This window comes from Apis mellifera, linkage group LG12 (assembly GCF_003254395.2).
Source record: "Apis mellifera strain DH4 linkage group LG12, Amel_HAv3.1, whole genome shotgun sequence".
NCBI classification, from domain to species: domain Eukaryota; kingdom Metazoa; phylum Arthropoda; class Insecta; order Hymenoptera; family Apidae; genus Apis; species Apis mellifera.
Genome location: NC_037649.1, coordinates 1,561,154 through 2,594,141, shown reverse-complemented (window position 1 = coordinate 2,594,141; position 1,032,988 = coordinate 1,561,154). Strand labels below are relative to the sequence as shown.

At 23.8% G+C, this 1,032,988-nt stretch overlaps 25 protein-coding genes, 8 long non-coding RNA genes and 4 other non-coding genes across 70 annotated transcripts; 20 read left to right on the top strand and 17 right to left on the bottom strand.

Moving 5' to 3' along the window:
- Positions 1–4,283: 4,283 nt before the first annotated feature.
- LOC726193 (short transient receptor potential channel 5-like) lies at positions 4,284–34,863 on the top strand. Its single transcript, XM_026444445.1, has 12 exons — positions 4,284–4,322; positions 4,723–4,860; positions 18,940–19,274; positions 21,877–22,072; positions 22,137–22,313; positions 24,032–24,302; positions 25,451–25,556; positions 27,859–28,160; positions 31,378–31,629; positions 32,939–33,054; positions 33,173–33,331; positions 34,556–34,863. The coding sequence occupies exons 1-12, from the start codon at positions 4,284–4,286 to the stop codon at positions 34,724–34,726; spliced, it is 2,262 nt and encodes a 753-aa protein (XP_026300230.1). The 3' UTR covers positions 34,727–34,863.
- A 29,986-nt stretch (positions 34,864–64,849) lies between these two features.
- Positions 64,850–94,288, top strand: LOC100576840. Its single transcript, XM_006559268.3, has 2 exons — positions 64,850–65,174; positions 93,885–94,288. The coding sequence occupies exons 1-2, from the start codon at positions 65,141–65,143 to the stop codon at positions 94,178–94,180; spliced, it is 330 nt and encodes a 109-aa protein (XP_006559331.1). The 5' UTR covers positions 64,850–65,140; the 3' UTR covers positions 94,181–94,288.
- Positions 94,289–94,312: 24 nt separating this feature from the next.
- Positions 94,313–96,289, bottom strand: LOC412452 (max-like protein X). Its single transcript, XM_006559267.2, has 5 exons — positions 95,951–96,289; positions 95,548–95,697; positions 95,050–95,429; positions 94,843–94,956; positions 94,313–94,767 (listed from the first exon to the last, which is right to left on the bottom strand). The coding sequence occupies exons 1-5, from the start codon at positions 95,985–95,987 to the stop codon at positions 94,711–94,713; spliced, it is 738 nt and encodes a 245-aa protein (XP_006559330.1). The 5' UTR covers positions 95,988–96,289; the 3' UTR covers positions 94,313–94,710.
- A 401-nt stretch (positions 96,290–96,690) lies between these two features.
- LOC552488 (F-box only protein 28) lies at positions 96,691–103,740 on the bottom strand. Of its 6 annotated transcripts, none has more exons than XM_003249416.4 (7): positions 103,589–103,740; positions 102,927–103,131; positions 101,400–101,679; positions 101,061–101,309; positions 100,737–100,932; positions 100,275–100,648; positions 97,224–100,078 (listed from the first exon to the last, which is right to left on the bottom strand). In XM_003249416.4, the coding sequence occupies exons 3-7, from the start codon at positions 101,640–101,642 to the stop codon at positions 99,662–99,664; spliced, it is 1,479 nt and encodes a 492-aa protein (XP_003249464.1). In that variant the 5' UTR covers positions 101,643–101,679; positions 102,927–103,131; positions 103,589–103,740; the 3' UTR covers positions 97,224–99,661. The 6 variants fall into 6 exon arrangements, with proteins under 6 accessions (XP_006559328.1, XP_003249464.1, XP_006559327.1 ...); XM_006559264.3 differs by having other exon boundaries at positions 103,593–103,726; XM_016915556.2 differs by lacking the exon at positions 103,589–103,740 and adding an exon at positions 103,395–103,558.
- A 4,767-nt stretch (positions 103,741–108,507) lies between these two features.
- Positions 108,508–142,584, top strand: LOC727237 (carbonic anhydrase 2). Its single transcript, XM_003249415.4, has 7 exons — positions 108,508–108,722; positions 124,753–124,791; positions 126,794–126,955; positions 132,016–132,260; positions 138,263–138,499; positions 141,363–141,624; positions 141,865–142,584. The coding sequence occupies exons 1-7, from the start codon at positions 108,683–108,685 to the stop codon at positions 141,909–141,911; spliced, it is 1,032 nt and encodes a 343-aa protein (XP_003249463.1). The 5' UTR covers positions 108,508–108,682; the 3' UTR covers positions 141,912–142,584.
- Positions 142,573–146,053, bottom strand: LOC551200 (coiled-coil domain-containing protein 12). The gene is made up of 4 exons (XM_623595.5): positions 145,709–146,053; positions 143,252–143,396; positions 143,007–143,145; positions 142,573–142,933 (listed from the first exon to the last, which is right to left on the bottom strand). The coding sequence occupies exons 2-4, from the start codon at positions 143,377–143,379 to the stop codon at positions 142,739–142,741; spliced, it is 462 nt and encodes a 153-aa protein (XP_623598.1). The 5' UTR covers positions 143,380–143,396; positions 145,709–146,053; the 3' UTR covers positions 142,573–142,738.
- An 8,247-nt stretch (positions 146,054–154,300) lies between these two features.
- LOC107965368 (TOX high mobility group box family member 3-like) lies at positions 154,301–196,929 on the bottom strand. Of its 3 annotated transcripts, none has more exons than XM_016915576.2 (4): positions 196,831–196,929; positions 192,896–193,044; positions 192,519–192,764; positions 154,301–156,427 (listed from the first exon to the last, which is right to left on the bottom strand). In XM_016915576.2, exons 3-4 carry the CDS (start codon positions 192,525–192,527, stop codon positions 154,655–154,657), a joined length of 1,782 nt encoding a protein of 593 aa, XP_016771065.2. In that variant the 5' UTR covers positions 192,528–192,764; positions 192,896–193,044; positions 196,831–196,929; the 3' UTR covers positions 154,301–154,654. The 3 variants fall into 3 exon arrangements, 2 of the variants coding, with proteins under 2 accessions (XP_016771065.2, XP_026300099.1); XR_003305842.1 differs by lacking the exon at positions 154,301–156,427 and adding an exon at positions 192,172–192,382; XM_026444314.1 differs by lacking the exon at positions 192,519–192,764.
- A 31-nt stretch (positions 196,930–196,960) lies between these two features.
- Positions 196,961–199,165, top strand: LOC413709 (F-box only protein 9). Its single transcript, XM_006559260.3, has 7 exons — positions 196,961–197,119; positions 197,343–197,558; positions 197,631–197,930; positions 198,046–198,209; positions 198,277–198,468; positions 198,554–198,788; positions 198,867–199,165. The coding sequence occupies exons 1-7, from the start codon at positions 197,117–197,119 to the stop codon at positions 199,086–199,088; spliced, it is 1,332 nt and encodes a 443-aa protein (XP_006559323.1). The 5' UTR covers positions 196,961–197,116; the 3' UTR covers positions 199,089–199,165.
- A 901-nt stretch (positions 199,166–200,066) lies between these two features.
- LOC727130 (progestin and adipoQ receptor family member 4) lies at positions 200,067–206,770 on the bottom strand. 2 transcript variants are annotated; one of them, XM_006559262.3, is made up of 5 exons: positions 206,047–206,230; positions 202,147–202,371; positions 201,965–202,068; positions 201,751–201,888; positions 200,067–200,795 (listed from the first exon to the last, which is right to left on the bottom strand). In XM_006559262.3, the coding sequence occupies exons 1-5, from the start codon at positions 206,228–206,230 to the stop codon at positions 200,568–200,570; spliced, it is 879 nt and encodes a 292-aa protein (XP_006559325.2). In that variant the 3' UTR covers positions 200,067–200,567. The 2 variants fall into 2 exon arrangements, with proteins under 2 accessions (XP_006559325.2, XP_026300100.1); XM_026444315.1 differs by having other exon boundaries at positions 200,352–200,795; positions 202,147–202,311; positions 206,047–206,770.
- Positions 206,771–210,953: 4,183 nt separating this feature from the next.
- LOC411812 (serine/threonine-protein kinase Doa) lies at positions 210,954–293,111 on the top strand. 11 transcript variants are annotated; one of them, XM_006559246.3, is made up of 12 exons: positions 210,954–211,085; positions 211,466–211,570; positions 214,596–214,729; positions 255,073–255,313; positions 285,532–285,610; positions 287,605–287,671; positions 289,183–289,296; positions 289,964–290,054; positions 290,149–290,319; positions 290,908–291,037; positions 291,115–291,365; positions 291,581–292,022. In XM_006559246.3, exons 1-12 carry the CDS (start codon positions 210,969–210,971, stop codon positions 291,791–291,793), a joined length of 1,713 nt encoding a protein of 570 aa, XP_006559309.1. In that variant the 5' UTR covers positions 210,954–210,968; the 3' UTR covers positions 291,794–292,022. The 11 variants fall into 11 exon arrangements, with proteins under 11 accessions (XP_006559309.1, XP_006559314.1, XP_006559315.1 ...); XM_006559249.3 differs by lacking the exons at positions 210,954–211,085; positions 211,466–211,570 and adding exons at positions 212,772–212,881; positions 213,531–213,661; XM_006559247.3 differs by lacking the exons at positions 210,954–211,085; positions 211,466–211,570 and adding exons at positions 212,965–213,043; positions 213,531–213,661.
- Positions 261,257–261,331, top strand: Mir9891 (microRNA 9891). The gene has a single exon (NR_130410.1). It is a non-coding gene; the product is annotated as a microRNA 9891 (primary transcript).
- Positions 261,900–263,290, bottom strand: LOC107965350. The gene is made up of 3 exons (XR_001705204.2): positions 263,033–263,290; positions 262,837–262,914; positions 261,900–262,201 (listed from the first exon to the last, which is right to left on the bottom strand). It is a non-coding gene; the product is annotated as an uncharacterized LOC107965350 (long non-coding RNA).
- On the bottom strand, positions 292,745–318,348 carry LOC411813 (NADP-dependent malic enzyme). 2 transcript variants are annotated; one of them, XM_006559258.3, is made up of 8 exons: positions 318,078–318,348; positions 314,476–314,629; positions 295,684–295,842; positions 295,057–295,419; positions 294,552–294,863; positions 294,064–294,432; positions 293,635–293,929; positions 292,745–293,554 (listed from the first exon to the last, which is right to left on the bottom strand). In XM_006559258.3, the coding sequence occupies exons 1-8, from the start codon at positions 318,131–318,133 to the stop codon at positions 293,439–293,441; spliced, it is 1,824 nt and encodes a 607-aa protein (XP_006559321.1). In that variant the 5' UTR covers positions 318,134–318,348; the 3' UTR covers positions 292,745–293,438. The 2 variants fall into 2 exon arrangements, with proteins under 2 accessions (XP_006559321.1, XP_395280.4); XM_395280.7 differs by lacking the exon at positions 318,078–318,348 and adding an exon at positions 316,103–316,337.
- A 2,927-nt stretch (positions 318,349–321,275) lies between these two features.
- On the top strand, positions 321,276–321,347 carry TRNAP-CGG. The gene has a single exon. It is a non-coding gene; the product is annotated as a tRNA-Pro (tRNA).
- A 73-nt stretch (positions 321,348–321,420) lies between these two features.
- On the top strand, positions 321,421–322,199 carry LOC727473 (signal recognition particle 19 kDa protein). Its single transcript, XM_026444470.1, has 2 exons — positions 321,421–321,578; positions 321,776–322,199. The coding sequence occupies exons 1-2, from the start codon at positions 321,532–321,534 to the stop codon at positions 322,167–322,169; spliced, it is 441 nt and encodes a 146-aa protein (XP_026300255.1). The 5' UTR covers positions 321,421–321,531; the 3' UTR covers positions 322,170–322,199.
- Positions 322,200–322,553: 354 nt separating this feature from the next.
- On the bottom strand, positions 322,554–324,265 carry LOC100577202. The gene is made up of 5 exons (XM_016915498.2): positions 323,864–324,265; positions 323,531–323,653; positions 322,948–323,420; positions 322,764–322,874; positions 322,554–322,681 (listed from the first exon to the last, which is right to left on the bottom strand). The coding sequence occupies exons 1-5, from the start codon at positions 324,012–324,014 to the stop codon at positions 322,577–322,579; spliced, it is 963 nt and encodes a 320-aa protein (XP_016770987.1). The 5' UTR covers positions 324,015–324,265; the 3' UTR covers positions 322,554–322,576.
- Positions 324,266–324,543: 278 nt separating this feature from the next.
- On the bottom strand, positions 324,544–324,615 carry TRNAH-GUG. The gene has a single exon. It is a non-coding gene; the product is annotated as a tRNA-His (tRNA).
- A 4,858-nt stretch (positions 324,616–329,473) lies between these two features.
- LOC412148 (ras suppressor protein 1) lies at positions 329,474–331,561 on the top strand. Of its 2 annotated transcripts, XM_395612.7 has the most exons (8): positions 329,522–329,698; positions 330,072–330,122; positions 330,195–330,315; positions 330,391–330,509; positions 330,586–330,668; positions 330,746–330,860; positions 330,954–331,086; positions 331,156–331,373. In XM_395612.7, exons 1-8 carry the CDS (start codon positions 329,533–329,535, stop codon positions 331,238–331,240), a joined length of 873 nt encoding a protein of 290 aa, XP_395612.3. In that variant the 5' UTR covers positions 329,522–329,532; the 3' UTR covers positions 331,241–331,373. The 2 variants fall into 2 exon arrangements, with proteins under 2 accessions (XP_006559305.1, XP_395612.3); XM_006559242.3 differs by having other exon boundaries at positions 329,474–329,698; positions 330,072–330,315; positions 331,156–331,561.
- Positions 331,562–331,902: 341 nt separating this feature from the next.
- TRNAS-GCU lies at positions 331,903–331,984 on the bottom strand. Its single transcript has one exon. It is a non-coding gene; the product is annotated as a tRNA-Ser (tRNA).
- A 2,543-nt stretch (positions 331,985–334,527) lies between these two features.
- LOC724291 (tubulin alpha-1 chain) lies at positions 334,528–337,653 on the top strand. The gene is made up of 4 exons (XM_026444467.1): positions 334,528–334,806; positions 336,082–336,911; positions 337,089–337,252; positions 337,335–337,653. Exons 1-4 carry the CDS (start codon positions 334,632–334,634, stop codon positions 337,462–337,464), a joined length of 1,299 nt encoding a protein of 432 aa, XP_026300252.1. The 5' UTR covers positions 334,528–334,631; the 3' UTR covers positions 337,465–337,653.
- A 516-nt stretch (positions 337,654–338,169) lies between these two features.
- On the bottom strand, positions 338,170–517,927 carry LOC724242 (protein neuralized). Of its 6 annotated transcripts, none has more exons than XM_006559236.3 (5): positions 358,438–358,686; positions 357,142–357,306; positions 355,300–355,466; positions 347,590–348,158; positions 338,170–345,001 (listed from the first exon to the last, which is right to left on the bottom strand). In XM_006559236.3, exons 2-5 carry the CDS (start codon positions 357,269–357,271, stop codon positions 343,879–343,881), a joined length of 1,989 nt encoding a protein of 662 aa, XP_006559299.1. In that variant the 5' UTR covers positions 357,272–357,306; positions 358,438–358,686; the 3' UTR covers positions 338,170–343,878. The 6 variants fall into 6 exon arrangements, with proteins under 6 accessions (XP_006559299.1, XP_006559301.1, XP_006559303.1 ...); XM_006559238.3 differs by having other exon boundaries at positions 358,596–358,610; XM_006559240.3 differs by lacking the exons at positions 357,142–357,306; positions 358,438–358,686 and adding an exon at positions 517,733–517,927.
- On the top strand, positions 357,178–357,608 carry LOC107965349. Its single transcript, XR_001705203.2, has 2 exons — positions 357,178–357,318; positions 357,396–357,608. It is a non-coding gene; the product is annotated as an uncharacterized LOC107965349 (long non-coding RNA).
- LOC107965348 lies at positions 379,662–382,097 on the top strand. The gene is made up of 3 exons (XM_016915497.2): positions 379,662–380,138; positions 380,821–381,053; positions 381,829–382,097. The coding sequence occupies exons 1-2, from the start codon at positions 379,823–379,825 to the stop codon at positions 380,973–380,975; spliced, it is 471 nt and encodes a 156-aa protein (XP_016770986.1). The 5' UTR covers positions 379,662–379,822; the 3' UTR covers positions 380,976–381,053; positions 381,829–382,097.
- Positions 462,632–464,456, top strand: LOC102654409. Its single transcript, XR_003305898.1, has 3 exons — positions 462,632–463,101; positions 463,911–464,065; positions 464,223–464,456. It is a non-coding gene; the product is annotated as an uncharacterized LOC102654409 (long non-coding RNA).
- Positions 508,809–512,412, bottom strand: LOC102654437. Of its 2 annotated transcripts, none has more exons than XR_408265.3 (3): positions 511,441–512,401; positions 511,247–511,358; positions 508,809–508,978 (listed from the first exon to the last, which is right to left on the bottom strand). It is a non-coding gene; the product is annotated as an uncharacterized LOC102654437 (long non-coding RNA). The 2 variants fall into 2 exon arrangements; XR_408266.3 differs by lacking the exon at positions 508,809–508,978 and adding an exon at positions 510,804–511,160 and having other exon boundaries at positions 511,441–512,412.
- A 28-nt stretch (positions 517,928–517,955) lies between the features above and the next one.
- Positions 517,956–528,017, top strand: LOC726039. Of its 2 annotated transcripts, XM_016915496.2 has the most exons (6): positions 517,956–518,096; positions 519,395–519,924; positions 524,257–524,433; positions 525,811–525,925; positions 526,032–526,101; positions 527,796–528,013. In XM_016915496.2, exons 2-6 carry the CDS (start codon positions 519,864–519,866, stop codon positions 527,841–527,843), a joined length of 471 nt encoding a protein of 156 aa, XP_016770985.1. In that variant the 5' UTR covers positions 517,956–518,096; positions 519,395–519,863; the 3' UTR covers positions 527,844–528,013. The 2 variants fall into 2 exon arrangements, with proteins under 2 accessions (XP_016770985.1, XP_016770984.1); XM_016915495.2 differs by lacking the exon at positions 526,032–526,101 and having other exon boundaries at positions 527,796–528,017.
- Positions 528,018–529,677: 1,660 nt separating this feature from the next.
- LOC102654078 lies at positions 529,678–532,057 on the top strand. The gene is made up of 3 exons (XM_016915574.2): positions 529,678–530,391; positions 531,251–531,427; positions 531,611–532,057. Exons 1-2 carry the CDS (start codon positions 530,050–530,052, stop codon positions 531,407–531,409), a joined length of 501 nt encoding a protein of 166 aa, XP_016771063.1. The 5' UTR covers positions 529,678–530,049; the 3' UTR covers positions 531,410–531,427; positions 531,611–532,057.
- Positions 531,671–536,263, bottom strand: LOC410354 (suppressor of fused homolog). The gene is made up of 7 exons (XM_393834.7): positions 535,756–536,263; positions 534,757–534,849; positions 533,286–533,595; positions 532,954–533,189; positions 532,653–532,874; positions 532,371–532,578; positions 531,671–532,283 (listed from the first exon to the last, which is right to left on the bottom strand). Exons 1-7 carry the CDS (start codon positions 535,926–535,928, stop codon positions 532,218–532,220), a joined length of 1,308 nt encoding a protein of 435 aa, XP_393834.2. The 5' UTR covers positions 535,929–536,263; the 3' UTR covers positions 531,671–532,217.
- Positions 536,264–536,269: 6 nt separating this feature from the next.
- Positions 536,270–537,283, top strand: LOC408370 (TM2 domain-containing protein CG11103). Its single transcript, XM_391919.7, has 3 exons — positions 536,270–536,525; positions 536,650–536,737; positions 536,808–537,283. The coding sequence occupies exons 1-3, from the start codon at positions 536,383–536,385 to the stop codon at positions 537,135–537,137; spliced, it is 561 nt and encodes a 186-aa protein (XP_391919.2). The 5' UTR covers positions 536,270–536,382; the 3' UTR covers positions 537,138–537,283.
- A 172-nt stretch (positions 537,284–537,455) lies between these two features.
- On the bottom strand, positions 537,456–539,533 carry LOC410355 (translation initiation factor eIF-2B subunit beta). The gene is made up of 6 exons (XM_393835.6): positions 539,250–539,533; positions 539,083–539,169; positions 538,394–538,675; positions 538,169–538,325; positions 537,668–538,062; positions 537,456–537,569 (listed from the first exon to the last, which is right to left on the bottom strand). The coding sequence occupies exons 1-6, from the start codon at positions 539,315–539,317 to the stop codon at positions 537,497–537,499; spliced, it is 1,062 nt and encodes a 353-aa protein (XP_393835.1). The 5' UTR covers positions 539,318–539,533; the 3' UTR covers positions 537,456–537,496.
- Positions 539,440–540,837, top strand: LOC550854 (protein PBDC1). The gene is made up of 4 exons (XM_623244.6): positions 539,440–539,675; positions 539,974–540,039; positions 540,112–540,171; positions 540,253–540,837. Exons 1-4 carry the CDS (start codon positions 539,655–539,657, stop codon positions 540,610–540,612), a joined length of 507 nt encoding a protein of 168 aa, XP_623247.1. The 5' UTR covers positions 539,440–539,654; the 3' UTR covers positions 540,613–540,837.
- Positions 540,747–543,012, bottom strand: LOC408371 (probable ATP-dependent RNA helicase DDX56). The gene is made up of 6 exons (XM_391920.7): positions 542,816–543,012; positions 542,220–542,663; positions 541,882–542,141; positions 541,594–541,786; positions 541,207–541,511; positions 540,747–541,152 (listed from the first exon to the last, which is right to left on the bottom strand). Exons 1-6 carry the CDS (start codon positions 542,903–542,905, stop codon positions 540,786–540,788), a joined length of 1,659 nt encoding a protein of 552 aa, XP_391920.3. The 5' UTR covers positions 542,906–543,012; the 3' UTR covers positions 540,747–540,785.
- Positions 543,013–565,103: 22,091 nt separating this feature from the next.
- On the bottom strand, positions 565,104–884,853 carry LOC408372 (poly(rC)-binding protein 3). Of its 7 annotated transcripts, XM_026444321.1 has the most exons (10): positions 884,640–884,853; positions 809,327–809,485; positions 741,166–741,204; positions 664,380–664,735; positions 617,316–617,372; positions 609,635–610,018; positions 605,176–605,580; positions 581,069–581,165; positions 579,399–579,678; positions 573,373–574,393 (listed from the first exon to the last, which is right to left on the bottom strand). In XM_026444321.1, exons 4-10 carry the CDS (start codon positions 664,458–664,460, stop codon positions 574,015–574,017), a joined length of 1,683 nt encoding a protein of 560 aa, XP_026300106.1. In that variant the 5' UTR covers positions 664,461–664,735; positions 741,166–741,204; positions 809,327–809,485; positions 884,640–884,853; the 3' UTR covers positions 573,373–574,014. The 7 variants fall into 7 exon arrangements, with proteins under 7 accessions (XP_006559296.1, XP_006559297.1, XP_026300106.1 ...); XM_006559233.3 differs by lacking the exons at positions 573,373–574,393; positions 741,166–741,204; positions 809,327–809,485; positions 884,640–884,853 and adding exons at positions 565,104–567,054; positions 691,865–692,063; XM_006559234.3 differs by lacking the exons at positions 573,373–574,393; positions 741,166–741,204; positions 809,327–809,485; positions 884,640–884,853 and adding exons at positions 565,104–567,054; positions 691,865–692,060 and having other exon boundaries at positions 605,458–605,580.
- LOC113219149 lies at positions 574,400–578,272 on the top strand. Its single transcript, XR_003305844.1, has 2 exons — positions 574,400–575,967; positions 577,424–578,272. It is a non-coding gene; the product is annotated as an uncharacterized LOC113219149 (long non-coding RNA).
- Positions 830,470–834,772, top strand: LOC107965325. The gene is made up of 3 exons (XR_003305846.1): positions 830,470–830,995; positions 831,058–831,197; positions 834,263–834,772. It is a non-coding gene; the product is annotated as an uncharacterized LOC107965325 (long non-coding RNA).
- A 95,549-nt stretch (positions 884,854–980,402) lies between the features above and the next one.
- LOC107965377 lies at positions 980,403–984,253 on the top strand. The gene is made up of 3 exons (XR_003305845.1): positions 980,403–981,156; positions 981,629–981,692; positions 983,808–984,253. It is a non-coding gene; the product is annotated as an uncharacterized LOC107965377 (long non-coding RNA).
- Positions 982,897–1,032,671, bottom strand: LOC100577559. The gene is made up of 3 exons (XR_003305847.1): positions 1,032,003–1,032,671; positions 1,024,299–1,024,433; positions 982,897–983,174 (listed from the first exon to the last, which is right to left on the bottom strand). It is a non-coding gene; the product is annotated as an uncharacterized LOC100577559 (long non-coding RNA).
- Between the last annotated feature and the right edge of the window lie 317 nt (positions 1,032,672–1,032,988).

The following is a 1,032,988-nucleotide window of genomic DNA, read 5'->3' as shown; positions in this document are numbered from 1 at the left end:
TATAATCTCTTTAATAAAATAAAAAATAAAATAAAATAAGGAAAATTAAATACACAAAAAAATAATAGATTTTGTTTCTATAAAAACAAAAAATTTATTTATATACAAAGTACTTAAAAAACTAAGTACAAAGCGCTTTTGTAAATATTTTATATCTATTAATCATATTATGTAAATTTTTTTTTTAGTGAATTTTTTCTCTATTATTCTTTTTTAATTTAATTGTTGTTTTATATTTTAAAATATTTTAAAATGTCTTAAATTTACAAATATATTTTAATTTTCATTTCATATTTAAAATTTTTAATCTAAGTAATATAAAATAATTTTTTTTTTCTATAATAAATGTGGTATATTGTCATAACACAAGAAATTGTCATTTCTTTGTATTTATCAAATATAATTAACAGATAAGGTTAAAATTAGATTAAGTTTTAGAAACTTCTTTTATTAAAAATTAAAATAAATAAAAATACTATTGATATATAATTTCATAAATTATATTAAAATAAAAAAAATGTTCAATATTAAAAAGAGAAGTGATTTCAAATTTTTGATTAATAATATATGTTTGAAATTTATTTATGCGTTTGACAGAATGAATGACGAAATACTTAAAAAGTGTTTCTAGGCTTTGTATATCGTGGAATGTAGACATAGAGCAGAATTTATGAATTCTATCATGTTTCATATTTTCCATAAAAAAATAGGTAGAAAAGTTGCTTGTTTTTACGCGATAAAATATTTCCATTGATTTATGTCATGTGCTCTATGAAATAATTAATTTCATATATTCATATGCTTTGCGTTTTACGCTTTTGCGTTCTATATATTTCCAATGAAACGCGTCTCATTGTACATGATTTCATTTCTTTATTTCTTAAACTTTTAATAAAGATTTTAATAACAGATATAAAGGATTATAAAAATATATTGAAAGTCAGAGGAATCATTCATAGAATTTGTTTATTATTATATTATTATCTGTACAGGAAAAGTTTTAAAATAATGAAATGATATAAAATATTTTAAAAATATATTTAAATCTGTGTATAATTAGTTCATTGATTATTGAAAGTATGAAGAATTTATTTAAATGAAATTTGTTTATTATTATGATATTATTTTGTCATTTGTTAAAATAAACTATCTAGTATTTCTTAGTATTATCCAAGAAATCTGCAATTTTTTGAAATTTTGTAAATATTTACAAGATACTCAAAGCTTTGTAACTTTTGAAAAATAATATACACATGAAATTTCAAATATTAGAATAAGTCATGAAAAATTAAAAAAAACTAGATAGGATATTTTAACTTAGATGTAATATTAATCATATAGAAAAAGTTTTTAATCATTTGTGTTTAATCATTTTTTCAATCTTTAGATATATAACTTACATATATATAAATTACATATATTAAATCTTTTTATTATTACAGTGTTATTATTTATATAAGAAGAGCTTCAAATAAATAATTCAAATTAATACAAAAAATTTTAAAAACATATGTACAATGGCTATAAAAATACTTGCAAATCATCATATTTATTATAACATTTGAATATTAATTAAATTCATATATATATATATGAATTTATAATATAATATATATATATATTATATTTATATCAAAATTCATAACAAAATATATTTCATATTTTATATTAAAACTAAAATGATATGAAAATGAAATATAAAATATGATAATAAAACAATTATTAAAAAATAAAAGTATGTACAAATATTTTTTATAGCCACATATTTAGATCTGTAATTATTTTTTTAACTATTGAAAATTGAAAAATATCATTTCTTCAACTACATCATAGATATGCAAAATCACTGATATAAAAATTGTACAAGATTTTAAACATTTCTTAAATGAATTTTAATGCGTTTTTAATGTATAGTGCACATAAATGCTAAGAATATAAAAAATATAAATAAGAATATAAAAAGTAAATAATCTATTTTTATTTTATTATAATCAATATTTATTTTTGATAAACTTAATTATTGTAATTTCTCGGACGTATTATAAATTCCTATTCAAAAGAAAATCTTATTCTTTTAAATAATATCAAATTGTAAAATGTAATTGTTGAGTCAAATTAGAAACAAATTCGTATTTGTTATAATGTATTATCCTTTTTAAATCTTTACTTATATACCATATATTACCCAGATATTTTTTTATTTATAATTGAATTTAAAATTTTATACCTTTCCATGAAAAAATTTTTAAATTCATCTGGATTTAAAATTCAATATTATGAAAATTAAAACGAAAATGTTGACGCGTTTCTTCATCAATCAATGCTTTTTTTTCGCTTCTTTGATTTATCATATGCAAAATAAATATAAAAAAAAGTATGAAAAAAATCTTTTCTCTATTTTTGGAATTTGAAACTCTCTTTTTTCTTATTTAAATAATATAATAATAATTTAACTTTTGCTTAGACTTATAATATAATACTAATACATGATATTTTATATGGAAAAAAAATGTATAGAAAATTGAGATAAATATAATAAAAAAATTTAATTATAAGTTAAAAGATTGATTGGCTAATAATTTATAAATCAAAGTTTTAATAATTTTAAAAATTAAAATTTAAGATTTTAATTTATTATTTATAAAAATTATTAATAATTAATTTATAAAAATTTTAATTAATCAAAAAAATAAAAAAAAGAAGAAGAGGAATCAATATTTTAAATTTTGAGAATTATGAATTCGAATTTCACGAATCTAAAATTAGAGTTCAATCTCTAAAAAAAATATTACGAATTGTGTTATCTTTTCTGGAATATTCTAGAAGAGTTAAAAAAAAAGTTATAAGTGCGCTTTAAAAGAAAAAGAAAAAAAAAAAAAAAAGGGAAAGGAAAAAAGAAAGTCATTGTACATAGTACTATTTGCCATTTTCTTTCTCTTCTATAGAATACTGAATGCTGCGTTTTCTGGACTTTATTTTTTGATTCATATGCACATTATTAAACTGCGAATGTTTATGCAAATTTAAATATTTATGGATATTATTATAGAAATAAAAATTTGTTTTATTTTTATCATATGTTTTTTAATATCATATACTTTGTTTTGGATATTTTTTCTTTTTACATATTCTTTGCATTTTATAAGTTTTTAAATTTTTAATAATAATATGAATGCATAAAAACGTTCACAGTTTATGTATTAGAATTGTTGCATTTAAAAATTGTTCATAAAAAAAGCAACAAATTTTCCTTGGATATATAGATAGTAATCCATAGCATAGAATATTTGATTCAAAGAAAAAATTGATTCAATCGACGATTCTAGGATTGATTAAAAATAATTATTTCACGATAGATTTAGAGCAGTTACTTCATTGACTCTTAAGTTATCTTCAAAAATTGATATATTATATATTATTATATTATATATATAATAATTATTATTATTATATTATATTATATTTTATTATTATATTATTATTATTATTATTTGTATGTAGCGGAAAAACAAATTATAAATTATGTATATATAACATCGATAGATTTAATTAAATCATTAAACAGAAAGTAAAAACTATTGTCTTGTGATTGTTTCCTTTTTTTTTAAGAAATTGATGAATTTGAATAAATTTTATTAAAATTATGCGGTAAAAATTAAAAAAAATAATATTATTTTTGTGCATATTGAGCAAATAAATTTCAAATATATAAAATATACGATGATTCTTTTTATTATAATTTTTTAAATGTTTAAGAGATTTTTATACATAAACTATGTAAAATATGCATAATTTTAGTAATTTAATATATATATATATTAATTATATAATTTAATATATATATATATTAATAATATTTATATTAAATAATATTAAAAAGTTAATTTTTATTTTAGGTTTACTTTATTAAAAATTAATTTTTTTTTAATTTTTAAATAATGCATATTAACATTTAAATCTTTTGTATGAAATAATAATATAAATCAACAAAAAAAATGATAATTTGTTTATTATATAATTATAAATATTATTTAAATAATCTAATAATTATTTTATAATTTTATAAAACTAGTTATATTATATATAATATATAATATATATTATTCTAATAATTTTAAAAAAAGAAAAAATATAATGAAGTTCGCTTACATCGTTGTTGTTTTGTTTATTCGAGTTCTGTACATGAAATTTACATGTCAAGCTAAGCCTCATCGACTTATTTTAAGTAAATCGTAGCGAACATCCTTTTTTTCCGGCGTAATTAAAGTGGACACGTGCTCAGAATGACGGAAGAATTTGAAGATCCCTTTTCCGTTCCAAGGGTAAGTAATTTTACATATTAATTCTTAGAGGTTATAGTCTATTTTTATACAATTATACGAAAAAATTCCTTATAAATCATTTTCTATAAAATTCAGAAACTTTGTTTTTTAATTTTTATTTAATAACACGAAGTTCTATTAACTTTATTTAAATTTTTTTATTTTATTTATTGAAAAAGATATAATTATGCAAAAATATACATTATTTTTATATTAAACAAATATACATTATTTATATTATTATATTAAACAAAATGATATCAAATTTTATTAATTTTATTTTAATTATTTTATTTACTGAAAAATTCACATATTATTAATATATATTAATATATATATAATATTTGATATTATTTCAGAAATCTGCTATATATTATTAAAATATTTGATATTATTTTAGGAATCTGCTGTGATAATTCCACATTTACAGCAATTGGAAAAAGATTTCTTCGAATTGGTTGGTTATGGAAATGTTGCAGATGTAAAAGATTTTCTTGAAATTCATCCCGATTTCAATATTAATGTAATGGATTTTCAGGTAAGATTTATGTAAATATATAATAGTAAATCAAATTTAATTCAATAATGAAATTATTACTAATCTGTCATATATATCTATCGAATATAGTCATTTCTAAAAATAATCAGATATTATTTTAATTTTTATATTTTTATATTTCGAATAAACAAATCTAAAACAATAAAAATATTTTATTATATTAATATATAATATATATAATATAAATATATTAATATATAATATATATAAATGTATGTAAAAAAAAATATTCACTTAACTTAATTATTTAAACATATAAAGAAAAATAAAGAAAAAAATGAATTTTTATATTTTGAAAATATTTGAATTCTTTAAATTGAAAATAAAAAATTATTTATTACAATAATTTTTTTATTACAAAATTTATTATAAAATTTTATTTTATTAGATATCATTTTTGATAAGTAATATGTTTTAAGTAATTAAATTTATTTTTTATTAATGATTAAAGGTATTTTTTTTATCATTTTTTTTTCGATTTTTATTATATTTTATCAATTTCATAATTCATTTTAGAAATTGTTTTATAAAGAATTTATTACTTTTAATTTAATAATATAAACTTGTTTAAATATGTTCGAATATTCTCCATTTCTATAAAATTAAAATGTATTTCTCTTTTTTTATTTTATAAATTCTAAATAATTTTGAAAATAACTATATATTAATAATAATAAAAATCAAATATTTGGAATGAAGTTGATAATTCATTGATAAAATTTTTTATGTATTATTAATTTTTTTGTATATATTTAATTTTTTAATAATTTACTAGCACTAAACAAGCGATAGATAGCGATTTATTGTATAAATATTATAATTATTTTCTAAAACATTAGTAAAAATTGATAAAAATTATCATTGTATCAATAAATGATAAATATAAATATTTAATTTAATTATCTTATAAATATCTTTTTTAGGAAATCTTTCAATTTTTTTCAGTTTTTATATATAAAATTATATATTTGTAAAAAAATTTTATTTTTGTTTCATAAAAATGTTTAATATGTTTCATTTTTGGAAATAACATAAATTAGTTGTAGAATTAACATTATAACTTTAACCTTGGCTAATATCTTTTGTGATCTTCCAATGATTTTTTATATAAAAGTGATTTGTAATTTGATTTATGTTGTTTGTTTTATTTTGCTCGTTTTTTTTTTAGTTTATTTGATGATAATGAATCAATGGTTGGATATTGGGATAAATTATTCTCGTAAGGGTAAGTGATATATTTATTGATTAGTCATTCTTGCCGTTTATTGTTGTCGGTTTATTTATATTAAAATAACTTAATATTGATCTATGTGTTTGTTCTATTTTTGCTTTCTCTTTTTACTTCTAAAAATTATTAAAATGAATAAAAATAAAAGGAACAGTTATTTTTGATTTATAGATATCTATCAAAGTTTGAATTGATTTTCAAAAATATTTAAAAATTATATTAAATAAATAAAAAATAAATATTCTATCAAGTTTACAATAGTATAAATTTTTTATTAATATTGTTAATTTTATTAATATATTTGTAACATTCAGTTTATAACGTATAGTATATTTTTTAAATAAAACAGTCAATTATAAACAAATATTAAAAATATACATTCAATATTTTATAGTAAAATTTGATCTTTCATGTATACAAATTTATATTATATATTATAATGCTAATAATAATATTAGATATGAAAAATTCATTAAAAAAAGGAAAAAATGTAAATAGATAAAAGAAATAAAAAAAAAATAATTATGAAAAAATGTACTAAAGAAATAGAGTCATAAGAAATAGAGTCATATACTTATCTTTTATTGACAATTTTTAAATAAGTTATTTTATTTTATTTTTTTAATTTCTTTTTTTTTATTAATCTGGAAATTATTTTTTTATCTTTATTATTTCTTTTTAGATTTATTAAATTTTTAATAAATAAAAGAAATATTAATCAAAATATAAATAAAAATCTATCTCTTAATAAATTATTATTTTATTTATTCATTCTTAATTTTTCATAATATAGAATTTCATAATATAGAAATTATTTTTAATATTTTTAATATAATTATATTATATTAATATTTATAATATTTAATATAATATAATATTTTTAATATATTAGTATTTTTAATATTCGTAACTTTTTATTTTGTAATACAATAATATTTTTTTCTTATTATTCTCAAATTAACTATTGTTTTTTATTATTATTTCTATCATATTATATCCACAATAAATAATGGATAAATTATATTGTTTTATGGAATAATATTTTCAATATATATTTTCTATATTTTGAAAAAAGATCATTGCAATTCTAATATATAATGTGTGTGTGTGTGTGTGTGTGTGTGTGTATAATAGATAGTATAATAATATATCTATATAAACAACTAAAAACTGAAATTTTATTTTAAAAATATAATAATATATCTCTATAATAATATATCTTTTTTAAATATTTTAATATATCTTTTATAATTTTTAAGATTTAAATTGATTATAATTGGAAAGACATGATAATAGGATCGTTTATTAAATAAAAAAAATTAATTAAATCAATAGAAAAATTTTAAATAATTTATATAAATTTTAAAAATCGTATTACATTATACAAATACACATTATACAATAACAATATTTTTTTAAAATTTACATTTATATCAAAGAAAAATATAGTTTTCAAGTAATTATAATAAATTTCTCACAATAATCCATTTTATTTAATCGAAATTATTTATATTTAACTAAATCTAAATTTAAATTTTGAAAAATTTTTAAATTATATAATTTTAAAATTATTTTTTAGTATTATTTAAAAAATAATTTATATTTATAAATAATAACAAATATTTCATAAAATATTCCATATAAAATGAATAAATAATGCAATTATATAATTTATTTATCATTTTGAAATAAGTGAAATAAATTATTTATTATTTATCATTATTATTTATTATTTGATTTTAATGTAATTAACATGTTTTGTTATATACTTATTTCAATTATTTATTACATTTATTATTTAATATTTATTTAAAATTTTTTTAAAAACAAATTTTTCATCAAATAATTAAATAATAATTAAAAATATATTATATTTTTAACTTTATAATTTTAAATATATATTATTTATTTATTTAAATAGTGAACTCTTCAGTCTAATTACTTTTCCAAATAATTTAAATCGTAAATTTCCTTCATTAAGCATAGAACAATTATTTAAATAAAGATTACATCAAATAAAATGTTTGAAATAATACATCTATTATAAATCATAATATACCTATTTATTTCTTTAAATAATGAACTGCTTAATTTATTATTTTTTTCAAAAATCAGCTTAGTTAAAATTTTTTTAATTAAATTATCCAATTATCCAATTATTCAATTATTCAGTTATTAATTAACTAAAGAACACAATATCAAACAATAATTATCATTATTCAAAACAATATCAAGCATTCGTCATGATAAACTACAAAATTTTTGATCCTGATATCTTAGGAATATTAAATTGTATGTAAAAAACGCGAACATCCTGATTTGGTTGCGCGCACTACAGATCGAGGATGACTCTCGGAGGATATGCGGTGGCAAGGGGATTTCCGGATGGAATTTACAGCGGGACTAGTCATTTGAATAATTTTTATCGGTCCTCGGTTGAAACCATTGTCTTGTAAAGGACGAGCTAAAATATGGCCGTAGATACACCGAGGCACCGGTACCACGGCGCTTCTTCTGTCGTTCTGTTTCTCTCGCGCCCTATCTTTCTCCTTCTCCATCTCAGTCTCCTTCCCCACCTTTTCGACTTATTTTCTCTTGTCCATCTCGCTTTCACGTTCTGTACTACGCGTACACGCTCTCTTTTTTCCGTTTTCGTCTCGATCGGTCGAGGCGGTGTCTCTGGATCAAAGCAAAACGAGGGTTGGGCTTTTTGGGAACCCCGATGAGAGGTGGACGATACGAAACTCGCGGAGGAGGGGTAAACATTCCACGGGGGGTACGTGTTCCTCGATGGGGTGAAGATCAAAGATAACGAGACCTTGTCTTTTTCTCCTTTCGATTCTTGCGTTGCTTCTGGCCGCATTTTACTTCCCTTTCGTTTTTTTTTTCATGTATGTGTGTATTTTCATTTTCCCTCTTTTCTTTCTTCTCTTCTTCCTTGTTGCCAATTTCGGTTTAAATGTCTAATTTAGTAATACGACAATGGAATATGATAGTGGAATTTATTTTTGAAAGATTATTTTGTAAAAAATTTGAATGAAAATGGAAAAAAAACCGAAAAACTAATATATAATTTTTATTATTAAATCTAGAATTTAATTCGATATCATTACATTAAATCATTTATAACTTTAATTTAAATATTTTAAAATATGAAAAGTATAATATACAATTATTATATATTCTAGTCATTAAATTATTAATGCAAATTACTACCAACATCAATCAAATTGCGAATGTAATGAATTCATTTATTGATTGTAAATCATGGTAAATTTTTTGGACTTAATATTTTGCAAGAAAACAAAGACATTATCATTTGTTTCTTGAATTGAAAAATGTTTATACTTGTATTTATGTTCTTAACATTTTAATTAATTATAATATAATATTCATTTAATTAATATAATATTCAAATCGTTTCAATATCATTTGATTAATATATTTTTTTAAACAAATTAAATTAAAATAAATTAAATTAAATTAAAATTAAAATTACTATTTTTTTAATTTTTTATCTATTTGAATTATATTTCTATTTAAAAAAAACTTGAAATTTATCTGGAACAAAATAATGCGAATATCTTAAAAATTGATGATATTGATAATAAATTGATGATATAATTTTTTTTTCAAATAAATAATAATTTCATTTTAAAAAGTTATTGAATTAATTTATGGACTTAATTTTTTTTTGTTTTATGAAAGAATATATTTTTCTATTATTATATAAAATTAATTAAAAATATATTTTTTACTTTTAGTTCAGTTTAATTAATCAAAATTATTTAATTAATCCAGAATCAAAAAGATTATGTTAGATTTAGATTAGGTTTGAATTATATTTATGTTGAATTTTATTCATATATTTTATTCTAATAATAAATATTCTGAGTTATATATATGAGTTATATTCTGAGTCTATATTACAATTTTTTAAGGTATTTTTTAAAGTATTTTCTATTTTTCTATTTTATTCTTCTATTTCTATCTTTCTTTTTTATTCATTATTAGTTTTGTTTCTTCATTTCTTTGTATTATCGTTCTTCAGCATTTTAATTAAAATTTTAGCATTTTAAAAGAACTACGAAATTTAAAGTTTTATCATTTCCACTATTATTTTCACAATTATCATTTTCTTTTTAGGATAAATCAGATTGTTTATAGATATTTCAGATTGATTATAGATATAATTTTTTTTAATTTTATTTAAAAGATAAAGTATTTTGGACTAAAAAGAGCAGTATATTCTAGTGGGATATAATAAATAAACAAGATAGTGTTATATTAATAACACTTTCTTTTTACTTTTTTTAATCTTTAGTTAATCTTTTAACCTTAGTTTTTTCACTTTTTTTTTATCTTTAAATTTCTATTTTTCTTGTCATAATTCATAATTTTTTATCTTTTTTTTTATTTTATTTTACCACTTTTATAACTTCTTTTTTATTTATTCTTATATATCATTTATCATCTTTTGATTTCTTCAATATTCTTTATTATTCTTATCATATATTTTTATCAATAATTTTTGTTTTTGTTTTTATTACTTCTTCTTCAATTCTGATATATTTTTAACTTTTTTTTATTATTATCTTTTATTTATTATTTATTTTTTTTATTTCTTCATTTTCTTCTATTTTTGCATTCTAATCATTCTAATCAATTTTTTTTCTTTTCTTTTATTTTTCTTAAATTATTTATAATTTTAAACTATATTTAAATTTTTTTTTGATTTCATTATTTTTGCAAAAATTTTTATCGTATGCCTTCATTTTATTTCATTTTTCCATTGCATTTGTTTAGTATTTTTTTTTCTGTTTTTTTTAATTTTCTTCATTTTAATTAATTTTTTTATTATGTTTCATTAATTATTTTCATTGCCTTTTCTCATTCTCCATTTTCTTATAATTTTCTCATTCTCTTTCATTATACTATTCGATTTTATCAGTCTTCTATCTTATTTTCATAATTATTTTTACCTTAATTCTATTTTATTTCTCCATTGCATTTTATCTGAAGCCCTAGATTTTACTTTCATCATTGTTTTTGCTTTCTTTTTTTCATTTTCTTTCGTTTCTGCATTGCATTTTATCAATAATTTTTTACTACGTATTTCTATCGTTACTTTTACTTTCCTGTTTTTTCATTATCTTTCATTTGTGTATTGTATTTCAATATTCTCTTATTCTTTCATTTTAGAACTCTATTTTATTTTCTTTCTATTTGCATTATCTTGATTTTTCTACGACATGAGCAAAGACAGCGCAGTTCTTTCAACTTCTCGGAACCTTTCAAAATTGTGTAAATCATTGGAAGTAATCTCAGAAAAGCGAGTCGATAGAGAATCTATGAGGAAAATGGTCGGCGTGCTCGCTTTACTTGTGACGCTTTACTGGTGAATCGACACGTAAACGACGAACACCACTTACGATTATGTCGTAAAAAACAAAGAATAACAGATAACTTCTGTGATATTTACGAGTTCCTACGAAAGGAAAAACTGAGAATTTTACAAAAGATTTTTTATAATTGAAAGAGCAAATTTTGATATTAAAATATATTATAGATGTTAAAATAAAAAAGTATGCAGATTGTAGAAGATATGTATTATTTTTAAAAACATTTGAGTAGTAATAATTTACAAAACAAATTGAAAAAGTAAGATATTTTGAATTTTCAAGTTATTTTCAAATCATTTTAATCACATATATATATATATACTACTTATATTAATGAATTTTTCGTTTAATTTTAACTTTTAATTTTATTTTTATATGTCGCGTCAACTATATAAATATAGTTATTAACATTATGATGTATAAAACATGTTATTATAGAAAATTAAATTTTATAGAATATTAAATAGAAGAAGAATATTTTTATATTTTATGATATCTGTCTATAATCACTTTTTTTTACAATTATTTGAGAAATATATACGTTACTAAGAGTTAGTTTTAGAAAATGATATGAAAATAATGAATTTTACACAAAATTAAATATAAACTCATAATAATTATTATAAATTTATATTTGTTTCAAAAGAAAATTATAAATACTTCATGTTATTGCTTTTAAAAAATCTTTCATTTATTTTCAAATATAATATAACAAATAGTTTTCATTCATTATTATATATAAATATCATAGAATATTTATTTTAATTTATTTTCATGTAATTTTTCAATATTTTTGAAAATCGATTAGAAAATAAATTTTTGTCAACAAAAAATTAATTGCTTTTTTTATTTCCATTAACTTTATTTCCAACTCTCATAATTCAAAATTAGAAAAAAAGATATAAAATTAAATAATAATATAAATTAAATATATAATATTAAGTCAATCTAATGCGAGTGGACAATAATATAACAATAGCACAAACCAAATTTATCACTTATTCTCATAAGAATAATTTTCCTAACATACAATACATTAAATCATCAGCAAAATCAAAGAAATAAGGAAAGTAAAACAAACAATTCAAACTATAAATATATATATAATTTAACTATATAATTTATTCATATCAAATATATCAATCAAATATATGAAAAATCATTAGAAAATGATAAAATGCTTGTCAAAAATCGTCAAATCAATAATATATAATCTGGAATAATAACAATCGATATATAGCTATTCTCAAAAATATTCGTAATTTTTTTTTACAAGACAATTTACAAGACAAAAAAACGCATTTTGAATTCGTAGAAATATTTTTTTAAGATGTTTAATACAAAGTTATATTACATAAAATAAATGTTTTATAAAAATGAAATTATCATTATAAATTGAAGTATATGTTATAAATAAACTATAATATTGGCAAAAATAATATTAAACGTTAAAAAAATATAATAAAAAGACAGTTATAGTCATTAATAAAAAATAATTCTTTTAAAGTATTAAATAATTTAAAATATTAAAAAGATTAATAAATCAGATAAAATTTAAAAAAAAGTTGTTGTTATAAAATTAGTATTTGTATTTTTTATAATTTGAATTATTATATATATATATATATATATATATATATATATATATTATATATATTTTATTAATTGAATTTTTTTTATAATCTTTCTCTCTTTTTTTGAATCTTTAATATTAAAATTCACTTTCTTTTTTATTATTTTTTGAATATTTATTATAAATAACGGTTTATAATAAATTAAAAGTTTTTTTAATATTCTAATATTTACTTATTAATATATATTTATGAACATATTCATTCTAGATATAAAACATAGAAATTAATAATACTATATAAATATATAATACATATATATTATATAATATATAACTATATAATAATATATTATATAACTATATTATATTATATAACTTATATTATATAACTATATAATAATATATAAATGGTTGTATCAGAAGTTTTATTTATTTCTTGCAATTATGGTTTCGATATAATTGTACTAAAAAGATTCTATTATATAAAGGAAAAATTATATTTTCTAGTAATTTATATTCGATCACATAAATTCACTTCCAGTGAATCAAAGCTATTATTTCGAAATTCGCGTTTATCCTAATGCGAAAAATTGTGTAAAACCAGCTGTCGAACTCGATGCAAAAAGGTTGCTAGGCTTTCGAACCGACATATATCACTAGGTGGTCCCCGAGGATCTCGTCGAAAAGCCAGGATATCGGGAAATATTGTGACACCGGTGTGTCGGCAGCAACAATGCAATTGACCTATTGTCGGTGTTCGCTTCTGTAAACGTGCCGCAGATGGACGACAAACGGTGCTGTCCCATTCTTTCTATAAAAAGGACACGAGCGAGATATGGAGAGAAAAAAAAAAGAAAGACAAAGAGAGATATAGGTAGAGAGGGGAGGGGGGGGAGAGAGAGAAAGAGAGACAGAGAGAGAGACAGAGAGAGAGAGAGAGAGAGAAAGAGAAGGGAAAAAGAGAGAAGATATAGACAAGTTAAAAAATCGATTTCATGAGAATCGAGTTGGAATTCCATGATCGTGGAAAACGTGGAATACCTTTTTGTGACACATGTAACGTGATCTAGGAGTTCCATGAAAGAATGGAATCGATTGTTGCATTATTGAAGGAATGATAGTGTTATGGAAAAGAGTAATGATGAAGAGAAGATTAACATATAAGTTTGCAAAAGGTTCCTTTTTTTGATTTTGTTGATAATGTGAGAAATAAATGTTTTAGAATTTAGATTGTAGAAACATAGATTTTATAAAATTTTGGAATTTAGAAATAGATAAAAATATTGGAATAATTTAAAGATTGGAAAAATTAATATATTGTCAATTTTTTTTTTTTTTTAGTATTTTTGGGAATTTGGTTTTAAATTTTAAAAGAATATTTTGAATAGTTAAAAATATCGTTAAGTTTCTTATATTCTAAAAAATTTAGAATATAAATGTTTGCATATCTTCGTTTTGTTGATAGATTCTGAAAAGTTTTGTAATTTTAATTGAATTAGCTAAAATAATAATATTAAAGATTGCTGTAATTATAATTTAAAGATTAAAAAGATTAATAAATAAATATTTATGAAGAATTCTTCTCTTTGATATTATTGTAAAATGTTTATAGAAGCGAGTTTTAATGCTTAATGTTAAATTTTAAAAAGTTTTATAATTTTTAAATTTTTAAATAATAAAAAAATAATATTGAAAATTGATGTAATTATTATTTAAAGATTAGAAAGATTAATAGATAAATATACAATATAATAGATAAATATATGCAATAGATAAATATATAAATACGAATGGCGAAAATTTTAAAATAACTAATATTAACATGATATCATTGAGAGAGATTTATAGAAAATAAATATCCTATGGAAACTTGATTTCAGATTTTGAAGCAGTTAAAAATAATATTTTTAAAAAAAAATTTGCAAAGCTAAGAGATCATAATTTTTTAAAAGTATAAATTGAAAATAAATTTCTTATGAATAATCGTAATTTTATTATAAAAAATTTGAAATTTTTCGAATTTTTCAGAAAAGAAATATGGAGAGAAAAATATTTATTTATGGCGCTTGTTAAATACTGATATAAGAGAAAATGTATGAATGTATGAATTTTAATTATAAATCTTTTGGGAATCTTGTTATTTATATATATGAAAATTTTTTCTTTTTATATTATTTTTTTTTATATTAATAGATAATATATCTATCGTTAACTCTTTGTGATATTTTTGGATTTATTGCAACATAAGCAAACTTTTATTTTAATTATAATTAAAATAATTAAATACTTTAATTATAATTAAAATAATTAAATATTTTAATTATAATTTCGATTAAAGAAATCTTTTATTAAAAATTAATCTAAAAATATGTGATATAGTAAAATAGCTATATCAATATAAATAATTAGTATTAATTTAATAATTTAATTTGAAATTAAATTAATGATTTAGTAATATTTTTGAAAATTTAAAAAAAATTTTGATACATTGGTAAACTGATAAAATGAAATTATATATATAACAATATTAACAAACAAATTTATTAATTTCTAAAAAAAAAATTCAAATTAAATTATAATATTTATATAAATGTAAATAAACAATAAATTACAAACAAAATTTTTTAATTTTTATTTTTTTGAATTATTACTTTAAAATTGTAACGTAAAAGTATTGTATATTGATCAAATACATTTTATATCTATTAAAATATAAATTAATATTAAACAGAAAAATATTTTAATGAATTTATATACAATCAATAATATTAGCAATAATATTATTAGTAATAAATTAATCAATTTATGTTATTAAATTATTTTATCATTACTTATAATTATAATTTAATAATAATATTAACAATATTATTATTATATATAATCAATGTCATTGATTATGTATGAGCTATTTAATATATGAAAATAATTTTTCGAAATACAAAATTTAAAAATAATATGTAAATTACGGATGCTCATGCAAATTGAAATTTTTATAAATATAATTAAAAATAGAATTTAAATATAATTTTTTTTCACTCTTAAAGATGATATCTATTTTATATTGGATATTTTCTATTTTTTCACATGTATACATTTTATATTCAGTAATATGTGTAAAATATACGCGAGATGAAAAGAATAAAATATTACCCAAAATGAATTTTAACTATTGTAAATGAAAATTTTTTTTAAATTGTAAACTCTTTTAATATATTTTAGTTTAGTTTATAAAAAAAATAATAAATTATATTATATTGTACATACAAATAAAAATTTCTAATTAATAGAAATAAAAATAAAAATATAAAAAAATTTTTCTCTTCCATTAGATATATTTGATCAACTATTTAGGATTATTTTTCTATTTTTTTATTTTGAAACGAAAAATTTCTTTCAATATTTTATTAATATTAATTAAAATTATTTTTAATAAATTTTATTAAAAATTTTTTTATTTTCTCAATGGAAAATTTATATTTATTCCATATTTTTTTACTTTATATACTATCCATTTTTACAATTTTTTTTATTTTTATACATATTTAAACAATATAATTTCTCTTTAAATAAGAAATATGTAATGCAATTATTAAATAATAATTGCAATTGCAATTATTATCATTCATTAGTTATTCAATTATCATCATATCAAAATAAAAATTATTTTTTCATGAAAATAAAAATTATTTTTATGAATAATTAAAAATTGAAAAATACAAAAAATGACACAAGTGCATTTATCAAAAAGAAAAAATATTGATAAAGATAAGAATGCTATAAATTTCAAAATTGTTAATTATATGATTCGTATTTTTATATTATTAATTTTATAAATATATTATTAATATATTATAATATAATATATTATTAATATTATAAATTTTCAAATTTTTAATATCATTTTCTGATTATGAATTATTATAAAAAAATTGATAATTAATATTTTAATTAATTATTAAATTTGCTATTATATTAAAAAAGCATTAAGACTTTTTCTTTTGTTCAAATTTATCATTTTCGAGATAAACACTGATCCAATATATTATGTAGTTATCGGAAAATAGGAATGAAATTTTATAATGAAATTTTATATATATGTAATATATGTAATAGATTATATATAAAATAATTTTCTTTTAGCAGAATATTACTGAAAGAAATCAATATATAAAATTTTAGTGCTTTTTCATTTTTTAAACATAATTTTATTTAATTAATAAAATATAGAACAAAATTTTAAATTACAAAATTATTAGAATAAAAGAATTTTCTATCATCTTGTTATAAAATAATGGCAAAGAAATTCAAATTTTAAGACGAGAAAAAATATAAGAATAGAAATAATTAGTTTAAGAATTTTACTTATTAATAAAAACTTTATTTATTAATGAATTTGAAAGGTTAAACAAAAATTAATATTCATCTTATATGTATATTTATACGTATATATATTTATATTTTTGAAAATTAATTTTATTTATTATTTGTTTTCCATCTAAATTCAAATAAAATAATAATAATAATTACTTAAAATAAGAGGATTTTTATCGATTTTTATGATTTTTGAATATTGAAAAAATCAATATTTTAAACAACTTTTTGCATTTATCGTTGTTTGGATTTATTATATTATATTATATAATTTTCGAAATATTTGCAATTGTTATTATATTAAAAATTTTTTTATTTAAAATTAAAATATTTTTTTTATCATTTATAACATTTTTATTTTTAATTTTATTTAATATTTTGATGAAATAAAGTTGAAATAACAGTTGCATTAATTTTTAACTTTTATATTTGTAACTAATTGACTGTTTTTCGAATAACTTTGGTTAGTTACCGATGTTTAATTAACTGCAGTTTTTCGAATATTTCGAATATATATAATGTTATTAAGTAAAGTCTTTTTTTATAAAAATCGAAAAATTGAACAATGTCATGTGCAAAAAAAAGTTGTTCAAAGTATTAATTTTACAACATATTGAAAAATTGTCAAAAGCGGTAAAAATCTGCCTATTTCGAATAATTATCAAAATAATATTACATGTAAAAACATAAAAAATAGATTATTTTTTAAATTACTTAAATAATATTTGTGTAAATAAAAAAATTAGCTTCTTTATATATTTTTAATCAAAATATTGTTCTTCGTTATATTTCATTCATTATTTAAATAAAAAATTTGATTAACTCGTAATTTTGATCAAAAGAGACTATCGATATTATACAACAACAATCTCAAGACAAGAGAAATTTAAAAATTATTTATTTTTCATTATTTGTAAAATGAGAGATAAATTATTTTTGGAAATATTTAAATGATTTTTATGTAAATAAAAATTATTAATTATTTATAGTTAAAATATTAATTTTATTTATGATATACATAAAAACTTATTTCTTATTCAAAGTCTTCGATAAAATTAAAACAACAGCTGCGATAACTAACTTTTATCCATAGTTATAATTGGTTACTCGTCGAATAATCTCAATTATAATTACCTCGATAATATTTGATACTTCGAATAACAACTTACTAATCGAACTAACTTTATTTTTGATGTCAATCGTTAAAATTTTGCTCATCTATAATTAAAACTTTAAATATTAGTTTGATCCCTTAAAACAACTTTTTTATCAACAAAAAAATTATTTATTCTCTATATGTACATAAATTTTCAATAAAATCAGAAAATTTGAATTAGATGAATTTATTTCTAAGATAAATAATTATGTACGAAAATTTTTATTTTTTACTATATGTATACACGCATTACAAATCATCTCTTTTTTTCACAAAAACGGCATATATTAATCTATTTCCCATATATAACCTAGAGACCTATTTCCAGGGTGTCACCGCGCTTCACATCGCGGTCCGTGATAGAAACCTACCGATGGTTGAGTATCTTTTAACCCATCCCTATATCGATCCGGGCGATGCGCATTTACACGCTATCAGGGATGGCGAGATAAGGATCACGCAGGTTATTTTGAATAAACTGAACCAATTGTCTCCGGGATTGGAGTACGCAGGGGTGACCCAAAGTGCCGATTTTCCGGACGAAACAACGCCACTCACGGTAGCGGCGCAATATGGACAGTTCGAAATGATCAATTTCCTCCGGAATAGACTACATATGCTTCCAAAACCTCATCCACCTAGTTGCAATTGCGAAACGTGCAAGTACGGGCTTTTTTTATTAACTTCTATCTAACATGACAAAGATTATATTGTAATAGATGTGATGTCTTGAATAATAATTTCATTTTATTGAATCTTATATTTGGATTATGATTGATTGTGTATACTAATGATGTTTCAATATCAGATTTAATAATTACATAAAACATTTTGAAATATGTTACAGAAAGTAAGATTTCTTTGTTACAAAAGTGAGATACGGAATAATTTTTTTTTATATGTATAAATTGTTTAAAAAAAAAGTTAAACTTTAATATCACATTTTATTGTTTCTAAAGGGATGATGGAAAAATTATATAAAAATTATATAAACATAGATTTTTCCTTTTCGAAATATAGACATTCTCTGATTATGATTTTTGTGGAATTTTGTAAAGAATTTTTTAAAGAATTTATTTAAATTGCTGAAAATGATTTCCTTTTGAAACAATATATATCTCGTATCGACATTTTAGAGATTACCCGAGATGGTCAACAATTTCTGATATATTCCTAATTTTATGATAATCCAATTTTTAAATATTTTCACGCTATCAATACATATTGTTGTTATATTGTTGTTATTAACTATATTTTTAAAATGTCTTTCATGATTAAAAATCCAAAAAAATTTAAATCAAAAAAGCATGCAAATTATTTTTTTTCTATCGATCCATATAATTGATTAATATAATTCTTATTTAATATATTCCTATTTCTATATAGTTGAAATGTCTATATTTTGAAAAAAAATTTTTCGAATCTACATTTATTTAACATTTTTTTCATCCTTACAAATGGAATACTAAAATTTGATATCTTATAAAAATCGCTAGCTATAATTTTCGAAATATTTGCAAAAAAAGATTGTTAATATTATTAGATTTGTGGAATATATAAACTTTTTATGAATAGATAATTGTAAATGTGATATCGGGTAATATAAGTTTACCCGATTATATTGTTTTGAATATCAGTTGCTATATAATTAATAGTAATAATTTTTTTTGCAAATATTTCTAAAAATATAGCCGAGCGATTCTTATACAAGATATCAGGAAAATTACTAAATTTTATGCGCAATTTTATTTGTAAGGATAAAAAAAATACTAATTGTTGAAAATGAATATCTCAAAAACTATATAGCTAAACAATTCATATATATATGTATAAAAAAAAATTGTTCAAAATCTCATCCTAAGATATTTGCAAATCATTGAATTCAAATATATCTATAAAGAGTTCTAAAGTGAAAATTACACGATTTCTTGATTGTATATGTTCAATCTCGATTTACACAAACACTTAAAATTTAAATAAGAAATATAAAATTTTAATCATAATTATAAAATTTTATTCTACATTTTTTATTTATTTACATGACGAATAAATATTTTCATCTATCGATAGTCCATTCGTATTCAATGAGAAAATAATGAATTTTATTTCTATTTAAAAAAAATTGATTTTCTTGAAAATAATTTTCAAAATTTTATTCCATTTTTCCACTTATTTTTTCATGTAGAATTATTTTCTCAAATATTATATCATTATTTGTAGAATATTCTATATAATGTTTTATTATAATTCATTTTAATTTTTTAAAGACATTAATCCATTGTTATTTCAAAAAATTATAAGATTTTATTTAATTTGTATATTATATAATAGTATTAGAAATAAATAATATTTATTAAACTTGTATATGAATTGTAATGATATAATCTTAAAATATAAAAAAAATACGATAAATATTTACGTTAAGAAAAGTTAAAATATGTATTGTCAAAAACATTCTCTTAAAGAAATTATATGCGCTTATTTGCTTTAAAAATTGTTAATTATTAAAAATCTAAAGTTTTCCACGCGAATTTCTAAAATTAGTTTTAAATGTATTATATTAAAAACACAAAAAAAAATGTTTGTATTGATATTGAGAATATTTATATTATTTTTCTTAATTAATCTTACAATTAATCAGGTCATAAATATCAATGGTTACAATTAGAAATGATTAAATTACAATACTGCAAAAGATTGAAATATATCCATAATTATTATGTATCATCACATTGGTTCACGAATAATCTAAATTTTAGCCAACTATTATTAAAATATTCGCTTGAAAAATGTATAATTTTTAATGATTAATAATATTTTATAATATTTAATAATATTAACAATTAAAATTTTTTTAAGATTATTCAAGAAAGTGTTCTTGATATTATATATATATATATATATATATATATATATATATATATATATATATATCTACAATATATATATTAAATATATATATATATCTACAATATATATATTAAATATATATATATATATATATATATATATATATCAAAGTCAAAATCATCGAAACAGTTTTTCCTAATATAAATAGATAGATAGATAGATAAAATAGCTACAATGTCTTATCCACACACGCTATATAATATAGAATTTTTTATTCAGATATATTAAATATACATAATAAGTTAAAAACTGTCAAAAGAATATTTTTCTGCCTCTTATTGCGATGCTTAATTGAATTGAATATGAATATAATGAAAATCAATTTAACTAACGATATTTTCGTTCGATAGCGCAGAAGCGAACGAGAAAAATACGATCTGCTCACGACTGAAAAAATGCGAATATTCATATATAAAGCTGTCACGAATCCAGCGTTCATTTGTCAAACCGTTGATGATCCAATTTTAGAAGCGTTCAATTTGTCTTATGAACTACGAAATGCTGCCAACTTCGACAGAGAATTTTATTACGAATATAGAAGTCTCTCTGAGGTCTTTCTTCATTCAAGAGATCTTTACTCAAGATTACCATCTTAACGTATCATCTTGTTTACAGGCTGTCTCGCAATTCGCAACCGATTTGATCGGTTGCGCAAGAACCGTAGAGGAAGTGGAAGAAATTTTGAAACAATCCACTGGATTCGCTCTTTCATCCAAATTTCTGTATCCAAGACTGCTGTTTGCTTTGCATAACAAGCAGAGATCTTTTGTAGCCCATCCCAATATACAACAGGTTATAAAGAAGATGAATAATTTATTATTATAGAAAGAAATTATTATATATTCTTTTATTGTAGATATATAATAATTATTATACAGAGTATAATTAATTATTTCTTGACTAAGAATGAAATCAAATTCAACATAATATTTATAAATCAATTTCACGAATTTTGAATATTATTCAAAAACAATTATAATGTTTCAATGATTATATGAAAAATTCAGAAGTCAATTAATATAAGACCCATTCTTCGAAAATAATTTACATAATTCTTAAAAAAAATTTTTTATTGCTCAAATTTTCAATTTACAAATTAGTTAAATAATTACTTTAATAATATATTTAATATTGATTTAATTGATTTGTCAATTTGAAAATTTAAAAAGATTTTTAATATTAAAAAATGATAAAAAGATTTTTAAAACTATAGTTACAGACCAAAAAATTAAATACATTTAAATACATTTACAATTTTAACTTATTTTTCTTGTTTTTAATAATTTAAAAGCCTGAACGAAATTCAATTGCAAATTTTATTAATCATTAATTTATGTCACACATATTAATAATTTAAATATATAGTATATTATAATTCATAATATCTTATTATTTTTTATTACAATCCCATTTTGATATGAATCCATGAATCCATTGAAAATATTTAATGTTTATTTAAATAATAAATTAAAATATTTATATTTATTAAAATATTTATATATTAAAAATCCAGTCATCATATTAGGTTAAAAAAAAATTTTGGATATTTGATAAAATTATTAAAAAATAAAAAATACATTTTAATCAAAGCAAGAAAAGAAAATATAAATTATTAATATATAAATATATATATATAATATTTGTGTATTAATAATTAATAATTTATTAATTATATAATAGTAAATATTATAATAGTAAATAATTAGTAGATTAGTAGTTAATAAAAATTATTAATAAATGCTATACTAAAAATTTCAATGAAAAATATTGAAAATTTTTAATGATCCTAATTTTTCGACCAGACTATATATCATTTTCCAAAATACTTACATTTCTAAACTTTTCATATAATATTCGAAATTTATATTCATTCAACATATTAATTCAATATTAAAATTGTATTCATATGACATCTTTGAAAAATTGATTAATTAAAGCTTTTTATTAAATTATTTATTAAATTACAATTGAAATTTGCAAAATGAAACAAATAAATGAAAATGACTTTATTTGTTATACCACCATTTCGTCTATTTCCATTTCGTTTCATCTAACAAACTTTAATTATTTATTAAAATCAATATCAATCAACATTTTTATGTAATTAATATTTTCATGTTTATTTTATCTTCTTTTAGAATTGTTAAAACAATTCAAAGATATCTCAGAAATCTAATAACATTGTGTATATATTTAATAAAATGATTAAATTGAAATTAATAAAAAAAATTAAATATTGTAAAAATATATAATAGAAAAGAATTAAATTAAAAGAAAGGTTATTATAAAATACAAGATAATGAAAGATGTTTAGAAATGTGATAATGTAACATAAAATTTATCGATTAATATAATGTTAATTTAGAAAATTTATTTTTAATTTTTACTTTTATTTTTATTTTTATTTTTATTTTTAATTTATTTTATTAATTTTAATTTTAGAATAAACAAATAACAATATAACATCAAATTTACCAATAATCACTATGACATCAAATTTAAATTTCTAGGTAATTTCAAGCAAATGGATAGAAGGATGGTACGAATGGAAGATCATGACACCATGGATGAAATGTCTAATCGTAATATTACGCATGTTCACGCTTTTCGTGGTATTAGTAGTGATTCTGGTAGCTCCAAATTCTAAGAAATCGAAATTTTGGCAATCACCCGTGAACAAGTTCATCTCATCAACTGCTAGCTACTTGTGGTTTCTCCTTATCGTTTTTCTTCAATCAAATATAGACAAAAGCGAGCAACTTCGTGGACCGCCAAACACAGGTATTATAATGATTATACTTGCTATCGAACATTCGAGGGCTGAGGAAAATAAAATTTTAAAATAGTTAAAAAAATGAATATTTTCATTTCATCAAATACAGAATTTTTCAAATAAATTTTTCTTTGAAATAGTATTCCAAGCATATATTTTCATACAAATACTATTTTAAAGTAATTATTTTATTGAAATATAAAAAAGTTATATATAAAATAATAATATTTCGAAAAAACAATTTCTAATTTTAATATTTTATAACACAAAATATTATATATTTTATATATAAAATAATTCTAGAAGTCAACTGGCAAAATTTAACTAAAAACTTCTGAGATGGTTTTAAGCAATTTTTTTCTTTGCAAAAATTTTTGTTTTATTAATGAGTTATAACGAAAAACATTGGCTAATTAGAATATATAGATCTATTACGCCTCAATCAAAGCTTTAATTTTTATTTCGGTTTTGTTAATGAGAAACATTAATTAATCGTAGAATGTTGTATAGAAATGTTGTGATGATAGATAGCATTGGATATGCGCTGCTGGCAAATTGCAGAATTTGAACAAATAATCAATATCAAAACAACATATATCGAATCCATTTATTTATTATTGGTAAATATCTAATTCTGTGATTAGCCAATACTAATAATTCATTAACAAAACTGAAAAGAAAATTTTCATAAAAAAAAAACTTGAAATTATTACTTAAGAATCACTTAAGAATCAATTACTTAAGAATTAAGTTGTCTTATTTGTTGCCTTGTGAAATATTTTATATAACAAGGGATATAAAAAATACAATTTATATTTATATACTAAACATAAGATTTCTAATTTTTCTATTCAAATTTGTGTCTTGTATTTTCAATTCGATAAATAATGAATAATATTTTTTCGTGATTTATATATTAAATAAAATAATGTTTTCAAATATAATATTTGAATTAAGCAAAATGAAATGATATTTTAAGTGTTATATGACAATAATATTTTTAAATAGTATTTGTTTAAATTGTTATTATTTAATTTTTGATAGTTTGTATCAAATTATTTCAAATTTTCCCCAGCCCTGCTATTGAAAGATCAAAATATAAAGAAAGAAATCGAACAATTCCACTTCGATTTCTGATCTCAAGGTGCTTCTTCAGTATATGTCTGGCTTTTGATTGTCTACATCACATCGTTCTCATGGGGATTGATTCGTCTTTGCATTATACACGGGCCAAAGAGATTCTTCGCGGTACCTTGGTATTGGTACGATCTCCATTATTAAATGTGACGATAAAATTTTGAAAGAAAATTCTGATCTGGATTTAACAATTTTAAAATAGTAAATTTTCGAACGAATAATTATTTAAAATAGAGATCATCTCATCGAATTTGAAATTAAATTCTTGATATATTATCAATTAAATTATTGATGATATATTTAAAATTCTTTTTAAAATTATTATTTTTAAATTCGAAATTTTTCTTATAGATATTATAATTATAGAGGAAAAGAATTATTGAAAATGTCATTTTTTTGATAAATCGACGTAAACTTTAAACGATTTTAAAGAACTTCATAAGTAATTCATAAAAACAGTTACTCTTTTTATTTATATTTATTATTGTTTCAAAATAGTAAAAGTTCTATTATTTTTTAGAAAAATATTATATCTATTGTAATTGGTATTAAAATGCAATTATTTAAAATATGAAAAATATGAAAATATTTTATATTCTTATACAATTATACTGTTTTCTTAAATAATCAGCATGTAACTCGCGAAACTATTTTGAACATATTTTTTCTTTTTTTAATAAAATGTTAATAAAATTTCATTAAAATTATTAATTTTTTTTATTTTTAATAAAATTTTATGAAAATATATATATATATATATATATATAAATTTTATGGAATATATATATATATGAATATATATATTATATTATATTATATATATATATATAATATATATATATTTATTTATATATATATATATATTATTTATATATATATATTTATATATCAATTATTCAAATATATATATTTATATATATATATATATATGAAAGTTTTTTCATTAAAATATTATTTTAAAAAAAAATAATATTCATTGTCAGTTTCAATGAATTTTTCGCTTTTTATATATAACTTTATAATGATGTGAAATAGAGAAAAATGTTACAATATAAAATATTTTAAATTCAGTTCTATTATTTTGTTAGAAAATATTTTCAGATAAAATCATCATACAAAACATAAATAGATATTAAAATTTAAAAAAAAAATTTTTAAATTTTCATATCAAAGAGATTTCTCGTCGACAAAAAAATTATTTTATATATAATTTGTTATATTCTATATATGCCAAATTTCATTAAAATCACAATTTTTAACTAAATTTTTTTATGAGATAATGTTCAAATATTTTTATGAATCTCTGTATAATAATCGCTCTTTGTTTTTGAGTTATATATAAAAATATTTTTAATATTTATGATTGAGATGATTCTTATTCTAAATAATTACTGAAAATTTATTATTTTAATAATCAATTTAAAATTTAAAAAAGAATTTTAAAGAAGGAAAAATTTAAATAATTTAAAATACAAACTTAAAAAAGTAAGTAATTTAAAAATATCAAAAATTTTTTCACAATTCCAAATATTTTCTAATTTATATATTTTATATTATTTTAATTTTTTATTATTTTGTTTATATATTATTTTTATTTCTATTATTTATTTTAATATTTGAATTTTGTAATCTTTTTTGATTAAACTTTTTATTATCAAATATTATATTATTAAAATAAATATTCAATTGAAAATATTATTATGAAACATTTTAATTTATTTATTTTTATTTTATAAATATAATAAAATAAATAAATAATAATAAAATAAAATAATAAAATAATAAAATAAAATAAAAAAAATAATAAAATAATAAAATTTATAAATATAATAAATATATAAATAAATGTTATAATAAATATAATAAATATAAAAATTTTCATGATAATTTGAATTTTATTCAATATATTTTTTTATAAATTTCTTCTGCATTTATTATTGCATTATTCTATAAATATTTATAGAATAAAAATATTTACATAAAATAAAAAGCAATAATTTTAAGTCATATTATCTTTAAATGAATATTTTATTATATATTTTGATATTATTTTTCTTAACGATTAATGAATTTAAATTGAAATTTTCATTTTTATATATATAGAGCATAAAATAACAAATATAAATTCTTCTTTTCAAAATATATATTTTAAAAGTTAATATTGTTTCTATATATCAAAATTTCAATCATACTAGTGGTAAACAAAATAATTTGTTTTCGAAATTTTATTCCAATTAAAATAATAATTTTTTGAATAATTTTTATTTTTGTTATATCATTGCTTTAACATTGCTATTTATTTTAATTAATAGCTAAAATAGCTGAGCCAGTTATCAGAATAATTTATTTTTATAATTTTACAAAATTTCACTATTATTTTCATGCTAGAATTTTTATTTTAAAGTGAGAACATTTCATCGATGACAGGTTCGAGATGATCATGATATTCCTCTTTATTTTGACCTTCCTATATTGGATAACTGCTGCACTGGATGTGAAAATAAATGGACAGCTCGAGTTGGAGAGGAAATATTGGAACACGTATGATCCCACATTGATTGCCGAAGGAATTTATTGTTTGGCAACAATAATGGCTTTCTTGAAATTATTGTATATCTGCCAGTTGGACTACCATCTGGGACCACTTCAACTTTCCCTTGTTAAAATGATCAAGGATGTTCTTAAATTTATCATTCTTTTCACTATAATCATTCTTGCATTTTCTGCAGGTAATATATAAAAATTGTTATATTTCTTCATTATATTTTATATATAAATTGATAGAAATCAATTTTTTTATTTGCAACACGTCCAAATTTTTAATTTTTTAAAACTACCGATCTATAATATTTTTTAATTATAAATTAATATACAACAATCTTTAATAATATACATAAAATAATTATTATAAATACTTTATATATGATTGTATCCTATAGTATTCCACAGTAACTTATATTTTAAATGTGCTTAATATATTCGAGATGGCACTAAAAATCGAATTGATTTTCGATAAATATTTGAAAAAATAATTGAAAAAATAAGCGAAAAATTCAAAGTTTTGTTGTACATTAACAATATGTATTGAAAACATATATAGAAAAAGAAATCGAAAAACTGTGTCTCATCTTTCACATTTTATTAAAGTTCATGATACAATCGTACATCCGAACAAAATAGAAAATCTTAATAACATATACATATTGTCTATTTTGAATGTGTTAATTCGTAAAATTATTCTTATAAATTTCTGAATTCTAATTTTCGAAACATATATGCTTCTAAAAACTTAACATTGAAACATCAAAAAAGCAAATATTAAGCTGCATTCTCATTACATAAGCATTTGCCAATATTTGGTACATTATTGATAATGAATATCTAACTCGTATATATATAATACAAAATATTCAGTAATAATTTCTGCAACTATATTTATGATGCAAAAAAAAAAGAATATTATTAGATTAAAAAATAAAGATTTTTGTATTTCAACTTATGCAAAAACATTTTACTGCATTTTAGAATGCAAGTGATTTTATTTTATTTATTTTTTAATTTTGGATCATATTAACTTAATCTCGATGGTTTAATGATAACTTACAATAAAATCTGAATATTGTCAATCATATCTCCAAAGCATATTTTCAATTTTTTTTTTTTAATATTTTCCAATTTTAGTAAAAATGACATACTGTTCGATTTTTCCATGCACAAACTTGCCATAAAAATAACTTTGTCATAAAGGCGAGCGATATTTCTAGTAATAATTTCAATACCAATAATGCAATTTACATATCTTTTTAATATCATTACATTGTAAGGCATTAGAAAGAGCTATATAAACTACGTTTATATATTTTACAATGTAATACTATGTTAATTGGATAATATAATATTCATTTTTTAATGTTTGTATGGCTTTTTTAAATCTAAATATATATACATCTATATATATATATATATATATATATATATATATATATATATATATATATATATATATATTCACATATCAGCTGAAGCAACATTCTATCATTTCAATGTTATATGAGTATTACTAAAATTCATCGTTTAATTAATATCGTTAATCGATGCATTGCAATAAGTTATAAAACAATAAATATGAATATCTTCTTTTATTTCAATCATAAGATCAATCATGTTTTTTTTTTTTTTTTTGCTTTTATGATTCAGGGAAGCAAAATCTAGAAAAAAATTGCCAGACGAGACTTTAAATTTTCAATATGAAATTCTTTTAAAATCACATTCTTATTTAATAATAATAGAAAGAGAAAAATTAATTAGGAAGCAATCAGGATTATCGAATAGAAATATTCTTATTATTAGTTCAATTCTTCTGTGAAAAGCGAATTTCTGAAGTACATGACATCACATTATTCCTAATACCGTTGCTGCATTAGGCAAAGATGTGTAATGTGACCAGATTTTTATCTAAGCCAAGTATCGTATCATGTTATGTGACATACCTCTATCTAATATAAAAGTAATATAAGATAATATAATGACACGTATTCTTTTCATGCAGAAACTTTCGAGAGAGGAATGAAATTATGTTTAATGATAGAAGAGGTTGCATATTATCAACTTTGAAAGGGCTAGACATTACACATTACATAATTATTGTAGTATCTACTGAAATGCATGTTTTAAAATATATTTTCATGCAGTAATAAATAATGATTTTAATACATTAAATGCCATTATTAATATCAACATTAATTGGCATTGAATTTATTACATATAGTATCATACTATCATATAACGTCATGAGAAAAAATCGTAATATATTGTATAAAAATTTTAATACATGCGTACTAAGTAGCATAGCAACTACTTATTATAATTCCTCCCCAAATAGCTTTATTAGCCCCGGGGCAATGTTTTATTAGACTTTCCTCTACTAGTAAATGAGAGTGTAACATCACATATTGAAAATATAGAATCTTGTTTAGCAATATTCCTATGATAGTTATGTGAATCACTATTTTAAATTTTATTTAATAGAAATTAATTAATATTAAATAGAAATAAATTAATTATAAATTAAATTCAAATTAAAATTAAATTAAAATCAATTAAACAGAATAAGGTAAAGGAGATGAACATATAAAATGGATGTGAAACAGAGTTATTAATGATGAAAAAGTAACTAATGAAAATTTCGAATAAGTTTATAACTTTATTTAAAAATAAATAATACTTGAATAATATTTATTTATAGATAATTATATATATATAATTACATTTTCATATAACTTCATTTTGATATTATTTAGTTATTCGATGTTTTAATAATAAATTATTGAATTAAATTATTGAAGTAATTTTATTTTTATCGAATCATTAAAATTTTTTATATGAAAAATAAATACTATTTCAGCAAAGAAAAAGTATACAAGACAAGTATATAACTTATGTTTTATAATTGAAAAAGCTATGAATCTTATTTTTATGAATTTCAAATTCGTAATATTTAAAATTTCTATTTTGCAAACTTTAGCTTTAATAACTTTAATCTAACAGCTAAAATAATCGTTCATCTTTAGATGCTGTGTTTATCTTTTCGAGGATTCAATGCTTTTCGATAGTAGAGTACGATCGATTGCAGAACAATGGCCATCGACACCATAATCAAATCTTGATTGAAAAAAAAATTTGTTATTCTCACTTCACTAATCGATTTGTATTCTAAATAGAAATATTAATATTAATTTTTTTACAAATAGTTATACACTTTTAATAATTGCAAAATCAAAAAATTTCAAATTTCAAAATTTCAGTTTAAATTTGATTTAATTTGATAGTTATTTGATTTGATTTGATGTTAAATATGAATTTAAATAATAGAAAAAAATAAAAAATTTAATGATAAAAATTATCAATAAAATGATGATATATTATTTTAAATCTTTCTTTCTCTAGCAACATGCAGACTTTATCAATATTATGAGGATATGGTGCAAATCGATGATGAATCAAAAATCAAGACCCAACAGGTCAACTCGTTCATCAATTTTCCAACCGCCCTGAAGACCTTTTTTTGGGCGCTTTTTTGTATGAGTCCTATCGAAAGCGCTGATGTGATAATTGAGAATCTTCCTGGAGAAACAGAGAACGAGACTATCATCAATCATCATTCATTCACAGAACTTATTGGATATATATCCTTCGCCGGTAAAAATTCACTTAAATTCCATTTCTTCTAAATTTTGGAAAATACAACATATAATATATTATTTATGATTTTATATCATATTTTATTAAACAAATTATATAAATTTAAATTTAAATATATAATATTATAATTCCTCTATTCAATTTTTATATAAAAAGAAATAAAAAAACTACAAGCTAACTATACATAAGATTGCAAATTTTTTATTTTTTTATTTTAAAATTATTATTGAAATCAAAAAAAAAAAACTAAAATAAGAAAAGATAATTAAGTTTAAAAGAATTCTTTGTTTTAGTTGAATATCATTATTGATAAATATTTTCAAATTTATTAATAAATATGCGATTATTGCACGATAATATATTTGGATTATACATCAATATAATTTTTTGATTTCATCAAATTAATTGAAAAATAAATAATTCCAATCTGACATTCAACAAAATATAAACATATATTATATTCTTTAAAAATTATTTTGGAAAAGCAAATATAAAATTTACAATCTTATATATAATTATTTTATATTTTTAATCTTCATTTATTTCTTACTATATATTTAGATTTAAATATAGTATAATAAATATATAAATATAAATTCTAATTCTGTTATGACTATATAATATTCTTGATAGCATTTTTGATATATGATAATATAATGTGATGGCTTTAAGTAATTTATAAATTATCATATGCTATGAAAAATGTTTCATATAAAAGTTGCATAATATTTTTAATTTTTAATTTTTTACAAATACAAGACATATAACATAAAGAAGTGAATTTCATTTTTTAAAAAGAATCGTATATTTTTTAATACAAATTATTACAAAAAGTAAAACAATTTATAATGAAAATTATTAATTTGAATATTTTAATTTTAATTTTTGTATCATCTGAAAGACAAGAAAAGCATAAATGTAAGAATATCGTTTCGTTTATAATTTCATAAAATTCAAATTAAATTCTAAATTTTTATAAGAAATAATAATTTTTAGTAATTAAAATATTATAAAAATACATACTTTTCTTTTTTTTTATAAAAACAAAATTAACTTTCATATTTCCTTATGAATTCATTTGTAAAATAATTAATAATGTTAAATTAAATATGTATTATACAACTATAACAGTTTTTAATACAGTATAATTTATGATTTAATTTATATTTAAAGTGATCACATTACATAATCCAATCAATAATATAATATATATATATATATATTTGCAAATATATTGTAAAAATTTTATTTAAAAATATATCTAAATTAATATATTCTAAATGTAATATATGAAAATTTTTTTCAGGATTTACTTTTATTTCTGTGATCATGATTTTAAACATGTTGATCGCTTGCATGTCTAATACGATGACCAAAGTCACAGAAAATGTACTTGTAGAATGGACATTTGGTCGAACTGAGGTTCGAATTATCAAAAATAATTATTTTATAATAAAAAAAACAAACAATATTAAATATGTCTTATATCTTAATAATAACTATATAAAGACTTTAGAATTTACAAATATGTAATTTTCAGACTTACGTCGACTTTATGCTAACAACTACTCTTCCGCCACCATTCAATATTATTCCAACATACGTTGGTATTCAGCCAGTGATCGAGTATGTGAAATTATTGTTGAAACCACCACCAGATAAACGAGCACGATGGGATATGAAACATTGTTGTTATATTGTTAGTGTTATTCTTAAAAATTACTATGAAACATTTATATAATTTTTTTAAATTCTTGTATGTGGTGAATTTCAATATTTTTTTCTTAATACAATATAAACTGGATATTTAACAATAGATTTCAGAATAAGTAAATTATAATTATAATATAATTTTATTTAATTTTTTATAGTGTAAGAAAATATTATGTTAATAATATTGTAAATACAATATAATCATAAACATAATAAAAATAATATCCAATTGTTGAAAAAAATAAAGAAAAAGAATGATATCCAAACAAAATATATTAGAATGAAAGATATATTAGAATGAAAGATAATCAATTATACAAAGAAATTTTTTGAAAAAAATTTGTAAAATTGTATAATTTATAATAGCAAAAAGAAACAATCTTTTTAGGAAAGATATTAAATATAAACTTATTTATATTAAATATAAAGATATTAAATAGAAATTTATAAATTTTATATTTAAAAAACAAATTTATAAATTAATAAAATTATATTTAAAAATTAGCAATTTATATATTTGTAATTATAGATGAGAATATAATATATACATTTTATACTTAATATATTCATAAGATTTCTAAAAAATCTAGAAAATAATCACAAAATTACATAAATATAAAAATATTGGTTTAATAAATTGATAAATTAATTGGTAAATTATGAATAATTAAAAATTATTATATGAGAAAGATACAAAGCAAACTCTATTTCAACTTTCAAATTTATATTGCTTATAATTTATTATAATAAGTCTCAACCAACATTTTTGTATATTTATATTTTTTTTAACTTCTAAATCAAATTTTTAAAGTATTCCATAAATATATTATTATTTTATATATATATATATATATATGTATATAGAAATATAATTATATATATTTAATTATTTTCATGATAATATTTTAATTACAATTAAATAAATAAAATTTTAATCTAATTATTTCATTAGAATTATTCACATTATCATATTAATTTTTATTTCCAGTAAATTAAATTTTCACAATATTGTTTTTCATGCAATTTCCATAAGAAAATTACTTTTTTCTTCCATACAATATTCTTCGAGATTTTCGAATAAAAACAATGAAAAAAATAGCTTTGGATAAATAAAATAAAAAAGAAGTTGAATAATCTTTTTATTTCATTATATATATTATAAAAATCGATAAAAAGAAATCAATTTTAAAATGCATCATCTTTTTGATAGGAAACTATAACGGAGGATAAAAACGTTAAGTTTTCCTTAGTGATGGCGCAGTTAGTGCAACGTTACTTCCGACAAAAAGAGAAAGAAATGGAGGAGAACGAAATAGATAAGCTCACGAAAGAAATCGTCGAATTGAGAAATCTTTTGAGGGATGCTCTCACTACTATATGAAAAAATCAAGCGATACGAAATTAATTATAAAGAGTTTCTTCGAGAATCTTATGATTACTTTAGTGTTAAGTAAACACACAGTGACGCCATCTCTTCTTTACTTTTAAGCGTAGAAAATGGATAATGAAAGTGCATAATGATGGGATTTAAATGCTTCACTATCACTTCACTATTATTCCGAATAAATATTGTCATCAAAGGATAAATTCGAACCGTTTATTTCTTAAATCTAAAAATTCTTTTTCTTTTCGAGAAGATCTCGAAAATTTTGAAAGTCTTGATTTTCTTAGAAGCATAAAAAATTTTGTTTGAAATTTGAAATTTTTTAAATTTATTTTGTTTCATTTATCTATAATTTTTTTCTTATTTTTTCAGAATTGAAATAGCAATCTAATTTTCGAGAGAAAAATGATACACAAATGAGACAAAATAACTATTAAAAATTTTAAATGTTATTTAATGTTATTTAAAATTTAGTATTATGTTATTTAAAATTAATAAAATCAGTAAGATTTTCAAGATTTTTCAAGAATTTATAAATTTCAATGTTCAAAATGATTCGAATTTTTTGCAGTTTTACAAATTCATGATTTGAACTCTAAATTCAATCCCTAGATTTGAAATATTTCTAATAGTTTCGAATAGATGTTGTGTCAAGATAAATTCGAATCAATTTAAATCTTGAAAATCTTATAAATCTTGATCATCTTGGAGATTTTAATAAATTTGAAATATCTCTTAAAAATTATTTTATCTCAGTTGTATTTATTTTCTTATTCTTTATTTATCTAAAAATTAATCAATATTAACTTTTAAATTTAAAGATAAGAATGAGAAAATAAGTTAGAATAAGACAAAATAATTTTTAGAAATTTCGAATTTAAGAGACAAAAAATATTCACAAAATAATATTCATATTTTTTATTTTTTTTCTTTTTCTTTCAATAAATTATTTAAAATTTAAAATATTTACTATATTTATGATTTTTCAACATAAATTAATTAATTTTTTTATAGAAAATATCAAGCTATATCAATATGATTTTACTTAAAAAAATAATTATTTTTTATTTTCATATTTTATTTATGCAAATTGCATTTATTCAAGAAAATAATAATATTAGAAAAATAATATTAGAATATTAGATAATATTAGATATTTGACCTTTTGATCTCCATATATAGAAAAAACTTAGCAACATTAGAATTTATAAAATTCTATAAATCAACTGTACATGAAATGTTTCTTGCTACAGACAATAATAATGATATAAATCAAGTGAATTATTCTATATAATAATATATAATCAAGAATATTTAATTTTACTTAATCAAATATAAATTACTCTAATAATATTGTTTTTATTAAGACTATGATGGCTGGTTAATTTCAAATATAACTTTCATATCAAAAAGTAATAGAATATGATTTTGTTATATTATATTTATAGAAAAATAATTCAAATATTTGAAGTAAAAAGATAATAGTAATAAATAATTTAAATAATTCATTGAATATAAGCATATTTAATATTAGTAATTAATCAATCACATAGCGTTAATATTGCGTCACAATCATGTATTAAAACTGATAATTATGAAACAATATTATTTGAAATACTATTTCAAATAATCTAAATTATTTCAAATTATTAATTAATATATAAATTAATAATCATTTAAAATAATTATAAAATAAAATTATTTGTCTCGATATAATAAAATTATTTGAAATAATATTTTAAATAATATGTTATGTTATTTTATAATTGACAACAAATCTGAAAAAGTTATGAAATAAAATAATGTGTCATTTGAAATAATATCAAATACATCTAATTTCAAATACATCTAGATCAAGACAAGATTTTCAAAACTTCAAAGATGAGTATATATATAATTTCAAAAAGTTTTTGAGTTTTAAATTAAATTCGAAAAATGATTCAATTTCGCATTATTTTAAACATTTAATGCAATTCGAAACGTTCAAAATCCCATCATTACGCGTGTATATGAAATAAGTACAAAAAAATTTTTGAAGAGAATTCTAAGATCTTGAAATAATTGAAAGTTGAAAGATTAAAAAATGTCCACTTTTTCCAAGGCATATGAATTTGTAGATTTCAATTGAGGATCGAAGAAAAAGGAAATCGCGCGAGAACGATACAATTGTAAGGAGCTTGGAACGTTCCTTAAAAATGGTGGAAAGAAATTTCTTCCATTTTTATCGTTCTCCTTCAAGAAATTCTGGATTTTTATTTTCTTTTCCTTTATTCCTTGAATAATTAATATACCGTTTAATACACCGTTTAATCTATGAAATTCAAATTTTTTGTTTTATTTTAATCCTTCTCGTAATAAAAATTGAAATAAGAAATATAAACAATAAGAAATAATAGTTGAAATAAGAAATAAAATAAAAAAAAAATAAATAAATTGAAATAGATATAGAGATTAAAATTTTGTAAAAATTAAGATAAATAAATAATAATAATAAAAAATTATTGTCGAATATTGAATAAATTTTATTAAAATATTTTTACAATTTTTATAATTGTTTTATATGATTTTAAAATAGTATGATAATAGTATGATAATATAATAGTATGATAAAATTCATATTTTTAGTACTAGTAAAAGACTATGTATTTTTTATGAAAATAACTGATGTTAAAAATTACTTATTAAAGCATAAATTCAATACTGTTGTTGTTATGTCTTGTTTCAAGAAAATATAAATTTTGTATCACTATATGATATTTTCATAATACGGAAGCAATAAAAATATTATTGACTCTTTGATGAAAATATAAGTTCGTTCAATATACATCGTACACAATTCTGTTATGAAAGATATGAAGTATTATTAAAATATTTTCAAGTAAATCTGTATATTTATTATTTTCCATATTATGAAAGATTATTTTTCTGACTTCTTTTTATAATTTTTTATCATTATTTTCATTTTAAATATTTTTATTATTTAGAGAAATCTTTATTAATCAATAGTTAATAATTAGCTACAATATATAATATTAGGCAATAAATTGTGAAATGATTTGATTAAAAAATAAGACAATAAGAAAAAACATATTTAATAAAAGAAATAGAAAATAAACTGTGTTATATAGATGTGGATATCTTTATTCTACTATACTGAACTTACTATGTTACGTCGCATGCCAATTCAAAAAGGGAAACAAACAAAATAAAATCGAAACAGCGAATGCGTCTAATATTGCTCAATTCATATAAATATATAAGATATGGATTACATATATAAATATAAATAAATATATATAAACATTTTTATAAATATCTTTATAAAATTATATATTCATATTAGATAAATCTATATTCTTTTTAATATCATTCTGAGATAATAAATTCTAAAATTTTTGCTTTTATAATGATTGACTAATTATTTATCAATTTTAATATATTTAACATTTATTTCTCTATTCTATATTTTTTGTAAGTAAATGATACTGTGTATCTATATGTTAAAATTTTTTACTCTGGATTTGTAACTTTGGATTCGTTACCAAAATAATTGCAGCTTGATTATCACAATAAATCAGTGTTAGTAAATTTTGAAAATAATTCAACTCCCCAATAATTCATCTCAACCATATTATTTCTTTCTTTTGCTGAAAATAAAGCTATAATTTTCGCCTCAGTTGCTGAGATAGCAACTATTGATTGTTTACGTTACAATCGTGCTACCAGCGTTCAAATGATAAATCCATCCACTGATGCTCTTTATGATATCTATGTCGTCCAATCAGAGTCACAATATGCAATTCAAATTGAATCTTTTGACACTTGATTATAAATTAAATCATAATTTATCATTCTTTTTAAATATTTAAATATTCGTTTAAATACTCTATTCCAGTGATTTCTTTCGTTTATATATATATATATATATATATAAATAATTAAATTTATTTTTAGTATTTTTTCTGCATAAATCTTTCAAAATTCATAATTTTTTATTTCTTGTATTTATATTTCGGCAAAACATTCAGTTTCAGAATATTTTATTTTGAACACTCAACTAAAATTTGAAAGTAAATCATTCATTCAAACAATTATTACAACAAATTATAGCATCGTCAACATACAATACATCTATAATTAAAGTTTCTGAAATCAAGTAATACGTACAGGCATCATTTTTAAATTGCATCGAACCATATAAATTTACTGATTCTTTTATTTATCTGCTATTCATACCAGCTTTTTCATAACAAATATACACAACTAGAAGATAATTGATGCACGTAAATAATCTTTTCTAAATTACCATTCAGAATATAGTCTTCACATCGAATTATATCAATTCCAAATTCATAACAGCAGCAACTAACTAATTTAACAGTATTACTACTAGTAGTATTAATAATTTTAACAATATTACATTTTACAACCAGAGAAAATATATCTTTGTAATACTATTTTTTTGTGTTTCTTACGACAAGCTATGTATTACGACAAGTTTTGTATTTACAAATTATCCCATAAGTTTTATATTTTCTTTTGAAAATCTAGTGATTTGAAATAATATTAATATTATTTGATCTTGGAATTAGAATTCATATTTTATTTTATTTTCTATGTTTCATTTTCTTCAAGAGATTCAAGTTTTTCATTGATTGCTTCTATCCATTTACTGGAATTTTTTGCTTCTTGAATTGTTTATGCCTCGCAAGCATCAAGGAATGTTTCAGCTATTTCAAAATGGGCTTCTGTTAACACTGAATATTTTTCACGAAACAGATTTTGCTGAGTCGGTAAAGATTTTTTGTTTTCTTCAATAGCGATATCGATTCATTTTTCCAAATTTATTGATTTTATTATTCGCTTCCACATTTGTTTTATTTATTTTATCATTAATAAAATTTAATTATTAACTATTAACTTAATTATTAACTATAATAAACTATAACTAAAACTATAACTAAAACTTAATTATTAACTATAAGCTACATCTAGATTTTTTATTGAAAATAACATTTCTACGAATGTAACATTTCTTTGCAATAGGATCGAATGACCGATAAATCTTGTTTCCTTCACTGTAACCTATCATTTAATATTTTTCTGAATTTATATATCCCACTTGCTTCTTTGATCTTTTGAGTATAATAATCATATGAGCATAACTATTATTTCTGAAAAATCATAAATGCAAGATGACTTTTCGTCATATTATTTTTCATACGTTTATATTATTTTTCATACGGCGTTGATCCTTCTAAGATTTCCGTAACTATTTGATTTTTAATGTAAACAACTGTAGTCATCTCCTCAACTCATAAATATAATAATAATTTTTTTTTTTGTATGCAGAGTTATATATAGTGTTCGTTGATTCAATAATTGTTCTATTATTTTTCGATAACTCCGTTTCGTTCTAATGTACGCCGTGTTGTTGTCTTATTAATGTTTTTCGAAAGAAATAATTTTTGACCGTTTTATTGCAAAATTCTTTATCATAATCAGTTCTGTCTTCTTATATTATATTTATCCGCTTATATATAAAACTAGTATAAAACTGTTTCAAATAATCAAAAACTTTTGTTTTTTTTTCAAGAAATAAACATAACAACATATTGAGTGATCATCTTTCAATAATAAAAAATAGTATAATCCTCCAATAAATGGTTATTATATCAGTATGAAATACTGCATATTTTCTTCTGCATTTGCAGATTGGCCCTTACAGATTGTCTTTTCAGAAAACGTGTTCGATGCTGTTTAATATGTATATATCAAAATTCACAAAAGATATCATCTTTTATATTACACAATCGATTTTCAAATTTTATACATTCGAATTTATTACCATATATGGAAATGTTTTAAAATTTACCTGTCCTAATCTTTTATACTATTCTAATGTAACACTTATTATTAGCATATTTGTTTCTATCTCAATATATAAAATTTAATTTATATAATTTATTATTAAGTTTATTTTCCTTAACAATTAATTTATTTTTTTTTATAGAAATACATTTTGTCCATCGTCTTCAAAAATAACTTTCCTTTTTCAGAAGCATATCCGATCAATAACAAAGTCTCTTCTAATTGCGATATATATAATACTCCACCGACGCGTATATATTCTATGAATATTTATAACTTCAATATTGATGTCTCTTTTGCCTTTGTAATACACATTGCCATCACGCGAATCGTGTATGTATTTTCTATGTATATTTTCATGTTTTTTGAATCATTCTTTTCTGAAAGATAATGTATTCTGTTGCATCCGAGTAAACCATATATCTTCGTCTTTTATTTATAGAATATTCTCTATATTAAATAATTTAGCTGAATCAGAATTTTAATATTTTTATTATTATTTTTTTTCATTCTTTTGAAAGAATTGTCCTTTTCCACATACTTTTTCCATGTACAATCACGACTCCAATGTCCGAGTTTTCTACAGAAATGACATGTATTATTTCTTCTTATAATTATATCAGAGCCACGAGAATAACGAGAATTACGATTAATATAATTCTTTCGTTCTCTCCCATAATAAGTTTTTTCCGTCTCTTCACAATATTTCGCACTTTCAATATTCAATTATTAAATAATTTGTCAATTAGTCAATTATCAATTTCATGATACAAAATCAAGTTATGTGAGCATTATCATATTTTGTTGTTGTTAAATTTGATAAAATTTTTGCGATGATAACAGAATTTTTTTATTCCATATTCATATCTTTAAATTTTTGTTAACGAAATTATTTTCGAAATGTGATCTGCTTTATTTCGGATTCATTTTTGCATTTATAAATTGGTACAAAAGTACTTATATTGATTGATCAATTTTTTAGCATATATAATCTTATCCACATCTGTGAAACAATAGAAAAATCCAATAAATGTCTTAATTGATCTAATTCAAGATTTTTCAACAAAAATACTTGAGCTTCAATATCCTTTTGAATCCATAATGTAGCATCTGCTTCATTTTCAGATGGAAATCGAATCATCAATACACAGTTTTCAGTTTTTCATACATCTCCACTATGTAAATTTCCATTTGTCGTTTCCATAATTGAATTCATTGAAACGATGAAAATGATACAGTTTTATTTCAGTTTATTTTTATTTTATTTTTAATTTTAATTTTAACAGTAAAAAATATTTTCGTATTGAATCACAAAATTTCAGCAATATATTTTTTACTATTTTTTTAATATCAAATCACTCACTGCACGATAATGGAAAGTACTGAGTCCATAATCTATTACGGAATAGATTATGAAATAATTTGATTAAAATAAAAAATATACAAAATATTTAATATATTTAATAAAGAAAATAAGAATAAACTATGTTATACAGATATGAGTGCTGATACCTTTGTTCTACTATGCTGAGCTCACTGTATCGTGCATAACGATTCAAAAACAAAATAGAATTGAAAACAGTAATCGAACCCAATTCACACATAAATACAAGATATAAGTATATATAAATTTTACATATATAAACTCAACACACAAAATACAGATTTTATATCTTTTTATATTTTATTTCTCTATAATTTTTTTTATCTGAAAATATATTAAAAAACTAAAATATTATATAATAATAATAATATATATTTTGTTTCTCTATAATTTTTTTTATCTGAAAATACATTAAAAAACTAAAATATTATATAATAATAATATATATTTTGTTTCTCTATAATTTTTTTTATCTGAAAATATATTAAAAAACTAAAATATTGAATATCTTAAAAAGAAAATATTTATTCATTATTGTTTTTGTTTAAAAAATAAAATAAATGTTTGAAAAATAATATTTAAATTAAAAGTTTTTTTTATCCACTCTATATCAAAATAGAAATTTAATAAATTTTTGATATAGATATATTATAATAAATGAATTAAATTGAATTATCTTTCAATTTAACATGTAATAATTACCATCTTTTATATTCACGAAAATTTTTATTTGTTAATTAATTATTTTATTAATTTTGTTAATAATAAGAAACAATTAAAATTATTTGATTAATTTTTTACTACTTTTTTTTATTATATTTTAATAAAATAAAATTAAAAGTGAAACATATTTAAAAGAAATAAATAAAATAATATTTCAAAAAATTGTATAACAAAATTGTTATAAGTAATATATAAATATATATATATATATTACTTATATTACTTACTTTTATATATATATATATATATATATATATATATATATATATATATACTTACTTTTATATATATATATATATATATATATATATATACTTACTTTTATATATATATATATATATATAAAACACTTTATATTTTATTTTTATTATATTATTTTATTATTTTTATTATTTTATATTTTATTATATTATTATATTATATTACATTAATTAGTAATCATATTGTAATAAATATTGAGAAAACATTAAATATTTTTATTATTTTAATGTTTACATAAATTAATTTTTTATTAATATTTATTATATATTATTTATTACAATATATTTATATTGTAATAAATCATATTGCTAGTTTTTAAAAATAATATTATTATTTATATTATAGAATTGCAGAAATTAATACAAATAATATTTTTATATGCATAAAATATTCATGTCAATGTTTATTTTTCTTTAACTACACAATACTTAAGAATGAAATAAATAATAAACGATAATAATAATATATATAATAATAATAATATAGTATAATAAATAATAATAATATAAATATAATAATAATAATAAATAAAATATAATATTTTTTTATTTTTAATTTTGTATAATTGTATAATAAAATAATTGTATATTATTTTATTTAAAATATTCATTAATAAAGTATTTGCATTTTCCATTATTAAAGAAATTTACGTAAGAATATTAATTTATTTAGAACTTCAATTTTAGGAAATAAAATACAGAAACAATCCATAAGATTCATCTATTTATTAAATTTATTTATTTGAGCATAATTTGAATATTTATTTGACTGTCTTATTCCTTTACTGACTTATTTTATTTGTCTGGCTATAACTCCTTCAATCTACTTGCTCGTATTTTATCATTCATAAAATAGTTATCGAGTAGTAATATATTCCGAATTTATATATAAAATTTTGTATTCAATGTTTTGAATTATTTATCATAAAAAATTATTATAAATATTAAAATTTTTAATTATGACGTGAAATAGATATAGAATGAAATAATTCTATACCTTTTTCATTCTATATATAAGATGGTTCATAATTCAAGATAAATAGGAATATTATGTAACTCAATATAAAATAAAAATATAGAATAAAATCGCTTAAATTGTTTAGCGATAATTTTAATAAATTTTTTATTATCCCAACAGAATAGAATATCTTTCTATATCTTTTAATAGAAAATCTTTTAATAGAAAATAAATATTTTATATCTCAAAAGGATAATAATTCATTGTAATGAAATCTATTCATTGAATGATATCAATTTCAATTATGCATGATTTTCAAAAATATACTTTTTTAGAAAATAAAATCTGTAATTTCATAATTCTTGATTTTCTTCTTATTTCGATTCATAGAATTTTCTTAACTTCATTTATATCATGGATTTCGAATTATTTTATCCAAATATTTACTGGAAATATTAATTAGATATTAATCGAATATAATTTTAAAATCCTCAAAAATACCCAATTTATGATACGTTTTGATTTTAGATCAAAAATAATTAACATGTTCTATGTTAAATTTAATTATAATTATATTTAATTCAATAGTGTTGTCATCTCATTTTATTATATATCACTAATATTTCAAATATGATGTGAATATGAAAAATAATAATGAGGTTACATGATCTTCAGACTATATGATATAAAAATTTATTGAATGATAAATGTATTCTACATCTATATCTGTAATGTTATTTTATTTGTCTAATTATGATATTGTCCTACTTTCTTTTATTCCATTTTTCTGATTATGATAGTTTTGTTTCATTTATCCAACTGATTATGATTGTTTATATTCTTAAATTCTTATTTTAATGATTTCTCATTTGCAATCACAATTGTTAAAAATTATAAACAGCTAATTAATATAATTTGATTTTAATTGAATATAATGAATTTAATATAATTTAATTTTTTTTTATTCAATCAAGTTATTATTGTCAGTTATTTGTCTTGAATCTTTATTTATTATTTATTATATACTTAATTTATTATACTGATTATAAAACAGACAAAATTTATTATACTTAATTTATTATTTTGATTGTAAAATACAACAAAAATATAACAATTTTAAAAGTAGAAATTTATTTTTATTAACATAATTTTAAAATCAAAACAAAATCATAAATTTTATTTTGACATTAATTATTTATGAAACATTATATTTTTAATAATTTTAAATCTATCTAAATTGTATCTCATTATCAATAAAAAGATTAATTTAATTTCGATATTAATTTTGATAAATAAACTATTGATTGCTAATTGATTAAGGGAATGATATTCAGATAAATAATCATGATCGTATAAATATTGGATAGATTGAAAAATATCAGAATTTTAAAAAATAGATATATTTTTTTCAGGATTTTAAAATAAAACATTCATCATTAGTAAAATTAAAATTTCAAAAAACTTTTTAAATCAATATTTTGCAATATTCTTTCATTCATATATTGGAATTATTTTTTTAATTACATTTTTATCTTCGAACAAATAAAAAAGCATAATTATACGAAAGTATATTATGTTTTCTCATTATATTTTCTCAAATTTAAATTATTATTCTTTTTTATATCACATAATAAAATCTCAACTTTTAAATTATATACATTTTATGTATTTACATATAATGAATAGTTTTATATAATATATAATGAATAATCTTTTATTTCAAAAACAAAAAAATTATATTTTATAAAAAAAATTCGATATTATTGATTGACTAATATTAGAATGAACAATTTAAATTCAAACATATTATATAAATATTTATTCACGAAAGTTATGCCTTATTCGAAAAATTTCCGTATAGAAATCTTTTTCATTACAATTATTAAATTAATCGTCAATCTTCCTAAACAAAAGATGATGTTGCCTGATGAGTATATTATCATTTTTGAGAAGAATTAAGATTACATTTTCAATTATATATTTCTGACATATTTCAGTCTGAAGCGCAATCCGAAGGGTGACATACTCTAAATATAATTGATTTAATAGCAACAAACCTCATCTTACATTTGGGGAGATCTATAATAAACATATGTTCATCAATTTTTGATTGTAACAACAATAACTTAATTTGAGGATTTTTTTTCCAACTTAGAAGTTTCGTAAGTCAAGATGCTGTTCTTATTGCTTATTATATTTCTATGATTCTCCCCTTCAATTTAAGAAATTAGAATTTTTAAAGACACAAATCTTCACCAAAAAATAAGAAATTAAATCTAATTAGCATTCATTGCGAACACATCTGATCATTGGACATGATTATCTTATTAAAACTTTAAATAGATGATACAGAATGATGTGAGAATAATATCATTTTTGAGAGAAGAATTTAGAAGAATTTTGGAATTATATATTTTTTTAGAAACAGTTTGATATAGCTGAAATATGAATATGAAATATGAATATAATCTTGAAGACATTTTTTTAGTCATGCCAATCTCAACGGAAATCAGCATCATCCTGCTCAAGAAAATTTATTGCAAATCTTCGAGAATCAATTTCCTAAGAACAATGGATTCTGTGAGTAGCATAGTACAGAATCTATACAAAATCTAATTCTAATTTTATGAATTTTTCTTAGAAGGTGTTACTTAACTAGAAGACTAGTTCACATTGTCATTGGTTGCTTGTGTGCTTAATTGAATTCGAATTCTCACGAAAAGAAGGTTTTTAGAAAATACAAAGAAAAAAATTCGAGGAAAAATCAAAACCTTTCAAACTTTTGAACCATTAAACAATTTGGACTAAGAGAATCTATTACCTATTGGACTATTAGAACTTTTGAAGTTTGTAACCTCGAACTAACCGAACTTTTAGAATCTCATGAATTCAATGACAAACTTTCATTAGCATATGAACTTTGCTTTTGATTGTTTAAAGTAAAACTTTGTTAACAATGAACATTGTAATAAATCAATTTGATTATTATATACTATATCATCCACGAATGAGTTGGAATTAATATACCTATTGTAACATTATAGAGAGACTCAGGTCTCGTATAAACACACGTATCACATTTGTAATACAGTTTACTTATCGTTAAAAAAATACATTAACGGTTACAAATACAGCTGCAAACATCTATTTCAGTCGAAAGTATTCGAACATCTATACATACACATACTTAATGAGTTTTCATTCATTATCAACATTATATGATATAAATAATTTTTGGATAAATTCCGGTTAGAATATTGTCAGAGATATATTAATACTCTGTAATAATATTTACATATATTATCATATTTTAAATTTAACAAAAAGAGCAAAAGAAAAAAAGTAATGCAAATTTTGTTAAAAAATCAATTTCTCTCATTTATTTAAGTGTTTTGCTCATTATAGTTGTTTATGTATTTATGCAAAATTTGAATGAACAAAAATTTAGAAGATGCCCATGATGTACAAATAAGCACAATATGTTCAAAATGATATATTATAAATTATAAGTTCCATTATAAGTTAAGTATTATAAGTTCCATTTCTATCTTAAATATAAACATTTTATTTCTCATAAATATTCATTTCTCATACATAATTTAGTTATAAGCAGTGAATGTAATAAATAAAAATAAAAAAGTAAGTTTTTATTTCCTTATTACACAAAAATGTACAAAAATTCAATTGTCAATCCAATAGATTATCAACAAAAAAAAAGAATTTGTGATCATTACCTATAGTAAATCCATGGTAACTTGGTGAATGAAGAAATACAATCCTAAATGACAAACATATAATATATATTGTTATACATATATAATATATATTGACAAGAATGCTTAAAAATTTAAAGAGGTTAATGATTCTTTTCAATCTCGGAGAATATTCAGAATCTAATAACGGTGATTTTTATGTTTGCTTCGTAAGAAAAGTTCTTTGTATAAGAAAGCTTTACCTCTTTTGCTTTTAAGGTTAAATTTTAAATCTGAAAAAGCATCTAAAAGCTGTGGAGTAAAAAATATTGTAGAACTGAAGAATTGTAAACGAGAAACGATAATGTTATTTTAAAAAGTTTTTTTTATATAATTTTTGTATGAAAAATATATTTTATTTCAAAAAAAGTAGAGATTTAAAATAAAATTTTTTTAAAAATAATTTTATATGGAAAATATATTTTTTATTTCACGAAAAAAAGTAGAAGAAATATAGAAGGAAAAAAAATATTTAAATATTTCTAAGAAATTTATAACATTATTATTTAAATTAAGATTATAATTTAAATATAAATTTCTTAAAAAAAAATATTACAAAATATTAAATATAAAAATAAATAAATAGAAAGAGATAAATATAAAAAATAAATAATAAAAAGAGAAAAACCTTTCATAATAAATAAATTAGAATTTAAATGTTAATATACTTATAATAATAATAACATTTATCTTTAATTAATATAAAATATATTAATATAAAAAATAACATATAGGATATTACTTGAAACTGAATTTTCTTTTTTCAACTAACAAGCTTATATTTACTACTTTTAAAATAAAGAATGCAATTAATTAATACATTTATTTAATATATTTGTAATTAAAAAATAATAACATAAGATAACTTTTTTAAGTAATTATTTAAATTTTAAACTATTTTTTTATTTTTTTTCTATTATTGCATAAAAATGATCAAATTTTTTGAACAATTTTTATTTCTTTATTTAAATTTATAACAAATTTTATAACAAAAAACTTTTAATTTTTTTAAATTTTGTCATTTTTTTTAAAATTCTTTTTCTTGTAATACTTCTCAATTTATTATTTTTATGTTCTCAATGTTTAGTTTTGAATATTACAGATAAATATAATTTTTTATACATATAAGTACTTCTATTTCTCACATTTTACAATATATATCAAAGAATATGCAACGATTTGTATTTTATTATTAAATTAATTAATTAATTAGGCTGACATTCTAATAAAGAAATTTTTCAATTTATAAAATTTTTTTTAAAATAATGATTATCACTATAACGAAAAATTATTTTTTTAATTATTCCATCGTTTATCAAACCACCATCTTCAACATTTATTACTTTCAACGATCTCCACCAAATGGAATTGCTTTGAGCAAATTCAAATCAACGTCATCTTAAAGTGTAAACACAATTACCTATAAAACACTGTAACCAAGCCAACAAACTATTCAATCAGCAAGCAAACACTTGGAAATCGAATCAATCAATTGATAAGAGATCGGAAACTTGTTAATGATTTTCAAGAAAAGAAAAAAGAAAAAAATAAAAAATACCAAAAAAAGGTAGAAAAAAAAGATAAAGAAAAAAAAGAAAAAAACGTGCCGAGGAAAGTATAATATAATATTAAGAATATAAACAAAATACTTAAGTGAATTGATGCAAGTATAATGTTGAAATTTCCCTGATATTTACTTTTTGTCTCTTGACAGAATAATTTGAATATTAAATGATAAAATTGATTATATTGTTGGATAAGATACATTCAATAAAACATAAAATGTTCTACTATTAGGTACATAATATGGACATACATAATATATATCACTATAAATAACAATATTTTAGGATATCTTCATTCATTTCCTTTATTTATTGTCTTTTGAGAGATATTTTACAAAATTGGAGAAAATAGATTTTTAAAATGTATAAATAAAAATAAATATCGATATTTATTTTTTCAAATGTGAGATTTTGAAAGTAAATTTATCTTTGAAATATTATATAGTTGCACAGAATTTGATACAAAATTAGAGCTGAAAAATTAATTAATTAATAAAATTTCAAAAAACAAAGTTATTTTAAATAATAATCTTATATAAATTGTTTGAATATTTATAATTGACGACTCTTCGTATAACCTCGATCGTTCGACGTTGCAATAAATTTAATAACGATTATTCTATACTCTGAATAATAAATTATTTAAATAATTTATTAAAGTAATTTTATTTTTAATTTGAAATGTTAATTTTTAATTCTGCTGCCATCACTAATTATATAAAGAAATAATATTTCAAATATAAATTCAATCAATGAAATATTAATTTCAAGATAATATTTACACAAGTGAGCATTGTAATATTATCTTCAAATAAATATTTCATGAATTGATTTTATAAAACTGAAAAACATATAATCATATAAATATATTTATTTCTTCAAATGATATAAAATTTTGGATATAAATTTTTTTTAAAATAATAATTATGTAAAGAAATATTTCATATGTATATAATAATCATACAAATTTTATCTTGAAATAAATATTTTATTAATATTCAAGATATCAATAATAAATTTAATATTGATAAAATATTTAATTTAAAAAAATAAGATATATGAAATCTTCATGATTTTTATTATATCCAATTAAGAAAGAATTAATAATATATGCTTTTTGTATTATTCAGATTTTATCTCAAATAATTTTTCATTACGAATAATAATATTGAGAAAATTAAAATGTCAAAATCGAGTAAAAAATAACATATATTTCGAATAAATAATCTATATTTTCACATTATTACAGTATGATACAGTATTGAAATTATATTATTTTTATATTGTAATAATATATAAGTGTTTTATTTAAAGCAAATCATGCAATTATATTTTATTCATTACAGGAAAATATATTTTAAATAAAACTTACTTTGTTAAAGAAAAAGAGCAACTTGTGACGGCTACAAATCTTGATAAATATGCCTCGAAAATTTCAAAATGACTTTTATTTTATTTTATCTTTTTTTTTTATACATTTTTAATTTGTTAGCTATTATTTTTATATAAAGAGAAAATGTTATTATACTCTTAGAATATTCTCAGTAAAAATGATTGCATATTTTATATCATATTTGAACAATTAAAAAAATTATGCCCATTAATTCAACTGGAAAAACTGTTTCATTTTATGAAATGTGAAGTGATGATTATATATTCTATTCCAGACAGATTTTAGATAGATTTTAAATCTTCTGTGTAAATATAAATAAAGTTTTAGCGTTTCAATAATATATATAATAATAATATATAATAATAATCAATAATTTTGACGATTATATCGATGTAGTTATCAATGGATTTTTGACTTAAAAATTGATTTTTAAATATGATGTTAGATTTGCATCTGTTTTAATAGAATAGATTTTCCAGAACGATAATTGTAATTTTTTATTATCTGATTGATGTCGAAAAATTTTCTTTTATATCAGTAATTCATTTGTTTCTTCAAAAATGTTTTTATAAGTAAATCTTATTATATTATAAAAAATATATATTATAAATATATATATTATATATATTATAAAAAATCTGTTATTATTTTAACGCAGTATTTTGTATTGAGTTTTAACTTTAATTTTCTTAAAGTAGTTTTACTAGTTAATGCATAGATTATAGAACTATATTTTATTTTTAATAATGGATTATGCTTATTAATATTTCATAATATACTTCGAATTTGTTGCTATTATTTTTAATATAACATTGTACTTGTTTTTAAGTTTGTAATGCGGCTGTACTATGAGTTTATTATCTATATCATGTTGATATTTATTTGTTCAAGTCCGAGATAAAATTTTATTTTTGATGGATTTTATTTTCTAGAAAAACTTATGTATTTGATTTTCATTTCTAAAAATTTAAAGTTGATAAATTAATAACTATTGATAGGATTTTATTTATTTATATTAAATAAATTTATATTAAATAAATAAATAAAAATATAGTCTTTGATAATTAATCATTTTTTCCGATTTTTTCATTTTTTTAAATTTATTTTTATTAATTATAAACATTAGTTAATATTATGAATTTATTGAACGATATTTTCAGATTTCTTTCTTTTAGAAATGAGAACAATAAAAATTAGACTCAATCTTTCTTAGAAAATGTGCCCTTTTTCTATAATATTATTAGATTAAAAATCTTTAATAATTATTTTAATGCCATTTGAAAGCAAATTTACTATTTATGTTATAATGAATATTGTTAAATCCTGAATTGATATTATATCTTTGGAATGCATAGATCGTTTATATTAAATTCTTAAATTAAGCATCAATTGAGAAATAATATTCTGTAATAATTAATTTTAGAGATGCTGGATTTATTTGATTGGCGAGAGAAAGATCTTGTCGTAATTTGATTTAATATTTAATTTTTTTTATTCCTTAAATGTGCAGCAAAAATTTCAATTAATAGATTTGCAATTTCAATTTAATTCTTCAATAAATCTATAATAGTTATCAGATTTCAAAAAGCTGATATAATATGTTTATAATATATTTTGAATTGCTTTTAATTTGCTTCTACTTTTGTGAAAATAAAGCATTTAGCATGTGATAAGAAAATTGTGCTTTTTTTCTTGTTCAGAATAGTTTTTATTGTTCGGAGTTTTTCTTATTTTATTAAATTATTGGTAGTCAAACGTTTTTTGTATCTATTAAAAACATATTTTACTTTTTAAATATTTATATTCTTAATTTATATTAATTTTAATGTTCATTTATATTCTTTATTTCATCATGATATTGTTTTTTTTTGATACCATAATAATTCTTATTTGTTTAGAAATTGTCTTTGAAATTTGTGCATTTATTTTTTGTTTAATGGAGATAAATTTTTTCATTATGTTATCTATTTGGAAAGACTATAAATTGATGTAGAAATCTATTTTATCTATTTTATAGTATTATATATCGTTAATTAATAAACTATTTTTCTTAATTCGCATTTTCTAATATGAAATTGAACGAAATGAACGAATTGATTCACTGCCAATTTACGTTAGCGTGTATTTTTATTAATATTGGAAAATGATCATTATCTGAAATTCTGATATTGAACATTTGTGTGCTATGTTGGATTGCACATAGTCAATTGTGTTAAGTGTTCCATTTGCCATATCGAAGTAGGTTGGCTCCAGATTATTGAACAGTATTGCCTTGTAATTAAATTACTGCTTCTTAGAATTATTCCTCTAATATCGGTTCTCTCGGATCCTCAGAAAATGTTGTGGTAATTGAAATCTCTTGTTATTATATATCATTTTTCTAAGTTCTAAAAGTTCTAAAAAAGCTTCTTTTCTATTGTATTTAATTAATAGTTGCATGCAATATATATATTGTAAATATGAATATTACAAATTGATTTTGTAACATTTTACTATTAATTCCATATTGAATAAGATTGGAATCTATTCATTGTATATGGAATGTTTAATTAACGTGGCTATTTCTTCCCTTGAAAGTTTCAGTTAACAATATATGTATTATAGTTTATAAATTTTATTGTCTATTGAAGTTTTAAATTTCTTGAAATATTATATATATTACTATATATTTTTTTATTATACATATTATACGTATAACATACGTTTGATTGATATCAATATCAATATCAATAGCAATATTTACAGATAATTGAGAAATAAAGCTATTTAAATTCCATTGTAAGATTGTGAATATCATGTTAAAAATCATTAGAAATTTTTGAGGATATAATTGATTCGAATTATTTTTTTCATTATTTTTCGTAGTTTCTAATCTATAATTTAGAATGCTATTATCCAATATTTTCAGTTAAAATAATATATTTATATAGTTTTTTAATTATTTTATTGATTCTATTTTTTGTGCTATATTTGTGGGATTTTTCGCATTGATTACATTTTCTAAAAAATTTAATATTTTTTTATATTTAATTTAATATTAGATATTTTGCAAATAGATTATTTATCATATTTTTTATTATGTTTTTTTATGATTATGTATTCAATATTATTGGTTATTGATATTATTTTTTTGGTATTTATTTGTTTTTATTGTATCTAGCATAATGTGTTAAATGTTAATATATATTGTTGATCTGATGTGAATATTATTATTTTTAATCAAATTATTGGAGTTTTCGAAATTATGATTGTAGAATGCATTCTTTTATCTACTTGCACTGACAGCTTTTGTATATTTTTTACTTGTGATTCTGAGATAGCTGGAAATTTTTTGATTCCACAAATGTATTGTAATTTATTATTTTATTGAATTTTTTCTTTGTATTTGAATTTATAATAATTTATGCGTTTGAAAATTCGTTATATATTATTTTGCATTCATTATTTGCATCTCATTTTCTCTGTGAATATTATATATTATATATATTATATATTATATATTATATAATATATATATTAATTTATTAAGAAGGATTTGGAATCCATCTTTAAGATTTATAAATTTGTCTTTTGAAATTCATGATATGGGTGGTTTCCTGAATCGTAGCTCTTATGTAAGCTAATTAAAGATTTTAATATTATTTTAAAAAAAGATCTTTTCAATCTATATATCATACTATTCGTTAAATTCAACTAGAATAACTAGAATAAATCCATGAATCTTTTGGGATGCTGCATTTATTTATCCAAGTTGTATTTAAAAAAATAAGAAAATAAGAAATTTGTTAATTTTAAATAATAATTTTAATTTTTAATTTTAACTTTAAGTAAATAATTTATATTAAGAATGCTTGTTTAAAAAATTGAATCATGAACATTTAAATTATTTTTTTTATATTTTTTTATATTTTTCTTAATGGATAAAAATATCTATGAAATTAAATTACTTTTTTGTAAGTATATTATTATTCAAAAATTTGGAAATTTATTTATAATAATAATTTATTTGTTACAATCAAAACATAAAATATATGTAAATAACAACGAAATATTAAATAAATAAAGTTAAAATCAAATTTCTGATTTATAAAAATAACTATTTTTTTTTGTTTTTTTTTTATTATCTTTATATAAATTTTTAAAAATATTCTATCTATTAATTTTTCTTTATCTAAAGAAATCAATTTATCAATTTTGATAAATTTATTAAAAATAGATCATTTTTGTAATTATAAAAAAATTTTATGTAAAAATATAACTGCTTTTAAACTCTCGAAGAATAATGTATAAATAAATAAATAAATAAATAAATCTAGAGATATTTATGAAAATTTTTATTTTTCTCGCTTTTTATTACTTTAATATTCTACTTATTAAAAAATAATTAACTTAAACTTAAAAAATTAATTAATAATTTAAACTCTTATTATTAACTAATAAATTAATTCTTATTATTAATATTAACATCAGCTTAACATTCTTATCATTTTTAATGATCTTGAAAAAACTTGGAAACTTTAATATCAAGATTTTATATCCTATATTTCTAATTTATAAATTTTTTATGATTATACAATGGATAATATATCATATTCTTTTTACAAAAAATTCATTATCACTTAAACATTTTTAATATTTCATATATTTTTCTTAATATATATTAGTTATCTACAAATAAATTATATAATTTTTGCTATATATTTATATAGCAAAAATATTGAAATGATTAGAAAAAATATAATCATAATAAATTTCTAAGTAACATAGTAATTAATAAACTAAGTAATTAATTAATATTACTATGTTACTTATTAATAAATTATTAATAAATTGATACGAATTTTAATCGAATGATAAGTAATCACGATGAATTGTATAAATTGTAATGAAATTTAACATAATTTAACTACTATTATTGTTTAAATTAAAAATAGATCGGAATTCTAAAAAAGATTGTATTCGTAAATTCATAAAAATATTTTTGTATGAATATCTCTAACTATCTTTATTTGAAAAAAATTAAGATCAAGCAATAATAATACCTATAAAAAAAAATTGTTTAAAATGATGATTTTGATAACATATTTCAAGATCGTTAAAATAATTAAAAAGGGATCATTAAGTTCCATTTATTTAAGTTACATAAAATTTTCTATTGTAAAATATTTTTTTAACATTCTTAACAATTTTTAACATTCTTAAATTTTTTTAATTTTTCTAATTTTAAATTATATTTTTATTATATTTAAATATTTTTTCTTAAAATTGTTAATTTTTCTCATTTTTTCTAAAATTTAAAGAATATTTTTCAAAAATTCTATTCAATAAATATAAGAAAAAGTGAAGAATTTTTTTCTACAAATTTTCTTTACGACAAGTGCATGAAGTCCAAAAATAGCATTATCCACAATTCGAACTCATTCAAAGAGTTATTCATCGATTACTCGCAGTTATTCGTCAGTCTATTACCGAGGGAAGCATCGAATGTTCCCAAGAGGATCGTAATTCGCGGTTTTGCGTTTCCTCGTTCGAGAAACCTTACAAAAGATAAGATTTGGTACTATCGTATCATAAATTCAATGTTAAATAGGATTGGTAAATAAAGTACATTTCACATATTCATAAAATGTAAGTCTGTAATACAAATGCAATATCTCTGCGAAAATATTTTATATAATTCGAAAATATTATAAATATACCATTTAACGAATATAATAAATATAATATCTTAAATAATTTCAAGATACTTGTTAATTTCTTTTTCTTTTTATTAAAATTTGTAAAAAATTGATTATTAATTATGATATATTGATTATCAATTATCAATGATCAATTATTTTCCTATTTATTATTATTTTTTAAACAAATTAGAACAAATTAAAACAAAAAAGAAAAAAATAAAATAATAAAAATATATATATATATATAATTTTTTATCGCGTTTATTGAATGATATATTGAATTTTTAAAAATAAATTATTTTCCTTATCAATTTTTTATAATAGTTATAGAAACTTAATATTTTTATATAATGATGTAATTCAATTTTCTTCTTATTCTAATCATTTTTTATAACAAAAATAAGTTATTTATTACACTATTATATTTTTAATATATTTTTATATTTTTTTCTTATTTTAAAGAAAAATTATTGCAATTTATATATGATTTATAGAGATAAATAACTAAAGAATTAATAACTCTTAGTTATAACTCAATTTTCTTATTAATTTTATTATAAATTTTATATTATTTATAATTTTATTTATTATTAATATATTATTGCTTGATAATGTATGAAATGTAACAATGTATGAAACAATATTAAAGTCAACATTAACTTATAAATAAATTTTTATAAATCGTCATCTATAATATTGCCAATCAATAATCATCAATAATATTGATATGTTATCAATAATATATAAAATATATTATATTTTTATTATATATGATGAAAGTAGTTAAAATTTCAAATTTTTCTTAATGAAAGTTATTAAAAATATTGTTAACAATTATTTATAGATTAATAATTATTAATTATGAATAATATTTCATTTTCAAATGATATTTAAAATATCAATTTTAAATATTTAATATCAATTTAACAGTAAGATAATTGATAAGAATGGATAAGATCAATAGAAGTAAAATAGAATGTAATATATTTTTCAATAAAACTTATTTATTTTTATTTGAATATTTTATAGATAATATTTTTATATGTCTTAATGATAATTTTGAATAAGAAAAAATCTTAATTAGTTCTATTTCTTAATTATTTCATTAAGAATATCTTAATGATATTATTAATATATTAAAAATATTTTAGTAAAATATATAATTACAACTTTAAAATGGATTTTTTCTCCCATTCTTTTATACTTACCAAAAAGGTTTTAATCTTCAAAATATGCCAAATTAATATACTAATAATAATTTTTTTAATAAAATTTTTTTAATAAAATATAAAGATTTTAAAAGTTTATTTCTTTTATTTTCTTTAAACTTTATTTTTAATTTTTATTTTTATTATCTTATCAATTATAATATTTTTTTTTACTATATTATAAATTTATTGCTATTTCAAAATAAATATATAAAATAATATTCGCGATATAAATGATTCTTACAAAGATTTTTTACAAAAAATTATTCTTAAAAAATAAGAAATTTATTAAAAATAAATTAACTATAAATTACCAAATAAAAATTTACAAAATCAATAAAAATAAGTTGTATTTAATTTATGATACCTTAAAAAACCTTAAAATCATATTCAGATTTTAACAGCTTTTAATGTTATTATGAAATACGATTTTTGTATATTATAAAAAATCATGAAATATATCTTTTGTTTTTTTCTAATAAACTTTCATCTTCATTTCATAAAAATAATTATTTTTCATAGAACTTGTAGAGAACTCTAGAGAAAAAAAAAGAGAAAGAATCCAGAAAAAGAATTTCTTATCAAATATTTATATGAAATCACTCATTTTCTTATATGTTTGTCGACATCGTCACATGCGAACAATTTCATGGAATAACATGAAAATAAAAGTAGAACAGGAAAACCTTCACGTTTGAAATTAATTGAAATCGAATGGGTTGGCGCGGAAATTATTTATAAATAGAATAATTCGAAATTGATCGAACGACGATATTGTTTCTCGTTTATATCGTTTGAAGAGTCATGATTGAGTGACATGTGGCTGACGTTGGTTCGGACGAAATTTGTTTGACAATAAAATGAGATCAAGATCGTTTGATTGATGCTGAGAAATTTTACTGGTAAAATTCATTTCGGTATTTAAGGGAAAAGAATTTTAATTTTTTTTAAAATAAATTTGAAAAACAAAAAAGGAAAAATTATTTTTTATTTGTTAATTCTATTTTTTTTAAATGTTTATAAATATGAAATTTTGAAATAAATATATCTTGTGAAAGTAATTTAAGACATTAATTCAATTTATATTTATATATAAAATGGACGAAATTATAGTATATTTTATAATTTTTTCAATATTAATATATTTTATCCAAATTTTAAATATATATTATATAATCTTATATTTTTTTTAATAAACAATTAACATTTAATATATATATATATATATATATATATATATATATATATATATGTATGTATATATAATATAAAAATATTATATACAAAAAAAAATGAAACAAAATGATAACATGCATTTAAAAAAATAAATTAACTAATATTTTTTGTTTTAGATTGAAAAAATTTTTAATATATTTTTGTATGCTGAATCTGAAAATAAAAATTACCTATTATTTTTTTTAAATTTAGAAGATAAATGGATATAAAATATCGATTTTTGTTATTTTTACGAAATTTTTTTAATAGCTAAAATAATTTTTTCTTAATATCTTTGTCAATTCTATCATATAACATTATTTTTCTTCTGTAAAATTGAATTTTTTCGAATAATTTATCATTATAGAATTTTTTTTTCAAGATATACCACTTTAAAATTATTTTATTTTTAATTTTATTGACGACAAGAAGGAAAATAAAGATTCTGTTTATTTTTTTTTTTTTAATGACAGATTAATAAAATGAAAATGTATACTTGCAGTTTTTCAAAAAATAAGATTAAATAATAACAAAATAAATACTTTTTAATGAATTTTTGTAGGATTAAGAGCGGAATACGTTAATAATCTGAAGAAATAGATATTTTAAGAATCATTAGTCAATATTTTTTTTCAATTTCGTTTGTGGAAATAAATTTTTTGTAAAATAAAAAAAGATATCTGTATTTTGTGATTTTAAATTTTTAAATTTCATATATCTAGAATTTTAATTTGAAAATTTTGATAATTTGAAATTTTGATTTTGATTATTGAAAAATGATATTGTGTTATATTTAGTTTGTTAAATTGTTAAAAACATTTTTAGTATTTATATCTTTTCCCTATAATAATTTCATATATAATTTCATATATAACTATTTTATATAATAAACATGTATGTAACCAAATTAATGGTGAAAATAGAACTTCTTGTTTGAACAATTTTAATTAGATAGAAAGGTTCCATCGTGAAAATTATGTAATAAACGTAAATTTTATTTTAAAACATAAACCATGAAATTTATTCATTGTTGTGAAAAATAAACAGAATAAATCTTACATGTTATAATAATATAATATATAACTATGCATGTTATAATAATAATATATGTTATAATAAGTATGTTATAATAAGTAATAATATTTTAATAATATAATAATAAGTACTTAAATTTAAATTGCATTCTTTCTAAAAAATATAAAAAAATATTATAATAAATAAATATTAATTTATTTTAACAAAATTAAATTTCTTTTTTTTTAATAATCCAAAATTTAATATCCATTAAAAACTTAAATCCATAATTAAAAAAATTAGCAAAATGATGAAATATAAAAATAATATTTTTCTTGTTGTTTTCGAATTGTTCTTTAAATCTTTCAATATTGCATCTAAATATTTCGTAAGTTTTAAAATATATATCACATGTGCTACATAACTTCATAAGATTCGAAGTATTTACAAAATGTAAACGCACAATATAATGTCAATTATCAAATTAATTGAGAAATAAATTCTTTTGAATAATTAAAAAGCAAATTTTTGAATAAACTACGAAATATTTATTATTATAATTATAAATTAAACATTTAATTATAAATTAAAATTATAAAATTTCAAATATGGACACTCATTACATAAACAAATTAATATTTCATAAGAAAAATACATTATGATATAATATACATAAATTAATATATATAAATTAATCATTTAAATAATAAATAATATATTTTCTAAATAAAATATATTAATTTAAATTATTTTATTATTAATTTAATTATTTTATGTTCGAATAATCATTGAATAATCGAAATTCGAATAAAATTTCTTCGAAAAACAATTGCATAATAGAATTATTTTTCTAATAATAGCAAAAATTATATAATATTTAAATAATAAATATATAAATAAAATAATAAATAATAATAAACGAAATTAAAATAAAAATATAAAATAAATAATAGATTTCGAAATAAAATAATGTATATTGCAAGTCAATTATAAATAAAAAATATATATAATCATTCCAAAGTAATAAATAAATTCATTTAAAGATAAAATTGACAAATTAAAATTTTAAAATTTTTAAAAATTAATTTAAAGAATAATGTTAAAACACTGAAAAAATAATACAAAATAATGTTGCATGAGAATAGCCGTTTTTAAGAGAAGAATTTGAAATTGTTAAAAACATTTCGGCATAACTAGAAAATGAACATAGCTTGAGACGATATTTTCTAATCAATCTCAACGACAATTAGTATCATCCTACTCAAGAAAATTTATTACAAATTTTATTACATTCGCAAATCAATTTCCTAAGAATAATGGATTTTATGGGTGGCATAGACTCTTAACCTAATTCTAGGAATTTTCCTTGGGGAAAATTGTCACTCAACTAGGAGATTAATCCAGGATGTCATTGGCCATTTGTGTGTTTTACTACATTCTCGCGAAAAGAAGGAAATTTTTAGAAGACAGGAACATTTAGTAAAATTCGAGAAAAAGAAAACCATTTTTAATCTCAGAATATTTTGAATTTTTAAATTATTCGAACTAAGAGAATACTATAACTTGTTTTAGTCTTGTTTTAGACTTTTGAATCTTTGTAATCTCAAACTATTAGAACGTAAATTCATTGAGTGACAAATTTTCATTAGCATATGAACTTTGCTCTTGATCGTTTAAAATAGAACTTATATATTTAAATAGAACTTTATAACTTATTAACAACGGATTTTGTAATTTTATTATTATATCATAAATATTATAGCTTCATAAATGGCTTACAAATAAATTATTTTTAAATTATTTTCTCGTCATATATTTAATTTATAATAATTCATAATAATAATATTAAAAATAAAAAAAATTATATTTCAAATAATATAATAATATAATAATATTTATATTTCATTATTTATATTTCAAATAATAATAAAAAATAAAAGATAAGAAAAAAAAAGATAAGAATACAAATTAATATTTCATATTCTTGATGAGAAACAAAAAAAAAAAAATAATCATAAAATATTTTATGAAAAAAAATATAAACGAAGTTATATTTTTTGCTAAATATTACTAAATTAAATATTATTAACATAAATATTAAATATTTATTTTATGATTAAGAAATATTTAATTAAAAAATATCTTATATATATATATAATATATAATAAAATAATAATATATATATATATATATATATATATATATATATATATATATATATATATATATATATATATATATATATATATATATAAATGTATTTATTACATTACTATACAGATTATTCCAAATATTAATTATTAAAATTTAGAAATCATTCTTCTAAGTCTTTAGACAAATTTTTTTTAAATTAGATTTTAAAATTATTATATAATTAATCTTTTTTTCTCTAATCAAATTATTAAAATTTAGAAATCATTCTTCTAAGTCTTTAGACAAATTTTTTTTAAATTACATTTTAAAATTATTATATAATTAATCTTTTTTTCTCTAATCAAATAATTTTCATTTATTATTTACTATTTGATTTTAATGAAAATAATCAATTTTTTAATATGTAAAATGTTTATATTATTATTGTTTACCTAGTAATTATATATAATTATATACTTACAATTATTATTAAAATATATTGTTTAATGCTTATTTTGAATACTAATTTAGAAAGAAATTTTCAGCAAATCAAACAGTTATTTGAGAAAATAACTAAATTTATTAATTTATTTTTTGAAATATTCATTTAATTTTTTCAGTTAATCAAATAAAAAATATTCAAAAATATTCAATTAATCAAATAATCTCAATTGAAATATATTATTTATAAAATAACAAATTGAATTATTTGAAATAATTATTTTTAAATTATTATTTGAATCAATATATTATTATTTAAATCAATTTCAAATCTGAATAAAAATAAACGAAAAAATATGAATATGAAATATTCATTTTATTTTTTAGTGTGGAGAGTTGAAAAATAAAAAAATGAAATACAAAAATTTTAAAAATTATGCTATATAAACATAAAAGTATTATGGACTTTATAGAACTTTTAATTTTTTTGATTTTTCAAAATCGAACAAATTCAATTCGAAATAATGAGATAATTTTTTTTATTACTTTTGAAAGAAATAATTTATAAAATGTTAAGTGTTAAGTTATTAATATTAATAATAGAAAAATTTTATTAATATACAAGCATAATAGATAACGTTAAATATAATAAAACAATTATAATTAAAGTAACGATTTATTTTATTTTGCAGTAATGTAAATCTGCAGCTGCAAAAATTTTGCAGCATATATAAATCTGTAAGATTTTAAATCTCTAAACATAATGTCTGTAATTGGTCTTATAAATATTATATTTACATAAAATTTATCTATAAAATCTTTATTTATAAAATCTAATAATAAAATTAAATATTTCGTTTAAATATTTTTATCAATTTATCATTTCTCTTTTATTTATTATATTGTAATCAAACACAATCAAATATTTCAAATCTTAATTAATATAATAAAACTCTAAAAAAAGTTAAAATAAATTTCACTTTAATAAACATTCATAAAAATTTTTCATTATAAATATAAAAATTTATGTAATGTAAAAATATATGGTCATTAAAGAAAATAAAAATAATTATCAACGACTGCTATGTGAGAATGCTTTATAAAGATTTGATACTTTATGATGCTTTATGAAGATAGTTATCATAAAATTATCAAACATCACTACATCAAAATCTTATGTATCTCATATTTTTATTTTATTTTATTTCATATTGTACTTTATTATATTTCATATTCTTATTGTCGAATCATTTTTCCCCAAATTTTTATTCTGCTTATAATACCAGATCTTTTTTCTGTATTCTTACTTATCAATTTCTTTTTTAATTAATTTTCTCTATGGTTTATTAATATAACATTAATTTTTTCAATATTATATAATACTATTTTATATAATATATATAATAATTTTTAATAAATAATATTTTTATTAAATATTTTTTTTATAAATTTCTCTTTTTATAAATCCATTTTATTTCAAATTCTTCCATAAAAATCTACAATGGATCCAAAAAGTATTGGCATATTCTTTAAAATATAAAATAAAATTAAGTATTAAGTATTAATTTATTAAATGAAGTGTAAGAAAAATTTTGAAAAAATTTTGAAAATTTAAAAAATTCAAGAAAATCGCGAATGTTACTTTTTTCAATTTTTTTATTATAATCTTTATATTTTAGCTTTTAAAATTTTTAAAATATTATATTATATATTATATTATATTTACATAAATATTATATTACATTTTATAAAAGTCTATATATATTATATATATATATAAACTAAAACTTTTCATTAAAAATAGTTAAAATTATTATGAGTTATAATTTATTACATTACAAAGCTAATGAAATTTTTTATTTTCGTTTAAAATCTTTTTTGTAAAAAGAATTTATTTTTCAATGTTTGTTGTTTGTTTCTTTATTAACCAATCTTAATAAAATTTTCAGATAAAAATTTAGAAAAAAAGTTTAAAAAATAACTCGTTTGTATTTTTTTCGCAATTCCATAAAAAAATTGCAAATTTTTCAAGATTTTTTTATATTTTATTTAATAAATTAATCTCTCTGATTTCTCAAAATAATTAAGTCAAATTTTTAAAAAATTATTTTTTTTTTTATTGTCTTTTTTGAACCATTATAAGTTTACAATCAACTTTATAATTACAAAAATGAAACTAAACAAATTTTAATCAAAAGCAATCCGTTTCGAATGATTCGAGGACAGTATGATCTACATTTTGCAAAAATCCTAAATTTATAATGACAAAAAACGAAACTAAAGAAATTTTAATCAAAATTAACCTGTTTCGAATGATAGTACTTTTTCTTTTATATTTGCAAAAATCTTAAGTATAATTATAAAAACGTAAAAAAATTTTAATCAAAATCAATCCATTTCGAGTGATTCAACGACATCATCCTTTCCCCTATATTTTGATAATGTCTAATCTAATGTTCCAAGTCGCAGAGAGGGTGTCGTAGGCGGAAGTGCCGCGAGGATGCGCAAAATGAATCAACCGGTCCTAGCCGCAGTCCTCGCGCGACTTTCGTCCCGAGTGCGTCGTCTATTTGCGCTCCTCTTGAAAAACGATCTTCGTCTTTCCGCGATTTATCACGGCGAATATTTCGAGTGACTTTCATTTAACAAGATCGTATAGAATTATAATAATAATCTTCGATATTGCAATTTTCTTAAACGAGAAAGACAATGAAGAAACTTAATTTACGAAGAATTTTATTGATGGAAATTTTATGTGAAGGGGTGAAAAGTGAAGAAAAAGTGCGGGAAGAGCTTAAAATACACATACGTGATGCAAATACGTATGGCAGAATCAATTGAGCGAGGTAATAGGTTAGGATAAAGAGTCTAATTACTATGTTTTCCATTTCAATTATTGGACAATCAATTCTTAATTTTCTTAAAATTTTGAAAGGAAATGTGAAGTATTTAAATTTAATGAATTTAATTGTATGATTACAATTTAATAATAATTTAATTTAATAAAACAGAATATTTTTGGAATAGAGTCTTTATTTGTCTATATAAATATCTGTTAATAAATATTATTGCAAAGCATTGGTTTTTTTTTAAAATATACAAAATAATTATTGAGGATATTATTCAAAATTTACTTGTTTTATTAAATAAAAAATAAATAAGTAATTTATTTATTTTTGTTATAGTTGTCTTATATTTATAAATAAAATGAACCCGAGATTAATAAAATAAAGATTTCATTGTATTAATTAAATTGCAATATTAAAAATAATAATTGCTATAAAATATTAATATTAATAATTATAAAATATTAATTTTTTATTATTATAAAAAATTAGAAATAGATAATTATTATCGAAATGTGATAAAGATTTTCTTTTATGTCTTAATTAATATTTTTTAAATTTTAATATAAAGAAAAAATATAGAAGAACAATTAATAACAAATTTGTACAAATTTTTATAAAAATCATAATGCATAAAAAAATTATTTTCAAATTATAAAAAATTTTTCAGGTTTTATCATTAAATTTTTCTTAAATGAATTTACTCTAATTCGTAAAAGAATTCGTATGTATATGTTTAAATATACAGTTTTTCTATCGTAATGAAGTTAATATATTGATATCATGTTGATTATTAGATTTTTATGAAGAATAAAGTAAATAAAAATATATTTAAAGCGAATATGAATTAAATGAAATAATTCTGTAAAAGAAAGATTGAAAATATAAAAAATTTTTTGTGTGATATAATTTGTGTACTTTTTTTTTGTTATATTTTTAGAATATCTTTTTTTAAAAAATATATGAAATTTTTTTTCTTATGAAATATCTCAAGAATATTGGATATAACAAAAGTTACATTTCTTTTTTTTGTATTTACAAAATTGATTAATTATTATATAATTATATATAATTATAATATCTAAAAATTTGATAAGTTTTTATATATATAATTATAATTTTAGAGGATGAAATCTTTCTTCCTTTAAAAATAAGATAGTTAATGATAAATAATACGATCTTTTAATAAATAAATAATGAATTATATTTATTAATGTGAATTGTCAAAATTTTAAATACAATTTAATTCAAATAATCGTTTATTAAATAATTATCTGTTTTTAATACGTTATTATTATTTATTTATTTATATTACATTAATTATCTATTTATATATATAAGAATAAAAAATGATATAAGTGAAGTCTGACTAAAATGAAGTTAATAATTATTTGTTTAATTATAATTATAGAATACATTTAAAAAAGTTTCTGATTAAGAAATAATTGATTAACAAATTAAAATATAATTAATATAATTAAAATATAAATTTCAGTTTTCGTTAAAATAAATTAATTAAAATAATATTTACATATTTAATTTGTAGATATAATTTAGGAAGTTATTCTAATATTTATTAATTTTAATAGTATTTATTAATTTAAAATAATTAATTTAAATGTAAATTTTAATGAATTTTAGAAGGCAACGTGTTTATTTAAATATGAATTCACTGTTTTTAACAAAATACCGACTTAAATAAATATATAATAAAATCTGCTAAAAAGTGGAAAGAGGTGTATTTAAAATACTTAAATTTGAAACAAATATTTTAATACAGAAAATATATATATAATAATTGAAAAAATTTTAGACAAATTAATTAGAAATTTATTAAAAAAAATTGTTGTTTTTCTTATATATATTTGTATATAATATAAATAATAAAATATATGAGAATATATAAATAATTATTACAATTTTTGAACCATGGTAATATAAAATATGTATATGTAATGAATTCATATTTTGATGATAAAAAAAAAAATTTTCTTTTCTCTATAAATGATCAAAATTTTATTCTCGAAATTCGAAAATAAAAATTCAAAATTTTTTTTTTTCTTTTTCTTTCTAAAAATCTTCGTATATTATGAAATTCGTTAAACTTAAATTTATAATTTAACGTTAACGTAAATGTAACGTTAACAATAACAACGTTATTTTTTAAGCTATCAATTCTCAATCGTTTCATGAATGTATTATTACAATTAATTAATCCATTAAAAGCATATAAATATGTAAAATTATTATTTTTCTATTGAAATAACATTACTTGAAATAATTTAATATATAATTAGCTGAATATTTTTCCTTTAATAATCTAAAAAAAATTGTATAAAAAATTGATCCCTTATTATAAAATTTAAAAAAAAATGAAGTCATCAATATTTTCTTAGTTTAGATTAGTTTCTCAGAAAGCAATTTATAATTTTTCAAGCTATTATATGATTACTCAGAATTGAAGTTAACATTGAAAATAAATAAAAAAATAATTATTTTTAGATAAAATAATTTTTCATTATAATGCATCGCATAAATGATCGCACGTATTATCTAGTTACATCTCGTGTACCATCACTTTTGTTTTAGGCTTATATATATATATATATGTTCGCGCTCACAATAGTGGTGGATGGAAGCTTAATTTGGTATATATACATAGAATGCTCTTCGACAAATGTCATGGTACAAGTGGTATATTTTCTTAACGATAAGTGGAGTGTATTATAGTGCGGTATGCGTGTTTATACGAGACCCAGTATCTCACAATGTCAAGTTATCGTGTCCGACGGTCAAAATACAATGCGTAGTTACAAGAAAACTATTTGTCATATCCGGTCGTTAAAGTAATGGACATGTTCATAACGAAGTGTTAATTAAATATAATTTATCTTAATTTTTGATAAAGATTCATTCCCTTAGAAATTCTTTTTTCCAGGGGATTATTAATGGGAAGGAACGTGGATTTTCAATGGAGTTCAAAAATAACCAATAAGATCGTAGTCAAAATTTGTTTACTTGCAATATCTCCAAATTCGAGGAAATTCCTCGAATTAAACTAATATTATATAAAAATCCGATGATAATCAAGAATTTAGAATATTAGAATATTTAGAATTTATCGTATGTCATAATTCTCGCTCATAGGATGATAAGCTGTCTGCAATATGTTACCGTTTGATTTGGAATTATGTTGGATTCCTGCTAGACTGAGATATCTTAAATTATATACAAATTCAAATATAATTTTCTCAAAAGCAATCTTAGGCAGCATCGTCTTAGAAAGATTTTTCTTTAGTTTAATGACCAGTGATTAAAAATAATGGGAGAAGATTTCATGTAGAGGATTTCTCAGAATACGTATGCCATTTATGATTGCGAACAATTCTTTTTTATTTTTATTTTTTCTCCGTGTAATATTATAATATATTAACAAAATTAAACAACTGAATTAATAATCAAAATAAATTTAAAATTTAAAAATTCAATTATAATATCAATTATGATTTCTCTATTTTTCAAGAATTCAAGTAGCATAAAATTTTAAAATCGATTTTAAAATTTCTTCAATTTTAAAGAATTTCAAAGTTTTTATAATATATCTTATCCTTATTTTTATTTAATTTTAAATTAAAATAATATCTATTCATATTTCTTTTCAATTTTAAAAAATTAAATTTTCAAATTATTTATAATTTGTTTTTTATCAAATAATTTTAGAATTAGCAATTTACTTATAAAAAATCTAATTTCGAGAGCAAATTTTTAAATTTATTTGTATTTTAATATATAATAAGTAAATTATACTTTTTTTCAATTTCATGAAATTTATATTTTTAAATATTCATATTTTTTTCAACTTTAAGAATATTCCAATAAAATCTAAAAAAATATTCATCTTGAAAATAAATTTTTAGATTAAAATAAATAATTTATTTATTTGTTCGACATTTACAATTTTATAAAATATATTTTAAATATTTATATTCTTTGACCAAATAATCTAAAAAAACATTTAAATAAAATCTAATAAAATCAAAATAGTATATTTTAATTTAAATAAAAAAAGAAATAAATCCAAGGAAACAATTAAAATAACTCAACTCAAAAAACAGAAATATTTTCTTAAGAAAATACTATTTCATTTAATATCTAACAATAAATCACAATAATATTATTACAAGTATTATTCACACAGATTTAAGTGAAATTTATTTCAAATAATAATTAGTATAGTAGATAGCAATATCATTCATAAAAAACTATAAACAAGATATCCCGCATTCTAATGAAAAGATATGCAAGATATATTCTTTTTACATTCTAGCATCTTACGATTTTAGCTAAACGATTTTTGAAGAGATATCTTATTTATGACATCTCATAAACGATGTCTTGCTGCGTAAAATATCTTTGTAATAAGTCTTTGTAATAAAGAGGTTAATAGAAAACTCATTCCTAAAATAATTTTCGAAATATTAAGAAATTTATGTAATAATCGTGTAATAATGTCAGAAATAATAATAGATATAAACATTTGATGCTGCATTAAGAAAATTTTCATCGAAATAAAATAACAAATAATAATAATAAATTACAAGTAATTTATTTTATGAAATAAATCATTTAATTGCAATTACACTTATTTAGCTTTCGTATAAAATATTTGTATCATTTAAAAAATAAATTCTTTATTAAATAATTTCAAAAAATTTTTAAAATAATACAATTTAAAAATTCCTTATAACTTGGTTCAATACTCAATACGTATACGTAAATTCATATATAAATTCAACATCTTCAAAAATCAAAAAAACGATAAATGAAATAATGATGGCCGCCAAGATCTCAGCAGCCTTCAGAGCAACTATAGTCAGTATTTCAATAAATTGACTCGAATACCCTCGCTTAGTTTGGTATCGCAATTTCGAGCGCAAGTTTACTCGGTCTCTTCGCTGTTTCGCGAAAGGAATTTATATGCAAATGGTCGCGCTTCAGGTCGTCAGAAAGAAGAGAACACTTTTTATCAACGAGCAATCCTGCAATTGACACAAAAATGAAAAATGGTAATCGACCGAAGAAAAATTCTTGATTACGTTGAATCGTTTCAAAAAACGAATTGTGAAACATTGAAAAAGGAATGGAAAAAAAAAATTTAAAAAGGAGTATTTTATTTATAAAACTTTGAAAAACCGATTGAAAATGGACATCTATGAAAAAATAAAAACTTTGATAGAAGAATCAATATCGAGAAATGATTGTGAATGTAAGACTCCTTATATTTATAAGTAGATTCTTGCATTATTATCATATTAATTTATAGTATATGTAGGGTAAATAAAGGATTAATTTTCAAATAAAATAAGAAATATTTAATAATAATAATATGTACGTAATATATATAATATACATAAATTCATGGGACTTTTCTAATGATAAAAATGATACAAAGTTGGCATACAAAAATAGCCATTGAGGTTAATTTATTAAATTATAATCAATTTAAGTTTGCATTAAGAAAAATAAGATGAAAATAAAACTATGTATTTTATACTCTATCTTCTGCTCAATCTTCTATCTTAATATGCAAGACATATTTTCAATTGACAAGACAAATCGATTATTTATTTAAACTCAGTGAATTACAATATCGTCACGAGACATTTATGATTGGTTACTATTTTTCATTAATAACTCAAAACAAAATTTTTGTAAAAGGAAAAAAATTACTTGAAATTACCATCTCTTTATAAAATATCATAAAGAATTGCGTTTTCTTGTAATCAATCGAATTCGTAATTTTTTTTCATCATTAGCTTTGTCTTAAATTTTTTAAAAACAAAAGGGCCATTTCTACTTTTTCTATTACACACATATAATCCATATATTTTTGTCTTTTATTTTCTTTTATACTTCTTACTTTATACTTCTCTTTCGTTTCTCTCTCTCTTTTTTTTTCTCTCTTCCTTTCATGTTTTTATTTCATTGTTCTATTCATATATTATTTAATTATTCCCTATATTTTATCATTTTTTCATATTATAATACAAATTATAATATATATTATAATACAAATAATATTATAATTCATATTCATATTATATGCATATATAAAATATTAGTATATTCATGAAATACATTTGGAGGATGATTTTATACGCCTCAAATGCAAACAAATGCAAAAGTTGGTATAAAAATATCGGTTAAGATTTATTAAGTTATAATTGATATAAATCTGCATTACATAAAATAAAGAGAAACAGTAAGAGATAGAGTTACTTACTTATTCTAGAGTTATTACTTATTCTCTTTAAAATTATAAAATATTCATATATAAATTTTATATGTGAATATATATCATATATAAAATGAATTTGCATAAAAAAATGTATAAAAAAATTTAAAATAATACTATTAAATAATTTAAAGCAACACAGACAATAAATTTAATACTTAAAATCTTTTACTTCTATTAAAATCAATTATAAACATATGAAAATAAAAAGTTATTCGTGCAGAAAATATTTCAAAAAATATTTCATTTAAAATTCAATTTATAAAATTAATTTTAAAATTTAAGAAAAGAATTAATTTTTATATCCTTCAAAAAATTCAATAAGTTTATATATAATATAAATTTTATTAATCATAATTGATAAATATATAAATATAACCATAATTGATAATAATATAATTATAAATCACATCGTAAAAATTGCGATTCGATATATCAGTATTAAAATTGAATCTTATTAACGAAAATCCAGATCTAAAAAAGAATATCTAAAGAATATATCTCTGATCAAAGAAGATTCTTATCATTTTTAAATCCGTGATCCTATTTCATTTTTAAATTTATATATTTTATTACAAATTTTTATTTCTTATTGGTATAAATCCGATTATAATTCATGCTGTTGTCTACTAGTTTAATTGAAATGTCACCAGTTCTTATAATGTTGTATCAAATAAAACCTATTCATGGACTTATTATTTTGATTTATATATGTATAATTTATGTTAAATATTAAGAAATGGATAATGAATATATATTTATATATATTATATAACATGAATATATTAATTTATATTTTATATGAGAAACAATTGAAAATTAATAATGATCAATATATATATCAATATATATCGATATATGCGTTATCAATTCAACATTAAATGAAAACAGCATTAAAATTACTGGAATCATTGATTTATATTTGATATCAATTTTATATATTATACACATATTATGCAAATGATAAAGATTATAAGGAAATTTTGATTTCAAAAATTAGTAATTAAGAAGTTTGAAATTTGAGAATAGTAATACAATTATAAAATTGTTGAATACCAAAATAGACATATATATATAATAGATATTAATAAAAGTAATTATAATTAAATGAAAATTAAAATTTATAAAAACTTTTTTATAAAATAAAATTTTTTTCTTATCATTTATTATATAAATAAATATAATAAATACATTTGAAAATTTAAATTCTTTTTTTTAATATTCTAAAATTAATTTCTAAAATTATTTTAATTTAAAAAAAATATAAATTAATATGAACAAACATAAAATAAAGATGAAGATTTATTAAATTCTAATAACAAAAAGAAAATGAACGATTTATAGTATAAATAATTAAATATAATTAAATGTATAAGATATTAATATATAAAGAAAAGATCGATTATAGAGTAAAGTAAAAAAAACACAAAAATTAATTAGTATACAAAAACTTTAAGATTTATTTATTAAGTTATTGAAATTAAGCAATTGAAATTTTACATTGAACTAAATGAGACCAAAATATAATGAAACGATTTTATTTGTGTTTTGTTTTATTTAATGACACAAAAATTGTTCATAATTTAAACATAAATTATTAAGATTTCAACTAATATTTTTAATAAGTTTAATACTTATTTCAATTTCTAGATTCGGTTCTCTGTCTCAAATGTATTAACACTGTGTAACTAAATATAATAAATAAATATTGCATAATAAATATTGCTTTTCAATATTATAAAATTTTTTTAAAATAAAATAATAAAAAACTTTGTCATTTCTGTCAGTTAATAATTTTTAATACTTATTTGCTACATAATTACAATGTCACTTTTTAATATAGAATGATTATTTAATTTTCGACACAGAATAATTAATTACTCTATTAATTTAATAATAATTAAATAATAAAATCTTAATTTTTATTATTTAAAATTTTATGATTTATTTATCATTATGATTAATATAATGCATATACAGAAAATTTATATTTTCTGTATATGCATTATATTAATAAAAATATTATAAATTTATATTTATAATATATAGAAAATTTTCTATATAAAGAAAAGAATTGGAAATTACAGTAATTTTATTTAATTGTCGCAATTTCTGTTTAATTATTATTGATTTATCTCTAACAACTTTTCTAGAAACTAACATACTAAATACTAATACTAAAAGTTCTTTTTCAAGTATGTTATATAAAAACATTAAATGCCTATCTTGAATATTTTTTTCTATTTTATTCGTATGTAGATATTTAAATAAATTTTTACAAATATAATTAGGAAAATAAAATTAAAATAAATTAAATTTTATTTCATTTTTTAAATATCATAATATTTTTCTTGGAGTTTTTTTTTTATATCATTTACATATTTGTAAATTTTCTATATTTAAATTTTCCATAAATACATAATCTTCTATATTTCTTATTCATTTTATAAGAAATGTTTTTTGTTGTTTTTTAATATATTTAAAGAGGAAGAAATTGTCAACAATTTTCAGAATATTTACATTTCCTTAATTATTATCCAGTTCAGTTTATCCAATCATGTAAACTATAAATAGAAAATACTGAAAATATTAAAAATAGTAATTAAAATATTTTTATTTAATAAGATAATATTTCAAAATTTTATTTCTAATTTTATATACAAATACATATAAAATACATAATTTTAAAAATTATATAATTTATTATATATGAGTTGGAATTATTAATTGAAATAATATATTTACAAGATATATTAATGTTTGAAATAATATTTTTTTGAATATATTTTTATAGGTTTAAAGTATTAAATTTCATCAATATATTCTATGAATCTTTAAATAAGCAAAAATTTATATAAAAAAATTGTTTAAATAATTTAATGCTTTTTAAAAAATTATAAACAAAAATATCAAATTTGAAAAAAATTTTAAATTAAGTGATATTTATTATTACTAATATTTATATATAATTTTATGTGAATTGTATTTATAATCTCTAATTATTATAATCTTTAATAATATTAATTTTTGTTATTACCGTTATTTGTATTTTAATACTAATTATTACTACTGATACTAATTTAAATATTAATGAGCTTTTCATATCACATTTATATTGCAGTAATCGCATTTGTTATTATTTCCTTTCAATTCTTGTTTATTATTGTTTATTTAATTTTTTTATATTTTTTTTAATTTTTTTAAATCTATATTTATAATATGATATTTTTCATTTATTTAAACCTATAAAATATATTAACAAAATATTAGCATTTAGCATTTTAAACTTGTTTGGAACAGTTTGTATATATTTAATAATTATTTCAATTAATATTAAAATTAATAATTAAAATAATATCCAAGAAAAACAAATATTATTATTCTCAATCAAAACAAATATCTTCAAACGAATATAAATTTAAATAATTTATAATCTTCGTTTAATATTTATTAATTATTATATATTTATTAAATATTATTTTATCTATTTATATTTATTATATAGTAATGTATATATTTCAAACAAAAATCAATATGATATCAATTAAACTTTAATATGGCTTCATAGCAAGTCTTGTGAAACTAAACAATTTCTCCATTAAAACTGATGAAAAATATATATATATATGTACTACTATGTACTATGTATATATATTTTATATGTACTATTATACATACTATTTACATTATCAGATTTTTTCTAATTTTAGTCACACATTCTTAAGATTTGATTCTTTTGTTTATTACAATATTGTGCATTAAAAAAACATAACATATAAAATGAAAAGATATGTATAACAAAATATACATAAAAATTTTTTCCTTGCAGTTGATGTAATCTAAAAATAGCACTCAATCACAGATGTTTTTCAATGTATTTTGTATGTAGAATATTGAATTATTATATAATATATAAATTCAAATAAATATAATATTAGTTTAAAAAATGAGGGAATCACTACATCATCAAATATTTTAAATTATCTTTAGAATTCTATATATATATTGAAATTTAAAATCTCATGTCACATTTTATATTCTCTAAATATTTACAAAATTTACATAAAACCATAAAATTAAGATGTAAATAATTTCATTTATTGAATATTTGTTAAAGAACTTTTGAAAATTGACATTTTATTATTTTACAGATTAAATTAGAAATAATAAAATTATAGTTTTATAAAAATGTTATTAGTTGATAAATCATTCGTTCTTATTATTCATAATGTTACAAATTAAATAATATTAATAGCTTTTTAAATACTACTGATACAAATATGCCTCTATTTTTATTAATTTTACATGAAAATAAATGATTATTTTAAACCAATGTAATATACTTTAAGGAAATTCATTCTCTGAAAATATTTCTATTTTTTGTTTCACATATTATTATATTATTCAGTATTCAAATGTTGTGCAATAGTTAATCGAGTATTATTTTATTTAAATATTACGAAAAACGTTAGAAAATACTGTAATAAAATATAATTATATGTAATCAAATAAAATAGATTATATTTTTAAAATATATCTCTCATAATCTTCTAGTTGATCATGACATTAATCATAACATTTATATTCTTTAAAAAATGAAATTCTAAAAGCTCGTTTTTATATTAAAATGCTAAATGAAAGTGCGTTGTAAGTGTGTGTTTTTATACGTGTACATAAAATTCAGCTAAGTTCTTAAGTTCTTAAAAGGTAATAAATTTAACTAGATTTTATTGAAATAAAAACAAACGTTATGAAAAAAAGATAATCAAATAACATAATAAATAAATGTTGTATACTTATTGGTTTTTTATAGTTATTAATAGTTATTTTATAGTTATTAATAAAATATTTTCATGAACATTCATATAAATGTTATGATCTTTTTTAAAATATAAAATTTTTCTATAATTTTATTATATATTTTAACAAAATAATCAGTTGCAAACATAATAGATACTAATAGATAATAATATATATATTTATTATATATATATTAGATTATAATTATATACACATACACACATACATACAATTTATTTTAATACATATTTTGCAATTATTAAATTATTTTTATAATAAATCAATACAATTATAATAATTATAATAAATCAATATGGAGAATATCAATATTCTATATTAAAATTATAAAATTATTTAAAAATTATTAACAATATTTAGAAATGTTTTGAAAATTTCAAGAATAACTTATCACTAAAAAATAAAAGTGAATAAATTGACAATATTATCAAAAACAAAATCTAATACAAGCAAATGAATAAAAATAAAAAAGATTATACGATAAAAAGTATAATAAATTTGTTCCTATGAAAAAATCTTATAGTATAATGAACCAAGAGACATAATAAAAAAAAAAGAAAAAGAAGTATTGAATTGACGTTAATGAAAGTGAAACCTTAAACGAATTCTCTGAAACTCAATCAATCCTTTGAAGAAAGAATGAAACATAGTTTATAAAACAGAAGAAAAGATTGGAAACAAAATTTTTTAATTGAATGAAAGATATTTTAATGTATGTAATAAGCATATTTCTAATGAAAGTTTTGAAAAATTTTCAAACTATATTATATTCTAAAATAAATTTGAACTAATATAGATTATATTCTAGTACTCATAATATATTCTATATTAGTCCAAAAATTATTTTTTAAATTTTTTATAGAAATAATTTATCTTTGAAGTGATATAAATATTTCATAACAAAAAATAAATAAATGTAATTTTCAATTAAATGAATTAATTATTTAACACTTCAGAAAAATTTTTTTTATTTATTATTTGAATTCGATCAAATTAATAGATCTCATGTTATATATTATAATTATTTATCAAATAATAATTAATATTATTTGAAATAATTATTTTAAAATAATATTTGAACTAAATTTCAATAGCTTTGAGTAAATCTTTCATGCTATATCCAGAATCAAAATTGAACTTTATTAAAACAATTTTTTTAAATAATCATTCAAATAAAATCATATTTTACTTTTTATTTATTGTATTATTTTATTATATTATTATTTAAATATATTTAAATTACTGTTATATTAATTAATTATTATTATTGTATTAATTGTTATATATTATATTAATTAATTATTATGTTAATAATTGTATTAATATAATTAACATACATATATATACATAAATAATATTATTTAAAAGATAAATTTATATACGTGATATTTAAATACGTGTTATTTAATTTCAATAGAAAAATATAAAGATGTTTCTCTACAATGAAATATTTTTTTCACATAAAACTTTTATTATCCAAGATTATTTTTTTTTACTTTAGATTAAAATTTAAGTTTCTTTTTCTTGATTTTTGTACTCCTTGATCTGAAATAAAAAGTATATATTTCATGTTATTATATAAAAATATGTATTATTTGTTATTTTTTATCTTCTTTATTATCATATTGAAATAATTATTTGAATTATAATAATTTATTTGCAAACATTTTTATTTTATATAAATATATTTTTTATTTGAAATAATTAAGCAACAATTTGATGATTTTGTTTGAATAAATTAACTTTTGATTATAATAAAAATAAAAATAAAAATAAAAAATTAAAATCGTAAAATTTAGAATTAAAAAATTTTTTTTCATTCTCTCATTGTAACTATATTTGTTTATAAAATTATTAATTATTAATTATTAATTTTCGTTTCAAAGTGAAAAAAACATCTATATTGTGATAAATCTATAATTGTAGCAATTGTAAAAATTGTTTTATTATATATATATATATATATATATATATATATATATATATATATATATATATATATATAATATTGACAAATATTATTGTGAGCTTATATGCATAAAACATTTTAAGAAATATTTAGTTCTGACACATATATTTTTAACAATATTGTGATTTTTATAAGAAATGATTAAGATTATATTGATTAATGAATTTATTTCAGATTATTATTGATTAATGAATTATTGATTATTGAATTTAAGATAAAGAATTATTTTATTTCAAAATTAAAACATAATAAAATAATTAGAAAAAATTTTCTTATTTAAATAAACTAATATCTGATTATTTTAAATAACATTTTGTCAAATAAAATTATATATTAATATATAATATATTATTCCAAATAATAAATAATATATTATTAAAAAAATTTTTTTCATCATTTGCGCATTTTATTTTTAAGATTTTAAGATAAAAATTTGAAAAATTATTGATTTATTTTTAATTCTCATTCACATATTCAGTTTTTTTTTCAAATTTCATTAAGATTTTTTCACAATTTATTATTTAATTTTACAAATTTAAAAATTATAATTTTATATGTTAAATAGATTTTATATGTGTTTATATGCTATTATATGTTAAATAAAATAATCAAATTGACTTGATAATTCTTTATAAAAAAAATTGATTCTTTAAATTATATTAAAACATATCTCTTCATTTTATGAATAAATAAAAAAGATTTTAAAAAAATAAAATAAAGAATGGGAATGAAATTCTGATTAGAACACTCCGTATGTAAGCCGAATAAAATCTTATAAATATTAAAATATTATTGAAATATTAATAAGATTTAGATCGCTTTGATTATTAATGTGGAAAAATAAAATTATAAAAATTTTATAAAGATAAAGAAGATACATGTGACAAAAGACAAAAAGAGCTTTTGATACTCAATCTTATTTTAAATATTATTTTTCATATTTCATATAATATTTATTTGAATTATCATTAATTATAAAGTTAAAACTAAAAGAAATTTTTCAACTTTTAAATTATATTCATTTAAGTTGCAAAAATATTTCATAGACACAGATAAGATTGGAAATACAGAACAAACAGAGAGAAAATGAAAAGATTCATAAAGAGATGAAAAATGTCTACATGCGTTATTACATTGCGTTACATGATACATTTCTGCGTTATCATTACGTGTTACCATCTTTTCTATTATTATTCTCTAGCTTTTTCTACCATGGAATATTACACATGAAATATTATACATCGAGTTCTCATTTTCTTTTTTTACAATACTTTCCACCAATATACCAACTTTTCGAATTTTTTTTTCATGTAGTGATTTCTTTAAAAATTGAATGAATATAAAATTTTATGAAAAATTAAAGAAACGATAAAGAAAATCGATAAAATATTTCCTCAATAAAGAAAATAATCATATTCATAATATTCATAATATATTAGACTTATAAAATGTATTCGTTGTATCTTATATATATTTTTATTGTGAAAATAATAAGAAGAAACAAATTATGATATTCGTGAAATAGAATAAAATATTCTATTCACATGCATATAAATTTATTGAATCGAATAATTCATTATGTTTTATTTTAATAAGAAAGAATGTGATATTGTTGATTTAATAAAAATTAATAATTAATTAAAATAATTTATTTTAGAATTAAAACAGATACAAGTTATTTAAAACATTAATAATTTATTTAATAAAATATTTTTTTAAGAAAATGTGAAGAAAATATATTTGTTATAAATTTTTTTTAAATAATGAATATTTAAAAAATATTTAAAGAAAAGCATTTTTTATGCTTAAAGTTAGTAAAAAAATAATTTTTCACTAAAAATATCATTTGTCACACATAATGATAATAAGAAAATTATATTAAATCTTATTAAATCCTTATTTACATCTTTAAATCTAATTACATCTAATTACAAAATATAGCATATTTTTATTATAATATTTTAGACTTTTATAAAATTTTATCAATAAAAAATTAAATATTTTAAAGGTTTTTGGAAATTATTAAAGAAATTCATTATCATATATTAGATTATGAATAAAAACTTAAAAATTTGTAATAAATGTTAGATCGTATATTTTAATAATTTCATAATAGATCTCAAAATGAAAAAATAAATGAAAAAGAAATAGAATTTTAAAACAAAATGATAATTTTATAAAAATAAATTATATTTATATTTTTACTTATATATATCAAATATAATGTATTTAAATTTTTTAAAATTTTTCTCAATTTTAATTTTTCTTTTTATTAATTTTTTGAATGCAAATTTAACATTTCATTTTACCAATATCTATAATTAAAGATTAAATTTAGAATAAAAATTACATATTTAATATTATTATGACAGCTGCAGAATGATGAATTTTAAATGGTTGCGACAGTTACAATGCGATATTTCAAGACTACTTAATAAATACTAGGATCTTAAACAAGATCGCATTTCCAGATAACGACAAAACAAGAACATCTGTGAATCGTTATTCGATACTTTAATAAAAATAATTTGAAATAGTTTGAAACAAAATACTAAAAATTTAAATATTTCTATAATGTTTGAAAAAAATATTATTTATAAATTATTTCATTTCATTTTATTTAACGTTTAAATTATGAACAAACTATGTTGCATCGCAATAATAAAAGAATCATAAAACTATCAAGTTTAATAATTAAAATCTTTCAATTTTTTTAAATACTAAATTTTTTTATGATGAACAATAATTCTTACAGAAATAAGTGGCACATCATATTTCTTGTTCACTACTATATTAACATGCATTTTCGAAATCCAACATAATTTCTGATTTTATTTTATTTTGCAAATCCTTTTCATCGTATGTCATTTCAGGTTGTCTAAGGATAATTGAGGGACAGGAAAGTTATCTTTTATTTCTTTTTATCAATTTTAATCTTCTTTCGTACAATCGAATTTTGAACCAAACTTTTTTACAATCTTTCTATCAATTCATATGTCATTCTAAACAACATTTTCTAACTTCAAGTTTTAGTAGAAATCTTCTGAAAAAAAATTAGTAATCAGACAGCCATCAACAACAAGTGAAAATAAAAATCTTTTATTTTCAATTTTACACAAATGAATTATAATATTTACACTTTAAACGAGTCATAAATCGTTAATTCAAAGTGTGACTCAATATATCATATATTTTATTTATCAAACATTATTAAAAATGGGATAACAGGAAAATAATATAACAGGAAAAATCTTATGTTTAATTTGCATACGTTTAGATTAATTTTTTAATATATTTATCTTAATATACAATAATGTGATTTGAATTCCTTCGCGTCAATAAACAAAATATCTCGCAATGTCTATCATGATATGCTTTGGATGAAATATCTTGTAATGCAATATCCTTCATACGATGATGTGTACAAAATATCTCATAACGCAAAATCGTTCATATGATATTAATCGATATATTTTGCCTTCTAATAAAGACGCATATTTTGTTTAAAAATTCATAAAATTATTTATATAAAAAGAAAATTTCATTTATAAATGTGAAAAGGATTAGAAATATCTTGCTTTTTTTAATTCATTTTTCTATTAATAGAATGATTATTGCTAAACTCATATCTATATTACTGTTACATTCACTGTCATTAATAATGTAACTTTTAAATAAATAAATTGTCATAACATAATATTAAAATTTATGCAATACTTGAGAAAGATCATTATGCATTATCATCGCCAAAAGTGATTGATGAGTGACATTTAGACAATGATATAGATATTGAAAAATGGTATGAGATATCTCGTTCAAAGTATATCATGATTGATGATGAGATATTTCGTTCATTGATATGAAAACGTTAATATATTATATTGTACTATAAAAAATTAAATTTATTCCATATTCGAAATATTATTATTTAAATTTCTTATGTTTTATTAAAATACTTATTTCAAAGTAATATTTATATAAATTGAATATGTAAATATACATTGTATATTTAGGAATAATATTTTTATGTAATGTTATATAAATATTATCAAAAAAAAGTTTATTCGCAAAATCTTAGATCAAAGAAATAAAAATATTTATTTCTATTTACCAATATCAAAAATATATTTTTCTTATCTCTGCATATTAAGTGAAAAAAATATGTGCAATTGATTCACAATAAAAAATAAAAATTTCATATACTTATTCATTATACATATTTCATATACTTTCTTATTTTATAAAAAGAAATTCAATTAATTCAAAAATTTTTATTGTAATGAAAGTTTATGTATAGAACATGAAGGATTATATTTGAAGGAATTTTTTTTAAATTCCAAACTTTCAAAGTTTTACTGTCTTTTCGTACTTTTAAAATTCTAAATTCTAAATGAAATTTTGTAATTTAAAATTTTATTTTTTCTTACACTATTATTATACATTATTATACATTATTATATTTGAAAAATAATATTATTATGTTTGATATAAAAATAAAAATAAGGATTAAAATTTTGAGTATTGATTTCATTTTCTTCAAATAGTATTTCATATAAAAAAAATTTCATCATATACAAGATATTAATATATTATTACTTGAAACATTTTTCGATTTTAAACTTCAAAGAAAATGCAAAAATTAATACATAAAAAATATTAAGTGAAATTTTATTAATTAAATTAAAGCAATTTAAGTTTCTTTTAGATTTAGAAACAAGACAAATTCAGAATATGATATCAGTATGATGAAGATAAAATTATTTTATTTTATCTACATAAATCTAAATTTGCTCAACCAAGCATTATTTATTTTTGTGTAAATTTTTATGTTTGTTTGGTTTTTAAAATTAATCCTTCGGAAATATTTCACAAATATATAATTATTTCTATATTTAAGATTATGTAATAAATACAAATTTAAGACATAATAAATATAATAATACATAATACATATGTATATAAATATAAGAATAAAATAATAAAATATGATTATTTTCATTCTTTCATTTCATCAAAAAATTATTGCTTTCTTTAATTATATTTAAATAAAAATAAAAATCTATTTTATATTTTATATTTATTTTTCTCTATTCTAATCTAATTTAATCTAAAGTCAAAGTAAGAAAATTTTTATAATTAAATTTAGATTCAATATATAAAAATACGTAAGAAATCTTTTCATTCTTAAACAAAAAAATTCATTCATCAACTTTTTTGTATGTTTACATTACAATTTTTTCCATTAATTTATTCAATTCATTTTCCATAAAAATGATTTGAATTTGTAAAAAAAAAATTAATTGCAGTTAAAATTAGCTAGCTTTTGTTATTAAATAAATACATATGTAAAATTTAAATAAATTATTTAAATAATAAATTTAAATAATTTCAATAATTTCGAGAAAAAGTGTTCTATTTTATTTTTGACTGTATATAATCTTATAATATATAATATATAATCTTATAATTATCTTTCTATTACATGTACTTTATATAACGTAATTATATATAGCTTCTAATGATATTAAATTAATTTAAATGGAAGAAGAATAATAAAGTTAATACAAATCAAATATTGAGACAAAAATTCGATTAAAATTCAACAAGTATTTCATTCCATTATTAAATTTCTAGTTCTTTCTTTTCTATTTTCTTTTTTTTTTTTTTTCATTCTCTTCTTCTCAATTTATTCAATTCATTTTTTCATCGAAAATTTGTACAATAAGTACAATTGGCATCAGCCAATAATTTCGGATCTAATCTTTCAAGTATCTAGCTAGGAATTTCATCAGCGAATGATTCTGACTAAATCCTTTGTGAACTGCAACGATACTCTAATGGAATATGGCAGTAATTGTACAGACTAAATTTCCTATCTGCTACATGAAACGCAAACTGCCACAATAATCTTCTTTAATTAATTGCACGAAATGGTATTTAATGTCAATAAAGATATAAAATTAATTTGAAAGCGATTGAATTTATCAAAGAAAGTTGGACATGATCGATGAGAATTGAGACATTAAACGCGAAGAATTTTAATTTTTATCATGAAATTTCTTGCTTTTTATTGGATTTCATCCTTCATGCATGGAATATTTCATTTTTATTTTCTATCTGGAATACAGGTATGATATTATTGATTATGTTCAGAATTGCTCGTAATTAATTAAGAGAAAGTTTAATATTAATATTATTGACTTATAATGTAACATTAGTTGAGTTAATTAACACACAACAAGAATGTATATTTGACATTAAAATAATTCCTTAATTAAATGGTTTTTAAATATATAATTATTATTTATTATAATATAATATATATAATATAATATATTATATATATATAATATATAATATAATATAATATATAATATAATATAATATATAATATAATATATATCATATTATATTATATTATCGTATTATATTATTCATTATATTTATTTATTATATTATTATAATTTTATTATTTATTTATTTATTTATTATTTAATTATTTTGTTTATAATTTTATTAATTTAGATATTCAAAATTATCTATATATGTACATAATAGAATGGATTGAAACATAGAGCCAAAATTCTGATTTATTTATAACTTTTAATAACGAACGAAAATTGTTTTTTATATTAATATTTAAGTTATTAAAATTTAAATTTGATCAACAAATTTTTTCAAATATTATAAATCATTTAAAAACTATCATTTTATTTATTTTAATTTAATTTTTATTTTCAATGAATAAAAATAATTTTGAATAAAGAAAATCAAATTTGGAATGAATTAAAAAAAAATTCATTCTAAAAATTAGTTTCTAAGAATTTTTAATTCATATATTCATTTTTTGAATATCATTTTATATATTTCTTTCGAAATATCAATAAATTTAAAAAACTAAAGAAAAAATATTAGGAGTATAATTTATGATACAATGAATTCAAAAAATATTTTTAAAGTTTTAAAAAAAAGAAAAAATTGTAATTTCAATCCTTGTGAATTCTCAAAAATTAATTTTAAAAAAATTATTCAGATCTTTATAATATATATATCAAATATTTAAATCTTGAAAAAAAGTTTATTTCATTTAAATTTTATACAATTTATAATATTTTCATTTATTTTTACTTTGAAATATAAAAAATTTTATAGTGAAATTAATTTAACTTATTATAATTATTAATCAATTTTTAAAACAATATATTGTATTTAGAATTATTTTTAATTAAGATATTAAATGCTCCAAAAACAAATAATATTAAGTTAATTGCTATTGTATAAATATTCAACAATAATTTTAGCTTAGCATAATTTATCATTTATCATGTAATGTATTTTAGAAAATTTTATTTTTCAAATTTAATTCAAATAAAAAAAAGTCTATTCTTCTAATATATTATATTCTGCAAAATATTAATTTATTTTTCATAATGTAAATATTATTTTATTTTATCTTCAATTATATAATATTATATATTTTTTCTGGTAATCTTATCCATTTATTTATAATAAATATATTGTATAAATATATTGTTTATATAATAAATAATGTAAAGATGTAATAATTAAATCTTTCATATTTTTTTTTATATTTATAAGCTTTTCTTTCAAAGATAAAATCAATTCGCGACAATGATTCTGAAACATAAATAGTTTAAAAAAATATTCAAACACTCGCTGTAAATAAAATTATTAACAATAGAATATATTAGATTTAAATTCTGAACATATTTGTAATAATTATAAAATACAAATATCAGAATTACATGTACGAATTTCTTCTTAATTATTAAACCCGATTGAAAAGAAATATTATTCAATTAATGATAAAATTTCATAAATTTTGTTATAATCGAAAATACAAAATTAATAAATAAAAAATATTAAAAGATTTGACTTTTAGATTTGTAATAGTTCAAAATATAAAAAAAAGTATAAAAATAATAAAATCTCCATTATTCATATTCTATTCAAACATTCTAATAGTATTCAAACTGTTCACTATTTATATTCGCAACAATGTAAATAGATGCAATGAAAATAAAATTTAATTTGAAATTGACATTGGATATAGTATACATAGTTCATATAATATACATAGTAACATCAAAATATAAATATAATTTAATTATTGAAACAAAATTGGAAATATGAAATTAAAAAACAGCGAAAAAGTTATAAAATTTGGAAAAGAATATAATATTGAAAAATTCATAATCATAAAACAATTAAAAAAAACAAAAGAATAAAAGACAAAATTATTTATAAGGTTTTTTATAATACATTCCTTAAAATTATTTTCCAATAGAAGTTTAAAAATACCAAAAAAAATATCGAGGCTAGTGACAATGATTTATAGAAAAAATCAAGTTTATATAAACAAATGTATTATTTTTCTCGAAATATAAAATAATTTATCTATATTGTATTATTGAAAATTATTCAAAATTCTCTTATTTGAATTATTTTGTCTTCGTATTAGTTCAGATAATGAATGTTCCACTGTATGTTTGTTTTATTTTTTTTTTTCTATTATCCTATTAAAAAATATTTTTAAATCAAATTGTATTCAAAACATGAATGTTGAAATATTACGATTTTTATTTTTTTAAAGAAATTATCAAAAAAAATTGCATATATCTATTATATTTTATTTATGTACAAACTTGTATTAAAATCTGGATTTTCAAGTTAAATAAATTTCTATATAAGATGATGTTTGAATAGTTTCATAAACTATTGTAAATCATCTAATATAGATGGAAATTTCTGTTGCAATAAATTCTAAAATTGGAATGTAAATCGATATCATGATGAACAAACTAACTAAAGTAGCAAAATATCTGGCATAATATATTTAACTCGATAAATTATTTTCAAAGACCAAAGATGAAGATGCAAAATACAGAGATTATATACGTGATATACATAAATACATGATCTTATTATTTTAATGAAGTAATTTCGTATCCATAAGATTCTTATGGAAAATAATGATCATAAATAAAAATATCTTAATTAATGTAATTAATATATAATTTTATAAAATTTATTTGACAATATTATTTATTTTAAAAAATAAATCTTAATTTTTGAGAAATATTATTAATTTATAATTGATATCTTAATTATATTTATTGAATGTTATTTAAAACTATATATAATAGTATTAATAATAGTATTAATAATTTGATATTAAAAAAAATATATAAATGTTAGATATCGATTTATTTAGTTTATTTTTTGATGATTCTAGAAAAACTTAATAATTAATTTTTTATCGATTCTCATCATTTTTGTAATTATATACAATATTAAAAACTTAACACAATAATTTAATAATTAAATTTAATAATTATTACATAAATTATACTTCTAATTCTATTTACCACGTTATGGATTGTAAGCTTTTAATATATGTTTATAAATTAATTTATTAATTATAAATAAAATTAATTAAAAAAATTAATGTAAAGAAAATTAATAAATAAAATTTCTTTCTATCAGAACAAAAAAACAGATTTTTGAAATAAATAAATAAAAATAAATATTTTTTAAGTGTAATTTTAAGAATGAAATTTTCTTTGAGGTAATAAATAATATTTTAAATTTATTATAAATTTATTATATATTATTATATATTTGTATTCTTAAATCACAGTAACAAAAGTATGATTTTTATGAAATTATAAAATAAATATAATTAAAATTATTCATATAAATAAATAATGTTATAAATTTATTAAATTTATGTTATAAATTTATTATATGCATTTATGTAGACAAAAAATTTTATTTCGAATCATATAAATCTGAAGAGAATAGCAAAATTAATCTATATATATATATATATATATATAAACCTAAAATTTTTAATTTCTGTATTATCTGAACAATATAATATGAAATTTGTATCTTTCATTTTCAAAAAATTCAATAATATTTAATTCAAAATAATATTTTCAAACAGTATTTGTTTATAAAAATATTATTTCGATTCTTAGAATTTATAATATTTTTTCTTTTGTTTTAAACTATTATATTAAACTATAATTTTTATATATTTTATATAAATTTTTCCTAATTCTGTTTTCTGATTTTATAATTAAACATATTTAATATTAAAACTGATATTACGGAAAATGATTATTATTTAATCGATATCTTTGATATCAATGACAACCAATATTATCATTTCCTATGCCGCGATTCGCGTTGACCATGATGTTCCATACTGTTAACGTCGTAATAATATAATAATGTATATTAATTGTTGATTAAAAAATAAGATAATTTATAATAGTTTGACATATTGTCACGAAATCAAAACGATTTTCATTGAAAATTATATTATCGATAAAAGTATATTAAATCCATGTAATTGCTGAACACAAACAATATACTCTCTTGTATATGAATTATTATATCTTGTATATGAATTGCGATCAATTAATTTCCGGTATAATCATAATAGCAGAAATTCATAATAGCAGAAATTTCAAAATAGTCGTCTCATTAAATATATTTTCGAATATGATGAGGAAATTAAATTTTTCTTCGAGTACTGACTTTTTCATCGAGTCTTCCAATTATAATTTACACCAATTTAGATCTATATTTTCTTAGAATCTTAATCTTTTAAAACACTCGAAATACATCTTCGTTATCAGAATTAATAGAGACATAAGTTTAGAGAAAATTTTTAATAATGGAATTGAGTTTTTTAATTTCAAAAAAAAATTATTTTATATTTTGGAAAAAGTAATATATTTATTTAGATATAGTAGAACTTTTATTATATGTTCGAACATAGACTTTTCATTATTCTAATATTCTATTATTCAAACATTATATTTTACTATTTTATTATTTAATAAATTAATATATAATTTTGTAGAGATTTATTTGATATATATTATTTGATAATAAGATTTATTTAATGATATTATTTATTTTAAAAAATAAATCTTAATTTTTGAGAAATATTATTAATTTATAATAGATATCTTAATTATATTTATTGAATGTTATTTAAAACTAATAATAGTATTAATAATTTGATATTTAAAAAAATATATGAATGCTAGATATTGATTTGTTTGCTTTATTTTTTGATGATTCTAGAAAAACTTAATAATTAATTTTTTATCGATTCTCATCATTTTTGTAATTATATAATATACATTAAAAACTGTATTAATATTTAATATTAATAATTTAAATTATCATATTATATAAAAAGATTGCAATATAATAAATTATATAATAATATTATATAATTAATATAATTATATATTATATAATTATATAATAATATTATATAAATAGATTGCATATTATATAAACAAAATTATGAAGATATTCATATTTAAAAATTTTTATTAGAAAAAGTATTAATATATTTTGAAAAACAAAAAAATTGATTATAATCAATATTCATATCAATACATTAAAAAGTTTATATGATTTAGTAATATTAATTAAATTTTATATTAATATTAATAAATGAAATTTATAAATAATTAAAAGAATATTTATTTATATAGTTCTTCTATATGAAAATTTTAATAAAAATTATAATAAAAGCAATCATGTCCCCCTATTAATTTGGATATTAATAGATTTCAGTACTTCAAATTAAAATTTTTCTATTTACAATTAAAATCTTTTTACTATAATGGCACAATGTTTATATTTTACAGCTTTAATTTTATTTTATTTTCTGATGTGCATTTCATAAATAACTTTCAATTTTCTCTTTTGTTTCTTTTATGTTAGAGATAATGAATTTCGTAATGTTATATTATATATTTGCGAATTTTATAACATCACCTTCTAATTTCTTATTATTTTTTATTTTGTTTTAATTAATTAATGCTATTTATATTTTAATCTTATCATATTATATGTGTATCATATGAACATTGTTCAATATTAATTTTAAATTAAATTATCATTTTCATTGCTATGATAAAAAAAGACATTTATATTATGCTTAATAATAAAGATAATTTGGAACCGAATATGTAGAATGTAGAAAGTAAAGTAGAATTTTTAGATAAAGCAATAATAGAGATTCTATTGCATATTACATGATCAAAACTTTTAAAATTACAATATATTACAATATATATTTATATATATTATACAAATAAATTCTGTGTATTAGATAATATTATTGTTGTATTTAGAATCTTAATATAAATTTAATAAAATTTTTTCATAAAGATAGAATATATATATATATATAAGGAAAGAAATGCATTATGTATTTTATATTTTGATATAAAAATTAATTTGAAAAAAAATTATCGATATTATTTAGTTGAAATTTCTAAAAAATAAAAAATTTAAAAAAAAATATTTTCTATAATATATTCTATAATATAAAATAATTCTATAATATAAAATAAAATTTCTATACAATAAAAAGAAAAGTAAGATTACACAATATTATTAACAATTTATAATATTTAGAATACTATTTTTTATATTAAAATATATATATTTCAGACATTCATTTCAAAATATTATTTGTATAAATAGCTATAAAAATATATATTAAAAATACTATTTTTTTTATTTATTAAGTAAAATTTATTCACAAAAATTCTTAATTAATATTACTTCTTTGATTTTCAATTAAATCCTATATGAAATTAATTGACGAAAATTGACATTAGATTGCAATTAGAGAAGATTGAGAAATGAAATAGATAAATATTTTTATTTTTTTAAATGATAGTGCTTTCAAATAGTATTTGATTTAATCATGAAATGAATTAATATTTTTATATTATTTAATTTAAATCAGAAATGATATGATATTTCTAAATATATACTATTCACTTATGAAAATACTTCATATTTTTATTCACTTTTAATATTTATTTTTAAATTATTTTAAATTTTCCATTTTATTTTTTAAAATACAAAGATTCGATTGATAGCATAACATTAAGTGATTAAATTTTTATTTAAAAATACATAAATTTAAAATATTATAAATAATACGCATAATTTTCTCTTAAATAAACTCTACTAAGCAATCAATTTTGTAATAAATACTAAAACATTATGTTTTAGTTATTTTGAGTGATGTATTAGCTGCTCGTACTAAAGTTTATACAAAGTTTCAACGGTTATACAAAGTTTTCTTCAGTATTAAATTAAGAAATTTTGTAGAAAAGTCGATAGAAAGTCGACAAAAACTTTAAAACGATATAAAATTAACTTTCATGATGAAACTTCGAAGTAACAAATATGCAAAAGATTATGATTAATATAACATTTAGACTATAAAAATGAATGTAAAATATTTCATTTTTAGTATTAAAAATATCTAAGAAATTTTTAAAATTCAATCAAAAGATCAAGTCTAATAAAAAAATTTGAAATAAATAAATAAAAATAAATATTTTTATTTCTTGAATATGTGTGTGATACAGAAATTTTCTTTAAAATAACATTTATGAAAGAATATAGTATTTAAAATATATATAATATAATAATAAAAACAATTCATAAAGATTAACTAAATATTTTATTGAAAAAATAGGTATTTCAAATATTTTAATAGTACTTGAAATAAACAGTTTTTTTACATTTAATATTTTATATGCATATATTTATTACATTTAATATTTTAATACGATATTGAAGTCATATAAATTATTGCATATAATTTATACACGAATTAAATATTTTTAATATTTATTGAAATTTTTATCTTCTATTTTCGATTCATTATTTTTTATTTTCGAACTATAAATAGTATTTGATCTAAGTATAAAATGAAATAATATTTTTAAATTATATTCGATTATAACAGTATTTTTAAATTTGATTAAATAAAATTCTCAAATAGTTTTTTGTTTATGAAAATATTTTAATTGTTAGTATTTTATCTCAAATTATTATAAATTTTGTGTAGTTTTTCATTAAATTAAATATAAAAAGCAAATATAAACTTATATATAATATAAAATAGGCGTGATATATTTTTCTTAAATGAATGATATAAATCATTTATGAGTAATAAACAACAAAAAATTAAAAAATAAAAAAAAAAATAAAGTTCAATATAAAAGCAAAAATATTATTTTCTGAAAAATTATGTGCTGAAATAAAGATTAAATATATTTTAGTTTCTGTAAAATAATTTCACAAATTGCAAAAATTAATCATTTAATTGTTATAAGACATCAATATATTGGATTAGTGATAAAATATTTTATTATCTTTAATATTATAATATTATAATATTAATTATAATATTATTACTATATACTATATGAGAAAAAATTAAATCAATTTATTGTAATATATCCAATATGAATGTATATAGAAATATTATATGCAAGTATCATAATTATTCAATTTATATAAATTTCTATATTTAAACAAAAATAGAATTTTGTAAACATAAAATACTATTCTCATAAAAGTTAATTTATCATAAAAAATGATATATAATTCATTTAAAATTATTTGTTGTTTTAAAAATCAAAAACCAATTTTTAAATAAAAAAAATAATTTTGTTTCAATCCAATAACTAAAAAAGTTTTTATAGAAAAAAGTTGATTAAAAAACTTCAAAATTAGCAACATTACGATATTAAAGATTTTTATTATATAAATTTATTGTTATATTATCTCTTATTCTTTTATAAAATAAATTTTTAACAATAATATTTAAAATTAGTAGTAACAAAAGTTTTATTATAAAATTGTTGCTTTAGAAAAAATAGGAATTAAAAAATATAACGGAAGCTTTTTAAGAACATAGTATATACCAATCGTTTTTTCGTCGATTTTATTGTTTCATAAGATATTTAGACCAAGAAAAAATTTCATCCTCTAAATTGATACGTAATATTTTAGACAATTCGATTTTTCGCATATACATAACTATCAAGGAATAAATTGGATTAAAAAAAAAAGTGAATCCTTTGATCCTTTTATTTCGTATCTAAAAATGTTTTAAAAATAGAACTTTTTAAAATAAAAATAAAATCGCTTCTATCAATTTCATATTTATAATTATTCGTTACTTTATTCTTTTTTTTTTTTTTGAAAAAGAAAAATAGGATGAGAATAGAATTTATTTTTTTCTTATAACTCAAAATATAAAAGAGTTCAAATTTAAAATTCAAAAATTTGAACTCTGTTTTTTTAAATAAATCTTAAATTAATAATTAAAGAAGATATAAAATAAATAATTAAGAAATATATCACTATAATTATTATAGTGTATACAAAATAATATTCTATTGAAATTTCAATTTTTTTTTTTAAAAATTAAATTCTAAATTAAACAATGATAAAAATTATTAGAGAATAAAAAGTAATTATTCTATTCAAGTATATTTTCTCCAAAAAATATGTATTTAAAATTTAAGATGTTTTTATTTTCATTGAAAAATAATAAATTCTTAATAATGATTTGAATTATTAAATTTTTAATTTATTTATTGAAATATATATAAATTAAAAATTAAATAAGTATAAATAAATTTTAAATTTATATATATTTTTTTCAAATAATATATATAAATTTAAAATTAAATTTCTTTTTTCGTAATTAAATTCAAATTAAAAATTTGATTTGAATAAATTTTTGTTACAGATGATCTGAACATTAATAAACAAAACCATCAAAAATATAACATGGGGGACGAAATATCAATATTTTTAGTGGTGTTCCTTGCAATTGGCGGTATAATAATGATGAGCGCATTACTGGCCTGCTATGCCTGTATCTTCCGTGATCTATGTTGTAGACCAGAGGATAGATCAAAAAGAAGACGACCTCAAAGTCCTCGTCATGAGCCCGATGATCCTAACAGACCCAGATTGGACGCAATACTTTTAAACGATATTACACAAGGAGAAAGTATGCCTACTGAATCTGAGAAAGTTTAATAAATGAAAAACAAAATTAAATTAATATCAAAGATCAAAAATTTTGAACATGATATGATAATAGAATTAATTAAACATGAGCTAAGAAACTTTAAAAAAAGTCTTTCATTATTAATGATTGTAAATATAAAGTATAAACAGACATAATTTGATTTTTATTTCAAATTATTATGTTAAGAATTAATGTATTATGTACATATTCAAATACATTTATATATGTATATATATACATTGTATATTATATATATGCAATAAATTTCATATAATAAAAAATCTCTGTTAAAAATATTTAACATTGTTTGGTCACCAAAAAATGACACGCCATATTATATGGCTGTATCTATAACATTAGTATATAAAATAAATTTCTATTTATATTTCTCGTACAATCATTATGTCACCCATGTTGCATATAACACACATACTCCCATCCTTTTTGGTAACTCTACTTAATAATTGGTCTAAGTACCCGCGAATAGATTTTATAAATGTATTAATGTGCAATCACAATGGTCTAGTAATATATTCGACTAGCTGATTTGGCTATTAAGTTGCTGCAGTACTGACAATACTACTTCACGTAAAGTCTGCAATATTTAAAATATATTTATTTAATTCTATATTTGATTTTGAAGATATACTTTAAAAAATAATTTAGTTACTTGAGGTTTACAATGTTCTTCCAACCAACTAAATACACATCCTGATAATTCTGCAAAATTTGCTACTGAAATATTATTGAATGTTTGAAACAAACGATCCATAATTGTCTGAAACTATAATAATAAATATTTTATTAAATATTTTCAAAGTTTATTATTTTAAAATATTAATTTTTTAAAATAATTATACAATATATTTTATCTTACTACTTGAAATTTGGTTTCATCAGATACACGCATTTCTGCATGTCCTGGTTGAGTTTGATGGGCTTTCACAATCTGCTCATAATTAGCTTGCATAATGCGTAAAGCAACAACTTCTTTTCTTAATGCATTACGTTCTTCTTCTTGTTTTTTCTTTTGTTGCAATAAAAATTGAATATAATCAATAGATTTTTGAAGTACAGTAGCCTTAGAAAGTTTATAACCTGAAGAGTCAGTATGTTGACAAGTGGGAACCAAATCTTGTAGAGAATCATATCCCTTTTTAATAGCATCTCTTCGTTTTTGTTCTGCTTGAGTATGAGCCTCTCTCCTACGTTCTTTATAACTTATAGTTGAATTTTTATTATCACTATCTTCATCCTCTATAATCAATTTTACAAATTTAATTTCTAAATATTATTATTATTGTATTACATATTATTATTATTATTATTTCAAGCTTAATATAATTACAAAATTGTATTTGTTAAAATTTCTTACCAGTATTATGAGCAGATGAAGATGGTGTATTTACCGAGCCAGTACTACTACAGCGAGAAAATGTATATTTTTCTGTTGGACTAGATGGTTCAAGTTTCATATCATTATCTCCTCCTATATTACTACCTCCACTACGCATTGCTAAATTTGCTATTTTTATAAAATACATAAATATATAAAATACATTTTTATAAAATATAATTCGCAATACTCTAATATTTTACAATATAATAATAAATAATACAGTATATAATAATACAATATAAATAATAAAATGAATTATTTTCAAATTATTTTCAAATTATAAAACATTAAATACATAAATCATAATATAAGAAAAAGAGATAAGATTATAAAAACAAATTTATAAAGTTAAAAATATAAAATTCAATTTTTCACTCACATATCTCATATCCATCTTTATGTAATGTATCTGCCATCGTATCAATTTATTTGTCAAAAAAGAAAAAACAAAATATAATTAAAACGTGCACGTGGGAAGGTTACAACACAGTTGCAACAAGTTAGGTGTACCAAAAGTATATCGTAATTGATCACGGATATCCATAAAGATTCTATCAATTAATTATCACGTTAATAAACACACACTTCGAAATACTTTGTAAATCTATAAAAAATACGATTGTAATGCCATAGTAAATATTCCAAAATTATTTCGTAACATTAATACATATCTGTGGACACTGCCATCTTCAACGGAAATGCAACTGTTGAGAGAATGGTCGATGATGGAGAAACAGAGTCGCCACCTATCGAAACAAAGAAAATACAATCTGTCAAATGAAACCACGTGCTCGCCTAGCAGACGAAAGTGAAAGTCAAGGTTACATTAGACCGATCGAGTAGTTTAATCATCTATTTTCAATAAAATTAAATTCAGTATTTAATTTTTCTTTTTTCTTAAATATAATATAGAAAATATTCAAGAATATTTTTTATGTTAAATTACGTTTATTATAAGGTGTATCTAATATATATATTTACAATCGCTTTAATACACGTAAAACCATTTAAGATAATTCATATTTTATTCGGCGGTACGACGTTTCGGGCCGTAACGCTGGCAATTGTATTCCTATGCAGTTTTTTCTCCTATATATAAATTTCAAAGTACACATATGGTATCTCCTTCATAATTGTTTATTGTGTACTTGATCCGCAGACCATTTTACTTGCTAATACACAGATACTGCAAACGAACATGGTCCTCGGATTTATAATCATCATGAATGAAAATTGAAAATTATCATTCCTGTGCTCACATTGTTAAAAATGCACAGTACTACTAATTAGGAAATTATTCTACTTCTAATTGTGTATTCATTGTTATATTTTCGATTGTATATTCTTAGTAGATTCATATATGTAGTACACAATGCTACATTTGTATTTTTCGGGGACGGATAATGTCGGAAAGCCGATGACTGTAAACTATTTTAAGACAATAAACTGGCAATGTGTATCGTCGGAAGTGTAAATATTTCAGTGGGAATACATTCAGTTATTGATTCATAAATACAATTTTCTGAAAACTGTATACAGGATGCTGTTACATTCAGGGGCCTAAATATATTTATGTAAAATTGAATCTTGTTACACAGTTTTTTCCATATTTTCATTCGTTCATATTTTTTTTATTTTTTTTATTTTTTTTATTTTTTTTCGTTTCTTACTGTTTAATCCGTCAGAATTCATGATATAAGCATACAATGCAAGCATTTCGAAATTTCCGACATGGCGCTAAATTACGCCCGCCCCCGCAATCCTATTGAACATAACATTAAGTAAAATTCACATATTTTTTTTATTTTTATTTCATTTCTCATTTTTAATCATTTATTTTGTAGCCAGAAACGCCCCACATGTATTTTACTTGAATAAAGGTCACTTTCCCGCAGTTAAATCGATAAAGCATCACATCATAAATTCTCATTAAGTTTGAATTTAGTATTTTTAATATATATATATATATATATATATATATATATATATCACGCGCGCGCTTTATTACTCTCGCTCAATTTCTCACATACATGCGTGCTCATGACGTACTTATTTCCGTCCGCTCGCTAAGTTCATTTTTTTCTTTTTTTCTCCTAATTAATTTTTGACATCGATAAAAAATTATATATATTTCGATAATTATTTCATTATTAATTAATTAATTATTATATCTTATTGTTCCATTAAAGTTTAAACTAAACTGCTCTGTGTGGTATGCATATCGTGGCAAGTACCGCACTCATATATATAATATATATATATTTAATAATAAAGTATTATTTACTTATTATCTTTCGCTCTCTCTCACTCTTTCTCCGTATCTTTTATATTTATTACTAGAATCATGAATGATAATTAACTCACAATATTTCAAACTACATTTCTTTGAGATTAATTAGGGTTGGTGCAAATAATGTTAATTAATTGAATCTACGCAGACCGATCATCAAGCATCGCGCAGGGTAATCCGTCCGATCTTAAAAGAAATTGCGTGAACACGAAATTTGTATTGATTGTATATTATGATTAAATTATGATTAAATAATCATTAATTTTTATATATATATTTTTTACTTTTTTTTTTTTGTAAGAATGTGGCGCGGAATTTGTAATTTCTTTTTTTTAATCAATGTGATTGATAAATTAAAAAATTAATATTTCGAAAATATTTAAAAACAATCTAATAATAATTTTCCTATAAATAATTGATCCTATAAATTATTTCCTACCGCTATTAATATTGCAATATACACCATCTCATGAAGAAAATCATTCGAAGGATGGCGTGTCAAAAAAAAAAAATAACTTCCATTAAGGTATTTCAACATATTTTCATTTCCTCCTCAACTTTGTATTTTTTAAGGCTCACAAACTTTATATTATTATAATTGTTTTGATTTTATATAGGTGAGCTGCTCTATTAAATTAATTTCTTTAATTACAAATTCATTTATTAATAACCTGAAAAAAATAAATCAATATATCACATATCATTATGCAAAAGCAATTCAATTTCTCAAGCCTTTGACTTTCACTATTCATTTTGTATAACATGGTATGCACAAACCGTTTTTACAGAAAAATTATCTCTTTTCTTTTTTTTTTTTTGTTTTGTTTTGTTTTTTTCTTTCTTTAATTGAGCAGACTTAGATAAATTAAGAAAGTGATATGAATATTGATGAACTTGGAGTACCTGCGCGAACTAATCCCACTCAGTCCTCTCAGGTACTTATTCATTGATACTGCAAAATAAAATTTGCTACAACCATGTCTAATGTCCACTCGAAATTTTATATAAAAATCTTTACAAAGCAAGAAACAAATCTTGCCTAATTCATCAAATTTAATCATTTTTATCTAATTCAAAGCTATAATAAACAATAAAATATAAAATATGAAACAAGAATTTTCGCAATTTAAATAGAGAAAATATTTCTTCATTCAATTAAATTTTGCATTTCTGTATTTGTTCTTGCATATTGTCTAATAGATATTAAATTAAGCTATTAAAAATAAAATGTTTAGGGCAAAATATTACGGCAAAAAAATGTTACACACGTTAGCAAGTAAATAATGAATAAGTGCATCTATTGTGACAAGGAATACAGAAGATGAATTATTGCTTTGTTAATCAAACATCACCGTATGATGTTTATTTCTATTAACATGATATTGTTGTAAAATAAACATTTTATACAAAATTCAATCCTTCCATTTTCCTTGTATATCATTATGGAAATAATAATTAAAAAAGGTTTGAAAAAAGTAGTTTTTTTGTTGCTTTACGAACGACACGAATGATCAGCTATCATTTAGAATATTTGTAGACGCCACCGTGTGTGACAAATCCGTCCGTAATAAAATAGGAAAATCAATCGCGTCAATTCCCTTCGCGCGGTAACCATGGCTAGAATTTTTCAAAATGAGGTTCGTTGCGCGAAATGCAGGACGTTCAGGAAAGAATTTTGTACTTTTCTAAGATCATTCGTTCGCTGGCGTAAAGAAACACGTTATTTCAAATAGAAAACCTTCTTTCAAGAACCTAGTAAAGATGTTACACAGATATTTTTGTACCATGATCAGAATCGAATTATATCTTCGAGCGTTTAACCTGACGTGACTTGGCAGCACGACGAGGTTTCTTTCCAGCGTCGCTTGGTGCTTCCTCCGTAGTAGATTTCCGTTTTGAAAGTAATGAAGGCATAGGTGCCTTTGGAGGTGCCATTTCTACTGTTGGTGCTGGTGGTTGTGGTGGCGGTGGTGGTGATGGCGATGAAGGTTGTTGTGTAACTGTGGATTGAGGTGCCACTTCAGTAAGACTCTGTGCATCCGCTATAGGAATGAAGTCTAATCCTTCATCAAGTGTTTCCGGTAATACGCCTTGATTCGTTAAAACTTGCAGATCCTCTGTTGGTACTAATACAGATTGACCACAGACTACACACACTGGTATTGCCGGAGATTTAGATCGCCAATACTGAAGTTCTGTTTTACACTTGTTCAATTCCTATACAATATATAATCATAACATAAAAAAGTATAATGTACAAAATATATAAATTGTTAAAAATTTAATCTTTTTTATTTTAAATTTATTTTAATTTTGAAATCTTTACATATTAAATTTATATTTATTGATATATTTGATATATCTTATTTATATCTTTTCTATCATATATTACTTTTACAAGTACTAAATATACCTTAGTAAATACCTGTAGGAGTGTACTAAATTTACGAGAAGTTTCTTCATTCTTCTTGTCATTTTCATCAAGACGTGTAGCATACTCAATAATCTGCTTTTGTTGTTCTGCTATCTTTGCTTTGCAATTCCTCAAATCTCTACGCATTAATGTTAACTGACTATTATATCGCTTCATGCCTTGTTTAATTTTACGGATTCGTTTTCGTAACACCATATTTGACTGTGGAGGTGATACATTAGATTCTAAAAGACCAGGATCATCTGAAGAGTGTGGAGGAGTTCCTTCTTCTCCACTATTGTTTCCTGATTTACCAGTTCCAGTTAAAGGTGTAGAATCCAGGCACATAAATGGCTTGCTCACATTACTAGAAGCTATAATATTTTAATAAATTATACTCAAAAATTGTATTATAAAATAATAAATTAATATTTTTAAAAATAATTTTAATTTTTTGCTCACAGGAAAATGTCCCAGCAAGATCTAGAAAATCAGCTCCAAAATAAGGAATTTCTGGTAATGTTGGTTCAATGCGTTCTTTAAAATATTCCATAGCCATAGTACTTAAATCAAATAATTCATCTGTAACTTTATATGGTCTAGCTAATTTTGGAGTAACTTTTATGTAATGTAAAATACGATAAACTTCATCTAAAATCTGAAATATAATTAGAAATTGTAATTCATATATATTTATATTTATATAATATATACTTATATATATATATATATATATATATATATATGTATATTATATTTATAGAGTAGATCATAAAAAATACTTACCTCTCCAGGAAAAAAACAACAATGTTTACGTTCAATATGTTTGCCAAAACTCATCTGGAGTAAAGTAAGACGCATATGAAGAGTTTCAATAATATCTGATTCACAAGCTAATGGATGGTTACGACGTGCAGATTCACGTCTTGGCATTTGTGCTTTAATTGCCTGAAAACGACTCAACATTTGTGCTTGAAGTTTTTGAAATGTAGAATTCAAAATTGATCCACAAACACGATCCATCTGATGACAAACCTACAAAAAAAATAAACAAACAAAAATATATTTTCTCTTATAAATGTAAAATAAAAATATAAATGTTTCATTTCTATAATTTTGACTTACTGGACGTAAATGGGCCACTGTATTATAATCTAAATAGCTGAAAATTTTTTCAAGAATTTCAACTGGTAAATCAAGAAGATTTAAATTACTATAAGGTGGTGGTTCCGAAACAGATGCTCCATTGTAAGAGCTAGTCATTGTTGCAGATTGATGTCTTCTAGATGAATTCACATCTGTAACATCGGCAACTGGCCCACCACCATTGCTTCCACTCATACTACTTGACTGGCGAGTTGACACCATAATTTTGGTACTATTAAATAATTAACTTTACCAAAACCTAAAAATATAATCCACTATAAATAAAAAATGTGATAACTATAATATTCTGTATAAAGAAAATATATAAATAAATACATAATTATGAAAGATAAAAAAATGTATTAATTAAATTTAATTGAAAATAGTTTATCCATAATATATAATATTATAATATATAGTTAATAATATTGTAAGCTATACAAATTTATTAAAGAATTAAACTGCATCTAGATCAAATTTAAAACAAATAAAATTAGAAAAATTATTCATTACTTAAGATTAATTTCATTATTTGATTTTATTTAAAATAATGAATATTATATATACATAAATTCTTCAAGCATTTCAGATTATTAACTATATTATATATAGTTATTATTAAAATTATTATACAAAAATTAGAACTTATTCTTATATAAAATTTCTTAAGTTTATTAAAAATTATTATTAAAAAATTATTAGGAATTATATTAAAAAAAATGTAATAAAAGAAATTTTATTTCAATAATATAACGAAATTTTTCACTAGCACAATTTCATATTTCTCCAAAATATGAAATATATATTTTAAAAAACAAGAAATTAATTCATTAAGAAAAATTGTATAAAAGAAATGCAAGATTTCATTATGATGAAATATCGATAGAATAGCGACAAAAAGATTCGTAATGTAACCTACGAGGATATTCAATGTCTCAGTTATGTTTCATCGATTCTCAAAGGACGAAAAACAACGAATGTTAGCAGTGTTGCAAGCAAAAAATTAGCAAAAAAGTTGGAGCAAAACGGGAGCTAAAATTTCCGACATTTCAGACTGGAAATTTCTCCGAGAGAAATTAAATCAACAAATTTTGAAAAAATGCCTGAACGACGATTAACGACTAATTTAGTAACGACAAATACCTGGTGCATCGGCGTTATTAGTACGATCGCCAAATATCTTGGTCGCTTATGTATAGTGACCAAGAAATGAAAAATACAAGAAATATAAGTAGATAGGCATAAATATGAGATATCTTTGCCCAGTACTGTAACGAGATGGCCGTTGCGTATTATGCACACAGTCACGATAAAGTTGTACAAAGCCCGATGGAAACAAACAGAGGGAAACCGGGTGACCGTGCGCAATCGATGCACCTATGACTTTCTTGTCTTTCAATGAAAGAATCGAAGAAACTGTGTACATTTCTGAACGTAAAATAATGAAAAGAGTCACAGTAAAAACGTCAAAAAAAAAATTGAAGAAAGTCGAAAAAGATCACATACCCCCTATTAAATGACGAAAAGCAATCACTGTATTCGCGTTGGTGTTTTCAGCGACATTTTGACGGAGATCCCTTCCTTCTCCTCACTCACCCTGCTTAACGCTCTCGTTCTCACTCCGTTTCACTATCGAAGCTTTCTCGTTTCCTCTGAACTAGTCCTATCACTCTCGTTTGTAGCTGATTTTCTACGTCGTTCTCTCTTCCTCCTATATACAATATACAAATATATCTATGGCGCACTCACACGCATATAAATTGTACACCCGGAAAAAAGCCCGCGCGTGCAGCAACGAAGAAATGTTTCTTTTTCGTTACCTATCTTAAGATCTGTTTCTTTCACATTCAGAAAATGTTGAATGCATCGATTTCGAATCTATAAATACCAGAATAAAGGATAACGATGTCACTATCTAATGAAGCTGTTTCGTTCTCAAATAAGGTTCGGTTACGAGAGAAATTTATTTTTTACTTTATTTTTTATATGTATGCTTTATTTCTATCGGCAAATCAGCTTGCTTTCAGTTCGCTACAATCAAGATCGGCACACAATCAACGCCGACGTCGACGATGACGACTATCGCGACGACGACGGCGACGAAATGTACATGTGTATGTAGTATCGTCACTTCGTTCAACGGTTGTTCACATTCCGTGGAAACGTACCCACCGACTCACAAACGGTTCTCGATTGGTTGACTCGTAAGCTAGTTCGCAACGCGCGCTATTCCGATAACATTTTAATGGCTATTCCACAATCTGTGTAGGTAGAGAATCATCTCTGAGCGGTAAAGATGACGGTCCGTTACCATAGTAGCATCATGTACAGGAGAGAAACTCATAAAAATTTTGATGTTCAAGTCTATACTAGCGACATCTATAGGTTACACTAATCAATCGGAATAGCATGAATTTAAATTCAAAAATGATGTAAAAGCTTTACATGCTTGCTTACTTGAAATAATGTTAAGAATTTAATTGTATATTGTCAAAACATTAAATACATATCGTTAATCTAAATTTAAATAAATAATAAATCATAATTCCTTTTATAATATTAAAAAATTAATTTATTGTTCAAAAATATACATTAAATAAATAACTTCTGCTTATATGAAGCATTTATATTTAAAATATTATAATCTTATTATTATATTTAAAAATAATAAAATTATATTAAAAATTTTTATATGTATATTATACATATATATAAAATTATATAATAGAAAATTATATATAATATATTTATTATTATATTATATATTTTATTATTTTTTTTTAATAGTTTTTAAATTTATATTTGAAAAATAAAAAAGAAAATGAAAATAAATAAATATTATACATATATATAAAATTATATAATAGAAAATTATATATAATATATTTTATTATTTTTTTTTTAATAGTTTTTAAATTTATATTTGAAAAGTAAAAAAGAAAATGAAAATAAATAAATATAATATATACAATAATATTACAATATACATATATTAATTATATTTTACAATATAAATTTTTTGTATTAATTTATTTTGATATTTGTTAAAAATTAATATCAATAAATAATATAAAAATTTATTAAGCATTAAATTAAGCAAATAATTCGATAAAAATTAAGAAAAAAATATTCTAAATAATATTTGTTATATAAACTATTTACAATAATTTATATTATTATGAAAAATATGTTAAAAATAAAATTTGAAGCAAAAACAATTGAATTTTATAAAAATTGCATTTTCTAATGATAATACGCAATGTCTTAAAAATATTTTGTGAAAATTATATTTTTAAATTGTAATATTAAGAAATATTTTTTAAATTATAAATATGAATATATGACTATGAATATGTTACTATATAATTTTTTATTAAAAAGAATGCAATATTTAAAATCTTAATGCAAATTTAAAAGCTTAATCAACAATCTTTCTATAATTTAAGTTTCTAATAAGTTTCTAATAAACATTGATTTTTTTTTAAAGAATCAAATATTTAATTAAATTTTATTGCATTTTGCTAAATTGTGATTGTGAGATCAATCATGATAATGATATATTTATTTTAATTTATTTTTACTCATATCTATCATGAAAATTGATTATTTATGCTTAATTTTTATTCTTTTTTGATACATTCTTTTACAATATTTTTATTCGTAATTTCAATTTGTTCAAAAAATAAAATAAAAACGAATCAATACTTAAATAAAAATAACTTTCGATAAAATGAATGGAAATTTTTTTTTTTTTTCTTTTATATTTTCATTTCTACATTTTTTTGTTTCTTTAAACTTGAACATTATCATGTGTTTATTATCGTTTTACGAAACATTCTTTTGCCAAACATTATTCCAGGCAGTAGATTTTGTGATAAAATTTAAAAATTATCAAAATATTCTAAATACTTTTTATAATAAATAAAATAATTTTTATAATAAATAAAATATCAATTACATCATACATATTTCAGTCATTTAGAAATGATCATTTCATTGATCATGAAGAAATTCGTTTTTGCTTTGTAATCCTTTTAAACGAATATTCGAAAGATTATTTCCACGCAATGTAAGTTATTTTTGTGTGTATCTCTTGCATAATGCTTGTGAAATTGGGTCTAAGCATCTAGCAATGGATTTGTTGAAACTTTTATTCTGAAACATATTAAACAAAGCGACCTTCATTAAATATTTCGAAGGCTCGTTGAAGCAGCTGTGGTTATTGTCGATATTTCATACTGCTAACAAGTAAGATTCAACAAATGTAAATATCTAATAAAATTTCAATATTTATATCTAAGCTTTTTATTAATACATATTAATACCATGCAGGTGACTAATAATATTTGAAATAAGAAATAAAAATATTTGTATATTTGCATATAAAAATATTTCATTGATATTATGATAAATTTAAAGTAATAATTTGTTTTTAAAATAAATAAAACACTATTTAAAATATTTATTTGATTTTATAAATAAAAAAGATATATTTTTTAATTTTGAAATAATTATAAATTTATATATATAATTATATATTATAAATTATAATTATTAATTTGAATGAATATTTTTTTCATTTTATGCAGAATGAATATTATTTTCATGAAATTCTATCCATTAAATAAAAAAATTATATTTTTAAATTTATATTATGTATCATAAATGATTAATATTCGTTTAAACATTTATTAATTAAAAAATATATGCAATTTATAACTCGAATAAATATGTTTTTGTTTTTTCCTTTTGTAATTTTCTATTTATTTTCCTTATTAAATAATAATAAATAATAATCATAAAAATAATATTTGAAATAATGTAAATTTTTAAGTATAATATATAATTTTTAAGTATAATTATTAAGTATAATATCTATAAACATTTCAAATAAATACTTTTTATAGAAATATTTATTACTAAAATAAATATTCGAATATTTCATTTCAGCAAAATTATTTTAATAAATACTTTCCAATACTTTTTCTTTAAAATACATATTATTTATGATTGAACAAGTTGGTAATACATAATTAGAATATCAAACAATTTTTTAAATGTAATGTTGAAAATTGAAATTTATTATATATTTTAATTTTATAATTTATAATTTATAATTTTAATTATAATTATAATTTATTTTCTATAATGATTGAAAAATAATGATAAAATTTCAGAAAAAGACTGAAAATTTTGATAATATTTTCGATATACATGATATTTAAAGAAAATAAATGATCATAGCAAACGGAAGCTGACACATTCAAATACAATAATGGGTTCTTAGATATTAAAGTACCGCAAACCGAGGCTCACGTATTTCATACTAAAGATGCCTTCAATAGAATTGTTTTTTTCTTTCGATCAAACAAGCAAAATTAATTGTTTTTATATTTTAGTCCCAAGTTTCTTCTGTCAAATATGATAACATATTATGAACAAAAATAAAAATATATTATATAAACATAGGTTTTTAAATATTTCAATTAAAATTTATAACAATAATAAATTTAAACATGAAGTTCTAAGTTAAATACTTCTTTCAATATAGCATTAGAATAAATTAATGAAAATTAATAATTAAAAATTAATAATAAATTTTATAAATTTAATTCCAATAAATATAATTTGTGTAATAATTGTATAATAAATTAGATAAATATTATCAATATATTTTACGAATATATATATATTCTTGAATAAAACAAATATTATAAAATAATAGTTTTTAAATATGATATACATTTACATAATTTTTTACATGAGATTTTCATTAAATAATGGAAAATCAAAATAAATTTTTTTAATAATTACATTTCAAATATTTATATTATTATTCATGATAATATATATTATCTTTATTTTTTTTGGATAAAATTTTAAAATATAATTAAGCAAGCAAAATATCATAATATATGAACAATGTTACATATATATATATATATATATATATATATATATAAAATATTATACTATTATATGTATTATACTTAAAAATAGATAGAATAATAGATAGAATACTTATAAGTAGAAAAAATGTTCATTCATTTTAAATAAATATTAATATCGAATATATTTATTATATATGAAATATAATATGATTTTTTATAAGACTTATTGTCTAAAAAAAAAAGGAAAAAATAAAACATACATATTTTTTTATTTTATTTTAAACATAATATAATAATATATATGCAATATAAAAAATTGAAGTATAAAGAAATAAATAATTTTCACAATACATATCTATATTAAACTTCTTAATCAAATATATATGTTAATCGCATAAAATGAGTATAAAAATTTTGCATATATTTACTACTTTTTTTTAAATAAAATATTATTGTTTCCATTAACATAATATTATATTAATGAAAAAAATAATATATAATTATGACATAATTAAATTATGTCATAATGTGTAATATTCTTGCAATTAAATTACTGTAATTAATCAATATCCAAATTAAAAAAAAATTACAAAAAATATATAAATATAAATATAAAAATATATTATACATTATATATATTATATTATATACATTATATATTATATTTAATATATATTGCAGAACATTATATATAATATAAATTATATATTTATGTATATGTACTGCATAAACTATTTACATGTAGAATGACTGAATAAATTTCTAGTTAACAAATTAGTATTATATATAATACTAATTTATATTGTATTATTATATATTATATATAATTTCAGTATAAATTATATATTATAATTCATGTATTTATAAACTATAATATTTCATTAATTTAAAACAAAGAAAGTAATATATACAGTAAACAATGAAGTCATCACATGTAAGTCAGAATGATATAAACTTTCATAAAGTATATCAAATTTTGGAATTGGAAGTTATCGGGTTAAGACCAATGAATCATCGGAAATCACCATTAGTCTTTATTCCCTTCTTAACTTTCATATTATCGCATTTACTTGACTATCATCTGTAATATTAAATTATTTAGAGTCGATAGGTTTTTTTTTTTTTAATACGAGATACATAAATCTTTGGAAACCTGAGGGAGGCCTCATAATGTGAGAGTCGATAGGCTACCGCGAAATAAAAGTGGTAGTCTCTTATTTAACATAGTCGACAAGCCGGCAGTTGCTCAGTCGACCACCGTCCGTAACAGAGTATTCGTATTTCGAAGTTAATATATCGGTGAACCGGTGGAACTTGGGCAGTCTTTGGGACAGTCTTTCCACTTGTGAAAAGTGACAGTTGCCTTTTGTCATGGCTTTCTTAGTCTTCACACTGGTACTATTGTCGTCGAGTGAGTTCCTTTTTTTCTTTTCTTTGTCTTTTTGGGCCGGTGATTCACGAAAAGGTTAGGCATTCGTGATTCATAATGAAACTTGAATCTCGCTTAGGAAGATACGAAAAATATTTTAGTAACTTAAATATTAAAAGATTTTTATAGAAATAATACTAAGAATGTTAATAATAATTGATGATATTTTTAATTCAAAATTTTTTAAAAATTTAAAGTTAAAAATTAAATTTTTCAATGAAAATTCTTGTAAACATTGAAGAATTTTTATAGAAAAATTGTTATTTGGAATTATTGCAATAGTTCAATTTGGATTTTTTTTTTTTAAATATTTATAATGTAATATAAATATTGACAAATTTTTATAGAAAAATTTGAGCTTGAAATTTAACAATAACTATGATAAGAGATAGATATTTAAGATAAGATTTTTTTAAAATTTTAAAATTCTTAAAATTTCAATTGATAAAAATAATGTGACATAAACTTCCTAAAATTTTGATTAATATATTAATATTTTTTTTAAATTTTTTATTATTTAACATTACTTATAATAATTTGCATAAGATGCAATATTGTTTTCATTATAATTTTGTTTATTAAAGTGACAATAAGGGATAGATATTAAATAGAATATTTATATATAAAGATATGATATTATACTTTATCCGATAACGATATCAATAATATCAATAAAATTGAAACTTAATGCACATTAAGATATGATGAACCAATAGTGACTATCTACTTGCAAATATATTCAGAATGTTATTGAAAATACAACATTTATTTGTTTCTACATTTTCTAATGATCGTCAAATAAATTCTTAAATAATATCATTTTAATATTGTAACATCATAACATAGAAAAAAAATTAATTTTAAAATTAAAGATTAAAATAAAAAAAATTAGAAAAATTAAAAATTAATTATGGTTATATTTTAATTATATATTAGCATACATTTTTATTGCTATATAATAATAATTATTATTAATATCACGAAACTATTTAAAATTCATAAGGAGACCGTAACCGATTGCTTATTCAACTCGATCAAATCCGTTGCATCGTGGTGTAGCACTGTATGCAAATGACAATTAGAATATACACTGAAGATTCACACCTAAGCGAAATATATCTGCATGAATCAGAAGTAAAAGCATTACATAAAATTCACAAAAAAGGAAAGCTAAACACTGACGAATATATAGTTCTCAAATTCATAAGTAAATGAATAAAATTGTGAATATGCCACTGCTGTCCCCCAACGTTTATTTTGATTAAAATGCTAATGTGCTAAACTTATATTCCAATAGATTTTATAAATTTGTCTTATTTGTATTTTTTTCATTATTCTTTGATAGCAATCGGATATAAAATTTATGTTATATACCGAGAAATACAGAAATTAATTTTTCTAAGCTTTTTTCGATTTAAAAATACAATTATTATCATAAAATGGGAAATATAGCGAAATATGAATTTCAACCTATTTTCGATAATTTATTATTTTTATTTTATTCAGATTTTATGTAATTTATTTAGCTATTTAAAGATAAAATACAAAATATGTAGTATATTATTATTATAAAATTATACAAGAAAAATAAATTTTAATATAATTTTTATAATTTTTATCTATTATGTTTATTTTTTAACTATTATCTTACTAATATCCTATATACTGTCTCAAGATAAAATACAATGTTACAATAAAATTGTAAAAATATAAGAGAAATATAAATTAATCTTGCTAAAATTTTATATTTATTTTTTATTGTTAAAAAATTAAAATATAAAGTAATAGTAAAGATATGTAATAAAATAATATGTAATAAAAATATGAAAAAGATTTAAGTTGATTTAAAATCAATTTTTGATAATCTATCTTTTTTAATCTGCTGTGATCTTATATAATAATTTCTATATGTGTGAATGTTAAACGTTTTGAGTATCATTCTGATATGATTAACAAATGTTATCACCAAATTAACACAAGTTTGTCATTTCGAACAAAGTAAATGGTTTCAGTTTCAAATGTCGTGCTCCGAATATTTTCACCGTTATTTGGAAGAATATACCAATCGTAGGTAGTTTTGTAATTAGAATAAGATGAGTTAATTTGATGTTCCTTGAGCGAGCTTAAGGTTAATCAGCGCAATTTACCATTTAAGAAATCGAAATTATCAACTGTCCTGTTTTTATTAAATCTAACATTAGTCGAATGTTTGAAATGTAATTTCTTAAATTTTATGTAATTTATTAATAATTTAATTGTAGTTTTCTTAATGAAATACATATTTCCAAACAGACATAAACACAAAATTTCAAATAACAATTTAAAAATAATTATTTTAACTCATTAATATTAATTATTATTTAATAAATAGTATATTTCAATTAATATTATATTTTTTATTTAAATCAATTCAAAAAAATACGACACAAGGCAATATTTGGAAAAATAAGAAATTGGAAAATTAATTATTTGAGGAAATAACATTTATTAAAAATTTATTCCTGAATTAGCATTAAAAACAAGTATTGAACATTAAATATAATAATAGAAGTAAATATAATAGAATTTTAGTAAGAAATCAATTATTTTTTCTTTTAATCAAATAAGAAATAACATTAACAAATAATAAATAATCTATTTTATGAAATGATAAATCATTTAATTGCAAAAATAAAATGTTAAATAGAATCTGCTTAGCATCTTTCTCGTATGAAGAATCGATGTGTTAATATAAATGTTTGCAAAATCGAGGATAAAAAAAAAAATATATTTGCGACTATAATGTCTAGGACGCAATAGCCCGCAATAATTTTGATTGAATGACTTTAATCTTTAGATAGTGGAATAATTGAGTGACGCAGAAAATTGCAGACGCATTAAAAAAATGTTTTAAAAAAATTTCAAATTACATTATTTTAAAATTACTTTTTAAAATTATTTAAAAAATAATTAATTTTCGAAATAAAATCATATATAATTTTTAAATTTTCATAAAATATTTGATTATATAAAAAGTAAATAAATATATTTGCAATTTTTAAATGATATAATTTTATTTAATTTTTAAATAATTTATTTAACAAAATCATTTTACGAAATCAATTATTTGATTATTTTTTATATTGTTTGTTATTTACTTTCGATGAAAATAGTAGTTTTTTAATATATGGAATCAAACTTTATATTACTTTCGTAATACTAGTACTATTTCATACTTATAATTATTATTATATTTATTATTCAATACGTATTCTATAGTTATTTTAGAATTTTTTATTAGAAAATAAACATTATTTTCTCAAATAATAAATTTTCAATTTTTTAATTTATTATTTTTTCAAATTCCTTATCTCGAATTCTTTCAATTAACTAAATAAATAACATATTCTCATTTAAGATACATTATCTATCAAACAATAATAATAATAATAGCATTGTTTAAAATAATTATTTTTAAATTATTATTTGAAAATAAATAAATTTTTTCCAAGTCTATCAAAAAAAATTATGAAATTTGAATTATTCTAAATTTTTTGTTTTCGCTATGCTTTTTTATATCTTCATTGATGATAAATATCACACAGAGATTTAATTTTTTATTTTTTATTTCTTATGCTATATATTTTTATATAATATGTATATTTTTCAAAGGGAAATTGTAATGTAAATCACAAAGAAGACTATTTGATCTTTTGACAAAAAGTATCTCTATTATTAGAATAGAATATAAACTGACTTTCATTCAAAATAACATACTTATTCTAAAAAAAAAAGATATCGAAAAAAATTACTTTCTATAAAATGAAGTGATGATGTTGATTTAAAACATCTCATCGCATCATATATTAATTCATGAAATCTTTCGCTTGATTTGCATTGGAAATACGCTTTTTATTGATATAAAATACAAAAATAATCATAAAACTGGCACAAATATATATGTATATTGCAAATTTAAAAATTTTCTCGAAGTCTTTTCTTTTTTAAGATCACAATGTTTTACGAATTTTTTTTAGATATTATATAATATTTTTAAAAAAAAATAAGATATATTCAATTCCTTTCCAAACATATCTTTTAGCATTTTTTCTAATTTTTTTCTTCCTTTTAACAACAACGGAAGCTATTAATACATATAATTGGATCAACGGTTCTCAATTTTTATATTTTTTTTATATCTTTTTATATCTTTATATAATTTATCATATTTGTTTATAATTGTATTAATCTATAATTCAAATTATATGAAGATTGTAATTTTATTACATTTATATTCTTGATTTTTTTTATAAATGCATATTAAAATGAAAATTCAAAAATTCTAATATCATTAAAGTATCTCGTATATGTATAGAAATTTAAAACCTATCTTTTTTTCCTTTACAATTTCTTTAAAAAATTTATTAAACGTTAAAAGTAAGGATTCTTTTAATAATCCTTACTTTTTTCATTATTTATGGTTAATTTTATCAATTTTTTAATTTATAGAAAGAAAATCTACAATCTACAAATAATACAAAATTTAAAAATTTATTTTTTCAAAATATAATATTTTAAATACAAAAAAGTTTTAAACAAATTAATTACATTTCTTACATGCATATATATATATATATATAAATGTTAAATATAATATCAAATATCAATTATTGATTATATTTAATCAATTTCAGTTTTATTTCATATTAAAATATTAAAGAAGTTATTAGCAAATATTAATATCGAATAATAATAAATCTGGTCAAATAACTGATCAATTGATTTCGGATATAATCATTCTGATATCTTTAACTAAAAAAATATAAAAAAATGTTATTATTATGTAATACAAAGTTTTGTTTCGATTGATTTAGGAATTTTCATGTTTTACCATTAAAAAATATAATTCAATATTAGAATGCATCTATAAATTGAGAAACACTGCGCTATATTAGACTTCCATGTAATCATATACTGATAAGATTTAATAATATATAATAGTAAATGATATAACATTATAAAACTACACTTTTAAAAAAAAATAATGATATTTTTTATTTAAAATTTTTTTACTGATTTCAATGGTAAAAGATTTTAAATTCTGTAATATTTAATTCTGTAATAATTTAATTTCTGATACAGCAATCTAAAAATTATGTTGAGTTAATATCTTGAACATATTGAATTATTGATATTTTCTGAGTTAAGAGCATTATACATGATTTTTGGGTTCATATCTTAAGTTGAGAAGCGCTGTATTAGATAACATACATTATATACCTATTTTAAAGGAAATTAACTTGCAACAAGCAATAAAGGAAATAATTGAAATGGAAAATAAAAAAATAATCTAATTAGCAATTATTAATTCGTTAAAAAGAATGTTATTCTATACAACGTTATGTACAATTTTCCGGAAGAACATATGCGCGATGAAGGAAACTATGGAATCGTTGTATTCGATTTCTATTTCCATTATCGCAAAAATTATACATATATATATATTATCTAGAAAAATATATATATAATATATATAAACGATATCATCGGAATATTTTTAGTAGATTATATACTATGTATTGTGCAATTCTCAGACAAAAAGGAAGAGAAAAATTGCCGGAAAAATCATGGTGTATTACGATGGGAGTGGTTAATTAGATCTAATTGTTAAATTGGTGATACACTAAATGTGTATTTGAATTACATTCAAAAATTTAGAATCCAAGTATTTAAAAAATAGAATTTAGAATTCTATTATATCAAAAGTTTATCAAAAATCTATCAAATTAAATGAAATTTGATGAATATTGGTTCATTGATATTTGGAATATTAATTTCAACTTAACAAAATTAGAAGAAAGATTCGATAGAAAAAAAAGAAAGAAAAGAAAAATAATTCCAAATTTTTAACCAATAATATACATATTTTTCACATATGATATAAATATTCTAATATTTTTTTAATCAAATTTAATATTTTTTGGTAAAGATTTCTTGTAATTATATTAAAATAATTTAAATTTATGAAAAAATTTTGAGAATATAAAAAATTCTAATATATATTAATTATTCAAATAATCTATTATAAATATTAAATATATATAATTAATAATGAATATTTTCTAAATATAAATAAAATAAAAAAAATATTAAAAATGTGAAAATAAAATTTAAAGTTGTTTGTGATTATTGAATACGTAATTATTGAAAGTATTATCATTAAATTGAAATGAAAAAAAATATTTATTTTCTTTTTATTTAGTAAAATTTCAATATAACTGATGTAATTAATATAATTAGTAGATAAAATCTATAATAATCTATAATAAATCTATGATAATATAGTTATTTATTTTTAATTTTTAGAAATGTTTATTGCTTTTGCTAGTAACAGTAAAAGTAAAAATAAAAATAAACTACGATAGAAAGTAAAATCTATTACTATGCAAACTGATAAGAAATTCTATTATAATAAGAATAAATTCAATTTCTTATATAATTGTTACTTACTTAACTAGAATACAGATTTTTATACAAATACATATTTTTTATATTATATATATTTTGCATATTTTACAAATGATATAAATAAACATATTTTTCTTCTGATAGTAATATAATTTTTTATTTGTATGATAATTGAATATTATAAACAAATTTAGTCATATATTAAAGTATAAATAAAATTTTTATTTATTATAATATCGAAAGTTGGAAAAATTTTAAATAGTTTATGTGTAGAAAGAATAGAAGAATGTATTGGTTGATATCTTGTGAATCTTTTTTTCAATTCAAATTATAAAAATTGTATATAATTAAATTTACATAAAATAAAATTATTAACATTTTGCAAATACTATATATTGAGAATAATTCATATATTAGGAATAATTTTTATCAATTAAATATTATTTTAGCTACATAAAAATGTCATACAATCTAGTCATGATTTTCTATTGAATCTATTGAATTCAACAAGTTAATAGTACATAATTATATATTTATTATTAATATTATATTTCAAAGTGCTAATCGTTCTGAGAAACAATAAGAATGCAGAGTAATATGTAAATAGAAAGTTAAATTCATTACTTTGTATATATAGTAATGCACGTTTAACTTTCGCAACCGAGGTCTTATCGTGAACATTATTCAGAGAGGTAAAATTCCAGAGAATATATTTTCTTTCTTTAACTCACTCGATGGATTTCTGAATGGATTAAAAAATAGAATGAAAGACATTGATTGATGAGAAATAACTGCTCAAAAGTCCTATCAAGCGATTAAATTCATTTATTTTTCCTTATATATATATTTCTTATACTATATAAGATTTTATATCATGTAGTTAATACAAAAAAATGATATAGATAAAATCTATCTATTAATCTATCTATTAATAAATCTTACTACAACTTTTATTTTTTTTTTCAATAAAAATATACAAGTTTTCAGTTGATAGTTTTCAAACTGTATTCATTTTTTCAAAAAGAAATTTATTAAGGATAGAAAAATACAAGATATATCATAAAATATAAAAAAAAAAAATGATTCAACATGCAAAAATAAATCGAAAAGAAAGAATAAAATTTTTTCACTTTAGATTTTATTTTTGAGTTCAATCAAGTGAATTAAGTTGTGAAATCAAGTTCGAAAATTTGAATGCAAATAAAATTGATTAATTTTTGATGTAAATGAATTATTGATAAGATTTTCTGTGAAAATAAGCAAAATCTATAGAATCAATTTTTTTTATTTAAAAATTAGTTATAGAAAGAAATTTGAAAATACAAGAATTAGATTTCCTTAATTATATACAATATGTACAATCTCGATTTTCTCAAAAAGAAGAATAAAATTTTATTTGTATTTGCTTATTTTTACACATAACTTTATATTAATAGTTCATTTGATTAGGAATTAATTAATTTAATTTTATTTGTAAAAATTTTTTATTTAAAAAATTTTCAAACTTAATTTTTTTCTTTTCGATTCATTATTGCATATAGAATAATCTCTTAGTCTATAATTTATAAGATGATTTGTATATGCATAAAATTCATATTTTTAATTATATTTATTTAAAAAGTAAAAAAATTATTTAAAAGTACCTGAGAATTTTTTACACAAATTTTATACCTCTTAATAATACTTTAACTATTATATTGATATTCTTTAAAAGGTCAACTTATTAGAATTAGACGAGATATTTACATCAAAGCATATGTAAGAAAGCACGTTCAATAATATATATGTACATATATATTTCCATATTGTCAGGGTCTCGCGATAGCATCCACTCATCTATAACCATTCAACATTAACGAATGTTACAGACATGTCGATTTTAGAGTTGTATAATAAACTTTCAAGTGAAAATAAGTAAGCGAAGTTTAATATATAATAATCGATATTCATTTAAAAAGTACTTTTACTCGGTATTGGCATTAGTACATATGATATGAAAAAAATGTAATACGATACCTTCCATTATAAACGACAAGCGAAATTCTAGATTGAAACAAACGATTGAAATCGAGTATAGATACAATGTATTTAATAATCTTTCTGTTTTTGATTGATTGAAGTTAATGCACAATTTGAATATCAAAATAAATTTGAAAATTTTAAATGATTTTTTAAATAATTAAAATAATTGTGAATATTATCAATTTCATATATAAATGCAAATTATAAATGTTATGATTATAAAATATAAACATTTTATAAATGTATATTAAATTCTACAATAACAATGTAAAATGTTACATTAAAATGTAATGTATATTTATCTAATCTATTTCGTCTTATAATTAAAAAAGATAAAAAAATAAAAAATTTTTAGATAAAGAAAACATATATTACATTTATCAAAATTAAATAAAATAGATTTGTTTAATACGAATCTTTCAAATCGATGTTTCGATGGATTCATTTTTACATTGTTAAAATTTAAAAAGTATGATTAAGAAGAGACTTAGTTATCTTACAATTAGTTTACTAAATATCTAAAATAAGATAGAATAAAATATTTAATATAATAGCAAGTATTTAAAATATCTTAAAATTATTTATTTATTCTATAAAATATATGCATTCTATTTTATTTTAAACAATTAGAAAGATAAATTTTTACTTTATATTTTACTTTACTTTAAATTTTATTTTATATTTTATATTTGATAATTTATATTAATCACAACTCGAATTATAATATTAACTCGATATATTGATATTTAATAATTTTATTTAATTTTACTTCATAATTTAAGAATAAATTAATTTTTTATAAGCTAATATTTTTTATCTTTTTTATCTTTTTTTTAATCATATAAAAGATTAAATTTTAAAAGATTATATAAATAATATAATATAGAATTATAAATAATATAATATAATAATAAAATATAAATGATAAAAATATGTATAGTATTTAAATAATATTAAAAAAATAATTTTTAAATATATTAATAATACTTGGATTTTTTTTTAGCATGTAAAGTTATATAATAATTGATTTGGAAAAAAAATATTTTTTTTTTTATTAAAAATTTTCTGTATTTTTTATAAATTCATTCGTATTGAATTATATTTATATTTGATACATTATATGTAGTCAAATCAAATATAAGATCATATATTGAATATTTTTAATTTTTTATGCTTAATATGTACATAAATTATATATATATATATATATATATATCTTATAATAATTTATATTATAATATATACATTATATACGAATATGAATATTTTTAAATCATGTTCATGATTATTTCAGAAATCTTATGATTAGGAAACAAACTTATTAACCTTTCGATAACCTTTCAATTTAACCTTTATAATAAATATAATATGCATACAAAATGTATATTTATATATAATAGAATATTCTATGATAATTTAAAAAAAGAAGAAGAAAATACAAAAAATATATAATTATTTCTTAACTAAAATAATTATTTAACTAGAAGTATTCTTATTATCAACTATATTTTTTATTAAACATTCATATCAATCATTCTATAATTTTTTTTATCCCCCATTCAAAAATCGCTAACGCAATGTTTAATCTGTCAATATAGTAATATACTGCGCAATGATATCATCAATGCAAGGTCTTCCTTTTAACTTTTCTATTTGTGAAAAAAAACAAAATTTCTTGCAATAAAACGCAAGATTACTTCAAGATTGTGATACACTCGTTTTCATCGTATGGTTCTTGTAGATTGCTTAGATTTTATGAGTAACAATTGTGCGCATGTGCAATAGGTGTTTCACATATTAGAAAGACAATTGTAGTACAACTCATCAGAGACCTTCAATAGTGATGCTAGATTAAATTTATAGTTTATAGATATAGTTTATAGTTCTTGAACATCAACAAAAGGATTTCCTACATGGTTTGATCATACAGTTGGAAAATTTCCAGTGGAAATAATGTCAATCCTGCGCAAATTGTCATATATTAATCGTGCTCATCGTTCGACGCATGTGTCAAGCATATGTGTAGGATTTGGAAGTACAAGGATACACATATTATGTATACATATATGCAGAATTTATTTTTCATTCAAACTGATTCATTAACCTGTAATCAAGAAATCGTATAAAAGAAAAGTTATTTTGTTTAAATTTATTGTTAAAATCATGAATATATATATTATTTTTTTTATTTTGTTTTTTTACTTATATAACATATTGTTTATTTTTATTTCTTTATTATTATTATTATTGCTACTTTTTTAAGGTAAAAGAATAAATTTCGAAATAAAATATAAAGTTTTAGTTTTAGATACCTATTAATTTCCAAGATATTAATGAAAAACTTTTACTATTACACATTAGATTATTGTACATTTTACCTATATATGATAATATAATATCATATATAATATGTATATAATATACAATATAACTATTGTATACAATATAATTGTTTTTTCTGTTTCAAAAATCAATTGTTTAATATAATTGATTCGATATTTGTAAAATATCTCATAAAAGTTTCAATTATTTTCAATTATTTCTATGAAAAATTGCAAAATTAGCAACTTTCTTAAAAAGATCAGCCTTAAATTCTAAAGTTAAGTTAATATCTAAACGAGACCTCTTTTTATTCGAAACATGTCTAAAAAAATAGTAATTGTTATATTTATTGTTAACGTCAAATGCTTTTGCTATGTATTTATTCTCATTCGTACTCATAAATTGTCGTACTTGACATTTGATAAAATGTGTTTAATTTCTTAAGAATGATCAGATATTCCAACCGATAGGTGATGCCTATAATGAAAATTATTATGTTAGTAAGAAAAAAAAACATATTTGTATAAAACTGAAATTTTTTTATTAATATTTTAGAAATTAATAATTATATATATATATTATATTATATGAAATTAAAATTACAGATCTATGTAGATTTATATAGATTTATTTCTCTTTTCTGTATCATTTTTCCAAATTTCGCATCGATTAATGATCATATTATATAATATAATATAATAAACTATAAATAAATTATTAAAATTATATTTTGTTATGGAACGTTCAATTTTTTAAGAAGAATATTTTTAATACTTGTATATAATTAATAAGATTTTCCGATATTTTTTTTTAATTTTAGATTTAAAATGAGATTTGATATTTCAAACAGTTTAAAAAATACATTTTATCTTATTTCTAGAAGTGGTTTACATATATTTGCTTTCTATTCGAAATTTTAAAATTATCACGAGTATCTAGATATTATACATATATATCTTTTTGATAACATTTAATTTTATAAGAATTTGTGAAGAAATAAACATATATAATGAATATTATATAATATATAATATATATATTTTTTCTTATTTCACACCATACTCTTTATTTGTATTTCTTTTTATTCTATTATTTTTTTAATAATTTTTTAATTTTTAATTTTTAATTTTTTAATATTAATAATTAATAATTATACATATAACTAATAAACAACAAACAATATTAATGATGAAATGAAATGAATTATTATCAAAAATTAGATTGTTATATTATTCAATTTATTCAATTTTTCGATTAGAAAAATGCTTTTAATACTTATTTATGATTACTACATTTTCAGATAAGATGTTTTTTAAATTTTAAATTTTAAATTTAAAATGAGGTTTGTGATATTTTGAGCATTTTAAAGTAATATTTTATGATTATTTTTCTTTCCTTTTTTGTTTAGAGAAGAATAAGTTTAGAGAAAATAAGTTTAGAGAAAATTGTTATTTAATTAATTAATCGAAGAAGATGAGTTATCTTATTATTTGATTTATTAATAATATTTTAAGTCAATAATATAGAGGCTAATTAATTGTTTAATAAATAATAATTGTTTAATTGTTTAATAAATTGTTTAATAAAATAATTTAATAAATAAATAATTTATAAATTTATTTTATGCCAATTTTATATAAATTTTAATGTATAAAAATTATATTAATATATAAATTTTAATGTATAAAAATTATATTAATATATAAATTTTAATATATAAAAATTATATTAATATATAAATTTTAATATAATTATTGTTATATAAAAATATAAATAAAATTATAATATTAAAAAATTTAAATAAAATTAATAAATTCAAAATAAATTTTATCGGATAATAAAAGCTTTAGTTTTATTTTTTTCGCTATTATTTTTGTAAGTCACTGATAATTTCTTATCTTTACATTTATAATAATCATATTTTATAAAGTATAATTCAATTTTTTCATATAATATAATAAATATATAATATAATAGATATAATTAATCCATAATTAATATTTGAACTGATATTTTCTTTTTTCTATTTTTTTTATCTATTATGTATTATCTATTATTTATTTTGTTATAATAATAACAAAGAATACATTGCAATTATTATTACTCTTCAATTAAAAAATTAATTATTTCTTATTTTATTTTCTTCTCAATTCTTATTTTTTCTATTATTTCTTTGAAGATTTATATATTTTTGTTTATTTTTTTCTCAATTTTATCTTATATAGTAGTATATCAATTTTATTTTATACATTATACAATAATAATATAAATATTAGATATTAAATACTCGAAATTTCAAAATTTTTTATAAATAAAAAATTTTTTATTTTTCTAACTTTGAAAACATAAAAATTTTTTGCACATCAAAAAGATTATCAATTTATAATATTCATTAATATGAAGAATTTTAAAAATTTCTCAAAATTTTAATCAACAATAATAGATACATTAAAAAAAAAGAAAAATGTATTTTGAGTTAATACATATAATAAAAATTTCGATATTATAAAATTTTGAATTCGAATTTTGTAAGTTTTAAAAATAAATAAATATCATTATTATTATTTTAATGATAGATTAATATCTTCAATTCTTTTTTTGACCTCATTTCATCATAATAATATAAATATCGGAAATTAATTTTCCAAATGATTTACAGATTTTTATCTGATAATAATAGTAATTGAAAAAGTAGATAACAAGAAAAAAAAACGAATGAAAAAGTTATGTTAAATTATTGTATATAACATATAACAAGTTTTCATAGATAAAAAAATACAATGTCCTTGTTGCGTCCGTTAAACAAGTTTATTATTCAGCAACATGTCAGCCGGACATATATCAGATGTATTTGATGTCGCATGTAGCGGTATGATCATTGCAATCAAATTCATAGGAGGAAATCAATACTCATTGTTGAATCATAAAAGAATTGGTATCCTAATCGTGAAGAAAAGGAATAATTCATCTGTGACGAGTCTAATGCAAGAAGGAAACCAACGTGTAAGTCTTTCGTAAATCGACTTTCACTGGAGTGTCAAGAAGTTCCCATGGAAGTGCAAAACAGATCTGACTAACCTAGATTCTTCTAAGAAGTCTATATATAAGATATTAATATATTTGTGAAACAATACTTTAGAAGATCGATTTTAGAAATAAAAATAAACATAAAAGTATATATATAAAATTTAGACTTGTTTATTAAATTAGCATATTATATATTATAAAGCAATTTAAATTTTGGTTAGCAAGATGGAAATATGAGACGAAGCATTTTATGTCCGTTTCATTTCGTCTAATGTAAATTTAAATTGCTTACTTAATAAATAAGTCTCATCAATTGATATTTTTATATATTTATATATTAACTTTTATATTTGTTTTAACTTTTAGAATCTTCGAAAGATAACAATAATATAAATAAGAATAGTTTTTTTTTATATTTATATATATATAAAAGATAATAAGAATTTTTATATTTTGAATAATAATATATATATTTTATAAATTTAAATATATATATATATATATATATATATATATATATATATATATAAATAATGTATAAATAAAACAATATATATATGATTTTATCGTTTATCCCTTATTCTCAAGAAAAATCGAATTTGAAAATTCATCGATTACAAAATTTTTTATTTGTATATATATATATATATTATTATATATTGTCGAATTTGTAAATATTAAATTTTTAGAATTAATTAAAAATTTTAATGAGAATTGAAAAAATTTTAAATAAATTCAAATTTTAATAAAATATTTAGATAATTTATATATATATTATATTATAAATATATATATATATATATATAATAATTAAAAAAAATATTTATATATCAATGTATTTATTATTTTTAGTAATAATCAATTAAGTTTAAGCATATTTCATATTGTTATTTTAAAATAATTTGAGATAAAATATTTAAAACTAAAATTTTTATACTATTAAAAATAAAAAATAAATCTTAATCATTTAAATCAAATATTATTTCATTTTATGCTGAAAACTATAAATTATTTGAAAATATATTTAATATTTAAATTATGAACAAATATTATTTATTATTAACGGAATATTATTAAATTATTAGAAAATAAAAAAAAGTAAAAAATATATATTTCAATATAAAAATTAAAAAATTAAAAATCTTATGTTCATATATTTCTAATTAGCTCTAATAAAAATAGTTCAAATTCAAAAAATTTCTAATTTGCTTTAATTAAATACAAAATACAAAAATCTATTTTTATGATTCTATTTTTATATAAATCTATCAAAAAAATATAATAATTAATTAATATTAATAATAATAATAATTAATAAAGTTTGTATTTAATATTTTTAAAAATATTGTAAATTTTTTAAGGACTTTTTTTTTTAAATTTATATTTATATTTTGAGTTTTACGATATATATAGATTATGTTTTATATATCTTATTATATATATAATATATATGTAATACATATAATAATGTGATTTTAAAATATTATGCATGTAATATATGTCGTATAAAATAAAATTTAAATTGGAAATTTTTTATTTAAAATACTATTTTCTTATAGTTTAATAAAATAATTATCTCGAAATTATATTTCTATGAATTGCTATTAAAGTATATTTAAAATATATTTAAAATATTATTTATTTAAATTCTATTTTAAAAAAAATTTTATTCATAAAATTTTGTATCAAATTTTGAAGAAATAAATTTTCTATTTATCTATTAAAATATAAAAATTTAAAAAGTTTCAAATAAAAATTTTCCCCATAAAAATTTGTTTTCATATGATTATAAAAATAGGATACTACGAAAAAATAAAAATAATAAAAAAATCAAATAATAAAATAAATATAATAAAGAAACATTTTATTAAAAAATAATACTATAAATATCATGTTTTCTCTAATCACTGTGAAATTTATTTAATTTAGATGATGCTTGGATTAACAAATAAGAGCATCATTGATAGTTCGTGGAAATTTTTTTTTTTTTGTATTCGTGTCGTGATAACATAGACTTATGGAAAATGACGATTCAAGTTGCATTAAGATAATCTCATAATTATAGCTTTAATTATAGCTCAAGTTATAATTAGAAATGAAATTCGTTCAAACATAATCATTTATTGATATATAATGATTAATAAATAATATGTAAATAGATCTTTTTTCAAATTGGCATTTGTTTTTATTTCAGAATTGGTTGTCGGCAATTTCAGCTACGATGGAAATAGTGGTAAGTTAATTGTGAAATCTCTCGCAGAAAAGAAAAAAATCATAATTACATGAGATTGATTTATGATTTAAAGATGTAAAAACCTCTAAGTACTTGTTACCGTTTCAATTTACTTTTTTCACATGTCAACACATCTAAATACTATGTTCTTAACGTCATTGCATTCACGACGTTTTAATTTTAACGCTATCTCGCTCATATTTATAATTCAGACAAAAATATTTATGTAATATGAAGTATTCTTTTTCTTTCCTAAATTAGTTTAATGTTATTAATTTTAAATTTTTTTTTTTAACGTAACGAATTATAAAATAAAAAAAATTGATTTTTTATTTTTGTAATTATTAAAAATGCATAAATTCTTTCGATAAAATCAATATTAATTTTTATTTAAATAAAGATTTTATTTTATTCAAATAAAGATTATTAAATATATATATATGTATATACATATATGTATATATATATGTATAATACGTATACTATGTTCTATTTAACTGAAAACAATCGATATGAATAATACGAAAAAATTTTTCAGACCAAACTTATTTATATATATAATATATATAAGTTATTTTATATATAATATAATATAATAATATATGTGTATATATGATACATTATACAATATTAATATTTTTTTATAGATTAAGTCATATTAATTTTTAAATGGAATTGTATAATTTTTAATATGTATCAATTATTATTTTTTACAAAAAAGTATTAATCTATTATATTTATATGTATAATAAAATATAATATTTAAAATATAAAATAAAATAAAATATTTATATATTATTTATAATATTATAAAATTATTAATTTAGAAGATATTATAATTTGAAATTTATAAAACTTATGAAAGACAAGAAACATGCGAATACTTCGATTTTGCTTATACTCTCCTTTTTTATATAAATTTCATGAATTTCAAGTTACAATATAACATAAACAACAGTACAATTATAGCTTAGTTGCAAATTTTACAATATAAATATTTTAATATAATTATAACTTACAAATTTTATGATATAAATAATTAATATTTTTCTATTAAAAATAACAAATTATATTGATGCATTAAAAATTAGATAATTCTATTTACAAAATTATGATATATGATGTCCACGCCTATTTATAGAAAAATTAACTACTTAATGCATTTATTTATACAATTTTTATTTTTGAAATATATTTTTATATCATTTATATTTTTCCAAAATTTTAAACATTTCCAATTAAATCGAGTATAATTATTTTTGTATACTTTAATTATTTATATAATAATCTCAGATTTGAAATTCAATTGAAATAATAAAATTTTTGAAAATAATTATATAACATTAAATATTACTATAAACTAATAAATTATATATTTTATGTTTTTGTATTATTTGATCATTGAATAATAATAATAGATCATTGAAGAATTTATTTAAGAAAAAATTTTTTTTAATTGAAAATTTGTTTCTAATAATAAAATTATTCAAAATAAATATAAAAAATATAATAAATATATAAATGAATATAACAATAATAATAATATGTAATAATAATATTTAATGATGTATATTAAAAAACCAATCATTTTCATCAAATTCAAATAATAAATAATCATATCAAATAATAATTTATTTGAATTACTTTTTATTGATAAATTTAAGTTCAAATATAATTGAAAATACATTGATTTATTTTTTATGTAAATAATTTTATATAATAAAAATAAAATATTTTTCAAATAGTTATAAAAAATAATTTTAAAATAATGAAATTCATAAATTTCTTCGTAAAACATCCAAGTGCACAATACATATATTTAGATTCATATTATAGTTAGTAATTTTAGTATTAATTTATTATTTTTATTTATATCTTTTTAATTTTTTGATTTTTTTATAACATAATAAATTTTTTATGTAAGATAATTTTTTTTATTTTATTAAATTTGTATTAAATATGTTTTAATTTTTACAAAAATGTATAAAAATTCTCTTTACAGGACCATCGCATTGGGGCGACGAATACAAACAATGCATAGGAAAATTCCAGTCACCTATTGATATAGAAGAAAAGGATGTCACAAACATGACTTTTCCAAAACTACAATTTTCTGATACAGAGAATTCCCATGTAGCTTACATGATTAATAATGGCCATACAGGTATAAAGTAGCAAGGTTAAGATATTAACCTTGTAAATAAACGTTCGAAAATAACTATTGTCTAATGTCGTTAAAGTGCTGTTCAAGTAAATTCAATTTTATTTCAATGAAAAGTAATTATACATATATATGTATAAATAATTATTGAAAAATGACTATGAATTATATACAGTGTGATGGATTTATTCCGAAATGCGTTCGAAAAATATGAATCATATGAAGAAATGTTTTGAACAGAAATTGTTTGATATAAAAAAATATATTATATAATATTAATAATTTTTTTATAAATTGAATTTTTCAGAAATCATATGAAGATCAACTTTATTTTCTTTTTAATAAAACTATATAATTTTTATATACTAGATACAATTCATTATTTTTTAAAATAAATCGAAAAATTTTTAATTTAAAAGTTCTAATTTAAAGAACTATAACTTGAAGCTCATAATTTATCATATGAAAGATAAAGAGAATATGAAAAATATTGCAGAATATCGCTTCATATATTTCTTTTCTTTTATATTTATAGTAAGTATTTAAGATAAATTTAAGACATTGTACATTTCTATATTTATAAGACACTTAAATATAATATAGAAATGTATAAAATGAATATAAATATTCATAACTTATAATATTAATGATAGATAACAATTGAAAACTAAACTTACAATAGGCAGTAATTATAGTAATTATAATTATAATAATATTATAGACTTTCATCTTTTCTTATAATGCATATAATGCTCTTCTGTTTATTAATTAATATGTATAAAATTTAATAATATTGTCGATTAATATTATTAAAAATATTAATAATTATAATATTTAAATTATTAAAATAAAAATATAAATTTTATCAATAAATTAATTAAAAATATATATATTCTCTTTTATCGAAACTAAAATTTTTAAGAAATCAATTTTTTTTTGCAATCATCAATTATTTTTTTCAGCAATATTGCATCAACCTCGACCTTAAAAAAATTATCGTATCAAGCAATTTCATGAGAGAAAATTTAACAAAGAGAAATGTGAACAATAAATCTTGTTGATCAAAATAATAATTCGAACCGTTTATTCAGAACAAAGAGCAATATGTCAAGAATAATGTCAAGAAATATGCATCGGATAAGCATAAGCTTGATTTAAATGGATATGCATTTTATGACATTGGAACTCCATGTCTCTAACCATGATTGCACATACTGATGATTTAATAATCAGTATAATAATAATAATTCCATATACGTATCTGTTCTTATTTTTATGCATACTAAAAAATATTGCATCGTCTAATTAGAATATACATTCATTTTCTTTCGTAATGTTTAATTTTAAATTATCTTGAATATTATTTTCATTCTTGGTAATATATGTACATATATGTGTATGTATATATATATATATAAATTTTTTATATTCATTCGCACAACTGAAAGACATTGTTTAACTAGAATATAAATTTGTTTGTCTCTTGTTTTTTTTAAATTTTAAATCCATTTTCATTATTATTGGTTTTTATTATTATTTACATATAGAATGTCTGTTTTATCTAATTCTAAATGATGAACAATGAAATATCCTTTAAAGAAAAAATGTTATAAAAAAATGTTTTAACAAAAGTTGTTTGATAAAAGAAATACATTATGTAATACTAATAGTTTTTTCTTTAAGTATCTAGATAGAATAGAAAATAACCTTTGTATTTTAATGCTATTTGATGAGTATACTCATCATGAAACTCTTTTAATAATAAGTATATTCGTCATGCAATAAAATAAAATATTTTTTACTATTTTACTAATTGAAATTTTTATAAAAAAAATATATTTTTTTTAATTTAAATATAGAAATAAAAATGAATAATAACTTTTTGAATTTTTATGAAAATATTTTTACATTTGACACAAATGAATTAACATTACACAAAATTAGAGTCATTTTTTAAATTTGAAAAATGTGGCATTTATTCATTCCATTTATTTCTTCATTTTATAAACAACGTGTTTGTTATTGTATAATTTTAAAATGATTAAAATTGAACAGTACTACAAAAATTCCATTAAAAGATAGAATTAAATGGAATTGTATGATTTTTAATACACAAATCACCAATAATAAACAGTTTATTATTTTTTATAAAAGAGCATTATGTTATTTATACATATCGAAAATTCATTTTTTTAATTTATCATGTGTAAATACAAGAAGCATTAGAATATCGCTTTAAATGTTTTTTTTCTTTCATATTTCTCTATAAATTTTTAATTTCTATAAAAAAATACTACACAAATACTACACAAATACTACACAATACTTTTTAAACTAATGATTTTTTGACATATATATATATATATATATAATTTAATACATTTTTGTAGGAAATAACAAATGTTGTCAATTAGTACATTAAAAATTATATAATTTTGTTAAAAAAAAAAAAAAATCAAAGTCATTTTCAAGTTTTTTTTAAAAGGATATTTCATTAAAATTATATTTAAAAAAACTTATATTTTTCTATTTGTTTATATAATAAATTTTATAATATAATTAGAATATAATTTGTTTATTATTTTTTTTTGTTTAATTTTCAATTGGATTATTTTTATTGTTAGTATTGTTTGTATATCATTTGAAAGTATTGTATCATTGTGAAATTAAAATGCAAAATTGCAAAAAAAAATTTTTAAATAAATAAATTCTTTTTCGAGTGATATAAAATTTTGTAAATAAATTTTTTTTCAAATAATAATTATATATTATATGTATAATATATAATATATTGAATATAAGTATATAATATAAGTATATAATATATTGAATATAAGTATATAAAATTTCAAATATATATTTTAATATTAATTCATTCTATATTGTATTTTTATTATTAATATTATTATTATTATTAATTTATTATTACTATTATATATTATATTATACTATTAATGAAAGAAATTATTATTTTATGTGAAAATACTTTGCATAAGGAATTTTTAATTATAATATCATTGTATTATGATATATTATCATACTATTGTATACTATTTCATAAGTAAAATGTTTTTAAAAACACATTACTAATTTAACACAACATTAATTTCAATATAAAAAAAATAGTAAGCTAATTATACAGAGAAAAATAGCGCTGATCCATACTGTTTCCATCTTAAACTTATTGAATCATGATAATAATAATACTAAATAATGCTACTTGATCTACTAAAGCTAATTATAAAGAAAAGTATGTATAAGAATATATGATTAGATATATGATTAGATTATTTTATTAGACTGTTTTTAGACTGTTTAGTTTCAGATATATTTTAAATTTTATTGACTAAGTATTATTCAATTGGGTTTATAAATGGAAATATTTCTGTTACTATATTAAAAAATTAATAAGAAAAATACGGATTTCAATTCTATCATATGGAAATCGAATTTAGAACTATGGTAATTAGAAAAATTTATTTCGTCGCAAATATAATTTTGATAGTCGAATACTAGCATTTTTTAAATTATATAATTTATATAATTTTTTAATATAATTTTTAGTCAATAATGAGGAAAATTCAAGTGAAATAATATATAATATTTATTTATATTATTATTATTTACTAAAAAGAATGTGATAAAGTAATTATTAAATTATTTAATTAACTAGATTTAAATTTAAGATATTGTTTCGTTTAATTTTGAAATAAATTTAAATTAAGTAATGTAACATAAATCTAGTCCTAAAAATCTAACTTGAATTTAATTTAAATTAAATCTATTTTAAATAGTAGATATATAATATATTCTATTTAACATATTTTTGTGTATTATTTGCAAATTAAAACCGATGGCATATCAAAATATGTAGGAAAAAGTTATATAAGTATGTAGGAAAATTTTATATAAAATATTCTCTATTCTGCTAACATATTTCAAGGCTATCAAAATCCGTGAGGTTAACCCTTTTTCTGTATAAATATCATATATTTTTTACTTAATATTTATTGATAATTTTCTTTTCAAAACATATTTTTTTTTCAATTAAAGTATCTAATTTTAAATTTATTAATTTACATAATTTCTATTTTTAAAAACTTTGTTATTTAAAAAATTTTATAATTAATAAGCGATAATTTGTTGATATTGATTTATAAAGAACATAACGAATACAATATAGTATTATTTTTCATATCAATATTTAATTAGTTTAATTAATTAAATAATTTACTGGTTCCTATCATTGTTGTATACATATCTATATATAATCAATCATTGCATAATGGAAAGTAAGTTTTTTTAGTTTATTAATCGTTTGTTAATCAAAATTACATAAATATTTTAATTCTTCAGTTGTATATACGATAATTTGATTTTACATTGATGAATACATGATTCTTTGTAAGTGAAACTGGAAATTTATTTATAAAATGATTTAATATATGATATAATATATAAAAAATTCAGAAATAAAAAATAAAGAAAGAACATAAAATAAAATTATTATTAAATATTTAAAATAAAAAATATTTTATTTATATCCATGCGCATAATATATATTTGTTCATAATTTAAATATTAAGTGACACACATATAGATACTTTTAAATAGTATTTGTCAATGAAAATATTTTAATTTTTTATGTATTTCAATTTTTCCTCAGATCTCAAATTAAAAATAATGACTATCGTATGGAAAGTGAATGATTAAACATTGAACGCAAACTATTTTTAACAATTACAAAGATACATAATGTTTAAAACATTTGTTTCCTTCTAGGAAAGTAGAGAATTTTAAAGTCCGATTAACCTGTATACGAGCATTGATTATTTCAAATATTCTGAACGTTTTTCAAACGTGATTTTTATCCTTGAACAGCTGGAAATTAACGTTGATTATTGTACAGACAAGTCATAACAGACATTGTCTTGTTGCAATTAAGATAAAGACTTAAGAAATCGTGCGCATTGAAAGAATGACTATTATAAAATAAAACTGTTTTATCAGATTACTTTTGCAAATATAATAAATTGATATCGTTATATCATATATTGTTTTAGTAATGATTCGAAGTTTCGATCCTGATTTGCCCACGATATCAGGTGGGCCCATCAATAATACATACGTATTTCAACAATTACACTTTCATTGGGGCCAAAATGATAATCTTGGATCCGAGGATCTTATTAATAATCGTTCATTTTCTATGGAGCTGCATGCAGTCTTTTGGAAGAAACAATATGGCTCATATGACAAAGCGACAGAATATTCTGATGGCCTCACTGTGCTTGGATACTTGTATCAGGTAAATATTAAATCATTACACAATAATATTGCTTTAAAAGAATCAGCTTATTATGAACTTTTAAAATAGAATCAATTCATCATAGCTATAATATATTCTTTTCATATTATAAAGATTAATTTTGCGAATATAATAAATTATATATTATATAATATAATAAATTGTATTCGAATGTGCAATTTTTTTATGTTTATAAATAATTTTATTGTGTTATTAAATAATCTTATAATTTAAAGTATAAGAAAATTATAAAAATCAATATTTTTGAGATGTAGTATTTTCTTCAAAGTTAATTAACTTAACTTAATTCATATACTATACATAATACTATAAAATATCGTTTTATGATTATATTTTACAGAATGTTATATGTAATATAATCGTAGAATATTTTTTGATTTTAAATGATTTTATTGTAATTTAATTTTTAAAAACTAAATTAGTACTAAATTTTGTTCTGAATTTTATTAATTAAATATAAAAAATAATCTAAATATTATTTTTAATAATTATTGTATATTTCTTATACGGCATGTTAATATATAAAAATTAAAACATCGATTTTAAAGAATAAAGATAAACTTAAAAATTAATATACTAAAAATGCAGGACTGGAATGAATAAATTTTTTAAATAGATAAATAAAAATAAATATTTTTATTTTTTCGAGTGATATAGAATTTTATAAATAAATTTTTTGTTGAAAGTATTTCAAATAATATACAAAGTATTAAGATTTTCATAGAATATCTTTTTTCATAGAAAATCGACTTTAGAAGATAAAACAAACACAAAAATTGTGTTAAGATTTATTTCTTAAAATATAAGTTTGTATTAGAGAAAGTAAAATGTAAATAAAGCGAGATGAAATTGCATCTCTGTTACACCATTGTTTTATCTTCTTCTTGTCTCACTTCATCTAACACAAACTTAAATTGTAACTTAAATATATTTCGATTGACATTTTTGTATACTAATTTTTGTATTCATTTTGGCTTTTAAAATCAATTTTTCTAAAATGTTTTATGAATACATTAACATCCTGTATAATATTTGGATTAAGATTTTAATTTATATTAACATTTTATAATAAGAATATAAGCTAATAAATTATCATATTCAATTTATACATGAATTAAAAAGATTTTTAATATTTACATTGAATTTTCTATCTCTTATTTTCGAATTCAAGAATCAATAAATAATATTTATAATTAATAATTTTGATTTAATAAAATAGAAATTTTTTCAATTCAATATTCAATTTAAACACAAAGTAAAATAATATTTTTAAATAATATTTGATTTAATCATTAAATATAATAGTATTTTCAAACAATATTTGTTTATGAAACTTTTTCAATTTTTATTTTATTATCTCAAACTATTTCAAATTTTCTCTTATTCTACAAAAATGTTGATTAAAACTTATTTATGAAATTATAAATAAATTAGATAAATATAGACTAAAATATCTCCGTTTTGGTTTATTTTTTTCATAAATTTCAATTACTTATGATTTAATAAATAAGTTTTAATCGATATTTTTGTATAGTAACTTTTATATTTGTTTTGGAAAATTATCTAAAACTAATCTTTCAGGATAAATAGTTACAAATAAAAAAGTTCATCAACTTATATGCTTGATATATTATATCATGCTTTTGCCACAAAGAAAATGAGTTTATAATATATAAAAATAATTAACATATTATAATTAACAAATATTATTGTTAATTAACATTAACAATAATATATTCTCATCTATTACAATAATTTAAACGATTATTAAAACGATTATGCACAATAAAAATAATAATAGAGGTAAAAAATAAAAATTTAATTGATAAATAAATCATATTTATCAAATTCTTTTGATCTAAAATATTTTGATCAAATTTTTAAAAATGAAAATCATGTAATTAATATTAATAATATATTAAAACAAAATTTATTTATTACACAAAAAGATATATTTTAATTGAATATTATCACTCAAATGTTATCATTTATCATGATTATAGGATTGTTCATAAACTTTTTATATTATGAACTTAATGATGATTGACCCTAACTATTTTTTTATAGATACTGATTATGATCTGACTAACTTTTGATTTCTTTTTCTTTGATTGAATTCCATAATCTCTGATCGAACTGAATATGATTTGATTGAATTCTGCGATGATTAAATAAAAAAAAATGCGATCTTATTTGAATTGAATTTTCTTGACTTCTGCAGTTTCTAATCGAATTCCGATTTCTGCACCGATTAATTGCAATCTGATTGATTTCCGCGATTTCTAAATTTTTGAAACTATTACGAATCTTTCTTAATTATTCTTCTAGTAATTATTTTTTATGAAAATGTAACTAAGTAAAAAAATGTAAAAAGAAAACAACTAAGAAAAAATGTAAAAAGAACGAAAAGAAGAAGAATGTCACATTGGAGAATTTTCAATGATGGATATTAACAGGATAGTGTCGCAACGCATAGAGATTAACAGACTCTTGAGATCGTTTCTCTATAGTGGTCGATTGCAAAGCATTTGGTGCGCAAATGTGACTTATAAAATGGGCAATGCTTTGTGTCTCAGTCATTCGAATAACTACTATTGAGAATTTAAAACAATACAAGGGAATTGTATCTGCTCATAAATTACTAAACTACTAAAACCTTAAACTGTTGAGAATGCTGAAGCTATTGAAATTCGAATATCTTAGCCGCCTCATAAATCAGTCCTGGTTTTTGTCCTTAACAAGTATTTAATTTAAAAGACAAAATATTTTTAAAAAGTCAAAAAAGCTTGTTCAAAAAAAAGAGAAATATATTTATTTTTTTTAAAATAAACATAAATTTTGTGACTTTTTTTTTTTAATTCTAGGCTCATAAAATATCGCTCATAAAATAATATAGGATATGATAATATATGAGAATTTTTATGAGGATATAAGTGAAAAAGTTATTTATTTGAGAAAATTTAGAATAAAATTAAATTTTCTAAGTAGAAAAATTTAAATACTAAAAATATAGAGATAAGTCGAAACCTGATTTAAATTCGCAAAAATCGAATCTGAAATTTTATGAGAATTCTTGAAATTTTCGAGATTCTATTATTTTTTCTTCCTTTATATCTATTTTATCAAAAATTAAAATTTTAACAAAATTTGATTTTTTTAAAACTTATGTTTTAATTAATAATTAACTTATGTTTCTAATTAATCAATAAACATTTTATCTTGTAAAAAATTTAATTTTTTTTTATTTTGTTTTTATCTATAATGAAATAATAACATAATGAAATGAAATCTCGTAAACTGTTTGTTTATACAATTATTCTTTATCTGAATTTTAAGAATTTCGAATCACAAAATATCGAAATTTAAGAAGTCAAAATTTTTTGAACATTAAAGAGTTTACAGATTTAAAATATATCATTTCTATTAAATATATATATATATATATACTATTATAAATAAATATATATATATTATATATAATATATATATATATATATATATATATATATATATATATATATATATTTATTAGTATTACTATAAAAATAAAGATAAGTATATATATCATAAAATAATTTAAAAATTACTAATTTTAAATTATTATATTAGATTATTTGAGATTGATGATAACATACAGAATAAAACAATATATAAAAAGAAAAAACAATGTTATGAAGTAACAAAATACTCTAAATAAATAAAAATCTCGTTTAATATTTTCTGTTTAATATTTAAAAAAAAAAAAAAAATGCTTTACATCATGAGTAAATCATACAAATAAATAAAAGAATTATACTAATTGGGAAATAACTTATAACTTAACTTATTTAAGTAAAAAAAAATTTATTTAAATATCAAGTTTTTTTTTAAACATATTACAATTTTTTTTACAAACGTATTAATAATAATATTAATTATTTTTTTTAATTAAATTTTTAACTTTTTAATTAAATTTTTAACTTGTCTTTTTTGAATTTTTATTAAATCTAATTTGAATATTAAAATTATCTCTTTTCTTTAATCTCTTATCAAAAAAAAAATGAAAAAATAGTCGTCAATAAAGTATTATTGTAATTCACTTGATTAATAAAAATTTATTCATGATTAATGAAATTATTTATAATAAAAACAATATTTTTAAAAATAAAATAAAATATAATATTGCAAAATTTGTTTTTTTTTATCATCATCTAATATTATACAGAATGTTAATATATTCATAGAACATCTTTGTAAAGTCAATTTTAGAAATTAAACGAAATTTATATATCGTATAGATAAATCAGACAGATGTTGATATATAAAGATTGGTTGAAATTATTTATTAAATTATAAATAATTTAAGTTTACGATAGAATATGATGACGATAGAACGATCTTATATTATCTTCGTTTCGCTTCGTTTAACGCAAATTTAAATTGCTTATGACTTTATAAATAAACCTCGACCGACATTTTTATATCAACTTTTGTGTTTATCTTTATCTTTAGAATCGACTATCTAAAGGTCAAATAAATATATTAATATACTATAGTCTAATTTCCGGACATTTCAATCCATTAAAAAACTACATATTATTTTTTTTTACATTTATTAATTATAATTTTATAATTTTTATAATTTATTTTCAAAAATATTAATAATTTATATATATATATATATATTTATATTTAATAATATTATATTTTTTTGCACAAAGTGAAAGGTTATATTTTTTTTACGAAATGTATATATATATAATATTTATATTTAATAATATTATATTTTTTTGCACAAAGTGAAAGGTTATATTTTTTTTTACGAAATATATGTAATATAATATTTAATAGTAGAATTGCAATAGTAGAATTTATTTGTTGCATACAATTATATTATTTAAATTATAATTTATCATAATATTTATCATAATTTATCATTATATAAATTATAATTTATCATATGCAATTATTATTTTCAATGAAAATTCTAATTGATTGTAAATACAAAAAGAAAAATTTCCTCCTTGGTATTGCGCTTCATATGGATTTTTCATTTTCATATGTAATATACATATACATCCGTTTTCGTAAGTTGTATATTTAATCTACGCATAAAATCAGTTATGTAAATCGTGCATGCAACGCTAACTATTTGAGCGTACATAAAATTCTTAACATTCTTCTCTGTATATTTTGGATATCTGTAAAATTGCTTTGGAAAACATGAATAAAATTCGAACGAAAACAAAAAACTAAATTAATATATTTTTGACTTTTTTTTTTAAATAGAAACATTATATATGATATATTCTATTTTTATGCAGTATAAATGCATATGCTTTTACATATTTTAATAAATTTAAATATATTTAATGTTTGTTAAATTTAAGAAAAATATTATTTTAATTCGAAGTTCGTTATAAAAAATGATTTTTATTTAATTTTAATTATTCTTTAATTTCAGGATTTAATTAATATATATAATATATATACAATATATACATAATAACAAATAATATATGCAGCAATCATATAATAGTATACAATAAACAATTTTATCAAAGAAAATTGATCTATAAAATAAAAATCTAATTAAAAATTAAAGATATTTTTTCTTCTTTAATAAATAAAGAAAATAAAGCAAATATGATTATTATCATTTTTGTTATAAATCCTTCAACATATAAATAATCTTTGAAGTAATTATTGTCATTGTATAATTTATTATTTTATGAAGTTTCATAAATATATAAATATATTTATATTATAGTTTTCCAAGATTTAATATTAAATTAATATATATTCTAAAATTAATATATAATTATATTTTATATTAAATATTATATATATAAATAAATATATTAATTTTTATAATGATAATTTAATTAAATATATATATTTAATATTATATTAAATATATAATTAAATATATATATATATTATATTTAATATATAAAATAATAATAAATAATAATAATAAAATATATATATATATGTTATAGGCCACGGATAAATCGAATCCAGTTTTTGAATCGATTGTGTCTCATATATTGAACATAGCGGAAGTTGACAGTAATATAACATTAAATGATAATACTATTCTGGGCAAATTGATTTCACCTAATCTTGCATCAACGGAAAATTATTTTACATATAAAGGATCATTAACCACACCTCCATGTCTCGAAATTGTCCAATGGATCGACTTTGTGGAGCCTCAATATCTTTCTCACGAACAGGTATTTAATTTTAATATATATATATATAAGATATTTTTAAAATATGCAAATAGTAAATAGTTTCTAATATTGAAATTAATAAGCTATAATGATCATTATGACATGTAGAAATAGAAATAATTTATCTTTTCTTAGAATCGCTATTTTATAATAAAGAATATGTGATATACACATAATATTTTTTTAATTATTAAATTATTACATGTAAAATTAATCAATTTTACAAATCTATAAAATTAAAAACAATTCAAAAATAAATGACAAAAGTAAAATATATAAAATAATATTATAAATTATTATAATCAATTTAAAGTTTGAGAATAAATACAATTTGAATATTATTTTATTAATTTTTTTATTATTCTTATTATTATTATTTATTATTCTTATAAAGAAGCAAATTACATATTATAATAAATTATATTTCAAAATCAAATTTGAAAGATTTTTTATATAAGTTTAAAATTTAATATAATGTACCAGCAAAAGAACTTGTAATATTAACATAGAATTTTCGAAAAGATTGCATTAAAGAATCAAACAATATATTGGTTCTATTAGTATAAAATATTATAAATCTTTATAATTTATAAGTAATTATAAAAAATAAAGAAAAAAATAATATTTTTATCGATAACAACCACTTAAATTAACTAAATGATAAAAATTTTAACTTACTTTTTGAAAAAATAATGAATTTGTTCAGTTCAAATTTTTAATCAATACCATTTTCAATAAAATTATAAGTATCTAAATTTTTATATTAATATTAATTTAATTATTTCATCTTCAATAATGTAATACTTATGATACATTTTATTATTTTTTTATGAAATCACAATTTTTCTTAAGTATAAGTATATTAAGTTTCATTTAATTATTTTTTGTTTATACTTCAAAAAATATTTGAAAATTCTCTAGCACAATCGAATCTCTATACAATGGAATTTCTATTAGCGAAACATTCATTAAATCTAAATATCTTAATACGTGAACATTCTATTATCTGAACTATATGCTATCTCTATTCATAACCATGTAAACAGACATCTTTCTTTATCATAGCAATAGAAATAGAATTTAATTTGAAATTGACGTTGGATATATTAACATAGTATACATATGATATGTCATATAGTATATATGACATCAAAATGTAAACGTTCAATTATTCGAAACGAAAACGGAAATACTTAAAAAATTAACTCTTATGTTATAATGACGCCTTTAAAACGTCATGGATTTCAAATACGTTCTAATAATTGAGTTATCAGAAAGTTATCTATTTATTGCGTTCTATAAAAATATTGACAATTTTAAATATTTTCATCTTCATACAATTTTATTTTAACCGATTAATACATGTATTTGTTTTGAATAAAATTAAATAATATTTTTTGATCTAATATTTCTCGATTAAATTATAAAATAAGGAAAACTATAAGAGTATTATTATAAGAGATTTGGCAAAAAAATATAAAAATATTAGAAAATTCATAATTAGTATTAAAAAACAAAAAAGTGAAAATTATTTATACTTAAGTATATCAATATCAAATGTATTTTTCAATAGAAAATGCCGAAAAATAAAAATGAAAAATGAAAAGTAAAAAAATCTCAATTTTATTACAAATAAACATATTTTCCTCAAAATATAAAATAATTTATTTATATAAATTGTATTATTTGAAAACTTCTTTATTTTTTATTTTCTTAACAATCTTGTTTCATTATTTTGGATAATCAAGGTTATATCGCAATTTGAAAATCTGGATAATATTATAATTTTATTGATTTCCTTCATTTGTTAAATTTATCTTTAATAAATATAAATTTTCAAATTATTTGCAATTTATTTTATATTTTTATTTTTGTGATTTTTAGACAAGTTTATTCTCTGAAAGCTGAAATTTATTTCTATAAATTAAACTTTTATCATTATCATCATAGTACTCGAAGTAATTAATGTTAAATAATGTTAAAAATAATTTTATCTTTATTTTCCATAGATTATTTTTCTCTTTTAAATTTTTATTAAAGAAATTCTTAGAAAAATATTAATCTTTCTATAATTTATTTATATGAATTTTTATTTGTTGAATCTCTTTTATTGTGATAAGATGATCTCCACAATTCGAAAATTTTAATTTTAACCCAAGATTCACATTACTAAAATTTAATCATAAATATTTTTAAATGAAGAATGCCTTATAGTTTATAAAGTATTTCTAAATTTATTTAGTTAGTATCATAGTTTTTTTTTTTTTTACTAATGTTATAAATATAACTCATATTTATAAACAAAATATACTTATATATATATATATAAAATATACAAAATATATTTCGGACAATGAAATAGTATATAAATATTTTTAAATAATATTTTATTATATATGTGTAATTAAACTCTAACATCGTTTAAACATGAATATGAAAGATATATTGTATAAATATATTCTGTAAACGCTTTCTTTTAGCTTTATGACTATTTAAACTTGATTATTAGAAGCCTTTTACTGGAGAAAGTTTTTCTTAAATGCTTAAATGAACTTTTATTCTTATCCCATAAATTGCCACACATAAAAAATTAATAATATTTCAATTATTAGAAATGTGAAATCTAAAAAAAAGTGCAAAAAGAATTATTCCAAAAAAATAAATTTAATATAAAATCTTTATATTAAAAATATAATTATATTAAAAATATTTAAAAAATAATAATAATAAAAACGAATAAGAGAATCTATTTTTTTCTTAAATAATTTAAAAATATCTTCTATAAATAGTCTTAAATTGTACTGCTTCGTAATATAGCTAATAGTTATAATTAATTGTTTATACTTACTTTATTTATTTGCAGTTGGCTGTGTTTCGTAAAATTCAATCCAGTGATGGAAGAAATTTAACACATAATTTCCGGCCGGTGCAACCATTAGATGGTAGAATAGTTTATCGTAATATTCCAACTTCCATAATTTCCGGAACTACTATTATTGCGCCAACAGATTCTAAACAAACGACGAATAGTTCTGAAAAACTAAACCCAACAAAATCATCTAATGAAGAAGACTCTCATAAAGAAGATGGTCATAATGGACAACAGAGCATGTGGACCATATCACGTTTGTATCTTTTTTTAGGATTACAATTTATTATGATAATATAATATGATTAAAAATTTTTAATTAAAAATTGAAAAAATGATATAAAATTGATGTTAAAATATACATTAATCCTAAAAAATTAAACAGGTCTAATTCCCATAATGAAAAATACAGAAATATATGTAGTTTAAAAAATAATTGTATATAAATAATATTATGAATATGAATATGAATAATTTGATTTTATTTTTGTTACAGCATTTGGAGTGATACTTGGACTTATTTTTCTTTTACAATATCAATAATACATTGGAAACTTTAGTCAATTATTTTGACTTTTATGTAATTTAAAATAATTAATAGTAAATAAGTAAATTAAATAATATTATATGTAACATTAAACTATTTAATATTATATTTAATATTATATTATATTGTGTATTTACACAATACTTTTTGGTGCAAAAGAATTTATGAAATTATTAAATATCTTTATATTTTAAAAAGATTTTATTGTTTAAGATATTTATCATTTTTAAGATAAAAATGAAAATAAATGTTTTTATTTTTAATTAAATATTATCATTTAATTGTAAAAGCATCTTAAATAATGTACATATACATATACTTAAAAAATGTATTCTTATATTATTATTAATATCGACTGATTATAAGTACTACATACACGATACTCATATAATCTGAATATGATAATTAAAGCAGTAGAAATAGAAAATAAATAGTAATTAAATTTGATATTTATTTGGTAAACAAGGAAATAGAAATATTTTATAAAAATAACTATACCAAAAAATACTAATATATGTTTATTCAATAGTTCCTACTGTTGCCATGATAATATATATATTTTATTGAGTTTTCTGGTAAATTGTATTTTCTCACAAATATGTTTATGAAATATATTGTATTAAAATACTTGTGACTTAGATAATAATAAAAGAAATTATTAATAATGCATTTTATTCATTTTTTATAAAATTTTTTACAATTTCATAAAATATTTTATAAAAATTTTATAAGATGAAATAACTAAATATTATAAAATTTAAATATTATAATTAAATATATACATATATTATATATACATGTAAAAATTATATTATTAATAACATTAAGTTAATGATTCTATTTGATCTTTGGTTGCCATATTCACCACAGCAGCTAGATCATGTTGCCCTTGTTTAAGACGTTCTCTTATAAGTTCTGCTATTGCTTTTTGAGTTCTCCTTTCTAATTTTTCTAATTTCTTAGCAACATCTCGTTTTAAATCCCAATCTGGTTTTCTAGGGGCAAGATTGCTGATATCCTAAAAAATAAAAATAAAAACAATAATAAAATGAAATAAGAATAAGTATTTTAAATTGTAAATAATTACTTACAAGTTCTTCAATAACAACTTTCGTATTTGCAGCACTTAATTGATCTTTTACTTCCTCTTCTACATTGCCTGGCTTCGCATCTTCTAATACTTTATCTTTGAGACTTTCATCCTGTGGTTTATAACTTCGAAATTTTGGTCTGTCACATTGAAATAAATAAAACACAAAAATTAGTATTACTTATTAGAGGTTAGTTAAAATTAAATTTGAACATGAATAAAATTAAAAAAAAAAACAAAACTTACTTCGGTAATTTACTAGCACTTTCACTTTTATTTTCTTTATTTTCTTCAGTCTTCTTTTTCAAAGCTTGTAAACGTTCTTTTCTCTTTAAAGCTTCTTCTTCCAACGAACCTATTTTATCTTCCGCCATATTTGTTTTCTTACACTCTATTATAGGTGGCGTTAATACATATTTATATTTTAATACAATAAGTATAAAATTAAAGGTTCTTTTATATTATTTAATTTATATTAAAATGAATATATAATATATATAGATATAAAATTTGATGTTAATAAAATAAAAATGAAAAAAAGGAATAATTGTCTTTTGATATTTAACATTGCCAGAATATTTTACCGCGTAAAATATATTATAAGGATTGCCAAAATTGAAAAAGTGAAAGAAAGTAATAAACACTAGTAGTGGAATTTAAAAAATAGAAGAAATAACGGGAATTCTATTTGTACTTTCAGGAGATAGGAAACAACATAATACAATAGAACATCCGTTATTTCTCTCATTTCTATTTTTAATTTTAAGTTACGTCATCATTATTTCTTTTTTTATTTTTCTAATGGTTATATTTTTTCCGGCAATCCTATCAATATATACAAGCTAATATAAAGAAAAAAGAAAAAATAAACTTGAATGAAATTTGATTTAAAAAAAGTAAATGAATTAATAAAATTTGCTTTGTAACATAATACAATGATGCATCGCCATCTAATTGCTATTTCTTAGTACTATAATAGCAGATTGTTGAAATAATAAAAATATATCAAATTTCTTTCTGTATTATTACCTATATTGATAATGTCAGTTATACTTTATAAAATATTCTCTATTTTAATAAATATTTAAATTAATAAATAATTTTTTTAAATATTTTTATGAACAAAAAAATAGAATGGCTATGTATGAAAAATATGAAAATAAAAAATAAAAATTATTTTGTTTTTAATAACATTTATTTTATAAAAATTATTATTTTTCAAAAACATTTTTTTTATAAATTGAAAAAGAATTGATGAATAAAAATTTTATATAATGATGAAATTATTGATTTTATATTATTATAATGATAATTTTTTATACTATCATTGATAAATGATTGTATTATTATTGCTATATTATTATATCACATATATTAATAAAATTAAGATAGTTTTTTATTATATTTTCATTTATAATTAAAAATGAACTAATGAAATTAATTTAAATTTACATATTATATATTATTAACACATATGTTTATACAATAAAATGATATTTATTATCATTAAAAAATACTTTATTTATTAGTAAGAAATTTTTCTAACAATAAGAAGATATTTTTTCTTTTTTAAAAAGAAAAAAAAGATAAAAATTGATTTGAAAAAATTGATATGAAAAAATTAATCAACATAAATAATACTTTTTTAAATGAATTAGTTTATTAACATTTTTATAAAAGTTTATAATATTTTAGTGTCAGATAAATTATAAACAAAATATATTAATTATGTCTAATATTATCTATATATCTTAATATTATATTAATTTGTAATATAAGTTCTATAAATCTTAACATACTTTTGAAATCAACTTACACATTTGTTTTTATTTACGTATATAAATTTTTCTTTACTTCTTTTGCATAACGTACATATCGTACGTGTTTCATTTGATTCTTTTCTTTACACAATAAACAATTAAGTGTTCAATATAATATACATTAATATAAAATAATTTCTACATATAAATTTCTACATGTAAATTTTTTATAATTTATATTATTTATTTATCATTATTTATAATAATTTTGAAAATAGTAAATAATTATTTGTCATCAAGAGTTTTGATATTTAAAATTATGTCGTAAAATTACACAATAAATATATATAATTCAATAGTTATTTCTGTTATGAATTTATTCTTACTATTTATCCTTAAAATAATTTATTCAAAATTAATAATGTCATGTGTTAAAATTTCTAATTGAGAACAAATATATATATATAAATATATATATATATATATATATATATATATATATATATATATATATATTTCTAGAATTGTTTTTTTAGTTAGAAATCAATTGCCGAAGTTAATACATTCATGTTCAATAATTTCACATTCTAAATTTTAGAAATTTTTTTTTTGTTTTACTTTAATTATATAAAATATATAAATTAACAACAAAAATTTGAAGTTTTTTTTCGAATAATCATACTTATTATTATCAATAAATATAAGAAAATTGTTTCTTGTCAAAATGTTACTTATTTACAAAATATATCAAAACATATGCATTGATATTCTTGATTAATAAAAAGGAAAATTTTATACATATTATAAAAAAAAATGAAAGTGTACGATACAGTTTTTTATAATATTTACAATCTTTTTTATACCAATTTCTATTTAATTTTATTTTAACTACGATATGTTAATATAGTTGTCAGCGATCGTTAATTGTGTTAATTCAACATACCACAAAAATTGAAATCCAATCAATTCATTTCCAGAATATTAATTCACATCCCAGACAGATCCATCGATCCATACACCACGAGAGAGAGAAAATCACGAATGTATGCCAAACGTTTGTGAAATTGAGGACATGCACTATACACACTCAAGAGTTGGGACTCTTCCCTAGTGGCATTGTGAGGCGTCTTTTGTGGCGAAAGTTTATTTACAGTCTGCGAGGTATTTTCAATCCCGAAGTGCACGATTTTGCGAGACCCTTGATCTTATGAGTTGAATTTCTTGCGATGCGGCGACATCTATCGGGTAACTCTCTTCTATAGTATATTTGGTTTCATTTTATGCGAGTTACATGTATTTTTCTAATTTAAAAAATTTTGAATTTTAGAATTTAATAATTCAAATTTATTTTTTTTTAATTTATTTATATATGCGATAAATATAGTTATATATACCACTTTACTGTAATTTTTTGAATTCATCAAAATAATTAAAGATACATTTGTTATGTGTTAAATAACAAAAATTTATTAGTATGAAAAAATTTAATATTACAAATGTATGATCATGCTTGCTTTTTTGATGATTGAATGATGGAAAAGAATTTAATTATTTTAGCTTTCAAATAAAAAATAATATAGCAGAAACAAAATTTATTATTAAATTTGGCATTTGCAATTTTAAATTATTGAGAAAGTATAAATGTTATAAAAATCTAATTAAAAAGAAATAAAAATCCATTAATATTGAAATTCTATTTTAAATATTTCTATTTAAAAATGATTGATGAAAAATAAAATATTTTCTTAAATATTTTTTTCATTAAGTTCATATTCTCATATAAAATTTTTTTCGCACTTTTAAAAAACTTTCTTATATCGAATGTACTGTAGTTTACTTAAAAAATAATAAATCTCTTTCTTATAAATTGTAAAACTTTTAAATAATAACGTGAAAATCTTTATAATATCTTGGATTTATTCAATTCATTTTAAATGTTTTTAATATTTTAAAATTTTAAAAATGAGGATATTTTGAAAAAAAATTATATAAACATTTTTGCTTTGTTATTTAATAGATTTTTATATATTAATTGTTAAAAAATTTTAAATTAAAATAATAATTTTTTTTTTTTTTGGTAGATTAAATGAATTCAAGAATATTATTGAATTTAAAATTGAATCAAATAATTGAATTCTTTAAAAATATATTTCAAGGATCTATAAAAGATTATCATTTTTTCGGATTTTAGTTCGGAGATTGGATTTTAATTTTCATTGAAAATATCTTCAGATTAATAAAAAAAATTATTTTACTTATAAATTATAAAATTTCTATTAATTTATAATAAAAAAGAAATTTTAAATAAAAGTAAAATATTTTATAATTGTTATTTGTAATAAAAATTATAGTACTTTTTTTATAGTATCTATTATTATTTTGAAAAAATACAACATTTTGTTTTAATATAAAAATAATTTGTTATTAATTATACATTTATTATACATTAATTATATTTTTGCCATATAGAAAATATTTTTTTTTTCCATCACCAGATTTTGATTAAAATTTTTAAATGTTAATTTATATGATTCTGAATTTTATATCAAAATAAGATGGCGATCCTGTATAATTTAAAATTACAACTTAAAATATGTTAATAATAAAATTTCATAAATCATTATTAATAATCTATTCATTTTTTATCAGAGTTATTAGTTAAAATTATAAAATGTAATCTCATTACTTTTAAAACAGATTACATATACTTAATCTAGATAAATAATTAATGATCATCAGCAAGAGTCTAATCAGGACATTAGTTATGCCACATATTATCATGTATAATATAATTGTTCATCGTTGATATATCTCAATTTTAACGCAATTAGAAAAAGATGCCAAAAAGATTTATTTGCACAATTTTGGCTTTGGTTATTATGAAAAGTATTATAAATTCTTTGTAAGATTTCTTGTTATTGTGTCTTTTGATGGAAAATCGTATTCGATTGGTAAAAAACAAATGTTTAATATTCATATTTAGAAAAAATGATATAGTATAATAATAGTATAATAATAGGAATAGTATAGTGATTATGAAATTATATTAAGATATTTGAAATTTCTAATAATAGAGAAAAGATTATAATATTCTTTTAGTGTACTTTAAAATTAATGATTTTACGACAATTTTATAATTATAAAATGTTTTATGATTTTTTTTTAACAAAGATTCTATTAAAAAATATTTTAGGAATTCTAATTATTATAGTTTTTCTTAACAAAACTTCTGTATATTAAAGTTATAGATATAAAAAAATAAAAGAAATATAAAATTTCATATCCTAATTGAATGTAAATATTTCTCGGAATTTATATAACTTTTTTAAATTCAAATTAATTATAGATAATTAAAAAAAAAGAATTAAAAATTTTTATAAATAACTTATTCGATTATTTTCAAGTTACATAATTTTATAAATAGTTGCAAATTAATAAATTTTTCTTTTTTCTTATTATGAAATGATATATTACTAATCAAAAGCTAAATTTTCTAATTTTTTAATTCTAATTCAACTTTTTTTAAATTATTGAATTGCATAAAATATATTAGTAATTCCAAGAATATTTTTATAGTAAATTATAATTTTTTTGAATTTGAATTATTAACATGTCAAATTCATTCATTAATCATTCATTTTCCACCATTCTGACATTATGTTTAATCAAATACTTTCCACGATATTCTATAAATCACTTACCATTCTTCTCTTCTTTGCATGTCTTATATATAGAATATTATTATTATTGATTAATCTTTTGAACATCGTTTAATCCCTTTGCAATATTTTTATACCAAGCAGTTAAAAAATCATTAAATCTCTTGTACAAATTACAAAGGAATTTCACGGTGCTCGGTTTTCTACGATTGAGCAGGTTTCATCAGGATACTGTGATGAAACTTGATAATACAATAATGGAATAAAATAGAAAGAAAAGAAGGAAAAAAAAAAGGAAAAAGAAAGCGAAATCCAGGATAGGATGCAAATGCGATTATGTACAGAATCTGCGTGTTGCAACGCGGATTTGAGGTTACATAATAACCGTCTGGGTGAGATGGGATCAAGTATATTGCAAATTGGTTCAAATCTGACTGGAAAGAATCTCATGATACTTCATGAATGCTCTTAATATGTTTGGATTATTTTGTTTTGAAATAGATACATTTTATTTGTATAATTCTTCAAATAATTATTTTATTTTTTACATGTTTCTTTGATTTTTTATTTTATTTGAATAATTTTTTCTTTTATTTAAATAATAATTTGAATTTTTGAATTATTGAATAATTTATTTGAATAATAGTATTTAAGAATAATTTACTTGAATAATTTACTTAATATTATTAAATTATTTATAATATTTTAATTTTTTTTTTAAATTGTTTTATTTGGCATTATTTAGCTTTTATTTAATAATATTTATTATTTTATTATTATTGTTTCACTACCAGAAAATGTAAAAGCAATTTTAAAAAAGTTTAAAATTGTTTTTTCGTGAAGAGAATATTATAAATTTTTATTCATCAAAGTTTTTTTATGTTTAGGCCTAAATATTTGTATTTTTTGATCTAAGACAGAATGTTGTTTTTTAGATACAAAGAATTTGAAATAATTGAAATATTTGATAAAAGAATCATTTGAAAATATTTCTCAAAGAGATTTTAATAATTACTTACAAATATCTTTAAATAAAATAAAAATATATATTCATTTAAAATAAAATAAAAATATATATTCATTTAAAATAAAATAAAAATATATATTCATTTAAAATAAAATAATTATTTTTTTTCATTTTTATTTCAAATAAAAGATAATCTTGATTTTATTCATTTCAAATTTCTATAACATATTTAAAAATATTGAATTACTTATTAATATTATTATTTCATTGTCGTTTTTGCAATCAAGATATTTAAAATTTAATCATGTTTAAATGGAAAAAATATAATTTAATTTAATAATTTAAATAAATTCGATTTAAATAAGATCGTTAGATTGAATTATATATAATTACTTTGAGAACTTTAATAATCGGATTTTAGGGATTTGAATCTTTCAAGTACTTTAACTAGGAGCTTTCTATTCTGTGCAAATGTATGAATGCTATAGTTTGCAATATTTCCCATGTTTTGAGTTGATATTGTATTGTATCTCTTATCTTTTAAACTTTGGTTTCTTACTATTTACTTTTGCAAAATTGTATCTTTTAAATATTAAATGTATTTTTACAAAACAAGTTTTCTATATATTAATATACATATAATGATGTAATACATATATATGATACAATGAAAAAATCAATATTAAAAAAAATATCTCATTTTTGTTCAATTTGAAATTGAGAATATAAAAAGATATCTAAATAAAAAAATAAAAATTATTAAATTTAATATTTTTTTTGGAACTCAAAACCATATAATATATGTGTGTGTTTTAAATATTTTATAAAATAAGAAGAAATTCTTTTTAGTAAATTGATCTATTTTATTAAGATTATAAATTATTTTTATTAAAAAAAAAATTAAATATCAATTGAGATACTAAAAATATTATGATATTAAAATTTAAAATTGTTGATTGATCTAAATTTTAAATATAGTTTGAATATAAAAATGAAACATTTCATCTATCTTGATATCAAAATTGATTTAGATTCGTAAGTATGATTATTATCTAATATCTATAGTAAGCAAAAACAATATAAGTATTTAATCTAAATAAACAATGAATCTCTAGATTGCAAAAGATCTTCTCATAATAATTAACATTATTGTGATTCTTTAAATCTTCAATATCAAAATTAATTTATATTCGCGAATAGATCTGATGCAAAAGATGAATCTCTATCTTGTAAAATATAAATAATTTCTGATGCAAAGATGAATTTTTAAATTACAAATGATTATTAATAACATCATTACGATTATTTATAACATCATTATTTCAATTAAAATTTTTAAATTTGAAATTAACTTAATTTCAATTCTTAATCTTTAAAATTTATAAGTACAAATATTAATTTTATCCCCAATTTTTGATCTAAACAAATCTCTTGCAAAATATCTTCTCTGTTCTAATTAATGTCATTATTATCTTTTAAGGACTTCCTTATTATGAGGAATATGCGGTGGAAAGTCACGTTTTTCTTCGGGAATCATTTCGATCCCACGCACCTCGAGATGTTGCACGCTTGTTATGCGAATGTTTTGGTTCGATTTCACTCGAGAATTGGCCGAGATTACGCTCTTGCTCGTTGATTACAATATATTCCTTGCATTCCATTGACCGAATCTCTTCTGTCTATCGAAAATCGAATATTTCTAACAAAGCAAGTTTCCTATATATTAATATAGGAATCTTTCGTATTTTTACTGTTACGTGAACCGGTATATCGATAATTGGATCATTAATTGCGAAAAATTAATGATTAATCTCTTATAATTAATCTGTTTCATTATTAATCTGTTGAAATTTAATATTCAGTCAATCGAAAAAGTATTTATATATTATTTTAGAAAAATATTGAAATTTATATATTTTGGAAAATTTAATTTTAATGAAAATTTTTATATATGCAAAATGTGATATGTATGTGATATATAACAATCTATTTTCGATGGAAAATCTTTTTGAAATCAAAATTTTATTATTTTTTTTATACAATTTCAATCAAAAATATTTTTTATAATTTTTATATATTTTTTTATATATTTAATATATACTATATCAAATATATATCTACTATATATAATAGTAGAAATAAAATTTAATTCAATGTTGAACAGGTTCATATAGTATATATATAACATATATAGTAATATATTAACTATTGTAAGTAAATTGGAAATATTTAAAAGATTAGAAGGTGATTAATTATAAAATTAGCAAAAGTAATATTAAGAAAAATATAAAAGTATATTTAAATACATATAGATAATTGTTAAAATAACTCGTTATTAGATCAGGAATTTTTATGTGAATACATGTTTTTCATATTTTTCATATTTATGTATATTTTGCATATTTTTCATAAACGATACATGATTATATTATATATTTTTCTTTTGATATTAATTTTGTATGATTTTTGTATGACAATTGTATGATATTATTTGTATGATAATTAAATATGAAAAAAAAAAATTTAACCATATTTTGAATAAAACTTGTGATTACGATATAATAAACTAGAAAGTTAGAAAAATTACAGTTTATTTGCAGAAGCAATCAATATGATGTTTAAATAATATTTATAACGGTTTATAGAACAATTTTTTTTTTAATATTTTCAAATTTACATATAGACAAATCTACGTAGTTAGATTGTTGAAATTTTTCAAATATTTCGATTAATTTTTGCTACATAAAAAAGGTAGTCTACTTATTATATTTAATTAGGATAAAATATCGACTGTTGTTCATAAAGGTTAACACTTCAATTAACTTTTATTTTGTTAGTATTAAATTAATACTATGATTAATAACTGTAATGAATAAATTTATTACTATAGTAATATCATTGAAAAAATTCCATGTTATATAAAGTATAAACTTGTAGTATATACTATATATTGTACAAAAATCTTCAGATCATTTTTCTCTTCTTTTATAAAAATGTTTTTTGTTTATGGATAAATGTGAGAATATTATTAAAGTAGTGCCCATTTAAATTTATATTTGATTTTTATAAATTTGATATAAATTTGATATAAATTTTTATAAATTTTGATTTCATTTGAAGAAAAAGAAGAAATGAATATGAGTCAAATTTCATTTATCAATTTATCTCATTCGATATTTTTATTTGAGATTTCATTTTCAAAAATTGATGAAAATAGAGACGAAAGACACTAGTAACATATTAAGACACTATTAATTACATTAAAACACTATTATATTAAGAAATATTATTATTTCTCAAATGATACTTAATCTTTTGTACAATATATTATATTTACTATTGATTATTAAATTAGATTAAAGTGAATCTTCAATAAATGTTAATCAAACAACAAAAAGTGTTTGATATTGAAATTTATGATAGTCATTATATATGAGTTAATAAAAATTTATATATTTGGCTCGATTTGTGAGGTATAGTGCATTAAAAAAGTCTTTTCGTGGTTTTTTTTTATAGTTAATTATCCATTAATTGCAACTGATATTAATTAATTAATCAGATTTGCAATTTAGATAAGGAACACATAAAGAAATAGAAGAAATTTTATGAAAAAAGATGAGAATATAGAAAAAAAAAATTTTAATATTTAAAATTTTTTATAATAATTTTTTGTAATATTATAGATAGATGTGGATATTTATTTCAATTAAAATATATTTTTATCGAAAAATATTTAAATATTATGAATGAAATATTATATATTATGTAAATCGATACGTAGATAGTTTTTCAAGTTACTTAAAATATTTTTTATATTAATTATAATTTTTTCTAAATTATTTCTCTTTTGTTTAATTTTTATCAAAAAAAAATATTCTGTACGTAATAATGGAATATTTATTATGTTAAATTTTACTTGTAGAAATTTATTTATAAAAAATTATAATTAAGAAATATTTAATTTTAATTTAAAATAATTTTCACATTTTTAATGTGATGATTGATACTAGGATTTTTTTTTTAACAAAATTCTATTTCATTTCGATACAATTCGTTCGCAAATATAAATATTTCCAAATATAAATATTTTTAAGTCAGTTAATAATTGTTTCAAATTAATTAATAAATACCTTAATTAATTAAAAAATCATAAGGATGTTGTGAATGCTTTAGATTTAAGATGAAATTTATAACTATTGTTGCAATGAATATGCAACGTATTCTAATGAAGACTCATATATGACAATAATAAAAAGAAAGAATTATTTAACAATAAATGCTAAACAAATCAGTGAAATATAAAATTTATAATTAGTGTTTTATAATAGATATATCAAATCTATTAATTTTATTGTTAATTCGAAATTCCTACAAATATTAATAATAATTTTCAGATATAAATATAACAAAATATTTTTTAAACTATAATGGAATCTTTATATTCATTCACCACTATATCTTTTGACAAGGAAATGTTTTAATATTCATCAAGCAAATCAATCGGTTAAAAATTTCTTACTGCATAATTCATTTTCTGTCATTACGATTTGTCAATAGAAATATATTTATATTGAAATTTTATTGACTTTTATTGATACGAAGTTAAGAACAAAATGAATATGAACTTAATTATTCTTTTCTTTCTTATAAAAAAAAAAAAAAAAATAATAATTCTATATTCATTCTATTCGATATTTATTTCATATTTATTTTTTCAGGATTTAAGAGGTATATAATTAACTTGACTATTAAAGAGATATATAATTAATTTATTTTTATTATTTTTATTATTCTTATAATCATAACAAATATTTCAATTAATGAATATAGAGATTTCATTATATTAAAATTTTAATTTGATAATCTTCTCTTTAAATTCTTAAATTCTATAGAACAAAATTCAAAATTATAAAATTTTAATCGATAATTACATCAAAACGTCTTTCATAAATAAAATGAAATTCCATCCAAATTCATCTCATCATCATTACAAATAGAAAATAAAAAGTATGCATAAACATCCACAGTCTATCTATGAATCTAATTCTTGAGGATGAACTCATCATTGCTCTAATTATCATGATCTCCATAACTCCCCAGAGGAATATTATTATCCGCGACACGCAAGATTTCGAAACTCGGGAAGGCGGTTAAAGGGGGACCAAGAAGGGAAAAAAGTGAGAGCTCGATTTCACCTTACTAATATCGTCCTCCGCACCGATTTACATGACTCGTCTCTAACTCCATCCTCCATCTTCTTTCTTCACGCGGAATTTTTTCCCAACGACCTGGAACCCGGATTCGTCGCGAACTGGAGATTCTTATTCGGCACTGCGCCCACGTTCAGAGCCAGAACCTTCGAAACGATATTCAAATCTTCCGGATTTCCAATTCCTTGCACGTTATTCGGATCGCCAGCGATTCCAGATTGGTACAGCAGATGTTGAATCTGCCTTGCCGGCGTGGGAGGCTTCGATTGCTTGAACTGGGCATAAGGATTGTAGAAATTCGCTGGAGTTCTGTGCGGTGGAACGAAGCCAAAGTTGCCTCTGTTGGCTGGGATCTTATTGTCTCCGTTGAAACCAAAATTTCCCACCAAATTAAAAGCCTCCTGACGATTGAATCTCGTGGATACCGAAGGCTGGAAATCGGTCGAGAACGAGCCGAAGCTCTGCTGAAGTCTCTGGTGTTGTTGTTGCGATTGTTGCAACTGTTGCGGTTGAATCTGTTGCTGCTGATGGAGGTATTGTGATTGCTGCTGTTGCCGGAAGGGTTGCAGACGCAATGAGTCTTGTTGGAAGATCGGTTGGAAGGTTGGAGGCGCAGCTACATTTGGCACTTCTAAAGTCAGGCTAGGTTGTAGGTGAACGTTGGACTCGACAGGAGGCTGGAACGTCAAGAAGTTGTTGCTCTGATCGAAGAAGAACTGCTTCTGTGGTACAGGAGGAAGTTGGAATCGATTCAACCTCTGCTCCTCCAACTGCTTGAGCCTTTGTTCTTCCAGTTGTTTAAGCTTGGTCTGTTCCTCTAACTGTTTGATCCTGACTTGTTCCTGAAGATAGTATTGTTGTTGTTGTTTCTGTCTCAATTGTTGTTCGTATAGTTGCTGCTGCCTCACTAGAAACTGCGTCTGTTGAAACTGTTGCTGTTGAAGCTCTGCCAATTGTTTTTCCAAAAGTTGTTGTTTAAATTCTAGTTGCTCTTGAAGAGTCAGAGCTTGTCCATCGTTAGGCGATCTGAAGATCGGAACGACGCTCTTGGGTACGCCTTGTTCGTCTTGTTGCACAGTGAATGCTGCAACCAAAGGCGCCTGGAAGATTTTAACCTCCTCCGTTTTGTCTTTAGAATCATCTAATTCCGTTATTGTCACGTTATTTTTCGTTGAAACTGTAGGAGTAACTACGGTTGGTTTAGGACTGACTAACGCGTTTGCAATGCTATTTGAAGCACTTCTGGTTAGACTCTCGGAAACATCCGCTGGTTTCTGTGTTAAACTTTCCATTTTATTTACAGGGAAGATATTCATCGTGGCAGGTGTCTTCTCACGCTGTTCCTTCGATTCGCTTCTGAAATTTGACTTTTTCTCTGGCAATATCACGTTCTGAACGTGAAAGCTTCTGGCGTCTTCTTGTGTCGCTTTCTCGATATTCATCGAAGGTGTATTAAGTGTTACGTAACGAATACCTTCGACAAAACTGGAATTCTGTAATTTATCTTCGCTTGGTACGTCATCGTCGCCTGGGAAGCTCTTGAAAGAGAATGTGGTCTTTTGTACACCTAGATTGTCATTCAAATTCTTTTTTGCTATACCCTCGAACGCGCTCGTGTCCCTTTGAGAGATGGTTTCCGATTCATCTTTGTATTGCTCGGCTGATTCGGCTTCTAGGTCGGTCAGGGCTTTCAACAAAGCTCGACGAAGATTTTTATCCAGTTTTATCGGTGGTTGGGTCACATCTAAATTTGTCGAGGAGATCTCTGGATCTTGAGATCTCGTCAGGGTAATCCATACTGTCGCCAAGAGAAACACTAGTCTTATCTGTAAAATTAGAAAATTGTTTATTGTTTATTATTGTGTTATATTTTATCTTTAAAATAAGTTTTTTAAATTTATTACATTATGCTAATTATATATATATATATATATATATATATATATATATATATATGTATAAAATGGCAAAATTTTATGAATTTACGAAACCTTAAATTCATAAATTTTTGAAAATAAATTTATGAATTTTATTATATTTAAATTTATCAAATAATATTTATAATAATATTATTAAATTAATTGAATACAAATTGAATATATACTTTATATATATATTTTTATTAATTATTCTTATATTTTTGATTGATTTGATTTTATATTTATTATACATTGTTATTTAAATTATATTTATATATAATTAATTAAATATTTTTAATATTTAATTAATTAATATTACTTTATATAATTAATATAATTAATATTATATTTAATAAAAATTAAATATTTTTAATATTTGTTATAATTATCAAAAAAGAAAATTTAAAATATTATATATTTAAATATTCAAATTTAAAATAAGATATTAATAGTTATTTCTTTTTTTTTACATATTCTAATATTAATTTTATTTATAACAGATATAAATATCATTCATGATTATTTTTCAATTATTTAATATTTACATAAATGAAGAAAGAATTATTATTATAATATTAATTTTTACAATTTGAAAGTATTGATAAAGAAGAATGATTAAAAAAGAAGAATTGTATCGTTATTAATTACTGACAACACAATTGAATAAATTTTTAATGAATGCTCAATCTTATTATTATTTCCTATCAATTTCATTTTCATTTTTTCAATTCTTTACTTAATTAATTAATTATCAGATTATAAACGATTATACAAATTAACATTTTTTTTTTATATAGAATAAAAATTGTATAATGGATTTAATGATAATTTCACTTACTGCATATATAATAACAATTTTATTTTCAATGTTTTACCGATTTTTATATAAATTTATATAAATTTTTATAAGCATAAAATAAAGAAATAAAATTTAAATATATCAATCTTTAAATATTATTTTAGATTTCTTTTTACATTCTTGTTATTAAAAAAAAAAATGAAAAATGAGAAAAAATATTTTATTTTGTGATAAATATTTTAGTTTTTAAAATAACTAATTTAAATTTAATTTTGCTTAAGAGCAAAAATAATTATATTGATTTAACAATTTCATCATATAATTCAATCATAATTCCAGAAAATTGAACTTTTTGACATTTTTTTTTTAAGTCTGAAGATGAATGAATGTAAGAAAAAATTTAAGAAGAGTTACAAATTGTAATTATTCGAAAAAAAAATCTAAAAAGAATGAGAACGAATAAGAAATTTCCATTTATAAATCTTACATGAATTGTGATTGTTTTAGAAACGTTTCTTGAATTAAGTAATTCTTAAAGTGTAATTCATTACACAATTAATTTTAAATTTCAACGACCATTTGCAGTTTTATCTGTAAAAGAACATTGCAATTTTTATAAATAATTATTTATTTTGTCTCTACTTTTCCATTATAATAGGATATGTTTGATAGAAACATCGAATTTTCTTTTTTATCTGATAAAAAAGATAAAATATTTAAAATATTTGAATAAACAAAGGATTTTATTAACATATTCAATATGAGCGACATGAACATACATGTTATAAGGATTTCTTATTTTATATTTTATTATATAGTTGACGCATTCACAAATCATCATAAACTTTTCTAAAAAATGTGAAAAATGAAAAAGAATTTTCCATGAAGAATTTTCCTTTCATATACAAATGTTTTCATTAGTATTCACAGCCATTTTATTGCTTTTTTCACTATTTTATTATTGTTTTTTGTACTTGTCAAATATCTTTCTAGAAAGAGTTTCCTTAACGCTGAATATTAGCTATATTTCTGACAATTGAAATATTACCAAGTTGTATTTGCATAAGTTATAAAGGAGATAATATAAACACCGATCCTCTTTTGTCACAAGTCGTATATGCATGAATTGAGAAGATCGATTAATTATTGCACTTGGAAAATCGATGCATGAATTATAAAGAATTATCTATATATACATGTATTCGCCAGTAGAAATTTGACTTCGACTTTGTGCTGCATTGAATGTATCAAATATAAAAAAATTGTCTTCAAATTTCCCATAAATTCAAAAATATTCACGGTTCAATCTTAACAATACTAGGGAACAGAAACTAATAATAGTTATTGCTAAGAAAGTAATAAGTTGAGCAAGTTAAACTATTTAACAGCCTGTTAAATATCTCATTGTCTTGCATGAAACATGTAATAGACGCGGTAAATTCTCACAAGTATATTCCTCTATAATTATGTAAAAACGAAATTACATTCCTATCTTCATGAGACGAAAGTTTCATCTAAGTTCGACATTTCTAAAAAGAGAAAATTATTGCGAAACATTTAAATGCTTTAAGATTCATATTCGTGTGCATAAATTTAGCGGTGGTGTTCTTCGATCAATTAATAAAAACCGGAAACAGGCGTAGTAAATTTATAGATCTCACGTAGTAACTTTCTGATACTTTCCATTTGAATTTCAGAATATCATGAATGAATTCGATATGCTATCGTGAATGATTCATTAATTAAGATCAATTGATTTTATAGAAATCAATGTTTAGAATGTTTTATTTCTTATCTTAATGGATTCATTTCGAATGACTTTAATCTAATTTATAGAAATATACATATGTATAATGTAACACATATACTTCGTATTGAATTTTTTTATTAAATTTTATTAATTAAATATATTAATTAAAAGTAACCTGAATATTTTAAAAGAATTTTTTCATAAATTATAGCTCTTATAGAGTTGTTTACAAAAATATTTGAACACTTCTTTATTTTTTAATGAATTTTTTTAATTAAACTTTGTGAGTATTTAGAGCATAATGAATTATATATGGAGCAATTTTTTTTTAAATTATCATTTTAATGAGGTGAAATCTTCGAAGTTTCAATACATTTTTTAAACTTGTTAATATTTCGTTTCTTAAATATAATTTTGAAACGAGATAATGTAAAATTATAAGTAATAAAATATTTAAAATTTAATATTCTATCACAAAATGTTCAAAATTTAATATTCTATTATTTTGTTATTAAAAAATTGTATTTGAAATATAAAAACAAACTTAAAACTTAAAGATTGATTTTATTTTTCTAAGATATTTCTTGTTGAAAAAAAAAAGTTTTATGTAACTTATTGCTCTATATACATACAGATTTTTATTTAAATTAAATTTCTGATTAGATATATTTTTTTTAGAATTTTTTTTTTGTAATTAAATCGATATCCAAGAAGTTAAAACGTTTGGAACTAATATTTTTAAAAATATATATAAAAATAAAATAAGATAGTTAAATTTTATACATATATATAAATATTTTTTATTTACACTTAATAATCGAATCTATATCCATATTATTAATATACACGATTTAATATTAAAGTATTCAGCAAAAGATATCAATAAATACTAAGTTTTATTTACATGATATCATTTTTCGATATTGATGTCTTTTAAACTGATATTTAATAATAGTTTTTTTCTAAATGTTATATTAAATTTCTTTATGTTACTGAGCTTTTCTTTATGTTACTAAGCAAAATGAGATTATAAGTAAACTAAACTAATAGAACTATAATATTATATAACTATAAACTAATTTTACATAATTATATAATTAATTTAAATGTGTAAAAAAATTTAATTAAAATATTAATAGTTTATTATAAATAAAATTAAAGTTATAATTATCGATATCATTACTAACAATTTGATATATTTTAAATATATATTTATTAAAATATTGATAACGAAAATAATTAGAATTCCTATTTTTTTATTCAAGATTATTATTAAAAATATTAACAATTGTTTATATATTAATTATGATGATGTTTGATTAATTTTTTATTTTATATATCATATATATCAAATATACATATTTTTATTCTATTCAATATTCAAAATATCGTTAAGATATCAATAATATAAATAGAAATGAAATAAACTATAATATTTTTTCAATAAAGATTTAATTCTTATTTTTATTACAACTAAGTTATTACAGATAACATTTTTATGTATTTTAATAATAAGTTTAAATAAAGAAAAAATAAGAATCATTAATGCGTTTTAATGATTATTATATAAATCAATTATTATTATATAAAACTATCAGTATTTTATCAATATAGATATATTCGAACTTTCAAATATTTAGTAAATACATAAGAAATCAAAAAAATCGAAAAGAATCAAATCTTAATATTATATTTAAGTAATATTAAATATGAGAAATAAAGATGTAGAATGAAAATATTTCATTGATATTTTCAATAATAATAAATAAGTGATGTGAATTGTAAATGTATCTAATTCCTTTCATGTGCATATATTTGTAAAAATTAAAAGAAATAAATAAATAATTTATTCAATTATGATTTCAAAAATGATTTATTATTTAATTTCTTTTAATTAGAAAATCATATTGTATTTTTATATCATTAAAAAGTATTTAAAAAATATTATTTTACTATTATACCCATTACTATATTACTATATCATAACATTTAGAAATGAATGAAATATTCAATATCGAAATTTTTGTAAAGTATCAAATCATTGATACTTTTAAGATATCAGATTTTTAATTAGATATAGTATTATTTTAATATCATTTTAAGAGATATTGTTTTTAATTATTATATTAATTTTAAGAGGAAAAAAATAATACTAATTATTAAAATCTAACCTAAATCTGAAACTTTTAATATCAATATTAAATTAAAATTAATATATTAGTATCAATAGAATTGATATCATCCATATTAATCCTAACATTAAACAATAGCTATATAAATTATTATTTATATTATTGTTATTTATATAAAATTGTGATATAGTTATTTAATTGCATAGATAAATGAGATGATTAATTGAATTAGCAGAATCAGAAATCAGAAATTAACAATAAAATCAAATATCTACATCTTCATTATAAATGCACCGAATCTTTTATTTTCCCGAGTAATAGAATGGAAATATCAGATATTATGTAAATTTGTTTTTTGTTTCATGAAGAATTTTCTATATGTTGATGTGTAGAAAATTAGAGATAAACTAGTTTCATCTTTTTATGAAAGTGCACTTTTGCCACTCATTGTAAATTCTCACAAGTGAAATAAATCGATCCTCGACACGATCGATAGTATAAGTATAAATGTTCGTAAATCATCCCGAGTGAAAGTTATCGAATTCCATTCATGAAATTTTCAGGGAATTTTCAACATTATATTTGTTTATCAAAAAAAAAAAATTGTTTTACGTAAATATTCACGTAAACTTCTTCCTAGAAACGAAGAAATATCTTGATAGTATATGATGAATAATTATATGTAAAATTACATGTAAAAATAACAGGCTGAGAAATAACCGATTGCAACATCCTTGTATGTGCTATATCATTATGAGAAAAATTGTCGAATATTAATATAATTGTTCTATATTACGTGAAAGATTTCACAAAGTAATGGTGTTGTTATTTTTACATTTTTTTTATTAAATTACTGAGATAATATACAGAGTAATTAATTTTAATCTATAAATATTATCTTTGAAACTATTTGTTATTCGAAAAATTTTCAAATACGAATTGTATTATTTTAGAATAAATATTTTAATATATTTTAATAGATAAATAGTATTTTAATAAATAGCATTTTTCTATACACATTGTAAAGAATGTAAAAAATCTTTTTTAAATAAAATTATATATATTTTCTAATGCATTAATTATTTCTTAGAAAAAAATATTAAACTACTTTAGACTATTAAACTACTTTTTTTAAAATTTTAAACTACTATCAATATCATTATTAATAAATATTGTCATTAATAATTCGATTTATAGATAATACTGTTAAGATATTGATAATGAATAAAAATAACTAAGTTTTTATGAAAAATTTTCATTAAATGAATAAATTTTCTATTTTTTTTATTCATATTTATTATTAAGAATGTTATTAATGATTTATGAATTATTTATAAATTTATAATTTCGATATTCTTTATAATATCATTAAAATATTAATAATACAAATTTGTTGTAGACAAAAATTTATTATAAATTATAATGTAATATAATATAGTATTATAGTATATATATATAATATAGTATAGATTATAGTTTTTTAATAAAATTTATTTATTAAAAATATTATTTATTATTTATTTATATAGATAACATTACTTATAGTTTTATTTATAGTTTTTTCATGAAAAATAATCATTTATATTAAATGACACGTTAAAAAATATGCAATTATCTAATAAAAAATTTAAATTTTATCTTTGTGTTCATTATAATATATTTAAAAATATATCTAAAAAAAATCTTTTTACATTAAATTGCTACAAATTTCATTTGAAATATTATTTAAATAATAAATAATTCGAGAGACAATTGATTGAAATAAATTATTATGTACATTTTCAAAATAATTAATTTGTTATAAAATAATTTTTCAAAAATTATTTTTTTATTTTTAAAAAAAATATTTCATATTATCATTAATGAAATGAAAATTTTAATTATAAAATAATTTGAATTTTTTTCATTTTAAAATAATTTTCAATATTATTTTTATTATTCAATATTTAAATAAATGTCTTAATGAATATTAAATAAAATCTTTAATGAATATAATTAAAAAATAAAAAAAAAATATCTTTCTATTATATAATCCAATTTTAATTTATCTCTTGATGATTATTTCTTATTCATAATTAAAAAACGAATCTTAATTAAAATTGATTATTTAAATAACGAAATTTTTTTTATTTTTGCATATCAGAAATAATGGATGCAGACGCAGAAAGATCTTATCGATTTGTTGACCAGGCGAGGTTCACACGTCTCTTATAAGCTCACCTTGACTCGCAAACTTTCATTTCGGTGAAATTAATCGTAAAATTATATGAAATCTCATCAACTTTTCTTCTTAATTTATTCATTGTATAATAAAATTTAAAATGGAATGAATATAATCTTTAATGATATTTTTTTTTCTTTTGTCAAAAAAGAAGAATGACAATATAATATTCCATGTTTAAATTATAAAAACGATAACGATAAAATTTATTAATATAATTATTAGATGAGCTTATTATTATTATGCTGAGAAATACGTAATTTGTAACAGATGTATAATTTGTACAAGTAGATTGCGATTCAAATTTTCTAATGCTAGAAAGTAGATTGAAAAGTATGAAATTGGTTGGTAATTTTTATTAGTAAAAAATATGATAGAAATTAAGAATAAACTGAATTAAATTCTCGTTTCGATTATAGTTGATTTTTGTTATTATTACGAATCTCTATTCTTATAATTTGTTTGTACAATTATTTTGCTTTCTTACCGGATATTTTTATAAAAAATTATGTCGAATAGTATTTAATTTCTAAATTTCTTTTCTGATAAACTCGCAAGATTATATCTGATATTATTCTTTAGATGAATACAAATACTTGTTGAGATTTTAAATTGGACATTATATTTAATGATCTAAATATAATCCTAATATTATATTTAATATATTCATACATAGAATTATGTATCTCTCCATAGAATTATGTATCTCTATACAAACTTATTATGTATAATTATATTATGTAAAATTCATGAAGTATTTTCGAAAAAGTTTTTATAAAATTTATAAATAAAAATTTCTTGTTTAATTCTTATTCTAATAAAAAGTTTTTCTTTTAACTTATACAATTATCATACAATTTCTGCGAACAGTGAAATATCTCTAAATTATAAAAAAGCTATTTTAATAAAAGTATTGATAAAAATGTTTTTATTCTATTATGTTTTATTCTTCTTCTGTAATTCATTTATAGACATATAATTCATGGATACCGAATCTTCGCTTTTTAATATAAAATTATATAATAAATATAATTGTAATATATGTATGTAATATATATATATGTAATATATATATATGTATATATTTCCTAAATATTAAATTATATATTTTAAAAAAATTTTTGTGAGAAGATTTTTAAAAATTATATTTTTTCACATTATATTTTTTTAATTTTTATAAATTGTCAAAAGTAATGTCATCGCTCGAGAAATTGTTAAATACGTTTTATATGAAAAAAACTTGCCTCGAATCTCGTTAATTGGAGATTGAAATCATTTGGAATTATTTCATATCTCTGTTCTATACACATTCACATTTAAAGTATGTACTCTTTACATGCCCAGATTAATCTCAGACTCTATTATCCTATCACTAACCACGACACATATTTTAAAATAATAGCGCAGTTAATGTCGAATCTATTAAATTCAATATATTTTATTATTATCTATCATTGTTAAAAAGACAATTTGAATTATAAGCATATTTTTATTAACATGTTTTATTACTATAATAATCTCATTTTATAAAATATACATGTATGTATATTAATAAAATATATTTTATATTTATATTTTATATTTAGTACTTTTTTAATATATTTTATTAAAGGAAGAAGTATTGGATTTCATAAACTCAGTTTGAGTAATTATGTAATAAAATTGGGCGTTTTATTCAGGATTAAGAGTAATGAAAATGGCCATCATTATTTTGTATAAGATGATTATTTATGACCTTCAGGTCTTGAAGACATGCGAACTTCCGATAATTAATATTATATATTCAATGCTGATTTAATTGATCAAGTATAAAATCAAGTTTTTTTATGAATATATAATATAAATTAAAATTCGAAAGCAGTAATTCGTTTTTAGTAAGAATAATATTTGATGAGTCAAGATGTAAATGGTTTGTCTTCTTTAATTATCTTTGTATTCACATTAAAAAAAAAAACGATGAAAGGAAAATATAAGTACCTATTGTAAATTTGACGAAATGTGAAAGCGAATTCTTGTAATATATGTAACTTTTGTTAAGTAAATTCTTGTTACAAGTATATATGATTCTTGTTGACTATGGTCAATCACCTTTAACACTAAAAGTAGAAAGTGAAGAAGAATTTTTCAATTTTCGAAATCATAAATTTTATAAAATATTTTTTATAATTTATAATAATAAAATATATATATATATATATATATATATATATATATATATAAAATATTTATAATTTATTTCTCTGTGAAATAGAATAAAAATAATTTAATAGAATAATATTTTAATATTCAATGCGGTATCAAATGTAATATGACGAAATTTGATTTATTGATTTTTCATAAGTATAAAAATAATTATAAAACAATGAAAAATGTAGCGAAATCTAATATACAGTGATAACAATACTTTCTATCGAATGTACATATTCGAAAGGAAACTGAATACCTGAAAAATTCTTTTTTATTTTTCATATTTTTTTAAAAAAATTCATGATAACCCATTATTGATTATTTAAAAAAAAAGACGTTTCATAATATATTAATTACAATCCAAACAGATTGAATTGAAACATGTATTAAGAAATTTAATTTTTTATTTTTTAAAATTTATTTTTTATGTTTTTTGCATCAGTTTCCATTGTAAAAAAAAAATAATAATAAAACTTTTTTGATTGCCTAACTTAACGATTTAAAGATTATTTCTAATCTACGTGTATTTATAATGATTATCAATAAATAAATTATAAATTTTTATCATCAATAATAAAAATCATTTAATTAATTGTCATAATATAATTTTTCCATATCAATTTTTACTCGTTATCGCAAAATAAGTTACACGAAATCTTCCGTGACCGGTAATCGTGTTATCTTTTTAAAATCTACTGTCGAGGTCAGTGAGAACAAACAGCGGAACCTATTGTGATTATAAAACAATGTCTTTTCTTCAGACAGACACAATACGAGATAATAACATCTAGATAAAATAGAATTCTAAATAGTATAAAAGTATCTTTTAGAAATCTTTTAATCAATGAGGCATCGAATTAATTTTCTATTGCTAAGTTAGATGAAAATAAGTTAAATGAAAATCTTCATTCAGATCCAAATATGAAATAATGTATTATACAATAGATTAATACAGAAGATTGAGGTCAAAAGTTGATTTTCGATAATAATGTGAAAATTATTATATTCATGGCAAAAATTTTTATATAGCTATTTGTCACGGGTCACGGCAGTTTTGCTTTATGATAAGTTATTAAAAATAAGTTGAAATCAGAGAAAGTGTAATCATCCTTATATTAAAATATAAGACTAATGTTAAATAAAATTTATTGAATGAAATTAAAATAGTGAATAAAAATAAACAAAAGTAATTTTGTTTATACAAAAAAAAGTTAAAAATAATTAAAACTTGTAGATTTTTATTAAAAATTAAGAATTTAGAAATTATTCTATATTATAATTATGATAAATATATTAATTATTTTTTGATGTATCGTAATAATTTTTTAACAAGTAAATTTATTTTCATAAATTTTTTCATTATATTATCAAATATTTTCTATTCATTATAATTCATTATAATGTTGTTATAATCGATTGCCAATGTTATAATTGTTTTTAATTATGTTTGTATAGACTTAAATTGCTAATAAGATTTTCAATAATAATCATAATTATATATTCAAAAGGCTCAAATTAAAAATTAAAATATAGAAAAAATATTTATTCGTATAAGAAATATTTATATCATAATTTTAATATTAAGAGAAAATTATTTTAGAATATTAAAAAATTATTTTGTTCGTTATTTATTTTTATTGTATATTTGTATTATATATTTTATATTTTTATTACATTTTTATATTTATTTTAAGACACGAATATATGTACTTCGATTATATTTTTGAATCATATGTACAAAATTTGCAATAATAACTATATTATATTTTGAATTTTATTTACAATGTTACTTTTATCATGTATTATTTTTTATTTTTATTAAATAATAAATTATAAAAAAATTAGCCAAGTATATTTGATACTAATGGTAAATTATTTTTTTAATTCGTTTTGTAAGAATTAATAAAAATAGAATTGGAAATAATGAAATGAAAATAAATTGAAATCGATATCAAAAAATTGAAATTATTTAAAATTTAGAAATAAAAAAGATATAAAAAAGATATAAGAAAATTCGAAGATATTATTTCATTTAATTATTTAAATTCCATTTATACTCAGATTTAATATACATTCATTCATATTTTAATATACATTACATTCATTTCATTGGAATGTAATATTATTTTTTAATAATAATTTTCAATATCTTGTAAATATCATGTAATAATATAATAATAACCTTAAAATTAAAAATTGGTTATTTCAAATAGTATTATTTTCTTATATTTAAATTTTATTAAATAAATTATAATTTATCATTATTAAAATTATCATTTTATATATATGCATAATATGCATTTAAAATAATTAACTATGATATGTAAATTAAATTATTCTTTTATCTTTATAGATTTAATATTATAATGTTTTTTAATTATATATGATAATAAAAAATAAATTGATTTGATTGAATTGTTATATAGCTATTTGTTGTCATTTATAATATTGACAAAAGATAAAAAAATTACTTTTTAGCAGGATAATGCTTTTGTTGATAATGGTAAGCTCAACAAAAATGTAATTTAAAGAGATTTTTAGAATTGACTTATTATCATGGTTAGTCCTAATTTTAATATTATTGAAAATTTAATGTTATATTTTGGCAAAAATAGAATGAATCAGAAAAAAAATTAATAATTGCTGAAGTTAAAAAAACTACTAGTATTCAATTGAATATTTGAATGACAACAAGATAACATACAATGAATGACATAGATAACAAGAGATGATATTATGAATAACTTAATTATTAATACTTCTATCTTTTATTATAAATCAAAAATAAAGAAAAATCAACTAAATACCAAATATATTAAAGATATTAAAATTATATACTATATATGAATTATACTTTTTTACAATTTAACATGGAATTTTGAATATTATTTTTTCATTCAAATTTACAAAAATTTTCTTATTTTTTTCTATATATCACAACGAAATATTTTTTCAATCTTTTAAGAAATGTCGAAATATAGATAAATTTATAATTATTCAGCATTATATTTTAGTATGTAAATTTATTCCTTAGTAATATTGATACATATTTCTAAATCATTTTTATTAATGTTTATATTAATAGTATCTTGACTTATTTGAAAAAATATATATCAAGAAAAAGATATAACATCAAATACATTATATTATTTTACAAAATTAATGAAATTAATATAGATTAGATTAGAAATTAATAATATGCTCTATATAGGGTAAATTCAAATTTAAAAGATATTGAAAAATGGTTTGAAAGAGTAGTACTACAAAAAATTTTAAATATAAATTAAGTATAGTAAAAAGTATATAATAAATAAGTATAGATTAAATATATAAATTAATAAAAAAAATAAATTAATAAAATAGAAACATTATTTGTTAGAGAATAAGTAGGTATTGACAAATATTATTTCAAAAAACTCGAAACGCGTATAAATTGGCAATTAAATTGACAATAGCATTGATATCGAGAAATAATTTTAATATATTTAAATACTATTCAAATATTTTTCAAATAAGACTTATTTTATTCAACTTCAAATAAAAAAATTTTATTCTACGTTTTTGGTTTATTTTTTCTTAGAATCATTTATCGTTTATGCTATCAATTATAAAATATTTTATATAAAATCTACACCATTTTGATAGATTAGACATAGTATAGTCATTTAGTGATTAGACATAGTATAAATTCAATACCGTATAACAGATTTCAAAGCTGTTTAATATTTTTTCTCAATAGATGCACAAAAAGAAAAGAACAAAAGGAAAAATATTTATGAACAATTATATATGTTTATAATTTTACAGAAAGAAAAGAGATCAGATATTCAACTGAACAGATACTTAAAAAAACAGATCAGCGTTCGAAATCTTTTCCAGGTCGTAAGATCTATTCTGCTGGATAAATTATCTCACCGACGAACTTTCACATCGATCGTTAAAACGGCTGAAAACAATTTTCATTTTTGCCTGGCGCAAGAATGCCTACAAGTCCAATGAAATGCTTCTGTTTAAGTTGTAATATCATTATAAAATAGCAGAAAATATATATATTTATCAGCAGTTGATTCCTCCGTTATATTGCATTCTCTACATTTAAGGAGAGTTAAGCATCGACCTCATAGATAAAAAGGAAAACGTACACCCATAGTGTGCAGCTTTATATGACTAACTCTTGACATTTCTGAAGAAAGTGCTATTTGAGAAAAGTTTATACAGAGATGCATTGGATAGCGTATAACAAAGCGACATGTACAAATATTTGAATCGTGAGATGGCATGGCAATGAATTTGTTGTGATAGGTGGTAAATGGTGGTTTTGAAGAGAAAGATTAATTTTAGATTACTGATAGAAATATTGATAGAGATTTATTATATTTACACATAGTACTAACAATGAAAATGAAAAGGACTAGAAAATTCTTTTAAATTTCCTTGCTTGATTTTATTTTATCTAAGAAATCTAAAGAATTCCTATTGATCATGAATAAACTATAGATTTTTATGAAGTTAAAACAAATTCATATGTTTAATTAATATATATTTAATTATGAAAATTTCTATCATGTTTTTCTTTTTTAATTTTCTTTCCATAGAATTTTGTTTTAAAAAAATATTAAGATATCAAAATTTGATTATTAAAAAAATAAAAATAATTGAAATTTTTTAAATTCTTTAATTATACAATTTTATTTTAAAAAAATATAGATAAATATTTTTACTATTAATATAGTATTTTCTATAAATAAATATCATTGTTCGATAGAAGAAAAAGAAAAAATAAATTAAAATAAACATTAGAAAATCAAAATATTTCTATAAACAAATACGTATACTGTTTGAAGATTTTTATTTAATGTCTAAATAATAGATAAATATTATTTATAATTACTATAATAATATTATTAATATTAATATTATTTATATTTGGATTGAATGAAATATTTATTTTAATAAAATATTTATATTTATTTCTAAATATATTCTTAATAGATAATGAAATATATTAAATATTAATATAATACATATTAGAAAATTACGTTTTTTTTCCTTACTATCACAAAGAAAATCACTTAGAAATAGATAAAAATTTTTATTTCTATTTATCTATTTCGAAAATCCTTTTTCTAAATTTAATAAATATTGATTAAACACACAAAAAAATTAAAATTTTTTCGAAAATTTTATTTCAGAAAAATTTCAATAAGAATTCATAATAAAAATTATTAATACAGATAATAAAAATTATTAATACAAGATTATAATTTTTAAATTCGTTGATCGCAGAATTTTATTTTGAAAGAATATGAATAAAAATTTGTATTACTGAAACAATAAATATCAATTATAAATAGATAAAGAATAGTTAAATATAAGTAACTGTGTGAAAAAATAATGAATTAATAAACTTTATATAAATTCAATATTATATAATAGCAATATATTGAAAATAAAATTTAATTTGAAATTGAATGTTAATTTGAAAATAATGAGAATAAAAAAATTAATAAAATTAATAAAATAATATTGGAAATATTGTAATAATTATTAACAAAAAATAAAAGAATGAAATTGAAAATTACTGCATAGAAATTTGAAAAAAAGAAAAGAAATTTTATTAGTTTTTGCATTGAAAATATATTTATACATCAACTACATTTTCCAAGAAGAAATTTATACGAATAATAAAATAAAATAAAAATGTAAACTTGCTATGTACTAATAGTTCGTGTAAGATAAATAAATTCCAATTTTTTAAATAAATATTATATTAATATTATTTGTCTCAAAATATATATAATAATTAAGAATTAATTTATTTAAGAATATTTAAAAATAATTAATTTATATTTTGTTTGTACATTAAAAGTAACTTATATTGAATAACTTACAATAAATTAAAATTATAGCATAATTCCATCGTTTGATTATTGAGTTATGATTATTCAGTTTTCCAGATAATATTTTTATAGTTAACAAATAATTCTAAAAAAATTAAAAAAAAGATGAAAATATATAAAGAAAGTAATGATTTAAAAATCCTAATTATGAATTCAATTTGAATAAATAAGAGATGAGAAATCATAAGACGACTTGCAAAAAATATTTTTAATATTTACATTTTAGATTTCACTCAAATTTTACGCATTGTTAATATATATCAGATATATCATATTATCATATTTTTTTGAAATTCATTTGAATTTCTACCAAAAATAAAGTATTTGAAATTTGAAAATTTTATACTTATAGAAAATATAATTAAAAGTAAAGAAAAATTAAAATTAAAGTTGAAGTACATGTCTAATATGAAATTATATATTAGATATTACATTTAATTAAAATCTAAAAATAATATTATAATATATTAATAATATTATTTTATATATATATATATATATATAATACTAATATAATATTATATATATATATATAAAATTTTAATGATAAATATAAATATAATAATTATTTTTACTTAACATGATTATTGTATTGAACACGATTATCATCATTTAAATTATTATATTAATATTATTAATATATTAAATTAATATCATAATAGCAAATAAAATATTAATTTAATGAAATTATAATATACATTAATATATAATATATATTACAATGATTATTTATACAACATTTATTATATTATTTATATAAAAGTATAGAACATTAAAATTCAACTATTCCATTAAGAAATTAGAATATCTATAAATATTTATATATATATATATATATATATATATATATATAAAATATAAATATTTTTTTTAACCATTATACTTAAGAACTAAAAAATATAATTTGAGAGAATAATAAATATATTTATTATCCGGAAGTCAATTTATTATTAACTATTAATGTAATAACATTAATATCATTATAATTATTACTAAAATTAAATTAATAATAATGTTAATTTAAAATCTTAATTGACAATAAAATAATATCTCAACATTTTTATTTTTGGATATCACTGATATTCTTTAATAAAAATTATCATTGCAATCTTGAGAAATAGAATGGTAAAATCACAGAGATTAAAATAAAAAGATTAGAAAAGTGAAATTCACTTACATAAATAATAAATTTCTTTTTTTTCTTATAGTTACGCATATTTTTGAAACGTTTCAAACCGGAAGAAAGCACACACCCTTTTACAATCTGACACAGATATCTTTAGAAACTTTCTAAACTACCGAATAATCTTCGGTCTCGTTTGGTCCAGCATCTCATTAATAAATTTTCAACGAGACATCCAAGAGAACAAGACAAATGTGTTACAAACAGCTTATTCTCTCTGTCAAGGCGGATTTCACTTTTGAAAATCTTGTTCAGTGTTTGACATGTGTCGTTTTTGGCACGTTTGTATCATAAATTAAGCTACTCGTCGTATAGTTGAAAAATATGATTTCCAACAATATATTAATAAGTGTAGTATAATTTTTTGTAAATATGATAATTAAAAATCATATTTGATGTTTTAATTTCGTGATAAAGAAATACATGTGAAAAATAATATCGAGTGTAAAATTCTTTTTTTATAGTAATGGATTTTTATACTGATACCAAAAATAGTTATACCAAAAATATTAGAATAAAAATACAATTATTTATTAATATTATAGTTTAGAAGATAAATAAAAAAAAAAATATTTTCATATAGATATTTGATAAATTTCATTAAACATAAATTTCTTCTTTAATATATTGTAATGTATATTATAATATTATAATTTTTAAAAACTTAGAAAATAAGAAAAAAAAAATTAAAAGAAAAGACAAATTAAAAGAAAAATTTGTCTAAATATCCTTATTTTAAAATTATTTATATCAATTTTATTTCTTGCTTCATTTTCAATATAAATAAAAAATTATTCATAATAGAATGTATAATTTCCTTTGAATAAATTAATAATAATAATAATAAAAAAGATTATATAATAAAAAATATTATTTTTCGCTTTCAGAATTACTTAATTTCCAATATAAATTATTATATTCAAAATTATCTAATAAAATATATAATTTCTCTCAAATAAAATAATAACAATTAATAAGCGCAACACGCTTAAATTTTATAGCATAATTATTTCCTTATCTTCCTCGTGCACGAAAAGGAGCTCGTAAAGGAAGAATTAAATTATTTTACGGCCATGCGTGTGACATCTTCATTGATAATCGGCTTTCTACAAGTCGATTTTCCAGAAGACGATTCACTGATTCGTCATTTCTTTACACGTGAACGACTTTAGTATGAATTTCTCCTTACGGAGTGAATAGATTAGATTTATTGCAAAATAACAATGACACAAAAAAATCAATATTCTGCTTGAAACAACAATGATGATTAATTATCAATGATAATTATTTATGAGAAAAACGAAATTATCAATGATAATTTTTTAGAATATTATTTTTATATAAAATTTTATTCTAGATAAAAAAGATTTATAATTATTTGTATAATTATTTATGTTAGAATAATGAATCTATCTGTAATCAAATATATATATATAAAAATAAGAATTTCATATCTTATAAAAAATATAATTATATATTATATAATATAATATAATTATATTATATTATATAAATATAATATAATTTTAAATAATTATAATTAAAATGATATGATTAAAGTAAATAAGTATATAGCTATAATTATTTTTTTTTAATAAAATATTATTATATATAATATGATATTAATTTTTCAAAAAATATTTATGTTTTTAAAATTGCAAAACAAAACATTTGAAATTTATTATTTGAATTTGGTAATACTAGTACTATTAATATTTTAAAATATTTAAGTTTTTTAATCAACCATACTAATTATAAAAGAAATGAATTGTTATTAATAATTTTATTTTTAAATTTTTAATATGAAATAAAAATATTTATAATTTTTTATAAGGGAAGCGAATCGATAATATTGCATATTTATGCTTTATGCATTTCTTGTTTTTCATATAATAAGTTTTAAATTACAATAATAAATCTAATAATTTTTATAGAAAATTATTTTGATAGAAAATTCAATATTTTTTTGTAAAAAATAATAAACTACATCGTTTAATGCATTATAAATTATAATATAATAATTTTTTTAAAGAATAAAGTTAATTTTCATATAATCTCTATATATCTTTATATATAATTTTTTCTTAAAAAATATTTCATTGCATTAAACATCCTATAAATAAAAGTTTACATAAATTAAATTCAGATATAATATTCTCAGATATATGTAATCAATCCTAATATCAATTAAATAATTTAAATAGATATTTGAAAAAAAATAAATTCTAAAACTCAATAGACACATTGGTGAATTATACGCAGTGTTAATATATTTGTGTGGCATTTTTGCAGAAATTGAAACTAATACAAAAATTAATATATAAAAATGTTAACAAACTTAAATCGTTTATAATTTGACTGACATTTTTGTCAATTTTTGTATTTATTTCCAAATTCTTATTCTTCATACCTCACGAAGAAAAATTAATCATCAATTTACTTATTGCTACATGATCCAATCAGTATAAGAAAAAAATTAAAGACAGATAATATTCAAAAAAATAAATAGAAAAGATTCAAGATTTATTGAAAATTTTTAAAAAAGATGATCATATATTTACATTTTTTTAAATTTTATATTTAATAAATTATAAGAGCATTTGAAATTTTATTTTCAATAGAAAAAAATCTATAATTCAGGATTATAAAAAATATATTAATATTTCCTATATAAAATATAGAAAATAAAATATTCCTCGTCTTCGATCTATTCCAAGATTCTATTCTTCCTCATTCAAACACGAAAGTCTATATCAGTGAAATCGTCCCATACTTATTATCACGATTCCAGATAAATTTTATGCACTTTTCTCCGGTTTAATGATACGAGCACAATCTATGTAGAAGAAGAAGCAACTATAAGAGTGTCGTGATTCTCTTAATAGCTTCTAAGATGATGATATAACGCGCTTCCGGAATTTGGTGTTCCTGATACCGGAAAATTAGAACAATGAATTTTTTATGAGATTAATTAAAACTATGTTTTTCGAAATATTTTTGTCATAAATTGATTTTAATACAATTTTTTTAATTTTTCGAATATATAAATAAAATTTTGCGGATATATTTATTTCACAGTATATAATGTGATGAAGTATTTAAAAATTCATTATCCTTATTCATTATAAAAAATATTATGTAAAATGAAAAAATTTTTATTTTAAATTTTTATTTCATTACGAATGCGATAATTTAAATAATCAAAATCATAATCTGTAGTGATTTGTGAATTTGATAGTATATTAGCATTCGATGCATTTTATTTACAAAAATAAATTCTAATTAATTATCAGGATTTTTTAAGAAAGAAGATTCTAAAAAATATAATAACACATAAAAATATTATATATGTTTAGAAATGAAAACATTTAGAAATAAAATACATAAAAAAAAAAGAAAAATATATTCATCGTAGAAAAAAATAATTATATAAATTTTGTTTGCAAAAAACATATATATCATACAATATGTAAGACGTGAAACAAGATATTATATAAATAAAAAGTATATATTCATATAAAAAAAAATATTAAAATATTTCTCGAGCTCTTATAATTCTTTTGCTCGTCTTAATTAAAATTTATTATAATAAGAAAATTAAATTTTTATGCAGGATATTTTTATCTTGAAAAAATTTTATATTTTATTTTATTGAAGAAATATAACAATCTTCTTTAAAAAAAAAACATAACAAAATTAATCTGATAGTACCATCAATTGAACATAAATATTATTAAGTTACATCATAATTGCGATTTCAGATCTTATATTTCTCAATAATTATTAATAACACGCACTAATTAAAAGACATGGTCATCGATTGGACTAATTGTCACCGATAGTAATCAGAATGAATTAATCAAGCTCCAATTACGATATAATTACATTGTATGATGAGATTTCACAATATTCTTATTACATTTTATTCGAATTTTTTGGAAAATTGTCTTATAGATATTCTTTTATAGATACCATTCAATTTATTAAATGAAATTTTACTTTTTTATTGATTTTATTTTATTTTATTAAAATTATTATTATTATTATTATTTTTTATTATTAATATTTCTTGGAAAGTTATATTTTTATAATTGCATTATATCATTCAATAATATGAAAGTAAATGTATGAAGTTTTATAATATTAAAGTGTAAATTTCTTTTTGTATTAAAATCTTATATATTATTATGATTTAAAAAAAATTTGTGATAAAGAAAAATGTTTATGTTAAAATAATTTTAAAAGAATTTTTAAAGAAATTTTTAAAATTCAAATTATTAATATTTTAAAATTTTTGCTATTATTGTTATTTTTTTTTGTTTATTTGTTTTGTTAAATTTTCTTGAGTTTTCTTGAAATATTTTTTATTTAATTTCTATTTCATAAAATGATCAATTTTATTTATTATATTTTTAAAAAATCCTATGTCTGAAATATTATTCCACCTTACTTGATAGTATTGTTGAAACCATATAGGATTTATCTAATTCCTGTTTTATTATTTAAAGCAGAAAAAGATTAAAATATTAAATTTTGTAGAGAATGTTTCAAAAAAACTTTTACTGAAAATTTAAAAAATGTGTTAAGCATATATATTTTTATAGATATTTATACATCATGATCTAAAAATATTTTTTATTGAAATTAAATAAATATTTTTCTTTAATAAGTAGAAAATTTTTATTTAATTCCAATAAAAAATATTCTTGGATGCAATAATATTCAATGCAATAATATTCAAATATTATTAATAATTTATTATAATTTAAGTTAAATATTTTTTTTATTAAATACATTTATATCAAATGTAGACTAGTTGTTTATGCATTTATAAAAATTTTGAATATATAAAAATCCACAGAATAATTTTGACATACAAAATAATAAAAAATATCTAAAATAAAATATTTATTGTAAAGGATAGAAATTTTTATTAACATTTCATTTCTTTTATATTTATCATTAATTTGCATAAACATTCGTTGTAAAGGACAGAAATTTTTATTAACATTCATTTCTTTTATATTTATCATTAATTTGCATAAACATTCGCTGTCTCTAATTATAAGTTATAATTAATCAATATAATTCTACTTAATTATAATCGTCCATAGCAAATAAAATTCAATACAATTCCACTTGTCCTCATAATCATAATCTAGATAGAGTTCAAACAAATATGATATATGATTGTAAAATCAACTTTGAATTCTTATCTATTTATAATTTGCAATGTAATCTAGTGCATAATTATTCAAAATAAGTAACAATTTTAAACTTTTATTTATTATATATGTTATATATCATAAATAAAAATAAGTAAGAATTTTAAATGAATAAATTATACAAATTGTTAAAAATGCCAAACAAATAAATTTTCATTTTCGTAAAATATTTCTTCCAATATATTTCTCCATTCAAAAATAATAACAAAACTATTAAATATTATCTTACATTATTTTTTTTATAATTTATACAAAAAATTTTTAAAAATATAATTTAAATTATTTTAAATTATATAAATTATAATATAAATTTTCTTCAATTTTCTTTTCATAATTAATTAATTGATTTAATTAATTTTCTTTTTTTTTCATTTTACTTTTTTCATATTTAAAAGATTTTTAAAAATATAATTCAAACATTTTTTTTAATCTTGATCATTTTTTATTTCCATAGTTTCCATTTACAATTATCTGTTTTGTTTTCATATTGTTTTCATAGTTAAATTTAAATAATAAAATATTAATATTATTTATTATAAATAGATATTTCTTTAAATTAGATAGAATAATTTAATAACATTATATTTAATATTAATGTTTTCAAATCAAATATGGATAATTTTATATTATTAATATATTGACTGTCACTATTTCAATGAATTTGGTAAAAAATGACAAATCATTTCATTTTATAGATTTTGATTATCATTCCTATATAATAAATATTACTTATTAATTTTTATAAGATTTTGTATTCAACAAATAATGATTACATATCATAAAAAATAATTACTATTATATTTGTTAATTATACTTTTATTTTTTTATTTTCATATTGTGTAAATCAAATTATCTTTTTGATATTAACGAATGTATTAATCATTTCGATACATCTGGTTATTATTTATTTATTATTATTTTTTTTCATTAATTTTATGCATTGTATTTTTTATTTTTATCAAAAATTATTAATAAAAATTTTAACTTCAGTTTTTGCAATCCATTATCATATGAATCTTCTATAAACACTCAACATATTATTTTTATTTTTAAAAATAACATTTGCATAGGAAGATTGTAAGGAAATCTGTTGATTCCTCTATTCCTCACAGAAAATTAACTTAAAGTTACCAGTTCATATGTTAATATATATAATAAATAGTGTGATTCTATATTTACTTAAACTTTTACCAAATTTCTTAATCCTTGAGCATTAGTTCATAGAGATAGATTTGTCATTAAAAATTACACGAATTTTTCGTAAATTATAATATATAATATCATTATTATATTAAAATATCATTATATTAATTTTTCATCTTTATTACTTTATATTATTGTTATATTATATTACTTTATATTATTCTGATATTAAATTAAATAATTCATAAGAATTTTCATAATACATATAAGTAAATATGTACGACACGATTACTTAAGGAATTAATAAAAATTTAAATTATTACATATATTTATACATTTAAATTAAAGTACAATTCAAATATATTATCAAAAGATTAAGAAATATTGCTACAATATAAATGGAACATCTATAACATGAAGTGAATAATTTACATTTTTCTTACGTGTATACAACAAATTTAATTTACACTATTGAATAATTTACATTTTTTTTACGTGTATACAACAAATTTAATTTACACATTGAATAATTTACATTTTTCTTACGTGTATACAACAAATTTAATTTACACTATTGAATAATTTACATTTTTCTTACGTGTATACAACAATCTAATTTAGTACTTTCAATTCGAATAAACATTTTAAACTTCATTCATTATGACAAAAATAGAATTTCAAATGAGCAATATCATCGTGCAAATTGCTACAAATGATCGAATCTTCGATATCATTAAAATATTCATTGATTTCTACTCAAATTGCTGTACCATAAATGGAACATCTATATATGTATTGAATAATTTATTCATTTGATAAATTTATTATATCCTTGTTAAATTAATTACAAACGTCAAGTTAGAAACGCGAAATTAAACATTGAAATGATTAAAGAGGAACGTTAGTAAAATGGAATCAGAAATATTTGAATGAATGAAAAGCAGAAACAGGTTTTCGGAACTCGTTAAAATGTTTTTTGGTCAATGTTTTGCAACCGATGTGAAAGTTGGTCAAAAATCATACAAGGATGATGATCAAAGAAAGAAAGTAGAAAATAACGTTTCGTGTTTCGCCGATAAATAAATTGTAACCGATCATCAAACTCGAAGTTTTCATTTTGGATTGTTGATACAGAATTGAGAATAATATCAACTTTGAAATTTTTCGAAACTCAAAGAGATTTTAAAATTTTTGTTTTTTAATTTGAAACTTTCGAAACTTAGATAAAAAATAATTCATATAACTTTTTGAATAATTTTTAATTTGTAGCTTGCAATATTTTTTATTTACAATATAAATTTACTTAAATACCATAATAATCCAATTAAATTTTTAGAATTGTTTGTGTTGATTTATTATAATTGGTATAGTTTTTGCATTACATATAAATATATATATATATATATATAATTAACATAATATTACGATTCAGTATTTTAATTTATACTATATATTACTAATTTATAATACATACAATTATGTATTTATCTAAATAACAGAGCTAAAGAAAATTTGAAATAATTTGTGACAAAATATTAAAAACCAAAATATTTTCAGAAGTAAATATTATTTGAAAAATACTATTAAAAATACTATTTATTATTTGTCAAATATTAAAGTAGGAAGTAACAAATTTTACTACAAGAAATAAAAATTTTATGTTTAATTCATATACATTATACACACACACACACACACACACACACACACACACACACACACACACACACACACACACACACACACACATATAGATTACTTTTTTTATGTTTTATCATACTAATATGTTATAATATATAATATAATATATATATATATTAATATGTTATAATATATAATATGATTTTAATACATTATAATACGTTAAAATTAAAAATTGTTTATTCGAAATATTATTATTTAAAGTAATTATTTCAAAATATTATGTATTTAAATGAATAAGTATTAAAATATTTATTTGAAATATTATTTCTATACGTAAATATTAATTCAAAAAAAAGTTTATTTGCAAAATCCTATATTTGAAAAAATATGTTTAAAAAAATAAAAATATTCATTTTTATTTTAAAAATCTATTTTCCTTATTAAATAAAAATTAATATTAATTTTATCAAATATATAAATCTATTTTTTTTAATACATAAATTTCCTTTTCTTTTCTACGAAAATAAAAAAAATTTGTAACTAATTATCTGTAACTATTATTTAATAATTCTAGTGTTAAATTTTTTTAAAACCAAGTAAAAAAATTATTATCATTATTATTAATTAATTAAATGCAAACTTAAGTTTGCAAATTTCAGAAATTAAAATTTTAATTCTTGTTAAAATAATAATAATTTAAAAAAAAAAGATAAGTGCTAAAAATTTACGAATCTAAAAATTAAATTTCGATTTTTGACAAAAATTTCTAACATAAAGTTTATAGATACATAATATAGTGATTCATAATATAGTATTTTATATATTTTTATATAATTTATTAACGATCATGAAATAAACGAAGATAAATGCATTGTGAAAAAAAGTAAATATTTCGTGGTTTAGAAGTCAATCTTAGATATTAGAAACACATCTAATTGTTGATTTACATAATAAATCGATTCTATAATAATAATGTGGAAAATGAAATTATATGAAATAAGATTAATATTTACTTGGAAAAAAAATGAGTAGATGGATATTATAATTATTTTTTATTAGTTGAATAGAAAGTATAAATATAATATCTACTTTTATTACACATCAATTTTTGAAAGTTTTAATTTTATTAAGTTATAGAAATGCAATATTGAATTTACGAGTATGCGAATCGTTATCGTGTTTTTAAATGAAAAGTTTTATGTGAATTTCTGTTTTCTATTTTAAAAAATATATCTTTTACACTGAGAATTACCATAAATTATAATTAATATACTAATAAATTATTGAATTGATCAATTCTTATGAGTATATTGAGTTTTAAATTAAAGAAAGTATAAATAAATTTCCAAAAATTTTATAATTTTCTTATTGTGATAAAAATGTATACTTGAAAAAAAAATCCCTATTTAACAATTATATCATCCTTGTGTATTCCCTTTTAAAAATATTTCAACTTCAGATTTTAATAATTTTAAATATTACTATTGAAAGTTTTGTTCATTTTTATAAATCATAAATTGCAAATAGAAATTATACTTTCATTTCAACATATGTAATAAGAAAATAAAGACTAATAAAAATATGAAATAACAATACATAAATATAATAATACATAAAATTTATATATAGCCAATTTTTATTTTTATTATTTTATTTTATTAATTATATTATTAATAAATTTATTATTTTTTTTTTAATTAAAATAATCTTTGAAGAATTCAATACAACATTTATATCGATCATTTTATTGTTTAAAAAAGTTTAAAAATTGTTATGTTTAAATTATATTTAATTATCTTATCATTTTGTTAAACCATAAGGTTCATAAATCAGATTCGAATTGGAATTCAATCGATTTCAATATTTTCAATTTCAATTTTAATTGTAGAATAAAAAAAAAAAGTCTGTTCTAGTAAATCAAAAAAATACAGAATATAGTTAAATATAGAAATTCTTTTTTATCTAAAAACTTTGCTATTGATATATTTAATCTCAAATGTACTGAAATTGAAAAAAAAATTTCACCATCCTTATTTTCTCGATATAACATCTTGTTTCGCTTTCATAATTAAAATTGAAATCGAAATTAAATCGATTTTAATCCGAACTTAACATTGAAGAAAGTATGACAAAGTAATTAGACACAATTCAAGCAAAATAATTTTTAATCTCAAAACAATTTTTAAACTTTTTTAACTAAATAAATGATCCATATAGATTGCATAGAATTCTTTAAAAATTACTTTCCTTTCTTCAAGAAATAAAAAATTTTTATGTATTATTATTTTTAACCTCAAAAAAGTTTTTAAACTTTTTTAACTAAATAAATGATTCATATAGATTGCATTGAATTCTTTAAAAATTACTTTCCTTTCTTCAAAAAAATAAAAAATCTTTATGTATTATTATTTTATATTTTATTATCTTGCCTCATCATGTATATATACTATTACTCTTAAATCTACATCAAAAAAATCATAAAGTTGAAAAAAAAATCACAACTTCCGAATTAACCGCATTAATACGTGACCTATAGAGGTAATAATCATCATTATGCGATAATTGGACTATATGAACTTTTGATAATCTTGAAATCTGGAACTTCAAATGGTTAATGAACACTTAGTAGCGGTCGATTGGAGGCGAAGTATTGTGAGAGATAGCGTGTGTATTATACACGTAAATAGTTGGCCAAAGCGGATGAAGGAAGACGAAGTGGAAGAGTGCCGGAGGCGGCACTTTCACTCGGTAGTGTGTCGAGGATGTGCATGCTCATGAACTTGCCATGAACATTCCTCGGTCGTGGCGAGCGTAAAAGCTCGATCATAGGCGTGTAACTTGAGTTTTATCACGTGCAAGCTTGAATATCTGGTTAATATGATGCGAGGCATTTGACTATACTTGGCTAGAGTGTTTAAAAAGCGAAATTCCTATTGCGGATGAGATTTATTTAGATATATATATTCATATATATATTCATTTATTATATATGATATATTCATTCAAAAACATAAAAAGTTTTTATGTAATTGAAATAAATATTATAAATTATAAATTATAATAAAAATATTATATGAGTGAAATAATGTACAGGTGTAATAATTATATTGGATAATTATAATGATTGAATAATTGCTCATAAAAGTGAGTCTATAGATGGGATATAATAAAATAAATAATAAAGTTACTAGCGATTAGAAAAATTATTTAACCTAAAAAATTACATATAATAATCCAAAATTATAATACATATAAATAATAAAATAATAATAATAATAATATATATAATCTAAAAATTTAATTATGAAACATTATAACATAATTTTTATGAAGAGAATAACGAAAAACGCAATAAAAATTAAGAGTATAATCGTATTCTGAATTAGAAGATTTCATATACTTTTGATTTGAATATAGTAAAGAAAATATGTCAATTTGAAGTGACATATTTAATATAATTAAAAATATATTAAGTTTAAAAATTATTTTTATAATAAATGAAAGATTGTATGAAAGTTTGTGATAGAAAAAATATAAAAAAAAAACTTTATCGAGATTAGAAATAGCTTTATTCTTACTAATTTAATTGCAAATATTTTGTTTTTGAGGCAAGTTTATTACTTATTATAATTTATTATTTAGTAAAAACAGATATTTAAAGGATTAAAATATGTTTAAAGTTTTTAAAGTATTAAATATATTAAAGTCCAAACTAATATCGTTACCTAACAAATAAAACTGATATAAACATATGTTTTTATTAATTATTAATATTAATTATTAATATTAAAAATATTATTATTATTATTATTATTATTATATCAATTATTTATATGTACATATATATTATTTATTTAATTTATCATAACATTATTTTTTATATTTATATTAAGCAAAAATAATCATCATAGCTTTTGATGAATTAAATAAATTAAAAAATATTATTCAAAATAGTCTATGTAAACTACATTTCAATTCAGTAAAATGATAATTTGTAACACGGATTCAAGTTAGAAAGCAATATAAAAAAAAATTATCAGAAATCTTATTATCTTTATTGAAATAATAAAAATTTTTAAATCATGATAAAATAAGATATACGAAATTTATAAATATATTGAATTTGACTTTCGAAATGAATATTGCAATATTGAAATTTAACATTAAACATACTATGTGCAATATTTATCATTATATTCATATTTAATTTTATAACAATTCATATATTATCTGATTAACTAATTTTTCAAATTTTATCTTTCTTCTTGTTACTCTTTATAATGAAAAATGATTTGATTTATTTATTATAATTAAGTATTTAATAAAAATTAATTTCAATATCTAATAAAAAATTAATATCAAAAGATTAATATTATATAATAAAATAGAATCTTCCAAACTATTTTCAAACAAATACATTGGAATTAAATTTTAGTAATATAGCGTTAGATAGATTAATACATAGATAGAAAATACATTGGAATTAAATTTTAGTAATATAGTGTTAATTCAATAATAATAAAAGATAAATATATCAAAATAATATTTCATATTGTGTTATTTATATTATTAAATATATAATCCTATTGAAATAAATAAATAATTTTTTTAATGAAACTTTCAATAGAAGATTTCAAGTAAAAATAATTACGGCAACACATTTGGCAACATATCATGTCTTTCAATTTGTATGAAATTGTTTATTATATTCGTATTCTCTTTCATATTTATCCTATATTCTTTTCCTAATAATTGTAATTTTGATTCCATTGAAAGTTTATAAATTCATTTATGTAAATAAAAATCATCTATATTAATTAATAAAAGATTACATTATTAAGTTTATACATCAGCACTACTTGTAGAAATGAAATTTGTATTAACATATAGTCGTTCTTCTTAAAAACACATTTCTTTAAATGAAATTATCTTAGAAACAGATTGTAAATAGCTTCAAATGATATAAATGTAATTTTTATTTTTATTTTTTTAATTTTAAATAAATAATACAAAATACAGAATTTATTTGCTATTATTTGTTAAATTTGGATAATTTTTGTAAAAGAGTAAAAAATAAAATTATTTTTCATAATAAATATTTCTTAAATAAAAATAATAAATTAATTTAAAATTTTTATTTTTCAAATAAAATTTTTCTAATCGCATTGAAATAAAACATAAAAGTAAATTTTTTTTATGATTTCTAATCTGAAAAAAATATTATCTTCTATATTAATATTTAAATTGATAAAATTTAGTATAATAAATCATTTAAAAATTATTATTTTCATTAATTTTATTCATATTTTTTTTATTCATTTATGTTATTCATATTTCATGATATGTTTTTTTTATTCATTTATGTTATTCATATTTCAAATTTTTTCATACCATGTAAAAATTCTTAATTAAATTGTTAATTAAGTTCTTAATTAAAAAATTTTGATTATATAATAATAATTTTAAAAAAATTGAAAATTTAAAAAGAAAAATTTATTATTTCATAAAATATTTTTAATTCGCATATTTACATTATAATATTTATTTTAAAATAATTAATGAATATTATAAATTAAAATTAAGGGAAAATATATTATAATATAAGAAACACAAGAATTAATTAAAAAATTAAAAATAATATTAAATAAAAAAAAAAAGAAATAAAGAATTAATACAAATATATAAAATTCATCTTTTGATATTTCAAAAATTAATTTTATAAAAACAATTTTTTGCAAACTAATTTGGCAGATTAAAAAAAAATTTTTTTCATTATTAGAAAATAATTACATAATTTTTATTTTTTTCATTTCACTTTCTAATGTATGTAATTATCGAATCACCAACCGTAATAAAAAGTACATAAGGCGATAGACGCACTATTTCATATTTCGCGCAGGCCCAAGCCAGAAACGCGGAAATCCTGGCACGCGTGAAAGCAGAAACGTTTCGACAATGTCGCTGATTATACAACCGAGTCCTTGGCGTTGAATAATGTATAGGTCCTGAATCGTCGAGGGGATGCTACAGAATGAAGTAAAGTGCAATTAGTTTGCAATGTACGCTGCTATGCGTCGTATCGCAGGCGACGAGTGAAAGTCGAGGATGACAAGTTTGTAACGATGCCGAAGAAATGTCCTCATTCGAGACAATTTACCGAATGAACTACCATAATACGATGGAGTCATTGATCTATCTGATGCTACAGGAGAAGAACGATGGAAAGCGATCGAAAAAGTTTGTCCGACGAAAAAAGAATTGAATGATAATATTTTAAGCGAAAGGAAACTCTTCTTTATATAAATAATCACTGATTTAGAAATGTTTAATTTGAAGAAGTTAATGGATATTAGAAATAAACTATCTAAAAATAGAATTCCGGATATAGCCATTTTGATTCTTTTTTTTTTTTTTGTTTAGTTTTAATCTTAGTTTTTTGTAAATTAATTATGGTTAATTATTGTTATTATAAATTTATATATTTTATTTAAATTTTATAAATTTTAATTTTAAAATTTGATGTTTGATAATTTTTCAGATTTTTATAATTTAAATACGAAATCTTTATAATATGTTTATCAATACTTATTAAGGAATTATAATATGATCGTATGAATCACATATTTATAAATTCTGATATATTTATATATTTTATTAATATAAATTCTTTTTATATTAGAATTATTTCTTGATCTTACTTCACAATTTAAAAAATTTTAGATAAATCAATTAAAGTATTTCAATTTTTAAAAATCAATCTAATAAAAAATAACATTAATTCAACAATTATTACAGCGATATTACAATCTTGCTTAAAATTTAGCGTATCAAAAAATATAATAGTTGCTAACATATTCCAATTAAGTAGAATAAAAAATAAAGTATAAACATTTCAAACATAAAAGATATATTACTAAATAAATAAGTTTATTTTAATTTATTAAAATTAAAAATTATTCTTTATAAAATCTTTTTCATTTTCTAAATTTTTTCTAAATTTTTGAACATGAAAAAAATTTATTTTCCATCTCAGCATATTAAAGCATAAATACTTCGATATATCATTAAACTTATTAATAAACTTATAGATTTTATAAATATTAAATAATCTTTTTTTTACTACTTACATATTTAATAATAACAATTTTAAAAACATTATAATAGAAATATGTATATTTCATAAATATATGTATATTTTAAGAATAAAATTATTAAGATTTATTAAGAATAAAATTATTAAGAAAAATTTATTTTTATATTATTACTAATCAAGTTAACTCATTAAAAATTACTAAAAATTTATTTCTTATCTATATATAATAATATTAAAAATAGTATGATATAGAAGATTCTATATCATAAAATTCTTTAAATTATAATAATTATTCATAAATATTTATTCATTTGGTAAACCGTAGCCGATTGTTTCGTAACGATCTCTTAAATACATTTTTAATCTGATGATCGGAGACTGCTCTCCCTTTCGGATTGGGTCACACGTCATCATTTGCTGGAGAAAAAACTTTCTTCTTACTCAGGATCGAAAAGATGCCACCTGCTTAAGGTTCAACGAACTCATGATCAAACGAAACGCGTTGTATATCCACACCCAAAATTTTTCATAAATCATTTAATAATTACTTTCTCTTACAATGTGGTTATATTCGAGACACTGTGATAGTGTATACTAGCTTTGTGGTTATGTTATGCGTTGAAACTGCGTGAATTAACAGACGAACATTTTATTTTTTAGAGGTTAACGATCCATCTCTATTTGTTTTTGTCGACGGTGAAAATGAATGGTATAAAAGAATGCTGTCTTTCGTTGGAGAAACGTAGTTAATTTATAGTTTGTTATTAAACAATGAACGAAATTGTAAGTAAAATATGTTTTTAGTAAAAAATATATATAGTAAGTTCGTTACGTACTTTTGTTGGGTGTGAAAAAGTAAAAGTGACTATGAATAATGATAAATAATAAAATGAAAATTTTAATCAAATTAATTTAATTGTAATCAAATTAAATTAATTAAATTAAATTAATTTTTGAAGTTATTTCGAAGATTTGTATTTTTTAAAATTTAGGAAAATGTTGTTAATTTTCAACAATATTTGTTAAGATATTATGAGATATTTTGAAAATCTAATAGTCATTTTGAAACAGAAAATTATATAGGAAGAAATTTATGAGATAGTTAAAAATAATAGAAAATGAGTTTAGGAAATTAAATCAAATATTAAAAATATTCACTTTAAAAGTTGAGATTATTATTTTTAGTAAATACTAGAAATAGAGTTAAAATTAAATCATTTAGATATAAATACTTATATTTTTTCATAGTTTTTCATTTCATCTTAAATTTTAATAGAAACTTTGAAATTTTCAAATAAATTTATTTAAATAAATTTTTTAACATTTATTGTAGTAAAATTTAAATATTGATTTTCAAGATTATTTTTAATTCAAACATATTCTTTTTCTAAAAGTTTTTTTCACAATTTTGAGAAAAACAAAATTTTAAAATAGAAAATTAAAAAAAAATATTTTATAATCATAAAAAAAATTTATAATCATAGATAAATGAAACAAATGATTGTTTGAATATCGCCTTTCTAAATAATTTCTTTCCTCAAAAATATACTTTTCTCCTATTCTACTTTCAAAATAAAACATTTTATCTTGAAATAGATCTATCATCAAGGTTAAAAAAAATGAAACGCTCTTACAGATTTTCCAATAAAACGATAAATGAAACTAAATAACAGAAGAAAACCGCAACTATAACCGCGGTATTAAGTTTCTTCTCAAGTATAGATTATTTGTATAAATGAATAATAAGTATCTATATCTCGAGTTTCATATCATTAACTCCGCGAAAGTCGTCTTCGTGCGAAATTCACAAATTTTTCTCGCAGAATGAAGTTCATTTTACGATTTTCAATCCATATCATGCTTCTGTCAGTCTGCGTGAAATTAATTCCAATTTCAATTACTCATATTGCATGCCTTTGTACTACATAATAAATAGGTTGTTCAAATTAAAAATTTGCGAAACACCTTCGAAATAGAAATTAATATGTTCTGCTTAATAAATTTTCTTTTTAAAAAATTAAAAGATAAAATGTAAGATAAATGATTTAATATCTTTAGTTAATGGACAATCAATTAATTTTTTAAAAATAAAAAATAAGTATATTTTTTAAGATAAAATTTAAATTTTCTTTCATTTAGATAAATCATTATATTATATAATCTTTTTGTAAAATATCGAAAATTATTATTTCAATATTTCATGAAACAATGTAATATATTCATAAAATGTTAAGAAATAATGATTAATAAAAGATTAACAAAAAGAAAATTTTTATTACATTATAAAAAAATTAAGCATTATAATGTATTATAATAAGTATAAAATTAAAAATATAAAATTAAAAAGTATAAAATTAAAAATATTAAATTTTTTTATATTATGAAAATTTAATAAATAATAAAAATAACAATTAAAAAAATTTGAAATATAAAAAATTTATAATGTTAAATTCATAATATTTGATAAATGTGATAAAGATCTTTTATATTTTATTAATATTTATTTCATTTTTTAATAATTTTTTTTAGAAAAAAATAAAAACAAAAAAATAATAAATATTTACTAATGTTAACTCAAAAAAGATATCTACAAATTCGAAACTTTGTCTAGTTGTCACTAAATATTCATTAAATCATTTATCCCTAAGTTAAATTTTACATAAATTTTGAAAAAAAATAATTATGGAGATGAAATTTTGATATGTTTCAATAGTTATTGCAAGAATAAGGTGATAAGTAGGAAAAAGTTGGAGGAAAGCGGCGTGATGATCGAAAGAAAGTTCTTGGCCATAGAAACCTCATTTGACAGTGAAACTAAAAGTTAACAAGAAACTGAAAGACATTTCGAACAGAATGTATAATAGAAAAAGTAAACGTATATTTTAATAGAAATTACCTTTATCTAATAATTTATAAATTAATTAATAGATATACTAGAAGAAAAAAATAAAAACTATATTCTAATATATATATATTCTAATATAAATATCTTATGGATATCTTAGAAATATTCAATATTTATCAGTTAATGTTTTATGAATATTTGTAGAATATTTTTGAATGTTTTATTAGTCAAAGTGTAATTTATAAGTCAAAGATTTCTTGCATAATAATTTATTAATAAATAATATTAACGAATTGACAAGTTACACGTTAAAAATTATATACTTCTTTCGAAATTTTTCTATTATATCAAATAAGATAATTATTTATAAGATAAATATATATTTTTCTATGTTATATTAAATAAGATATATCAAATAAATAATTTATGATTTATAAAACTTCATTTTTTTAATAAAATTTAATTAATATTATATAAGAAAATTCAGAAGTAAATATTTATAATTTTTTAAATTTTATTAATAATGTTCAATTCTATATGTAATGTTTCATCTAATTAATATTGTCTTATTTATCTAATTTATCTAATATTGTCTTATTGTTTTATTTATTAATAATCTATAAGGAAAAATTTATTCAAATGTCAGATTTCTTATATTAGAATTCATCAAATTTAGATATTAATCTTTAAAATATATATAAGAAAATAAATGAAGATGAATATAAATCAAATAAAATAAGATTCAAATTTCTGTTTTCTTAATAAAAGTGTAAATTGATATGTGAAAATTTAAATATTAAAAGATTTAATTCTTCATGCTTTCACGTAACAAATTTTAATCAGTTTAAAATGAATAAAATGTCAATTCTTTAGAGAAATAAAATACCTACAGAATTTCTCTCAATTAAATTACCATTAATATAATTCATGAATTTTAAACATTTTAAAATAAATGAGAAATCGTTTTTTTATACATAAAAAGTACGAAATTTCTTTCTATATATAATTTAATTAATTTCCTTTTATTTATTTTCCCTTGAATCTTTTTCAAAGTACGTATTGAATCATTCTGTAAATAATTACATTTTTAGCTTATTTATTATTTAGATTTATCTTATTTTTTTTATTTTAGCTTATTGTTTATTATTTAAATTTATTTATCATAAAATTTTAATATAAAATCAAAATTATTAAAATTAAAATTTACAATCAAGAATTAATCGTATAACACATAATCTTGATAAACTTTAACTCTAAAGTACTATAGTTTTTTTTATTACAAAATAATATTTATTCATACTCTTATTATTCGAATTATCAATGAAATTTTAAATTTTATTTAATGCAAAACTTTTTAAATGTGCAAAATTTTTGAAAATGGAAGCTATATAAATTAATTTAAAGCAATATTATTTTAATTAATAAAAAATAAAACATATTTTAAAAACTTGTTTGAAAAATTAAAATTGTTCTTTTTATTCAAATTAGATTTTCAAAATTTAATTTCATGAGAAATTTATAATTTAATCAGAAAAAATCAAATTGATTTCGAACGAGAACATTTGAATTAAACACTGGTGCAGTAAGAAACGCAGGAGGCGTGTGTACACCTGTGAATATTTGAATCGCGAGGCGTACAACAGAGGAAAGAAGAAAGTCGCCTACACAGAATGTTCATCGGGAACTTCTTCTAACTAGAAATCTAAATTTTTCCAGCATTGAGTCGCACGATACAGGTAACTTTCGATTGCCATCGTGTCGAGTTTACACGCATCATGACATAGAAAAAAAAAAATTTCTTTTAATTCTAAAAACTACTTAAACTTAAATTCAAAACAATATTATAAAAGAGAAATAAGAAGAAAATAAAACTTACTCTCGTCATCCTGAAAAATTCTCGAAGAATTCTATGCGACAAATCCTTGTCGATTTAAAACAGAATCAACGAAATAACGAAGATTCGTTAAATAATGAGAAATGGGGATTTTCTTTTCTGCACACAACTCAAATGAAATATCGTGGAAGTCTCTTTTCACTTGCTTTTTCGAGAAACGATCGACACTTGTCACTTATCGTTAAGATATACGATTAATTCACTGTCACTAGGAGTCCGTTTAAAAATCTGTTGTAATTCAAAAAGAAAAAAATGTACACGAGAATGAATGAGCAGAGATAAACGAGAACGATAATGAAATAAAGAGAGAAAACTTATTGAAAGAAAGGTATACAATGAATGAGTGGTTTCGTACTCACCAAGCTCATGATGCTGTCTGTGCCCGCACTCGGTTAGCACGCGGCTTTTACTCGGGAAGATGATCTTCAGATAGTGATAGTTCCGTGGAAGAGGAGGGGTCCACGATCCACGTGGATAAGATGAGAAACAGGATATATCACTTCCTTCGCTAATTTCCAAATATCGATGTGATTCGTGAACAAAATTACGATAAGAGGAAGATAGACATTTGTAATAATTTTGGAAAAATTAAAAAAAAACTGTTTATAAAATTATTTTTTTCATTTAAAAAAAACATTAATTGGGAAATTATGTTATTTTTTTAAAAATATATATGATTACAAAATATATTAATTATATAAATATAAAAAAATATTTTTTTGTTATTTATATAATTAAATTCTCTTCTAATCATATAATTTTAACGTTTTGAATTTCTATTTTTCAAAATTGTAATAATATTTGATATGATATTTTCTTTATTTTATTATCAATTAAGATTTTAAATAATATTTTTATTAATTTAATTTAAATAATAATAATTATGATATTATATTGGAATCTTGTAATATGGGAATTATTATAATAAAATAAAATATAAATATAAAATAAATTTTTTTATTTAAGACATTTAACTAAAATCAAGTTAAATAAAATATTTTGAATATAAATGAAATTAGCTAATTCCTGATTAGATACGTATTAATTATCGATAGATAACTTTAAATGTGAAAACAAGCTAAAAATGTAGAATTTTATTGTCTAGTTCTTTTAAGAAAATCGAGATTGAATACTGTACAGTTAAGATAATATTTATAAATTTTTATTATTTATATTTATATTTATAAATTCGATTTTTTAAAAACTAATTTTTAAATAAAAAGCATGTCTTCTTTATTTTCAAATTTAGAATAATTTTTATAAATAATTTATTCACATATTATAAAAATTAACTAATTTCATTTATATTTGAAAAACTTGATTTACTCAAAAATAACATCTATATATATATATATATATATATATATATATATATATATATATATATATATATATATATTCTGGACTTTCATCTTATTTTAAGCTACAAGATCTCTCTGAGTTCATTTGTGCATGAATTATGAATTTTATATTAGTATAATATATTATTTATATTAAATTAATATATAGTAGCTGATATATATATGTTATAAAATATAATATAATATAATATGGTATATATATAATATAATATATCATTCAATATCTGTGCATTTGACTGTAAGCCAAAAAATTTATGTTCAAGTAACTAATCTATTTATAATAAGTCTGCATAATTCTGTATATTTGATATCAGTTATAATATAAATTAAATTAATTAAAACTTCATATGAAAATATGAAAGTAAATATAAAAAAATATAAAAATAATAAATAAAATATTATTATAAATATATATAGAATATAATACATATGATATATCAATATATATATATATATATATATATATATATATATATATATACATATATAGAATAAGGAAAATTAGCCGAAAAACTATTCTTTATAAAAAGAAAAAAATATAAACTTAAATGTTTCCATTCAAGACTTTTAAAGAAAATCAAATATGAAAACTTTTTAAATATAAATGAAATTAATAATTTTTGATTGTATACAAGTAAACTATCAATAAAACATAATTTTATAAAAAAAAACTTATAAAATTTCATTGTTTAAGTCATTATTTTTGAGAAAATCGAGATTAAATATATATAATCAAAAATTATATACCATTAATATGAAATTCAAAAATTATTTATATTATATTTTATATTATATTATATTTTCAAAAATTAATTTTTAAACAAAATTAATTCTTTGCTTGTTTTCACATCTAGAAAATTTCCATCTATAATTCATTCGTATTCAGTTGGAAATGAGCCAATTTCATTTATAGTCACTATAGACTACTATCATCATACTATATAGAAATTCGATTTTCTTAAAAAGCAAAGCCTACTAAAAAATTTTTCAAAATATTATTTTATAAATTTTATTCTATATTTTTTTCTTATTTTTTTATTAGGATTTAATTCATGTTCATTTATACATATATAACTTTCGGCCGTATTTTGTATGTATATGTAATAAGATTCATTATTATCCGTAAATTTCAATATCTGCGAAAGATCTTAGAAGCAATATCTATAATTATATTTAATATAAATAAAAATAAAAGATTGAAAATTTTAATAGAAAGAGAGAGAAGAAAAGGATAAAAATTATTTATAATAATTTTATAAAATAAATTTTAAAAAAAATTTACAAAATTATTGCTTTGATTTAAAAAAAAAATACTAACATTTTAATTACTTTTAATAAAAATTTATAATTTATTGAATTGAATCTTTATTTTAATTTTTAAAAAATTATTTAAATTTGAAATTGTTTTCATTAAAATATTCAAAAAATGACTATTTTTTATTAATAATAAAATATAAAATTTATTAAAAAATTTTATTAAAAAAAAAAAAATATTATTACATGCAAAAAAGAGATAAAATTCGATCTATATTTTTATTACATAAAATAAAGAGCTATATATTATTATGTACAACAGTCTGAAATCTCTAGTAAATAATTTGCTTTTTATTGATACGTATATCGAGCTTGAATTACAAGAATTTTTTTGAAGTATGTTACTATATTAATAATATATTAATAATATAATAATAAAGCATAATTGAAAAATTATCAGAAATGAATCTATTTTTTCCTTATATCATCAATCTCATTGTCTTCGAAGAATTTCAAAGTAACTTCCAATATCTATAAAAATAAAAATTCTTAAATTGTAATTCTTAAATTAAATTTTTTAATTCTTTATTTTATTTAGGATTTTTAAAGACAAAATTTTAAATATATTATAATATATTTTAAATATATAATGAGATATACTTGAATTCTAAGAAATGATTCTAGAAATCAAAATAAAAATTATTATATAAAAATTTCAATTTAGACTTATTTATTAAATTATTATTTATTAAATTATTTTTTTAAAAAATTTAGATTTGTATTAGATAAAACAAGACTGATATAATGTGATAAACGGAAATAAAACAATCTCTCTATTTTATCTATTTATCGCAAACTTAGATTGCTTATGATTTAATAAATAAATCTCAATCAATATTTAAATATACAACTTTAATATTTGCTTTGACATTTAGAATTGACTCCATAAATGTTTCGAATATATTAATATTCTATATAAAATAATATGATTTAAACAATTGGATATTTGCAATTATAATAAAAAGAAATGAATATGTATTTTTATATAAAAAATGTTTTATACTATTAATTATAAGACATTATTATTAATTAAAAACTAATTAAAAACAAATATTATTAGTATTTTGAATATTATTAATTTGGATTTTATATTTATTATGTTCTGATATTTTATTTATTTATTTTTATATGACAAAAAAAAATATTACATGTTTGAGATAAATAGAAACAATATTTGAATTCATATTGAAATCTTTTCTGTATTAGAAAATGAATAAGGAAAAGAAGTATTAATTATATTATTTTTAATATAATAAAATTTTTAATAAAAACTAAAGCTAAAAAAACTGAAAAAAAGGATTAAAAAAATTGAATAATCAATGTATCTTAATTAAATTAATTTTTTACAATAATTTTATAATCCTTTTCTCTAAAAAAATTTAATTTGTTTTTTTTTTTCTAGAACTAAAATAATAATAAAAATATGAATAATTAAATTCAATAAATAAAAAAACATTAATTAATTCAATTCAAAAGAACGTTAGATGTATATGATTAATTATTATTATATATATTATCTAATATGTATTATGTCTATATTATAAATTTGATATTATTTAGAAAAATGTTTTATCTTTATAGTAAACTTACGTAAAATATGCATCAAAAAATTGACTTACGTAATTTTAATACTATAATTATGCGTAACATATGGCATCGATCTCCTTAAAAATCATCATTTTTTGAATTCGTAATAATTAAAACTGGATTGCATCAGCTGAAAATATACAAGAATGTAATCTATAGCTACCGGTATGACCTTTAATTGAATCGCAAAGCAGAAAAGCGAGAACCATGGCGGCGGTCTTGTTGGCGAGATTGTACTTTCGCTGTGTGGTACGCTTTTCTGACCGAGAGTACAAAGGTTGAAGGAATAATACTGTGGAAATTGAAACAGGAAAAAAAATGGTACGTAATATATTGAAAACAATGACTGTCCTTTCATTGTTACCGTGTAAGAAGTTATGTATATCAATATAACCTCAATGGACCAGAAAAATAAAACGTCATTTTCAGAAACTTTTTTAAAAAGTAATTGATACAATTAATTTATTCTTATTTTTATTATTAAAATATTGTTTATATTTATAATTGGATATAATTCATATGTATTAATTCATTAAACCAATAGAGTCACTCCAGTGAATCCAGTGAATCAGATGATGGAGGAGACGATCAAGAAGGGTCTTCTTTTTCGGAAACAAACATTGAGGATGCTCTAACATCTTTCAGAGAGCAATGGCAGCGTGAATTAGAAATATCGCCAAAACGAGATCGACCAAAAACTCAATCCACAAAAGCAGTTAAAGTTGATGTTTCTAATGATGAAGAATCTATTGAAAGCAAGGTATAATGATCAATGCAAGTTGAAAAATATCTGTGTATGTATATATAACATAAAATAACATAAATATTTCAGGCAAAAAATTTATTTTTGAAAGGAATTGAATATGAGGAAAGAAGGAAGTTCTATGAAGCAATTCAGTTCTATAAACGTGCTGTGTTATTAGTTCCTGATATTGAATTTCGTTTATATGAATCAACTAAAGTAAAAACAAATGATGATGGTCATGAAGGATTTGATAATGATATAAATAATATTGATGATAATGTTGAAAACCATAATGAAGAAGATGAAGAAGAAAGTGATTTATATGTTAAATTATGCAAAATCGTAAATCAAAATAAATGCGTTTGTTTTCCTAAATTTGAACAAACAGTAAGTATTTATATAAAATTATACAATAATTATAAAAATATGTATATTTAAATTTATATAGATATTATTGTCGTCGAATATCATGATAAATATTTCAGGGCATTCCTTATTTCAGACAACACATATTTCTGCCTTGCCTATGGAAATAGTATTATATATTCTAAGATGGGTTGTATCCTCAGAACTTGACTTAAGATCTCTTGAAATGTTCTCCAGAGTATGTCGTGGATTTTACATATCTGCAAGAGATACAGAAATCTGGAGACTTGCTTGTATTAGGTAAGTCATCTCAGATATCTCTTATTAAATTTTGTTAATAATCAAATTATTATATCAAATTTCATAGAGTATGGGGTGTGAATTGTGGAACTTATGCTCCAAAATATCAATCATGGAGAGACATGTATTTGCAACGGCCTAGACTGAGATATAATGGATGTTATATTAGTAAAACCAGTTACATTCGTGATGGTGAAAATAGTTTCCAAGATCGATTTTATAGACCTTGGCATCTGGTGGAATACTTCAGGTACCTGAGGTATGTAATAATATAATTTTATAAAATATTCATTATAAAAATTGTAGATTCTTATTTATTTCTATATTATTTCTTTGATAAATAGATTTTTTCCGGAAGGAAGAGTTTTGATGCTAACTTCAACTGATGAGGCCCAAAGTTGCGTAAATTCTTTAAAATATCGTACTCCGCGCAATTCATCGGTTCTTATTGGTCATTATAGATTACATGATAATTGCGTCATTTTAATGCTCAAAAAACAAGAAATAAAAGGAGTTAGTACATATAGAAAAAAGAAAAAAGAAACTATGCATGATAGTGGGGAACAAACATTTCATATTGTAAATTTTAACTTATATTATATTAAAATAATTACTTTTAATTATAATAGAATTTAATAAAATTGTCATTGTTTATAGGAATTTGAAATTCAAGATCACCATAGACGGTTAAATTCGCAATTGAAATGGTTAAGTTATACAATATTTACAAAGTATAGAAATGGCCATGAAGCGAAAATGTGTTTAAAGGAACCGTCTGTAAGAGAATGGAGAGTATCAGCTATTGGTGGACGATATCCATCACTTAAATTTAGCAGAGTTAAAAGTTATACTCAAGAAAGTGAAGCTCCTTTACAGTAATTGTAATTAAATATAAATTTGGTGGTTTTGATTATGTAAAAATATATAATGAAATGAAAATTTAAGAGAAGACTATATTCTTCAAACAAAACGTTAAAACTTGTACAAATACACTCTTGATGTACATTGCAAATACGCACGTTAATGTTATATTCTTCCGCTTATAAAAATGTATTCTAAATATGTCACAATGAAAAAAATTTTATTCTTAAGTCATTATCAAAACATTTCTTAGATAATTTTTATTAATAATATCTAATTCTTGCGTTACAGTTTTCTCTTAAATTTTATCATCTACATTATATTTCATATAGATAATGCGTGAATGATTCATAGATTTAATATATTGTTTATTATGCACTTATATATGGTGCCTTATGTGCTTTTAATAGGTGCTTTTATTTCAAAATATATAATTATTTTCGTTTTTTATTTATTTATTATTTATCAACTTTTTCATAGAAATAAGATAAAAAATAAACAATTTCAACGCAATAGATATATGTATAATTAGTTTTGATCAAACTTTATAAAGAATGTAAAATTTCTTTATAAAGATATACAATTTATCTCAATGATCAGATCCGCAAGAATGTAATTGTAAAAAAATATATTTGTCTAGCATTTATATTATATCTATTAATAATTTTTTCATTCGAATAAAATATTTTTTTTAAGATATTCTTGTGGTTCTGCTCTTTCTTAATTTCATGTAAAATAAATTTGTCATAAGATATACGTTTAATCAAATATATCGAAGAAATGATTCAATCAAATTTATTTTTTAATGTAAAATTTATCAATTGTGGATAACAGATCAATTTATGCACCTGTGTGTGTAATTTCAAATGTAAATGAATCTATCATACACTTCTATACCTTGATTCCTTTATATATATAGACAATGAATTTATGTATGAATACTTGAAACCCCTATGGAATTAAATGAATTCTAATCGATATTTTGGAACAGTTTTATTCGTTTTTACGAATGGTATTAATATTGTAAAATGATGTGTATTCAAATCAAAGAAACGAAATGTCTAGAAACACATCTTGTAAATTACTATGGATCTTTAAGTCTTATAATCAATAATAAACGTATTTTTGATGTGCTTATTCTAGTTTATTCTATTTAAAGTATGATATTCTTTTGCATTTTAGAATGGAATTCGAATTAACATTCAAATCAAAATGAATATTATTTATTTATGATTTTCTTTGTGATATGACAAGTTAAATTTTGTACTTGTACTTGTACTTCTATTGTTTCACGTATATATTGCACGTGAATATTGCTTACTTCTTATTATCATTAAATTTTGGTACGTACATATATGCATATTCTTTTATTTCTATTACTAATTAGAAAGATATATACTTTATGGTCACGAAGTATTTTTATCGTTTGAACAAAATAACCGGTTGGGATAGGCTCGTTTTATCACAGATTTCATTATGTTTACGCATGTCATTTCATCACAGTTCATCGTGCTTTAATTGAACGAATATCGTTTCATTGCACGCAGACGAATTGATTATCCAAGTGAGATCTTGCAGAGTTGCAGCATGCATCGAACAAACCGCCAAGACAACCAGCACATGCATTAAATTATGAGAATTCAATATCAGATCCAGTTTGCCTGGTATCCATTTTTCAGGAATACGCATGGCACCTATAGTTGCTCCTACAATTGCTATGAGATCCTGAAAAAAAAAAATATATATATATATATATATATATATATATATATGATATCAATATTTTAAAAATTTCTTTGATATTTTTCTTTAATCCTTTACAATATGTATCATATTTTACATTACTTATATCATATTTTTTAAAATTTTATTTTATATATTCTTTTTATTATATGTTGTTGCTATATTACTATATTAAACCAAATAGTTTGATTCTTAGTTTTTCAAAGATTAAAATATATATAAAAATTTTATACAAACATATAAAAATAGTAATTAATAATACATTACTATAATAGAATCATATTTGAATTTGTATAATTTTATAATAGAATTATATAATAGAAGAGTTAATTATTATTATTAATATTTCTTTTTTATATAAATTATTAATAAATAATAATTGTGATTATTATAAATAATATATAGATATATAATAATAATAATATAATATATAATAATAATTACATAATATTAATATAATGTTAATAAAAATTTTTACAAAAATATATATATGAATAAATATCAATATTTTTAATTATATATCTATAATTAAAAAAATAAAAATTTTAATTTTATATTTTACTATTTTACTTTTAATTTTAATCTTATACTTTATCTTATATATATCGCCAATATAATTTTATATATTATTAATTATTATTAATATAATACTACTTTATGTACTTTACGTATTTTATACTTATTTAGTAAATATAACTACTTATATTTTCTTATATATTATTATTTATATAAAAATAGTAATTAAATTTTTTATCTTTCTAATTATAAGTAAAAGATGAATGTTTATTCAAATGTATTTTTGTAAAAAATAAAAAACAAAATGAAATAAAAAATAAACATTATGAATTATTAAGGATTAAATCATTATGATTAATATATATATAAATATATATATATATATATATATATATATATATATATTTATATATATTTTTACCTGTAGTACAATATGAAGTAAAGCATCTGGAGAACCACCGCCAATACCGAAACATCGTAGAATTAGTACTAACATTCTCATGAGAAAAGGAGGTGCAAAACATAATCTTCTCTCCCACGGTGACTGCGCATTCATTGCCTACATGAAATATTTATAATATTTAAGATTGAAGATAAGAATTTTAAAGAAATTTAAAGAATATAATATAATATACCTTAAGAAGTCCCCATATACTAAGGAAACAATAGATAAACATACAGCTGTACCAATAAGTATCACATAAACAGTGGACTGTTGCTGCTATCATAGGTATTGCTCCTAAAATTTAAAATGAAATTTTATTAAAATTATTAATCATCTGATAATTAGTAATTCAATAATAATTTAAATAAGTACCAAAACTTTGACACAGCCATATACCGATCATGTCTAATTTCAATAGCGATTTATAGAAGATTTCATCGTAGTTTAAATTCATAAAAAGATGATAAATGAATGATCCAATCCAGGGACTTACAGCACCGATTAAATGGCACCAAGATAAGATTGCTAGGAAGATACCTTTGGTATTCCATGGAAGAAGTTGAGGAATAGTCAATAACATGTATAAAATGGCAAATCCTAAAACATGATTTTTTTTGTATTAAAAATCAAGTATACATGACTAATTGTTCAATTTATTAATCAATTTTAATTTAATTTTTATCAATTATATTAATCAAATTATTTATTATAAAAATAATTCAAGTTTATTTCTGGAAAAAAATTGAGAAAATAAATAATTTATATATAAATAAATAATCTATATAATATAATAATAATTCATAAATAAATAATTTATATAATATAGAATGAATTTTTTAATTATAGATAATTCATAATTTATATTTTGAAATATCCATATATTTGGATAAATTGAAAATTCATTAATAAATGATATTATATAATTATTTTTAAAGTGATTCAAATTCTTTAGGAATGCATTATTCTTTATTTTTTTTAAAGACAAAAAAAAGTAAAATTGTAAAATATAGAAAAAAAATCTAATATCTTTATATGGATAAAATATAATCAAATTTATAACAATATGTTAATAATAAATATTAAGATCAGCAATAATAATTTTTCTTATTTACAAATAAAATCAAATATATAATTAATTTTCAATATAATTAAAATTTATAACAAATTTAATACATTTTGTTAATATTTTTATTTTTAACATTTATATTATAATTATACTTAAAAATTTATTAATTCTCTGCAATAATTATTTTTAACTATTTCATATGAATAATAATTTATAAATATTTATACATGAAAATTTATAGTGTTATTTTTATTATGTAAATATAAAATAAAAATTTTATCTAAAAAATTATATGTAATTAATTGCATATAACATAATATATAATTATATATAATATTCATTTATAGAATTTTGTCTTTGTTAATTATCTCATATAACAATGTCTTTGTTTATCCATAAACAATATTTATTTTTAATTAGTTAATTAAATAATAAACGTAAAATGCCTGTATAATAAATATTATATCATGTTTATCTTTATAATCTCTTTTGTGTGTACATTATTTTTTCGATTATTAATAAATTCTTTATAATTTGATATGATTGATACAATGTATCATTTTTAAAATAAAAATTTTCATAAATTATTCGTTATTATTATTCGTATTATTGTCATTCGTTATTATATTGAATTAAATTATTAAAAATCAATTAAATTGTTAAAAATTCATGAATATTATACATAAATAAATGCTTATCTTTAATTTTTTATATTTGAGTATAACATTATATTTTTAATATTTTATTTTCTTTTCTTTTTTTCTTTGATAACATTAATTATTTCTTTGAATATAAAATTGATGTTATCAACATCGTGCATGTGTAATAGATTTCAGAAAAATAACATATGGCTTCGTTAATCAATTTTTCGCTATCTCACAATGCGTCAATAGAAATATAATGATTTCTCATATAAATTGACCTTGAAAAGCTTAAGGTTAATCCAATTTTCTACTTTATTGAATAACGGAATACAACTTTTCCTTTCTCCTCACCTTTAAACATTTTAAAGTGATTATATACTGAAAATCGATATGATGAACAATAGATATTTTTATATTTAGCTAATATTTTTATTAAAATATTACTTAAAAGCACATATTAACTATTTATAAATTAATTTATTTCATTGTAACATTTATGTATCAAATCAATCCAATCAATTTCCTAAAACCATAAAAAATGAAAGATTTAAATATTTCTTGATATCATATGTAAATCATAATTATATTAATCGAATATGAATATGAAAAAATATATAAGATATCTAAAGTATAATACTCATTATATATTTAAAGAATGAAATAAATTTTTATATAAATTTTATTTTTTCAATTATATTCATAATATGAATTCGCATAAATATTCTTAAACATAATTTAATCTTAAATTAATAATTAAATAAATATTTTATATTTTTTAATCAAATCATAAACAAATTTAATAATTAATCCAACAGCAGAATCAAAATATAATATGTATATATAGAGAGAAACTTTCCGTGGTATAATTGAAAAAGAAATAATTAACTTATCATTAGTTCATAAAAAAAAAAATTTTTTTTCATTTGAAGTTTTTTAAATAAAAAAAAATTTATAAATGATTAAGTATAAATAATTGATTAATTTTCGATTAAATAAGAATAAAGCAAATAATATAATAATAAAAAAAATGTAAAATAAATTTTTTCAAATTTAATTAAAAACATTTAAAAATTTTTTTTTTTAATAACATTGAATCTGAAAATTCATGGATTATATAATTTCTTGATTATACAATGTTTTTGATTTTTTTCAAAAATAAAAACTAGATGATAAAAAATATTTTTCAAAAAATAGATGATAAAATTCTATTTTTTGTTCTTTCATATATAGAATAATAATCTATTAATAATTAATTTGTGATTCATTTCCCATTTGGAAAGTAGTTAATTTCATTTAAGTTTGAAATATTTTGAAACTTGATTTATTCATAAACAAAATTTCAAATGAAAAAAATATTATTGTTTCTTTTTGACTTATTTTTTTATGAGAAATTAATTCAGTTGTATCATAAATAATAGAATGTTCTCTTTTCAAAATTAATACATTCAACAATTAAATATTAACTACAATAAAACGTCGATTATAATCGATCAGAAATTTAATCAAATTTGTAAATATGTCACAAAGTAATTAAATATTAAATAAAATAATTAAAAATAAAACAATTTTCAAATATAGATATTTATTATCAGATTAAGAGAATGTATCAAATTGTTTCAAATGAAATAATTTTTATACGATAATGAAATAATCAAATCTTTATAATAAAATATTAAAATAAGATAACTTTTAGCTTATCGAAAATCATATTAATCAAAGTTTGACTTAACAAATTCATATATGTTATCCATCAAAAAACAAAAGTAAAATTATTATAACTAATTGATTTTTATTAATAATTTTTTTATTTCTTTTATATTTATCAATCTTAATTTTTTACATATATAAAAGATTATTTCTTTAAATGTAACATTTTTTGGAAATTCTATTATATTCTATTATAATTCTATAATGTTAAGAAAAATTTTTTATATTATATTTTGTTATATTATATTTTATTATTTTATATTATATTATTTTATATTATATTATTTTATATTATATTATTTTATATTATATTATTTTATATTATATTTTATATTATGTTATATTATATTTTTTTTATTTAAATATAAATCTATATACAAAAATATATAAATTTGATATTGAAGCATAGTTCAATTACAACTTATTTTTTTTATAATTAACAAATAATTAATATAATAAAATAATACTCAAATTGTATTTATCTAACTTTAAATTTTATAAATTGATCTGTATTATTTATAAATTAATCTGTATTATTTAATGATATATTTAATGTATATGTTACATTTTATATACATTTAGTCACTTATTTTTCAATTGGTCATTTATAATAATCTAATATATTTAAATATACTTAATAAGATATATATTAGAATACTAATATGAACACTAATATTAATCTATATATCAATCTATATATCCTGTATTCGGATATACGATACATATAATCGATTACTTGAATAACAAAATTTCGAATAATCGGCGTTCTATCGTATCTGTATATCTCAAAAAATCAAAAAATCATATCTATCTCTTTATAAATAATATTCTCTTTGTAATGTTCTCAGAACTCACCATGTGTCAAGATATTGACAGTTTCATTGTGGATGTAAAACAAACTGCCGAGACACTGGGCCACGGTCATGAGGGGCCTATATCCAGTGCGGATGTGAGGATTGAACTGCAAATGCTGCGGCATGTCGCTCCATCTTCGTAACAAACGGATCCCCGATTCTGGTCGCAATGGTTTCTTGTACATACTCCTCTGATCGCCCTCGCGATCGAGTCTTCTACTGTTATTCTGGTGCGGAGGATCGGCTGCCTCCGCATGTTGCTCGTCGTCTCGAAGCGACGTCGTGCAGGCGGAATGCTGGTGAGGAATGACGAAGCACACGGATGCACGCACACGCGAGAGAAAGTGTAAAAGATGTGTTCTTCGGCGACGGCGATGTCGTTACTGCATCAGTTTTGTGCTCGATGCTCTTCGTCCACCACCATCCGCGACTCCGACCTCTCTGACGGCGCCGTTACTACGGAAACCGCATCGATCCTCATCGCCGAGAGAACGCACTCCTCGAATACACGCAATCAGTTTTCGCGGACTTGGCTCGCTGATTTGCCTGGTAGAAATGGTCTCTTAGAGGCGTACCTCGATACGATCATTCAATTTGCAAGATGATGTTGATTTTAAAATTTATTTAGATTTGTGTCATGGAAAGGATAAACTGTAATGGTTATTTTTGAGAACGTGTAGAATTGGATTTAAATCAAAGATGGATCAAAAGTTTAGATTATTGCGAAAGTTGAATTCGAAATTTTACAAAGTCTCGAAATTTTTTTTTTTTTAAATCTATAATGCTTATTTTTTTTTTTTCTTTTATTTATTTTATCAAAATTCTTAAGAAATTCTTTTTCGAATTTTTTAAGATTTTTTTTTTTTTTTTAATCAACGAATTCAATAATAATTATTTTTTTGACTTAATAAAATTAAAATTATGTATTTTATTTTATTCTTTATTTTTATTTCTTTATATTAACAATTACAATGGATTGTATTATATAATTAAAGTGTAAACAAAAATTTAAAATTTATTAATTAAAAAAATAATTAATAATAATAAATAAATAATTAAGTAATAATAAATAATTAAATAAATAATTAATTATTGTCATAATCACAATCATATTTACATTCTTGTTATATATAAATTATTTTTTATTTGAGTTTCAAAAATTTTGAATCACAAAAGTTCGAGAATTCGAAATTTTTTAAGTTTCGAATTTCCATATTCCATATTTGAAGATCATTTATTAAAATTTTAATTAATATATAATTAATATATTATATTAGTGTTAATTTAATTCGTTTTTTATATAATTTTTATAATTAAATTCTAATTTTTAAAATTTAAAAAAAATATGATATTTCATAGATATTTATAGAATATATAGAATAAATTTGTAATTTATAATTTAATGATTACAAAAGATATAATATTTATTTAATATTTATATTTTTCATCACTATTTCTTTTTCTATTTTGATTCAATAATTTTAGAAGTTATATTTATTATATTTATTGTATTTAAAATTGTATTTATTGTATAATGTAGTGGTGATAAAAAATAATATTAATTTTATAAGAGCAGAGAATAGTAATAATGTATTCATGTATGTATATCCAGTTTTCAAATTATATATAAATATATCTTATACAGTTTAGGAAATTTTTTTACATTTTTCGAGAATTTATTTGTAACAATAATTTTATGATTTATAGATGATATTATCTTTTAGTTTGAAAAAAATAATTTTCATTTTATTTATTATTAAATTATATTTATTTTTATTCAAAATTCAATTAAATTTTATAATAAAATGTTATATTTATTATATTTTCAACAATATAAAAAATTTTTTCTTTAAAGTTGCATTTAAATCTTCTTTATATTAAATTATTTTGTATAATATGTAAACATTATTTTATTTTATCTTATCTTATGTTTAGTTAATATAACTATTTTATCAAACTATTTATTTGATTTCTAAGTTCAGAAAAGTAAAATTCTTTTTTTTTCTAACATAAAATTTAATTTTCAAATAGGTTATTATAAACAATATATAAGATATTTGAAATTTTATATTTTATCAAGAACAAAAATTACACATGACATAATTTTTTCATTAACCTATTAGAGCATTTATTATTTCTAATATTATTATTTTTATGTCTTGCTTTTTATATCCCGATGAAAAAAATGAATGAAAATTAATGTTAAAATTACTAACTTAATATATATGTATAAAATTAACATAATATTATGAAAATCAATCTGAATAAAAGTTTGTATTAATTTTGTAAAAAGTATCCGTACGTTTCATATGATTGAAAACAAATAAAAATGTAACTATAATCAATCGATTTGTTTGATAGTTCTAGTATTCATATACGTTTTTCAATAATGCCACGTTTAAATATTATTTCATTACTTGGTTTTTAATAGGATAATTGAACTTCTACCAATCAATTCCATTTGTCAGATTGTAAACTGCTATTATTTAAACGATAAATCGTAAGTGATAAAAAGAAATATTAAACTTTTATTATGTTAGCAATAGCTGTGAATTGTTTCCGATAAATGGAGTTTTATTGTAGTATGATAGCTTACCGGAAGTTGTTTTGTCAACTTCCTCAGTTTGAAGTCAGTTGAAGAAATTTTCTAATAGTGAATTTTTCCCTTCTCAATTGAATAAATTTTCGAAATGATACTTGTTTTTTTATTGATCTTGAGCTAAAAAATGTATGAAATTAATATTTTTTTATTCGATTTTTTTTTCATTATATACTGATAAATGAAATTTTAATTATTTCAAAATAAAAATAAAGTTTAAAGTAGTCATTTCAAAATAGAAAAATTTTTATTGACTGATGTGAAATTTTGAATTATTTCATAATAAAGATTTTTTTCTTTTTTAAATTTTTTCATAAATTAATAATAATATTTTGATTAATTAATAAATCTTGTATATTAATATTTCTCATCTTGAATGTTTTTATTTATATATTATCAAACAATTTGTATTATGATTAATTAATATTAAAAAATATTTTTAATATATTAAAATAATAAATTAAAAATTTTCCTATTATTATATTTCTAATATTTTCAGCTAAAACTCTTTTTTAATTTACTATTTTTGAAATCAAATAATCTTTATTTGAAGAATAGAAAATATTTGTTCAAAAATAAAATATAAAAAATTTAAGAAATATAAGATATAAGAAATTTTTTTTGAAAATTTTCTTTTAATGTAAATTAAAAAATAAAAAAAAAAATAAACAAAAAAAAATATCTTTATTTTTTGTAAATGATAATCCTTTTATAAGAAAAATTGCAAATTGTATACTTTGAATTTTTAAAAAGTTTTTTACATAGTGTATTTTGTTGAATTCTTTCGTTTGTATATTTAAATTTGTGTTATGTTCAATTTCGTTCTATATTTACTTAAGAATTATTTTTTATCTTATTCATTTTTCTAGTTCTGACTGGGTTATTTAAATAAATTTTTTTATTTTTTATTTTTCATTATATTTTTATTTATAAATTCACTAACCTTTTATTCGATCCATTTTATCATTTTTCGATATAAAAATCAAAATTTATTTTTTATTTTATTTCAAATGAAACCGAAGGAATAGTTGTTGAAATGTAATACATTGCATGATTCTATTATATATATATATATATATATATATATATATATATATATATATATTACATATATATTATATATATAATATATATAAGATTAGTGCATATTATAAAATATAATATATTGTTTCTTCAAATTTTTTTTAAAATATCATATATTTAATTATAAAATAAATTTTACAATTCTACTTACTTTTTTAAACAATTAATTAATTCTATTATTTATTATATTCACAAGAATTATTCAATCAATAATCTAACAAATTTTTTTATAAATTATATAATATTGTAATTCATGCATTTTTTTCATGTTCTAATGTAATTTTAAAATAATTTATCAAATACAAATTACATTAAAGTTAAAATAAAAAATATTTTTAATTTTTTAATATTTTTTACATAAATTTTCAATAACCTCTTATATTTAATTTTTAAAATATAAAATCATCGAAATATTTTAATTATTTATCAATATTCATTTATTGATTTACTATTATTTTTTTAAATAAATTTTGCTATATTCGATATATGTAATTTATAGCAAATTTCTTCATAATATAATGATATTTGTCAAATTTAATAAATAATATCAGTCTATTAATTTCAAACATTAAAGAAATATTTCATATGCACCAACCTAATATATAATCACTTTTTCATATTTGAAGACCAATTATTTTGCCATGAAATTGAAATTTATAAAGCGTGAATGACAACCAATATTTTTAGCCTGTTCATTAGATCAGGCTTCGGATAAGATATGAATCTTGATTTAGGGCCAACATTAAGCGCGATCTGAACACCGTATAAAACGAAAACGACGTTGCGATGCTCATTGACTCTAGATTGTTCTCGGAGTGATTGCCTTTTTCTCGCGAGAAACGTCATTCATTGTCTTTTAAGGAAAACAGGAAACAAGATCTGACGAAGGAACGTGAATTTTACGTGACTTGCCTCCTGCGGCTTCAGCCGTTAAAAAAAAAAAAATAAGGACAGAAACCCGATTCGAATCAATGGACAGTTTCCAATTTGTAAGCTTATATAATTAATTCGTGAATCACATTGGATTTTATTTGCTATATACGATCACGTTCTTTGTAATTACTTGATCTATTATCGGTTTACATAGATTGATTAAGATGGATATGGTCTTTGTGTTTTGATTAAAATTAAAAGTAACACATTTCATTTTCGTATCTGGGGTTAGTTCGTTGTTATACGGCGCAAGCGCTATACAATAAAATACGTTACCTGCATTGAGTGTACTCAGTAAACTGGATAAAATGGGTGCACGTTTAATACAGTGTCTATTTTATCGTTTTACCGCGAGAAATATATTGATGTTAAATAGTGTAATAAAAGGTCAAAACAATTACGGTTATTTTTATCATAAACGACAGGTATGTCAATTAGAGGTCACGTGTAAAAAATCAAAATAATATCCTTTTTTTTAATATCATTAATCTCATTAATTCACTGATTGTGATTTTCCCTCCTCCATAACACGATTGGCGCAGGTTCAGTCAAATCACGTGGCCGTGCATGGAGTAATCACAATCACATCTACTTATCGACGTACCCTCATCAAATTCTCTTGTGCTAAAGAGCTCAGTATACCTTCAATGATCACAAAATATAATGCATGGTACAACACTGCTTTTCTCTTTTTTGTTTTTTTTTTTTTTGCAAAAATCATTGTGAGCCTTGATATAAAGTTTCAAATTAAAAATACAAATATAAAACATCATCAAAATTTATAACATAATCAAAATGGTTACAGCATTCCTATAGAGAGTTATGGACAATCGCAGCTAATTTGATCCCTTCTGCAGTAATGAAATGCTACGTCCAAAAGCAATTTAAATTCATTGATCCGATAATAGGGGTGAGTTAAATTTATTATATATTTGAAAACATGCTTTGTTATTTTTAATTTTCGCGGTTTTTTTTTTATTTATCTTGTATAGACACTAGTCTGTATCCATCTTTTACCGATAATATTATTATCTTATCAATGAGGTAAGTAGTTACTCTTTTCCATATACTTGGGTGTGGTGCCACCTATCATAATATACAGAGGTCATCAACTAGTCACTCAGAATTTATATGATTACTTTAGAGCCTCGTGAACATCATCATGAACTTATATTCATTTAAAATTTGAGTATGTTTTGGAATTTAATGACTTTAATAAAATGTGGTGTTCTACGAGTAATTACTAACCTAATTTGGGGACAGGTATGTAAAGTTTCTTTAATAAAATAAATGTAACATACGTATAATCTATAATAAAGGTAAGTTTGTTTTTTTTAAGATGTTATTTTATACTTTTTTGCTACAGAAATATTAATTTTACTTTGCATTGGTAATATTTGCATAATAATTTAACAATAGAATAATATTTTTATGGATTTTGATTCATTGCACGTTTTCCTCGTGCTACTTATAAGCGAGGTTATCAAACGAGTGTATTGTACGTGTCGCAAATGTCGTTTAACTTACATTTAATTAAAATATTTTATTTCTTTATGAATATCAGTTTTATCATAAATATTTATTTGCATTATTAATAGAATTTAGTTATTTAAAAATAGAATTAATAAAGTATTTTATACATATATATACATATTCAAAGTAAAATATGTATATCTTTTTTCAATATTATTTAAAATTTGATTAAAATATAAAATAAATTAATAATATTGTAATTAATATTGTAATAATTATTTTTTAGTTATGATGATGAGATATAATTCTATTTCAATCCATTTGTGAAAGATTGTACACTAATCATAAATGAAAACTATTTATTTTTTATATATATTTTAATTATTTTAGATTTAAGAATATTTTCTTTTTATTAAAAAAGAAATTTTTAATGAATATTTATTATTGTTTTTATAATAGTATAGCCGGTATAATTTACATACATATGTTCCATCTTTTTGTATCTGCCGGAAGTATATATATTTGAGGTTTAGTAAGCTAAGTTCGTGCATAGTCGGTTCAGTTCGTAGATAGTCGGTTTTACGATTCCGTACGAATATAGTCGAATGCTATTCGCCAATCGCATCGATCCAATATCCACATCGTTGTCACATACAACAGTGTCGTACGTAGCACATCATTACGCTCTTTAAGTATTTTGTGTTTGCAAGTATTTTGGGACCAACTGAACTTGACTTCTTTCTTAAATGTAAGTTACATTATCGTAACATTATCATAATATATTAAATTTGAATTATTCAAAATGTCTAGCAGAAATTGTGCATGTGTTACGTTCACTGGTACTTGATGCTTCTCTACCTCCAAGATGGCCGCCGTTTCATGAAAGTTCCCTTATGGCGTATGCTTTGCGGTTTGTCTCTCCACTTGTAAATTTTGTCGCTTTCACTTCGTCATGGTTATTAAATATATATGCATTGTACATTATCACGATGCATAATCTATTCTTTGAGAATACTAGTGTATAAGTTCGATGTTTCGTCTTAAGAAGCGAGCATTTCGTTGGCATTGATTTTGCTAGTGAGCGTGCCCACGCGTATTCATTACTTCATTCTCATTTCATTTCTCTACTTTTTATTGTATCTGCCACCATGCATATTATGTTATCGTTCTAATTGTCTTCTCTTTGATATTCTTCGGATAATATATAATCCAGTGATTTTGGCGGGATTTTCGTTTTCACATGAAAAATAACTCCTTTGGATTTCATGTGAAATTGTATTATACTCTCAACAGAGTTTCTCACAAAACATAGGTATATTTTCTTATTTTTTCGGAGTGGGCTGTTTTTCTTGTAGTGCTTAGTATAGTTTTACGATGCGACTGCCCACATTTTGCAGAATTTTTTGAGCTGATGTCTACGTCGTTGTCAAAAAATCCTGTCATACTACAAGCATCATCTTCACGTTCCTGGATATCATCCATCCTCAGTTTCATTCGGGATCAAGTGAGCTTGTTTCGTCTTCCTAATGTAAGTACATGTAGTGTGGTTTCATTAAAAAAGCTCTGGTCCTAATATTTTTCCAACATTTGTAATATTATTATCTATATATTGCATACAGCTGAGATTTATAATTCTTCTCTGTCATGCTGATCATGCCATATTGATAATGATGTGAAATCAGTTACAAAAATTTCTATTATTAATTATGGATCATTTGGGATTTATAGTTGTAGTTGGATTTATTGTATGTCATTTTTATTATTTCTTCTTGTTTTACTTTTTCATTTTACTTTTATTTCTTATTTCAATTAATTATAATATCTTAATTATAAATAATAAATAAATAAATAAATAAATAATAAATAAATAAAAAATTATATTAAATAACATTTGCTTGCATATATTTATAGAATGAGATGTATTCAATACCAGTGAATTTTTATATTTTAATGAATTATTTGGCACTTAAATAAATTGTATATAAATAATGATACTATTTTTTTCACACACATATATATACAATATATTTATATCATTTTAATATTTATAAATTTTAAAATAAAGAATATATTATAAATTTATTAATATTATTTATATCAATATCATTTTTTACCATATTTTATTATATCTTTATAAAATATTTTTAATTATGTATATTTTGAAAAAAAAATTTTAAAAATTTCTTTTAAAGTAATGATTATAAGTCATTAAATTGAAATTCTTCTTCATATGAAGAAATTGATAAAAAAATAAAAATAATACAATTTAATATTATTATATTCATTAAACAAAATATATTTTTTATCAAGAGATTTAAATAAAATGTTTCATTACAAGATTATAGTAAAAGTAATATAAAAATTATTTTCATGAATATAATCTTCTCTGGAGACAAGTATTTGATTTTTTCTAATATTTATATATTTATATATCTTAAATAATACAGATTAATTTGTTTCAGATGCCACGAAGCAGGAGGCGTCACCGTACTCGCAGCCATTCAAGAGCACGTTCAAATTCTGGAGGCTCTCTTCAATATGAACACAAGAGACGCCGCATAGATTATGAAAGTCCAAGAAGTAAAGGAACATATAGGTGAGTGATAAAATTAACATTTATTCCATAATCTATTAATATGCATCTGACTGATAATTCAGGTGATTATTTTTTAATTTTATGTGTAATAACCAAAAAATATATTGTATATTATATTAATATTCTATGCAAATTTTAATTCTGTTCAATGCATAATAATGTTTGATAATAACATATCTAAAACATATGTAAATCAATTAAGCACTACAAAACATTGTTTTTTAATAAATTATCAATCATTATATCTTGAAATTAGAGCAATCACAAATATTAAATCAATATTATCAATATTTATTATTGCAAATATTTTAAAAAGAAGACTAAGATTATTGAGAATTTTTATAAGACTTGCGCAAAAAACATTAAGAAAGAATATCGGAGTGGGGAATAAGTGGAGCTACAGCACATGAGACCAATGCCACGAACGCGGGTCTCCCACTCCTTAATGCGCCTAGTATGAACTGAGGAGACGATAGAAATTCTCCATGAGATCTTTATGGCTGTCAGTCGTTGTCGGTGCGTTCGAGCTTCCACATTGTTGCCCGGGAAGGTCTTGACTTCAAGATTTACCGGACATAATTGATTGAGTAGGAAATAGTCTTTGGCTATTATCTGAAAAAGCGATTTGAAAAATATACGTGAGTGCTGATGTGGGTTTTATCCGAAATGATTTCATTGGGAAAAAGTTGCAAACGTGCGAAAGGTATAAATGAGTCGAGGTACATGTGAGGATATTTATTAGGGTTTGGAGATATGTGTGCAGTTTAAGATAAATATTTTAATGTTTGTAATTTTCCGCGTAATTTAATATTTATAATTATTGCTTGGAAATATGTAAATAGAAATTGGATAATAATGTTGTAATATTGCTTTTTTTTTTTTAGCTGATCTGGTATTTTATGTATTATTTTAATTGATAACGATTCGCTATTATTTTCACAGAAAAAGCTAATTATCTACTGAAAGCTAATTATCAGTTCTGTCTGACCATTTACATGCATTATAATTTATGAATCATAATGAGTCGCGAACAATGATCGTATGCTTTTTGTGAATCTTATTTATTCAAATCTATACAAGGTTTTTTGTTTTGCGTGTTTCTATCAGTATTTTGAATAAAGTTTACTTTGTGAATAAATGTTTATTTGTTAAGGAATATAAAATATTGAAGGTTAATAAATTGTCTGTATGTCTAATTGTCTTAATAGAATTTTTTTATAATCAAATTAGATTATCAGATTAGATGAGTATAGTATAAAACAAAACAATTAAAGAACATAATTTGATTTCTAGAAGAATGAATTAAAGAAATTATTTAGAATATTTGAAAATCTATTTCTTCAAATAAAAAATAATAATGAAAAAATGAAATATAATATATACATAATATTTACTTCATATAGAGTTTTTTTAATAACTTTCATATAAAAATGTATATTTCATTAAAGTAAGTGATTTTATATCTTTTTAACATAGTGTTATAAAAGTATTAATAATAGTAACAAATATAAATATGAATCACTTCTAAAATAGTAATTATCACACTTGATATGAAATATCACTTAATGTTTAATAGAAAACAAATGAACTATTGTATTATTAATATTACAAAATTTTTATGAAATATTTTTATTTGTATTCAATTTAATATAAATAAGTAAAATTTTTTATACTTATTATACAATTAATTTTTAAAAATAACAAATTCTTTTATATTTAATAATTTAGACATGATGTTATATTTTAAGTTATTATATTGTTACTATTTTAAAAAAATATTAATTAATAATTTTATTAAATCATTATATTCTCTAATATAATCTTTAATATAATATATCACATTATGAAATAAAATATTAATGAACATAAATAATAAATTCTATAATTTTTTCAATTTGAAAATTTATCTTATATAATAAAAATAACTTCCGTAATATCGATTTTTTTAATTTGAATAGAAATTCATTAGAAATTCTGTCATGATTAATATTAATAAATTTTTATTAAAAATTTAATTTTCAATTTCTTCCATTAGATATTTAATTAAAATTATCAAGTATTTCAAAAAATGAACTTCAGATTTTGTGTTTTATTCGTATATATATTTTTACTTTTAAAAAATATATTTATATTTTTGGGAAAATTAATTCTATTTTGTTAAAATAAAATTGTCATTTTTATTGTATTTATATACGAGTATTAAATATTATATATTTAATACATAATCATTAGATGCTATCGAAATAAATTCTTTTTCAAGTTAAATTTTTATTTTATTTTTTATTTACTTATATACTTAAATTTATTATATTCTTTACATTTATCTATGAAGACTATTTCTTATGATTTAGACAAATTTTTAATTTCTTTACCAATAAATTTTTTATTTCCCTTATGAATATTTTTTATATTATATTTTATTTTTTTTTTCAATTAAAAACTTTTATTTATTTATATATTCAAAAATTTTGTAATAAAAAAATAGATTATATCTTTTTGATTCTGCGTGGAAAAATATTTAGGATTTAACATATTAATATTAATTCGTTTAATTATTGATATTATTATTTTTGTTATGTACAATTAGATATTATAAAAGAAGAATTTTTTTTATATTATTTAATATTAATTTTTTAATATTATCTATCAAAAATTTTATTTTATAAAAACTGAATATTATTATCATTAAGAAATATTATTAAAAACAATTTTCATTCGTTTCAAAATTTGATATTGTTTCAAAAATATATTTCTTTACAATTGCAAACAAAAACTTTTAAAACATTATTTATAGAATATTATATATATAGATACTAGACTGCGTAATAAATTCTTTTATGTTTCTTTATAAGAATATTAAATTGACAATTTTATACAATCAATGATTTATATTGTTTAATATATGCTTAATTTTTTATAGTTTTGAATAATTTTTTTTTTTATTGATATTCTTGATGTATTCTTTGATATTTATAAATGATTTTTCATATACTAAATAAATAAAAATCACATGAAACTAAGATCTATGAATATATTAGATAAAACTGAAACAATAAACATTTCATTTTTTCATTCACATTATTAAAGATTCACATATCATTTGAATGTGAATAATGATCATTTCTCTTGTATTGCTCTCAAATAATCCAATTAAATAAAATAATCCAATTTATTTAATTAAGGACAATATTCGTTATTAATGTTAGAATTATCAAACTAGTTCTATGTTTATTGTTATCATATATAATTAAAAACATGTAAATACTTTTAGCAAAATTAATATTGATTTTTATTCAGATAAAAACATAATCATATATATATATATATATATATATATATTATGTAATTATTTTCATAAAATCGTTTTTATTCAATATTTATTTTTATTTTATATTTATTTATAATTATAATTATATTCTATTTCAATTTTTATTAAAATATTTTGATAATCAAATAGTAATTGAAAATATCATTTTATGTAATACTTGTATATATCATGTATTTTATTATTATAATTTTAATTTTTCAATTCTTTTAATGTTTTTTTTTTAGAAATAATAATGTATGTACTTACCGAAATGAAATTATTTGAGTATTTGAATTATTTGATTTGATATTAAGAAAAATTATATTAATTGAAAATCTATTTATATAATAATATTGCAATATCATCTTTTGTATCTAATATATTTATTAAGTTTTATTTATTTAGTTTAATTTTTAGTTAATATTCAACAATTTTAACGAAATTTTTTTAAAGAAAAAATGTTCTTTTTATAAAATAAATTACTATATATGCACTATATATATATGTAATATTTTCAATTATTTATAAATAACATAAAAGTATAAATATTAATGTTTAAAAATGTTTACTTTAATAATATTATTTAAAATAGAAATTGATGAGAAATATTCATCTCTCAAATTAACATGACTTAATATTATTAATTTATATTTATGACTTAAAATATATATTTGAAATACTGTTTTTTTATATAATTACAATTTAAAAAAAAATTATTTATTAAATCTTTTATCATTCATTCAAATAATAAAAATATTTATTTCTATTTCAAAAATATATTTTCTCTTAGCTCTGCATCAAAACAATTTTTTTAAAGAAACAAATAACAAAATAGTTATTTTTTAATCATGCAAATGGAGTTATTGCATAATCTAATATCTTTTTTTGTATTTCAAGTATCTTTGCTAGTTGAAAAGAGGAAAGAACTCGTGATCAAATTCAGATATCGGTGTTGATTTAGTTGTGCTGGCTCGCCAGTAACGCGGAAGAATCTCTTCGTTTAAAAGTACGATGCAGTGGTGCGTGGATCATAAGGTGTTTTGCAGAAATCGTAGCTCGGCGAGATTGCTTAATTAAAATGCCCTCAGATGGCAATTGCCATTACTCTTTCGAACGGTTCTAAACGGCGGGAAGTCTTATTGAGCGAATAACGGAGATTTTCCGCACGAGAATTTGATCGATGCATGTTGTACCAGCAATTATTTTTAAATTATTGTCGAATAAGCTCGCTCGAATAGTAATTATTATATTTATCACGATATTTTCGTAATTTTCAGTTTGAGATTATTAGAAATCTGTTATAATTTAATGTTTGATTCTTAGCAGAATTGGAAAAAAATAAATTTTTGGAATAGATAAGTAAAAACGAATATTTTTATTTTTTCGAATGATATTATGTAAATAAATTTTTGTTTAAAATAGTTTTTATATAGAAAAATAATTCAAATATATTTTAATATTTTGATATCTATACTCGTTATATACGATTTGAAATAAATATTTTATTGAAATATAAGAAAATAGTATATTTGTAGTTCTTTTTGCATATTTTTTTTTATATAATTCACTTTTACGTGATTAATTTAATATATTATTCTTACTTAGTTTTTATAATTTTTTTTAACACGTTCACAGATACGCGATTTTTTTAACATGTTTTATTCATATTTGTACGGTTTTCTTAACACTTTTTATCTTATACTTTTACGCGATATTTTCACATATTTTATTTATTTTTATCTTCAAACCAAAAAAACGAATAAACATTCAAAAAACGGTTTCGACAAAATACAAATTATGATTTCTTATCATATCATAATATGTAGTGTTCTAAAATTCGATAAAGTAACTTTTTCTTTTATTTTTGTTTCGGCTTTGCTAATAAAAGTTAAATATAAAATTTGTTAACAAAAAATACTAATTGATGAAAAATCATAGAAAATGCAGAATTGTGATAATATTAGATATATGAATAAAATGTTTAAAAATATTTAAAAAAAAATTTTTCTTTTTTTTATATATATTTTTTATATATTTATTGAATGAGATTTTATTATCAAATACAATTTTATATCTTAAATTGTTATTTTTATTGTTTGCTTTAACACAATTTTTATATTTTGTTACAAATTAATTTATTTTGCAACTTATTAATATAAATATATACACTATATACATACGTACACATCAATTAAACATAAGATTTTTATTTTTTATATTAAAATTTATATTCTTTTCTTTTCGATAATATTTGATAAATAATAGATAATATGTTTATGATTTAAACATTAAAAAGTGTTTTTTTTTTAAATAGTATTTGTTTATGGAAATATTTCAATTTCAATTTTATCTTAAATTATTTTAAATTTTTTCTAATTATGATTTTTATTAAATTTAATATACTAGATTCGTAGTTTGATAGATGTTGAAGTAAATTAAAATTATTATTATGATATTACGTAAAAATATTGTATTTGTTTTTAATAAATGTGTAAGAATATTTAGTATTATTTTAATTTTTTTGATATTGAAGTTTTATTTGACATTATAAAAGTAATTAATAATATTTTTATAGAACAGCATTTCGATGAGAAAATATTCTGAATATTATCATATATACTTTCATATGATCTTTACATATTTATTATCTTCATTAATGTAAAAAAATTATTACATCATATCAGTAATTATATCAGATTGTCTTGAAATTATTCTTATCTAATATTTTATTATACAATGAGTAGCTTATAAGTAATTTAGAAATCAAAATCAAATATTCTGTATACATTTCTAATTTTATTTTCAGAATAAAAATTTCATTTATAGGAAAGCTATTAAATCATCTAAATTAATTTATTATTTAATCTTATTTTTTAAATTAAACAATTTTTATAAAAATTTTTATCAATTTTTTATATTTTCTTTTATATAATATTAATAATACATAAAATATATATAATACATATAATAATCTACAATAATATATAATAATACATATAATACATAACTTATAATAAAATAATACAAATGTATACAATAATATTACAAAAATGATTTTTAAAAACTAATATATAATAATAAAATTGCTTGGACATTTTTGATTGCTTGGAATAATTTTGATGTTTTACAAGTATTAGATAATTTATTTTGATATTTATAATTTAATATTTTCTTGATATTTTCATTATTATTAGATTTTTTAATTTAAAAGTTTTCTTAATATAAAAACTACATAGATTTAATTATTTAAAACTTTATTTTCATCTATTTAATTAATAATTTCATATATATATATATATTTAATTTAAGAAAAATTGATTTAAGTAAAATAATAAGTTGATAAATTTTTTAATAGATAAAGTTTAATATACAAATTTAAAAGAAAGTAATTTAAAAATAAATTTATTTATGGAATCTGTCATATTATTTTTAATTATTACTTCCATAATTAATTTAATATTATTATCACTAATCTAAAATAAAATATTTATAAACGATTGTTTATACTTATGTAAAATGTTTAAAATTATACATACATAATTAATATACATAATTTTACTTATATAAGATAGCGTAAGACAAAATTATTTTTACAATATTGGAAATGATTGTAGAATTTTTTACTAGTAATTTAGAGGATGTTAGAATTTCTTATGTAATCAATACGTACCATTGTGTAACATTGTACTTTATCTTCTTCTTTTTAAAAAAATCAATGGAATTTTTATAATTTATATTATTTTTAAAAGTTTTTAAAATTTAATATATTTAAAAAAAATATAATGTGAAATATTTATGACAATTTTAATAAAATATATTTTTACATATAATTTTTTAATATTAAAATTTTAAATAATATTTAAAAAATATTACAAGATATGCAACAAAAACTATTTATTATTCAATTTTGTAAAATGTAAATATAAAAAAACAATCTATACAAATATTTGTATATTTAATGTAAAATATTTTTTAATATTTTTGAAAATATGTAACTGTCTAAATAATTATTTAAAAATTTAAAGCTTATTGAATTCTAAAAAAAGTTAAAGAGAATGAAAAATAGACTTAGAATAATCTTTATATTGGAAATCAAGTTGATTTATCACTATCTCGATCAATTATTGAGAAAGTAGCCAATTATGATATTTTGTATAATCCAATTTGTATACTTTCATTATTATAAAAAAAAAAAAAAAAAAAAATTGTAGTTTCTCTTTGTATCAATATAGTCTCGTGATGAAGTTATCTCAATTCTAGGAAATTTATGATGCTATAAATCGACTTTTATGACATTATTATACAAAACATTGCCGGAAAACATATAGAATTTTATTAATTTATGAGATGAAAATTATGGGAAATATCTTATTGCTATTAATTTTGAAAATCTTAAAAATAGCAATAAAAGTTAAGATTGTATCTTGAGATTATGAAATTTTGTTATAATTCCAATTTATAATGATTTACATCAAATAGAATATTCTTTAATGAATTCTAATAATCTTTAAATTATGAAAATATTGACTTATTTTTTTTCATTAATAAATTATTTTAAATTTACATTTATATATTATTTTTTTTTTGTCGAATTTATACAATTTTTTCTACCATTATTTATTAATTGTTATATCAATATTTAAATAATAAAGTATTTTACTCATCTCTTTCAAATTTTTTGAAAATTATTAATTTCCTATCAAAAGAATTTTTAACAGTTAAATATATTCTATAGGCTTATACTCAAAATTTAAAATTCTATTTTAATTTTATCATTTTCAAATGTGATTTAATTTCTTTAAATTTTTATATTTTTATCAAATTTAAACAAAGTTATTTAAAATGTAAAGGAAATATCTTATGAAAATTTTGCTATAAGCAGACGGAAATGTGGTCAAGTTTGTGATAATTATTAGATAATAAGAAACTTAAAATAGTCACTAATCTAATTCAAACAAAATTGTGTTTATTCAGAGAAGATTGTTTATTTAATATATATAAATGACAGCAATTATCCTAGGTTTTAAAATCAAAAAATTATAATTTAATTGTAATTTTTTTTTTATAATCAAATAATATTTTATTTATAGAGAAAATTTAAAGGAAAAGTTAATTTTTATTTGTAATTATTTATATTATTTTAGTATTTTAAAATTTATATATATTTATATATAAATATATATAATATATTTTAGAATTTTAGTATTAAAATAAATAATAAAAAATTAAAATATTAATTTACTTACTTTTGTATTGTTATATCTATATGGAAAAAAATAATCTATTGCAATAGATATTTAAAAAGATATTAAAAATTTATCGTAATTATATATTTAATATTTTATATTTGCTACAATTTATTAATATTAGTTTATTATTATTGATATTTATGATAGTTTATATTTTATGATAGTTTATTAATATTTCATTTAATATCATCATTAATATTCTCTCTTTACTTTGCGTGTATTTGCGATTTATACATTCTTAAAAATAAAATATTATATTTTGAATATTGCTTAAGCGAAATTTTTAATTCAAATTTTTTATTTTGAGGTTTTTTTTGAATTCGAAAATCATAGTCATAGTTTTATATATATATATATATATATATATAAAATTTAAAAATAAAATAATCTTTAATAAAATAAATTTAATAATATCAAAGTTTTAAATAGTTTTAAATATCAAAAATTAATGAATTATGTATTCAAATATTTAGAGATTGATAATTCATGGATCTATATTAATCTATATTAATCATATGTTCTCGTGGAAAATCATATTTATTAAAATTCTTGAATTATTTTTTTGTACTTTATTTTAAAAGTACATTTCCGTAAAAACTAATCGTAATTTTCATCTTTAGCAATCTAGAAAATCGATTCTGAAAATAAATTCGAACTAAGAATTTTATTTTTGACAAATATTATAATGATAATATAATCTTTAACTTTATATTATTAAAAATGTATTTTTATTAATTTTAATTATATTTAAAAAGTTATAAATTATTTAATTAAATAAAAGATAAGTCTGTATTGATTAAATGTTGATAAACATTATTATATAAATTATAAAGAATTTATTATCCTACGATTTTTTTTTAAATAAATGTAATATATAATAGAAGAGTTTTAATCATCTTCCTCTGTTGCCTTTAAGGTTGCATTTAATGAATAATTTCACCTTGAAGTTAGTTCCTGTTCTGGTCCGGGTCGATGACTGATCTCAATTGCGTTTGTTTAAAATTATTCAATTTCGAAATTCCTTTAGAACACCGACGCGTTTCCTGATGTATAGACACGATTAAACCAATTATATAATATACGGATTGTATTCTATAATTTTTGGTATATTTATGAGTTGATCGTGATAAATAATTAGTAATAAGAAAAAAATAAGAGAGAATATAACTTTAGCAGACACGATTGAAAAGATAAAAAATATTTGTCGACTATTAGATTTTTTGTGTTTTCGTATTGGTCTATAACAATAATTTTCTTTTGATTATGATTTCTTTGATTTTGTTTAAAATTTTATTATTAGTTTAGATTTTTATTAACAAGTTGTCATATTAAATTTTTCTTATTGATTTTTTTATTTAAAATTCTACTAATTTTTTCTTTTGATTTTTAACAATATCTTTTATTTTCTTTTTATTTTTGAGATAATAAATTTTCGATTTCCGTTAAAATGAATTTTCAGTTAATCGAATCTTTGATATTCGTTAAAGAATTTTTATAAAATCAAGTAATAACATATTAAAAGGAATTATAAAATAGGGGAGAATAAAAAAGAATAAAAATATTAAAGTTTTTAATCCTTAATTGAATATAAGATGTATTTTAATTTGAATTCGAATTTATGTAATAAACATGATTTTATTCTTAAGAAACTAATCCATTTAGTTTTTTTTTTTTTTTTTTTAATTTAGTATTTCAATTATACTTTTAAAAGATAGATTAGAAGCCAAAATGAACATAAAAATTGAAATATAGAAATGTCGATTGAGACTTATTTAAGTTATAAATAATTTAAGTTTATAATTTAATAATTTAAGCGTTAGATAAAATGATTCTATTTTCATGTCGTTTCATCTAAGACAGACTTGATAAATAAGATTTAATTAACATTTTTGTATAGCAATTATTATATTGGTTTTTGTTTGTAGAATCAATTTTTCAACATCGAATATTATAATATATATCGAATATACTAACACCCTATATTTATCTTTTTATTTTATTTTATTAAAATAAGATCTAAGATTTTATTAGAATTTATTCGTATAAATATTCCTTTATATATCTATTAATGCATATGAATGCAAATTTATAAATTTATAGAAAGATTTATATACTTAAATTAATTATAATCTTTATTTTATTTTAGTTTATTTATTTATACATAAGAGACAAAGAAAAAAATTTTATCTTTTGGGTATAAAAAATTTTTTTTATAGATAATTCTAATATAAAGATAGAAAAAATACAACAAATAAAATATAAGTATTTTAATAGAAAACATTCATACGTTAAATAATAAAGTGTTGCGTATGTTACAAAATATTATATATTATAATAATATTTGAATTATTCTGTTCCCAAACATAAAATTGATAAGTACTTTTTTTTATCAAGTTAATTAAAAAAATTTATATTAAATTTATATTAATAAATATCATTGAAATATATCATTGAAGGCAAAGAAGAAAAAGCCAAAATATTATTAAAGATATTAAAATATTAAAGATTTCAGTTATTGTAAAGAATATCTTTTAAATTCATTATGCATACATATATATCTCAATGATTTTATAGCCTATTTCCGTTGAACCATTTATCAGCTTGGTTCATTTCATCATTAGAACTCATCAACTAACAAATTAATTCTTAGATGACTAGATAGCCACGTACAAAGCAGACACTGCCAATTTTGACCTACGGTAAGGTTTATCTTATGTGTCTTGCAAAATCCTTTTTTATATAATATTGTCAATTTTATTATAATTTTTTCAATATGTTTTTATATATATTATACATATATAAAATGATTTAATAAGAATTAGCATTGAATATTTTTGGAACCATAAGAATAAAAAAAAAATTGTCAAATAAAAATTATTTAACCATTAATTTATTTAACCAAACTGGATTTTGAATTATTTTTAATTCATATTTTTCAGTAAATAACATTTAATAAAGCAACGATGGATTAATAATGGTCCTTGTTGATTTATTGTTTAAATATTTGACAAATTTTTAAATTAAGGAATCATCGTACAATCATATTATTTTTTTGCAGATAAAATCATTCAAGAAATATACAATTCATTCTTATTTTTTCTTATGATATATTCTTATACTGATAACAATTTTCAAGATATATGTAAATACTTGTAACACAAGATCAAGAACGATTGCATAATAAAATTATTTCTTGTAAATATTCCGTTTGAAACATTGACTATCAATCTCAATACAATATTGTAAACATATTGATTCAATTGCACTTTGAATATATCAGAATTTATTGAAATGACATGCTACAATAATTCATTATAAAATAACTTCTTTTAAATGTTAAGTTTAAGATCTTGACTATTGATCTTAATACAATATCTATTAAATGTATCACTAGCGATTCAATTGAATTTTGAATAACATAAGAATTTATTCAAATATATGCTGCAATAATTCGTTGCAATGTCTTAAAATTTTACTTATAATTTGAATGTTTTCTACATTTTATTTTTATATTTTCTTATTTTATTATTTTTTTGAAAATTATGGTAATAAGTAATAATTAAAAAAAAAAAAAAATATTTGAATCATAAACGAAGAATTTATTTATACAATATTATAATTTGAAATAATTATTATATACAATATTTTTATAAATGATTGCAGAAAAATTAACTATAAATATGTTATGACTTTTTTTAAATTTCGTATTTAGAATTATTTTTGTTTTCAATTCAATAAATATAATATATGCTTTTATAAATCTTGAAAATAGTCTTGATTGTGTCTTTATTTGTCTACTTGTACTCTCAATGACCCTAATTCATATGTCAGACAATTTTCTCTTTTTCAAAAGCAACTGTTTATCTTTTTATTCTTGAAGAATATAAAGAAATATATGATTTTTTTATAAATCTTTGAGAAGTCAATAAAAATTAATGATAAGAGAGAAAAGATCATAACAAATCATCATTAGTTATTTATCTATCAATAAAAGAAAAAAATAAAATAGAAGTTCTAAATAGAAAATAATTATAGCTCATCAAAGAATATTAAAGTAAGTTTCCCATAAGTTTCTTTCGCGCCATACTAAGAATGACTTTAATTAACTATTTTTACATAAATATGCAGGCTTATCTATTAGCCATATGGCATTTTTTTTCAATCATCCCAGAGCTCTTTTAAAATACGTTTCGTTGGTGACACAGTCTCTTTTAAAACTTTTTTCTACGCCGTTCAATATGGATAGTTAAAGGAACCATTTGCGCCATGTTATGCTTCATTGCTTTAAAAAAGATAATAGTGCAAATGATACTGCAGACGAGATTTATACGGGAGTGGTGTTACGATTATTACAACCGTTCACATATGTTTACAATATTAATGGTTTAAAAGATTTAGAGCCTGCAATTTTAACTTGAAAAATGAAGACAACAGCCGCCCAACAATGACGAATATGAATCTTAACAAGGTTATGCTCGCTGAAAATCCGCGATATAGTGTGCGAGAGATAATGGATGCCACTAATATTCCCAGAACAACGGTACATAATTATTTGATCAGGATGGGATATAACAATCGATGTAAAGTTTGGATTCCATAGCTATCGATGGCCTTATAAATCGCGACTCTGCGATTTCTCCAACGATATGAAAGAGATCCTTTCTAAAAAAGGCTTATCATTGGAAACGAGATTTGGATTTTGTATCAAAATGTGCATGAAAAATGCATTTTGCCTAAGAACAATAAATCTTCAACTGTCGCGAAACTTGGACTTCACCCGAAGAAAGTTCTTTTGTCCATTTGATGACATTGAAAAGGTCTACTACGAGCTCCTTCCTCAAGGTGAAACCATCAATTCTGTCAAATACTGCAATCAGCTTGATAAATTGAGAACCGCTATAGAAAAAAAACGACCAGAATTGGCGAACCGACGAGGCATCGTTTTTCATCACGACATGCAAAACCGTGTGTGCATTGGCTGTAAGAGAAAAGCTGTTACAGTTTGATTGGAACGTTCTACTACATTCTCCTCCGTATTTTCCTGATTTTGCTCTATTCGATTATTATTTGACATTAAGAAATTTCTTCCATGATAAACAATTTCAATCCATAAGCGAAATAAAAACGTATCTCGAGAAGTATTCTGTAAGTAAACCTCAATAATTTTGAAAAGAGGACTAATGAGACTTTCTGAGAGATGGAAGAAAGTAATAGAGCAGAACAGTTTATATATAACGCAATAAATCAACTTTAAACAACATATTATGTATTCATTTCATATCAAAAAAGAAAAGAAACTTATAGAAAAGCTTAACAGAAGCATTAAACAAATACAATATAATAAATTTCTATGGAAAGATTGAATAAAAATTTATAATAAAAGAAATACATTATATATTCATATATTTATAGAATGTAATAGAACACTTTTGGAAGATCGATTTGATAATGATCAAAACAGATACAAAAGTTGTTTACATTTTGTTTAAAGGATATTTATTATTATTATTTATTATTTATTAAATTATAAGTAATTTAAGTTTGCATTAGAAGAAACGACACACGACATGAAAATGGTCACATAGCGATCTCTATTTGCATCTTACTTTCTCTTCATGTAAACTTCATTTAATTGTAAATCAACTTTTATGTTTGTTTTAATCTCTAAAAACAACTTTTCAAAGATATATTAACATTCTGTAAGAGTAAAATTGCCAGAAAAATAGAATGGAAGAATAAATGGAAAAAAAAATAAACGAATGAAAAAATAAATAAATTTTTCTATTATATATATCGTATTGTTGTGATAAAGATAGCAATTTAATCATAAAAAATATCAATTTTTTTTTTATTTATTACTTCACTTTCGTTTCTTCTATTCTTACTTTTCTCTCACTTTAAAAGAGTTTTTTTAACAAATTCCCACAGAAAAAATTTATTTGGCAACATTATATTAAAAGAAACTTTATAGAGAAACTTTATATAGAAAATTCTTTACAATTTATTTATCTTCAAATTTTAAAAAGATTGACAAAAGCAAAGAGATTATAATTGATTATTTAAATTATTATTTAATTTACAATTGTATACTATTTCTTTTATTTATCGAATGTATATTGTATAAGTTTTTCAAGTTTCTAAATTAGTTTTGAAAAAATTCATTGATTATTCAAATATTTTTAGACTATGTACAATAGTAGCTTTAGAATTAATAATTTTTTTTTCTGTTTTATAATTGATAATTCACTATCGTTACTTAATTAGGAAATGATGACTGTTTTGAAATGAGTTGATTACGTAATTCAATATTCACTATACTATTTAATAATTCAAGATCAATTTATTATTGGTAATTGATTTTTTTTATTTTACAAAAATATATTTATCACGTGATTTTGCTAATGAAAATAAACTAATAGGATTAAACTAAATTAAATGAATATATTATAAAAAAAATGTAAGAATATATGCTAATAGTTTGGTAAACATTTCTGATTACAACTAAAATAATTGAGCAAGCAAATGGCGTTCTTATCCTTTTCATGATATTATCTTTTAATTATCTTTATATTTTATTATCTTTATTTTAAATATCAATATTATCTTTTATATGTGTAGCTGATCCAATTGCATTTATGTAATCAAATGTAATTATGTGTAATCAAAATTTTTTCTCTATTTAGAGTATATTTTGAGTACTATTGTTTTCTCATATTATTTTATGTATTCAAAATCTTAGAAATCCAATAAATTGATTATAATTAAAGATATAATATATACATATAATTTTCAATCATTTCGAATATCTTATAAGTATTTCAAATGATAGAACAATAAATCAAGTAGACTCGAATTCAGACAAAATAGTGAGATTGTAAATTAAAATTGATATTAAATGATGACATTGATTTTAGTAGTCATATTCAAGGTTATACGCATCTCGTATTCAGAGTTGCCAAGAAAGTCTTTACTGCTGACTTAGGTACTTGAAAGAAAAAACTAATTCTGAATTGATATCGAACGACCTTGAAGGAGACTCGAGAAATTTCTTCTTTAATATATTTCTAGCATTTTTCAGGCATGTAAATTTTAAACGCTTGACTGATTTTATCATCTCGCTTACCTATATCGCTTCTACTAAAAGTAAATATTTTGAAAAATATAAATGTATTATTAAACAATCTGATCAAAGAATTTGAGAATTTGAGGAACTTAAAAACAAAAGGAGATCGATTAATAATAATTTATCGATTCGATTATTGTTAAATAATCTCTAATCTCTAATATAGATGAGATAGTACTAATAATAAGGTCATGAAAATAGCTAAAATAGGTAAAAAATTATTGAAAAATTTCTTCTCTCAGTAGTTCTGCTAAGTCAAATTCTGGTTGAATAAATTCGAATTTTTTATGAATACAATAATTTTTTTCACATTGTCCCTCCAGTTCAATTCAAAAGCGAGCATTAACTTGAATATTCCTGAATAAGAATAGTACATTATCAGTTATAGAATTACCACTTACTGAAATATTTGTGAAAAGTGCGAATCTTTCTAATATCGAATTAATTATTTTATATTTTCTATATAATATATATTCTAACTTATATTATAACTATATTATAACTTATAGTACTTATAATATTCATTCTAAAGTTCAAAATTAGTTTGTATGAAATGATTAAAAATATATTCTTTGATATTTTATTTCAATAATCAATAATCGAAATTTAGGAATTTTATTATTATTAAAATTGATTGGAATTTATAAGTATATATTGAACTTGATTATATTTCTAATTATATTAATATCGTAAGTGTATATGTATACCAATTTGTTTGCTTATTTGTGAGTGTTTATTTTTATTAATTTCTAGAATTCTTAGGAAATCTTAGAATAAAAAATATAATTAATTTACAATTTTTGTATTATATTATTATAAATGATTTTAATTAAATTATTGAGATTTTATTATATTTATATTGATTTTCATAGATATCCATAGATTTTTCAATTACTAAAAATTAATCTTGCTGAACAATTGTTACACTCTATTTTATATCGCTCTCTCTCTCTCTCTCTCTCTCTCTCTCTCTCTCTCTCTCTCTCTCTCTCTCTCTCTCTCTCTCTCTCTCCACCTTTCTACCTTTCTCTATCTTTTTTCCTCAATGACACGACAAAGTCGAGTAAGATAATATTGGTAAATTCTCGGAATTTTACTTTTTCGAATATCTGTATAAAACACGATATCAAATGATAATCATATATCCAATTGTAATCTTGCTCACTCGTATTTTTTCTGATTGTTTTTTATTCCTTATCATTCATTCTCATTCAATGCATTTTCTTTTCTTATATTTATCAAAAAAATATCGACTTAAGATATTGAAATCTAATTTGTGAAATTTAATCGTTTTTATATTTAATACTCCCATAATTTCATCTTTATTATTAACAATGACTGGAGATATTAATATTATATATGTTAGTTTTCTAAAAAATATATTATTATCAATTTGTGTCGGATGCATGATTTGCAGACTTTCCAAGTATAATTAATAATAATTAATAATTATAAGTTGAAATTATATTAAAATATACTTCACGTTATTATTAAAATTAATAGTTTTATATATTCTTTAGTTTAATATGCTTTATATTATAATATTTATAATATAAAAAAATTAAATTCTAATTTCTGCAAATTATTAAGAAAAATAGAAAAGAATTAGAATTTAGAGAGTTATTAGAGATAGAATTTAAAAAAAAAAAAAATTTATTTTAAATTATTATCGTAATGTTTGATTTAAGAAGTTTCATTTTATAACGAAAATATTAAATGGCAAATGAAACATTTATATTAAAAGATATGTGATTTACATTTACTTAATAGCACGAACTGAATTTTAATTAAATTCTTAGTAATAACAAATGCAAATTTATATCTAAATCATATTTCATTCTATATTCTAAAAAGAAAAAAAACATAATAAATAGAAAATCTTTCTAATCAACCATTTACTATTCCAATCATTCATCATTTATTATTGCCAATTTATATTCACAAAATGCTGATATGGTCAAAAGAATCATATTAATAAATTATATTTGCAACAATGTGCAACATTAAAAATGAATATATACATATCCTATTGAGATAATGAAGGAATCTTGTATACCGTCGCAATAGAATACCGGTTAAGTCAAAAAGATCAAACAAAGACTTGCAATAGAAGAGAAAATATACCAAATAACTACTAGCGAGTTAAAAGAAATTTCAAGTTTTTTTAAGATCATAAGCTAACTTACTGTTCTTAATTATAAAAACAATTATTATAATTCCTAGAATTATATACGATATAAATCAAATATTCCCTGTGGATTTGAAAATCCAATTGGTATGCGTAAATACGATGCTTCCTAATTATTCTTAGTGCGTGATATGAGACCATGTTCCCAGCTTAATTGCCTTCGTTACTAGGTATAAATAACTATATAGTTGTACGTGTTTTACGCGATCAAACGAAGATAAACAAGATGAAATCGTTCGTGCTCTCGGCAAATTGGACTCTGGAACGGTGAAAAATCCGTTTAATGTCGCTATTGTTCACTGACGTACGTAATTTTGTCGTAGTAAAACGTTCGTATTCAGTAACAAGCACTCTTTCTTACACCAATTATGTTTTTGTTCTTCGTTTCTCGATCTCGATTTCTCTTTCGTAACGTTGTACAATTTTCTGATTAAAATTAAACAATTTGAGTGTTAGTCATTGTCTTGTTTTCTTGATGTTGGATTTGAAAAAGATAAAAACTGTAAGCTTTTTACATTCCTTCATGCGAGATTTGTGTACATTTTAAACATTTTATGATTTTTAATATTTCTGAAATAATTTCAAAATCGTGTATCTTGGCAAAAAAAAATCTTGTGACAATAAATCAAAATTGACTTTATAAAGAAAAAATGATATTGATAAATTGACAGAAATATTAAAAAAAAATTTCTTTAGCTATTTAAATAAATAATAAATATAATAAATATAGTAAAAATCGATATCTTTTATCTTCAAAATAATTTAACATGAAAAACAATTTTTACAATTGTATTTAGATTAATACAAAAGTGCGTAAAAAATTATTTGATTCTTAAACAATAAAACTTGAGTGATTAAAACTTATTTTATTGAAACTTATTTTATCGAATCTGTCTTATAGTTTTGCATAAATAGTCAAATTTTTAAAACAACTTAATTTAAAAAAAATAAATTACGGTTGACCTTTTTTAATATTATTAATACATTGTTGATTAATAATTTCATGTAATAATTATTTTTTTATAATTAAATTTTGGAAAATGAAAATATTTAAATAAATTTCAATATATTTTTACAAAACATGTGTTATTATAAATTATTTAAAAATTTATTTAATCATTTTTTTGTAATCTCTTTTATGAACTTTTATGAATCTAATCTTTGTAATATTTATCTACATACAGATACAAAACATATTTTGCAAATTAATCTGGTTTTATTACATTTTACGTTTGAAGAACATATGTTCTACATAATAAATTATACATAATTATTTTTTCTAATACATTCTTTTAAATGCTTAAAAATTTAATATTTTAATGAGAGTATGCTTTAAAAATATTCTAAAGATAGGATTTTGGTTCTATATATTTATTTACATAATCCATTGTTGAATTAACTTTGAATAAAAACCATTTATATTTCATTTCCATTTATGCTTCAGGAATTATTTTGCAACTGGAAGAAATAGTTTATATGATTATATATAATTATATATAGCATTAATCTCAAGAAATATTGATATTCATACAATTTTAGCGCAGAAATATATACGATAAGTGTTCGATTATTCATATTTAATAAAAATGAAATTTGAAATTAAAATTTAAAAACATATAATATAATATGTTATTATAATACAAAAAAATTTTACGTTCGTTTCATATCTTGTCTTTCTTATCCATAAAATTTGCTTGATATACTCATCTGTTTGATTCAGTGAAACTATCAACATTACCATTTGATTATAAAATATATATTATACTCATTTGATGAAATATCCAATTTCGTAATACTATCTTTTTTCAATCTATTGCATATAAATAATAGGATATTTGGCAGCATAAGTATATTCAAATATATTCATACCACTTGAGTATGAAGTATCGATATGAATAAATAGAGCATTTATCTATAAATGAATTATTTTTTATTTTATAAACTTTGTGTTATAACAGAAATATGTTGCTATTATTCACAGCTTCTTTTATTTTATTTCTTTTATTTAGAATATTATGTTAATATATTGTTGTATATTTGAATAATGTTTTTAATTTTAAAATTTTAGAAAAATTTGATGTGAAATAGAATAAAAGGTTTGTAATATTAGATTATGTATTTTTATTTTAAAATATAGATATGCAATTCTTATATGTATATATATATATATGTATATATATGTTTCAAATGCATAATTGTTTATTTTTATAATTTTGAATTTTTATTTTTCTCACAAAAAATTGTTATTCAATTTTATTGCTTTTTTGGAACACAATACAATTTTTTAATCGATTTTTTAATTAAATTTTGATCCAGTAAATATTAAATCGGATTAAACATTTAATGGATCGTGAAACGAGAATTATTCGATTACTTCAAGCTGCTCGAAATATAGCAGTGCTCGGTTAATTGTCATACAATTGGAAGCGCGAAATTTATCCAAGGTAGCAGCTATTTTGAAAATTACAATTTCCTTTGATTTCTCTCACGAAAAACATTTCTTACAAATATAACTACGGATATTTATGCAATTATGCAAAATTCTATTTATATAAAAATATACAAAACGTAATAAAAAAACATAAAATATCCAAAATATCCAAAATAATGTATTTAAAAAATAAAACAAATCTCTATTTAAAATTCATTTCTTTAATCATGTTTATAGAAATTTGATTTTGTATAAAAAAAATTTACTTATAAATGAGATAGAAAAAAATATTCGTATATTTAATTATATCTTAACTTTTTAAATACAAATGCATATTGTATATTATTTTTTATTGAAGATCATTTAAATATAATCATATTTGATATTTTCATTAAAAAATATTAGCAAATTGATTATAATATAAAAAAATGAAATATTTATTTTTCGTATATTTTATTATTTTGTCATAGATTATACACAACATTATTTCTCTGGAACAATTCCAGCAATTAATGAAAATAACTTCATGACAATAAAATAGAAAATATAAAGTATAATATTATTGTATATTCGAATAGTAATAAGATATGCATAATTTTATTTATTTATAGTGTGTATTGTGTATATATATATATATATATATATATATATATATATATATATATCGTAATTAATAATATACGATGACTCCAATCTAAATATATAAAATTTGGGTCGCGATACCATTAGAAACTAATATATTAGATCATGCGATAAAAAAGTTGCATATTATTATTAAAGAAAAATGTTATTACATATATATACATATTTTTATCTGTTGAAATGAAAATTGCGTTGAAAAATCTATTGTTTTCCTGATCCACAAAAAATATATTAATAACAAATTTAGCGCAGGGAAAACCAATCGAGCTTAGAATCTAAGTATATAGGTCCTTGTGCTTGTTTATTTTTTCTCCAGTGCTCTCTTTACTTGCCCATCCATCTGGAGGGCTTGTAAAAAGTTTCGATCAATCTTGCAATAATAGGAAAATTTCTCATGAAGACTGGACGTCAGCGTTTAATAAATGAACAGAGGCTTATGAATAAACTATATATAACGTTAAATTGGTTCCCGATAAGATCTCTTTTCTTCTTTTTTTCTCCGCCATATTAGTTATTTTTTTATATCTTTGTCATAATTAAAAGTGATAGGTGTGAATAAATGAAATTTTGCTTGAAGTAATTTTTAGAATTTTAGAACATTAATGAAATTTAAAACAAAATAATAATATGTAGAATGTAAATTTTTAATATAATTTTTAAAAATTTTTCTAATTTTCTTAGAAATTTTTAGTATAAAGGTTATATTTGTATATCTGTGAATATTTTAATTACTCAAAAATCGTATTATAAACTGATATTGAAAATACATACTTTAAAAATAAATTTAATAGTTTAAATATATAAAACATTTTATTTTAAGTTTCAAATAAATCTAAAAAAAAGAGAAAAATAATATTCTATAAATTTTTAATACAATTGTTAAAAATCTCATATTTTTCTTCAATTTTTATATTTAATTTGAAATTAATATATATTTTATATACGATATTAATTAGAAAAGTTAAAAAAAAAATTAAAAAAATTTATTTGAAAAGAAATTAAAAAATTGAAAATGTAATTAAAAAAAATATATAATTTTCACAATAGCAATTAAATTGAAAGTATAAATAGTATATAGATATTATTATATTTTTCTAGTGAAATTATTCTTTTAAAATGACATTATCAGATAATATAATATCTTATGTAATGTCTATGTCTAATAATTTAAAAACTAAAATAATAATAATAATAATAATTTATATAATAAGATATATAATAAAAAATATATATTTTATATTAATAATATTCAAAAAAGCTTCCACGAAATTCAATATAGGTATAAATAACATTATGACAAAATATGATTGAAATGGATAATTTTTACAATATAGTTTTCACTATATTTTTTCGAATCTTTTTATACATTATTTTGTATATAAATAATTACTAATTATATTATAATTATATAAGTAATTAATTGTAAGTAATTTTGATTGTTTTTTATTATCAAAGTCATTTATGGCGTTGAAAGTATTGTAAATATATAATATTTAAAAGCAAAAATAATATTTAATAAATTATTCGAATATCGATAAATATCATTTAATTTATGAAAGGAAACGTGATCGTGAATTTATATTCGTGGTATTATATTTTGAAATTGATCTTTTTTTAAAAGAATTAAAATTGTTTTTAGTTTGATTTTATTGATATTATAAATTTTCAACATTCGTCTTCATATGTGATTTCGAAAAGACATAAAAGTTACTAGTCGAGCAAAAAAGAACATAAAAAAGATTTTATGATATCTGCTATGAAAACTATTATTGTATTTTTATGTCTGTTACATTATCATTTATTTTTATGGTAACATTTCATGAACGTATCGTTTAAATTTGTAAATAAAATTTTAATAACCATCAGATTTCTGGATTTTTCAATTGTCATTTAATTTAAAATTCTTCAAGAAATAAACTATATTATATCTTGAAAAATGATGATATTTATGATTTAATCTTATTAGATAATCTAAAAATATTGAAAAGTAACATAGAATTATTAAATTATTCAAGATTTTTTTAGAAGCTTTTTAAAATCTTTAAAAAAGTTCAATGGATAATATTAATAATTATTATTATTATTAATTTTTAATAATTTTTTCATAATTTTATTAGTTTCAGAAATAATATTCCTTTTTTTATATTCATATACAAAATAAACCAAATAATTATAGATAATATATAATTTGTCCAATTAGATCTTATGTATATATATATATATATATATATATATGATTAAAGAGTTACCTAATCAATTGATTTTGCTATTCAACAAAGCATTTGATATTTCAAAAGCGTTGAAACACTTATATAAGCAAGATAGATATTATATAAAATTATTATGTTACAATTTGTATTATCTTTTTGTATCATCTTTATCTGATATATATTTGTAATTTTAATTATTTCAAAATTATAATTACTATAGAAAATCAGTTTTTAAATATTACTTATTTTATTATATTTTCTGATTTACAAAGAATATTAATTTATAACTTAATTTTTAATAATTTTTAAATTCCTAAAAGAAATTTTATTTTCTAAAAAATTTAAATTTTATATATTTTAAATTTAAAGTTTTTTTAAATAATTATGATCGATTATTGAAAAAATAAATTCTGTGTATTTTAAATTAGAATTTTATATATTTCACTTTTAAATAACACTTTTATATAACACTTTTTAAATGTTTTCTTAATTCCTCTTGAAAATAACCTTTTTTAAATATTTAAATTTTACATTAATATTTATATAAGTAACTAATATAATCTAAAATATCATAAATCTAAATCTAATCTAAAATAAAAATAAAACTAATTTAAAAATTTAATCCAAATTATTTTTTAAAAATATAATCAAAATTTCTCCTTTTTAATAATCTTCGATTGTAATCATATCAAAAAAAATCTTAATTTTTCACAAAATGTTTTCAAATAATATATACATTTCTATTCACGATATATCTACTCAAATATGTTAGGATATTCGTCTTCTCCGCAAAGAAAGTCAGAATATTCCAAATACAAGGCAGAAAGAAAAGAAAAAATAAAGATATTCGACATATCTTCGACAAATGTTTTAAGTGTCTAATCTTGAGAATTTGTTCCTCATATAAGTGAACAAGTTTTATGTTGAGATTAATGATTCGTATTCCCCTTTTAGGAAAGTTATCTTTATATATCTAACAAAAATTGTTTATTACAAAAGCCTTAAAATCCGAATAAGAGAAAGCTTCTTCAAGTCATGCAAATTTATTTTTTTTTCAAATTCCTCGTTTTCTTTTTTTGCTCATTTCGTATGTATAGTTTTATTCCAATTTCCTTATCGCTAAAGGAAACAATTCGTTTAATTTTAAAACTTTTTAATCGTTGTTCCGTATGACAATTAGTTTCTGTTATAGATTTCACTCATTGAATAGCAAAAGTCTTTCATGACATATCTATGTATTATTTTCTAAATAGAAAATACAATGCTCGAGTTATTTCAATTTAGATGTACAATAATAATAATGCCTGTAATAGACGCAGACATACATTCCCACCATTTCTTGAAATTAATTCGACTAAACGAATCTACGTTTTTTTATATATTGCAGCAGGAAAAGTCAAATGCTCTTTTTATTTAAGCCAAGGTCATACGAGCATCAAAAAAACAAGGTGTTATATTGAAATATTCATTAGCGAATATTCATGAACATTATTAACATTAAAAAGTGTTCGATAACTAATTCTTGTTCTTTCATTGTTTTTAACTGTCTTCAATCTATATCGTTGACGAATATAATTTATAAATTGTTGCCAACTGTTCAAATAGCTAGTATAACTAACTTTACATCAATTATATCTATATACTATTATATCTATGGATAAGATATATACTTTAAAACATCCAACAGAAAAGTAAATATATTAATAGTTTTGTGTAAAAAAATTGCAAAAAATTAGAAAAATTTTCTTTATTATATTTTTACGTAAACTTATATAGATATTTCTTGATAGTCTGTAATAGATTTAATTAATTATGATTGCATCATGAGTACTTTTTCAATTACCGAGGAATGATAAAGAATAAAAAATTCTTGCATTTCTTGCATTTCTAAATTTCCATTTAATATCTTTCCAGCAGACCTCTAAATATTTTTGAATTATAAATAATTTTGAATTGTATGAAGTCGCTATAATTAATAGTTAAATAAATATAATCTGAATCTGTGGATCTTTAATCTTTGAATATTTCTTCTATTTATCATCTAATTATTATCATATACATCATCGAATTATTATTCTTTCTATTATTATTTTTTTTATCAAATATATAAAAATATCTCATTACAAGATCTATCATTTTACACAAAATGAAATAAAATCTGTTTTGCAATGTAATGGAAAACAAAAAGATATACGTAATATCCATTTTTTGATTTTTTTTATAATTTAACTTAATTAACTTAATTTAATTTAAACTTATTTTTTCTCATTTTCAATAAAAATCAAAAAATGTGATAATGCTTCCAGAATGTTTTCAGAATATATATATCTATCTTTTTATTAAGCGAGTTATCTTAGTAAATTTATCTAATTAATAAATTTGATGCTATTTTATATGCTGCATTTATTTTGTATTATTTTTTATTTTATGTGCTTCTTTCTTACATAATCGCATATGTGCAATTCATATATGATATACATGACTGATTGTAAGATACTTATTTATTCGATGTAATATCTAATTTCATAGCTGTTCTTATTCAACCTATCATTAATATATAACATATCATAGCTATTATAATATATAATATAATTAGTCAAATTAAAATCTTAAATTTAATTTTAAATTACTTTAATGCAATTGCAAAAGAAACTGGATCTTATTTTAAAAATATTCAAATTATTCATAGTATGAATTTTTTCTTTTAACAAACACGCAACTTTTACAGTTATGAATATTTTCTAATTTCGTATTTCTTTCAATTAATTTCATAATTCAAAAATTAAACAATTCAACGCTATATAATTAAAAAAATTTTATTCCAAGTTTATAGCAAACGTTGAATGCATTGGGAATAAGATACAATATCTGATGAAGTACAATCGTGAGAATAAATAATTGTTAATATATATTTTAGTATTATTATAAATAAAAATCTTTATTATAAAACTAAAATTTTATTGAGAATTTAATCAGCTTTATTATTACACAGAAGTAAATAAAAATTTCTATGATTTTAAAGCACACATATTAATGAAAAATGCATTATTCTTAACTCTCCAAGTTTTTTTAAAAATAAAAAGATAGGAATCCAAAGTTTGTGAATAAGAAATAACATTTCTTAGTTTGTTCTTTCTCAAAAAGATATTATCTAAATTAGAAAAACACGTTGGATATTACAATATATTTAATGACTCATATATTTCCATGTGTTAAGAAATTATTTCTAATTGGTTAATTAATTCAATGAAATTGCAACATTCATTTTAAGGTCTAAATAAATCTATGAATCTTTAATGTATTGCATATTTTTCATGAAACAAGAAAATAAAAAGAATCATAAATTTTTCTTGTCATAAAATAAAATATTTTGTCAATTATATTTTTTTCGTTCATTTTAGCAATTCAATTAAATTTTCTTTCTGTTTTTTTTAAATGTATATTACTAATTTTTAGAATTAAGGCAATTATGAAGATATATTTAGAAAAGAAGTTACTTATATGATGATTAAAAAATAATTTTTAAGGAATTCTATAGTTATATAAGAGACAGTTTGATGTTAATCTAAATTTTCGATTCTTACAAATTAAAATTGAAAAATTATTAATAAAAATGATTCAATGATACAATTCATTATTTATTAATTTAACAAATTTTTATTTAAAAAATATTTATTCAATTAAAAGAAACATAATATTGTCAAATTTGTATCTTGTGATTCAATAATTAAATCGAATAATATTAATTTTTAATTTAATTTGATGAAAAAGAAAAAGATAGAAACTCAATTGCTTAAAACAAATTATCAAAATCCTAATAATTTTCTATAATTATATCATTATATACATATCAATATTTTTTTTTCGTGATTTATATTCATATTAATTTCTTTCTATTCAATATTTAATTTCCATTCCAATTAGTAATAAAAAAAAAAAAGAACAACAACAACAGGAAGTTAAAATCATTTAAAATAAACATTTCCTCGAACCATGTGTCAATAGAACTAGGACTAATGGAAACTTAAATATAGCAACTGTAACTGAAACGAATACGTGTAATACACACGAAGAATCATTTTTCGCATGTATAAATCATATTTTGTTCCACAAACATTGGCCACTCAAAGCAACTTTTCCATTTCGAATTACAATTTTTATGAACATAAAGAATAAAAATCAAAAGCTATTACTCTCTATGAATAGTAAATTTATTCTTCGATACGTCGAAGAGTGTTGATTTAACATCGATACGTCGCCAACCATCACGAAACTGTTCAATTGTAATTCAGGTGATAAGACGGACGGAAGTTAAAGGATGCCGGTGCTGTACGCTGCCATATGTCATTCTTCTTGGATACAAAGGTATGATATGATCCAACAGTTGGAATATTAACAACTCCTGTCACAATGATGTATAATCGATAATATAACAATTATTTCTAAAAATATTTAATATATTGATATAATTTTGACTTTTATGTTTCATCTAGAATAAATATAAATAAATTAATAAAAGCGTTTTGAATTATATTAATGTATATATATATATATAGTTAGTATTTATGTAGATATTAGAAAATAAGAAACTTGTGTTAGCATAAATTATTATTTACATTATTAAAAGAAAATAATAAGTTCATCTAAATAAAAAGGTAATTATTAACAAAATAATTTTTATCTTTTATAATTTTTATCTTTTATTTTAGTTCTTTTAAATTTTTTAAATATTTAAATATTTTTATAACATGAAAATTTACTTTTTCCTAATATTTTTAAAAAATTTAAATAAACGTTTAAAATTTTATAGTAATAATGTAGTAATAATTTTTTTATTTTCTGATATTTTTGTATTATACTTTAATATAGTATAAAACATTTTTAATGATTTATATATTTATTTATTCCAGATATAGAATATAGAAACTAGTAGCATTAGTACTCGAATATTTTTGCAAATGATTATATCAATTAGTTCCAAATATAATTCTGCAAAACTTATTAATTATTGAAAAAACATATGCTATATCTGAAGGATATCTTACAAAAGAATGAACGAAATATATAAAACATATTAAGTAATTTATGACTATTAGCACTTTGTAGATATGTTTGATATATGTTTGATAAGAAATAGCAAAGTTCTTCCGCGTATGTTAGAAAAAACAGCTGTAAAAATTATTTAGAAGATTTATAAGGATAAGTTGTAACAAATAAATTAGTACAATATTTTTCAATGTCTGTATTGAATTTTGATATTTTCGTAATGAACATATTGTGTTTTAATTAAAACTGTTAAAAATTAGATATTCGAATATTTTGTTTTAAATATCATGTAAAATATAATATTTTATATTTGAAATATAAATGAATATTATATTCATATTATATTCAAAAAAATATAATATGAAAATATAATAATAAACTTTTTTAAATGTTAAAAACTGAAGTTAAGTAAAATATAGAAAAGAAATTAAAGCTTTTCAATTAACAAAAATCTTTATATAATTCACTCATCGTTGAATATGGTCATTTATATAATTTTTTTTATTAAATTTTCAATGTGGAAAACCAATTAAAAATTATGTCTTAATATAAAATAGAAAAATATAGAATAATTTATTCATAATAAATGATTTATCAATAATTCCTTTTAGTAGCATATATTTTCTTTATCTTATAAATATATCGTGTATATAATAATGTGAGATATAAATTATGTCTATAAATTAACATAAAACATTATGCAAAATTTTTTTCTTTTGATCATAAATCAAATGAAATAATAAAGATAAGTAATATAATTTTAATCAGTTAACATAGTATAGTCAATATAGCATAGCATAAAGAATTTAACATTGATCTTACTAATATCAGCTGATCATGAATCATCAAGATTAACTTCATTATGCATACATAGTAGTATACATAGTAGTATACATGGTAGTATAAGTAGGTAAAACATGATTCTATATATAGCAGTATATATAACAGAAATATTAGAAAAAAATATATTTAATATTAAAAATATATTAAAAATATATATAATTTTTTCATTTAACGTTTTATTTGTTGAAAAATGAAATTTAGAAACTAAGAAAATATCAAACACAGAAAATTGTGGATTATTAATAAAAGATTATTTTACGTACAAAATAAATAAAAAATATAAACTATATTTTTCCATTTCAAGATTTTGAAGATTCGTCGAATACATGAATATTTGATTACTTTTATTCATTTTTGATTTTTTAAAGAATAGAAATATAAAGATTTTTATTCTATATTTTTATGGAATTTATCAATAATTCATTCATATTTAATCAGGGATTGGCTTATATTTAGCAAATTTTCTCAAATAAAGCCTAAAATGAAAAAAATTTATTCTTTTTTTATTTATTTATTTATTTATTTTTACATATATATGATACATATATATATATAAAATTATTTCGAGCTTAGTTGTATTGTTTAACTTAATAAATAAATATCAATCGTCATTTTCCTATACCAATGTTTTTTATATTTTTGATTGATTGATTTTATATTTGTTTTGTTTGTATTATTTCAAAAATCAAAAAAATATTCCACAATAATATTAACATTCTATATACTTATGATTATATGTTATAAATGTGTGATCTTCTTTTATTCATATCTTTATTATGTACTATAATCGACAGATAAATTGCATCGTAATAAGAGCATAACATCGTAGATAAATAGTAATTATCATTTCAAATGATGAGAAATCAGCAGTCATTCATCGAATGATAATAAAGTAACAATATGAATAATTTGCAATATAAATAATTTCTGCTAGTGAAATTCTCTTCCAAACAATGATAGATTCAAAAAAATAAATTTTTATTTTCAATAATTTTATTTATTTCAAAAAAATTTGTTGTAACATCTGTGACTAAAATCATTTAATAGATTTATGATTCTTAATATTTTGTCTTATTTAACGTTAAAAATATTAAAAATTTTAGAAATATAATTATTTAATTGAAATAACATATATTTATGTTATAATTAACATGATTAACAAATAACATGATTATTTCAACTAATTATTTGTTGTGAAAAAAAATTATTTAATATTCAATGTTGCATGACTTAATAGCAGATAAATAATTTGATTTTATTAATTTTTTTGCAAATAGACATAAAGAATATATGAAGATTAATTTTTTTTAATGTATATTTTTAACAACTGATGGAGATTTATTAAATTTTATAAAATTCAAAATCCAATAATTTTTTTAATTTAATGTGTAATAAATGGTTTTGTAAATTTTTAAAGGAAATATCAATCTGTTTTAATTTTTAATAGTTTTTTAATTATTAAAAAATAAAAATATTATTATTTAAAAAAACAAAGTTAATTTTCATATGTTCTAAAAGAATTTCTTACAAAAGATTTAAAAATAGCAAATCATTTTTCTTGTATATTTTTTAAGTAAATAAATGTCGTTTTATTATTCTTAACTTTAGATTACAATGATGAAACAATTTTTTTTTATTATTTATGAAACATTGAAATAAAATGCTAGTCGATCTTGATAATTTTTTACATTTTACATTTAAACATATAAATTTCTATAATTTATCGATTTATGACGTAAAAGAAACAAAATTATAACTTTTTCTGTGCCATGCAATCTTTTTATGAAATATCTTTTCACACAACAAATAATTTATAAGTTATTTAAAATGACCACGTTACATGACTCACCTTGTATATAGGTCACGTGGGGTTATTTTTCTATTTATGTAGAATCTGTTAATAAAACAGCATTAAGCTTATTTTTGACTTCTTGTATTTATCATGGTTACGTGCCAAAAAAAATCTTTATTTTCAAAATAACCAAGAATAATATTACCAATCTACGCTTTAAAACTTGGAAAAAAATTGGATTTACTTAATAATTTACTTAATTTATATCTAGGATTATTAAAACTAATTATTGATCATTGTATATTTCATATATTCTTAGAAAAAAAATTCTTAAAAAATCATTTATTTGCAAAATTTTTTCATTATTAACAAATTAACTATTTTTTCCGAAACTTTTCGATTTAAAAAAAGAAATTACCTTTTTCTAGAATTCTGCTCCAATAAAGATAAGTTGAAAAGAACTTCTGCAACTTGCGCCAATCGATCCAATCCACCCTCAACGTTGTCAAATCCGCCTACACGTTAACCTTGTCATATTCCCAAGTCTACGCTGGTAATTTTTTGTATAAGAAAGGACTATAAACACGCTAGACTTTCTCACGCGAAACGATTAAAAATCACCAAAAAAAATTCTAAAAAACTTATTTGCTACGAGTATTGAATATTTTTTAAACAAAAAATATTGAATATAATTATAATAATATTATAATAATTTTATAAAAATAAAATAGAATTTGAAAGTTTATTTCAAATCGTAATAATAAATATATCTACGGAAATTATTTATCTAAAATATAATAAATGAAATTATTCACTGAAATAGTTTTAAAAATTTATTTATTGTGATAAATATTTATAGGGAAAAATTTATTTAAAGTATAGCAAATGAAATTATTTTGTTGAGATATTTTATATTTCTAAATTTGTTTTTTGATTATTTCAAATATTATTTTGAAATAAATATTTAATAGTCAATAAGAAACGTAAAATCTAATAAACCTAACTTAAAAACGAAATAAATAAAAAGGTATAATAAAAGAAAACAAAAACATTCGTTGCAAAAATATTTATATTTATATTTTTTAATTAATATAAATGCAAATTTCAATAATCGTGTAATTTTAGAATTTCATAAAAATAATATTTAAATATTCCATCGAATATAACGAAAAAAATATTCACTTGAATTAATTCAAATTTAAAAAAAAAAAAAAAAGATCAAAATAATCATCGAAATCACTTATCATCGCTCCGTTTCAAATAGTGGAAATATTTAAATGCAAACATCTTTATTTCTCATTTTAAACACCATTATCCAGATTACTCTTTGTTTCGAAGAGAATATTCGAGTATTTTTAAATCCTCGATATTCGAATACCATCACATTGTCTTCCTTTATATTTTGGCATGCGCGGTACAGAGGGGATGAAGTGTCTGGTGGTGGGCGGCGTTGCGGGTAAAAGGGCGGCCTTTGCGCATAATCCTATGACCTCTTTAGCGCGATGGATCCTTCGAAAAGGATACACACCGAATTGCGCTATCAATTCCACCGTTCCCCCTGGTCGCCGTTTCGAAGAATTGTTGGAAGTGTTCCAACGCACGAACCCGAAGCAGAAACCGAAAGCGAGCGAGCCGTATTCACAACTACTCGCCGATTCCTTATTGGCGCAAGAACGTTCTGTCGCGATGCCACGCGATTCTTCCTCTTCCGTACGCTCGTCACAGAGTGATTTACATCGAGACCAACTTCCCCAACGGGTTTAGTTGTTGTGCGCGCCTCTTTGATCTTTCCTTCCTTTCGATACGGTTTTGTTTTTCGTTGAAAGATTCGTTCGATACTTTCGAAGTAGAATCGTGTGCGCCAATTCTTTGAAGATCGAGAAGCGGTAATTGTTGAACGATTGCATCCGTACGCCAAGATTTGTTTGTGGTTCGTATCAGCTGATTGAATCGCTCGATGGGATTGTTTGGGATGATTTTGTATGGGAATATACTGAATGTGTACATAAGGTTGAAGGAAATAGAAAAATGTTGAAAGATAGATAGATAGAGATAAATGTTTCTAATATTTTTTTTTTTTTTTAAATAATGATTGCATAAAGAAATAGTAATTCATACATATGTTTTAAATTGATTCATATTATTTTGAACGAAATAAAATAAAATAATAGATGATAGAAAATGGTAGAAGAATGTAGCATAATACTGGTCGATTAAATGTTGTAGGACTGTGTCAATTATCTAGGTATAAGAATTGTTGGTTTTTTTCTTTTTTATTCGCTTAGTTTACATCGAAAATTTTTTATAAATGAAATAGAAAATTATGTTCATGTTTCTAAAGAAGATATACATGCCTCAGAATTTTTTTTTTTATTTTTAATTTCAGGAATTGATGAAAATTATATCGCAATTAATCGGGCATATTGCTATATTTCAAATATAAATTTCAATAATAGTAATTTTATAATATATTTAAATTATATAATATATTATATTAATATATAATATCATTACATTTATATATTAATACATTAATATATATATTAATTGTAAATAAGCAAAGTAGAAACAAATCATTTAGATATTTATTGTGTTATATTCAAATGAAATATAAATATTTATATCGAATCCAAATGTAAATAATAAATATTTATTTCATATAGATATCAAGTAAAATAATATTTTCATATAAAAATATTTCAATTCCCAAGTCTTTGTTTTAGAGAGGGAGAGTGAGTGAGTGAGTGAGTGAGTGAGTGAGTGAATGAGAGAGAGAGAGAGAGAGAGAGAGAGAGAGAGAGAGAGAGAGAGAGAGAGAGAGAGAGAGAGAGAGAGAGAGAGAGTTAACTCAAAGGAAAGAAGGGAAAGAAAATTTTCATTAATTATTTTTTAGAAAATATTGTTAGATCGATTAAAAGAAATTGTAATTTTTAATTATTTAACGATTTATGAATTTTTTTTCTTAATTATTGAAATCTTTTATATTGTTATCACTGTTTTTATAACTGTTTTTTTTTTCACAATTAAAATTAAAAATACAATAAATAAATATATTTCGTGTCAATATAATATTATAATCAAAAAAAAAGAAATATATAAGATAATAATAGAAAAATTTTATAAAAATGTAAGAGATTAATAAAGATTTATCGATTATAATTTATAATAATATTATTAAATTTAATTTGATAAAAATCCAGACAATTTTTATTCAATAATTTTGATATTGATAAATCTTTTTTATCTCATATTTTTTTCTTTCCTTTGGGAAGAAGGTATTGTTCAGTCGAAGGCCACGATTTTGTTCGATTAAAAATCTTGACAACTTCCTTCGTGAATCATCAGCATGAATTTTCGAACCTTTTTTGTTTCATAGTGCTTTTCAATTCGATTTATTGTTTGAAAATTATGTTACTAGGAAATTTCTTAAAAATAATAGATTTTATATAATGAAATTAATTGATTTCAGATTTTTTATTTTTGTAATTAATGTATTTATTAGAATAATTATGAAAAAAAATAATTGTTGTAAATAGTTAGTTTTAGTTAATCTAATACTCTAGTTAATAGTCTTAAATTGAAAATATTATTATTTTGTTGGAAATATAATAAATATTTTTATGAAATTTTATTATTCTTATGAAATTAGTTTTATTTTAATAATTTCTATAATAATATATGAAAATGCATATTAAACTAATCTTGATTTCTAGTCAAAAATAATAAATATATTTATTTTTATTCTATCATTTGCATATAAATAAATAAATATAATGTAATAAAGATACAAATTAAAAATTTCAATAATATTATAAATATAAATAGAATTTACTAAAAATATTAAATAGTATTACTATTATTTTACTTTATTACAAATGAAATAACAAATAATAAACAAATAGAAATAAATATTACAATAATAATATATTTACGTTAATAGTTTAAATATTATTTCTTAATTCTAATTTCTCTTAATTCTATTATCCTATTATTGAAACTAAAGAAAATTTCATTTTACTCCTATTAAAATATAAGACTTCACTTTATTAGGATCAGATTTCAGAAAAAAAAGCAGAAGATTAAAAGCTTAGAAGATTACGATGTTCTTTTAGTGTGAGAAGACTATTATGTATATATTCAACCTTTTAAAGATACTCGAAGCAAGGTTTTACAACGCAGCACGTATGTTTAACCTTGAAATTGAGATATCTTCCGTGGTCCACTCGATCAAGACGTTGCGAAATACGTCAGCGAAATACTCTTAAGTGAAATGGTCTATTTGAAGGCAGACAGCTGAAGTAGGTCAACTCGCTGTTGCTCTGACACGTTCCGTGTACATTTCGTCTACTGCACGCAGGCTACGCCTGATTCTCAGTCAGTTCCGTTTTAAATCAAATACGCGCTATATTTAAGCTGTTTGGAGAACCGCATCCCAACGATAAATTTAATCGTTTCATTTAATGTATAACCGGTCATAAAAAAAAAAAGTATCCAGCTTTCAATCCATTTTTATTTTCAAACTATTAGAATAATTATCAGAGAATAATATTATAAAGTAAATAGATATGTATTTACAGAAAATGAATTTAATGTTTGTTTTTATTAATATATAATTTTAAATATATATAAATAGTAATTTTAAATATATTTTTTTTATTTAATTGGATACTTCTGTGATATTTGTACATTATTACGTTTTTTTCATATTATCGTGTTAAAATAATAATTTTTCATATTTGTTATATTATTTGGAATATAATTAATAATTGTTTTATTTTATTAGAAAAAAATTTTTTACAAATATTTTCAACATATTTATCCATATCGTAAAAATATTTTGATGAAATAATCAATGATAATTATATTATATTTTTTATAATATTATAAAAATATGTAATATAAATAATATATAAAGTAATAATTCAAATTTTGTAAATAGAAATATTTGAAAAAAATATGAAATACAAGGATTATATTGCATTGCATGAATATTAATATATAAAAAAGAAAAATAAATTAATAATTAAATTGCTTATTAAATATTTTAAATTACATTATTTTAATGTAATGTTTTTTAAAATAACGAAGTATCTATTTGTAGTGTTTTTTAAAAAAATAATACTAAATGTAAAAAGTATTATGATTATCACTTATTATCATTAATTTAAAAAAAGAATTACAAAAAATCACAAAAGAATAACTTTAGCATGTTTGTATAATAATTTATTTACAAAATATATTTATACAAATTTATACAAATTAATTCTGCTTTTGATTTGAATTATCATGATATGAATCATCAATATAATTTCACTGTCCATATTAATTCTTCTTTTGCATATTTTTTATTTAAAATTTTTTCAAGTAAAATGAATTCAGGAGACTTTGAAGTAATTAATATATTTCTTTGTTTTTATTTTTTTCATTGTTTCTTTAAATGAAAATTTAAATTATTTGTGTTTATTTAATTTTCATTTATGTATATATAAAACATATTAAAACTTTTTATACACAAAAATAGAATTTCCTTAAAAAATATAAATCTTTACTCAAAGTAATTGTCTATGACATGTACAACTTTGACAATTATTTATATAAATATAATTTATATATAAATTTATTATTATTATATATAAATTTTATAAATTATATTATATTATTATATATATATTATATTTTATATATATATTATATTAAATTTTATAAATTATAAATTTATTATTATTATATATTCATTATATATATATTAAAAATACTATGAAAAATTATTTTTTTAATAAATGTAAAAAGAATTATTTATTCTAATTCTATTTTTATTTTGTAATTTTTCCCTTTGTTAATGTTTATTTAATATTTCATATAATCATTTATAACAAATTATCTATCAAATTAAAAATTGGATTAATTTGATCGGTTCATAAATGTATCAAAAGAAACTTTTATAATTCAATTTAACTGTCGAGTATAAACTGTAAGCAGCAACTGTAGTCGATATTTATCGATAAGAGCTGTATGTCATAAATAAACTTGAACTGGTTAAACCACTTCAATTCATCTTGTAACGACTACGATTCATTTTATAAGACAAGATGGTCGTGATAAATCGAACAGTTTCATTCAGATCGAGATAACTTCAAAATCTCTTGTAAATTACGGCCAAAAGTAATTCAGGTTGCTTTATCAGTTTCTTTAATCCGATATAGATCTGGGCAAAATTTATTTACTTGGATAATTAAAAAAAATTTGAGAAAATAAATATAAAATTTAATTATTTCAAGGAATAACGTTTATTTCTTAAGTGAAAGTTAAAAATTTAATACAATTATTATAGAATAAATGTAATAATAATAATATCACTAACAAACAATTAATAAATAATAATATAAGCATTGCATATTAAGAAATCAATTATTTTCATCAAAATCAAATAACAAATAAAATTTTTCATATAAAAAATTTATTATTTTTTAGATCTGTATTTTTTAGATCTAATATTCTTTATGTTTATTCTAATTGTAGTTTTAACTTTGAAGATTATTAGAAACTCTCTAATTATTTTGTGCAAATGTGTGTCAGAAAATTGTAAAATCACCTTTCTCTCTTTTTTTTATCATCAAACTGTAAGCGTGGTAGAGTGAAAGCAAAGATTATATTGAATAATTATAACAGAGTTTCTAATTTCAAATTACATAAAAAACTAAAGCTAAATATTCAAAAGATATGTATAAATATCAGTTAAATATTCTGTTAATATTTTAATTGCATACAATATGATGGAAATTTCACTTTCATCTTAATGCTTTTAAGAATTAAAGTAAAAAGAGAGAAAGGAAAAGTAAAGATCGTATAATTTTTTAACCAAGTATTTTTATTCTCAAAATTATAATTTTGTTATTAATATTGCTTTTTGCAATTAATTTAATCTATTGTGAAATTAATTTTGTTATGGCAAATAATTTTATGTAATTGAACTATATTTCATAAATTTTTTTTCTCACAAGCTATGTCAAATTATTCTTATTTATAATTTCATCAAATCGTATTGTATAAATATGAAATATAAATTTAAAAATATAAAGAGGAGAAGAGAAAATTGAACTGAAATTAAAATCAAAATTTTACTTTTTTCATATGAATTGCTTTGTTTCATCAATAGATTTTTTCATTTTATTTTTTCATGCTTCAAAAAACTATCATAAATAACTTTCCTGCATAAAGAAACACATTTAAAACTACTGAGAAAAAAAACAATTTTTTAAAAAGTCAAATTTAAATACGCGAACATAAAATGTCGAAAAAAATACAACAGGAATTCTTTATATCCTAAATTATATCATTTTTATTTTTCATATCTATTTTTATAAAAAATTTCATCACGAATATATTTTTTCAATGGTTATTTTATTATTGAATATTATTAAATATTATGTTAAAATTATATTATAAAATATTTTTTCAATATGTTTTCTTTATTATAACTTCTTTTTTAATGTGAATATGACAATGAAATTTCTAATTATTTCTATTATTTCTATTAATTCTAAAAATTCAATACTTTATTATTCGAATATATTTTATTATTCTGTTTATAAAAATATAATAAAACCAGATGTAATATTTTTCAATTGATTTTTATTTATTATTGTTTGAAAATATGATTGTATTCGAAATACTTAATATACTTAAATAAATAATATTATATAAACTTAAGATTTTTTTGAATTTTATAATGTAGTTTGGAATTCAAATTTTGAATTATTTTTTGATAAAAATATTTTTCTTTTTTTTTAATTTTTTTATTTGTCTTTTTATTTATTCAAATATTAAATATAAAATAAATAATAAATAAATTTTCATAAAACTACGTTTGTTTGCTATATATATATATATATATATATATATATATATATATATAGAATTTTAAATTTATTTACTATATAAGAAATAAACGAAAAATTTATAAAATATTATAAAAAGTAATGTATAAATGTATAAAAGAAAATAAAAATATAATCACAAGATTTTTTTTTATCACGTATAAAAACGATAATTATAAAAAAAGAAAAATAATAAAGAAATGATTTATTATAAGAATAAATATACAAATAGCAATATAATCTTATAATGAAATCAATGTTCTGAACTTAAATTAAGTCGATAATCCGAAGGTCATGCACTCTCCTTGTAAATATATATAGTAACTGGGAATGCATAATAAAATAAAATGAATGCTATAAATCTCTTTTATATATAATTACATTATATATAAAAATTATACTTTTCATATTTTTAATATGTATTCATGAATATTGTTTCATGTAAAAGAATAATTTAAAAAATTTTATTCCATTTAATATTCTTCCTTAGTCAAGATTCATTCGAATTTCACTTTTAAAATTACATAATTTAAAACATGAGAATTTAAAACAGCTAATTTTAAAAGTGAAAAAATAAATCAAAAATAGAATTTTTGCAATTTTTGCATTTTCAAATAAATCAAGTTTGAAAAATTTTCAAATACAAACAAAATTGGCTAATTCGATTGATATGATTTATCGATAGAGGATAATTTCACATTGTGAAAGTAAGAAAAAATATAGAATAATTTTTTTTTCTAGTTCTAGTTTTCGAAATGATCGAATTTTAAAAAATTCGTTAATTATTACGATCCTTTTTATATTTTGATATTCTTGATATTCTCAAAAACAAGCAATTAAAGCAGTAAAATTATTTATTTTACATTTTTTACTCATTTTCATATAGAATAATCAATTTATCAATATTTAATTCATATGCAATCAAATATAATTTAATTTTATTCGGAAAATTTTCAAACTTAATTTATTCAAAAACGAAATCTCTAATGAAAAAAATATTATTTGTACATTTTTATATAGAATTAGTCAATCTATTATCTTATATTTTTCATCCACGAGAAAATGGCAAAAAAAAGGAAAAACATGATTATTAATGTTCCACTATCTGATATCCTTATATAACACATATTTTCACAATCGAAATAAGCACATCACAATCGAATCATGTGAGAAAGAAAATAAATGAACATATCAAGTTCAACTATAATAAAACGATAATGACTTCGAAATAGTAAAAATAAGTAACTATTAATTATTAACAAAAATGTATCTTTATAATTTAAAAGAATCCTATTACTATATATATACTCAGGCAAAACAAACAGAAATTCTTGCTTTGCTATTTCATTTGCCATCTTCTCGTAAAGATGAAATATACTTCCCCTATATTTCAAGCATCCTCTATAAATACAGGGAAAAAAACGAAAAATTAAAGATGGTTTAAAAACTTTCATCTCTCTTCAATCTTTATACATTCCATCTTGCCATTATCATTATTAACCATCGCATTAATCGCTTCCTCCAATTTCTACTCATCTACCAATTGCAAATTACTTATCTCCAATCGGCCAATTAAACGACGACGCACGCAAACAACCATATCTCATCAACGATCGCGATAAATCTAAATTTCAGCGGCGAACGCGTGCTGAGATCGCGTCAGCACGACCGCGGAACCAGCCAGGAAAGGCGTTACAAGCGGAGCCATCGCCGATCGCCGAGCAGCGGCCGACAACACGGTGGTCATCGTGATCGCGATCGTGATCGTCTGGCGCATCCCACTTCCTCTAGACGTGCAAGGATCTACCGTCATCATGCCTCGTCGTCGACCAGCCAGGACCGGCATAGGCATCGCTCGCCATCCTCAAGAAGTCAGGTGAGTCGAATGGTGTCGACAACCGATGTCTAAGTACGTCGTTTGCATTCTCGATGATGCATCTTATTTCATTTAGTATATTGTTTGATATGACACATATTTTTATTTAGTATAGCATCTTATTTCATTTAGTATATTGTTTGATATGACACATATTTTTAATAGATCGTGTGATCGTGATATATATATATATATATATATATATATATATATATATATATATATATATATATATACATATAAATAATATACATATGTATATATATATATATACACATATACGCGAACGACTCGGGCTAGATATTGAAGAGAAAACTCTTTAGCTCCTCGTGTGTTTTGCATCCCCTGATACCCTTTATTCCTTATATATTGAGAGTATCGTGCATAGTGGCAGATACTGTGGTACTCTTTCGATTGATTTGACATTTGGAAAGTTTGAGGAGATATTATTGTTTGTGTTTTCATTTTGTATTAGTTTAAGAGACAATTTTTTTATATTTTTAAATATTCTTTATCACTTTCAATTATTGATTTAATCGTTTGAAAAAATTTATAGTGTTGTTAAATATTAGTATGATACATTTTAAATATTGTTATTTTTAATAATTTAGCTTTCATTTTATATTTATTAGACTCTATTATCGATTTTTTAAATAGTATTTTTCTTATAAATATTCTGAATTAAAGATTTGAAATTTTTTGAATCATAGAAGTTTGATTATTATTCGCAATTTCATACAAAGATTCAGAAAATTAATAGATATGTTGCAAATTTATTTTTTATATTATTTAGGATCTTAGATTTGGAAATTACAATATATACATATAATTTAACACATTTTTTCAAAATTTCTTTTTTTTTTATAAAATTATAACATATCTTACAAAAAATCTGTATAAAACTTAAATTTCATTCAAGGTTAATACAGAAATACTGGATTATAACATTACGTGAAACTTATTTCTATAGCTTCGAAAGCTTTCATCATCCTCATCCGTAGTAAATATACTTATAAAGTAACTATATTCCCTAAAGTGAAAAAGTTTCCAAGTGCAAATCCTTATAAAATTTATATCGAAGTTACAACGAAATATGATAGTGATATTATATTAATATGTAATGAAGAATTTATTTCTATATTAGTTTCAAAACCTATATTTTAAAAAATTTTTTTCTATATTAGTTTCATCCTAGTGACAAATTAAATTTTCTAGAGTAAAAATCCATTTCAAACGCAAATTTCATATTTCGATAAAATTCACATTATTATAACATAATATATAATTTATTTTTTATTATATTAATTTTGAAAGCTTTTGTCATCCTCGAAGCGAATGTTTGAATAGTTAAATTCTAGAATGAAAAAGTTCAAAAGATAAAGGATTAAAAATGAGGAATTTGTATGCATATTAAATGAAAATAATTAATGCTGATAATTTGATTTTAAATGTTCTCTGAAGTATTTTTGGTAATTATTATTTTCTATAGTTAGCAACTAACAAGAATGAAAAGTTTAAGAGTATGAGCAATGATAAATGGCAGCAATCATAGTTGTAGACTACATGCAACGAATAAAAAGTTCCCTCGTAAAAACATGCACAGATTTATAGATATCGTCTGCAGATAATTTGCATAAATTGTTTGTATTGTATGCGAAATACTATATCGTGTGTCGCATATTATAATATATTTATTATACGTATATATCTACGATTCTATGGATTCTCTACAGATATCCAAGAATATTTTATGAGTACATGTCTATGAAAATGGATTCAGATTTACAGATATTGTCTGCTGACATGATTTCTGAATATATATCCTTCATGAATCATTTGATATTCATTAAGTTTAACCTTCAACTAGTGACATGACGTCAAAATGATACACAATACAATGAGATGACTAAATATTTATTTCAATTTTTATTATTTCATAATATTTAATATTTGTTAATTTTATTGTTCATAATTTAATAAAAATTATAAAATATTATTGAAAAAACGTGTAAATTTTCATTGTTTCATTATTTTTAATTATTCAAATTTGATATTTATTTTTATTGCATTGTTATGTTTATAAAAAATAATTATAATAATTGTATTTTAAAGTAATTAGTTAACAATTCACAAATTTTATTTCCAATATTAGTAAAACAATTATATATATATAGTTAATATATAAGGAAATCGATAAATAAAAAAATATTTGTCAATTTCGAGATATATGAAATTAATATCATGTCACTAGTCAAAGATTAAATATAATTAAATAATTTATTAAAACAGATTTTAAATTTATATTTTAAAATTATATTTTAAATACAATTATGACAAATAAATTTAGTCATAATAATAAATAAAAAAATGAATAAATTTTTTTTATCAATGATTTTTTTATTTTTGTAAACAACTTTTTATTTTATCATTTGTAAATTATTTTTATATTTTTTAAATAAAATTTAATTATTTACTGAGTAATTAAAGTATAACTAAAATATAACTTTATTCTATAATTAAATCAATATCATTCATTATATTTTTTTATTTATGAACGTGTAGAGAATTGTTTGTAAATCTGATCGAAATTTAATGTTAGAATTAACTAACTAATTTTCATACTTAAATACACGAACATTATTAATTTATAAATATAACTAATTATAAATAATTTTAATTATTATGACTATAATATAAATATAATTTATTATAATTATTGTGAGATTTTAATGATCTTATCCAATTTTATAGGATTTATAATTTAATGATTCAATTTGATTAGATATAGTTATTCTGATATTAATTAGATATAGTTAATTCTTTTACGAAATAATAGATAATTATATTATAAATAAATATTTTGTTAGAACATTAAAAATTAAATTATATTTATATTTATTAATTAATATTTTTTAAAAGCATAGTTATTATAAATAAATTAATAATTTATTTATAAAAAAAATTCTTTTAAAAAATTAAAATAAATTCTTAGACATGAAATAAATAGTGTATAAAATATATGGGATAAAAATTTTGCAAGAATATAATAATTTCTCCAAAACAAAATAGTTGATATTCACTTTAATATTATTCAATCAAATCTATTCATATTTTAACTTGTAGGATTAGTCGAACATCAAGTATTTTTCCCATTACTCTTTCGCAAATTTTCAAACTATCACTTGAACAATATTCATTATTTATTTATATATGTACATTATTGTTTTTTAAACTAATGAAAATATGGAAAAATATTTTATATGAAAATTGTTTGACTTTATCACGGAAATTTAATAAAATATTCCGTTTTTTCCTTTCTTATTTAAAAAAATTTGAATATCAATATAATTTTCAATATATTTTTAAATGGAAATATATATTTTTATTTATACCAATTATTCCATGACAAATTTAATATTATATATAATGACTATTTTTCAATAAAATATCTTCAATTTTTTTGATTTATCAACTCGTCACGTGATATATTTACTTTCCAGCCTATATATATATATATATATATATAATATTTATTTTTTTTATTATTCTTATTTATTTTTATTAGAAATATTATACAATTGCAATACATTGTTTTTAAAATTTTTTTTGATTGATAAAAATTATGTATATCTATTTTTATATAAACAATTAAATTTATTTATTTATTAGCAATATTTATAAAGATAATCACTACATTAATTAAAAATAATCATTATACGCATTGCTTGAATTTTGCCTTGAAAATCATAACTAGCAATAATAAAACTGTATAATTCCGTTTAAAAAAAATTACATTGATATTGAAATATTCTATGCAATTAAATAATAATCATAATAAAAAAAGATCATAATAAAAATATCAAACAACACAATTTTCATATGAAAAGATTTTTCGTATTTCCAAGAAAAATTCAGGAAAACGTACTATAGATTGTATGAATCATCCGTCTCTCCATCCCTATAACATCCTCCCTCCTCTTGCCATCTCTGTGAAGCAAGGATATCCGTGTTTTCCCTCGTGCGTCTCGTTCGATAGACCGTCGTCGAACGGATATAAATACGTCATCACGAGCAAAGAGAAACGGATCGATCGAAGAAGACAGAAAACGGAATGAAACAAAAATAAGAGAAGCAAGAAGAAGAAAATGACACGTAGGAAGAGATCAAGAAGAAGAAGAAGGAGAAGAAGAAGAAGAAGAAGAAAAGAGAAACGGGGAGAATCGGTACGCGAGGCACACAGGAACCAGCCAGCCAGCCAGCCTCTCTGGAGAAGGCCGCGATGCAACTAGCGCGAGCACGCGTGTACCCGGAGCAAATGCCGATGATTCTTCTTTCTTAGCCAGCGTCGGCTATTTTCGACCGGCGACTATTTTCGAGGGGGACTCGTCACGCGGTTTCGCCGCGGTTTTAGTGCGAGTTTGCGCCAGATGGCCAGCGCAACGCCGTCGTCCTCCGCATCTTTGTCGGGAAACGCGGCGGCAGAGAAGCCGGTTCGCCGGAATCTGAGACCCGCGCACGGCCAAGCAATTCTTCATCCTATATTCGTCTCGGTTCCGAACCAAATTCGACCGCGAAAATCTCTGATCGAACGAACGAAGGGAGACGATTCTGATCTGGAATGGTCTAGATTCGACCATCCAAGGATCTCACTGATCACAGTGTGAAGTGCGTACAACTATTCTAGTTGTCCCTGGATTAATTCGCAACCTTTGGCTTCTAATATCGATGATTCTGAAGAGATCTGAATGGTCTAAGTTTCATGAAAGGATCTCATTGATTTGGTGATACTAAAGTGTGCACAACTATTGGAGTAATTTCGTTGGAAACAGATGTATGGAAGAAGAAACAAATTCTGGTAGTATTGATGATTTAGAGTCTCATCTGAGTGTTATGTAAAGTGTGTATAACTATTGGAATGATTCGTATCTTGAAAACAGATAGAAGAATTTCATTCAAATTGGTAATATAAATGATCCAGAAATCTAAATAACTTAGATTTAATATATTAAAGGATCTTGTTCTTCACTTCTGTTAAAGAAGTATGTAATAAAATATAACTGATTAAATATATTTTATATTTGAGATAATTTGTACTTTGGAAATAATCAGATATTGATGTCATCGATAATCCAGAGATCTAGAAGAATTTTCACAAAAGATCTTAATTTTCTGATTCAGTGATATGTGTACAACTACTTAAATATGTCATATACTTAAGAACAGATGGAATAAATCAAAACCATTGATATCATCGATGTTCTAATCAGAGATTTAATTAATCTAAACTTAAGAAAGAATTGAAGTATGTACTAGAATACTCAGAATAATTCACATATCCAAGAAGCAGATAGATAGGACCGAAAGTGCCAATAATTACTGGAATATCTGGAATAATTCATATACCTATCCTGAACACATATAGATAAAATCTAAATTGTGTACAACTATGATTGAAATACGTCGTATATCTGAAATACCTATCTAGAAATAGATAGATAAGATCTAAAATATATATAAATTTAATACATATGTATATCTGTTATATATCTGAAGCAATTCGTATACAAAGATCTAAAGAAATAGTCAAAAAACTTAACATACATAAGAATCTCGCTAACCAATAATAATCTTAAACTGTGTACACTTGATACAATAATTCGTATAGTTATCTTGAGAACATCTGTTTTGATAAACAGAACCATCTTACCAGCAGAGGATAATATTTTTCGTGCCAGTTACGCATCGTCGATTAAGGTAACCCGAGAAACGTCCCAACAGTTGACCCAGAATCGATCAGAGAACCTGGATTTAGAAATTCTTACGCGTTGCTCTTGGCAAGATGCATCCGTGAGAGCGGCACGAGAGTCGCGTAATCGTTAAGAACGTACGACCCAAATAGATACGACACGGTTGTCACCCTGGATCATCCTGGAGGCTGGTGCTTGCGTGGCGGCGGCGGCGGCGGCCTGGCCGATGGTGGACCACCCTCGGCTTCGTCCTCGTCGTCGTCGACGATGCTCTCTCAACAGGAGGTGAACTTGTTGATCCCTGGAAACCAGATGTCCTGGTGGCCCAGACAGGGATGGGAAGCTTGGGTGCAACGTGGCAATAATCAACCTAGCAGGGAACTGGACGTGAAACTCGACGTCACGCCCGAGTCTAATGGCACATCGATTTCAGAGGTAGCGAATGAAATGAAATATTTAGATGAGCGTAAATAGCTAAATCTTGGTGGATCCAATCCAAGTGTACGATGATTGACAACGATGCAAAAGTGTTAATTAAGAGGAATTCTTCGATTTTTCTTTTCTTGATTGTTTCGTCAGTTCAAGTTCTTTCGATTATGGTGAAATAGGATAGATTTTTTTATTTGGTATGTTTATATTCACGTTCGGCGAGGCTCATCTATTTAACGCATTATTATAAATAACTGACAAAACTTTTTGGAAATAGATAGTAGATTAAAAATTATTTTATACGCATTTTTAATATATTTAATATGAATGGTAGAATATCATAGAATATTAGTAGATATTTTTTAACCTTGAAAAATTGAGATATGGAAATTTCATAATTTAATATTTAATTAATTTATTTTTTATCATTTTACATGAACTTGATTGTATAATTGAAATAATTAAAACCTCTTTTATTTTAAAAATTTATGTTTTAAAAACAAAATTAGTCTTAGTTCTTAACCTGTAAGTATATAGTGATTTTGTCAAATGTGGACTTAAAAACAGTGCTGCCGCCTCAACACGTGGCGATAACTACTGTTTTGGTACTGTAGCAGTTTGTCGATGAGAAAGCTGACATCGCTGTCTGTCGTAGATTCGATAGATAACATCTACCTGTGTCAGGTGGCGGCACTAACGGCTTTTAAATGCACTGTGAGAAAATTATCAATATAATAATAATTATTCGATAATTTCATGTTTACACAAAATTGAAACCAGCATGAGCAGAAAATCAGTGACATTAATTATTATTTATTATTATTTATCATTCAATTGGCATAAGTCTTTAATATATTCATCAAGAAAATATTAATAAAGTCATAATATGCAATATCATCTATTTCTAATTTTATAGATAAATTATCAATACACTCACAAGCTCTGACTAATATTGATAGTGAACCTCTGATGTTGTATGAAAATTATAAAAGTAATACTAAATTACAATCTATCTTATCGACGTAATTTTTAATATATATGCTATTTGTCAATAATAATATTTCGACATTGATAGTAAAGTGTCGAAGAGATGTCGATATTTTTCACTTTCTTTCATAACTATAAATGTGTAATGATAATTCATCGATTCTTATTAATAACTATGGAAACATTCTCGATAAATAACATACAGAATATCAAATGCTAAATTAATAATGCTTCATCAATGATAGTAAACGTGTTACATTCTATATAGAATGATTTGTTATTGATTAATCATATACTCAAAGCGTTTGTCATTTTCTAACAAATAAAAAATAGCAACATGAGAATTGGAATGCTACTAACCTTTTTGATGACAACAAACACGCCAAATTTTTCCGACTAATGTAGCTTAATTTTGCAGCTGAACAGGAACCAATGAATCTTAGGTCAGAGAAATTATTATTGAATATAATTTAATTTGATTTAAATCTTAAATCACGATAAAGATTATTGGCTCGATTTAATTCTTTCATTTGACGAATATCAGGATGAAACTTACCCAAGTTAGAAGGAAATCTAACAGGCGAATCGCCTACGCGTATACTTGTTTCCGTTGGCCCTTTGCCACAGCAGCAGCTACTGTGGTGACACGAAATGAACTAGCTCGGCAAGCGAGTAAGCATTAGTTAACCGGCCACTCGCTTTAACATTTAAACGCTCCACACGACGACTAGCCCGCTCAAGCCAGCTCGGTCTACTCTTACAAGACGATCGTGGCGCACGCGTTTCACGCTTCTTGGTTATATTTGGCAACCTCGTACTACCGACCACGATAAACACGCATGCGACGTGTAGGGATATGTGATTGGAGATCGCGATGGAAGCTGATTACCGATGGGATCAAGTATCTTGCAAATAGATTCGAATTTTGATTGGATTCGAATTCGTAATGTAATTTTGAAAAATAAGATTTTTATGTATTATTATTGATTGCTTTTCTTTATTTAATAAATTGATTTTATATTAATTATTGATTGGGATTCTTATACAAGGTATTAATTATATGAATTATTATTGGAGAATCGATTTTGGAAATTTAAATAAATATAAAAGTGAAGTATAGCAATGAAAATGAATTGTAAGCAATTGAAGTTAAATGAAATAAGATAGAAATAGAGTGAGACTGTTTTGTCTCTGCAATTGCATTCTATTTTCTCTTCTTATTTCATCTAATGCAAATTTCAATTGTTTATAACTTTTAATAAATTAGCTTTAATCGATATTTTTATATATCAATATTTTTGTTTATTTATGTGTTGTTTTCTAGAATTGATAACTCCAAAAGTGTTTCATGAATATATTAATCTCGAGAGACATGTTTTGTGGAACATATAGAATATAGAAGCGAAAAAATTGAAATTAAATAAATAATTTCTTTTTATTATAAATAATTTTATTTTAAAACAACAAAAATATAAAATTTTTTTGTCATACAGAATAACTTATATGTTATTTCGTATTAAATCTATGTAGTACTCTAATTCTTCATGACAAACATTGCTTATTATTTATTAATTTAATTATTAATTTAACAAATTTTTTTCGTAATTATCAAAGATTAAATAGTAATCAAAGTTCTCTTTAAATGATAACAGAAAATATGTAAAAAATAAAAAGAATAATGAAATATAATCTAATCATTTAAGATTAAGTTCCATTGATATTATCTTTTGAATGGTGATTTAATTTCTTCAGAATTTATTTATTTTTTATTTAATAACATTTTTGTTTTCTGCTTATTAATTATCTCCTTTCACTTCTATATTTATTTTTTAAATTTTTCTTAAACGCATTATATATAGGACTATTTTCACTTTATGAAATTTCTAATCTAATACTATTTATCCACATATTAGAAATTCATAAAAATATATGAATAATAATTATTGGTTTAGATTCATAAATATTATATTGAACTTGATCCCATCTTTAAAAATGATATTGGCTTCTTTTTTCTTTATCTCTTTTTGCAGTTTCATTTTGGATATTTTAAATCATATCATTAGTAATCATAATGATTTTAATTATTCTTTTATGATTATACATTTAAATAAATAAATTTTATTTGGATTTTGTTTAAATCCTTGCGATTTAACATTTTATTTCATTCTTTCTTAGTTTTAATAAATTAAATTATGATTATATTGTAATAAAATTACGAATATCTTTTGAAATAGCTTTGAAAAATAAGAAATTAAGCAAAATTGAATTCGGATAAAATATTAAATTGTGATTGGAAAAAGAGTTCTTAGTAAATATCCAGAAATTAGATATTTTAAAATAAAACATTCCATTTTATTATTATCTTATTATAAATTTTTTAGATATTTATGAAATAAAATTCAATATTATGCAGTATTATGATAATATACGAAATGGTTATTAATTTTCATCATAAAACAAATTAATATAAAATTAAGTATTATTAATTAATTAAGAGGATAAATCCAATTCGACATCCAATTAAGAAATAAGTTGAAAAACAGAAAGATAATCCATTTTCATTTCTTCTCATAAAATATAATAAAAAAGAATTGTAAAATTTAAAAATATTTCAACTTTCAAATGAAATAATATTAATATATAAAACATTGAATAGAAATATTAAAAAAAATCATCGAATAAATTATAAAATAAATCTCGAATCATAATTCATAATAAAATTATTCACTACATAAATGAATGAATAATTAAATTTACATAAATTTTTATTTGTTATATCTTTCCTTTCTACTTATTCTTTTTCATTTTTATTCTTTCTTCAATCGTATCAAATAAATTGTATAGAAAGCACACGGTGTGTCGTTTGTCCTGCATCGAACAGAAGCAGTATAGAAAGAGAATCATCGATTGTGTAAGAGAAGTAGTATGAACCTACAAATAGTACTCCATTCTTGCAATGTAACAAAGTATCACAGTATAGGACAAATAAAATGTTTCATCGATTGTCTTTCGTAACAAAGGATGTAAATGGTGCGTCATTGGTTGTATCGAATAAGTAGAATATATACTTCGGTTTTATCCGATAAAACTAGCATAGAATGCATGTAATGCGTCATCAGTTTTAAGTTAATCAGAATATATGCAGACTAATTTTATTCGACTAATTTTTATTTTAACAGCAATATAAAACTGCGTTTACTATACGTATTATTTTTTCGAAAAAAAAAACTGTTATTTTTTATCGACTAAATAAATATTGAGCTTCGAAGTTCGATGATAAAAAAGTAAAAGAATTCTATTTTGGAAGAAAAGATAATAAAATATTTTAAATCGTAATAATCTCATATCAAAATATTAAATTATAAGATCAATTTAAAAACATGTTTACAAGATTATATTAATAAAAAGAAAAAAGCAAGTAACAATAATTTGAAAATTACAAATTTTTAGTTATTTCATTACTATAAAATATAAAAGACATGTTTTAAGCCAAATATTACAAGTCAAAGAATCATTTTATTTTAACAAACAGAAATTCAATATAGAAATTAGATGAAATTTTTAAAAAAGACTTGGTTTATAAAAAGAGAATTAATATTTTTCTAATTATTAAAAAATATAAAAAAAAAGAATATCCGTGTTATTTTTCTACATTTGAAATAATTTTAACAGTTTAAAGAAAAGAAATACTTATTAATACTTATAAATCATTAGTATATAAATACTTATAAATCATTAGTTATTGAAAAGTTGTGACGTAATTGCTTGTATCAAATTGTAAAGGCATCGATGATAAAAGACTGGACAATGTGACAAATCGAGATAAAATAAATTTATATTTCGACTTTACATATTTTGTTATTTAGTTTTTCACATTAGAAGAGAAGGAAATGAATAAAATTCTAGTTTTATAAATATTTAGCCTATATATATAAAATGTTAATTTATTCATGGAAAATATATCCGTCAATTTCAGAGGCCAAAACAAATAAAAGTTGGTATACAAAAATATGATTTGAGGCTTATTTATTGAGGTACACTAACAAAATTATAAGACATCATAAAAATTACTGGCAAAAGGAATTTATATTATAGCTATCGTAAACAAGTGTTACATATAATTTGAAATATTTTATTTTTAACTTTTTTATATTAATATCTTTAATATCTTGATTTAAATAAAAATAATTATATATTTTTACTTAAACAAAACATGTTAAAGAAATGAAGAATATTTTTAATATTAATAATGAATCGAACTTTTTTTATTTTATTCTGTCTTTTGTATTTTGATCATTTGGTAAGCTTTTGTATAATTAATTTATTCACATAACTTTAAACAACTCCAAAACAAAAAAATTACATTTTTTTTAATCAGAATATTAACAATTCTTGCATCTATTTTAGTTTTCAACGAAATTAGTTTTATCGAAAATATTCAAAAAATATATTAACACAATATATACTATAATATAACAATCCTATGCAAAATGGATATTCATACAATACTCAAAAACAGTATCGTTTTTTTTGACAACATTATTTGTTAATTGACGTTATACGCAATGTAAATCAATCTTAATGCAATATTTTCCCACGAATTTATCGAGTTTAAATCACCCATCTTTTAATCATCGTCTTCTTCCGGAAATGACCGATGATGCACGAGGAAGGGTTTCCACTGATGCCAGGAAAGTTCCGCATGAAATGCGATCTCGTGGGCGAGATTCGAAACTGCGTTATTTTCTAACGAGATGCGTATTTATACTATGATTTTGTAGATAGATTTTGGGGATCTCGTGACATCAATATCATCAAATCTACGACCTTGAAGACACTCGAACTTTATTAATAGTTTGCAAATTCTTCCACTGATCATGAACGAACGCATTTCAGATGTATGAGATTGTTCCGATTTTTGCAGAAGATATTTATCAAATTAATGAACATCGTGTGTACTCTATTATACTTTCACATACTTCACTTGAAAGTATTCACTTTTCAATTGTCTGGAAATTTTAATTGTTGTCAATTATCTCAATGTGTAATTAATTCTAATTATTTCATGCTTATAATTATTTATTTTGCTCTGGTTATTAAAATTTAATCTTTGCACGTTTTATTGTTAGTTTTACTGTATTACATACAATGAGGGATAAAAGTACATCATTTAAAACATAATAACTTTTTTAAAATTGCAAGCAAAAGATTTGAATTTATTTAATATGTTAGAAGGATTAGATACATAAGTAAATAATTTTTTAAAATTGTTATTGTTTGGAATTGTGAAGAAAAAAATATAGATCTTGATTTTTTCAACTTTTATCTATGTAATAAAAATTTAAAATATTGTAAATCTAATTATATATATATATATAAATGTAAAATTTTATCAAAATAACTGTTCGTTGATAAAAAATAATAAAAAATTGATTTTGATAAAGTTCAAGACATATGTTATCTAGACATAGGCAATTTATTTTGACCTAAAAAAAACATGTTATAAATTTTAATTACAAATTTAGATAAAAAAAACTAAAAATCATAACCTTTATTTTTTTTTACACAATTCCAATACAAACTTTTTTTTACACAATATAATAAACTAATTCTGCTAATGTTTCAAAAAATTGAAATCGTTTGATTTTAAAAAAATTATTTCATTTTAATGAATGTATAAGTATTTTTATCCTTCATTGTATGATTATACAGATTATACAGATCATTATACAGATTTTCATCCTTATCAAATCATTAATAATAACAATAACAATACACTTCCTATTTATTTATATTTAACAATTTTAACAGATGTACATAATATATGTATATTTAATCCATTGAACAAATAAGTAAAATAATTTAAATATCATTTTTCTATCAAGATTATAATAATAGATAATCCATTTCACAACTTTAGTCTGCGATATAAATTTAAAAAAAAAGTTTCTGAATTTGAAAAAGAAATATATAATTTATCATGATTAATTTTTTCTTCAAATTATATAAATTTCTATGATTTATGAAAAAGATTGATATTAAACATACATTTAGATGTTTAGAGTAATGATATTAAAAAAACAAATTCATACATTATTGTTAAATATCAATAGGTTAATATCATATTTAACTATGAATCATATTTAAATATGTTCAGCAAATATCAAGTGTCTTATAGACTAATGTATCGTTCAGTCGAACACACCAAAGTATATATTGTATGTAAACAATATGTATTTATAACAGAAAAAGGTTAGTCTGTTGACAGGAAACATTCTGTTTAGGTAGCAAAAGTTTTAGATAGTAGAATATTCAGATATAAAATATTCGTATATTCGCGAAACACTATTGCGTATTTTAATAAAAATTCATAATGTTTTCTGTATATATACGTATATTAATGATAGAAGCTTGCTGTAATTAATTAATCTTACTTTTTTTTCTTGTTAAAAAGTGCAAAAATACAAGTTAAAAAACGAGTTAATAGTGCTAGTGTCTTTTTTTTTTAATAAAAATATGATGATAAAATTCAAGAATTGCACTTATAAAAGAAAAAAGGTATTTATATGCATCAATAAATAACTTATATTTGTGACTTAGAAGGTTAAGAAACGATGTCAATGATGTTTGTTGTACCAATAAAGGTATTAATGTATGTACTCTATTGATAGGTCACTATTGTAGTTGCGAATCTTTACTTGTTAATCGATATTCTTGACTTTTAATCATTTTAAATCATTCGAATTTTTCAATTATTCATATTTTTTCTTCGTAATAATCATAAAATTTTTAATGAAAAATTCTTGCTAATCAATATTTTTATTTCTATTCTATCTTATTTATGAGAAATTTTCATTATTTAATATTGTTTTGATTACTTTAATTGATATTATGCTTCTTTAGTATTGATGATTTTTACCTATCGGTTACGACCTTTGGTATTTTTAGTTGACATGAATTTTCAGTACTTATTTAATATTTATTATAATTACCATATTTTACCATTAGTATTGTATTAGATTACCATAAATCAAATACAATATTGCTAGTCATTGATGATTGAAAATCATATATTATTTTTTAAAATTTTTTTTTATTTTAAATTTATTTAAATATTAAAGATATGATTATATATATTAAAGAAATATTAATTAAATAATATCAGGAAATTGTAACTGAAAAAAGATAGAAAAATACTTATTTATATTTTTTTTAGATATATTACTATTTAAATATTTCTTAAAAATTTGAAATTTTATACGATATTTACTCTAAGAAGAAAGAGGTTGATTTTTTAGTTTTCTTGAAGTTAGATTCAAAATATTTTTGAGTAAACAGTAAGATAATTTTTCTCGAAATTTTTTTAGGAAGAGTTTAGAAAAAAATTAGCTGTTTTCATTCCCTTCAAATTTGCATGATAATTAATTTTTATCTATATAATTTTAATCCACATAAATAATTTTTTCGTATATTTCATTCATATAGTATCATTCAATTAAAGCACATTTGTTATTCATTCAACTTTGAGATTGTTTATATACATAGTCGAATTCAATCGAGCAAATTTATATAAACTAGTTTTTCATTAGTTCAAAATTTAAAATTGTATGATTATTTTCGAATAATGAAAATTTTTCAAAATTTTAATCTTTCAAATTTAATATTATATAAAAATTTAATTTTTATAGTAAAGTTTTAAAGTTTTAAATTTTTGTTTTTTCTTTAAACGTAATAATTAATTAAATATTGTACTTTTTTCTTATATTTTTTTATATTTTTTTTATATTATAAATTATAATATTTTTCTATAATTTTATAATATAAATTTACAGTTTTCGTTAACTCATTTCAAATCTAGTTCAAATTTTTTCATTCAATATTATTTTTATATAATAAGAAACATCATTTGTTAAAAATAAAACTTATTATTATATTATTGAAAATAATAAAGTATTAATTTTTCAATGGATCAAAAATTTGATTAAATTTAGATTTGTTGAATATTTTAAGTATTATTAAAGACTATTTTTATTAAATGTCTTTCTCAATAATAACAAATTAAATTTAAATTTTATTGTCTAAAAAGAACATGTATATATATATATAAATATATATATATATATATATATATATATATATATATATGTTTTCTAATAATCAAAAATTCTTCATTCATATTACATCGAAGTCATGTTATATGATATCATATTTTTAAAAAAAAAAATAAAAACTATAAATCTTCCAAGAAATATTAAGAATATCACTATATCGAGAATAAATAAAATATCAAGTCGCAAAGATTAAAATACTAATGATAATTCTAACAAGTTATTATTATGACAGATGTTTATGCATGTTTGTATTTTTATGAATATAATCTAAATGAAAATTTATTTCAATCTATAAATATTGCAACGAGAATTTTGTTTTATATTTTATAGAAAGTATTAATATAATTTGTTGATTTTTGTTGATTGAAGGATTGAATCTAGAGATCGAAATAAATGTAGAAGTTGATATACAAAAATGTCAATTAAAGTTTATACATAAAGTTCTAAGGAATTTATGTTTGCGTTAAATAAAGTAAAAATATATTATGCTGCTATAGATAAAATAAAATTATTCTATCTCCATTTCGTTTCATTTAACGTAAATTTAAATTACTTATTATTTATATAGTTTTTTTGTATATCAATTTATTTTTTTCTGTCGAATCAAAGATATCTCACGAATATATTATCACCTTATATATATTTATTCACATTATATTCACAACATATTTTTGCAAATTTTTCATAAATGAACAAATATCCAATCTACTTATATCAAAATCATTATCAAATCTAATTATTAGATTGCGACTATTTATGCATTTATGCAAAATTTGAATAAAATAAAAACCTACAAAAATGCACATGATATAAAAAAGAATCAAAAATATTTGAATAATAAAACAAATTTCTAACTTCTTACATTTTTATATACTATTATTTAGCATAAAATTTTAAAAAATATTTTATTTCTTTAGTTACAGTCATAAAAATTTATTTTTGCATAAAAATCTGCAATTTACCCATCGCTTCGCCCAAACCTTACAATCCTTTCGATGGTGCAACGGTCTTGCAAAGAAGCATTGCACGCTTGAAATCGCGTCGCCCGTTCTAATTACACACGATACGTATTGTATCTCCGTCACACCGCTGTACATCGGAATTTAATCGTTCATCGTGCCACGAAACCTCTTCTCTTTGCTCCCGTTCGAATCGCGCTCCTCCCCCGATTTCGTAATTTCTATATGTGTCAAGGTGCGCGCTAGAGAGACAGAAGATGAAACAGGAGAGGAACGAAGAGAATCCTCTTACGCATGTGTGTGCACACACCGTGTTCGCGAAAATGCCCATCGGTGACGATGATGCATCGTAAACGATGACCTCGTCGTGCACCAGGAAGCTCTCGCGTTGCCAAGATCTCTCTTATTCCTCCTAAAAAAGTCGAAATTTCGAATATTCCGAATAATTAAAATAGAGTCTAATTTAGAGTAATAAATTCGTATTTTTCTTTACTCCTTCTTTCTTATATGCTCTTCTCTTTTTAATTCCTTCGTTTTTTATTATGAAGTAAGAAGAGGCGTAGATTTAAAAGAAACGAGAGGAGAAAAGATTAAGGAAAACCGGATAGAGAGAAAAGAAAATCGTTTTCGAAGAGAGAGAGAGAGAGAGAGAAAAAGAGAAACAGTTCGAAGAAAGAGAGAAAAGAAAGAATAGAAATGAGAAAGGAAAAGACCAGGAAGAAGGAGTTAGAATAAAGAAATAAAGAAATATTCGATTCGAAAAGAAGAGGAAAATAGATCTAGAGGAAAGAAGAGAAGAAAAAAGAAGACGAAAAAGGCGAGAGTCGAAGAATTTAGAGCGAGAGAGAGAGAGAAGTATTCGATTTCACGTGCAAAGGAAAGAAAAGAAGGGACGAAGAAACGAATACTTTAGATAAATAAACAGATAAAAAAAAAGCAAAAGATCAAGAAATAGAAAAGAAGGAAGAGAAACGAGCAGTTTAGAATAAGAAACAAAAAGAAATATTCGGATTTCGGATAAAAAAAAAAGGAAAGGAAAATAGATAATGTAACACAGAGAGCAGAGGAGAGAGGATAAAGAGAGCACGAATTGAAACGGTTCAAAGCGAGTAAGAGAAGAAATAGATTCGGGATAAGAAGAGGAGGGAAAGAACGAAAAAGAGAAACGGATTAGGAAGAGGACGAGGGAACGACGAACGGTTTAGAGCGAGAAACGGATAGAGAAGGAGAGAATAGTCGGTCGGAGAGTACAGCTCACAACCGCTGCTCGATATTTTTAGTGCGAGGAGAGTATTTGGCGGGGCGCACCGACTCGCCTCCTCGTCTTCTCGTGAACGGTCGACATCGGCCGTCGTCTCCGTGACCGCCGTGCTCGTGTGCCTCTTTAGTGCCTCCGTTGGCGTCCCTGTTGCGCGATCTACACGATACTCGCACCTCCGGCCGAGTGATGAACCTGCGGCCAGAAGCGCGTTCTCACTCCCCGCCAATCGTCTCTGGATCACTCTTTATCATCTTCCGCCTTACGCTTTTATTTCATCTTTCTTCTCCCTCTGTTTCGCCGATATCGCGCGATACATGCCTTGTACTTGGATGCTCGTGAGTCGATGCCGTTTTCGCCATCGTTGGTGCGATTCTCTCTCTCTTTCTCGCATGTGTCGCGTTAAGGACACCAGGCAAGGTCTAGCGGAACGACCTTGAAACCGTGTGTGCATGTGTGCGTGTGCTAAGTCCAAGAGGCTGTGAAACGCGCGCCATTGCTGAATTCGAAAACAAACAGGATTACTCGAGGAACCAGCTGCTGAAACATCGAGCTTTTGGAATACCGGATTCGAAAGAAGAATTTTTGGTAATTGTCTAGTTTTAGAGACTTTTTCAATTTTGACAATATCGTTCTAGCTTTTCTCTTATTTCGTTGAAACTGAAACAAGATTTCAATTTATGAAAAAATATATAGTTTTGTTTATTTTTGCATGATTCTAATAAACTATAAATTATTATGCATTATTTTCGATTCATCGATATATTTCTTAATAATTAATTAAATAAGTTAGAGTTCCTTTCTTAGAGTTTAATTCGTTTAAATACTTAGCGGTCAAAGTATAAATTTGACAAAAGTAAAAATTTGACAAAAAATGTATTGCATAATTAATCTACATTTTATTCAAAACGTATCCGTGAATCATGACGACAAAATAAATTATCGGTCAAATCGTGTCCACGAAAACATTCTTGACAAATTTGTTGGCAATTCGAAAATAATCCGTTCATACAATAAAATTAACTATATATCTGTTAAAGCCAAAGATAGAAAATGTTTATACTCGGCCATGAAAAAAATATTTTTGCAATGCGAAAATGTCAGTAATAAAATATATTCAAATTTCAATCAGCTTACAAATTTAAATTTACAAATTTTTCCAATATTATTTATATTCTGGCATACATTACACTTCCAAAACCGATCTATCGTAAATCAATATCCGATCTGAAATAAAATTAACGAAATAATATTTATACAAGCTTTCCTTGAATTGAAATCTTGTTTTGGCGAAATAAAGCTTCTAAAGAAGAGACTAGATATTGTCAAAATCGGAAGAAATCGTCAAACTAGGCATTTACAGTTTCTATTTGGCTCAGAGTAATTTTCCTCGCCACGACTTGGCCTCTCAAGTCGTTGAATCGTCAGAGGAGGAGCAGCCTGAGTGGGCGTTGAAACTGCATCTCGATGTTCATCTTCGCGCCACGCGACAATATGTCGACGTCTCGTCAGGATTCGGCGGGCCGGCGAAATCGGTACGCGCGTTCCTCGACAACCACGAGCGTCACTCAACTACTCAGCGACTCGTGCTCGAGTCTGTTGCAAAGGCTGACCACCAGAGTTCGCGGGACGTCGACCGTGAACGACAACATGGTGAACAAACCTACAATCATTACCAGGCATTCTCCTATAGTCAACCAATTGAACAGCGCCAGGGCTCGCATAGAGGACAAGTATTGCACCATTTTGGACAAATATTCCAGGAAGAAGCATGCAGATCGTCCCTCGGTCGATTACGGGCCACGTACCCGCGAGAGAGACACGTATTTTCGCCGCGAAGACAGTCCGTTCGTTCGAGATGAGAAAACTTTGGAACCTTCGATGACCCGCACCGTGATCAAGAGTCCTACTAGCGTGGTCCTTTCCGAGAAAGCGTATCCTTACGTAAAATCCTCCAATGTGAAAGAGTTCAAACGCGAGAAGACGCCCGGATATCATCGTACGGACAAACACTCTTTGTTGAACTCGGATACCTACAAAAGGTATGGAAGACACAAGTCTGGCCACGCAGAGACACGTACCAGAAAAGTGAGACCCTATCGAAATGGAAAGAGCGAGCAATTGGAATCCTCGTCGACTGCTCTTCGACTAGCCAGACCTATGAAACTGGAATCATTGACACCGAAAGAGAAGAACGAGGAAGATCCTGACAAGACACCGACTAGCAGCGTGGCTAAAGAAACTGTGACGAACGATAACGTTGCTGTCGCAACAGTCGAGGTTGAAGAAAGCGATCCAGCGATTTCTGAGAGAGCAGCGAAACGAAAGGAGATACAAAGTTTGATTTTAAAATATGCCGCTATGGAAGAGACGTACAGCCAGTTGGCGGCGGGTGGCCAGGTGAAGATGAGGCCGAGTACCACGGACAAAATCGCCAGCAAATATAAGAAAAGCACGCGCCAAAGCGAACGAAAAGACGCGTCGAAGAGCGCGATGGCCGCGAGTGTTGTTGACAACCACGTGGACGCGATTCAACACGCGATTGTAAGTTGTCGAACCGCGGATTCTCCGTGGATGCCGATGAACGAAAATAGCGTTGTTTCGTTGAGAAAACCCTCGTCCCTGTTGCTGCTACTACTGTGTTGTTGCGTGCCTACCCTATGCTGCCATCTTCCCATTTTAGAGCTGTTTGCCTGTTGTTTATCCTTTCAGCGCTGAATACAATACACGTATGATGAATGTATCACGGGTTGAGTCACGTGACAAATATGATTTCTTTTTGATAAATCCAGAACTGTGTACACCAGAATTTTAATTTAATTGGAGAAGAGAAGTACTGTGATTGATAATTAGAGATATACGAATAATCGAATTGGACTCAAATTGAGGAAAATTCGGATGGGATTGAACGAAAATCTTAATATCTTTCGTTATTTCTCGAAGTTAACACGTTCACAATTATAGTCCTATATCATTTTATATATTACATATTTTGAATATTTACATCTATTTAAATAGAGCTTGTAGTCTTAGCTTTAGGGATTTGAAAATTGTACATGGCCTCGCTCTAAAATTGCAAACAGTTGCAAATATAAATAACAAGTAAAGCAAGTATAATATGTTTAGTTATTTTTAATCTTACATAATTTGATTTACAAATTTTAAAGACGAAATATTAAAATATTTAATATTAATGAAATTGTCGCTTTTCTATTCTATTTTGTCTTAATAGTTAAATCTAAACTTACTAAATTTGCATTTTATTTATGCTTGGATTACATTTCGAATTTAATTTCAGATCTTGAAATTTTCAGAACATCAATTCGAAAATAATAAGAGCTCGCCCGATTCTGTCCGAATTTTTCCGATTGAAGTTTTCGGATTCGAGCAAAATTTACACTTCTATTAATTACAGATTTTTTTATCTAATTTGCAATTTTGAAATTAATATTTATATATACATTGTAGGATATACTGTTTGATTTCATTATAATACGATTCGTTCGGTTTATCAATGAGGCCAAAGCTGTATTCTAGAATTTTTATTTAATTAAAAAAAAAAAGAATCGTGATTGATCATATTCTTCTTTCTTAATCTAATTTGCAATTTTAAAACTAGTAACCGTTACATAGTATATAAACTGGTTGATTTCAATATAATGATGTGTGCTAGTAAGTAATAGTGGTAAAAGTGATAATGTACATATTTTACATATTTTTCATATAAAAGTTTTTATTTATTTTTTATAATTTTTTATAATAAAAATATAATATTTTTTAAATTGGACCAATTAATTTATAATATAATAGTATAAAAGTGATATTATTAAATTAAATAAAATATTAATATTATCTGAGATTTTTAAATCCATAATAGACATTTTAAATCTATAAATAATTTTTGTGATATTATAATATCTATTATATTTATGTTCACATTTAAAAAGATAGAAAGTTGAAATCAAGCAGCATTTGTAGCAAGTATTTGTAAATCTAATCTATTTCTAAAAATAATAATTTAAATAAAATTATAGAAACAAATAATGAAATATTTTTTAATATATTTTTTAGTTTTATATCTTATATCTTTGATAATTTCAAAGTTAAGTTTTTACTTGTTCTTAAAAAAAAATAAAAATGTATGAGTTGATATTAATATAGCTTTATAAATATTTAATTTTCATTGGATTTAATATTTGTTGTCTATTTTCAAAAACAAAAATATTGAGATTAGCAACTGAAATTTTATTTGGTAAAAAGATAAGATATTAAAAAGAATAAAAGATAAATTTTTCAGATTTCAATAAAAAAATATCTTTTCTTCAATACATGCAAAATCTTTATACATAGTACTGGTGGTTTCTCAGAAACATTTAAAGTATTCATTTCATTTTTATTGAATATTATTTATCATTGCATTTAAGAAATATTATTTATTATTTATATACAAAGTGATTTACTTAATTATAACAAAGTATATTTTTATCTTTTTGAATTTTTTAAATTCAAAAGATAGAAAAAAAATTCATTTAAAAATAAATTACATATTTGTTATTATATTATATGTTCTTTTGAAACATACATTTTGTGGTTGTTATTATATTATTTTTAATGGAAATTTTTCCTTTTGTCTGTTTCATTATTCTGTTATGTTAAACTACTTTCTTTTCACATTTCACATTTTTCTCTAACTTCAATTGAATACGGCTTTTTATAATTGCACGAGTTATCTTGTATATGGAATTATGTCTGTCTATTCATAGTGCTGAAAGGGTTAACAAATCCCTGGCTGAATCCCGCCGATATTAGCGATACGGTGATTTACTAATCGATATCTGTCTGTACGATGTCCAATATGAGATATCTATTTATGATAAATGACCTGAGAATTATATCCTTGAAATTTTTTTTTATTTTTTCGAGCTATCTTATCGAAACTCAAATGTTATTGATCATCGTGAGAATAATTTGAAATGTCGAGTGATGCTTCAAAAGACAGTAGAGGGAAATTTGAAATTCGTACAATTGATACATATTTATTAATTTATTACGTATTAATATAAAATCTGGATTTATATATCAAATTTAATTCGTATTCACTAACTTCATCTTATATACCATCAATATGATTATCACATTTACTTTATATATTATAAATTTAACGTGTTATTATAAAAAAAAGGAATCGTTTATACGCAATTTAAATGTCAAAAAAGTTTATGAAAATAGAATATTTGTTTAGATTTTTGAAATATTAATTAAAAATTTCTTTTTTTATTTATAATAATTAGATTGGAAATATTTACGCGAATTTAAATTTTAATAAATATAATTTAAAAAATGAATTTGAAATAAAAATCTGTTTCAATTTTTAAATAGATATGATATAAAATTTAATTTAAATATTTTATATTTCATGTTTTTTATATTATGCATTAAAATTTTCTTTATAAATGTATAAATTTCTGTAGTTTTTATTTTCAGAAATTTATATATAATTTTTATTTTTTACATTTCTTTTATAATATATATCATACATATATATATATATATTATGATAATACATATCATAATATATCATTATTATAAAAATATCCTATTCTCAAAGTGGAATAATTTCATAATTTCATTTTTGATCCAATTAAATTAATAGTTGATATTAATTAAAAAAATTAATGATTCAGATAAACGATAAATGATAAAAGATAAATGATTCAGCCAACAGTATTCCGCTTTATATTTCAAAGATTAATCAGTTTTTTTAAAATTTCAAAAATATAATATAAATAAATGTTTTATAAATATATAAATGATATATAGAATATATATGATATCATTCAATATATAAAAATGAATATAAAAGTCAATTACAATAATTATTTTAAAAAAAAATTAAAATTTTTCAAAGATGTTCTGTATAATTTCTTTATTATGTTTGTATGTGTTTCTTTTTTCTCTTTTTTATTTCTTTTAACAACTGATAAGATTATATTACATCGTAATATTATTTTTTCTAAAGATTAATTATAAATATAAATTAGTAAATATAATTTAATTATTATATAAAATTTGTTATTTAACATAATTTAATACATAATTTTATTTTTTACATAATTTTTTTTTTTAAACATTTTTATAATTTCTATCTTACACGGATTGATATACATATAAATATCAAAAGAATCAAAATAGATGCTTTATGATATTTTATAATATTTAACAATTAAAATCTTCGATTTTTAATATATTATAATTTTTTAAGTATATCACTTAGTAAAAAAATATAGATTATTCTGTTAATATGTGTTAATATGTTAAAACTTAATATGCTAATCCTTTGTGATCCATCGTATTGACCAACGATTTTACATTATTTTTATATACTTTATCGTAATTTATTTTATTTATTCATATTTATTTATATTGAATACAAATTATAGAAAATTATAAAATTGATAATAATGATTAAATTTAATTGAAATAACTTTATAGCTCAAAATTTCAAAAATTGTAGCATTAAAATTTAATTTTTATTTATAAATCCTTCTTTGATCTTTAATCTAAAGAAAATTAAATATTTTTATAATATATAAATGATAATGAGACGAAATATTATATAATTGAAAATTTACTTCAATCCCAATAACTATAATCTGCAACAACTAACTATTGCTATGTTTATTTAAACGTGTACAGATTTAATATTAGAAACATTGTCTATTGATATATTATCGTATATTAAGATTTGCAGATGTCTACAGACAGGTAACATGCTGCTGTAAGATATGGATATTCAGCACGTATGCAAACAGACATGCACATTATTCATGGACATGTTCATATCTTATATGACCTATACATAACAAATATGTTGCAACATATGCATTGATTTTCGTGATGCAGATTGCAATGAAGTCGATATCATCTTGTATCGATGCAGAATACTGATTGATAAGGAAGATATAATTCAGGTGCAAATTTCAATGTGAAAATATTTTCTTATTCATTTCATTTCATTCGTTTCATTAAAAATCAATAATATTGACATGGAATAAAAGAATCTATATATACATTGCAACACAGTTTAATATGTGTTTCAGAAAATTAATTATGTCTCTGCAATAATCACGAATTTGTAAAATGAGAAATTATTTTGAAAGATTAAATAATTGGTTCAGTTTTAAATAAAATATAATAAAAAAATAATAATAATAATAGTAATGATAATTCTGATAGATATAATCTATTTAAAACATATGATGACACTTTAAAAATTATCAATCATTAAAATTTTTATTATAATATATTTAATATGAATAATTATAAAGATATAAATAAAAGAAAAAAATTCATTTATTGAAATATTTAAATTATATATTGATAAAATAATAACAAAAAAATATGTGTGTTATTAATGTCTACAAAGATAATTAATTAATGAAAATTAAGTAATGTTATATAAATTTTTTTTTATAAAACATTGAATATTTTAGAAGCTTCAAGAAACCATTTTTAAACAGTTGATACATTTTTTTTTTTTATTTTTTTGCATTGGCATAGTCTCTAATATTTATGTAGAAACATTTTTCACTCGATGATCTTTCATGTGAGGAATGTCTTTTTATTCTTACATTCTATCTATATCAATGTGTTTTGCTCTGCCAGAAATATCAAAAAATTTAATAATAATGTTTTTCTTCTTCAATTGGCCATGAATAATAAAATAAGCATTTACAACAATTATCATTAAAAAAAATCTTCCATCATTTGCATAATTTTCCATCATAGTTATATAGACAAATTAGATGATTTATCAGATTTACATAACTTATTCGTTTTTTTATAAAAAAAATATTTCTTGCTTCAATTTTTTTTCATTTTTTTTTCTTATTGTTGTTGTTCACCATAATAATTATTAAGTGTTGGTTTAATATGTTGGTTAAATGTTACAAATATAATTCCATTATTACAGTACAAAAAAAAATTCAACTTCATAACATTCTAATTTACTGATTTAGAAATATTTTTTCATGTTTCAATAATAGTACTGATAGCTGCAAATAATGCTGATCAATTGCAATTGAAATAAAAAAAATGGTCGATGCATAACGTCATTTTCTCGAATAAAAGACATCAATTTCAGTACAATTCTTTCTGTTAAGATATTTTCATTTGATTTTTTTCTTCATTTTTTTTTCTTGTATAACTTCAGATTATATTTCGAAAGAAAGAATATTTTTTATTTACAATTTTATTTTACAAATTTTTTAATCTTATATATCATTTCAAAGTGGTTTTAAATTTTATATTTTATATTTTTATTGATGATTGCAGAATCTATTCTAGCTTTTTAAAAATTGTTTACTTCGAATTGTCAAGAATCTTCACAATGTAATAAATTTTAAAATAGAATTTAGTTCTTTTTTGGAAAAACTGAAATATAATTTTGACATGAGAAGTTTATATCGATCACCATATCATTGTATTACATATTGATGAATGATTAGATCATTGATAATTTACACATTAAGCAAAATATTGCAAGATATTATGATCACAATATCATATATATAATTTTTTTAACTTTATTTTTTTTCTTTTCAATAGATTTTTAATCTTTCATTTATATAATAAGATATATAAAGAAAATAAATAAGAATATAAATAAATTTTTTTATAAAATAAATCGTTATTTATATTGTTTCGAAAATATTTCGGAAAATTAATAATTTCACTTTTAAAATATAATTGTTCAATTGAATTGTAAGTAAATCTGATTCAATTTCTCAATTTCCAACAAGAATCTTTTACACAATTATTACTTTTCATTTATATCTATGTCTACATCGAAATTATTTGGATTTATTTTTCGGATAATTTATTAAATCAAAATCATTATTACTACTGTTAACCAATATCTTGATCAAATATATCTATATTCATATCTTTCATCTTTTTAAACTTTTGAAATATTTCTATAAAAATAATTATAAACAATTATCCACATAAGAAATACAACTGTAATAAAGTTTATATAATAATACATTAATCTTATATTTATATATTAATATATTAAACAAAAATATAATGAAATTGAAAATTGCGTAATACACACTTTACACAATCTTTTTAGGTTAAATTATAAATCTTGCACTATCAACGTGAAATATGCTCCAAATTGCGATAAACTAAATTCGAAAGTGTAGAAGATGAGTCAGAACATATAGAAAGTACAGTCGAAATTGATTCTATGTAAAAAAAATGAATCGAAAGTATAAAATAAAATTTTTTAAATATAAATGAAATTAACTAATTCTCCAAATTGAATATGAATTATTAATAAATAGTTATTTTACATATGAAAATATAGAATAAAATTTTATTAAATAAATTTTTATTTTTTGAGAAAATTGAGATTGAATATATACAATCAAAGAATCGTACAATAGGCAAACTTTCAAATTTAATTTTTTCACGTAGAATCAATACTTGCTGTATTTTCCACATATTCGGACTCCTTCTGCATTCTCCATTAGTAAATATAATGAAGCTTATTGTTCCAATAAAATTCCTAAATATTTTAAAAGAATTAAAGTTTAAACATTAATTTTATTGGTTTATAGTTAATTAAATGAAAGTTCTTAAATTACTTATACGCATTATCTATTATATTATAAATTTCGAATGACAAAAATAGCAAAAAATGTCAAGATTTCCATTCATAATTCTATATTAATTTGAAAAATAAAAATAATTTATTATGAATTAATAATCTTTTTTCTACAAATTCTTCCTTGATTCAAACATTATCTTCTTCATCATAATACAATCTATAAAAATAAGTAAATGATATATCTTTTTTTTCTTTTTCTAAGTTTTTTGAGAATTTTTTTCAAAGTTAAAAATAGATAGAAAATTATTATTTTGAAAATAATAAGAAAAATAAGTACTATATTAAAATTCGGTCTTCATATATTAAATAATATATAAATTGCAACTATTAAGTCTTTTTTAAAGTTATTTGTTGGAATTTTCTCTTATTTTTGTTAGAAATAAATTATTATAAAAAAATTTTGAAATATATGAAGATTTTTAGCATTTATTAATTATAATAATAATAATAATAATATTATATTATAATAATATTTTCTTAATAATTATAACATCTATTTTTGATAAATAAAAGAAAAAAATTAAAGATCTAATGTATGTGCTCATTATATATTAATTATAAATATAATTCTATATTATTACATAATATAATATATACTATACTTTTGTGTTACTTTACATTTTATGATTATTCATTATTTTTTTTAATTTCTGCTATAGCAGACCTTGGTTCAATTTCTAAAAATAAAATCCACTAAAGTTATAATATGCGCACAAACTGCTGGCTTTAGTAAATATTCAATTGCGAATTATTCAAATCTAAACATCAAATCACTTTTTCGCTATTATATCATTTGAATTAAAAAATATAATCTATTTTGACATTATTTATATTCATACAGGAAAATTATACACATGAATGTATAAATATTTTGTTGATACGTAATTAATTATGGTATAATATATGCAAATAAAAATAATATGCAATATATAATAATTTTTTTATAGGAAACGTATATATATTTTTAGGAAACATATATACATATTTAATAGGAAACATATATATATATTTTAATAAATAAATATTCAACATATGAGAATAATATGTATATTAAGTTAAATTAGATTATTTAATTATAGTTTTTGAAAATGCATTATTTTTATTCAGTTAAGAATGTGCTAAAAATACGGATTATATAAATATATTTGACAAACGTCTTTCGAAGCATCACTAATTCTTTCTAAAAGGATAATAAAATTATTTTAGTAAAGAAAAATTTATTGAATTACGTATGTGAATTTTTTTTTTTTTTTTTTTTTTAGCAACTTATACTTGTCGCGTCGGCGTTGAAAAATTCTCGATCTTCAAATGTTGATGTTCGACTAATCCGAAATAATTGCGTGTTGGCATCATGTCAACAAAGTATCGAAACCACAGTTATTCAGCAAGTTGTTCAACTACTGTAATTCACAATATTTTTCAAACCACTGTGATAAATTTTCTTTTGAATTTTCTATTTCACATTCCATTTATACTTTTTATATTTTTTATTTGAATATTTTTACAATGTATTTTTCATCGAAACATTCTCTATGTAATTAAGAAATAATCGACAGAGTACCACAGTTTTTGTCCCTTTCTCCCCCCCCAAAAATAGATCATAGTCCGCGTATTCATACATGATAAATCATGCATCGGTTTGAATTTCGCGCGTCGATAAGGTAGGCTCGAAGTGTCGATCGATCGATTCACACTATTGCGCTCTCGAACGCGTCGCGGCGATCGATCGAAACGACTGATCGTGCGCCATGGCGCGTTCATTTGGCGCATTCACGTAAGTACACCGAGTTTCTACCAATGATTGATATTAATTAACAAAAAAGATAAAGAAAAATTAAATTAGAGAAAAGATGACCTCTCCAAGCGTGTTAGAGAAAAAATAATAATGAGCGCACTCGAAAGAACTGTCCAACGATCATTTTCTATCTACAGAATAATTTAGAAATATTATTTCTAATATTATAATATATTAGAAATTAATTTCTTTTCCAATTTTACAAAATGTTATTAATTTATTCTATTAAAATTTAAAATTTATACATGTTTCTTATTTTTTATTTTTGCAATGTAATAAATTAGAAATATAAATTTTGAATAAATTCGAAAAGAATCGATACAGCTCCTTCGATGCACTATACAAAATAACTAACTTTAACACGAATATACGAGTTTAGGAAAAAAAAAAAAAAATAGAATAATAAAATCAAAGTAAAAAAAAAAAAAAAAATAGACTAAATAATAAAAAAGATATTTATATCTCTAAAAAATGAGATAACAAATAAAAGATAAAGATAATAATAATCATGATCGTAATTTAAAAAAAAAAAATGAAAAAAAAATGTTCGCTTTGTGCCGATGGTAAAATTCGTAACCGCAACTTTCTGACTTGGCAAACCATTTTGCCCTCTCCCCTTTCTCTCTGATTGTTGGGTTACCATCTCCGTTGTAATGGAATGGAATGGAATGGAAACGGATATGGCACACGGATTGGTCACTATGGTCTCGACTGGGCGCTCGGATCGGGTGGTTCGATGATGACCGATGACGATGATGTATCCCCCTACTTCCTCCCCACCGACACACTCGTACGTTCGTCCGTGCTTACACACGTCCTCTACCGCGTGTTACACGGGTCTCCGCCCTCGTGGTGGTGGTGGTGGATGACGGTGTGTGTGGCGATCGGTTGACGCGACGGCCCTGGGATGTGGACCCTCAACCTCGACCGATGGGATCACTACTACAACACGACCTTCAACGCAACTTCGTGGTGGGCCATCGACCACGATTCAACCAATCAACATGCGAACAACAACAACAACAACAACAACGACGACGACGACATCTCTTGGTCCATCTCTTGGTGAATCGTCAACATCACGGTGGGGAAATCGTTCTCTGTCGGTGCTTCTCCTGTTCGTCCATCATGAAAACGAACACACGGGGACCGATCGTCGACCAATGTGAACCGGGCCACCAAACGGTGCACTCCACACCACTGATTGGGTCCTCTCTTGGCATGCGCCGCTGATACCGATTCCGCCGGCCCATATGTAGAGCCCACGACCGCCCTCCGTCGAGGACGACGAAGACGGCCACCTTGTTTACCAATCCGGCGACATCCTGGCAAATAGATGTTCGTGAATACGTGAATACACTCATTGTAGTAGATTTAAGCAAGCCTCAGATCGATTGGTCGATCGATCGATCGGATCGGTTACCTACGGTATCTGCCCATAGTCTCTCTTTGCCTCTGTTCACCTCTACTCGCATCTCTTCTTTTCTGCCTTTCAACTTCTCTTCTCGTCTCTTCGAGATATATTCGTTTCTTTGTATTTTTTCATTCTCCTTTGAAATTGTTGTGTTAGTTTGAAAAATCTTCGAATTCTTATTTAAGATCATCCTCTATCTATTTTTACTTTATCCGGGAAATAGTTAATTTTGTTCATTTTAAAAATTTTCAATTCTACTTTGAAATTTACGTTTTCTGATATCTTTTCGAATTAATGTTTGATAATAGAAATTGAAAATAGATTTAAATTTTTATCGATAAGTTTTGATTAATTTTAAAAAATCGACAAATTTAGAGAGTAGCTTTTAAAATAATGTTATTTCTTTAAGAATATTTAATGTTTTTATCATATTATAGATTTTTTATATAAGATTCTTGTAAAGTTTAATTACTATATTATATCATTTAGATTTGTAAGATTCAGAATAATATGATACAGACATATAAACTTTCGTTTTTAATATAAATTAATTGATTGTAACTGTTTTGAATATATTCAAATTCAGTTTGAAAATTATTTTTTCATATTTCATCATAATCTCTATATTGAAAATTCCAGTTTGTTAACTTATTACTTTTTGAATATTTTTCTAATTATTAACTGTTAATTATTAAACATACTGGACTTTTAAATATGTCATGAATCTAAAAAACATAAACTAAAATTTTAGATATCGCATAATGAAACTAGATAGAAAAGGAAGAAAATTATACAGCCATCTTTGTACGTCAAGTTGGTGATGATGCACTGGATGACAAATTTAATTCAAATCAATAATGGCATCTGTTTAAGAAATAACGTAGTATAGTTTATCATCATTTATCATCCTTTGGCGTACTAATATGACTGAAATTTAGTATTATTCTTTTGTCTTTTCAATTCATAGGATATCTTTAGATCTATGACTAAGGTTTTTAGTATTCTATCATATAGTATACCATTGTTTTTAGTTATTTCAAACATCTAGATAGGTTAAGAGGAAATTTCAACTCGGACTTTATTATATATGTATTTTTTTTAGATTTTTCTTTGTATCAAATATTACTTCTTATATAAATTTCTTCATTCTTTCACTCTGTTAATTTTCATTGTAATTTTCATTGTAAAAAGATGTCGAAGACAGAGAGACAGAGAGGCGAAGGAAGGAGAAGAGACAAAGAGAGGCCACGCTTGCGCTATCTCCTCGATATACGTCTTCTTCGAGATGACGTGTTCCACTGTCTTTGAATAGGCGCACGAGGACATTAGACATTTACTCTCATTTATCCTGATGACTTTTTTTTTTTTTTATATCAACATTTCCATTTGAATTTATTTCACAAAGTTATTAAGAGTCAATGACGAGATCGAACATATATGTGTCGGGATTTGATAGTCAATGTTTTATGTCCTCTGGCTGCCGATTTTTTATAATTAGGGTACCTCGGCCTTTAGGAGAGCAGCAGTTCCGATCGATAAAACATAAAGCTCTATGATACCGTTTTTTTCACTTGATTCATACATCCGTTCACGACGTATGGCGTACTGAACACACATCGACCTAACGTCAAATCGAAAGCGCGTCTCTGTTGCTCTTTTTAATTTTTATCTGAATATTATATTATCAGGAATATTCTTTGATGATCTTTTGTTTTAATAAAGACAAAAGATTGATAAAATTGGTGAAATAAATTACTTCTATTTTTATTATTGATACATCAGATATCATAGTGTATCTTAGCAATAATAAATTGTATCAAATATTGAGTATAGGGCTTCATTGAGCAACAAAGATGATCTTCAATGGACGCGAGGTCTTTGATGTACCCGGACGCTTATCTATCTTTTTACATTGCAGATAAAGTACTGGCCACCCTAGGAGAGGGTACTTTTGGAAAAGTTGTCAAGGTTAAGGACTTGCAAATGTAAGTGGCAGCTCACGTAACTACTACGTAGGTAACCTACCTCGAGTCTGCGTTTTTCTCTTTTTCTTTATTCTCCCTTTTCAATATATGATATTCATATATTGTTTTATTATTGAAAGATCAGTTGAATTCCTTTTTATTGTATGTTTTACAATTTTTGTTTCAGGTTTAGAGAATTTTTGATAATTTATTGTGGAAATGTTCATAAAGATCATGTAGAAATTATTTTTCATCACTGGTTCATTATGTTAATATAGAGAGCATTGATTATAATATATATATTAACAAAATATATTAATCTAGTTTAATATTTTTAATAAAAAAAAATTGCCAAATATTTATCACAAGCTGAAAAAATATTCTATTTAAATAAAAATGAACTTCAACATAATTTTTATAATATTAAAATTTTACATTGAATATAATAATCAGCTGACTTATATTATTTATTACTTATATTACTAGAATTTGTTTGTATATATTAAGTTTATTATTATTCTTATTACACAAAAGAATTTATTATATTATAGTAAATCATGATTTATACAATTTTGCTAATATTGAAACAATTAAAACATTATCTTCTTCTTTAATCATGATGAATTGCATATTTTATTCATTTTTAATTAATTTTATTTCATACATAATTTGTCATTTATTAAATATATAAATTTTTTCAAAAAATTCTAAAATTAATTTTCAAAAGAGATTCTTGATTTTTCTTAAAAATTCTGATATATTTAATATTTTATTTTTAACTTTAATAACAAACTGATAAATCTCTATTACTGGAAACGTTAAATCAAATAATATATTGCTCATTTTATAGTCGAATTTCCGACATGAAAGTAATGCCTACACATGCTATTTATTTTAGAAAGAACGATTTTAAAAATAAATTTTATATTTTTTTTTTTTACCGTGAATTTTTCCATAATTAATTTTCAATAAACAGAAATTCTAAAACATAATAATAGAAAAGAATTAGTTCTTTTAATGATAAAACGATTTTATGAATTATTATTTATCCAAGTATATTTTCCTTTCCTTCAGAATTCCTTCTGAATTTTTCCTCCTGCAATATTTTTTCTTTTTTCTTCTCAACTTTCGATCCAGCCAGAATGATAATTTGCACCAGAAAAAAAATCACAAAGGTGCGTGGTGGCGCGACTCGAGTCATAGCAGGATCAGAAATAGCTATGCCGCAGTGTCACAAAATGACGCGCAAGTAGTCGCAATAATAGGATGGCCTTGCACTTTGTTTTACGGGCCGGGCCTTCTCGACGTGCGAACAAGTTGTCGCAAAATCGCTCGTCGAGATGTCGATCAGGGGAGAATTTCTTTGAACGCCATTGTTCTTTTTTTATTTTTCCTCCCCACTCTTTGATGCATTTCAAACAGCCGTGCTTTTGTGCCTTGTACTTATGTATATGCGATGATGCTTCCGGCCATGTGGATTATTGACGGTCCGTGAACAGTGTCGTCTAATAAAAGTACAATGACGTTTGCAGGGATCACGTGATGGCGCTGAAAATCATCAAGAACGTAGAGAAGTATAGGGAAGCCGCGAAGCTCGAAATAAACGCCTTAGAGAAAATTGCGACCAAGGATCCGGAAGGCCAACAGTTAGTATTTGCGTGGCTTTTTAGACTTGGTGGGGACTGGACTGGCGAACAGAGGGTGATTCTTCAAGTAAAAATAAATTGAAAATTTTTACAGCGAAATTTTCATTTTTGATACTTCTTTTTTTTTTTTTTTTTTTTTTAGAAACTTTTCAGTTTTTATATTTTATATTTTTTAAGAATATTGAGATATTATTACAAGTTATTATTAAAACTGGTATTTAATTTTAATAATTAATTTAATAATTAAAATTTTTGTAATATAGAATAATGTAAATATCCGTATCTATATTTGAAAATTATATTATTGCATAATTCTGTTATATTAACAATATTTTATACAATAATACCCATTACTCATAATGATTATAAAAAGCAATATTTGCAGGAAGTAAAATACAATAATATTCAGCTTAATATTGCAGTAAAGCATAAGTCGGAAATTGAAAAATTAATAAGAATCCAATAAAATTGTAATTTTTTCTCATTTTGTTAAAAATATTAAATATTAAATTTATGTAATTTCTATCATAAAATGATTTCAAAATAAGAAAATTAACTTTAAAAGAATCGCCCTCTTTTGACATGTATTATAATTCTTCATTTGATTGTTATATTACATTTTTAAATTATTTTCAGCATTCATTTAATATTTCATTATTACTTTTAGCTTGTGCGTGAAAATGCTCGATTGGTTTAATTATCACGGACATATGTGTATCGCCTTCGAAATGCTTGGACTTAGCGTATTTGATTTCTTGGTATGTTTATATTTAGTAATATAATATTTTTATATATTATACATTGTATAAAATAATGAATTATTGCTATATATTAACTATTTTATATTTACAGAGAGATAACAGTTATCAGCCTTATCCATTGGAACATGTCAGGCACATTGGATATCAATTATGTTATGCCGTCAAATTCCTACATGATAATAAACTCACGCACACTGATTTGAAACCAGAAAATATATTATTCGTAGATTCCGATTATGATAGTATATATAGTAGCAAAAAGGTGAGAGATAAACTTTTTCCATATAAACATAAAACAATTTATCGTGTGACTTGAAATAATATAGTTTGATACTTATAAAAATTTTTTTCATAAAATATTTTAATTGAAAATTGATTGAATTGAAAATTAATGATAGTAGTAATATATCATTAAATTTTAAGAGATTTATTTTTATATATATTTAATCAGTAAAATGCAATAATATATATTAAATTAAAGACCATTAATTCTTTTACTTAATTTATTTAAAATTTATGTATATGTTAATTTTTGATTAATAAAATGAAATTTATTTTAAAAAATTTTAAAATTTTTAAAAACAATTAAAAAATTAATTATATATTAAAATCATAGAAATAAAAAAATTGTTATAAAATAACCATAAATAAAAATTGAAAAAAATTAGAAATTAACTTTTGAAATATTAAAATAATAAAAGTGATTTTTAAGATTAAGCATAATGCTTCAATAATATTAATCTATTTAATGCTATATGATTTTAAGTGACACTTTTATATCAACTATAAGTATAATATATAATTAAGTATTGTGCTCTGAAGTGTTTAAAAGAAGTTTCTTCTTTTTAAGCGAAGAGATATTAGACGTGTAAAACGGACAGATATTAGACTCATTGATTTTGGTAGTGCCACATTTGATCATGAACATCACAGCACGATTGTTAGCACAAGACATTACAGAGCGCCTGAAGTAATTTTAGGTAAGTAATCTCTATAAATCAATCAAAAATTTTAGAAAAATCTATTTATTGTACTATTCATTATATGTATTATATAGAATTAGGATGGTCTCAGCCTTGTGACGTATGGTCGATTGGCTGCATTCTCTTCGAACTGTACCTGGGTATTACTTTATTCCAAACACACGACAACCGTGAACATTTAGCAATGATGGAACGTATACTTGGTACAATTCCACACCGTATGGCCCGTAAAACTAAAACTAAATACTTCTATCATGGCAAATTAGATTGGGACGATAAAAGCTCAGCAGGCAGATATGTTCGAGATAATTGCAAACCTTTACATGTAAGTAATATTATTTACTTAAGTACATATACAATCATCATTTGCTTATAAATATTTTATAAAACTTTATATGAAATATATATAATTATTATTTTTACAGTAGATAATTTTAAATATAATATTTTAATATAATATATAAAAATGTTAATAGAAATCTAATTTATAACGAATAATCTATATATTTTATTTTATATATTTTATTTTTATATGTATAGCGTTGTATGCTTTCTGATGACGAAGAACATCGACAATTGTTCGATCTCATTCAAAAAATGTTAGAATATGAACCATCACAGAGGATAACATTGAAGGATTCATTGGCACATCCCTTTTTTGATGCGTTACCTGCACATCAAAGATTACCAGATCTTCGAGCAGCTGGTGATTCCCAACAAAGTCACGAACGATCACATTCTCTCTCACGATGAAGCTAGGAAAGGGACCGACTTCCGTGCTGGACAGACACTCCACTGTCAATGACACTACTGCCCTACGTCGCTATTTTCAAATCCTTAAGTCTCATAAGACTGTATTTTTCCGGCAATAATAAGATTCGATGACGTCAACCGATATTTAAATAAAATTAAACAATTAGATAAAAAAAAAAAAAAGAAAAGAAATTTTATTAGGAAATATGATTAAATTTGTTAACAAGAATTGATGATATTAATTAAATCATAAATCGTATTATTCATTAACGACGTAAAATAAAAGAAAAAGCAGTAGTGCAATGGTGCTGTGGAACTCGGATATAACTTATAATAGATCATCAAGAATCTTTGCATAAAAATGTGCAAAGTTGTTTTCTTATCTCTATTTACGAGACATTAAAATTGGTAAATAACCAAACCAATTTGAAAATGTAGGTCCCTGTTACTGGTTCGTAGAAAGACCAGTGTGTCTGCTCAGTGTAGCGTAACAGCGTCCCGACATTGTAAACATTTTCTAAATGCTCTTCTGTACATTTTATCCTTAATTTTATTACAATGTTATTATGCAACAAAGTTTGGAGTAAAGAAGGGTCGCAGTTTATACTCTGTTTGTTATAGATTGATGACCATGGCGTGTTTAGTAGTAAGAATCAGATTTAGCATTAAGATACAAATAAATATATGCGTATGTGTTGATGATATTAAAATAAGATTAACAAAGAGAAAGTGAGAATGAGAAAGAAAGGGAGTGTGTGAGAGAGACATTCTGAACGCCAATTCACCATCGTAAAATACACATATTAAAAAAATCATAAGATATAGCATACGATTTGTCTTAGAAAGTGCTAATGTATTTTTTTCGATGCTTTAGGATATGGCTAATATGAAATTTTCTTTTTTTTGGGTTCGGTATATATCTGAATTTCGTTGCATTGTTTTACGATGTTGCAGACAATCATGTGTGTTTTAAGTTTCGTCGATTCGATTAAATGGCTAAGCCAAATAGATTGTTTTTTAAATACACTTAATACTGGAAGTTTTATGCGTATGTCGCATATCTTTAAAAAAGAAATGCGAATTTACGTGCCTAAGAACACCTCTGCTTTTATTTTGTTTAAATACAGGAATGTATTCTTAAAAATTATGGAACTCTTACCACTTATGTACATCTTGTTTGCCTCTTTTAGTTCTTATACATACAACATGACGGAATCTTATCACATCCTGCTGCTCGTACAAAATGAAAAAGGAATATATCTGAATACTGTGAAAAAATACTGTTTCGAGTAGCAATAAACACATTTCTTTCAAATAATTACTTGAAATTTATTTTCCATTGGTAAATCATACTTTTCATCCCAATAATTTAAAACAGTCAAATACGATACGTTTATACAATAATAAGATATATATATATATATCTTTGTTCAAATTACTTTTTTACAAAACACATTCATACATAACTCATACACATACAATATAACAGTTATTATATTCGAATCTGTTCAACAGATCCTTACAATATCATGACAAATAAAAAAAAAAAAGAAAATACGCCATTATATAAATATCGCGTTCATTTAAACAATCGATCTATTCAGATTTTATTAAAACCTCGTATATAACACGATGACAGTCAGAATTACAAATTAGGCCAATTATATATTGGAGGAATTGATGGTTTATAAGTTGTATCATATAATTGCGCTTTAATGAATTCTTTATAGTCTTTGGGTTGAGGGTGAACTGTAGCAATATCTATAAAGAAGAAATAAATCTTTCTAATTTATATAATAATTATTTATAATTATATAGAAGTATTATATTAAATATCTTACCATTTTCATAACCATATTTCATCACATCAACAGCTATCGTTAATGAACATTTTTGAATATCTTGCAATGGTGGATACAGATTTCCTTTTTCTAAATCTTCATTAGAAACCATATCGGCCAATGATTTTGCAGCAATAAGGAATGTATTTTCAGGGATAATGCGCATACCAGAGCATATCACACCTAATGCAACACCAGGGAAAATATAACTGTTATTTCCCTGGCCAGGATAAAAAGTTTTACCATCATATGTTACTGGTGCAAATGGTGATCCACTAGCAAATATACATCTTCCCTGTAATTATTTAAAAATGATTTAAATATTTTCAGTATATTTTATCATATTTTTCAATAAAATGAAAAATTTAATATTTAAATTGTTAAAAATTCATAATTCAAAAATACAATTCAAGATAAAAAAAATAATACCTTTGTAGCAATATATGCTTGTTCAGCAGTACATTCTGCTTTGCTTGTAGGATTACTGAGAGCAAATATTATAGGTTTTTCATTGTTATTTGCCATTTCTTCTAATATTTCTGTGGTAAAAGCACCACCAACTGCTGCAGCACCAATAAGTACTGTAGGTTTTGCATATTTGACAACTTCTAGTAAAGAATCTATATGTTTATCATCTCGAGCGAAATGTAATTTATGCTCTGTTAATCCACCACTTGCGCGATTTTTAACAATTAATCCTTTCGAGTCAACCATCCAGATCTTACTTTTGGCTTCCTCTATACTAATACCTTCTTTTTGCATTGCCATGACACATAACCATGCAATACCTAATGAAGCCTATAAAAATAAATGAAATATTTTAATATATATCATTTTTATATTTTCATATTTTTACTATGGATTTATGCATTATTAATAAAAATTTAAATCAAATATAAAATATTAATGTTATTTACCTCTCCAGCACCTTGAAAGACAATTGTATTTTCTGATAACTTTGTATTCGTAACGCGAAGAGATGCCAGTAAACCAGCTACAGCAACTGAAGCAGTTCCTTGGATATCATCATTAAAAGTGCAATAATGATCACGATATTTATTAAGTAATCTGAATGCATTAGCATTTCCAAAATCTTCAAACTGAATTAAAGTGTTCTGTCCATATCTTTTAATGATAGCTTCCATAAATTCGTCCAGAAAATCATCATATTCTTTACCAGTAATACGCTTATGTCTATGACCAATATAGAGAGGATCATCAAGTAATGACTAAAATAAAAAATTAAATAACTTAATAATTTTATTAAACTTTGATATTTAATAATATTTAATAAAATTGTCTTTATATTAATTTATAAATAAAAATACTATATCTTATTTTTATTAATTATTAATAATTAATTATTGCTAATTATTTTATTTTATTATATAATTAATTTATTTAGAAATTTTTTTCACCAACCTGAGTGTTTGTACCAACATCTAAAGTAATTGGTAAACATTGGTGAGGTTTAATTCCAGCCAAAGCAGTATATAAAGATAGTTTTCCAATTGGTATTCCCATTCCATATGCTCCTAAGTCACCCAATCCCAATATTCTTTCACCATCAGTAACAACAATGGCCCTTACATCATGTTCAGGCCAATTATTCAAAATGTCATAAACATAACCCTTATCATGTATAGATATAAAAAGACCACGTGGTCTTCTGTAAACTAGACCAAATTTCTGACATGCTAAACCTACTGTAGGTGTATATACTAAAGGCATCATTTTTTCTACATTCTGTTCCAATAAACGATAGAAAAGCTTTTCATTTCTATCCTATAAAAATACAAATAATATATGGTTACATTTCTAATTCAATAAAATAAAATGTCATAATTTAATAAAATAATATATTATTAAATAATATATTAAATAATATATTTAATAAATAATATTTTTAAAACAATTAATGAAAAACAATAATTTTACTTAATGAAATCCTATTTATTCTAACTATTTCAAGCATCTTTTCAAATTATTATAGATATATGTATAAAATAGAATATTGATAGAAAAAAAAATGAAATAATTTATACATACTAATAATCCTATGAGATATATATATTTTGATAAATCATTATCATAACGATCTAGATTTAAACGGCAGAGTTCTAGTTGCTCATCCTGACTTTTCACAGCTGCTGGAAGAAGACCATGAATACCTAATATTTGTCTCTCTTGAAGAGAAAAGGCCATTCCCTAAAATAAAATATAAATCATGAAAATCATAAAAATAATTTTTTTTCTTTGATATAAATAATAATTATTCTTTAAAACAATTTTATTTATTTTATTACCTTTCATTAATATTAAAAAATAAATTTACATTTTTATTTATCTATTTATCAAAATAAAATATCAAAAAGAAATAAAATGAATATATTTGCTTGATTTAATTTAATTTGAATAAATTCAATAAAAATAAATCATGATATAATTTAACATTGACAGGAACTATTTTATCATGGTCTGGAAAAGGTTAATGAGCATATTTCTGTTGCTAGTGAATGTGAGTGAAAGGACTATCACTTATTTTTTTCATTTGATATTATATCATATAATCGTTATATTTCATCATTTTTTAAATCAGAATTTTTTATAATATAATTTATTAATCTCACTTTTTTTAAAAAGAAATTTTAAAATATAAAAAGAAATTTTAATAATATATTCTTCATATTAATATAATATATTTTTTTATAAATTTAATTTTTTTAATCTTCTTTTTGATCTAATTATTAAATAAATATAATAAAAGATATTTTATGATAAATTTATAACTTTATGTAGTTTATATATTTTTTTTCATTGTAAAAGAGAAATTAAATATTAAAATTTAATTCAATACATTTCATTTATAATTTTTTTATATTTTTATTATATCTTTTATTATATCTTATTTTATTATCTTTTTTTTTATTTAAATTTTTTTCTAGTTATAAATAATTTTTTATGATACTAATTTGAACATGTATTTAGTAAAAAAAAATTTATTATTTCACATTTTTTCCTTAACTTATCTCTAAGTTCTTGAATAATGATATTTTTTGAAAATATACAGAAAATTAACTTATAAATATAATAAATCCATATGATATTAAGAAATTTAATAAGAAATTTAATAAGAAATAATTGAGATAAATGTATATCATATGTGTAGATAAGAATTAATCAATACCATCAGAATGTAAATTTTTGAATGATTGATATTTATTGCTCAAGGATTTACTTATTTAATAATTCAAATACCTTGAATATTTAAAGGCGAAGAGTAATAATTATATAATTTATATTATTTATATAATTTAATAATAATTATATTCATAATAATAATTTATTTATTATTTATTTCATAATAATATCGTATAATTAAAAATCATTATTAAAATATCGTAATAAAAGTGTTTTTAAAATTATAATTTTCTCATAAATTTATTTTATATATTCTATATATATAAATTAATATATTAAATATAATAAATCAATCTTTTGAAAATTGTAAATAAAAATAAAATAAATATTAAGTAAATAATATATATATTAATACAAGTTATAATTTTCATTATTCAGAATATAAAATATTTATTAATATAAATAAAAATATATACATTATAAATAAAAGTACTTAAAAATAAAATAATTTCAAGCAATTTTTTTTTTTGGGTAATTAATAATAGTAAATGGAATATTTATTTCTAGTGCATCATTAATTTTAAATGCCAGTTAGATAATTCAATTAAGTCATTAATATCATAGAGCAAAGAACAGTATATATACATTATATTACAATATTATCTGATATAGACATGGTCACATATTATATAATTACTTTTATTGATTTTTATTTATCGCAATCTATATAATTGTCCCTTCAAGGTCAAGAACATAGTTTCAATGAAAAAAAAAGAATGCCAAACTTTAATATCATTGTGAAATGTTTATCAATTCAATTTATACAACTATCTAATGCATATTTTTTTATATTTTATGTTTTTATAAACATGAAAATAAATTCTACATCGTTTAAAAACAATTGACTTATTCCACGTTATTTGTAATAAATATCGAGACTAAACTTAATAATATAAAAATTAAATTATATTATCTATTATCTATTCTTTTATTAACATTATTATTATCTTATTAACATTAAAATATTAGAATTAAAATTACTAAATGACGAATTTCGAATATTTTGTTTTATAATTATTATAAATTCTATATTATATAAAATACAATATATATTTTAATATTTTTCTTTATTGCAATATAATTACACACATACCTATCTATTTTCACTATTTCAATTATAATTATATCTATATATATATTTAGATGTTCATGATAAGTCCATAATTCTAATATTAAAAATTTGAATTAATTGCTTATTCATTTAATAAATTGTAGATCTGATAATAGCCATAACAGCCCATAATACTTATTAAAAGCAAATTTAATTAATAACTATAATCAAATAAGGAAATCGGTAAGTACGAATTATTATATAACAATATAATGATGTTATATTGATATTTTTGTACTTATAAGATTTATATTAATAAAATATAATTTATATTAATTAATAAAATATACAATCTTGAATAATTTCTGTATAATATCGATTACATTTTAAATGTAAATAATTAATTTTAGTATTTTTAGAAGTTACTCTAGAAATGCTTAAAACTTACTTTTAAATCTGACAGAACAAATATAGTATATATATATATAGTATAATTTTTTAAAATTCATATCATAGCATTTTAAATCGATTTTTTTAACGTTTTTTTAACGTATAAAGAACTTTTTCAAATTAAAATATGAATCCTGTAGCCAAAACTATTGAAAATAATTATTGAATTAATTTTCATTGAATAAAATAATAGTTGAATATTTACTTGATAATAATAATGAATATAACTATTAAAAATAATGTTAAAATAATTATTTACATTATTTTATGTTACATAATTTAATTCATGTAATAAATTTTATTTAAAATTAAATTTAATATAGAAATTAAAATATTTATTTATAACTTAATATATATAATACATAATTTTTTAAACTTTACAATATTATAATTACACAAATATTTATATATTTCTATAAATATTTTATTTATTATAATTATAAATTTTTTTATTTATTATATCAAATATTATTATTTTATTATTTTATTTAATCAAAACTATTCCAACCAATTGTTTTTGTTTGAAACACAAATACATTTACAATAATTTAATAATAAGAATAATTTTTTATTATTCCAATTGTATTGTAACGAAATTATTATTCTGTGCATTATTGATTAATTATAGAAAATTGGAGAACCGATAACATATTTATTCATAATAATAAGATAATAAGATAATAATAAGATAATAATAAGTACTTGAAAAATTGATTGTATCAGTAATTGTTAAATATTCATTCGTTCTAGTGTCTTCCTATATTCAACATATAAAAAAATTTTTTTTTATCTTTATATTAATTACTATAATATGTTATAACTATCAATTTATCAATATTGTATTATTTATATTATTTTTTTTGCAATTAATTGATATTTTTTTTATTATTTTTTATTATTATATAATTTTCCCCATTTTAACAAATTAGCAATAGAGATATATTAATTGTATTTTTCTTGTTCCTTTTTTTTATGATTTTTTATATTTAAATAATTTACTATTTGTTATAGATTTGATATTTTTAATATATTTCTATTTTAATTTTTATATTTATTCTATTATTCTATCATTATTACCAAGATAAATTGTATTTTTTTCAATTTCAATGCAAAATAATTAATTCTAATTTTATATCATATATAAAAAATTAATAAATGTCAGTTTAATTATTCATTTTATATTTTAATAGATTATTAACAATAAATATATGTTGCATTTTCTTTATGTTTTTATTCATCAAATATAAGCAATTCGAAATATGATGCATTACTATAACACATCATACATTCTTCAAATATAACCTTCAAATTGTTAAATATTATTGAAAAAATCGACTGTAATATTTTTTCAATAATCAGAAACAATAAACCATGTTATCGTAACTGCTATTAAATCATGCATTCAATTGCGATATACTACCATGGAATTATGCATTCCATTATTGATTACTTACATTTATAAAATTTATTACGATTTCGTTCGATTAATAAATAGAGAAACAAAGATATGAAGAAGAAAATAGATATGACATATAATAATATGATAAATATATTACATTATTTTATTTTAATTAATTAATAATTAAACGAAATTTTATATTGCATATATTTTGTAACTAATGATTGTCGAAATATTACAATAATTTATCTCTATGAACTTTTTTCTTTGTTTACTAACAAACATTTTTTATATATTAATAAATGTAATAAAACATTACATTTATTCTATGGATACTTTATACTTATATCAGTAGAATCAGTAGAAATTTTAAATCTTTTGCAATTGTTCTCCTCAAAATAAATTTTACAAATAATTATCTTAATTATTGCAAGCAATTACTATTTTATATATTAATTTTTATATATTTTTATATATTAATATATATGTATTATATATTAATCATTTTCATAATTTTCATATATATATATATTATTATTTTAAGTTTAAAAAATTATGTATTATATATATTAAGTATAATAATATAATTTATAATAAATTATAAATAACTCAAATATAACATTTATATGTTGCGCCCACAACAATATTATTATAATGATTTGGTGGATGTAAGTTAATAGCTGGATGTTTGTAGAATGCTCTTCGACAGATATCATAACAAGTATACTTCTTAATGAGTGGACTGTATAAATGAACAACACGTGCGGAGTATATATTTATTAGAAACCAGAGTCTCTCTCAATGTCACAGCGGGTAATCGTGTCCGACAATCAGAACATGATGTGGTGTTAGAATAAACTAATGTAATTGTCGTATTTGGCGATCGGACTACAACGAGAGCTTTTTAGCAAGCAACGATTGGTAATCGTGTGGTCAGATCATGATGTATTCACAAATTATCTAATTGACATATCCGGCGGTCAGACTACAACGTGATCATCATAAGACTCTATTTGCAAATAAAACTTGTGCCCTCAAAAAAACTTCTTCCTGATTTAATTGGAAAGATCACAATTTTCCGCCAATAATCAATAATATTGCGGTTAGTGCCTTTGCGATATATCATAAGTTCGAGAAAATTCTTCGCTTGAGTGATGATCTGTATAAAAATAAACAGCAACAGATTAGCGCATTTCTCTTATAAATTTCTTGAACTAAAATAATGTTATTTGAATCAGCTGTGTTTCAAATGTCATCATTAAGATGGATTCAAGGTGAAATATATCAAAAATATATAAGTGTCGGCTCAATCTTTTCAGATAACATCATCGTTTGTTTAGATTTAATGAAGGTCTGCGATAACACAAAGAATTTTTATATGAAAAATTTCTCCAAATAAGTTGTTTATAAATCTCATGAATAATAAGTACTTATGAATAATATATGTATAATAATAAATATAAATATTGAAAATGATTAAAAGATAAATCATCGAAATTTATATATATATATATATATATATATATATATATATATATATATATATATATATATAGTTTTTAAATTATATTTTCTATATATTTGAAATTTTATGAAAATTTATTTCTACTATAATCTTGAAATATACATCAAAGTAGACGTATTTATAGATTTAATAAATTTCAACATTTAATAGATTTTTAAAATTATATTTTGATAATAAAAATTGTCTGAATAACATAAAAAGAATTACACAAAACTTTTTTATAAATTATTCTTTTGATCAGAAACGTTTTTAATAAGATATTTCATTGAGATTCGTCTAGAGCTAAAAGTAACCAGTCAGCACAGGGTCAAAGCACTAGTATTTTTCCATCGATTCTGAGGCCGTTGACAATGACTCAAATAATCTTATTTCTTAGATCAATCATTGACAATTTCAATTTGACTTTTATATTATAATTAAAAGCAAAGAAGAAAACTAACCACATCTTTTATTTTATCTTTTCGTTTATTATATAATCTTTTTATTTAAAAAAAGAATTAAACATTATATAATACATATTTCAATATATAGAAAAATAAATAAAAATTAAATGACTTATGTAGAATAAAAAATAGATAAAAATTAGATATAAATTGAAATGATATATATATATATAATAAATTATAATAATTTTATATTATAATAATTTTCAGATACGCGAAACTTCGTGAGATGAGTTTTGAAACTTTCGAAACTTTCAAAGTCCAAAATACATATTTTTTTCTTTTTATCTAAAAAAATTTTTATCTAAAAAATTTTTATCAGAAAGTAAAATTTTAATAAATTTTTATTTCTGAAATTCTTTAAATTCAGATTTGTTATAAATAAATAATAACATAGTCAATTTTTCAACTTATAAAAAATTTCAAGTTTTTCTCCATATAAATTATTTTATAATGAATGAAATCATGACAAATAAAATAAATCTAAAAACAAAATCAATTATTTATCTATTTATACTTATTATTTAACTTTCGAAAATTTCAATTTATAAAAATAGCAAAAAATTTTTAAAGTTTATGAAATTTTTTAAATTTCGAAAGATTTCAAAGTTTCAAATATCATTTAGTAAAATTAATAATCGAATTTTCTAATAAATATTCAATTTTAATTAATGGAAATAAAATTTAATATATTTTATTCTTTTTACCAACTTTTATCATTCAATTTCTTATCATTCTATGTATGAAATAAATAATCATTATTACTAAAATAAATATTTCTTTTTTGTTTAAAATTCTGAAACTGAAATAATAGAGTTATTTGAAAATAGTTCTATTATATATAAAAAAAAATTTGAAAATAGTTTTATTATATATAAAAATAATTAATTATTAATAAAATAAAAGATGAGATAAAGTAAGATATAATAATAAGCATGAAATAAATACTAATAATAAATACTAATAATAATATATATAATACATATAATAAAGCTATATATAATACATATAATAATAATACTAATAAAGCATGAGATAAAAGTAAGATATAATAAGTGTGGATTTTCATATTTTTTTGTAATATTAATGTATTTTGTTTTATTAAAATTTTTCAAATATTTGAAAAATTACTTATTATGTTTTATTTTAAAATAAAAAAAATATTCATAAGTTTAAGATAATAATAATAATTTAAATACATAGTTTATTTTTATTCATTTAAATTTAATTAAATCTTTTACTATTAATAAAAAAAACTATAGAACTAGTAGACTATAGTATTATCCAAATTAATTGGGAAACAAATCCAACAAATTTGGATAAATAATTAATCAGTTAGGAAGAACCAAATTAGAATGAATATGATGAAATTATAATAAAATAATTAAAAATTAAATAACTTTCAAATATAGATATTTATTACATAAAAAATATATAATTAGTAGAAAAAATATATTGTAAAAAATAAATTAATCGTTTTTAGATATCCAAATCCAAAATATAAATATTACATATATATATTGGTTTTTAATATACATATATAATTAATCATTAATTTTTGAATAATCAACATTCGAATAAACAACGTTCTAATATATTTATAAATTTTTTATTTCTAAATTATATTTTAATTTAAATTTTTTTCAATTCAGAATTCTAGAGAAAATTAAATGAAAATCTTTTATAAAAGAAAATATTTTATCTTCTGTATTTTAATAAAAAAATTTATAATTTATTATTTATCTATTACTCAATCTTTTGCATAATTTAACTGCAACAGTAAAATTTCATTTGTTAATTATATAATCAATTTTTTTCAAAGTAACAAGAAGACAATTCACTTTAAATTCTTATGCAATTCAGCTACATTAAGTTTACGCAAACTTTCAAAATTTCGCAACGAGAAATGCACGAGACGAAAAGATGAAGGAATGAAGATGATGTAATATCTTTCGAGAACAATGAAAATGATTTTCAATATAATCAAATCAAAATTTTCTAAACGATAATTGGATTAAAATTGTACGAAATTTTTTTATCTTATCACGATTTTGTATATAAATATTTATACATATTTGCAAACATATTTACAAAATGGAATGGAAAATTTTGATTCTAAAGAAATAATAAATTTTGAAAATTATAAAATTATGAAATATCCGAATTCTTAATTCTTTAAATGATATTAATGATTTTAAAAAATTAATTCATTATATGATAAATTCATTTTATAGATAATTTTTCATTTAAAGTTTTAAAAATTTTTAATAATAAAAATTATTTATTACAAATAATAAAAATAATGAAAAGAAATCTATCATTAATTCTATCATTCAAGAGAATATCAATTTCAAAAACAATTTTTTAACATTTTTTAACTTAATTAATAAATGTGATTTAACTGGATTTCTTATTAATTAATATTTTTTATTCTATTTTTTAATTTTTCGAGAATGAACGATAAAAATATGCACACATTAATATTATCCATAACAATTTTTTTCTTTTATATTGGTGACTAAATCAATTTTAATTTAAAACAAAAAATTTAAACAATAAATTATATCTATTTTATTTATTTTTTTTTAATTTATTTTTTCATTTTCTCTTATAAAATAATTTAATAATAAATAATTAATATGTATTAATTTTATAATAATTTTAGTAAACAGTTAATTTTTTTCAAAATTTATATATATCAAATTTATTTAATGAGATAAAATATCTTTTAAATTAAAAATTTCATTTTTTATAATTAAATGATCATTTCATAATATTATGGTAATATCATATTGTAATATCATAATACTATATTTAGAATTTAAAAATAATATTTCATTAAAATCTGAAATCTTATTATTTTTCACATTCATTTCATAAAAAACGAAAAATGAAATTCTCTGCAAGTACATAAATACTTGAATAATCAATATAAAATCAATATTTTATAAACAATAAATTATAAAATATTTGTAAATTAATAAAGAATTAAATATTAGAAATTAAATATATAGATATTAATAATCAACGAATATTTTAAATATTTTAAATAAAAATTCAAGATCAAAGATATTAAAAACGAAAAATGAATAATCGCAGTTATCTAATGTTTGAAAATTAAAAAAGATATGAAGAGAATAATATCAATAAGCAAATAACTGCAAAAAGATAATATAATAATATAAAACAAATCATATTTAGTTTATTTGAATATGCATTGAATAATATTTATGAAAATATTTTTTTGTGAAAATTTTTCTCAGAAAAAAAATTTTTTCTAAAATAACATTTTAATTAATATGATTATATATTATTATTAATATTATTAATATGATTTCATATATATATATATGTATATATTGTAAAATTGATTCGATACTTAATCTTTTATTCTATATTATCTTAAATTTTTTCAAAAAAAAACTTTTAAAAAATTAAGATTATTTATTTAATGTTTTAATTAATTAAAACATTTCTTCAATAAAAATTAAAATAAAAATCAAAAAAATAAATTTTAATTCTAAAATAACACTGAACCATTTTTCCAAGATATATAAAAATTACAAAAAGTATTTGCACATCATTATTTATATTTATTATAACTGAATATTAATTATTGCTACTATTTATTTATAATCATATTTTATATGAAAAAAATTTAATAGTTATTATGAAAATAAAAAATAGAATGAGAATATAGAATAATATATAGAATAAAAAATGAAAAAATCAAAATTATATGATTATATTTTTGAATAATGAAAAAAAAAAAAATTTATTTTTAATTTTTCAGATGTAATATATAAAAAATAATTTCTATAAGATTAATTTTTTAAATTCAAAGACTTTGAAATTTTACTTTTTTTATTTCTTCTAAATATATTTTTGACTTTTTAATTCTTGTTTATATTATATTATTAATTATAATATTTTTTTCTCTTAGTTATATATTACAAATATATATTGATATTTTAAAATGAAAATATACAATTATTTAAAATATAAATTTTATTCAAATTAAAAATAGTTAAAATAATTTTCTTTAATTTAATTCTAAATTCCAAATCTAAAATTATTTTTATATAATAAGAAATATTATTTGTTAATAATATAAATTAAATTACTATAAATTACCATATAAAAATTTATAAAATCAATAAAAATAATTTTTATCACAAAAAATTTATTGATCAAATTTAGATTTGAATTTTAATATCATTATATCAATTTTTGCTTTCTATTAATTATGAATAGAAAAAAAAAATTCCTCTGTGTTTTTATTCCGCATTCCTGATACAAAACTTAATAAAAAAAAAACCGCTTCATTTGAAAATAAAGATATGTGCATAATATTTTAATATAACCATTGTAGATCACAAATACCCTTCCATCCAAAGCGAGTAGAGGCTCAGGAACACGTATAGTTCTGTGAAAGTCCGGTACAAGGTCCCACCAATCCGTATCCATTGCGAATTCTCTACAGGATCCTAGAGTACCATGACAAATAATTCACGATGGAAACGGTTGCTAGGAGTTCTAAAGGGTTAACAAGCGATCGATATGGAACTTTAGAAGTCACGGAACGAGTCACTGTTTATTCCAAGAATCTCTCAGTACTTAGTACGCATTTTGCATATTGTACGTAATCCTATTGTATCTTCATTGAAATACAATGCGATGTATAATACGAGTATGTATGTATATATATATATATATATAAAGTGAGTCTAGTATAGTAGCGCCTATTTTAGAATAGCTAAAATCGAATCCGGATGTTTAACTGGGCAAATGACTTTTACGCATTTGACTTAAGCAAAACAAAGGAAATGAATATGAGTCAGATAAAAAGTTGGATCAAATTTCGTTAAGTATTATATCTCATTCGGCATAGTTAAGTGTAAAAAGCAAACATTGTTATGTTCGTTACATTCGTTCTTTTAACCTTGATCGTATTACGTTGTTTAGTGTAACATATAAGAATATTGTTATGTATAGGAATAACTCTATGCACTTTTACTTTGTTTTCTTATAATGTTTTGATATAAACAGACATATTATGTTTATTTCCTTAAATAACTTGTATGACCTGACCAATGTTATCATAAAAAGTTCTTATCATGACGTCATATTATTCCCATTCCCACTACTTGCATATTAATCAGAAATGTCATCTATACAAATAAATATATAAAAGCACTAAGTATCAAGAATTAATGAAGAGAGTGTTAAAGTAAATATTATTATAATTAAATAAAGCTATAATTAAGTTATAATTATCGATTATTGATATGTTATTGATTTATGTACTATACAATCTAAACATACTGAAATTTTGAGAAATAATAAAAAATAAAAAGAAATAATTATAACTATAGATATTTATTATTTCCAGATATCAGAATAGAAATCTTTCACTACTATATTGAATGCTATTTATATCTATATAAGAAGAATGTATTATTTCAATTGAATTGAAAATTGCTATGTTGATAGACATGATCATTCTATTTAGAAATATATAACATTATAAAGATTTATAGAGATAGATATTTTTAGTTTTTAAAATTTTTATATTTTAAAGTTTATAATAAAATATAATTTTTATTAAAGATATAAGTGTTTTTTTAACGTAAGAATAATGTATATGTTAAAGTTAATCAATTCAATTTTTTTTTGATAAATAGTTCTTTTCAATTCATTTAAATGATTCTTATTTATTATAATTCATATATAAAAGCTTATTAAATTTTAAATACATTGTTTTAATTTATTAAAAAAAAACTCGAAAATGATACACAATTATTTTAGTTATTATAAAGAAGAAATATTAATTTTTTTATTATATATTTTTATTATATATACAATGATAATATTTATAATTCGCATTCTTTAATTTAAAATTTTTATTTATTGATAATTTGTATTATTATAAAATTTTCATTAATTTCTTCTCCTTTATTTTAATAAACGATTGATCACAATGAAAAATTAATACTAATATTCTATTTTAATTTATTTTAATTATATTTTACATCAAATTGTAGAATAATAAATTTATCATTTTATTATTTTCTAAAATTTCTCTATTATTTAATTTACAATCTTTAATTTCCAATTTCGATAAAAAATACTTTCAATCAATCATACAAATAATATAAGTGTAAAAAAATCTGATTTAAATAGTTTATTAATATATTATAGGAAAAGTAATGTCAAAGTCGATATCTTATTATTATAAATAATAAGAAGTTTGAAAAATCATATCAGAAATTTCAAAAAAGATAAACTTCAATTTGTCGTGATCATTCTTTTCCTATCAATGTCAATCAGACTAATTATCTCTTCCATTACTAAAAGCGTAATTCCCCTGCAACGAATTCCTTCAGAAAAAGAATATGTGACATCGTATTATTGCCATTCCTATTACTATATTAAACAGAGATAATGACATAAATTATGATAAACCGAGGTTACAATGATAACAATATTAAGATAATTCACCCATTATAGATTTTTTAATGCTGGTTATGATATATTTGTGATATATTTCTTACAACAATAGATAAATAATAGATGTAGCACACAATCATGAACATACAAAGAATATTCAATTTATAATATGAAAAAATTTTCATTATTATCTTGGAAACTAAAAAATAATTAAATTTGATATTTTGAGATCTTATTGTCTTTCTTTTTTAAAATTTTAATTTAATATTCAAGATTAGATCATATCATTGCAATTTTAATTTTTTCATATCATATCATAATATCTTTAAAAATAAAAGTGATTAAATAGATAGAAATAAATATCTTATTTTTTTTTTATTTAAAATAATTATTAAAGCTTTATCAAACAACTATATTGTAATAAATTTCAGTCACTTCTATTCATATTATTGATATCTTGAATATTTGAATATTTTGAATATAATTGAAAATTTAATGAAATATCGTTAATTTATAAATAATAGTAATTTTGAATAAGAAAAAAAAATCCAATGATTCTTATTTGTCATCAATATTTCAATATTATTTTCGATATATCAAATTATTATTGATATCAGTATCATCCATATTTATTAATATATCAATAATGTCAATAATGATAATTACAATTATAATATCTAATACAAATTTCTAAATACAATTTATAAATCTAATTATAGCTGTTCAATAATGTCAATAATGATAAATTAGCTCTGTTCTATGATATATATTTTTAAGTCCAAGCTAATCCAATATAAATCGTTCGAAATATATTCGAATCGCGCTCAAATATATATATATATTATTAATATTATAATATTATATGCATAATATTATTTATTAATATATATATATATATATATATATATATAATATATATATATATATATTATATATATATATATATTATATATTATATATATATATAATTATGGCTATATCAGTGTCTTTTAGTAGTTTATTTTTAAGAGTATTTTTAAGAGTATATTATAATATTTGAATTGCTGTATCATTATAAATAAATTAGGTTACAGGAATAATAAAATTAAAAAATATTCGATGAAATTAAAAGAAAATAGTAGAGAAAAATTTTATAGTATATAATTTTATATTCTCGAAATAGAATTTACGGAATATAGTAATTAGATCAAAATTGACTTAAATTCAAACTTATGTAATTTTTATTATCTAATTAGCTTGTTATATCGATCACTAATTTGATTAAGTCAACAATAATTTATTATGCAGAGGAAATATTAATAAATTATAATCGAACTAATTGCAGAACAGATTCTTTTGGATAAACAGAAAAAATCAAATTTATGAATATATTACATAAAAATTAGAAATTAAATAATTTTTAAAATAAAAATGTTTATAATCTTATATATATATATATATATATATAAGACTTTTATATGAAAGAATATATATGATTATCATGAGAAATGAATTATAAAAAATTAATTTAAATATCCATTAATTTAAATATAAACATTTTCATATATTAATTTAAATATATATTCATTTTATTTAAGTATATAATCAGTTGAATAAAAGAATTTTGAATAATTAACATTTTTCTGTAACATTTATATTTATAACTTTATAATGCAATTTTCACTCTATTAATGAAAAGAATTTATCGATAATTTAAATATACATATATTTTATTTTATGCAATAATTAGTTTGTAATTTATTTATATATTATATATAGATTGCAATATTTAGGAATAAATTCTATTTCTAAATTAATAAAGTAAAGAAAAAACAAGATGAATTTATATAAATTTAATAATGTAAAAAAATATTTGTTTATACACATTTAAAATATAATTTAGCAATTTCAAAATAACTTATATAATATATGATTTCATTCTTATTAGAATTTTATATAAAATATAAAAATGTTACTTATTTAAAGGTTAACAAATTCCAAAACATAAAAATAAAATAGTATAAATCTATAAATATGAAATATAATAAATTTAAACCAATTATATTTGAATATTTGAATATTTAAAATATATAATATAAAATATATAATATAAAATATAAAATATTTCTTATATAAGTATTTATATAATATAAGTATTTTAATTAAAAAAATATTTCATTTGTTTTAATTATTTTTTATAATTAAAATCATTAATCAAAATTGATAAAACGAAAAAAAAAAAATAAATAATAGTAACCGATTTCCTAAAAAATATCTATATTAAAAGTAATAATTCAATATATAAATTTCAGTAGATAATTTGCAAAACAATTATTACCGAATCATATCAGCTGATTCCTGACGAGTTGTTGAATGATAGTATGACGTGGATATTTTTTGCATAAAGAATGCAAAAATAGAGAATGAGGAGAGATAGCGGAATTATCGACTGATGTTTTTAAATTAGTTGAGACTTTAGTTTCTTCATTTGAATGAATAAAAATATTAATTTATTTAAATTTAAACTTAAATTTTGATTAAATAATCAATAAATGTTGAAACATTTAATAGAATTGAATTTATCCTTTTTCTAATCAAATCCATTCAAATTGTTCTTGAGTATAAATAATAAAAAAAAAAGAGTATAATATACTCAGACTTAAAACAAGCCTATTGAATATCTCAACTTTATTAATGATAAAATATATATTAGACCAATCTTACATGATATCAAGTACACAATGGACACAAATGGAACATCCTCTTTGATATAAATATTTTTTTTAACAATTGTAAAAATATAGAATTTATCAAAAAATCAATTTCACTTTTTTAAATGAAATAATATTTTTTATACATTATTTTAAAATATATGCAATAATTTATGATTTAAGAAAATCTATAAGAAAAAAATAATTACTTTATGTGAAAGATTATTCTTTAATATTTAATTCAAAAAACAAAATTAATTTTCATGACTTTTTATATATCTATGAATAAAAAAAATTTTGCATTAAATTTTTGTTATTATCAAGCGATAGCATGATAATAACTATGCAAATCGACACATTCTTTTCTATTACCAATAATAGAAAACATTCAAATGATCTATATTAAATATCTCATCTCAAAGAATAAATTTCAAAGAATTTAAAAAGCATAAAATTTTATGTCGAAGATAAAAAAAATTTAAGTTATTTTTAAAAATTCTAATATTCTAATATTATATATTATATTAAAATTATAAAATAATTTCATTATTTAAAACATTATTAGTGTAAAAAATGATATTTTATATATCTCAATTTTTGATATAGAAATAAAGAAAGATTTGATTTAAAATTTAATTATTTCAAGTGCAGAATGAAACAAATTGCTATTCTCTAATAAATTTTATATATATTTTTTTTTTAATAATGAACAGATATTATCATTTAGCTAATCAATATATTTCAAATAAAAATAATATTTTACAAAAATAAATAAAATTAAATTTTAAATAATATAATAAAATAAATTTTAAATATATTTGCATTAATTAAAGTTTTATTTAATTATTTCGAAAATAAATTATATTATAAATATAATTTATAAATTATATAAAAAAAAAAATATTCAAATATCTATATATTTTATAAGTCTATATATTTTATCTATATATTTTATCTTTTTTTTATCATTATATCATTGAATTTTATTATTAAAATCTATCATTATATCAAAATATACTTATGATTATATTTTCTTTTAAATTAAATATTGTTGAATTAACTATAAATATTTTGTTTTCTATATAATGTTTTCTATAAGCAAAGAAAATATATACATATGATTATAAAGGGTTATATGTCAAAAAAAATTTTATATTTATAAATGTTTTATTAGTTTTATTTAGAAAGTGATATTAGATAGATACACAACATCGTACATGTTCGATTTTTAAGTTCTTAATCCACTAAGCACTGGAACTATTTCTAGTGGAACTATTTCTATCTTTTTTATGACTCATTTATTCTTCCACTTTTGTTTGAAATTGAAATTATTCATAGAATTTTTTAATTTCTTAATAAATATTTCAAAAAAAATTTTATCAGTTTTTATCATACATAAACTACATTAAAAATTTTCTGTATTTCTCAATCATAATATTTTAAATACAGTGATATGTGCAATATTTTTTTTTAATTATTAATTATAAAAATATATTAAAATCTAATTTGTTAAATATTAATAAATGATATTATTTATTATAATATCATAAATCTAATTTTACTTTTTATTTTTATATTATATTTATTATATTAATTATTACATATTAATTATTAATATACAATATATAAGTTTACATATAAGTATACATATTTTATATGTAAAATTCAAAATTAAAAATATAACATTTACAATAAGTATGAAGTAATACAATTAATTAATTTTTGACTATCATATTTTGACATATAATTAATATTATATAATAATTTGACATATATATTAATATATTAATATATTTATTATATTTCTTAATTATATAAAAAAATATTAATAAAATAAAAAAATAAAAAAATTATACAAAAATATTTTTTGCTTCTAATATCTTATATTAATTAAATAATAGATTTTTTATTAAAATAATCTATAGAATATTTAAAATCATAAGAAAAATTAAACATTAAAATCATATAAAAAAATAAATTTGAAATTTCTCTAAATTTCTTCTATAAGTTATTTATTTATCGTTAACGTTTAAAGAACGACTGTTAGCCACAAAATTCCCAGTAGATTTCGTAATCAAATTCGAATGTTTCCGCGTGGAACATTCGATATCTACTTTGCACAGTCATCGAAAAATTTATTTTAGTCTTTCTGAGACTTATTAAGAATCGCGTTGTATTTAAAAACATTGCAAAGCAAAAAAATCCTTTCCGTTCTATTTGTAATGCTGTATCTCTTAGCAAAATCATAAAATCTATAATTAATATTATTTAATATCTAATTAATATCAATCAGTATTTTTCAAATGATTAAACTTAAATTAAATATTTATTTTTAAATATTTATAAACAATTTTATATATATTTTTTTATTTAAAATATTTTTTTAATTTAAATTATCAAATAAAATTATATATATATATATATATATATATATATATATATATATATATATCATATCATATAAAATTTAATTTTATTACAAATTTTATTAAATTTTTAAATCAATATTCATGTTACAAATTTATAAAAAATAATTAAATATATAAATTATTATATTCATAGATATTGATGGAATTATTTATTTATAAAATTTTAACAGCTTTATAAAAATATAAATTAATTTGTATAATTTTAAGCAGTATACAAAAATGAAAATATAAAAATATGTGTGAAAAATGTAATAAAGATAGTGATGTTTTATCGTTTTATAAAAAGTATTTATTTCATCATCCTTAGGTTGTCATACCACCATTTTTTCAGTATAGTATGTATGCCGTGAAAGTGAATTTCACAGAATTGCACGATTACGTGCAACGACGTTGGATATAACCGAATAATTAATAAATATTCTTCAAATTTTATTGCGAATCATTCATATTCATTTTCTTTCATTTCTCTTTTATTGTTTGTAAATATTAATCTTTGTTTATATGTATATTTCCATTTCCATCATAATTTATTAATATGATTATATGTAAAATAATAAAATAATAAAGTAAAAAATATTCATTATCTGGAAATATTCAAATGTTTGATTGTGAAAAAATACAAAAATGATTGTTTTACAAACTTTGATTAATATATCATTACAGAAAAATAAACAATTTTGTAATTCACATAATATACATAAAAATAAAATGTCTAATGCCAATAGAATATTTTTTCATTCATAAATTATCATATCATATTATCATATCATATTAGGTAACGTACACATAATCTAAAATAAGAAAATGGAAAATTTCCAATTATTAAATATTAGAAATAACAATAACTATTGAATATGCAAATTTCGCGCCATAAATTAAGGTATAATGTACAGATTGCATATATCATTTTCATGGATTATTATAGAAAAATTTTCGACTCGATAAAAGTACGAATGCCTTGGATACCATGTCAATAAACAGTAATGAAGAGTGAATACAAGGCGCCATTATTTATTCTGGTCTACAAATTTAATGCTTAATTTTAGATGTTAATAATATGATTATGTAGTTAACGATCCTTTTTTTAAATGAATCATATTATTAAGCACAAAGTATATCAATATCAGATGTCAAACTGTCAGCGATTTTACCGGCATCGTGCCGTTACTAATCATTAAATTGAAACACATAATGTTAGCATACCTTATTCAATCGAGGATTCTTTAGATGATCAAGACCACGAAGTAAATTAGAACACATAGCATCGCCATGTCCTCGTTGACCAAGTTGATCCCTTTGAACACTCGACATCGTCGAAGAATTACTGTCACAGACTAAACGAGTACTGCTTTGGAGTCTGTAAAAACGAGTGAAGTTTAAGACTGATTGAGACGAAATGTCGGTACGGCAGAACGCAGTGGCGTCATGATGAGGTGAGGTTAGGGTGCGGGGAGCTCAGTTACGTATCAATCAGATGAACCAATGAAAAAATCTAATGGATTAATTCTTAATTCATTGATTATACTTTTATTATAATAAAAATATCTTGGGAATTAATTAATATTTAATAATAATTTTTAATATTTAATAATAGTTAATAAATAATAATTTTTTGATTGTAAATTTATTATATATTTGAATCGGACTTTCAAATAATACCAAAATATTGAAAATCAATAATATCGAAATTTTTGGACCTGGACAGTGGACTTAAGCTTCCAGACAACTTTTTTGTCATTGAATTTTTGTAAATATTGTATAACTTTTGTAAAAATTTGTATTAAAATAAAACAATGTAAATATAATAATAAAATGGAATCATAATGCTACGTTACTGAACGTATGTATAACTAATATAATCCAAGTACACACATCGCGCAGACGCGATGTCGCCTACTGAACGAAATATTATATATCTTTCGTCGTTTGCTATGAATAAATTATATATATTTAATAAAAAAAGTTAGATAATTATTCATGATTATTACATATTGATGAATATTATATATACAATATAACAGAATGAACATATTAAAAAAAATATTAAAAATATTTTATAATATATTTTATAAAAAAGAACTCGAATAAAAAGAAATTAGAAAAATATTAATTAAAATATATCTTTAAATAAAAGGAATGAAAAGGAATAAATTTTACATTTATATTACATAATAGTAAACTTTTTTTTAAATTAATTTTAAAATGAAACGATTCATTGCTCTGTATTTTATAAAATATATTTCTATATTATTATATTTTTTTATATTAATAGAAATTTCAAAACATCTCAAAAAAGAAAATTATAAAATATCACAATTTATATATATATATATATATATATATATATATATATATATATATATATATAAATTATATAATATAATATAATATAATATAATTATATAATATATATATTATATTATATAATATAAAATTTTTGAATCAAACAGAAAATAATGAATTTATTTTATAAATTAATTTCATAAATATTAAATATATCTTATGTAATTATATACACAATTTATAATTCATAATATTAAATATATTAGTATAAAATGATATAACCAATATAATATAATCAATACACAAAAGAAAAAAATGTTGTATATCATTTAAAGTTAAGTTAAAACATACTTTTTCTGCAATATTTTTCTTCTATACAGATATTCTAATGTATTTCTAATATTTAGGATATATATTTATAGCAAATATCTTTACAATATATGTAATATCAACATTAATAATAACCATAAATAATTGCTTTAAATTATAAAATTTTATAATTTCTCTACTATCTGCAAATTTAAAAATTAAAAATTTTTTGTTTTACCTGTCATTCAATTGGCGATTATGTATGGCGTCCTGTTCCAACTCTCGAATAGCATAACGTAAATGACTCGATTGATGGAAAAAACTAGTAAAGTGACAATCTAATCGTTTCAACAAATGTTTTGAAGACATATTCGCGATTTTCATATAAATTACTTCTTATTTGATCGAACATCTCTCGATAAACTGTTGTATCTGTTACTAAAAGAATAAGGTTAAACCACGCGATTACTCATACGACCACCGCGTCATGCTGATAAATTAGTTTGTACACTATATCACGTGATCGACAAACTTGCATTAAAAATTTAAAACTTATATTTATGTGAATATTTAAAAATCTTAAAAAATTATTATTTATTTAAATTTATATTTTAATTAACAAAATATCTATGATATAATTATTTAATAATTTAAACAAAATAAATTATATTTAAATTATTACATTTTTTTTATATCGCAGTAATTGATTAAATATAAACTAAAATTTTTTTTACATATTATATGATGATATAGATTAGTAATCTGTTATCGTATAACTAAAATATATATTGGAAAGTTTTGTACTATATGTAGAAAAATAAAACTATTAAATTTTATATAATATTAAATAAATATTGCATATATAAAGTATAATATATTAATGTATATATAATTATAATATAAAATATAAATATAAAATATTTGATATAATAATGTTTGTCATTTTAATATTTTGTCATATAATTAATAAATATAATAAAATAAATATAATAATAAATATAATAAAAAATATAAATAATATTATAATTTTTTTATATAATTTACATATAATATAAAACTTATTATCATATAATTATAATTTATAAATATGAAAATATTTTATTAATTTAAATAAAAGTTTTATATTTTTACATTATATATGTTTTACATTATTACATTATTACATTATTAAAATATCACGTTTTTAAAAAAAAGAAATTAAATATATACAGATAAATATATGTTATTTATTAGGATAAGTTTTTTTTTTAATTTTTTATTTTCTTTAACGACTAACGTAATTGCTTGGGTATTTTGATAAGATAAAATTACTAAAATCGCGTGATAAAAAAAAGATGCATAAATCTCAATAAAATTAAAATCGATTAACATACGATTATATAAAGTTAAAATTACGCAGCAAATTATAAAATGATAATATAATTTGGAATAAAATGATATGACATCTCATAATTTTCAATATTTCTCGAGAATATATTTAATATAATATATCTAAATTTTACATATTTATAAAATATTTTTTAATTATGATTATAATTAATTATTAATATTTTTTTCTACTATAATTTGAAGTATTTTTATGGAAAATAAATAAAACAAAGAATATCTACGAAAAAAATAAATGAACAGGTTAGATTCAGATTCAACACAACATACATTAAGAATTTATTTATTTTCAAACGAAAAAAAATTTTTTATTGATTTTTTCATAGATATTCTATCATTATCTTACTCATTTTTCACAAAAATACAAATTTATAGAAAAAAATTAACTGCAATTAACTGACTTTCATTTATATTATTAAATAAAGGATATTTTTATAAATTTATATATATATATTTTATATTATATATATATATATAAAATTTAAATATATTGTATTATTTTTGAGAAATATCATAAAAATCATAAAATTTTGTATATATATCTATTTTGCATCCAGATTATATATATATATATATATGTATATCACATATATATATATTTGAAAAAATTATTTGAAAAATTTGTGAATTAATATCAAAACAATAATTACATTCTCAAAAATATAAGAAAAATATACTAACTTGATTATTATTGAATGTTATTTCTATAACTTTCTAAAAACGAATTTTGTTATCAGAAAGATGTCATATATTGATATGTATTTAATGTTTTGCAAAAATTTTAATTAATAATTTTAAATTAAAATTAAAAAATATCTATTACGCACATTTTACTCATTTTGCAACTTTGAACTCCATTATCCTTCGAATGCAGGCTTCCCATTGGTGATTATTATGATTTAAATTTAATAACGAAAATTAATAAAAAAGATGAACTACAATTTCTTATAGGATATGATGTCTTAATGAGAAATATATTAGTATTTTTATTATTTACAAAAAACAAACAAAAGAATTTTTTTTTAAAATCACTTTTGTTTAGTGAAATCGATTCTACTAAACACGAGTAGATCGCAAATGTAACTGACGTGCACGCAATCTATAAAGGTAAGCTTATGCGCGTGCTCGATTGTTGCAATTTCATCATCATAGAAATTAACCTTAAGATTAATGTTTTTTAGAACAGAATGATGGTTTAGATCTAAAATCATTAAATTTGTTACAAAAGTGTTTATTAAATTTTATGACAAATTATATAATTATATATAATTATATATAATAAACATATAAAATAATGAAATAAAACGCTTAATAATTTCAATAAACAATAATATAATATAACAACAATAATATAATAATAATATAACAATAAATATAATAGATATAACAATAAAAATAATAATTCTATATATTTATACAATATAAACAAAGAATAGAAATTATAATGATCATTTATTATTACATATGAAATTCTATTTATCGTGTGTAAGAATTATTAAATTTATACGTAAATTTGTATTTCATGCAATGGAATATTATGTAAAAAATAAATTGAATTCTAATATTGAAATATTGAATATAATTAATAAATATTTTCTTCTCATTAAATATAAATACTAAATAAAATATATGTTACATATTAATAATAAATCAAATGAATCAAAATAATTTTAAATAATATAGCATTTATATTGTTCAAACATAGAAAAATATAAAAATGAATAAAAAAGATGCTTTTTAAATGTATATATAATTATAATAAAAAATTAAATAATTTTAATATCAAAATATTATTTCTTTGTCGAAGATTAATTATCAGTGATACAATTTTATACTATTTTATTATAAATTATCACCATAAATTTTCTATCACGTGCAAAATAAAAGGTAAGAAATTAAAGCATGATAAAAACCATGATTAATATCATATGATTTAACAGTATGATTTTTTTTTACCATAATTTTTTGGACTGTCATTCAATATTTATATATAAATTATATAAACTATGTAAACTACATACTGTATAAAGTACATATGTACATATATAACCATATTAAGTAAGTATTCTATTACATTTTATACAAATATAAAATAAATATAAATAAAATATTGTATATATATAATAAGAAAATAATAGATAAATAATATAAGTATAATTTGAATGAATACTAATATTTTATTATAATTTGATTGTATTTATCTTGCAAGACAAATTGTGATACTTTCTTCGAATTGATTAATGATATATAAATGAATATTAGGATTTAATGATATATAAATGAATATTATAAATTTTCATATTAATATTTTATTTTTTTATAATTTGATTATGTATAGAAAAAATTGTAACATTTTTTTTTCGAATTAAAGACATTCTGATCTATAAATAGATAATTATACCGAATTAGGATCGAATAAACATCGAATATCAAAATATCAAAAAAAAATTTATATTGTTTTTATTCAATTATAACCTACTTGAAACATTTTCAATAATATTGAATTTGGAAATTTTTTTTTTAATAATATTTATATAAACATATAAACATTTCAAAATCGATATATATATATATTATTTTTTATAAAATTTTTATATTATAATTTTTTTAAATATTGTAAATATTCATATTTCATTAATGTTTCGGAAGAAAAATTAACTGATGTAAATTTTTTTTTACAAAAAACAATAAATTCATTTTTTTGTCATTTTTTTTAATACATATACAATGATAATGAAATGTTATAAAATCATTTATTTAGAAATTATTAATAAATGCACACTATCTATAGATATATAATTAATACATTTGTATTAATTATTTTGTACAAATATATATAAATAATGCATTTTTATGAAAATTTAGAATATAATAATGGAAAGATATGTAATTATAATTACCGTAAATAATAAATAAATAATAAATAATAAATATTTTAAAAATTTTTATTTTGATTATTATATTTATTATATTATTAATATTATTTTTATTATTTATTTTATATGATATTGTTTCAAAATATTTTTAGATTAGTTTTTCTAACTAATATTGTTTTAACTAATATTGTTTGCATTATATGAATAAATTTCATGATATGTAAGAAATTTTTTTTCATAATATTATATTGAAGAATATTTATTTATTTAATTGCTTTTTTTGTGAATATTTAAAACATTTATATTTCATATAACCTAATTTTTTTTTTCATCAGCTCAATAGTTATAGATCAAGTTGCTATAAATAAAGATTTGATTGAAACAAATTCCATATATAATGATTTTATTGTTTGGTATCTATGCGAAAGTAAACTATGCAGGTTATACACTTTCACCATTATACGTGATAATTGTTTATTAATCAAGTAATGGGTTCGTGAATAGTGAAAGTTGAAACTGCTTGGAAAAACGTGCTTCTCTTTTTCATGTGCAATATGCAATATTTTGAATACGTTTATTAATATTTACAATAATTTTATTAATTAAATGTGAGATATATTAAAAAGTATTGATCAATATCGCGGATTTATATATTATTAAAACATTTTATTTATGCAAAATTTATAAAATTTAACAATTATATAGCCAAAAATAAATTGGAATAAAATAAAAATAGAAATTTACAATGGATAATAATTTGATAACAATTAGAACTATTTAGATCTCATATCAAAATATAAAAAAAATCGATTATTTTTAAACAAACAAATTCATTTAAATTTATTTTAATTTTAGATAATATTATATTATTTTGCACTTTATATGCATATTTTTATTTATTGATTATTAATAATTAATTTTAATTATAAATAATTAGAAAATATATTTATGTTGTATTTTACTAGAATAAATTAATGAAATAAATGAAATAGAAATATTATATGAAATCAAATAATATCAAAAACAATGAATTAGTGTATTATTATAGATTAATATTCATATAACTTTTAATATTTATTAATTACATATTTATATTAATTAATTATATATTTTATTTATAATTAATATTTTAAAACGTAAATGTTACATGGCTCGTTGGTCTAGGGGTATGATTCTCGCTTCGGGTGCGAGAGGTCCCGGGTTCAAATCCCGGACGAGCCCACGTGGTTTTAATTTTATTCCTTTTTTCTTATCACTATTTTTTTACTGATTTTAATTATATTTTTATTATATTAATATTATTATTATTTAACATTTTTTATTTGAATATTGTTTTTATAATAATAAGATATTAAAGTAAAAATTACATTATTGATTATTTTATAGAAGCTTGATAATATCAAACATGGCGCTTGGATGGAATCCATCAAAAAAACATAGCGATCGCGAAAGGTAAGTTTATTAAAAAATTAACATATTTGTTATACTGTTTATAATGTTCCATATAAAGTTTTTTATTCTTATAATTTAATCATTGTTTTTATAAAGATATTTTTAACTGATTTGTATATATATATGAATAACATCTGGCACATAACCTCTTTGACATGAAAATGACAGCACTACAATATATTTTATTTTTATTATAGATGGATTTGTATTTATCCAGTTTATCTAAACAGCAAAAGAACATTAGCAGAAGGACGAAAACTTGCAAAAGATAAATGTGTTGAAAATCCAACACATCAAGAAATTCGTGATGTTTTGGTAGCAGCTGGTTTTAATGTTGGAGTAGAAAATAAATTACATCCACGAGAGCGTAGCAAAGAATTGTTATATCGTGGACGCATCCGCGTACAATTAAAAAATGATGATGGTACTCCTGTAAAATCTGAATTTCCTACTAGAGATTCTGTTTTGGCTTATGTAGGTACCACTATTCCAAAATTAAAAACTCGCCAAGGAAAACATTCAAGTGGTGAACAGTTTTCACAACCATCAAGTTCATCATCGAAGAAAGGAAAAGGAAAAGGACGGAGGTGATAAAATGTGAAATAACAAATATTAAAAAAATTAAAACTTAAAAATATTTTTTATGTGTGTATTCTAATATTAAAATAAGAATTATTTTCATACAAGAAAGATTATATTATCTTCATATCATTTGATAAACAATTTTGAACTAAATATTGTTCATTTATATATATAAACATTTAATATAATCATTAATTAATAACATTAAAATTCTATATTTATATATTTTTAAATTTTTAAAAATTTTTAACAAATTATTTTATTTGTTAATTTTTATTCGTTATTTTTATTTCAATTTTAATAGTGCTATTAATTGTTCATATTTTTTTCTATCTTTATTTTCATTATAATCAAAATTTGTTATTTGTTATATCTTTCTGAACATTTAAATTATTTTCTTTGATATTGAAAGATTATTATAATTTTGATTGTTTATTGTGAGGTATATATTTCACAATATAACCATTAGGTTGAGGATGGGGTGCTGAAAGATGAGGTTCAATCATTTTTGATAATGGAATCTGTAAATTAAATATATATATTAAAGTTTTTCAAAGTTACTAGCATTTAAAAATAATAACATATAAAAAAAATAGTACATACATTATTGTGAAAATTTTTAGGAGCTAATCCCACAATAGGAATATGTTGTCCAAATGGATACATCAAAGTATTCTTGAAACTTTTTCTTTTTTTAGTACGTCCTTCTAATGCCTGAAAAATTAAATACAATATAATTAATTACAAAAATATATAAATTATATTGTATTATATATTACTTATTTACTTTATTGATATTTCCAAGAAGTGGTCCATCTGGATGTAATATATTACGGAGTTCTGATCTAGCATGCATTAAATTATTTAATGGTAAACTAGCTGATTTCATCAAACTGCTAGGAATTTCATGTAATGCATTAATATGAGGATGTAAATTAGGATGTAACACAGAATGTAATAAATTATTCCCTAATAGTAACTGTGGTACTCTACTTAATGTATTTAAAGTTGGATGTAAAAGAGAATGTAAATTATGAGAATGTAATATCGGTAGATGTGGTGCTCCAACAATAGAATCAGATGAAGTTGTATTTAAATTTTGTTCATTCACAGATGAATCTGTACTAGAGTTAGTTGAATTACTTATTTCATCTTCATTTTTTTCACTATCTGAATTGCAATTTCTTTCTCTCACAAAATGTGCATGACCTTTTAATGGTCCTCCAGTAAGAAAATAATTTGCAACTTGATGTGCATCATCTGAAGATTATTAAATAAAATTTAAAAATTAATAATTATAAATATATTAATATATTCTGAAATCATTAATAAGCACCATTTTTATTTTTCCTAAAATATCCAAATCTTACCAGGTCTGAGATATCGATTAGATCCTGATATACCGCGTGCATTTCGAATATGTTTAACTGATTCTTTAGAATTACTATTAAAATTAGATTCTTTTAATTTCTTTTCATAATGTATTTTGTAATCTACACAAACAAATAATATATTATTGTATTTGTATATAATTATAATATTTAATTTAATATTATAATATATATTATAATTATATTTATATATATATTATAATTATAATTATAATATATAATTTTTCTTATTTTTGTTAAATGGATTAGATATACAAAAATTTATATATGAAATATCATTTTAACTTTTTGTTTATTATGACTTTATATTACCTCTGTAATCATCATATGCATTAGGATGATTGAATATTATTGAAGTAAGTGATTGTAATTCATCAAATTTAACACAAGAAATATCACGTATAAATAACAATATAATATAATATAAAATAAAAATTAACGGTATTAATTTATAGCGCTCCATAGTATATTTAAGATTTTAAAAAATTAAATTGTAACAATGATAAAAATACTTTAAAATTCGAACTTGTACTGAAATCTGACATGATTGTTTCTGAAATTTATTGACTTTACAAAAGAAAATTTGCTGACAATTTATGAACAAGTCTTTTTATTTATCATAACATGAATGTTTACTTTAATATGCATACACTGTAGAAATGACATCAGAAATTAAATTAAGCAATAATGTAATAATAATCTTTATAACATGTATTTATGCATATTTATTAATGAAATTTTTTTTTATTTAATTTGTTACTCTTTTGTCATTAATTATTATTTTATAATTCTTGTATTAGTTTATATTTAAAAAAATATAATAAAGTATAAAAACTTTGAAATTAAAAAATTACATTCATTTTATAAAATGTTATAGACTTGTTATATATTGTTATAAAATGTTATATACTTTTAGTATATAGACATTCTATAAAATATATCATTTTAAAAATAAGAAAAAAAATCCTTCCCGTGACAATGTTTTCACACATTGCCGTGACCAGGATTCGAACCTGGGTTACTACGGCCACAACGTAGGGTCCTAACCACTAGACGATCACGGCTATCGAAGGTTATATTTGTTGAGCTTATTTTGCTATATATTTGGTGTACATATGTAATAAAATTAATTTAACTATATTTATTGAGATGAAAGTAATAAAATATAATATAATATTTATATAATCAATTTTAGTAATTATTTAAAATAAAAGCAATTTCATTAATTGATGATCTTGAAGTATATTGTCAAAATCAATATTCTGAACAACTTTTTCTTATACGTGTTAGAAAATAAAATTAAAATCATCATATTAAGCTTTAGTTTTATTCTAAATAATATTTTAAAAAATATATTCATTATAATATATATATATATATATATATGTTTATAGTATTTTGCTGTATACATATAATATCATATAGTATATATCATTGCTTTGAAGTATTCTAGAATATATATTATACTTTTAATCGAATATTGTTTTTAAATAATTATTTTTTGTAATATTATTATGATTAAAATATTTTTAATTTAATAAAATAATTGAATAATAAAATAATGTAATATATAAGTAACATCTCTAATAATAAATGCAGCAAAATTAGATTGAGCAGAGATAATAAGATTTAAAATCAAAATAATATTCATCTATTTTTTGACTTTATTTTTGCGATTCGAATCTGTTATAATTAAATAACAAATTCATATCAGAATATGAATATAGTAGAATATAGTATAAATATATTTGATAATAGAAATATAACTTGTGCATTATAGATTGACAGTAGAAGCGCAACAGTTGCTATTGTCATAAATTTTAAATATGGAATTTAAGTAAGTCTTTTAAATTATCTTTTAAATTATTATTATTGTTGTAAATACTTGTATAGATTTAAATAAAGAAAATAAATATTTATATTACTTTTATTATTAACATAATAATTAAATATTTTATTATAAATATATTTTTAATGTATTTATGTAAATATAATATATAGTATTTTTTTTTCATCAGAACAAGAAAATGTATATTTTTAATAAAATATTACAATTATAAAGATTTTTTTCAATTTAATATATATGAATTTGATCGAATTGCACAATGAATAAATTTATTTGAAATCGTAAAATAAATTAATATTTTCAAATTTAAAAGAAATTTTTATAATATTAATATTACAAATAAATATTAATATTTATGATTAAAGATAATAATGTATCTTTTTAATATTCAACATTAAATTTTGAATATTAATTTCATAATTCTAATATTTGGAAAACATATATATATATATATATATATATATATAGTATATTATTTCCTACAACTACAAAAAGTAGTAGAAATATAAATAAAAAATTGTCTCATAAAAAAATCTTAAATTATTTATATCGAAAAATTTTTAATTTAGAAAATGTTATAACAAATTAAAGAAAGAAATTGTAAACTTATCATGTTAAAAAAATAAGAAGGATATGAATACAATAAGATTTCGTGTGTACCTTCTTTGTCTTTCAAACTATATAATATCTCTTGAATTAAAAATTATTCAATATACATGCATATATGTATATTTATAACTACAAATTTCATTTCATGACATAAAAATAATAAATATAAAATAAATAAAACAAAGAAAATATTTATATTGATATTTTGCACTTCATTGATGATTCAGAAAAGATTAACGTCGAAAAGATGATGTCAGTATTGAATATTGTCAATACATTTGGTAATAACAAATTAAAACTAGATTACGAAAGATAATAGTTTTATTATCATTTGTTTTTTGTTTTATCATCAAATTTATACTAAAAATTTTGTTTTTATTATATTTCTACATAATTTCTATTAGTTTTTTATTGCAGTTATATTGAATAATAATTTCTGACAAATCTACTTTTAGCATCATTTATATATATATATATATATATATATATATATATATATATATATATATATATATATATATAGTATTCTATATCATTACTTATATTGCAGTTATTATTATAATATTATTATAATTTTAGTATTATGCTAACAGATTTTGTTTTATTTTGTTATAATTATAACAAATTCTGTATCAAATCTGTTATCTTTTTAATAACAAACTTTTGAAAATCTGCTGAGAATAGATATAACTGATTGGATCATTACATTTAAAATTTAAGTTGATAAAATAAAATTTTGCTATCTGATATAAAATGCTAAATTCTCATAAGCAGATTCTATTTGATTTTTGTCAATTTATAATCAATTATATTATTATTTATAATAATATATAATTTATATATATATATTTATATTACATTATATATTTATATAATATAATATATAATATATATATATAATTTATTTCTCATATAAAACGATTTTTATCTTTAACAGAATATATTATATTTCTACTGTCAGTCTCAGATATAACGGATAAAATTTGTTTTTCTGAAGACAAATATTGATGTCAAAATTTTAAAAAACTTGCTGCTCACAGATTTGATTAATTAGAAGATAAATAAGATAATAATTCAATATAAATAAAAAAATAAAATATAATAAATAATATAATAATATTATAATAATAATATAATTGAAATGTATAATTGAGGATATAAAAAATATTGTGTTTTTTTTGAAATCAATATTTGAAAACGTAAACCTTGGAATTTTATAAAATATCATATATAATATATACTAAATATCGTTTATGTTATTATCATTATAATAAAATATAAAATGAAATAATATTAAATTTTAATTATAAAAATAAAACAAATAACAAATTTGAAGAAAACAAAATGAAATATTGAATTACTGAAAATATTTTTTTATTAACTTAAAATTTTTAATACATTTTTTATTAAATTTTGTGTATGATTTTTTTTTATAAATAATATATTCAAGATTTTCCTAAAATAATATGATGATATTTTTTCTTGGACGAATGACTTGAATAAATTGAACAAATTCATCATTGAACTTGATCTAATCTACGTTATATACATTTATTTTACTTTATTTTAGTTTATTATCATATTAATTTTATGTATATTTTTATATTTCTTTATAATTTCTAAAAATATAATAGTTTTAAAAGATAAGTATATCAAATTTCATAAATCGAATTAAATAAAATGAAGAAAAAATGTTTTATTTCTGAAAATATGGTAGCTTAAGAAAATAAATATATATAAAAAAATGAAAATGCATATATAAATATGTAAAAAATATATATAAAATTGATAAATACATTATATTTTGGAAAATTTTAACAGATTACCTCCTTTTCAAATATATTTTCTTAAATCGTCAAAAATTTTTGATGATGAAAATGATTTAAATATCAGAAATATATAATTCGAGGAGAGATATTACACAAAATTTTTCTATAATTTATGAAAATAGATATTTTATATGAGAAGAATATAATTTAATGACATTCAAATTTCTTTTCATATTTATGAAAACATAAATTTTTATTAAAATTTTATACATTTATTTACAAGAGATCATTTCTATCCTACTTATAAATTATAATAGTTCTTATAATTAAAATTTTTTATGATATTAAATGTTTTTCTTATTTAAATTTTTAAAATTCAAAAATATTTAATCTAGCCAAAATTATATATTATAAATATATTCTAATAAAATAAAATCAAATATTTTATTATATTTGACTGATAATTTAATTTAATTTAATTTAATTTTATATTTATACGATTTTTTATTCTTAATTCTTGAAAAGTTTATACAAAATCAAAACTTCTTGAAAAATATCTGTTAAAAATATTTACTATCGATAGATTTCCAAATGTTCTTAAAAATAACATAATTAAACAATGTTTAAATGAGCAAAAATAAGCAATATATATTGTTATCTGACTTTTCAATAATTTTACGTAAAATTATTGTTGATTAACAAATAAAATAATTTAATAGTTCATTCGACTTAATAAATATAATATTTTATTATAATATTTAAATGTAAAAAAAATATAACAAATTAACTTGATCTTAAAATTTCTTTTTCCGATAAAAACTAATAAAAATATTATAAATACTTTATATGAGTAACTTTTATTTGAATATTTTTTTTTTAAATTTTTTCTGAGATATTGAATTAAATAAAATAGACAGTTTATATATAATATTATTTAAAAAAAATAAAAATAATTTAATTTTCACATAATCCAATAATAATACTATTCACTTAAAAAATATTAATAATATTAATAACATTAGAATCTGTTTCTCTTGAAATTATTCAAGTTTTATTTAAAATATTTTAAAGTTTTCTTAAACAAAATATTCGAGATGATCAAGATAAATGAGAATATTAGATATTTCAGTAAAAAATCAGAACATCAATAAATAATTAATTACATGTATATTAATTTTTTGTTGAATTTAAATTTGAATTTAGTATTTATGATTCAGAAATAAATATGTACAATTCATGTTAAATTTAAATTCTATTATAAATTAATTTTTATATTAAATATAAAAATAATTTATTAATTATATTAAAAATAATAGATCAATTACGATTATAATTTTATGTTAAAAATTGATTATTATTGTATTTAATTGTTTTTTTTATTGATTCACTTGATGTTGTCTCATTCATTTTGAATCGATAATGTCGCATGTGACGCAAGAATGGTAACGAATGCTGTTTCGAACTGTATAACACAAAGATGTATTAAATGAGAGGTTTATTCGATAACATAATTTGTAGTTTTATCTATAACATTGCAAAGGATCAAATGAACTTCAAAATCTATATTAAAAAAATACATTGTATATTTATTTTATATTTTATCTGTGCATATTTTGATTCAAAATTCGTAATAAGTGCGAGCGCCATCTGTTAGTGATCTACAATCACGATCTAACAGATAAAATAAAATGCAGTCAGTGAGTTGTGCGTTGTATTACGGAAGGTTGTGCGCATGTTTATTTAAAGCTTACTGACGTATGTGTACAATTGCGCGCGCAATGAATCAGGCACCAGTGTCGTGTATTCCAGCCGGAAAGATGTCAAAGGCAAAGAAGGTGCTCGATGAGGCCCGCGAGATCCAGAATCCAGAGCTGGATCTCGCGGATAAGAGTATCTCAACATTCGAAGAGATGCCAGGATTGCGTGAGTCCTCCATATTCTCATGAGCTCTGTTCTGTTCGCCAAATTAGGCAACTTGTCTTGACTGGTTTTTTGGAGCGGATGAAAATTCGAGGCCATTTGTTGCTTGCCCACGAAGTGGGCGTGTTCACGCATGCGCATAAAATTATTTTAAATAATTTGAAAAAAGATACTATTGTTAATATAAATTGTTTTCATTTGTGTACATTGTTTTATGTACATTTTTAAATATTCAAATTAATATAAATATTAGCATCATCATTATTTATGATATTATTTACCATATTTATTTGAAATTTGTTTAAATTATTTTAAAAAATTTTTTAATATTGTATAGATATTTTTATATTTTTAAAGATATGTTATTCTTTTTCAGTTAATATGATTAATATCACTAGGTTGACTTTAAGTCATAATAAAATTCAAGGTAAATTTATTAAATTTTTCTATATTTATATTATAAATTATATTCTATATCTAAATTATTTTTTTTTTACAGCTGTACCACCAGGTCTTGCAAATCTAGTCAATTTGGAAATATTAAATTTATTTAATAATCATATTACTGAACTTCCAATTTCATTGTCGCAAATGCCAAAGTTACGAATTCTTAATGTAGGGTAAGTTGCTTATGAATTATAATTAATCTGTTAATTATAATTAATGTTGCATATTATTCAAATAATTTTTTATAGAATGAACAGATTAGATGTACTTCCACGTGGATTTGGTGCATTTCCAGTATTAGAAGTTTTAGATTTAACATATAATAATCTAAGTGAGAAGAATTTACCTGGAAACTTTTTTATGATGGGTTAGTATTATATATTAAAATCATATTTATATAATATATTTTAAAATCTGATTATAAATAATATATGTTTTTATAGAAACCTTAAGAGCACTTTATTTAGCTGATAATGATTTTGAATATCTACCTCCTGAAATTGGACAATTAAAAAATTTACAAATTGTAAGTAATAAAATATTTTTATATTGAATGTATTTTTACTTCTATTATTTGCATGTAAAATTTAATTTTTATTTTAGCTTGTACTAAGAGAAAATGATCTAGTCGAATTACCAAAAGAAATTGGAGAGTTAACACGATTAAGAGAATTACATATTCAAGGAAATCGATTGACAGTTCTACCTCCAGAAATAGGTATGAAAACAGACATACAGAAAATGAAATTAAATTTAAAAAATTTAAAAATTCTAAAGAAAGAAAAGAAGAATAAAAAATTTTATATTTCAGGAAATTTGGATTTAGTAAGTAATAAAGCAGTATTTAGAATGGAATTTAATCCATGGGTTACACCAATTGGTGACCAATTGCAAGTAGGCATATCTCATGTTATGGATTACATTCGTTCTGAAACATATAGATAGTAAGTGTTACATATTTTTTTTTAAATATATATCATAAAGATATTTTATAAATGCTTATTTATTTTCAGTGTATATAATCGACACCAAAGTGCTAAAGGACCTCCACCACCAATTGAAAACGACAAGAGTAAGAAAATATCCCGTGTTCGTTAAAACAGAACAGAAAATGTTTAACTAACATTTAAAGAATAGATTTGAACTAACATAATTTTTTTTAATTTACTCACTGCCAATAATTTGTAACATATTTGCAATCAAAATGGTGCCTTAACATAGAGATACATCTCTGAATAATATAAATTTATTATGCATTTGAATTTTTGATCTATAATTATGATATATATATAACATATGTAAATTATATATTATATAATGTATTGTTATATGATTTAAATTTGACAATTTAATATATAATAAGTACTATTTTTATAATAATTAATCAATTATTATATAATAAACTATATTTTAGAATAACAATTAAAAATTATTTTCACTTGTAGAAATAGTAATTCCTGATCATATAGTTTTTGTTGCAATATTAATTTCCATTTAATATTTCTTCTTTTTAAATTATATATAATTTATTTTCTTTTGGAGATTGCAAATAATTTATTTTTGTTTTTTGTAACTAACATATAAAGAATAATTCTGACAATAATTTTTCTCAAATATATTTTACAAGTATTTATATGCAGCAATGTATATTGTTTTCATTAATATCTGTATTTAATGACTATGTGATTATAAATTTTAATTGTAAGTATTTAAAAAATGGTAAATTAAATTCTATAAAATGTTAAAAACAAAAAATAAATCGACGAGGATGGGATTCGAACCCACGCGTGCAGAGCACATTGGATTAGCAGTCCAACGCCTTAACCTCTCGGCCACCTCGTCCTACTTATACGTATTGAAAAAATGTCTTTACAACAGGGGTGATTATACCCTCGTCGAAAAATTATACATCATTTAATTAAGATTATAACTATAAAATATATATAACATAAATATTCAATAACTTACAAAATCTTAAAACTACTTTTAATTTCACAAAAATAATATTGAAATAAAAATTAATATAATAATTTATTTATTTTGAATTAATTATATTATTTAAAAAATATTCTATTGATCATAAACGCAAAATATTATATTGGTTCTATAAAAATATAATATAACATATTATATATTAAATGTAAAATGTTAAGAATGTAATAATGAAAAAGGAATAAAAGAGTAAAATGGAATAATAAATAATAAAATTTCAATAATATTTATTTTGTTATAATAAATAAGTAATGTGATATTATATATATATATAAACTAATAATATATTGTTATATTATAAATAAATATTATTATTAAATGATATTGTTAAATAATTACTTTATCATTTATTCTTAACTCCAATCAATTTCTAATTTTTCAAATTTTTATTAATTCTATATTCTCTATATCTTCCTTATATAATGTATATTATATAACGTAACTGTAAATGTTAATAGCTTTTATAAATAATAAAATTTTAATACTTTTAAAAAATACTAAATTTCTTAAGATTCACATAGAAAATTTAAAAAATTATGACATTAATTTTTTCAAAATTAAATTTTTAAAATTAAAAATTGTTTTTATTTTATATTAAATGTAATTTATTTGAAATATAAAAATATTAAATGTATTAGGATAATTTCGAACCACGCTAGGAATCACTTTAAGTGGCTATATTTATATAAACATGCAGGCTTATTTATTTTCCATCTATAGAATCTTTTTCAATCATCTCAGAGCTCTTTTAAAGTACGTTTCGTTAATGACACAACTTTTTAAAACTTTTTTCTACATCGATATGGATAGCCAAAGGAAGAATTTGCACCATGTTATACTTCATTGCTTTAAAAAAGATCTGCAAATGATATTGTAGACGAGATTTGTTTACTAGAGAAGTGGTGTTACTATCACGACCGTCTGCAAGTTAGTTTAAGAGATTTAGAGTTGACAATTTTGATTTAAAAGATGAAGACTGCAGCAGTCACCCAGTAACGACAAATACGGATTTTATCAAGGCCATGCTCGCAGAAAATCTGCGATATAGTGTGCGAGAAATAATGGATGCCATTAGCATTCCTAGAACAACGGTATATAATTATCTGATCAGGATGGGATATATCAATCGATGTAAAGTTTGGATTCCATAGCTATCGACGGAAACCGGCTTTATGAATATATCATGTCTCTACGTGCGACTTCTCCAGTGATATGAAAGAAATCCTTTCTAAACGAGGTTTGTTACTGGAGTCGAGATTTCGATTTTGATCAAAATGTGCATGAAAAATGCATTTTGTCCAAGGACAATAGATCTTCAACTGTCGCGAAGGGACTTCACTCTAAGAATGTTTTGTTCATTTAGTGGGATTGGAAAGGTATTAAGAGGTTTATTAAGAGCTTCTTCCTCAAGGTGAAACCATCAATTTTGCTAAATACTATAATCAGCTTGATAAATTGAAAGCCGCTATAACAGAAAAATGGCCAAAATTGGCAAATCGATGAAGCATCGTTTTTCATCACGATAATGCAAAACCACATTGCATTGATAAAAGCTGTTACAATTTGATTGGGACGTTTTATCGCATCGACCGTATTCCTCCAGATTTTGCATCCAATTATTACTTGTTCTTGTCATTAAAAAATTTTCTCCATGAAAAGTTTCAATTTGTAAGCGAAATAAAAATGCACTTCGATGAATATTTTTTCAAGTAAGTGCAAAAAATTTTGGAAAGAGAGAATAACGAAGCTTCCTGAAAGATGGAAGAACATTATAAAGCAGAACGATTTATATATAATGCAATAAATTAATTTTAAACAGCAAATATCGTGTATTCATTTCAAAAAAAAGAAGGAAACTTATGGGACACCCTAATAATTTATCGAGTGATATATAAATTTTTAATGAAACTATCGTTTCTTAGCAACAAAAACAAAATTTTTTAACAGAATGTATCGTTGATTCAATTGAATTCGGACGTTCATCCTGTCAACGTTTGTCTCACCTCATTTTCCACCGAAAATCAATAATTCGCCACAATGGTAATTATTAATTTATTTAATTTTATTATATATATGTAACTAAATATTCAAATAATAATTTATAAAATAAAAATTTAAGATTTTAAAATCCTCTTAACTTATACAAAAGATTTACATTTATTATTTTATTTATTATCAATTTAATTATATTTTTAACAATTTATTATGAAATATTAATAATTAATTGTTATTACATTGTTATTAATAATTAATTATATGATTATAAATTATACATATTATACATTAATAATTATACAAATAATATATTATTAATAGCAATTAATAATATTCAAAAATTATATTTAATTAATATGAATGGTAGATTTAATATCAAAAAAATAAATATTTAATAAGATTAAAAAAAAAAAATGAAACATAAGATTAAGATAAAATTAAGAAAAAAATTATTTTTTAGCGTGAAGTACTGTCAGTTCATATTGGCCAAGGCGGCGTCCAAATGGGCAATGCTTGTTGGGAATTGTATTGTCTTGAACATGGCATACAACCCGATGGCATGCTTCCACCTACAAGTTGCTCCAGCGACGAGGGTTTTCAAACCTTTTTTAGCGAAACTGGTGGTGGGAAATATGTTCCACGAGCGGTATTTTTGGATCTTGAACCTACAGTTATTGGTACACCAATTTATATGAATTTTCATATAAAAATAATTGATTAATAATTTTATAGGTGTGATAATTTGAATTTTAATTATATAATTAATAATTAATATAATTCATAATTATATAAGTAAAAAGTTTATATTTTTATTCAAATATTATATAATATTAATAGATTATATAATATTTTTTTATTTTAATATATTTTTTTATATAGAATATCTCTGAAAAATAATTCTTTGAAATAAATATAAAAACAATATTGAAAAAAAAATTGAAATTTATTTGTTAAGTTTTATAAGCAATTTATATTTGCAATAGATGAAATAAAACATCTATTGCAAATATAAATTCTGTATCTTATAAGAATAGAAATATAATTTTATTTCATTTCATTTCTATTTCGTAGAGTTAAATTATTCATAAATTAATAAATAAGTTTCAATCAATATTTTTGTGTATCAACTTTTGTTTTTTTATCTTTTAGACATATAAATTAACATATAAATTTATATATATATAAAATCAGCTTTTACATATATATATATGATATATATATATATATATATATATATTATAACATATATATATATATATATATACAAACAATATACATATACAAAGTACGATCGAATCATACGTATAAACAAACACATTTTTCACATAAAAAAATTAAAAAAACTATAGAATAAATTTTTTTCATCTGAGATAATCAATTTTTTTTTAATTTTGAAGATCAAATTTGAATATCTATTATATATGTATATAATTATAATTAAAGTTTGATTTGACAAATCGCTGCTTGGCATTGATAATACATAACTTAAATATATAAATTTTAGAGGAAAAATTTTTTAAAATTTATATTTTTGAAAGTATTATATATATATATATATATATATATATATATATATATATATATATATATATATATATAAATCTCATTAATTATTAAATTGTGATTTTTGATTTGTGATTTTTATGTGATAAAATTAAAAATATAATATAGATCTAATTGTGCCAAAATTACAGCACTGAAATGACTATCAATGCTTATATATTTCCAAGTTATGAAATTCAAAAAATAGAAAAGTATTTTTACGAATACAATACATGTCAATAAATAATAACTTAGTCTTAATTGCATATAATATAATAATTGTATATAATTTTTATTGTATATAAAATTATATTTCAGATGAAAAAATTTATTTTATGTTATTTTAAGAAAAAATAATTTCAATATTTAAAAAAATATTTATATATTTTCATAATTATTTTTTTTTTCAGATGAAGTACGAACTGGAACTTATCATCAACTGTTCCATCCTGAACAACTAATTTCTGGTAAAGAAGATGCGGCAAACAATTATGCTCGAGGCCATTACACTCTGGGAAAAGAAATAATCGATCTAGTCCTTGACAGAATTCGCAAGATCGCCGATATGTGTACCGGTCTTCAAGGTTTTCTTATTTTCCACGCGTTTGGTGGTGGCACAGGTTCTGGATTCACCAGTCTATTAATGGAACGACTTTCCATGGATTATGGCAAAAAAGCCAAGCTTGAATTTGCAATTTATCCTTCTCCGCAAATTTCCACTGCAGTAGTAGAACCTTACAACGCCATCTTAACTACACATACAACCTTAGAACATTCAGATTGTGCTTTCCTCGTGGATAATGAAGCGATCTATGATATCTGCAGGAGAAACTTAGATATAGAAAGACCCACTTACACGAATTTAAATAGATTAATTGGTCAAATAGTATCTTCTATTACGGCTTCATTGAGATTTGATGGGGCATTGAACGTCGATTTAACTGAGTTTCAAACGAATTTAGTCCCATACCCGAGGATTCATTTTCCCTTAGCCACTTATGCGCCAATTGTTTCGATCGAAAAAGCTTATCATGAGCAACTGACAGTGATGGAATTAACGTCGTCTTGTTTTGAACCAGCTATGCAAATGGTAAAATGTAATCCTCAGAGAGGAAAATATATGGCATGCTGTTTACTATATAGAGGAGATGTGGTACCGAAAGATGTGAATGCGTCCATCGCGACTATTAAAACAAAGAGAGCAATACAGTTTGTCGATTGGTGTCCTACTGGATTTAAGGTAGAGAATGATAAATATTTTATGTATAATTATATTTTATGCTTTATTATGTATAACTATTTTAAATGTTTTTAAATTATTTGAAATTTTTCGTTAATTTAATCTACTGAAAATCTTAATGTTAAAAAGAATTAGTTTATATTAGTTTGTTATTTTGAATTCATTATTTACTATTAGGTAGGAATTAATTACCAACCACCGACAGTGGTACCTGGTGGTGATCTTGCTAAAGTACAACGAGCTATGGCAATGCTTGCAAATACTACTGCAATTGCCGAAGCATGGACGAGATTAAATAGAAAATTTGATTTAATGTTTGGGAAACGTGCATTTGTTCACTGGTAAATTTTTATTGATCAGAATGCGAAAGAATGAATAAATAATTTTTTGTCAATATTTAATTTTTTCGATCATAAATTTTAGGTATGTGGCTGAAAGTATGGATGAAAGTGAATTTAATGAAGCCAGAGAAGATCTGGCTGCATTAGAAAAGGATTACGAAGAAGTAGGCATGGACTCGACAGACGCAGGCGAGGGTGAAGATGAAAATTAATCACACACATAAAATCACATCTAATATTTTTGACAGGAATGATTTAAATGAACGGCGAATTCATATGTTTTGTACAAATTATACACTATTTTTGGTGGATTTTATTATTGATTCTATACATTGTTTTAATAGGTAGTTTTATTTTTAATGTACATATACACATTTTTAGAATTTTATTGTAAATAAAATTTTATATTTTTTTTTAAAATTGTTTCTTCGTTATTGTATTTAAAAAAAAGTTAAATTTTAAGTTTTAAAAACTTAAAAGATGTTTTTAAGTTTTATTGCATATTTAAATCAATTAAAAAATATAAATATTCGGTAAATTTTTAATTAGTTTTCTCTTCAACAATTTTTATTGAAAAAAGTATGCTGTTTTCAAATTATTGTACACAATATCTATATCTTGAATTTTTAATCAGATTCGTTAGATCTTAAAATTTTTTATCTATTATGCACGTATATAAAATTCAATGGTAAAAATATCAAAATCTTGTGAATGAATAACATATTAAAATCGACACAGCCGATTATACTTAAAAAAAAGATACTCAAAATGATGTTCTTAACAATTTCTTAAGAACTAAATGTTTTTTTGAATGAAAAAAAAAGTTATGTCAAATAAAATAATTACCGTGCTAATTAATTTCAATACTTCATTTATAAAAAAGGACAAAAGAGGATAATAATTGTATTAAGACAAAATTCATAGATATTACAGGCTTTTTATTGTGTAGGACAGCACGCGGCTACACGAATTATATTACATATGTATAAATTCGTAATCGACAGCTTTACAGTTACAGAAAACTCTTATCGCACATAGAATCATCTTTCAATCTTGAGGGAAGGGAAAGGGTGACATATTTTCTTCTTTTTTATCCAAACTGCGATATAACGGATAGTACACTCGGTGTAACATGATATAAAAACGCGCGCGCGCGCGTCTCGAATTCGTCGTTTTCATTCCTGACACATACGCTTTTAAATTTGCTCTTCGTGCGTATCTCGCCGAGTGGTGGTACAAAAAACTCATGATAATATTAATAATAATTATAATAATAATAATAAAAATAAAAATAATAATAATAATAATAATAATAATAATATTAATATCAATAATAATAATAAAAATAATAGTAAAAATAAAGAAAAGTGTCCTCGCATGACAATCGAAAAAGGAAATTCCAACTTGTTGATTGAATATGTCTATTATATAAAAAAAAAAAAAAAATGTTATGTTTGTATGAAAAATGTATGAGAGATGGTTGGGTAAGGCATATGAGAAGAACCACAATAACGATGATGAAAATAAAAAACATCGATTGATCGGTACACCGATATATAAATGGTAATAAATGTCAACACGACGACAATGAACGGGTGGCATCAACGAGAACGTCTGTTCATTATCAATCCTTGGAATAATAATCAATATGTATCTATAATATCTATAGTATCGTTCATCTTCGTAAAAAAAAAAGTACCATTGATCGTATATTTTGTAGGTTTACGTTCAATGGAACATAATTTTTATTTTTCTTCATTTTTTTATTTATTCAATTTTTTTTTTTTTTTTCATTTTTACTTTCGTTACTTTTTTTGATAACGTACGAAACGGAAAGAGCGAATATTGAACGACGTTTCGCCTTTGTCACTTTTCATCGAAGTCGAACGCGATTACGGTTATTATGATTCTATCGTAAATAGAGTATCCTAATAAAAAGATTCTCGTTACGCATGTTACGTGACTTTTTTTTTTTTATGTTTTGCTCGACACGCGCGATAATTAATTAGCAAAATTTTCTTCATTTAAAACTTTGTATTTTATAAAATTTCTGTTCATTCTCTCTCTCGCTCTTTCTCTATCTCTCTCACTCTCTCTCTCTATCTTTCTTTCTTTCATACATATTCAAATACACTTATACATAATCTTTCATAATCTTTTCTTATTCTCTCATTTTCTATCTCTTTCATACTCAATCGTTTTTTTTTCTTTTTTAAGATCGCCTCTTTCTCTTTTTTAATTCAACAATTATCATCATCATTATCATCATCATTACCTCATCATTTCTTTTTTGGATTGGCAGGCGAGTTAAAGCTGCCGCTCGCTGGACTAGAGATTTCACTACTGCTTTATTGCGCATCCGTTGTCCGACACGACAATATTCTTCTTTCACTCTTTATGTCTCTATCTCTCTCTTTTCTTTCTCTCTGTCGCTTTGCTCTCGCATCTTCGGGAACGGCAAAGAACCGCAATCCCAATTTTTGTGATCTCTTTCTCTTCTCTCTCTATCTCTCCATTACTATCATTATCTCTTACTTTCTCTTTCCAGCGAATGTTTATTCTTCGTTTTCCTTTCTTTTTTAAATATATTCTTTCGAACACTTCTTTTCCACGCAAACAAAGAAGCACAAGAAGAACAATTTGTTTGCCAGGAGAAGAAATGTTTGACGCAAATCATTTTTTTTTTCGCCGGTACACATAAGTGTGAAAATCGTTGAACGAGCAAGCACAGTTTGTCTAATTGAACACATAGAACATTGATGTGATAGGCAGTAAAGATTTTTTAGTTACATGATGCGTTTGTTTCATAAAATCATTTATAAAATCATTGGAACAAAAAATTGGAAATTAATTTTATTACAAATGGCAATGCCATTGATTTCTTCTTTCTTGATTCAAAAATTGATTTCTCATTTATAATTTAAAAAAATAATAAAGTTTGCATTTCAATTCTGTAAAGACTAGAATAGTAAAGTGGCAGTTGAGTTTTGAAGCTATGTAAAATTTATTTTTATATTTTATGTAAGAATATTTAAGTACTTAAATCCATATAAATATGTAATATTTTTACATCTTAAAATATATTACATAAATATGTAATTCGCAACAACTTAATATATTATTTATTTCTTGAATAGAATCATAGTAATATTTGATTATTGTCAATTCATTTTTAGGCATAAAGTATAATACATCATCTTTTGTAATTTTATATAATCTTGTAGACTATAAAAAAATTTAAATCCTATGAATAATTCACTTTTTAATTCATTTACTATTCATATATAATTTTTAATTTCCATCAATCTCATCTTATTCAAACGCATCACAAGAATAATCTACTCGCAACAATTAACGATTTCTTAAATAAAAAACGAAATCAAATCAAATCAAAATGTACACACTGCGTTGCTCGTTTCTTTATCCTCACAAATTTTTCAAATACTTCTATAATTGTGCGCTAGGCTCAACAGAGCGGAGGCATAGAGCATCGATCACTAAAACGAATGATCGGGAGACGAACTTCTGGCCAGGGCGATCTCTGTCGATCGATAGGAGAAAACTCAGACGAGCAACGCGAGTCAAACGACGCGAGATGCCGACTGTCGGTAAAATGTCTATAAGGCACGGCCTCGAGGATGCTCGTCTCTCATCGTCGTTAAGATTTTTTCTTTTTTTTTTTTTCTTTTTTTTTCTCTTTTTTCTTTTTGCGTCTGATAGCCGGGTGGAAGAGAGAAACATCGCCGCCTTAGGCGTGTTTCATTACTGTACGAAAATAAAGCGATTTCACATGGGGAGGGATGATCCTCTGATGTTCAACTGACCGTGCAATGAGATTATTGTTATCATTTCACGACCAGTCAATTTCATATTTTGCCCGCATCAAAATAATGCAAACTCGTGGGGCAGTGATTACTCGTCCAGACAAATTACAATCGCAAAAAATATATATATTCGAGACATTAAATAGTAATAGAACGATCATACGAGACGCTACAAAATTCTATAAATTATTTTTAGTCCATAACAAGTGAGAAACTCGATGGTCGAGAGAGGTTAGATATCATAATCAAAAGAATCATAGAAACTTAATTATTCTAATATTGGATTATAAGATTATTTTTAAACATCGAAGATATAAAAATTTGACGAACTAACGTCTGCTTGACTATTGAGCTTCTCAAATAATTTCCTTTTAGTCGTCAACACTGATAAAAGTCTCTAAACATTGATTCTTAAAACGCTACGCAATCTAATGTATAGTAACTTTGCTTGTACTTTTGTCGTTTCAATAAAGTTAGGAATATAACGCGGAGGTTTGCAGTTAAAGATATAAGTGTAACGTCTCGTTGGATCGTTTCCATAATTAATAGTATATTATGAACAATTTTACGCTTTTGTTGCCTCGATCTTTTAATGCTCGAAGTTTTCGAACTTGAACTGTATCTTTTTGGAAATTGTCAATGCTACAATATATTTATAAATACAATTAATTCAATATCGATTAAACTTCTCTATTGTTAATTAAAATTTCTAATTATATAACAAAGTTTGCTTCAATATTTTGGAGTTATATTTTTATACTTTTAATATTTTTCAAAATATCGAAAATTCTTTTCCAAAAAAACATAATTTACATTCGAAAACCTCGATTGGCCGCAATTAGTCAATGTCATCATAGTCCAATATAAATTTTGAACATGTTCTTACGATCTTGCGCATTGTAATTGCCGGAGACGAGTCTACGTTCGTTTTTTTTTTTTTGTGTGGCATTGGAGGCGCGCGAACTTGGTAGAAAAACGGTAACGCTAAATTCTAAAACGTATCAAAAACCATCGTCCTTTTAAGGCTGGTTGCATGAAGGAGTTGCTGCGTACGAGTTTGTTGAAAACGTACACAGAGCGGGGAGGAATCATGTCGCGTTGTTTCTTTGGTAATAACGTACGACGTAATACAATAGCAGTCGATTATACACCACGCCACACCAGTCATGGTACCGTTCGAACCGCTAATTAATATTTTTCAAAGTTACACATACATATCCAAGCGTTATTGTCGAAAGTAACAAACGAGGAAAGGACACGCGCTCGCGCGTCTTTTTTTTGCAAGCTCGAGGACACGATGATTATGACGCGGTCGTTCCAACTCTGCGAGAGCAAATTAAAAGACGAAGGAGGAAAATGAATAACGTAAAACCCAGATAGGGGTTAAAAAAAAAGCGACATAAACATCTAACCTACGCGCGCCCTAGGCGCCTGTTTTATTAATCACACGAGGCATATTCTTTTTTTTTTTTTTTTTTTTAATCATTAAATAAAAGTCACGCTACGATATCGATCTCGGCTAAAGTTGGATACAAATGGCGGATACTTTCGTCGATACGATGATTTATTCGCCTGCAGTGATAAAAAATAATGGTACTCGCCGATATAGTTATTCTCTCATATCGAGAATAACTTACGACTATTGTCGTTGTTGAATCAAATGAATAATATTACTAATCGTACAAAATGAAAATAATAACTAAAAGGCTGAGAATAGTAACAGCAGTAAGTTGTGTAATGATAATAACGGTAGCGATAATATTATAATATAATATCGATTGTGAAAATATCTAAGATTAATGTTACTCTCTCTCTTTCTTTCTTTCTTTCTTTCTTTCTGAATCTCTTCACTCATTCGTTTTTCTATCTTTCATACGTTCATATCATTCCTTTATTTCTCTGTCAAGCTCAAAGGCATACACGTGTACATATGTCTCTCTCTCTCTCTCTGTTTGAAACTGATATACGGTGCGCGTACGAAGTAAATAAAAGATTTAAGAGGCTAAAAACCAAAAATATAACGAATAAAACTTGATATACAAAGATGTCGGTTGAAACTTATTTTTTTACAAGTTACAAGAAACATAATTTTGCACCAAATGAGGCGAAACAAAGAAAACCGTTTCACCTCATTTAAAGCAATAAGGACAATTAAATTATAAACAATTAAATTGCTTATTCTTTAATAAATAAGCCTCAATTGATATTTTCGCATATCAACTTTTATTTATTTTTATTTTTTTCGGTGTTTAGAATCCTTTAAATTTTCCATCTATTCCGTGCGAATACCTTGTGTAGTTCAGCAATATAAATCCATATAGCAAAACCGTCGATGAATCAGAACCTTTCCCGTCTTCACGATCCAACGAAGATATTCCATATGATATTCTCGTCTTATCATATATCAATTTGGTAGTAACAAACGTAATTTTAAATCACTTCTTTCCATCCGAAACATCATTTCTACATTTTTCTTTTTCCCATTGTTTGCTAAAGTTCTAAGATCCTGAGAATCTCGTAACAATCGAACTACTCATCAACATAGGACCAAATCTGCGGAAGAATTAGCAGAAGAATAATTGGACGCTTCTACGTGAGTCCGTTATCCGATGATTATTTATTTATCCTAAGCATAGTTTCTCCACAGAGACGAGAACACCAAAAATCATCGTTGCGTACGATGAATTGTACGAATGAAAACGGTGTTTTTGCTTGCCTTTCGAGAGGACGAGTTTAACGCGAGCTGGCCAGGCATCAGCCCCTGGAGGAACCGTTCCTTTCGCGGACTGGCTGCGCCATCGTTCAGGATCTGTAGATCCGGATCACGTCCCTGATGGTCGCTCGACAAAGTGGGCAATGTCCGCCACCTTTGCCGCGCCACTGTTGGGTGGCGCAGGGATAGCACATACACATGTGGCCGCACATGTACAGCACACTGTCGATGCTCCTTTCATAGCAAACTGAACATTCGTTGGGCTGGCCGGGCGTAGGTTGGAGGCCCTCGCTCCATTGTTGCAGATGGGAGGACGCCTGAGAGATAAGGGTGCCATCGAGGCTCTGGTAATTCACTGGCTCCACGTAAGTGGAGGATCCTGTGCTGGCCATGGTGCCCGTCAGAGGTGGCGAGGATTGTCTGGATGATCCAGGATGCAACGTTGACGCCGTGGACGCGGTGGCAGCTGTCGCTGGAAGATGAACGTGCTGATTTCTGTGCCCGGCAGATGCGTAAGTGGGTTGGGGCGTGGACGAGGACGGTGTGACGTAGCCTGTCTGAGGCGGAAGATTCACCACTAGCACGGTACCTCCGCCTATGGCTGGTTTAAACTGAACCATTTCCGAGAATCTGGACAGTTCCGTGGCCGCGTTGCTGTGATTACAGTGTTGCTGTTGCTGCTGCTGCTGCTGCTGTTGCTGTTGCAACACTGTCGCCGGTGAAGGATTGCTTTGGCGCTGTCTAGGCGGTGACGTAGGCCTCTCTGCAAGCATCCTCACTTGTTGCGTGCTGCCGTACACGTCGAAGAACGCCCACAATTGAAGGCTTTGGTCCACGTGCATCACCACGTTCGGTGGCCCGCCATTCTTGCTCATTTGCACCTCCCCAAAGTGAGTCACCGTGAAGGCTATCTCGTCACCGGGTTGAGGACTCGAGGCGACGTGTTTCGAGACCACCCAATACTCTGGACGATCCAATAGAAGATCGCTGTCGTCTGGCAGATCCTCCGGAGTGAGTCGGGCCGGGTCGCAGGACGTCAGGCCTAGAGCGAGGGCGCCAACGTACATCGGTTCCGTGGCTAAGATCTGAACGACCAAACGTTCGCCTAGCAGCAGTGGTTGGCTTGTGAATGCATAGCCATGGCAGAATTCCGTGTCGGTCCTTGTCGCCACGCACTGTTGATTACTGAAACGGATGTTTCTGCCTCGAGTTCTGGAAAAATGAAGAAAATTAGAAAATTGTTTAATTTGTAGAATTGGAAATAAAAATATTGAAAATGTAACAATCAATATCTAAATCGGATCGTAAGTTCTAAGATTTGAGTTTTAATTTATTTTTTCTAATTTCAATATTTAAATTCTAAAAAAAATTGTATTCTATAAATAGTCATGTGTATCGAAATTTAACTTATGAAATGCAATTTTTCTGAGTATGGATAATTTTATTTAGAATTTAAAACTTGAGATTATGATCTATTGTAGAATTTAATTATTAAATATTTGCTTTTGTTTAAAATTTTTAAGTTTGAATCCATAAAACATTTTATCATAGCATTACTATTATAAATAATTTTTTTGATATTGATGTTTTTATGTCACAGATTAAAAATCAATAAGAATCATTCGTTAATTTTATAATTATTTAGACAATTAAGAAATTAAGAAAAGTATATTTTAAATTAAATTTAATTGAAGATTAAGATCTCTTTGTATTTTTTGATTTTTAAGTCTTTTTTATTTCTAGAAAAATATTCCTTGACTGTATAATAAAATGTTAAAATCATTGAATGCAATTTAAGCAATAATAAATTCATTTGAACACTTTGTTAAATTTTTATTAAAAATATTAATTCAATTCATAAAGTCTATATCTAATATTTTAAATATGAATGTTTTTTTAAATATGATTTAATACTATGATTTTCGTTATAAATGGAATATTTTGCATATTATATAAATTAATTATGTTTAAATTATTGAAAATTTTTGCCAAATAAGTTTTTCGTTTTCTTGTGAGAAGTTAAAAATTTAGACTCTTTATTGAATTAAAATACATGGAATCGTCTAAAAAGAGCTTATTAGTATTCAATCATTGTAAGACCACAGAATAGGCTACATGCGTGACGGAAATTGAGTTTGAGGACAAACGATACCGGAAAACGGTTCTAATTGAACAGTATAGCCACGAACGAATCGATAGCATACTATGAAACCTTATGCCAATTCAATTATAACTTTATATAATTAAATTATTTGAAAAGGAAAACATTTTCTTAGAAAAGTATTTTATTTTATTAATTTTTTGTTATTATTTTACTAATTAAACAATAAATTTTTTAAAAAATAAGTTATTATATATTTTCGATGATATTATATGAAATAGTAAATTTTTTATTAATTTTGAATCAATCAAAATTTTATATAAATAATTTAGAATTCTTAAAACTTAATATTATTAAAATCTATGTCACATTGCTTAATTTGTATCATTTAATTAATATATTAATAAATAAAAATTAATAGAAATTATTCTTCTAATTGTTCTACTGTTTTAAAAAAAGTTTTAAATAAATTTAATTTACAGTAGATACAATAGAATTCCATTTATCGAAATTTTTATTAATACTTTATTAAGTGAACTTAATAACTTTAATGAATTTTTTTTTTACTTTTGTTATCCAAATTAATATCAATCATTAATTATTTGATCAATTTTACAAATGAAATTGAATTATAGGTTCATAAATTTATTTAAACTAAATACAATTAATTGATTTATTACTAGGAATAATATATAATTCAAATTTTGCCAATAAATATTCGTCATACTTTCTTCATGAGATACATGTTACTTGAATTTATTTCTTCGAGTTTAACCAATGACATTCAACATGGCTTGATTTCTATTTAAATGCTCTGTAATTAGCCAATATTTTTTATTGAGTAACTCATTAAAATCGAAACGAAAATTTTTGCAAAGAAAAATATCGCTTAAAATTTCAGAAAGTTCTAATTAATCGAATAATGTTAATGATCCAAATTTTTGGGACATTCTACTCTTTATACAGTGTATTGCATAATTCTTAAGCATCTATAATCAAATATGGACGCTTAAATGAAAAAATAACTATTAAAAATTCAAATGAAATAAAAAAAGGAGAGAATATCATTCACTCTTTGATATACATATTTTCATAATTGGTTATCAATCGAATCAACTTGACAAAGAAAATAAATGAATATATCGATTATGATTAAAACGGAATAATGATTTCAAAGGATTGACTTAAATTGATCTCAGAAGCAGAGTAATTATTGACAAAATATGTCCTCTCATAGTTTACAAAAGTCCTGTGTCAACTATGTCAACACACTGTGCTCTTGCAGAACAAACGGAGATCCCCTCTGTTATTTCTCTTGCCATTTTCTCATGGAACAGTACATCGATACGTGCCGAAACAATTAACGATTGGTGTCAAATTTCATACGGCACGCTCGAAATTCGTTTCGAGGTCCAATTTCCAAGAAATTGGAGATAGAGACTGTATTTAAGTAAACAGTATGTAAATAAAATTCTATTGTATAAAGTATCAACAATATTCTATGTACATATTTTATTTTATTCGATAGATATTTTTCAATTTTTTCCCCTTGATCACTCCTCCTCGATCTTTGTTCTATTTGAAGCACATTATAAAAAAAGGGGTCGATAAAAACCGATCATCCTGATGCTCGATCGAAAGGTGCCCTTCGAGCGATTAAAATCAGAGACAAAGGGGAGATCGTCCCTAAGATACTCACGAGTGGAAGGGTAACGGCGTGAAGATGACACCGGGAGGCTGAAACCTGAGTCCAGGCAGCTCGACGTCGGGCTCGTGATGGATCGACATTCCCTGCATGGACGGAACTATAATCCTCTCGACGTCTCTGCTCGCGTTGCTCGCGTCGTCCATTGCCGAGTGCCTGCTGTGTTGCGCGTTGTCCTCGTTGCTGTGCTCGGTCCCTCTTCTGATGTTATTGAAGTGTTGCCTGTTCGGATCGACGAACTCGATCGCTGTGCTGTTACCGTACACGTCGATGATGGCCCACAATGGGCCCCGTGTCTCGACACCGCTGAAGAACACGCCCTTTTCCTCGCCATTTATCCCGAAGTGCACGTCCCCCGCGGACGTGACGTAATAGAAGAGCACCGTGTCCCTTTCGGCGAATCTCTCGGCCATGGCCTTCGCCCAGTAACCGGGTTTGTTGGTCAGGTCTGGGCAGGCGTACCTCGGAAGCCCATTTCTGAGGTTGATCGGGTCGTTGCTGGTGAAACCGAAACGGATCACGCCGCTCCAATTGTCCGAGATCTCGAGGAATTTGACGCAGACCTGAAACGAGATGTTAGATCGAGTTGTTAATTGGATTACTTTTTTTTTTTCATTTTTTTGGACGAGTGGAAGAAAAGGAAGATTAAATATAAACTTTTATTTATCTTGTATTTATTTTTAGTAATAATAATATAGTATTTGAATTAAGAGTTTAAATTGTATGATGTATATATGTCATGATTATTCTTGCATAACATTATGAAAATTAATATATATTATTTTGTTCAATGTAGATGAGAGTAATGTAATATAATAAGAATAAAAATGATGTAGTAATATAATGGAATAAAAAAGAAAAATTTAATATAATAATATTTATATCAATTATATATTATAATAATATAATATATGATATAATATAGTATTTGAGTTAAGAGTTTAAATTGTATGATGTATATATGTCATGATTATTCTTGCATAACATTATGAAAATTAATATATATTATTTTGTTCAATGTAGATGAGAGTAATGTAATATAATAAGAATAAAAATGATGTAGTAATATAATGGAATAAAAAAGAAAAATTTAATATAATAATATTTATATCAATTATATATTATAATAATATAATATATGATATAATAATAATGAAGAAAAATTTGTATTGTGAAATGTATCTTTAATAATGAATGGTAAAACTTAAAAAGTTAAATGCAATGATTATTCCAAAATAACAGTGGCCATTTTACTTTAAAGAAATTATGTATTTATAATATACATTGGCGTTCGGTTAACTGTCACACAACGTGACTAAAATGCGGCAATTATCCAGGGAGGTAGGTGTTCTAAGAATTATTTGCGGCTTCTTTCTCGATTTTGCTCGCTTCATTGACTCGTAAGAAAGAGAAAACTTTTTTCCCACTTATAAGAAATACGTTTGTGTTTGTTTTACGATATCTTAAATCTTTAATATCTTTTTAAAAGCTTGTCAAAAATTGAAAGTTTTCAGTTTTAAAAATTGGTTGGAATAATTCTACAGTTGGTTAACCGAGTATTACTATATATTTTAAATATACAATTTCTTTATTAGGAAAATGGCACTATTATTTTGAAAACATTAAAAATATTACATATATTATTATATGATTATTTTATTATTATTTTATAATTATTAACTTGAATATTTTTATAATTTTGTAATTAATATTATCAAATATGAAATTTATTATGATTTGAAAAAATAACAATTTTCCAAATCTTATTTGATTTAAAAGATTTGATATAAAAGAAAAATTATGATAATTAACAAATTTATTTAACTATTGTTAAATAATGTAAAATTGATAAAATTTTTCTCCAAATTGTTAAAATATTAATACATTAATATTAATAATTATATGGTGAATAAATTTGATTAAAAATTTTTTTAAACTGTAATAAATAATTTGATTTTTTCAATAAATGATTCTTTCTAATAAATAAAAATAATTTCTAGTAAAAAATAATTTTAGATAAAGGAATTCAAATTGGATTTAAAATCGATTAAAGAAAATTACAAGAATTTTTAATTTATTCATTAAAATATTATAATTAATAAGAAGTCAAAAAATATATTTAATAATATATTTAAAAAAAATAAAACACTTGTATTATTTTAATATTAATTTTAATATTAATTAAACTTATCTTTTTCACCCAAAATGTGAAATATTAAAAACAATTTTTTCAATTTCATTTTTTCACTTTATTATTTATTTTAGAATTGACTATAATGAATTTTTATAATGATAGTTTTAATTTGAAAATTTAAGTTGGATATTGGAATTATTTTATACTAAAGATTTTCTTCTATATTTTACAGAATTGTAAGAATATTATTGATATAATGCATAAGTTTACAATATTTGAATTCTTATTAAGATCAAGTAATTTGATTACTTAAATTATTATTGTCATGAACTTATGATTTTGTCTTTCTTAAGATCTTATTATTTTATGCCTTGAAAAAATTGATTATAAAAATATTAAGTTATTATCGTTAAATAGTTGTGTTAATGAATTATAACTTTTGTATTTATATTTTTATTATGTTAATTCTAATTTGGTAATTGAGAATTTGTAATTACTTGTTTTTATAACAAATTTAATTTACTGAATTCCAAAATTTCGTATCATTATTCGTTAATATGAAATCTACGAACTCTAAAAAAATTTCTATTAGGCAATAAAATCAAACGGAATTCAAGCCAGCAATTAAAATATTTAAAATCCAAAATTACTAAGATTCTATTGAAAGTCCATATATCACAATGAAAATATTAAATCAATAGCCTACAATTGACCATGAGAATTTATTTAATAGGTCGTAGCTACCTGAACTTTGTGTTCTTAGAATCCTTATGACTTTCATTTTTTAAAATTGTGTCATTTTTAAAATGTCAAACAACATACATTTTTTCAATTTTTTAAAATTGAAAAAATTTGAAATAGAATTGATTTTTAAAATTATATCGTATTAAGAAATTCCTTTAAAATGAAAAGAATTGATTTTTAAAATTACATTGTATTGTTCTTAAAAAAAAAAAAAAATCGAATTTATAGTTTATTTTAGAATTTAATCGAAGGATTTCGTCGTCAACAAGCCTTTTTCGCTACCAGGTTCGGCCATGTTATGTCACGAGGTTGAACGTGACGAAAATCCTAAAAGCGATAGTCAACAGGGGAACAGTTAAATTACGAAATATCGAGTTCGAGTCGATGTTCTTTTTCCTAGAACTAAATGTCTCTGCTGGTGGCTTTGTCTTTTAAACCTCGATTTACGTTCAAACCTCTATTTCAGGGTTTATGATCCTTCATCGCGAACTAAAAAACTATTTCAGGAAACCGAAAAAATAGATTGTTTCGAAATGTTTCGAAGGAAAAATGAAATATTCTACGAATAGAAATATTTATAAATAGAATCATTCAGAAGTGCTGGAACCATTCATACTGGGGATCTTTTAAATACTACAATATTTTAAATTTATTTCTTGAAGTTTAATAAATCATATATTCTTGAAATGATACAGATATTTCATAAGAATAGTAAATTGCAATTAAATGAATTAATAAATTCAATAAATAAATTATTCAATATTTTATTTAATTTTGATGAAAATAACTAATTTATTAATATGCAAAATATTTATATTATTACTATTACATGTTTAATATGATTATTATTGTTGAATATTTTGAATGTTATTTCAATTTATATAGAAATTTTCAATTAAGAAATATGTTATAATGTTATTTCAACAAATAGTTAATTCTTCAATTTATTATTTTCTAGAATATTTATCTTATTTTAAATTTATAAAAAATCATATATAATATAGTAAAATTAATATATTATTTAAATATTATTAATTTTACATTGAGTCATTCTGTTCATGATAATTAATATTTTATATATTGCTAATATTAAAAAATTTTTTAACTATGAAAACTTATAATTTCCTTTTCTTTAAATTAAAATTTAATAATAGAAAATTATAGTGAAGTAATAGATTTTCCTGATAAAGTAGAATTAAGTAAATATCGTAAATTTTTTCACAATCAAGTTATAATGAATCTTGTTTCTCGTTAAGGAAAAAAAAATTTTAAATCATGATGTAACATAATGATGCTCAATTGAAAAATAGAAAAATAATTGACTAAATTGCTTCAATAAACAAATAAAATGATTATACTAGCAATTTAAAATATAATTTCTAAGACCAGAGCACCTACGCAAATACCATAGTAATTCGCATTCTATCATTTCTATCAACTTTGAAATTCTAATTGAAGCTTATTAATAAATCTATCTGATATTATAATGTATTCTTCAAATTCCATTAATTATTTATTCTTTTGAATTGAATTTAAAAAAAAAAATGTGACAGAAAAAAATAAAAAAATTTAAATGATATTAGAATAATTTAAATATTTTACGTTTTAGAATTCCTTTTTATACGAAATAAAATCAAAATTTAACTAGAACTGAATTTTTGAAAACTTAAATTTCAAATTTAATCAATACTGATTATTATATATGTGTAATATGTATATTGTAAATATATATATAATATAAAAAATAATTTTAGAAATCTAAACTGTGAAATTAATTTTCGTGATTTCATAATTTATTATATAAAGCCAATTCTACAAATTCACTGAGTATTCACAGTACTGATTATATATCACAGATATGTAGATTTATGGATTTATGTGTGAATTCAATTATTTGTCGAACAACGGCATAAATATACACAAAATTTTGAAGAATATTCCAATATCATATTCAATATTTAACAAATGTCAAATTTAATCATCAATGTTTTTAAATTAAATGTTTTAATTAAATATTTTAAAACTCAATTTCTCTTGTTTTAATGATATATTATATTATAAACTTTTGAAGCAAACAAAAATCATATTCTATTAAATAATAACAAAGTAAATGTATGTTTAATAAAATTTCATTGAAATCCTAATTATGCAAAACAATTTAATATTTTACAATTGATAGAAATAGGTAAACAATAGAAAACAATTATTTTAATATAATAAAATATCATAAAATAGAATAAATTCAAACAATAAATTCGTTTAGATTTCGTACAACAAGTGACGGTGAAAATTCTATATCCCCAAGGTATTTAGTGAAATCAACGAAGAGCCTTCGAATGATTCGCCCACACTTTCCTCCACTTCGAGTGAAAACGAGTGAAAGATAAAAGGAGAGAGGAACAATCGTGCCACACGCTTCCATTCTGAATCTACGAATGTAAACCAGCTGGGTGAACGACTCAATTACTGAATAATCGAAAAATTTTTGAAAATTGGAAAAGAAACATGAAATAAGTTATATTTTTAAGATAAAACTTAAAAATTCGATTTCGATTATAAGATATTAATATATTGAATTATCTTTCGAGAGTAAATAAAATTGTTGATTAAGATTTATTTATTAAGTTATAATAATAATTTAATTTCTTCTTTTAGAAGAAGTGAGATGCATACGAAGTAAAATAGTTATATCTTCGTTACACTCTCATGTTTCATCTTGCTTCATCTTATAAAAATCTCAACTGCTTACTTAAAACTTAATTGTTTTAATAATAAATATATAATGGTATAATAAATATATATAATGGATAATAAATAAGTTTTAATGTCTTACGAATGCTTTAATTCTATTTATTATATATAAATTATTGTAATATGATAAATAAAAAATCTAGTTATTTTCAAAATATAGAAGATATTTGTTGAAAATATTTCGCATTTCGAAAATACCTAATTTTTCCATTTTCATTATAAATAGTATTAGGAAACAATAGTTAATCAAAGACAATTATAATAAAATAAAAATGTCATTGCATTATAGTATAAAAAGTGATAAATATTAAAGTATTAAATTATTAAAAAATTATATGTTATGAAGAATTAGCAATAAATAAATAAAATATAATATGATTAATTATTGAAATTCACAATCATTATGATTAATATTTCTTCCATTTTTTTTACAACTTATATAAAAAAAATAATGAATGTAAATATACTTTCATTCCAATTGTAAAAATTAGATTAAATTAAACTATCTACACGTATATTTAATTCCTCATTTGAGAAGAGATCTAATCAAACTTAACTCAAAGTTAAATCACCCATTCAAATAAATAACTCGGCTATTTCTTCAAGGTCAATTGTTTAACTGGTTTGATTATAGAAAATGCAAATGATGAAAGTCATGAAGCGGAACAACTGTCACCTGATTCTCACAATTAACCATCGCTCTGGTGTATACGATTTACATTCCGGGGAGGGAACGAGGAAACATGGGGAAAAATGGTGTTTTCCAGTACTGGGAAATATTTACAGCTCGAATCGATTAATTGCATCGACCTCGGTGACTGGTTGTGTTATGCGTGCTGCTTTTAACGTCGATGCTTGGGAATACTTGCTCTTGTGTTGGCGCAATTACGGATTTAAAGATTGACAGATTTTTAATTGTGATTATAATAGACAATAGTAAACAATTTTGTCTAAATTGTTTGGTAATCTAAGTGTCTTTGAATATTTTTAAGAAGATTCTTAATTCAGTATATAATAAATAGATTGTGGATAAATGATAAATAATACACATGAAAATATATAAATAATATTTAAATAATAATAATAATATTATTAATAAAATTTATACAAACGTATTTATTATTTAATCTTGTTTTTGAATTATAGTGAATTTTATGCTAGAATAATTTTGTTAAAATTGAATTAATTCTATTATTTATAAAACGAAATCAAATATTTTGTATTCTATATAAAGAATGTTCATTAATAGTCGAAATATTCCGTGAAAATATTGGAAAATTTTCAGAAAATACAAATAATATATGGAAAAAATAAAAGGTAAAAAAAATCAATCGTAAAACATTTTCAAACTTGTGTTTGCATGCATCATTTTGAAAATAAATAGATATCAAATTTTTAAAGATTATGATACGTTAAGGAATTTATAACTCAAAAACAAAATCAAATAATATATATGTTTATATAATTATATAAATTTTTTTTTTAATATTTCCATAGATAGATTTAAAAATCCACAAAAAGAATTCTAATTTAAATGATAAATAATTTTATTTTGTTTAAATTATTTAATAATCTTGAATATTTTAATGTTTTTTTTTATAAGACTTTTAATAATTAAGATTTGTGAAAAACAATAATTTTTAATATGATTTTAGAATAAAGAAAAAGATTTGATTTATTTATTAGATTTATTAGTAGATTTTTAACTCTATTTTAAAAGATTTTGTTATAAATATTATAAATTATGAATTATAATTGTCTAATAATTTTTTACATTTAATAACCTGAAATTTTTTTATATTTAATATGATTTTAAAATAAATATAATACAGAAACTTTATTTGTATTAATGAGTAATTTGTTACAAAATATTGAACAAAAATTATTATAATTTTAGCAAATATAATATTAAATTATATTTATTTATAATAATAATAAAGAAGAAAATATTTGGCATATGTTAATGATTCAAAGAATTTTAAAAAACTGTACAATATCTGTAAATTAAAATTTTTCATTAGATATGTTTAAAAGTATGTTATAACAAATTAATAATAATTTTTTATGAAATTTACCTTTTCTCCAACCCGCACGGCACGTGCGCTGAATGTGATGCCTCTACAAAAACTTTCGTATCTTCTGGCAATAGTCCCGCCATTGCAGAGTCTGATGTTCTCACCATGAACTTGATGGAACGTCAGTGGTGGCAGATTGTTAGTGCCAGCACTGGATGATCTTGGTGCTGTTAACAATCAAATAAATGTGACATGTTAATTTAATAATTTCGAAGATTTATTTATAATAAATATAATCAATTTCATGAAACAATTTTAATTCTTTTTAAATTTCTCCAATATATTGTAAAATAATGCAAATATATGAGAAGAATATAAAAATATTATTTATAGTATTTGATATAAAAGTATTAAATATTTTTTTAATTATTAATTAAATATAATGTTTTAAAACTCATAATAATCGAAGAATTGAATTATACCATAAAATATAGTATACCAATATCATATAATTAACTCTAATAGAACCCACGAAATTGAAAGATATATTTATCAAAGAAGACTCATAATCTTGCCAACAGAAAACTAAAAAGGAACCGCTAGCGATCGATTCACATATCTAATAATTATGAAATGTGATTTGAATCAAATTACACGATTTCTTAACGAAATTCCAAATAATTGATATATCGCTCTGAAAAACACTGATTTTTAAAATGAACTTCAATTATTTTTAATTTCGACATAACTAATATATAACAAAAATTAATATGTTTGAAAATTAGATTTACGTAATAGCGAAACCGATTTTTAATTCCAATATACTTTGATTAGAGCTTGGAATTTCCTTTGTATTTTATCGAACATTAAAAAAAGATGAGTGGAAAAAAAGAATCAAGAGTCAAAATATAAACAAATCATTTGTGATATATCAAGATATATATGCTATTTTGCTAATAGAAATGTGTGCATATGTGTAGTTATATATTGGACAGAATTTGGAAAAATATAAATGGAATTTGATAAGATTTTGATATTGTTCTATTATTCAATTTAAAATTCTGAGACTATAAATATGAACAGATAATATTGAATGCGATCGATATGAAAATCAAGATTATTATACTATTATAGTACTATCTATAGTAAGAGTAAATTAACTAAATAATATTGATTGATTTGTATATTGTATTTTTTTCTAAAGTTTCAAATTCTTATCTAATCATAAAGTTTATATTATTCAATATCATACAGTTTGATTCATGTATATTTTTATTATGAATTACAAGTATTTATGTTACAACATGTAAACAGTTTTCTATTGATGCACGCAGAAACGTATATAAATTGTGTTGAATAGTATACGTGTCAAATAATATAAACAGATCCTAAATCTGTTTATATATATCTATGTCAAAATTAGTTCTAATATCTGATAAATATTTATTTTATATTTGATTTTATGATCTATTTACTTGTACGATCTATACTATAAGAGAAAATAGAATAGAAATGTAATAGAAGCAGGTTTCCGAATAATACAAGGGTATCAAAATCTAACTCGATGCTACCCGAATTTTTCCGATCCTTCCCGAAGTCTTCGAGACTTGAGCAAGCCTAACCTCTAGTAAAATAGCAGACACTTACGTAAATCGTTCTATGTAAATCGTGCGTAATTATCCAACTTTTATTGTGTTTCTTTCCAGAAATTCTATTATTGTAATTAAGAAATAATACGTAATAAGAGAAAAGTTTTATAATAATCGGAAAATTCCTTCAAAGCAATTGGTCTGTATGAAACAAAAGCAGCCAAGGAGAGAGAAAGGAAAGTGTGGATACTATGCAGTAGACAGAGACCAAACATAGATGGAATTTGATCGAGAAACTGAAATGCAAAACCACCTCTTGTGGCAGCTCGAGCGTTTCCACTTCGGTATTTCATAACTCCGACTCGCCGATCCGGAATGCAGGAGTTCTGACAGGATATTCCCAGGCTACGTCCAGGATGTTCCCAGAATGGAAATGTAGCCATTTCAGTAGTCCATGAGAGATTCGAAATCGATCAATCTTGTTCGAAGTGTAGAATAATTTTTATTTTTTACTGATAAGTAACTTTTATATTTTAATATATATTTTTTATTATTTTTTGATTTCAGATATAGCGTTTTCTTAGGTGGTGATCAATAGAAAATTTTTTAACCATATGGAGATATATATTTGAGAAGATTAGATTTTTGTAAATTTTTGTGATCTTATAAAAATTATATTTAGCTTTGATAAGATTTTTGTTAAATTAATGTGATAAATTAGAAATAAGTTGTTCTAGTAGTAATGGAAGTGGGTCAAAATATATATAATACAACCCAGAATATATATAATATATATTTAATCTTTTATATTATACGTTACTTTTTAAAATAATTTAATAATTATTAAAAATAGTTTAATTAAAGTAAAAATAACTAAATCGATTCAAAATAATCTGAATTGAGCATTAATGGTATAAATATTTGATACTAAAATTAATTTTTGTAAGTAATTTTTTATCTTAAATAATAAGAATGAGCAAATTTAAAATAATGATTATTAATTTTGACTTGTATTGATTTGTGATTGAATATTATTCAATGTTTAGTCTACTATATGAAATATAATTAATTATTTTTACTCCAATTAATTATTTTCACTCCAATTAATTATTTTTTACTCCAATTAAAATAGACAAGATAAACATAAAAGGAAGTTGATAATTTTGATTATTATACTCTGCATACAATATTTAAGATAATATTTTATCTATTTCGTTCAGGGTACAACTAATTATAATTCAACAATCGTAACAGAATAACTTAATTAAATGATAACATAATTAAAGTTCATTTAATACTATTAAAATGACACAATTAATTTTTAATATAATAAAATCATCAAGATTATTTCTCTTAAATATAAAATATATAAATAAATAAAAATCTAAACTACTCTAAATTTTTCAAATACAAAAATATATATATTTCAAAATATATACATATTCTTTTTTTTTAATTTATCTTAAAAATATTTATAAACGAGCAATGACTCTTCGCTCATTGATTTAATATGATCGAAAAATAGAATATTATTTAATATTTCACGAATGAAAGAAAAAAAAAAATAAATGAATCATAAAATTCTTATTATCAAAATTAAAATCCTTACGATTTAAAATTACTAAAAAAAAAATCACTAAATTCTTATCACAAAAATTCTCACAAAAAAACAATTTCTCTACATAAACATAATCAAAAATATATATAAAGTTAGAATCAATCACACAATTTTAGAAATAAAACAAAAAAAAAAGTAGATCAACCAACAAAAGATTTTAACAGACGAAAAGAAAGAAATAAAAAAAATCTGGGAACTAATGTGGACCACAACCGTCACGAGCGGCAGCCCAGTTCCGACTGACTATCGATATGCGCACGAAGGCGGTGTGTATCGCCTTCATCGTACGTGCGCCACGCACCGGAAACCGCACGCTACTCGAGCGGAAGCAGCCGCGGCGTAAGGAGTATCGGCCGATACGCTTTCTCCGGGAGCGGATGCACGCCGAAAAGCGCCGTTAACAATGACAGGAAGCGTGTGCCACTCCTCGACTTTTGCAGGTTTCCGCCGTGTCCTTATGTTCTACTGGTCGTGTGCAAATTTTTCTCACTGTAATTCGTTTTGCGGTTACCATTTGTTTTGATTAGATATGATACTGACCATCATGTGATAGACCATATAGAAAGAACTTCCTTTGTTTTTCACACTGTTTATTTGGTTAAGAAATGGTGATAATGCTTGTGTTTCAAATTATTGGAATTTTTAAATTTCTTCAAATTCGTGTGTTTTCGATTTTTAATTGCTGCATTTAAAATTAAATTTTACACGACTTTATTATTGTTAAAATTTTGTAAATATTTATATTGTATAATTTTATTATTGTTAGAATTTTATAAATATTTATATTGTAATATTATAAATTATTATAAAAATTTATGTATAATTTTTACAAAATTGATTTTTTAAATAAATAAAATTCTTCATTCAATAATGTACAATATAGATAATATAATTTAATAACATTTTCATTGATTCACGTGTTATCTTTATTCTTAAAATCTCAAATTATTTTTTATATTAATTTTATATTAATTTTTTTAATTCATTATACAATAATTTTTATCAAAATGATCCTTTATGAATATTATTACGAACTTAAATGTAAATATTTCCTTTTTGAAAGAAATATCGTATTCACTTTTCCAAAATAATTGCAATATAAAATTTCAAAATTTCAACAAGTGAATTAAAAATCATTATTCCATTCTTTTCTAAAATTTATTATATACATTTACGTAGTTAATTCATGACTTTATCAGCCACATCAGATACAGCATAAAAATTCCATAGAAAATCATAGAAAAAACTTGCGCCACAATTAATTCGAGTTGCAATTAATTCGCTAACGAACCGAAACCGCGGTTTCAGTTTCTCGATCAATCGAAGCAGTCACGATTCATGGATCAGCAGGCAAAAATAACAACGCGAACAGATGTCAGTTTCTCACGGTCTTACCAAGAAGACTAATATAGAACCAGTCGATTGATTTTAATTTCTAATTCGTTTGTCATTCTGGCGCGAACAAAGTTTTTATATCTTCTTTTCCAAGAGTAGTACCGTTACAAACTATTTTTCCAAGATTCAAAAGGGAATCTTCCACGATCGATAATCGTTCTGGAAGAAACGATCGCGTGCAACCCTTCGAACGATTGTTCCGCTTTTTCTTCCTTATTTTTCAATACAGGGTCGAGGAATTGCGTTTTCGTGAGGTAAAATTGTTTTGGTGGGAAAGATTTTTATTGAGAGAATTTATTTTGATTTATTTATTTTGTTCGTTTCAGTCTTTTACACGTGTTTGTTGGTTTTCACTGAGAGAGATACTAGATATAAGGAATGTTGTTTTGTTGAAACAGTTTGGTAAAGTTTCGAAAGCAAGATTGAGAGTGGATTGCTGGCTAATTGAGAGTTTCGATATCTGAGGATGCAGTTATTGGTAATTGGTTGCAATTTGAAAACTTGAAGAATTGAAGCATCAAGGCTTTCAACCGATATTGAAGAATTATAGAGTGTATATACATTTTGGAGAAAGTTTGATTTTTGAATTATTTTTATGCGATTTAGAATTTGTGACCTTTGTGTTATTCTAAACCCTAATTAAAAGTTTTTCTTTATATTTTATTATTTTTCTAAAAATAAATATCATTTTGATTTTATAATAATCGTGTGAAAAAGATTAATGTGTTTTTGATAGAACTTCAATTTTATTTTTATTTTTTATTTCATTCTGATTTCAAAGTGAAATTTTAAAATGGATATTTTATCGATAAATTTTAAAGAAATATTTTTAAAAAATTATTTTTAATATCAACATGATTATATCTTATTATTATTCAATAATTTAAATCATACTTTTGTGGTGAATTTATTCATAAATACAGGATGTATTTATATCTGCATAAAAAAGAGGACTGGATAATTCGTTTCCGGTTAATTAGAACTCTATTGTTTTATTCTCTTACTAAACTCTCACGATTCTATAATATCACAGATCTTTATCGATATATCGACAATGGAGTACCGTTAATATCGAGAATGTGTTTATCGACGATTTATAAGAAATATTCTTTCTATAGAATTCATAAATCAATACGCATTTTTCAAATTTTACTCATATATTCATTATGAAAAATTATTAATAATCAATATAATTCAACAGTTTTTGTTAACTTTTGCATCTAACTAAAATACACTAAAAATTATACAAAATGTTCTAAATCTCTTTTTTTATAAAAAGTTATCGAAGATACAAATAATTTATATCTTCAAAAAATATAAAAAAGAAAAATCGTAATTAAATTTTTTGCTTAAATATTTAATTAAAAATTATATAGAATATTTCAAATTACAAAAAATTGTTATCTCTCACATTTTGATCCTTCTAAATTTGTAATTTCTTCAAAATAATTCACGAAGAAAATTCTAATTAAATAACTAAAAATATTTCAAATTTCTTAAGTTATGAAAAATTACTCAATTTTCCTTGATTCTTCTAAATTCTTCTACAAAATTTTCCAATTACACATGACAAAATAATATTTTCACGAGGAAAATCTTAGTCAAATCTCTTCATCTTTGCTTCATCATTGTTATTAACGGCCCACACGAGACTCGTACTCCACAATGACTGAATTCCGCCGGATGGACGACAGTTGGCGCGCGACGACCGCTCGATTTCACGCGGGAAACGAGCGAAGATTCGAATTCAACGGGACATCAGGCGGCGGTTGTTGTCGATTCTTGGACGATTATCCACGCCAAGGTGTGTTTCCTCGACGCGGTTTCCTAGTCTCAATCGCAATTCACCGTGGGAATACGGAGATATGTACCGTTGCATCTCTTCGCCGTTCTCGTTCCCGCCAAACCAACCGTGATTCCATTTAGCCTCTGGTAATTGTCGCCTCCTTGTGGTCGAGGGTGGTCCATACGAATGGAACACAACGAGCTTTTCCTCGGATCTAACCGTGGATTAGTAATGGAGTAGTAGAAGAACGAGACACGCGTCGATGATGAAACCAGTGTAAATTGCGGAAGAGGATTATGAAGATCGTGGAAATGAGATAATGGTGTTATAGCTTGAAGATAAGAAAAAATTAAGATAGAATTGGATATTTATTAAAGATAAGATTAGTGCTTTTTTCTATGATATATAAAAATATAGTATTAATTGTAAAATTATAAAAATGTAATTAGAGTAAATGATTCGTTTGATAAACATTTAATTTATTAAAACGATTTGAAAATTTGAAAATTTTTAAATATATATTTCGAATGTATTTTTTAATTTTCTTTGCATTAAGATTTTTAAAGAATTATTTTTTTTGGATAAATTATAAAAATTATGTTTCAATAATAAATTGTTATTTTTTATTTCAACAATTATCAATTGTTAATATTTTAGAATGTAGAAACATAATATTTTTAATATCTATTTTTATATTATAATGAAACAGAATCATTATTAGTCATTAAATAACTATCAATTTTTAATACTTTCTATAATGAAAATGGAAAAATTATATTATTTCATTGTGTTTTTTTTTAAATAAAGACTTTAAATTTTAAGATTAAACTTATTTTAAAAATGTAATAATAAAAAATATAACTTTATATATTTTTAACTCTCAATAGCAATCTTGATTTATATCGGAATTAAAATTTCATTCTTGAAAATTTTATTTCCTTCAAAAAAATTTTTATTTTTGCTGGAAATTATCAAATAAATATTAAATATACATATATTTAATTGAATAAAAACGATTGTAAATGAAAAATAAGTATTCTAGAATTTTTTTAAATCATTTCTGAAAAATTATAAATTATAAAAAAAAGAAAGAATTATAAACAAACTTAAAGTTTTCGAAAACTCAAAGTTACAAAAAATATCCTTATCGACCAAGCGTTAAAAAATTCATTAGATTATTTATTCAACTATTATTTATTTTATTCAAATATTTTATTATTTTCCTCAAAAAGAAAGAAAACAATTTTTATTCTACATTTATAAAAAAATATATTATCATTGTTAGAAAATATATTTCAGTAGTAAAGATTCAAATAAATTGATTTTAAAATTGATCGTCGATCAATTGATGAACTTTGATGATTGCATCGATTATTGTTTCATCGTAAAATCGGTCCCTTGAATTGGATCAATGATCGATATGGAAACGTGAACATCGTTAATAAACGATACACACGCTTTGTAATACTATAAAAGTATAGCAAATCTTGTATAACAGAGATTGATGATCCAATGCTCGATAAAGGATGTTTTTTCAATTGAGATTTTATCTTATAATTGGTATTAACTAATAACTAGTGCTTATTCAGTGTAACATATAAATAATTACTTAAATTATTGTATTATAAATTTTCTATTATATTTTTTTTATAAAACACTTTTATTAATTTCTATTCTATTTTAATAAAATTTTATTTGTTTATATATTAATATCTTTTATTCAATTATTAAAGATTTCGTTAATAATTTTATTTTATAATTATTCGATTTTAAAAGATCTAATTTTAAAATTATGAGAATTTGTAATTGTTGTATTTAAATATTACTTTCAATGAAAATAAATAATAGTGTAAAAATATAAAATAGTATTAATTTATTATATGAGTATTTTTCTAAAAATTGTTTTGTTAAACGACATAAGAAAATAAAAGAAACAGTATCTTGCGGTTTAATATCTCAGATTAACCGCAATCTCGATTAACATCTATTTAACATAGAAACCGCTAAATCCAGTTTTCTTAATCGGTCTATGAAATTAATTTATCGTTAATTAATTGATATGAAAGCACTTGTTCATTGATAGTTTTTAATGATTATCAATTTGTTTTCATTAATTAGTTTAACATTTTATATGCATTTTTTAAATTAATTAATATATTATATATGATATATGATTTATATGATATATTTAATATATTATTTCTTTATCTGTTATTTCTATATTATACATTATCTATTAAATTTTTTAAATAATATAATTATAATCCTGATTTTATAAATTTATATTTTTCAACAAATATTTTTTATTAGATTAAATATGTATTAGATATATATTATTATTTGAATAGACATATAATAATTGCAATTATTTTTATTATATTATTATTATTCTATATGTAATAGCCTTATGCATTCTTATAGAAATTGAAAATATTCAGATTTAATTTCCATAAAATCATAATTTTTGTATTATCATTAATAGGTAATGATATATGTATAATATATAATATATTTTTAATTATATATATTATACACAAATGATTAAAATCTGAAAACAATTATCTAAATATATATAATTATATTGCTATTTGAATAAAAATTAATATTAATTTTAAAAATATATTTCACTTTTTATGGCATAAAAACAATATATTATAAAATTAAATTTAACTTCATATTTCTTATATTAAACTTAAATTAAATTGTATTTACTTTAATAATTTGGTTTCTAATGTATTATATATAGCTTCAATTTGCCAATAAGTCGTGCCACATATAATAAAACGAGTCATCGGAATTATATTTCTATCTGAATAAAAACTAAAAAATTTTGACAAAAGTATTTTATATTTTTTAATAAACATTAATATAAAAATTTCAAATTTATTAAAGCCAATTTGATAATTTTGATTTTCCGATATTAAATTTGAATTAAATTCATTTTATATAGAATATAATTTTCTATATAATATATTTAACTTTATATACTATATAACTATTCTGATAAATAAATGTTATATAGAAATGAATCATTGGAATTATATTAAAATTGAATAGAAACTAACATTAATTTTGTTAAAAATACAGTACATATTTTTTAACAATTATAAAAAATCTTAATTTATTGAAGTTAATTTAACTTATTTTAATTTTGAATTTTAATAATAAATTTGAATTAAATTAGATTTATTTTACACAGAATATAATTTACTACATAATATATACAACTTCAATACCTTATATACATACACAATTTCACAATTTGATAGTAAATCATGTAAACAGACGAATCGGACAATATTATTATTTGAATAAAAATTAATATTAATTTTGCTAAAAGCACTTATATTTTTAATAACTGCACAAACAAATTTTGAAACTAATTTGATTTGATTTATAGTTCTAATATTAAATCTAAATTAAATTAAATTCATTTTATATAGAATATATTTTTCTTTATGATGTATATAACTTCATGCTATTTTATATAATGTAAGTACACAACTTCACAGTATTTAATATAACGAAATAACTTCACAGTATATACACGTGAAGTATGTTACATTTCATATGTACATATTTTATATAATGTAAGTACACAACTTCATAGTGTTCAATATAACGAATAACTTCACAGTACATACACGTGAAGTATGTTACATTTCATATGTAACATACTTCACGGTATTCTATATAATGTATACTATACATTATATTCCTACCTATTGCATATATGCATATACATTATATTTCTACCTATATTCATAATATTCTATATAACGTACACAACTTCGTAACATAACCTCATGACAGTCATCGTGTAAAGAAACAATCCACTGTGAAATCCGTAAATCATAGTGATCACATTTGATCGATCACGTTGTTGTAACGAGGCCACCTTATTCGAGTCCCGATTTTCGCGACCGCCGATCCCGAAGCTTCGTGACCCTGACAAATTACGATTCCCGCAGGTGATTGCAATAAAATCTGGTTAATTTTTACATGGTTACATTACCAGCGTGTTCACTCTTGGATGAAATTGAGCTACGTTCTGGAACCGGTTGCCGCGAGCTCGAAGACGAACTGAATCGATGATTCTAGACACGCGTGCGATCTTTCGAGAAATCGATACGTATAAAAGATGAAGCGATGAAACATTCGATTCAGGAATATGATTAATACTTTCTTTTTCTTCTGGAAGATTTATGAAACATTTATTGGAAAGTAAATTTTAATGGAATTGAAAGAAGGTTAGAGAGGTAAGTATAATTCATTGAAGAAAATTTTTGCAGATGTTGAAATTGAATTATTATGATTGCGAATTAAATTATTTTGAAATATAATTTTGAAAAATAAAATTTTTAAACGTGACAATTGTAATTTCTCTAGAATATTGATTAAACAATTTATATCATAAAAATCAAATTAAAATTTGTAAATTGATTTAGCGTAGTCGGCGGATTGTTAAGAAATGAACAAATGACCAAGAGGTCAGTTGTCGTTGAATTAACGGTACACCAATGGGAAAGAAAGCGTTTGGCAGGTGAAAGTGAGCAAGAAAGCATAACAAAGACACGCTTTGCTGTCTGTTGATTTACCAGACTATAATTAATGTTCCACGATGAAACGAACGAAAGGTATATTTTACGTTGATCTGATTTTCGTAACAAGAATGTTTTACTGGTCTAGTACGAAACCATTCTGGGAACTATTAACATAAAATTTTAACATCGATAGTTGATGTTTCTTCTGCATTTAATGATGATATAAATTTAAATAACGAAATTCATATCTCTTTTAATTTCATAACGATTTTTATCGTTTTGTTTTATATTATAATCTTAAATTATATCATATATGTATTTATATTTTATAATAGAGATTAAATAAATTAAGATCTTTTGTGTCTGATCTTAATCTAATATCTTAAAATTTAATTAATTGTTCTTTTTAATTTAAAATAGATTTGTTTAATTATTTCTCTAAAAATATTTGTTTATATTTCTATTTAAATAACAAATATAAAATTTTCTTAATTATTATTATAAAATATAAAAATTATTATAAACAAACTAAATATGAAATTAATATGAATGATTTCGATAAAACTTTTTAAACATGAATTGCCTAATATTCATTAATTAGCATATTTTCACGAAAAACTTTCATCTCAGAAATTTTCGCATACAAATATTAAGTAATCGCAAAATTTTTATTTTTTTTTTTGCAATAAAGAAATATATAATAAATTAAATAATTACTTATAAATTTTATTTGAAACACTCTTCTTTCATAAGCTACAAATGAGATAAAATTAAAATCATGTTGCGAATTGAAGTTAAAATTTCCAGAAAAAATATCATAAAATTCGTAAATAAACATTTTTTGTTTAATTCTTATTCTTCTTTCGGATTATTATGTGAAAGTTTATGCAGAAAATTTAAATACAAAATGCAAAGATATAAAATATAAAATGTATATTATGATATTTCAAAGATGAAACATATTTTTATTTCATTTTTATTTCTATAATTTCATTTATCAATCTTCAAAATCTAATTACAACTCTTAAACTTAGATGATCATTTTCAAAACTAAAAAAAAAAAAGAGAATATTGGAATTGTGACTTTTACAAAATCGATATTTACAATTTTTTAGTTTATTAAATGAAATAAAAATAATATTAACACTAAACTAGTGTTAATATTAGAGATTTTATATAGAGAATATTAATATATTCGTGAGACTTTTTTAAAGAATCGATTTTAAATAATAAAAACAAAAGTTGTTATAAAAATATTGGTAAAAATTAATAATATTAATAAAACTTACTTATTAAGTTATAAGTTATAATCACTTATAATTGAACTTTATATTAGATGAAATGAGTACAGAAAAGTAAAACAGTTTTGTTTTTGTCATACTGCAGTCTCATTTTGTTATTTTAAATGATTATAATTTACATTATCATTTTCATATAACAACTTTTGTGTTTATTTTTTGCCTGTAAAATCAATCCTTCAAAGGTATCCAAAAATATATCAATACTTCATATATGTCTATTCAAATATTATGTGTCTTTCATCAAAAAATAAAAAGAATTTTTAAAAAAAGTTAAAGATTGCAAAATTGGTCGAACAATAATATTTACATAAATAAAATCATACATACAAATGTAAGAACAATGAATTTTGAATCAAATTTTGAAAATCAATGATTTGACCGATAATTTAATTTAATTTAAAAAAATCATAAATAATTCTTTTTCTATATTTCTTGAATCTTCTTTTACCAAAAAGATAAAATTTCATTTATTTCGATATATTTTTTAATAACAATCTTAATAACCTTGTTTTGGAATGAGTTTATGAGTGCTCATGTCATCATACGCGAGGAATAACACATTTACCGTCATCACAGATCTAAACGCGAACGCGTTTCGCCAGGATCTATCGATCGCGCGCGTAAATCGCGAGTCAATGAGAGTCTTATGCTAGTAATTGGTCTATGCCCGCGCCTATGTTGCCATTCGCCGGTTCATCTCGTGGGAAACTCGTGACACACATTTGCACGGAAGTGTATTACCTCTCCTGGATCCTTGCATCTGACGCGTATACATATACATATTGGCGCTCGCGCGTTCAAAGATCGCGCGATCTTGGATCGAAAATACTCGATGCTACCGAACGACTACACCTCGAAATCATAATCAAGTTTGACGACTTTTATTTTTCTTTCTCTCCTTGCTGTTTTTTGTAGATATTTTATAAGTGATATCTTGTGGTGAGAATCTGAAAAGTTATTTTTGTAACAATTTTTGTAACAAATGTCGTTTTGCAATGACTATACTTAAAATTTTTTTCATTAGTAAAACTAACGAATACTATAATAAATATTAAATGTAGATTAATATTATAATATTAGAAATGGAAAAACTTTGAAATTTAATATTTTAAAAAATACTTTCCATAATAAAATTATAATAATTTTAAATGCTATATTATATTTAAAAATTTTTCTTGGTAACAATCTGATATTATTTTTGTAATAATTTCAAATATTCTATAATAATTATAATGATAATTATATATTTTAAATTCTTTTTAGTTGTGAAATTATAATAGATACAAATTTTAATATTAGATCAGTCAATTGAAATTCTTTAAAATTTAAAAAGTTTTGAGTTTTTCGAACTTTGAAATTTTCTGATTCGAAATTCTTAAAATCCAAATAAGAATAGTTTGTATATATAATAAGTTATGAAAATATTCTGATGATATTAATTTATTGTTATTTTTATTTAATTAATAGAAATTTAATTTAATATTTATTTTAAACTCATTTTGATTATTATTTGGAAAAATTGTAAAATTTACAAAAAAAAATAAATTGTATTCCCATAATTGAAGGATATTTATAGAATGTCATTATTTTTAATTATTTCCTTTTCGAATTATCAATTTAATTTAATTTTTATTGGAAAATTCTTATTCTGAGAATTATTGATATAATCGAGTAAAAATTTTTTGTAGATCAACATCTAATACTGAAATTGATATCATAATCCAAGGGAAAGTGGAATTCCAAAAGTGAAACTTAGAATGAATATACTCTGTATTAAACTTCAATTGTATTAACAATGGATATAAAAAATCTTAACTTTCTCTTTTTATAAGCTAATTTTACGAACATTCAGAATTTCAAAAAAAATTTAACAAAACTTTTTTGATCGATAATAACATTCATCAAAAATATTCTAAAATAAAAAATATAGAAAATATTTCAATCACAAAATATCTAATTTCTTAAAATTTCAAAAAATTCCATTATAATAATATTTAAACTTCATAATAAAATGACTCTTTAAAAAAAAAATTTCAGCAGATCTCATCAATAATATTCTAACTCTATTCCAAACTTGACAAATGACAAAATAGATATACCATCACCGGAAACAGTTATATATGAAGTCTAATCTTTTATTTGAAACAACAATTCTATCTTCTTCCAACAAAGCAACAAACCATTAAAACGTTTCATTTATAACACACATATACAGACATTCCAACATCCAATTTCAAGCGATAATACTATGTTACACGTTGCTACACCCAGCATTATCACAGTGCCAAAGTGAAAGTAATTCGTTGCATAGGGAGTCAATGTAACAATGGGCTAACCGCCTTCGCGATGTGAACGCGATGTCCTTTGCACGATGTAAATAAACGGAGCCTTGACCGAGCCAGCTACCCTCCATTCACCGTAATACGTATCTATTTCTGGGATACTGGGCGCGAAAAATCACTAGTAGAAAATTGCGCTCAATTGACGCTTCCTGATGAATTGCTTGGCTCGATGAACCCTTTTTATCGTGAAGGAAAATTGGCGTGATAAGAAAAGTGTCTCGGTAAGTAATACTTATAGTTCGTTAGATGTTATTGTTTCACTTTAATTTCTATTTTGATGTCAATATTCTATTTTAAATATTTAAATCGTTTCCTTTAAATAAAATTTAAAATAATTCAATAATGATTGAATAATAATAATTCAATAATAATTGGTTTTGTATTAATATTAAAAAAAATATTAAAATTATTTTTCTTGAAATTAAATTTAAGGTAATTTAATAATACAATAATTAGTTTTGTTTATTTATATATAAATAAATCGTGTAGTTAAAACAAATAAATATGATTATTTATTAAAATTAAATTTTTTCCCAATATACGTTTTTTATTTCATGATTTCAATTATCATTATCTTATAATTTTTTTTATTATTATTTTACGCAAAATATTTCATATTTTTTTGATCAAGAGCGGAATTTATAACATATAATGAATTAAAAAAATAAAAAAATATTCTCTGAAATTATTTCAAAATTATAAGCAAATATTTACTATTTTTCTTATTTCTTAAAATATATCACTAATAATATATAATTAAAATAGTATCATGCGCCAAATATTTTGTTTGTATCAAGTAATCAATGTTGTAATTTGTTAAATTCGTCCAATTTTTTCAATTCAAAAATCTCGACTCAATCTATTTATATGATTCACTCATAAATCGAGTTACAATAATTCCCAATTTCTATAACGATTCTACAATTTTCCCAGCAGTAGAAAATCATCGATTCATGATTACTAGTGTATTCATACGTATTATAATATTTATGTTGTTTTCTCACGATAAAAAAAAATGATTGTGTGAATTAAACTTCATATATATATATAATAAAGAAATTGATATAAAAAAAATATTTTTGATAATAATAATAATATTAATAAAATAATTAATAATAATAAAATAATATTTTTGATAATAAATATTTTGAAAAATATTTTTATTTATTAAATTTGGAATAATTAAAATAAATAAAAATTTGCATTAGATGAAATGAGAAGACGCAGAATGAAAGAGATAGAGATTCTATTTTCACCTCGCTTCACAAATTTAAATTGCTTATTAAATCGATATTTTTGTTTATCAAATTTTGCGTTTGTTTTTTTATTTGTGTTCTAAAATTAACTTTCGAAATGCATTTTACGAATACATTAATACATCAATCTTGTATAACATCATCGAGTTGACATCACGAATCGTGCTTCAAATAATTATGTAGTCGAAGGAAGAATGATTATTTGAAATAACAACGAGAACAATACTGGACGAGTCTTGCGTAATTTTTTCAAGATTGATTGACAACAATTGTTCAACGAGCTCATTCACTTTTCCAACGTTCTTACTGAGCAAAGTGAAATAATAGCAAAACATTATCAACTCGTTTCAACTGTGCGGTCATTTCAAGTTCAAATTCATGTTTAACTCGTCCATATATGTATACATGGATGATGATATACTTACTTAATTATAAACTGTCAATATTTTCGTGAAACATTTTCATCAATTTTAAAAACCAAAACAAGCATAAAAGTTGATATATAAAAATGTTGATTGAGATTTATTTATTAAGTTATTAGTTATTATATTAAACAAAATAAAAGATAAAATAAAATATTTTTTTTATTTTTACTATTGTCTTTTCATTATGTCTCCATCTCGTTTCATTCAACATAAACTTATTTTTCATAATAATATTATAAATAAAGTTTTTAATTATTTGTCACTTCTTTTGGAAGAAACTGAAGTTATTGTTTCAAGCACAAAATTAAAATTTATCTATACAATACACAATAAAATATTGTTATATATTTGTTATTAATCTTGAATATCGAATTAGAGAAATAATTAATTTTTAAATTTAACTTTAATTAAAAAAATTAAAAAAACCTATAAACTTTTAACAACGAATATTTTCTTTGTTAAATAAAAATGAACCAATATAAAAGTTCCACTGTAATAAATCTTGGAAAGTCTTAAAATTGTTAAAGATCTTGGAAAGTTAAAATATTATGAATAAGATCTTTTGATATTTTATTACCATTTATAATTTAATAGATAAAGACATTTGTATACCCCAATTTTTAGACTTATCATCAAAATCAATTCTCCAAAACAGATTCCACAAATATATTAACATCCCACCCTCCGATCTCTTCCTTCGACCCACTCGACTCGTCCACTCCAAGTACTGTTAAGCAGAGCCACACCGAGGAAGTTCTAGTCATGTTCACCGTGCGCCGAGAGAATCGTACACAGTGTCAGGAGGGGCCTTGTTCCCACGCCCGACGCCGTGATCTTTGCCGAGCTACTTAGTCCTCGGCTAGAACGAGCCTCTCCTCGTCTCTCATTCTCCTCGTCCTCACTCGAGATCTATGGCCGTTCCGCTGCCTGACTCACCGAAAGGTGAGCGTGCTTCTCTCTTCGATTTGCGACAGAGACGGGCAAAATTTTAACGGTTGAAGTCAAAAGAAGAATAAAGTCGCTACAATATGTTACTTCAATACTTTATTATTTATAACGATCGTATAATCGGGAGATTATGACCGAGGTTATACGAAGAATCAATATATAATACGATATAAAAGTTATGAATAAAAATATTCGAGCACTTTAGATAAAGCTATCATTTGAAGTAATTTTATTCGAAACTGGTTATTCTTTCTTACTTACAGTTTCAGCTACTGCTGTTATCCTACGAAACGGATATACATGCAAGGATACACATTTCTATCCTTGCACGACTATGCATGATTACGTAAGATGGCAACGCGAGCGAGCCTCAAGGCGCGTAATAATAACATGTATTTGAATCAGTGAACGGGAACGGGAATAGGAGTGGGGATGAGTTTTGAAGAGCAGGAAGTTTGGTTAAAGATCGAGGATGTTTGTGGTTGGAACGTGTTGCGAGGAACGGTTTTGGAGAGTGAGTGTTTGAAAGGACGAGTGTCTGGGTAGTGTTTGATGCATTTTTATGAAGGCAGATGATAATATAATTTCGAAAAAAGTGGAAATTTAATTCAATTGAAAGAGTTATTAGATCTTGTATTTCATCTTGGTTGAGGGAAACAGAAGGAGGATATTTTATCATCGATTAAGAAAAATTTGAAATTTAATTTAATTAATGGAGGTATAAATGATTATTAAATTTTGTTGGCTGTTCCTATTAAGAAAGAAAGTTGGTAAAGAATATTTTAAAGAAAAGATTGAAAAGATGAAATCTTTTTGATAATTTTTGAGGATTGTTAATTAAAAAAAATTGATATTTAATTTAATTAATAGAATATTAATTGATTCTATTTTAGATTAGAATTTATATTAGTGTTTGTAAAGAGACTAGATAAAGATATTATGAAAAAAGAATTGAAAGGATTAAGGATTTGGAAAATCAAATATTTAGGAAAAATTTTAAATCTAATTTAGTTAAGACAATTATAAATAATCATTATTAAAATTTGAGATTGAGCATTTTAAAATAAATCAAGAAATATTAAAGAAAAAAATTCTCTGTAAGAAAGAGATGCTCTTTGTTTCAAACAAAAATCACAAAACAAAATCTTAGAGTATAAGAAATTATTATAAATACAAATATAGTAAAATAATTTAAAATAAAATCTAATTGAGAGAATTGAAATTCCTATTAAATTTTTATGAAATATTCAAATATAATATATTAGATTATACACCACATCTCTTCTATTAAATTAAACATTAAAAATAATAAACTTTCCATAAAAATATTTTCAAATTTCAATTATAAAAATATAATTATGAAAAGAAATAAATCTTAGAATTTTTCTTCAAAAAATGATAGGCCATAATTTGTAATTCCATTCTACCACAAGATAAGAAAGAAACTTAAAGAAATGGAGATTTGTACGCATGTATAAGACACGATATTCCACCGCAAACGTAACTTCGTCGAGAAAAACAGAAGCGAATACGAGTGAAAGAAAGGCTTACAGGCTGCGTTTGTATAATACATGTGATTAAAGTAATCAAAGAAAGAAGGGAGAGGTTGCATCGCGTGCACGTGATTCACGTGATCATAAACAATTGGTATATTAAGCCCAGCATTCACACGCAAATGTAAATATGTCGGAATGATTAGAAATGTGCAAGGGTCTTCGAACTCGATGGAATTGTAAGAATGTCGAAAAAATCGATGTACTTTGATCAATGTAATCTCAAAAAAATGATAAGATTATTCTTCTAATTGACTGGTTTTTCTTTTTGATTTGCACGTTCAAGATGAATCTTATCGATCTAATTCAAACAACAAACATAATATCGGAAGAGAATGTTTTGTGTTTTCATTCTGATATCGAAAATAATTCCAATTATTTTTTCTTGCCTAAATTCGAGTAACTAGATTTCTTAATTTTAATATCGTTTTGGTAAAATTGAAACAATTAATTATTTTCTTTTAATGTAAATTGTTGAATTTTTTAATCTTATCGAAAATAATTATTGTAATATTTTTTTCTTTCTTCAATTAATTTTAAATATATAGATTTTGATATCATATTGATATTAAGATCAATTGTAATTTTTTTTTAATCAATCTTAATATCTAAATTTTAATTTAAAAAATTTTCATATCAATAATAATTGTAATAGTTTTTTTTTTAAATTAAAGCAAATATTAGATTTTAATTATTTATATATATATATTTATAAAGGATGACTAAGATGTGAGATCATTTCTAAAACTGGAGAAAATTGGATGAAAATGTTTTAATGATATCAATATTATTATTTAAATTTTATGTAGCTATTTATATAAGAAATGTTACAAAGAATGCACTGAAAATTACTATGAAATGAAACAACGAAATTAATTTTTAATTGCTCGTTGCACAAGTATGAACTAATTTAAATGCAAATTGAAATAATAACTAGTAGAAATTTAATGAAAACACTTTCGAGAAATGGAATAAAAATATTCAATGAAAATAATTTTAATTCATTGATAATTACTTTGAAAATGTATTATATATTTTCTTCTATAAAATATTTTCTAATTTAAATTTTATAAATTTTACAAATATTAGATTTCTTTTAAATTTTTTCTTGATCCAGTTTTAAAGCGAAGTCGAATTATTATATTTTATTTTACAAATTTCATTCACAATTTTTTCCATATTATTAATCTTATTTCTAATTGTAAGATTAGAAATAATTATTTATAATTTTATTTCAATAAAATTTCAATAAAATTAATAATTTTTTCGAGCAAAAAATTTCTTATATTAATAAAGAATTTATTTTTGTGAAAAACTATTATTTCAAATATATATATATAAAAATAATTACAATTTTTTACCACTATAAAAGAAAATTTTCCATATTCCAAAAACTTCTATTTCAATCTATTATATAATTATTCCACTGTTTTTCCACACATAGTATCTTGAATTTTTTACTCTAAGAGCTCCAAAATTTTTATTCCGTTTATTCCTTAATAGATTCATTATTTTTCCTTATTATATTCTAAAAATTATTCATTAATCTGATAAATTCATTTATATAATACACTCTTTTCAAATTTAAACATGCTCAAAATTTTTCATATAATTATAATTTTTTTAAAAAAGAAAAAAAAGAAAATTTTCTAAAAGAAACTATCCAAATTTCAAAACTCTTTCTATTTGAATCTCTTATGTAACTCATTGCTCTTTCTATTCCTTCCCTAATCGCCAAATGTTGCGGCACAAATGTGTTCAGGAACCACCCCAGAGACTCGAACCCCAAGGAATCCGTTTAAAAAAATGCCCCAGGACGACAAGTGTATATTCCCATCGCGCCGCTTTTAACGTGGCCACCACTACTGCTCAAGGAACAATCGGATTAATGAAGTTAAACGTTGGGGTGGCCACCCCCTCGATCTTGCATCTGTCGCATTTCGCACGTTGAGGATCGTGGAGACGTTGCGGGGGTGTAAGTTTCGTTTGAACGAAAATAGTAGCCAGCTTTTCGCTCTGACAACAAGATTAACTGCCATAGAAAGTGTACAAATGAACTCGAAAGGGATCAGTTTTCTAAGGGTAGTTAGTGATCGATGAATGATGATGCGGTTTTCTATAGGATCAAGGATCGTGATTAGAAATTTATTAAAGGATTATTGAGGTTTGAAGTATTTAAAGTTAGTGAATTTAGATTGGAATTAGATTTTTTTGAAGGGTTGTTTGATAACGATTGAGATAACGATGGAAGTTTAATGATTAATCAGAAGTATAAAATATTGTTAGTTTAAATTTGGAAATATTATTTTTCTAATATATTTATGATATTATTATTATTTATTTGTATATTATTTTAAAATTGATTCTTTATTAATTATTTTTTAGATATTTAAAGTTTTGTTGAAAATTTGATTTTAGACAGCATACAAATTTTATAATTATTGATATCTTTTGACTTAGGAATTTTAATAATTAATCTAATTTGAAATTGTTAATTAATAAAAATAAAAATGCTCAATGTGATAAGTTTAATTTAGGATTATAAAATAATTGAAATAGAAATTCTAATAAAGAATTTTGATAATTCTAATTTTACCAATTAATAGAAATAAAAATCTTAAATTGAATTATTGATAACTAATATTGATAATTTTCATTTTGCATTATAAATTAAATAGAATTATAAATTGTAATATAAATCCTAAATTTGATAAGTTTGATTAATTGAATTAATTTTAAATTGTGAAACATTATAAGAAAACATTATAGCTTTATTATCTATGATAGATTACTATACTAGATTAATTGATAAAAAAAATAACTTATCAGTTTTTATGATTTCAAAAAAATTAATTTTTATACTCAATGCTTTGAAAAAAATGAAATTTATTTTCTTGAGTTAATATCATAATCACATATATTATTTATCAATGACATTATCATTCACAGGATTGAATCATCCTATCAATAAATTACTTCATTAAATAAAATATTATAGAATATATACGTAAAATAATATATACTATATTTAATATATACTATAATAATATATACTATATATACTATATTTTTTTCTGGAAATTGTTTAATATAAGAATATAATTTCTTAAATATTTAATAAATTATTTTTATAGATTATCTAATTTCGAATGTATGTTTATGCAATATTATAATACGAAAAATATATATTTCATTATGTATGCATTTTCATATTCAACGAATTAATTAAGTTGCGAACGAATCAATTATCACCCACATTTGATTAAGTCTAACATGAACACATTCTGTGTTTTCTGATAGTCTCTAGAGTTTGATACTTCTGATTATTAATTACTATCTTTGATATCTCTGATTATTAATTATTAATTATGACATTATTTATTAATCATTAAATTCTGAACTGAAAATCGTCAAGACTAGACTAATTAAGTTATTATTAGATTTGATTCGTTGCTATAAATTAAAATAAATAATTTTTAATTTGTTGACTTCAAGACTTGAAAATAATTAAAAAAATAATTAAAATAATCTAATGAATTAAAAACACTAAAAGATTCTTTTAGAAAATTGTAAAAAAAATGAATAAATTCATAAAATTATGATACGAATTTCTAAAAAATTCTAAATTACAGCATACAAATATTAAAAATTTAAATATTTTAAAAATATTGAAAGTAATAACTTTTGAAGAACCAAAAATTATTATGAATTGTAAATAAATTTTAAAATAGACCTAAAAAATATATGTAAAAGAGATAAAGAATAAAAATAATTCATAAAAAAAGAATATATTTAAAACAGAACTAGATATTAAAAACGAAATAATGAATGAAAAAAAGCTCCGTTAGAATTATATACGTATAACGCAATCGTTAACTAGGTTCCAACAACGTAACCAAACAATTCATAACGTGTTGCGAACGATGACTCACGCGCGCGCGCGCGCGAAAGCTAATGAAATTCCACTTCCTCGCGCGACAAAGAAACGCGTGTCTCATCGCCTGTTGTTGCGACGAGTCGTGCCTTGTGCGCTAATTTCACCAACTATCCGGTCAACGAGCGGATTCTCTGCCTCGTGACGTGTCGTTCGACAAACGATATTTTTCAATCGTCTTTTAGAAACACAAAAAAGATCCTAGCCATCCAACTATGGCCAACCGAAAACTTCATGAGGGGGAATAAGAAGCAAGAAGGTCATGATTCATGTATAATGTCTTTTACGAACCGGCTGAGAAGAGAGCGACTCAGTCTTCCATTATTCCTGATGAAAGAATAGTAAATTGAATCGAATATGGACGTTGACTGAAGCTTTGAAAGTGACTGTAAATTTAAATGATGATTGTATATTATATACATGTATATTATATATATATAAAAGCAATGTTATGTGTTTGTAACGTAAAGTATTTGTTTACTATTATAAATTTATAATACAATGTAAATTGTAATTTAAATTACTTGAAATTAGTGATTAACTATTTCATAATAATCATTGTATAAATCTCTAATTATTTCTTAGTTTTTATTTAATCTTTTTTTATTTCTTATTAATTATATGTTTAAAAGTTTAAAAATTAAAATATATAATGACGTATAATTGAAACAAGTTAATTTGTAATATATAAATAATTAAATAACGATATAATATATAATGTTATTGAATTATCAGTCAATTAAAGAGACTTGCAAAATTATATAATTAATTATATAATTATGCAATTCATAATTTAATTTATTGATTTAATTCATTTCTGTTATTATTTATTAATTTTTTATTTATGAGTATCTAATCAAATTACTACTCGTTGTATATCATTTGCATGTATATGCAATATTAATTTCTATTAAATAGAAGAAATAAATTCAATATAAAATATATAAATATAATATTTAATATAGTTTATTACAATTATAAAAATTAGTTTTTAGAATGATTAAAAAAAATAATGAAAAAAATTAAATAATAAATATTAATTTATTATTCAATATGTTAAAATAAAATAAAATTTAATGACGACATCTGTAACAAATTTGTATATTGTGATATGATATTGTAACATAGAAAACCGTTAATGTATTTATAAACGTGCTCTGTGCGTGGTAACACGTGTGGGACACCGTAAAAATACTCTAAATCCTTCGCTGGAGGGACTGTCTATAACGAAGGGAAGGGTATGAGAAAAAAAAGATGTATGGATATATCCTGTACTCACCAAAAACATTTCCTAAGAGCCTTAGCCGTGCCACCCTGGTAGCCCTATTGACGGTTAATGGTCTCCGCGGTCGTTGACAAGACAAAGCCAGAGCCATTGAGAATAGTTACGAACAACGAGTTATTGAAATTCAAGAGAGACCCGCGTATTTCGAAGAACGATTCACGACCGAATTGCTCCTTTTATAATTTTCTCAATTGCCTTCTTGGATAAAAGTTGAAAAAAGAAGTTGGTCTCTTTAGATATTACGAGCTGCGATATTTTTATTGATTTAATATATTTTATTATGTGATATTATTTTAATAATAAGCGCGAATTAACACTTTGCAACACGTTTAACCTAAAAAACCTTAGCGAAGTAATTTCTAAATATGAATGAATATTTGAATATTCGTATAATTTTTTTATAATTTATAAAAGACGATATTAATATATTTTTTAATATTAAGAAAAGAAAATTCGCGTTATTTTATTTAATTAAACACTTATACTTATTTTTTTATAATAAATATTATCGCCTTGTATCCGACACTACACAAAATATCGATCGATATCGAGCGTTTCAATATCGCGCCGCAGCTCGAGATCTCGAAAATATGTTTCAAAGTGGGAGATGGCGCTGCGACGAAGAAGGAAGGAAGGAAGGAAGAGAGCCACGCGACCGACCCATACTTGTCACCCGAGTTTTCTCGCGATAGAACAACGAGAAATAACAAAGGACGGGGGAGGAGGAGGAGGAGAAGGAGGAGATCGGAGGAAAGGAGCGCGAAATCACGCAGAGAAACCGGGAAAAGGCGGGCAGCTTGAACCAAGCCACTACAACGACTGGCTTTCGTTGCAGAAGCAAACTCCCCATCTGCTCTGTTCGTTGCTGCCCCAACTCCCTGCTGTCATTATACGATTGTGTGTGTGCGAGCACGCCCTTGTCAGTGAGTATAAGTACGGCCACCAATACATTCGCGCAATTCGTGCGTAGCGGCAGGCGGACGTTCTAACCTCTCGAAGCGAAAAGGTTGTGGTGAAATGAAACGCTATATATCTGATCTCACCTTGCGGATATCTCGTTGATAAGTAGTTATTTTATCTACCATTGATTGTTACTTCAGAGAAAACCGTTACACAACGATAAGCGCGAAACTTCGGCACGAGTTAATATAAGGGTCGAATTCGTGCAGTCGATAATTGCAGTCGCATTATCGCGATACGAAAATTATCGATAAAGTAGAATATGGTAAAAACAATGATAACATGCATTAGACCACCAATGTTATTCATTTTTCAAATTATAAAGAATATTAATCAAACAAATTTACTTATTGATTATTTTATTATATATTTTTCAATTATTTCATAAATTCTCACTCATTATAATTTATTTATAATCCTTTTATTATAGTTTGTTTTTTAAATTATATGTAAGTATTCTTTTTTCATAAGATCTAATTACTTATTTAAAAAAAATGATAGGATGTTTATTATAAATGTAACACAAACATCATTAAAAAAAGAATATTGAATCGAAAACTCGAATCTTTCTTGACCTAAATCTAGATTTTTTTAAAAACGATCTCTATCAAAGGCAGTTGTATACACGTATTACGTATATTACAGACGTCGTGTGCAAGCGTACAAGAAGGAGCGTGTATGTCGCAGCTGCAGCTGCTTGCAAGAGCGGAACACTGGGCTTTGGGGATGGCAACGGTTGTGCACCACCTGGCCTTAGGAAGCCAGCACCGGGCCTCAACATTGGCGTAGACTTTACTTGAAATGAATGACCGGAAAAAAGGGGAATAGAAGAGCATAATAGAGCGGCGACTTTCGAAATTCCGGCACCCTCTTCAATGGTCCGAGAATCTTGTAAAAATCGATTACTGAAATAGATATAAGAAACTAAAATTTATTATTCCTAATTTATTATTGCTTTTAATGTTTTGGATGATTAAAAATTAATCGAAGAATACAACTTTTAAGATAAGTGAGTTTGTTGATTTAATAAATCAAATAATTAAATAGATTTGTTAATTAATTTGATTAGATTTTAATATCATTCAATTGGATAAATTTTTAATTATGTAATTAATAGTGTGTGAAAAAATGACGAAAAGAGTATTATATGTATAATATTTTATTTCGTTAATAATTATTTATTAATTATATTAAATCCATTTATTTTTATTATTATAATTATAAATATTTTTGTTATTTTATAACAAAATTAACTTAAAAAGTTTTATTTTACATTCTTACACAATACTATGATTAAAAATAATCTAATAGAATTCAAATTCATTTTAATTTTTTTATTTTAGTGGAATGTTTACATTTATAATATTAATTTTAAATAATCTAAACATTATTTATTATAAATAAATACCAAACTCACATCTTACATTTTATTGGTATTATACATGTAATGAATATATAAGAACTATTAATTATAATTAAAATGTCTGGCAATTAAATATTTAGTTTTAATTATCCAATTGAATATATAATAAAAAAATAAGACTATACAATTTTTAATTCAAATAGGTAATTATATTTATAATGATTATATTTTATATTTTTTTATAAGTTGGTATTTTATGTACTAATATAAACGAAAAATTTCATTAATAGATGGCTTCATTACATTACACTCAATCTACCACAAATGACGCAACGTACAAATTTCCCTGCTTTACGAGTCGATAACTTTCACGGAGCATTACCATACTTGATCGCATTAATAGTCCAGAGGATAATAAGTCTCAACTGAATTAAGGGTGGCGGGAATTGTAGCAGATACAACTGCTTAATGGAAACGTTCTATGTTCACATATTCTCGCACTACCCTTGAAGAAAATATTGTAATCAATTTTAAAATTCTTATATGTATATCTTTTATGAAATATAAAATTATGAAATAGTGAAATAACAGAAGAATAAAATAATTCTTATAGTTTAAAATTCAAATTTCAAAAAAAAAAATAATCTAATTATATTGAAAATATATTTTGGAATATTTTTTGGAATGTAATATATAATTGTTAAAAAAATTAATTAAAAATTCTTTCTGAGTTAGATATATTAATTAATTATATTATATATTAATTAATAGTTATTTTACAATTTTTATTTATTAAAGATTTACATTAAAAAAATATACACATAAATTCTTTTAACATAATTATTTTATGATTATTTTAATAAAAATTTTTTGTATAATTTTTATCTTAATCAAAAAAGCTATTTAAAATATTAGTTATTTATTTCTATCTAATATTTAATAAGATTTAAAGTATTATAAGAATTTATATTTTACGATCGTCATTGAAAAATTCTACTTAAAATTAAAAATTAAATTTTATTCAAAATAAATTTTTTTTTATTAAAGATGAAGTCATAATTAGTACTCTATATGTGACTCTATATTATAAAGTAGTGGTTAAATGTAATTATCATTCCTTTGATAACTAGTTAAGCGATCAATTTTATTAATCCCTTCCACTTTTATTGCTTCAAGCCTTTGATTTTCTAGCAGAGAAATTACAAATTCCTATTTTTAAAAAATTAGAAAAAAATCAGTACACATAAGCCATTTATCACACTTCAACTCTGTCCTATTTTACAATACAATTACAATACTTTTAAATGCTTTTAAAATAAATAATATTTAAAAGTGAAATAAAATTTAAAAAACTTAAATAATAATTTATTAAACTTATAAAAAAATAATAAAAATTAAAAATTTTAAAAATAATATCTTTTATTCAAGCCAATATTGTTGCAATCCTTTTAAAAGAATAGCACATAGAATACCAAAAAATTTTTCAAAATTTTTCTTTATCATATTACATTATTTTCTCATATTACAAACTCCAATTTTATTACAAGGAACTTCAAAAATATTCCAAAACAAATTAACTCATAACAAATATTTAAACAATACTCTTTATTTAATATAAAATATTATTCACATATCAATCCCTTTAGAAAGAAAATACCAAATTTTTTTTCGTAGCAAGATATTTTCCAGAATCATTGGAACACCGACTTAATTCCCCCGAAGGGAGAGTAGAGATCCAGGCGAATTAACGCGTTAAACCGTCGTGAGGCGACGCGTGATTTCTATAGAATTTGCACAACGAGCAAGTAGGAGGGGTTTGAAGGGAGGTCGGGGGTTGCGCAATCCACCCCCGCCGACGACCATCCTGCCATGGGGTTTGCGCGTTGATATCGCAATAGAAGCTGTATCGATCCCAGACCCGACACGAGACCGGCTGTTGTCAGGGGGTTGATAACGATATGCAAGCTCTATAGACACAGCACCGCTAAAAGCTCCGCGGAGCTTTCAGCCTCTGTCGCGAGGGCCGCCGCTTGCACACGCGGCTTCAGCCATTTTTCGCCAAGCGATTCACTGCGATTTACCGCCGGGGTTAAACCGCCGCTCGAGGGATGGAATGGGTGAGATCGAGGAAAGGATGGAATATATTTTTTCATTTGCGGGGGAAAGATGAATATTTCGTATGTTTTTTTTTTTTGGATTTGAAATTATATAAAGATATATTATAAAAATTGGAAAATATTGCATATTTGATATATTTTGTGAATTTAAAAATTTATAAAATTATTTTTAGGAATTTTAGAAATTTTTCTTTGATAGTGTATTATTTTTTATGTAATTTAAGATAACAGATTATCTATATATATATAGTCTACATAATTGAACTACATAATATAATAACTATTTCTTTACTTTTATTATGTAATTCATTATTTATAAATTTGCTTTATTTTTTAATTATTTTTGTTGAATTTTAATAAATAGTTATTTAGAATCTATTAAATGTTATTTCATAAAAATATATAATTTTTGTAATAAATTTTTAATATTTTAAATAATATTTCTTTTAAATGAAAAGAATTTAAATGTATTTTTATATATGTATGTATATTTTTTTAATATTATATTATTTATTTTGTACTATATTATTGTATTTATTGTATTTGCTAAATTGTTTTTGTTTGGAGAGAGAAAAAACTTTTTTCGTGGATTACTTTTTTCAATATCTGATTTCAAATATTATTTTATGCATTTGTTATTGGATTGTAGAATTTCATTTTTTAGATAAAAAAAGAGAGGTTTTATAAATATTTATACAAGATATTTTTAAAATATTATTTTGAAGTAATTTTTGCTTTGAAGGAAGAAAGTTTTTTTTTATTTGTTAAACATTATATGACTTATATATTTTTATATTATCATCTATTTATTAGTGGATTATTCTATCTATTATCCTAAAATTTTTTTTGTTGGAAATTAAAAAAGGAAATTTTTTATAGCGTGTTTTTCAATAAATATTTGTTAAAATTTTCAATACATTGAGAACATTGCAGTAAATATAAAACAATTTGGTCGAAGAAAAAAATTAAAATCAAACAGCACTTTTTTTTATTCTAAGCAAACAAAATTTATAAATTTAATATAATATTTATAAATTTAACTGAAAAATATTTTATAAATTCATTATATTTATGGACAATGAAAGAATAAATAAGATTTAATTTTTTATTACTAATAGAAAAATTTTCTAATGATTGTGATAAGATAAGATAAGATAAGAGATAAGCTTTCTTTAATAATAATTATATTATTATATAAAAAGATTAAAAGATCATAAATAATCGAAATATATAAAATATTTCTTGCAAATATATTATTATTATTTTGTTTTAATATATTACAAAAATACTTGAAAAAGTTTTTAATTTCATTTAAACAGAAATAAAATCTTGTGATAAAGATATATTTGATAGCTCATGATTAATCAAAAATAAATATCCTCTATCCATAAAAGCCTTTTATAGAAGATGAATGAATGAAAATAATATTTATTCCCTAAATCAGAAAATCATTCTCCTTTGTAAAAAGTAAAAATTGAGGAAGAAAGCTAAGTTTCTTTCAATAGTTATCGATGATCGATGACGATAAATTTATATCATTTCAATAAAAGAACCATTCTTTTACTCCAGTGTTTCTCAATTACAACTATGAATCAAAATTTCAAATAAAATCATAAATATTTGATCTTTGAGGAATTTAGTAAAATTTTCATTTAGAATTATTTATAGAAAATATTATAATAAAAAATTTCAACATTTATTTTATTTTTGGATATATCTATGTATAAATAAAATTGTAAAATTGTAAAATTAACTATTTTATGATTTAATGCAGCAAATATTGAAAAAATAATTAAAATTCATCATTTGTACATTGATATTAAACATAATATATCTATAATGGATTTTATATATATATGCGTTCTGTTTCTAAAAAATTTATTATTTAAATATTAAATTTACTTCATCCTATTAAAAGTGCATTTTTATCAGAACACAATAATAAGTAATTATATGAAAAAAAAATTTGCAATCTATTTATTAAAATTGGAATTATGATCCAAAAAATTGAAAAATAACGATCAAATATTCTCAAAAAAAAAGCAAACACTATAAAAATATTATTTATTGTTATTTTTATACTTATATGATACAAATTATTAATATAATATTCTTAATTAAAAGAATTGTGTGCATTTCTTTGATAATATATTTATTAAATTATCTATTTAAAATGCAAGTTTATGAAAGTGAAGAGAGCAATTTGCAATTTATTCTAAAAATAGATTTTCGTGTATCGACAAATATTGGAAAATATATTGTTCTAATCGATGATCGAATATTTTCAAAAAAGATGAACGAATCGAAAGGATATTTGTTTTCTTTTTCCTCGATATTCGAGTCATTCCATGGTTTCCAATGAATCTCGATCAAGGAGGAAATTACTTTGGAAAAATGTGAAACGCGGAAGAGCGTTCCTGGTATCGGTGGATCGATAAGCTGGGGCTTCGATAGCTTTTAGAGTGTTCTGTCGATTTATCTCGAGCACTTTCCCATTAACGTTTGTCGGCAGATTGACGAACGACAGAGGAAAATCGGGCAGAAATTGAAACCAACTACTTCACATACCGCTGAATGATGAAAATACGATTTTTTTTTTAAATTACTTTTTTGATTCTTTTTTTCTTTTTCTTAATAGAAATGAAATTCATTTTTTTATACAAATTATTCAATTTTTCATTATATTCGAATCGATAAAATATGAAAATAAATAATATATTTCATATTTAATCAACTTTGAAAGATATTTGTAATATGGTTATTCATATATTATCAATTTTTACAAAAAATAAAATTAAAATTAAAATATTCTATAAATTTTAAGTAAATTTTAAGAAATCAGATAATAATAAACAATTTAGAAAATTATTAATTAATTCCTTATTTTATTATCATTTCATATTTATAATATACAACGATCATCATGTAACGCAAATGTATAAAATCTGTAAATATAACAATTTATTATAATATATATATACATATAAATTATTGATACTTATTAATAATTGTTAAGTAATGTTTATAACTTATTAATTCACTATCAAATAAATTGTATAAAGAAGAATCTCTAGAAAATCACTATATTCAAATTCTGACAGATTTAGCACAAAAACATAACAAAAATTCATTCCTGGAAATTTCAATTTTAAAAATCGTTCAAATAATATTTCTTATAAATAAAATAACAAAAAATTATCATATATATATATTCATTATAAATGATAGAAATTTTATTGAAAATCAAATGACGATGAAACGTTTTCAATTTCCATACCTGTGAACAGATGGCCGGTTTTGCATGCGGTTCGAGAAAAGCAAAAGCATCTTGTTGTCATCAGGATTTGCATGTGAATTCCCACGAACACGATGTACGGATATTTTTTGTTCGTCCAGCTTCTGGCACAGGAAGGAAGGAAGGAAGGAAGGAAGCAGGAAAAGAAGGGATCGTGCGAGGGGAAGCCATTCGAGGGACCAGCAACTTCCCTTCAGGATATCGTGGCAGATGGGCCGTGAAGCTTATCCCCTTAAGATCCTAATGAATCCGCGTATATAATTTCTCCACGTTGTTCGAAAACACTCGAAAAAACGATTAAAACGTTGTCTACGTTCGTGTTACAAGAGATAAGTTGTGAAAAATTCTCAAGTATCTGGCATTAACCCCTTTCAAGTGGAATCGATTATTGAATGATACATAATTACAGTTACTGATAGAAATATAAAAATTTAATTCAAACAATAATGAAATATTTATGAAATAAATAATTAATTCAAACATTAATGAAATATTTAGTGAATATATATAGTATAATAATAAGACAAAATGAAAATTAGAAAATGAAATATAATAATATGTCAATATTGTGTGTACATTAATATGGGAGAGGTACTATTAATATTGATAATTAATTCAATAAATACAACTTTTGAAATACTGAATCTTATTAAATTTCAAGTTAAATTGGATAATGCAATATAAAAAAATATATAAAACAAATAAATTATTTGAAAATTATATGATAATTATACAAAATAAAATTAATATATATAGAAAATTTACAACATTATATAAAATTATATACAAAATTAAAAAATATAAAAAATTGCAATATAAATAATCCTTTTATATAATAGAAGTTAGTTTTAGAAAAATATATTATAAAAATGTTATAAAAATGTTTTGTAACAAAATTTGATATGATGTATCAAAATTATATTAATTATATATTAAAAATAATATTTTTAAATGAAATATGAATTTTATCTTTATCATGTCAAAAAAAATAAATCATAATTTTATTTAATTCTATAAATACGAATATCAAAATTAAATATTACATATTTATTTAATATCACGAAACAAAAACATGTATATATTATTGAAAAATATTTATGTTATAAAAAAATTATTATAAATTAAAAATCGTCTTATAATAAAATCATGTACATATATTTGTTATTTAGGAATAAATCGCATATACTATTAAAATGTTAAGCAAAATATTAAAAATTTATTATTGCAAATATATTTTTAATATTTTTTTCAATTTTCATAATGATGAATATAACAATTCATTTTATTGACATGATAAATATATTGAAATAAATAAGTTATGTTATTCCAGATAGGATTATTAATAAAATAGAAATATTAATAAAAAATTTGTATTTACCAAGCAAAAAATAAACTTTCTATTTTCAAACATTTTCAAACACTAATCTCGTTACTCATTCATTTATCATCAATTCATAAATTCTGATATGCTAATGCTCAAGCATCAAAACAAAAAAAATCGCGAAATTACAACACGATTACGAATGAAATAAAAATAAGCCTAATTTTCAAAAAATTAATTGATTAACAACGATAATTTAATAGCAAATGGTATGATAAGATATGGTTGGTATTCGATTTAAATAAACTGAGAATATTTATATATTTATGCAAAATTTGACTATGCACATGCTATACAAAAAAAATATAAAATATTTAAAGTATATGTATTGTCTATTTGTTTCAAATAGACAAAATTCTATTCAATTCATTAATACTCATATGAAATCTAGAATTATCGTGACAATATTATTTAATTTCTTATAAAATTTCATTAAAAAATTTTTAATGAAATATACAAAACATACACTTAAAGATAATTACATTATATATACAATATCTTGAATAGAATATCTTCTTTTCCATTTACAGTTTTCAATAATATTTGTTATTGAAAGGCGATATTTTAAAAAATGTCTTGGACACTTAGAACTATTGGTTTCTAAAATTGGATTATTTAAAACAAATGTATGTAAAATATATTTATCAACAAAAAAATTTCAACAACATTAATATTTACTTAAAATTCATTGACACGTACGTCAATTAGACTTTTGAGTATTATATCATGTCAAAGTAAGGAGTCAAAGTTTACCACTTGAAAATTTCATCGATATGTTTATATAACAGCAATAACCAAATGTATTTCTTCGAATATAGCAAGTGTTAATAAATGTTTAAACCCTATTTTTGTAATCATCATATATGTATCATCATATAAACATTCACAGTCTACTAATTATGATATCGTATCTTCAACATCAGTTCGTTCCAGGTTGAGAAGGAAAGCCTGGTTGAGGATATAATTAGAGGACAAAAAGGATCCAGAGGAAACGGATTAAGACGCAGGCCTCGACATCTTTTACTCATCCAACGTCTATTGCTCTCGTTGCTGTGTTCACCGGGAACTTTCTCGGTTTACGCGGGGGTCAATGGTTCACCGTGGTTCTCAGCCGCTGTGGAGCCAGTTTCGAGGAATATTAATGTTTAAAACAACGGCTTGTTGCCGTTATATTTCGTAATTGTACGATCGTACTTTAGATTGTTGACTCGTCTTGTGGGATCCTGTTAATTAGCCGCGTTTATTTTTGAACTTAACGGTTTTGGTTTGATTAATCGTTGAGTCATAGAAAAATATGATTTCAGGTTAGGTTTGAGATAATTTAATTTTTTTGTACAGAATGATTCACTTGATATTGTCATTTTTTTTTTTTTTTTACTATTATTAAGTTGCTGCAGAGTTTTAGTTTAATTAGTTACGTATTATTGAATTATATGAAAAAGTATTATAATTTGAGGTTAGGTTTGAGTTAATTGAGATAGATTTTATAAGGTATAGAGTGATTCATTTGATTTATTCTATTATTATTTTTTATAATAATGAAAAATATTTTATATTCAATTAAATGATTTTAAGATGTAAATATATAATAATAAATATAAATCAGAATATATCCTTCATTTATAATATAACTTATGTTCTTAATATATGAAACATTTTTTGCTAGTAATAATATTATTAATAATAGCGATGTAAATCAAAAGGCTAATATCAGGTGAATCAATTACATTATGTATGATAAATAAAAATTAAATTGATATAGAAATATAATATAAACATAGAATATAAATTAAATTAAAACGAAATTTAGAATTATATACTATAAAATATTATTTTCATTAAAAGCAAATCATTCATCAATTTGACATTTTATTTACATATTTTCAAACTTAAAATATTTATATGTACCTTTCATTTTTCAAGTAATAGATAGGAAAATTCATTTACAAAAAATTCTTATATTTCTGAATGCTAAAATGTTTACATGAATTTTTTCAAATAATAGACACGAAACTACCAGACAAATGTTTCTGGTTGTTAATTTCGGAAATGAAAAGGTTAAATAATTTGGCCTAAAGAAATGATCCAAAGATACCAGTTAGACATTAATTAAAAATTCAAAGAACGTTTGAATTTAATTTATATATATTTTGGATTTTATATTCTAACTTTGTGTATACTATTATTGTAGAAATATAGGAAATATCGAATTTTTAGAAGCTTTTGAAACTTCGATTTATTCATTGGAAACACAAACAATGAAAATAATATAAATTTAGTATTGTAAACAGCATAGTCCTTTGAAATGAAATATATCGATTTATACAAGGTTTGATATAAAAATTGAAGCTTAATTGAAAACAATGGAAATCAGATCAAAGTCATTTAATTAACAATTAACTTCAATTTACAATATCAGTTTTTTAATTTCACAATTTAAACAGATTTTTTTTAAAGAACTAAAAGAATAAATAATTAAATATTAATTAAAAATAGTTGAAACGAAATTAAAAAATTATTTAATATATTCTGAGATATTTTAAATTTTTTTATAATAATTAAATAAATTTTTGTATAAATATAATTAAAAACAATTGGAATAAAATAAAAAATTGTTTGATACATTTTACGATTTTCCATTCAAATAATTTTTAATTTTTATAACAATAAAAATGGATTTTTGTTCAAGTAAAATTAATTGAAAAATTAGTTGAAAGAATATTAAATATTTAATTATTATCTTCTATAATATTTTAATGGTTTTTAATTTTTAGAAAGACATAATAGTAATATAATAATTAATTATTATAAATTGTTAACAAATTGTTTAATATTCTTTGTAATATATTATCAATTTTCAATCTTTTCAATCAAACATCAATAGAACATAATATTAGATTCAATAATAGATTTATTTCAATGTCAAATCTATTTACTTTGAAACTGACTATTAATAAATCCCATAACTAATTATATCAATTTATTACTAGTTCCCAAAAATTATATTTCATATAGTTTAATAAGTAAATTTTAAAATTGAAACGCAAATTTTAAAAAATTATAATAAATCATATATCTATACTTTAATAATTTGAATATTTTTCAAAATTGATATTAATATATTTAAATTTTATAAATTTAAACAAAGATTATTTTCTTCACAAATTTAAAAAAAATATGAATCTTATTTAAATTTTCATTTCTTAAATTCAAAATTCATACAATATTAATGTCTATCCAAATTATTAACGTTATATTTCTTCAAAAAAATATGCTTCAAAAATAAAAAAAAAAAATAAAAAAAGAACAGGCAATAATAAAAAGCAATCTTCTATTTTAATAAAATTTAGAAGAAAACGAATCACTGTTTATGAATCACCACATCAGAATCAAACGTAATTTCTGAAAATAAATCTTCCAGAATTTATTTTTATACAGTAAGAGTAAAATTATTTAAGAACAATAGTTTTTTTTAATTTTATTTTCTGGAAATAAAAAATATTGAATTTATCAAACAAATTTACTTGTTATTTTTATGTATAGCAAATATATCAGATAAAATAACTAAGAGATCATCGAAACTTCAAAATAACACAGTGCACGTGTGATTTGAACAGAAATTAAAATATCTTATCAACATTTTGTTTTTTTTTGAGTTTTTGTTTATAAAAAAATAATAATTTATAAAAATTATAAATTAACTTCAATTTTCGTAAACTATTTTGAAAAATATTGATTAGAACAAAATTAAATTGCTTACAATTTAACAAATAAAAATTTGATCAATCGATATTTATTTCGAAATTTATTCTTTAAAAATGTTCTTTTAATAAATATTCATTTTAGTATAGTATTTTGTTTTTAATATCTATTATACGTTTTCAAAATTTTAATTTTATTCATAAGATGATTCTCAAAAATATATATATGTAATTGTTTTCCATCTAATATATATAACCAAAAATATTTGTTATTTATTATTATTATTATTATTATTATTATATTATTTATTATTATTATTATAATTTAACTTTAAAATTATTATAAAATAGATAAAAGTTACAAAAACTAAAAATTTAAAATTTTTTGCTTTATAATTACTATTACTTATCGAAAATATTGATATTTTTAATAAAATTAATATTGTATTCAAATAAAAGTATAATTGCATCTGTTTAATTTCACTTCAATTATTTATGTATAATTTAAATACTTATTATGAATTGGTAATTCTACATAATCCCTATAAAAAGGAAAATAAATAAATAAATAATAGAAGTTCATCTCAAATAACAAAAATGTAGTCAGCAAGAAAAGCAGTCAGCAAGAAAACCAGTCACCCCCTCTATACCAGATATTTATTCACGTTTTACTTCCCTTTTCATCCAAAAGCTTCGTTAAGCACATACTTTCCACCCCCTTTAAAGCTTCTCCATCCAATGCACCCATCAAATTCATCCCCCTTTCTCTTCAAACTTTTTTCTCCAGCCACACCCCAATTAACCCTGTACTACAGTGAGTAAAAAATGACATATACAACAGAATATCCAAGTTTAACTTTTGTCTTCTTTATTATCATTTTATATGCTAAGATCACAGACTATTAAATATACTATTAAATCAAAAATGATCTAATCAGTTTACTTATTATTAAATCGATCAAAATTAATTAATTTTCGACTTACAACTAAATAAAAAATAAACAGTATTACTATACTTCATCTCAGGCTACTAAGTCAATTATTGCTAAATATTTGAATTAAAAGTAATTCAAATAGAATCAATTCTTGATCTACTGGATCTGGATCAAATAAGAAACATTTGTAGACAGATTCTCATAAATTCTCAAATATTAATTAATATTACGTTATTTCTGTCGATCGAGGCAAGAATCCAGTCATTCGACCACTTATCTCAGAGATTGCGCGTGACTCAGCGATAATCGCCGGAAGTTTGTCGAATTCTTGCCGATTTCTCACCGATTACGCGTCGCCCACCTCACGAAACCGCGGAGAACGCGGATAGAGGCGATTGGACGCGGCCCACGCTTAATTGATGATCATGGCGCCCTGACCAAGGGAGACCAAGCGACTAGGATCTGGCAGATGATTTAATTGTCGCGTGTCAGAGTTCAAGTGTCGGCGAACGTGCGATCGGTGACTAGTGATGGGATCGAGTGGCTCGCGAGAAAAGATTTGAACATTGAAAAACTTATATTTGAACTGGATTTAAATTTTATACTGAAAAGCAGTGAAAGAAAGGAATAGAAACTTGAATTTGATTCAAAAATAACAAAAAGCATATATCAAATATTTACTTGCAAATTATTAAAATTTAATTTAAAAGTTCAAAATTTTATGAATTTTTTGGATATTTTATTTGTTTTAAAATAATAAAACTAATTATGAGAAAGCATTAATCTTGATAAGATAAAAAAATTAACATATGTAACTCTTGTTTTGACTTTCTTTTTCTTACGAATCTTATTTTCAAATTATTTATTTTCTTCATTTATTTAAGGATATTTATATTAAATATCTTTCAAATATATCATTAAATGACTATCTTAAATAATCTTACAAGTAATTTTCTTTACAAAAATTTTTTAAAATTTTTAATAAAACTATATATTATCAATTAAAATTATTATTTAGAAGTAATTACAAATTATTCACAATTTTAAAATCACATTTATTTAATATTATACTTTTCTGATTTTCATAATTCACTTATAAATATTTATTATAAGTAAATTTTTGAAATCTGCAAATACTCGTTCCAAGTAATACCACAATTACGTGAATCTTATCTATTAGATTTGATTTAAATTTAAAAACAGATATTAAGCTTGATCCCATCGCTATTAATGATTGCAAACGCGTCTTCTTCACCCGCCCACGACATTGTTCCCTCGGGGTCAACATCGTCGTAGTTATCGTTTGTGATCGCAGGAAGTTTGCGGGAACGGGTGTAATTGCGACAATTAGATGGGTTGAGGATCCCAGCTAATTGCTAATTACATCGCGAAAATTAACGATCTTTTTTCACTCGCGAGCTCCTTCTTCAAGACGTCGCTTTGGCGAACGAAGGGGATTTCGTGATTCGATTTTGAAAAGTAGTATTATAGAAATTTGAAGTAGTTTTTATGGGTTCTTGAATGAAATTGTATTGAAGAAGTTGCGCGCACAATGGTTATCGAGTATTTCCGGTCAAATTATTTTCGAGATTGAATTATGCACGCATAGCAGTATATCTATTATTTCGTTACAAAAGAAAAGAATTGAACGGGGTGGAAAAATAATGCTGATTCATAATCTTCGTAAACAGAATTGTGTTAATTACTTTTCATACTTTTAGAAATAAAGAAGAAATTTATTTATGTCAACTTGATCTAAAATCATATTAAGTAAATCTAAAAATAATATATATATATATATATATATATATATATATATATATATATATATATATATATATATATATATAAATTACATTTCGATAATAGATGATGGAAACATTTTATATAAAGATTGTTCAAGTTTATTAAATTGAGTTTATAAGATATCGCATTTTTTGAATTATTTTTTATTCAATCGTATCTTTAATAAATATTGAGGGTTGAATATAGTCATAAACTTCATACAATATAAAGTTTAGAAAATAATAATATTAATTTTTTTTTTAATTTTTTAAAAATTGAAAATTTTAATCTCTTCCTATTTTTCTAAATATATGTTATATTTATTTTTAGTTTCTTTTTTTTTTTTAGAAAAGATAAATATTAAAAACTGAATTTAAAATCAATCTAGATATTTTAAGTTAATAAAAATTATAATGGCTAGATCATTTATATAAATTCAAATAAAATTTTATTTCTATATCCTTTCAAAGAGATTTCCATTTTTGTTGATAAATCTTTTAAATATTTTCTTAGATGAGTTTGTGATCTCTGTATATATAATTAGATAAATTCATGACAGATGTCGTTCTTGTTCACAATATTACAACTACGCAGTCTCCTTTCTTTATATTCTGTTATTTTTATGTTTATTTTTTCGTCATTAATACTTGTGGTGTGTTTCTCTATGTATAAAGAATGTGTATTAACGATACAGTTTATTTGTTCAAATCTCTCGAAAGAGATTTCTGAAACAATAAAAAAAAAATAATTAAATAATAAACATAAATAATGCGATATTCTTCATAGAAAATACGAAAAATATATCGATAAATGATTAATTAAATAACATCACGAATTACAAATACAATTTACATACATAAAATTTTTTTATCTTCTTTCTTTTGTACCATCTTTTATTACCATCTCGTTCCACGTGATCATAAAAAGAAGCATCGTAATAGAGTTTTGTGGCTCGTTGTAAAATCACGCATGCGAAAAATCTAAAAGTTCTCGAAGATAATATCACTTTTCCTGTATGAAATGGAAAACTGCACGGTGATCTCCAAGTACTTAGATTCGCAGTATGAACATCTTGGCTTTTTTAATCTGATAAAATGAATAATTCATCATAACCACGTACCATATTTAGATACAATAAATCTAGTCGCGCCTCCGCGATTTGCAATATCATTAAAACATCTGCAAGACTGGCATTTTTAACTGTATAATTAATTCCTCTTTTTGTTAGTATTTATAATCTGATATTCAAAATCAAGAGTTTCAAGTCATTCTGGCCAAATTAGATAAGCTAGATTTAAATGGAAATTTTAAAAAGTTTGATTAATCGCTGCGGTGGTTAGGAGTGAATTTTAAACAATTTCTATTTAAATTTTCATAGTTAGTCAAATAATAGTTAGAAAATTAAATACTTTTTATTATTTATTAAGTAAAAATTAAATAAAATGTGTTTCAACTCTAAACTAAAATCAACTCAATTAATTAAATAAAAATAAATTCATATATTGTTGTTACAAAATCATCATAAATTATTTATTGATAAAAATTTTCAAGTCTGGAAAGATTAAAATATTTTTTAATAGTTTTAAGAATTCTAGTTGCAGAGTCATTTCTAGTTTCGAGATACAAAGAATCGAAATTTTTAAAGTTTCAATGTGTTTTAAATTATTCAAATATTTCATTTTTACTTTTATACAATATGATTGATGAGAATATTATTAGTATACATTCACTTGAAAATAATAAATAAAATAGTTTATATAAATATATATTTTATATTTTATAAAACAATCTATAAAAGATCAATTCTAGAAATCAGAGCAAACACAAAAGTAATTAATTATTATTAATATACAAATTGAAGACTATTTATTAAGTTCTAAATAATTTCAAGTTATAAGTTACAATATAAATTAATATCAATTCCAAAATATACAAATTATTATAAATCATTATAATAAAATTAAAAATAATTTTATTTTGCTTCACTTAATGTAACTATTTATAATTTAATAAATAAGTCTCAATCGATATTTTTGTATTTATTTTACATAATATAAACTTTTAAAATCGAGCGTTAAAAAATATCTCACTAATAGCGCTTCGTACATAAGAAGTTTAAATATCAATTTTTCATATTAATAAATTCAATTTATGCCAATTAAAACAACAATCGATGTTCATTCTCTCATCTTTAAGCAACCTGTACGCACAAACGCGTGGAACAAACACAGAAGAAGAGTGCTCGAGAATCCCCCATTGAGAACCGTCGAGCTGTTAAAAAAAAAAAAAAAAAAAACGGTTCAATTCCCGTTTGCTCGCATTGACGATTTCGATTTGCGGTTTCGCAACATTTGTTCCATTAAAGTCTAGAGGCGGCTCGATGCTCCCTGGAGAATATGTGCCTCGAGCAAAGGGCTCGAAAGGGACATCCCTTAAAAAAGTCAGCTTCAGAACGAGGGATGAAAGGACCATTGTTCCCGCGGTAACTAACTTTGCTCAGAGAAATGACTCATCCCCCTTTTGATCGGGCGATAAGACGAGAAGAAGATCAAACAAACGGGATTGGAAAAATAAATCCAACATTTAGGCGTGAAAAGGTGGCCGAAAAATAAGATTACAGATTGGTCTTTTCTCCCTTTTTTTTTTAGATATTCAGTGGATAATGTAGGAATCTTTAAATTTTTTTTTAATTTTTTAATGGACAATTTAAAAATCTTTATTGATTTTTTACTAAAAAGTTCTTTTTAGATGATTGGACAATGTAAAAGTGATTGTCTTTTTATTTTAAATTTGATGAATTTGAAAATTTTATTTTTGTATTGTGAAAGAGAGTAAATGAAAAATAATTTATATATTCTATAGGACTTTTGAATTCATTTTAATATGTATTAGAAATTTTTCATTTTGAAATATCTTGATTGTTAATTATATTAACAACTAAAATTATATATATATATTTAATTCTTAAAATTTTATATATATTAATATATAAAATTATATATATTTAATTCTTAAAATTTTGTGCACAATTTTATTTTGAAAATGCGAATTTATCTATAAAATTCGAGAATTTGAGGTAGTATTTTTGATAATTTTGAGGTAAATTTTTGAAATCTGATTGAATATTGAAAAAATTTAATAGATGAATTGTTGCAAAAATATGAATAATATACTATGTGTATTTTTAATCTTTATTAAATCTTTATCTTTATTAAATAATTGATATATCAATGATTTTATTATATACAACAAATGTTAATCAAGATAATATTGATAAGGTATTAACATTCTTCTTTATCCTCTTATCTTTCAATTAATTAAATGTTAAATATATGATGATATATTCATATAATAAAATTCATATAATAAAACATAGCAATAAATGTATTTATATTAACAAGAAAAATATTTATCACACATGGTATCAATAAGTCAGGTCAAAAGTCATTTTTTAAGTATGATAATTAATAAAAATGATACAAAATTTTTCGATTAATACTATCTATAGTGATAAAATGTTTATAGCATTTTAATAAATAGTATATATTGTTTCTGTTGTCATCGGAACAAAGTTCAGAAAGACAAGCTTACTCGTAACATTTGAACTGTACAATTCCACCATTATAAATATTTTCCATTAAAACTGAAAATCGATGAAATTGTCATAAATATAAAAATTATATATAAATGAAAATTGGAGAATTTTAAAAATTCTTAAAAAGTTTTTATTTAAATTTTAAATGTATAAATTTATGAATATTAATAAAATAAACAAATATTAAATAATATATTTATAAGAAGCTTTTTAAGTTACATAAATTTCGTGTAAAAATTATAAAAATAAATATTTACATGCACGAACTTATTATTATAATTTAGAGTTCTTTTTGAAGTAGTTTAAATTCGAAATTCGAAATTTTAATTTCATAAATTTTATAAAAAGAAAATGTAAAAAATAAAAAAATTTTTATACAGGCAAAAAAGAATTAATTACAAGATTTATATTGATTGGACAATTTTTGTTTTTCTTAAAATTATTTTTTTCTAATATTTTGTATAGATTTATTTTGAAATTAAAGTTTGAATAATTAAATCCATAGATTCATAGTTGTATTAATTTTTAAATTTTCAAAACAATTATAAATAAGAAGCTTTAAGTCGATTTTATAGGCAATTCTTCTCGAATCCTTTTCCAAGCTGTTTAACACAACCTTTGGTGTGCATTTCTTCAATCTCTCGTATCCTATAAGAAAATTTCTTTAGAACCTCTTCATAAGAACAAAAACTAGCTTCAGTTTGAAACGCATCTCTTTTTCTTACATATAAATTATATCAAAATTCTCTTCCTAGTTTCTCTGTACGAAAGAAACTAAAGTCATGATTTACATATTAACATATTCGTTTTCATGCTTTAAATATAAAACTTTGATTTCCTTATAATGGGCATTGTTTAATAATCTTCATGAAATTCTTTTGTATTCAATGAAGATAATTATGCATATTATAAAGAGAAATCGAAGTTATAGAAATTTTCACTTTTCTTCTTTAAAAAAAAAAAAAAAAAAAAAGAAATTTGATGTAACAAAAAAGTTTTGTAATAAAGGTTAATAATTTTTCGATTGTAACATCTCAAAAGAAATGAAATTTCAATTTTGAACATGAATTATTCGTTGAATAAATGTATATATAAAGTCGTAAATCTGATGAAAAATAATTAGCTTTCATAAAAACGTACGTGATTGAAGGTATTTTGTATCATTTTACGTTTTTTGTTATTTGAGATCGTTCTAAAAGAATGTTAAAAGAAAAGAGTATCGAATGATTGATTTTTGATATTTTGTGACACAGCCATAAATTTCGAGTTGCAGAGACAGCAATGATAGAAGATCGACTTACAGGTGTAAATTTCCATTTGTAGAATTCTAGCTATTCAAATCTGTAAAACAATGCATTTGGATATGTGGCAAATAATTCAAGTTTCAAAGTAACTTTTATTTCGACTTGAGAGGTTTTCAAGTTATAAAAGTGATTTGATTATATAATCAAAATGTTTCTAAAATGGCGTGAAAGCGAATGTGTGAAATCTTTTAAAAGTATTTGACTAATCTTTTGATAAAATACGACGAGTATAAAACTATTTCTATATCTTTCTGAGAAAATAAAATGTTATATTTTATGCTATAAAAGTTGAAGAATTTTTGTAAAAAATATATTTCTTTTATTAAAATAAATCAAATGGACAATAAATTTTTCGCATTTTTATGAAGAACTTATTATAACATAGTTAACATAAATAAATTATTATAATTGAAATTATTTCTTGGGGAAATTGGCAATTTTCTCAAATATTAATCATAATTATACAACGTTATTTCGATTAAATTAAAATTTGAAATCTCAATCACAATTGATACGTATGTTATATCAATGAATTTTTAAACAACAATAAAAAACAATAAAATTATTATTATAAATTTTAAACAATCCAACTCATAGCGTTTTCCATTTTTATTATAATAAAATTCAAATTTACGATAGACGTGCAATTGATTTTAATTACGCAAGCAGATTCGCACTTTCGAAACGATATCCTTAAAAAATTTCAAGAGAGAAATTTCACCATCGAGGAGAGGGATCTATTCGTCAACACGAATAGATATCTCGAAAGACGAAACGCGTATGGCGGAATTGATAGGCAGAAGCCTAGAAGATGGCAGACGAAAACTCTCGACTTGAAAAATGGCTTCATCACGGTGTCTCAACGTTTGTTCCATTAAAAAAAAAAAAAAGAAAAAAACACGGCCACGGTGGAGCATCCACGGAGAAAAAGGAAGCCTTAAAGAGGCAACCTCGATAAATCTCCAAGAGTGTTCTCCGTACTCGGGATTTAAGATGACGGCGAGGAAAGCGCATTGTCGCGAAAAGCGATCGAATGGATCGCCAAACGGGGACAGTTTCTATTACTTTCCGCTTGTCTGTGTCTAAATTTATGCAATTTTTATGTTCTTATTTGTATGCAATTCAACGAAAAAGCAACGAAAATAGTAGTAAATATACAAAATACTAAAATTATAAATTATTTTTCTAAGTAATTTTTAAAAAATCTATATTAATTGATTTGGAAGAGTTTAAAAATTGAATTGTTTTTAATCACTTACTTTAGTTACAAGTTTGAATTGGAATCTATCTTCTAATGATAATGATATAAATTCATGTTTTACTTGTTTCAAAAATTTCAAAAATAACAAAAAGTATATAAATTCAAAACATTTCTATATTAATTGATTTGGAAGAGTTTAAAAATTGATTTGTTTTTAATCACTTACTTTAGTTACAAGTTTGAATTGGAATCTATCTTCTAATGATAATGATATAAATTCATGTTTTACTCTTGTTTCAAAAATTTCAAAAATAACAAAAAGTATATAAATTCAAAATATTTTATTGTAATAATAAGCGATAAAACACTTCTTTTTATACAAAATGTAATCCTTTTTTTTAATATTTTCTCGATAATAATGTATAAATGTATTTGTCTGATGATGATATGAGTTGTATAAAAATTTATATGATTTTAAAAATCTAAATCAACAAATCTAAAAGTAACAAGATATTTCTTCAAGATGATGGATAGCTTCTAAAAAAAAAAGGAAGCTAATAAAATATAAAAATAAACGATAACAATATTTATAATAATATAGATAAAGATATATAAACTATTTTCCAAACTATTAAAAAATTTGTAACAAAGTAAATATATTTTTTAAATAATTATTTGCAACAAAAAGTAACAACAAAGTATAAAAATAAACAATAACAAGTTATTAATTATTATTTATTCGAGGAGAAAAGGATGCACGAGGGAGGAAAATATATTTCTGGAGAAATCGATATCGAACATCGTTCCACCCTTTTGGTTCAAGAGTCTATCGAGTGAACAGTGGCTACTAATCGTTATCAAATGAACGACTCGAAAACTCTCTTGATTCGTTTCTCGTTCCTTCTAGAACCACTTCTATCGATGACAGATGTTCGAATGAAACTTTTTAAGTCAACTGCTGTTTCGCGTTTCGACGATGAAAATTTATTTTCGCCAAAGAAAAACGCGTTCGAGCGAAAGAAAGATTAAACGTGGATGTGTCTCTCGATCTTTTTTTCTTTTTCTTTTTCGATGAAACTTGGCTATGTATCTCTTTCTGAAACAAATGTACTGCGATATTTTATGGGATAAAATCAGATTTAAAATCGAACAAAATAAAAAATTTTCTTATCTCAATTTCTGTTTCTTCTCTATATTTATATTTTAAGACTAAATTAAATAATAAGACGATTTAAATAATAACTTTTTTTGCTTCTTTCGAATTAAAAAGATTAATTTTTTAAATAAAGTAATAAATTATACATCAAACAGTCTCTAAAGTAATAAAAATGATAAATCGTAAAAAATTTTAATTTTTCCATCAATTTCAAAAAAATTTAAAATCATTTGATCTAATAATAATTTTTTTATACTTGAAATACATAAATATAAAAACGAAATTTTCGTAAAATTTACTTTATTTTCTTTTTTCTCTCATAAATTTAAAAAGTTTTTCTCAAAACAACTTCAATCCAATCTAAATCCAATCTATATTCCAACTAAATAAAAACTGTCAAAACTTTTTAACATAATTAACTTTTATATCTATAATCTAAAAATACAGAATTCCAAAAGAATCTTAATAAAATTCAATTATTTAGCGAGACTGAAATATTCTTTTTTATTAACAATTCGAATCGAACAAACAAAAATTATATATATTTATAAAATTATATATATATATAAATTATATATATATATCGGATAATATCATATTCCTGATTTAATTTCTCCACGTAATTCATTAACACGATTATTGCAATAATTGCAGCCGTCTAAATGTCTAACTGAACGAATCACCAGCGATCCAAGTGGAGATCGAGGCAAACGTTCAAGATGTTGATGGCGGCTGATTCGTCGTTGTATATTCCACGAGGCATAAAAATCACGTTTCAGGATGGATGCGTCTCGTCTGGGTGAACTCACGAATTTCCACGGGGGCCCGAGCACGTGCGTATACACGTTATACACGTATGCGTCCGTTTAAGTGGTCGCGACTTCCGGTGCGCGCATCTCGCACCGCACGTGCTATACTGGGGTGTTCACGCACCTTGCTTCCGCGAGTTTTCATTTGTGTACATGCGTGTACGTACATACACGCCTTGATCCTCGAGCTTTCCTCGTTCAGATATCATATAATTCGTTTCTTGCAGTTGTTGTTCGTGTACGTGTTTATTTATCAATTGTTATATCTCTTTCTTATATCGCAATCTTATGATTTAAATATATTGCTGTAGAGTAGATAAGAAACTTTTTTTTTGAGCGAGTTAAAGATATAGAAGATGGAAATATTTGTATATAAGTTTTTTTTGTATAATACGTATGTATGTACATTTTGATTAATATATTTTTAATATATATTATATTAAATGTATATACATATATATTTTTATAAAATAATTAAACGTAATTAATATGTAATATTATAAATATATTATTATGATAATTATGTATTATAGTTTACATAATTATTATAATATAATTATATAGTTGGTCTTCCAACATATTAGATATTTAAGTGTAATATTAGCATGCATGTATATATAAATTATATATATATAAAGTATATAAAGTATTTGAACAAAGTGGAGAAAAAAATTTAAATGATGATTCTAGAAAGTGAAATGAATACATTGATATGAAAAAAATTAATATACAAAAATTTTTATTGAAGCTTTTTTTAAATTTTACATTAAATTAAATAAGAGATTCATTTAGTATGAAATTAAATTCCTTATAACTAAAAGATAATTTTTAAAACAATTTTTATACATTATAATTTTTGTATTTCTAGAATCATCATCTCAAATTTTTTCATTTCAAAATATCCTGTATATCAATAAAAAAATATCTATTATTATTCTATTTATTATTTTATTCTAATGATATTCTGCAATACATTATTATGGACATTATTTGTATAAAAAATTAAAAATATTAGAATTTAACATATACTTTCATGCAATCATTCTTCATAAAAATTGATAAACTGAAATTTGATAATTTAATATTATTGTTATTATGTAACATATGTAATTATTATGTAATTTCACAAAAACAATAATTATATTTCAAATAATAAAAAATTTCAATATCTAATCGATATCAAATAATGTTACAAATGGAAAATTTAATAAATAAACATTCTGAAATATAAAGATAAACACTAATAAAAAGAACCAGGAAGAATAAGAACCCTCAATTGTGAAAACTTCCGTGATAACATTCATTCAGATATGCCATCATGACACGAATTTCCGGTTTGTGATTCAACTTTGTTTCCTCCTTTCTTTACTTCAAAAAAATTTCTAAAAACCGTCAATTTTTGAATAGAACATATCGTGGAAATTTTTTCAAAATTTACATAACCAATCAAATAATATATTTTTGCAAAATAGTGTTAATAAAATAAATAAATAAATTAATAGATAAATATATGAATTGATTAATACATTGAGATATATATATATAAAAATAATATTAAAATATATTAAATATATAATTATATAAATTAATAATTATTAAGTAATAATTAAAGTTTAAATATATAATGACATATTAATTCAATTTTTCTTTTTATATCATCAAAAACAAACAAAATATTTATTAGATAATAAATGTATTATCCTATATATTTAATATTTTTATATGTATATTAAATATATATATAACACATCAATCTATAAAAAATTACTTCTAATGTATCTTTTTATACTTAAAAACTTTTTCCTGAAACATTTTTTTCTATTATTCATATTTTTCCAGAAATTTGATATATTCTATATAATATATTTTTTATAATTTATATAATATTATATATATAAAGTATAAAAAACATATGCAATATGAAAAATATGTATTTATATAAAAATCCTATTTATCCTATTTATCCTATAAATATCCTATTTATCATAAATATTCTTTTTTATTTATATCTCTTAAATTGCAAATATTTCTGAAGAATAAAACTCTCAAAAGTTGTTCTTAAGAATATTTTTCATAAGTAACGTTATTCAAAAAAGAATTATATTCAACACATAATATCTATTAACGAAAAATGACTGTTAAAATTATTAAAAATTTCTAATAAAATTAAAATCAATGATCAACACAATTTGTATTTGTAACCATTAATATCAAAAGACAGAAGTTTTTAGATATATATCCAAATATTTATTTAACAAAGACCTAATAATTACCAATTATTGTGTTCCAATTCTGTGTTCCAGAACAACGTATATTCTATTTCTATTCTACTCTATTTTCTATTCTTATCTCAAATAAAGCTCTATTTCTTATCTTAGAAATATGAATGAACTTCTTCTCGGAAGGATCTTCGTAACAAGCGATCCTTTAAAATAGATTCGAAACCGATTAAACGGTCCTACCAGCTGACATGGGACGCGGAACCATCGGTAAACCGGTTCGCGAAACGCTTGTGGGAACAAAGACGGGTTTCATTCGCGATGCTGTGACGTCACACACTGAACGGAAAGTGGGTGGATGGGTGTGAACGCACACTAACGTGTGGCCAGTCAGTGAGGACGGTCAGTGATCGAGGCCTGCTCGAGGAGGCCTAACTCCTGCTTCTTCTTCTTCTTCTTATTATTATTATTATTATTATTCTTCATCACGCGAATGAGAATCTTCCGAAGTGAGATTGGTGAAGTGGTTAGAGAGTCATGATAAACTTGTGAAAACGTTTGAAAGTGAATTTCTTTTTTTTCTTTTTTTTTTTTTTTGTTAAGTAAGAAAGATAGAGTATTAAGAATTTGTAACAAAAATGATTTTTTAATAATTTTGTAGTTTTTTCTTAGTTATGCAAAAATGTGTTGACATGGCAATATTATAGGAAATTTGACAACAATGCCAAATCCCAAAATGTCCTCTTGTGTTTAGTCTTTGTTACGAGTCAATCTACTATAAAATATATATTTAACGAAATGACAAGATTTTAAAAAAATTTGATGAGTTTGTAGAAACTTTTTTTTTTTTTAATTATAAGAAAAAGAATTCCTTAATGATTTTTGTTTTTTTTTTCAATTTTTATTTAGATATAATTAATAGATTATTAAATATAATTTATTTTTAATTACGTTTATGGATTTTTACAATAAATTGTAATTTACTTAATTACACTTTTTTAAATAAAATTACCATTATATATAGTGTATATTGTAATTACAGTACAAAAAAAATATATCTAATCAAGATTATTTTATGATAAATTTAATTTTTATTACGAGTGCTTTAATTGATTTATATCTTTCGTTTACCAATTTTGAAATGACATAGCTTGGTTTTTGTAAATAATGAAATAAAAAATATTTTTTTTAAATATTTGAAAATATCATCATTTTGAAGTTTGGAAAATTATTAATTTCTTCGTTAATTAGAAGAAATTGATTCCCTGTTTCAAATCATTGAGACTCTTAAAGTTTCCATAATGGATTTTCATCAGTTTGATTTCTCAATAACTCATATATAATGTCATAATTATCTTCATGCTTTCGTTCCATTTAATTTCTTAATTTATATTGTAAGGGCATTTAATCAATAATTGAAAATCAATCAATGAAAACTTCAATTGAATAAACAGAAAATCAATTCCCAATATAATTTAAATTATAATAGCCATTTTCTCTATAAATGATTAATGGATATAGTATTTATTATTTATTAACGAATTTATTATTTCTTTACGTACAAGTTTAATCTTAGTCTTAATAATGGACAATAAAAAAGCAATAATTACTTTCTCATTCTAAATGATTGGTAATCACATAAATTTATTACTTGTTTAAATACAATGTCTTTCTCAATAAATGAGAACAAATGAATGAAAATTCATAAAAACTTTGTAAATATTCTCTTAAATTTTTTTATAATCAATATATATCCATCTCAATGACAGAAAAATTTAAATATACATAATTTTTTATAAAAATTATTTTCATATCATCAAAGATAAAAGATATTTTTCATTTTAATAATTTTCATCTAATTGAAAACAAATATTTATTAATATAATAAAGATGTTGTCTATTCCCCCTTCCCTTTTTTTATGATGAATTTGACACTCCTTGATCACACACATAATCAGCATGAAGTATTATATTAATTAATATTCAACATTCATTTTTAATCGGATTACAAAAATTAAACGATTTAAAAGAATTAACAAAAGTATTATTATATTATACGGAATTATTTTATATTTTCTGCAAAACTCATTTTGCAAGAGCATCCACGCAATCCAGCCTAAAAACATCAATCGCCTCCAACATTTATTGTTCGATCCGATCGATTCACTCGATTTACGCAATATCAATCGTTGTCCATAGGAATTTCGCCACGACAACTCAGTGATTCGACCTTAAACGAGCAAATGAGTCACGCTGCGTCTTTTTCGCTGTTCAACAGTTGAATACTGTTTGGAACACATGTCGATCTATTCGCGATTCTTGTTATTTAACTATCAATACATATTACTCTGGCTATTATATATATATAATATATATATATATATATATATAATAATAATATATATATATAATTTGAATCTTATAGTTTAAAATAGATTTTAATTCAATATTAACAATATATGTTTAATAATTTATTACCAATTTTTAAAAGTGAAACTCTAGTTTTTGAGGCACGTATACATATATCTCTAAAAACTTAATATATCAAGATATCTATTGTAAAATACATTTTTTTCTATCTGACTTATAAAAAATGTTTTTTTTTATTTGAAATTGAGAAAGAAATTGCCAATGATTCTCAAAATACTTACTTTCCTGATCTTATTTATAAATATATGTATTGTAAATAATTAAAATAATTATATATATAATTAAATTCTTTACTAAATAAAAACTAATTATGAGAAAAAAGATTGAAACCAATGAATTTAATAATTCTAATGTATTTGTGAGCTTTGAAAGATCAATTCCAAGAATCGAAATGAACATAAAAATGTAGATTATTTATAAACAATTAGAATTCGCGTTACCAAGTGATAATGTATACAAAGATATTTTAACATAATAAATAAGTCTCATTCTTTTCCGTATTATATGTTTTTTTGATCTCTAGAGATCAGAGATATACAAATATATCAACACTTTGTATACAGATGCATACAGCAATGCCCACTTTAATATTCATTGCTATTTCCATCAATTCTCGAAAATGGAATCTCAAGAATTCGAATTCGTACAAAATTAGATAAAGTACTGATTGACACGTTGATGTTTACGTATTTATGCAAAATGTATGCTTTCATCGAACAAGTTTAACAACAAATGAAATAGAAAATTTTTAATAAACAAAATGCAAAATATCCAAAATCGTAGTACACGTTATTAAAGAACGAAGCAAATGTCTAAACTCCATCTTTTTTTCAATTTTGGATTCATAAAAATTTGATTTTGCATTAACATTCGCCTCGAGTTTCCCTACAAGTTCGACTGAAATTCGCAGAGAAACCGTACGAACGTCCAAATTCATCCAAATTTCTGCTTCGTTTAATCATGACATGGCTCGTAACTTTTGGCTCAACTTTGGCAATCTCACGTCCATTGGGGCGACTGTCTTTTCATCCGAGTTCCGCCATCGAGCAAAGATCACGAACTGAGAATCTCTGCCGTGGGAGAGCCGAGTGATTCACCGTGGCAAAAAGAAAAACCGCGAACGAGGCAGGCTTACGGACGGGGAATAACCTGATGCGTATACCGGGAACTCTCGCTTCAGACTCAATTCGACTTTCGTCGAACCTTTAAAAATGAACCTTTGTACTCTTGGAAATTTGATTTGCGTCATTCGTGATTTTTCTTTCGTTCGACTTGAGATCGGATATTCAAATAATTTTGAAAGGAATTTTTTTGTAATAAATGATTGGATCTGTTTGGGTGAGACTTCGGACTTTTGAACTTTTTTAATTGTATCTAATTATAATTTGCATGTTTATTATTTTTTTTAAATTTATTAAATTTGAATAATGAATTTATAGAGATGTAATTTTGAATTTTTGTTAATATATAAAACAGTGGAAGGAAACTTTTGAAAGTTAGATTAGAAATTTATTAAATAATGAAACGAAAGATGTTAATAAATAATTAAATTTGAGAATTTGAAAAAAAAAGAAAGTTTTAAATGTTAATTTAAAATTATGAATTAAGATAGGATAGACTAAAATTAGGAGAAAAATTTTAATCAAAAATTTAATCAATCCATTTAAAATAATAAAATAATATAAAATAGTTATAATATTTTAATCTGTATATATGTATTCAATTCGATTAACATAAAATCTATTAAAAAATTTCATTACTAATACATTTCTCCATCAGATTATCATTTCGTGCATCACATTTTTATCAGCAAAAAATTTGAATAAAAAGTACCATAAATAATACTTGATAACACACAAATATTTTATATCGTTTTACCTCGCTAATTAGATTTTCGAAAATTCAAATATAATTTTTCTCTAATTCCAATATTGGATTTTGAGATAAAGAATAATATCGTAAAAAAAAAAAAAAATATAAAAATTTCATTGCTCAAAATATAAATCATAGTTGATTGAATTTAATTGTGTTTGAATATCATTGAATAAGAAAATGGCGGTTTTTAAAAGAGATTGTCGTCGTTTCGTTGGCGCAGTTTAGAAGGTTCATGGAAAGGGATCTTACAGTGGCCATTATGTGGGAAGAGAAGTTGAAGTTTGTTGCGTTCGCCGAGAATGGCCTTCGTAAAGTTGCTTTCGTCGAGTGAGTTTGAAGTAATGAAGTGAAGAGGTAAGAACAGCGATAACTCATAAAAGCTACGAAATGAATATCTTGTGAAGTATAATACGTGGAATAAAATTTCTTATAATTATTCCTTTTTTTATTTTATATCTTTTCATAATTTTATCAAATTTATTAACAGAAAGTGATAACAAAGGTGTAACAATTGTAAATTGAATATATATTAAATACACAATTTGTAAAAAAAAATCAATCATAAAACTTATACATAGAAATTTATAAACAAGTAAAAGAAAAATTATTTTATTTTAATTTTTAATTAAAAAAAAAAAATATTAAAACTATGAATTGTGTAAAAAGTAACCATATATTAAAGAATAAGGAATAAGATTCTAATAAAAAAATATAATACAAAATTACACACATGAATAAATGTGTCTATCAACAATATATAACAATAAATAAAAACACATATACATAAATATAAAGGAATAATAAAAAATAAATATGTATCTATATGATAGTATAACATACATAATATATATATAATTATAAACTAAATTTCAAGTGCACAATTTTCCACGAAACAACGAAAATGTATCATGTATCCTACATCGAACAAAGTGTTGCCAATTTCTCGAGTCCACCTTTCGTTCCATTTTCCATTCTCTTTATTTCCATCCAACGAACGAAAATTTCCCGCAACGCATTGCCAAATCGAAACTCATCCTCTATTCAAACAGATCGAAGCTTGATCGAAAGTAAGCTCGTTCCACGGGTTTATTGTCCGGATAACGACCGCGCCTTTCGAGATTCGAGATCCGAAAGAGAGAGAGACAGAGACAGAGAGAGAGAGAGAGAGAGAGAGAGAGAGAGAGAGAGAGAGAGAGAGAGAGGAAGCCATGATGCAACGTGAGCTCAGGTAAAAGGGCAGAGCTGTTCGAAAATTTAAAGGCTCGTCAGCTGTTCGTAAAGAGGAACCGTGTACACTCCTCCCGTCCTTTTCTTTCACCCTCGAGCAACGAGAAGAGGGGTGGCGAGGGAGATAAACGTACCAGAGGGTTGACCGAGAACAGCTGCTACTCTAGAAGAATGATCGGGCCGAACGCGAATTCCGTGAGACGATCATCGCAGGCTATCTGCCTATGCTTTTCGAACGAAGACACACCGTCTGCACCGGCGTTCAAATCGCCAGCCAAGTTTTGATACACATCTTTTTTGGAATTTTTGATTATTAATCTCTTGGTTTGATTGTTCGAGATTCGAGAGAGGAGGAGATAAGAGGATTCTTTGTAAATTTTTGAGAGATTTTTTTGAGACGAAGACAGAATTATAATCTTAGAAAAGGATAGAGGAATATTGTTTTGTGATATTGTTTATATTGATAAATTAAAGATTTCAGATTTGCAAGAATATTCGTTAGAAATTTTTATTGGGATAAAATAACTGGTTCTTTACTTTATAGGTGTGTCTATGAGAATTAATAAAGGTCTTAATAAAGGAAAAGTTGATATGTTTGTTAGTAAAGAACATTCATCAAAATAAAGCAAATAACGAGGAATTTGAATTAAAATCGTTAAGATCCAAAAGTATATAATTCTAATTGTAATTCATAATGTAATACACATAATTTTAAAACGAATGTGATTAGTAATATAGCGTTTGTAGAACAATTTATAAAAATTTGTTACAAAAATTTTACAATTACTTTTATATTTCATCATATATTTTTCTATTGTTAAAGAAATAAAAAGTTCATAAATAAAACTGAAAGTATAAAATCTTTCCAAAAAAGAAAAGTAATAATTTTAATTTTAACAATCATTTGCACTACTTGTAAAACAAGTTTATATATTTTTCTATCAAAAAATTTGACAAAATTTTCTTAATTATCTAAAAAGACAAATCTATTTTTTGAAAGTGGATTCTTCGAAAGGATTTTCTCAAGAAAGAAAAATAAAAAATTCAATCTTACTTGGTGAAAGAATAGAACATAAAATAGAATTTTTTTACACGACCAAAAAACAAGAGTAATGTTTTATGAAGTGCACGTGTACCGTTCGTTCGATGGAAAATGTTTAAGAGAGCATGGTTCAAAGACCTCCCACAAAGTGTCGCGTTGGTCTCTTCAACCTCTCTTCTATTAAGGAAAATTCGACAAATGAGGGCGAGAAACTAAACGAGAAAAAAGAAAAAAAAATATATGAAACTAAAACTAGGACGAAAACATGGGACCCGATCGTAAACAGAAGGATCGTTAAATTTTAAGATTTTTCATCTCGAGTTTCATTTTTTCAACGATAAAACCAAATTTGTAAATTTTATCCAAATCCAATGATTCAACATTTTTTTCTTAGAAGAAAATATAGTATATAATAACTATAAAATATATATAATTTATTAGATAATAGAAAATTTTAGTTATTTAAAAAAAATTATAATTTATGTTTTTTTCGTTTCTTTTATTAACAATCTGCTAACTATCGAGTCAATTGTAATTTGCAAATAAATATATTCTATATATTCATTTTCTAAATTATTTAATAATAATAAAAAGTCTCTATTCTATTTCATTTTATAAAACTTGAATATAAAAATTTAGTATGAGTCAGACTGTTTTTTTATTTAATAGAAATTGAGAAATCTTAATTTGGGGATGAAGAATCGAGGTTCTAGATCTTAATCAATTGATTAGAATGGAATGCGAATGTGGTGTGATGAAGTATAAGAAAGGCTTCATTGTGTAACCTACGACGTAATTTCGTGATACTTTTCTATTCTTGGATAATAAATCATGAACAGTTTTACGTTTCAGTTCTTCGAATAACACAGTATTTCTTTCGTTATGTTTCATTCAGTAATGCAATAAAGTTTTATTGTCACATATCTCTTTTTTATTTCTCAAACAAACATTACTTTAGATGTGAAGAAAGATATATTAATTTCATTCTACACCAAGTTTTAATTCTTATTTTCTTATTAAACTAATTCATATTTAAAACCAAAACTTAAAAATTATAAATTTTTCACGATAGCATTTTAATAAAACCTCATCTACTTATTATTACATTTTACTAAATTAATTCGTATTGAAAATCAAAATTTGAAAATTACAAATCCTCTGCAATTAGAAATATCTTTCACTGAATAAAATTTTCAAATCGAAAGAAAAACACAATATTAAAATCACAATATTAATATTAATAGAAACCGTTCCAAATATTTTCTACTTTTTATTGAATCAACATCGAAAACTCAAAAATTTCCAAACTCATAAATTCTCTACAACCCCTACATGTGTTTATTACAAACCTCAAGTCCTCCAGATTCTCAAGCAATCTCATAAACCCTGCCCTCCAGACGATTCTCACTAACAATGACCCAAAAAACGAATCCCACCCCAATTACCCAAACATCCTCCCCAACAACCCTTTCGCGATCCCTTCTTTACCGACCCAGAAAACTCGAAAAACGAAAATTACACAAAATTAAAAAAAAAAAAAAGGAAAAGTGTGACTCGAGTCAAGGAAGAGAGAAGAGGGAGAGATTTTTCGAATAATCGGCCGCGATCCAGACTCGACGCGACGAAGCTTTTGTCCGCCATCGCGCATTGTTGCATCTGAAATTCGTGAGAGATTCGGTGGCAGCAACGCTCTAAAGGGGGGAAGGAGAGAGAGGAGAGTGCGCGTGTCTGGGTTGGTTAGAAGACAAAAGTTGGCCGGGAGGAGGAGGGAGGGAGAGGGAGAGCGCGGATATGGAGGAGCTTCCACTTGGCGTAAGCTTGGCGAAAGCTGTCGCCGACAATGGAGGAGAGAGAGCGTTCTTAGAAAAAAGGCTCGTCGCGTGGAACAACGGATATTTGATGAGAACGGGGTGCACGGGAAACCGTTGAAGGGTGACGAGTGAAAAAAAAGGGAATGAACGTGGTCCCCTCTCGCTTCCTCTTTGTTTTTCTCGAGGGATGCCTCTGTCTCTCTGTCATCCCCGCTCGGCAAATCATCCATTGAGGGAAAAGTCGGTCAACGAGGAACGAACGAGACGATACGAACGCAGGACAGGGCAAAAGGGGAGGAGAGATGGTGGTCGACGAGGCGGTTTGACGAGGAGGAAGTAAGGTTGGGACGAGGATGATGTTTCCTTTCGGTCCAGGGATGGCCCTTTGAGGATTTTTGTTTGATACTGAGATGTTTGTTGGGAAGAAAGAGTGTTTAATCGGGAGGCTTGGAAATATAGAAGATGAGAATGGGACGGTTTCTAATCGAGATACGGCGGATCTTCAAAATTTTGAATGATTTGAGGTTCTGAATGAAGATGATAGGTAAAATTAGAATTTAGAAAAATTGAAAGATATAGGTAAGATACGTATTAGTATTGTCAATTATAAAATCAATTATAATAATCAAGTAACGAATTGACTCGTTATTTATTAATTGATTCACAAGAGATGGTTATTTTGATGAAATGTTTTTTATATGTGTCTATTATAAGTAAAAACTTTTAATTATTGAATTTTTCTCATTATTCAACAATATGATCTTTTTGAAATAGCTTTAAATGTTGTATATTGTGGAAATTTGACAGATAAATTTGGAGATTTATTAATTGAAAGAATTTTCAAGATTGAAAATTTTTACTACTGAGGGATTATTTAATTTCACAAAAGTGTTTGCAATTAATTGGAAAAAATGAAATTTTGAATATGAAATGTAAATTTATTCGAAAATTTCTATAATTGAGATTGGATTTGATTTGAAAAAAATGTATTCCTTGAAAGAAATATACTTATAAGATATATGTTAAAATTTTTGAAAATCCGATGCATTAATTGTTTTAAATTATTACACACGTTACATGAATTTTAAACAAGGAAAAAAAATTAATTAAAAAATTTTTAAGAAGTTTTCAAAAATTTTGAAGAATATTAATTTGCATAATTAAATATTACACAAACAATCGGCGACCAAGCATAAATTTCATTCTTTCTTCAAAAAAAAAAAAAATAAATAAATTTATTTCAAAAAACATTTCTCTCGTCTCGATCTAACCAATTAAAATATTACTATTTTATTTTCATTACTATTTTAAATTTATCATTAATAAAATCTTGTCCAAGATTGAAAAAAATTAAAATACACTCGAATATCACTCGGAACAAGTATCGCCAATCGATACCTTTTCGAATTAAACGTTGGAACGAGGTCGAAACGAGGGTTTCCATCCCCGAATCCCTTTGGTTTCGCCTCTCATCGGACCGGCAAATCACCCATTGAGGAGAAAGTCGGTCAACAACAACCGCGACGATACAAATCCATCCCCCTCCCCTTCCCCCCTGGTGGCGGATAAGCGCGATATCTGGCCCGTTGTTCGTTGGAAAACGGCGGAAACGAGGGGATGAACGGCCTGTTCCGTGCGCGAAAATAACGGAGGAAATGACGACTCCAGCCGGAGGACTTCTCTTTCCACGACCTACTTTCCATTCTGCATAGGCGGCTCTGCCTTCTGATCCAACGGAACAAGAACCATCGTAATGGAATATTAATATTGGGGTTGCTGAGCAACTTGTGCTGTATGGAGTGTGTGCCCTGGGAGGGGAGAGGGGAAGAAAGAAGGCATTAAATCGTGTATCCTTGCAGATGCTCGGTCGAAAGGAATTTTGAAAGGAAGTTCGAGGAAGACATTTTTTGAAATCTTCGATGGGAGGAGTGTAAATATGTATGTGTATCGTATTGAAGTGTTATATATAATATATTCTTTCAAATTGGATCGTAGTTGTATGATATATAGGTGATAAATATATTTCTTCCTAGTGCATTTTTCTTATTAAAAAGAAAATATTTTATGAATATTTGTCGCAGAGTTTCAAAAGGATAGTTTGAAAAAATTTTTAATTTTTATTATTATTATATCTTTCACGAGATATAGAATGTAAATTCCGAATTATTATTATCAATTTAATAAAAGAGCATATTTTCTTTTATGTTGAAAAATTGAAAAATTATATTAATAATAATAATGATTATTATGAAAATTAGTGTTGTGATTATAATTTTATATTAATGATACCAATGTATTGATTTTTGATAAATTTTCTGCGGATATTTTCTGCAATTAAAACAAGTTGTATTTACAAAATATTAATAATTTTATTTTTATATTATTATTATTATATATATTGAGAAAAAAAAAGTATCTTTTGCTCCTTTTATCCTCAAACTATTCAAAAAATCTGTCAACTTTCGATATTACAGAAAAAGTTTCATTCAATTATCATACAAATAAAACATTTATCATAAAATACGTATAATACGAAAATTTGCATAAAAATCTCTGAGAGAAACGATTTATTACACGAAAAAGAAAATCGTTATTTTTCGAAAATCCAACATCCATCGATTCACCCCCTCGGGGTGAAAAAAAATTGATAAAAAGGCGCCAAAGAGAAGCATATTTATAAAACATTCATCCTTCGTCTCATTAGCAAAGCATTTCCAGTTAGCTAGCATATAGGTTATCGGATTTTCCGGGAATAGCCGACAATCTTTAACGTCCTCGAGATGCGAAAGTGGATCGTGCAACTTGCTAAGAATACTCGATTCACTTCTATTCAACCATCCTCCACGGCATCCCTCTGTTCCTCCCCCTTTCGATAATGAATGCGAGAGATGGCGACGTGTCCCTGAGCTGAACTCGAAATTAGGGAAGGGAAAGTGGAGGAACGGGAATAGAAAATGTGCATGCAACACTCGGTTTAAAGCTATCTGTTCGACCGAGTTCAATTTTCCATGTTTATTGTATAAAAAGGACAGACGAGACGGACACAGTTGCAACTAGGATATCGAGCTTGGAGACAAACCGGTGACGCATGCGTTGCGCGTAATCGTGATTGATGCTATTGACGGGATTGTGTTGGATTTTTCGTTTCTATGCGTTTAGATAAAAATGGATAAATAATTATGTTGAGCGTGTAAACTAAATGCGTATTTAGTTTAATTAGATTAACAGTAATGGATGAAACAAAATATTTATGCTTTTTAACAGTAGAGATATTTAATTAGCAAAGTAAAAATAATTTTTTGAAATTTCTTTTTCTTCCTCTTTTTCTTTTTTTTTTTTTATTATTTTTACTTTAAGATTAAAATATATGATACACATGTGCATGAATATAAGACAAAATTGAATAAAGTACCATTGAACTTTTACTTTTAATTTTATATTTTTAATAGATTAATTTTTATATTCTTAGAAGAACAATAGCATCATTTCATTTTTATTTCTTTAAATTAAAATGTGTAAAGTATACATATATACATGTAAAAATTCTTACTATTTTTTATATAATAAGATATAAAATATATAAGATTATCTCAAGTTTTACATACCATTGAACTTTTATTTCTAATTTTATATTTTTAATAGATTAATTTTTATATTCTTAGAAGAACAATAATATATATATATATATATATATTAGTAAAATTAGTATAACATTATTAGTAAAATTTTTGAATGATATATTATTAGTAAAATATATATATATACTTATATTACTAATAATATATCATTCAAAAATTTCATTTTTATTTCTTTATAAAATTAAAATGTTCCCAGTATATATATATACATGTAAAAATTCTTATTATTTTTTATATAATAAGATATAAAATATAAAAGATTACTTCAAGTTTTACATAGATATAAAATGCATAGTTTGATTATGTAATGTATATAACAAATGTAATATTTACATAGGATGTATTCAAGACACCTTCAGGGCGTGGATTCTAAAGGCCAAAACAAGCACAAAAATTAATATAGAAAGAAATCTGTCAAGATTTATTTATTGAATTATAAATATCATTTAATTAACGGAGCATTAATTACAAGCAGTTAAATAAATAAATGCTTCTATTTCGTTTGATGCAAACTTAAACTTCTGTTCATTTAATAAACAATTTAAAAGATTTCAATAGACGTCTCTCAAACTTTCATTTATCTTCTACAATAGAGTACACCAACAACCTATGAATAATAAATAATAACAGTTCATGGCTTTTTCCTCTCATTCTTCTGAAACTCGAAAGATTGTTCAATTTGATAAAAGAAACGCGTGTTTTGGGTGTAGAGCGGCCTAAAAGGATCGTGGCAGGATTAAGCTAACATAAGTAAACGCGTAGTTCGCAGCTAGTTATCTGCGTCACTACGGCCTTTTTATTTTATCTCAGAGAAACCTTTCACTTCGACGCTACGTGGGAAAACAGCGATTAAAAATAAAGGAAGCGGCGGGTTCACTAACGATCCTGTAGAAAAGTTCCTCGAGATCGTTCTAACGACCTTCCACAGGGCATCATCGTTAAGGGCCGAGTAAAATTATTCACTGGTCGCTTGAAGAAATTAGAGTGAGCATATTAAATTTTCACTCGATAAATTATTTCTTGCATATAGAGTTTTTATGAAAAAAAATAAGGAGGAAAGAATAGAATAAATTTTTTAAATGAAAATTAAGTTAATTTTTTTTAATTTTTCGATCGAATATGAATGAATTATTGATATGTGAAAATGAGTAGAATAGAAATTTTATACAATAGTTATATAATTGATAATAAATTTTTCGAAAATTTTTATACAAAATCAATTCTACATTTTTTGCTTATTTTTATATGTGAAATATAAAAGTATCGATAGTTTCCAATCAGAGGAATTTTTTATTCGAAAAATTCTCTTGTTCATTATTCATGGTCAAACTTTAAATGAGTTTTTAAATTTTCAAATTAGACATTTTTTTTTTCTGTATAAAAAAAAAGATTTAGAAATTACATTATACATTTAGATAATGAATTAAAGATAGAGAAAATATAAAAGTTCTTTTGACATTCAATAAAAAAAGGTAAATTTTACTTTCTTAAATTAATAGAGCTGTTTAAATTTTGAATTTTATTTAAAAAATTTTCACGATTAAATTATATCATAAAGAATTTCTTAAGATTGGAAAACGAAGGAATTCTTGTTAATATATTTACAATTTTTTATTTTTTATGAATAAATTTCAATAATTTTGCGGTAAAGTTTTCATCAGAATATTAAAAATCTTTATTGGAATAAAGATGAAATTGGAGAAAAATAATTAAATTACGATAATTTCTTGTTCACAACTTTTTTCCTTCTTTTTTTCTTTTCTTCCACGAAGCACGAGAAACTGGAGGCAAAGATCTCATATACGCAAGAAGATCAAACGTCGTAAAAAGTGGTGCAAAACGTTAGTAAAGTATAACGAGAACATTAAGCTTACACCGAGGATTGTAATTTATGCCAAGCGGAAAGTTACATTTTTATCTCGAGATTATCACGTGTTTCTTTGAAGAAGTTCCGACAGTTAACGAAGTCGTTATTACGAGCTCCAAATTGGGTCACTCCACGAAAAGATTATTAGACTGCAAATTTTTATAAATTCAACACGTGAAAAATTTAATAGCGTACAAATCTAAGAAAGAATGTACATAATAACATGGCCGCTAATGTGAAACCAAATTTTTACAAAAATAAATTTTAAATGAATTTGCTTTGCGTTCTTCAAATATTACGTATTGTATTCCGAATATTTTTCTTTTGCATATTTTTCTTTTGCGAATTTACATTTTTAATATAAATGTATAAACACTCGCAGTGTAATAATAATTAAAGTGAAATATACTTAACAGGTGAAACGAATTTTTGTTTAGATTGCATTATTTCAATTTATAAGAATTTGCATAAATATTTACAGTCTAGTTATTACCAAGAAAAAAGTCAGGTGTTGTGATTTCAATTTCATGAATTGAGAAAATACTCGAGTGTGCATTGAATCATCTAGAGAAACATATTGAATATACATACATGAAATCATATCCGTTAAACGACAACTAAAAATACTCAATGATCTCAATATTAGATTTCTAAATATAGATATAAAATCTGTTGAAATATATATTTACTTTACATAAAATAGTGTTAAATGAAAATATAATTATTATATATCTGACAATATGAAATTAAATCAAGATAACGAAGAAAATTAATTGATTGATTTAATAAAAATTACTAATTAACAAATGTAGATCTGGTATTCTATCTCCATATATAAATATTTCAATCAACGATTATAAAAATAGTATTAAACCATATTATACTTAAAATTGACAGGTGTAAAATAAAATTAGAAAATTGATTTAAGAACTTGATATCTCATCTTGCAGTTGCATAGCATAATATTAAAATTATATAAAATAAACAGTTATCAACATTAAAATATATATATTACTTTAATCAAATCCTAAATTATCAACAGATCCTTATAATAAATAAACCAGTCAATATCATCTAACAATACTTCAATTTAATATTATTTTACATATTTACACTAGAATTATATTCTTAGAGATAAAAATCTCGAACACGTTCAATCGATAAGACAAACTTGTCTACAACCCAATCAAGCACAACAAAGAAAATTGCGTCGAAATGAAAATTGTCGATACTGGCCATCCGCTAAAATTTCCTCGACCGTCGGAACACGGTATTTCTACCGATTGTGTATGCCACTTTAGATGCGTGAGAGCCGCGGTATAGGCACTGTTACAACACCGGAGTGCTTCTGTTTCATGCGACAAAAGCGGCTGGCCACCCCTTGTCCAGGCGAACGAGCCAGGACCGGTTCCATAAGGAAATTACCACCAGCTTAATTTCACGAGCCGACTACGGTGCGCGAGTTATGTCAACGTTGCTTACAGGCCGGGGTGATGTAAGTACGAGCCGAGCTAGGTATTTTCACTCGGTGTAACGAGCGAACATCTAGCTAGACGTCTTTCAACCGAGCTTCAAAACAGGGGATTTTCTCTACGTTTGGAGAAGTTTACGAGACGTGCGGTGGGAGATGAAGGTAATCCGAATACACGAGTCCTCTGTTAGGGATAGAGCTACGTTCGATCCACCATCTTGAACTTTTATTTTCCAAACTTGATTCTTTTCTTTTTTTTTTTTTTTTTTAAGCGTGAAATTATATAAATTATGATGTAGCTGATATTGATACATAATTATCTGTATGATAATCTGAATGTACAAAGTGTTCAATACTCGTTGATTTTTTTTGATAAAAAATTATGGAAATTATGAGATAGTTAATCGGATATATTGATATAGTTATCTGTATGTATGTGTATGTATATAGTAATTTGAATGTACAAGGTGTTTTATTAGGGACAGAGATATATTTAATCCCCGTGAATTTTTATTTTCCTAACTTGATTTGTGATTTTTTTCCTTTTTTTTTTTTTAAGCGTGAAATTATGTAAATTACAATGTATGATATGATATTGATACATAATTATCTGTATGTACGTATGATAATCTGAATGTACAAAGTGTTCAATCCTCGTTGATTTTTTCTTTGATAAAAAATTATGGAAATTATGAGGTAGTTAATCGGATATATTGATATAGTTATCTGTATGTATGTGTATGTATATAGTAATTTGAATGTACAAGGTGTTTTATTAGGGACAGAGATATATTTAATCCTCGTGGATTTTTATTTTCCAAACTTGATTTGTGATTTTTTTTTTTTTTTAAGAAATTATGTAAATTATATATTTGATCAGGTGTTAATCTATATGATCTACAGTTGTATGTATATATGTATTTGAATGTGGGTATCTTATTAGAAATAGAGATATTTATTTCTAAAATTTGATTTGCTTTTTTTTATTATCATCTATTTTAATTATGATGCTATTGAAATATTGATATAATTATGAATGATGTCGATAAATGTAATTGATCAATATTTTCATAGCGATAGTTTAATATACGTAATGACATGCATCGAGAAAAATCCTTCGCACAAGTGATTCGAAAGTCAATTTAAAATAATATTGTAAATTTTTTACTTGATCTTTATTACGAGATTTATTCATATTTTTTAGAGATTGCGAGACTATCATTGCATTTTGATAATAATGTTTATATACTGTTTTCTGTAAAATCATTAACGTAGAATTTATTTGTACATTTCAATATTAATAAATTAATAATGTACATTTTTTTATGATTTACAATTGTAATTTTTTAATACATTTCATTTATATTTGCATTTATTTTCGTAAAAATACTAAAAATAATTTTAAGAAAAAAAGTAAAATAAAATTTCTATAAATGTTACTTTATAACGTTCTAAATTAAAGATGAAAGATGAAAAAATTTATAACAATATGGCCGATTAATATCGCATTAATTGTTAATAATTATTGTGTGTGAAAATTTGTATGTATAAATTATATTAATGATTTATACAACTCTCACAAAATTAACACTATTGATATATCTTACTATATTTAATATTTTTTTTTATAAATGGTTTCTATCTTTACGTATAAATGACAAGAATACAAGTATTATTGAATAAACTATATTTCTATTTTTATTGAAATAGAAATCCTAGAATTGTTTCTTATTTCTTATGGTGTTACAATAAGTTTATAAGTTAATTTTAAACTTAATTTTAAACTGATAGATCAAGTTGTTTTAAATAAAAAAAATTGTTATAATTATAACATTTAATAAAATTTATAAATCTTTATACAATTATAAAAAATCCAAATCTTTTATTTTATATTTCCATCTTTCTATACAACTAGTATTTTAAAAAGATTACTAAATTCCAATTAAAATTTGAAATTTTTGAATTATTGATATAAATAACTAAATCTAATGGAAATTTACAGACCAAATGGAATTTGTGAATTGATGTGAATATTCTTCAAGTTTGGAGAAGATTTTCCAAACTTGGAAGTTTAAATGTTAGTTAAAGGAAAAAAAAAAAAAAAGATATAGAAAATATTCACTAGGATACAACATTTTTTAAACTTCTCTCTCTTCTGTTTCTTCAGGAAAGTTTCTTCAATTTGAAAGGAATCTCGTGGAATTTGGATTTGTTTCAAAGCTAGAAAACGTAAGAAAAGACGAGAACACAATAGGTTCGGAAACGAGCCAAGAATCGTAGCAAAATTGAGATTCACAATAAAAGAACTATTTGTACCAATATTATTGGAATCTACCTTTAAAGAAAAAAGTAAAATTTCTCTATAATATAAAACATAAGAGGAAGAAGTGTAATTGTTGTATCTCAAAGAAGAAAATGTTAAAACACAGAAATGAATTTTCTATAAAGTTTACATAAGAAAGACATTGAATTTCCAAAAAAATGTAATAATATAATTAATATTAATATTATTAATCTTTAAGAAAATCAGAAAATCACTATAATAACTTATACACAAAAGAAGAATTAAATAAAATATTAATTACAATAATTACTTTAAATCAATCACAATAATAAGAATTATTTCTGTATGAAAATGTTGATTAAGGTTTTTTTCATTCTTTATAATCTTAAACATTAAAAAAATAAAAACTTATACAAACTTTTATATAAAAGCTTTGTTGTAATTTATTTTTCACTCATCACAATTCTAGACATCATTAGTAGTAAAAGTTATTTTTACACAAAAAGATTAATTAAAGTTTATTTTTCACGTTATATTTGATTAAATGAGAAGAAAATGAATCGATTATTTATGATATTTCTATATAACATTTTATTTTCAAGCCGTCTAAAAGATGAAATTAAACTAAGTTAAAATTAATTTTATTAAAAGAGTTATATAATCGCAAAATTGAAATAAAATCTTTGAGAGATGTGCGATTGGATTCATTGGTTTATTGTATGAACGAGTCATGCAACTATGCTTCATTTTTAATATAGAAATATTGAGAAGAAAAAAGAAAAATATTTGAAAAATTTCATTTTATAGAGAGAAAAGTACTTTAAAGTAGATAAATACTTTTCAAAATTATATAACATATAGAACGAATCATGTAGATTTTTAATCATTTCAATTCAAAAAAGCGATAAATCACAATTCAAGCACATAACATTTAAATCATTATAAATTAATCCTATTACGTCTATGCAAAGTTCAAAATTGTAACTTTGGAATGTCAATAACATATCAAATAATTGATACTCAATTGGGTGTAAAAATCTTACAATACCAAGATAACAAAATTCAAGTTCAATCACAATTATAACATATATCTATTCTTAAATAATATCTACATAAAGTTAAAAAAAAAAATTAAAAATTTATCTCTATTCAATCCCTTTAACAAATCCAACATTGCTGAAAAATCGTGCGAGAAGCAATCGAAGTAACTCCTCGAAATTTAAAAAAGTCACGCAGAGCGACATGCCTGTATAGCGCGCCTAGCAACCGCACACTCGCGAAAAGTGTCCGCGTGTTAAATCGGGTTGAGTACGGGCAGAGAAAACCGGGTGGAGAACGGTGGGGGAAAAAAAAAAAAAAAAAAAGAGAAACGAGAAAAAGAAGAAGAAAAAAAACAACGGAAGAGAAAAGTGGGGGGGTGTGGCTCACCTAGGCCCATCTTGCGCTTCAATTTCTTCAACACCTTCATCTTGCTGCGCAGCGGTGCCAGTATGTTGCAATCCCCGTTGTTGTTCTGCGGCTGCAGCTCGGCGGAGGGTTGCTTCCCGGCGGAGTGGTGGTGATGATGGTGCTGGTGGTGCGCGTGGTGCGTCTCGTGATGATGGTGGTGATGGCGGTGGTGGTGATGCTGCTGCTGCTGCTGCTGTTGCACGCTCGCGCCGGGACTGGCGAGGTGGCTGCAGCAGTGACAGGGGTGGCTCTTGCTGCCCTTGACCGCGCACGACGCCCCCATAAATGTAGCCGTGGTGCTCTCGAGGTGACGAGAGCAACCGTGAGGATCCGGGGGGCGGGAGGGAGGGGGCGGAGGGGGGGAGCGGAGGGGGGAGGCAGGAGGAGACGACGAAACACGGGACGGGACACGGAGGTGGACGGACGCGGAGGGCCGAACTTGAGCACCGGCTGATTTCTCACTGATTGCACATAGAGCACACTGCGATGACGTATACAGTCGCGCTGTAGACTGTGTCCAAATGGAACACGGTCTACCGACCGAGTACAAATACGTAAAGAAAATATAATCGGGAGGATCGAGTATAGAATATAATAGGAATAGAAGAAACGGAGAGAAAAAGCGTGATTTTCTCTCGACACACACTCAGTACATATATATATATATATGTTTATATATTGGCTCGAATTGGAAGAGATAGAAGAGGGGTTTGTGATGTGTTGTTAACGTCGAGGGGTGAACGATAAACCGCGTGACACGATAAAACCGAGCAACGTAATCAACAACGCGTAACCATCGAACTCCTGCGTGCCCCTCGAACGGCCAGGGACGACTGACTGTTCGTCGACCGAGCGCCAGAGTATCGCCGAGCCGCGCGCGAGCCACCGACCAATCGGATCCACGCTGCCCCCACCACGCGCGTCCCGACAGCGGTAGTGGGGAGAGTGGCACCTGGTGGACAGCTGCCCCTTACCTGGCCACGACACACCGGGCCACCCCGTGCGCCAACGCGGGGAAGCCGGGGTGGACTCGCTCTGCCTTCTCCCGATACGAGAGAGAGGCGCGGGGTTGGAAATTCGAACTGGTCGCCGCCGACTGCACGAGCATTGATCCTGCTAGACGCGATTACTTTTTCTCTCTCTCTCTCTCTCTCTCTCTTTGCCTGTTTCTACCCCGCGCGGACCGAGAGGAAGAGCATTTTCGAGCCGGACACGGGGATTTCGGCTCAGACGGACCGACACACGGTCCGGTATGGATTTTTTTCCTCGAGTCGATGACTCGTTCCACGGGTTAAATAGTACGCCGCGAGATTTCTGGTGGAAGTGTCCTTCTGGAAACTTAATGGAACGATGAAAGGATTTTTCGGTGATCTTTGATGATTTTTATTAATGTGTGGTTCTTATTAATCCTTTATACTTGATGATATTACTTTTCTTGAATCGATTATATTTTTTCTTGTTACTAAGTGTGGATCTAGTGGAAATTTGAAAATGGAAACAGGATTTAATGGAAAAAATTTCATTTCGTTTCATTCATTTGACGAAATGTAATTTTTTGGTAAATGTAAAATTAATTTCATAAAAGTTTTAGAAAATGTTTTTTGAATATTACATTAATCATAATCGAAGATAAAAATTAATTTTATAGTTGTTTGAAAATAAAAACGAAATTCGTATAAAATTTTTTGAAATAATATTTTCTATATAAGACAATCAAAATGGAAATCAGGAATTTTATTGATTTTTATTTTAATACTCATGTGAATTAAGATAGATTAATAAAATTAGATGCGAAAAGTAATTGATTTTTAGATCGTTGAAGTTTATAGCGAGGATCGACAGCTCTTGGCAAAGAATCAAAGCAACTACTATTTTCTAGATCTACTTTTTATCCTTAATAATATATTCATACGTATACCATGGTAGCTAAATGATTCTTTAATTATTATTTTTATTAATTAATATCCATCTAATATGAAACATCATAAAATTTTTATTTCCTGAATTTATTTTTACAAATATTTTATCTTCCTATAAAAAAATGTTAACGATTATACTTATAATAGATATTTTTCTTAATAAATTTATTTTCTATTAAGGATACTCTTATTTTATTATTTACTTTTTTATTTTCATTAATTTTTATTAATATATATCGTTAATACATACAGAAGTAGTATTTTAACTCATGCAAATAATATGACATGAATATTTAATCGATCTATAAGAAAATAACATTTTGAATAAACAGTTTTAATAATTATTGCCATTATATGTATAAAAAGCTATGTATATATATATATTTTCAGTAAAAATAGAATCATCACTTTTCCATATTATATTTCCATATTGCATTTCAATTAAACAAAATATAAATATTTTATTTATACTTGAATCCAAATACAAATAATACATAAATAATATTTGATGAAAATAATCTCTTTTCATAATTGAATTTTTTATATTTTTATACGAGAAAATGTTTGATACAGTTAAATAAATATTGTATAGAAAAAAATTATAGTCTTGAAATAAATTTTATCGAATAAATATTTTGATACGAAAAATAAAAACTATTAGTGCAACCAGATTTTTTTAATAGATTACAAAAAAAAATATATAAATAAGACATCATTAAAAATTTTACGAGAAAAATCAAATAAAATATTTAAAAAAATATAAGTATATGATTTCAAAATCATAATGAAATTTTTGCTTATAAAAATATTTCTTTCCTATTATTCGTTTCAATTCATTCAAAATTTTCCTAACTCTGCAATAAAATCACTTTTCTTATAATCTAAATAAATTTAATATAAACCAAAAAATAAATGTTTCATTTACAATCAAATCCAAATAACGAATAAATTTAAAAAATTATAAAATTTTTAAACATTTCCTTTATTATTTCTATTCACTTTAATCCACTTCAAAATATTTCCACTCTGCAATAAAGTTACTTTTCCACTAAATTCCTCTTATAATCAAACCATGTATGTACAATATATTCATAACAATTCACTATATTTTATTCACAATCAAATCCGGACACAAATAGTAACTATTCCCTCTGTTATTTCCATTCGTTTTAATTCATCCCAAAATCTTTCCATCTCTGCAATAAACTTGCACTTTCACTCCTAATACATACAAGTATAACAAACTCACGAACGTGACAAATTCGATCGGATTAATAATAAACCAGAACGATTATCTCAACGACGCGGCCTAGCGTCAAAACACGCAATTACACGTAAAGAATGACGCACCACAGATCTGCCATTTTATAATCGTTGTAACGGCTCGATATTCATTATGACGATCCATCACGAGGGAGCTTTGCTCCCTGCGAGAAAATTGGAGCAATGGTGATACCGTGGGCAACTTACGATCCGCCCCAGTGATACGGAAATATGTAAATAGAGTCGTAGAGGAGGCGTCGTGGGTGAGGCATGGCATGGTATTCTCGCGGTTGAAAACGGTCCAAATGGCAACGTTTGCGATCATGAATAATGCAGATGGTATAGGAAGTGTGTGCAACGAGATATCGAGTAAGTAGAGTCCAGAGTCCTTTTGAAACAGGGCAAAACGGGGTCCTCGATTGTAACGAGTGCAACTCGTACACTCGTCAAATTATTGCCGATTAAACTGTGTAAACATAAAGACGTCAATTTCTTGCGGCTTTTTTTATTTTAACTGGTTAGAATTAAACACGTTTTCTTTCCTTACTTTCTTTTCTTGGGCATCGGATATATTACCGCATCGAGGCGATCCGGTAATTGGACAGTTGCAATGGTAAATGAAGAAATTTTTTTTTCTTTATTTATTTTTTTTTTTTTTTACATTATTATATTAATTTGTTGTATCAAATATATTTATTTATTTAGAAGTTTATTTAGTTTAATTTAAATCTAAATTTAAATTTAAATTTCTCTACATGGCTGTAGTCATGCATATAGAATTTAGATTTTTTTTCCAATAAAAGAATAATTTGTTATACTTATTTTTTTTTCTTCTTCGTTATTAAGAATCATGGGATTTATGATGATATTTTATATTTTTTATAAATAATAATTTACAATAAATAATAAGTTTTGAAATAAATTCTTGAAGTGTAAAATATATATTATTAGATTATAATTATTACATGTATTTTTATTACTAATACTTTACTTTTAAACTAATTTCAAAAATGTATGAAGAGAGTTTAATGACTAAATATATTGCTAAATAATATTTGCACGTTTAATTTAATGCTTGAAACTTAATTAGCTAATTGAACTTAAATCATATTTATCGATTGCTTTATTATAAAAAAGAAAATTCTATTATGAATTCTATTAAATTACTTGTTTCAACATTGAATAATTTTCTTATAAGTATAAAAAAAATATATATATCATTAATGAAAAATTTAAATTAATATATATATTATTATTAATAACAATCAGTTAATTGTAACAATTTTAATTTTATGAGTATTTGATGAGCAAATTGCTTCAAATCAAATTAATATAATTTTCAATCAAAGATTTATAATAAACTTCTTAATAAATTCTCAATAAATTTTAAACATTCCATTAAAAATTTCATTTACAACAACCTATTATTATAAATTATGATTACAATTATTATTATTATTATAAATTTTATTAATAAATAAAGTTTCATTCATTATAGATTTTGTCAGATAATTAAAAAAAAGAAAGAAAAGAAAAAAATAATAACAGCGCTTTTTAAATGAAAGATTAAAAATGTAAAAGGCGATCTTTAGAATTCTCTCCTATAATTAAATTAACACGATTCCTGCACTTGGCTCGAATCAGCCAGGCAATGAGCACTCGAGCTGTTCACCGTGACGACCTTGTTTTGGTTTGCCATTTCGAATTACAGGATCGAAGTACAACGGTAGAAATATCGTGTTTCCATGGGATTCGAGATGCGTTTCTGGTCCCATGACAAAGAAATTGAACAAATTGAAAGACGTTGAACAGATACAAGAAATTGGACAAGCTAGATTTTGGAAATCAGTTTTAATATTAATCGATGACTTGAATAAGTATCATTATCACATTCTCGAATAATTCTATCGTGTGTATATATAACGTAGACACGATAAAATTTATTATTCGTGTCACAGGGAATTAAGAATAATCTGAAGAAAATTTAGTCAAATTTAAATTTAATCGTTAATTAAAATGTAAATAATAGATTGTATAATAAAATAATGTAAGATTCTTCCTTTCATTCCTGACAATTCTTAACAACTCAAATCTTATACAGGTACCCTTATAACAACGTTATCTTTTGTAAGAGTTAACAAAAACGTAAATCATTCAAGTTTAATCCATAGCCTGTTTTTATTAAAATGACATCGATGCGGGCTGAAAATCTATAATAGAAATATTCTTATCTTGTAATTTGTATCTCTATTTATCAATTTCCTCAAGGAATATTCGTTTCTTTGAATCAAACGTGATATATACTGGATGAATTTAAATCAAATTTATTTCACGTTTCAAACTAAATTTTCTTTTAAATTTAAAATTATTTACAAATTGTATTTTATTACTTTATGTGTAATGAATTTCTTTTCAAATTTTCATTAATAAAATTGTTCATAATTCCATCCGTTAAAATTAAAAAGTAAATATAAAATATAAAAAAAATTGAAAATTTATTTAAAACAAAATATTTATATTACTATACTACATTATATTTATTTTTAAATAAATTATAAATATATTATAATATTAAAAAATATATCAATCTAGGTGAGCAATCAAAATACAAAAATATTGAAATATAAATAAATCATGACAAATATTGCATATGATTGAGATATATAATAACAAAATATTTAATTTTATTATTTTATTAAAATGTTAGTAAATCATTGAAACTTGAAAAAGATCTATTTTCAGACTAAACAAAAATCCAATTATTTAAATAAAATGCAGACTCTTTAAATAAATAAATTAAAAACAAGTTGTAAATCCTTAAAAAGTAAATTAATTAGCTACGAAAATATTAAACAAATTATTATTAAAACTATTATTATATAAATTTACAATAAACTTTAAAAATTATTTTAAACTCATTAACAAGATCGCCATTAATCTTTTATTTTCACAACCGTTTACATTAAGATAATAGCAATATATATTTAATTTCATCGTTCCATTAGTAGAATTTCTCGTGCCAATAAATCACAGAGAACTCGATTTCCAATAATAGAACGAAAAATAAGAAAAAAACACGATAAATGAAAAAGAAAGAGAAAAAATCGAATTACGACAAACGTATACGAGGAACGTATAATAAAATAGAACGACTATAGAGGGGCACGTTATCGTGCACGTTACACGCAGGAAACCGCATTGCAGTGCCTCTGGAAGTCCTTGCATCAGGAGGAAACTCAATTTGTGAGCCGGTGAGCGGTCGTGCCGAGACACACCGTCTCCATGCATAGACCAGGAACGACGTTTAAGGACACGGAAATTAGATCGAAACGGTGAATGCGGGATCGTTTCGAGGAGGAGGAGGAGGATCGATCGAGGTGAGGAATTGCCTGCTCGAAATCGATACATTGGCGGAGTTCGCCCGCGCGCTCCAAGGTCGGAGGAACGTGGCTCAAGGTTGACATGCATGAATGGTATGATGGTTATCGACACGGAATCTGGTGGTAGGTGATATGGAGGATTGAGAGCATTATGGAATTCGAATAAATAAATATTTAAGTTCGTTATTTTTTTTTTTTTTTATGATAAGATCTTTGAACATGGAAAAGTATGAATAATTGAAAGTGAGAATTAAAGTAATTATTGAAGTATAATTATCGAAAATTGTGTAATGATTGTTGCAAGTGTAATAATTATTTTAGATAATGACTTTAAGTGTCAGTGTGATGCTTATCGATACGAATCTATTTGGTGGTAGATGATATGGAATAAATAAATATTTATGTTTGTATAAATGTTTGGTATTAAGACTTTTAAACATGGAAAAATATGAATAATTAAAAGTGGGAATTAAAGTAAGTAATTATTGAAATAATTAACGAAAATTGTGTAATGATTGTTGCAAGTGTAGTAATTATTTTTGATAATGATTTTAAGTGGTATGATGCTTATCGATACGAAACATGGTGATACGTGATATGGAAGTATTGTGAAATAAATAAATATTTATCTTTGTTTTTTGGTAATGAAACTTTTGAATTAAAATAAGTAATTATTGAAATAATTATCGAAAATTGTGTAATGATCGTTACAAGTGTAGTAATTATTTTTAATAATGACTTTAAGTATCAGTATGATGCTTATCGATACGAAACCTGGTAATTTGGAAGTATTGTGGAATAAATAAATATTTATCTTTGTTTTTTGGTAATGAGACTTTTGAACATGGAAAAGTATGAATAATTAAAAGTGGGAATTAAAATAAAATAAATAATTATTAAAATAATGATCGAAAATTATATAGCGATTGTATAGTAGTTTTAAGTATAGTAATTTTAGATAATGATTTTAAGTGGCATGATGATTATCGATACGAAACCTGATGTACACATATGATATGAAGATTGGAAACATTATGGAATTGGAATAAATAAATATTTGATTTTATTTTTGATGAAATTTTTAAAAATGGAAAAGTATAGTAGTGAAGAATTATTTTAAATATTTATTTTATATGATGAATATGTGAAATTATGCAGTAAAAAGTTAGAGATTTTTTTTATATATAAATAAATATTCAAAATGATATTTTTAGGGAGAAAATTTAGAATTGAGATATAAGATAAGATATTTATTTTAAGTTTGTTTGTTTGTACTGATAAGATTCTTAAAAATAGAAAAATATTATCATTTTAAATATTTATTCTGTAAAAATACTTTTCCAAATAGTTGAAATTTTAAAATAAAAAGTTTCACATTTAATTTTTACAAAAATTCAAAATGATATTTAGAGAAAATTGTGAAATTGGAACATAAAATAACTGTGTTTCAAGTGTTTTATTAGTAATAAAATTTAAAAAATAGAAATAAGAAAATATTGATTTTGAATATCTACTTTAAAAAATTATAAAATAAATATATATAAAAATAAATATAAATAAATAATAATAAAGAATTATTAGGTATATTATACCTTTATAAAATGAAATTTTAAAAATGTTATTATTATATAACAATATATTTATACAAATGAAAATAATTATTCACGAATTTTTTTCTTACATAATAGAAAGAATTATGGTAAAGAGAAATATCAATGACTATTTTCTTTTTCTTTGATCATTTTAAAATATTATAATAAATGAAATATAATCAATTCATCATAATAATAATTTGTTAGATAGATATTATTTGTTGATTAAATATTAATCTGATTAATGATAAATGATTATTATTTATCTATACACATATATTTGAATAAAATAACATTATATAAAAATATATTATCAGTCTTTTTTTTTATTCATAAATTCTTTCATTATTCCTTAAAAATTTTAGTTAACATCAAATCTTAACATATTTAATATCATATAAAAATATATATTATCAGTCTTTTCTTTTATTCATAAATTCTTTCATTATTCCTTAAAAATTTTACTTAACATCAAATTTAAAAACATAAATTAAATAACATAAAATATTTAAATAAAATATAAATATTATAATAATGAAAATATAAGATATTAATTAATGAAAGATATACCTATTATGACAATAAACTATTAATACATATATCACATAATATATATATATATATATACACTGTAGAATTCTTTTACTAATAATTTTTTATTAATAATAATTCTAATATTAATTTTAATTTATATCCTACTTGTTAATCACAACAAATCAAATTGATTAAAATTTTAATACATTTCAATTTTACGTTCTGTCACATCATGAGTAAATAATCATATGACTTTACGATGACTATCGGTAAATTAGTGGAATTTGTTTACATCAATCACCTCCACAGCAACAGGTTAAACGAAAAACCTAAAAAGGGGAACATTTTACGAGGTCAGGAAGGGCAATGTTTATCGAAGAAGGCATTTTTAGACCCTCATTACCGAGGGGTAGCTTCCACCCTTTCTCACTGCGACTATCGACACGTGACCATCCCATTTTCACCCTATTCGATTTCATGGTTTAGAAGATGTCTACTTAAATCCTTACAACCCTGCCTTCGTTCATTCATGATTTAAAGATAGTGAAAAAAAAAAAAAAGAAAGAAAAAGAAGAAGAAAAGAAAAAAGAAAAGACGAAAACAGGTTAAACGAGCAAAGTGCGTGTCGAATATCATTTTATGCACTCGACTCTGTGATTCGTATACAGTTACCAGCGTGAAATCGTATGAATATTCATGAAATATGTATTTTAAACTTATTTCTATTTTTTGTTCTCTTCTTTTGATTTTTTCATAAGATATCAGATTAGTTTTTTACGTTTAGAAAATTATTTCTATTTACGATAATTGAAAATTGTAATAAGAGATTGGTGTTAGATAACTATATTAAAATACGTTATATTTGAAACCTTTTCTCTTTTTTGTACTTTTTCTTGTTAAATGAGATTGCTCGATTAAGAAGATTAATTAATCATTCAATCTGGCGAGTTACTTTTATCTTATGAAATGTAAAGCAAAATTTCTTCGAAGATAAGAAAAACATCCTTCTGTATTAATTATTTATTAATGGTGGAAATATGTTATAATATATGGATCTATTCCATCAAAAGTATAAAATATATTTATTGTTTAGTTATTTATATATACAACATTGGACATGAAAGATAACAAATTAAATTAAATTCAATTATTCAAGTTCAAAGTTAAATCAATAATTAAATAATAAAGAGATAAAAATATACAGAATTGTGTTATTTTTTGTATGCTAAAATTTGTTATAAGACTAATAATGATTTTTCATTTTTTAATTCAATCTCAAGCATTAATTTCAATTTTGTAATCTTTTGTACTTTACATGATAAAAGTCAATAAATGTATTTGAAAATATGAATTAAATATCGTTCAAATTTATCTACGATTTTATTAATATACTTATTGTATTATAATATTGTTAATATTAATAGTATTACAATGATCATATACATAGTAATAGTTTTGTAAAAAATAGTAAATAAATTTTTAAATCAATAGAAGTGTAAATTTTAAATATTTTGACACAAAAAGAAATAAACTAATATCATTTTATAATAAATAATCTATAAATATTACTAATAAAAATGAATATTACGTTTATAATAAATTAATTATATATTATTATTAATTGTTACAATGTTAATGTATTTTTTAATCTTTCACATTTGGAAAATCGAATTTAAAGATTAAAAAAAATAAAATAGCTCTATCTTTCTCACATTACTGATTCATTATCTGTCTTACTTTATCTAATATAAATTTCAATTACTTATAACAAATAAATTTCAATCGATATCTTTATATACCAATCTTTATGTTTGTTTGACTTCTAAAATGAATTTTCGAATAGAGAATATCTCACATGAATACGTTAAATACGTCATATATTGTTTTAAAAATTGAAAACATATTTTAATAGGTAGAAATATGACTTAACTGTAATTAATATTCTTATAATGGCATCTTCGAGACTTCATCATAAATTTCTAACGTTTCATTAAGATCGTTCATACAGTTTTGAAAGTTTATACTTTGTCATAAATTTTATTACATTCTACAAATAATATATCGACAATTTCGAATATTTTTATCTCTACAATCTTATTTTGATTGATTTACATGCAAAGTTTTGATATTAAATACTTCATGATCGATTAAATTTCACAAGAAGTTAAAAATAATTAATTAAAGTATAATAGATATATATCTCTAATAATACTATATATAAAATACAACATAATCAATAATATTAAAATAATAAAGAAAATTATTCACTAAAATAGAAAAATTTAATTTTTCTTTTTACAAGCCGAACAATACATTAACACACTTATTCATAAAGTACAAATCTTAAAAATATGTAAACATATTTAACTAAATTAGAATTATATCATAAATATATCATAGATTTAGAACATTATCAACTATATTATCAAAGAATAAAATTAATTTAAATTATAATACATTTCTAACAATACTACATGTAAAATAAAATATCAATTTCGATCGATAATATTAAATCGATGAAGAATATTATCCAGAAAAATAGAAGTATCGATTTTATTTTCGAACAATATTATCATCTCTAGCAATAGTATTTATCAACGATCAATAATTCCCGTTCTTTATGTAACTGTCCATTCATTGCAAAACAACGAAGAAGCACAAGAAGCGGGAAGAATAGGAAGCGGGCCAGAGTCAGGTTCTCGGAGAATGGGAAATATGCTCACGGCAGCGTAGCTGCGGCTTCCTTTCGCACATCCTTTTCATCCGGACCGGTGTTCCTCTTGCGTAACGATCGTACGCGGCTTATAACGGAAACCGTTTGTCCGGTCAGCGTCGAACTTACTTTCGATCGTTTGATCGCCGTCCATCAACTTCCGCTTTCGAACGCTCTGATTCTTCGCGTTTTTTTTTTTTCGCGCACGATCTTTTTCTTTGCTCTTATTCCCCTAGATTAGTTAATGGGTTTTGTTATTTTTCTTCTTTTTTTTTTTGAAAATAAAATTTAGAATTTTGAAAATGTTCGAAATGGTGAATAAAGTAAATAAATTTTAATGTTGATGTTAAATTTCGATAGAATTTTACTAATTGCATGAGATGTGTGCAAGAAAATGAAATCATACGATCCATTTTCTAAATATATAAATAAAGAAAATTAAATTAAAAGTTTATTAAAATGAAACTTGAGTGAAGTTTTTGAAGGTGTTATGAAGAATTGGAATCTATGAGGATGTAAAGGATTTCTGATAAAGGAATATTACAAATAGGAATTAATTGTTAAGTTATATAATATTATTGTATAATTGAATAATATAATGTATGATATTATACAAATATTAAATTCTAAATAGCAATTTTGTGAAAATATATGTAATATACATATAAATAGAAAATTAAGAAATGTATGATGTAAGAAATGTTTAAGAAACTTGTTTTTTAAATTAAATTCAATGTAATTTAAAGCTACAATTATAATTTATATTTTAAGTAAGTCTAGAATGTAAATAATTATATTCTAATTCAAATTAAACTCCAATATCTAATCTATAATTAGAAATAATAATTTTTTATAACAATATATTTATATAATATATATATATATAAAGTTTAAGAATAAATTTTTTTTATTTTTAAAGCTTCATTAATTATTATCACGTTAGCATAAAGTTAAAACTCTTTTCTCTCAATGAACAAAGTTTCTATAGTTACATATATTGTAGCATGTACTTGAAGCTCGTCATAACGATAGGCTCGTTAATCGTTGGAGTCTAATTAGAATACACTGGCTGCTTAAGAGGTAATGCCGGCAAAGAAATTACGGAATAATTACATAAAATCGCAGTACAGTAGATGGTAATTCGTTCGAATCGGCTGTATTTTCCCGTAGCCATCATTGTATCCAGTACAAGCGTGTACGCACGCACATTGGAAACAGTGCATTGTTCCGTGCACGTGAATGTAAGTATACTTACGATTATATGCATGCCCATTAATTCTTGTGTATAACTGTATGTGCTTCAATAATAATTTACTTACGAGTTTTTATTTTTCTTTCGTTTTCTTTTTTCAAATAAAATAGAAATATTGAAACGGGTATGGAAATTTTAGGTTAGGTAGATCGAAATATAAATCGAGACAAAATTTCTTTAAAATATGTTTAAAATTTTAATACAATAATAGAAACAAATATTTTTTTAGATATAACTGGAATTTTTTTAATATTATATAATTTATTTTAACGCATTAAGAATTGAAATGAATATGTGAATTTTATATATTTTATGTATATTTTCATGTAATAAATGCAAATAGTTTTTTAAATATAATTAAAGTTTTCTACAATTTTATAATTTATTTAAAACAATAAAAATTTAATAATTATTAGGAGCTGAATTCAAACAAATATTTTAAATTAGATCGAAATATAGATCGAAATAAAATTCATTTAAGCTGTGTAATATGTATAATATAATTTATAAATATATAATAAACATATAAATAGTTTTTTAGATTTCATTTGAAATATTCTACAATTATATAATTTGTTTTAATACATTAAGAATAAAATTTTTTTTTTTCTTTCATAATAGGTGATATTATAAAAGAGAATCAAAGAAACCATCAATATTATATCTTTATATAGAAACTCTTTTTTTCAAACTTATTTTAAAAGTTTTTTCCATTTCTTGTAAAATATGATATTGTTCATAATTTTTATCTTTTGAAGAAAAATTCTATATTTTTTATCTTTTATAAATTTTAATTTCTATCTCGTCATAACGCAACGAATAATATAACATTTCGTCAAATCGAAAAATTAATGGAAAATTTAAAAAATTTTATTTTAATTAACAAATTAAGGAACCACGATTTTCCAGTTTGCATGGAAAAATTTATGAAATATGAAAATCGTGATAAGTGATCATCAGTTACGAGAATATCATTTGTTTTTTCTTTCAATAGAGAAACCACTATTTGAATTATGCTTTCCATTGTTTCTCCTTGTGTCGAGTCTTTGTGTGAAATGCACAGGATGGATTTAAAGATGCATGACATCCTGCATCAAGAAATATACGAGAACGAAAGCGAATCGATTTGCAATACCTTGGTCCCATATGGCCATTGATAATTTTGAGTTTTTCATTAATAATTCACATCGATATGTTACATTTTTAAAGTTTCATTCTCTTTTATTTACTCTTTGATATTTGTTCATCATATTTGTTATAATAATATTTTTAATAATGTTTGCATTGATATATTTTTTTCATATGTTATTTATTTTTATCGTTTCTTTATTATTTATTATTAGAATTAGTAGAAAATATATCACATTATTAAGAATAAATGAGAATTTGATCTGAAAAATATCAGTCAAATTATATTCTTAATGTTAAATTCATTTTCGTAAAACTACAAATATGGAATCCATTTTAGTCACGATATTATACATTTACAAAACAGTAATAATTTTATTCTCTATATTTATCTCAGTAAATAGTTATTAAATAGTTATAGTTAATACACCATAATTTATTTTAAAAAAATAATTTTTTCAGAATTCTTTGATAAATTGGTATAGTTTATCTGAAAAAATTAATTTTATATCACAAGATATAATTGGAATAATATATAAATATTTTTCTATTTATATATTTTATATAAATAGTAGTTTGTATTTCTATTCAAAATAAATTTAATTTTAATATTATTAAATAGTATCAAAATTTTTCAAATTTTTTCAAAATATTTAATATTATTAAATTAAATAATAGTTTAGCTAAAATTTTGTAAAAAAAAACAACATGTTTCTCATTAATAATAAATAATAACAATTTAATAGCAATTATTTTTATTTATGCAAATCAAGACTCATTTATAAGCTACATAAATAAATAAATACATTTCAACAAATGTATATAAGTTATGTATTAATTTAACAAAGTATTTATTTTAATAATAATTTTTATGTTATATTTTAATAATAAATTATATCATATAACTTAATGAGAAAAAAATATGTAAAATATATTTATATATACAAGATACGTATAATATGAAATATAAAAATCTCTAATAATATGTATTTATATTATATTATTCATATTTATTTCGATTTTTTAAGGAAGTTTCATCTTTGAAATAGTTAATTAATCGAGTAAAAGTTTATGATTATGGAAATTTAAATAAATATTAATTGTTAAAGATAGAACGAATTGAAATAACTGTTTTATCGAATGAATAGTCGGAGGAAATGTACATACCCTCTGTTATTTCATTAAATAATACATTATTCAAGTGAAACGTTATCTTTGCTTCCTCATTCGATATTTTCTCAATGAAACTGTTTCGTACCATTGAATACAACATGCAAAATCACGCGAAACGGATTTCAACAATGAAGGAGTATTATTTGCAAATGATTATTGTATTTGTGCACTTATGAATTGAATAATAGATAAGAAAATGTTAGATTCGAATAAATTCTGTGATTAATTAAATTTATTATCATCTAAAATATATCTGAAATAGTATTTTTTTAAACATATGTTTAATTCTAGATTTCTCTAAGTAACTATATTAGATATTTTAAATTATATTAAAAACATAATTCATCACAAAAATCACATAAAAAAATGTTTTTGAATGTTTAAACAAATTTTCATTGATATTTATTTTAAAATGTATTTATTAATCATTCAAATCAACAATTAAAAAGTCGATTCGGATTATTTTTTATAAAGAAAAGAGAAAATTTGTCTTTTTCAATTCACTTTTTTAAGAATTTGAATAATAACGATATCAATTCTCAAATTTTTCAATCTAAAATTATTTTTCCAAAATAAAATTATCTTTTAACCTAATCTATATTACTAAAAATATAAGAAAATTTTCTTCTTAAATTCTTTTTTTTAAAAAGCGACTTCAATATTTAATTTTCCATTCATTTCTTTTGAATCTTCAATTACTCGGAAACAATTCAAGAGAACAACGAGTTTCTATTATCTCTTCCATCATTTAATCATCGCGGCATGATAAAACGTTCGAGCATGCGCGGTACCCGAGTAAACAAGCCGTGTCTCCGTTTCCTCGAGGCCGAGGCGAGCTCGTGGATTTACGAGTACACGAAAGTCGTCGGGAACCACCGAAATTACAGACAACGAGCCGCTCTGCTCCGTTTAAACACCTCTTCTCACCCGTCCACCAGCTTCCTTCCGACTCTGAAACCCGGCCTAAATTATATATTTATCCAAATTTGCTTAAACTGGGGTTTGAGAAGCATTTTCAATTTGAAAATTAGGTTATGTGATTTTTAAGCGATCATCGTTTAAATGATTATTGTTAAATATTTATTTAACTATATATTTTTTTGAGAATAATTTTTAAAAAGAAAATTTTATAAATTTTTGCAAAGAAGTGGATAAAGATAGGATATCTAATTTTTAAGGAATTTTAAATAATTGTCATTAAATATATTTGTTTGGTTAGGTTAGATGTATTTTGTTTTGATATTTTATATAATAATTAAAATGATGTTTAGTAAAAGAGATTTTAAGAAAGAGATCATTTTATTTTGAATTTTTTATGTTGAATGAAGTTTTATGTAATTTTAAATTTTAAATCATTATTAATATTCTTTTGAAGTGTTAATTATATATTTCGTTTATTTTATACAAATTTATATCTATAAATTTATGATTTTAATTTATCTTTTTGATAATTATATTTTTAGATATTTATAATAGAATAAATTATTATATAAAATAAGCAATATAACATAAATATATATTTAGTTTTAACTTTCTAACATTTGTTGAGTAATTTAAATATTCCTTTATTATAAAATTATGTGTATTTTTATATTAAATATGTATAAATTTATTTTAATATTCTTTTTAATATTTTTGGATCATTTTATAATTTATTCTAAAACTTAGATACAATTTAACGAATGTGATTGATAAATTATAAGTTCAATTAATATCTTAACAATAATAATTGCTGCATTCTTAAAATTATATGCGACATATTACAGATGGAAAATAATTTTTTTTTCTACATATAAATGATATTTTCATTTAATATATTTCAACATAGTATTTTTCATTATCAATCCTATATATTATATGAATACATATGAATAATATTTTCATTTAATCCAGTTCAACATAATATTTTTCACTATCAATCTTATGATTAAATGATAAAGATTCTTAATTAAGTCTTCTTTTGTAATTTCATCAACAAAACATATTCATAATTGCCTTAAAGTTTCTTCAAGAATCAAATCGCTCTCATTTCATTGCTTTAAATCAATTCTACGTGATTTCAAAAGACATCCTGAGTCTTTCAACGATAATCATCACGATAAAACAGGAATTGACAGTATATGAATCAATACCTTTTGTCTATTTTGTTAAAAGATCAAGATAATTCAGTAATTATTTATGGTTTTAAGAGCAAGATAAATCTATTGATATAGACAAGGAAAATTTCCGTGAAAAATGTTAGAAAGTTTTGTTGATATTTTAGGTCGTGCAGATAAATATGATTAGAGAGATAAAGGAAGATTCATTTTTAGTTTAAACAACTTTGTTGGTATATGTAAGTATATATAATTATATGTAGAAATTTGATTATTTTACAATTTAAAAAAAAATACATATCTATGTAATGTTAACCAATTTACTTTAGATGATTTAGTTAAATGATTAGTAAATTGTGGACTATGCAACTGAAACAAAATCAAAACTAATACATAAACAAATATGTGAAAATTTTTTTTCTATAGTTAACTTCAGTCAATAATGATAAATTTACAAATCAATTTAGAATATTTTATAATCAAATTTACTAAAGTAAATATTAGCATCTCGAAAATATTGATCTCGATAATTATCTCCTTATATTTTATATTTAAAAATATAAACTTTCATGAGTCATCGAATTGCACATTCGTGTCTTTAACATAAAATAGATATATTATTTATAATATATATAATTATTCGTTAATTTTTTAATATCATATATTATAATTCATATTTTTTCATAAATTTAATACGTGACTTTTTATTATTTTATTTGAATCTGTTTTTAAAATTTGATATTAATATACATAATTCTATTGTTTTTCTCGTAGAATATACTGTCGTTTCTGATAATATCGATGCAAATATATATTGTTACAGAAGGAAACATATTTTCGATAATTTTTTAAATATTCCAATGGTTATATTTCAAGAAAAAATAATTTTTCGCTCTATTCCCTTAACATCCTATACATTAAAAATATTATACATATTATAACAATATTAAATTTTCTTTTTATTTTCCAATAATTTTACATATTTTGCATCATAAATTCCATTTCACAAAATATCATATAATATAAATATATTACTCGCAACATAAAATAAAAATAATCAATAAAAAAAACAAATATCATACGTATTCATCACCCAAGATCGAATATTTAAACTATGAAAATCGCAGAAAGATTTCTCGAAATTCCGTGAAATCGAATCGAACTCGATGCAAATTACGTCGAGGGGGTCAAGGTGCCCCCGGGTTCAAGGATTTCAGCATCTGTCTCGCGGCGAGTCTCGACCTCGGCCACGGTGCCCCCGTGGAGGAGTGTGCAGATGCGTTTCCTATGGGGCAACCCCGTCGGGGATGCGTGCATACAGCATAATGTGAAATAGCGGAAGTGAGCGGCGGATGGCAGGAAGTCGGAGAGACTGGCGCGTGCGCACCCCCCATGAAAATATAGAAGACGCAGGCATTTTAGAAGTGTATTGTCGGCTCGGATTACTGTAGTCCGAAAAAGGGATGGAACGAGGGATCCCTGAACGGTTGTCAACCTTCTACTTTATAGTGTTATAAAGTTTATATGTGGTGGGATGTTGGAAGTTTGGAAATAAGAAGGATATGAGATGAACGTAGAATTGAAGAATATTGAGTAAAGTAATTGAAAGTAATCATATTATTCATAGATGTTGTTATGAATTTTGTAAGTGTGTTAATTGAGTATGGTTGCTGTTTTTAATTGCAGGTAATAATTATTTACCAGAAGTTTTTATATGTATTTTTATTTTATCTTACTTTGAATTGTATTTTTCTATTTTATATTTATTATATTTATTTTATATATGTTATATTTTATTGTTTATTTTATTATACAAATTATGTATATTTATTGTAATAATTGATATTTCTTTGTCTTCTGTATCTTATAATTTTTTTCAATAGTTTTCTATATATTATTATAATATAAAATTCATCTTTTATAAATTTTCATGTTATAAATAATACATATAGTAGTTAATAATAAATTTATGAGTAATATCATAAATTGATTATTGTTTACAATATAAATTTCTTAAAAAATTAAAAGAATATTTAATAATTTAATATTATTTGTCATTAATTTAAAATAATTTCCAATAAAAAAATTTTTAATAAAAAGAGAAGATTTTTCATCATATCCTTATGAATCTATAAATCTACATTAATCAATCTCAAATCCAATTTCATTAGAATTAAATTTCTTATTACCTCAAAATATATGAATTTATTACAAAATATTAGTTACAAATCACAATTTCAATTTCATTAAAATTAAATACCAAAATCTATTAATTTATAACTTATACACATTAACAATTTTAAATTCAACTTCATCGAAATTAAACTTCATAAATTCTTTTTCACAATTTATTTTTTACTTTTACTTATTTTACAATTTTAAACTCAATTTTTTTAAAATTATATTTCTAACTACTTTTAAATTATATTTTAAATTACTTTTTAAAATATAAATTATATTTTTAAATTACTTTTAAATTATATTTCTAACTTTACATCTTCTATTAACTCATTGACACTTCCATTATATAATTACAAATTGTAATTATAAAGTACGAAAAAATTCATTAGATATTTATAGATTATCACATTTTTCATTTAATTTATTTCACAATTTCGAATCCAACTTTATCGAAATTAAACTTCCTTTATTTTCTCCAAACTTTAGTCATTCCCTATTATACCATTGAATTTCATCCTTTTCATCATTTATAAACTATGATAAAAAAGGATATTAAAAAACTTTAACTAAAATTCTTATGATTATAAAGACTCCCCATCTTCTTAATAGAAATAGCGAAATGAGAACCGCAGTTTTATAAGACACCCCTTGCAATCCATTCCAAGTCCCCTTCCTCCATGAGCAGAACGCACATCTGACAAAGGCATTGACCGAAAATACAATCTTTTACACCGCTTCTTATTTCGGGAAGACAGACAGGCTGCCAGACGAGAGAAAGGGCCCCAAAAGCGCCCTTTCTGCCGGACAGGCAATTAGAAGGCCCTCGAGGAAACGGCACGGTGTTTGTCCATTCATGGAATCAGAGATAGGAGGCATAGTAATGCAGATCCGCGAAATGTCAAAGAATGATATGTATTAGGACAAAAGAAATCAAAATTTTATGATTTTTATCTATTTTTATCTTTTTTATCACAATTCAAAATGTATTTTAGAGGAGAAGCTTTTTAAAATTTATATTTTTAAAAATACTTAATACAAACCCTATTAATTATTATATACGGAATATCTTATAATAATATAAGTGATTCTTTATAAAAAAAAAAAAATAAGTCGAAAATGTTCAATAAAATTATGAGGTTTCGTTTTCGTATAAGACAAAAATGTTAAAAAATTTTAATCAATAATAATTATTATTGAAATGGTATATTAATAATTAATATCGTAAATGATCATGAATTAACTTTTACTTCAAAAGAGGTTATTAAACAGAATTATTAAATATTGTTTTCGCTCAGTTTGTCCTCGTAATTAGGTGACCGTGAAACCTAATACCATACATTTCCGTTTCTTTTCTCCGGTGATCCAATGCATAACGCGTATTTTGTATCTTGAAACGCTTTCCAGTCACAAAAAAAAGATGGTAACGGTATCGGATGAATCGAAGGATGTCGTGAAGAGGAAAACGAAAGAATCAGCTGATCCAAATCGATTGAATCTTTTATTCGATACGTGATAATTTGATTCAAATTAAATATATTAAATAAAATTGATATTTAAAAAAATATTAACAGATGCTTTTTTTTTTTTAATTATTCTAATTATTCTACTTCTTTTTATAATATATTTTATTTTCATATAAATTATTATAATTTAAAAAAATTTTTTATACACTGATATAATATAATGAATGATGATTCTAAATAATTTATAATTTAAAATATAAAATATTTTGTAAAATGCAATTAACTCTTATTAATTAGTATTATTTAAAAAATAATACTATGTATGAGATACAATAATAATAATAATAATTATAATTATATATGATAATATAATAATTATAATAATTTAAATATAGAATTAAATATTAGAAAAGTTTATGATAGTACGTGTCAATTTTCATAGAATAAGAAATCTTTATGACGCATACATTGCATCATTTATTTCTATTAATAAAATTTACAAACTTGTAAATTTTATCTGTTTATAAATACTAACTATTTTTATAAAAAATAATATTGATTTTTATTAAAACGAAGATTTTATGCTTTTTATATAATCCTAATAAATTTTTATCGCATTATTCGAATTACAATTCCTTTCTACGATACATTTAAACACATAATTCTACTATTACACACTGTTTTACCATTATATTACAATTCTCTGTAAATTATAATATACTACACTCCATCTAATCTATATTAAACAGTTCGAGAAAGGAAGAAACTTCGCCAGACAGCGCCCACCTATTCATACAGTCTAAATAATTAACAATTTGCCTAACTCGATCCTCGCAACAAGGTGGCCGTACAAACTTGGAATGGTAGGAACACTAGTTTATCGGTCGAATTTCCGTCGTTTGTACAACGCGCGAGAAAAGGACAGCAGTACGGCAAGTTCGAGTAAGGAAGCGGAGATACGGTCCGCAACTCGAAAGCGGAATCGACTTTGGCGATGAGTTGGTCGCCAATTCACGAGCCGGTTCGAAGGATTTTAGCGTCTACCAAGGAAACTATAGAATTATTTACCGTGAAGCGAGATGCAATATACAATATTAGTATTACTTAATATGTTGGTGAAACATCTTCGAAGGATTGATTTTACTGATCAAACAAATGTTATGGTTAGTATACAAATAATAGTTAGGTTATGTACTATTTACGTTTGCGTTAGATGAATCAAATGACATGGCTCTATCTTTGATAAATAGAAAACTATTTTAGATAAGTACGTAGACTTTCTTTTGTATGCTCGTTTACACGAGTATGGATGTGTACGTGTAAATGATTGATTGCCGATTTGAAATATGGTTTGAGATTGGTAAATATTGTTAGTCACGTTTAAGAGATGTAAATAGAAAATATTCGTGATAAATAAATTTTTATGCAAATGTATATTTTACATTATATAAATTTTGCATATTTCACAGATTGTTAATACATTATGAAATATTTTTAGATAATTAACAGTCCAGTTTAAAAGTCTATGGAGAATGTAAATTTTTATACATATATTGTATGTTATAATATATAAATAAATATAAATACAAATAGAAGTTTATAAAAAGATTAATTAAGATTATAATTTATATATATATTTTTATATTATATATAAATTAGAATAGGATAGTTATATTTCTCTTATATTATCAAAGTTAGATTTTTGATAAATAGAAAATTAGATATGTAGGTTTTTTTTATCTTTTAATAATTGGTTTAATTGGATATATAATTAATGCATTGTTAATAATATTTAAGAAATATAAATAGGGAATTTTTATAATAAAATGTAGATTTTTATACAAATATTCTTCTTAACATTTTCTAATTTTAAAAAAAATAAAATAAATTGTCTCGATTATAAAAAATAATTATTACAAACAAAATAACAAAATAATCTATTTTTATTTTTTTATTGAAATTAAAAGTAGCACTTATAAAAAAATCAAATATTTTATTTATTATATATTATATATTATAATTAAAATTAAAAATTATTAACTTAAAACAAAAAATTTTTTGTAATTTGTGTTTTTTTTTGGATATATTTTAATTCACTAAATTGTCTTATTATATTTTTATAAAGTAATTATATAATATTTTATTTTGTATATTTTGTTTATTATATGCATATAATGATTCTATATAACTAACTGTTCACACGTATCTATGTGGTAGAAAATTGAATGACAATGGAATAATTATGGTACAATGAGGTCAACTTCGTTCAGAGGCCCATCTCTTAAGACCTTTCGAGGGCTCTCTTTACGCAACATACATGAGCAAAACTCTAAGATCTCTTGAACGATGTAATTATAACAAAATTTATTTGAATTTTTTTACTTTTGTTTGAATTTCAAAACATTTATTAAATTTATAATTCGTTTAATTTTAAAGTACTCTCTTTCCATCTTGCCCAATGCAAACTTCAATCGTCTATAATTTAATAAATAAATTTTAATTGACATTTTTGCATACCAACTTTTGTTTGTTTTTGTTTCTAAAGTCGAAAAAATGTCTCATCAATTTATCAACACTGTGCATAACCTTTCAATAATCTTTCTATGCTTTTTCTTCTAAATTAATTTATCTAACTTGTATTTATAAATATTATTCAAAACAATTTCAATTTCAACATAAGATTTAAAAAATTTATATTATATAAGTTTTTAAGTGATATTTCTAAATTTTCATTGAAAAACGAAGAAACAAAAAGAAAGATAAAAATTGAAAGATGCAAAAATCAAATACAACGACGACGAATAAAGAATTTTGTATCATATTTTTTAAGATTTTCATTTAACCAAATAGTACATTTAATATTGACAACATCTAAGAATATTCATTCCTCGATTCGATAAAGCGCCACCACTTTACTCCTCCAAAAACAAAATTACAAACACATAGAGAAGAATTAAAAGCAACAGAGCAGCTGCATACGGGCATCATCTCGCAATGATCATTCAGCTGTTGCCGTACAGGTTCAAGACGATATTCCCTCTCTGTACAGTAGTTACACGGACAATACCGACGACACCTGTCTCGTGACAGAGCAGTTCCGTGTGTATCGTAGAATACATTGTGGATCGCGTCAATTCGCGTTTGGACGAGGCACGATGCGGGTCGATACCTTTTGTCCCCGGTGCAATCGATTGCTTTTCGATCAATTTATGACCGATTGCAATTTTAAACGGATATCGCGGATCGTTTCGACGTACGATAATTAATGTAACTTGCGTTCGATCATTTTTTTCATCGATGCTTAACAAACAAAGGATAGATATGTATTTTTTCTAGAGTTGTTCAAGTTTTTGGATATTTTTTTTCAAAATTCATAAAATCGAAAAAATTCGCGAAAATTCGAATCCAAAATTTGTGCTCTTTGAAATTTTGAAAAATTTAAATATAAATGTATAAATATATATTCTTTTCTGTTTTATTATTATTTTTTATTTATTTAAGTTCTTTATCTATTAATAATTATATATTATTAATAATAATTATATATAATAATTTTTATCTATTAAGAATATATATATATTCTTTTCTATTTTATTATTATTTTTTATTTATTTATTAATTAATTATTTATTATTTAGGCTTTGAAAATTTCAAATTAAAAAAATAAGCTTCATACAGTGAAATTGTTAAATACTTTTCTTTTTCTGATATTATTATCTGATTCTATTATTGCATTTGGTTTTCAACTGAAAAAATTGAGCATCAAAGATATATATTATCTTTCTCTCAATTTGCCATAAAATACCAATGTCATTTTTGCAATAACTAATTCAAATTTCGACATCCATGTCATTTTTTCATAACTAACCATTATTTTTGAACAGATTTCTAATTTCAAATTCTGTTTACTTCTATATATTCTAAAAAATTGAAAATATAAAGTTAAAATAATCAATGAAATTTCTTTATATCTACTTATATAGCAAAGGGAATAGTAAATAATAGTATTTTACAAGAAATTAATATTAATTAAACATATAAATGTATATAAATTTTAATGAAAAATTGTTTTCTAAATTATTTTATAAATTATAAGGAAATTTCTTTAATTATTAATTTGTCAAAAGATGAATTTTATTTCCAAAAGAATATAAATTCTATTAATCCTGCATTAAAAAAATATAACAATTTTAAAAAAAATATCATTCTAGAAATGTCAAATGATTTACCAAATATTGAACGAATTACAAAAGAAAATTATATAAGAAGAAAAAAAATAATAATTGAATCAAAATTATATTTTAAAAAAATTATTTAACACGTCTTTAAAAATTATATTTTAAAAAAATTATTTATTAGAATTTATAATATATATTTATAATTAATATTTACATATATTAATATTATTTTATTAAAAATAATATTTTTAATAAATATTTGATGCAATGTATTTGAAGATATATGACGTGGTTATAGAGCGAGTAAGATTTTCCAGAGTGAAAAGCGCAAAGATAGGGTCGCTGGTTAAAGAGCAATCACTGCGTAATCGGCTTTTTGGTAGCGACAAAGACAGCCATTATCTCGTTAGTCAAATAAACTGCTTGTCACCGACTCTGATTGAACTATAGGGTGTTGTAAAAGTGGCATTCAACTTCGAAATAAATATAGTTCTTTATGATGTGGTGGATCTCCTGCAATAAAGCCAATGATAATTTAAAAATGAATGATCATATGGACTTCTAACTTTGTAACTTTATTTAAAAGATAAAAGATGTGTGAAACTTTAGATATTGTAATATATCTTGAAAAGTATATATACACATATATATATGATATATATAATGAAAAATAAAAAATAAAAAATATATAAATATATGTAAAAATATAGAAAATATTTTATTGAAATAAGAAAAAATTGACATCAATATTTTACTAGAAAAAGAACAAAGATTTTAATAAAGAAAAAATAACAATAAAAAGATAGAGATTTAATGAAGAATACTTAGAGCATATATAAAAATGAGAAACAAGAAATAAAGATATTTCATAATTAGAAAATTTTTTTATAAAACATTCTGTTGTTATGAAGTAATTATAAATGGAAGAGATTTTTAAGAATACAAAGTACAAATATTAGAAGAAAAAAAAGAGAAATTTTGAAAGAAAGAAATGAATTAAAAAATTTAATAAATATAAAATATATTATAAATAAATTCATTTTAAAAAAGCCACTATTATTTTGAAATTTTGAATATATATATATTTATTAAGATTCTTCATTCTATTATTTCATTTCATATTTAAAAAAAAAATTCTTATAATTATATGTATCTGATAAATTATATTTATATATTTATATAATTATATATATTATTGACAAATTATGTCAAATTGATTATTTCTTTCTCTGAATTTTTCTTAATGTACAATATATACATCTTTAGAAAGTTAAATTTTATTAGTTTATAGACAAAATAAAAAAGAAAGAAAAATATTACAATACCACAAATTCTAAATAATAATTCTAATTAAAATATAGTATAAAGTTTTAGTATTTTTTAAAAGTTATTTTTAAAAACAATTTCTCAATATAAATAAACATTTCATTCAAAACACACAATATGTACTACTGTATTGTTTAAAGAGAAAATCGGTTTCCAATATTTTTAATTATGTTACAGTTCTGCAATATTTATTGTTACAAATTTTTAGCATCTGTAACGGTTTCAACCGCGTGCAGCTGATCCACTGTAACCACAAACCACATACCACTTATCTTCACGTCGCGTGTACACATCACACGTCGTACATATCTTGTGTAAATGTTTTGTTTTCTGTTTTTTTTTTTCTTTTACGTAGTTACTTCTTCGTTTACAAAAGTATTGTTTCGCTAAATTAAAAATAACATGATTTTTAACAAATTATCTTTTATGATTGCTTTTTTTCCATATTCATAAGACATGTATAATAATAGTTTATTGGAAATGCAATGAATAGCGACTTGACGATGTAAAAAAAAACCCATAAACTGTTCCATGAGCAATGAAACAGTTCATTCGTTATGTTTTCTTTCATCATTAAGTATTACATATAAAGGCCATGTAAAATATAATTTTCTTTTTGTGTTCTCTTTTTTTGTCAAAATATATCAGAAATATTTGTTTATTTATTTTTTTTATAGTATTAGAATAATTTCATATATATTCTATTATTATTAAATATATATGTGCATTTATATTTGAAAGATTATTTCATAATCTCAAATTATTTTATTTTGTATAAAAATTTATTGTTATTAATTTATATAATATATTAAATGCATTTATGCGTTTATATGGAAGATTATTTCAATTTTAATTTCAAATAAATATTTAATGAATAAATTTACTTAGCAAATCAATTTTTAGTAATTTACAATAATTTAATTTTTGTTTTCTTTTTAATATGTAAGTATAATATCTTATATAATAATCCTTATTATATAAAAATAATTTTCAATGAGAAATTCGGAATAGATTTGAAATTAAAAAAAAATCATTATTTCACAAGAATTTCTAATTCATTTATAATTTCATTTATATTATAAACATCATTTTATAATATTTATTTTAATTTATTTTAGAATATTAATAAATTTATAATTTATATAAGATTAAAAAAAGAAAAAATATTGTAATTAATAATTTAATAAAAATACAAATTAAAAATTCAAAAATTATTTAGAATATAGAATATATTATAATATAAGAACAAAGATTTAAAACTTCAAAGATATCCCAGAAATTAATTTTATTAGAATTAGAATTTTTTAATTAATTTTAACAAAAACTATTTTTTACATATTAAATCAAAAATATTAAAATCAATTTTTTTTTCATTATTAATATATTTCAATTGATATTCAATTAATGTTCATGTTATTTTTATTTTAAAATCAACTTGCAAATGTGTTCTACGAATCTACTATCAACACTCTATAATTTTTCATAATATTGTATGAATCTAATATGATCAGATATTTTTGAAATCAAGAATATTCATCATATTCAATCTTCATACTATACATGGAATTAGTAAAAAGTATATAATATGTATATCACAGGTAAGTGTATCCCATAATCATCAACCAATTCAACCCTCTATTACTATATCCAATCCCCTATTTATCCTATAAAAGATACGTGGCTCGTTTCAGTTTCCTGAATGACCCTTCATAACGCGACTCGTATACTCTCTCTTATTTTTTTTTTTTTTTTTTTTCTTTTAATAATCCATAAACGGGTTATATAAGCTCCAATATTATTTATTAACGCAAGAGAACGGTTGCAACATTCACAAATTAGATTCTCTCTCAGACTTGTTACACGGGGCAGATGTTTGATCCTTGAAGATAGAGGCTGACTTCCATCCCCCGAAAAAAATGCTCTTAGAAGGAACAGGTGCATGTTAAAAAAATTCTCTTCGAGTTTCGGAGAAGGTGAAGACGGGTTCACATCGGGAAGGTTTGAGGACGACGACTATTTTACGATGAAAATGGATGGAAGGATTTAACGACACGTCGAGAGAAAGATAAGGGGAAATTCTTTGAAATTAGTTGGTATTTGATCGCCGCTCATAAGGTCAAGAGTGCAGAATAACATGAAGTGGTGGATCATGCAAATTAGGCGATCAAAAGATATTCGAAATTTTATTGATGTTAATAGACTGTGAATATTTATGCGTTTATAGAAAATTTACAGAATACATAAAAAATATCAAAATTTATCTACTGCTCATTATAATATTTAAAAAATGAAATAGATCTTGGTTTTATATTTTTAATTGTGTTAATCAAAATTTGAATTTGCATAAATATTATTCGTTGATATAATTGTAAAATTTTATACATGAAAATATCTAGTATTTAGAAAGATGAATTTATATATTTATTCTTGGGAATTATATATTTTTTCTTAAATTTTAAAAAATAGTGAAAAATGAAAATTCTGCTTTTATTTTTATTTCATTTTTTCATAATGTCTTTAGACTTTTTATTTTTGAAATCTTAAGTATTTTTCTAATTTTAAATAATTAAAAATTAACTACTTACTTATTAACTAATAAAATTTTAAATAGTAGAATCAATATTTAAGTGTATGTAATTTTTTTTTATAATAAAATAATAAAACAATTATATTATAACAATATAATAGTAATATAATAATAATTTTGAATAGTATATTATTCTTTTTCTTAAAATTTTTTCTTTCTAAATTAATTTCTAAATTAATCATTTATTTTTTAAGATTTAATAATTTATTGTTAAATATTATTTACATAAGAATTTAACTATTTATCTCGAGTTTATTCATGTATTTATTGTTAATCTTAATAATAAAATTTTGCTCTTGTTAAAAATATCGAAATAATGTTTCCTTAAATAGTTTCGAGTGAGAATTCTCTTTTTGTGAGAATTTTCTGTAAAAGGAAACGACAAAAGAAGTAATCTCCAAAAAAGGAACCAATTCGTTTGTTTCGTTTTTAAGAAATATAATTTCGAAAAGACTTTCTAGATTCTACAATGTAATTTCCATCCTTCAATAAAAAATGAATTCATTGATGCGAAATAAAAAATATCTGTTATGAAAATATCATTTGCCAAGTGGAAAAATATTTTATTCTTATGGATGAATATAAAAATACATTATCCTAATCATGTTTTTATTTTTTTTAGCAATAATTTAAAAAATTAATAAATTTTTAAAAAATTCAATAATTATAAATAAAATATTAAATTTAAATATTTAAATTTTAAGTAATTTATAAAAATTAAAAATTAAAAATAATTTATAAAAATTTAAATATTCATAATAGAATTGTATTTCATTTTCTTTTTTGAAAAATATAATATAGTTTTATAAATTGAAAATATTAAGAAACATTATTAAGATAGAAATATCAATATATTATAATATAAAAATATTATTATAATATAATAAATGAATTGATTATTTTAACCAAATTAATTTAATTTGCCTTTAATATTAACTTTTTTATTAACTTTTTTATTTTTATAATTTATTATTATTTCCATACAATATATTTTAATTTCTTCTCGTGTATTTATTTAAACAATTTATATTAATCATTTATATTTACATTTACATAAATACTAATTCCACTTAAAAATTCCATTTATAAACTAAAATTAATTAAAAGTAAAATATTTTAATAGTAATATATTGCAGTAAAATATTTCACAAATTTCCTGAACTTATAAGAAATTTTCGACTTTACCAAGTCACTTAGCAGGAAAACAAGATTCTAAGAAGGCTTTTAAATGTTCTTTTCTATGCCACCGTTTACGCAACACTTTTCTTATGTATCTTCAAAGAATAGCTGGTTTCGACCTGTTTTCAATATCCAACAATAGATATGAAATCAGAAAAAAAGTATCCGCTATGCTATACAATTGTCCTATTAAAGGACAAGAAAACAGATCCAGCTGAGCTTTTCGAAATTTTCTTTTCAAATCATTTATGATTTCCCTTTAAAATAATACAATTTAAAATCCAAATTAAATATATAAATATATAAAGATATATATAAAGATAATGTTAAAATAAAAGAAAAATTTAATTTTAATCAATTCAATAAATTTAGAAAAATGTATACATTAAATATTTACATATTAATTACATATTAAGAAAAAATATTGAAAAAATATAAAATAATATTTAAATTTATAAAATAAAATATTTATAAAATAATATTAAATTAGATAAAATATTTAAAATCTATAATTTAGAGTTAATTGAAGTTTTAATAATTAAAAAAAAAAGCAGTATAATTTTTTGTTAAATTTCGATAAAAATTTGAATAATATAATAGAATCATGAATTTTGAAAAAGAATATCCATTTGTTACAATATCCGTACTATTTATAATTGAATAAGAAAAAAATTTTTTTTTTAAATTTAATTTTTTTCGTTAAATTTCAATAAAATGTTGAATAACTCAAGAAATTTTCAATTTTTTAAATTCTTTATGCATTCATATTTATTTTCAAGGATCCAATACGATTCTTCGTCAAACATTAATATATACCGATGAAACCTAACAAAATTATAAAACAATATTTACTTTAGTAAAATCCATACTTCTCATCCCAAGAATCAACAACGTTGCATTAATATTAATAAATTCTATGTTTATTAAACTCTCAAAAAAATCAAATTTTAAATCAGAATTTCAAGAGAAATTCGAATAAAAATTAATTTTTCAACTTTCTAAAACAATATTCACATCGTCAACATTCATATCTTAAAAACTCAGTCAAATCTTAAACAAAAGTCAAAATCTTCAATTTTCTAATAAATATTCACTTTATTAATATCTAAGATTTCAATAGAAACTTGAATAATGAAATTATTTATTATATTCAAACATGGTCAAAATTTTCAATTTTCTAAAATAAAATTCACTTTCTCAATATCTTTCTCAATATTTTATTATTCATTAAATTCTCAGAAAGACAAAATCTTTAACTTTCACGAAGTATCCGCTCGTATCTTAAAAATTAAGTATAATTTCTCAACAAAAATCAAAATGTTCAATTTTTCAAAACGATATTCAACATCCACATTTTCTCAAATCCAAAAATCTGCACTTCAAACCCTGTATAAACGAACATCACATCACGTTTAATCATCAAACCAATCCAAACTATTCAATTCTTCGTCAAATTCTGCCCAAACTTTTTCTTCAAAAAAGAAAAAAAAAAAAAGAAGAAAAATCCATTGAAAGAAAAGGAAAGAAAAAAAAATTCGCAAGCCCATTCATTAATACAGACGTCCATCAAGCGTACCTGCAGCACCCCAAACGGGACCCTTAGTAACATGAGTCCGGGGGTCGATTAATAATTTACGCGACTAATCGCGTCAGTACCCCGTTCCTTTTGTCCCCGTTCACCGGGACGCATTTCCGTCACTCTTCGGGCCCTATTATACGGGCCCCGGAACTTTCTTGGCTCTTGGTTGCACGCCGTTTGTTCCCGGCCGGCTCGACAAAGGCGGCTCAAAAAAGATGCGTGGCAGGTGCGTACGCGTGCCCGTTGTCCAATGGGGCACCGCCGTGTGCCCCGTTCACCGGAGGGCCTCCTCTCTCGCCTCTCGCGGCCAACGGGCCCACGGATCAGGGCTTACCAACGGACTTACGGCGGTAGAAGTAGTGATGGACGCGACACGTGATTTTTGACCAATTTCGTGATCAAATTTATAGTAGGACTTTCATCGTTTGAACTGGTAAAGAAATGAGATAACAATTGGATAATTGTTGGTTGAGAGCGTGATGTATATGTTTCTTTCGTGACTTTTTTTCGGCAATTTTCTAATCAAATATGATACAATTTTATATGATTGAATTGAATTGATAAGAAGATAGATAGTATTAGATCAAAAATAGGTTAGGTAGTTTGGTTTAGTGATAGATTCGATATCTGGATCTTTCTCATGATTTTTTTAGCAATTTTGTGGTATAATAGGATTTTTATTATTTGAATTAGTAGTTTGATTTGATTGACGAGGATAGAGGTAGTGATAGGTTCGATATGGATCTTTCTCATGATTTTTAAGTAATTTTATGATTAATATTAAATGTAAAATTTCTTTTATATCTATCTCTATCTCTATATCAGATAAAGATTTTCGAGATTAGAAATCTTAAAAGAAAATGAATTTGAATATATTTGTCTCGTTAATTGGATAAAAGTCAATATAAATGATAGAAGAAATGACTTTTGTATTGTAATTTTCTTTGTAAAAATATGAAATACATAAATCTAATATTATAAAATATAGTGGATTTCTATTGGATGATGTTACTTGAATTAACGAAGAGACGAAATAGTTTAAATAAAAGAATTTTTGAAATTTTTTTATATTTTGAAATAATGAAAATAATATATTTATTTACATAATAAAAAATTTCTTTTAATTTACACAAACTATTAATTTTCAATTTTATTTCTTCGAATATTTTTTAATAGATATATTATACAGATATATTATATTCTTTTGCCAATATTATAATATTTTCGTCATTTCCAATTTCAATAATTAATATTACACGCTTATACAATAAATCAATTTCAAATTCTACTTTCAATGTATACTAAAGAAAGACATTTGTTTATATTGTTGCGAATATATATAGATAATTCCGATAAAAAATGCTTTATTTACTTGAATGTAATCAAAATTAATACACGTTACACAATATGAAATAATATCAATATCACGACGATGTCAAAAGTATGAAAATTATTCAAATCAGTATTAAACTTTCCAATATTTAATGAATACATAAGAATAAAAAAAATCGAATCTCAAAACCATATATTATAAACTTTCTGATAAATATTTTATAAATATTCCAAATTTACTCTGACAAATATCATTTACAATCGAAATTCGATTCTTTTTGATTGAGAAAATCATGCGATCCAAATATTTCTTATATCTATCACACTAAGCATACTGCTTGAGAAATACCACAGTCCATCACTAATAGAAGGAACAGAGGGAAGAAGGAGAGAGGGAAGAAGAAAAACGGACATGGTGCACCTTGCGTGGACGGTACCCCATATTCCATTGACAGAATTCCCCTGTTACGTTTCCCTGTGGACGTTCTGGTTATATCGGACGAAAAAGGCGCGGTTGAATTAATTGTTGGGGAGGAGGGCTGCTATGTGGGCCACGCGAGGCAAATTATGCAGGAAGAAACGGTAAAGGTTTGGTGTTTGGGTGGATTTGGAAGGATAATGAGATGATGGAACCTGTTAAGATAGTGTGGTGTGCGGTTGAATGGGGTTTGGGGATAGGGTAATAAAATTCATAATGTATAGTCAAAAAAATGGGCAAAAAATCATTCACAATTTTCGATATTTTTCACGTTTGAATTAAAATTTTTATTGAAAGGCTTGAACAATATTCAATAGCAATAGTAACTTTAACTTTAACTTTATTAATATTAATTATTATTTTTGTTATTGGTTATTAAAGTATACGTATATATTCGTAATAATAATTTTTGTTACATTTTTGTTTTGCCATGATTTTGTTAAATAGAGAATTTTTTTATTAAATCAATTAATTTAGTGACTTGTGATTCGTGTTGACAAATATTTTAAGTAAACAGATATTCTCAATTGAATATCAAAGGAGTTATCTAATAGTATAGAGTATAATAAAAAATAATAAAATATTATGTATTATAATATATAAATAATTGATAAAATTTTCTATTAAATTTCAGATTTTTTAACTTTTATTAAAAAATATGTTGAAAAATGCTGAAAATTATGAATGATTCCATTTTTTTTAATCAAAATCTGTATAAATTATGAAAATAAGTTCTTTTAGATATTTCTACAAAGTCGTGTAACAAACAAAAATAATTGAAAGAAAATAAAAAAATAAAAAATAATTTTTTTTATAACATTTCCATTATTCATATGTATTTTTCACCAAGTATTGACAATTTACAAACAAAATATTTAATCTATATTTCGCTATATTGGTAGTCGAATAACAAAATAATAAAATTTACATACATATACATATATAAATAATCAATATTCATCACAGAAATATGATCATATATGTATATTTGTATTTTTATGTGAAAGAAGCTTAAACATGCATTCTTCTAATTCGTTTAGAATTTCACTCACACCAAATGACCAAGAATCAACTGATTTAATTCATGCTCTCACGATACAGCTGGTTTGATGATTCAAAGATTAGGAAGGAATCATGGACTGACAATGAGTACCGTTCGTCGACGCGTGCAGCATGACTATGATATTCTTTAAAGGGATGGTTTGGGGTGGATGAGGATACCTGCGATGAAAGGACACCTGTCTTTCTACTGCCAGTTTTTATATTCAACTGATGTAATGAGACTTTTAGAAGAAGTTTTATGAAGTTGAAAAAAGTTTGAGAAAGTTTTGCACTGCTTGGTAGATTAGTCAACGATTCAGAGAAAAATTTCGCGAATTTTACGTGAGATAAATCTGTTGTTACGAAGTTTAATTTCGAAGATTAATTATTTTCACTTGAACTTTATTTAAGAAATTACTATTAATTAATAATTTATATCTTATAATTTTATAACAAATAAATAACAATAATAAATAACAATAAATAATAAATAATAAATAACAATAAATATTTTTTTTGATAGTTTTTTAGTTTTTTTTTTATAGTTTCAAAGTTTACAATGCATCTAACTTATTAATATTTATTAAAAATCTAAATTAAATAATTATTTTTTACATTGAATTTTTTCTTACTTCATTACATCAAAAGATTAAATGACATATCTTTTAATCAATTTCTTGGATTTTCAAATTAAGTAACAATGACTCTACTATGTATTTATAAGATCAATTTTCGAATATTTATCAAAAATTTTGATAATAAGAAATTTTGATGATTTTCTCATTATTTCGTTACTTTCAAAAGAATAATCAAATATCTATCAGGAATCTATAAGAAAATATTAAAAAATTTTCTGAATCGAATTCCTTCTTACTTAAACAGAAACGAGAATATTCATAAAATCAAATATCTATCAAAAATCTTGATGACAAGAAAATATTTACTTTCTTAATTCTTTCCAATTCCTTGTTATTTCATTACATTTCCAAATAGTTAAACGAAACGCCGATAATATTCATAGAAATGATCAATTCATGTTTGTCAAAACTTTCGATAACAAGAAAATAACTTTTCTTCTCCTCGCTTTGTCACATCGTCAGAGGATTAAACGCACAAATCCTTGTTATTTCGTTAAGTGTTCAAGCGACAGAATGGTAATCGAAGAAAAACGAAACGTGCAACGCGACTTGGGCTTTCTACGCGCGGCGAAAACGATCGGCCGTCCCAATAGCCATAAAGGAAATCGAGTTGGCGATAACGACAGGTGAAATGCGACGGACATCGATCGGCAAACAAGAACGTTCCCATCGAGTCGTTATCATCCACCTGATACACGATGACGATCGTTTTGCCGATTTCTATGGGTGTTCAATTGCAAACAGGAGTATCGTATTCCAGAGAATTAGAGTGCAATCTGCGATAAAGATTCGAGGTACGTAGGTGCTGGAAAGGAAAAAATAGCAAAAAGTATTCGACGAATCTTGAATCTACTTGTATACTGTTGATGATAAAACGTTGATTCAGTTTAATTATTAATTAACAATTCGTGGTGATTGGTATACGATTTTTCAATATATAAAAATGATATGATATGAAAATTTGATAATGTTAATATGACAATTTTTTAATTGTTAATTAATCTACAAAAAAATTGTTATTGTTAATTAATTTACAAAAACAAGCTTATAGGAAAGAATACTTTAATACTATTTCAAATAGATATCAAATAACAATTTTTTAAGTTTGTATAAATATTATAATTATTATTTTGAATTACTTAATAATTAAATGTAATTATAAAAATTGTTTTCAAATTATTTAATCCTTTAAAATATGATTTTTCAAATTTGTCTGCAAAAATAAAATAACAAGAATTAAATAAAGATTTGTAATATCGTGAAAATTTTATTTATATTATTTAACTTTAAAATACATTCTCAAATAATAGAGCTTTTTTTCATTCTTTCAATTCATCTGATATAAAATCATACATATTTATAAATTTGTATACATATTTATTATTGTAAATATTTTTTATATTAAAATTATTTAGCTCTTACATGAGACTGTGAAAAGAATAATTTTCAAATTAATAATTAATCTTTGAATTTATGATTTTATAAATGTAATAAAGCATTTTAATGTTATCTATTATTTATTTATTTATTATAAAATCATTGAAATCAAAGATGTAGATTAATTATTTATTTTTTTTAATTAAATATAATAATTAACAAGATGTTTAAATATCAAGTAGTTCAAATATAATATTAAAAGATTACTTGATTTCTAAAAATAAAAAAATATCATTTATAATTATTAATTTAATCATTAATTATTAATTAATAATAATTCTAAATATACAATGAATTTTTGCTACATAATATAATAAAATAATATAAAATATAGATATATAAATATTCATATTTTTAAATAATATCAATAAAAGAGCACTCAATATTATATATAACATAATATAATATTTTAATTAATTATTAAATGATTAAATAATTAATATGTTAAATAATAAATATATTTTTTTTATAAAAATTCTCAAATTTTAAATTATAATTATATCTAAAATCATTGCAAAAAAAATATATTTCTATCATAAATAATTAATAAAAAGAATTTCATTTAACCATAATAAGATTAAGAATTAAAAACTTATTAATTATATAATATTATTTATTTTAATACTTTTAATAATATTTTAGAATTTAATTATTTAAACATGATCAATATCTTTTTATTAAAGTATTTACACCAAATTTACACCAAAATAAAATTCATTAATTATATAATCCTATTATAATATTTTTGCAATATTATAATATTATAATATTACTAATATAATACTTTACAATTCTTAATTAAAATCCAAGTACTTATTCAATATCTTAATTATCTTATTTTAATCAAATATTTCTTTCTTTAATTATTCTAGAAATTTTTCTATCAATTTACATCGTAGCAATATCGGAATTAAATTTATTTTATATAATTTAAAAAAAAAGAAGGTCAGTTTATATTGTGTTTACATTTTGCCAGAAAAAAAATTTATATAAGTTTATACTTTATTTGGAATTCGCAGCTGTTTCATCGGAACCGATTAATAGCAGATAAAAACTTCGAAATTCGTGAAATTAACCATGTTCGACAATATTGCTACAATACATTGATCATAATGGGATCATTATTTGAAAAAGAAAAAATAATCAAAAAAAAAAAAAAAGGCCGACTAATTTTCTTACATATAATTTATATAAATTGCATCGATAAGTAAACATTGTATGTAACATGTTGCAATTTTTAAATTATTCTACTACTTTACTTTAAATTATTAAAGAAGTATATACACATCTGTTAGACAGATCTGAAAGACAAATTGATTGTGAAAATTTATTTGAATATCCAACAATTATTAATCTGTTGAACTAAATAAAATTTTAATTAAACAAATGTTTTTCTTTATAATATGTAAATTCTTTCTGTTCATTGAAAATAAAGATAATCAAGGTAATTGAGCATGAAATAAATAATTTATTTATTTTCTTATTTTTTTTCAATGTAAATAAAAATGTAAATTTATTTTTTATCTATATGAATTTTGATCGTTATCGATTGTAATTTAAATTATAGACTATTTAAAATTTTATTTAATATTAAAAATTATCAATTTATTATTTAAACATAATATTTGATATTTAAGATTAAATCATTGCAAGTAAAATATTTTATTATTTCAGAATTATAATTAAATATACATATGATACATAAATCATTAAATATGTAAAATAGATAGATACAAAAATTCTCTAAATAGATAGAACAAAATTATTTATTTCTAATTATTCATTATAAAATAATTATTTTTTATTATCATAAAAACATAAAAAGAGATATTATGTAAGATAAAAATAAAATGAACAAAATATTATTTGAATTAAGATTTAATTCTTTTTTTTAATTTCATTGATTCGCTAATGATATAAAAAATAATGCAAATATTTTAAATTTACATACGTCAATAATATTAAATTATAAATAATTTAATTATATTTTAAATAAAAAATGAAATAAAAGATAAGAACTCTTTTTGTCCCATTGCTATTTTATTCTCTCTTTGTCTTTTGCTCCATCTAATGCAAACTTCAATGTAAAATTATAATTACAGATTTCAATGAAAATTTTTATAAATATAACTAATAAAAAGAGATTTGTTTTACTTCTCAAATATCGTAATTTGTATATTATGCTTTGCATATTTTGTGTACTTTTTACGTTGCTGTATATTCAATTTTTTCAAAAAAATGAAAAAAGCATGCTATTCATAATGATAATAATAATAAATCAAAATGTCAATATCAAGTCTATTGGCATTGCAAATACGCCCTTATCGCGCAGGCGCAAAACAAACATAACTACCTTCTTTTTCCGGTCGATCCTTTGGCGCAAGCACGTGCTACAACGTATAACGTCACATTAATTGAGACTTTGTATTTCATTTGCGTCGCATTACAATCTTTATTTTCATTCTCTATATTGCACGCTATAAAGATTTTACTTATCAGAAGGTAAGAATTAATATTTTATTTTTTCGATGCCAGTGTTTATTAATTAAGCTTATTAATCAATATTTCTATTCGACTGAGTCATTAATGAATGATAACCTCAATCATGAGAGATAGATAAAGTATTAAAACATTCGACGCATAACCAACAAGATGAGACATCTTGTAACATAAAGTTGTGATCATCAATCATCGATATGATATCGATATTTTATTTATAGTTTTTAATATATCGATAATAAGATGATAAGATATTGTTTAATACGAATAAAAATGATTAGAATTTTTGTTTTGTCTTATTATTCGAAATTATTATTAATCATTAACGACATTTTGAAATAAATAAGAAAAATTTCGAATACAATCGATATAATCAATATTTATAAGGATATAGCTAATTACAATTCTTATAAATTATTGATTAATTGAAATAAAAATAGATTTTGAAATTGTTACATTGTCATTTATTTCTATTTATATTATCTTAACGATATTTTAAATATATATATATATATATTAAAAATTCGATGAAATATTATTAATCATTAAACAATATTTTATAACTTCGAATAAGAAAAATTTATAATTTTAATTATTTTCATTCAATATATATCGATAATAATATAATTAATCACAATTTTGATAATTAATCGATCATTACATCAAAAGTTTCTCGCATCACTGGGTCATCTAAAATCAAAACAAAACCATCATTCACGCGTTTCTTCCGCGTTTTCAACTTTCTAGGCACGAAGATCGCTCGATTCTCAATACGCATTTACAGTTTAAATTCGTTTTCCCCTCTTTTCCAGCCACGTTTCTTCCTTGAAGCTGGATTAAATGCTAGTCTTGCCAACTTGCCGTAAATACCCTGTCCAGTGAATACGAAACGAATTGCTTAGGAGGATGACTCGAGACATGGCGACGTGACTCAACCGACTCCTTTACAGAGGAATCTTCCACGGAGGTAATGAACTTTGCTTAAAACGGGTGCTTCCATTTTCAAGCTGGCACGTGCCTCCTCGCTTCTCGTTTTTCTGCTTCTTAGTCTTTTCTTGGTTTCATGAGATACTTTCACTTTACACTCGCTTATTACAAGTTTTGATGGTGAACTAGTTTTTCAGAAAGAGATACGCATGATTCCTGATGACCATGAAAGATTGTAAGACACCATACAGGTGCTCGATTTTTGCGATAATTGATGATGATAGAGATGTATTGGAAATGTCGAAGATGGAGCATTATGTTGTAAAATTGGAAACGAATATTTCTGTGAAAAATAAAGTGACGAAACAATTTTTCATCAAAATTGTCGATTTTTAAAACAAAGTTATATCTGAGAAAAATTGAAATCGTAGAATTGGTAATGATTATTTTTGTTTGATTATATAGTAAAATAATTTTTCATCGAAATTGAGATATGTGTTTTTTATTCATACTTAGATAAGATTTTTAAAAGAAAAAATCAAGCATATATTATATAATTTTTTATTATGCAGGATCGTGAAATATCGTACAGATTGAAATTGATTTTATGATAATTAATCATAATCTAAAATAATGATGGAGATAAAAGAATCAAATTGGAAATGTCGAAATTCAAGAAAAGTAATATTATAAACAAATTAAAATTGTGTCAACTATAATTAAATGAAGAGTTTTTCATTTGAGGTATTGATGATTTTTTAAGCGTATTTAGATAAATTACATATTAAAAATAATGCAACTTTGTTTTTATAATCATAGATAAATTACTATATGGTAACAAATAACTTTTCTAAATAATAAATAATTTTTAAAAAATATATATTAATAGAAAGGAATTTTTATTAATATTAATCAATATTATAAGTCATTTGTTATAAGATATTTGATATGTTTTATAAGATTTTTTTATAAAACATTTTATTCTTTCTTTCAATTTGTTTTTGTAGTATAGAATCATCATTATGATGTATTCCTATTATAAGATTTCAGAATCTTTTTAATACACATGTTTTTCTAATTAGTATATTTTTTCTTAATTTCGAGTAATAAAGTAAAATGATTTCATACGAAATTTTTTTTAATATTAATATAAAAATGGACATCCTTGAAGTCGTATATTTAAAATTGAGAACGATTATTTTTGTGGTCGAATGGCACTTCATCAAAATTGAGAAGATTTGATCCTTTATGAATATTTAGATAAGATCTATTAAAAAATGACACCTGTTTACCAAGAAAAATTACATAATTCCTTATGGTTATGGAAGATGGTGAAGTGCCGTGCAGGTGTGAAGTTGACTTTTAAGATAAATGATAGCGATAAAAAAACATTGAAAATATCGAATTATTGTTGCAAAATCGTATGTAAAAAAATGAAAAAATTTCATTTTCATGAAATGAAAATATATTTAATGTATCATTTTTTTAAAATTGAGATAAGTTTCCTAAATAGATAACAGTTTATTATGTAGTTTAAAATATAAAATATAAAAAGAAAATAAAAATTATATTTTTTAAGTATATTACAATATGTTTCATAATTGAATAAAAATTTGATCATTGTACTATAAAATTAGAAAAATATAGCTTAAATTTTGTCGCTGATTATACATTTTTGAATTATAATTTATTAGTTTGATTTTTAATCAATAATTATAAATATTTAATAAAAAATTAGGTATTAAAAAGATAATAAATAAATTCTCTAAAATAATAAATATCAAGAAACATGTAATGAAAAGAAATCTTTTTTTATTATCAATATTAATTATCAATATTAAATATTTTAATTAAATATTTATTCAAATTCAAATTTTTATAAACATAATCAAAGAAATGGAAAGCTAAAAATCATAAGAGCTTAAATCATATAAAAATTATTTTAAAAAGTTTAAGAAAAGAATAATTTTTTTTGTACATTTTTACATTCTCTTAGTATATATTGAAGTAATTTAATTAACATAGATTAAAATAATTACTGATTAAAAGATAGTTTAATTTTTTGTTAATTACACCATTATAATTCTTAGGTTCTTTATATAAAATTTAAATAAAAATTTATTTCATTTTTCAAATATCATAATATATTTTGGGGTTTTTTATGTCATGTATATTTCTGTAGATTTTTATACATTTTTATACATTTTTATAAATTTTGCATTTTTGCATAAATGCATAAACATCAGCAGTAATTACAACTGAATCAGTATTTGAGTATAACTTATGATTTTCAGTTTTTTAAATGGAGTTTAACTGCAGGAGAAATTTGTTTTAAGTATCATAATGTTTGATATATTTTTTATATTTTATACTTTTCTGTAACATATGCATTTCAGATTTCTCTATAACATATTTAAATTTTGCATAAATGCACAAACATTTACAATCTATTTATATTTATTATATATATTTATTAAAAGATGAAATTTTAAATAACAAATGAAACATAATTTAATTTTTTTCATTGAATAAAATTTCATTAAATATATACATATACATAATAAATATATAGTAAGTATAATGTAAATAATTCTAATAGTATTTCAAAATGAATATTTGTTATATTTTACATATTTTATATATCACCAATAATCCGTACAAAATATGCTAGTTCCAAACAGAACAAGGGAAACTATCCAAACTATAAATCTAAACTTCAGAACACCAAAAGAAATGCTTGAAAACGAAACGCTCTTTTAGAAATCTAAGAATACACTTACAGAAGAACAACAAATCTCTCCCTATAGAGGACCTATGTTTTAACATAGAACAAAGAGAAGCACCATAGAGATTAACTCGAAAATTCGAAACAAAGCTTGCGTCACGAGACAGGAATTAAGCTTTCATGAAATTCGTCGAGATAACAATTCGGCTAAGTAATATTTTCCAACCATTTTTAAAAAATAAAGTAATAGTATATAATACTATTCTGATAAAATACATGATAACATTTTATTCTTAAAATTGAAATTTGATGGAATTGATATTAAAAAGCTATCATAAATTATTATAAAACAATTATATTAATATTATTTATAATAAATTAAAATTCAGTTCTAAGAATTGAGAAATAATTTCAAGAAAGTGAAAAATATGCCAGTTAATTGGACATTTAATTGGACATATATTGAAATAAATAATGTACATAAAAGTATTTGAAAACTATTTTATACGAAAATTCTGATTTTAATGAAAGTATGTGAAAATATAATAAATATAGATAGAAATTTTTGTTGGGAGAGTAAAATCAATTCTTAAGATTACTGTATGTTTTCATATTTTAAATATAATTTTATCAGGGAATTTTTAATAGGATGGTAGAGCATTAAAATCTGAATATTTTATAAACTTAAAAATCTCTCTATCTCACGCTTTTTAAGAAAAAATTGCTCCATGTACATATAACTTGTTACACTCTATATAAATATTCATGAAGTCCATTAAAAATAAATTTTCATTTTTTCTTTTTTTAATTTTTTAAATAAATTCTTTATTTTTTAACGAATGTTCATAAGTATACAAGCTACAATGAATTGTACATGAATCTTTTTTAACCAAATATTATTAAGAAAGTGAAATGAAGATTTAATAGTTAAAGTTTCAATAGATTTTTCCCTTTTTTAAATATAACTTTATAATGATGCAAGATTCTAAATTATAAAATCTTCAATATAGTATCTTTTAATATTCTGTTATAAAAAAAATTCCCAGATAAAATTATATCCAAATTTAAAAGTATATCAAAACTTTTGAATTTAATTTCATTCCATAGACAAAAAAATTATGTATAATCTATTAAAAAAGTTTTTAATTCAAACCAGAATTATTAGGCAAATTTTCATATAAAGTAATTTCGTGGCTAATGTATACACACATATGATAAGAATAGCAACAGTCTTACTTCTTTCAAGATTATAAACTGAGAATTCAAATGGAACTAAAGGAACTTGAAAACAAAGCTCGAGCCACAAAACCACAATCAAACTTTCCACGAAATTCTGTCGGGACGAATTTTGTCTAAACATAGAATAGTTCTCCTTATGCGAACACCTTGTGCCATTGGTAAAGCAACAGGCTTCGAGCTGAGCACGCGCGTGCACGCGCGGAATCGCGCGACCATAGAAGAGGAAACGAGATTCCACGCGCTGTAGATCAAAGCGAAACTGTTTCAATGCGTGTTTCCAACACTCCGCAGACGGTCCTCGAGTCGATCGGAGAGGGAACGAAGTTTCGAGTGGATGAAGATTAAAAAAAAAAAAAGGAAAAAAAGAAAAGAAAAAAAAAAGGAAAATGAAAAAAAATAAAAGAGAGAAGATAGAGAGAAAGAGAGAGAGAGAGAGATAGGAGGAGGCATTCGAGTTTTCCTTTCGTCAAGTACTCTCGAATACTCTCCCTTCTGCTTGGGATACGATTATTCATCGAGGTTTAATTCGATATCAAATTTTCAAAGGGAGAAATATCGTGAAGAAGTATCGTGGTCGTTAATTCTACCTGGGCGGGTAGTTTGGGGATATGGTTTTGGAAATGATTTAAGTAAGATTGATTATGCAGGTTTTGAGAGTTGGGTATTGTAATAGGGGAATAATTGATTGTTTTTAAGAGTGAGAGTATAATGTAGAGTTTTAATAATGTAACACAGGTGTATATAAGAATTGTATAAATTTAAGAGTATGATGTAATAATGTTTTAAGACACACACTATATATAATATTTTAAAATTATAAAATTAAGATTCGTCTGATTTATAAATTATATATTTTGAAATGAGTTTATTTTTTTTTTTTTTTAGAATTAATTAGATTTCAATAAAATTTTAAAAAAATATTAAATACTTATCATAGTCAGTAAATATATAGTACTTCCTTTTTTTAATGTAGAGCACAAAGACATATATATTTTAAAAAAATATTAATAAAACAATAAATAATAACTTGTAATTGTCATTCGATTTTTTAAGAGCTAAACAAAATAAAATTATTTATAAATAAACTTTATCGAATTTAAATTTTCAATATTATTAAATTTTAAATTAATTATATTTTGTTTAATAATATAACCATTATTGTAAATAACTTACGTTATGAAAAATATTATTTCATTCATGATGATGACATCCCTTACATCCTCATAGAAAAATGACTAGATGGCGTTTTAGTTTCAAAGAGCAAAATTGCAAGACTTACCTAAAACAAATAAAAAATATCATTATTAGTATAACAATGTAAAATCATCCCTTTAAACTATGTATAGAATTATATATACATATATATCAAGTTAATATAATATTCGTGGAAAATTTTCAGAAAATCGATTTTAAAGATCAAAAAAATTTTTTAACAAATCAAAAGTTGATTAAAAAATTCATTTAAAGCTTATTAAATTAATAAAACAATTGAAAATTTATTTTAAATAAAAGATTATCAGGAATAAAGCTCTATCTATTTTTTTTTAATGCAAAATTGCTTATAACTTAATAAACAAATCTCAATAAAAAATTTTTATATAGCAACTTTTGTTTTAAGTTTAGAATTGATTCTTCAATTATATTACAAATATATGAACATTTTATATACATTGATTAAATTGTCTAAAACTAAAGAAATTAAAATATAGCAATGAATTATTTAAAAAACAGATTTAGATAAAAGTTGAATGTTTTCGAGAAAAATACAATTTGATATGATTTAATCGTTTTTTGTAAAAGATATATGAAGTTCATTTTTTTTTAAAGAAATTACATATTTTTTAATAATTCACTGTATTCAATTTATTATTACGTATAATAATTCAAAAAGAAAAACTTTCAAAGAAATAGAAAGTATGTGCAACTAAGATTTTTATTCACAAATTTTTTGACTTTCACAGAAATGTTTCATAAATTCATTTTAAATTGAACATATTATTTTGTGAAAAAATATATAATTTTAACTGTAACTCAGCACCAATGTGTTTAAACAAAAATCATTTGTTATCAATTAAAATCATTTTAAAATAATATTATACAATATAATTTTATAAATAATTATTTATTTTTTCATATATATTTTTCTATCATTATAGGAACGAGAAATTTTAGTTCAAAAATTAATAAATAATAAAAAAAACTGAAATTAGAATTCTTCCAATCTATTAATTATTGTATTAAATATCTAAAATCTCCAAAAAGCAGCTATCTCTACAACATTACATAAATTTTATATAAAATAATTATTTATTTTATCATGTTATCATTTTTTCATCATAATATGTACGACAAAATTTTTAATATCAAATTATCTATAAAAAAAAAAAAAAAATAGTGTCTCTAAAAAAAGATTTTAAAATATCCTAAAATTAAAAACACTCGGTAAAATCTTCAACAAAATACCCAACAACAAATTATTCCAATCTTTCAACAGGCAACACTCTCTCGTTCAAAAGATAAATCAATCCCCAACCCCTGTATGAAACAATGCAAAATTGAAACGTGAAATACGGGTTTTTCGCGGGGGACACGCGAGCCAGAGGACCGCAATGAAAAATTCAATGTGCAACAGGCGAGTGCCGGTTTGAAAAGGTGCAAACATCTGGCGCCAGGGTGGCTCTTCGTGCACTGTATCGGAATGTGGACGAAACGAAGGGAGAGGGCTGCGAGATATATATTTGAATAAAACCAAAAGCTGTGGAACGCGTCCCCCTTTCAATTTCGATATCCTCCCCTAAGTGGAGACCAGCTGAAACTCTGGTTCATCACCCCTTTTCGTTACTTTTCTAACAGCGTTTCTCAATCTTACATATTTCTAGAGATGAAATGTATATGTATATATATTATATATATTTAATATTTGTTTTTGTGATCCATTATATTTCTTTATTTATAATGATACCAAGATTAAAATTAAAAAAAAAATAATAAAAAATTAAATATGATTAGAATATACAATATAACTTGCATAAAGTATCTATTGTAAATTGGTTTTTTTAAAAATTAAAAATTTAATTTTACATTAATTTTATTTATTTATTTTTTCTTTTTTTCCAATAGTAAGATTGGACAACACAATATTGCATGAAACGACTCATATAAAGTATTACAAACTTTTTTTAAAAACTGTAACAATCACAACAACATTAATGAAGACAATTTTATTTCTTTTTTTTTTAAATTCAGCAAAAGAACTAATCTGACATGAACTAAATTCCTTAAAAACAATTGAAAGGGGAAAAAAGAGGATACTTAAAAATTCTTTACTGATTAATAAAAGAACATTCATATACAGAAATTTGGAAAAACGAAAAATATCATTTATTATAAATTCAATTTCAATTATAAATTCATCTTTTTTATTTATTACAAATTTTTTTTAATACTGGCTTTCTATTGCGTCTTTTTACATTACATTAATATGTCGTCAATTACATTATTATATTTACTGATTATTCAGTCATATCAAATACAAATAAATTAATATAAATATTAACTTCTATACATATCTACATTATTAAATATTAATATAATGATTATGTCATATCATACTAAAGCGACTAAGCTTGTTAAATAAAAACAAATCTTTTTTTTTTTTTTCTAAAAAATACCTTATTTTTTAATTTATTATTTTTATTTATCTTAAAAATAAAAAAATTATGAAATAATAGAATAATATAAATAACAGAATCTAGAGATTCTCAAAAAATGAAATAAAAATTAATATTAATTTTTTGTTCTTTAGTTAACTTTTAACAAATTGAATGAAATTTATTTTAAAATTCTTTTTTATCACACAAAATGCAGCAATGCAGTTATAGAGAAAATTTATTTCTAAAACAAACTTTGAAAAAAAAATATATATTTATTATTTATTTATATTAAAGGTTATTATTGAACGTAAAATGATTATTGTAATATTATTATATGTTATATGTTATATAATAATATATATATAAATATTAGAAAATTATTGAATAAATATTAAATAATTATTCTATGAAATAATAATATGTAATATTAAAAATTCTTATCCTGAAATTTCTAAATCCTAATATCGGATCTCAATCTATAGATTGAGGAACGCTGCCTCCAAGACACAATTCGAGCGAGGATAATCAAGAAGATCGTATGAAACACCGATTATCCCTCTGTTGGTTGTATGAATCGCGGATCAGATTCTCTCGCGATCAATTCATTATTTTGCACCCCTGTTATATTAATGATGAGACAATCTTAATTTTCGTTCGTTTGTGGCAATGAAGATGAGAATTAAATTTAAAAAATTTTTTTTCTTTAGCTTTTTTTTAAATTTTTTTAAGAATTTTTAAGAATGAAGTTCTTTTGTTTCAAAATGATGAAAAAGAAAATAATAATGAATACAGATTGAAAAAATTTGAATTGAAATTAATAGCGAAGAAACTTGTATGAAAATTTTATGTGTCAAAATTTTTTTTTTTATATTTAATAAACAATATAGATAGAATTTATTATAATCAGAAATCATATGCAATCTTATTCCATTTTAGAAGATCATAATTGTTTTATGTTAAAAAAATTAAGAGATGTCTTTATTATTTTTTTGTTAATTAGTTTTGTTATTATTAAAAAAAGATTTACTAATTTTTATTGTAGAAATCAAGTTCATTCTATTTCATTCCACCTAAAAAATCATTTGCTTTGAAATTTTATTGAAATTTTAATTTTATATATACTATTAATATAATGTTTATAACGAATTACAAAAATAAAATTAACGAATCTTTTACAAAAAATTGAAGAAATCATCAAATGTTAAAGAATTAAAATTTAATTTACGAATATTAAAATTCAAATAAATAAATAAGATCATATTCACAAATGTTTAATAAATAAAATTGCAGAATAAATTTTTAAAAAATACAGAATAAATGTGAAAAACATTATTATATTTAATATTTAGATTGTATCTTATCTTAAAATTAATTATAAGAATTATAAGAAGAAATTAATTATATTTCATATATTTGAAATTTAAATTTTATTATTTAATAGATATTGTAATAAAAGTATTGTAGAATGATATTCTATATAAGAAAATTTTTTTATATTTAAAATTTATATAGAGATATTAATAGTTAGAATTAATGATATAAATATTTGAATATAAATTTAAATGAAGAATATCTAAAAAATTTAAACAATAAGTAAAGTGGTAAAATTTGTTAAAAGTACTTGAACATTCCATTTAATAAACATTAAATATAAAGATTATTGTTTGATTCTTATGTTAATTATTAAATATTTCTATATTCTAGAATATTTGAATAAATTTATGATTAATATAGATTTATATCGATATTTACAATTTTTTTACTAAAAAAATTATATATATACTATATTTAAAAGAAAATTTTTAATATTCAATTTTTCATATTTATAATTTTGAATTGAATTTATCTTATTAGAAAAGATATAAAATCAGAAAATTTTATTTTGAATATTCATATACAATAATAAAAAAAATAAAAAAGGGAAAAAAAGATGTTTTTTTTTGAAAAGATTCGTTATTTTTCATGGTGAATTCATAAATAAAATTATAATTCAAAACATTTGTAAAAACATTTGCAAAAGCTTTTACATGTGCTATCATCACTTGTTACATAGCAAAATATTTACAAATAAGATACAAAATATTTATATTTAAAATAAAAAAAAGAATTTGAAGATTATTTGCAATAATTAATAAATAAAATAATTATAATTAAAAATTTAAATAAACTTTGATTTTAAAAAATAAATATCTCCATTTAGAAAAAGGAAATAAATTATAATATTATAAATTATAAAATTATAAATTAATATTACAATATAAATTACAATATTCTTTTTATTGGAAACTTCTATTTATAATATTTATAATTATAATATATAATTTCCAATTAAAAGATTATAAACATACACATACTGTTTAAACATACATAAACACACACACATATTTATTTTTTTTTTGTAGCAATATAAAATTTTTATGCAATAATTTAATACTTGATCCTAATTCTTTGATTAGAAATTATAAATATACTTTTGTCTTTCTCAATTACTTCATACAACGAAAGATCTAATTGAAACTTGCAAACTTTTTCACTGATTTTAAATCAAACCAAAAAAAAAAATTTCCAGAATATAACAAAGTAAAGAACAGGTAAGAAGAAATACGAAGAAGATGGACAAAGTGACGTAACGAAAGTCATAAACACGGAATAGCTAAATGAAAAGTGGCCAGGCATGGAGGCATCAGCATGTGGTACCCAGGTGTCAATTTATCCCTAGAAATTGAACGTGAAAACCCAGGTGTTTGAAGATACCCGAACGTGGTTTCAATAGATTCTCAGGATTGAACCCATTGATTTTGGTGAGCAGTGATCATACAGGAGGAACACAGCTGCATGCCAGAAGTCGGACGTGAACAAACTCGGGGAAACACGAGGACGAATACCGTACTGATTTCGCACGTGCTTTTTTGGCTCATTTCCACAATGCATACCCTGTCATTTGATGATTCAAATTCAAATATTCAAAATTTAAAATATGAAAATTTTCATATCGTGAAATATAATCGAAAGTATATTTAGAATAAAATTAAATTATTTTCATTTAAAAATAGCTAAAAATAATTTGAGAAAAAAATGGAATTTATTTAATCTTAATTTTTTCAAAAAAAAAAAAAAAAAAAAGGATTTGAGCGAAAAAATTTTATTCTAAATTTTTCGGTTTATTTCAGTAAATCAGGAATTAAATAATTTCACACATTTTTCAATGTATTTGAAAATTTTTTTTCCATTCATTGTTGCATAAAATCATTTAATTAATCGTGGTTTGCAGAGTATCTTGAATAATTCATTAATCTACATACTCTTGGTATTTCATATAAAACATAATTATTGTTGGTTATTTATTTGGTATATTAAAGAATTTTTATATTACATTATTTATTTTTTTAAATTATTTGAGAAATAATTTATTTTTGAAATGATATAAATTTATTATTTCGTGAAATATTTCATTTACAAAGAAAATAAATAAATATATTTGCAATTTGATGATTTATTTAACATTTTTATAAAATAAATATTTGCTATTATTTGTTATTTAATTTAATAAAAATAATTTCACGATATATCAATATCAAATATTTGTATTTTATTATTGTTTTTAGCATTACACGTTTATTATTATTACTATATTTCTTGTTTAATACATTTTCTGAAAATTATTTCAGGAATCAATTTATTTCTATTATGAAATAAACATTATTTCCTTAAATAATTAATTTTTTAATTTATTATTTTCCCAAATAATAATTCCTCTTGCAAATTCCTTCAATAGACTGAATAAAAAACATAACCTCAATCCAGATACATTACTTATAAAATAATAAAATAACTTTGTTTAAAATTATTATTTGAAATAAATTTTGTCCATTTTCTTGTTTTCATAATACAACTTATTAGTTGAAATCTAATGGTTAACTGTATATTTTTCATGTAATCACCTCAGCTGTCTACCTCCCTTCTTCATAGGACAACTGCTACCAAAAGAGTTTACAGAGTAACTGAGTAGCCACGTGGCTTATCGACAGGAAACGATCCTTTTTATAAATTGCATGAAGTTGAGAAATTCGATACATCAACGGACATCTAAACATTTTGGGATGATCGATAGATAATATTTTATGATATTTATATGTTATTAGAGGGTGGAAGTTACCTCTGCACGTTTATTAAATGTTAGCTTTTGTAACTAACATATATTTTTATTCCTTGTTTATTATGAATCTTAAATAAAAATATTTTTCTACAATATATGTAATATATATTCTAAATATTTAATCTTAAATTTATTATACAATATAAATAAATTTTTAATACAAAATATTTTCAAAGAATTGTTATTTTCTTTTTATAATAATATAATGATATAATTTCATTAAATTATTACAATCAATTGAATATTAATTAAAATAGCATATTTATAAATCAAATATAAAATAATATCTTTTTATGGAAGTAACTAACTCTTTCATACAATTATTATGTTAATGTTTTATTCAAGTTACTAAAATTTATAAAATACAAATTATATTCTATACCTATTGCCATGAAACAATCTTATTAATTAAAATAATATGTAATTAAATTAACACAATATAATAATAATTATTTTCTTATCTTATAATTATAATATAATCATCAAAATTAGACAAGAGATGATTCTACATGAAAAAAATAAATCGAAAATATGGAAAATTTTTTAATTTTCAAATAAATTAAATTTAAAAATTTTTCACATATAAGTAAAAATGATTAATTGGATATAAATGAATTATATAGACAATTCTACATATAAAAATAATATATAATAATTTTTTCTCATTTAAAAATAAGTTTTTTCTATGTCCAATTTTGATTTTTTTAAAAATGAAGATTTAAATGATAAAATTTTATTTTTTATTTATTTTCGTAATTTCATTTTATTTGATTTTTTTACAATTACTTTTGTATCTAATTGAAAATTAACTAATTTCATTTATATTTGATGAATTTTAAAAATTTTGAAAATTAAAACAAAATTTCAAATGAAAATTTGCATTATTAGAATAAAGAAAATAAATTTTTGAATTTCATGACAAATTAATAACAAATAAATTAATTAATAAATCCAAAAAATTCATATATATATATATATATATATATATATATATATATATATATATATGAATATATGATGGTGATAGCATATATATATATATATCCTCGATTCTCAATTCATCCGCCTTATATTAAAGCGTAGATCATCCTTACATCCTTGTTAGTTTCCTCTTCTAATCTCGTTTCTCATCGTATACGCTCTTTACACTAACAAAGTCCACCGAATATCTCGAGCAAAAGGAGAAAGAGAAAAAAAAGTAAAAGCTGGGCGATAAAGCTAATAACTAAAATGTGGGTGCAATGGCTTACCATCGGCAGGATCGACGTCCGCTAAATTGAGGATCTGCAGACAAGGGGTGGCGAGGAAGCAGTCGACGACCCCGCCCTCTACTTAATTCCAAAAAGGGAGCCATGTTGCATGGCACGTATCCTTTGTATGATAGCATGCAAAAGGTTGCATAGGAGTAACAGGTTGCAGAGGATATACGAAATGAGACACCGTTGCTACATAATTAAGAAGTTGAAGGGTTCTAAGTTGAAGGAGGATTCTTAATTCGAAAAAGGGTGCTTAAGCTATTTTTCAGTCTATGTAATTCTATCCTCTTATGAAATTTGCATAAACGTGTATAGGATATTACATCTAATTATAGGAATAATTCAGATCAACAAAGTGGCACTCTTCTCGTGTTATCGTGTTTCATTTTTTTTTCTTTTTTTTTCTTTTTAATAATTGAAAACAATCCCGGATAAAAGATGATTAATTTACATTGAAAAAAATATATAAATTATATATTCTATCTATATCAAATATTTCAATTAAAATTTTGTAAAATTATATATATTAAGTTTTTATGCATATAGTATTTTTATTAATTTGTATATAATTAGTTATAATATATTCTGTAAATTTTAATATAATTTATAAATTAAATTTTTATTACTTATGTTATGAATTAAATATTACAAGATAAGTAGAAAAGAATTGTGCTAAATGCAAATTAAATTTTTATTAGAAAAAAATTTAGAAAACAGAAGAAGATAATTTATTTGTAATAATATCCTAAATTTTAAAAAAATTCAATATTATATTTAATAATATTTCTATTTTATTATGTAATATGTTTTAAAATTGATAATTATATAAATATTTCTTCAATATAAATTTGAAATTTTTATTTATAGATTCAAAGATATTACAAAAAATTAAATATAATATCTTTATAAGAAAATATTAAAATATAAAATATTCTTAAATATAATTATCAAATATTAATTTCTTTTATTACTTTGATCCAATAAAAACGGAAATAATATCGATTAAGATATCCAAAATGTTTGCTCACGTACGTAATGGATATGAAAACTAAAGAAATTAAATTAAATTAATTTTTTAAATTGTCAGCAAATGAAATTTTTTACTCGAGAAAAAGTATCATAAAATATTGATTTATTTCCACTTGATATAAAATAATAATCTACATTTGCAAAATATATTAAAAGAAAAAAAAAATTTAACGTTTCATTTAAATTATCTTGAAATAAATTATATGTAAATGTGGATAAAATTTATGTGTAATTGTCTCAAATTGCATCGATGAAACATCAATCTACAAGAGATACCTTTCAATTTTGACAGTAATTATTGCACACACAATAAGGCAATGCTACAATGTTATACTTTTAAACACCTGCTTTCGCTTTAAAATTGTGCGATTAATAATAATATTACAGAAATATTGATGCACAATAAATACATAAATGAAAAATTTTGTTATGGTTTTCGATGGAAAAAGAAAGTAGAAAGATAAGAAATTTCTTTTTACATAAATTCTTCCAAAAAATAATGCAACATCCAATAAAAATTATATGATATAGTATATGATATTATTAAACTATTATTTATAATGATTTATGAACTACATTATACTATTTTATTATTATATTATTAATAATATTATATTATACATATAAGAAAAAAAAAAAAAGAAATTCAATCTTCAAAGATTAGAAATATAGCAAAAAATTTGCATCCAAAAATCGGTCCATTTTATAATCTAATTTCACATAGAAAATAGAATAAATCGAGAATCAAATTCGAAAAAATAATCGTCCTTGAAGAATTATTAATATTTTCGATAAAGCTACGAATATAGAAAGTCTTACAAAATTAAGAATTTATTCATTTTAACAAGCTAATTAGATCATAAATTCCTAAAAAAAAAACTCAGAATAAAAAAAAAATAGTAAAAATATGGCAAAAAAAATCTTCATCTAAAAATTCGCTTCGACCAAGATAACTTTATTAACCGGTTGTTGCTAGCCGGAGGTGCTCTTCCTCGCAGTCAGAGAATGTCAGCTGCCTCCTGGGGTCTCTCTCGACGTGTACAAGCCAGACGGCATTGTTCGATCAACAATACTCAACCGAACCGCTCACAACATATCCCATTCATTTCATCCACCCACTTTATATTACCCCCGCGCCCACCCCCAAAGTATAAAGGAGGGAAGCAGGGGTCAACGACGAGGATGAAGAAAACACCGTGTCCGCTCGTTCTGCGGAAGAACCCGTCACCCTCTTCGGCAAACCCTCCTCCCTTCTTTTTTTTTTTTTTTTTTTTTCTCCATATAGCTTTCTGCAGATTCCGCGGTGGCTTATGGGAGGCAAACCTAGTCGTGACAATTTTCTCTTTTTTTGGTCTTTTTTCTTCTTTTTTTCTTTTTTTTGGAGGGAGGGCGAATAGAACAGAGAAATATATAATGTGAAACGTTGCTTTCAAGTAAATGGACCAAAGTTGGAATGTGAATTAGACCTCTTTCTTTATGACTTTTTAGGGAAGTTTCTACTTCTAATGAGTGCTATTAAATATCATTAATGCATTAACAAATGTTAATGGAAGTAATTAAGAAGTTTTTTTGTAATTTATTTTTATTTTATTCATATCAAAATTTAATATTAGATTTTGTAATAATAATTTGATAGTGAGTAAGGTAAAGATGTATGAAAGATTTATTATAATATATGTTTTTTTACAATATTTTGTTATCTATTAGAGAAATTTAAGTGTTTTTCTTTTGAATTGAATAAAAAAAATGGAAAATTTGAATTTGATGCAGAAAATAAAATAGAACTAGACTTGTACATAATGTAATTAGAATATAATTACATACATGCAGAACATTCTAAAAATGTAACCTTTCTAAATTTTAATTTTGTGATTTTAGTATGTATGTGATTTTAGATGTAATTATATGGATGAAAATATATATGCGTAAAAAAGAATATTATAATCAATATTTAACATTATTATTATAATTTCATTACATGAGGAAAAGTATTCTGAAAGTTATATTAGATTTTCAGAAATGTTAGAAAAATGAATAAATATCTAAAAAAAAGAACGTTCAAAATTTTTCGAAATAATTTTTTTCATAAAACATAAGTTATTATAATATAAAAAAAATATTTTGGAAAAGTTTTTGATACATAACAATCGAGTTAATTTTGTAATATTATTTATGTTACAATAATAAATTATCTTTATAGTTTATATATACAGCTCAAAATAAAATTTGTAATATTTAATCACAATTTAAATATTTAAATATTTTAGATTTTATGAATAATAAATAATATCTCCATTTCCTAATTTTTATACAACTTTAAGAATTATTTTAAATCTGCTTATAATTGTGGTATCAAAGATTTTTTTTAAATTAAAATTGATTAAATAATCTTGCATTATCTATGAAAAAAGATATTTTTTGAAAATTTAAATTTACATTAAAAAATAGTAAAAAAGATAAATTTGTGATAAAATCAATTTTATATTTTATACTTTTATTAAATTGAGTACTATTATCAAAATTATGAAATAAATTGTATTTATGAAATAAAATATTCATATATTTTTAAAAAAAAATTTATCTTTTAAAAGTAATTTTATTCCATTTTTCATTTTCATTTCATGGAAAATTAAAGAATATTTCTATAATTGTTGTAACTATGTAAAAGTAAACATTGCAAACATAAATTAAATTATAATTAAATAATATTAAATTAGTAATAACAGCACTGATTGTAAATCACAACAAATTTGTCGAGATACAATTAAAAAGTCACATATAAAACTTTCAGGCTCTCTAAAGAACGAAGAAAAAAGCAGGTACCTTCATCGAACCTGCCATATATACCTGAAACGTCTTGTAGGTGGATTGCACTAGCTACTTCTTTCCTCTCCAAAGGTCTAAGAGCGCGTCTAGTGTCCCCTAGGTTTTTGTTCGAGCCGAAATCTGTGCACCACGTGCCTCGAAGATCCTCGAGTCAATGAGGCGAGGAAACCGAAGGCACGATCCTGAAATTTTTCAGGTAACAAGAGATTTCTTCCTCGTTACACGTTGTCGCTAACAGCTTCTGCTTTCTTTGGAATTCATTCCTCGCGAGAACACTGAATCTTCGATCGTTATCGAACGATATATTATGGCGTTCGTGATCTGCATTCTTCCTTAGAGGAACATTAACAAGAGAAATGAACCAACTTGTGGTGCCATTTTGTGGTTAAAATTAAAGCTCGACTTATAATTAAGTAGTTTGGTTAAGTTTGTAGTTGTTAGAAGTTAGTTGCTTTTATAGATTGGTATGTTTGCGAATGTTTTTAAAGCTAACAAGGAAAATTATTTCAACTGGAAATTATGTAATGTATTTTAAAAATCTTAAAATATATTAGAATATCTTAGAAATTATATATCTAATAAATAAATTAATAAAATTAATTGGAATAAATAAAAATTATATAGAATATTAAATTATATATCTTTGAAAAAACAAATTAAAATAATTGAAGAATTAAGTATTGAAAAATATTAAACGTGTATTCTTTCTTTTTGCAATGCTGCAATGCTGGTTCATGTTGTTCATTTTGGGATAAAAAATTTTTGGATTTATTTAATAAAATAAATTATTTCTCCCTAAATGCAATTATTTTTTCGTACAAATATGTTTAATATGTCCTTTTATTTTCTATTTACCCATAAAGTTTTATCAAAATAAAAAGTCACGTTTGAATTTACTAAAAAATTTAAAAATTATCTCTAAGTAACATAATATATTTCAGAATAAAAAGTTTCATGAATTGTTCTTAAGAATTATTTACTGAAAATAAATATTTGTTGATAATCAAAATTATGTTTAGATAATTAATTTTGAAATATATTTCCATTCCAATAAACTAAATAATATCATAGTATTAAAAATGTACAAATCCATACACAGACAAAAATCTTATGACTCACCAAGTGTATGAAATCCACAATATTTTCTTTATCTACGAAACCTTACAAACAAGCCACAACGGATATCCTTTTTAACCGCAGAAACACTATGCAAACCCTGATCTCTCTATTCATCTCACTTCACTAAATTTCACTCGTAAAATCATCCTACTCGTACCTTTTCTCGACACTATTTTACTCCGTGATTTTTCTAAAATTAATCCAATAATTTATACAATGTATTATTAATTATTGTAAATTTTGTAATATTCCGTGATACAAGGATTAAAATATCATAATTTTAGTAAAAATATTGAAAATGTAAAATTATTGTCCTTTTCTATTTTTTGTTAATTAATTATTAATGTTATTTTATAATTATGATAATATCATAAAAATAATATTAATATCTGAAATTTTAATATCTTGGGATCATATGATTATATAAAGTTGTTTTTCCTTATTTTTAATATATTTACTTTATTTTTATTCATTTTATCTTATTCAAATAATCATTTTATTTTGAAATTAATAAAATATAATATTTCAAACTTTATATTTTTTATATTGATTTTTAATGTTTCTATAAATAAATAAACTTCAGAAACAATTTTTGTTCATTTTTGCTTCTAGATATATTTATATTACTGCATTATATTTAACTTTCTTTTTTATCTTGTCTTATAATAAATGATTTACTATATCTCGTGCAGAAAATTTTTTAGTAAAACAGCTTTATTTTGTGAGATAACCACAAATAAAAGATATATGAAATATATCTAGTGCACACAATATCCCCCACAATATTCGATAATAAAGCACAATAAACTCCACTCGTACACTTTTTCTTTATTTCCATCCTATTTCAGGCTATATTCAACATTTCATTTCCAAAAAATTCTATTACATTGATATCGAAAACTAAAAACGAGCCAAAGAAAAAATACTCATTTTAACAAAAACTTTGCAATGTTAAGAGGAACAATAATACATTATTTTTACTTCCATCCAATGTTCATTAATGTTCCCCTAATTTACGATATCTCTCAACGTGCACAACTTTGGCCACGATTGCCTATCAACGATCGTCCATAAAATCATCGGATCGTTAAGATCGATTGTCCGGATGTTTACGACTTCGATATCAAATGGCTACGACAATGGACGTTGGTCAGCGTATCCCAACAAATTCTGAACGATCAAATCCATTGTCTTCCCCGAGGAAGCAGGGCAGCACAAAGGAAGATCATCCAACCAACGATTCGATCCATCCGTCCGCAAATTGTGCATTAACGAGAACTTGCGTTTCTTTTTATTTCTTTTTTCTTTTTTTTTTTCTGCTCTTTTCTTTTTATAGCGATTTTTATCGTACCACGGAGAACACGTGGTCAAGCAGCATGATGGCCCCGTTAATAAAGTGGAAAGGAGGCGAACCAGTTCGCCATGACTCGGTTTCGAGAGGAACATGGCACGCGCCAAAACGAGTCAGCTGGTGATGATCGGTACCCATACGATCGGCGTTCGACAGGTTTTTATCTCGAAACAATATCTCGTGGTATTTGGAAAACATTGTTAGCGACTACCGCGAGGTGAAAGGGATTCCGGCATGCGCGCCTTTCCAAGGGAGATCGAACTAAGGGTCGATAGGTCATAAGGGCGCGTGTAATTTTTTTTTTTCTTTTTTTTTTATTATGGCGGTATATATTTGAGGATGAATATGGCTTGAAAGCGAATATTCATGGATCAAATGGTGGATGTGAGTAATATACATTTTGTTAATTAAAGTAAATTTGGTTTTTTTCTTTCTTATTGATAGAGAAGGAAGATCAAATTGTGGATGAATGTGAGTAATATACATTTCATTAATTAAAGTAAATTTGGTTTTTTTTCTTTCTTATTGATAGAGAAGGAAGATCAAATGGTGGATGAATGTGAACAATATACATTTTGTTAATTGAAGTAAATTTAGTTTTTTTTTCTTTGTTATTGATAAAAAGTAGAGAAGGAAGAAAATTTGTAAATAAAAGATTATGATAATGGATGAATGTGAGTAATATTATTGTTAATAGTATATGTTTTTATTAATTTTAAGTGTAAACTGTTATATATTTGGTTTTTTCTTCACTAATAATAAGTGGAAAAGGAAGAAAGAATAATTCAAAAATTTATAAATCAAAAATAAACATATAACATTATTGTTAATATGTATAAATAAACGTGTAGAGTGTACTTTTTTTTATTAATTTTAAGTATAAATTAATTACACTTTTAAATTTAAAATTTTATAAAGCCTCAAAATTTAAAATCTTCTTCTTCTTTCAAAAAAATATATTTTTTTTTTCTTTTTTTTTTTATTATGGCGGTGCTTGAGGATGAATATGGCGGCGAATATTTATGGATTAAATGGTGGATGAATGTGAGCAATATACATTTTGTTAATTAAAGTAAATTTGTTTTTTTTTCTTTCTTATTGATAAAAAGTAGAGAAGGAAGAAAATTTGTAAATAAAAGATTATAATGATGGATGAATATGAGTAATATTATTGTTAATAGTATATGTTTTTACTAGTTTTAAGTGTAAACTGTTATATATTTGGTTTTTTCTTCACTAATAATAAGTGGAAAAGGAAGAAAGAATAATTAAAAAATTTATAAATCAAAAATAAACATATAATATATTATTGTTAATATGTATAAATAAACATGTAGAGTGTACTTTTTTTTATTAATTTTAAGTATAAATTAATTACACTTTTAAATTTAAAACTTTATAAAGTCTCAAAATTTAAACTGCCTTTCTTCTTCTTCTTTCAAAAAAATATTTACTTAAAAATCAAAATTTTTAATAAATTTTGATTTCTGGAAATCAATATTTTTATACAAATTTTTCCTTAGTTTCGAAAGTTTTAAAAGTATCAAAAAGTTTCGTGTTTTTCGAAGAATTTCCAATTTTAAATTTTAATTTTTCAAGTGACTCATTATTCGGCTTCTTCTCTCATTCGTAAAAACAAAAAAAAAAAAAATGGGAAAAAGAATAATCATTCGTGAATCACAGTAGAATCAAGATTTTAACAGCATTGAAAAAAATTGACGAATAAAAATGCACACAAAAGAAAAAAGCTAAATACGTGAAAAAAATTCCCTTTCATCTTTTCGCATTTCTCGAAAACATTTCACGATACGATTCACGGGATAAGAAATGACGCATACGACGCCCACGTCACGAGTACATTAACCAAATAATATCATACACAAATGTCACAACATTTATCAAAAGAAAAAAAGAAACATTCCACGATACACAGTTGCATAACACGCGGACCCCAAAAAAGAAACCGTCTCGAAAAGGGCCCTCTGATAATACGCCGCAATATTTTCTCAATTAGACCAGGCAGACATCGCGTTTGGAACGCTGGATGCCTTTTTTCATTTCCCGAATGATGCTCTCAGAGAGATAAGGGGGACACGCGGTTCAATGCACCCCGGACTCCTAAAGCTTCGCCCCAATCTCTCTTCCTCCCGTCATCGTCATCATCGTCTTAAGTGTCTCCTACACCCTGTATTTATCCCCACCGCGGCAACCGTGGACAGCCACGCGCCACCATGCGCCATTGTCTTCTCACCAACGCTCTCCATCTCCCTTCCACTCTCCCCTCCACTCTCTCCGTCCTTCTCCCTCTTGACCACAATCGCCTCCACTTCTTTCTTTCTTTCTTTCTTTCTTTCTTTCTTTCTTTCCTCCTCTCTGAAATTTTCAACATCTGTCGAGCCTCCTACCACCCTTAATACGTTCACTTGGTAACAACGGGATCCCCGTTCCTCGGCTGCTTCCTGTGATCCCGAAATCCCAGGATCCAAAGAACGATGGATGGATATCGTGGATACGGAGGGATCTAGTGGATTTCTAGACGACGAGTCTGCCGGGGATTTGCTGCGGCTGGAGCAGCTCGAAACGAAAATTCGCATCGAATTTTTTGAACGAGTGAATGAATTATGCATCGCGTCGTATCGGCGAGATGGGAAATGGTGATCAGTCGGTATCGATGCACTTCTTATTCCACTCGTGATTGGAGATGCTAAGCAGTTAGATGGAAAGAAATATAGAGGTAAAATTCTTTTTTTTTTTGTTATTAAGTCGTGTTACGAATCGCTTATTTTCATTGATTTTATAAATATATTTTTCGAGAGTAAGTTTCGTGTAATTTTCGATAAATATTATGTTTCTTACTTTATTTTCGTGATATGTGGGAATAAATTTGGATTAGATTCGGTATAAATTAAAGAAAATAACATAAACATTTTATATAATAATTATTCAACAAGATGATAAAATTGATTAAAAAATTATATTTTTTGAGTCAGTTCTTGTAATATCGATCATATATTTGCACAGTTAAAAAAATAGATATAATCACAACGATATTGCAGGAACAAAAGTTGTTATCAAAAAGACACGTTGATAAAGACTGTTGTTAAATGAATGCTGTTTTATTAAAATATATACATATAATTTGAATATATCAATGTTAATCTTGTACTGATTAAGTCATTAGATAGATAATCTTCAAATGATTCACTGTGCATAAGTTATTACAATAATATTAGTTTATTCATTATGGTGAATTAGTCACTTGTTGAATCAATTATTTTACAATTTTGTGTAATGTTATTATATATTCATGTATATATGATAAATCGATAATTGCTGATTTATCTTTGACATACAATAATTAATTCATTAATAATTAGAACAGTAATTATATATAATATGTGATAAATTTAGAACATAAACTATACAAATATATTAATATCATATTTATATTATAGTGAAATTAATTTTGTACAAAATAAAAATAATAAATAACTCACATTGATAAAACAAAAATAAAATGATCAAATCAATTAATAAAAAACTGCATTGTTTGAATTACATGTAAAAAATAAAAGAAATTTTAATAAGCATATCCAAATTGATAAGAAATGTGATGACACAATTTCATATTTATCAATTGTACTGTCTGAAAATGAAATTGAATTTTTGTTTGTTTCATGCATGAAAAAAAAATATAATTTTATGTTGTTCATTTTTGAAATGTAAAAAAAACTGATCATATAGGGAAACACTGTTGCATAGTTTTACGATATCCATCATACTATTTCATTATTACACGACATTTAATAATTAAAACATGATTAAAATTATTTTTCAAATTTTATTTTCTTCAATTTTTTATTCTTCAAAATTTATATAAATTTTCAAATATCAATCATCTATATATACTTTCCATTCTTTATTTAAAACTTTTAATTTTGCTTCGACCTCGAATTATTTTATATTAAATCAAATCAATTAATTGATTCAATTTATTATTTTCGCATATATTAAAAGCATACAAATATTTTTGATAAGATTAATATTGATTTTTATTCAAAATAGAAACAATTATATATATATAATATACAATATTTGATTATTCTTATAATACTGTTTTTTTATTCATTTTTATTCATTTTTGTATATTTAATTATATATTATAGATCTATTATATCTTATTATATGCAAAGTGATATTTTTCGAATCATTCTGCGATATTAATACATTACTCATTAATTATAAATAGATATATACAATAAATTGATCAATTCAAGCTGAAATTATTGATAATATTATTTGACAATATTGAAAATTTTGATCACGTAGAAATAAAAATTTCAAATGTCATTGTATTCATTGCTTTTGAAATATTATATCAATATCATTTTCTAAATCAATATATTGTAGGAATAATTTAAGTAAATCTTCGAATATCACGGATAAATCACTCTTTAAATCATTATCTTTATTATTCAAATTAGAATTCTACACCTAGAATGTTCTGTCAAATGATCCAAACAAAACATTATTATACTGAGAGCACTAGAGCCTCTAACAGGAAAAAACTAAATTAATAGCCTACCGGTCGATAACTAAAGTCAATAAACGCTGGCGGTATAAAACCTATTAATCGACCGGTGGTAAATAACAAGTGTCAACATGATATAATTGATATAATTAAATAATTGATATAAAAGCATAGTGATCATTTCGTCACTTCATAAACAATCGTTACATCTAAATGCAATATTTAAAATATAAAACAAAAAGATTCTAATAAATAAACTTTTCGTACTTTTGCCAAAACTTTTGCCGAATCTACAATCCATTGCAAAACATTTTGGTCGTTCACTCACACAACTTGTTCCCGTACTGTAACATCAAAGCTTGGTCGCACCGTTACTCGAAACTAAACACGTCGATAAACAGTTTCGAAGCGGCTCACTTTCCGCGGCATTATCATTTAATTGGTGTTTCTCTTCCGTGTAAGCCAGCGTTGGGTCCTGTCGAGGACCAGGAGGCAATTCGAGGACGTCGATCGCGCCGGACCCGGCACATCTGCCCATTCGTGGCAGGTGGCGACTTATCCGCTTCTCTCCTGCTTCACGCCGCCGCTTTTTCTCTCTCATTCGCTCGCTCGCTCCTTTAGCCTCCTCCTCGTTTCTCTCGCCCGCTCCACGCGTTTTCTCTCCTCGTCGCGTGTCTGGCCTCTCTTTAAGCGGACGAGCCACGCGACAATACCGCGGCCAGGCGCGTGTCAGCATTCCCACCACTCGCCGTTACGGAATATGTCGTGCGCCATGTAAAGATGAAGGGGAACGTGCGGCTTGTAATTATTAATCATTAAAATTACTCGAAAACCGCTCGCCCCGGGAAGCGTTTTTCCTTTGACCATGCAGTGACTGGGTTTACAAATGATGGGTGATGGTAGATCATTTTCGATGGTTTATGGCGTGTTAAGAAGAAAAGAATCGGTGATTTTTAGCTCGATATAAGCCGGTTGAAGGTGTTTTAAGTATTAGGTATTGGAAGAAGTTTATGTAGTTTTTAACGTCAATGGTTAACCTTTCAGATTTCAAAGTGATTTTTGCATTGATGAAGATATTTCGGCGAGTTTTAAGTATTAGGTATTGGAAAGCATTTTTTGAATCGGTCGATAAAGATGCTTTAAATATTAGCTATTGGAAGGAGCTTGTATGATTTTATCGTCAATGTTAACTCCTTAGATTTCAACGATTGGTAATTTTTCCAATCTTCGGATCGATGAAAGTAGTTTGGAGATATTTCGGCATTTTTTAAATATTAGGTATTGGAAAGAGATAATATTGATTTTTATCGTCGATATTGTAAATTGTAATAATAGTGATTTTTGAATCAATGGAGATGGTTCAATGGAAATGTTTTAAATATTATGTATTGAAACGAGTTTATATGATTTTATCGATAATATTAATCGTTTATAATTTTTATTGGTAATTCGGTGAAAGTGATTCAGAGATATTAAATATTTAAATATTAAAAAAAGTTTATGCAATTTTATCATCATTAATTACCAACGATTGGTAATTTTTTTATCGATTTGAAAATATTTGAAAATGTTTTATACATTGAAAAGAATTTATACGAGTTTATCATGAAATGGCAGTATTAAATCTTTGACTCCAATAATTCGTGATTTTATTGTCAGTATTAAATCTTTAAGTTCTAATGTCATATTTGCAACACTCAATACTTCAAAAATATGTTAAATTCAATTCTGAAATAATAATTAAATTTTATATATAAAAATTAATTATATCTATTTTTATTATATGATAAATATTTTAAAAATATATTCATTTTTTTTCAATAAAAATTAATAATAAAATTTTTGGGAATTTTTTAATTATATTGTTCATATTAAATAATTTGCAAATGAAATTGCTAAATTCCAATCATTTATTTTATCAAACTGAAATTTAATTTAACATGATTTTTAATTTTAAACCTTATAATTAATCTGAATGATCAAAGCTTATTCAATATAACTTTAATGAACAATATTGTATCTGAAGGATATTCGTTAAAAGTACTAAAAATAATAAAATCCATATAAAATAGTATATAATTTTCGTTTACTCTCTATTATTATTCAGTATATCTCGATAACAATTCTCGTATTCATCTTTGCGATCGATCAATTATGAAAAAGATCGATCGTTGTACGATTAGTTACTAGAATAAACTAATAATATATCAGAGATGAAAAACGAATAATCCAATACATCTTAAGCCCAAACGCGGCCACTTTATCATTACAAGCTTGACAAACAGGTGGTTGAAAAAAACGTTTCTCCTCGAGTCATTCGAGGTATGCATCTCGAATAACGAGAGAAAGAGAGAGAAAAGAAAGAAAGATAGACAGAGAGGAGATGCAACGAGGCTTGTATTTACAACGAGGCAGGTGCCGATCAATTTCTGCATTTTTCGTTACAACATCCAGTTTTAACATTTGTTCCAATAACTCAAATATTTTGTTTATCCTGAGACTATTAGAAATTAGAAATTGTAAAAATTGGCAAGAATTAATAAAGATGAAAAGAGAATGAAAAAAAATAACGATTTGATTGATTGACTGACTTATTGAAACTGTTGAAATGAATCAAGAATCTTTTTCATTTTAAAGATATTAGAAATTAGATGATAAAATTAAATATTAGAATATCATATAAGCAAAAAACACAGATAGAAAAATTAGTAAAAATGTGAAATGATGAAATGAAAATAGGAAAATGAGATACAATATTTTCAATCCAAATATAATAATAAGATCTTAAGCAATAATTGAAATTAAATAATAATAAAATAAAAATCACAATGCCTGTCAATATTTATTAATGTTTTAATAAATAGTTTTTATTTCTACTGTAATAGAATAATATTTAAATGGGATTTATTTTGGTTTATTTTGTGATTTTCAAAAAAAAAAAGTAATTGAAGATAAGTTAATGATCTGATATAATAATGATATCAAAAATAGAATTTTTAAAAAAATTCACAAGTTGATTGTTTATATATTTATATACAGCAAATTTTATATAAAATTTCTGAATTATTTCTTTAATTTTTACATCTGTTTTTTATTTATAACTATTATGAAAAATCTAGACAATAAGATAAAAAGAACACTTTATATTCCTAACATCCTTTTCTTTCTTGTATTATTCATGTGAATAAAAAGAAAATAGTTATTTTTGGAAAATGAAAAATTCTAAATTATATCAGCACCAAATCAAATTTAGAAATTATTGTGTAAATTCAAAATTATCATTTTGAAGACATTAAAAATTAAAAAATATATTATATAAATATTAATAATAAATATAAAAAACTTTAATAAAATGAATTAAAATTTTTCTTTATCATCCATAAAGAAATAATCATTTTTATAATCAAATCCAATTTTTGTAGATATTCAAATGAAGCTAAAATTCCTTTCGTTCCGAAGAATTAAAAATTATATCAATTATATGAAAACTTTCAAGCACAAATATTAATAAAAAACCATAAATAAAAATTTTCTTTGTCACTTAGAAAAATAAATAAATTTACAGAGGATTTGATATTCCAAAGACGAAAATTCCAAATTATATTGAATAATAATCAAATTCAGTCTCAAGGCTATTTAAATGAATTCAAAATTCCTAAAAACAATTTAGAAATTTAGAAACAATTATATATATTATGTAAAAATTAGCAAGGAGCTCATAAAAATAAAATGAAAATTTTCTAAAATTTTTAAATTTCAAATTCCAAATTCGAAATAATATCGAATCTATCAGTTTTAAAGTTATTCGAATGAATTTTGAATATTCATCTCATCGAAGGATAATTTAGAACTAAGTTAGAAATAAGAAATCGTAATACGTAAATATCAATCATTAACGGAAGATAGACATCAATGAATAATAATCGAAAGAGGATAGTTATTTTCGAAAAACGGAAATTATGTAAACGAGTTGGTCGAAAATGTCACGCTGTCAACGCATCGGTGGTATTGAGAAACGGAGTGCAAGGGAAACGGAGCGAGAGAATTTTTAAACTCGCTTAAATTTAGCGTCGTTGAGAGATACGAAGCTTGCTCACCTGCGCTCTGACGTAGACGAGCGAGTGTTTTTCAAAACATCCTAAATAATCCTCTTCCATTCTCTTCCGGTACAACATTTGCATTTTATTTGATGGTATCACGTGATATATCATCAACTCAATTGGATAAGTATTAATTAGAAGTAGAAGTAAATTGATATCGTTATCGATATTGTTGTAAATTATTTGTACAAATTGTTACTCTTAAATTCTGATTAATTATTCTTCTTCCATTCCCTTTCATATAAAACGAACATGTATTTTCAACGTTACGTGATAAATCATCAATTCAACTAGTTGTTAATTAAATAATAAAAAAACTCATGTCGATATTTTAAATTATTTATATAAATTTTTCCATTAAAGTTTTAAAGAATTTTAAAATTTTGATAATGCATGTAATCAAGAAAAAAAAAATATAAAAATTTCAAATATAATTTTGAACCGATTTTAATTCCTTAATCTTAAATTTCTGTAAAATTTCATTCGTTTTAACAATTCTTTTCTTTTAAATTTCTAACGATTCTTAAATTTTCAGAATCATTTTCAATTCTATAATCACCGATTTTATTAGAATTCAAAATATTATTTTTTCATTAAAATTTTAAGAATTTTGAAATTTTGAGAGTACTACATCTAATCAAAAAAAAAAAATATAAAAATTTCAAATATAATTTTGAATTAATTTTGACTCCTTAATCCTAAATTTCTGTAAAATTTCATTCGTTTTAACAATTCTTTTCTTCTAAATTTCTAACAATTCTTAAATTTTCAGAATCATTTCAATTGTATAATCACTGATTTTATTAGAATTCAAAATGTTATTTTTTAAAAATTTTGAGAATATTACATTTAATCAAAAAAAAATATATATAAAAATTTCAAATATAATTTTGAACTGATTTCATTCTCTAATCCTAAATTTGTAAAATGTAAAATTTCACTTATTTTAACAATTTTTTTCTTCTAAATTTCTAACGACTTTTAAATTTTCATTTTAACTCTATAATCACTGATTTTATTAGAATTTAAAATGTCAAATCATCGATATTCGCCTGCCTCCAAACTATTCCTTTCGTGCGAGCCGGCTGCAAGCTAGAACGCACACTTATTTCCTGAATAGAAAAAGGAAAAGAAACAGCGAATCCTTATTATTGGCGAATGAATGCGAAATCCAACGCGATCTGGGCCGATGCACCCTTTCATTGCTCGATGCATGAACGTCCATCGGTGTCTGCACATCCCCAACCCTTATGAGCAACCCTCTTCCTCCTCTCGTTATTTTTTGGCGACCAGACACCAAGGAATCGATCATATGGATGTATAGAATACGGTTATTTTCTCCGATTGTGTGTAGAAAATGAAGAATTTCATTCAGGCAACAGTTGATGAAGAACGAGAAAAAATGAGATTTTTGAAATGCAATGGCTTCAAAAAGTATTGGCACACTTTGGCTTTAAAGCGTGATAACTTTTTGAAATTGTAACTCGATGACTTGAATTTTTTGAAAAGTCAGAAGGAATAATTTATTGATGATGTGTAAAAAAATTTTGGAAAAATTATCATTAATCGAAATCGCGAGGAAAATAAAGCTTGTACAATTTTTTTTTTATCTGAATAAAAATTAAATATAAAAGTTTTATAAATTTATGTACATGCTAAAGATTTCATCGAAATCGATCCAAGCAAAAATAAACATGAAAATTTGTAGATTTGATGATTGAATTTTATTAGGGAATAGATATTTTTATCGAATATATAGTAAATGATATATAACATTTCCTTGTAGATTGTTACTTCTGAATGAAATAGTATCTTCAAATGATATTTATTTATGAAAATATGTTCAATTTTCTATTTGTTTTGACTTATTTCAAATTTTTTATAATTTATTTTCATTTTTGATAATTAATAAATTATAAATTTGGAATTATATTTTTTGTAATATTATTAACTCCTTCATATTGCAAAATAGAAATTTTATATAAAATGAAGTAACAAAGAGATGTATAAGACAATAATAATATAATAATATATATTTAATTTTATGTTTTGATATTGAATATTTTATTGGTTTTTACAATTCAATATCTTTTATTGTGATTCATTAATTAATATATGAAACAAGGAATTATTTATCTCTGAATAATTTTTCAATAATTTTCATTCATTCAAGAATTAATAAATTAAATTCATAACAAATAAATAATAAAGTGAATAAAAAATATTATATAGTAAAAAATTTTACACTCTTTTGTTTCTATTCATATACAAATATAAAGATTTTTATTTCTATTTCTTAGTAATAGAATATTTTATATTCATCATCTAATTTTGCTTCAAAAAATTAAGATTATTCATGATTTTAATATTTTTGATAGAATTTAATTTAAACAATAACTAATAATAACAATATTAAAGAATATTTATTAATTAAAATATACACACACACACATATATATATTAATAATTTGTATTTTCTTTTTTTATTTTGATTACAGCTCATATTTTTTTCTCTTATATGTACTGTTCTATCAATCCCTTTATTTTTTACACATTTTATTAAATATTCATTAAATCAATCAATATAATGACTGATAAATACAAATGTTTCAAGTAAGCTTCATGGAAGAGAATTTCATGGAAGTATAACAAAAAAATAATAAGATATTGATTTTAAATTATTAATATATTTTATAATTATATATATAAATATATTATATATATAATAATTATAATTATTATATTTTATAATTAACAAAATTGTCAATTAAATTTCATTAAAATCTTTAAATTTTACTAAAAAATACACAAAATATTGAAAATTGTGAATAGTCCTAATTTTTCTTCTCTGCCAGAGAATTCTGTTATCATTATTTTTTTTAAAAACTTCAATTTTCAAATAATATTTTACATTTATTACTTTTTTATTCACGCATAAAATAAGAGAGGAGAAGAATAGAAAAACTTGCAATTATATCTCGCTCCTCGAGTGTAAACATCGTGTTGCACGAAGGGTGGATATGCTTGTAACGACAAGGATCAAGGGGTTAACTCGAACCATTAGCACTTGTCCGAGGGACAAGTGCTGAATTTCCCACTATTTGTTCCAACAACTTCGCTGAGTCGATGAGTTATGACATTTCGAATGCGTGGACGTGTTCGGGCGTGTTCCAACCCTTCTGAGGGATGATACTCGCGAAAAAAAAAGTTGCAAAAAACGTATAAAAACCGCATAACCCCAAATACACCGCAAACATCTGGGTTCACTTCCCAAGGAAGATGTAAATCGATAGTAAGTATTGCGTGTAGTGAAGGTAACATGTATTTACGTACATATGTACATCGGTTTTAATTCTAAGATTCTAGATAATAATATAGTAGGATAGTATTTTAAAATAAAGTGATATATTTTTTTTTTTTTTGACCTATTATCCATATATCTATTTTTTTTTATATAATTCAAAAAGTGAATGTTTATTATAAATTATAAATTAATTTTTAAGTAAGAATTGGTATTTATATTTACATTACTATTTTATTTGTTTTAAAGATAATTTAATAAAAAAATAGATGTGTCATAATTTTTTTTCAATTTTTTAATTGAGTCACAGAGAAATTAAATTCATAATCATTTGATTTAAAACTTGTATTGGAAATTGTAAAAAAATAAAATTAATCAACTTGATTTTAAAATACTTTTATTATATGTTATTAAAAATTATTGATGATATTATTCTTCCAAAATCTTATGTCCTATATCCTTTTTTAGCAACAAAAATTATCACAAAATGTCAGAAATCTTAATAACAGATTCAATAGCAGTACAAAAACTAAACTAAAATTCATATTTATCTGTTTGACGTTGAAGTCAAATGAGAAAAATATATTACCAGACCTAGTTCAATGAAATATTTCAAGATTAATATACATAGAAAAACTTTCTCTATGTCTACATGTACATATATAACTTCAAAGATAGTTTCAAAGATATATGCAATATTTTTCTTGGAAAGGAATTCAAACTTACTTTGATCTATAAAATACTGAAAAGTTACATGATATAATTGAAACATTTTTTGTCAATAACTTTCTAATAATAAACAATAGATAATAATTAAAATCTTCTACAGATTAATCACGATGATGATCTTTATATGTCAAAGTCAACTAACTTCTTTAAACTTTCTTTAAAAACCTACTATAAGCAAAATGATTTTATTATATATATCTCGAAAATTATATATGAATAAGAAAAAAGAATAGGAAAAAAAATAGGGAAAAAATCGTTCAAAATATTTCAAGCTTTTATCAAAATCTAAAAAATATTTCCTCTCTGAAATCAATAATGCCAAAAATATTACAAATCCATTCACATCGAACTAAAGGATATCAAAACACAAAAGTGAAAAAAGAAAATTCCCTTTAAAAGTGAAAACTCACGACTAGAACAACAAATATACCCCATCGAGCCGGTTCATTCTTCACGATGAAAACGAGATGAATGCCGCGTGTGTCGAGAGAATCCCTGTTTCAGACGCGTCTGAATCCTTTGATAACGGGGCAAAAGGCTTAATTCTCCCCAACCCCCTCTCAACAGACGCACGAATTTTTTTCCAAGGCCTCCCTCCAGTTTGTCGAAGGGTGGTTTCTATAATTGCGAGGGTTACCTATCGTCCTCCCTTAACGAGGGATAAAAGTCTCCTCTCGTGTCGGTGTTTCGCCTCCTTTTCCACCCCCGTGAACGTACGTCGACCCTGACATTTACCCGAACGTTCGAAACTGACGGCTTAATTGCGCCAAAGGGTGGCCCCTCGCATAATTAATCGCGAGAGAGAATAAAGGCTCTGTTTCGAAGTTCGAGAGTTGGAAACGGATCGATTCGTGCGGAAAGAGATGATGAAGGAATTCGATGATGAATATTTTTGGTATGAAGGACGAGGATGGTTTATTCTTGGATTTTTGGATTGTTGATTAAATGTAGAGGGGATGATGACGTAAAGGGAAGAAAATTATTTTTGATTATTTTTGGTTAAATTTTTTTCTAAAGTAAGGATTTTGTTTTTTTGGAGTTTTAGGTATTGATAAAATTGATGATATAAAAAGAGAATTTGGAATGAATATATTTTTAATAAATTCTTCCTGAAGGGGAGATTTTGTCTTATTCTTAAATTTTTTAAGAATTTTTTAAGTATAGAGATGATAGTGTAAAGAGAGAAAGGATTTGAATATCTTTTTTGTTAAAAAAGAAGATTTTGTTTTATTCTTGGATTTTTGAATGTTGATTATGGATAAAAATGAAATAAAATTATTTGCTATAACATTGTTATACATCATATTAATATACATAGATATTGGACATTTCTTCAATCTGTTTCAGGATATAGATAAATAAATATCATTTCTTAAAAATTTTCTTAATTTAAAGAAAAGTAATTTATCATAGTGCAATAAGTTAAATTTCACAACAATGTATGATTAGATGGAAAAAGAAAAAGATCATTAAATTAAAAAAAAGAAATCTCTAAATTACAACTAAATTACTAAATTTTAAATTGTCAATCTTTTCTGTAGATATAATTTTCTAAAGTTACTTCATTATGAGAAAAAAAAAATAAATTCGTTTGTTCTCTTTTCATTCTAGAGATTGGATTTCTAACCTGAATGTCAAGTTGTTTTTGATCCAGACTGTGCGTCAATTGCATTCTGAAGGGTTGCCATAACCTATTTTTAGTTATAATTATTTTTGCAATGAATTTTATAGAGTGTTTATAAAAAGTTTAAACCTAATTATATGTATTAATTTATAAATAATTTATATTATATTCTGAAAAATTTATTTTTAACTTGTTTTCTCCTCTGTTAAAAATATTCTTTTGATATGATTTTGATATGCTATTTAATTATTATAAAACTGAAACTTGAAACAATTTCAAAACAATTTTTAAAATTTCTAAAATTATAAATTATAAAATTATATTATTTTTGTATTCTATTTTCAAAGTTGTTTTGTATCAAATTAAAAAAGATTTTAAGCAAAATAAAAAAAAATTTACATTAATTAATATCAAAAATACAAATTGCACACACATATATATATATGTATATATGTATATTTATTGTAACAAATTATATATAGTTTCAAAAATAACAAAAATATCAATTCTGAATATCAATTCCTATATTATTCTTATATTGTTTCTATATAGAACAATATACATTATATTACATATACATTAAGATTGAAAACAATATATTTTTAAAAATTCGCAAGATTCTACAAATAGAAAATAAAATAAACAAAAATTCTTTCAAAAAAATTCTAAATCTTTATTTTTATCTACTTTTAAGCAAATATATATACAACAAATTAATACATTTCTCTTTAATTTTTATTTGAATTCAATATTTAATCAATATTTTCAAAATTTAAAAATCAGAAATATATTATCAGAAATAATATTACATATTTATAAAAATTAATAAAATGATTTAATCAGAAAATTTTAATTTCATTTGTAAATATATAAATATATTTAATATTTTTACTTATTATTAAATGATTTTTTCTTTTATTTATGTAAGACATATAATTATTAAAATTTATATATTTACGGAAATATTTTTTTAATTAAAAAGTCATATAATTAACAATTATATATTATTATTATTAAATTAATTTTAAATTTATAGAAAAAAATCTTTTAAAATATATTATTTTATTTTCAAAATTATCTCACAATATTAATTTTCAATAAATTGCAGATATAATGAAGCCTTTAAAAAACCACATAATTAATCAAAATAAACAAAAATAAAATTTCTAACTCAAATCTTATTTCATTCGTCATTTTGACTTATAGGCTCATTTTTCAAAAAATCCTCAATTTCACGATATCGATTTCCCCTAATAATTTTTACAATTTCGACAACACATTCTCTTGACCATCAAAAATTGAAACCGCGAGACATAGAGTCGCGAAACATGGAGGACAAGAGAAGAGGGAGGTTCCTAAAACGTCGTTCCCTCTTAAAATTAATCCATGAGGGTTGCAAATAGCCTGTTTGACGAGCGGCCAATTCTCTCGCGCGAATCGCGTGGATGCCATCTCCCTGGCGTACTTTCGCCTATTCTAACAAGGAGAACACGGAGGGAAGAGGAAACGAGAAGAAAGAAAAGCAGACAGATGGTATAGAATCGAATTTTACTTGCTCCATGAACTCTGGAAAAATTTTCTTAAGATTTGGAGATTTATGATTTGTGTTTGCATGTGAGGAATGTAACATTAATAGGACTTAATAGAAGTATGAAATCAATTTAATTTGGAGATATATCAATATAACATACAATATTACAGGAATAATAGGAAATTGATTAAATTATATCAAATTATAATAAATAGGAAATGTGTCCTTTATGATGTAAAATAAAAATTAATATAATATAATATAATATAAAATATAAAATTAATTTTGTTTTGGGAATGTAAAATAATTGAAATGAATTAATATAAAATTAATAAGAATTAATAGAAATACAAATCAATTTGATTTGGCAATATATTTATATACGTATGCATATGCATATAGTATTATAGAGAAATAATATAAGAATAATGGAAATTAATTAAATTATTATTAAATTATATAAAAAATTATATATTATAGGAAATGAATCGTTTACGATGATAAAAATATAAAATGAATAGGAAATTAATATAAAATTAGATAGGAAATGTGTTATTTATGATGAGTATAAAAATTAAACAGAAATTAATAAAAATATATAATTAATTTAATTTTTTATTGTAAATTAGTTTTTTTTTTAATTTATAATAAACAAATTTTTGATAGATTGATTAATTATTTTTGAATATTTTAGAACTTATAAAACAAAGTTAATTTTCAAATTAAAAACCATGAAAAATAATGTAAATAAATTTCAATTTTTAATTTTCTTCAAAAATTTCTCAAATTATAAATTGAGTTTTTGTTGTAATATATTATATATTTTTGTTGTTACTTTATAAATAATTAAATAAATAAATAAAAAATAATTAATAAAATAATTAATTTTTTACCAATACATTTTTTTTATATTTTTACTAATAATTTATTAGGCATATAAATGTATATTCATATTATTGCAGTTGTAACATTTAAAACGATATAAAAAGAACAAAACAATGGATACTAACAAATAAATCTTATACAAATAACAATTAAAAATAAAAAAATTGTAAAATAATTATTAAATTTCTTTATAATTAAAAAATAATAAGATAGCAAATAATACATTATTTAAGCTATTGTTCTAAGATTTCTATTGTCTTTTTATATTATATATTATTCTATTCAAAAAGAATTCATCTCGATTTTATCTTCTCTAGTAAGTAGACTTCAATTCGAGCGAGAAAAGTTATATAAGAATGCAGATTTAAACAAAGTAAAGGTCACAACAAGTTGGCCAAAGTTGACCACTCTTCGCAACGGATTATAAAGACCTGCGAAATTATAATTTACACATCAAATAGAAACATTTTATTAATCCCTAAATTCATTGAAACAAGATAAGTTGGATATTTAATAACAATTATTAAATAAAATAAATTTATAAATTCCATTCTATGTAATATCTTTAGAAATGTAATAAAAAATATTTTTCTATTCGATATGTTTTCAAAAAAAATAAAAAAAATATTATAAAACTATTGCTATTTCTCTGACAACAAAAGAAAATCCAGAAAAATCTCTATTATATGTTATACTACTGTACAGTAGTATAACTAACCATTTCGTTTCTCATTTAGTAAAAAGAGACAAATTTATTTAAATCTTGTTTCATATAATATTTACTAGAAAATTCCACTTTTTTTATTGTAAAATAGATACAAAAAATACTAAAAATTGTATTTTATTTACATTAAAATATATTCATAATAATTCTATCGAACCAAACATTTGATATTAACAAGTTTTCTTTAATGCACAAAATAAATAACAAATATATCAATAATATCAAAAACTAATAATAATTTTCCCTATCGTAAGAAAAATTGGGTAAAAAATTCTATCCAAGATACAAATTAAACCATTAACCTTCCCTACAGATCAGAAAAATAAGAATCCCAAAAAATTCTCTATTCAAAACACATTATTATTATTAAACATTATTGATTCTCGTCATATCATTAAAAGAAAATAAATAAATAAATAAATATTCTTATTCAAAAATATTCCTCTCCCTGTTTCCCATTCAAATAAAAAGTTCAAATGATGACGAAATAATCAACGGATAAAATCGAGTCCTATACCAATGCCTATCCCGGTTATAAAACGGAAACTGGCTACGAATCTTAAGTGTCACCGTACGGGGCACCCGTATGAGAGTAGCCTCAGTTCGCGCCCCGTGGCACGAGAGGAACCTTTTCCAATTGACGTCATAGACGCACTCTTTTGCCTTTTTTTCCCTCCCCTTTCGCCCTCCCTGCTTACCACCTTTGGCGGTGCAACGGGTTAAGAATACAGCGTGGCGGGATTACTTTCGGCCTCTGTGTTGCAACTGTGTTCTGCACTGGGAATAGCCGGTGGCCAGGGCTGAATTAACAGCCGCTATCGAGACTATACAGGGTGTTAACATTATTCGTGGGATACAAAAAATACTAAAAATTGTATTTTATTTACATTCAACAAAATATATTCATGATAATTCTATTGAATCAAACATTTGATATTAAAAAATTTTCTTTAATGCATAAAATAAATAAATTATATAATTAATATTAAATATATTATTTCATATTATTCGTGGGATACGTCTGACGTAGATGGATCAGCAAAACGAGTATACGAAAATAAGTTGGAAATATACAAAAATTTCTGTTTCAGATTTTATTTTTATTATTGAGCTACGAGGAATTTAAGTTTGAGTTGGATTAAGTGAGATCCAGGTAGAGTGGGACAGGTGTGCGACAAGGATAAAAATGTTTTTTTGGGGCATCTGTTTTTCTTATAATTTAATAATTAAGTCTCGAGAGACTTTTTTGTATTTGTTTGTGCTTTTATATTTGTTTTAAAGGTCTTCTGTCTCATAAATATAGTAAAATAGCTTCTGTGTATTGTAATGTTATTATTTGTAGAAAGTACTATTATTTACAATATATTGTATTTCATAATTCTTATGTTTCTTATGTGAATTGGTATTAAGATACACAGGATGTTAGCATATTTATAAGACACTTTTAAAAAATTGAAATAGAAAGATTGAATTTATTTATAAACATTAGATGAAGAGAAAATGTGATGAAGATAGAAATAATAAAAATTTAAATTGCTTATAAATTATTTAATAAATAAACATCAATTGATATTTTTGTATAATATTTTATATAATATTTTTGTAAAATTATTAAAAATTATTATTTGCAATGTTATTATTTTATATCTCAATGAAATAATTAATTTTTTACACTATTAAATAAAATATATACACAAGATGTTACATTCGTGAAATCTTTGATTCTGTGATTCAAATCAAACACAAAAATTTGTTACACGAATATTTTGATTGAGGCTTAAAAAATGATCAAAAGAAGATAGAATTATCTCATTCTAAGAAAATATGTGAATAAGGATTAATTATTATTTTTATACATCAATTTTTTTGCATTCGTTTCGACCTCTAGATTCAACTCTCAGAATATATTTCACGAGTATAGCAACACCCTGTATATCCGTGTTTTAACCTTCCCCTCCAACGATTCCCAATTCCACGCTCTCGAAATTCTTCTCCCTCTATATCCACGTTTTCTGCACGCTTTCATCTCTTGCATTTTTATTTTTTGTGCTTTTCACGGTTTTCGTTGCCATCCTCTTTTTTTTTTCTTTTTTTTTTTGAAACGTCGCGTTTCGTTTCTATGAATCTACGTACGTGTTCTTTCATCAATTTCGAGAGTTCTTTTTATATTTGTTATATTTTGGTTAATATACAAGAAATCGATATATATAGATAAAAAATAGAGAAATTTTGTACTTGTGACAAGATTATTAATTTTACATGAAATGTTACAAAAATGTTTGCAAATAAATTTCGAAATCGTATATGAAAAATAAATTATGGTTGAATTAAATGATTCATTTAATTCAAATGTTTAAATGATTATTTCATTTCGAGTGATTATTTTTAATTATTATTTAAAATAATAATAAGAAATGAAAAGGAATAATAAAGTTGTTGAGATATGAAAAATATATATCAGGTGAGGAAAATATAAATGTAAAAAGATACTAATTCTAACTTTTTAAAAATTTATTGATTATTAGTCAATAATACTGTAATAGTTGATTTTTGTAAAATTATTTTGTATATAAATAAATCAATTATGAAATAAGAAATTCAAATGAAATATTATACAAGGAATTTTTCAGTGGTTAAAATATATTGATTTTGAGATAAAGATAAAAAACCTCCTTAACATAAAAGTGTAATTTTGTTGAAAAGTTTTTGCTATTCAACCTCAATTTCATTTAAGGTTTTATTCTATACTTTGATCCATTTAATTTCGTAGAAAGGAAGATGCAATTTAGACTCTTTACGTTACTGTTCTATCCTGTAAGCCAAAAAACGAACAACTTTGCAAATAAATTGGATTTTAAATTATGTTTATTTACTGTCTTAAAGTTTCAAAAAATTTTTTCTTGAAAAAGTTTTTCAACAAGAATAAAAAAGATGAGATTTCTTATAAGTACAAGAAATTATCTAATTATATTTAATTAGATAATATAACATTTATTAATAATTTTCTTGATATCAAAAATTATAAAAATCCATAAAAATTTATTTCTCTAAATTTATTTCGACACTATAATATAACCATTCACTTGATTCAATTACTAAGAAAGAAAATTTTCAAAAATCATTTTGTTCCACGTAAAATTTATCAATAATATCATTTGATAATAACAATAATAATATGTTTAACAAATTTTTAAAAAAATATTCCAAACCTATTACCTTCTACGCTATTTAACCTTAAACTTAATTAAACCTAATCTTAACACATCTTCATCTTCAAATCAATATTCAAAATTTTTAATATTTCACAAATGTGAAATCGTAAGATATTCGTTTATTTTTAAAATTTGAAGTAGCGCATAGATTACAACCGAAAATAACTGAAAATAAAAAGCCCCTCTATCCCCCATCTTAAAACCGCAATATCAGAGGATGTTAATACTCGTGTCAAGGGAAGCGGATGGCAGACGGAAGTAGCAGACGGCTGCGGAGACGATGGCCTATACGAACACGGAAATACTACTAAATGTGATGTTGGCATGTGCATAGTTGAACCACGCATCGCATATACATCATATACACACGTGTCTCCATGTGAAATACGGTATACTGTCCGCGTGTGCACGTATCTTGACACGGTATAGATATTTTTGGGTGTGAGACACTGAGCTTTCTTACAGCCCGTCTTTTGACTTTATTGCATATACCGTGTGGTTCGAGTGTCGTGAGAACGAATTCGTTCCACTTCACGATTGTGGAGCATGGATATTTTTTATCGTGAATATCGAGGCCTGCTACACGATGATTTATCAAATGAATCGAAAAAAAATTTTTCTTTTGGAAGATACCAAAATTAAAATTGAAGTTTTAACAAATATTTGGAGAGTGGTATAATTTGTATCGTATTGAATTTGAAGGAATATTTGAATATATATTTATGTGATGAAATATATATGAATATATATTTATAAATTTATGTGAAAATGACAAATTAAAAATTGAAAAATTGAAAAATTCTTTGTGAAAGTGTGTCTTTATTTATACAGGATGAATGAATTGCAAAAATAATAATATATATTATAAATAAAAATATCTAATAGAGGAACAAATATTATTAAATTATAAATTTGTTGTAAATTTATGTGAAAATGATAAATTAAAAATTGAAAAATTGAAAAATTCTTTATGAAAATGTATCTCTATTTACACAGAATGAATGAATTGCAAAAATAATAATATATATTATAAATAAAAATGTCTAATAAAAAAAAAAAAATAATTATACTTATTAGAAACAAATAATTATTAGCTATTTAAAATGCTTTGTATGTAAATATTCATTAAGATGAATCAATCAAATTAAATAAATTTTTCTTAAAAAATTATCATAATAGTTTTTCATCTCAAATCTATAAAAATATCGAATATTTTTATAAGAAAAATTTATTTTCTTGAATATTTGAACAATTAATTATACTTTAATATAAAATTTATATTATATTGCTTTATATTTATATGTTTATAAATATAATATATATAAAATATAGATATCAAAATTAAAATAGAAATTATAATGTAAAATAAAAGAATAGTTGAAAGGATAATGATTCTGTGATGTAGATCAAATTATTTTTTCATAAATATATTTTCTTTCAAAAGCATTCCACTTTTCACAATCAATAACTGATTTTGTTTAAATATAAGAGTAATTATTACTTTTCCATAAAAAAATATTGTAAATTTTTATTCATATTTTTGTACAATAAATAAGAAGAGATAAAAATTCTGTTTATTCTATAATATATTAAAAGATATTGATAAATTTATGAATTAGAATTTTTTTATCTATCTTTAAAATTTTATTAATTTTACAATCTATATGAATGAAAAACATTTATAATAAACTTTTATCTGAATTATAATAGATATTTTATTTTATGCGTTTGTTCAGACATCAGAGCTTTGTTATTGAAAGTTATTTTTACATTATTTGTTCACAACGTTTATAAAGAGAGCAAGAACGTATTTAGGCCACGAACGTTATCTTACTCCTTCAAATACTTCATCGATGTCGATATGTGATATAAAAACGATTCAAATCCAAAAGATTAATCTTCTATTCAATTTTAATGTTAAAACTGTATTGAACTGATATAAGTTCTATTAAATCACTCAAAATGGTATTATATATTAATTCTAATTCAGTAGTAAATATATTCTCACAAAATAAAGATAAAAAATATATATGTATGCATCTTCATCGAATATAAAGAATTTTTAAACTTTTTTAATTTCAATCAAATCTAATGCACTGATATGAATTTTTATAAAAATTTCGATAATCTCTATAATTTTATTTATTCATTCCACAATAAAAATTTTTATAGATATCATAAATCGAATTATTCACCACATTGATATATCATAAATCGAATTATTCACCATATTGATATATCTTTTGTTTCTATAATTCGAATTCAAGAAAAATGAAGTGTTTACAAATGGAAGTTTATCTTTGTAAGTCAAACTTCGTGAATCATTATATCATCATTATATCATTATTCTATATAATTCGAAATATATAGTAATATATTACAACATATATATTATTAAATTATTATTATTATATATTTTTTTTAATTGTATAATTATTTCGAATAGTCGAAAACAAAATAGATATTCACGATATTTTCTTCTCTTAAATTTTTATAATTAGAAAAATATTAATTGTGTAATAATTGTATAATTGTATATCGATCTTTTGAATTTTATTGAATCTCTTTTATTCAAAAATTTCGAACAAAACAAATTTAAATAATTCGATTTAAATAATTATCTATATATATTGAAATTTAAATCATTAATGTTCAATTATATTAATATAATAACTGATTTGTTAATTATAATATTTTTATATTAGTATAAATAATATTATAATATAAATCTACTTAAAAAAAAAAAATTTTTTACAGATACAATATAAAAGATAACGAAAATATAATAACGAATACTTTTTTATTTTTAAGGAAACTTTGTGAATACATAGAATAAAATCAATGTTTAAAATTTTAATGCTTTTTCAATTAAAAATTTCTTAAGCAAAATATTATTTAGAACTTGGAAGTGAATATTATTTAGAATTTGAAATTCTGAAATTTAAAAATTTTGATTTGAAAAATTATTCGTGTAAAAATTATGTGTAAATTATATTACGTTAAATTATATACATTTAAATCATAATTTTCGAATTAAATAAATCACCTGTAAAAATATGTACTTTCATGGATTATCATATATACTATCTTGAAGAAAATCGAGATTCGTGTCATTTTCACGGATTGACATTCTCTCATACGTTTCTCAAGAAACGAGCAGATGGGATGCAAACAATTTCGATCGAGATTCGATTAAACAAGAAACGAAATAGACAATTTTATGCATACGCGATCAACCAGAAATAAAACTGTATCAGTTTTCACTACTACATATTTCGATTCCTGTTATTCACGAATTGTTACTAATTTTATTTAGAAGAATACGTAGAATTAATTTAGACCATTTCTGGCTGTGAAAACAACAGATTGCGAAAAACAACGATTCGATTTTTAATCCTTTCTAATGAAAATTTTTTCAATTTTAAAAATTGGAATGATTTAAATATTTTTCTATGATTTCAATTAATGTCAATATGTTTCTAAAATTATAAAATGATGACTGGATTGTTTGTTATTGAAATCATATGTAATTTTATGATAATTTGAAATCTAAAATATAAAATCTAATCTAATTTGAAATATAATTTAAAATTTATATTTATTTATAATTGTTTCTATTCCTAAAAAAATATTGTAAAATATTATTTTAAACGTTAAATTTAGAAATTTTCTCAATTATAAATAATAATAATAATAATAATGATTTTTATAAAATAATTTTTATAAAAATCATTATCATCTTCAAAAATTAAAATCATCTTCAAATTTTTCAAACAATCTAGTCAATATCTAATCACATAGTAAAGTTTATCAATTTCACATATTATTATTATTAATCATTATCAATTATTATTAATTTATTAATTTAAAATCTCTCAACAAAAGAATGCACAATCATTTCAATGTTACAAAGATTTAAAAAACTGGGTAAAAAATTTTATCATATAATGATTAATAATGACTATTGAATTGATAAAATTAAATCTTTTCAATTTTAAGTTCTAGTAAATTTATTAAATTTGAAACTGCCTTTGATTTACATCAAAATTTAAAAAAATAATTATTATTTTATTAAATGGATAATTCTTATTTTATTAATCAAAAATATTGTCTTCTATATTAGATATACCATTGTTATTAATATTATATCTATAACTAATTTATATTACAACATATAGAATTTATGTTTATGTAATAAATATAATAAATGAAAAATGAATCTATTTTACTCTTGTTTTGCTACAATATTTTCAACTATAAAGTATACATATTCAATATAAAATATGAAATCATAATAAATACGATTCACTATCATTTTTCAAAATGATATTCAATTCGAATTTCATTTAGAATTTTTATATTTCTCTTAATTTCGCAATATAATGTACAATATATTTAAAATAAAAAGAAATATATAAAATTTTCTAGAAAAATTATACATTTAAATAAAAAATCCTAGATACATATAGAGTTCCCTAGAAAAATCATATCTCCAAAACAATGCACAACTCAAATTTCTTAAACGTTTCACTAATTTTATACAAAATACTATTCCATTCGCTCGCAGTTTCCAGATTTCCATCAATTTTGCAAGGTCTTTCCAGTTCAGGTACGCGTCCTTCGTCCCAGCTGACAAAGCGCGTCGCTCAGGTGACTCTTGCACAACAAAATCTCTTTTCTATCCATCGCGACCTGCCTTTAAATCGCAGCCAACGTTTCACAGATTTTCATTTTTTTTTTCCTCGTTGCATAAAAGAGTCGCTTTAAAGCGATGCGCTTTAAAGGCTGTTCATTGTGCAACATTCGAAGCTCCAGCTTGGAATCAGCTGGGCTGAGACGCGTGGGAGGATTCTTGCAGTTGAGATTTATAGATTTTTCTTCTTACACAAACCTTTCGACCGTGTCAACAAGCTGAAATGTCATCTAACCTTTGGAGCAAAATGATCCAAAGGTTTTGTGAATCTAAGGATAAGAAAGATTATTGGTTAAAAATTTTGATTCGTTAATCAGAAAATGTAAATTGTTTGAGATGAAGAGAAAATTTTTCATTTTAATGAAACTTCAACAAAAAAGAAAATTTTAATGAAATTTTGAATTGAATAATGAAAATATTTATGAAGTAAATTTTATATAAAAAAGTTATTTTGTATATTTTTCATGGTTATTATTATATAAAATATTAATTAATGATGAATCTTTACTTTATAAATTTTTATTTATTTTTATTAGCTATAATTGATATTTTAATATTTTATTTAATATTAATATTTTTTTAGTTATACAATTCTCATAATAATACAATTATTCTAAACAACTAGAATATACTAATATCATTTTTATATCTAAAATAAACATACATAAAGTATTAAAAATCTTTTATAGTACAATATAGAAAATAAAAAATTTATTTATATATAAATTACATTTAATTATATAATAAATATATAAAGAGGAATGAATTTTTATATTATAAAAATTATTTATGACAATTTTTTATAAAATTTTATTTGAACTAATATCGATTTTCAAAAATAAGATATTTTTAAACAATTTGATCACGACAAAAAATATTTTTTATGAACGAGTAAAATTTCTGCATTAATTTATTACAAATTTTTTTAATTTTTTTTAATTCTTCTATTTAAATTTATTATTTTTCTTAATGATTATTTTATGGTTCATTCAATGTATATAAATAAATACATCTTTGTAAAATATTTGTTACTTTGACAATATAAATGTATGACATATCTAAATATTCTTGAATTCTAAATTCAAAATATATTTTCTTTAATCTATCTTATGAAATATAATAAAAACACTTTAGAAACATATATTACATATAATATATATTAAATCATATCATAATATAATTTTTTCAAAGAATAAACTCAACTGCATTTTGTTTTTTTATGCTACAAAATATGAGACAGGTTGCAAAGTTTTATAGCACTATATTGAAACAACACTGTACAATGTTTATTTCAATTCACGATTTAAAGTTTCATTTAATTTTCTAAATGGATAAGGTAAGTCTGACACGGAAAACGTATGCACTTCATCGATCATGAATCTCGAACCAACTTCTTACTTTGTTTCCACTAGAGTTTACGGTCCAGCGACCAGCTGTAAAACTTCTCGCAGTTAATAACCAAGTTTCTCGAACTTTTGTGTGCATTTAATTTCCCTTGGAAAAGTTTTCGAAACTTTTGCCAAGTATTCGCTTAAGGAAATATGAAAAATTTGCACACCCTATTAAGCGATTTCTCGTTAACGAAAATGATTGCATAAATCGGGGAGAAAAATTTGTAAGTATATTTGCATCGATTTTAAAATTATTTTAAATATATTTTTTTATATTTCGTAAATTTAAATTATTATAAATGCATGAATATCTCCTAATTAATTATAATGGAAATGTAAAAGTTTGGAAATGGTAATAATTAAAATATTATTATCCATTATTATCCATTTCGCCATTTTAACATAGCCATCTATCAATATTATGAATCTTAATTTTAATCCTAAATTTCTCAAGATTATTTATATATTAAGTACATAATTAAATTTAACTTATCCACATTTTAATGTATCTATTAACAATGTTATAAAAAGTAACATTTTTTAAACTTGCTAATCTTGTTAACTTAAGATTTTCTAAATTATTCATAAATTACATTCCATATTATTATCTAAATATAAATATAAATATCTATATTTTATATTAATATGGATCATTATTAATTTTACAAAAAATAATCTTAGAATTCTAATACTAATTCTCTGAATCATTTATAAATTATATAAACATTTAAATTAAATTCAACTTATCCATACTTTAACATAACCATCATTTTATACGAATAGTAACAAATTAAAATTCCCTAGATCGCTTATAAATTAAAAATTCAATTTAAATTCAACTTATCTATATTTTAATATCACCATCTACCAATTATAAAAATATTAATCTTCCTAAAATTGCTTAAAATTCTCTAGACTTCTAAATTAATTATTCTAATGAAATTATCCATATTTTAATGGCGCCATCTATTAACAATCTAACCAACAATAACTCCCTCGATTCTAGAACTCCCTAGACCAAGTTAGAAAACTAATCATTCGAATCACTCTCCAGACACATCTAATTACAGAAAATTAAAAATTCTTCTTCATTGTTTTTCCTATTATTATTGTCATTAGAAAATAATCAAATGAAATTGAACTTACATATATTTTAATAGCTCCGTCTACTACCCAAATAACTCCCTCAATTTTAAATACAAGTTGGGAACCCCCAAACTGATTACTTGAATCACTCTCCAGACGCATCTAGGAAAATCTACAGAAAATTAAAAATTCTTCTTCATTGTTCCTCCTATTATTATCGTCATTAGAAAATAATCAAATGAAATTGAACTTACATATATATTTTAATAGCTCCATCTACTGCCTTACCCAAATATCTCCCTCAATTTTAAATACAAGTTGGGAACCCCCAAACTGATTACTTGAATCACTCTCCAGACGCATCTAACTACGGAAGGTTAAAAATCTTCTTTATTACTTATTGCTCGTCTATAAATAATCCCGTGGTGTCGAAATTACTCAGTGACCAACCGGTTTCATGCCGCGCTGTCCCCGGTCGAATCGGTCGGAATTAAATTTCCAAATTCATTAGACACCGTGCCGTGTCTCGTGACGCACGAGACGGTTCTCTTTCCTCCCTGTCTTTCATCGGCCCGCCCCGCGTCTCTCTCTCTCCCTCTCCCCACTCGAAAATGGCCACACGCAGCCGGCATAGCGTCTTCTAGGTATAAATACACATGAGAATTGGGTCGCTGCCCTGAACCACAGTCGCTGCATCGTCTACGAGGCTTTCCTTCGCCGCTTCCCCCCTCCCCCCCGGAAGTCTTACCTTTGACCTCCACGTCGCCACGTTTCCGCTGCTAATTAATCACACCGGCTTGCAACCGTGATATCGATTATGCCAACAAGCCTCGACCCAAGCCTATTTAAATTCCCCCTCCCCCCCCATTCCTTTTATTTCTCGCTCTTTTTGAATCGCCGTTTTCCCCCCATTTTTAAAATTCATGGGGAATTTTTATCGATCACGATGATTTTGGACATGGAGAGGTGATTTTAATCTCGAATTATTAAATGAATTTGTTAGAATGAATTGTTGAGAATTGTTTGAATTTTAACGAATTGGATTTGGATTTTTCGGTGAAACGTGAGAGATTAAGAGGGTAAATTTTCTTTTCGCTGTTTAAGAAAATTATTATGCAATTTTTATTCTTTTGCTCTATCCCAATATTCAATACTTTTATGATGTTACATGAAATTGTGCAATACAATTGTGCAAAATTATGTTTCCGTTGATTCATATGAAATTATCTAACTGAAGAGTCTATTTAATTAAATGAAAAAACGATAAATTTGTATCTTCATGATTTTTATATTGTATAACAAAGATATTTAACAGTAAAGTGAATATATTTCATTTTTTTCTACGTAATAAATATATATATATTTTTTATTTTATTACGTAAATGAATAAATATTTTCATATTTCTTATTAATAATAAAAATATAACTTAACTTGTAAAACGAAAGTTTTGCTGAAAAATATGCAAGTTAAAAAAGTTAAAAGCTGCGTGTCATCATATATTTAACAAAAAATAATTATTTTAAGGAACTTCAAGAAATATATAACTCAAGAAAAGAGGATGAAGTCTCAAGAAATAGAAGAGAAAAGAGAAAAGAATAATTATTTATATTTTTTATAAATTTTGGGAAAATAATAAGAAAGCAAGAGAAACTAAAAAATTATCACCAATATATTGCAAATTATTTATATAAGAAATTAAAGAATTTATGATATCAAATGAAATAATAATTATTAATATTTTTTTTAAAAATCTTACAGATATAAATATAGATTATGTAGAAGAAATAAATAAAAAATTCTCATAAAACGAAGAATCATAAAATCCAAAAATGAATGAATAAATTCAATAATGGAATTTTTTTTCAAAAATTCAAAAAAAGAAAGAAAATTATCCTAATTCTTTCATAAATACATCTAAAACCTGAAAATTGTATAATATCAAGCAAAAGATTACTATAATTCTTATGATATTTTCCATAACTTTACACAAATCTTTAAGAATTAATTTTCAAAAGTAAAAAAGAAAGAGAAAAAATTCTTAATCTTAATCATTTAATAATTAATATCAAGAAAGAGTTAAGAAAAAAATACTAACAAACTTCAAATTTATAAACATTAATTGATGTACAATAAATATTATCTAATAGAATATTTACTATATACATACTAAATTCTAAATAGATTTATATATTTATGAGATATATTTATGAATACATTTCATAACGAAATATGAAAACCTAATATTATCCAAAAATTTATATAAATTATCAAAACATTAATTTAAGTAAACAAAATAAATCATTTCAATATTAAGAAAAAGATACTATAATTTTCATAATATTAGCAAGTTAATTCAAAAAAAAAAAAAAGAAATAAAAAATTCTTAATCGTTTCAATAATATCAAGAAAATTTTCAAAAATTAATGCACAAAAATGAAAAAAAAATCCTTAATCTTAAATTATTTCGATTAATTACTCATGTTATATTTATTTATTTTCTATAAATATTAAATATATATATATATATATATATATATATATATATATATATATATATATATATATAAACCTTAACTTACATATAACTTTCATAATCATCATCATCACCTAACTCAATTCACAAAAAAAGAAAAAAAAAGACATAAAATATTTTTAATCCTAATCATCTACTTAAAATGAGTCATTATTCTCATATTATTCACAAAACGAAACAAACAAACAAAAAAAAAAAAAGAAAGAATAAAATATCCTTAATTTTAAATCAAACTATTCCATTACTATGATTCTCATATTATCATCCAAATCAATTCACAAAAAAAAAAAAAACGAAAACGAAAATAAAAAGAAGACATAAAACATCCTTAACCTTAATCGTCTTGATATTTAAATCGAATTGTTCCATTAAGTCCACTCGCGTGACGTCGATTAGATAATATTACAGAGCCGCGCCGGCTACCTTACCAAGGATTTGTGCGGACCTGCAGTCGCGGTTTTACGGCTACGAATCCCGAGAGCCGTGTGTCTGCCATATGACAATAACATCTGTGCCCCACGCCAAAGTATACGCGTACCTGCGCCCGAGCCCGCTACCACGTACAACACCATCTTGCAAGCCCGACCGAGCACCACCACCGTACGAAATGAAATCGAAAGGTGTTCCCTCACGGCGGGGCAAAGAAACGCAGCTGGTAAAATATTTGTACGGAAGGGAAACGTCTCGTTTCGCGATTGTCGATTAATTAACAAGGCTCGGTGATCTGTTTGCCCGAATGATTCGCGCGGACAGGCGAGTTATATGCGGTGTTGGATTCCTTTGGCTAGTGGATTATGAAAAGTAAATTGTGTTGGTGAGATATATTGTTCCCGATGTCGCGTCTTTTCCTCTTTTGCTCTGTGGAAGTGTTTCCCTTGCATATTGGATAATTAGTTTTAAAATTGGAAATTTTAAAGATAGGTAGAGTATTGTTTTATGTAATTAAGGATAATCAGTAAATTAATAGAAAAGTATATTTTGTATATGTCTAAAGCTTCTATTCATAGGATGTGTATATAATGTACAAAAATTAATTTATTTGTACGGATGATTGTGGAATGATGAATTTTTTTGAGTTGTTGAACGAAATTATGGATTTCTTTGGTAACATATTATTTTATGTAATTAATGATATGTAAAGAAATATATTTTTAAAGCTTCTGTCCATATATATGGTACAAAAGTTGATACAAAAGAGAAATTGATATGTAAATATGTTCATTGTATATATTCATGTAACTTATTTTTCAAATTATAAGCAATTTAATTTTACATTAGACAAAGTATAATGGAGAACTTTTTTCACTTTCGTGCCATATTGCTTCTGCAAAATTTAAATTGCTTATAATTTAAAAAATAGTTTTAATAAATAATTTTAAATATCAAATTTTGCATTTGTTTCAATCTCTAGAATCTCAGTTTTAACATATGTATATCTAAATTTTTTTTTTATACATACAATTTATAATTAAATGGAGATAAAATAATCTTTTTCTATATGTACATAATCTAATATCATATAAATTATAAAAATTTATAAATAACTTATAAATAAATATTCTGTAATTGGTGATATAATTAGATATGGAATGATTTTACGTAAATATATTGGAAATTATTTTATTTGAAACTTCGAGTTAAAGAGTTAAAGAAAAGAGTTAAAGAAAATTTCCTGTATATCATACTATATTTCATGTACCACATACAGATCAATTGTGAGAATAAATTATATTTATAGAAATATATTATATTTTAGATAAATCTTTTCTATTGCATGAAAGTGTTTTATATATGAAATATAGTAAAAAATTAAAACTTTTTGTAAATATTGGTTAATTTGATAAATAATAACTTTTTCAAAAATTTTAAAAATATATAAGTAAACATTTTATATATTTTTAAAATTTTGGTATATATATATTATATATACAATTATTCTTTATATATATATACAATTATAACTAAATAGAAATAAAATATTTGTATAAATATTTGTATAAATTATATACATTTCTATGAATAATCTAATATATATGAATTACACAAATTGTATAAATATATAATATCATATAATTATAATATGAATTTATATATTTGTACTTTTTTTATTAAAAAAAAAATATATTTTTAATTTTAATTAATTATTTATTTAAGAATATAAATTGATTAAATAATTAAAATATTTTAGAATATATATCTTACTAATTAATCATTTTTTAAAAATTTTATTCTTATACTCAATTGATGCAACTATAAAATGTGAAAAATTGCACTTTATTTACTTAAAAATTTTCTTTTTAATCCAATTTATGTTTCTCTCTATTTTTTATTAATTATAACATCTTGCAATTATATAAAACATCTTATATTATATATGTTGTTATTTATCTAATGTTTTTTTTATATATTTTTTGTTATTTTAATTAATATTAAAAAAACAGTTTTTAAAAATTATAAAAATTGATATTATGTTTTTCTAAACTTTTATTTTCTTTATTTACATTATTCGTCTTAAAATAAATTTCCACTTTTAACTCTCTTTTAACTTTATAATTCATTTTATAAGTATATTTATAAGTATTTCTTCAAAAACTTGCCTTACATTGTGTTTAACAAAATTTTTATATATATTTTAAAAAATTATAAAAAAAAAAAATTAAATTAAAATGTGATTAATAAATAATGACGTTAAATTAATAAGAAAATTAATTAATTGATATAAAGAAGCTAGGATTGAATGAAAAAGTGTGAAATGATTTACTTATTTTTTTATATTTGTATATACATATAATTTTTTTTATATTAATTTTTATATATAATTTTATATATATTTTTAATAATAATTCTTTTTTTCATACAAATTATTAAATTTTATTTATTAATCAGTATTTTAATCAGTTATATGATTACACAACATAACAAATAATATAACAAATTTTTCACTGTATAAAAATAATACTTCCTTTATTATCGATAACGTAAATTACAAATCTCCTACAGATGTCACTTATGTACAATCGATTTGGATGTTCGGTCGGTAAGAAAGGAAGTATATTTCCATCTCAATTTCGAGAATCAAATATTTTAAGAAAATGTACACATGATCTAATGGATTATATATTTAAAATTTAATTTCTTTTTTTGAACAAGTTTCATTTATATTATCTTACCTATTAAAATAATAATTAATTATCTAAACAGCTATTAATATATATATATAATTACATAACAAAGCTTTTATATTATCTTTATTTATATTCATATTTTGTAGAAAAATATGAAACTTAAAGACTATAAAACTTAAAAATTCACAATTGAATAATAAAAAATTGTTGATTATTCTGATTCATTTTCAAATAATTCTGATACCCTATAGAACGTAAAAATTTAGATAATTCAATGGCAAGTAGAACGATTTAAACGAAAAAAAAAAAAACAAACAATAACATTTGTATCGTATATGAATAGAACTTCAGAATTTTTACAACGATAAGATACGAAAAAACTTTAACCGATCGACTGAATTTAAAAAAAACGCTATGGCGATAACGATCGTTTTGCGCAGATTCAACCACTGCGGTAGTTAAATCAACAATCGATGATGACCAAACAGTAACATCGAAACAACGAAAAGAAGTATTATAAAAAAATAAACAATACCAAACACGGAGATGTCACGTAACACGATAACACAATAAACGAACCAAAAAGCGATTCTACAATCGCCGTGTTACATCAATGTGCCCATTGACATAACCTCAAAGGCAACGTGATCATTGTATCCTATAAGAGAAACTACCGTTGTTTCGGCGAAAACACGGCCCTGTCGAGAAGGTTCTCGTCGCAAACGACGCAATGCCACGGAAAAAGTCAACGAAACTTGCGCAGGAGCTGGCAGCAAAGTCAAGAGCCCTCGCAGTTGACACATGTCAAGCGTGCAGTGCAACTCGAAAAAACGTCGGGACGACCAACAACACACAATTACGAATACGGATGTAAAATCGACACTCACCGCTGTGTCCGGTGTTACTCGACGACTGGCCCATTATTCACACGCCAACAGCGATGGCAAGCACAAGATAAAGCACACGGCGATCGCGGCTGGCTCACGTGAAAAAGCGGATGCATGAGTGCGCGAAAGATCGACACATTTTTCGAAAAATACTATCACATCGTGTACCCGCAGTGTCGCTACGACAGAGACGGACGGCCGCTTCGAAGCAACGAGGTGATTGGCCCGTGGACCGATGCGCATGCGCGACCCGCGGAATTTTGAATTCATCCTTATTATCTCCTCGTTTCCACGGATTCCAATAATTTCTCATCGAGACCGTCTACGGGATATCACTGCCTCTAAGCAGCTCGTCGCATACAAAGTAAGTACAATGAATATCTGTAACAATAAATAATTATATTTTATTTAAATTCAGACACAATTAATTAGATATCTATTTCAATAATTTTTATATTTATATTAAATAATTTTGATATTATTTTTATACAAGTAATCAAAAATTTTGACAAATATATAATTTATATAAATATATAATATATTGTATATATAATTTTTAATAATTTAAAAATTGAAACATGCTAAAATTTACATATTTATATTAAAAAATTTTTAATATAAATTATAAATATTTAAACGTACATAATAACAAAATATATAAAAAAATTATTTAATAATTTTTATTATTCTTTATAAAGTTACTATCAAAATATATTAGTATAATAAAATTTCCCTTGAGATACTTTGTTATGTAGTCACTTAATATCACTGTGCATGAATTATGTCTTAGTCAATAACCTGGCGATGCGATGTACAAGATATTCTCTATTATTTATATATTATATTTGCCCTAATTTTACTATTTTCTCTCATGTTATTAAAATTTAATAAAATATGGACATTATAAATCTTCTTACAAAATAACATTTCTAGTCTTAATTAATATTAATTATATTTATTAAATTTCTTATTTTTTTGTAAAAATCTTTTATAACAAATATTCTCTTATTATTATCAAATTAAAAAAATCTTCAAAAATTTTATTCGTAGATAAATTTAAAAAAGTTTCATTAATTTTAAAATCCTAAAAAATTTTATATAAAAATTTGTATTAATCCACTTTTTTACACTTAATTTTAAAATCACCTAACTGTTACTATAATTAAAATATCCATAAGTTTCAAAAAAAAATTTAATAATTTTGAAATTTCTTAAAAAAATTTCATTTACACAAATTTAAAAAAAAAAATTATCGCATCTCCGATACGATTTTAAAAATCTCACTTACAATTAAATATCACACGTTCCACTTGCGAACAAAATTCGGTTCGTTAAAAGCATAATCAAAATCGCATTAACCACCCTTCCCAATTAATATTATTTCCCACGATACATATTATGCAAATACACGTTTCCAATTAGAATCTACACACCTGGACGAGCCATAGTACATTCCCCATCCCGATCACCATCACCGACGCGACCCACGAATATTCAAACGCCCATTTCGCTGAAACGAGGCACGAAAATCCACGACAAGTCGACACCTTTCCACGTGAGATATCCACACACGTAATACGAACTCATCTACTGCGCCTACAATTCGCGTGTGCCAAGCTCGCGAATAAACACAGAATCACGCAATTACCAACCGTGTTCCAGCCTATGAGGCGTCCAATAGTCACATCAGCTGGGTCGATTCGGGCAAAAAAGCGGCTCGGGGAAGGAAAAATTGCGAACGAGAAACTGCTGTTTTTTCCAACCCATCGCGGAAGATCATCGATCGGCGTGGAATAAACGCGGAATAAAGGTGTGGATCGACGACGTTCGAAATCATCGCCTTGGTAACCACCGACAAAACACACTTGGCCGTCGAGAGTTGGTCGTGGACACATTGCGTGGTCGAGGAACACCACCGATATCTCTCAGGGGGATTCTTCTCTCTATATATGGATTTTTCGGTCAGATTCGATTCACGTCTAGGAAGACGTTGATCTCTCGACATCGGTTTTTTTCTTCTGTCTGACATGACAATTCTGGAGGAACTCGACTCGAGGCCTCGGGCATTCAGCAGCTGACGGCAACCAGGCGATCGTACATCCGGGGAAAAGCGCTCAACGCTTGGCCAAAGATGGATCCCCGACTCTTCTGGATCGTCTGTTTCGGTTTGATCGCGATCCTCGTTTCGAAAGGTCAGTCTTTTTAAATTAAAATGTAGATTAATTAGAGTGCTGTTGTATGGTATTTTAGATTATTATATTTAGAAAAGTTTTTTTTTTAAAAAAGAATAGAATATAGAATATAGAATATAGAATAGTAAAATGATTAATTAGAATAATTTTTGGATATTATTTTGAATATAAATTAATTAATGTAGAATAGTTTTTTGATAAATATTTATATATTGTATAATATTGTAGATTGTGAATTAGTTTTATAAATAAAAATGTAAGATTAATTAGCGTATAATAATTTTTGGACGTTTATATTAATATTTATATAGACTAATTAGTAAAAAGTTATTAATATTTTAAATTAAAAAATAAAATAATTTTTGGATATTATAAAGTATTTTAGATTGTGAATCAATTTTTCAAATGAAAATAATTAACGTAAAATAATTTTCAAATTTTATATAGTATTTTGAATGTAGATTAATTAGTGTAGACTTAATTAGAGAGTAGTTTTTAAGTGTTGTTTGGATTAGTTTTTTAAATGAAAATGTAGGCTAATTAGTACAGAATATCAGCGCATATTATCAGCGCATAGTATTTCAAATTGTAGATCATTTTTTTAAATAAAAATGTAGATTAATTAATGTAGAACATTATCGATGATATTGATGATGATATTTTAGATTATGAATGTTTATTTAATATCAAGTATAATTGGTCAAAATGATAAATTATTTTTTATTTTTGAAAATAATAAAACATGCAATGCAACTTTTTATCAAATTACATTCAATTATTCTTATTATATTATTATTATCTTGAAATGTAATCATTTATGTACATTAGATATTACCACAAAGTTGTTTTTAACGACATATTAAAGTACAAAAAAATAGAAAAATTTATAAAATGTTCATTATCATTTATTAAATATTCATTTTGATAATTATATGATTATAAAAAATTTAAAGTTGTGTAAATTCTTTTTTTAATTTGATATTATTCTTTTTAATATCTTTTTAATGATATATTATCTATAATTCTCTCTTTTTAATTATTTAAATAATTGAATAATAATAATAATAAATTTTTGCTAAAACAAATTCTAAATTTTATATGTCACATTTTCTTTATGAAAAATATTAATTATAATTAATAAAAAAATATCTTGGAAAAAACTTTGGTTTAAAAAAAGTTAATGATATCTATTTATATTTGAATATATTGAAGTATCATAATTGCAATTATATAATATTTAACATAAATAAGCCATCATTACATTCTTGACATAATCATGTTCATAAAATATAAATTTGCATAAATATTTATTTATAATAATTAGTAGATATTTGTAGATAATTGAACAATTGAATAATAGTATTTTATTATTATATAGATTTTATTATTGTAGTATTTATTGAATCAAAATTATTTCATTCTAAAGAGTTTAATTTGAAATCAAATTCTACGTATCTTAAATTTTTTATTAAAAATAGATATTGTGTTAATTTTTTTATATTCTTTATAACATTTAATCACATGTATGAATTTGACTTATTAAATAAAAAAAAAAGAAATTTAATTACAAGTTTAGCTTTCTGTTCTTCGATAAAAAAGAATCAATAAATACTAATTATGTATAATATTTCAACACTTTGCATCTGACACAGTGAATAGCTAAGACTCTTTTAAGTAGCTACTAAATAAATAAGGCAAGATATTAAAGATTCGTTTGAAGACCGTTGAAGTTAGTTTATGTAGAATTGTGTGTTAGATATACAGCCTCTGGCTATCGAATTTACTAACTGTGTAGTAAATTCAAAATCTTCAATATTTCTTTTCTTTCTTTTTTTTTTTCATAAAAAAAATATAGATGTAGATATTAATTATTATTTTTATTTTATAGATTTCATAAAAAAATTTAATATTTAATACATATAATAATATATTTGATCTTCAATAAAGAAGAAAGAACTTATTTAAGTACAATTTATAAAATTTTCAATTAATTTCACTTAATTTAAGAGTATACATAATAATCTTATAGTAAATAAAGATATTTTATAATTAATATAATATATAATTGTATATATCTAATTGTAATAATATTCTAAAAAGCTTTTTATTATTTTTGCAATAATTTTCTAATAAGACATTTTTTTATTACAATAATTAATGATTAATAAATACAAATAAATGCAAACAATAATAAGTTATTCACAATAATTTTAAATTATGTACAATTGATTGTACATAATTAGAAACAATTTGTTGTAAAAAATTGAAATTTTTATCAATATGTGATCCTGGATCAATATTGTAGTTTTATATAATAGATAAAAACAATAAAAAATGAAATGAAGAGGTGAAAGAGACAATGTGATCGTATCTTGAGGTGAATAATCAAAATCCTGAAATCAATGGAATAGCTTTAAAATGTGTTGAATAGTGTTGAATTTACGGTCCTCCTATCTTTCAAAGGAATTCCATGAGAAATTAAAAAAAACGAAGATGGAAAATCTACACGACAGAATCTGAAACGTGAAGATTTCTGAATGAGGAAAAAAATCATCAGTAAAATACTTCACGATTTTCTCTCAATTTCATAAGTTTTAGAATTTCATTAATTTAAATAAAAATTTTCAAGTGTAACATTTTAAATTCTAATATTTAAACTTTTAATATTTAAAAAAATTAATTATAAGATGAAGAAAAATAAATATTTAAGATACGAGAATAATTGGATTGGATTACATTAGCTTTTAATTGGTTAAAATTTTTGATTGAAAATCAACGTATTGAATTCTTTCTTAATTTTTTACTTTCTATTTTCGCAAATTATACGAAGATTCAATGGAAAAGTAATATAATTTTATTTTTTCATAAAAAAATGAAATAATTACAGGAAATGATGTAATTAACGATTAAGACGAGCATTTATCTAGAAAATTTTGTTAAATTGCAATTTTGAAATGTATACAAGTACAATAAAATATACAGATGAAAATCTTTTAATATCTTCATACGAATCGTTCTATTAAAATTCATAATTGTTAAATTACAATTTTCTCGAATTAAATTATTTATCATTTGTACTACTTTTTCTTCAAGTTCCTCATGTAATAATTTTAGAATTTTTAATATCCTGTCTACAATATTCAAATTCTCATTTTTCAATCTCGTTTCAACACGATCTTGCTTTAAATATTATAAGAAAAATTTTAGCATGTAATTGAAAATAAAAAGTCAAAAAAAAAAAATCATTGTTTAATATTTTTGATATCAAATTAAATTTGAGAAATATTGAGTTGCGCAAAAATTAAATTGAACAATTTTATCGAAATTAATTATTTATTTTTTTAAAGCTTATATATTTATTGATTCATTTTTTGAAAAATTATATATTTTAAAACGAAATTTAAAATTTTTTTAAAAATGGAATTGATGAAAATTCTACATTTTGTACACAAAAAATATATGATTTTTTAAAAAATGGAATTAATCAGTTATATAATTATAAGTGTATAAATTTTTAAGAGAAAAATAATTAACCTCGTTGAAATCAATTAATTTGTTTCTTACATGATCCAATATTTTTCAAGTTCGTTTAAAATATTAAAAAATCATTTTTTCTTTTTTTTTTCAAATGAATCAACAGAAAAAAAATTGAAATAGTTTAAAACAAAATATTAAAAAGTGAAATACTTCCATAAATAAAATATTTCTGAAAATAATATTTCATTTAAAATTAAAATCAAATATTATTTGAAAACATTATTTTATTTAATGCTTAAATCACAAGTAAATTTACTATTTACCAAATATCATAGAAAATAAAAGATATAAATTTCAATTACAAAAATGAAAAATCTTGTATTTAATTCATATAAGTATTTTATTTGAAATATAATTTTTCTTGTATTTATAAAAATACTTATAATAATACTTAAAAAAAATACTTGAAAATTATTTTTATATGTAAGTATCATTTTAAAAAAACTTAAGATAGAAATAAAGAAATATTCTATTTTCTAAAAATCTACTTCCTCTACTTGCTCCTTGCAAGAATAGAAAAATATCATTATGAAGAAAATAATAAATTATAACAATATAATTATTAATCCATTAACCTATTCGCATCATATTACCATCAATGCTCGAATTTATTAATATTAAAAATAAATAATATTGACATTCTAAACAATTATACAAAGCTATACAAATAATACAATTAAACATATAATCATATGATACGTAAAATTAAATGTTATTTCTCAAATACAAATATGATGCGAACGAATTAAAATTTTTTAAATGGCTGGTTAATTTACTTTGGCTTTGATGCATTAGGATGGGCCATCGATTGTTTCAAGTGCGTCTCGATCGACGGCGACAATAAGCCCTGCGACGATCCGTTTCACAACAACGGAAGCCTCGCCTTCTTAGAGTCGCCCTGCTTGGGAGGTCGCAAAGGGCGCGATGGTCTTTTCCCCGCGACTGCGTGCATCAAAATAGCGGGCATATATGGTAAAACTTTCCTCTTTTTTGTAATAACGAGTGGCCCTTAACCCCCTTTTCGCCGCTGCCTGTTCAACGAATACACTGTATATGCTTTCCGGTATAGTATCTACTACTTGTTTACGGAGGTTTCACCGGTGGAAAGTTAATACATCGCTCGAAAGAATCGACGGATTCAATTGTGAATAATTTCGAGAAATTTCGCAATGTGTGTTTGTTAATTAGAGTGTTTCGAAAACGATAAAGATAAGTACTTTTAAACGGTAAAAATTCTATTATAAATTTCTAATAGCGGAAAGAAATTGCCTTTCTTCATAGGTTTTATGTGCAATACGTCTTTTCTTTTGCTTACTTTTTTTTATTTTTTACTATATTATTAATTATAATATTTCTTCTTCGGTCTTATATTTTATAAATTTATTGTTATTTTAAAATGAATACTGAATAAAATGAATAATTTTTTATACATTCTATTGCAAATTTAAATTTCTTTAAAATTATATTGAAAAAAACATTATGCATATATGTTGAAAATAAATAAAAAATTTTTAAATGTTTGTGTTAGCTTGAAAAATTTCTTGGTAAAATTCAGATTTAAATATTATTACAGAAAACAACTTTTGATTATTATTGGAAATCATCATAGCAAAAAAGAATTTTATTTCTATATTTAACTTTTATATTATTGAGATAATTTTAGAAATGTATTAACAAATATATAAAATATTAAAATAATCAGCAGACTTGCGTTTAAAATAATTTCAGAAAATTTCAAAAATTATGTCTATACAAAATTTCGAAAATAAAAAGCAAGAAGAATATTTTTATTTAGATTAGATTTAGATAATTTTAAAATTATTTTATTTAACATCATTTAACGTCATTATTTATATTATTATTAATATATATAATAATTTATATATTATTATTATTATTATTAATAAATTATAATATTATTATTATAAATTATAATATTATCATTCACATTATTATATTATTTTATTTTATTTTAATTAAGATTTAATTATTTATATTATTTAAAATTATATTTAAACATATAATACAGCCACATTAATTTTTTATTAATGATCAATATTTTTTCCCTGTTTAATATATCTGTTTAATATAATTTACTATTACTTTTAATTAAAAAAAAAAAAAAGTACACAAAAACGATATACATAAAATTTCATCTACATAAAGTTTTAAATTCTCTTCCACAGAACACACAGAATTAAAACAAAAAGTAAATAAATGTATTTATACAAATATCAACTCAGGTAAAACTTCAACCCTTTCACATTTCTTCGGTTTTGCGGCACGTTGAAATATTATATAAATAGAAAAATACGTATAAATATTTGTAATTAACGTGTTATTTACTAGATGAGTCCGGGATCTCTTTGACGGTGAGAAGCTGCGCGCTAGACAGCGGAACTCTAACGACCGACTCCGAAATCATAAGAATGTCTCATTGTGGAGGGTTCTACTTCGACGACAAGTAAGTATAGAGACGTACGAGAAGAAATGTAATTTGAGCTTGCTTTCCTTTGTGCCACGGCGCTAATTGCAAATGCTACATCGTTTGAAATTGACCCTTATTATAGTTGGCACGAGGTTGTGACGATTGAGAGAAAGAAAGAAAGAAAGAAGAAAAAAAGAAAAATAAGTGGCTACGTCTGTATACGTTTATTTTAATCAATACTTTGTTTCTCAGGGAATGCATGTTTCAATTAAAACGAATTATATATTTATATATTGCAATTGTAGAACAGTTTCGAATTTTTTAACATTGTTTTTAACGTATGTTGAGAAGTGTAATGAAGTAAATCGGTTTCTTAATATTTTTTATGAAATAACATTTTGTAATATTATATGAATTCAATGAAATAGGTCAACTTTTAAATATAGTAGAATATAATTGATTATTCACATTATCCACATGAATTTCAATTATCCACATATTTGTCAATAATGCAATAATCCATTATCCAAACGCAATAATATGTATTTAATTATATTTATTAACATATTATTATATTATATTAATATATGTGTTTAAATTATAATATATCTGAAAATGTTTCTAAGAGATACATTTTAAGTATCTAAAAATGATTAATTTATTTTTTATAATGCATTTCTTTTATGAAATATGTTTTCTGATACATAACTTTTATATCTGATTGTTCAATTTTTAATTATTTCATCACAAATTTGATTCTTCGTAATCGATTATTTAAAAAATTGCTTATCCGAAAGAATTTGTTTTTAATTAATTCTGTAAAATTGTAACATCGTTTTAAAAATCAATTTTAATTGCAAAAAATCAATTAAAATTTAATTAATTATTAGATTATATATTTATGATGTTTATATATTTATAAAAAATTCAAAATTATAAAAATTTTTAAAATATTCAGAACGTAATATCTATGCATTATATTCATATGAAAAATATAAATTTCTATAATTCATTTCTTTAATTATAATAAATATTTGAATTTTGTTTATTATAAATTTTCTGAATTTTCTAAAAAAAATAAAATTATTGTTATAGCAAAATAAAAAATACTAGAAAAAAATACAAACAACAATTTAAACAATTTAAATAATATTATTATATTCATCACATTAACCCAATTATACTTTATTTTCTTCATTGTAAAATTTTGTAGATAATTAAATCTTTTAATTATAATCTTTTTTAAAAATAAATATAATCTTTTAAAAAAAATACATTAATTAACATTAAAGTATTTTAATTGAAAAAAAAATATTTTTTATAAAAGTTGTTATGTATATAATATAAATGTTATTATTTTTTAAATTATTGAAATCAGATTTTTGAAACGATTTCATTTATAAGTTGACCTATTTTTTGAAATTATGAAAAAATATTATATTCAGCATAAAATAAAGCTACAATTTAAATTTAATATAATATTTATAACTTTCATAATAATAATGTATTTAATATATAATATTTATAATTAATAATTAAATTATATATCCATTATATATTAAATGTATCATATTATATACATTATATATTACATTCCAAAAAAGATATTTAAATTTCGAAAGAAATAATTATATAAACTTTATAAATCTTCATAGATTGCAACAATGAAACTTTTGCTATCGTATTGATATACATATTCTCAGCTCAAGAGAATAGATTTTCCTAAGTTCGATTAAAATTGCATATTTCCTTAATTTCCAATTAAAAAGTTAACAAATTGCCAAACATAAAATTAAACGATTTAACAAAATTCCTATTTCAAGTTACGTAACTCATTTTTAATTATATATAAAAATTCTAACAATATATAGATCTTAATATTCTGACTTTAAATTACGATTTTTAGATATGTTCGAGGTTGTGTACAATCATGCAACGATGCAGACGCCTGTAATGGATCTACGCGGCAAGCAGTTTCACTCATACTTTTAACTCTATCGATTTTTCTTGAACTAATTTGCATCACGTGAAACTAAACTAAGTAACATCACGTGTTAATTAAACGATAGATAATTATTGTATATATATATACAATATATATATACAATATATATATATAATATATATATATATATAAAGGAAACAATTATCTATATAATGTTAAATTGTCCCAAAAATTCTTTTTGTTATTTGAATAATTTTGATGGTCATGACAATCTAATTTATTTTTCTTTTATAACTTTTTAAAAATAGATATATATTTTTTTATTAAATATTTTAAATTCTTTTGCAAAAATTATTAATTAATATTAAAGAGTTATAAATTGATCAGATTATAGATTGCTTTTATAATTACATGTTAAATGAAATAATGATTTGATGATAAAAAAAAATTTATTCTTTCAATGATATTTAAAGTTATTATCTCGAATAAATTACAAGTTTATTAGATTATAGATTATTCTTTTACGATTATAATACGTCAAATAAAATAATCAAATGAATTGATGATTATCCATAGAAAAATTTATTATTTTAATAACATTGAAAATCATCTTGAATATTTCAAATACTCAATACCTAAGTCAAAATTATTGTGAAAATAGAATAAAATCATTATTATAAATTAAAATGGATATTTCAGAAAAATATAATTCTGATACTTTGTATATAAGATATATAAAATTTTACAAATGATAAAATTTTATTGAAATATTTAAGCATAATCGACTTTGATCGTTATTTTAAAAAAATGAAATAAGGGTTTTAAAAAAATAAATAATAGTAAAAAAATAAAAAGAAGTTTTGAGACAATTTAAGAGGAACACTTCGAATTTAAATCAGTAACTTGACCAATTTAGCTGTGGACCAAAGATAAAAGAAAATATAATATCTTGTAAGTGAAATATCGAAAGCATTTTTTTACTTTCGTTCGTAAATTATTGCATTTATTCAATATATCAAATGAAAATTTAGTATAATAAAAGGAATTTAAAGGTCCAAATATATATAAAGAAAAAAATTATTTATGAAGAAAAAAACATATAGAGAATCACTGTTTGATACTATTTGATAGTTTGCAGAATAGAAAGAGCAACAACTGCCATTATAATTATAATTATATTGTATAATGTAACTATTGTTTTATTAATATTCATGCATAGAAAGTGTCATTTGTGACTATAGTTATTTGCTTAAGAATACAATCGAATTATATATATTATATATATTACATATATGGAATTGTCGCAGATTGTATAGAATATCCAATAAAAGGAATTTTAAGTTATAAATCTGTGTATAATTTTAATAAAATATTTATAACACGTAAAAAAATATTTATTCTTAAACTTAGATAAAAAAATATATTTTAAAAAAAATTTTTGTGATTTTGAAAAATTATAAAGTATTTTCACAAAAAAATTAAAATTGAAACAATTTACATCTTTAGAAATTTATAATCTCTACTTTTTAGAAAAATATTTTTTTTTATTAAATAATATTACTTAATCTTGTATTAATAATTAATTATAAATATCATTGTTTAATTTGAATCTCTTATTTTATTATTAATTTATTAATACTTATTATTAATATTAATAAAGAAATTTATATATTTCTTTTTAATTATGAAAAAAATAAATTAGTTACAATTTCTATTTACAGAAATAAATATATAATAAATATACTATTAAATATTATTTTCAAATATTAAAAAAAAAAAATTAATAGTTTATACTAACCTAAATCCAAATTTTAAATGACATTATAACGAAATTAAATTAAACAAAAAGAAAACAAGAATGATATTCAAAGAAGAAGTTCTTAGTATTCTATTTTCACTCCAAACTTTGTATTTTTTCTTTACAGTTCAAACAAAGTCGAGTTCACAGTAAATTCAAGAATATAAAGGCGCTTGTTTTAATTGATCTTTGCTATATGTACGTTGAAAAAATGTCACGAAATCTGCAAGAAATAAAGAGAGAAAAAAAAAAACAAAAAACTCGAGAATAAAAATTCTCTGAATTTATCCAAAATCGAATCATTATTCTTAAAGAGCGCATGAAGTACAAAATTCGATTCGATGTGAAACGTGACAGGAAAATCAAAGAAATTTGAATTAGAAGCTATGTAAATGAGAATAGGAATTATCTCAAAAAATGAAAAATCGTATGTCAAATGTAACCCAAGAATTCGTCGAGTTTTTCTCGCGAATTACTTGCTGGCTATGGGAGACCATCGAAAAGTTATTCGACATCATTTTCGATTTCTTGGCAAGGATAATCGAGCTGATACTAGCGGTGATGAACCTGATTTTCCAGGTGATCTGTTTCCTAAGGGACCTAGGCATCGAATCCATGCAAACATTCGTGAACGTGTTTCGAGGGATTGTTAGAGTCATTAGCAATATCACTTGCGAAGAAGTCGAGGATTTCGCCTCTGCCTGCATTGTTGTTTTGCTTTGGATCGCGGCATTTAACGTCGCCAAGAATATAATAAAAGTAGGAATTTCATAATATTTGAAATTTTTTATTTATCATTTTCAGAATTTTTATTTATATTTTTTTACTTGTTAATATTTCCTATTAATATTTCGAGAGTCCAATTATAATTTTAATAACCTATAAAATATCGAATAAAATATTATTATATATGATATATTTTCTTATAACTTTAACGTTTAATTTAAGCATTCAAATTATTCCAATAACCGGTTTTCTCAATTATTTTGAAGACTTTAATATATATTTATCTGATGATGATGCATTACATTCTTCATGTTCATCGAATGTCCTTCTCATTTTCATTATCATGTTTTGTATATGGTTTTTCACTTTAATCAATAAATGTACAATGCCACATAGAAATATTGAGACATTAATTTCTCCAATAACATTTTTTATCAAAATCTTTAAAAAGATTGATAAAAAAAAAGATTACAAATAAAATATCAAATTACATAATTATTATTTATATTGTAAAATAATATAGTAATATAGTTTCGACAAAAATAATATTTTTACAATGTAATTTTTATGTATTTTTTATTATTCATCTTTATCATCTAACAATAATAAAAATATATTTGTATTTTAATATATTTTATCATATATTTAAATTTTAATAAAAAGAAACTCTTATATTTTAGAGATTTGAGAAAAACATTACTGAAAAAATTAGAGTGCTTCAATACATTTGTTTTGTACTTTATATATACAATTTATATTTTTTTATATATACAATTTTGAACATTTAACACTTTGAAAGCTTAAAGGATCGTTCATTACAACGGTCTATTGTACACTAATCAAAATTGTTATTGATTCACATGATAGTTCCAATGTCATACATATCTCCCAGAACTCTCGAATAGCTGCGTTCCTTAACCCAGGAAACCCGGATTCGAATAAACTAGAAGAACTAGAAATTTGTCCGGCGCAAAGAAGAACAGGGAGAAGGATGAATCGACGTTATGGCAAACGACCTCGAGGTGATCCTATACTGGAACTCGACGATTAGAATAAAAGAAATTACAAGGTAAAGATTTAGAGAAAAAAGAAAAAAAAATTAAATAAATTTTAATGCAGAATTATGAATTGATAAATATTATATTAAAATAATTTTTTTTATATCGAAAAATTTACTTTTTTTGTTGTATTAACATTGTTAAAAAACATAAAAATTAATTTTATGTTAATAAATTAAATTATTATCTCACAGATTTAAAAAGGAGTGATTATACATCTAACACATGCAGTGAATAAAATCTATACCAAGAAAGCTATAAAAAATAAAATATATATTTCCTTATAAATATTATTTCTTATATTTATCATTACATCATACACTTTTCATTCGTAAAAATTGGTACAGAATTCTGACGGACGCTGCCAGAAAAGTTTCTCTATTTACAAAAATGTTTTGTATAAAATAACAATGTGTAAACTCGTATATCAAATACAAAATTACACTTTGTAATTTGTGTTCTATTATATATACATAATTAAATATAAATCTTTAACAAATATCAATTTGTAAAAGAGAGATATATAAAAAAAATTGTCATTACAAATTATTTTCTATTTCTTTTGTTGGATAAAAAAATATATTCATAATAGTTTATCTCTTCTTTTACACATTGATAAATAAAGTCTCGCTAGTAATCTATCGCTTGCTTTCGATAACTGCAAAAACGCAATTTGATTATAAATAATTTCGTCGAAATTCTTTTGTAACGAGATTAGATAATACTTTGCTTACGTCAATTTATCCTAATTCAGTTTTAACAATATTTTTAAATAATATTAATAGTATTAATTTAGTTTTTTCAGTCATTTACAACAGTAATAACCAATTTATGTTCGGGCCAAGAAAATGTCTTTGGCAACTGAATCTATAAATAAAAAATAAGTAATTTTAATTATAAAATATATAAAAATATTTTGATATATTATTTCACTAAATTAGTATTATTAATTACCTGATTTGGTGAATTTAAAACTTGAAACTCTTGAGCCATCTTTTCAGATAAATCTTCTGGAAGCAAAACTTGTAACCATGGTCCTTGAACTACATATGGTTTTTCCCTAGAAACTAGAGTTCCGGTAACTGAAGGTGCAACTATTGTAATTGCTGTATGAGATAATATTGATTTAAATGTAAAATGCCTTCCGTGCATGACTCGACCTCTATATAAAAAACATTTATATATATTAATATATATTGCTAATAAGATTATTAAAATAATATTAAAAATGTTTACTTTATTGCTAATGGTAACAAAGATCCAGCTTCAAGATTAAAAGTCAAATGAAGACCTGGTAAAACTTTAATAAAATTTTCATTTGGTAAGTTTGTATCTTGTTCACAAGGAGACAATCTTTCCGATTTTATTATTGGTTTTATATCTTCATCTTCCTCATCTGATTCGTTTCTTGTCTCTCTATATTTTTCTGTACTCTTATCACTATTTACTTGAACCCACCTATAAATTGTGTATAATATATGTAATATAATAAATATTTTATATTTTAATTTTTAATAAATGAACGAAAGATACTTACCAACATTTTGCAGATACACCACTTAAATTAGAACCCTCTTTTTCTATACCAGTTTGTATTTTCTCTGCTATAGAAGGATCATCTTCCATAATAGAATACATTCTTCTCATGTCTGTCACTAACCATGGTCCACAACCACGACTAGATTTTAATAAATTTACAAGACCTAGACCATTCCAGTGTTGTGCAGCTTGTAGTTCTTCAGAAGTAACTCCTACAATTTGAACAAATGAAACCTGTAACATTGTACATGAACCATTAAAAATATTTTATTCTGATTTCATTAGAAAATTGAGTGACTTTTATTCAAAATTAATATTAAAAAAACTTACATCTCCATGTGGTGTAGATATGGATGCTGGTAATTGTGGATCTTTGCCCATTAAAATTTGTGTAATACGACCATTGCCATTGTCCAGAGGTGCATGCCACGAGACATGATCTCCCGGCAACAGCATATTACCAGAATTAAAAACATATTTTGCTAATTGTTGCATTACATTTGCTGGCCAAGTGGGAGGAGTCATTTCATTTCTTTCTCTGACTAATCTAAAGGTTAGTTCAAATCCAAAGCCACTAGCACGACCAGGACCACTTTTTGGATGTATTCGTCCATCTCCATGTAAATCCGATAAACCCAAACTTTAATTAAAAAATTTTATTATGATATTATTTTAAGAAGAAAATAACTAAAGTAAAATTAAAATTAAAGAATGATAATAAATAATTAAAATATTGAGATTCTTGATAGAGTAGACAAGTACAATAGCAAAACTTTTGATAGAACTAGATAAAATAATTCTAGATTCTCTAATCTACAAAAAATAAATTTAATTAATGATGAAACATATTTAGATAAGACAGACAGAAAAAGGTAAAACCCACGGATCTATTTCCGATGCGTCGCGCTTCAAACAACTTTATCTTCCTGTACCCTATACTTTCTATATATAGAAAAAGAGGGAACTATTGGAACAGCTGCTTCAGACTGAAGAAGGAAGGGTCACCCATTGAAAATGAGAAAAAACAAATGAACACCCTTTCGCGGTAGACCATTCGTCATTCGGCGCCTAGTTTTTAATGAGGAATTCCTGAAACGAGCATTCATTTATCTTTCTACAATGTGAATTGTTAAATATAGCAAATTGTATACTATATTTTAATAACTTTTAATAACTTAGATTAATTAAATAACATTAATACGACAAAAAAGATATTATTTTAAATTTTTAATATTATTTATAAATATATGAAAAAGTAATAAAAAAGTGCTAATATTTTTAAAGTTCAGGTTTAAGTTTAATGTATCAAAACGATAAATGAAATTCCCGAATGACAGAAATGGATGCCGCATATACATGTCATCAAGGGTGTGTCGGAAAAATAACATGCGCTCACATCAAACAGAGGCACACTCCTACTATACAACAGTGACACTGACGAATACCCGACTTCCCGTTTTTTTTTAACACTCTGATTCTTCCTTCTTCACCATGCTATAGAAAAAAAAAACGTTTTTTTTTGAATGAATGATGCGAAGTAGTATTTCACTTCAACAATCGCGTGCGTAGTAAGAAATCATTAATAGATCATTATTAAAATTTATATTACAAACTTATTCAAAATACAAGCAATAAATATAAAAATAATTATTATATAAATAATTATGATTTGTTAAGTATTTTATATTTTTTAACTTTTAAAATATAAAATATTTTCATAAATAAATATTATATAATATATATATATAATAAATATTATATAGACAATTAGATGAGAATATTTGGAAATGATAAAACTCACCTAATATAATGCCAATGTGGTGGTATGCCTAATTCTGGACAACCTGAATTTTCATACATACTTATGTAGTCTAGAGGATCCGGACCTCCCAACCTAAGCAAAGGTGCATAGAAAATCTCAGTTATTTGGTTTTACATCCGGTTAAATTCACGTACGACTAAGGGTGGCTAAATATAAGTCGTCCTTTCTTCTGTATAAGAGTTCCATACTTAAACTTAATAGAAACCACCTTTTCAATATAGAACTTTACAATATAGTATCAATCAAAAAATACGTAAATTATTTATGAAAAATTATAAATATATATTCAATGAATAATTAAAATATTATTTAATGATATAATGATATTTTTGTATTATAAGATATATGGATATTTAATTTATAAAAAAAATTCTATAAAAAAATAAAAAAGAAGATATTAAATGTAATAATTTTTTTTCTAAGAAATATTAATAATTATTTTTCATTTAATATATTTAATATCAATAATTATTATTCATTTTTATTATTTATATAATTATATATTATTACAAAAATTTTATGCAGAAAAATTATAACATAAAATTAATTAAATAGAATCAAAATAAAATAAAATTGATATTAATTTTTAATTTTGATTATTTAATTTTATTTTAAAAATCAAATAATTTTTAATTTTTTTAATTTTTAATAAAACACGAATATTAAAAATTGATATGTATGATAGGTAAGAAATAATTAAGAAATAAAACAATAATTTTTAATAAATTCACACTTTAAAAATATATAAACACGTAAATAATTTCTAAAATATTTTCAAAATTGTATAATACAAAAAATAAATTAAAATGTGTAATTAATTAAAAGTGCAAATTAATATTAATATTAATATTTCTATTTTATCTAATATTTTTTTTTTCTCATTCTGACATAAACAGTAAGCATGCAATTTAAATCTCACACATTCTAGCGCTAAAAAATCACTTTTTGTTGCTACGCATTAATATGCAGAATTCTTACCAGTACTTTACAACTGCAGTGACAGTGAGCGGATTGCTTTGGTCCGGATAGATCTCTTTACAAAGATTGTGAAGAGCGTCAAGGCCCAGAGCTCGTGCCGTCGGTGCCTGGATCGGTTGTCCCGGTGGAAAACTTCGGCAAAATTCCTCCCTTTCGCGCATATTTCCGTACATATACGCTTAGATTTCAAACCACAAAGTATATTGCTTTAAAAATATTAATGATATATGATACACGATCACTTTGTTTACTCTTTTACAACCACTATGTATATACCTTCCACCAAGCACGAAACATACGTCTCTGATTCCTGACAAAACTAAATTCTTTTAGAGCGGACGATCGAGCAATTCCGAAATCACTGCGCGTCTTTAAAAGTCACTTTAGGCAATAACAGAAGATACTTTATCATTGGCTCTTATAATTCGAAGCGTCTTTCTATTGGATCATTCCGATGGAGTTAAATTACTCTTCGTCCAATTGAATAATTCCTGTACACAACTATATTTTCTATATATGATTCTGTATACGATACATCATATATGATTGAAAATGCATTCTATCTATATGTCCTCGTAAACTTTGAATATCAGAAGTTAAGCGTTTAAACATGTCAGACTCGGCAAGATGAGGTTACAATACGCGGTTTTATTTCTTCTTTATCTTTTGCGGAATTCACAAATATGTTCAACAATTATGGTAATAAATAATACTACGGATTCTCAACAAGAATACAGACCTGAAGGTCCATTAGTAATGTGTAAATTTTTGTAAGTATTTACAAATTAAATCACATTTATTGATTAAAAATTATCTTAAATAATGAATAGATTACTGTTTTTTTTTTGTTTCAATAAATTATTTATTTTTATAGCATGAATGTACATTTTACAGGCCAAAAGAATTTATAGAATGTGAAGAACCAATTGATCACAAAGGTAATAAAACTGCCAAAGAAGAAACCGGATTTGGTTGTGTAAAGGTATAATATTGTATATTATAAATATAAATATTTTATCAAAACAGTAATTTTTTAAACATTTTATTTTTAGTTTGGAGGCTCCAGATATGAAGATGTTGAAAAAACTAAAGTATCATGTACTGTGTTGCCATATATAGAGTGTTATGGACCTAGAACATTTAATCGTGAAGGAGTTCCTTGCATAAAATATAGTGACCATTATTTTGCTACTACTTTATTGTATAGTATTCTGTTAGGTTTTTTGGGTATGGATCGATTTTGTTTAGGGCAAACTGGTACTGCTGTTGGCAAACTATTGACGTTAGGAGGAGTAGGAGTATGGTGGATTTTTGATGTGATTCTATTAGTCACAGGTTCTTTACAACCTGAAGATGGCAGCAATTGGAATCCTTATGTATAGTACATCAAACGTGGATACATTCCAGAAATGTAAAGTAACATTTAAGTATTTTGTATGTTACTTTTTTTAAATCAATATTTAATAATTTCGAATTTATAAGATTATTAGTGTAATATCTTTTATAAAAACAAATTTATATTTACTTGTATATATATACATATATATATGTATATATATATATATATATATATATCTTAATATGTAAATAAATATTCCTACAAGAGAAGTTGTTTTTAAATATTAATAGTTTCTTTTTTTATTAAAAACATTTCTTTAGAAAGATTAAATGTTTTGATAATTATCTAAAAAAGAATTAAATTATAAATATATAACTATAAATATATTTTAATATTTATCTATTATAATTCATAATCATCTGGATGGTACAATTCACTGAGTAATCTGTAAATATATGATGGTGCATTTCCACCCCTAAAATAAAAATTGTTAATATTGTAAATATTGTTATATATTGATTTTACAAAATTAAGTAATATAAAGAATAAAAATCTTTAAATCATTAATCTTACGTGTTTGAAATAAATAATGTAACTAATTCTGGTGGCACATAATCAAAAACTGGGTTATATACATGAATTTTTTCTAATAAAGTTACATTTGCATCATCAATTACACCTTCCAATGGTGAAACATGTTTGTTAAAACCATCTTGTTCATGAGAGTACAGATATAACGGAGAAAGTTTATACAATGGTAATAAAACCATTACTGGGACAGAATAATGTTTTGCAGCTTGAGCAACTGTGTGTGAACCTGAAATCGCTCTCAATCCTCCATTTGCCATAACAGTATGTGTAGCAATTATTACTTTATTTACACGTGACATCATTGCAAAAATTGCTACATCCGATATTAAAGTAGTTTTAATTTTTGCTTTTGCAAGATTTACTGCCATTTCATGGCCCTATAAATCATAAAAATATACTTAGTTAAAAAAATTAAATGAAAATTAAATATAAATTATTTAAAAATTTTTATATACTTTAATTTAATATATTTAAATAACATACACTTAATGATGGTCCCCCTTCAGCTACTATAACTTCAAAAGCTCTTGTTTCAGCAGCTCTTTTGAAAAACTCTTCTACTAATTTTGATGTACCGATTGTCATAATAATTTCATTAGAGTGAATGTGTTCAGAAGCTTGCTGTGTAATATTTTCTGCACTGAAACACATATTATAACATAGTATAATACAGAACTCTTTGTATTTTCATTTCTTGTTAGAACTAACCAGGTTTCCAACTCAACTTCAAATTCATTAATGTGTTCTATAATAGCTGATTTTAAAGAAGGTACAGAAATATTGAAATCAACTTGTTGATCACCTTCAGCAGTGAGAATTTTATGTAAAGATTCTTGTGGATCTGTTTCATCATTTTTATTTTTTAATTCAGAAGTATACTCTTCTCTAATTATTTGTAATATTCTTCGAACCATATTTCCAATAGAAAATTCAAGAGGATTAGCTTCTACTAAATATTTTCCATTTGTTCTAATTATACTCATCAAATTCCTAAAATAATTATTTTTTGTTATATTCTTATTTGTAAAATTTGTATATATATATATATATATATATATATCTAAGAAACACAAATAAAATATTTACTTATTATTATTGTATTGTAATCTAATTTTTTTTAATCTATTGTAAATTATAATCTAATTTTTACTTTTTCAAGAAAAATTTAAATTTATTATTTTAAAAAAATACCTATTTTTAATAATCAATTACTAATTATATATAAATATATTTTTTCTAATAATCAATTATTGATTATTGTGATTATGTATGTAGCAATTACACATACATTATATAATACTATCAATAGATATTAATATTTATTGAAATTTATATTTTTTTATTCGTGTTTCTTGAATTTATGTTAAGTTCTATTAAATAAAAAAAAATATAATTACTCTGCAGTAGTCCATTCTGCATTATTTATAATTTCTTTTAAAGCCACTACAGTGGCAACTACAATATTATATATACCTTTAATATCACTGAAACATTATAAATAATATAAATATAATACATTATAAATAATTCATTTTACTTAGGTTAGATTATTTACAATTCTCACCCGTAATGAATATCATCTATTAATTTTAACATTTTTTCATAAATTTCCTTATCTTTTATGCTAACCATTTCGATCAAAAAGTTATTAGAGATTTTTCTTAAATATTATTTTTTTTACAAAATATATATGAAAGATCGAAACATTTCTACTAATATTATTAAAATTACCGACATTAAAATGCCAGCTGCTAGAAGGCTAGACCAACGATTGGTTCTGCTTTCCTCTCCTTGTTATCCTATTCTGTTGCATTGCACGTGTATTTTAACCGCGTGACATGTGCACTATACGTTTGATTTTTGATCTTCAAAATTTATAACGTTATTTAATTTTTTAATATTATTATAAATACTTTAAACAATATTTAATAATTTACCGGTATTAATTTACTTTTAAGACACTGCAAGTATGGCTCGTATTGGAGATGTTGTAAGTATAATAAATGATTTTATATATTTTTTCATATGAAAATGATCCTTAACCTACCATGTATATCTTTCCGCCTGAAAATTACCGCAAATTTGATTGAAATTAAAGAATTAAAAACTTTACTTCAAATATAAGGTATGTTATTTAATAATTATTATATTATTGTAGCAAACAATTCTTAACTTTAATTCATTAAAGTATTTTAATATTTAATTATTATTATTTCTTTTTGTTTATTTCTAGTTTATTTTAATGTTGATATATTTATTAATTTAAAATCATTTATTATGATTTCAAGACTGCAGATCAATTGATAGCTGGTACTAGCGTATTGTCTAGACCTGCAGAAGAATTTGATAATGATGTAAGTCAAATAAAATCAAAAAAAAAAAATAAATTTATTAAAATAATAATTGTAATAATTTCCTTTATTTAGCCTTCAGTTGAAGCAATGTGGGCAATGAAAGCTATGGAACATGCTGAAGTATACTTTAATGTAAAAAATATTTTAATAAAATTGATTTAATATTATTTGAAAAAGTATATAGAATCTTAAATTAAAAATTTTTTATTTTAGATATTATGCTCAGTTGATCCAAAATTTTTAAAACTTACACCTCATGACGAACAAATATATAAAACTTTTCGTGATGTTTTCCCTGACCTCAAACTAGATAAAATAGATGAAGATGAATTAAAATCACCTGAAGGAAAAATAAAATGGAGACCATTCTGTGAACAATTTAAAGGACTTGTTGAAGATTACAGTTTTGGTACATTATTAAGAGCAGATTGTGAAGGAGATTATTCAGAAGAAAATAGTATACTCACAACTAGAATACAATTTTATGCCATTGAACTTGCCAGAAATAGAGAGGGATTCAATGATGGTATTAGGCAAAAATATAAACCAAAGCGGACTACAGAAAAATCATAAATTATGATAAATATTAATATTCTAATAATTCTATATTATATATTATTTGAATAGTGTGTAATTTTTCATCTACTATTTTTTACAATTTATAAAATCTTATAAAATGTTATTTATATAATGAATAATATCATAAATGAGTTTAAAAAAAATATTTTATTATTAATACAAAATATTCATTTTTTCAAGTTTTGTAATTGTAAACTCATTAAAGGATTTGATGCACGAGCTCGATATTTTGATTGTGTAGCAGTAGGTTTAGATGTTGTAGCTTCCCTATTAAACTTTTTCTTTTTCTTGCCAGTATTAACAAGTCTTTTTAAAGTTGGTGGAATTATATAATCTGGTACATCTTTTAAATGTGGTTGTAATTTTACAGTATGTAATGCTTTATCTTGTCTCAATGATTGCAAATCTCTTGGATTATCTTCAAAATAACTTTTTAATTTTTGACAATTGAGTACTTCTTGTTTTATTTCTTTTAAACGAGCTTCACGAACAGCAATTCGAGTTACTGCTTTCCAAGCATCTTTTGCTCGATATCTGAAAGTAAACGATGATAAAATCGAAAATATAACAAATTTTTATGCAACATACCGAAAACCTTCGACTTCTTCTAATTTAAATTCATATGTCTTTAATAATTTATCGCAATTATAACATTGTTTTAACTCGACTTCAACATCTTCAAGAATTGGTCTTTCTCTTATTGACACGAGACTCAACACTGTTCCGTCATTTTTACCTCGAGCAGTACGTCCAGCTCTATGAATATAAGAATTTATATCTGGAGGAAAGTCAAAATTAAATACATTAGATACAAATTGGAAGTCAATTCCCCGGGCTATACCAAATTCTTTGTCTTTTTTTCGCTTTCCTCTTTTAACTTTTGCTATATGTGGCTGTAAAAAATAAAAGTTGTGAATTTAAAACAAGATCAATAATATATAAATATATATTGATATATAGATACAAAATATTTACTTCTTCTAAAGATTTTTCATCTGATGCTATTATAATATCATATGTTCCAGAATTAAATTGAGTAACTGCTCTACATCGCGAAACTGCTGGCAATTCAGAATTTAATACACAAGTTGCTATTCCAAATTGTTCTAAAAACAATTTTAATTTATAACATCTATCTACAGTATTTACAAATATGATAGTCTTTCCCCTAAAAAAAAATAAAAATAATAAATTACATTACATATTTTTATTAATATAATTATTATATTAAATATATAATTATATTATATTTATATAATTTACCTAATTAAACGTAATTTTAACAAAGCACATAAAATAGCAGCTTTATCATTTTCCTCTGCTGCAAGACTATAATGCGATAATTGTGATAGTGGAGCCAATGGAGCTTCCTCCAATTTTAAAATCACAGGATGACGAAGTACTAATTTTTTAAGTGTTATCACATCTTCAGATAACGTTGCAGAAGCTAAAACTGCTTGGTATAATATTGGTAAATAATTCAATATATCTTTTATTTCATTTTCATATCCAAATGAAAATATCTAAAATAGAATACAATCATTGTCATATACAGAAATATGTATTTAAATTATTTAATTAAAATACTTAAATTTGCTTACCAAATCAGCTTCATCAATTATTAATGTTTCAAGTGATTGCTTTAATTTCATATTTTTTGCTTTTAAATGTTGTAATAATTTACTTGGAGTGCTTACAACTATATCAGGTTTTTCTGCTAATAGTAGTTTCTGTGCACTAAGATCTACTTGAGGACTGATATCAATAGCTTTTACTTCTCTGCTACATTTTATTGTTAGACTAATTATAACATCATGTATTTGTTTACATAATTCTTTGCTTGGAGCTATAATAAGACCTTTAATTTCTTGTTGTTTTCGTGTTTGTTTATTTGATAATATTTTTTGAATAAGTGGTATAGTAAATGCAGCTGTTTTTCCAGATCCTGTACGAGCTCGAATTAAAATATCTTTTCCTTCAATCATTAATGGTATCGTTTTTTCTTGTATTAATGTTGGTTCTAACCAACCTAATTTTGCAACAGCCTAAAATATTTTATTTTAAATATATTACATAAAAAATTAATTTTATAATAATATAAAAAAATTAGAAAACAATTTATTAATTCTAATAAAATAATAATTTTTATTTTGAAACATAACCTCTCTTAAATGATAATGAAAATTTATTTAAATACCTTTAAAATTCTATCATCTAATTCTAATTCATAAAAAGATTTTGCTTTTGTTTCATTATCTTCATCCGCTTCCATTTTATTTGAAATCATTTTAAATGCAAATTATGATTAAAATTAAAAAGCACGTGTTAATATGTTTTTAAAGATTTGTTTAATTCTATCGATTTCGATTCTCGAGCAACGCCATTTGTGTTTTATTTAGATATCTATATTATTATCTAGATACTTTTTTCATCTTTATTTCATTTTAAAAATTTCTAAGTATATGCATAGGATTTATATATAATGAATATATATATATATACATTATACATTATACATATATACATAAATATTTTATTAATTTTATCTTTTACTTAATTTTTCTTTTAATTTTTTAATTTCTTTCTAATTTTAAATATAATCTAAAAAAAAATAATTTAAAAATTTTATAATCTAATTTAAATAAATGTAATTTTAAATATTTTTACAGTATATTTAATGTGTATATATATGTAATAATTTACAAATATTAAAATATATTGCAATTAATCAAATGGACTAAAATCATGATTGAACGATACTAAATATTTCTAATATATAAATAAATAATTTAAAGTAAAATAGATAACAATCTAATTTTAAATCAATATTTATTCAATATAATATACATTATATAACATACATAGGCCATTTAAATATTTGCAAATAAAATATAATCAAATATTAAAACTTATTAAAAATTTAGTTGAAGTATAATTTAGAAAACCATTAATTTTTTTTACGTATTAATAATATTTAATTTAAAAGTACAGTAGAATTCAAATATATAGTTTTAAAAATTCATATTAAAAATGAATTGTGAATATTTAAACATAATCCAATATCGATTATTTCACCAAAGGATAAAGATAATAAAATTAAAATAATTGTCAGGCATTGTAAACAAATGAAAATTTGATTAGCAATTAATATTTTATTAGAAATGGGGATATTACATAGTTTTATCAACAAATCATATGTCTAAAGCATTTATTTTTTATTACCTAGTTATATATTTTTTAGATAATAAATTTTATTATTATAAGTACTGACTTGTCTCATATATGTATATATATTTTCATATGAATTTTAAAAATTAAAATTTTTAAATTCTACATTAAAATCTAAAAAATAGATAAAAACTAAATAATCTTTTAATATAAATTTTTATTAAAATTATAAAATCAAAAATTTTAAAACTTATTTATTTTGTTTTAAATCATACAAATGATAAAATACAAATGCAAAGTTATAAATAAGAATATATAAAAATTTATAAAAGCAGTTACATTTTAAATATTATGAAAATTAATGTAACAATAAGATAATATTCATACAAAGACATACTACTATAAACTAAATAAGATAATACTGATTTCCATAATATAAAAATTTTAATTAAAAAAAGAATAATTTAAAAAATAATAATATAAACAAAAAATATATGATATTAAATACAACACGAAAAGAAGTATACTAAAAAAAAAAATACAAATTTTTTTTAAAAAATATCTATCTAAATTTATCATTAAAAAAGAAATTTTTGGGAGGTAGAGATTTGAGAGAGACCATTTCTAGAATATATTACTATATACACACTTTAATAACCAAAAACAAACATTACAGTAATAATATTGTTATTAATATAATATTATGTAATAATAGAATCGTTTATCAATTGTAGTGTAAACACTAAAAATCTTGCTTCTTCTTTTATTGGAAAGAACAATGCATTCGCTTTGTCTCTTTATTAATTAATATTAATTTATGATCGTCGCGAATTTCAGCCGCGCTTGCGACTAGGCGTCGATCGCGACTGAAGAAATTACCATATCTCGCACGGAAACATTTTCGCGCGGAAGCGATCGATAATTCGTCGCTATTGATCCCGGGCATCGATTCTCGATGCGATCGAGGCCATAAGAAGGTTGAGGGTCGGGGAGGGGGAGGGGGGCGGGGGGGGGCGGGGCGAGCTATCGCGAGCGCGGCGAATCGCGACCGTCTCCGTTACCTTAGAATAATAAATATTATAGTGCAATATCTAAAAAATCTGTCTTTTTTATGCAACTTACACATTCAAATACAGTGTACTCGAAAAATTTACAATCGTTATTGCCCTTACAAACATTAAATCTTTATTCGAATGGTGGTAAATCCGCGATCCCTCTCTCTGACCGCTAAAAAAGAATGTTTGATTCAAGATCGTGTGTGAGTGCGTGTGTGAGAATCAAAAAAGAGGTGCAGCTGCTTGTAGTGATATACGAAAACTGTCGTATTTTTTCTTTCTTTTTTTTTTTTTTTTCCCTTTTCTTGTTATATATATGTATATGCGCGTGTACGCGTACACGAGCACTGCCCCATACACGTATGCATGCATGTATGTATGTATGCTCGTACTTTACGAACGCACGATCGTAGATTCGATATCCTGACCGTGCGTTTTACTGATCCGGAATAATGTATGTATACTTTTTACTGCTTATATCTTTTTCATTTGTTTTCGATTTTTTTTTTCGCCAATGTTTCGGCACTTTTTGGTCATGGTTAACTGTGCGGGCTACATATCCCTGTATACGATACATAATATACATATTATATGTATACGTTATAATACGTGTATTATATATTCCGAAAGTATATATATATATATATATCTGTCAGAACGAGTAATTCATCGCTCGGCAGTCCTAGTTGACACTCGAGTTTTAACACTGATGACAAATTACAATTGCGTGTGCACGTTTTATATATATGTACAATCGCTTACATGACCGAACATGTGAAGTGGTAAAACAATAACACAGAACATAATAACGAGTCACGTGATGATTTTACGCGGGAAACCGTCGTTTATCGACCACTTTTGCGCTGTCTGTGTAATAAAAACGGCAATAAAAATTCGCGTACGTATACAATGCTCGTGGTAAAAACGCGGATTTTATCTCCCGCAGAAAAATCAGATATTGTTCGCCGAAGCAAAACGAAAAAACTTATTTTTTCTTTTTTTCTTTTATGTATATATATATATATAGGTTATCTCGCTTCTAAAATAGAAACGAATCGATCGACAAAATTTTTCAATTGTTATTTAACAAGAAACATTCTCCATAGTGGTGGAGAGGGAATTTTTGAGCAACTGAGAAAGGAAAAATGAAAAAGTAGAACGAAAATCATCGTGAAAAATTAACGTGCATTCGTAACTATACATTTTTTTTTTAATGTACGGTCTGTTTTTTCTTTTTAACTTGTATAAGATGATTCTTTTTATTTCATAACATTTAACTCTTTCGCTTTTAGATAATTTTAATTTAGATAATTGTGATTTCAACAACTAACTCGATTTTTCGTTTATCATGGCATTTACATCTTTTAAAATTGTGCACAGAGTGAAAATAAATAGAAATAATTGTTTGTTTAATTAATTACTGTCGATAATCACGCGATAATTTTTATCATTAAATCATGCATTTATTTCGTGAATAATTTATAAGAAAAAAAATTTATTACGATTCAATATTTTTTTACCAAGCCATAGCGAAAGAGTTAAGATAACTCACGGAAGTCGCACGATGAATATTCGTTCATCTACTAATATAGCAACTAATCAACAACATATAATTTATGTAAAAATACGCATCGTAATTTACGTAAAATGACATTAATACGTAACAACACAGATTGCTATGAGAGAGCATTGCTTCTTAATTCAGTTCGCAAGATGGAAGAATAATAATAAGATCAATTAATATTTATATATTTCGAAAAGCTTGTTTCCCGAATTTCGTCCATGTTAATTAATACTTCCACCAGTTGCATGTCTTACGATTATCACAATACAATTTTACGACTTCTACAGAATAATTTTCGATTTTTGAGAGATTTGAAAATGAAATGGATGCAGGGCTGAGAGAAAGCTGTAAATACCATGTAATAAAAATTATACGCACACATATATATTTTTTCATTATCAGATGCATATTTTTAAAAAAATTACAAATTTAATATATAAATAATATAAAATAATTGCGAAATTTTTAACAAACGAAATGATAATCGTAATTACACGGTTGTTTCGAAAATTAATCAATTATCATGAAATTTTTATTTTTCGAGATTTTATAATTATTAATTATTTTTTTTTTTTTTTTTTTTTTAGCTAGACTTAGTGCTTTGTAAAGAAAAATTAAGCTTTGAAGCCATAATAACGATACTACATTACTACATTTAGAATATCACTTTATGAAAGTTTTTTAATGCTATATTTTTTTTATCAGTTCTATAGTAAATATGAAAATTCTAAATGCCAATTTGAGCATATACTTTCCTATCTCACTTTTGTACATACAATTGTACAATTTTTATTAACTTTTTATTATAATTGTATTGTCTCTTCTTATAAAATTATAATTTTTTTTTTTTTTTTCAATTCCTCGATAGTTTCATTATTAATTACTATATTATCGATCACTAATTATAAAATAATAGGTGTTATTTAAAATCTCGAAAAATTTTTATCATCCTATGATTTTTTTTCTTTTTTTTTAATATTTCGAAACAACTATCAAGTCTGAAAAAAACACGCACGATAATGATTGTTTTCAAAGATATACTAAACGTGTTACAATTTTCTCTCAGTCATCGAAGGATGGCAATGATGCCAAAAATCAAAAAGAGACGAGACGAAGAAACACGATTACGATATATCTGTGTCAAAAATATAATATATCTAAAGTTTTGATCTTTCTACGGAAAAAAAAAAAAAAAAAAAGAATCAACGATTAAACGTCCTTTCGAAAGAATCTCTAGCCTCTCGTTATATTATAGTCCTCGAATTTTAATCAAAATCGAATTAAAATTTCGAGGACTCGAATTTTTCGAATTTCTCATCAAAATCTAATTATCCGTAAGAGATAATAAAATATGGGACAAATATGAACGAGTTTGATCGCGATTTAATTGGATAACGGGGCGATACAAGTAGCGGTATTAATGCCGGTTACAGTTAGGTAGCATTGGTAAATAGAGTAATTAGCAGTAACTGACGATACGAATAAGATTTTTCTAAATCTAGGATGATCTAGCTTGATTTTCAAGGAAGGAAGGAAAAATCCCAGACGAAGATCCTTGAGAATGATGACTATGATCGACTATACTCGACAACAACTCGAGAGCCGATCGACTCGTAATCACCGTGGTGAAGGTGAGCATCATATCATGATTCGGGAAGGAGAGATCGATGGATTCGAAGTTCGACATAAACTGGCTTCCGATTCACTGGCTTCGTTCCTTTTTTTCGTTTCTATTGTGATACGTGTGATCATCATCGACGAATAAAAGGCCGTGAGCCGAGTGAATCGGAAAAAAATACACCAAAAAATTCATGTTCACGAAGTAAAAGAATTGGAATCTGAGAAATTGGGACCTGATGCTAACTAGAGTCTGATATGTAGACTGACTTTATGGGCCAGGTCTGGGTCGTCTGTGCGCCAACGTCTATCTCGCCTATATTGGGCCAATAATAATCGATCGCACAGTCGACCAGCGACGCCTTTTCTAAGATTGGATTGTTCGAATCGCGCGATTGGTCTTGCCTCTTCAGATTAAACAGACACACGTAATATTTTATAATCCGGTTGGGGCGTCGCTGAATCGCCTAACAAGAGACAATTCTTTGTATGCTCTCTAAACGAATGAATTGCAAAGATATGTAAACGTCGACTACTAAGGTATATAGTGTATTTTTCTCTCTTTTTCTCTCCCTCTTTCGGTATCTTTCTCTTTCTCTCTATCTATATATATACTTTTTTTTTTCTTTTAATATATATATATATATATATATATATATATAATATCTCTCTCACTCACACAGTCTCTAAACTTTAAAGCACTCTCACGCCGGCTGAGACGATGATCACATGTGAACACTCGCAAGCCTGTGTCTGTCTACAATGTACTGATGACGTAGAATACAGCTATATAAATTATATTTCTTATATGCTTATATAGTAATTGTATATCGTTTATATATACACATATGGCTATATGTATATATACGTATATATACGTTACCAGTTCAAGATTAATAGGTTGAAAGTTCTGTTGCAATTCAACGTTTCTTTTTCCACACATGGATACACATTCCATCCATTTTTTCGCGCTCGACGAAAATATTCCTTACAACCGTCGATCATTTTCAAGATATTACTCTTGCATGGCACCGTATGCACCGTCTACTTACAGCACGTGTCTTATTTCGCTTGCTCGCGTTATCTCTATACTTCTAAAAAAAAAAAAAAAGTCTCCCCTTTTGGCGCAAATTAATCGCCCTACTATTCTTCTATCATGCACTTCTAACGTACGTATTTGTCTCTCTGTATGTCTCCTTTCATTTTTTTTTTTTATACAAATATCGCGTGCATCGAAGGATTTTACAAAACGTTATTATATATATATATAATCTTTGATCGATCGCGATACGATCGAACATCCTCGATAATAGATCAGTTGATTAGCTTGGAAGATTAATGTAATTGCAAAAATCCTTTCACTATTCGATCTGAACTTATTTCAACTCAATCTCGTCTCCCTGCAAAGTGTATCAAGATATAGCTCCAGATATAAGAGCTAACTAAATGTCTTTGTGCCGAAAGGATTAATTTCGACACGTTGAAGTTGAAAAGAAGTGACAAATTGGCGAGGATTCGATCGAATTACCACGATTGATCGAATAGATACCGCGATCAAGTACGGTGCCCATCCTGCGTTTTCCTGTGTTTCGCAGACCTTTGCATCTGCACATGCGATACAGTATGCAGCTCTATGCGCACATATATATACATATATATTTTCGCAGCAACACGTTATAAAAAGCGACGCTTTGTTCTTTTATCCAACGAGAACGCTTTGAAAGACGCAGTCGCAACGTTTTTTTTTTTTTTTTCTTTTTCTCTCTATATACGCATTTCCTTTCGTGGCACTACATCTTTTTCTATTCTCTCTCTCTCTCTTTCTTTATCTATCTCTCGCTCGCTCACGCTCTCCCTCTCTTTCTCTCGCTCAACATTTTCAGCTTTTTTTCTTTTTTTTCGTAAAAATTTTTATTCACCTTTTTTTTTTTTTTTCCTTTTTTTGCTTACTTTTGTTTATTTATTTTGTTCACGTTATACACGTTGCACACTACTACGTTTGCTTTTTTTTTTTTTCGTTTCTTCTTTCATCGCTTACATCGCTTTTTTTTTTTTCTTTTTCGCGTTTTCATCTTTTTTTTTTTCCTTTTTTTTTTTCTTTTTTCTTCTTAATTTCTCCTTTCTTGCTCTCTTCTTTAACCGCGATTTAAAAATTTAAAATACTCGTATTACACGTAAGTATTTGTATGACCCTGTTTTCGTAAAGGCTTTCTAACATAAGTCGATATCGGCCGAGGAAGATAAAAAGGAAAGGCGTCGAACGTGAAGGAAGAGAAGGAATCATCAGCTTGAAGAATGGTTATTATAATATATATATATATATATACGGATTTATCCATCGTTTAGTGCGGATGTGACGTGCAAAGGAAAGGATGTCTTTTTCTCTGTGTTTATAATATATCTCTTTTCTTTTTCCTTAATGTGCTTTTTTTACTTTTCTTACATAGAATGTTTCTCCTTCGTTTCTTCGATCTGTTAGAAGAGCCAACATATATGTAATAATGCAGAATAACGTCGTTTAAAATATTGACACAAATATTGATCTTCCATATTGCGTTGCTTTTCTATGATCCATGATTTGTTCCTTTGAACAAATTTTTTTGTTCGAAAATTCGTTATATATCTTTTTTTTAAATTCTCTGACCGACGTATTCAGTGTCGGTAATAGTTTAATAGTAAAAAAGTATTATTGAAATTTTTTTTTAATATAATTTATCAACTGTCTCAACGATATTTAACTATTATACCGTAGAAAAAATTTCACTATTTAATGATGTGTCTTAATTTTGCGTAATTTTTTATAGTTTTAATATTTAATTATAGTACAATAATTAGGATCGATATATGATGATTTCTTCTAAATTATATTACATTTTAAAAGTACGTCTAAGTTCAAAAAATAATTTTCATTATCCAAGTGAAATTACAAAGCTTGAAATGTACATATCCCATTTTGTTATTCAAATATAAAAAGGCTAGTGTTACGTTATACACGATTCGGTTATACATGATTGTTTCATCACAAAAATCTTGACTTTTTTTCTTCACTCGCAAAAAATTTTTTTCTACATCATCAAATATCTTCTACTGGGGGTAATTTTGTGTTTAAAAAACTTGCATAAATCTTCTTACTTTTTAAAATGTAATCTACATTTTACAAAATACTCGTGAGATCAATTCCTAATTATTCGTTACAATCATCTTATCTATATGATAACACGAGATACTTTTTTTTTTTTTTTCCCCTAAAAAATTGATATGCAATGAGATACGATGAAGCAATTTCTAGAGAACAATTATTTATAATTATTAGTCAGACTTTTTTTTTTCTTTTTTCTTTTTTTTTTTTTTTTAGTTCATTTCAAATTACATTTCCCCTTTTTATGGGATCATGGATCAACGAGCAACGCTGGTGGAAATTCGTCAATGTTGTGAATTCAATGTGCAACTATCGAGGAAGACGAGCGTAACTAAAAAGGAAGACAAGTGGTGAAAAATCACATAAATGGGAGGAGGTGTATCAACTTGCTTGGTTCGTGTAACGGAAGCGCGTTTACCCCGTTATCTCCATTAGACGAGACGATCTTTCGAAATGGATCGTGAACATCGATGCAAACAATTAAAGATCCCAACGGTAGAAGATCGTACCATCGTATATTTTTTTTTTTTTTTATATAATCCCTGTCCTTCAAGACCCATTTTTGGGCCTTTCTTAATTTACGTATGATTCGATAAAATTCTTTATTTTTTTTTTGATCGATTGCAATTGATGAAATGTTCTTTCGAAGGTTCCTGTAAGATATTTACATAAAATTGTATCTCTTTACTTTTGTAATTTTATAATTATTTACTTGGAAGAAATATTTTATTAATATTTTTAATATTAATTTTTAATTTTATTTTAAAGAGATTACAATGATCCAATTAATGCAATCCAATAATAATTTATTTTATTCTGTGATAAAATTATATATAATAATATAAATTGTAAGGAAGACTAGATATAAAGATAATTATATTGGTTTGGCACAAATATTATTGATATTAAAATTAATTCTGATAATTATTAACAGACAGATGCTTTTCTAAAATCTATTAATTAATTGAATTAAAAAAAAAAAATATTATGTAAAATGTAACAGGATTAATAAAAATTTCTATAAATTTTTCTCTACCAACAAAGCATTTAAGAAGAATATAATCGAGCATTAGAGAAAAATCTACAAAAATTCTTCCAAAGGAACATTTTATAAGTCGCAATCCAACCAAATCTCTTCCCTCGCTCGATGCCGATTTTTCCTGTCTTTCCCTGTCGAAGCCACTATTTACGTACAAATCCTACTCCACTTTTGCACAAAAATCTATCACTCTCTTTCCGCATAAAACATTAGAAAAGAAAGGAAATCTATCTATCCGTACAAATATATCTACAAACAAGATCCAAGAATAATTAATCTTACCTCCTCAATTAAAATATCTTATCAAGCATTTCTAATATGCTTGAAGAAGATATATTCTTAGAATAATATAAATTTCATATCTTTAAAGAGCAATCAAATGGAACATTTTAATTTTATTTAAAAGTATATTAAAGAATAATTAAATAGAATTTAAAATACTTTTCAATATTTATATTGGAAAATTTAAAAAAAAATGCAAGACAAGAAATTTTAATTAAGGAAGGCAGAATTATTTTTAAGCGCGAACGAAGAAGCTAAAGGGAACGAAGAACACACTGGCTGGTTCTTTTTTCAAATACGCGAACAAAAGGGAACACGAAAAATCGGCAGGCAAAGAGTTCGCTATTCGAGAACAGCTGCAGCGGTATGACAATTGTATATACGTATATGTGTAATCTATATATGTGTATGTGTGTGTATATATATATGCATGTATATACGTACGTATGTGTCTGTGTAACGACGATTTGGCACACGTAATTAATCAGTCCGCGATTTTATCTCTTCCTCTTTTTTTTTTTTTCTTTTTTTTTTTTATATAAGCTTGGCACACGGTTTTGAGCCGCTCGCCAGATGATTTTCATGATTTCAATATATATTCTCTCTCTCTCTCTCTCTTTCTTCTTCTCTTGCATTTATCTCGCTTCATTCGATTTTACCTTTTTGGCACACGTAAAATGGAAAACAATTACACATATATCTCGCGCGCATCCATGCATCTCTGCGATTCAATTAATTTCGAGTGTGCTATATTCTTTCTTTTCATATATTTTTGTTAGGGATTCGTTCGTACAAAAGTTTCGAGTTAATTGAATTTGAAGTTTTTTCCTACTTTTATAACTTGAAATTCTTAAAAATTATTGCGTTAATAAAATAAAGCAATATTTATATTTAAACAAATTTTGAACTTATTTTATAATTGATATAATAATTTATGTAAAGAAGGAATAAAATAATTTAATTTTCTTATAAACTGGTTAAGATTTTTACATTTTCTTGGCAAAATCTTCGTGAAAAAGAAAAAAAAAAATGAGAAATATAAAAAAATATATACTTTGGATTTCGAAAGTTTCGAATTTTTAAAGATCGATTATTTAAAGATCAGCCTTCTAATTTCTAATTTTTTATTCTTCGCGTTTTCTCTCGAGGTCTTCACGATCCCTCGCTTCCTTTCATTTAACCATTTCTCTCCCATGAATACTTGTTCATATATATATTTCCGTTTGTTTTCACACGCACACGCACACACACATACATGCACGCGCGCACGCACGCACACAAGTCTCTCTTTTCTTTTTTTTCTCTCTTTATCTCTCGTGTTTCTCTCTCTCTTTTTTCTTATTTTCGCTTAATCGTTACAGAAAAATATGCCACTGAGTAATAAATCTTGGCGCGGCCGTTTCAAAATCGCGCTCGAGTCTTTTTTTTCTTCTTCCACGCGCCCTTCAGACGAGAGAACTAAAAGGTCCTTTATTTCTTTTTTTTTTTTTTTTTTCCTTTTTCTCTTTTAAATTCTTGCCCTTAATTCCGCGCCCGCTTAATTAATAGGGCGCATGCGCTTCAATATCCTATAAAAACTAAGTTATTTCTTAGCTGATTGCCTTGCGTTACGGTTAAGGTTGGGCAACTGATTACGGGTCATCGCGGACCCACGTCTACATTTGCCTTTACCACCCGTCGATCCTCTCGATCGAGAAATCAACGTTTCTATTCGCTTTAAGGATTCTAATTATCGTTATTTTATTGTTCTATGTCTATTTCTATGTTATTGTACAAAATTTCTGTCAATATTTTTAATATTTCAATTTTGGTTTTATAATGTATTGTTTTTGAAAAATTATTATTTTAACAAGAAAATGATTTTTTATTTTTTTTTTAAGTATATTCTATATTGAGCAAATGTGATCCTTTTATACGTTTATGTGATATGTGAGATTAAATGTATTTAAATGTTTCAAAAAGTATCGATTCTATACTTATTGAGTGTAATACATATAAAAAGAATAAATTATTAAGTAAGTCATTTTTTTTTTTTAGATAAAAAAAGATGAAAAGAATAAAATAATATTGTCTGGATATTATAAATATATTTAAAAATTTTATCGATAGCGTTATAATGTCTCCATTATAATCTTAATAATGTTCGATCTTTGTTAGTTTTGAAAATATAATCGATAAAACGATAAAAAATAAAAACATAAAAAAACAATAGTAAGAAATATTGCACATTTGTTACTTAATTGATTTATTGTGCTTGCTTTAAGTCACAATAATTCTATTTCTTCTACCTCTAAAGATTGTATCATTAAACTCTACATTTTTTTCAAAAGTATCTCTCTTTTAAACTTACTAAAATTTAAAAAAAAAACAAACTTATAATTTAAATTTAATTTAAATTGCAAAGTTATAAAATTTGAATAATTATTCTATTTAAAATATTTTTATACTTTGTATAAAAATATAATCATAGAGATATTAAAATTCATAAACGCAATATTAAATTCAATTCTTCAATTTTTCCAAACAATACATTATAAAAATTATTCCTGATTGGGAAAAATATCGTCGATTAAAATCCTTTATAACACTTTTCACTGTGCAAGTCTCAATCGGAGTCAGTAATTAATCTTGCATGCAATACTGCTCCAGATATAAGACGCAAATAAAAATTATAAAATTTTAAAAATAACTTTTACAATATTCACATGTAAAGCACGTATTATGTATTTCTATATTAAGTAAAGCCTTACAATAGAATATCTTATATATTATAATATATTCTATATTCTACAATATATATATATTATATTGTAATATAATTCTATTTTTATATTACAATATTATATTGTAATTATATATCATATTGCAGACAAATATTCTGTAGAAATATCTTTCATAATAAAAATCATTTGTTAGCATATATAATGGATAAAATACTAATTCAATCAGTGAAAATGTTTTGCGTTAGTTTCGACTCGAAACAAGTGATCGCCATGATACAAGGTAATGGTCACATGGTACCGCGATAACAACCAATCAGAACCCGCGCAGTTAGGATAAGGCCCCTGCACTAACAGATTGCTCTACGCCACAACGATACGATCGCGTTTTCTATCGACGTTGACGCGTGCAACGTTCTCGCTTTGTTTCAATAAATTTCGTTCGTCGAGGGCAAATTGCGAGACGAATAAGGAGGATTATATCGAAGAGAATCGGGATCGAGAAAAATCTACGATTAATAACTCTTCTTATTATACTTTGTGGAGAAACAAAAGACCGATACGCGATATATTTTCTTCTGATCAAACTGCTCGTACTAGAATATAGCTGGAATCGTGCGAATAATGGAATCGTGAAAAAAAGAAACACGAAGGGTTCAAAAAAATGCAACGATTTGTTCTGCACGAAAGATCATTTGACGAATAATTTGTGTCTTGTTCGTAAATTTTTGTAATGAAAACGTTGAAATGATCCAATTTTCATTTAGGATAATATTGAAAAATTTACGAATTTCAATTAATAACCTAACCTATACCATTTCATTTGTAGTATAGTTGGCGTTAGCTGAAGATATCTTATAACTTTTCAGGAATTCTACGAATCATATTGAATATTCGAGAATAAAAATGTTAAATAATTTCGTAGAAATCCTGGTCAAAAATCAAAATTCGTGAAGTATATAATCTACAAATTTTGAAGGAGCTTGAGATTCTAGAGGTATAGGCTGTTCCAAGTGTCCATGATTTATTTTATATTTTCTTTTTTTTCTCAATCTTTTCTTTCTACTTCTTTATCCTGATTTATTTTTCTGTTTCAGAAACATCTTTACACACATTATTATAGAATCAATAATTAAATAAGAATTAAATAAAATTTGTTGGTAGTAATTTGTAATTTTCATTCAAAGTTTTAGATTATTTAAAATTTATGGGTTTCAGTAATATAACCTATATCATTCTATTTTTATAAATCTAACTTACATAAAATATATTTGATACTGGAGGTATTGATCATAATTTTTCATTTTGTTGAATATTTGATTCTATATAAGAACCAGAATTATTGTGATAAATCAAAACTCATAATTCAACCTATAAATCTTAAACTAAGATTAAGATTCTCAGAGTACAAATTTCAAGTGTTATGATTCATAAAGTTCTTTTTTTTTTTTTTTGCATTCTTTATTCTGATTTATTTTTCTGTTTCAGCAATCATCTTTACATGATCATAAATAATAGCAGTAATCTGAAAAGGATTAAATGAAACAGTTGATATCATTTTGAATGCCTCTGGATAAATTGTATATATTCATTATTCTTAACCCCTTAAAGACCATACTTGAATCATTTCATTTTCTTTCAATTACATTTATCTCAAGTTAATTTGGTTTTTCATTTTAAATTTATACAAAATTGAGTATAATCATAATCATGAGTTAGATTAACTCTCTCTCTCTTTTATTTTGAATTTGAAACTTTAAGATAAAATTATATATATCTTTATCGAATTTTGTAAAACAATTTGACCTTTAAGAAGCTAATGGAACTCCTATTTTTATTCGTTCTGATCCCTTTAGAAATGTGGCTCCTTGTCACTGTAGATCAAAAGAAATTAAGTTATGGCAAACGAGTTATAGCAATTACTATATACTAGGAAAAAATCGACTGATTCGAAAATATATGCTACGAGTTAGAAACGTCCCGAATAATTAATTACGATTAGTCTACAGATTTTCCATTTCACGAGATAATACACGCTGAATAAATATACGGAGCTTGATTATTATTGGAGCAGAAGAGAGATTAATTATTTCGTAACCTAGTCATATGTGTCACCGGATATGCTTCTGGTGTACATCAGCCTCGATGATGGTTCCTTAATTATATAATGGAAATCACGGGCAAAAATGATTTTATGTTAATCAGACGATTGAATGAGAAAAACCATCAACGAAGTTTGATAAAGTGAATTTTTCTTCGTTTTTTTTTTACGTTTTTTTTTTTTTGTTTTTTAAGTATTTGGTTTGATTGAAGCACAATGGATAGTGACGATATCTCGTTCATTTGAGAATATACAACGAGATTAAAAAGAAATGACGAAATATCGCATTAGCCATCGTTCTTCGCGCGAAGTATCAACTATCCAAAATCAGTAGGACAGTTGAGAACACAAATAGCTCTTGCTTTCATCACAATGAACTTTTCACTCAACTCATAATTTTTTGTGATTATTTGAAAAATAAATTTGTTTTTTGTTATTCTTCAAAAACAATTTATAGTCTCTCTTCAGAAATATCGAGTCAATAATTATTTATTTTATTTTTTTTTAAATTACTTTTCACATTGTATTATTATTAGTAATTGGAATACTTAAGGGTGACTTAAAATACACTGCAAAAGAATATTATACTTATCCAAGTATATTATATATACTTGTACAAGAATATTAACACTGAATGTATGGTATTAGTTTATATTGAGCATACACATTAATACTATATATAATTTAAAATTAAATAATATATTGTATATAATACATTAAACTTGTAGAAATGTATATAATATTTTTAATGAACATTTTTCCTCACAGCCTTCTAAGTAAAAACACTTATTTAACTAAAGACACAAGTGATTATTAAATATCATATTTTATCTCAAATATTAAAATATTTTGAAAGTACTTATTACTTATTAGCTAAGAAAATTTAATTAAACTTGACTACTTTTTCTGACATACTTTTTAATGCACCCTTAAGATCCAAATAATGTAACGTTATTTATTACTTTAATTAACTAGTTTCTTGTCAAATTATGAAACTTATAAAACTCATTATTAGATTTTTGTAATATTTATAAGATTATATGAATATGAATTAGCAAGAAAAAGATATTTAAATATGATAAATAATAATTTATATTTTTAAAAAATCTTTTATGCTAAATTTCATTGAGAAAATTCAGCATAAATTTCAAGATAAACTATTTTGTTGATGGAACTGAGTACAATGAAATTGTAAATTAAATAAAATTTATTTAAATATATTCACTATAAAAAAAAGTTCAAATCAAAATAATAATAATCTAAACTTAATTATAAGATTTATGATTGGATTAGATATATATAACTATTTTATTGCAATTAGAAATTGCTTTCTATACACATTAGCTATAAATATAAATAAATAAATTTTAAATTTTTTAAATGAGAAGCAAATATCTTAAATAAATAAAATTCAATTGTAATTTTACAATATCAATTTCATATCATCATTTCAATTCCACCAACAATACAATAGTCTATCCAATATATCTTAATTTTGAAAAAAAAAATTTTACTTTTCATATAAAAATTCTGTCGAGAAATAAATCAGATCACTGTAATCGTTGAAGAGAATGAGTCGAGTGAAAAGATCACAGTATGCCTGTGTACATGTAACTTTTCTACATAAATGCGCGCGGCAACCGCCTCTCTTATTTTTCTTCTATAAAACATGAATCGATCTGGATCTCTATATCCCTGAAACACACGGATCATCGTGAGGAGGATTACGCGCACATATTTCATTCTTTGAAAAATAGGATAAAAAAAAAAAAAATAAATAAATAAAACATACTACCCTCTTCTTTAGAGCTTTTTACCTTTTTTTCACCTTTTCTTCGCGCCTGAGTCACTTTTTGCACAATTTACTTCATCTGTCGATCACTATCTTCTCCAATTTTTATCCTCTCATGTAGATTATTTCTTTTGCATTCACGCATATACATCCACGAATACACGCATACTCACTCAACATTTGTCGAATTACTACGATGATCGTATACAAGCATTCGTTATTTTTATTCATCTTTTTTCTTCCATCCTTTTTTTCCCCCGTTTTTTGTTCTTCTCTCTGCGATCTCTGTGCCTTAAAAATTGTTCTTAACTACTTACTAATATAATCGATTCTAATCACAGCAATTATTTATTGTTGATATACACAATCATACAGCGTCTCTCTCGCTAACTTTTTTTTTTTCTTACTTCAGCTTGTTCTTTTCGATATATACTATATATATTATATATATATTTATATGTAATTCACGTGTGTGTGTGTTTCTCGAATTGTTCGCTTCAGAAACCTGCTTTACATTCCCTCTGTCGTTTTTTCATCCTGATTTTTTTAAGTTTCAGTTGAGCAGAGGTTGCTTCTATAGGCGCGCGAACGACCATGTCGTCGCCATATTGTTCCTAACCTTACTTTTTCTTCTTTTTCTTTTTATTCCACCATTTTTCTCGCGGTTTTCTGTTATTTATTTTTTTTTTTTCGCACGTTTAACGTCATCAATACGTACGTTTAACAATACGTTGTCATCATACGTTCGACGATAGAGAGCGAAGGGACAAGGGGTGCGACGGGTTGCGAAGAGAATTATTATGTGAAATCGCGAAGACGAAGAGGATAACGAGAAGATCCAGCAGAGTAAAAATTATTTCTTGTATTTTTTTTTTTCTTTTTTTCTTAATTTCGGTCTTTCTTCTTTTGTTATTCTTTTTTTTTTTCTTATCTTGGCCATGTCTTCGGTGTATACGTGTGCGAGTGCAAGTGAGGTTATAATCGGTGAGAAAAGAGAAAATTACTTCGTCGAGAACGTCGATGCATGATCGAATATCATCTTTTTACAATCGCAACCGTTATTAACATTATAATATAAATAATATTACATTATTTATAACGATGTTATAAGATAATATTACAATGAATAATTTAGTTTACTTTTAATTAACTTATAAACATAAAAAAAGTGAATGAATTTCAATTCAACGTGATATTGATATTTTCTTTTCACATATTTTTTCTTGAAAATAAAATTGCGATTAAATGAGCATATAAACGTATAATATTTCGAATAAATGACAATGTTCGATTGAAAATTTTGTTTTCGAACATTATCTGAGCAAATTATCGATGAATTACCGATTATATTAACCTCTTGCATAATCAATATGATTTAAATAAATGACTAAAATATTTTCGATTTTTTTCTTTTCTTTTTTTATATAATGAATTCATATTTTAATTTTATTCAAAATTATTATAATTGGTTATTGAAAAAAATGAAAAAAATTAAATCAAAATCATAAATGTAATATCTATTCAAATTTATATACAGTTTTTCTATTTCAAAAATTATCATTATTCAAGATTACAATAAATTGTTTGCAATATAATAATGATAAATAAAATAAAATTTAAAAAAATATAAATACATGTAACTTCTAAGGAATAATTCTTTTTGATTTTCTTATAATTCTTCTTTTTTTTAGAATAATAATGACTATCATGGATTGATCATGTAAGGGGCTAAAAGTGTAATAAAAATAATATTATAAATAGAAAAACAAATGCTAATCCGATTGATGAAATTAATGAAATATCATATCATTTAAAGAATGATATTAAAAAACATGAATAAATTGATAAATATATACAACGACATGAATATAAATATTTACAAAAAGATTTCAAATTTTGAGCGATCGAAAGAAGATAAAGCTAGAAAAAAATTTTCGATCGCTGAACTAGCTAACTTCAGTTAGCTCGATACCATATTGCACATCATTCTCGCGTCCTCGACATTAAAACGAAGAGAAGAAAATGTGATTTAATGTCGATCTTTCTAATTATTTTTTTTAAGACGACACAATCAAGAATCTTTTTCTTCGCTAAAAAGTCAATAACAGCAATGACGCACGCAATTGGGAAAAATAATCGTCTAAAAAATAGTCCAAATTTTGCGAGGGAAATACGCTGATTATGTAAAGAGGACGAGGAAGAACATGAAAAGATCCGCGGAAGGCGAATATTCTCTAAGCGAGAACGACGAGCTTTATTGAGGATTTCGCGCGGATCACGAATCTTTGGCACACATTGGAAGATTCCATCAAAAACTCATCAAAGATTCAATCGAAGATTCATCGACGATTTATCGAACGATCGATTGATCGATATAGAAATAATGTTTTCTGAGTTAGTGTAACATTTTTATTTTTCTTTTAAAAATATCAACATTTATGTTCATAATGAATAATTAACCTTTTCAATATGCTCGAGTTTAATACAAATTATTGTTGCAAATGGACTTATTTTTTAGTGATGTTATTTTGACATGTTTATGTTTTCTGGCAATAAAATTTAAATTGTTAAATTCCGATCGATAATAATAATTATGAATAATTAAGGATTCATTAAAAGATTTGCAAAAATCTGACTTAAATTAATAATATCAGAAATTATTGTTAAACCTTAATAAGTAAATATCAAGAGAACATTATAAATGATCTTTCAATTACAAATAAATATTTATATTAACGAAAGGGTTAATCATTTAAAAATATTTAATTGCTGATTTATTTTGCTATCTAAGTAAGATAACATCGGCATCTAATCATTATTAGATTAACTCAGAAAACATTGTTCGACAGTCTTGCTTCGAATATACGTATCATCATCGAACATCATTACAATCATCTAAAAAATGGACACCGAACGAAACGCACGCTTATGCATATATGCATGTGTACTGACCATCGTGCACCGTGTATTGAAACACATATTGTATTGGGAATTAATATTGAACTCTGGATATATATATACGAATAACGATCAAGATAAAGATCAAGAAAAATTCCATTTAACCATTCTTATCTTTCTTGATTTCACTATTTTCATTTCGTTCACAGAGCTCGTCGATTCTAGAAGACACTGAATTTACCCTGCAATGAATATACACACAGAGAATAATTGAGAAATCTGAATCCTATTTTACTCGCCAGATGTCATTGAAGCGAATTATAAAAGCACGCTCTAGTTTAAAAATGATGAACTAATAATACATCCTTGGTCTGCAGAGTCATTTATATATACCGATTTGACTCTTACAATCTGTATCATAGATTTCATAATTTATATTGAAATTTTAAAGTTTCTTTTTTTTTTTTTTTCTCATTCTTAACGTTATTAACGTTTCATTGTGTACTATTAATTGATTAACATAAGAATAGTTCGTGCAATCCAACATTGAAGAAATTCATTTATAGTTCCCTATTCTAGGTTATGACAAACGAAGTTTCTATATGAAAAAAGATCTAATAAACGGCGGAAGAATAGTTTGAATTGAAGATTGAAGATGAAAAAAAGGATAAAGAAGAAAATGCTTCTTGATGAAAACTAAGTTTTTAAGCTCGCACATCTTTTCATTATTTTATCTCTTCTAACTTTTTATTTTTCTCTTCACTTTTTTTTTTTATATAGTAGTATAATTTATACTCCACATAATTTTATTTTTGTTCTTTCAATAGAAGAACGCCTATCATCAACTCGACATTTTATAATATTATCGAATATTATCTTCGATTAATGAATCGAATTGACAATATTTTTTTCCTTTTTTCGACAATTTTGTCATTTATATTTTTTTTCTTTCTTTATTTTTTTTCTTTAAAGATCTGCCATACTGGATTCGAGACCGGTTCCAAACTCTGGCGTTGAGGTTTTTTAAGATGTTTTCAAAGAGGAACTCGACGAGAGATCCAGCTACGGCCATTTCGAGATAAAAGAATGCTTTCTCTTCTTTTTAGTATTAATTTTCAAATCTTTGTATGTAATATGATATAATATATTTTAATTTATTAAAATTAAATTTTAATCATCGGATTAAATAATTAAAATATTTTTTTTAGGTCTCATTTGTTTGAAAATTCATCAAAATAGAAAATATTAATATTTTTAACAATTGAAAACTTCCTTTCTTTTTATTACGATTTTAAGTAAATTTTACCAATGGAAAATGACAAAACTTTAATGATTGGAAAGCATCGGTGGTTACAAAAATTGATGATTTGTTCAATATTTAACAAATCTATCATATATTATTTTTATATTTCATAAAATATGAACAATGTGAAGAAAATAAAAATCAATAAAAATGTTCTAATGCATTAAATTAAAATTGACTAAATATGATTGATATAATATATATAATTCAATATATACTTATATTTTTTTATATAGATCATATAACAAATTGAATATTGGAAGAAATTATTTAAAATTATTATCATTAAATGAAATTTAATGAAAATATTCGAACCTGAAATAAATAAATAATTTATGATTATGATATTGCAGAAAATATAATAAATAAAGGATTCATTTGAATGAAACATGCAAGATGAATTGAATGGCGCGCGCATAACTAATGGTTGCTTAGTCTACTTCTTCGAATGAATTACCGAGCATCGTAAAAGATTTTATGATGCATTATGTTTGGCGAAATACTTCAGCCGTACTAGAGAGCTAAATTATGCATTGAATGCATCAATTTATCAATTATTATGCAACAAAAATGAATAGAAAGTTGCTTTGTACTAAAGACAAAAGGTAATAATTATAATATTTAAAATTTAATATTAATTATATATTTTACTTAATATATTTTAATTAATTATGTTAAATTATTTCTCTATAATTCTCTGCTAATTCTTCACTTCCTTTAAATTATTATAAAAATTATATAAAATTAAAATATATATTTCAAAGTTTACATTCTTTCCTAATGTAACCATAATTTTTATTAAAACCCTTAATACTTTATTAGTTAATTATAGGGTTTTACTTTTTAATTATTTTTATTATTTTTTTCTTTCTAAATAAGAACAAATAAATTTAACAATAAGAAGAATAAAGTATCTTTACAATGAAAACAAATAAAATATTGTTTGTAATGCAACATTTATGCATATAAATTTGTCTATCGATAAATTAATAAATACAACAATAGACACACAAACATATTAATTTCTATTACAAAATAACAATATGCAAAACAAATTTAATTATATGTTAAATTTAAAGAATTTCTACTTTCACCGAGGCTTTCCAAAAAAAATTGAATTAATTATCATTATGGATGATAGTAATGGAATAAGATTTTACAAAATGGCACAAAATTTTAATATAAGAATCTTGTTTTTAAACTGATTAAACTCTATTTGATAAGATCTCTGATAATTTGAACACATTAAAACAGCATATTGATTTTATTCTAGATCTCCTCTTAATCTCTGTCGAGTCTCCATTATGGCTTCAAGCAGATGAAGAACTTATATTGAATCTCCTAAAAGATGGTCAATTTCATTGAAAAGGGACAAGAAGACTATTGTCTCAAAAATTAATTAATTATCAAGTCAAAGACCCCTCTACTTCGTCTCGATCGACGCAGAAAACCAACAGAATTATAGAAAATAACACTTGGGTGCTATTTGATGAATTAGAGCTTCCCAGGTGATAATTTCTTTTTCTTATGATGTAGCATATTATTGAAGTACAATCTTTTCGCGAGCATACTTTTGTTGGAAAATAAAATTCTCCAATTGTGGAGGATTTTTCTTTTCAAACAAAAGATGAATTATCTATATTCTAGGGCAAAAAGTTAATAAGAAATCTGATCTCTTCTAAAGATAGAATCTGAAAGTTATTTCTTTCATTTCACATCTGTAATGAGAAATATCGAGTAACAATTATTTTCTACTCTTCACTGATACTCTGAATGCTTACATGAAATCAATATGCTTTTAATGATATTTATTAATGATTCTAAAAGAATTTATTGAAAGATTTCTTTATCCAAAAAAATAAAAATATTAATAATAGAGAAAATTCTACTAAATTGGAAATCTAAGTTCTGCTGGATATTTTCATACTGGAGATTTCAATGTCCAAAGAGGGGTCATTATCCACCATTGGGGTGGTTTTAAATTAGCTAAATGGGTGAAAAGAATCCCATCAGTCTCCATTCCTTAAAATAGCCAGCAATAGAAAAAATGCTAACAATCGACCTAATATTATATAGTTATTCAGCGTCTTTTTTCATACATTCATGATTAATAATAATTATAATAATAATTTTTTCGTACTATGCTGGCCGAAAATATAAGATCATCTTTTTTTTCATTGAATTTCTGTTTCCACTTGATACCATGAATTGTATAACGTCATATTTTATATTTTTGAAGCTTTATCAGTTTTTTTTTTTTTTATAAAAAATTCCATTAATAATAGTATTAGATTATTCTTAATAAATTCATATATTAAATTACAAATAATAGTTTAAAAATTACTTTGCTTACTTTATTTAAGCAAAGTACTTAATTTAAATGAAAAAAATTAAATCTTTGAAATAATTGTTAAAGACTAAATATCTAATAGAATAATGTTAAATTAAATGTAATTAATTAAATAATTAAATGAAAGTAAATAATTAAGCATTAATAAATTTAAAAAAAAAAATTCAGATATTTATATGATAAATATGGCGCTATATAATTTCGTATATGCTCTTTCAGAAATAGCATTTAATACGCAAAATTTAATCCATGAAAACAAAAATCCAATCATTGAAATATGAAGTGATCGAAAATTTTCGGCCGTTGTAGTATTTTTCTTCCGCCTCTTCTCGTATTTTCATTTTGTTTTTTTTCTCTCGTTTTTTTAAATATAAAAATGAAAACTAACATATCTTTGGCTTGTTCCCTTTACCAATCGGCAGCAGCCACTGTGTATGTATAACGGGCTGCGGCGTGCATCGTTATTATTTGTTTCTTCTTTTTTTTTTTTGTTTGTTTGTTTGTTTAAATATCTTTTGTACATTTTTGTACACTTGAGTATATATATATATATATAATATATTCGTGTACGCACATGCGTGTCTTCTTCATCTCTACTTGCATGTATTTTTTTTCTTAATTTTTTTTTCTTTTTATAATTATTATTATTAAGCGCGTGCTCGATTTAATCCCTTTTCTCCCTGCATACTCGCCACTTATGTACACCTCTGTGATTCTCTTATCGAGAGCGCGCACAATATTCTCACGTGTATATATATATATATATATGTATATGTTTGTATGTATGTATGCTATACCTCTGTGTGTATACGTGTGTATGCGTACAATATGTATTTAAATTCGTAACGTGTATCCACGCGTACTTCCCTCTGGTTTAACCATTTTTATAACATGTATATGTATATACTTGTATATTTGCAGATGTACGTGTATCATTCGTATATTAATTGTGTATGCATGATGTGTGTAGTTTTCCTTTTCCTCCATCGTTGATGTGTTCCATTTTTGTTCACCTTTTGTTCTTTATCGTGTATGTTGTGTATGCGTATGTGTAAGTATATTAATGTTTCTTCTTGATCAAGTGTATAATTATCATGTATATGTGGTTACATATCGTGTACATATGTATTAAACTTGAGTATATATGTGATGTGTACGTGTGTGTGTGTGTATGTATGTGTTGAAAAATATGTGTGTCGATTAGCAAGCTGGTTGAACACAGTGCGTGGCCCAGCCCCAGATGCCATTGACAGCTTCGCGTGCGTCGTGACGCCCCGCGTCCTTTCGACGACGACAACGACATACGTATGTGTCTCACCACTTTTAGTGGATCGGCGACTTAACGATGTGGTCCGGTGGGATGAAGTGGTACGCGGGTATCGAGAGTCCCGTCGTTTCTTGTGATATCCTGAAACAGAATTGGCCGTGTCTGTCAGACCGGATGTGAACTGTGGGTTCGCCGCGGTGCGCCGGTTCTGCTCGAGCTTGCGAGCCGGGCATGAGAGCGGTTAAGTATTATCGTCTGCTCATTTTGTTTTTTTTTTTTCGTCATTATTAATTTAAAAAATTTTTAAATATATTTTGAAAAATTTTCTAGCGAATATTTTTTGTTGCTTTATTGAAATTTTTCTACAATTAATATTTATATAAATATAAATAGTTTACGAAAAAAGAATAGTATATTTTGATAAATAATAAGGAATAATAATAAATATTTAATAAGAAAAATTTTGTAAAATAGAAAAAAAAAAGAATTTTTGTTGTATTTTCTTAAAACTGTTTGTATATTCTTTTTTGTTTCATTTTATTTGAAAAAATCTGTTATTATTTTTATATAAATACAATATAAAAAGCAATTAATTTATATTATTATTATAATTTTTAGTTTTCTATATAAAGAAGTATAGAGATAATGAAAAATATTACATTTTTTCAAACTGAAATTTTCCATTAATTTTGATTTTATATATATAGAAAATAAAATTTGAGAATTTTTTATGAGTTTCGAGCAACAAATTTCTGAATGTTCCTTTAAAATTTTTTAATAATTGTAAATATTTAAATATTGATATTAGAATAATAAAAAAATTTAATGCTAAAAAAAAAAATATTTAAAAAGTTTTGATTTTCTTTAGTCAATAATTCCATAAAAATTTCCAAAAATTTAAAATAAAAATTGAAAATCAAAAATTCAAAGGATTTCGATTTTTTATCAATGAAAAAAATTTTATTTCTCCAAAATGAGCAACGAATGCACTTAGCCGATCCCATCGTTCTCCAGGTAACATGCGATGGATCTACAGAAAAACATCCTCGATTATCGAGGTATAGGTTTACCCTCTTGATCTGCATAATCTGATCGAACATTTTTTGGGAAACTATTCGAAATCTAAAAAAAGATATAAAAAATAAAAAATAAAAAAAAATCATATTCTATAACAATATTATTGATTTCGAGCGATTTCGAGCTCAATGAGCAATTTCTTAAAAAATGTTCGAACGAAATCGTGCAACGAAAGGGTGCATCGAGTCGACAGCAATCATTCACGTGGAATGATTCCTGAAAAGGTTTGGATGATCTGATCGATAATATCGCTTTTAACTGGCAACTTGATTGGTCGCGATCATTGTATGGTTTTACGATCAAAAAATTAAATTTAAAAAAAAAAAAAAAAAAGAAAAGAACAAAAGAATAAAAAATATAGGAAACTATAAAAATAATAAAATAATAAAAATAGGAATATTAACTCTTAAAGACTATTATTATGGGTGAAATTTCACTCCACTAAAAATCTTATTTTTATTTTTTATATAATTTATTTTAATGATAGCTTTTAAGAGTTAAACAAATTGAAGAATATTGAAAAATAAAAAATCAACGAAATGGAAGGAAAAGAAATAATTAAGAAAGAAAGAAATTGCATAATAAGATCGCTAAGTTGCCGAAAATACAGTTTGTAAAAATTGGGAAGAAGAGTGTGTGTCGATTAACAGGACTACAAAGGAGCGGATGGTGCTTACCAAAGACGGGCAGGAGCCTGGGTCAAGTTGTTTGGATGTATACATCTTCTCTCTCTCTCTCCTCTCTTTTTCTACATCTCTTTCTGAACGAGTCTCTCCACTCTTGGTACGTACTTTTTTTTTTTTTTTTCGTAAAACATATATGCACGTATGTATACATAATATTATGTATGTGTATATATGTACACTTTTTTTGTATCGTGTTTGCTATACATAGAAAATTTTCATCTGTATGCTATATATATACGCGGAAATAGTTGCAATCGATATCAATTGCAACTTGGATAAGAATAAAATTTGCATGAACACAAAATAGCGATAGGTACGTCTTTTTTTTTTTTTTTAATCTTTTTTTATTGACTCGTTCTTCTTTTATTTTGCGATAATGCAATAAAAAAAAATATAAGTAAAGAAAAAAAGATTCATTCGGCTTATTATGATAATTTGTATATAAGTTATTGTTGTATATATTGCAATGCTACGCTCCATAATTGATCCCAGTTAAATTGATAAACGGAGGAAGGGAATTTGAGACTCTGTTGTTAATAGGATAATGATCGAAAAATTTCAAATTTCGAATTTTTAATGTCGATTTTGATGATGAAGGAATGTTGCAGTTTTTTTTAAAAATAGAATTGATCGATGAAAGGAGACTTAAGTTTAATAATTATATTATGCGATCTCGTATATTTTTTGTAAATAATTAATACTTTTGATGAAATTGTAAATCAATTATTTGTTAAAAAATATTTTTGTTTATTTCTTTATTTTATTTTAATGAAATAGAAAATTACTGTTAATGATTAATTTTTTAAATTTTAATTCTTCAATTATAATATATTGATTTTTAAATTCAATTATTTTACATTTCACTATTCAAAATAATATAATTTCTATCTTTATAAGATTTTTTATTACAATTAATCCAGTCTCTTATAAAATATATTAGTATTGTTTATTATATTATTATTGTTTTGTTGCTTATAAATTCATATATATTTTTTTTAAATTTTGCAAGGAACATAATATTCTCTTATTCTTCATTAATAAAATAATATAAAATAAAATTAAATAATTACAACTTTTGCAATAAGAATTATAAATATTCAAATACCAAAAAATTAAAGATATTCAGATTCTTTCAAAAACTGCAACTAATCATTCATAAATATAATAAAAAAATTTGAGTGCATTACAATAATATTATGACAAAAATAATCTAATGAAAACAAAATTACAAAAAATTATAAAATTTTCATGAAAGCAGATATCTATTTCTTAAATTAATTTCCATTTCATTAATTTCCTCTTAAAAAGAAATTTTTCTTCATTAATAATACAAAGAGTCTCTTTTCATATCATTTGACTTAACGCGGATTTAAGGAATTCGTTCCACGAAATTCTAAAAGGAGGTAGCAACAATAAAAATGCAGTACATTAAAAACGTGGTCGCGCAAGGTACTACAGAATTAGTTACTTTCAGGGAAGCTGGATCGATAAAAATGTATAAATAACAGCAGAACTCGACAGAACAGTGCGTATTTCCAGTTAAAATTATACCTGGTTCACGTTCTCAGAAGTAATAACTCATTAAAACACTTTTTTTAATAATTTATAATTATTGTAAATAACTATTGAAATAATAATATAATATAATTATTTCAATAGTACAGATTTTAATAATTATCATTATAACAAGTTAAACCTTGTTTTGAAACATCATTTTTTTTCAATTTTTTTTTTTCTTTCCTTTTTTTTGTATTATCTGATAATATTCAATGAATAGTAATGAAATGTACTAGTTGGATTAGGATACTTTTTATCATCCTAATCAAATATATTTTAAGACTCAAAATTGATTTTGATTCCTTTCATTCTATTCCATTTCTATCCATCGAATATTATTAGAAAAAAACAAAAGAAAATTCAGACCAAAATGATGTACAATAAAACGAAGTTTAATCCAATAAATTTATAGTGCATTGCGAGACCTCGTTCAAAGGAAAACTAAAATAACCGATACTGTTTTTCATATATGATCAATTTTCATCAAAGTATACTTATTTTTTTGACAATGGTATTTTTTTTTTGTTTTTTTTTTGTTTTTTTTGTTTTTTTTTTTTTTTGCTTTTTTTTGTATTAAACACGCCTAGCTTTATTTAACAAGGTGAGATACAGGATAGTAGCTAATGTCTTGTTAAGCACACAAGCTCTGCGACATCGTTTATAAGAGACCAATATACAGTTGAAGTTACTAACATTACCTACAAAATTCTGTGTGTGTATACACTTTGTATCTTGATATTTTATCTCATCAACCTCCCTTCTCGCCTTGACGATGAGAAAGAAAAAGAAAAAGATCGCTTTAATCTCATCGTTTTCTCTCGTCTTCACATAGTATATCCCTTTCATTCTTCTTCTCACACGCTCTCTCTCTCTCTTTCTCTTTGTTTTTCTTTTTTTTTTCGCTTATGGAATCTTTGTTTGATAGATTTTTCACGAAAATCGCCGCCAACGTGAGAAAATCATTATTGTCTCCAAGAGAGAACCAAATATATGAGGCGAGCTACATATAGGGTGTATATATAAAATGTAAAACGCAATATGAAGTACTATTTATTCTACAAATTACGCAATTGCGTTCACGAGCCATCCGATTAAATACTTATTATACATAAATTAATTGTTAATTTTAAAAATTTTTTAATTAAAATAAAAACAAATATATCGAAATGAAAAAAATCAATTGAAGAATTTAAATTGAAAAAAAAAAAAAATTTTAAGAATTTATCATATTATTAACTTTTTTCTTTAAATTTCTTTAAAAAAAAAAAAAAAAAAAACGAAGCAAGAAAATTTCAATTATGATGTTTCGTAAAAATTTTTAAAATTCCAAAAAAAGAAAAAAAATCGTAAAAAATAAATCATAGATTTGGATGATTCGTGATCACAAAAATTCGCGATAAAAATTGATATATGAGCGATCTATCACTCGACAATCATAAATCTATACCTGTTCGATCTATGCATGGTATATTATCTTCTCTCTCTTCCTCTTTCTCTCGCTACAAACTAGAAATTGAGCACACAACATTGATCTGGGAGCTCCTAATGCAGTCGATCGTCATTAAAAATCGATGTACGTTCGCCGTGTCTTTTCTTCTTTTTCTTCCTTGATTCTCCGTTTCCAGCCGCGTTACATATCGATTAAATCGATATTTTTTATATTCCCATCTCGAGCAATAAGTAAAAATTCATTCTTCGTTTTCACTTCTCAGTTTTTTTTTTTTTTTTTTTATTCTATCTCCCTCAGGTTCCGATCGAAGAAGAAAAGACGATCGATTCTTACAGCGAATAACTCGATATTTCTTCGATAAAACACGATCTCTTATTTTCTTTTTTATATTTTCATCCTTGTATGTACCTGTATACGTGTGTATATAGTAGTGTGTAAGTGTAAATAAGTAAATGTATACGTATACGTATCTAAAATGTTAGTTAATGCTAATTAATTCTGAACTCGCATGGGGAATCGTTACTTTCTTCTCTATTTCCATATTAATATGTATATATATATACATATATATATATATACATTATATATATATATATATGTGTATTTATATATATAATTATATACGTATTTATATCTATACATATATAAATCGAGCGTGATCTCGTGAAATATGATTACGTTCTGCTTTATTTGTATATAATTACCATCATTATCGTTACAATAAAACGACCACTATCGTAAATCGATTGATTACTTTGTATGTGTTCTATTTTTTTTTTTTCTTTCTCTCTCATCTAGCGAATACAATGTTATTTTAATGCTCACCGACACAACACTCGATGAGGTGCGCTACCTCGTATAAGCAGAGGTGCAAATAAGCTCTCTGTGATTATTATTCTCTTCTCCCTTCCCTTTTTTTTTTTTTCTCTCTTTTACCATTCTTTCTCATTCGGTCGCGATAAGACCATATTTCTATTTCCGGAGAAAATGTCCGGCGTTGATTTTAAAGCACGGTTACATGATTACGGGACACGATGTATATCTGAACATTCTATTTCGTTTCGCTTAATCATTTTTATCTTCTTTCATTCCAATCATCATTCGCATTCACACGGATGCACACGCACACATATACTCTTTTTCTTCTGCATTTCTTCGTGTAAAGATAAAGATATAATCGAAAAAAGAAAAAAAAAAAAAAAAAGAAATCATAATTATATATAATTAATCTCGTACACGCCTTTCTAAATTTTTTTTTTTTTTTTTAATCATTTTCTTTCGTTTCATTGCTAAAAATCGTCCGCTCGCACATTCATACTGTCTCTCGCTCTCTCTCTCTCCCTTTCTCTCAATTCAAAAAGTGGTCGACTATACAACTACAAGAAAAAATTACATCGGAATTACCTAAATCTATAATAAGAAGAGCCTTTTTTTTTTAATGCTTCAAACATTAATCAATTAATAATTCATCGTAATTATATTATATATATATATATATATATATATATATATATATATATATATATATGTATACATATACATATAAAAAAGGCTGTCTTGCGACGGTGCACAAGCGGTCGCGTCCTCCGAGTCGCCATCTGGCGGATACACGGGATACTAACATCATTATTTTCAATTGTCCATATCGTTACGATATTACAGTTCTCGAAAACTAAATATAATATTATATTTATGAAAACGGCAAAAATATAAGAAACAAAAAAAGAAAAAAAAGAAAAAAAAATTAAAATCAGTTCCTTAGCAATAAGGTATACGAGAGGATAAAAGATTCATCAAACTCGGAGGGCGTGTCGCACTTAGTGTGAAGGTCCGAAGACTTAGCATCGGATCTCGCCTCGCGTTATTATTTTCAAATTTCTCTTCGAAAAATAATTAGTAAGAGTTAGAAAAAAAAAGAAAAAAAAAGAATGAACGATCGTGACAAATATTTAAAAAAAGAAAAAAAAAAAGAAATTGTTCGATCCTTGTCGTCGCGCCTTGTCTTACCCCTACGAATATGTACGCATTTGTTACATTCAGCGTGGCAACGCTGTATAATAATCCTGTGAGAAACTATATAGCATATGTTGGTCCGATCCTTAGCCAAGTCTTGAAGAATATCCGGATATCGCGCTACCCTGGCGTCCGTACGCACTTTTCTCCGATGTAAATCTCGTGTTCCGTGTACATATCATGATCTTGGTGGTTGTGGTTGCGATTACAGTGGTGTTGGTAATAATTGTGGCGGTAGTGGTGGTAGTGATGAGTAATGCGTGTACGTGTAATGATCTCCCTGATCTCGCGTCTCTCCACCTGTTGTCCATCACTTGCTCAGTACGGGTTGTACTTGGTGCGCTCGGATTTGAATTTTCCGCTGTCGGTTGGCCCGGGCGCGCCTGGGCTACGCAGCCTCGGCGTGAACTTGTGCGACCGGTGCACGCCGGTTGTCTGGACAGGTAGCGCGGATGCAGCCGCGCCAGCAGCGCCACCTAGCAATTCCGTGAGTCCGCCGAGGGCGGTGAGGCTAGAGAGGGCGTTGAGGGCGCCTGGCTTGCTTAGCAGCTGAGCCAAGGGAATGGCGCTGGCCAAGGGAGAGGCAGTGGTAGTGGTGGTAGAGGGAGAAGCACTGGCCCCGGATGCCCCGGGAGTGGTACCGCTGCCAGGGGTTTGGGTATTTTGGGCCTCTAGGTTAGCTTTCTGCAGTTCAACACTGGGGAAAAGACACAAAATGTAAAAAGGTGAGGGTGGGAACGTTTCTCTCGTATAAAAAAACAGTATGTATGTAGTTTATGGCGGTAAATGTAGTATTTTGATGGCGTGCGATACATGAATGTGTTTCTTTCTTTTTCTTTTCTCATTGTTTTAGAGTGTTTGAACGAACAGAGAAGATAAAAGAAAAAGAAAAAAAAAAAAGAGCGATGTATGAAACGGGTGTGAAGAAAATGAAACGCTGATTGATCGATAGTGAACGATGAGATATGGTAAAAGAAAAAGACGGATCGCTAGAATTGTTATATATGATTAAATAGAGTCGTGGTGTAAGTATGGCTGCTAATGTGATATATATAGGTGAAAAGAAGAGGAAAAAAAAAAAAAGAGAAAAAATAGAAAAAAAAGAAAGAAATTGAGTCGCAAATAGGTTTTCAAATAGGCTTCAGAAAGTTATGCCACAGGTATGTTCTATGGAGCGTGATATTCTCACGTACACCGGCTACGTGGTTGTTCGTGGGGGGTGGGGGGACAGTTTTTCCAGCATCGAAATGCGTTTTATCATCCTCCAGACACCGTGGATCGACGAATCCGTCAATATCTGTTTGTATGGCCTTTGATCGGACAACACAGAGCAGTCACGTTTCGTTGATCTCAAGATGGAAACTTGAGGATCTTTAAAAACAAACATCCCGATGCGGAGGACGCGCTGCAAGGAGTACTTACCATCGAAAGAGACGTACAAGAGCATTCGTTTGAATTACGAATATAATATTCTTGCAAATTAATTACAAATATTTTTTTTTTTTAATTTTCAAAAACGAAAAAAAATGATGATTTACAAATATATATATATATATAGCGTCCCTTTTTCCGGTGTAGCACAGAGCCATAGTCCGTTGCATACGACGCAAAAAATGCTGATTATTGAAATGATATTTAGATGAATGAACATGTTCGAATTATATTAGTCAAAATTTCGGAATCACTATGGGTAAAAAGAAAGTATATTCATAAGCTTGATCAAAGATTTTTTTTTTAATTAAAAAATAAAATTATAATTTATAAAAAGATATGTCAAAAGTAAAATTATTTAATTAGTAAGAAATTGAATATAAATGGTGGAATTAGGAAAGTGATTCCAAATTTTTGACAAATATTTTACGATTTTTTCCAAAGTAGTATCGTATTACAGATACATTATTAATGGATGGAACGTAGCATGGCTCTGCGAGTCACTGAAAAGCGGAAATCAAACTAAATGGGGCTCAGCACTTGCACTCTGCGACGATATTATCGGGAACGATATTACCGATAGTTCACCATTCGTGACGTTAATGCAGCAAATCGCTTCGCGATAATTGGCTCGTACGTCACTTCCAGGTACGCCAGTATAAAAGGAATTGAACGCGGCAGCAGAGTGCAGATCTTGGCCACGGGATTGTGCTTAGAAGGATGATAAACACGATACTTAATAATCATGACGACCAAGTGGTATTGAGGCTAAGGTGTACAAAGAAGTAATAAATGGGGAATATATGATGAGATATATTTTCGGTTGCTATTTTAAATGCAGTAAGTATAAAAATATATATGAGTGACAATCTGGAATAAAATATAATATGGATTATAATTCGTAAAAAGGGGGAAGAAATAGAGTGTGAAGAATAGGTTTTTACGATCCGCGCGTTTAAACGACGGTTAAATATATAATATATTGGACACTTGTGGTACTCGTGCTATTTCGAGGAGCAGCAAATAAGGGGATAGTTGCTCGTTTCCAGAGGGGTTCTCGTTTGAATATACGCGCTATCGGAAATGATGTTTCACTTGTCTCGAATCTCGTGTCGACAACTACGTCAGTATCCGTTTTTTTTTTTTTTTTTTTTTATTTCTTGAAATTCGAGACATTGCCATAAAAAAATACAAAGAGATTTATTAGTCCCATAATACGATGTTATATACAAGTATTCATAAATATTTTAGGAGACGTCTGCATCCGTAAACTTTTTTTTTTTTTTTTAATAAAACGTAATGATCAGTGAAGAAACGTAAAAAATTAAGACATAAAAGATGCGATTGCATGATACTTTTGGCGAAAGCAATATTGTATGAAATATTGAATTATGTATTTTGATTTAATTGAAGTTTTAATTACGATTCGTTTAGATTGATATTTTCATTTTTTTTAACTCTCCTATTTTATTTGAATTTTAACATAGTTCTTATATTAAATTTTATTGAAATTAATATCTTTTTAAAAATTCATGGACGCAATTGAAAGGATTTTTTTACATTAAAATAGGAGAATTAACTTGAGCAATATGTATTTTGATGATCATATGGTATGATCTTATTTGCAATAATTGTAATAATGTTTTGTATAGTGATTAATGTGCAAAATAATTTATAAAAAAAATATACAAATTACAAAAATAGTTTACAAAAATAAATTAACTATAAGTTATTAGATACGACGACAGGATTGAATTAAAAATTCAAGAAGAGAGAATCAAATTTAATAATATTTCATGTAAATTTCAAGCTTTTCAATTTAATCAATTATTTATCAATTTATTATCAGTATTGAGAATATCCAAATAATCAATATCGGTCTATTTATATAAAAAAAAAATTAGAATTAAGTATCAAATAAATTTATTGATAAAATAAAAAAAAAAAGAAACAAGCCTTCGCCAAAAGCTTTTTTACCGACCGAAAAGAAACTCTGGATTATCGAGAACCGAACAATCAAATAGGATCAAATAAAAAATTTTTAAAAAATTAAAAAAAAAAAAAAAAAAAGGAACTGTAGTGATGCATAGTATTTTTTTTTCGCAGGACTCTTCAGGAAAAAATTGTCTAATTAAAACAGAAACAATATATTACTGGAATACGTTCGACTACGTGTCGTATTTGTTATCGTGATTGTATATATATATATACTCTTCTTAAAAAAAAAAAAAAAAAGAAAAAAAGAAAAAAAGAAAATCTTGATCTTTTTTTTTTTTTTTTTTTTTTTGCTTGAAAGGACAGCCAGCGACAAATGGGAAACAAATGTTGAGCGGAGTTGTGTCTGCAGGATACTCAGGGTACTGGACCTGGAAAGCAGGACCTGGAAACAAAGGATTAAGATATCCTCTTCCATCGTGGTAGACGAAGATGTCCTCCGGCGACTGCACGTTGACGTCGATCCCTTTGGTACACGCTGAGGTTTTCTTCACTGGCTGTCTAACCTTACTTCACTACGAGAATATCTCACCTGTATCGCTAGAGAGACCGAGGTGGCGGTACACATCATCACACGTTGCACTGATGTGATATAAAACCTCGAGACCATTCGAGGATGCTCTTCTTTTTTTTTTTTTTTTTTTTTTTTTTTTTTTTTTTTTTTACACAGTTGCAACTCTATCTATCTCTTGTAGAGATAAAACTTTCATTGCTGCACCACCACCTCTTTCATAATACTTTTCTGGCGTCGACGTACCGGAAGAACGATCATTAGATCCTTATTTATATTATACAACTTAAATTAATATAATTTATCCATTGCTGATAAATATAAATAATAGAGATTATAAAGATTGTATATAAAAGAGAGATTGAAAATGTGATTGTTATTAAGTACGTGATGTAAGAGTGATGCGAGAAATGGAAAGAAAAGATTTCAAAAATGTTTGTTAATAAATTTTATAAAATTAACGTCGGTCGGTTCGTCGAAAAACCAGCGCGTCGCCGCCAGATGCCAACAGAGTAACAGTAACAAACATGATGGGAGGTGATTCGGCAATTCGACTATTCCCCTTATTAGTCTCACCTTGATCACCTTCAGAGACACCAAGGCTAAGAAAGGTCAATTATAGGAGGAACGAGTGTAACACAAAAAACGTTGTGAGTCAAAAGGGTTTGTTTTTTTTTTTTTTTTTTTTTTTTTTTGTTTTTGGTTTGGTGAGGTGTTGAAGAGTCTCTTTTCTTCAAAGTCAGGGCCCGCAACGGTCAGGGGTTTGAACGTTCAAAAATTCTACACCGGCGACATAATACACATATAAGTCGAGGTTTGATCCGACGAATATTAAACGTCAGATCCAGAGAAGGAAAGAAACTAGAAAGTTAAAAGGGTTTCTTTTTTTTGAGGGCGGGGGGGGGGGGGGGCGTTGGTGGTGATATGTCGCGATATATCGCAAAACGTAGCCGGGACGAGTTTGACATGTACCGACAGGAATAATGGAAGAATTCTCAAACAATTTTTTCTTCCTTAAACGGAGAGAGAAAAAAACGAATCAGATATAAGAAACGTTGGATGATCGATGGAAGATTGGTCTATACTTGTTCAGATATAAGTATATATTAGTATATATATATATGATGATATTTGTTCAAATGAAAAATTTATCTTAGCTTTTATTATCAGTTTATGTTTAAATAAAGCATTTATTCATGTATTTTTAATAAATTTATTTAGTATTATAATATTGTTGTTAGAAAAAAAATATATAATATTGGATCTTTACTCTGATTTTAATTTTCAAGACAACATATCTTACATGTTAGAATTTTTTCACTAACAATGTGAGAAAATTTATTTATACAATAGTTATTTCTCATTTTATTTTTATATTAAATTTGTTTAATTATTACTAAATAATAAATATAATAAATATAATATATTTAGACTGAATTTATTAATATATAAATGCTGTTTATAGTTATTGTATTATAGGTAAAATTTAATTATTTATTGAATATATCTAAAAATTTAATAATGTGTGTATACATATAAATATTCATATGTATTCAATGTTTGTTTAACAATATCATCTATAAGAGATACTTGTGAAAGAACAATAATAAACCAATCTTAAATTCAATCCAAATTGCATCCAATATGAATTCCAATTTAATGAATTCATTAAAATGATCCAACGTTCCCCGTGAATCATTGTTTTCCTTTCAACATGGTGGGCAAATCGAAGTGACATCTAGAGATCTAGAGTCATGGTACTCACCTCATACTGATGAGATATTGTGCCAATGACACAGCGTCCGGATTTCCAGTAATGGTGATTGTACGATCCGTGGCGCCACCCTCCCTTTCCTCGCAGTTGCTGATTCTGATCATGGCACCGGAGATTTGACGAATCTCAGCGATCTTGGTGCCACCTTTGCCGATGATACAACCGATCAGCTCGTTTGGCACGGTCATCTCGTGCGTCTGATTGTTTGCAGCTGGTTGTTGCCTATTCGTATTGCTGGTACGTAGTTGACTACCAGCAAGTGCTGCTAATGCTGTAAAAATATAATAAATATTTTATATATTTGAACAATATGAAAATTATTTTATCATTATTCTGTTTTATCTCTTTAGAATTATTTTGAATATTTTCATTTTTGTTTAAATTGATTTTTATATTAAATTTTCTAGATTTGTGGCAATAAAAAGAAATGTTTATGAAATTGTATATGATATATCTAATAACGAATTAGGAAATATATCATATTGTATAGGAATATTTTAACATAACTTGAATTTTTAATTTTTGCGAAACAATCTTATAATATTTCTTATAAATAAATAAATAGATATATATATAAATAAATAGATAAATAATATTTATTTGTAATTTCTAAACAGTATTATAAAAATTATATAAAAATCTTTTGATTTACTTCAATGAATGTATAAAAATTATATTATAATATATATATGTATTTTCTTCATTAATAAAGAAACATATTTTACAACAAAAATTGAAATTATATTATATATTGTAGGAAATGAAAGAAGAATGAAACTATCAAAATTCAGAAATTTAACTATTAAAAATGAAAATATTTTAAAATATTGAAATAAATAAGAATAACAAAATTAAAATAGAAAAAAAGATTGGACTATATATTTCTTACTTTACAACATATTATATAAAATGAAATTTTTAGATAAGTATATAATATAGCTAATTATGAAACTATTTTTATTTAATCTTTTTCTTTCATTTTCAATTTGATAAAAAGTTACTTATCTTAATTGCTTTTTTTACTTATATAAAGTATATTTATGAGAAAAAATATTCAATTTTTAAAATTTTACTATTCTTATAAAAACTTAACTCAAATTTTCTAAGTTTCCATTTAAATTTACTATAAATTATTAATTAACCAAGTTATATCTTTATTTTTATAATAGAAACATATATATGTATAAAGTAAAAATAAATGATCATTTATATAACTACAACACTATTTTACAAATAGTGCTAAGAAATTGAATGTATAGTAAATCATATACTTAACATATATTTAACTTTATTCAATTATAGTGAATTCATACAAAACTATCATAAGATTCACAAAAATTTGTTGTTTAATTTCTATATTTTTTTTTAAATTCTTTTAAATTTAAAACAATCAAACTTGAATTAGTAATAGTTTTAAATCGGAACAATCATTTCTAGAAGCAAAAACAGAAAATTTTTGAAGAATTTGTAATTTTCTGGAATCAATATTTATTTCTTTTTTTTGTTAAGAAAAGTAAGAATAGTGATTTTAATAAATAAATATTTTTTTCCACATTTCTTACATTATTTTTCTTTTAACCATGAAGAAAGAAGAAAATCTTCTTCTTACTTAATAATTCAACGCAAAAGCAACACTATATTACATTAAATATTTCACATACCTGCAGGGTTTAGTCCACCAGTGTTGGCAGGAGTGGCAAGGCCTCCGAGGCCAAGAGCCGCGAGCCCAGCCAACGGATTGCTACCAAGTTTGCCCATCTGTAACAACGACGAACAAAATCCAACGCTCAACAAAAACACGTGTTGCCGGTTGAGGTTAATCAGTTAAAGAAGTGCTTTTGATCAAAGGGGTATATATACGAAGACACCGATAATAAAATAATATCTAAAAAAGGAAGGTATCAATCTGCCTGCTTTCCTCGCGCGTCTCACATTCGAGGATTGAACAAAAAAAAAAAATAATAATAATAGTAATATAAATCTAAATCTGTATAATCACTAAAAAATGAAGAAAAAACAATGATAGAAATAAAAAAAAAAAATAAATAAAATGACAAGGTATATCATTCTTTGGATAAAATTATAAAAGAAAGAAAGAAAGAAAGAAAAACAGAGAAAGAGAGAAAAGTAAAGAATTCTCTATATTGATCCATTGTCAATGATCCATCGATCGTCTTGGATTTTACAGTCAATTTTTAAAAGTCTGTTTCCATGGTCTCTTCGATCTTCGACCAATAGGATGTCCCGACTTCCTGAGACTTGATCCAAAAAAAAAAAAAAAAAATTCCTTGTCTTTCGTGATACGTTTTTTTAGAGTTTCTTGATATTTTTTCTATTCTTTTCTTTTTTTTTTCTTTTCATCGTCGTTATATTCATTCAAAATCACGCAGAGCGTGGTATACTCACACGATAACCACACGCAAAGAAAAACTAAAAATACGATAAAATTATTGGAAGAAACTCAAGAGAAATGCACGATGATACAAGTATGTAGACAAGATGAAACTAAATGTTGAAATTAACATTGAAATTTAAACACATGATCTCGTTTGAATTCCCCGCCAATTGAATGTGTAGTTTGAAAAATTGTAATTATTCGTGGCTCTTATTGGATGATTTTATTATCATATATATATAATGTAATAAAAATAAAATATATTTTAAATCAATGAATAGATTGAATTTTATAATAACGAAAATATTGTTTTTTTTTTAAATTGTTACGAAGAAAGAAATTGATTTAAAAAGAGAGACAGAGATGAAGAAAAGAATTTTTAATAGTCAGATAAATCGAATGTTAATAATAATCGATCTAATGAAAGATGATTTTTGAAAATAAAGAAGAAATTAAATTAACCCTCTGTAACTGGAGACAGATTATATATTCATTGTAGAAAATAATAATTATTCAATAATTAGATTTGATTCTTTGTTAAGTAAAATTTAATTTTCGAATAAATCTATAGTTTTTCTATATAATTATTTTAATAAAATGTATATTTCAATTATAGAAATAGATTGAAGATTAGAGTAAAAGTTAAATTATATTTATTTCAAAATTTTTGAATGATTAAAATATATTTTAATACAACTATATGTACATATATATTGAAAAATAAATGTTTTAGATAGGAATTTTTATATATATATGTATAGGAAAAAGGAAAAAAAAAAAATAATTTTATAAACTACTCAATAGATATACTTCTACTAAAATATGTAAGTTTATATTTCTATGAATGCTACTGATTAATGAAATTTAAATTTAAATTTATTTCACATTCTAAATATTTTTTTATTAAATGATTATTTATAATATAACTAAATAAATATAATATAATAATAAACTGAATTGATAAAATAATTAAAAAATACAAATATATATATATATTAATTTCATTGATATATACTTTCTAAAAAAAGAAAAAACAATTTGGGAGATAATTATACAAATTTTCATGAAAATAAAGTTTATAAATATACCATGCAATTTCTCAATCAAATATTGTTACAGAGGGTTTCAAGAAGAATAAATAACTGAAATAAAAAAAATATAACTACTGTTCACTAATAATAGAAGAATACATCGATATTTCTCGAAGATTCTTCTCTATTACACAAGGTGATATATTCAATAATACATGTCGATATTTCAGAAAATTTTAATTTCAGAAAAATAAGTAAAAAATAAATACTAATATACACATGAAAAAATAGTGAAACTTTAAATCTAAAATTTTGTATTCTTTCTCGCAGAATATACATTTTATTTATTTACACAATAGATTTTAAATATTCCAGAAATAAAAATGTATCAAAACTTCATTGTATCCATCTTATTGGATTTACCAAAACAATATAACAACATTAATCATTAAATTATAGATATTTCTTTATTTATGCAAAACTTGAATATACAAAATTATACATGATGCATTTTAATATTTGAAGAATAAAGAAAATGTCAGTTTAAGTTCAATTTTATTAATTATATTCACAAATTTGATTTTGCATTAAAATGCATTAATTCCAATCATCATTCAAAATTCGAGAAAATTTAAAAAAATTAAAATAGTAAGACGTATTGTTCATGTGACATTATCTCTATTTATTTTACCGTATATATATACTCTATATATCCATTCATGTGTATTTTCTCTAAAGTATCGACACGTATTTCATTCTGTAGCTATCAATACTAGCATAATGGTTACGAATAAGTTACGTATAGTACAGTTCGATATTCTGAAGATTGCTTTGCGCTATTAGGGATCGGAAGCCGAGGAATCCAGGACACACTTTGCGACCCAGTCGAAGAATACGTCTACAATGTACGACATTACTACACGTCGAATCGAATTCGAATTCTTCTCCGTAAAAATTCTCTGAAATTAATCTGAGACTAATCGACTGTGATACTTGACGAAAATTATTATTGTTTAGGGACGAACGACCTCGAGGGAAATGGATCATAGAAAGAGAAGAATGAGCGAGGAGAAAAGAAAAAACGTTATGATGTTGCGTGTTGCATGCATCTACGTATCTTTTTCAATTTTGGAGATATTTTTTTTACAATGATTTACTTTTTGATTTCGTTATGTACAATAATATTTTTTTATTGATATTCGACTGATTTCAATATATGTTTTAATTTCAAGTATTTTATATTCTTATATTATCTTTGTTAAATTTGTTTATCATTTTAAGAATAGAATTTTAATAATTTGTGTTAATAGTTCAGTTCAAAATGGAAAGGAAATTATTATAGATTTATAGAAATCTTAAAAGATGTATTAAGATTGTATTACTTTGTGTGTTACTTTGCTTCAATTATAATTTTCATCAATTTTATAAAATAGATCAAGATACATTTATTTATTTATATTTTTATTTTAAACAGAAGTTATATTCGATATCAATGTTTCAAAGTTGGAATCAGTCGACCTATATTTCTCTATTTTTGCTGTTCGTATATTAATTACTAAAAACACTTGGCCGGGCGGAATTATTAACGATCGATGAGTTTGCTCAAGTTTCCTCGAAACTTCAACAGTTTATAACTTTTTCGAAAAAAACTTGACGAATTTTCATAAAGTTTTCGATATACTGCGAATAAGTAATTAGTCATTTGGACAAACTTGTAACTTCGTTCGAAAAATATCTTGGAAAGTTTAGATATAGTAATTGATTTTAATAAATAATTGATCGATTAAACAAATTTTATTAAATAAGAAATTAAATTTAGATATTATTTTCATTTTCAATTATTAATAAATAATTAATATATTTGTTCATAATTTATATTTTTTTAAAATTCTTAATAGGTAATTATGAAGATTTATTAAGAATTTATTAACACTTTGAATTATTGACTGAATAAAGTAATAAATTAAATTAAATTATATTCAATGATATAAATTTTTAAAAGATTTTATCTTTAAACTTTATGATAATATTTGTTAAAAATATAGATCATTGAATTATAAGAATTTAAAAAAAGTAGTTTCAATTTATAAATTCTTTAATCACAATTCTCTAATAAATATTTTAACTCTTTATTTAATTCAATTTGTGTTTAAAAAAAAGAAATGATAGTCTTAAAATAATTTTTGCTGAATAAATATTTTGAAATGAGAATTAGAAATTGTTAATAAATATATTTCTAATGAATTATATAATTTCTAAGAAAATATGGAAATAGAAGATTATTTTAAATTTTAATTAATTTTAAATAAGATTTAAAAAATGAAAACAAATATATATCTATGTATGAATAATAATAAAATAATGAAGACTTGAAAATCATATAATATTATAAAGAGTTAAAAATTTTGCAAAAATATAAATAAATTTCTATGTATCATATTAATAAGTGTACTAATACCCATTAATAATATTAATTATAGAATTACAAAATAATTCGTATAGAATTTATTAAATCTTATGAAATAACATTTAAAAATTAGAAAAAAAAAAATTTTTTTATAATTCTTTATTTAAATTTCTATAATTCTTCTATTATTTCTATTTTTCAAATACTATTTCTATTTAACTTTATCTAAATCTTTATAAAGAATAATTTACTATAAATCATTGTAATATACAATTATTTTTCTAATTGATTAAAAAAAAATTTGTTTCTGAAAAGAAAGAATAATTTATTTTTTCGAATTATTTCTGTTTCTACTTTACCGTATGAGGATAAAAAAATCCCGTTCATTACGCACGCGGTGTAATTTCGAAATTATTCAGATTCCAATTCGCCAGCGAACTCATCGACCGTTCCGCAAACTGACAAAACAGTAAAACTACACAAACATTATCTTTCGTGAGAATGTAGCGAATCAAATGTAAAACCTGCTAATTACAACAGAATCTCTCCATGTCCGATGGATAAAACAGAGAAATTGTAATATCTAATTTCTAGTAGGTTGTAAAATTTGTATATGTAAATGCATACTCATAATAAAATATACACGTGTAAAATACAGAATGTTAATATATTCGTGGAATACTTTTAAAGATCTCTAAAGAGATCCAGAAATCAAAATAAATGCAAAAATATTGGTATACAAAAATATAGATTGAGATTTATTTATTAAGTTATAAGCAATTTACGTTTGCATCAGATGAAGCAAAACGTAGATAGAATGAGACAACGGTGTGACAATAGAGTAATTTCACTTTTTTTCTTCGCTTTATTTATTGCAAACTTAAATTGTTAACTTAATAATCTTTTGTCGTATAATATTATGAATCAAACACTAACTTGATTATATATTTGATATAATGTCGCACATTTTATGTCAAATATTAAAAACATAAATTATTAATTTAATTTATTAATTTTTATTTTTTTTACTTTTTTAATTTGAAATTTTTTGTTGCTATATGATCTTATTTAATAGAAAATATTTTATAGAAAATTTATTTAAATAATTTAATGTTTCTTGTTTTTAGGCATAAAATTATTGCAAAATTACATTTATAGACATAAGACGAGCCATATTTTCTATTATATTGTTATTTATATTGTTATTTGTTTCATTAAATAATATTATTATATAAGTTTATGAAAGAATATCCAAGAAAATTTCTCGTTATCTTATATAAAATTGATCAAAAGAAATCAAACAGATTAATAATATGATCAAATATATCACCAAATACTTTTTTATGCATATTTCTTTCGATTCCAATATGACACATGCTATCGTGAATTAATTTATAAGATAAGAAGTTAATAAATAAGATTTAATCATTTTTGCATACCAATTTTTGTGTTTATTCTGATTTTTAAAATCAATTTTTTGAAGATTCATGAATATATTAACGTTGTATAATATTATGATGACTGAAATTAAAAATGATTAAAAAAAAAAAAAAAGAAAGAAAAGAAATAGAAAAATTAATAAATAAAATATTATTAATTATGGTGGAACGAAATATAGAAGCAAAATCCTTTTTCGCGGTTCATAATTTTCAATAAGCAAAGAAGAATTATTTTTCATATAGTAATATTTGTAATATTAAAATCTAATAAATTAAAATCATAAAATCTATAAATGATTATTTTCATTGACTTTATATATTTTCTTTCAATAATTAAATATAATTTAGTTGTTAAAAATAAATTTTAAATAATTTTTAAGTGAATATATATCAATTAAATTTAGAATAAGACAAAGATTTAAGATAAAAAAGATTTAGAATTAAAAAAAAATAAGAATTAAAAAATATATATTTAAAAATATATGAAAAAAAAAAATAAATAAATAAAATAATAAAATTTCAAAATTCTTGCGGCTCTTCAAAGATTAACTTCACAAAAAATTTTGCATACTATATTTAAAAGGTGAAACGATTTTTCATAAAAAATTATCATACAATTTCAATTTTTTCGTTCTATCTTAATATATACAAAGTATTCACTCATGATTTTTCAGCTTATGATGATGTAATGAAAAAACAATTTCTAAATATTGTAAACTTATTTGATGAATAAAAATGTGAATTTTTTACTCGTATTAACTTTCTCCATAATATTATAGAAATAAATAATATGATTTATTTATATATTTAAATTTATGATAATTTGTACTTACTGTAAATAAAATAAAATAAAATAAAATAAAAATGTTCCTGAAATTTTTATTATTGTTATATTGCATATTATTAAAATTTTTTTTTTTTTTGAATTGTGGTACACGGCTGAAAAATTGACACAAATAATGTGAACACCCTGTATATGTTTGTATGTTTCAACTAATTTTTTTGTCGTATGAAATATTTTATCATATTTAAAATTTTATAAAAATATTGCACATATTGGTTGATTGTAAATAGTAGAATAAATTTTTAAAATTTAAATTTTAAATGTAATTTTTAAATTTAAATTTTTAATGACAAATTTATTTTAATATATAATAATGACAGATAATAATGAATTAATATGATTTATTTGTATAACCTGAATGATTTTGAAGAATTTACTACTGATATATATAATTGAATATATATAATTGAATTTTTTTTTAAAATGATCATAGAAAGAAAGAGAATATTTTTAAATTTTTCTTTTGATGTATAATAAATTATATATATATATATATATATATATATATATATATATATATATTTATAATTTATAGCAAATTATACAGTTATATAACTTTATAATAACTTTATGATAAAATATTTTTATGAAATTTTATACATAGTAAAAATATTTCAAATGACAAAATTAAATGAGACATCTTGTACGTACTACATAAAAAAAAAAAAAAGAAAAAAAAAGAAAGAGAAAAAGAAAAAAAAAAAGGAAGAAATAAAAAGTGCATTCTCTCTTGCTCCTTGTCGTAATCAGGACGAGATGCTGGGGTTAAAGATCTAGAATTCTCTTCATATATTATACATGTATGTATGTATAACTGTATCCTAAAACATGAAAACCGCAAATATGATTGGTCTTCTACCTGCAACATCATCTATACTAGCCTACGGAGCATGTTAAAAAAAAAAAAATAAAATAAATAAATAAATAAAAAAAAATAAAAAAAAATAGGAAAAGAAAAAAGAAAAAATAATAAATATACAAATATATTATATATAAATAATACGTTTTATCGAATGTTGCGAACATCGTTTTTTTTTTTTTTAATTTGCATCGATCTACGAGAAGAATCATCGACGACTCTTAACATCGAATGACTCTTATCTCTTTTAAAAATACATGTGAATAGTGTTCGCAATCGATTGCATCGTATATAAACGAAACAGAGAGAAAGAGAAAGAGATAGGCAGAGATAAAAATTAAAAAAAAAAAAATTATTAAAAAAAAAATAATAATAATAAAAAAAATCAGGTATGATGTATCGTCACAATATTTGAGAAACTTCTACCCTGCTTAAGATGGTGGAAACGTGATGTCAGGGCAGCCCACCCTCGCGCGAACTTTCTTGATTCGTATCTAAAGAGTGCTTGGAAGCCATGCTGTTCTAAAATAGGACGGCGAGTGGACAATGGACAACTAAGGACTGAGGCGAATAGAAACGAAAAAATGAAGAGAGAGAAAGATTAAAACTTATAGATAGATAGAATAGAAAGAAACAAAATAAAAAAAAAAGGGAAGAAAATTGAAAAAAAAATCACAGAATAAACGTTGTAAAATTTTGATCTTGTTCCATACATCGTTGTATCGATTTTTCTTCATTTATTTTATTCGAAAATACGAAACAACGTTGAAGGAAACAAGATCTTTACAGTAGTCTGACCTCGAACAAGAGGGGATTCAGAGACAAAGATAGAGACGTATCGAGAGCGTGTAAAGATGTACGAAGAGGGATCAGTAGAGGAAAAAGGAAATCTCTTGCGAAGCTGTGAAAATAAGCGAAAGCATGTGAGTACGTAGCATATACGTACTGTAGAGGTCGGTTTTGTTGTTACCATACCTTTCGCTCGTGGAACGGATCAAATTACATAACTTTGCTTCGATTTATATTTTTATAGAAGCGTTTAAAATGTGTTCTTTATGGTTAAAATACAATATATAAGTTGGATAAGTGACCGAAAATTGAAATTCAAGCCGAACATTTATGAAATATATAATAAATATTGGATAATTGCTGAAATGATCTATGATATATAAATATATATGTTTAGTAGTCATTTCCATTATTGGAAGAGGATTCTTTTTGCTGTTTATCGATATATTTATTTTGATGCTTGATGTTTTTTTTTCCATCTCTTTTTTTGTGTTGACAAAATACAAAGGAATTAAATTTCAGTACTATTCCATATAATGTGTATGAATTTGAATTTTTGAAGATCCAATACTTAGAGCTCTTTTATGATATATAAGATTAAATGTTCAGATCATTATCTAAACAATGTTACTAATTTTGTATTTATATTGTACAATGATATTATGACATGTACCATTATATTGTATTATACTATGACAATAATTATGTTGTTTTAAAAGAGGCTTTATTGTATTGGAATTTTTAATTTTAATATTATATATTATTTTATAATTTTAATTATAATATTTAACCAAATTTTGAAATTTCCTTTATATTTAACATAGATAGTAGATAAAAAGAGTCAAAATAAATATATCGTCTGTGCCAAAGAGAATTTTTCTTACAATTAATGAACATGAGTAATGGACACTTATATAAATAGACTCTTGTAATTATCCAAATTTTACTATATATCCTACATTAACTCTCGTTTTGGATATTGCTAAGAATAATATAAAAAATAAATTGAACAGAAATTGATAAATTTTGCTAAATTCGCGATGAGATAAATATAAAACGCGAAATTTTTGTTGGCTGATAAGCAATAAATTCTTAGTCTTTAATTCTGCAGTGATTTTTAAAATTTTTCAATACAATCAGTGTCTTGTTTTATTATAAAATTTTGTTGTAAATTTTTATGAAAATAAATTTAAAAAAGAACTTTATAAAAAATCGTTAAAAATAAATACAAATACATAAATATTATACTGTTTTTTACAATTTATCACTGTTTCTCATTTCAATACAAACTGTAACTTAATAAGTAAACTTCAACTTTGATATTTTTGTATCAAGTTTTGTGTTTAGCTTGGTTTCCAAAATCAATTTTCCAATTCTCCATGAATACATATGTACAGAAATATCCTTTAATATTGTCGTACTTTTAGAAGATCAATTTTAAAAGCCAAAACAAACACAATAGTTAGTATACAAAAATGTTTTCTTTGTTAAGTTGTAAGCAACTAATATATTAGATGAAACGAGACAGAGATAAAATGAGACAGTTGTGCAACAAAAATGAGCATAACATTTAACATTTTTGGACTCACTTTTAATAATTTTGCTAATGTTTTTCAAGAAATAAATATTTCGTATTTTGTTTCTTACAATTTTAAAAGAATTTTTCATTCTTAATTTTACAGTAACAGTAGAATGTTTATAGATGACTGATTTGAATAATATTTATTAATATAAATATTTATATATATTTACATAAAATTCATTGTTATTTTTTCTAAAATTTAGAATTATTTTGAAATTAAATAATTTAATTAAAATTATTTTTCATCACCCAACGATATGAATCGAAGATTAATAATTTTTCGACAAAAAAGACACATAATTGAATTGAAAACATAAAAACCATAGCAGGTTAATTTACAGCTTCGTCATAGTCGCATGGACATGAGATACAAGAGCAAGCACGGTGAAATTTGACCGTGGCGAAACACGATTAGGAGCGTGGAATGGAAAAGCAAGTGCACATATAAAAGGTGGTCCATGCAACTGGGACAAGTCATATCTCTTTTCTGGTTGCTATTAAAAAAATGTTAAAAGGAAAAATATGAATGATTCAAAGAGAACTTTTCAGGACTGTAATCTTTTCGCAAGTATAACGAGGTGCGTATACATCTTGTATAATTTTTTTTTTAATAGAATTGTATATTTTTTTGCATATAAAGTGTAGATCATATCATGTTCTTATTCTGTAAAAAAGAAAAAAAAAAAATATTGAATATTTGTAAAATATTTTTATAAACAAATAATATTCAAATATTCTATTTTCTTTATAAATATTTCATATTTATTAATAATTTACTTTTTATAATTTATATGAGTATTTTGTGTAATAATTAACTAGAAATCAAGTTTTTTGATAATGTATAATTGAACATTTTAATTAATGAAAAAAATTATTTAAAATATTTTATTATATTTTATAATTATTTTTTAATCATATTATACAGAATAATAATGTAATTTTATATTATATTCATTAAGAAAAATTGTGCAACTAAGTAATGTAAATGCATCTTTAGATTGTGCAAAATATAATTCTGAAAAGGTCTCTTTCAACTATTCATCTTTTTCTTGCAGTATTTTTCTTTAATTGCAACCAGAAAAAAATTTTGTCCTAGTTACATAGACCATTTTGTATATATGCTTCTGGTCATCTTAAATATTTTGCGCTCTGATAAGTTAATGATAATGATAAGTTAACCCCTTAACAATGATATTTAAAATGTGAAAAAGAATGAATTTTTTTTTTTTTCATAAAAAGTATGCATATAATTTTGATTTTTATTTTTTAAATTATTAAAACTCTTTACATTTTTTTATATTTTTTAATTTGATTTTAAATCACCATATCACTCCAAGCAATTTGAAAAATTTTAATCCTGTAATTACAATTTTTTCTAATTAGATATGATTTTATAATGATTATATTTAAAAAATTATTTTTAAATTTATAATATTTATAAATAAATAATTTTATCTAATTTTACTTTATAAGAATTCATGAAAATTTAATTTTCTTTCATTTCAAAAAATAATAATGTAAATATTTAAATATTTCTCTTCATGAAAAATTTAATCCAACAAAATGCATATAATTATTCATCATGAATTTATCATTATCAGGGGGTTATTTCTTTTACAAAAAAAATTTAAATTCATCTTATTTATTCATTTAACAAAATATACTTTTGTTGAAAAAAGGATTACGAGGAATGAGAAGGCGTATCAGAAATATATGGTTTCTGATCAGACTTTATCTAAAAGAACTTAAACAAGAGAAATGATAGATATAGTACATCTTAGAAACAAGAAAGCCAAGAATAAAATTGTATCTGTAAGCTGAGAGAGAGAGAGAGATAGTAACATAATAGAAAAATAAAAATAGAAAAATGAAGAAGAAGAAAGAAAAAAAAATAATATATATTTTATATCAGGCAGATATAAATTTAGAAACTTATAAAAACAGAGATAGATAGATAGAAAGAATATATCATAGATGGCAGTGGGATCGTGTAGAGAAAGAGAGAAAGAGAGAGATTTAAGCGCAATGTATTAAATAATATACCTATGTAAATCTACCTTTTCTCGTGCCACGCATGCATACTGGTCTTTGTTTTGTTGTACAAAACGCTTATTGTTCACATTGTTGTTGTCCAAGACCAACCCGCCCCCAATTAGATCAGCTATAGCGTGTCTCGCGTAGAGTGACATACTTCGCAAGGAAAAGAAACGGAAGTAGACATAGAACGCAAATATAGAAAACAAGACAAATATATATATAAAAAAAAAAAAAAAAAAAAAAAAAAAAAGAAGGAAACTAAATAGAAACGTATATGAACGAAAAGAATAAATAGAGAGAATAATATGTAGAAAGTTGTTTGTGTAAAGTATTACAAGTTGTTTTCTTTGAAATTATTGCAAATATTAATATGATTCGTTTTAATCAAATTAAATGATACATAGAAAACAATCGTTGAAAAAATTTTACAGAAATTGGAAGAAATTATTGACTTTTTAATATAATAAATAAAAATAGTATATTAATTCTTTGTTATTTCATAATAGTTGCCTTTAAATACACAATAACATTTAGTTGAAATATTTTAATTTGTTTCAATAATTTGAAAGTTATAATGAAAAATATCCTAAATAAAAGAATATAGAGAAAAAAATTTACATAAATTGGAAACATGCAACGTAAATTCCTTTCCTCATATTTTAAGAAGAATATTCCTCACTACAAAATTATCTATATGCAAAACAGAAAAAAATATTTTAAGTAAATTTTATTAGATTTGATCATCAGCTATCTAAATAACAAAAAATTAATGTCATTCTATTAAATAAAAAGAGATAATAAGAATAATATATTTTTCTATTTTCAAAAAATTTTTTATACTATGAAATGTTATGTAAATGAATTTTTTTTTTGAAATTATCACATATTTGATATAAAAATTATAGAGGTCAATATCTGCAGCATTTTCAAAAAAATCAACTTGCAACAAAACACTTTATACAGAACACTCTCTACAAGAGTAATCAGAATTAAGAAACGGAAAAGGAAATGGCTAGAGATAAGTAACATAAGTAAAATAAAAAAGGAAGTCGTCCGGGTCGCGTGTAATACGTGAAAGAGGCAAAATGAGCCGTGTGTGCAGTGAGATCTGTCGGCCACCTTTTCTCTCATTTACATTTTTTTTTTTATTCTTGTGAAGCGGATTTTCCGATTTGTATCTTTTTTTTAATAACGTTCATTTTTTTCTGTTTTTCTCTTTTTCTGTATTGATTTTTTTTTTTTTTTTGCCATTCGCATCTCGAAACCGAAAATCGTGGAAGTCGGGCTCCGTGTCAGTTGTCGTCGGTTGTCGAAAAGCGCAGAGAAACAGAAGGCAGGACAGATGATGAGACACGATACACGCCATCTTGATTGAAGTTTTATTTACATTCAATTTTTGTGTCGATCGAAAATTTTCATCTACAATGCACTGGGAAAATTGTGAATATTTTATTTTGCAATTTGAACATTCCGAATCACTTTGAAAATTTATATATTTCGAAAAATTTTATTTTTCGTTGAACATACGCAATTCGATATCTGGATTTTTCAAAAATTAGAATAATTTATGAAATTCAAGTCGTCAAAATTCGAAATTTTTGAGAATATGATTTAATATAGTTTAAATTATTGAAAGAAATCGAATCTTTAAAATTTCGAAAATTTTGATCTATTTTGAAAGTTTTTGGTGGAAAAGTATTTAAGAAAATTTAATATTGAATACTCACCAAAACTTTCAAGAAACCTATCAAGATTTTTGAGATCCATCAGGATTAATGAAAACTTTGAAAACTCTTCGAAACTTTGAAAACTCCACAATTCAACACTTTCATAACCCATCATGATTTCCAAAACTCATCAAAACTTTCAACTATTCACGTTCCAAGTGATCATAATTTTTATAATTCTTACTGAGAAACTTTAAGAATTTTCTAAAAAAAAAGAAAAAAAAAAATTTCCATATTTACATTCTCAGTGAAATTACAAAGGAACAATAAAAATACTCGTGGTATGGAAATTACGAAAACTTCAGAGAAAACTTTCTTCATCCGTAAATAAAGAATTCCACGCGCTCGTTTGTCCAGCCAAGATAAGAGAGATCTTTTCTTCATCCCTCTAGCGAGTTTCTTTGTGGATTTCTTTCTTCTTTTTTCTACTTTTTCTTTTCTTTTCTTTTTTCTTCTTTTTCTTTTTTTTTTTCAACAGTCAGACATGAATTAAAAATTCTGACGCAAACCGAACGCGGGGAGTTTGTATGGACGATATAGCCAGGCCGAAACGCACCCTTTTAATAATTCAATCTGTCAACAGGGAACCGAGAGCGTTGCGTCGATGTGTTTGCCCTCCGTCCATGCACAAAAAGAGTTCCTAATTAGCAAACATCGCTGTTAAAGCCGGTAATTATGTTTGCCGGGCGGTGTTCGCGCCGACACTGCGCTGACAGATAGAAAATTCAGAATCAATTGCTTCGGTAAACGTGACCCGCGTGCTCTTTCGCTGCGTTTTCGTTTGTTGAATGTAGCCATCCATCGAGAGAAAAACGCGTTTCAGGTCTGACATGTTAAATTTCTTCTTTTTTTTTCTCTATTTTGTAAGCGAAATTTGTTTTTCTTTCCTGGATAATCGATTGCTTATTTTGATAAATAATATTGTTTAAAATTATTGCTATTGATAAAGATTTTCTTGATATTATTTATACGTCAAATTATTGAATTTAAATGTAGATTTGATTGAACGATAATTAATTAAACATTCAATTGTTGGAGAAATTGTTATCGAGTTTTTGTAATTTATTTTATTACTTTTATAGTATATGATAAAATTATTATGACAAACTAATAAAAAAAAATATATATTATTATTATAATAATTGAATTTACACACATTATTTAAAAATATTAATATGATAATAAATATCTAATATGATATACATTTCATTAAAAATGTTTTATTATTGTAATTATTATAAAAATGATAAAAATCTCAATATTCATTGTTTGATCGATATATCCAGGAAAGAAATAATTTTAATAATTACGTAATTTATTTTATTATTTAGTAAATCCCAGTTATTTGATTCATTATATTAAGAAAAAGAAACGATTTAAATAATTATTATTCATTATTCAGAATCACAATTTTCCAGTGCATTTACTTTTCTGTCATAACATAACCTATAAATTCTCACTTTCATCAAGATGACGATTCATGGCGTTTGCCGATCGACCGGCCGAATTGGAGGTCTTATTAATCAGCTAGAAACTAATCGACAGACATTTTAAAAATATCGTGTTACATCCACAATCGCTGCCTATCCGTGTTTGACCGAATCCAACGACAGGCCATGACGAAGAATCCATCTCGTGCGACCCGTGAGTAAGCGTTCATGCTAAAGCAGGCTCGATCAATTGAAAAGAAACCTCGTGAAACACGTGTATTTTGAATAATTAATCTTAACCACGTTTAATCTTAAACGCGTTTCATTCAGGTCCTTTTCCACGTGGGTGTAAGCGTTCCCACAATGATCGTATTTGACTCGAACCAGGAATATATAGCTCGATCATACTGATTATCATACGTAAACACATCGAAATCATAGGCAAATAAAGAGAAAACGAAACAACACGGTGATGAATCCCATTCGAAAGAACAGAAAGTAATTTCGTCCTTTTTTCGGTGTAACTGGTGATTTTCATTTGTGTGGACTGATCGTCGTTGAATAATCTCGTGAAACAGTATACAGTATATATTCGTTACAAATTCGTAAGAATAACTATTGAAGATACGAAATTCTAACCTTGATTTATTTTTCGATCGATGGAACTAAAGGATGGTTATATATAATTTTGTAGATTGAAACTGAAGACGAAACAAAACACTAGAATTTCAATGATATTAACGGCGAACGAACGGTGATAAAACCACGCTAAACTTTAACAAAGCATGTCACTGTTAATGATTAAACATGCCTACAGGGCGCACCACCAACTTGGCACGTAAAGATAGCCATAGATGGCTTTCTCTTTTCTTTTAGTTTCGCTTCTCGCCTCTAGGAGAATTATTTTATATACCATCCTTTAGATTCATAATTTTTTGCGATAATTTCAATCGTAAAAAAATGATATCTAATGAATAACAAAGAGGGATTAAAAAAGTTCAAGCATTTAAAGAAATTTACGACATATAGCGTGAAATTACTTTATTGGATTTAAGTACATTTAGATTTCTTTCTAGTGGTGGGGATGATTTTCGAGCATGTAACGAATAAATACTGTATTCACGATCTGTGTCGACGGAACGCGCGATAAGTAATTTTTGAAATTATTTTATTCTTATTATTACTTTCATTCTTGATTCTTATTGCTTTCGGTTTTGAAATAAATAAATAATTTCGTTTAAAATAATGAGCGATTCTCGTAAGGAAGATCAAGTTTTGATATTTATCGAATGATTTAAGCTCGATTCGAATAGTTAGAGCTCGAAGCTTTGAAACTGGTCAAACGGTTGAAGTAGAGTCGTTAAACTTCAAGCTCGATAAACTGGTTTCGATCGACCACTTGACGCTCCGTGACGACGATTTGCATAATACTCGCGGTAATGGCGATTTTGCTATGGCACAAAGGGGAAAACAGTTCAACTGTGAAAATTATCATACCGATCATGAGTTTGAGACCACACCTTGTTCTACAGATAAAATTTATGATAGTCGAGAGACAGGTTGTTTTCGTTTGTTCGTCAGAAATAGATTGATTTACCTTTAAATGTTATGGAATGACATTTTGTGAAAGTATACGATAAGTTAAATATATTGCTTTTATCTACTTTATTTTTTTTTTCTTTGTACAGCTGCTTTAATTTGTGTATCTTTCATATTTAAATTTTTTTTAATAGTTTTTTTTAATGTATTTTCTTTCGAAATATATGATATAATTATCGTGTCATTTTATTAATTGAAAATTTTTAATTATTACATATATAGTATAAGTGAATTAATTAATAATGTTTTTGCGAAATTTTATATCATGAAAAATATTCTTATCTAAAGTTAAAGAAATATTTTCATTGAATAACTTTTCGAATGAGAAGTTACGAATGAATTAATTGATATGAATATACTTTTTTGTAAAATTTAAATGTGTCAAATAGAAAATAAATATAATAAAAAATCTCTTGATATTAATAAAAATATAAATTTAAAAAGTTGTAATAAATCGTATTTTTCACATTTTCTGTTTCAGGAAATATTTGCAATATATCTGATTACAAATAGCTTTTTTATATTTTTCTTTTTACTTGTTTATTTTTTTTTCATAGAATTTGACAGAAAAAAATATTTTTTACAGTTTTTCACAGAAAAATAATTTTTTTCTATCTAGATATTTTTCTATACTATCAAAAATTGAATAGGAAATTAAAATTTTGATGAATATGAAAAACGTACAATTTTGATGAATATTTTTAAGATCTTTCATTAGTTAAATTAAGTTTTAATTTAATAAAAATTAAATTCGAAAAATTTAAATTTTTAACTATTTTAGAAACAAATTTTTGTAAAGATTTAATTGCAATTGCAAAAAAAAAATTTAATTTAATATTTTAATAAATAAAAAAAATTTTCTCCCATTATAAAATTTCAAAGTTTAATTTATTTACGAACAACCTGACTCATACTAATGATATGGATGTCTATGCAAATTCATATTTTTATAAATTCAAATAAAGAAATAAAATTTGAATAAATATTTTGCTCTAAATATTTTATGTACTTAGATTCATTTTGCCTACTTTAAATTTTCTATATATTTAAAAAAAAAACTTATAATTACTTCTTGATAATTTAATAAAATAATATATAACACTTCTTGATAATTTAATAAAATTTTTCACTAATAATAATTGAAAGATTAACAATGCATGAACAAGTATATCAAGAATATAAATTACCAATTAAAAATCTAAAATTCCATTAGAATTAAATTCTAAGAATTTAAAAAATAGAAGATAGAAATTTCATTTCCTTAAAATTTTTTTTTTTTGAAAATTAGAAAACATGAGAAGAAAAAAAATGATTTCAAATTTTCCACCAAAAGTAATCAAAATTGTGTGGTCCTCAAACGCATCATCGATCAATAATAAAAAACATAATTCTATATTTTTCACTATACAAAAGAAAAAAAGAAAAAAAAATAAATTCGATATCAAAATATCAATCGAAACAGCAACAAGTGAATTTCGTAATTTTTTTTCACCTACAATATACGCGAGTATATAATCGTTGAATATATAATGATTATTTATCGCGCGCACCGTACGGACGTGTATTATCACCTCATGTCGGCATGCAACGAGAAAAATAAAATTCTCTCTGTGCAACCGTGAAGGACGGCAAGCGGTTTAACAAAGGCGACATCAACCCACTATCAATCGCAAGCACAAGAAAAAAAAGGGGGGAGAGAGAGAGAAAGAGAGAGAAAGAGTCAAGAGAGTGAGAGAGAGAGACACACACCGAGACCATGGAATAGGACGTAATAAGAGAATAAACGTAGTAAGAGAAGCATCGGTGAGAGATATTTGTCAAGAGAGAGAGAGAGAGACAGAGAGAGAGAAAAAAACGGAACGGAGAAAACAAATGAAACGAACGAAGAATAAGAAAATAAATAATCCATAGAACGGCCGATACACGTAACAGACACGTGCGGATCACATAGAAAGCAAAAGCACATAACCGGCGCGATACTTCGACGAGCAACGATCTCTTAAATTTTTTATCGCCGATTCTTCAAGTATAGAATATTTATTTGAGGGCAACGCGTTTTCTACAATACAAGTATAGTCCATATATTGTACGATGGATACTGATATATGCAGTTATTATTTGTGAAATTAAGCAGTACATTTATATTATTTATAATGAAAATTGGCGAGTAAAGAGTAAAAATAGTATATATAGAAAAGTGAAAGTGTAATATGTATTGTGGTGTTTACTGTTGAATATATGTCCCTTTTTATTCATTTAGTTGCCAATTTTTTATTATCAATGTAGATTTATAATCAATTTTATGAGTAACTTTGCAAATTCAGTAAGAGTTTTTAAGGTAATTGGTATTTGTCTTATTGAGTTATTTGTTGAGCTTATTTATTTATAAGCAATTTAATTTTATGTTAGATAAAGTCTCATTCTGTTGCCATATTACTTCATCTAACAAACTTGAATTGCTCATCACTTAATAAATAAAGTCTTAATCAATGTTTTCTTTTTATACCAACTTTTGTTTTGCATTTGTTTTAGCTTCTAATATATAAAAGAGATGTTTCAAGAAAATATTCATCTTGTATTATTTATCAGTATTCCATCGACGATACTTGTATTAATGTGTGAAAAAAACGTGAATACATTTAAAAATAAAATTCTCTAGAATTGCTTTCGCAAATATTTTTCTCAAATGAATACATATATTGTTAATAACTGTCCAATAAATGATTTTCATTCTCAACACAATTATCCACTCTTGAGAGAGTTTCAAATGCATTTGCATCCTAAGAATACTCAGTGAGAATAAAACTCTTGTGAATATTTTAGTGAACGTATATGCATTGAGAATTCAATGACAATCACTCTCAATGCAACATATGAAAAATTACTATCGTAAATAAGTATCCTTAAGAGTTTTATACTTAAATATATCCGTGCTTAAAAATTTTCAAGAATTGCTCCAAAGAGTTATCTATACTTATTATTCAGTTAGTTAGACACTGCGTTGAGAGTGAAAGTTGTTAACACGATATACGTGGAATAAAAAAAATATTCTCGAAAGTGATTCGTGAGAATATATTCTCAAATGGATTCACACACTTATATCTGTAGATAGATTTTCGATAAATCGATCGATAAAAAAAATTTTTGAAATAAAAGATTTTGATAGACAAGAGAAGTGGAAATTAGAGAGACGGTTTCTCGTGAAGTCACGCGATTGGGAGAAAACACAGTGGCGTGAGGTGCAGCTTCGAGTTTTTTATCAACATTTTTCAATCATGTTCGACATTCTTTCATCTATTCCAGAACAAAGAAATATTATTTATTTTTTTAATTTCTATCATTTTTCTAAAAGAGTGACTACAAGATCTAATCTTATTTTTCAATTCAACTTCGATAAAAAGTTTGATGATAAATTATAAAAAAATACAAATTTAGAAATTTTTAAAACAAGTTTGAAATTATTGAAACTATTTTCAAGAATTATTGGAATCGAGTAATTTTATTTTTTGATTTCAATTTTTTCAAAATTCTTTGATTGTTTTTTAATTTTTGATAATAGAAAAAAATTTACAATGATTTGTATCAATATTTGGATACCTTTTACATTATATATTTAATTGTGTTTTAATATATCGAAACATTTGTCAATAGAAATAATAAATTTCATTTTATTTAATGCACATAATCTTTTATGCAATAAACGATATGATAAATAGCATGGCGAAAAAATAAATGGACGTCGCAAAAAATATTAGAACAATGAACAAGTTATATACGATTTTATTTCTACGATTTTACATGTATATACACGTCCATAACATAACATTGTACACTAGCAATAAAATCAACTGAATACAATAACTCATTATGGCGAGTAAACCATTATGTCTGAATAGTTTCGCGATATTAAATTTCGCCATTGTTTAATTTATTGTTTATCGCGCAAGAAATTATATTTACCAAATAAAGAAAATTTATGTTTCTATTAAAAAACATTAATTAATATATCGAAAAACAATCGATCCAATAACTTGTAACAAAAAATAAAAATAAAATAAATAAATAAATATAAATGTATCCGTGATAATATCGAAGAATCGATTGTAAAAGTCAAAACAGACATAAAAATGTCAGTCTCAGAGACTTATTTATTTAAGTTGTAAATAATTTAAGTTTGCATTAGATAATGTGGAACGAAAATAAAGCTAGTGCGACGAAGATGGAGCGATCTTTCTTTCCTTCTCTGATGCGAACTTTTAATTGCTCACAACTTAATAAATAAGGCTCGAACACGACATTTTTAAAATTAATTTTTGTATTAGTTTCGATCTCTAGATCCTTTAAAGTAGTATCTCTAAATAATTTTTTAATAATAATACGAATCATTATAACTAATAAATTGAATTTCAATTTCAAATAAAGAAATAACGAAATATTTTTGTCAGAAATTTAAAAAAAATTCCCATATTTGAATTTGTCTTTTTTATTATAGGAATAATGTATAATATCGATTAGAAATTCGTCGCGAAAGAGGAAAAATTTTGATACAAAGTATACTAAATAAAATTTATGTTTATTTTAATAAAACGAATTTATTCTATATTTTCGATTTATTTTTGCTCGTAGAACCATTCCCTGCGCGGATGTGCCATCCTTATTTACTCAAGAACTTATATTTGATAAGTTTTCAAGTTTGATTCTCTTGAAAAATTTCATCTCAAACGATAAAATATTATTTTTCACTTTCGATCGTATTTTTATCAGAATCATCATTCTGTATCACTCGTTCTACAACAAATTATATTTATTAATTTGTAAAAATAATTCGTAAAATGCAAAGAAAAATATTACGAACAAGATGAACAAGATTACAAACTATTATAAAAATTATTTATGAACTTCGTTTCCTTAAAATTAACGATCCAACTAACTGAAAAAATTCAAAAACAATTCATGCATCTCATTTATCTTTCTTATTCCCATTCTCAATTACTATAATTGTAACAACATTTTCTCCTTTTCTCCCCATTCCACAAATTCTTGCTACACTTTCTTCTTTCAAACGAAATATTTTAATCTTTCCTTCTGTTCTGGAGTTCGATAAAGAGAAGAAGACAAGCTTGAATTTCATTTTGGAAGGAAAATTGATTCGAAGCTGCACACAGGGGGGCGGGGGGGAGAGAGAGAGAGAGAGAGTCGAGCAGAAAGCCAAGGTGTGTTTCAGGGTGGCGATGCATGTGGATCGGAGTATGTGGACTTGTGGGCTTTTCCAGGATGGGGACCAGGTGGCCTATACAACAGTGGAGCATTCCGGTACACGTGGGCAAACATTCTACGGCATTTGGTGAAAATTGGATATCGAATGGTTGGATGGTAACCGAGCGAACCGCGTACTATTGACTGTTTCCGAGTTGGCTGTTTCTCCGTCGTCCATGAAGCATTGCACGCACATTGAACCGTAGAGCTGGCTCGTATTTAAACAAAAAAAAAAAAAAATCTCAAAATAGTTAAGTTTAATCTAGTATAGTTTTTTTTTTTTATAATAGTAAGAAACGAAATAAGAATTTTTTTTTTGTTTAAATAATTTTAAAATCATTAATTTTTTTGTTAATAATAGAATAAAGATAAGAAATTAATGTGATATAATAAGAATTTTTTCATTCGTTTAAAAAAATTTCGAGATCGTTAAACGTAATTTAAGTCTTTGTCGTTATAATAATATAAAACTTGATTCATTTTAAAAATTGTTAAAAAAAAAAAAATATCTGTTGATGATCTGGTATGATATGGTAATATAATAATAATAAACGATGTATGTAATATATATGATAAGAATTCTTTAGAAAATTAAATTTAAAAAAGATAAAGAAAGAATTTGAACATTTATTATAATTAAGATTCTTTTTGATCTTGATCAAACAGTGCGATAATAAGAAATACGATCTGATAAGAATTCCTTCTTTGTTAAGAAAATAAACTTTGGTAGAAGAATATTGAAATTTTATTTGTGTATAATTTGTTTTTTTTTTTTTTGAAAGTTTTAAATTTCTTATTTTAAGTTATATATTATTTTTTTGATAAGATTGTTGAAATTCTAAAATAAATTTTATATGAAATCGATATTAAATAAAATCAAAAATGAACGTAATTTTAACTTTATCGATGATATAAATTTATTTTTTTTTAATGCAATATTCGATTGTATTGAAAGAATGAATCATTAATGTTAATGACTGTTTCCTTAAATTGCAACTTTAATCGTTTAAAAATAATTATTCTCGAATTATTAAAAGAAATCTTATATTAATATCACTGAAATATCATTGTTTCTTTCCTTTTATGAATTGTATTTAATGGTTTAAGAACTTTTAATGTTTAAATTGTAAGAAATATCTAGATAATTCGTAATTTTTTTTTCTATTTTAAATTATGATAAGATAATAAAAAGTTCCTTAAATAAATATGATATTTCATTTTGTTTTTAATATAAAACCTAAAACTGGAAAAAGAACTTAAATTTATAAGTCGAAAAATTTTGAATTTTTTCTTTCGAAAAAAATTATGACAAAATTATTTATAAATATCTAAATAAAAAAAAATATCAAAATTTAAGAAACTCAAAAGCAACTTTTCTCATAATGATCATATTTAAAAAATGTTTAGAAATTTTCCATAGTATTTCATATGATGGAATTAAGATTTAATCTAATTTTATAATTATTTTTAGAAATAAAAAAAAAAATAAGAAAAATAATACATTTTTTATTAAAAATCCGCTATCAAAAAATTGAACAAAAATTATTTTACCTTTCCAAATTAAAATATCCTATCTAGTAATTTTTACTTATCAAAATAATATATTAAATTCAATTAATTCCCTTACTTAATTAGAAAATCGTGTGCTCGTGTGCACCAAGTGCTTATTAATAAATCGAGAATTATATTTCTTAGTATGAAAATTTCAGTTTTCATCCACAAATCGAAAAATGCTGAAAAATTTTAACCTAGAAAATTTCCTTCAATCATCCTATCCACTCTCACCGCCGTCCAAAAACGCGCCAGCTCCCTCTGTCGCGTCCAATGCTTCACGAAACATTTCCACCAATTACCGCGGTCAACGGTTGTCGCGCATTTAATCCGAAAACGGGTCCAAGATAATAATAATACTCAGAAACATAGACGATATATATATATATATAAATACATATAAAAAAAGAGCGATTTAAAAAAAAAATCTTCAAATATCTATGCAAATATCTATCGATATTGAAGAGACCGATTAGGGAGCATCGGGGATATACAGGTTATAAAAAGGATGTATATACAAACGTATATAATTGAAATAACGGGTCCGCTCGCGCTGCTCCGTACAACGTGTATAATACGTGTAATAAAATATATATATACGTGTGTACGTGTATGCGCATTATAAAAATCAATCAATTCGAACGAATACGTGTGTGTACCGGTATTTATCTTTATCTTTATCTTTTTTTTTTCAGAAGGGTCTGGTGGTAGTATCTCTTGGCTTGGGGGTGGGGGTGGGTGGTGGTGGTGGTGGTGGTGGTGGTGGTTCTGTTGTTGAGGGTAACGGGAGGAGGGGTGGATCACGAAAAACAAAAGACTTACGGCGTCTGCCACGAGGTGTGCGGGCGGGAGGGCTGCCTGCAAGTGTCCACTCTTCAGCAGGGGGTCGGCGAGGCCTGCCACGCTGGCGTGTAAGGGGCTCGGGTGGAGGGGATGATGGGGTGTTGTAAGGTGGGCCGTGGATAGGAGCGGATGCCCGTGAGAAGCGGCGAAGGCCGAGGATGAGGGGTGGGCCGCGAAGGGCGAAGTCGTCAAAGTTTGGGTGTTCAGCGAGGGCGGGGTGGGCCCGGCAGCGGGCGCGGGCAATGGCAATACTGTACTTACGTCCGAGTGGGCGGGCACCGCGTAATTACCCTGGATGGTGTAGGCTTGCCCACCAGCCAGGATCACTGGCCCACCAACTTGGGGTTTGGGGCGATAAGGGATCGTGGCACCTTTGGGAGGGGACTGAAACAGAAAACAAGACACGCACGAGTGCGAATACACCGATCCGGGCCCATTACTGAAAAGGCTGAAAGGCTGAGGAGGGATCCACGCGAGGGATTCCTCCCGAGTCTGTTGTTGTTGTTTCTCGGGGGTGGAGCCGGTTGAACGTAGAACGTAGCGGATGTTTACGCGTGTTTGGCGAAATTTGAGCGTGGGGGAGGGGAGCGTAAAATATACAGGACACGTATCTGGTGTAATTGGTGATATAATTGGAGAAAAGATGATTCTAGGTGCAAAAGTAAATTGCGAATAAAGTTTTTTTTTCTCACTTGAAAAATATCGAGAAAATAAAATTTGAAAATTTTTCAAATATAAATGAATTTTTGTTAGAATATAGGGATAATTTTTGTTAGAATGTAATAATATTTAAAGTGAAGATAAAATAAAGAAAATATAGAAGCATAATAACAAAATAAACAATATAATATATAATATATAACATAACATGAATTTTCAAATTTGATTTGTCGAAAATGTTATTTTAGATTTATTTTTGCATTTAGAATTTTTGCTTTCTTTTTGTTATGTCACCAATTTCCAGACCAATTTTCTGTATAAAAGAACAAAATTTATTTACTAGAGGTGTGCGATAATGCGAGATTATGAAATTCAAATAAATTAGGAAAATTCGAACAGTATTATTACGATACGTTTATACTTGCTTGGGATTTCGTATTCGATTCGTGAAACTTCGGGTCAGTTCGAGAATAATCGGATACCGATCATATCCGAATATTTCCGAATCGATCCGAAATGAAATTGCCATTCGTCCTTGTATCTCGAGTCAGTTTTTAAAATCGAAATTTTGTTCAAATTTTCCTAAAATTTGAATTTTAATCATAGGATTATTTTGCACATCTCTAATAATTTAAGAAAATAAAAAAAATTTAGCATAAATATCCGCTGTCTAATTATGATCTATATGGAAACGTCACCCTGCTCGATGATTGAATAAGTACTTGCCTGATTGTGTTTGATTAATTACGTTACGTATTTATTATGGTAAAGTTTTAACATGTTATACTTTATGAGTCATTTAATTCTGTATAGAATTTTAATATTATTCAAAGATTGTTGTAGTATGAATTTTGAGCGTAAACCAGACAAGAATTCATGAATCATCCTACATTTGGTTGATATTTAACTGATGGGAAAATATTTGGAGCAGAGTATATCTATAGATAATTTAAATATTGTTTCAGATGCGAGTTGAAGAGAAGTATGCACGACATATTTTCTCATATACATTCATTATGATTGTGAACATTATATTTTCATTGTGATTTTTTAATTTATAATAATAATAATATTTCTTATACATAATATTATTGTAATTCCCGTCAATTAAATGTTTATAAAAGGATATAATATTTGAATAGTTAATTTCATTTTATGATATCATGTGTTAAAAATTATTATATTATATATTTAAAATATAACATTGACAAGTATAAAATTTCTTATCCAAATATTATATATTGTTTTAATATGATCTTCGAAATTTTCACATATTGTTCATAATATTTGAAGATAGAATATACTATAAGACTATCTTTTTGAAAAAAAAAAAAGAAGCTTTTTTGTTTATGATCTTCAAACAATATCAACAATAAATATGACTTATCAATAACTTAAATCTACCTAGAAAAATGAAATAAATAAATATTTTGAAATTTTAAAATTAATAAAAATTCTCATAAGGAGATTTAGTTATGTAATATAATTTTTTGTTATATTAACGTACGAGACTACGAGTTTTTGCATATGATGTAAATGTAATATTTATGATATTTGCTGAATAATTATTTTATCTAACAAAAAATTGCATATTTATATATCTAAAAATGAAATAGTATTACTTAAATATTATTAAATTTTTATTAATTTTATAGTGCTATCTTTTTATGATATTTTATCGAATATTAATTTTTATGTCATAAGAATTAAATATGAAAACTCGTAGAATCTATTTTAATTCGATAAAAGAGAAAGTCAAGTTAACTTGTTATTTCTGTGATCAACATTTTAAATCTACATCTATTACTGACGAGTTTTATGAAATTTTTTCTTGATAAATTATTAATGAATATTATATGTCTCATACATAGAATTTTTTTTATTGTAATTATTATTTTATTCATTCTGTTAAAATTTTAGATACAATATACTAAATTTATTTTTCATAAAATTCCTCAATTATATATTTAATTTTTATTAAATTATAATATATCTTTTATCATAATATAATTATATAAAATTGAAATAGTAGAATTTATATTCAATATAAATTAATATATTTATATTATATTCTTATTTATAAGGATAACATCAAGTTAACTTGCCTCAATAACAATCTATACAGTTCAGCAGGGTGACATCGCTAAGCGTATAAACTATAATAGAGTTCACGAATTTCTACCAATTAGGGTCAAGAAAGGATAATCTTTCCATCTTAGTTACCTCACCATTTCCTGTTTTAGCTTAGAGAAAGCTGTTTATGTTTTTTCAATTTAAATTACAATCTAATTTACTTAAATTTATTTAATTTCTTGTTAGAAACTCTATACATTCTTGTTTATATTATTAACATATTTATCATATCAAGTGTATTTATTAAACTGTCTTAAAAGTTCCACTTCTTTTTTTGTATTTTTTTTTTTTTTTGTAAATTATGATTTCAATTTTTTTTTATTGAATTAAATTTTTTAATATCAATAGAAAATAAACTAGAGAGTGCATTCTGAAATCATATGTTAAAATGCTATTATTAATTAGCTTTTTTTTTTATAAATAATAAATATAAAATATAAATATAAATAAAAATAAATATAAAAAAAACAAATGAAAAAGTAAAAAGTTTTATAGTCTCATTCAATTAACATAATAATGTATTTATTTTTTTTAATTTGCAATATTTTTCAAGAAATAAAGATGACTATTAATTTTTTAAATAGAATATTGTATATTTTTATATGTCATACAAAAGCATATGATAAGATCATTTCATCCATACGATAAATAGTGATTTTTTAAAATCTATAAGGAATATCATATATGTTTACTAATATTTTTTTTTATTTCACCGAAATCGATATAATTTATTTTTTATTATTATTTATATTATTCATAGTGTTTACTTCTAGTTTTCCTAAACTAGAAGTTCTAGTTTAGGAAAACTAGAAGTAAACACTATGAATAATATAAATAATAAGAATTCCTAGTTTTCCTAGTTTTACAAAATATTTTAGTATTATCTTATCAAGTTTAATCATTTTTTCAAGCAATGCATAGCTCTTTAATAAAAGAAAATGCAAATATATAAATGTAAATACAAAAATAAATATTCAGATGTTAAAAAATAAATATCATGATAATGAATGATAATAAAAATAAGTCATTAGTCAAAAAGAAATACTCATAAACATATTTACAAAATATTCATTTTTGATTTTTTAGGATTTTGAAAAATCATAATAAATGAAATCATTTTAGCAATGCTTTCATACAATATATATAAAAAATATATATATATGATATTCCTTTTAAAAAATTAAAAATTACCCTCATTTTTTTCAAAAATACTGCAAATACAGAAAAAGAGATAAATATGCTCTTATATTAATCGAAGAAGACTTCCAAACTTAACTTTTCTGATAATTAACATTTTCCAATAGTTAACAAAAAAAGAACATAATAACAATCCTTACACAACACTATATATTTCCATCCTATTTTCTCTTATTTTTAATATTTAATAAAATTTGACAACACGAAACGAATTAACGGTATTATATAAAACAAATTTGTCCACTACCTAACCTAACCTAACCTAACCTAACAAAAAAATCTCGCAGACAAGTAACGAGAAAAACTTTCAAGACAACGCTCAATAAATCACTGGAGACACTCCGTTTCCTCGTTTCGAGAATTCAAACAACAATTCAAATAATGAAGTTGAAGCAACGACCCTGACCGGCTCGAGAACTCGTGAACCCGGGAACACCTATTTACGCACCTCTAGCATAACACAGCAGATGTGATATATGCACTGCGTGATGGCCTCGCTGGTGCCCGATATGGTGACCGCACGCTCCGTCGAGTTAGGCAGCATGTCGGAGGCGACCTGGATCGAGGCGCCGGTCACCTCGCGGATCTCCTTGATCTTGGAACCACCCTTGCCGATCAGGGAGCCGCACTGGGACGCGGGCACGATCAGCCTGAGGGTGATGGGCGGCCTGGGCACGCCACCGCTCCCCTGGATGTCGTGGAACTGGGAACACCATTCCTCGAACTTTTTGCAGATCAGGGTGAACGCTTTGAAGATCGAGTTCGTCGGCCCGGTCACCGTCACTATTCGTTCCGGGCACGAACCGTCGGAGATGTTGATCTTCGCGCCAGACTGTGCAGAGAATAAATAGGGAATTAATATTAATTTCGGTGGAGAGGATTTATTCGACGATTTGTTATTTTAGTTTTTATTTTATTGTTAAAGAGATCGTAAGTTATTTAAAATAATGAAAATGTTGTACAGATTGTTTAATTATAATTATAGTCAGGATCAAGAATCGAATAAGTACTTAATATGAGATCGCATAATATTTTTGTAAAATTGTAATGCGACGAATAGAAATTTTGGTTGACAAATAGTTGTAATATATTTAAATTAATGAAAACAGAACAGTAAATTTAATGTAGTATTATGTTTTCGAATAATCCAATAGAATCAAATTTAAATTCGCTTATGCTACTTCTCTTGTAAAATATAATTTTATTTTGTATTAATAAGTACATTGTGGAAATTTATGCACCTATGGAAAATTTAAATGTACAAAAATGTACATAAAATATCCACATGCAACATAAGAGTAAAACAAATTTGATAATTGTGTTTATAAAAATTTAAATTTGCATAAAAATCAGTAATCTAGCAAGAATATGAAGTATGTAAAACATAATAATGGAAAATTCGAATTGACTTTTTGTTTTTTGAAATTTATCATTAACAATTTGTTCGTAAACTTTTTTTATTTACATTCTTTAAAAATTTTATTCGTAGGAAAAATATTAAATTATATTGTGAATATTGAAATATAAAAATAATCGAAATAGATAAATATGTTTATTTACACAAAAATTCTACATAAACGATTAATACTACAAATGATTTCTTTAATATCAAAAGAAATTGAAGAAAGAATACCTCTTTGATGTTTATTCAAACATATTGATGAATTTAAATTTGATACGAAATCATAAACCATAATATTTATTTGATATTCTCATAAGTATCGATATCAAATTTATATATCAGTAAATTAAGATTACATATACATACATATATAAATCACTTATCATACATACTTGAATTGTAAATAAATAATTTAATTTATTCGTGATAAATATTCTGCTGAAAAACCTGACTTGTGAGATTTTCAAAAAGAAAAAAATATCAATCGATCAATATTAAAAAATGGAAAAGAATTGGTATCGATAATTAATATCAAATATTTAAAAATTTCTATATTTATAATTGAATACTTTTATATTAATACTATCATTACAATATTGAATCTAATATTATTATTTATTATTTTTATTTTCATTATTATTATTATTTCTAAAACATTTATATTCTCTCCTTTTTCACTTAAATATTTAACTTACTTATATGTTTCTAGAAACACGATAAAAATATAGTTTGTTAATTAGTGAAAGTCATAGTGTTAAAAGGTACAGTATCTACTTAGAACATACAACTAGCGCCATGTGACACGAACTATTACAATATTAATTCCGTATATTTTTACAAAATATTATTATTAATTAATTTGATTAATTATCATCATAATATTAAAGGGCTCAATCAATATAATTAATATAAATAATTTATTTAGAGCATTTTTTTACATTAGTTAATCCTCTTATATTTATAAAATCGTATCTCGACATATCGTTTAATTCTTTCAATTAAATTTCATCCATTTATTACATCGAATTCGAATTAAGTAAGTAAAATAAATTCGTCGTATTTGTAATTTCAAACTACTCTGTTCACTTTTTCCACCGAGCACATACATTATTTATAATTTATCCATACCGATACAACGTCATTATTCTGAATGATAACAATTGCGACGATCAGGTTTGTCATATTTTTCAATAATTGACAGAGAGGTTGATTCTCTTTCTCTTCTCTCAACGTTCTTAGTTGATTACGGGGACAATGGATGTTGAATTAAATTACTGAATACTGTGTCATTGTTCGAAATGTATCACGCTACCCGCGAAGAAGCTGAATGAAACACGTGGGTCTTTTCCAGAATGCGAACTGGAAATGATCGATTAAATTCTATTGTTCCGTTTAAAATATTATTCTATATATCCAGGAGAATATTTTAAATTTGAAATAATATTTAGAATATTTTGGATAATTTAAAGCGATTTTAGTAGAATTTTAATTTCCAAAAATAAGAATATTTTTTGAATATTCATAGAATATTGGATCAAAAATTACTCGTATATTGATAAAACAAAACAAATAAATCTTTTAAAATATTTTTACATTGTTTAATTTTCAAAATATGGACATTTTACAAGGATAAAAATGAATCGAAAATGACCCATAACCAATAAAAGTACCAGTGAAAAGTTATTAATTAATTTTTATTTATTACTTTGATTAATTATTATTAATCAAAGTAATCCAATCATTTAAGTCTATTTAATAATATATTTTATTTTCGTAATTTGATTACGTTAAAAGCAATTCAATTATTTACCTCAAATTTTATCTAAAAATTTTAATTCAATTTTCGTAATCGTCGCTAAATTGATGGAAGCCAAAAGTCACTTGGTCATTGGACCACGTAAATTAAACGATTATTTATCACTTAATATCTTCTTTACGTTTTCGTTTCTCGATTTTTTTTTTCTTTATTAAAATGAAACGATAAATAAATATTTTTTTATTTATCATATAACAAAAGCTCTTTAAGCGAATATACAACAACCTATGAATGTAGGTCGTTGAAAGCTATTTTAAAATCCCTTTGTTATACCACCCTAACGTTGTACCACCTGATCAATTCGTTCTGTTGGTTAGCAAATTAGACATGCTTGGATTACTTTTACTATTATACTTTGCTCGTAAAAAAAAAAAAAAAAAAAAAAAAAAAAAAATATTTATAAAAGTGAGAGAGGAATTTAAAAATGTACAATCAAAAGATTAACAAAGAAACTAAAAATTTTTAATAATTAAAAATTATTTTTTATTTTAATTGAACATGAAGTAAATTTTATATTAAAAAGAAATTATTCAAAATATTTTAAAATATAAATTCTTATAAATTAAAATTACGATTTGAATATTTTCCTTAATCAATTATTATGTATATATATATATAATATAAATTTTAATTCATAAAAAAAAAATAATATAATTTTAAATAAATTTTAATGGAGTGTAATATCCATTATATATTTTTAATCGTATAATTTTAGAGATTCCTTTCTGGGACGGTAATAATGTATAATCGAATACCTTTATTGAATTTTTAAAAATTTTATGGCCAATAAACGATGTATATGATATCAATGAAGTGTGAAAACCGATCCTTAACACGTTTCATCACGGTATGTGTCACGCTCAATTGAACTTTGTGCACTCATACATTGCAAAATCAAGTTTTTTTTTTTTTTTTTACAAGGATAGATACAAACATAAAAAAAAAATTATTGAAAAATTTAATATACAATAATTCAGAGATTAAAAAGATACAGAACATGGTAAAAAATTTGAATGAAAGAGACATGTTTTAGAATATTTTTTGTAATATGAGAATATTTATATCTCTGTAATATGAGAATATTACATAATGCTGTATAATTTTTTGCTTTTGAAAATCAAAATGATGGTCTTCATTTATTTGGAAATTTTTTATTCTCAATATGTAATGGCGACTTATTTGATCTTATTTTCTGTGATCTTTTTGTCTTGAACTATTCAAAAATTGTACAAATATTAAAAAAGAAAATTGTTATATTATCCAATGATCTTGAAAAAATTCTCAAGATTAATCAGGAAAATTATCATTTAAATACAATTAAATTATTAAATGATATATTCTATATACATTCATGTTTCATATAAAATTTTTTTGCAGCATTATGTACAAAAAATAAATATTTGAAAAAAATAAATTAAAGAAACGACAACCAATTTTGAATACAATGTGCACAATTAGAAGAACTTATAATCAGATCTTCTCATATTTTAATAATAATAAAAAAAATTATTATTTGAATTCCATTATTACTTTTAATTTATTTTAATTTAACACATTTATGAAAAATATACGTACATTTTTAAATAAAAATAAAAATAAAAAATATTAGGCTAAAAAGAAGATCATTATATATTTATCATTGAAATTACAGTTTTTCTTAAATAAATTACAAGAATGCTTAAATACACACGACAGTAATAAATACGGTGAAGAAACGAAATTTCGGTAAGAGTTTCTTCCTACAACACATAACAAATTGAGCCGTCGAATTCCCGACAAGAACTAATTGCCACTGAAGCAAACTTGCCCGGTGTGCAGTTTTTGGATGCATATATCAAAACCGGAGTAGAAAGGATGACCTTAGTTTCCAGATAACTAAAAGTCAGATATCCTGCGAACTTCGAAACAGAAAGTGACCGATGATAAATGTTTCCGTTGAACTTATCGGTGGAATGAGCTTGGTGATTCATGGACTTTAGATGTTTGGTCACTCAATGTAGATTATTCGAGATTTATCGATCACGAAAGGAATTTGCACTTTCTATCTATGCGTAGGATATTATACGCTGCTAATATTTATTTTTTAATATTTTAAGATAAAAATAATCGACAAGAGTTTTTTAATAATTTTTAAAAGTTAATTTTCATAATTTTTAGCATAAAAAATTTAAAAAAAAATCAATTTTTAATAATCTTCGAAGATTATAATAAAAATTTATTAAACTTATCTTTACAATTTATTGTAATACACAGAAACTAAAAATAAATAAAAATTTTTTCGTTAATTTTTGAAAATCTTTAGAAATTAAATTTTCTAAAAATAAAAATTCTGTATGTAAAACTCTTTTTAATGGTAAAAATCACAATTTTATTGCAAAATTTCTTACAAAAATTAAAAATATGAATTTTTTTCCACTAATTCTCAATAATCAAATCTTTAAATTCTTTTAAAATCATAAAAATTCTCTACTTACAACTTCATTAATTCAATCATGATATAAAGATCATATAATTCTCTAAAATATTTTGTTCAATTATTTCAAAAAGGTAACAGATTTATTTCAATAATCTATAATACAACATTTATTTATTTTTCATTATGCACTAGATATTTATTAAATTTAATGATAAAAAGTAAAATTAGATAGATAGTAAAATAAAGTCAAAATTTTTCAAATGATTTTATGGGAAATAGAATTGTTTGAATTAGATTAGCACAGATACCATTATAATTTTAAAAAGATACTATTATTATACTTTATGTTATTTTTTATTTTAAATTTGCTGACGTAAGTTCTGCCATTAAATGCTTTTACTCGGCTCAGTCAACAATATCATGTTACTAATATTGAATGTAATACGATACATAGTGTATACAAAATTGAAAAATTGAAAGAAAAAAAGAGACAAAAATTTTAAAAAATATTATAAAGTTATATATATATATATGTATATATAAAGAAGTTGAATTTCTACTTATTCGTAGAAATAATTTATTATTATTATTATTATTATACTTTATTATGACATGTTATTATAAAAATAAAATATTTCACAACAGTACAAATTGCACAATGTTCTAATATGTCATTAGTTTAAATCAAGTATAGAAACAATGAGAAATGTGTTCCACAATTCATTGGCAAGCCAAATTTGAATATATGAATATTTTCAGACTTGAACTTTCATAAATGTATCATACACCTGTTCATTTAATACACATCCATTGAACTCATGTACCACGAATAGTAGATTTAGCATTGCAAAAATGACGTAACAAGTATACAAAATGTCAATCTACTAGCATGTTCATTCTATAAATATATTTCTTGAAACCGACTTGATATCTATTACAATTCTTGGAATACTTGTTAAAAAATAAAATAAAATAAAATATTTCCGCAATTCTATTTTTAATTCTAAAAAAAAAAAAAAAAAAAAGAAAAGAGAAAAAATTTTGAAATTTTATAAATTTATTAATATAAATATAAATATATATATATATAAAGAAAAAGAATTTCACAGAAATTTAAGTCATGTGTAATTTCTATATATAAAATGTTTAAATATTGATATGAAAAATTAATAAAAAAATAATTCATAGAAATCTAATTATGTGTAACTTCTATATGTACGGCATGTGTATCATCATCAAACATTTATTATTCCAAATCAACGTGTTAGCATATTAATCAACACGCAAGGAGAAGTCTAATAGATCTTGAATATCGTCCAAAACGTGTTCAGATCATAAATATTAAGCTGAGTCATAAGTTGTTTGTCGCCCAGTTTATGCATGATGTTTATTTATTGTATAAAAAATTCATATAACGAGTATATGCAGCCCAATCTTCAGAATAAGCGCCATTTGCTTTTTATATAAAATCATATTTTATTTATTTTTGATTATCCTTTATCAAATGATATATAATATTTTAAACGAATGAAAAATAGATATTTAAAATATATATATATATATTTTTCTTTATAAAAAAATAAGAGAATTATACACTTTTTAGACTTTTAAATATATTTCTCTTTTCATTGTATAATTATGATAAAAATAATAATAATAATTATTATTATTTGTGTTACTATACAAAAAGATATGTATTTATTATTAATTCATGTATGTATATTATGATAATCGATAATAGAAGAAAAAGATAAAAAAACAAATCAATATTTCAAAAAATAATTTTGCATATATTAGATGATAACATCGCATTAATGTTTCACTAGTTACACTCAGATATCGTGATTATTGATTTGAATATTCTATCAGTTATTAATATTATGACAATTTCAAAATTTTTTTAATGATTTGAAAGTATTTATTTTTAAATTAAAGATTCGTCGAAAATTAATTATTAATTAAAAAAATAAAAAGATGAACTTTTAATAATAAATTGTTATTTAATTTTTCCTAATTTATTTTTGTTATTGTAATTAAATATCTATTCTATTAACTTTTGATTAGTAATATGAATTATTGTTTTATAATACCTATTATAATAAAAATTTATATTGATTTGTGGAATATTATTTTCAACGAATATTTTCCAAATCTTAAAAAAGAGCAATGATTCTTATATATAAAAATTTATACAGATAAAACTATTTTGGAAAATTCGTTAATCAATAATTAAGACAATTTTTATTATAAATTAAATATGAAAAGTATTTAAATACTTTGTTAATATAATTGAATACAATGTTGTAAAAAAAAATGTTCGAATTTTTGATTTTATAAAAATTCTTATTTTGAATGCTTATTTTTACAATAAATGTATCAATTTGAGTTGACTATTGATTGGATAACAAATTTTCTTTCCTTTAAAACAAATTTATCGATTTTTGCGAAATAATATTTATTCTAATCTAATAAAAATAAAAAATAGATTTAATTACCTCTTCACGGAACCTTTTGACGATCTCTCCTTTCTTCCCAATGATGCTCCCGACCTCCTGCAACAGACAAAATACAAAACACCGTTAGAACTGATGTAAACCATAACTTTTACGATAGCTCGAGCTATAAAGTTCAAAGTATGAGCTCGAATCGCTATCCTTTCTGAGTTACAGTGCAAGGAATTGATCGTAAATACTAGTCGGTTTCTAGCCATCAAGTAATCGTTTTGGACTTTTATATAACGGTTGGGTCAAGAAATTGATTTTTCAAAATATTTTCATACTTATAATTTTTTTTAGAATTCAATCAGTAAAATATTTTCTCTTTCCTCTTATTGAGAAAAATTCATGTGATTTTTGAGATTAAAATTAAAATTTATTAAAATAATTTTAATAAATTAGGATTTTTTAAATGTGTAAGAGATATTGAGAAAAAGAATTGAATACATATTTTGATTTCTGTTCTTGTAAATACTAATATTTTTATTTTTTTTAAATATCAAATTATTATTTTATAGTTAGATAAATATATTTTTTTCAATAGATTAGAATTCTGTATTAGATAATACAAAAATATAACTTTTGAAGAAGTGTTAGAGATAAAATTAAATTCGTCAATAAATTAAAATTTGATATAAATAATTTTCATTAAAATCACAACTACATTTATTAAACCAGAAAATTTCTTTAAATTAAATTAACACTATGTTAAAACAGAATGAAAATTTAATAACAAAACAATATTTTCTCAAAATCACAATTATTTTTATTATAAAAGTATTTTATAGAACTAAATTTAACATATGAATATTAAAATAATGAACATTTTTCTTCAAAATCATATCTATGTTTATTACAAAAAAAAAGAAAAAAAATTCTCAAAGATAATAATATTTCTTTGTACTCCAGCGATAAATCCCCTCCCTTGACTTGAAACCGGAAACACAGCCGTATATGCAGCGTCGATGGAACGTTTCTCAACAAAAGCGCGCGATTATTTGACCGATATCACGCGATACGCGTACTCCTGACATTTGTAATCATTCATTATCGCCCAATTACTCGATTAATAATATACGATATGCAGAACAATTAATTCGAAACACGTTTAATCGAAAACTTTATCGATCTTTATTTCGATCTTTATTTGTCGTTTCGTATAGTTCGTTGCTTTTTATAACTTATTTTTAGTTTTATTTGTATTATGAATTTTGATCGATATTATTTAATAAAAAAAAAAAAATAATATTTACAATTACTTTTACGTGTATATATTTCTTTTTTTTAAGCAAATTTCTAATTCTTTCTTCTTTTCCAAAAAATGATTTGTTTGGATGGTGCACAGTGTGAGGTTTAAACTATAATATACACAAGCACCGAGTACACTGTACTATATCTATAATTAAACTCTCGTAGAATGTTTCTATTTCAGAGGGAGACAAAGTGATCACAGAAAGCAGTTTAGACAACGTACATTTTATTACGCTTATTGAAATATCATTATTATTTATCGTTATTCCTTTGTTTTAATTATTAATAATTTTTTTATAAAAAAAATTTCTTAATAAGAAAAATATTGAATATTTGATGTAAAATAGAAATATAAAATATTTATTCATGGGAAATTTTTTGGATTAATTTTAAAATTCAATACAAAAATTGATGTCGATTAAGACTTATTTGTTAAATTATAAACAATTTATTTAAGATTGAATTGGATAAAATTGGAAAAAGGGAACAGAAGACAATAAAAAAGACAAAGAATTTTCAATCGATATTTTTCTATATTAATTTTTGTATTTATTTTGGTCTCCAGAACTAATTTTTCAAAAATATATGAATATAATTATTATTAGCGTATCTTTGACATGGAAATAATATTTTTTATGATTTAACAACATTAATATATATTTCTTTATATTAACATATTAATACGTAATACTGTATAATAATAATAAAAAGTGATAAAAAATTTTTATTTTTTTTACTTATGCTCATAAAATATAAATTTGCATAAATACTCGCTATTATTAGTTATGCAATTTGGTAATAAACTATTTTCATATAAAGATTTATTATTTATGTTGTAAGATGAAAAATTTTTTATAATAAACACTTCTTATAAAATTTCCTTTCCAAGTTTTATAATATATTCTATAATTGAAATTTTGAATGTATATAGTAAATATGTTAAAAAAATGGTCTATAAATTTTAAAATTAGATAAAATTAATTAGAAATTCCATTGAATTTAGATTTGAAATCAATAGTATAATTCAATATAATTCAATTCAAAGAAATATATATTAATATATATATAAATATATAAATAAATTAAAATTAACAAAACACATTATTTTTTATAATATTATTATGAAAATTTCTTTTTGAAGTCAATAAGAATAAATATATACCAAAAATACATGTCAATTCAAATTCTAAATATCAATAATTACAATAAATTACATTAAAATACATTAAAAATATTTTTGCAAAATTGTGGATTCAATAGATAAATATTTAACAATAATAGTAATATCGAATAAAAAATATTTATTAATTTGAATCTGTTAATAAAACTATCCTATTGGATGCATAGAATAGAGATATAATACAATACATACAACGTTGGAATGTGAAGATAATTGAATTCAACTAGGTTTCCAGACTGATAAATTCTAACAAAGAGTCAGAGGCTTTCAATCCGATGCCTTTTTGTTTCTTTTTGTGCTATTTGAACGAAACGTGTTAGATATATAGACAAACGTGTTGTTATATGAAGACATAAAAACTTAGAATACTTATAATGTCATATTTATGACGTAAAGGGGAAATGAGAAAAGAGGAGAAAGTTTCAAGTATGAGAAAATATTAATAAGTATTGTTAGTACGAATTTATGGTGTTCCTTCATATATGCATGGCTTTTAACGAAATATCGATGTCGAAAATTTTCATTCGTGTCAAAAAATACAGATGTAACTCAAAATTATACCAATATTAAAATTTTACGAATATTTTATAAACATATATTCTCTATACATTTAATTAAGATTAAAAATTTAAATATTTTCTAAGACAGTTTCAATTGAATTATTAAATAATCAAATTCTTAAAAAAATTAAAACAATTAAAATAAAATATATCTGTATATAAGTTTCAAAAAATATTCGATCTTAGATGAAATTTGAAAGGATGATGAGAGAGAAGGATTAAGATCTAAAACTGTCATCTATATAAAGCATAACTGAATGTGTTATCTATTTAGATATTATTAATACAATTTTTATTATAATAATAATGATTGACTGATGATGTGATGATACATCAGTCTCAATATTTGCATACAAGATATCCTATCTACAATTTATTCTCAAGAAATTAAACTAACTAACACATTTGACTTATAAAATTAAGTATATGGCAATTATTCTTATTTCAAGCATGCATGAATAGAATATTGAATTTTATAATATTAGATCGAGTTAGAGTATAAAAATGATAAGTATTTATTTATCTATTTCAATATTTATTATAATTTTTCACGAAAACAAGTGAAACTTTTTCATATGAAACATCCTATAGATATCATTATAGAGTCATTTATTGAACAAGGATGAAGAAATTCCAGAAGGTTGCATTAGTCACATCTATATGAATTCAATGTATGGCGTTGAAAGTTTTTCATTATTCTCAAAAGGTAATAAATACCCGAAGCTGAAGTTTTATATTTGAAATCCACTCCATATTTTTAGAACTTTAAAACTCGTAAAATTGTAATTTACTTAAAAGAAAAAAAAAAATTAATTAAATTTGTTATAAAAATAGGACAAGAACTATCGATTATTAGGAATCATTGAAAAGAAGAAGAATTCAAGAAATGTAAGCGCGCACTTATATACTTAAATATTATTATGCATTGTCGTCGGCAATCAGAGTGTCGTTGACGATTATGAAAACGCGGCAGCGCGAAAACATGTTGGTCGCGGCGACAATTGGAATGTGTTGAATGAAATGAATGCATTCGAACGACTCGGGGAACTTTCATGCGGAGTAAACGTATACATATATGAAATTCGATGCGAAGAAATTTATTGTGATACCAACAATTGACTCATCGAGAATTTTGTTATAGAATTTGAACGCTTGGTTTTTGATCTCTTAGAAATCAAATTCTATGATATCTGATCGACAGAGATATCATAGAACTAAGAAATTATTATAAATTCTCGATAAAATTAGTAAAATTTTATCCATATAATAATTATTTTATCCATATAATAATAATTAAACAAGAATTTTCTGATTAAAATTTTGAATAGAAATTTCAAAAACAATGATCCAATAATTTAAAATTCAAATAAAATTTCTACAATTTTTAAATTATCGAAAATTATCGAAATTCCCTTCATGTAAATTTATCCATTAATTTAATTACAGTTTGTATATTGTATTAAAATTTTTTTAATAAAAATCGATAAAATTTTCTATATAAAATTTTATATAGGAAAAAAAAATCAATCAAGCTACAATTTCAAATACAAATATACTTTAGTTTCTTAAGAATATTCTTCTTCTTAATTATTTTAAAATTCAAAATAATATTGAAAAAATTCTCTTATTATCGAAATAGAAATTAAAAATAGATTTTCTTAACTTTCAAACTTTATGAAATTTCAAAATTTCTTACATATAACTCCTGTAAAAATTCTATTATTATAAACATAAAAATTAAAAGTAAAACTTTTTTTTATTAATTCTATAATAATTCTCATAAAATATAAGGTTTCCTAAAATCCTTTATATGCAATTTGATCCAATGATAAATCAAATCATAATATAAATATTTTTAATTTTATTGTTAATTCTCAATATACAAAGTATTCATTCCAGAATATTTCTAATATATTTTTATTAATAATTTTTATTAATATGCAATTTTCAAAATTTCCAATAATTCTCAAGAATATTCTCCTTAATTATTATATAATGTTATAAAATAATTATTTAAAAAATCTTTCCATTATCCAACATGAAAATTAAAAATACATCCTTTTTATTCAAAATTCCTTAAATTCCTTATAAAAATTTTCTTATTACTATTATTATTCATAGCAGTTAAAAATAATATTTTTTTATTAATTCAAATTCAAACATGTTCTAAAAATCCTCTAAAATCAAAAAATTTCCTATACAATTTTAAATCAAATCAGATCCAATTTTCAAGAACATTCTTCTCAATTATTCTAAAATATTACTTCCCATTTTCATCAATATAAGAATCAAAAGCACACTTTTTTTATTAACTTTCAATAATTTTCTAAACATTTCCTAAAAAATCCTCCAAAATTAAAAAATTCTCTATACGATTTTAAATCAAACCACATCCAATTCTCTTCAATTATTCCAAAATATTTCTTCTCATTTTCATCAACATAAAAATCAAAAATACACTTTTTTACTAACTCTCAATGACTTTCTACAAATGAATTCCTAAAAAAATTTCCTTTTCTTATCACCATTCAAATATAAAAATTAAAATTTCTTTACCAATCTCTATTAATTTCTCAAACACGACTCCCAAAAAAATCAATTCCCTCTCCTAAAATCAAAAATTCCCTATACGACTCACCTAAACGATCAACCTAAACCACATTTTCACGAAATAAAACTAAATATCCTCTAATCCTCAAGAATTCTCTATCTCAATCTATAACAAAGTAACTATTCGAACCTGGAAAGCAACAAACTCTCCCTGTCTCTCTCTCCTCAAATATAAAAATTAAAATTTCTTTACCAATCTCTATTAATTTTTCAAACATGACTCCCAAAAAAATCAATTCCTCCAATCCAAATATCCTCCAATTCTCAAGAATTCTCAATCTCAATCTGTAACAAAGTAACTCGAGTATTCGAACCTGGAAAGCAACAAACTCTCCCTGTCTCTCTCTCGTCAAATATAAAAATTAAAATTTCTTTACCAATCTCTATTAATTTCTCAAACACGACTCCCAAAAAAATCAATTCTTCTCTATAACCAAAAATTCCCTATATAATACACCTAAAATCAACCACATTCTCACGAGATGAATCCAAATATCCTCCAATTCTCAAGAATTCTCAATCTCAACAACCTAAATCTAACCAAAAATTCTCAATCTAACCAAAAATTTCCTATACAATCCACCTAAACGATCAATCTAAACCATATTCTCACGAGATGAATCCAAATATCCTCCAATTCCCAAGAATTCTCAATCTCAATCTGTAACAAAGTAACTCGAGTATTCGAACCTGAAAAGCAACAAACTCTCCCTGTCTCTCTCTCGTCAAATATAAAAATTAAAATTTCTTTACCAATCTCTATTAATTTCTCAAACACGACTCCCAAAAAAATCAATTCCTCCCTATAACCAAAAATTCCCTATATGATCCACCTAAACCACATTCTCACGAGATGAATCCAAATATCCTCCAATTCTCAAGAATTCTCAATCTCAACAATCTAAATCTAACCAAAAATTCTCAATCTAACCAAAAATTCCCTATACAATCTACCTAAACGATCAACCTAAACCACATTCTCACGAGATGAATCCAAATATCCTCCAATTCTCAAGAATTCTCAATCTCAACAACCTAAATCTAACTAAAAATTTTCAATTTAACCAAAAATTCCCTATACAATCCACCTAAACGATCAACCTAAACCACATTCTCACGAGATGAATCCAAATATCCTCCAATTCCCAAGAATTCTCAATCTCAATCTGTAACAAAGTAACTATTCGAACCTGGAAAGCAACAAACTCTTCCTGTCTCTTTCTCGTCAAATATAAAAATTAAAATTTCTTTACCAATCTCTATTAATTTCTCAAACACGACTCCCAAAAAAATCAATTCCTCCCTATAACCAAAAATTGCCTATACAATCAACCTAAACCGCATTCTCATGAAATGAATCCAAATATCCTTCAATTCTCAAGAATTCTCAATCTCAACAACCTAAATCTAACTAAAAATTTTCAATCTAACCAAAAATTCCCTATACAATCCACCTAAACGATCAACCTAAACCACATTCTCACGAGATGAATCCAAATATCCTCCAATTCCCAAGAATTCTCAATCTCAATCTGTAACAAAGTAACTATTCGAACCTGGAAAGCAACAAACTCTTCCTGTCTCTTTCTCGTCAAATATAAAAATTAAAATTTCTTTACCAATCTCTATTAATTTCTCAAATACGACTCCCAAAAAAATCAATTCCTAAAACCAAAAATTCCCTATACAATCCACCTAAACGATCAACCTAAACCACATTCTCACGAGATGAATCCAAATATCCTCAAATTCTCAAGAATTCTCAATCTCAATCTGTAACAAAGTAACTATTCGAACCTGGAAAGCAACAAACTCTCCCTGTCTCTCTCTCGTCAAATATAAAAATTAAAATTTCTTTACCAATCTCTATTAATTTCTCAAACACGATTCCCAAAAAAATCAATTCCTTCAATCCAAATATCCTTCAATTGTCAAGAATTCTCAATCTCAATTCTCAACTCTCCCTCTCTCATGACTCGTCAAATATAAAAATTAAAATTTCTTTATCAATCTCTATTAATTTTTCAAACACAATTCCCAAAAAAATCAATTCCTCCCTATAACCAAAAATTCCCTATACGATCCACCTAAACTATATTCTCACAAGATGAATCCAAATATCCTCCAATTCCCAAGAATTCTTAATCTCAATCTGTAACAAAGTAACTATTCGAACCTGGAAAGCAACAAACTCTCCCTGTCTCTCGCGACTCGTCAAATATAAAAATTAATTAAAAATAATTTCTTTACCAATCTCTATTAATTTCTCAAACACGACTCCCAAAAAATCAATTCCTCCCTATAATCAAAAATTCCCTATACAATCAACCTAAAATCAACCACATTCTCACGAGATGAATCCAAATATCCTCCAATTCCCAAGAATTCTCAATCTCAATCCGTAACAAAGTAACTATTCGAACCTGGAAAGCAACAAACTCTCCCTCTCTCCCTCGCGACTCGTCCGAATCCGTTCTCTGCTCGGGAACGAGTTCGCGCTCTCGCAAGCACGCGTACGGCGCTCGCCTATAATTAGCAGCCGTCCGTGGTCGATGTCCAGCAGCCGGATCCCGCGTCTTCGTTGACACGATCTGACCCCACGATAATGTCACACAGGCTCGGGCCTGTCGGCTAAGGCAGGTATGCGCGCCCTCCTCCGCCGCGCTCTCTCTAAACTTAGACGGGTTCTCCTCGGAGGAGAAGAGAACGGCCGGGATGCCAACGAACGTCTCGTCGTTCCACGGGACCGGCGATGCCACGAACGCTTCGAGCTACCATCGTGCTAAATTCTTGATTCCTCCACTCCGAGGACAGCCCATCGAAGAAAGCGGCGCCCTCTTTGGATGCCGTGCACGCGCCATTCTAGCAACTTTCTGATCTATTCTAGGGGGATACCGTATGTGGATTGGGGGGCCCGAGGAGAGCGGTGTCTAAGTGTAATTTTGTTGCGTCGAGGGGATTGTTCGAGAGGAGCAGCGGTTCTTTGTTGTTCTTTGAACCCAGATTTTTCAAGGGTTAATAAGCGTGGAATTGGTTAACGAGGATTTCTTTCTTGGATCTTTGAAAAATGAGATATTTAAATAGGCGATTATTATTTTTGGAGATTTGTCGTTGAGGAGGCATCTTTTTTTTTTTGAAATTCGTTCAATTTTCGTCGAACAGGAGAATAAGTTTTTAAAAATGAGATACTCGTGAACGATTATTTTTGCAAATCTGTCGTCGAGCAGACTCTTTCTTTTTTAAATTTCGAAATTTGAAAATGGAAGAGGAAGGCTTTGGACGCCTCTTTGAAGAATAATAAATTGAATCTTTGAAAAATGAGATATCTCTGTAAGTGATTATTTTCGAAAATTTGTCGTTGAGAAGGTTTTTTTTAAATTAAAATGTAATAAAGCGTAGAGTTGATTAATGATATCTTTGAAAATTTGAGGGAATCTTTTTCTTTGAAATTCGGAATTTTGAAGAGGAAGTTAATGAAGCTTAATGAATATTCTTTTATATATAGAAATCAAATACGTATAAAATTTATTATTAAATTACTGAATTTTTAAAATAAAAATATACATTATTATAAGATTATAAATAAAGAAAATTAAAATCTGCATTCATTAAGCTTATAAATTATACAAATATTCTGAAGCAACAATTGTATAAAAATATATGACAATTCAATTTTTATCTATTATCGTTTTTCCTGTACAAATCATTTACAATTTTCTGGAAACAATTATTCACACATCAAACCTATACATAGTCTTGTCTTCTTAATTTTTTATATAATTAAAAAATTGTTGTAAAAAAAAAATTTAAAAACAATAAGAGTTTCTAAAAACAATACAATCCCCCTCAATTTTAAAGAAAATTTAAAATTTACTTCTAAACAATAACAAATAATCGGATCTCGCCGATTTGCATAATTACAATTTCCACCTGCATTTCCATTTAATTTTGCGTCGAACGATCAAAACCTGCCGCTAATTTCCACTCCCAACAATTTTCCATTCAGCTTTGCCGCTCAAAACAACATTGAAAATTCAATTTTCCATCGCGTCAGCTCTATCCTCTCCCCCCTCCTCACCCTCAGAGACGCGAGAAAAACCCGAACCCTTTTGATTTTGCAATTTAACCGAGTAATTTCTGCTCTGGCAAATAAATCGTTAAGGAGTGAGAGCGATCGGCAAACGCGAAATTTTTCAAAGGGGACAGTTTCCCCGAACGGATTGATTGCGCAGCGATCTCTGTGTCGCAGTTAATTAAAAGATTTTTCTTTCTTTTTTCTTTTTTTTTTACTCTATCACTATACCAAATCCCGCGCAAACGACTAATTCTCTGCAAAGGACAAATCTTTGGGGAGGGGGAGCCACTGTCGCGTGAAAAGTGCGAAATTAACTGGCGACGTACGAATCAATGGGAAACTTAATTGTGAGTCGAGATAATTGAGAGAGCATTTATTTTGTATATTGGAAAAAAAAATGGATTTGAATTATAGATGATGGAATGTGAAATTTATTGTTACAATTGTGATTTTTTTTTTAGTAATATTAAAATTATTGTTGTAAATAAAGGTTGTCGAAATATCATTCAACTTAACCTAACCTAACCTCGAAAGATTAAATAAATTTTTTTCTTTGATCAATTAATCTTGGTTGAATTAAATTTAATTATAGTTAATTGGATTTAATCATTTCCAGTGAATTTGGGATAATTCTTAAATCTTAATCAATTGTCTGTAACCAATAAAATTAATCTTATCCAACCTAACCTAAATTGTTTCGAAGAAAAATTTTTGTTAAGTAAATTTTTTAATGACACAACTGTCAAGTAAATATCTCAGAATGTTGTATCAAATTTAAAATTAAAAAATTATATAAGATCGAAAAATAGTTTTATTTTTTCGTAGATAATTATCTTGACTTTTTATAGAAATTAATTAATTGTGCAACTTTCGTTTATTAAATTGAAATTAAAATTAATTTAACAAACGTTTCTTTATCACCAGTTATGAAAGTAGAATTTAAATTGAAATCGATAAATGGAAACACGTTTGCATAATATCAATACGTAAGATCAATCATAATGTATTTGTGATAATTTACCGGAACAAAATCGGAAATAGTCGAGGTATTAGAAAGTGGTGAAAGTGCTGAAATTTCGTACTGCATTTGTGAATTTTTGTAGAATTCCAAAAGATTTATATCATAATGTTTCACAATTTTATTTTCTTCAAAACAGATTAAATTTGTTTTATTATTAAAATATTTTTTTCTTTTTTTTTTTTTTTTACTTTTTCTTATTAGTTTGGATAATCGAAAATTTTACTGAATCGAATCGAAGTAAAATTGATTACTTTCAAATTTTTTACCTAATTATTTTAAAAAATTGTGCAATTGGCAACATTGATTCTGGTTTATATCGATCAGAAATTACGGTTAATTATTCTTTATAACATTATTTTGGGATTAAGGTATATACTTATAACAAATTTAAATAGTCGTTAATTCTAATGTTAAAATAATTCATACGACAATTATACGACGAAGAAAAGGTATATAATTTAATATTAATACCTTTGATTATTAATAATCCATCGATTGTATTGAGTCGATTTTAATTCTCAAATATTAATTCGCAAATAAATTATAAATGTTCGCTATTCAAACACGTAATCATTTATTTAATGATAATAATACTTTCCATATTATATTTGATAACGAGTCTGAATACGAGAATTTAGCACGGATCAAAAATGACCCAGTATCGCTTCCTGTCCATCCAATTAATAATAATAATAATAATTTAATAATTTAACATTTTTGCAAATAAATACACAGAGGGAGTATATGAAAGTCGACTTTCTCTTTTTAATATAATTAAAAATTGTTATTTTATAAAACATTTATGTTATAAATTTTTGTTATTTTATATAAAAAAAAAAATTACTAAACTTTGTAATGAAAATATATTAAGACGTAAAAATATTTTAAATCGAATTTCAACTTTATCGATCTTTCGTATGATAAAATTTAAGTTAAAATTTTTTCTAACACTTTTTTAAAATTATTTCATTGGATTTTTCCATGTCGCTATAAATGACTTAATATTTTTTTTACAGGGAGTAATTTATATCGATTAATAAAAAAAAATATATATATATTTCCATTAAGAAAAAATATTTTACACGTTTAAAAATTGCAAAAAAATTAAAATAATATCCTTTCTCCAATTTGTAGAATGCAATTTTTCTGATGAAACATATTTTTTCACACAATATAATAAATAATTCACGAGTTATACAAACGATGTCATTCATTCTGTGTATTTTATGAATTTTTACAGTTTGTCGCAAAATTTAAAAAATGTGAAGGTTAAAAGCAATTTTTATGGAATTTGAATTTTATTGAATAATATACGTTTAATTTTTATTTTTATTTTCTTTTTTTTTTTTTTTTTTTATTACTTTTCGCTTAATTTCATGATTTTTCCCTTCTTTTGCGATAATTTCTTTCAATTATTTAAGGGATTATTAGTTACTCATTTCTGTAAAACAATTTAAATATTATAACAATATTATACAATTACAATAAATATATAAGATTATTATTAATTTGATGAAAAAACAATTTTTTTGTTTATTAATTGTTGCATTCAATTTTTAATTTTATGCAATACATCAACGAAATTTTATATTTTTTGTGCGACAGAAATTCATATATATATATATATATATATATATATATATGCAAATAATTTTTTTCCATTTCAGTCAAATAAATAACGAGATATTAATATCGTCATAAATACTCTACAGTTTTTCAAGTAAACCAATACTTCGATATTATGATAAATAAAATGAATGATAAATAAATTTCTTAAATATTTATTTACACGGTAATATTAAATCCATTAAAAATTCCATTATATATTTGTATGACAGAGCACGATTAACTACAATACGGAATAAGATATGAAGGAGAGAGCATCAGTAGAAATAGACTGACAATAGTCAGACATGGCGCGCCTGGTATATCAAACTTTATCCACTTGAAACTTTTGATTAATGTACATTTTAAAAATTGCTTGAAATATTTCAGTAATATTATCTCCAACTAAATTTTATCATTCAAGATATCCAAATGCAATATAGTTCTTATACGCAAAATGTTCATCACACTTGAATATTTCATCTGAGATACAAATTTAAATATCAGGGAATATAATTGATTTAGAACAATTCAAGATATAAAGAATTTGAAGATTTAAAGTGGAAGTATTTATTTTGTATAAAAAATTTCTATATCTTTACTCTCTTTTGAAATTTTTGAAGAATGTAATAATGCAAATTAAAATAAGTATTATTTATTTTAATGAATTTAAATGACAAATATAAATTAATTAAAATAAATTTTGATTAAAAAGATCCATGTTACTTCTAACAATGATTAAAGGAATAATGGATTTATTTATTAAGTGATTTTGACAGACTCAATGCGATGGAATTTATATATACTTTCAAAAAGATAATAGCAAAATATCTATCTATTATTTTGATTAAATTTCTATTTAAAAGATGAAAAATTTGTTAAAAATTAATAAATAGAAACCTTATTCCAATAATTAGATTCTACGAAGAAGAAAGATAATATTCTTCAACTATGTTCTAACTTGAGCCAAAATAAAATCACCAAAACCTCTAAACACTCCATGGAAAAGAACTAGCATTAACGGTGTTATTAGAGCAGTTTTAGAAGCTACTTGTATCCGTAATTGGCCACTTTGCATCAGGTTCTTTGTACCGACCAACCAGTTTCTGGAACCAGCCTCAAAGTCTCAAAGGATTCAAAGCACCGTTGCTTGTAACTCATTTCTGCATAAGAAGGCACCAACCAACTAGCGATGGGAGTAAGTAACTCGCAAGTAACTTTGAACTTTGTCCTTTTGGTTTCGAACTCTTTGTAAGAAGAATTTTGGAAAATAAAAAAAGTATTTCCAAGCATATTTAAATTATTATCGTACAGTTAGATATATTTCAATCGATCTTATAAATTAAAACAAACGATTAATAAAAATATCGATTGAACGTTCATTTATTTATCATTAAATTATAAAAAATTTAAATTCGCGTTAAATGAAATAAGACAAAGTAAGACTTGATTGAAACAGAATTCCATTATTTCTTTATCTAATGCAAACTTAAATTCTTTATAATCTAATAAAATTAAAAATTAATTGATTTTTGTATTTTCTGAACTTTCCAAATATCCCACCAATATATTAATCTTGCACAAAAATATTTTTAAAATCATATTTTACAAATCATTCCTTTCTTTCCAGACAAGTATTGAAAGATCCTTAAAAGTTCTCTACTCGAAATTTCAATTCCTTTCGAATCTAAATTATTCAACTCGATTCCATCACTTTCCTAACGCGTCATCAATGTGTGTCCTTTTGTTCCAACTTGTCGCCGTTTCCCAAAACGGCCCCAACGAAATAAAAGGAACAGGGAGGAATACACGAGGAGGAAGGCATCGAGCTTTGTAAATCATCGGCAAACCTCCGGCTGGCCGCGCCCACCGATGCGAGCTGGACAAGCGTCACCGTCCACGAATCTCCTTGGAGGCAAATATAGCTGGAACAAGAAGACATCGACGAGACGCTGGCTGGCTGACGGCCAATTAGAGAGGTCACTACCAGGGAACGTGTTCGAATCTCGACGAGAGAGACTCTCGCGAGATTCTTTCCGCGAAGGGGCGACGCAAGCTAGAAAAGCTTATAGAGGCAAAAATTGCTTCGAATTCTTGGAATTATCAAATGAGAGAGAAGACAGTATTTTCTAGAAATTGGAACGAAAAAGAAGAAGATTCATCTTTGATTTATCAAATGGAAAAAGGATTTATAAGGTGAAGGAGAATGATGCAAAAATTATTTTTAAATCGATGAGAAGGATTGTAGAATAATTTTTAGAATTATATTCAGTAGAGATTCCAAGGAGGATGTTTGATACAAAAATTATTTTTAAATTAATGAGAAAGGATTATAAAATAATTTTTAGAATTACATCCTATTTTGAATTGTAAGATAAAAAAGATTACAGCTTTTAGAGATTTTAAGAAGGATGTTTGATACAAAAATCATTTTTAAATCAATGAGAAAAGATTGTAGAATAATTTCTAGAATTACATTGTAGAGATTCTAAGGAGGATGTTTGATGCAAAAATCATTTTTAAATCGATAAGAAGGATTGTAAAATAATTTCTAGAATTACACATCCTATTTTGAATTGTAGGATAAAAAAGATTACAGCTTTTAGAGATTCCAAGGAGGATGTTTAATGCAAAAATCATTTTTAAATTAATAAGATTGTAAAATAATTTTTAGAATTACATCCTATTTTGAATTGTAGGATAAAAAAGATTACAAAGATTTTTAGAGATTCCAAGGAAGATGTTTGATGCAAAAATCATTTTTAAATCGATAAGAAGGATTGTAGAATAATTTCTAGAATTACATATCCTATTTTGAATTGTAGGATAAAAAAGATTATAGTTTTTAGAAATTCCAAGGAGGATGTTTGATGCAAAAATCATTTTTAAATTAATAAGATAAAATAAAAGGTAAAATAATTTTTAGAATTATATTCTATTTTGAATTGTAGGATAAAAAAGATTATAGTTTTTAGAGATTCCAAGGAGGATATTTGATGGAAAAATTATTTTCAAATTGATGAAAAAGGATTGTAGAATAATTTTTAGAATTACATCCTATTTTGAATTGTAGGATAAAAAAGATTAGAGTTTTTAGAAATTCCAAGGAAGATGTTTGATGCAAAAATCATTTTTAAATTAATAAGATTGTAAAATAATTTTTAGAATTACATCCTATTTTGAATTGTAGGATAAAAAAGATTACAAAGATTTTTAGAGATTCCAAGGAAGATGTTTGATGCAAAAATCATTTTTAAATCGATAAGAAAGGATTGTAGAATAATTTTTAGAATTACATATTCTATTTTGAATTGTAGAATAAAAAAGATTACAGAGATTTTTTAGAAATCTTAAGAGTGAAAGAGGAAGATGTTTGATGGAAAGATTATGCGAAGACATCATCTTCGAATTATTTGGACGAATTGTCCTGTTAGATTTGTTGGTAAAGTGCCAAGAACCTTCTTTTGTTTTACTGGAGAATGACGTAATGAAGTAAAGTAGAAGAGGATTTAGAGGTGAGTTTGAACGAGACATGGTTGCAAGGCAAAAGGATAATTATTACAAATTTGAATTTTAACTTATTCTTTAATTATCATTCTACCCAAATTATATATTTACCAATATATTTTAAATAAATGGTATTGAAAAACACCATTCAGCCAATTTTCCTTACATCTAACAAAATTCATTCTCAAAAGACAAGTATAAAAAAAAAAAAAAAGCGAAGGACTCTTTGTTGTAATAAAATATAAAAATATATAAAAAAAGGAATTAAAGAATGAATATTCTGCGTAAATCTGCGTAGTAAGGAAATAAAGATATATTTATCCAGATCCAATTCGAACGATCATGTCACCGACGATTCGATATGTTTTTCTCAAACATCCAATGATGTACGAGTCTGCGTATTATAATGTGTTTCAACAATGATATACGATTTTCTAAAAAGAAAATTATACAGGTAATAAATAATGATTCGATCGTCCTACACTATCGCACAAAATGTGTCACATAAATCAAATCGTATATAATATATAAATTTTTTTCAATTCATATTCATGTCGACAATTGCATTATATGAAACCCACTCGGAAATTAATCTGCAATTTTTCAAAAAAAAAAAAAAAAAATCTTAATCTTTTCGCAAAAATGTCATAAACATTTCATTTTATGATTATGTGAGAGTGAGTGAGAGAGAGAGAGAGAGAGAGAGAGAGAGAGAGAGAGAGAGAAGTATGCACGAAACAAATAGAACGAGCGATGAGTCATTAGAACAGAATTGTAAAATGTAGACGAAAGTAAAAGTAAAGAATATGAGAAAGAAAAGAGTAAAAGTATCGAAAGAAAAGTTTAACAGTTAAAATTTTCATTTTATCATTGAAATGATTCTAAGCAGTAAAGGAATTCATTCATGTACAATGTTGATTTTAAAGAAATGATTTTATCTTAATAAAGTTGATTTATACAAGATATTTAACTTGTTTAATTTTTATTCATAAAATGTCTTTAAAGATTTTAATTAGATATATTAAAAATTGATATACAAAAAAAATGTTGATCGTTTATTTATCAATGTTATGTGGGCAATTTAAATTTATATTAGACAAAACGAGACAAAAAGCAGAAGAGCAACAGAGTGCAAGATTAAATTTATAATTACAAATAATCGAATTTGCCAGAATTTAAATTTATATCGTATATTAAAAATGAATAAAAATCTTAATCGAATTTCTCGTAATTCAGATTTTTAATTACAAATAATTGAATTTGCCAGAATTTAAATTTATACCGCAAATAAAAATAAATTATATTGAATGAATAGAAATTTTAATTGGATTTGCCAGAATTTATTGCGACGAAGATAGAATTATCCACTCCATGTCTTAGCCATCTCTTATTTCGTCTAATCAAAATTTAAATTGCCCATAATTTGAGAAATCAAAAACTTTAAAAATCAAACAATATAACAATTTATCAATTTATCTTGATCTCTGGAATATCAAACCTTCGAACAACAACACGCGTCGTAACGCGAAGAAAATATTCGTCTTAAATAATCCTCGACATAACCTCGAAAAAAAAAAAAAATTCATTACGTATATAGAAACGTAAGAAATTTAAACTTTTCTTACTAATTTTTTTTTTTTTCACAAGTTTAATCATTAAAGATAATTTAGATTCTCGATACACGTTGCAGATTAAAGAAATCTTTGGACGAGTATTCACTATGCGCGAGAGAAAAATAAGAACGGAGTGGAAACTCGACGCGGTAGGAAATAAGACGTGGGTTGGATCCGTGCCAGATATTTATGTCGATGCCACGCGATGGTAAGTATACTCGTGTCGGAGGAACGACCGTGACATTGTGGATGGTAAGGAAAAAAATTGTGGAAGGTTCGGTCGAGAGATTAGAGATATGACTTCTTTTATTACTCTGTGCTCTGCTCTGCTCTCCTTTTATCTAAAACGCTTGGATATTATTTCTTTTTTTTTTTTTTAAATATATGTTTCAAAATATACATCGAAATTTATTATAATTTTTTACTTCAATTATTAAGTGAAATCGAAATTTATACTTTTAAAGGGAAAGTTGTTTAATCGTTTTTAATAATAAAATTAGGAAATTCTATATATTTTTATCTCGAGTCACGTTTGAAGAATTAAGATAAAAACTTCAGTTTTTACGGGCGTGTGTTTCGAGATGATAAAACATTAGATACGAGTTTTTTCGTTATTTCAACGTGAAGATTATTGGGATTAACGTGATGATGCATTTAGAAGAATTTCCATAATATCATATTTCAACATATTCAATGGTTTCCAATTTGTGAATCGCAGCTGTCTTAAAGATTGCTAAATATTTTTTAGGAATCATTGTCAATTATTTTTAATATTTATTTAATAGTATCATTTTTTTTTATTATCACAGAGTTTGATATTTTAATAAATTCAAATAAGTATGTCGTACAAGAATACATTATTCAATATTGTGCAAATCTTATCTACTTATTCAATCTTAAATATTTATTAGTCAATCTCTGCCTAATAAAAATAATTGTTTGATAAAATAATAAATTTTAATTTTTAGTAATTAATTAAATCTAAAGAAAAATAATTGTAATTTAAATATTACAAAAAATGGATGGCAACTCAAAATTTATTAAGTGACTGGTGATCACAAGATAGAAAAAAGAATTGTCTAAATGATTCCGTTTATAATTGCAAAATAACTCACTTTTCATTTTTCAACATTTTATATTAAAATCATCATTTTAAAAAAAAAATTGTTTATTTACGTAAAATGAGAGACGCAGAGATTAAATGTTTAATAATATTATCCAAATATTAAATTTTTGTTTTACTTATTTATCATTTTGTTAAAACTTTGCGATTCGTAAAATAGAATATTTTATTTTTATTACAGATTTCACGTGAAGTTTTAATTAATTCGATTATTATTTTTATATTATAAATAGTTTAAACTCGCAACAAATTTATTATAAACAAATTAGAAGAGATGCTCGATCGTAAATTTTTCAATTCATTAAATAATTCGCTCGTTTATTAGAAATTTATAAATTTGCAATAATTATAAAATCAAAGAAAAAAATGTTCGTCATATATGTAAATATTTCTACAATTGGAAATAAATAAATAAATTTAATTAACTATATAATAATTTATCAAATTGTTGATTTTATTAAAAAACTAAGACTTTTTTTTTGAATCTTAAAATTTCTCAAAATTCAATAACAAGATTATAATCACTTAAACTCCCACGAGATGATAAATTTCTAACGAAACAAACTAATAATATAAGAAATTACGTAGCAATTAGCGTCACTTGAAACTTGTCATGTTACACGAAACACAATATACTTGGAAACTCAATAGATTATCCTCATCTAATTTTCATCAACTACAAAGTTCAAAACAAGTTGCTCGTTCTTATCACGATAAGATATTTTATCACGAATAAAAGTATCGTTTCTCAAAGCTCTCAGAGAGAGAAAAATATATACATTTTTGACAATGTGATTTTTCTAGCTTTTCACCGATAATGAAAGAACGAAAAATCTCGTGGAAAAAAATTCTCGCTCCAAGTTGAATCATCGTCGAGAAGAAATTTTAAATCGTGCAAATCTGCTAAAGACACCTACGACACAACTCGTGGATCTTCCCTGGCTTTCCAATTTTTTACCTGCACGCATCAATAAGTTGGATAAACATTAATAAAAGTTGTTTGGGGCGTTTGCTTGGTAATTTTGTAAATGTAAACTGAGGCCAGTAAAAGGAGGGCAAAGGATTACCGACGAGAGAGAGAGAGAGAGAGAGAGAGAGAGAGAGAGAGACACTCGGTTTTCGATCAAAGTTTACGTAATACGAAATTTCTTCGAGTTCGAGAATATTAAACTTCTCTTGAGATAAAACAAACGAAGGAAATATACATGGGAATATAAATTCATTTTGAAACAATTTTCAAAATTTTGTTGGATAAATTACAACGAGCGATAAAGCATAAAGTATAAATAATATCGATTTCATTTTGGATCAAGAGGCATGTAAATCAAAAGATGAAATATATAAATTCAAGATTCTTTCCTCGAATAGAAATTCTAACCTTATACCATCCATAAAAAAGATCCGTGTAATTGATTAAAAATATTATTACATTATATTTATTTATCACATTATTTCTTGCGTGAAAAATTAAAATAACAATCTCGTTTCACGAATTTTTCATTCTACGATTATTATTAAAATTAATATTATATATCACCCATAAAAGAGATCAGTGTATTTCTGTTCCAAAAAAATTATCCAAGTATTGATTAAAAATATTATTACATTATATTTATTTATCACGTTATTTCTTGGGTGAAAAATTAAAATAACAATCTCGTTTCACGAATTTTTCATTCTACGATTATTATTAAAATTAATATTGTCAAGCTATGTAATATAGCTTGAATCGCAACCATAAAAATGTGATGTTACCGATCGGTAGTTGTACGCTGTTGGAACAAGACAATTGTTCCAAAAGTCAAAGAACGGAGGAGAAAAGAAAAAAGAAAGAAGAAGAAGAAGAACACTTGCACGAGACGTCTGTACAGCATCGAAAGGATAATGGAATCACGATAATCCGCATTGGAAGAAGCGATTGGCCAAAGGCCCTCTGGCCAGTGTCCAGCCTGTGTGTGCCACGAGTTCGTCGTGCATATTCTCTCCCTCGGACATAATGCTTCTTCTCCGGCCAAAAATGCGGCCAGACGTATTTATTTCGCGCGAAAGAGCCTGCGCTCGTCCGTATCCGTTTACTCGGCCACGAGCCTTCCAAACCGTTTTGCAACACGCGAGGCCGCGACATTGCCATCCTTAAAAAAGATTCTCCAAATCGCGTGACTAGTGGCCATCCTCCATCCAACATTTCCCTATGATTCCTTTCCTTATAGATAAAGTAGATTCTTTTCCTTGTAGATAAGGTAGATTCCTCTTTGTCCTCTTTGCATTATTGCATATTCTCAATAAGATAAATTCGATTTTCGTTTTTAGGGAAATATAAAGTTTTTGAATTACTTTTTTTTCTTCGTTTTAACGAGTCGTTTAATATTGTTATTAAAACAAATTTTTCGGATAAAATTCACATTCGAAATATAAAAAGATGTTAAAAGATATTGAATGAAATTGTTTTAAACATATATATAGGAACTTTTGTTAAAATTAGAATTTTCGATTTGAATTTTTCTATATTCGTGAATCAGAGAGAATTTAAAGAGACAAAGACAAAAATATCGGTTATTTAATAAGTTTTAAGGAATTTAAATTTGAGGTTAGATGAAGTAAGATAGATGGAGATAGCTCGATCTTCGTCACACACATTTTTTTTTAAATTAAATTGCTTGCAACTCGATAAATAAATCAATATTTTTGAATATTCGCGTTTCTTTCAGAATTTCAAAGAAATATTCTATTAATATATTACCACTTTACGATTTTGATGTCACGTATATAATTTCTTTTCCCCCGGATGTTAGATATGTAGATTATAAATCATTTCCATTTATTGTATGGTAATATATCGTATATTATTAATTGCACTCTCTAATATCGTCGAGTCATAAGTGATATACATATGTATATACGTACATTCATTATTCAGTTTGATTTCAATATTGCTTTCAATTTTTTTTTTTACTTCATCATCATTAATTTAAATACTATTAAATTAACTTAAGTGAAATTTAAAGTATATAAATTTATACGAACTATTCTTCCATTTGCTGTTTTTCAAATATAAAGAAAAAATAATAAATGTAAATGTAATATTATAATATTACTTTTCACAATTTCATATTCTTATCAAATAAGAATATACACATTTTTGGATCTTTATTACATTTCAATTATAAACTTTAACAACATATTAAATTTTTCTTGTTTATCATATATATATATGTTCAATATAAAAGATACAAAATACTAAATCAATATTTGGATCAAAATATTTTTCTTCCTCCTGAATCAATATTACCAACTGAGGTTAGTTAAAAATTCACTAAAATTCTATCTTCCTTATTTTAATCAAATGGCTTATTAAATAACGAAGAGAAAAATTAATACATTTAATGTTGGATTATTATTAATAACGAATAATATAAAAACACAATCATCGAGTTGGATCAAAGTTAGCGTGAAATCCTGATCGATTCAGAATTAATCGTTATGGTTTATTTTGTAAACGAAAATCCCTTCACGCGTGAGAGGATTAAACGAATGGTGCTCGAGGGATGCAAAACTTGTTTTAAATTTTATCGGAATTTTATGGTTGAATCAAAGTTGAGGAAAAAATATTGGAAAATGAATAAAAGTTATAGTCGGATAAAAGGGCCAAAAGTGTCCTAGAATCGAATTTATTTTATATATTCATATAATAGATTATTAAGGGAAAAAAAAAAAAATTCAATCAATCATCTGAACTGAAATAATCTGATTTTTGCTGTATATTTTTTAAATTTGCATGCGAAAATTTAAAAAAAAAAAAAATGTTACCATGCTATAAACTTGATAACTTGTGTCGAGAGAATTTTTTTTTTTTTTATAAATGGTAAATGTAAAAATACAAAAAAATTTTCAATTGTTTAATAGATAAAATAATAAAATAATTTGGATAATAAAATATAGAAAAACTTTTCTTAGATATTATTGCATACCATAATTTAAAATAAAATTAAGATAATGGTATAAACAAAGAAAAAACAATTTTTATTATAAAATTAAAGACTTTGTATCTTTTTAACCATAGAATTGCACAAATTTTTTAACATTTTAAAGAAAAATAATTCTCTATTTCATTATTTTCTGATGCCAATGATTGTGGATTTTCCAATATTATCTTTTGTCAAGTCTATAACATTCCAACCACTTTAATCTCTTAAGTATTTTGATTTCAATAGTTAACGTTAAACACATATTTACATTATTGATATTATTTTATATACGTGTTCAGGGTTCAATGTCAAATTAAATTTTTTAAAATTTCCATTGTGATAAAAAAGGAAGTACAATTGTAAAAATGGAATATCAACAGAACTTTAAATATTAGAATAGAAATTAAATTAGATAGATTAAGATATTAGAGTATTTAGAGATGAAAAAGTGTTCTAGTATTACACTATTTAATATAACATTAGAAATTTTCCATATTTTGAATAATATTTTTATTTAAGAATTTTCTCTATGTGGAATAGAATTATATAGATTATTTGTGATTATTTTTAAGCTACAATGATGTGTTGGTATAAATTTTTTGTCGTTATATGTTAAGTACATTAGCATAAGTGCCCTGTTCAATCTTACAAAGAAGCCATTCTGCATTCTTTGTGAGATTGAAAAGGCTTCATTATCTTTCTAACAGTAAAAGAAACTACAAATTGAGAACACGAATCAGGTAAAGGCTACTTGTAAAACATGGTAAGCCTATTTTTGTTGATTTTCTGGTTTTAATCCTGCTTGGTGCTAAACGAGTATAGTTTAATGTGAAATAATTAAAAAGAGAAATCTGTTTGATTCAACTATATATATCTCTTAAAAATATATATATATATATCTCTTAAAAATAAATAATAAATATGAATATAATAATTAAAATAATCCTTAAAATAATGTACAATAAATAATTTTAATTGTTATTCATTTTAGTTTTAATCGTATTATTGATTATATGCAATTTATTTGTAATATAATATGCTTTTGTATTCTTATTATATTGAAATTATAGTAAAACAGAAAATTGAAAAGTTTTATTGTTAATTGTACATTTATTCAATAGATAGAATGTAAAATATTAAATCAACATTTATAGAATATTTTTGTGACTATCGATGATATTAAATTTAATTTTTATAAAGAATGAAAAATGCAACCTATTATTATTTTCTTCTAATTTTTATTTGAAAACTATTACAAACGTGTAATATATAATTTAATTTTCTTAGCATTTTATAATTTAAGATTTTCATCTTAAAATTTATTATACTTGATTTTCAAAAACTATAATCATTTTTCAAAACTATTTCAATTCACAGTCAAAACTTCCTTCCAAAAAGAAATATCTAATAAGTACTATTATTATTCACTTTTTATTTTATAAAACTTGATACAATTTTATTTTTTAACTAAAATTTTTAAATTCAAAATTTCAATTATTTCTGAAACAATTTCCATGTACAAAATTCTATTATGTTAAAGAAGAAGTATTAAGTAAGTATTAAATGTCATCAACTATTTTTCATTTTATATAAAGTAAAATTATATATAATCATAAATTTATATTTTAATTTCCAGTATCTAAAATCAATTCACAATCATTTTCCAAAATTCATTCTCCAAGTTTTGAATAAACTTTATCAAAAAATACTATACCATAATAAATATCAAATCTCATCATCCACCTTCATTTAATAAATAAATTTATATTTCAACCTTCACAATATTCCATTTCATAAAATTCTTCCCACTTAAAAAAAAAAAAAGTACCAAAATAAATATCAAATATAAGTGCCACTTTATTAAAATAGAATTCATATATCTCATCATAAATCTACATTTCAACCTCTGTCATTTAAAACTAATTTTCAAATCCAAAACCTGAATCATTTCCCAAAAATAACTCCAATCCACATACAAAACTCTCTATATCTAATATCAAAAAGAAAGAAGCAAATAAATACCATCATTCTACTAAAATATAAATTTATCTTTCAACTTTGAAAAAACCAATTCTCAACCTCAAAATCTCAAATCTCATTTCCCAGAAACCAAAATATTGAAATTACAATACATCATCATCAAATGATTCAATCTCCAATTAAGACCAATTCTCAAGTTCAAAATTTCTCCCAAAAAAAAAAAAAAAAAAAAATCAGTTTAATGCAGACGGTAAAAATCCTTTCTTATCGAAGAAAAATAAGTATACCGCATACACTGCAAGGCAACCAGTCCTTCACAAAACTCTCACCACGGCCAAAAGTCGCATAATGCACACGCACACATACACACACACACCTCATACGAATTCTCACAAACCCCATCAAACCGAAAGCAAGAACCCCAAAGTACAAAAGAGGAGAAAAACGGGCACGTTGGACCAATTCCATTCAACCTCGTGGTACAACAAAGAAAGAGGGAGGGAGGGAGGGAGGGAGAGCGTATGAGGGGTAGAGAAGAAACGATGGCGGAGCCGAGGGAAGCCCCATCGACGTCGTGGTCGTCGCCATCGGGGCATAAAAACGCGGGTGTAACGAGATTTGTCATGGAAGTACTTGCGCCGAGCAGTGGAAGAAGCCGCGAGAAGGAGAGGGGGGAGGGAGGGCGAGGAGGAGGGAAACCCTCCAAGAGGGTTGGCTCGAGCGGATGGAGGGTGAGCACCGATAGGATAAAGGGAGTGCGACCAACCGGCGAACCGTCCTCTGGAAAGAGCTCTATGGAGCGGAGCATCATCCAGATATGCAGAAACGTGCAATAATTTCCGCGCTGCACTTCAGCACGAACCGATGTCGGTGTATCGGATACGTGGTCGTAGGGGTTTGCGGTTGCTGTGTCTAGGTTGCACGTGCACGTTGAAATGGGGTAGTGTGTACAGTCGCTGTAAAAAAGTATGTTTTCTTTTTTTTTTTTTTTTTTTTTTTAGATCGCGTTCGAGATGTTTCGATACATTTTTTATAGTAGCAAATTGTTTATTATCTTGTTGATGTTCGTGAAAAATTAAATTTTTAACGAATCGAAGAAATTGAATCTTAAAAAAAGATTTATTTTCTTTTTCAAATTTATTGCGTATATTGTATATACACATTTGGATATTTTGTGATTTTTGAAATTGAATCTTAAAGATTTATTTTGTTTTTCAAATTTATTGTGTATATTGTATATATTTTGAATATTTTGTGATTTTTGAAATTGAATCTTAAAGATTTTATTGTTTTTCAAATTTATTGCGTATATACACATTTGGATATTTTGTGATTTTTGAAATTGAATCTTAAAAATTTATTTTATCTTTCATATTTATTACGTATATTGTATATACATATTTGGATATTTTGTAATTTTTGAAATTGAATCTTAAAGATTTATTTTGTTTTTCAAATTTATTGTGTATATTGTATATACTTTGAATATTTTGTGATTTTTGAAATTGAATTTTAAAGATTTATTTTATTTTGCAAATTTATTATATATATTGTATATACTTTGAATATTTTGAAATTGATTTTTGAAATTGAATCTTAAAGATTTATTTTGTTTTTCAAATTTATTGTTTATATTATATATACACAAATATATTGTTTATATTGTATATATTTGGATATTTTGTGATTTTTGAAATTGAATCTTAAAGATTTATTTTGTTTTCAAATTTATTGTATATATTGTATATATTTGGGATATTTTGTGATTTTTTTTACATTTGTCATGATTTTTACAATTTGATTGTAAGTATTATGATATATAAATATTTTGTAATCATAATAGAATTAGTATGACTTATACTTTAATAATTATACTATAAAGATTGCCTGGTATAAAGAAGGATTGATTCTCTTGCGAGTGAATGTACAGACTATTGATATATTCATAGAACAGATCGATTCTAAATGACACGCATAAAAGTTTATATACAAAAATGTTGGTTGAAGCTTACTTATTAAGTTATAAGCAATTCAATTTTAGATGGGAACAAAATTTTATCTTTGTCACATTGCTGTTTTATTCTATCTTTGACTCGCTTCATCTAATGAAAATTCAAATTATTTGTATCTCTAATAAATAATTATTCAATTTTTCTATTTGTTTTAATTTGTAGAATTAATTACTCAAAGATATTTTATTCTAAATATATCCTATATACTGTTTTCTATATATAATATGATTATGCAATGTGATTCATCTTATTAGCTTTCTCGAGATTCTTCAATGATTTCAATGTCGAAATTCGGAAATTGGATTATTATTCGTGATTGAAAGTGATTTGCTTGAATTTTTTGGAAATTGAGAGCTTTGAGATTTGGAATATGTATTAAAAGAAGATGAATTATGGTGTCTTTATTGCAAGTGTGTTGTTATTCTTTAAATAAGTTTTGGTATAAAGAGTACTCATATTTTACAAAACTTTTCATTATTAAAAAATAATTATTATAGATATAATTGCTTTGTCAATGAAATAAGTCATAATAAAATCAATAATTTCAAAGACATCTTTTATTTTTAGCTACAATTAAATCAACATAAATTAATTTTGACGTTAATTAAAAAATTTAAAATTTTCAATATATCGTGAAAAAATTTTTTCTCGAGTTTTTCCATTCAAAAACACACAATTTAAAATTTTTTTTATGCAGTTATTTAGTTTTCCAAGATATTTCCAAAATATCCTCTCCATTTTGATTAAATTGAATTCAAACGAATTATTATTAACAGATAAAAGAAATACTATCAAATATTTTTTAAAGAAATTTTTTTCTTTAATTTCATAAATTTCATTCAAAATTATGCGGATTCAACATGTGCTATTGTAAATGAGATTCAGTATCTTATTCGAGATTCACTATGCTTATTTTAATACTGAATTTATTAAATGATCAGGTCGCGTGATTTCTTCCTGTAAATTCAATCTGATCATCTCATTGTGTTATTTTTGCACGCTAAAAGGTTTATCTCATTAATGAGAACAATGATAAATATATAAGAATTATTTTATACGAATTAATTAAAGGATATTTATTTAAAAAACTTTCTTATATATTATATGAAATATTGATCTCATCACCATTCAATAAATGTTTACACATTCTTTAAGAAATTTAATTAGTTTAAATTAATAAAAAAAAAATAATGAGAATATAAACACATTTAAAAAATTAAAATTATACAATTTTTTTTAATTTTAAAATATTCAAATAATAATATTTCTTTCATAAAAATTTTATTTCTATTTTATTTTTCTATGGAAAACTTGGTTACATTATTAATAAAAATATAAAATTTATTCTGAAAAAATTCACTAAAAATCTTCTCAGGATTTTATTCAATTATACATACGTTTTCTTAATCAGCATTTAATTCGAATAAATGAATACGAATATTCAAGAGATTTTCAATATCACTTTTTATTGTGTTATATTAATTTTTTATTAACTGTAAACATAAAAAATCAGGATGATTTTAATTATTAAAATTTTGTATAATAATATCATAAAATAATAATTTTTAACACGACTTGTTCTACTTTTGTCTACTTGAAAAATAAAAATTCCAAGCTTAAATTTAATCCAGAGAACAATCTTTTAAATATAATTTTCGATTAAAATCAAACTTAAAATATTTGTATATATAAAAAAGAAAAAATTTTTCAAACAATTTTTAAAACAACATTTGCTTCTTCACAAAAATTCCAACAATTTAAATCTCAATAACAATTTCATCATTTATTTTTCTCTCGTATTCCATCTCAGGGAGGAAAACTTGAAACTTGAGACGTCGAATAATTTTTAAACCGATTCCTATTTTATTCGACAAGTTTCAAAATATAAAGTTTCAACTCCTTCCAATCCAATTTCTAAATATAAATCCAAATTAAATTTCCACGACGTGGCCACGATTACGTAATTACCTCGAGATAATTTCTCGCGTATTTATTTCGTGGAAAAGAATAATTTAAATTCCCCAACAATTTTCACCGATTAATCTTCGTTCTTCCTCGTATTCCTCTCAAATTCGATTCGAAGTCGCCGTCACAAACACGACTTTGTTCACTCACGTATAACGTAATCTAACGCTAATTTTAACGTACGTTAATTTCGTACTCATCGCGAGTATTCGAGCTGATACATAATTATACGATGTGCATATTGTACCAACCTCGGATACGTGAATTGAAATACGACGTGGGACAATTATATAAACCGTAATTGTTTACAAAACAACGTATATAATTGCATAAAGTACGAATGAGTTGAGAAATAAGATAAATGTCTCTCCGTTTACAATATAAAAAAGAAGAAGAGAAAAAAGTGAATTTCAAATTTCACATCGATTAAACAACGTGTAACGATTTCTTTTACGATAAGATCTTCAAATTTTCCTACTAATAAAGCTCTCTCTCGAAAAAAAAAAAACTTCAAATTGGTTAATGAGGATCTTCTTTTCATAAACTTTCTAAAAGAATCAGACAGAATTGCACTCGAAAGCCAAGTTTTATATAAATTGGAAACATCAAGCGCCCTTACGAACGAAATCAAAGATCCGAACGAATCTCAATACCCGAAAATAAATCTATTTCTCTTTCTTCTATTTCGTCAAGAAAGATGCTCGTCGTGTACTCCAATAATAGAGAATTCGTGCTTCAAACAATTTCGAAGATTTGGGCCAAAGCAAAAATATCGGTTCAGGCTTGTTTATCGAGTTATAAGTAATTTCTTAAAGTTCGTGCGATGGGCGAAGTGAGATAAAATGAGATAGATTTTAGTAATTATTTATATAAGAAACTTTGGTAATGAAAGTTTTCAACGTTCGTTTATTTTAATGTAGTTTTATAGGGAACGCGATAAAGAACTAGTGGAAGAAGAGATAAATTTATCGTGGCCGATATTGAAAAAAAAAGTATTGGAAGATTAAAAGAAATATTAAAAAAAAAAAATTAATAATAATAAAATATTTTATGTGTCAAGATTAGTTTTATATAATTTTTATACGATTAAAAAGAGAAAAGTTATTCGGCAATTATATTGAAATAATTTATTTTCGATTGTTATTTTCAATACGAGTATTAAAACTTGATAAAATAAATGATCATTGTATTAGAAGATTAAAAAAAAAAAAATAAATAAAAATATTTTATATATCAAGATTATGTTTTATATAATTTTTATATCACTTAATATTATTTTTATATAATTAAACAGAGAAAAGTTATGTTATTCGGCATTGTTCGATTGTTATTTTCAATACCAGTATTATAATTAAAAGATTAAAAGAAAAAAAAAATAAATAAAAATATTTTATATATCAAGATTATGTTTTATATCACTTAATATTATTTTTATATAATTAAACAGAGAAAAGTTATGTTATTCGACATAACTAAAAGATTAAAAGAAAAAAAAAATAAATAAAAATATTTTATATATCAAGATTAATTTTTATATCACTTAATATTATTTTTATATAATTAAACAGAGAAAAGTTATGTTATTCGACATAACTAAAAGATTAAAAGAAAAAAAAAATAAATAAAAATATTTTATATATCAAGATTAATTTTTATATTACTTAATATTATTTTTATATAATTAAACAGAGAAAAGTTATGTTATTCGGCATTGTTCGATTGTTATTTTCAATACCAGTATTATAACTAAAAGATTAAAAGAAAAAAAAAATAAATAAAAATATTTTATATATCAAGATTGTTTTATATCACTTAATATTATTTTTATATAATTAAACAGAGAAAAGTTATGTTATTCGACATTGTACGATTGTTATTTTCAATACGAGTATTAAAACTTGATGAAATAAATGATTATTGTATTAGAAAATTAAAAGAAAAAAAAAAAATAAAAATATTTTATATATCAAGATTAGTTTTATATAATTTTTATATCACTTAATATTATTTTTATATAATTATTTTTATATAATTAAACAAAGAAAAATTAATTTATTCGGCATTGTTCGATTGTTATTTTCAATACCAATATTATAATTAAAAGATTAAAAGAAAAAAAAAATAAATAAAAATATTTTATATATCAAGATTAATTTTTATATCACTTAATATTATTTTTATATAATTAAACAGAGAAAAGTTATGTTATTCGGCATTGTTCGATTGTTATTTTCAATACCAGTATTATAACTAAAAGATTAAAAGAAAAAAAAAATAAATAAAAATATTTTATATATCAAGATTATGTTTTATATAATTTTTATATCACTTAATATTATTTTTATATAATTAAACAGAGAAAAATTAATTTATTCGGCATTGTTCGATTGTTATTTTCAATACCAGTATTAAAACTTGATGAAATAAATGATCATTGTATTAGAAGATTAAAAGAAAAAAAAAAAATAAAAATATTTTATATATCAAGATTAGTTTTATATAATTTTTATATCACTTAATATTATTTTTATATAATTAAACATTGTTATTTTATATTGTTATTTTCAATATCAGTTCAATTATAACTTGATGAAATAAATGATCATAGAAATAACGCAGTTTTTCATATTCATATCATCGAACGGAAACAAATTGCTAACAATTGTGACATATTATTTAAAATAAATACCAATATTACAAATAATTATTTATACTTTATAATTTACTCCAGATCAAATAAACGAGCAAAGTTTAATTCCAAGTATCGGGTCAGATCGAATCTTCCGAAAGAAAAAAAGAAAGAAAAAAAAGGTTGAGAAACACTGGAGCCAACACAATGGCGCGCCACAAAAAGATGTTCGAACAGGGCCAGGCGCGGCTCGTTCCGTGTCTAACAGGGACGATTAATTGCTAAGACGTCGGACATTAATTGCCGGTGCCGCGAGCACGAGCCGTGCGACAATTAATTACGGATTTAGACGACGATCGAGGAGCAAGGGGAGGAGATGGGTGGATACGGTGGAACAGGTGAACTTCGACACGGTAATAGGATCGTAATAGATCGTGAAATCGTCCGAATAACTTCTCTCTCTCCAACCCTGACTATTTCTACGTCTCGATCTCTCGGAGCCAAACTCTTCGTTTTGTGTAATAGGAAGGATCGTACGTGTGCGCATGCGCGTGTCACGCGAGAAAAGGAGAAAGAAGGAAGGAAGGAGAAACTTTTTTGGGGCTTGGAGGTTTAAATTTAAACGAATTTCAAATCGATCGACTCTTAATTTAATTATTGTGCGTATATGTGTGTGTGTGTTATCAGTTTATAGATTCAAAATGGAAGTCGAGTTAGTGAAAGTTAGTAAATGTAAACGAATTTGAAATTTTATTGACTTCGTTGAAGTTGATTGTGTGAGTTTCGATGATAAAATTATTAGAATGCAGTTTATCGATTTGGAATGAATTATTTATCGTAGAGTTTCGATGGTGAAAATGATGAAAATGGAGTTTATCGATTTGGAATGGATTTTTATTATTAGTAAATTAGAATTAGAGAATTTTGTAAAGAAGAATATAATTCGAGCGAATTTGAAATTGATTCATTCTTTTGAGGTTAATTATGTGAATTATCGATTTATAGATTCCGGTTTATTATAAATTAAAACTAGAGAACTGTATAATAACTGTGAATGTGATGCAACTTTTTGAAGGTTTAAATTTAAACGAATTTGAAATTGATCGATTCTATTTAATTATTTGTGCGCATGTGTGTATGTATTATCAGTTTAGATTCAAAATGGATCGCGCAGGAAGTCGAGTCAGTGAAAGTTTAAATTTAAACGAATTTGAAACTTGATTGATTTTATCGAAATTGATTATGTGAGTTTCGATGATAAAATGATGAAAATAAAGTTTATCGATTCAGATAAATTATTTTTATTATATTTATTTATTTCTATTTTATATAATTTAAATTCAGATAAATTATAAATTAGAATTAAAGAATTGTATAATGGAGGATGCAACTTTTTATACTTGGAGGCTTAAATTTAAACGAATTTGAATTAATTATATACATATTATCAGTTTTAAATTAAGATTAAAGAATTGTACAGAAAGATAAGTAATTGACATTTTTCTTTTTTTTTACTTGAAAGTTTACATTTAAGTATAAATTTATAATTTGATTAATTATGTTAATTGTGTGCATTCTTAAAATGGAATTTATTATTTTAAATTCCGAGTGACACTGGATGATGAGTTCGTTTTTGTGCAATACTATTATTAATAATTGGATTTCAATCGATTCAACAATGTATAATTTAAAAGTCCAGTTTATAAAGTGATATCGTTTGCATTATTTACGTGTATTGATATCGTCACGATTTTAATCGTTGTATTATGCGATTCCTCTTCTTTGTTCGTAAAAATGATAAAAAAGAAAAAGAATCACAATCGTCCAATATCGATTAATATTCATAGCATTATCATTGGTTTTTTTACTTTTTCCACGTTACATTTTAAATAGAATATATCTTAATATGTAATATTCGTTAAAAGAAATTAATATCTAATGAAAGAAATAAAAGTGTTGTACGTCAATGCTATGCGTTTCTTCTCTCTCTCTCTCTCTCTCTCTCTCTCTCTCTCTCTCTCTCTCTCTCTCTCTTTCTCTCTCTGCTTTGTTTAAAGCAAACTTCGCATTTGAAAATCAATCTTATGAAATTTATGCAAATGTTTTCACGATATCTAATTGATTAATAATGGATAAATGAAAATGCTATGAAAACTATTTAGAAAAATATTGTAATTTTCATCACTATTATTTAAGATATTGAAACAAAAAGAATTATTTAATTTTAAATAAGAAATTACTATTATGTAACAGATTACACGAAATTAAAATTAAAATTTTCTTTCACAAAAATCAAATGTTTAAAAATGATTCAATACAACATTTTTTTTTTCCAACGAAATCACTGTGGATGTATAATTAAAGAAGAATTAAAATTAAAATCAATTTCGAAATTGCATTTTTCTTTAAATCACGCGAATTTTGAAATGCATTTATGCATCTTTCCTTTAAATAGCCAACTATTAGCTAAATACTATTCTAAGTAAGTAAGTAAGCAAGCAAGCAAGTAAGTACATCGCTCTAAATACGACAGAGATTTACGAGCACATGACACGAGCCCGTATATATCCGCATCTTCGAATGCAAATCCCAAAATGCAAATTGTTTTTCCTTATTATTACGGTGAATAAACCGTGTAAGAGACGAGAGAAGCTATATTTCAATTCTCTCTCTCTCTCTCTCTCTCTCTCTCTCTCTCTCTCTCTCTCTCTCTCTCTCTCTCTCTCTCTCACTCCGGAAATATCGAGATTTATCAACTCGACTCGATTGCATATTTTTCGACGCGCGATGCAAAAACGAAACGATACCACACGAAGGAGTTTATCGGTTGCGAAACAAGGTAGCTCGACGATGCATTGTGCATTTATTCATCGGCGAAAAAATAGAAACGGATGGCCGCCCATGGCACAGGCGAAGGGAAGGAAGTTCAAATTCTTGGCAGCTGATCAGGCTCTCTTAACGGATCAACCGTTTCGGCTTCCCCCCCTCTGCTGCTTTCGAACTGGCATTTTCTTCTCTCTCTCTCTCTCTCTCTCTCTCTCTCTCTCTCTCTCTCTCTCTCTCTCCTCTTCTAACGATTTTTTTTGTTTTAATGTTAATCGATTTTCTTTTAATTCTTTGTCATTTTAACACGAGATTGATATGAAATAATAAATTTTCTATAGAAAAGTTCAAAAGTTTGAATGATTGAATATCAATGGTAATTCTTGTTAAAAAGAAATTTGTCATCTTGAAGAAACTGACGAATTTTAAGATTTTGTCATTTTAAAAAAAAGTGATAAAAAGAGAAATTTTTAGTAAAAAAAAAAAAAAATTCGATTATACAAATTTTATTTGTATGTTTGATAGTAATTTTTTATGAAAATTTAAATATATATATATATATATATATATATATATATATATATTATTATAAAAATGATAAGTAGATAAATAAGTAGATATTTTCAATTTTTGAGTTTTTAATTCCGTACATTATAAAAATATTCCATAAATTTTAAAAATAATTTCATTTTATTTTACTTTCTTAATATAAAATTACTCAGTACGTAAAAGTTTTTATTTCTTTTTTTAGAGATAATAAATTTATATTTTTAAAGAGATATGTATAAGAAGTAAAATCTGAATAAAGATGTTTTAATTTAAATATTTAATATATATACATATATTGTGTTCTACATATTTTTCCAAATTTACATTTTTCATGCATGATCATCCATATATCTATTAATATTCTATCATATGATCTTTTGCCCAATAATTGATATATTCGTTCAATTTATTTATTCATTAATTTTTGTGTAGAAAATGATTATTTATATTCTTTTTCTTTGCACAATAAATCCAATAATAATGATTAATGATTCTTCGACAAGTCATAAATTTTTATTATACAATTAATACAATTTGTTTAAATTACAAATATTATTTATTTATATTCTTGTAATTAATTGGAAATTTTTTTAATTTATAATAATAATTGACATTTTATAACGCATAATATCATATAATATGAAAAATATTAAATTTTATATTGCAATTTATTATGAATTAATAACTCCATGTTGATAAACTAGACTCATCTTTCACCTAGTTTTTTTTAATCAACGTTAAATTGAGCCTGTAATAATGGTTACGTCACAAGTATTCCGTTGTGCCGGTTGAGGATTAAATAGCAGAATCGATGTACACTATTGGCCATAATTATTTGAACGATTTCATTCGAGGAATGAAAAAGAAAAAAAGATTATTTTTTAAAATATAAAAATGTATTTTACAGTAAATAAATCTTTTTAAACAATTTTCGAATATTCATAAAAGAAATTTAATTTAAAAAAAAAAATTAATTATTTTTAGATTATTTCTCAATCGAATAATCGAAATTCGGATAATCAACATTTTATTATACAAATTTTTGATTATTTTCATTTATATATAGCACACATTTTTATATTTTCTGAATATTAATGAATCCGTGAAAAATACATATACACGATTTTATTATTAAATACTCAATCAATATAAATCACATTTTCTAAAAATATATAATTCAAAAATTTCTCTTTAATTATTATTTAACCTTTTAATTGACGAATCAATTAAGTGATTATTCCAAAGTTAGTTTAACATTGACTTTATCGATTTGTTAACTAAATATTTAAACAATAAAAAAAATTCTTGAATTTTGAGTGGTGAATTTTTCAGAGAATGTAAATTACATTTGGTCTTCCATAGCGTGTTGTTTTGTGAAAAATTGAAAAAGAATAACAGAGGGCGCAACGAGCGTAGATGTGTATTCGTCGAATACACAAAATATGCGCTCTCTCACGATTTAAAAATTAATCTTTACAATCAACAAATGATACACGCGATTACCGCTCAATCCTCAGTTTTTTATTTTTTTTTTTTTCTTTGAAAAAAAATGTAGGATTTACACGATGAAAATATAAGCTAATTCGTGTAATTGAAATGGTTAGAAACATCGTCGACATCTAAAAATGTCAGATTAGATTTGTAATGGACTTGTGTGTAAAATGAACATGAAAGAGAAAAAAAAAAAAATTCCAATTCGTTTTCCATTTAGAATTCAATAACGGACTGGAATTAAGCAAACTACGTTTCAAATTGAAACGGGGAATAACGAATTTGAAATAGCGTTTTCTTCTTTCGTTTTCAATAATGTTTGTTGCAATTAACCGAAATATCGATCTGCTTCGTTCGAAATAATAACGATTTTTTTTTTTTTTTTTTGAAATAAAACATTGTCCTCTCATCGTTTTTTCCGTATTTCGATCATTTTCAATTTCGCATAAATATTTTTCGAACAAAATTTATGTAACCACGAAGTTATCGAGGAATTTTTCTTTTGCCATTTAATTGAATAATTGAATTACTTGTCGATATTAAACACGTTTCAAGAAAATAAAATTTGTAAATAAGAAAGAATTTAAATTATATTGTGATTTACAAATTGATATAAAAATTTTAATATCATTATTATAAAATACTAGTTGGACACAAATATATCAAATCAATAAAAAAAAAATCTTTAATAATGATTTATAATAAATAACTATATATACGTATATAAATTTTCAATACAAGAAATTATTGGACAGAAAAATCGTATGACAGATAATATTGATAATGTTTGATAAAAAGTTTAAAATTTAAATAAAATAAAATCGACATGAAGGATAAAAGGTTGGTTTCCATGCATTTGTCAAATCAATACAAATACACCGTAAAAAGGAAAGAAGAAAGAAGAAAGCAGGAAATATAAAGTTCCACCAAATTCCATCCTGAATCTTCGGCTCGAGATGTTAAACCGGAAATGGAGCACCGAGAGAGGTCGAATTTCTTTTTTCGCCTTGGCTATCCATGACCCGAGTCAATAATAAATCGGTTAGCACGTGTGCCAAGAAGATGCCACCACTCTCTCTCACGAGTTTATTTTGTTTTCGACGTGGATACGTTTCCTCGATAGGATTACCATAAAATAGTACACAATATAATAACGTAGGGAGAGAGAAAAAAAAATTTAAATTTGTTCTTAAAAAAAACTTCTGAAAGAATCCTCTCATTATCCATACAATACTATATACCATATTATACCAAATTATATTGCTCCAGACTATATTATATTACATGAAACCACAGCATATATGGAACCATTCCACATTATGTACAAAGTACCATACCAAGCTATATTAATATACTACATTTTATAACATACTATAAAATCCCATATTACACCTATTATACATACCCATTATATGCTATATAAGGCATTTCATATTAAAACTATTATTCCACGTTGAATCATATTATACCATATACATTATTTTACATTAAGCTACATCACCTTACACTAAACCATACCAATATACACCATACTAATATCATATACCATGTAACATACTTGTGCTATTATATCATACACATCAAAATAAACTATTTTGTGATACATCACACCAATGTACATACCATATAATATATCATATATCACACTGAACTATTCTATTGAACCATTATGTACAAAATATATATATAATATAGTACTACATGTACAATATATTACTACTATATTAAGTAATATTGTATCGATGTTCTTCCCTTTTTTCGACCATGAAAATATCCTCGAACGAACGAGTTCCTTCTCGGTACGTTCAACCCTCTCCACTCGAGCCGCGATATTATCCAGCGGAACACGGGCGAGGAAACTCTCTCGAAAGGAGACTCTCGTTTACAAGCGACGGATCCTGGTTTTATTGCCGCCGAAACCACGACGAGAACAAATGCACCGGACGAGATAAGCAATTCTGATCTTCCATCCCCACGGCCTCTCGACAGGTAAGCGATTTTTTTTTTTTTTTAAGGGAATTTCGGAAGAGGCCCTTTAAACCTAGCTCTATTTCGTACAACGATTTTGTAATTTCAAGATTGAACGGGGTTTGGGAGTTTTGAAATTGTGAATCCAGGTTATATTTGAACTTGTTTCTTGAAACTGTGGAGATTTTAATGGGGATAGAGGAAAGTTGAATGAGTTGGATCTTTTGGAGATATTTTATTGAATTCTTTTTCATTTTAAAAAAGAAATATTTTTCATTAGAATTATAAAATGTAAATTGTAATATAAATTTTGTTTAAATAATTTTAATAAATCATGAGGGGAAAATTGCAAATTGTGCAAATTGATTAGTTTAAATTGAATTAAGAAAATTTGTTTAGTATTTTAAAATTGCAAATTTAAAAGTTGTATGTAATATTAAATTTAGAAGTATTTAGATTTTTAATCAAGTTTAATCGAATTTTCAAAGTTTAAATTTGCAAATCGTTTAGTTTTTTCAAGATATTAAAAATTTTAGTAAATTTTTTTAAAAATTCATTAATAAGTTATGTTCTCAAGAAATAGAATTTTATTCAATCTTGTAAAATTGTAGTTGTTAAATGTATAATTAGTACTTCATCAAATTGGTTTTTTTTGAGTAGTAGAGATTTTATTGGAATTCGCAGAGAATCTTGTTGAAGTGGTGAATTGTGCATTGTTACACTGGTTTCCCTTCAGAGAATGAAAAATTAAATTTTGTAGAATTCAAAGTTAAATTTGCAAATTGTAGATTGTTAAATTACTCTTTTTAAAAATTTGATTGAATCCTCTATTTGGATTAGTAAATGCTATTAAATAATGAAGAAAATTGTATAAAATTTCTTGTTAAGTTACAATAAAAAATACTAAAAATATGTAGATATAAAAAACATTTAAAAAAGTTTATAATAAGATTGATTTTAAAATTATGAAAAGAAACCAAAGATTGAAAGTAAAAAAATGTTACTGAAATAATCCTTCAAAGAAACAATTATATGTAATAATAATAAAAAATATTTCAAAATAAAGAAACTAATTTGAAAATCAATAAAAAATTCAGAGATATCAATAGAATTTAATTCATAAAACTTTTAAAAAAATTAAATGCAATACAATGAATACAGTCAAAAGCGATAACATAATTTTTTTCTTCAAAAATTTAATGTGTTCCTGGAAGATTGATTTCAGAAGTCAAAACAAATATAAAAATTAGTTCAAGTTTATTTATTAAGACAAAAGTAATTTAAATTTTCTAGATAAAATGGAACTTATTTTGAAATTTTTGAATAAAACCTTAGATTTGACATAATTTATGAAACTTTATTTAGAGTAAAGAATATCACAAAGTAGGTATATAGATATCAAAAAAATTAAAATAATTTCAAGCAATCAAAAAAAACCAAAGATTCATAAAACAAGATCAGGAAAAAAAGATTTAATTCAAAATAAAATAAAAGCAATGAACAATTATCAAAATACTAAAAAATAATGTACAAATAAACCGATCTTGAAGCAATAAAAAAATAAATAAATAAAAACTTCACATCGAGAATATCAGACTCTAATCTAATGAATTTAAATTATATTATATTGAAATTTAAAATAAAATAAATGAATAACATTTTGACACAAAATATTAAAGAATAATCTATAAATACCAAATCAATCAAAAGAAGTGAAAAATTTACATTGAGAATATTATATCTCACAATTTAACACAACTTATAATAAAATTTTACTTAATAAAAGAAATGAACAATTATCATAAAATAAAATATCAAAAAATAATTTACAAATATGAAAGTGATTTCGAATTAGAAAAATAAATAAATAAATAAATAAATTCATATGGAGAATATTATTTCAAAATCTAATTAATCTAATCTAAATTATAATGAAAATTTACTTAAAATAAAATAGTAGTAATGAACAACTATAAAACAATAATCTACAGATACGAAACTAATCTCGAAGCAAGAAGAACTATAAAAAAGTATAAAGAAACCTTAATCAAAATAAGTTAAAAGCAATGAACAAAATCATAAAATATCAAAGAATAATCTACAAATACGAAACCGATTTCGAAGCGATCAAAAGAAGCCAGAAATGGTGACAGAATCTCTAACCTATAAAGAAACCTTGATCAAAATAAGTTAAAAGCAATGAACAAAGTCATAAAGTATCAAAGAATAATCTACAAATACGAAACCGATCTCGAGCCAATCAAAAGAAACTCCCCTCTCCAAAAAAAAAAAAAGAAAAAATCGAAAACATCATTCTAGGCGACGGAGTTTTAACTTACAACGAAACCTTAATCAAAACAAGGCGAAACCAACGAACAACTGCCATAAAATATGAAAGAATAATTTACAGACACGAAATCTCGATCTAGAAATGGAAAAAAAGTTCCAATCATTCGAAGCAACGAACAACTAACCATAAAATACACAAAAAAAAAAAAAATATCGAAGAACAATCTTTAGATTACGAAGCAATCGAAAGAAATTAAAAAAAAAAAAAAAAAAAAAAAAAAAAAAAAAAAAAAAAAAAAAAAAGAATCCAACATAATCACGCATCTCGAGTCGAAACGAATGGCATTTCGACGAGATGCGACTTCCGGGCACAGGACGAAGGCGTAAGAAGGGAGAGGTGTCGCTCCTCGTAAATATCGATCCCGATAACTGTCGGAAAGGAAACAGCACGAAGGGAAACGCAGTGCGAAAGGCGGATCGACGAACGACGCCCCACAGATTTACAATCTCGGTGTGAACGCGAGCCAAGACGACACTATTCCTCTCGTTGCCCAGGGTTCTCTTCGACAATTACGATTTTTATTTTCGTGCCCGCCACTACTGCTAGAAGGAAGGTATTTTCGTCGGACTTGGATTACCATCCCAAAATAAGCGAGCGCCGCGCAGCCACGCAACCCGGTGTTGTAATTAGAGTGGACACCGATCGATGATTTCGCTTAATTGATCGAGTATCGCACAAGTTTGTGCGTTATTCGTTTCGGAATTTCGGGTATATATATATGGCTCGTGATAATATCCAATTTACGAGGGAAAAAATGAGAATAAATTTCGTCGATAAGCTTATTCGTTTATTTCAGTTAGTTCATCGTTATTACCGATAGTTGGTAAACTGTACTACCGTATTAATATATTCGTGGAGACACGCTTTTGGAGAATCGATTCTGGAGGTTAAAATGTCGGTTACCTTATCGACTTATAAATAATTTAACTTCTTCAAAGATACTGACACACTTAGTGCGTTTAATTTTATTTTAAAATTAAAATTATTCGGAATAAAAGAAAAAATTAAAATTTGTTCAAGAACTCTTCATTGCAGAATGTTTTAATATTTAAGAATCATTGCTTTTGAAAGTATTGTAATGATATCTTTTGATATGTTTTATAGTGTTTCTAAAGAGATTGAGTTTGGATGAAAATTTTTATCTCACTTCATCTAATACAAATTTCAATTACACTCACAACTAGATTGCCAAAATTTGTACAATCTATGGAAAATTTGAATGTATAAAAATCTACAAAAGATTACAAAGTTTATGATATATAAAAATTTAAATTTTCACAAATATATCTAATTTAATATTTAATAAATCATCCTACAATTATCTTTTTAACAATAATAACTTGTAATTTATGATACTTTAAGATTCCAAATCACACAATATGATTATAAATAAATAAAAAAAATCTAGATCACTATATTTTAATGTAAAAGGTCATCAATTTTTTAAATACTTTTAATTTACTTTGTATTTTCATGATATTAGTGTACAACATTAGATACGCGTTTCTCGTTCATTTTTCCACAACAATTATCCCTACATTTTTGTCAGAGACATTCTTAACTCTTTTGCATGAATTTCGTGAGTTAAAATAATGGGACACCAGGAAGAAAATCTCGACATTTTCATTTCCCAAATATTCGTACACCAGCAACCCCTAAATTCCATCTGACGAATATTCTTAGGTAGATGGAAGAGGGATATTTCGAAGGATTGCGAGAATCGTGTCCGAGAACGCTAATGATCTTTCGAGCTGGTTTCTGGAATTCTGCACACGATCTGCACAGATCCGCCCGTCCTAGCATGCAAGCATGCTATGCAAGACATTGCTCACGCTCTTGATTTACGTTGGAATCCAAGCAAGAGAGCTGGACACAGAGATACATCTCGACGATGAAATATTAGATTGTCCCAAAATTTCTTTTCGTTATTTGCTTCGTGGTTCGAGAAATGTATAGTCCTATTTGCTCTCCATTGATATTAACACGTTTATACACGCGACACCGTGTATCTCCTTCTCTGTTTCGTTTCGTTTATTAATTTCATCGCGTTCGACGAAGAATTATTTCTTTAATTTTCCCTAAATCTTTTTTTGTAAAATAAACTAATTAATTAATATCACAAAATTGTTATTTTATAATTTTATTATCTAATAAAATTAATTTATAAAAATCCTATAATTATTCCTACTATAATTATTTTAAATACTATTAACTTGTAAATGAATAATAAATTAATTCTTATTAAATTAAAGATTAATTTTCTATAAATTAATCTAAAAATTATCATTAATAATATTGAAACACATATAATTTTATCCTCTTTCCTATAAATAACATTTATTATTAAATATTTTCTAGTTATAACTAAAATTATTCGAAATGAATAAGATACAGTAAAAATTGTTAACCAACAATTAAATTAATTATTGAAAAATAAATTATTTTCCTAAAAAAAAATATTTCAATAATTAAATATTTAGACTAATAACCTACTAAAAAAGGAAATCCACATAACCTTAAAATTGAAAAAATAATAATTATTCTTTTTAACGGATAAATATAATGTATTCCATAATATAAACGAATATCTTGATTACTATATATATAAAATGTATATATCTACCTGAATCGATAATCAAGTTTGATTTCTCCTTCTAAGAAAAAAAAATTATTTCAATGATAATCAAACGTCATCTTTATATATATATTTTCATAGATTTAAATAAAAATAATTTTAGAAGGAAGAGTACTCGATCTCGTTCGTTATTCGAGAAAAACGAATCTCTGTAAAAACACGACAGGCTAATATATTCCATATTTCTTACGACGACGGCGAAAACGGTGGTAAATAGTTAGGATGATGTTCCAACGTGAAATAAGCGCGTCTGTTGCAGAAGTGAGCGTGAAGGATAGTGTTTTTCGAGTTGCATATGCATCGAAACACTTTGCTCGAACAATAAATTGGACCTCTTGTGTCGAGTGTTGGAAGACGAACGAGCAAACGAAATTTGTAATCGAGTATTATGATAGGGATAGAAGACGTGATATTGAGGGAAGAGAATGAAAAATAAGTGCAAAATTCCTGTGATTTTTATGAAAATTCGTTGAATTTTTATTAGATAACTTTGATATCCATCAAAGAAAAGAAGAAAATAGCTAAAGAATTGTTCTTTTTTTGCTTTTTCATTTTTCTCACGTTTTAAATATTTCACGTTTATAATTAAATTTAATATGGCGAATAATCGAGATTCCAGCATTATTAATCAAGATCTCGATATACAGGGAATGAGCAAATCATGGAAATATTTAATCATGAAAAAACAATATGCAAATCAATTTTCTATCTGTTAATATTAGAAACATAGAGGGAAATTTCTAATATTTTCAATGATATTTGTTAAAATTTCAACAAATTTTTCAATAAACTTGAAAATTATTATTTTCATTGATTTCATAAACTTTGTAATAATGTAACATTTTCAGTAAATAATGTTCTTTATATACAAAAATAATTTTGGATGAAAAAATACATTTAAAAAAAAATAAAGTTTCAAAACTTCAAAACTCTCACAATAATTCTCAAAAATGAATTTTATAAAAAGTAAAGTTTTGTGTATTTAAATTCAAATGATTAGGAACAAGTATTTTTCAATATTAAAAAATAATTATACAATATTTTGATTTATTTGTTCCATGCTCCTCATATTTTTCATTCCCTAAAAAAAATTTTCCAATAGATATACACCTACACCTCCCTCTACACCTTCCTTATGGAAATTAGCAATTAAAGTTAAATCATAGGTCTCTAACGAAGATATTTGAAAGGAGATTAAAAATTAATGAAAATATTCATTGAAATTATATCGACGATTTTAATTTTTTACTTTGAATTTAAACTTTTTTGTTATTAAATTAGAATTACGTATTTACTTTTCTCATTAATAATTTATTATCGAAAATTTTAAAGGAGAAAAGAAAATTAAAAATTCTGTTCAAAGAACGTTTCTTTCAATTTAAGATCAAATTATTTTTAATTTTTAATATATATGCTTCCTCTGATTTTCTAATTTTATTTAGAAAAATTTATTTATTTTCTGATATTAATTTCTCTAGAAATATAAGCTTATTAATTTTTAAATTCACATATATTATATTTGCTTTGCTTTCATTTCATTATCAATTTTCCTTTTTATCTATCTAATTATAATTACCTATATGAAAATACACGAAATGAAATTTTTATTCATATCAGGATCAACAATATTAATAATATTTTATCATTACATTAGCATTGATATATCTGAATCAATTCGATATCAGAATTGTAACACCAATACAAACTTTACTGCGTAAACGTGGAGCAGAGTGACAAATGTGTGTTTTTGTGCAACATTATGCAACGCCTCTCTTTGATTTATCTTTACAACCTTGTCTCTCGTTAAATCACATTCTTGCGGGAAATCCATCGTTATGTTACATACAATTACGCAATCGTGTGAATTAATCGATTTTCCTTATTCTGTTAAATAATTAGAAATTACATTAATAAATAATCTATGGCACGTTTTAATAAATTTATATTTGTATATGTAAAGTGATTAAAAAAAAAAAAAAAAAACTCGACATTTGACTTTTTACACGTGTATTATCCGCTTATTACAATTAATCTGATTATCATATTCAATAATATAGGAATTAAATATGAGAGACAAGATTATACGTTATATAAGATAAAATAATCGTATGAAGAATTATGTAATGATACATTTAACAAATTGTAAAATAAACAAAAAAATATCTTTTAATGATTATAAAAAGATTCATTATGCGAATTAACGAAGAGGAAGAAAAAAAAAAGAGGGAAAAAATTGTTACATAAAAATAAAGTAACTGTATGGACAATTATATAATATTTACATAATAGGAAAAGATTGTTGAGAAGATTCAAAATAATCATATGAATATGTTATACACTTTAAAAAATATTCATTGGATTATTATTTTATTTTACTTTATTACCTTGCTTCCACATTTTCTTTTTTTCTTTTTTATTTTCATTCATTAAGTTATCACAGCTAAGACAAAATATTGGTTACATGACTAACAGGATGTAGTCAAAAAACTAGGGTAACTGTCAATTGCTAATGATGAGTTTAATATCTTGTAGGCGTTCTGTGAACAGTGTGTATATTCATTAGATAAATGAATAGAGTGTTTAATAAAAGTAAAAATTAAGAAGTTGTGATAAGAAATAGAGGTTAAAAGAAAATCACAAAGAAATATGTAGATGTTATGAATAAGTAACAAGTCTTGTTTATAATAGAATCCCCATTATTCGAATATTCTAATATAACTACACTATCTCTATTTCAATAAAGTAATTAGTACACATAAGAATAATGGAAATAAAACTTAATTTGCAATTGATGTTGGACATGTGATATATGATCTATATGATATATATAAATGATATAAAAATTTAAATTTAAAAACTAAAAAGATAGTGAAAAAAAAAAAAAGAAAATAGCAATGATAAAATAAAATAAAATAATTCTACTTATAATATTTTTTTTAAAGTACATATAATATAAATAAAAGAAAGAAAGAAGTTTAAATCAATTATTCACTGTTCAATTTCAAGTACAATTAAAAATATTTGAAAGATATTAGAATTTATAGGAAAATGTATTTTGATTTAGTTGAAGAATTTTTAGATATATTACAAATTTGTGTTATCACATTAAAATAACAATTTCATCACAATTGTGTGATATTTATATAGAAATCAGTCATAAAATTAGCAAAAAGTATATGCATTAAAAAAAAATGCAACTCTTTACAAAATAATATTTGAAAATAAAAAATATTAAATATCTATTATAATATATTTTTGAAAAATTGATTCTAGAAAATAAGTACAAATATTAATGTATAAAAATATTGAAAATTGAAATTTATTTATTGATAAATAATTAAAATTTACTAATTATTATATGAAGCAAGGCAGAATGACGAAGACAATGATTTCATTCTGTCTTCTTCCAACTTTAAACTGAAAACTGAATTGTTTATAATTTAATAAATAAGTTTCAGCCGATATTTTTGTATATCAAATTTCGTGTTTGTTTTGGCCTCTAGAGTATACCCTCCAAAGATGTTCTATGAATATACATGTTATAGGATATTTTCACGTGTAGAATGTTAATATATTCGTGAAAAACTTTTGGAAGGTCGATTCTAAAGGCCAAAACAAACACAAAAGTTGATCCGCAAAAATGTTGGTTAACGCTTATTTATGAAGTTACGAGCAATTGATGTTTGCGTTAAATGGAACGAGACAGAGCGAGAGCGAGACCCGTTGACATGACAAAGACACGAATATATAACTATACCTCTCTTTCTTCCAGGATCGACCTTCTAAAGTGCCCTACGAGTACATTAATTTTTTACGAGCATTCTCTCAACTTCGAAGCTCAAACAAAAGATATATTTCTACACGAGAATCGAGAAAAGAAGAGCAGGCAATTTATAAAAGTTTTCCTACTAAATCGTATATATTAAAATTTCATTCAACTTGATTTAATTTCATTTAATTCATTTTACACGTATATATAACTTCGATCTAGCTAAAGCATGCATAAAATATTTCTAAGATATAAAATATAGAAATCATAATTATATATCAATATTCGAATTACTTTTAAGAGTAATTTTTCAGGGAAGGTTTTACAAATTGAACAGAATCAAGTATATATAATTATCAATTGATAACGATAGTTTTTCTTACCTTGCCTTGCATAATCAGGCGAATGGTCAGAGTGACCGAGGGGTCATCGTTCAAAACTGGTTTCGAATCCATACTGTCCATAACGGAGTCACAGATTCCTGTGGTTCAGATAGAGAGAGAGAGAGAGAGAGAAAAAGAGAAAGAGAGAGACAGAGAGAGAGAAAGAAAGAAAGAGATAGATAGAGAGAAAGAGAGAGAGAGAGAGAGAGAGAAAGACCTTCTTGAGATTTGAAGGGGGAGGGGAAGGATAAGAGGCAGGATAAGGTGGGCAGGGGGAAGGTTAGGCGAGTGATTTTAGTTGGAGGGGTCTGTGGGATGTGCTTTTCAATCGCTCCCAGGTGTGTTCAGTCCTTGCACTGTAATCAAACAATATGCACAAAAATTATTCGATCGTTCATTGTTGAGATAGGGAGGGGAAATTTTCTACGCCGATATTTCGTTCAATTTTCCGATTCGTGACAATTTTTTCTATTAATTTGTGATTGTGGATGTGAAGTGTGACTCGATATAAGAAGATGATGAAGTTGACGAAGGTATAAAGTTTGGAGTTCTTATATCGAATAAAAGGGACTTGAATTTTTCGTATATCGATTAATATTATGTATACATTTATGATATATTTTAATTCATATTACAATCTGCAAAATGATTTTTTTAGCATTCGATGCTTTTCTGCAATTGTGATGAATTATAATTTTTAATTTTCACAATCAAAAAAGAATTAACGCTTAGAAAATTACACAAAGATTCTTCTCAGTCAAAGAAGAATCTTTTATTAAATTAATAATTACAATTCTGAATTTTAAAAAATTCTCGATCGACAATAATAATTTATTGTGTTCATCAATGTTTAATAATATTTTTTGCAAAAGAAGAAAAAACAAATGGAATTCATTACTTCGACATAGTTATTGGAAAAAAAAACAAGAAGAAGAAGAAAAGAAAAGAATCGAATGAGACGTGGCCAATAATCGATCGAGCCTATTATACTTTTATATTACAAAATATTGTTCGACGCTACATACGTATTTACTTTATTGCTTTCTGATTGCGTTCATCCACGAGGCAATAACTATCAAAGCAACTGTTTTTAAATCCATCTCGTTGAATATGTATAACCGATAGGAAAAACGATATTAAAGAGGGAGAAATTTATATAACCACCACAAAAGAAACGAAGGAATCGGATGTAAAGATTTTTTTCCAATTATTCAAATAGCACTGGAGGAGAAGAAGTAGTGTCACTGTGTGCCTGGCTCCTCTATTATCCCATTATCTCTGTTTATCTGAACGCAAACATTAATTCAACTGCATATCGAAGTATATAAAGTAATCGTGCAACAAATGCGCCGGATACTTAAAATATAATTTGACGATTTCCTACGATTCTCTTTGTATAATTGGTAAAAATTTGCAAACGATTGTGCAACGATTATGCGTCTTCTTTAGAAAAAAAAATATTTATTCGTTGAATATCGAGAAATTATTATAACTTTATTTCTTTTTTTTTTTTTTTTTTAAGGAAATACAACTATAGACTTGGTTGAAAATCATCGAGCCAAGATTAATTAAATTAAATATGAAAATTCTCAAAATTACTATGATTCTCATCTCATATAATTGTGTAAATGTTTATAATTACAACTCGTTCAAAAAATAGTTTCGTTAGTGTAACACAAACTTTTTTATCAGAATTCGATATTAATTTTTATATATAATAAATACCTTGAGAATCATCAAGCCAAGATTAATTAAATTAAATATGAAAATTCTCAAAATTACTATGATTCTTATCCGATATAATTGAATTATAATATTTGTTACACGATTATTGAATTCGTTCAAAAAATGAGTTTCGTTTTTTTTTTAAGGAAATACAACTATAGCATAGACTTGATTGAAAATCATCAAGCCAAGATTAATTAAATTAAATATGAAAATTCTCAAAATTACTATGATTCTCATCCCATATAATTGAATTATAATGTTTATAATTACAACTCGTTCAAAAAATGAGTTTCATTGTGGAATAACACAAACTTTTTTATCAGAATTCGATATTAATTTTGATATATAATAAATACCTTGAGAATCAAGCCAAGATTATTTAAATTAAATATGAAAATTCTCAAAATTACTATGATTCTCATCCCATATAATTGAATTATAATGTTTATAATTACAACTCGTTCAAAAAATAAGTTTCGTTGATGTAACACAAACTTTTTTATCAGAATTCGATATTAATTTTGATATATAATAAATACCTTGAGAATCATCAAGCCAAGATTAATTAAATTAAATATGAAAATTCTCAAAATTACTATGATTCTCATCCGATATAATTGAATTATAATGTTTGTTACATGATTATTGAATTCGTTCAAAAAATAAGTTTCGTTAAAATAACACAAACTTTTTTATCAGAATTCGATATTAATTTTGATATATGATAATAAATACTTTGAGAATCATTAAGCCAAGATTAATTAAATTAAATATGAAAATTCTCAAAATTACTATGATTCTCATCCCATATAATTGAATTATAATGTTTATAATTACAACTCGTTCAAAAAATGAGTTTCATTGTGGAATAACACAAACTTTTTTATCAGAATTCGATATTAATTTTGATATATAATAAATACCTTGAGAATCAAGCCAAGATTATTTAAATTAAATATGAAAATTCTCAAAATTACTATGATTCTCATCCCATATAATTGAATTATAATGTTTATAATTACAACTCGTTCAAAAAATAAGTTTCGTTGATGTAACACAAACTTTTTTATCAGAATTCGATATTAATTTTGATATATAATAAATACCTTGAGAATCATCAAGCCAAGATTAATTAAATTAAATATGAAAATTCTCAAAATTACTATGATTCTCATCCGATATAATTGAATTATAATGTTTGTTACATGATTATTGAATTCGTTTAAAAAATGAGTTTCATTGTGGAATAACACAAACTTTTTTATCAGAATTCGTCGATAATAATTTTGATAAATACCAGGATATTAATATCTACGAGTCAAAATTATTAATTAATCCCGACTGATGAAATTTATTATTCTCAACTATGGATTAACCATGCTGTGAAAATTAGCTGTTCAAATTTTGATTGGCGAATTCGATCATTATTCGCGTCACTAACACTACGTCTTCGCCTATTCTTGTCCAAATTAGTATCGGTGAATTCGATCGTTACACTTGCAATTAATTAATACTCGGTTAACCGTTGTTGTCCGTCCAAAATTAGCAATTGGCCAATCCTGATCGGCGAATTCGGTCATAATTCTTGCGATTAATATTGTCGTCGGTTAGCATTGCTCCCCGAATTCGATCATTGTTCTTGCGATTAATACCGAACACTTGGTTAATATTGGTTGCCAGACTGTTGTCGATCAAGATTCATGTTGATTATTATTCAATTAATATTGTTGTCTATTGGTATCGATTAAGATTCGTGTTGTTTAATTCTCATTCGTTTCAACGAGACTCCAAAGAATATATTCAAGCTCTGCTTTTCAATTTTTATACACATTTTGTTAAATATGGTAAAATATGCAAAAAATAAGTAAATTAAATAGTCGATTTTTATTAAAAAATTTAATTCACTGAAAATTGCTACTAGATAATATACAACTGAATTTTATGTGAATTTTATTTATATACATGAAATGTTATTATGTATTGATAATTTGAATTCTTATCATCTTAAAATTTACTAAATAATTTGAAATAATTTGATTTGAATTATTGAAATAAGTATTTACTTTTGTGCAAAGAGAAGATGTTGTATTTTATATGTATTTTGGGATTAATATTGAAAATTTTAAAAGTTGAAAATAATTTGAAATAATTTGATTTGAATTATTGAAATAAATATAATAATAATAAATACTTTTGTGCAAAGAAAAGAAATGTATTTTACATGTATTTTGGAATTAATATTGAAAATTTTAAAAGTTGAAAATAATTTGAAATAATTTGAAATAATTTAATTTGAATTATTGAAATAAATAAGTTATTTATGTATTTTTTTGCAAAGAAGAAATGTATTTTGGAATTAATACTGAAAATTTTAAAAGTTGAAAAATTTGAGGTAAAAAGAACTAATAAAGTATACATAAGAATATATATCCAATATTGAAAATAAATAAAATTAGATATTTTTAATAAAAGTGACAAAGTAACATCAAAGGAATAAATTATATTTCTTTGTAAATTGTGATTAATTGTGAATTGAAGTTCAAAGTGAAATAAGAAATAATAAAATACTTGATTATATATATATATATATATGATAATATATCAAATGCGTTATTCAACTAATTAATTATTTATTCAACAATATATTACGCCTTATGAAATAAGATCATTAATGAATATTTTGAATATTGTGATTTAATATAAATTATATAAGATTTAATTTTAAATAAAATTTTTCTACACTCGAACTTTTTCTACACTTTATACATTTTTATATCAAGATAAGATAAACAATTTCAAGGTAACTAATTCCTTGGTTGTTAAAATTATTTTTAAAAAACAAGTATGGCTAAGATAATTCTGCATCTATGATAATATCATAGATGAAAGATCAGACTTGAAATTTACAATTAATTAATTAATTAATTAAATAAATAAATATTAGTATTTCAATCAATGTCATGTTTTTTATTTGATCAAGTGAATATTTTGAGACAAGACAAATAATTTCTACAAGAAAAAATAATAAATTGAAACATTATTTCAGGAAATAATGTTTATTTTTAATTGAAAATTTGAAATAATTAAATTCGGAATAAATATTAAAAAATAAATATACAGTAATAATTTTGAATAATAATATTAATAAGAAATATATTAATAATAATATAAATATTTGAAATCACTTATTGTCATTAAAAAAAGGAATAATTTCACAAAGTGACGAATAAATTATTTAATTGTAATAATTAATTTAACTTTCCGCATATTTATGAAATACTTGTGTTATTTTAAAAATAGGCTACTCATCAAATAATTTTTAAAATAACGTAATTTAATTGTTCCTCAAAATAATGTTTTATGAGTTATGTTGATTTTAATTTCTTAAGTATATTTCAAAATATTTTTTTTTCAATATATATTTTCTTCAACTTTTCTTCCTGATTTAATATTTAATTATTTAAAGATAATTATAAAATATTGAATAATATTAATAATATTAAATTTAATTTTATCATATTTTTCAAAGAAAATCTTCTATTTCTTTTTTTTATTTTAATCCATAATATTTATTAGAAAAAGAAACTCATGAATGAAAAAATAATATTTCAATAATTTATAAATACATAAATATTTTTGTACTTGAAACTTTAAAAAATTCTTCCAACACAAATATCTGTTATATCTTTGAGATCTTTAATTTTTAGACGATTTTTTAAATTAATGAAAATATTTTGAAGCTAATTTCATAACCAAAACACTTGTTCAAATTATTCCATTACACACACACACACACACACACACACACACACACACACACACACACACACACACACACACACACACACACACACACACACACACACACACACACACACAGAGAGAGTCGCATTCGCCATATTTAATCTTCTTCTATATCTTCAGCATTTCTTTCCATCTGAATAATATTCGATTAAAATGTATAGAAAATTTCTTTCATAGGAAACTTTTTCCCCTAGTTATCATAATTAATTTGAATCGACACAGCGAACCTTGCTAATTAAAATTTATACAGTAGACACTTTCATAAACGAATTCCACGAGGAATGCCAGTTATTCGGATTAACTAATTAAATTTAAACTTTTGTTCAATATAATAATATCGTTTTATGTACGTTTTGTCACAAAAGGGATGTAGCTGCGTTAAAATATATTTCGTACGTTCTTTATAAAAAAATTTTACACCGATAAAGAGGAACGAAAATTTCGAATTTATTTTTAATATGGCTTAACAATGATTTGAAAGTAAAATGGATAAAAAAAATTGCACAAAGGTAAAAAAAAGTATCAAGTTTTTCTTTATGAGAAGTATGCTAATATATTATTGCTAGAATTGAATTGGTAAACTAGCATAATAATATATATCATTAATTATATTGATATCAAATTATTATATTATTAATAATTTTTCTGTAAAATTTTCAAATGTTAAAGAAATGTTTATCTAACAAAGTCATGAATTAGAAAATATATGAGGAAAGAATGTAAGATAAAAAGTAATTTCAATCAATCAATGCAATGATTGAAAGAGAAATTATTTGCATGTTCAAATAAACTAACATATAATTGTTCAAAAATAATATTTACCTAAATAAAACGATATATCCCATTTGAATCTTACTTTTAATATTTATTATGATTAAGATATTAAATGATATTTACAAATAAAAATGATATACATATTATGCATTTAAAAAATCGTTGTCCGAAAAACAATATTTAAGCATTGCAAGAAGAATTTCTGAGAAACTATGACAAACAGAGACATAAAACCAACATAATTCCATCGATTCTATGCCGACAAGGGTATCCATAACAGACGAAGAACAAATATATCTTAGCTGGAACGAGCATTCCAAGCCTCTCAGAAATAAAGGAAACAGAGTTGTTGGACAAATTTTACACGATTTCAACCGTTTTAACAACCATCAAGGAGACCAAATGCATCTCCAAACATATTTCCAAATTCTTTTTCATACTTTTCCTAAGTTATCATCTGAATTCTATTTTTGAAAAATTTAATTGAAAATATTTAAATCCAAGTGGATAAATACTATTTATTATTTACATATAATTTGAATAAATAATAAAATATAAGCATTGAAGAAAACTATGTATGATATTATATATTCAGGAAACAATTTTGGAGGATCGATTCTAAAAGTCAAAACAAATACAAAAATATCAATTGAAGCTTATTTATTAGAGTTTTTAAATATATAATTATCCTGTTTGAAATTCTGAAATTTAAATGAAAAAAAGAAAAATTAATATAGATATATGGTTTCTTAAAAATTATATTATCTTATATAATTTAATTTTAATAATAAACCTGATATGATAGCTTACAACGTTGAAATGATTAATATTAATGTATGCATAGGTACACATTTAATAACTTTTTACAATTTAAAAATTAACATTGAATACACGTTTTCCTATAAAACGTGTATAAAATGATAATACATTTTTTTTAAATAATCAAACCTCAGTTATTTTTAACAGGCAATTTCACAGAAAATTCCCACAATAAATATGCACAATAACTACTTGTCTAATATAGTAATAAATGAGTAAGTAAAGATTAGAAATCTCTTACAAACAGATTAAGAAGTTAATAAATTTTGAAACACATATCATTCTTTGACTATTTGAATAGTCAAGTCAGTTTTAAAGCTATTTACTTTTATATTTTTCCTAAATTATTTAATTATCTTGATTGCCTCTCACGTGTCATTGTATGAAAATGATATTTCAAATAATATTTCAATAATTTTTTTTAGTATAGCATAATTTTATCACAGAATCTTTATCACTATTTATATATTTTACCTGTATGTACTTAATCAATAACTTCAACAAATTTAATGAAATTATAAGAAAAAAATAATAGCCAAGTTGCTTGATTAATATATGAATACTTCAATATAAATAATTAAAGTATAAATTTCTTATAAGATTGATAAGAAACTAAAATATAATATACATATGCAACATATAATTGCATGCTATTATTAAAATTATTATTATAAATAAAAAAACAAATAACAAAAAAAAGAAAAGAATATTAAAATGCCTACGTTGAATATACTTTTGAAACTTACTTTGTCCTACTTTGAAAATTAGTCTTAACCTACTTTCCCATCTTAAATATAACCGTATTGTCATACGGACGTATACCTCGTTAAAAGTGAAGCGATCGTTCGAAAAGGATTCGCATTTTCGATCGAGAAAGAAAATTCCATTTCAGATCGACGTTATTTTCAAGGCTCGCGTGCGTGCACCATAGTGTATTATCATTGGATGTCTGTTCTTTGTTGCTTCTAACGAACCGCTTCCTCATTACGGGCACGTGTATAGAAGCCACTTAAATATAACTTTCTGTCACAAAGAAACCCTGCCGTGGCGGGACAGAAAAATATGTTCAATAATCGCGTGCTGTTTTTGCACACGTGTGTGGGACGATGTTGCGTCTTGAAAAGGGAAGATGACTTACAGAACACTTGGTTTCTTAACCATGGAAAATTTATTATATTTTTATTGTCGTTTATAAATTGGCAAAAATTATTTTTTTTATCAAATAACGTTTAACTTACGAATAATTATTGGAAAATTATTAATCGACGGATATTTATGGGTTTTGAGATATTAATAAAAAAAAATTTTTGATATTATACGTTGAGAGTTTTTTATGATCTTCTCTGCAATATTCGTCGTTTTCGAATGTCGAGTAACTAATGACATCTATCCGCGTTGGCATTTTTAGGGTCACTCGTTCTCGAATAATTGAATACATTTTATTAAATACGATGTCAGGGGCATAGAAAATAATTAATTTACAGATAAAAGTATATATTTTGGGTGTAGATGTGACAATTGTTATTATTTTTCGAATAGAAACGATTTTATAATGTTATATATTTTTAGGTTAGAATTTAATTATTGTGAAGAAATCGCCAATAAAGGATACTGAAACTATATTAGACAATGATTTTTACAGGAAAAAATGCTTTAATCACTGTTTTCCATGAGGATTTAATATATAATAAAATTATTATCTCAGAAATCGAAGTTAAAATTTTATATTTAGACTCCACTCTCTCTGTTTTACCATGCCTTCAAATTTATCATACCAATCGATTTTCTGGAACTTTATTCGAACGTTTTACTACAGTCAACTGAAAATAAACTGAATGTATTCTACTATCTGCACTACTATCTGAATTCTCTATTTACAATAAAGTGACAAACAGATATCTTTCCTTATCGCGGCACAAATGGAAATAATATTTGACGTTTGAAAATAATGTTGTTCGCGTTATATAGAACAACATTAAAACATGTATTTAATATTGTTAAATAATTGTTAAAAATAATTCGAAGATATCTAAAAGAAATTAGAAAGCGATAAAAGTATTACAAAATTAGCGAAAGTATAATATCGAAAATCATTGATATTGGAAAACAAAAAAATTATTCTTTATACATCTATCAAAAAATTTATATAATTTAGTAGTAGAAAAATTGAGACAAGGAAAAAACTTTTATATTATTATCTCAATTTTGTTATAAATTATTTTTCTTAAAATATAAAATAATTCATTTGAAGAGAGAATGTTCCATTATCAGAAAAATCTGTTTAAACAATCTTTACGATTAATAATCTCATTAACAATTTAGATAACGAAAGTTTTATTGCATTTATGAAATATCAGTAATTATCATATTTTATGCTATGAATAATTTTAAGAATAATTTTTTTTTTTAAGATTTTCTATCGTTTTATTTATTTAAAGTAATTAATGGGGAAAAAATCAGATTGGAAAAAATTATTTTGCATTACAAGATGTTTACATTTTAATTTGTTCCAGTTTTTAGCATTACATTACTATGCGAATTAATTACTGTCTCACAGTATTTATTTGAATTATTTTCTATTTTTTTATATTAAAAAAAACCTTTATTAAATAAAAAATTATACTATATTAAATATAAAATTATTTTAATATTTGATAATATTTTATACATTTAATGTATACGTATATATTTATGTATAAAATGAGCAAAAATCCATAATTTATTATTTTGATTAGAAGATATAATTACTCCAATTCTTAATTTAAAATATGTTGATTTTAAAGCCAAAAAACCAATTCGATAATTTCTTTAAAATACAAAAAAGATTTTATATCTGAAATAAACTTCGAGTACAAAATTTCGTAGATAATATCGTGTTAATAAGACAAGAAAAAGAGGATTCTGTGGGATAATTTGGAATATAAAAGTTTTCGAAACGATTTAAAAACAAATAACTGAATAAAAAGCTTGCGTTAAATTACAAAGTATCTTCGCAGAGCATGCATGCATAGAGAATGAATTTAAATTTTTTACCCATAATTTTATATCCTTCATTAAGAAATTTCCATAGTCACTGTTTACGAATTTTTTATGCCTGTGCGTGTACGTAACACTTAATTAATATTTAAAGTCACGCATCCTTCTATATCTAATTATAAAATATGGAACAAAACATAAAAAAAAAAAAAATTAAATATCTTTTATATTTCAATTTTAAACGCTCTAATTACTAATTAGTGTGCATCGATATTTTAATAAACAATTCATTTTTAATGCATTATTATTTATATATATAAAGAAATTCTCAACAAAAATAATAAGTAATAATGCTGAAAACACGTAAGTTTTGGTAAAGAATATAATCTTGAAAAAAAAACTGGATTATATAAATTCTAAATATTAGCATAACAAATAAGAACCTGAAGGTAGTAAAATCTATTTCAAGTGCTTCCTAAGTAGAGCCAAATGAAAATATAAATAGAAATGCATGCAATATAATATTTTGAATATTATGGATATTAAAGTGAAATTAAAAAGAAAGAGAAATGGATTATACTTTTTTTTTTCATGATTTCATGACGAAAAAAGAATTAAAAAATTTATATGTGCAACTTTTTTTATTGATATATTTATATATATATTTATATTATATATTATAAATATATTTATATTATATATATATATTTTTTATTATTTTTAACAAACGTATTATTGTTATAAAATGTGAGTAATACCAATTTCCGTGAATAACAAACAAATGAAAAAAGAAAGATCAAACTGTACGAAACAATAAAAAAAAAAATATTCAATTAAAAAATAAAAGACCATAAAAATTTCTATCGAGTAATTCGAATATTAAATTTCCCGCCAATTTTCGGTATTAATTTCGCAATCAATAGTGAACACACAGTCGACTGGTAATTACCTATATCTTGATGAATTTCTATCTATAAAAAAAAAAATCAAAATTAATTGAAAAGTTATTTCTATTTGTACATCTTTGTGCTTTTGTCAATAGCTCGTAACATAACCTACAAATTTTCAATACTGCACACCATTAAACATTTCTCCAAACCTATTTTTAGAATTGACCTTTAAGATGAACTAAATTTTAGAAATTTCTAGAATCTATCCTATTTCAAAACTAACTCGTATCTTTATAAACTATAAAAAGATGTAAATAATAAGAATTTTATTTATATCTTCGATAAAATAAAGAAATTTTCACAAAAATCATAGAATATTTTTTTAAAAAATTCTAATTTTATTTATTCATTTAACCTCTTTCCTTCCAAATCAATTTATGAATAACGAAAACCTAACCTAACTTTTTATTAACGATAGAATACTTGATTTTACATCTAAAATTATCAAAATTCAATTCTGTCGAGTTTAAAACTTTTAAAAATTCTAACTTCTTCCTTATAAATAAACCAATCAATCCAGATAATTAAATACAATATATTCAATATTGAAAATATTTATACATATTATATAAACGCTTAACGAATAATAATCTTTAAGCTAAAATTTTACCAATATACAAATATAAAAATAGCGAGTTTAATGCAGTATTAAAAATGTAATTCAAGTGCAAATTACTTTTTGAAGAAAAAAAGGAAAAGAGAGAGAAATATCTCATAGCGACGCGATAAATTTTACGACTACTCTATTCCACTCTCTTTCCCCTATTCCATCAACAGAGGATTCATAATTCACACCTGACACACGAATTCCACCCAGCGCAATTAAAATTTCGACGCTGATTTCCAGCACGATACGATAAATATATAAGGATCTTGGATATATGAAAATTCTATCAAAGAGTAAATTTACCATCGATTGTAATATAAAACAATGTTTCTTTGTAACAATGTTTCTTTGAAACTCGTAATTGTTCGCAATTTCACCCTTCGATTTATTAAAAATTAACAATTAATAATTTTATCAGTCGTGTAATAATACAACAATACATGGCTATGTCTTTTTTTATATTCCAAAAAACAACAATTCAGCGAAATTATATCTTTCTTACAGACAATGTGCAATAAAAAAAAAAAAATAAACAAAATTTTTTAATTTGAAACAACGAAAGAATGTAAATTTGAGAATAAAAATTTTTAACGGTTGAAGAATTTGTTTATTTTTCAAAAAATTCAGTTCAGTTGGCAAAGTTCGATTAAGTCATTGCTAAATAATTATCAAAATGATTGCTAGATTGAAATACTGAAAATTTAGATAACAAAGAAATTTTTACTAAGCGAGTCATTTTTCAGAGAAAAACGTGACTTTTATCGATTCTGATAATCCTTGTTACACGTGTAATCACGAATCTGAATCTTTCTTTTCGACTTTCTTTTCGAATCGAATCACCTGAAAAGGAAACAAAATGAATTGCATGAAGGAACGCTTACAAAATTATGTACTGCATTGGAAAAAATATCTTATGATTAATAACAAATATATACACAAAATATCGAAGTATATTCGTGGAACACTTTCGATTTTAGAACTGAAAACAAACAAAAATGTCGATCCTGGCTTATTTCGGTCATAGATAATTTAAATACGCGTTAGATGAAACGAGATAGAGAAACCATTCTCTTCCTCCTCTCTTTCTCTCTCTTTGCAACATCGTCATCGCGTTTCATTCTTCACTTTGTCCAATTGCTTGTAATTTAATAAATTAATAAGATTACAAGATCTCGAAAGACATTATAAGATAACAAGATTAGAAGATGTATATAAATATATCCACTGTGCCAAACACGTATACACGCTTATACGCAATAGATTGAAAAAAGAACAATGTTACGAAATTAGACATCGAAAGTGAATATAACTTTACAGATCAGATGCATGTGTCGCACGTGTTTGCTTCGAGAATTGTGAATTGTAATTTCTCGAGAAGGATGAGCTGCAGCTGTCGATCGAACGTTTTCAGTTCACGGACAGCGAGAAACAAGAGACGGGAAAGGAAGTATCATCGATGTAAATATTGTATCGAGAACGAATTTTCTCTTAATAACAATATTGTTAAATCGAGAAGATTTTGAATTCGAATTTTATTTCTATGAATTCACAAATTCACGTATGAGAGAGAGAGAGAGAGAGAGAGAGAGAGAGACGCATTAAATCGAAAAAATTCCAAAGGAAAACAAACTTGTGAAAGAAACGACAAAATCGTGTACTTCAATTTCGTGTAAGGTGACCTTGGTCGACCAACGAATTTCTTGTTTACACGTTAGACTGAATAAGAAACAGTGCTACGAGATTAGACGTTGGATCGATAATCACGTGGGACAATTCACGTGAAATTCTGAACACACGTTGCGAAGGAGAGGAATTATAGCGTTTTTTGCTATAGTTTCAAAATTTTCGTGCATTAAAAGTTATTCCTTAAGACTTTTGATCGATTTTTCTCCCAATCGAATCTACGAATGTGAACAGAAGAGAAACAAATGATGGCATTCACGGCGACAAGTTTGAACAAGAAATTAGATATTGCATCTGACTCATGAATATCTTACGGTCGGATGCATGCGTTAGCTTCGACAGTTTCAGAACTGTGATATATCAAAGAGATGAATAGAAGACTCTTGAGTCGATAGAAGAATTCTTGGGACGAGGAACGAATGGAGAAAGAAAAGTGTCATTGAAGAATATAGAATTTTCTTATGTCGAAACTTTGAATTTTATTTCTATCAATACTTAGAAATTAAATATTGTGCTGAATACGAGCATGGTAAACAGTTATGGAAAGAACTAACTATTCAACTCGTTTTTTTTCCAATATTTATCCATTAAATGTTGCTGCCATTGATCTATTGTTATTCCATTTAAATTTCTATTTCGATTAATAAAAATTCATAACTTTTTACGATTCGATATTTTTCTAATTTCTATTTAAGATCAGTGGAAAGAATTTAAAATTTGTAAAATAATTTATACTCTTAAAAGAATACATCATAATTTACTTTTTTATAAATGCGCTTATTAAATCCATATTTTTTCCAGATATATTCTCGTGCATTAAAAAAAGAAATATGTATTTAAATGATCTTTGAACTCCAAATATTCGCATCCATTTGTGCCGCATTAATCAATTTCACCTTCGATTCATCTTTAATTCAACTTCCTTCTCAAAATATCGTTCATCTCTATCCGTAATAAATCACCGAAGTATGAAACTGATGAAATAAAATTATTTATGGTGCCACGTGCTAGTCAACTGTGCGCTGATTAATCAACTGCTGCTCTATATACTGTCGCATGTTATTCTCTCGGCTAGCTAAGTAATCCTATATTAGAAATAAATTGTACTCGAAATCTTTCGACGTACGAAATTTTTATAATTCGAAACTCTCGAAATTAAGATAAAAAATAGAAGAAGAATTTCCGTAAAAATTAAATTAAGCTTAACAATTTATACAATTGTTATTAAGCTTAACAATTTATAACAATTGTCATTTATCGATTTGCGAACTTAAATTTGAATTTCAAAACTTTTGAAATTGAAATTTAAAAAAGGAAAAAACTTTTACAAAAATTTTTCGCATTTTTCAAAAGGATTATTTAAAATCATCTACTATTGGCTGAAGAAAAATTTGAAAAATCAAAATTCTTTAAAATTTTAATTTTTAAGAAAATAAACAATCTTTGGAAAAGAAGAAGAAAAAATAAGAATCCTGAATTTTAAAAGTTTCAATAATTTTGAAATCTTACAAAATTTCAAATTCGAGTTTCATAAATCTTAAAATTACATATCGATCTATTTCTATCTTATCTTATCCTATTTATCTATATTCTATCTTATAGTTAGACGCAAGTATTGCATAATTGTGGTTCACAAATCATAAAATGCAAAAAAGAATTTATTTTTATGGTTTTCGTGAGTTTAAAAACCACAAATTACAATTGTACTGTTGAAAGCAAAAAGGTTTCAGGTTTTTAGAGTAAAATAATTATTATTATACGTTATTTAATTAATTAAATAATGTATGTTCTTTTTTATTAATATTCTGTAAATTTTATCGTTATTTTTAAAAACAATCGACAAAATTACAATAAATGTTTTCTAAATTAATATCGAATACTTTTTTAAAAATATAGAAAAATTACTTCTTACATCTAACAATATAATTTTGCGATCCTATTTCGCTTTTTCTTCTATCGAAACGAAGTTATGATAGTTAGAATATAGAAACCAACAATATCGTTCACACAAATTGAACAATGAGAGACATAGAATAAATATAGATCATACGCAAAATAGATATTGCGTCAATTATTATCCAATGAATATCATATTGACACATTTATCACACGTGCATCGCGATTTACGAGTCATTATAAAAAATAGTCGACATGTACACGCGAATCTGTGTGAAACAAAAATCCCAATTTATTTTCCTCCTAAGACTGTTTAGACCGCCCACGTTCGAATTAGAAGGTTACGAGAAGCGCACGCGAAAATATCCAACGATAAAATGCTAATAAAGTGCAGATAAAGGGATTCGTACGTTACGAAATATAGTTCCGTAATGAAAATGAAGTAATGCTTTCAAGGGCTTCGTTTTCAGGTATGATAAATACATAAAAGTGCGAAAGTGTCGTCAAACGCGAACATGGAAACGCACACAACACGTCTTTACTACTACTCGATCTAATTTGTTTCGATCCACTTTTAACCGTTCTTTGTGTAGCTTTAAGATTGGGCGACCCTCTATCGGGAACGCGCATGCGTAACGGTTGATTTTTCTTTAAGACGCAAATTTTTCTACACAAAGGTTATGTGCGTGTTTCTCCTTGAATATAATTACATCTTTTCAAAGCATTTAAGCATGTAATTGAAATTTATAGGTTATTTGAGGTGTGTAATAAACGAATAATATGTAATAAGAATAATGTGCAATAAGAATTCACTTATTCGAAGTTTGTTTATTTAAAGAAACAATTATCCAAATGCTCGTTATTGAAGTATACAGTTAGATTACTATATACATTATATAGAAGATTAATTATTCAATTATTCAATTATTATAAATAAATGAGTATTCGAAGTTTGGTGATTTAAATTATTGATTATCTAATTATTGGAAAAAAATTTAAAGTTTAATGATTCAAATGATTTATCGAACACAATATAATAAATTGTAATCGATAAATTTAATTATTTTTAAATAATCATTCGAACAAAATTTTTCAATTATATTGAAGATAAATAATCGACATTTCTTTTTATTTATTATGTACATGTGATGAGATTGTATAGATAAATTAACAGTAAATTAACAATTAACAATTTCAAAAAAAAAAAAAAAAGAAGAAGAAAAATGAGATTAGTAAAAATTATTTCAAATCAGGCATTATTTTAAAACAATTTTTGCATATTTTAATTTTTTTCTCGTATATTAGATGTACAAATAAAATAAGACATTTGAAAATATATATTATATTTTTATTACAATGATTGTAATGAAGAATAATTATTTATTTAATTATTTAAAAACGTTTTTCAATTTATCACAATAAAAATATTTTTTAATTTAGAAATAAATTGAAAATATAAAAGTTTTTATATTAATATTTTATTCTATTCTATGAATTAATGAATATGAGATTTATTTAATTATATATTTTATTTTGTTTAAATTTATAGATGTTATATAAAATTAATAATATTGTAAAATACTTAATCGAAATATATGAAGTGGAAAATGAATTTTTAATGGAATTTCATTCTTAACATGTAAATAAGTTCAATGATATTGCATATTATATGTAAACATGTGTATAACTTCCTTACTTATACACATTATCATTGAATATTTGATTCGAAAGATCAAGAATGGCAAAATAAATAATTATAAGCCAATCACTTTATATATATATATATATATATATATATCTCTATTTAATTTATTTATTTAAAAATAAATTTTTTATCGCTTGTTTTTCATTAAATTTTATTTCTATTGTCATTTGTTAAATGTGAATTATAAAGAATGACCCAAATATCAATTTAAATGGATTCATCCAAATATCACGGAAAATATTAATGTTATTTAAAAAATGTTTTAGATAAAAATTCAATAATTTAAAGAGACATTTTGATATAAAATAAACGAAATATGAATAAACAAGTATTTTTTGTCTTTCATAATTTTTATTATGTAATCTTAATAATCGATAACATTATTCATAATTTCATTAAGTTTTAATATTATTATTGAAGTTAAAATATCTCTTTTAACATTAATAATTTTTTTGTGATTTTTTTAATTGATTTTGTAATTTTTACAGGATCAGTTGCATAGATTCATGCATTTAAAAAGATATTTTATTTAAAAAAGGAAATTGATTATTAAATATCAAAAAAATATTCTACATTTTTTTTATCTTACAGTTTTTTAATACCAATAATTTTCAAGATATTTTAATAATTTTATTTAATATTTTTTTCTATATAATATAAATATTGCCATTATAATCTTGTCATTTCAAGTCGATTTATCATATAAACGCCTCTTAATGATATTAGTAATTATTAATATGATGACCACAACAATATATGCAAATGGAATTTCACTACAAATTGAAATTATGAATGGAGAAATGGAATTAAATACGAATGAAATTAATATTTTTAAAAATTATTTTTAAAAATTAGATACATATAACTATGTTATATAAAATAAACATGTATTAGATATATTTTTATTTTAATTTTTTTTTTTAAATTATTTAAATATTTTTTAGAAATTACAACAAATATAAAATCATAAAAGGAATTGAAATTGAAGAAGATCTATAATGACTATATGTGATATAGGAATAAAACAAGGAGGAAAATATTAGATATTCCATTCCAGAAAGTAATTTAAATATTTTCTAAGAAGAAGCTGAGCTGAAAGAAAATCATCCAATCTCAAAGAGATATAAATAAATCGATAAATCAGATAATGTTAATTTCTTAATGATATTTTTTACTTTTAATTGAAAAACAGTAAATAAATAATTTCGCAATTTGTGTTGGATAAATAATTTTACTTTTTTTTCAATTTTTATAATCAAAAAGATTTTAATATATTTATCAGAACATTTTTCTTATAAAATCTTTTTTTCTCACATTTGTATTATTTCAATTATTTATTTAATGTATACATAGAATCTTAATATGTTTCAATTTATTTATAATCTTAAAAAAAATTTAATCTTTCAGATATAATATTATTATGTAATACCATTAATTTAAAATATAAAATAAACTATTTTCCATTCTTTAAAATAAACTATAACTACTAGTAGCAAAAATTAAATGAATTTCGGTTAAATTAGATGAACAGCAATCATGATATAAAGAAAGGAAATTTTCAATACACTGAGCATATATTCAGCAAAATATCGAACAATTAACACCATAATCGAAAGAATATAACAACAATTAATTTCTTTTTTTTAACTGCAAAACATACTTCTATGGATAGATATATTTTTTATTTAATTTAATTTTAAATTAAATTTAAATCTTTGTAAAATAAAATCTTTGGTAATATAATGTTTATTTGTAATGTACGAGTTTCAAGTTATATCTAATTCACCATTTACATGGTAGATTGATTCAAGAAAAAGAAATCGTAGAAATAAGAAGAAATATAATGTATATCGATAGAAATATTAGTATACCTACTTTCAGAATAAAATAAAATAAAATAAAATGTTTTAGAATAAAATAAAGATTAAAAAGATTGGATTAAGGAAAGATGTAATCTTTATACATAAAGAAAAAGTAGAAAATTATACATTATATATAAAAACTTAAATTTCATAAAAATTTGATGTAATAAGCCACAAACATGAAAAAAGAAGAAGAATAACTTCAAATATGGAAAATTACGAGCAGATAAATTATTTTCAAATTAAAAACATGAAATTTATAAAACTTTCTTTAATTTCAATGCAATTTTTCTTTTTAAATTCAAGAAAATAATATAAAATAGAAAATTGAAAGTATCAAAATATATCCATGAATGTCGTTATTAAATTTTATTCATTATCATTATTTTCTGACAATATCATTCTAAATAAAAAAATAATTAAAATGGATATACGAATATTAAAGCAAAATATGCTAAAAATAGAAATTGTGTTTGTTCTATAAATCACAAAATTATATTTTATTACTAGTAGTGTAATTATTATAATTTAAAAAAAAAAATGAATAAGTGTATATAATTGCTTATATAATAATAAAGTGAAACTCTGTTCACTTTTTTGAATTGCTTTATTCCAAATAAAAATTTCTAAATTCTTATGTTATTTATATTATTCAAAGAATATTATAAAAGTTCGTTTTAAATGCTGATTCTAATATCGGATAAAAGAATTTAGATTGTAATTTATCAATAGAAGATACGAATAGGTATATAAAAATTTTATTGCGATTTAAGGAATAAAGCATTCATGTTTCTCTCTTCATTTACGACCATGGAAATACCTGAACGTTTTCCTGCATGCTAAATGAAGATTTCCTTTCTGACAAATTGCTGTAACGATAATCTAATCCTGGTTGTTAATTCCAATGTTTACGACAGAATTCCAATGACCGATTCTAACGTAAAATTTATTCTCATCTTAAAATCATGAATTATAAAGTTCTCGATTTTCAGAGATTTTTAATATTAGAATATAATAATATTCTAATGTTATTGTATTTTATTTATAGAGAAAAAATTGAACGCGTTTCAGTAATTTAAATTTTATACTATTTCAATCATTATGCACTATTTGATGTATTCAATTACCACTTTTTATATATTTTATATATTTGAATAAAATCATAAATATTTAATAAAATATAGAATATTATATATATTGTAATTTCTTTCTTAAATAAGAAATTATTTTATAATTAATATTTATTTAATTAATATAATCGACCATTGTTATTGAATAATACAAATTTCCAATAATAAATTTTTCCCATTATTCATACTTTAATTATTTCATTGCAGCACTCGTAAATCAATTATCGAGAAACTATTGAATAACAATTTAAATTCAATCAAAATCCCATATCTATTTTCGATATATATATAAATTCTGAAAGATCTGGTATAATCATTTATTATTAAAAGACGTATTTTATTGATTCACCTATTCACGATTTATCACTAACCATTAATATGTATCAAGCATATTGCTTTAATCGTTATCTGCATAATATTACTACAGATGGATAAATTAGTATTCAATTAAAAATTTGTCCATAAATTATTTATTCGAACAATATCTTTTCTATATATTAGCATTGCAGCAAATTTTTTTTGTAATAAATCAAAATAATTATATGTAATAAAAATTTTCAAATATTCACTAAAAATTCCAATTCCAATTTCAATTTACTTTAAAATTATCCACAAAAATATTACAATAATGATACAAAAAATTAACGAAATTTTTGTTGCAAAAATATTCAAAAATAAAATTTATCCTTACTCCAAAAACAGTTTTAAAAAGAAATAAATTCGAAGCAATCCCTCGATCAACGGTTGCAAATCATTTTTGGTTTTATATGAAACTGGACAAACGAGATGACCCTTCATTCCCTTTCTAATGGAGCATCCAAAGGTACACATTGAAACCGGTCATGCACAAACGATCTTTCGTTCTCTATAGTAAATGGAAAGGAGTTCCTCCGTTCAATGCTACGCTCCTGGTTCAACAGCCCCCACCACTGCGCGTCGTGAGTCGCGCGCGCACTGCTAAAAGTGCGTCAGGCAGGTTTCTTGCTCTGTCCATTGCGAACGCGCTTTTAGCTTGGCACGTTTGATTTCTGCGTGTCGTGTACATACGTAGCGAAAACACTTTGCTCCAACAAAGAGATACTAGTCGTTGCACGCGATCGTATCGAGTCGAGAGTCACAGTTATGTACACATGTGCACGAAAGTATTCGAACGCTTATAAAATGTTGAATAATAAAAATATCCGTGTTAAACATAATTTTCAAAGATAATGTAAAATGAATTGGATAATATTTGTTAAAAAGAGTAAAGTAAAATAATATAAAAATATTTATATTATTATTATTTTAATAATTATATAGATGAAATAAGTATGCAGTAATTAGATTGCAAATAATCATGCAAAATAAAATTGTTATGAATATTATAATACGTAATACACTTTGAATATCTTCCGTTTTTTGTACATCATATGCATATTATATATACTTTTTTTTCTTATAAACGTATAAATAATTTATTACTATTTATTTCTATTTATTATATTTATACATTGACTCATCTTTGATTCCAATAATCTAAGAAATTGCTTCATACTGTGAATTAATTTTTACGGAATTTACGTCATAGAATTTCTTAATAGAACTCTGTTAACGTTATATTACTCTCGATAATTATTTAATCTTTTATCTATTTCAGATCATACTCAATAATATTATAGTCTTGGAATGTTCTAATAATAGAATGCTTAAGATATATATTATATATACAACAGTTATAAAATTATTTAAATTTATTATATTTTTATTGTTTTAATATCAATAAAAATATTCAAATATTTTTACGTATATATATATATCTCGGCCTTTTTCCACATCGTCGACCCAATATATCGATCGTCAACGATATTCTCTGCATCTTTTTTCCCTTTTTTTTTTTTTTTTTTTTGCTTCTAACGGCTACTAGGGATTTTCGCGCAATAACGCGACGTACGTTACGCGATATTAGTTGCGCGCACGTAATATTGACCCATGGTCCACTTTTGCGTCGGTTATACAGGGCTACTCTCCGACGGTCGATCTTTTGAATGAAATCGGTTTTCCATTTGAACGCGTGTTCTATCCGCAGAATAGCAGAGAAGGTTGGTTAATGAAATGGGTGGCGTTTCGATGATTCTTCTAATATGCATTTCTCATTTTCTGTAACAATGACACGCGACTCAAGATTTGCAATTTTTGAATTTTATCGATGCAGAAAAATTCATTCATCGTTATTTGTATATTTTTATTTGTTTGGATAAAATAATTTGAAAATGTGATTTTTAATTTAAGATTTTTTATCAAACAAATATTCAAAATGTAACTGTTTCAATGACTTTTGTAATTAAGTAATCAATTTTAAAAACAATTTAGTTCAAGAGAATAAATATTATGATCCTGAAAATTTTTTCTCGATTGTTTAAAATTTCGAAGTTTGAACGTTTTTTTAATAAAATTATATAAATGCTTGTGACGTTTATTAAACGTTATATAAAAAAGTGTAATCGAGTAATTATTGCAAAATTGCGTTCTTTATAAGTTTATAAAACATTGAATGTATAAAGATTAAAAAATTATTTCCTTTGTGTTGTATTTGTCTTTAATAAAATTTCACGCATCGAATGAAAATATAAATTATTTTCATATTTTTAAAATAAACAATGGAATGTATGATTAAAAATTATCAATGCATTAAAAGATATGTTTCATAATTACAATTATTTTTAATATTAAAATTTATATGGATTTTAGTAGTTTTTATATATATAAAATTTTCAAATATTTAATTATTATTTTTAACAATACTAATTGTAAATTGTTATAATAATATACATAATAACATATTTTGTGATGTTCATTATATGAAATCAATAATGATCAATGATTGATCAATAACAAAAATATTAAATGATTCAAACAAACATGGACAATAGTGTTGACGTGTAATAGTATATGAGATATAAAAACGCTAAGATTATTTTTAACTTACTGAACTTTCTGTGTCATTGATAGATGGCACTGGCACCACAATGTTGGTAAAAAAACGTATAACGTGAATCGAAGATGTATATTTTTGCTCGTTAAGATCGTAATTACAGTTTGCATAAACGAAATTCTGATAGATCTGATAGAACATAATAAATTATACGATTCTTATCAACATCATCAACAATGACATATTGATGGAAATTGATATGATATATATTATGTGATGTTAATCGAAAATGGTAAATTTAAATTTAAGTACTTTTAATTAACAATTCATTAATGTGAACTTAAAAAAAACTTCTTAATCTTCAAGCGATTTTTCTCTTATTTATCACAGAAATTAAATAAATATAAATTTCAAATAAATTCAAAATTTAAATCTAAGATATGAATCAAATATTTATATTTAAAACACTGTTTATTAATAACCTTTAAATTTCAAGTGAAGAGATTTACTATGAATAAATAAAGATTTAAAATAAAGTAAAATAAATATTCTGTTTTTTCACAATCACTTGTGTACGCAAGAATAATCGCGAGGATTTAGTTTATAATTATTATTCATTAACATATTTATTATATTATTTAATATTGTATTTAATAAATTCATTTAGTTTACTTTATTGTATTATTTTTGCATATTTTATATACGTTCTTTATATTTTCTCTCTCCACATTTAAATTTTTTACAAATAACATAATAATTATAATTAAATAAAAAAAAAAGAAAAAAATAAATGGCGAAAGCAAAAATTAAATGAATATACATTTACAATATAAATTTAAATAATCCATGACGCGACGATCGGTTTCGCGTTCTTGTCATAAATAGGGTGTTTCGTTGACCTGCCAACGTTTCAAAATGAAATTTCGATTAATATCAAAATATATTCGTGATCCAACTTTCATCCGACGGATAGTGTCTATCGGAATCATATAAGCTGCGACGGCCCTAAATTCGAGATACATTGCTAATTACCGCAACAACGATGTCGACCCATCGCAGAATATGTATATATCCGAATCACAAATTGAAAAGATCTGTTAACGCGAACGCACTATATTTAGCCTTCACTGTCTTTCTAATCGGCCACGCGTCTGTACACTGGGCGACTGTGACCGTTTCGCTCTGCTGCTGTCCGCAATGCAATTGGACTGTGGAATTTAGTGCAATCTGCGTTCCGTTATATGTATACGTGTGTGTAACGTAACACTAATATTATTAAATCCGTCAAAATGACGATTTTCAGACTTTCGCTTTATCAACAATATAGTTAAATATAAAAAGTTACACATTCCTATTATTATATTCAACATATAACTAAGTATATATATATATATATAATCGATAAACATATGAAATCGATAAAAATAATAGGTAGATGATAATAATTTTACCGATATATTACATATTCAGAAATATTTTTGCTATTTTTTAATGAAAGAATTAGAAAAATTGATTTTGATTTATATTTATGAAGAATATGTTCTTTCTAGTTTTATTTTTTCACTAGAACTTCAAAAGCAATAGTCCGATTCGTTCGATTATTATAGTGATTTTTTAAAAATAAATATTGGATTGTTTATTAGATTATAATTTTTGTTTTAAATTAAACGTAGAGCACGTTCACTGATTTCTTTCAATATTTCGTCAAATTAATGGATATGGTAGTTTCGATATTAACGAACGCGAACGGTTTAATCGTTTGAAACGAACGTACGCGCGATTCTTGCTAGCTAGCTCTTCCCGCTTTACTCGTAAAAGCGTCGTTTTTCCAATGTAACACGCGCAGGTCGTTGCACCAGACATTGCGTAATGTTCACGGACGATTCACCACGACTAATTTCGAGCAATCACACTATCTATCCATAATTCGTACGGATCCGGTGCGCGGAATCGCCACGATTTGTCAATCTACGCGTCTGTCCCCCACTACTCGAGTCAGTTTGAAAATGACGATGGCGGTTATAAAATTAAATATGCGAGACTTGAAAACATGCGATATATTTCCTTTTTCAAATTTAACAAATAATGATTTAATTGTGATTTGGAATTTAAAAGTAATTTTAAATCGAAAACTAAACTAATATAATCGTCAAAATGTAAAATTTAATTCAAACTCCAATTTAACTTTAGTCAGTTTCTATGAATTGGTTTCAATTACTTTATGATCACGTTATATATATAATCGCACTGAACGTTTATTATTTCGGAAATATTTTTTTAACCGGAAGTTTTTTTACACTCAAAATTAATATTTTTATATTCTCGTCAAATATTATCGGTGAAAAATTTTTGATTGTTTATTAAAATTCGATTGAGAACACGATTCACGTTGAACAGTTCGAATATTTTGAACGTGATGAAAAGAAACGGACCTCCCGCCAGTTTATCATTGATTCGAGTGAAAAATTCTCTCTTTCACCAATAGTTCATTCGCACTACAAATGAACCAGGAGTCTTTATATAACGCGCGAACCGGCTTTTCCATAAATGCAACGCCCAACGAGTCTTACGCCGTGATAGTTTTCCGTTGAACTATTTATTTGTGCACTATAAACTTGGAGGATAAACCACGTAATCCATAAAAAAAAATGTGGCTTATTATGATTTTGTATTACACATTTCGTACGTGACGTTCCTTTCGTGAACTTTCATATTTTTTTATCGCGCACAAAAATTAAATATTACTAATTAAAAAATGAACGAAGAGAATGTATAAATCAATGCGATATATAATTAAAATGAAAAATTCAATTAAGCGTTAAATGAAAACATGTTCAAGTTCTAATATAAAAACACAAATAGATAATAGTTAAATTATCTATTGGAAGAATACATTTAAAGATATCTATGGATATTAGTGGCATCCTTCACTTTCAGGATCAAAAGCGTGGAGCAAAAAGCAGTATTGTTTCGGAGAGACAACACGCGGTGATATAGAGGGTGTCCGATAATCGTAATTTATTGACAAAAAGATGATCTAAAAAATAATAACTTTAAATATTACGTGATTATGATTACATACATTTACAATATAATTTTAATGATTCATTTTATAAAATAAAAGAAAAGAAATAATTTTCAGTAATAAATAATTTATAAAAAATATTCAACAAAAATTATTCAAAATATTATTAGAAATAATAAATGATTTGCTTGTCACAATAATTTATACGAATTAGTTTTATATATCATATCTTATCTTTTTAAATTTTTTAAAAATATTTTACTATCCGATGCATATTATATTTTTCATATAAACAATTATTGTAATCTGAATCTTACAAATAGAAATCCATAAATATCAAATTTATAAAAATACGTCGATACTCTATAATCTAATTTTTTTAACATTTTCAGTAAAATATCTTCGCGTGATAAATGTAATTTTTTTATAAAGAAACAAATATGACACGAAATAGATGGAAGATAAAAATAATTTCAAAATTTTACATTTTACATTTATCGTTCATCATATCTAATTCACTTATGTTATTCACGAAGTTTAAATTTTTATATTATAATATTAAGATTATAGATTACAATCAATCAGAGATACTTTCATATTTAATATCATTTTTCTCCGAAACTATGCAGAAAATTTTATATTCTAAAAAAATTGTATTCTATAGTTTATATATTTTTGTTGTAAAAATTATTTTTTTTTTTTGTAAAAAATCATCCGATTGTCGATTATATTATAATTCAACGAACACCATGTATATGTGGCGCGCATCGTGTGCGTGGAAAAAGGTACGCAGATACAAGTCGACGACCAGAAGCGGTACAGTCACGAGAGAAAACCAATCGGAAGCCTAGAACTGTCTGTCTCTCTTACACACTCACACACAGTCATTCATTCTCTACGTATCTCGCTTTATATCTCTCCTTCTCTCCCTCTTTCGTTAATATGAGGAGTAGGGGGGGGGGGGAAGAACCGATCGTTCGATTTGCCAGTACCAACTTCCTATCTTTCATGCTGTTCATCTTTACATTTCGCGTATATTACCATAGTCAAAATAACAAGAAGAGATATAACAAGCGAGATACACGCGTTAACCGACGAAAACACTGCTTCACTGCCACTGTTTCGCGACCGTTCGACGATAAGAGTCGTGGAGAGCGCACCATTATTTTTGTATCTACGTAGCACACGTTGCCCGCGCGCACCACGAAGGGCAAGGGAGAGTCATATATTCGGACTCCGTTTGCTCACGAGTCTCCGATCGACCATTTACGAACAACACGAATCGACATTGACGCGGCGTCACACCACGCTGCAAATTATCTCCCTCCCGGCGGCACCGTGCTTTTTTACTTCCGTGCACACCTTGCGTACGATTTCGCTACACACACGATCTACCAAATAACGTTCGCGTGATTATTCACGAAAACACTCTTCACGGGGGCATCTAGCACGTAATTCTCGGAATAATTTCGAAGAGACGAACCGACGGTAATAACACCGGCACGGCGTGTGCGCTATGGTGGCGCACCGTAGTCGCTCCTCGTTGCGAGGCGTCCCGAAGGGACGAGGATCGCATTTTAATGGGGCGCGGCCGTATGAGAAATTTTTTAATTACCTAAATGCACTCCTTAATCATGGGGGATAGGTCTGCTTTGCCTCACCGTGACGTACACAACACTCGATGCTCGGAAACGGGGGAAAGGAAGAAAAACACTACACTCTACGCGACACTGGAAAACTGCACCACCTCGGCGGAACGCGAACGAATCTGCCTCGTTCTCTCTCACGTCCGGTCTCGCTCTATTCCGTCGATGCGCGGCGCTGTGCGCGCCGCTGCTGCGTGTTCGCCGTGCAACCTTAGCGGCGCCTTGTGGCGTAAATGAAAACTATTAGTAATAGCGACACGCCATTGGCTAGCCAATAATGTTTGAGCTTTACTGTTAACTTTAGACCAAGCGGTAAATTCGAACGTTCATTCGTGTACTATATTATAATACCAAGTATAATTAAATTAAATTATTATGGATTATGATAAAAATATATAAATATTAAGGTATTTTGATAGAATACGTATTGTATTTGTAAGTATACAGATATATAGAAGTAATGAAATTAATCTATATTTTAAATTATTATTTTTTTTATGAATATAACAGGAATAATAAATTGAAAACTTATTTAGACCATAATAACTATCAGATATTTTTTATAAAATAAGATTTTTTTAAAAATTGATATTCGTAATGTAACAATTTTATTAATATGTTAAAATGTAAAGTTTTATATGCATAAAAATATTAAAAATATTAAAAGTATAAAAAAAGGATATATCTATTGATCTTTTATTCATTAAATAAATTGTTATAAATTGTTGTGCACTATAAAAATAATTGTTTTACAACAAAAATGTATTAAAAACAATACAAAGCATTGTTTAAATGATATTTTCTATAAACAAATGGAAAATTCAATACAGAATTTATATGTAGCAATCTGTATGCTTACAAAAAATTGTTAAATATAGCCTTTCTCTTATTTAAATATAACGTTTACCTTGTGAAAATGAAAAAAAAAAAACAGAATTCGAACGTTCAATCCATTTCAAGAGCTATCGCGTAAAAACGTTAACCACGTTAAATCGAAAACAGTGATTGATAACAATCAAATTGCCAAATGTTGTTCCTTGTTTGCGATGCTCTTTCCCCAATAATGAAAAATGAATCACCATATTTCCGTGTCGGTTTAACATAATATAACGCGTTCAAATAAACATGGAAACGGTGCAAACACCCGTTTCTATTTGGAATACATTGTCAACACCTGTCGAATGATATTAAAATTGCACCTCCATAGCGTTAATTTCACCGTTTAATTCTATCGGACGCGTGTCCTATCGAAAATCAAAATCTACGATAATCGGCACGAATCAACGTCCGTAATGATTGTAAATCGCGTCTATGGTAATCGTTGATTGAAAATCGTTTCGTCAATTTGTATTGTATGTAATTGTACAGTGACCTAGGATAAATGACCTATTTAACGGACAATCGGATAATGAAGAATTTTTGAAATAATTTGAAGATACTTTTTTGATTTTTGTTTTAATTAAGAATTATCAAAAATTGATTATCAATTTTCCTTCTATCTTTATCGTTCTTTTATTGAAAAAATTGTTAAAAAATAAAGTATGAAGAAGAAAATTATCATTGCATTCATGAATCGATAATAAATTGTTATTTTATTTAAATTTAATTTTAATACTTTATTAATTTTTTTATAAATTATTTATTTTATTAACTCCTGATTCATTTAGCTACTAATCATTTTACGAAATGAATAATTTATTCGCGGAATAATATTTTTGAAGAATTATTCTATATATTAAAAAAGATTTATTGCAATAATTCGTATAGATAAAGATTTCATGTTGAAAACACAATAATTTAATTGCTTCGTGTCTTTTCTAATTTTTAAAAAATTTTAAGATAAATGAATGAGTCGAAACGATTTATCGATATGTTCTACACTAGCATGAAATAAAAAAATTAAAATTTTAATAGTGAAAAATATTTGTTTCTTTAATTTTTCAAATTTTACATGCAAAAGATAATTTTCGAAAAAAATGACATTTCATGTATCATAAAGTTTTAATTTTTGCTTTTTTTTTTTAATTTTTTAATTCCCATTTTTATTATATTTTTTATCACAAAATTTATTATTTATTATCTTTAAAATAAATATGCAAAATGATATTTACAGTATAAATAAATAAATTAAAAATATTTGTGAATAATTTTAAATCTAATTCGAATTTCATGATTCACCAAAATTATTTTATATTTGCATAGAAAAAAGTATAACATGTTAAAAGGAATAATAAAATGTTCAATAAAAATTTATAAAAAAAATTAATAAAAATAATAGAAATTTTTAAATGATTTTCGACGTTTTAAAAAAATTGTTGATTCGAATTTGAACAATTTACACATCCATCGCTAGACAAAAATTCTTGTTTAAAACGAATAGGCAAAATAAAATTTTATTTTGTTCCTATTTTAAAACACCACACAGTATTCTCCAATAGTCGTTCAACTCTTTCTCGTTCATCGAAAGCGTTGCACATAGTCGAATCGAAATTGATAATGAAATGTGAGAACACGTGGTCGTTCAGGAAGACGAATGGTCGAAGATGAATGAGAAATCTTGACCTCGTACGTCCGAACCAAACCGTGACGTCGTATTTCATGGCTTCTTGTTTTTTGTTTTGCCTTGTCAGCGAGATGGAAGTTTATAGTGGGTTTGCGGTTAACTATTTTTCGAGTTAATTGCTCGATCAATTTTACTCTTCGAGATTGTGTGTATATCATTTCGTGATTGTTAAATGAGTGTAAATAATTTTCAAATATAGATAATTATCATGTAAAACTATATATATTTAATAATAGAAAAACAATTGGAGATTAATCGCTTTTAATATATGTGTTCTAGAATATGAACATCGTGAGATAATTAAATAAATAACTTGAATATATATTTATAATAAATAAGTAATAAATTAATAATAAATTAATAATTTTAATATAATAAAGAATATATATATATAAAATTGTAAATAATTTAAATATATATTCTCAGATAATTAATGTTCTATTTTTTAAATTTTTTGATACATAAAAACAAAAATGTCTAATTCTATGATTTAATAAAATTATAATAGAAAAATTCATAATTAATATTTATTTTAATTAATTATTTAATTAATATAATTATTTTAATTATTTTCCATAAATAATTCTGTTCTTTTAAAAAAAAAAAATTTCATTCGTTCAATAAAAATTTGATTGTCCATTTCATAATTTTTTTAATTCTTATATTTTCTATAATTTATAATTAATCATATAATAATCTAAGATATTATATTTACATTCTATAACAGATAATAATATTATATACATATTTGGGTATTACACAGAACAATTAGACGAATGTTATATTTGTTGTTATATTGGGCTACGTAGTGAATGATATATACATTTAAAAAAAAAATTCATCTTATTTACTTTATCGCTATTATGTCTCATTATTATACATTACAGCGTCATATTCAATTATCATCACGTAAATTATTAAAGAGTATCTATAATTTCAATTGTGAAAAAATAATTAAATTTATTCACGAAATTTCAAATTATCATATTTACACCAAATGTATATATAACAATCGTATCGAAGGATTCGTAACGATTAGCGAGAAATTTATAAATAAAATACATTTTCACGAATCGTCATTTGAATATTGAAACCAACACATTTAACACACCTGCCATATACAACCTGCGAACAACACGAATAACATGTTTACATTTTCATGTCAAGTTTTGCTTCATATATTTTCTGTTATAAATAAAACAATAACAAAACATTTTTGTTGGAAAGCACGAACGAAAGAATCCCGTTAAAACTAAATCTATCTTCAGCGCATTATATCACTTGTAAAAACTCGCATCATACGCGAGTTTGCACGAATCGTGTAAACGTGAATACACAAAATCCGACGATATCTGCAAAAATCAAAGAATCGATAACCGTCGAATCGATATTAATCTTTCCATACGTATAAATATACGTATAAATAAGCACAATATCGATTTGAAATCGACTCGCGGCTGGAATAATTCCTTGCCCCTAATTCACGCTAACCGTGTATCGCGTACGTACAGTCGGCAACGTGTATTTTCGCGTTTCACGGATTAAGAGGGCGTCCTCTTCGGTTAATAGAACGGCGAAGAGAATGGCCGTTCGTACGTCAAGCTTACGGGATATAATGGGAAGGGCCAGTGGCGACAAATCGATAAACCGTCGAACAATAAAATCGCGGAGGGCGGTTTACCCTTGTTCCAAAGAAATCCCAATCGTTCTTCCTGGTAAACACTTTTCCACGATTTGCCGAGTAAATTTTCTTCTCCTTCCGGACGGCGGACGGTGTTCACGTTCGTTCGTTCGTTCCACGGGAGTCGACCGACCGACCGACCGACCGACCGTCTCCCCCCTCCTCCTTCCCTCCCTTCCTCTCTCCTCTCCACCCCGTTGATCGTTGGGACAAATTGTCGGTGAACGGGTAAAATAATAAGTCCGATTGCGGAATCGAGGCTTGGTGAAATGATGTTATTCTTGTCACTGGAAGAGGGAGTTTGTGTAGGATGGGGTTTCTAGTGTTTTTATTGTAGGTGGGTTTAGAGAGATAAATGGAATTTGTCCGTTTTGATACCGTTTACTTGTTGAAATGAAATATGATGTGAAATGTGAAAGGTTGTTAATTTGTACATAAAAGATTCAAGGATATTTATAATTTTGTGAACGAAGAAGTTGAAATTTTTAATATAGTAATTATTTGGATTAATTGATTTAGAGACAAGCAAACATTTAATGAATAAAAATTTTTTTTTTAAAAGAACAGAATTATTTATGGAAAATAATTAAAATACGATATTAATTATAAATTTTTCTATATATAATTTTATTAAATCATAAAATTAAACATTTTTGTTTTTATGTAATAAAAAATTTAAAAAGTACAACATTGTTTTTATTTCTTTGTTTAAATTTAAAATTTAAGATCGATTAATATACGAACAGAATTTTGTCGGGAGAAGGTTTAAATATTATTACATTGGATTATTTTTATTATTATTATGACGTTGTTATTATATATTCGTTGTATTTATTACTATTTCAATCATTAAATTTAAAATTTTTTTAAAAACTAATAATAAATAGATCGAATCTGTTTTCCTGTTTTATTCAGAACGAAAATTTCCAGGAGACAGTGATGCAATAATATCGCATCGTGGTAGAGAATTATTGACTTGTTTCTCGATTTCACTCGCTTTATTGGATCGCAGGAAGCGAGAGAGAAAAACACGTTATATGAATGAAATAGAAAAATTGTTCGTATTTATGATATGTGCCTTAAATCTCTAAAGACAGTTGATCAAATATTATAAATAAACGAATTAAATAAAAAAAACAATTTTATAAATATTGTGCAAAAATGAAAGATCATTTACTGCTTTTTATAATATAGATCCAAATTTATCTCTTGTATTTAACAGGAAACAATTTAAATCAATAATCATTAAAACATTAATTTTACAAGCAGTTCTCTTTTAATTTCACGAATAAATGTTCGGTCGTATACCTAAATCCAAATACAATGGAAGAATCATATCAAATAATTTCTATAAATTTCTATAAATTACCATCTCATCGATTTCCTCTTTTTCACAAAATCTAGCATAAAAAAATAAAACTTCTAATAAATTATACCAAAATTATAATTAAATGAAACGAATATCTCGTGTATCTGTCAACGCTCCGTCGATAAAGATCGTCCCGCATATACCGCCAAGATATAGGTACTTAAGCGTACGGCTCGTAATTCCCGACGTATGGCGCTATTTCACCGACCAACTGTCCACCATAAACGTTCGCGGTTAAGCGATTCGAGGCAAAACGCGCGCGACAAATTCGCGATTAATTAAACGTTACTTTGCGCTTTGTTCCGGAACATGTTTTCGCGTGCCGTATGCCATTTCGTTCGAATCGTGACTACCCGGGAGAATGGTTGTTTGCGGAACATCCTTAAATGTAGCCACTAGAACTTCCCTTACGTAGCCGCCCCCCTTGAAAGGCCATTACGACGACAATAGGTTGCCATGGGTAATAACGCGACCAGGAATTTAATTATCATTTTAGGCGGTGCGGAAAGCAATTATCGGAAATTCAGTTTGCAATGGCCAATGGAACCAACGCTCGAGAACCAACCACCACCGACCACCACCCCCCCACCCACCCTGCTACGACTGCAAAAGAGCGAGCTCATTAGGAAGTACTTTTCTCCGCGACGATGAATATACTGCCATTTTATGCGGCAAGTCCACGGCTCGAGGCCTGTTCGAGCTGAACGAATGCGTGGAGGTATGGCGGTTAAATAAATGTTCGGTGGAGGGGGAAGGTGGTAACGTTTCCAATGTTGTCAAACGCGTTCCGTTCAAGGAGGAGGAATGTACGCTGCGTTGAACGCTCTCTTGCGGTGTTAGACGACAGGGAGATAACGTAATACTTTTCTCGAGAATTCGATTATTATAATAAATATGGAACAACGAATTTTTTCATTCGAGCCATTTGTTCTCGAGAAAATGAATTTGAAAGGAGGCTTTCCTTAAAGGAGGCTTTAAAAAAAATTATTAAAAGACAAAAACATTTTAATTCAAGTATATTTCTTTAAACGATTGTTCAAAGACAATCTTTTTATAATACGTTAAATCGAAATCGTGTTAAGAGGACAAATGTCAATAAAAACAATGTGATGGAAATATGAGGCTGTTCTCAACAAAGTTTATCAAATCGCGTTATGAAAATTTTGTTACAAGAATATCGTGTTATTTTTGCATTTTGTATTTTATATCAAAACCTACATTTTTATAATATTAAGTATCGTGTTATAAGAGGGTTAACGAAGTGATGAAGATATAATTGCGTTCGTTTCGGTTGTAAATGTTGATTAAATCAATGTAATAGTTAACAAGTATCTTATAATAATGTTGTTGCGATTACATCTCCAATAAAAGACAAATTCTTCCCAATGCGAAACGATAAAGAAGCTACTAAGAATTTTATGATTATTATTATCAAGAGTTCGAGCATGTTAATAAAAAACTTAAGAGCCAATTACTTGAAAATAATTGGCAATAAAAAAGGAAAACGTCCATTCGGCAATAATGAACATTTCTTTATTTATTCTCATTAAATAAGAACTCGTTAAAAGATACTTCAACGAATGCGGTATATGAATATTTTAAACTTACATGCAAGATGTGATTTAATGATATGTTAATGCTAGCCGAGGAACAACTTTTACGAAGTTACGAATAACAATTTGTCTGAATATTATTAAATTATTAAAACTAATTTATCCGTATTTATTATTAATGTGTCAATTAATCGAAATATATCGTATTCATTATAAATAATAATAATAATAATTTGAATAAATATTTATTTTACTTTTAATAATAATAAAGATCGTGTTTCCTTTAATTCTAGTAATAATAAAAATTAATATTTTAACATTTAATTAATTGTTTCTAAAAATATTGATAATATTTTAATAATAAACAATATTTCCAATATACATTTTCATACAAAATTTCTAAAAAGTGATTAATAGTTTATTAACTACATTAATAATTTTTTCCTATAATATAATTTCTTTAATTACACATTTCGTAACATTTGATCGTACGATTCCATTAGATTAAAATTTTAAACGATTATTAAGATTGCTAATTAGATATTCATTCGACCCAAATATCTAATCAATAATCAATATTTATAACGTGTACATTTATCTTTATACCTGTACAAAAAAAAAAATTCTTATCTTTCTTCTCTCAATTAAATAATATTCTATTTTCACATTTCTTTAAATTTAATCTTATTCAATAATATTACCTTTGAGAAAGTATTACTCTTTATCTTCCAAGCGAATCAAAAGTGTCAATATTCAAAAAAAGAAAAAAAAAAAAATGCAGAAATTTATAATAATAATCCTTCAATCTGAAATACGATGTAACAACTGGGATGTATCGACTGTCAAAAACATTACAAACGTGTCGAGCTATCCGATATATACATTTAAAATGGCGGAAGAGTATCGTTCTTTCCCCCCCTTGTTCGTTCTACATTCGGAAAAATTGTGGACAGTGGATGTATCGAACGACACACGTCGGTTCGAGGCCGATATCGAGGCATCGAGTTTGTCGGCAACATGGGCAAGGATCGAGAAAACATCGAGTATAACATTTTCTGAATGGTTTCAGAAAACCGGGATATCTGTATCCCCCGCGACACAATTCCCGGGATGTTCTCCCATCGTGCTCGTCAACCAACGAGCCACCCAGAAATCTGTATGTATTGTATAGCCTCTTTCGTATCGCTTCTTATATTTTTCAATAGCGTGACGAACGATCAAGAAGCTGGGGAGGAGGAGGAGGGAACGCCTCTTTCTGTTTATTTCTTGAAAAGGCGATCCTTCATTGTTCGATACGTCGATGCGATCTTTTACAGGCAATGTTTCGATTCGTCATTGGACCGTGTTAATGCGAACTATTTACAATTTTCTATATGGAGGATGAGAGAATTGTATAAAGAAAAGTATCGTTTCGTAATTTAAAATTTAGTTAGTGATGATATAAATTAATTATGGAAAGATATTATTTTCTAATTTTTTAATAAATAATAGTAGCTTTGACAATTAATGTTAAAAAATCGTCGAAGATTGTAGTAGTTTCTGTGAATAATTATTAATCTATAGAGATGATTTTACGTGGAAAAGTTCTTCAAAGAACACTTTATATTAACCCTTTAGAAATGATAAGTAAATCTAATTTCCAAGTGTAATAAATTATTTTTTATAATAGTAATTCGGATTATCAATTGATTATTGGAGTAATTTTATGCTTTACTTTATAAATATTTTATTATATAATTTCAAAAAATAATTACAACGAGGATTAGAATTATTTTTCTTTTTTTGGAAGAAAAGAATTTCGTTGTATAAGAAATTTTTAACGACAAATACAAAACGAGAATCGAATAATAATTTTCAGCTCAATACGCAAAGCAATATAGCTGCATAATTCGTTTAATTCGTTATTTATTAATAATTTAACAATATTTTATCGTAAGTATCAAAAACAGAGTGAAACTGAAATGGAAAAGCAATTTCGAACGGAAAATTACATATAAATTCATGTATAAAATTTCGTTCTCTTGCATTACGTTATGAAATTGGTGTATCAATAACAAATATTTTATCAAGATATTTAAAATTAGTTTCCACCAAGCCCAAGGTAGATTAATGTATTAAAATAACAATTTATAAAATGGGAATTACACGCAAGCGTACTATAATATGTGTGAATAATTGGGGAAAAAGTACGAGAAATGTTAAAAATTTTAACAAAATTTTAACAATTGTTTAAACAATATTTCAGTCAAACGAAACAAATCATTATTTCGCATTAAAACTATTTGTAATATGTATTTAAATATAATTACATGCTCTTTTGTACGCAAAGAGATCTAAATCTGACCAAAAATATATTGAAATTTTTTTTTTTTAATTATTTATTATCTCTATTTATAATTTTTTAAATATAATATATAATATGATAGCAAAAATAAATTAATCTCAAATCTAATGAAAACGTAAATCATAAATAATTTAATTTCATTCAATTGAACATTAAAGCCTAATTTACATGTGAAAAGATCATAAAGATGTAGAAAGAAAAAATAGAATTACATAAAAAGGAGGTTATAAATGTTCTATAATAGTTAAAAAAAAATTAGAGAAAAGAATTTTTATTCTCTGGCCATTGTGTATAATTGTGTACAATTATGTTTCTGTCTGAATAAAAATTTTGTAATTGCAAAAATAAAAAAAAATCTGTAATTTTAATTATTTGGTCTAATCTGGTATTAAATAATATTGATTTTACATATAATTTTTAATATCGACATTAATATCGATTTTAAAGGCGATATTGTAATAATGGTTTAAAAGAAATTTTTGCAAAAATAAAATGTATCTCTCTCTCTCCGAAGGGTTAAAGTTGAATTCAAAGCCTGATTTTCGTACATCTATTTTAAACCTGGGCTAACTTTGACCGCACACTGGTATGTTGAAAGAATGCTAAATCCGGGGGTTTAAACCTGATTCGAGACTTGGCAGTGCGTATAAAGTTGTTGTCTACTATTTTATTCTTTATCATCCGTGCTCTGTGTGTTACAAAGTGAGTAAAATATTTTATTTTAATTATTTATAACAGATGTGTAATTTATATGTAAATATAATATTCAAACGTGATAAATATCTTTAAAGATCTTCAATTTTAATTATAATCTTTAAAATTGTTTAACATATATCTAATGTTTTAATTTTATTAAAAAACATATTAAAATGATGAAATAATATAAATATATAATAAAATTAAACATTACATTCATGCCATTAATTATTACTTTTCTCCATTTTTTTCTTCCAATTTTTGTGCATTATATCATTTTTTGCAAAATATACATTTCAAAATGATATAACAAATAAAATAAAGACTTTATATAAAAATTAATCTATTTCTATAAAAGCATCAAAAACATATTAAAATGATGAAATAATATAAATATATAATAAAATTAAATATTACATCATGCCATTAATTATTATTTTTCTCCTTTTTTCCTTCCAATTTTTGTTCATTGATAATATCATTTTTTGCAAAATATACATTTCAAAATGATATAACAAATAAAATAAAGACTTTATATAAAAATTAATCTATTTCTATAAAATGAGCATCATACATATTAAAATGATTTTGAAAAAAAAAGAAAAAAATAAATTAATTCCAGAAATAATAATAAGCATTTTATTAATAGATCTGAAGTGGTATTTTTTAAAGCATTTAAATGAATGCAATAGCACTTGGCATCATTTGCATTGCTAAGCAATCTCGCTCGTAATTTTATAGCATCTATGGTACTTTTTATTAGTTCAAAAAATGTGGAAGTTAAATTTAAATTTAAATCTAAATTTGTTAAATTTAAGTAAATGTAAAGTTTAAATTTAAATTTGTTAAATATTGCCCCAATTCATTTGATGAATTAAACTCATCATTATACACCTCTAAAATACATCAGGAATCTGACTCGACAAATGTACCCAAAGATACATGGATGTTAATTTGATGCGAATATATGTACAGATGTATTTTGTTTAAGCGGATATGCTCGGATATCTATGAATTAAACTTAACAAAAAAATGTTTCAACGAAATATAAATTATTATTTTTTTTCTTTGCAGATCAAAAAAGATTATTTCTTTTCAAGATCAATTTTATTTGTTAAAATAAAAATAATATATTTATAATTTAATGGTATAACTTTCGCGTAATAAACACGTACGTAAACAAAACATATGCATTTCTTTTATTGATCATCGTTTCTAGTTAAATAAAACGTGATGGAATATGGTAGAAGCGATAATAGACGAAACAAGTATTAAAAGTACGTTTTGTTTTCCTGTATACAGTAAAAGAAATCAAGAAACGAATAATTTTTAAAGAAAAAAATTGTTTCGAATCGCTATTATATGACTGACAGTATAAATCGAAGCCAACACCTCAATCTCCATCATCGCAGTCGAGTCGAGTACCCAATTTCTCTCTCGCCAGCCTGAAAAAGAGAATCTTAAAACAAAGGGTTAACAACCCTCCTTCCTATCCCAAGCTATCCTCCCAAACCTATCCCAACCAGCCAGCAGAATCGAGGCTCGAGGTTTCGGCACTGAATCCCGAAGTCAGCCTTTCCCTCAACCAAGCATAATTCCAAAGCCTGCCTATCGAGCTGACCCACGTCGAAAGTCGAGGAAAGGAGGAGAGACGGAGACAACGGCCGACGTCACGCAACTTGACCGCGAGAAGAGGGAGAAAAGGGGTTGAGATGCTAGAAACGAGAACTCAACCTCGTCATCACCTCTTCTCGTTTCCTTCCTCGAATGCAGACATCACTCTCTCTCTCTCTCTTTTTCATTTACGACACACAGCGTTTCTTCCAATAGACGAAAATCAAAGATCTAAGAAAAGTCTAAGAATAAAGAATTCTTGTATTGCAACGTGTTAATGGATAAAATTGAGATTAAAATTTGAATACTAATTTTGAATTATATAAAAATGTGTCACTTGTATAGATTTATTTGTTTAAAAAGTTTTATATTGGATCAAATAATATGATATCTTTATTGTTATTATTGTTTTGATTGTAATATTAGAAATTATAGAAATTTATTTTTAACCAATCAATAATTGTATTGCAACGTGTTAATGGATAAAATTGAGATTAAAATTTGAACACTAATTTTGAATTATGTTATATAAAAATGTATCATTGTATGGATTTGTTTGTTTAAAAACTTTTATATTGAATCAAATAATATGATATCTTTATTGTTGTTATATTTTGATTGTAATATTACAAATTATAGAAATTTATTTTTAACCTAACCTAACCTAACCTAACCTAACCTAACCAATCAATAATTGTATTGCAACGTGTTAATGGATAAAATTGAGATTAAAATTTGAATACTAATTTTGAATTATATAAAAATGTGTCATTTGTATAGATTTGTTTGTTTAAAAAACTTTTATAAATTGGATCAAATAATATGATATCTTTATTGTTATTATTGTTTTGATTGTAATATTAGAAATTATAGAAATTTATTTTTAACTAATCAATAATTTTGATAATAAATTAATTTAAGATATTCTATCTTATTTTCAGAATATGTGTATATTTGTTTACATTGCTTATATGAAAAACTGCATATAAAGTAAATATTCTAATAAACGTATTTAAAAATAATTTAAATTATATTTCTTACACTTTTTTAATTATCAACTTTTGAATAATTTTGATCAACAGACGATCATTCGAGGCCATCCCTTCCCTTACACGAGCAGAATCACGGAGATGAAGAGAAATTCGCTGAAGGACCGTTAGACGGAAATGAGGCGGCGTCTGCGGCCACGACGAGATTTCGAATTGGATAGGGGTCGAGTTGGAAATACCATAGTTCGATACGAGATAAAAATTGTGATGGTGTTTATTGAACAGTAGATAAGGGTAAAAGTAAGGATTATTAACGCTGCAAAATGGTTAGAGAGGTAATATTGAAAAAATTGATAATTTTTAACAAACTATCAATGTGATAGAGGAATTGCACTTTCTAATTCATGAGTTAGAGGTTATGTTGACAGATGTTTTAAAGATTCTTTTAATAAGCTGGCACAATTAATGTATATGTAAGTAAATGATTGTACAAATATTGTAATATTGTTTTTATTTCAAAGTTTAAATTTAAATATATGTTGTAAATATAATTTATTGTGAATAGATGTCAATAATAAGCTAACAATTGGATACATAGAATTTATTAAACTAAAATATTTATAGATATTATGAATGGATATCAGTAAGTTACTTAAATTATTCTTTTTAAATTAATTGTATTATAATCTTTTTAAATGATAAATGAAGTAGAATGTTTTGTAGAATAATTCTATAGTCAATTATAGAATATGATATTGTTTTTGCTTGGAAATTAATATTGGAAACTAATATTGGAAATAAATATCAGCAAAAAATTGAATATTTTGGATTTCTAAAATAACAGGTAAATGAATATAATATGGTAAATGAATATAATAAAATTCAATATTTTTAATTTCTTAGATAGTTACAAGCATATTCTTAACTTTTAGATTAATTCCTTGTGTTATAATATTTTCAATGAGATCTTTAAGAATTCTTTTAATAACTTGGGAAAATTTGTACATATTAAGAATAAAATATTGAATATTGAATAGAATTGAATAATTAACATAATTTACATAATTTGAGAATTAAACTATTGTAGAAGAATTTTAACAATTTCAATTATAATTTGAATTTTTAAAATAGATATTTATTGATATATTTCTATTAATATTAAATTATTCTTTTATGTTCTGATTTCTATAGTAAGTTTTATTAAGTAAAATTTTAAATGTTAATTAATATTATATTATGTCAGATAATATGCTACTGAAATATTATATAATTTGTATATATATATATATACAAATATATATATTTATACTATAAATTATACATTATTATGTAATTATAATAATTATAATAATATATATATAAATTTCATTTTTATAAATACAAATAATTAAAATTAAATTTTATTGCATTTCTTCATGGACTATAGTTCTTGTTAAAAATTTAATTAAATATTATAAGATAAAAAATTAATTATGTAATTATATGACATTTTATTCAAATTCAATAAGTTCAATTGTTTAAATTGTATTTATTATTAATTTAAATATATGTTTATTTAATCATCACTTTTGAAATATTATTAATTTATATTATTATTTATAACTTATACATAATTTATAATTTGTACATAAAAACATTTGAATATTCTGAATATACATTTGAATATATTTGAAAAATTGTATATTGATAAAAAGCAATTCAATATTAATTTTTTACATTTATCATATATTAATTCATTCTATAATGATATTCAAATTGTTTCAGAACAAAATAAAATACTTGAAAAAAAAATCATATTATAATTTGAAATATAAAAATAAAAAAAAATCGAGGATTTATTCAAAAATAGATTTAAATATATATTTAAAATATTCAGAATTATATCAACACGGATTATTTTACTTTAAAAAAAATTAAAAATTTTTCTTCAATAAATAAATAATAATAACAGTAATGATAATAATATTAAAATGATAACATATTTAATATATTATTTTTTTAATTTTTCATTTTAATTTCAGTAAAATAGGAAATCCTATTTTCTTTAATGTTTTTTATCTGAAAAATGAGATTTTTCCAGATTTACGGTTCATGATAATAAAAACGGAGTATCTTAAGAAACTTAAATATCTTCAATTTGTAAAAACTCAAAGCATGAGGTCTGAAAGACAAATGAAAAAACGCATAACAAAATACAACGAAGAAGACTTAGCACAAAAAGCATCACCATCATCTTACCGACTTCCTGATACCGACTTCATTCTTCACTCTAAATTACCATCCAACAAAAACTCTCACTTTACAATCCATTCCAAAAAACAGAGAAAAGATAATCAGACCAAGTTCATGATGCTCAAATGATAAAAACTACCACTATCCTACCAATTCCTTACACGAAACTACCACTAACGTTCTCGAACAGAGAATTCAGCAGCTTTAATTTCTCCTTCATTTACCGGAAATACTCGTTTCAAAATGTGTAAAAGGATAAAAACGATGGCCACTGTTTTGTTTTAATTCGTTTGACTAATTGTGATCAGAGGACACATAGACAGAAGAAAGGAAAAGAGAATAGACAGAGAGCATAGAAAAACTTGGCGTGGCCCGGGGCCTGCAAACTCTTTCATCTAGAAGCCATTGTTCTCCACGCTCCTTTGCCTTTTTTCCCCGGCTCCCCATTCCTTCTTTTTTCCTCGTCTTCTCCACGGTTTTAAGGCTTCCACCGTCCTCAGTTCGTCGGCACCTTGACCGGCAACTATGTACTCACTTGTTTAATCAGGCCTCGTTAGAAACAGCCCTAAGGCCATGTCGTCCACGTTTCTGTATCCCTTCAAGCAGATGCTTCTAATGAAATTCTAACGAGTATGGATATCTTTGGTTAAGTGGATTATAATTTCAGTATTGTTCGAATTTTCATGGAAAATAAGTATGTAGATTAATCTAAAACGACAAAATGAAATTTTTTGTTCGTTGAGAATTTATATTATATTTATAATTTTATCATTTTTTTCTTTAGATAATGTTATTTCTAGTTTAATAATAGTTTATTAGTTATAATAATAGTAATAATAGTTAATAGTTTTTTAATATTTATACCAATTATGGATTATTATATTTTGCATCGATAATGAGCTCTAAAATTTGTTATGACAATAATTATAATTAAATTTAATCATAAAAGTTTCTCAAGAGACAATTTTATCATTAGTTTAGTTTGACCTATAAATTTTAAATCAAGTTTAATATTATTATGTAATTTATGCTAATATCATGTGACTATTAACTAATCAATATCTTAATATTTATTTATGTATCTATTTGAGCATTTCTTAAATAATTTATTATTTCTATTTTTTACATAAATATATATTTTTTATTTTTTATATAAATATTCAAATTATGATATTTTTTCACAAATGTAATCTTAAAAAAGTCCTGAAGAATTAATATTATGGCAATATCTGCAACATTAAGCAAATACTTTTAAAGAATGAAATTGTAACAAGTATGGATACTTTTTTGGATTATAATTTCCGTATTAATAAGATTTTTATGGAAAACTGGTGAGTAAATCAATCTAAAAATGATAATTTAATGATACTTATTTATAAAGCTTTAACAATATAATAAATATATAATGTACAATATACATTATAAATAATTTTGAATGTTATAAGTTCTTAAAGTTTTGGATCTTTTTTTTTATAATATTCTTCAATTTTTATGAAATTAATTCTTTAATAAATTACATAATTTAATGAAAAGAAAAACTTAAAATTTAAAAATTTATTTTATTAAATTTCAGTAATTACTAAAAATATATTGAAATAAATTTTTTCATTTTCAAAATTAATAAGAACAAGTATTATTTCAATTATTTATCAAAGATCTCAAAACTGGAAGACACTATACATATAAGCTATACATATAAAACTTAAACATCTATTTTCTGTAAAATCTTGTTGAAATCAAATATTCGTTGAAGTCAAACTTGTCCAAGTTTTACGATACTTTCTAAACATCCGAACGAAATTTTCTCTACAAATTACACTTCATGGAAGACCCTTTACTAACTTCCCCTAAAGTATACGAGGGAAAGTGGCAATTTTGCATTCTGTCCGTTACAGACCGTTTCATTAACGAAAGCTGTTTCTCAAGGATCGGATAAAGGTTTCTCCATTTATTTCTGGTCGAAATACCTGACATAAAATGAGAAGTTATTTCACAATTTCAATGAAATTGTGCATTATAAATTTATATGTACATATAAACATTAATTATATAGCCATAGATAATCAACTAATTATAAATAAAATATACATTTAATATTTGTATTTAAAATTGCTTGGACAAATTAAAAATTTGATTTAATACAGTATAATTTTTATTAATAGAATATAGAATGGAGCAATAAGAATAGAAAACTTAAAATAAATTTAAAAATAAGATCTATATCAAAAACAATTATATATATCATAATATGATAATTAACATATAATCATGAATAATATAAATTCTTTCAATAAAACACTTAAATACATAATGTTAATATATTCTTGGAATATTTTTGGAGAATTAATTCTAGAAATTAAAAAAAACAAAAAAATATATCAATTGAAATTTATTTATTAAGTTATAAGAGATAGAACAAGGTTATATCTTTGTTATATGTCTATTGTCCTCCTATGTGCATTTCATTTTATCTAATACAAATTTCAATTGCTTATAATTCAATAAATCTCAATTGACATTATTATATACTAAGTTTGATATTTGTCTTAGCCTTTAGAATCCGTCACTTAAAAATATCCCATGAATATAGTAACATTTTATATGTGTATATATATATCATTTATTTGCTGCAATAATAAAATCACAAAAATCATATTTTTAATGATAAGTTTAAATGTTTCCAACTCCTATGAAATTTATTATATTATATTAGAAATAATATTAATATATATTAGAAAATATATTAGAAAATATATTAGAAAATATTAGAAAACATAAGAACATTATATAGAATTCCAAACTGGAAATTCAATATTTGAAATTTCATGTATAAAAGTCTAATAGCAAAAAATATAGATAAAGGTTTTTTTTTATATCAATAATTAAAAAAATACATATTTTTTATTATATTATTGTTGCAACAAATAAAGATAATAAATATAAATTATTAGAGATTGAATAAAATAAAAAAACAAAAATATTTATTATTATACAATATATTTTATTTTTAATATACATAAATATTATTTCAAATAAAATCAATTTAGAAACTAATAGAAAACCTAAAATTTTCATAATATAAATATGTACACTGAATTATTTAAAATTTATAATAATTTTTCAATCTTTACCATAGGTTATTTATAATTATTACATATAATAATAGTGGACTTATCAATATATCAAATTTCATTAAAATCGAAAATAATACTTATGAAATAATCCTTATCCTAATTTTGATGGTATGTATTCCGTTCCAGATGGCAGCCTGGCCACCACGATCTATAAATCACTAGATTCCCATCCTCCATTATGGTTAATCTCCGCGCGTATATTCTGTCTCTGCACGCGTCTGACTTCGGATTTCCATTCCACGTCCGACGTCTCATCCACTCCATCTTCCGATGATTTTCGAATCAACGTCAGAATGAGATTTATGAAGGTGGCGTGTGACGATTCGTGACAGAGAATTCGATCGTTGTCAGTTTCAAGTCGTTCCATTTTCAATGTATTTAAATGACATTTGAAATAATAATTTGTGATTCGACAGATTGGTAAGTACGCGTGACGTTAATCTTTTGTGAAAATGATTAAATATTAATGTTGTGAAAAATTATTGTAAATTATTTCTCAAATTCTAGATAATTAATTATCTATTTGTAAAAATTGATATCTTTATTTACTGTTCAGAAAGATAATTCTCTAATGTGTGAAATTATGATTGAAATATTTGAATATTTGTTACGATTGATAATTTAATTTTCATTCAATTTATACGTAATAACAATTTTATTATAGTAAAATGGAATTTTCTTAAAGAAGAAAATTATTTCTTAGAGGTAGATAAATATTAATAAAATGAATAAATAAGTAATTGCAATCTAATTTTAATAAATTTAAAAAATTTTTAACATTAAACAGTGTTAATAATATTTTAATATAAATCAAAAAAATTAAATATCCTAAATAATGACAATTCAAATTTAAAAATGTAATGAATTTCTTCAAGTTGCATTCCAAATAAAAAGAATGTTATGTAATTAAACTATAATTAATATAAATTAATAATAAACAAATTTTTTCAAGTTCCATTCTTCCAAAAAGATATGAAAATCTTTCATTAAGATCTGGATAAAGGAATTTTCATAATTACTAAATTTGTGACAATTTCATTGGTTATTCACACGCATATAGATTCAAGGACTTTAAAGATACACATGAAAATGAGAAGATGTGTGCTTACATATGGAACATTTGCAAACTGTTTTCATATTTGTCTTCGAAACTGTGGCTTCTGGTATCGAAACGAATTGTGTTATCATTTGTCTGGTAAGTTGTATAATAATGTAGTTAGAATATAACTAAATTAAATATATTATTTCATCTAATATCAGTTAATGTCGAAATATTTTCTTAAAAAGAGTCTTTTTCTGTTTTTATTTCTTACTTTTTTTAGACTTTCATTCTATGACCCATACTTTTTTTTTTTTGTATCTTATACCTCTTCCTCCTTTCACGAGAATGTTTGAATAAGAAGCGCACAGGGTTGCTTCTTTGTTTGACCTTGAAAAATTCTTATTTTGTTTCATCTTTCCTTATATGGATAATTGTGGATTTATTTTTCTTTAATTTTGTTTGTTTTCTTTATATTTGTTTTCTTTTAATTTTGATGAATTTTCATATCATAATTAAATTCATAATTAAATAGTTTTATATTTTATAAGATACAAAATGGATCCAGGTTTATGGGCTATCAATTTCAAAAATTGTTAAAATCTAGTCAGTTTAAAAATTATGAATATGCACATTTGGCAGATTCGTACTTTTTAACTTAAAGTTTAACTTTTATAATTATTGTCATATCATAAATTCATAAATGATTTAAGAAAGATCTATCGAGTACAAACTTGTTAATATTTTGTTTGTATTTTTTGATAGTTCTAGAAGAAACCATCAAAAAGACATTGATAAGCATATTGCCATTTCATTCCACATTATCACTAGTTCTTTTATTCATCAGTTTGATTGGCTCCATTTTGAAATTATAATATCAAGAAACACACATCAGAAAGACTTTTTTTAGGCTTTTTTGCAATCTTGTTTTAAATCTTGTTTTCAATATTTTTTTGGAATACAAATTTATGAAGAAAAATTTTTCATTAAAAGTGTACAATTCATTAAGTGATATACAAATGTATTCCAGATTTTTATTATAATTTTGAAAATAAACTTTTATAGTTTTTTCGCTTTATTATCTATTATGTATTCATATTTGATTCAGAATATCAAAAAATTTAGGTATTATTATATTAGGTTTTTTTTTAATTAAATGAAAGAAATAAAGAATTTGAATATAGTAACGTTAAATCTGGTCAGTGTTTTTCCTTTATGCAAGAAATAAAGATAAAAAATAACGAGAGTTGTACATAATATAAGCAATCAATATATATATAGAACAGAACATTCTAAAAATGTAATCCTTAGAATTTATCTAGTCTAAATGTTAAATATGTTCTATGTTAGATATAACTTGAATATTCCTTTACTATAAAACTTTGTTTTTTATATTAATAAATTTCAATAAATTTATTTCTTTGATGTCTTTGAATGATATTTTATTGAGAAAATTTTGAGAATATATGAAAAAAATAAAAATCAGATCTATTAAATATTTCAACCAAATTATAATAATTTTTAATTGTTAAAAATTTATACATCGAAAAATATAATTTTTTTTTATATATCAAATACTTTTAATTGATCCATTGTGATGTATTTCATTATTAATCATATAGATTAGATATTAAAAGTTTCTAATAAAAAATTTTTTAATCATCGAATTTATACAACCAATACATTTTTGTTCATAAATATCCATAAAAAAAAATGAAACATTTTTTATGAAATATTTTACAATAATCCACTTATATATTACATTATATATTTACATCAAATATACTATTTCATTATAATTTTACAATTTAAATTATTAATAATTATAGTCCATTGTTATAGTAATCTTTTTTCACACTTTACTTCAATTCTCCATCAGACTCGATTACATTTCGTCCATTGTTTCCTTTCTCTTTTTCTATCTTTCCATATTTCTTTTTCTATCTCATTTTCCACTTGTAGTATTTCACCTCTTTCTTTAAATCAGTATTTTTTCTCATTTCTTTACACGTATCATTATCTTACCTTTTCAGACAGTTTGCCTCTCTTTGTTCAATCTCTCACAATTTTTCCTTTTCCCTCAACTCCCTCTCCCTCGTTTTGTTGCACGTTTATTCTCCTTCCTTTTGTCTCGTTTTTTCCCTCTCTTTCTCTTTCTCTTTCTCTTTCTCTTTCTCTCCCGTACATATAATCTTCCTTTTTCTCTTTTCATTCACCAACACATGGATGCACACGAATACTCTGATTCCACATTCATTCACACATTTTCATGTTTTGTTGGTGGCTCTAATCCGTACGTACAGGCCGGCCAAATAAAAAATAACGAGTAATATACATGCAATAACTCGTACCAACTTTTTTCTTATCTCTGTATTGCAGAATTTCTCCACTAAAAATATGCTGTGAATCGATTATTCGTACGTGTTGCATGGAATTCAAGCGAGACTGCAGTTTTCAACTTTTTATCGCGGTTTATATGTGTATATAGTTATTTCATATAAATTAGTTATTTCAAACGGAATTTTTTTTTTTTTGTTTGATCGTGTTTTCTTTACAATTCCTCTTCTCGAAAGTTGATTGAAATGTATGACTGGGGAAATTTAAAATTTGCAGGATAAATATTTTAATGCTTGCTTATTTTAAATTATCATAAATAGATGGAATAGATTTATACATATTAATATTCATACATTTGTCATTACATTTGTCATAAATCGTTCATGAAATGTTATAAATTTATATTTATAAATGGATCAAGAAATTGAAATAAATGGGAGAAGCATTTTTATTAGTAGATTTATTATTAAAAGGTAATAATTAGAAAATAATAAAAGATTTCTTGAAAATATAAATTTTTTTATAAATTAAAAATATTGATATTAATTTATGACACAATATAAATTTCCTTTTAAAGTAAAACCGAATTTTTTTCAATTATTTTTTGAAACTTGATCTTTAAATTGAGTGTACTATAGATTATAAACATTCTTATACTGATATGTTTCATTCTTTTCTAAATTTTTCCTTATATTATTCTTCTCTCTCTTTAAATCTTCTTTAGAGAAGATTAAGATATTGGATATTGGATTATCTCTATTCAAAATTCATTTTTCTTTGTTTCTTTTTTTTAATTTATCAAAAAGAAAAGGAATAATTTAAGAAATATTTTGATATTTTTTAATATTCAGTATTTGATAACAAATTACTTATACTTAAATAACTAAACTAGCTAAAAGAAAATTTGATATTAAAAAAAAATTTTTAACTTAAAAAGTAAAATATCTTTGATACCAAATTCTTTGAGGGCAATTTTAGATCCTGTTAGTGAAAAATTTTCAACTTTTTTCATTTTTATAAAATAAAACATTTATTTAGAATAAAAATAAATTTATCTTTAATTTTAACGTAATTTCAGTTACTTTAATAATATTAGCATAATTGTTATATCGATATGCGTTTAATAACATTAATAATATTATATATTCATAAATGCAAATATTCTTTTAAAGAAATATTAGTTATCTAAGTTAAGCGAAAATTGATAAAAAAAGAAATAATAAAAATAATAAAATACTTGTCAAATCGAACAACTAACCTAAAATAGTAAGGAATAAAAGCGACTTTAATCATTTCGGCTAATTACCATTATCAGTTAATCATCGCGCATTGTTCCAGACTCGAAATGTCGCGATGATAAGTCGAGGCGAACACAGCAGGAATCTAAACTGCAGATACTGATAAAATTTGCAACTAAATACGGCTATAGGCTGCAATAAGTCGCCGTTTTCGTTGTTTTCGTCACCCGAAAGTTTCGTACGAGATGAACTTTCGACGGTGTAAACACAACGATGTGAGTCAATACTAATTACCATCTTCAGCACGAGAAACAACGCCAGTTAACTTTGCTTTAATTGCTAGTTTACACGAAGTGGATATAGAGAGAGCTAAGCATATGCCATTGGAAGATTCTGGGGAAAAGTTTAGGGAAATTCTAGGAAAAGTATATAATATAAAGTAATATAAAGTAATATAATATGTAGGGAAAAGTTTAGGGAAATTCTAGGGAAAGTATATAATATAAAGTAATATAAAGTATATAATATATAAATTAAAGTTGTATGATTATTTTCTAGTGAAAAAAATTTGCTTCTAATTTTAGATTTTAGATTTAAAAAATATTTTTAAGATGTGAGAAAATAAATTAAATTAAAAGATGAAAATAGAAAAATAATTAGAGATGAAAATATTTTTAATCTTGAAACTTTGAACATGAAATTTAAAAAGTTTCATGTTCTTGAACTTCCATTAAATTGATTAAATCTAAATATATATTAATTGATATGATTTTATCATTTAATTTATAATTTATGCACAGAAAAAATAAAATATAAAAATTAAATTTTTTGCAAACCAAAATTATTATTGTTACTATTGGCTAATTACAAACTTGAGTTTGAAGAATATTTTATATTTTGATTTATTTAAATTTTAATTCTTGGTAAAATAGATATTTTTTAGAAAAAAAAAGAATATTTTGAATCTTGAGAATTTTAAAAATTAAAATATTTTAGATTTCAATGTATTTAAAAAAAAATATATAAAAAATATAGAAGAACGGGAGAAAAATAAGAAGATATTGAAAGAGAAAATTATTGAAATACACTCTGTTTAAAGTAGATTTTTAAAAAATTATGATGAAATGAAATTCATGAAATGATCTTAAATAAAAAAATAAACATTTAAATATTTATTAATTTTATAAAGACTTTTGGATTTATCCCAATTCTCTCTGAATTTGAGAAGATTGAAAATAACTAGTTTAAAATCATGAAATATAAAATGAATCTCAAAAAAATTAGAAAGTGAATAATATATATTTTATATTATATTATATTATATTATTATAATAATGCTTAAATTAAATTAAATCAAATGATTATTAATTTTTATTATCTAATGTACTAGTATATTTATTTATTTATATATTTTTTGAATTATTTATCATTTTATATTTCTATTTTTTATATATTCGAGTTGTGAAATGAAAAACATATTTTTGTTATTTTTAACATAAGAAATAAAAATTTTAAATTGGAAATCAATCGTTGATAAATAAAATAAATAAAAAATAAATATTTTAAAATTAATTATATTAAAGATCGTTATATAACATGAAGTTGAAAAAAATTACACAATATAATAAATATTATATTAAAATTAAATGTATTAAACTTTTTGCAAATGTTAAAAATAAACATTTTTGGAAAATTTAACATTAATTTTTAATTAATAATTATTTTTATTACATTATCTCCTTATTACATATTTGTTTCAAACAAATTTTTTTCACTCTATAAATAAAATCATAACATTTGCATAAAATTTTCTCGATCGTGGATCACTAATTATCTTTTTTAATTAATCCCATTTGCGATTTCCAAGTAAGTAACGGTTCGTATGTGGTCGAATAGCGGTGTGCTCTACAACGTCAGTCACACTGTCAGTTAAAATCGTGTTTCGAGCGTCAAAGCTATTTTCATTGAAGGATCCTTGCGATTTCCGGTGAAATGTCGACTGTCACCGAGTTTTATCCGCGATCGGAAAATTTAAATATTGTCCTTATCCTTTCGGACACGTTAATTCAATTTGGCGCGTTTCATTTTTTTTTTCATTTCAACACAAACAAAACAAAAAAAAAATTTTTTTTAAAAATTTAAAAAAAATTAAAAATTTCCCGCAATGGAATAAGTACTTAATTGAATTGAAATAACATTATTTACTATTTTTGTTCTGAATTATTAATTCGAAGCAATTAAAAAAATTTAAAATTCTTCCGTAAAAATTATGTTTTTTATAATTCTTTCTCATTCGTGTATTCAAAATTGAAATTATTAAATTCGAAGCAATTAATATATTAAAATATTTTTTTATTATTATTTTATACATTATGGTATTACACATACTGTACGTAAAATATTTATTTATCATTATAATTAACGTGTATCGTTATTCTTTTTTTATCCTTTGCATTGAAATTTGAAAATTTTCATTGCAGTCGATGGTTAAATAAAGTACGGACGGAAATAATCGTAAGTGAAACAGAGATGTTGCGTCACGGTTGACCTCATTGTGGAATTCGAAAGGTTAGTTTCAGAGGTGAGACAGTTAAATTTATCGTTAGATAAAAATTTTTAACGAAATGTGTTCGGCGATGAATTCTATTTTATTGATAATTTAATACGTATAATCTTAAATTTAAATTTAAGGCACGTATAATTAATTAAAATATACTGATTCGAACATAATGATTAAAAATTTAGTCAGTCTCGGATTTTAAAAAATTTTCTTATTTCATTTATGTACTTCAAATTTCTTCCAAATGTAAGATAATTATTTTTTTCTTTATTGCTTCGAATATTTATTTCGTAAAAGAAGTTGTGCACAAATGTTACGTCAATTTGAATGATATTTTGTAAACAGGAAATTGGATGGATGAATAATTTATATTTTTCACATAAATACAATGAATAATACATGAAACATTTAATAACAAAGAATGCATGTTCGATATGAGTTAACGACTCATTCATTGTTAATTATACTAAATACGATTATAATTATTCTTTCTATACAATATACATGCTATGAAAATATTTTATATGGCTCGTATAAAATGATAACATTATAAGGTATTATACAGAACGTATCATTTAAAATATCATCACAAATATTTATTTTTTTATAACCAATTCAGAATTCAAAATTACTATATTAAATTTAAAACAAATTATTTAAGCTTTTTAATTAGAATTTTAATGAGAAACATAATTAAAACAATATTTACTTATATTTAATTATTCGTTGCTTTGATATTATATAATTCGTAATATGTATATAATCTCACTAATTTCGCTAATAATGAAATAATTACGCAATTAAGTAATACATTCGTAGAAATATATCTTCTTCAATATAATTTTCAATATCTTCTCATTTCTTATTTAAAATTTATTTGCGAATCATTTACGAATTTGTATTATTTACATTCAATTTTAATCATCGTTATTTAATATAATATAAAATCATTACTTCGATGATAATAAAATAGAAATATATTTTCAATATAATTTTTAAGTAATTTAAATCATATAAATTGTCTACAATTCATTCGTATTTTATTTTACAAATTTGTTTTAATAAATTTGATTCTAATCAATTTCTAATAACATAATTCTTTATCGTGTATTTTTTCTATTCAAATAAAAAAATTTCCACTCTTTCTTTCTCCTTTACCAATATCATTTTAATTGTCTCTCGCGTAATCCTCGAACTAAAATTTCGTTAAATTTATTATCATTAAGCGATTTATTTCCTAATCCGCGAAAAATATTTCAAGTAATCCTCTTTTTATCCCATAAAATTGAAAATATTCATCGTGAAGCGGAAAAATGAAAAATAAACGAAAGGAAAGAGGTTCAAAAAAAGAAAAATAGGAAAGAAAAAGTAGGATCAGTTTTTTACGAGCTCTTTCTCCCGGCCGCAAAATGGAAGCTCATAATCCTTTTAAGACCAGCTCACGCGTAATCTTTCTCCATTCTGAGTACACTACCGACTTAAAGTTTGAAACCATTGTGAGAATGTTACAAGACAGGCCAGTGGAATATACCAGATAACAAATATTTTTCACATTTAATTCTTACATGAATACTCGGATAAGTGCCATTTTACTCAAGATCGAGAACATTTTTAACATCTTTTTTTCATCTTTGAAATTTATTGAAAGATAATCAAATCCAATTATATGGTTATTTAGTGTATCTATTATTAATTTAGATTTTAGATGATTAGAGAATTATTGAAAACAAAAATTGAAAATCTTAAAAATATTTTAGATATAAACAGAGATTAGATTAAGTTAGGTTAGGTTTTATCTTATACATAGATGTATAATTTGATCAGAATTAATTTTCATTGAATGATTTTTTTATTGAATATAATGCAAAGTTATAAGTAATTAATAAAATTTATTATATTATTTATTATTATCTGTTACATTTTAAATAATTGTAACGATATGATTTTATTTTATGTAAAAATTATATTTTATATTATTGGTAATTTCTCCAATATGGAACTCTTTTGGTATATCATAATAATAATTAGTTCTTTATTTTTTTCTTTAATTGAAAAAAAAGTTATATTAAATTTTTCGTGGAACAAAAGCCATTGTGAAGTAATAGAAGTTTTGACAAAGTTTTTAACACTTGGAACAGCAATGAGAAAGTGAAAGAAAGATATATATATATCATTGAAACTCTTATGATACTTGAAATATTAATCATTTAGTTTCGTTAAAAAAAAAAAAAAGAAATTATTTTTATATTTTGATACGTATATCAATTTTTCATAGAAAAGAAGTAGATAATAATTTACAATTTCATTATGACTTTTATTATTTAAAATTGATAATATCATTACTCTAGAAATTACCATTTAAGGTACACATTTATAGATCGATATCACATGATGAAGGCATATTTAAATGTAATCCAATAGTGCTGTTTAACTTTAACTTTTATTGGCTTCTCAATAGGTTTCCCTCTTTAAATTTCACCGGAATTTCGCTTTAAATCTGCACTTCGATTTGACATAATTCTTTCTCCTACGTTTTATTCGTTCAATATATTTCAATTTGATTATCGTTATATTAATATTATTTATGTCGGTTAATATTCATTTCAATTTATATTATTAAATCGATTAATATTAAATTATTTGATGATATACATATGATATATGATATGTATGATATCTGTATCCTCACTTTTCATCAATTTATTAAGAGGTTAAATTTACAAACAATAATTGAATTCTATAAATATTCTAATAAGTATTAAAAATATATGCGAATCACATGATATATTCAAAATAGGCAAAAAAAATAAAATAAATATTTTTCTTTTAGAAACAAAGAAAGAATAATTGTGTTAATAAAATTCTATTATAAGAATAACATTTAAATGATTTGATATTAAAATTTATTAATGTGGTTTTTCTATATTTAAATTTAAAACAGAATTACATAGCTCCTAAACTTTAATTAATATTTTATTAATTTTCTTTATTCACAGCAAGTTCAGGATAATATATGATTAAAATGTATGATTAAAAGTTGTATACATTCTTATTTTCTAGATGTAAAATGTATTTTTTATTATAATTTAAATTTCATTTTTTTAATATTAAGTTTTTATAGCTATAAGAATGTTATAATAAATATGATACAAATATCAATTACATAGTTTTTGTATTTACTATATTTACAATTAAATAGAGAATTGATACAATTTAGATGGCTCATACTATTTTAGACATTTTATAATCAAATTCTGATATTATTTAAATCATACAAAAACGAAATCATTTTTTAAATATAATAAAATGATTTCATTCAATACATGTTTTTGTTACATTATCTATATTAATTTTAACAATACAATATTAAAAGAATCTTAAGATGGGATATAATTAATTATTTTTATTAATTCTAATTAATTTATTAAATTTTATTAATTTTTTTAAATTAATTTACTTTAATATTACAATTTATTTATTATTATAATTTTTATGATAAACAATTAACAATAATCGATTGTACATTTCAATTATCTATCATTTGAGGAAATTTTGAAATAAAATTTTGAGCAAAAAATAAAAATTTAAATTATTATACATGAAAATTTTACAATATTTATATATAAACTAATTTTAAAGCTACATAAATAAATTGACTATCTCAAATAAAATTATTTAATTAAAAGCAAAAGATTAAAATTTAATTTGCTACAATTTTATAATATTTGTACAAAATTAAAGTGGATAAATTGTAATAAATTGATTCTTAAATTTTTAAAATCACACTAATCCAATAAAATAGCATCCAATATTCCATATTTCAATTGTAATTTTAAATTTTAAGCTCTTGTTAAAATAAAACCTTAAATACACGATTAAAATCCAGAATTTTTCCATGAATCCAATATTCCTCCATTTTTCCCCCCATTGCTAGTAATAAGAATCATTGTTCATGGAACGACGATTCCATAACCATCACTATATCGATATACCATCGTTCGAGATAATCCTTTTCAAAGATTCGTTCGAGTGGCAGACGAGGATCCATCCCTCCTTCGAAAAGGAAGAAGTCGCGCTTCGACGAATTTAATAACTCGAGTTGGTAGCTGTCCTTCGAGGCACGGGATGAAGTTGAAGCATGTGGAATGAACATATGTAAGATCGTCGAGTGGGAGTTTATACCAAGAGGGTTACTTTGACTTTTCTTTAACGCAGTGTTTCTCAATTATTTTTGGGATATTATATAAGATGTTAATGCATTCATAAGATTTCTTTAGAGAGTCAATTCTACAGAAATGCAAAAATGTCGAATAGCGCTTATTTGTAAAGTTATCTTTGTTTATTTAACACAGTGTTTCTCAACTATTTTAGGTATATGATATAAGATGTTAATGCATTTGTAGAATTTCTTTAGAGAATCGATTCTAAAGAAATGCAAAAATGTTGAATAGCGCTTATTTATAAAGTTATCTTTGTTTCTTCAACGCAGTGTTTCTCAACTATTTTAGGAATAAGATGTTAATGCATTCGTAGGATTTCTTTAGAGAGTCGATTCTAGAGAAATGCAAAAATGTCGAATGACGCTTATTTATAAAATTATCTTTGTTTATTTAACACAGTGTTTCTCAACTATTTTAGAAATATGATATAAAATGTTAATGCATTCATAGGATTTCTTTAAAGAGTCGATTCTAGAGAAATAAAAAATGTCGAATGACGCTTATTTATAAAGTTATCTTTGTTTCGTTAACGCAGTGTTTCTCAACTATTTTAGGAATGTGATATAAAATGTTAATGCATTCGTAGGATTTCTTTAAAGAGTCGATTCTAGAAAAATGCAAAAATGTCGAATGACGCTTATTTATAAAGTTATCTTTGTTTCTTTAACGCAGTGTTTCTCAACTATTTTAGGAATATGATATAAAATGTTAATGCATTCATAGGATTTCTTTAAAGAGTCGATTCTAGAGAAATAAAAAATGTCGAATGACGCTTATTTATAAAGTTATCTTTGTTTCGTTAACGCAGTGTTTCTCAACTATTTTAGGAATATGATATAAGATGTTAATGCATTTATGGAATTTCTTTAGAGAGTTATGATTATGATACAAAATGTTAATGCATTCGTAGGATTTCTTTGGAAAGAAATATAAAAAGTCACTTATTAAATAAAAGGCATTTATTTATAAAGTTATTTTTGTTTCTTTAATGCAGTAATTCTCAATTATTTTTTGGTATTTTTTTATTTTATTCAATTATTTTTTTATTTTATATGGTATAGGATGATAATATAAGATTTATTTCCAAAAGAAATGAGCAAAAATTGATATATAAAAATATCAGGTAGAGCTCGTTTATTTACTTTCGTTCCTTCAATGTAGCGTTTCTCAACTATTTTTAGGATATGATATAGGATGACAATATATTTGTAAGATTTCTTTGGAGGTCGAGTCTGCAGGTCAAAAAAAAAAAAAAATACAAAAGTTAGTATCCAAAAATGTCGAAGCTTATTTATTGAGTTATAAATGATTTAAGTTTCACGTCAGACGAAGTGAGATAGAGTGAGGTCACTATGTCTTTGTCACATTGCCGTCATCCTTTATCTTCGTTTTTATTTTATCTAATGCAAAGTTATGGATTCAAACGATCAATATATTATATTGTTGATATTATTGTGAATGTTCAATGATGTTAACAACATATGAGTAATATATAATTATATTGATATATATTGATCGTTTTTATATAATATAATATTGAAAACTTTATATGTATATTAATTTAAATGAATTGCTTATTATAACTCAAAGTTTCAACCAATATTTTTATTTTAATCTTTAAAATCAATTCTCCAAAAAAAAATTAATATAAATATATTAATATTATTTTTAATATTTTTTTAATAATTTTTTAATATTTTTTAATATATTTATTTTATTTTTATTATTTACATATATTACAATATTATCTCTATTATATATATTCTATTCATTTTGTACATTATTTCTAATATTTTATGTATTACTTATTAAATGTTATTAGTTTCTTCTCGTATTAAGAAAGTTACATATATATTTAATTATATAATTATATACTTTTTCTAGTTATAAAGATTTAAAAAAAAATTCATGAATGTTAATTTTTGTTTTTAGAGATTTTTTTATTTAAGAAAAGAGATATTGACTTATATTAGTTTCCTTAGTTAAAATATTCTATTTAGCATCTCAAAAAGTTTCAGAAATTTTATCATTTTCTTTACTCACTGTTCTTAAGATAAATAAATTAGACTACATTTAAATCTTTACAAAGTTCTTACAATTTCATTTAGAAAGATAAAACTTTATAAATATAACGAATTAACTTGCAAAAGGTATTAGATGGAATATTTTAATTAAACAGTAGTCGAGATTTTCCTTTTAAAACGATACATTTAATTCGAATCAAAGTAAATTTACATTTCAATTTATGTATATTCCTAAATATTTGATTGATAGAGGTTTGTTGACAGGTATATTAGAATTTCATGTTTTGTAATTCTTATTCGTTCGAATTCGAGGACGATCTCGAGAAGGGATTCTTTGTGCAAAGAAAGTCCAATTGGGGACAAAAGATGGATGATGTAACGTAGTACGAGAGTTAGAAGACTTCTTACTTGCAAGCTTTTAGAATTGCCTGCAAATTTTGTCTATTGTTAGACATTGTTAGCTCCTTTCACCATTTCCAGCACAATGGATTGATAAATAAATTCGTATCGTCAAATTATAAACATTTCTTACAGAATTTTTAAATTTAACATCTTCGACTTTAACCAAATGACATTTGTTTAAACATGTACTTATGAATAATTTATATAAATATTTTCTTTACATCTGTACATTGTATTAAATATCATTTACGTATAATTATTCTTTGACAACAATTTGAATATTTATTTTGTTTAATAATTTTTATTTATAATTTTTTTTATATTAATACATTCAATGATACAATTATGATGCGTTTTCTATTATATGGCAGTTCATGAACTTTTTCATGAAATGTGAAAGATGAAAAAATATTTTTCACATATTTTCTTTGCCTCGTTCAATATAAATATTGTTCTCAGTATGCACAACACATTTTATTTCGTTGTATTTTTCATCGTTTTACAATTATTTTTTTTACTTCGAAAGTCAATATCCGCCATTAAGAATTCTCTTTCTCAATTTTTATTGATCTCGAATGTGTTATTGTATCACGTTCATATCAAAAAGAATTTTTAAACGTTTAATTTAAACGTACAAGTAAAAAATATCTTATGTATTTTTTCTATATTAAAAATTTTATTTAATTATATATATATATATAAAAAAAGATTATAATATGGTTTATAATTATTTTATCATTTTAATGGAACGAATATATTAATATTTGATGAAAATTTATGTGAACATTGCAAAAACTTTGAGATACATATTTGATTGTTATTAATTACAATATATTTTATTTATTGTATTTCAAAAAAAAACATAAAATATTTGGCATGCTTGTATAGACTTCTATATTTAATGATGTTTAATGAATTAAGAAATAAATAAAATAAAATTAATGTGTGTATTGTAATATTAATATTATTATTAACAACAAGTTTTGAATAAGATTGATTCTAGAGATTAACAGAAAAATTGATGTACATAAAAATTCAGCTTGAAGCTTATTTATCAAGTTACCAGACAGAGACAGAGCGATTTCACTCTATCTTCGTCTCGCTTACTTTACTCTAACTGCTTATAACTTAATAGATAAGTCTCAACTGATATTTTTGCATATTAACTTTTATGTTTATCTTCGCTTCTTTAGAGTCGATTTTTCAAAGATATCTCATAAATATATTAATATCCTGCATATCTTAGAAGATCTTACACTTAAATCTATCTATTTGTGTATATTTATATTCTAAATCTTATTTTATTCTATTCTTCTTATTTTATTCATTGTAGTATTTGATTTTTAATTATTATTATTATTTCTTTATTTTTTATTATCATATTTAATAACCACATCATGTATTATTGTATATGCAATTATATGGAAAATTTGTATCAAAGATTCTAAACGATTGCACAATTGTTACAGAAAGAGATTACATACCAGATTTTAAAACTATCCTCTTCTTCAATTTATATTAATCTATATTCATGATTAAAATAAAAGAATTAAAATATATAAAATCTAGAATTAAAATTTCCATACATATATTTTTCCAAACTAATAAAAACATAAATATCATACTCACAAAACAAAGAAACACGATCATAAATCATAAAAAAAAAAAAAATCAGAAATCTCAATTTCTTCCCTAACATTTTTTCACTAATTCATCATTTAACAAATTAAATAAGTCATCCATTAATTCAGATCGAAATTCACAATTTCTTTTACGCATCGTGAACCGTAAAAAAAAAAAAAAAAAAAACAATTATTTATATCTTCAATCTCTCCCCTAATATTTCACTGCACTGTCTAACAAATTAAACGAATCGCCCTTCGTTCAGATCAGGATAAAGTCCAGGTCAAAAGGAAATCCCTGTACGTCGTGGACGTAAGTTTTGACCCTCGACCAGCCACTGTAAACGTGGGATTTTCCCCGTTAAATGACGCTGATAATAGGAGTTTACCGTTCTCCCCTCCCCCTCCCTTCCCCCTTTCTCCCCTTCCCCGCCCGCTCCCCTCCTACTCGCAGCCAAGTCATCGGGAGTGCACCATAAACGAACGGGCAAGGAAACCGTTCGAAACATTGTGTACAGTTTACCTGCTGGATTTCTCTGTCGGCGACGGTATTAACCTTGTAAATCCGGGATATAATGCGGATAGGATAGCGATTCGCTTTTAATCCTTTCGTAGAATCAGAGTTTACCACGCCGTGGATTTATACGCCGCGATTTTCGTTTCCGTTTTTATTTGAATTTATCCGCGTATAGGTTATTTATTTCAATGATCGCGAAAATTCGTTGGAAATTTTTACTTGGAAATGAACCTTGGGGAATGTTGCGATAACGAATGAAAGTGAGACAAGTTTGCAAGGGAAAAAAGGATAAAATGAGATTGAGCTAATTGCAAAAAAAATAAAAAAGTTTTACTTAACAATGAACGTGTGTTGATAGGTTAATAGGTTATTTCAAGATAGTATTGATTTAAGTTATTTTTCAAAATTGTTTTTTTTATTTATTTATTTATTTATTTTGTGAATGTACAAAGTGTTTGTTTTATCTAAATGCAAAAATATTTCAGGAATGAATGTTTTTTTATTAAAAATTGTTACATGTAGGTTAGGATATATTGTATATTGATTAATTTTATGGAGATAATTTGTTTTTTTTTTTTTTAAATAGAATTTTATATATATTTTTAGATATACTAATCGATACAGCTCGTTATTTTCAAAACAAAAAGTATTAAAAAGTAAGTTTATAAGATATGCATATGTTGAGTAATATTCTTTTTATCTTGGTTTACTATTTGTAATGAGCTGTATCGATTAATGCATTAAAATTATACTATTGCGTTTAACAAATTAATTTGCATATCTATTTTTAGAAAAATTATCGATGCCGAAGTAATATATTTTTTTACTATTAAACAATTTTTAAAAATATTTTTTTTCCTTGAAGATATTTCATCATTGTTTAGAAAATAAACAATCTGTACAGTTATATTGATTATTGAATTTTATTGGTTATTTATGAATTTGAATATGGAAAACGCGATATGTAAAAAGATAAAAAATATTCAAAATATAAGATGAATATTCGAATAAAACAAATTTCTGAATGTCATTTCTTAGTCATGTTCATCATTCGTAGTCTATTTTTCAACAAAAGAATTAAAATTGTTTATTTATCAATTCAACTATAGATATAACCATTTTTAGAGAATTTGCTATTAAATTTGGTCAAAAGACATACGTGATTTTACAATAAATTAATTAATAGTGTTTCACAATGACCAAAATAGAATATTACCAGATGGTATATCTCAGAAGAGAATAAGACGTTTCTGCGGTTAAATGGTTGTATTAAAACTTCCTTCAAGTTGAGTTCCTCCAACTCCTCTGAAGTTAGCTTTCTAAGTCCTCGGTTGATGGATATTGTTCTCAGTAGCCATGTAACGTGGCGGATTGAGAAATTTGTTAGGCGAATACTGTGATACAAAGAGGTTAATAATGCATATGAAGTATTATTGTTCTCGTCCTGTTTTTGAACAAAGAACAAGAAAATTGAATATTGTTTTTAAGATAAGATTGTTTTAGATAGAATAGGAATTAAGAAAAATTGGATATTATTTTTTGAAGAACAATGTAGAGATGTTTAGATTTTAAAGGTTGATAACGATTGTATATTCTTTCTTTCTTCCTTTTGTTTAGTCATGTGACATGAGAACTCTCTATTAATCAAAATAATAGAATTAATATAATTAATCAAATAATCAAATTAAATAAAATTATGAAATATACTCTATTTTATGTAATTTATATAATTTTTGATTTTCTTTAATTCTTGACTATTAATTTAAAATTTTTAAATTAGAGTTCTCATCTCAAAATACAGTTTTACAATTTTGCTTTGAATTAAATATATTTAATTTTGAAAATATTTTTTTATATTTCAATAAATTTTAATTAATCTGAAATCTTTTATTTTTTATTACCTTTGTATTTTAAAATTTCATCACACATTTAATAGTATTTTAATTTCACTGTAATAATTAAGAGATAATTTTTGCAATTTATGAAAATCAATTTTAAAATATTTTTAATTAAATTTTGTTATTTTTTATTATATTGTAAATTCTGTTTTATGAAAATCAAATTATTTGAATAATATAATTTCATTGCAAAATTAACCATTCGATTTGTTTTTTTATTCAGATATTTTTAAACATAAATATAAATAAAAATTTATAGTGTTTTCCAATAATTTAATTAAGTTATTAACCATCATTAAATATACAGTAATTCAAGTTTAAATAGAAAAGATATACATGATGTATAGTAAATATAGAAAGTAAGTAAATAAAGTTATAAATAAAGTAAATATAGAATAAATATTCAAACTGGAATGTGTAAACAAATAATTTTAAATTGAGATATTATTAATAATCATAGATAATTTATTAAAGTGTTGACGATACTATATTTTCGAAGCTAATATCATTTTATTTTATTTTAGAAAATAAAATTTTGCATTTAAAACAAAAGTTGGAACAAAATAATCATAAATTAAAAAATATTATTATTATTATTACTTCATATAAATCTTCAATTTTTTTATAATATCTTATGTTAAACTTAATATACAATATACAATATAGGAAAGATAATATATTACAATTAAATTCATTCTTATAATATTTCATAATTTAAAATATTAGTCTTTTTAAACTATTTAACATGTAAAATTTCATATATAATAATAAGTAAAAATCGATAAATTTTAGTAGTTTTGCAGAAAACAATTTATATTATTCTCTATTTATAATTTAGTTGATAATAAATCATATAATTTCTTTTATTATATTTATTTTTTTTTAATCTAAGGAATTTTTTTTATTAATTTATAAATTATAATTATACAACAGATTTATCTATCTTTTTATTTTTTTTATACGTTCTTTTGTATCACAATGTAAATTAGAATAAAATATCATAACGAAACATTTACAATTATTTTCTCTTATAAAATATTTGTTTATATCATCTTAGATCATACTTCTATACAAATAACACATATCTCCTCACATTTCTTCACATACTCATTATAATACAAATTTCACATTTAAAATGTATGTGTATCACAATTGAAGCTTAACTGCTACAATAGAACAATACACAAAAGAATACAGTGTATGGCATCATCTGGTACAGATCCATCCTCGATATTCAAATGAAAACCAGTTCATATTCTTTCAAGAACTTCGAATCTTTTTCGACCCTTTTGCCGACATTCTGCCAGCCAGCTTTCTTCGACTTGGAATGGACAGGCACAGTCGGTCAGATGGAGCTAACAGCTGTATGGAGATCTGGTCGGATTATTGGTCGACTTCGAGAGTGAGATAGTATTTGTTAATGTCCTTCTGAAAAAGGTTTCCTTTATCGACCGAGACTTAGCTTTTTTTTTCGATTAAAAATTTTCTTTGGCCTTTTTGGATGTTTGCTTTCTTCGTATAAAAATGTTCGATGAACAATGTTTGTATTTTTTAATCAGTTGAGATTATCGTAAAAAAAAATTATTTGATTCTAAAGTTTTAAAAATAATTCGTTTATATTATTTACATTGAATTGATCAGAAAATAAGAAAAAATATTTTAACTTGAAGTTTGTAAAATGTATTTACAAATTATTATTACATGTTTAAAAAAATAAGATAGAATAAAAAGAATAATATTATTTATTTTTATATAGTAAGTTTTATGAACTTTATATTAGAATATCTGATAAACTAATAATTTTTCAATATAATTAACATAAATGTCATTAATTTAGAGAAATTGTTTATTTTTACATTAAATAAATAACGTTCTTATTAACGTTCTCTAAATAACTGTACAAATTCATTATGAAATTTTGTATATAAATAATTGTACATAAGAATATAAATAGATAGAAATATTCTTAATTGACAAAATATTAATATAATTAAACCTAATTTACTCAAATAAATTTTTTATCGATAAAAAATTTACTTTATATATGCATAATCAAGAATACTCTATATGCATATAAACTTTCATTAAAATTAATTTCTAAATTAATATCCTTGTAAAATAACATACGAAAATTTTCGTATATTATGTACCAAAAACACGTATCTTGTTCTTAACTCATTCATTGCTATTGAAGCATTTTCGATTTAAAATATAATAACTATATTTATAAGTAATGTAAAATACATTTCACATAGATATACAAATACATTTCAATATTACAGTACTGTATTTATGTATCACAAATTGTATAGTTTTGACAATATTTTATTCATTAATAGTCTTTAGAAGTAGTGTCACTAAGATAAATAATATATTCTACCTTACCGACTATACAATCTTATATCCTACATAACCTATATAACCTAAGAAATCACAAACGATAGAAATACATATATTTTATGAAATTTATGATAAAATTGAACTTGAAAAAAATGTTTAAAAGTACAAACAGCAATAATTCGATTACGATTCCCTCGAAATTAAATTTAAAAACAATTGTCAAAATAATATGAGATACGAACAGTATTGAATTTGTATCTAACCTAATAGTGTTAAAGTGTATTAAAAAATACTCTCAATAACATCGAAATATTTATCCAATACCATTAACTGGAAACACAAACACATCCAATCGCGTTGAAAGCGTTAAACATCCATCTCCTCTACAATATTACCGGATTATCATTCGATCACAATTCCCGCGAAATTCAAACCAGATCCACCTCACTAATTCTAATCCCTCCGGAAACAGGGTGGAGAGTCCTCCTCCCCCATCGCGATTCCCACCGAGACGAGGTCGTCGATGAAAATGGAAAATTTCGGGGGCTAGGAAATGAAAATGCCCGCGGCTGCCGGGTAATAACGCCTCGAAGACGATGAGGCGGAAGTTTCGGAAATCGAAAGGACCGGTGGCGAGGGAAGGGTGCATTGGAGGGTGGGTTAGGGCGTCGAGTATTGATTCACGGCGCGGAATTTCGGCTGATTACACGCGGCAACCCTCGAAAAAAAAAAAAGAAGAAGAAGAAGGGAGAGAGGAATCGGGATATGGAGAACGAGTTTTGTAACGTTGAGGGATCGTCTCGAGTGCGGAGACGACCTTTCGCCGTAGATGAGACCTCGTCTCTCTATCGTTTTGAGCAATTTGAATCGAAGAACTGGTTGGCCTGAACATCGTGGATAATTTGAATCGGGGAAGAACTGGTTGGCTTCGACATGAATGAGCATTCGGTATTATTTTATCGTGGTGAGTTTATCATCGGGGTTGAGAAATTGAGAGAAGAGAGGAGATCGTTATGAGAGAATCGAGTTTCTTTAGAACTTTTGGAACGTGAATTTGAACGTGTGTGCGTGAAAGATTGATAGCTTTTTTATCGTTACTTTATTTATATTTTATTACATCATTTTTACGTTAAACTTTGAATTAATTTGAATTTGTCATAATTAGTTTGCAGCTATGAATAAAGTGTTGTTAGATTAGTGCAATATTGTTCGTATGATGCTTGGATGAACAAAGTATTTTACGAATCTGAATGTTCATTGAAATAAAAATAGAATTGATAAATTAAGTAATAATAAATTTATGAGATATACGTGAATTATTTAATTAATGTGAAAATGTCAGTGTATGTGCTAATTTTTTAGAAAAAATTATTTGTTATTATACAAGATATATTATTAACAATTATAATTTTTTTTTGTACTTTTATTTCTTTCTTTTTAAATTTCATTTGAATAATTTCATGTTTTTTTAATTAATACAGATTATACAATAATAATAGTTTTCGATTAACTGTTACAAGATGTGGAAATACAATCAATCTTTTTAAAACAAGATGTAAAAATTGTGACAATTCTTTCATACAATACCCTTACTGAATTAATTACAATTAGATTTTACAATTTTTATATAGAGAATTTATTTATCATTTCTATTACACAATTTTTGATATTTCTTTGATTTATATTAATTCTATCTTTTCTTAAATAATTTTGGTACAATATAGAAAGAATTAATCATTTGTAGAATAATTGACTATGTGTTCTGAATAATAAATGATTTCTTTTTTGATTTTTTTTTTTTTCTATGTTTTTATATATTTTAAATTTCTATATGTTTGTTTCAGAGTTGGAATTCTAGTTTCAGGAATAAATTGATGGAGATAACTTCGTGACAGACAAGCAGAATATTATATTTTGAACTGTGTTATCTCATTTGAAATTCATAATTTATATGAACTTTTTGCATATCTTATTATTATTACTATTATCGCTGTTGTTATTATTCTATTTTTATGATTTAATAATTATGCAACAAATTCTTTCAACCCAATGCACTTTATTGGATATCCTTTCATCCTTATTGTTAATATTATTTCATTTGAATTCTTATTTTCTTTATTGTGTCTTATTTCACTTTGCTTTAATGTTCACATACGGTTCCTTCAATCGGTTCTTTGATGATTACGGAAAATGAGAATAATTTAATTATTTTTACGATTATTATTATTTCTTTTACATTTTTACTTTAAAGATTTAATGACCATATAATGAGATATTTTTTCAGGTCACGTGTTCCTTCCTTCCTTACAATTTCTATCATTTTTCTATCATCGCTGTTGCTTTAATACGACTGTTTTTTTTTTTTTTATAAATTTAGATGAATATATGTATCGAATAATAATTTTTGAAACGATTTTAATAAACTGTTTTCTTTATATTAACGAGTTATTAAAACCATATAATCACGGATTGTGACGCGACAAATTAACGAGCTCCGTGATTGGTTAATATTTTTCCTTGATAACTCGTTAACGAAACCGAATTTCGAAAAATTTGTTAAAACTTCAAGAATCATAAGCTTTCACTTTTAATATCCGTTTTGGAATTTGAATTTTCATGCATTTCAGTGTGTGAATCAGATCGCCATTCCAATTTTCGAACATGAAACTCGACACCAATTCTTTACTTTTTTTATTTTCTTTGTTCAAGTTGAATCGATAGAAGTCAAAACTCTTGAATAAGCGAATCCAATTTCGAATAACAGAAAGAATTTTTGTAAAACGAATATTATTCAGTAATTCAATTGATATACTATTGTTACTATTTCTAATATATATATTTTTTATTAATTATTAATATTATTTAATATTATTATATTTTCAAATTTATTAATATTATTAATATTATTAATATTATTTTTTAATAATATATTTTTTTAAATTCTTGAACTCTTATTACTTTAGTATTTGATATGTTAAATTAGATTTATGTAGAATCTTGATGGATATTTTTATTATAGTTTGATATATAGCCTAAGTCATTACATTAAGTTTACGTATTTTTCATTATGAATAAATATAAGTTTTTTTTTTTTATATTTTGTTGTTCGATTTTATCTGTATCATTGAATTCGAATTAATGTGTCATAAATGTATTTTAATTTCGCAATTAACAACTGTTAATGTGATAACTAAAATGTCGATTATCCGGCGAATTTAACAAAGTTCGAGAAATAGATAGGAAACTTGGAAACTATGAATTTTCAATTTATGCACGTTGACAGTTCGCCATATGATTACGCGATGGCTTGCATACAATTGCTCGTTGCTTCGCTAAATGCAAATGGTTGCAAAGCTTTGCATCGGATTATTCATCCAATAACAATGAATATCAACGCTGATATCTCGTCAGATTTGCAAAATTTATCCGCAGATTGTTTACGATCAATCGTTTTATCAATATTGAAACAGGTTTTTTTCTCTCTCTCTCTCTTCTCTTCCGATTATTTATTTTCTAATTGTAAATCATCGAAGAAGAAGGATTCTATTCCAATAATAGATTCTATCTATTTTATAATTTCATTATTATTACCTGTATTTGCATAAAGTGAGAAGAAAAATAATTTTTTATTTATCGTTTCTAATTCTTCTTTTTGCATAAGAAGTTATATATGTGAATACAATTTCTTATAAAATGAAAAAATAAAAAAAGAAAAGAGAATTAAATGATCAATTAAATTGATCAATTAAATTGATCCATGCATTTATAAAATGTTTAGACTTCTCTCTCTCTTGTTGATTAATGTCTAAGTTATTAATTCAGTATAAATTTAATACTTACTTCACATGACACTATATTAGAAATGTATTATATTAAATATCCTTCTTTTAATTATCCAAGAAAAGTGGTACAAATTTAATTCTTTCATTACACTCCAATAAATTGTACACAAGAGAAAAACTGTAATTCATTATTCTATATAAAGAATTCATATATTTATTTATTTTTCTTTATATTAAATTTCACTCTTGGATTGATCCTAAACATCAAATACAATGAAATCTTTATAATATTCGTCATACGTAATCAATTTTTTAAAACAAAAATCAACGAAAAAAAAAAAAAAAAAGAAAAAAAGGAAATAAAATTTCGAACGGAAACTTTAACTTTTATCAAAAGTCACCATGACTCACTCACCATGAATCATCACGCAGTAGAGAAACCATTCTGCAAGGAATAGAGAAATGACACATAATGAGATAAGAGACACGGTTAACAAACGAATCTCGATCGAAATCTTTATTCTACATCAACGTTCGCATTCTTCTTACTTTCTTCGAAACTGTCTCCCATTGAATCACATTATATATCATACAATCTTTACAAAAAAGAAAACAAAAAGAGAGAGAGAGAGAAGACTCAGAAATCTCTCTGTATCAATATCATCCCTTCTTTCACAACGTAACTCAACGTTGTGTACAAAGAACTCGTGGGAAACCGCTGGATTCGGTTGTGGAATGAAAGGAGGCAGCAGTGGCGAATCCTCGGCAATTAACATTTTTATTTGCCCTCGATTCGGCTCGGTTCGGCTCGGTTCGGCTCGACTCGGCTCGACTCGGCTCTGCTCGGCTCCGATGACGGAAGTTTACGAAGGAAGGAAGGAACCAAGTAGTCGTGATATTGTCCACGGAAGAGGTCGATTAGATAATTAGCCGTCCTCGAGCCACTGAATCTTCTCTTCTTCGTCTTTGGACAGTCGCAGTCGATCTCTCTCTCTCTCTCTTTTTCTCTCCCCCTCGCCTCTCTCTGCACGAAAGACACCATTGTGACGGAGGGGGCCACGGGCTTTAATTAAAACGAGGAGGGAAACGAGGAGCGAGTCTGTTTATTCTTCGTCGTTTATGGATTCAACGTTATGGAAAGGTGGAGGTTGCTCGAGTTTTTAGAGACACCTCGCTTTGAATCGAATTAATCGAATGGAAAGGATCGGAATTTCTTGAAATCGTTGAAAAGAGCAACAGGATGATGATTGCCTTGACAAAGATTTCGGGCTATGGTTTGGGGATGTATTCGGAAGATTGGGGTTATTTTTGCCTTTGTGCAAGGTCTATTGTTTATTGTTATTGTTGCAACTGTAGAAAGGGAGTTTTCTCGCTTTTTTCTCGAGATGCAAAGTAAATTCCATTTGTTGAAGTTTAATTGCTTGAGATAGAAAGAATTATCATTTGAGAAAATTGATTAATCGAAAAAACTGAATGAATTTTTAAGAAAAATTTTTCCTAGATCTCCTAGATTTCGTTTTCTTAAATAGATACTCATAAATATCGTTAGTTATTTATAATTGTAGCACGATATAATATTTATATAATCATTCTTTTATCTAATATATCATAACAAACAGAGAAAACATTGGGATAAAATTGTATCCAGTTGATATTTAATATTAGATTATGAAAGAGAAATTAATACTAAAAAAAAAAAGAAAAATGTAAGATTTCTTTTGCAAATTCTTTTTCTATAACATAAGAAACGTACTCAAATGTTTTACATTCGTGTTTTGGATAAAAATAATGTAATCACGGATTTTTCCACGTCGTATTTCGTATTTCTTTAACGAAAAAAAAAAATATTTACATGAAAATGGAGCTTTAAAGAACATTTCTTCCATCTTTATTCTTCCAGTTTCCTATATATATATATATATATAGTTTGAAATGAAAACTGCTTCCGGATATGCGCAAATATTTTTGTTTCAACTTTAACTAGCTACGTTACACAATACACCAACACGTACGCTCCTGTAAATCGATTCAGAGACAACTTGCAGTTGTTCGAGACATTATCTTCAGTTACGTAACATTTGAACTTCCCTTTAAACAGAATCTGTAGAATTACACCGAAGAATTTCAAGAAGACTGGCTCATTGTTTCCCGAGATCTAATTACTTCGACGAGTTCACTTAGAAAGCTTCACTTGTTTGTAAGACGCGTAATAATAAACGATTCAGGTTCGATTCGTTGAAAATCGAGTGTTAGAAAGAAAAAGGATTGGAGGATTGGATTATTTCTCACTTTTCCTTCTCTTATTAATTCTGGTAATGAATATTTTTTTCCATTTCTTGAAAGGAGGAAGATAATCAAAGGCTGAGAGTTTAAATCAGAGTATTTGTATCAATTAGTGCACTCATTTTTTCACATGATAAATTTTAACGCCATTAAATTGTGAATTTGTGCAACAGCTCTGTCTCTATTATACTGTCATTCTATTCTATTTCCATCTCGCTTTATCTAATGCAAATTTCATTTGCTTATAATTGTTTATAATTTAATAAATAAGATTCACTTACACAATATTTTTGTATAGGAATTTTTGACCTTTATAATCGATGCTTCAAAGAATGTATCATAAAGGAACACTTTGTATATATACAAAATGGCAGCACCTTTGATATTAGTACAATGTCATTCGATGGAGTCACATATTATCACAGACCAAACTATATACTTATTAATAAGATTAAGTAAGTAAAAGAAAATTCATGTAAATTTATGTTCAAGAAATCTGAGAAATTCTCTTCAAGATTTATTACACAAAATCATGGATATAAAAAGACAAATATAAAAAGACAAATAATTTTCATTGATGACGAATCAATTGTGCATTATTAGTATTTCAAGAAATATTATTAAAAAAAGTTCAAATTAGTTAGATAAATGAAAAATTGGATTCTTATACAAGAAAGAAATTTTTAACATTTATTATTATTGCTAAAATGATTAATAGAAATTTTTTGAACACTCATAACATTTATGACTTTTAATAAATCAATTTTATATCTTTACTTAAACTCGACTTTATTAATATATAATATAAATTTAGTCATTTAATTTCTTGTATATCTATATATTTTATATCTGTAGCTTTTTTTTCATTATTCATGTGTTAATTTTATTACATTAAAATCTGGTGAATTATCTTATCAAAATTTAATATTTTTATCTATTTATTTTTTTAATGATGGAATCATTTTCTAAAATTTTATTGTAGTGTTGCATTGTAAATTATTAAATTTTTTGTAACGAATCAGTTATTATGTTCTGTAACTCGTTTTTAAATACATAATCTTATTTTGTGATAAGCAAATGATATATGAGACGCGTTATCTGCTATAGAATACAGTATTCCTTAAAAAAACACAATATTTACTTTTTCATCTTTTGAAACATATAATAATATATAGATTCATAAATTATAATTCTATAGATTAAAATTGTTATTTATAAAAAATTTATTAAAAGTATTAAATTATTTAATTTTAAATTATTTTATATTACAAATTTTATATTATTTTATATTAAAAAATAGAAAAAAAATATATAGAAAGTTACAGTTTATTTCAACGTTAAAAAAAAAAATATTAAAAATTTTAATAACTTAAAACTGTAAAAAAGTAACTTAAAAAAGTATAGTAACTGGATACAAATTTTCCATTCAAGTAATTACAAAAATTTACAGTCTATTCAAATTATTTTCACGCAAAAATATCTTTGATTCTTCGATATTTCCTCGAATTACGAACAGCATAATTCATGAATTATGGATGTTCAATAAACTAGAATTAATTAGATAGCAATTGGATGTTTCAATTGAGAAAATATCAAATAATCCTGTTCTATATTAATCGTCGATGTTATCGACGATTTTTAGAAGGCATAGAACCTTGGTCAAATAAACGCAGCTCGCTCTTTATTACCAACTACACGCGTCTATAATATTTGACTGGCAAAGCATTACGTGCCTGAGAGTGTTAATAAGCGCTTCACTCGATATCGATCTCATGATAACCCAATTTCGAATCGAGTTTTCTGTTTTATCATTCGATGTTAAAGTTGTGCTTAATCCCTTGGGTAAAAATTTAATTTGAAGGAATTTTCCACGTGTACATTTAATCTTTTTGTACGTGCCGATATATACATTGTATTTGAAAGGAAATCGATAAATTTCACGTAAATAATTTATTTACTTCTATAAAATGAATGATATGTCAGATTTTAAATCGTTTTAAATCGAAGTATTTTTTATATTATATATTGCAAACAATAAAATAATTCAAGAAATAAAAGTAAATAATTTAGCAATGATTTTTTCAAAGTATTTAAACAAATGCAATGATACTGATCATTAATTAATAATAATAATCTAATTAAAATTAATGTTAAAGTGAATAAATACGTATCTACAATTTAAATTTATTAAATATTATTTTAATTGATTAGACTGATCGCTACTAAATTATGATAAAGAAGAGAAAGAGATGCATGGCAAGTTTAACTCGTTAAATGTATTCGAGGAGTTAACTAAAATATAAAAAATTGAAAAATAAAAATATTTATATTTGTTATAAAGAAATATGTTATTAATACATATAAAGTGCATATAAAATAAGAAATCGTGTACATTAAATATTTTATTATTTTAAAATTGTAGCAAAAAATATATTAAAAATAGATGATGGGAATTTAAAAGAAAATGAATATTTACAAAAAAAAAAATTTAAATTATAAATTTTTACATATTAATATGGTTATTTTATTATAAAATAAAATATATATTTTATAAATAATCTACTATGTGATACTTTTAAAAAAATAATTTTGATTTTATTTAATTTTATTTTACAATTCTATGATATTGTTATAATGTTTAAAATTAAAATTTTATTTAAAATGATTATTTTTTTTATTAATCTATATTAAATTTTTGCATCTTTATTCATAGGATTAAAAAGTAATAAAATTTTATAGATAAATATATCTCTTGAATTTTAAAAAAAAAAATGCATTTCTATTAGCTTTCATTAAATTCTGAATTTGAATTAACCTCTTAACTTCAAATTTGTTTTTGTAAAATATTTATTAAAATTTAATATTTATTTAAAAATAATTTTTTTTTTTGATAAACTACGAGTACAATAAAATAAAAATAAATATGTTCACGAATATATTTTGAAACAAAATTGGAATTTTTAAATTCATGCGGATCAATAACAAAAACAAATTAGCAATACGACAGGCATTAAATAATATTTAATTAATATAAACATATAATATGACTTTTATTAAATATCATCTAATATCAAATTATATATAATTATTTTATATTATTAATATTTAATATTTATTATTAAATTTATAATAATTTTTTTTAATTAATATTTAATAATATTATTAATATTTAATATTATTTTATATTATTAATAATTTATTATAAATTACGATATGCATAAATAATTAAATAATAATTATATCATTTTCTTTCGTTCAAAAAATCTTCAAAAAACTCAAAAAGTTTCCAGACATTAAAACATTAATCAATTTTTCGTTCCATTCAAATAATATTTTTTTTTTATTTCAGAAGAAAGTTTATTTAATTCTACGAGAATCGAATTTTCTTGCAGAACATTTCCAGAACGTTTGTTTAATCCATACCATATCGAATTCTTTCGTAATTCGCGGCGATCTCTTTAATGGGGAGAAAATTGAATTTTTCTGTAATTTCTGGAAGATTAATTCCTTTTAATAAACGATATCATCCAACTTTATTCCAAGTTTTCGAGATGTTTCTTTCGATTTTATCAATTGCCAAATATTTTTTATTTTTACGAATCAAAAGATAAAAAAGCTTAATCTTTATTAAGAATTAATATATTTGGTGAAAATTTAACGCCCTTCCAAAACCTTTTTTTTTTTATGGTTATAATCAAAATGATTGAACTTTTTTATCGCGTATTATGCATGACAAAATTTTCATTTTAGATACAATATTTAATATCCATTTAATAATGAATAAATTTCCTTAATCCTGATTAATCAGGATTATTATATATTTTTTTATATAATGTGTTATATAACATATGAGAAAATTTTTCATTTCAGAATGATGCAAATGATGAAATTTTCCATTATGAGTAAAATTAAATTTCAATATTAAAAAGATCTCTATTTTTGAAAAAATTTGAATATTGATAAAATAATTTTCCCTGTTAATGTCCATATATTTGATGCATTATATTTACTATTAGTAAAATCATTTTCAAAGTCTAATTGAAGTGCAAAAAATCATTTGTCACAAGCTTTTACAAAAAATTATGGTTTATAATGAAAATAAAATGAATAATTTGGTAAAAAAAGGAAAATTGTTAATATAATAATGACTGTGTATAGCAAAAGCAATAATAAAAAAATATTAAACAATGTAATATATAAGTAATAATTATTAATATTAATAATTTATCACATTCTTTTAATCAGAGTTAAAGAATTAGATATTTTTTTTTACTACAAAGTTTGAAAATATAAAAGGATATAATATTTTAATAATATTTTTAATTGAAAAGAGAAAAAATTTGTTGGAAAGAAAATTAACAATTTTTCTTATTAAATTGAATTAAATTTTTAAAATAACGTTTAAACAATTTAATATAATTTTGTGTTTAAAAATAATTTTTAACTTTTTATTAAATCTTTTAATTAATTCAAGTTTTAAATTGAATACAAATTATTAAGTTTGCTGCTTTAATCAATTCATTAAGAGTAATAAAAATAATTAAACAATTCGACACTCATTATAATTTCACAATTGTTCAAAAATTTTACTTTCTCATTTTCACGATCCACAATCTTCAAGAGAAGTATAATTTTAATATTAAGAACAGAATCTTCTGCATGACATTTTCATTTTAAAATTCTTTCGATTTATTTTAGAAGAAGTTTAAAAAGTTTCGTGAAAAAGAAAGTATATAAATTTTATAAAAAAAAAAAAAAGGAATGTTTATACAAATTTTCTCGTGCAAAATGAAAGAAGCAGAATGATAAAATAGAATTTCACTAAAGACTCACCACTTATTACTCGATCTTCTTCTTTTATGATATAAATATCTGCAAAAAGTAAAGAGAAAATTAATATTATTATTGAAAAGAATTATATTAAAAATTAATATTAATTATTGAAATATATATATATTTTATATAAAAACGAAATTTTTTTAAAAATTGACTTTTTAATTAACATAATAAATTTCAATTTAAATTGAATTTTTTCCAATTTTAACTTTCTTTTATCTCTTGTGTATTTAATTTAAATTTTAAATATTGCATATATATATAAGATATTTTCCCACTTATCAGTATTAATATTTCATTTATTCTTTTCATGATTGAACATTTTATTTATTCAATAAATTGCAATATTTGAACTCAACTTCTTTTATTGCCAAGGACAAGATACCTGATGACGCAAAGATATCGTTTAAGAGATTCTATAAATGAGATATTTTACGAATATAACTTTTATTCAAATCTTTTATTCAATTGGAAAAGATTTACGAGATATCTCATCCTTGTTAAGAACAACATATTGTTCGAGTAGATATCTTTTTAATAACGAAAATATTTAAAATTATATTCATTCTTTTTATTTATAAAAATATTGTGTGAAATTATGTAATAAAATCTATTAAATCTATTAAATATCGATAATTTAATAAACAATTAAAACAGTAAAAAGTGTATGTAAAAAGTAAAAATCAAATGAAATGAGATCTTTATTTGATGATTGTGATACATTTCTATTAAATTTCTTTTTATTGTTTTCTTTCAAGATATATAAGAGTACATATACCATTTATTTAGAATAATTATTTTTAATTGATTAAGTCAAGTAATATATTTGTTGAATTTAATTACAATTAGATAACAACAGTAGAAAATCTCACAAAATCTTTTCATATATCCAAAATGGATTAATTATATTAGAAAATTTAATTTTCACAGATAATAAGTCATATAAAGAAAATTACTTTTCTTTTGCTCAATTTTGTATTTCTATTTTCATCAAAAAGGTGAAACATTCTTCTCATAAAATTTACAATCAAGAGAAAGAAAAGAAGATACAAATGCACATTCCACTGACAAATTTTCACTGCCAATTATTCTTCTCCTGAAAAGCATCTGTTTTCTCTGTTTGCTTTACTTTTTCGACAACTCGTTTCTCTTTTCTGATTCAATAAAAAAAAAAAAAAAAAAGAAAAAAAGAAAGAAAGAAAGAAGCAATAGTAAGAACAAACAAAGAACAAAAAGACAACAACAGTTTGGGGAAAGTGTCAATACGAAATTAAATAGGAAATTTCGCGGGAGAGGAACACGATTCGTTTTAAATCGAACAGGAAATCGAAGTTATCGAGTTTTCTCTCGCGTTTTCGATAATCCAACCGGGCTGTGAGGATGAAAAGAAGAGGAAAGGGTGGAAATTCGATCGACAATAAACGTGAAACACCGTGAACCTCGACTAACGAATTTCAATTCGTTGAAAAAACATCGGGTGTGTGTTTAATCTGACGACTCTTCCTATCGTTCACGAAAAATTTCCGCAAGTCTGCCCTTTGTTGAGACGAGAATTCTTTGTTGAGGAAATTTTCCAAGACACGATATAAAGGAATATATATACATAAATATATTTCGTCTCTCTTAACATGTAATTATTAAAATTACTATACGTTGAAGAATCATCTATGTCCTTTGAATAAAAATTAAAAATTAAACATTTTTATTTATTTTATTTTATTTTATTTTATTCGTTTTTGAATGAAAAGTACAAGTACATCATTTTCTGAAAATTTTTAACGTTAATGATAAATAGAAAATTAAAAATTATAATATTGCATGTTTGCAATATTATTCATAAAATGGTTTGTTGATTTTTCACATTTTTAAATGTATCTTATATCCTGATGTAGCTGGATACTTTTGTAACCAACTGTACATTTCACTATTTTTCATAAAATAGTTTGTTGAATTTTATTTTTTATTTTTAATTATTTTTAATATCTTATATCCTAATGTAACTGGATACTTTTGTAACCAACTCATGTACATCTCATTGTACTCTACAATACATTTTTATTTTGATATTTAGAATTGATCTTTCAATGTTAGAAAATATTAACGTTCTATATATTTTATTTAATTAAACGAAATATTGATTGGGCAAAAAAAAAAAAAAAAGAAATTTTCGATGTTCAAAAAAATTCTACAACAAAATTCTAACAACAATTTTGTAATGAAAAAAAAAAAACAATGTTGATTTACGCGTGAAAAAAAAAAGGCAGAAACAAGCGAGAGGCAAAAGAGACACGTGGAATTTGGCACAATCAATAAACTGTATTTGACAATAGTTTGATTCAAAATTTTAAAATAGAACACTTCCGGTTTCTTTATGAACACATATGATTCATGTTATGGGAAATCAACGTTAAGATATTTTCATTTTAACTTTTTAGTTACTTTTTAAAAATAAGACAATGAAAATTATTTAAAATTATTTACTTTTTATTGATTCAAAAATGTGTTAAATGTATTTTGATTTTTGTTTGTTCCTTAAAATATTACATAACTAAACATTTTATAATAAATAAGAATTTAATTATTTTATTATTTGAAATATCCTTATCAAATTGACACTGCTAAAATAATTAAAATGATTAAGAAATAAGAACAAATTCATTTATGATTTGCTTTATGAAAATGAAAAAAATTATAAAAATTTTTTAGTGACAAATTCTAAAGGCTAAAACTTAATCATTTATTCTGAATCATTAAACTTATATCTATCTAATTATTTATAAATATTTTTAAACGATTCTTTTTAACAGTTTTTAAAAACTTCTAAAACATTTTATTTTCATAAAAAAAAGATCAATAGAAAGCGAATAAATTATTAAACTTTTGTCAATTATTTAAATTTGTAAACTTTCTGATATAACTTTTCAGATCGTATTCCAAGAGGGCTCCACTCCTTGAAATCCACTGTTTATTCATTCAATAGTCTAATATAAAAAGTTATGCCATAAAGATTAAAGTTAAGTTTTGCAAAAAAATAATGTTTCAATAGAAATTGAAAGACTGAAGAAATTTTTTAATATAAATTTATTAATATAACACATCTATGAAAATGTTTTATTTTTTATTTCATTTTCTGTGCAACCTAAAAATTGGATCTTAAAATAGAAACTTTAAAAAACTGTCCTTATTTTATTTAGCTATTTTTGAAACATTCATATATTTTTGATATATTTCATTTGCATTAAAAATAGAGAAATTGATAAATATAATCTTAAAATAATCTTAAATATTGATTGAAAATGATTTTTATATAGATATTTTCTTTATCAATCTTACAATCTACATTTAAGTTTTCTCTAATATAGATATTTATTTTCAACAATATACAACTTTGTCATTCTTTAACTTCCTTTACGAATATTGAACAAAAATTCCATATAGGATAATTCTTTCTTACAAAGATATTAAACTATATAAGAACTATATAAGAACTATAATCATTTTACATATAATTATAGCACAAGAATTATAGCATTTAATTATAAATCAAGGAACAATCAAGATACCATCAAGAGATAATCAGATTTAAATAAAAATATTTTAATTTCATTTTGTTTTGCAATTTTCTTTTGCACAAAAATCTCCGATTGTTTCAAACGGAGTATTTAGAAATGAATTGGACGTCGAAGGAATAAAGATGGCGGGCCAGACGGGAATTATTTCGTGAATTACCGAGGCGGTCGAAGAGGAAAGGTGAAGGATCGCAAATGGTACGAAATATCAAGAGTCGGGAAATTCACTTGTCGAATGAAATTTTCATTAATGAGAGCTGTGAGAGGGGAAAGGAGATTTGGAGACCGGTGTACGCACTGGTATGGGAGATTTGTATTATTTATGGAAGATTTTTGCGAAGAGGAGAAATAACGATGGTCATTAGTCGGTCGTGAATTTCAGGGAATACGAGAAAATCTGGAAGAAGGGAGGGAAGATTGTTTTCCTGTCGAACGATGCCGGAAATGAAGAGTTCTGCAGACTTGGGACGATTTAACGTGTCGAGATAAACGCGAATTGGGAAAGAATTTGAAACATTGTGTTCTAAATTGAGAAATTTTTCCCTTAAAAAAAAAAAAAAAAAGGAAAACCATTATATTTAGTTTATTCGTGTGTATTTACAGAATGTTTTTATGCAACAAATAGAAAAATACAGTTATACTTGTAAAATGATAATGAAATTTATCTTTTATTCTTGAGTATTTTTCTTCGTTAAATTTGTAATCCGACTTTTTCATTATTTACAAGTAATTTAATATAACAATATGCAAACATAAATACACAATGCGTAAATTTAACTTGTATTTAATATATCTACAAAAAAATGAATAAAGAAAGAATTTAATTTGTGATACATAAGAATCATTATACAAGTATTGTTTACCAAAAACTGTGAAATTAATATTTTTTAGCGATTTAAATCAGAATTATATATAAAATATTTTTCAAATTCAGATTCAGCAGTGAAAAATATATAATAACAATCAATGTATATATTTTCTCAAACAAAAATCGTGTTTAACAATGTAATTAACTGTTCAATGATATTACAATTTTAATTTTGATTTATATAAGTACAATTCTTCTGTCTAATGATAAAACGGAATAAAAAGAGGGAATATATCAAACATACTCGAAATCTTTTAAACGGAAGAACAAGAAATGAGAATGCAGGTCGCAAATCACGAGATTGATGGCAGTCAAACGTTTTCGAATTTGTTGCATCTGCCGATTTTTCCACCACTATGACAGGAGGTTACAAATCACATGCGACGCAACGTTGCCACCACCCGTTTGGCAAAACGGTTGAGATACAATCCGAGATCTGCCTGGGTATCGGCCATTTTTATTCGAACGCGATCGAGGCGCCTCTCGTGCCTTCGAGATATTTACGCAGCAAGATGCCACCAGAAGTCCGTATACGTTCGAATTTCACCGTACTTTCGAGGATTTATATCACGCTTCCGCATCGTTGCACGTGATTTTCTTCCGATGGATTCGAGGTATCTTTTAAAGACGTTCCGAGACGTTGTGCTCGTGGGAATTGGGATCGTTTGGATGGATGAAAGTGTTTCTTCTTTTTAGTGGTTATGTTAAAAAAAAAATATTGGAATTATTAAATCTAATTTATCAAATTGTTTCAATTTAATTTCAATTTCGTATCTAATTTTATTTTTCAATGCATGCATATAAATACGTTATTTCTTGCAATTATTTGTTTGTCTTTATAGATTTTTTTTTATGTTTGTGACACGTATTTTAGTAAACTTGTTTATATATTCAATTGATGATTCAATTTTAATTCGTGAATCAAAACTGTATAAAGAAAATTTCTTACATTCACAAATATTTTACAATTTGATTAAAAAAACTAAATATATATGAATGTATTGTTTTTTTATTTTTTTAAAAATTACAAAATTAAAAATTCGAATGTTTTATTACTTGAAAATAGTTTCCTTAAGAGATAAATTTCATGAGGATTTGAATATTTAAATATCAAATGATTGTGAATTAATATTGGTAACAATAAATATTAGCATAATGTATTATTTGTATTATATTATATTTTTAATATTATTATTATTATTATTAGATTATATATTATATATTATATATTAATTACAAATATATTCATCGCAAAAGTTCATAAAAATTTAAAAATATTATTGATATTTTTAAAATGCTTTGAAACATATAAAAGATTATTAAAACAGATTTATCTTTGATACAAAACATATTGAAAAATACGTATTTAAAAATTTCATGAAAATTTTAATATTATTTTTTTTTCTTCAAATCATAATTATACTCGAAATTTGATACAAAAACTTGATTCAAGAAAATTCATTTCTGGAACGAGTGAAAAATCGCCAATTTCTACGCCGACGCAAGGAAGAAAACGCGGTTTTATAACGTGCAAGATATTAAAAGGGGAAGATGGCGGGTGTCCCCATGGTGCAGACGGCGTGAAACTCACGAGGAACTTTGAATTCGCAATTTACTCTCCAGAGAGACTAAATTCGCGCCCTACGAAACGAATTCGAACTTGTACAGGGAAAGATTTGCCGAGCAAACAAAATTACCAACTATGTATATATATATGTATATATCCACGTACATACAGCGAGGTGTCGTTGATCGCGCGAATGCCAAGTCCTTCCTTGATTTTCCTTCCAATTTTTCAAATTGCCTCGCGATCATACATTTGGTTTTTACAGTTTACGTTTAAACCGCTGCTCTGGTGACTCTTTCGAATATAAGCGTTATTTATTTAATTTTATTTAGCAAAAAAAAAAAATGGATGTTTTTTTTTTTGCGAAATGTAAATTATTTGTAAAATTTTTTATTTATTAAATGAAACGTATACGTATATTATTATATATAAGAAAATAGAAAGAATTAAATATTGTTTATTAATTTTATTTGCAAAGAAAAATGAATATATATATTTTTCTTTCGTGGAGTCTTTTTAAAAATTTTCAATTTTTATTTAATATAAATAGAACATATATATTGTTATATTTTTCTATTAACAAAAGACAAAGTTAACGTTATTTGTTAATTTTATTCACGAAAAAAAAGAGAATGCGTAAGTTTTTTTTTTAATTATTTCGAAGGATTTTTAATTTATCGAGAATTTATATATAATAACATATATTAAATGATCTTTTAAGAAAAGTTAAGAAATTTGATTAAATTTGGCAAAGCATTTATTAACACGTATATTCTATCTTACAAAATTTATTTAAAAAAACACATTAATTTATGTTTAACGGTTAAAATACATTTATTTTTAATCTTATTTATTTATATATATTTGCTATAAAATGTTATTATAAATTCCCGTCAAGACTTCATCGAGACACGAAAAAATTCACGATTGCCATTAAACCTTCTTAAGGACTTGGTTTAATTCGCTCGAAAATCTCTGTCATTTACCAACAGGAAATTAGGAAACAGAGACACTGTCGAGAGCTCGCCAAACTTTCTTACCCTTCGAGCGTATCCCGTAACTTCGAAACTTTCTCGATCCAACGAGAGCTTTTTCACGATGACTAATAACCGAGATTTTTTTCGATTGTTTACGAGCTAAACGCTCCCAACTTTAATCACGTGGATTAATTATTCATTATAATTGGTTGAAACTTCGCGACGAGAATTTATCCTCGTTGTTACGTTATGATGGAACTTTTTTCTTTCTTTCTTTCTTTCTTTTTTTTTTTTTTTTTTTCTCTCCTCCCTCTCTCTAAAGAATCATGGCTCGTGATATTAAAATCCTTGAAAATGAAGATCATAAAGTTAAAATATTAAGCTAGAAGTTCGGTTATGATTAGTTTAATGTAAAGTGTAATGAGATTATTTGGTAATAGTGGAGAGGCTCTTAGCTTCGCGTAAAGGAATTTAATTAAGAAAGTTTCAAATTTTGTGCGTGTAAGTACGTGATAATTTATCATGGGTGAGAAATTTAGTTGATATTTTGTATACAATAAAGATACGTTAATAATTATTTATGATTGATTGATGTGCTTCCCGCTTATGCGTTTATTTAATGTAATTTACCATCATTGAAGATAATTATCGTGGAAATTGATGATATAGAGATATATAAAAACGATATATAATTATTAAGTTTCGAATTTAAAAATTTAAAATAATTATCTTGAAAGTTGCAAAATATCAACGATAAGAAAATAATTTTTATTATTGCAGAGATTGAGGCACGGTTCAAGGGCATTACAATGCAATTTTTAAGCCAAAAAAATTTTATAATAAAATTAAATATTAAATAATAACAATTAAAAATAAAATAATAAAATATGGAATTATTATTAATTTCATTATTTATAAAAATATACAATATACAAGTTGTTGATATATTTGTGAGATCGATTTTAAAATCCAAAACAAAAATCTCGTTTAAAGCTTATCTTTTAAGTTATAAACGATTTAAGTTCGCATCAGTTGAAGCGAGAAAAAGATAGCGAGTTCTTTATAACTCAAATTCCTTATAATTTATTAAACGAGTTTTCAATCGATATTTTTATATACCAACTTTTATGTTTTATCTTTAAAATATTTTCCAAAAGTATTTTACGAATAATATTAATTATTACATAAAGAATAATAAATAATAATAATATTATACAATGGCATGTAAAAATATGTAATATATCTACAGCCAAATTCACGTTTCTACGATCCAAAGCGTTCTCGCTACGAACAGTGGAACAAAAAAAGGTCACATTTCCATGGTAACCGATAACAACACGAACAGTCGTGCCTCGTGGCTCGAAGAGTGAACACGTGTGTGGACCGTTTAAAATCCTATAAGCATTATAGGAATATAAGAAATTATTTTAAATTATTAAAAAAATACTGTAAACAAGTTATTCAAACATTTAGTATATAGAAGTAAGATGCAAGAATCTTTGTGAAAGAGAGATATGTGAATGTGAAATTTCATGGTTGAAGATTTCTTGGCAAGAGACGATGGAATTGCAAGTTTCCATCCAATTGGAAGCTGGACAAAGAAAATTATTGGATGATTATTGGAAACAGGAACAATGGTCAAAGAAAGAAGAAAGAAGTTAAATATTTAGGTTTAAAGAAGCAACAAGAAAATATTATTAAAGATTATCTATGTTTGTACAAATAATTAATAATAATGGCATACACTTAGAGATTGATTTAATATTAATTTAAGAAGCAATAGCAATAATAATAATAATAATAATGATGAATTTATGTGATAAAAATAATTACAATAATAATATTAAAATATAAATTATATTATTAATTATAGAAATATTGTTTTTATTTATAATATTTATGTGTCGTTTCAATCTATCCACTATGCAATAAATTATATATTATTAAATATTAAAAATATTTCAAACGAAATTTGTAATATTTCAAAGAGAATTCTACAATGATCATTAGATATGTTTATTTGGAGATCTGTTTTTGAGATCTCAAGCTGATATTTGTTTTATTAAATGCATATATATGTTTTTATTTAATTAGAATTATATTTTATTCATTTTATTTATATAAAAGATTTTGTTTGCAATTTTTAAAAATTTTTCCTTTTAAAATATATAAATTTTATGTTTCAGTTTCTTTATCTTTACACATATTTTCACTTCTTTCTTCAAGATATTTCTCCTTTTTCGAATAACAGTGATTCTCACACTTTATCTCAGGATGATATTTCCACTCGATTCAATTTGGAAATAGTAAAAAATATCTCGTATCAGTGTAAGTAAAACTTGAATTTATGGTAAGTTTTCTATACAATCGGATACTTTGCGTTTTCCAATTTTAGATAAATAGGTAGAGAAATATTTTAAAGAACTGAAAATCTTTAAATTTTTCAAAAACAAGAGATTTAGAAAATATTATAAATTTTTCGAGCAAAATTTATTAAATCTCATAAAATTTTTATTTTATCCTGGAGATTTTTTGATCAATCTCTAAATCTTTAAAAGTATAATAATTTAAATTTAGTTTTAATTTAATAATCAAGATATAATTATTAATTTCTCTTCAAGTATAATTTTTTATCATTATAATATTAATAGAAAATTTTAGAACAAAATAGAAAAAAAAAGATACAATTTATCTTTTTATGTGTCAAATATAAAATTATATAAAATTATAAAATAATCAATACAAACGTATATCCGTCACTTTTGATTGCCATAAACTAGTATAGTTATCTCTCAAATATATTATGTCAATTTTGTCAAACAAAAATATTGAAATACTTTTATTAAAAAACTATCTTCATAAATGATCAAAATTTTATAATAAAATTAATAAATAGCAATAAAAATTAATGATAAAATATAATAATTAATTAAAATTATCTAATAATAAAAAATAATTTCTAACGCGTTAAAAATTGTTTAAAATTTTATTCAATAAAAATGTTAAACATGTCGAATAAATATTTCGTAAAGACATTATTGTATAAAATAGTTTTTTAATTCATAAAGAGTTTGAATTTTTTTTTAATAAAAAAATTTATTCCTCTTTGAAATTTAAACAACAGTTCAAAATTTATTCTCCAAACAATTTTTTTTTTTTTTGCTGCATTGTATTCCGGATGGATAAAACGCAGAAATCGAAAGTAGACGATCCGAGGACTCTTTCGAAAATACGCGAAGCATTCGAGGAAGCAGCTTGCTCGTATTTTAACAAATTCACACAGAGCGGCATGAAAGTTTGAACGACGCTCATCGGACGAGGATCGGACGCTTTAAACGCTTTATATCTAAACGAGAGATGAAACGTCCAGCATAATGAATTCATCCATTGCAATTAAACAGCCTAACAAGATTCACCGGGGTATCGAGATCACGGTTGTGGAATTTATTCACTTTGGAGTGCACGCAGAAACCTGTCCAATAGAGATATCGGGGCCAAGTGTTTCTCTCTTGTATAATTGAACACCAGACAAGAACATAACCAGCCAGGATTTAATGGTATCATGCCACGGAATGGCTTTTGGTTCGATGCTATTCAAATACTTGGAATATTCAAGTATTTGAAATTCGATATTCGTCCTTTTCCTCGATTTACTCGATCGTTCAAATCGCGCTTCGAGAGGATTTCACGAATCAAAATTGATAATATTCCTTTCTTTTGTTTCTTTTCATCTCGTTTCTCGAAAGTGTTACCATTTTTTTGGTTGAGCATCGTTCAGTATGTAAATTAAATATTTTGAAAAAATTTGTTATCTGATGGCAAAAGATCGTGATAAACAGTTTAAATAATTAGTAGAAATTTTATTATTTTTAAACAATTATGTTTATCTTGAAATTAGATATTTGATAAAATTTATTGATTAAAAAGGATGAATAATTAGCAACTTTTATATGAAAAGAATCGTGCTTTAAAAGTGCTTGATAATCAAATGATATGATATTGATATGTTTCATTCTTCAACTTTCATTCTTCTTCACTTTTTGAAAGCATTATTTATTGTTAAATAGAATGCTAGGATGTTTTATATTTATTGAAATTTATAAAATTAAAAATTTTGAAAAATTTTTCTCTTGAAAGAGAAAAATGATAATATGACAAAAAATAATTAAGTGTATGTGAAATTTAAAATGTAAAAATATAAAAAAGTATATGAACAAATTGATTAATCATCTTGTTTAAAAGAAGCTTAAAAAGATTTGATTTCTTTAAATAATTTTTCAATCTTGTAACTTATGTTATACAAATTTAAATGAATAATTTTATAATAACTCAACATTTTTTATTAATCAATAAATCTTCTTCTTTTTTATTATTATTATTAAAAAAGAATGAGTACAAAACAATTTAACAGAAATAAAATTTTCTAGATATAATAGTATAATGATATATTCTTTCATTCTAGAAATTAAAATCTTCTTTTTCATTGATTAGTATTAAAGAGTTGAGCAGTTTTTGATTTAATTATCTTTGATTAACTATAAATTTTTATTATTTTGTTTTTTTTATTTTTATCGTTTAATGAAAATTCTGTAATATACAACCATAAAGATTATTCTTCTAAATATTTTAAATAGAAACCATATTAATTAATTATATTACTATAATATAAAAATATTAAATAAAAGGATAAAAAAAATAGAAGTTATTACAATATAAAGATAAAGATATAATAAGATATATAAATATATAATAAAGATATAAATAAAATAACTCGAATAAAATGTAGCGAATAATATGAAGAAATTTCGATTATTGATTCGATTTTAAATAGATTCGACAAATTGAATGTTTAAACTGCTCGAATCATTCAATTTAAAAGGATTAGATTTCTCGAAGCTCGTCAGAACGATCAAACTATTTCGATATTCATGATATTCTATTCGGTTTGAATACTTAAACCAAGTTCATTCTCATACAGTTCAGATAGTTTCTTCAAGCCACTTGGACACATCCACTTTGCGTTCGAGAGGAGAAATACTAGGGCCATAGGTACGCAAGATGGAACATCGCTTAATAATAAATGTCACTTAGCTCCCCTGTAATCCAAATTTTCTGCCTTGACGTACAATGCTGTGAGAACACAGGTGACATCATCTGAGAGGGTGATATTTTCAAAATGTATTTTTCACTAGAATTTCTATCCAATATTGACGTACTAAAATGTGAAATTTACACATTTTTAAAATGTCAATTTCAATGTTTCGAAAATTTTTATAATATAATGAGTAAGAGAGTAATAAATTTTTCAAAAGGTTTTCATAACAGAAAATTATGAAGAAATTTTAATAATTTTTACAATATTTAATTTATTCACTTGAGTACAAAAAAGAAAATTTAAATATTTCTAGTGCAGAGAACAATCAGTATTTTTTCTTTCATTTAAAATATCCTTTATATTATTTATGTGTTTATTTTTAGATTTTATCAGATCAATATATATGTTCTCATTTGGAATCATTTGAAATTGAAATAAGAAATAATTGTGATTTTAATATTTAAAAAATATAAGAAAAATTATTTCAATTGTTTTTTTATTTTAAATTTGGCAAAATTAAGAAATTAATCATCAAACTAATATCACATACAACACAGAAAGTACAAGTATGATATAAATCATAGTTTATATGAAATGAATTTATACATTTTACATTACATAAATACCATTTCAAATCATTGCAATTATTTCATTTGAATTAATTTCAAATAATTAATCATTTCAAACAATATTTCAAATAATTTCACTTTAAATATATATACATCATAAATACAAAGTCATTATATCCTTAAAAAGATCAGGAAACATTATTATTCTAATATTTATGAACAAAGGTATATATGCAAATAAATCTTGACCACTCCAAACTGACAGAACTTTTCCCATTAAAGAAAGAAATTCGATTCCTCCCTTGAAAATATCTCATTTAAATTATAATAAAAATCCTATTAACTCTCTGCTGAAACATACCAAAGCTTTATCGCGACGAAAGCCATCCGAGAGAAGGGTATTTGAAAGAAATCAATCTCGTAATGATAAATAAAATTCATTGGGAGCATCGTTATATTTTAATCGGCCCTGACCGGGGAGATAAATATTCGTTTGTCAAAGGAAATGTTACGTTAGTAGGCTAAAAGCCACTCTCAGGGATTGGCAATTAGGTAACGGCTCGTGGTAATTGATCAGCACTGAAATTCCAGTTCTCGAGGATAGGTTCGTAGCTACGGATAGACCATTACAATCGCTCAGATAGATTACTGACCTGGCCAAGGTGCGTCCACGATCGATCTGACAAAGCAGATTTTGCCAAAAGATATAATTTTAAGGAGAAAATACGAAGAAAGGGAATGAAGGGATAAATAATATTTAATCTCTTGTTTTTCTGACCTCTGCTATATATGTAATGTTGGTAACATTAAAAGAAGTTGTCTAGAAGAATTTATACAAATTGAACGACGATTATTAAAAGCTTGATTATTCGATTATTCGAGGTTTATTCGAGTGATCAATTATTCGAGATTTATTCAAATGATCGATTATTCAAAGTTATTCGAATGACCATTATTCGAAGTTGGTTATACATATAATTAATTATTCGAAGTTTGAATTATTTGAATGATCTACTATTCTAAGTTGATTATTCGAATCATCAATTATTTGAAGTAATTCGAAGTTATGATCAATTATTCGAAATTATTGAATGACTGATTATTCAAAGTTATTCGAAGTTGATTATTCGTATAATCAATTATTCGAAGTTTAGTCGAATTATTCGAATAACCTATTATTCTAAGTTGATTATTCAAATCATCAAGTATTTGAAGTTATTTGAATGATTAATTATTCAAAATTATTCGAATGATCGATTATTTAAAGTTATTTGAATGACCATTATTCAAAGTTGATTATTCGTGTAATCAATTATTTGAGGTTTAGTCAAATTATTCGAATGATCTATTATTCTAAGTTGATTATTCGAATTAATTATTTGAAGTTATTCGAATGATCAATTATTCGAAGTTAATCATTCGAATGACCGATTGTTCGAAGGTAAGTTAGATATGTAATCTAGAATATTTAATAATATTTGTATTTTGTAAATATGTATTTTTATACATATTAAGTATACATTTTTCATTGTAATAAATTTTATTGTATTTGAAAATTAATTTTTAGTTATTTTTCTGATTTTTAGATGTCTCATATCTACAAATTCAATTCATTCTTATTGATTATTCGAGGAATTGATATTGATATTCTATTATTCTTAAATAAATTTATCAAAAAAAAAAAAAAATCATTTTGAAATAAGAAAAATGAAAATAAAATGAAAAAACTGGAAAAAAATGAATTTAAAAAAAATATATGTAATATACAATTATAATAGTATATTCTCAATTAATAATTATAAAATTTTAAATAATATATTTTAAATTTTAAAACATAGAATCTATAATTTAACATCATTTTATTTATAATATAATAGCGTTCCTTTTCTTCATTTTTTTTTTCTATTTTATCACGAATTCCTTTCACGAATTTCCTTTTACGAATAATATCACTTCATCTTTTCTTTTTTTTAAATTCTTTCATTTATAATTTTTATAATTATATTTTATAATTTTAAACAAGAAATTGTGTATAATTTTTTAAAATTTCAAATAAGCCAAAAAATTTCAAGTAAAACATCGCATTATTCTATTCTATTTTCCATTATTTTTAATTTTAATCTCTTTACAATTTTAAAAAATTCTTCAATTGATATAAAATCAGTGAAAAAAATTAGATTTTATATTTTTCGTTTTATAATTATTGAGAATGTATAAATAGTAAAATCAATATTATATTTTATTGAGATAGAAATATAGTTTTATATATATAATTATTTACTTTACTGTGATTTTACTTTAATTATAATATCATTTGTATGTAAAATAGATTAAGTATTATAGATAATTCTTATTTTCTTTAAAAAAAAATAAAAAAAAAATAAAAAGAATTTATACATATATAATTTTTTAATCAATATAAAATTAACGATTAAATATTTCAAATAGAATATTGTGCTAATAAAAAATACAGAATAAATTTTTATATTTTATATTTTCCAAGATATTCTATCAAAAGCAATTTTTTCGAAAATTTCTTTTTTATCGTTACAGCATGGATATATCTAATATCGTGAAATTCAATTTTCCATTATAGCATCATAGATGTGACCACGTCATCAATAATCCGAAAACGACCATATCATTCAGCCTATCAACCGCCACAGCTGATTAGTATTGAAATTTCAATTTGAGGACAGCCAACACTCGACCAGGATTATGGAGGCGCGGTGAATGTTGTATTCCATAGCTGGTGTACCAGTAAAGTGTATTAAACCATTTTGCTCCGACAATTGGAACGCAAATAACCATGATTATAATTAGGAAAATTACTATTATCCTAATTATGATTTTACATTTTTTGACAAATTGACACAAAATTAATCGAACGATATAAAATGTAAAATTTTTGAAGTTATTATATTTGTGTGAAATATAAATTTTTTTCAGATACAAATATAAAGTACTTTAACTTTACATAAAATGAATTTATTATGTAAATTTAAAATACTTTGATACTTATATAAAATTGTATTATTTTTTTTTTTATTATTATAATCTTAACTTTTAGTTGATTTTCGTTGATTTTCATAATAGACATATTCTGTTATGCATAAATATATATCTATCTCTACAAAATATAATACATAAAATACATAAATATATAAATTACATGTGAAATTATATAAAATTTATAGTTTACAAAATAAAATAATAAAACAATTTGACGAATTTTTTTCAAAATTTAATCATTTTCTTTAATTCTTTTATTTTATTTTATTTTATTTTATTCGCAAGTTTTATCTTTTCAAAAATATATGATTATATATATTATTATGCTTTGAATTACGTTAATAACGATTCAAATACGTGTAAAACAGTTTAGTTTCAAACAAAACAGTTGGAGTATAACACTGCAGCTTATTCAGATAACATTATATTTGAATAGTAGAGTTACATAACAGAAATTTCATTGTAGCTTTAATAGAAACACGTACTACATGGTACTAAATGGTTAAAAAGAATCGAATTTCTTGAATTACTCGACATTTATACAAGTCACATTCAAATAATAAAAATACCCTTTGTCAACAAAAATAATATATAAATAAAATAAATAGATCAAACTTTTTCCTAAAATCTATTTGATATGAAATAAAAAAAAATTTATCACGATATTTTTAAACAATACAATACAATTTTCATCATTTTTCTTTACTAAAATAAATGACTGATTTTTCAGACATTATCACAGATTATATACAATTAAGACAATTCATACTTTTAAAACAATGATGAGAATGAATATGAAACATATTAATTTAATATTTTATATATATCTTTCTAAAACTTATATTTTATTTCCAAATTCGATAATTCTCTTTTCTTTCTTGATCTTCTGATAATATTAAATAAAGTATTCGTGTAAGAATATTAGAAGTAAATTTTTAAAGTTATTACTTTATTGCATATTCATAATTCAAAATTTAAAAGAATTTAAATTTCTTTTGAATTAATTAAAAGAAATAGAGAATTTTATATTTTTTGTTTTATAATTATTGAGAACATGTAAATGTTTTTGGCAAAATCAATATTATATTTTATTGAGATAGAAATATAAATCTTGTAACATCCTAACAGGCCCAGACAGTAAGCAAAGAATAAAGATGGAAAATCAGATATAATGTAAAATGTACAGAATATTCTAAAAATATAATTCTTTTAAAATTAAGTTGTAATATAATACAATATTCTTATTTGTATGTACTTATCTATAAGTTTGACTTCCATTTTTGATAAAAAATTAATCCTTTCTCTATTTAAAATCAATTTCATCATGTGAGGTATATAATATGTCATCTATGTTTGAAGAGTGTGTACGAAATGAAAAGAATGATTTATCAAATTATATATTGTTGTAAAAGATTTAAAATCATAAATTTAAGATTTACAATATTATATATAAATAAAATAAATAGATCAAACTTTTTCCTAAAACTTATTTAATATGAAATAAAAATTTTATCACGATTTACAATATTATATTGCAATAATAATTTAAGTATTAAGTCTGTATTTTTGAAAGTATTTCTCACAATATTTTATATATATTCTTTTTATAGATCATTTATATTTTTACCCAATTATATTTTCAATACATGAAATACGTACATATGTTCACTATTTAACAATTACAATAAAATAAAATCCTTTATTTTCTCCTCTCCTGATCTCTTATCAAAAACAAAATTAATCAAAATCTATCTTAACCCTCTTCACACAATCATAAAAGTTCATTAATTATAATTCTTAACATCCAATCTTAATTCATTTCCTTTCAAAAATCTTTCAAAAAAATCCAACATAATTAAATTCTTTACTTTCCCTACAATATAAATACATTTATTCCAATATCCATTTCCACGTTTACTTAATAATCATAACAAAAACTCTGGTTTAAGTATCCAATCAATATCAAATTACGATCAAACGAAAATTTTGCATTTATCCAACGATCACGAAACCAGAAAAGAAAACCAAGAATAGCACTTCAGACGTCAGATTACGATCCAACTATCACGAAGGTAAACCACTCGCAGCTTAGGGTACACAGTACTTAACAGATCCACGTATCCCACCACGTCACGTCTTGGAGTGCCCGCGGCTATCCGTTCAAGGACCACGCCATTCAATCAGACATCACAGCTGATTAGCATTGAAATTCCAAGCCGACGACAGCCTATACTCGATATGCAAGCGACCACCACCGTGTCATAGTCGATACCTGGGACAGAGGGATGCGTTCGAGAGAGGGATGCACTGCGTGGAAAGAGAAAGGAACAGAGGCAGAGGGCGAATACCGATAGAATGGGCGAACAGAGAGAGAGAGAGAGAGAGGGAAACGGAGGTTTGTCGGATCGCGAGTGCGGCCGAGGATTCCATCGGCTGATTGATATGTGTCAGGCTTGCCGCATGCACCATTGCCTCGTGGCCAATACCCCCACGGATTGTGCGTTATAGTTCCATCGTCGTGATCGTATTAAACTCGTCGCGAGCTGATTCGTGGCTGACCATGCGGAGAAATAGCTGGAAATAAATAGGGAGGTGGTGCCCTCTCTCGTTGCCTTTGTGACGAGATTGCGGTTCGCAGGATTTGGGGGGGCTTGCGTTTGGGGAATTCCTTTGCAAGAAGAAAATGGATCGATTACTCGTTAAAAAAAATATTTTATACCGTGATTTATGAATTTTTATGCTTATGCGAATCACAGTGGATCATAGATTTTGATTTATATAATTTTAGATACGTATCGAAGAATATATTGAAAAGTAGAGGTGAGAAAAATTGGAAATATATATAATTTATGAATGTTTATGTAATTTTCGATGAATTTATTTCGATTACTTTGTTGGAAGTGAATAGGTTGGAAATAAATTGTATGTTACGTGTTATTGATGGAATGTTAAAGTGGTAAAAGAAAATATTGAAAAGTAGGAAGAGAAAAATTGGAAATGTATAATTTACAAATTCTTATGTTAATAATTTTGTATATTATATTAGGGAAATGTAGAGAATTTTGAAGTAATTTTTGATAAATTTATTGTATAAAAAATGAAATTAGAAATAAATTATTAATTGTGTGTCATTGATAGTTATTTTGAATGATTAATTATAATAATAAATAATGCTAATATTTTATATAAAAATTTCTATAATTTTTAACTTTAAATTAATAATAAATATAGTTATCCAAATTTGTCAAAAAATAAATAATTAAAATTGTTAAGAAATAAAAATAACTTAATTAAATATAAATCATAATGTTTAATTTATTATAATTTATTTTTAAAATAAATATTATATTCTAATCTAATAGTTATTCAAATTTGTCAAAAAATAAATAATTGAAATTGTTAAGAAATAAAAATAACTTAATTAAATATAAATCATAATTTATATAATTTATTATAATTTATTTTTAAAATAAATATATTATAATATAATCTAATATTATCCAATTTTGTCAAAAAATAAATAATTAAAATTGTTAAGAAATAAAAATAACTTTTAAATATAAATCAAATTAATTTCAATGTTTAATATTTATTATAATTTATTTTTAAAATAAATACATTATAATCTAATTTTAAATTAATATTCAATCTGTTTTTTATTAATTTTGACTTGAAATTTGATAAATGTAACAAATAAAACTATATCCTTCAGATAAATATGTTAGTCAATGATCCAAATCTAAACAGTTTATTCCAGCTATACGGTATTTATAATTAAAGGCACAGACACATAAGTCTTCTTTGTTCTCTCTCTCGCACGCACGAGAGCTATATCCATTCCAACCCAACATCTCAATTAAACAAACATTTCACCACTTACATCTAACCACTTAACAGAAGAGGATTTATACTAAGAATTCAGTCTGGATGTGATAGAGATAGATAGATGAAACGAAGATAGTAACAGTCATTTATTAACTCCAAACTCCAGTGAGCAAAGAAAGTATTTAGATTAATCTATACGAAGAATTCTTGGCGTGAAATATGTTTTATTGTGTGAAATAGAGATAATAAGATAACAACGATCAGTTAAGTGCAATTCTAGCCAGTTAAGAAGATAATATTCTATATAGAAAATGTCTTATTTTTATAGTAACTGTGAAATATTTCATTAGGAATTGAAATTATTAAAAATATACTTAGAGAATTTATATAAAGATATATAAAAATTTAAATTTGCATTAATATAGCGAAAAATAGAAATTGTTCTGTCTTTGTTACACTGACATTGCGGTCTACTTTTATTTCACTTCATTTAACACAAGCTTCACTTAATTATTTTTGTACCAATTTTTATATTTTTTTTGATCTCCAGAATCGATTCTTTAAACAAGTTCTATATATATATATAGAACATGTTTAAAAAATATATATATTACTCTATACTATTTTTCATAAATATATCTTATATTCAATGTGACTGGATATTTTTGAAATCAATTTCACACTCATCATTCCATTCAAATTTCATATTTTATATTTTTGTATACCAATTTTATATACCAACTTTTATATTTGTTAGATATTTAGAATCTTTTAAAGATGTCTCAAATTTTTTATAAATATATCTTATATCCAATGTGACTCAATATTTTCAAATTAATTACAATTATCATTCCACTTAAATTTCATATTCTATATTTTGTGTATCAATTTTTATATTTGTTAGATATTTAGAATCTTTTAAAGATGTTTCAAGAATATATTAATTAAATATATATTAAATATTCCATATTATTTTTTATAAATGTATCTTATATCCAAAGTAGCTGAATACTTTTGAAACCAAATATACATCACATTCAAACTTCACATTCTATATTTTATATTATTCTATATTATGTATCAACTTTTATAGATATTTTAGATTTTTATATATTTTTGTTAAATATTTAGAATCTTTTAAAAATGTTTCAAGAATGTATTAATATTCCATATTATTTTTTATAAATATATCTTATATTCAAATCTTATATTCAAAGTAGCTGGATACTTTTGAAACCAAATATAAATTCTATTTAAACTTCACATTCTATATTTTATGTATCAACTTTTATATTTGTTAGATATCTTTTAAGATGTTTCATGAATATCTTAATATCCTATATTATTTTTTATAAATATATCTTATATCCAAGATAACTGTATACTTTTGAAATCAAATATATATCTCATTCAAATTTCATATTCTATATATTTTTGTATATTTTGTATACAAACTTTTATATTTAGAATTAGATATTTAGAATCTTAAATTTAAAGATGTTTCATAAAAATATACTAATTTTTCATAAATATATCTTATATTCAATATGATTAGATACTTTTGAAACCAATTGTATACTCTATTCAAATTTCGTGTTCTACATTTTTGTACATCAATTTTTATATTTGATATTTAGAATATTCTAAAGTTATTTCCACGAATACATCAACGAATTATTCATAATCTTAATACATTAGAAAAGCTCATTTCTCGCGTTGAAACAAACAAGAACCGCAAACGTTTGCGAATCGAATTCTCTTTTTTTCTTCTTTTTCTTCCTTTCCTTCCTTCCTTCTTTCTTTTTTTTCTTTTTTTTTTTTAATATTTTTACTTTTCATCCTCGGTAGACGAGGATTTAATTAGACCTGGATACTGTGCCAGACGTAAAAACGAGATTTTCTTCGATGAAAACGGGCGATGAGTTTAATGAGAACTTGCCGAGTAATTTTATGAGCAACGCTGATTCCATGAAATCGATTTCGTTTCGCGGAACATCCATTCGACGCGTTTCGACGTTTAAATGAACGGACATTGCGATTGTGAGAATCGACGGTCACTGATTGCTTCTATTTACCGAGATTAATTAATAGCGATACGAGGGGAATAGTATTGCAAAAAGATACTCGGTTGTTTTATTTCAATTAATATTTACGTATTAAGTGATATTTTGAATTATTCTCTTGCGGAAATGAAAGATAGGGAAAAATGTGCGAGTACTTATATTCCATTGTTAGTGACTGGAAATAGTTTGATGTCATATTTTCTTGTTTATTTAACATGTATCTTTATGAATCAATTTCCTATTTAAAATTGTTTATCTAGTTTAATAAAGTGTTCACTTCTAAAGTGTTCAACGAATAAATAATAGATTTGCATGATAAAAAACGAGATAGGATAAATAATGAAATTTTTATCAACGAATATTTAGGGATGATTTTGAATTTTAATGTGGTTTTTTAATATTTTTTCTTATTTATAAGATTCTATATTTTCTATATTTTTCTATATTAATTATCTTTTTTCTTGGATAAATTGTTAAGAAATGAGAGAAGTATTAATATTAAAATCAAAATATGAAACGTGGATTTTAAGATTTAAAAAGTCTTATAAATATCTAAGAAATCTGAAATTAATTCACTTTCTTTGTTAATATAAATGAATTATTAAACTATTCTTATTTACAAAGTATATAAGTACATTTTATAACTTTGAAACATAAAAATATCAAATATTACAATGTATCTTGAAAAATGAAAAAGTATTAGATATAAGATTTTAATTAAAAAGAAGAGAATTTTATTCTCATTTTCTAGTAAAAATAAAAATAAATTTTATTTTATTAAGTTAATAATTTTGTTTTTCCTTAAAATATATAGTAAGAAAAATCAAGAACCAAAGCATTATAATTATCAAATCATATTTAAATTTCACAATGAAAAGATATTAAAAATAATTTAAATTTGCATTTATATAGTATACATATATATATATATATTGGTAAAATGTTAATTAATATAATGTTAATTAATGTTAATAAAATGTATATTAAGGATTTACTTTTTTCTGGCAGATTTGATTTCATGTATATCTATTTAAACACTTTAAATTCTATCATTGGAATAAATCTGGTAGAAGAGACGTATCCGATTGAAATTCCATTAGCCAGACGTGTGCGAATTTCAAATTATACTAAATATCGACAAACAGTCCGTCAGTTTCGAGCCAGTATCGAGATTTATTCAATTATTTTGACAAGCATCAAATACTCGATCGAATTAAAAAAATTCCATAATGGATTTCTTATTCTGAACAGCTCTCTGATACTTTCAAGGATATCGATAATCGTGGATTGAATTTTGATCAAGTGTAAAATCAAGTATTTAAAAGAATAATTAAAATTAAAGAAAAATTAAAAAATGGTTATAATATAGAAAATTTTAATTACAAATATTTTTTCAATTAAGTTAAATTTCTGATATTATAAATATATATATATATCCTTTAAAAAATTTTTAATAAAATCTGATTATCTCTTTTGAGAATTAAATGTAAGCTAACTTTTATAAAGATTATTAGGTTATTACAGTTTATTGAAACGTATCAAAAGACATGATCCTATTATTATCCTATTATAATATTAATCTGAATTATGCTAATATTTAAGTAGAAGAAATAAGTATCGATGATTTAACTTGCATAAAACATTTCTTAATAATTCTATAAATTATATTTTATGCAATACCTCGTATCGTTTGAAAAATAGAATATATATTATTTAAAATATTTGATAAAAAATATTTCATAGTATATTTATAAAATGGAAATATATTTACTTTTATAATAAATCAATTATTATTTGAATATATTAAAATTTTAATCTTTTTCCATTGAATTGTTCAAAAATAATAATAATAAAGTAAATAAATTTACAAATCAACTGATAAAAAATGACAACAGAAAAATAAAATAATGTAATGCCACAAATATATATATGTATATAATACCTATATAAAAAATTATATATTCTTTTCTATAATATTAGATTTCATTATTTACCTCATTAATTAATAAAATAATTTTTTGTATATAAATAAATAACATATTTTTTTTTAATTAAAATTGTTTATCTAGTTTAATAAAATGTTTACTTCTACTTTAACGAATAGATAATAAATTTGCATGATAAAAAACGAGATAGGATAAATAATGAAATTTTTATCAACGAATATTTAGTGATGATTTTGAATTTTAATGTGGTTTTGTAAATATTATATTATAAATATTAAATATTATTATATATTATTACATGTTATATATAAAAATATACAAAAATAATATAATGCTATACAGAGGCTCCACTGCACAAAAAATAAAAGATTTATAATCGTACAAAAATGATATAACGTCATGCACAGCATCCACTAGACAAAAAAAAAGTAAAAGTAAGTCAGGTGGTTTCACGGATATTTCGCAGATAGTATATCTTCATTCTCTACGATTATCATCGCAGACTCGAGCCTTCGACCTGCATCGAAACTATGTCGAGACAACGAGATAAGTCACGGAAACTCGCCAAAGACAAGATAAAGAGACGAGGTTCGAGGTTCGAAAGCTTCCAATTTTCACGTCCGTTGGAAAATTGCGCCGTTCCGAACCGTCTCTCGCCAACTTTGCATTGTCGACAATTATCGATTACAAAGCGGCGGATCATCACACCTTGGTAATTTTCAGCCAAGTTTCACGGATAATTCCGTATATTTCTCGTTCAAATTAAAGGGTAATAAACAAAAGGTGAAGGATTACAATCAAGATGATGTTGTTCAACTGTTATTTTCGTTTATATTTGCGACTCGCAAATATTTATCCTTAGATTCAAGTTGAGGTTACAATATTAATGTATGTTCGAGTTTTATTAGTTGCAATAGGTTTTAAACTTGTTTGTAAAAAGGTTTATTCGAGTTACGATGTTTATCTAATTTTATCATTATGAAATATCCTTCTTATTTTTCATGATATTAAAAAATATTTTTAGTAAATGTTTTTTTTTTTATAAATTATTGCGAAGATATAAAGATCGTACAAAGAGGAAATTAATTTTTAAATGAAATTATATAAATTTTTATAATATTAATTTAAGAGATATTTGAAATTAATAATATTAAAATATATTTCCTCTAAAACTATTCAATTTTTATCTGAAATAATTTTTAATATTATCATAAAAATAATTGAAATATTCCAAGTGATTAAAAATTATTAAGTATTAAATATTATTTATATATATAAATATATTGAATATCTGAAATAATTTTTAATACTGTCAAAAACAATTGAAATATTAGTGATTAAAAGTTAAGTATTTTGTATATAAATATATTTACTATACAAATGATTGGAATTAAAGCAGAATAAAATAAAATGTATAATTGTGTTTAAATTTATCTTATATATAATAAATTAGAAATTAAAAAATAAAATATGTATAAATATGATTAACTATTTTTTATTATAAATAAATCTTCTGATTTAACTATTTAACTTAATTTCACTATATATAAAATTTGAATGAATAAATTAAGAATTTCTTTAGCACCTAACTCAAATTATTTACCAGAAATAAAAATTATTACTGAAAACAAAAATGTCTAAAATCAATGAAAATAATGATTTACTAAATACTTTTAAAACACTTTTGATCAAATTAAGATTCTAATCGTTTAAGTACCATTAATAAAAGAAAAAGAATTTTTATTTAAAATCACAAATAAAAAAATTTCACTCTTAATTATGTATTTTATCGAACAAATCAAAAAATAAAAATTAAAAAAAGAGAAAAATATTTTCTCGAAAAAGAAATCGCGAAATAATTTTTTTCTCTTGGAAAGAGAGACTCGCAAACGTCTTCCATTAAAATCATTAAAAAAAGAAAAAGAATTTTTATTTAAAATCACAAATAAAAAAATTTCACTCTTAATTATGTATTTTATCGAACAAATCAAAAAATAAAAATTAAAAAAAAGAGAAAAATATTTTCTCGAAAAAGAAATCGCGAAATAATTTTTTTCTCTTGGAAAGAGAGACTCGCGAACCTCTTCCATTAAAATCCGCGTGAGTATCCGGTGAAGTTAGCCGAAGTCTGAGTTACGAGGGCAAGCCTGAGAGACGGTAAAATTATGCCGGACTGGTAGCAATTAAAAGCTAAGCCGCTTTCCGCGGCGTGGCACGAGCACGGGAATAAGCTTCATTACAACCGCTGTATTTCAAACCGTGGCCCTGCAAGGATAGGGAGAAGACACTTCAACGTATTTTTAATCCTCTCTGTTAGCCGCGACCGCGCTCACTCGACACGAGTCTCCGCCAGGAATAGCGCTGTATTCCGCGGATCGTCGACGGATCAACTTGTGGTTGCGAGGAACGAGTGGAAAGGAAAGTGTCGACGCACTGTTTCAGATTCTTACAGAAGGACTTGTTTTGGAATCTCGAAAGTAATTCGTTTTGAATCGTTTAAGATTAAGATTGGTGCGTATTGGTAAAAAATTTAGGTTAGATAATAAAGTTAGGTTAGGTTAGTTTTGGAATATTAAAAGTATTTTATTTTGAATAATAAATTTAGATCAGTTTTGATATCGAGTTGATAGAGTTTTGTTATTGTGAATATATTCATAAAAAGTTTTTGAATCATTGTATAGTATGTAAAATTTAGATATAAGCGTTTAAGACGTTCTTAAAGGGATTGTTTTGGAAAAGTTATTTCGTTTTAATTGTTTTAAATTAATGATGGATTAGATCGACACAATTGAAATTTACATTTGTTAGATTAGTTTTCTTCAAAAGCATTTCGAATCACTGTATTAAATTGGCACACATGAAATTTAATACCTTCAAATGTTTGAGCTAGACTTGGGTTAAATTTAAATTAGTTTGGTATTTCAATCCTTTCTGAAGGGATTGTTTTGGAATACCAAAGTATTTCGTTATGAATCATTATACTAGATTGGTATACATGTAAAACTTGAATTAAGTTAGGTTAAAAAAATTTTGAAATCATTTTCACGTTAAATCAATATATATATGAAATTTAATTTGTTCAAAAGTTTTGGAAACTAGATTTAAATTAGATTTGGATTTTAAATCTTCTGAAGAAATTATTTTGGAAAGTAGTTTCAATTAATTACTACTAGATTGATACATATGAAATTTAACTTTATTTTGTATAGTTATTATAGATTCCATATAAAGAAGTTTGAAATATCAAAAATATTTTATTTATTTCGTTTTGAATTATATTATATTAGATTGGAACATATGAAATTTAATTCTCCTGAAACTTTTGAATTAGATTTGAATTAGTAGTTTAATGAATATCAAGTAGAGAATTTGAATATATTTGTAAGTATTATTTCACAGTAATAAAAATATTTTGTTTTTGGATTTTTCAAATATCTACATTAAATTTTGTATTAAGTATCAGATTATTATAGATAGGTTATACAGATAAAAAAGTATTTCATATATTTCAGATTATTGAATTAGGTTATGATACATATGAAATAAATTTTTTAAATATTTGAGCTAAGTTTAGATTAAGTTTGAATTTTGGTATGAAGAATAGAATCAGGTTATTACATATATATATATTGGATCCATCTCAAGAAATTGTTTCAGAATGCTGAAAATATTTCCATTATTTCATTTCAAGTAATTACATTAGTTTGACATTAATTATTAGAAATGAAATCTAAAAATAAATTTGAGTGAAATGAATGAAATAAACTGCTGAATAAAATTTGACTCGCATTCACATTTTTTTCCTCTCTCTCAAAAGTTAATCTCGCGATAGACATCTGCCCAGATAAGTATTCTCAATTCGATCCAAACTGCAAGCGTTAAAGTGGGCACTGCTATATTTGAGTTAGATTTAGGTTACCTTTAGCTTAATCTACTATTAAACATGAAATTAGATTGTTAGACTCAAATGTCAATTTTAGGATTAAAGGTTTTTTTTATCCAAAAATATTTAAAATTTAATTGGTTTGAAAGATTTCTATTTTTTGAATTTCTTCTTTGCAAATATAATATAAGCTATTTTACTAAAAGAAGACGATTAATTTCTATAAATATTTAAAATTATTATTATTTATTTTATTCGATGAAATGTTAATTTTAAATCTTTTCTTCTCATTTTTCGAATATTTTATTCGCAATAAGAAATAAAATTTCTTCATCGATTGTTCTATCGTTTATTGTTATGTTATTTTTTTTCTTTTTGTATTTTTCAAGGAGAAAGATAAAAAAATTGTAAGGATTTGACCGTGCCAAAATGGAAGTTCATCGATCATTCTCTGTTTCTTCTGTTCCACTTAATTCGATGGAACCTCCAATTATTACTTCAAACAGAAAATTTCACTGAAATATGCGGAGGAGAAATTCATTCGAGGGTGAACACCGTTCGTCGCGCAACGGAGGAATGTAAACCACGTAAATGATTCGAAATTGAAAATGGTATCGCGATAAAATTGTTCACTGGCGTGTGGAGAAAGGAAATAAAGGGAAGTTTCATTTCAACTACGTACAAAAATCAATATTAAAATAAAGGTGATGGAAAATTTCTCGTCCAATGTATTTTTACACAGGGTGGCCCGTAATTCATATTACAAATAGGATCAGGGGAAAGTTTTATGATTCGAAGTAAGACGAAAATCAAGAATAACGAAATTACGCGAGAGAATTCGTTTTCGGACAAATTAAAAAGTTGATTTTTCAAATATAAATAAAAATATTAATTTAAATTTCTTGTAGAATAAATTATTTTAAATGAGAAATAAAAAAAATGTATAATATATTTATTTATGTATAATATATATATCAATGTATAATATAATAATATAAAATAAATTTAAAAATTAATTTTCAAAAAAATCGAATTTGAAAATTCATGGAATTATGACTATACGTGTTCAATTTTAATTTTTTCAAAAACAATGATAAATTTTATCCTACAATTTTTGCTTATTTCTACATTTAAAGTAATCATCTGTCGATAATTCATATTCAATCAAGAATCAATTAATGTTATTTGTATTTGAAAATTGTTCAAAATTATTCGGAAACAAAGCTTTATATGAAAAAATTGTTTTAAAATTTTATATTTTTATTTTATTTTGTAGTCGTACAATCTTTTTTACTTTATTTATATCATATTTATGGATCACCCTGTATATATATCTCGATTTTATTAGATATTATATATTAAATTTCTCTTTAAAAAATTTTTTTATTTTTAAAATTCTTAAAAAAAAAAAGAATCAAAATTACAAAAATAAGAGATTATTCGTAAAAATGATTCTTCTTTTATAAGTAAGAATTTTTTATTTCTTGAAAAAAAAATTAAAGTATGATACACGTATAGAAGAAACTCTTACTCTTTGCATCTTCGTATGTCTTATAATTTATAAGATTTTTATTGCTTCTTTCCTTTATAGTTCTATCCTTTGACTCATGAACGTCGACGTGTTTTATAAATTTCCACATTTCTATTTTATATTTTACCGAGGAGTTTTGTAAATAAAATTCGATGGCATAAAGTTACATTCTGGATATTATGCAGACTCAAAGGTAGAAAAAAACAAAATGTAAAAAGAATAAAAGGAAATATTTTTGAACGTTTCTTTGGTATTATTTGAATTTTATTGAATTAAATTGTTGAAATAAATTGAAAACAAAAATATCTAATTATTTTTAAATATGATACAAAATATTAATAGAAAATAAGAAGACAAATTTTTGTAAATTTTTTACATTAGACTTTATAAATTTTCAGATTAATAAATTTTGCATTGAAAAGTACTTAAACATTTTGATATTCAAATAGCATTTTCATTTTAATTATTTTTTCTTACATTACAATTTTTATATAATTAATGACATATTTATATAATTTATGATTGTTGTTCAAACTATAGAAGCAAACTACATAAAATTTGGAAATCTTTTGTAAAATATTTTTTTTAATATATTTTATTGATTTTTTTAATTTTTTATTTTTATTATAATATCTTTAGTAAAGAAATGATTTGGTATATTTGAAAGGAATAATTTATTAGTTAAATTTTTAATTAAGACTTATAAATAGAAATAGTGCTAAGAAATATTCATAAATTATCGAAAATCAATTCTCTTTTTTTAGAAAATAATTTTTTAAAATATAATTAAAATAAAAATTCCTAGAAATATAAAAATATTTTAAAGAAAATTTAAAGAATCTCTGTTTTATCTGATATTTTAATGTAGAAATTTTAATTATTGTAAAAAAAAGAGGTATTTTGAACATTAAAATTAAATATTAATAAATTGCCAATCGAATTCTGATTTGAAATACTATGGAATTAAATTTTACTACTTGAAATTTCTATAAAATTCAATTTTGTTTAAATTTTCATATACATTTAAATCACTATAAAATTTAATTATCGAATTATTTGTATATAAAATTGTATAGAAATTTATATAAAAATTATTATATAAAATATAAATTTATATATAAAATTGTATAAAAATCATTTTTATTTAAATCTATATGTAACATGTTAAAATTCAAATTAAATTTAAAAAAATTTCGTCGTACAATTTCAAAGAATTAAAAAAAATAATAAATATCTTTTTAAAATTTCAAATAATAAATCCGTCTACTTTATTTTAAATAAGTTTAGTTACCTCCACTTATTTCCCAAAGTATTCAATTTACTACTCCATTTACCACTAATCCACAATCAACGAAAAAAAGAAATTTCTCTCGTTGATAAACTCTATTTCCCAAGCCATGGCTGATAAAAGGCCATTTTTCTGGGTCCCTTAATGACGGGGAAAAGTTACCAAAGACGGAAATGAAAATCTCCAGTATCGACTCGACGCTTAACCAGTCGGCTAGGTGAGTTATGTGGCTGTAGAGTTCGATACGTGCCTGTTCCCTCTGTTGATACACTTACATCTACATGTATCTACACGTGTATCAAGATCTGTATCATGGATCGAGATGTCTGAAAGCTTTCGAACTTCTGGTAACTGAAGAGAATGCCTCGAAGGTTTAACGTGGATTGGAAGACCTGTTTCCGGAATCGATCTTAGCCAATGGTTATCGTTAATTATTCGTAAATCTGGTCATTTTTTTTATTTTCTTACTTTTTTACACATTTTATTTTAGTATTTCTTTTTTGTTTGTATTTTTTATTTTAACGAAACTTGTACAAAATTTTGTAAAAATTTTTGTAATTTTATATTTATCACTAAATAAAATTTTCGAATTGTTATTCAATTTTTGTAATTTTAGTAATTTTTTTGATAATAAAATTTTAAATTTGGAATACATATCGGAAGTAATATGACAAATAATGATGATGCAATTTGATTTAAAAATTTTTTAAAGATAAAAAATTTTTAATTTTATGTTAAAAAAAAATATCTAAATAATTAGATAGATAGATTAATAGAAAAATGAAAAAAATTATTTTATATTGCATCTTGTAGATGATAATATATGTATATATGTAGATATAATATATGATTATGATTTTCATTTGATTTTGAATACTAAATTTTTAAAAAATTTTGATGAAACTATTTCTCATTATTTTCTTTATTTACTTTCTTTTCTACTTTATTTTCTTTCTTGCTATATCTTTTTTTATGTTATATTTAATTTAATTACATTTATTTTCAGATTTATAATATATATAAAATATCACAGAATATATTTTATTGTATTTTAATTCGAAAAATTGAATAAATAATTATAATAATAAATTATATTTACGTTTATTCTATTTTATAAAAGAAGAAACTATGGATCTTTGTATATGAAAATAATTGAAAAAGTTATTGGAAAAATTTTGTTTCTATACTTTTTTTTCTATATTATTTATTTATTATTTTTTGTTAAATTTTAGAAATTGATTATCTTAACAATGTGTTATAGAATTTTAAAAGCAATATCTTTCTTTTATTCAATAATATATTATTTTTATTTTTATACAGATATATTTTACAGAGTTTGATAAAAATTTTACTGTATATTCTACAATTAAAAACAGTATGAAAATGTTTTAGCACTTAAGAGCTTCATTAAAACAAATAATAAGAAAAATATGAGAGAAGAGAATAATGGTCTTACTTTTAAGTAAAGAAAAAAATAATAATAATGCTAAGCGGAATCTAAAAATATGAATAAGAAATAATATTTTTAAAATATAAATTTTTTAAGGACATTTTAAAAATTTTATTTTCTAAATAAATTTAATGAAATCTTAATATCTAGATAATATAAATATAAATAGAGAAATGAGCAAAAATTTTATTTTTGACACGAATTTAATTTCTAATCAATATTCCAAGAAAATCCAAAGTGAAAAGAATTTTTCAACATAATTTTTCCACAGGTAGCTTCGTTATTTTATTTTTACACATAACATATATTCTTTGAAAAACTAAATAAAAGATCAGTTTAGATGTGAAAGGGTATTATTCCGGCCGTTCACTTCAAAGAAGAGTTTAAAATGTTCACTCATGACATTAATGTGATATCAAAGTCGGATTACAAGTTTATTCATTGAACTTCACGCCTTTGAAGATTTTTTCTGATCGGACTTTAGATCAGAGCGAAACGCTAAAACACGAAGCAATATTTTTCCATTTTTTTTTTGTTCAATATATATTGAAATTTACTATTAATTTAACTGAAAATTATAATTACAAGTAAAATTCTTGTAATATGATTTAGTCAAAATAATTTTTCATTTATTATTATTATTAATTCTTATTTTAGTTTTAATTAATTGTCACTCCATTAATATAATTCTATAACACGCCATTTTATTATTCTTTCATTTTTATTGTTGTTAATTTTTTATTCATTCTTATATATAGTAATTATATTTTTATCATTTGTATATCACTATATTTATATTATTCATTATTTATCATTATTATTTTTAATTTTTTTTTTGTTCAATATATATTGAAATTTACTATTAATTTAACTGAAAATTATAATTACAAGTAAAATTCTTGTAATATAATTTAGTCAAAATTATTTTTCATTTATTATTATTATTAATTCTTATTTTAGTTTTAATTAATTGTCACTCCATTAATATAATTCTATAACACGCCATTTTATTATTCTTTCATTTTTATTGTTGTTAATTTTTCATTCATTCTTATATATAGTAATTATATTTTTATCATTTTTATATCACTATATTTATATTATTCATTATTTATCATTATTATTTTTAATTTTTTTTTTGTTCAATATATATTGAAATTTACTATTAATTTAACTGAAAATTATAATTACAAGTAAAATTCTTGTAATATGATTTAGTCAAAATTATTTTTCATTTATTATTATTATTAATTCTTATTTTTAGTTTTAATTAATTGTCACTCCATTAATATAATTCTATAACGCCATTTTATTATTCTTTCATTTTTATTGTTGTTAATTTTTCATTCATTCTTATATATAGTAATTATATTTTTATCATTTGTATATTACTATATTTATATTATTCATTATTTATCATTATTTCATTTATACTTTTATACTTTAATTTCATTGCCGTGACAAAAATATATCAATTGAACAATCTAGAAAGAAAATTCTAATAGATTATTTTTTTTTTTTAATTTGATGATATGATGATATTTGTTATGTTCTCGACGAAAATATTTTCTTGAATTACTTGAATTATTTGATATTTTTAGATACGCTGTGGATAGCTTTATTATACATGTCCTACACACGGAATATTACACGTGATTCTCGACGTTTTGGATTAGAATTCTTGTAAGATTTCTATATTGGGACCACTGGCCAAGTGCCATAATTGAATGTCACAGTCGTGGCATTGTGATTCGATTACACATGATACATTACAAAACGTACATTTTGAATTTTATTAACATCGATTCGATGGTGATTTGCAAAATTCGATAGTGATTTTTTTGAAAGATGTATTTGAAGAGAATTTTTTAAATAATTTTATTCTTTTGTTTATGAAAAATGTGATCAACCATGGATAAAACAACGAATAATGATATCATGAGTATAGGAATTTTATATTAATTATGTAATAAATATTATAGCACTTTAGATTCTTTTATATAAATCTATTCTATTGAATAAATAATGCAATTCTTTTATTGAAAGAATGTTCAAGAAGAAAATTCTTGAATGAAAGTAAAATTTATTTACTTTCTTCCTTCTTTAATAAATATAAAACTAAATGTACTGATTTGGTTAGGATTAATTTAGAAGTAAAAATTTTAAATTTTGTAGTATCAATTTTGGTATTAACATTGTATTAATTATGTATTTTTTATATTTAGACTTAACAGATCTAACTATGATAAATTTTAAGTTCATTTTCATTTATAAGAAAAAGTTTAAAGTATTAATAAGATATGCTTGTATTTTCATACTAATTGCATATTTCTCTATATTATATAGATAAATTACAAAATATAATCAACTTTATAACTGTAACTATAAAAATAACATAACTTTGTCCGAACAACCTTATTGAGTTTCAATTGTCTTAGTTGATATTTCAAGTAAATGTGAAAATAGAAATAGATAAGCTGATTTGGTTAATTCTACAGTTTAAATGAAAATCTAAAGTATTAATGAAATATCTAACTTTGAATTAGCACTATATTAGATATATACATCTTTTTATATTTAGATGAATTTCAAAAATTTATTCTAAGTATTAATTATTAACACACACACACACACACACAGACACATATATATATAGCTTTTTCTGTACGACTATATCAATATCAGTTATTCTAGTTGATACTAAATCTAAATTCAGACATGAATAAATTGATCAATTTTAGAATTAAAATTTAGAATTTAGAAAATATTAATGAATTATATCTATGTGTCTGTGCTCCACATTATTTTATATTCTGATTCAAAACTCAAATAATTTTTTAATCTTAATAATATCAAATAAAAAAAAAATCATGTGATCATTCTCTATTAATGACATTTTGAATACTAATTATTGTGGTTGATACTACTTGTTAAATATAAATTATATTTTTTTCTATACAATCATTTTGAGTATTGGTTATCCTAATTGACTTCAGATAAATATATATCCAGAAATAAATAATCTGATTTAAATTTTGGGATTAAAATGAAAATCTAAATTATCAATGATATAATAAATATTTTTGTATTAATATTTTTACATTCAAAGTTATTTATATCATTTTATAAATATAGCATAAATCCAACAAATATTCTAATTTCAACATTATCAAAAATTATATCTTTCTCTATAATTGTTATTATATTAAATATCTTAAAGATATATAATAATATATAATAATAATATATAATAATATAATCTATAATAATAATAATATATACTAATACTGTATTAAATAAAGATCTAGAAGTAGATAATTAAATACAGTAATTAAATTTTAGTCAATTTAAGCTAAATTTAAAACCAACAAAAAATCCAATCAATTTATAGATACATAGACAAAAATTCTACATTATTTACGTATATTCTTTATATTCTTTATATTCTTATATAAATAAAATTTTAATTCCAATATTATTAAAAATAACATTTTTCTCTACAATCATTATTCTAAGTATCTTTTGTCTTGATTGATATCCTGTTAAAAATTCAAGAATGGATAATCTGATTCGAATATAGTTAAGCTAAATCCACAAAGTATACTAGCTTTGCACTATCTGCGAACATCCCTTTACATTCATCCAAAAAACATACTCCAACAATCTTCCAACCTCAATACCTTCAAAAATCACATCCTCTCCCAACACTGACCACCTATACAAGCGTTGCCCTTCACGAGGAGGCCAAGCCACCAAGGAACTTCTCTCCATACACGAGCACGCCTCCCGAATCTAGAAGGCCACAGAGCCTGGGGCCAACAACGACACGGATAAAAGCGAAGGGAGAGAGGAGGTTTAGGCCGGTTAGCCAGAGGAACCGTTCAGGTGTTTTAGCTTTCCACGTTGCCTCTCCTTGCCTTAGAAACCACTTTTCCTCGTAGTTTAATCCCGCCTCCAATTCAACCCCTTTCCTCTGTCCAGGTACGTGCAGTTCACCACGATCCAAGGAAGCTGGAATTCTCCTTTCTTGCTCCCTTTCAACGTTTTACCCCTTTTGTCCGATGAACAGGCCAAACCAGGTCCCCGTCGCTGCTTTTCTTCCCTTTCTTTCAAAAGACTTTCCCCCTTCTTTCCTCCCTGCACTCGAGATAATCGTGTTTTCGCCATTTTCGCCATGTTCGACTCTTTCAACTCGCTGTGTGACTCTTTTCCTCTCGTGTCTCCTCTATTCCTTTCTCTCCTCACCTCCATGATTCCTTTGGAATTTTTTCGATGGAATTTTTCCTTTTATTCTTCTTTTTTTTTTAATAAGGGAGGTAAAGTTTGTTGTTGTTGTTGTTGTTGTTATTGTTGTTCATGGAGGAGGATCGTTCAAAGAGAAGAGGGATTGATAAGGGCAGACGCGAGGATCGTTGTGATTTAGGGTGATACGAAACGGATTGATTTGTTTTTCACACCCTTTTTCTTCGGGGTTTGATAGCGTTGAATGCTTTTGGCGGGGATCTGCTGTTCTCTCGGTTTATTTTGAACGGTTTGGACGTGTAGACATCGGATCGATGTTGTAGGGATAAAAAGGTGAAAGAAGGGAGGCTTGCGTTGCAAAAAATGAGGGGAGAGTTTTTAGCGAATAAATTTTGGAAGGAAAGTCTCTTTTTTGAGGTTTGATGATTGTGAAGGATATTGTTAATTTTTAACAGAATTCGTGAAGATTACTTAATAAATAATGAATAACACGTTTCATAAAACAAAATAATGTTTATTTAAATAATTTAAAATATTGCATATAATGAAATTTGAATATCTACAATAAAGTGGCATAAAATTCGTGTTAAGAATCTTATTTGTTTATCCTATTCGTGATTGCTTTGTAAAAAACGTGTGTCATCTATTTTCTTTCTTGATTTATATCTTTTAGTGTCATTCTGTTTCAGATTTAGATTCTCTTTTCATTAAGGAAAATCCAATGGAAGATTCTGAATTTGAAGTCATATAAAGAATCTCATTCGTACAATCAATCAATCAATCAAAATATCACTTTTTACATTTTTATGTTTCATTGCATCCAGTCCATAAATCTTTCAAATTTTTAATTTTAAGAGTAAAGATATTGTATTGTTATTTAGGAAAAATTTTAATGTTAGCAATTGAGTAAAGATATTAAAATAAATCAAGTAGCAAATAGATCCTAAAAAATATTTTATTGGTTTTAATTACTGTTTATTTTAAATATTATTTTTTTAATATTAAGATTAATTAGTAATTTTTTTTATACAGCTGCAAGAAGGTCAAATATTGAGTAATATGTAGAAAATGTGTCATATTATTTAAAATAATATTTAAAAAATATTAGTATATTTTAATATGTATATCTATTTTTCACAAAATTTCATTGTGTGAAAAAGTTTTTTTAATAAATTATATATCTATTTATCTGAAAAAATTACATTTTATATATTATATATTTAAAATTTTTTCAATTCTCAATATTCACAGTCATTTTATTATCGTTTTATTATTTGTCTCATAAAATTTAAGTGTCATGCAAATAAAAATTATATCAAAAGAAAAATATGTAAAACATTCATTTATATCGTTTACATAAATCATGCAAAATATGTGCAATGAGAAATATTTGCATAAAAGTCTCTTCGAAATATGAAAAATTGAACATTTACAAGTAATTCCAAGAACAACAATTCTAAATCAAATGTTTAAAAATAGAAAAATCTTTAAAAAATATTTCTCAAGGATAAAACATATTTTTTCGTCAAAATCGATTTCTTTTCATTTGTTTCTATTATTTCAGCCATATTTCATCGGAAAATGAGCACGTGATCTTTCTTTCTGATTCATTAGCAAGTGAAAACACCGAAAAAATGCTCTTTCTTCGCCTCCTCTTGATTTCTCATCATTATCCTTTCTATGTTCTTCATAAATACAGTCAGTCATAAAAATCTTTTTTATATGTGAACCTAAATTGTATTATAAAAAGCGATAAAAATTTGGTTTTTAATATAATCATATGAATATGTAGAGTATAAAGTATTTTAATATTCACGAGATATTTTGGAGAATCAATTTTAAAGATCGAACAAAAGTTGATACACAAAAAATAAATTCAGATTTATTGAGTTATAAGTAAATTTGCTTTAAATAAAGCGAATTAAAGATAAGACAGTTTACTATCTTTGTTATATCATAGTCTCATTTTATCATTTTAAATGATTATAATATTTACAATAAATTTATAATATTGATAAATAACTCTCAATTGATATTTTCTATATTATCTTTTATATTTATGTTAATCTAGATTTGAGCAATAAATTTGTTTTTAATGTTAATTTATGTTACTTTTTTTTTTAAATGTGAAATGATGAAATGATCGACTTTCAAAGTTTTAATGTTCTTTGCATTCTTTTTTTTTTTTTTTTTAAGGAATTTTTAAATATATAAAATATTCATATCAAATATTCATATTCATACTTCATCAACTGTAAAAAAGTGTAATTTTTAGAAACATAAACAAATTTTAAGATTTTAAATATTAATCTTATATTCTCATGAAACAAAATAATAGAACGAAAAAGTCAAAATTATATTAATTTTTTAATCATGAAAAAAAGTTGTCTAGATTCAAAAGATTCGTTTAAAATTAATTTACTATCAAAAAGTCTTGATGTTTTTTCAATTTTTTTTAAACTTTTTTTTAGTCCAAAAATCTAATTCAAATTTTTCATTTAAAATTAAAAAACTTATTGAATAGAATAGAAATTATTGTAAAAGTAGCAAAAAATATAAAAATTATTATAAAATCTATGAAAATAATTTTTAAATTCGCTTTCAAATTAATTTTTAAAAAATTATTAATCAAATTCATAGAATACAACTTTTGTGTGTTATTAAAAATCATAAATAATAAAAAAGAAATTCCTACATGTTTTCAATCTAGAATTTTCATGAAACTTACCTGAGACAAAATTGTAAAATAGAAACTAAAATATTTTCATAAATAAATATCATTTAAAGATTTTATTATATTTAATACTTAAGTCAAATACTATTTGAAAATACTATTTCATTCAATGCTTAAATCATAAAATACTATATTTTATTTGCATTCGAAATAGAACAAATAATAAGATATACAAATTAAAAAAATTACATATTCAGTTCATCTATAGATATATTTGTAAATCTTCTTTCTATTAATCTTTTCGTAATTCCAGTTAAATTTAAAAAATTATTTAATCGAAATATGGAAATACTTTTTTCCGAAATAAATTTTTATTAACAAAACCGAACCATATCTCTCGAAGAAATAAAAATATTTATCCCTCTGAATCCTTGTTATTCCTAACTTTACAATTCGTTTTGCTCTACATACCACGCAAACTTTCATTAATCTCCTCAAACGCACGCAGGTGTACGTTTAGGAATTTCTCTTTGAATTAAAATTATTCTAAATAAAAAATTCTCTTTTAAATATAAATAAAAACAAAAAAAAAACTCGAAGCACCACCGATAATATTATTTTATTTCACTCAATTAATCATCGTTTCAATTTCCATTTTATTTATACATCTTACTTCGAACAATGTTCAAATACAAATTTTCATAAATTATATAAATATCTTGGCAAAGCAGTATAAATTTCTTGAAAACAGAACTTTCTCGCCCGACTGTACTCACACACAGTGACAAAGTATGTCTCTCCTGTCTCTCAACCCCTCGCGACAGCGCCCCCTACCAACTATCCCCCTCAGCCAGCCGGCCATTGTTTCTCGAGCGGCTATTCGCGTTGGGTTAATTAGTCCACGCTCCAGTTAGTGAAAATTGAATCGAAACGGTCCCGTGATACGGAATCCTTCGTTTACCGCCGTGTTTAAGCAGGCCGACCGAAAACCTGGCCAGCCTATTCTGCTCAGGCTTAAACCCTCGATGCCACGGCTAATTAGTCGTTTGCTTTTCGCGCCTTGTTTTCCAAGGAGAATACCAAAACATGGAGAGAGATTCGATGGAATGATCGAACGATTGGCGATTTTTGTTTATCACTTATTCTTGGGTTTACTTATTTACTATTATTTTCGAATTATTTTCGAATTATTTCGAGAAGATATTTTTTAAATTAATTTATTGAGGATTAAAATTGGATATAATTTTCAATATTTTTCGTGTTTTTAATTTTGTTAACTAATATATATATTAACGATTTGCGTTTCTTCTTTTTGGTTTCATTACATTCTTTTTGACGTGCATCTTGTTTTTATCATATCCTTTATTTTTTTTAATGATTTTATCCGATGATTTAGATACAAATATTTTAAGTAAACATCAATATGGTAAAAAATAACACATGTAAATATATAATAAATGAATGATTAGTAAAATTAGTTAATTTAAATTTTTAAATTTTATTTAATATCAATTCAAGTGGTCTAATTTTTTGGCTACAAAAATTGTAATCGATTTATGTGACATGAAATTGTTTTATTTGTAAATGTAAAAAATAAATTTTTGTAAAAGTTTAGTTAAATGAGAAAAATTTATTTTCTTCTTTTTAAATTTTTATTTTGATATCAAAATTTTTTTATCTGATTTATTATAAAGGAAAGCAGTATTTAAGAAAACCATTAATGAATTAGTTTTTAAATTTTATGGAAATGATAGGGAAATTGAAAATTGATGAATATAAAGATAAATAAAATAATATAAAATCCTAGAAGATCTTTAATTGGAAAATATGGATGAAATGAAATTTTATAATTATTAAAGTTTGAGCTTAAAGGATTTGATGATTCTGTTAAATGTAGAGCAAATAAATGAATTACTATAAATAAAATTACTAATGATAAAATAAAATGTAATGAAAAAAATCGATTTAAGATAGCATTATTAATTGAGAATTCTCTTCAAATTCATAATACAATTGTATCACCAATGTAAGGAATTGTTGATAAAAGCTTTGTAATTACTGTTGCTCCTCAATAATTTATTTGTCCTCAAGATAAAACATAACCTATAAATGCTGCTGCTATTGATAATAAAAGAATTAAGATTTCAATTCCTCAAACTCTTTGTAATTTATATGAGCAATAAAATATATTTCGTTTAATATGGATATATATTACTAAAAAGTAAAATGAGGCTCCATTTATATGAATTAAACGAAATAATCATCTTGAATTTATATCTTTTATGAATGGATACTGTTTTCTGTTATAATATTTGTTTATATTTTTTATTTTTATATTTGTAATAATTTATCAAATTCTAATCAATATAAAATTGAATGAGGCTATCTATTAACATTTTAGGAAATAATATTTTAATAATTATTAATGCTTTTCACTCTATTGTATGTTTAAAAAGTAAGTGTTTTATTTATAGTTTTATACTTTTTAAAAAAAATATATATTATTTAAAACTATTAAAATTTATCTAAAAATACAAAAAAAAAACATGTTATTACAGTGACATTATTGTAATTAAAATTGAACATGTATAAGAGGAAAAAAGTATGAAAGATACAGAGATAAAAGAATTTTCAAAATATATATATATAATTAAATTAAAACCGTTCAAAAATTCTCAAATATTTTTTATCTTTTTTTTTTTTATATAAAATTGATAAACATCTATCATAAAATTTAAAAAAAAAAATAATATCTAATTCTTGACAAATTTAATCTAATAGCCAATCCTGTATATGCACATCACTGATCCATTCTAAATCAAAGTCAAACGAATGTTCACCCTTTAACGAATTAAACCAATCAAATCTCGCTGGCAACGAACTGACAAAAAACCCAGAACAATTCTCTGGCGTTTTTAACCCTTCCTAAAAATCCTCCCTAATTCGTACAATACAGCCGTCCAATGCTGCAGCTAATCTCTTCACAAAACTCGTCACATTCATCACGATCTCGTTCTCCCATCAATAATCACTCAACTTCCATCATTCTCCAACTTTCGAAATTTCATCGACAGCTCCGCTTCGCCGATTAAACTAGACACCGGATCGTCCCTTTCTTTTTCTCTCTTTTTCTCTCTTTTTCTCTCTTGGTCCTGCCCCTGTATATAGCCGATCAATAGAGCACGCTAGACTACGTATCACCCTTCCTCTCTCTTTTATCATTCTCCTCTCGTTTGATCCTCTTTATCGCTCCCACCCTATTTCTGATATCTTTATCATTCTCTTTCACTTCTCCTTGTTTGTCATCCTCTCGTTTTTAATTTCCTTAATCTTCTTTATCTTCTTCTTCTTCTTTTCTCTTTTTGTTCTTTCAACTTGTTGGGAAAATTTTGTTATTCTTTCTCTTTTTATATATTTTATTACTCTATTAAAAATTCTTTTTTTATTCACTTCTTAATATATTTATTACTTTTTTTATTATATTTTTTCTTTTTTATTTTTTATTCTGTCATTTTTTTTCTTCTTTTAGGCTAATAACAATTTGCTCTTTGTTATATTTTTTTTATTCCATAATTTCTTATTGTTATTTCTTTTGTTTATTATTCTATTAAAAATTCTTTTTTTATTCACTTCTTAATATTTATTATTTTTTTTATTATACTTTTTTCTTTATTTTTCATTCTATCATTTTTCTTTTTCTTCTTTTAGGCTAATAACAATTTGCTCTTTGTTATATTTTTTATTCCATAATTTCTTTTTCTTATTATTCTTTTTTCTTATTTCTCTCTTCTTGTTGATTTCTTTTTGCTATTATCTTTTTCATTTTCTTTATTATTCTGTATTTTTTTCTATTTTTTATTGTTATCTTCTGCTATCATTTTTTTTATTATGTTTTAATTTCTACAATTCTTTATTTTCTTTGTCCTTCTCTTTTTCCCCTGATTTCCTTCATCATCCTTTTTATCCTTCTCTTTACTTTCATTTTCTCTTTTATATCTTTTTCTCTTCGTCACCCTTTTTCCTTAACAATTTCTTCTTTTCTTTTTTCTCTTGTCAATATTTTATCTCTTATCTTCTTTTATATTGTTATCTCTTTCTTCTTCGTTATTTTCTTAATTCCTTCTTTTTCCTTTTCTTCTTCTTATTATTTTTTTCATCTTCTTCCTTCTTTCTTCTCTTTTCATCTTTTTATTTCATCTTTTCTTTATCTTTAATAATCCCTGCCCTTTATTCATCATTATCTCTGTTACTTCTCTCGTTATCCATTTTCCTTTCTCTTTTCTCTTTTCTTTTTCTCCTTCTTTTATACAATCCCCTCCTCTTCTCCTTTACATCATTATCTCTGTCTCTTCTCCCCATTAACAAATCTTCTCCTTGACAAAATTTTTCATCCTTATCATTTCCTCCATCCTCTTTTCCTTCTCCCTATCCTCTCTCTCTCTCTCTCTCTCTGCTCCACAATCCTCCAACAAAACTATAAAACTGCTCTCCCCTCCCCCATCAATCCCTCCCCACTGGAACAGGCCACAGGACAGAAACGTCTCACCGCAAACTCGATCGCCCGATACGTACTTCTCCATTTTCGATTTTCAATATCCAACCAGATAATATCGTTTCGGCCGACGTCGCCGTATGCATGTCCATTGCCCCTCCAACTAATTCGCGGATACGCTCGATACGACGGCCACGCGAAAATTGAAAACCGATGGAAAACCCTCTGGATCGGGATATCGCGATTTTTCCCGCAATCTCTCCCTCCCCTCTCGACCTTTCCCCAACGATGACAAATACGAATGGTCTTGGATCGGAACTTTAATTACCGCCACTATCGAGTATCTATGGCACCATGAAAAAGGGAAGGGGGGGGGGGAGGGAAAAATGTGGGAGGGTTGACGGGACAAAAGAAATTAAATGCAACGAGGATCGGCTCGATGGATGGAGATGTAAAACTGGATTTTTTTTTTTTTTTTTTTTTTTGGCTCGTCGTGATGGGTCGTCCTTTTAGGGGATGATGTACAAGATGCGTTATTGCTCTCGAGTGGCTTTTCGCGTGGATGTTTTGTTCGATCTGGGTTTAAGGTGGATCTGGGATTTAGGGGGATGGATGTAGGGGTTAATTGGTGAATTAAATGATGATGGTGTCGAGAACGGGATTGGAGATTTATTTTGAAGAAAAATAAAAAAAAAAGGAGGGGGGGGAAGGATAATTATTGCGAGTGAAAGAGAAGAAATAAAAATTTTTGTTTTTTGAGGAGTAAATTGTTTTTAAATTGTTGTGTTGAATTAAATTATATATATTGAATAAATTATTCGTTTATCAAATGTTCGATTATTTCAAATAATAAAATTTAAAATTTTACGCAATATTTTACATTATATTATAAAGTTTCTTGAAAATGTATATTTAAAAAATACAAAGAAAGAAATAAATTTTTTGTTTTTCGATCAGAAAATATTTATAAAAATCAAAAAATGAGTGTATATTATATTTTAGAGTATATGAATATATATTAGATTTTATATTATTCAGATAAAATAATAATAAAATAGTAAATAAAACAATAAAAAATCACTTTTATTACTTTTTTATATAGAATATGATCATAGAAAGGAAAAATATCTTAATCAATATTTTCAAATCATAATTTAAAGGCTACTTTATCTTTTAAATGGAATATTAGATATAAAAATCAGAATGGCATTTATATTCAATTTAAAATATTGTTATATTTTTTTCCTTAAATAAAATAAGATAATTTAAAATCTTGTTTCATCATTAGATTGAAGATTTATACAAAAATTTACAGATCAATGACGTGTAAAAAAATATGAAATATCCAAAATATAATATTATAATATTATAATATTTGGGAAAGAAAATTTAATATTTAAAATTTCGTTTTTTCGTGAAAATTTTATTTTGCATAAAAATTCGCTTCTTGTCGTTTCAAAAATTATCTCATCGCAATTTTATTACCTGTGATTATACGTATTACAATTTAATGAATAAATAAATTTCTGAATAATATTTGTAATAAAATTATAGTATAAAATACAAATTTCACGTAACTTAATTACAAATTGTGCAATTTATAACAGAATTCTGATTTATCCAATGTACTCGTAGTTGTTAACACATAGGTTTGAAGTTTATATATCGAACGATTGAATTTGAATTAATCACGTGCAACATTCGGTGCATTTACACAAATTAATTTATAAACTGAATTATACAGTCACGTCGATTCAATAAAGAGATCAATTCTGATTTATCTTGAGCCATTTACATTTCCTCCACTCTTGAAATCAATATAATATTATACAATATAAATTTTAACATTAATGAGATCGTTTTGTAATTTTCCGTCTATCGAATGTGTTATAGTTTCAATTTATTATGATTTCACTTTAAGTAAATATAGTAATTTTAATGATAATTTAATTTAATTTCTGAATTATAAGTATTACAAGTTAAATAAATTATTTTTATTATTAATTTTATTATTAATTATTAATAAATTATTAATTTTTATTTATTTTTTATTAGTAATTTTATTTCTATTCAATAACTTCTTCCAAATGATTTATATTTTTCTTAAAATAAATATTATCTTTAGTATTCAATTTTTATATATCATTTTTTATCCATGTTAAATGAATTACTTTTTCATCTCGTTTTGGAGAAGATATTCTTTAAATTTGAATTATATGAAATTGGAAAAGATTTAAATTATTAGGGAATTATGTTTTATTAATTTTTAAATGTCAAGATTTCTGAAAATACAGAAAAAATATATTATAAATTTATATGCTTGGAACAGAGCATTTTAATTGAAAAGATGAAATATCTTCAAAAATGATTAAAAATCTGCTTCATGAATAAATTTATAACACTTATGAACAATGTTCACCCATTTAAATTTTATAATATATTTTTAATTTTGTTCAAGTCGTGCCTGTAAACAGGCAACCAGCCAAGTATCCAACCAAAATATACCAAAAATTAAATTTAAAAATTTAGAAATTTTTTTTGTATTTTTTAAACAAGAAACTTTATAAATTAATAATTACAGATTTCTATGCGTTTATTTATAAAATTTAAATACAAATATGCATAAAATGCATAACATTTTATTTCTATAAATGTGTCCATTGAATTAAAAATAAACACAAATATTATTTTTCTTTCTTTATTAAAATTAGAATCTCAAAACAAAATGGAAGTCACTTAATACAAATCTAACAACAAAAGAGAACGAAGAAATTTGTCAAACAAAAATACAATACAATATGTAATATTAACAAGAATTGGTAGCTAATTGATTAACTGATTAATTTACTATTTCATCAATGAGTTACTTTTCGTCGAAATCAATCATTTCGTTAATCAATCATTGATAAAAGGTACGTTCAATTTCGAGCCATTAAATAAAGCATACCAGAGTTTGGATAAGGGACCAGTTTGTACAATTAATTTCACGATCACGCGATAGTATTTTTAAATTCAATTTTATGATCAAAGTTTTTCACGTGTATACACACGAGTTCCATTAACCAAATGCAAAGAAACACCGCAATCGGCTGCCTTTCATTTTTCAAATTGCTCCTACAAACGCCGCATGCACGTAATACCATTTATTTTCGGGGATTTTCGTTTACTTCATCGATCTATATCAACCAATCATATTTATTTTCGCATCACGGAATTATTGTCTTATATTTTTCATTAGAATTGTCATTAGAAGTGTTTCCTTTTCATTTCTTTATTTTTTGGTATCGAAGATTTGAATTTGGATAATTTTGCTATTTTTTTCTTAAAATAAAATTCTTTTATTGTTCTATTCTTTTAATTTCAAAAAATTTAGCTCTGATATATTTACTATTGAAAATATAAATGAAAAGAGAGAGACTCTTCGTGGAAAAATGAGTCGAAAATGTGAAATGACATTTTTCCATGTCGAAGATTTTGTTTTTGAGAAAATCGATTATAAAATTTTATGTTAAAATTCTGTTCAAAATTCCGTTTCTTTTAACGTGTAAATGATTCGTAGTTATAATTCTTTCATCATTTTTATTAAATTCGATTTTGAATTATTAATAAGTGTGAAGAAATTGTTTGTGATTTTATCTCTTAAATGCACGTGCATAAAATTTCGTAATCGATTATCTCGAAAACGTATTAAGCATCATATTAAAAATTATCGTTCCATATTTTCAATTTATTTTTTCACCTAGAATCATCATCTTTCTTTATTGATTTTTTATATCATAATTTTCAAATTACTTTGTTAATATTAATTTGATGAATTTTGATAATCAAAATATTGTCCCTTTAAAAATTTTAGTTTTAGTATATATTTTTTTTACATTCAGTATCAATTATTATCTTCTGTACTTGAGAATTTGATACTTTTCTTACATATGCAATAATCTGCGATATAAAATTTTTTGTTCATTTAAAAATTTTACAAACAATATTTTTCAATATTATTGATTATGCTTTAAATGCAAAAATTTTATAAAAATATACTTCGCTTTTGATTACTTTTTAATATTATTCCTTTCAATAAATATCATTAAATACATCTAAAATATCAGTCTAAATTCGCATAGTTTAACGTGATTCTTAAATTAGTTCGACAAACACGATGCAATAAATGTTATTAGGAACTTATTACATAATTTCGTTGATGAAGTTACGTAGCTCAATTCAATGGAGTTTATTATCGGTTAATTATATAATTTAAAACATTTTAACTCATTATAATATCACTAGGAAATTGTACATTTATTCATATAGGAATATAGGATTCTATTAATCTATAATTATTATATTAGTTTGTAATTCTCAAAAACAATTTATGATAGAAAATTTTATATCATTTAATTTTATCGCATCATTGCATCATTTATTTGAGTAATAATTTAATTTCATAATTGTAACAACATTTATTTATTTTTATTTAAAATGAATTATTAATTGAAAGATGCAATGGAAAAATAATACACAATAAATAAGCATACACAGAATTTACAATTTGAGAAAATTTATAATTGAAGAAAGATTTTATTAGAGAATTAAATTTCGATAAAAAAAAATCTATATTGCAATTGTTAAAATATATTAATAATTGTACGAATAATATTATACAAATAATATTTGTTTTTAGAAAAATTTTTTATAGTTCTTATCAAGTTTTTTATTAATAATTATATTTTATGTTATTAATTATTGTTATATCTTTTATTGATCATTATATTTTAATTAAAAATTAAGAGTATTTAGAGATATTGATAAACGGTTATAAAATTTATATAAATTTTAAATTTATTTTAAATTTATTATATTATAATATTATTTTAAATGTATATAAAATTTATATTTAAATATATAAATTTTGACAATTTATATGTCAATCTTTTTACAATAATTTTAAAACAATTTAAAAATATTTAATTTTTTACGATAATTAATAATTCATTAGTATACCATTAAAACATGGCTGGTCACTCTTAATTACTCATATAACTATCATGTACAAATTTGAGCATACCATTCCTTGTATAATTCAAATGCATTCAAATGTAGTCACATTCTGTGAGCACATAATTTTCATTCAAAAAATTTTCGAGATTTGGAAATACTAAAACAATAAAGCAAAATACAAAACCAAATTATAACCAAATTATGACCCATTCAAATATATTATTAGATAAATTATTAATATATATTATAATAATTTATAATACATATAAATTATTTTGGTCTATGAAATAATGTTAAATTTTCCAAAAGCATTTTCTAAAAATTCTAAATGCAGAAAATATGAATAAAATTAACTGTTTCGATAATAATAATGAAAAGTATATATATATAAAAGAAAAAATCACAATTTTCTGAATCATTGCTATACAATCCAATCTCGAATGACAGAAACAGATTTCCAACTGTGAACACCGAATATCACTTAAAAACGCTAGTTATAGAAATCGATTTGGACATGTAACCTATACATTTCTCGATGAAAAATCATAGGAAAGAGAAAAATAAAACGCGGAGTAGAATGGCGGAAAAAAAAGAAGAAAAAAATACACGAATAGAACTACAGTTGATCCCAAAAATATTGAAGGCGTTTTGAATATTTTATATTTGGTTTTTAATATGTGATTTTTCATTCATATTTATATTCTATTTTTTTGATAATTGTTTCTAAATATAATTTCTTTTAATTTTAATAACAATTCTTATTTTCGTTTTAAAGTATTTATTTCATCGTTAAAAGAAATTTTGAAGAGAAGTTGGAGAAAATAGTTTTATTATTTTTGTCAAAATTAAAAGAAAAAAATTAAATTTATTCTATTTTTTATTTTTATTTTTTTTCTTAAGCAATTAATCGAATAATCATTAATTAAGAATTAATATATAAATGATATATAAATGATATATGATAAAATATTATTTATATGAAATTAATTATATAATATAATATAATCATTAATATAATATTAATTTCCATTACTTATGATCCTTTATTCAAATAATTGAAATTCAGATTCATCTATCTAATTTTTTAAATATATATAGTTAACTCAAAAAATTCATAATGAGATAAGTTATTGAGATAAAACATATGATATTTATTTTATTTATTTATTTTCCTCTTTCTAAATTTTAAAGCTATTATTAATCAAATAATTTTGATGTTATATAATATTTTAAAAATACACACTGATACTGATATGGAAAGTATTTTCATTAAAAATCCTTTATACAAGAAAAGAAAAATTTAAACCCAAGAATATAAAATCGTAGAACCTCTTAAAAGGATTGATTTTAAAAACTAAAATGAAGACAAAAGATTGATGCTTATCTATCATGTTATGAGACGTCCATAAATTAATGCATATTCCAGATTTAAATTTTGTTTTTTGAATTAAATATTGAGAATTGATAAATGAAGTTTCACTTTTTTTTTTTTATCAAAAATATCGAAATACTTCTTCTTTACAATTTGACGTGCATACAATTTTTTTTTTTTTTTTTTTTTTAGATGTAATGAATAGAACGAGTTGGATACTTGGAGATGACCGATCGTACCAACACGTGAACACGAACAAAGATAATCTAATCCCTATGACAAACATTCGGTTGCGCGAATCGCGATATTAATGAACAATTAACGCGGTTCTATGGGTGTATACAGAGGCGTAGGCATACAGCTGTTGGTTGTTATCTGTCAGGGCGCAGGCAACGCTGATATATCCAATAAAGCCGGCCATCATTTTCGACAATTTATTATGGAGTGGATTGTGACGGGGATCGTGTAATTGGAGCCTAATTATCTCTTTCGATTAATTTTACGGAAATAATGAAAATTCGAAATTGATATTTATCGGATTATGTAGTTTTTGATGACGTGACTTATTTACAGCAATTTAGTATTTTTTCATTATTGTGATAATTTTATTGTGTTTGATATATTGTTAAAAATTAGTTTATGTTTATTTGAATAATGTAATAAGCGATATGTAAATATATCTAGAATGAGAAATTAATATAAAATATAATTGACATATTTAATTCTAATTTTGTCATATTGTTATAATTATTTATATTTATACTTTACATTTAGATTAGATTAACAAATAATGTATTTAAATATACAAACTGCTAGTTTTGGTATATAATATATCCTTGTTCTTAAATTTTGTGAAAAAAATAGAAAAAGAAGAATTAAAGAAGAGAGAGATATTTAATAAAAACTTATGTTAAAAAAATTATAATTATAAAAAATTTTTAAGCCAAAAAGCAAAAAAAAAACATTCTCCAAAAAAGACAGAAAAGTCTTCGACAAATTAAATTAAATTATTAAAAATTATTAAAAAAAAAAAAAGAAAGAACTGATTTTAATATTGAATTGAAAAAATATTCTCATTTAAGTGGATAAAAAAAGAAAAAAAAATCTTTCATGACAATTATATTAAATATCCAATTGAATTAATTTAATTGACAAGTTCGAAACTATAAAATAAACTATAAAATATTTTTCAGTCAAAAAAAAAAAAAAATAAAAGTCTTTTATGGCAATTAAAATATACCTCGAACTAAGTTAAATCGATTGACGAGCTTCCACAGCTTTAAACTCAAAACTGCGAAGTATCGGCAAAAAGAATTGTTTTTTTTAGTTAAAAAAAACAATGGCCACGAAAAACATGCAAACATTTAAAAAATAAAAAATAAAAGAAGAACGGAAGTCTTTCAATTAAATTAAATATATCGAACCGAGTTAAATTAATCGACGAACTTCACAAATTCAAAACAGCAAAATTCTTTTAGTGAAAAAAGTAATCAGGGCAAAAAACCACGTACCGATATAAAATAAAAAGAAAGAAAAATGCGCAAAAAAAAAAAAAAAAGACGTGTACTGGCTAGTATCGTTGAGTAACGCGTGATTTACGTACACTTAAACCACGCTCAATTTCCCGTAGGAAATAAGTTTAGTTGGTGTGGTAGCAAACGGCTAAAATATACGGATTGGTTTATGGTTGCCTTTGAAATCGGCCCATAAATCCTCCGTGAATTACCGGTTCTCGACAGGATCGAGGCAACACATTTTGGAATTAATCTATGAACAGTCCGAGTAATGTGAGAAATAAGACAAAAAAAGGGAAAAAGCAGCAAAGAAGAGGAAAAAGAGTGAAAAAGAACAATGAGAAAAAAATAGAGAAAGAAGACAAAAGAAAAGTGAAAAAGAAAAAAAACATGAAGAAGAAATATCAGAAGAAATAAAAGAAGAAAAAAAGAGAGAGAAAGAAAAAGAATCAGAAAAAGAGAAGGGAGAAAAATGCGAAGAAAAATCAGAAAAAATAAAAGAAGAAAAAAAAGAAAGAAAGGAAAAGGATGAAGAATTAAAAAAAAAATAGAAAAAGAAAAGAAAGAAGAATGAAGAAGAATCAGAAGAAATAAAAGAAGAAGAAGAAAAGAAAGAAAGAAAAAGGATGAAGAATTAAAAAAAGAAATAGAAAAAGAAGAGAAAGAAAAAGGATGAAAAAGAATTAAAAAAAGAAAAATAGAAAAAGAAAAGAAAGAAGAACGAAAAAGAATCAGAAGAAATAAAAGAAGAAGAAGAAGAATCAGAAGAAATAAAAGAAGAAGAAGAAGAATCAGAAGAAATAAAAGAAGAAGAAGAAGAAAAAGAAGAAAAAAAAGGAAGAAAAATGAAAAAAAAATAAAAGAAAAAGAAGAAGAATAAGAAGAGATAGAGAAAAAAGAAGAAAAAGAAGAAGAAGGGCGAAAAAGATGGACAAAAAAGGGTTCCTCGTGAGAATAAATTTAGTCTGGAGGAATGCCATACGTCGATCATCATGCTATAGGCCAAGTCGATCCTGCCAATCCGATTACTGACCACAAGTGGATCCTGAGCAAGCTATTATGTCACTCTGCCACCCCTGTCGACCTCTTAGCGAAACCACCCTCCGTCTTTGACTGCGATCTAACCACTGGAATCTGTCCGTTTACGAGCTGTCCTTTCAATGAGATTCGAGAGAGGCGGTAATTTCATGCCTTTTAGCTACTATAGAGATGGAATCATGGCTCGTGGCGCCATCTCTTGCGATGAATAAATTTTTGATGAATGAGTTTCGTAAAATGAATTCGAGCAAATACTTCTTCGAGTAGTAGTAAGTTGTTTTTCTTTGAATCCTTTCTATTGATTTCTTTTTCTTAGATTTTTCGATATACGATGGTATCTTAATATTATATTTGAGTATTGAACTATTTTATTGTGATAATATCTTATTATAGTTATTAGTATAATATTATTAAAATATTGGTTTTTAAAAGTTGCAATTAATATGTGGAATTTGTTTCTTTCTCAAGTTTTTTAAGTTAAATTAAGTTTTCTTGTTAGATTTTTTTAGTTATAATTGATTTAACATAGAATAAGATAAAATATTATTTTTTGTGTTATTTATTATACTATTAAAATAGTAAAAAGAAAATGACTATAGAAAATAATTATTTTGTGTACAGTATTGAACAAAAATTTGAAATTTTTTAATTGTAGTTAAATAGAACTTTTATTAATTAAAAATTAGCATTACAAAAATCAAGATTCTTCACAAATGATTTTAAACTTTTGATTGGTATTTTTTCTTAATTTTATTTTCCTAAATTTTTTGACATATTGTTTTAGAATAAATATTTTAAAAATTAAAGAGAAAATACGAAAAATCATTTTTAAATCTCATTCGTTTTATATAACAATATTATATTTTTTTATGTTATATTTGCTTCTTTTTATTTTAATAAAAAATGATATATATTTTCTAAATTGATCACAATATTTTATTTATTTGAATTTAATATGACGAATTATTTTTCATATTTTTTTTCGAGTACATTTTATCGTTCTATACATTTAATTAAATAAACAACAACAAAAAAAAAAGTAAAATAAACACACCGTATTCCAATCAATTAAAACTTTCCAAATTCCCAAACAAATCCTAAACACAAAACAAACAAAACAAAAACTTGGACAAATTTTTTAAACAATACCAACTCAAATCGAATTCCCTATTTCGATTCATGCAAACATTTCTCTTCGACAAACGCCACTCTTCCTATTTTCTTTCTTTCTTTCTTTCTTTCTTTTTTTTTTTTTTCGAAAAAATACTTCCATTCTTCTTCCTCGTCAATCCACGAGGGGGAAAAACGAACACGGTTGACTTCGACAGAATTTTTTTCGAACAAAATTTCGATCCCCACCGAACAATATCGAAAAATGCACGCCTACAAAATTTTCGACCCTTCCACGATCGATCCCTCGATCGGATGCCTTTTTTTTTTTTTTTTTTTTTTTTTAGTTGGCGGGCGAGGCCAACTAGATGGCGCTGGCTATCTGACTCGCGCAGAGTGATCGTAATTGAATTTTTTCGCCGGTCCAGGCTTTGCTCGGATTTAGCCATAAGCCAGTTATTGAGTCGTCGTTGAAAAAGCGGTGTACGGGCACGTTCATCAATTTATAATTGTCCATTATCAATATATAAAATCGGATCGGGATTCGTTCGATCCATTCCTAGATGGAAAATGTTTCTTCCGGACAGTTATTTGAATATTCTGCTGTATGTAGTCGATGTTGTGTGACGATTATTTTTGATTGGAAAATAAGTCGATACGCCTGAATATATAGATAAGATTTTTTGTTTTTTAAGATGAAAGTGAAAGAGAGGTGAAAGAGAAAATTTTTCTTGGAATATTTTTATTTGTTTGAAAATTTTATTAATTGTGTATATATCATATTATTTAATAATCTCTGGATATTCTTCTGGATTTATTAATATTTAGGTTAGATATTTTAATTGTTGATAATTATTGAATTATAGATAATTAAATTGGGATTATTTGATTTAGGTATTTATGTAATTGATATTTATTATTTAATTATTTAGTAATGAAAAATATTTCTTTTTACAATTTGGTTAATAGTCATCATTAGTTTTGTTTCTAAAGATTAAAATAGTTATATTTTAAATTAAATTGTGATATTGTTTCTACTATATAAAATATTAGTAGAATATAATATAGATTATAAAATATAGTATAGATTTTGATATAATCTATAAAGATGTGAGATTTAGATCTATTAAATTGATGTATGTAAAATGTGATTTTTTTTTTTTAGTGTTTGAATTTTATTACATTCAAAAAATATGATCACTTTTCTACATCTTATCATCAATATTATTGGAAAAATTTTGTAATTCATAAATTATAAATTATTATTATTAAAAAAATTATTTTATATAATATTTTATATAATAATAAGTCTAATAAAAAATAAATAAAATTTTACATATATTTTGCAAATTATATAAATCGTACATTTGACTATTTAATCATTTTATTGATATCAAATAACAAAGGAATAGTCTATAACTTGAAAATTTATCAAATTAATATTATTATAATAATTAATTAAATTCTAGAATATTATATTATACATATTTGTAATATATTATTTATAATTTAAAGTAATATTAGTAATTGAATGAACATACATCAATATTATGATGATAAGTAATACAATACTGTGATTATTAACTTTATATCTTTATCTCTATTTATGAATTTCTATAATTATTATTTTATAGTTTCATCTTCCAAATATTAGAATTACTATATATTTCTACAAATATGATACAAATTTATTTTATTAATTTTCATAAAAATTAAACTTAAATTACTACCATCATAGTATTAAGAAAAAAACGAAAAAAAAAAATTGTATACATTTCCATAATCGTAATGAAATAACAAAATATTTTAATTTTACATAATATTACAAAATTATGACAAGTCATCAATGTGTGTGCAATTTATAATATTACAATAAATTATACATTATACATTAAATATTATAAATGCAAATGTAGATACCTTAATTATTATATTATAATACAAAAATTAAGTTAATGTATTTTTCATTTATCATAATTGACCATGCCTAATATTTACCTCTTATTGCAAATTATTATAATCAGATATTTAAAACAGATTTTAATTCTTATATTATATAATTTTCAAAATGTTTCCAATTTACAATATTACAATTGTAAATATATTTAATATCTCTTATCGCAAAATATTATAATTTTTATATCATATGGCAAAACATTATGAAAACCCATTAATACGTTTACATTTTACAATATATCCATACAAATATCTTAATTAAATTTATTAATTATAAAATATTATAATAAGATATTTAAAGCCAATAAAATATTTCAAATTTATGTGTCAAAATTTTAATAAGAACCCATAATTATTAACCATGGAAAAATATACCCAATCTATCTGTCTCTCACCAAAAGACATCCAAATTCTTCAACTTCAGATCAATTCACATACCCTCCCCAATCATACACAGGATTTTGATCCTATTAGCAAAATATGCACATCTACAAAAGTATTGATCATCGATGAGTTTGCTTTTCAACCGAGTCTCACTTCCTCCTTTCAACGTCCTTTCCTCTTCCTTCTCCTTTCCACTTCCCGTTCGCGCCATCATTCATCTCTCTCTCTCTCTCCCTCTTCCTCCCACTCCCACTCCAGTTCACTCGCCATTGAAATTCTCGACGCTGTATATTAATGCAGGCGCATAAATCCCGTCGCTAACCACCCTCTCAGTTTACCCTCATCCTTTCTCTTTTCCTGTCCGTATCCCTGTCTCGTTCACGAGAGGGTTGATCGTTGCTTCGGCGGATAATCGGGGTTTGAATACCGGCCGAAACTCTGCCATTCGCGGGAGATTCGCCGCAAGAAATTCTTGGCCTCTGTTTTTCTTCGATCCACGAAACGACACGTCCTCGTTTTCGACGACGATGAGGAGAGGGGGAAGGAGGGAGAGGGGGAGAGATGGAGGGAGGAGAGGGGACGGGTGACGGTGATGGTGAAGCGTTAGGCAGTTTTTTCGCGGTACTCTGCGAGGTCTGGTATGGCATTTTCCTCGAGCTTTTTCCCATTGGATCTTTTTCTGGTAGGGTATTAGGGCAGATTGTAGATTTGGGAACGGAACGAAAGGTGAAAGTTTAACGATTATGTCATTATTGGTTTTATTCGGGCGTTGAATGGATTATTTGTAATTTGATTTACGTGAAATTAGTGGAAAATGGAAGTCCGGGAATTTTAAATCCCGTGAGATTTTTACGTATCGAGTTTTAACTTTTAGCGAAACTAAATAATGCCAGTAAAATGTTTTATTACGTAGTTCTTGTTATTTTATTGACTTGATATAACGTGAAAAGGGAAGACGAGTTAATTCTTATGATAAAGTGTTTATCTTTGTTATAATTATATTATGCTAAGAAAATGATAATTTTTAACGATTTATTATTTTAAATTTTTCACGAGATTCTATTATTTTTTTATAAAAAAGTTAAACTTACATTTTCAAAATTTTCTCGCTTTCCAGCTCAAATCGAAATCAATTCAATCAAGCAATTTAAAACAATATTTCGATTCATGATCGAAATCGTCAACAATATTATTCATTCAATTGAAATTCGTCTTAATTATAAATCCTTTTTAAAAATTAAAATTTTCAAATTCCAAAATTACCAAAATCAAAATTAAAATTTCAAATTTCAAACGAAAAAAAATCAAATTCTAAAATTATCAAAGTGAAAATTAACAATATTATTCATCAATCGAGAATGTAATTATTTTGTTCAACATCTAAAAAGAAAATAAAAATTTCATGTATCAAATTCAAAAATGTGAAAATTTTTTCGAGATCCGAATCGAAATTAGTTTACCGTTGAATCGCAATAAAATTAAACGGACGATCCATCGACGTCCAAATAAATCGTATAAACAATATTATTCATTGATAACTCGATTAGAACCTTTAATTGCGAACGGTTGGCTAAATTGTTTTCACTGTCGCGCTTATACAGCCACTTTCGTGAACTAACGTGAGTGTAAATCGATTTACGAGCTTGTAAATGAGTTCGATGTATTTCCGATATAGACGAACGGTACCCAACGGTTGAAAGAGTAACTTCGAGTTATTCGTTTCCATTCAGACTTTGACAAGTCTGGGTGTTGTGGGGATAATTTTCTATCCAGAAACGAGAGAGTTAATATTGCTTCGCGAAAATTTGAATAAATCGATATTTTCTTACGGTATGGAGTTTGAAAAGTGTATTCGTTGAATTTTGTTGGAATTTTTCTTTTTTTTTTTTTTTTGTAATTCCAACTCTGTTTTTTTCTTTTTTCTTTTTTTTTTTTTCAATCGTGAAAGGGAGAAAATTGAGAAATGAGATTTGTTAAATTTCAAGAGGAAATTTAAATTTTCGTATGGAAATTTATAATTCGTGTGTGACTACATTGCTCGAATTTTTGTACGGTTGAAAAGTATTTAAAAATTCATGTAGAAATCGTGTTAAGTTACATATGTATTTTATATATATATATATATATATATATAACGAATATTATGCATTGAAATATTAATCATTTCATTAAGTTTCATAATTTTCGTTATGTGACAATATTTTTATCAATATTTTATAAAATTGTATTGTTTATCTGAAAATAATTAATTTCTACTCTGAATACAAGTTTTGTTTTGTAATACGTGAGATTAATTTGAAAGTTGATTGTAAAAATAATGAAAATATTTATATATATATTTTATATTCATTTAATTTATCACATTGTAAATTTTTATATATTTATATATACAAAATTTAAATGTACAAATTTTACACATGATATAAAAAAGCATACAAAATATTCAATATGCATTATGATATTTGAAATACAAGGCAAGTCTTCTTATAACAGAATAAATACGATTTATAAAAATATGATTTAGATGGAACACAAATGCAAAAATTGCGAAAATTCTTTCAACTCAACATATTATTCGATATAAATTTAACATGTAATATGAATGTTTCTATCATACTGTTTTTATCGACAAGATTTCTCTAATTGGTTTTGGATTTCGATTAACACGATTTCGATATAACGATGGAATTAATTAACCGTGTTGATTGTATTTATATCATGATATGTTACATTTCGAAAATTGCGATATTTCTTTGACGAATTTCATATCGAAATTCCATCGATCGAAAAGCATTTCTCCAGAGAGTATGATAAAAAATAAATTAATACAATTATTAATGAATTCAATGGACACAATAATTAAAAGTAAATAATAATTATTAAAAATATAACAAATTTATGAATTTAATTTAAAAAGTTAATGGTTAAGAATAAAACAATTTTTACATCAAAAATTAAAAATTCAGATTAAGACAAAACGGTAAGCAAAATGAAATATTTGAGATTTCGAGTAATTGGATCGAATTCATATAGTAAAATAAACATTTTTCAAAATTTATTTCTTTCTCTTTATCGATATTATTAATTTATTCAATAATAAAATAGATGCAAAAAGAGATATTAAAATCGAATAAAATTCGAAACAAATATCTCTCCATCCTCTGAAACGCTCGAAGAAAATTCAATTCCAACCTTCTCTGTCTCTTTGAACGCACGCGAAATACGCGGAACAAATCATTTTCCAACGCGGTTACCCGCCATCTTTCGAGGAGAGTCTTACAACCGAACAGATGAAAATCGAGGTCTGGACATCGTTTGAACAGAACATATCGAATCAGGGGTAAGCAAATAAGCTGGTAATTCCTGGAATGGCCGGTTCTTCGAGCGAGAGAGGAGCCCCTGGCCCTTGGTAATCCGTCGCCGGCGGAAATTCAAGCGGCGGAAACGCGAAACCCACGGGGGATTTGTTTGTACACGTTACACAGCGGGCGTTGACTGTAGGTAATTGGGATTTCGTTCGCGGATATCACGATTTCTGGATTATTATCGCCGTCGGCCATGTTCAAACGGTTCCATGGAACGTGTCATTGGGTCGCCGTGTCGGCATGGAACCGATCGTTCCAGATGCAATAATCGTGTTTTATCCCCGCAATTTCGCTCGAACTTGTCAACATTATGCTCGTACGTCGCGTCGCTTGATAATTTTAACGGTGGAGGTTAAGTTGTAAATAGATGATTTAATTGATGATTTGCAAGAATTTTTTTTTTTAATAAGAAATATCGAAATCTTCTTTAGAGTGGACAAAATGATTGTTTTTTAATTCGTATAGAGACATAGAAAGGAGCTAGCATTTATTTTCGTCGTATCGTATTTGTGTGAAATAATGTATTGTTTACATTGGTGGAAAAAAGTCTCGTGGGACGGCACAGAGGCAAGAAGTGTCCTTCGCTAGGACCGTCTATCCCCACTTCAGGCGCTTTGTTGACAATCCTGACACTACACGCTACATAATAGTAGAGATATAATTTGAACGGTCAAAATCGTATATAAATTATTTTCTGCGAAGTTACGTCAGTATAATCATCTAAGACTGAAATATTTTCGAAACTATTAATTATTTTTATATATTAATACATCTATAGCGTGTCTAGTTTATTCATATATCTATAATTATTATCTTAACTACTTGAATATAAAATTACATTACATAAATTACATACAATACATAAATTAAATTATAACTTAAATTACATACAATACATAAATTAAATTATAACTTACAAATCATAATTAATCTACATATATTGATTAGAAATAAAAAGATATAAAAGATTTTATATTATATCGATAGATTATTAGAATTCTCTGGATTTTATATCTACGTTAATGCATCCAAGTTTAGATATTTATCATCGTTTTCGCGAGACTTCTTTCCATCGGTGAATAATACATTGGAAAGTATTTATTTTATCGATATTAACATATGAAGTGATGTTGTTTTTGACAGAAGAATTTGGAGGATTCTTAAAATTGTATATTTGTTAGAAACATTTTGATATAGCTAGAATGTAAAACATGGTCTTGAGAGATGTTCTTATCCTGCTGAAAAGTTCATCAGTTTCCTGGAAATAACGGATTCTGTGGATCACGTATCTTCTTAGCCTAGTTTTAAGAAATTTGCTTGGGAGTGTAGTTCAGTCAGAGGACTGGTTATCACGGTGTTATTGGCCGCTTGTGCATTCCACCTAGAGATCAGTGATCTTGCGGCATGGATATGGAGGGGAGTCAAGAAAATCAGAATCTTATCAAAATCAGAATTTTTTGAACCTCTGAGTTTTAGAATTTTGTGGATTTAGTGATAAACTTTCATTAGTATTGTAATCATTCTAAAATGGAATTTTGTAATAAATCAATTTTACTTGAGCTAACACTGTATCTAATTTATAATATAATTTATAATATATAATCTACGAATATACAAAATATTTGATATGGTAGAAATGTATACGTACAATGTATATGATGTTTTTCAGAGAATAAGATGATTTAGTTACAATAATTAGTGAAATAATTCTAATTTCAATAATAATTAAACGAATTCAAAAAATAAAATCATTATCAAAATAAAAAGATCAAGTCAGATGCAATTCATTATTGGATAAATGAATAACAATGAATAAAAACAAAGAAATATCATTCCAATTTAAATAATTAAATAGTACATATTTATTGTTTTTATTTTATGAAAAATTTGATGAAAGAAATTTTATTTTTTCTTTCTGAATAGTTCTAGAAAAAATAAAATTTTTATTTTATGATAATGTTTTGTAATAATTATTTTAATAAAGCTTTTATTATCTATGACTTCTTTTGCTTTCTAATTTTTAATACAAAATTGCTATAATGCCATCTGAAAAGTATTATTATTATTATTATTTTTTTTTAGAAAATTATGCATTTATAGCTATTCATGTTTAGGAACAATTTTGGTTTTATGGTTTTATGGAATGGCCTTGATGCTATTACTATCATCAACATAACTTTCTTTCAAAGAAGTTTTTGGCTAATGAAAAAATAACTGTGTTGAAACATCCTATTCACCTAGCCTCCAATGACTTTTCTCTGTTCCAAAGGTAAAGAAAATATTGAAAGGAATGCATTTTGATGACGTCAAGAGTTACATGATGCTAACTCTGAAAGCCATTCCACAAAAACATCGTTTCTAAAATTATTTTGAAGGATGATCAAGACGTTGGCATAGTTTTCCAAGGGAAATACCTTGAAGACCATAGCGATATTTAGCAACGAAATATGTAATATTTAATTTTATCACGATCAGTTCGTGAACTTTATATGAGAATATTATTAAATTTACAATTTGGATAAATAATTCAAGATATAATAGTTGCTTAAAAATGTAAGATGAAAATTGTTTTGCAGATTATGATTAATTTTGGTCTAAGCGCGCCTATTAAGTAGGCAACCAGCCAAGTATTAAAGAACTAAATTTTAGAAATTTCAGAAAGTTCTTTTTTGCATTTTTAACATTATATAAAATTAAACGAAACAAAAAACGTTACAATAAAATAGATTTGATTTTTTTTGTATAAAATATACATGATAAAAGTTACAAAATATTCAAAATAGAGTATATATTATGATATTTAAAAAATAATATTTATTTAAATTCTGTTCATAAAAGTGTGAGTTGTATTTCACTAAAAATTTCAATTTGTAAAAACATTGACAATCAAAATAATAATAGAAAAATTCAAGTCATTTAAACATAACTTTCATCTTATATCTATTTTATTTTAAGAAATAATTTCTTAAAAACAATTCTCTCAAGAACTTACAAGGAAAATAAGTCCTACAAAGTTAATAAATAATCAGTCTAATAACAACTGTTATTATTATTATTAAATATCATTTAATATTATTTTATCATTACTTTAATTTCATTTTAAATACATAACGTATATTTAACATATTACAAGACAAAATTTGTTAATACTTCATTTTTTCCTGTTTTATGAACCGAAATATAATAATTGACATATTAAACGTAATTGAACAAACAATTCGTTTCTTATTACATGAAACAGTAAATTCGTTCTTATTCTTTAACGATTTAACAACAAACAACAAATAACGTTGATTTCAATGTTAACAAATAATATTCAAATTCAAAATATCTATATTTTCAATATAATTGTACCAATATTGTTTTGCTAAATTCAAAAATTGCACCAGTTCTTCTTCTAAAAGATAATATTTTTAATAAATATTTTCATATTAAAAAATTATCTTGTTATTACTTGGAAAATCAGTCGAAAGTTTGTGCTGTTCAATTTCATTGATTCTATTTTAATATCTTGCTAAATAAAATATCTTTAAATTTAATTTTAACTGCAAAGTATTTTTTTGCTCGCATCTTTTTAATACTTATTCCTCTCCATCATCATAAATTTTTATGAATTTCGTTTTAAACAGTTTTGTATGTACTTTCTTTTATGTGTTTTTCTCAGAACATTAAATTGATATTTTATTTCTCCATAATTTTGTTTCACTTAAATTGATACAATAACGAATATTATCTTTCTCATTATTATAAAATTTTTATTTTCTTTCTCTTTTCTTATTTATTATTTTATCGTATATATATATATATATATATATATATATATATATATATATATATATTACAATTACAATAGAATTTCGATTATCGGAATTCGATTATCGAAATTAATGAAATGTTCGATTATTCGAAGAATTTCATTGTGCAACAATAAGAATCATTTCAATTGTATTTCTTTTCTTTTTCTTCTTTTCTCCCTCGTTTTCTTTGATCGCTCTTTCTCCGATATTCAACGTCTATAGAATATCTTTAGGCTATTGTTAAAACTTATTGTTAAAGTCTTACAAAAATAAATAGAAAATGTTAACTATATATTTTTATTTATACTTAATAATCTGTTACTTTCTTTTCTTATGTTTTTTTTTTTTTATATATTTTATTAAAATAACTTAATTCTTTACAAAGAAATTATTTTACGGTAGTTTTATATCTCTACATTATTTATTTACTATTTTTTTTTCTCTTAATATTATAATTATCTTTGTACATTTCACATTTATTTATTTCTACAATTTTAAAACATAGAAAGATCAATTAACTGCAAATGTTTAAAGAATATTATTAATTTAATTTTTCAAATTAAAAAAAAATTTTTCTTCAAAATCCTCCTTATTTCCTCATTATCCTCCCATAAAAAATTATTTTACAAAGTTTAATATTATTTAATATTATTTTTTTAAGTTTAATATTATTTCACAATTTGAAAAGAAAAAATGAATAAATATATCCGGCCGGCAAATTATTCCAAGCGGAATCGAAATTTTACAACGTTTAAATCTCCTGTCCCTCTTTCATTCCCAACAGTTCTAAGTACTTTGCAAACGTTATCGCGTTGTCGACAATTCAAAGTTGCAGAATCTACTCCATAGCATAGAGTGTAGAACACACTACGTCAACGACGGAACACGTAACATTTGCAAAGCACTTGGACATCTGGATTTGTTGGAGAGTACTATAACGGTATAAGTGTTCGAGCACGAGGTGATATCCTCTCCTCTCCGTGCTTTACACCAGGATTTACTTTTACCACTACAAAAAGCTAACCCGGATGATTATCCAATTAAATTTCATTCCAACAATTAATACCTCATGGAAAATTTAATCCAAGATGTTAAATATAAATAATCCTTGACTAATTAGGAATTAAGAAGTGTTAAGATTAAGTTCAGCAAAATGGCGGCAACATTTTGGAACGATTCTTCCTGCAAATTGCATTTGTGCTTGAAACTTTATAAACGTATTGTGAATTTTATTATTTTCTTTCTCTTTAACTTGAAATTTTAAAGTTATGATCTTGATTTGTCTTGATTCTTTTATAATGTAAGACAATTAAAAATAATATAGTTCACAATTTTGTTTTATTAAATTGTTAAAAGTTTTTTTTTTATTATTATTTCTATTATATGAAAATGAAGAAATTCTAGTAAATATTATTCAAAATATTTTATAATATATATAGACTTTCTTTTTTCTTATAGTTATCTTTAAAAAAGTGCAAAATATTAATTGTCTTTAAAATATTTAATAAAGAAAAAGGAAAAATGAAATCAATATCTCTGTTGAGCATTATAAGAATATTAAGTATTATAGTATTTAAAATGACGATATTAAATTATTTATATTAAATTAATTAATGTTTTTTTTTTCTAAAAGTATTCATTTCCTCTTAAAACTTTCACTGTAATATAATTTTTTTTATCATAGTTGTATTATTACTGACATGATGTTGTAATTGAACTTTAATTTCTTTTTAAATTAATTATTAAATTGACTTTTTAATTCTATTGAATATTAAAAAAAAAAAAAAAATGAAATGAAAAGAAAATAAAATAAACACCTTTATATTAAATATCAAAATAGAAGATTTTTCGTTAAAAAGTAAATAAATAATTCTCACAATTTTTCATACTATAATAAATCCATCACTTTGATGATTCAATATCCATCGATAATAAAAAAATAAATAAAATTTCGTTTATACCTTTTATCATCGTATATAATTTCACTATTCTCCACCTATATTCAGTCTCGAAACTAAAAACTGTGACAATGACGTTTTTACGATTCAACTATTCGAAACATCAAAATAAAATTTTATTTCACTTTGAAGGTATTTTATAAAATCGAGTGTTATCAAATAAATAAATTTTTATTTTACATTTTACTCGTTATGCTTTTTTTATTTAAAATAAATTATTTTAATATTATATACTATTAAACTATTATTTTATTACTTACTATTTTTATTTGATCATGTTAAATAAAAATAAATGTTTTTCCATTATGAAATGGCTTTTGTTTTCTACTTTCATTATATTTGGATTTAAATATATTTAGAATTTATTTACTAAAAAATTTCTTTTTCCTAATAACAAACTTATTTTATTCGAATTAATCATTTCTTTCTTTTATTTCGAATAAAAAATGCTTATTAATAATTATAATATTTTATATAAAATTATACATTCACATGCATAATTTTATTTCTCATTATTAATCGATTATTTTCTCAATTATCATTCGTAAATTTATTTACGAATATTTTTACCCCAAATAAACTTCTTTCTTTCATTTTATTTCAACTGATTATTTCTCGAATAAAATTTATCTGCGAACTAAAATCTTTTATTCAAACTAATTATTTATCATTCGTCTCAATCACTTTCATTATTTATTAATTTCGCTAATTTATTCGCTCGTCCAACGAGACAAATTCAACAAAATTTTTCCACCACGATTCATCCCACGAAGCATCGACCAGCAACTAGATAATCGGTATCGAATAAAAGGGGACACGGTTAAAATCACGACTTCTCGACCGTGTTCGATAATCGATTCCTCTTAATCGTCGTCGAGAATACGTTCGTCGCGATATCAACGTCGTTTCCAGTTCCGGTTCTCAATATCGGTAGTTACTGGTTTCCAAACTTTGCGAATTCCCTCTCGATCCACTGTCCTCTCGCATTCAGATTGACCCTATAAACCGTTCGCCCGGAAGAATACGTTTCACAAGTCGAATTTACGTCGACGGCCAATTAGATCGACGATTTTTCAATGTGTCTGCTGCCTTTTTACCAACCGTTCCTTCTTCTCTGATTTTTTTTACAGACCGAACAATTATATTATATCGTGTCACACATTATGATATTGAAGATCATTCTTTTTTTTTTAAATAATTTTTTGACAATTTTTTGATATTGTGGATTATAATTAATTTTCATTTTTGTTAAACCTTTAGTTGGGAAAATTTGTATAAATAACTTTTTGATAATTTTTTAATGAGTGTTTATGATAGCTTTTTATCATAGCTTCGATTTTAATTTTAAAGTTAAGTTTTAACTATAGATATGTCATTTAATTAAATGATGATATGAAATTAAATCATGTCTATTTATAAATAATTTTTTCATGATTTTTCATGATATTCGAGATCATTCTTTTTTTTTTTTAAATAAAATTTTTTTTTTTGACAATTTGATGTAGTCGATTATGATTAATTTTCATTTTTATTAAACCTTTAGTTGGAAAAATTTGTATAAATAATTTTTTGATAATTTTTTAATGAGTGTTTATGATAGCTTTTTATCGTAGCTTCGATTTTAATTTTAAAGTTAAGTTTTAACTATAGATATGTTGAAATTAAATCGTGTCTATTTATAAATAATTTTTTCATGATTTTTTTTTATATTTAACATACTATGTTCCTAATTTTTTTTTACTTTACCTGAAATCTAATAATATTAATCTCGTATTATATGTTATAATAGTTATAAATTTAGATTCGATATTTATTTACTGAGATGTTTCATTACGATTATTAATTAATATTGTGTTTATTTATTGATCTATTTATGCATTTTTTAAATTATTTTTATTTTTTTTATTTTTTAAATATTTGAATTTCGTATTATTTTTCTACAAATGTGACGAAAATTTTTAATTATTGAAATTAGATCATCATAATGTTAATTTATATGTATAATATATTTAAATATTATTTTATTTTATAGTATTGAATAAATTATTATTATATCGTAATATTCCAGCAAAAAATCTATAAATCTTTTTCAAATAAAAATGTCTTCTGGACATAAAAAAAAATTATTAATCAAATAAATGATTATTTTATTATTAAATTATTCACCATTATCTTGATTAATTATTGATAATGAATAAATTAAATGCATTATTTGTTTACATTAAATGAAACAATTTTGTATTAAAAGTACTTTAGGATGATTAAAGATATATGTTTCTAGTAATTATAATTCCATAATATTAATAATAGACAACCAAAAATCTTTCCATAGTTTGTTTTTAAGAAATATTTAAGAAACATTTATTTACAAGTATTTAAAGATCCATGAAATTAAATGTATCATAATTTGATAAATTATGAGAGATTTTCAATGAAAATTATTTATCTACGAAATTAACTAATTTCAGAGAAAATTGTGCCACTGTATATCCTGGGGAAAATATTGATTAATTAAACATCCTATATCTCTAAATATATGAAATTTCGCAACTGTTATGGAGACTAATTAAGTGATTGATTTTTAAACTAAAGTGGTTCTTTTATTCGTATCTGTGTATGGAAAATTTCACATTATATTTGTAAATTAAAATATTTTGATAAAATGAAATCATTGATTAATGATCTGGATGTAAATACAAAATTCAATCATGAAATTATTTAAAATTATATTAAATACCATTATTATTTAATAATTATTACAACCAAAAATTATGATTTTTTTTAAAAGATATTTATTCGCGAATTATTAATAAAAATATTTTTATATTAAAATAAGATAATTACAATATAAATTAATTTTGCAACGAAATAATTCTCTTGAATTAAATCGCATACTGAGACCTTTCAAATCGGATGATTTTATTAGAAAACGAATTAAACATTATTATCTTAGCTTATATGATATTGAGAAATATGAAATATAAAAAAAGAACACATATTATAAAATTCATATTACAAATTTTATAATTTTGAGTATCGATTGATAAAAATAAAAAATCTATTTATATAACCCCAAAATAAAAACAGGCAAACTTTGCAAAAAATCCTAAAAAAAATAAACTGATATATTCTTAGAATTATAAAATTAAATGTTAAAAAAAAACTGTACATATTTTATTTTTCCAATATACATTTTCGATATTTAATAATGATAAATAATTTCTAAATGTACAGAAAATCTCTATATCTCTATATCTCTATATCCACTTTTATCCAAACATATTTTATTCATCACATTTCTTAAACAAAAAAAAAAAAAAATATTTCGATATTCGTCCAAAAATCCAAAATTTTTGGTACGATTCAATTTTTGCCATCACGAGATTAAATTTCTTCAAATTTTATTTATTTGAATCATGATTCGAGGCTAAATCTATTATTTCTTTTTTCTTCTAATTAATTATTGACAAAATTGATTCTATGCTCGTTTAATTTTTCAGGATTAACAACAATTTGTATTACATTGTACTTTTACATGAAAAAAGATACTATAGGTTCTACGCAGTATATATAGATTGTTAATTTCATTAGTATTCATAACACTCGTTTAATACTTACGTAAAAATCTTAGACGTTGCTAATTAAGGCAGCTGGTCCACGATATATTTACAAGAGTAAATAAGATCGTCCTCAGCTAAGCTTCAGGACAGAGAAGCTACTTCGAACGATGATCATGGAAATGGCCTTACGAGTTGTAAGCACGTACAGCGCATCAACCTGTAAATTATATTTAAAAATCAATCAAAATTTAAATTTATTGTTTGAAAAACAATATACGTTCTAAGATTGTAATATGATTTTATATTACATAAATTATGATAAAAGTTTTTTGTATTAAAGATTTTAGATAGAATTTATTTTGAAATTTTGAAATATAAATTAATTATGCAGATTTTTATCATATTTTTAAAAAATATTTTTAATATTTTCTGGAGCTGTGTGATCAATAAAATAATTTTTATTTGAAGTTTTAAGAAAGTATAATATTTATTAGATATATAAAAATTTTTAATATATTTTAAAACCAGAGATGCAATATCAGTATTTTAATTAAATTTTTTTTTAGAGGAAAAAATTATTTTGGATTAATCATGTACACGAATGCAATGAAAATATATTTTTTCTTGTAATTTTTTTTGTAAAAAGAATATAACATTAAACTCAGTATTTATTATTGGATTATTTAACAACTAAAACATTGTATTGTGTATACGCAATATTATATTATATTATATTTTATTGTAACTTTTTAATTCTTACTATTGTAATTCTTTTAAGATCAAATTTTTTTAAAGATAAAGAAAAAGTTTCTGTAAAAAGAATACATCGTATTAAAATTATATTTATAATTTAATCATTTAATAACTATTATTAAAATATTGTATTATCTATATACAATATTAGATATGAAAGGATTAATAAAAAAATATTAATTTTAGAATTATATCATGAATAATTAATTTTTAATCTCCTTAATGAATATTAAAATTTATAACATCAAGTATAATTTATAATTATAAAATATCATTGCTATTTATTATTATGACAGTTATGAACTATCCAGTTCTATTCTAGATTATTAATGATGTAATATTTGAGATATACATTGGAGAGTTTCGAAAGGTGGATTATTACAGGATTTAGACTGGTAGTTGCTTTCAAATGTAATCCACGTCCTTCTAAAACTGGATTTCAACGTTTCCCTGAAATTATAGCTAGCTTCGCCAGGGATATAATGATATGTCATTAGACCTCCTCGAAACGAAATGGTGTGTATCCAAAAGCTTTGAATAAAGTGAAATATATCTGAAGCTAATCAACTGGAAGTGTTGCTATCCGAATAAAAATAAATATGCATTCATTATATATTTAAATGTAAAATTAATATTATTAAATATTAAAAAATAATCAAATGTTGGAACGAAGTAAATAAATACAATAAATGCATATTAATTATATTAATATAATATAAATATAAAATTATAATTCAATTTTTTTTTATCTATATTCAAAAGAAGAAAATAAGAAAAAAGAAAGGGAAGATATAAATAAATTAAATTATTTCTTTTCAATGTATTTATAATTCATTTTTTTAACTTTCTTCAAAAGATTTGGTGAAGATAAAATATTTCAACATAGAAAATGGAAAAATATTATAAAATGTTATTTTTACTCTTTTAAAATCAAGTTTTCAGAGGTTATGAAAGTAGACTAATGCTTTTTCATCAATATGGATTTTCTGAAATGAAAAATATTTTTCCATGATATAAAGAGATAATACAATAAAGCTTATTAAAATTTAACATCTTTACTAGAAACATTTATATATTTATTTATTTATTCTGTATATATTTTATATAAGATTACAGATTATTATGCAAGTTTAGATATTTGATTAATATATAAAAAGTATGTAATGTTTTTCAATATGTCATATAAATATAATTAAATATTATTCGCAAAATATTAATAACTTTATTTTACATAAATTTAATTATATAAAATTGTAATAAATTGCTATTTCTCATCAGAAAAAATTAAGTTGAAAAAAAGATTTGCAAAATACGTTATACTCTTTCTTTTTCTTCTATAAATAAACTATTCAAAATTTTTCCAATTTTCGATATTATAACATAATCAAAAATTTTATTTAGCATTATTATATAGTTACATTCATTTATAACGTTCAATTATCATATGTGAATAAATTATGTGAAAATTATGTGAAAATTAATGTCAAAAAAAAAAATATAATATAAAAAATATATATTTGTATAAAAATCAGCAATCTATTAATAACTTAATTAAAATATTATATTGCGCATGCCTAACATTGAGTGTAAAGAATAGTGCATTCATTATAACCAAAAATTTTACTCGACATATATAAATTTATTAATAATTATCATATCTAAATAAAATTAATATCAAACGAAGAATATGTATTAACATAATCACTTACGTTGCTCAGATAAAATATATAAAACCAATATAATATAAAAAAACAAATATATTTGCAGAAAAATCCGCAATCTATTAATATAATCTAATTAAAGTATCATGTTGCGCATGCGCAACATTCAGCACGAATAGAGAATATATCTTCCATCTTTATCAATAGTCCATTAATTCCGAATATCTCTATCTTCTTTCAATATTCTTCTTTCTCTGTGCCTCATAGAAATCATTGATATAGCAAACGGCGTTAATTAAAACATTTTAATATGAATCTCGTTATCGAAAAAATCAAGCTAGCAATTTTTTAACTTTAGTGTCTACGATCTCTCCTGAGATGAATCCTGTCTTATTTCCAATGGTATCATAAGCTCGTAAACTTCGTGCCTATTTGCATTAATTATTACGGGACTACGATTATACGGTTCGTTGAGCTTGTTCGTTCAATTATGCCGATGATCGAGATGATTCTCACGAGAATTCCGTGATCCTCATTGAAATTTTATGCGAGTTAAATTATTTGTATTCGTATATACCAGGTGTTTCGATATTTTCGACTCGCTTTATTGAAGAGAGCAATATTATAAAAATTATTCGTGAAAAAATATTAGTATTGTGAATAATTACAATATTTTTTAGCGTTCGGTTGTTTATTAACGATCAGAATTAAAATATATTTTGTTTATTTGAAGTTTTGAGAGGTTTTTTGAGAGATTTTCCCTCGATTTTCTGCTATTCACTGTCTCCTTAGAAACAGAGAGAAAAAAGCAATTGTTTATTAATGATCAGAATTAAAATATATTTTATTTATCTGAAGTTTTGAGAGGTTTTTTAAGAGATTTTCCCTCGATTTTCTGCTATTCACTGTCTCCTTAGAAACGAGAGAAAAAAGCAATTATTTTGAAAATTGTTTTACGTATTTTAAATTCCTAAAGGCATGTTTGCATCAAAAATTGAATGATTTAAAAAATAAAGTGAGATGATTATTCCATCTCCATCACACTATCATTTATCTATTCTATCTTCATTTCGTTTTGTACAATGAAAACTTCAATTTCTTATAATTTAATAAATGCATTTTAATATTTTTGTTACAAATATTAAACATGATGATATTAGAAATGTTTTAATTCAGAGAATTTTAAATTATCAAATAAAAATTAGGTAATAACATATTGGAATTTTTAATAAAAAATAAATTATACAAATTTCTGAATCTCCTTTTTTTTTATAATTTCTACACTTAATTGTGTAAATACAAGGAGAGATCATTGAAAGAAATGAGCATGAATAACTCATTTATGTAAGATTAAAAAAAAAAAATAATAGTTAACGATATTTAAAATGAAGTTTTTGAAAAAATCGACACTAAGATCGTCTCAAGTGTCATTAAATCGTTGTTGTATCGAGTCGTTATTTTTATCGAAAATTTCGCAAGTAGAATATCATCCACTCTGAAGAAATTCTTCAATCCCTGGAAACCATTGAACGTCATATTGGCTTCCGGTTGAAAATTTTTCCGCGACTCTTTCCAATTTCCATCCAACCGGAATATTTCGTCAACGAGACGACAGTTTGTTCCATTGAAATTTATCGGTGAGCCTCGAGGAATTGTTTCACCGTTCGTGAAAAGTCAAAATTAAATCAGATTTCGCCGTATGACCCGTTTCCCTTAGAAAACGTTCCATCAATATCCATTTTTTGAATTTTCATTTACCCGTTAATTCGCCAGTCCATGATAAATCTTGCTCTATAATCTCAAAATTAATAGCAATTCCTGGGAATGAAGTTAAAAAGTTTGTTAAAAATTAAAAATAGTTTAAAAGATTAATTGATTATATGATTTACATTATACTTTAATGTTATTACGTTTTATTATTTGTATCATAATTTATTGTTCAAAACGCCCTTATTCTTTTAAGATGTTTATTATTTTATTTATTTATTATTTATTATTTTATTTATTATTTTAGTCTTTAAGAATATTTTAAATTCTCTTATTAACAATAGATATAACAATTTGATTTTTCTGAGATATATTTATCTTAGGTTTTATAGTAGTTTTATAATATTTTAATAATTAAATACTTTTTAATAGTGATAAATGCAAATCATGAGATAACAATATTTATATATTTCATATTCTATTTTTCTTTATTTTTTTTTCACATTATAATGAAATATGATATATTATGTAGATGTAAATCAATCATTTTATTATAATTTACTATTAATATGAATTTTATATCATTGATAAATTGATTGAATATTTTTATTTTCATTATTAATACTATTTGTTTTGAATTATTTAATAAAATATGTAAAAACTAATAAATGTCTTATAATTAATGATTATCTCACTAATTATTTCTAAAATTATTTATGATATTTTCCAAATTCTCCTTTGAAAATTCTTTAAAATAGAATGCCATTCTTTTCTCTTTTTTAATTATTCAACAATATGATAAAGAAAGAAAGAAATTGTTGCATCGTTATATTAAAATTCATATAAGATTCGTAAGTTCTCACATTTCTAACTAAAATTTAATATACTAGAAATAAAGATAACCTTTAGATATAATTTGATGAAAATGAAATCCAATAGTGTTAGCTTCTGTTAATAATTTTTTAATATAAAGAATTTTCATAAAGATATATTTTTTTCTAAGAATATTTTTTCGATTTGAATATTTTCAATCTATAACACTTGTTTTGAATTACAATATGATATAACAAATATAATAATAATAAAAAAAAAAATTAAAAATGAAACATCATAACTGATTGAGATTTCTAATCAACCACTATCATTATTGGTATATGTTAAAATGTTACGACTCAAAAAATTATATATTAACCATTAACATTACAATAATATATATATATATATATATATATATATATATATATATATATATATATATCTTGATTTTTAATCTTTACTCTATAAATTGAATATTCATATTCGAATATCTTTGAATATCATCAAACTTCACAGTTTATATATATTGTTACAATAATTATATATTCAAATACATTTTTTTAAATCTTTATTTAATAACAATTCTATGTTATAATCTATGATTGGTAATTGTTATTTAATTTAGAAACTATACATGCTATTTCCATGTTCGTCTAGAGTTTTCTTTAAAGTTCTATCACTTCACTTTGTCTCGTTTCATCTAACATCTAATCCAACAATTAATTGTTGATAAATTTTAATCGACATTTTTGTATATTGACTTTTACGTTTCTTTTGTTTTCTAAAATAATCCTTTCAAAATAATTCCACAAATATATTTTTATAACATTATACGTGTTCAATATCAATTTCAAATAGATATTCAGAATAATAAAATATTTGAATAATACAATAGAAAAATTCTACTGTATTTTCAATCTTCAATCGTGTCATGAAATAATAACAAAAAAAAAAAAAAGTTAAAAATGCAATTCGATCTTAATTATTGAATTACTAGAAACAGTACGGGAAATCAGAGAAATTAACAATATTCCCTTAACAATATTATGAAAATATTCACGGAGGCAAAAACACAATTGCAAAATCCATTTAAAACAAGAGATCGAAATAATAAGAAGAGATACTGCAAAATGGGACATAAATCGTGCGGTAATTTCATCGGGTATCAAGTATGAAATTTAATTCGGTTCGTGGTGCGTCCCCTCCTCTCCTACGTGATCCACCACCATTGAAAATTCTGCACCGTTGACCGTTTCCATCGGTTTTTGCGCATTGTTCGGGCACACGCGTGGATTTCGCTAATTACTAATTGCGGTGACGAGTTAATCCAGACGTTAACGATCTCACCCCTCTGGATTCTCCGTTCCCAAATCTCCTTTGTCTCCGTCAAATTTTCCATAAAGCGAAACAGTAAATTCTTGAATGTGAAGCATGGATACATGGTAATGGGTGTAATAATAATTGGCACCGCATATTTGCATGTAAATGGCTTACAATTCGAAAAATTCTAATTCGGAAGGAAGATTATTTAACGATGAAATCAATTTCCAAAATTTTGGCATTTTAATCTCATTTGAAATTAAAGGAATTAAATTTTGAATAGGAAAAAAAAATAAATAAACAAAAAATATAAACTTTGAAATGTTGATTTCAAGTGATATTTTGTCACAAAAAAAAAACAAATTACTCTATATGAAGAATTTACTTAAAAAAATAAAAATTTTATTTTTAATAAAATTTCGCAAATATATAGAAGAATTTTTTTTTTATAAAATATAAGAAATATAATTCTGTGAATAAAGTAAAATTTTAAATTAGGAAAAATATTTAGAATTTAGTGTTCTATTATCGTACTTGTAAAAAAAAATTTCCAAACAAAATGTTGAAAGTAGACTTTTCTCTTGATGAAATTTCTTATATACAAAAATATTGAATATATACATCGAACAAAATTAATTTTAATTAAATAAATTTCCTTGATAAAATAATATACAAAATTTTTTGCCTCCAATTATACATAGAATTATTATAAATAATTACAAATAAATTTTATTTTCTAGAAAAACACTTAAAACGAATCGTATCATAAATAATATTCCCCTCTTTCTTCCATTAATTACTACACATTCGTTATCCACTTCATCACTCCATAATCTTACCGATTTCAATTGCCGCACGTCCAAACGCGTCATAAAAATCTTTTCATCCATGTGTTGCGCTTAAATTGCATGCTACGGAATTACCAAAAAAAAAAAAAAAAAAAAAAAAAGAAGAAAAAGAAAAAGGAAGAGGCACAAGATTAACTTTTCTCTTCAGACGATCGACTCGCAAACGACCAAGGAACCAGGAAAGTCTCGCTCGCACAATTAGACCATCGTGTCTCTTCTACTTTTAATTAAATCCTTCCATAATTCAACTAAAAGATCCTCTCTCCTCTTGCGAGTGAATGAAAAGCGAGGATAGACACTGTCGTGGCGAGTTGTCGTTCATGAAACAGCATAAATGAGCGAGCGGCGAGGGGAGGAGGAGGGGAGGGAGTGAGAGAAGAGGGTGAGGGGAGGGAGAGGAGGAAGAGGAGGTGGACGATTAAAATTTATAGTATAATTAACAGCTGGTATCGTTGGACCAACGAAAGGGAGAAAAAAATAAAGGGGAAAAAAGGGTGAGGGGGATGAGGAAGGGGGTGAGGGGCTGTAATCACAGTCTGGCAGGGCGACTCGCGCCTTGTTAATTACCCCGTCGTGGCACGAGTTGTGAGCGTTCAGCAGGGTGTCTTCTTAAATTAACACCGGAGAAGATGGAGTATAAAAGGGATAAAGAAAGAGAAATTTTGAAGGTGTTTAGGTTTTAGTTGGAAAATAAAATGATTGGCACCTATTGGAAAATTTGTTTTTTTTTTCTTTTTTCTTTAGGTCATATTAAAATGTTAAATGTTTCAGTTGCAGAAAGTTATTTGTTACGTTTTAATTATTAAAATTATTATAATCGTAATTTTGATAAACAAGTGATTAATAAAATGCAAAAGAGTATTATTTTTTATATGATTGTTGATCGTACATGATAAAAGTGATGATGGAAAAGAGAAAATGATTAATTGTTATTTTTATATCTCATTATTATTTTTTCAAGTTTTTATTCTAAAATTTTTTAAATGATAAATTTGTTGAAAATGGAGAAATTAAAAAATTAACATTTTAGGAGAATATTTTTAATCAAAGAGACATTATTTGAAAAAGAAATATTAAAAATGCTTGATAAATGAGAAATATGTTATAAGTTTATTGTATTTTTATTAATCTTTTTTGATAAAAAATTGATGGATTTTTAAAAATAATAAATTTTCATAAGTTTTCATAAGATCAAAAATATTTATCGAATTACTATGTTACAAAGAATATTAGTATAAGCAAAATTGTGCCATTAATTTAATGAGAAAAAGAAAAAATAATTAAATAATAAAAAGTGAATGTAGCAAAAATTATCTGATTTTATAACAAATTCTATTACTTCTGTTATTTTGTAGTTAAAATTATATATATATATTATGTACAATATTATCACTCTTTATAAACTGTAAAATTTTTTGTATAAATTGTTACAATAAATTGCTGCACTAAATATAATAATATTTATTTCAATCTTAAAATGATTTTAAATTTTTATTGATAAATGAATTATTTCATAGATCTTTTATGAAATTTTTTATTCCATATTCGTAGTTTTTAATATTTGACATTAAGTTCAATGGACACGAAGCTCTAATTATGTCAAGCAGCATGTATTTCGGGTTAAGTGGAACAATGTCAGAGAACTGAAATCTTATACAAGTAAATTAAAATATAGTACAGAAAATTTTATAAAATTATATTTTTATAAAACTTGGTAATTTAATAATTGATAAAGATATTTGTAAAATATTTTGTTCAATTATTTATTTATAATTCATTAGTGTTTCTTTTTAATACTCAAATTTTTTGAATTTGAAAAACATTTAGAATTTTAAAATATGATATCAATTATTTTTTATTTTTAATCTCATTTTATTTTATATATTGATTGTATTTTTTAAATAAATCTTTTATATTTAATATTTATATCTTCTATAAAGTTGTAAGTTTTGCAATTTTTTAAAATTTATGCAAATTTCTATTTTATTCGGAGAAATAAAATCGTTTAATTTAAAAATAAGTACGCGAACGAAACATATTGTTCATTTTATTTTAAAAGAGGATTTTTCTTTCCACCAATATTTTCTGACTTTTCCGCGAGAAAAATATTATTATCAATTTAATCCCTTCTATTTTAGTATTTATGTTAAATTATTTCAAAGATATAATTTCGCGATAACAACACATTGGATAAAAAAATATTCCATTATATTATTTTATTTCATATTTAAAATAAAATTAATATCCTCTTTTTTTCAGGATTCAGATTAATGTTTTATTTATAAATTATACGAATTATACATGAAAATTATTGATGTACTTATCGTTATATAAATTTTCTGCATATTGCAATGAAACATTCTATTGAGTTCTGAATTTCATGTTTTCAGTCAATATGTAACTTTAATTAAATTAAACTTAATTAAATATTTGTAGAATATGAAATAAATTTCATACATCTATTTAAATTGAACTAATTAACATTTTATTTTATTTTGATAAAAGAATTTTTATTCACTTACAATTTTTTACTATTTTTTTTTCTGTATCTTTTTAATTGTTTAACTTGAAATTTTTTTTATATATCATATACTTCTTCTTTTTAAAAATTTAGAATAATATGTTGGAAATATTAATTTATAGTAAAGACTTTAACTATTTACGTACATTAAAAGAATAATTTATAATTAATATATTAATACATTAATATAATATCTAATTTTGAAATTATGCAAATTATTTTCTCTTTAAATACTCAATTCATAAATGTGAATGGAATTATATACAGAAATAAATTTATATACAATTTCTGTTAAAATTTTTATAAAAATTTCTATAAAATCTATACATAATATTTCATTAAACTCTACTTGCAAATTATTACACTTTATGCGTATTTTAACAGCAAATTTTAACAATTTATGTTAAAATTTTCTCAATTACAATTACAAATACTTTTCTCAAACATTTCTTCTCATGCAATTCAAAAAAGAATAAATTTTACTTTATTTAATTATTCTTATTATTCTTATACATATTAATTCACATTATTAAATTACTCGAGTTTAAATACTTCCTTCAAATATTCACTTCTATTATATTTCTATATATTTCCATTATTTATTATTATAATTTCAAATTTAATCTCGTTTCATTTTATTAACCATGGAACATTAACTCAAATCATCAAATTATTATATTTTCTACATTAATACAATTTTTCGAATCATTTCACAAAACAAACATTTATTAAACATTTATTTTAACTTCATTCTAAAAGTAATCTTACTATTTAGTATCACATTAATCTCCATTTTCTTTATTTTTGCTTCATTATTCTAATATTAATTCATATCATGAAATTATTATATTTTGTATATCGCATTTATGCCAAAATTTTGTCAATCCTAGAATACCTTTCTCAAAATATCCACTTCCATCCCATTTTAAAAATAATTCTATTATATTTACCACCAAAGCATCACATTTGACCTCCATCTTCTTTATTTTATTTCATCATTTCTATATTATGTTCCACTTTGTATATTGCATTCATGCCAAAATTCTCCCAATCTTACATATTTCTCTCAAATTATTCTATTCTAAAAATAATTCCACTATTTACTATTAAAATTTTATATTTAACTTCACATTATTTATTTTATTTCATTGTATTGATTATGAAATAATAAATCGTATATTACAAAAATATAAAATCATATTTTCTATACCATTAAAATTTTTCCAATTTCATTCCATTTTCCAAAAATAATATTATTATTTATTATCTTAAAAATTGATTTATTATCTACGGAATTTGACCATTCTATTTTCTTTATTAACTAATATCATGAAATTATATATATGTATTTTATATACAATATTTATGTTAAAATTATTTCAGTTTTGTAATATTTTCCTCAAATCACTTAAACTTTATTCCAAAAATCCTATCATTTATCATTACAGTTTCACATTCATCTTTATTATTTCCATATTAATTCATATTATAAAATTATACTTTGCATTTGGTATACTACATTTATACTAAAATTATTACAAATATTTCTATAATATTTCTCTTATTTTAATTTTGTTCTAAAATCTTGCTATTATATTTCATTTTTGTATACTGCATTAGTTAAAATTTTTATAATAATTATTTCAAATATTCACTTTTAATTTCAAAAATAATCATATTATTTGCCATTTAATCTAGATACAATTTCACATTTAATCTAGATAATATTTATTTTACTTCATTCTCCATACATCATATTTTATACACAATATTTATGCTAAAAAAAATCTCAAATCGTTTCACGTTACTTTATTTAATATAAATTTCTATATTATTACTATTATTTGCTATCAGAATATCACATTTAACTTTTTTTTTATTTTATCTCATCATACACTGTCGACTATGAAACATTAATTCCCTCATTCGTGCGAGTTTGTCGAGCTCGAGTTTCTCTCTTTCCGCCATTGTCTTGAGGATCTCGATTCGTCCTCAACAGGAAACAGGATTTCCAGACAAAATTTGGCATCCAATTTGAAATTTTACCTTGGATTTTATGTTTGTGTTCCTTTAATTATGCTAGGATGAAACATAGGAATAAATTTTTTTTTGCTATTCATTTTGATAAAAATTGCTTTTAATGGTTTATTTTATAAATATACAAAAATGTTAGAGGATGTTTTTCAAAATATTTTTTATCTGTTATTATTTGTTTTCTAAATTGTTAATGTAATACATGATTGTGAATGTTTATATGTTTATGTAATATTTAAATATGCAAAAATGCAAAAAAAAATTATTCAAAATATGACACGATATCGCGATTGATATTTGAATCGCATTATTTAATAATTTGAAGAATAAGGCAATTTTTTTTCAAATTATTTCGTATTTCATAAGAATTATCATTTCACAAGTATTAGATATTAATTTGTTCGTTTATAATATTAGCACCAGTTCATATTTATTTTGAAGTACCAATTTTATAATATAATACCAAAAGAAAATTATTTGATCGATAAATCATTCAAGGTATCACAAATTGTTTGAAAATTATTATTATTTTCTTTGATCTCATATAATATAATGTAACTAACAAACATAAGTTAACAACGCCTTAAAGGAGTGGTCCCAAAAAACCATCCAACCAATTTCAAAAGCTCCACCCATCAAAGTGCTTCTTAGCCAAACTTGCAAAGATGAAAAGTCAGTCATCTGCCAACTTTCGAGACGAGCTATTAACCGATCTCGAAACAGCGAGTCAAACAGTCCAGGAAAAAAAAAAAAATATTGAATAAATTTTCCAAAATTAAGATTCAGAAAGTATCTGCTCTCTTAATACATAAAAATAATTTTGGACAAGGAAAAACCTAAATTTGTAATATATAATGAAAAAGAAAATCAACAAATATTATTAATTTAATACCATTTTTATTAATTATATTTATTTCGAAATACCAATAAATTTATAACGCAAGATTAACGAAAAAAAAAAAACAAAAATTAAATTAATCGATACAAAACAAAAATAAGAGCAAAATTTCAAAGATTGATGGCAAATTATTTTCCTCTTTAGAAAATCATATCGTGCAATTTTAATTTTTTTTTGTTTTTCATTTCATTTTCTAAATACAGACAATTATGATTCGTGGAACAATCGAAGCTAGTGGGTGCGCGAGCCTCGCTGCCAATGACAGCTCGTTGATTGACGGTGCTCAGAACGGTGTGTTTTAAAAATGTGTCTGAAGGCAGAATATTGCACGCTTGGTCGATAGATGCGAGCGTGTGAAATTTTAATTAAAAAATTGAATTAATCGGGCATGACGTAGGCGACCATGTCCACATCGCAGGTGTTTATATCGTGACAGGAATTTTGAATATTATTGGCGAGATATGAACAGAATGTTTGTAATACAATTATTCAGATATTCGATGAATTCGTGATGATTTTTTTTTTCTAAGAATATTAACAAACAATATAAATATATGATTCGTGATGGAAAGTTTTTTGAATAATAGAGTTTTATTTTATTGTATTCGATTTAGTCTGAAATTTTATATAAGTATGTGTATTAAAATAGTAAAAAGAAAAAGAAATTTTTTTAAAAAATTCTAGATAGGAATGGAATATAAATATTTTCGAAATAATTTATGTTGAAATAGAAAAAAATTCATGTTTTTAGAAAAATCTAATTGTGAAATATTTCTCTTATCCTACAGCAATTTATTCCGAGATGAAAAAAGTTATGAGTTTCGACGATAATTTAAATCTCAAAAACTATTCTCGTTAATGAATCGCGTTAATGAATAGCAAAAAAAAAAAAAAATTATATTCAAACAAATAACATTTGAATAATTTTAAAATGTTAACCAAAAATATTTCCATCGATTAATCTATAATATAAACCATCGATTAATATAAACAAAAAATTTTAGGAATATTAAGAAATTGAATCGTAATAAAAATAAAAAAAAAACTTCAGAAAATGCTTTAATGATTTCGAGTAAAATTTCACAATTTTTATTTGAAATGAAGATGATAATAATAATGGAGAATAATAAAATAATTGATTGATGAAAAATAAAAAATAATAATAAAATATCTAAATATCAAAAGAAATATTATTTTCAAATATATTATTTCAAATAATACAACAAATAAAATAAAAATGTCATTCGAATAATTTGTGTAATTTATTTCTATAATTAAATCTTGAAAATAACAATAATCCCAATATCTAATTAAAATATTGAATCAATTGAATCTTCCAAATACATTATCCAAACACAACGAATGAAATAAGAATTTTATTTGGAATTAATCGAATTGCATAGAAACTTATTTCAATAAATTATAAATATTTCGATAAATTGAAAACTATTGAAAATAAAAGCAAAAATATCTAAATGCCAAATCGAAATAAAATAAATTAAAACAATTTATTTTCCAAATACGTTATTTATTACAAAAATTTTAATAATTATTTGTATAATGAATTTTGTTTCCATATAAAAATCTTAACCTCGAACACAATCGTAAGCCATAAAAAAACTGTTAAAAATAAAAACAAAAATATTTAAATTGAAATAAAATATTTATTATAAATTATTTATTATAAAAATTTTAATAATCATTTGTACAATGAATTTTCTTTTCACATAAAAATAATCTCTAAAATTAACCTCGAACACGAATCGTCCTGGTATAAACCATAAAAAAACTTTATACGTGAAATTATTCGATAGTTTCACCGCGAAAATCGCGGTTAAGAAGAATCTGTATCAACAATCCCTTGGCAATGTGTTTCAAGGTATCGAAAACTTTTGGAATTTCGAGGAGAGGATCCTGATCGAAGGCCTCGAGGGCAAGAAGAGAAGGAAGAAAGGAAGATCGATCCGCCACTTCCGTTCTCCACAAGATAAGACCGAGAACGAACTTTTCTGATCCGCCATTGTGTCGCGATCGACTTTGTCTCGAGAGCTCTTCACGCTCTTCGTGAGAATTATCTTGCCTCTCGACCTTCTATACCTTTCTTGGACCCTCTCTTGTCTTCTTGCTTTTGCTGATAGAAGAAGAAGGAGAAAAAAAGAAAATAATAGACGTGTGATGATTTTGTTTGAGAGAGTTGAATTGAGTTGGAACAGGTTTGAGAAAGTTGATGCTTTATAAAAGTTGGAACGAAGTGTGTTGTAAAGTTAATCGTTCAATTTTCAATATTGCGTGCATGTAATATGCAGTGTTTGTTTAGTTATTGAATAACTATGAATAGTATCTATATATTTAAATATCATTATTTTTTCTATAAAATAGGTCTTTCAAATTTATAAGAGATAGATTTGTACAAAGAAATGTGTACTTGTTAATAATCAATAAGAAAAGAATTTTTTCTTTAAAAATGTTGTATTCTAAACAGATTAAATTAAATTAAATTTCTAATTTAAATTTTAAGTTTCAACCTTGAAATAATTAACTTTTGTTGCCAGAAATTTTCAAATCATCAAATACGTATTTTTTGAAACTTTATTTTATTTGATTCTTTTTATATTTGTCAGCAATACCACAATATTAATAAAAATCAATTAACAAAAATATCATTTCTTTATTATTTCATAACAGAACACATGAATTCCTTTTAGTAAAACCTAATCTAACCTAATCTAAGCCTTTAAAAAAGTTTGCATAAAGTAAAATTTAAACTTAACAATTAAAGAATCGTCAATTTTCATTTTTATCATAATCCATTTAAGTTAATTGCAGATTCAAGGATTCAAAATTTATGAGAAAGAAGGTTTAAGATCCCCTCTTTGTAGATTCTGTCCCTCCATTAAAGTTTCCATGTCTTCTGATGTCATATGAATGAATTATAATAGTACAGATATAATAATTCAAAAAATAATAATAATAAAAATTAATATAGAGAAATAATTAGGAATATAGAATATTCGTTTTATTTTTTGATATAGAGAACTTCACAATAATAATAAATAAAAAATAATAAGTTAATAGTTAATAATTTGAAGTACAATTATTGTCAGAATTATATATATATACATATGTAATACTCACTTTTCTATCCCACTTCATATTTATTCGTTTAATCCCTAAAGAGTATCATCGTTTAACGAGATCAGACACTAAGATGGAAAATTAAGTCAATTAATTGAAGTTTCGAGTAAAGTTACTTTAAGTAATAATTTTATCTAAAATCCTCGACTAACATTTATTTATTAGCTACTACAACTGACTCTTACAATCTTTTAATGCTTTTAATGTTACACGAAATAATAAATTATTCGGATAATTAATCGGAATAACTTTATTCTTTAATCGTTAAAATTTTACTCGATTGAGATATCTCTGCAATTCTCCATCTTCTCGACAAAGCTAAATAAAGAAAAAAATAAATAAATAAATAAATAAACGATACACGAGTCGCGATTCACAAATCCTTTTAATCACGATTATCGATTTTTTCCCCTACTTTATGTTTTTCCTCGACGAGGAAGGATCGTCTAAGAGGGTATTTTACGAGGATCTGTTCAAGGTCCAGGAAACCATCGCGCCTCGAGCTAAAAAGCTTTCGTCGCCCTTTCGAATTTCACGCTGCACCGTCGTTTTATGATATCACTCGGGCGGCAAAAGGGGTAAGCGAATTTTATAAACCTCCTCAGCCCCGTCCCCCAACTTTTTAGACGTCGTTACACCCTGCAATAAGTGTATCCTCGAATTTATGTACAAGGCTTGCAGTGAAAATTACGAGTCAAGTTTTTGTTCTTACCTTGTTCTTATCTTTTCATGCATCTAATCGTAACACTCTAATCTGAGAATTTAGAAAATCGTGTAAGTTATTGATTATATAATAATTACTGTGATAATATTGATCTTTTGAATAATTCATTTTGATCGATACTTTATTTTGTTCAAATAAAGAGTCCATATGTATCAAATTATGTTTGCATATTCTGGAATTAAATTTAATTTATTTTTTATTTAAATTAATTATTAGTTGCAATTATATATTAATATTGATCTTTTGAATAATTTGACTGGTTTTGCATGTGTTCCTTTAAATAAATAGCTATACTTTGTAGAAACTTGAAACTTTAAGTTTAATTTATTATCAAATGTAATTTAATTGGAACATAGAAAATATATTAAATAATAAAAAGTTTAATGAAAAATTCAGTTCATGTTTTGAAATATTAGTAAACTTTAACTAAAGAAATTATTTGCATATAATAAATTTTCTTTATTTTATTTCCATAATATTAATTTCATTATGATATATGGAATGTCGATTTTAAGTGCTAAAACAATGCTAAAAATTTTGTATATGAAAAAAATAATTGGTGATGTGTTTTATATTTATTTGATTCAAAATCATAAATATATTAATAGTTTATATAAAATTCATACCACAAATATAACAGAGAAGTGATAGAAATTATCTCAAAATTTTATTTATTTAGAAGAAGAAAGTACATAGTACTATAATATAATAATAAATATCAAGTTAAAAAAACGTATAAATTATATCACACTTACACTGTTGCTAAATAATGCATGGATTAGAGAAACAAGTAAGACCACAAATGCAATAACCATTCATCTAATTTTGAAAATGATAATCATAAGGAATTCATAATTTCACATTTAATTTTAAGCATACCTTAATTCAACATCCTCGAAACAGCGGAGTTAAAGGTGTTCGAGCGAAAAACCAATTACTCTAGACCAGAAGAAACGAGGTTAATAATTTGAACAAGCGAGGACAATTTTATAACGATGGGATTAAAAACGGCCGTATTTGGACCGCACGAATCCGCACCACCTCTCTAAAGCATAAATCTGAAAATCCATTCTCGCCACGGTTCATGTATCAAGAAACACGATTCTATTAAACGAGATTCCCAACCGTTTCCCTCCATTTCGTTTCTACGTTTTCCTTCCCCTCGAATAAAAAAGAAAAAAAAAGAAAATGAGAGAGAGAGAGAGAGAGAAGAAATTTCGTCGCGTTTTATCTCCTTTTGCCCCACGTTTTGCGAAATTTCAAAGAAAATCCCCGCTTTGAGTAGATACCGCGCACTCATCCCATTCGACCGTGTTTCGAGGGATGTATAAATCGTCAGACGTTTTATACCCCCCGTCTCTTAAACACGATTACATCGACCTTCGTCTCCATTTTCCCATTGTGGATGAAATATTACTGGTTTTGAACTGTGATTCTCAGTTGAACGTGATTATTGTATAAGTAGTTATTAATCTGAAGTTATTAATCGACATCGAAGCATTTAATTTTGATTGAATGGTCAGAATTTTGGAGTGAAAAGAATAGGTATATCGATTGATTTTAACGATATTTAATTTTAATTTAAGCTTGAAAATTTTGATCGACGGAGTTTGAAATAGAAAAATTTGTAATTTTTTCATTGGAGATCTTCGATTTCTTTATTCTCGAATTTTGGTTGAGTTGGAAAAATTTAATGGAGATTTTCTAATGAAGATTTTTGTACAATTTTGGTGAGATAAATAAAATAGGTATTTAGGTATATATTAAAATTTTTGAAATTGAAAATTTCGATTTTGAGAAATGAGTAGGATTTAAAATAGATATTTGAAGATTTTAATTTTTGTTGTTTAATTTTGAGAGTTTAACATAATGAAGCATAAAGAAAATAGATATTTGTTTATAATTAAATGTATATTAATTTTCAAATTGGAAATTTCAATTTTGATAAATTGATAAAATTTAAAATTAAAAAATTAATATTAATAAATTTTATTATTAATAATATTATAGATATTAATATATTAATTAATTATCTATTTAAATATTAAAATTTTGAAATTGAAACTTTTAATTTTAAGAAATACTTATTAAAATTTTAAAGATTTTGAAAATTGATGTAACTTAATAGAAAATATAGATACATGAAGATTTTTTTAATTGGAAAAAGAAGTATTTGTTAATTTTCTAAAAAGTTTTAATATAAAAAATAAATAAAAAACAAATCTCGAGATTTTGATTTTGATAAATTGGCAGAGAAAATGGAGAATTGCAACTAAAATTAAAAATAGAAAAAAAAAATTTTTTATTCTATTTTTATGTTGTAAAATTTGTATCATATTGTACGAATGTATTTTTAAAAAAAACTTAAATAGTCATAACGGAAGAAATAATATTATAAGCTTTACGTTAAAACAAGTTATTATATTTTTTAGAATTATTGCTATTTCGTTGACGCTTCATCATTACATTGTTGCTGTTTCAAAATGTATTTGTGTGGAACATTCATGTGGAATAACGCAATCCTCCAAAAGCTTTTATCGAGTTTTAAACCAGAATATTATATTCTCTTGAATTAATAACGGAATTTCAAAACAATTCTGCCATTCCTGTTTTGCTCATATCTTTGCGGTATTAAAACAATTTTCATGAAAAATAAAAAGTTTTTTTCAAATTTAACACAACATAAAATCATTTATTAATCATTTATTAATTTATTAAATGATACAAATGATATACATTATATATGTATATAGAATGTTAATATTTTTGAAGAATCGATTCTGAAAATCAAAAGAAACATAAAATTTGATATACAAAATTATGATTGAGTTTTATTAAGTTATAAGCAATTGAAGTTAGATGAAACGAGATGAAGATAAAATTAACAATAGAGTAATATAAATAATGTCACCATATTCTTATTGTTGTATTTATTTTGGTCTCTAGAATTAATTCTGGTGTTTCAAGAATATAACATCTTATATAATATTTCACAATTCTAGAAAATCAAACTTTTTTTTCATTGTTTAATTTCATTATACTTGCTTCATGATTCAATCTTTATTATATTTCTTAATATAAAAATTCTTTGTAGAAAATAATATCTATATCTATAAATTGAAAAACTTCATAGAAATAGAAAAATTTACATTATTTCATTTCAAAAAATGAGAAAAATTTCCTCATTAAAACATACATTTTATATATTTCATTACATAACAATCATTTCAAATAAAAATTTATTTACAAACTGCAGTAATGACAAAAAAAACAAAAATACTTATATCCATTTATCTATTTTAGAAAAAAAAAATCTCCGTTCTCCAATTTTGATAAATACTCAACAAAATCTCCTCTCCAACTAACCTAATCTTCTATGCATATCCCCAGTATATCCCCATTCACAAAAACTCTCAACTTTACGACCTGTAAACCCTGCATGGCCATAATAAATCCAAAAAAAGGATGGCGACAGAATGGATTCTCGTGTCCACGCACACCTATGAATCATTAGTTCATCAGTGTGGGCCGATATATTCATCGGGACTGTGTCCAAATATTTGCCAGCATTTCCTACGCGCGTTTCGTCCCTACGTGTTTTACGTAACGCGAGCATAATGCCGCCAGGGGGCAATATATTATCGTGAAAACGATAGTGGCGCCGAGCTGGGAATACGCGGAACGACTCTTGGCTTCGTTTACACGTGAAACTATCGTGCGTCCATTGTGCTGCGCGAGAATTCAGCAAAACTTACCGCGGATATAGAGATGGATAGATAGGTAATAGGGGGAGAAGAGAGAGAGAGAGAAAGAAAGAGAGAAAGAGAGTGGAATGCCATGCGAACGGATTCAGAGTTTATAGACGGTCGTAAAGTTTGTTCTGTTGGTTGCATTTCTGGTATAACGTGAACGATATTTTTCGCGTCACGTGATCGTTGTCGATCTTTTTTTGCGTGGTCAGAAATTCTGTTTGACGTTTCGTGTAAGTATAGAGGAAACAAGGTTAATTTAAGTTTTTTTTTGATAATTCCTTTTATATGTACGTGTACCATCTTAGATACGAGCTGTGAAGTTTAAAATTAGTTTGAGATCATTGATAATTTTGTTGAGTACTTTTTTATGGATATATAAGTCACAAAGTAGTTAAAGTTGAAATAAATTTCATTTGATTTTTAAAATAATTTCGTTCTAGATTAATTAATAGACAGATCAATAAGATTTAATTTTTTATTTATCAGCATAAACAAATGATTTTTATCATAGGTAGATTTTTAAGATAATCAAGTATATACTTGGATATTTTTCAACAGAATCATGCTATAAAATCAAAGTAATTAAAGTAAATAAAGATTATATTTGATTATTTATACGAGAGGATAAATGAAAAGATCGCAGAAGTAATAGAATTATTAAAAAAAGTATAAATTATTTTAATAATACTAAAGCAATATAAATATTATTTATAAACAGAAACCAGGAAACTTTCTAACAAGTTCTTTCCATTTATTGAAAACTCTATTATCATTGAAACTTTAAGAAGCGAGACAGCATGGTGTGATAAAATGACAGAAATGGAACAAATTTTATCACCATCTCTCTTCATCTAATATGAATTTGAATTGTCTATAACTTAATAAATAAATCAATATTTTATTCCATATCAATTTTTGTATTTATTTTGATCATAAAAAAATTTATATTTTGTATCTAAAATATAATTTCCATCATTATTTTTCACAACATTAATCCATTCTTGTTATTAATCTTTATAAATTTAAAAATATTTATAAGAAAATATGTAATATAATAAAACATAATGTTTAAGCTTTAATATGAAAATATTTTAAACCTGAGGAATTAAATCCAAAAGAAATCCAACCGAGCCACCAATAAAGTAAAAAAAAAGATCTTTGGTCGCCGAGAAAGAGCAGCCAATCAAATCAAATTCCTGTTATGCATACAACAGGGCGCAACATTTACGTAATAACTCGACCGATAATTGAACGCAGGATATTTTATTATTCCTCCTCCCGAGATGGAAAGCAACGAAAGATCCTTCATTTCCATAGAAAGGTACACACCGGAACGGGAAAAAGGATAATAAACGATCCACAATCCTCATCATCGATTCCTTTGTTGACTGAATACGAACCAATTTGCAAGATGGTCATTAAGCTACGTGGTTCATCGTTCGTAAATAATCTGGCGAGGATCGAGTGGTTGGTTAACTGTACACTCGGTCCTGAACGACTTCTTTCTGACATCAGGATCCTCGAGGCGAATTTCCATCACTTTAAGGATAAAAATAGAGTAGATATCTGCTATGAGAATGAAGGTAAATCGGATGAATACGATAACACGGGTTATTTCAGGTTGTCTTGGTTGGACTGGATGGCTGGGAGATTGGGCGGTGAGGAGCAAAAAGCACTTGGATGGAGAAAATGAAGCAGCTATTATATGGCGTCGTGTCTCAGTTTAGGGGGTGCGTTAGAGACCTGTAAAGTGTTTCGTGGTAAGCTGTTTTATCTTATGGTGTGGAAGAATGGGCAGTTCTTATAGCTGTAGTATTAGATGCTAATGGAAATTTTGTGAATCGACAAGGAAGATAAATGAAGTGATAGAAAGATAGTCTGAGGTATAAATAGATTTGAGAGTGAAATCCTCAAGAGCAAATATTGAATAAATGTTAGATGTGAATTGTATGATAATAATTCAATTTAATAAAGTTCTTAATAAAGTATTCATTAATGAAAAGAATATTAGACTCTTTCTTTCTAACTTTCATGTCAAATGCTAATGAAAATTTTGCATTTGGAAGGTATATGGAATGATGGAAGAAATAAAAAGAAAAGGGCTAAAAAGATGTAAATAGATTTGAGAATAAAATTTTAAAAGTGATTACGTTATAGTAATTTTAGTCTATTGAAAGAATATTTGAAATAATAAGAAGAAAAAGATACAAAATTTGAATTTGTTTTTGAGAATATTTTGCAAAATAAATGAATATTACATTGAAAATGACTGTGTAATTTCATTAACTATGGATAAAAGATATTTAAATTTACAATTTGCAATTAATGATAATTTTTTTTAATGTTTATATTATATTTATAATTGATTGAGTCAAGCAGTAAATTTGATGTATGATAATATATGATAATATATGATGAGCATGATAGATAGATAATACAATAGTGTTTCTATTCATTTCATTTCAATTAATCTTGTGGCTTCTTTTTAATTTTTTGATTTTTAAAATTTATGTTTTTTCAGGATATTCCTAATTTGATATTGTATTGATAAGTATTGACAAATGTTAAAAATTTTATGTATCGTTAGGGAAGAGGCAAAGAAAAGAGATTTTGAGATACAGATATAGAATAAATATGAGAGTAAAACTGTCGAGGGTTGCTATTAAAAGCATAATTTGTAAATGAATACTACGTTGAAAGTGACTGCAAGTAATTTTCATTCTTAACGTAGCGAGAAATGACATTTGAGATTTCAAAATTTATTCTTGAATGCATTGAAATTAAATTATAGTTTCAATAATTTTTTTAAATTTACATTGACAATAATTTCCATTCTTAATGTAGCGTTCACTTGTGAAAAATAACATTGGAGAATAAATCTCGACAGATTTACTTTCAAACATTGAAATCCTTAGGGACTTGAACTTGATTCTACACAAGAATGAATATTAAATATTTTGATAAAATTTATAAGGAAGATAGATGAAATATAAAAATGTGAAAAATGAAATTTGTGATATCGAAAAACTTAATTTTAAATTGTTTAAATATTTTATCAATTTTGAGTGATTATGATCTCCTATAAAAGTTCATTTTATAATAATAATATTGAAAATTATAACATAAAGAAAAAGGACAGTATTTTACTGTTTGCAAATCTGATGAGATAAAAAGATACAAAACATGATTCGAACAAACAATAATTCGTTTTTAATTATTTATATTTGATATTTCTCGTTAATATTCATTAACTATGATACATATTTACTATTTATTATCCTCGTATATTTTAATTACTCTATCTTTCATTGTTCAACAATTACTCATTTGTTACCATGATTAATTAATATTATATTACAAGACTAAAATTTCAAGCAGCAAATCAATGTCATTTTCCTAAATAAACTAATTTCAATAATTAATTGTATTATTTTGAAAATTAATTTAAATTAAAATACTATCGTCAAACTAGAATATAATATTATATTATGCATGCAAAAATTAATATAGAAATAAAAATAAGGATAATTAGTTGATTTTTGCTCCAAACAAATTTCCTTTATAATAAAAGTCATTAATCTTTGCTAATATACGTATTTAAGAAAATACAAGGATAAGAGATGCATCAAAAGGGATTTTAATCTATATTTTTTTTATCAATTATATCTTATGTTTATGCATATAATAATGAAAATAAGAGTCCATCTTGTCACACTACGATAACAAAGATAAAAGTAAGAATAACAAAAAAGAAATGAACCACCATCAGAAAATTCAATTTTCTCTGCTCAACCTTCGTCCAAACCAATTTCACCCACATTACCCACAATCTTACGACTATCAATCTTCACTAACCTGTTCAAGAAAATAACAAAGAAAATTGTACTGTAGAGATCTGAAATTTTTTGTTAATCCTCTTATTAATATTAATACTGTATATGAATTTTTATGTTCATAGATTTAATTAGTTGGTCAAAATTAATCTCTTTTTATCTCTTAATTCTAATCTCTTATAATTCTACACTGATTATTTTTATCTTTATTTAATTATACAATTATATCTTGAAATTATATATTTAACTCTATTTCTTTTTATTTTTTTATAATTACAATATATATTTATTATGATTTTATACAAATTAATCTGATTTTTTAATTTTTTTTTTTTAATTTCATTTGTGTTATTAATAATCATATAATAATAATAATCATTAAGAAATTTACTTCTTTAAAAACGTATCAGAAATAAATAATAATAAATCTCATTATATTACAATCCAAATATTTAATTAATTACGTACAGAATGTTGCAACAGAATGGATATTGGAATATTTCCATATTGTTTCATTTGCATCCTGCAATAACGATTCATATAAAAATCATTGTCTATGTATAAGTGTGAATATCGTCGATTGATATTCATTTTCTCTTGTGGAAATTAACTGAAGCTTTGTATTTGTTATTTTTCCACTATCATTGATCCAAATTAATTCATCATTGCACACTGATAATTAAATCTTAAGAAAGTAATATAATTGAATTTTCGAATTTATGTATACATGTTTTGCTATGCTACACTTGCATATGTGTGTAATAATACAATTTTTAATTATAAATAATAAAATTTGTACATATTCAGTTCTTAATCATATCAGATAATATATATACATAATATTTACACAAAATAGAATAAGTCAATTTATCAGTATTAAGAATTAGTTTAAAGAATTAGAAAAAAAAATAAAGATTACTTTCTTATTAGAAATAATAAGTGAGCTTTTTTATTAATAACATCTGACTAATATATTTTCATGTCTATTAAAGGATCAATCTTTTTAAAGGATCTCTTTCTATTGAGAAGAAGGGAAAAAGATAAATTAGAATTGACATAAAGAGAATAAGACAAAGTTCTTAAATTGACACAAGGCTAGGGGGTTTTCACAAGGATTTGGCAAATTTTCTTCATTGAGTTCAAAGAAGGGCAGAAGTGAATCAAGAAGATACCCGATCAAAATTCAACATTTTACTTTAGAATTTAACTCTCTATTTCCTTTATCTTTGAGAAGAAAATTATTGAGAATTAGATAGAATAAGAAGGATGTCCTAACATAGTTATCTTTTTATATACTTTAATGCAACAAATGGTTTCGAAGGTTATTTCAAGAAACTATTTTCAAAATTGTTTTTAAAAGTGAACAAGATGCTGGCATTGTTGCATAGTTTCTCAAAGGAAATATGAAGGTAATCATATTTCATATTTCATAAAATTCAATGATTTTCTTATTGCATACCTTGCATATCTTATATTTAAAATACGTATATTTATTTGAGAAACAAATGTAAAGTCAATTAGGCTAAAAGAAATAAAAATTGATAAAAATTTATTAAATTAATATATAATAAATATATAATATAATATATATATATATATATATATATATATATATATAATAAAAATAATATAATAATATAATATATAATAAAAATAAACAATTCAAATTTACCAATATTTAATCTAAAAATTATTATATACAATTAATATAATGTTACATTGTAATAAAATTTTAATTTCCATCCATCAAAATGACAATTAATTGTCATGTTTCCAAGACATTCTTAAAGAAAAACTTTTAACTAAAATTCAAATGATTGATTGACAATCTGAGGATAAATTTTCATGCACAACATATGTACAATTACAGAAAAATCTAGAATATAAACCAATTACAATAATTAAAACAAATACAATTAGCTGCCAATTTCTAGAATTGAAAAATTTCATTCTAGTTTGAAATATTGAGATATCTTGAATCTAATCTAATTCTATATATCTTTGAAAATTTAAAATATTTAGCACTATCATGTAACAAAAAAAAAAAAAACTCTTGTAACAATTCTCAGAACAGCTAACCTTTCTGAATACATATCTTGTGACAATAAATAGATATAGATATTATTGTAATGATCAATAATACAATAAAATGATACAATAAAATAATTTAAACTCATAACGTGCAATAAGATTCTTTTTGTTCAAATTCTTTTTCAAATTCAAAATTGTAAACTTTTCACAATTTATCAAATCACACATTCCATATATACGTTCTATTAGATCGTGTTATATCGTGCCGGATTTTTACATAAAAAGTTTGTTCTATATTTTTGAAAATTATTTTCGACATAAATACCATTTGTATTTTTTCGAAATTCTAAAGATAAAATACAAATTTCAAAGAAATTTAAATTTTTGGTGACAATGAAGCCTTCGAAGCCTTCAAAGACACTGAAGTTTCGTCTTTGAATATTTTCTAACGCAAGATTGATTTTCAACTACTTCTGAAACTGTGAAAATTTTTTCTCTAAAAGTTTCTGTAACAATAATTTACAAAAAAAAAAGTATAAATTCGTATATAGAATAAAGTTTTAGAGAAAAAAAAAAACAAAATTCAAAATTCATTAAAAAATAAGCTCTCTAAAAATTTCAAACAACACATCTATTTATATTATTTATATCTATATTTATACATTTATATTTATGTCTCTACATTGTATATTGAAAAAAATAAATCAAAAAAAAAAAATCAATTCATATTTCATCCCTTTATCATCCAAACTTTTCCCATCTTTATATAATAACATATAAAGAATGTTGTATTTGAAAATGAAGAGAAAGAATGACAAGAAAATTACAAATAATTAAAAAAAAATTTTTCAAAAATATCAAATAATCTCAAACAAACGCAGATCTATGTCAATTTCATGATCTGACCACGTCTATGTCTCTCCACATAAAAAAAAAATATAATCAATTCACATTTCATCATTCGTCATCCAAACTTTTCCTATCCTTATCGTACAGGTTATAAATAATAACCAAGAATGCATGGAATCCGTTTGAAAATGAAAAAAAAAAGGACAAGAAAATTGCAGATAATTAAAAAAAAACTTTCCAAAGATATCAAACAATTTCAAACAAACACAGATCTACGTCAATTTCACATCGCACGATCTAACCACGCCTATGTCTCTCCACATAAAAAAAAAAACAAACAAATAAAAAATAAAATAAAAAAAACATGATCAATTCATTGATTTTATTATTTGTCATCCAAACTTTTCCCATTCTTATCGTATACGTTACAAATAATAACCAAGAATGCGAGGAATCCGTTTCAAAAAGAAGAGAAAAAACGACAAGAAAATTGCAGATAATTAAAAAAACTTTCCAAAGATACCAAACAATTTCAAACAAACACAGATCTACGTCAATTCCACGTCGCACGATCTAACCACGCCTATGTCTCTCCATAAAAAAAAACAAATAAATAAAAAAAAATATAATCAATTCACATTTCATCATTCGTTATCCAAACCTTTTCTATCCTTATCGTATACATCGTAAATAATAACCAAGAATGCGTGGAATCCATTTGAAAATGAAAAAAAAAAGGACAAGAAAATTGCAAATAATTAAAAAAAAACTTTCCAAAGATATAGAAATACCACACAATCTCAAACAAACGTAGATCTACATCAATTCCACGTCGCACGATCTAACCACGCCTATGTCTCTCCACATAAAAAAAAAATAAATAAAAAACAAAATAAAATCATTCGTCATCCAAATTTTTCCCATCTTTATCACGTCGCGAGTAATAACCAAGAGGAATCCGATTGGAAACGTAACAACGGGAGAAAAAGGGGCGGAAAAGAGGGTTAGAAGGCGTTGAAAATAGAAACGACTCGGCGGGTAAATTGCAGTTAATTAGAATCCAGTCCGTTTATTTCGGTTTCGTGGCGGCCTTAAGGGGATCGCATAATTAGCCGCGCTCGTACGGGCTCATCCAATAAAGGCGAAGCCCTCGCGCGACTGGCCGCAAGCCTGCAAAGCGTGGTCGCGAGAAGAAGGTTATCGAGGCGAGTCTACGCTTCGAGGAACGCCTCGTGGAGGAGAGACACACGTCGTTTGTGATCGAGGGAAAGCTGCTTTAAATAACTCCTCTCTCTCTCTCTCTCTTTCGCTCTCTCTTTCTCTTTCAATCTTTTCGATGCGCTGTCTCTGTTTCTCTTGCGTGAGATTTTCTACCACGACCCCGATATACCTTGTCTCGCCTCCCTCTTGGGTCTTACTAATGCGACTGGAATGCCAAGACTTACTGTGTTAGACTTACCCTTTGCAACGCTGGATTAGGATTTGTGAAGATATCGTTATTAAGGAGTAATAGTGTTTGGTATCTTGATGAAACGCGTTGGAACGATTTAATGAAATCACTTGAAATGTTTCATTATATTCAATTTGACTTTTCTCGTGTTTTGTATAATTTTTAATTTTTTTAATGGATTAATATATGTTATTCTTTGTATAGTTGTATCGAGGATGAAGATGTTATTCTTACGTTTTTATTTCAGTTCATACTTTTAATGAGATATGTTGAATCAAAGTGATATTATTTATTTTAAATATCATTTGGTTTGTTATAATATTGTTTGAGAAATATTTTAATGTTCATTTTTAACATTATTTATAACGATTCGAGATGAAGAAAATAAAATAATCAAAATAATAGTTTGATTTAATATGAGTAGACTGTTCTTTAAGAAAATATTATTTGTATTAGTTGTTGAATCAGAATTGATCAGAAGATATTATTACAAGTTTTTATTTTAATATTTTAATGGAATAAGTTAACAAGATTAAATATTATTAGATTTGAAGTGGTAAATCTATCTAGGTAGGTAAGTCTTCTTAAAAATTCTTAAAAAATTCTTTTTCTTCATAATGTTTCATCATATTTAACGCTTTAAAAATTTAATAAAAAGAATTGAAAATAAATAATTGTTGAACATTATTTGAATTGTTAAAACTTTTCATTATGAACATCTCTTTTCAGGAATTTTTGATGTCATATTTTGAGACATATTTTGAGTCTTCTAATCAATTTTAATAATTGCATTATACATACCAACATTCCAAATATCTTTGACATATATATTTTCTTATATCTCTTTCAGAATAAATTATGAAAAAATCAATAATTTAACCAAAAGAAATTTCTCCATTAAATTAGTAAGAAATATATAAATTAGAAAAATAATAAATTTTCTAATTTCTGGTTCTCTATTACTTTATAAAACATAGTACTTTGAAAAATAATTTCCAATTTATGAATCACGACTTATAAGAGGATTATAAAATTATTTTTTAAAACTATTATTTTTAATTGTTAATAATTTTAACAATTATTTATTCTTTTAACTTTTCAAGGATTTCAAATTAGGAGTTCCCAATTCCTAATTTCTTTCCATATAGTCAATATAAATATAGACTTTTTTAATTTTTTTTAATTATCTTCAATTTTAGAAAATTAATAATGGATGAAAATGTAATATGATGCACTGACTTTGGCCATTAATAATGATATCAAGGTCAGTACTTTGCACAGATATTATCCCTAAAGGATTAATACAATTGTATGAATTATTATAACTTCTATTTTATAAAGAATATCAAAATGGTTTTCTCATTAATTATATAAATTCTTTTGTTATTTATTTGTAATTGTAATTGTGTTATTTAGAGTATTAATTTCTTTTAATTTTATTATTCAAATTTTTTTATTTTCATATCTTATCTAAAGATGAGCATTGTAAGTGTGTTATAATTTGAATATAAATCAAAACAAAACTGTAATTCAAGAAATTACTATAATTATAATATATTAATAATTATTATAAAGATTTTGTACAAATATATAAAAATTGTAAATGATTTGAATGTAAATTGCAATTCAAATTTTATTTATTATTCCTTAATTCTTTAAATATTATAATAGTATTTATAATAATTACAAATCACTTTTAATTTCATAATCAATTCATACAACTTTGTCACATTTTTAAAACATCATGATTGTTGAATTGAGATGTTTATACAAAATAGAACTTATACAAACAGCTTAAATAGAAACTTGTTTTATGTTTCAATTACTTACATTATAATATATACTTTTTTTAAATTCTTTTTTACAAATTCTATAGATTTCTGTATATTTAAATTTCCTTAATCCAATGATTAAAAATGATTTAAACATATATTCTCTCCATCATCATATATTGACATGCTTCTATAGATTTTTCATAAATGCATAAACACGACCAATCATAACATAAAATTTAAGATAAAAGGGAAGCTGCTCACATACCCATGTTCAAAGAGCCATAGAGGGTGGATCAAGAAAGCTGGAACATAATTAACTTATCAACAAGTCCTGACACTCTTCCACACCAATTCTCTACCATTTTCTACCTGTTGTTAGATCCACCCTTCGAAAGACTATTTCGAGAATGGGCACGCAATCAACGAATAAGCGTGCATAGGTAGCTAGAGGCGAGCCAATTGCATTATAGCACGGTTCCAACTTTCCTCCAGTTCGTAAACTGTCTAATTCACGGGGGGTAGAGGCCGCCTCTTAATTGCTAGACGATAATTAAGTTTGAAGCCAGGTGGAGGACACCAGTCCTTCCGACCGGCATCGTTCGTTCCGGTTAATTTTATCGATGATCGACACTTGCCTCGTAATTTCACGAGCTGCTTCCACCATTTTGACGAGTGGAAAGGATGGAATTACGGGCAGGTCAAAGTAGGTGGAAGCGAACAACGTTAACAGTGATAATTATCGTGCTACGATTCGGTTACGGTTACGGTTGAAATTCCATTTATAATGTTATAACGAGAGTCGTGTCCCGACATTTTAAAGGACATAATTGAGGTTTTCGCGGTTTTCTCGACGAGATCTGGTCTTGGTTTTTCGATTTCGGATGAATCGAGATTATATTCATTTAGATGAATCGAGTTTAATAATAATTGGAAAATGGAATGTAAATACTGTGATTCGACACGATATTAATCTCTTATTTTTTAAATTAGGATTTAAAAATTTAAAAATTTTTTAGTAATAAAAACAAAAATCTTGAAATTGATATTTTATTTTACTTGATAATCTTATTGCTTTTTTGAAAATATTGTATTGCTTTTAATGTTATAATTAAAAAATATATAGTAATTGAAGAGAATAAATGATTTGATTAATTAATTTTTTCTAGAAATTTTTGTAAAATTATCATATTTGCAATTATTTTTAGTTGAAATTATAGAAAATTTTTAGAAAATTTTTAAAATTTATTTATTTCATAATTTTTTAGAATTAATTTTTATTTTTTGATTAAAAATTGTATTGCTTTTAATGTTGTTATAGCAATTGAAAAGAATAAGTGATTTGATTAATTAATTTTTTCTATAAATTTTTGTGAAATTGAAATATTTGCAATTATTTTACTTGAAATTATAGAAAATTTTTAGAAAATTTTTATTGTTTATTTATTTGGTAATTTATAGTTTATTAATTTTGAAAAACATGAAATATTTAATATTTCTGGATTTTTCATTTATTTTTTTAATTTTTATTACATCTTACGATTGAATTCTATAAATAAAAAAATATTATTCTGATAAAAGTGTATCATTGAATTAACGAAATTAGTGAATATTTTAAAAATTGAAAGTGAAATAATAATAAAATTAAAACCATTGCATTTTTTTCTTTGATGAGAAATTTTGTATAAAATTATTTCTTAAAATATTTTATTAATTTATAATAATCATAAATAATCATAAATAATTATATTTAATTAGCATTATCAGTTGTAAATTTAATTTATTTCATGTAAATGCGTAAAGTACCAAAAAATTTATGTCATACATTATGTATATAATATATCCAATAATGTTCTACAATGCTGCTCCCTGGTGATCCATAATATTTAACTTGTTAAAATAGGATAATATATAATGATATACATTTAACATTTATTTTACACAAAAATTCTAAAATATATTTTACATTATTAAAAGTTACAATTTATTTTAAAATAATTTGATATTTCAAACTAGAATTAAAATAATAAAATAATTTAGTTGTTTACATTATAATTTTTATTAAATTTGATATAATATTATTTTTCATTTCTGACTTTGTTTCTTTTTTACATTTTATCATGAATTTATTTTATTCTATCTCACAGAAAATCTCTATGTAAACACATATTATATTTAAAATTGATTTCAATTAACGAAGCTTCATCCTTAAATGCAGCAACCTAAATCAACAGATTATAGAGATCTTTATCGATGAGATTACCAGATTTTTCGATCGTATAAATTATGCCATTTCTAAAACAAGATTACCGTGATCAATTGGGAATTTGAACACGATAATTCGATATCATTCAACTATAACACACTATATAATACTATAGCATTGAGAGATTCCCCCAAGATAATTGCAATTCATCGTTGATTAACAAAATTACTCGTTCGATATCGAGAACCCATGGCCATTAATGAATTTATGTATGAGCAAACACTGTGAGTGAAAAAATGAGCAATCCTCTATGTATAAGGATGCGAAGAATTGAATCGATGAATAATGAATTGTATTTCATATGGTATCATTTGCATTTTTACAATAAAGTAAAATTTGTGATTTAAATAACGAGAAAAATTTCATGGAAGAAATTCTCAAAGACGTAATTTTCTAGAATTTATGTAGAAAAGTAATTTTATAACTGTGTTTCAAAATATCATAAATAATCTATGTTTCAACATGTGGTAAAAATCTCAGAATTTCCAATTTAGATATTTTAAAAAATTCAATAAGGGATTCATTTATGTAAATAATTTATTGGGAAACTATTCATTTGGAAAATTAACACCAATTATATTCTAATCTTAAAATATTTCAAATATATATATATTTCCATGAATGATAAATTCTAAAATTCATGATTTAAATATTTTCAAAAGTGATATTTTTAATAAGAATTCAAAGTAAACTATTCATTAAATGGATAATTTAATTAGAGATTATTTGCTTAATATCTATTTCAAAAATTAATATAATTATATTCTAAAGTTTTAAAATATTTCAAACAAATCAAATTTCTATTTTATGCATTTCAAATTTAAATATATTACATTTAAATATTTTTTAAATGAAATAAGTTACTTATAAATGTGCCATAATTATTCAATATTAGCACATACAATAAATAATATCAAAGATGAAATACATAATTAATACTTGCATCCATATATAATATTATAATATTAATATCTATTTATTAACTTCCAGATATTGAAAGTTCATCTTTTTACTTTGTGATTCATTATGAATCCTGCATTTGAAGTGAAATATTTTACAACGAGGTTTCTGAGCACAGTTCATAACTTGAAGTTGGTAAACTAATTAAGCTTGCTCAAATTAACAATTAAAACCTAAAACTTTAGTTACATACTGACTAACTAGGACAGTGCAACAATGACCCTAAACTTTTGAATTAAAATGTAATAAAAGAAATCCAGATTTCTTTGCCCAAACTTTATCAATGTCTTATCATAAATGAGAAAAAACTCTGAAATATTTTTTAATATTAATTAATATTACCGCTATAATACCATTAATATTTTTCTTTTAAATAATCCTAGCTATACAAAGAATATCATTAAAATATCTTCCAAACTAGTAATCTTTTTTTACAAGTAGTTCTTTTTATAAAAAATAATAACTTCTTTTTATAAATAATTGGTACATTAAGAAATTAATATTAAAAGAAAATAATTCTATAAAAAAAGAAAAATGTTTGAATGTTCTTTTTATGTATCTATGAAAATTCTAATTATACCTATAAATAATAATAAATAAAAATTAATATCGAATTTTTTTACGTTAAACTATATAAATTTAATATGATATAATATCAAGTGTCATTAAACTTTTCTCTTAAATATTATTCGATAGAATCAACAGTTTCAAAAATATTTCAATTTGTAATTTTAAATGACTCACTCTGTATAAGAAAAATATGAAGATTATTATCATTTGTCTGCATAATTCCAGGAAGAGAATAGCAACGAGGGGAACCCGTAATCGTATAATGACAAAATCACGCTATTGCTCAAAATGGTATTCGCTAGCTCCGATGTATTCAACAAGAGAGCTCAGCAGGTGGCTCGTTTGCTCGATCGTCAATTTTAAAGCTGTTTTAGTAACATCTGAACACTTTCTACTTCCAATTTCCACTTTCCGTTTATATCGTTCAAACTACAGTAAAACAATGATCGAAGTTTACTTTCATCGGTCTGAAAATTATTTTCTAACACGACTGTAATATCTGTAAAGCTTAATTAATTCTTAGAGATAGGTCAATCGAAACTTAAAAGCCTGAAAACTTTTACTTACGAAACTTGAATAAGTTTGGAAACTTTTCAGAAAAAGAATAACTTTTCAGAAGAATAAGATTGCTATTGAAGAAGTTTAGAAATAATTAAAAACTAAAAAAAGAAAAAAACTTTGAAAAAAAGAGAAATATTGAATAATCAAAATCTAAGAAAGAATAAATACTTTTTAGAAAAAAAAAAAAAAGAAAAAGATAGGAAAAAAATATATTATAGTTTTTGAAAATTTTTAAATCTCACAAAAAAATTCAATTTTAATCAATTATATTTTATAATTTTAAATATGTATTTTCTGTAACAATTTAATAGAATCAATAAGACACTACACGTTGAAGATTCAAAAAAAAAAAGCTGATATAATTCTTGAATACGATCTTTTGAAATTGAACACGAAATCTTGTATATCCAATTAATTCAATAACACGGATTTTTCATTGAAAATTATCGATAAACTTTTCAATTTCGTCAATGCATCTCTTTTTAATCAGTTCTCGTTCTTCGATTCCGCCATTTTAACTGAGAAATTAATTTTAGACTTGTCAAACGTGTCGCAAGTACAATGCGTTTCATTTATCGTATTTGAACGTGGAACGAGTTTAAAGTTCCCTTTGGTTACGAGATTAAATTATTACGTGGACAAGTGCTAGCAAGAACACCAACAACACGTGCACACTTTAAGCACCGACATAATGCACGGTGACGGCCATTGTTGGGCCTTCCAGTTCCGTCTCGATTTTCATCAAACTTTCCAGAACGTCGTTCAAACTCGAGAAACAATTGCATTGTATCTATCGTATCCATCAAACGAGATAAATAAAATGATTGTTTTACTGTAATTGATAAGTATCTTGTTTTCTTGATTCGTCTTATAGGTTAGAATTTAAGCTATAAAGGTTAGGCGTTAGAAATTCTTGCTCGAACTCGCCATCAAACTTTACTATAGATCATTATCGCATTATAGCTGTGTTCTCTGAACACAGTTGAACGTCGATTATTCAAAGTTTGATCATTTGAATGATTGTACGAACAAATAGCAAGTATGTGTACATTTGGATTAAAAATTTTTGTGATTCATTTAATTTATGATGTTTTTCCAACTAATATAGATAATCAATTGTTTTTAGGAACAATTGGACAATTATTGTATTTTAAATACAATTATTTTAGAAATGAATAAAAATTCCTGATTGAGAATTTGTTTTAATGAAATAGCTTTTAATAAAATGTCTCCAATGTTATTGTTGAAATTAAAAAACAGTAATTAAACTAAACTATTATTACTTTCTTTTTATAATATCTAGAAATAATTTTTAAACAATAATTTGCAATTATAAATTGATTTTTCATATCATTTTCAACATAATCATTTGGAAAACAAGTAGCTTATCACTTTATACAATCGAATCACATTTTAATGTTACAATTACATTTTATTGAAAACAATTAAAAATGATTCTTGTCTAATTTCACCAATCATAAAACACACTATTCTATTACAAAAAGAAAGTGATAAAGAACTTTTCTACTCCTTAAAAAAAAAAGACTTTATATTATATCTTCAGCAAAATTTTCACATTACCAAAACAGTATAATCCAATAAATCTACATCTGACATTCACTAAACGTATAACACTCATTACACACGGAACAACCTAACCTCAACAAGTCCTCTCTTCCATCTCATCAAAAGATATCTCATCGTTACAACACACCTGTAAACCCACTCAATTCATCCCCTCTCCCCAATTGTCAACGCCATTAGGAGATCGTCAACGGCAGAAATGGTTAACTATACCCAACTTATACACTCATGTTCATTCGCCTACTTTCGCCATATATCGCGCCATGGTAACGACCGTTCAACCTGTTCTCTCGTCTGTAACTGAATGCAAGTAATCGTTCTCTCTCTCTCTCTCTCTCTCTCTCTCTCTCGCTCTCTCGCTCGCAGACATTCCGCCAATGCTTATCTGTACTTTCCTGAAGCCACGGTGGGATGTCATCCCTGTCGAGGAATCCATCATCTGGGAAGCGAGCTCATCTAGCCAGGGTAAATTGACTACGTGCACGAAATATCCTATCTGTTACCGAATGGCCGTCGTTTGAACGTGGAAAAGCGGCAAGATTAACGCATCTCGGGGCGAAACAAGCGGAAACGATGGTTGGACCATCGGTTTCCGGGTATGCACGAGCCCGGAACATTGGTGCTCGTGTAACGGACCGCGAAATAACGAGGGGGAAAATTAAATCGTGGAATTTGGCATTGTTGAAACTGAGGTACACGGGAGGATTAAGTATTTGATTTTCGATCGTTATATAGGGTGTCCCAAGAAACGTTAATTTGGATTTGGGACATTGTTAATTTCGAAATTTTGTTTTCCTTTGCAAAAATTTTCGTTTTGGATTAATTAGTTAATTAACATTAACTTTTTGAATTATACTGTATATTTTCTTTACACAGAGTTAATGTATTCAAGAAATTCTTTGGAAAATGAATTGTTTAATCAAAATGAATATATATGAAAATTAAAATGAAGACTTATTTAGAAGTTTTATTATAAATGATTGAAATGATGTGTTGCAGCAAGTGAGATAAAGTGAAGCAACAATGTTATACAGAAATAGTGATTTCATCGTATATGTGTCTCGTTTCATCTAATTGAAATTTCATTTGTTATAAAATTATATTTTCATGTAATAAATGATAGATAGTTATTGAATTAACGAATTTTTATTTTAATTTTTAATGAATTTCTCTAAATTGGAATTAGCCTGAATTTATACTAGAAAATATAAAAAAATAAAGAATTATTATTTAATTAAAATTTTTTCATGTTAAACATCTTTAATTTTTAATATTCTATTGCTCTTTTGTAAACAAAATTATTTAAAAATGTTGATAAAAGAACATATATAATTATCTACACAAACTTTCATTAAAATCCATTTTAATTTTAATTTAAACAAATTTAAAAACTAGTATCAACAACATCAATTATGTTTAAATAATTATACTATAATTGATAGTTCTAGATACTTTATTAATTAATAAATTATTATCCAAGAAATATAAAAAATAAAGAATTATTATTTAATTAAAATTTTTTCATATTAAATATCTTTAATTTTTAGTATTCTTATTGCTTTTTTGTAAACAAAATTATTCAAAAATGTTGATAAAAGAACATACTCTATATATAATTATTTACACAAACTTTCATTAAAATCCATTTTAATAAACAAATTTAAAAATTAGTATCAACAATATCAATTATGTTTAAATAATTATTCAATAATTGATAGTTCTAGATACTTCATTAATTAATAAATTATCATCCAGCAAATATAAAAATTACATATCATATATAAAAATACATCACATATAAAAAAAAATCACATATAAAAATACATATCATATATATATATATATATATATATATATATATATATATATATATATATATATATATATATAAGAGTATTATATTGTACTATATTGTATTATATTAATTATTTATATATATTGTATTATATTATATTAATAAATTATCATTCAGCAAATATAAAAAAATAAAGAATTATTATTTAATTAAAATTTTTTCATATTAAACATCTTTAATGTTTATTCTTATTGCTCTTTTGTAAACAAAATTATTCAAAAATGTTGATAAAAGAATATACTCTATATATATTCTCTATAATTATCTGCACAAACTTTCATTAAAATCCATTTTAATAAACAAATTTGAAAACTAATAATAGTATATCAATAAATATATCAATTATGTTTAAATAATTATACATATATATATATATATATATATATATATATGAATCCTAAACCAATCGATTCACCTTCGATTTCGTCGAAGCAATGAAAATAATTACCGACCAGCTGACGTTGCGAGCGAAACCGCACGCAGCCATTCCGATGCATAATTCATGCTCTGTTCGATACGTGCAATCAACGAGGTATTTGCCAAACGTGGAATTCCTTCCCTTCGATTTACACGAATCCTGTACACACACTCGTACTTTCTCTCTCACTCTCTCTCTCTCTCTCTCTCTCTCTCTCTCTCTCTCTCTCTCTCGCTTGCTCGCTCCCTGTGCCGAAGCCAGCGACAGAAGATGTTGGGTTTCCGCACGGTCGGTTAAAATGGCGTCGAAAGGAAGGTGGAAGGGCAGGGCTCGGTTCACAGCGATGCGAGACGCATTAATATTCATTTACGGAAACCGGCTATATGCTCGAAATCACCCTCGACCTATTTACAGTGGTGGTGGTGGTGATGGTGGTGGTGGTGATGGTGGTGGTGGTGATAGTGGTGGTGGGTGCACGCGTGAAAATCCGTACGCGCTCGTTTGGTCGAAACTAGGTTATTCAAGCGACATTACACACCCACCTTCGACGTAAATCCTCCGCTTTACATTAAATATGCAACGATGACTCCTCTCTTTCCCTTTTGTTTCCACTCTTCCCCTCCTCTTTTTCGGTTTTATCGTTGGCAATCCTGAATTGTAGAATTGTGAGAGAGAAAGAGAGAGAGAAAGGATGAGAAAATAGTAGAGAAAATATTCGAAACGAATTTATGAGTGTTTTATATGGAGAGAAAAAGGAAGTGAAATTTGGAATCGTCGTAAATCGAAACTTGGAGTTTGAAGAAAAAGTAAGGTTAGAATTTGGTTAGGGAACAGTTGCTCCTTACTTTGATACGAATTTCTTTCTAAGTATAGAAAGTAATGAGAAAATTGTTTTAATGATATTATGGATGTAATCACATTAGAAAATAATTTGGAATTATATAAATCTGTAATTTAAAGAAAAAGATTGAGGTTAGAATTTCTTTACCTTCATACATGAATATTTTTAAAGGACAAGAAAATAAGTTTTTGGAAAATATATTTGGAATTCAATTATATTGAACCTTATAATTTAAGAAAAGTTAGAATTTCATAATTTAGAGAACATTTCCTATAAAACATTTTCAAAAAAAAAAAAGAAAGAAAATAATTTGCAATCATTAACTCGAATTGTAAAAAAAAAGTAAGGTTAGATTTTTTAGAATTCAGACAAACATCTTGTTATACTTTATTACACTTTTTTATCATACTCTTATTATTCATATACAATATATGATATTGTAAATCTTTCTTCTGTTCCATCAGCGATGTTAAAAGCAAGATTCGAGTAAAAATAACGCAAAGCAAAGGCGCGCGTAAAGGGTCAAGAGGAAAGTTGGTCGAGCACTGGCCAAGTTACGACTTACGTGGAACCTTTTGTCTCTCGACAATGGCCAACTTACTCCTGCTACGAGATGTTCTGGTCGTATACCGGGGGTTTTGCATGTTTTATATAATTAAACCCTATTTCGCGTGTCGTTGGTGTCTTCTGACGGATGGGAGGTTTTACAAACGAGCGTTTCCTCTTCTCTCTTGGCCTCGTTACGTGCAAATGTACGACGATTACAATTTCCGCGTGAAATGAATTTTTTTTTTTTTTTTTGTTAACCGCGTTTTAATTATTTTAATCTCTGTTCTGTTTAGAATAATCTTTGCCGAGTATCTTTGCTTCCATTTTTTAAATAAAAATTTTTTGACTCTCACTTTTTTTGGAAATCTTAATATTATCCTTGATTCCAGTATGATTTGAGCAAAATTTCACTTTTTTATTTCTTGAAATTATGACTTTTTAAAGTAAAATTTATTTTCTCTCTACACTTTTTGCATCCTTTATTATCATTCGTTATGTATGACAATTTATTAAATTAATTCTTTTTAATCTCAATTTAAATAAAAAAAATATTTTTAATGATATGTACAAATTGTGTAATAAATTCTAAAAAAAAAAAACGTGGTAAGTTTGATCGTAAATAAGTCTGTGAGAATATTTCATACGGTAGAATAATTCGGTAAACAACGTGTTAAGAATTTAATAAAATTTACAGAGATATATTCAAAATAATGTGTTATTGAATTTATAGCTTTATGAAGCGTAAGCGCAATTATTTAATGAACCATGCGATACCGCACAAATATATATATTAAGTGAATGTAATATCCTAAAATATTATAGAATTATTTGTCATGAGTTAATAAGATAATTACTTTGGATGTATAATATTTTAATGATAAAATATGACATCACAAATAACGAAATAATATTTGTCCTTTGTACTAATATATCAATTTTTAATCCATTAAGAAACGATTTCTTCTGATATTTTAAGCTCGAATATATATAATTTCAATTTTGTTCAGTTTCTTTTTAAACTAACATATTCCTATTCGCAGAATTATCCTCAACATTTGAAATTAGAATTTCAATTTTTTAACACAAGTCTCTCAAAATTTAAAACACATTGCAAAACACCAACTTTTTCATTTATAAGAAATATTTTATTATGTAATGAAATTAATTCAATCAAGAAAAAAATTGTCAATAGACTATTTATTTCCATCCCAATCTTGCATAAAAATATTACTTATGCAGCATATCATGTTCTAGATGGATTCCAAAAGTCAAAATAAATAATTAATTTAATACTTATATTGTTTATATTTTATAAAATAAATCTTATTTCTATAACATTTTTATGATAATTGTCCAGTTTATTGTATATATTTTTATTACAAATAAGAAAAAATATTTAAAGATTGTTCAATTTCTGTCTCACTATATCACATTACTTTGATTCACTACCACAACTCTCAACTAACCATCCAATCAGATACCTGATACTTGTACAATTACATGGCCAACTAACAAACCAATAATCAGCAACAGTAATTTAAGAACTGTAACAAAAAATATATATAAAGTATACAAAAATTGATTTTCCTCAATTCTTTTGCTATCCAAATATCTCTTTTCATCTATTTTATCACCAAAATTCTGCGACAATTATCCGCATATACAACGAAAAATATATCTCTCAATCTCATTATCCACAAGACAGCAGTCCCTCAAACCACATTTCCACAACTCGAAACCATTCATCCGTGCAATCAGAGCCAATCCAATAGCCATATAATCGCGAGACGAGCTAATTGATGTCCAGTTAACCGTCCGTCCCATTGCGCCAGAACGGCTTGGCCGAAGTTGGATCGATCTTGCTCGCCTCGTGGTTGGATTGAACGTGGTTGACGGTCGGTGAAAAGAAATTGGCCGGATCGGCACGACTGATCGATACCCGATAAAAGAAGCAAAGGGTTTAATCGGGCAGAGATTTGTCCGCTAATTTTACATAATTTTCAAGGCGAGCCGAATGGGCGTATTGTTTGCGATCGGGTCGAGAAGCGGGGTTGGCCACGGGCCTAATTACCTCGTCGATCCGTGGAACACGCATGCATCACGAAGTACGGATTGTTTTTGCAATCCGTGTAATTATAGACCAAGCCGAAAACGGCGTCGCGAACGGAATCCTCGATCGATTTACTACCGAGTGTCTACTACCCTAGCGATGGGTTTAAGTGTATCGCGAATAGATTTTAAAACGTTGACAGATCAGATTTATAAATTTGAAGAAAAATGAGTTTCATCTGGTGTCAATTATGTTATCGATCATTTATTGTAAATATCTACTATCCTAGAGATGGGTTTAAGTGTATCGCGAATAGATTTTAAAACGTTGATAGATCAGATTTATAAATTTGAAGAAAAATAAGTTTCATCTAGTGTCAATTATGTTATCGATCAATTTATTGTAAATATCTACTACCCTAGCGATGCGTTTAAGTGTATCGCGAATAGATTTTAAAACGTTGACAGATCAGATTTATAAATTTGAAGAAAAATGAGTTTCATCTGATGTCAATTATGTTATCGATCAATTTACTGTAAATATCTACTATCTTAGCGATGGGTGTAAGCGTATTGCGAGTAGATTTTAAAACGGATCAGATTTATAAATTTGAGGAAAAATGAGTTTCATCTGATATTAATTATGTTATCGATTGATTTGCTATAAGTATCTATTATAGCGTGTGAATGTATCGCGAGTACATTTTAAAGACATTACATTGACAGATCACATTTATAAATTTGAAGAAAAATGAGTTTCATCTGATATTAGTTATATTATAGATCGATTACACTGATCACATTTATAAATTTGAAGAAAAATGAGTTTCATCTGATGTTAGTTATATTATAGATCGATTTAATGCAAGTATCTACGCTAGCGATGGGTGTAAGCGTATCGCGAATAGATTTTAAAACAGATCAGATTTATAAATTTGAGGAAAAATGAATTTCATTTAGTATTAGTTTATTAATCGATTTACTGCAAGTATACACTAGCGATGACTGTAAGCTTATCGCGAGTACATTTTAAAACGTTGACAGATCAAATTTATAAAATTAAGGAAAAATGAGTTTCATCTAATGTTATATTATCGATTTGCTGCAAGGATCTACTAACCTAGTGATGGATATAAACGTATTGTGAGTAGATTTTAGAACGTTGACAGATCAGATTTATAAATTTGAAGAAAAATGAGTTTCATCTGGTGTTAGTTACGTTATGGATCGATTTGCTGTAAGGGTCTACTAACCTAGTGATGGATATAAGTGTATGAGTAGATTTTAAAACGTTGACAGATCAGATTTATAAATTTGAAGAAAAATGAGTTTCATCTAGTTACATTAGTTAGTTACATTATAGATCGATTTGCTGCAAGGGTCTACGCTAGCGATGGGTGTAAGCGTATCGCAAGTAGATTTTAAAACGTTGACAAATCAGATTTATAAATTTGAGGAAAAATGAGTTTCATTTAGTGTTAGTTATGTTATCGATTTACTATAAATGTCTACTACGCTAGCAATGAGTATAAGTGTATCGCGAATAGATTTTAAAACGTTGACAGATGAGATTTATAAATTTGAAGAAAAATAAATTTCATTTACTAATATATATATAGTTATATTGTGTAATATATTATAAATAGATTCGAATATTGACAGATTAGATTTGTTTAGAAATAAAGAAAAGAAATTTGTCTAAAATTGAAATTGCTAATAATGAAGTTAAATATATAAGTGGATAGAATGTTGACAGATTAGATTCGTGATTGCCTTTTAGATAGATTTAGAAAAAAAGAAATCGAGTTTGCTTATACTTATTGGAGATTAAGCGAATATCGTGAATCTGATCTGAACATTTATAAATCAAATGTACAAAAGTACTTGATTTATAAGTCTATTTAGAAAAAAAAAGTCTGCTTATTGCTGCTGATGAAATTAAGTATATATTGGGAGATTCAAACATTGACTAGTTTTATAAATACTTATTTAAAAAAAAATCAAATTTATCTATTATTAGCAATGAGATTGAATGTATCATAAATAGATTTGACAGAACAAAATATTTATTAGGATATATTTTTGAATGGATTTATAAATGCGATAAGTTTAAATGCAAAATTGAAAAAACTAATTTAAGTTTACCTTTGAAACTTTATTTCATTATTAGTCTTTCTTGTCTTTAAACAACTAAACATTTATTATCTTAATAATACCTAACGAATTTTTAAATTTAAAAAATAAAAAAAGAAAAATTATATCTATATTTAAGAAAAAAAAAACAATTCTTTACACAATTCAATAATACAACAATAATATAATAATATATAAAATAAGAAACTTTCACTATCACGTAAGTTCCAAAGAATATAACAATTACGATTTTCCACAAACGATCTTTACATAAAGAAAAAAAAAATATATTATTGTACCAAATATAAATATAATTCCAATAAATTTTATAAATAAGAAAAATATTCTTCGAAATTAATCATCGCGTCAATTCCACAAAATTGAAATTAAAAAGTCACTTTCAGAAGTAATTAATCCCCATTAATTCCACATCCACACGTTCGATCGAGTGGCTGTCGATGGCATGATCCATTAACAGCGTTTCCATGACACATAGGATACACAGGGTATCCTCTCCAACATATTCCATCGGGTGAAAATTTTCAAAAGCGAGTCGCGCTCGAAACGCACAACTTTATACGAACTTCATACGTTGCCGCGCCCTCGGGGATCGAAAAGGGGAGGGTTGAAAAATACGGTGGAATTATCTCGCGCCTCGATCCCCGTGAATCGAACTTTTCGAGAGGTCTCATCCATCGGAACAAAGGCGTTTCCAGGTCATCGTCGACGTTTCTCGATGATTGCGAAGTGTACGAAGGTGAAGTATGATGATGAGTGCATATATATATATATATATCGTTGTTACGTTGTGATCCTTCTTTGACCCATCCATCGCGGTTCGATCCATTCATCAGCGATGCGAAACATATAGGTTAGATGAAAAAGTCTCGTATGATTCTTCTCGAGTCTAACATTTTTATCGAATGGAATTTTCGTTTCAAGAACTCGTAATCTGAATATCCATCTAGGTTCAATCCATTCATCAACGATGCGAAACATATAGGTTAGATGAAAAAAATCTCGTATGATTTTTTCTTGAGTCATATAATATTTTTATCGAGTGGAATTTTGTGTCAAGAACGCGTAATCTGAATATGTAAATTGAAATTAAATTAAATCGATCGACGAATATAATCTCGTTGAACGTAGAATTTTCTATAACGAATATTTGAATTGATTATAATAAAATGCTATAATTATTTTAACGTTGTTAAACAAATCGTTGAAATAACAAATACATGTATGTTATTAATAGCATATGCAATAAATATTATCGATCGAGATTCAGAGTTTTTATACCGTTCAAATTGTAGGTTATGTTAATTAGCTTTCGCGCAATATTAATTCATTTGCATCGAATGTAACAGATATTCCATTTTTTCTTTTTAAATTTTTATAAAGGTATATTATTTTTCGTGTGAAAAGGTTTATTTTTTTCATTTTTTTCCTTTTTAGCCTCAAGTTATTTTATTCATTCTGTGCATAACGAAAAACGAATGATGAAAATTCAACCAAATATACACGAGAAATATGCAATATGCAAAAACATGTTAATTTGCACATATTTAAAAAAAAATCGCGTGTGAAATATAATATCCACCACCATTCGACTAAATTTCAAGCTTCCAGCAAACGATCGTTCTTCGTTTTCCCATAAAAATGTGGATCAGATCGCATGGACGAGGATCGTCCTTTAAGACAGCCTCTTCTTTCGAAGCACCGAGTTCCAATGGTGAAATATTAGCCGTGATCGGCACTCGCGAGCCAGGATAACGAACGAGGCTAGAATGGATTATCGATCGATCCATATTTCAGCGGATGGTTAAATTGATAATGAAATCGCCGTCGGTTTACCGTGCTTCCACCTAGCGTTAGCCAATGACGATGGTCATCCCTATATCGATACCCATATCGAGTTTCCATTATGACTTTTAATCCGTGACTTCAAATCGAAAAAAATAAAAAGAAAAAAAAAATTAATTTTTGGTAATCGTTATTTCGATATTTTATTCAAACGATTTTTGAATGATTGACTTAAAATAATTTTTTTTTTTTTCGTTATATATACGAGGTATTAATATATTACATAAAATTTAATTTTTCAACAAGCACAAAAGTTGTTAAAAGGATTATTTGTTGAGTCATTAGCGATTAAAATTTACGTTAGATGAAATGAAAGGGAGAATGAAATCACATTCTATGTCTATTTTATTTCATCTAAACTTCAATTGTTTACAATTTAATAAATAATCCTTAATTTTTGTATATCAACTTTTTGTTTTTGTCTTTAGATTCTACTTTGTCCAAAGAATATATTAATATATAAACATATTATTTTATATATTAGTTTATTAATATGAATAATATAGATTACATATTATTATATTTTCAGATGTTAAAAAATTTATTCAGAATTAAATTTAATCTTTATTTTGACGTTTATCGAACGATTTTTGAATGATTGCAAAATTTTGAAGAGGAAACATTGTATTTAGATATTGTAATTGGAAAGTCACTAATGTATTACTGATTTGATGAAGATGGAATTTTATTAATCACAAATTTGACGTCCTGTCAATCTTCTGGCAATGCTTGTATGAAAAATGTAGGATTGGAAATATTATTAACTTGATAGAAAAATTTTATTCTCTTCTTTTATGCTATATTTAATTTTCTGAAAAATATGATTGAATTTATATTAATATTAAAAAATATATATATATAAAATTGAATTTTTTATTGTATTTAATATATTTTAAATATTAATATAAAAATGACAATTAAATTTAAGATGAATGGATTTTTTTATTAAATCTCGATGAAATAAATTATGATTTACTAGAAAAAAAAAAGAAATCACAAAATTTCTGATTTCATCTTAAAATTTTAAAATTATTCGAACCATCTTCGATTAACTCTTCCAAGTATTAAAAAAATGTTTCTATATCTATTCAATCACTTCTTAAAATTTCTTAATCTTAATCATAATGAATTCAAACACATCTTATACACGACAAGAGAGATATTCCACGTGATAAACCTTGTTTCAAGAGCATCAAGTCTGATAACTGGTATTAATAATAATCGAAAAACCATGATGCTTGATGAATAACGCGATTACGGATTGACTGACACAGAAATTTGAATATCAGCGCGCATAAATTAACGTCCAGTGGCGGTTCCTCGTCCAACTGGTGAATTACTGGCAGAGATTTCGTAGATCATTCGAAACTGGGCAATCTTGTCAATGTGTAACACGCGGCGAATTAATTTTGAATGAAAAATACGTTCATCCTTGTCGCTCGTTTCCTGAAATCGTAATCCATTTGGAAACATATTGTTGCCACGATAATTACACGTTTCATGTAATACGATTATTTTTATCGCATTCCTCTTCCTTTTTACGACAGAGAAATGTAATTTGAAGATCATCTTTAATAATTTAAAAGTGAAAATTGTGTTAAATATTAGAATTGAATTGTAGAATTAAAATAATTGAATATGGATACACAATTCCTATATGAAGAAAAATAATAATTTTGTTAAAAATAAATAGTTTATGATAATTAAAAAAAAATTGGTGTAATTTTGAAGCAATGATATTATTTTTCTTCGTTTTTTGTCCCTTTTTCCTTGTGAAATTCATCAAAAAATTTTATAAGTTTTTAAATGAGGAATTTTATTCATTTGATAAATTTCCAAAATCATTTTTAATCTCTATATATAATCTTATAATTTATTTTTCAATTCAAATGAATCCAAATTTAAATATTTTCTTACTTAATAAATAAATAAATAAATAAAATAGTTGAAGATGGTATTTATTTTTAGAAAACTTATTTTCTAAAAATAAATAAATACCAAGTGTAATGAAGATCTCAATCCTTCGAAATATAAATAAATAATTTAATTGAAAAAAATGAACAAAGTTGAAGGCAATTTTGAAAATTTCTTTACAGAAATAATAAAATAGAATAAAACCAAATCAATTTAATCCAAAAAAGAAATTTTGCTCAATTCACTGTATAATGAGAATAATTAATCCAAATCCAATATACGAATATTATTTAGTAAAGGAAAATTGAATTTGTAGGAACATTGGTGTTGTTCCACTTAGGAGAGAATGATAAATTTCATCATAAAGAGGATGTGACGCTGTTGATAAGCGTTTGATGCTGTTTTTAGTTATCAGCGAGTGATCAGAGAGTGATGGCTAATTGGAGATGTTGGAACTTTGATTAAACTGTCAGGTATGCTGCAAGCTTCCTTGTTTCTTCCTGACGGCATCTGATGTTACATGTGATACTTTAATCTACCGATGAATCAAACTTTGACATACTTTTCATAGATATGCTTAGTTTAAGAAAGTTAAATAGAAAGATAATAATGAAGTCAATGACAAAATTATTGATAACAGAGTATTGAATAATTAAAAAAGTTCTGTATGCCCTTTCATGATAAAAGATATATAATAAAATAATAAAAAAAAAGTATATGCAACATTGTTTTATAGATACAGCAAATAATTATCGAGATTGAATATTGGAACATGGATGTAATATAGATCACATTTGTTGCGTGATTTTTGCTGCATTGTGATAAAATTATTCGATGAATTGACAAAACATTTAAAAAAAAAAAATATTGTCAGAGACTCATAGATGAAAATTTTTTGTTCAGTTCTCATTTTTTTTAATATTCTTCTTCTTTATTCTTCTTAATAATATTCTAAACATAAAATTGGTATATAAAAATGATTAAAAATTATTTGTTAAATTATTGCATATAAGCAAATTTTGTTAATCTGGAATCAAATCTTTAAAATTAAAAACAAAGGATTTCGAAGAGTTTTTTGTTTATCAAAATTGTATTCCTGAAATCAAAATCGTCTTATTGAGAATGTATATCTGTATAACTGTATTTGAAAAATAAAATATAAATTATAGGAAATATATTAATAAATAAAATTTTGTACTTTAATAACAACAAAATTGATAAATAAATAATTAATAGAGTATTAAAATAGAGTATTAATACTGAAAAGAATATTTAAAATTAAAACTTTTATTTATATGTATAGAAGAAATCTGATATTAGACAAAGCTTTAATCTTTTGACGAATTTTTGAATTTTCTAAAATTAATAAATTAATCAAGATTTCACATACATACATATACTTCTTTATTTTATCTCATAATCAAATATTTTAATATCTGTCTAAAACAAATACTCTTATTTATTACCCAATATATATTTTCATCTATTAAAAATGAAAGTTCATATTTAATTAAAAAATATTCATATTTCGATTAGACAAAAAAATTTACGAAATTAATATTTTAAACTTTAAAATTCATAGTTCACATCGAGGAATGGACATATTCTTCTAAAACTTAAATAAACACGATGCACGAGATCTCAATCAATCTTTATACAAGCCACGATGTCGCTACTAAAGTCAGAGATGCGAGATATCGTTGGCAAATAGCCCAAACTTGTAAGATATATTTGCGTGAAAATCTTGTGTCGAGGTGTTGGCAAAACACGAAGAGATCGATTTGTAACATAGAATTCTTTAGAACGAGTTCTAGTAATCGAAAGCTTCTATCTTCTTCATTTTCTCATAGTTGGAAACCTGTACGAAATATTTCTCTCTCGAAGTGAATGTTCTTTCTTTGATTTTCAATTGTAAATAATTATTTTTTTTAGAAAAAAGATCGAATTTTGTAATATAAATTTTTTTCGAATATTTAAAAATTTGTTAAAATTTTCTTCGCTAGATTTAATGGTCAAAAATTTATCGTTATTATCATTATTCTTCTAGAACTGAAAATATTTGAAATATTTCATAATTTGAATTGCTATTTATAAGTTTAGATTCATTTTAATATCAATATTAAGAATTACAGCGGTGTAATTTTAACCAAGAGAAAATGGAATTAAATAAATTAAAATTATTTTAAGTCATTCGATAAAAGTTATTTCAATATATCAATTACAAATTAAAATTAAAATTATTATAATTTTAAAGTTACAAAAAATATAAATATGTTACGAAAAATATTTTTTTCTTAAATATCAATGTTTATATGAATATATGAATTTTTGATAATAATTTATAATATGTGATTCAAAGATTTTCAGTTCTTTAAATACTAAAAACTAAAAACTATATTTTTATAAGCAAAATACTATTTGAATAAGCTGTTCCATTCAATGTCTAAAGAATTAGATATAATTTAAAACTAAAAATAGATTGACCTTTTTAAAATCATTATTTGAAATATTATTTTCTTATATTTCAATAAAATTAATATTAAAATTTTATATTAAAATATATAATATATTTTAAATGATATTTCTTCATATAAATACATACTACTTTTAAGAAAACTTCATTTCCTATATCTTCTTTCATCAACTTGTATTCCTTCATAATTATCCATTTTAAGAATCTACTTTTCCACATTGCACATTCTCTTTCAATCCAAATATCAATATCATCAATGTTTTATCACATAATCATTTTCGTTTCCACGAATTTCAGTTCGATCAAAAATATCCAGAAATCTTTCTGAAAAGAAATAGGAAGGCTTCCACGAAAATAATTTTCAAAACAAGAAATAAACTCGGCTGGTAATATAGTGTGTCGATATCAGAGACATCCTTTCGCGACGAATTGTGTTAAAATTGATTCCTTCGAGAAAAGAGACAGCCGAATTCGTTGCCTCGTTGCCAGACAAAGAAACAGGAAAACACGTGACGTGGAATGAGACGACAGAGAGCGGTGATCTGATTTCGATACGATATCTATTCCATCCGGGAAAAATCGGAATTCTTCGATGTCACAGATTCTTCCTTATCGATCGCGCTACTGTGTCGCCTATTTTTCTCGCGATTTTATTCGACGCGACTTTATATAATATGCCAGTATAATTTTTTGGATTTTCGTGTCGAGATCTATTTCAATAAGAATTTGAAATTTGATTTGTGTATTGAATCGATTAAGTATCCTGCAAACTATATTAAAATGTTATTTATTATTAAATTATTATTTGTGTTAAGAATTATGACTGAATGTTCTTTTTGAATAGTGATAAATGAAAAAGAATTTAGAATTTAGAGACACGAGAAAGATGAAAAAAAAAATAAATAAATAAATGCATGATGGAATGTAAGAAATAGTTCAAAAAAATTTTTCTAAATTGTTTTATAAAAATGCGATTATTTTATTTTTACGAAATTAATTATTATAACTATATAAATTTATTAATATAAATGACTTTTGATTTTTAATATTTAAAATTTTTCTTTTTTGTATTGTTTGAAAAACGAGATTGTAATTAAAGACTAAAAATGGGATCAAAAATAGAATATTGATGCGCTCTTTCAGACAACATATTAAATCATGTTCATAGTAATATTGTAAATATTTTCAATATTTGGATTTGAAGATTATTTTAAAATTTTGAAATGCAGATTAAGTTGAATAATATTTATATTTTGAATGTTAAATCAATATTAAAAAGTATTTTTAAATGCACTGCATTTATATACTCCCGATACCACGTAACGTTCTTTGATGATCACGTAATCCTTTCTCTCAATTAAATTTTTATTTTCGATATATTATTTTCAATGCGCTTCATAGTTTATATCCTATCCTACTTTATTCGGTTATTTCGTATTCATAGGTGAATACAAATTTTATTTATATTTATTCGAATTCGTAGGTGATTGAGAATCGGAAAGATGAGTTATGAATATACAATAGCTTTCATTTCGGGGATAAGAGATAGAATAGAGATAGAAATAAATGATACCTATTTTATACACAGAAAAATAGATGTAGATAGAATGAAAATTTAATACTTTGATAAAAAAAGTAATTTATATACGAATATTATCAAATAAAAATTCATTGAAGGAAAATATGTAATTAAAAATGTAGAAGAAAGTAAAATGAAAATAATAAATAATAAAGAGTAATAATTAAATTATGGATATGTATACATTATTTTAATATCCAAAAATAATGTATAGAATCATATTCAAAAAAATATATATATAAATATATATCATATAATATTTAAAGTAGAGTAAAGTGAATCTTTTTCTTTTTATTTCTATAATTGCATAGAAATTTAAATTTGCATAATATTCATAATTTAATTAATTTAATGATTTAAAATTTAATGATAAAGAATTTCAAGTTTCGTAAATGCATCTTTTTTTCTTATATTTTAAGAATAAATTATTTAAAATTAATTTTTTAAAAATTTCTACAATATATTTACAAAATTTTACAAATCAAAAAGTCGCAAACAATAACACTAATTATTATTTTTATTTTTAATTATTACTTTTTGTTGATGATAATTTATATGAAATAGATAATTCATAAAATTATATAACATCTTTAATTAATTATAAAACAAGCTGGCCAAAATTTATATTGGATATACTTTAATTAAGAAAATTTAAAAAACAAGAAAAAAGCTTTAAAACTTAGAAGAATCAAATAATTAATCACATTAGATAAAGGATTAAAGAAGATTTATTTAGAGTTTTATAAGATTAAAGTGGAATTAAAGAAGAATTAATTAAAGATTTCCCAAGGGACAACTAAGAGATTCATTGAAAGATGCATCATGCATCTTATGGAACTTTATTAAAATCCTTTTCACTTATTAAGAAATTATTTTCAAAATTGAATTCCTATAGAAAAACTACAATATTTTTCAAGAATTGAACTAAAATTGTTCAAAAATAATATTAGTCGATCAACTAGAATTAATATTAATTAAAAAAATTAATTATTATAATGATTATGATCACTTGGACAACACTTGCTTCCAAAAATCACAGTAAAAAAAAGGAATAGAAAAGATTGATTGCATTGTATTTGATTAGAAATTGATCGATATCGATATATTTTTCACATTGATCAATTGAAAATAAATATTAATCCTCATCATATCTTAATTCTTATCATATATCAAACATGCATAAATAAAAAGAAAAAAGATAAAAAAAATAAATAAGACGATATAGAAAATAAATAATAATAAGAAAAGAAACATTATACCGATAATCGATAATCTGTTGACATTTTCAATCAGATGATGAAAATCTAATAGCACAACAACAGCACAGCACGATATTGACATAGTAACTGACTTCACTTTAGTTAATGGAAGAACGATTTGGAAAGCATGTCATAGCTGGATCGAGAGGTTATGCTCGAAAGATCACAATGGTTATATTCTACAATAAGATTATAGCGACCAATGACGCGACAACAGCGCCACGTGGCTATTAGTTATATTTATACGTATATATTCTTTATGCATTCATTTCTTTAATCTATTCATTCTTTTTAACTTTTTATTTTTTAAATGTTAAACTATTATATATAACTTTATACAAACAAAAAAATATTTTGTTAATTCTTAAACTGAAAATTATGTTTGAAACTAACCTGAAAATGCATTCATTATTAATATTAATATTAACATGCAAATTACCTTTCAAGCGAGCCTAAAAAAGAAACTGTTAAGAAATAGAGCAATCGAGCGTGGCTTGAGGTTCAAACTCGTTCCTAGCAACTATATCTTCTCTGAGCATATTTAATTCCTTACTATTTAAAGATTCTCCAGACCACAAAATGGAAATCTCTCACAGAAAATCTCTACGAAACATGCAAAAACTCGAGATTTCTTCAAATAAATTTCTCTAGCAACGAAAACTTACAGCATCGAAACTTCGTTGTGTACGCTTCATTAAAAAAAAGAAAAAAGAAAGAAGGCTTGAATTCGCTTGTAGGATACTTTTTTTGCACACCGGTGTAAAGATACACCACACGTGGCAGACAAGCCTTTCTCTCCTCAAACGAACAAACGAGCGCAGAATGGATATATACGTACAGTGGAATTACATCTTTGCCATTAACGATCTCTTTCGACAGATGCTCTGTCCTTTTCCATTTATTCAAACGACCTTTTTCTTTATTCTGTGGCAAATACTGATTCGAGTATTTCAAGTGATTTTAAACTGAGATAAAAGTGTATATTGTCAACTGTCATGGCGGAGATAACGGTGCGAATTCAGGGAGCGAGGATGAAATAATATGAAATGCGTGGGCACTAATGGATTAAAAAATTAATTAAAATAATAGTATGACATTTAATTCGAATAATAGAAGGAGCTATACAATGATTCAGAAGTAAGTTATTTAATAAATAATAAATAATAAATAAAATTAATATTTTAATTGTAAATAATAAATAACTTTTCATTTACATAAAAAAAATCATTTAAATATTTCCAAAAATAATTATTTTATTTGGAAACGAATTTCACTTTTTATTTTTATTTTCCATCTAAATCTAAATAATAAATAATATTTTGCTTAAAAGATGTGTTAAACGAAAACGTGATTATTCTTCATATAGAAATGGGTTTTCCATTTTAATACTTTCGCGTAAGAAGAAAACGTAGAATATTATATTTCTATAAAAGGAAGGATGGAAGAAGTCAAATTAATTTTTTGCGGAATAATGTAATTAAGAGGGGTGGGAAGATTAACTTCATTCGTGAAGAAAATTAAGAAACCTGATAGTTTAATTCTTTCAGAGAAAATGTACAGGATTTTAAACAAGGTAATTGAGAATTGTTAGTCTATATTTAATGTAACGTATTCTAGGGTTAAATAATTATTATGTTTTCACAAAAAAAATATATTAGACGTATTATTTTATAATATAATAAATTGTGAATTAAAAGTTTTAATATCAAATTTGAATGATTATTTTTATTCAACACGTATTTTAAAAGTTATTTCAAGAACGAGTTTTCCATTAAGAAGTAAATATGATTTATTCAAATAATTTTTTAATTTATTATTTTCTCGAATATTAACCTCAAATTCTTTCATTTAATCAAATAAAAAACACAATCTTAATTGAAATATATTACTTATTAGAGAGTAAATAATTTTATTTAATTCTTATGTCAATAATCAAAATTTTACATTATTCTGATTTTAATAATTTTCTGTAATAAAATTTTAAACTTAAAATAGTAGTAAATAAATCTTTTGAAAAAGAAAATAATAAATTTTTAATTTTATATTAAATTAAAAAATTGGGTGTTAATGTAAAGATTAAAATATTATTTGAAATAAATTTTGATCGAGTCTAAAGTATATTTAAAATAAGATAAGATTATAAATAAAGAGTAGAATAAAAGTTTTATTCGAATAATTATTTCAATCCTATTTTGTCAATCAACTTTAATTTTTTTTATTTTTTATACTCAACGATCTTTTACTTTATCATTAAGATAAATGTATTTACTTACATCCCTCTGATATTAATCGAGATAATATTTACGAGTTAATTTAGAAGTTTCCAACTTCTCGTATATCGTTACAGTTAATTAAAGGATCGTGATCCACTATTCATTATCTTCAAACAGTCACTGTGACTACAATGTGCCACCTGTGTCAATAAACATTTATAAATACCGCACAAGAGAAATGCCGACGTACACTGTAATGAGCACTGTTTTCTTAGCAAACAAGAAACGTTCACGGCATGCCGTGGTCCCTTTATTTTATTGAAAAATATGTCAACTGAACAAAAGAAGATGGAAATATATTCAAGTGGTTAATTAATTGAAATTATATTTAAGCGTTATCTTAATTCTCTATTCCTCGACAATAATATTTTTTTAGCCCTAATTGCAGTGAATGTTAAATAATAATGAAAAAAAATGTTTCAATTTTTTAATTTTATTCTTTAAAAAATTTGTATTTTCTTGTTAAATTTAAAAGTTGGAATTAAATAAAAATATAAAATTCATTTTAACTTCATATTCAATTTCATTGAATAATTAATAATATTTTTAAATTGATGTTTCATCATTATTTTGAATAAATCTCTGAATCTTTCTAAAAAATTTATTAAATAGAGAATTTAAATTGTTGTTTTTAAAGTTATATTAAATTACAGTACAACTCCGTGTATCTGTCAGCGAACAAACATATTCATATTACATTTGTTCGTATAATAGAACTCTACCGTAATATATTCAGAAACAATTTAACAAACATACCAACTAATGTTTAACGAATCAAATCACAGATACAATACACATTTCCAATTATATCATAAAGACGCTCGTATAAAACGATCTATTACAATAATTACAATATTATTCGTTATTATATTTTCCTAACCTATATATATTCCCTGTTTCTCTCTCAATTGACCCGCAAGACGAAACGACTAATTAAAAATAGAAAAAGATTCACCTCGGAACAACTAATTGAAAATATTATACACACATTTCACTTTCTAATCAAACATTTCGCAATATATCACCGATATTCGAGCTTCGAGTCAACAATCCGTATGAATATGTATCGCACAACGCACAACGCACAACGTACGGTGTCACGTGGGTGAAATTTCGGCCAATTAAATTGTTCGAAGTTTACAGAGCGAACCATCGATACGAATCATTTGCTCTGTACACGTTTCTATTAACTGAACTAAATATTCACCTTGAAATAAATATTTAGAAGAAAAAAAACTCCTTTGCCGTTGACGTTTAATGTAATATGTATCCAGGGCAGTGAACGTGTGAAACAACAGGGGCGTGTCGAACGTATCTTGTTCCCCGGTCGTCGTTATAAGGTTGGAAATATATGGAGGAAAGATAGGTTAGATAGTGGATTGCATAAATGCAACGGGAGTACAAGCACGGAAACTAGAATGTTACGAACAAAAGAAACTGTGGAAACTATGGTTATAACCGGAATCGGTCAGGTGAATTGAAACGATCTGCTTTTTGGCAACGCGTATTGCGCGGAATTAGAATTTTATCGGATAGAGATGTAGAGGATTTTTATGGGTGTGAACGTGGAAATGGATCCTTGTGTGATTTCGATGTTGTTCGATTTGATGGAGCGGATACGGAAGATTTAGAGAGAAGAGACGATAGAGTTTAAAATAAGTTAATAATTGAAGTAAATAAATAAATTATCCGTAAGTAATTTTTATTGTAAAAAAATTATTGATTTAGAATTAATGAGCGAATGCATTTGGATTAATTAGAATTAAAATTTTATTAATTAAATATAGATGCGGAATATTTTTGTTTCAGGTGAATGTTTAAATGATTCAATTTGGAGATGATGGAAGAGAGAGAAGATTGAAGTTTTTATTGTAAAACGTTGTTAATGAATTGAGATTAATAACGGATCTAAAATAATTAAATAATTAAAGTTTCTTAAATGTACAGAATTAGAATATCATGGATGAAACAGATATATTTTTTGATTAAATAATCTAATTAAATAATATAATAATTGAATTTTTTAATAGATGTTTAAACAATTTATGGTTTGATTTAATTTTTAAATTAATGGTTCGAAGAGGAATGGTTAATAAATATTCATAAATTAAAATGCAATATTAAAATTTTATTGATGCTCGAATAGAGATGTAAATGCTTTTCTGGATAAATGGACAATTAATTTAAATAATGATAACCTGATATTTTGATAAAAATAAGAGAATTCATCAAAATGTAAGAGAATAAATTAAAAAACGTAATATGTATTTAAAAAATAGTATAACATTATATTTATACTTATAAGTATATAAATATAAAATCTTAAAATCTATCTTTTTAAAATGATCTCAATGTAAAATATTATATAGATATACGATATAATTAAAATAAAAATATATCGAATTCTCATCTCTATTTGAAATACAGTCAAGGCAAAAGAACACAAGATCAAAGCTTCATTTTAGATTAAAAATATGCTTGCATTATTAAAAATATGAATGCATTAAATTATACAAAATTATTCTCATTCAATTCAAAATCAAAGACTTCAGTTATACTTGTATGAATTTATAAATTTATTTGTGTTACTTTAAAATTAATTATTTTAATTATTTTAATATAAGAATATAAAAACAATATAGCATTTCTTTTTCTCTAAAATACAATGGAAAACAGGTTTCCTCATTAATATAAACAAGACAACAATAGAATTAATTATAAAGCTCTAATATGCAATATGTATACAATATGTATACAAATATACAACATGTTTCTGATTAAATTATAGTAATACAATAATAATAAAAATTCAATTGAACAAAAATCATAATTAATTATATTAAATCATATCTAAATTATAAATACTTGCATTATATTATGGATAAAAAATATAAGATTCTACTTAAAAAATTAACTTGATATACAAATTTTTCACATTTATTTATTTTTAGTTTCAATTCTTTTTTAATACATTTTTCTATATTATTTTCATCTCAAAATTACTAAAAATAAAAAATTTTAAATTTTTAATAAATTTTCACAGATTTGCTAAATTTCAAAGAAATATATAGAAATATATTTTAATGAAGTTGAAATTAAAAATAAGTTATTTCAATAATTTATTATTCAAAATTTTAATTAATTATTTTTTCAATAATTCTGGTAATTACACATAAATAATCAAATTCAAAACTCTGAAACTTTTTTATATCACCTAACATTCTCTTTATACAATTTATTAAAAAAAAAGAAACACAAACAAACATTCTATTCTTAGCAACAAGTAATAAACAATTTAATAACAATTATCTTTATTTTATACAAAATGAAATTTCTCTCGTCTCTCTAACACAACTTTTAAACAAATATTCTTTTAATGTTTTATTTCTTTTATTTAAATCTAATATTCCATATATTTTTTATCCCAATCAAGAAAGTTCAAATTAATTTTACGGATTAAAAAAAAAAGAAAAGTGAAATAAAATCCAAGATTCATTCTCTAATTCTAGGAAGTAGAGGGCACGCAAGTAGTCAAAGTCAACGAAATGGAACATGGCGAGGAGTAGACAGCGACAAATGTCCCTATGCTATGTTCAAGAGCATGGTGCACGTTATACAGAAGCCTCGTTTCACCTTCCTCTCTAAGTTCGAAGGTTTCCACTTTTCCCATGGGCCAATTGCAATATTAACGCAACAGTCTCGAGGAATGGGAAGGAGGAGAAGAAGGAGTTCTCTCCCTTGGAGAGGGAGTGCCATTTTAATATTGTAACCCTAAAATCGAATAAGTTGGCAACTAGGGACGGCTTCTCGCTTCCCTATATTCAGGAAAAATGATACCTTTGAGCTTGGCATGCGAAAGGAGGAAGAGGTTCGTCGAGGAAAATTGGAAAGGGAGTTTCGACAAATTGTTGTACGAATTCCGTGGATATTTTATCTAATAGTTTCTGATTTTGTAACTATTAAAATTAATTAAACGTTAATAGTTTTTTTTTTTTGATTTATTCATTCGAAATGCAGTTTGGATCAATTCAAACCAATCAAATATCGATGATCTTCAAACGTAAACACAAATAATAGTACAACTGTGATTTTTAGGTGAAAAAAATAAGTCGAAAATATATAGAATAAGACGTTTCGTTTTTGAATAAAACTTGAAAATTTTTCAAGTATAAATGAAAATGGCTAAATAATAATCAGAATACTATCTTAAAGATATGAATAAACTAATTCTATTTGCAAACAAATTTTTTTCACTCAAACATTAATTTTCAAGAAAATAAAATTTGAATATTTTTCATTTCCATTTTTATTCCTCACGTTTCTTATTTAATTTTTTTCAGTAGAGTAATCACTCATTCATAGAAATACATTCAAACTTGATTTATTACAAAACAGGACTTCAAATGTTATTCCACATTCTCAATTTACAATCAATTTTTTTCCCTCATTCCCCCTCTTCCCTTAAACCTGACTGATTTGTCGTTAATAGGAAAAGGTAGAAACGGATTTTAAGATTTTCTATGAAAAGAGTTAATGAGAATGGTGGACCGCCCTCCATAAAAGGAGGATGCTGATGACAGATCCGGTGATTGCTCGGGAGCACAGATTTAATGAGGATGCTTCCTATTGCTTTCATACAAGTTATGGATATATACCACGTTCTTTGTCTACGTAAAATTGCTCAAGTTTCGCTTTGTATTTGCCGGAAATGGTACATTGGCAGGACAAATGGAGTTCTAAGGAAAAGGAAATATTTAATTTGGAATTCTCTCGTACAATAAAAATGTTACAAAGTTTACTATTATTCCGCTTTAAACGATCGTTGCTAATTCGAGGTTCAAAGGAAACGGTTTAAAGATCAAACAGTTGGAATAATCCAATAGTTACTGGTTTTTTTTTCAGCTGTTTAACGTGCCAATGACATCTAAAAAAAAATTCCTAAAATTGGAACAACCACATTGGAAAATTAATCCGCGAATGTTTGTAATAAATTTTTTCGAGAGCAAAGTGATGCTGAATTGAGATTGGCATTTCAAAATATCGTCTCAAGATCACGTTTGTACAATGTTTCTAAGAAATGTACAATTTCAAGAATCTAAATACTTCTCTCAAAAATGACACTGATCTTATACAACGTCATATATTCTTTCTGTTAAGTGTTTTGTTAATAGTTTTGTCAGAAGATGGGAAATCAATTCATTATTCTCATTGGTTGACAAAGGATGTATCAAGAAAGAATGAAACAGAATGATTCACAGCACTGATGCGACCTTTCCAATTAAAGTGCTAAAGATTATAACGATGTTGCGTTCATCAAAAGATGAAAAGCAAAGCAATGTGTGCATTCTCATTCTACTTTATCGTCCCTGATATCGCATGCATTGTCGTTATTGGCAGAAGATGTATCATGACAAAATGTGTAGAAATTGGAGAAATTGAAGAATGTTCAAAAAAATGAAATAAAAAGTATTAATTCTGAAATAATAAATAAAATTATTCTAAATTTTAAAAAGTTAGTAATAAATAATGTATGTATACCTTGAAATGTTCTTTCTCGAATAATATCTCGAAATTATAATCTTGAAATTAATGTTGAATTAATTAAATTTAGAATTATTAATACTGAAATTGATCTATAAATTCAAATTGCTGTTCTAATTAATATATTTATTAATCTAAATGATAAAATAATTGGTCAAGATATATATTTGTAACTATATGAAATGGAAAATTTTTTTTCATTAGTCTTTAATGACTTAATTTGATTCACAGAAGTATAAAATCAAAAGAATTGAAAATACATATCTTTGAATTATTGACATAAAAATTTCTAAAGTTAAAAGTATATTTTGAATAATTAGATTAATAGGTATAATTGAAAAATCAAGACAGAGAGAGGAATTGTAATAATTTTTCAGCATTTGTCTTCCACTGGTTCTTTAAACTTCTTCAATTATATAAACATATAGAATTCCTTCTGGAGGAATAAATATTATAAAGTCATCATTGTTGTCAGTTAATAATAATAGAAATGGAATAAAATGAGAAATAAATAAAAATTTATTTCCAGGATCAATTTCAATTGGGATAATCCAAATGAATATAGTTGATGTATATTGAGATACATAAGAAGCAGATTTAAGAAAATAAAGATTGTGTGAAAGTTGAATTTGTAATTGAATTTATAATAATAAACGATATTTTTCATTTTTTCTCCCAATATTTCTAATGTAATGTACAGAATATTTGGATGGATTATTGAAAGTGTTAATTCTGCTAAAATAAACATAAAAATTGGTATACATAAATACCAGATTTATTTAAGTTCGTGTTAAATAAAACGAAACGACAACTTAGACGACAATGTGAAGAAGAAAGAGAGTCAATATCTCACACTATAAATAAACTTCGTCTGATATTTTACACAAACTTTTTCGTTTGTTTTGGTTTGTAGAATCGACCAATAGATATAAGATATTAATGAACATGTCGAAATTTGATACTTTTATTACTTTTGTACTGTAATGGAATGAAATTTTTATTTCATTTATTTTTGATTAGCCATTTTCTTTAAGAAAAATGAATAAATTATGTTTATTTTGAGGAACAATATATTTATTAAGTATTTTCCATATTTTGAAAGATAAATAAAGATTTATGTTCTATCTTGAAAATATAATAATTTAATTATATATTATATAATTTCTTTCGTAATTTTTAGAAAATTCGTTATTCAAAGTAATGGAGAGGAGACACGATAACTATATGATACGTTTATCTTAAGAATATATATTGCATGTTTCATGGTCATTTTACTCTAATATTTTTAATTTTTCATTAACATTTATGGACTGATAATATATCTTGTGATATTACATTGCATATTACAACAAGTTATTTTGCATCGAAAAAATTGTCGAAATTATTTGATTTATGTCTAAAATTATTTACTTACTCCACTTAATGTATGCAGCTTTTTTTTTTTATATAAATTAATCTAATGATTATAATTTAATAGATATATTAATCTAATAGAAATTAATAATCTGAATATTTATGGAACTATGAAAGTAAAAGAAAAATTTATGAAATAAAAATGTTTACAATACAAGTACAAAAAATTTTGAAAACAGATTTTTCAAAAACTTTTTGAATATTTTGAAAAAAAACTTGAAAAATATATTGACATTTTTTGAGAAATTTTTGAAAAAATTTAACTCAAAAAACAACTAGATCATCAAATAATATTAAAATTTGAAAAGAAATAGACAAAATAAAGGAATAGATAAATTTGACAAGAATACTAATTCTTCATGCACAATCTAAATAGTTTATACTCAAAGCGAAATTTAATTCTTTCTGAAAATAAATTTTTTGAAAATTAAATAACATCGAATATCCAAAAATTTTCCATTTTTGAGAAGCTATAAGAGTAAAAAATAATCATGAATAATGATTAACACAAAATATTACATTTCAGAATTAATTTTCGAAAAATTATATTACGATACTTAATTACAGAAGAATTTTATATCACAAAGAATATAATTATTTATCTCATTAGAATCATTTATTTATTGTAAACTATATAAAAGAATAAACTAAAAAAACGAGAACAGAAAGTTGTTACAAATGATAAAATTCCATTCATTATCGCAATCAAGAGTAAAGACAGTTTAAAAAGAGAAAAAAAAAGCGAAAAAGATTTTAACGACGAAGGAATGGAAAAGTTTCGACACGGCAATACGATCCCATCCTATCGAATGAAAAACTAGTTTTGTTGCTTAATTGTTCTCGTTTTAAAGTTGTGTCGATAAAAGTTCGACGATAAAAGGGAAAGTCTGTGAACTTTTAACTTTCTACCATCTTGTAATGATGTTTGCCTACGTGTAATTTAAAGGACGATAACCTCCTTGTTTCGAGATGATATGATATGTAAAAAGGTCAAATTTGCATAATATTGCCGCGTTTATTTAGTCAATTTTCGTGTCACGTATCTGCATATCGTTTCACGAAATTATTTTATTTTTTGTAATTTGAATTTTGTTTGTTTTTGCACAGAAAAAATATTGCAGTTAATTATATATTTTTTACTCAATTTAATTGTTAAAAGCTTAGAATCTCAGAATATTAGAATTTAGATTTTATATTACGAAATTTAAACCTTTAAACTAAAAGATATATATTAATCATTTGTAATATTACATTTTGTAAAAATCATATAACTTGAATATGAAATATCCTTTTATACAGAAAATGATTCACCGAACAATTAAAAATTAAAATTCAATGAGTGAATTAAGAAAACTTTCAAAATAATAATTTTGTTTAATCTATTTCAAATCTAATCCAAATTTTTATATATCAAAAAATATGGTTTATTAATTAATATTAAAAAAAAATAATTTTTTAATTCTAAGGAATTTAACTAACCAATAATAAAAATTCAGACAAAACAACGAGATATACAAACATAATTTGCTTAATAAATTTTAATAATTAATTAACAAATATATAGTCATTGATATCTGGATCATTATAGTCTATTTGAAAATAGATAATACAATTTGTCAATTTGATATATATTATCTCTGAAAAATTTAATCCAATAATTAATTGCCCTTGTGTTTCAAATTAATTAAAAAAACCATCAAACTAATTATTTTCGCCAATAATATACTAATTATACGTTTCACTTTTATATATTATCATTTATTTTTCATATATTAAATAAACCCATAATTAACGTATCGTAATTACATATATTTTTCATAAGTAAGCATATTATTCTCCTCGAAATATATAGAAAGATTTATCCAAAAATGTTCTTCCTATTAATTCTTAATACAATAGAGATTCCATTACCTAACCTTAACTAACCAATAACAAAACAACAAGATACACGAAGATAATTTGTTAAATAAATTTTAATAATTAATAATTAACAAATATATACCCACTGATTGCAAATTTTTCGATTAATTGAACGTAGATCAACACTGAATCGCGTTAATTCTTCGTATTCTGTACTATTCATGCATTCATCCCCCCCTCCTATTCCATCCACTCTCGTCTATTTTCGCCAAGTGCGAGTTATTAGCGGGGTCGCGCACCAAAGTCGACGATGCTCTGTCGCACTTGTTGTCTGGATGTAATAATAGTTCCCCTAACGATAATATTTGCCGGAACAAACAAGTGTACACGGAGCAAGCGCGCGTCTTTAACCTAGCGAGAACCCTCCATGAACGAAATATTAGAGTGGTCAGTAAATTCTCCCTGGGACTGTGTAAATCCAACCTCTCTCTCTCGTATTTTAAGCCACTGGTTGGAAACACTCGGACGGAGTTTTGGAGTCAACGAGTGTCTTTTTCAGAGGGAGGGAATTTTCTTTTTTTTTCTTCTTTTTCCCTTTTTTTTTTTTTCCTCCTCTTTTCTAAATAATGTATAGGTTATAGTTAGAAACGTGTTTGGGTTTCTTGCGCGGAGTTAAGTTTAAGGAAAGGAAATAGGCGTGTTGCTGTTCGTTTGTTAATTCACGAATGCTTGGAAGAATTCTTTTTAATATTCTTTTTGGAAATATTTATTTATTATTCGAAATGATGGAAAATATTTCGTGGAAAATAAATAATCGTATTTGGGATTGGGAATGGTTTGTTCAATCATTTGATGAGATAAATTAATTTGATTTTAAATGAAAATAAATAGTTTCTTAATATACTTTTGTTAATGCATATTTTATTCTTATTTTATTATATTTATCATATTATATCTTATTTTACTTTTAAATTATTTCCTCAAGTAATCAATTCATTATTTTTCTAAATTATTATTATATTTATTATATTTTTATATTATTTATTATATTTATCATATTATATCTTATTTTACTTTTAAATTATTTTCTCAAATAATCAATTCATTATTTTTCTAAATATTTAATATCTTAAATTATTTAATTGGCCAAATAAGAAACATAATCTCAGAAATTATCATCATTTATTTATCAATTATTTTTCAATTCTTATTATTGAAATAAATATCGTCTCTTTGGAGAAAAATAAATTTTCGAAATAGATATTTTTATTTTCTCTAATTTTTCTTTGGGAAAGAAATAATATTTCAGATATATATTTAAATACCAATTCATATAAATACATTTTCATTGAAATATAATAAAATCTAAAGTATTATCTCCAACATCGAATTATTTCGAAATAAATACTTTATAAATAAATTTAATAGTATGATACGATCTATTGAGGCTATATTACATATTGTATACAATACAAGATGTAAAAAAATCTTATCGAGGTAAAATTTATATCGAGGTAAACATACGATTTTTAATATTTATTTTGAAATATGTATTTACTATTCTCGATGCATTGCTTTCTGGTGTAAACAGATAAATAAAATTTTTTCGCGATTTAAGCATTTGCTTAAATGAAAATATTTCCATTTTTTATTATTTATTCTTTTTTGGAATGGAAATTAATATGAGTTTTCAAGTTTTTAAAAGAAAGATTCAAAAAATTATTTGAAATAAGAATCTTTTGTATTTTTAGATAATTTTGTATCTTGATTTAATATTAAATATTAATAACAAAGAATATTTTGCTGAAGATAATTTAAAAAAATTATGTCTTTAAATATTGTAAAACGTAATATACTGTATTATAAAGAAATCATAGCGTAAAATTTTAAAGGCGGAAATCATTAAGAGTAACGTCGATTTAGTGCAAATGAATTCTTCAGCAAATTAAATTAAGATATATTAAGGAAATTAGTTTAAGATATTAGATCGAGATATTTTAATCGTCATTAATTATTTATTGTAATGAAGTAGATGGAATACTGTAGATGGATTAATATATGAATAATAATGTTAATACTTTTAATAAATTAGTTTAGTGTTAAATCGAAATGTTTGACTCATAATTGATCAATTATTATTTTTATCTTAAATTATCTTAAATGGATGGATAAATTTAATATTATTAATACCTTTAAATTAAATTAACAAATCAGCTTAATGTCAAATTGAGATATTTTAATCATAATTGATTCTTTAATATTTTTATCTATAAGTGCTCTAATGGATTAATTGTATATTTAATAATAATATTAAAATAGATAATTAAAATACAATTTTGGTTAAGTGACATACATGCTATACTATAGAACTTTGTTATTAAACACTAATGTAATAACTAAAATTTGAAGAAACTAAGAGATATCTTCCATACAAAGTATATCATATAAAGTATAATTTACTCAAAGTTGAATAATAAAATGTTAACAATTAAGAAAAAGATTAAATTGGCCAATCACAAAATAAAATTATATAATAATATTTTTAAAAAATTATATTTTGACACTAATTTATAAATTTCTTCTTTTGCAGTTTTAATTCTTTTTGCAAAATTTTATATATATTAATAATTCTTTCTTAGGTGCAACCAATGATATTGTTAGAAATAAGATTATTGACAAATTATATAATAACATTTTTAAAAAATTATATTTTGACACTAATTTATAAATTTCTTCTTTTGCAGCTTTAATTCTTTTTGCAAAATTTTATATATATTAATAATTCTTTCTTAGGTGCAACCAATGATATTGTTAGAAATAAGATTATTGACAAATTATATAATAACATTTTTAAAAAATTATATTTTGACACTAATTTATAAATTTTTTCTTTTGCAGCTTTAATTCTTTTTGCAAAATTTTATGTATATTAATAATTCTTTCTTAGGTGCAACCAATGATATTGTTAGAAACAATATTGTTGAAACAAAACATGTTGTGTAAACATTGCAACAGATTCCGACGAAAGTCTCAAAGTAGATACAGTTAACGTCATAATATGAATTTGCACATTGTGGTATTAATAGTGAATTCTCGAAATGTGCTTTCTCCGAAAGAGAAAAGATAAAATGAAATTTGATATTCTCTGTCCATTGTGACATTGTGAAAATAGCTTTTTTTATTTTGTCAAAATAAAATATATGCGATAACAAAGCTATAAAGAAACTACAATAAAATTGCAAGAATAGAATTACTGAAGGAATGCAAAACTGCAAAAATAAAAGAAAACGTTGTGATATAATAAATTCACAAAAAGTGAGAATAAAAACTACGTGAAACGATGAAAAATAAGAAAATAGAAAAAAATTATAAATTAACAGTTTAAAATTGTAATAAAATTACAGGAATAAAAGAAGAAAATTTCAAGAACATTTTTTTCAAAATATATATTATTTCAATATTAAAATTTTGCGTGTATTACGTGTGATATATTTCGAATAAAATTCTAGAAATATATATAATAAATGTAAAAATACCATGCAAAATTATAATATGAAATAAAGAAAAATATTTATCAATTAAACCAGATAATATACCAGAAGTATCCATAAAATTTTAATATGTTGATAAGGATTGATTCTTCAATCAAACATAAAAAAAAAATAAACATAAATAATATAAATAACATAATAATAAGGAGATATAAATACATTAAAAAATTGAATTGTTTATATTAATACATAGATCTTAATCAAAATTTTTGCATATTTAATTTTATAATTTTATATCTTCACTTTTCAAAAATCGTCCATAATATACGAATATTAAATATCAAATATCGAATATTAGTTTCATATTAACTTTTAAAATATTTTTTTAGGTAATTCTTTTAATTAATTCAACGTTTGATTGACCATTGATTTATCGTGTCATAAAAAGTTAATCATAAAAAGTTAATTAACGAAAACTATTTGATTAATCAAAGTTAATTAATACTTGGTATATATTTTTACATTGATTAAAATTGCGTCCATTGATAAAAAATATTATTATTAAATATTAATATTAAATTCAATTATATGAATATAAATAAAACTTAATGTAAATATTTATATATAAAGTGATAATATATCAAAAATTTGAAATAGTTAACATATTACAGAATTTAATAATTTAAGAAAAAATTAAATTAATTATATTAATTAAATTAATTAAATTAATTATATATTAATTAAATTAGAATTTTATAAATTTTTATAAATTTTTATTGTAAAATTTATTAAACTAATATTGTTGTTAATTTAATGTTTAATCATATATTTTGATTTAATATTTTTAGTATTACTTTTTTAATGAATTACAAAATTAACAAAAGATTCAATATAATTTTAATAGAAAAAATGATGTTTAAAATGATAATTTATTTCTACTATTTCTACTATTAATGAACTATTATTTATATATATTTTTATTAATGAACTATTAATATTTAATTCTATTTATTATAAATGAGACAATTTTAAATCTCTAAAATGATTAGATTCTTTTTCCTTTTTTTTACAGTATTTTTTAAAATAAATTCACAAAGTCACCTTCAATTCTTTATAATCTTTTTTTTTTTATAATACTTTTTATAATTTTTATATATATACCTCATATATGATATATAAGATATATTTTTATGCTTACTTTGCTTAACAGAGTTAAATAGAGCACTTAATGTCAAGGGTTAATATTATACAAAGTATGCATCGTTATTTCTGAAATCTACTTTAAGACTTAATCAACCTCTTTCATAAGGTATCCCTATAGAAAATTCAAATTCAATGACAATATATCTTTTCCATGTTAATAATAATATTAATAATATTCTACTATTATAATTGATTTATTTTACTCAAAAAAGAATATAACATAATTTTAAATTTAAAAAATTACTTAATATAAAACATTTTTTCTTAAATTATAAGAAATCAATTTCTTTTTTAACACTAACATAACTTTTTATTTACATTTTTTATACAAATTAATATAGCTAGCCATTTCTTATATAAAATTAGATATTTAAAAATTACCAAAAGAACAATTTAAAAATTTAATGATTTATAAAAATATTTGTGCATATATTACAAAGAAATTTATCTAATCTAAAAACCTTGATATAAAATTAATAAAAGTTTGTGTAAATTTAGAATATAATGAATTTATGGAATAATTTATTTGACAACAAGAGATTTTGAAAGAATGAAATCAAAAAATATTTTAAAGTTTCAGCATTTTATCAAGTTCTAAATACAATTTTGCCTGAGAATTTTTTTCAGAAATAATAGAATAATAGAGCACTATTGTAAGTTTTGATCTTATTATTTTCTAATTTAAAATTTGTCCTACTTTGCATCCTAATTTGTCCTAATAAAAAAAAATTAAACTTTGAACATTAATTTTATCTTCTTAAAAAATAAATTGTTCTATACAATATACAGAATATACTTTATATAGTATAGAATATAAGTAATCTAATCTAACAATGCAGATTAATTTTTTTGTACTAGTACAATAATATTTGAAATATCAATGCACATAATTATTTAGAACGAACTTAAATAATAAAACATTTTCTTTTCACATCTTTATGTATGAAGATTATTCTTGAAAATATAACATTGGTTGACAAACAATTCGATAAACATGATGGAAAGAACAACTGTAACATTATGTCTTCAAGATTCAGCACTGAGGAAGAAAAGCACATGTTAATGCACTTCCGAAAAACTTGTATCCACTGCAAAAACTACAAGAATTGTTTACTTCGGGAAGTTGTTCATATCAGGAAGAAAAGAATAAATACAAGAAAGAAGAAGAAGAAAGAAAGTTTTTCTTTTTTTATGAACCACCTGTGAAACTCCATATTCAGATTGAACGATGACCCAGTTGAAAGATGAAGAAATTAGATTTATCTTAAAAAAAAGAGAGAATAAATGAGAAACCAAATTGACAAGATTATTGCTTAATTCTTGTCTACCATAAAATACTATTAGAAAATGTAAAACTTCCTGTATAAAATGGATTATTATTTCTGAAAATAGGAAGAAATATATCATACTTATTGCTATCTTCCAAAGAAAGAAGATTCCAGAAGTTTCAAACAACTGTCACAACTTTCCAATAACATTTTGGTATCCATCATTTGTCGAGAATGTATCAGCAATTTTATAGAGATTTCTTCTCAACGAGATGTAGAATATCTGCCTAAACAAAGAAAAGAGTAAGAATCCTGAAAAATTTACAATGTCTTAGCACTCGATGTACTGGGTCCATTTTAACATCAAAAGTGAAAAGGGTATACCCTGATTGTAACTATTTTACAAAATGGTTTGTGAAGTGATATTGATGCCACATCAGCAAGTAACCACAATCATCCAAGCACTTCTTAAACACGTAATAAGTCGTAACGGAATACCTTTGGAGATTCACTTCAATCAAGGACGAAACTTTGAGTCAAGAGTTTTTCAGGATTAATGAGGTTGCTCAGAATCAAGAAAACAAAGAATGACCTCGTTACAGTGCCAATCAGATGGACTGGTATTCTCCAAATAGGGAATCTCACTCTGCTCTTTGTGCACAATTAAAAATACATATATTCGTTTATAAATTGTAAACAATTGTAAAATAAAACAAATTATGGAGAATCAGTTTTCTCATTCGAATGCATATTAAATACACGTACAATTGTACAAAATATACGCGTATATACAGGGTGTCTTACTTGATTCAGCTATCTTGATTTTCTCAGTGTTATTAGTCACAATAAAAGCAAGATGAATAGTGTTGAGGATTAATTATTAATTTTGTGAATGAATAACGTAAGTGTTATATCAAGATCAACTTCGTTTCTTTAAAGAATAATAAAAAAAATTATTAATTCAGAGATATTTTAATTTAAATTTTATACTGAGAGATAAATTCTTTTATTTTTTATCTTTTATATAAAAATTGTATTAAATAATAATAGAATGTAGCTAATAGGATTTATATTTTTAATTTATGATCAAAATTTATATTACACTTTTTTATTTATAAAAAAAAGATCAAAATACAATATTATTAATATGGAAAAGATATATTTTTCATCGAATTTGAATTTTCTGTTCATTTTTATTTAATTATTCAAACAAATAATCTTATTAGACGCAACAATCCATATAATTAATCAAAAACTGAAAAATTGGTTTACCAATATCAGTCTCTCCCAAGTATCCATAACAAGATTCTACAATTTTAACTAATTAATTAACATAAAAAGTATGTAGAAAGACATTAAAATACTTCAATTGTTATTATATCAATTTTTAACTATTTTTAATTATTTGATCGAATAATCGAATACAAGATAACAATCGAGCTCAATGTCTCCTAATTATAAATATATTACAGCAGGATTCTATATTAATTTGTTACGCATCAATCACCCCAATTATAAATCAAAATTAATCTCAGGCGGAGAGGATTAATTACAAATCCAATGGGCGGCCGTGGAAAAACGTGGAAAAAAGTTTCATCGCAGTTTCCTCCGTTGTAAATTACGGGCCATGGTGTTTTTAAAGAGCGGGACAACGATATATTTCATTTCCTAGTGAAAGGAAGAAAGTTGCGTAAATGTCGGCGCGGGCACAGGCGAAAAAAGGTTAACGCGGCAACTTTTGTAATTACGAGTGTCGTCGAAAAAGAAAAATCCCGCCACGAGGAAAACAACGCGGGCCAACTCGATTAAACGTTTCGCACCGTTTCCACGCTGGAAATCGTACGGTTCTCTCTTTCGCCCTCCCTCGTGACAATTAACGGCCATCAACTTCTCTCCCCTTTCTTTTTACGGTTTAAACGTTGGAAATAACTTTCTCGATCTTTCGTTCCCTCTTGATTAATTTTTTTCAATTATGGTTTAGAATGGAAATTTTCGAGCGATTTTTAAGAATCGATTTCAAAATTGCGCATCAAATTTGGATTTATTATTCAAAGAAAATTGTTGAAGAAAACAATTTTGGGATTGATTAAATTTTGAAATTTGCATCGAGCTTGAAAGGTTATTTGAAGGAAATATGTGAACTAATTATTGTTTATAATGTTAAGAGGCATATTTTAAGTTAAGATTTAAAGTGAAAATTTAAACAAAATATATTTAACAATGAATTTTTATAAGGTGTCATTAAATATATAGATTTAAAGTAATAGTAAATATATAAATTTAGAATGAAAATTTTTGATTAATTTTAAAATAGGAAATTGGTACTTTGTTATAGAAATAGAAGATTCATTGTATTTGTTTGCATTATATAATTTGTGGTATTACATAAAGCAAATATTTAAACAATTTGAATATCTATATGATTGATAATATTTGATTAAATTATTAAAAGGCTATAATAATCTATCAATATTAAATTTTGATAATATTATAATTCAGAATGATACAGATATTCAGATTGCATTAAAATATTAAAATCAAGATTTCAAAACTACATCTACTATGTACTATTATTTTCTGTTGCTTTAATTCTTCTTGGGATTGATTAAATCTTGAAATTTGCATCGAGCTTGAAAGAAAAGGTTATTTGAAGGAAATATGTGAACTAATTATTGTTTCTAATGTTAAGAGGCATATTTTAAGTTAAGATTTAAAGTGAAAATTTAAACAAAATATATGAACAATGAATTTTTATAAAGTGTCATTAAATATATAGATTTAAAGTAATAGTAAATATATAAATTTAGAATGAAAATTTTTGATTAATTTTAAAATAGGAAATTGGTACTTTGTTGTAAAAGATTCATTGTATTTGTTTACATTATATAATTTGTGGTATTACATAAAGCAAATATTTGAACAATTTGAATATCTATATGATTTATATAATATTTGATTAAATTATTAAAAGGCTATAATAATCTATCAATATTAAATTTTGATAATATTATAATTCAGAATGACACAGATATTCAGATTGCATTAAAATATTAAAATCAAGTTTTCAAAACTACATCTACTATGTATTATTATTTTCTGTTGCTTTAATTCTCCTAGTGGATCTTTGAATTGTCTATTAAATTTAAAAACTCAACAATTAAATAATTTAATTAAATAATTTTTCTTTAAAGATTATTATAATTTAAATTTATAAATTCCAATTAATTGTATTAAATTATAATATTTAATAAACATTAATTTTCATATTTATTAAATAATATTTAAAAAATCTATTTGAAACGAATTAATACTAAGCTACAAATGTAAACTTGCTAATGCTAAACCATAGATATGATGATTATAATAAATAAAAAAAAAAAGCTAATATTTTTTTAAAATAATATTTTACAATTATTTTCAAACAAAATGAATAAGTAATTAAACAAAGATTACTATTATAATACGAAAAAAGTTAAAAAGTAATGAAATTAGAAATAATAATAATGATGACAAGAAATAATCGTAAGTAGTAAATAATAATTATTAAAATAAAATTGAAATTAATTAACCTTTTAAAATTAAGATTGCATGTGTTTAAAAGTACAGTCATTTTCGTACATTCCCATTTCCCATTCCGTGTATAAGACCGAGTAGGTATACACGTGTATTTGTTGTCAAAGGACCTAAGTCGGCAATAACACGTGAACAAATCACGCTTCAACTGAAGAAAAAAAAAAAACTTAACTTCGCTATTACAGCGAGTCTCGATATCACTTTCGAATATTCCTGATGTAATTTACGCGTAAATTTCACACGGCACACTGTCACCGATTCGACTACGTCGCGAAATACCAGGTGGCTGCGTAAGGATTCGTTGCACCGTAGTCACGTGACTACGGTTCGAAATCAATGGCAGTTGATGCGAGGATCTATGCGTCGCGTAAACGCGTCACGGCAAGCGTTCGATCGATAACGTTGAACCGTTGAAAAATGGTAAAAGAAAGATGTGTACACAAAAGGAAATAAATAAATATAGACTTGCCAGTGAAGGTTAATCCAGCGTGTCGATGGATCGAACGTTGAGGACCACCACTACGATGACGACCACGACGACGACAACGACGGTGAAACACTGATTGATCGACTTTTGACTCGACAACGTGGCAATCGAATAAGTTCGCCAGGTTGTGGTGTCGGTGGATGGGTCGATTGGGTTAGGTCGGTCGGTCGGTCGGTGGTAAAAGAGAAGAGAGAGAGAGAGAGAGAAAGAACAGGTATAGGTTCTGGACCTGGATGATGGTACGTGGTGTAGCAGGGCCGGGGGCTGACGCGACACTGTTCACGAGCGCGTATACACGCGCGCTTCATGCGCATCCTGCTACGCGCATCCGGCCTCATCATGTGCGCTGACCGATATAGCCAATCCCGGAAACGGGATAAAGGACGAGAGGGAAACTCGAATATCGCGAGGCCAGAGGGTAGCTTTAACGAGCGCGGAATTCGAAATATCTTGCGGGATATAACTTGTTCGTGTTAAATGGGGAATAAACGAGAACCGTTTTGAAACGATACAATTCGATAGCGATTTCACTACTGACTTTTTGTGCAATCTCCCATTCCTGTATACGAATATGTACGTATTTTATGGGTGATCGATCGCGGCGAGCTACGACCCCGTTGCGGTGCACCGATTAGATGTATTGTGCAGTCGATGTGTTATAGAGATTGAAAATTGAAAAATTTGATAGGAGAAATATGAACGAAAAAAAAAGTGATCGTAATAGTATTTCGTTTTTTTATATAGATATAGATCATGATATAAAGTGAAAATTCGTGTATTATGTAAAAATTAATTTTTGATATAATATTTTATAATCATTTGTCGAAAGATATTTAGAATCATTACAAGAAAGAAATAAATAATATTCAATCGATTTAAGCATAATTTTATTTATTTTATAATTTTAATTATTTACAAATTAGTGCTCACAAATTCAATTGATTATGATCAATTGATCCTTTTAAAATTTATTGAAAAACTATAAATTAATTTTCTATAATCCATTCATTAAACGATTTATTAACTATATTTTTCTTTGTTACTATTTTATTATATACAATTCTTTAATACAATTACTTAATATCATTTATTAATAAAAGATTTTTTTTATTCTTGTTAAAAAAATACATTTACAGGTTTCTATACATCATATTTTTTTCAAGAATTCAAAAAATTTCCATGTACACGAAATCTTGCTTTCAATCACGATTGAAGATAAGACAAGCAACATCTGATTTAATGTATAATGCATAAATGGAAAAGTAAATGTAGATTCATTTTTACCTGGAAAAAGATTGCCAATATATCCGTGTGTCCCAGCGTTAATTCCAGCCGAAAGGATGAGAAGGTAGGAAGGAAAGATTATGATGCCTGTGAACTTTGGCCAGTGGAATCTCGATTAAGATCAACAGAGGAGGTCGCAACAGGTGAGGTCGCACGCTTCGCAGGAACACCGTGATCCTCCTTCCAATGTGCACACAGTTCGACCCTCTGGAGCAAGATAAAACTCCGCTGCAAAGGAAAACAACATGAAGATAATGGTGATGTCGAAATTTTATCTTTGTGCAATAACATACATATGATAAATATTTATATAATTATCATTTTTTCAATTAATATGCAAGATATATACAAACATTACTTTGAAATGAGTATTTTAATATATATATATATATATATATATATATATATATATATATATATATATATAAGAAATTAGATATTTCAAATAAGCAATTTTTAATTTTAACGTCATTATTATGTGATATATTGAAGTTATATTATTGCAAAATATGTATAACATATAAAAAATTCTATCTTTTTATTCAAGGAGTAAGAAATAAAAGATAGAAAATAATTATCATTGATGATTATTACATTTCAATTAAATTAAATCAAAAATTTATTTAATGAAATTCTATTGTAATTTCTACATGTAATTATATATTTAAACAATATTATATAATAATACAACATTTCTTTTTCTTAATATAACATTATATACTTTCAAATAGTGTGTATTTGAAAATATTTCATTTTTATTTGATTTTTATAGATATTTCATTTTTCTATTTATATATTTCAATTTATTTGAGGGAGAAATTTCAGATCTCTTTAAGATAATATTTCTGTGTGAATTTCATATCTTTTTGAAATAATATTTTAAGTTCTACAGAGGAATGATGGAATTATTCTTTTTCTCTTTGAAGTTCCAGATTTCTTTGATACGATGCTTTACAAAAATTGCAATTTTTTTTAAACAGAATTTCACAAATATTCTACTATTTCTATGTGAAAGGGAGATTCGTGGGAATTTTTGATACCTTTAGAGTGGAAGTATCATAAAAATTTCTCGATTTTCTTTGTGTGAGATTTTATAAAAAATTTAAATCTCTATGCAGTAAAATTTTATAAGAATTACAAATATTTTCGTTTTCAATTTTTTTTGAATGTCAGAAAATATGAACAGAGATATGTAATATGTATTAGTATTTTTTTCGAATTTAAAAAAAAATTTTCTTTTTCTTCCTGAAATTGCTATCTTTCTTTTTTTTTAAGAATTAATTTAAAAATATAAAATAAATAATTTAATTTCCACGAAATGAAATTTTATAATTGTAAACCTTCTTCCAGAATTTTATAAATTTCCATTTGATTGTTTTGGATATTAAATAAAATTTTCTTTTTCTTTCTTACAAAAATCTCTCTCTCACTTTTTTTTCTTGAAATCTATGAATATAACATATTTAATTTAATAAAAATTCAAATTTCTGTGCAATGAAACTTTATAAAAGAATTGTAAATCTTCTTACAAAATTCGAACAGAAGCTAAATTTTCACAATAAATCTCCCATTTTTCAGTGATGAAATAAAATAAAATTTCTCTAAGAGACAATACTTTTCATTAACAATCAAATATCCAAAATAATCTAACAAAGTTCGTGTCTTTAATGTAAAACGATTTCAAAAAGATATGATAAAAATATAAATCTTTTCTTTCAATGACACACGAGATGTCTCGGTGATTGCATACAAGATGCACAAACAGCCCGTAGGTACGAAGTTTTCAGAGTTATGAGAGAAACATTCTGATGCTCTGGAGATTCTTTACTTTGCATTTTTGCCAAGCATAAAGTAGCCTTGACGGATTATTCCGGCGGGAAACCAAGGGGGAATATTTGTTGGCCGGTAGCGTAAAATGCAGAAACTTTCGAAACGCCATACGAAATCTCACGTTTCTTCCAATATTTTATTTTTCGAGAACAGTGGATATTTACTTTGATTGAAACAAAACTTGGTAATTTTAATATTATTGCGAATCCGTTTTTCGATCGTTTCGATCGTTGATACGAGAAAAATATTTTACTTTTTTAATTAAATGATAAAAAAAAAACTGAACTTTGATGACTTGCCAAAATATTTTTGGGAAAGAACAAGCAATTATGGATTTAATTAAAATCGTATTCCAAGTATTTGTAAAGTATCATTTTAAACTATTTTTTTTTTCAATTAGAAATTCGATTATGGTATACAAATAGATGTATATTGTTTTTTTTTTTTTTTTTTTTTTCTAAATGAAATTTAAATTACATTTTCTAGATAGTATTTTCCAATCTTATTATAATAAATAAATAATTTTCATTCGTTTTCACAATTATAAAAATAAATCGTTGAATAAAGTACACGTAATATTTTATTTTTAGATATAAATTAAGATTTAGTGGAAATTAAAAAGAGATATTAAAATATGTCAAATTATAGTACAGTTTTTTTTATCAGATTTCTATATAAGTGAAATAAAAGAAAGAATTTTTGTTGTATATATAAATAATTACAAAAATGTGTAATTTTTTCGAATATATAATATTTATATATTAATATCGTATATTATATTTAATTTTTACATTTAGGAAGTGTAGTATACAAATTTTTTAAATGTATTTAATTTCTAAATGGTTTAGAATATTTCTATTTTCCATTCTATTATTAATAACAATTTTATTAACATTCAATACATGTGATTTATAATAAATTATTTGTTCTTTAATCCAAAATTTAATTTTACGAAAAAAATATATATCATATTTTATTCAGCCTTAAACAATAATTTTGCAGCAGATGGAAAATTATAAAATTATTATAATTAAATTATTATAAAGATATTTAAATTACATATCTTAAAATGATAAATTTATTATAAAAGATACGTTGTTTTATGTAATTTAGAATTGATAAATTAAAAAAATAATTTTTCTCTTCTGTTATTAAATTTCACTATATTATTTCAAGATTACTATTATTTCTATGCTTTCTTCATATACTTTCTATATTTCCATAAATCGTATTACAATAAATTTATTCACTTTACTTCGTTCAATTATGCGCATAGTTATGTAGAACAATGACTAAGGCAATTCCAATATTCAAATCGTATTCATTGAAAATCAATAATTTTTATTGACTTCAATATGCGATGAAAATATTTTATTTCAACATTCAATGGAATTTATTATTTCTACTATTTAAATAGCAAAATAGATATTGTTTTCATTACCATCATCCTACTCTATCTTTCACTTAATCCAAATTTTAATTACTTACAATTTAATAAATTCCAACAAAAATTTTTATATCAATTTTTATACTTGTTTTTCTTGCATTTAGAAGCGACTCTTCAAATATATTCATTTGTAAAATTATCAATATAATAATCATTTGTAATTTTTCCAAAATTATAATTCAGGTTCAAATAACTGGATCCAATTTAACTCATTTTTTCAAATCATAGAAGATAATCGATTATTTATTTAAACGATAATATCTTATCCACATATTGTTAATTTGAAGAACTAAAAACAAAAAAAGAAAAGACACCATCAACATTTACATTATACAAAATATTCATCTTTCTCACACTTTCTTAATAACTGAAGTAAAGTTTAAATAAAAATTTCCAACAAATAGAATTTTACTACTATTACGTATAAAACGATTCTCTCATATATAATTTCTTTGTCTTCCAATTAATTCACACGATGATGTTACTTGCAAACAAACTTCCATCGAATGCGGAGGGTATAAATAAAGACGTGCCCTCGAGAGAGCCAGTAAATGAAGGGTGAAAGAAGAAAAAAAAAAAAAAAGAAAAAAAGAACGAACGTGAAGTCGTCAGGAAAACAAGATAGACCGAAGCTTGGTTCCTTGGCAACAGGTGAGAGCTGGTTGTCGAAAAAGGCACGTAACTTTTCCCTAGGTCGACGGGCCTGAATATCGATGCTCGGATTCGTAACCGAAAACTTCCACACTGATCTTGTTCGTGACTTCGGCTGCCAACTTTTCTCGACCACGAAAGAGGAATTGTAATGTTTGAACTCGAGTCCACATTTCGTGGATGTTAACTCAATTGGTATCACTCTTTCGAGGTAAGATAATAAGATAAATTGACTGTTTAATGATGATTTGATTAGATATTTGAAAATTTGAATAAAATTTTATAAATATTTGAATTGGATAAATCGTATAATAAAAATTGAACAATTCAAATGATGAAAATATTTTTTAATTTTGAATAATTGGATATTTTCAAAATATTCTTTAATTTCTTTCTTTTTCTTGTTGTATTAAGATTGAAAAAAAAATTATTTATTAAATAATTTTTTATATCTATTTTTTTCAATCATTTACGACACTTTATGAATTGTAAATTGTTATTTATCTATTTATAATTTTTTATGATACAGGAACTTAATATGTTTTTTAGCATTTCAAGTAATTTTTTAATATCTATTTTTTTATAACTAAAAATAATTACACTGTTTTGTGAAATATTTTTTATATTTTGTAAAAAAAATTATTACAATGTTATATAAATAAATAAAAATTTAAGTTTTGTCTTAAAAGTATAATAATAATAATTTTAATTTTTAAAAAATCCAATAATTGGTTGTTCAATAATTGAATTATTAATTTACAAAATTTTTGGATTTACTTTCTTTTACTGTTCAAAAAATATATATATATATATAAAGTTTCATTAATAAAAATATCGACGATCTTCTCATTAAAAAATGACCTTGAACAAATTATCCTACCATTGTCACTTACACGTAATTCTTCTATAATTTTGTTTTGATATTTACGTATTATGTACTACTATTAATATTACATTTATTATTAAAAAAATTCCTGTGTTGAATGGATTAATATTTCTATAGCGAGCATTGACACGAATGGCTTATTAACTTTATTCATTGTTGCAATAACAAACTTATTTTCGTGTGTAGAACAGCATGAATGTAAATATAATATTAAATTATTAATTCTGTCGAGATTAGAAGGAAATAATGAGATTTATTAACTTTTTCGTTTAAGATTATCAATTCAACATTATTTGTAAATCGCACATTATTAATCATTTAAATTTTAATAATTTTAGATGTATTTATTTTTTTTTTAATTTAGCATAGTTCAAAAATAATAATAATAATAATAATTTCAAATCTATATTTAAATCATTAATGTAATTTCGTTTATTTAATAAATAATTGCACTGTATTTTATTTTTAATTATATTTATAAAAATGAATGCTTAAAGTTTTTTAAATATATTTAAAAAATGTTTGAATTATCTTAAAAAGTTTATAGATCTACAAAAAAATAATCAGACAATAAATAGCGAAGTAAAAGATATTGAAATTAAAATATCATTTTTAAAAAATTTGTATTCAATATCTTGATATAATTTTTTTTAGAAATATTTAATTAACAATTTACGTTATCGAAAAAAAAAAAAAGATAAAAAATTTTATTCACGCCATCATACGATATCACGAAAATATTAAACGGTGCACGAATTAATTCTAAAATTCTCAATTCGGAAATGTGTGTCAACTCTCATAACCTTTGAACTTTGTAATTTACCTCCCGTCCATTAAAAGCTGTAATCACGTTTATGCAAAAAATTAAATTTACTTTTACAAATTTTCTAGGTTAAAATCACATGGGATAGTATTAGTTTCCAAAGAGTAGTTAATTTCCGCAACGCGTACAATGTTTCTTACCTCGATTATTTCTATTTTGGTTTATATAAAATATTTCACAACTTCTCGTTCGACAATTTCGACGGTTTCGAATTATTAAAATTTTAATTAATAATCAATCAGAAGATGAAAATTTCATTCTGATTCCATCTTTTAATGCAATTTTCGTCTCTCGTTTCTCCAGATCGTGGTATAACAAAATCCATTAAATTGCAAGGTTCGTAGAAACAATATCTTCTTACGGTAATCTATGCATCCCCTGTTGAATCGTTCCTTTTCATAATCTGATTTCATCTGATATCCTTTAACGCTATTTTTACCACTGATCTCCGCCCTCATCATTCGTGGCTCACCTTTATCCCCCGAAGAAATAAGTAATATAGCATTACGCTCTCTGCGCAGTCACCGTATGATGAAATCGATAAGTATCAAAGAATTATCCGGCTCTCGATGCGTTCAAATTATTGCGATCGATTTATAGATATTTTAAAGTAGAAATTAACGTGTCGATGTTAAAAGTTAAAGGAAATAAGATCGATCGACGTTGGACGAGTTTAAAAATCGAACAACTGAAAATATTTTTTAAAGAAAAATATCTACGATGACGAAAAATAAAATTTAAGAACAAATTATTTGCTCTATTTTACACAATTGATTCCAATTGTACAAAAATTCTAAAATTATGAAATATGATATAAAAGTAAGAAATATATCTCAAATTATTTAAAAAAGAAATGATTAAAAACAGTTTAAATAAGATTTTTGAAAAATAATTAATGACGATTGATGATTTTAAAAAGTAGAAATTTTTTTTTGTGTTAATTACACGAATTAGAAGATCTTCAAGTAATCTCAAGCATAATTCACACAATCTATTTTAAAATAATTTTAATTACCATCGATTAGATGATCTTCAACCCAATGATTTTTAAATATTTTCTATTACTATCAAAGAAAAATAATTTAGGAAAATGAAATATCTCGTTCCATCAACATTCCAATCTTCTAAAAAGAAATCCCAATTCTAAAGTTCAAGCTAAAGTAGAACAAATCACATCCCATAAGGTCCCCTCATGAGCATGAAATCCACTCACCAGACCTCAACCACATACGTTTCAATCTCAAAACTCCTACAAATTACGCCATTACTGAATAAGAAAGATCTTTATGATGATTGTGTGAAAATCGTGTCGATATCTGAGAAACAAAGGGTGTAAAAATGAAAAATAAATTACATTTAAAACAATGAATATATAGAAGCTATATATTACAGAAAATGTTAAGATGATGTACAAAGAATAAATATTAAGGTAAAATAAAGTAAAATAAAGTATAAATAAACTGTTTATATTATTTCTCATTATTAATAATGATAATTAATAAACTGTCAATAAACAATATAATATTTACTTCAACATTCCACTAGAGAATACTTTTGAAAATATTGACTATTTGAATATCTATTAATAGTGATAAAAACAAACACAATCAATATCAAATAAACAAAATTAAAAAATTAGTTAATTAAAATATAACATTAGTTTGTCAAACTAAAATAAATTTTTATAAATTATTTTTTAAAATCGATATTAAATGTCTGAAATTATAAGATCTTTTAAATCAAATATAGTATATATTATGAAATATTTCTAATGAGTTTTTATTCCTCAAATAATATCAATAAAATGATTTATAATTTATTTTATCTATTTAGTAGTTTTTTACTTATTTATTATACTAATAAATCCAATATTAATTAAAATTAATATTGATAAAAAAATACCAAAAATTGAATTAAAAAAATGAAATTGACACTGATAAATTTATTTGAAATATTTGATCCATCAACTAGAAACCATTTCTCAATAAATTGATTATTTATAATTCTTCCAATTATTGTTTTTCCTAGAATTTTTTGATTAATTTAATCACGAATTATATTTATCATAATTTTCACATAATAAAATGTAAAATGTAAATGTTTCTTGAAAAATCAATTTCATTTTTTTGTATACATACCATCTAGTTTTAAAACAAGTAAACAAAGTCAGCTGCAATTTTACGTCTACAATTTTTATCGTAAAACCGTTTTCTTTTTCACCAATAACAATCGAGATATTGTTAAGTGAATGATAAAAAAAATGATACGATTAAAAAATTGCATTTTTACAATTTTCACCATAGAAATCTTTTTCCAATAGAACTCAAATCAATTTTCAAATTATCTTCCAATTTAATGGGACATTCTCATATACCAAAAGGGCAAAAAATATTCGATCTCCTTTTCCTCTCTCAAAATCGTGATTTCGTGTTACATCGTTACTCCTTCTTAATGAAAATGATACGCAGAAGAGCGTGCACGAGGATGCGAGACACGGATGGCCAACATTAAAGAGCCTCTCGCAATATCGAGGAGGAGGCACGAGCGGCCAGGACTTAGAGGATACGGAGAGTGTAATGTAAACTAATTAGCAGCGAGTCTACGGCAATTAAGGCCGGTGGAGTGGCTCGCGCTGATGCTCCGCCAACAGGCCATGCCAGACAGCTACCAGCCATTGTCGAACCACGCCACTGGAATGTATCCTAGAACACACCGTGAACACGAGAAACTTGTGACCCGTTCGATCTGATGACAGCTCTTCTTTCGAAGATACAGTTGCTTTAAAAATTAAAAATTCCGATTTGAAAAATAACAATTTTTAAACGTAAATGTAAAATATTACATTATTATTAAGTTGTGTATACGAATGATGACAATTCTCTTTTAGGAAGATACAGTCGCTTCAAAAAGTTTCGTATCAATGAAAATTTGTGCAGAATATTATAATGTGTATAATATAATATAGAATATTATATATTATTATAGAATATATATAATATAGAATATTATAAGTTGTATATGAATTGTATACATGAATATGAGAGACCTATGATCTGTGACAATCTGATAATAATATCTTTTTTGAAAGATACACTTGCTTTAAAAGTTTTTGAATACCCGAAAAGTTCTGATTTGAAAAATGATAATTTTTAAACGTAAATGTAAAACATTACAAGTTGTGTATACGAATGATGACAATTCTCTTTTAGGAAGATACAGTCGCTTCAAAAAGTTTCATATCAATGAAAATTTGGGTAAAATATTATAATGTGTATAATATAGTATAGAATATTATATATTATTATATTATAGAATATGTATAATATAGAATATTATAAGTTGTGTATGAATTGTATACATGAATATGAGAGACCTATGATCTGTGACAATCTGATAATAATATCTTTTTTGAAAGATACACTTGCTTTAAAAGTTTTTGAATACCCGAAAAGTTCTGATTTGAAAAATGATAATTTTTAAACGTAAATGTAAAACATTACAAGTTGTGTATACGAATGATGACAATTCTCTTTTAGAAAGATACAGTCGCTTCAAAAAGTTTCATATCAATGAAAATTTGGGTAAAATATTATAATGTGTATAATATAGTATAGAATATTATATATTATTATATTATAGAATATGTATAATATAGAATATTATAAGTTGTGTATGAATTGTATACATGAATATGAGAGACCTGTGAACTGTGACAATCTGATAATAATATCTTTTTTGAATATCTGAATTAAAAATTTCTGATTTGAATAAAAATTTATGAACGTATGTAAAATATTATAAATTATGTATGAATGATGATGAATGAAAATTCTTTTTTGGAAGGTACAATTGCTTCAAAAAGTTTTATATCTGAATTAAAAATCTTAATCATAATGAAAATTTGTATATGTAGAGCATTGTAAATCTTATATGAATTATATGAAGATAATTTTGATTATATTTAAATATTTCTTGTTTTTTTTAGATACAATTTTGTTTAAGGATTATAACAATATAATAGAGTATATTGAAAGTTGAATATTTCTTATTGGAAAAGTTTTCTATCTATTTTGTATTATTGTTATAATTGTTATAATTAAGAAAATGAAAAAAAATTTAATGAAACATTGATTTCACCTTGTTTAAGTGAAAATAAAATTTTAAAAAACTATAAAATTACTAGTAGAAAAGAAATTGCTCCATATATAACTTATATAAAAATAAATATACTAGTCAGTAATTTTCTTCTAAATGGTATGTATTAGAAAAAAATATTTTTTATATAATTAGAAAGAAGAAAATATTTTATTACCTTTAATAATCAATATGATGACATATATAAAATTTCGCAATATTTCCAATATTTTTCAAGAAACCTAATCTTCAATGTTTTAAATGGATGTTTATTTCTTATCAGCTTCGAAGCTCAATCTTCTCAATCTTCTCAAAAACGAAAAAAAAAAATGTTATAACGACTTTTTTTCTTATTTCCTTTTTCTGCAGAATCTTTTCTTCCTCGATTATACCACGATTATCATCCTACTTTGTACTTAAACTTTCCTTAAAATCTTTCCTTAAAAGGATTTTTGCTTTAAATAAATTTCTTCCAGATTTTTAAAATTTAGATGTATGAAAATTTTCCCACTTCCATAAGAATCGGAAGTAGAAGATTGGCAGTGATAAAAAACGAAGACGATTTAACATAATCTATTTTTTACACAATATAACCCAATGGAGGGTAGATGTTGGGATAAAAGATTCTGACGAAGATTGACTTTGATGCGTGTCAGATGAGATAGATAGGTGTGGTTAAGAAAGTGATTTTTTTTTTTGAATTATCAGATGAAAGATACGAGGAGTGTTCTTCATGTCGATACAAGGTTGGGTTATGAACTGCTGGAGATTTGTAACAGCTTATTGATCAGGTGACCCTCGAATGACTGGTTAGCTATAATTTACATTAAATGTGTGGAGCATCCTTATTTGAATTAATTATTATAATAATTATTATATTATTCAATCTTTTTGAATATTTTAATTTATAACTTTTTACTTCCTTTTTGACAATTATTATATATATATCATTGTAATATCTCAATTCTTTCATAATGAACATTGCTTATTGATTTTTTTATAAAATTCTTTAGTGTCAGAGAAATCACATTTAATTTCTTTTTATACTTTTATCATATCGTGCAAGAATATCTCTTTTTTAAACATACAATTTTTAAATTGTAATCTGAGAAGAGATTTGAATATTAACAGTCAGGAGTCTGCAAGTAAGTTTTATTATTGAATCAAACTTTAACTTTTTAATTACATATTACAATGATATTGTTTCTTATTTATATAAATGAAACAATTTTTTTAGAAAATTGATATCCAATAAAATATACATATGAAAGAAACTTATAATATAGAACTTATATAATATATATATATATATATATATATATATATATATATATATGTAACATAACCAATAAAATCTGGATATTCTTTCATTGAAAAGATAGTATAATGTGTAAAAATCTTTATCGCGTAATTTGGCTATAAACAAATCACCAAAATTCTCATAAAATATTGACTACATCTACGCAACACCTCATCAACTTAAACAATCCCTTATATCGATCTAAAGTCCCATAAACCCTCACTCCTGCTCCTATCTTCCTCGCCGATCTCAATCTCAGTTCGTAACCCTAAATCGACCTGTCGTTTGCCTTCGAGAACCACCCTCGACGCACCCTGGTGTTCGCATGACGCGAAAGGGTTGCCTCTGACTTGGCCCATTACTTTCGACTCACACCTCCTCTTTACCCTTTGCTCCTTACTATTGATTAACATGTGTCATCGTCGATCCACGACACAACAAGACACGTAGCAACACGCGGCGCTATTCTAAAGTTGCTAAAGACTAGTGATGGGTTCGAGTGCGATATAAAATTGAAATATTCCGAGTTTAAGCCAATTTTTTTAACGTATTCTATGGGTTTAAAGAAGGAAAAAAAATAGGAAATTAAATATGAAATTTGTTTGGATAATCTGTATTTGAATCGATATTTGTGAACTTCTATATATAATACTTTTAGTTGTACATTGGCAATATGATGTGTTTTATAAAGATAGGATTCGAATCTATTCGAAATTATCGCTTTTTTTTCAAAATTAAAAATTTTTTTCTACAAGAATAATAATTATGTAAATTAGCACTACATCATTGCTGAATTATATTTGGAACCAGTATGACAATTACAGAGTTTCATATTGTTCGATTTTCCAAATCCCAATTCCAATTACTTTGGATAATTGATGTTGTATTTTATCTGAATCAGTTTCATCAGTATTCATTTAATCTGATCGCTAATTTCGATAATCGACCTCTTACTGTTAATTTCATCGATATTCTATTTTCAATATACATGATTCTATCGTTAATTTGGATAAATAATGTTCTGTATTTGAATTCAAATTTTGGTCCCATCACTAACAATCATATTGCTTTATATAAATGAAGAATAGTATTATAAATTCAAGATTCAAGCCTATCTTCAAGCCCCAAAATTATCGTTTCTTTTTTCTATAATTAACTTTCTCTTAAAGATTATCTGAATCAGATCCATTTATATCTTTAACACTTAATCCCATCGCTATTTCGAATAATTGATACGAATATTGTATTTGAGTCAATTCGATATATAAAACCCATTACCGCTCTTATAATTTTAATTGATGCTCTATTGTATCTGTATTCTCAACACATTTAATCTCATTGCTAGTTTCGATAATCGACGCTCTATTGTATTCGAATCCACTCGCAACACACTTAATCCTATTTAATAATCAATGCTCTATATTCAAATTCACGTTTGAATCGACATTCGAATCCACTCTTGACACGTTTAATCTCATCGCTATTTTGGATCGATGCTCTATTTGAATCAAGCTTATCAATATTCGAATTTACTCACTCTTAATTCCATTGCTAGTTTCGATAATTTTCGACGCTCTAATATATTTAAATCAATTCCAATGATATTCAAATCTATTTTCAATACAATTAATCTTATAATTGACGCTCTATTCGAATTTATTCATACTTAATTCTATTGCTACGTTCGATAATTGACACTCTAATATATTTGAATCAGTTCCAATGACATCCACTTTTAACACGATTAATTCTATAATTGTCACACTTAAATCCATCAGTAATTTCGGTAATCGATGCTCTAGTATATTCGAATCAGTTCCAACGACATTCAAATCCATTTTCAACACAATTAATCCAATAACTGACGCTCTATTCGAAATTATTCACATTTAATCCCATCGCTAGTTTCGGTAATCGGTTCTAGTATATTCGAATCAGTTCCAATAACATTCGAATCCAATTTCAATACAATTATCAACACAATCCTATAATTGACGCTCTATTCAAAAAAAAATTTTTACTCACATTTAATTCCATCACTAGTTTCAGTAATCGATTCTATATTCGAATCAGTTCCAATGACTTTCAAATTCATTTTTAATATAATTAATCCTATAATTGATGCTCTATTCGAATTTATTTATACTTAATCCTATAGCTAGTTTCGGTAATCGGCTCTAGCATATTCGAAACAGTTCCTATAACATTCGAATCCAATTTCAACACAATTATCAACACAATTATCAACACAATTATCAACACAATTCTATAATTTCTATAATTCTATATTTCTATAATTAACGCTGTATTCGAATTTACTCATACTTAATTTCATCGCTATTTTCGATAATCGATGATCTAATATATTTGAATCAGTTCCAATAACATTCGAATCCAATTTCAATACAATTATCAACACAATCCTATAATTGACGCTCTATTCAAATTTACTTACACTTAATTCTATCGCTAGTTTCAGTAATCGATTCTATATTTGAATCAGTTCCAATGACTTTCAAATCCATTTTTATATAATTAATCTTATAATTGATGCTCTATTCGAATTTATTCATACTTAATCCTATCGCTAGTTTCGGTAATTGGTTCTAGCATATTCGAAACAGTTCCTATAACATTCAAACCCAATTTCAACACAATTATCAACACAATTATCAATACAATTCTATAATTTCTATAATTTTATATTTCTATAATTAACGCTGTATTAATAATTTACTCATACTTAATTTCATCGCTATTTTCGATAATCGATGATGTAATATATTTGAATCAGTTTCAACAACATTCGAATCCACTTTCAACACAATTAATCTTATAATTGATGCTCTATTCGAATTTATTCACACTTAATTCCATCGCTAATTTCGATAATCGACGCTCTAATATATTCGAATAAATTCCAACAATATTCAAATCCACTTTCAACACAATTAATTCTGTACCTGATGCTCTATTCGAATTTACTCATACATAATTCCATCACTACTTTCGATAATAAATGTTCTAGTATATTCGAATTAATTCCAATAACATTCGAATCCATTTTCAATACAATTAATCCTATAATTAACGCTTTATTTACACTTAATCCTATCGCTAGTTTTGGTAATCGATATATATATATATATATATATATATATATATATATATATATATTGGTATCGATATCTCTAATATATATGAATAAATTCCAACAACATTTAAATCCACTTTCAACACAATTAATTCTGATGCTCTATTCGAATTTATTCATACTTAATTCTATCACTAGTTTCGATAATCGGTTCTAGTATATTCGAATCAATTCCTATAACATTCGAATCCAATTTCAACACAATTATCAACACAATTATCAACACAATTCTATAATTAACGCTCTATTCAAATTTACTCACACTTAATTCCATCACTAATTTCGATAATCGACGCTTTATCATATTCGAATGAGTTCCAACGACATTCGAATCCACTTTCAATACGCTTAATTCTATAATTAACGCTTTATTCGAATTTATTTACACTTAATCCTATCGCTAATTTCGATAATCGACGCTCTAATATATTCGAATAAATTCCAATGACATTCAAATCTACTTTCAACACAATTAATCCTATACTCTATGATGCTTTATTCGAATTTATTCATACTTAATTCCATCGCTACTTTCGATAATAAACGTTCTAGTATATTCGAATCAGTTCCAATGACATTCGAATCCATTTTCAATACAATTAATTCTATAATTATCATACTTAAATCCATCGGTGGTTTCGATAATCGACGCTCTAATATATATGAATCAATTCCAATAACATTCGAATCCATTTTCAATACAATTAATCTTATAATTAACGTTCTATTTGAATTTATTTACACTTAATCCCATCGCTAGTTTTGGTAATCGATGCTCTAATATATTCGAATAAGTTCCAACGTCATTTAAATCCACTTTCAACACAATTAATTTTATAATTGATGCTTTATTCGAAATTATTATATTTACTCATACTTAATTCCATCACTAGTTTCAATCATCGACGTTTTATCATATTCGAATAAGTTCCAACGACATTCGAATCCACTTTCAATACGCTCAACTCTATAATTAACGCTCTATTCGAATTTATTTACACTTAATCCCATCGCTAGTTTCGATAATCGATGCTCTAATATATTCGAATAAATTCCAACGACATTCGAATCCACTTTCAATACACTTAACGCTCTATTCGAATTTATTTACACTTAATCCAATCGCTAGTTTCGATAATTAACGCTCTAATATATTTGAATCAATTCCAATCCACTTTCAACACGCTCAACTCTATAATTAACGCTCTATTTATTCGCACCACACTTGATCCCATCGCTAGTTTCGATTATCGACGCTTTACCGTATTCGAATCACTTTCATCGGCATTCGAATCCACTCTCGACACACTTGGTCCCATCACTAGCCCTACGTCGGCGATCACTTATATCGGGACAGAGTGCCCAGGGGATGTTATACGTCGTGTTATCGACGTACAAAGCGGGTCGAGCTGGCGGCAATCGGACTAACAGCGCGGGTCAGAGTTCGGGTGCCGGGGGGCGCGAGACGATAATAGGAAAACAGTAAATCGGGAAATTACGCTCATCCTCTAACGTCTGCTACACCTGGTTGATCGATCCTGGAACGCAATTATAGCGAACGGGACACGAGCCGGACTCACGCCCCAAAATCGCCACCGAAACGCTTGTGGACTTCCTGGATGGGAACTCCGTTTCAGGTGTTCGGTTATTCGCCGCCAGGGGGTTTCGTTTGTTTGTTGTCTCCGCGAGACGTTAATTGTTTGCCAGGATGGTGAATTGTAAAGGAATTGAAGTTATGTTATTTGCGGTAAGGTGGAAAGGATGGAAGGGATTTATGGCATGACACTTTGATTGTCAAGTGTGAAATTGTGTTAGAGGAGGAATCTCGATGGAATTTTCATTTCAGCATTGTAATTTTATAATTGAAGTTATGATTGGAACGCAGAATTTGTATTTACAAAAATCTACAGTGTGATATGTAGAAAGTATTTAAACAATATTATAATAGAATTGATAATGAATCAAGTGAAAGAATTCAATAGTATAATTACGTTGATAGAAAAATATTGCATTATGAAATTATTGGCTATTACTATTGAGTTATTATAATTAGACTACGAATGTTTTGTGCAGAATTTATGTGTAAAAAAATCTATAGAGAAAAGTATTTATAAAATGGTACATTGATGATGAATTGTTAGGGAATTATATATAATTTTTAATAATTTTATCATTATTGTATGAATATTTATTGTATCATTATTGGAAAGATGACAATACATATTATGAAACAATTTTTGACAATTTTGAGACAAATAATTTTCTATAGAATTTAAATATACACAAAACTATAGAATGTATATGAAAAGATTCAATGTATATTATAGTAGAATTATGAAACAATATTAAAAATGTTACTACAGTTAACATAAATTAATTTTTATTATACCATTATTAGACAGATTATGAGACAATTTTATAATTGAACTGAGAATATTTATGATTTTAATGTACAAATATCTATTTGTTAGAACAAATTTCTTCTATTTCTCATAATTTATCCTTGTTTCTTTATTCTATGATCAAATCAAATTGAATAATCAATTTACTTAGACGTCTAACCAAGAAATTTATCATTCTTACAAGAATATCAACAAAATTAGATTTTTTTCTTAAATTCCAATAATTAACCAAAAAATTTATCATTCTTACAAGAATATCAACAAAAAGATTTTTTTCTTAAATTCAATAATTAACCAAAAAATTTATCATTCTTACAAGAATATCAACAAAATTAGATTTTTTTTTAAATTCCAATAATTAACATGATTAAATAATCATATTAATTATAAATGAAGAAAGAAAGAAAAAGAGAATACAATAATTTGGAGAGGAAAATAGCATTAAAAATATCTTACCACGAATTCTATAAAAATTAATCAACGTAATGCAATGATACGAACGAATCACGAACAACGATATCTAGCGTAATCGATAGGGATGATGTATCTTGTGACGAGACGTATGATATTTTATTTATAATTCGAGATACGATCCCACGACACCACAGTATAATGTCATTTATATATTACCAGGTATCTCTCTATCATCTTCCTCCCTTCGTTCTTCTCTTTCTCTCTGATAACGTCTTGCAGCTAACACGCGCACATCCCTATGAAATTGATTTATAGCTTTATATCTAAGCGAAAATTCGAGAAGCAACCTTGGCGCAAGCATATTCAAATTTTAGGATCTTTCGTCCTTTGATAATACCAATTAATTTTTAATTATTCTAATTGCAACATATATGAAAATTTATATTTTATGCAACTTTTTTTATTCGCTTTATTATTATTATTGTATTTATATTATATTGTATTTTTATTTTTAAAATGATAGTAAAAATTTCACAAAAGATTTTGGATTCATAAATTTATTTATTATGATATAATTAAACAATATAGAAGAAAATCAAACAATTCAATTTTTTATTTTGAAAATATCTAAGTGAACAAGATTTCCTATGGAATGCCAAAGTTGAGGTAAAATATTATTGAAATGCAAATATAGGGTGTTCAATGAATCATCATTTCTCGAATAATATAATTAATCGATAATGGCAAATCAAAAAAATCGTATTAAAGTGTAAGAATTTTTGTTAAAATAATATATATATTTTTATATTTTGCAACTACATTTTATTTTTCATTAGAAAATATATGTAAATAATTTGTTTGACATATTCGCATTCATATACACAAAAAAAAATTAAGATAATAAAAATACATTTTATATTAACAAATTATGCATTCGTGATTTATTGCATTGAAGAAAAATAAAATGAAAAAATAGGAAAATAAAATTAAAATAATAAATTCTGCATATTTTATATTAATCAATCATATGATCGTGATTTATCGCACACCGTGTATGTGCTATCCAAGGGACATCTTGCGAGGATCTTCGTTGAAAAATATGTCTCGAATTTCCAACGTTGAAGGTGTAACAGCTACAAAATGAGGAAAAGAGACGACAAATGAAATTGGACAGAAAGACGAATTTTCGTAAGCAAAAATAAATAGGTATTTTCTTATTTAGTTATTGCTACATGGAAAAATTAATAGCATTACATCCATCCAGAATGCAATTTAAAAATAAATTTTAATTTCGATGATTATTCAAATGAATTTTATTCAAATTCATTTGAATAAAAATTATATTATTTTTATTTAATTTGTTATTTTATTTTAAATAATATATTTAAAAAGTAATAAAATTTACATTAATAAATATTTATTATTTGATTTCACTAAAGGAAAATTTTTATTTTATTTTTATTTAATAAATACTTTATTTTAAATAATTTAATATTGTTTGAATATTAATGTATTTATAAAATGTATTTCTTTATAATATTTGTTACTTTATTTGATATCTATTCGATTAATATTTGTTATTTGATTTCATTGCATATATACTATCAAAGAAACTGAAGAAAATATCAAGATGTTTTTCTGTGATGGAATTTTTCTTCGTGGAATTTCTATTTTTCAAAGCTGTGTTTCTTTGTCTAGATTTAACCTCAGTATATTTCTTTCCTTACTTTTCGACTTATAAACTTCATAATTTGAGATGAAATCTTATCATATGCAAAGATCTTGCCTTTGCTATCTGTTATATATATTTTATTTATTATTTGATATTATATTATATTATAAATAAATAAATAAGATATAGAAGTAGAAAAATTAGAAGAAAATTAAAACGAAAATTATTGGAACATTAATGCTAATAATTGCTAAAACTGCTAGAAGAAGAATAAATGAATAAATGAAAGTTTGTTCGTTAAATTGTTTATTGCAACAATATCCTTTCGCATATAAATGATTTAAGATCATAAAGAATGATGAAATCACAACGAGTAATTGAGACTTTCTTATGCATTTTTTTATAGTTTAAATTTTATATTATTTAAGTTTCTATGAAGATCTATAAAGATTTAAATTGTTATTTTATTGTCAAGAAAGAAAATTTTATTTACGTTTAATTAAAAAATCAATTTCTGTTTAATATCTCTCAATTTGCATCAGTTTCAGAATTAACCTAAGCTAAATCCAAAATTTCCAAACAAAAACATCTACATTATTAAATTCCTCTTTTCATATTTAATACAAGATTTACGAAAATTCTCACAAATTTGCATGGATCAAATAAATCCACTTAACCTAAATCCAATATTTCCGCACAAAACATCTATTATTGAATTCCTCTTTTCACAAAATACGTAAAATCACCTCATTACAAGATCCATCATTTCGTCCAAAATGAAACGAAAAATTGCCTTTTCGAAAAATCAATTGAAAAATTTCTTAAAAAATTCTCATAAATTTTTTCAAGCATGGAAAAGTGAGAAAATTTCGCATATGTTCATCTAATCTAACCTAAATCCAATCTAAAATATCATTGGATTCTCTTTTTTATATCCAATAAAAGATCCATTATCTTACAGAAAATAAAATGGGGGGGAAAAAAAAGGAGAATTATCAAAAATTATCACAAGTTTGCATAAATCTTGACAAGCATAGATCAAACAAATCCCAAAATCTAACCTAACACAAACTCAAGGTATAAAAAAAAAAAATTCTCGAAAATTTTCAAGTTTGCATAAATCTCGGCAAGCATAGATCTAACAGATCCTAACTTAAACTCAAAGTATGAAATATCATTGGATTCTCCTTTTCATATTCAATAAAAGATCTATTATCTTACAGAAAATGAAATGGGAGAAAAAAAAAAAAAAGGAATTATAAAAATTATCATAAGTTTGCATAAATCTCGACAAGCGTAGATCAAATAGATCCCAGAACCTAATCTGACCTAACCTCAAAGTACAAAATATCATTGGATTTTCCTTCCAACAAAAGATCCAAATTTGCATTATCTTACAGAAAATGAAATGGAAAAAAAAAGAAATTATTAAAAATTCACAAATTTGCATAAATCTCTGCAAACGTAGATCAAACAGAACCTAACCTAACCTAACGTAAACTCAAGGTATAAAATATCATTGAATTCTCCTTTTCATATCTAACAAAAAGTCCATTATCTTACAAAAAATGAAATGGAGAAAAAAAAAAAGAAATTCTCGAAAATTCTCACAAGTTTGCATAAATCTCAACAAGCGTAGAACAAACAGATTCTGACCTAACCTAAATTCAAAGTAATAAAACATCATTGAATTTTCCTTTTCATATAATAATTCGATAAAATCATCCATTATCTTATAGAAAACGAAATGAAAAGTTTGCATAAATCTCGTAGATCAAACAGATCTCAGAAACCTAACCTAACCTAACCTAACCTCAAAGTACAAAACATCATTGAATTCTCCTTTTCATACAACAATTCAATAAAATCATCCATTATCTTACGAAATGAAAAAAAAAAAAAAAAAGAGAGAAAGAAAAATTCCTTCGAAAATTTTCACAAATTCGGAAGAGAGAAAGAATATAAGAAATCTTGGGACGTGTTCAGATCAAACAGATCTCGGCCGCAATATTCCTTAAAAACTCGGCTCGGAGAAAGGAGAGGAAATAAATGTTTCTCGTTAGCAAATAAAGGGGCGTCGGTCTGCTCCTCCGTCGTGGAAGGGGAGAGGGGGTGGATGGGTGGGATATTCGTCGGCCAATTTGTAAACCAAAAGTATCGATCGATCCTTCGCCGGGCTTCGAGGACTTCTCGTCTGGCTGCTTTAACCTCGCGGTTAATAAGGACTTCATTAAGTTAGCGTGATCTGGAGGGGTTGGGGAAGGCTGCGCGAGGTGGGGGGGAGAGGGAGATTGCACGGATTTCGCAGATTATATCGCGAAATTGGCTAACCAACGGGGGGGGGGGAGGGGTCGGCCAGCCGGGTAATCGCGGGCAAATTTGTGGAAAACTCGACATTACAAATTGGAAATAAGAGGGATGACGTTTTTAAGGGAAACCCTCTTAAAAATTAATCCGCGGTTTATGGGACTACTTGCAACACAGTCACGCCCCCGCGTCTTCCCTTCCTCCTCGATGACGAACGATCTCGTGGGTGTTAAATTTTCGATCGAGCGATTAAATGTGAAATTAAATGAGAAGGAGAGACCGTAAAACGAACGAATTGGAACGAGTTTTGATGTGTATACGCAAATGGGACGATCGAGTTTATGCCTGTTTCATTAATTTAATAATATTGTTTGGTTCGATGGTTTTTGGCGTGAAAATGTTTGGATATTAATTTTCATTTGTATACGGTTTAGATTTGGAATAAACGTAGACGAAACAATAACGAGATTCGAATAGTACGAGAAGTGAATTTTTAATAAGAGTTATTCGGACTTGTTTATGAAAATGTTTGAGTAAGTAATATATTTCAAATTTTTTATCGATAATTAACGTGATTTTCATTCGTTTTATTTTATAAATTATATCAATGTTTGAATATTGTAATAAATGTTAATTATATATAAATTTAAATTGTTTATTTATAATTAAATTTATTGATTTTAAGTGAAATTTAGAATTAATCTATAATAATTATTTATAATTTTTTTTGTCATTAAAAAATTTAGTAAAAAACTAGGATTAGATACTCTATTATAAAAAGGTGATTAATATATTAATAAATGTTGAATCATTAAAATAATAATAATTAATTATGATATCATGTAATACACAATAAATTAAAAAAGAAATATGTCGAAATTTTTAAAGAAATAAAACAAACTAACAAAAATGGTAATAATTCATACGCAAAGATTGAATTTTGTTCAAGTTTAAAAAAGTTCAAAAATGTGAAGAACTTAAATGATTTACAACTTAAATAAACGAGCCTCGACCAACGTGTTTTTGTTTCGATCTCTCACGAATATACGCAACAGGAAAATTATAATACAACGATCATAATAGAACGAGGAAAGAAACCATAACTCTAAAAATATCACTCGACCACAACTTTTAATTTATCGATAAGTAAACTAAACGAAAGAAAAGAAGTTAACAAGCAACGAAACTACTACGAAACAAAATTTTCGCATCGACGAAAACAATTTCGACCAATAAACGAGGGGATCGATCGCAAAGAGGAGGCCAAAGGGGAAGTTTCGTGACTTTCCAATAATTGTGCCCTTTGTTCTTCGAATTTCCCAACGCTTTCCATCCCCTCCTCCCCTCCCCCTGCCGCCGTTTTATCGTCGTCAGGCCACCGTTTTACGTAATTCCGTCATTTCCCAACTCTGGCCGGGCGGGGAATGAAATATGAAGAATCACGAACTTTCAATTCCACTTGCCGCATTATCTTCCCCATTGGGGGAAGACTTTCGATCTTCAATCGAGCCACCGTTATTAACGCCACGATTGCACGCCCCCATCCAGATTAATGGATTCTTGTTTGTCTATCGGCCCGTTTCAACCAACCATCGTCCATCGTCTTCACGGATTCTCACGAGTTTCTCCTCGCGTCCTCCGCCATTTTTAATTAAGATCGCGCGAACAGTGTCCACAGACATCGTGAACGTGACCGTTTTTGTAGAGGAAAAAATGGAAAAATAAAAGGAGGAAGATAATGGTAAATCGTGAAAGTAGAGTAGGTCTTTTTTTTGAATTTTTTTTTTTTAAATTTTGAAATTTTGTAATATGTAATATCTTTTTATGAATTGTAATTGATATCTTCATAGCTGAAATTTTTATATATATATATATTTTGTATATACTGAATTGTATTAATTGAATTTGATTTTAAACAAATAAGTATCTTTCAGATCTAAATATTTGAGATCTAAACAATGATATGCATGGAATTGATAATTTGTAGATAGTTTATGGAAAAATGTTACAAGCTTCGATAAAAATTATGTCAAATAAATAAACAATCAAAAGAATAACTAATTTATTGATATTACTTTTCGAAATTTTTAATTAATATTTTAAACGATAAAATTATTCTCTATAATTGAAAAATAATAATTGCTTTCATGATAAATGTACAATAATCCTGGATGGAAAAAGTATATGGAATAACAAGATAACGAAAAATAAATAGAATTCTTATCGTTCGAGATCGCAGAAGAAACCATTATTCCCGATAATACGAATAACTCTCGCTATTATTTTCGTACAATTTCGCACACGTTCAACATCCGGATCCCCTTATAAACGAATTAACTGCGGCGACAAACAATTTAATTCACTTTCCGCAACTGTACCGACGTCGCCTCTACACCAACTCCATCTAATTAATTTATCTTAACATCAGAATGCAGTTACTATCAAACGAGCTGCACGCGAGATCGCGCGCCCCCTTAAAATTACGTAGAGCAACTTGTTGTTATTATTATCGTTGGAACTTTTAACGCCTCTCGCGGAGAAAGCAAGAAACTTCGCCGTCCCTCTGGGTCTGATCTAGAATAGATCGAGTCGATAAATGGAGCGATGAGATTCGATGAATTGAATTATTAATTTTCTTTGAAAAAAAAAAATATAAATATATATTTAGAATATAAGATTCTTGATGGATTAATCAATAATCAAATATTGGATAATTTGAAGGGCGAATATATCAACTCTGCTCTCCTTGAATTTATTAATTTTAATACCATCCATATATCGGATCATATTTGAAAAAGAAAGGAATTAAATCTTTCACAAGATCTGAATCGATTAAAAGGGAATGATTCTTGTATTTAATCTAGGGCAAGAATCTCAAGGAAAATCAATTAAATCGACAAGATTGAGAATACTGGTTACTGATACTGATACATTAAGCCAAATTTATTCAAGTAGTAATATCGTAGACAAGTTAGACAGGATGATAAAGTAGTATTTAGGTATCACAATCATCCAAGGATCAAGAAGGTTGCCAACTCATGATGGGTCACTTGAAAAGCTTATTAAACCAGGCTTACGTGTCCAGGCCAAACGGAATGATAAACTAGATGATAAATAACTAGACATGAACATTACACATCTATCTTCCAGATATTGAAACTATTGTGACACATGGCGAATCAGTCGAACGTTGTAAAATAAAAGTAGCATTACTTTACAAATCTAACATTTGAAACAGACTATAAAAGATTGAGAGCTCATAGTTACTCAAAATTGATTTATTAAGTTTGATTTATCATACACAAGTGTATTTTGGCTAAGTTTGATATAATAAGATAAAAATGATACGAAATAACCTATCTTAAAGATCAAAGATTGACAAACTCATCAGTCAGTTTGACATTCTGTTAAACTAGGTTTGTTGTACATATTTGTATATAAATAATAATAAAATGAAGAAAAGATAATGAATAAGAAATGGCAATGAGCATTATTTAACTCGTTCTCCTTTTAGACATACTATGCCTTTCTCTTCAATCTACAAACATTATTTATCAAATTAAATTTATTATACATATATTTATTGGCCAAGCCAGATAGATTACTATAACATTCCATTAATTTGTTATACATATCTGTATTTGTATATAAATAATAATATAAAGTAAAATGAACAAAAGAAATTATAGAATTAGAAATGGCAATGAGCATTATTTCACATGTTTCTCTTTTAAACTATGTCTATCTCTCCAATCTACAAACTATTGCCTATCTCAAACATTATTTATTAAGTTAAATTTGTTATACATATATTTATTAGCCAAGCCAGATAGATTACTACAAGATTAAATCATGTTGTACATCTGTATTTATATATAAATAATAATATAAAATAAAATGAATAAAAGAAATTACAGAATTAAAAATGGCATTATTTCACACGTTCCCCTTTTAGACTATGCCTATTTCTTCAATTTTCAAATTAGTGCCTATCTCAAACATTATTTATCAAGTTAAATTTGTTATATATATTTTATATATATTTATATATATAATGTTATATATATTTATTGGCCAAGTCAGATAGATTACAATAATAAAGTAAGAAGCTGAATCTTAATTAATCACTTGATCATCAGACTATTCAGATAATCTTATTAAGCCTGTTTTATCCATATTTATCCATAATATTTGTAATATCAAATCACAATCATATTACAAAAAGCAAAAACCAAGAAACAAATACACGTTGTAAGATAACTTCAGTTCATTATCCATACGTATCTGGGATGACAAAGTAACCTAATCTTTAACCCTGTTTAAAAGCCTAGAGAGCTCCTCGAGATGACACTCGAGACGGCCTGCATTGTAACCTCCATGTTTATCGTGTCGATATCGGACAAAATAAATAACGAAAGACGGTGAAACAAGAAATGGCGATGAGCATTATACACACACCCTCCCTCCAGACCTCGAAAGGGACTGTACACGGCCAGGTCAGGGACTGTACGTCTGCCTCTCCAATCTGCAGGCTATTGTGACACTCCTCCAGTTCTCCGACTCTCCCCTTCCCACCCCCTTTTTCTTTCTTCACCAAAACCCCCTCCCCCTCTCCTCCACCCCCAACCCCTTCCCCGCTTCTGTTCCAGCCTCTCTTCTTCGCCGCCCCTACGAGTTCTTCTTTCACCCCTTCCTCCCCTCCCCTTGTCGAGGCAGCACGAGAGGAGAGCTGCTTGCATACCGGGCCACCCTTTCCTAGAGCAGACGGCCTGTCCCCTTTTTCCCCACGTCCGGACGCCTCGACGCGAAAATTATTTACGTTTTCATCTTTCCTTCCTTCCTGCTCCCCCTTTCCCTGCCTGTCTCTTTTTCTTCCTTCCTTCCTCTCCCTCTCCTCTCTCATGGGTGCGAACGAGTGATATAGTATATGGAAACAACCGACAAGGATTTTCCTTCCAGGTTGGGTTTTAGGGGACTATTGGGGAGGGTCGGATAAGAGTCTCAGGATTCGGAGGTTGAATTATTCCGGGGGCGGCGGTTTCTCGGTTTTGCAAGCGTGGACGGACTTGGTTTGGAGTTTGATTTAGAAATGGGGGTAACCGGGTTAATGCGATGCGTTGCGGGAAATGGAGGAAACTCGAAGGTGGCTTCTGAGTGAATTATAGAGCTGAGACGTAGAGAAAGAGAAAGAGAAAAAGAAAGAGGGGGAGGGAGAGAGAAAGAGTGGTCGAGGAATGTTTTTAGGTATTTTTGTCTGGATCGATAGGGGTGATATACTAATTTTTGGGTTTGTAATTGTTAGATTTGAATGATTTATAATGCTTTAGTATTTATAATCATATTTTAAGAAATTCTAATGTGAAAAAAAATTTATAATGAATTATGGAGCGATTTTCTCTTGTATTTGTTTACAATTTTTATTCAATTGTAATTAAAATTTAAAGTAATATATGTATTGTGTAATGGATCACAAAATATTTGAATAATATTTTAAGAAATTCATAATAATTGTAAAATTTAGGATAATATATATATTGTGTAATGGATCAAAATATTTGAATAATATTTTAAGAAATTCGAAAATTTTCAAATTTCGAAAGAAAATTTGTGTTTAATTGTGTTAGATTATGGAGCAATTTTCTCTTGTATTTACAATTTTTGTTCAATTATAATTAAAATGTAGAGTGAATGATATATATATATTATATAATGGATCACAAAATATTTGAATAATATTTTAAGAAATTCGAAAATTTTGATTTCGAAAGAAAATTTGTGTTTAATAGATTATGGAACAATTTTCTCTTGTGTTTGTTTTTGCAATTTTTGTTCAATTGTAATTAAAATTTAGAGTGAATGATATATATATTATGTAATGGATCACAAAATATTTGAATAATATTTTAAGAAATTCGAAAATTCTGATTCGAATGAAAATTTGTTTAATAGATTATGGAGCAATTTTCTTTTCTTTGTTTAAAATTTTCGTTCAATTATAACTAAGATTTAAAGTGATATATGTATTGTATAATAGATCAAATATTTGTATAATATTTTAAGAAATTCGAAAATTTTGATTTCGAAAGAAAATTTGTGTTTAATAGATTATGGAGCAATTTTCTCTTCTATTTGTTTACAATTTTTGTTCAATTGTAATTAAAATTTAGAGTGAATGATATATATATTATGTAATGGATCACAAAATATTTGAATAATATTTTAAGAAATTCGAAAATTTTGATTTCGAAAGAAAATTTGTGTTTAATAGATTATGGAGCAATTTTCTCTTGTGTTTGTTTACAATTTTTGTTCAATTGTAATTAAAATTTAGAGTGAATGATATATATTATATAATGGATCACAAAATATTTGAATAATATTTTAAAAAATTCGAGAATTCTGATTCGAACGAAAGTTTGAGTATAATATGGGTTATGTATGGAGCATTTTAATGGCCATTAAAACCATTAGCGGAGGTAAATAACCAGAGAAACTTAGGGAACGAACTATAATAATGTTTAACAATTCATTTTTAAACGCAAGAAAATTCTCTTTAAAAATGGGTATTGTTGATGAATAAATGATTCTATGAGTATATTTTCTATTATATTGTACATCCACTATGGAGAAAAGAGAATTGCAGGAGCATAGAGGATATAGGAAGGACTAGGCAAGGTTAAAAAGGCTTTTAGCCACTACTTTTCCTTAAGAAGTTGGTTGTTAAAGATAAAGGTTATCGCAAAAAATAAAATGGAATGTACGTTCCCAACCAGTTAGAAGTTACGTTCTATTTTCATGGCTCCTAATGGAGAAATTTCCCTTGTAAAACTGTCAGTTTTTAAAAACATCGTTGCTTCCATTTCTGTTTTCAATTATTGGCAAAACTTTTAATATACTCTAATAAAGAATATAAAAGCATATAGGATCTTTTTCTCATCTTTCAAAGAAATCATGCCTGTGCATTTTTAAATAAGAATATTCGAAACTTCAAAAATTTTCTTTTTTCTCACAATTAATCTCTCGAATCAGATTTCAAATTTTAAATTTTATTGTATGGATGCACATATATCTAGATTTAAAAATTACTTCATCTCTATTCTAATAATAAAACGAAAAAAAAAAAAAAAGAAATTTTAAACTTGCATTAACTTTAATTTTTAAATTTTTAAATTCCCAATTGATACATTTCATCTCTATTCTAACGTGACAGGAGAAAATACACAATCTCGTGTTGATGTGAAATTGGCACATTTCTTTCCTATCCTAAAAAAACCTGAAAGGAAAAAGATGGCGTTCAGAGCCGAAGTTCGGCCAATCAGATCGCCATTATAAAATCCATCGATCGCGATTCTTCGAGATGGCGCTGCTCGATAACAGGTTCAGCCTACTTGGACAACCGTAAAACTGGAACGGTCGAATTTTGCCATATCAATCGAGCAAAAACTTTATTTTTTTTTTTTTTTTTGTCTATGGCCGCGTCACGTGCGTACCAATTGCTCTCCATCGACAGATGATAAACGACGGAGAAATTTCCACTGCTGACGACCGTGCATCGATGGGGCCCCATTTGTCATGGAGACCTCATCTTTTTTCAACGACACAGGTTTTTCATCCCAATGGTTTGTTCCCATTCGCTGTGGCAACAGGAATTGTGCTCGTTGCCAAGTCACTAGATGTGTGTTTCCATCGAAAGTTATTCCACGATAAAGATCTGTGTGTACGATGATTTTTAAAACGAACGATTTTTCTTTCGTTCTGTTATCGTTTTATTCCTCGTACTGTTTCAGCTTTAATTTCAGCAATGTATCTTGATCGAATTAATTGAACATTTATTGAATTCAATCGATCGAGATAATTTTTTTTTTAAAAATTTTATTGAAATGTTATAAAATTATTAAACAACGAATAATATATTGTTGAATGTTGTTTAATATTTAAATGATATTATATAATTTTAGAAATTTTAAATATACAAAATAAAATGTATATTATTGTACAATTGATTAACTATGATTTATTATCGATCAAAATGAAATTATTAATACGTCTTAAAATTTTCAAGCTCGATTATTCAGATTAGGTTATAATTTCATAACCTCAAAAATTTCTTTCATGAAAAATCTATCCGGAATTCAAATAAAATTAATGGAAGATATTATTATTTGTGTGTAAAAAATTGTCAGTGTAAGAAAATATTATTTTTACAACTTTTATTTTATAATTTTAAAAATTACATTGAAAATTATATTTCACTTGTATCACTTTTTTAACATATTTGAATATTGTAAGAATCACGTATTGATGAAATTTTTAATATCATTACAAATATTACAAATAATATAATTTTAAGATATCATTATTATACATACAATTTCATTTAAAAGTATAAATAAAGAATTGTCAATCAAAATATAAAATTAAGTAAAATAAATTTTTCAATTCTTACCACATCATACTTTCAAAATAAAAAAAGTAATCATCCATTTCTCTCTTTAATGGACTTGCAGAACAGATTTATTCATACAATGATAATACTTAAATCTACCACTTATGCGTTCCTTTTCTTTATACGATAACCATGAAAACATTATTTCACACTCTAAAAATAATAATGGAACCATCTTAAAAAAAAACTCTCTCGAATCGTTCAGCATTACATACACACGTACTGCTATTATATCTTTGCTGCGGTTCCATATGTTCAATCCTTTCTATTCAACATACTTTCGACAATACGAATTCAGCCACGGATTAAACGAGGGCCACCCTTTTTAACCCTCCTTATTCAAAGCTGAAAATTTAAAACGTTGATTCGTGTGCAAAAAACGAACATCCTACTACCAAAGAGATATTTTACTTCGATTCCTCTTAATGCACGTGCACGTGCAATCATTAAGTTTCGATCATATAATAATGATGAAATGTTAGAATTATCGCGTGTCATTTGATACGAGTGCGTTGCATCAAACCAGGCTTCTTGCGATAAAGTAATAACGGACGAAAGAGGTACGTTTCTCCTCTTTCTTGCATTATTAACGTCAGAATGAGTGATAGTTTGCAAGCAATCGAGGAAACGAACGATTTATAGAGATTTATTATCTTATTTCTTGTATCGTCTATAACATGTAATCTTTGAAATTTTAAATTACATATTCTCGCATTATTTATTATATATATATTTTTATAAATTTATATTCTACAATATGAAATACAAATTTCTCGTATTTTTATTCAGAGAATTTATTATATTCTTTTTTCTTAAAACTTATATTCATTTATATAATATAAAATGGTAATTGGTAAAATAATATTTTATTTTTTAATTTTTGAGGAATGAATCTTTAGGATAAAAAGAGTTGAAAGTTGTATGGAATATTTTTGACAAAATATAAAAAATATTTCGATTATAAAATCATACAAAACTATCAGAATTAAAAAATAGATATTTAATTATGAAATGAACAATAAATGAATTATGAACAATTCAATTATATAATTATATGCTTTTAATTGTTTTAATTTTTCAAAGAGGAAAGTCAAAAAATATCAGAGTATTAAAAAGTTGGAATATTTGTTAATCTATTATAAAGAGCTAATAGTTCATTAAAAATTATGAAATTACTTTTATATATATTGTTTTATGATATTTCATTAATATATGCCATAACATTTTGTATTATTTTTATTGATCTGCACAATATTAAATATTAATAATATTATATAATTCCTTTTTCTTTTTCACTCTTATGCACATATTCTCAAAAATGGTTTATTAAAAATTATGAAATTACTTTTATCTATGATACTTCATTCATTCATCATATAATTATTTATGCATTATTTTTATTGAAATATGAACAACATTATATACCAATAACATTGTACTTTCTTTGAGAAAAATATAACAAAAATATTGTAAAATAAAAATCAAACGTGTCTCATCATTTTTCATTCAAATTACAAAATCCTTGCACGAGTTTTCCAAAACGTCCCGTCATTCCCAAAACGCGTGCAATGGATGAAATCCCTGCACGAAAAAGTTGGCCTTAAATATCGATTCGAGCTACGTTTTATTACCTTCTTTCAAGAGGGCGCTCATCAAGGAGGGGGCACAAAAGCTGGACGAAAAGTCGTCGAATCGGAATTAACTATCAAATTTTGCAGATACAGCTCCGCCCAGATGGTGTTTACTTTCCAACAAAGTTTCCATCGAACGGCCTTTCCTTTCTGCAACCCCTGCGCGAGTTTTCAATTCAATCCTCAACTATGTGGCAACTACAACCGAACTCTATTTGCCAACACTCTGATCGATGAAAAATGAACATTTTCGGTCATTTAACTATTCTTCTTCTTCTTTTTTTTCTCCTTTTTCTTGGTGGATAATAACTGCAATTACAATTGTATATCCAGTTATCGTTAATTCTCTCGATTTGCTTTATTTTACGTTTATTTTTTTATCGTTTTTATTAACAATTTTTTATACAGGGTGTGTCGAATAAAAAGTGAGCTGTTTTCTTGAGAATTTAATAAAGATATCGATTACATTTATGTTAAATACAGATAAGATATTGTTGAGAAGATTGGAGGAAGAAAAATATTAATTTTGTGTATTCTTCGAAATGAATAATATTTATTTGAATCATTTTTGTTTGAACAGAATTGCAACGAAATATTTTTCTTAATTGAAAAATATTAGTAGAATAATGTTATTCTATTAAATGATTCTTGGAGTATTTATTAAGTATTTTAGAAATATTTTCTTAAATATTTTACAATATTAAAGGATAAAAGTAAATATATTTCATTAATTATTTTTTTGAAATAATATTCGTAGAAAAATTTTTTTAAAAATTAATAAATGATAATTCTTCGATACTTGGATTTTTAAAATGACAATGATTCATGTGTAACAATTACGTATATTCAAATAAATTAAAATCTATTTCTTCAAAAGATGGCACACAAGTATCTTTATCTTTTTCGATTTTGTTTTAGAAGCAATTAAATCGCAAACTTTTTTGGTATCGATCATTATAACAATATTTTCCAAGAATTCCTTTCAAAATACCATCTTCTTTTATAAAAGCCAAATAAGCTTTGATCTCGTTTCCTTTCTATAATTATATAAAAATAGATTTTCAATAGGAAACAGAACTTGGAGAATAAGACGAGATCGTTAAAATACGGAAATATGGAAATTTTAATTAATAATATATTAAAATTGAAAATAATTTTTTTTCCTTGAATGAAATGATTGTACACAATTTCAGAAAGAAATACAGAAACTTAATTCAAAACTTAAATCCCCTTAAAAATATCGATATTTAGTAATGAAATATATGACAATCAAACAAAAGAATAGATCAAAGAAGAAGAAATGAATAAAGAAAAAAAAGATCCATCAATTTGTTTATTTTCTAAACGCTAAAAATCATATCCTACTCTAAACTCATCTAATCCTTTCAAAAGAATCAATCTCACTTCAAATCGAATTCAAAAAACGAATCAATAAATCAAAGAAAAAAAGAGAAAAAAGGAGTAAAAAAGGATCCATTTATCTCTTTCCTGCACTAGAAACTATTTCCTCGGTTCTAATCTAAAAAAAAAAAAAAAGAAAATAAACAAATCGATCGAAAAAACGAAAAGGGAAAAGGAATACAAAAAATCCATCTATTATTAACTTCATTAAACTCATTTACTCTTCGCTTGAAAATCAATCTCACACATTCTTCACGATTCATCTAATCTTAAAAATCAACGAATCGAAAAAAACGAAGAAGGAATAGAAATAAATCCATCCATCTCTCTATTTATAGATGAAAAATCTGTAAAAATGTATCAATCTTTGTTCGTTTGAAATCTTATCTCATCTCAAATCCGGAAACAATAACTCGAATAAAAAAAAGAATTCATCCATTTTTCTTTTCCGATGTTAAAAAATTGCATCAAATTTAATTTCACTTGATCGAATTAAACCTCAATCCAGTTTCAACTCTAACCTATAAACCAACAAAACCAGACAGATCAAAAAAAATAATAATAATAAAGAAAGAAAGAAGAGAGAGACAGAAAAGAACAAAAGAAAAAGAATCCACTTCTCTTTTCTCTAAAAAAAACCAAAACCGCCTCAAACTGATCGCTCGAAATTCAATCTCATCAGCTTCAAAATCGAAAAATGAACGACACACAGATCAAAAAAAAAAAAAAAGAAAACAAATCCACTCCTCTTTTCCCCAAACGTTAAAAAATATCGTAATCACTTAAAAATCTCCTCGATCTTCCCGAAAAAAATTCGAAACTCCAACTCAAGAGAAAAAGGATCAGAAAAAAGAAAGAAAGAAAGAGAAAGAGAAAGAAAAGACTTCGAAAAGAATCCATCCACCAGATCTTTCTCCACTCCTCCGCCACGTTAAAAACTTTCGACCCACGAAATTTTTCCCTCCGATGGCCATCGCCGTCTAGCCACCACCCTCCCCCCTCCCCCCTCCCCCTCCTAATTTCTGGCTTCCGATTTCGATGGGAACTTTCGTCCCTGAAACTTGCATTTCCCCATTCTCGGTCGTCTGGATGCTTGGAACAGGAAGAAGTCCGTCTCGGGGTCGGTTTGGATGCCGTAGCTCTGGGGCGTAATATTGATCATGGCGTGGGTGGCCTGCACCAGGGAGGGGGAGGGGGATGTCTGCGCGATCCCCCTTGCTCCCCCTCTGCACCCAGTCGCAGCCTGCACCCCTGCCACCTCCTCCTTCTCCTCCTCCTCCTCCACCTCCGGCCTCTTCTCTCTTCGGGGAAGGGTGAAGTCGTCGGGGAGGAGGGGGTGGAAGAGGGACTAGCTGAAGCGTTACAACGGGCCCACTCGTTGCATACGCTCCTCGAATCTGTAACGGGTGGCCGTTGAATAACGAAAGACGAGGGAATTATTTCTCGCTCGGTGGAGTTCAGAGTGGATTTTTGATGATTTTTTAATAACGATTGTGAAAAAGTATTTTTTGTCGAGGGGAATTGAAAAGATTGAGGAATTGGATATGATGATGATCATCGTGATTTTTGTAATTGTTTAATAGTTGGTAGAAAAAATAAATAATCGTCGAATCGTCTTCCGTTTGGAATAATGGAATCGAATCGTTGGATATGGAAATTTTGAAGAATTGTTTATCGATCGTTGTTTGTTCGTATCGAAGGAAAATCGATCACTGTAAAAGTAATTGTTGAATAATCGAGGGATTTTTAACGATGTTGTCCTCGTTAAAAATTGGACAATAAATCGTGTATTAAAAGTAATCGAATAACTGAATGATAAATGGAAAACGAAACAATTGTCGAGCAGATTTTAAATCTTTCGTTAAGAATCTTTCGTTTTATGCACGAATTTCAATCGTTTTATTGTTAATTTCATTGAAAGTGAAAGTGATCGTTGAATTATTACTTGAAACGATAGGCAAAGACGATTAATCAAGCGATCCTCTTATGAAAACTAGTTTCTTTAAAAAAAAAAAACTATTTCTGTTCTATCGCATCCCTCTTTCTCTCGCAATTCAATTACATTTTACCCTTCGTTATCTTCAATCTCTTACGCTATAACTCACCTGTGCCACGCAGCCTCATATAATTAATACAATAAATCAAAATTTGTGAGAAGCGAAACATACTTTAAAATTTATTTAAATTAAATATCGCAATAAATGGGATCTTCATCCAATTATTAAAGACTCCAATGTCGGAGCTAGACTCGACATTATACAACACAGTTTTTAAAATAATTTAAAATTATTTTTTTTCTTTCAAATATTTAAATAAAGACTAATTTGTCATATTTCGCCATTTTTACACTGTTTTAAATTGTTATTATTATAGAATCGAAATAGTCATTTATAGAGCTACCTTCAATGAATACAAGCGTGTGAAAACAAAGTGTATGAATAAAGAATATATAATTTGTCATATTTCGCCATTTTTATATGGTTTTAAATTGTTATTATTATTATTATTACAGAATCAAAACAGTCATTTATAGAACTGCTTTCAATGAAGCGTGCTATGTGTTGAAAAAAAGAACTTGATTTTCATTTTGTTTAAAAATAATATCAGTGTTATTGATTAAAATTATTATCATAATAATAATTAAATTACATTGTTTTATTTGTTTTAAATATAATAAAAAAATAAAGATGCCTCGAAAAAAAGAAGAAAACAATCAGTAATTAATTGAGTATGAAAATAGTAACTACGAATATATGAATTTAAAATATATATGAGAAGAAAGAGAAATGTAACATACAAAATTTAGAGAAAAATTAGATGATTAAATCTAATCAAACATTTTTCTAATACTCTTATACAAAAACCGATTGTCCATAAATGATACAACGTTTAGATGAGAAGACTCATTTTATTTTTTCTCATAAAAAACACAAGGATCGCATGGTGTGCTCCAATCGGAAGATCAAAGGAGGAAGAAGAAGGAAGGAAAGAAACAACGTTCTATTGTGATACTTGTGATAGGAAGGCCGATATTCATCAAGGAGAATGTTTTAAAAATTTTCATATTTTGAAAAATTATAAATATATAAATATATATACTTTATTTATTTTTCTAGCATACTTAATATAAATGAAAAAAATATTTGTTACATGCTCCGTTTCACACAATATTTTATTCAGATCCTCTTTTTACATTCTTTTTGTAAATGAATTAAGAAGTTGTTGCTAGATAAAAAAAAAAAAAAAAAAGAGTGCAAGATATCAAAATCTCGAATAACGAATGTATTTCTAAGTATTGTGACAATCTCTACATCCTTAAAAAAATAATTTCTTGGCCAGCATTTTGATTTACAATACCGATCCAATAAAAAAGGAAAGGAATCTTACGATTAATTGTTTCCCTCGAAAAGAATCTTCTTTTTCTCCAACGGTGAATATTCAATAGAATCTCATATTTAATGGAAAATATCGAGCGGTCCAGCCGTAAATAATTTATTTTTTACGGAAGTTTTCGACTGTTCATCGCTCAACCCGTACCCGTGTAAACGCAGTCAACAAACAGCAGTTTATGACCGTGGAACGGGCGGAGCGGCCAAGTTCCGCATGCAAATAACACCGTGCGCGAAATTAATATGGATGTTAAAAGCTGTTACACGTATCGCTCGAAACGAATCGGGATAAACGAAATTACTGCAATCCCAAGCGCCGGCGCTGTTCGTCGATTCATGGAGGGAGGGAGGAGGAGGGGGGAGGGGGGAGGGGAGAGTAGAAAGATAAAATTTATCGCCCGGTGAAAGTGAAAAAGGACGGTTGGAACGTTCCAATTTTGCCAATTGTGCGTATACGTTGGGAAGGATTGTTAAATAAGTAAGATTGATCGATACGCTTATTCGTTTATTTTCGATTATTTTTGCGATACGATGAACGGTGGGAGGATTCGGAATTTTTTTATTATGAATGGAATAATACGAGAAATAATAAAAAAATAGGGAGAATTTCGAGATCAGAATTATTGTAAGGATCAGTTTCGTGTTCCTTTTTCTTTTCATTTGATTCATGTTAGAATTTAAAGTTTATAAAGAATTTACTTCATTAATGATATTTGTCACTTTAGAATTCGACAGAATAAATGGAATATCTGAAATGTTAGAATTTTTATTGGTTGTAAAAAGTTGAAAATATATTTCTTCTGAATTTATTTTAGAAATTATTTTGACAATAAAAATGTTAATTGTTTTCTTGGTCAATATTGATTTACAATAATTTATGAAGAGGAAGAATTTAATTAAATGTTTCACTCGGAAAAAGAGCCTATTTTGAAAATCTTGTAATTTTACTATGCTGTCAAAGAGTTAAGACAAAATTTGTACAATTTTCAGTTTGATTAATATTAATAAACAAACAAATGAATAGTATGAAAATTTATACTATAATCTTATTACTTTCATTCTGAAAATATTAAAATTATATTTCTCCAATGCTTTAATTCATATATTGATTTTATACATTCGTGAAATCATTTTATATACAACAAACTAATTTTGTAAATATTTACATGATATTTAAAAAATACTTTTTAATTTATTGATTTAGCAGTGAAAAATATTAATGAATAATTCTTCAGATATATGGAATGTATATGGAACAATTCTTTTTTATCGAAATTTCATTTCAAGAAAACAAAATAGCTCAAATTTCGAAACAAATACAAAATTTTAAAAAAAATTACCATTTATTTCAAATACATATAATCAGAATAATCAATATAATTATAATATTTATAGTTGTACTAACAGTTAACAATAATTAATTTGTTGATAATGTTAATGAAAAAATATTGAAATTTTAATTTCATCTTCAAGATCTTCGAGCTTTTCTCTAAAATGGCATCCAAAAGCTTTTATGAACCACCACGATCAAATAAACGTATAATTGAAATAATTATCGATATACATTTGCACGAGAAGAAAAAAAAAAATACTTTTCCTCAACTTGACCACCGTAAAATTCAAACAGGCGAAATTTCCAGACAATTTTGACGATGGAACGAAAACGGCGCGATAAAAATCGAAAACTTCACTGTAGACAGTGAAAACGACGTGAATAGCGCCGTCACAGCTCACTAAGATCGTTGATAAAAAGGAAAGTATGGAACAGGTGCATCCAAGAGTAATTTTACAACGAAGATACCGCGCGCAACTATACTTCCTAGTATATCTTTTTCACAGAGCAAAATGCATTCTATCGAACGATCGGTCAGTAGAAGTACTGAGTGGAAATTTATTATCTCTGAAGTAGAACTATAAATTCCACTATAAGAGTTAGTTGTTAAAAGATTAGTTGATTGCAACTGTCGGTATGTGTATCTGGCATTTGTGTTGAATGTCCATTAGGAATAAGTAGTACATCAATGGCCAAAAATTTGTAATCGTTTACCGAGAATCGACGAACCTGGTTGCAAAAGTTAGGTTATGTTAACTTCTTAACCTGAAAAGTATAATGCTTAAAAAATTGTGAAAGCATATTTTTTTTATTTTTTACTATTTTTTAACGAAATTTTAATGAATAATTGTTTAATTTCGATAGGTTTTATATCGAACTAGATATGTAAATATTTATATAATATATTTTAAGATGAAATAGGCATTTTTTAATTATCAGATAAAGGAAAATTTAATGATAGTTTAAAATTTAATGTAAAAAAAAAATTCTCAGTCAAAATTTTCAAAAAAATGAAAATGAAAAAATATAATTTTGAAGATTGATTTTAAGAATTTAAAAAACTTTTTCGAACGAAAAAATTTATAATCTATTATGCTTATACGAATTTTCATTAGATGAATTTTTTTGTAAAAAATTGTCGATTGTCAAGTGAATATTACTATTTATTTTTGCAATACTAATTTTTAATTAAATAATAAAATTAAAAGATTAGATATGGCTGTAATAAGTGATTCCAAATTTTTGGCCAATACTGTACATTATTGCGTAGGTATAACGATAATTGTGAAAGGTGAAACTCGAATAATTGTACTCACTTTCCCTTTTCATTTGTCTATGCATATCAATGTTTTTCATTGGATCGCGATTTCTAAATTATTATTCAAAATTATTTATATATTCCATCCATTATGGTAGAGATTAAAAAAATATTAGAAATTCGTTGTAAATATTAAGTATTTCATATTTTTAAATTCCCTTATTTTCATCTTGTGAGATATTTTAACATTTTAAAAAAAAATGTTTATATAAAATATGTTTTCATTTCTTCATATTGACAACTGTCAATATAATAAAAGAATTACAAATAAAACAAAATTATATTAATAAAATAACCCATTGTCTATTTTCTAAATATAAAAATTCTTTCATCATAAATTCCAAAATATAAATTCTCTACCTTATCTATATATGCAATTCTAAAAGTACACATTTCTATTTTTATATTTACTTTATTGAAAGTACAATAATTCAGACAAGATTGGAAATAGTTAAGAAAGTGATGAGAATATTATAAAATTGGCAAAAAGAATAAAATGGAAAATTAATTTACAAAAAATAATGCATATACTTTTAATATATTAAACAATTTATATAAAATTCATAATGAAAATCATTTTTTACATCATTATCTAATTTTCCTTAAAATATAGAACAATTGGAAAAAAGAAGAATCTGACTTCCATTATTCAAATAAATTTTGAATTTCCTTTTGTCTTGCTATTAATTTTGATTAATTAAGATTCTGTAAATTTATATCTGAATCTAAATGACAATTTTTAATTGTATGATTAAGAACACATTTTTAACAACATTTTTAACAAGAATACGTTACACTGATTGCAAAAGCTAGGTTATGTTAAATTCTTAACCTAAAAAAATATAATGCTTAAAAAATTATGTAAGCATATTTTTATTTTTTATTATTATATCATAATAAGTTATGCAAAATGTGCATGATAAAACGAAATTTTGAAATTTAATTATAATCCACTTATACTCCAATTCACATTTTCCATCGATTCACGAAATTTTATCTTGGTAAATAAAATCCAACAAAGTTGTAAACTATTCTTGATAATAATATAATAATAGTCGTAACACTTCTTCGAAACTTAGGATGCTAACCATGCTTTCTTTTTAATCTCTTGCGACCTCGATTTAATTTTTTGCAAAAACTCATGAGAGAAAAATAGTACGAAATACGAAGATATTAATTCTAAAGACGCAAAATTCATTAAACGATCTTTAATTTGTGGAATATATGAAGCGCAAAAATTTTCAAGATTCTTCAAGATTTAAAAAATTTTCCTCAAAGATCACGAATGATAAAGTTTTAAACGAGTTTCTCAAGAGAGTTTCTTGGGAAAATAAAAATTCGTAAAAAGATTTGTATCTTTTATGATTTGTATTTCGTTTCAGGATAATATGAAAATTCGTTGCTATTTCCTATTTAGAAGATAATTTTTAAAAATTATTTAATGTCGAAATTTGTTTTATTTCGTGGATGTCAATACAAAAGTATCAGTGTTAAAAAATATTTAAAATATATAGAATTAATGTAAAATTGATATGTAAAATTCATTCGATAAGAAAACGAGAGACTTTAAAAATTTAAAGAGAAACATTATATAAAATTCTCAATAAAATATATACTGTTAAGAAAAGAAAAAATAATTTATTGTTGATTTATAATTCATACGATATTCAAACTTATGTGTGAAATAATGAATATATCAAAGCTTAAAGAATATAAAGTTTATAGAAAAAAATTTATTATTATTATTATCTATTAAAAAATTATTATTATTATTTAGTCATTCAGAGAAATGATCTTAGAAGGAAATTCATTTAACTCGAAAATCTTTATTTTAATGAATATACGAAGAGAACAATGAATCATACGTGCAACAATTTTTTTTTCCAGAAAATCTGTCTTTCGACGCATAAAATCAATATTTTATATAATATTTTAAAGGTAAGAGAGCATTAAAATATGAAAATTTAAAGTTTCTTCATCTCATAAGATTAAAAAGTTGAATTAAGAAAAAAAAAAAGATATTAAAATTATAAAGCAATATATCCCTTATTACTTCATCAATAAAATTGTTCCATATATAACTGTTTACTCTTTAGATAATCGTAAAATTTCATACAAAACAAAATTATTGCTTGTTTTTATAATATACATAAACTTGTTAGATGAACTCGTAAGATGTAAAGATTTTTACGACTGACCATATACATATACAGGATATACAGCAAAACAATCTTCTAGAATCTTTGAAAGTTATTAAAAAAGACGATTGAATTTTAAATTTTTCTTAGAATATGGAAAAATATATTTACTTCTTACTTTATTTTAAAAAAAATCTCATCAAAATAATGATTTTTATTTGTTTAGAGAGATTTTCCAAGAATTATTTCCAAGCCAATATATAAATCTTCAAAATTGGTCACAAAAGATTATTATTAAAACAATTCGTAATTTCAAAACAAAATTTACAATTAATTAATTTGATGCATATATGCATATATATTCATACTTTCATATTCCAAGAATAATCTTTTTTTTTAAAAATCTTACATCAATTTCCTTTTGCATTCAAAATTGAAAGGATTACTTTACTGTATGCCTTACTAACCACCTGTAAAATTAAAATTTCAATAAAAGAATTTCAAATTCAAAGAAAGAGCATAAAATAAAGAAAAAAATATACTCAATCACTTCAGAAAGAAAAAAAACAAAATTCACTTTGGCCTGTATGATTAAAATTTTATTTAAAGAAAAAGAGCATAAAATAAAAAAATCCAGTTTCCAGATTTCTGCAACACAAAAAGAAAGCAACGACAAAATTTTAATCCTTCTCCCGACTCCAGTCACAAAAAAGAACATTCATTTTCGCTACAAATGAAATTTTATTAATTTTATAAAATTTAAAAAATTTATTAATTCTATTATTATAAAATTTTATCCAAAAAGAAGCATAAACAAGAATAAACAACAAAATTTCAATTATCCTCTTCCATTTCACTGTAAATACTATATCAAAATTTTATTTAAAAAAAAAAAGGATCCACCATAAAAACTAAACAACAAAATTTCAATCATTAATTCTATTATTATAAAATTTTATCCAAAAAGAAGCATAGAATAAACAACAAAATTTCAATTATCCTCTTCCACTTCACTGTAAATACTATATCAAAATTTTATTTAAAAAAAAAAGGATCCACCATAAAAACTAAACAACAAAATTTCAATCATTAATTCTATTATTATAAAATTTTATCCAAAAAGAAGCATAGAATAAACAACAAAATTTCAATTATCCTCTTCCACTTCACTGTAAATACTATATCAAAATTTTATTTAAAAAAAAAAGGATCCACCATAAAAACTAAACAACAAAATTTCAATCATTAATTCTATTATTATAAAATTTTATCCAAAAAGAAGCATAGAATAAACAACAAAATTTCAATTATCCTCTTCCACTTCACTGTAAATATTATATCAAAATTTTATTTAAAAAAAAAAAGATCCACCATAAGAACTAAACAACAAAATTTCAATCATTCTTTAAACGCAGAAGAATTTATCAAAATAAAAAAAAACACCGCGAAGTAACATTCCAAACATTCTCTTCCACAAGTAAAACAAGTAAAAAAAAAAGAGAGAGAAAGAAAAAGAAAAGAATCAAAGAATAAAATTCACTTTCGCAACCATCCCGATAGTCATGAACATCGTCATACCCGCGCATATACCCCCCTCTCTCTCTCTCTCTCGCACCTTTCCCGCGTTCCTCATTCACATCTCCACCCCAGTGTCTCGACAGCGACCCCCTATGTCTCGTATCTCCGTCCCAACCCCGTCGATACGACGATACCGAGGCATCGCGAATTCGTCCGAGGCCTGACCCTTTAAGCCAGACAGGGCTTTTCTATGGCCTCCACCTGCAAAAGCTGTATTGTAGTACACCCCCTCCATTCCCTCGGCCGCCACCCTTCGCAAAAGAGTTTTTTGCTCCCGCACACCGACACACGGCCACGCCGCGATTATTCCTCTCAATACGCGGGTGCACGCGCAGACACGCGCGCCGAGAAGAGAGAAGCAGACACACGCGTGTGTACACACGGGCCGCGATATCCCCATATCGTTCCCGCTCGGGCACAGAAATCCACCCCCAAGAGCGGGAGAGACAGGGGGGAGGGGAGAGTGCTTTCGAAGCTCGCGCCTCTCGGCCAGACTGTCATTTCGATCCCGAAAGAGAGTCAGCGGTTCTCAGCGAGTTGGTGGATTGCGGCGGGGGTTGGAAAAGAAGGATGTGATGAGAGGAGAGGAGAGGAGAGAGAGAGAAAGGGAGAGGGAGAGAAAGAGAAAGAAATGGAAGAGAAATGGAAAGATCGGTGAAATGATCGATTATGCGGATTTTGGCTGTTCGGTGATCGATTTGAATTAGGTTGCTGCTATTCGATGACACTGAAAGAAACTCAGTGGTTCTCAGAGGGGAATTTTTTAGAGATTGGAAAAGAAGGGTATGGAGGAAAGAAAAGATTCCAGTAAAATATCGATTATGTGAATTTCAATTGTCTAGTAATTAGTTTTAATATGGATGATTGTCATTTCTATGTCTCTGAAAGAAATTCAGTGGTTCTCAGTGATCAGAAGCGAATTTTTTAGCGATTGGAAAAGAAGGATATGGAAGAAAGAGAAAATTCCAGTAAAATATCGATTATATGAATTTCAGATGATTGTCATTCGATAACTCTGAAGGAAATTTAGTGGTTCTCAACGATCAAAAGCGAATTTTTTAAAGATTAGAAAAGAAAGATATGGAGGAAAAAGAAGATTCCAATAAATATCGATTATCTATCTATCGTATTTCGATTGTCTAGTAATTGGTTTTAACATGGATGATTATCATTCGATGACATTGAAAGAAACTCAGTGGTTCTCAGAGAGGAATTTTTTAGAGATTAGAAAAGAAGGATACGGGGGAAAAAGGAGATTGCAGTAAAATATCGATTATGCGAATTTCTATTGTCCAGTAATTGGTTTTAATATAAATGGTTGTTATTCGATGACACTGAAATTCAATGGTTTTCAGTAACCAATAGAGAAAAATTTTGTAAAAGAAAGAAAGAGGAGGGAAAGAGAGATTGAGTAAAATATCGATTATGCAAATTTTGATTGACTGATTTTAATATAAATGATTGTCATTTGATAATATTGAAAGAAACTCAGTGATTTTCAACAATGAGAAATAAATTTTTTAAAGATTGGAAAAAGATATGAGATAAAATATTAATTGTAATATAGATGATTATATATTTTAATATTGATGATATTGAAATAAACTCAGTGGTTCTCAACGATAAATTCTGTAAGAATTAAAAAAAAATCAAAGTCAAATATTTATAGATTTTAGAAAAGTAAAATATTTACGAATTTCGATTTCAGTGATTCAAATAACATAGGTGACTATCATTTGATTCTGAAAGAAATTCAGTGGTTGTTTTGCACTTGAAGGATTTGGGGAAAAAGATGGAGAATAAAGAGAAAAAAAAAATCAACCAATATTTATATGACTTTGAGTATTGTATTCTTGTAAAAATTATGGCATTGATGATTATAAATTGAGTATGCAAAAGATAGTTTCCTTAAAATTAATTTTTAGAAAGTTTTTTTATAGTTTTTTTTATAAAAAAAATTTGGAGTTTTAAATTTTTGTTTGTGAATTTAATAATAATATGTAAATATATATAATTTTCTAAAACATTTGTTTTAACATGATATAATTCTCTTTTTATAATTCTTTTTGCATAATGAAAGCATTTAATGAATACAGGAAATATTACATATTAATATATATATTTCATTTACATCTGATCAAATTGTTATTCAAAAATATTAAATATTAAATATGAAATAATATGAAATTATATATTTAAATTTAATTAATTAATAAATGAATTTTATGATAAATATAATAATGTTCAAATCTTTCCTTTTACTGCATTTAACAATTTAAAATAATTTTCATTAACATAATTCTTTGCATTTTTGCATAACTAATTCCATCATTTCAACAAATTCAAACTTCAAAGTTAATCAATATTAAAAAATGAAATCAATATTGAAATTAATTACTATATTTAAATTTGTATTAAAAAAATTCGTATTATAAAATTAATTATTTTTCTTTAATTCATTTATAAATCATATCTAAAAAAAATATATAATTTCCTATATAACACTTCTATCTACTTCATATTTCACACTCTCAATTTCACATTCATGTATATTCACATTCATCATTTTTCATTTATTAATTCAATCATTACGCGTGATTAAATTCTGAATTATATTTCTTGAAAAATACTCATACGTCCATATACTTTTGAGAGATAGTGTACACACGAGAGATGGAAAATGAATGTGCGGGTGAGTGCAAGGATGAAACAGGGGGTGAGAAAGTGAAGGAGTAAGAAAATGAATGTAGACGCTCTCTCTCTCTCTCTCTCTCTCTCTCTCGCTCGCGTGCAGACGTGCGAGCGAGAGAACGAACAGTGTGCATAAGTGAATGAGAAAGCGGACGTGTATGAAGGTGGTTGAGAGAACACGCATCGGAAGTAATAACTCGGTGATTAATGTCTGCCTCCTGATTTCGTGGAATCAGAGATGCGATATCGTAATTTCGTGTGAAAGCTGTGATAACGAAAATGCAGCCTGGCCAATGTGTACACTGGTTTTTTTGCTCAATTAAGCGTCACCATTTTTAGGATAAATTTTTAACATTTTTAACATCGATTCGAAATTGAAATTTTTTTTCTTTTTGACTGACGATCGATTTTTTAAAACGAAGTTATAATTATAATAATATAAATTGTTAGTTTTTTAGTATTAGTAGAGATCGAAATTTTAATATAAAGAATTTTAAGTTGAAAATCATTAGAATTTTTAAAATAATGATATTTTATTGCCAATTTTATTTATTCGGTATCGAAATCGAGATTTATTAGAATTTTAAATCGAAAATCGATAGAATTCATAATGACATATCTAAATTTTGATATATGGTATCGAAATTTTGAATTATTAGAATTCTCAAAATAACGATATGCATAAATTGGCAACTTTATTTATTTGGTAGAAATCGAGATTTATTAGAATTTTGAATCGAAAATCGATAGAATTTAGAAAATAATGATCTACCTAAATTTTGATATATGGTATCAAAATTTTGAATCGAGAATTCTTAAAATAGTGATATGCATAAATTGACAACTTTATTTACTTGGTAGAAATCGAGATTTATTAGAATTTTGAATCGAAAATCGATAAAATATATAAAATAATGATCTATCTAAATATATATTTGATATATGGTATCAAAATTTTGAATCAAGAATTATTAGAATTCTTAAAATAGTGATATACATAAATTGGCAACTTTATTTATTTGGTAGAAATCAAAATTTATTAGAATTTTAAATAAAAATCATAATATAGTTCAATTTCTTGATATAGAAATCAAAATTATTAATGCTAATTCTAAAATTTAAATTATATATATATATATATATATATATATATATATATATATATATATAATAGAAAAAAATTAAATGAAGGAAAAAATTATACTTTAAAATGGAAAATGGACAAATGTTAAATACTTTAAAATAAAAAATTTTAAATTTTAACCTTTGATAATTAGCATACATACGTATAAATGCATTAGAAACTTATTCATCTTCAAAATTAAAAAACAGAGATCAAAGAAGATTTTTCCTCTTCTCAAAATTCGTTACTTTTACAAAAATCAACGTTTATAATTAATTTTTCTGCCAAACAAATTAAAAAGTAATTATTTTAATGAATAAAAACTTATTGCTTGTATTTACATTCCATTCTTTTGCGTTTCAAGAAAACTTAAACGCAACGTTTACTTAATACACAATGTCAGATATAAATGATGAGAAAGAAGTTGAACGTTAACGACAGGATGAAATATTGTTACATGATCAGAGTGATGTCTTTTGAACGAGGACTTAGATAGAATAGATGGGTTATATAACGAGATATACTTAAACCAGATTACTTCGTTACGAAATTTATTATCAATGTGAAAGATTATTGATTTAAATTGTACTTACAAAATTTTCTTCTGTGTATGTACGTTAGATAAGATCTGTATACAATTTTGAATCATTGAATCTTCAAAATTTTATATCATTCGTGCTGATTATTGCTTTGGAGTTCAATTTATTTGAATTGATTTTATTCAATTTTCATAATTAAGAATATGTGGACATGAACTTTCACAGTGAGAAGATATATAGATACGAAAGTTTGAATACTTGGCTATCGATCACGTACGAGAACCACAATTAGGATACCCTAATTATTATCATAAACCTAAGGATACTAATCTAGTTCAAGTACACTTGTCTCTTGTATATTATATATTAGGTCGATGAAAAATAAGTGGAAAATTTGATTTTGAAACTGTTGAAAACTTTGTGTAAATAACTCGATTATTAAGAATGAAAAAGAGATTTAAAATTTTATTTCCTCAATTATCAAAAGATTGTAACAACGTATTGTCCTTTCTCTTATCATAGTTGCTTTTTTTTAATATAATTTAATAATTTCAAGTATCTTTTACATATTTATCATTTTGATTGAAATATTATTTTGAATCATAGGATATTATATATAGTTTGTTATTAACAATTTTTGAATAAAAAAAAATATATTTAAACAGATCATTCCTCTCGATACAATCGCAAAATTATAAAGTTTTAAATTTCTTAAACAAGTAATAAATTACTTATTTATCTTGACAAAGTCACGAAAATCTTAGAGACATTATAGAGATTCCTTGTGCCAACCTCCTCTCCATTTTACCCTTCATCTCCTAAAATACCTCCAATATATTAACATCACTCAATATACAAATTTATGGTTTGCTCGTTTATAATATAATTTAGGAAAAATAAATATTTATCACTTTGGACATATTCTTTAATTTTAAATATTGGAATATTGTTTTGAAGAAAATCACAAATACAGTTATTAATATATTATAGTTTGTTATTAATAAACGTCACGTCTCGATACAATCATAAAATTCCAAATCGTTCTCATCTCATCAATTCTCTCATTACATTTTATTTTTTTTATTTTTCAGTTTACTCATTTATCTTGACAAAGTCACAAAAATCTTAGAGACATTATAGAGATTCCAACCTCTCCATTTTAGCGTTCATCTCCTAAAATACCTCAATATACAAATTTATGACTTTAATAATTTAAGAAAAATAAATATTCATCACTTTAGACATATTCTTTAATTTTAAATATTGAAATATTGTTTTGAAGAAAATCACAAATACAGTTATTAATATATTATAGTTTGTTATTAATAAACGTCACGTCTCGATACAATCGCAAAATTGTTCAATTCTCTCCTCATTATATTTTATTTTTTCCAGTTTAGTTATTTATCTTGACAAAATCTTAGAGACATTATAGAAATTCCAATCTCTCCATTTTAGCGTTCATCTCCTAAAATACCTCTAATATATAAATTTATGGCTTTAATATAATTTAAGAAAAATAAATATTCATCACTTTAGACATATTCTTTAACTTTAAATATTGGAATATTATTTCAAAGAAAATCATATATACATTAGTTATTAATATAAATATCAATTTCTGAACAAGAAAAACTATATTCTCCTCAATAAAAAAATTGCAAAATTTCTTAAACAAGCATCGTTCAATTCCCCTCATTACATTTAATTTTCTCCAAATTATTATACATTAAATAAATTCTTCTATCTTAACAAAGCCTTAAAAACAAAAATCTCAGAGATTTCTTGCGCCAATCTTTTCCATTTCACCCTTCATCCCCTAAAAATACTCCAAATAACTACATTAACCGACCAATATACGAATGCATAATACTTTACCATCACAAATTTCCCATGATCAATCCGAGGACGCTCTCTTTTAATTGCCTATTCACTCTCCATTCCAGAACCTACTATTCACTCTCCCCTCTTCTCGACAACACCCCAATACCGGAAATATAATTATTATTTCTCACGGATATCGGAAGTGAACCGGTTAGTTAGCACGTGCACGTGGGAAAAACTGGCGGAAAATTGGGTTTTCCCCCGGCGACGAGCCGAAGAAAATGAAGTTCCCTCGTCGATAGGAGGTGCATCGTGGCGTGATTAAAAAAATTCTCTCTCCCTCCTCTCTCTCTTTCTCTCCTCCTCCTCCTCCTCTTTTGCGCCCCCTCTCGATGCACGTGGAACGCACTGTTTGAAGTTTAATTACAAACTTGGCGTTCCCGCCTCGCAGCGTCGTAGTCGGCCCCTTTTAAGGGGGAGGGGAGGGGAGGAGGAGGGGAGGGAGAGCATTCGTGGATACTGTGACGATTATATTCGAGACTCGAGGATACCTCGAGTTTGCGTTTAAACCGAGTGAAACGCGTCGAGACGGACGCGTTTGGAGAGGTTAGTAACGAGGATGAGGTTATGGGACGAGTTATTCGCGATTATGATCTTTTTTTTTTCTTTCTCGTTTCGTTTCTCTCTCACGTATTGACAGATGGTATCGATTGGGAAATTTTGAGGAAAATAATTTATTATATAGCGCGATTTTGATGTAGATAATAGATAGATTTTGATTGAGAAATTTGTGGGGATGATTGGGTAATGTGTTAATAAGGATGATTTTGATCGAGCTCGTTTGGTGAATTTGATTTTTAAAGAACGAGTTTAACGAGTTAAATATTTTAACTTCTTTTTAAAAATTAAATTGTTTTAATTTGATTTAATTAAAAGATTTAAGGAAGTTGTAATCTTATTCGAAAAAGTTGAATTAAATTGATTGTTAGTTTTATCTTATTGTAAGAATTAGGCAAAGAAAGTTGGTTATTTTTGGGATTTGATAAAGTTTTTTTGATATGTAAAAATAGTCTTCTTTTTTTTTATTTTTCCTTTTATAAATTTTCAATCAAATCATTCATTATTATCATTTCATTTTTTTTAATTGCAAGTTTTAATTGATTTCAAAATGAGAATAACAGGTAAAAAAATAGGTTGAATCATAATTATACTGATATAAAAGTGAATTCTTGATATATAAAGAAGAAAGAATAGTTAATGTATGAAATTCAATTGTAGACTTTTATTGAGTTTTATCTTAGATTGGTTTAATAATAGAGAACGAAATGAAAAATTCAACTTCAATCAAACATACTCTACTTATTAACGAATTAAAAATTCAAATCGCAAACCCAATTTTGCGGTGCAAAATTTCCTTTGCAGCATTATATTTTTTCATCATTTACCACATTGACGCACTAACAATGATACTCTCATTTCGGACAGACAAGTCCAAAAATCAGCACGTCCCATTTCAGTCATTAAAAAGAACGAACTGTGTCCATTCGCAATGTTCGCAGGACAAGCTCCCCCTATATGATTCCAACCACCATACATATTATACGAAGGAGACAAAAACGAGCGTAGACATTTCCCATAAATCTACTGTTTCTCGCCCCATTCTCTCGAAAAAAGAACAAAAAGAACAAAAAAATAAAAAAAGAAATTTTAATTTTTTTCTTTTATAAGAAAAGAAAAAAATAATAATAAATGAAAGAGTTGATGAGAAGAGGAATAATAAATAAGTTTGATTGGGATCATGAATTTATTTACTCTCCTCTTTCCAAATTAAAATAATAAAATAATAACAAAAGGAAAAGGGAAAATAATAGAAAAAAAGAAGAAGAAATAAACAATAAAATAATCAGATAGAAAAGAAATAGGATTGATGAATCCATAAATTTAATATTTTTCGACCAGTAAGTAAAGTAAAGTAAAAATAGCAAAAAATAACAAAAATAGGAGGAAAGACAAAAAGAGAAATAAATAAAGAGAAAATAAAATAATCATAGAAATAGAATAGTTAAATTAAGGCCCACTATTTAAGTTAACCACTCAAAGAAAATAATAAAAATCAAAAGTAGTAAAAAAGAAGAGAAAACAAAAAATATGAACAAAGAAAGAGAAATAAAACAAAGAAAGGAAAATAGGTTAAATTAGAACCATAAATCTACTATTTCTAATTCAAAAAAAAAAAAGAATTTAAAAAAGTCAAAATAATAAAACAAAAGGAATAGATTAGATTACGATTCATAAACTTTCTATTTCTTATTCGAAAAAAGAATACAAAAAAAAAAAAATAAAATTTAAAAAATAGTAAAAAAAAAAAAATCGAAGAAAAAATTTCACGACGATACAGTGATATAGAAAAGGAAATTGATGAAGAGGGCGCCCCCATACGTGGCGGGGAATGAATACTGACAAAAGGGTGTGTAGCCCCCGTGGTTCAGATCTCTCCAATTACCGGGCTTGACTTTCCCTCCCGGGTGACGTAGGTGTTTCATTAATTTTAATTAAATATTTTTAATTCTCACCGGTGAAAGAGGCGTCGCGGAGAAGAAGGAGAGTCGGTTGCACGCGAAACACCGAGAGAGAGGGGAAAGGAGAACGAAATCATGAGCGAGAAATCCAAGAAAAAGATACGAATCGATGACGAATGCAACCGCGTTATTTCGATTGTCAGAAGATGTGTGTTTGTGAAATTCCTACGAATTATAATGATTTGAGAAAAATGAAGGGAATTATTATAATAGTAGTGATTGCAAGATTGAAAGTAGATTTTTTTTAATAATTTAAATAAATAAGATAATTGAATGAAGGATAGATTAGAGTATATTGAATATAAAATGTTTAAAGGATTTTATACAATTGTCTTTTTATTTAACAATTAAATTTTCTTATTGTGAATCTAAAAATTTCAAATTGAACTTGTTTTTACTAAAGAGGTATTACTATATAGGATCAATAGTTTAAGTATATAGTTGTAAGTTTAATGGAAAAAATTTATTTCATAAAATTTGTATAAATATATTTGTACATAAGTATATAAGTATATTTGTTTAAGTATATAGTTGTAAGATTAATGGAGAAAATTTGTTTCAAAAAATTTGGATAATTTTAACGTTTAGTCTTAATTGGTATAAAAAATATATATAATCATTTTAATATTTGTTTCAAATCAGAGTGAATAAATATTTGCAAACAAATATTTTCGAAAATCTATCATTTTGAATATATCGATTAAAATTAATGTACAATAAAAGTAATTAAGATCAGAATTTTTAATTTTCCTGATCTCTGTAACATGTACTGTCGATTTAAATAAAAAAAAAATCTGTGAAATTCCATCAGATTTAATCTCATTTTCGGAATAACGAATGTGATAAATATTTTGATAAAAAAAAAATCAAAATTATAGAAATTCAATTTTTTTCTTATTAAATTAATTACACACGATGTATTTACGAAAATATTCAAACATTTTTATACTTTTTAACGAAATATTAATAATAAATTTTTGAATTCTCAATTTTGTAATTTTGCAGTGTGTAGAACGAGTCAGCAATTTCTTTTTACCATAAATATCTCTTTAACAAGATGAAATCAAAGTTTTAAAACGCTTTTCGTTTTTTTTAAATATAACTTTATAATGATGAGAGATGGAGGAAAATTTTAAATTGCAAAATGTTCAGAATTTAGTACTCAACTGCACTGAAAGATATTGCCAGGTTAAATTATATTTAAAAAAAAAATGAAGAAATGTAGAAACTTTGGGATTTGGTTGATTTCATTCTGTTTGTCTTGAGTAACATATTGCTCTACTATTAACTGAAGATAACATTCAAAAATATTTTCACAATCCATATTGTGAATATAAATGCCAACAAAATAGTATCGAATTACATTGAATTGCCAATTGCAGAGAGTCATTTACGTCAGACCTAACCTAAACATCAATCACCATTTTCTAACAGTTTAATTTATAACCTCACTTCGATATCTCGTATTATATAAATCTAAATGATTCGAAATCACGATCGTATACAAAAATGGCGAATAATAGATACGAGAAAATTATCTGTAAAATCTATAAAATTATCCATAAAATATTTAATTGCATCGTTTTCTTGCCCCGCACCACAAACGGACCACAAATGCGCGCGCATAATCGAATGGCCGATGTTTGCCTCAAAGCGAATCAGGGTACGAACGATAATTAAGAGCGCTGGTGTTGCAGAAAAAGAACGCTTTGAGGATCGTTTCGACGCAGAAATTAACGTGATTAATTAGTGATCGCGAATAGTCATACGATCTCGAGAGTTCTATTCTACTTTCAAATGTTATATTATCCTGAATCTGAAAAAAACTTTGAATCCTTTTTAATGAAAGGAACTGACTGTGGAATTTTCTTTTTTCTTTTTTATTTTCTCATAAGAGATTAATAAAAATGATCCATTATATCGAATAAAATATATGCAAATCAATTTTTTAATATATTTTAATCACCTAGTCAAATGATTTATGACTATTTAATGAAATATACAAATAATATTAATATAAACAGAAGATTTATTTATATTCTTATAATTATTGTTATGCCATTAATTATCTTCTGAAAATTTATATTTTCACAAGTAAAAATAACTTGGACATGTGTATAATTATATAAACTTTTCCATGAAGGTATCCAACCGTGTATAATATTTTATAACAAAATTGTAACATCGATAAAAAGAAAGTTCTATATTTTCGACACGTACATTCATTATAAATTTATTTTTAAGCAAGGAGACAAACCTATACACTAACCTATTCAACGTTAAATATGAAATATTCGCAAAATCAATTACTCTTAGTATTAACTGTATTCAATAAAAATTATCCTTCACCTTCGAATTATTTGTTTATGAATTTAAAAAATCTATACATGATCATAAATCTTTTAATATATTTTTTTAATTACATCACTCGTAAGTAGATTAAAATAATTGTGCAAACCAGAAGAAAATCATTATTATTCTTATCCTAACCTCAAACTTTTGGAATACTTTTGGAAGAAGGAAAAAAAGAAAGAAAAAAAAAAATTCACGTGCACCAATCACAATTTCAAAGAGGCTTTCGCCAGCGTTAAACGGAGAGGAAACGAGCCACCTTATTACCACAGCCCACTTAACGCGCCAACTACCACCCGTGTTTAGATGAAAATTTCGTTTGGATTAATTGCTGCCGCTTGAGCGTGCACCTTTCAACTGCGCTAAATAATTTTCCACGCTTTTCATCGCGACAACGCATTCGTCATTAACGGGCGGCCAATCGAATCCTTCGTTAATGCGTGTCAATTACGTTAATTAATACGCGTGCGATTCAGACACGGTAATTAACTCGTTATCGTCAACTTTGCGCCGCTTGTTATCGAGTAAACGGGTCGTTACTTTTTGTTTTCGACACCGGCCAATGATCCTCGATTAGGGAATTGGGTGCTAATTTTGTCGTTGTTTAATGGTGTTGCATATGTGTATGTGTATGTATGTATGTGCGTGTGTATCTTACATTTTATTTTATTTACTTTTTGTTTTTTAATTAAAATATTCTTTTTTCCATCATTTTTATTCCTTTATATTCAATTTGTCGGAATCGAGAGTTTTATTTGGATCGTTTGTTTTTGCAATTATTAAAAAGCAATGTTTTTACCGGGTATTAATGATGAATTCGTTTTATTTATTTATTTTTTTTATTTTATTTTAAATTTTTCTTTTAATTAAATTTTTCCCCTCAATTTTATCACGATATCTTAATACGAAGAGTATGGAATTTGTTGTAAAAAATTAAAAATTTTGTATCTTTGTTTTTGTTGATTACTAAGAAAAAGTATTTGCAAGTGTTTTGTGCATCAAGATCGTAATGATGAATGATTTTTTTTATTTTTTAATGTTTTAAATGTTTTTTTTTATAGTATTTTAACAATTGACAATTATATTATTTCATTAACGCATCAATGCATGAAATTACATATCTGGTAAAAATTATAATTATTATAAATTACAATAAAAAAATATAATTTTTTGAGGAATATTATCAGTCCAATTTTTCTTTTATTGCTCTATTTATTTATTTTTTTAGATTTGTAATTTCAATGTTAATTAATTTTTTAGTACTACATTGACTTTTATATTTAAAATAAATAAAATTTAAATATATGCAAAACATAGATTTGTACATTATTTATAAAGGAAACAGAAATATTGTGAATATTATATTTAAATTAATATAACGGTTGAATAAATATTAAATAAATAATAAAAAAAACAGTTTTAATATTTACTGTTTTGATCAATGTTTATTAATTTAAAAATAACTTCTTTCTATCCTATTTTGAAAATACATTTGATAACAATTAATCCTAATATAATGAAATTTCAGTTATTTACAAAAATTATTCATTTTCAACAATCTTTTTATTTAGCTTGAATTATAATATGGTAATTGTTTGTTACATAAACAAATATTTTAAATTAAATATTATCTCATAATAAAAAATTATGCTCGATATTAATATTATTTATAAACTTAAACGTAAGTTATAATAAAAATAATGAATTTTCGAATCTCTTGAATTCCAAATAGAAAGTAATTTCAATAACTTCACGTCACGCTTCCATCCATCTCCATCTCTCTTCATCCAACACAAACTTTTAAAAAAACCGATACTTTTTACTCCTTGACGCGATTAAAAAATTCCACAAATCAAAATGTATTAAAATTTCTTCCTACTTCCCTATATAACATAATACTTTCTAGACGAAGAAAAAAAAAACGAATATTATTAATACTTTAAATTTCCAAAAAAGCTTTTCAAATTCAATTCGTATCGTTAACAATAAATCAAACTATCTATCCATCTATCTAAAAAAACGATCCAAAAACAAAAGCACTCATGGCAAATAAACTCGAAACGGTTTCACAGCCGGAGCACCAGAAAACCGTTTTAAAATCCTTTCATCATCTCCTCGAAATAAAGCATCGGGCGGACGTGCCGCCTAAAACTCGAATCGAATCCACGACACCGAACCTTGATTCGCAATATAAACGTTCCGTTCAGCTCTGGGTAACGCGTGGAAACTACGTTATTCCGCGCGATTCGATGAACTACGGCGCTGCCCGGTAGGAAATTCCATTACGTTCTAATTATCCCGCGTGAAGCGCGAGCTAGATGGCGCGACCGAGTTAAGCACAGGCATCGCACAGTCCAATGTGAACGCATTTCAATTACTTTCCGCGACCGGGCCGAGTTATTAATGTTTCAGAAAATGCATTAATATCGTGTTTGATGCACGCACACGCAACAGGGCATTAATTGTGCCAACAAGAGGGGAGGAGGGGGGGGCAAAGTGTGCTCTGCGGCTTCGTTTCGCCTTTCAACCTCTTTCTCCCGCTCTGTTTAACTCGCGGGGAAGCTTCGAAGCGTGGTACAAAGGCACGCGTGATCGTTCCGTTGAGTTGTACGAAAGTTTGAAAGTTCTGCCACGAATTCTGACATAATATGGCGTTGCGTTGTGACTATTGCAATTAAAAGGAAAAATATGATTCCGTTAACTAGTCATGATTGTGATTAAGTGCAAAGAATTTGGATTGTGACAATTTTTATATATTTTATTTTGTGAATTTAACTGATTCAAATGTTTCTTTCTTTCTTTCTTGTATTATTGGTTTAAATTTATAGTGCTCGGAAAATAAATTTTCCTTGTCAAATTCGATGAAATGGAATATTTTAAAAATAAAAATTGTTTAAGGATATTTAATATATTCATGGATATTGATTTTTATTATATTTTAATAAATATAGATGTAAATAAGAAAAAATATAAAATTCATTTCATTATCAAATATTATCACGAATACTATACTTTAAATGTTTTATATTTACTTTTTAATATTAGATTTTTAAATTTCCTATAAATGCATAAATATTCGCGGTCTAATTAAATAAACAATTTACATTATTATTACAATTAGAATGCTCTTCATCTTCTTTAAGAATATCTTACGAATACATTAACACGAATCTTATCTACACAAAAAGTTTCTAATAATTTCTCTTCATTTTACTTCAATCAATATGTACATCTTATAAACCAATCTAATAAAGCAACAAAAAATCAATATTCGAAGATTCGCCAATCGATGATTAACTACGTAATTAAAGAGGAAATTCGATTGAGAAGTATCCGTGATAATTAGTTTCGAAAGAAGCACGATAAATTTTCCTCTCCTCAACCAATCCCGTATCCCGTGCCAACGAAAAACGAGCCCCTTAATGGCTCGATTTAATTCGATCACGGCTTAATTATTCAATCACGGCGAAACGTCCCGTTGCGGAAAACGCGGCGAGGGATCGAAATAACCGCGTATAAAACAGTAATGGCGGCTCCTCGTTTCGTGGAACGTGGACGAGAAGATTATCGTAAATATGATAATCATCGGTTTAGATTCGTCGCGTGTTCGGCATACCGTTCAGTTTCTCGTTCTTTTATTGTCGATCCTTGTCTCATAATTTGAATTAGTGATTCGTTTGCATTGTTTGACGATTGGTCGTAAGAAGAGATGCTAAGATGAAAAGAGATGTTTCACGATAAATTGTGTAAGAATAAGAAATGGATAATGTGCATGTCGAATGTTGAAGTTTTTTTTTTATTTTTTTTATTTTTTTTTTTATCATTTTTGTACTTATAGTTGGTTATTTAAAAATTGATTATTGATTGTTCATGAATGTCGATTATTTGAAGTTTAGTTATTCATAATTTTAATTATTCAAATATCAATTATTCAAACTTTGAGTATTCGAACTTTTGATTATTGGTTATTCGAAATTTAGTTATTCAAATGATTAATTATTCGAATGTTGATTATTCGAATTATACGAACATCGATTATTCAAACTTTAGGTATTTGATTATCGATTATTCGAACTTTGGATATTTGAACATCAAATATTCAAACTTTTGATATTTAAACATTGATTATTCGAATTTTGAGTATTTGAACATCAATTATTCGAATTTTAATTGTCCGAATGTTAATTATTCGAATTTTAACTATTCGAATGTCAGTTATTCAAATGTCGATCATTCATACTTTGGATATTTAAATAATATTCAAATTTTGGTTATTCGAATGTCAATTATTCGAATTTTGATTATTGAAATGTTAATTACTTGAAATTTAATTATTTGAATGACGAATTATTCGAAATTATTTCGAATGGCCAATTATCCAATGCAAAATGTATCTTCAATTAAATAATTCGAATAATTCACAATAATTTTTATTGATCATTGATATGATTTATATAGATAATATTGTCTATAGGCAAATTTTAAATTAAAAAATTAATTTACAAACAAAAAATGGAATTACATTTATAGTTAATTAATCAACAATAAAATCATCTTGAAAATTATGTTGGAATTTCAAAATTCTCAAGTTATTCAATTGGTTATTCGAATGTCAATTATTCGAATTTTGATTATTGAAATGTCAATTATTCAAAATTTAATTACTTGAATGATGAATTATTCGAATTATTCGAAATTATTTCGAATGCCAATTATCCAATGCAAAATGTATCTTCAATTAAATAATTGATAATCATTTTTATTGATTATTGATATGATTTATATAGATAACATTGTCTATAGGCAAATTTTAAATTCAAAAATTTATTTACAAACAAAAAATGAAATTACATTTATAGTTAATTAATCAACGATAAAATCATGTTGAAAATTATGTTGGAATTTCAAAATTCTCAAGTTATTCAATCACTTTAGCGAATTATTCAATATGAAACTGAAACATCTAAATATCGTTCGTTTGAAACTTCAAGAAATAACTCTATTCTTGCACAAGTGCGAAGCAACTTCTCGGGATAAGTTGTTGGAACAACACTGGAGGTAAAAGTCTTTCATTTTCCAGCATCATCGGATCGTTTGTAAGCGCACGAAAGCTCTTTTATTGGTTTAAGCAAGATTGATCGCTCGAAATGTATAGTTGAAAGGATTATTTTCTCTTCTTCTCGATCATTCACGAAAATAAAACGGTCAATCATGTTAATTAATGCTTTTTTGTATATTTCATTTCCTGATCATCTTATTTCTAAATTTCAAAAATTCTTTTATACTTTTTTAATATATAATAAAATCCTGTGATCTCTATTTCATTCATTTTTTTCTATTCTATTCTACTTCATTTGAATCTATATATGCACTGTATACATGAAAGGAAATAAATAATAATAAATATAATATTCAATATAATAAATTTATATTGAATTCTTTTAATTTGACAATTTTAATAAAAAATAAAATTCTGATATATAATTATAAATATAAAATTATAATAAATATGTAAACAATTATACAAAATAGTAACAATTATATTAATATTTTCTTTTTAATATGGATTTTCAAAAGGAATTTTAATTAATTTTATAATAAAATTTTAATGTCTTATATATATATATATATATATATAATTTTTACAAATATATGTTATGTATATATATGTTATATGTAAAGAATTAAAATTGTATAGATTTTTATTTAAAATATTTCCAATATTATTAAATCATTTTATACTACAAGTATAAAAAATATATCAGAATGTATCAAATTAAAAGACTATTGAACATTTAAAAGATTAATAAGATAATGGATTAATTGGAAAAACTTTTGTGTATAAACGTTCTGTATACTTTCATTCGAATATTTTATTATCGTATAATAAATCGTTCCATCGGTAAACTTCATTTATCAAGATTAAACAATCCATCCTTCTGTTTTAATCGGTAATTTTTCTTCTTCCGTTTATTTTTAAGAGAGTTTCAAGAGAGCTTGAAGGAGAAATTCGATCTATCTGGTCGAGAAATTTAAAAATTTTTATTATTTCTCATTTCGAGAGAATCTTCTATTTCTCTGTGATATAATGGCGATAGAAAATATTTTGAAATCGTTTCAATATCGCACAAAATCGAACGTATATATAGACAAATCTTGAAGAGGGAAGAAATAAAAATAAAAATAAGAATCTACGAAATAAATAAATGGAAAAGCCCCAATATCAAGTATCAAAATCCAATCAATCATATTTCTAGCTACAGTGAACGAAACAAACTCATCCATATAACTAAAAAAAAAAATCAAAATTACTTTGATAAGAGAGAGAGAAATACTTCGAAATCTATCATCTTTCCATTACAAAGATCGAAGCATTTCCACATACAACAAATAAATCTTAAAAAGAAAATAAAATTAAAAAAAATGACTAAAAACTCGAATCGTCTTCTTCTAAAAATTAATCAAACAGGAATACTTCGAAATCTGTCGTCGTTCCAAAACGATTATCGCGCTGCAAGAAATGGAATCGCGTGTATGGGCGAGCCAGTGCGTAGAAAAAAAAGAAGAAAAAGGAGAAAAGTGGACAGAGATGAAGCCAAAAAAATTTACGCGCGCAAATGGCACGGACAGAGTCGCGAAGCTTTACGCCACTGAGAGGGCAGGAGGAGGAGGAGGAAGAGGAGAGAGGAGCGTAACAAAATTCGACGCAACAACGAAGGGGCGTTCTGAGAGACGGTAGTGAGAGAAATCAAGGCGGAAAACCACGTAACCGCGAAATCGTTTGAACGTGCCTATACCACGTCCCTCCTCTCCAGTGCATTTTTTTTTCTTTTTTTTTTGCACGCAGTTTTAAGCGGTGTCACGGGTGGCGGGTGTCCGCATGAATGTTTCATGAGGCGCCCACCCCCTACTGCACGACTTGCACGCACCTGCGTGTGCCCCCGTTTCGATACCATACCCCCGTAAATCATTGTCTCGACAGGGGATGATGCTTCACCTTATAAAAACGTATTCCTTTTTTTTCGTTTGGTTGTTCGTTTTTCATGGGAGAATAATGATACAATAAAGGTGGAAACGTAAATTTGTGGCCACTTATGTTATTATCGATCTCTGTTGAATTTCTGTTGCGATATATAATGACGAAAATATTCGAGGAAAGATTAGGTCGTTTATGGGCTTGCCAGATACACCTGCCATCTGGCGGTTGCTCGAGCAATTACACAGAGACTCGTGAGATTACAATGGATGTTAAAAGAGGTATGTTTATGGTATTTTATAGTTTGTTTTATAGATTGTGAAATTAATAAGAAATAAAAAATAAAGAATTATTCTGTAATAATTATGATAAAATTAATGATGTATTAATATTTGTTATTGCAAGTATTATATAAATAGGGATAAATTTAATTAATGTTAAGGAAATTTGTTTTTAATTCATTATTTCATAAGAAAAAATTATTCAATTCCAATTTTTAAAAGAAATAGAATTTGAACTAAGAAATTAAAAATATCTGATTTTACGAATCTAATTGATGATAAATAAGCAATAATTGTACGTTTGTTATTTAGAAGATAGAATACTATGTGAATATATTATTTTAAAAATTGTTTTCTCTCAAACGAATTATAAATTGTAGTGAATTATAGTTCAATCTCGAAACTTCGAATGTTTACAATGTATTTTCGAAAGATTGGAAAGAACAAACGATCTTCCATTGGTGTAATAAATTAGGATGGATAAATATAATCATAAGAAATGAAGAATTATTAAATTAATGAAATAATTTTAATTTTTTCGATGAACAAAATGTTATATTGATATTATCGTATTATTAAATAAATGATATAATATTTCGCAAATTCCTATCAATTTTCCATAAAAAAATAATAATATTATTCTGCATTACCTTTTCGTAGACAGATTGCTAAATTTGCAAAGTTTTTTGATATATAGAGTTCAGTTAATAAAAGTTAGCCAGCCTGATATGACAGATAGATTGATGCTGAGTTATACAAACATTCTGACCTTAGGTTAAACTTTCATATTACTTGATACAATTTTAAATAAACGTTCATCCAATATTTTAGTAAAGTAGATGAAATTTTAAGAAAATCATCAAAAAACTTTCTTCAAACAGATTTTACATTAAAAAATAACGTTGCAATATTTTCTTTCTTTATCCTTTCCTCTTAATTTTTCATTCTTTCCAACAACAAGAATCTTAAACAATTCCTCAACTCCCTTAATAATAATACTTTCTAATTTCACAATTGTATTCATACAAAATCAATAACAAAAGCACAATCAATAACTTAAACAATTCCTCAACTCCCTTAATAATAATACTTTCTAATTTCACAATTGTATTTATACAAAATCAATAACAAAAACACAGTTCTTCAAATTATTCCCAATTAAACTTCTCGTTTCTTATCCTCAAACATAATATCTCAATTTCTGAAAAATAAATAATTTAAAATTTGTACAATGTATATAAAAGAATTCTAAACAACAACAACGAGAAATATTTTTTTCACAAAAATATCGAAAGGATGAAAAATAAAAAAAAAAAAAAAAAAAAAGAGAAAGAAATCCTCAAATTAGCAAGCATAAATCTCTCCTTTCGCAACTTTCTAACTTATTTATATCGTGCCATATATCAAACTCGTTTATTTCCAGTATTGTCGATTTTTATTATCGGGCGCCAGTTGAAAAAGAATGCAGCGCGAAACGATGATAGATGTGTAACAGGAAAAATCACTTTCGCGAAATGAATCGAAAAATAAATAAGTCCGCGGCTTATAGTCCACCCTTCGCCCCCTCCCCCTCCACCCCCCCATGCTCTGTACGTATATATATGCGTGAAATCGAGCATGGTGAAATCTCGGTTGCGAAAAACTGTTTATTGAAACAAGTCTGGACGCGATGTTACGTTACGAGATGAAAAAGCTGGAAACGGTAAATATTCATCAACTGGGATTGGACGGGAGGAAATGGGGAGAAAAGTTGAGAGGAAATAATTCGTGTATAAATAAAGAAATGATCCAGTGACACGTAAGTTGTGTAAAGCGAAGGGTGAGGAGGAGGAGGAAGAGGAGGAGAGAGAGAAGAAGTTTGATTTGAGAGTGAAAGTGGTAATTTATTTTTTTAATATGGGGTTTATTATTTTTTATAATTGAAATTAATTGGGAAATGTTAAATTACAATAAAAATTTGATTATTATGAATTAATAACTTTAATTTAATTTAAGATCGTTTAAAAGTCTTAAATTTTTTTAAAAATACTTTAAGTATTGTAATTAAGTATTATGTTGAAGATTTTAAAGATGGTTCTATTAAATTTTTATCAGGAAGGAAAAATGAGAGAGAAATAATTTCAACGAAAAGTATATCACTCTATTGTTTAGGAAGATTATTGTGAATTTGTTTGAAAATTATGTTGAAAAAAATTTATACAAAATATAACACTTATTTTTAATATTATAGGATATGGAATAATTACAATTATTATTATGTAGCATAATTATATACAATAAGTCTTTAATTTGTGATAATATAATCTAATTTATAAACTGTAATTTATTTTAATCTATACAATAAAATGTTAATCAAATATTTACTGTTATTAATTTTCTTAATAAATAATGAAACCTTCTAAAGAATTAATTGGAACAACAATATAATAATATATCAAAATTAAGATCAACAATTATTTATTATAAATAAAATTTACAATAAGTATTCAAAAAAATGATAAAGAATTTCAAACAAATTTCATGATCTTCTATCAAAGTTTCTACTTAGCATCATTCTTTATATCTATACAATAAAATGTTAGTCAAATATTTATTGTTATTAATTTTCTTAATAAATAATGAAACCTTCTAAAGAATTAATTGGAACAACAATATAATAATATATCAAAATTAAGACCAACAAATATTCAAAAAAGTGATAAAGAATTTCAAAAAAATTTCATGATCTTCTATCAAAGTTTCTACTTAGCTCATCTTTTATCTTATGATATTCATTCTTTTTTATTTTCAAGATATTATTTTTGAATTACTTTTCAAAAAATACATGAAACTAACAATATTGTTGCAATCTTTTTCATTCCCATTTACAATAGAGATTAGAAAACTCCAGATTAATTTACATTAAAAAATTTTTTTACAAATTTCTACAATTACCTTTCATTAACTTTCCACCTACTTTTGCATTCGCATTTATAAAATACTGTCTCAAGGGAAACCCATATATACATACACACATATAAAATTCCTTTAAACCATCGGGAGGAAAAGTTGAGTTCAGAAGCCATATGAATGCAATATCGATGAATTTTTATGGAGAAGGAAGATCGAAGAATTGGTTGGAGTGGAAGAAAAGAAAATTGGAGCGTCCCCTTCCAGAGTCAGAACCCAATCGAGGCGGCAACAAAGTAAGTATCGGTTGTACCGTGTGCCACCTTTCGAAAATACCTTTGGAAGATTGACTCTGCATCCTGCAACACGCGTCGAACGAACGTCTGCAAACAATGCCGACGAAACGTTACACGTCGTCCTTTGACATCGCTCGATTTCTTCCTGCTGTCCTTTCTTTTCATCCCTCTTTTAACGAATCCTTATGATGCAGAAATCGCACCATCCGCCATCTTTGTTTCCGATAACCCCCTCGCTATTGGAGAAAGTTGTCGCTTTTGTGCAAACGTTTAATTGGGTCAGTAATTTTGTATACCATATATTATAGTTTGCTAGTTTAATATTGGATTCCTCGATCGATAAATGCACGTGTATTCGAAACGTGTGTTATAAGATACGTGTTGCATAGGTAATTAAATTCAATAATAATATTTAGATGTACGTTTGGACGTAATTGTTAATCGAATTAAATTTTAAACATTCAAACAAGATCACTGTAATTAATTTTATTACGTCGTTAATAAAAATATATGATGTTTAAAAGTATAAATGTATTTAAAATATTTCTAATAATCACAAAACAAAATGATGATTCGTAAAATTATTTGTTAAACGATTATAAAAGTATAATATTTCGAAAAAATTATGTTTTATCGATTATTTAATATCATTTTTAGAATATTTATTAATTATTTAACGTGATTTCTAATGGATATGTATCTATGATTGAAAATTTGTTGATTTTGATTTTATTGAAATTGGTGAGGAATCCTTTTTTCTGTACAATTAGCATTATAGTGAACATACAACTCATCAATACGAAATAATGATAATAATCGCATTTATAACAATTACAAAAAGAAAGAAAACAATTAAAAATAAAAATTTCGAAAATATATTCCCGAATTTATGAATCAAAGAAATCTATAATACAATTATTTTATGAAAATTTTATTTTGTGATATTTTATGATATCAATGCAACTCAACTCTTGAATATAGATGCAACGATAATTACAAAAATTTTTATAAGATGAATTTATGAACATTGAGTTTGAGTATTTGTTAAATTTGATTGAAATCTAAAATTATAATCAGTTAGATTAGTTAAATTAGAAATAAGAATTTCCTTACTTATATTCATAGCAATTTATTCCTGTCTATTTCTCTTTTCCTTAATTGTACTAAACACAGGTAAAAGATTAATCTTCTCTCCATAGGATAATTTTGATATCTTATTCCTATTAAAACCACGAACAATTTATTCTCAACGTGATCTCTTTAAATATTAATTAATTAATATTCAATTTAATAAATTTGCAATTTTTTATATAATAAATTATATTTGTTCTATTTTTCTTTAATTTTTTCTTGTTTAAATCTTATAACATATGACAAAACTTAGAATAATTCAAATATTTATTTAATATAATTATGTATTATGATGAATTAATTTTTGTACACCATAAAAATACATTGAAAATCTTAAATTTTTGGAGTAAATTACTTCAATTTCATTGTTTAACATTAAAAAACTGTACACAATTTTTCAAAGAATACTTTTGTCATAATTTTAAAATTTCATTCTGACAAAATTTACATTCTTTCTTTCAAAGTGCATATTATTAACATTAAGTTATTACAACTACAATAAATGATAAACAACTATCAGCCGAAAACGGTACGTGAAAACGTGAATCAAACGTTTCAACGCAGATTCGCAATAAAATCATCACCAACATACCATATCCATACAGAATCCATAAATAAATCGACAATGCAGCTCCGTCGAAACAACGCTCGATTAATTCCACGCATTATTTCTGGCGCCGTATGCGCGCTCACGAGCCGATTAAACGCGAGTAAACGCGTGGATTCGAAAGCGATCGTTCTGCTGGTCCAGGGACGAACGAATCAACCTGATCCTATTCGACGTGGAACGTATTCGTGATAGTAATTAATAGCCTTAGAGGCGGAGGATCAATGGCAGATGGCGTAACTGTGTTATCGATACATCTTCAGTAGCGTGGATCGAGCATTGGTCAGCCGACAAAAGAATCGTTCGTTTAAACGAGTTCGTTAAACGATTTCTTTAGGGTGAATGAGAAACTTGGGCTTGGCTGTCTATTTGCAAAGCATATACCGTTATTCTTTTCGAAAGTGAATAAGAAACGAGAGATCATTTTTCGTTATACATTTTCAATGCATATTTTTCTTTTCACATCGTAGCAATATGTATTTTTGAATTCATAGTTATAATTTATTGAAATTGATAACGATGTGATTTAAGCGTATCATTTATTATATAATAACTCAAGAATAAGAAATTTTTCCTGTTTTTTTATTAATAGAAGTTTAAAAAGCTTTTAAACATTCCTTTGAAACTTTCAATTTGAAAGCTTTAGTATGATGTTCTTGTAAGAATTTGAAACGTTTAAACTCATTCTTTTCTGAAATTATGATTTTAAAAAATGAATGACACGTTATATAGTTATATACTTGTTTTATATAAATTGACATATTGAGCTTAGATTTGGATTTATCTATCTTTAATCAACATTTGTTAATTCATAACAAAAGGAAATAAAATATCTTTTCAAGTTTTTTTAAAATCATAGTATAGAAAACCGTGGAATTTGACAAGAACAAATAATATTTTTCATCGAAAAAATTATTTTTCAAAATTTACAATTTCGATAAAAATTGAATTAATTTTAATTCAAAACAAAAAAATTACATGTTTTTACATTAATTAAGATATTTTTACAAGTTTATAATTTAATTATTCTATATTTTAATTATTCTTTTCAATTATATTTTTTTAATGCAAACATGAAATGGTTAATGTTAATAGTTTAATCAAATTTGTAAATTCTTAGAAGAGTTAGATAAGTTTGAATAATTTAATTTTATTAATTGCAAAATTGCATTTGTACTATAACTATATATAATAAAAAAATAATCCTGTAATAAATTCATTGAAATTAACATTCATAAACTATATAATTATCCTAAAATATTTCAGGAAAAATAAAAATAAATAAAATAATTAAGACAGGTGAGAAACTTTTAAAAAATTTTGAAAAAATTCAAAATTACTCGATAATTCTTTTCCCACGTACAATTAATAATTATTGTACAATTTGGATTGAATTATTAAAACACCCTTTCTGTCACGTGCAACAGCAATAATTAATAGCCTTGCTAGGAACGTAACTGCGTTATCGATACATTTCCAGTAGTGCGGATCGGGCATTAGTCAGCCGGCCAACAACTTCAGCCCTAGGAATGCAAATAGCACGTATACGCAACGCGTAGTTGCGAATTATTAACGTCCACCAGAATGGTAACATGGTACACCGGATCCACGTGTGCATCAGGTGTCGAGTGTGCGCCCTGGTGTATCATGGAAATTTCACAATTTGATTGTTGAAGCAACAATTGAACGGGAGGATAGATTGGATGAAATTTTGGTGGGAATGGATAAAACTTTGAGGAGTGAAAAAGTGCGTTTTGGAATAATAGTATTTGAAAATTGTTATGTAAAAGTAAATATAAATAATGATTGAAAGGGATGGATTCTTATCAATATTTTTCTTTGAATTTAAATTAAATTCATGTTATCTGAATGTTATCTGAAATTATTACATGAAAGAATATATGTATTTTAATTAAATTGTGAAATTGTGAATCTCATAACTGGAGGAATAGATAGGGATCATTTTTGTCATGGACATTTCTCAAATTGTTTTTACATTAATTAAGATATTTTTACAAGTTTATAATTTAATTATTCTATATTTTAATTATTCTTTTCAATTATATTTTTTTAATGCAAACATGAAATGGTTAATGTTAATAGTTTAATCAAATTTGTAAATTCTTAGAAGAGTTAGATAAGTTTGAATAATTTAATTTTATTAATTGCAAAATTGCATTTGTACTATAACTACGTATAATAAAATTATATAATAAAATTGAATTATTTAGGTCAACATCTTGAAATTCAAACTTGAACTTTTTGAACAAAACAATAAATTTCTTTTTTCTTATGCTATGAGATATTATTAATTTTCAATATATGTATACAATATAGAAAAAAATAAAGAAATATTGTTTACATCAAGAGAAAGAAATATTGAAAACAAGAAAATAATCCAAATATCTCTGTGCTTTTACAATCAATGAAGTTATTTAAAACTTATAAAAGAATATAAATTATTATTGTTTTATCGTGAATTATAATAATTTTAATGGAACGTTACATTTTTATTATAAATAAGTAATATTTTCAGAATTATTTATACAATGTTCAGTGTCATACATCTGTAAGAATTAAAACAGATTTTTAATCTTTTATTTACGTTTAATTCTACGCAAAATTTTCTACTTAAGGAATGACCCAATTAACAAATTAAATACAACAATATTATGAGAAAATGCATTTCTTTCTTAAATGAAATCTTTTCTTCTCATAAACATATAAATTTTATTCAATGTTAAATAATAATTTCTTGATAATTATACCTTGGAAATAATAAGATTTAATTTAATTGTTATGAATATTTTATTTTTCAATATTTTTCTTTATCTTATTTTTATTACATAATTTTTATAATTTTATAATTTATTATATTCTATTGCAATCTATTACAACTTATTATAAATAGCAAAACATTTAATCAAGTGAAGAAAACAAGTATTTAGATGATGAAATATTTGCATGATGGAATTATATTTGAATAGCAGAATTTTAGAACAAAATATTATTTGAATTCAAACAATTATGATCAATATTTATATGAATAACAGAATATTCAAATAATAGAGTGTATAAATAGTGAAATATTTGTTTGTAGAACATTTGAATTATAAAATATTCCAATAATAAAACATTAAACAAGAATTTTTGAATTAAACAAACAACAAATAATAAAATATTTAAATAATAATAATAATACACATATTTGAATCATTAATCAAACTCATCTATATAATTTCACACAATTTAATATAATCATTAATCAATAAGTTTTTATAAATATCGTTACAAAATTGATCTCAAACAATCATTTCCAATAAATCTATGCATATACGTCAAACACTTAGCTTTCTACTGATGCTCTTCCAATTTTTTACAATTATCAATTATTCTCGAGCAACATATCAGACAGAAACGTCGATTTCTCAATTTAACTCGAATCTTTGCAATCGCAGAGATGAAGCAAACCTTTCTCTCCTTCTAGTGGAGAATTATTCATAATATACGAAGCATTATAAATTTATCATGTCACGGATATAAATCTGTACACAGACGAGGAAAATCAAATTTTCCATTAAAGGGAAGGAAACGATGAAGAACGTTATGGAGTAAAATACATGGAGTAAAAATAAGTCTGTGAAAATAATAGTTCAGAGATAAACCTCTCAACGTGATATTATCTGTCTCAATTTTTCTTTTTTTCCAGTGGTTTCTTACAAACAGAAACGAAACTAAATGGAGCAAAAAAAGTTTTTTGAGATGAATAATTTTTGTAAATAGCATTTCGAAATAAGTATTTTATTGATATAGGAAAGGAAATAATAGTTATTTGGAAACAATTTCTAAATATAAAATATTATATTGAAGTCACATTGTATATATGAAGACATATAAGAAATTTCATATAGGAATATAAAAATAATAAATAATATTTGTTCATAATTTGAAAATTAAATGAAAAAAGTATTTTTAAATAGCATGAAAATGTTATAGAATTTAGTCAAATCTTGTTTCAGACTATTTTAAATTTTTCTTAGATCTGATAAATATTTTACTAAAAAGTTATAATTAAAGTATAAAATTTGTTGTAGAGTTGAAAATATTCAAATATATTAAAAATATATATATATATCAATCGTATATTAATATTGAAATTATCGACATTTTTCAATTATTTATCCATAATATTAAAAAGTATCTAAAAGAATTCCTGAATATTGATGTTTCCTCGAATTCTCTCGCGATGTAATATTTTCCCACGGAACAATATTTTTCCTCGTATTGACACAGTAAGTTATGAAAAAAATGTATACGAACAAATATCATTTGTTTTGAAAAGCGTTTTCTGAAACTGCAAAAATTTGTGTACCATTCCATCATGGAACAAAGATAAAAAAATGGAGCAGAATATCCATTTTTTTTTTTTCTAAAAGTTTATGAGGGCAGTAACAAAACAGTACATAAAAAAAAAAAAGAAAGAAATGATAATTTTTTGTATTTTACTTTCATTCTAATAACATAGCAAAATAAAAATAACAATTTTGAATACAATATTCGATTAAAAATGGGAAAATATATAAGATATTATTTTTAGAATTTATTTTATCTAAAGTTAAAATCATTATCTGAGAATATGTACAAGAAAAATATAGATTCCTGTTAAATTTCATTATCATTATCATTATATGCAACAAATTTATAATTTTATCATATAACTAAAACGTATTATAACTTTAAAAAACCTATATGTATATTATCTATATCTATATTATGTATATATTTATATCTATATTACATCAGCTTCTTTTATTGTCAAAATGAATAGTTCTTACATTTCTTTATAAATTTTATTTTAAAGTATAAACATACAGTTTTGTTTTAGATATCTATTCAATTATCCTTTCAGCATCAATTATTATATTATTATTATAATTATTATCTATTATATTATTGGATAATTATTTATTTTTCAAAATATAGAAACATATTATATCATCATTATATATCAATTTCATTGCAAAATGAATAATTCTTACATTTTCTCTAAATTTCATACAATGTATAACGTATACACTTATTTTAAAATTCAATTATTCCTTCAGAGATAGATACATCCAAAGATATATCTTTTTGTAAATATCTATTCAATTATCTTTCAAGTATTAATGTCATCATGTATAATAATTTATAATCCCATTATATTGTGAAAATCTACTATATCTCAACATATAAAAATCTATTATGCCATCTTTTCATTCAATAATTATTTTCTTTTCAAAATGAAAGAAACACATATATATTATATCAGCTTTCTTTATTTTTACAATGAACAATGAATAAGTTTTTCATTTTCTACAAATTTCATAGAATATAACATATATTTTTGTTTTAGAATTCAATTATTTCTTCAAAGATACATACATCCAAAGATATACATATCTTTTTGTAAACATCCATTCAATTATCTTTCAAGTATTAATGTCATCATGTAATAATTTAAAATCCCATTATATTGTGAAAATCTACTATATCTTAACATATAAAACTATACTGTCCCATCTCTTCATTTAATAATTATTTACTTTTCAAAATGAAAAGAAATACATCTATATTGTATCTTGAATATAACATGTACCTTTGTTTCAGAATTATTTCTTCAGAGATATATACATCCAAAGATATATCTTTTAGTAAACATCCATTCAATTATCTTTCAAGTATCAATATTATCATCATGTAACAATAATTTACATTCAATAATTACTTTTACTTTTCAAAATGAAAGAAACATATATATATATTATATCAACTTCATTTCTTCAACGAACAACGAATAATTCTTACATTTTCTATAAATCCCATGCAACACAACACACTCTCTAATTTAAGGTACCCGTTCAATTATCTTTTTCCGCCACATACAATTCACAACACACCCCTCTCTACCGCGAAAACCTGCTATAAAACCTCCACCTCTAACAAAAAAAGGGGAAAAAAAAAGCACCTCATCCTCCAATTTTTCCAAAGCCAAACCGCACCCCCCTCCCCAATTATCCTTTCATCACCGACCATTGTCGCCAAAAACCTGCTCCACCTCTGAAAAACAGGAGGAAAAAAAAAAAAAAAAAAGGAAAACACCTCCATCCTTTTACCTTTCCAAAGCCAAACCGCGCGGATCAAACCAAACCGAAAAATCAACTATCATCCAACTCTCTCCCCTTCGAGAACCCCTTCGAGAAGCAGTGCGCACGCGTTTTCGCGCGGGCTGGGGAAACGCAATCCGCGGGGAATAAACTGCATTCACGGGGACGCAACAGAGCAGAGTCGGTTTATCCGTAAACAATGAGGCGGCGCTGCGCGCAACACTGTGTTCCGGCCTACGCTGTCACGAGTTATCTCCTCTCACTTTTCGCCCTCGCTATCACCCTCCTCCCTCCCTCCAGCCCTCGTGCCGCCGTGCTACTCTATTCAATGAGACCAGAGAGCCGGCACACAGGTTGCAACTGCGCCGGCGGACGCATTCAACGCGCACAGAATGCGCTCGTCTGCGTCTTCGCGGTGCATTCAGCCGCTCTCTGGTAAACGACGCACCGACGAACTCTCGCAGATACGCTCCCTCTCTCTCCCTCTCTCTCCTCTCTCTCTATCTTTCTCTCTGTGTATGTTTATACGGCGAGGAGTTCTGCACGAGTGTTTCGACGCTTGCCAAGCTTACCAGAAGCTTTGTCTAGACCGGGTAAGCGTCTAAGAGATGGACTGATTTTTGTGTAATTGCGCTGCGTGCATCTCGGATGGATGGAGCAAGAAGTTGGTTTATGGGCGGCGAAGAATGAAAGGTTTATGTAATAGGGATTTGATTGTTTTCGAAGAAGGGAAGATTATATGTAATTTTGATAGAAAATACACAGGTTTATAATTAAAAATTGTAAATTGATTCGTAAAATATACAGGCTTCGCTCTTTTGTTGAAAGTTTTCGTGACCGTTTCGTGTAAATGTGGTTGATTTTCGTTGATACTTAATTTCATCAAGGTGAAAGTTCATAAGCATAAACCTTAGACTTCAAAAAACCTTAAAGAAAAAAGTTCAACGGTGTTAAATATTACGATCTAGGCGGCCAATTATGATCATCAAAACAGGAAATTATAGGAAATGAGTCGTGCAATAATTGAATTGTTTCTCGTAAACATCATGTCATCATCCATCTTGAATTTAGGCACGACTTTAGCAAATAGCATTAACTTATTTATCGCTTGACCAGCTGTATTTTCGAAGAAGAATGATCCTATCCAGCTCAAAATCCGTACTAAACATTGTGGATGCATTTTTTTTCTGAACCCCAAATGCGACAATTTTACTCAATAACCGATTCATCAAAAATGAAAATGAGCCTCGTCGTTGAAGATGATTTTGCTCGAAAAACTTTTATTATTTTAAAATATTGCTCAACAACGAAAACACTCCATTTTTAATAATTCTAAACTGTTAGCTCTTTTTTTTATTGGCAACATTGCCGCACAAATGGCGCAAAATTCAAATCTTGAATTTTGGAACACCATTTATATATAGATAATCAATTTCTTCGAATGAAAAGAAGAATATAATTGGTTGCTTGGAATTTAATTATTTCTATAATATTTGTTGAAATCTTTTGGATGATAGAGAACAGAGAATATAACAAAATTCGTTTGAACTTCTCAGAGTTAGGGGATAAAAAGAAAGATGTATATATTTAACTCTAGATTATTTCTAGTGTCTATGATCATTATGAGTAAGGAAACGAGCAAAAAGTCAGTGTTTTAAATTAATATTGATTTTTATAATTGACAAATAATTAGGGGATCTATGTATAGTAAAAGTTTATTTTTAACTTTAGAGAGAAAAGTGTCGTTTTTAAATGGATGGATTGTTCTGAAAATTCATTAATTTGTGAGATATTTCAAGATGAATTTCCAGTAAGATGCTCTAAAGGAAAGCGAGATAAAACGAGATGAAGATAGAGTGAGACTACTCTGTCTTCGTTATACTACAGTCTCACTCTGTCTTCGTCTCGCTCTATCTAACCAAAATAATTTATCTTAAGAATAAAAACGAGAGAAAATAAAGTCAATCTACTGACAAAGATTTAATAATGTTATTGGTAGAAATTTTCATATAACTTTTTTTCTATATTTATATTTTCATATTTATAATACAAGTAAATATATTTCATTTATATCAAACTTAAAAAATAATCGAATGAAATATCAAATATAGTTCGACATTGCAAGAAAAATTTAGGTGGGTTAAATAGAGTTTTATCGTACTATATTACTATTGCAATTATTATCTGCAATAATAATAAAAATTGTTTTATGCTTCTCTTAAATTGCTGAGTGGAATCAGCAGAAATTCTTGACGATAAATTTCTTTTACAGAGATCGTAAAGGTAAATCGTAAAAATTTTGATCTGACATTCGTTTAGAAAATCTTTGGAAAAATATAATTGAACTTTCGAACAAATCTTTAAACTATAAAAATATTGTTTTTAAAATAAAATGAGATTTTAAGAATGAAAATAAACACTGAAACATTTTTATTAAATCTGATTTATTTTTAAATCTTTTAATTTTTGAAATAAAAAAAATATGTTTCCATTTCAATTTCTTGACACACGTCAATTATAAAAGAAATATAAATAATAGAATGTTTTAAATATAGAAATTCTTTTACTACTCATAAAATTCCAAAATGATTAAATAAAATTTAAATGAACGATTCAGTAAACAATTCTTTTTTTTTCTTTTTTATTATTCAATATTGAGAAATCTATTTTTCATTTTTATAGTAGAGAAGCATTGAAAATTCATAGTTGAATATATCTAGCATTGTTTTTTATTCGTTTCATTTCAATGATAGAAACTCTAATAACAGACTTTATAATATAAAATATTTATTCAAAATTTTATATTATCAATGTTTTAAAATAGGAAAAAAAGAAAGCAAAAATACAAGTAAAAATCATTTACTAAATTATGATATATTAATAAAATAAAAATACATCAATCTGTATTTCACAATAATATTTTATAAAGTATCTATTATAAATTTTATTATACTTTATTATACTAACCTTAATGAATAGTTCATATCATTTATACAAAAAATTTCTTCTTATAAATTCTGTTTCATAAATTAATGTGAATTTATTATAAAATTTATCTAATTTAATATTTAAAAACTTCTTACAATTTATTTAATCCAAACAATTGTTCAATCGCAGTATATAAAAGTAACTATAGATAGATAAATCTACGCTTTATTCATGAACAAGATTGTCTGACCACACACGGTCCATTTTCCCTTATTCTCTTGTGACAGTTACGATGTTGTCTTATAGCCTTTTCTGCTCTTTCTCAAACTTTCACTGTCTAGATTTCTCCAGACATTTTCCGCTTCCTATCGCCTTGTCCATTTACTCTCCCCGTCCCTAGATAGCCTTGAAAGTACACTAGTTTTCTCAAATTTTCCTTTTACATTCACCAATTTCATCTTTTGTTCTTTTGTCATATATACACATGTATACGTGCTATTGAATTTGAATGACAGTTCATTATTATTCTAAACTTGCTAAATTTCTAAGGAATCATCTATTAATATTAATTAATATTAATATTAATATTAATCTTTAACTTTTATCCTTATTTTTGATATTTTATAAAGATACATTTTACATGAAGATCACAAGAAAAAAATATTTTTCATCTTTTTTTATGGGAAAAAAATTTTAATAGAAAAGTTTAATATATTATTAATCATTATCAATCAATATTATATATAAATTCTTCTACTTTTCCTATTATTTTCCTATCGTTTTGAATATTTCAAAAATATGACAGAATGGTAAATAATTCTATTGTTATATCATTTCATTATACTATAAAATTATTTTGTTTTGATCTCATTATTTTTAATTCTATTATCATATGACTTTATTAAATCCATTATAGTTCCATTATATTCTGATTCTATTTCTATTTTATTGTTCCAGAATTCTATGATATTTTTTATTTTTTAATGCTATATTATATTCTTACTATTCTGTGATCCCAAAATTTTATAATTCTATTATTTTTTACTATTCTATAGTTTTATTCTATTATTCTATAGTTTTATTCTTATTCTATACTTTCACTGTTCCCTACTTTTATTATTCTACAGTTTTATTTTTACACAGAACCTATTTTTATAGGTCATTATTCCATAGGTTTACTTTTCTTCAGTTTTAATTTTATATAATCTCATTGTTCTCATAGTTCAATTATTCTATTTTATTTATTATTATTGATACTATTGGACAGTTTCATTAAATTAAAACTTTATTATTTTATTTTTACACTGTTCTACAATTCTATTATTTAAAATCTTATTATTCTACAAGATATATAATTCTAATAATAGTTCCATTCTTGTATAGATTTTAGTTTTATAGATCAATCAAAACTCTAAGTTTACTCTTCTTCAATTCTATTATTATTCATAATTTCATTTTGTTCAATAATTCAATTATTCTATATTCTATATTCTATTCTATATTTTATATTATTTTATATTGCATGGTTCCACTAAATTGTGATCTCATTACTTTATTTTTACATTATTTTACAATTCTATTATTATAAAGTTATTACTTTATGATTCTATTATTATTATATAAATCTATTATCCTATTCTTTGATTCTACAATTCTAGAGCTTCATAATTTTATAATATCCCATAACACTAATTTGTATCTAATTAATTATAATCACATAATCATTATTACAATTCATCCACACTTACATATTTTACAAAATACTTTCTCTGATTTTCTCAAGAAATCTTCTCAATTTTGCTCAATTAAATTTCATTAAAAGAATCCATAAGAAAAATATATATCTATCTGGAACATTATATATCTATCTGGATCCTGGAACAATGAACAAGCAGCGCAGTCAAAAAAGGAAGAGAAAGAGAAAGAGAAAGAGAGAAAAATAATCTAGAAACTTTTTCCATATATCCATATACTCGAACGATAAAAATCGATCAAACAACGCGTTTTCAAACAAACACAGAGATTCCATATTGTTTCGTAGATTCGTACGGTGTTTCACTTCCACCATTGCAGTTTCCATGAAACATGGTGCACACGATACTTGGCGCAAATTTAATTTTATCGGACAAGTCGCCCCCTCAGGAGGAAATCCTCGCACGAATTAAACGAATTAAACATTTTTCAACGCATGGACAAAGAACCGCGGGGTATAAACGTTGAGATGAAAAAATAAATAAATAAATAAATAAATAAATAATAGAGAAAAAGAGAGAGAGAGAGAGAGAAAGAGAAACACAGTGGAGATTTCATTTCCTCCACCACAGATAAAATTGTTGCCCGTGTTGTACAAAATGCTCGAAATGATGAATCGGTTATTATTTACCAGCGTTTAACCAGTAGGTAATTTAATACTTGAGAGTGAAGGATTCGTGGGAAAAAATGATTTGGAGAGGTGTTTAAGCTGCAGTTAAAGAAGATTAACTTTTTAAATAATTGATGAGATTTTAACTAAGGGTAACCTAGTAAAGTTCTGTCGTTCGTTCAATTTTATGAATTGATTATCGTTTAATGGGGTAATTTAGAATTTGAAGGTGAAGGATTCGTGGAAAAAGATTCAATAGTTTTAAAAGTGGAGTATGAAATTAATTTATTAATTGAATTAATTTTTGAACGAGTTAATAGGTGAAGTTTTACAATTTCATTTATGAATTTATTATTTTTTAAAAGGTTTAATGTTGTAACATTGTATTTGAAAGTGAAAAATGGAAATATAAAAATGATCTATATTTATCTAACTAAAATCTATCTATATTAATCTAACTAAAAGTTTTGTTGTTTGTATTTTCTTTTTCCTATATATAAAAGCAATTTCTTTGGATATTTATTAATTATTTTTTATAAAATAAAATAAAATATGACTTATGCAGTTGATAAATTTTAACTAATAACTTCTAAATATAAAAAATTTATGGAAATAAACGAATTAAAGTGAAAGTAAAAAAAAAATCATTTCTAAATAAAAATAGAGAAAAAAATATATTGATAAATCTAATATTTTTTATATTTTCATGTATGCTTGTTCATATTTTTCATAGAAAGATATAAAAGAACGTTTAAAAAAAATTAATAAACCAAATATAGAAAAAGATTGCATCCTTTCCCATTTGTTGAAACAATAATTCCAAATTTCTACACCTAATAATTCATTATATCATGCACGTGACAAGTATGCCTCTTTAAACACTTGTGTTTACACATCATAGCAGAACAGCAAAACTTAATGAGCAAATAGATCAGAATGCTGCATGGATCATCGATGCCCGACTTTACAGAGCCTAATTAAACTGTGTATAATTACTAACTAATGTTTGTGAAATTATCGATGCATTTGATATCAAAAACAAACGATTTCAAATCACTTGGGAATGAATTTTGGTGTAAAAAAAAATTTTTAACAGAGAAAAGGAATAAATTATAAATTTCCAATCAAAAATCTTTTAATTACGAGAAATTAATAAAAATGAAAAGTAAGTATTTGTAAATCTATAAATGAGAAGAATACATTACCAACAAAAAGAACTTACTTGATTAAAAGTTAGGTTAGAATCTCATAACTTCAAAAAATTCTTTCACAAATTGATGCAAATAAAATTATTATCAATCTTTATAACACTATCAATAACAATAATCAATAACAAAATAATTACAACTAGAAAAATAGTTCCAAATTTAAAAAAAAAAAAAATCAATCATCAATTTATTTTAAAAAATTTTTAAAAAACCTTATCATATTAGTTTTAAATCATATTTCTAAAATTTTATTCTACAATTTTTACAAATTAAAATGAAAACAATGAATTTCAACAATAAGGAATCAATTAATTTAATTATTCTTTTCTATATCATAATTATTTTTTTTCTATCATTTGGAAAAATTTTATTTTATATATACATATATTATCTAATAAAGATAATCCATAAAACATATCTGACATGACACGATTAAAACAATAAAATATTGCAATAACAAATACTGCAACACGATTAATTTTATTAGAAATATTTCAATCATGCTCGTTGTCCATGCAATATTGCCATCTGGCGGTAAAGTTTCGAACCTGTATCGTTTTGAATCTCCAAAAATCATTGAATAACATTGTATCTTCATTATTTTTTTTTCCTTTTTGTTTTTATATCATCATATATCTAATAAAGTTTTATCCGTGTATTCCATTCCGTTCGTTTATTAACTGAACTCCTCTCACACAGATTTCTAGAAAAGTTTAATTATTCCACGTATGATAGATATGATACACATACATAAAATGGAAAAATTTTTATTCAGGATGGGGTCAAAGCGAGGCGAGAAAAGAGAGAGAGAGAGAGAGAGAGAGAGAGAGCAAGTCACGCGATTTGCAACAGGCTTAAATATTCATCCGAGATCAATCGAGGAGATTTGCAATTTTGGAGCGTTTGTACTGCACGAACGAGCTGGAAATAAACTGTTGGCTACTTCATTTTACGCGAAACTTTCTTCCTAGTACCCTTTCTCCTCCTCTCGATGTCCTTTCTTTCATTTTTTTTTTTTTTTTTTTTTCATTCGGTCGTGTAAAATCCTCTGTCCGAGCGAGATTAGGATGCAAATAGAATTTTAGAGTAGTTAGAAAAGTGTTTGGAATGATATCCTCCTAGAGAAGAGAAGATATTAGTTTCCCTCGTTTAAGAGAAGAGTTTGAGAGTTGGAAGTTGGTGTTTGTTTCAATTTCGACAAATGTAATTATCCGGATTACTTTGTCCAGCTTAATTAGGTACATTGTAATTCGGGCAAGATTACTATTCTGTTGTGAACAGATTTGCTTTCAATTTATGATGACTCAATTTACAAAGCTCGTTTTAAACGTAAGAGGAACTTTTAAAGATGAAAATAATTTTTTTCTTGCGAGTCATTTTGTCTTAAACTAATTAATCAATAATATTAGTCAGTTAAATTATATTATAAATATAATATAATATAATATATATATAATAAATTAAATTAGTCAATTAAATAATATTAATCTTTATCCTTTTTGACGTATAAAATAGATTAAAATGTTATTATAATTAGTTTAATATATTATATCTTTTTTACAAAATGTGTTTTCAATATTAATAATTGATGAAAAAAATATTTTTTTCTTATTTTTTTTAAAAAAATTGATAAGAAATTGGAAATTTGTGAAAAATTGATTCGAATGTCAAGATAATTATGTTATTGTATTATAAATAATATTTTAATTAATTTAATAAAATTTATGATAATTTAATTTTTTATCATATTAAATGACATATTATCATATGAATATATTGATAATTAACATAATTTCATAAATATTAAACTCCAAATATGAATATATGGAGTTTAATAATAAAAAAGAGTAATGAGTATATTTTATCAATTCTCTTTTTTTCCTTATTATTTTCCCAATTATTCTTAATTTTTACATTCATCTCTATCATTTTTTCTTATTATTTTTCTATTCCTAAATTATAATCTTTCTCTTTTTAAAGTTTTATCAAATTTTTATCCTTTTGTTATTAAATTATGAAACATTTTTTAAATTTTTAAATTTTTATCACTCCTTTATTTGCAATTTCTCATCATTCCTATTTCTAAATTCTTTTTTAATATTTTTATTATTTTTCTATTTTCAATCATCTATTTCTTATTATTCTTTTATCATTACATTATGAAACATCAAAATTTATATTTTTCATTTTTTCTATAAATTTTTTAAAATTCTTGTCATTAAATTTTCAAATTCTTACCACTTTTTTTAAAGTTTTTAAAGTCAATTTCTCATCATTTCTACTTATTTCTAAACTCTTATCATTCCTCTATTCTTATAACTCTTCTTTCTTCAAATTTTTACCATTCTCATCATTCTTCTCTAATTAAATTATAAAATATTGAGATAATGAATAGAAAATTCATTTTTCGCTTTCCTCGTTCATTCGAATTTATTTTAATATCTCGAATCATCACGAATCATCCATTTGAGCCGCCAACATTACAGTTGTAAAAACTGTAAAAAATACCCAGATAAGAAATGAAAAATTAATTCGAAAAATGTTGAATAAAATTTTTTCATTCCAAGCTTCGTTTTTCTCGAAATAAAAATAAATTTCAAAAATCGATCGTTTTTAACGTTTAAACACGAAAACATAGAATTACGAAAATAAAAAGAACGCTTATCGAAATCCTTATTTTTTAAAAAATCGAGATTTCTCTTCGAAGAGTAACCTTTTCAAAAAACGAAAAAAAAAAAAAAAGAAATTATTTTATCTTCACACGTTCGAATATCGAATATAATCGTAAAAAAACAGCCAATCTTTCTTCGAAACTCGTTTCATCACTCTCGAAACAAAATGACTCGAAAATAAAAATGATTCCGTTCTAACCGATTTTCCCCTTATTTTTTTTTTTTTTCACGCAGAACCACCTCTTATCCAATTGTACCACCAATTACAGGACACTCCGTATTTCTCTCCGGCTCTCGACCCTCCCCCCTCCTCAACCCCCAACCCCCCACCGCCTCGTCCGCTAAACGTTGTTTTGATTAATATTCATCCGGGGCGAGGAGGAGCCCAACAAACGGAAAATATGAATCTCGATAACTTGCAGTCCCGGGATCCCTTTATTGCTCGTCCTACTTTCCCCTCCCGGAAACGGCGACGATCCGGTTACATCATAATTAAAGTCTCGCGGGTCTTCGAAACGACTAACGATATCCTTTTCTTCCTTTTTCTCTCTCCCTCCTCCTCCCCCCTCCCCCGAGGATCGTCTTCTTGGGACAAGATTACAAAGAAAATGGTGGAAACGCTCGCTCGAGAGGATTGCTGTGCTCGGTTGCGATGGTGTTTGTTGCGTAAAAAAAAGAAGAAGAAGAAGAAGAAGAAGAAGAAATTGTCCACGAAAGTGTTTGAAAATTTGGAAAATTTGGAAAATTTTGATTTTAATGAAATGTATATAGTATGCGTGGTAAATTTATATAGATTTGAATTTTGAGTGTATGTAAATTAAATATATTTTTTTAATATTTTATATAATTATACAATTTTGAGTGGAAATATTTTTTTACAGCTGGATGATGGAATAGTAAAATTTGAGTATTTTGTAGTTTAAAATTTTGCTGCATCTTGGATAATTAAAGTATGTTTGAAAAAATATAATGGAATTTTTTATCTTTTTTTATTTTAAAGTAATATTTGTATATATATGTTACATTGTATGTATTCACGAAATTCTGTTTGAAAAATTGAAAATTAAAAAATAGAATTTATTTTTAACGAAACTTTGTGACTAGGAATATAAAAAATTACTAATTAATTTGCTAATTTTATTAATTAGCACGTACAAAAAGAAAATAGTTTCTAAAAAATTTTTCCCTCGTCCTTCTGCTGTTTTCGATATTGCAAAAATATATTTACAATTTTATTCTCTTAATAGATATTTAGAAGATATTTATTAAAAAAAATAATCGATTATTTTCTCGGAAATTATTTTTCACAAATTTTATTGTATCTAGATTAAAAGATTTTTTCTTTAATTTTTTTTCCTTTTCTTTTATAAAAAAAAATATGTGGAAAAGAATAATTTTTAATTGGGAAATTTCTTTTTTATGAAAGCTGTATTTATTGGAACTTTTGTTCACGAAATAGATCCTATCAGATTCCAAACTGGTGTCCCTTTCTACGGGTGTACTTTTCAACACTATCGATTATCACAGAATGTAGGTAATAGAATTTCTCACAAATAAAATTAAAAATTACAAACAACATGGAATAAGATTTGATTTTGTTACATTTATTTTCTGCCCATCTGTTTCAATTAAAACAAAAAAATTATGCTTTAAAAATTGTAAAAATAATTGTAAAAATTGTAAAAATAAATCTTTTTTCTCCTAAAAGATAAAAATTTAAAACATAAAAGAAAATAAATATAAAAATGAATTGAAATGATTATTAGAAATAAAGAATTCTGATATCAATATATAAATAATTTTATATTTTTAATAAATATTCTATAATATTTTCTATGAGTTCTCTACGACAACTTATGTTTTTGCGTTCCACCCTGTATATTAGTTTCATAATTTATATATGAATATGAAAATGATTTAGAATCTGAAACCTAAAAGATTAGTGCAAATATAAAATATTTAATATGCATGATGCAATGATCATATGCAAATTATGTTAAAATAAACAAATGTTGGGTAATTTTTATTATAAATACAATTTTTCAAATTCATCACTTTACAAATTAATCTAATTAGTTTAAAAATCATCCATGTTCAAGTAATTTGTTCTACATTTTCATTTTTAAATAAATAAATAGATCCAATGAAATAATAAAATTGATTCAAATAATATCTTTAACATATTAACTAATCTAACCTAATCTAATCACTTTATAAGTAATCTACATTTCAAATAAACAAACAATTTTAATGAAATAATAAAACAATCTAATCATCCGTAAAAATGTAACGAAATCTTGATTGAAATCTTTCATATTAAGCTAATCTAATTAACCTAATCACATCATAAACCACATCATAATCCATGTTCTTTGCTTAAATAAACGAATAACTTCAACGAAATAATAAAATACAAAATCATCCATTCAAATGTGATGAAATTTCAAATTAAATAATATGTTTCATATTAACTTACTTTAACCTAATTTAATTTAATAACTTTACAAGTGATCTACATTTCAAATAAACTACTTTCAATAAACACAACTTCAACGAAATAATAAAATAATCTATCCATAGTAATCTTGATTGAAATAATATCTTTCATATTAATCTAATCTAACATAACTTAACCTAATCATTTACAAATCATCGTGATCTATATCTTAAATAAAATAATTTCAATAATAAAATAATTTTATGAAATAATAAAATAATCCAAATCCATCTAATCTAACATAACCTAACCTATTCATTTACAAATCATCGTGATCTATATCTTAAATAAAATAATTCCAATAATAAAATAATTTTATGAAATAAAATAATCCAAATCCACCTAATCTAACCTAATCATTTACAAGTCATCGTGATTTATATCTCAAATAAAATAATTCCAATAATAAAATAATTTTATAAAATAATAAAATAATCCAAATCCATCTAATCTAATATAACCTAACCTAATCATTTACAAGTCATCGTGATTTATATCTCAAATAAAATAATTCCAATAATAAAATAATTTTATGAAATAATAAAATAATCCAAATCCACCTAATCTAACCTAATCATTTACAAGTCATCGTGATCTATATCTTAAATAAAATAATTCCAATAATAAAATAATTTTATGAAATAATAAAATAATCCAAATCCATCTAATCTAAACATAACCTAACTTAATCATTTACAAGTCATCGTGATCTATATCTTAAATAAAATAATTCCAATAATAAAATAATTTTATGAAATAATTTATGAAATAATTATTTTATGAAATAATAAAATAATCTAAAATATAACAAAATTTCGATCGAATAATATTTTTCATATTAATCTAACTTGACGAAATAATATCTTTGCGTTAATCTAACTTAACCTAACCTAATTGGTTTATAAGCAATCGTAATCCATATCTAAAATGAACGAACGAAATAATAAAATAACCATCCATACAAAATGTATACGAAATCTCGTTCCATTTCGAGTATTGGTAAAAATTCTTCCAGGATCCAGGAGCGCTCGGAAATCGCAGACGTGCGATCGACATCGTTTGTCTCGCGCGAGATACGAATCACGGTCTGCTTCGACGCGTGAAAACGTACGCTTTTTCGAAGACGGAGAGGCGCGGAGCTCGGTCGATAACGTGTGCAGAAAAAAGAAAAAAGAAAGAAGAAAAAAATAATGAAAATCGTGGCGTTTTTTCGATAAACGAATAAACGAGCAGTTCGGTCGAACGCGCGGATAGGATTTCACGGAATAGTGCAGAATTTCCCTCTTCTAATTTTTTATTTTAGCTTGTGGTTGCACAAAGAAAGGTAGAGAAAAAGAACGTTCAAAAAATTGTATTTAAGTCTTCGTGCTATACAATCGCAAAATTCATTTTATACTCTTGAGATTTTTCGTTACAAAACACCATATAATGTTTCATTTTTTAATACAATAATATATAAATCCTTTTTTCGTATTATCTTCAAAAAATTATTAAGATTCTTTTGAACATCGTAACACGTAAATGGAAATTTTCTTATACTTAAAAAGATAAAAATGAAAATAAAACCACATGGATTTCCTGGATACGTTGTACCAACGAAATAATTTGAAACAAAATACTAGAAATATTTTAAAATAGCACGATCGGATATGTTGTAAATACATGTTGTTTAATATCAGAAGAGAAAAGTTTATCCATAAAATCCTTATCGCTCTAAGAAATAAAAAATATTATTATTTCAAAAATCTTTCAACTCGTGCATTGCAACACGACGACCAGGATCGGTAACGAAAGATAGCGAATGTTATGAATAGAGGAGCAGGAAGATCATGATTGCTGAACGAGAAGAGAGTGCAGAAACGGCGCTCTAGCGTCGGAAGGGGTTGGTCGAGATAGCGAAGAATACAAAACAAAACAGGAATGAAAACACGAGAGAGAAAAAACGAAAAGATTCGAGCTCGTAGAGGCCAACAAAGAGGAACCAGATGCGTAAGAGAGAGAGAAACGGTGAAAGGGGCAGGGGGTTAGAGGGGGTGGATTAAACAGAGGTAAGAAAAAAAGAGAGAGTTCCGGCCGAAAAGAAAAGGAAACCGGTTGGCTACAATTAGGGGGAGAAAGAGCGAGGCTTAAAACGGATCAAAAAATGAAGAAGACGGCGAGATTACCAGAAAAGAGAAAGGGGGTGGAAAAACGAGAAGAGAGTCGAGTAGGAGGAGGAAGATAGAGCCAAGGGGCCGATGGAAACGAGAGCATCAGAAAAGGAAAGAAGAGACAGAGAGAGAGAGAGAGTCGTGGAATCAGACTATAATAGAGACTGAAAAAGAAAGAACAAGCACAAGGGGTTGGAAAAAGGGAAGAAGCAGCAGACCGAGAGGGTGAGAAGAAGAACGAGCGGAAAGTGGAAAAGAGAAGGACGTGACGCGTGGCATCACGTGGTGTATTGATCGTCGCGCAGCATCCACGAGAGCCATTCCGGCTGCCAACCTTCCTACCTACCCCAAGCACCTACCCCTTTCCCTCATCCGCCCCACCCACTTTCCTCCAGACCACCATTCTCCTCTCCGTCCCCCATCCCCCTTCTATCCTCCTTCCCTTCGTCCCTCGCCCTTGCAACAAACCAACCATCCCCCCCTCCCGCTTTGCACCCCTTGCCTGGCCACCAGCCCCCGGCGAAACCCCCGTCAGACATCCATCGTCGTGTATCCAGCGAGTTAATTATTAAATGCATCGTCGTGCCTGCCAGGGCTCTGCAATACGTCCCTTCCATCCACTATTTCTCTCCACCAACCCTTCCTCCTCCTTCTCGCGCGATATCGTCCCCTCCTCCTCCTCCTCCTCCTCCTCCTCCTCCTCCACCGCCTCCTCCACTTCACCCCTCACCCATTTCTCTAGCGTGTGTCTCTTTCACTAGAGCCGATTCACGTGCAGCCGCTTCGTCTTCCGGACTCGGTCGGTGTAAACGGTGGAGGAAAGGAACGGTCGATAAGGAAGTTTCGGTTATTGAGCCGCGTTCACGATCGAATTATACGCGAAGTATTATAGGCGAGAGAGAAGATGTGGCGGATGGCGGATCATGATTTCAGGATTGAACGGTGTTTGGATCTCGATATGAGAAGAATTTCACGGGTTGAGAAAGTTAAGAAAGTTGAGAAAATTCGATCAGTTTACTTGTCATTCAAAGCATCGAATAATTGTAACATTGAATAAGTGAGGTTATATGAAGGAAGAAATATATATGTATCGATTATGGTATAGTAAGTGCGAATAAATGTTTCTTTCTCAATTACTTGTACTTTATGCACGAAACGTTTAACTAATTGATATGGGATACGATGTATATTTTGATGGGTGAGTTTGGATTTTTGGAAGATTTGGGAAAATGGTTGGATTTATATAAGATACAAATTTTTTTTAATTAAGGAATGTTTAATAACATAAATCTTGAACCGAATTTATAAAAATTTTTTTGAATAAACCAAATATATTAAATAAATACTAAATACATTCATCTAAGTAATAATTCATACATATGTATTTAAAATGCATTAGAATTAAATTATATACTTCTTGAAGATTAAAAGTACTATAATTGTCAATGTTGGAAATATACTTTGAATTTTTAAATTGAAAAAATATTTATACATATTAAATATGTAATTAATAATCATGAAAAAGTATTACAATTATTTCAACTATTTTATTATTTTAAAATTTAAGTTATTGCAGTTATTTGAAAAATAATTCAACAAATCTTATTGATTATATTTAAACTTTACAAACTATATAAAATATTCATAATCGTCATATATATTTTGTTTCTTTTTTTCCTTGTAGAACATGATTACTATTAATGATTATGTATAAGAAAAAATAGATATATAAACTGCAATATGTAAATGCATGCAGAATTCTATGCCCTATTTTAACTAGATATTTTTATGCAAGATCAATTTTTACAGAAAATAGATAGCCCACCGATGCAAATAACAAAGAATGATCCAGACAAAGACCTAAAAAAAAAAAAAAAAAAAAAAAAAAAATTTGAAATTGCAATAGCCAATGAATATAAATACAGTGGAATAGCGATTTTTATTTAAAAAAAGAACACTTGTAAATTTTGAAATTTAAAAATATAGAAATTAAACAATATTTATCCCAATTTTTTCTTATATTATTATATTCAAATATCGACCAATTAATTAACTTATAAATTAATTAATTGGACACAGTTGTTTGGATTTTTACATATGATATATGAAACAATCGTAGTAAATAATTATAAAAATAAATAATATTGAATCCATTAAGTAATTCCAATCAACAACTATATTGAACAACTTTTTTGCGAAAGAGACAAAATTATAAAATTAATTATAAATTGTCAATCTCTGAATGACATATCGATTGAAAACCACTTCTCAAGAACAAAATCGAATTTTTAATTTTTAATAAATTAAAAATTAAATCTAAAAGTCAAACTATTTACAAATATTAATTTCTGTATTTATAATATACACACTAATTATTAAGTTATACCCAAAACTCAATCAATTAACTATTTTACAATTTATAAATCTGAATTTAATTTTATATATCGATTTATGAATTCACAAAAATAAAAATCGAAACGAGAATCGATTATTTATTTTCAACGCAAAATATATCAGAATCAGAGGCGTTAGATGAAAAGATTAAAAGATTACGACCAGAATAAAGTTTTTTCAAAAGTCAATTTCTTTCAAAGTAGCTTAAGAATATGTATAAAAAAAAAAAAAAAATCGGGTGTAGAATGTTGAATTGAAAGGGTTGTTAAAGAGGTTGAGGATTTGCCTCGTAATTTCCTGCTGAATAATTGATTGCCAATGTTAAGCGAAAACACGATTGAAATTGTCGCCAAGAATATTGGTTAATTGGTATCTGGAGGCAAACAATCGCGTGTAAATACAAACAGTGATTGTTTTCGCCGAATTCGCAAATAGGGAAACGAATCGTGACAATGGTGATCGATGAAAATGTTAAATCGCTCCCCGCGCTCGCGAGTGGATGATTTAATCGTTCATCTATCCGTACGTACGGTTCGCAATCCGAATTCACCACCTTTTGCAAAATCAAATCCACCCCCAAAATGGATACCGCTGCTCTTTGTTTGCGTGTACAATAAAACTCAAACAACAACAATTCAATTGTTCGTCGAATAATAATAATCTCTAAAACTGTAAACTGCGAAAGTTACGTACGTCTGGAATTCAACGCAATTATATTGTTATATACGATATTTTCTAGAATTATTAACAAGATAAGTGAATAATGAAGAATAGTTCGATATTGATTCGGTTTAACTTAATTTATTTTTAAACGTTCGATTGTCAATATTTCGTTTGAATATTTAAATTCATTCGTGAATATATTAGTTTGTAAGTGGATAATTTAATCCTTCCACGATTACAAATCAAATCCAAATAGATACTGTGTACAATGCGTGTACGGGAACAATTGGAACAATTATATCGACAGTTAAATTGATGTTTAATTCGATTCCATAGATCGATCTTTGGCTCAAAAGAATATAAATCATATGTATTATAATATTGTGTATATTAATTGGCTAATATTTGATTTTAAACGATTTAACGTTTAAATAAGATAATAATTTAATAATCTGCTTTAATATTTTGAATGTGAACTGAAATTGATGTGATTAATTATCATGATCAAATGATAAACGTTAAATTGCTTTGAATTATTGTGCAAATCTGCCCTAATTTTATTTTTCAATTTTTATTTAATTTATCATATATCTTTTGTTTTAATTTTATTATATATTATTTATATTATATCTAAAATATAACATTTATATTACATCTAAAATATAACTTTTTTTGTAATTGTTCGTAATTTTTGTAATTTGTAATTTTTTGTAATTTGTAATTGCTTTGAATTATTCCATTATATATTATTTATCTAAAATATTTTTTTTGTAATTGTTCGTAATTTTTGTAATTTGTAATTTTTTGTAATTTGTAATTGCTTTAAATTATTGTGCAAATCTGTCCTAATTTTATTTTCCAATTTTTATTTAATTTATCTTTCCTGTTTTAACTCCATCATACTTATATATTTTGAGAAATTATTATTTATCTAATATAATTATAATATACAATTAAGTTTATCATAAGAATAATTTCATTCAAACTCCATAAAAAATACACTCCATTTCCAAAAAGAAAAAAAAAAGAAGAAGAAGAAGAAAAGGAAAGAAAAAGCTTAGTCAAAGTTTACAAGGAACGAAGCAATTTATTTACATAGTATAGATAGATTGGGGGTGGTGATGATATTTTAGATTATGCAAAAATTAATTGATTAGAAAAATTTTTTATATAAAAATATTATCATAATCATTTATCAGATTTATGAATGAGTCATGATTAATTAATTACATGTCCATATTATTAATGAAAAATAACAAGTATCCTTGATTTCAAGTTGTCAATACAACTTTAATGTTGGAAGATTGAAATGTTTATCTTGTTTATGTGGAAAAATTAGAATTAAGTTGAAGATTTTCTATTGAATTTAAGAATTATCTAAAATTATCTAAAATTATCTAAAATTAGGATTCAAAAGACCTAATACTGGACGAGTATCTCTACTTTTTCATCATTTATTCCAAATTTAAATTAATATATATTTAGTTACAGTACATTCCCTAGTGTACCTTATATATTTTCTGGTGAAATGAGTATCAGAGGTGCAATCCACAATTAAATAGATATATTCGCAGCAATTGGAACGTTAACTAGCAATAACAATTGTGATAATAACAACAATGAATGTATAATAGTAATGATAAAAAATTACAACCTATCTACTATAACTATTTTTAAAAATCCAAATTCTTCAAAAAAACGAGGATAACATATCTGAATTTGATTTAACAATTAATTGGATCAGCGAAATTTTACAAACAGAAAAGATGAAGAAGAACAAGAAAAATAAAAATTATAAAAAATGAAGAAACATAAATAGAAATAGAATCCAAATTATAAAAACCTTTATGGCAAGGGTATGATTCTATAATTCTTTAATTGAGTCAGTTTAGATGAAGGAAACCATTATAAAAATAATAAATGTTGTACAGACCCATTTTATCATATTTCGTTTGTTTTTGATAATAAATGTTTCATATAATCAAGCTTATCACAAGAATAATTTTATTCAAACAATATAATTGAATTAGTAACACAATCTTCAATTGGCAATGAATCATTAATTTGTCTTGAAAACGACATAACATTCCATCTTCGTATTCTCACAATTCCGTAAAAATACACTCTATTTCCAAAAACAGAAGAAGAAGAAGAAGAAGAAAAAGAGGAAGAAAAGGAAAGGAAAAGCTTAGTCAAAGTTTACATGGAATAGTTTCGTATAAAGAGAAAGAAATGGAACTGCGTGCAAACAAGCAGCTCCTTTGAAACCGTGTTCACAATACGGTCGAGCGACAAGCTAACAACACGTCGACTAGTTCTCGCGCCTTCCCAACAGCTCCACCTTTGTTCACGTACAAAGTGTTAATACGCCTTACAACACGATTAATTCAATTCTGTATTATATCGAAATCCCGTTAACCTGAGAGCTGATTCCAAAAACAGTGGAATGGAACGATTCGCGGTGTGTGAGAAGTTTATTAACCCTTTGATTCGGGTTATATATTCATAATATTTATTCGCCAAACACGTGCAAAAGAAAAGTGAAACGGAAATAAATAGAACCAATGAAATTCTCGATAAATTCATTGACTCGTATATATCGAATAAAATTAGTAAGATGTGGAGGAAATATTTATTACAAAGAGACGAAAGAGCTATTTTTGATAGCAAAGGGATTTAAAACAGGATTTTATAAAATTGTTATGGAGTATGATATTTATTATTATTTTGGTGAAACTATATTTGTTATGAAATAATTTAAGAGACAAAGCTTCGAATTTAATGCAAGCTTAAATTATCGATTGTTATCGATAGTCTTTTGATGTATCGATAATATAAAATATATTCTTTTTGAAGTAAAAATGAACGAAGTCTTTATTGAAGTCCACTTGTGTTCCATTTGTTATATCTTTCGATCAACGATATTTCATCGAAAATTCAATTCCATCCAATATATCCGATCATCTTTCAAGATTTTCTTTGTGCAAGAAAAATTTGTCCAATTTTCGTCCATATCTGTTACGAATATTTCGACACGGTGTTTTCGTGTAAACGACATCGATAATGCCATGTGAAATAGATGTCAGAAACAGGTCACCGTTGTTGCGCGTACACACGCATGTTTGCCCGACCAATCAAATTGTCTCGACGCAGCTTCAAGTCGGATTGCCAAGAACGTTGTTCATCGGGCTCGGTGAATTTGCCAAAATGTGGTGTTGATCAGCGGATCGAAAAAGCTGTCCACCGAAGGAGGCCTCGTTGAGAACGTATTTAACATTGGAACTGTCACGTTTGAATGTGCAACCAAATCTGGTGCGTGTAAACAGGTCGACAAAATTAGAGTGGTTCTCCTATTTCAATCTCCTTGTATTAAATTGTATTAAATTATATAGAATAAAATGTGATTATGATGTGTTTAATTGATCAAAAATTGTTATTGCAAAAATTGTAATTAAGAAAAATATTGATATAAAAATTGTCAAATTTGAATGATTACTAAAATTAGAGTCCTCTTGTTTCAATCAGTTTGTATTACAATTGTAAATTGTTAGTTATATGAAAATTTTCTTTTAAAAAAGAAAGATGTATGATAGAGTAGATGTAATTAACAGTCTATTAAAAGAGACCTCGTCGAGGATAATTTTAAAATGAAAAATAGTGATTAAATGTGTGGGATAAATAAGTTAATTGCCAATTGGCATGTAAATAATTGTTAAAATGAGACAGATTTAGAAACATTCACGTAACCAATGATACAAGTTATACATCAAAATTAGAGTGATTTAGAAATAGAAATCAGGAGAATAAAAAGATCAACAAAATTTCTAATTTTAATAGAATAATAATTTTCAATTAATTTTTCAAAAACATATAGTAAACTATTACTAGAGTTGATCAGTTTTTGTCTTAGTTTCAATATTTGATAGAATTACAACAATTCCTTAGAAAATTATATCTTCTCTGTCTCTTATTAAAGTATAAAAGTAAATTAAAATATCAACTATCTTAATAAGATAGATTTTAAATAATAATTGCTTAATTGCAATTTATGATAAATCACAAGCAAATTGATGGTTTACAACCTAAATAGTCATCACAGGATCATAGATCCCTTGATAACTGAAGGGTTAACAAGGTGATGATGTAGGTCAACAGAGGGACTAAGCCCAAGGGAAGACAAACCCTCAAATTACTCATGTGTTGTAATATGAACTTATAACGTATTTATAATAAATGTATAGAGTTTCAATTTTAACAATGTTTGTAAAAGTACATCTTAAAATCTAAACTTGTAAAAAATATGTAAAAAAAAGAAAAATAAAAATTTGCAGATATATACAAGATATCAAAGAATAATTTCATCTATGTAAAATGTGGACAATTGGTATATTAGATTGTTTAATAATTAATGTATTATCTGAATTCGAACAAAGAATTGGAATTAAAATTTAAACAAAAAATTTTAATGAAAGTTCTATAATGCAAATAAGATTACAAATCTTTATAATATAAATTTTTAATTGATAACACAACAGATTTATTATTATTTATATAGATTTGTATAAAAATAATTTTTAATCAGTAACAATGTTAACTAAGAAGATTCTAATATCTAGGTACAATTAAAAAAATAATTTCAAACTTTTTATTATAATAATTTGACATAAGATATAAATTAAATTGAAAAAACAAAGTAATAATAAATAGTAATTAAATTGTAATTAAAAAAGTGATTTTTTTTATCATACTATTTATATAATTATATAATTTTTCATTTTAATATCAATTTAATATAAAAATATAAATAATAATAAATAAATATAAATAATAAATAATATAAATATTTAGGTCGAAAAGATGAAATGATTGTTCATTTCTATAGTATTTATTTTTAATTATATTATATTATAATTACATTTAAAAGAGTGTTAAAAACTTTTAATATCAATTTTAAATCTCGATATTAATTTAATACAAAAATATAAATTAAATTCAGGAAATGGAGAACAAATTCATCCCTATATATAATTTTAATTAAAAATACATAATTACAATTAAAAAAATAATTCCAAATTTTCGATCAACAAACGAATAAAATTTAAAAATCACCCATAGAAAAATTTTATCGATTATAAGAGTTAAATTAAAAGATTGTTTAATCTATTTTTCAAATAACTATATAAATCAATACCTATTTAACTTTTACATATTTTAGATTCTTCTCAGTAATCAATGTCAAACTTCATACCTAACTCTAACTATACTTAATAATCATCAATAATCAACCAAGAATTTTATATTCAAATTTTTTACAATAACTTATTCAACAGTCATTCAAGAATCCTATATTCAAATTCTATATATTTCTTTTTACAATTCTTTCAACGTTCCATTCATATAAAAATTCCAAACTCCTCTTTTCTTCTTCCACAATCTTCCACAAGCTTCCAAAATACTACAATACTCATTCAATATTGATCCCAAGAAATCCCAAATTTTACATTTTTCATCTGTAATTCTCTATTAAATTTCACTCGGCTTCTAAACAAGAGGATAATACCGGGACAGTGTCTGGAAAGTGATGGTAAAAAGCGAGACTTGGTGGCAGTTTAAAGTATCGTCCTCAGCGACACGGTCGTCAAAAGAAGGGAAGGCTTAGGCTCGCGCCTCTTGTTGACCGAGTGTCTTCAAGACGGCTGCTGGAAAGCCTTTTCACTCCTCCAATGCCTCCCCTCTCCTCTCCTTATCGCCTCCTTTCACCTTGATTCCTTGCGTCCCCGTAAATTCTTCAGTAACGCCCCCGCAATATTTATCGTTCCTCTTACGTTTCTTCCCCGCGATCTTGGTTTGTGATCGTCATTGCGTTCGAGTTGGGACAGTTCTAATGGTTTCTCAAAACTGGCAAGTCGTTTCATCAAAACGATTCGATCGTTTAGAATCAAATTTCCCTATTTTTTTAGTTTAATCAATTTGGAAATAATTTCTTCATTCACTTCTTTCCTTAAATTTATCTAATATATAGATATTACAATCATCAACAAATTCATTTGCTAATTAAATACATTCCTTTATCCACTTTATTTTTTTCTTAAATCTCAATGGATAATTTTATCGAACAGTGAATAAAATATTCTACTTCTTCTTTTAAATCTATCTAACTAGATCACAATCGAACGTTAAAAACACTTATCTAATAAATAAAGCTTCTAACTTTAACTTTAGATTTATAAATCTATATTTCTTTTTATATAAATTTAAATAAAATAAAAATATTTTAAATATTTAAATAATAAATAAATTTATATAATAACCCCCAAAAAAATAAATATATAATTATATAATAAGCTAGATAAAGCTAACAGGTTCACACCCTGTCGATAAATTAATAATTTTTATATAAATTATTAAATTTATTTTAGTGTTTTAAGCACATAAAATTTTGAATTTTATAGTATTAGTTAAATTAATAAATTGGATATTAGTTGTTAAAATTAATATTATTATATATTATTATATCTAAAAAGTAATATGTCTGATAAAAGAAATATTTTGATAAAATATTAATGTATATATTTTATAATATACTATTACTCATTTTCTTTATAAACTTTAAATCATCACTGATTTATTTATCTTTTAATTACCATTTTTGTATTAATAATAAATTCCAATAATAATTTCGAAGGGGTCCCTCTCCCCTCGTTTTCTCAAGTGGCGAGAAATTAAGAGAGGAGGGGAGGGAAGAGAAAAGTCGCGCAAAAAGGAGGTGACAACAACAAAGTGGAAACAGCAAAAACTGGAGGAAGAAGAGAGAGAGAGAGAGAAAAAAGAGAAGCGCGAAGAAAGAAGAAGCATACTCACGACCGGAAGCCCTCTGCCAGGCTGGGCTCGAAGACACTCGGTCAACAAGCGGCACAAGTCTCTGCTCGCTTTCCTCCGGCGCGTACGCGAGCGTGGAAGGTCGTTACACCTAGCTAGATAGTTGCTCTGTCACTTTTTTTTTTTTTTTTTCACTCCGCGACGCGACACTGTCACACTGTTGTCGGCAGCCTTCTCTTCGGCGGCTCTGCTTGCAAATAGAGAGGAACCTCCTGAGTGTATCTCAGATGCGATTTATTATCGGGAAAATTTTTTCGAAACAAAAACTTGGAAGGAAGCTGTTTGATTTTGGAAAATCTTTCGAAAGGTATTCGTTTGAAAATTTTTCGATGTAAAAGTTATAAGATTATAAGAGATACTTTTTTTTGGGAATTTTTAGAAATTTTGCTTAAAATATTTCGAAATAGAGAAGCCTCTGCTATTTGCTTCGAAATGAATGCAAATGAAATCACTTTTGTTCAACTCGAGAATTGAAATTTTCGAAAATCTTTAAGAACTCTCTCACCGATACGATTTATTTTCTCGAAAACTTTCGAAAAAACTTTTACTTGGAAATTCTTCGAAACGATTTTTTAGATCGATTTATCCCGCTCGTTCGAGAGGTTAGAACGCGACTGGGTGGAAAGTGGAATCATCAACGAACGAGAGGATAGGGAACTCGAATCAGCGTGGCCCTAACGCTGGGAAGAGGAAGAGGGTACAGATGCGACAGAGGAAAAACAAAGATGGAGGGGCTAAGTTTAGAGGATCGCGAGAGAGGACGAAGTGGCGAAGGAGTACGCGGCATCGAGAACACAATGCACCTTGCCCTCTTCCTCTTGGACGAAGGGGAGGGAGGAGGGGAGAGGCGCAGGAAGAGAGAATGATTTTAGATTCAGTGCCAGAAAAATCGTTGGCCAATCGCGAGGGACGAATCGAGATCGCCATCTCTCGGCCAACTGGGGCCATCGAGGGATTTTAATAGATCCTTTCTCGGGTTCGGAGATCGAGACCGATGATCGCTCGAGTGTCATCGATGGTGGTGATCTTGGATTGGAGAGAACTTTCGAATTTTATTCAGAGATCGTTGGAAATTGGTGATTTTTTTTTTTAAATTTAAAGAAGTCAAAATCTAGAATTTTTGAAAATTTTTAAAATTTAATGACGGTACTTTAAAAATAAGTATAATTTTTAAATTTAAGAAAGTCGTATTTGACAAATAATACGCGGAGAACAAAAATTTTAACAGAAATTTTAAAATTTTGATTTCTGGAATTTTTCAAAATTTAGTTATTTTTAATCGCCCAAATGTCATCGATGATAATCTTGGATTGGAGAGAATTTTCGAATTTTATTCAGAAATCGCTGGAAATTGGTGATATTTTTTTTTTTTAAATTTAAAGAAGTCGAAATCTAGAATTTTTGAAAATTTCTAAAATTTTTTTTCAAAATTTAATAACGGTAAAAATAAGTATGATTTTTAAATTTAAGAAAGTTGTATTTGGGATCTTGCAAATAATACGCGGAGAACAAAAATTTTAACAGAAATTTTAACATTTTGATTTCTAGAATTTTTCAAAATTTAGTTATTTTTGATCGCTCGAGTGTCATCGTTGGTGGTGATCTTGGATTGGTGAGAATTTTCGAATTTTATTTAGAAATCGCTGGAAATTGGCGATTTTTTTTTATTTAAAGAATTTAAATAAAAAATAAATTTAAATAAGAAAATTTAAAGAAGTCGAAATTTAATTAATAAAATTTTTTAGAATGCTTGAAATAATAAACGCGAAGAATAAAAATTTTAACGAATTTTTGAAATTTTTCAAAAATTAATGACGATACTTTAAAAATAAGTAAAATTTTGATTTCTGGAATTTTTCAAAATTTAGTTATTTTTGATCATGAGTCATCGATAGTGGTGATCTTGGATTGGAGAGAATTTTCAAATTTTATTTAGAAATCGCTGAAAATTAGTGATTTTTTTTTATTTAAAGAATTTAAATAAGAAAATTTAAAGAAGTCAAAATCAGAATGCTTGAAATAATATGCGAAGAATAAAAATTTTTGAAAATTTCTAAAAATTTTTCAAAATTTAATAACGGTAGTTATTTTTAAAGTAAGATTTTTAAATTTAAATGTCAAAATTAAAAAAGTCGAATTTGGGAATCTAGAATGCTTGCAAATAATACGCAGAGAACAAAAATTTTAACAAAAATTTTAACAAAAATTTAAAAATTTTGATTTCTGGAATTTTTCAAAACTTAGTTATTTTTAAATTTAAGAATTTAGAATCTAAAATCTATCGAAATCTAGATTGCATTATTTCTAATTCTAGAATATTTATCTAAATCTATATATCTATAAATATTTATAAAAATATGTTAATAAAGAAGTTGATTTTTTTTCCAATAAATTTTGATTTCTCAAATTTTTTAAATTTAACACAACCATAGTTTTTTTTGGAATGAATTTTATTTTATCTGAGAGACGGATCGAAATCTGATATTTAGATTTAATAATAGAACTATTAAATCTATTAAAATAATCAAAATATACGTCTATCAAAAATATTGAAATTGAAATCGACTCCATTTTTCAAGACAATAATTAAATCATGCGTAATGAAATAAAAATTAACTCGAATTCATAACCACATCGATATCAATTCCATTTCCATTTCCAATGTTAAATTAGAATATCAGCGTTCTATTATGATCGATGCAATTAAATAAATAGAAATAAAGAATATAAAAGAAAATTTTCTCGTTCTATCATTTCAAAAAACATTGAAATCATGAAAAAATAATTAAACACTTGACGAATACGTAAATTGGCCTAAAAATGAATTTTATTTTTCCACTTACAATAACAAATAATATAACATTACACTACTTCACAATTTTTCTAATAATTTATCACACCAATGATATATAATTTTAATATACGTACATAAATTCTCTAATAGAGAGAGATCAACCCTGACAAACTTCTCCAAAACTGCTTTGACTAATGGCGTTCTCGAGCAACACCATCATTTATCGTCATTATCTCGTTTATCGTACCCTTTTACTTCTCCTTTCTTCCAATGTATTCTTGCAACTTTTATTCCAACTTTCTGAAACAGAAATATTTCTACCTCAATTCTCGTCGACTCATCTTCTCGTTCACTCTCGATCTAAGATCAATTACAGGATAAGGTTGGTAGAAATATCAGAGATCAACTTTGTTAAATCATTTATATGGTCCATCCACATTGTACCACGATCATTCTTTTTTAAATTTGTTGCCAAAATTTCGAGAAGATCCTTATTGGTATACTCATTCAAATATTTATTTCTTAATTGTACACAGTTAAAATCAATCAGCAAAAATCAGATACAACTCTAATGTTTTAAAAAACAATTTTTTTCTCCTCTGATCATCTCTTCTTCTCCAATTATTGCAATACATCATAAACACGCATACTTTTAATCACTCAATATATAAAATTATTTTACTTGCAATTAAAATTAAAATTAAAATTTCTCAATATATAAAATTATTTTACTTGCCATTAAAATTAAAATAATTAAAAATACCATTAAAATTATATATATTTTTTCAAATTATTATTATATTAATTAAGTTTGGAGTAAAGTAAGATCTTCGATTTCTTATATTTACATTTGGATATCTAGAATTGATTTTCGAAAGATGTTCCATTGCTTGCCATTCGAGTTACCAAAGAGTGATATATTTCACGTTACAGAATATTAATCCTTGACACGCCATTCGGAACAAATCAACGAAATTGAGGTTAAATCATCGTCGAGATTATGCGCGGGGAAGACACAAAGATTTCGTCGAAGAAGTTCGCGACTGCATCGCCATTCGAAGTTAGGAAGTTTCTTGTCGTCCGATCTTGGCACCAATTCGAGGAACGAGGAACAAATCGACGAAGCTCGAGCGTTAATTAAATCGTTGCGCGTTTAATCCACGATGATTTCGAGGGAAGTAGCGAAAACACTTCTGCTCGAAGGAGCCCCACTTCACGCATCTCTCGCAATTTATGCGACACTTTGAATTGTCGAATCTTCGTCGACATATGTTGGCCATGTTGGCGTTGAATAAATCAATGAACGCGTTAAACGCGTATAAAATAGAAAAGTTATACGTCTAATTATATAACTCGTGACCTCAAATAATGGAATGGAAGAAGAAAAAAGTTAATCGTAAGATTGTTTTTTTTTTTTTTTTTTTTTTTGAGAAAAAGAACTTTTTGAAAATTTGCAATTTTTCAAACGGGTTTTGAAATTTTAATTAACCTTTGTATCTTTGATTGACACGCTTTTCTTATTTTTTATTAAATTGTCGATTATAATAATTTAAATAATATAATAATATAATAATTAAATAATTTTTAAATAATGTAAAATTCGTGATGTAAATTTTCTTTAAAAATTATTCAAAGTTTAATTCAAATTTCTTCGTGTCCTAAAATAAAATAAATATGGCGATATTGGAGACAGTTTCTTTTTGCTAGAAATTATAAAAGGAAGAAATGAACTTTTTCCTGTTATACAGATCATTTCGTTTATTTTATGTGTTATATTGTATTTATATTTAGGAAATTTAAAATTCTCCCTACATAAAATGTGGACATTGGGAGTCAAATATTTGAAATCGATAATTTTATAGCCACGAATACACTTTTAATTTTGTTATTAATTCGAAATTAATACTACAATTACTAATAATAGTTTTATTTGCTTTAACAGATTTTACACAACAAAAATTATATATAAATTTTTTAATTCTAAAACATAATAATTTAAATCGATAGTATTATCATATTGTTACAATTTCATTGAATCTTTTTTATTAAGTTTGATTAAAATAGCTATATTATTTATGCAAATAAATTTGTTGTCTTTATAAAATTTTAATTTGACTTCCTCTCTCAATTCTACAATTCTACACAATATTTAAATTACACCAAATTTTTTTAAAGAATTAATATTACATATGATTATAATATTATTCGTTTTAATAAATTTTTCACAAAAAATATTTCGATCTCAGAATTTTAATCTTAAATTCTACAAAATAATCGATTCCAAAAATATTTTTATAAATAATTTTCTGGACATAAATATAAGATAAATTAATATTATGTATAATCAATAGCAATATCATTCATTATAATAAAATTTACATAAAGAAATTTTCAACTCACAAAATTCTAATTTTTCCTTTAAATTCTATAGAATATCTATGTTATACTAAACTTTCTATTTCTATAATCAATATTTTAATAAATTCTATACAAAAAAAATTTCTAATTTCAAAGAATTCTAATCCTAAATTTTACAAAATTTCTTATTAATTTTTAAATTAATTTTTCTATACTCATTAACAATATTGCTCATTTCAATAAATTTTATAGAAAAAAAAATTTCTAAGAAAATTCTAATTTTAAATTCTACAGAATATCTAAATCAAAATTACTTTTGTATTTTGTATAAAATACAAAAGTATTTTTGTAATTTTGTATAAAATTTTCTGAAAAATTAATAATTACATTTGAAAAAAATATACATAAAAATTAATTTTAAAAAATCTTAATCCTAAATTCCACAGAATTTAATTTTAAAGTTTTATAGAAAAAAAATTTTCTAACTTTAAATTCTACAGAATATTTAAATTTTCTGCAGAATTATTAATTACATTTGAAAGAAATATACATAAAAATTGATTTTAAAAAATCCTAAATTCCACAAAAAAAATTTTAATAAATTTTATATAGAAAAAAATTTTTCAATTTTAAAAAATCCTAATTTTAAATTCTACAGAATACTTAAATTTTCTGAAGAATTATTAATTTATTTATTTCAATAAATTTTATAGAGAAAACAATTTTCTAATTTTAAATTCTATAGAATACTTAAGTTATATCAAATTTTCTGAAAAATTATTAATTACATTTAGAAAGAAATATATATAAAAATTGATTTTAAAAAATCTTAAATTCCACAGGATTTTATTTTAATAAGTTTCATAGAAAAAAATTTTCTAATTTTACAAAAATTCTAATTCTAAATTCTACAGAATACTTAAAGTATATCAAATTTTCTAAAGAATTATTAATTACATATGAAAGAAATATACATAAAAATTAATTTCAAAAAAATTCCAATCCTAAATTCCACAAAATATCCAAATTACATCGAATCATTCCGAAGAATATAATAATTAACAATACAAAAAAAAAATACATAAATAAAAATTGATCTGAACAAATTCCAATCCTAAATTTTAGAACAAACAACTCTCTATTCAGATAATATAAACATCCATGAATAAAATCATCTCAACAATTGTACAATCTTGTCAAGAGATTGTTTAATCTCTCGACAATTTCATTACAATTGGATGAGAATTATTAATGAACCGATCGGAAAAACAAAGTTCGAAAGCGGCTGAACTATCCAATTTAAGCGACAAAAAAAAAAAGAAATCATTTCCTCCCCAAAAAATATCTAATCCGACATCCCTCCTCCCCTTAAATTCTACAATTTCTTCTCTAAACAACACCTAAGCGATTCGAAACTTGCCAAGGTAATCTACCTGCGCCAGCGAAACTTGCCGCGTAGCGCAGTCGAGGGGTGGGAAACGGAGTTTCACGGTGACGAGGTGAAGCGCACCTCGCTATAAATAAGACTTCGAAACACGCCGACGTAGACTTGAATCGGTCGCATACCGAGGCATATACGGGCGAGGGGAGGGGGATCCGTTTGTCCACGGAGGAGGACACGTTGGTCGCATACGAGTCTGTATCGAGACGCGTGTATGACATTATCTGGTCTCTGGAATTTTCGCTTATTGTTCCGACGAGTGCATTCAATGCTCCCCCTCCGCGTGCGCTGTTATCGGTATTCAATTTTCGCGACGCTCGCCGGATTTACACCGCCGCCAACTTTGTTTCTCCGATCGGTCCACCAATAATCCTCGCCCAATTGTAATGAAATTGTCGACAGATTAAACAATCTCTTGACAAGGTTGCACGATTGTTGAGATGATTTTAGTAAAGGCAACAAGTATCAAGAATAAACTTGTAACGTTAGAATTTAATAGATTTTAAGGATAAAAGGAATTCGAATAAATATCAATACAAAATTTAAAATTATCCGATTTAATGAGAAAACTTGTTCCATGAATAAACGAATTAATTTTCATCGAATCAATAATTAATATTTAAAATACATCGATTTATTCGCAAACGTACTTCGTTTTGTCGATTGATACATCTCAATGCTTTTGTACAACCATCCTTGGATATCGATGCAATTGAACAGAAATTGATTCTCAGCGGAATTTGGAAACGGAGATGGCCACTCTAAACGCGCGTTTATTGCAATTCTAGTTGTTCGAGACGAGGTTGCGTATCTATTTCGCGAATAGTTTATGGCGTAAAGTTTGAGGACAGAGTTCGAATTTTCATCGATGCGTATAATCAATTATTATTAATACTTGATTCTATTTTTAAAGGAATTTTGATAAATTTTACGATATCATAATTTTTTAATTCATAATTTACAATGAAAGGAAATTTTATGAATATGTGTAGATTTTGGATTCACTTTAAAATATTTGAGAAAGATGATTCTGAAAATTGCAGAAATAGAAGAAGTGAAAGATGGAATAGATGATTGTTTTTAATAACGAATTTAAAATAAATATTTTTCAAATATGAATATAAATATTTATAGAAATATTCCAGTTTGTGGTATACATATATATGTTTGTAAGTCACGTAGAGATAAAATTAATTGCATTCCCTCCAGGTGAAATTACACGTCAACCCGCAAACTCTTAGAAATTCGTGACAAATTTCTGAAATTTACCTCCTTAAATTCCTCCTCGTGAAGGAGGAGGCTCATCGAATCGTTCCACCGCCTTGTCTGAAACGACAAGAAAATCCTCGATGGAAGGAGAGAATTACCAGACGTCAGACCGAAGTAAACAGAATGGGTCGTGAGGGTGTTTTTTAGAATGTAATTTCTTTCTTTACATGCGCGTCGCGGGTGTAATATTTCTCGTGGGAAACGTCCGATAGTGGATTGCAACGCGTTCCTTTATTCTGTATATATATATATTCGTGAATCATTTATTTTTTTTTAACTCAAATTGATATACAAGAATATCGATTGAAGCTTATTTGCATTTGCAGTAATATCATAATAAAATACAAAATGATATATTTAAATCACATATGAAAAACCGGAGGAAAAAATTTAAAAATTTTTTTCAACAAAACGCTCTTGAAAAAAATAGAGGAAACCGGGCCGTTGAAATCACTTTTTGTTTTATTCCGATATCTCAATCGGTTGGCGAGATATAAAGACTATAAAATTTCCATACCGTTTAAGCACGAACGAATGAACCCGCGATCCAATGACCTACATCTTTTCTTTTCAGGAAATACGTATTCTTCCAGGAATCGCAGTATTATGTTTTTCCAAGAATTGTGTCTGTCGCTTGTCTGGAGCCTGGAGTAGGTCAGCGAGGCGAGCGGTGCAACCGAGAGGTCCGAGTAAGGAGACAATAAAAAACGATCGAAAATTACGCTTTCCTTTACACGACGATATCTCGGAAACCGGGAATTATTTGCGGATAAACGAAAATGCATCTTAAAGGGGAAGGTTCTACGCTTCTAATGATCGTTCACTCGTCGATCCATAGTCATTACTTTCAGAGTTATAACGGTTCAAAGTTTTCTTAATTTTAATAGAGTTTCTACAATTTAATGCGACAACTCGGCGAAAAGGTACGAAAGATCGGAATAAGCGACAAGGAGGAAAAGTATTAAAAATTATTTCCTCTTTGCACGATGATATCTTGGGAACCGGAAGTCGTATTTAAATAATTCAAAATGCGTTTTAAAGAGGAATATTTTACGCCTCTAATGATCCGTCATTCATTGATCAAATGTTATTATATTTGGAATTATAGCGATTCAAAGTTTTTTTAATTTTAATACGATTAAAAATTATTCATTTATCGCGGCGATATCTCGAGAACCGGAAGTCGTATCGAGATAAACGAAAATTCGTTTTAAAGGGGAAGGTTTTAATAATACAATAATATTCGAAATTATAATCATTCAAAATTTTTCCAAGTTTAAGATAAACGATTAAAAATTTTTTTTTAGAAAAATAATGTTCCAAAAACCATAAAAATAAATATGAAAAATATTTATAAAAAGCAAGTTTTCTTTCAATCATCTTTTATACATTAACAAAAAATTATCTTGAGAGTTACAACGGTTTAATCAAGTTTTAAAACGAATTATATAATGATATAAAAAATCTTTTTATTAAACTAGATTGGTTCGAGTTTATTTAATTATTTATTTTGATTAATCAACAGATTTTTATTAACATAAAAATTTAAACTTATATTAGATGAAATAAAAGATATTCTTTATTTCATTTCGTGTAAATTAAATTATTTATAATTGAATAAATAAACGTGAGCCAACATTTTTGTGTATCAACTTTTATTTTTAACCTTTAAAATCTATCCTCCAACGCGATATCACACACATATATATATATATATATATTAATATCCTCTGGTCGCCTGTAACTCTTCATTATCACTACACCACTTGGGATCCATTCGTGTTTATTAAGACCCTCAAGCTATTATCTGACGCTTGATCAGAATGTCCCGATTACGAAATCATCAACACGATAGAACCATCTTCGACTTCGACCAAAGATTTCAAACGATCTTGCATTTAAGTGGAAGAGAAAGCATGTATTCGATCGTGAAGTTTAAACGAAGATTGAGTTTCAAACTATTGGATTTTAACTTATTGGTTTTCTATTTGTAATTCCATTTATTCTTGGTTATTGGTAAATTAATTCCGATAAAATCTTGGAATATTGTAATATTATATCATCCCTTTAGATTATTGAATAATAAAGGAGAATTATTTTATTTTTCAATAAAAATTAAATTTGAATTTCTTCGATTCTTTAAAATTTTTGAATTACTTTTAAATTTATTTTTATCCAAATATAAGATTAATTGTTCATAACATCATTCAATTATTATTAATTATAATTACTTTTAACCATTCTAATTAGTGTTTAGAACAAACTTGCAAAAGTTTGCACCAAACACAGAATCTTTATAATTTTCAATAAATGTAACTTTGAAATGAAAATGCAAAAATTATTTTAAATTACCAAATATCTTAGTATTATTTCATAAAATGATAATGAAATTGAAACTTTCACAAAAAAAAAAAAAAAAGAAAGAATTTCTTCATTTTTCTCTACAACTTCCACTAAGATTACAATTCTCAAATTTCCCTCCTTAGAGATAGAGTCCCATGACATTCTGAAACGCTCGTAATCAACTCTGCATCCAACTCTTCTCTCTCTCTCTCTCTCTCTCTCTCTCTCTCTCTCTCTCTCATCGCCGCTCGCCAACAAGCCGACCGTCGAAATCTTGCACGACGGGGGAAAATTCCCGGAAAATTCCACACTCCCTCCTCGATAACTCACGAAATCTTAAATTAATTCTGTAGGCGGCCTGCTCTAATGAGCGCAGACGCCTTCACGAGGTTTGTTTCCCTTGACTGGATAGCTGGGCCAGGCGGAATAACCGAAAATCGAGCAAAAAGGGGGGGAAGGGAGGAGGAGAAATGACAAGAGTACGAAGGGCAAAGTGGTGTGAAAATAAACTCGGCCCGGCCTCGATATCCGCCGAAGTTTATTGCACAGGTTGGACAGGGAAGGGGAGGGAAGAGGTTGCGACTTTGAAATACGATTCTTCCAAAAGGCAACGCTATTAATAGGAATAATTCTTTTCTATCAGAAATTTTTTAATAAATTGAATTTATTAAAAAAAATGACATTTCCACGATTTTGGAATATTTTCGATTAGGAATCATTATGCTGATGTAAAAAGAAAAATATTTTCGTGATAAATACTATTATTTCATAATTGGTTATCTTATTTCGTTTTTCTTCGATATTTCAAATGTAGCTTAAAATAATTAAAGAATTGAATATATTCGTCCAGTTAAATCCGTATATTTTATTTATTGTTTCCACTGCCCAGTTAACATGTATACGTTGTTTTAATTTGTGATGATTATTGAGAGGGAAGGAAATGGAGGAGGAAATGAAAGGAACGAAGCAATTTATCCGCCAATTTATTTGCACAGGATATATAGATTAGGGGTGGTGATGATATTTTAGATTATGCAAAAATTAATTGATTAGAAAAATTTTTTATACAAAAATATTACTCATTTATCAAATTTATGAATGAATCGTGATTAATTAATTATATGTCCAGATTGTTAATGAAAAATGACAAGAATCCTTGACTTTCAGGTTGTCAACACAACTTTAATGCTGGAAGATTAAAGTGTTTATCTTGTTTATGTAGAAAAATTAGAATTAAATTGGAGATTTTCTATTGAATTTAAGAATTATCTGATTAGGATTAGGATTCAAAAGATCTAATACTGGACGAGTATCTCTATTTTTTCACCATTTATTCCAAATTTAAATTAATGTATATTATATATTTAGTTACATTACATTCCCTAGTGTACCCTATATATTTTCTGGTGAAATGAGTATCAGAGGTGCAATCCACAATTAAATAGATATATTCGCAGCAATTGGAAAGTTAACTAGCAATAACAATTGTGATAATAACAACAATGAATGTATAATAGTAATGGTAAAAGATTACAACCTATCTATTATAATTATTTTTAAAAATCCAAATTCCTCAAAAAAACGAGAATAACAAATTATCTGAATTTGATTTAACAATTAATTGGATCAGCGAAATTTTACAAACAAAAAAGATGAAGAAGAACAAGAGATAAAAATTATAAAAAACGAAAAAGCATAAATAGAAATAGAATCCAAATTATAAAAACCCTTATGGCAAGAGTATGATTCTATGATTCTTTAATTGAGTCAGTTTAGATGAAGGAAACCATTATAAAAATAATAAATGTTGTACATTTTATCATATTTCGTTTGTTTTTGATAATAAATGTTTCAGATAAGAGTCCCGAATATTCTGCATATTCTGGTATAATTAGCTTTTTCGCAGGTAAATGGGCAGAGATCGTATCGTCCCCTTTACGCCAGAGGCACGAGTGAGCAATTCGATAATTTGTGAAAATTTATACTTTAAATCTGGACGACGATTATCGATGATCAACATTTTTGAAAAGTTCGAAATTCAATTTGACGAAATGTGAAATGTTGTTTTATCGTTCTTTTAAATAATTTCGATTTGATTGTGAACAATTCTGTTGTTGTTTTATCATTGATTTTAAAAATTTTAAAAATTTTGGAATTACATTATTTTATTTCATTGCATGTGTATTTAACATTAGATAATAATATAATATAATATCTAATTGGAATGAATGTGAGAAATTTTGTATGTAAACAAAAATTTAATCGTTATATAAATTTATTAATTTATTTAATCATTCGTTATAAACAATTATAAATAATTTCTATTAACCAAAGACAATAAACAATTGATAAAAATGTTAAAGGCTTAAAATTAGAACTAGTGCAAATGATAAATTCAATAAAATGAAAAAAGTAAATAAACTCGGTTCAGTTACGATATTTCAATTATTTCCAAACATTACAGAACAACCAATTATAATTTGAAATGATTTTTCTACAAATGATAAATGGTTTATTTAATGGCGCCGATTGAAATGAAACATACACGAATGGGACACGATTAAAAAAAATATTTTTTAAAATGTAATTAAAATTCTTCGTTTAAAACATTTTCCTCGAAAATGAAAACAATTAATCTGAATGTTAAATTGAATACACTGGAAATCTGGAAATCTATATTCTCTCGTTATTTCGTTTTCATTAAAACTTTTATAATAAGCTCGATAATCTTGAAATTTTCAACGAATAATAATTCTTATTCCATTGAATGACAAATTGTAACAATAAAAACTACAAATTATCCTAGATTTTTAGTGTCAACAAAGGAACAAGGATAGAAATTAGATTTAAAAATTATATGATATCATTAAAACATTTTTGAAACATTTACAGCCGTTAAAACTTTAATAAATTTTTTTTTTCCAACTCGATAATATTTTCATACGAAAAATAATGGATACAATTCGACTTGATCGTTAAAAGTATAATCTGCTTTTTATCCTCGTCGCATCAACTCACAAAGAATTATTTTTTCGCCACTGCAGATCCACAATTCCACAAAAATAAATCATTGGGGGACGAATGATAGATAACTTAGGGAATCACGAGCCGGAAAAGAAAGTTAATTAAACTGATTCGCCAATCCCAAGTTTTAATCCCTCCATAATCCGAAATCCCAATTAATACGAAAACTAGTTACAGGACTCCTTAAACCCAATTACTCCGAACACCTTGATCCTCCAATTAAAAATATCTTTAACAACCATCCCACCAATATTTTTAATAATTTGTCGCAGTATCGATTAAGGAAACGATTATCATTCTTGACAAATGATATTTATTTGATGACTGTTCGTGATGTTGAAAAATCGAAATATTGAATTTTGAATGAATCAATAATCACAATGCACTTATAAACTGAAAGAAAAATATGTGTATCTGTAATCAACTCTGTAAATAATTCTGAAAATATTATTATTTATTCTCATTCATTCTTTTATTAATTCTTAATTCTTGTAATTAAAAGCTTGAATAGTAATTCGATATAAAATCATTATTTAAATAAATATGTTACAACAAATTATTCTTCAATTATTCTTCATCAATATTCTTTCAAACATCCTTTTAAGAAACCTTTCAAATGATAGAAAATTTGATGATTAAATTTTTTAAAAATGATAGGAAAACTATTACAAAACCTGTAGAATATTATTTTATAGATAAACAATCTTCTCTTTTATTCCTTCAAATTTCTTTTAAAACCTGTACTTGATCATCACAAGAACCAGACAGCATATAGAAAAAAAGAGACATTTTTAATAATAATTTTCCTTTCGTTATGAATGAAAAAAAAAAATATATCAAAAAATTATAAATAGCATGCATAATTTCTCAGAAAATTGTATCCTGATAGGATTAAAACGACAGACAGAAGCCGACACAGAAGAGAAACATTGCTCCCCCCTCCACAACAGTCTCAAGGCGCGCAAGCGACGTTGAAATACTGCGTCCCGTATGCAAACGGCGTAATTTCGTTAATGGGCGTTACCTAAAACGCAGGTGAAAGCCTGTTATAGTAATCGCGGGAAATACGTTTGTCGCACAACAGTGCGGATAATCGATTAAGCCGGGGGATTCACTTACTCGCTCGTTTCCACGCCACGTGGAGCGCGAATTTCGGAATTTCAATTTCAAAGAGGAGACCCCTAAGAAATCTGTGCGAATTCGAGGCCCAAATTTTTGAGATATAGATACGACAGACTTTTTTGAAAAAAAATCGAATCGAACGAGAGAACAGAAGATTTATAATTTTTTGGAGAGGTTAGGAAATCCATCCGTCGAATGTGTTAATAAAAATTTGTTTTATAATGCGTGTCTCTATCTTTTATTGATTTTTAGAATTTAGAAGAAGATAATTTGAAACGAAATTAAACTGTGTGATTCGGTTAAAATTATTTAATAAATTGAACGATTCGCAGAGAGAAAGAGTATTACATTTAAGTAGAAAGGGAAGATCAGTCGCGTGCTCGGTACATGTTATGGGCAATTGCCGATAGATGGCAGTACTGTGCAAAAATCTCTAGAATATTCTAGGCGGGAAATTCGAATTGCTAAAATATTTTCATGCAAGCGATACATGAAAGTATTATGAAAATTCATTATGCTTGAATCTAATAACACTTGAAAATATCATTTGTTGAATTGAAATTATTATTTTTTAAATGTAATGATAGTTTGATTAAATTATTGTATCGATAAAATAGAATATAAATAGATATATGGATACTTTCTATATTGTGTTATTGTATGAAAAGAGTTGTGCTCCTATATTTTTAATTGTTATTGTTTTTAATTTAGGTATCTTGCAAGTTCGTGCTGGCCCTTGGGCACTTCACTATTCAGTTCAGTTTCTCCTTCCTGCCTTTTCTTTTGTCTTATTCTCTTTTGTTCTGCAACTACCGATAGAGCTCTCGACATGTTCTCTTGCGTACACTCTAAAATAATTCTCTTCTAAATTAATTATAAATTAATATAACATGAATACAATGATTAAATAAGCTTAATCAATAATACGATAATTTTAAAATTATATTAATTATAATATAGAAAATATTAAGAAAACTGCTTATTTGAAGTATTTTCTTATAAAATATTTTATAATTAAAAAAAAAAAGAAAGTATTATTTATATAAATTCAAAGAAAAATCTACTTTTCCAATATTCATTCATCCTCTTGAAAAATTTTCAAAAACTCGATTTACTTTCATGTATTGAATGAGAAAAAAAAATTCCATACATTGAATTTATTTTCTTTAATGTAATCTTGATACTTTTCCTACAATTGTTTATCATATTTCATACTATTATCACAGATATAAAGCGCAATATTATTTACGTAAACCGATATACTTTTTATTATTTTCGAAAACAATACACTTTACGTATTGTTGTGATAGAAAATAAAACACGATGATATTTTTTCAGATTTATACCGTTAAAAATAATCGAGGAACAGGGATGAAAAATTTCGAATTCTTTTTTTACACCTTTCAAAATTATATATATATTTTATTCTAAAAAGTATTCCAATTACTTTGAAAAATAAAACGCGAATGAGTATTTCTCCATTATTTAAACTTGTTTATCAACCAGCATTCACCAAATATTAAAAAACAAGAAGGAATAATAATAATAAATAATAATAAAATCGACTGTCTTTAAAGATTATACGTATTTCGAAAATTTTAATTTTAGAAAAATTCGATCGTTGATCAGAGAGAGCCTGTAATCGATTCCTCGAAATTCCTCGAAAAACCTATCTCAACCTGTGTCGAAGGTATTTTTTAATTAAGGAACCGTTTGATAATGGTATTTCGCTCGATACTTTTAAACACATTGGCCGCGTTACATTTTTAATTAATTCGTCGTTGCAACACGCAAGCGCCCCCTATGAAGGGGGGGAGGGGGAGGAGGAGAAAAATTGCAATATCGGGTATAGATCGCGGCCAACGTTGTTGACGCCGAGTATTTCTCGATATTTCACCGTGCGACGACATTTTCAGAAAACATTGGACGGAAAGGAATATTAAAAGGGCGGCTCTTAATAACAAAGGCGTTGATACACGTCAATCAGTGACCCATATTCGTAAATAAAAATTAATGGAAAACGGTCTTGTGTATATCGAAAATAAATTGTTTAACATGCTGGATCCTTTATTCAGAGATTGTGAAAATATATAGAATAAAAAAGGAAAGTTATATGGTCAGATAGAAATTTAAATTTGAGAAAAAGTATATTTCGTATTAATGCAGATTCAAAAATGTAACGTTTTTAATTAAATTAAAAAGTAAAAATTAAATATTATTTGCTGTAGGTAATAATATGTATTGTATGTTTTATGTTAATTTTAAATTCCTTTCAACAGTTTTTTCAAGATTTTTAAAAAAATTCATTTGCAAGCTAAAAATACTTTATTGTTAAGTAATTATTAAGTATTTAATTTAAGTAATAAAAATAAGTATTTAAAAATAATGATCACAAAATGTAATAGGATACGTACAAATGTTACAATTTAAACGGATGAAAGAGATATTAAAAATTATTTAAAAAAAGAAATATTTGTTACGAGATGTCCAAGACAATAGATAATTTAAAATAATAATGAAAACGATAAAAATTGAAACGATGAAAATTACAAAGTGAAAAAATGAAAAAAGTAAGACAGATTGAAAAAAATAAAAAAATTGTCAACTAAAGTTAGAAATATTATTATTGTTTATATAATAAATAAACAATGATAGAAATGTATATATTAAAATTAATTTTAATTTAGTTTCGCAAAGTTTTGCAAATCAAATATGGCAGTGAAAAAGAGTTTCTATTTTTCATATGTTCAATTGTTACTGCATGGAACGGCATGAAACGTATAAAAAATCATTAACAAATGATTACACATTGTGAAAAAATTCTAATATGAAAAAAAAAACAAAAAATTTATCGATAATTTATAACGATTTAAATTAAAATAGAAATGTTTTGAGATGTTATAAAATTGAAATTTAAACAATTTCTTAAAAAATTTACAGAATATTTCTCAACAATCAAAATGTGATCTATATTTTGTTCAATCTGGAAATGTTAAAGAAAAAGGATTTAAAATTTTAACGTTGAAACAATTATTTTTTTTATACCTCTGAAAATAAATCTTGTCCAATTAATATACAAATCTTTACAACTTGAAGATTCAAATATTTATTTATTTTTTATATATCGATTTTGTTTATATATTTAATCATATTTTCATATACATTTTTACTGAAATAATAAATTGCAATAAAAAGCAGTATTATTTTTTAAAAATTAAATCTCCATACATGCTCAAAAAATAAAAAATAATTTTGTGCCACCACTCGTGTCCTCTAAATCCTCTTCATCTTACAAGGTCATAGGTTACACAAGCATTTAATGATGTCTGATTAAACAAAAATTCAAGGAAAATTCTCAAAATTAGACTGAAAGATATCCATAAAATTCTGAAAGAATTGATCCACGAATATTTGTGATGATGCCATTGAAATTGGTATAATTATCATCAGAAAATCAAATCCTCTGAATTCTCAATTTGCAAAAATGGCATTCTATTCTCCCACGTTTTATCTCCATCTGTTCAACGTCTCAAAAAAATTACACTTTGAAAAGAACGGTTAATATTTGAGACAATATTTTGGAAAATAAGGGCGGTAATAAAGTTAAAACCGCCGAAAAGTGGGTTGGAGGGGAAATCTGGGGCGCAAGTGGACGCAAAATAAATAAACAGTAATAACGTTGCATTATATAAACGGCGCACGATTGCACGATGCAACGCAATTTCGTTCCGTTGTTGTTGTGTGATATTAGATTAGGAGGATGTTTAATTTTCTCTATACCCGATGGTAAACAAGATCAACGCTAGTTACCTTAGTTTATGATAATGGGTCTCTCGTAATAATTGATTTTTGAATTTCTCTGGAACTTTTGGAAAACGTAGAATTATTGGAAAATATGGAATAATAATCCACGTTTGCGAACAGAAATTCCCAGACAATTTTTGAAGTTGAAATATTTTCTTCTTTTTTCAAGTTTGTCAAACGATATTTTTTTTAGAAAGAGAAAATGAAAAATATTTTTTCTTTATTTTTTACTTTATTTCAATAACAGTGTCGAATATTGTTTGAAAATAATTCTTTTCTGCTAAAAGAACTGGCAAAAAATAGGGAATTTTTGAACAGAGTGTATTTTATCTTGAAAATTCTGCAAAGTCTATTCTATCAATATTATAACGAAAAAAACAGATGATCCATTTTCTATATTCAAACATACAAATTACAAATTAATAATTCTATCATGGTATTAACAATAAATCGTAAAAATATCCGGAATAAAAATAATATAATAATAATAATAAGATAGAATCAGAAATTTTCCTAACATTTTTGGAGACTCTGCAACAACAAGAAGATTTATTTTTAATAATTATTTTAATCCTTATGTATAACCTAAAAATTTTGAGTTATTGCATATAATAAATTAATTGATTTAATATAACAATCAATTATGCTTTATTAACAAATTTTTTTAATCCTTATGTATAACATACCTAATAAAATCTTGAGTTATTGCATATAAAATAAATTAATTGATTTAATATAACAATCAATTATGCTTTATTAACAAATATTAATTATTCTTTCGTGCAGTATTCGAAATAGAAAAATTTAAAACTGAATAATTGTAACGATTATCACGTGAAAAAAAAAATATATATATATATATTCCTTTTAAAACAGCTTCTTCCTGCAAAAGAAAACTCATCAATTCTTCAAACATGAGCGTGAAACAAACATTTCTAAAATTCCTCTTCGCGGCACAATCTCGTGGAAAATCACGGAAACGAGACATAAATAGAGAACAGCTGACCGTATACATTCGAAGGAACGCGAGGGCGAAACAGGCGAAATCTTTCATGGAGGGTGCGATAAGTCGAGGATGGTGGTGGATAAAAGTGGTTGAAAATTCAAGAGGTCGTCGGTCTCGCTTGAAAGACGTTGACGTTGAAACTTTGCGATTGTACTGAAAAAAAAAAAAAAAAAAAAGGAAAAAAGAAAAAGAAAAAGAAAGGAAAAAGGAAGAAGGAAAGGCAGTTTATGCGGCTAAAAGCCGGAAACTTCTACGAAACACGGTTCGAGACGGGACAAGTATACATAAAACAACGAAAGAATATTGCAACGAGGAAGACGCGACGCCATTGTGCAGCGAGATTGAATTTCAATCTCTATTCCGCCGCGATACTTCGTTAACGATACTCGTCCCGATGTCTCGTGGCCTGAAAGAATGAGTGGATGGAAGAAATTTAGTCGAGTCCTGCGAATGGTAGGAAAGATTTATGGCAAAGATTTCCTTCTGAAGGTTTGTGTAATGTTAAAGGAAGCAGAAATTAGATGAGATTTTAATTGGAGAACTAATTACAATCTAGGGAACTATTTTTGATACTTTTTTTTTTTTTTTTTTGGTAGGATATTTAATAATAATTTCTATCAACTGATTAGATTCTATTAATTATTACAGTATACGTATATTGTATTTAATTGTTTTTAAGTAAACTTTAAAGTATTCTCAATTGAATTCATATTGGAAATTAAAGATAAGAATATTATATGTGAGATATATAACAATTAAATTTTGTTTGGATCTTTAAATTTTATTAATAATAGAAAAATATTGTGACTTAATTTTTGAATCTTGCATTGATCTCTTTACTTTTTAAATTACTGTTTGGAAGAAAATTGATAACAATCATAAATAACATTTTCCCAATATTTTCAAAATACATTCACTATCAAAACTGAAGGAACTTATCGTTCAAAATCATCAAATATATCATCTCTTCTTCTTAATGCTTAATGGTTTACTTTTCCATTTTCTGTGTTTTTACATTTAAATAAATTAAATACTTATAAATAACTAACATTCAAATTTTATTATTAATTACTATAATATATGTATATTGTTTTTAAGTAAACTTGAAATTATTCCCAATTGAATTCATTATTGGAAATAAAAGATAATAATATTATACTATATATGTGAAATATATTAACAATTAAATTTTGTTTGTTTGGATCTTTAAATTTTATTAATAATAAAAAAATATTATGACTTAATTTTTGAATCTTGCATTGATCTCCTTAATTAAATTAAATTACTGTTTGGAAGAAAATTGGTAATAACCATAAATAACATTTCCCAATATTTTCAAAATACATCCACTATCAAAATTGAAGGAACTTATCGTTCATCATCAAAATCATCAAATATATCATCTCTTCTTCTTAATGCTTAATGGTTTACTTTTCCATTTTCTGTATTTTTACATTTAAAAAGTTAAATATTTATAAATAACTAATATTCAAATTTTATTATTAATTACTATAGTATATGTATATTGTATGTAATTGTTTTTAAGTAAACTTCAAATTATTCCCAATTGAATTCATTATTGGAAATAAAAGATAATAATATTATACTATATATGTGAAATATATTAACAATTAAATTTTGTTTGTTTGGATCTTTAAATTTTATTAATAATAAAAAAATATTGTGACTTAATTTTTGAATCTTGCATTGATCTCCTTAATTAAATTAAATTACTGTTTGGAAAAAAATTGGTAACAACCATAAACATTTTCAAAATACATCTATTATTAAAACTGAAGGAACTTATCATTCAAAATCATCAAAAGAATTCATTATTTAAGCCAATAAAATTTCATCAAATATATCATCTCTTCTTCTTAATGTTTAATGGTTTAATTTTCCATTTGCTGTGTTTTTATATTTAAATAAATCAAACACTTATAAATGACTAACATTCAAATATAAACAATATTCATCATTTGTTTAATAGAAATTTCCAATTTTAAAAAAAAAACAATATCTCTATTGAAAATCTGTCTCTTCTTCATTAATGACTTATAAGTAATATCTTTCCAATATTTAAAGAAACTTATAATTCAAATTAATAAATTTCTTCTATCAATTACATACCATTATCTTTTCTCCTTCAACATTCAAATATAGACATTTAAATATACTCTATACTATTTATTTAATAGAGATATATATTTTCAATTTTATCAAAGAATATGATCATTCAAAAATCAATCTCTTTTTTATTAACAACCATAAGTAATACTATTCCAAAGTTTTCAAAATACATTAAAAGAAACTCATCACTTGAATCATCACCAATAAATTTTTTCCATCAATTATACCATCTTTTTCCATTCTCTGTCTCTTTATTATTTCAACATTCAAATATATACAATTTCATCCACTCGCTTAACAGAATTACACATTTCCAATTTTCACTGTTGAAACCTTTATCCCCCTCCTCATTCATTAAATAACATCTTTCACACGTTCATCAACATTTCCAAAAAATAAAACTCAACAAAAACTCAACTTTCAGCATAATAATAAGTTTCCCCTCTCATCGACCACACCATCTACACCATATCTCCTCTTCTTCACGCGGTTTCAATTCAATTTCAGAGAGAACTTGGACCGCGCATGTCGTGCCTTGAATTCCTCCGCCAAAGTTTCACTCCCTCTCTCTGTCTCTCTCTCTCTCTCTTTCTCCCCGTGCAAAACAGAGAGACACCGGTCCGCACGAAACTTCGCGGGTAACGCGATTTTCAGGTAAATTTCACTCGTCAACATTGCCATTAGGGCTACACGCCATGGCTCTTAGCCGGAGTAGTGCGGATTTAGTCCAAACACGCCGGCTCTGGTACACGGCCACACTATAAGCCACTTCTCACCCACTAACCGGTCCGTGTACGATCGCAAAAAGCCGTTCGAATGGTTTACCAGGCGTCGTTCATTCCGTCCACGGAAATTCACGCTACGTGCGACACTCTGCCAAAGAATCGGTTGTCGTGGTTTTTGTGGACGGGTCTCGTTGTAAGTTTCTGTCGGTCGCTTAGGGAGGGAAGGAGAATTAAGTTTGTTCATTTGGAGATTGTTCTTTGGAGATTTTTTTTTTTTAAAGGATTAATTTTGGATTCTTTTTTTTCTTTTTTTTAAACTTCTGAAGGAGTAACTGGATTTTTCTTGGAATTTTGAATTTTTTCACAAGTTTAGTTTAATTTAATTCTGGTGAAAGTTTTAAGGATGTTTAATTTTGGATTTTAGATTTTAGATATTTTATATTGTTTTCTGGAAATTTTTGAAAGATTGGTTTAATTTTTCTGGAAATTTTGAAAATCTTTTAGATTTTTTGTAATTTTATAATTTTCCCAAAGTTTTTTCTAATCTAGAAAATCTTTGACTTTAGATTTTCTATATTTCTGAAAGATTAATTTAATTTTCTTTGAAGTTTTGAAAATTTTTAATTTTAGATTTTTTGAAAAATTCAGTTTTTCTCAAAATCTCTGATTCTGATTTTTTTATATAATTTCGAATAATCAATTTAATTTTTTTTTTAAATTTTAAAAATCTTCAATTTTCGTAACCTCATCATTTTTTAATTTAATTCATTTTAATTAGAAGTTTTCGAAAATTTTCGATTCTGGATACTTCCGAAAAATGAATCTAATTTTTCTGGAAATTTCGAAAATTTTTATTTTTAGATTTTTTGTAATTTTATAATTTTCCCAAAGCTTTAGTTTTAATCTAGAAAATCTTTGACTTTAGATTTTCTATATTTCTGAAAGATTAATTTAATTTTCCTTGAAGTTTTGAAAATCCTTAATTTTAAGTTTTTTAAAAAATTCAATTCTTTTCAAAATTTCTGATTCTGATTTTGGATTTTTATAATTTCGATCAATTTAATTGTTTCTTAAATTTTAAAAATTTTCAATCTTCGTAATTTCATCATTCTTTAATTTCTTTAATTCATTTTAATTAGAGATTTTCAAAAACTTTCGATTTTGGATACTTCCAAAAAGTGAATCTAATTTTTCTGGAAATTTCGTAGATTTTTACTTTTAAGTTTTTCATAATTTTCAAAATCTTTTAAACTATTGATTTTAGATTATTATATTACACACACACACACATATATAAATATCATTACACATACCACGAGATTAATTTCAAAATTGTGTCATTCTATATAAAGATTTACTTTATCCTAATTTTTTTCTGGTTTCATTTTTATTTCTTTCGCTAATTTCACTAATTTATTCTGTTTATACGAGAATATATATTAAATTGCGTTTCAACTTAGTTATTGAAAATTAACGGAGAATAGCATTATCGATGCTTCGTTAGAATAATTTGTTCTGATCGAGTCAATGTTTGTAGGGAAGTGGTCATCCAATTTTCTCCATGCAATTAATCCAGTATTAAATTACCTATCAATGATTGATCGATATCACGTATCTCTGTATTTTCTGCGATTGTTTCCTTTTTATCAAATATTCCTTTTATAAAACTTTCATGAGCAAGTCTAATGAATTTCGTTCAATTTTCGAAAAGAAAAAAATATATATATATATATTAAAAAGATTTAATAATTGGAATTTCGCAAGCTGTGAAATTCGAACGATAACGATACAATTTGAAGTAAAAAATTTAAGAAATTTTAAATAGAAGAATATTTTCACATTATTTTTCGAAATTGAAAAGATTCGTTCGCGATATATAAAATTTGATATTTGAAAAAAGTGAACAATAATTTATCGTAAGAATTGAATGAGAAATTATTTCAAATAAATAAACCATAACATTTCGTCTCGAGGAATGAAAATAAAATAAAAATATGCATAATTAAAATTCTCAAAAGGTAATAAATAAATTGGAAAACAGTAATTTATATAATATATAATATATAAAATATATATAAAATTTGATATTTGAAAAAAGTGAACAATAATTTATCGTAAGAATTGGATGAGAAATTATTTCAAATAAATAAACCATTTCTCGAGGAATGAAAATAAAATAAAAATATGCATAATTAAAATTCTCAAAAGGTAATAAATAAATTGGAAAACAGTAATTTGAGTTAAAAATTTAACGTAAGAGATCCTCGCCATAAATAATTATCTTAACTCAAGAAATCGAGGAGAAACTACTCTTTGATGAACAATAAAACAGAGATAACGAATTTTTAAAATGATTTCCTAGAGAGAGAGAGAGAGAAAAAAGAAGATATTTTCAATACTGCTTCAAGAGAAATCTACGGACAGAGAGAGATAGTTCTCAGTTTTATCCCGGGTCATATTTGCGCGGCGCATATTTCCCCCGTTTTTCGCCATTTTCGAAACGGATTTTATGCCGGGTTTAGGATAAAGTGCTGCCACTTCTTGGAAGAGGTTACTCAAATCCTTGCAAATTCTGCTTCAAAATCATTTCTAAATCCACGAAACTCTAAATCCATTATAATGAAATAGAAATTACGATAATCTTTTGTTCACAAAAAGAAAAAAAAAATAATCGAATTGTATCTTCTATAAAAGAAATAATGAAACTGAAATTAAGATCATCATTTTTAAAAAACAAAAAATTAAACTTAATTTATACATATTTATATTATATGCAAATATTACACGTGATCAAAAATGATACTTTTAACCTTTAACTTTAACTTATTTCGAAATAATTTAAAAATAAAAAAAAGTAGTAGAATTTATTTTTCTACCTTTTGTATCAGGGTTAATTTTAAATATTATCGAAAATAAGGGAGCTAAATTTATATAATTTTTTCGTTGCAATAAAATTATTAATATAGATTTAGAAATTAAATTTTATTCGAACTTGTTAATATCTAGTTTTTTCAGAAATAAATTTAATTTAGATATAAATATTTTACAATTAACAATAATACTTGAAATAAAACGATAGAACGCAGTAAATAATGCACGATTAAAATAACAATAACGTCGAAATTTATATGATTTTTTCGTTGCAATAAAATTATTAATATAGATTTAGAAACTAAATATTATTCAAACTTGTTAATATCTATCTAATAATGTCTTTTTAGAAATAAATTTAATTTAGATATAAATATTTTACAATTAACAAATACTTGAAATAAAACGATAAAACGCAGTAAACAATGCACGATTAAAATAACAATAACGTCGAAATTCATATGATTTTTTCGTTGCAATAAAATTATTAATATTGAAATTAAATTTTCAGAAATAAATTTAATTTAGATATAAATATTTTACAATTAACAAATACTTGAAATAAAACGATAAAACGCAGTAAATAATGCACGATTAAAATAACAATAACGTCGAAATTTATATGATTTTTTCGTTGCAATAATTATTAATATAGAAATTAAATTTTATTCGAACTTATTAATATCTAGTTTTTTCAGAAATAAATTTAATTTAGATATAAATATTTTACAATTAACAAATACTTGAAATAAAACGATAAAATGCAGTAAATAATGCACGATTAAAATAACAATAACGAAATTTATATAATTTTTTCGTTGCAATAAAATTATTAATATAGATTTAGAAATTAAATTTTATTCGAACTTATTAATATCTATCTAATAATGTTTTTTTAGAAATAAATTTAATTTGGATATAAATATTTTAAAATTAACAAATACTTGAAATAAAACGATAAAAGATTATACGCAATAAATAATGCACGATTAAAATAACAATAACGTCGAATCGAACGATTGCACGAATATGTATATAATGGAATCGTGAAGGAGAGAATGAAGAGGGCGACCGTTGGCGGGAAACGGAAAGTCTCGTTGGCCTCGGTGCGCTTAAAACAACCTAATGACGGCCCGGCAATAATTCTATTCACCGGTATAATGTTACGTCGTAACTAACATACGTGTCGCATGAATATCACCGAGACTTTATCGCCTCGGCCACGGTGGGACGCTGGAAATTGAATAAGAGACAACGTTACACGGCAGAAGCTCGCATGAATTATAATTAGAACCGAGAGAGAGAGAGAGACGAGGCTTGGCCCCGTCTCTGATCGAAGGGAAAGGGCAAATGGCCAAATCGCGTTTGAATTTTCGTGAAATTGAGAAAGATGGATCGTTCGTGAAATGAAGTGAAATAAAAAAAAAAAAAATTGAAACAATTGAGAGGTAAATGATTTTCGACATCCCAGTCGAAAAAGAAAGGACGAATCGTACTTGAATTTTATTAATTTTAAGAATTATTTAGTTGAAATAAAACGAGGGACAGTAAAGAATTACATTAATTTTAGTATTGTAATTGTAATTGCCATTTGATCGAATAAAATATTGTTTGTAAAATAAAATAAAATAAGTAAATAATAAAATAAATAATATAATAATATATAATATATATAAATAATAAAATAAATAAGTAAATAATAAAATAATAAAATAAATAAAATAATAGTAAGAAATTATAATTGAAAAATAAAGCTTGACATTTCAGTCAAAAAGAAACAATAAATAACCAAATCGTTTTTTCATGAAATTGAAATATCAATAAAATATTATTTATAATATTATTTATAATAAAATAAAGAATAATTCAAATGATCTAGTTAAAGGGAAAGGGCAAATCATATTTGAATTTTATTAATTTTAAAAATTATAAAGTTAAATAAATATATAAATTATAAAATTAAATAAAATGTGGAATAGTAAAAAATTAAATTAATTTTGATATTGTAATTATAATTGCCATCTAATCGAATAGAATATTATTTATAAAATAAAATAAAATAAAGAATAGTAAGAAATTATAATTGAAAGATAAAGCTTGACATCTAGTCGAAAAGAAACAATAAATAAAAAAATCGTTTTTTCATGAAATTGAAATATCAATAAAATATTATTTATAATATACAGTAAAATAAAGAATAATTTAAATGACATCTAATTGAAGGGAAAGGGCAAATCGTATTTGAATTTTCGTGAAAATGAAACGAAATGTGGATAATAAAATAAAATAAGATAAAGAGTAATAAGAAATTGAATTGATTTTCGTATTGTTCAATTATAATTGAAAGATAGAGCTTGTCATCTAATCGAATATTTTGTAACTTAATAATTGTAACTTGTACTTCTATAATTCTTAAAATTCATAAAATTGTTTGTAGAATAGAATAAAATAAGGAATAGTAAGAAATTACGATTGAAAGGTAAAAATGATTGACATTTAATGGAAAAGAAAGGGCAAATCGTATTTGAATTTTCGTGAAAATGAAAAGAAATGTGGATAATAAAATAAAATAAAATAAAGAATAGTAAGAAATTAAATTGATTTTCGTATTGTAATTATAATTGAAAGATGCCATCTAATCGAATAGAATATTTTTGTAAAAATATTTTTGTAAATGATTGATATCTACTGGAAAAGAAAGACAGATTGTATTTGAATTTTCGTGAAAATGAAAAGAAATGTGGATAGTAAAATAAAATAAGATAAAGAGTAGTAAGAAATTAAATTGATTTTCGTAATTATAATTCAATTATATTGAATCATTGAATTATATTGATTGTAATTATAATTGAAAGATGAAGCTTGCCATCTAATCGAATATTTTGTAACTTAATAATTGTAACTTAATAATTCTTAAAATTTATAAAATTGTTTATAATAAAATAAAGAATAAAATAAAGAATAATAAGAAATTACGATTGAAAGATAAAAATGATTGACATCTAATGGAAAAGAAAGGGCAAATCGTATTTGAATTTTCGTGAAAATGAAAAGAAATGTAGATAGTAAAATAAAATAAGATAAAGAGTAGTAAAAAATTAAATTAATTTTGGTATTATAATTATAATTGAAAAATGGAGCTTGCCATCTAATCGAATAGAATATTGTTTTGTAAAATAAAATGAAATAAATAACTGATATTGTAATTGCAATTGAAAGACGAAACTAGCTTAGTCCGATCGAAGAAAAAGGGCAAATAGTTATCTACTTGAATTTTCGCGAGAATGAAAGAAATATTGGCGGAACGTTGTTCAGTGAAATAAAATAAAACGAAGAATAGTGGGCAATTCGGTTTATTTGGTAAATATAAAGCGTTATTACTTCGTCTCGTTCATTTTTGAGAGAAGTTGGTGACCTAATTGAGAAAAAGAATCTATCTATTCCAATTTTGATAAAAATAAGAGAAATATTGATGAAACGTTTCTTTCTTTCTTTTTTTTATGAAATAAAATAAGCAAGAAAGTAAATTTATTTGCTTAATAATAATAAATTGGTATCGTAATTAAGAACTGAAATATAAAATTGATCAAAGAGGAAGAACAAATAACGCCAATTCTATTTGAAAAATAAAAGAAACACTAATGGAATATTTCTTCGTGTAATAAAATGAAATAGAAAATAACAGAAAATTAAAATTCAAGTAAATAAGTCTTTCTTATTTATCATTTTTATGTTATAATTAATGTTATAATTTTATATTTAATTTTATGCTATATTTAATTTTACGTTATAATTAGAATTTAAAGAAAAAACTGATTGAAAAAAAAAATAAATAAATATTTATTCCAATTTTGATAAAAATAGATAAATAAGATTAATCCATAAAATTTATTATCTAATCAAAGAAGAATGACTGATATTATGTAGAACTATTTTATATTAGATAAATTAAAACAAAGAATAATAACAAATTAAATTTATTACATTTAGAAAAATAAATTATTGTATTCATTTTTCCTTCGTTATATAATTAGAACCTAAAAATGAAATTGATCACATAACTGTACGTAATCTATTATGTAAAAAAAAACAAAAGAAATATCGATGGAATATTTTTCCCCTCCTCGAGACAAGATAAAAAAAACAAGAAAGAATAGGATATTTTTTTATTGAATTTATTTTAATAAACAAAACGTTGTTTATTTCGTTATTCATTCTCGATATTTTGCTTAATTATACCGGCCCCATTGTCCTGAAAATAGAGCTATTTTCAGGCAAATGAGAATGCATAGCGGTTTGTGCGTATAAATGAGTTTATTCCTCCGGTCGAATAAGACCGAAAGCGTTGAATCTCGGATCTAGGGAGAGGTTGGGAGCAGTTAAAACTTGGGCGGAATTTAAATTCAAATTTCGCGCGCTATCGGGTGTCTAGGTTAGGATCGTGGCGAAGATTAAATCGAGCTTTCTTTTTTGGAGAGAATCATTTGTACACGTAGAAATAAAAAGTCGTTTATAAAAAGCTCGAGAAAAATTTACATTAAAATACAGAATATTATTATTAACATAATATTATAAAATATCGTTTATACAAAAGTCAAAGATTATTTGCTTTTTCATGAGGATCGATTTTCAATATTCCTCGAACACGTTTAATTAATCAAATGAATTCTTATAAAAAAAAATTATATCAAAAAAATCAATCACTCTGAAATTATATACATAAAACACAATTTAAATCGCTTCAACGTCTCGTTGCCAGATAAAAAAAAAATTTAATGAACGAAATATCTAAATCATTCTATCCAGAGAATAATTAATTACCAGGAGAATAATTTTTTATAATTCGTAGAGATCTAAAAGAGACCAACAAAGAACTCCCTCCTCCTCCCTCGAATCCGAAATTCCCTTCACTCCAGCCAAACTTGCTACCCAGAAAGTCGAAATGCGAAATTAAGATGGACGACGCGGAAAAGTTGGCGTCCAGAGAGAGAGAGAGAGAGAGAGAGAGAATGTCCAATGTTTAGAGAAAGGTCTACTTATTTTTCAGACGGTGAGACAACAAGAGAGCTCGATATCGATTTTGACGAGGGGGGAAGGAGGGACAGATGAAAAAAAGAGAGCAAAGAGGAAGGAGAGGGGGGGCGGCGTAATGGCCCATTCTTCGGAGCAAGCTGAGGAATAACAGGAGATGGAAACGTGAAGGGAAACATCGTGACCAACGTCTCGAAAGTAGCGATGGGGCGTGGATGCTTCTAAAGATTTGGCCATTTTAAGAAATTTTCGAATGGAACTCTCGTTATAACCTCGAAACAAGTCTTGTTTGTGTTGATTATATCGAATTGCATTTTATTTGAATCTGAAACGAGTTTAACGAAAAGCAATTTTTATATAGTGGATACTTTTATTTACATTTTTAAGACTTAAACAGATTTAAGAGTGATATTTTTATATATTATATTCTTATTTCTGACATTTGATGTAAATATTCAATTCTTTTTAATTAATAAATGTTTTATTACATGAACAATATATATAGATTTCCTATCACAGTATATAAGAATTTATTTTTTTTTAATAAAATGAAATTTATTTATCAAAACGGTGAAAATAGAGAAAATGAAAATTATCCTGTTTTGAGGTATTTAAATTAACTTTAACAAGAAACAGGATTTCTACGATTAGATTAGGTTAGGTTAGATTAGGTTGTAGATAGGTTACGAATGAAATTGTTTTCTCTTCAATTGTATCATGACCTATTAGATTGTTATAAATGAGAATAATATAAAATTAGATTAAAATATTATGATTCTTTCAACTTTCAGAAAATGGCTATAATCCATTTAGAGAATTTATTATTTCTTTCTATTGAAATATAATCACAATGGAAATTTTAATCTGTAGAAATCCTACATTTCAAAAATTAGATCCAAAAGTAATGTAACATCACAGAAGTTGAAAAATAATAAAATTTAGAAAAATAATAAAATTAGATCCAAAAGTAATGTAACATCACAGAAGTTATTAATCGAATAAAGTTATATATATATTAATTTTGGAATCCATTTATCATATTACCTTATTTCACGTTGAACTTGTTGGATGGAATGGAAATTTTCTTTCTTCCTGAACTTCTCCTTTTTGTCTCCAAAAATGTTCGCAACTTCTACTTGAATTGCTCGAAGAAAGGCGGGGATGTTACACCCATCGCTACTTGAAAGTCCCGCGGCAGGGATCCTTTTAGGGAATTACTAAGTTATCGATAAAGTTCCCAAAAGGGAGACACGCCTCGTGGCATTACATTTAATAACGTTCAATAAACGTCCCTCATTTTTTTCCCTCCCTCCTCCTCTTTGATTCTCTTTCCGTTTCTTTTTTTTTTTTTCATTCCCCTTTCTCCACGTTTAACCATCGTCTTGGTATCACGATCCTTCTTATCCTCGTCACGTTACAACGATCGATTAGACTGATCCCAAGATATTATTTATCCGAATCCTCTCCCTCTCGAAGATCGAGAAAGTAATGTAAAGAACTGGTTGATGTGATTGGAACGATTTGGGTGTGACGATGAATTTAAATAAATAAATTGTTTCGTGTGAAAATAGAAATAGAAATATTCGTTTCTACTTTTTATTAACTATTCGTGAATTATTATTTTATAATGACATCTTTTGAATTTTATCAATTTGTTTAAAATTGTTATTCTCGTTGATTTTGCACATTCTTTCGTTAATTTCCGGTGTAATATAATTTTTTAATATATTTTTGACGAAGAAATTTTCAAATTTCTCAATAGAATGTGTTGTTGTAAGAAATCTATTAAATCAATTAAAAATTTAAAAGCAATTTTATAGATTAAAACACGAATAAAGTATCTTTAAAATAAAATGATGATTTCACAATGATTTAATTGGTATATTAATTATTTTATTGTTTCCACTGTTTACAAGAATTTTATTAGAAACGTGGAGATCTTCAAACATTATCCTTCATACGATTGTTACAACATCTGTTACAATTTAATTACAGAGTTATATTATCTTATTTTATTTTATTTTGGAGATTCAATCATTACCTTACTACCAATTTTATTACAATAATTATTTTAATAATAATTATTAATAATGATAGTACGATCGTCGATGAAAATAACCACGAAGCAAGCAAAAAACGTGAGACCTGTTACAATATATAGCTTTACTTTTCATTGTCATTCCACTGAACTGTTATCCATGCACATAGAAAAAAAAAAAAACTTTTATATGTCCATCCAATTTCTCAGCCTCCACTCCCACACAAAATAAAAATAATTGCATCTCAACATAGCATCTCATATTAAATAACCGTCCCATAAACAAAATTTTAACAAAATAATTTTCTCATAGACCACTTATCAACTAAACAGAATAAATTAATTATCTTACAAAATGTATTTTCAAAAATTCTCATAAATTTTCTCTACTTGATGGAGAAATTAATAATCAAACAGAATATTAACTATCAACAAAATGTATTTTCTCATAGCTTTCAAAAATTCTCATAGTAAACAACTTCCTCTATTTCTTGCACAAACTCATATTAATAACTGAATATTGATCATCGACAAACGTATATTTCTTACAATTTTCAAGTATATATTGCATCATTAGGGAAACGAAGATCCCCTCTGCCATTTCCATTTTTCTCCTCCACCTACCTTAGTTGGATCGAAATTAGCAGCTTGATCCATTCCGCGCGAAACCAGCACGCCACAGCGAGCGAGTTGTTGGTACACGTTTTGCCCGTGTTAAGGCGCAGAAATGCCGCGAAAAAGTTGGGAAGGCGAGAGATAGCGAGAGAGAGAGAGAGAGAGCAGGAGAGGGGAGGGAGCGGTAGTCGGTTGGAATGGAACGAGGAGGGGCAGGACACGCTGGTGTCCGCCAGTATTTATAGCCTGTGGATTGTGTCTGCTTGGCAACCGGCCATCAGGCATCTCGAGAGAAGAGTGTTATGGGGGACGTCTTACGAGAAGCGTGCACCAGACTTGCAACTATTGGCGGGCATCGATTTCGGAGGGACTCTTTCACTCTCTTTCCGGTCGACGACGTGTCTTGGGATAAAATTGTATCGGCCCGATCGGAGATACAAGCACGGTGGATCTAAAGTGCAAACCATGTACAACATGTACACAATACGTGCTCTCTTCCTCCCTGTATACTTTTGTAACGATTTTTTTCTTTTTATCTTTTTTTTGTAATAGCATTATAATTGTAGAAGAATTTTTTAATGTAATGAATGTAATATTATGTAATATTGTAATGTAATTATGTAAAATTGTAATATAATGTAATGAATGTAATATTGATGCAGATTTGAAATTTAGTTAGAAAGAATAGGTGGGTTTTTCAAATTTCCATTTTTGTCATTTTTTATATTAATCCAGAAGATTCTTTTGAGTTATATTGAGTTATGATGACTAATATTGATGTTTAATATTGTTTAATATATATAAAGGAAATGTTATTATGGAATTTTTTGTACAATGAATTTGAACATTTAATTGAATATATTTTGACAGAACTTTCTTTCTTTTTAAAAACTTTGTTCATTGTACTGTAACTATTTATCTGATTCATGTTTTTCCTATATTTATATAATATTTATATAAAAATATATCTTGTAAGAGTATATATCTTATGAAAACATATCAAAATATAGTAATGTTAGTCCAATTAATTATTTCTATGAAAATAGATAAATATATTGAGTGAAAAATCACAAGAAAAATTGTTTTCATGGACTAGAGAAAGAAATATTGAATGTTACTTTTCTTATAAAATAGGTATTATTCATGAAACTTAATACTTTTAAGAGAATGAAAGAAAAATAAAGAATGATTATATACACTGACCAAGAAATTATAATTATTATGTATATATGATTAAGATTATAATGTCATTATAAAACTATTTGAAGAAAGAAACTTTGTTTCATTATACTATTACAATATTGTATTATATTGTATTATAATTGTATTATATATTGTTTCATTGTAATTATTTATCTGATTCACGTTTTTCCTATGTTTATATAATATGTATATAAAAACATATCCTGTAAGAATATATCTTGTAAAAATATGACAAAATATAGTAATGTTAGTCCAATTATTTATATATTATTTATATAATTATTTCTATAAAAATGGATAAGTATATTGATTGAAAAATCTCACAATCACAGAAAAAGAAAAATTGTTTTCATGGACAAGAGAAAGAAATATTGAATGCTACTTTTCTTATAAATGCATATAAGACTTTTAAGAGAATGAAAGAAAAATAAAGAATAATTATATACAGTGACCAAGAAAATGAACATTTTAATTATTATGTACATATGATTAAGATTATAATATCATTATAAAACTACTTGAAAAAAGAAATAACACTAATTTTCCCAAAAATATTATATCCATCATTGCATCTAGTATACATATTAAAATCTGTTTAGATATAGATTGCAATTAAAACCACAAATATCAGAATTGTACAAAATAAATCATTTAAAGAAAAAGATCAAAACAATCAATTTGAATGATTTCACTATATGAAAACTACGTGAAACGTTTGCATTCACGAATTTTTATCGAGAGAGATCTAATTTCTGTGCCCGCGACCTCAAGCTTCGAACCATAACTCTATGTGCACACATATAATCCCTGTGGCCGGGCGATATTATCTTTCAGAATTCGTCGTTGGTTTCCGGTGAAGCCGGATTTAAGACGTGATGCATGGAGCAGATATTACTTTTCAGAGCCTCATCGGTGGTCCGATAACTCTCTTAAACTATGTCCCAGTCCAAGAAATATATGTGAACGATATTACTTTTCTACCCTTTTATAAATGTATCCGCGATACCAGCCAGTGGTATAACCAAAGTTGTTGCTTTTATTTTTCATCCCCATTAAGAAAATGAAATCGAAAAGTCGAAAGTTGGCAAAACGATAAAAATAATTTCGATGAAATTTTTATTTTTGAAAAGAATTATCTCTTTAATTTTGAATAATTTGACTTTTTGAGAAGAAAATTGACGTTGTTTAATTATAAGTATCTCTAAAAAAAATAGCTATAAAAATAGCTGTTTGATTATTGTAAAATATTCTATTATTTAGTTTATTTTATTCTTTTTTTAATTTTCTCTCTTTATTTTTATATATTATTATGTATATTTTATTGATTTTTTTTATTGTAATTTCAAAAAAATAATTTTTTAAGCATTGAAATATTCTCAAACGACACTTGGTTTAAACAATTTCTTCCAAGAGAAATATTTCTTCGCTCAAATGCGATACAAAAAAATTAAAATTTATCCCACGGAATTTATCCCAATTACTACTTTCTCACGATTAAATTCCTTCATATTATACAACATTCCGATCTGACCTTAACATACCGTTTAAAATTATCTAAAAATTCCTCGATACTTTCAAATTATCACTGCAAAATTCATCGCGCTATAAAAAATGATTAATCATCGGTCGAAGAACAAAAAAATTAGGATCACTGAAAATTTTCTGTAAATATTTTTATCTGTTTCTAATAATAATTTATTATCAAGTAATAAATTAATTATTAGCAGATATTATATAACAATATATAAGAATAATGATTTTTTTCTAATTGTTTTATCATATTTTTCATTTTTCATACAAAATTAATTCCAAAGATTTTTAATTTGATTAGTAGCGAGATTAATTAATTGGAAATATAATAAAAAATAATAAAATATTACGTATAATATATAAATTATTAAAATGTGAAAAATACATTAATGATCAATAAAATTTGCAATTAAGTTTCAAGTTCAAATCTTTGAATTTAAAAATAAAAACATAAAAATATACGTTGAAAATTGTGAGTAATTCTAAATTTTTGATCAGAGATTTGAAATAGAAATATTTTCAAGAAATACATATCGTTTCTTAATCATTAAAAAATATTCTTCATATGATAAATTCTAGGATTTTAATTTTATTTACAAGGGATGTAAGAGATGTACAACAGAATTTGAAACACAAATATTTCAATATCTATGAATAATCAGGACAGAATAGATAATTTCTTAATTAATAGCTACTTTTACACTATATTGAATTAATTCCTTTAAATTAATACCTAATTTACATTAAATAAAATTTTAAATTTCTAAGGAATATAGCATACTACTTATTTTAACTTTAAAGCTAAAGAATCTACAAAAAAATTTGAGATACAAATATTTTAGGTGTCTTCAAAAATAAAAAAATTCTAGATAAAATTCATCTAAGAAACTTTACACTGTATTTAATTAATTCCTTTAAATTGATATCTAATTTACATTAAACAAAATTTTAAATTTCTAAGGAATATAACATACAACATATTTTAACTTTAAAACTAAAGAATCTACAAAAAAAATGCAAATATTTTAGATGTCCTCAGAAATAAAAAAATTCTAGATAAAATTCACCTAAGAAACTTTACATTGTATTGAATTAATCTCTTTAAATTAATATCTAATTTACATTAAATAAAATTTTAAATTTCTAAGGAATATAACATACTACTTATTTTAATTTTAAAGCTAAAGAACAAAAAAATTTAAGATACAAATATTTTAGGTGTCCTCAAAAATAAAAAAATTCTAGATAAAATTCACCTAAGAAACTTTACATTGTATTGAATTAATCTCTTTAAATTAATATCTAATTTACATTAAATAAAATTTTAAATTTCTAAGGAATATATATTTTAACTTTAAAACTAAGAATTTACAAAAAAAATGCAAATATTTTAAATGTCTTCAAAAATAAAAAAATTCTAGATAAAATTCACTCAAGAAATTAAAAACAAGTTAAACTACATTTGATAAATCAAAACAGGGATAGTAATTAATCGAGTAATTAAATAATATAATAATTTTGGCGTATTTAAAAGTAAAATCGGAACGCAAAATTTTTAATAACGAATTCTATCATAAGAGGAGATAAAACTCATAACAAAGATGTAACAAGTCGATACAACAATACTTGAGGGGCGCGAGTGAACGATCCATGACGTAGAGCGCGAAGCGGGTCGTTTATCCAGGCCGTTCCGTAGCCTGTAGGGATGAATCACAGAGTCGAGTCTGATCGGTAACCGTCCACGGAGCTCGACCTGGCTTTTATTAGACCGGCTGACACCGAGGATCACTGCCAAACTAGGACCGCGCGAACAATGGCTTCCACGTATCGAGCCGGTCCGTTCGAAAATAACCACGACCAACCACTGTCGTTTCCTGTCCCGCTCTATCTCGTGCACAAGTACCCTGACTAAAAAGGAAATGGCCGATCGTGCGTGGAACGCCATGGTCGATTGGTACGAAAGGGAAAGTGCAAAGAAGAAAACGAAGAGGAGGAGGAGGAGGAGGAGGAAGGGTGAAAGTGCACGAAGTCGATGCACTTGGGACAAAAAGAAGGGTAGAGGATTGAAAGGGATTCGAGGTGAGATTTCCGAATATCAGCTTCTCCGGATATTGCCTAAGTAGACAAAATGGTGGAGTTGTAAGATTAAATGGAACACCTATTCGACAACTTATTCTGGGTTAAATAGTTAAGTTTTAATTTTTTTTTTTGTCGAAATTTATATGATGTTAAGATATACTGTATGGTTTTAAGAATTAGTATTAAGAATTTTTTCTTTTCTTTAAAAAGACAAATCAAAATGAGTATTTGAAATATAATTAATAAAATAAATAGTTTTATTAATTGTAGAGTTAGAACAATCTTGAAAGTAACAAGTTTTAATTTTTGTATTCTTGAAATTATATAAACAAGGAATAATAGTCCACTAAAGATATTATAAATATACTTTGTAAATCTACATTCTACTAATTAATTCTCGATATATTATTATTTTTTACATACATTAAAATTATCTATATATCTCTCACTCTTTTTTAACTCCCCTCTATATTCTGTAATTGTAAATGAATATTTGAAATATAATTAGTAAAATAAATAGTTTTATTAACTGTGGAACTAGAACTAGAATTTTGAAAGTAAGTTTTAATTTTTGTATTCTTGAAATTATATAAACAAGGAATAATAGTCCACTAAAGATATTATAAATATACTTTGTAAATCTACATTCTACTAATTAATTCTCAATATATTATTGTTTTATACATACATTAAAATTATCTACATATCTTTACTCTCTTTTAACTCCCCTGTATATTTTGTAATTGTAAATTTGAAATATAAATATTTGAAATATAATTATATGAAATATAATATTAACAGTAGAATTAGAACAATCTTGAAAGTAACAAGATTTAATTCTTAAAATTATATAAATAAGGAATAATACTCTACTAAAAACATTATAAATATACTTTGTAAATCTACATTTTACTAATAATTCTCAATATATTATTGTTTTATACATACATTAAAATTATCTATTTTTCTTTTACTCTCTTTTAACTCCCCTGTATATTTTGTAATTGTAAATTTGAAATATAATTTATTAACAGTAGAAAAATCTTAGAAAAATCTTGAATGTAACAAATTTTAATTTTTGTATTCTTGAAATTATATAAACAATGAATAATACTAGAAACATTATAAATATACTTTGTAAATCTACATTCTACTAATTAATTCTCAATATATTATTGTTTTATACATACATTAAAATACATCTACATATCTCTCACTCTCTTTTAACTTCCCTCTATATTCTGTAATTGTAAATGAATATTTGAAATATAATTAGTAAAATAAATAGTTTTATAAATAATAGAGCTAGAACAATCTTGAAAGTAACAAATTTTAATTTTTGTATTCTTGAAATTATATAAACAAAGAATAATAATCCATTAAAGATATTATAAATATACTTTGTAAATCTACATTCTATTAATTAATTCTCAATATATTATTGTTTTATACATTAAAATTATCTACATATGTGTGGTATCATTTTCACAATAATTCTCAACTTTATGAGAATTCCATACATTTCAAACTTTCATTTCAAACTACTTCAATTTATTACAGAATAATTAATGTTATCATTCTAAAAATTGGCTGAAAGAATAATTTGGGATTGGAAATAAGTTTTAATCTTCTTAAACTTTTTAAATTTCACTGAACTAACAAATTTAATAATTTTATCAAATTTAATCAAATATATCAGGTAATAAATATTAATTCACAAATTTTAGACATTTTATTATATTTCTAGTATAGAGAAGTATAACCTAACATCACTTCAGAAAAAGTTTGATAGCTGCCCTGAATCCTTGTTTCGATCTTCAAACCTCATCCCAGAATTCCCAGACTGCCTTCCCAGAACGCAATGGATCGATGATACAGAACCTCCGAGAACTGTTTGGAATTTCGTCAACGCTGATCTCTGGCATTGGAAACCTTCGATTTTCTACCAATAGGCGAATAGGAATATCGAGAATAACTATTTTGTACGTAGATGTACCAATGTGAAGATTAATTGTAAGCAATTATTTTAACAATAATTGCGTTACAAATTTATAAATAAATTAATACATTCCTTATCACTTTTATAATTTTTAACAGAATTAATTAATGAATATAAATATTAAATTCACATTGATCTTTATATATTCAATTAAATTTATTACCATTTTAAAAATAAAAAGAATTTAAGGGGAAAAAACACTAAGCAAATTAATAAATATGATATTTTTAAAATTTTCAATTTTTCCCATTGCTTAATTATTACAATAATTAAATCTAACTTGCTTGTATTTATTGTATATAAAATTTAATATATCTACAATAATTAGTAAATTAATAGTACAAATTGATTTTCATGTTAGAAATGAAATTTTGAGAAAAATATACAATGTCAAACGAGGATAATTTCATACACGTTAAAAATTAACTATTGCAACAAAAGATGCATAAATCGATGAGATTTCAAAATTGAGAAGAGAATTAAAAAATCGAAATGATTTGCATAACACTTGCTCTAAAAGCCACTTTCTTCCATCCGCATTTGCCAAATACATACTTGATCGTCCTTGAAGGGTTAAGAGAGGATAATGCCACATGATGCGAGCCAATTGGCGAAAATTTTCGTAGCGACACAAGGAAAACGTATTGCTACGCATTAAAGGAGGGTCGATGAAATTGAAGGTATTGTGCACGTGATCTGCCGTAATGTCCCGTGGAGAACCAAGAAATCTGTCGAGAGAGAGAGAGAGAGAGAGAGAGAGAGAGAGAGAGAGAGAGAGAGAGAGAGAGAGAGAGAGGGAAATGACGCGGAAGGAAAGTTGATGGAAACTTGGAGAATGTCAGGTGATTCGGTCAATGGCCACTTTTCATGGAGCTAACACAGAAAATTGCCAATTGATATGTGCGTAATTGAATGCACGAATAAATCACGGAAATTGAAGGAAAATATATAATTTTTATTTCTCGAACGGGATTTTCGAGATTGGAAATTCGAAACCTCTGGAAAATTTTAAGGATAAATTTTAAGATTTAAGGATAAATATTTAGAGAATGATAATTTTATTATTATCATCTTGAACAGGATTGTGATGATTTAATGATCGTTGTTTAAATAATTTAGGTTGGACAATTTTAGTTCAAGCATATAAATATGCAATATATGATAATTATTGTATAAAAATAAGTTACGTGCTATTTAAAAAAAAAATCTGACATTTGAATATCAATACAACAACTCAAACTCAACACGTGTCGACAGCATTTGATAATACAAGTTCCATCATCATCCGTCACCACGCACAACTTCCGGCGTATCAACTCGGCAAAACCGGAACAACATCGATATCACTTTCCTAAACACATCTTCTATATCTCCTCTTTCACGCTATACTATAATCACTATAATCAAAAACAAATCAATAAATAAATAAAGATAAGCAAAAAGATTAATTCAATATTTTATTTCATAGCAATAACTTAATTGTTTTTAAAAAGAAAATGGAATAAAAGATAAATTTAATATTACTTTGTTTCATAGCAATAATCTAATTGTTTTGTCCTAAACACATCTTCTATATCCCTTTTTCATTATAATTAAAATTTCAAAAATAAATCAATAAATAAATAAGAGATAAGCAAAAAGATAAATTTAATATTACTTTGTTTCATAACATAATAACATAATTGTTAATTGTTTTGTCCTAAACATATCTTTTATATATATCCCTTTTTCATTATAACCAAAATTTCAAAAACAAATCAATAAATAAATAAGAAATAAGCAAAAAGATAAATTCAGTAAAAAATGGAATAAAAGATAAATTCAGTATTATTTTGTTTCTTAGCAATAACCTAATTGTTTTTAAGAAGAATGAAAGATGGAATAAAAGATAAATTCAGTACTATTTTGTTTTATACTTAGTTTCTTTGTCCTAAACATATCTTCTATACTTCTTTTTCACTAACTACTTTCACTAACCATTAAAATTTTAAACATATATCAATAAATAAATAGAGATAAATTTAATATTATTTTGTTTTATAGCAATAATCTAATTGTTTTTAAAAAGGAAATGAAATAAAAGATAAATTTAATATTACTTTGCTTCATAACAATAACCTAATTGTTTTATCCTAAACACATTTTCTATATCCCTTTTCCATTATAACTAAAATTTCAAAAACAAATCAATAAATAAATAAGAGATAAGCAAAAAAATGAAGTCAGTATTATTTTGTTTCATAACAACAACTTAATTATTTTTAAGAAGAAAATAAAAGATAAATTCAATATTATTTTGTTTCCTATACAATAATCTAATAGTTTTGTCCTAAACACATCTTCTACATTCCTCCTTCACTAACTATTTTCATTAACTATTATAACTAAAATTTTAAAAATATATCAATAAATAAATAAAGATAAATTTAGTATTATTTTGTTTTGTAACAATAATCTAATTGTTTTTAAAAAGGATATGGAATAAAAGATAAATTTAATATCACTTTGTTTCATAACAATAACCTAATTGTTTTGTTCTAAACACAAACATTTTCTATATTCCTTTTTCACTATAACCAAAATTTCAAAAAGAAATCAATAAATAAATAGGAGATAAGCAAAAAGATAAATTCAGTATTACTTTATTTCCTAGCAATAACCTAATTGTTTTGTCCTAAACACATCTTCTATATTCCTTTCACTAACTACTTTCACTAGCCATTATAACCAAAATTTTAAAAATATATCAATAAATAAATAAAGATAAATTATTATTTTGTTTCGTAGCAATAATCTAATTGTTTTTAAAAAGGAAATTGGAACACAATCAAATATTTTAAGATCATAATAAATTCACAAGGAAAAGTAAAATTTCTTGTTACGATTTACGAAAATTAATAATCAATTGATTCAGTTAAACAAATAATCGATATATCGATATATCATCGATTACTCCAAATTCAATCATTCGAATAATTGATATTTAAATTAACCAAAACTTCGAATAATCAATCATTACAAGATTTTATTTTATTAAAACTATAAATATCAATGATGATCTTATTAAAAAATCAAACCATTTCGCTTTCCACAAAACTTCTTTTCCCTATGAAATGAAATCAATACTACAACCATATCCACAATTTTTCATCCATCCATCCATCCATCCATCGTTGCCCCATGATTCAAGATACGCAACTGCAAGAATTCGAAATTTATCAACTGATTCTTATTCAAATAACAATATTATTTGCGAAAGGGTCGAAGGAAACCGCATTCCACCGTGTTTCTCACTCGGTTTCAAACCCTTCAGACACGAGATATTTCGTCGCTCAAGCGGTGACAACGTTGTGTTTTACTTCTCCTCTCCATCTCTTTTTTCTTCTTCCCTTCCTCCTTTTTTCTTCTTTCTTTTTTTCCCCCTCCTTCTATCGATTATCGTTACCCCATAGAGGATTCCACGAAGCTTAGCGGCGGGGTGAGAGCATCCGCTTGTAGCTTCGCTCTTGCACAGTGTCCCGGGGATTAGTTCTGGCTTTAATGTCCGACGACAAGGGATTTCAAAGGTAATTGAATCGGGTACAACGATTCGCCCGAGTCTTTAAAGCCGCGGGACAGATCGTAGACTAAGGTCGGCGGGCGATTATGTGTCGGGTTGACTGATGAAATTGCGAGTTTTGATTTTGCGGATGTGATTGAGGGGATTTTTAGAGGACGATTTCTTTATATAGGATGGGATATCTTTTTTTTTTTTTTATTCTTCGATTTTATTCTTTCATCAGGATGGAAATTGAAGGGTTTATGGCAAAAATACTTCTTTTTGGAATTTATAATGTTTATTTAAAAAATTTTATTTAAAAACATCTCTTTTGATGCGATTCAAATTTAATAATGTTTAATAAATTGTAAATAAATAAATGTGATAATAATTTTTGTATATTGTTTACACGATTGGGAATTTAAGGATTATTTCTAATTATGATAGGCATGATAAGTGAAGTTGGTTTTTTTAATAAAAGGATTAAAATGATATTAAAATTGAAAAGTTTGGAATTTGAAAGATTCGTATTACTATACGTGGAAAGAAATGAAATTTTTCATTTGATGGATGACTTATCTCAGGTTTGATTGATTTCTTTACTCTTAGTGAAAGAGAAAATGAAAATTATATGATGGATTATACAATATTTTTATAATTACTATCCTATAATATTACTTTCTTTTCATCATATTAATAACATATGACGTTAAGAATCTGGTTATATAAATCAAAAATTTTCCAATTTTTTAATGCAATAAGAAAAGTAAAGAAAATAAATTCCATCTATTTGTGATGATGTTATGTGCACTTTGAATTTCACTTTTTCTACAGTTTTCTACATTTTAAAGCAATATTACAAGTAATATTTTTATTATCAGAAAAAGTTTAGGTTCAATCATTGATTTAAATTTTTTTAATAGAAAAAAGTAAAAACATATTCGTTTTAATAAATTTCAAGTTGGAAATTATGTTCGAAAGGAGTAAAGAAACGGTAGAAGAATTCGAAAAGATTGAAACTCTTTTTAAGCAAGCAATCTCGTTCTTTTATCGTTTTATTATCCTATAAATGTATTATTCAACATCCAATGAAATTTTCTAAATCGTATCCTTTTCCATAAAAATTATATCCTATCTCGTTGAAAATGCCAATCTCTGGATATTTCGATTGTAAAAATTTAAGAATCCACATCATGGCAAATAAAAATAAGCTTTGAGGTTTGCCATCCATTCTAAAATGAAAAGCTAGAAGAGCAGCTATCTCGAATTTGCAACAAAGTTTAATGTACCAAACTCACCGGCATATTGCAACTTCTTTGGACAACTCAAATACGTAAATACCGAGTTGTATTTGAGAGATTGACCGTCCGATTCAGGAAGATAATTAATCCGGTCAATCAAATTTTAACACCGTCAGGCTAATCCTCCTCAATCTGAAAAAATACGATATATTAAAATATATTAGTCAAATTTGAAAATCCTAATTATGAGATAAATTTTATGATTAATTAATATCATTTCATTAATCAATTGAATATTTTAAATATAAAAACAATTGAAATCATAAAATTTTCCAGCATTTTTCAAATATATATATATATAATTTAAATTTGAAAATCCTAATTATAAGATAAATTTTATGATTAATTAATATCATTTCATTAATCAATTGAATACTTTAAATACATATTGATATAATTAATATAGAAACAATTGAAATCAACATCTAAAATTTTCATTAACATTTTCCAAATATATATATGTAACTTAAATTTGAAAATCCTAATTATGAGATGAATTTTATGATTAATTAATATCATTTCATTGATCAATTGAATATTTTAAATACATGTTGATATAATTAATATAGAAACAATTGAAATCATAAAATTTTCCATATATATATTTTTCAAATATATATATATATATAACTTAAATTTGAAAATCCTAATTATGAGATAAATTTTATAGTTAATTAATATCATTTCATTAATCAATTGATTCTTCGAATATATGTTGATATAATTAATATAGAAACAATTGAAATCATAAAATTTTCCAGCATTTTTCAAATATATATATATATATAACTTAAATTTGAAAATCCTAATTATGAGATAAATTTTATGATTAATTAATATCATTTCATTAATCAATTGAATATTTTAAATATAAAAACAATTGAAATCATAAAATTTTCCAGCATTTTTCAAATATGTATATATAATTTAAATTTGAAAATCCTAATTATAAGATAAATTTTATGATTAATTAATATCATTTCACTAATCAATTGAATACTTTAAATACATGTTGATATAATTAATATAGAAACAATTGAAATCAACATCTAAAATTTTCATTAACATTTTCCAAATATATATATGTAACTTAAATTTGAAAATCCTAATTATGAGATGAATTTTATGATTAATTAATATTATTTTATTGATCAATTGATTCTTCGACTATTTTAAATACATATTGATATAATTAATATAGAAACAATTAAAATCAACATCTAAAATTTTCAACATTTTCCAAATATATATATATATAATTTAAATTTGAAAATCCCAATTATGAGATAAATTATATATCAAATATATCAAATTATATATCAAATATATATATATATATATAAATTTGAAAATCCTAATTATGAGATAAATTTTATGATCAATTAATATCATTTCATTAATCAATTGAATACTTTAAATACATGTTGATATAATTAATATAGAAACAATTGAAATCATAAAATTTTCCAGCATTTTTCAAATATATATATATAAAATTTAAATTTGAAAATTCTAATTATAAGATAAATTTTATGATCAATTAATATCATTTCATTGATCAATTGAATAGTTTAAATACATATTGATATAATTAATATAGAAACAATTGAAATCATAAAATTTCCCAGCATTTTCCAAATATATATATATAACTTAAATTTGAAAATCCTAATTATGAGATAAATTTTATGATCAATTAATATCATTTCATTGATCAATTGAATAGTTTAAATACATATTGATATAATTAATATAGAAACAATTGAAATCATAAAATTTCCCAGCATTTTCCAAATATATATATATAACTTAAATTTGAAAATCCTAATTATGAGATAAATTTTATGATCAATTAATATCATTTCATTGATCAATTGAATACTTTAAATACATGTTGATATAGAAACAATAATAATATAGAAACTAATATAGAAACAATTGAAATCAACATCTAAAATTTTCATTAACATTTTCCAAATATATATATATATAACTTAAATTTGAAAATCTAATCTAATTATGAGATGAATTTTATGATTAATTAATATTATTTTATTGATCAATTGATTCTTCGACTATTTTAAATACATGTTGATATAATTAATATAGAAACAATTGAAATCAACGTCTAAAATTTTCAACATTTTCCAAATATATATATATATTATATATATTTTATATATTATATATATTATATATATAACTTAAATTTGAAAATCCTAATTATGAGATAAATTTTATGATCAATTAATATCATTTCATTGATCAATTGAATACTTTAAATACATATTGATATAATTAATATAGAAACAATTGATATAATTAATATAGAAATCATAAAATTTTCCAGTATTTTCCAAATATATATATATATAACTTTATAATTATACAAAGAGATAAAAAGATGCTGAAATTCTTTGATCTCAAAGAAGAAATTTTCTATCGACATCACATAATTTCCTTATCACATTAGACGAATAATCCTCTTTATTCCTCTCTTTTAAATTATCCTCACAACGATATTACAAATAACAATACAGTTACACTTCGAAGCTTCGCCCTTCCTTCTAATCCTCGAGATTATCGAAAAATCGTTCATCCGCGAGCTCCAAAATGGAGGTAAGACGAAAAGAAGAAGATCTCGCGTAAGAGGAGGGCGACGAGGGAGCGAGCGGGTTTGAATTCGAGTGCACAGGCTGGTACACGCGTTATCCGGTTAATTCTTTCTGACTGGTTCTCGGCGAGCAGAACCGGAAGTGGTGCCTCTCTCTCTCTCTTTCTCTCTCTCTTTTCGTGTCAGATGGCCCGTGCTCGTGCACGTCGTCGATTTCCCCAGTTTTGATCTGCCATGTGGAAGGATCTGATCGCTATGAAACGAGCATCGGCCTACGAACGAACCGAACCTGTAATCGGATGGCTGAAGATCGGGGGCCAACCCTGTGTGACGGTGGCAAAGGTAACCAAAGCTTGTGAACATAATGAACGATATTTCGGACCTGCTTCCAACCCTTTTTTCTTTTCGTTGGAGGAGGAGAGGAAGGGAGAGGAAAAGAGACGAAGGAGAGGAAAAAATTAGTCGCGGTGCAAATGAAGCGTTGACGTCTCGTGAACGAGGAACCGGAAGAAGAATTATCGATCAGGGATTCGAATGGAATAAATTTGATCGAGAAACAAGAAGAGTTTAACAATCGTGTTTCTCGTTCTGGTTTCAAACGTACATTGAAGCATACGGTAATAATATTTTGTGTGATATATCATATAATTGTAATATATTAACATTTGTCCTTTTCGAATGATTTCTTATAAAATTAATAAGAATGTGATAATTAAATAAATATTATGTAATTGTAATATATTAATATTTGTTTTTTTGGAATGATTTGTAATGAAATTTGTAATAATATATTCTGTAACATATTGTGTAATTGTAATTGTACTAACATTTGTACTTTTAGAATGATTTGTAATAAAATTTGTAATAATATATTCTGCAACATATTGTGTAATTGTAATATAATAACATTTATTCTTTTGGAATGATTTCTAATAAAATTTGGGAAATATTTAATTATAACAATGTGTAATTGAAACATACAACAATAATAATATATTATATAATTGTAACATATTAACATTTATCCTTTTGGAATGATTTCTAATAAAATTTGGGAAATATTTAATTATAAGAATGTGTAATTAAAACATATAATAATAATATTTTACATAATTCTAACATTTGTTCTTTTGGAATGGTTTGTAATAAAATTTGTAATAACATATTCTGTAATATATTGTGTAATTGTAATATATTAATATTTGTTTTTTTGGAATGATTTCTAATAAAATTTGTAATAATATATTCTGTAACATATTATGTAATTGTAATTGTATTAACATTTGTACTTTTAGAATGATTTGTAATAAAATTTGTAGTAATATATTCTGCAATATATTGTGTTATTGTAATATATTGACATTTGTCCTTTTGAAATAATTTCTAATAAAATTTGGGAAATATTTAATTATGTGTAATTGAAACATACAATAATAATATATTATATAATTGTAACATATTATTAACATTTGTCCTTTTGGAATAATTTCAAATAAAATTTGGGAAATATTTAATTATAAGAATGTAATAATTGAATAAATATTATATAATTGTAACATATTAACATTTATCTTTTTGGAATAATTTGTAATAAAATTTGGGAAATATTTAATTATAAAAATTTGTAATTGAAATATACATACAATAATAATATATTATATAATTGTAACATATTAACCTTTGGAATGATTTGTAATGAAATTTATAATAATATATTCTGTAACATATCACATATATATGTAATTGTTTTATTCTTTTGGAATGATTTCTAATAAAATTTGGGAAATATTTAATTATAATTATAAATATTTAATTATAACAATGTGTCATTGAAACATATAATAATAATAATATTATATAATTAATATAATATAATATAATATATAATAAAATATAAAATATTATATAATTGTAATATATTAGCATTTGTTCCTTTGGAAATGATTTGTAATAAAATTTTTCATAATATATTCTGTAACCTATTGTGTAATTGTAATATATTAATATTTGTTTTTTGAAATGATTTTTAATAAAATTTGTAATAATATATCATGTAATTGTAATTGTATTAACATTTATTCTTTTGGAATGATTTGTAATGAAATTTGTAATAATATATTCTGTAACATATTTGTGTAATTGTAATATAATAACATTTATTCTTTTGGAATGATTTCTAGTAAAATTTCTCATAATATATTCTGTAACATATTTTGTAATTATAATATATTAATATTTTCTTTTGGATAATTTCTAATAAAATTTGAGAAATATTTAATTATAAGAATGTGATAATTGAATAAATATCATGTAATTATAATATATTAACATTTGTTTTTCTGTAATAATTTCTAATAAAATTTGTAGTAAATATATTCTGTAATATACTGTGTAATTATAATATATTAACATTCAATCAATTGTTATTATTTCAATTTTTTTAAGGAAATAATAAAAATATATATGTACACTATACTTCTTTACGTGTACTTCTTTGAAATTATTTTTAAAAACAAAACAAACACATTCATCCAAATCCATGAATAGTCGAAATCGTAGAATCGTAACAGATTAAATAAATGCTATAGCATAACACGATAGTGAAAAGAAAGGAGAAATCGATCCGAGAAGAATGGAACAAACACAGTGGGAAATGGTCGAGCGGCTTTTGTTTCCTCAGGATTATCAACTGTAAATTTGATTTTGATTTTAATTCTCTCTCAACCGGGTTCGCGAGTCTATTGGGTTGATTTTGATTTAAACCCTCTTGAGCGGCGAGATAATACGTACACATGGATGGAACTCGGCGGCCGGGAATTTTATTAATTAATTTCATCGCATCATCACGCGTAATGAAGCATTATACGCTTGCCGAGCTTCGTTATGCGTCATTTCGAATATTATTCAAATTTAAACGGATAATCGATATCGCGTTTTTAGACGATGTTCGAAAATATCGAACGTCAATTTCCCAAAATTATGCGAATAATTCGCGATTTTTCCATTAAATATTTGGATTACAAACTTGAAGTTACTGATCCTTCTTCTAATTGTTAATAGGATTTATTTGGTCGAAGAATGCTTCGATATTTTAACTCGATCAATTGTATAATTTGTATATCATTTCTATGAGATAATTTTCAAAATAAAAATATGGATATCGTGACCAGTATCGTTTAGTTACCATAGCGTTAAAAGGAACCAAATTAATCGAAAGTAATTCCATTTTGTTTTCAAAATTATTATTATTTTTTTAAATAAATATATCTATCAGTATTTGTTAGAAAAATGAAGATTTTGCATTTTATTTTCAAAATTATTATTTTTTTAAATAAATGTATCTATTAGTATTTGTTAGAAAAATAAAGATTTTGCATTTTGTTTTCAAAATTATTATTATTTTTTTTAAACAAATGTATCTATCAATATTTGTTAGAAAAATAAAGATTTTGCATTTTGTTTTCAAAATTATTATTATTTTTTTAAATAAATGTATCTATTAGTATTTGTTAGAAAAATAAAGATTTTGCATTTTGTTTTCAAAATTATTATTATTTTTTTTAAACAAATGTATCTATCAATATTTGTTAAAAAAATAAAGATTTTGCATTTTGCTTTCAAAATTATTATTATTTTTTTAAATAAATGTATCTATCAGTATTTGTTAGAAAAATAAAGAAAAAAATACTTGTGGACACGTTGTACCATTACACAGTAATACTATTAAATTTCCAACAATTTATCCTTATTACTATTTATTCCGCACTATTCTACCGCAAACTATGGCAATTAATATAAATTCCTATCGTAAATTTTCTTGTAAAGAATTGCATACACAAAGAGTTTATTTTCTTTCGAAAGAATGGCACAGTGGTTGGAATAATAGTTCGAGTTAACTGGATAAAATTATATTTCTCCATATTTTGAGTTTATATTATGGAGATTTAAGTTTTAGAAAATGATACTCATCCAATATTATATAATTACAATTTATCATTTCATTAAAGATTTATACGATATAAAAGTATGATTAAATATATTTAATTAGTATAAAATAAAAAAGAAAATATATATTTGAATCCTTAAGTTAACCAATTATTTGAAAGGGAAAAATATTTGATTGGGAAAAAAGGCAATTAACTTAGAAAGAGCTTTGAATTTTACAAAAAATAATACAATAAACGGGATCTTAATAATTGAAAATGAATTATTCTAAAGAAACAGATATTAAGGAAAAAGTGCTATCCTCGACAATTCTATAAATTATCCAATAAATATTGGCCAAAAATAAACCATAATTTAATAAAATAACAATAAAAATGATAAAAGTAAAAATTACAAAATGAAAAAATAAAAAAAATATTATAAGAAGACAATTGCTCAAAGATTGAAAGAAATAAAAAAATTGTCAATTAAAGTTAGAAATATTATCATTATTTATTTCCTTAAAATATAATAAATAAACAATAATAGAAATGCATATATTGTAATATAACATAGTTTAAAATTAATCCATAAATATCAATGGCTAAATCAAAAAATCCGCTGAATTGTGCCTGTACATGTCATAGGTGGCTGTGTATTAAAATTAATTTCAATTTGAGTTTGCAAAGTTTTGCAAATCAAATATGGCAGTGAAAAAGAGTTTCTACTTTTCATACGTTTAATCGTTACTGCAAATTTTGACAAATCATTACACATTGTGAAAAAATTCTAATATGAAAAAAAAAAACAAAATATATTTATTGATAATTTATAACGATTTGAATTAAAATAAATATCATATCCGTTACAAAATTGAAATTTAAACGTGTCTTAAAAAATTTACAAAATATTCCTCAACGATCGAAATGTGACCTATATTTTGTTCAATCTGCAAACGTTCAAGAAAAAGAATTTAAAATTTTAACGTACAAGAGTTTTAACGTACAGTCCTATATATATCGAAACAATTATTTTTCTATACATTTAAAAATGAATTTTGTCTATATGCATTATTCGAACCATTGTAGGCTAAATTCCTCGGAATAATTTGTAACGTAAAATCGCTGAAATACAAGAACACGTATTACCGCGTGTTACTTAACTCGAATACGCTATTATAATCTCGATACGTCGAAACTTGAACACACACGAGCGAGAAAACACAAAAGAAGAGGCAATGTCGGCGGATCGACAATCCATTGGTTGCTTCGTAGTGAGCATCGGGCGGATGATACGAAAGGCCAAACGGGATGGTTTATAAAGCGGGCTCCTCGCTCTCCCCGCCCGCGTATCGTCCACCGTCGACACATTTAACGATGCGAGTGACGTTTAGTCGTGGGTACAAACACGTGAAAATTTCTATAGGCCGGTACACACACGGCGTGTAGCCTTCGCTTTATGGCATCGTTCGAGCGACAAATTGCACTAAAAATAAACGTTCGCGCTCGGTTGCCACTACTGGCTATTCGCGCGTGCGAAGGTGGCCTCGAACCGGCCGTGTTCACAAGCTAACCCAGCCCCTCTCTCTCTCTTTGAAGTGTAGACGATTGGAAGTCCCCAGGCTTGCGAATTATGTGGCCGTTACGTTTTTACACCATGACCTACCTGCACGCCGCCCTTCCTCCTCACGATGGATTTATTTGGAACAACGAGCCGATTCTTGCTTGGAGGGAAAGACGAATTCACGTTTTTTTTCTGGATTTCTATAACGTTTATATAATGAATATGAAAAATATGAAGTTATTTTTACTTCTATTTATACTTAAGATCTTACTTAAGATTACTATTTATACTTAAGATTAATTTATAAGATAATTTATAAGATTTATATTTAAGATACTTAAGATACTTAAGATCAATTGAAAATTTTAAATTTAATTTAAATTTTAAATTTAAATTGAAGTTAAGAATAATGTTTTAATTTTATAAATATAATTCTTTATACATAGATTTATATACTTTTTTGAGAATATTTGTTTTCTTATTTCAATATGCCTTTAAAGATATATGTTTCTATATGTTTTTGGAAAAGATATTTTCAAACTTTGTTAGCAATTATGTATGAATACACCATCATTTGTTATTGGAT

Excerpts from the sequence above, each read along its gene's own strand:
- LOC100577202 (XM_016915498.2), bottom strand. The coding sequence starts at position 324,014 with ATGGAGCGCTATAAATTAATACCGTTAATTTTTATTTTATATTATATT. Across the intron at positions 323,654-323,863 it reads TGCATATGATGATTACAGAG|ATTACAAAATACATTATGAA; the intron begins GTAATATAAAGT and ends TTGTTTGTGTAG. Across the intron at positions 322,875-322,947 it reads TTCTTGGAAATATCAATAAA|GCATTAGAAGGACGTACTAA; the intron begins GTAAATAAGTAA and ends TTAATTTTTCAG.
- LOC412452 (XM_006559267.2), bottom strand. The coding sequence starts at position 95,987 with ATGGCAGATACATTACATAAAGATGGATATGAGATAT. Across the intron at positions 94,957-95,049 it reads ATGAAACCAAATTTCAAGTA|TTTCAGACAATTATGGATCG; the intron begins GTAAGATAAAAT and ends TTATTATTATAG. Across the intron at positions 94,768-94,842 it reads AAGAACATTGTAAACCTCAA|ACTTTACGTGAAGTAGTATT; the intron begins GTAACTAAATTA and ends TAAATATTGCAG.
- LOC411812 (XM_016915499.2), top strand. The coding sequence starts at position 274,272 with ATGTTCATCTTCGCGCCACGCGACAATATGTCGACGTCTCGTCAGGAT. Across the intron at positions 289,297-289,963 it reads AAGGATCCGGAAGGCCAACA|CTTGTGCGTGAAAATGCTCG; the intron begins GTTAGTATTTGC and ends TATTACTTTTAG. Across the intron at positions 290,320-290,907 it reads GTATATATAGTAGCAAAAAG|CGAAGAGATATTAGACGTGT; the intron begins GTGAGAGATAAA and ends CTTCTTTTTAAG.
- LOC411813 (XM_395280.7), bottom strand. The coding sequence starts at position 316,248 with ATGAAAATCGCGAATATGTCTTCAAAACATTTGTTGAAACGATTAGAT. Across the intron at positions 314,630-316,102 it reads AATCGCCAATTGAATGACAG|ACTCCAAAGCAGTACTCGTT; the intron begins GTAAAACAAAAA and ends TCGTTTTTACAG. Across the intron at positions 295,843-314,475 it reads AGAATCCTCGATTGAATAAG|GGAATGGCCTTTTCTCTTCA; the intron begins GTATGCTAACAT and ends ATTTTATTTTAG.
- LOC102654078 (XM_016915574.2), top strand. The coding sequence starts at position 530,050 with ATGAAAAATCGTATGTCAAATGTAACCCAAGAATTCGTCGAGTTTTTC. Across the intron at positions 530,392-531,250 it reads TCGCCAAGAATATAATAAAA|AACTCTCGAATAGCTGCGTT; the intron begins GTAGGAATTTCA and ends CATATCTCCCAG.
- LOC408371 (XM_391920.7), bottom strand. The coding sequence starts at position 542,905 with ATGATTTCAAATAAAATGGAAGCGGATGAAGATAATGAAACAAAAGCA. Across the intron at positions 542,664-542,815 it reads TAGATGATAGAATTTTAAAG|GCTGTTGCAAAATTAGGTTG; the intron begins GTATTTAAATAA and ends AAAATATTTTAG. Across the intron at positions 542,142-542,219 it reads TAATTGATGAAGCTGATTTG|ATATTTTCATTTGGATATGA; the intron begins GTAAGCAAATTT and ends ATTCTATTTTAG.
- LOC726193 (XM_026444445.1), top strand. The coding sequence starts at position 4,284 with ATGACGGAAGAATTTGAAGATCCCTTTTCCGTTCCAAGG. Across the intron at positions 4,861-18,939 it reads TTAATGTAATGGATTTTCAG|GGTGTCACCGCGCTTCACAT; the intron begins GTAAGATTTATG and ends ACCTATTTCCAG. Across the intron at positions 25,557-27,858 it reads TTCGCGGTACCTTGGTATTG|GTTCGAGATGATCATGATAT; the intron begins GTACGATCTCCA and ends CATCGATGACAG.
- LOC107965348 (XM_016915497.2), top strand. The coding sequence starts at position 379,823 with ATGGCGCTGCGACGAAGAAGGAAGGAAGGAAGGAAGAGAGCCACGCGA. Across the intron at positions 380,139-380,820 it reads GTGCGAGCACGCCCTTGTCA|ACGTCGTGTGCAAGCGTACA; the intron begins GTGAGTATAAGT and ends CGTATATTACAG.
- LOC408370 (XM_391919.7), top strand. The coding sequence starts at position 536,383 with ATGAGGTTACAATACGCGGTTTTATTTCTTCTTTATCTTTTGCGGAAT. Across the intron at positions 536,526-536,649 it reads TTAGTAATGTGTAAATTTTT|GCCAAAAGAATTTATAGAAT; the intron begins GTAAGTATTTAC and ends TACATTTTACAG. Across the intron at positions 536,738-536,807 it reads CCGGATTTGGTTGTGTAAAG|TTTGGAGGCTCCAGATATGA; the intron begins GTATAATATTGT and ends TTTTATTTTTAG.
- LOC726039 (XM_016915495.2), top strand. The coding sequence starts at position 519,864 with ATGGATCCCCGACTCTTCTGGATCGTCTGTTTCGGTTTGATCGCGATC. Across the intron at positions 519,925-524,256 it reads CGCGATCCTCGTTTCGAAAG|GATGGGCCATCGATTGTTTC; the intron begins GTCAGTCTTTTT and ends TTGATGCATTAG. Across the intron at positions 525,926-527,795 it reads GGGTTCTACTTCGACGACAA|ATATGTTCGAGGTTGTGTAC; the intron begins GTAAGTATAGAG and ends TACGATTTTTAG.
- LOC410355 (XM_393835.6), bottom strand. The coding sequence starts at position 539,317 with ATGGTTAGCATAAAAGATAAGGAAATTTATGAAAAAATGTTAAAATTA. Across the intron at positions 539,170-539,249 it reads ATAGATGATATTCATTACGG|TGATATTAAAGGTATATATA; the intron begins GTGAGAATTGTA and ends ATAATGTTTCAG. Across the intron at positions 538,063-538,168 it reads AAGGGGGACCATCATTAAGT|GGCCATGAAATGGCAGTAAA; the intron begins GTATGTTATTTA and ends TATGATTTATAG.
- LOC100576840 (XM_006559268.3), top strand. The coding sequence starts at position 65,141 with ATGCAAATACGTATGGCAGAATCAATTGAGCGAG. Across the intron at positions 65,175-93,884 it reads GGCAGAATCAATTGAGCGAG|ATGATCTGAACATTAATAAA; the intron begins GTAATAGGTTAG and ends TTTTTGTTACAG.
- LOC412148 (XM_006559242.3), top strand. The coding sequence starts at position 329,533 with ATGTGTACAATTGCGCGCGCAATGAATCAGGCACCAGTGTCGTGTATT. Across the intron at positions 329,699-330,071 it reads CGAAGAGATGCCAGGATTGC|TTAATATGATTAATATCACT; the intron begins GTGAGTCCTCCA and ends ATTCTTTTTCAG. Across the intron at positions 330,861-330,953 it reads AGTTCTACCTCCAGAAATAG|GAAATTTGGATTTAGTAAGT; the intron begins GTATGAAAACAG and ends TTTATATTTCAG.
- LOC727473 (XM_026444470.1), top strand. The coding sequence starts at position 321,532 with ATGGCGCTTGGATGGAATCCATCAAAAAAACATAGCGATCGCGAAAG. Across the intron at positions 321,579-321,775 it reads AAACATAGCGATCGCGAAAG|ATGGATTTGTATTTATCCAG; the intron begins GTAAGTTTATTA and ends TTTTTATTATAG.
- LOC408372 (XM_026444321.1), bottom strand. The coding sequence starts at position 664,460 with ATGGACAGTATGGATTCGAAACCAGTTTTGAACGATGACCCCTCGGTC. Across the intron at positions 581,166-605,175 it reads CACACCTCGTGGCAGACGCC|ATGGGCAAACTTGGTAGCAA; the intron begins GTAAGTCTTTTG and ends TCGTTGTTACAG. Across the intron at positions 579,679-581,068 it reads TGGTGGACTAAACCCTGCAG|CATTAGCAGCACTTGCTGGT; the intron begins GTATGTGAAATA and ends ATATTTTTACAG.
- LOC727237 (XM_003249415.4), top strand. The coding sequence starts at position 108,683 with ATGGCTTTCTTAGTCTTCACACTGGTACTATTGTCGTCGA. Across the intron at positions 124,792-126,793 it reads CAGCTACGATGGAAATAGTG|GACCATCGCATTGGGGCGAC; the intron begins GTAAGTTAATTG and ends TTCTCTTTACAG. Across the intron at positions 126,956-132,015 it reads GATTAATAATGGCCATACAG|TAATGATTCGAAGTTTCGAT; the intron begins GTATAAAGTAGC and ends ATATTGTTTTAG.
- LOC727130 (XM_006559262.3), bottom strand. The coding sequence starts at position 206,230 with ATGTACAAGAAACCATTGCGACCAGAATCGGGGATCCGTTTGTTACGA. Across the intron at positions 202,372-206,046 it reads TGTCAATATCTTGACACATG|GATTTGCCATTTTATACATG; the intron begins GTGAGTTCTGAG and ends ATCATGTTTTAG. Across the intron at positions 201,889-201,964 it reads GTATATGGGGACTTCTTAAG|GCAATGAATGCGCAGTCACC; the intron begins GTATATTATATT and ends TATTTCATGTAG.
- LOC413709 (XM_006559260.3), top strand. Across the intron at positions 198,210-198,276 it reads TGGAGACTTGCTTGTATTAG|AGTATGGGGTGTGAATTGTG; the intron begins GTAAGTCATCTC and ends CAAATTTCATAG. Across the intron at positions 198,789-198,866 it reads GGGAACAAACATTTCATATT|GAATTTGAAATTCAAGATCA; the intron begins GTAAATTTTAAC and ends CATTGTTTATAG.
- LOC550854 (XM_623244.6), top strand. The coding sequence starts at position 539,655 with ATGGCTCGTATTGGAGATGTT. Across the intron at positions 539,676-539,973 it reads TGGCTCGTATTGGAGATGTT|ACTGCAGATCAATTGATAGC; the intron begins GTAAGTATAATA and ends TATGATTTCAAG. Across the intron at positions 540,172-540,252 it reads ATGCTGAAGTATACTTTAAT|ATATTATGCTCAGTTGATCC; the intron begins GTAAAAAATATT and ends TTTTTATTTTAG.
- LOC552488 (XM_003249416.4), bottom strand. The coding sequence starts at position 101,642 with ATGGTGTCAACTCGCCAGTCAAGTAGTATGAGTGGAAGCAATGGTGGT. Across the intron at positions 100,933-101,060 it reads GTTGTTTTTTTCCTGGAGAG|ATTTTAGATGAAGTTTATCG; the intron begins GTAAGTATTTTT and ends ATTATATTTCAG. Across the intron at positions 100,079-100,274 it reads TCCTACAGGTATTTACTAAG|GAATTGAACAAGTGTAAAAC; the intron begins GTATATTTAGTA and ends TATATTGTATAG.
- LOC724291 (XM_026444467.1), top strand. The coding sequence starts at position 334,632 with ATGGGCAATGCTTGTTGGGAATTGTATTGTCTTGAACATGGCATACAA. Across the intron at positions 334,807-336,081 it reads TCTTGAACCTACAGTTATTG|ATGAAGTACGAACTGGAACT; the intron begins GTACACCAATTT and ends TTTTTTTTTCAG. Across the intron at positions 336,912-337,088 it reads GGTGTCCTACTGGATTTAAG|GTAGGAATTAATTACCAACC; the intron begins GTAGAGAATGAT and ends ATTTACTATTAG.
- LOC410354 (XM_393834.7), bottom strand. The coding sequence starts at position 535,928 with ATGTACGGAAATATGCGCGAAAGGGAGGAATTTTGCCGAAGTTTTCCA. Across the intron at positions 533,190-533,285 it reads TATCTACACCACATGGAGAT|GTTTCATTTGTTCAAATTGT; the intron begins GTAAGTTTTTTT and ends ACAATGTTACAG. Across the intron at positions 532,284-532,370 it reads TTTTAAATTCACCAAATCAG|ATTCAGTTGCCAAAGACATT; the intron begins GTAATTAATAAT and ends TTTTATTTATAG.
- LOC724242 (XM_001120035.5), bottom strand. The coding sequence starts at position 424,413 with ATGGGGGCGTCGTGCGCGGTCAAGGGCAGCAAGAGCCACCCCTGTCAC. Across the intron at positions 355,467-424,109 it reads GAAGCGCAAGATGGGCCTAG|CACCAAGATCATCCAGTGCT; the intron begins GTGAGCCACACC and ends GATTGTTAACAG. Across the intron at positions 345,002-347,589 it reads ACGCCGTTACCCTTCCACTC|AACTCGAGGCAGAAACATCC; the intron begins GTGAGTATCTTA and ends TCATTTTTCCAG.
- LOC551200 (XM_623595.5), bottom strand. The coding sequence starts at position 143,379 with ATGGCGGAAGATAAAATAGGTTCGTTGGAAGAAGAAGCTTTAAAGAGA. Across the intron at positions 143,146-143,251 it reads AGTGCTAGTAAATTACCGAA|ACCAAAATTTCGAAGTTATA; the intron begins GTAAGTTTTGTT and ends TCAATGTGACAG. Across the intron at positions 142,934-143,006 it reads AAGTTGTTATTGAAGAACTT|GATATCAGCAATCTTGCCCC; the intron begins GTAAGTAATTAT and ends TTTATTTTTTAG.